The sequence below is a fragment of the Thermobia domestica genome, chromosome 1, assembly GCF_964235325.1.
Source record: "Thermobia domestica chromosome 1, izTheDome1.hap1.1, whole genome shotgun sequence".
Lineage (NCBI taxonomy): Eukaryota > Metazoa > Arthropoda > Insecta > Zygentoma > Lepismatidae > Thermobia > Thermobia domestica.
In genome coordinates this window covers 18,548,503-19,701,935 of record NC_137454.1, presented here as the reverse complement: position 1 = coordinate 19,701,935, position 1,153,433 = coordinate 18,548,503, and the positions used below count along the sequence as shown (strand labels likewise).

At 36.8% G+C, this 1,153,433-nt stretch overlaps 6 protein-coding genes across 11 annotated transcripts; 4 read left to right on the top strand and 2 right to left on the bottom strand.

Annotated features, from left to right (window-relative positions):
• Nucleotides 1-52,480: 52,480 nt before the first annotated feature.
• Nucleotides 52,481-53,527, bottom strand: LOC145689335 (zinc finger MYM-type protein 1-like). Its single transcript, XM_081763645.1, has one exon. The coding sequence runs from the start codon at nucleotides 53,525-53,527 to the stop codon at nucleotides 52,481-52,483; it is 1,047 nt and encodes a 348-aa protein (XP_081619771.1).
• A 288,437-nt stretch (nucleotides 53,528-341,964) lies between these two features.
• Nucleotides 341,965-892,846, top strand: LOC145687985 (uncharacterized). The gene is made up of 10 exons (XM_081762058.1): nucleotides 341,965-341,970; nucleotides 342,394-342,522; nucleotides 413,053-413,219; nucleotides 840,672-840,730; nucleotides 853,694-853,823; nucleotides 856,009-856,166; nucleotides 863,838-863,992; nucleotides 880,868-882,281; nucleotides 886,687-886,826; nucleotides 892,599-892,846. Exons 1-10 carry the CDS (start codon nucleotides 341,965-341,967, stop codon nucleotides 892,689-892,691), a joined length of 2,451 nt encoding a protein of 816 aa, XP_081618184.1. The 3' UTR covers nucleotides 892,692-892,846.
• Nucleotides 892,847-913,581: 20,735 nt separating this feature from the next.
• Nucleotides 913,582-935,223, top strand: LOC145683700 (uncharacterized). The gene is made up of 4 exons (XM_081755109.1): nucleotides 913,582-913,628; nucleotides 920,161-920,301; nucleotides 925,676-928,078; nucleotides 933,877-935,223. The coding sequence occupies exons 2-4, from the start codon at nucleotides 920,217-920,219 to the stop codon at nucleotides 934,107-934,109; spliced, it is 2,721 nt and encodes a 906-aa protein (XP_081611235.1). The 5' UTR covers nucleotides 913,582-913,628; nucleotides 920,161-920,216; the 3' UTR covers nucleotides 934,110-935,223.
• Nucleotides 935,224-946,431: 11,208 nt separating this feature from the next.
• Nucleotides 946,432-946,998, top strand: LOC145687430 (histone-lysine N-methyltransferase SETMAR-like). Its single transcript, XM_081761027.1, has one exon. The coding sequence runs from the start codon at nucleotides 946,432-946,434 to the stop codon at nucleotides 946,996-946,998; it is 567 nt and encodes a 188-aa protein (XP_081617153.1).
• Nucleotides 946,999-961,137: 14,139 nt separating this feature from the next.
• On the bottom strand, nucleotides 961,138-1,055,295 carry Nup44A (nuclear pore complex protein Nup44A). 4 transcript variants are annotated; one of them, XR_014131162.1, is made up of 8 exons: nucleotides 1,055,010-1,055,295; nucleotides 1,035,095-1,035,251; nucleotides 1,033,058-1,033,316; nucleotides 1,028,288-1,028,521; nucleotides 1,025,587-1,025,744; nucleotides 1,018,246-1,018,393; nucleotides 997,973-998,160; nucleotides 975,642-978,271 (listed from the first exon to the last, which is right to left on the bottom strand). XR_014131162.1 is itself a non-coding variant. In XM_081755148.1 (7 exons), the coding sequence occupies exons 1-7, from the start codon at nucleotides 1,055,118-1,055,120 to the stop codon at nucleotides 966,592-966,594; spliced, it is 1,077 nt and encodes a 358-aa protein (XP_081611274.1). In that variant the 5' UTR covers nucleotides 1,055,121-1,055,295; the 3' UTR covers nucleotides 961,138-966,591. The 4 variants fall into 4 exon arrangements, 3 of the variants coding, with proteins under 3 accessions (XP_081611274.1, XP_081611265.1, XP_081611255.1); XM_081755148.1 differs by lacking the exons at nucleotides 975,642-978,271; nucleotides 997,973-998,160 and adding an exon at nucleotides 961,138-966,601; XM_081755139.1 differs by lacking the exon at nucleotides 997,973-998,160.
• Nucleotides 1,055,296-1,060,793: 5,498 nt separating this feature from the next.
• On the top strand, nucleotides 1,060,794-1,115,196 carry LOC145683696 (WD repeat-containing protein 89). Of its 3 annotated transcripts, none has more exons than XM_081755071.1 (11): nucleotides 1,060,794-1,061,007; nucleotides 1,072,850-1,073,009; nucleotides 1,076,367-1,076,486; nucleotides 1,077,935-1,078,038; nucleotides 1,085,869-1,086,044; nucleotides 1,089,598-1,089,729; nucleotides 1,092,250-1,092,393; nucleotides 1,095,713-1,095,801; nucleotides 1,099,026-1,099,128; nucleotides 1,108,758-1,108,844; nucleotides 1,115,089-1,115,196. In XM_081755071.1, exons 1-11 carry the CDS (start codon nucleotides 1,060,947-1,060,949, stop codon nucleotides 1,115,131-1,115,133), a joined length of 1,221 nt encoding a protein of 406 aa, XP_081611197.1. In that variant the 5' UTR covers nucleotides 1,060,794-1,060,946; the 3' UTR covers nucleotides 1,115,134-1,115,196. The 3 variants fall into 3 exon arrangements, with proteins under 3 accessions (XP_081611197.1, XP_081611219.1, XP_081611208.1); XM_081755093.1 differs by having other exon boundaries at nucleotides 1,060,957-1,061,081; XM_081755082.1 differs by lacking the exon at nucleotides 1,060,794-1,061,007 and adding an exon at nucleotides 1,061,220-1,061,250.
• Nucleotides 1,115,197-1,153,433: the final 38,237 nt, after the last annotated feature.

Here is a 1,153,433-nt window from a genome sequence, read left to right as displayed (position 1 = left end):
TCTTCTTCTCGTTCTATAATTCACTTACAAACGAAACTTTCATAGTTTTTTTTTATTAATGTACTTTTCATTTTTTTAAAAAAAAAAGATAATAATAAGGAAGTTCTTAATCAAGGTAAGGGAAAGAATTAAGGTTTCTTGATTGCCTTTATAACTGTAAAGCTCTTTGCCGAAGACCTTCCACCAATTTTAATGGGAGACGACTTAAAAATATTGAAAAAAAATGCATTTAAGCTTATTTTCAAGCTATGATCATTTGTATAGCGATGTCAAATTTTCATATGTTAATCTGAGCTTTCTCTTTAAAGAATCTCTACGAAAACTTATACTTATTTTGCTAAGTCCATAGGTATTTTTTGGATCACAAGATCCAATATATTTTAATCAAAAATTTCTTTGTACGCCTTATATCTGGAGAACTACATACAGTGTAACTAAACTCAAACTATCACCTAACTCAGTATGATGTGCTTATTCGGTAAAAAATATGAAAACTCTATTTCGGGGCCGTTAAAAAAAATTGTGGCCCCTGATCGAAGATCCAATATATTTCATTCAATCAAAATTTTTCTTGTACGCCTTATATCTGGAAAACTACCTACAGTGTAGCCAAACCCAAACTCAGTATGATGTGCTTATTCTGTAGAAAAATACAAAAAACTCGTTAGAGGGCGTTAAAAAAATTGCGGCTCTTGATCCAAAAACTAGTTATCGGCCAAGTTTGCAAACTTTTTATTCATTTTTAGTTTCGCTAAAATTCTTGTTTTTCAAGTGGTAAAGCTTGAATTCAAAATTGCAATACAAAATTTAATTTTTAGTACAAGATTATACACCAAGCTAATTAGTATTTGATTGTCAAATAATCTGAGAGTAAGATGCTTGACATATTCATATAGTCTTATCATAATAACTGCAAATCACAATGTGTTTGGAATTATATTGGGATGTGCATATGTGTAGAATGAATCAACAATCTGTTGCTTTAGAATAGAATATTTAATTATGACCAACAGTCAAGCTGCTGTCTCGAGTATTATACTCGGACATTTTGCAATTCTCTTAGATCGGTGTAAACACAAATGAAACCACAAAAAGCTCGAACTTTTGACTTTGCGGGCTCTTTTGGCTGCAAAGGATTTTACAATGTCTTCAAAAGATGCCTTTTAAGCTAATTTATGCTCTATGGATATGATCCAAAGGTTGGTGAGTCGTTCTTGTTCTGTTAAGTTTCTGAGCTAATATTTTAAGATCTTTAGTTTGCTAAAACTCTTTTCATTGCCTTATAGTGAAAATAAATATTTGCTCAGTTTCGCGCCCACCCTCAATCCGGCGCCCGGGTACAAGCCCTGGTCTTCCCCTAGTTACATCACTGCTGATGACACGCTATTGAACACACACGATAAAGCGGCACATTTTGCTTAGGTTAGGATGCTATTAAGCATTACTGCTTGCAATGCAACCGTTGACTGGTACGTACAATCTGTCATAAAAGATGGTATAAAATATTAATTCTTAAATTTCGCGACACACCTCTCTGCAACACCGGTTGGGAAATCCTGGCCCTACGATACGAATAGTAGATACCTATGAGTTTCATGTTGAAATACTTACTGTAATCAAAATATTTCTTCACGAACTGTTTTGTATTCGTGAAATATTGCTTTTTCTGTCTTTTTAAACACGATAGTACATAGTTTGAAAGTTTGACTTAATATCCTGACAGGTAGTTGTTACCTTGGACCAGATTGCTGCCTGAATTCCTTCAATTAAGCTTTGACCTAGGTGCAAATTCGTTGCAAATATTGCATATTTGTAAAAATCAAACCACCTGCAACGTTTACATTGCTGTTTTATATTTTCCAGCATATTGCACTGTCAAACAATTTCTCTTTCCTTGTTTTATCTCAACCTGATTTCTTCCCATCTTTGCTTTTATATATATATATATATATATATATATATATATATATATATATATATATATATATATATATATATATATATATATATATATATATATATATATATGTATATATATATATTCATCCCTCGCATTTCAGTTTTTCCAGCGTGGCTCGGAAGCAATCTTTCCTGATGGTTGACAGGTGGTACAGACAGGTCGACAACTTATGACAGGGAATAAGCAGTCTTTACTGAGGAGGGAACGGCTGGAGGTTTTCCATCAGCTGGTTCCAGTAGGGAAGAAGGGTCATCATATTTGGAACCTCATGACAGCTCCTTGTATCCGCCCACTAGACCGGATTTTGATCTCTCTCTCTCTCTCTCTCTCCAATTTTCTTCAAGAGATCGTGATCCTAGTAGGATTTTCTCTCTCCAAAGATTAAAATACACAGAGAAAGAAGGAAAATTTACTCTAAAACAAATATTCTTCTTACTTGTTGATATTTGGTTCAAAATTGCTTTGCTTGTCACATTTAATAACGGAAAGATCTGTTTATGTATGTTTCCTGGTTACTTTAAATTAAAATAGCTTCAGGTTATCTAATATCTTAGGGATAATAAAATCAAGCTAAGATGGACGAGATGCGTCACTCGCACGAGACATGCGTGAGAAGTGCGTAAACACCTACTTGGAAAACTGGAGGAAAGAGACTTTTAGGTAGGCCCTGAAAGAAGCTGTCAGGCTAATGTCAAGTAAAATTTTAAGAAGTGAGGTTGGTAATATTACAATTTGATTTGCATTGATTCGGTACCGGGTAGGATCCAATCACAAAGTTTTTGATCTACAGCCATAAATTTTAGGGATAACTGAATTAGTTAAATATAGATCTGTTGCTCTGTATATATGAAGGGAAATTATGCAGAGTAATACTCAAAGTTGTTTTATGCTCTACTACGTTAGCATAATGTAGACACTGTTAAAGGTTAATTAGTTAATTATTTAATCAGTTTGTTTATTCTACCCCATATGAAGGTGGTAAAGATATTTATTTATTTATTTATTTAATTCTAGCTTTTGACTGCTTTGTCTAATGAATCTCTAAAAAAATATAGAATCTTTATGTAGTATTGGAATTCTGCATAGTGCAATGAGAATAGTTCAAATATTTCTTTATGAATCCCGATGTTTCACTGCTCTCCTTTAAGTTCTGATCTTCATATCAGTTGGTTGATATACTGGCTAATCTTCATTATTCTTTTCGGTTGGTCAGAGCTCCTCCGTGGCTAAGCGGTTAGCGTACGCGCCTTTGGCGTGGGAGACCCGGGTTCGATTCCCGGCGGGAGCTCATGTGGTTCGGATTCCACGTTAATCAGTAGGTCCACGTCTCATATAGCCTCGCTACTGAAAGGCACGCTAAACTAAAATCAACTCAACTCAACTCTTTTCGGTTGGTCTTTTCCATACCAATTCTGTAGCAATGGTCGTATGTACATTTTCATCGTCGCACACGTCTCAAATCCAGAGTTCGCTCTCACCTTCGCAAACCTTTCAAATTTGGTTCGAATGATTCGACAATCTCGTGCTTCGCTGTTTAGATGTGTAAAGAATATAATTCGCAAGGAACTGAAACAGTCAAGAGTGATTTTTACGGAATAAAGTCCTACATGCTGAAATTTTGGTTTTCGATAAGTATTCCTTCGTAAATGTTTCGTGAGTATATCATGAGTAAGATAGGTTCTTCATAAATTTCTAACGAATGAACCACTTAATTTTATTTAAGAACTAGATTTCAATGTTGCAATATTCCCTCATATTAGGAAACAAAGGCATTTGTTTCGGCACAAGCAGCCGACGGAACACGAAGAAGACACGAAGAGATACGAAGAGGACCTTCAGCCCCTCTATAGGCTCCGCCTTCAAAGACTGGCTATAAAAACAGACACATCGAGGTAGAAGACATCAGTTGTTAACTGGTCATGTCCTACTTATCTCTCCAAGCTGCATCGGGCGGCTAACCTTATCTCTAAGCTGCAACGGGCAAGGTGTTTCTTTAGACCCAGCTGCTACGGAGACTGTGTAACGTCTTTTATAATAAAAAAAAAGGAGAGGGAAAAATCCCTTGAACCGCCACTCCACCGAATATTACAATATGGAATAACTTTCGATTAGCCAAAGTTGCTACGGTAACTATCGATTTAAATTGTCAATGAATCAACCCGCCATATGTAACTTCTCTACTGGTTGTCCAACACGTAGTTTTGTCCTTCAACAATGTTAATCTTATGGGCTGAAAAAGGTTCCTAAAATGTTGAATAGAACAATAACGACACAGTTTTTGAAAATTTGAATGAGAAATGAACAATTTACATAAAATTTGAAATCGATTAGTGAAAACGGCACGTTTCTAGCACTTGTAGTTTCAAGATGTCATTATCGAAAGGATTGCGGACAAATATATAAACTTAGCTGCACAAAATAGACTTTTGTGCTACCTTCCATAGAGACAAGATTTTATCCTATTGATTGATGTCGAAATCAATGAATGGTAACATGGTTTAAAAATGAAAATTTTAGAAATAAAAATCGCTCGTTTTGCCTAGATATAATGCCACAGTTTTGATCTCGTGGGTGCCACACAGTAAATCATCAAGACAGGCTGAAGCAAAATATATTTTACATCAAATTCAAAGTTGCTTATTCATCCATCGGAGGAAGAGGTACTGTACAGGATACAAGCACTGTGGTATGGAGTACGCACGTACTGACAGATGAAAATCATTCAAGAGGAAGGGAAGCCATGAAAGGACTTCTATGACGATAACTATCATTTTAGGAGGAAGACTGCGTGTGACAAAAAGGAACATTCGTACGTGCTCCTCGGATGTCTTTTTTTCTTTTTCAGATACACTTCTAGAACATCCCTCAATAGCCATCTGTGCGTCGGCGGCAGCATCCCTAGAAGGCTGAGTTGGTTCTTTCTCATATCAGGGCAGTGGGAGAAAAATAAAATTAAAAAGGGAAAAAAATGATGGGTTGGGTGAGTGAGGACAAGTTGCAGAAATCCGGGGAGTGAAGTAGTGGGGGGGTTACAATGCTCGGGAGTGAAAACAGCCATTAAGTGTGCAGTCGTCGTGTGGAATATTCAATTTGAGGAGTAATTGAATCGAGCGGTGTTCTAGGTGAAGGGGACCAAGCGGAAGAGGAAAAAAAAAAAAAAAAAAAAAGACTCACCAATCTTGTTTGGATGGTAATGAAAGCTTATGTGCGCACGGTGCTCGCGTAAGTGCTGCGTTTTCGCTTTCGCCAGCCTTTTAGCTTTTGAATCTAACTGACATGAGTGACTCACTGATGTTTCTTCAGTATCATTTCTGCCTGAAAAGTGTCATATGAAGTGAATCTGTTGAAAGCGTCAAACATCGTGTCCGTGAGATTTCTCCGAGTTCTTCCACTTTGATTTTCAAACATCATCCGTTTCATTTAACCTACAGGTCACAAATGTAGGACTTCAAATTGAAGATTTCATTCTTTTTCATCACGATATTGTATTGTATGGGTCATTGAATTAAGAGAAAGACTCAGCAAATGCTTTGTATGGATATTGATATACTAACTAACTAAAGCCTGTGACAAACATCTTGGCACTTCAGCTAAACGAATCAAACTCAAGCTCTGACGCGACGTTGCCGAGTGTTAAGAGGTGTGGCTATGGCTAAGCAGACGAACTATAGCGCGATCAGGTGGCTGAGGATGGACGTAGATGTGTACAAAATAAACGTGGCAATACCGCTGGCCTCTCATTTGCTACCAGCATTTAAAGGGAACTGGGAGCGCCTCCTTCAAATACCAAGATGTTTGTTACGCCGTTTAACTACCTGTATGACCTATGGAACCTGGATGTTCAATGTCGCGTTCACAAAACCTCTCCATGGACTTTTTATCTTCAGCCAACTGGATACAGTTTCCACTTTGTATTCCTATTTATATGAAATTCATCTTAATATTGTCCTCCTATCTGTGCCTAGATCTTCCTAATAGTCGTCTTCCGATTGGATTTCTAGTCAAAACTTTAAAAGCGTTCCTATTTTGTTCCAGTCTGGCAACATGACCTGCCCACCTGCCCAACATGACTTGATGACCCTAATAATGTTTGGTAAACCGCATAAATTATGTAGTTCCTCGTCACGAAGTTTCTATCATTCTCCATTCTTGTTCTTCTTGGGTCCGAATATTCGTCTCAGAATTTTACTTTTAAAATACTTTTAGTCTGCGTCTCGCGATGACAAAAGATTTTGAACTGAATAATAACATAAATTCCTTGCTTTTAGTCGACATTTAATTTCTTCGTGGATATAATTTTTATCCGATGTACACAGTTCAGAAACGTTGACTTTGTAAAAATTGTGGGTGTAGAGAAGGAAGGCGAAAATTGACTGGGAGTATTTTTTTTTTTTTTAAATTAAGTCCCAAAATTATGCAGTGAGGCTAAGGAAGGCAGTGGTGATGATAATAAATGAAACCGCATAATAAAGAAAGTGAGAGGAAACGGGAGAACCCCGAAAAAAGCTCACGTACACTTGTTTGTTCGCCTCAAACCAGGGACCCAAGGCTCGAAGGGTGAACGCTCTGCGAAGGAGCTGCCGTGACAAAAAGCTTTAGAGAAAAGAATACGATTGGAATTAATGAGAAACGAGGAAAGGAACATCGTTAGCATATAGCTTAAGAAGATATTGTCTTATTGGGGATATCCTAGAAGATTAAAGCTATAAAAACCAAGGATGTTATAAAATGGATGATCTGCCCTTACAACAAAATCTTGAAGCCATACGTCACAGTTTCGCCACCCCTACTCTGCCCACTCCGCCCAATAAGATCGCAATGTTTTGAGCTAACAATCATGGCGGAAACGATAGTAGCCAATTAGGCCTGCTGATGCTCGGTTGTTTTTTGGTTTCATATTGATTTAATAGGATGAAGATACATACGGGCAGATCCTCTATTTTATAACATCCTTGATAAAAACTAATCACTGGGATGACAGTCCTTATGGGCCTAAGCCGCTCCAACGCCATCTGTTAGCGACCGTCTGAGCACGTGGTCAGCACGCTGAGTCACCCTGCACGCTGAGTCTAACAGGCGTAACAGAAGCTTTCTAGACCTAGATAAAAGCGATAAGGGACGAAAATATTGTAATTGATATACTGTAGAGTAAAAAAAAAAAAAACTAAACTATAGGGTACTACAACTATGAAAGCACTCAAACAAAATTGGATCGGGTAGAAATTATAAAATCTAATCTTGTGGATGCAATATAGAAAATGGTGGAAAGATGGATCCACGAGAACTTCAACGGCTGGAGAACCGCCATATTGGATTTGAATAAAAATTCTAAAATGGAAATAAAGTAAATTGAGATCTATACTTTTACAATTCTTTCCTATTGGCTAAGGTGGTCGGGTAATTAATGAAAGGGAATGAGTATCAAAGAACTGGCGGAATGAGATTATAGGAGTAAATATCAGCACCGATAGTGCATTCACGGACGCAATGTTGTCCACTGCATACTCTCATTCCCTGGGATCGAACCATGGACTCCTAGTATCTGAGGTGAACGATCCATTACTGAGCCATCTTTATCTCCAAAGTTCTTAAGTGGAAACCATAGTATGTGACACCATTTGCTGTCTTTGATAATAATGGAACTACGTTCAATTTTTGTTTAATTTTGATTTATTATTAAACATTTGATCCAAATCAAGATGGCCGCTGACATCCTCAAATACTCAGTAATGTTTTCTCCTCTCTGATGACACATTCACAGGTTTTGATTTCACTTTTTCTACACTGTCACTACCGGTGAAGGAGGGGCCTCGATCCACCTCCCTAATGGGAAACTGAAATGTGCCCTTGAGCCCGGAAAAAGTGTACGTGGTATTTCGGCACGGATTATACAGAGTGACCACAAAGTACCATTACCCCGATGTATTACGTGGTGTTAATAAACTGTTGTTTCTCATTGCTGCAGGTGCTGTAATACATCTAAATCATGGCCGATGAGTGCACTTACTCCATGGAGGAACGGATCGTAATGAGGACGTGGACTCACGAACGACCGCATACAGGAATATCAATGAGACATATTCAGCATGATTTCACTGTAAGGTTTCAGAAACCTTCCCCTTCAAAACCAACAGTTTTACGGTGGGAAAAAAAGCTCTTTGCATCTGGCTGTATAAAAGATAAGACCCGATCAGGACGACCACCAACACAACTGAACACTTTTTAAGAACTTGAACTAAACCCACCACATGTCATGATCTGGGCTGCAATGTCTGCAACCCACTTGGTAGGTCCATATTTCTTTGAGGGTGCTGTGAATCACATTGCGTGTCTCACCACGTTACATGATTGGTTTATTCCATATCTGCAAAATCGAGGACAGTTCGGTCGTGTATGGTTCCAGCAGGCTGGAGCACCAGCCCATTATGCTATTGCCATTAGAGAATATCTCAATTAGGTATTTCCTGAATGGATTGGACGAGCCTGCAAATTTGGAGTGGCCACCCCGAATTCCTGATCTGTCACCTCGCGAAAATGCATTTTGGAGGTTCATAAAACAAAAAGTTGCTGCTACACGTTACGTGAACGTTGACGAGCTTAAGGATGTTGTTCGACGTGCATTTACTGCCATCACGCCAGCAATGTTGAGGAGAATCTCACGTCGTACATGGAGGAGAATCATACTCTGTTATGAAAACGATTGTGGACACACAGATACTCTAGAATAAATAGTACAGAATAGTCACACTATCTCAAAGTTGTCCTCTGCCATGATCCTGCATTAATACAATGAGACCATCTATGAATATGTGGACACGCGATGGGGAGTAACTTGACTTTGTGGTCATCATGTAGAAGGTATCTGAGATAGACAGGGCCGGAAATTAGCAAACCACTTCTGGAAATTCAGGGGCTCCTGGAATTGCTTTGGACTCTGCCGAGTTGTGGTCGTATCGTGTGCTCCGGTACCAAAGAGGAAGTTAGCTAGCTACAAGGCCAGTGCAGATACTGGTAGCCTTCTCGGCGCTAGACGAGTCTCCTCCAGCAGTAAGTATAACTGGAAGATACTCAGGATTTCGGTCCGGTAGCGAAACGGGCGTATCCCATTACCCTATCTCTGATATGGCTAACTGACTTAGGACAAATGCTAATATATCAACTCTACGACTGAACAATCAATGTTTAAACTAAGAATCTATGAACAGGTCATAATCAATAATAATAATAATAATAAAATACCGGCCTTAAAAACAGACGACTGTCCATTCTACACGGGAAAATCAGTGTTGTAGACGCTATCCCACCTATTTTATATACCGTTTCAATTTTATTTGAGAGTTTCCAAAGTTTTGAAACCCTCTATATATTATATTAAAAAAGGATTACCGGGAAAAGATGGTAGTAAAAATTTCTCAATTTGCAGTAAAACGTCTAATTTTGTCCTCCACTTGTGACATAATTATTACAAAGAAGTTTGAAGAGATGAAACTAAATGTAACATATTTCATCATTATGATGGCTTAGTTTTGTGATACGTTATTAAGATAATCTTATCTGTGATAGCAGAATATTACTATCATGATAATATGGTACTGATTGATGTTTTCAATTTTTGAAGATTTTAAAAATTGGGATAGTTTGTGGTAATCAAATACGCAAGAGATAATTAACTGACCCAACATCAAGTGAAGATGATTGTTCCATGCGAATTAATTACTAAATTCAAGTTGACTCGGAAATTTTGTTTTTAAATATAGCATGTTGTTCCTTATATGTAATCGATAGATGCACAAGAAACAGTACGTGGAGAAGGGTGCTTTCTTCTTGTACGTACAACACATGTTACACTGTTCATACAACACTATTGGATCACATATAATCAAGGGAATTAAGTGCTCAAAGACTGACCGGTTTCCATGACATTTCATGTCCGGTCTGTTCTTTTTCTTTTTAAACAATCTTATGGATATATTTAAGACACTGTTGGCATCTCTAATTAAGAAGATAGCCCGAGGCTAGTAACCAGTTTCTCCTACTGAAGCTAAACAACCTAGAGGATTATTAACAATAGCATTGAATCAGCTGATGTATTCATATGTGCTATTACAAGTATTTATTTACGTCCTTTAATCACATACGCAGTCATGCATGTTAATTTCCCAAAGTATTAATCCTTAACTATTTTTTTTTCGGAGTTCCTCTATTATTATTGAGTATATAGTTTTATCTCGTATGTGTGATATAATTATTATAAATGACCTTGAAGACATCACACGTAAATCTAATATAAAATACTTTATATTCCGTCATTAATATAGCTTCAATCTTGTAATATGTAATCAAAGTGTCAAACCAACAAAGTATATTTTATGTTGTTGTTGTTTTTTAAGTTGTTATTTTTCTATATTTTGCGCTATGCATATGACCAACACCCAAACATATGGTTAACACAAGTTTTTTTTTTTTTTTAATATACTTCATGCAGTATTACGCGTATTGAAAACCTTATGTAATACTTCCGGTGCCATCAGCGAATAATTCGTGTGTGGGTCGTTCTGCACCTACTCACGTTATGTATGACTGGATGTTGACGTGAATGCATTGAAGATCGTTTTTCATTTATGTTTAGTGTATGTGATAGGAAAATTTCGCAGTCTATTGGTTAGAACGTTGGACTCATGTCAGCGGTTCGATTCGCAGCCCGAGCATTCCAATTTTTAGCATCCACCCAGTATCGTGAAGCAAACTGGGGAGTCACGTGAATATAAAACGTAACGGTCACTAGGTCCAGAAAGCTCTTGATAGCCTGTTTAAGAGACAGGGCGACGCAGCATTTTAGCGACTTAGGCCCATAAAGGGTTGTCACGCCAAGTGTTTATTTATTATTTTTTTATAGTATGTGTGATAAAATAAGTATTTGATATACGTATACAGTATATAAACTTTTGTCCGTGAAAATTGGAATATCAAGAAAGACATCTGTAGTTTTCCTGACTCGGATTTATGTCAGAAATTATTACAGTTTCAAAACTATAAAACACCTCTAACCTTGATATACAGTGGGACCTCGATAACTCGAACTGAAGGGGGTAGATTAAAAAAAATCGAATTATCGAGTTTTTCGAGTAATCAGTTTTAGAATCATCAAGATGCCCACAACAAAAATTCGAGATACCGAGGTTCTGAGTTCCTCATGAAAAGTGATTATATAACCTCTTTAACTTGAAGTTTTATTCATTCGACCTCTAAAACTTGAACTTGTGAAAGTTCCTTAAATTAAATGAGTAGTAAATATAAAATACTAGACATGAGTGAAATACAATTGCAGTACATGTTAGCAACAATGACCTTACGTAAAAGCATAAAGCTATAGCTTCTAGTCACATCAATAAAAGTTCGAATTATAGAGGTAAACTTCGACCTGTAGAGATTCACAGATACGAAAGTTCGAGTTACCGAGTTAAAAATGAATATGAAACCCTTAAAATTTGACTTATCGAGGTTGTAATTTTTAAGCGTTCAACTCACAGAGGTAGGGATGGTACCGAGACCGAGACTAGTCTCGGTCTCGTCTCGGTATCGTCTCGAATTATCGAGACGAGACCGAGACCGAGACGGACTTTTATATACCGAGACGAGACCGAGACCGAGACGGCCTTTAATCTACCGAGACGAGACCGAGACCGAGACGGACCTTTATAAATCGAGACGAGACCGAGACGAGACTTAGCTCAGTCTCGAAAGTCTCGGTCTCGTCTCGAATATTGATATAGACAACTATTAAGATTGACCTTTACTCAAAATTTCTTTCGTTGCTGTATTAGGTAATATGGGAACGGTTGACTAATGTTCAGTGGCGTATTTAGGGGATGGCTATCGGACTGAAGCCCCTCCCGAAATAGATTTGTGATCATTTTTTCGCATTGCACGTACAACACAAATATTTCTTACTCGTTCTCAAGCCTCTCCCGAAACAAAATCCACTGCTGATGTGCATAGTCATCTCTGTCTCTCTCTCCATCTCTCAACATATATATATATATATATATATATATATATATATATATATATATATATATATACTAGCGGATCCAGGATATGATCGAGGGAGGGGCTAAAGCATAGTTTGATATTTTACCCAGTGTAAAGAAAGAAGTAGGATTGAAGCCCATTTTATAGAGTGTATACCTGAGCGTCAAGGGGAGGTATAACCCCTTTAACACTCCCCTTGGATCCTCGCCTGTATATCATATCTAATATAAGTAAAAGGAAGAGTTTGTTTGTCTGTGTGTCTGCGTGTATGTCTTTCTGATTGCCTGTGTGCGGCCTGGGGATCAGACGAGAGTCCACGAGTTACGAAATTTGAGTGACAAGTATCATGTCACAGGCCTCAGACCAAGAAGAAGCGTTTTTTTTTTTTTTTTTTTTTTTAATTTTGAATCATGAGGGGCGTTTACCGAGACATGCAAAAGTAGTAGAAAATGACCGATATTAATGTCGAATACATAGTTTTCGCAGTCGTTGAGATCAATGATGATACTTACATTAGCGATGACTTTCAAAGTCAGCTACCAGTGCATGCGGGCCGTGATTCACTTGCGGGGGAGGGGAGTACCGAGACTAAAAAATAATACAAAATGACCGATATTAGTGTGAAATAGTTTTCGCGTTTTCTGAGATCAATGGTGAAACTCCGATTGCATTAACCTCCAAATTCACCCCATTCAGCTGCGGGCCGGAGTTCACAGGAGGGATACCGAGACATGTAAAAGTAATCCAAAATGGCCGATATTAGTGTCAAATGTATAGTTTTTGCGGTCGCTGAGATCAATGGTGTCACTTCCATTAGCGATGACTTTCAAATTCAGCTACCATTGCATGCGGGCCGGGGTTCACCTGCTGGGGAGGGGGTACCCAGACATGCAAAAATAATACAAAATGACCGATATTAGTGTCAAATACATACAGTAGTTTTCGCGGTTGCTGAGATAGTGATACTCCCACAGGTCTTGACTTCCAAATACTGGTCCCATACGAAAAATAGGTATTTCATCTAGTTATATATAATAGTCATATATATTAAAAATGCTGAATTTTTTTTATCATTCTGTGTGAAATATGGAAGGGGAAATTCTTCCAGATACTCTGCAATACCACTAGATAAACAAGCAATGTTGCCAACGCAACATAAAGTTGTAATTTCTCAAATTGCACTACGTTTGATATTACACATTTCTGTTCAGTTAATTTAGTTTAGTGCATGAGTTTTCTCGGGGTTCTCCCGTTTCCTTCCACTTTCTTCATTCCACCATTTCATTCATCTCTCATCATCACAGTCTCCTTTTGCCTAATCGGCATAACCGTGGGACGTAAAACTCCAAAATTTCATTTCATTTTTTAATTGAGTTTAACGCCTCTTTCAGCAGCGAGGTTATATGAGACTGAACGTGCTGATTAACGTTGAATCTAAACCACATGAGCTCCCGCCGGGAATCTGACCCGGGTCTCTCACGCCATAGGCTAACTGCTTAGCCACGAAAGAGCTCTACATATTTCTAATTTAGATATTAAATTAAACCACGCAAGCACATATATTATTCAGTGTAACAAAGGACAATACATATCACTAAAATCAACAATTTGGAGATCTCTAATAACTCAAATGGCATGAACATTATAACATTAGTGTTCAGTAGTTTTAATTACAACAAGTCGCACTTACATTATTTTAAGCAGTGTTGCGAACTTAAATAAATTGCTAAATATTATTATAAATATAGTGCAAATAACGTAGCTAAAGTGCAAAATATTTTAAAATTACTCTAATTTGTTTTATGGTGCAAGAATGTTTTCAAAACACGATGTTTTTCATAGTCTTTGGGCTATTTATAATGTTAATGTCAAAGTTTTCGTTCCAGCAATACACGTAAAAGCAAATTGTAACTGAAATTAAACGTAACTGACAACTTTTCAGTAGCACTAGTTGTTCTCCCTAAGCCTTAGGCCTGGTGTATGTTTTAGATAAAAACACTGCTTTATTAAAATTTTAATTACACCCTAACTGCATTTCATTTGTTATAGTTTGACCACCGACCACCTCAAACTCGATCCATATCATATAGCTATATGCAATCATTCAAAGACTTACAGTTAGTAATACACATTGGGTTGATTTTTGGTTTGTTTTGTTTTAGTTTAACGTCTCACGATTATGCTAGGGCGGCTAAAGGAGACGTGGAGTTACTGATCATAGTGGAATCCGAAAAACTTCGGTCGTTGAACATTACCGCCACCGGGAATCGAACTCGGAACCGTGCGAACCAAAATCAAGGGTACTAGCCATTACAGCAAATGGGGGTCCTTACATTGTGTTGATTTAAATAATTGAGTCAGTGTTGCCAGATCCGAAGATCATAAAGTAGCGTGTCTGTGCTCCAAAAGTAGAGGATATGAACTATTTGTAGCCTAAATATATAGAAATGAATTATTTGGCAACTAATGACTGGTACTAATGAAATAATGTTTAAAATAGATCGGAAAATGTTATGGACATATTGCAAGACGAAATTATGATCGATAGACGAAAGCAATTTTAGATTGGATACCACGTGACAAAAACAGCCTAGGAAATGTCCACATACAAGAAATTGTGACAAAATCAGGAACCACTGGGAAGTAACCTGGAAAAGAATTACCCAAGATAGATAGTTGTAGAGAAAACTTGGGAAGACTTCATCCAGCAGTGGATTGATAATGCTTGATTATGATAATGGTGATGATTTTATATCGAGACCTCAGAGGTAAACTAAACCAAGTCATAATTTCGTAATTTTACAGGAGAAGCGAAAAACCGGTTCCTTAACTAAGATCTATAATACTGTTTTTCAAACTATACTAAGTAGTTACAAAGTAGTAAGTTGGCTTTAGGCTTACATTATTACACCACTAGAAATAACATCATCATCATAGGTATTCTGCCTTTATTGGCAGATCACTTGCCGCAGCTGAGAAGCTTCCATGCTCCACGGTCCTCCGCTAACCTTTTCGTCTTCGCGTATGATCTTTCTGTTTTAATATCATCCATTAATTGTAGTCTCCTTCGCCCCATCCCTCTCTTTCCCGCCACCATACCCTCTAGGACATCCCTCATGATACAATCTCTTCTTAGGCAATGTCCTAACCAGTTTCTCTTCCTCTTCCTAATAATATCTAAAAGTATTCTTTTCTCACCCACCATTTCTAACACTCTCTCATTCGTTTTCCGCTCGACCCAACTAACTCTTTCCATTCTTCTCCACACCCACATTTCGAAGGCTTCCAGTCGATTTTCGTCACCCTTACGCAATGTCCACGTTTCCGCCCCATACAGCACAACACTCGACACGAAGCATTTTATGAGTCTTTTTCTCAACTCTTTGTTCAAGAAAGAACATAGTGTATTAAAAAAATATTCTAACTCAATTTGACCAAAAAGTGACTTAACATAGTCTACCACTAGTGTTCAGATATATATATATATACTGTATAAATTTAGTAGGTAAGCTAGGATAAAAGTGGATCCAAAATTTAACGAAAGTCATGCAGCAACATGAAGTATTAAATAGACAAGTATTTTGACTATTTAATACTTCATGTTGCTGCAAAACTACGAAAATGAATACAAAAGAAAACTAGAAAGCTAAGAATAACTTGTTTTGGCGAGAGAGAGAAAGTAGATACAGCTAGCTCGAATTACCTATATATAGTTATATAATATGTATGTTCATGTTTCGCAAGTAATTTTCAATCAATATAAAATTTCAACGTAATGAATGCACAATTGGTTTTCTCGAATAAAGATCACATGCACCGCTAAGAGCTCAGGAATAAGCTTAATCTATGTTACGGCAGTGGATATACGTATGCGTATGTAATGCATTACAACTTTAGGAACTTGTATAAGAAACAGAATGTACTTAAATTTAGACGAGAACTATGCGAAACATCTGACTTTGAATCTAATTGTTTCGTGATGCAATCCGAGGCCACACTTAGCAAAGATGAGTGACGTAGCCCCCATCACAAAGTTCAGGAATTTTGTGTTATAAGGTGTCAATTAAACACGTAGATGTGAAACGGTAATAAAGCATTTGATCAATTTTAAACAAAATATATTGTAGTAATAATTTACCCTATTTGTTCAGATAATGAACGTTATATTATGCTTTTAAAATGACAGTCAAAACAGAATGTATTGTATAATAAATGAGAAATTGTAAAATTTCAATTTCGGTACGATTAAATACATTCATGCTGCTATGTGTTGCGTTATCCGTTAGAATGTATTGAACAATTCTTATTCTAAGGAAGGAAATAAACTACTGTATAGTACTGAAGTTAATTTAATAGAGTTTAATTTATAGGCAGTACTGAGGCCATATGAGAATGTCTTTTGCTGAAAGTGAAATATGGGTTACTATTAGAATTTTATCCCAGATATGATATACCCACTGATGATTGAAACTGGAACACACGCATGGAAGGCATCAGCGCTAGCAAATTAGCTCTGAAGAAGTACACCATACTATGATTCTAAGTCAAGAATAAGGCCAAAAATAAAAAGCAGAAACGACAGACTTTACAATAATAATACTTTTACAATTTTAATTTCACCTATTTATTTCGAGACTTTCGAGACGAGACCGAGACGAGACCGAGATTTGGCCCTCGAGACCGAGACCGAGATCGAGACAAGCATTTGTTGACCGAGACGAGACCGAGACCGAGACGGCGATTTTTGACTCGAGACGAGACCGAGACCGAGACAGCTATTTTTAAACCGAGACGAGACCGAGACTGTACAAAGTCTCGTCTCGTCTCGTCTCGATACCATCCCTACACAGAGGTTATTTTGGCATTGAATGTTAAGGAGAGTTCTAGGGAATTTGAAATAATCGAGTTATCAAGGAATTCGACTTTTCGAGGTCCAACTGTATTAATATGTCCTGAAGCCTTTACGTGTTGCTATCAGACCTTACATACGTCAAGGCATTAAATCATACAAATATCACATACAATTCTGAGGAATCTTTCATCATTCTGCTAATACGCAAATCCACAAGATGTGTGCTGATGACCATGGCCAAATCACATTCTACACTATGTTCGATGGGCAGAATGTCAGGCAACCGTGTTGGCCAAATGAGCAGCTGTATTCTTCATTTTAAAGTGAGAACTTTTGTTGCTTGTTGATGCTAACACCCTTCAATTCCTGTTGATGCTCAGGGCCCGCGGTGGCTCAGTGGTAGAGCGTTCACCTCTGGTGCATGGGGTCCCGGGTTCAAACCCTGCTCCCGCCAGGTGAACTTTGTGATGGACAAACACCGTGTGCGTGGGTTTTCTCGGGGTTCTCCCACTTTCTTCATTCCACCATTTCATTCATTTCTTATAATCATCGTCTCCTTTAGCCTAACCGGCATAACCGTGGGACGTAAAACTCAAAGATTTTATTTCATTTTTTCCTGTTGATGCTAACACAAATGTCATGGCCTGTGTGAGAATTCTCTGCACGAATTTTACCAAAACATCCCTAAGTTTTCATATAAGATTTGGTGACATCAGCTGATGGAAGTTTTCAAATCTACTTCTACTGTATATCATAGACAGTGAATCTGTAATCGGATCTCAAGTGTACTGACCTGGGCCAGTTTCTTTTCATTCTGACTCAGAACGGGGATCATCCTCAACGGACATTCTTCCACTTTGGAGATAAACAAACCACTGAAAGGTCGTTGTGTGACTCATTGATGCATTACCGAACGGTACTTGCAACACTTCGTACGTCTCTGTAGCTGTTTTTCTTTTCTTTATTTTAAAATAAAATTTTTAACAGATTATTTGCTGCTCCTTTCAACCATCCATCTGAGATTACACAACACACTGTACGGAATCACGCCTTATTCAACACTGTCTGGGCTTAGATGACTGATAACGGTGTTGTTGCCACATGCACCTGCGGTGAGAATTCCATGAAACTGGAAATTAAATAAACCACCCTTTTATGCATTCATGTTTATAGCGACTTCTTGCTCACAAAATTTACCGTAACAACTTAGAAAATATTGACTTTCTTTTAAAACAGAATAGCATTAGATAAGGATTTAGCCTTTTTAAAAAAACCTTCAACAATTGTTTCTGGTTGGATATATATAAACTAAATTGAATTTTCAATGGTTTGAAGTTTGGGTTGCTTCATTGACATTCTGATGCATTAACCTTACTTGAGAAGAAAAAAGGAACAAAACTGGATTAAAAAAGAAACTTCATAACGTGCTCAACAAGTAACCCTGAAAGTTCTAGAACTCCTAAACTTTTAGATGAGCTGTATCATATTAAATCCTCTTTTTCCTGTATTCCTTCCTACTAATGAAATTAGAGAAATATATAATATAAAATTTCCCCTAACATTCATGAACTGAAATTAGATTAATATCTAAACAACTTCTAACTAATCAATCAATTACTGCCTTCTATGTTGTTCTCCAGTTATTTTTATGCTGGGTAACATGTTTGAGCAAATTTCTTGGGTATCAAGCCGGCTTTTATAAATATTATTGACCTCTCTTGAAGGCGATATAGTGTGATGGGGAACGGCTTATACTGTTAGGCGAGTTGATTTTACATAGTGATATGTACACCCGCGAACTGCACTTGATTCAAGCCCTGGTCCTTCACCTCAGCATTTTTTAAAAAATCTGCTTTCCAATTTTCGGAAAATTCGTTTTTTCGAAAAAAATATTTCTCGAAAAATTTTTCAAGAAAAATTTTCGTTTTTCGTTTTTTCTTTTGAAAAAATGTTCGTTTTTCGAAAACTTTCGTTTCTTGAAAATTCTTTTGTTTTTCAAAAAATTCGTTTCTCGATTTTTCGTTTTTTGAAAAATATCTTTTTGTTTTCGAAAAATTCTTTTTTCGATATAGTATTTTCCAAAAAAAAAAAAAATGTAATCATCCCTACGCTGTAGTAAGCGTCATCCTTTATAACGTAAGTGTTACATAAGGACGCTAAAATTAAAACACAATCTCAATTTTTTTTAGTATTAACTAAAAAAACAGTCATTTATGTCATTCTGTTCATTTCACAAAAGCTTAAATTTATTCATCAAATTTATTACAATTATTTCTGCGAGGTAATGATGCGAAGTGGAAACATTTTTGCGAAAGAATTTCTACTATGTATTTCGGGAAACTTTTTCTGTTTTCAACAAATATCTACAATCAAGAATTAACGACACATAGAAAGTTATAACTTAAATTAAATACATGTATAAGAATAGTAAATAACAGCAAATTACAATATAATTTTCCAGTAACAACTTTCCATAACTTGAATTATTTTTTACATATTATTTTGTACTTGGCAATGAAAAATTTACGTGATATTTCTGAATATGTAAAGTGAAAAGAAGACATATGTAGAAAATAAAGTTTTTTATTTAATGAACAAGAATTTTAGGAAAACTAAGAAATGTATCAAAAGATTGCATTGTTGGCCAATAATTAGTTTTGGATCAGGGGCCACAAAATTTTTCAACGGACCCTAAATCGAGTATTCGTATTTTCTATTCGTATAAGCACATCATACTGAGTTAAGTGATAGTTTGGGTTTGGCTACACTATATGTAGTTCTCCAGATATAAGGGGTACAAGAAAATTTTTAATTGAAATATATTGGATCTTTTGATCCAAAATTAAAAACTGCACAGGATTTCTTTATAGAGGAGATTGTTTTGTCTATAACTATACAAACAGGGTCATATCGACGGGAAGACCGGAAATATACTGTAGTAACAAGTTTTGTACATTACTATAAATTCTATTTCGAGAAAATATAGTCCGGTAAAAACTTCGTATTGACAATGTATAATTATTATTTATAAAGATTGTATAAAAGAGTAAAGAAAGAAAATACAGTGGACTCTTTTTAATTCGAAGTCCAAGGGCACACGAAAAAAACTTCGAATTATCCAACAACATCCATTTTCACACATATAACAACAAACAAACCAAAGTACTGTGCATCAAAAACATATTCATATGGTGTAGACTTTACCTTTAAAGCAGCTTATTATTTGCGTGATCGAATACCACAAACTAACAAACGACATTGACTCCACATAATTCAAACTACGTGTACAATGGAAAATATATTTATGTACAACACTACAACATACATTGAATAGCCCAAACAATTAAATACCAGTAACAATTTGAATATTCTGTTCTCACTTTTAAGAAGTCGTAAACCTCATTTGCTTAAATTTGATTGTTTCTGTACGGTCAATAAATCTTGAATTTCATGTATTGCGTGGAATACGGTATTAATAACATTTGGTTGACTTTATCAATAATTCATCTTAAATTTTCAACCAATTCTGAAAGAAGATGAGATTCGCACACGTTCTCTATCTTTACTTCTTCCCAACTCACCTTCATCTATATCATTACATAGATTTTCTATTTATCTTTTGTATTACTCTTCCCTATGGCTGCATCTGGATAACTGAAAACACATTAAAACTGCATTTCTCTGTTTTTATCTGTTCAAGATTAAACATTTTCAACTGTTATTTACTTCGAATTATCCAAAACTTAGGTTCAAAAGTTCGATTTATCCACGATTTTTTATTGTTGTTTTCAATACAGTTTTCAAGGGGAATGGACTTCTGTTCGAATTATCCAATATTTCGAATTATCCAAGTTCGAATTAACGAGACTCCACTGTACAATAACTATTGCTAGAAAAATACTTATAATATATCACACAAACACTAAAAAATATCTTTCTATTTTATAAACTAACGTGGAGTTGCTTATTGCAACTTATAGTTTCGTACTTTTCTTCCATTGCTTACTGTTCGTTTTAATTGGAAGAGACCTGTAAATGTCAACTTGCTCATTAGTTACAGTTTACTTCTTTTCTGAATGACTACATGAATAAATGTTTATTTTTTTGGAAATTTTCAGTATTTTTTTAAAATTAGTTCCTTCAGTTAGACTTGGAAATTCTGGGTAATCAAAAACTTACAATAGATTCTTTATATTAGCTCTATTTTCTTATACGAAATGAAACTGCAAATATTGAAAAATAGTAACGTTATGAGAGAACCTTGTATTACGCGTATGAAATTGATAAAACGTCGATAGTATCATAATTTTCTGTGATCAAAAATTAATTCTATGAAAAAAAAAAAGTACATTAAATTTTTCGTATATACTTTTTTTTTTTCCAAAAATGAAGAATTGTTACATTTTTCACATTATATAATAATATTTTCATGCGACGTCTTTCACAAATAAAGTTTAAAGATACAACAACGGTGTAGGAGCACGTGAAACGACTTTTCATGAAACGAAAACTTTTCCATTTCAAAATTTTTACGAAAAATTTTCATCACTGGTTGTTTCGAATGGATACTTTACGAACGAAATCCCTGATTCAATTCCCGCTGGAAGAGCATTGAATTCACTACAGTGGCTCAGATCGTACTTTAAACTGTAGGCCTCGTCTTGTATTGACTTGCTGCTGACAAAGTACGCAAATGCAAATAAAATTGATTAATCAATTGGTACTATCAGAACAAAAATTAAAAGTACAGCCTTTAAAACAACAAATAGAAATGACACAACTACGATGGTTCGAATATGTTTACCGTATGGGAGAGGAGAGAATACCGAAAAAAGTGTGGCAGGTTAGAATAATGGTTAACGTCCCGTTCAACAGCGAGGCTATATGAGACGTGGACCTACTGATTAACGTGGAATCCGAACCACATGAGCTCCCGCCGGGAATCGAACCCGAGTCTCCCACGCCAAAGGCGCGTACGCTAACCGTTTAGCCACTAGGAAGCTTTAGATGGAAAGAGACCGAAAAGAAGGCCTACGCAAACATGGGAAGAAATGGTAGTAAAAATTCTTAAGGGAAGAGGATTGGGGGAAAATGATGCAAAAATATTTGCCAAAGATTATACAGTCAGGGACAAAAGTTGTTTCCACTTGATGAAATTACTTTCGTAAATAACTTCAGAATGAAAGGACAATTTGAGTACAGTTCTAGTAAACTAAAAGAATGTAATTTGCTGTACGTTCCAGCCCTACCACTGTTATTTCCAAAATAAATTTGACCCAAACTTTTGTCCCTGACTGTACCAAGTGGAAAGCTCTATGTCAAACCTCTACACCTGACAGTAGAAGAGGATCAACTAAATAAAGTAAAGTAAATAATCAATTGGCCACCTTGTGTTCTGATCCAATGCTTCCAGTTCGATTTTTTAAATACTTTGTCAGCGAAAGATAAATGTGTTTACCATGTCATATAAAATGGTCCTTATAAACAAGAGTCTTTTCGCTTGTCTAGTGCCTGGAGTGTGCACTTTTTGTGCACGGGTTCCTGGGTTCGATCACAGGTGTGGAATCTTTGAAAATTTGAACGCATTACATTGAGACAGATAGCAGCATAATCTAGATCCATGTCTTATGTGGTCTTTGTGCTGAAAAGGGATGCTAAACTCTAACCAACAAGAGACGGGTTAAGACCATTTAGCGTAAGTTAACAATAATATTTGTGGTTGATATATTGAGAATAATTCTTGCATTTTGTTGAGTTGCATCCTCGAGTGAGTGTGACACTCGTCCTTTTAGCAGTGTGATGGCTTGTAATGAGATCATTTAACGGGTCTTGCAATTCGTTTTCGTGAGAACAACCATGACTTGCGTGCTGCTATCCCCGGAAGACCAGTGCTTTGGAGCCTGTTATTTGGCTTGCAGGCGTACGCCAGAGCGTGGCCTTTGACTCGCTGGGAAGCTGATGGAAGTTGCCCCCCCCCTTCTCTTACCCTCCCCTACTGCTGCATCTTCTCTGTAATTCACTTTAAGTGCTTTCTCTTCATCTCCCCCTTTCGTCTTATTCTCTGGCAGCATTTCTATTTACAACCAAAGAAGCAGTACCATCATCAACAAAAGTGGTTTTCTAGTTATTAATGTTGTTCCACAGTGGCTGTTGGCGTTACTGGTTGGAACAGAAATCATATTATGACATACAAAAGAAATAACGAACGCAGGTCACGGATCGGACACAGTTCTCTTTACAACTATACAGTGATGACGTAACGATAAATATAATTTATTAACTCACGATTTTTCGCACAGGATCTTTTTGTCAACGGATGCTCTGGAAGGAAGAATCTGCGAAAGGAATTAAGTGTATTAGGATATTAGCTGTTCGTGCTTCTGTTAAAGAAGCCTGTATCATTCTGTTTTGAGTAATGTGTTTGTTTGTTCCAGATTAAAACCCGTCGTTAGGATCTTCTGTTTTAAATTTAGATCTTATGTTATGTTAAAGCTAAACAAAATTACTCTATTTTTTTAAAAAAAAAAAAAAGGAAAGGGGGAATTATGTTCAATCAATTTTCACTGTTGTTATTTACATGGAAGTTCGCCAGGATCGTAATACTGCAAATTATGAATGTGTCAAAATACCAAATAATACTTTTGGCAAAGCGGATACTTTCAAATATCTAGGATCAGTGTTAACAGACCAAAACCATTTCCACGAAGAGATTAAATGTCGACTAAAAGCAGGGAATTCATGTTATTATTCAGTTCCAAAAACATTTGTCGTCGCGAATTCTGTCGAGGAATTTGAAGCTTAAAATAGTCCTATATAAAACTATTATCATGACTATTGTACTGTATGGTTGTGAAACATGGTCGCTTACTCTGAGGGAAGAACGTAGACGGAAAGTATTTGAGAATAAAATTGGACCCAAGAAGAACGGGAATGGGGAATGGCGGAAACTTCATAACGAGGAACTACATGATATATACCGTTTACCAAACATTGTTAGGGTCATCAAGTCTAGGAGGCTCAGATGGGCAGGTCATGTAGCTAGAATGGAAGAAAGTAGAAACGCTTTCAAAGTCTTGACTGGAAGACCAATCAGAAAACGACCATTAGAAAGATCTAGGCGCAGATGGGAGGACAATATTAAGATAGATCTCGCAGAGATAGGAATACAAAGTAGAAACTGGATCCAGTTGGCCAAGGACAGAAGGCAATGGAGAACTTCCGTAAACGCGGCATTGAACCTCCGGGATCCATAGGCCACAGAGTTAGTTGCTTAACCGTTGAGTGATATTTTTGGTACGGAATGTTTGGTCCAGCATCATCCCGAAACAATTATGGATCTATTACGGGTTAAGAAAACTAAGAAACTACAAGTGTTGTCAATAGATGTAGTCTACGTGTTAATCCCATATCGTCAAGTTGATAGTATGCAATGTTAATTTCAGGAGGTCGTCCGGGAGGGAAATTTTTCTTGGACACTTCAGGTCTCTGCTTTCAATTTTTTTGCTGAAAACTGGTTGTCTCTTCCAAGTGTGAAACAAAATCATCTTTCTTTGATTTTCAAAGAGTTTTGTTTACCAAGGTCTCTTGCTCTGCCTGTCCGTGTGTCCGACCACGAGACACAAATTCGTAAGAACTACTCGATGGATATTCTATCAATTTCGACCAGAATGTAGAAGGTTAAAAGACAGAAATCAACATCAATTAATCTCAAAATATTGTCAATCAAAATTTTTCCCATGTATTTCTATGGGAATAATTATCGATATCATCTTTGCTTCATAGATTACCTGCAATACTATTTGTTGGGCTCAAAGTGCTCACCAATAAGTCATAAAGCATTAAGTAGTTATGGGAGAGAGCCTTTGCAAATATATATATTTAAAAAGTAATATTATAGAAATGAAATGAAATTTGTGAGTTTTACGTCCCACGGTTATGCCTGTTAGGCTAAAGGAGACGGTGATGATGAGAGGTGAATGAAATGGTGGAATGAAGAAAGTGGGAGGAAACGGGAGAACCCCGAGAAAACCCACGCACACGGTGTTTGTCCACCACAAAGTTCACTTGGCGAGAGCAGGGTTTGAACCCGAGACCCCTAGCACCAGAGGTAAAAATCTACCACTGAGCCACCGCGGCCCCTCGAGGTAATATTATAGAAGTAGATATTTTGAAGATATTGATTGAATATTTGAAGGATGTTTAGGGACTTTGTCATTATGCAAATGTAAACGTGAAAAACAACTGTTCATATACGGTAAACGGAGTATTTAGTGGGACAAATTTAGAATAAAGGTTTAACCTAAGATTTCAAGTTTTTAGATCTGGTGTAGATGTAAGTTATTTGTTCACTGTTCATTCCATGGTCATTTTATTGAATTGCCGCTTGTGTATCATGTCGTGTTGGTGGTCCATCGGTGGTACCGTATACACGATGGGAGACAGGCGGTTCTCATAGTCAACGTCCTCTTTTCAGTGCCTCCGTGACGTACCGAAATGCTCCTGGAAAGAAGCTAATTTACGCAGCAATAACTTGGTAGGATGATATCCAGCAGTGCAATCAGAGCCACTATTATTCTCCGAACACTAAATACAGTGAGCACACTTCCGCTAAACGCAAAATTGTTCAATATTGACTTTCCCGGCGGGAACGCTCCATCGAAAGTGTAACAGCTTTTCAAGCCTGTCATACAGAGAAACGTTTTCTTCATTAATACTAGCAAATGCTGGGATGGTATATATATATATAACATGGTAGTCCTAGGCCATTTCCTTCCTTCCCGATTCTTTTCTGCCTCCCCAATGTCCAGGAGAATATGAACGCCGAGGTACACTCATGTCCAAAATGATTGTCGCATATCTATAACTGTCTTCTCGTAACAATATAATTTGATAATGATTTTGAGGGGTACTTTTAATACTTATACTATGTGTATAATCGGGAAATGTGTATTTCTGGTAATTTTCATAGGAAAACAATTATAAATACGAAAATTAGAATGAGTAAAACAAAATGTTGCTAAATGGACAAGAAAGTTTTATTTTCGTTTTATTGTTCTTATTTACTGCTCTTTTGACATGAAATTTACCACATACGTGTCTTTGTCGATTGTACAGTCAGCGACTGTAAAAAGTGGAGGTTGGATACATAAGAAATGATAGCTTTTTCCAGTAGCAGAATAGTTTCACTGTATGTCTGATAGTTGGACAACCAACATGACAGCAAATACATGCCCGAAAACATAACATGCCAGGATATTCCTCCATTTGGAGGAAAAAGTATTACTATCTGAGAGCATCACTTAGAGAAACAACCACGAGATAAATCTACAGAAATTCCATTTACTTTAAGATCAAAGAGATAGGAATTAATGCAAAGGAAACGAAACCAATAATACGCATCATGCAGAGACCGAAAAAGTATGGAAAGCTAAACAAAATGAGAAAAGAAGGAAAGGAAAGAGCAAAAGACATGGGAATAAATTAAATTTTAACACTTAAGGATAAACAGAGTCCGTCTTTCCCCCTGCCCCCATCGTGGGTTTTCTCCCTTCATAGGATAAATCTCTTTCAGTATCAAACGCGAACATCATTTATAGTGTTGGAAAAAATTTAACTCAGTCTAGGCCGAGACTCGAACCCCACACCCTTAGAATGACAGTCTCACGCGTTATCCACTTACCTACACAGGCTCTATCTATAAATCAGCTATTACCCGCGCTGTTATCAAACGTGTTAACTCAGCCATTGTCGGTGAGCCACCCCAGTTCCATTTGAGGTTTAAATTTTATTTACCTCACTTAGCCATCTATGGGTAGCAGTCCCCTTGCTTTCATAAAAAAACATTTGTTCTGTAGATTAAAATCAAGAATGAATTAATCTGTACTCTTGGGAGCTTACTGGTGCACCAACATATCTATCTATCTATATATATATGTCTATATATATATATATATATATATATATATATATATATATATATATATATATATATATATATATGTGTGTGTGTGTGTGTGTGTGTATGTGTGTGTGTGTCGAATTGATTTTGTATTAAAAGAGCGACTTCGTAAATTTACGGAACGCGTGTTAACACAACAGTAAGGACATCTCGTAACGTTGTTACGTAACACACGCAGTGTAAATAAAGTTTCAAAACCAGAAATCGGAAGATATGCCGTGGGTAATTCGGTAAGACGTCTGCTTGCTGAGTGGAGAAATCCGGGTTCAAATCTGGGCTGTTACGTTTTTTTTTTTTGTTCCGTTGAAAATACATTTCTATATTTTTGCGTTTGAAATTGCTTTCTTTCATTTTTTGTAGATTATCTTAAATTAGTGAAGGCCAAGTAAGATCAGATTACATATATGTCTGCTTTATCTGTGTGTACAGTCCAGATATGGAGTGGGTCAATTGTGTCAAGATTTGTGAGTAGGTCAGTGGATCGTGGGTCAACAGGACGTGACTCACTGTGACACACCACCCACCGTGACCTCTCTGACTCACGCTGACCCTACGTTTTAAATTTTAAGGTCTCCCTCTTTATTCGGCCTCCCTCCTTCAAGGTCTCCCTCTTATTATTAAATTCAATGTATAGATAATTATTGAGTTGAGTTGATTTTGAGTTTAGCGCTCTTTTCAGCAGCGAGGCTATATGAGACGGGACCTACTGATTAACATGTAATCCGAAACACATGAGCTTCCGTTGGAATCAAACCACGGTCTCCCACGCCACAGGTATATAATTGTGTCTTATATAGCAGTTAATATTCTTGCTATAAAGTATAAAGTTAAAGAAACTTGTAGCTTCACGAAAGGCATTTGTTGGTCCTTCAAGGTCAACACAAAAACAAAAAAAAAAAAAAAAAAAAAACTAATACTAGGTGTGTCTTTACAAGTGACTACTATGATAACAACAGAATGCTGCCTACGTTTAACATATTATGCCTCCGGGGGTTAGTAAAACGCTGAACTGTGTGAAAATCGCTGCACACAACAGGTCTTAGGAACACTCACAAATACGTAAAATTGAAAGAACAGAAAATAGTGCATTTTTGAAATGAGCATACAATTCACACTTCACGCAAAGTTCTAATATGGGAAATCAGTCAATATCTTCAGTTGGAATTACTGAAAAAGACAGAAACTGGCTATTTAAAATTCCAAGTGTAAACCTGCGCTTGGAGCGATTCTATTAGCTATATCACAACGCATTTTCGTGAGTTGCCTCTGTGGTCAAGCGTGCTTAATAGCGCTGTTAAATTTCTAGAACCGGAGGGCGGCGGTTCGAGCCTGAGTACAGTATTTTTTTTTTCAAAATAGGTTTGGCTTTTTAAAAGTATATATGAAGTTGTATTTTGAAGTGATTGTAAAACAAATTCAGATGAACTTTCACATTTCCAAGCTCACTCGTATTTATTCGCCATGTCCCAAATTTCACAGAAATAAATCCCTACGTTAAGCGGGTTTACATATCCAGACTCCTAACAAGGAAGGGTCACGCAGTGGCTCCGTTGAGATCCGAACGAGACAAATGTGTTTTCATTTGATATATTATAACTAGATAGATCCCAAAGTTATACGTGCCACCGAGCGGAATATCGTGAGTTACAATATATTTTGTAATGTAAGAACTACAAAGCTGGCAGAATATTTTGACCGAATCATTTGTTCGGAAACGGTTGGGTAAATGGAAAACTCGAATAATATGTATCCCGTCATTTTCAAGAACACACTTTTTCGGATAAAAAAGTTTGCCCAGGATCCTCGCAGGGTCCCACATGGGGTCCAACTCAAAATTTTCAAATGACAAGAGGGATTAAGTAGCACATCGTTTGAAAGCTGTTGCAAAATGAAAGAAGATGCAGCAAGTCTCGACTCTCTACGACAACCCTGTGCAAAATGGCGGAGGGTCAAAATGTAAACAGAAACTTAATTGAAAAGTCAATGGTCACCCCTATAAATCGGAAACGGTGAAAAATGTGAAAATAGGAAAGGAAGTGTGGCATTATTTTCAAAGTACAACAATTTAAGGTAAAACGTCTTGTCCCAGGGTCCCCACATGGTCCCAGGTGGGGTCCAACTAAAAAGTTTCAAATAGCAAGAGGGGTTAAGTAGCTCATCGTTTGCAAGATCTTCTTAAATGAAAGTAGATGGAGCAAGTCTCTACTCTCTACGACAACTCTGTCCAAAATTGCGGCGGGTCAAAAAGTAATCAAAAGCTTATTTGATAAACTATGGCCACCTCGAATCCAAGATGGCCGGTTAAAACTTATGTCGTTCATAACAGTACAAATTTAAATCTCTATTTTTCTCTATTATACATTTAGAAACAATAGGAAGATTAAAGAACAATTGAATTTCGATTCACCTCAACTATAATTTCATTCGGTAACAACACATATATGTTTTGTTTGGTTCCCTCGCCATCATTTGCTTTAATATAACGAATATGCGATGAACACACAACTCTGACTTCCTCTAATTTTGTCATACGTAGTTCATGCATAAAGGACTTGCTGCACCAGTAGGTGGGTGGCTCTATTGTAATTCGTAACTGCGTATTCGTGGCGGTTACATTTGTATGTCATTCGTTGGTTTGATCACAATACTCCAAGCAATACCAAATATACAAAAAAAAAAAAAAAAAAAATCATTTGCAAGATTGGCGAGTAGTACCAAACCATGTGTAAGTCATTTCAGTACTTCGAGTTGCGCCAAACTTTGTTGGTTTAATTACAGTATTCCAAGAAATAACATATTTATATACAAACTCATTTTTCACGCTGGCAGCCATATTGGATTACCTCCAACACCAGTGGTTTGAGCTGGACATGCGTTCGATACATACTATGGCATTTTGAACTCAAGACGTTTCGTTTTTTGAACATTTCGCATCTTTTCGTCATCCACTGATCAACATTCATGCCAAATTTGGTTTTCCTAGCTTCAGCAGTTTGGTATGCCTATCCTTTCGATATAGGTTTTAAGCTGTCTCTTGGATTCAAGGTGGCCATAGATTTTCAATTAAGCTTTTGCTTATATTTTGACCCGCCGCAATTTTGGACAGGGTTGTCGAAGAAAGTCGAGACGTGCTCCATCTTCTTTCACTTAACAAGAGCTTTAAAACGATGTCCTACCTCTCTTGCCATTTGAAACTTTTTAGTTGGACTCCACCTGGGACCATGTGGGGACCCTGGAACAAGACATTTTCACGTTGTGCTTTGAAAATAATGCCACGCTTTCTTTCCTGTTTCCACATTTGTTTTACCGTTTCCGATTTATAGGGGTAGTCATGGACTTTCCAATTAAGATTTTATTTACACTTTGACCCGTCGCCCTTTTGCACACGGTTGTTGTAGAGAGTCGAGACTTGCTGCATTTTCTTTCATTTTACAACAGATTTCAAATGATGTGCCACTTAACCCCCCTTGCCATTTGAAAATTTTGAGTTGGACCCCATCTGGGACCCCGCGGGGGACCCTGGGGCATTTTTTTCTTACCACAAAAAGTTTCTCGTTAAAAATGGTGGGATAAGTGTTGGCAGAGTTTTTCACTTACTCAACCATTTCCGAACAAATGACGGTTCAAACTATTCTGCATGGTAATTTTTTGTAGTTCTTACATTACAAAATATGTTGTAACTCACGATATTCCCCCGGTGGCACGTATAACTTTGGGATCCATCTAGTTATAACATATAAAATGCAAACACAGTGGTCTCGTTCCGATCTCTGCGGAGCCACTGCGTGACCCTTCCTTGTAAGTATGAAAACATTTACGCTCACTCCAACCTCAATCATTTCATGAATTCAACCTGATTTACATATGTTATTAGGACGTAAAATTGAATGTGATTTATTCTACAAACACTTTTATACATTGCAAGAGCTGTGACGTCTAAATATTCACTGAGAACTCATAGTCGTATCGCAATAAACAAAAGCGAGTATGGAACAGTAAACTGCTTTCACAAAGGTTAAAAGAAAGCCTGCAAAAGCATGCAAAATGGTCGAGTGGTTTAGGTCGATACTCTATCAATCATATGTTTGTGTGTTAAAACCCGATAATAAGTTTTTCTAAGTGTCTTCCTATTTTCATTTGGAGGCGGAAAACATTTCTTTGAATAACTCATTGGAAACTTCTTTTGTTTCAAATTCGGCTAAGACGGAACAAAATATCAATTGCAAATCTAAAATCCATAGCTGAAAACAAAATATAAAGTATGTTTTCCCATTATTATCCTCAGATTTGTAACGAGACCCGGGTTCGATTCCCGGAGGGAGTTCATGTGGTTCGGATTCCACCTTAATCAGTAGGTCCACGTCTCATATAGCCTCGCTGCTGAACGGGACGTAAAACTCAAAATCAATCAATCAATCTCCAAGAGAGAGAAATAAAAAAAGTTTTTTTGGTAAATTCTAGTTCAAAGTTCGAAGCACTTGCTTTTGCACGTGATTTTTTGTTTCTTTTTTCAGGGAACAGAAAAGTTCTGGCGCCTAAGAAATTATACCATATAATATTGCAAATTTGCAAGTGGATGTATTTACATTGCAATTTGTGGTAATAAAGATATTATGATTAGAAAACAATACTGTAATAAGTAAGTTTAATTTCTTCATCCATCGCAAGTCTTAGGGGCCCCTTATACCTCGCCGCCCCCCGAATATCGATATCGAAAATTTCGAATGATATATTCATGTCCATATATTCGCGATATCGAATGTTGATATATGATAATATATATTTATATATCAACGATAGCGATTTATCGACATATCACAGGCCCAGGTCCGAGAAGTGATGCTTGAAATATACTGGAATCAACAATCAAATTCTAAATAAGTTCTCCATTTCCGTATTCAATGTTGAGGGGGAAGAATGTGAACCCGAATAGAAATTTTAAGAAAAACAAATGTTAAGATAAAAGTAGGTTTTCCGTGTCCCCTTGAATATAAAAATTAACAGAAAACTATTACTGCAATTTACCTTTTACTTCTGTTTCTGATTGTTATCACAAATCAGCGACAGTACACATACTTTACATAGTATACCAATACACTCTATAACTTTTCACAACCAAGCAAGCCGGAAGATGAATTTCCTGTAATATTAAAGTGGAATATTCTACAAAATAGTCATAATTCATTGGCTATATTTCTATCAGAACTTTGGTACGGACTAAGAGCTACAAGACTAACAGAACTAAAAATTAAAGATTTCATTCCTTTTTTCTCTCAGACTAAAAGACTTCTGCATTTTCCTAAGATTTTCATTTTCTTAATATAAGTCCCCTATCCTGGGCTAATTCTGGCTACCGCGGTTTCGAGGTAATCGGTAAACGAAAGAGCAAAGTTTTTCGACTCTCAACTCTCGACAGTTTGTAAGAAGATATTTCACAGTTCATGTTGTTATTTCTTCGTTACAAAAACACTTCTAGTTGACTCTATTCATGGTGAATTACTGAACTTATAAACATTGACAATTATTGAAAAATTAATAATTATTTTTAAACATAAAAGACATTACAGTTCACTAGAATGCAGTAGTAGAATGCAGAAGTGAAAGAAAATATTGTTGAGATGCGCAAACTGAATGTGAATAATAAGTGTTTCCCATTCTCTTGTCCAGAGGTGGATCTACGATGGACTTCTGGGGGCTCGGTGGTTGGTAATACTCCTATTTAGAGCTACTTTTAAGAGCTCCAAACTCTGGAATGGGTTTTATTTATATATAAAATAACAAATATTCCCTTTCTGGGAGGCTATCGCCATGATCGCCCACTGGATCCGCCCCCGCTCTTGTGTAGCAGACTTTGAAGATATTTAGCTCCTGCGATGGTGATTAAGGATTGTAACATCTGGATAATTTTTATACTGATATCGGATAGAAACTTATCCGGATTTGCAATATCCGGTTGACGGACAACAAAATGGATGACGGATAACGGATAATATCAGGATAATGGATGACTGATAATATCCGGATAGCGAATGACGGATAATATAGAGGTAACGGATACTATCCGCATGATGGATAACGGATGTCGGATAATATCCGGATAATGGATTTATCCGGATAATTTATAAAATTAAGATAACGGATAACATCTGGATAATAGAACATTCGGATAACTGATTACATCCGGATGACGAATAAAGGATAATATCCGGATAAAGTATGTGGTTTGAAAAAGACAATATAGGAGAGAGACTTATCAATGCTTTCTCCTCATGGAGTTATTAAAAGACGATCATCGGGCAGTGGTCTTTACCATTGAAAGATATTGCTTCTTAAAATGTTTCCTAGTAACTTCCAATTTTCTTGTTCTTGTTGAGCGCGGTGGCTAATGGTAGACCGCTTACTTTGGCGCGTGGGGTCCTTATTGTTTCGATCCCCGGCCAAATAAGTTTGCGGTGGACAAGATCGTATCCGTAGCTTCTCTCAGGGTACTCCCGCTTCTTGCCACTTTTCACTCCATCAATTCTTCTATTATCATTGACTTGCTTTAATCATTCGACACGGCAGCTCAGTGGTAGAGCGCTTCCTCTTTTGCGTGGGGTCCTTATTGTTACGATCACCACCCAAGGAAATTTGTAGTTGACAACATCATATCCGTGTTTTTTCTCAGGGTACTCCTACTTCTTCCCACTTTTCATTCCACAAATTCCTCTATTATTATTGACTGGCTTTAATCATTGCGCGCGGTGGCTCAGTAGTATAGCGCTTCCTCTGGTGGACCAATTAACATTGAGGTGGATGAGATCGTATCTGTGGGTTTTGTCATGGTACTCCCGGTTCCTCCCACATTTCATTCCACTAATTCTTTATTATCATTGACTTGGTTCAATCATTGGGCGCAGTGGCTCAGTGGTAGAGCGCTTCCTCTGCTGGGCCAAGTAAGTTGTGTGGTGGACAAGATCGTATCCGTGGGTTTTGTCAGAGTACTCCCGCTTCCTCCCACATTTCATTCCTCGAATTCTTCTATTATCATTGACTTGGTTCAATCATTGGGCGCAGTGGCTCAGTGGTAGAGCGCTTCCTCTGGTGGGCCAAGTAAGTTTGTAATGGACAAGATCGTATCCGTGGGTTTTCTCAGGGTACTCCCGATTCTTCCTACTCTTCATTCCACCAACTCCTGTATTATCATTTACTTGCTTTAATCATTGGGAGCGGTGGCTCAGTGGTAGAGCGCTTCCTCTGGTGCGTGGGGTCCTTATTGTTTCGATCTCCAGTCAAGTAAGTTTGTTGTTGACAAGATCGTCTTCGTGGTTTTTCTCAGGGTACTCCCGCTTCTTCACACTTTCCATTGCACCAACTTCTCTATTAGCATTGACGCTTTAATCGTTGGGCGCGATAGCTCAGTGGTAGAGCTCTATCTCTGGTGCATGGGATCTTTGTTGTTTCGATTCCCGGTCTAGTAAGTTTGTGGTGGACAAGGTCGTATTCGTGAGTTTTCCCAGGTACTCTCGCTTCCTCCCACATTTCATTCAACCAATTCTTCTATCATCATTGACTTGCTTTAATCATTGGAGATGCCTTGGTCCCGTGAGGATTGCGGTGATGTCAGAAATCAGATTCGATCCCAAGCATTTGGGTTGTGATGTAAACCTTTCAGTCTCAGTATTTTATTACGCGAGATAAAGCCATCCATACAGCTATAAATGTTGTTCTAACTTGCGCAAGCAGGTATTGATTTTGAGCCAATTCGGAACCACATTTTTGGCGCTTTGAGGCCAGAAACCGATTTCGGACATTACGCTGTCCTCAAACTACTAGGATCTTTTCAATGTTACCATCCGCGTCCAACAACCCCATGTTTAAAAGGGAAATAGAAAGGACTCGTGTCTAAAACTTCCGGACCCAGTTTCTTGAGGTTCAAGAGTAGGGATCGATTTCTGATATCACCATTGTGCTCAACGGATCAAAACCTTTGAAATGTCGCCAACGCCGTCCAACAACTTCATCTTTAATAGGTGAATAGAAGGGACCTGAGCCCATAACGCCAGGACCCCATTCCTTGAGCTTCGTGGTCTGAGCCTGATTTCTGACATTACTACTGCACTCAGGGGCAGTGGTTAGGGATGGGCACGAGCGAGTTCGAGTGAGTTGTTTTAAACTTCGACTCGAAACAGACATCTTTTAGCTCGACTCGGGAACTCGACTCGAAAAATTTCTTCCGACTCGACTCGAATTTGGATCGAGTTTCGAGTCGAGTCGAGCCAAATCGAGCCAAATCTTGTGTGTAGTTTCAAGTTCCTTTTTCACTTATTCTGCATAAACAATATAATTATTATCAATGTTGCTACTTCCACTACAACTTATTATTATTATTATTATTATTATTATTATTATTATTATTATTATTATTATTATTATTATTATTATTATTATTATTATTATTATTATTATTAAATTCTGTAATTAAGCTTGAAAGATAGACGGTTTCCATCTGAATACTAAAAACTAGTTAACTGCCGATTTCGGTAGTCGTGAAATCTAGGACACAAGGACATCGTTCACGAGGTTCTAGGTTTGAGTTCCGGAGGATCAAGTATTCGTGCTTGGGCCAAAATTTGTTAAAAGTTATAGCGTGCCAGGCAAACATGTTTAAAACTGTTCTGCCTGGGTCTACGGTTGTCAACGACTTGTGCGGCTTGGCTCACAGCTTATTCAATATCGAACCGAACCGAGAACCGAACCGGATGTGCACGAGTCGAGACACAATTTGTAAAATTCGAGTCGAATCGAGACAGCTCGTAAAAATCTTGATTCGACTCGAATGTCTCAAAACTCTTCACATATTTTTAAAAATAGTTTTGAAGAAACTAATCACTCAGAAACAGTTATATATATATATATATATTATACAGGTGCGGATCCAAGGGGAGCTACAGCCCTCTTGACACTCAGGTATACACTGGATAAAATAGGCTTCAATCCTGCTTTACACTGGATAAAGCGGCAAACAGTGATTTAGTCGCTCCCTTGATCATATCCTGGATCCGGGGCTTTAAGGGTTCATAGCTGTAAAACTATGGGACCTATCGTTAGAGATGCGCACGAGACGAGTCGAGACAGAATTTTCCTGACAAATTTCGAGTCGAGACACAGCTCTTGCAATAAAAAAGAATACATTTTTCGAGTCGAGACATCACTTTTACAGTACATTTTCGAGACGAGAAAGCCTCAAATCTTGTCTCGTGCGCATCCCTACCTATCGTAGTCGGGTTAAGACTTCACTTAGAAACTAATATGTGCGCTATCCAAAAATACAATGTTTCAGAATCTAGAGTACACATGCGACAATTTTTATAGAGGAACTTTGGCTATGTGCATATAATTTGAAGTACTCACCAAATACCTGTATAAAAATTGTTGCAGAAGTATGTTAGAATTCTGAAACATGGATATTTGGATAGCGCACGTACTAGTTCCTAAATAAGGTCTTGACCCTACTACGGTAGGTCGCCTAGTTTTGTAGCTATGGACCTTTAAAGTTCATTTCTTCATGTTTTTGGCAGCCTATAACTCCGAAATTAAGCATTTGTGCGCCCAGGTTTGTTATTATCTTTTGTCTTATCTTGGTGTCAGGAACAGTATTTCTTCCAGATATGTTTTTGGGGCACTGCCCCCCTCCCGGAGCTCTGAGAGTGCCCCCCGGAGGAGACCCAAATATTACGTCTATAATACAATAATAAATAGAATAGTACCAGCAGTGCTCCCCTCACCCTGAACATTTTTTCTGAAAGAACAACTGGTCAGGAATCTCCTTGCATTTTTTAAATGGAGTATCGCATCGCAGTTTGCAGTGCAAATGGGAATGCAATGCAGCGCAAACATGGAAATGCAACATTGCATTTACATGTTTGCACTGCAAGTTGAAAAATGTATTGCAAATTGCGATACATCTTTGTGTCTTAAATTACTACATAAGCTAAAATAAGGAGCAAGTTAAAAATATATTACTATTATTTCAAGAAACTTCCCCCGACTTGAAGGGTCGGTTATTGCAAGAAAAAATGCCTCGACTTTGGATTACAATAGTTTTCCACTTTTGTATTTCCTTCCCTTTGTCAGTTTATTGTTACTGGGTCATTCTCCAGATCTTCTCAGGTTTCGGGTGATTATCCTTGTTTCTGAGCGTGTAATAATAATAAAAAAAAAAATGTTCCTTGAAGAAAAGGCGCATTGGCAGCAGATTGGACCTAGCCGATATATGGTATATATAGCATGATTGTGGGTTGGTTAGTAAAACGCAGAAGTGCGTACAGTAGATCAATAAAACAGTAACGGTATTCTTCAATGCCAAAAATACAGTATAGGAAATTACTCGTCTTTATCTCTCTTTTCTTTTTGCTTTTCATTTGAAGTACTGATATACCTGATACCCATTTACGTTCCTTGTTAAAAACAACATATGTTTTAGCAAGATTTCTTCTTGGGAGACGCCGCGAACCTCAAAAAACATCCCGAACAAATGGACTCTCTCTTTCTGTGTGTGTTTGAACCAATGAGTTGTTTTTCCAAAGCCTAATTGTTGAATTTGCCGCTGTGGTAAAACTATTTCGCTCAATTTGACAAATAATATAATAAAATATAATACTTATCCAGCAATGAGCGTGGATTGCAAGGAAAAGCAGTGAACTCTAAAGTACCCCTGTAGCAGGGGCGGATCCAGAACGGACTTCTGGGGGGGGGGGGAAGTGGATTGTAGTACTGCTACTTAGCTAGTTTTAAGAGCTCCAAATTTTGGGAAAGCTTCCTCTTCCGTGGGAGGGGGGCAATTGCCCCGATCGCTCCCTGGATCCGTGTCTGCCCTATAGCCTCTCCTCGAAATTAAATGCATTGATCTATTATTTCCAATTCGAAGTCATTTTCGCTTCCATGTTAATAGTGACGGAGTTCTTGTTCTTTGTATCTCTGTACTCAAGAAAATAATAATAATAATAATAATAATAATAATAATAATAATAATAATAATAATAATAATAAAGCATCTGAATAATAACGATATTTTTAACCCCCTTCTTTAAACTTTCTGTGTATTTCTCTGAATCTGGATATGTTGTTTTATAGTGTATAATGCAAAAAGGCTTCAAACAGTAATCAGGCAAAAATTATTTGTGTAAAAGACACAAACGCCTTATCAGTGGCTCTGCAACTGACGTTGTTTCTGCTTGCCTTTAAACATAATGTTACGATTTACAAGGCACAGACAAAAGTAGAGGGCAACGTGAAATTTCGCCTAAGGGCACCTTCGTTGCTAAACTGAAGACTAGCACTCTGTCAACATATTGCATAGCTATCAATAAGTCACACTCAAAGGTTCTTTCCAAACGTTTTGGTATAACAGGTTAATCAAACTACGCTGTTGTAGGTAAGGGATGAGACTCTGAATGACCGATAAGTGTTGGAGTTCAGAGTAGTAGCTAGAAATTTCGTTGCCCGGGGCGAAGTAGAATTCGGCGTCCCCCGACACTCACCTTACCAAACTTTGACTTTTTCTTTCTGTGCTTTTATTTTTAACATATAAGAGAAACACCTTTTTGTTGTTATGCTACGCTGTTTTTTCTTTTTTATCAAGCCGCTTAGACAGACCATTGCAACAGCCAAAAGCGATCGTTATGTATTCTTTAACAAATAAGAGCCACTCTGAAGAGGCTTATTTTAGACCTGCTGCTAAACTTGCCAAACTACCTTGTATACAAATCCATTTGGAGAATAATTATGAAAAAAGCATGGAGTCGATCCTCCTACGTCAGGACGACCATGTTAGACATGGAGTTGCTGGACGCGAGTGGTAGCGTTGGAAAGGTCCGGGTCCCCTGAGTGCAGTAGTAATGTCAGAAGTCTGGCCCAGGCCACGCAACTCAAGGAATGGCGTCCTGACGTTATGGATTCGGGTCCCTTCTATTTACCTATTAAAGATGAAGTTGTTGGACGGCGTTGGCGGCATTTGAAAGGTTTTGATCCGTTGAGCACAATTGTGATGTCAGAAGTCGATCCCTAAACTTGAACGTCAAGAAACTGGGTCCGGAAGTTTTAGACACGGGTTCTTTCTATTCCCCTTTTAAACATGGGGTTGTTGGACGCGGATGGTAACATTGGAAAGATCCTAGTCGTTTGAAAACAGCGTAATGTCCGAAGTCAGTTCCTGGCCTCAAAGCGCCAAAAATGTGGTTCCGCATTGGCTCAATATCAATACCTGGTTGCGTAAGATAGAACAACATTTATAGCTGTATGGATGGTTTTACCTCGCGTAATAAAATACTGAGACTGAACCATAGCAAAGGTTTACATCACAACCCAAATGCTTGGGATCGAATCTGATTTCTTACATCACCGCAATGCTCAAGGGACCAAGACCTCTCCAATGTTTAAAGGAAGTCAATGATGATAGAAGAATTGGTTGAATGAAAAGTGGCAAAAAGCGGGAGTACCCTGAGAAAACCTACGGATACGATCTTGTCCAACGCAAACTTACTTGGCCGGGGATCGAAACAATAAAGACCACACGCACCAGGGTAAGCGGTTTACCATTGAGCCCCACAACAAGAACAAGAAAATTGGAAGTTACTTGGAAATATTTTAGAAGCAATATCTTTCAATGGTAAAGACCACTGCCCGATGATCCTGTTTTAATAACTCCATGAGCAGAAAGGACTGATATGTCCCTCTCCTATATGGTATTTTTCAAACCATATACTTTATCGGGAATATTATCCTTTATTCTTCAATTCATGAATTGTTTGAGGTGGAAGTGAGCGTAAATGTTTTCATACTTAGGAGTCTGGATATGCAAACCTGCTTACCGTGGGGATTTACTTCTGTGAAATTTGGTCCATGAAGTTATACAAAAACCGGTAAAATAAGGAACGTTAACATTCTTACAATGAGAACAGATTTCAATTCCCGGTGGGAGTTAGCGTACGCACGACTTTATCGTGGGAGACCCGGGTTCGATTCCCGGTGGGAGCTCATGTGTTTCGTATTCCATTTTAATCAGTAGGTCCACGTCTCCTATAGCCACGCTGCTGACCGGGCAGTTAAACTCAAAATCACAATCACCACCACACGGCGGGAGTTTACATGGTTCGGGTTTTACGTTAATCAATATGTCCACGTCATATGGTCTTGCTGTTGAAAGAGACGTTAAACTCCAAATCAATTCAACTCATTAAGATCAGAGTTCTGAGTTTAATACCAGCTTGAAACCATACGTTCAAAACAAAAATTAAAATAAAATGAAATCTTTATGTTTAACGTCCCATGGTTATGCCGGTTAGGCTAAAGGAGACGGTGATAATGAGAAAGAAGTGAAATGGTGGAATGAAGAAAGTGGGAGGAAACGGGAGAACCCCGAGAAAACCCACCAGCACGGCGTTTGTCCACCACAAAATCCAAACGGCGCGAGCTGGGATCGAATTAGGGACCCGAAGCACCGGAGGTGAACGCTCTACCACTGAGCCACCGCACCCCCCAAAATGAAAATTATTCATGCTTCTGATACCTATATAAAAATGGAGAGAGAGAGAGAGAGAATAAATATGGTTGTATTTTTCATAGGGCCAAAGTGGCTTAGTGGTAGAGCGTTCACCTCTGGTGCATGGGGTCCTTGGTTCGATCCCAGCTTGCACAAAGTCAGATTTGTGGTGAAGAAACACCGTGTGCGTTCGTTTCTTCAGGATTCTCCTGTTTCCTCCTACCTACATCGTTGCACAATTTTCGTTCACTTCTCATCATCACCGTCTCCTTTACCTCGCCGACATAAGCATGGGACGTCAAACTTAATTTAATTTCATTTCATTGAAAAAATTACTATAATTCATAATCTGCATCTTTATAAAGCAACTTTAACAATCATATGGATGTATAATGCTTAAAATTGAATTAAATCGCAATTGCAGTAATCTGCAATATTTTAGGTTTCTCATTTATTTACATCAAATGTTTAGTTATTTGACACTTTATAGCAAAAATATTAACTGCTATATAAGACACTATTATATACCTGTGGCGTGGAAGACCCTGGTTTGATTCCCAACGGGAGCTCATGTTTTTCGGTTTCTATGTTAATCAGTAGGTCCCGTCTCATATAGACTCGCTGCTGAAAAGGGCGCTAAACTCAAAATCAACTCAACTCAATAATTATCTATACATTGAATTTAATAATAAGGAGGGAGGCCGAATAAAGAGGGAGACCTTAAAATTTAAAACGTAGGGTCAGTGTGAGTCAGAGAGGTCACGGTGGGTGGTGTGTCACAGTGAATCACGTCCTGTTGACCCACGATCCACTGACCTACTCACAAATCTTGACCCAATTGACTCACTCCATCTCTGGACTGTACACACAGATAAAGCAGACATATATGTAATCTGACCTTACTTGGCCTTCACTAATTTAAGATAATCTACAGAAAATGAAAGAAAGCAATTTCAAACGCAAAAATATAGAAATGTATTTTCAACGGAACAAAAAAAGAAAAAAACGTAACAGCCCAGATTTGAACCCGGATTTCTCTACTCAGCAAGCAGACGTCTTACCGACTTACCCACGGCATATCTTCCGACTTCTGGTTTTGAAACTTTATTTACACTGCGTGTGTTACGTAACAACGACGTTACGAGATGTCCTTACTGTCGTGTTAACACGCGTTCCGTAAATTTACGAAGTCGCTCTTTTAATACAAAATCAATTCGACACACACACACACACATAGATGGCTAAGTGAGGTAAATAAAATTTAAACTTCAAATGGAACTGGGGTGGCTCACCGACAATGGCTGAGTTAACACGTTTGATAACAGCGCGGGTAATAGCTGTCTTATAGATAGAGCCTGTGTAGGTAAGTGGATACCCCGTGAGACTGTCATTCTAAGGGTGTGGGGTTCGAGTCTCGGCCTAGACTGAGTTAAATTTTTTCCAACACTATAAATGATGTTCGCGTTTGATACTGAAAGAGATTTATCCTATGAAGGGAGAAAACCCACGATGGGGGCAGGGGGAAAGACGGACACTGTTTATCCTTAAGTGTTAAAATTTAATTTATTCCCATGTCTTTTGGTCTTTCCTTTCCTTCTTTTCTCATTTTGTTTAGCTTTCCATACTTTTTCGGTCTCTGCATGATGCGTATTATTGTTTTCGTTTCCTTTGCATTAATTTCTATCTGTTTGATCTTAAAGTGAATGGAATTTCTGGAGATTTATCTCGTGGTTGTTTCTCTAAGTGATGCTCTCAGATAGTAATACTTTTTCCTCCAAGTGGAGGAATATCCTGGCATGTTATGTTTTCGGGCACGTATTTGCTGTCATGTTGGTTGTCCAACTATCAGACATAGAGTGAAACTATCCTGCTACTGGAAAAAGCTATCATTTCTTATGTATCCAACCTCCACTTATTACAGTCGCTGACTGTACACATACTAACCTTATAAGAAATACCGGGCGAATTCGTTATCAAATTATATTCCTACAACAATATATTTATAGACATGCGACAATAATTTTGGACATGAGTGTACATCATCCCTCATACGTGCCAGGCTAACTTAGCCTTAGCTGCGAAAAGCTTAGCCTAATCCTAATCGCGAATATTGATTTACCATGTTGCTTGAATTTCGCGCGATTGTTGATCCTTGTACTTCCTTAATATTGAGTTCGTATCCTTCTGTTTAAGAGTCTTCATCCCGGCGAAATTAAAATACCGCTAATTTTACAGTAATTATGTGATATCTTCAAATAGATAAAAGATAATCGAAATGTGGAACAAGAGCGCCCTAGACAATATTATTTTACATGAGAAACCGTTATCACGACTCACTTATCTGCTTTCGATTTCGAGCCATTTTGAAAATCGGCATTTATTTTCGCGTTTCTAAACGGCTGAAAACGGAAAGCCACTAGGTGACTTGTGATAACGGTATCTCACGCAAAATAATATTGTTTAGGGCGCTCTTGTTCCACATTTCGATTATCTTTTATCTATTTGAAGATATCACATAATTACTGTAAAATTAGCGGCATTTTAATTTCGCCGGGATGAAGACTCTTAAGAGAAACATGAGAATTCTTATCTTGCTTTCGAGACTAGGATACTACGAGATGTTAAATTTTACGACTCTTCTGGGCAATACTATTTTTACCTGTAAGTCAAAAACTCAATGAACATCTGTGCATTTCATATAGACTCCGGATGTTTGATTTGTTAAAATTAGCTACCAGTAGTTCTGTGTTGTGAATGATTTGTATATTTGTTTGGGTATAAACGTTGGTTAATGAGCTTGGATGATATGTGTCCTTTTTAATTAATGCTCATTGTTCAACAATTATCCCTATATTGCTTTCAAATTTCCTATTACTTCTATTAAGTGCAAAATCTTAGCAAGATTACTTCCAAAAATCAAGTACACAAGTTTCAAAAAACGAGACGAGAATTATTCCAGACGTCTCATCTCGTCTTGTGGGTAACGCTATTTCTATTAAAAACGGTAGAAAATCCAGTCTCACATCCGGTTTCAATAATCGTTCCATTGGCCAACAGTTCGACGAAAAAGGGATAACTCGTTTTGGGTATGAACTCATCGTCTCCAGAAGAGTTTTCATCATCGGACCACCTCTATTGAGACCGGAAATAATATATATATATATATATATATATATATATATATATATATATATATATATATATATATATATATATATATATATATATATATATACAACTTCCGGTTTCAGTATTGAATCCTCATAGTAGAGTTGGTAGCTTTTACGAGACAAAAGTTGAAGCTGTCTCGTCTCGAAAAAGTTTCATAAAAGTAATAATGTCTCGTAAGAGCTGTTGCTCGTCTCGAAAATTGTGTCTCAGGTTGTCTCGTGGGTAACCCTACCAGAGTTAACCCACGAGACCAGAAGTACACTTTTAAATTCGAGACGAGACAAGAGAAAGCAGAATTCCTGTCTTATTTTCGTGACGAGAATCGAGACGAGACAAGAAATTTTTCGAGATTCATGGACAACAATTCTTCATACAAGTTTTACACCTCAAACATCGTATTAGTGTTACTAGGGATGCGCACGAGACAAGATTTGTGGCTGTCTCGTCTCGAAAATGTGCTGTAAAAGTGATGTCTCAACTCGAAAAATGTATATTTTCCTATTGGAAGAGCCGTGTCTTGACTCGAGAATTTTGTCAGGAAAATCCTGTCTCGACTCGTCTCGTGCGCATCCCTAAGTGTTACATGATTCATAGTGTGAAAACTACAAATAGATAAACTGATGGTACGAACACAATGAAGAGAATTTATTAACAGTTAAAGGATTAACATTAGAAATTAGATTTCTGGGATTTTGGTCATCTATGACCATGTTGTCCCGTCGCGTATGATGGATGACGTCATTCGGTGATCATATTATGCGACGAAAGGCAAGGAAGTGATCTGAGAACTATGTGGTAGAGATACCATCCCGGTATTTGTCCCGGTATTTGTGGTAGATACCATCGCGGTATGAGGAAACTCTTACTCAGGATGGCTCGCCTGGCATATTTACGCTTTCTCAGCGTTTAAAGATACACAATATACTCTAATAATAAATACGTATACTTTAAGTGTTATTATATTACACTCCTCCTGAACTTCACGTGATGCGCAAGGATTTTGATAACTTCTAGACGAAATTAAGAAAAAAAATGGGTATAAATTTTGTATATAAGTTGACAAAAGGAGACGAGGAAAGATTTCCAAGAATTGAGACGAGACAAGACGGGAAACCCTTATTTTTTGTCTCGTCTCATTTCGTAGGTAACAATAAATAGGTAACAATACATATGGTTTAGAAAATACTGTAGTTTCCGAAACGAAGCCACTTGTTTTTGTGCTGAATAAACAAATGTTGGGATGCCACTTCTGGCAATAAATGCAGAACATTTCGCATTCTCCATTCTTTTCCAGAGGGCCACAGTGGTTTAGTGGTAGAGCGCTTACCCCTGGTGCACGGAGTCCCAGGTTCTGTCCGCGGCCAAGTAAGTTTGTGATGGACAGCATCGTGTTGATGGGTTTTCGCGGAGTACTCCCATTTCCTCCAACATCCTCATTTCACCATCATTCGCTTACCTTAATCATTCGTCTTTCTTAGACACGGGCGTAATCGTGGGACGTTAAACGGAAAGATTTCATTTTATTTCATTCTCCATTCTTTTGTACAAGGTGACTCAAAAGTAGGTATACATTCGAGTCAACTCATTGCTTTTTATATCATTTCTTATTGTTATCCATCGGGTAGACTTAGTTTTTTTCATTATTTGTTCTTAATGTCTTTTTACTTATATCTTAAGTTCGGAACAGCCCAAGCAAATGAACTTGTAAACTAGAATGCAGGGGTGTATGCCTATTTTTGGGCCACCCTGTATAATATAAAGAAAAAAAGTTTACCAGACTCATAAATGTGATAATTTAGGCTATAAACAAATTTAGCAAAAGCGATTTAGTAGCATAATTTTAATCTCGTGCATTTTTCTGTTATTATTTCTATTTTCATGAGTGCTCAGTAGATTTGTGTGAATAGCATATTCTTGGAAACCGAACAAGGAACTAATTAGCAAGACCATTCACGAAACGCATATATTACAGTAAATGAATATTACAAAAAAAGAAAGAAAGAAAAAAGGAACAGAAAAAAAACTGTCATGTTCGTTTCTGCTTAGCAATTTGTGGTAGGTCTCTGGAGGTTTTTCTCAGATCTCCTGCAGTTCACTGCGATCTTTTAGTCTAAAAGAGAAACGCTCTCATTAGCCATTGGTCACGACAAGCTTCATGCTACACAAACTTTTGCTACCAATCTGCTGAGGCTGTTGTTACGAGACCCAGAATGCACACGTTACCACGTTCAAACACACAGAAAAGACTATTAAAAAAGATGAATACTGGAGAAGTAGCACCGCATGTCACGATTTTTATTCATAGTGTGCGTGCCAATTGGCTTCTTGGGGGATAGAGGGGGGCCGAATCCATTTTTTTTCGTTGATAACGGAGGGCTATTGTTGTCTTAAAGGAGCATTGGCACCAACAACCAGAATAACCTCATTGCAGTCACGGATTGGAGGTATCAGAGATATTATATGCTTAGATTATATTCGGAGCAGTTGGGAGATGATGATTTCGCGAAATTTGCACAATTCATCCTAATGTTCGAAGAAATATGAACGTTTACATAGAAGTTGACGAAGGCAGTGTTTATTTTACGTCCACGCTGAAAGAGAAAATTGTGTTTTGAAATCAACCATCATTCTTTACTGGATTATGCGTGGTAATCACAGCTACTTAGCGTGAGCAATACTTCAGAAGGAATTCTGGCATAAAAGATCTGGCATAAAAGATCTGCAAAAGATCTCAAGAGAGAGCAGAGTTCTGTAAATCAACATATCTTTATTCACGTATAAGTTTACAGTACCCACGCGTACCTATTTTATATTTTTAGATCAAAAGATCCAATATATTTCTTTTCTTTTTCTTTTTTCTTTTTTCTTTTTCTTTCTTTCTTTCTTTTTTTTTTTTTTTTTTTTTTTTGTAAAGCTTATATCTGGAGCCGAACCCAAACTATCAGTTAACTCAGTATGATGTACTTATTTCGTAGAAAATACAAGAACTCGACTTAGGGGCCGCTCAAAAATGTTATTTCCCTGATCCAAAAACTAATTATTGGCTAAGATCGCAATCTTTTGATCAATTTTTGGTTTTCTTACACAAGGCAATGTGTTCACAAAGTTGCGTTATATCTATCTATCCTATATAACGCAATAGCGTACGCGCCTCTGGCGCGGGAGACCCGGGTTCAATTCCCGGTGGGAGCTCATATGGTTCGGATTCCAAGCTAATCAGTAGGTCCACGTCTCATATAGCCTCGCTGCTGAAAAGAGACGTTAAACTCAAAATCAACTCAACTCAACCTATATAACGCAACATTGAGAAGATATAAACTTCCGTAACTGGGATTGGATTTCAATGACACTTTGTTGGTACATTGAGTGCCTCAATACCGCGTCTCAGTTCGACGATGAGTGTCGTGAGTGCAAGGGAAAGCTAATCCCTTCTCCCATATAGACTTGGCAATGACCATGGATCTAGAAAGACGGAACTGAACACAAACGAAAGCGGGCCTAATTGCTGCACCATGTGTAGTTTTTGAAACCTAGTATGAAACATTTCCAAACATTTAATTTTTTACGGGCTACGACCATTATCACGAATCTTCTTTCTTCGCGTTTTTACCTTCTCCTCACTTTTTCTTCATGTAATATCAGTTCTGATTTTTTTTCAATAATTTATTCACATACAGAATTAACCTACTTTGTGGCCTAAGAAGCAATTTTCAGTATTTTGCTCTCCTACGATATTACGCCCGAAAAATGGCATCAAAATCACAGAATTCAACTCTTTGAACTCCCATCAATCTATGATGTCAGTAGTATCATAGCTGCGGATATTTCTGCAGACTCTTTATGTGCAATAATATTCAACACAAAACTTATGAACCCCCCACTTTGTTATTTCAACATACAGCCCCTTTAAAAGTGTAATTTTCTGTACTTCTGGTGATTTCACATATTGGTTTGAAACCCTGCATATTTATTTAGAAGCAAGAATATATGTTCTCCGTGTAGCGTGTACCCCAGTCTCCTGTAAACGTTCGTTTTTGTTTGGTGTTCGTCTGATTCGTACGTCCTGAGTAACTGTAGTTTTCGTACACGCTTGCAAATGCATAAAATGGCACTCCACCGACAACAAAGATGGACGTCGTTCAGGAACACTTGTAGATACAAAAACGTGAACAATTGTTATTGACTTTCTCATACACAAGGTTCATCACACTCAATTTTTTATAATTTTCGGAGATGGTTGAGCAATTACTTTCACCATCTTTGGACTACTTCAGGTGGATTCACCCAAGTGCCCCTTCCTACTAAAATTCATTGTAATGATTGGGGAATTGTGGTGCCATCTATTGCTGACTAGCAACGATTGGAGAAAGGTGGTCCTATCTATTGATGACTAGCGTTCATTTAACTCATTTTAAATAAATAAATTAAAAAGAAACCGGAAGGGATATCTGCAGTGAACCGGACCTACACATGTTAACATCAATCTAACTAGGAAAGTTAATGTTACTATCTTCCCTTTTTCTGTATTTTTCTACACTTCTTTTTTTCTTTCTTTCTAATATCCTTGATATTAACTAAAATTTTCTTTTTTTCTTTCTTTTTTTTCTTTCTTTCTTTCTTTCTTTTTTTTTTTTTAAACTAACTAACTAACTCTATGGGCTATGGAACCTGGAGGTTCACTTATTGACTTCTATCCTTAGCCAATTGGATCCAGTTTTTACTTTGCATTCCTATTTCTGCGAGATCCGTCTTAATGTTGTTCTCCCATCTGCGCCTAGGTCTCTCTAATGGTCGTTTTTCGATTGGATTTCCAGTCAAAACTTTAAAAGCGTTCCTACTTTTTTCCATTCTGGCAATATGACCTGCCCACCTGAGCCTTCTAGACTTGATGACCCCTAATAATGTTTGGTAAACCGTATAAATTATGCAGTTTCTCGTCATGAACTTTCCGCCACTCTCCACTCCCGTTTCTCTTGGGTCCGAATTTTGATCTTAAGCTCTTGCTCTCAAATACTTTCAGTTTGCATTCTTCCCTCAGCGTAAGCGACCATGTTTCACAACCATACAATACAACAGGCATGATTATTGTTTTATATGTTTTAAGCTTCAAAATCATCGACAGAATTCGCGACAACAATAGAGTTTGAACTGAGTAATAACACGAATTCCCTGCTTTTAGTCGACATTTAATTTCTTTGTGGATATGGTTTTGATTTGTGTTGGGAACGAGGCCATGGATTACGGACACAAGATGTTACAGAAGTTTACACATGCCTCTATATGGGATGTTAGGAAATACACTGTGCAAAATAGTTCATGTTAAATTGAAAGCGGATCAAGATAGACTGCAATCAGAGTACGATGGATATTGGATTTTTGGAATCTTTTGTATGTTACTTCACTTAGGTGTAATCTCTGATAGGTAGAAAGGTACATGGAAAGTTTGTTGGGTGAAGTTGTCTATCGGTCACGAAAGTCACGAATGTCACGAAAACGTCACGAAAATGTCACGAAATCAGAAAACGGCCATGAAAGTGAAGAAAAAGTCACGAAAGTTGGCTTTTGGGTCACGATTTTTTTTTATCTGTACAAATATAAGAACAGACTGGAAAATTTTGTTCTATAAAACGTCAAAATTTACCAACAAAAATGTCTATGATCGGCTTTAGACGCTACCAAATCATAAGCAAAGCATGCTTCTATCGCATGCATGAAAATTGAGCCTAATTCGCACCCAAATTTGCTCTTGGGAATGTTAAAACATTTTATAGTCTGATCAAGAAAAGGTCACGAAAAAGTCATGAAATTTCATTTTGAAATTTTAGTAGACACCCTAAAATGTAGATGTAGAAGCTAATGGAATAAATATATGATTGGTAATCAGTGTATTTATGTTTGCTTGTAGTAAGAGAATTTAGGTCTAACAAGATATATAAGAAGGTTTACCTGATTGGGAGCATTGAAGGATAGTTGGGCACAGTTCAAGTTTAGAGACTCTAAATCTCTTATTAAATTTATGATTTTCTTACAGTCTGTTAATATTGATCCTAGATATTTTGAAAATATCCACTTTATCGACTTTTTTTCAATTTCAATTTCAGAAATGTTCATAAACATTTTCACCTTATAACATCTTTCTTAAAACATAGGTGTACAGTCCGCAGCAAAAAACCTGCAACATAAGCATGTAAGTTAATTGTGAAACTACACCTAACAGCGCAGGGAATCAACATAACGTCTAAGTGGCACGAATCACGCCAGGAGAAACCTCGGCGTCCTTCCCTTCACACTTATTTTGGAGCAAAAGACTTCGTTGTTTCACAATAAACTTACTTGCTCATATTGCAGGCTTTTTGCTGCGGATTCTACATGGTTGGTCAATGGTAGAGTGCTCAATTCTGGTGCTAGAGATCTCTGACTTGGACCCACGTGAAATGAGTTTGTGGTGGACAACTATCGTGCATGTGAATTATCTCAGGATTCTCCCATTTCCTCCCACAACCTCGTTCCACCAAGTCTTTGATACACATTCACTTTGAAATCTTCCTTAGCCTACAAGATATAATCATGGGACATAAAGTTGGAAATTTCATTTTAAAATTCAGATCAAATTTCTTTAATTTCCTCTTGGAAGAATAAATTATTTCACAAGAATGCGCTTTACTTATTTCTAGATCTGTTTGAGTACAGATTTGAGTTGTTTAATATTATTTGTAATTCCAACTTTGCTTTGAGATTATGCAGATTAAAGAGCTGCTAGACGCTTCTATCTCTCTCTCTCTCTTCTGGTTTCATAACCTAAAATGATTAAAGTTTTCCGCATTCAGCGTAATCGATGTTAACCAAAAGAAATGAAGTTAGCTGCTGCACGCTCTTTTGCGATGATGGCACTTTTCAAAGGCTACGGAAGCAAAAGAGCGTGCAGTTTGCAAACATCGTTAAACGAGCCTGATGTCTTGATCGTGCTGCTATGTAATTACCTGATTAATCAAGCCTCTATGATCTTCCGACCAGGCGAGTAGCTGCCTATTTACCAGCCACGTATTCCATATAGATCAGCAAAAATTACCTTCGTCACTTCGTTTCTTGACAGTTCTTTACTAAAACAATGGCGGGTTTGTAAATACTCTGTCTGGGAAGAAAGGAACAATTTTCTCATTAACCGACGATGAGTTCAAGTCATTTTAAAAAAGAACACTTTCATGATTTTGTAATATATAAAAAGTATATGATAGGTTTCTAACACGTTTCCTGTATGTTCAAATTCTGTTTAAAATAATAATTTAAGTTTACAGTTATGTAAGAAGGTTACAGAAAAGTTCATTATTTTAACTTTCAATTTGTCCGAAGTTCATATTGTTAAGGAGCAATTAACAGACGTCATATTTCGTAATGGCGTTAAATCTGGCATAGTTTCTAACTTTTAGGCATCTAGTATCTTGTTCTTAGCATTATTGCCAGGGGGGTAAAAGTAAAGGGGAACGCGGGGAGACGCCGTACCCTCACCTCGAAAAAAATATGTACGGTGTCTCCCCACTTCCTAAAAAATTACAATGGTCAAATTTAGGCAGAGGGAACGGCGTGGCGTCATGCCGCTACCTACCGTCCCTCCATCTTTTCAGATCCACTTTTACCCGTGATTATGACCCAATAATGCATAATTTAGAGTTCGCAGCATTAGGCTATATCATTTTAGCCAGATTTGTCGTTCTTAAATAGAATATTTACTGTTTGAGCTCATTCAGGTCATGTTATCAAAAGATTTTTTAATAGCAATTCAGAATAGCATGTTATCTAGGCTTGCCAAACGTCCCGGTTTTGAGGGATCGTCCCGGCTGGTTTCGTGTTTAGTCCCGGTCAGACAGAGAAATTTAGTTTCTATTTGCAAAGTTATTCAACAACTTCTAACGCTTTTTCCGTAGGGAAGTTTAATGGAAAAGTCAACAGTGAAAGAACTAATGCTCTCCAAAAAAATGAACTTCGTAATGACTTGCAATAACTATTTGATAAAATAAAGAACTTTTTTTTTTTTTTTTTTTTGGTGAAAGGTTCATTCAAGTGAGAAGTATAAGCCTAAATAATATGTAGTAGTTCTTCCTTTCCTCCTTGTTTTGTGGGTGTTAAACTAGTTAGTTGTTAAATTTTGTCTTGCTTTTTTTTATTATATGTACAGCGTGGTCCGGAAGTGGGCGTACCCGTAATTGGTGTTTTCTGACGGACATCTTCACAGCTCCCTTTGCCTGGCCTCCAAGAAGTCCCGATCTGACGACACCAGACAATATTCTCTGGGGTTTCATAAGGCAACAAATAAGAAACACTCGATATCACACAACGCAGGAATTACGGATTACACGTCTACACTCCCGTGACTCCGGAGTATCTCCGCAAAACGTCTGCAAGAACTTGGCGCAGAATTCAGTTGTGTTACGACATGGAAGGTGATCATACCGATGTTTATGACTCTTAAGACTCTTAAGACTTCAAGGTAACTGTGTACAGACATTCTACTATAACTAACAATATACTGTTGAAACTAAAGGGTGGTACGCACCAGTGGCGGCTCGTGCTTTGAATTTTAGGTGGTGCACAATACAGGGTGGCCCAAAAGTAGGTATATACCCCTGCATTGATCAAGTATAACATTCTAGTTTATGGGTTTATTTGCTCCGGCTCTTCTGAGCTTAAGATATAAGTAAAATACATTAAGAATAAATAATAAAGAAACTAAGTCTATCTGATGGATAACAATAAGAAATGATATTAAATGCAATTAGCTGATCAGTACGGTACTGTATACCTACTTTTGGACCACTCATGACCTCGTATTTTTCATTATTATTAATATTATTATAAATAATAGTAATAGAGCACAGGCTATAGGTTAGTGGCGATTCATGACCCAAAGATTTAGTAATGAGAAAAGTACTAAGTATTTCTCAATTAATAAATAGAAAATTTAGTGTAAAGAAAATAAAAATATTTACCCTACTTGTAGAGAAAATCCATTCTTCTTTCTTTGTTTCTGGCAAACTTTTCAATAACTTTGTTATTAAAGTCCTTGATTCCCATAATAAAGTCTCTTTCAATTGATAGCATTGCAAGAGCAGATAACCGTTCCTGAGACATCGAATTTCTCAGAAATGTTTTCACACGTTTCAATGTGCTAAAGCAACGTTCTGCTTCTGATGTTGTCATTGGGATTGTAACGATAATTTTTAGAAGTTTTTCACATTCACTAAACGTTGTTGACAAATTATTTTCGCAAATGAAATCTAATAAACAGAGAGCACCAGACATTGCTCTGAACTCTTGCATACCGTAAATTACACCAAGTTCCGTTCGAAGTTTTTTCAGATCTAAGCAAGGATACGCGTCACATGTCGCTTGCAACTGTTCGACAGGGAAATGTGTGTTGTACTTCAAAAAGTTGTTGGGGGTAACCAGAGAGGCTGCAGTAAGGTGTCCACTGAAGCTAAATCTGTTTTTGGCCTGGCAAACAATAACATCACACACCTCTTTCGCTTCTCTTTTCCACGCGGAAATGTATTTTCTCCTTTTCTCAGGTGGTTCACATTCAACGTCACCAATATTCTCTCGGACTTCCAATATCTTTCGCTCAAAAGACTGGAGAATCTCTCTGACGTAAACAGCATCAATGTCTCGTTTCTGCAATTGATTGTATAAGATGTCGACGTGAGGCATTATAGAATGAAAAAATGACAGCCAAAAGTTGAAACTTTCCCTTTGTAAAGTTTCAATATGACGGGATGCTTGGTCGATGGTACTATTATTCAAGTCTGTATTTTGGATTGTTTCGAAGCACCTAATCAGCTCTTCTCTATATTCATAAACAGTGTTCACACTCCGCAAATTAAAATTCCATCTCGTTGGAACAGATCGTGGCAACCGCTTTCTTACTATGTCGTCCAATATAGATGTCCGCTGTGGAGAATTTGAAAAGAAAGTACAAATACCCTGTAGATTTGCAAAGAAAATCTTGACGTTTCTATTAGTCGACGCTGCATTTAACATAATCAAATTGAGTTGATGAGCATGACAGTGAACGTAAGCATGTAACATTCGCTCCCATGAGCAATTATTCTTATTTATTTTCAATATATAACGTTCAAAATTATTTTATACTAGAATACTTATTTTTGGCAGTCAAAGTTTCTTTTTTTTAAAGTAAACATTCCTTTTTCTAACCTCCGAGAACCGTTTGCCTTCCATTGACCACCCACTTTCACCGAAGAAGGGTCAGTAAGGTTCCCCCCTACTCTGGCTGAGGGAAGCACACCACCCAAGTTGAAAAACGTATTTTTTTAAAGAAAGCAGAAAACTGGACAATGGTCATCTACTCTAAACTACGCCATCCTTCACAACGGATTTTCTTTTAAAAATAAACCAGCCACTAACACAGAGAGGTTCTAATTTTTAAATTTTCAAAGAACAGAAAAAAAAGATTTTTGTTGGGAGTTAGTTGAAAGGCACTCGAGGAAGTGAGTGGTGTTTCTAGAACGTGGTTGTCCAAAGACACACAACTCAAGACACCTACATTCCGTTCACATATTTTTTATGTGCGTAAAGAGAAAAATTAGAATGTGTGGCTAAGTGAACAATAGTGGTGCTTTGCTAGGATAACCCGCGTGACAACTTACTCCAAAACATTTACTCGCTCCAAAACAATTATATATATATATGACCTATATTTACATACGTATATTAAAAAAACTATATATCATTCGCAATTTTTTTAAAACATTTTTTTTAAATTTGGTTAAACGACGTAATAAGCAAACGTAGTGTAGTGGCAAAGTACGTTCCCGCTTCATAGTGGTGAGAAAAACACGCGCATATTAGTGCCTGATGGAGAAACTGAGTGAAGGTGTGCGATAAAATTAAAATATAAAAAAAAAAAAACAAAGAAAGAAAGACTAGATGACCAGTAGAAGATACCAGTAGTGGGGAAAACCTTCCAAGAATCCTCATCTCGAGAGGAGATAGCTTGAGGATCAGAAAAGACTCATCTGCCAGAGATGCAGCCGTCGGGTTATGAAGGAAGGACTTCTATAATCCAGGGTGGAGTGAATAGCAGGAGCTACATCGCGTGCAGTGTAGTGTGGTGGCTTCGCAGCACTGAGGTAATTACATCTATAGTGGACGATCCAAAGATGCAAGGCAACGGCGAAAAGGTAGGAGAAGTTTTAAACATTTTTCTCCCTTGTTACGATTCAAAGCCGGAGTACTTTGGCCGATCCCATCCTCTCATCTATAAACTCTGTGTAGCATCAGGTCGGAATAATTATCAATATTCCAATTTTCTGTCGTTGGACGGAAGGAACGATATATAAACTTTATTTTTTTAAAATTTACATACAATAGCCAGGATGAGTTTTCTACATTATTTTTATTTTATTATCATGACCATGAAGAATATAATTGGAATTTCTGTTGTGATTAATTAACGTTATGTAATATATATATTTAAAAAATGGAATTATAGCTTAGTGTAAAGAAGTTAACAAATCAGATCTCAGTTCAGCATTTATAACATTTTTTTTTGTTGTTGTTTTTGTAACATGAATTTATCAAGAATACTGGTATTCGTTTTAATCCTGGTAATGCAGTATTGTAAAAATATCAAATTTAAAATCATTGAATAGGTATTACTTGTAAAGAGAAAAGTTCTTTTTTTTAAGTATGTGGTTGTAAGCTTACTGTTCCTAAAATATGAGAAATGTGTCAACAATATATATATATATATATATATATATATATATATATATATATATATATATTGCGGCATCAAACTATGAATTAACGTGACTCAAATTAGATTAGTTTAGATGAGGAATATTAGGCTTAGACGTATCCCCGCAAAAGAAATATTTAGAAAGACAGATATTCCCCAGCCTAATTATCGTTACTAAGAAACATTTACAAGAAACGTATCTATAAATTCAAATGTCGACATTCCCTGGAGTACTTGGCCAAATACTCGTTTAACCTTTTTAATTACCACCATGAATATTTGTTTAAATATATATATTCTGTGTATATGTAAATGTGTATGAAAATACCGTATTTTATTATTATTATAGAAATAATTGATATCATTAAATGTCTTGTCTTGAGGTGATTTATTTTTTTTTAATGCTGAATATGTGTATAAATTTGCTTATATGATTATTATGTAAACCAATGCATAAACAATAAGGTTTCAGAAGTGCACGTCTGTCCTATCTTCCTTTCTATATTTTTTTTTATGATTGTTCTAATCTTGCTAGCAAGTCAAAACCTATTTATTTTTCTAAATTCAAAATTACATAATTCTCTCTCGTTGATTCACCTCTTTCTACTTTCGTCAATTTCTTTTCATGGTCCTCCTTGATAAATATAATGTGTGTTTAATGAGTACTTTTATATTCGCTGGGACGATCATTTTGCTATTGTGTTAAGTTAACAAATCATAAAAAAAACAGAGAATTCATTTCAATCTTTCTTTGTAACTGTCCTAAACTGTCAAATAATATTGTTCTAGAAGTGCTCTGATTTTGTAGTATGTTATAAAAAAAAATAACAAAAATAGTAAAACTACAAACAGGAAGCCGAAATCCTTCAGATTTCGTGAATAGTACCAAATTTAGCATCAGTATAGAAGGATCTGGTTACTGAAATATCCTTATTTGAAGGGATTAAGAACATTTGTTTAATTTTTTTTTTAAATCTATTTTTTTTTTGAAATCCCTGTCATTGTTATTTCGTTAACTAATTTATGATTTTTTTTTTATTCACTTTTAAATTCTTAAAAATAAATTTTATCACTGTTACCTAAATTTCATATAACTGTTGTCATTTGTTGCATTACCATTTTTTTAACTTTCTACCCTCTCCAAACTTTGATAGATCATTTTTTTTTAATTGTTGCACCAACATAGTGAGAGACAAGCTGAGCTGACCGTTTCAGGCTTAACAATCCAAATTATTATTCTTCATTTAATTTCTTTTTTTTTTCTTTCTAAATTTTATTCACTCAGCAATCGTTATTATTATTATTATTATTATTATTATTATTATTATTATTATTATTATTATTATTATTATTATTATTATTATTATTCACTTGCTGCATGTGGGATAGTCAGCACAGCCCGTCTCTTGAGTACCAAACTAGTATGTTATGTTTCTTTCAGCTTTGCAGCATGTGGATATTCTGCGAATATTAACCGGCGATTTCTATACCTAAACTTTCGTAATAACTACGCGCCTACTTTTTCCTAGCGCCCTGGTTACACCGTTTTGGGGAAAAAGTAGAGTATATATTAGTTAATAGTATCACTTTTACTTTCTCTTTTATCTTTCGGAGGACAATAATCAATTTTAAACTTGGAGACCTGGAGTTCGAGCCCCGTGGCATTAACTTCAGCTCTCCATGAGCTACATGCATATCGGTATGGTAATTAACGCATCCATTCTCAGGAATCGAAATCAAATTTATCCCATCATAAATTTGATTCCCCCAATAATAGTCTCATTTTTACAAAAAATGGCGTCACCGAACAAGGACCGAAACGTAGTTTATTAGCTCCGAAAAATTAACTAATAAGTTAATAGAAATCGTGGTTCTATATTCGTCACTGTTGGTGTTAATCGAAAATCTTTTTTTAAAATGGGGTATAAAAAGAGGGAAGAAGAAGAGCGACCCAATCTATATAGAACGACACACGTTCTGTCCCCCTCTCCAATTCACTTTCTCTTTCAGGAGGGACGAAAGAAGAATGAGGTCCATTGTAGTATGGAAAGAATGAAGCTATAATGCTTACAATGGAATAAATATTTCGAGAGGATATACAAAATAAGCATTGACAAAAATATATTCCGGCAACGATGAAGATTCTTTTTAAAAAAAAAAAAAACGAAAACTTTAATTCTTTCAGGATGGTTACTATATTGAAATAAGGAGAAATGTAATTTAGTACGTTTTTTTAAAAAAAAGAAAAAAAAACAGTTTATTTGTCTGTTGTTTAATATGGAATGAAAAGAAATAGAACAGATAGAGATCCGAAATTCTTTTACTAGAAATGAGAATTAAAGGAATCGAACAACATAATAGAAAACGACTTACGGTCGTTTACCCTTTCCACTTTACATTCTTTTCCAGGAAAGTTATAAAGAAAGAAGTGTGTATTCATCCATTTGTTTGTTTTGCTGGCAAAGAAGATGACATAGTGCATTGGATTGGTTTGTTTTTTTAAAAAATAGGTATATAATTAAGAAGAAGAAGAAGAAGAAAAAGAAAGGTAAGCAAATTAAAATTGCAGGGTGAGATACTGATTCACATTATTTCTTTAAATTTAACTTATATGTGTGTATACAGTATATATATTAGAATCTCTATCATATGTTTCATATATTTATATATTCATTTGTGTTCTTAGTATGTTAAAGAACGTAGTATTAAGAGTGCTAGTATATTGTGTAAGCTAAGTATTTTATATTTACTTTATTATTAAAATTTAGTATATGTGTTAATTTCACTTTTAATTGTAATTAGTAATAATTATGGAGCGCTGTGATGTGTGAGTTATGTTGTCACCAATGGGTGATCCTTAGCAAAGTACCACTTCTTTTATGAATAAGAAGAAGTATAAGTGTGTTAGTTATACTACGGAGTGATAATTTTTTTTACAAGATTGTTTGCTTCTATTCTATAAAAAAATAATATTTTTAAAACTGCATGTGTATGCGTTTCATTGTGAGTGTCTGCTACTTAGTTCCTGTAGATTGATATGTTAGCTTTATAAGTCTAGTTTCAGATGCCAAGACTGCGTGCTCAGAAGTTCAAAAATGATGACAGGAGCGCTCGCAGATGCACCAGCATGGGCACTAGTTCTAATAGAACAGATGCAAAAGAATACAGAAGAACTAGGAAAGCTCACAGAGGAAATAGAGGAGCAAACTAAGAAGCTAGAGGAAAATCTGACAAAAAAGATAGAACAGACGGAAGAGAGTAGAGAAAGCATGCAGCGGGTGAAAGACAATATCGAAATCGATTCTCAATCTGCACAGACAGTGCCAGAAGCAAGCAGTAAGCCACTACAGCCGCAAGCATTAGAGCACCAAACTCAGCAGGATTCCAATCAGGAGATTGAGGAGTCCCACTTTCCAATGGACAGCCCTGCAGCTAGTCCACACACCTTGAAGACTCCCAAGGTGAAGCGTAAATTGCAAGGAAGGACAGTTCCAGGTAAAATAAGAATCTCGCCAAGACTCGAGAAGTATGTAAAGTTACGGAACTCGCATGAAGGACGTCGAGAACAAGAACGGAGTCATCCATACAGAAGAGGGAATGACCAGCACAAGCTTCACAAGAAAAGGTCTTCATACAGAGAAGAAGACACTCGCAAGTCCGATGCCAAGGGAAAACCCGAATGCATGAATAAAGAGTCATTCCGGCATAAGAATTATCAATGCGATGTTAGTGACGCGCATGGCAACCACAGCAGTCAGGTAAAGCCCGTGTCCAGCCAGGAAGGGAGTGATAAAAACTGGCAAGATGACGTAAGTGCAACCTGCTTCAACTTATATGATAAAGATAGCAGTACCAAAGAACATGCATACATGAAAGGTAAAAGAGGCCGGTATGGTATACGGATGGGTATTATCAAGAGACTTAAATGTCAAGAAATGCCCGATGACAATTGGCCAGAAAGAACAAGTTTGCCATATCAATGTTCACTAGAGAGAAATAAACACACTGCATACAACCTGAATGGTACCAGCTTCGTTACCATTCAATTCACCGTACTATCGGTGTATTAGGACTTGACTAGTGGCCCAGGGTACGAGATGATGGTCAGAGAGAGCGCGCATGCTAGATAGCAGTCCAACCTGAAGGATGAAAGCATGGAAGAAATTCAAACAAATTACCACGATGATTGTATATGGGAAGAAACTGTATTTCAAGCGATTAGAAAAGAAGAATCCAAAAACTTGCATAGAGAACGTACTGCAGGAGCAGTAGACAAAAATCTGTTAGAATGGCACGCCGAATTGAAATAAATCTGGCTCACCTTAGTAGAGAATGAAGTGTGGACACCATAACAGACCAGAGTAAAATTGTGATTAACCAGCGTATTCTTGAAATTAATGACTGATATTGGGAAGTGAGGCAAACATGAATACAGAGGACAGATGGACAAAGATATCCGCCAAAGTGCGACACTCAATATTAAAACCGGCTTAGGAGAGAGAATTTTTGAAATGCACTTAAAATTGCCTAGAGATGCATATATGTATAGTTAGAGAGCCATCGGAAGAGAGAAATTCCCGATTTGAGCTCGGAAGTGGAGTTTTGCGTTTGGAGCAAGAGACTCAACGCACCCCTTCCTGTTGGTGATGATCCTGCGATGAACGCGCCGAGCTGAAAGTGGATAAGCTCTGAGCTGCGAGCAGCCACCAACAACTTACAAGCTTCAGTGCATTGATGCCTACAATATGAGATCTTGCCCACAGAATATAGTGTTCATAATATTAAGACGTTTTGTAGAAGAAGTGAAAGTGCAGCCGGATAATGAAATCTTCAGTGCAAGCAATGGCTTTGCCCTCGCATAAGGAGGAGCTCTGTCTCCAGAAAATCCTCTGAACTCTGATGTCATCCTTCCCTGTAGTCCAACACGCTGAGGATTGTATTAAAAGGCGATTGTGTCACCTAGTGAAGACAGTACTTTGGGAAAATGAATTCTTGTAGTTGATGGCGAAATTAAATATCACGGTACTATTGAAACCATGCCACATGTGCTAAGTATGAAAAGCTCAAAATGACCACATACTTGAAGCCCGGGACCACACTGACCACAAAGACATTATATGGAAAGTCATAACCACATGGACAATTAGAGCTAGGATTCTTATGTATTTGTTAAAGCTAACACAATGTGATATTAGGGTTCGGATTTTTAGGAACTTACATTTTGATTTGGAATTTTTGTACCTTTAATGTAACATCGACTCTCTTAGGATGAAGCCGTGCTACAACTTCATTGCAGCACTTGCTCCATCTTAGGAGGGGGGTATTTGTAACATTCGCTCCCATGAGCAATTATTCTTATTTATTTTCAATATATAACGTTCAAAATTATTTTATACTAGAATACTTATTTTTGGCAGTCAAAGTTTCTTTTTTTTAAAGTAAACATTCCTTTTTCTAACCTCCGAGAACCGTTTGCCTTCCATTGACCACCCACTTTCACCGAAGAAGGGTCAGTAAGGTTCCCCCCTACTCTGGCTGAGGGAAGCACACCACCCAAGTTGAAAAACGTATTTTTTTAAAGAAAGCAGAAAACTGGACAATGGTCATCTACTCTAAACTACGCCATCCTTCACAACGGATTTTCTTTTAAAAATAAACCAGCCACTAACACAGAGAGGTTCTAATTTTTAAATTTTCAAAGAACAGAAAAAAAAGATTTTTGTTGGGAGTTAGTTGAAAGGCACTCGAGGAAGTGAGTGGTGTTTCTAGAACGTGGTTGTCCAAAGACACACAACTCAAGACACCTACATTCCGTTCACATATTTTTTATGTGCGTAAAGAGAAAAATTAGAATGTGTGGCTAAGTGAACAATAGTGGTGCTTTGCTAGGATAACCCGCGTGACAACTTACTCCAAAACATTTACTCGCTCCAAAACAATTATATATATATATGACCTATATTTACATACGTATATTAAAAAAACTATATATCATTCGCAATTTTTTTAAAACATTTTTTTTTAATTTGGTTAAACGACGTAATAAGCAAACGTAGTGTAGTGGCAAAGTACGTTCCCGCTTCATAGTGGTGAGAAAAACACGCGCATATTAGTGCCTGATGGAGAAACTGAGTGAAGGTGTGCGATAAAATTAAAATATAAAAAAAAAAACAAAGAAAGAAAGACTAGATGACCAGTAGAAGATACCAGTAGTGGGGAAAACCTTCCAAGAATCCTCGTCTCGAGAGGAGATAGCTTGAGGATCAGAAAAGACTCATCTGCCAGAGATGCAGCCGTCGGGTTATGAAGGAAGGACTTCTATAATCCAGGGTGGAGTGAATAGCAGGAGCTACATCGCGTGCAGTGTAGTGTGGTGGCTTCGCAGCACTGAGGTAATTACATCTATAGTGGACGATCCAAAGATGCAAGGCAACGGCGAAAAGGTAGGAGAAGTTTTAAACATTTTTCTCCCTTGTTACGATTCAAAGCCGGAGTACTTTGGCCGATCCCATCCTCTCATCTATAAACTCTGTGTAGCATCAGGTCGGAATAATTATCAATATTCCAATTTTCTGTCGTTGGACGGAAGGAACGATATATAAACTTTATTTTTTTAAAATTTACATACAATAGCCAGGATGAGTTTTCTACATTATTTTTATTTTATTATCATGACCATGAAGAATATAATTGGAATTTCTGTTGTGATTAATTAACGTTATGTAATATATATATTTAAAAAATGGAATTATAGCTTAGTGTAAAGAAGTTAACAAATCAGATCTCAGTTCAGCATTTATAACATTTTTTTTTGTTGTTGTTTTTGTAACATGAATTTATCAAGAATACTGGTATTCGTTTTAATCCTGGTAATGCAGTATTGTAAAAATATCAAATTTAAAATCATTGAATAGGTATTACTTGTAAAGAGAAAAGTTCTTTTTTTTAAGTATGTGGTTGTAAGCTTACTGTTCCTAAAATATGAGAAATGTGTCAACAATATATATATATATATATATATATATATATATATATATATATATATATATATATATATATATATATTGCGGCATCAAACTATGAATTAACGTGACTCAAATTAGATTAGTTTAGATGAGGAATATTAGGCTTAGACGTATCCCCGCAAAAGAAATATTTAGAAAGACAGATATTCCCCAGCCTAATTATCGTTACTAAGAAACATTTACAAGAAACGTATCTATAAATTCAAATGTCGACATTCCCTGGAGTACTTGGCCAAATACTCGTTTAACCTTTTTAATTACCACCATGAATATTTGTTTAAATATATATATTCTGTGTATATGTAAATGTGTATGAAAATACCGTATTTTATTATTATTATAGAAATAATTGATATCATTAAATGTCTTGTCTTGAGGTGATTTATTTTTTTTTAATGCTGAATATGTGTATAAATTTGCTTATATGATTATTATGTAAACCAATGCATAAACAATAAGGTTTCAGAAGTGCACGTCTGTCCTATCTTCCTTTCTATATTTTTTTTTATGATTGTTCTAATCTTGCTAGCAAGTCAAAACCTATTTATTTTTCTAAATTCAAAATTACATAATTCTCTCTCGTTGATTCACCTCTTTCTACTTTCGTCAATTTCCTTTCATGGTCCTCCTTGATAAATATAATGTGTGTTTAATGAGTACTTTTATATTCGCTGGGACGATCATTTTGCTATTGTGTTAAGTTAACAAATCATAAAAAAAACAGAGAATTCATTTCAATCTTTCTTTGTAACTGTCCTAAACTGTCAAATAATATTGTTCTAGAAGTGCTCTGATTTTGTAGTATGTTATAAAAAAAAATAACAAAAATAGTAAAACTACAAACAGGAAGCCGAAATCCTTCAGATTTCGTGAATAGTACCAAATTTAGCATCAGTATAGAAGGATCTGGTTACTGAAATATCCTTATTTGAAGGGATTAAGAACATTTGTTTAATTTTTTTTTAAATCTATTTTTTTTTTGAAATCCCTGTCATTGTTATTTCGTTAACTAATTTATGATTTTTTTTTATTCACTTTTAAATTCTTAAAAATAAATTTTATCACTGTTACCTAAATTTCATATAACTGTTGTCATTTGTTGCATTACCATTTTTTTAACTTTCTACCCTCTCCAAACTTTGATAGATCATTTTTTTTTAATTGTTGCACCAACATAGTGAGAGACAAGCTGAGCTGACCGTTTCAGGCTTAACAATCCAAATTATTATTCTTCATTTAATTTCTTTTTTTTTTCTTTCTAAATTTTATTCACTCAGCAATCGTTATTATTATTATTATTATTATTATTATTATTATTATTATTATTATTATTATTATTATTATTATTATTATTATTATTATTATTCACTTGCTGCATGTGGGATAGTCAGCACAGCCCGTCTCTTGAGTACCAAACTAGTATGTTATGTTTCTTTCAGCTTTGCAGCATGTGGATATTCTGCGAATATTAACCGGCGATTTCTATACCTAAACTTTCGTAATAACTACGCGCCTACTTTTTCCTAGCGCCCTGGTTACACCGTTTTGGGGAAAAAGTAGAGTATATATTAGTTAATAGTATCACTTTTACTTTCTCTTTTATCTTTCGGAGGACAATAATCAATTTTAAACTTGGAGACCTGGAGTTCGAGCCCCGTGGCATTAACTTCAGCTCTCCATAAGCTACATGCATATCGGTATGGTAATTAACGCATCCATTCTCAGGAATCGAAATCAAATTTATCCCATCATAAATTTGATTCCCCCAATAATAGTCTCATTTTTACAAGCAGCACTTGGATAATCTTTTTTCACAATAGCCTGTACACCACCAGAAGAACCACTCATTACTGCAGCACCGTCGTATGTTTGTGATATCAACTTCTCTTTATTATTTACCACGTGGAGACCAACTTCTTCAATAATACAAGAAGCCAAAGTTCGAGCGTCGTGTTTAGAGGGAGTGACGAAGTTCCAAAATCGTTCCATTGGTTTGCCATTGACAATGTACCTGTAGACAATCACCATTTGAAATACGTTAGCTACGTCACTTGTTTCATCTGCTATGACAGATAAAAATTCTGCCTCTCTTATTTCCTGAGCGATTTCTTCATGGCATACTTCAAGCATGCAGTGGAGAAGCTCATTTTGTATAATTTTTGAGGTACCCTTAAAAACTGTTGCGCTTTCTAAATGACTTTTGAGAGCGCTGTCAAGTTCAGCACTAAAATTAATTAATCCACGAAATACGCCTGGATTTGAAGAAGAGTCTGTTTCATCATGCCCTCTTAAAGCCAGTTCGAAGGCGCCACAAAACCGAATGCAATTGATAATTATATTGAGCACGTACCTGTTTTGCGTCACTTTTTGATTGTGGTTCTGAATGGACAGCCTATAACCAGCATCCAGTTGAGCAGCAATATTCACATTTCCCAACACAGTTAGATTAAGAACGTGTTTTATATGGGCTGACGAATTTTCATGTTTTTTTATTTTGTCGTGCAGATGCTGGATATCCACAACACCTTTTTTACTCCATGCATCTTCCCCTGCACCGAACAACAAACACGGAAAACAAAACAAAGCATTTTTAATTTCACATCCACATAACCACTTATGCTGTTCGTACAAGTTTGGATTAAACTTCCTTGTAAATGTTCGTTTCGCACTTCTTATTACTTGTGTTATATTGAGAGTCGGAATCGGCCTTCCGATGTTTTTCACAAGTAGCTTTGCTTCTAAACTTCTTTTTGAAAACGGCTCATTTAACAGAGACGTTACAGAATTCATTGTTACTTCACGTATATAAGGGACAGACATAATTATGCAATCACAGCAATCATGTTCCAATGAACAACAAAGACCGGTACACGCACGCACACACACATACACAAACCCACAACACTACGAACAGATTCGACAATTCGATCTCACTAGCAGCTTCGTGAACATACTCCCGTCCGACTCTAAATAAAAGATTTTTTTCCAGTGTGATTTATTTTGCGTTAAAAGAAACCATCGAAATACTCCCCCTCAAAGACCTTTTAGTAAGAGGGGTGTTAGCCCTTATTTAAGCAGCCAAAGGCGTGGGTGCTAGTAGGCGGAAGGGGGAAGTAAAAAAGGACAAGGGTTTCGTTCCGTATGTTCTACATTGTTTCTGCGAGGACATTGGTTAGTTGAGGGCTTGCAGTCCGCTTTAAAATCTCATCCCCTCCTCCAATTAACGCTCTTTTTTTGCTCTCCAAAAAGGAAAATATTCTGTCTATGCTGCCAAATTTCTACTCATTCAGATACAAGTGTATTAAATATTGACACCCTCAATCTATCTTCACTCTTCACGGGGTCGCCTTTACTGTCTTCATAGTTGCCTTTATCTTACTTGGTTGACAGAACCAATAGTTATGAGCACTTGGCAATCTCGCATTTAGGCAAGGCACAAGTTTTTTTTTCCCTCTATGCGACTTGGAGGAGCGGACTATTCCCCTTCAGGCGAGAACCGTGTCAACCAATATTGCAGGGGGAGGGATGGGGAGAATTTCCCGTTCCAAAGCGTTTCGTTTTGGAAAACTTGTGTTTGTTGGTAGAATTGTTTGTAAACGATCTGCAAACATAGTAGATCCTTATGAGGCACTATAAGAATCCTTGCACCTCGCAACCCCCGCAGTAGCCAAGCTGGGGAGCTTGTCAAACTCGCAAGCAGAAAGCTATTAGCCAACCCCATTTGAAAAGCACTTCTTTAAGGAAAGATTATGTTGACAATAAAACGAAAAGTGATTTAGCACAAATAAAAATTGAAAATATTGGAAGGAGGTTTGTACAAACATGCAAACATTAAGAGAAACCGCCGCTGGTACGCACACTTCCGGACCATCCTGTATGCGGATATTTCAGCAGAAACAAGTCTTGAGAGAAACTGAACTGCTTGTGAAATTAGAACACTAAATTTGAGTGCAGAACAGTAAATTTTGATATTAAAATACCTCAGACCGATTTCTGTATTATTATTATTATTATTATTATTATTATTATTATTATTATTATTATTATTATTATTATTATTATTATTATTGTACTACAATCAAAATACTGTTTTTGTGAATACTAATATTTATGCAATATAAATTTGTTTGTGTGTAAGATTAAATCTTATATTAGAATTTCGAAAAAAAAAGTGCACTATGAATTTTCATTGTGCATGTGTCTCGTTAAGTTGAGAATTTATCATGAGAATGTTTGATAAAATGTTGGTATTAACAATATTTCGGTTTGGAGCTTCAGAAATCTGGCAAGTCTAATATTATCGATTCTATTTCATTTGCTCATAACTTAATGAATGATCTTAGTTTCGCATACGCTATCCGTATATGGTAAAGTCCCATACAACCAGTAGAAAATTTTCAGTAAACTGTATAAAATATTAGAAAATGTCAACAAATTATATAACATATTAGAAAATTTCCAACAAGCAGTATATAAAATATTGGAAAATATTCCAACAAACTGTATAAAATGTTAGAAAATTTCCTGCAAACTGTATAAAATATTAGAAAAATGTTAAATTATATGTTATTGGAAAATTTTCAACAAGCAGTATATAAAATATTGGAAAATTTGAGCAAACTATATAAAATATTAGAATAATGACAAAAAAATTATATAAAATAGAAAATTTTCAACAAGCAGTATATAAAATATTGGAAAATTTCCAGTAAACTTTATTAAATATTAGAAAATTCCCAGCACACTGTATAAAATATTAGAAAATTTCAACAAATTGCATATTACAATTGATTTTCAATATATTAGAAAATTTCCATAGCTAAGCCCATAGCTAGCAAAAAGCTTTATTGGAATCTTATAGAGTCTAAAAATCAACCAAATATTTAGCCCAGCATGTTTTATTTTTACAGATCAATTGTTCGGCTTAATATAGAGGGAATGGGAGTATTTAAATAAAGTTTCACTCCTTGCGGTATTCCACTCAGCCACCGTTATCTCTACTGACATTCAACACATTTCATGAAAGTTCAAAAATAAGATATAATTGGGAAAGATAATTGAAAAAAATATCGTAGAATTTGGACAGATTTGGGATAATTTTAACTTCGTTTCATTTAATTTCTATGATAAGTGATAGATCCTTACGTTCTGTACTAAATGACAAGATTTCAGGATCTGAATGTAGAAAGTAGCTAGTCAGATCTTGATGCCCCTTTCAGTAATTAATTAGCATCAACAATAAACGAGATAATAAAAAATGGGTACGAACATTTCCAATAAACTAAAAATATTAGAAAATTTCCAGCAAACTGTATAAAATATTTAAAAAGTTTCCAACAAACTGTATAAAATTTCCAGAAGACTGTATAAAATACAAAAAATTCAACAAATTGTTCCTGAGTTGTTGTTGTTGTTGTTAACGACTTTTGCCACTAATGGTGGAAGAAGGTAAAATCTTATTTTATTAATGACTTTTAGGTTTTATTAATCTGAAATAATACATGCTGAAGCTGAAAATAACATACATGCGTATACCATCATAAAGCAGAATATTTTACTGAGTGACTTCAATGAGAAAAAGGATTTGTTGAGGTTCTTTAAGCATATCTATATTAAATACATTGGGCCTTATGCAGAGTCGTTTTGACGTATGATTAGCGTCATACTAAAGGCCTGACTACTATTGTAGGAAACATATGTTAGTAGAACTCTTGAGTTTGGCACTAATTACGCGTCAGAATGACTTTGCATAAGGTCCATTCAATCTAGTTGATTGGGCTTTAAAGTCTGCAAGTAAAGTGTAATTTTGCCATACACTAGGTGATTGATTGTCTTTGGTTATGTCTTGCGACTTGCTTTCGAATTGTTTGTGCGTGGTTTGAGCACCAGTGAAACAGAAACGTATAAAAGACCTGACTGTAAGTAACCAGTCATGGAGTCAAGCCTTTTTGGCTTGAAAGTTAAATAAACTTAGCAATCAAGGAAATGTTTGTTTCTTGTTACTGCTTATCTTGCACTATTTGTGGTGGCGTAATTCTAAGATCATACACCGTCCGACAATTAAGTAATGAGATTGGTTTAATTGTGGCGAAACAGTGAACGCAATCCGTGAACCAATATGTGCGTTCGAAAGAGTAATCCCTTCTCTACAATCTGACAACACCGCATTGTCGCACGCGAAGCATGATGGGAAATACGACGCCATTACCAGCAGTCACTGAGAGGCCCTCGTCACTCTATAGTATGGACGGTATAACGTCGGGAGATCTTAAGTTGACAAAACCAGAGCACCACACGATATGACGTCACTAAATGTGATAGTAAGTTGAGCAGTGTTTGCAACTGATCTGGTGTCAACTTGATAATTTTATACTAGAGTAACAGACCGGTAAAGAAAATATGTTTAAAAATGATTATCTGTTAATGAAGTAATATACTTAGAGATATATTTGTATATTTGTATGAAAACATAGCATTTCCACACGCGATATTTGATGATGTGCTCCGCGAAAGATTTGTTGCCACAAAAAATTTGGAGATCCACAATATATAATTGACATAAAAATTAATGATAGGTCTACATCATATTAATATGTGACAGGCCGTTATCCATGGGGTCTAGGGGGGCGGGCCCCTCTAAATTTTTACGGTACTGGTCCCTTAAAATTTTCACAGTACGCTTGCAAATGAACTATAACAGGGTGTAACATTTCAAAGTCAGACGCACTCGCCAATCCAAAATAATGGTCGCCAGTATCTCTCACATACAAATTGAGATCCCCCCCCCCTCCAAACGGCTTTTGGTTTGACAAAGAAAGACTTCACATTCCGTGTTTTCTCTCACTCAGTGACAATTATTTTCTTACGAAACAGAAAATGCGCTGCCCTGTGAGTTCAGGCAGAAACCATTCCCACTGAACACTGGTCACCAGCTCTAAATTTCTAGTCGAAAATTGGTACGCTGAGCTATAATATGATGATTAACTATAATACGTTTGGATCGGGAGTCCCTCTCAAACTTCTACGGGGCTTCCCCTAGATTTTTGGGCTGGCTACCAGCCTAGTATATGACGAGTGACAGGGTCGTAACTTGAGGAGGGAGAGGGCAAATGCTTCTCCAAGGAAGCTCCCCGCCGTTCGAGGGGACCCATTTTAAAACATTTTTTTACTCCGTATACGGTACGAACATGAAATTATAAATGAAGCATCGAATATGTCCACTATATTACAAAAACAAAACAACACATAAAAGGTAAATAAAACAAAAATGAGTCGTGGGCCCATTTTAATAAAAAAAGTTTATATTAGGGGCCCTAGAAGTAATGTTTATTCGTATGGCTTTGATATTTGTCAATATTGCCCCCTTAATTCATTTGTCATGTATGGAACGGGATCAAAGGTGTAACTAACGACCCGGGCCCATAAAGAGTAAGAGAAAGATGGAAAGAGAGAGCCCAAGATTAGAGAAACAACTTTTTTCTAGGAGCATCAAATACGCGTATTAATGCTTACCCCCCTCCCAAGAAAACAATCTAAGTTACGGCGCTGGATAAGTGGATGCAGGTGTAGAATACATAAACATAAAAACAGTAATTTATGATTAAAATGAATGACTGCGTGTGAATTACTGTACTACTAATTTTTAAAAATTATATAACATTTACTGTATGTAGAAAACGATGGTGCTGTCCTATTTTATGAGTTTGAATTTGCAAAATTTACGAAAGAAGTATGTAATATATTTGTCGGGTTCTGTAGGATTACGGGGGACCAAAACTACGTAAAAATACAATGTTTATAGGTGGAATGAGTTCATGTTGCGGATAGATAATTGATATTGATATGTGAGTAATTTGTGAATTGAGTAGACTGGAAATGCCGTGTGCTGAATGGAAAATTTTGCAGTTACTATTTGCTATTAATTAGAGTGGACAAATATAACGTGCATTGCGGCGTTCTAACCCGACTTTGCTTGCTAGCGCTCGCTCGTCAATATTTATTTATTTATTTATTTATTTATTGATACAAGTCATGGCCATTACCGGCATCTATGCCCTTAAGCACCTCAGGTTGGAGGGATGACATCCTCGGCGAGCACACAATCACGGTACGGGGGAGGGATATAAGGAACGGATAAGGAAAGAAGCGGCCTGAGGCCTGTAAATTAGATACCATCCCGGCATTTACCTGGTGTGAATGAGGAAATCCCAGGAAAAAACTCATTTAGGATAGCTAGCCTGAAAAAGCTGTTACACCTTGTCGACCGACTGACCCTGCCGGAAATCGAGCCCAGGGCCATTAGCGACTACTATTGCTCAGCAATATTGTCTGAAACTCTTTAGTTAGTGGTATGTTTGGCTTTAGGTAGATTAACCTAAAAAAACATTTAAGAAAACAACAATGATTTTCAACAAAAAAAGCTTTCTCCCAGTAATCCGACATATGGCTAGTTTTCAAAGCACATACTGAGAAAAAAAAATTGTAGGTAGCGTACTCCAAACGGTAGGTCACATGCGTAATTCCTGTAGTTTTTGGACTTAACGTACAGCAAACGTATAACTGAAAACGCATGTTTTATAATACTTTCCGTATAAGTGTTCCATCTATACGTACTTTCCGTATGAAACAATATAGGCGGTCAGGATCTTACATACAAATCGACGCAGAATGTCCATAGTAGAATAGAATATGGCTGCAGAATGTAACATAGGTGATATACGGAAAACTGTTAGATGTCAGACATCCTGCAATGGCATGATGTAACACCTAAGGGCAGTGCGTATGTAGCATATGCTCCATACTAATTTCTGTAGTAAGCAAGAGGATTTTGTACATTTGTACGATATATCGCTGTCCGGAGAACGGATTTTTCTTAGTGTGCAGTTCATAAGCAAGGGCGCCCATGTTGTGGTTTCCAAGGGGGGCAAGTATAAGAGACGTTTCAAATATAGTTTCAAATTTTGCTGTAAGTAATGTAAAAATTCTATTGGGTTTTCAGTATTCCCAAGTACAATTTCCTCTTAGGGGGGCGAGCGCCCCACCTTGCCCCCTTGATGCGCGCCCTTGTTCATAAGTAATGCAATTATGTGGGTGCTGAACCTGTGGGTTCAGTATTTCTTGATAAATCCATTAAAATTTGTGCGTGTAATCCACAACGCACACAGATATAGGCGGGAGTTTATGTCACTTAAGGACCTCCCCATTTTAAGGAAGTAATAAATGCGAAAATTGTCGATAAGTGATTCGCCTACTTTGATTTTGCGAAAAGTTCGTACTACGTGCGACTTTGTCCATGCGGCGTCTAGCGTATGGTCGACGTCGATAAGCTAATAAAACGAAATACTTCAAAAGTTGAAACGGTGGGTGCGTAAACGTAATCCTCGTGTAGCTTAGGTATAGGCTGCATAATTACTTTATTACATCAGTGTTAATGTGCATCCTTAAATTGGGAAAGAGCAGTTTCCGCAGTTCAGATCAATAATACGTGGACAAATTCATATTAGTTTGAAACCCACATTTCTCGATGAAAATAGTGTCATCACGCCTTCTAGACTGTACATGTGTTGGCGCATGCCAGTGATCCTCCAGAAACAGGTAAAATTCAGGGGCGCTACAAGAGATAGCTGTTCAAAAATTACATTTTTTTTAATTTATGGGTGCACACTTAGTAGTAGTAATAGTAGTAATGATAGTATCGTAGTAGTAAGACAGTAGTAGTAGAGTAGTAGTTTAGTAGTAGCCAGGCCCGCAACCAGAGGGGGGCCAGATCCCTCTAAGCTTTTTGTGGCCCCTCCAGACTTCAATACAAAATTTTATTATTAATACAAAAAACACAATTTAGATATTTATAAGATAATTTTAAAGACTTGGCCCCCCGTAACATATTCACGGTCCTTCCAAACCTTTGTAGCTGGTTTCGGCCCTGGTAGTAGCAATGATAGTATAATAATAGGCTAGTTGCAGTAGTAGTATAGTAAGGCAGTAATAGTAATAGTTGAGTAGTAGTAGTAATATTAGTATACTAGTAGTAGTAGAGTAGCAGTAGTTCGGGTTAGGTTAGGATAGGTTCAGGCAGCGAAATAGTCATATTTCAAGTCCCTTGTACATTAGTTTGCAGCCCTGGAATAACGCCCTTATGGAGAGAATTAAAGCAACATCTTATTGCTGTATCTATGTTCACAGATGACTTACATATTCTGCGCCTTCATAAATAAATTCCCTAAACATTTGTATTTTGTTCTGAATTAACACCTTTTACCTGTAAATTGTACTTTTAAAAATGTCCACGTATCCTTAATCCCGTTTCTGCCACTCCAAAACACTTACTAAACCTACAAGAGTTCATTTGGTGCTAAAATATATCGATGTATCATGAATGTCAGTACACTTATAAAATTGAATATAACTTGAGGAAACCTGAAATTTCAATCTTGATACACGTATCAGTGCGCAGCACGAAATGAGATTTTTTAAAAAATCCCGGCGTTCTTCCGGCCTTTGATGGGACAAGCCGCAATTATTTACGCATTATTCAGTGCATTGTTTGCGTATAATCTTGTTCGTTTGTTGAATGTAAAACGCAACTCACACAACAGCTGTAACAACATAATGTGTTTTTTATTGTCCACAAGTACACGAACAAATTCCAGGTATGTCTTAAATTATAATCCACCTTGGCATATTATCTCAGCATTAATACTGTCAACAGAGCTGCCTTGCTTATGGATACACTGCGCATTAAGTGCTCCAAGGTAGTGACGACATTAAGTGACGTCATGTCCTGTTGCTGTGGTTATGTCAACTTAAGAACTCCCGTATAACGTCGTTGGCCTCCCGTGAAAAGTAGTAGTGACTTTTATGGGCGTTGCCAGCTTGGTTACTTGTGGCTCGCTGAGCGCAGTAGACGGTTGGTGGTGATTGGCTATCCTCTTACCACACCCCCAGTGACGACCAGGTTCAAGCGCGGGAAGCCAACGACGTTATACCTTCTGGACTATAGTAGCATGGAGCAAAGAGCAAATATCAAATTATGTGTTAAAGTGAGTAAAAGTGCGAGAGAGATGTTGATTGCATGCGGAGAATGTATAGGGATGTGGAGATACGGAGAACCTTCGACTTCAGAAGTCAAAAGTTAAGACAATGCTCCTGTGCTTCTACGACAGTAAGGGTATCATTTATCAGGAATTTGTACCAGAAGGCCACACAGTGAATGTCTAGTTTTGTTTAAGTGTTTTGGAGTGTTTCGTGAAGAGAATTCGTCGCGTTCGGCTGAATACTCAGTTCCAAGTAGCTGGTTCCTTTTCCATGACAATGCACTCCCTCACCGGGCAATACTTGTTTAGGAATATTTGGCCAAAAAACAAGTGTGTGCTGCAGAACTCTTCCTATTCTCCATATATGACCCCCTGCGACTATTTTCTATGCTCTAAACTGAAGTTACCATTAAAAAGACTTTTTGATAATTTTGAAGACACCCAAGCAGCTGCGACAACGGCATTACGGAACGTACCACAAACTGAGATGCAGAAATCGTTGTAGTTCTTGTGTGATCATGCCACTTGCTGTATTGACGCAAGAGGGGTGTACTTTGAATAATAAATAGGTATTATTACATTATCTTTGTTTGGTCACAGTAAAATCAGTCTCCTTACCTAACTGTCGGACGGTATATTAGTTCGTAATCTTTTCATAGAGCGTTGAATGAAAATATAACAGCAACAAGGTTGTGGTCCTGTTGATTCACTTCTTCCTTTGAGCAAATGTTTTAGTGAACCATGATTGGCCAGAACGATTCCTCGAGATTCCCTTAGACAATGGGTCTATGTTACACTTTCGATAATCCTTAGCTATCTTCCTCTATTTTTGCTTAACCAACAAAGCAAACACGACGAAGGGGAGGATATATATGTGGTTGTAGGTACACAGAGTTTATTGACTTGGGGTCCTATTTTGTTTGTGCTCCGTCGCAAATGAAACATGTAGAAAGAGAATTGGGGTAGAACAACAGTAATGATAAGAAATGAGAGATACTGAAAACTCACAGTAGAACAGAGAAATTCTGAACATCACTTCGTAGTTTCGAAGACTTAATTTTAGAGTAAATTTGAAGTTAATAGCTTTGAATTAGCGGATTGATTTAAAATTAATCATGTTATTATTATTATTATGTGAATCTCCCGTTTTTTGTCAGTATTTTCTTCCTGATTATTACGACACTCCTTTTGGTTGAGAAACTTTGAGTAATTCGATAGCAAAATCCGTGCATTACGTTTGATCTTGCCTATCTTTTCATGATGACATTATTAGTCTTCTATAAATTTATTTATTCATTTATTCAGTAGAACATGCTCTAGGATCAGTTACAATGTTGTTCCTTTATAAATACATTTACCCACAGTAATCTATATATTAAAATGCTAGGTTTATATGTCTTGGTTAAGAAAAGTTTACATGTTCTTTGTCTTCAACATACGAGATCTCGAAACCCACAAGTGCTAGAAACGTTCAGTTTTCGCTGGCCGATTCCAAATTTTGTGTAGATCGTCCAGTTCTAATTGAATAATTTTTAAAAAAATGACCGTTATTTCTTTATTACATTTTTAGGGGTACACTGGAAGTGTTGAAATTTCAAAAAGTAAAGCATTATATCCTACGAGTTATACATTCCAACATCACATATTTGTATACTGAGTTAAAATATATTTCCGGCGTTTGTTTTGTGGCCAGATGATAATGAAAAACGAAGGATAACCATTTCTCCAGTCTAAGATGAATCTTTATTGTTTGGAGTGTTTTGCCTAATGAATACCATATATATCACTGACATTATAATTAATTGTGTATGTAATGTATTTGCTTATTACATACTGCATGCAAGAAGAAAGAAGACACTGATCATACATGAGTAGAAGCTGCAATTGGAACTAAGTTCAATCTTGCAAACGGTTCGAGAATTGAAAAAAATAATCGAAAAAATCTCCCCTTTATGATACCCCATGCTGGTTTTTATCAAAGCGTCCTTCACTTGTGTCTGTAAAGGGACGTGTGCATATGTTGTGAGGAATGACAAGAATATTCATGCTTATATCTGAATAATGCGCTGTGTAGAGAGCGCAGGTTCAGCTAGTATCTTTTAACAAAATTATACATTTATACTTTCTCATTATCACATACCGGTATATTTTAAATTCTATCCTTATATACTACTGTCTCTGACATTCCTTAAAGTCAATAGCAGATATCCTTTCAATTTGCACTGTAGGAGGCACTCATACTCCATATTGGAGACTTAGCGAGGATATTTGTTCTGGCCTTTTTGCAGGAAAATATACTGTTATTTTAACACTGTGTTTACTGACTACCTTTAAGGAATCAAATTATTGATTGAATATAGTGATTCTCTTTCTAATATTTTGTGGTATCTGGAGAAAAGAAAAAAACATAGAAGTGTAGTGATATGATAGCCATCTCCCTCTGTTCTTACGACTATGGACAAAATAATAATAATAATAATAATAATAATAATAATAATAATAATAATAATAATAATAATAATAATAATAATAATAATGTTTCAGTAGATACTTAAAAGAATAAATAAAGCAACGGTTCATTATAAATCATCGTGACGATAAGAGGAAAATATTTTCCAAGGTGTGGTGGGGACAGGTTCTTTGAATACGACTGTACATTATTCACAAGTTAAATAACATTTCAGTATCAAATACTGTAGCCACTGCGAACAAAACTCGGTTTAGTTCCACCCACTTGCTTATCCGCATTGTCTTGAAAACACATGAAGTGATCGCGATGTTGCAAATCTAATGGCGCTCCCTGCCCATTTAGCGTTTGCTTGGTTATACGTGTATAATCTCAAAATTCTCTTTGTGCTAGTCTCGCTCAGATTCTGTTACTGTTTTGTTCTAACCACACTCCCTTACAGTCGTTTTTATAAGCGACTGTATTTCAGTAAAACGTAATGCGAATTTTTTTAATGCCTTGCAGTTGAGCAATGTTGGGAAAGCATTGTTGCTTTCTTTACTAGACATGGCAACGGCCAGTGTTGTCAACAATGTTAACAATAATGTCACTAAACGTACTGCAAAAAGTCGTTAGAAAACTTAATTGTAATGGAAATAATGCTAGCTTATTCGCTGTACGACATTACAAAAGTCTCTAAATCCTTAGTTTAATAATGGTAAACGAAACAAATCTTGTCTCTAAAATATATTATCAAATCGCTAGATTTAGCTACAAAATCCCTAAATTGGCAACACTAGCAACGGCTGAAAGCTTTCAGTGTCGTCATTACATGAGCAACCAATCGCCGCGGAGCTTCGTGGCCTTTCTAGTGCTGCTGTTGCGTATGTAAACACAATTGTAGTAGATTTACATTTTGCTGTAAATGCTAAGTCTGTATAAATTCGAAATATTTTAGCGTATAACAATCACGTAATAACTGAAATTAGTTACCACGGAAAGTGATAGTCCAATGGTAGAGCGCTTACATTTCATTCAAGAAACCTGTAGAAAGTTCTCCGTAGACTCTAGACCAGTGGTCGCCAAACTTATGAAACTTTTGAGCTACCGTAAATCCTACGGTGGGCTACCAATCAAAAGAACTACCAACTTCTTTTTGTAAAAATAAATAAAATAAAATAAATAAATCTTACCTTTGTTTATTGCCTATAAACTTCCATCTCTAGCAAATATAAAATCAAACTATCCAAGTTAGCAAATGTCTAATATACACAGGAAAAACATAGCAAATGTCTAATATACACACGAAAAACATAGCAAATGTCTAATATACACACGAAAAACATAGCAAATGTCTAATATACACACGAAAAACATAGCAAATGTCTAATACACACACGAAAAATATAGCAAATGTCTAATATACACACGAAAAACATAACATGCAAAAACCCACGCGTATACAATCAACTGTGACATGAGGCTGACAATGGCAGTTGCGCGGGAAAAACAAGCAGTTGTTGTCATTAGCCTCCCCTGTAGTTTGCGTCAGCTCAGTGAAGGAATCAAGGTTAGCCAAGCGGAGCGTTAACGCGATATACCGAAAATGTTCCCGCAAGCTACTAGTAGCGAGTGATCGACGGTTTGGCGATCACTGCACTAGACTATGGGTAAGGTGTGATTTGTGAAATTGAACACTGAAGGGACTGGAAACAGAGTTTAGACACTTTCTCGCTTTTCAACAATTTCCCATACCATCCGGCCTAACAATTTGAAAATTTCATGAAATGCTTTTGTACACTACCTGGACTGATTAAAGGTAAACTGGAGTGTTCAAGGATAGGGTAATTAAAATGCTCATAATTAATGGTACATATTTATTTTGAAACACTAAGTGCAAATTAAATTAATAAAATTAAATTTGTAGTTTAACGCCCTTCGATTATACACCGAGGCTTAGAGCGACCGTGATGGAAATGAATGAAATGTGGAAGGAAAATAGTTAGAGGAGACGGAAGAACACCGAGAAAACTCACGAATATGGTGTTTGTCCACCACAAACCTCACTTGGTGTGAACTGGGATCGAACCAGATACCACACACATCAGAGTTGAGCGCTTTACCTGTAACACACCGCGGCCTGTGTTGTGTATAAGGCCATAAGATTTGTTTACCAATACGTTTTATCATGCAAAAACGCTATTTGATCAGGTTTCAAGACTGACAGACTATTATAAAATCCGTTGAAAGTATACCCGTGTAACGTGGGTTCCTGTCACCACGGCATGGCGCGTCCTCAGGTTGCGGATCGAGGAGAAGGCCTCTAGATATAGAGGTTAGCTGCGAATATACTGAATAAGCAGTCGCGGACAGACGACTAGGAGTGGTCCTCCAGCTTGGGGGTTTGGGTAAGGCTAACACCCTCATCCTGTAAAAAAAGGTACTTGTTCAGAAACATTCACAAAAGCCTCGGACAAGGACTGATAACTTGGCACGACATCAGCAAAAGAAAATGGACATGAGATTTGGAACATGGAATATTAGAAGTCTTTATAGGGCAGGCGCGTTAAAATCTGTAACGAGTGAGTTAGAGAAATACAGGATGGACTTAGTAGGAGTTCAGGAAGTTAGGTGGGAAGGAAATGGATCTGAGAATTCCGGAAATTTTACGTTCTTTTACGGGGAAGGAAATAAAAATCACCAGTTAGGAACAGGGTTTTTCGTTCACAAACGAATATTACCAGCAATTAAACGGGTTGAATTTGTTACTGACAGACTTTCTTTTATTACTCTTAAGGGACGGTGGTGTGATATTGTTGTTTTAAATGTACATGCTCCAACTGAAGATAAGGGTGACGATATAAAAGATAGTTTTTACGAAGAAGTGGAAAGGATATTTGACCAACTCCCGCGATACCATATGAAGATTCTATTAGGGGATTTCAATGCGAAGGTAGGACGAGAGGATATTTTCAAACCGATTATAGGGAACGAAAGTTTGCATAAGGAAAGTAATGACAACGGTGTTAGACTCGTGAACTTTGCAACATCCAAAAACCTAATCGTGAAGAGTACAAAATTCCCACATCGCGACGTTCATAAATACACTTGGACATCACCAGACGGAAAAACACATAATCAAATTGATCACGTTTTAGTAGATAGAAGAAGACAATCTAGCATAATTGACGTCCGGTCGTTTAGAGGGGCTGATTGTGACACTGATCACTACCTGGTAGCAGCGATAATACGGGAGAGATTATCGTTGAATAAATGTAATACTCAATCTCCGAAAACGGAGAGATTTAATTTAAAGAAATTAGAAGAGAGCCAGGTAAGAGAGGAATACCAGATTGAAGTTTCGAATAGATTCTCGGTTTTAGAAGACTCGGAGTGCACTAGTGTTGAGGATACTTGGATTGAAATTAGAGATAGCATTAAAAGTTCAGCAATAGAAAAATTGGGACACGCGGAAATACGTAGGAACAAACCATGGTTCGACCAAGAATGCATTAAACTAGTAGAGAAGAGAAAACAGGCAAAATTACGGTGGCTACAAAATCCGAATGAAATAACTACACAAAATTTCGCAGATATCAGGCGGGAAACTTCCAAAACTTTTAGAACAAAGAAACGGGATTTTTTGAAAGCTAAAATTAAGGAACTTGAAGATAATAGAAAAATAAGAATGTTCGGGACATGTATAAGGGGATCAGCGAATTTAAGAAAGGCTATCAACCTCGTGCTTATATATTAAAAAAAATCTGACGGAACAGTTCTCACTGATACGGATAGCATCTTAAATAGATGGAAAGATTTCTTTGACGATTTGCTGAACACGCAGCCAAAAACTAATGTGCGTGGAGAAAAGGAGATACACACCGCAGAACCGTATATTCCAGAACCTAATCGAATAGAAGTGGAAGCCGCTATAAAGAAATTAAAGAAACACAAATCTCCGGGTGTAGATGAAATTCCGGCTGAGTTAATTTTAGCTGGAGGCGAAAAATTGTGGAACAAGATACACAAACTCATTCTCCTTATCTGGAACAAGGAAGAATTGCCACAAGAGTGGAAAGAGTCAATCATTGTTCCAATTCACAAGAAAGGCGACAAAACTGACTGTAATAATTATCGAGGCATTTCTCTTCTGTCAACATCCTATAAAATCCTTTCAAATATTCTGTTAGTAAGATTGACCCCATACGCAGATGAAATTATTGGAGATTATCAGTGCGGATTTAGACGAAATCGATCAACTATCGACCAAATATTTACCATTCGCCAAATACTCGAAAAGAAGTGGGAATACAATACCCTGGTACATCAACTATTTATTGATTTTAGAAAGGCTTACGACTCGGTTAGGAGAGAAACATTATACAACGTTCTTACAGAGCTTGGAATACCGAGAAAGCTAATTAGATTAATTAAGATATGTTTAAGTGAATCCCAAAGTAAAGTCCGGGTAGGAAAATTTTTGTCCACGAGCTTCCACGTCGAAAATGGCCTGAAACAAGGAGATGCGTTGTCGCCATTATTATTTAACTTTGTGCTGGAATACGCCATAAGGAAAATCAAAGATAGCAACCAGGGCCTAGAGTTGAACGGCATTCACCAGGTTATGGCATATGCTGATGATGTAAATTTAATAGGGGATGATAGGAGAACAGTAGAAATAAATGCAGAGATATTATTAAACGCTTGCAGGGACATGGGTTTAGAAGTAAATGCAGAGAAAACTAAATACATGGAAGTGCGTCGGGACCGTAATACGGCAAATTGTGGAGGCGTTAAAATATTAAATAATACTTTTGATAAAGTGAATACTTTCAAATATTTAGGATCAATATTAACAGACGAAAATCATATTCACGAAGAAATTAAATGTCGACTAAAAGCAGGGAATTCGTGTTACTATTCGGTTTAAAATCTCTTGTCGTCGCGAATTCTGTCGAGGAATTTGAAGCTTAAAATATATAAAACGATAATCATGCCTGTTGTTCTGTATGGTTGCGAAACATGGTCGCTTACTCTGAGGGAAGAACATAGACTGAAAGTATTTGAGAACAGGATCCTGAGAAGAATATTCGGACCCAAGAGGAACGAGAATGGGGAATGGCGGAAGCTTCATAACGAGGAACTACATAGTTTATACGGTTTACCCAACATTGTTAGGGTCGTCAAGTCTAGGAGGCTTAGGTGGGCAGGTCATGTAGCTAGAATGGAAGAAAGTAGAAACGCTTTTAAAGTCTCGACTGGTAGACCCATAGGAAAACGACCATTAGAAAGACCTAGGCGCAGATGGGAGGATAATATTAAGATGGATCTCGCAGAGATAGAAATACAAAGTAGAAACTGGATCCAATTAGCTAAGAATAGAAGTCAGTGGAGAGCTTTTGTGAACGCGGCACTGAACCTCCGGGTTCCATAGGCCATAGAGTTAGTTAGTTAGTTAGTTAGTTAGTTGAAAGTATACAATTTCACTTGTCTCAACTTTAAGAAAAGTAATGTAGGAGCATCTGTTAAGAATTTGGTTTCGGGGATGTAGAAATATTCTTAAAAAATTGTTTGCCTAACGACTTCCACGAATTGGGATGAATCTACCATTTTGGGGTAATAGAAAAAGATTTGACTTTATCTTGATGTTGTGAAAAGTTAGAGGCTATTGTAATAGTTTTATGTGAAAATCTAGAGGCTATTGTAATAGATTAATGTGAAAACTTAGAGGCTATTGTAATTTATTTATGTGAAAACTTAGAAGCTATTGTAATAAGTTTGTGAAAACTTAAGAGGCTATTGTAGTAGGTTTATGTGAAAACTTAGAAGCTATTGTAATAGGTTTATGCAACTTTCATATTGATCTCTACTTTCAAATATCATTCTTCCTGTGGAAAGAACTAGCATTTCTGCTAGTTCTTTTCTAATTAATCTTTATACACCGGGCAGGGATTTGAACGAAATCGTATACTCTCACGTTGGGGGCCCTGGTGATCCCCCTAATTATTACATGTCAACGATTAATACCTCGTTGGAAAGCTTATAGAACACTGATTCTAACGCGGTAACACTTGTGCAGTTCCCGTCTAATTAGTAGTAGTAGGAAAAGAAGAAGAGGAAGAAGAAACAAAAATCCTTTAAAATATTAAAAAAAAAAAAAAATAGAAATTGGGGGCCTGGTAAGCCTTACAGTCACTCTACGCTGACAAAATGAAGCTAATGTGTATCCAATGCATTTGTGAAAATAATATTAGAAAAATGGTAGCCATTGTTGTAATTCAAAGAGAAATAAAAATTTAGAATAAAATTCCTATAAAAACGCCCTGTATATCATTTTCGAAGGGCTATTGCAGACCTTCACGTTGTCGGTTCTGGTGACCCTTTAATTTATCACAGAGACCTGATTCATACATCGTTGGAAAGCATATGGATCACAGATTGCACAAATACAGAAACAAGAACTATCTTCTAGGCCAATTCAGTGAAAAGATATCTTGTCTTATATGGAACCGTCCAGAAAATTAATGTAATTTACCTCAAAATACCGAGACAAAAAATTGGCCAACTTTGCCCTTCTGCTTCATATAACAACAAGCACATCTATGGTGTATTGCCAAGTAGTGGACTACTTCATTGCTTCACGTACCAATTTTTATGATTGTACCCCCAAGGGGGAAATGCCCCCCCAAAAACAACTTATGCAAAAAACAAAACAAAACAAAAAAAAAAAACACGAAATTTACCCGCCGTGATACTCTCCACATACATAAAACGCATAATGGCTGCTCCTTCAAAAACATTGATACCAAAATTATCTTCCTATCTTAATTACAGGCTGAGCTATTCAAGTTTAAACCCTTGACGCAGCAGTTGCGCCCTTCTACGTTTAAAGGTTGAGATAAATTCCTAAGATCGTTAGGGATGCGCACGAGACAAGATTTGAGACTGTCTCGACTCGAAAATCTGCTGTAAAAGTGATGTCTCGACTCGAAAAATATATATTTTTCTATTGGAAGAGCTGTGTCTCGAGTCGAATTTTATTAGGAAAATTCTGTCTCGACTCGACTCGAACGCATCCCTAAAGATCGTAAAGTGTTGTTTTTATTTAAATGGTAGCAAAATTGAGATTTCATTTTCAAATCCGTATAAAGATTTCTATGTACTCATCAAGGTTTCTGTTGAACATCTCATAACCTTTTACTCATAGTGTTTGTACAGTTGTTATCGAAACTTTAAATTCTTAAGATCCAATTAAAAAGTTAACAGCTATCTACTACATTAATTATCTCACTGGCTTTTAAGGTAAGTCACGAAAGAAAACTTACTGGTAATATAAAACCCATTCAAAAGTATTGAAAATTTCACAGTGCAAATGTCAAGTATCTTTCGTGTATGTAATATATAATGCAAGGACCGGTGTAATGAAAATCTAATTACAACTGCATAATTTAATAGCTTAAATTAAAAAAAAATATTCAAACGAGAAGATAAGAAGTCAACCGACATGGGAACACTTTGGGTTACTGTTTGTTGACAACGCCAAACAGTGAAAACAAACTTTATCTTCACATTGAGGCTTCGTGACGTAGTCCGTGGGTGACTGGCACCCCATTTCATCGCTACCATTATAACTACAAAACTAAGTTTAATGCCCTTGTACAGCATATCGATTTGAGATGCCTGAAACAAGCACATTCTTTCTTACAGGTTGTTCTACTTCGCTAAAAGATCAATAACACCCAACCACCACTAACCAGACAGTGACTTGAAAGTTTTTAACCTTGCTTAAGGTCGAAAGATAATCTATAAAAGCCGTTTTGTGTTTGTGTATGTGTGTGTGTGTGCAGTTTCCTAAATAATGACAATTTATTTACAAAGTTTCAAATTGGTTTGAACAGCAGCAACCTGTGGTAATGTTTTTTGATAGCGGTATATATATATATATATATATATATATATATATATATATATATATATATATATATATAATTTTAGCTTCAAAATGGTGTGTTTAGTATACAAGTATTTTATAACAAACCGTTCTTTTTTTTTTTTTTTTGGCTATTTCTTTCGTGAAACACACGAAAATTGATCGAGCCATGCGATAAGGCACTGCCCCCTTCACGTACTTATGTATGGCACATCCGAGAACACACGTTCGATAATTTGTCATTGTGAATGAGCGGTTTCCGTGTTCCCCCCCCCCTCTCTCTCTTTCTGCCTGTCTGCTTCTTTTTTTTTTTTCATTCCCTAATTTAGCTACCCCACGCACAGGCAAATTTCTGCCATGATTATGGGAATAAACCAGACACCCGGAAATATTTCACGAAAATTAAGAAGCATTTCTTTTTCTTTCCTTTTTTTAAATTCTCGTTCAGAGAGAGAGAGAGAGAGAGAGAGAATAATTCCTGTGTCCGTTATGATACTATATGGGGAAAATACTATAATAGCCAGCCCATTTAGTTAGTATATTAACTGAATTACGTCTCTCTCTCTTTTTTTTTTTTTTTTTTTTGAGCGATTGTCGAAATTATTTCTAATGTTGACAACACATGTTGTCGTAACAGGGAACTTTTCTGTTAGAGCTGCGAAAGTAGTGCAGTTAGAAAATAAAAATCAATTTCGAAGGTGTCAGAGTTTCTACAGACATGTTTTCACTAATTTTATTTTAATAAATGTACTTTACATCAACTTAAGTCTAATTGCAAGGGCTTCTGTTCATCATAATCATCATAATCATAGGCATTATGCCATTATAGTAACTGACAAACTTCCATATTCCACAATTTTCCGCTACTGTTTTGATGTCGTCCTTGAATTGTAGCCTCCTTCTCCTCCTCCCTCTCTTTCCTGCCACCATATCCTCTAGCTGGTCCCTCATGATACAATTCCTTCTTAGCCAATGTACCAACCAGTTTCTCTTCCTCTTCTTAATAATATCTAAAACTGTTATTTTCTCCCCACCATTTCTAACACTCTCTCATTCGTTTCCCGCTCGATCCAACTTATTCTCTTCATTCTTCTCCACACCCACATTTCGGAAGCTTTCAGTCGGTTTTCATCTTTTTTTTTCCGTCTTGTCCATGTTTCTGCCCCATTCAGCACAATACTCCACACGAAACATTTTGTAAGTCTTTTTCTCAACTCTTTATTCAAGGTCTCACGAAATAGTATTATCTTCCTCCTAAAGACTTCTTTCGCCATTCTTATCTTTTCAATTGCTCGCGTTATTGTAAAAAATTGCTTGCGTTATACACTAGAATAAACTGCGCTAAAAAGCAGTAAAGTGAATCACACATTTTTTTTTATCATTTTGTTATAGAAAAATGAAATGAAGTAAAATGAAATGAAACGTTCCATGGTAATGCCGGCTACGTTAAGAGAGACGGTGATGATGAGAAATGAATGCAATGGAGGAATGAATAAAGTAGAAGGAAACGGGAGAACTCCGGGAAAAGCTACGTACACGGTGTTTGTCCACCATAAAGTCCACTTTGCGCGAGCTGTTATCAAACCACCGACCACACGCACCAAAAGTGATACGCTCTGCCACTGAGCCACCGCGAAGTCCATTTCATTATAGGCAATCATATTTTATTTGCTACTGTGCACGCTGCATAGAAGCTAGGAAACGTTATAGATTTTAAATGGGATATGGGTACCCACCGTTAGTGTCTCCGTTAACTCTGAATATGTTAACGAATTGACTTCATTAACGAAATCGGCCCAAACAGACTAACGGATGTACTGCCCGTTACGAGACGAAGTCCTACTAAAATAATCCTTATTAAAATGACAATAAGAAGGCGTTATATACCACTTCACCTTGAATGTACTCCATAACTCCTTCCAGAAGTTAGGTAGAATTGCAAGATTTCAATGAACAGGAAGACACTAGACATAGTATTCTCTATCGCCTATTAACGAATTAAAGTGAACCTTTTGCGTTGATATATATATATATATATTTTAAAAGATTTCACCTGTTCCCGCACTAGAAGGAGCACTCAGGAGGTCGTCGCCTCGCTTCAGACGAGAAGGTGAAACACTTTGTGACAACGTGGCTGAAAACGAAACGACAGGATTTTTATCAGAAGGGAATCTTCAAACTCATCCCACGACGCGACAAGTGCATCAACCAATATGGTGACTATGTTGAGAAATAACCTAATGTATGTATGTACTATCTGTTAGCTGTAATGCTTGAATGAAATGATATATACATGTTTCACTACAGGCTTGGTAACCTTAATTTGTGATAACCCATGTGCATTTCCTTCTCAGGACCACTACTAAGAAATTATTGATTTACATTCTACTGATATATGCACCCTGAATTATGCATAACATCTTTTTAGCACATAATGTATCATGGTTTTAAGCAATCGAACGAACGTTGGACATCGGTCAAAGGTTGAGCCATCATTACTTTTTAAATAGCTTAAATATACAGTGCTTATGCTGTTTGTACAAGTTTTATTTCAGAACTAACAAAAAAGTGCCTGTTCTTCGCACGTAAAGAATAATGTTTAAGCAAAATCTGCCAAAGTAAAGAAAATAATTGAAATATATCATGATGAGCAATGCCTTCGTCGTTGCCCGCCTTTGATTCTCGGCCCATCTGACATGCCCGTTAAAGAATTACAAAGTTCTGAAAGGTATGCAATCTGGCCGACGGGAGAAACTAGTGTGTTGCGTATCGCACAGGTATTATGGTTCACTGTACATATATAACAAGCAATGTCTTCGGCGTTGCCCTAATCGATTATCGGGTTATTTGTCATGTCCGCATTGCCTCGAGTAGAGTAGTCGCTAACGCTCTCGATTTTGGTGGGAGCGGTCCTGAGTTCGATTTCCGGTGGGGAGAATCGGTCGAGAAAATGTAAAATGCTTTTTCAGGCCATCCATCATGAGTAGGTTTTCAGGTGTTTTTCTCGTTCACAACAGGCAAATGACGGGATGATTCCTAACATACAGGTTTCAGACCACTTCTTCCTTCCCTTTCCCCGAATAGTGTGCTAGCGGAGGGACGTCATCCCTCATACGTGACGGTCTAACATGGCCATAGATACCGAAAGGCCAGAAATCTAAATCCTAAATCCTAAATCCTTGACATGCCCGTTAAAGAATTCAAAGATCTGAGAAGTATGCAACCTGGACAGACAGGAAATCTGGAGGGTTGCCTACCACACAGGCAGTATAGGTCTTACACGACGAGCAATGTCCCCTATTTCCCCATCGGTTTTCAGACCACCTAACATGTCTGTTAAAGAATTCAAAGACCCGAAAGGTATACAACCTGGACAATGAGAGGAACTGGTGGGTTGCAAACTGCATAGACATTATGGTTCACTGTACATGTAAATACTTTATTTAAAATTTTTGCATAAACTTTGACTCCCTCAATTCTCACTCGAGTCGAAAATAACGGTCTCGTACACGATTAGATCTCATAAAGATCTATGTGTATACAAAATTTGGTGCCTCTAGGTGAATTGTTTGTATGCTCATCGATTACAGACAGACAGACATACACACACCCATACATACAAACGTTATTTTATATATATATATATATATATGATATTAAGGTAAATAAGTCAAAAGTTAATGTCTTAGAGAAATCGCATTTGAAAGTTCAGGTATAGATAAATCCAAAATCCGGTTTTGGGAAAATCATTAGCTGTTGTAGTTCTTCATGTTAATAGGACTGTTTTTTGGATTTATGTCTGAAACCCAAAACAGGATTTTTTTTATTTATATTTGAACTTTCAAATGCGACTTGTCTAAAACACTAACTTTGACTTAACGCACTTTGCACACCCACTGACCAATTTTAAATATTAAATAGGTTATTACAAATAAATCTCTATGCATGGTAGAGGAAGGTTTCTTTATTAGTATATTCAAGGTGATACCTAAAGTTTCTTTAGTGACAAGTGGTGCTCTGAAAACAGACCTCCGCAACAAGAACTAAACATATAATGAAGCAAACTGAAATTAAATGGAACGAAATTCTTAATTTAACATCCCATGGTTACATCATGTCTTTTGGGCTAAAGGAGAATAATTCTTAATGAAAGTAAATTATTATGTAATAAATGGAAAAACCTAGAAAAAGACCCATGAAGATGATATTGTCAACTATCATAGCCAATTGAGATCGAGGTATGGACTGTTTGTGACGTAAATGAGCGTTCTATCGTGTCACAATATAGAATGAAACGCTGTATAAGAGACCCACAAGTATTTTAAAGGCCGGAACCTCAATATGTCTCTCAGATACACTCTGTGTCATCGTGTAATACACACTTTCATGATTTTCAAATATCAGGAAGATTGGTCAGCTTTCCCCTATATTACTTCAATATTAGCCAGTCCTTCTGACTTTAAATTCAATTCAACTAGACTCAGTGAAATTTAAATTGATCCATTTTCCGCGCAGAAGATAAAACTGAGACTAGGCGCTGTTGTTTTAGCGCCACACCATTTGTTCTCTGACCACTTTAGGCACAGAAAAGCCAGATGAACAATGGCTGTTTGAGGAGTTGTATACAGACTTCAAATATTTTATAGAATTACCGTACAGATGGCGTTAATGTAAAAGTATATCAATAACGATTACTAATTGGAGCTATGAACTTGAAATTTTATTTATTTTGGTAAGCTTAATTGTTTCAATATTTTAAAAATATATATTTACAAAATTTTAAATTATAACTATACTGTTTTGAGACTTATATTCTTACTAGTGCCATCTGTAGGGTGATTCCATTAAATGTTTGAAAACTACATGTGAATGTCCGAATATCGTTGTGCATCTAATTGGAACCTAACTATTGAAACTTTCTCAACAAGAAATAATGGTCTAATTTGACTGACTGGTTAACAGCCGGTCATTCGATGTCATCTGCAGGAGTTTTCCATGGATTTTATTCAGTCCTATCAGACGAACGGCGCTTTTAAATGCGTATTTACTTACTGACTTCCTTCGTACTGTCATTTATAATGTTTATACATTTAGTGTAAAGTGGTCTACCGTCTGCATCTGGAACCTGAAAGAGAGAGAGAGAGAGATTTGTTAATTTGATTTTTCCAGATCAAAAAAAATTAATCACTTTTTAATTAGCTGTAGGGGAGAGAATAATTGCTTCATTAATTAATCAGGTGGTTTATCCACAATCTATTGATCTCATATGTGTCCTCCATATCCGTAAATGTAACACGCAACCATGAAGCAATTGAAGGTAGACACGTGTAAACAATAAGGCCTTGTTACATTACTATAGTGGTACACATGCGTACAAGAATTTTCAGATAAGAGAATGTATTTTGTTTCATTATATGGATATTACTAATATAGAGGCACGTGGCAAAAACTAGTCTGTATTGACTTTAAGCCACATACATCAAGCCATTTGGCAAATATATAAACTTATCTTCATGCGTGACAAGGGCATATATGAGCAAGATAACGGACGACTATGAGGTTGCATGTACTTAGAAACTACATCTTTACTTAAATAGAAATCGGGATTAATATGGTTAATTATTACCCAATCGTTTAAGCCCAGTTTGATCTAACGGAAATAAATTTCATAACATTTAACGGAACACAAGCAACAATCAAGATCAAATTCAAACGTAGATCCTTTTAATGCGGGGGGCCGCGGTGGCTCAATGGTAGAGCGTTCACCTCTGGTGCTTGGGGTCGCGGGTTCGATCCCAGCCCCCACCAAGTGAACTTTGTGGTGGACAAACACCGTGTGCGTGGGTTTTCTCGGGGTTCTCCCGTTTCCTCCCACTTTCTTCATTCCACCATTTCATTCATTACTCATCATCACTGTCTCCTTTAGCCTAGCCGGCATAACCGTGGGACGTAAAACTCAAAGATTTCATTTCATTTTTTTCCTTTTAATGCGTGAAGTTACCCCTAATAAGTTGCTATCTAAAGAAATTTAATTGGCATACGGTGTATGTATTATAGTTTTATATGTACAGTCTTGTTTTTTTTTTTTTTTTTTTTTAAACTGGTCCATCTGCTTATTTATTGATTGAATTAAATCAAAGAAATGAGTATCTATCTTGGGTCAATTGAGATATACATATGAAGCCCAGGTAATAGAATTTTAGTGTCAAGAATTATAGAGAGAGAAGTGGGTGGCCATCGTTTTGTGAATAAGATTTGTTTCAATGTTATTCATGCCAGAATCATTTGAAAAATGAAATGAAATCTTTGAGTTTTACGTTCCACGGTTATGCCGGTTAGGCTAAGGGAGACGGTGATGATGAGTAATGAATGAAATGGTGGAATGAAGAAAGTGGGAGGAAACGGGAGAACCCCGAGAAAACCCACGCACACGCTGTTTGTCCACCACAAAGCAGAATCATTTGAGGTGTTTAGTGAGAGAAAGGGAGCTATGCCACTTCAATAAGAAATGGAAATAAACTGAGTTTTCCAAAGCATCGTATTGCTTCATAATTTTTATAGTAAAAGATCAACTTTTTGCTTCTTAACTTATTGATTAGGTAAATTATAGAAAAGGAAAAAAATATAATTTTAATGTAAATAGCATTTATTATGAAACGCATGGTATAATGTTGTATAACATACCCATGTGCAAAAATCAATATAGTACATAAGAGTTTAACATGACTTAAATATTATTGCCTGAGTGTAAATGATGTTCACAGATTTACATGTGAACTACAGAAAGCCAGCATGTCTTCTGGAGTATCTTCACTGTCCATTGTTTCTGTGGATATTAGTTTTTGGTAAACACCATGAAAAACTGGACGAGTATAAGGCATTATTTCCATGAGATATTTTAATTTCAGGGTTGATATCGGTTCGCCCATGTGAAAAGAGTATTGGTATTTCTTCAAGAAGTGTAGCCACATAAGGATAATCAAGCACGAGATCTCTTCTGCTTTGGGAGCGACGAAATGGCATCTTCTTGAAGAGTTCCATGTAAAAATTGGAGTATTTGAAGAAGTGTATGCCTGGTAGTGTTATATCAAATTTCAGAACAGTTATTCTCGTGGTATGAAAGGTTGCACCGTATATTGCAACATCACTCTGTATTATTTTACTCTTCAACTGTTGGTACCTCCTCTAATGCCATCCCAGACACCATCGGTAAGTGTCAGAGCTCTTTCTCTCAGTCAAAATGCTGCAGAGGACGTATTCAAGAAATAAGGCAAAATACTTTGTATAGCAATTTTGGCAAAGTGATTTACGGGATCAAATCCGCTCAAAGCAATATTTGGCGTATTTTTCCCTTTTGTCTTGCTGATTTCTAGTTTGTTAATCTCCATTGGTTGAACGAGTTATAGTTTAACGGCCGTTTGCAGCACCAAGGCTGTATGAGACATAGACAAAAGCCCAATGAACTCCCATCGGGAATTAAATCCGGACCTCCTGCACCGAAAGCATGAATAGCAAATACTATCGAATTTTGTCCTATCTTTCAACTTGAGTACGACAACAGTGTCATCTATTTTTGAGAGTTTCGTAAAATTAAAAACTACGCCCCCTGCTTGTAAAAAAAAATGTACTTCTATCTGACCATACTATTTCATGGCTTTAAACTAATCTTAAGTGATATGCCTCTATTTACTTGTGTTACCCGAAGGAAAGTTCTAGCCCGTTTACCTTCACGAAGTTTGATGAGCCTACTAAATCAGTAAATCAGGAATGAAGTGGCCACTTTCTTCAACTTTTGGTGCAAAGAGATATGGCAAGGTAGAAGATACGAGCCGGAGTGGATGGATAGATTCAGAGTTAGAATTGGAGAAAATATGCACGGTTTTCTCCAAAAACCGGTTCGGTTTTCACCGAAACCGGTTTCGGTTTTTCCAAAACCGGTTGGATTTGTCCAAAACCGGTTCGATTTTTCCGCCGAAACCGATTTCGGTTTTCTCCAAAAACAGGTTTTGGTTTTCTTCAAAACCGGTTTGTTTTTCATCGAAACTGGTTTCGGTGAAAACTTTTGGAAAACACATAAAACTATTTCTGTTTAAACGGAATTGGTTTCCGGAGAACAACGAAACACTATTCTGGTCAGAAATAGAACAAATTTTGGAAAAAAAACCGGAACCAGTTTTGAAGAAAACCGAAACCGGTTTCCGTGAGGAACTGAACCGGTTTTTGGAGAAAACCGAAAAACGGTTTTTGTGCCCACCACTAATAATTATACGGTGGAACCAATAGTAGAGCGTTCTGACTTCTTGTGCGAGATATCCCTCGTTTAGACCCAAGTCCTCGTGATGGACAATTGAGCATGGGTTTTCTCGGGGTTCTCCAGTTTCATTCCACATTCTCATACCATAATTCTTTTATAATAATTTGTTTTTATTAAACATGTCTCTTTTAATCTAAACAACCTAACCTTGGGACATCACATTAAAATATTTCATTTTTTTATTAACAATTAAATGAATGCGAACTTCAGCTTGGAGACCCATGAATAATGGCTTCTGGTAAGTGACGTGCTGACCACAAGACACCAAACTAAGAGCTATTTGGGAGATCATATCCCTTTGTAGGATATTGCCTAGATTGATAGGTACGTAGTCAACTCAGAATGCTTGCAATGACTAAGGTTTTCTGGGATTTTGCGAATCTACTAGATGCCTATTTTTTGGTATTTTTATACACTTTATTTCGTGTTATTGAAATACTTTTCAGTATTTCATGATATTTCAACTTATTTTGCGAGGGTTGGTGTCAAATGTGGAAGGGGAAAAAATAGAACAGGTGACTAGTTTTCAATAGCTGAGTAGTATTATTAGTAGTGATATGAAGTGTGAACGTGAAATAAAAGCAAGGATAGGAATGGCGAAAGAAGCCTTAACTCCTTACCGCATGCCGTGCCATATGTGGCACTTACCCTTTTTTCACTTTAGCTTTTTTGTGATTTATTAAAGGCATCAAATGACTGTTTTGTCTGCTGTGTGAGATATTGACGTGTATGAATAAGAGATTTTGGTGTCATCTGGCATGTTCTTTGTGAGTTGTAAGTGTGTCATATATGGTATCTTACTCATTTCTCGTCGGAATTAAGTGAAAAATCTAAAATTCAAGTTTTAATTCATTTTTCAAGTTCCCATATGAGGATTTCCAATACTGATTATTTTTTTCGCTAAAAGAAAAAAAATCATGCAGAAAGAGGTTAAGGAGGAAGTAAATAGTATGTTGTGAAACCTTGAATAAAGAGTTGAGAAATATACTTTTATAAAACGCTTCGTGTGAAGTATTGTACTGCATCGTGCAGAAACATGGGTATTACGCAAAAATGATAAAAAAAAACGACTGGAAGTTTTCGAAATGTGGGTGTGGAGAAGAGAAAAATATTTTAGATATTATTGAGAAGAGAAAAAGAAACTGTTTGGGGCAGTGGCTGAGAAGAAACTGCATCCTGAGGGACGTGCTGGATGATGGCAGGAAAGAGAGGGAGAGGGCGAAGGAGACTACAATTAATGGACGATATCAAAACAGAAAAATCGCACGTGAAGACGAAGAGGTTAGCGGAAGACTGTGCAGCAAGAGACCTGCCAATAATAGCAGAGTACCTGTGATGATGATGATGATGATCTGTCTACAGCATTTTCAATTAGTTAATTTACTAAAAATTCAGAACTAAATTAATTTAATTTATTAAAATACGTCATCTCACAAAGCTCACTCGATAGATTATCCTACATAATATTACTGTAGAGATGCTCTTCTAATTATAAGATAGTTTATCCATTCATGGATTAGTTAGTGACAAATTACACTGCCCGTAGCAAACTTAGAAGCAAATTCAGACTGTAGACATTCATGTTCCTGGACTAAAGGAAATACAATAGAATTTTAAATAAGACTAAAGCCTGAACATTGAATACGGATGCACAGTTGCGGTCCCTTTGAGGGTGAAGGCTTTTAGACCTTGTCTCATTTCCTTCAGTGGCTCCAAAGTACCCGAAGTAATGCGGCCCCTCCTAAGTTTTTTTCTTGTCCACATAGAGAATATCTAATTTACATCTATATTGTAGGAGTGGATTGGTACAAGCATCCCCCATTGTTCATTTGCATCCGTCACATGAAAATTATCTTTTAAGCCCTTTCCACACAGTCTTCCGTCTGTGTTTAAGTCAGAAGCGATTCTCTCTTTACTCCGTGTTCTCGCGTGTCCAGCTTCTAAGGTTTCTTCGCTTTTCAAGTTGTCGGCGTGAACAGAGATTTACCATGAAGATGTGAAGGCTTGGCTGGCAGGGTGATGAAAAGACGTGCTACTGGTTGGAGGTATTCTCTGAAGAAAGGGAAATGCAAATACGGATGGATGTCTGTATAGGGAAATCACTCACAATGTTATCGCTTATCCCTTCAGAAGCGAATACAAACGTGAGTTCATTGTATATTTAATTAATGGAAATGAAAACTATGTACCTGACCAGCTAGCTTTTAGTTAGATGATGTGTGGTCAGCATTAGGCGTGCACCAACAAATTTTTGTTTGAGAGGGTTCAAGCTTTACTAAGGGGGTGCAATGCTACAAGCCATTACGTCTATGCAGTATTGAATAGGTATTATTCTGAACCCAAAAAGACGATAAGTAATTGTAAAAACTCTCACCTATATCAAGGTAGCCCAAAAGTAGGTATACACCCTTGCATTGATCAAGTATAACATTCTAGTTTATAAATTTGTTTGCTGTGGCTGATCCGAGCTTAAGGCATAAATAAAAAGACATTAAGAACAAATAATAAAGAAAGTAAGTCTTTCTGATTGATAACATAAGAAGAGATATAAAGTGCAATGAGCTGATCAGTACGGATCTGTATACCAAGTTTCGGGCCACCCTGTATTTTCAGAAAAAAATATAGAACTGGATTGTTTTTATAAGAGAAAGCGTCCAGATGAAGTGTAAGATCAAATTTTCATGCTAGATTAATCCTTTTTATGTTAAACAAGGATAGTTATATGAGAAAGTGTACAAATGTATGTTGAGTTAGGAAGTTTTTGGGGGTACAGAACCGGTGAGCCTCCATGGGTGCTCCCAGGGCAGTACATTTTTCTCCACCAACGCTGTGTGCCTCTTGATGACTACGTGGACAAGCCCTGTACATTCTTAACACGTGGTCTCTATTCAACTCCAGGTGATGGCTGCCTCGGATCCAATCGAATTCCACCCCAATAAGCCTCGGTACCAAAAAGGAACATTAAATTCTTATGAATAAATCCATCCATTATCTCGTAGTTCAGGTTATTCCACGATTGCATCATGATCTTGATGTAACACCGAAAATAGTGTTCACCCACTAGGAGTCCAACCACAGAATCAAGCGCACCAAAGACAAAACCTAAAAGTGTGTTCCATAAAGAAAGGAACTTTTGAAATGCCCGCCATTTTTGTTCTAGTAAGTTGGCAACACTGAACGTAATACGATTTTCATCTGTTGTCTTCGTGGTTAGTAGTCACGGACCACCGAATAGCGTATGATCGTCACTTGTTTTCTGTACAGATAAGAATGGAGTGTTTCACGAGGGAACAGCGTATTGTCATAGTGAAAACTTATTACACATGCGGTGAATGTTGTGAATTTCAACCTGTACAGAAAACAGATTACGTTCATGCGCTATTCGGTATTGATACAGAATAATTCAGCTAGACGGAAAAAGTTACTGATTATTACGGTTAAGATAAGGTTTTATACGATATAATGTGGCCAGCACATGCTACAGCTCCCATCCCTTTAACTTCCATCAGCTATTTAATTGATTTTCATTCAACATATATTATGGACAATATTAGATGTTTTATTTATTAGGTTCACACAGTGGAACTTCTAAGATTAGTTTGTCTCTCCGTCCGTTACATCGCACAAGAACTCTTGAACGAAAGCGAATTTTTGAATTCATTTTTTTTTTTAATTTTTAAGAAAGCTAGTGTGATTATCTCGACCAAGTTCGTAAATGTAGTCAATCTGTTAACATCTTAATGGGTAACGGTGACATTCATGGTGGTTATCCGTATCTCGTTTAAAAGCCATCGTTACCATTTAAAAATCAGCACATTTCCTATCTTCTATGCAACTTGCATAATAGCACAGAAATGCAGGTTACCTATACTGAAAGGATGTGGATGATCTTTACTCTCTTTAAGCAGAGTTTATTTTCATTCTAAACGGCGTGACAAACATCTTGGCATTTGAAGGCGGCGCTCCAAGTTCCCTTTAAATGCTGCTAGCAAATGAGAGGCCAGCGGTATTGCCACGTTTATTTTGCACACATCCACATCTATTCCCTCTCACCTGATCGCACTGTAGTTTGTCTGCTTAGCCATAGCCACACCCCTTTACCACTTGGCAACGTTGCGTCAGAGCTTGCGTTTTATTCGTTTAACTGAAATGCCAAGAAGTTTGTCACAGGCTTTAGGTACCATGGGCGACATTAAACGGCGTGACAAACATCTTGGCATTTGAAGGCAGCGCTCCAAGTTCCCTTTAAATGCTGCTAGCAAATGAGAGGCCAGCAGTATTGCCACGTTTATTTTGTACTCATCCACGTCTATCCTCTGCCACCTGATCACGCTATGGTTCGTCTGCCTAGCCATAGCTACACCCCTTAGTACTAGGCAACGTCGCGTCAGAGCTTGCGTTTTATTCGTTTAGCTGAAATGCCAAGATGTTTGTCACAGACTTTAGTTATTTTTGTTTTCATTTCACATTCCGTGAACGATATTGGTCTCTTAAATTTTTGTTTATTAGAATTCTCGTTATTTCCTCAATAGGTTCTTCCTTTTATGATGATGGGGTTGTAATCCATTTTCAAAATGTGCAACTTCTTCATCCTCATGTACGATTTTTCTGTTTTGATATCGTCCATTAATAGTCTCCATCACCCTCTCCCTCTCTTTCCTGCCGCCATACCCTCTAGCACGTCTCTCATGATACAGTTTCTTCTCACAGCGAATGTCCGAACCAGTTTATCTTCCTCTTCTTAATAGTATCTATTTTTTCTTTTCTCCCCACCATTTTTATTCGTTTTCCGCTCGATCCAGCTAATTATCTCCATTCTTCTCCACACCCACATTTCGAAAGCTTCCATTGTTTCTCATTTTTACTTAATGCTCATACAGTACAATATCCATACGAACCATTTTATGAGTCTTTTTTCTCAACTCTTTATTCAAGGCAAAAGAAACAAAAGGGCACAAAAATGCGTGGACTCTTTAGTTATTGATTCAAATTATTGTTTTGGACAAAGCTTAAATATTTTATCTCTTGAAACTGATTCAGTTATTGTGAATATTTTCATACATGCTAGAAAACAGGGGCGGATCCAGGGGGGGATCGGGGCGATCGCCAACCCCAGAACAGGAAACTTTCTTATTTTATATATACTAGCAGCGTTCACCCCGCTTCGCTGCGGTCACCCCGGAACGCAATAAACTTTGTTACTTAGATAATTTTTACTTTTTCGCTTTCAAGTGATATGATAAAAACCATAGAAGATTGCAGTAAATGTTAACATTATATCGCCTGTCATTTATGTTAACCCGCCCCGCTTCGCTGCGGTCACCCCGGAACGCAATAAACTTTGTTACTTAGATAATTTTTACTTTTTCGCTTTCAAGTGATATGATAAAAACCATAGTAGATTCCAGTAAATGTTAACATTATATCGCCTGTCATTTATGTTAACCCGCCGAGTGACACGGTCATGCGGGTTGCATATAAATACGTTTATTTTTATACCTATGATGAACTAACAAAGGATTTGTACGTTATGGACACTTGAATGGTCAATTATCTCAAGACACTGGTAATTAAAAATTAAAGTGATATGATAAAAACCATCTAGGGTCCAAATCCTAATAACCCCCCAAAAATGAAAGAAATTGGTTCAGCCGTATTAGCGTGATGAGCTAACAAAGGATTTGTGCGTTCTCTTTTATATAATAGATAAATAAAACCCATCCCAAACTTTGGAGCCCTTAAAAGTATCAGTATGACAACCCACCGCCCCCCCCAGAAGTCGGTCCTGGATTCGCCCCTGCTAGAAAATACATGGATAGGTAGAGGGTACCTGCTTTCATGTGGTAAAAAAACAGTATAGCTTTTACACTAATCTTATTTTATATATACTAGCAGCGTTCACCCCGCTTCGCTGCGGTCACCCCGGAACGCAATAAACTTTGTTACTTAGATAATTTTTACTTTTTCGCTTTCAAGTGATATGATAAAAACCATAGAAGATTGCAGTAAATGTTAACATTATATCGCCTGTCATTTATGTTAACCCGCCCCGCTTCGCTGCGGTCACCCCGGAACGCAATAAACTTTGTTACTTAGATAATTTTTACTTTTTCGCTTTCAAGTGATATGATAAAAACCATAGTAGATTCCAGTAAATGTTAACATTATATCGCCTGTCATTTATGTTAACCCGCCGAGTGACACGGTCATGCGGGTTGCATATAAATACGTTTATTTTTATACCTATGATGAACTAACAAAGGATTTGTACGTTATGGACACTTGAATGGTCAATTATCTCAAGACACTGGTAATTAAAAATTAAAGTGATATGATAAAAACCATCTAGGGTCCAAATCCTAATAACCCCCCAAAAATGAAAGAAATTGGTTCAGCCGTATTAGCGTGATGAGCTAACAAAGGATTTGTGCGTTCTCTTTTATATAATAGATAAATAAAACCCATCCCAAACTTTGGAGCCCTTAAAAGTATCAGTATGACAACCCACCGCCCCCCCCCCCCAGAAGTCGGTCCTGGATTCGCCCCTGCTAGAAAATACATGGATAGGTAGAGGGTACCTGCTTTCATGTGGTAAAAAAACAGTATAGCTTTTACACTAATCTTAACATGAAGTCAAAACGACATATACTCTCAAACGGGAATCGAACATCGTTCCTCCGTACAGATTTAGTCAATGGGAAACAAGTGCTTCAAAAGTGAAAGATTATAAGGTAGCATTCGTATCAACTATGAGTAATCAGATTTTCGCATAAAATCTTTCGAAAAAAAAAATTACTAACTACAGTATACGAAGAATCTACAATATTAAGTAACGTAAGGGAAACTATGATTGTGATCAACATCAAACACTATTTTTGTTCCCCTCTCATTTTTAATAATAATTATTATTATTACGTTGAGCGATATTGAAACATGTGATATGAAGCAGATAAAAATTCAAGCATGTGTTTCTGTCATTCATACAACATGGCAACACTGTTGAAGTAATGATTCCCATTTCCCAGCCCATTTATTGATTGCTCCTTCCCCCCTATATCTCTTTTCCAGCGCTCTGCTTCATAACTACCAGACTCATTCGAAGCCCGGTTGCTTTTTTTGCACGATTTCTATGAATAGCAAATCTCTTCCATTAGGCCTACTTCGCTGCAGTGAGCGAAGCGCCCCCCTCTTTTTTCTATCAGCCCTTGTGCAGTCCTAATTCTACCACCACTCTTCAGTTGGCCCCTCAGGGAGTAGAAATGCCCTCTTGTATTAAAACATAGGGTAATACGATATCAGGTTCTCAGCTCGCTTTTTTTTTTTTTGTTCATATCGTACTTCAGGCAACTGCTTTTTTTTATTATTTGGGTTGAATAGGACAAATCCATATTTTAGTTGCTACGCTGTAAGGTTACCCGGCTTAGTAGTTTTCCCCCCATTAGACGTTGACTCAAAACTGTCAAGTTGCGTGCTCATTCCTGTCAAATCATAACAGTATGCTGTTGTCTCCCGATTTATATTTTTCCTTTCTAACCCTCCATTTTTTAAAACCAAGGTTTGAACCATTTTAGCGCCAAGATAAATTACAACCATTTTGCTTAGAGCAGTGACAGATCGGTTTTTCGCTCTTAATACGTATGATGTCACTTTTTTTTTTTCTTACTCGTATCATCTAAATTATATTAATTAATAAAGTACCTTGTGAATCGACGTGTTACTAATTTTGGATCCCTCGTATTTTAATGCGTACTCTGAGACAAATGAGAAATTGCTTTATCATGTTGGAATATTCATACGTCCATTCATTACGTACGTACATGATGATAGATTACTAGGATGGGTTTTTATTGGAAGAAGGGTGAGAGAGAGAAATGGTACAACATCAAAATCTGATATTCATTTTCTACCAAATCAACTCGAATGCTCACTCCGTTGTTGTACAAGTGCACACACAACTTTGTTAATGAAAGGCACTCTACAATTCGAGTCTCTGTTTTTGATACAGCTTTCAGCAACGTAATAGGCCTAGAGCTTAACGAAGAATTCGAATCATATAAATTCCTGAATTGTAAGCGCGCGTATGCTAACCATTTATGAAGGATTTCTCTGAACCCTTTCGTTCTAAGCACTTAAGTAAATTATTTATAGAGGTTAATAAGAAAACATTACCACTTTATAGGGTTTATACACAGTGGGACCTCGACCTCGATAGCTCGAAGCTGAAAGGAATACGAGGGTGATTCAGAAAGTGATGTCTCCAAGCTCACTAAAAAGAAATGATTAGTTTTAATTTAATTTGATTTGATATTAGCGTCCTTTTCAGCAACGAGGCTATATAAGACGTGGACCTACAGCTTAACGTGGAGTCCAATCCGAACTACATGAGCTCCCATCAGACATCGAATCTGAGTCTCCCACGCTAAAGGCGCGTACGCTTACCGCTTAGTTAAAAGGGAGCTTGATAAATTTTAATAAACAACTATAACGTTCCTTACTAGAACTACTTGATGACTGAACCTTTGGTTCAGGGAATCATGTTAAATTCTCGGTAAAAATTGGTCCTAAATAGAGCGTTTACCTTCAAAATACTCAAATAAAGCGTCTCCTACTCAAGTGTTTATTCTACCATTTGTTGATCGTTGCATTACCCGTGTATACCAACCAAAGACTTTCTTCTATTTCTAAATAAACTGTACTGGTATGAAGTTGAAAGGATATACAATTAATATTATAATATCCTGCACATAGTTCTATTTACAAACAATCAACACGAGTTTGTTTGTAAACAACACCAAGTGCGTCCCTACTACAAGCTACTACACAGGCAGATGACAAGAACACCAGAGTTACCCCTAGCATGTTATGGAGGAAGAACACCAGTCACCACTAGCATATGATGGAGGAAGAACACCAGAGTCACCACTAGCATGTTATGGAGGAAGAACACCAGAGTCACCACTAGCATGTTATGGAGGAAGAACACAGGATTCACCACTAGCATGTTATGGAGAAAGAACACCAGTGTCACCACTAGCATGTTATGGAGGAAGAACACCAGAGTCACCACTAGCATGTTATGGAGGAAGAACACCAGATTCACCACTAGCATGTTATGGAGAAAGAACACCAGTGTCACCACTAGCATGTTATGGAGGAAGAACACCAGTGTCACCACTAGCATGTTATGGAGGAAGAACACCAAAGTCAGCACTAGCATGTTATGGAGGAAGAACACCAGTGTCACCATTAGCATGTTATGGTAGGAAGAACACCAGAGTTACCACTAGCATGTTATGGAGGAAGAACACTAGTGCCACCTTTACACAAAAGCAGCTATAAAATCCAGATTACCACTACCCTGGCTTCACTCTTCGGTTGGTCAAACTCTCTCCTCTGTTAGCTTGCTTGGAGCTTGGAGACATTCCTAACTCAACCCAACCCAACCCAAGCCTTCTAACTTGTCTGAAACTCTAAGGCCTCCTGCCCACTTAGCTTTCGTGGAGCTCTGTGATTTTCTAATCTCTCTTTGTTTGTGTAGAACATAGCGAATCATAAAAATCCATCATAACATAGTTTGCAAGGAATTCTGTGGGGATCTTTCTCTAGGGTTCCTGGGCCTTGGGACACCCACTTCTAAGTCATTATTGAAATTTATACTTGTACAGTGAAGCTGTAACATATTATTTGATATAACAGGAAGTTTTGTAATAAAACTGGTTGTGTGAGACAATCGATTACAGTATATAATTACTCTACCTTTTACCTGTTTAGCAGAATTCTAGAATACATTTAGTTTCAGTAAAAATGGGTACAAACACAGAACTTTCAAATTTAATTAAGAAGAATAATTATTTTTTGAATGTTCTGTCCGCATCTATTTTTAATGACAACATATAATAGCATTTTATTGATTTTACCGAGCAGTAAAAACGAATTCATTAAATTATTAATATGCAATTCAGTGACTTCCAATTAAATTCCAAACCGTTTCAGCGAACAGAACATGCAAATGCAATGTTTGTACATCAAATAAAATCTTCTTCTCCATTTTGAAACACATTTAATTTGCATTATTTTTAATTGGCATTAAAAGCTCTAACACCTATCTATAGGCAGTTATTCTGCAGAATGTGATGAACGCTGAGGGAACAAATAACTCTATTGTAGATTGAAAAGATCGGAACAATGTGAATAAAAAAAATATAAATACTGGCTGATTGCAAGTGTTTTAACAGCACATATCTCGAGAGGAGTCAATAAACAAGTTTACATACAGTACTTCATATGTAATTCTACCTAACACTGATGTAATCTGAAAATAACTAAACGAAAATAAAACAACAACATTTTATTGTCATTGTAAACACTTCCATCTAAATTGGTTATAAACATTGTTTCCAATGAATATTTGATTATCAAACGATGTTGCTACAATCCACATCAATCATTTAATTAATGAAGTGAAGGGGGTGGGGAAAGCGTGAAATGCATAATGAAGAATTGCAGGCAAAATGACCACAAAACAGAAAATACCTGAAGTGCATGAAATTCATGCGTACGTTTTACGAATATTTGCGAGCTTGTATTCTATCCAATAAAGGTTAGCTTTAAAAAAAAAACTCAGAAAAGTACCCAAATATTTTGTCAATATTAATTCTTCAGTATTGAACAAAATTGATATAGCTATAGAAGTGTTTCAATGCAAAATCTACCTAGGTGAATACAGTGATGTTCGTGAAAATTGAATCACCAAAAAGGATTGGCAGAAATACCTCCACAATCACAAGTTTTGTACGATTGATTATGACATACGAACGATTATAATTTCAGCAGGATAGTGCATGCGTGGGATCTGCCACAGCTTGCGTTCTGTATGAATACTACCACGAGAGGGTGGTTTACGCTGCAGTCAGAAAGTAGGGCATGAACAAACGAAAACGAAACGTATGGAGATGTGTGAGTACGTCTAATAAATGAGTCGTATCTTGTAGGAATACGAACAAATGACTAAGTTCGAACGGGACTACGTGGTCGCCTACAGGAAGAGGGGTTCTCGTACCACGTAATTGGCGCACACACAGGGAATGTACAAACCCAAACCATACCCATCAATGGTCTGGGAGTGGACTGTACAATATGACCATATCATGTAATAACATTTATCTGCTTGACAGTCACGGACAGAACAACAACGCATACGGTATTAGCTCCACTGTGGAGCATGTAACAGGCGTGAACTTGTCTGTATCAACGATGTCTGACGGTGCTGAATCCTGGATTGATACCACGCATGACCTTTTTGTCGATTCCGCTGAACTAAGAGTCAGAAACATTTCAGCTCACAATGGTATCGTGAACAATATCGTTAACGTACTCAATACCCAGTAGCTTCATTTTCAGATAAGTTCCAACTTTCTTATTAGGTACTAGGTTGAGCTCCTTCATGGCTAAGAGGTTAGCTTACGCGCCTTTGGCGTGGGAGACCCGGGTTCGATTCCCGGCGGGAGCACACGTCGTTCGGATTCCACGTTAATCAGTAGATCCACGTCTCATATAGCCTCGCTGCTGAACGGGACGTTAAACTCAAAATCAACTCAAATCAACTCAACAGGTACCAGGTTAAGATTCAAATTCTCTCAAACAGAATGTTCCTATATGGCCTAAAAATTTCCGTCTCAGATGTTGAGTTCGTGCAAGTGAATGACAGATTCAAATTGTCTTAAACTAAAGAGTCTACTAACAGAATTCTCCTATATCGCCTAAAAATTTCCGTCTCAGATGTTGAGTTCGTGCAAGTGAATGACAGATTCAAATTGTCTTAAACTAAAGAGTCTACTAACAGTACATAATACTTTTGATAAAGTGGATACTTTCAAATATTTAGGATCAATATTAACAGACGAAAATCATATTCACGAAGAAATTAAATGTCGACTAAAAGCAGGGAATTCGTGTTACTATTCGGTTCAAAATCTCTTGTCGTCGCGAATTCTGTCGAGGAATTTGAAGCTTAAAATATATAAAACGATAATCATGCCTGTTGTTCTGTATGGTTGCGAAACATGGTCGCTTACTCTGAGGGAAGAACATAGACTGAAAGTATTTGAGAACAGGATCCTGAGAAGAATATTCGGACCCAAGAGGAACGAGAATGGGGAATGGCGGAAGCTTCATAACGAGGAACTACATAGTTTATACGGTTTACCCAATATTGTTAGGGTCGTCAAGTCTAGGAGGCTTAGGTGGGCAGGTCATGTAGCTAGAATGGAAGAAAGTAGAAACGCTTTCAAAGTCTTGACTGGTAGACCCATAGGAAAACGACCATTAGGAAGACCTAGGCGCAGATGGGAGGATAATATTAAGATGGATCTCGCAGAGATAGGAATACAAAGTAGAAACTGGATGCAATTAGCTAAGGATAGAAGTCAGTGGAGAGCTTTTGTGAACGCGGCACTGAACCTCCGGGTTCCATAGGCCATAGAGTTAGTTTAGTTAGTTAGTTAGTCTACTAACAGAATTCTCCTATATCGCCTAAAAATTTCCGTCTCAGATGTTGAGTTCGTGCAAGTGAATGACAGATTCAAATTGTCTTAAACTAAAGAGTCTACTAACAGAATGCTCCTATATGGCCTAAAAATTTCCGTCTCAGATGTTGAGTTCGTGCAAGTGAATGACAGATTCAAATTCTCCTAAACTAAAGAGTCTACTCCATAAACCTTTTAATCTTCAATGTTTACTTCGTACAAATGAATGATAAATTTCAAATTGTCTGAAACAAAATGCTTCCATAAAGCTTTCAGCGTTGACGTTGAGTTCGTGCAAGTCAATGACAAATGCAAATTCTCTGAAATTAAGAGTCTACTCGATAAAACGTTTATTTAGTTAGTCCAATTGAACGACAAGTTCAAATTATCTTAGACAAGAACTTACATAAAGTTTTCTTTTGTATTGAGTTCGTTCGTATAAATATATGGCCATTCAAATTCTTTGAAATCAAAAGCCTTCATAAAGTTTTGAGTCTTCCACACTATGTTCGTGCAAATGAATAATAAATTTAAATTATATGAAACAAAAAATTTTCATAATGCATTGAATCTTCCATATTGAGTTCATACAAACAGTAGCGGATTTAAAGGGGGGGCTTTGGGGCTGAACCCCCCCAAATATCAGAGCAAAAGGAATTTCAGGTCATTTACACTAAAAATACTGAGCGTTTTGCTGAAGCAATTAATAAGTTTTCATCTGAATTATGTAAATTGATGATCGAGGCTTCCTTTTCTGTTTGTCTTTAGATATTAACTGCTGGTCTTTTCAATTATGAATGCCGATGACCTTGACAGCCAAATCGCGAACTAGGTTGTAAAGAGACACCCACAGAGGTGCAGTGGAGAACTTTTGTTTGGTGATGCTAACTGAAGAAGTTTTGTACCAATGTCTCGAAGTACATCGGGTGATTCTGCGGACTTTCGTTCTGTACTAGGAATGGCCATACTACAGTGAGATCTTTAATAAGGTCAAAGAGGTTTTGCTATTTCCCATGATGTCGATATCACATTTCCTAGGAATGTAAAACGCCAAACTCACCGCTCATATGTAGAAGCACATACCTCACATGAATATTTCAACATAAATGTGTATATTTCTTTTTTGGATCACCTCATAAGTGAACTGACCTCAAGATTTGCTTTAACAAACTCAAAAGTGATGCCTTTGTTTAGTTTGATTCCAGGATTTACGGCACAATTGCATGAGGAAAGCGTTGTAAAATTACCGTGAGGATCTATGTGGAAGTGAAATTGAACTACAAAGTGAAGTGACTTTGTGGCGGGAACGTTGGATCCACCTTGAGATTCTTTTTTTCAGAACTGCTACATCTTCTATCTGTTTTACCAGTAACAATATGTTCTGCAGAAAGAAGTTTTTCTACTTTAAAATTAGTAAAATCCTATCTGAGAACAACGATGGGTCAAGACAGACTTAGTAGGTTGTAATATTGACAAAGATATTACAATTGATGTGTCTGAAGTAGTGGATCTCTTCGCCCAGAAACATTCCAGAAGATTGCAATTTATGTATGACTGAAGCAAAGATATATACATTTTGTATTTTTTTAGTTCTGTTTTGACGTGAAGTTTGTGATATGTATTCTTTGTTACAAAGCATTTTATGTATCTCTCGAAGATTTTGTATTTAATCCTAGCTCATTAAAAATACAGAAAAATATTACAATGAAATACATTGAACAATGTAACAATATTAATAAAATAAACTTTTTAAATAGATGAGGTAGAATATCAGGTAATGCCACTTTTTTGGTTTCATGAACCAGCCTATTTTTAACTATATGCAAGTGTATTATACATTGTTATCAAATTTGAACAGCAAAATTAAGTTCCAGCCCCCCCCCAAAAAGAAACATTTTCTGGATACGCCACTGCATACAAATAAATGGTTAGTTCAAAAGGTCAGAAACCCAAAGTCTCGTTAAAGCTTCCATGTTTTTAAGTTCAACAATTCAGAACAGATATGTAAAAATTGTTAAATTTTCTTCTTCCACTGGCACCCTCTTTGCAAAGCAATCCGTAAAAATTTGTGCATTCATAGGTTGTTTCCAAAATAAGTGACGAATCAAAATATTCCTTGATACGAAAGCTCAAAGGGCTTAAACTGAATAGCCCATGATTTGCAAGTGGGAAATGTATGGTTAGCGCATTTGCCACTCCCATCCCATTCTTGACCGGATTTTCTTATATTCCCTTCAATCAGTGCCTCAATCGTCTTCACGGCGTTGAATGAGGGACGCATTGGCCAAACATATCTCGTTTTCACTAATGGTCACCCATTCAAGTAATGGCAACACACAAGACTTTAGTGGTCTCACAGTATCGTAAATCAGAGAAAATAACGAACAGCAACATTAAGTAAAGAAAAAGTTATTCTTTCCATCGCTCTAGATAAGTGGTTCTCAACCCAATTCCTAACACAACCCCCATTTTGACAGCGACTTCCTTATAATTTCTGATTTGTAATAAGCTTGTGTAGGATTTTTAATATACCTTTTGCGGAGATTTCGCAATACCTGTCTATTTCTATAATAGTAGAATCCATTTCTTGTATATAGTGCAAACAGTAACAGTAATATATTCCCTACAATGAAAGTGCTGGTTCAAGATGGATATTAAACGCCTTCATTGAAAGGGCCATCAAAGTAGCTGATCTAAGCCCACGACTTCTTGACCAACTAAATAGAATTATCGTGCGACAAGTTCTTGCACTTGGTTTCCTGTAACGAAGACTTGACAAGTTCTGGCTGAAGGGGAGAGAAGAATATCCTTGTCTGGTATCTGCTGCTTTAAAAGTAATAATTCCATTTCCTACATTGTACCTGTGTGAAAGTGTTTTTTCTTCCATGGTAAGCATTAAAACAAAGACAAGAAATCGCTTATCAGTTGAAAATGACTTGATAATGTGCGTCACGAAAGTTGAAGTAGACATTGCCCCGCTAGTGAAATCGCACCATGCTCTGGTATCTCATTAGCTTTCAATTTTAATAGTATTTAAATATACAGGTTTTGTTGCATTTGTATTTTTCTGGTATTTCAATATGCAGTTCTTATTAGTTTCATATCGTACTTCTTTCATTTAAATCAGGGGTGCCCACAAAGGGGGGCTATGACGCAAACTGCGTTATTGAAATATTGGGGGGTTAAAAATCTATATAAATATGTTTGAGAGGGTGTAAAAATTAATCGAAAAGATTTTTTCATGGAAGAACACTTACGGATAGACAATTGGGGGGGGTGCGTCATGGACATAAGGGGAGTGGGCACCACTGATTTAAATTGATTTTTAAACAACCCTGCACCTGTTAAAAATGTTTAGTCGAGTTTTTTTGTTTTTGTTGACAGTGTGTATAAAAATATAAATATGTCTATTAGAACTAAATTCAAAATAATATTTAAAAATATTTTCCGGTATTAGATTATTATTATATTTATCTCTTCTGCTTATCTCCCAGGCTAAGAAACCCTGCTCTAGATAATAATTATACATAAGTGGTCTTTTTCTAAACTTGTATGAACTTCACATATGGATGGTTACACATGTATTATTCGTGTAGCACGTGTGTATATATAGATTTTTTTCATGCTAAAATAATAACATTACAAGCACTACAACAGATGTTCACTGTTTGGTACACAAGTACTAATTATACACGAAAGATGTGGGCTTACGTAAGTTTTAGTTCTCCCAAACTCTTAGCTCCCTGCAGGCTGTTGACTTAAAAAAATATATATGTCTGTAATAATAAGAAATACTTCGTTTTTTTCTTTTAAGAATGGACATTAAATGAATCTCTAATGACGGTAATAAATATGAACAGTTTATGTAGATCTGACCACCAAGTAAGCAAATAAGACATTACGATAAATATGTACTCCATCATCAGAACATTTCAATTATATGGGATCATTAACTTTGCAACAAAATAATAACGACATTCAAACGGTTGCCAAACAAGAAAGTTGCACAGGGTAAGTTTAAGAAATTACTTTTATAGTAAATGCAACACAGTGATTTGTTGTTAGGAAGTTTGCACAAAAAACTAACAGTTCAAGCATTAAAATAAAGAACTTCATTTTGAAGTTAAAAAAAGAAAGTTAAAAAAAAATAAAAGGACTAACACTGGCATTTTAGCAAATTTATTTCCGCCTCAAGATCTATTTATAAGACTGCAGTTACGGCTCTGTAATTAATCTTTGTTTCAACATTATTTTACATAGATAACTACCCGCACTCAATACGTAAATTAAGTATTCTATTTGATTGAGAATTACATCATTTGTACTGCCCTTTCGTGCGAAAAAGGATATTCGAAAACGTTCGTAAAGAAGATCTTTTCCTGTTGCCGTCAAAAATTAAAACAGAAAGTTCTGCGCATGTGCACTGTTGCCAACTCGCCAGTGTGAAATGTCGCTAGTTTAGTACTCTAAAGTCGCTAGAAGTCGCTAAACGCCTTCTGACAAGTCGCTAGAAAAGTCGCTATAAAATTTTACAAAGGAATTAAAATAATTTAAATATTTTTCATATACAATGGAAGACTCGAGTACTTTTTCTTTTAAAAAAATTGCCATCTTGACAAAAATACTGCACTATGCGCTTTGAAGAATACAAAATTAATAAATATAGCATTGAAAGTTTGCAAATACTTAAAATTTTGGATCACTTTTCCCTATTCCCTCTTATTGAGTACGATTATCTTTTTTGGGGGGTTGGGGAATTCATGTTGCTTTCGTATTGGAACACTTCACCACTCACCTCACGAAATTTCTGTATAATTTATATTAAGAACAACCGCAGTTCAATTAATATATAAATCACACGCACTACACTGAACCAGAAAAGCACAATGTTCTCCAGCGTCACTGTCATTGTACGCACTGTGCAATGCAAGAGGTTACCAGGTATTACGCAAATATTTAGATACGGGAAATTCCCGGATTTCCGAACCGCAGTGAAGAAGGGCATAATCCTCATAGCAGGGAGGAATCCAACGAAGTAGGTCGCTCATAGCAGTAGTGCAATCGAGTGTGTAAAAGTAATTATTAGTATCACGAACTGCAAAATTTTGGATACTTTAATATAAATATAGAAAAAATATTTGAATTCCAAAATGTCGCTAGATTTGTCGCTAGGCGCTAAATAAAATTTTTTGTCGTTAGACACTTCCAAAAGTCGTTAGTTCTAGCGACAAAGTCGCTAAATTGGCAACACTGCGCATGTGTCAGAACTACCAATCACTGGAGAGCGCTGTTGACAATTGCTATGCGACTTGGTTAGATGAAATGGAAAGATTTGTTTTCTGCACTATTTGTTAACATTTGTTGGTAACACTGTGTTTTAGTCACACGGATGTGTTACTGCTGAAAAGAATACTTGAAACAAACCGTTGAATTTATCTGTGGGAACTTGCAGTGTTAAAATTCACATAATGCAATATTCGATTATCTGTTGAAATAATTACTGGGTCTTTTAAAGAATGGCAGGCGGTCAGTTTTCCTAAAAAGCTACTAAACACATACGTAATAGCAATAAGACCTGCTATACACTATGAGATACATCTTAGGAAACATCTTAAGAGTCTTCATCCCGGCGAAATTAAAATACCGCTAATTTTACAGTAATTATGTCATATCTTCAAATAGATAAAAGATAATTGAAATATGGAACAAGAGCGCCCTAGACAATATTATTTTGCGTGAGGCACCGTTGTCACAAGTCACCTAGTGGATTTCCGTTTTCAGCCGTCTAGAAACGCGAAAATAAATGCCGATTTTCAAAATGGCTCGAAATCGAAAGCAGATAAGTGAGTCATGATAATGGTTTCTTATGTAAAACAATATTGTCTAGGGCGCTCTTGTTCCACAGTTCGATTATCTTTTATCTATTTGAAGATATCACATAATTACTGTAAAATTAGCGGTATTTTAATTTCGCCGGGATGAAGACTCTTAAGATCTCGACGTGTATCAAAATCTCAACGTGTATGACATCAGATCGCATGTCATTTCCTTTGTTCTGAACAAGCCTATGAGATTTCTCTTGTTTAGAGCACGCTCTATTTCGAAAAGAAAAGTAGAAAATTCGTAAGATGTCGATTTAAGCGACATCAGGTGAGAGAAAGTGAAAACAAATTTGTTTTCTCCCCGCCAACGAAAATATTATTTGTGCACTTATTAGTGCACACGAGGAGCATACATTTTTATATAATACAAAGTCGACGCTCTATCACAACAGACATGCAAAGCAGAAGGCACTGGCCGAGTATGTGTTGTGAGACCTGGCACCTCTTCGGAGGATGTGAAACAGGAAAAATCTTCACGTGTATGGCACAAAAGGGCAAGATTTCCTACGAGATATGTCGTAACATTTGTCCAAAGATAAATCCTAAGATATTTCCTTGGATTTATCTCATAATGTATAGCAAGCCTAATAAGAGAAAAAAAGTAACGATACTGTTCAAGTCAATCATAAACATAACATACACACTAAAATACTAGACTAAAATTCATGCAGGATCTCAGACACATGGACACTAAGATGTTCAACAAACTACCTCAAAATATAAGAAATGTGCGAAATACGTGTAAATTGAGGGAACAATATAAGCAATAGCCCTATACCCTAATCTTACTTCAAATGATATTAGAAAGATAACATAGGAACATAAACACTATTATTAGATCATTATAAACAAATATAGACATGAGGAAGGTACAAAAACATATCATTAACAAAAAAGTGTACAGGATAGTGTTTCGATTTTTTTTTTAATGCTCAGATCCCCCTCTTCAGTTTCGACATCTGAAGACTTTAACCGAAACGAGCTATCATCATCGCATTTTATTTTTCTTTAGCCTTGTTCATCATCCTTTATTTGCGATAATTGGAAGGAAGAAAGGAAACAAGGAGAAAGGTGGGAAGGACTAGTATTTCGATACTATAAAAGAATCTTCATCAGACACAAGAATGTCTCTTTCTGGCTTCAAGTTAATCAAAGTCATACAGGGTAAGCAAAAATAATGCACCCGATTTCAGTAATTTATTGTGTGAAATCTGATAAACCTATGCTATTATGAGACATGCGCTTCGAAAGGTTAACTTGCAAAGTTTATTTTCCGCTCAAACTTTGCGCTTTCTACCGCTAAGAGTTAGCAGCGAGCAGTTAAGGAAATTGGCGTTGACTGGAAAACAGAGATCTATTTATTTTGCAGGAGATAGAACATCTGTTCGATGTGTGCCGTGTTACACGAGTTGCTAACAGAGAACACATATGATGTGTTTGAACAGAACTTCGACAGTTTACCTTTGTTATCATGTGTTTCCTAATAACATACGTATGTGCATTCGTTCGGTAGTTCATGAGTACTTCAAATTATATAACCGTAGCCAAATCCCCCTCTATAAAAATTGTTGCGTGAGTACTACAGGATTCTGAAACATATATTTTTGAATGGCACACATTAGTTCCTACGTGAAGTTTTGACTCGAGTACTTTTGGTCCCACAGTATGGGAGCTATGGACCTTTCAAGTTCATATTTTCATGTTTTCGGCAACCTATAACTCCTTAATGACGAATTTCTGCACCCATGTTAGTCTATACTTTTATCTTACTTTTGTGTCAGCAATAATCAATCACCCCTCACAAACATTGTCGGTGTTATTTTGAAACACCCCATATATATATATATATATATATATATATATATATATATATATATATATATATATGTGTGTGTGTGTGTGTGTGTGTGTGTGTGTGTGTGTGTGTGTCCAAGCTCCAAGAAGGTGAGCCGTACTGCAACCCAGGGGCCCACCAGGAAGGTACTTTCTAGGGACCCACTTACATACATGTGCGTATTGCCCCCTCCCTCGGCAATATCTGGAATCCGGGAGTGTCATTCGAATCAAGTATGTTGAAAAGTCTTAAGCTCCAGATCTAAAACTTTTTTTAGGCAGTAATTTCTCCCCTAACACTTACTGATCTGACGTAATGCCATATCTTCCATCTTTCTCTTGCAACTGTACAATCATCTGTACAAGCTCCACTACTTCACGTCTCTCTCTAAAATAACAATGGTGCACCTGTGCCAGGAATCTCTCATAGGCGCCCCAGGTGCATATACAAACACATATGAAGCATCAAAAGTAACTTATAATTTATACAAATGCAACACTTCTCCATTGTCCTGTATTAACCAAGGGGGTCCCAAAAATTTTAAAAATTACTGAAAACATTTTCACCATAAAAGTTGTAAAAAAATGACATGAATCACTCCTACATAATTCATAAACCTTTTTGAACATGTTGAGAGAGAGCACATCATAAGAATTTTTGATGGGGCCCCGTTGTATATTTCCGCTTCAGGGGCCCCGATGGTCTTAATCTTGCCCTGTATATTTTCTAGTATCCAGAAAACAACGGTGCTGTAAAATGTAAATTATTATTTAGTTTTAATGGCATCATCTGAGATTTCAATTTAGCTAAATACTTCAATATTTGCAATATGGGATAGTACAATCATAAAGCAGAGTGGGAAATCAGGAACATTTCAAGGATTGAATTACGAAAAATGTGAAAGGCTGTTTTCACAACATAATGGGCTAGCAACGCTGGTCTGGATTAGCTGACAGTATTGCCGGCACTCGACGTTGCCTCCGTTGCTTTACTCCCGTATGCGAGGCGTGTATGATGTGTGCTTTTTTTTTCGTACATATACCGCTTCTTATGATACAAAGCGGAGGACCCACTAACAAAAATCACCGCCCAGGGCCCACCGGGAAATTTCCCGGTTTCCCGCCTGGCCAGTAGAGTCCTACCAAGGAGAGTACACGGGCTTTGATCATGCTTTGCAATACACATGGATGTCTAACAATCCCCTGACCAAGTCTTGGACCCGTATCTATGTTAATATTCATTACATATGCATCTTTCATGATAAGCTGTAAGCCCAGTAGTCAACAGAAGGCTAATCTGAGATATCCATTCATTCATCTTTAAGAAGGGAGTCAGTTTTGTCTTTGATGATATATACGCTCTCTGCTAGTCATTGTCTTCTTCACAAGAGTACAAATCACGCGAAGAGAAATTAAGAGGGACAGAAGAGATGAAATTACTAGAGGAATGATGAATTACTTTTCTTTTTAAATGATTCTTTGAAACGGAATTCATGATGATTGCAAACGAGCAGGCAAAAATCGATGTTGTTGTGAATTAAATAGACCTCTTTGACGATCGTGTGATCTTTTTGCGTGTGTTTTTTGCACATCTGCGTGCAAATCTGCTCGTTTTCCCAGATCTCCGTATATTTTCGATGGGTTGACCGTTCTCACAAGGGCCAGCATCCTTTCACGGACAATAGTCCAATGAACTGACCTTATCATTACTCTTCTTTTGTGTTTTCCCCTTGCTCCCATCGTTTCCTTCAACACACATACACATGACATATATATATATATATATGCATCTGATGCATTTGATTTTGTTTTCTTTGATGTCCACCACATATATATAAAATTTCTTTTCGTAGACCTTTCTGCCTAGAACGACTTGAAAGTTGTCCTTGTTTCCTAAATAGCGATGGAAAACCATAAATCAACTGTACCAGCAGATATTAGGCGCTACAGAAGCTTTCTAAACACGCCAAGTTCAATTTATTTAAGTTTTTTTTGCCCCTCCTCTTTTATGACCTTTGATCAGTTCAAGGGTAGAATGGAACTGGGAACTGATTAATGTTTTAGACCTTTTCTTTTGATTTTATGTACTTTTATGAATCTAGAAAATTGGTTTCCACTTCCTGCATTTATGTGATATAATATGGAAGAATAATGTTTCTGTGATCGGAGGTATAAGTATTGATTGGGAGTTTTTGAAAATAAAATCTATACTATTCGACAAATACTCGAAAAGAAATGGAAATATCACTTCGGTACACCTAAAATTATTTATTGATTTTAGAAAGGCCTGCGATTCTGATGGAAGAAAAGCATTCTTACAAAATTTGGAATATCGAAATAGCTAGTTAGATTAAGATATGGTTAAGTGAATCCCAAAGTAAAGTCCGGGTAGGAAAATTCTTGTCCACGAGCTTTGATGTGGAGAAGGGCCTGAAACAAGATGTGTTGTCGCCATTACTATTCAACCTTGTTCTGAAGTACGCTGTAAAGAAAATCAAAGACAGCAAACAGGGCCTAGAGCTGAATGGTATTCACCAGGTTATAGCGTAAGCTGATAATGTAAATTTAATAGCGGATGATAGAAGAACAATAAAAAGAAATCCAGAAAGAAATATCACCCTTATTAAACGCTTGCAGGGATAGGCGTTTAGAAGTAAATGCAGAGAAAACTAAATAGGTAGATAGAAATTCATTGGAATCGTAATACTGTAAGTTATGGATGCTTTTAAAACGTCAAATGATACTCTCGACAAAATAAATACTTTCAAATATCTAGAATCAATATTAAACCAAAACCGTATTCTCGAAGAAAGTAAATGACGACTAAAAGCAGGGAATTCGTGTTAATATTCAATTCAAAATATTTTGTCGTAGTGAACTTTGTTGAGGAATTTGAAGCTTAAATTTTATAAAACGATAATTATACTATGGTTGCGAAGCATGGCCGCTTACTCTGAGGAAAGAACGAAGACTGAAAGTGTTTGAGAATAAAATCCTGAGCCGAATATTCGGACTCAAGAGGAAAGGAAATGGGGAATGGCGGAAACTTCATAACGAGGTACTATATAATTTATATCTTTTACCAGACATTGTTACGATCGTCAAATCTAGGAGACTCAAGGGGGCAGGTCATGTAGCCAGAATGGAAGGAAGTAGGAATGTTTCCAAAGTTTTAACTGGAAGACCAATCGAGAAACGACCATTAGGAAGACCTGGGTGCAGATGAGAGGGCAATATTAAGATGGATCTCACAGAAATAGGAATACTAAGTAAAAGCTGGACCTAGTTGGGTAAGGATAGAAGTCAGTGGAGAGCTTTTGTGAACGCGGCATTGAATATTCGAGTTCCATAGGCCATAGAGTTAGTTAGTGAAATATTTGGAATAAAAAAAAAAAACAAAAAAACATGCAAGTGATTTTGCTTAAATATCTAAGATAGGACATACCATCATCCTAAATTCTGTATTCTGCCATTTTTGAGAAACTTAAATTGACCACAATCCTCAGATAACCACTTCATCTTGACACATCAATTTCCTGTTGTAATGCTATCCATTAATTGTGACATTTCCCCTCCCACTTCTTCCTTCCACAATATCTTCTACCGAGGAGCACGGTGGCTCAGTCGTACAGCACTTACCTCTGATGTGTAGTGTCCCTGATTCGATCCGCGGTCAAGTAAGTTCGTGGTGGACAACATCTATCCGTGGGTTTTCTCGGGGTACTCCAGTTTCCATCATTCTCCACATTCTCATTCGATCAATCACTTGCATTAATCATCGTCTCCCTTAGCGTAAAGGGCATAATCGTGGGACGTTAAACTGAAAGATTTCATTTTCACTTCATTTCAATATAGTTTACTATGTTTCTTATGGTACAGTCCTACTTAATGCCCCAACCAGTTTTTCTTCCTCTTTTCTAAAATGTGAAATTGTTCTTTTCTCCTACTATTCATAACACTTTTCCGTTCGTTCTCATTTTTAATTCTCTTCATCAACTGAACCTCTTTCTCCGTCCCTCACTTCCCTTCACTGAATCTTCTACCACGTCCCTCATGATACAGTTCCTTCTCATGCAATATTCTAACCAGTTTCTCTTCCTCTTTTTTATTACATTTAAAATTGTTCTTTCATCACCTACCATTCCTAACACTTCTTCATTCGTTTTACGTTGGACCCATCTATTTTTTCTATTCTTTATATTAATATATCCTAAACTTTCCTGTCTATTTTCATCGTGGCCACGTTTTAGGTTTATAGAGTAGACACTTCAAACCACATTTTATGTCTTTTTTCATAAGTATTTGCTAAAAGACATACAAACTAGGCTTATCTCCTTCCTAAATGCTTAAGTCTCAGTTCCTATCCTTATTTTATTTCACGTTTGAAATGAAATGAAATCTTTGAGTGTTACGTCCCACGGTTATGCCGGCTAGGCTAAAGGAGACGGTGATTATGAGAGATGAGTGAAATGGTGGAATGAAGAAAGTGGGAGGAAACGGGAGAACCCCGAGAAAACCCACGAGCACGGTGTTTGTCCACCACAAAGTTCACTTGGCGGGGGCTGGGATCGAACCCGGGACCCCAAGCACCAGAGGTGAACGCTCTACCACTGAGCCACCGCGCCCCCCTTATTTCACGTTTGAACTTCATGTCTTCACAAATAGTACTATCCAGATTACATGAGCAATCAGTGGTGTACTCTGGTAGATTCTTTTATTTGCTTCCTTTTCTTCTTCTTTTGCGCTACAGCCCACTGTGGGCTATGCTATCCTTAAGAGGCCTCATCCCGGCGAAATTAAAATACCACTAATTTTACAGTAATTATATGGTATCTTCAAATAGATAAAAGATAATTGAAATATGGAACAAGAGCGCCCTAGACAATATTATTTTGCGTGAGGTACTGTTATCACAAGTCACCTAGTGGCTTTCTGTTTTCAGCCGTTTAGAAACGCGAAAATAAATGCCGATTTTCAAAATGGCTCGAAATCGAAAGCAGATAAGTGAGTCGTGATAACGGTATCTCATGTAAAATGATATTGTCTGGGGTGCTCTTGTTCCGCATTTCGATTATCTTTCATCTATTTGAAGATATCACATAATTACTGTAAAATTAGCGGTATTTTAATTTCGCTGGGATGAGGCCTTTTAACAACGTATCATCATTGGATCCTGTTCCTAGCTCTGTCTTACCATCCTCGAATACCCATTACACGCAGGTCTTCTCTGACATCCCATCCTCTACTGGGTCGTTCCCTCGCTCTCTTTCTTCCGATTATATTTTGGTTGATCGTCTGGTTTGGCATTCTCGTATCGTTCATTCGTATGGCATGCCCTATCCACCTGATTATGTGTGACTTTGCTATGCGTACTATGTTTTTAGTGTTGATTAGCTGCTCTATTTCATGATTGTATCTTTGTCTATATGTGTCATCATCATTCTTAATTGGCCCACAAAATTCTTCGTAAAATTTTCCTTTCAAATATTAACATTTGCTCTGCAAATCTGCATGTGGATTTCCACGCTTCGCAATCAAAGGACACCGCACCGTATTATTAGAGTTTTGTATATACATTCTCACTTTTATTTCCATAAATAGTAATTTGCTTCTGAATAGTTTTTCGTATTTGTAATAACATTTGTCTTATAGTTTTCATTATATCATGGTCACTCGTTATTAAGTATTTTAAATAGTTGGGACTGTTTGTCACTCTGGAAACTATGATTTATCTTTAGTTCTTGGTCAATAGTCTTGACAATATAACAATTATGACGTCCTTTACAAATACGAAGTTCCAACCAATGTTACGAGTCGATGACTACAAATAACCCAATTCAAGTCCGCTGTTATGACGTCCCATATTCTTCATGGGGTTCTACCGTCAGGGAATTTTAACTTATTTTTAGAACAATTTATTGAACTTTTTTTTAAAATTATTTATTGCAATCTCTCAGTTAGTTAGTGTGATTTACGGATAAATTGCGAATTTTGAATTAATGTTTGTTGATTATCAGTGGCGTATTTAGTGGGGGGTTTCCGGGCTTAAGCCCCCCCCCCGAAATTTTACTTACTATAGTAAAGTATATGAAATACCTGTATATTGCAGAATTTTCACATTTTCAGGCAAAGACCCCCCCCCCGAAACATAATCGTAAATACGCCACTGTTGATTTATATTCATTCATCAGTGCTGAAGAAAAGACTGTTGAAGAAATGAACATACTTCCTCTCCAGTGGCGGATCTAGCCTGGAACCGGGGGGGCGCCTAGGCTCCTCCAGTTTTTTGAGTGTCAAAAATAATAAGAATCTACTATTTATATAAGTTTGAAAATTTATAGTAAGCTTTGCGTTTTGTTCTTTATTGGATTTTTATAACATTAAATATGGTTTCAGTTGCAGTTTTTCTGTTATGCAATGTGTAAAACAATACTTGCGGTCCATAATGTCAACATCTAATCTATCCTAATATTCACTGGGAAAGAGTTAAGTTCGAAACTTTTGCAGGTCCCATGAAAAATTGTAAACTCGTAATATACCTATAATAGTCATTGTTCTGGCTGCCCCCTCCCCAGTTTTTACCTTCTAAATCCACCACTGTTCCCTTCTCCCTACAGTAAGATAATAATAATAATAATAATAATAATAATAATAATAATAATAATAATAATAATAATAATAATAATAATAATAATAATAATAATAATAATAATAATGTAAAGGGAAAAATCTGTTTAATCTATGGTTAAATCTGTATTTCTTTCAACTTTACCATACGAAAAATAAACTAAAATGATAGTAAAAAATAAATCGTGTACCTTACATTTGCAAACACAGTATTGATTCATGCTGCTCTTCAGTACAGTGATTCTCAACCTGAAAGACGTGAAGAACAAGCGAGGGGCGTGCAAATTACTGACAGAAATAAAGTGTGAAATTATTAATGAAGTATTACTTGTACTAATAATTTATATTTAGCTTTAGCAAACTTCCCAGACGTTACATATTTAACATTTTTTCTTGATCATGAGAAGGAAGGGGGACGTGAAATACGCGGGGTTTACGAAGGGGGTGAGATAAACAAAGTTGGGAACGTGAAACATGCAGGGTTTAGAAAGGGAGCACCACATAAACAAAGCTGGGAACGCTGAGTATGCAGAGTTTACAAAGGGAGCGCCAGGTAAACAAAATGAGAACATGAATTGTCTAGGGTTTACAAAGGGAGCACCAGGTAAACAAAGATGGGAATGATCTACTTTAGAGCTTAGATCGTAATCTACTGAACCAAGCAACAGATTTTTATCAGTATTGCCAATTATAACACTATAGTATTAGTAGGCTGCGCTTTCCCAAGTACTTCTTATGCTTAGTGAATGACAATTAGCACTATTAGTAATTCAAGATAACCAACCCCCAATTGACTAAAGTAGTTAGGCAACCAAAATTACTCTAGTGTTATATTAGATTGCATAACTAACACCTTGCAATGCAATGCCAGTTTGAAAACAACAAAACTCAAGATAACAGACCCTGATTGACTATAGTAGTCAGGCTATCAAGATTGCTCTAGTATTATGTTAGATTGCATAACTTATCACTTGCAATGCAATACCAGTTTGAAAACAATAAAATTCAAGATAACTAAGTCCCGATTGACTAAAGTAGTTAGGCAACCAAAATTGCTCTAGTGTTGTGTTGGATTGCATAACTAACGCCTTGCAAAGCAATGCCAGTTTGAAACAATAAAAATTCAAGATAATCAGCCCTCGATTGAGTACAGATTTTACAAATATAAGTGTGCTGTACAGTCACTTTTTCAATTTGTAGGATTCCGCTACAGGAAAGCAACAGTAAGAAAATCATAAAAAGGAAAAATTATAAGATAATCAAGTTAGCTATTAGTACCTGCAACTATTAAAAATAAAGAACTTACACATTTCGTCAACAAATTCTTTTGCAGGCTTAGTTCATATTTATGAGATCAGAAAAACGATGACTCAGAAAAAACACCAAATTACGTTTACTACGTGAAAATACAGTAGTAGTTGCAGACTTTAGTGGGTAGATAAAAATTCATCCTAAATTTGAGTGTATGTAATATAATTAGCTTTCCTACCTCTTTCAGTTTAACGTCCCACGATTATGCCGTTTAGGTTAAGGAAGACGATGATTCAGGCAAGTGAATGATGATGGGAGAATTGGTGAAATGAGAATGTGCAAGGAAATCCACGGAGTACTCCGAGAAAACCCACAGATACGGTTGTTGTCCACCACAAACTTACTTGTGGGCGGGGATCGAACCAGGGAAACCACACATTAGAGATATGTGCTCTATCACTGAATTACCGTGTCCACTATTAGCTTTTCTATACTTACAGTATATAAAGTTAGTATTTTACGTGAAAAAAAAACTTTGAGTTTAACGTCCCACAGTTATGCCTGTTAGGCTAAGGAAAACGATAATTAACCCTTAAACTACGGGGGTTAAAGTTTTAACCCTTAAACTGCGGATGTATTTTTTAACCTTTAAACTACTTTTAAAACGTTTTTGTAAGGGTTTATAAAGAAGTTCATGTTTTTACTTCTATTTATTGAAGACACATGCAATAAAAAGTGCTACAAAAGTTATTGTAGTACCATTTCGTAATCAAAATATCCGTAGTTAAGACATGGAACAGCGTATTTCGAAAACGAAATATTCCGTAGTTTTTAAAGGAAGTGAGTGATAATGAAAGAATTGGTAGAATGATAAAGGGGGAGAAAAACCACGAACACTATGCTGTCCAGCACAAACTTACTTGGACGGGGATCGAACCACGGACCACACACACCAAAGATAAGCGCTTTACCACTGAGCCACCATGCCTACGTATTTTAATGAAGTCCTCACTTATTTTAATGCCTATTATTAGTATTATCAGCTGCAGTTCTTCTATGGAAAATGTTTTTCCAAGATTTTAACATTATTTTCAGAGATAACAACAAAAAAGTAATTTTCTCAATTTTTGGCCAGTAAAACTGGGTGTTTCCCTTGTCTACCTTTCGTGTTATTTTTAACTTTACATATTGGTATAGTATATTGTAGTATATGCTAAACTTTACGAAACTGAAAAGGTTAAACATTCATAACACTCGCACTGTTCTTGATTTCGTTACGTAATACAATCTGGAACAACATTATTTTCGACATTACGATATTACAAGATCCTTTCTCTACTTGTTTAAGAGATAGATCTTCTAGTGACCAGTATAGGTGAACATTTTTTCCTTTTCTTTCTTTCGAAGGAGATAGGAAATAAGACATAATCATTTTTTTAATAAAAGAAAGAAAAGAAAAGGAGGCAATGCTGGGAAAATAAAATGAAATCACCCGGACACGTTTTTTGGAAAGTGAAAGGTCCCTGGGAGTCTAAGGAGATGAGGGAATCTAATCTGCCACCGAAAATGATCACTTATTTTTTTCTCCGTTTTTTCCTACTATTTTTTTAAAAACATATTTTAGGAGCGAACATGTTTGAAACACGTGATCATTGTGGCCCAGCATCTTTCTTTCCCGTTCGTTTCCCCTCAATTGCGTGGATAGGGTAAATGCCGTAACGAAATTCTAGTCGTCATCTACCCGTCTGCAGTATATCTGGTCCTTCCAAATAATGCTTACTCCCATTTCGAATTCTCATTCCCAGGATCTGCCTTTTGGAACCTCTGCATACAAACGCCCTTTGAGGAACTCTTCCTCCATTACTGATAGCAGAAAATAGTGATAAAGTTCCGTCAAATCTAATGGACGCCTGAAGAATAGTATGGTATTGATTTATGGTTATACTGAACATCAAAAGCCGATTATGGTCGTCGAAGGGTCTATTATGATAGCTAACGCCGTGACGCTGTTTCCAGTTCCCTTTTAGAAGTATATATATTGTCAGTTTCTGTTCCCCATAAAAGTCAAACATTTGGCGTGTGTCACGTCCAAGATATGCAATTACAGGATGCTGTAATGAATATCGAACAGAAGGGACTGGTACAATCTTTTATGGTAATGTCTTAAAATGGAGTAATTTGACTCCGCCAAACTCGATAAATGAAGAAGTTGCAAGTTCATGATTCTGGGAGATTATAGATAATCAGGGGGGAAATGAGGGGGGTATGAGGTCTTGCTTTCATCAGACACATTATCTGATACATGCGTAGACATCAGATACATTGCCAAAACTGTAATACTATTAACTTATTTATTTAGAGCAATTTGCATTAGTCAGATTGTATTTTAAATTAAGGCCAAGCAATTTCAAAGCTAGAATAAACGGCATTAGGAGAAACTTGGATGGTAATGTTGATTGGATTAAGTGGATTTTAAGTTTAACGCCCCTTTCAGCAGCGAGGCTATATGAGACTGGACCTGCTGATTAACGTGGAATCCAAACCACATGAACTCCCAACGGAAAGATGGTGATGTTGATTTTGTTTGATTGTAGTTTGTTTTTCTCCAATCGCTATCGCTTTGTTGCCCAAGAAAATTTGCTTGTGTCTCTGCCTCCATGGGCTTTTCTTCTAGTGATGTGGTCCGATCAGACTGTATCTATTAATGTTGTAAAGTTCTGCTTACGCAGGTAAAAGGTAGAGCATAATATACTTGGGAATAGTTTTCTCTCACTACCAAGTTTCATTATATGATCTCTTCTGTTATAAATAGTGATACACAATCACTATAATGCAAAAAGTCCTCTAATAACTGGGTAAGAAGTGTGTCCTAAGGCCCTAGCAGCCTAAGGAATGATCACCACAATGTTCCGAGCAAACTGAGATGGATTTAGGATCCTCAACGCTCCACGCAAGCAGAGGGGGATTGGAAAGTCACATACTGTTTACCCATTCGGCTGAGACCTCTAGTTGGCAGAGTGCCAAGGAGAGTCTATCTTAATGAAAGGAATGGACTGTAAAAGAAAAAGAAAAGGAAGGAAAGCGTTGGTTATTCGGGTCGGCGGTAAAGGTATTGTTTGCAGTGTTACCAACCCGGCGCAGTAAATCTATACCTGATAAGATTTTATAAATAATAATATTAGAATGAAATCAAAGTGGGCCTACAGCACTGAATGCATGATAACCGATTATTATTATCCGTAGAGCATGACTGGGGATCGACGGTGCAAGATGATCAAAAAAAAAAAAGAAATAAACCAAAATTTGGAGGAGGAGATAAGCACAATACTTTGTCTTCACTGGTTGACGGTATTGGCTCTATCATAATAAAATAACAAAACGACGCGCATACACACACACACACTCACGCAAGCATAACCACGAAACAGATAAGAAAAATAACTAGAAAAATACACTAAACTGCACACGCACAAGCGTATATGTACTGTAGAGAAAGACAATAACTGAAGTTCTCCCGCGGGTTGTTGGCGCGATCAACCGAATGTCGAAGCCCCTAAAACACAATGCTAGGCTGCATTTAAAATGCGCGCACTCTGTTCACTGTGTGATATCATCATCACCTGACCAAAATGTATTGCTGACCTGGGACAAATTTACGTAGGCTGGCAACTATGTTTAAACTTCCAACCTTCTTTCTCTCGCTCCCAGAGGGGAAAACGAACACATGTTGTCCGTACATACACATACCCATTTTTCGTAATGGACTCTTCTACTTCTGTCATGCGCAGAAATGTCGAGGGACCTAATGTCCGCGGGTAAACAGTAGCTAAAGGTAAATTGGACGGCTGAAGTTATGTGTCCCACAGAGTTTCGAGCAAACTAAGTGGACAGGATAGAAGGCCTAAGCTCCGAGCAAGCTAAAGGCTTTGCTTAAGTTTATCTCAAAGCTCCAAGCAAGCTAAGAGAATAGATTTGACCAGCGAAAGACTGATACCAGGTATTGTGATGCACCTGGTTTTATACCTGCTTCACTGTGGTAGTGGTGCTGAAATTCCTGTCGTCTGCCTCTGTAGTAGTTTGTAATAGGAACGCAGTGGTTAGTGTTGAATATAAGCATTTTTTTTTTTTTGGTAAACAAAACCATGTGCGGGATATTACAGTATAAACCTAGCTGCTTTACTATTTCAATTATTTATCAACGATCTTCCAAATCATATACACTACAGTGCAAAATTATTGTTCGCTGATGATCTCAAAATATACGCCAATATAAAATCTGTGCATGATTGTTTCGATTTACAACATGGCTTAGAGAATATTGCGAGCTGATGTTCAGTAAATTAACTTGGAGCGAACATATAAAAATGTAACGTATTATCGTTCAGCAGAAACAAGAATACCCTTAAATATTATTAAAGTTTAGTAATGCTTCTATAAGCAGACCAAATATAGTTAAAGGTCTAGGTGTTACATTTGACCCGAAATTAACGTTCATTAAAACGTAGAAAATATTACTCAAGATGCGTTTAAATTATTAGGATTCATAATTAGAAGTGGTAAGGACTTCAGCAATATTGCAACATTCCTAAAAATGACTCATAAGAAATTTATTTAGGAACCAACTATTTTTTTTGTTTTCACACTGATCGTTATAGATCAAAATCAGCTATAGATAGCGAAAAGCAATTTCCTACGTCCTAAGAATACATATATTAAATCATCATTTTTAACTAATTAGTAAAACCGGAAGTGGTAGAAGTCCATTAACAACTTCCGGTTGAAATATTAATCTACATCCCGAAAAACGGAAAGAGAGAGCGTGAAGTGAGTTTTCTTGGGAGGAGATCGATGTAGCGTTTCAAGAATAGGTACCATCTTCTCTCTTTACCCTCTATTCAAGCCGGAAATAGTAGAAATCAGCTATTTCCGGTTTTAGCGTTGGTCGCTATAGAAGAAAAACGTTAGAGAATAACAAGAAGCTGTTTCTAGCAATCATGCATCCCAAGAATGTATTCCATCACTCTCTAGTCTCTCTAATAAAACCGGAAGTGGTTAAAATATGGTATCACTTCCTGTTTCTATATTAATTGAGAAATCACGTGTTGTACACGTAACACTGCTACCTTTTAATGCACACAATTACTTATTGCAATATAGATCTGCATCGCCTCAACTCCTTTCCAGAAGAAATCATTGCAAATTGTTGGCATAGTATTTCAATTACTGCGGATGCCTCTTCGTGATGCACGTATAATCAATCAAATAATGCTCTAAGCTATTACTCAGAAAAGGTGTCTACAAATTTGGAAAAGACGGAAGTGTTTCCCAGCATGCACTTTGTTAGCATAATTGGATAATTACGCAACGAACGACGATCGCGTGTAACATCTCTTGTTGCTCCGCCATATGCGAACATTTCTTTTTTACAAAATAACATGTCTTACAAATAGTTCAAACAGGTTAATGAACAGCCTTTTGTCGTGGACGATTTCATTGGACGTCAATTGGATGCGGTACGTATGGTGCCTTTAGAGAACCTAATTGCTCCTGGGAAAACTGCCAAAAGCTTAATCGTGCTAATGGTAAGGAAGACGTAACCGTTCATAAATGTATTTCGTGAAAATTACATACGCTAATGAAGACTTAATGTGCTAAAATGGGGCGAGAGAATATACCTCTTTGTACTCTTCAACAGCAATTGTCATTGTCTGATTGAATCATTGCATTGTGTTAAAAGATCTCTATTTCCTTTCTCATGTGCATTTTACCTTTCTAAATATAGTGTTATTATATGTAATCGTTGTTTCATACAGATATCACGATACAAGTATTTTTATATAAGTACATAAATATTATTGATATTGGTGTTTCATGTTCTGAGGCAAGACCCGGTAATATCGGGTCTTTACAGCTAGTCTTGAACAAACCTTTATTTTTGTAAATCTTCTCTAACTGAATTCCACGTAGCTATGTAGATAGTAGGGATGGGCAAAACCGGTTTTCATAAAAACCAGAAACCAGTTTCTAGAAAAACCGAAACCCGGAAACCGGCATTTCGGTTTTCTCCAAAATCGGTTCGATTTTCACCGAAACTGGTTCGGTATTTTTTTTACCGAAATCGGTTTCGGTTTTCTTAAAAACCGGTTTAGTTTTCACCGAAAGTGGTTTCGGTGAAAACGTTTGGAAAACACATAAAACTATTTCTGTGGAAACGGATTCGGTTTACGGAGAACAACGAAACACTACTCTGGTCAGAAATAGAACAAATTTTGGAAACAAACGGAACCGGTTTTAAACAAAACTGAAACCGAATACGGTGAAAAACCGAACCAGTTTTGTAGAAAACCGATTACCGGTTTCGGTAAAAACCGAACCGTTTTTTGAAAATGTTCAAAAACCGAAAAACCGGTTTTTGTGCCCACCACTAACAGATAGCGTACACGCCTTTAGCTTGGGAGACTCGGATTCGATTCCCCGCAGGAGATTATGTAGTTCGGATCCCACGTTAAACCGTAGGTCCACGTCTCATAATGTAGCCTCGCTGCTGAACTAGATACTAACTTCCAATCCGATCACTCTACATTCTCCAATTGAAACTAGTAGTAGAAACTAGTCTTCATGTTGCTAGTGTATGATCTGTCAATATTTAGGGACAACATCTTATTTAATGTGTGGGCGACATTAAAATTAATTTCTAGAACATTTTAGAACTAAAAAGATGCGCTTTCCCCTACTTTGTCTTATAAAAAACATGTTATAATTGCTGTTCAGTATATCACTGAGACCAAATATGTCCAAATTTGTGAACTCAAGACTCATGTTGAACCAGGTTCTGGCACAATAGTTATTATTTACCTTACTGATTGCAAGTTTCATTGAGCTTAGCAAGCCCTAACGCGAGGGAGTGCTATCCTTAGTGAAGTTAGCGAGCCCAAAGGCAACTGAGTTCAGCCCCAAAGAGCTTAGTGAGACCGAGTAGGAGTGAACTCCATTGAGTTTAGTGAGCACGAGGACCAGTGAACTTGATAAGCTGAAGCTTAAGCTCAAGCTCCATTAACCCTTTTAGGATTTCCACTTTTTGAGGTAAATTTTAGACTTTCACTCAAACAGCTACTGCTCCTTTACTATTTATTGTATAATCATGGTTCATACCTCTTTTTTTTAATATAGAGCATACTTTCCAACTGTACCGCTCCTTGTCCGTACTATACACCAGAAACGGGAAAATATATATATATATTTTTAAATTTTTGCTCCCCTCTGGCCTGGGCCTGGGTTTACCTAGGGATCTGAATATTTTTTTGGAAAAAAATACGTTGTTATGTACATAATATGTTCGCAAAATTTCAATCTTGTACCTTGAAAAGTAAGGTCGAAAGAAATTGTTGAAAGTCTGAACGTGACCTATTTTTTTCATATATATAAATACATCATATATGAACTGTGTCATCAAAAATGTACTGTATCATTACCGTTTGCCCTATAGCCATGGTTCAAACGCCATTTTATGCAAGCCCTTTCCAATGGTACCACTCACATATCCATATATACACCTGAACCGGAAAATTCGGGAAACCCCCGGATTTTAAAAAAAACTCCGCCAAAACACTTTGCCCCTCGGGCCCTGACCTGGGTTCACATAGGGATCTGATTTTTTTAAAAAAACAATACGTTGTTATGTACATAATATGTTCGCAAAATTTCAATCTTGAATCTTGAAAATAAAGGGTGGAAAAAATTGTTGAAAGTCTGAATTTAGGTCCAATGCATACATACATACATACATATATATACAGGGACAGGTGCAGATGGAAGGACAATATTAAAATGGATCTCGCAGAAATAGGAATACAAAATAGAAACTGGATCCACTTAGCTAAGGATAGAAGTCAGTGAAGAGCTTTTCTGAACGCGGCATTGAATCTCCGGGTTACATAGGCCATAGAGGTATAGCCATGTTATGAGAAGAAGTTACAATTATGTCCAAGTGTCGATAAGAGTGTGGGAACGAAGAAAGTAGATTGTAAAAGAGGAAGAGGAAGACCGAAGAGAAGATAGATAAATTGTATGACTACGGACTTAAAAGAAAAGAGAGTAATAGATCAAGCAGGATAGAAGTGAATCATAAAAAATGTAGACCCCATGTAAGCAGGGAAAAACGGAGTAGAAAGAAGAAGAAGAAGAAGCGTTCAGTTATAGTTCGTTTCTCCAACCGAAGTGCAGTTTGTATATAAAGAATGCCGCCGTCTACCTGAGGTGGCTCGTATTATAAATAAATCATCGTCCGAGGGATCTTGCGGAAAACGCCCCCCGATAACTAAATGGCCAATCAGAACCCTCATTTCAAACAATTGACAGTCGCTTGTCAACTCCACGTGGAGTCTTAGTTGTCACAGTTTCAAACGCTGTCTAATAAGTTAGTGCTCGATTTCCTGTTTCCAAGACGAGCTTCCTCGTTCTTACATTGCCTGACATCTGTTTCATATTAGCCATAGTATTGGGAAGAAAGACACAGAAGATGTTAAGACATTGCAACCCCGCAAATGCAGTCAAAGAAGGAATGAAGCAAGGAAGGAGTACTGTTGTAAAATTCAGCATAGGAACTTCCAAGAAATTTGCCGAACTGCACTTCTGTTGAGTGAACGCACTATATTAGCAAAACGTGAGAACAGCAGAAACATCTCGACGTTACTGATTTAACACTCTCAGCCCCAACCCTGTTTGAGTAAATTTCATCCCGGGACCAGACTACAGTTTGCTATGAACACTGTCAGCCCATGTGTATCTATTTGATACACGTGGTCCATCAGTAAACCCTCGCTGTGTATCAAAAAGATACACATGGGGCTGAAAGTGTTAATCACTAAAACCATGGAAAAATGTGAATGGCCATAATTCCTAGAAACATATCTTTTATACTCATTCTCGTTAGGAAATAATGAAACATTATAGAAAAACTGAAAGAAAAACTGACGTTTTGTTGAAAAAGAATTTTTTTCAGACTATTGGATATGCGACAGGAGCAAATAAAGGCAAACTTCCTAGCAACGTCTTCATATTAAAATATTTCCTTTTCTAGCTGTCACATATTGTAAGCTGTTTGTTGGGCGATGTAAGATTTGAAGCGTCCGATCTTTCTTTCATTTTTTTTCTCAAAATCAGTTTCCCGTGAAAGCAAATACATTGACTCCCACTTCAGGGAAAAATATCTATAGAGGCTGCCGAAATAAAATCTTTATATATATATATATATATATATATATATATATATATATATATATATATATATATATATATATATATATATATATATATATATACCCTCACAGACACAAACAAACAGGGTATAAGGAAGACGGAAGGGACGCCAAGAAAAGAATTTAACGAAGCTGACATTCTTCTATCAAGTTAAAAGGGTCTTCTTAGAAAAGTGATAAAGGAAAAATCTTTTACGCTCTTGTTAATAAAACGGAACAAATTGACATAAAATCAATACCACAACAACACTTGAGCGAGGTACAATGGTGCTGGGACGTTTTTGACATCCCTGTTAAAGCTAAAATTTTACTTACTTCTTCTCAATGCTTTACCGTATCTCAATATATGTCTCCATTTCCTTATTGAATCCATACGCGTTTCTGTATCATTATATATATATACTGCGAACACTTCCTACAAGGTGAAAAAATAGTGTTTCCGTATTACAGTGTATGGAATATATTGTAAAGTTCTTCCTGTATAGGGGTAGGTAGAGCTTTGGTAGAGTAAATTATAGCCCGGAATCGATTTATAAAAAAATCTTGTATAAACAGTATTCCACAGGAATAGTGTAGTAAAGTAATTTCTCTAATATATAGTAGAGAAAGGAGACCCAAGACCCGAGTAGCCCATGACAGGATCCTCGCATAGCTCTGCAGCAAGCTAGGTGGAGTGGATTAGGAATCCCCAATACTCCGAAGCAAGCAGAGAGCGGGTTTAAAAGCCACAGAACTTTGAAGTTAAGTGGCTGAGGTTAGGAATCCCAACAGAGCTCAGAAGCAAGCTAAGCGGGAGGAAGGTAAGCCTAAAGTTTTGAAGCAAACTATACGATTGGGTTGGGTTAAAAATTGTTCTTTTCTACCCCAATTCTTCCTCATTCATTTCTACTCCATCCAGGTAATTATTTTCATTCTTCACCATACCCACATTTCAAACGTCTCCAGTCCTTTTCCATCGGTCTTTGTGTAATGCTCATGTTTTTGTCCCATAGAGTACTCCATACTAAACATTTTGTGAGCCCCTTTTCTTAACACATAAACCGAAGATACACAAAATCGCTATGCTTGTTCCTGAATGTTTCTCTAGCCATTTCTGTCTTTTTTAACGTTTTCTTTGTATGTAGTCACTAATAAGCAATAATATTACCCAGGTACTGAAAACTAGTTATCTTTTCTATTTTCTTTGCTTGTATTTCTATATTTGATACCGATGCTTCATTCCAATCACTATTGCTTTGGTATTTCTGATGTTTATTTTCATCCCATATTCTTCGTAGCTTTTCTCAAGATTTTTAACATCTTATTTTTTATCAAATTCCACACACACACACACACACACACAAATCATATCATCTGTAAACCGTATACATTTAACCATTCAGGACCTTCTTCACTATCTCTGCTAGATATGCCGGGTGTTTCAGTTAAAACATCCAATGCTTATGGATCACAGATAGTGAAGACAAAATGGTGCAATCAAAAGTGAGATGAAAAAGTAATATAGAGTGCATTGGAAGGAACCCTTTACTTTTCGCACAAGGCCTCCTATCATGGGGCTCCAACAAGTGGTCACCAGATAACTTTAAATAGCAAGGCATGTAGTTTTTTCATAGTTACAAAGATAATGGAGAGACAAACGTAAGAAAAAGTTTTTCCTGTTGAGTACCGTTTATGAAATGACCACCATTTAACAATTGTAAGTTCTCGCATATTCAAATAAAATATCCAATTTTTATGAATCCAAAATGGCGGAAGAGAAGAGGTTTAAACAAAAGTGAGATTTGAAAATGTTGAGGAATCACCGAATGCACCCCTGTTTGCCCCATAGGAGTCTCTACCTCATGGGTCGCGGGGACCAGTGGAAAATTATAAATGGTAAGATATGCAATGTGATCAACGTTGACAGGACCATGGAAAACCAAAGAACTTTAGTAGGAAAAAGGTTTTATTTGTGTGTGTATGTGTGTGTGAGGCATCGTGTACGATGTAGTCATCATTTCATTGTGAATTCGTGCACAGTCACATAAAACTCACAGTTAAATGGTGGGTATTTCGAAAAAGTGTATAAAGACTTTGATTTTGTTTGAAACACCAGATATTTTTGAGTTAGAAAAATCACTGTCGAACTCCCCTTCCAACTGCATTCTCTTCTGTCATTTCCTGCCTCTTCTAACACTTACTTATTGACTCGTATATAAGTATCTTATGAGTCTTTTTACCCTTCCATTTCAACCCAACCTTCTTTGGAATTCACATAAAAAATTTCAAGTATACACGGTCAAACACCTTCTCTAAATCAATATGGATATAATGTACTTCTGGTAAATTGTAAGTTCTTTGATATAAGAAAAGTTTTAACATCGTATTATTTTTTTACAGAATTATTTTGATATAGTAGAATAGTGTGAAATATAGTACAATAATATAGAGCAAAAAATAATATAGTTTCTGCAATTCGAGTCGGCTAGAAACGAAACTACCTCGAAATATGGCTGTTAAGAGGCCTAATCACTGTGAAATTAGTTTTACAGTAGTTTTACAGTAATTATGTGATATCTTCAAGTAGATAAAAGATAATCGAAATGTGGAACAAGAACGCGCTAGACAATATTATTTTGCATGAGGTACCGCTATCACGAGTCTCCTAGTAACTTTCCGTTTGCAGCCATTTATAAACGCCGATTTTCTAAATGGCTGGAAATCGAAAGCAGATTAAATGAGTCGTGATAACGGTATATCATCTAAAATAATATTGTGTAGCGCACTCTTGTTCCACTTTTCGATTTTCTTCTATTTATTTGAAGATATTACATACGAGGGTGGATCAATAAGTCTTCGGCCTGATGCCTTTAGAATTAAGATCCAGCCTCGGAAATTTAATATGTTGTATTTTTGTCTCTAGTAGGCTTACACGTAAAATCTCAAGTATATAACTCATTTTCTTGTCTAATTACAGGTATGTGAATGAATCGTTTTGTAACATTTGCTGAAAATGGAGCTATCCGAGTACCGTGCAGTGATAAATTTACTATTGAAAAAAAAAAAACTAATCACAAAGCAAATCTATGAAGAATTGGTGAGTACGTTCCATTATTCTTCCTCAACATATTTAATTGTAAAGAGATAGTGTCACGAATTCAAACTTGGTAGAGAGTCATGTATGGACGCACTTGTAAAGAGATAGTGTCACGAATTCGAACTTGGTAGAGAGTCATGTATGGACGCACTTGTAAAGAGATAGTGTCACGAATCCAAGCTTGGTAGAGAGTCATGTATGGACTCACTATGTGCTGCTCGCCCATGCACAGTGACGAATGAAGAAAACGTAAACAAGATTCATGATATCGTTATGACTGATCAAAAAGTGACTATACGCAAAATCGTAGAGGAGACAAACGTATCACATGGTACAGTGCTGTCAATAGTGATCGATGTTCTACACATGAAAAAATTATCTTCTCGATGGGTGCCAAGAATGTTGTCTATAGGTCCGAAGAGGCAGCGAGTGGTTTGTTCCCAAGAATTTTTGACCAGGATAAAGCGTAATCCAGGAAAGTTTTACAAGCAATTTGTAACCATGGATGAGCCTTGGGTCCATTATTTCGATCCGGAGACGAAACGACAATCTATGGAGTGGAAACACCATGGTCACCCATGCATCCGTAAATTCCGCGTCGTACTCAGCGCCGGGAAGATAATGGCATCAGTCTTGTGGGATGCTAAAGGAATTTTATTCATTGACTATTTGCCACGTGGACAGACTATCACAGGTGACTATTACGCCAATCCGAAACTTGCGCGAAACCATCAAGCAGAAACGAAGAGGAAAGTTGTCAGGCAAAGTGTTCTTCCATCAGGACAATGCTGCAGTCCACAGGTCAACAGTTGCAATGGTAGCCATTCACGATGCTGGCTTCGAACTGATCAAGCACCCACTTTATTCACCAGACATAGCCCCAAATAATTTCACCTATTTCCGAATTTGAAGGAGCAACTGCGGGAAAAGAGATTTGACAGTGATAATGACGTCATGTGTGTGGTAGAGAAGTATTTTGACAGTCTCTATGAAAGTTTCTTAAGAGGCCTTATCCCGGCGAAATTAAAATACCGCTAATTTTACAGTAATTAAGCGATATCTCCCAATAGATAACATATAATTGAAATGTGAAACAAGAGCGCCCTAGACAATATTATTTTGCGTGAGTACCGTTATCACAAGTCACCTAGTGGTTTTCTGTTTTTAGCCGTTTAGAAACGCGAAAATAAATGCCGATTTTCATAATGGCTCGAAATCGAAAGCAGATAAGTGAGTCGTGATAACGGTATCTCATGTAAAATGATATTGTCTAGGGCGCTCTTGTTCCACATTTCAATTATCTTTTATCTATTTGAAGATATCACATAATTACTGTAAAATTAGCGGTATTTTAATTTCGCCGGGATGAAGTCTCTTAAGGTATACAAATATTGGAACACAGATTGGCCAAGTGTGTTGAGGTCCAGTGAGACTACATTGAGAAATAAAATTTAAAAAAACAACGAAGATCGTATCTCTTTTCTTTCTACTCTAGGTCAAAGACTTATTGATCCTTCCTCGTAATTAGTGTATAATTAGCGGTACTTTAATTTCATCGATTTCCCAGTTGCGAAACAATAACAGTAGTAGTAGTAGTAGTAGTAGTAGTAGTAGTAGTAGTAGTAGTAGTAGTAGTAGTACCAAAAGCTCTTCTACAGTGACTTGGAGAGGGATGTTGAAATTACTCTTTTAACACATATATATAAAAAAAAAAATGAAATTGATTCTCAACGGTGTAGTGGGTAAAGTATCCCACAATAATGGAACGGGTAGTATAGTGGGATTATAGTTATAGTGTATTGCCTGTCACATGGAGACCATTACCCAAATGATCCATGACGTTTCATTCAGATGTGACAGATAGTAAAATAAAAGATTGAATAAAATATATAAGAAGAATGCATAATGTAATTAATTAATATTCAGAATAAAAGAAACAATTACACATAAGTCAAATGCACAAATATATTACGGTACTAAAAGAAAGAAGCATACAATAACTACAAATGCATGTAAATTGCTAATAGATAATTTTGACTTGTTATACTATACCATACATTAGTTATAATTTCTTTTTGAGTTTATATTTAATGTCCTGACGACAGCTACTCCGAGACTTCATGTCGAAGCTCTGAACGGAACGAAGTGAATCCGAAATGGTGGATTCCGAATGAATGATTCCAAAAGAATGCATGCTTGGTTCATAAAATCTGTCTTTTTATACTCGTAAATGTTCTTGTTTGTCACAACTAGTTGGCACTATATTTTTTGAATCTTAAAATGTCCAAATTATAGTTTTCTGATAAATATTATTGTCATGTATACAAATATAAAGGTTATTTTTGTTTTTCTGTTCAGTTTTGGAAAATCCGTGTATTTGTCCACCAAAACATCACCAGATATTGTGTTTTTAACTTTTCCTGCAAACAATTGTGAGATCACCGATGCACCTATCGAGGTCAGCTAGGTGTTACGCTATAGCTTGTTATGGGAAAGTTTATTTCCCAGTTCACACAACCTTGGTCTCAGGTTATTCTTATTTTTGGATGCTTTGACTATTTGCACTGAAAAATATTATTTTAATTGTTCATTTTGTTCTATGTTAATAAAAAAACTTTATGCACTATTGATAATTCACTTATTATATGATACTTTGATGTTAAATGCAGCAATAACTTGATCATTTCGTTATGCATAGATCCGGGGATATAAAGAATTGTAGAATACAGAAAACAAAAGAACTGGAAAATACACAATACATGTAAGATAGTTAAATATGTATATGTCGGTGGAAAGCCTAAAAGCAAGAACGGAACTTCGTCAGCTGCACCTAAAGCTTTCGTTTGGCTGTTTCTTATCCCTCGAGGGATAAGAGAAACAGAGGGAGATATTAAAGGGAGAAAAAAAAATTCTCAATGTTGTTGGTCCCTGTAATAGGATCAACCACAAGTGAACTGTATGGAGTTCTGCGGAAATGAGGTCAAGACTTTTGGGTGTGCCGAAGCATGTGGCAACCAAATTATAATGATTCGACGTAAAGGAAACCGCACACTCGAAATTTTTGCCATGGTTTCATCCAGCATTGCTAGCAACTATTCAAAAAAAAAAAAAAAAAAAAAAGACAAAATTGCTACTTCAAGGTTACCAAGTTATTGTTATTATTATTATTATTACTTGCTGAAAAAGTTATGTAGCTTCAGCTCTTTATATTGTTGTGATTATTTTGCATCTTTAAAATACACAAAGGGAAGAAATGACAAAATAATGTTTCGTATTTCACGACGGCGCGCTCAGTGCACAAGGGAACCAAGTCCACTTTTTCCATCATTTCCGACATCTCAGCTTTAACCTTTAAACATCCATTGATGCAACTTGTTGCCTTAAGGCTTTAAACCTCAATAGCTCATCTTATAATTTCGGTATCAATGTGTTTCTGAAGGGTGAAGCTTTCCGCCGATATGCATGTTACGTATGTGGGAGTACCACGGTGGAAAGGGGGAGGGTAAAGATAGTTTTTTTTGTTTGTTTTTTAGCATCAGTTTTTTTTTGAGGGACATTCCTCTCCTTGGGGATATACTCATAAAAATTGGTATGTGAAGCAATGAAATAGTCCACTACATGGTTATACCCTGTATGTGTACTTGTTGCTTATATGGGGGAGGATAGGACCAAAGTTGGGCAATTTTTTTGAATTTCAGTTTTTGGATGTAAATTACTTTTATTTTCAGGACGATTCCATATAAGACAAGATATCTTTTTACTGAGTCTCTCTAGAAGCATAATTCTTGTTGCTATACATCACGTGTACAACAAAAATGTTGGACATACAATGTGGTACATTGGTGGTGGTGGTAGGGAGGGGGGGCAACGAATGTCAAATTGAATGATTTTTCTTCTACGCATAACTTTTTAAAAAAATATTTCCTACATAAAACGAATTCATTACGCTTTTCTTTTTAGTAAAACTCAAAAATTATATTTTCTTTGCCCCACACACTCACAATGTACGAAGAAAAGAGTGACTAACATCATTTTTACCCCTACATTCTTGTCTACAAGCTAAACTAAAAATAGAAAGTCACCGAGGGTGTCATTGTTTACCGGACTTCAGTTGGTTGTTGACAAGTGGACAAAATAAAAGAGATGTTGTTGCTGAGGGTGAAGTACGAATGAGGTGAATAATTAGGGGGATTACCAGGGCTCCCAAAGTAGGAGCCTCTGATTTTGTCATGTCTAGAAATTGTACGAGGGGCTTCCAATAAGCTATCTACTTAGACAGGAAGGAGTGCAGATACGCTTACCTGGTCATGACTGTTTTTAGATATAGTCCCCAACTAGGTCTATGCACCGTCGTCCCTTTGTGGGCAGTGAAGAAATCCCAGAGAAAAAGTAGTCTTTGTCATGGCCTGCAAACCAATGGGAGGCCTCTTGGACGGGGCTCGTTGTCCGGCGAAAAACGTTGTTCCCGCAGATATTTCCACTGCGTGGATTCCTGTTTGCTCTCAGGATCCCAATGGTGGATCCATTTTTCGTCCCTTGTCATTAGATGAAACTTCTGCAAATCTATTGTTCGCGGCGTCACACAGACATTCCCTACGCTGCGTAAGACAAACACTTCTCATGGCCACTGAATTGCTCCAACTGGCCTCAAATTGTGCAGCGGGGTTCCCCATAGTGGCCTTGGGGTGCGTATCAGGTCTCATTAGGCTCCGCCCTCCCTTTCTGTCTAGATGATAACTTATTGGACGTCCCTCGTAAATAATTTATAATGTAGAAAAACAGTGTTATTTGTTGCATGCATTTAATCGTTTTCAGTGTTAACACTTAACTGTTCTGAACAAACTTCATGTCTCTTTGTGTCATAATTTTGGTAACTGGACATGATTCAGTTGTGCTCTGACTATGGAATACCTTGTATCGAACAAGAATACACAAATACCTTATATCGAACAAGAATACATTCTCGATTTCTTTAACTCTTTTCAAGTCGTACTCAAATTTAGGGAGTTCGTTCTTTAAACCCTCTCTTGAGCAAAGTACAAAGTATTATGAAAAAATAAACATCTATCAGATTAAGAAACATATTCGAAAATTCTGAAACAATGCAAACTTGGAAGCTTGAACCCTCCTCCTGAAATTGTCCGTACGCCACTGACTATTTTGTTTCCTAGTAAGTGCTCACCTCAGGCACATAAGTTTCCTGATTTCGTCCCACCTTGGATCAGGTGGACTTTATGGTGGATAAATACTGTGTAGTAGCCTTTTCTTGGGCTTCTCCCGTTTCCTCTCACTTTCATTACCGATATTCCACTATTTCAATCGTTGCCATCATCACCGTCTCATTTATTCTCGCTGCATAATTGTGATACGTTACACTAGAAATTTAATTCCTTTCTTAACAATTCACATGCTTAGTTAGTGGGGGCGCGGTGGCTCAGTGGTAGAGCGCGTCACCGTAGATCACCGTCTCCTTTAGCCTAACCGGTATAATCGTGGGACGTAAAACTGAATAATTTCATTTCATTTTCCAATGCTTAGTCTTATAGGATATGAATAACTAAGTCACTGGTATCTGTTAACGTGTTAACGGATTAATTTCAATAATAAACTCAGTACAAATAATTGCTCTATTTATCCCTATCTATTCGAATAAACAGAATTCTAAAAATCAGTTTCGTTCAAGAGTTATCGTCTGGATTAATGGCGAACGTAAGTTACCGTTACTCGTTAAGATGTTAACGGAATGACGGCCAAAACATTTTTTTCTATTTATCTATTTGCAAAAATTCGCTTTCGTACAAATGTTATTTTGTGAAGCAACGGACGTACTGACATTATAATCTTGTAAATTTCACCTGCGTGGTCCTAATAAACGCAATTTAACCACACCCTTCTCCGCTAGGTAGAAGTTTATGTTGTTCAAATGTATTCCTTATGTATGTTATGATATTTGTTAGGATTAGGACTTGTTAAACGTTAAGTTTGATGCCAGACCTGCTATATCTATTGTGGCAGACCGTTCGGCAGCAGTGACTGCAACGCACTAACGTGTTCTGCCCAACTTTCAGACGCCAGTTTTCCTTAGCCGCATAGGATAAAGGTAACCGAGAGAGTTCTGTTGCTTTTTTACCCACCAACTTCGAACATCGATATGTCACCTAAGACTACCTGGAAGATCAAAAATAGTCCCCATCAGCATCGACTACCGTCTGCCAGCGTTCTAAAAGGCCATGGATGCCATCGCGGTAGAAATTGCTGGGCCGTGAAGCGCAGTTGAACTGGCGTCCTCTAATGTGATTCTCCAAGGAATGGAACAGGAGATAATCGGACGATGCAATGTACGAGGAGTATGGCCGATGCAATAGTGTTTCCCATCCATTTCGTAGAAATGTGTCCCGAGTCATCCTAGCCACATGGGGTTTACTGTTGTCCTGTAATAGGAAGACCCATTTGCAATTCAGAAATGCTGGCTCCAGAGATTTGAGTTTTTTTTTTTTTTTTTTTTTTTCACGGCTCAACTGCTAACAGTACAAATTTGCATTGATGTTCTGACTAGTTGGTAACAGCTCCCGATGCACAATGCCGCGAACAGTCCACCAAACACACAGGAGGACCTCCTTCTGGTGCAGTGCTGATTTCAGCTGTTTTTGAACCGGTTCATCGGATGCTAACTAATGATGACGGCTTGGGACTTAGTACAGGACCCACTTCTCATCACATCTCAACACTCTGTCCAGAAATGTCTCCTTCCTCAGACGAGACAGCAAAGAAACACAGGTGTCTGCTCGCGTTGCCTTCTGTCCCGGAGTCAAATCATGTGGGACACATTGACCCAACTTGTAGTTCCCAAATTGATGCAGGTGCTGCCAAATGGTTTTGAATTGTAGTCCCAGTTCCTCACATGTCTGGCCACTGTTCGCTTCAATTGGTGCCTGAAGGTCTTCATTTTGTACGTGTGTTGGTCTTCCGGCACGTGATACGTCTTCGAGTGTTTCATCACCGTCCTTAAACTTGTTAAACAACTTCTGCAGTGTCCAAGTAGTCACGATACCCTTACAAAAGGCCTGGCATACCTTCTGCCCCGCTGCAGCGGCGTTTAACCCCAGTTTGAACTTGTATAGCATACAGGCCCTTATGACGCTCTGTGGAGGTCCCATACCCACCCGCCTTATCTCGCATTCGCATTCAACTCACTGTGTGAGAGCCAATTGAACGTAGACCTCCACAAAAAGCGACAGATCTTTCTTGGTTACCTTTATTGAGCAGTTTCAAGTAAGAAATGTCTTAATGTATTTGTTCGAGAATCGAACCTGTCATGTTTCAAACTATGAGAAATTATTCTTTCACCTACACACGAAGCAATTTTTCTTCCTCTGTTAATCGTGATTTAAAAATATATATATAAAAAAAAGGGGGAAATATATTGAAAGTAAGCCATTACGTTCTTCAAAACTTAAATTCCACGTAAAGTTTAATAGTTTTTGCTCCTATTAAGAAGTTAGGAAATCTAGAAATCATAAGAAGAAAGTTTCACATGCTATTTTTTCTCTTCAATTTCCACCAATTAATCATCACCACGATAGTCTAGAAAAAGGAATCTAAGAATTTTTAATCAAACTTTTTTTTCTTTTTACGTAGTAGAAGAATGCAGCAAAAACTAAGGAAGAAAAAAACTTGATTGAAGTTTGAGCTTGTGCTATGAAAGATGAAGCTTTATTATGTATCACCTGTATAATTCTTTTTTTGGTTAAAAGTTTCGTTTTTTGTGTTCGCATGTTGAATGCATATCGAAAATAGTGCCTCGTGTCTGACATACAGCCAAATCTCTCCCTCGCTCCACTTCCTAACGGACAACGTGAGATTCTGACACCAAATAAAAAAGGGGAAAAAATCTTTATACATTCGAATGCGTATCCGTACTTCCTGTGTTGGCCTTTATTGAATACTAAGAAACTGGGATTACACAATATCTCACATCACACCCGGAGAATACGATGAAGGAATCGTGAGTTTCTTCACCTTTCCTATCCATTCCAATCCGTGGAACGTTCCCAACTAGTTCGTATTCCGTCAATACAGCTGCTTATATATCTTTCGGAGAAAAAGGTTGAAATTTCCGCTGTATGTTTTCGTCTTAGACTTCTTGAAGGTTTCGTCAAAGGCAAGTAGGATCAATTTTTTTTAATGAATAAAAAAAAGAGTGCAACAATGAAAATGCCTTGACCAAGCTTTATTCTTAAAAAAAAAATCATCTTATAGAACTGGCCGGAGATGGCATGGATCAATGGAAACTTCAACCATGACCGTCTGACCTACCACCCACCGTGACTCATTCTGACCCACGACCCAGCACCCACCATGATCCACTCTGTCCAACCACCCACCAAAACCCATCATCAGCAACTTTGACCCATGATCCACCCCCTCCTGCCCACTGACTAAAGAGTTTATACTTGTAATCAGTGGCGTATTTACGATTTTGTTTCGGGAGGGGCTTTGCTAACTTTCGGGGGGGGCTTTGCCTAAAAATATGAAAATTCTGCAAGATATTTCATATACTTTACTATAGTAAGTAAGATTTCGGGGGGGGGCTTAAGCCCGGAAGCCCCCCTCCCCTAAATACGCCACTGCTTGTAATAAAACAAGGTTGTGAAATTATCACTAATCGGAGTTTGAATTTCTACGGTCAATCGCTCAAGCATCGCTCTGTTACAATACCGGTGGATCTGACCTTTACGATATAAAATGGTAAAGTGTTTGTCATGGGGCATATTATGATGAATTTCAATTTAATTATCATATATAATTATTTCGTTGTTGAATTACAGATATTTTTCAGTGGAAAATAGGATAAAATTTGGAAGTCTCTAATCAACTGCGTCTCGACAGCCAAGTAGTAAGTCCTATTGTTATTATTACAATTAGAAATATCAATATCCAAAAGTTCCTGAAGTTCTTTTTTCACTTAAAATATACTCATCTCAGGTTACTAAATAGAAACAATTGAAAAAGGAAGAAAACTGGAAGCCTAAAAAGTAAAATGTAGACAAATTTACCAGTATTCGGAAGATACTGTCTACAATGCACTGAGCAGAGTTGTCGGTAGATAATAGTGGGTCGATGGGTCAGAGTGGGTCGTGGTGGGTTACATCCCACTGACACACTCCATCTCTGGAACTGGCTGTTGAAAAATTGAAGGGAGTTAAATTGACTTCATGTCACTCTACATAAACATATTGTGTTCTGTCTTTTCCAGAATACCTAATCTTCATAAACGTATCCGATTTCAATGAAACTTGGGCAGACATTTCTTTGAAGCTTTCCAAATAGCCTATTCATTATTATACACTAAATAACAGGTATTCTGCCATCATAGGCGGGTCACTTGCCTAAAACTGGGAAGCTTTCATTCAGCACAGTCTTCGGATAGCCTCTTCATCTTCATTATCAATTTTCTATTTTAATACTATCTATTTGGTCTAGGAATTAATTCGTGCGGGTGGACAAGAGATGGCGCAACGAACGGAGCGTCCCACAGTTCCGTGTATCCACACATGTGTTGCAAACCCCTGTCATCGCGTATCGTTCGTAGTATTAGGCAGTGGATTAAAGCGTCAACAACACCAGTTTGTAGTTAAGTGAACATGGCGCAATTTGTGCCTGATAAAGTGTTTTTGCGGGGTGTCCTGCTGCATTACTTTAACATGCAGAAAAGTGCGACTGAAAGTCATCGTATTTTGGTGGAAGTGTATGGTGACCATGCTCTAGCTGAGCGAACGTGTCAGAAGTGGTTTGCACGGTTTAGAAGTGGTGATTTCGGCTTGGAAGACCAAGAGCGAGCTGGACAGCCAAAAAAATTTCAAGACGAAGAATTGACAGCATTGCTCGAGCAGGATTCGTGTCAAACGCAGGATCAACTTGCAGCAGCATTAGGCGTTGATCAAACAACAGTCTCCAAACGCTTGAAAGCCATGGGAATGATTCAAAAGATGTCACATTGGGTTCCACATGAATTGAAAGACAGAGACGTTGAAAGACGAAAAACCATTTGCGAATTGCTGCTTCAACGACAGAGCAGAAAGGGGTTTCTGCATCGAATTATTACGGGTGATGAGAAGTGGATCCATTACGAGAACCCTAAACGAAAAAAGGCCTGGGTGAAACCAGGTGAACCAGGTCCATCACAACCAAAACGAGATATTCACTGTGCAAAGGTTATGCTGTGCAAATGGTGGGATATGAAAGGTGTGGTGTACTATGAGCTGCTGCAACCGGGTGAAACTATGAATGGAGAACGTTATCGACGACAATTAATGCGTTTGAAGCAAGCTCTGGCCAGAACACGACCAGAATGGGAGAACAGACATGATAAACTTATTGTTCAACATGATAACGCTCGCCCACATGTCGCAAAACCGGTCAAAACCTATTTAGAAAATGTCGGATGGGAAGTTTTACCCCACCCGCCGTATTCACCAGACGTTGCTCCTTCGGACTACTACTTGTTCGATTGCATGAACAACGATTTGATTGGACAGCGGTTTACTTCTTCAGAAGATATCGAAACATGGGTCTCTGACTGGATCGCTTCCAAGGATGAGGACTTCTTTCGCCACGGAATCCGTACATTGCCTGACAGATGGGCGAAAGTGGTGGCTAGCGATGGACAATATTTTTCTTAAGGTATTTATGTATTTTGTGTTAGTACTACAGCTTCAATGTGTGCGTACCAACCGCACGAATTAATTACTAAACCAAATATCAATTGTAATCTCTTTGGTCCTCTTCCTTTGTTTCCTTCCACAATATATTCTACCATATCCTTCATGGTACAGTCCCATTCAACGTCTCAATCGATTTTTCTTCCTCTTTTTAATTACATCTAAACTGTAAAAGTACTTATATTTTTAAAGTGTAAGTACTTTCAAGGTAAAAAAATGGTCTATGAATGTACATAATTCTGCTGTTGTTTAAGCGACTCTATGAGCAACAGTTTTTAAAGTTATGCTTCGTGAAACAAATGAGTTTGGTTCTACATCGTGTTAGACTTCCAAACTGTGCTATTCATACTGTGTAAGTATCGAAGGTCCGGCTATGTTTGCCTCTTCGTCTATCTATCTGTCAACATAAATCAGAGCAAAAATGGTAAGAGATATATAGAGTTTTTTTTATTATTATTTATTCGATTCAGTATCTCAATAATGTGTTTACCTAATCTGTTCATCCTCTATTCAAACTAGAAGTAGTAGAAATTAACCATTTTCGTTTTCAACATTGATCGGCATAGAACAATAACAGTAAGAGATAACGTCATGCGTTTTCTAAAATCGATTCAGTATCTCAAGAAAATACACCATTCTCACACCATCTTTCTTCTAAAACCATAAGCTGACTTCAACACGTTACCACAAGTTTCAAATGTTACAAACAACATATTCAGTATAATATGTTATGAAAGTGTTCCGAAACTTTGAGTTATATATCCCTGTGCTGTTATGCAACCACAATCACGCTAAAGAATGTGTGGTTGCCTATAATCATGTTAGTTTTGCCTAATTAATCCAGCATTCGTTGAGGTATTTTATACTCGATCTCCGAAGATTATCACCAGATCCCAAGGAAATTTACAAGAAACCAGCAGAAACGTATATTCTTTCAAACAAAAAAGAATCATCACAATTGGTACACCTTTGTCGAAGTGATGCGTGATCATACGAAGGAGATAACTGGGAATTTCGTGGAGTCAAGTTAATTGAGACTTCACACACACACACAAAAAGACTTATTTAGTGTTGCTGCTATGTAAAAGCGGCAACACATAAATCTATCTAAATTTATGATATGTTTCTTTTTCTAAATTTCATCTAGAAAGTTACCAGAATCCTTCCACCTCACGAAAAGTCTACGAAGTCTATAACGATTTTTAAATCATATTTATTATTGGATTATGTAGTGTAAACGTCTTACGTGCCATTAACCCCTTCCACTACGATTTATTTTCTGAATTCTGACAACTAAAGTATAAGTTATAAAAGTGTATTATAGATGGTTTACCATTATATAACTTTCAAAACATCAATACAGTAACAATACGTGATTCTACAACAGTTTAAATCTTATGACAAGTGTAGTTCGTCATTGTGTGATTTGGCATCGGGAGGCCATGACGAGATAGACTAGTCATTTCAGTGTAAGGGGTTAAACGTTAGTAAATGCTATTTATTTTGTCCGTATAATCATTTTATCAATTTGTAGCTTTTCTACTGTGAATCATATAAGACTAAACCAATGTTTGAGATCCAAGACTTAGGTGAACTAATGTAGCTCGCGTCACTTGTAAAACTACTCGTCTCGTCTCGAACAAAAATAATAATAATAATAATAATAATAATCTCATCATGACTCCAACACTACCAAAAATATTTAGCGTATTATTGCTTTTGGCTATGTTAGATTATTATTATTATTATTATTATTATTATTATTATTATTATTATTATTATTATTATTATTATTAAATGAAAAAAATAACCATTTTTGTGAAGTCATACTTTCCTCTTGTATCGTACAGCGTGGTGGTACACGACTTAATTTCTATGTACTTAATGTGGATAAGTTCTAAGCCCCACACACACACACAAACCTACTACGTATGTTGAGCCCGTCCAACTTTGGTGGAAATAAATTGCATTTACTTTATGTTGATTCCGTTCACACCGTTTCTCCGTTCTTTGGATATAAGTTTAGTCTCCCTATGTGGTGGAGGTAACATATGTGACATCTGTGTACGGTAAAAAGATTTGAGCAATATCAACCAACATGTTTCTTTTTTCGCGTTCCCGTTTACGATTCCGCGGCCATTATTTTATTTTCATTAACAAATCCCAGTACATTGCAAGATATATATATATATAGCATGGTATTTGCTTGTTCCTCAGTTTCCGGTCATTATGTAGGCCATATACTTTGTAATTTGTATCGTGTAAAACACTAAAAAAAATCCAATGCAAAGCTTGTTACAACATTCATTTTATACAATGTACGAACGTAAACTGGTTGAAAATAACATGGGATGTGTAAACGTCTATTTCAGATTAATCTTAATTCGCAAAAATCCCGGATAGGAAATGTATTCATCAGTCACATTCCGGATATAACACATACACATGTATATATGATAGAATCCTTGTTTTAATTGTGCTATACGTAAAGGTTTAGAGGTTTTGTGAAAGCTATTCGGTAAGTTTACGATTTTGTCCCAAGTCCCAATGTTTCTCTTTGTATATCGTACTTTTTTAAAGTTTTTTTGTTTTTAAACCATATATCTTTTAACTACGTGGAAATTTATTGTATCTAGATCTGCATATGCATTTCTGTTGGTTAATGGGCAATTTCATTAGTCTTTACGTTGTTATGAGAAAATGAAATCATGCGTAATTAAATTCCAGTCGTAAACACAGTTGCTAAACAATAATTCCAACTTGCATACAAAACAAACCGCATCAGCACACCAACTAGTACATATACATGTGAATAATTATGTTTTGCACAAGAGAATTACGCCAGGGTTAGCTTTTACATATACGGTATATGTCAACATGTCTCTGTTCTGTTACTCTATTTAATCATAGCATATTAAGACTAGCGGCCTTTCGTTCTTTTTTAAATGTTAAAACATGTTTGGATTCATCTCTGAGATGCAAATCTTTTAACATGAAGCACGTGTAAGGCATATTTTTGCAGGTTAAAATTCATTTTTTAATTTTTAAGAAGCGTAATCTCAGTTGGGAACTTCTGTTAAGATATTTTATTTGAATTTGTAGAATTAGTTTTATTGAATATCCAAGTCCGAATTTTTAAATATTTGTTTAGAACAGAAAACAAATAGTTTCCATAAAGCAAGAGAACTTAGATATTCAATTAGGAAGTATGAAGGTCATTTGAAATATGGTTCCAGAAGTCTACACCAGGAAAAACCCAATATTCTAACTGCTGACTTTAAAGGTTCACATTTGAGCAAAATTGCGTCTCTCAAGGTAGTTTTTAACCTTCGGAAAAAGATGAAAGTCACATGGAGCAAAATCAGGTGAATGATGTGAATATGACAACAATTGTACTTCCAATTTATTGATTATTTTTGTGGTTTCAACGGCATGATCATTACCAGATGCTAGGGTGCACGTCTTCTGAGTGTAGCGGTAACAAGTCGAACTGCGTGTCCTGCAGAGCCTGAAGAACAATTCGGGAAGTGTGTGGTGAAGCATTAGAATGATGGAAAATTGCATCTTTCTCTAATTTTGCTGTCTCTTGTGGACAATGTCATCTCACGGTTGACTGATCAAATTTCTGTAGTATGGCCTTCTGATGGTGCTACCATCAGCAGGAAGTCAACAAGGAGAACAGCTTCTGCAACTCTGAAAATGCTTGCTATCACCTGTAATTTGAATTTCTTGATATTTCGATTGGTATGAATGCTGTTTTGTTTCTGGGTCGAACAGGTAGATCCAGTTTCGTCAAGTGTGACGAACCTCGCTCCAAGGCTCTACCTATTAGAACGAGAACGCTGCAAATGTTCCACTTCCGAGACCACTGTTCTTTGTTGTCTCTGGTCGGGATGAAGCTTGCTGGGAACCCAATGAATAATTAGCTTCCTTATCAACAATTCTTTGCTGATAATGTTCTGAGCTCTTTCCTTGGATATGACCAATAAGTGCTATGGAACTTTTTTTTCCTGTAAAGCTTCCCAGGAAGCTCGACGGCATGACGCCATTGTTCCCCACCCCAGATCATGTATCAACCAGATGTTTCCCTTAGTGATCACTGTCATTCTCAACTTCCACCGTGGTTGTGTGCTATTCTCTAGCGGTCACATTTGATAAAAATGAAACGAAATCTTGCAGTTTAACGTTTCCCGTTCATACCTTTCAAGCTAAAGGAGACAGTGGTTAATGCAAGTGAATGATGATGGAAGAATTGGTGGAATGAGAAAGTGGGAGGAAACAAGAGTACCCCTAGAAAACCCGAGGACATGATATTGTTCACCACAAAGTAACTGGGCGGAGACCGAACCAGGGGCCCCACGCACCAGAGGTAAGCGCTCTACCACTCAGCCATCAAGCACCCTACGGCCACGTTTGAATTCGGCAAACCTTCGTTTCATTATTGTGTTCGATAGCGCTTCCTTTCTTAGTGTTTGTAACACATCTTCATGAATCTACTTTTCGGATAAACTCTTTTCGAACAGATAACGAAAGCCTGTTCCTTGTTCCAGTCGTACATCTTGTGCCGACGTCGTCATGTTGTCTCACTTATTCCTTCAGGGTCTGTAAAGAAAAATATATTCACAGGTCATATTTTGTGTGAAGTACAGAAAAGGTATAAACATATAATTAAGACATGCCATTGTTTCATAGGTAGGCTCACTACTTGTCAGCCCTCCCTCGTAGACTGGTTAAACTATTCAGAAGGCAAATAATAATAATAATAATAATAATAATAATAATAATAATAATAATAATAATAATAATAATAATAATAATAATAATAATAATAATAATAATAATAATAATAATTTACACTTTCTTACTCGTTTCCCTTTCTTTGTTTTTGGTCTTTGGAGACTCTTTACATTATCCACCACCTATGAAAAATAACTCGTATTTTTCCTAATATGAGTATAGTTAATAGTTTGTTTTTACCCCCTTGTTATCCTCAGACAAATGTCCTTAAGTACTGTAATTTATCAAGTAATGTAAATCTCTATTTTCAGTGAACAAAAGTAAAATTATACATATCACATTTACATTAGCCGCCGTGATGTAGTTCGTTTGTAATACCAGCCATACACTGACGTATTTTTCAGCCGTAGCCATAAAATTTCTTGCGCTAGTCTTGTTAGCAGCTGTCAATACGTTAGTGTATGGGACCTGGCGTACGTTTACGTACCGAATTTTCATACGCTGGAAAAGTCTGGGTGCTTTTAACTTCGAGCGTAAATACGGCGCGTAAAAACGGCTCAGATGAAAGGGTTTTCAAGCAGCAGGTGGTCTCTTGCCCTTTCCACGGCCTTCTCCCTCTTCTGGTCGTATTGTTTTCAGAAGAGAAAACCTGTTCTTGTTTTGTCCTCGCGAATCGTTGCTGAGGTTTGCTGGTAGACTCTCCAGAAATAATCATTCCAATCTAGTTTCAGTCTTTCCATACAAGATACGATTTCGGCTGAACTAATATTTCCTATTGCACAAAACGAGACATTATTTCCTATTAAAATTCATAATTAATTTTGAGTGCACAGAGAAAAAGGTATTTAAATCCAATACTTCCTAATCTGAATTCGCAAATTATGAGAGCTCCTCCGTGGCTATATATCAGCGTACGCGTCCTCGGTGCGGGGCGCCCTGTTCGATTCTAGGTGGGAGCTCATGCGGTTCGGGTTCTACTTCTCATATAGGCTCGCTAAACTTATCTAACCTGATGCCTTTCGACTAGGAATTTAAGATTTAATTTAATATTTGGACATTAGTTTTTTTTTTTTTTTCACACAGGTAAAGGCGCATATAAAGATGAAGTCACAGCTTCAGAGTTACCCATGTTGTGATACTGAAATGAAATCTTTGAGTTTAACTTCCCACGATTATGCCATTTAGACTAAAGAATACAATAATTAAGGCAAGTGAATGATGATGAGAGAATTGGTGGAATGAAATGTGGGAGGAAACGAGAGTACCCTGAGAAAACCCACGGACATGATGTTGCCCACACAAACTTATTTGGACGGGGATTGAACCAGGGACCCCACGCACCAGAGATAAGTGCTTTAGCACTCAGCCGCTGTGGCCCTCTGTTGTGTTTTTTTTTTAAAGTATGACTGTCAATAGCATTTGACCAATTCTTGCCGAATTGAAAATTATCTATAAATCATATGTTGCTCCCACTATTGAGTATTGTTCTCCTATCTGGTCTATGGCCTGCCCTACTCTTTCAAAAATTAAATTCCGTAATTAATTTCATTTTAGCCATTGTATCCTACCGAGTACCTCACCTCCGAACACTTCCAAAAAATAACGTTTTAAAATCCCTCAATATCAAACCTCCCCTAGTGAGAAACAAAATTTCTGACCTAATATTTTTGCAAAAAAATTGTAAATGGCCACATATCATATGAACAGTTGTTAAGTCAGATCAATTTTCGCGTACCCGCTAGAAGAACACGGTCCAGTGATCTCTTTTACACTTGAGCTGTGAGAGTTAATATTGTCCAAAGGTCCCTTCTAAACAAAATTAGATCAGTACCTATAATCAGTTACCAGAAACTGTAGACGTTTTTTCAAGTGAGTATACTTTCAGATCATCTATAAATAAGCTATTTTTGTAATATCGCTGTTGTCTTGTACCATCTTGACCTCAAATTGTAATTAAATTTTTATCAAATTGTTAAAATGTTTCAGAGTAAAATGGCCTAGTGCTGTATCTGTAAGTTTAAATAGTAGTAATCCTGACCTTGAACAAGATACTATCCGATATTTCCCTGATAACACGGAGCAAATAATTGAGTTTGAATATCGAAATTCGATGACGATTCTTGCCATTTTGACAATGTGCTGCTTGTTATTTTAAGTACTTTCTCAACTTTACAAGAATTTATAGCGAAATAGGTTCAGAAAGTAACTATTTTTCACGCGATGTTGACATTATTCTCGTAAAAAAAGAATTAATAAACCACGAGATATAATGTTTCTTTCTTCGTATATTGTTCCAAACTTCAGTTTGTGCAAATATTTAAATCTAATAATAATCCTATTTCACCATTAATGCTTATATACTAAGTGAAATAGCAAATCGTTGTACAGCTTTTTTTTTTTTTGTGTGTGTGTGTGTGTGTGGTTGATTCCCAGCCGTAAAAGTTCTGGTTCAATTCGAGGTACCGGCCATGTTAAATATTTTTCAACATTGTATTATATCTCATCATGATGGGGATATGTTTACGAACACTTACCTGAAAAGTGCAACAGATATAAGCCCAAAAGAGATCATAACTAAGACCAGAATTGAAAATTACACCTATTTACAGGAAATACACTCATAAATTTATATTAACTTATTAAAGCATTTCTCAATCTCAGTATTGGGAGTACTATCAAACCTTCCTAGATAAATGTCAACTTAAGGTATATTGCCATAAAATATTATGTAACACTCAATACTTGTCACTTAAATAATTTATTTCACGAACAACTCAATCGTTTTACTATGTTTGTAAGTAGTGTATGCATCATTATTAGGAGAATTGACATAGTTGACGCAATCTGCTACTTAATAGTGTATATTTTTCATAGAATTACACATTGAACATAGTAGAAACTCATCTTCAAAACTGCTTCGTGTGGATGTTTCCATATTGCAGGCTATTAATTAAACATTTATTTATGAAATATGAACTATCACCTAAGGCGTTTTTCAGAAATTCGAAACAAATTCTCCCTCAAGAGTAAATTACCCGTTGTGGATCTTTTCAGGAAAAAATAGTTATGTCATATTGTCCGGTTATTAATAAACCATTTATTTATCAATTACGAACAAAATTAACTGACTCGTGTTTGAGAAAATATCTCGAAAAAACTCACAGGCAAGAGTAAACTAACCTTTTTGTATTTTTACCACAGAAATAACTTATGCCAGATAATAAAAGTGGTAATGAAATATTGATGTACGAGCAGAATCGTTAGAGTCATTTTCGATAAAATCGCATTTCTTTTTATTTTCATCTATCAGTGAACTTCCTTTATTTTGGGGGATAGGAAGAAAATTCGAAAACCTTCCCTTGGAAATCTGATAAAAGTATTAAGTTTAGAAACTTATCACTCGAATTTAAAGAAAATTATCCGATGTTGAGTTCGCCCTTACTTACTACTCAATTGATTTGTATGTATATGTGGAAACCCTCAAGTTCGGGTGGATTTTACCCTCATATCATATACCCGAAAGCAAGAATGAAGAAAAAAGTCATTAAGTTTAAAACATTTTTTTACTACAGTAAATTACTAAAGACTACATTTAAAGAAAACATGAAAATAAACAGTGATAAACTGGCAATAAACGAAAACCAGAGTAGAACTGAATTTAACCTGACCCCGCATGCTAACACCGGGCGACGGTAATTTTGTCACCGGAGAATTCGTCACGGTAATTTCGTCACCGGTAATTTTGTCATCAAAATATTACCATATAGGTAATTTCGTCACCGAAAATAATGTCACGATAATTTCATCACCAGTGTCTTTTAGAACATAATACAAGTACAATGAATGAACTCGAAAAAGTTTTTGGAATTGTTTTCTTTAAACTTAAACTGCCAAAACTATGCAGCATAATAAAAATAGATTATTATTATTAAATAAAGAGTTACATATTTTACATATTGTATTTGAGAAAAGAGATAAAAGTTTCCAGTAATTCTATCACAGAAATATTGTCATATAGGAAATTTTGTCACGGTTATTTCTTCACCTTTGTTGAATTAAATAGAGACAAAGCAAACGATCAAACAGCTTATGTTATTTTAATAATACTTAGAAAACAGTTCAGTTGGTGTTGAACTTTGCAAAATTGAAGTTTCTGGTATTCGACACAAGAACAAGCACCAGTAGAAGAAAATAATGTCTGCTTGAGCAAATGTTAAAAGCACAGGCAACATGGGGAACTAATGGGTTCATTATTCACTATTTACAAATATTAAATTTCGTGAATATCAAAATTTCAGAACAGAAAATAGCAAACAAATATGGGAAGATACGCCAATCTGTTAATTTTCCCGCAGAATAGACGAAAATTTTCATCGTTTTAGTACCGTTCTCTGAACCCAAACTCTTGGACCTTCCAAGTTAACAGAGTCATTTGAAAAGAGTGGCCTTTTTTTAAGAGCTATTAAAAGAATTATATTATATTTCACCTCTGAGTAAACATTGGCAAATTGTTATTGGATATATGTGAAAAGAACAAATTTCTATAAAGGAAGAAAAACGTATAAATATTTCTGGATGTTTTCTTTAAATATAGCCTTATGAAGCTATTAAAAAGTGAAATATGGATGGTGAACGCAACTTTTCAATGGCTCCAAAAAAAAAAAAAAAGTGTATGTTATTTGAGGTGATACTTCCTTTACTAGGTATACGCCCTAATGTAGACCAAGACACAAAATTCATATGAAGAACTGTTTCGTGCGGTGGTGGATCAGTGCAGTGAATTTAGTGAATATCCGGACCTGTAACTATGGTAATGGGTTTTGATATAGCGTAAATGCAACTTTTGGAGATTCAACTCGTTTATAGCGTTACTTTTTTCACCTGACTCAGTCAACATAGAGGAAGGTCCAAGATATTGGACTCTTAGAACGGTACAAGAGCAATTAAAATTTTCGTCTATTTTGCTAGAAAATAAACAGATTTGCATTTCTTCCAATAGCAGATGTGCATCGATTAATACAAGTGACTTTGGAGGAAGAGCTGGAACTTCTGGACTGTTTTGATAGCACTTGCGTGTCAAACACGTATCGCCGTGTTAAAGCTCGATCTGGGAATATTTGTTTGCGTAATGTGCCCCGTCTATATCCTCCAGATAGTTGGAATGTTCACCAAGCTACCTTTAACAGCAATTCTAGGATAAATAATATATGTGAATTGTGGAACCAGAAGTTTCATCATCTAGTAGGAATGTCCCACTCAACTATTTGGAAGCTTATTCATGAAATTCAACAAATTGAAGCAACGGTTTCAGCTGTGCTTCATCAAGATGCTGTGGGCAACCACCCAAACAGCAAACTAGAAGAGTGTTTGAGATTTTTCAGGAACGGCTCTAATCTTTGTGCTTAACGTATAACACTGGAACTAAATGTTTGAAAAAAAAATTTGCTTGTTGTTTCCTATCATGTTATGAAGAGTAGAAAATGAACATGTAAACCATTTCTTGTATTAATAAAGCTATATTTTGTTTGCTAATTTTCTGTTCTGAAATTTTAATATTGCCAAAACTTAATATTTGTAAATAGTGATATATAAATCCATTACTGGCCCATTTTGCCTGTGCTTTTAACATTTGCTGAAACTGACATTATGTTATTTTACTGCTGTTTGTTCTTGCTTCGAGTATCCGAAACTTTGAATTTCCAGAGTCGAACACCAACTGAATTGTTTTCTAACTTTGATTAAGATAAGGCTAGCTGTTCCGGTCGTTTACTTTGTCTCTACTTAGTTCAACAAAGGTGAAAAAATGACCATGACAAAATTTCCTGCATGCTAATACTTTGGTGACAAAATTACAAGTGACGAAATTACTGTCGAAATTTCCGGTGACGAAATAACCTACATGCTAATATTTTGGTGACAAAATTACCGGTGACGAAAATTCCGGTGATGAAATTACCTAAGTCCGTTAACACCCAACCTTTCAATAAATAAATATTTAAATGATTTTTAACAACTAGATAAAAAAAACTAAATGGCAAGATAAACTTTGAAATAAAAAAAGGGTGGGTGGAAGCAGTGGGGAGGATCCCTTCAACTTACAAAAGCCGAGGTAACAAGGATCAAACTATTTCTAAAGAATGGGGCTGGAGGTAGTTGTATAAGTCTTATTTTTCCTTTCTGGCCTATTTTTGAGCTGTGGATAAGGTAGTAAAAATTGGTATCCCGTGAGGGGATAAGTTATTCTATTTGTTACTACTTCGTTAATTTTGTAAGAAAGAAAAAAAAACGAAAGCTGCAACCATTAATAAATCATATTTTCTTTAAATTGAATTTATCATTCAGTAGCCCACTTTTTAACGACCAAAGTCAGCAGTCTAAAACATTGTATAACAAAATAATCAATCAATTATTCAACTATCGGAACACTCCTTTACTCCCTTATTCTTTGTAAACTGCAGTTCCAAACAATAGGCTTATTTCGGAAGGTAAGAGGAAACCACACATCAAGCTCGTTCAGATTGTATTAAATCATCATTGTGTCTGTTTTGAAATTTAAATGTTTGCAATTTACATCGTAAAAAATTGAATATATCTTTTTCCCTGTCCTATGTTCTCCTCCTTCGAAGTACGATTTATATAAATATTTAGTGATCTCAGATCACTAAGTACAATGATTTAAGATTGTACCAAAAATAGGCCAATTGGATTGAGCTGCTTGGACGTAATATAGATAAATGTGAATTTTTAATCCTCTTCGGCGTGGATCCCAGTCTGTTTCTTCTATGCTTTCTTTTTATTCTTTCTCATGTGGTTCGGATTCCACGTTAATCAGTAGGTCCACGTGTCATATAGCCTCGCTGCTGAAAGGGACGCTAAACTAAAATCAACTCAACTCAACTCTTTTTATTCTTTTACTTAACAACACAATGTTTATAGCACCTGCACTTAAAATTATGGCCTCAGATAGATCCGTCTTGTTCAAGCAACTTGAGTAAACTGGAAAACGACCATGTGCTCAAACAACAGGCAAGAGGAAGAGCGAAAAATGACCGCTTCTTTTTCTTCTTCTTTTACGCGCCTATTTCTACGCTAGGTGTATGGGCCAACTTACGGACCGAAATTTACGACATCATTTTACGGACCGAAAATGCGCGCTGAAAATACGCTAGTGTATGTTGGCCTTAACCAGGTAGCTCAACCGGAACGACAATGACGTTTCAAGCACCTGCGTATTTTAATTTTTTCTCTTTGTTCGCCCTCCAATTATTTGCGCCTTAGGCACGTGCCTGGCGTGCCTAAGCGGGAAAGCAGCCCTGTACCAAACACTGTTAGGGTTATCAAATCTAAGAGGTTCAGGTAGGCAGGTCATACTGCCAGAATGGAAGAAAGTTGGAACCTAGGAATTGTGAAATTTGCATATTTGGATAGGGCACATACTAGTTCCTAAGTAAAGTCTTGACCCGACTACGGTAGGTCCCATAGTACTGGAGCTATGAACCTTTAAAGTTCATTTGTTCATGTTTTCGGCAGCCTATAATTCCGAAAGGAAGCATTTGTGCACCCAGTTGGTGTATACATTTTGTCTTGTCTTGGTGTCAGGAATCACCTCCCAAAGATTGTCGTTGTTGTTTTGAAACACCCTGTATACGTATTTTCCGTATGAAACAAAGAACTGTACATAAACAATCAAGATCTCACATACACATGGACGTATATAACATATAGATGACGTACGTACATACATATACGTATGTAATATATTGAAACCTGTTGGATGTCAAACATCCTGCAGCGGTATAATGTAATATCTAAATGGAAAAAAGACAGTACGTATGTAGCATATGAATAATGTACGCTCCGTACAGATTTTCGTACTAAATTTATGAATTCCATATATTCGCACAATATACCTTTGTCCGGATAACGGATTTTTCTGTGTAATAATAATAATAATAATAATAATAATAATAATAATAATAATAATAATAATAATAATAATAATATAGGAAATTAATTCATGTGTTACATTTGTTCATACCGTTCCCTCTAATGTGTTCATACATTGACGGTCTTCATATCCGCTGTGAGAAAGAAGCTCCGACATTGGCTCTGAATTTTTTTTTTTTTTTTAATGTTTTCCAATAGCTATAGATTTTCAATTGGCCATTTTGTAACAAGTCAATTACCCAACTTATGCAATATTCCTGTTGCTCCGTTTTAGCGGCGACATTCCCAATACCGCAGCCGTAATTCTCGATTCAAATAAAAGAGCGCACAGCTAATTTGAGCCACCACCGATCCAAGCGAATGCGGTAGCTTCGAAAACGCGCCCTCGCGATATATTGATATAGCTGCATCATTTCGAAACCACAAATTGGAGCAACGTTTCGTGTTGGCTTTAATAGAATTATTGAATAAGAGACAATATTGGTAGCCATTGTACCTCGGGTGAGGGGGACAATTGAATGCTTCTTCGTGTTTTCATTGCAAATGCCGTCTCTGCGGGAACGATGTTTTCATTACGAGAGAAGTGAATATAACTTTCCAATAATGGCATATGCATGATACGTGAAATTCTTCTATTATTTAATATAATAACATTATCTTTTCGTTCGACAAAATAAAGAGAAGAATATGGAACATACACTGTTGGTTCTTTTAAAGCTAAATAAAAATAATAAAAAAATAATTGGCGGCGTGGTAGTTTATTTGCAGAGCGCTCATTTCTAGTCCCAGAGGTACCTAGTTCGTTCAGAGTTCGTGTATGTTCTTTCGGTTTGTTTCGCATTTTCGTTTCCCCAATTCTTTGATTCTCTTCCAATAATTATCAGTTAAGACAGCTGTGGCTGAACGGTAAAGAACCTCAACTCTAGTGCGTGTGGTTACTGGTTCGATACCAGCTCTCGCTAAATGGGCTTTGTGATGGACAAACAGCGTTTTCGTGCACTTTCTCAGGGTTCTCCCATTTTCTTTATTCCACCATTTTATTCATTTTCATCACTGTAGTTGGGGGGGGGGGGCACGATGACTCAGTAATAGAGCTCTTATCTCTGGTTTGTGGAGTCCTTGATTTGATCCCCGGTTAAGTAAATTTGTGGTGTACAGCATCGCGTTCATGGGTTTTCTCGAGGTGCTCCCGTTTCCTCCCATTTTCTCATTCCGCGAAATTCTTCCATCATTATTCTTTCGCGTTAAGAGCCTGACACACTTAAAAAAAATATACAAAATTTACTATTTTTCTTTTGCTTGTTTATTCATAAGTGAAAGGAGATAATGAAATGCAACTTACCATAATCATAATTAATGTTATTCTAAAAAAGAACATATGAACCTGAAGAATTTTCAGTATTACCAGAATAACAATTTCCCCAAAATCCAAGTTATAGCAGTGACTTGAGGAACGAACTCAACTGCATTTGATTACGTATCACGTTGTTTTGGAATTCTGTGAACTACTTTTTAAATAACATTATTATTTAATTTTAATAACTGTAATTTAAAACTATTTTGTTTATCACAAACTAAATGGAACTATTATTTAAAAAGTAAATCACAGGATTCTAAGACAACATGATCTATCTATATATATAAAAGAGAACGTACAAAATTTTGTCCGCTCATCACGCTAATACGGCTGAACCAATTTCTTTCATTTTTGGGGGGTTATTAGGATTTGGACCCTAGATGGTTTTTATCATATCACTTTAATTTTTAATTACCAGTGTCTTGAGATAATTGACCATTCAAGTGTCCATAACGTACAAATCCTTTGTTATTAGTTCATCATAGGTAAAAATAAACGTATTTATATGCAACCCGCATGACCGTGTCACTCGGCGGGTTAACATAAATGACAGGCGATATACAGCGGAAAATAGCTTGAATCTTCTGTTTAAAATTTTTTAATTGATTTGCTTATTTTTACAGACACTTTTACAATATGCCAGCACCGGGATGACCGCAGCGAAGCGGGGCGGGTTAACATAAATGACAGGCGATATAATGTTAAGATTTACTGCAATCTTCTATGGTTTTTATCATATCACTTGAAAGCGAAAAAGTAAAAATTATCTAAGTAACAAAGTTTATTGCGTTCCGGGGTGACCGCAGCGAAGCGGGGTGAACGCTGCTAGTACGTAATAAAATACAGTTGAGTTCGTTCATCTAGTCTCTGTCTTAACTTAGATTTTTTTGGGAAATGTTATTCTGGCAACACTGTAATTTCTATGGATGGCAACACTGAAAATTCTTCAGGTTCATATTTTCTGATGTAGAATAACATTATCTATAATTGTGGTAAGTTGCATTTCATTATCTCCTTCTATTTATGAATAAACAAGCAAAAGCAAAATGGCAATTTACATTATTTTTAGTATATCAGGCTCTTAATCACCGTACTCTTTAACCTTAAGGACATAATTGCGGGGCGTTTTTCAAAGTGAAAGAGCGTTTTTCATTATCACAGTCATTGTCATTATCACGGAGCATAATCGTAGATCGTTAAAAAACAGTTAAGTTTGTTTTAGCCTATAGGGTATAGTCGAGGTACATTGATATGAATACTTCATTTTATTTAGCACAGCGGATCATTAGTAAATGGTGGCTATACCTAGGTAATATAATTAAAGCACAATTAACTAACCATCAAATTTAAAGTTAATATTAAAGGTTTACAACATTATTAGTAGAGATTTATAAGCACAAAAGAAATGAAAAATATGCATGAAATTATGTGCTAAAAAGATTGAAAATATGCAGCACTATAAATAAAATAGTGCAAAACAGCTTATATACTTCAAATTCACTTGTTTAGACTGTTACTGTGCGCAGAATGAATGTTCACAGTGCATTACTAAGACAGTTTCAACGCTTTCTGGGGTCTAACTTCGCCTACACACGCACAATTTGTGTCACGTCTGTTAAAATAAGTTTATAGGCGGGGTGACTATAAATAATCTGAAGTGTCAAATTTTTGAAAATGCCGAATGCCGAATTGGATGGTTATATATATATATATATATATATAATTATCAAACAGCGTATTTAACAAAAACTTAGTATTTTATACAGTTCTTTGAAGAAAGGAAGTTCAGCAAATAACTAATAAAATGAAAAGGAATGAGCAGTAACATCTGTTAGCAGGGCAAACAAGATTCATTAGCTAATTATCGACTACAGCGCCATAGAAACATAAACGACACTTCCAAAAAACAGTGGCACACCAAAGAGGTAAATTTGAAAATGGTCTCCGAAGTCCATGCCTGAAATATGAACGTTCTGAATTATCGACAGGCGGATATTTGAATCTCAACTTGTATTAGCTTATCAGTGATTTTGTGATATCTATATATATATAGATATAGATATATATAAAATTACATTCACAATTGTGCTCCCCTAAACGAAATTCCCTCTTAAGCTTTTAACAAGTTCGTTTGTTTATTCTACTTTTATTTAGGGTTTAGTTTTCGGGGGAGCTATTGGAGTGAGGTTGTTTTAATTCTTCAAAATAATTGAAAATAAAGATATGCATTTCAATTGATAATGTTCAATAGAATGGAAACCTTATAATTCATCATACTAAAATGTGTTTTCAAATGAAGATATTAGAAACCTATACACCTATACTATTAATGTGATAGTATTTTCCTTTTTTTTAAAAAAATGGTGGGTCTTTAAGAAAAAAAAAACACTGATTCTACGGAAGGAAATATATGTTCCCAATATACGCGTATCATGAAGTTGAGAAGTAGAACTCATTTCTGCAGTAAAAAATTACCTTCATTGCATTCCGTTACGACTCCTAAAATACATAATTACTAAATACTTTCTAGATAATGTTAGATACTACTAGACCATTTTCTAGACTAAACTATAGTTCATTGTACAACTTCAGCTCATTTTTTTTCTTTTTTTTAAACTTTTAATCTATTGACATGACTTAACCTTCGAAATCGAACACGAAACTGTCGTATAGGCTATAATGAGAAGTAATACGCTGTATTAACGGTTATCATGAGTATTTCGAGAGACTTATTTTGCCACTAAAGTAGGAAGAGCCTTGAGAGATCATGAAAACTCATGTCTAAGAAACAAAACTTCTCTTCCCTGGAAGCGTGACATCGATCCACCTACTCACCACAACAACAACTCAGGGAAGAAGTTTGTGTGTGTTGATAATCGAAAGTTACGACTGACACCTTGGAATGTGTCCGAAAGCTACTAAAGACAGACAATTCTATTAAAAACAAATTCTGAAGAAAGAAAAAAAAAAATAAGAAGAGAGTTTGTTCGAGGAAACAACCTACAAGGTTGTATTAGTTCTTGAAGCTTTAAGAAAGTTCATTTTCGTAATCTTCTTAACTGGAGAGAGAGATGGAAAGAAAAAGAAGAAGAAATAATTTTAAAAATTAAGATGAGGAAGTGGTACAAAGAAATATATGTATTTGAGATATTTTCTACAAACCAAACCCTCAGTCATAAACTCATTTGTTAAATTTGGCGTACCATGGACTTAACGACACTGCTTAACAAAGCAAGCAAGAGAACTTGAACCAAGATATTAGTAATTAATTGGATTTAAAACCACTCGTGTAGACGCGAAGTTAGCTGAACAAATTAAAGAACTTCGTTAGATTTTCATCAAAAGCAAGGCTCAGCAAAGGGGGGGGGGGGAGAAGATGTGGAAGAATCGAAAAAGATTCACAATTCTATAGGAATATCTGTTTCGTTTTTTTTTTTTTTTCCTCTTATCCAACTATATAAGAGATCTGAATTCAGCTAATGAAAACCATGTTTACTAACGGGTGAATAGTCTTCGATAGCAGAAATTATTGGATGTTCAGATCTACTGAACATGCGTACTAGAAAATTATTTCTGGATTTCTCTTCTTCTGTTCTTCTTACGATCTCTATAATGGTTCGACTTAAAACTAAACTAAGCTAAATTCGCTGGCATGAAGCATCAGAAAATGTAAACGGGACAGCCGTTTATTTGAATTTGTTGGGTTGGTGGTCAGCACATCACAAATCCTGACTCCGTGTTTGTTTCTTGTTCATTTGATGGAAGTATCCCGTATTTCTTTTCTTCTGGGACTAAAGTCCTTTCCCGTTTCAGGAAACTCCATCATTGGATTGGACACTATCGAGTTGTAGTGAAACCATAGGATTTGCAACAGTGAAATCTTTCTTTGTTTGCCACCACCGGTTATCGAAAAGTGTCCAACTTACAAAAAAATAAGTGTATTTTGAATAAAACTATTTTTAATTTTGATATATTTATTTCTAATTAAGTAACTAATTATTACCTGTGTAATGGTTTGTATCGTGTAAATTATTATTGCTTCAATATAAAACATTGCATGAAATCAGAGATGGCGTGGATCAATGAAAATTTGACCCATGTCCCTGTGTTCCACTCTCACCACGGCTCACCACCCACCATGACCCACAATGGATCCACCAAAACTCATCGTCTTCAACCAAGACCTATGATCCACGTCCCCCTCTCCACTGACTAAAGAGTTTATACTTGTAATCAGTGGCGTATTTACGATTTTGTTTCGGGAGGGGCTTTGCTAACTTTCGGGGGGGCTTTGCCTGAAAATATGAAAATTCTGCAAGATATTTCATATACTTTACTATAGTAAGTAAGATTTCGGGGGGGGCTTAAGCCCGGAAGCCCCCCCCCCTAAATACGCCACTGCTTGTAATAAAACGAGGCTGTGAATCTATCACTAATCGGAGTTTGAATTTCTACCGGTAATCAATCGTTCAAGTACCGCTCTGTTACAATACCGATAGATCTGACCTTTACGATATAAAATGGCAAAGTGTTTGTCATGGGTCATATTATGATGAATTTCAATTTAGTTATCATATTTAATTATTTTCTTGTTGAATTACAGATACTTTTCAGTGGAAAATAGGATGAAATTTGAAAGTCTCAAATCAAGGTAAAGTAGACCAACGTAAAGGAAGAAAAGTGTAAAATTCGACTTTCTCGAAAGCCAAGTACCAAATTCTACTGCTATTATTACAATTGTAAATATTAATATCCTAGTGTTTGAAGTTCTTTTTTCGCTTACATATATTCATCTCAGGTAAGTAAATGAAAACAAAAAAAGGAAAAAAAGGGGGGCCTTGAAAGTAAAACGTAGACAAATTCACCATTGTTCAGAAGACGCTCTCTACAATGCACTGAGCAGAGTGGATCAGTGGGTCGTAGCTGGGCATGGTGGGTCGGCGGGTGGTGGGTTGCAATTGGTTACGTCCTGTTAATCCACGACCCATGAACCCATTCACAAGTCTTCACCCAATTGACCCATGACCCACTGACGCACTCACAAATCTTGACCCAATTGAACCATGACCCACTGACCCACTCCACCTCTGCATAAAATATGCTAAAAGTTTTTATTCTCCTTCCATTCCGAACCATAACACTAAAAGATGTTCTGAAAGAAGTTATAAAAACTAAGCTCATGTATACAGTCAAATGTGTAGCAAGAGTCCAACATACAGACAGAAGTACATTAAGGGTCTTCACTACAGCGAAATTAAACTACCGCTAATTTTAGAGTTTTTCTGTAATATTTTCAAAACAAATAAAAATATTGGAAAAACAGAAACGTAGTGAACTAGACAATACGATTTTGCATGTGATACCTTTACCACAATTCACCTATCTGTTTTTGTTATGTCGCTATTGTAAATGCTAAATTTATCTACAGTTGCAAATCGAAAACAGATAGATGAGTTGTGATAATGGTATCACATGCAAAATCGTATTGTCTAGTTCACTACGTTTCTGTTTTTCCAATATTTTTACTTGTTTTGAAGATATTACAGAAAAACTCTAAAATTAGCGGTAGTTTAATTTCGCTGTAGTGAAGAACCTTAAATATTAATACCACAAGAATAAGGAGACAGAGGTGACTCCGAAGTAGAGAGCTCTCACGTCTGATCCGTGGGGTCCCTGATTCGATCCCCGGCCAAGTAAATCTCTGGTAGACAACATCGTGTTCGTGGATTTTCTCGTGGTACTCTTGTTTCCTCATACAGGCTCACTCCATCATCATTCATTTGCTTTAATCACACGTCTCTCTTACCCTAAAACGCATAATCGTAGGACGTTAAGCTGAAAGATTTAATTCTCTTTGAAGATAACATGTCTGAAGATCTGATGAAGGTAACAGCATATTGCCGAAACTGTGTTTGGTTTGATCACTTATTATTATTATTATTATTATTATTATTATTATTATTATTATTATTATTATTATTATTATTATTATTATTTAACAACAGAAGGATGGCAGAAGGAAAAATACAGAGAGGAAGGAAGCGATTGAAATATATGGACGAAATAATTCAAGATATAGGGAACAATATATATATATATATATATATATATATATATATATATATATATATATATATATATATATATATAGATTCCGTGCATTTTCACACGGTGCAATCTCGCACGGTGCTCATTATCGAGCAATTTCACACGGTCCTGGTTATCGCATTAATCAGTCAGCAGGTGTGGTGCATTTTCACACGGTCCATCTGTAATCACGTGATTCACCCTGAAACTCCTTTCACTACAAGGGAAGGGAGGACAGAACAAGTATGAACTAAGTAAGAACAGAGAAAGAGCAAATACAAGTTAAATATGAACAATTGCAATTAATACTAGAGAAGCTAGAAAAAAGAAAAAATTAACAAACACACGTTATAATAAAGAAGAGGAAAATAATTACAAAAACAAAATAAAACTAATAACGAAAATAATAGCAAATTAAAGTACATGAAAATAAAAATTCAGAAAAACAAATAATCTTGCGAAAACAGACTAAAATGTGTTACTGGTTTCCACTCCAAATTGATATCGTCTCTGCAGGTCGACTTTCAAGGCATTCTGCGGCTAAGTTGATCAAGATCTCTATTTTCGGAAATAATGTATGGACAATAAAGTCATTCTCCACAGCAAAGAATAAAATAAGCACTTTGTTAATGAAGTCGGAACCCATTGTTTAAAAATAGAAAGATGAGTTAAATAAACTTTTATTTTGTGATTATTCTTTTCCTGTTACTGCTTAGTTATCTCTGCAGGTGCGTATGGCCATGGTACACCTGTGAATCATGTCATTGGAGGGTGGGGGATAAATAGGGTATAAAAGAATCGCCCTTGATGTCTAATTCCTTAATTTTAGTGTTTTCGTTGTTGGGTGAACATAGTGATTCAACGTAGAAATGGAGTTTATAACAACTAGCAAAGGTAATCGTCTCTTAGTTCATGCAGGGTTCCAGTACTACATGCAGAGAGAAAACAGGGATCATACAGTATGGGTAAGTATCGTATTAATAGAATTAGGATTTTCTGTAAAAATTCATGTTTCCTTTTTTTATGTTCTTAATTTCTTTTCTTTTTTTTTTGGGAGGGGGGCGCGAAGGCTTCATATAATATGACTAGACATCGGATTTTTATGCAAATGCATTGTTTGCTCGTATGCATCTCTGTTAAATTTGGTAGGAGTTTCTAGAAATAATAATGTAGTCCGAATTTGAAGCTTTGTAGTGCATATAAATGCATATTTCAAAGGTTAGAGCATATATTAGTACTCAAGAGCAAATTCAGCACATTTTATAAGTTTTTATTTCAGATGTATGCTTACAACATGGAATAAATCCAGTTTTAGTTTATATTTTCAATACATTTACATGCCTATGCAACGGAAGGGCTTTTTGCATGAGAAGATGGAAGAATTCCTAATTTATAGACGACCAATAATGTTAGAAACCGATCACCAGAGCAGAAATGCCCACAATTACCAAAACGTTAAGAGTAAACCCTTGAAAACGATTATTATTATTATTATTATTATTATTATTATTATTATTATTATTATTATTATTATTATTATTATTATTATTATTATTATTATTATTATTATTATTTGTACAATGGAAACGTGTAGACTCGTATTATTTCGTCCCGGCGGGAGCTCATGTGGTTCGGATTCCACGTTAATAAGTAGGCCCACGTCTCATATAGACTCGATGCTGAACGGAACGTTAAACTCAAAATCAACTCAACTCGTATTATTTCGTGTTAATTGAATCCACTGTAAAATACAAATGTCAAGAAAACCAGAGATCGTGTTCTCATATAACTTAATTCCATTATTTGTGTGTGTTTTAAAACGTTAAGAGTATGTAACCTATAACTATTATAAAAGTAAATTCTAAAAAGAAGTCCCTGAAGTTGTATGCATATTTCATAAATTTTAAGTGCATAAAAATCCGATGTCTAGACATGACATGTTCTCGTAATACATGTCAGTTTCTTTTAATGAAGTAGGTTGGCTTGTATTGTGGATTTAATACATTCTTAGTTTTCTTGGTGGTTGTTTTCATAAACTGGGCACCGATCGTCTAAGGCACTCGAAAATATGCAATAATGTATGATATCTTACTTTATGATATCTTACATGTATGATGGTATTTTGAAAATTTCGTAACTTTTAATCTTTATCTGAATTACAAGAACAGTATTTGTATTACTTTTAATCTTTATCTGAGAGGACAGTATACTTGCTTCTCTAAAGCATAAATATTTTTTCACGTTGTTTTAGTACTTCTAATATAGTAAAGCCCCAATTATCCGCGGAATTTGGTAGCAAGGGCACCAGAGATGGCGAAAATCTCCGATAACCCAAAAATATTTCAGCATAAACACTGTTTTATTGTACGAACAAGACATAATAAAACTTTTAAAATATGTACAATACAGCAGAAAATTGGAAATATTGATTTTTACAATGCAATTTATTTTTATGTATTAGAACATACAGTACATATCTGCGTACGGATTGTCATCCCGCAGCGACTCGAGTACTTATGAAAAATAATAGTAGGCGGCTGCAGCAGGGCTTAAAAAAAAAAAAAAGTACTCGCGGATAATCGGAGCTTTATTGTGTTTAAAAATTAACTTTCTTTCATGTGATATTTTACCTAAACAAATATCTACACATATATAATTGCGTAAAAGGAAGTAATAACACAAATTCGCATGTTTTTATGTTTCATTTTTTAAACAAAAGATACTTATGAATAATAATTTATTTTGTACATTTGTAACCGAGCAAACGCTTTTTTATGTGTGTGTACGTATATGCGAAAACACATTTCAATTGTTTATTTCAGAAGCTGATGTTTTTTTTTATTATTATTATTTTAGCTATGCATCAACAGACAGAAGGTAAATTGCCATGGCAGGCTCAATCTGCCCAAGACAGAAGATAAAATAGCAGTTGTGGAAAGAGATCATCAGTGTGTACCTGATGTAGCAGTTTGCGAGATACGAAAGCGACTTTCAAATTGCAAGAAGAGAGCAAGAGACGAGATCCTTACACCAGTGTCTGTTATCTTCAAAGAAGAAATGGCTGTTCCAATTAATCAAGGTCTGGACCTAGTAACCTCCATACCATCGTATGATCAGAAGAAAGGGGGTTTAAATGGTGTTAGAAGGAAATCACTCGGCATACATCAAGGTGCACCGACTCCTAGAAATATCTGCTTTCCCGATTATATGATTCGGTTTGAAGATGGTACCTCGTTTTTACAGTACGACGCACTGGAAGGAGACGGACGAATTCTGTGTTTTGGTTACGAGGGTTTGAAACCAGCACTGAAGGAAAGCGAACAATGGTTTTTTGACGGAACGTTCAAGAGTTCCTGTAAGTATTTTTCCCAGTTATACACCATACATGCAGACATAGGAAGCACACATGATAAGACACTGGTTGTACCGGTCTTGTATGCATTGTTGCCAGATAAAACAGAGCGAACATACGAACAACTGTTTACATTTCTTAAAACGTGGTCTGGCCAGAACGAACCTCGAGTGTTAAAAATAGATTTTGAACTTGCTGCAATCAATGCGTTGCGTGCAGTGTTTCCCAATTCACAGGTTTCCGGCTGCCATTACCATTTCAACCAGAGTATCTGGCGGAAGATTCAGAGTATAGGTCTCGTCGAAGAATACCTCCACAATGAAGATGTACGCCATCATGTTCGCATGTGTAGTGCATTGGCATTAATACCAACAAGCAGGATCGATGAAGGTTGGCTCACCGTCATGGAGGACTGTCCATCTGGCCAGAAAATCGAAATGTTCAACGATTATTTCATTGAACAATGGATGGATAATCCAAATGTTCCAAGAGAAATATGGAACTGCAACGGTCAAAGGCACAGAACAAACAACCCAGTGGAGGGTTGGCACAATAAGTTAAATCGCACCATATCTAAGAGTACACCACATATCTTTGAGCTTTTGAGTGTATTAAAAGCAGATGCGACAGCTAGTTTTCATGCTTTCGCGAGACAGGGCTTAGACTGCAATTCGGAGAAGCGTAGAAAATTCACTTACATCCGTCTTGACGAACGATTGCAATTAGTCCTGGAGAAGCTAGAAAATGGCGCAGACCTTAAAAATTGCTTGAGAAGCTTGAGCTATCTCCAAAAGCTAAGATAATGGGCTATGAGCTGTAAAAATGGGTTGACGACGTACAAAAGTAGAAGGTTCCATCTTAACGACGTGCTGTTCGCTCGGAAAATAACAAGATGACAAGGTTCTTCTTAGAACCGCCTTGGAGTATGGAGCTAATATTGTGTGTTTTACAAATCATAACGTTTTTCTATGCTCTAGGGCGGGCACATTTTTCTTCGATTGTTGAACTACCTGTCTGAATTCTCTGATGTGCTGCTTATTTTATTCTTTATTTATTTTAATATGTGATTATTCTATCTTCTGTCCCTAATTATTTTAATTTTTGATTATTCTTTATTTGTTCTTATTTTCATTTGCTGTTCTTTATGTATTAATATCAATTTCCGATAGTTTCTGTTATTTTTTTTTTCATTTATTTCAATTTCTTATTGTATATGCTATTTTTCTCTTCTTCTTTACTATTGTTTTTATTTGCTGATTTCTTTGTTCTATCTTGTTCTTTGCAATTGTTCGTATTTAACTTGTATTTGCTCTTTCTCTGTTCTTACTTAGTTCATAGTTGTTCTGTCCCCCCTCCCCTTGTAGTGAAAGAAGTTTCAGGGTGAATCACGTGATTGCAGATGGACCGTGTGAAAATGCACCACACCTGCTGACTGATTAATGCGATAACCAGGACCGTGTGAAATTGCTCGATAATGAGCACCGTGCGAGATTGCACCGTGAGAAAATGTACGTCACCTATATATATATATATATATATATATATATATATATATATATATATATATATATATATATATATATATATATATATATACAGGGTTGTAGGTAACTCTACCGACAAACTTTGGGAGGTGATTCGTTATATGAAATGAAAGAAAAAAGTTCCAATAAACATGGGACGAAAAACGTCTCATTTCAGAGTTATGAACCGCCGAAAATTCGAAAATTTACTTTTCGAAACGCTCTGCCTCAGAAACTACAGGACCGATCCCAAGCGGTTTAAGGAATTACAAAAAAACTAGTATGCGAACTATCTAAATATCCATGGTTTACCATCCTCCGTTATCGGCGAAACGAACTGTAAAAAGGAAATTGAGGTATAAGGATACCCCTTTAAGTACTAATAACGCGTTCGTTATTAGTACTTAACGCGAAACGAACTGTAAAAAGGAAATTGAGATATAGGGATACTCCTTTAAGTACTAATACCGCGTTCGTTATTAGTACTTAACGCGAAACGAACTGTAAAAAGGAAATTGAGGTACAGGAATACTCCTTTAAGTACTAATAACGCGTTCGTTATTAGTACTTAACGCGAAACGAACTGTAAAAAGGAAATTAAGATATAGGGATACTCCTTTAAGTACTAATAACGCGTTCGTTATTAGTACTTACCGCGAAACGAACTGTAAAAAGGAAATTGAGGTATAGGGACACTCCTTTAAGTACTAATAACGCGTTCGTTTCGCCGATAACGAAGGATGGTAAAACATGGATATTTAAATAGTTCGCACACTAGTTCATGTGTAATTCCTTAAACCGCTTGTTCGCTTGTTATAGGTCCTATAGTTTGTAAGGCAGGGCGTTTCGAAACATGATTTTTCGAATTTTCGGCGGTTCATAACTCTGAAATGAGACGTTTTTTCGACCTATGTTTATAAGAACTTTTTTCTTTCATTTCATATAAAGAATCGCCTCCTAAAGTTTGTCGATAGAGTTACCTATCACCCTGAATGAATATATATGAAAATTCTGGTTTAGGACAGGGAAGAGTGAGTAGCTGCTTCAAACCAATCGAAAGCTTGCTGAGCAGCAGAAGAAAAATTCTCTTCAAATATATTCTTACAAGTAAAATTCTCTAAAATTAATGATTAATACAGCAAACGAAATTTTTCAGTTTAACATTTCGCGATTATGCTCTTTAGACTGAGGGAGACGGATGATTAAAACAAGTGAATCAAGATGACAAGAATTAGTGGAATGAAATTGTGGACCCGCGAAAACCCAAGAACACGATATTGTCCATTAGAAACTTTTTTGGCCGGGGATCGAACCAGGACACCAAATATAGGCGCTGTACCACTGAGCCACTGTGTCTCCAGATTAGCACAGGAGATTCTATCCACTTAAGAGTCTTCATCCCGGCGAAATTAAAATTCCGCTAATTTTACAGTAATTATGTGATATCTTCAAATAGATAAAAGATAATCGAAATGTGGAACAAGAGCGCCCTAGACAATATTATTTTACATAAGAAACCGTTATCACGACTCACTTATCTGCTTTCGATTTCGAGCCATTTTGAAAATCGGCATTATTTTCGCGTTTTTAAACAGCTGAAAACGGAAAGCCATTAGGTGACTTGTGATAACGGTACCTCACGCAAAATAATATTGTCTAGGGCGCTCTTGTTCCATATTTCAATTATCTTTTATCTACTTGAAGATATCATATAATTGCTGTAAAATTAGCGGTATTTTAATTTCGCTGGGATGAAGACTCTTTAATATATTTGGAAATAGGGGGCACCGCTTTGATTTCGGATATCCACACTCCAAATTCCTTCTGTGGCTGTACCCTTGTGTATTTAAGAATACTGGATGCGTATTCGTATGAAGGGCTGAGATATGAAATGTTATCTTGTTATTTAATCTTTGATTACTATAAAAGGAAAAAAGATAAACAAATAAAAAGATCAGCTTTTAATACATCGTGGATTTGCATCTTGATATCTCCTGTGAAATCTTTGTCTTCCAAAAAGGCTTGGTCGGCGGTGCTGCTCTACAATCTGACCCTCCATTTCGTGTAGGTAGGTTACAGTGTTTGACTTAGCCGGAGGATAGAGAATCCTATTCGTCTGAAACCACGCACGAAGACCTGGACTGTGACCATTTAGCCATCACGATGTTTTATCCTGATACTCTACAGCGGAATGGAAGCCGAGAGAAGGAAAAAGTCGTGCTGTGTTCGTCCATGACACTTCAACCCCTCATTGAAAAAGAAGTCTCTTCTCTGGCGCAACGATCTCACTCCATATTCAAAGCGACCAAGTAGGCACACGAAAGACCAAACAGAAAAGATAAAGAAAGAAAGAAAAAAAGATACATATGGAGGGAAGTCTAGAAAGATTCCGTTCAGGTAATCATTAAAAATAGAAGACATAGATACAGAAGAAAAGAATGAAAGAGATTTGACTGCACAAATAAAAAAAAAAAAAAGAAAGGACACGTGATGGATTATCAAGGTTACAGCACTCTCCTTCAGACCCTCATAGAGTTCCTTCAAGTTTTTATGACATGCATACTCCAAGATGGATCTATTATGTTGGGTCTGCTTAACTGAATGCAGTCAGCTATTGATCTGACGGCTGTTTGAACTTCTCAAGTCGAAATTCTGTTAATAAGTCATCAAGCTTTTTGCATTAGGTATTTATTTGACGACATGATGAGCGTAAAAGATGAAAGGCAGGTTGGTTCCGCTCAAAATGAATAACTGACAACATGCTCAGTTCTTCATCGCGTGCTGATGTAACGAAGCAGCAAAGAAGGAGTCCTTTACCAGACAGTTGACGAGTGACGACTTATATTGAAGACTTTTAAACAAAATATAAAACACGAGGAACATCAATATTTCTCTTTCGTTTTTTTTTTTTTTTTTTTTTTTTTTTAATAAAACTTAAATTGGAATTCGGTAAAGAGACTCGAAATAATCTTTTGACATGATTTCACTTTTTCGCTTTTCTATTTACAATTCAAGACTTAAAAGGGAGTAGATTTGAACACAGCTTCTATTTTGCATGGTTCATAAACACTTTTAATTTTATTTAACTCGGGATATATGAATCTTTTTCTTTAATGGTAAAACAGCTCAGTGTAAACAATGTAAACAATGCAACTGTACCGATGGAAGCCTCATGGCCATATTAAAGTTGTAATTTATAATATTAGTAATCAGAAAGTCCATAAGGAAATCGGTTAATAATATAATAATTTACAAGTTTAAACTTTATGGGGAAATTATTATTGATATAAAATGGAACCAAGGAAGTTCTGTCGCTTTTGGTGGTGATCTGTGTTCAATTAGCCCTCACACCAGGCCGGTAGTCAGCCCAAAAATGTAGTGGGGGCTGAAGTTAGGGGGGGCCGATCCAACCATATTATAGTTCATCAACAAATTATAGTTCATTTGCAAGCCTACCATGGAAATTTTAGAGGGGGCCCTTCAAAACTTTAGGGGGGCCCGGCCCCCCGAGACCCCCCTGGATACGGGTCTGCCTCACACCGTGAGTTGAATGCGAATGGAAATAAGGCGAAGATCAGTTATTGGTGTGGGGGTATCCAACATACCTACCACCTGGTTGTGGCAGTTAACTTAAACCTGAACTTGCGTAAGGATAAAGTGAACATGAAACCTCCACAGAGCGTCATAAGAGAGTGTATGCTGTACGATTTCAAACTCGGGTCAAACGCCGCCGCAGTGGGGCGGAAGATATGCCAGGCCTTTGGTGACGGTGTCGTGACAACGCGGACAGTGCAGCGATGGTTTAACAAATCTAAGAACGATAACGAAACACTCGAAGACGCATTGCTTACCGGAAGACCAACACATGTTCAAAATGAAGATTTGCAGGCAGCAACTGAGGCGAACAGGGCCAGACATGTGAAGAACTGGGACTACAATTCAGTGTGAGTGAAAAAAAATCATTCGACAGCACCTCCATCAACTTGAAAAGCACTGCAAGTTGGGTCGATGAGTCCAACATGATTTGACTCCGGGCCAGAAGCCAACGCGAGCAGACACCTGTGTTTCTTCGCTGTCTTGTCTGAGGAAGGAGCCATTTCTGGACAGAGTGTTGATATATGATGAGAAGTGAGTCCTATACGAAACTCCAAGGCGCCGTCATTATTCGTTAGCATTATGAACCGGTTGCAAAACAGTAGAAACCAGCACTGCACCAGTCCTCCTGCTCGCGGCATCGTGCATCTGGAGCTGCTACCAGTTGGTCAGAGCATCGATTAACTGTGTACTGTCAGCAGTTGAGCCGTTCAAGAAAAACTCAAAACTCTGGAGCCAACACTTCTGAATCGCAAAGGGGTTCTCCTATTACAGAACAATGCTATGCGTGGCTAGGAGGACCTGGGACACCATTCTGCACCTTGGATGGAAAACAATATTGCATCCACCATACTCCCCGGAAATTGCAACATCCGATTATCAAGCGTTCTACTCCTTGGACAATCACCTTGGGGGACGCCAGTTTAAATCCCTAGTAGAGGTGCAAAATGCACTTTATACCTTCTTCGCATCACGGCCCACCAAGTTCTACCGCGATAGAATCCGTGTCCTTCCTGAACGCTGGTAGAAGGTCGTCGATGCTGATGGGGACTATTTTTGACCTTCCAGATACGTCTTAGGTGACAGATCGATGTTTGAAGGTTGTGGGTGAAAAAGAGACAGAACTTTCTTGGTAACCTTTATAATAAATTTTAACTTTAAACTCCATGATGAAATTGATTATATTAATACATTAATAATGTAAATGACTACTTTGAACTTTAAGAGGAAATCGATTATTAATATAATAAATTACAACTTTAAACCACATAAAGAAATCGATTATCTATATTTATACTATTATATGGAAGAGTAGAAACGGGTAACTGTAAAATTTTGAGAGCTTACACTTTTTCTCACAGAAGTAAGGGGTAAAGAAAGATTTTTGAGAATGGGAAATACCCATTCCAGGAAGGGTAATAGGGGTTGAAAATTTCCCCTAAGAATAGTGTATCTCACGAATCCCTAGTGTTTGAGAGATAAAACTCGGCGTAAAAACTCATTATTAAAAATAAGAGAAAATGTGTTTCAGGGTTTTCAAAAAATTGCACTCTAAAGGCGAAGAAACAGGGACATTTATAAAATACCCAAAATTCATTTCGTTTAATCAGAAAGTGCCGAATGTGAGGATTCGCTTAAGTTGCAGGTCTGAAATTCGGCACATAGAATTTTAACTTAAAATAACGAAGCACATATTTTACGGTTTCCTCCAAGGAGAAACTCCACTCAGGATAGATTGCTTCAAAAGGCTTTTACGGCTTTTCAATCAAGTACTCCGCCGGGAATCGCACACGGAAATATTCACCGCCGGATACTATTTGAATTCCTTTTTGGGTTTAACTTCACCGATTTCAAATAACCATTTCTAAAATGATATAATTATTTTATGTTTGGGACTTAGGACTAATGCACTTTTCTTTGAACATCAGCCATGGTTTTTCAAATACATAGACCTAGAGGTGTAGGAAAGGGTGCAAAAGTGGTTTTGCGAACAAACTAAAAACCTTCTTCTTGGTAGTAATACGCATGCTTTGTATTGTTGAACCAAGCAGATGGACAAGGAAGCTAACTTTGTAGAAAAATTATGTATATGCTGAACTCCTATTTTTGTGTAAATAAATTGTAGAACAAAAAGTGTAAATAATTATAATTTTTTATTCGTCCCAAATTTTACCAGAATGTATTTATTCGAAGATCTGATTAGTACCAAATTTGTAATATCGAAAGTTATTGATATGTAGTTTAGGTTATAAACAGTACTCGAAATATGGGCTGGAGTGTATGTGTTATCTCTAAATATTTACATAGTGAAATCCACATTAACCAAAGCTGATTTTATACATGCTAAAATATCTCTTAGCTTCTAGAATGTATATTTGCTTCTCTCTTAAACTCAAGTAGATCCTTTTTTAAAAATTACGCCTTTTGAGTCCTATGTACGAAGCTCAAAATATATTTTCTTCCGTTCATTATTGTGGAAGATCTATATACCAGATTCTACTAGCTATAAGATGCGGCAGTTGAATTGACGTTTGACGTAAAATAACGAGCTTGCTGTTATCAAACCTCCAGTGTTTTCAGCGGGCGAATTTTGCAGCATATTCTCATTTCACTAAGACCATAAGCATGTTAGCCGAATCGAACGCCCATATCATAGTGTTGTTGATAACGTCTCTGTAAGCGGATTGGTGGACGTGAGAGCAGTGTCCAAGGTGAAATTTGAACTCACTGCCGTACGCATTTGTTCTTTCTTGAAGTAGATACGATAAAATTCTATTGCCACAATTTGCTTCTTTCTTGATTTAAATAATTTGAAAATTAGTTATAAATTCTTATTTTTCTTTTCGCCCTCTTCACGTAGTGCAGCTGTATCTATAACTGAGGTAAAACTAAGACAAAGCGTATAGAATACGTAAAAATTGGTATCTGGCTAAATATTACTACGACAATTTCTAACATGTACCTTTTTGATTGAGTCCTTACTTGATATTCAGGATTTGTTGTACAATATCCGCTCAATAACTAAATTGAAGAATGTAAAGTTGAACAGGATTACTTCAAATGTTATTTATTTTATGAACTAGCTTTTGGTACCTTGGAGCTTCGTTGACGTGTGAAACGTAAGCTTACGGTATTGAGGATGATAAGTATACGGTCTGCACATATTCCAACTGGGAATACCACTGAATATCCTACAACAAAGATGAGACCGTTAATAGAGTATGAAAAATAGTAACATAATGTAGCTGAACTTAAGTTTACGTCTAGTTAAGCAGACATTCTTAACTTTAAGAAGACATCCTGCAAGTATGAAGAATACTAACTCAATGTTGTTTAACTTAAACCTATGCTTAGTTAATCAGAACTTTAAATAAACATTCTGCAAGTATGAAAATAGTGACACGTCGTTTTTTAAAACTTGAACTTACATTTAGTTCATCAGAACTTTAAGTAGACATTCTACAATTATGAAGAATACTAACATAATGTTGTTTAACTTAATCTACGCCCAATTAATCAGAACTTTAAGTAGACATTCTGCAAGTATGAAGAATACTAACACAATGATGTTTAACTTAAACTTACGCTTAGTTATTCAGAACTTTATGTAATGTTCTGGACGTATGACAAATTCTAACACAATGTTGTTTAACTTAAACCTACATCTAGTTAACCAGAACTTTAAGTAGAGATTCTGCAAGTATGAGAAAAGCTAACACAATGTTGTTTAACTTAATCCTATGTCTAGTTAATCAGAACTTTAAGTAGAGATTCTGCAAGTATGAGAAAAGCTAACACAATGTTGTTTAACTTAATCCAATGTCTAGTTAATCAGAACTTTAAGTATGAAAAGTATGAAAAACACTAACACGATGCTGTTTAACTTAAATCTACGCCTAGTTAATCAGAACTTTAAATAACATTCTGCAAGTATGAAAAATACTAACACAGTGTTGTTTTTATTTAAACCTGTGCCTCGTTAATCAGAAATCTAAGCGGAGATTCGGCGAGTATGAAAAATACCAGCACAATGCGGTTTAGCTTAAAATGTACGGCTTGTTAAGAAGAAATTTAGGTGGAGCTTCTTCAATTGGCAATCAAAATTTACTTCCTCTCTTCAGTTGGATAATAAATGTTGCTATCATAAATCAGTGGTTTTACAAGAGACGCAAAGAAAAATGTTTGTTAAATAAGTAATTTGCATAGCTAAATAAGTAACTTCTGCAGAAATAAATGCCTTGTTACAAATGCTAAAAATAAGTATTATGTCTTTATACGTTCATCAATTCCACAGTCTTAAGAGCTGTTATTTTGAGCACAACAACCAATAAAAGTCTCTCTGACGATAAAACTGAGAATGTTCAGTCACCACGCTCTAAGGATAAAAGAGCCATGATTTCTGAACTTCCAAATAAAAAAGAAATAGAAATCTTCAGCAGTATAACTTTTTCCTGGTTTCCTTCCCCCTTTTGGAAATGCTCCCATTTCGTATCGTCGGCAGCGGAATGCCTTTTGCCCCCAAAAAGTTTTCCAGAGCCTTTTGGAGAGCGTCTGGAAGAACAGCGTCTCCATAAACAACCTTTATAGCCTTAACACACATATATATCTATACATACGAACACATTCTTAGCAAACAGACATGACTTTAACTGCAAGGGTCGAAATAAACATTGAAGGGAAGGTAGTAGTTCTTGTTCTTGGATCCCGGACCTGCCTCAAAGGAAGACACTCTCCCAGGAAAACTATCTTCCCCTTTTTAGACCCCTTTTTCCTGGAGAAGAATCTAAAGGAAGATACCGACCTACCGGATGGAGGTTGCTTGATCTAAAAGAAACAGGGTGAGAGAATGTACTGTAGGGGTAGGTTCTGTGAAGGTAAAATGATATTGCCGTTTCTCTCATATGTGTCAAGGCCAACCATATTCACCGGAAGGACTATGTCTAAACAAACACGAAAAGGGGTTCTGTTTTGTTATTTAAAAAGAAAGAAATAAAAAAAAGAGATGTGATAAATATTCAAAATAATTTGGCCTCCACACATTTTGTAGTCTTGTCTTTGTCGTCATTTTTATGGGTATCTATAGCAACTACCAGCTGCCACTATTCATGTTACACTTCTTAAAGAGGTGATAATTACCTCAACCATTTTCGGAGCTGGCGAAGAAACTTGAAATTAATATACAATTTTGTCTTTATGTACGTAACTGGTCTTTACAAAGTATATAGAAGTAGTTATAAATATTTTTGAACCATAAGTTATGGTTGAGAGATGTATTTCTGTATTCAAATGTATCTCTGTATGGAGTAAAAAAAAAAAAAATGCTGATAACTTTTGTAGACTTAGTTGATGGTTCTTGGATATACGAGAAATGATTGAAATAAGGTTATTAAGCTAATTATGACTTATGTGTAGGGTTGCCATAATTTTTTGATCCAAAATACGGACAAGCCTTAAAATGACGACCCATCAAAGATACGGTGCCCAAACAGAGAACAAACATTTTGAAATTTCTTACCTAAAAATCACCTTTTTAGATTATCGCACAATTATTTACTGTAATATTTGAAACACTATTGGAAACTAACATGTTTTATAATTTTTTTCATTAACACAAATACAATAAATCATGCCATTAAACTACGTAGGGTCTATATTAAATGTAACAAAAAGAACCCCTGGAATGGAAAAATAAGACACTTTTTAAAAACATAACCTATTTTATTAATGGTAACTAAAATATAAGTTATATGCTGAAAACACAATTCTTTTTACCCGAGATTTTAGCGATTCCCGACTCGGAAATTTTCAAGTAGCTCCAAAAACTGTAAAATACGGACATTTTCCTATTTCATGCTTTGTACGATACAGACACGGACACGGACCCAAAACTACAAACAGTCCGTACAAAATACGGACGTATGGCAATCCTACTTATGTGTGAAATATAGCTGGAAGGTAACACACTTAATGATAGAGGACACTCAACAACAGTCCTCGATATAATCACAGTTTTTGTCCAACCGCTTATCACAACGGTAGATAAAGTTTTCTATATCATTTGCATAGAAGTCTACGTCAAGTTCTCCTAGCCACCGTGACGCATCAGTTTTGAGATAATCACATGCCAGATAATGGCGGCCAGCCATTTTTTGATTTAGAACAGGGAAAAGGTAAAAATCACTGGAGCTAGATCAGGGCTGTAGAAGGGGTACTCTAGTTGTTCCAAGCGTAACGTCCATGGTTGAAGTTCTGGATCTACTGCTCTGTCCCGGGTTATCATGGGCAATATAGGTCCGTCTTTCTTTGAAGGCACGACACCACTTCCCTACATGTTGCTTTGAAATTTAAGCCCTCCTCATACATATCTACAATCTGCCTATGAATGTCAGCAGATATAGTGTTTTTGGAAAAAATGAAATGAAATCTTTAGTTTTACGTCCCATGGTTATGCCGGTTAGGCTAAAGGAGACGGTGATGATGAGAAATGAATGAAATGGTGGAATGAAGAAAGTGGGAGGAAACGGGAGAACACCGAGAAAACCCACGAGCACGGTGTTTGTCCACCACAAAGTCCACACGACGTGAGATGGGATCGAACCAGGGACCCCAAGCACCGGAGGTGAACGCTCTACCACTGAGCCACCGCACCCCCATAGTGTTTTTGGCTCACAGGAACCAAACCACTGACCTTACTTCTTCTACTCTTGACCAATTTTCCGAACGGGTCATAATTTTCGTTAAAGAGTCTTCATCCCGGCGAAATTAAAATACCGCTAATTTTACAGTAATTATGTGATATCTTCAAATAGATAAAAGATAATTCAAATGTGGAACAAGAGCGCCCCTAGACAATATTATTTTACATGAGAAACCGTTATCACGACTCACTTATCTGCTTTCGATTTCGAGCCATTTTGAAAATCGGCATTTATTTTCGCGTTTCTAAACAGCTGAAAACGGAAAGCCACTAGGTGACTTGTGATAACGGTACCTCACGCAAAATAATATTGTCTAGGGCGCTCTTGTTCCATATTTCAATTATCTTTTATCTATTTGAAGATATCACATAATTACTGTAAAATTAGCGGTATTTTAATTTCGCCGGGATGAAGACTCTTAAGTTATAGTGAATAACATAAAAGTTTTATGGTTTGTACCGTCTTTGCGATCATCTCTCACATATTCCGATTTTTACATTGCACTGTTACACTTTACTATCGAAAATATTTCACACATATACAAGCATCTTATACATACAGTATATATAAGGTAAAAAATATGAATTTATACTAGGACCGTAACTCAGTTCTTATTTCACATAACTATATTGTTGTTTTTGTTTGTCGTCGATTAACGTCCCTTTAACACCAAGGCTACTTGAGGCGTGCACCTACAGTTTAAGGTGCAACACAAACTACTGTCAGGCGTTCAAATTTCTAAGCTCTTTCGTCAGGAATCGAACACAGGACCTTGTGCACTAGATTTTCGTGCGCTAACCACAACGTTCACGAGATTGTGACCAAGGATTTGCACATGAGAAGAGTATGCGCGAAACTTGTCCCAAAAATTTTGATCGAGAACCATCAATTACTCCAAGTGAAAATTTGTCAAGAAGTTTTCGAAATGTGTGAAAATGGTCTTCATTTTTGGGATGAGGTTATTGTAGGGGATGAAACATGCATATTCCAGTACGACCCAGAAACGAAGAGGCAAAGTACCGAGTAGCATACCTCGGCGTCCCCCAAAAGGACATCGTTACAGAAAAACTGATGACTAGGGATGCACACGAGACAAGATTTGAGGCTGTCTCGTCTCGAAAATGTGCTGTAAAACTGATGTCTTGACTGAAAAATGATATTTCTCTATTAGAAGAGCTGTGTTTTCACTCAAATTTTGTCAGGAAAACTCTGTTCCGTCTCCTCTCGTGCGCATCGCTATTGATGACATGAAAGCGGCTTATGAAATAGTTTTAAACTTACTTTCTGAATGGGCCTTCCAGGATGCCTTCGCAGATTGGAAATTCCGCTGGTAAAGATGTATCGACGCAGGAGGGCAATATTTTGAAGAATTTTAATTCTTCTTCTTCTTCTTCTTCTTCTTCTTATTATTATTATTATTATTATTATTATTATTATTATTATTATTATTATTATTATTATTATTATTATTATGTAAATAAATATATTTTCATACTTGTAGACTCGGTGACATTACATGTATCCTCCCTATCTAAAATCGCTAAAGTTTTACATCGAATCCATACACTGGGGTACGCTGCACAGAACGTTTGTTTCTTTGTATGGCTGCCTTACATGTATCCTCCCTATCTAAAATCGCTGTAGTTTTACATCGAATCCATACCCTGGGGTACGCTACACAAAACGTTTGTTTCTTTTTATGGCTGCCTCACGTGTATCATCCCTATCTAAAATCGCTAAAGTTTTACATCGAATCCATACCCTGGGGTACGCTGCGCAGAACGTTTGTTTCTTTGTATGGCTGCCTTACGTGTATCCTTCCTATCTAAAATCGCTGTAGTTTTACATCGAATCCATACCCTGGGGTGCGCTGCACAGAACGTTTGTTTCTTTGTATGGCTGCCTTACATGTATCCTCCCTATCTAAAATCGCTAAAGTTTTACATCAAATCCATACCCTGGGGTACGCTGCACAGAACGTTTGTTTCTTTGTATGGCTGCCTTACATGTATCCTTCCTATCTAAAATCGCTGTAGTTTTACATCGAATCCATACCCTGGGGTGCGCTGCACAGAACGTTTGTTTCTTTGTATGGCTGCCTTACGTGTATCCTTCCTATCTAAAATCGCTGTAGTTTTACATCGAATCCATACCCTGGGGTACGCTGCGCAGAACGTTTGTTTCTTTGTATGGCTGCCTTACGTGTATCCTTCCTATCTAAAATCGCTGTAGTTTTACATCGAATCCATACCCTGGGGTGCGCTGCACAGAACGTTTGTTTCTTTGTATGGCTGCCTTACATGTATCCTCCCTATCTAAAATCGCTAAAGTTTTACATCAAATCCATACCCTGGGGTACGCTGCACAGAACGTTTGTTTCTTTGTATGGCTGCCTTACATGTATCCTTCCTATCTAAAATCGCTGTAGTTTTACATCGAATCCATACCCTGGGGTGCGCTGCACAGAACGTTTGTTTCTTTGTATGGCTGCCTTACGTGTATCCTTCCTATCTAAAATCGCTGTAGTTTTACATCGAATCCATACCCTGGGGTACGCTACACAAAACGTTTGTTTCTTTTTATGGCTGCCTCACGTGTATCATCCCTATCTAAAATCGCTAAAGTTTTACATCGAATCCATACCCTGGGAACCGGTGCACAAAACTTTTATTTGACTGTATGACTGTGTTACGTGTATCCTCTATATCGTCAATCGTTCTGGGGTTTCGAAATTTGGATTCTGTGTAACAAAATACATCAAGTCCATACTCTGGGGTACGCTGCACAGAACTTTTATGTGTGTGTGTGTGTGTGTGTGTGTGTGTGTGTGTGATTGTGTTATCTTAAAACCGAAGTCCATATACCAAATGTTATGTCTCTACCCTTAAGACAATCGGAGATATGGATATTTTACTACAATAAGTGCCACCCCTGTTTCCCTCCCTCCCCAGTCGAATTTCCAAAAATCCTTCCTTAGTGATACCTCAAGTCACAAATCTTATATACTGTCAAAATTTCAGGTTTCCAGCTTAAGCGGCTTAGCCTCGGCGCTGATCAGTCAGTCATTCGGTCACGACCTCTTGTTTTATACAGGGTGTTTCAAAACAACATCGACAATGTTTGTGAGGTGATTCCTGATACCAGGATAAGCCAAAAAGTATAGACCAACCTGAGTGCACAAATGCTTCCTTTTGAAGTTATAAGCTGCCGAAAACATGGGAGAATGAAGTTTAAAAGTCCATAGCTCCAACACTATGGAACCTACCATAGTCGAGTCAAGACTTCACTTAGGAACTAGTATGCGCCCTATCCAAATATTCAGAATCCTGAGGTACTTCCGCAACAATTTTTATAGAGGTAGTTGGTGAATACTTCAAATTATATCCTCATAGCCAAACTCCTTCTCTAAAAGTTGTTGCGTGAGTACGTTAGGATTCTGAAACATGTATTATTGGATAGCGCACATATTAGTTCCTAAGTGTAAGTCTTGACCTGACTACGGTAGGTTCCATAATTTTGGAGCTATAGATCTTTAAAGTTCATTTTTTTCATGTCTTCGGCAACCTATAACTGCGAAGCATTTGTGCACCCAGATTGGTCTGTACTTTTTGGCTTAACTTGGTATCAGGAATCACCTCCCAAACATTGTCGGTGTTGTTTTGAAACACCCTGTATATGTGAAATTGTATGAATGCCGTATATTGTATTATTGTAAATTCGCGTATTTCCATTGTTTGCCTCCAGGGCGCTAAACTTGTGTATTGTTTATGATAGTTCCAGCTGGGTTCATCTCTTGTTTCTGTATGGGATAAAATAAACAAATAATGTTTATGTTATAAGCAGGATAGTACACTTTTTTTTTAAAAAAAAAAGAATAAAAAACAAACTCGCTTGGTAGAATACAGATGCGACTCCCTTCGGCACTATATAATTAATGCCCAAAGCATTATGAAGCAATCGCATAGAAAATTGTTTAGCCATGCCTAAAGAGACATTTTTATTGAAATCTGAAACTTGTTATTGCCTTCGGAATGAAATGGTATTTATTTTCCTATCTTTTAATTTTAATTTATACGTTTCCACATGATTGATACATTGAGGCTTCCTTTTAATATTTTGAAACTCAGGGCTAGTTCAAAAAGGTATTTATAAATAAATGAGCACTGTTATTTTCGAGTTTTAGTTAAATACAAAACAATTCTGTATTCTTATTTTTTTTTCTGTAATTATAGAATTCATCTTTTCATGTGTTGTCAAAAGAGACTAGGAATTGTCTCATCTCCTGTTATACTAGTATTATTTTGATGAAATTGGTGTTGTATTTGGTATATAAGTTCAATTTTCCGTGTGAAATCTGGCACAGCAAAGGTGATTACCGTATATCATGCATTTTGTATACAGTTACATTTAAATCATGAGCAAAATTGATATATACCTGTACAGTAGTATTAATACAACATACAAGGTGTGTTCAAAAATATGGTGAATAATTTTACTGGAAACAAAGTACGAGTAATAAGATTACATGGAAATTAAAAAGTACTGTCCTGGGCTACCAATGCACTTATCCCAACGCTGAATCCATAACTGGAAGGCTTCTTTTGGAAGGGCGTTCAACTCTTTGTCTTGGCCCTATGAATGTAAGGAATGGTGTCCAAACGTTTTCCTCCCAACAGTTTTAATTTTGGGAAAAATCCAGAAGTCGCATGGTGCTATATTTGTAGAGCACAGCGAATGTAGTGGACAAACACCGTGGTCGTGGGTTTTCTCGGGGTTATCCCGTTTCTTCCCACTTTCTTCATTCCACCATTTCATTTATTTCTCATAATCACCGTCTCCTTTAGCTTAACCGGCATAACCGTGGGACGTAAAACTTAAAGATTTCATTTTTTACACTTAGTCAATATTTCTGGTGTTAAGTATTCTTTTAAATACACACAGTCGTCGTAAAGAGCAGTATCATCAATCTGAACGAAAGGAATATTTGTCTTAATAAAGTCTACAGTTTTTGTATATCCTGCCAACATGGTACACCTTTAAGCGTAATCTAACTAAATTGCTTCAAAAGTTTCAAGGGCTTTTATTCACTTATCTAAATATTCCACTGCAGTTTGATAGAAAGTGTGAACATACTGGTGAATCTTAGCTCCTTCAGAAATAACACTCCTTCTATCCAAATTCTCAAGAGTTTCCCTCGCAGCTACTGAAATGAAGCAATCTTGAGATTTTAAAGCTAATTTTTTCTTTAAATCATATAAAACAGAAATTACCTAAAAAACTGTAAGTGTTTGACCTTGTATTTTTTATACTGCGGAATAGGAAGTTGATGGCTGATGAAGTAAAGCCATGCTTGAAACATTCAGAAGTTCAGAAGTTCCAGACACAGTTGAACCTTCCCAACGAATGTTGGTACGAAAGAGTGTAGAATTTGCACTAACCATTTATATTTTCAATAATAATTACGGGACACCCGGGTCACTTTTGCTTTAAAACGGGACATTTAGGCGACCCGTTTGAGAATCAGAAAAAAACGGGACAGCGGTTGAAAAAAGAAACTGTCCCGGCTAATACGGGACGTCTGGTCACCTTGCTATGCACGGGGAAGCAAGGGGAGCAATTGCTCACCTGAGTTTGAGAATTAAATATATTTTTATTTATGCATAAATAGAGGTTTTAATGGGAAGAATTGCAGACTGGTAAATCTTACGTGATATGATGCACTCAAAAATTTAGCAGTAAATATAACCTTTTATTCTATTCATAGAAGAAAAAGGAACCATCCTCTTGGCCTAATTAATTTCCCCGGCTACTTATTACCCGTCTTAATTTTAATTCAAACATTTACTTTTCTTTATAACTAAACGATGTAAATATTCCTTTGTTATAATAAACTAAAGTCCCATTATGTTGTTGAGCTCCTCCGTGGCTAAGCGGTTAGCGTACGCGCCTTTGGCGTGAGAGACCCGGGTTCGATTCCCGGCGGGAGCTCATGTGGTTCGGATTCCACGTTAATCAGTAGGTCCACGTTTCATATAGCCTCGCTGCTGAACGGGACGATAAACCCAAAAATCAATCAATCAACTCCCATTATGTTGTTATCCGTACAAGTTCGTGTGGAACACCAATTTCGCTCATCAGCACTTTTCTGTTTTGATGTTACTGACGATGACCGATTTGAATCACAAGTAACAACGGTCAAAAGTATGATAGGAGAAACGAAACAAAGTAACAACTAAGATAACGCACAGAAGAGTAGAATGGACGAAAGAAAGAATAAAGAACGCAGTTGTTACATTAAAATGAAATTTAACAAATACAGTATTATTTCTGAACGAAGAGCATAAAAAAAATGGAAAATCAATGAAATTCTTAGGAATGGTAAGAAGAATTATTGTAGTACGTGGAATGCGAAAAACCAGCAAATTTATTTCGGAGGAAGGTGGAGGCTTGGTCCCGATAACCCACCCGCAAATACACCACTGGATGTAACCAAGAGGTTAGTGGGGAAATAGGCCAAAAAATTATGCTAAGATATTGCAATGTTTTCAACAAAATGGTGAGAAAACTCAGAACATGATTGGTGGCAACGTAATCCTAAGCATACATACAAATGTGACAACTTTCGTGCGATGTTTTGTTCAAAATTGAGTTAAAACATTTACCTTCAATGGATCCGATGTTTATATTTGCTGTAAAGTGACAAAGAAGAAAAGGTGTTGAATGCAAATTAGGAAGGCTTTGAAAACAATCTACCACAAAATGATTCGCAATCTTCCTTATCAAGTTAAGAACACATGTCACGTACAGCGCTCCATTGATTTACTGCATAAAAAAAAAAGAAGAAGAAGAACTGTGTCGCCATTATCATACAAACAGCTTCCTCTTTATTTCTTTGCTCTCGTCTGTTCCATGTAGTAGTTTTATTCGAAGGAAATAATCTGGTCTTTTTCGCATGATTTTGATTCTTGAGGCGTTTCTTTCTCGTATTCAAAATGCAGCGAGCACAACTAAAAACGTGGGGAAAAAAATGCCAGACAAAAGTTACAATTCAATTACATTATTACTTTAGACAGGGCAAGTGTTTGTTTTGCATCTTCTCTCTCTCTCTCTCTCTCTCTCTCTCCTCTGTGTATGTGTGTGTTGCATTTGTTTCAAGAAGGCGGGGGAAAAAGGCAACGTACTGTTGTTTTGTTTGTTCTTGATCTTAAATTGTAACTAAACAAAGAATACTAATATAGGAAGTTCTATATTTTCAAAACTACTTCTGAAACCTTTAACATTGTATCTGAATATTCTTGAGTAAACTTCTATCAGCAAATGAATTGGATAAGCAATGTGTATAGGCAGCGACACAACTCGGCTAGTTCTCGCCTGGGGCAAGAATTCGCCTTAGCGCCCCCTCCTCTGATCAACCAAACCGAAATGCTCCCCAACAACACCTGATATTGGCATCACTCAGTAATCCTATTCAAGAGCACCGATTTTTCTGTAATCTTTTTTTTTGGGGGGGGGCATTCAGACGCAGATGGAATATATATATATATAGGGTGCGGCACGTAAAACCGGCCCGTCGTAATATTCTGGTATATTGTGTTTTTGGCAACACTTAAATAATCTACCTTCCTACCAAGAGATGGCGTGTCAAGGTCGGGTCGACTTACGTGACCTGCAGCACTCACGTGCAGCCGCAGCCAGTGAAACTTGTCGAAACCAGTTGAGAAAAAGGCCTCGTTGTGTTAAGCCGGGTGAGTGTCAGTGTGTGATAATGCCGTATTCGATACCCGAGCGTGTTGCCATTGTTGAAGGGTTCATTCTCACTGGATCCACCTGTCTGAGTACGTAAATTCCCAAAACAACCGGTATTGGTCGACAGAAAATCCACACGCAATCCACCAGGTACCCTTGCATGATGAGAAGATTGGTGTTTGGTGTGCCATTTCCGCCACACGCGTTATTGAGCCCATTTTCTTTGAGACGACAGTGAACAGTGACGTGTATATGGGAATCCTGGAGGAGTTTTATACACACTTGACCGAAGAGGAGCGTCAGTTATGTTACTTTCAGCAGGACGGTGCAACATGCCACACATCAGCTGCATCATTGTCCCTTGTGCATGAGATGTTTACACCAGAGAGGACAATCACCAAAGGCTTGTGGCCTCCTCGGTCACCAGACTTGTCCACGTGTGACTTTTACTTATGGGGACTGTTAAAGGGAAGAGTATACGAAACAAATCCACACACAATTGAAGAACTCAAGACCAGGATCCAGGATGTCACCAATAGCATTACAACACAAGAACTGACAAGGGTATATATGAATCCCCTCAATCGTGCTCACACGTGTGTTGAAGTGGGCGGAGGACACTTTCAGCACCTGCAGTGAAGGTGAATAGTCATATTCAATACATTACATTTCATTTTATTTGTTCACTTTACGGGCCGGTTTTACGTGCTGCACCCTGTATAAATATATATATATATATATGAAAGTTTTAAGAAAAATTGCACTCAAATATGTCAAATATTGTACACTTATAAATACAAAAGGGGGCCCACATGAGCTTTGAGGGGTCCGGGTCCCCACGCCCCCCAGAATCGGCGCCCTTGATTCTATTACATTTTATCTTCAAGTGGTAAAGATTAATTTCAAAATTGCAGTATACAATTTAATTTTTAGTGCAAGATAAAACACCAAACTAATTAGTGTTTGATTGTCAAATAATATGAAAATAGCATGCTTGACATATTCTTATAGTCTTATCATAATAACTGCAAATCACAATGTTTTTTGAATGACACCGGATGTGTATATGTGTAGAATGAATCAATAGTCTGTTGCTTTAGAATAGAATATTTAATTATGACAAACAGTCAAGCTGTTGTCTCGAGTATTATACTCTAATTTGGCAAAGTTCTTAAATCGATGTAAATTAAATGAAAATACAAAATCTGGAACTAAAGTTTAACTTCGCGGGCTCTTTTGGCTGCAAAGGTTTTTACAATTACCTCAAAATGGTGAGTCGTTGTTGTCCTGTTAAGTTTCAGAGGTAACTTTTATGATCTTTAGTTTGCTAAAACTCCTTTCCTTGCTTTATAGTCAAAATAAATATTTGCCCAGTTTTGTGCCCTGTAGCATGTTGTAAGATTATATATATATATATATATATATATATAAGATCATTTAAAACTAGCGCCACTTCTGATGAGTGGCTAAAGTAGGAACTACTATTTCTGGAGGTAGTTAACTGACCACCTTGTGGTCATTGGAAATTGAATGCAACGACGAGTGCACATGCTCTTAACATTAGTCGTAAATGGTGCATATCATGGAAAGTTCCGAGACTGTTATATTACGTTTCGAATTTTAGTGAATTTCTGATATTCCGATATAGCCTGGATAAGTATTTATTATATTTTTCTAGAAAGTGACTAACATATTCAAATGGAGTTGAATAGGTGCCAAAAGTTGAATACTTGTATGAGCAATTCTAGTGTTACAATTATCTACGAATGAAGTTTGTAATTTATATGGTTATATTTGACGGACTAAGTTATTACCTAAGTGAATGTGCTGCTTTATTTGGTAATTCCATAAGTGTCATCAAAAATAATTTTTATTAAGTAGTAAAAAATATCACTACGAGAGACTCAAAGGAACATTTAACAGTATTTGACGTAATACATCGATGGATTATATAACAAAAATTAACTGTATGTGTTATTGCATTTGTTTAATAGTTAAGTGTGAATTTCAATATAATTCTACGTATATATGTGCTAATGGATTTAGTCATATTTTGTGGAAAAAACATTAAAAGTTTGAAATCGCAATCATTACCACGTTTTTTGTATTTCAAATGCACTCTCCCAAATTCCATTGTAATGAAAAGTTTTTATTAATAATTTGTGTGGGTTTTATACCCTGCACCAACGGCGTCTCAATTATAACAAGACTTCGGCACAAAAAGTCAATTTCCAATGGTTCATTACAGCCCCCAATCAGGCGCCCGGGGCACAAGCCCTGTTTGCCCTCCTAGTTACGTCACTGTGTATAGCATGCCTGTTTGTAAAATAGCGGCTCGCCTCATAATGGGGATTGCGATAAATGACGTACACTCATGTCCAAAATTATTGTCGCATGACTATAAATATGTTGTTCTAATAATATAATTTGATAACGAATTCGCCCGGTATTTCTTATAATGTTAGTATGTGTATAATCGGCAAAGACAAGTATGTGGTAAATTTCATGTCAAAAGAGCAGTAAATAAGAACAATGAAAGGAAAAATAAAATTTTCTTGTCCATTTAGTTACATTTTATTTTACTCATTATGATTTTCGTATTTATAATTCTTTTCCTACGAAATTTACCAGAAATATACATTTCCTGATTATATACATAGTATCAGTATTAAAAGTACTCTGCAAAATCATTATCAAATTATATTCTTACAAGAAGACAGTTATAGATATGCGACAATAATTTTGGACATGAGTGTACATATTTGACTCACTCACTACGTACATCAGAGATAAACATTTTTGTAGTGCATGTTGATTGGTGTACGTTGTCCTGGATCCTCGTTTACTTGTTATTGTTGCAACGTCACTCTTTATCAATTTACCTCTTACGTTAGAGATGAATTCTTACAACGTACAGACTACACTAACAATATATTCATCAAAGTTTAGTTCTTTGCCGTGGATTGTAGAATAACACTTTGGCATGATTCTTTTTAAAATATGCAGTTGACTTTTATCTGCTATCTAATTTAAATATGTCAATTGAATCCCCTCCCCTGCCCCGTCTAACGTTTCAATCATTTAGTTTGGGTCATGACCTTCTTCTTGTCTCGTCTCAAAAACAAGACGAGAAGGAGGATCTATATTTTCCAAATTCGAAATTCTCGAGTCTCATGGGCAATACGAATTCACCCAGATCTCAAACACTGTTTCAGTGTTGGATGGTTCATAGTATAAAATCTATGAATTGATAGAAGAACATCATGAACTATTATTTATGAATATTTAAATACGTGCAAGTCATTAAACAGGTTATAAATTTTGGCAATACACTTGCGAAACGAGATAAGAAAAATTCGAGACAAGACGAGTAAAGTTTTCCGAGAATCTAGACAGGACGAGACAAGAAAACCTTATTTCTCGTCTCATGGTCAAAACTACTTTTTGAGCATCACTATATATGTATGTATGTATGTATGTATGTATGTATCACTTTTTTATCACCTCACATTGTTAACAGATCTCTAACCTTCTTGTTCACAAAATATATTAGTCATATAGCCTATCTCAGATCAAAGATATCCAAACTCATGAGGTCGGCGCTCACGAGTCCGGAACTTAAGCTGACTCGACCTCAGCCTCACGAAGTGAGCGTGAAGTTAGAATGATGATGTGAGCGTGAGGTTGAGTGAGCGTGAGATCAGGCTGGTTATGTGAGCGTGAGGTCAGACTGGTTATGTGAGCGAGAGGTTGAGTGAGCGTGAGGTCAAAATGAGTTTGTGAGCGTGAGATTGAGTGAGGTTAGGTCAAAGTGGTCACCTCTGTCTCAGATTTTTCACATCTTCTGGCAAGAATAATCTTCCAAGCAGTCCATCCAATCTAGAATTGTCTGCTTCAATGGATTACCAGAACTTATTTTTTCTGCGAAAGTTTTACGTTTCCCTGCACTGTTTAGTATTTAAAACCATATATAAGTAGGCCTATCACATATCGCTAAAAAATATTCCTTTTCTCTCTACTTCTCTCTGAAACATATGGTAACCCTAATTCAGTGACAAAGAATCTTTCTTTCTCTCTGTATTTTCCCACTTGTGTCAGGTTGACGTTCCACATGATTCTTCTCCATATAACCCTGTCCCAAAATTCTTCCCCTATCAGACCTTTCTCCCTCAAAACCATTCTCAACCGTGTTAATCTATTTTGTTCTTGGTTTCCCTTTACTCCCCTTCCCATCTATTTCCATTGCCATCACTCTTCTAACCTCAACTCGTTTGTACCATGACGTGAGTCAATGAAAACTTGTACCATGACTCACCGCACACCGTGACCCACTCCCACCAACCACCCAACAAAACCCATCGTCATCAACTCTGACCCACTACGACTTCCCGACCCACTCTGCTGAGCACATTATAGACAGCATCTTCTGAACACTGGTAAATTTGTCTACGTTTTGCTTTCAAGGTCTCCATTTTTCTTCCTTTTTAATTTGTTCCTATTTACTTATCTGAGATGAGTATATCTAAGTGAAAAAAGAACTTCAGGCACTTTTGGATATTTATATTTGTAATTGTAATAATAGCAATAAGACTTACTACTTGGCTTTCGAGACACAGTCAAAATTTATACTTTTTTTTCCTTTGCGTTGGCCTACTTCATCGTGATTTGAGACTTTCAAATTTCATCCTATTTTCCACTGAATACCAAAATTTCATCCTATGAGTCAGAGTGGGTCAGGGTGGGTCGCGTTCTGTTGACCCACGATCAACTGACTCATTCCATCTCTAGTTTGTACGTCTCATTAGATGTCTATACTACTGCAGTTTTTTTTTTTTTTTTTTTGAATATTCATAGATATCTCGACAACCTTAGTTGTTTTCCTTACTGTCAACATTCCTCTCTCTCTCATCTTGTTATCCCACACAGTTCAGATCGATAAAGAATTATTCCTATAAATTTATTCAATTTATAGGCATGTACCTAAGTATGTCCTAATTGTTATGCGAGTATGAACATAGTTGCGTTTTTGATATCCATTGGAATATTGAATGACATGAGTAATACCTGTATAAAAGAAAAAATGAAATGAAATCTTTAAGTTTTACGTCCCACGGTTATGCCGGTTAGGCTAAAGGAGACGGTGATGATGAGAGATGAGTGAAATGGTGGAATGAAGAAAGTGGGAGGAAACGTGAGAACCCCGAGAAAACTCACGAGCACGGTGTTTGTCCACCACAAAGTTCACTTGGTGGGGGCTGGGATCGAACCCGGGACCCTAAGCACCAGAGGTGAACGCTCTACCACTTTTTTTTTTTTTAAAAAAGTCAACTGACTCACCGAACGTGTTCCAGTAACTTACTTAAACTACTTATATCTAATTTTACTTGCTTTACTCATTTTTACTTGCTTTCTCCAATTACCTAGAACGACAGGGACACGAACACAGAAATATCGAGGACAGTTAAAATCACAAAGGCTCTCCCACCGGGAATCGAACCCGGGACCCCGTACACCAAAGGCGCACGTGCTAGCCACTAGACCAGCAGGGAGGGCACCACTGAGCCACCGCGCCCCCCTGTATAAAAGAATCGATATAAAAGAATATATACATTTTTCATACCTTTAGAATTTATTTCCGCGTATAAACTGATGCATAATGTTTCATTTATAAAGTAACATTATCAGGGCCGGATTAAAGGGGGGCTTAGGGGGCCTGTTGCCCCGGGCCTCCACATAAACCGGGGCCTCTACTTTGATCAAAATCTCAACTGGCTATCTAAAAAAGAATCATAAAGATACTATCATCATCATAAAATAAAAAGTGACCAAAAATATGAAACGTATTCCCTTAACTTTCCTACTCTACTTTCACAAAAAAGTATTAAGTGAAATCAGTAGGGGCCACATATTTTTTTCTAGTCACGGGCCTCCGGATAGGTTAATCCGATCCTGAAAATTTTAACTAAAACAGGGGTGCCCACAAGGGGGGGCTATGACGCAAACTGCGTCACTGAAATATTTGGGGGGGGGGTAAAAATCTATATAAATATGTTTGAGAGGGTGTAAAAATTAATCGAAAAGATTTTTTTTCATGGAAGAACACCTACGGATAGACAATTGAGGGGGTGCGTCATGGACATGAGGGGGGGGCACCACTGACTAATATATATATAATCCAAGTTAAGTAAAGATTTCTTACATAAGTTACTGTATTTTGTGTCTTCTGGATGGTGTAAATGTATTTTAAAGATCTATTCTTATTGCCTCGTAGCAGCGGTGCTTCTAGAATTTTTTGTTCAGAATGGTCCAAGCTTTTTTTTTTTTTTTTGTGCCGGGGGGACGATCCAACATGACAAGCCAGTATGTGTCTAAGTAGTATTGAACGGGTATTATTCTGCACCCGAAAAGACTTTAAGTAATTGTAAAATACTTCCACTCATATTTTTTTTTTTTTTTTTTTTTTTTTTTTTTTTTAATGATAGAACTAGATTATTTTTATAAGAGAAGCACAGATGAAATGTAAGATCAAATGTTCATGCTACATCAATCTTTTGCTGTTAAACTCATATAGTTTTATTGAGAAAGTGTACAAATGTATGTTGAGTTAACAAGTTTTTAGAGGGGTCAGGACCCAGCGAAGCCCCCACTGTAGGTACGCCCGTGCATCATAGTTTTCTATATTGTTCAATACAAAATTCGTGTGATTTAAAACTGACAGATCAAAGAATAATTTCCTGAAGTAGCCCGAAGAGATTAAGGTTAGAAGGAATAATAATGAGATAATTATTGAAAAAGAACTGTATCTTAACTGGTTAACCGTGTAATTGGCGTGCTCTGGATTCAAACTCGGTTTCTTTAATCTTGAAAAATGTATGTTCTACTATTGAGTCATCGCAATTATCAACTCGCAACCAAACTAACATAAATAAAGTTCCTCATTTAATTTTCGTTTATTTCTCTCTCACACAGGCAAATACCCACTCTTAACAAATACAGGGAGAGTTTTTCTTGAGATAAATACACCTTTGTGAAGACTGTACAGTTTTTTCCCCACTCTGTGTATGTAATCGCTGCATCATGAACCAATTATAAATACACTTGATATTGACTGTGCTACGAAACTTCATCACTGGTTGCCCAGATGGCAGCACTAGTCAAGCAACAACAGTAAGGTTTCTTGTAGCGAAGTGACGGGCGCTCGCCAATCCAGATATCTTTGCCTAAGGAAATAATACAGAACACAGTGATTTGCTGGTAGATTTAAATTATATTTTGCGTCACGTATTATAGAACGAGATACACAGCTTTTAAGAGCATTGCACTGGGCGAAGGTCATTTTTGCTCCGTTGGGAAAAGCAGATCCGCTCTGCACTTCACTTTTTTTTTTCTTTCTTTCTTAAATAAATTTTTCCCGGAGGCTGAAGGTGTAATATATATATAAAGGTCAGCTTAATCAAAGAGTTGTGTCTTTATGGAATAAACTGTATGATTCATAATGTTTGTATATACTATGTTGTGTATTCTGTCATACCTAAAAACTTGAATAATTATAGTTTCCTATTAGTTTATAGAATTACAGTAACATATCCAACACCTGTTACTTTACCTTGGAGTCGTATTCCTTTAAGAAGCAATGTTCTTCAATTCATACATACACCGTCCCGTACGTATTCTTTAACAAGCACTGTTCTTCTCCAATACATACATACACCGTCCCGTACCTTCTTGCTTTCTGTTTCACCGTTGTCCAAGTTAAGTTTACCTGAAGATGCGTTTTCAGGGGAATAATAAGTCATTAGTACTGAGAGTGCTGTGGTAGAGTTCTCACTTCTGACAGGAGGATCTCTCATTCGAGATTTTTCTCTCTTTTCAATCTTGCCACAATGGTCATTTTAGTCATGAAAATTTGGTTTGAGATCTTTTGAACAGTTAGTCACACCACACTGTTTGGAAGGGGGCTCAAAGGTAGAGTGCTTATCTCTGCTGTGTGGGTTCCCTGATTCGATTCCAGGCCAAGTAAGTTTGTGGTGGACAATATCGTGTGGGTGGGTTTTGTCGAGCTACTCTCCTTTCCTCCCACAGTCTCATTCCACCAAATCTTCCATCATCATTCACTTGCTTTAATCATCGTCTCCGTTAGCCTAAAAGGCATATAATCGTGGGATGTTAATTGAAAAATTTCGTTTACCACATTGGTAGCTCTGATAAAGACCAAAGTACTGAACAATAAACTCTGCTAAGGGTAGTAATGAGACTTTGCTTTCCATATTGTAAGGATCCCCACATCACGACAAAAGCACATGCTAATACAACACGTGTTATTAATTATAAGCAATGAAGCAGACGAGAAGTCAACATGGAAGACACCGGAAGAAGCCGAAAGGAGACGGACCTCACGAAAGGACCCGAAGAGGACAAATAAAAGAGGGACCACCGAGGGACCTGGTATCAGTCGACCAACTGATCAACTAACTAACACCTGCTACGAGGTCGCATTGGACTGGGGTACACCTTTGCTTAACCCGAGATCGCATTGGACTAGGGATCCTCACTACAACCAAGCCTCACGAAGTTGCCTTGGGCTGAGGGGGCTTCTCCTCAAGACTCACCAAAGACCTTGCAAGTGCTTTGGAGACAGCTTTGAAAGAAGGGGCACCGTGCAAAACACCAATCTCCCTTCATCTGGTCAATAAGAAGAAATACACTATTTACTCTTTGTAATCAAAGACATTGTAATTAGCAATTTTATAATAAATTGGTGAAGAGGAAAAGATTTGCCCGCACCGTTATTTTCTCTCTACCTATAAAGTCACTGCGATATATACATTCAGAAAAGCATTTTACAGTTAGAAAACCTATATATTTCAATATTATAGGCAACCAACATTTCTTTGCAATTGTGCAGTTTGCATAGATGCTAGGGAGTATTATATATTTTAAACGGAATCTGGATAGCCACCGTAAAGTTCACCGTTACCCATGAAGACATGAAGGGATTGACTTCTTTATCAAACTGGCCGAGATAACAGTTTTACCTGTCGATTGCAAAAAAAAAAAAAAAATATTGAAAAACTCGCTTTCGTTCATGACTTCATGTGGAGTAACGAACTTACATGGTAATTGTACAGGGCTATTATAAATGATTGAAGCTATTTCATAAATTCAATGGAGCTATAGTAATTGAGATATTGTAACAAAACTCAAAAGTAACGTAGAAAAACTCAAAAAAGTTTTGTTTATTGCAGGCGTACTTCAGATTTCTCCCACAAGAGCTCAACAGTGAGCAGAGAGACAAGATGGGGACAGGCGCCAAGAAAGCATTTCATGTCATGGCCTCCACGCTTTCCTGACCTAACCCCATGCGTAGACCCTTTTCTCTCTCTCTCTCTCTCTCTCTCTCTGTGTGTGTGTGTGTGTGTGTGTGTGTGTGTGTGTGTGTGTGGTTATGTGAAAGATTCAGTGTTCACACCTCCTCTACCAGCAAACCTGCCAGAACTGCAAGCCCGCATCAACAATGCTTTTGAACTCATTGATTGGGAAATGCTGCACCGAGTGTGGAAAGAACTTGATTTTCGTCTTGATGTCTGTCGAATCACTAAGGGGGAACATTCGTAATTTTTAACAAAAACTTTTTGAGTTTTCCTATATGTGTGAAAAAATTATCGTAATATATACATTAATACAGTTATTATAGAGCTGTGAAATCGCTCCAATCATTTTTAATAACCCTGTACAAGAAGTCCCATTGCGTGATAATAATAATAATAATAATAATAATAATAATAATAATAATAATAATAATAATAATAATAATAATAATAATAATAATAATAATGACTCTCTCTCTCTCTTTATGATGACATTTTTCCTTCAAACTCATGTAAATATAAGAGAGCAACTTTTTCATTTATGTTTACCTTCTGTTAGCCGGGAAACAAAACCCATTTCTAATTGTTCTAACAACGGAAGGCCGCAAGATGTCACTCTGACAAGAAAGTGTTATTTGAATGAGAATATAGTCGAATAGGGGTGGCAAATACATTTTATTAGCCTAATGATCCAGTGTGCGAAACGGGAGGCAATCTGCAAGTTGCAAGACGCCACCGTTCCCTTCACCGCCTCCCTGATAAGTGTCCTTATCTTGCAAAATGTATGTTTTTACATCACTACTGTGTTGGACACCGAAGCAAATATCCGATACTAAAATTGAAGTGTCTATCTAAAAAAAAAAAAAAAAAATGTTACTTAGAACTTTTTGCGAAAGCTACTCAATCTTCAACTTTTTAACGTTCGTAATTCAAACACGCTTGCAATCGAGGATTTCTCCAGTTGACTGATTGTTTCATATGTGAAAAGAAGTCGAATGAGCGTAGTTTCGATATAAATTCAGAGTGGCATCCCGCAACCTTCCCTTGTAAGACAATAGATTATGCAGAGCTAAATCTAAGTAATTAAAATAAAGTATACACTTGGATTTTGTTAACTTGTTTACATATTTAATGCTTATCAGTGTTGAATTGTATTCCCCTCAAATACACAAATTTTCTTGAAAGTGTGAAGTATTTATCTTAATGGCTCTCAAAACCCCTTTTAAAGAAATTGCCAAATATAGGCCTATGTTAAAATTAAGAACTTATCAAAACTTTGTTTTATATTCATAGCACCATTTCTCTGAAAGTAGGAGCAATGCTATACTTGCTTCCGAGACATGACTTATGGCCGTCTCATCTCCAAAAGGTGTCTTAAAAGTGATATCTTGTCTCGGAAAGTTCATATCTTTCTGTTGGGAGAGGTGTCTCGTCTCGTGGGTGAATCAAGAGGACGTGAAGGGAAGCATTATTTATAATATGCACTAGACCTCCCTAAATCCCTCTAGGTACGCCACTGTCAAATAAGCATGTAAATTATTATTCCTGACAGTTCATTTTCTTTGTTGATTTCTTTTTGTGACATCTGTGTAACTCAAGATATGTAGGCTGGCCTACAATGGATGTAGGACGGAAGTGAAGAGCGCGTGTGGAACAACAAGAGTTCGCAGTTCAAGTCGGACTTTATCAGTGATCTAGTCTTAGTCGATATCTTTTTTCCAGTTGTGATGGACGAACTTACAAAGGATACCTAAGAGTTAGCATCTTAAAATATTCTATTTGCGGATGGCATCGTGCTGATGTGTGAGACCGAGGCAGCATTGCAAGAGACATTATATGCCTGGAGAGGAGCATTGGAGAGCAAAGAGCTCAGAATTAGTAAAACCTAGACAGAATATTTATAATATCCTTTCAGGAAAAATACTGTACTTTTGGACCACCCTGTATAATCGAGAATACAAGAATACAACTGAACGAAAAAGAGGTGGTAATGACAGAGAAATTCAAGTACTTGGGATCAATTCTGCAGAAGAAGAAGAAGTTTACAAAACGGTTGTGAGATCTACTATATTATAAGGAGCGAAAAGTTGAATGACGAAAAAGAGAGAGGAACAGAAATTAGACTTTGCGGAGATGAAGATGCAGCGGTGGATGTATGGAGTGACGCGGAAGGACAAAATTAAGAACGAAGTGATCCGGGGGACAGTAAAAATGAGAGAGACTACAGTACGGAAGGTATAGCGTCGTTGGCTTCCCGCGAAAAGTTGTTGTGACGTTTATGGGGAGTCACCAGCTTGGTTACTCGTGGCTCGCTGAGCGAAGTAGACGGTTGGTGGTGATTGGTTATCGTCTTACCACCCCACCCCCCCCCCAGTGACGAGCAGGTCCAAGCGCGGGAAGCCAACGATGTTAAACCTTCTGGACCAGTGTGACCACCGCTAGTACTTTCGTACTAGAGCTAGTACCTTTTATAATATTTTAGTGTTCTAGTACCTTCACCAACAAATCTAGTACTTTTTTCCTCCTCTTCTTTTCTCATGAATACATTTGGGAGAGAAAAAGGAATCTCATGAAAATTTAGCAATGTACGAAAATTTCACTGTTCCTGGTATTTTTTTCGTTGTTTTTGTTTTAAACAAAGGTATTTACAAGAGCTGACATGGGACACAGGTGCCGTCCGGTCGCCTCTTCCAACTAATACGTGGCCACAGTAAACAATATTACATATTTGGTGATCCGTTTAAACAGTAGGCTATTAAGAAATCAAAACTCGATTTTCTCAATAAGCCCATTTTATATTCTTGTTTTCTCCCGACATTCTCTATATTTGTCATACTTGTTACTTTAGTAGTTTTCCAGTGAGTTCTAATGCGACAATTAAACAGGGATTCCATCAGGATTTTTAGTTTGGAGGTGTAAAGTCAACATTGGGATGGTGTAAGTGGTTTGCACGGTTTGTATCAAATTTTGACTGTAAAAGAGTTAAAGTTGGTGGTTCTTTTAAGAATGTGGGGGGTCACTCCCCACCGTATAATAAGGTGGGGGTTGCCGTATAATAAGATATTAATATCGTAAAATGTCATAAATAGGGTGAAATGGAAGCAGATAAAATTTTGGTACTTTTTTCCCAGATCTAGTACTTTTTTCTATATAAGTTAGTATGAAATATTTTTGCTGGGTGGTCACACTGTTCTGGACTATAGTAGCAGAAAAACTGCAAGAGAGTAGACTGAGATGATTTGGGCATGTAAGAAGAAGACCTTTGAAGTAATACCTACCTCACTGAGTAGATGCTATAGAAGTGAATGGGGAAATGAGCCCGAGACCAGCCAAATAAATGGGAAAATTATATGCGTGTTATCTGTTTTATCTTCTATATACGTATAACTTCAGTTTACAAGGTAATAAAGCGCTCTCTTCCACTTAAAACACTGGCTTACAGAATTGCTTGACATGTGCCGGATCTAGAAAGTAAAACCTGGGGGGGGGTGATAACAATACCCCAGACTATGATAAGTATATCATAAATTTACTAGAAAGTTTCAAAAATATATAAATAATAGCTTAAATTATTTTCGTCACTCTGAAAACTTGGGGGATAGGCCCCCCCGGCCCTGGGCTAGATCCGCCACTGATCGGACTAAGTCCGATTGTTGATTGGAGAATTTTAATGAATGACGTAGTATGTGCTCAAGTTTTGGCTGCAGTGTGTAAAGCATTAGCCCTTATATAAAACTTACATTCACAAGAAATTTTATTTAGTTGTCGGTCCTTATCTAATTCTATATTTGTTATTTGTTGTATCTTGGTACGACTTCTGGTGAATTTTCTGTAAACCAACTAGTTTGTTGGGGAATGAAAAATATTCTCCAAAATGACTTTGAAAATCAAATCACATCAAAATAAATTTTTTGAGCCATTGACAAGCACGTACACTCATGTCCAAAATTATTGTCGCATATCTATAACTGTCTTCTTGTAAGAATATAATTTGATAATGGTTTTGCACGGTACTTTTAATACTGATACTATGTGTATAATCGGGAAATGTATATTTGGGGTAAATTTCATAGGAAAAGAATTATAAACACGAAAATTAGAATGAGTAAAATAAATTGTTGCTAAATTGACAAGAAAATTTTATTTTGGTTTTATTGTTCTTATTTACTGCTCTTCTGACATGAAATTTGCCATATACATGTCTTTGTCGATTACACACATACTAACATTATAAGAAATACCAGGCGAATTCGTTGTCAAATAAATATTCCTAGAACAACACATTTATAGACATGCGACAATAATTTTGAACATGAGTGTACATCATCATACACAACTATCATATTAAATAATGGATGTTTCTTATCACATATCCAGGAAAAAGACACGAAACAATGACAGTTGGCTTAATTAATTGAAATCCCAATCAGCAAAAAAGAATAAATAATAGACTTGATAATCAAATGAGTTAGAATATTTTGTGATGTCAATAAACTCCTTAAGGACTAAGTTGTAATTATTATTATCAATTTTTTAATCTAATAAGATAATCAAAAAACAAGAACTGACATGTTCCTAAATGGTTTCTTGGTGGCATTTATTAAGTTCCGGAATGTATTTTAAAAAAAGATTCTTCCAATGTGCTCAGACTTGTTAACCTTGATGTCAAGTTCTTGAATACCCAATTGACTACCCATTGTAGAAAAAAAAAAAAAAAAAAAAGCTGGATTTTTCTTAGTTAGAAAGTACAAAAGAAATAAGAAAAATGTATTAATTACCTTTAGTTGTCAATACTCTAATTAGCAAACAACGTTCTGGAACCTCAAAAAAAGGGTTTTTCTGAGCTACTTAAGGTTCTAATGACCCAAAGACAGACAGTGATCATCAAGTCTCCCGTCTAAAAAGATAGCGACCACTTGCAGCTGCTGGCCTGTTCCTCAGGAGAGTTCTACAAAAAACAAGAATCATTCCAAAAGACAAGATTGGCGAAACATGCCAGCTGATTACCTCTACACCCGACGGTAATAGATTCACCAACGTCATTAACCCTGTCTAATGATGTGACACGCTTCTACTAGCGAAGAAAAAGTAACTGATCTCTCTTTCTTTTTGTAGGATATGTCCGTATTTTTTGTTTGTAATATCGACGCAAACAAGTTGGTAACACAGTCATGAGCATGAGATTGTAACTTTTTCTGGTAGTAATCCATGTGCCATTTCTAGACGAAATTGAATTTATTAAGAGTCTTCATCCCGGCGAAATTAAAATACCGCTAATTTTACAGTAATTATGTGATATCTTCAAATAGATAAAAGATAATCGAAATGTGGAACAACAGCGCCCTAGGCAATATTATTTTACATGAGAAACCGTTATCACGACTCACTTATCTGCTTTCGATTTCGAGCCATTTTGAAAATCGGCATTTATTTTCGCGTTTCTAAACGGCTGAAAACGGAAAGCCACAAGGTGACTTGTGATAACGGTACCTCACACAAAATAATATTGTCTAGGGCGCTCTTGTTCCATATTTCAATTATTTTTTATCTATTTGAGGATATCACATAATTACTGTAAAATTAGCGGTATTTTAATTACGCCGGGATGAAGACTCTTAAGGTTTGCAGTATATTTATTACTCTAGCGAGCGATGCTCTTGTGGCGTCTTCGGCGCCCAACGTTCCAACACTATTACACTACTTAGGTTGATGTTGGTATATACTATACAATGCCCTTAATATTGTGAATAGAAAATTAGTAATCTTTAAAACCTAGGAAAGAAAAAAAAAACCATTGTGAAAGTAATTATATGAATTCCAGAAACAGTATTCTCAATTTCATAAAAAGATATCTCGATATGGAGAGACAGGTCTTTGCTTCATTATAATATACCCAAAATTCTTGAATGAGAGAAAGAAGAAATATTTTGAATATCTAAGTAGAACTTGGAAAAGATAATGGCTAATGATAGAAAATACATTGTGGAAAGGACGAAATCTTGGTTGTATATCTCTCTGAAGTTTGTATGATAATAGTAATTGGGCGACTAACATCGTGCCGTTTTCCCACAATCAGCATCGGATAATCGGATATTTCATCACGCCTCGATGGGTTTCTGCTCCAAATATAAGCTACAGGAAGATCATTACACAAGCTCCGTTTCATAACTGATCCAGCAGGTGAATAAAAAAAAAATACAAATTCAATAGAAAAAACACATAAGTCCATGTTCTTATCTTATTAAACAACACGAGTGTACTTATTACCATATGTGTATACCAACAAAAATGACATTTCCTTCTTTAAGAATTAACACAGACAATTATTTTAACTTTGCAGACATTTTTTCCGTGTATAAAGACAAAAGATAGAAAAAAACGATTCCGTAGAGAATCTTAATAAAAAAAACAGAGTTACAACGTTTTTCTCCTGAAATCATTCAAGTCTTTTCCTCCATCCGTTACGAATTGAAAGCTCTTAGGGATTGATTTTTATCATCCACACTTTTCGTTTTTTTGCTGAATATTTGCTATTTCTTGTTTTGTTATATTTCTCTGTGTTGTGCTGATGGTTTCACACTAAGCACAGCCTTTTCTAGTTCAAGTATTAGTTTCAGCACACTTCTTACTTGATAAAATCCAATTCCTTATTAATCAACAGGTTTCCAGTTTCTTCCATTATACTTTTATAAACTAGCCATAAAAGATTTAAAATTACTATATTTTAGTCTTCATGGTTTGTTACAAACCGAGCGTTTTCTAACAGTAAGTATTGAGAAAATTGTCGAGTTTGAAACATAGATTAAATTTCTATTTGTGGAAATGTGTCAAACACTTGTTTGAAAACCGAGTTGAGACATTGTTTACTAAACATGATAAATTTCTGTTTGTAAAATGATTTAAACATCGGTTTGCAAAATGATTTAAACATCTGTTTGTAAAATGGTTTAAACACCTGTTTGTAAAATGATTTAAACATATGTTTGCAAAATTATTTAAACATCTACTTGCCAATGATTTAAACACCTGTTTGTAAAATAATTTAAACACCTGTTTGCAAAGTTATTTAAACATTTATTTGCCAATGATTGAAACACCTGTTTGTAAAATGATTTAAACATTTGTTAGCAAAATGATTTAAACATATATTTGCAAAGTTATTTAAGCAGGTATTTGTAAAATGGTTTAAATACCTGTTTGTAAAATGATTTAAACATCTGTTTGTAAAATCATTTTAACATCTGTTGGCATGGTTTAAACACCTGTTTGTGAAATGTTTTTAACGTTTCTTTGCAAATTAAAGTAAACATCTATTCTCCAAACATGGGTAATGGTTATTTGCAAAATTCTCTCACAGGAACGTGTGGAAATCGAAGTAGAATAAATGAACGAGACTAAAAAAAGAACAGAGGTCCCTTGTGCATGAAGTCTTCTATTTCCGACAAGTACCTGCCAGTGGAGGCTGAATATATATTATGGGTTCTTAGATTTAGCATTGAACGTCCCTTTCTCAGCACCTAGATTGTATGAGTATCTGCAGCTTAACATGGAATTCGATCCACATGAGCTCCTCCTGGAAGTCGAATCCGGATCTGTCACTCCGAAAGTACATACACTAACCATAATAGAATATTCATGGTGATAACGATCATGATAATAATCGTACATTTATTTACAATTCATAATGCTCAAGTCATTTGAAAATATTAATAACATTGGTCTACAAAGTGAAACATTTTTTTCTAACGGTTTTTCTAGAATGTTTTTTGTGGAAAAATTTGTGCTGATCTCAAAACTGATAACCATGTTTCTCTACCATGTAAGGTTTCTTTCTGAAAATTAGGTAAATATTTTATGGTAAAAGCGCTTCATTAAAGAAATTTAAAATCTCTCACGTACCTAAAAGGTATTAATTGATCCTTCTCTTCAGTATTTTGCTAAGAAAGATATCCTTTCAGAGACCAGCAGTAGCATGCCAACATATTTGAGTTCTACTATCCTTGATATTTTTTTCCGTGATTGGAATATGATGATGGAAGCATTCTCCATTCTTATCGCATATATATATTCTAGCTTTTCCAGAAATAAACTAGAGATGAAGTGTATCCATTTACTTTCATCAACTGTTTCATTATATTCCTATAGTTGTCGGATTTTTTGTTGTCAAATTTCGACATTCTTCAAGTCATGAAAACAGTAAACGGGATATGACGAGAACAGTTTGCCCAGTGCGTTAAAAACCTTGACGTAACAAGTGTGAATGTCTCAACTTGTCCTGATTACCAAGCTACCAAAATAAACATAATACTACTTTTGAATTAAAGGTGTCAGGTTCTTTCACTGAGATTTAAAATCATCTCACCACATACATAGCGAAATTATGCGGACGGGTTAGGAACTTGCGTCGCATATTTTAAAGTTCTCAGACAGGAACCAAAACTAATAATAAAGAACAGTACTGTGTAGAAAAGCTGAGTCAGTTGAGCAGTGCAGTGATTAGTAGAAAATGTTAAGGTCACGACAAGTTCTGAGAAAACTGTACCTTCCCAACCATTAATCAAACACAAACTCATCATATAGAGCGTGATTCAAAATGATGTGAACGATAAGGAAACGTTCTATAAGTAATAATACTCTATCAACAATGAAATCTCTATGGAAATACTTTCAATATTACCCTCAAGTTTTGTTTGGAATGAGTTTAAAATTTATCCGCTAGGTGGCAGAGTGATTAGTTCCAAGATGGCTGTCTGTGGTGCAGAGAGAGCATTTTGTGTTTTACAGTTTCACGTTTGTCGGTCTGTTATTAGTGTTCAACGCGAGCTCCGCAAAAAAATTTAATAAAGATCCACCATCAAAGAACTCCATACGTAAGTGGTATGACAAATTCAACAGAACGGGATGCATTTGTAAAGAAAAATCGCCCGGTAGGCCGTCCACTTCTGAGGCAGATGTCGAAAGGGTTCGAACCAGTTTTCAACGCAGCAAACAAAAGTCAACAAGGAGAGTTAGCAAAGAGCTTCAAATACCTCAAACAACTGTTTGGCGTGTAGTGCGTAAACATTTAAAGATGTATCCGTATCAAGTGCAGTTGTTACAACACTTAAAACCTAACTGACACGTGTCGCAAGACTTTTTGTGAGTTATTTCAAGAGTTGTGCAGTGTTGATGATGATTTTTGGGGCAAACTTTGTTTCAGTGATGAGGCTACGTTTCATGTGACAGAAAGAGTGAATAAACAAAATGTTCGCATTTGAAGAACTCAGAAACCTCACCAAATCTGTGAAATTGTGCGTGATTCACTGAAGACGAATGTGTTTCGTGCAATTTCAAAAGATTATGGTCCGCACTTCTTTGACGAAGGAACTGTAACTGGACAAACATTTCTACAAATGCTTACTACGTGGCTTATGCCACAGCTCGAACATGACAGTGCAAATTTCATCTATCAATTGGATGGAGCTCCATGTGACTTTCATCACAATGTCAGAAATTTCCTCAACAACAGACTGCCACACCGCTGGATTGGGCGGTCAGGTAAAAATGATAATCAGCTTCTACGTTGGCCACTAGGATCACCGGACTTAACCCCCTGCGATTTTTTCTGTGGAGACATATAAAAGACATTGTCTACAAACCCCCTCTAACCCAAGATGTAAATGAACTGAAAGAGCGCATCACTGCTGCAGTGCAAACTGTTGATGCAAACATGTTGAAACGGGTCTGGGCGGAATTGGAATACCGAATAGATATATGCAGGATAACAAAGGGGGCCCACATAGAACATCTGCGACGTTACCAGACAGTGCAAATATGCGTATCTAGACAAGGATCCGAAAAGTATACATTTTATATATATTTTTCGCTCTATTTTAACTTGTACGATAGTGCTCTGTGGTCCGTGAGCGCCATTTTTAGAACATCCGATATATATATATATATATATATATATATAGTGTGTTCCAGGAGGAAAGGACAATATTTTGGGAAATGGTAGTATGAGTGATTCTAAGCAAAAAAGTTCCTATGAACACAGGTCCTAATCTCACCGGTTTTCGTATATGTATGGATACGAAAACTGGATTACTTAGCTGAAGTTCAATCGTTTGAATTAACATTTGTGGATTCACCAAAAATTTGAATGATGTTTTTCACCATCTGTGAAACAATTCATGAAACCATTCGTGGGTACCTTGGGTTCTTTACTACAATGTTTTTCCAACAAATAATTACGAAAAATAAATAATTGTCCGGCTGTGTGTTGCACCTTCGGTGCTACTTACTTCACATTCACAAACAGATAAATCATTTAATGATTTGCATTCTTACTTGCTGTATACCAGCATAGAGTTTCCTTGAATTCGAGCCTAAATATCTTGCCCATTTGCCTGCAACGTAAACGAATTTAAGTATTTTAAACACTTAGGAAAGAGTGGTAACAGAAAAGGGGTCGGAAATATAATGTCCATCAGGATTGGAAATTCAGTTTTCAACAAGGTAGTACATTACATTTTCAACAGGGTTGGGAATTCAGTCTTCAACCAGACTGAGAATTCAATTTTCAACAAGGTGGAAAATTCAATGTTAAGCAGGGTTGGAATTTAATATTGAAAGGATTGAAAATTCAATTCTCAACAGGGTTGGATTTTTCAACAAAAAATCCTATGAATATTCATTACAATTTCTTTTAAAATTTGAAAGCGGTACTTAACCCAGTAGAGTAGAAATGCCACTTTATGACAACCAAGCTAAGTATGTTGCTATTTTGATCAAAATATCCTTTCTTTTTCATCATTGATAAGTATTTATAGCTCTGTTAAAACTAATCCTGCAATTTTGTGGACTTCCTTCCAAGACATTCGCGGCTCTTAACCGTAAAATTAGTGATTTGGAGACATAAAAAACGTAATATTCATTGGTATTATAAAGGTAAACAAGAAAGTTCTGTCGCTTTCTGTGGAAATATTTGTTCAATTGGATCTCACATCGTGAGTTGAATGCAAATGGAGATACGGCGAAGATAATTTTTTGGTTGTGGCAGTTCAGTTACACTGTAAACTTGCGTAAGGAGAGAGTGAACATCGGATCTCCTCAGAGCGTCATAAGGGGGTGTATGCTGTATGAGTTCAAACTGGGGTCAAATGCAGCTGCAGCGGGGCGAAAGATATGTCAAGCCTTTGGTGAAGGTGTTGTGACTATGTGGACAATGCAGCAGTGGTTTAACAAGTTTAAGGACTGTGACGAAACACTCGAAGGCCCACAACGTGCCGGAAGACGAACACATGTACAGAATGAAGATCTTCAGGTAACAATTAAGGTGAACAGTGGCCAGACATGTGAGGAACTGGGACTACAAATTATTGTGAGTGGAGAAACCATTCGGCAGCACCTCCATCAACTTGGGAAGCACTACTGGTTGGGTCGATGGGTCCTACATGATTTGTATCCGGGCCAGAAGGCAACGCGAGCAGACACCTATGTTTCTTTGCTGTCTTGTCTGAAAAAGAACCCACTTCTGAACAGGAGGTTTTGACATGTGATGAGAAGTGGGTCCTCTACAAAGCTTCACGGCGCCGTCATCATTGGTTAGCATCCCATGCCACAGGTTCCAAAACAGTCGAAACCAGCACTGCACCAATCCTCCTGTGTGTTTGGTGGACTGCGAGTGGCATCGTGCATCAGGAACTGCTACCAGCTCATCAGAGCATCAATGCAACTGTGTACTGTCAGCAGTTGAGCCGTATTCCAGAAAAAATAACTCAAAACTCTGGAGCCAGTACTTCTGAATCGCAAAGGGGTCATCCTGTTACAGGACAACGCTAAGCCCCACGTGGCTAGGATGGCCTGGGTCACCGTTTTATGCCTTGGATAGGAAACAATATTGCATCCGCCATACTCCCCGTACATTGCACCGTCCAATTATCACCTGTTCCATTCCTTCCAGGATCACCTTAGTGGGCCCCAAATCAAATCCCTAGTAGAGGTGCCAAATGCATTTCATACTTTCTTCACTTCAGGCCCAAGAAGTTCTATCACGATGGAATTCATGGCCTTCCAGAACGTTGTCAGAAGGTCATCGATGCTGATGAGGACTAATTTTGATCTTCCAGGTACACCTTAGGTGACACATCGATGTTCGAAAGTGGTGGGTGAAAAAGCGACAGAACTGTCTTGGTTACTTTTATACATCATCTTTAAAAAATTTTGTTTTCTTCAAAAGAAAAAGAAAAGCATATAAGAATTCTGAGGAGACTATGTGAAACACGCGTACAAAAGAAACTAATAATATATCGTCTCGTTAATCCAACTTTGCTTGGTTTCATGTGAATGTCTCGTGAATGCTTTGAATAATGCAAACTGGTTGCAAACATTCTGAAATATTACTCCAGCACCAAACTAAAGAATTGAAGAACAATATACCCCAGAAACGTCTTCTCTTTAGCAACTTTTCTACCGGAGCAACAGCAACTAAAAGAACGAGAAACTCAAAACAAAACCCTTTAAAAAAAAAGAAGTCTCGAGCGTTTCCCTCATTAATCATAAGATTATGCACACATGAATACATGCAAAACGGTTATAACTCACTGTCTCTGCTAATTTTCACCATTCATGTGAAAATGATTTGTTTCTCGAAACATTTTTAGAGCGAAAGAAAAGGGAAAAAGAATTTGTTTCGTTTTTATCTTCTTCGAACTGTATTTTTAGGAAGATTTGTCATTGTCTTGTTCTCATGAGACTGGAGACTATGTTTGGTGTTACTGTGCTTTTATTTCCAAGTCCTATTCGCTATTGAATAATTCCAAAGTACTACACCAAAATTTAAAGGAATATGCTCCAAACCTTCAGATGAACAGTGGATGATTTTTTTTTTTCATATATAACGTATGTTGATATTAATGTCGTTTTTGCCTTTCAATTGATCCTTCTTTGACAAAAATCATTCACAAGGACAGTATAATGTTCTAGCTAGAGATGCAAAGAAGCCGGCTTTTTTGAATCAATGTTTTTTTTTTACATAAAAAACCGGCTTTTTTGAAAAAAAAACAAGAATTTTGGAAATTTTGGCTTTTTTCATTTTTATGATTTTTCTATCTAAATAACTTTCTTATAGTATGTTCTATAGTTAGATAAGAATTCCATGACCTAAATGCCATATTTTGCTCTGATATTCACCATCAAGATGGATGGAGCACATGTTTTACGAATTAAAGCTAAGATGAAGAATGTAGTATTTGAGGGCAATTTTAGAGGCTATTTAACTTTATATTAACTTTTGAGTTATCGACATTTCTTTTCCTTCTTTAGATCATTTTAGTTTGTTATCCGTGTTTCATTTCTAAGAGCTTAGTACTCTAGCTTCTAGCGCAAAATTTAACTTATGTTTTTCTATATATCCGTCAAAGCGTACGTTTTTCAATATATTCGTCAAACCGTACTTCCACATTTCTGTTATACTGTAGCTGTGCAATGATTTAGCAATAATTTTCCGGATACAATCTTGAATACCAATTTACACAAATAATCAGTAGCGGATTTAGAAAAGTACTTTAGGAGGGGTTTCTCTGATTGTTTCGTTTTCTAAAATGTCCTAATTTTATTTGGGAGGTGCTTGAAGTTGAGTACAGGCATAATTAAAGGTGAGTACAGGCATAATTCATAGATATTTCGTTTGTTTTAGACATTCCGTAACTTTGGGGAACAGGCTTCAGTCCGAAAGACCGCTCCACTAACCTTCGCAAAACCGTCATTGCTGGTAATTAGTAATAATAACGATTTAAAAACAATAAGAAAGGAAGTCGGCCAACACACAGTACACGCACTATTTCTACATTCACATATGGAATGAAGAAAAGCTTTGTCAGAATGGTCGAATGCTGGGTTGAATCCCGGACTTCCCGATGGAAGTGCAAAAGCTAACCACTCAGTCATGTTTGTTGTACAGTTTAACTCAAATATATTCCGCAGTCCTTTTGGGGGGGGGGGGATCCGTAATGATATGTTGAATCTCTCTTGTTAAAAATTCAGAAAACTTGAGGACTGGGTAAACCGTGACGGTTGTTATATAAAACTTAACTGTAGAATTTCAAGAATATACAGAACCAAAAACTCTAGATGTGCAGCCTTTAAGGGTATCATATAAATCTAAGTATTTCTCTAATGTTTTATTTTAATTTTATTTTGTTTCAAAAGGAGGGTATGTAATATTTTGAAATAAAAATACTACATACAATTTTGTTAGTTATTTGTGTATTTTTTTAAAACAAGTGTTTACTTTTAGGGTTGGCTGGTTTACACCAGCTGTTTTTTTTAATAACTGGTTTAAACCCAAAAAAATAAAAAGAACGAAAAATGCGAATAGTGTGAACTTCATGGTGACGTTTCCACATATCAAACCATCTGCATTAGTTTTATTTCCTTTTCAGCTTTTAATCAAGGTGTCCCATGTTCAATTCTCGGTCGAACCACAACCCTTCTTTCATGCGTAAACCAAGTAGCGGTTCGAATGTCACTTTAAGAGAAAGTCTTCTCCTTGATAACCTCGGTATTACGTAAGGATGTTAAGCCTAAACATACGAAACGAAACCAAATCAATTATTTCTGCATGCCTGAATGCCTGTTGTTTTATAAAGAAGCCAAGGTTGCTTAAATATATTGATAGAAATTGAAGAAATTTATCGATTGCCTACGTAGCTTCCAACATTAGCTTGGATTGGACTTTCAATGATATCTACATACTAAATTTGTAATTTAATACCTCAGTTTTAGAGTACTGATTATGATACGTTGACCTTTAAATTTTACATGCAAAGCAATAACAAGATTTTCCGATTATTGTTTTACATTTAAAGTAATGACGAGATTTTCCCGATGGCTAGAGCGGGAGTTTCTCAATTTAAGAAATTTACTGACAGGACTTCTTTAAACTTATGGGACCTCTTCCAACATAACCCCGTTGTTGAATAATAACACCAAGGTGAAACAAACTTATTTCTGTGAATATGTAATATAAATACATAAAGCAAAATATCTAAATAAAAAAAAACTGGTTTAAACCAAAAAAACCTGGTTTAAACTCCCCCCCCCAAAAAAAAACGGGTTTTTGGCATTTTCAAAAATAACACTGCTTACTTTGCCAACCCTGCTTACTTTTGTATATAGGAGGTTAAAAAAATCTTATTATATACATTGGTTAATCCTTTGGAATTCATAATGTAAATATGTTGAACAAAAATTGTTTGAAGTATCTTTTCGAAATTCATGGTTTATTTTCGAGGTTTTATATTATTATCAGCATCAATCACTAATTAAATGTTTTTTTGTGTTATAGAGAAACGAAACAAAGTCTGCTTTATCAATTTAAAGCAGAATTTTGAAAAAAAAAACCTGAAAATTTCCCAAGCAAAAAGCGAAGCAGAAAAACCCAATTAAAAAAAAGCCGGTTTTTTTCCCAGCCCTTGCATCTCTAGTTCTAGCTCCTTAGCTGAACTTCTTCCTTCGTCCAATTCTGAACAAATTTAGCATAATAGGAGACTCTGATGTAGCTAGTACGCACTTGAAATATTTTTCTAAACGGACTTTTGATTATTAAGTTAATGGACTATCAAAGTTAGAAGAAAACAATGCTATTTGAACCAAAATTCATGGAATCAACTTATTAAACTTTAATTTTTACAGGCATAAGAAAGTAAATGATGGAACAGCTTATTAGCTATGGATCGTCAACAATTTGGTAAAGGATCATATCTCAAAATGTCATTTTTTCAGACATAAAGAAAGAAATATAATTCCACAGAGGAGGAAAAGTTAAATATGCAATAATTGATCAATAATTGCACACAGTTATTATCTGGAATAGGTGATAAGTTATTCAACTGCTTCCCTCTCTATGTAATTATTATTATTTTCTTTATGTCTGAAAAACCGAGATTTTGAGATATGACCCTTTGTCAAATTGATGACGAATCTGTTATTAAACGTTAATTTTTAGGCATAAAAAAAAAGTACAATAGAGGGAAATCTTGGCTGAACTAGAGTTGCTCACGACACTCGAGAATTTTCTCATCTCTTTGGCGATACTACCCTTAATCAAAATAGGCGGGGCTCCTATGCCAGTAGAACAGGGGTAGGATGGCCAGCTACTTTCCCTTGTGGTTCGAGAAAGTTAGGCAAACTAAAAATTTTAAGAGGTAAGGTAGACGGATAAGTTGAGAATTAAAATTAGGGGTATCTCATATGCAAAATTTGTGTGTGATTATGGTCAGAGCCGGTCCTAGTAAATTTGCCGCCCTGTGAAATAGTATCGTTTACTGCCCCCTTTTTTCAAAAAGAACAAATGTCAAAAGTCACGATTTTAAGTATGCTACCGCACCATCAACAACAAAAGGGAGGAAAAGGGCACTCGCACTCAGATAGGCCTAAATACTACAAATACAATCTCGTTGTGTCGGTTTACTTTTCTTTAAATAATAATCTATTATGTTAGTGGAAGATAAAGCAAACACACATGCAGAGAAAAGATTGCAATTATTTTTATAGAATTTAATATCGAGCTTCAACCTCAATGTATCAGTTCGCAACACCAGTGCAATTAGCTCTTTTATCTTTATTTATTTCTTAATTTTCCTTCTACATCTGTTAAAAAAAATATTTTAAAAAAGAAACTTGTTTCCACCTTCAATGATAAGGAACTTGTTTGTGATAAAGACAAGACTAGTTTTCATATCAAAACTATGATAACTAACTAAATGGAACAGGTGTTCGCTACTGTTCGAGAATTGAGTTCTTGTGTTTGACAACAATCAAGAAATTCATGCTGGGATTTGTTTGACTATGATTATGGTTTCAGTACACAGGTACATGTCAAGTCATATTCCTACGATATAAAGCACTGTGTCTTATCATAATGTTAATGAGCTACTATCATCACAGAAGGTACTAGTGTGAGTGCTCATAGAACTGTAATTCCGAATTTCAAAAATTACTAGACACCATTATCATTATCCATTTTGTAATCTTTTGTGTTTTTATATGAAGTTTGGACATTGTATTTTCAATGAATTTCTTTTCTTCCTTCATTCAATGGTCATTTTCTATTTTTATTCGTTCTTTTTCTGTGTACTTTACTATTATTGATTGTTCTTAGAAATTCTTAAATGCTTCCATGCTTCAGCTTGGAGTTTAGCCTAAAAGGCGTGGAAAGGGGGAGCAAATCCCTCCAGTGAATGGAAACCTCTATTGTTAGTGAGTTTCTCGGCATTAGATGTCCAAAGTTCACACCCATCTGTCAGTCTACTGCCACAAAATTTCTTTCTCATTCGTTTTTTTTTATTTATTTAATATTTCTTTCTTGTTCAATCTAGAAGAAAACCACGTAAGTTCGAGATTTTTATCTTATTTTAGCTGTCTTCAATTGAATTTTCTCGAAAACAAGGCTTTTTTTTTAGTAAAAGGATAGAAAAATGATCGTAATATACATGAAAATCATAAATAAGTGGAACAACTTCACATTCATCAGAATAAAAGTATTTATTTAAAAAAAAATAACTTGACAATAATTGATGGAGAATCTTAAGTTAAGGTCCTCATCTTAAGGGAGCTGATGATACATATCTTCTATTTGGACAATATTTTAGCAAAGCAGAAATTAAAATGTGAAAATTCATTATAATGGATACCACAATCTGTCTTTCTGATATTGTCATAGTGAAGAGTTAATGAGGAGTGATCAGAAAGTAAGGTTACAAAACCTGCAGTGAAACACATGTATATTATTTTATGCAACCAACGCAGCCAACAGATAGTACATACATTACATTACTTTCGACGTAGTCTCCATATCTTTTGAAGAAACACATGTCGCATAATGGGATGAGTTTTAAGATTCTCTCCTTGTAAAAATCCTGTCCTTGCGTGTTCTACCACGTTGTCACGAAGTGTTTCACATCCTCGTCTGAAGCGAGGAGACAGCCTCCTAGGTGCTCTTTCAAGTGCGAGAACAGGTGAAAGTCACTTGGAGCGAGGACCGGGCTGTAGGAAGGGTGGTCAATTATGTCCCAGCGAAAGTGCTTCAACAGAAATCGAATAACTGGGCGGACTTCGCGAGACCAGTTTTCCAAACGTGTTGCCATTTGTGCTTACTTACAACTGATGCCGTAGGTGACGGGTAGGTCAAACTCCGCACAGTTGCCAACTCCATGTGTTACAATTACTGCACACTCGTCATTCCTCTGTAACAGATGGAACTCCAGAAATATCGACCTTGAAACCTTAGTTTCTGATCCCCCCTCGTATTTCAGGGTCAGTTTCACTTAAACATATGATATGGTTATTCTACAGCAGCATTTTTTTTTCTAGATTTGCAAATTAATTAGTGTTTCTCCATTTTTCTCGAAAACTGGCCATGAGTCTTAACACTTACCCACATAATTTTGTTCAGATCAATGGGATTTATTAATAGGTAAATGCCTCATTTTTGGCCCTTTTTTCTCGTTAAACACCAGTAGTATTAGAGAATGTGCGAAATATAAAGAAAATTGGTATAAGGGTGATGAAAACCTGTAAGTTGCTCATTTCATTTAATTATGGCTAATTAGTGGAGTAATATAATAACTTGTATTAACTAAAATGCAAACGAGTCTCATAATCTGAGAAGAAAAGTGCATTACATTGATTAATATACACTGATAGTAATCTTTGGTGTAAAAGCCACTATACGTTTACACAAAACTATCTACTGCTGAGGAATGTTAATGAAGAAACTTAATTTCCAAGTTTCTGGAAATTAGTAGCATGTGTAGTAGTTTCGTTTGGATGAAGTTTTTGTTGCTTTTTTCCCTTTACGCTCGCTTTTATAGTCATTCTGAGTGGCAAACTGTCTCATTTATTGATAGTTCAAGCTCCCTTTATGACCCACATCATTGGCAATGGATAATACGCTGCATGCTTACGGTAATATCCCTTCTGTTTTATAGAGTAATTAAAGTTTTGTTTTATACGGTTCTCCATACGTAAAGCTTTCGGAATGGAAATTAGAAAATATCCACTTATTTTATTTCTTTTTCTTTCTTTTTTTTTAAAGTAACCCCTCTAGCCTGCACAATATAGTCATCTGGTGGGTGGTTAATCGTGTATATTGTGGATTTGCTATTTGCTATTCTTTTTTCTACAATATTTTGTAATAGTCATTACTGTTACAGAAACTACGTCAAAGACACACTAAATTTGTAAGTAGATAAGGAGAAAACGTCTAGCGTGGAGAAAATTTCGAGGGGAAACGTGTAATTAACTGTTTTATGATATTTCTCTGTTTGTCCCTGTAGCTCGTTCAACTATTGAGCGAGTCGCTCTTGGATTGTCTAAAACTCGAGATAGATGAGAAAAAGATTACTGTAGATTCATTACGTTTATCTGATCAGATTTATTATTGTCTAGGTATGTGCGTCCTGATCTGAATCTGAGACGTGAATGTGAAGTAAAAGCAAGAACTAGAATGGTGAACTTATACGTAATTGTTACAACGAAAATCCTTATACAATGGTAGGAACATACGTGTCTGTAACTCTCCGAGGGGGCACACGGTGGTTCAGTAGTGAAGCGCTTAGCTCTTATGCGTAGGGTTCTTCGTTTGGTCTCCGTCTAAGTAAGTACTTGATGAACAACATCGTGTCCGTGGGTTTTCTCGGGGTACCGCCGCATCCTTCCGCATTCTCATTCCAGCAATTATATTTAAAAAAAAAAAAAAACTAACTCTATGGCCTATGGAACCGGAGGTCCAATGCCTCGTTCACAAAAGCTCTCCACTGACTTCTATTCGTAGCCAACTGGATCCAGTTCCTTCTTTGTATTCCTATTTCTGCGAAATCCATCTTAATATTTCTCCCATTCACGTCTAGGTCTTCCTAATGGTTGTTTTCCGATTGGACCTCCAGTTAAAACTTTGAAAGTGTCCTTATTTTCTTTTATTCTGGCTACATGACTTACCCACCTGAGCCTCCTTAGATTTAATGACCCCAACAACGTTTGGTAAACGGTATAAATTATGCAGTTATTCGTTATGAAGTTTCGACCATTCCCATTCCTCTTGATTCTCAGGATCTTGTTCTCAAATACTTTCAGTCTACGTTCTGCCTACAGAGTAAGCGACCAACGTTCGCAACCATATAGAACAATCATCAATTCCTCTATCATCATTTATTTCCCTTGATCATGTGTCTCATTTGGCCTGAAGGGCATATATCGTGGGACGTTAAACTTACAAATTTGTAACTGTCCGATGCTTCAAGGTGTTTTGCTGCAGCTTTCCCTTGTAAAACTTACGAAAATTTTTCTTTTTACCAGAAACAACTATTACCAATGTTAGCTACTTGGGTATGTTGTAGAGACCTGCACGGGCCGGGCTTGGGCGGGCCGACTCTGTTATTTCTTTGGGCCGGGCCGGGGTCGGGTCGGGCTGGGGCCGATTAATTGCAATTCTTTAATAATTATTGACTTTCGTTGAACGATAATTGGAATAAAGCCAAACGTTGAAGAAGTGTGTCCGTGAAAATGTTACAAAGAATGCAATAGCTATTTACAGTTTATGTTGCTTAGCGGCTCCACTTTCACTATAGAGGATTGCAGGCATTATGCGGTAAATTGAGCTCTGACCCTGACCTTCACTAAACCCAAAATATGACAAAAGAGGTGGGAATGTTTTGCCTGTCGCTAACAATATTGCCATCTTCACTTTATGCTAAAAATCAATTAAGTTAGATTTTTGTTACAGGAAATGGAGTTTTTGTTCTCTCGATGACAGGCAAAGTTCTAGGAGGCAATGATACCATTCGGAAGGCAAGTGTCAGGTTGTGAACCAAAGTTTAGAAAATGTTTCTGAGGGTTAGGTCAAATTTAGTACTAAATTTTGAGAAAGATTCGGGCTCGAGGTAATTTTTTAAAAAATTTATCGGGCCGGGGTCGGGGCAAAAACTTTTAAAATTTATCGGGCCCGGGTCGGGCTTGGGTCAAGAATTTTGAAAAACTTATCGGGCCGGGCCGGGCTCGGGCTGAAAATCTCTAAAACTTTTCGGGCCCGGGCTGGGCCGGGCCTAGGTACGTTCGGGCTGGATTGGGCTCGGGCCGAAAGAGTCGGCCCGTGCAGGTACCTAGTATGTTGAACTACAACTATTGTTTGAGAATCAATTGATTGGTTTGTATTTACTGTTAGTGTTGGCCACGAGCGAGACGAGACAAGACGAGAAATAAGGTTTTCTCGAATGATCTCGTGAATTTTGTAGAATTCTTGTCTCGTCTCAATTTTCGAAGAATACTTTTTCACCTCTACTTTTCTCGTTTAGTAACTTTACATACAAAACACTCCCTCATTAAAAAAAATAATCTGGAAGTAACCAAAATCCTTCCGCTTAACCAGAGGTCCACGAAAGGTGTGATATAACAACATGCAAGCCATATTTATTATTGGAGTATATTGTGTAATAACTTAAGTATCTTTAAACGTTGATAAATGCTCTTCATTACGTTCGCCCAATTACTTTATCAATTTATAGTCTTTACAATGTGAATCGTGTAACGCGAACACAATGTTTTGAGATCTAAGACTTAGGTGAACTAGTGTTGCTCCAGATTTGGCGTGGGTAATGAAAACGTGACCCACGACCCATCGTGACCCACGACCCACTGACCCACCACCCACCACGACCCACTCTGACCCACGACTGACCCACCACCCACCATGACCCACTGTGACTCCCCTTTGACCCACCACCCACTATGACCCACCATGGCCCACCACCCACCGTGACCCACTTTGACCCACCACTCACCATGACCCATTGACCCACTCCATCTCTGTGTTGCTCACGAGACTCATAAACTTTGATGTCTGGCTTTGATTCTCGTCTCGAAAACGAAACCAGTATTGTCGTGTTTCTCGACTTGTTTCAAATTTGCGAATGTACTTCTGGTCTCGTTTTCGACAAGAGGCGAGACATTTCTTGAGTCTGGTATACGGAAGGAGACCGGCAGTTTAACGTGGTACATCAAGTACGTAATAACTATTTAATTATCCAACAAGATGAGCTCTGCCGATACTCATTCGAATGTATGTAGCTAGTTTATCCTACTTTTGCTCAGAGGTACCCAGAAAGGAGAGGATCATTGAAATTTTAGGAGTCGAGTGCTAATATTACACATTGAAACTAGTTAGCAATTAAAAATACCTATAAAAGTGTATACTTTATACAGAACAACATTCTTAATAAACTATCAAGAATAGAAGAGAGTTGTTAGAGAGCAAAACCAGTGTTGAAGTTTCTAAAGTAGATGTTACTAAGATTCATTCCTCTTTAACCTGTTCCAGTTTCGCTTTTAGGCTTGCTTTTAATTTATACAATTATCTCTATTTCATCTTATATGTAGGCAAAATAGAAATTTCTGTTGGCCTATTCCTGTTTCGTCTACAGTCCAGCTGGTAATTTATAATATAATTTCAGTTTAACCTAAAATATAAAGTAGTGTCGCCTTTTTTACATTCTGTAGCATTCCTACTTAGTATTTACACATATCCTTAGGTCGTTCTCTGTATGTATACAAGAACAAATGTATATTGGTTTAAACAAAACATTTCCTGTATATTTGTAATTGAGAAAGTACGTGACTTTGTGATTACATGGTAGAGCCGCGCCTGTACACTTTTAAGATTTTCATTTTACTGTCCATGTAGTTGGTATATATTAAATGTTTATTGTAATTGTAGTGTAATGTTTCAACGTATATGTCCGACTGATCCTGTCAGTTAACTTTATCATAGGTATAATATAACACTGTCTTTGTAGTCACTCTGTATATCCTTGGCAAGAGTCCAGTAACGTGGTTAGAAGACGGAAACTGCTTCATGTGTATTCCACCAAGAGATCTGGAAATACAAGAGGAATTAGAAGCTCGTTTGTTACGTTACTTTAGTGAGCTAAGAAAGTTTTGCAAGTGGTTCTGACCGAACTTCGGGGCAAAAATAGCCCAGGCAATTTCCCTAACTGAGCATTAGCACCTAGTATTTCCGGCATCAATTACGAGGAACTCAGCAGCTTAGGAAACCACATTGGAAGAGCGGTGAACCTTCCACGATCTTTGCTAACTACTTAGCGTGCGTGAGGAATTGGCTTGTCTCCACTGGTTTCTGGATATGTTTATGCATGTGTATGTATATATGTATGTGCTCATACGATAGCAACTACACTGTTAATATTTCACTCTTTGCACAAACCTTTCCTATTCCTTCTTTTTAAATTATTATTATTATTTTTTCTTTTTAAATAGATTTTGGCAGCCTCGGGTATTTCACTTCCTCAACAGTGGCCATCAAAGCAAGGTCAGTTTACTAATAGACGCGTGTGCCTTTCTCACAGATATTTGGCACCACTTCCAAGTTGTACTTGCAAAACAGTAGTGAATTAATGACCTGCTCTAATGTTATTTATTCTTCTATTATTCATTGCATTTTTAGTTTAATTCAATTGCAGTTTAACAAGGTACGGCAAAAGTTAATACTCAGCATGTTACGTATTCAGGCACCCAGAAATTTTTGTTGGAGAGAGTTGAAGTTTGGAGGGGAGTCCGATACCACAAGACACTGCGTCTATATAATATTAAACTGGTATTATTGTACATCCAAGGAAACAATAAAAAAATTTCAAGTATTTGCACCAACCGTGCCCATCTCCCTCAAGTGCCTAGTTGCAATTTCCCACCTCAATCCCCCAGAGGAAATAGTAAAGGAAAGTGAAGTTTGTTGTGACAAAATTAAGATAACTTGCTTTGTATACTAAATTTTATTCAATTTCAATTTCAAAACTATCATTATGGTATAACTAAAATCCGATTCTTACATTTCAATGAAAAATTACAAATGTGTTCCCAACAAAATCTCATCGGCACAACCTAAAACCTGTCTCCGGCCATCTCTAACTTCCACCTATATTATCAGGGGAGAATATTATAAAATTAAATTGTTCTTATAAGAGAAGGGTTGAAATGGAAAGATCGAAGACTCATAAGAAACTTATATATGAACCAACAAGTAAGTGTTAAAATAGAGGAGGAAATGGCAGAGGAGCGTGCAATTGGAAGGGGTGTTTGAGAGAGGCGCTAGTTCTCGAGCTTTAATCTCAGTGCAACTAGCTCTTTTATCTTTATTTCTTATTTCTTAATTTTCGTACTACATTTGTTAAAAAATAAAAAATAAAAATGTTTCCACCTTCAATGATAAGGAACTTGTTTGTGACAAAGACGGGACTAGTTTTCATATGAAAACTGTGACAACTAACTAAATGGAACAGGTGTTCGCTACTGTTCGAGAATTGAGTTCGAGATTGTATTTAATAACAATCAAGCAATTCATGCTGGGATTTGTTTGACCATTTACTTTAGCACTGTCCATGTGACCTTAAAACTAATGCGACCTAAACATGATTTACGAATGTAGTATTCAAATAGAAGGCCAGCTTAGTAAATTTAACTACCATTATCATGAAGTCTGTTTCCAACAAGAAATATTTATTTTAAATGATAAAATTATGATAGATTTTGCCGCCCTTCGGAACTTACCGCCCTGTGCAAGTACTCGTGTTGCACATATGGTAGAGCCGGCCCTGGCGGTACCTACATGTATGGATCGCTCTGCATTGTATTGTACTTTATGTTTTTTTTTAAATACCAACTTAGAAAACGTAATTACTTAGAAATATAATATATAAACTTTAATCATGTGATATTAAAACTATGTGGAGGTTTAAAATCATGTGTATTCCCAGGAATGTTTTGCTAATAATCTAGTAAGAAAAAAAATGCTTAGCCAGCGCTGGAAATAACCTCTACCGCAAATGGAAGGACACATGGACAGATCACAACAGTGACCAGAGCCAAAGTGTACAGGTGGTATTCGTCGAGTTGAAAAACACTACAAATTGTCCGTAACCTCGATCTACACTGGATTGGTGGCAAGCCCAACGTGTTAGCGAAAAAAAAAAAATGTCGTGTGTTTAGAAACGTAGCATTTGTGGCCAAGGAAGATGAATTCTGCGTTGGGCAACCTCAAAAATGTTGGCTTCTGTATCTATCAGCGACGAGGTCAATGGTCTATTTTTGTAATCTTTCAGTTTGTAAACACTACTAGGGCCAATTTTTACTATGGGACCTCTCTCTCTTTCTCTCTCTCATCCAAAACTTCACATATAAGAAAGTAGTGTTCGTCTGTCTCCATTTTGAAACGCCCAGAATAGTTTACCTCGTCGAGCTCTCATATGTTTATTATTTGTCTTACGAAAGAATTTTTAAAAAAGAAATTTTTGGTAGCGAAGTTTCAACATCCACACACGTGGTTACGCAGTTGTCCACGTTCTATCAACGTCGTGTTTGTTTTAGCATTGAAGGCTTTTTGCTCGCTCTACAGTAGTTCGATGTGTAAAAAGGATCCTTTTTTTTTCGATCACCTAAAAAAAAAATTAAAAAATAAAAAAACTTTCTGTTCTTCCACGCATGGTTTGTCGAAAAGCAATAAAGCGATCCTGTTGTGAGTGGTGACAGGAACGGATGATGCGTGAGAAAATAGTACGAGACATGTTTGGACGACATGCCAATACTTCGGACTCATCTGTCATGTAAAACAGTTTAGTTGTTGTGGTCGAAAGATCATTATGTTTCTTTTCTTGGTCTGTGTTTCATCACTTTATCATCTTTGTCAGCGTGTTTTCGGCTCTTGCACTATGTTTACAAAATAATTTATCTCTTGATTTTGCAACTCTCTCTGACTGCCACTGTCATAATGTTCATGTTTATATTATTTTTTTTTATTATTATTATTCTTTGCTTTCCTATGGCCTCTCCTTCACTAACTACCTTTCTCATATTCTCACATATTTGTCTGCCTACCTATCCCGCTATTCTACTTGGCCTGCTATTCATTTTACCTAAGCTTATAGGTAATCAAAACAAACTACCCCCCCCCCCTTTCGCTTCTTTGCTATGTAAAAAAGGGGGAATAATTCGCTGATCTTGTCAGGGGAGAAAAGACACAATATCGTGTAAGATCTAAATTTCCACCCCAATTCACTCACACTTGGTGGTCCTGACAAGGGATTGCTGTTCTGTTTTAGCCACTATCAAGATCTGCTGTCAAAAATAATTTTATTATTTAATTAGCGTCTTTAAATTAAGTATTGATTATCATTATTGCGTCACAGTACTTTTAGGGACAATTGCTATAGCTGAGATAATGATTGGTCGTACTGTAACTTTCTGATTCTGATATTTCCATAACTTTTTTTTTCATCTGCCAGGTCTTTATATTTGTCGTACTGTAACTTTCTGATTCTGATATTTCCATAACTTTTTGATTTCATCTGCCAGGTCTTTATATTTGTCGTACTGTAACTTTCTGATTCTGATATTTCCATAACTTTTTTATTTCATCTGCCAGGTCTTTATATTTGTCGTACTGTATGTAACTTTCTGATCCTGATATTTCCATAACTTTTTATTTCATCTGCCAGGTCTTTATATTTGTCGTACTGTATGTAACTTTCTGATTCTGATATTTCCATAACTTTTTGATTTCATCTGCCAGGTCTTTATATTTGTCGTACTGTAACTTTCTGATTCTGATATTTCCATAACTTTTTGATTTCATCTGCCAGGTCTTTATATTTGTCGTACTGTAACTTTCTGATTTTGATATTTCCATAACTTTTTGATTTCATCTGCCAGGTCTTTATATTTGTCGTACTGTAACTTTCTGATTCTGATATTTCCTGAACTTTTTTATTTCATCTGCCAGGTCTTTATATTTGTTTATTTTCACACTGAATATTGTACTATGTTATGAGTCAATGATACTGTTACTCCTAAAAGGGTTACTCCTGAGTCCATTTTATTGATAATAATGATGCCGGGTCTGTTTGTAGGTACCACTTCATCTGCTCTGATTTCTCGATCGCAGTAGAGTTTATCGTTTTCAAGTACTGGACTTAGCTGGTATTTGTAATATGGTTTGGTATCGGTGATTAGTTCCATGTTATGTGCCAAAAACTGGTAAATACTTTTTGCAACATTATATTATTATTATTATTATTATTATTATTATTATTATTATTATTATTATTATTATTATTATTATTATTATTATTATTATTATTATTATTATTATAAGATTTGATTTTAGTCGCATTTTTAAATCGAATTTCTAGAGATCCAAAAAATCATATAAAATTATGCTATGAATATTGTAAGCATCCTTTGAATTAATAACTCTGTCATTTGAATGTACTAGTCACATACTACGCAGTTGGACGTACGCTATCTGGCAGGCCATAACGAGCAACTTTGTTTTTTGTAGGATAAAGCACCAAGAAATTCAATTTTAGTTTATTTACTTATTGTAATAGACATCGTAATCAGGACCGTCTATTCTATATGTACAACATGTACATTTGCACAGGAGGGCAAGTTTCGAAGAATAGCAAAATCATAATTGTATTATTTAAAATAAATATTTCTTGTTGGAAACATACTTCATGATGCTGGTTGTTAAATATACTAAGCTGATCTTCAATTTGAATACTGCATTCATAAATCATATTTAAGTTGCATTAGTTTAAGGTCACATGGACAGTGCTAAAGTAAATGATCAAACAAATCCCAGCATGAGTTATTTGATTGTTGTCAAATACAAGAACTGAACTCTCGAACAGTACCGAACACCTGTTCCATTTAGTTAGTTATCACAGTTTTGATATGAAAACTAGTCCTGTCTTCGTTATAAACAAGTTCCTTATCATTGAAGATGGAAACAAATCTTTTTTTTTGTATTTTTTTAACAGATGTAGAAGGAAAATCAAGAAATAAAGATAAAAGAGCTAGTTGCACTGGAATTGCAAACTGGTATATTGAGATTGAAGCTATATATTGAATTTTATAAAAATGATTACCATCTTTCTTCTGCAGATGTATTTGCTTTGTCTTTCACTAACATAATAGATTATTGTTTCAAGAAAAAAACAGATGCAAGGAGACTGTATTTATTGTGTTTAAGCCTTTCTGAGTGCGAGTGCTTTTTCCCTCCCCTTCGTTGTTCATGATAGAGTAGCATACTTATAATCGTGGCTTTTAAGATTATTTTTCTCTTTCTGGATAAAGAGGGGCGGCAAATAATACTATTGCACGGGGTGGCATTGCCTAGAGCCAGGCCTGATCGTAACACATTCTTAGCCTACATAATTTGATTGAACAATTGTTTTTGAAACAAGAATGTAAAATTCATGAGTATCTCGATCAATTACGCTTAAAAGATGACAGTATTACTAACAGCAGTTATGTTCATTGTATAAAGTAATTAACTTACAGTTTTTATAATGTTAATACCATTTTAGTTAAATATTTTTTTCTCTCAAGTAAACAATTACAAACAAGAAGCAACCATAGAAAGCTTTCTCACAAATGACAACACTTATCTAGCAAATTAGATAAAAACATTTCTAACACTATACGGCCATTTTGAATAAAGATGGACAGAAACCGGTTCTATCAAAATAATAATAATACTTGTTGCCAGAACAGAACGAAAACTTTACATCTACCTCCATACAAATGCGAATACATGGCTTTAAAAGCTGTTCTATGTAGCGAACTTAATGCTAGGCAAAATGGATAACTGACTGACTGATTATGCCGCGCCAGACGTGTCAGGTGAGTTGCTATCTATTTACCTGCGAATTTTGAAAGGTTTGTTGAGTTGTGATAACGAACTTAAGTAGAGTGTTATCTTCTGATGTCGCCCTCAAGGATACTTTTGAGTTATTTGGTTTGGCGCAGAGAGATTTTTGAGCTGCAAATACATTTACCAATGATATAACAAACATTTATTCGTTTTTTAAATTCTTTCATGTGTCATTTAAACATGGTCTGAAGAAACTACTAGATTTGTACTACGTCGATCCTAAGATCCCATTGTGCGTGTAACCAGTAAACTATGCTGAATCTGTAAATTCCTTATTTCAATTAAAGCTGTTGCCCTATTCTGGTTTCTCGTCCTTTCCTATTGATTAATGTGGGGAAATATTTTTTATTTATTTATTTATTATTTATTTAACAATCACCAGATATAGCTCAGAGGCCATTTTATTCTGGATATTTAACGACAACAATAACAATGGAGAGGATTTGGGAAGGTGTCGGCCAGGGCCTATTTAGTAGGTACCATCCCGGAATTTGCCCGGTGGGACTGAGGAAAACCCTGAAAACCCCAGTTAGGATGGTCAGCAGAGGGAATCAAACCCACAGCCTCCCGAATGTGAAGCTAACGTTCTGCCATTTAAGCTACATCGCTCGGTAAATAAATGGAGATATTATTGACTTGATTTTGACTCACGGAAACTCACTATAGGTCTCCATCCTATACAGCTTTGTTGCTGACAATGGACGTAAATACAAACCTACCAACAATAACGTACTTTGTTGAAACTCCTAGAAAGCTGAGTCACAGGCAGGGCCAGCCCTAGGCAATTTGCCGCCCCGTGCAATCAGGGGCGGATCCAGGACCGACTTCTGGGGGGGTGGCGGTCGGTTGTCATACTGCTACTTTAAAGGGCACCAAACTTTGGAATGGGTTTTATTTATATATATAAAATAAGAAAGTTTTCCTCTTCTTGGGGGGAGGCGATTGCCCCCCCCTGGATCCGCCCCTGCGTGAAATGGCGTCATTTACCCCTTCCCTTTCTCCAGAAAGAAAAAAACTTAAAAGTCACGATTTTAAGTATTCTACACTAACATGAACAACGAAGAAGGAAAGAGCACTCGTACTCAGAAAATCCTAAACACTACAAATACAATCTCGTTGGGTATGTTTTTTCTTTAAGTAATAATTTCTTATGTTGTGAAAGATAAAGCAAACACACCTGCAGAGGTAATATAGAAATCCTTTTTATAGAATTCAATATCTAGCTTCAATCTCAAAATATTAGTTTGCAATACCAGTGCAACTAGCTATTTTATCTTTATTTTTCGATTTTCCTTCTACATCTGTTAAAAACAATTAAAAGAAGCTTGTTTCCACCTTCAATAGTAAGGACTTTGTAACAAAGACAAGACCAGTTTTCATATCAAAATTGTGATAACTAACTAAATGGAACAGGTGTTCGGTACTGTTCGAGAATTGACTTCTTGTGTTTAACAACAATCAAGCAATTCATGCTGGGATTTGTTTGATCATTCGCTTTAGAATTGTCCATGTGACTTTAAACTAATGACACCTAAACATGATTTATGAATGTAGTATTCAAATAGAAAATCAGCTTAGTAAATTTAACCTACCATCATCATGAAATCCGTTCCCAACAAGAAATATTTATTTTAAATAATACAGTTATGACAGATTTCGCCGCCCCGTGCACATACACGTGTTGCATTTGTGGTGGAGCCGGCCCTGATCACAGGATTTATCCAAAATCTTACAAATAACTAAAGAGAAACCGTATTTGCTATTATTTTCTATTTTTTTTTTTTCAAAAATGAATGAGTACCACGCTGTTGAAGAAATTTTAAGGTATAACTGAAATAGAAAATAAGCAAGTGTAACTTCATTATCCGTACTAAAGCCACAAGGACTGTATGCACATGTTACGTGAGCAATGTTTAAAAAATCACTCGTTTTAGTTGATGTCAAGTCTCATTTTGTTTACCGTAAATCGTTATTGAGTTGGCTTTTACGCAATCACTCCGTCCATTTCATTGCTATTCCCCCTCTTATGTTCTTCTCTTCATTTCTTTGCTGTAACTCACGTTGGTCTCAACGCACCTGAGTAACTCATCACGTGGACGAAAGCTATTGCTCAAACAGAGTTTAAAGCTGACATCTCAATATTTCCCAGTCACCCACTGTTTTACCATTAAGAGAATAAGGAGATATTTTCTCACATTGTAGTAAATTATGCGGTTAAGTTGGATCACTAGGTGTTCTCGGTGCTATGCTAAAAACTACTTGAATAGTGCGGCGTTGCAAGATAGTGTCGAGTGTTAACTGATGCCAGATAATAAAAGAAGTAATGATGGAATTCTGCTCGGATACTGACTGGAGAAATTAGTTTTCGACCCTCACCGCAATTCATCTTCAACGCTAGAATCAAGGAATTTTCTTACTGTAACTATTACAGTAAACGTATAAATTTGGCAACAACGCATTATGGCGTTCTGCGCAAGTTTCGTCTCAAAATCTATTTCCTTAAATGTAAATTAATATTTAAATAAAATATGAAACATAACAGGAAAAACGGTCAAACAATATATCTATTTCGTGATAAGATTGTTACTTTAAAATATATTACACATACAAATAAACATTTCATAAAACGGAGCACTTCTAGTAAGATCTAACAGCAAGTACCATCTTGTGTGCTCATTGTAAAACGAATCAAATATTTTCTTATATTTGTTACATTTTTCGGTAACAGGAGACACAACCAAATGAATCAGTGTCTTGTGCTGTAGCTGAAATATTACTCTATCTTATAGTACAATATTTATAATATGTAACGTTTCATTGCGCAGTAGTTAAGGGAATGAACTAAAATATGTGCTGACTTCCGGGTGGTAATCCACCTTAACTCTAAGGTAGGTGAACAATCATTACTTAGGGCAGTATTAGGAAGCTACTTCAACAAATATGCTTCAAACCATGGATCGCTGTAGAGGATAGTTCTCTCGTGGCTAAACAGGACACTAGATTTCAATCACCAGCTGAAGTCTTATGATTTGAACCTTACATTTTGTAAAGATCACACCTCATATAGTGTTAGTGCTGAAAAGAACAGAACTCAAAATAACAAAAAGCATTATTTTGGAGCGGAAATTCTCTTAGTAATTCTCGGCTAAAATCGAGTTCAGGACTTTATTTGTGCACCTATGGCATTAGGGTTTACACGTTCTGAAGTTTGCATACTTGCTTTCCTTACGGATTGATATGTTTTTGCTTTTTAATAAAGATTACTTTGAGAGGGGGAAGGGGATGAGAGGAAGATCCAAAAGTATATCCCAGGGCACTAGTGTGTGTTAATCCAGAACTGTTCTTAGTGCTTAGTCGATTATAAAGAAAATTAGTGCTTTCTCTTACTATAGATATACGACATTGACTTGATCCCTAGTCTTCCGTTGCAAGCGCTGCTATCGGCTTAAGGAATTCCACTCGCTTTCTCTCGCTTAGCAACAGCTGAACCCTTATTGGCTCAACGTGTATGTGTGTGTGGGTGAGCTTTAGTTCGCATTTTTGCCACGGCTCAAGACATTTTGGCAGCACAATAGTGATTATTTCAGGGGGTATTCCGGAAACTCTTCCCTAGAGTTACGAATTTTCCCTTCAAGGTATTTCTCCGATTGGGTTCGTTCAATCTGAGTCAATAATATTTCCACAGTAATATTTTCACCTCCAGTTTATTCAAACTTCCCCCAGCAGAAATCTGTCATCATCACTGTCTCTTACCGATCCTTTATCACCTATTATGAAATTTTATGACCTTTTTATATAAGAAGCTGGCTCAGTCTATTCAATACATGTTTTCCAACTCACATATAATGAATCAAAGTTAAGAAATAAGTGACGTAACTTTTCATGTTTTCTTCAAACTGCTATAAATCCCGAGAAAATCAGATAAGTTTCCTTACTATTCTCAGCTTACTTGTTACTTCACTCAGACACGCCTTTCACAATCGAACAATTTTTGGGAGAAATTCTGAATTATTTTTATAGTGTAGTCATTTCCAACTGGTTGCACTGTGATGTCACAGTTTCCAGCTCCCATTTTCAGTAAACCGCACATAAAGAACAAGGAGCAGTAGGAAATTACAGTAGTTACAGCCAAAGAAAAATCGGTTTTCACTGAAACCGGTTTATAAACAAAACCAAAGCGGTTTTAACCAAGCCGGTTTTGATAGAAAACTAAACCAGTTTTCTTTTAAATGCCTTTATGAAAGTTTCAAAAAACCGGTTTTGAATTTACTATAAGCCGTAAACCGGTTTGGACCCATTACTAGTTTGTAAACATATCTATCTAGGGTATATGAACACACGTACACTGTAAACACTTGTTTCATTCCATTCCCCTATCATGAACCTCCTCTCTTCTTTTGGTTCACCTATTTCTCGTTGTTTGGGATATTGGCTAACTGGGGACGTACTAGATGGTATGGTGGCAGGAAAGAGAGGGAAAGGGAGAAGGATACTAAAATTAATGGACCATATCAAAACAGAAAAAATCTTCCATGAAGAAGAAGAGGCTAGCGGAAGACCTTGGAGCATGGAAGCTTCTGAGTTACGGCAACTGACCTGCCAATAATGGCAGAATACCTATGATTATAGTGATTCCTCTAATCGCAAAACTGCTTCTACGTCATACACCGGACAGTTGGCAATGACCAATTATATAAAGTAAACAAGTGGCAGTGTCGTATGTACACCACGTACTGGAGTTTGGTTTGTATACCATGATATTTTCTGAAATAATATTGAAACCAGAAAGAGTAGTAGATTTTACTACTTCCAGATGTAGTAGAAAGATTGGAGGGAAGATGGAAGATATTTTTGGGACACTTAATTGATAGCAGAAAACTGCTTCTCTTTATCCAATACCGTTTGTACTCTATCACGATCATCGTTAAAACCGGAAGTGGTTCGTTTTCTGCCATTTCCGGTTTTAATAGAGAGATTAGAGTGGAGGTGGAATATATTCTAAAGACGCCTAATTGATTGCAGGGAACTGATTCTTTCTATTCATTATCGTTTTTACTCTATAACGATAACAATTAAAACCGGAAGTAGTTCATTTTCTGCCATTTCCGGTTTTAATAGAGAGAATAGAGTGGGGGTGGAATATATTGTTGGAAAACTTAATTGAATGCAGAAAACTACTTCTCTATCTGTTACCGTTTGTACTCTATCTCGACCAACGTTAAAACCGGAAGTAATTGATTTCTGTCATTTCCGGTTCTCGCTACCTATTATCACTTTTAGTCTAAGCGTTCATCCTAAAAATCTGAAATTGTTGATTTGTTCCGTTTTTCGCTTTGAATATCGCTTTCATCGAGGAACTCGATTCCTAACTGCTGACCCTTTACACAGGCCGGTAGCCGGCCCAAAAATGTAAGGGGAGTGGGTAGTAGAAGTTAGGGGGACCCAATCCAACCATATTATAGTTCATTTGCAGGCCTATCGTGAAAATTTTAGGGGGAGCCGGCTCCCCTAGACCCCCCATGGATGCGGGCATACCTCGGTGGTGGTGTTGCATCAAGTAGTTCTTAAGATTCTTTGTCTCCCTGACGGACGGACACACGGACAGACGGAGAAAATACGAGGGTGGATTGGAAAGTTCGTGGCCTGAGCCACAAAATTAGAAAATATATGGATAAGTTATGTTTTATTTTTGCCACGTCATCCTCCCCAACCGAGATACATTTACGCCATCTTTTCGGTAACGAATCTATATTATTTTTTTAAAAAATGATTTTGTCGACTCCTGCAAAATATCTCAGTATACCACTTCTCACCTCTGCATGCGAAGGAAATCGTTGATTGTAAAAAAAAAAAAAAAGTTTTAAGGTTTCTAAACAAGTGAAAGTTCGAGGAGGCCATATCAGGTGAATAGGGCGGGTGTGACAACAATTCGAACCTACAGGAATTCGAACCTGAATTTTTCTGCCATGGATGTAGGGATGCGCACGAGAAGAGTCGAGACAGGATTTTCCTGACAAAATTCGAGTCGAGACACAGCTCTTCCAATAGAGAAATATACATTATTCGAGTCGAGACATCACTTTTACAGCACATTTTCGAGACGAGACAGCTACAATTCTTGTCTCGTGCGCATCCCTACATGGATGCTAGGGACGTGTGAACACACGCATTGTCCTGGTGATTTACTCCATGTCACACATTTCTGTCACTTCCGCCGAGTTAGCGCCTTATAAAACTCGTCACCTGAAACAATAGAGAAATGAAATTTTACACATACTGTAAAATCATACTGTAAATTACTGTAATTTACACGTACTGTAAATTTTACACATACATCGAATATACTGTAGCTACGCAGCTAAAGTATATAAACATAAAATAATTGTTTCCTGGCTAATCAAGCCACGAACTTTCCAAACCATCCTCGTATGTAAAAGTGTTTTGATAAAACAAAACTCCGTAGCAAAAAATGTTCATACCAGAATTCGAATGCACACGTAAATAGTGTATTAACCAACGTATACTACTACTGTAATTATTTCACTATACCTTCTGGGAGGTGGAATTTTGAATTGTATAACACACATATATATCTTGTTCATCACGGAAAGAAAATGATAAATGCGATACTTCTCCCTTTTTCGACCACCCGCTAGCTTGAAACGTGAGGTCGGATGGTTTTGAAGACCTTGTCAGTTTTATTTTTTCTAACTAGATTATTTTTAGTCCCATACTATCTCTTCTATATGTACAACACAGAACCATGTTTACTTCAGTTCTTCCCCCCCCCTTTTTTTTCTCTGGAAGTTGGGGGTTCTTCTTGAATACTGTTTCTATACTAACATCTTGTTTCACTAAAGTCTCTATCAATCGTGTTCCTGAAAAAAGAGTACCCTAATCCTTTCGATAACATCACACAGCCTTACGACGAAAAAAAAAGAAAAAAAAGCAGTGTAGCCAACTGGATGAAGCTCTTCTTTAATATACATATGGTATCTGTCAGCAGTGATAGTGGCAACTTCAAATTAATGTATCGTGTATACCTCTTCCCGAGCAAGAAAACCGTTATTATCCTCTGACAGCGTATGAGGTAATCACTTGTAAATGAACATTAGATAACACTGTGAGAAGTCGAGATAATATTCACTGAAATATCTAAATCAACTCTAGTACAAACCACAGAAGAGAAATAAGATTAAATATTTAGGCGTAGCGTAGTGGCGTCTGTAAGTTCCGTTAGAAAGGGTTTCAGACTCCCTGGAAACAGACTTGAAGTTCCCCCGCAGCGAAGTTACGTTCAGTAAACTAAGGAATATACATAAAGGTGTGTTATTTCTAATAATAAAGGGAAAAAAGTTAATTTCTGAATTGATAAGTCGAAAGGTAAGTTTGTAGCCTCTATGACAAATTTAAATATTTTGCCCTCAGGTACGTATATCTGATACATATATACTTAATGATAGTACACAGGGTGTCCGAGAAACCCCATACTCCTAGGTTTGAGTATCACAGTGTAATTTTAGTCGATTTACTTAGTAACTATATACCTATAAGTACTTACATATACGAACTACTGTATATATCAAATGGGTCTGTATGTCCTCCATCGTGTTGACATACAGAATTATGCACTTCCGTGCCCTGAGCATGTTGAATAACGTCTGAGGAGTTTCGTTCGAAAAATTTCCTACGCACTTTACGAGATACGTCCTTGTTTGTTATGAGTGTGGTTGTTCATGCATCAATCCACACACGCACCAAACCGTTCTTCAACTGTGATACTAGAACCACTTCCATCAGCAATGGCGCTACAATTGAAATGTTCCACGTGACATTATACCTAGGGATATCAGACAGTGCTTGAAGGCAAGGATACCAGACAGTGCTGAATGCAGGGCCGTGCCGTGGAAAATCAGCGCCCGAGGCGAGAGTATACGACGGCGCTCCCATAGATATATTCGAGGCAATTCTTCCTATCTTTTTCCTTTTTTCTCCCGAATTTTTCGCCCCCCCCCCTTACTTCGGCGTCCGAAGCCGTTGCCCCGCTCGCCTTCTCCCCCCCACGGCACGGCGTTGGATGAATGTGACCACGCAAACAAGTGTTGCTAATGCCACAACTAAAATTACACTGACACTGTTCTCTGCGATATCTAGGGGTATAGGGACTACTCGGGCACCCTGTAGAATAACTGATATCATTCTGTGATAAGTGTTCTAATGTACATAAAGAATATGTTGAAAAGTAGAGTAGGGTACGTAAGTTGAGTACCATAAATCTTGAACATGTATCATTAGTCATCTGTATTTCATAATATAAAACGTTGCTCTCCTTTTGAATGACCCTCATACATGTTTTCCCATCAATATTTCTTATTCTGGAGTTTCTTGGATTTACCAATCAACACAGTAATTTAAATTGTTTAGTATTCGTATGATCCTCTAAACATTAAAAAATAATAATATATATACAATCCAGTAGGTCAATACTCAAATGTTTGTGTGATTAAGTTAAGCTTCTGCGAAATTTTTCGCTGCTTGAACATATGCCCGCCGCGTCTGAAGGAAACTAGAGTGATACAAAACAGCGTGTTTAGACGATCAGAAATTTTAAGCAGCAATTTTTAAATCATTAAAAAATATATATTCTGACAGAAATATAAAGTGCATTCAGAAAGTAAGTTCCGCTTGCAATTTATGCTGCAACTGCACTGCAATCTCAAGATTGCGCATGCGCACCCTCTTGTTGAGCCCATTGATAAGATAGAGATTTTAGGAAAAAAAAAAATGTGTTGCAATAATGTTCAAGAAAGTCGAAACATTCACAGTGTGTGAAGTGTGGTGAAATAATAATCACCAACACCTAATGTGAAACTATGAAAATTGTGTTTAACGAGCGACATGGAACGTTAAGCCACTATAATATTGTTTTTTTTTTTCAGGGCAATGCTTGTCCTCATAAGGCGAATGCTACGCGGCGATTCGTTACATACTTTGACTGAGAAGCATTTTTAAATCCTTCTAACAGCCTCCCCCGTCTGATTTGTATCTCTTTTTGCACCTGAAACGTTTCCTTTCTAGCCAAGAACTTTGGAGAAACGATATAATCAAACAAGCTGTTACCTTGGTTATCATCACGGGCGGAGGCGTTCTTCAATAGGTGATTCAAGATATATCTTGTTATGGTGTCTTAATAGGAATGACAATTACGTTGGAATATAGTCCAAACCTTGGACTTCAGTGCGCAATAAAGCAATTTATTCCATCACATTTTGTGTTTGTTTATTTGACCATGGAACTTACATTCTGAATGACCTCTATAAATCAAAATAAAAGTTAGAAATGTGACCTCGAATTCTCAAACCGCCACTGTTAATAATGGACAATGAATAGAATGCATCCTTGAGTACTTTCATATTGGAACACTAAATGCACAATTTTATTATTATTCCCGTAGATATGATCGAAAGGTTCATGCCGCTTTCGAGTTGATATGCTTCTTCACACTCTTCAATGTGGTTACACATGAAGAGGACAGAGAAAAGCAATTGGACGATTTTTGAAACGGCAACTCAGGTTGGATGAATGACCCCTGAGCCAGGCAATCTCCACTCGACGTCTTCTTGTCGCTGTTGCTTCACTTGAGATAGTTGCTGACAGAGCGTTTCCCACAGGAAGAAGAATGGTCCAGAGGGTTTGGAAATTTTTCCCCCTCTTCTCTCCCTTCCTTCTTCCTTGCAACGAGAGAGAGAGAGGAAGATGATGTGAGATGGAAAATGGAAGAAGATGAGAAGTTGGTTGTTCTGGAGTCAGTCCAGAAGAGTTCCGGGAGAGATCGGGAAAAGAAATTGAAGGGAAGAGCTCTGAGTCAGCTACACCTTCGAGCAGATGGAGAAAAAGGAATTGGAATCGGAAGAAGTGTTGAAGACCGAAGATCATTTCAGAGGTACCCAACCATAACAATAACGATGGATTCGCTGCCCACGTCCTCAGGAACTCTGCCACTGATGGGATACAATAGGAACAAGCGAAAAGGAGACGAAAAAATTATGTGATGACCATTACTCTCCAGGAACCTTAATAGTGTGCATTTGTTCTTCTAGTAGTCCTTGAAATGAAATCGTAAATGAGAGTTCACATTGTCTCAAATGTCTTTTCCACATTTAGTTAGAATTATTAAGTACGGTAAGATATTATAGCATAATAGCTTAAGTGAACTTGAATGTTTATCGCTGCAGAAGTGAAATTTACTGATTGAATTGTATTATGAACCAAATCAATCCAATCAAGTTTCTTGTTAGTCACTGCCGAAGATCCTGGTTGATTCTCGACGTTTCTTCTTAGTCCTCTGAAAGGTTGTTTCCCATATTTCTAATTTAAAGCATATTTCCCGCCCGTGTTTTATGTTTCAAAGTTAATGTCAAGTAGATTGTAAGACTTCACGTTGTGTAAAGACCAAGGTGGCGAAGTGGCAGAGGTGTCCATTTTGCAATTCCGTCATAGGCTCACTACTCTCGATAAACCTCATTCTCGCCTTCACTAACCTAATTGAACTAGCATTTTCTAAGGGCTAGAGCTCGCTATCTAAGCACTCCACAACTAAGCAATCATGTTTTTTGAAAACTGAAATAAGAGTGTCATCGTGTCTTATTTGATTTTTCTTTTTTAAAAAATAATTAATTTCAAGGATAATATAGGTTATATAATACGTGCCCGATGATGAAACTCAGCAGATCTTGACCACGGGTTAGCATGGTTATGGACTTTGACAAACTTAGAATTCATGTGAAATATTAGTATAATGAGCAAGCTTCTGGTTCCCAAATTATGTATCATCAAACTTGGGCTTTAGACTTAAACCGTCAAATTTTCGCTCTTCACCAAACTTCTTGCATGCTGGTAAACCTTAATGAGTTTAATATGGATGTTAAATATTATGGTGTGCAATTGGGCAAACCTTTGGTTCCCAAGTTAGGAGGCGAAAAAGTTCTAGTTTAAACTCATGTGAAAAATCTTCGTACTTTTGAACCTCTTTAATAAGCGCTAATTTCAGGTGTAAGAACATGAATAATGTGACAGTTGGTTATGCATATTATACTTAAATGCATACTTATAATAAAGATTACATTAAATAAGCCGAAGTACATGCAACGATGTGACAGCTCGTTCTGTTGCCGAGCGCTGTCTGTCCTAGGCCGACTCATCCGCCAAATATAGCAATATTTATTCCTTAGGAAATGGGTACTTGCCCACCAAATTTCGTTCAAATCCGTCCTGTAGTTATCGAGAAAAAAGCGCCACATACAAGTCGAGCCCAGCTACGCCCGTCTCTGGTCGAGCATTGCCACCAATACGAGTATAGCGATTTTTATTCCTTAGGCGGTGGGCTACTTGCCTATCAAATTTCGTTCAGATCCGTCCTGTAGTCACCGAGAAAAAAGCGCCACACACAAGTCGAGCCCAGCCACGCCCGTCCCTGGTCGAGCAATGTCACCAAAATAGCGATTTTTATTCCTTAGGCGGTGGGCTACTTGCCTATCAAATTTTGTCCAGATCCGCCCAAGTAGTTACCGAGAAGTAAAGTACCAGGCACACACATCTGGAGTGCAACTATACACTCCCGTACATTTACGTCGGAAAGTAAACAATCAAAAACGAACTGATAAGCTCTTCCGTTTAATGGCAGGTGGGTAGTACCGTACGTGCCACGACAGACAAAGAAAAAAAAAAAAGATCGTGAATCGGTCAATCCATGTAAAAAAAAATACACGATATACATGACATACTTTACAACTTGAAAGAAATAACTCTGTAATTAGATTTTTGAGATCTTCATAATAACACACCTCCACACAAAGCGTTTTCCCCATGATACGACACTGACTTACCTCAAAAATTACCTGTCTTCTTCATTTGCCACTAATGATTCGCGAGACGAAAGAAAAAAAAAACTTTCCAGCATTAAATTCCATTAGGAGCTATTAAGAATGACATACCTGAAAGTTACATTATTTAAGTTGAGAAATTACAAATCTCTTCTCCGGGTGGTCGAAGCCAAAAAAAAAGCACGAAATGACATTTGCGTGTTAACCAGATTTGCGTGTGCCTCAGACAGTCTTTGAAGACGGAGAGAAATTGTGAAACTGAGAACGAGATGCAAACAGGAGGACTGACCTATTCACAAGTCTACATTACAAGACATGGCGGGTACATCGCCCTTCATACCAAACCAATGATGTCACATTAATATTTAAAACAGCCATATACCTATATGCATTCCTAACTTTTTTTAGACATAAAACCTGGTCTGATTGCAACAAATGCAATGTATAATTGGCCAAGGATGAGTCAAGAGAAGAAGCTGCAACTAACAATTTGAACTTCAAACCTTGTCTTCTCTACGAGACGAGTCAAGAAATAAGGTTATCTCGTTTCGCAATTTTTTTACAAAATTCCCGGATCACCCCGATTCTCACAATTAGAAAGCCTTTCTCCGCTCAATTCAAAAATGTTTCAACTCGTTTTCTCAACTTAGACCTATGTACAGAATTTAAACCCTGATTTCTATAATTTCATCTAGAAATTAATTAGAATCCTTCTGCGTCACTAGAGGTCCACTAAAGGTGTGATATAATAAGATTTAAACTATATTTAGGGGAATAATAAACTTTCCGGAGGTGGAGTGTTTCCAGCGATTGCACACATGCAACATACATGTCACTCAACTTGTCTTGACCAAAGGAAGCGAGCAGTACTGGAATTTGTTACTTTCGGTCAACCACTTCCGGTACACGGCACTGAATATAACTTCCGGTATGGAGTGTTTCCTGTGATTACATATGTGGAGTGTCTCCAGCAACATTTATATCAATCAATTCTATTTGATGAAATAATTATCAGTAAGGGAGTTAGTCACTTCCGGTCAACCACTGCCGGTAGAGGGTACCTAATACGGCTTCCGGAAGTGGGGTGTATTCAGTGGTTAAACAGGTGAAACTAATCAACCAAATATAATACTGAATCGTTCCTTCTTTCAAGAAGAGTTGATTGATATACATGTAACATGTGTGTAATCGATGGAGAGACCCGCACCTTCGGAAACTGTATTATTCCCATATTTATTATTTACATATATAATTTATTATTTACATGTATTATTTACATATATTGTGTAATGACTTGCATATCTTTAAACGCTGATAAATGATATCCATTGTGTTCGTATAATCATTTTATCAATGTATAGTTTCTATACTATGAAGCATATAACATTGAAAAGCATTTGAGATCTAAAACTTGAGTCAACTAGTAGTGTCCAAGAGACTCAAGAAATTTCTTGTGTTAAAAATGAGACGAAAATTGTCCTATTTCTCGTCTCATCTCGTCTCGAATTTTAAAATACACATCTCGTCTCAAGAGCGACACTAATCAAACTCATTGAGGTTCAAGAGGTGATACGTGATTTTGTTTCATACAAACAAACAAAGAAGTATGTTTTTGCATTTTTCCTTTCCTATTTTCCATGGATTTTATTAGTTACCTTCTGAATGCATAGTGCGCTTTTACAATCAGGGACAGGAGAAAGAGAACAGGTTGAGCAAAGGAAGGAGGGAACGAGGTAGGCGAGTAGAATGAAACAAGTGTTGCCAGTGTACGAGAAGACAAGAATCCACGAGTAGTTTATCTGCAAAATCATTGAGTACCTCATATTTGTCTGTCACGACTGTCTGTTAGCAATGCTAAGTTTCTGTCTGCTCCTTGCTCTCTACGTACGGTTTATTGAGAATAGGAGTAGAAAACTGTGACATCATAGACATCCAGTTGGAAGTGGCTGCGTCGTCAATTGCACCATCATTTCGGTAATTACTACTTTTCTAGGGTGGCGCGGAGCCGATTGACACATTTCAAAGTTGAATATTGCGCAGGTGCGACAGCTTCAAGTGAATTACGGGTGAGAGATTAGAATAAAATAGTATTCCATTTTGTAGGAATACCATAACAGTTACTTTGGACATGATTGAAGCGTGGAACAATGGTTTTCTGTGTTCGTATTTATTACGAAACGAAGTCAGTCATGAAAGTGCAGCGATAGTTCAGACATTTTCATTGTTACCTGACATTACGCTTAAGGTTTATTGTAACTGTTGCAATATTTTTATGAAATGGCATTCTATTAACTTTCCATTCCTCAGCCGCAACCCACTCTAAAGTATCGCGGCTGTGCAATATTCAACTTCGAAACGTGAGTCGACTCCGCGCCACCCTGTATAACTACATTTTTGCCTATTTAAATATAAAAGTCTTTTTTGGCCAACAAAAACTTCACATTTTCAATTTCAAATAAACACTACAAATATATGATGATTTTTATAGCACAAGTCCAATGAATTTGACTAGGGATGCACGCGAGACGCGAGAAGTCTCGTCTCGTCTCGCGTCTCGTCTCGCATTTGCGAGACGAGACTCGAGACGAGACTGAAAATTTTATGCGAGACGCAAGACGAGACTAAACCATGCGAGACGAGACGCGAGACGAGACTCAGTTAAATCTCGCACGAGAAGTCTCGCGAGACTTCTCGCAGTCTCGCAACATTTATGAATTACATGTAATTATATATTTAGTGATTTTACATTTATTGAATTTTCTAAGTTGAGCGTTAATGCCTCCAGGAACAAAAATGTGATTAGGGCAATAGACATTTTATGAGATTTATTATTATTCAAGGTTGATTTTCAGAATTAAAGCCTTCTTTAGTTTCTAAACATCATTAAAAAAGAAAGGCTTTGTAAATTGGAAATTTATTACAACATCGATTTAGGACTTTATTTTGCGACACAAACACATACACGCGGGCGCGCACGAATACATGAACTTCTGTTTTTTGGTCTGAAAAGCGAATAAGACTCCCTATTGCTGCAAAATGTGATATTTCTGTTGTTTCTGTTTTTTTCACATTACTACTAGCGATTTATGTTGGGGGATGGCGGGGAAATCCCCTCTCGTCAAAGTTTATCCCGGGTCCGGCTCGCAGAAATAACATGATATTTTTACATGGAATAAGTATTTTCTTTCTATATATTTATCAAAAACATCCCCCTCTAGTTCGGAAGTTTAATTCAAACACTGGTTTGGTAGGATGGCCCTATAGGTTTGATGCGAGATGGTATGAATGGCCTTATATCTGTCAGTAATTTTATTTTCTAGATCTGGCAACACTATATAAGTTGAAAGCGAAAGTTGATAAAATGCGATAATGCAACATTGCTACAAGCGCGAACGAACCAAAAGAATTGGGTCGTATTGTGTTGTGAGGAGTTCTTTTGTTGTCTACAAGCGCTTTTGGTGGTTTAAAAACATCTTTATAATGGAAAATCACCCTTCAAGAAAACGACCAAAACGTGTAAATGTTGATAGTGGCGACGATATTTTAGAAGAGCCAAATATTGCTGGAGACCTCTAAGCTGGAAAACAATGTTGGATCCAGCAACAATTTATGCTGGTTTTGCTGTGAATTATGCTATTAACCCTTTGGGGATCCCATGGTACAATCTGTACCATACGGGATGTTTCATGGTACATTGCGTTATAACTCTCCTATTTGAGCTTTTTCGTCTTTTTTTTTTTTTTTTTTTTTTTTTTTGTTTTTCAAGTCCAGAGGCATTGTAGAAGATCTTACTATGGTTTCACACCTTCCTGCGTCGAGACATAGGAGGTGATGACGTCATAATTCTAAAATATATATTTTCTTTTAATAATGCGGGGCCGGTCTATGTTCATTATTTTTTGGCGGGCTTATTTTTACACGTAGAAGATTGAAATTTTGCACAAACATTCAGTCCACCGAGTAGTATTTACCAGATTTTTTCAGATTTTTGCGTTAAAACAGGGGGGATCCAGAGGGGCAAAAATTTGAAAAAAGGGATATTTTACCAAAAAATTCATTTCTTCGCGATTTTCCCGCCTTAGATACATGATGGAGACAAGTGAATGGTACCGCCTGAAAGGCAGTTCTATTCTGAAGAGAATGATGTGCGACACATGACCCTAGGGTAATTAGGGAAGTGTCAGAGAATTTGTATGAAAATATACTTCTGTATAGGAGAATTTTGGACATTTTCGGTATTATTTTTTGCGGGCTTATTTTTGCACCTAGAAGATTGAAATTGTGCACAAACATTCAGTCCACCGAGGAGTATTTACGAGATTTTTTTCGTACTTCTGTGTTAAAACATGGGGATACAAAGGGGCTAAACGTTGAAAAAGGGAAATTTTTATCAAAAAATCCCTTCCACGGGATTTTCCCGCCTTAGATACATGATGGAGACATGTGAGTCATACCGCCTGAAAGGCAGTTCTAAGCTGAAGAGAATGATGGACGAAATATGACCCTAGGGTAATTAGGGATGTCTCAGGAATTTTTTTACCTGAGATCATGGTGTTTTACGGTAATTTGGGGCATGGTGGGAATTTCTGATAAAATTTCTTCCGCCCTTACTATTCAAGATAGAAACTTGAAATTTGGCACACACGTTTAGTATACCAAGTACTATTTATCAGATTTTTTAGATGGGTACGTTCACACAGGGCCGCTCCAGAGGGGCCCAAAGTGCGAGAAAAAATTCCCTCCGTAATTTTCCCTTTGACATCATTTTTCCCGCTCCTGGTATATGGTATGAGCATGCAAGCCATTTGAAAGCCAGCTTCATTCTGAAGAGAATAAGGTATGAACCATGATCCTAGGATAAATAGTGACGATGCAGTAGCTGCTTGACTGAAAGTCTAAAAAAATAGCCCAACAAGCCGGGTACCGGAAAGGGTTAATTTGACGAAAACTAATGGTCCAGGAATCAAATTCCAGCACATCTTTTCTTTTAATTTGGAGCGGAGGGGACACAAGTTCGGATACCATGTTGAACTTTAGGCTCCGTCTCCTTAGGATGTTATGAACATTCCTCCCATGCAAAGCAATGGCAAATCACCAAGGATTCAGCTTGCCAAGGGACTTTTAGGTCAAATATCTGCCTTCGGACAGAATATCACATCATCATTCATTAACAGCCATAGAATAACACATTGCAAAATTTTGACTAGAATATATGCGAGACTGCGAGACCATGCGAGAAAGTCTCGCGCGAGACGCGAGACGAGACTTCACATTTGCGAGACGAGACGAGACCAACATTTGAGGCTGCGAGACGAGACGAGACTTTTCCATTTCTCGTCTCGTCTCGTCTCGCATGCATCCCTAAATTTGACAGTAATTCCGTAGTCGATATGCATAACCGACCAAAATAGTGACATATTCCGTAAAACTTGAGGAGTCGAATACGTAATTTGTAGCTTATCCAACCGGTAGTAGAATTTATATGGGCAGGTGGCAGCATAATTCAAACGCGAAACTAGATGCGTTCTTCAACCACGTCATCACTAAAGGGTTGTGGCTTTCAAGATCCCCCGAAATAAAGAGCGCAGATTTTTTTGCTGTGCGATCTGTTGAAGATCAAGGTGTATATATAAACATATCTCATAAACATATACACAAACGTACTTCATAACTTACAACTGTTGAAGGACAACATTTCGGCTGAAATCCTGAGTAATATTGCAGACATACTACGGCGAGTCACGGAGAAAATGCGAGAGCGGATAGCGGTATGCCTTGATAAAAAATTCGCACACTTTCAACACCTGCTTTGATTCCAATAAACGTAACACAATCCGAGGTGTCTTGTGCAAATTACAGTGAAACATGTCTATGTTGGCCATCATTGATCCCATTGAAACGAATTTAGATGGCCAACTCACTAAAAATAAATACATTTTAAAGCAATAACTATTAGATGTTAGTTTGGACAAAAGTGTGGCCAAAGTGGAAAATCTCCTGGACTCCGACCGTCGTTTGAGTGTACTCGTTGAAAGGCGTCCGGAACGTTCCATGTCTCTCTTCAACGGTCTGCCGTTCGTTCTTGAACTCGGTGAACCACCGAAAAGCCTTAACCTTTGACAAGTTGTTGTCTTTGTAAACCCCTGGACCAAGGCAAACATCTCGGAAGCTGTTTTGCCGAGGTGAAAGCAAAATTTAATCGTGTAGCACTCTTCAGCGAACGCCCCATTTCTCAAGTTATCTGCAAAAAAACAGTTTTTGCGCCACACGTGAGCCTCACTGCATCAGAGCCCGGACACGACTGCCTCCCGGTACGTTACTTAGCTTAGACCAGCGTTGCCAGACTCACAGCTCGGAATTATTCCAAAACCTGATCGAAATTATGCTAGATTCGGTCAAATTATGCTAGATCCTCATAATTACTAATTCAGGAGTTTTAAAAGAAAAAAAAAAGAAACTGAGATACGATAACGTAACTTAAAATACGCAGAACGCAAGAATGCGTGGATAGAACTCAATACTTAACGCACCAAAGCTTTAACTCAACTAAACTAGTGCAGTCGTTGCCAGACTCAATGGCGTATATATCGTATAAATGAATACAAAGTGTTTGTTTACATATTTTGAAAGCAAATTACCTCGCAGCATTAAGCGGAGTTGGGAATTGTCTGCTGGGGGGACAGATTTTTGGTCGGTCTCGGACCTTTCATTTCAGAAATAAAGATGTTGAAGTTGTCAAAAATTTGGGGGAGAATGGCCCCCATAGCTCCGCCCATGCCTCGCAGTTAAAGGATTAGAAAACCCTGGGTGGAGCCACAATAAATAAATAAATAAATAAAAAATAAAAGCCCAAAGCCGTCTCTAACCTACTTCGGAAAATAAGACTGCCTGTATGGTTTACCGACTGTATGAATCAATGGGAGAGGATACATTTCTGGCGTTCTTTTTCTTCTCACGACCAACTTCTTTCTCATCTCCAGGTTTTACGACTTTTTTTGATAAACTTGCTGAAATTATGCTATATTTGGGCAGGATGCTAAAAGCAAGATGCTAGATGCTAAAGACATGCAAATTATGCTAGATCTAGCATCATTATGCTAGATCTGGCAACTCTGGCTTAGACCCACACCCGCTGGAGAGTGCGCTGCTGGCGACTGGCGGCAGCGGCCAGTCTCATTACTTTGCAGACAAACCTCGTATATCTCATAGAGTGCCCTCGTGATTATATGGTTAGGTTACACACTTGAAGGTCCGAGTTCGATTCCTGGAGATCAATGATAGACTAATAAGTAAAGCACATTTTTAAGGGAATATGCAGGTTCTACAACAATGAGACCAGCTTAAGCAGGTGACGAAGTGCAAAAGTTTTACTGCACATTATTATCTTGTATTACAGGTCATTTTGTTGGGCCGATTCTACAGGAAACACACTATACTATAGAAAAATGAAGAAATGAATGCAAACTTGGCAGAAAAAAATCTTTCACTGCCTTGCAATTTGAGTAAGACAAAGATTGATTCTAAAAGGTGAAAAATAATTGTCAAGTCAAGATGTAGTGGAATTCCTTATATACTCTGTAATTCGTAATGGAGCTGTTAACGTCGAAGATTTTTCATCTTTAAGAAAGAAAAGAAAAAATGCTGTCAGTAGCATCTTCTTCATCCAAATTCACTTTTCGTTAAGTTAGTAAATCAAGTCGCTAGTTGAAATAAATATTTTGAAATAAAACAATGCTTCTTTTTTTGACAATCGAACAACGAATAGGTTCATTCTTGTATAAGATAACCGAACAGTTCTTTTTTTTGGTCCAATGCCAAAATTCTGCCACTTGAAGGGGTTCTCTTGCTCTGTTGTCTCTCAAAGAGCCTAGAAGAAATGACCTAAAGCTTTCGTTTCTTTTTAATAAGGGAAGATTTTTATTTTATTTTTTGGAAATCTTTTGCATTTTTCCGTTTTTCCTGTGCCTTCTGAATTATTTTCTGATTTTAAGATAAACAGAAAATGCTTTGTTGAAGTTGCTGTGTTATCGCTGATCGCATGGGGTCGTTAGTAAGGAATGTGGGTTGGCCCTCTGCCAGAAAATGACTCGAAAGACAAAAGCAATAGATATTCTGGTTTGATTATCTCTTTGACTATATTCCGCTGGAATAGTTTTTGGCACTACGACGCCCACCCTCTCTCTCTCTTTCTCTCCCTCTTTTTACCTAAAGCTGCATTTTTTTTTCCAATCTAGAGCTTCTTGAATACAAAAAATGTGGACAAGGGTTTTTTATGTCCCTTTCTCTCTCTCTCTCGCTTAATAAATGACGATAGCTGTGGGTACAGTTATTTCACCGATGGTGAACAAAAAGCATTATCTTAAGAAGCTTGCCTAATCTCCCTCAGTGATATAAATTTGCTTCAAGGAAGTTCAAATGCGTTAGCTGTGCGAAATAGTGACTACGAAATTCTAGAAAGATACACTTATGTCTATATAATTATAAAAATAAAAGTGACTATGTTTGTAACTTAATAACTCTTGAACCACCCGACCGATCTCGATCAAATTTTCAGCATAGTTGAGGTTCGAGCCTGGAATAGTTTTTATCATTTCACTTCGACGGTGCAACTTATTAATATATATATATATATATATATATATATATATATATATATATATATATATATATATATATATATATATATATATATATATATATATATATATATATATATATATATATATAATGATCGAAAATGACCGATATTAGTGTCGAATCCATAATTTTTGGAGTCGTTGAGATGAACAGTAACACTTCTGATGACGTTTAAATTCAAATTCACCACTTTATGTCCAAAATTAAACGTATTCTTCCCGTGCGAAGAACGGATATTCTGCTAGCAAAAAGTAATAATATCCAGTGATATACGTGTGAAACGTGGACCTACAGTTTAATATATGAGACGCTTGGTTGATTGGTTGAACTGAAATTTAGTATCCCTTGCAGCAGCGAGGCTATAGGAGATGTAGACCTATAGCTTAAAGTGGGATCCGAACCACATGAGCTCTAGCCAGGAATCGAACCCGGATCTCTCGCGCCGAACTTAAGATTCGCGTCACATGCTCTTCTGACCGGTATCGATAATAATCGCTCTGCTCCATGTAAACCTTAGTATCAATAATAATCGATCTGCTCCAACTATGAAAATGCTCAGTATCGATAAAAATCGATCTTCTCAACAATGAAAACCCTCAGTGTCGATAGTAATCGATCTGCTCCAACTATGAAAATTCTTAGTATCGATAATAATTGATCTGCTCCAATTATGAAAACCTTAGTATCAATAATAATCGATCTGCTCCAACTATGAAAACCCTCAGTATCGATAAAAATCGATCTTCTCAACTATTAAAAAAAACAGTATTGATAGTAATCGATCTGCTCAAACTACGAAAATCCTTAGTGTCGATAATAATCGATATGCTCAAGCTATGAAAGCCCTCAGTATCGATAAAAAATCGATCTTCTCAATTATGAAAACCCGCGGTATCGATAATAATCGATCTGCTCCAACTATTAAAAAAAACTCAATATCGATAATAATCGAACTGCTCCAACTATTAAAAAAAAAACTCCATATCGATAATATCCAATCTGATCCAACTATGAAAACCCTCAGTATCGATAATCATCGATCTGTGAGTTCCACTGGAATTATATACTGCTAAAGTGATGCAGAAGACAGAAGCAGCCATTATCTTATGTAGATTGATTACCATCATTACAAATCTAAACATACTTTAAAACACAAGCTGTGTTGTTCTGAAAAAGAAAAAAGAAAAAAAAACTTGCTGATTTCACAAAAACAACAATGACATTGACTGATTCAGAGTTTGATGGCCGACTGGAATGAGAGAGCAGGGACATCAGACATTAACATTTTCATTGTTTGTGAATCCTGTTTCGGCAGAATGTGGGTGTTTATTTATGCAATTGTGTAAAGGCGGGTTTCTTGTGAGTAGAAGGTAAAGATTTCATACAAAAAATAAGTGGGGAGAGGAATAAGAAGCCACAAAAATTGTTAAGTGTCCGTGAGAGAACGCCCGGGGTCAAAGAGGAGAAGTGGAAGGATTTTTTTTTTTTTTTGGAAACCTTTGTCTCTCTTTGATTAGAAACCAGTTGATGATCACGTCTTTAACAGAGTCAAGGTGTCTGTAGGGGCTACTTGTATAACAGGTGGATACATCCTAAGGCATCATATGTAAGATTTCTTCATACAACACAACACACTCGACAATTCGATTTTTACCAATGGACACAGTCTATTAAAGACGAACGTTGTTGTAATATCTTGTTTCCAAATCAGTGAATTGCAGATGCAGACTGATAGGTGCATCCGATACACTTACAGGGTACAAATTTATAAACTTGCCTTTTCTTACAGCATGATTTGTTGCATTTGAAAGTGAAATTACCCTCATGCATCTTGTAGCTATAATCTGATAGGATAAAAAGTTGACTTAAAACGCGATTCTGTAGCTGCATACAAATGATATTACAATCAGTGACCATAGCCAATACTTTTACTGTGAGGTAGTACTTAAGGGTTATTTACAGTTTAAGCGTGGTCACTAGTTCCTTACACACTTTATTATTTTTTTTTTTCAAGTCAAAGGATACTAAAAGAATGATGTTTTATAAGATCATTCACATACAGTCAGCATATACTAATATGTCACGATTGTTTTTCTTTTACTTAAATCTCTAATTTAGCTGCCCTTTAGGCTCATAAAATGCTTCGTCTGGAGCAGTGTACGTATGGGTCAGAAATATGGACATTACGCAAGTGATGAAAAACTATTGAAAGCTTACGAAATGTAGGTGTGGAGAAGAATGAAAAGAATTAGCTGGGTCGAGCGGAAAACGAAAGAGAGGGTGTTAGGAATGGTGAGGAAGAAAAGAACATTTTTTTCTCCTGGCTAAGAGAAATTGGTTGTAACATTGGTTAAGAAGGAACTGTGTTATGAGGGACGAGTTATAGCGTATGGTGGTAGGAAAGAGAGGGAGAGGGAGAAGGAGACTACAATTAATGGACGATATCAAAACAAGAAATCGTACTTGAAGATGAAGAGGTTAGCGGAAGACCTTGGAGCATGGAAGCTTCTTATTGGAGGCAAGTGACCTTCCAGTAATGGCATAATACCTATGATGATGATGATGATAGGGTAAAGGATATGGATGTTTAATGAAGATGAATGATTATAGAAGGAATTAATGGAATAAGAATATGGGCGAGAAAAGGAATAACTCCGAGAAAACCCATCACAACATCGCCTGGCCTGGGATCAGATCACAGATGAGCTTTCTACCTTTTTTTTTTAAATATTCGACTCTCTTATCCTGTCGAATTCATATCGAACTCGATAAGGACACGAGCACAGGACAATTAAAAGCGAGCATGTTCTTCAGAATGACTTGAACCATGCATTGGTTTTACTCTTTAATCTGAAAGTATTGGGGAAGTTCTTTCCTTTGAAGAGGTTAGTAGAACTACGTTGACTATATAACTATATAACTGAAAAATAGATATGAAAACTAGAATTTCAAAAAAAAAAAAAAAAAAAAAAAAAAAACTGCACATAAAATATTGTTGTTGATCTGAAGAGGGATAAAACTTCTATGTTTGACCCGGTGCTAAGAAGGAGCAGACAAAGTTGAAGATTTCTTCAAACATAACATCGCTAAATTACACGTTAACGCTTCGTGGGAAAACACTGTTTGATTCATCGCTTATAAAACTCATTTAAAAGTCTAATAAATGTGTTATGACCAGCCATTAAAAATTTAACCCGAAAATAATGAAGTGTATATTCGTTGTTGATTTTCAAATAACAACCACTTGGTTGCAGGTGTGTATATGTATTTATCTCGCCATCCTCTGATCAGGTAGGCGTCAAAAGAATCGTTCATGTCGAAGTATTTCATTTCCATACATATTGTTTAAACACCAAATAGCTTCTTTTGCTCCTCTTAAAGACGTCATGTTTTCAGCAGCTTTTAAAATTTTATTGGTTTTTTATCAAGAGCGAAAAATTAATGGGTTATGGACTATGCAGTACGATTCAGGAACACAGATGGAGTTTTCACTTCATAACGTATAGATTAAATTCTATCATGATAAGGTGGAGTCGGTTTATTTTCATGCTTGACCTCTCTTCTGATCTTTCATACTAATTTACTACATGGCATAGGGCTCCTAGAGCGGGGATGGGCAAAGGAGGCAGTTACCCCCTTTGGATTTTAGAAGGATGTCCAGTGTTTTGGAAATACATGTTAAAACATACTAATTTGGTCTCACATACTATAGTACTTAATATATATTATGAAGTTCTGCTTAAGTAGAGGAAATTGTAGTCCGGAATCGTTTCCTCCTACTACCAAGTTTTATTACAAAATCCTCTTTTCTCTGAACAGTATGTTACAGAAATCACTATGATGCAAAATCTAATACTTGGGTAAAATATAGTACCTCAAGGCCCGAGCGGCCTAGAGAGAAGATTCTCCACAGAATTCCAAGCAAACTAAGTGGAGTGAATTTAGGATTTTTAATGCTTTGAGTAAGCAGAGACGGATTAGAAAGCCACAAAGGGGTTAGGGAAGCTGGGTGGCTGAGGCTAGGAGTCCCTGAAAGCTCCGAGCAAACTAAGTGGACCAAATAGGAGACGTAGAGCTCCGAGCAAGCTAAAGGCTTTGAGCTAGGTTCCTCTCAAAGCTCCAGGCAAGCTGAGAGAGTGGATTTGACCAGCCAAAGAGTGACACCAGTCACTGTGATCCTCTTGGGTTTATAGCAGTTCTAGTGTGGCAGTGTCGCTGGTGTTCCAGGCCCGTATCCAGGGGTCTAGGGGGCCGTCCCCACCTAAAATTTTACTGGCCCCCCTCTAAAATTTTCACAGTAGGCTTGTAAATGAACTATAATATGCTAATGAACTATACATTTTTTATCTGCCCCCCCCCCTAACTTTCACCGGTCCCCCTACATTTTCGGGCTGGCTACGGGCCTATGGTGTTCCCATCGTCTTCCACTGTAGTAGTTTGTAGTATTACGCACATTGTGTTGCTTATAAATACCATGTGTTAGTTGTTTGTAGACAGAAGCATATGAGCGATATTACAATATTTATACTACTTTAGTACTATACTTTATTTTAGTATAGTTAATAAAGATATGAGCGTAAATACTTGTTTCATATGATGAATTATGAGCACAGGTACATCAAAGTATATACTTGTATGTCGGTCTTTTACTCTCCCTTGGAATTGGCCTTTTGCCTCTTTCCCATTGGAATTGATCTTTTCCCTTCCTTGTAAACGATCCTTTGTCGCTGATTAGAAAAAAAAAATCCCGCGAGCTGCAGAGAATTTAAGGTTCATCGTCGCAGAAATATGAAAAGCAGGTAATTCCTGATCACACATGTATGTCCTGTCCTTATCGAACATGTCCAAACGCACGAACTCGCTTATCGCGCGCACAATCGGGTTTGAGATTAATAAGAGCGCGAGCCCGTATCAGCTGCCAAATTCTGAGTCTAAACGAGCAACTTAGTGAATGCGAGTTTCATTGGTAGACTTGTCCACAAGACCAGAAATATCTTGTCTCGTCTCGAAAACGAGAGAAGTAACGATTCTCGTCTCGTTTTCACGACAAGAGATAATTTTGTTTATGCTGATAGCATGTAATAAGCATACGAATACGAATAAGAACACAAAATAGAATCACACTTTTTCTAGATTTAACTATTAAACATGAGATAATGTTCACACACAAAAAATCATAACAAAACTCGGCAAAAAGAACCAGAAGCATAGATATTGAAAAAACGGTAAAAGAAACAGATGCGATGCGCTATAAAAGCAACTGTCATGCCAAAAATAGCTAACTCTTACCTTCCTCACTGAGCACTGTTACCACCAATATGATGCACTGCATGAGGAAGACAATACACTTAATCTTAGAAAATGCGGATAAATCAAGGAATTTCGTTAAATGTATGTTTTTACTATCAAAATGGCGATGTATGGTAAGTTAATCATATTTCCACGAGCTCAGCAATCTTGCAAATTGATATTGATAGGGTCTGATAGAACATATGCGCCATCTAACGACTGTGCGACGAAACATAATCACCTGTAGCGGGCTAGCAATAGCCATGGGGTACTTTACTTTCAAGATTACCCTCGTATTTCTTATTCGCAATTACGAATCAACTGACCGAAAAGGCGTAAAAGATTTTTTTTTTTTTTTTTTTTTTAAGTCAGATATCCAGTTTGGAAAGATCTTTAAGCAGTCAAAGATGATTATAACAGTACTGAAAAAGGAAGGACTATATTAAAACACAAAGAGATGATTTTAGTTGGTTTACTAGTAAAAACTGCAGAAAAATGCATCTAAAAATTTTGGGTTCATACAACATGCATTATTATCACTTTAATAGACTGACAGATCGTGCAAAATCTTTTCAGTTCCTTTCCCCCTGACGATGCCGTGGCGTGGATGCATGAATCCCGCCTTCATGACTTGCTGAATCATGCCATCTGGGTCGTTTCTTCTCTTTTTATTAAAAAAAAAAGAAAAACGCAAAATTAACAAGGAAACTCTTAAGAGAAAGAAAGAGCTGGGTTTAAGTACCATGAAATCTGTTTTTGATTACAAAACGAGGAAAAGAACCTTATTTTATTATATTGTGTATAAACTGTTACATAAAAAAGAAGAGCCATATCATAAAATAATAATGTTTCTTGTCCATGATATTTACAAGGCATCATAAATGAAGAGAAGTCAATGAAATCTTTACCAGTTTAACATCCTGAAGTTATAAAAATTAATATTAATATTAATAATCTGTATTATAGAGCAAAGATAGTAATGCTAATATGCAAACTTCAAAACATTTAAGAATTATCGGTTGCATCAACATATAGGCGAAACTATTTACGTTAGATCTTATAAACGTAAGACATAAAGTGAAAATGATATCTTTTAGTTTAACGTACTACGATTATGCCCGTTAGGCTAAGGGAGACAATGATTAAGAGCCTGCCTTACTAAAAATAATGCAAAATTTACCATTTTTCATTTGCTTGTTTATTCATAAATGAAAGGAGATAATGATATGCAACTTACCACAATCATAGCTAATGTTATTCTACAACAGAAAATATGAACCTCAAGAATTTTCAGTGTTGCCATCCATAGAAATTACAGTGTTGCCAAAATTACAATTTCCCTAAAATCTAAGTTAAGGCAGCGACTAGAGGAACGATCTCAACTGCACTTGTGTTGTTTTGGTTTTGCTGTGAACTACTTTTTAAATAGCATTATTATTTAGTTTTAATAACTGCATGTTAGAACTATTTTGTTTATTACAAACTAAATACAACTATTATTTAAAAAGTAGTTCACACAGGAAACCAAAACAGTTTATAAGGCTACTATGTTATAAAATGAAAAAAGGATTACCATTTACATTACTATGAATGTTGGTTAACTTTTGGTTGACTTCAGTTCCTACCAGAAAGGATGAAATGTATTGATAAATTCTTTATTCAAATAGTACTGGATAACAAGTATATCAGCGAATATTGCTTAGAAAATATAGTAAAAAAGAATGCCGATTTATAGTTTTAGGAATCGATCGACATTGGTAGTACTAAATTGTAAACACGAAATCTTGTGAAGAGTGACAATATCTTAAAATAATAATTTTTTAAAAAAATGAAAATATATTCAATGAAATAGAGCAATTCTTACCAAAAACAAGTAAACTTCTTTAACGGTATGACAAGGAATCTAGCTGCCAATCTTAATTGTATTGTTATTATGTATCTCCAGTGTGTCTTCACGTTATAATCTTTTATTTAAAGAACAAATCTCTTATGCTGAAATATGACAATAAGTGACCAAGATCTTTTACATGCCGGAGGTATATACAATTTAAAGTAAGATTGATTCATTCTTTTAAATGGTATTTAAATGAAACTTTAATTTCCATAGTTCAATTACTGGTATATATATATATATATATATATATATATATATATATATATATATATATATATATATATATATAAATCTTGTTTTGTAAATCAGTTGGGACCTTATAATTTGAATATATATAAGGGCCTTAATTTGCTCTAATATTCATTCCATAATTTAAATGGTCTGTTTACAATTATTATATAATGGTTTTCATATTGTGCTGTATTTTTGCCAATGAGCTGTTCATAGCACTTAAAGTTTATTATTATTATTATTATTATTATTATTATTATTATTATTATTATTATTATTATTATTATTATTATTATTATTATTACTATTATTATTATTATTATTTGACAAGTCCAGCATATATCCTGAAATCAGAGAAGCCACTAGTTTCGAAATCTTACAACAAAGACTGTACAGTAAATTTGACCGAGCTGGTTCTACCTCGCTACACTTGTGAAGGTGGCAACGTTGTTTTTACATCAAATTCTCCTCTTTTTTTCTGTAAAAAAAAAAAAAATAAAAATAGAAAAAGAACATTCCGATGTTTTCGCCCTCCTCACGCCCGCACCAGAGGACAAGCGAATGATCAGGTTGCCCTCCAAAAAATCGTGACGGTTCTTAGTGCGTGGCGTTGAGGGAGTCGCCCAAAAGCATCGTCCTGAATACTGATAGTTTCCAGCGGTCCTTATCATTATCTTCCATTGGGCATCCTAGGAAAGGGAAGCGTTTCTCTTGGGTTTTAAAAAAAAGTTTTATGACGATTTAAAAGTACCTTGATTGAAAAAGCAATTCCTTTTAAATGTTTTACGATATTTCACACGTATTCAATACTACCTGAACGACCTTACGCATTTAATTCGTGCTTTTACCTTCTTTTTTTTTTTTTTTTTCCTATGTCATCTTAAGTTTGCAACTTTTTGACAGAATCACTTATTTGGTAAGGCTTTTTACATTAAGTATATACTTCTTTCCACAGTTCAAAAGAAAAAGAAAGAGGGAAAAACTTAGCTAAAAGGGTCATGCTCGTAACGGATCTAGGATGATAATTGAGACGAGGTAACTAGGAATTAAGTCCAATTGCGCCTTTACACAAACGAAACATTCCATAACTTCAAATGGAAAGAAGAAAAAGAATGGAAAGTATCCGAAATTTGCTGATTGTACGTGGACATCTGGTATTGCTCATGAAACCAGAAACTTCACAGATCTCGTGGACAACGCGGAAATTTCACAGTTCACTCAAAAACGTGAAAAATGAAATCTTGAAGTTTTACGTCCCACGATTATGCCGGCTAGGCAAAAGGAGATGGTGATGATGAGAAATGTAGAAAATGGTGGAATGAAAAAAACTGGGAGGAAACTTAAGAACCGCGAGAAAATCCACGCACCTGTGTCTACAGCAATGTTTACTTGGCGCGAGCTCGGATCGAACCGAGGACCCCATGTACCAGGGGTGAACGCTCTACCACTGATCCCCCGCTGCCCCACTATTTCACTCAAGTTTGAAATGAAATGTGCCAGTTTAACATCCCATGATTATGGTCTTTAGGCTAAAAGATACAATGATTAAAGCAAGTGAATGATGATGGAAGAATTTTTGGAATGAGAAAGTGGGAGGAAACGAAAGCACCCAGAGAAACCCCACGGACACGATATTATCCACCACAAACCTGCTTGAGCAGGGATCGAACCAGAGACTCCACACACAAGAAGCAAGCGCTCTACCACTGAGCCACCGTGACCCGAATCAAACATTTTTAACAGTTACGTTATTCATAGTATAAAAAACTATAAGTTGATAAAGCGATTATACGAACACAATGAAGAAAAATGAAATGAAATCTTTGAGTTTTACGTCCCACGGTTATGCCGGTTAGGCTAAGGGAGACGGTGATGATGAGACATGAATGAAATGGTGGAATTGTGGCGAATCAAATTTTAAATTTATTCACCAAAATATATTTTCGTTATTTTTGTAGTTTATTTCGTTTTTGTTATTTATTGGATTGCTATATGTTATTAGTTTAAAATATTTTGCAATAATGCTATATGACTAGTTTGCGTCATACGTCATTAAGTAGTACATATTTGAGCGTACGAATATGGAGGCAATTAGTTATCCTTGTAAATTTTAATATTTATCCTTGTAAATTTTAATATTTATAGAAATAATATACACGTTTCCATGGATACGCCTATGTAAACCCCAAACTCCGATATATAGTAAAGCAAAAGTAAAGTTAGTTGGGTTCGAGAGTTTTTGTAGAAAATTGAAATTTTATAAAGGTCGATCCAATATAATTTAGTAAGCAGCAAATTACGTAATTTTCCAAGTTTTGAGCTGCCTTCGAATCAATAATTAGTTAAAGGATTAAACAAAGTGATTTTAGTTCAAACTGGATTGTATTTAAATAAAATTTGTGTGGAAATAGTAAATTATACACAAATATATTGGCTGCGAACTGATCAAAGGAAATTTGGATTTGTGTAGTAGCTGTGAATAAGGTAAACTAGATTTAGCTATATAATTAGCTCATTCAAGTGATATTTAATTCTTCAGTGGAATATATTTTACAAGTGACATAGCCTTCAAAATGATCAGTACTTAAGAAACTTCAGCTCGCCTCCCTCGAAAGGGGATGGCTGATACCTAGATTCACGGCACAAATGTCTTAGCTACAACAAAATTTTAAAAGTTCAGAAATGTTGACTAGCGTATAAAAATTAATTTACGTAAATAAACAAGTCTTGGCTATTGTAGAATATGATGTATAATCAAAATCATTTTCTGAGTTGAAATATAGTAAATCTGAACCTGCTCTATACTAAATCTATTCTAATTCTTCTTTAATTAAGTGGTAAAATGGATTGCATATTTGATCTCATGTTACTTTGAAATTACAGTGCGATTGTTCATGTTTATTCAATATAGTACAGAAAAATGTAGAAATTCCGATTACAGGTTAGATTAAATTATTTTCCAGGTCTTGTCCTAGTAGTATTTCTTCAGTAAATGCATGTACAAGAATCTGAAGATGTGTGTAGTATTTCTTTACCAATGCATGTACAAGTACCTGTACTAATAAAGAAAGTGTAGAAAATACCTACTAAAATATAGGTAATTCAATTAGTAACACAATCGTATAATGTTGTATGAATTGATAGAATACTAACAGCATGAATTTTTATTCTTTTATTTGGAAATTGAGATCTGTAAATTTGTGTTGGTGGATACATGCATGTTGACTGTTTAATATTATTAACCGAAACTAAATATATTAACCATCCTATTATGTTGATTAAAAAGGGACATCTATCAGCAGATGTAGAACTATTTTATGAAACATAATCACTGTTTTTGCTAACATGCAAATTATAAAATAAAAGTTGAAAAGCAAATTCTTTAGGTGTTGAAATTAATTCTATAGCTTGTATATAAGAAATAGTTAGTATTTAATGGCCATAAAATTCATCAGTAAGGATTTGGAAGAATCTGGTATTATTTTGATTTTATTACAGTGTCAGATTGCGTAAATACTAATAAAGCTAAATACAAGGAAGTTTATTTTCCAACATATCTTCGAAGTAGTATGGTAGTTCCAGATTTTACCGCTACAAAACGAAGTGGCGACCTAGAATAAACTAATTTCAATACACATCACATTTATTTATTCACTTTACTGTTTAATATTATCCCTTTATAACTACAGAATGAAGAAAGTGGGAGGAAACGGGAGAACCCCGAGAAAACCCCACGCACACGGTGTTTGTCCACCACAAAGTTTACTTGGCGGGAGAGGGTTTGAACCCGAGACCCCTAGCACCAGAGGTGAACGCTCTACCACTGAGCCACCGCGGCCCCGAACACAATGAAGAGAATTCATCGAAGATGAGCAAGTCCATTATGTGATATAATTCAATGATAACTATGGTTAAATGTTGTTATATTACACCCTTCTTGAACCTCTTGTAACGCATAAGGATTCTGATAACTTCTAGGCGAAACTATGAAAAAATTAGTGTAAATTTTGTACATAAATTTACAAAAGAAGACAAAGGAAAAAAAAGCGTTTCCAGAATCCAGACAAGACGAGACCAGGAAATCTTATGTCTCGTCTCAATTTGTGAGAGACACTAAATATAGAATATAAAGAATGTCTCTTAGCGTCATCGTTCGTGCCCTTATTATTGGAACCCAATAAATTGATTTTCTGGATTTTAAGTATGAAGTTTTCCAATTAATAATAATAATAAATAATAATAATAATAATAATAATAATAATAATAATAATAATAATAATAATAATAATAATAATAATAATAATAATAATAATAATAATAATAATAATAAAGCTCCTAAAAGCAGAAAATAATAATAATAATAACATTCTTGAAAGCAGAAAACAATTAAGTTGTTTATAAACATTCTTTTACAGTCTGAGACTAGCCAAACAAATGAATGACTAATATAAAATAAGTGTGGATGATAATTTTATGAAGACTTCAAATTTTTTAAGAAGATAACAGTAAAGAATTACGTTCTACTTTTAATCACTTTATTATTATTATTATATTCTGCTTTTAAGTGCTTTATCATTGTTATTATTATTTTCTGTTTTTAATTACATTATTATTATTTTCTGCTTTTCGGCTCTTTATCATTATTATCTTCTGTTTTTTTTAGCGTTTATCATTATTATTTCCCACTTGCAAGTGTTTTATCATTATTTTATGAACTTTTGCCCCTTGTCATTATTATTTATTTATTTATTTATTGCTTTTAAGTCCTTTGTCAATATTATTTTCTACTTTGTAGCACTTTTGTTGAAGTCGGTTAATATTGCTTTTTTAACATAAAATGTATTAAGGAGTTAAGTTTACTAAAAACACCTTCATATATTTACTCTGACTGTCGGTGTGTCCGTCCGGAAGACCAAGAACTACTTTATGGATCACCATCAATTTTGGCCAAGATGTACAGGGTCTTAAGTTAGGAATCAAGTTCTTTGGTGGAGGTGATTCACCCAGTTGATCTCCCGATGTTTCCCCTCCCCCACGTATTCCATAGATAAATGTCCCCTTGGAGGTATGCAACTCAACTTCACTTCAAAGTCAGATGGGTTGCATATCATTCATTTATTTTTAATATTCTAACCAAACTCCTTCACGTTATGTACACGTAATACTGCTAATTTTTTAAAAGTAAACAAAAGGCAAAGAAAACCATTTGACGGCTTTCTGAACAGACCATCGTATTTCTCAATAATTTACGTGCTTTCTGTATAAGTTTGGTCACGATTTCGAATTTCGGATGGAAGTTTAGCTGGTTAAGATTCCATATCAAACGGTAAGCCTACATCCCATGTTACTGAATAAGAATGTAAAAAGGAAAAAGATAAAAGAAAAGTTAACAATTCTGTAAAAAAAAAAAAAAAATCTTCCCTTTCACTAACGTATACAAGAAATGAACACACAGAAAAGAAAATACCATGTATCCATGCATGCACACAATCTTACATTTCTGTTAACCCAAATAAATGATTACATACCTTTAGAGTGATGTTTTAGAATACTATCCTGGGTAGAATTCGGCGGTTGCTTTTGTGTATTATCATAATCATAATGTGAATGCTTTAAAAACGGAATTCCTCAAAGAACAAAAATAATCCGTTTCTTCTCAACAGGGAAAATTGTATTTAGAAAAAAAGAAAGATAGAGAAAAAACTAGACAGGAGGTAGTTTTTGTACTAGCTTTTTGCTTGAATAGAATTAGCATGTGTTGGCCATATTCATGATTAATAACGCGGAAATGTGTCCTTTTGTCTGGGATGTTTTCGGTAGCATGTATATGAGTAAATGAAGCTTGCTCTAATGCATGAGTGTGTGTGTGTGTGTTGTAACTGAGGGGAAGAGCAAGGAAAAATCGTCTCATCCATGTATGTCGTCTAATGGTCCTTTCAGTTCACTAGGTCCTGACACTCCCAGGCGTAATGTACAAAAAACGTACAACGGTTGACTGTTGAGATTCATCCATCTTTGTCAAGCGACTTGGTAGATGTTGGTAGAAGAGGCAGAGAGACTCCTTTTCCGAAACCGGCTTTTCTCGTATATTTGCTCTTGGACGAGAAAAATAAAGGTAGTATTTGTTTTGGAACCATTTTTATGTAGCTCCCTGACCGACTGCTGAAAGACCCCTGCCAAACTTCCAAACTCTCTGTGGCTTTTTGGTAAGATGAAAGACGTGATTGTGACACCACAGAAACCAACCTGTGCGTACAAGTGCGTGTTCCTATAACCTCTTCATTTTCTCAATTTCTTTGCTTACACAATCTCCTCTGTTTAGTTCTTATTAGCAGAGCGCCCGTTCTTAGCACGGGAAGAATACGTTCAATTTTGGACATAAAGGACACCAAAACTGTCACCAATCAACTTAGAAACACCAAAAACCATGAATTAGACACTAATATCGGTCATTTTCAATTATTTTTACATGTTACTATCCGTATTTGGGAGTAATAATAGGGATTGAAATTTGATTTAAACGGCATCGGGGTTATCATTGTTCATCTCAGCTATTCCGAAAACTACGGATTCAACACTAATATCTGTCTTTTTTGATAATTTATATATATATATATATATATATATATATATATATATATATATATATATATATATATATATATATATATATATATATATATATATATATATATATATATATATATATATATATCCCTTCCCCTACCTCGAGTTGCGGGGCTGAATTTGGATTTAGACGGCACGAAAGTGTTACTGTTCATCTCAGCGACCCCGAAAACTATGAATTCGACACCAATATCGGTCATTTTCGATCATTTTTATATATCTCCCCTCTTTCCCCAAGTTGCGGGGCTGAATTTGGATCTAAAAGGCATCGAAAGTGTCACTGTTCATCTCAATGTCCCCGAAAACTATGGATTCGACACTAATATCGGTCATTTTCGATCATTTTTATATTCCTCCCCTCCCCAAGTTGCACTGCCAAACCGAAATGATAAAAAAACATCCCAAGTCTGAACCTCATTTATGTTAAAAATTTGATCGAGATGGTGGTTCGAAAGTTATTAAGTCAATTTCATTTTTTATATATATAGATAAGGACAAGCATCAGCATTAAAAGAAATATCTCAATGATTAAAAAAAAGAAGTATTGAATATGATTTGTTCCAAAGTACTTACATTTATATTAAATTTCCAAACTATGCTATATAAGTATGGAATTCTGTTCTTTTCCTTTTTCTGGGGGGGAGAGGAGTGTGAACCCAATGGATCCCACCTGTAAGTGCACCCGTGGTTGTAAGGGAATTCTCATGTGTAGTTTTCGAAAAAAAATTAAAACGTACTCGTGGGAGCATTAAAAGTATGCTATTTTTGTTGCCGATAATATTGGGTCGATGCATAAGTTCGTGCGGTTTTCTTTTGGTTTGGCAACAATGCGGCTTGAAGCGATTGTTTATCGTTATTCCGTTGTTTTACCGTAGTGTGGAGTTTGTGTGTTGTGAAACACAAGATTTCTTGTTTGTGAATGTATTATTGTATATATTTCAGACAAACTAAAGTGGAATGTCAAGTTGACAAAAGTGATCATTTCCGTCACATTTTACTCTTCAAGTTTAACCGAGGATCCAGTGCAGCAGAAGCTGCGAGAAGAATTCGTACGGGAATGAAGCAATTGCCTGAAAGAACAGCACAGTAATGCTTCTCTTGACCAATGGCTAACAGATTTTTTCCAGTCAAAACTCAAACAGTTCTACAGGCGAAGCATTGAACTGCTACCTGAACGTTGGCAGAAGGTGGTGGAGGTGAATACGTCACTGAGTGATTGTGAGTTACTGTGAATGACAGTAAAATGTATGCAATGTATTGTTACACTCGTAGAATATGTTAATGTTATGTCTATGTTGTATTTGTATTTGAATTAACAGAACACCAAAATAAAAAATTCAATATAAAATATAAGAACGCACTAACTTATGCATTGACCCAATAATTGGTAGCAAATTACTCTGTTCACTAACACATCATATCAATTGTTGCTTCTCTTTTCTTAAGTTATCCTTCTCCTAATTCATGCACTATTACCTGTAGTTTAAGTACCAGAAAAAATATGTAGTCAGCAGGGCCGTATCCAGAATTGTCTGAGGGGGTGCACCAATAATTCCTAAAACAACCAATCACACTGAAACTCTTCAAAGTGATATGTGACAATGTTCTTTACCCCTGACAATGCTGATGCATAGAACGGGGGGATTTTAAAGAGGGTCGCAAGTGTTATGCAGGAAAAATGTTATCTCCTCCTGGTTTCCGTTTTCTTCCTTACTTGAGAAATGTTGCATTGCTTTGCTTGGTGAATTCTTTTCCTTCAATCTTTAAAAAATCGACTTAAACTATTGCTTTTGTAAAGCTCTGATTTCTTTTAAGCCCCAAATGGAAACATGATGGCAGAAAGGTTCGGAAAGTTTTGCTTTTTTCACAGCTAGTTTCTCATTTTAGATAGTGTAGGGGGGGTCTATATTTACAACGAAGGGCGGTACACGTGCACCGGTGCACCCCCCTAAATCCGGCCCTGGTAGTCAGTTATCACTTGAAATAACAGAACCTGAGAATTCTCGAAATTTGATACAAATATAGACATTATTTCTATCCTTATACGCTTGGGATTAAAACCTAAGTTTACAAGACTACACATATCAAATGTAAGCTAAACAATCTTAAGATAAAAATCTCAGCCTCAAAGTAATTTGACAGAATCAAGGACAACTTGTTGTTCTATTCTTGTTAAGAATGTGGTCCAATTTGTTGTATCAACTGCCCGTCTATAGCTTACTCGTAGTGGGCATGCCGGTAGGATAAATATAGTAACTAATTAAATGTATCATCTTGATGAAAGCATAAAATATTTGTTGGTGCATGCAAGAGGGGTGCCTTATATCGGAGCAATATTATAATATATTGATGTATGCAAATTAAGATATGTGTAATGAATGTATAGAATTATTCAGTTCTTGTTGATGTATGTTCTTAGTTCTATTTGATTTATTCCAACTCTCCAGCCGAGACACACTTTTTTTTTTTTAAGCGACGTCATGTGGTGAGAAGCTGCCTATACTGTGAAGTTTGATCTTGCATAATGGCCTATGTACCCGCAGGATTCAAACTCCCATCGTGGTTCAGGGCCTACATTAATAAATTGTTCCGTGCTTCATAACCTCGTTATTGCACCGGAACCAAGACAAAAATTTAGAAACTAATCCATTATTAACAAAAGAATTCAATTAGGGACCTAATTAAATAACTGATTTGTCAAAATTTTGAATTTGCCTGCTCTTCGACGATTGATTAAAATGAAATTAATAAATTATCATGAAATGAAATATTTAAATAAGGTAAATAAATATAATGTATTGTATTAATGAATTAATTTTATTATATAAGAGGGAAATTCAAAAAGTAAGGTAACCACGTATGTGCTATGTAAATTATCTTACAGTCCCAGGATTCTTCCTTAAATTCTAAACAATTTAAGAATCCCCGTAGTTCGGGAGCCATTTATACAATAATAACATGTATTTACGTCTTTTATCTTACTTAATGTGTTGGACCAAGTGCTATTTTATCTGGCAATATCTACAAATTAGAAGAAGAAGAACAAGAAGAAATGTTAAAAGAATAATTTTGATTTCCAAATGTTTTATTTTGTTGTCGCTAGAGGTTTGTCTGTTTATTCGTCGTAATCCGCTTGCTACGGTAACAGTGCTCGTTACCACGAATTTGTTTATAAATAATTGTCAATATGTAATTCCAGAAGATGCCATATAACCTAGAAGTGTACTGAATTGCTGTGAAACAAATAATTATTTAAAAATGTGGTAAATTTAAGTGATTAAAAATAGTGTGTAGTCCTTAAATTGTCATCATAGTAAGTAGCAACAATATTATATGTGAGCAGTGCCGGATTTACATAGAAGCTAAACAAGCTATAGCTTAGGGCCCCACTCTCTTGGGGGCCTCCAAAAAATAAAGGAGAAAACTGGATTTACATTTATAACATATAAGAGAAACAGTAAATAAGATCTACATATAACAACAGTGCTTCGTGTTGTGTAAGTTCTATGATGTAAGTAATGGGCCCCCTTCTGCTAGCCTTTTTAAAAATGGGCTCCCTTTTTTAAAATGTCACTAGTTTCTTCATTTCTGTATATAAGACACCTACGTTCATCTGGCCACACAAAGGGCCCCATTTCCTTCAATAGCTTAGGGCCCCACCAAACCTAAATCCAGCTCTTTATGTGAGTATGTACTACTTTTATTTTTATTATTTTTAAAATGAGAAAATAAATCAAACTGTGGTGTGATATTGTTATATTATATAGATCTATTATGGTAAAAAAATTCTCGACAGCCTTCAATTATTTTTGAACTATGTATTTGTTCTAATACTACCGATATAAATTAAAGGAATTTTAGTTTATATATACCATTTTTAGAATACAAATATTCTGATATATGTTCAAAACATAAAAATAAAAATGTATAAATTTGCTTTCAAAGACGACAAAGGTAAGATAGTTTGTAGAACATTTGACTAATAAACTCTGCTACAGACAGTAAAGAAGATCACACGAAATATATATGTATGAATGAATGGACTTACGTTTATAACAAGGATTAACTATATATATATATATATATATATATATATATATATATATATATATATATATATATATATATATATATATATATATATATGTAGGGTAAGATTGTTATGCAACCCGTAATACCTAATTGTATCGAGATTTTTATATTAGCGTTACGAGAAACGTACCTTTATGAAGGAATGGGATATGGATAGCCACTGTTAAAGTCACCGTTAACGGATCGACTCAAATAACAAACTCAGCCGAGATAATATCTCTAGCTTTCTATTGCAAAGAAAACCAAACAAAAATTAAATATTTGCTTTCCTCCAAAAGTGTGGAATAAAGGATGTGCTAACATTACACTATTACAAGACTCACTAGCCTGATTCTAATAACATTAGAATCTTATAAGACTGACTAGCGTGATCCTAATAACATTACACTTTTAAAGAGCCCGCTAGCGTGATCGTAATAACACTACAATTTTATAAGAGAAACGACCATGATCCTAATAGTATTGATATCTTATAAGATTCACTAACGTGATGCTAATCACATAATAGTCTTATAAGGCCACTAGCGTGATCCTAATTATATTAAAATCTTACAAGTTCCACTAGCATGATCCTAAGAACATTTCAATCTTTTAAGGCCTACTAGGGTGATTCTAATAATATTACAATCTTATAAGGCCTCCTAGTGTGATCCTAATAACATTACAATCTTATAAGACTGAGTAGCGTGATCCTAATAACATTACAATCATAAGATCCACTAGCGTGATTCTAATAACATTTCAGTCTTATAAGTCCCACTAGCGTGATCCTAAGTACATTACAATATTATAAGAGCCACGAGGGTGGTTCTAATAACATTACAATTTTATGAGACCTACTAGCGTGATGATAATAAAAGTGGTCCTCACTTGAAAAAAAAAAAGCGAAGAAACGTTGCCTTACACCATCTACAATATAATGAAAAAGATAAAATGAAAAATATGATTACTAAAGATATGGTGTAACCGATTGCAGAAGTCTTTAAACAAAGAACGAACTTGCAAGTGTGTTTGCGTGTTTGTGTTGCAATGGAGGTTTCACTCACGAATATGCAGTATGCACTCTGTGCGGAGATAAAAAATCCGTCGATTTTTTTTTTTTACTTGCATGCAGCGACACGTCAAACTGCACATCAAATTACTGATAAATGCACTAAAGAGGTAATTTAGTAATTAGCAACAATTAGGTGCCCAGCTGAAGCACTGTAATTAACAGAGGTCTCTAATTTTCAATTTAAATAACTACATGCATTTTACTTTCAATTCACTTTTCATCAGCGAGTTTGGGAATCAAATTAAGACATAAACTATGTGTTCATCGTTAGTCAATCTGGTAACTGTTATGCTGTGGTATTCATATGTGGCCTTAGTATTTGCGGGGTCTAGGGCGAGCAAGCTCCGCGAGCCCTTTTCCGGTGCCATGACACAATATCAAAAGTAAAAGTGCTGACATACGACAGTGTGTCGCCTGTCAAAATATCTACAAGCAAATATAGAATTATTTTCGATTTCAGCTGTGCTTGCTTACAAATCACAATATTGTAGGGATCTCTAAACACGAGTGTTGTCTCACCTACAATCAAGAATAATGGAATAGTACTAGTGCTTTTATAATCGGAAGTACCCTATAGGTTTTGAGTTATTGTCCTTTATTTGTAACGACAACAATTTTGTAATTTTGAGCATGGCTATTAACTTCCCTTTAAGAAGATTAGTTTTTAGCTTTCAAACTGTTTTTCTCCTTGTATCACAATTCTACATTTGTACCAAATTTCAAGTTTCTATGCCTAAAAGAAATATTCTATAGTTTTTGAATCAAGTGACGTAATTTTGACATTACACGCTAATTTCCCCCCTACACACTAATTGGAAGAGGAAATTTCAAGTATTCAGAATTTTTCTTTTACTTGTATCACAAATCGTATAATTATGCCAAAGTTCAAGTTCCATGTCTGCAGGAAGTGTCCCATAAGTTTTGTTGAGTGGGTGAGTGCCAAATTTGAAACTTTTTCAGGTTTTCATGATCTTCTATCTGGTAAACGGTTCGAGATAAAACATTGAAGTTTTATAAAGAACATGACCTGGTGCAAGTTAGTGACACAGCTATTTTTCGTTGCACTATGTTCATAGAAAGCGAAGTTTTTGATGTTCGAAAAATTGTTTCGTGTAATATACCCAGTGTGCCCTAGCCAGAGAACTTAACTGGCGCATTACCGTACAACATTCTTACAGAATCTGGAATACCGAAAAAGCTAGTTAGATTAATTATGATTAAATGAATCCCAAAGTAAAGTCCGGATAGGAAAATTCTTGTCCACAAGCTTTCACGTCGAGAATGGCCTAACAAGGAGGGTGTCCGAAGTGTAAATCTCAGATTTCAAAAATGTTTGTGCAGATCGTTAGGGGGGCTCATAGAATAAAGGTCAACACAACAAATTTCGGCGGAACCCCATATTTGGGTGAGGCAGTGCCCCATTTGCGATTTTCAGCTTTCGTAGTAAAAATCGACTTTTTGATTTGAAAATTGACTTATTGTTGTTGACAATCGTTATCATTCGTCTTCATTTTCGTAAAGATACTACAATTGTCGGTCAGGGATTTCTATGTGTGTGGGGGGGGGGGGAGTCCGCCTCACAAATGTGATACATGTTCCCGCTTCATTTTGACGAGATGAATTCAAATATGTCATTAAATGTTCTTTGTGGATCACATGTGCGGCACAGGTCTCTACCTAGTTTCTGGGATGCTGAATCACAAGTTGAAAGACAACTGAAGGGCATGAAATAGAAGTTCGGCAGAATCAGTGCTTACTGTATGGATTGAAGCCAAAAGAAATTTCATGCCTATACATGACATGGATGTTCGGAAATAGGCAACTGAAAAAGCGAAAGAAATTAATCTTGAAAAGTTTAAGGGTCTCAAATTTGATGCACCAGCTTTAAACGGAAACGTAATATTGTGTAGCGAGAAATAACAAAATTCGTGTCGCGAGAAGGCGTTGACAGTTCAGAACAAATATAAACTTCGGCCATATCTTTCCAGCTAGAAGTCAGGGATATGTTACCGGAATTCGATATAGAGAATACTTACAATTCCGATCAAAGTGTTTTTGCAATGGAACTGCACTATAATCGTATGTTAGGCATAAAAGGTGGGGAAAAAGTAGAAGCTTCTACGCAATCCAAAAATGCCTTATCTCATAGCTATACAATAATACTCCTTATGTCTGTCAGTGGAAAATTAGTTGGGCCATTGCAGATTGTATTCCCAGAGCTGACAGGAAAATTTGGAGCACAGGTCAAGAAAACTTTATTCCAGCCGCCAAATGTTAAGGCTTCTGCATCAAAATCTGGAAAGATGGGTAAGCTGTATTTGGAGGAGTGAATACGTGACGTTAGGAACATAGGGAACAAAAGTGTCTTGCCCGTAGATTCATAATCATCTTTTAACGAGAAAGAGACGCAGCAACACATTCCGGACGAAAAACCGTTATGTAAACAGATTCCACCGGGAGCAACTTGGGCTGTACAACCCCTGGATATTTGGGGCTTTAGAATATGGAAGAATTTTGTAAGGAAAATGAGAGATTTCGTAATTTTACACCAAATTGATATACAACTTCACAACGTAACAACATTATAAAATTGCAATCGCTAGTTTATGAACAACTAACATCGCCAAGGTACCACGATGTGTTGGTATAAATCCGGATATGTAGATGCGAGGCCGCCAGAATTTGTTAATCCAGTGAGTTTCTCATTTTTCTTAAACCACACTATCATATATGATGAGTGCGAAGATATAACACTCCTGAAATGTAATTGGTGCTGCGAAAGTCTTTGCGGGGAACATTTTTTCGAGCAGTTTCATTTCTGCAAAACATACAATACATAAAGTAAGCAGGAATTCTGCCAAACTTCAGCCCTTCAGTTCTATTTCAAGCCCTTCAGTTGTCTTTCAATTTGTGATTCAGCATCCCAGAAACTAGGTAGAGACCTGTGCCGCACATGTGCTCCTCAAAAAACTTTTAACGACATATTTGAATTCAGCTCGTCAAAATGAAGGAGCAACATGTATCACACCTGTGAGGGGGACCCAAGTGTCAGATCTAGCCCGTGGCCTAGGCCCCGCAGTTTTTTATTGACAAAAATAATTGAAGCTATTATTTACATATTCTTGAAAGTTTATAGCAAACTCATGATGTAGTATCATAACCTGGGGTCGACCTCCTCCAGTTTTAACCTTCTAGATCCGCCACTGGGGATGTTCCCCGCAAAGACTTTCGCAGCACCAATTACATTTCAGGAGTGTTATATCTTCGCACTCATATGGATTCTCGACCCACAATTGAAGTATCTTTACACAAATGAAGACAAATGAACGATTGTCGACAACAATAAGTCAATTTTCAAATCAAAAGTCCAATTTTTACTACGAAAACCGAAAATCGAAAAGGGGCACTGGCCCACCCAAATATAAGGTTCCGCCGAAATTTGTTATGCCGATCTTTATTCCATGAGCCTCCCTAACGATCTGCACAAACATTTTTGAAATCTGAGATTCACACTTCAGACACCCTCCTTGTAAGACAAGGAGATGCGTTGTCGCCATTATTATTCAATTTTATTCTGGAGTACGCTATAAGAAAATCAAAGATAGCAACCAAGGCCTAAAGCTGAATGGTATTCATCAGGTTATGGCGTACGCTGATGATGTAAATATGATAGGGGATGATAGAACAGTAGAAATTCAGAGGTCTTATTAAACTCTTGCAGGGACATGGGTTTAGAAGTAAATAAGATAAAACTAAATACATGCAAGTTCATCGGCATCGTAATACTACAAATTATGGATGAGTTAAAATATCAAATAATAGGTATATTTTCTATAAGGTAGGTACTTTCGAATATCTAGAATTGGTATTAACAGACCAAAATCATATTCACGAAGAAATTAAATGTCGACTAAAAGCAGGGATTCGTGTTATTATTCAGTTCAAAATCTTTTGACGTCGCTAATTCTGTCGAGGAATTTGAAGCTTAAAACTTAGGAAATGATAATCATGCCTATTGTTCTGTATGGTTGCGAAACATGGTCGCTTACTCTGAGGGAAGAACATAGACTGAAAGTATTTGAGAACAAGATCCTGAGACGAATATTCGGACCCAAGAGGAACGTGAATAGGGAATGGCGGAAATTTCATAACGAGAAACTACATAATTGTACTGTTTATCAAACATTGTTAGGGTCATCAAATCTAAGAGGCTCAGGTGGACAGGTTCTGTAGCCAGAATGGAAGAAAATAGGATCGCTTTCAAAGTCTTGACTGGAAACCTAATTTAAAAACATCTATTAGGAAGACCTAGTCGCAAATGGGAGGACAATATTAAGATAGATCTCGCTGAAATTGGAGTCCAAAGTAGAAACTGGATTCAGTTGGCTAAGGATAGAAGTCAATGGAGAGTTTTGTGAACGCGATATTGAACCTTTGGGTTCCATAGGCCATACTACCGTGCGTCTTGATTCTGGACTTTTGTAGAGACGAGATAGAATTTTTGTGACCAGACAGAATTCTTTCAATAGAAACAGATACATTTTTCGAGGTGAGAAATCACGACATATTTTTGAGATGTGACAACCTCAAGTTTTGTCTTGTAGAAATCTATACTATTCTGTATTAACCATGCCCATTTAGGATTATTACCTATCTCCCTCAGATGCTGTTTCTATACTCTTATCATCATCTCAACCTACTCAAGGGTTTATTTATTCTATGTACCTCACCCCATTTCTCATAAGAGCAATGTACTCTAGGCGACAATATTATCCATAGACCTAGACAAGGTAAACTTACGCTAAGTGTGTGTGTGTAAATTTCGCACAAAAACAATATTAGACAAAAGTATGATACCAGATAAGGTAACTTACTAATTAAAATAATCATACAGCACAGAGAAATAGTGCTGTCCTTGTCATCGAACTTAAGGAGATATTTTGTATAAAGAGAACTTACTATATTTTGAAACGTAACTGGATTATTGACCGTCCCCCTCAATGTTTTTCTCTTTTCCCCCCATTTGATTTTGCATTCAAGTCATACTGTGACTCTATTAACAATAAAACGCTGGCCCAACAAAAGAGCATCTCAAGCAGTACGTAGACTATAACACACAATATGCATACTTAGGTGCTCGCAGAAACATAAAACTCTTCAAGTGGAAAGTAATCCACACTATTAACCGTATTTATGGCCTTTAAACTTGTAATTACAATGCGAATGAGATTGTCACTAGCACCGAGGATAAACGAGATGACAAACACAGGCGTTTTGCCAGAGATTGGTGGTCGTTCGAGCAAATTTTATCTCAAATTTAATACGCAATGCTTGTTCGGCTTAGACGAGAAGTCTCGTTATTAGAATAACCACATCGTTTCTTTTAAACTTTTTTTTTTAATGATAAGAGTTCCGTCTTACGATCACGGAAGAGCATCAAAGATCAAGTAATTTGTATGTTTGATAATTAGCTTGATTAGATTAGCTATATCTATCACATCCAGTCTCTCTGTAACTCCATATCCTCTAATCTTAGGTTGTAATTAATTATTTCTACACCAAGTACAAGGATGATGGTGAAAGTCACCTTATTTGCTGATGGGAATCTGTAAAGAACTTTCGGAATGTGGGCGAGTACTTGTCAAGTGGAGTTCATGTCAAGTGGGCAATAATTATTTCAAATATTGAGACTGAAGGCTGTCTTAGAGACAAATTTGTTTATTGTACCGTTCATATTACATTATTGTTTTGTTCTTAGAGGAAGTTATAAACATGATAATGAGTACGATTTAGAATAGTTTTGTATACCATACTAGAGGATTGATGGGATATTTTACCCAGATATGTTAAGTACAAATTTTCCCATCAAAGTTCTGGAACCCCTCCTCCTCCCCTAGCGTGTTAGCAAACCAAAATCATGTTCACGAAGAAATTAAATGTCGACTAAAAGCAGGAAATTCTTGTTATTATTCAGTTCAAAATCTTTTGTCTTCCCAAATCCTGTCGAGGAATTCGAAGCTTAAAATATACAAAACAATCATTATGCCTGTTGTTCTGTTAATTATGATTGCAACAATAATTATGGTTGCAAAACATGGTCCCTCACTCTAAGGGAAAAATGAACAAGATCCTGAGACGAATATTCGGACTCAAGGGGAACGGGAATTGCGGAAACTTCATAACAAGGAACTGCATAATTTATACTGTTTATCAAACATTGTCAGGGTCATCAAGTCTAGGAGGTTCAGGTGAACAGGTCATGTAACCAGAATGAAAGAAAGTAGGAACGCTTTCAAAGTTTTAACTGGAAGTCCAATCGGAAAATGATCGTTAGGAAGACCTAAGTGCAGATGTGAGGACAATATTAAGATGGATCTCGCAGAAATAGAAATACAAAGTAGAAACTGGATCCATTTGTCTAAGAACGTAAGTCAATGGAGGGCTTTTGTGAAGGTGGCATTGAACATCCGGGCTCCGTAGGCCATAGAGTTAGTTAGAAGGTAAAGATTTTTAAAAGAATGTATAATTTAGTGTAACATACAAAATAAAAGCTCCCAGTAGGTTGCACTCAAGAGATATACGATATCAGGACTATGTGGAATTGAGAATGCACTATCATTCAAATATTTCATTTCGGGTGAGAAAGGAATACCATTCGTTAAGCGCTCAAAATTATAATTGCAGATGTGGAATCAGGTTGCAAGTTAGTCTCAGAATCAAATCGTGATGCCCTTATGCAATATCGAGGTTATCAAGAACATGGTCTATTGTTAACATGGTCTCCGAAACACGATTGGGGCTTGAAATTCAATGCAGTTGTCGAGTGCACAGACCATGACGCAAAATCCAACTCTTACAGTACAGACCACCCGCTACTGCAGTATCTCACCCGGAAGAAACTGGATTACACAACGGAGCCACCGATCCCAACCGAAATCATCTCGAAAATTTTCCACAAATGTTATACAGTGTATAGACAAGTTTTAATATAAATTTGGAATTCAATTCAGATAACACTTTTATCGTTACATTCAACAACATCTATATCTTAACTAGGGATTGAAAATCCGTTTCTTATACATATGACCGTTTTTGGTTTTTCTGGAAACCAGCTTCCGATTTATACAAGTTTGTTTTTTTAATAGAAAAACCGAAACCAGTTTTTGAAAATTTTCAAAAACAATTTTATTTCAAAACCAGTTTGATTTTCTATCAAATCAGTTTCGGTTTTTACCTTATATATATTTCGGAAGCTGGTTTCCAGAAAAAACAGAAAATCGCATCCGAAGCCGGTTTCCATTTTCTCTGAAAGAGTTCTCAGCTTTTACTGAAAGCAGTGTAATTTTCGCCAAAACCGTTTTTTATTCTTCTTGTAGTAGTCCAAACAGGTGTTAACAAAAAAGCAAATCTTTTTTATAGTAAACCAAAACCGGTTTTTAAATAGTAAACCAGTAGTTTATAAACCGAAACTGATTTGATAAAAAATCAAACTGGTTTTGATTTTTTTTTAATTTTCAAAAACTGGTTTCGGTTTTTCTATTTCAAAAGACTTGTTGAATCCATAATTAATTTTAATATTAAATAAAATTTTAGTCAAAAACAGTGATTTCTCCACATCTGCCAACAATTTTTATAAACGTGTGACATAATATTGATTTATACTATAGCTACATCTGTTTCTTTGCTATTTCTGCGACATGGCAGCCGAATTCAATTTTAAGGCCTTGACAGGCACATCTGACATTCTAATTGGATCAGTACTCTGTTTATTTCCGTAACTATTCGTTCTCCCAGGATTAAACACGAAAAATTACCAAGTAATTAACATTACAAAAGAAGTGAAGGGAACCAACCCATGAGGTCTGTATGTATTCTGTTCTTTCAGCACAATTTGCCCTTCCGTTGACGGAGACCGAATATTGTCATTTATATTCACCCCCTGCCTTTCTCGGAGTTTTTCCTACTTCTATTGGGTGGGCTACCATCTGGTGTCCCATGCGTACTTCTGATGCTACATAGCGTTTATAAGTGTTTCTATACACCGTATACTCGGAAGAAAGGAGGAAAACGTACGAAATGACACCCTATAATAGGATCTAAAAGAGTAGAGACCACCCAGATACATACATCTGATCTAATCTTAATAATATTATTGGAGATCAAACTTTCTATGCGCACTCAATACGTACGAAGTGATAAACGGACGTTTGAAGTATTTTAATACGTGTCATACAGGGGCGTACTCATGCAGGGGGGTGCACCGGGTCAATACTCTCCCCATAACTTCGTAAGTCTACATACAGTTGTACACTTTGTAAATAAATCTCATAGGTTATAAAATAACCACTAAAGGCACAATTGGCGCTACAAATGTGTTGCCCTCTCAATCGCACTGGTGTATGGTAAACCCACGCTTGCATGGCATTCTGTATTGTGAATTATGTTTGTTTGGAGGAAGAAAATTTCAATTTCTTCTGTGGCTTACAGCTGTATAGAGATATTTAAAAGAGAAAATGATACACAATTTCACGCTTAAGTTACATATTATTTATCGGCAAAATTATTTTAATGTGTATACAATCAAGATTATTGTTGTAGCCCACTTACTTTTTCCTCGAAACGCACAGAGATGGAGTGGGTCAGTGGGTCGTGGGTCAAGATTTGTAAGTGGGTCAGCTGATCGTGGTTGAACAAGACATGACCCACTGCGACCCACCACTACCATGACCCACTCTGACCTATTGATTCACTCTGACCCATCCACCTACTCTGATCCACCAACCCATCATGACCCACTATGGTCAGTGCATTGTAGACAGCACCTTCTGAACACTCGTGAATTTATCTACGTTTTACATTCTAAGGACTCCATTATCTTCCTTTTTCATTTGTCTCTATTTAGTTACCTTATGAAATGAGTATATCTATATAAAAAAGATCTTCAAGCACTATTGGATATTGATATTCGTAATTATAATACTAGCAATAGGCGTTACTACTTTGCTTTCGAGAAACAGTCGAATTTTACATTATTTCCCTTGACGTTGGATTACTTTACCTTGATTTGAGACTCTCAAATGTCATCCCATTTTCCACTGAAAAGTACCTGTAATTCAGCAAGGAAATAATTATATATGATAGTTATACTCAAATTAATCATAATATGACCCATGACAAACACTTTACCATTTCATGTCATAAAGGTCAGATCCACTGGTATTGTAACAGAGTAGTGCTTGAGCTATTGACAAGAAATTGAAACTCCGATTATTGATAATGTCACAGCCTTGTTTTATTATAAGTGTAAACAATTTAATCAGTGGAGAGGAGGGCGTGGATCATGGGTCAGATTTGGTGAGGATGGGTTTTCGTGGGCTGGAGTGGGTCACAGCAGGTCATGGTGGATGATTCATGATGGGTGGTTCATGAGATCGGGTTGTGGTGGTGGGTCATAGTGAGTCGTGGCTCAGAGTTGGTCACAATAAGTCGTGGGTCCAGTGCGTTGTGGGTCACGGTGGATGGTGGTTCAGTAGAAAATTTATAATTCTCTAAAAGAAAAAAAAAAAACTTCAAAGCAACTGATAACTTATCTACTGAATATAGTGACAGTCAGAGACATACTGAGGAGGTGAATCCTGGGAAAGGGTTGGACCCCGAAATTCCAGTTTTTCTGTAAAAGTTTAAATTCAAGAGTAATTTTACAAATTTTAATATAATTTAACATCATATTGAATTTGGACCCCCGAAAAGCTTAGGACCTCTCGAAATATATTCCTACATATATATCCCTGGTGAGAGTAGTCACATTAAGATGACAGGAAGTGTAAGAAAGGCTGCAAGTTAAATGTATGGTTATAGAAAGGAATAAATATGTTTAATAAAGTGATCATTGTTTATTATAATAAACAATGATCACTTTATTAAACATAAACTAAATGCTTTTTAATTGATAATTATTAATTAAAGAGCATTTAGTGCATTTTTAATATTCGCACGACATCATAAAATGATTGAAACCATAATACGACGCATCGATATGCTACAATAATATCTTTGCTACTGTAATTTTCTATTTGACTCCAGTTGATCTGTATAAAACCAAGAATTAGCACATAGAATTTTATTTCAATGTAATATATAATAAATTGGGTCTATGTATTAATCAAGATGCATAAAATAATACACACTAAAACAGTACACGAGTATATCAAACAACGTTTCTGATATATGCATTTTCAGTTGATTCATTGATTGAACTTTAACTTTCTTCAACTCGGAGGCTATATGAGACGGGACATTTGCTGCAGTGAAATCCAGACCAAAGCTTGGGTTTGTACTGGAGACAAGCACTCCACCATGGATCAACGTCATAGCCAAATGCAGAGCTCACTTGTGGTTAGCATTGGTGCGGGAGACCCGGATTGAATTCCTGCTAAGAGCTTATGTGGTTCCAATCCTACGTTAAGCTGAAGTTGCATGTCTGATACAGACTTGCTACTGACACGGACACTAAACTCAAATCCAGTGGTATCTAAACACCTTAGCCACTTGACTCCAAAGTTGAATATATCCAAGTGCCATGAGTGATTTAATACATTGTGAGACGTTTTAAGTGTAATATTTTTTGATTTGAATAACGTAAGCTGTCACTAGAATAGAAATTGTATTGATAGATTGGTTTAGGACTTCTTAACAGTGATGATCGCGATATTAATTGCTCTCAAGTGAAAATGTAACCTTGGAACCTAATGTATGATCCCGAATCATTCATTTATTTAAACTATATCGTATAAAGGAATAATCCTAAGCCACAGATGATTTCAGAGAGTATCCATGGGTTTCAACAAACCACAAAATCCAAGAGGAAATTATATTTGGTCTGTAATTATTATTACTACTGTATATAACAAGAATTTTTTATAATAAAAGGTGAATGGGAAAGTCAAAAAATTCCTGTGTATGACTTTAGCTCTATCCTAAAAAAAGACTACATTTTACAATATATATGTAAAGGGTATGTATGTAAATGCGTCGTGAAATTGATGTCTCGTTTCAAAAAATATATCTGTCTCTATCAAAAGAGCTCTGTCTTGAATATCACGAAAATTCTGTCTTTGCGTGTGTAGCCTTATTTGCTGCAATGAGTTTGTTTATATACACTTTGTATGAACATTCATTTTTTAAGTACCGAGGCACTGTCAGTCAGACATGAACCAAGAATCCCACCGAAGATTGAACTTTATTCGAATTGAGTCCCGCTCAGGTTGACAATCAAAAAGTACAGCAATTCGCTGGCTCTTTAGCACGAATAGAAAAGTACACCTGGTGCATATCTTTAGATGATGATTTTTTTTCTTTCACCAGCATATACTTCCTAAAAAGAGTCTCTCCTAAGGACATCATCCGATAGGACGTAAGGCAACTGAAAGGTCTTTAAACGTGGACATTACGCAAAAGACTTATGGAAAAAGGCTGGAAATTTTCGAAATGTGAGTGTGGAGAGGAATAAAGAGAATTAACTGAGTCAAGCGGAAGACGAATGAGAGAATGCTAGCATGCTGGGGAAAAAAAGAACAACTTTAGATATTGTTAAGAAGAGGACGAGAAATTGGTTGGGATATTTTCTAAGAAGGAATTGTACCATGAGGGACGTTCTAGACTCTAGAGGGTATGGTGGCAGGAAAGAGAGGGAGAGTGCGAAGGAGACTGGAAATAAAAACCGTACGTGAACGCGAAGAGGTTAGTTGAAGACCTCGAAGCATGGGAGCTTCTCGATTGCGACAAGGGACTTGCCAATAATTTGAGAATATCTGGGATGATGATCGAGTACCTTGGGGACAAACTTGAAAATTGTTCCATTTTTTCCTTTCTCTCTCTCTCTCTCTCTCTCTATTCAGCAGCGACCACATCTCCTTTGAATAAAAAATACAGAAACGAATATCATCTATCACGTCTGAGGACAAAATATAGCCGTCAGATTCTATCAATCAGAGAAGAGATCAATTCTGGACCTTTTAAGAACGTGATGCGAATTCTATTGATGGTTTCGCCTGCCTACTTGATCCTCTTCTTTACATTTGCACAAAAAAAAGAGAGAGAGAAAGATGGTTATCTACTATTCACCTTGCATGTTTATTAATTATCCGAGCATGACAGAAAATTTGTATTCCTTTATGTGTCTGTAGATACATCAATTTCCCTCCTCTCAGGAGAGCAATAAATAAATTTACATGCGCCGTTGGTGGTGCTCACTAATGTACGCAGGTCCGAATGACGTTTTCATTGATTAATAACATATTTTGCAATATCACGTTTAGCCGCAGCATCAACAAATAGAAAAAAAAAACAGAACTTTTTTTTTTTAAAGTTCCCTTCGTGTTTCTAATGTACACATATCAGAAGTAGCGTCAACACTTCATATTATTAGATGAGGGCCAGATATCTTTTAGCAGCTGTTAAAGATAAGTCGCTGTGCATTTGCAGCATGGCGTGAAGGTTAGATGAAATGTAATTACAGTCAGAGATGTAAGATTTATGGCTGCCAGATTGTGTTGGCATATCTCCGGGTGCTGGGGGCATCAGAAATGATTCCATGCAGGAAATTCTATAGCGGATTGATAGTAGCGTCACGTAGCGACAACGGGAGTAGTGGTAAGCACAATTTTGCAAAATGGTCTTAAAAAACAAAATCGATTATTAATTCACAGAAAGTTACAGTAACAGGAACTAGAATGTATATAATATGGGCTTCAAGTGTATGAAAACATCACGTAGTTACACACAAATTATTAGTAAAAAGGAGAAATTTCATGTGTGAAGGTGGTTCGCCTTATTTATCGATAAACTACAATGTATACGATAAATTTTCGTTCGAATTCTACAACAAACGTGGTAATGTTAGTTACTCCAAAGTGCACGGATGTGAACATCTAATACATGAGCTCAAATGTGTGACCTTCTTGGATTTTTTTCTTTTTTTTCTTTTTTTAAAGCATACAACATAATATCTATCTAATAAGTTTTCCGATTCTTGTTTTCGGGTTAACAAAATTACTCTTCGCCATTTTCTAACGAAACGGGACCTAATTGTAAGGTTCCCATTCTCCCAGCTAATGATTTGTAATGTGTTCCACTAAGTTCTATTGGCATTTCCTCAAATCCCAAAGGTAATACATATTATTATTTAAAAGAAAAAAAAATACTGAATGGTTCTGCTCTCCAGTAACATCCTCCTCTGTACGTCTGTAGATAAAATAGCTTTTCCTGTATAAATTATAGAGTTTATACACCCAAACTATGCATAATTAGGAGAATTCTTATTCATTAACGAAAGTTGATTAATGAATATATACGGTTTTCAGGAAAATAACTATCAACTGTACAGTCATTTACTGTAGAGTACAAAAATGAGACTGCTAATGTTTCTCAAAACATTAATTAGAAGTTTTTTTTTTAGCACATAGAATCCGTGAAAGTTTCAGGATTTTTCAATTGTAGGCGAAATCGAAACAAACCGTGTATGAAACTAGTGCTGCGACAATAATGGTGGCCCTGGTTGAGCTCGAACCGAGAAATATCCTACCGAATTTCTTTGCTTCGGGGGTAAAATTTTCGCCCAGGGTCACCTTCTGAAATCATCTCTGCTTAGGATTATCCCTTTACACGATATAATTTAAATAAATGAGTGATCCTTAATTGTAGTACGTTCCAAGGTCACATTTTCACTTGAAAGAAATTAATACAAGATCATCATTGTTAACATACATCAAGCTGATCTATAAATAAACTTTTGATTCCAGTGATAGGTTGATCTAGTAGAATCAAGAATTAATACACTCAACACATTTGACAATATACAATAATGCATTAAAGCACTCATAACACTTGGGTATATTCAAATTTAGGGTCAAGTGGATATAGCATTTGGTTACGATTGGATTTGAATTTAGTGTCCGTGTCAGTAGCAAGGCTGTATCAGACAAGCAACTACAGCTTAACGTGGGATTGGAACCACATGAGCTTTTACCAGGAATACAACCCGGGTCTCCCGCGCCAAAGATGCATATGCTAACCACGACTGAGCACTGCATTTGAGTATGGCCTTGATTCATAGTGAAGTGCTTGCCTCCAGTACAAACCAAAGTAGTGGTTCGGATTTCACTGCACAGCAAGTGTCCCGTCTCATATAGCCTCGGGGTTGAAAAAAGTTGAAGTCCAATCAATCAATCAATTAATTCAAAATTCATATATCAAAGACAATGCTGTCTTTGATAAAAGTAAAAACCTAAAATAGGATCACATGCATTTTCGAAATTCTATCTTCAAAGATTTTTTTTTCACAGTTCGAGATTTTTCTGTTGATATCTTGCTCTTGTCAACCCACTAACGTTGTATCCGATGCACTGACCAGGCCTACGTCGTGCAAAACACCTGTGGCTATTGCAGCAATGACTTGAAGCGATACCCCGAACCTTTAACTTAAGATGGCGGTATTTGTAAGCTTCATTCCCATTTGGGACGACGCTGTTGGAGGCAAAGATCGTGCACTTGTACCTAAGTCCTCCTCCATTTTGTTTGCGTCTTCTTCCTCTGAGGATGTTGAATTTGTTGTTGTGAACTGCATATCCTGCTGCGATAATGACGAGCCATAAAATGAGCTGATGGAGGCATTACTTTCAGAACTACAAAGAAGAATATTTGACTTCCTCTTGAGACGCTTTTGAATTTTCCTCGTTTCTTGCACATCGACCAGGCCAATACACATGGCGCTTTGTTCTTTGATCGGTCAGAAATGTCTGTTCCTTTATTATCCCAGGGTTCTGAGACTTTTTATAGTACTTAAATATATATAAACGCTACTTTTCGTTACTACCATGAAAGAGCCTGTGATAAATGTGTAGTATTAAAAAATTAAGAAAAAAACATAAATGTTGTGAATTTTTCAACGAATTTTCAAAATTTTGCATCCCCTGCAAGAACATAAAATATCATTCTAGGGTCTTGAAATTTCGCACAGGTAATACCTACATGTAGATACAACTTTTCTGCACTACCGCGAAAGGGCCTACGATTCTATTGAAAATTTTAGATTTCTCTCTTTTTTTTTTTTTTTTTACCAAATTTTTGAAACTTCAGAGAATTTGCCGGAACAGAAGATCTTATCCTAAGGTTCTGAAATTTTGCAGGGGTAATACTTACATGAAGGTACAACTTTTCCGCACTACCGCAAAGAGGTCCTCAAACTTTCGATTTTTTCGATCCCCTAGTATTTAAGGGAGGCTTCCGGGCTTAAACCCTCCTCAAAAATTTCATGTTTATTCAATGAACTATTTGAAACAAACTTAGCAAAGCCCCCCCCCCCCCCGAAACAAATCGTAAATACAGCACTGGCGATAGAAATTACTCGATTCTGCTGTATTCCTTTGATATCTAAGTCCTTGTAATCACACTCTTCTGGCCAAGGTGAAAGGACCATTTGGTAGGAAGCATTACCACAGAAGAGGTATCATCATCACTGCCATAGTGCAACACCAACGAAGATAGACGTACCTGCCACACATGTGACAGAAGGTCATAGACATTGCGGGTGATTATGTTGAACCAATATAACTGATATTTACCGAATTAAGAACCAATAAAAATCAATTAAGAAGTATAGCTGTATTGCTACTACTTTTATGGAACCATTGTAGCTATAAATATATATATATGTAAGCCATTTGTAGGCCGCGGTGGCTCAGTGATAGAGCGTTCACCTCTGGTGCTTGGGGTCCCGGGTTCGATCCCAGCCCCCGCCAAGTGAACTTTGTGGTGGACAAACACCGTGTGCGTGGGTTTTCTCGGGGTTCTCCCGTTTCCTCCCACTTTCTTCATTCCACCATTTCATTCATTACTCATCATCACTTTCTCTTTTAGCCTAACCGGCATAAACGTGGGACGTAAAACTCAAAGATTTCATTTCATTTTTGTAAGCCATTTGAAATATAGTCTATAATAATTCGTTTACGAATTCTAAATTAAGAACACCTGAGTAAGAGGCTGAAATAATGTAAAAACACCAGTTTTGACCTTGAAAATTACATAGAAAAAGAAAATTCTACTCCAGACAAGCTCCTCTAACGTCCCTGATTTTTCAAGAGAAATTAATTCATTTCTAAAAATACTACATCATGTACTGTTGTTGCATTGTTTCGTAGAAGTGCAATATATCAAGATAAAATATAATTCGATAAGTGCTTCAAACTAATTGTTTTCGAACAAATACTGGATTTTGCGTGACGAGCAATGTACAAGGGCAACAAATCAGTAAGCAGAGAAATTCTTTACAACACTTATTTAACCTCAGGTGGTACTTCAGCTTAAATATTCAGAACATAAAATATCGTTTTAGGAATTAAGACTAAGCTTTTTTTTTTTTTTTTTTTTGATATTGCTTGAATATAAAAATTACACACGTTTGCAGTGAGAAATTAAACGGAGTGCACCTGGTGTACTGCCCTGTGGTGTATTTGCTCTCAGCTCCCATCATGCATCACGCAAGAAGGTAACTAGTGACATCTACGCGAAGCAAGCACGTGTCGCCCACGTGACTATACGTAGCAATTTCTTTCTCCAGTTTTAGTCCCGAATTCCATGAATTATGCATAAATCGTTTCCAAAAACTATATTCTTCCATTGTTTACCGCTAAAACCTACTCGAAAGAAATTTTGGGATGCTTATTTTTATGTAAGAGTACTGAAAGAAAATGAGGTAGTTCGTTATTAAATTAAAAGAAAAAAAATGGCGAATGCTCAAACTGGATGACTGAACGTCTGGGAGAAAATCAATGTACTTTTAGTAAAAATTAAGAAAGGTGATGAAATTGGAACGTGTAACATTAAAAAAAATAATAATGAATAAAAGTATTGAAAACTTTTGACAATGATCGTAGGAGATATTATCAGAGCAAATTCTCTAAGAATTATGTAGTTAATTTACAGTATTATTACTATAATAGTAGTAGTTATTTATTGTTGTTGCACCCAAGCCTTCGTCCTACTGCACACAATAGATTAAATTCGTGCTTAATTAAAAGTCCTATCTGACAGTAGCGGTTCGTGGTCTGTAGAAGTACCGGTTGCAATGTTGCAATATCAAAGGTATCTAGTTACGCGCAAGTGTTCCCCTCCCCCCAGCATTCTTGAGACTTATCCAAAACATACTCAGGAAATATGAAGAGGAAAGACCTTATAAGCTCCAATTGTATATTTATTGATTAAAGTGTATTGATTTGATTTAATATATAAGTTATTTCCTTTTTTTCAAACAACCACTATCAATGTACGTTTATACACTATTTATACACAAAAACTTGTATGTTCATGTTATTGAACAAGAGATAAATCGAATATATAGCATGTGCTGTAAGCCATGAATGATATCGTTAACCCAATAAGAAGAAAAAGCAAGAAAATTGCATATATTCATGCACACAGTTAAACAAAATTATTTAATTAAGTAAACTATGCATTATTTTAGAATGAAAGGTCTTTCTTCGTTCTTTTCGAGCTTCAAATTCTTCTATGACTTCATTGAAATCTGAAATGCTGCTCGCCAAGTTTTTCTGAATAGAAAGCATCACTACTGGAAATATTTTCCGCTTTATTTTCTTTAAGGTATCAGAAACACCTCTCTCCTCCGACAATATGCATTTTGTTATCATTTCTTTGTATAAATATACGGAACAAAAAGTCCATTTTCAGGAACCACATATCTTTTTGTCTGTAAAGAAGCATGAAATCTAAGATGCTTTCCTTTGAAAATAAATTAAAAAAAAAAAATTAACATTCCAGCAAATTAGGCTAAAGAAGACAGATGAGTATTGAAAAAAAAATGAAATGAAATCTGTGAGTTTTACGTCCCGCGGTTATGCCGGTTAGGCTAAAGGAGACGGTGATGATGAGTAATGAATGAAATGGTGGAATGAAGAAAGTGGGAGGAAACGGGAGAATCCCGAGAAAACCCACGCACACGGTGTTTGTCCACCACAAAGTTTACTTGGCGGGGGCTGGGATCGAACCCGGGACTCCAAGCACCAGAGGTGAACGCTCTACCGAGTATTGAAAGTGAATAATTTGAGATTAATTTTTTATGCTCTCCGCCGGAAATTGAACACGGGATCATCTGCACGAGCGACACACAGCTAGGAATTAGACAAGTGGTAAGACATTCTCTTCTTCGAGTCTCGATCGCCCCCTTTCCCCCCAGAATAGGATATTTTTTATTTTAAAAATAAAATCTATCCCAAGAATTTTTACCTTTGTATTATAAATGAAAAATAAAATCTATTGACTTCGAACGACTGCCCTCCCCCAAATATTCAGCTTGGATCCGCCCCTGCTACCACCGTATTTGCTCTTTGCGAGTTTCTGTTTGGTGACTAACTTCTTTCTTCCAAGCGTCTATATCTCACTCAACCTATCAATTGAGTCAAGCGCTGCCAAACGGAGGAATTCGTAACTACTACAGAAGCTGACTATATAGCCTACCAGTTGCAACGAAACAGCAACTGGAAACGTGTGATACGAGAGGATAGCAGCGATGCAAGAATAAATCCACTTCCTCATGTTAAGAGATAGGAGCTCGCTGCCATATGCTCAATGTTACTGCTTCCAGTGGCAACGCTTGCTGCCACTGGATTTGTATATCACTCTCTTTCTTTCAGTTTTTTTAAATTAACTTTTTTTAGAAATGCATCAATACTGTTTTGCGCTCAAGAGCAAAGGTTTATTTTTTACTGATACACTACTTTAATACCTAAAAATATCTTTAGTATTTAAAGAAATATCCGGTTGCACAACCATGCAACATATAGTAGCAGCCGCCACTGCTATCTGATTACATTTATATATATATATATATATTGTCCAGCAACCAACATGTAGATCCATAAATATTAAAGTTCAAATCTAAATATTGGTACGACTTTTGTCCAAGGTCACACTCACACGAGGGTCTATCGGTTTTAAACTACTCTCTCCCCCCCCCCAAAAAAAAAACCTTCGAAAATCGACCTACATTCGTACAGTTTTTAAATAAAACTTTACTGTTTATCAGAGAAACGATTGATATAGAGTAAAATTTTGATCTTACACCATCTGTATACTACTCTTTCTATTCTTACGGAGGGCGCGCTGGCTCAAGAGCGCTTACCTCTGGTGTTTGGGGTCCCTGATTCGATCCCGGGACAAGTAAGTTTGTAATGGAGAACATCGTGTTCGTGGGTTACTTCAACGTACTCTTGTTTTCTCCTACATTCTCATTTCACCATTTTCCCATCATCATTGACTTGCCTTAATCATCAGTCTGCCTTAGCCTTGCAGGAATAACCGTGGGACGTTAAACTGAAAATTTCATTTATTATAACAAATTATGTAGTTGTATCACTTTTTTGTGGGAATAGAGATGGCCGTATTTAAGACTTACTAATTGTATTTTCGGTTACAAAATAACACTGGTCCAATACTATGTAGTGTCTGTAGTTACATACCTCCCCTCCAGAAAAAAAAACTTTGAATCTCGCCGACAAATAATTTCTGTATGGCCTTATCCTGTTTTAAAATAATTAAATTGAAACTTTCTAGTTTGAATTTGCAATTAACTCGTCACTCACAATAGTTTAAAATGGGCAGATAGCGATATCTATTAACGTTTCATAGTGTCAAAGCCAAATGAAATGACTTTTGGTATATACAGGGTTTTCATAAAGTATGGACGGATTTAATTCGCTTATAATTTACATAAAAATGCTCATATTGAAATCGAATAAAGTGCAAACGGTAGCGGAAGGATTAAATTTTTACCTGTAATCTGCACCAGCTCAGTTCATTCACCGCCACACCTCCAACTGGGCGCCACTAGGAATCGACTTCTGTGGGCTGTTGATGATGCTTTTCCTTACCCTGCTCACTGTTGCAGGCGATGTTGGCGGCCTCCCACTTCGAGGACGGTCCAGGACGCTTCCTGTCTCCAAGAACTTAGCATGCCACTTTCGGATTGCACTCTCAGTCGGTGCCGGCTTTTTGAACTCTTTGGTGAACTTTCGACACACCAGAATTGGTGATTTTAGCTCTGCGTACCACAGAACACATTGCGCTTTCTCTTTCACCGACGCCATCTTTGATACGGTAACAGTGTTGCCAACTAAACATTTAATCCTTCCGCTACCGTTTGCACTTTATTTGATTTCATTATGAGCATTTTTATGAAAATTATAAGCAAATTAAATCCATCCAGACTTTATGAAAATCCTGTAGTTAGCCCCCGTTCCAAACTGAGATGTCATCATATTGTTTTCATTATAATACATATCCTAAGGGGGTAGTGGGGGTCCGAATTTTTGCTAAAAATTGAGTACTTTACGAGCCGTTAAACTTAGGGAGCTGAAATTCAGTATATTAATTCTTTATTAAAAATAAACAGAACATGTCCTAGCACCTTTTAAAATTCTCTTTTATGGACTGGAGAGAACTTTCTATATATGAAAAATTGATAGTAGGTTCAAATGTAAAAATAACTGAAAACGATCGATATGAGTATCCAATCCATAGTTTTTAGGTTTGCTGAGATGAATAGTAACAATCCCGAAGTTGTTCAAGTGCAAGTTTATCCCCATTGGCATGAGGGATTAGGAAGAGGTAGAAAAATTTAATATCCAAATTGATCAAGATTAGTGTCGAATCCATAGCTTTTGGAGTCCTTGACTCTTTAATTCTTTAGAATTATGAATAGTACTGTATAAACTCTTTAGTCAGTGGGGAAGAGGGCGTGGATTATGGCTCAGAGTTGATAACGATGGGTTTTGGTGGGTCAGAGTGGATCATGGTGAATGATGGGTCGTGGGCCAGAACGGGTCACGGTGGGTCGTGAGTCAAGTTTTCATTGACCTACGCCATCTCCGAATACAACATAGTTGGAAGTCATTTGAATATGATTTTGTATCATTCAAAGAGTCATATTTTAGTAATTCAATGTTACATTTCAGTTACACAAAAGCCCTATATGAATGAAACAACGTATTGTTTGAATGATGCAAAGTCATTTGGGTGATATAATGATTGTTGGAAGTATATCTTTTACTCTTTATAATAAAATGTTACTTTTACACCCTGAGCGAAACAAACTATTGGGTATTGTGAATTCTGAATTTCTGGCCACATATTTTATTTATGTACGAAAACATACGATACTGAGCCACTTACAATAGTAAAATTAGGGGATATGGAAAAATTATCTGACATTCTCCTGAACTAAAATTCAAAATGAAGGCATATTTAAGGTATATTCTTTGAATTTATATTGTTTATTTTTCTCAACAATTACAATTTTTCTGAAACCGTCATGCATGGGCGGCGATTAGGGGGGGCAAAGGGGGCAGTTGCCCCCGCACTTTTTTTAAGTAATCAATTAATGTATATAGTTTCATTTGGAAATGTAACGATTTTGTATGTGTTACTGATTAATAGGAAAAAATGCTGCCATATAATATTTGCTGTTGCGTGAATACGTATTGGTTGTCTTCCCGTGGAGTAAAGAAAGCTACAGTAATTGCGTTTTAATCGCCACAGAAAATAACCCCAAAAAATAACCTATTGGAGCACAATTTCAGCATACTTTCATTTCTTCTTACAAGGGCTCGATATGTTTGTGAGCCGCTTTGAAGCTAATCGAAAGAACGTTATGCAAAAAAGTAGGGCCTATTTCACAAGTTATTCTTTAATTGCACAAAAATTGGCAGTTCCTAAAATGTCTTTTCTTCTTTCTAAAGTAAGGAATATCGATTAAAAAGAGCGTGATAAGAAACAACTTCTACCTTTTCCATTGTTTTGTAGTGTAATATACGAGTGAAGTGTTGTGTTTAAGGATGTACGAGTGTATATACAATAAAATTTAGTAAATTGAACATAATTCTAGGTTTTAAGTTTATTTTGTATAACTAAAGTGTGGATTGTAAGTATTGTTGTGTTTTGATGTCTTCCAAGAAAGTGAAATCTGCACCTAATGGCAACGAACATATTTCAAGAAGTTGCAAAAGCAAATATTTATTTAAATGTCGTAGCATATGCTTGTAGTATTTACTGTCTTTCATTTTCTAAGAGTAATAACATACATTTAATAGCATGTGTGGAATTAAATATTAAGTTTTTCATTAATCCTCAGTTTCAATATAACTTTTGCAAAACAAGCATCATTATTCATTACTATGATTAATATTATCCTTTCTATTTATTTGTTTTGCAAATTTATTAAATAATCTGATCACACAATTTTCCAGACAGAATTTTAAGATGTTCATGAGCAAGGAATCAAATCTCTTCTTACGCTTTCGTTGTTTAAGAGTACAAAGGGCTAGTATCTACTTGCGTTGTTCTTCTCAATTTACTTAATAAACTATTATATACGATATACGGTATTTTAACTGAAAATATAGTATCCTATTAGTTATACAACCTTTCGTCAAACAAAATGTTAGAAACAACCAGGAAAACTAACATTTATATACAAATATTCAGATCATGTCTTGCCCCCTCACTTTTAACGTCCAACCGCCGCCACTGCCGTCATGTACTATGGAAAGTTAAAAGTACTATAAGATTTAGTTAAAAGTACTACATGACATGATAAAAGTACTATATGATATAAGTAATATAAGATTTAGTACTATGATATGATAAAAAGTACTATATGATATAAGTACTAAAAAATTTAGTACAGTACGATATGATAAAAGTATTAAAGGTTTAGTACTACATGATATAACAAAACTACTATGAGATTTAGTAGGGTCTACTATATGATATACCAAAAGTACTATATGATAAGTTTATAGGTTAATACAATAAGATGCGTTTAATAATTACCTATTCCGTTTATTAGTTACTTATTAATTCAACTAATTTATTTTTCAATGAAAATCAATTAGAAATATTTTTGGTCCTTTTTACAAAACAAAATCTATTTCGAATGTCCACATATTAATAGAACATAACTTTACATTGAAGACAAAAAATAATATCACGGAGCATATTTTGCACGAAAAGAAACCCAGCTAATATTTGCATACGTGAATCACCATTGAATACTGAAGTCATTCACCGTCAAATTCCATGTAACTACATATATATAAGTTTGTGAGAATTTTTTTTATTATTATTTAACTTGGGAACAAATTATTTTAGATTGGAATTTAATTTTTAGGAAGATAAATACAGATTCGCATATATTTCCCACCATAAAGAAACAATTTTTTTTTCATGTACGTGTAAAAAAGAATGTGCTGAAAGCATACTCGTGATGGATCTGAATAGGGTGTTTATGTTATTCGCACATCTTTTATTTCGGTATACTGATATGACCTCTAGAAATATACGCCAACACACAAGTCTGGTCACAAGAAGTTTGTTTCACCCACGGTTCATGTCTTTTGCTAACCAGAAAATGTTTTTTTTTTTTTTTGTTTTAAAAAAATCGTTAATTACCATTTAAGAAGACAAAAGGTTTAAGTGAATATTCGTTCATGAAATTCATGTCAAACTGAATATCCGCGGGCATATTATTGAGATCAAAAGCTTTTAAACCAGGTGAAAGAACGGATACATAAGTGAAAAGAATCAACAATCATAAATCAAATTCTTGTCAGAGAAATGGCAGAGATGTGAAAATCACGACAATATGGAATCTCATTTCGAAAAAAAAAAAAAAAAAAAGGTCACTGAATTCTTAACACGATATTTGTTCACTGTCTCTTTCACTTATAAATGACACTTTGTTACTAATAGTATATCACACATGGATATATATTTCACGAATAAATTTCACTTCTTAGTTTTAAAAAAAAATATTTTTTGCTATTGACTTAATAATACAGCTCTCGGTCCTAATTCAGTTCATTGAATTTTGACATTCACTATTTCTCTCTTTGGAATCTTGATATCGAATTCTTTAAAAGGAAGAAAAAAAAAGTCGTGCAACTGTAATTTTATATCAGGAGCATACACACATACTTTGATACAATGGTATTTCTTTGATTGAATGGTAACAATACTAGATGTTTTATTAGTGATTGCAAAAACACGATTGCCCTCAGTGAAACATTTATTTCTAAATTAATATAAGGAATGAAAATTATTATTTTTTTAAGAAACGATAGTTGCGAAAATTATGCTAAGTATTCTTGTAGATGAGTACTGTCTGTCTCTTTAAAGACACGACATGATGGGAAAATGACATCTGAAAATCAATATTTAAAAAAAAGAGAGAAATATTTTTGTATCACGATACACTTGGCGATTAAATTGGAGAAATATGAGTTGATCTAACAAATGCTATCAGCTATAGACAAAAATTCATAAAAATGTTCACTGTTTCCTGGCATGTCTTGATTAAAATTAATAGATTTGGACCACGTTCTCACAAACTTTTCTTTCGCCAACTCAAATTTATTGAATGCTATCTGAAATGTTCGTTTTTCGCATGGGTAAAATTGGTTTACGGCGTATATTTAAACTAATGGTGGGCACAAAAATCGGTTTTTAGAAAAACCGAACCGGTTTTGGAGAAAACCGAAATGTCGGTTTTCGGGTTTTCTAGAAACCGGTTTCCGGTTTCTATAAAAACCAGTTTTGCCCATCCCTAATTTGAACTCCTTACTCCCCTTTGCGATCAATGATAGAAACTCATAAAACATTCTATTTTAAGGATAAATTTTGAACCCTTTTATTCCCTTCCCCATCAGGATGCCGCGGTCGGCAAGAGGTATTGCCGCCGTCGACGGTGGCAGGCCGCCGGTAGGCAGCCGGCACCCGTCCGCGGCGGCACGACGATCTACTTGTTCAAAATTGCCGACCTTTTGCCGAGGCGGCAAGCGGTCGAAAATCGTAAAGAATAATGCCCTTTGCCGGCTCTTTGCCGACTGTTGCCGACCGCCAGAGTCGGCAAAACAGTCGGAAAGACCTCTTTCCGACCCTCTGCCGACTCCTTATGCCGGCCTCTTTTCGACGGCGGCGCCGGCGCATTTACTGCACCTTTACGGCTGTTTGCCGACTGCTCGGCAAGGCAACTTTCCGACGGCGGCGCCGGCGTATTTAATGCTCATTTCCGGCTGTTTGCCGACTGCTCGGCAAGTCAACTTCTCGACGGCGGCGCCGGCGCATTTAATGCTAATTACCGGCTGTTTGCCGACTGCTCGGCAAGGCAACTTTCCGACGGCGGCGCCGGCGCATTTAATGCTCATTTCTGACTGTTTGCCGACTGCTCGGCAAGTCAACTGTTCGACGGCGGCGCCGGCGCATTTTATGCGCCTTTCCGGCTGTTTGCCGACTGCTGGAAAGGACCTCTTTTCGACGTCGGCTTCCCGATTCTCCCACTGGCGGCATCCGACTTCTTGCCGCCGTCGAAAAGTGGCCCTTTGCCGACTGGAAATCAACGCTTTAGGAAGGCAAAATTTTCATCAGCTTTTACATTAGTCTTGCCTAAGTCTTCCTCCATGCTATGATTTCTCGACAGGGAGCACCCTTGGAAGTTCTTGAAGTATAATACTTGCATTTTTTTGTGTGTCCCAGGACAAAATTTGTTCTTTTTGCTTTTTTGCAGCACTTTCAGCCAAAAAACAAAAAATTGAATGGGACATGGAAGTATTATATACTTTCAGAACTAGCAATTGTGCCCTTCATGAGAAATCATAGCACGGAGGCAAACTTAGGCAAAGCTACTCTAAAAAGTGGTGAAAATTTTGCCTTCCTGAAGGGTTGATATCCAGTCGGCAAAGGGCTACTTTTCGACTGCGGCAAGAGGTCGAATGCCGCCTGTGGGAGAATTGAGAAGCTGACATCGAAAAGAGGTCCTTTCGAGCAGTCGGCAAACAACCGGAAAGGCGCATAAAATGCGCCAGCGCCGCCGGTGGAAAGTTGCCTTTCCGACCAATCGACAGACAGCAGAAAAGATGCGGAGCACTGCAATGAAAATCATGGCGGATTCCCACCAGTAATAAAAATGAAATGAAATCTTTAATTTTACGTCCCACGGTTATGCCGGTTAGGCTAAAGGAGACGGTGATGATGAATAATGAATGAAATGGTGGAATGAAGAAAGTAGGAGGAAACGGGAGAACCCCGAGAAAACCCACGCATACGGTGTTTGTCCACCACAAGGTTCACTTGGCGGGAGTAGGGTTTGAACCCGAGACCCCTAACACCAGAGGTGAACGCTCTACCACTGAGCCACCGCGGTCCCCCCCACCAGTAATATTGCACTCGGTACATACGCAGTACATTTCTACAATTCTCAGTACGATTTAAGTGCTATATAGAGGAAAAGTATCTGGGAATGACTTACAAATGCTTAAAAGCGAACTAAAAATAACAACTGAGCAGCTAATAATGAACGTTAAGAATAATTCAATTAACACGTCTGTGCGCCTAATGTGAAAAACTTATAACAGTCAGTACATTTTCCCCCTGAAAGCACATCTTTCACTATCACGACCACTAGGAACAACACTGTTCTATGCAATCAAAATTTGCTAGTTGCAAACGCTTTCTTCGAAGAAAAAAAAAAAAAAGCCGCAGCAATCCGTCGGAAATACGGTCTTTTTAGGTTGTCGTTTTCCCATCAACTATTGGAAAAGGATTTTAAACGTCAATGATTTTCTAAATTTTTTTAAAGTACAGGGGTCACACTCCCAATGGAAAATGAGATTTAAATAACAATTAATGAAGTAAAAATTATAAATAAAAATACTGTAATAAAAGGTATGTGGTGGCGGAGAGATCAAACCGAGCCTACACGCAAAAAAAAAAAAAAAAAAAAGGGATAAAGTAAACAAGAAAAAGGTGGACACTAACCATGTTAGTTTGTCAATATATGGAAAACAGAGACGTGTATCCAAGCAGCCAAGCCAAAATGTCTCTGCATTTGTTGTAACTTTGGTATTAAAAAAAAAAAAAAAAAAGTGGCCGGAGCGATCACTTGTCTGCTTACACCCATGACTATATTCGTAGAAACCAAACACTGAAATGCACTAAACACAAGTTCTAACGACTAAGCTGTCAGTTCTAACTCTATGCCTTAAATATTTATTTAAATACACTTTAAAAGTGGAAATCATATTAAGATAAAATAACAATTAAGTAGGTAACTAATTGTTCATTTAATGTGTTCCTATATGATTTATACATTAATTGTATACAATGAAACAGAAAAATGTGAGAAAATAATTTATATCGTAAGTGAAACAGCCACATGTACAGTATACTCATAGTGCATACCCATTATATAGAGAAAAAAGGTTAATGAAGTCATTTACATAATAAATGAAGTGTTTTAACATAATACTTTGCAAAGATCCTTTGTTTTAAAGGAATTCTTTAAGAGAATAAATGAAGGGAAGATCACAATTTTTTCTGGTCTATATTAGCACTAAAAACACACCAAATTGTATTAACAAAATACAATGCACATCGTATTAACTTATATACATTAGCCTATGTAATGAACCTTATCATCATTTAGAAGTTATATGTAATATACCTTCGGATGTACTACTACTTTTTTTTTTAAAACAGAAATTTGTAGCATTCCATAACATTGAGTTTTAACACAGATAGCCTTCATACAGTATGTAAAATCAGAAAAGCAAATATATATGAAGTGATTACAATGTTCAAAAAAGCACTATATTATTCTAAAGAATTCCTGCTATCCATATTTTGTCTTGAATAACTCAGCCATTTTTCTTTTTTAGCCCATTGATATATACGAGGAAATCTTCCTCTGTTTCTTTGAGATTTTAAGGGTTTTACTTTTTATTATTTTTCTTCAGGTCTATTTAAATGTCTCTTACTTTGTGGAAATAAAATTCTGTGTTGTATGTTTTTAATATTCATAAATGACATCTAATTTAAATAATAATATACTTATATATACTAAAATATCATTTTGACAAAGCAAGGGACATTTAAATAGATATTCAGAAGAAATCAGTAAAATCAGAACATCAAAAATTTTATTCATTTCAAAGAAAAGGAAGAATACTTCCCCTACAAATCAATGGGATAGAAAAGAAAGGAGGCGATGGTACTGAACCTCACCGTTAAGGAGCTTGTACTCTGAGAAATATAATTACACTTTCTCTCTTAACTGATTCCACGCAAAAAAAAAAAAAAAAAAAAAAAGTTAAGAACAATATCAAACAACAGTTGTCTTTATAATTGAAGAAAACTTCAAACCTATGAAATAGTAATGTAGAATTTAAATAGCTCAGAATCAGGATTGTGAGAATATAGAGAGATACAGAAAATTTTACAACACTGCATAGAAAAGATGAAGTAATAATAAAAAAAGAATTTAACGACAAAAACCGGGATAGGGAGACTAAGGTAATATTGGCAAAACAAAAATCAATTTCAAAGCCGTAATTCTCAATATTCGCTTCAAAGGTAAGTGATGACAATAATTCCCGTGTGATTTGAAATAAACCGCATTAAAATGGGAAATGTTTTACAAATGTTATGATTGAATGAAATTCACCCGTTCTAAAAGGAAAAAAAAAAAAAAAAACTGTAGTCCCACATATATCCTACCACTCTTCACAAATATCTTTAAGGATGTTAGTACATATGATTTTTGTCAATACTCTCCGTTAGTGGCGTAGGGAAGGGGGGCCCAGAGAGGCCGGGCCCCCAAAGAGGTCCGACAATGTAGTTTGATGTTTGTAATTTTTTAAATATATTTTTATGTTTATATATTTTTTGTTTGGAATTGTTCCATATGTACCTATAACAGCACTTGCCCCACCAAACACACATCCTGGCTACGCTACTGCTCTCTGTGGGTCTTCTTCCATTGCAACACTTCTGTATTTCTTGAGCAACATTTCCCCTTGCTTCCAGAAATAAATGAACTATCTAAAATAGAACAAATATAATGCTTTGTAAAATATACTCTTCAATGTGTACGGCGTTGGCACATCACGTATATTTATTACAATCGAAAATATACTTCATCACACCAAAACCAAACCAAACTACACAGTGTAATAGACCTTGTTGCAATGAACCGGCTTCAACGCTATATGTTACAAGAAAACCTGTAAGAGTAATGAAAACTATAGTCACTGATGAAGAATTCAATTACGTCGAAACAGTTAACTTTTACTTAATCTTTTGTCACTCGCGCTGTTGGAAAAAAGCAAACAGGTGAGTAAAAACTAATGATTTTTACGAATGGGGTCGCATTAGCGGAGTCACCCTCACTGCTATTCCTCAAGTGGCTCCTTCCCCTCTTTCACCCTAAAGCTCGCTGACGTGCTGCAATTGTAGTAGCTTCCAGTACAGGTTGAGGAAATAGTTTCGTCTGCGTTTGCTTTTTTCAAACGCGCGAGTAGTTCCGTGATAACACTAGCAAACATATATTTTTATGGAGTTTGAAATTTTCCAACGCGCGATCGTTAATGTGGTAATTATTGTTTATGAGTGAAGTTTTGTTTTTCTAAGCAACGTCTCGCTTCTTGAATAGAAGTGAGATAGAGAAGTGGCTTGACAATATTAATGATGAGTCTGATGTTAACTATCGAAAATTAGTGGCTGCTGAAAGTGATGCGAATTGAAGTAATGAAAAAGTGAATGAAGATGATATTGATCATGATAGTGAAGCAGATAAGAACAGTGTAGATGCAGATTCAGATGCAAACGATATGGATGTGAATTACAGTTACAGTGAAAATATTGTTTCATTGGGAAAGACAGGAAAACAAAATGTAAATAGTAACTGGCAGCATCAGCAAAGACAAAGTGTAAAAACATTGTGAAAAAGATGCTAGAACCGAAGTTTACTGCTAAGGGTATCACTGAGTAAACAGTTTTTTTTTTTTTTTCGAAATTTATCGATATAGCAGTGATTGATGAAATTGTAAAATGTACTAACAATTATTTGGATAAATTACGAACAAGTTTCGGCGAAGAACGCACTGCAACTGTACAGCAACTTCAAGAGCAAAATTAATGACTTTATTTCGACGTCTTTATTTGATTGCCAAAAGAAAGGAGCACGTGATGATGTACGATCACTGTGGACATGTGACGGGACAGGAATTTTAATCGTAAGAGCAGCAATGAGTTACACGAGCTTTTTACTATTACTCAGGGCATTAGATTCGATGATTTCGAAAGCCGATCTCAGAGAAGAGATATTGACAAGCTATAGATATACCACATTGACTTGACACCTAGTTTTCTGTTCCAAGCGTTGCTATCGGCTGAAGGAATTCACTCCCTTTCGCCAAGGCTCTCTCGTTTAGCAACAGCTGAACCCTTATTGGCTCAACGCGTGGATGTGTCGATGGTTTGAACTTTAGTTCGCATTTTTGCCACGGATCAAGACATTTTGACAGCACTATAGCAACAATTCCAAATATCCTAAGTATTTACTCAACAATTGCATGCATTACTTCAAATAAGTTTACTAAATATATTGTTTGTATCTCAAAATGTCAATGTTGGAAAAAAGCAAACGCGCGAGTAGTTATGTTACTAAATTTGGCGCGAGTGACAAAAGGTTAATCTTTATTACAACAGTACGGTCGCCACCCCAAACGAGAATCAGAAAAGAAAAGAAATCCTGCCGTATATCCAATGGTAGGAATTTGAGTTTCTTGAGAAATCTTTGAAACATTACCTTGAAGCTGCATGTTAAACAATAAATCCCTATACATCATTCAGCGTAAGCTCTAAACTCCGATAAACAAAATATTCGTATCCTTCCGCTTGTCACAAATACGATTGGCTAGTGATGTATCTCTCCCACTCCCCACGGGGAGGAGCAAATTATGCACGTGCATTTTGACAATACTGTCTCGTGTTGTCCAGATACTTACAGCAGCAGCAGAAAAGAAAGAAAAGAAACTCGAAAGATTTAAAAAAAAAAAAAAAAAGATTTGAATTTCGCTCGTAAACAATTGTTGCTTAGTGAGTAACGGTTTGCCTTGTTGGTGTTTCACCACAACACTCGCGGAACTGGGATTCATGCCAGTCATCTTTCAGACTTTAAAAGCAGAACACCCGTCCACAGTTGAGTTGGCGCCATAATTACTGCGCATGCTTAGTGTTTATTTCTATTGTTTCGTTAGCCACACTCGATTGCAGTATTATTAGATAATCCGTATTATATTTTTGTCATTTATAATAATATAGCAGTTTTATATGAAGCTTCATAGTAAAAGTAATAATGCAATCACATGAACTATTTTGCGGAGGAGTACAAGCGTCGGTAGGACAACAGCATATCAGCGAGATTTAGTTTCACGTGGCTTTGTTTATCGCAGTTTAGAGCTTACGCCGAATATAATATAAGTCCCTCACCAGACAAAAAGATGTATTAAAATAGAATATTATATTTAGTGAAGATAGCATTATATTACTTTGAAATAGAACTTCGATACGCGTCAGGGTTTTGCGACACTATTGTATTGGCAATTGAGAATTTTGTATTCGGCTGAATACAAAATATTACATCTTAAAATAAAACCTTGTTAATGGAACAAATAAAATGCACATATACTTAAATAAACTACAGGTAAAATCGATCAGGTGGGCAAAAATGATAAAAGTTTCAAAACAAATACATTTTATGTTCTCCTAGGAGTCAATTTGAGTAACATATCTAAAACACAAACCATCTGTAATAAGAATTCAATCGAATGAACATAACTTTGAGAAACGCTATAAAAAAAAAATCACAAAACTATAACTTTACATTTGTTCGTTTGTCTGCCGAGCTCCTTTATGGCTGAGCGGTTAGTGTACGAGTCTTAGGCGTGGGTGACCCGGGTTTGCTTCCCGGAGAGAGCTCACGTAGTTCGGATTCCACCTTAATCAGTAGGTCCCGTCTTATATAGCCTCGCTGCTGAAAGGGACGTTAAACACAAAATCAACTCAACTTTCGGCCTTTTAAGTTAAAATTTTCAGAGTACAAGCACAAGACACTCTAAATTCCCTGTTTAGATTTTGGCGGCATACCAACGTAATATATCAAAATGGCGGCCATTTTGTCAAATGCACGAGTATCTACGCTACGAAGCGCAATTTTCAGTCTTTTAAGTTGAAATTTTGACGGTAGAAGCACAAGATATGCTAAATTTGCTGTGTAAATTTTCTCGGCGGTCCAATGTAAAAAAAATAATAATAATAATAATCAAAATGGCGGCCATTTTTTCAAAACGGCAGTGAGTAGAAAATTGTTGCAAGTTGTGACAATGACAATATTGAAATATAAATCACATTTTAACACTTTTACCCCAAAGACATTGAAATATTTCGAAAAAAAAAAACGATTAAACCCGAAAAAACCCAATTAAACTCGAAAAACACCCGAAAAAATGGGCCCAGGTGGGTTTGGCTTTTTCAAAAAAGCCCGGGTTTTTTCAAACCCTCGTTCATGATGAGCTTTTCTCCTCAAAAAAGTTTTAATAGTAGTCGCTAATGGTTTTCTACAGATGTTAATGTTAAATTGTTAAATTTTTTCAAACTTCCGATGTCCAAGTTTTTGTACCTACACATCGTGAAACAGTGTCAGGAGAAAGGGTTAACACTCGGAAAATGAAATATTTGAGTTTTACGTCCCACGGTTATGCCGGTTAGACTAAAGGAGACGGTGATGACGAGAGATGAATGAAAATGGTGGAATGAAGAAAGTGGGAGGAAACGGGAGAATCCCGAGAAAACCCACGCACACGGTGTTTGTCCACCACAAAGTTCACTTGACAGGAGCATGGTTTGAACCAGGAATCCCATGTACCAGAGATGAACGCTCTACCACTGAGCCACCGCGACCAGCAAAAAATCAAAATAAGACAGTCTGGTGCAGGTGTAGTTTTGGTGCACTACATTTTGGAAGATTTACAGGTAAAATTCAATACTTTCCATGAAAAGACATGTTTATAAGGAACGAATTTCTACAGGTAACTTAATTACATACAATGTAATACAACTGTATCTTACGTTTACTAATGTTAAACCATTACAAGTGCTTTACGACGAATAAAACAAATGAGTGCATATGAAAAATGGCTCTATTAGATGTTATTTTCCACGGGCGGCTTATTTCTGCACCGTGTACACCGGCATCATATTTCTGCACAGCGTGCAGAACCTGTATTTTGTTTACAAGTGGAGAGTTACTAGTATGAAACAACAACAAGTGTTGTTGAAACTTGTATTATTCTCAAAACGCACTTCCTTCCACTACCCTCACTTATCCGCATACACACTATCGCAGACGTGCCTGCTCCCTTCGGACGTATTCCCGCGCGGGCCCACCAGCTTCGCCCTATCTGACTCGGTTCGATAGCATTTGTGCTATTTAGTGGCCACCCAGCACAAATTGTTTTGTGCTTTTTTGCGCTGTTTTTATGCTAGACATCTGGAAGCCTTATTTATACGCAAATCGTAAAAGAATTATAATTTTTCAACAATTACTTCTAGAGGTCCCCTTGAATTTTATTTATGCCAAGTAAAATATATTCCGCCCATTTGAAACCGACTAGGGGACAATAAAAAAGAAACTGGTGAAAGAATTATAATTTTTCATTTTTTTTTTTAGTATTGCGCCACAAGTAAACCTGTACACAAGAGCGTTTAACCACTACCTCATTTCTCCTTTTTTTTTTAATTGGAAGTTTTCGCTCACATGAAACAAGTCCTGCAGTATATAATCTAGTGGATCTTATTAGGTTACTAAAGATACACTAAATACTAGAGAATACTAAAGGAACACAAACCTTGTCATGGCACAAGCATTATGAGAAATTGTCCACGTTTCTCTAAGATAATTTAGCACCAGGTGCTAGTTGGCCACTAAAGAGCACGAATTCTATATAACTGAGTGAGAGCAGGGCAACGCTGATGGGCCCGCGCGGTAGCGCGGGGATATGTCCGAAGGGAACAAGTGCGTCAGCGACGGTGGGTATACGCGTAAGCGAGGGTAGTGAAAACATATGGGCTTTGGTAATCATACATTTTTCAATATCACTTTTTATGGTTTCATACTAGTAACGCTTCAGTTGTAAACATAAAATACAGCTTTCGTACACTGTGCAGAAATACATTGGCGTTGAGTTAGAAGACACTTATCTTAAAAACTAAGACATGTAAACTTTTGCAATTTCAAGAAGAAAATAATGCACTACAGTTTCTTAACTGTCCCTCGTTTTGTAAATAAAAATTAAGTGAAACCTTTAAGTTTTTTGTCCAACGGTTATGCCGGTTAGGCTAAAGAAGACGGTGATGATGAGTAATGAATGAAATGGTGGAATGGAGAAAGTGTAAATAAACGGGAGAACCCCGAGGAAACCCACGCAGACAGTGTTTGTCCATCACAAAATTCACATGGCGATGGCTGGGATCGAATCAAGGACCCCAAATACCAGAGGTGAACGTTCTACCACTGAGCCAGCGCGGACCCTACAATTGTAAGCGAGTTCTTGATATACCGGTAACTCTTTACTTTCGGCAAGGCAATGATATCCTGTCAGTACATAGTATTGCCGAACGAGCGTTAGCGAGTGAAGGCGGGTCAGAGCCCCGCAGGGCACTTTGTTTTCTGTCTTTCCTTCTTGGGAACTGTAACTATAATTGCGGGAACCAGTTCAGATGACTTGGTTATTGTCACTGCCTTGCCTAAAGTAATGACTTGCCGATATACCTTAGGGGGTTCGTGAAGGTAAGCAGCAAGGCAACAAAGGTAATAGTTAAGAACAGCTACTTCTCATCTCCCGTGCACGAGGATACATCTTACTGTTGCACTACCTAAACACCCTAAGTACAAGGGCAAGAACTCAGTCTATTACCTACTTTTTAACATCCTAGATAGTCATTGAATAATTCCTGAAAGTATGGCGTTTCTCGTCCTTCCCTAAATGGGAAGTACGTCTCCTTAACTATAACCGCAACAAATAGAATCGAAGTTAATACACAGGTTGGGCTAGGTAGTACCATTTAAATTACTTTCTTTGATACCCGCCCCCAAAAAATTTTATATGCCAGAGACGCCAGTGCGCGGGAACATACTATAACCGAATCTTTTTCATGCGCAGCAACAATTAACATATGTAACACAACATATAAAATTCATGACAATTTGAAATGTATATGCATAATATTAAATTAACTCACCCCATGTATATGCATAATAACTGCAATAATATATGCAAATGTATATGAATAATATTAAATTAACTCACCACTCTCTCACTTCATGTTTTCGTGGTATTTGCTTAACCAGCAACTGCGTACAGTTCCAATGAATGGATATTTTTATGATAAACATTATTTTCCCAATTTGTAAACTTATCTCAACGAATTTTTTTTGAAGGACTTTACCCACACTGCATCACAATGTGACAAATGAAGAACGCGAACCGAACATACAGACAGCGCAACCAGACTACGATTTCTGCAATCAGGCTCTTCAGCGGCAAAGGCGGCTCGGCGCCTGTCCGAGCATCTTTTCAAGGTCGGTCCATCCGCTGTTTGCCGACCTTCTTTCGGCTCCTTTACTTGTCGGCAGGCCGCCAACGTTTCGGCGTCTTTCCGACAATATTTGCCGCGGTCGCCGTCCGCTGTTTGCCGTCTCCTTGCAAAATGTTTGTCAAGGATCCTCTCGTAGTTGTAATTTATTTTAAGTATTTACTTCTCATATACCCTTTACGTGCAGTCCCTTTACTACATTTCTTTTCATGCATTTACCTTTTTCGTGGTCGGCACGCCGTCAACGTTTCGACGTCTTTACAACCATCCTTTGACGATGTCGTTCCGTCCGCTGTATGCCGACTTTCTGCCGACTCCGTTTTCACAAGACGTATTTTATGGAATTAGTGCCCACCCACAAGAAAAACCTTCGGACAGTTTCAATTTTTACTTCATCATTAAAGAAGATACAGGCTCTATTCATTTTCCAAAATTCGACTCTTTGCCGCTGGTACGCGTTATTGCAACTTTCGCCGACGTCGTGCCGACGTCGCTTTTCAAGAAATTGCCGGCAGTCTCTTTTTGCAGTCGTCGTCCGACTGTCTGCCGACAGTTTCGAGAAAGCTTTATACGAGGGAAATATAAGCCCTAATTCGTATTTTAAAGCAACAAATTACCTTCTAACTCTCTTTGTTTTCTATTGGTGAACGAATTTTTTTTTTGCTCGTCGCGGTCGAAAATCGAGCGGAAAGACGCCGGTGTCCGGCGCCGGCAATCCGACCGCGGCATCTGGTCGGCATGCACAAATTGTCCGACTATAGGCGGCAGGATCCTGATGGGGTTAGAATTCACCATTTAATCAAAGTGGCATTATAAAAATTCAGCTTTGGGGTAGATAGATACTAACTTTGTTTCAAAATTCACTTGAAACGGGTAGGTCGTTTTCTCGTGACGGGATCACAAACAACAGATAATATTAATGTTGCTCATGTTATTTTTGCCCCTTCTCCCGACCCCATACCGATGGGGGCTAAACTTGAACTTAACGGTACCGTGAGCATCACGTTTTATCTAAAAGTGTCAGTACTAATTTCAACCGTGGGCATCACGTTTTATCTAAGAGTGTCAGTATTAATTTCAGCTTAATTTAAATGTCCACCCGTCCTCTAGAAGTGCTAAGAGTGTATTTTTCCCGCTGCATTTTTTTTTCAGATTGTAAATCACATATGTACCAAGTTTGGTTGCAATTGCTCTAGACTTTCCAGAGTTAGTATACATACACATACTTTAGAAATTATTTTTCTTAATAATTCACTATTTATTTGCAAAACTAGATAAAATTGATATAATGGAATCTTTAAGCAAACATTTTATTTAATTTACGAAAGAAAATTTAATTCTGCAAAGGCAATTAAATCGTACTATATAAATTGTAGAGCTTCTCAAATTTTAATTTAAGGAGGGTTACATTTGTCCCACCTTTAAATTTATAAATTGTCAAGAAATACAAATTGGGAATTGTTCTCTAAGACTTAGGTATATACTTCTGTAAATTTTGATGATTCACGTTGATCCCTTGCATTGGCAAAACATTGCCAAAATTTAAATTTTGGGTATTTTGATCATATCTAACTATAAGATGAGAGGCTTTATTATATCATATGATCTATGTGTGAGAACATGACATAGTCTAAGGTCATTGGTGAAAAGTTATCTTTGCTGAAATCTGATTGGTTGATCTCTTCCTCTAACTCCAAATTTTGGGTTTGAAACCTGATAGCTAATTATTGCAATCTATTTCTATACATTAACAATATCACATTTTGAATCTGAGGGTTGTAGTTACGACAAATAGAGTAAGGCCGTTGATGTAAAAATTGTGACTAGGAACTTGGTGAGTAATTATTAAAACCGATTGATATCCAACAACAATTTCACAGTTTAAACGTCAGTTGTAGTTCATAGCCTAAGGTCAATTGTGGAAAGTAATTCTTGACGCAATATGATTGACTGATCACTTCCAAATCTTTGTTTAAAAGTTTTCCAAAATTTTTGGAAAAAAATTGTGCATTTTTTTAGTTTGAAAATTCTTAACCTTAGTACTGTAGTTATGTCTCATAGTCTAAGATTATTAGTGAAAAGTTATTATTGATGTAGTCTAATTATTGATCACTTTCAAATCTTTGTTTAAAAATTTTCAGTTTTTGAAAAATATTTAGTAAATATTTTAGTTTGAAAATTTTTGAACTTTAGTACTATAGTTACGACTAGTAATAGTAAAGTTATTCTTGATGCAGTGTGATTGGCTAATCCCTTTCAAATCTTTGTTTACTCGTAAAAGTTTTCAAAAGTTTTGGAAAAAAATTGTGCAGTCTTTTTAGTTTGAAAATTTTTGACCCTAGTATAGTAGTTATGACTCGTAGTCTAAGATTATTAATGGAAAGTTATTCTTGACGCAATCTGATTGGTTGATCACTTTCAAATCTTTATTCAAAAGTTTTCAAAAGTTTTTGAAAAAAAATGTGCAAAGTTTTTAGTTTGAACATTTTTGAACCTTATTACTGTAGTTGTGACTCGTAGTCTAAGATTATTATTGGAAAGTTATTCTTGACTCAATCTGATTGGTTGATCACTTTCAAATCTATTCAAAAGTTTTTGAAAAAAAATTTGCATTTTTTTTAGTTTGACAATGTTTGAACCTTATTACTGTAGTTGTGACTCGTAGTCTAAGATTATTAGTGGAAAGTTATTCTTGACGCAATCTGATTGGTTGATCACTTTCAAATCTTTATTCAAAAGTTTGAAAAAATTGTGCAAATTTTTTAGTTTGAAAATGTTTGAACCTTGTTACTGTAGATGTGACTCGTAGTCTAAGATTACTAATAGAAAGTTATTCTTGACGCAATCTGATTGGTTGATCACTTTCAAATCTTTATTCAAAAGTTTTCAAAAGTTTTTGAAAAAAAATTGTGCAAAGTTTTTAGTTTGAAAATGTTTGAACCTTATTACAGTAGTTGTGACTCGTAGTCTAAGATTATTAGTGGAAAGTTATTCTTGACGCAATCTGATTGGTTGATCACTTTCAAATCTTTATTCAAAAGTTTTCAAATTTTTTGAAAAAAAATGTGCAAATTTTTTAGTTTGAAAATGTTTGAACCTTATTACTGTAGTTGTGACTTGTAGTCTAAGATTATTAGTGGAAAATTATTCTTGACGCAATCTGAGTGGCTGATCAATTTCAAATCTTTGTTTAAAATCAATCAAAATCAAAAATGAAATGAAATCTTTCGGTTTAACGCCTCACGATTATGCCTGGTAGGCTAAGACAGACAGATGATTTAGGCAAGTGAATGATGATGGAACACTTAATGGAATGAGAATGTAGGAAGAAACGGTAACATCTCCAAAAAAAAACACGGACACTATGTTGTCCACCACGAACTTACTTGGCCGGAGATAGAACCAGAAACCCCACACTATAGATAAGCTCTTACCACTGAGCCACCGTGCCTCCTTGAGAAAATCAATACCGACAGTAAAACAAGGAGTATCAGCAGTGAACATAAAATTAACAGGCAAAAAGAAAATAAATAAATAAATATAATAAAAAAGTAATAAAATTGTCTTTAAAAAGTCACGACACAATACAGGAAATTAATACTATAAGTTTATGAGTTTGAAAATGTAGTTTGCCGGCCTCAATACTATAATTTTTACAGTTATTGCTCTGTTGCGTGGACTAAACACCAATTTTCACAGGGAGATTTTTTTTTACCCCAAAATAGTAACACTATTTCAGACCAAAGACCCCTTCGCATGGAATAGAACACAGAAACTTGCACCAAAAGAATTTTCATTTTTTTCATTTTAAAAAACCGTATCATGAGACAAAAATAGGAACGATATAACTGAGCTAATTTTTGAGAAGTTTTTTTTCTTTTTTTTTAACCACGAATTTTCGAAGGAAGTGAGAGATTGAAATGCATTCGAGTAATATAAACTCGACCTCCAGAGTTTTAGATTATTGATCAATCTGAAAATCTTTCTTTAAAAGTTTGTCGTGATAACAATACGAAAAAAAAAGATCTCATTTCTTTTTCTTTTTTCTTTCTTTAGGTTTCTCTTAGATCAAATCCGCTTTCTGCCACTACCCTCGTGACAATAAAACACGGATGATTGTTCCTCTTGGTTATCTGAAAACCACGCGAACACAATTGTCAAATAGCAAATGTCACCGCACTATAACCGTCTGTGCAGAGACTATTATTTAGATAGTTACGTATCTTCATCGGGACTTCCTCATCAGATAAATAAAAGAAAAAAACATTCTCCTCTTTCTCCACATCATTCTCAGTATTTCTTCCATTTCTGTTCGGTTTTTTTTGTTTTTGTTTTTGTTTTGTTCATGAACTTTGTAAAGAAAGACGTTAGGATGAGATCTGACATCTGTGACGATGAGGTAACAAATATGTTTCACGGAAATGTTTTCTCTTACCATATTGTATTTATATTTTTTAAGGAAAATCAAATTCTGACCAAATCCCAAAACTTACATAATCTTGTGTTACAGTTTTAGCAACCTATAATTGCTTTCATGAGATCCATTAGCACCTGTTGAAAGTAAAGATACATTAGCGAAATTGTAATGCCAGGTTATTAATATAAGTTTTGGATTTGGCTAGTCTGACTTTTTTTTTTTTTTTTGTACTTAACGGTGTTGAATATTTTCACTACCTTTATGTACGAAGGTGATTCAGAAAATAAAGCCTCCAAGGTCATACCTTTATTTGTGTTTGACAAGTAACGCCGATACAGGTATGAGTGGAAAGCTTGCAATATCAGCTATATATGGTGGCATCATTTTTCAACATAGTCCCCATTATAGGCAACACACTTGCGCCACTGCGAAACAAGGTTTTTAATGCCGTCGGCTTATAACTATTGTGGCTGCCGAACTGCTGCTTCCACCTCCGCGTCACAACTGCAGCGTTGGCTCTTAAGGTGATCATTAAGCTTGGGGAACAGCCTAAAGTTGCAGGGCTCAAGATCCGGACTATAGGCAGGATGAGCCAGAATGTCTTTGAACCTCAGACTTTTCAGCGCTTCCTGAGTTTTGTAGCTTGTGTGTGGACAAACATTGCAGTGGTGCAAAACTGACTGTTTATCTTTGCAAACGCGTTGCAATCTGGCGCGCAGTCGCATCAGGGTGTCAACGTATTGTCTGACCGTTTCGCAGTAACTCAGTACGCACTATACCATCCCAATCCCGGAAGGCCAACAATACTTGCCAACAGATGGGACAACTTTGATTTTTTTGGCGGAGGAGAGGACGCGTGGCGGTACTCTATTGATTGACTGTGCTGACGTCAACACAGGCATCCCCGTAAACTTCAGTCATACTGTGATCAATGTTCCTGGGCTCACAAACTTTCGCAGTCAGAAATTCAATGAAAGCCAGCTATTTCTATCGGACGTTACCATTGGATGTCATGGATTACTCCATCACCTTGGAACGAGAAGAGATAGGAAGGCGAAACAAGATATATTCTATAGCTTAAACATCAGTGCATTAATGATAAATATTTCAGAATGTTTGCAGTACTATTGGCCAAGTAGTGGGATTGGAAGAATTACTTTCTAAATGCTCCTCGTATTTATTTTGGCTCATTGATTTATATGGCAAATTATTTTTCTGTCTTCTTTGAAACAAAGTGAAATTTATGTTTTAATTTTATCGAATTCTTCTTCAAGTCTAGTTAAATATTTCTTCCTTTTTAAATAAATTTCCATTTTATATGGAATTAATAAACCAAACAAAACCACATGGCGTAAGAGCTCTTTTTGTAGGTCTGAGCCGCTCCAACGCCATCTGTTAGCGACTTGTTGAACTACGTCTAGCCTAGCGACGAACACGTGGTCAGCAATAAAGAAATCAGTAAAATCAAAAATAACTAAATAGATTTGAAGAAGAAATCAGTAAAATCAGAAACAAGTAAATAGATCTAAAGAAGAAATCAATAAAACCAGAAACAAATAAATAGATCTAAAGAAGAAATCAGTAAAATCAGAAACAAGTAAATGGATCTAAAGAAGAAATCAATAAAATCAGAAACAAGTAAATAGATCTAAAGAAGAAATCAATAAAATCAGAAACAAGTAAATAGATCTAAAGAAGAAATCAATAAAATCAGAAACAAATAAAAAGATCTAAAGAAGAAATCAGTAAAATCAGAAACAAGTAAATGGATCTAAAGAAGAAATCAATAAAATCAGAAACAAATAAATAGATCTAAAGAAGAAATCAATAAAATCAGAAACAAGTAAATAGATCTAAAGAAGAAATCAATAAAATCAAAACAATAAAATTGCAGTTGATTTTCTTATGATAGTACACTTATAGAAATCAATAGGCTAAAATACAAAGATGTAATCAACCCCATTAAGAATATATTTTCTTCTCAAATTATGTATTTTCCATTTTCTCTTCGTTTTTCTTTAACCATCTTTCTCTCTCAACTCTTTCTAACACTCTTTCCTTGTTTTTTTTCTACCTCTACCAATTGATTTTGTTCTCTATTCTCCACAACCAAATTTAAACAAAAACTGATCAAACCGAACAGTTTGAAAATCCAAACTACCTGTGGTCCCAATTAGTTCGGATTTTCGACTTCGCACTGTAATTGAAATATTCGTAAAGTGCGATTTTGGACTTGTGCTCTTCTTCCACTCACTCATTCAATTAGATGTAAAAAAAAAAGAAAAAGAAAAAGAAAATAAATTATCATTAGCAGCCCGCTAGAAACACAAAGAAATTCTTACTTTGAATTCCACATCCTTTGTCTGCATTAGTGGTTAACATATTTTTGCAAATAAACAAAAGAGTACAAAGTAATTTGGTACATTTGTACTTCCATTCAAAATTCAAATCTGATATAAATTTTTAAAAATGTGAAAACGTTTACAAAAGTTAAAGGATATAATTTACCACTATCTTCGATCAATGCCATTTTCTTCCATTGTTCAAATAAATTTACTGACATTGTTTTCATTTTTTTTCTTTCCTTCCTTTAATCAATAAAATTGCCAAGTTACTGTATGGAGCTCACATATAAATGGTCTTGCACTTATGTGAGCTACTAAATTCATTGTGTATACATTTGCGAGGCTTTGATTCCGTTTGTTACTGCTTCTAATTAACATGTTTGATGTTATAGCAAATCCATGTTATGGATTGACATTTATTGAGTTACTAAGAAATATGTTTTGATCCTGACATAATGTGTTGTTTATAGCGTTAGTAAATCTCATTAATTGGTTATTTATGTGTCGATATACTGTCGATAGAAGCACTAAAAGGTGATGCGTAATAATTCTCAGATTAAAAAAAAAATTGTTTATGGGGTACCAAGAATATAAAATACAATTGCTTTTTTGTAATATGGATAATGCAGGATAATGAATTTTTAATTGCCTGCAAGAATATTCTAAACAATGGTCTTTTACTTGTTGCATCAATACTATACAAGATAATAATACATGCTAGGTTTCAAAGATTTCTTTTCAATAATTGAGTCCCCGGTTTCCTCTGCATATATAACGTTTGGGAGGTGATTCTTGACGCCAAGACAAGACAAAAAGTATAAACCAACATTGGTGCACAAGTGATTCCTTTCGGAGTTATAGGCTGCCGAAAAAAATGAACTTTAAAGGTCCATAGCTCCAAAACTATGAGATCTACCGAAGTTGGGTCAAGAGTTCACTTAGGAACTAGTATGTGCCCTATCCAAAAATCCATGTTTCAGAATCCTGCGGTACTTCCACAACAATTTTTATAGAGGTAGTTGGTGAGTACTTCAAATTATTTACCCGTAGCTGAACTCCCTCTATAAAAAAATGTTGCGTAACTACCTTAGGATTCTGAAACATAGATATTTGGATAGGGCACATACTAGTTCCTAAGTAAAGCCTTGACCCGACTACGGTAGGACCCATAGTTTTGAGGCTATGGACCTTTAAAATTCATTTTTTCACGTTTTCGGCATTCTATAACTCCGAAAGGAAACATTTGTGCACCGAGGTTGGTCTATATATATATATATATTTTTTGTCTTATCTTGGTGTCAGGAATCACCTCCCAAACATCGGTATTGTTTTGAAACACCCTGTATATGCAGAGGAAACAGGAGAAAACAGACAATTTTCTACGTGTTTCCTCTGCACGTGTATACCCCCTTCGTGGTACATATACACTACCTAAAATGAGAAGCCAGCACTGGAAACAGCAACACTTACATAAGGATTCTATACAATATAAGTACCGATCATATTCCAAGTGTCCATGATTAAAGAAATTCCTGATCTAAAGCAGCAAGCTAATTATATATTGAAAATTATATCGATATAAAGCGTCTGTGGCTTAGTTTGTAAAGTGTTGGCTTTGTATTTGGAAAGTCGTGGGTTCTATTCCCGAGACATACATCTCCAGGCCAATTCCATGTAATGATATTAAAAAGTTCAAATTTAATTCAAATGTACTGCTAGTTGTCCTTATACCAGTCAGAAAATCCTGAATCCGGAGAAAAGTCACGAAGGAGTTACCACCGTGAATAACTTTTTTAGTTATTATTAGTTTCCATTGATATTTCAGAGACTTAAAGGCCAAGGATGAAAGATTGTTTACACTTATGTGTGGAATATAATCTCAGATAGGTGTCCGCTATTATGAGCCTCACAGATATGGGCCCTGTGTAGCACATGATTCATGACAGGGTTCAACACTTCTGGTTCGAGTGCCCGTATTTCTGGACAAACATTGTCCTTGAGCTGCTATATTGTTTATATTTGGCTCACATACACTTTGTCTTTCAGATAGCTCCAAACGAGAGCTCAAGTAAAGTTCCACAATTTTGGTTCGTTGAACGGTGCTGAATTTTTCCATGCCAAACTCACGTCCTCCGTCTGTCAGAATCTGAAACAAAAGAAAGAAGAAAAGAATAATTAGTCACAAAACAGATTATTACGAATTGTACACTTATGAAGAATCCAATGCAGTAAAGGTGAATATGATGATCTCTATCGAAACATAATTGCGAATACTGACATAAACTGGCCCTAACGTTCGCCTGACCTCACTCCTCTTGATTATTTTCTTGGGGCTATCTGAAGGACAAAATGTATGTGAACGAAACACAAACAATACAGCAGCTCGAAGGCAATATTCGTGCAGAAATAAGGCTTTCAGACCAGAAATGTTGACCCCTGTCATGAATCATGTGTTACACAGGGCCCGTAACTATGAGGCATATAATGGTGAACTCCTACCTGAGATTATACTCCACACATAAGTGTAAACAATCTCCCATCCTTGGCCTTTAAATCTGTGAAATATCAATAGAAGCTAATGATTAATAAATAATAAGAAAAAGTAATTCACAGGTGACCAAACAAAGGTCGAGAACCACTTCTCTATTCACCCGAGTAAAATAATTTATTTGAAAATGGTTTTAACCCTTTCTGCTCCGGCTCTTCTAATTAAGATCATTAATTTTCTTCGTTTTCATTGTCATTGCTATATGCATCGAATCAATTCCAATTGATGTCGTCCGTCTTAGTTCCTCTCTTTGCCGATAAATCACAACCAATCGTTTCCTTAAAATTAGAACAAAATACTTTGAAAGAAAAAAAATCACTTGTATATATGAGGGGCATTCAATAAGTAAAGAGACAAATTGCTATAGCTCAATAAAGATTTATTTCAATCTTTCAAAACTAAGGCTATTTTTCAATATAATCACCCTTTACAGTTATGCATTTGTCCCATCTTTCTTGCAGCTTCCTAATTCCCTTGGCGAAGAAATCTTTCGATTTACCCCGAAGCCACCTTTGCACTGCTGCCTTAACTTCCTCATTGTTAGCAAATCTTTAAAATGTTCCTAATGACATTGTGAACAGTTCCAACACTTACTTGAACTTCCTCAGCTATCATTTCAACAGTAATTCTTCTGTTATCACGAATAAGTCCAGCGAAGAACCAGAAACTTCCACTGGACGTCCACATCGGGGTTCATCACCTACACTTGTTCGGCCACTTTTAAACCGATCAACCCACTTGTACACATTCGCACGGTTCATACAACTGTTACCGTACTGTCTCAACATTCGAGAAAAAATTTCACTTGGTTTTACACCTTCTGCGACTAAAAACCTAATGACTGAGTGCTGTTCTTCTAAGGTGCAATCTTCTAGAGGACTTGCCATGATGAATTGATATTTTTGAAGTTATGTTGACATAAAATTACGAAACAGCAGATCAGAGCATATCCCAAGGTTGCCAGCTAACACCCCTGAAAAAAAAAATTGATTAGTGTTAAAAATATAGACTTTGTCTTATTGAATTCCCCTCGTATATATATATATATATATATATATATATATATATATATATATATATATACAGTGGGTCAAATAAGTTTCCGTACACCAGAGATTAGTAATTTCAAAATGTTATAATATCTTAAAGTAAACAAATAATAAAACGCAATTACATTGGCTGAATTTGTTCGTGTCTACTTGTAATATGTACACATTATAGTGATAGTATTGAACATACCAATAGTGTAACTGATGATATAAGTTAAGATGCTGAAAATTGAGGTCAAAAAAAGTTTCCGTACACGTCACAAATATACAAAAGAGGGAAGCAAAACACACACCAAACAGCGTCTGCAGTAGTTACAGATGACAGTAACGTGCTCTAGTGGTAATAAGGTACTACTGCAGTTACATTTGGGCAAGGGAGACCTACAGAGGCCGTAAAATGACGCGTCAAAATGGAAGTGCCAATTCCAATACGCGAACTAATCGTATAATTAAGACAGGAAGGTAAGTCTCTTAGAAACATAGCAGAGACAGTAAAGAAATCACATTCTACAGTACAATATATTCTAAGTAGGTATATTGCAACAAATAGTTGCAAAGATCGACCGCGCAGTGGCCGTCCAACAAAGCTGAAGGAAAATCATAAACGAGTTCATTTAAGAACTATCAGAAATGAACCCAAAACAAGTGCTCCAAAACTCGCAAGTATGCTTGAAACTGACTATGGTGTACAAGTGGTTCCTGAAACAGTTCGTACAGTCATTAGAAAAGTGGGGTACAACGATCGCGTAGCTAGAAAGAAACCATATGTTAGTAAAGCAAACGCCAAGAAACGTGTAGAGTTCGCAAAAGCTCATGTGGACAAGCCAATTAGCTTCTGGAACACTATTTTATTGTGTGATGAGAGCAAGTTCAACATTCATGGATCCGACGGAAGAGCTATAGTGTGGAGGAAACCAAATACGCACATGGAAAGGAAACATCTGTGTCCTACTATAAAGCATGGAGGTGGTGGTGTGCTCGTTCGGGGGTGCATGAGTGCAGCTGGAGTAGGAAATTTGCATTTTATCGAAGGTATAATGGACCAACATGTTTATCTGAACATTCTGAAAGAGAATCTTCACGACAGTGCAAAGAAAGTGAATATGGAAGCCTCTTTTATATTCCAGCAAGATAACGACCCTAAACATACTGCACGAAAAGTGAAAGAGTGGTTGTTGTGTAATGTGCCAAAACAGCTTCATACTCCTCCACAATCTCCTGACTGTAATCCCATTGAGCATCTATGGGATGAATTGGGGAGACGTATTAGGAAACACAATATTAGAAACAAGGACCAGTTGAAAAATGCATTACGTGAAGAATGGAGAAACATCCTCCCTACAACTACATCAAAATTGGTCGCTGCAATATAGAAACGAATGCGAGAAGTGAGGACCAACTGATCACTAACTGCGGTCGAAACGCAACGTGATGCTCTTATTTACGTGTATTTCTTTATGTGTAGGGAAACTTTTTTGATTTGTAATATGGTCAATATTTCGTGTGTATTTGATTTTGTACTGAAGTATATATTACAAATGATTTTTCTCCTTGTGTATATGCTTATTATGGAGTTCTTTATAGGAAACTTATAGAAATTGTCATTTCCTTTCTGTACTTTGTAAGGTATATACAATCGGAAAACAGCTGTACGGAAACTTTTTTGACCCAGGATACCTCAAAATATCAAATAATACTTTCGACAAAGCGGACACTTTCAAATATCTAGGATCAATGTTAACAGACCAAAAACACATCCACGAAGAAATTAAATGTCGACTAAAAGCAGGAAGTTCATGTTATTATTGAGTTCAAAAACTTTTGTCGTCACGAATTCTGTCGAGGAATTTTAAGCTTTATATATATATATATATATATATATATATATATATATATATATATATATATATATATATATATATATATATATATATATATATATATATATATAACGATAATCATGTCAGTTGTTCTATGTGGTTGCGAGACATCGTCGCTTCCTCTGAGGGAAGAACATAGACTGAAAGTATTTGAGAACAAAATCCTTAACGAATATTCGTACCCGAGGAATGGGAATGAGGAATGGCGGGAACTTCATAATGAGTAATTTCGTAATGTATATCGTTCATCAAACATTGTTAGGATTATCAAGTGCACGAGGCTCAGATGGGAAGATCATGTGGGCAGAATGGAAGAAAGTAGGAATGCTTTTAAAGTTTTAATTGGAAATCCAATCGGATCTATTAGGAAGACCTAGGCGCAGATCGGAGTACAATATTAAGATGGATCTTGCAGAAATAGGTATACAAAGTAGAAACTGGATCCAGTTGGCTGAGGAGAGAAGTCAATGGAGAGCTTTTGTAAACGCGGCATTGAACCTTCGCGTTCCAAAGGCCGTAGAGTTAATTAATTAATTAATTACAAAATTGAATTACTACAATGACGCATGAATTTCTATACGAACTGAATCAGCTATAAATTGAAATCAAAAATAGCCTTAACATATAAATCTTTCGTTTTTGCATCGGAACACGTGGTAGAGAGGAACCCTAGTCAATTTTGGAATTTTATAAAAAGTAAAAATGGGCATCTCCCTACAGGCCTCCTTACGTGAAATGGTAAGGAACTGAGAAACAAAAATGATATTGTAGAGTAATATGCTCGCTATTTTAATTCAGTGTACAGTAATGGCAGAGCGCATTATGACACAAATAATTTCATGCCTGATGGGACAGCTTACGTAAGGTTAGATATGTTTCTTTTAAATGAAATAACTGTAGAGGAAATTGAGAAAGCTATAGGAATGTTAAAACTCAAAAGATCTTGCTGACCAGATGGTATACCACCGTACATTCTTAAGAGGTATATAGACATTCTTAAACATCCGCTACATACAGTTATAAATATGTCATTAAAAATAAGCGTGTTTCCGGACAGGTGGAAAGGAGCTATAATTTGTCCTATCCCTGAATCTAATGTTGCGAAGAACATACAGAGTTTTAGGCCTATCTCTATTTTATCAGCATTTGCCCAGTGTTGGGAAGTAACGTAACGCAAGTAACGCGTTACTTGTAACGCGTTACTTTTTAAGTAACGTTTCCTAGTAACGCGTTACATTTTTTCCAAAGTAACTGTAACGGTAACGCGTTACAAATTTTTAAGTAACGTACCTAGTTTGCGTTACTTTTTTCGCGTTACATTTCAGATGTGTAACTACAATATATGTATATTTTTTTGGAAAACAAATGTTTCTTTCCTGTAAGTAAATTTCTCAGAATGGAACAATGGAGCTTGAACGATGTCAGTGACCGACAATTCCTGCACTGTTCGCCTTTTCCCGTTTCGCCTTATAACCTCTAGCAATGAAATTTGCATGTAAAACCTGCTATCACTTTTCATCTTAATGTAAGGCGGAACGGGAAATCTCGATGTGCATTTTCCCGTTGGTAGGCTTGCAGATACATTCATAGATACAATTTGATTTGTTTATTTGCATAACAAAATATAGTGCCACTTGCTGCTTTTGAAAGATGAGGACAGCCTCAGGGAAATCACGTGTACTGATTGCAAGTACATGGAAGATTTTGTCTTAGATTTTGACAGCTCTAAATCAATACATTCAGTGAGTGAACTACGAGTGCAATGGTACTGGTAGTCTATTTTACTTTGAATGATGTTGTTTTTATAAAGATGGAGAACGAAAATATTTTATCGTTCGGACATTTGAAAGAATACTTTTTCTTAAAAGCTGAAGATGATGGTGAACAGCAGTGGCGTATTTAGGTGGGCTTCCGGGCTTAACCCCCTGAAATCTTACTTACTATAGTAAACTATATGAAATATCTTGCAGAATTTTCACATTTTCAGGCAAAGCCCTCCGAAACAAAATCGTAAATACGCCACTGGTAAACAGAGTTTAAAAGTAAAGTGGTGCCCCGGCGGGAAATATTTATCAACAACTAGGGCGCCATAATTAACGACATTCAGTAAGGGGTTAATATGAATAAACTGTGTTCTGATGAGCAGGCCTACTTTATTGACGTAATGTTGATGGTATGTAATAGTAGGGGTCTTTTAGATCAGTTTGCTTATCCTAAATTCCTGTTGATTATAGAGTTTGGAACAACTAGCTTTAAAAAGCATGTAGGCCTATCGATTTTAGACTTATTGGCAAATTTTGATTCACCCCCAGTTCATGTGTTCTCATTTTGTCAGTTGTAGTGTAATGTTTCTCTATATTCTGTATTTGTAATATTACATAGCAACATTGTTATTATTATATATAGTTTAGCAGAATAATAATAATCAACCATTTTTTCTAACACATAGGGATGGGCACGAGTCAAGCTAAAACTCGACTCGAATCCAAATCGAGTCAAAAGTAATATTCTCGAGTCGAATTCCGAGCCGATTCACTGTTTTCGGCGTCGAGTTTCGAGTCGAGTCCAGTTTGATAAATGACTCGCTCGTTTTAACTCGTTTTGAAATCATGGCCTGATTACACTGGAAAGCGAAAGCCATGAGAAATGTAAGCTAAGCAGTAATATGGAATACTTTTAGTGTTGCTCACGAGAGGGGACACTGCTCGCATCTCGTCTCGTCTCGATAGCGAGACTACAAGAGATTGATTTTTATAACAAGCTTAGCTCGGCTCGGCTTAACTGAGCCGATGGCTCGAGCCGGCTCGCTTGGGGTGAACCAGCGGCTCGAGCTGCCTTGGTTGGGATAAGCCATCTGCTCGGTTCGACTCAACTGAGCGAAGGGCTCTAGCTGACTCGGTTGGGTCGATAGTGAATGAGCTGTGAGTCGATTTGCTCGAGTCGTTGACAATTCTAAACCCGGGCCGAGCATTTTTGAAGATATTTGGCCAGTGCCCTATAACTTTCAACAATGTTTGGCTCGAGCCCGAATACTCAATCTAGACCCTCAACCCAAATTCAGAAGGTCGTGAACAATGTCCTTGACTCCTAGACTTCATTACTACCGAGGTTGGCAATCAACTACTTTTTAGTATTCATATATAAACAGCCTATCTTTCATGTTTATACACAGTGTTGTTCTAATAATAATAATAATAATAATAATAATAATAATAATAATAATAATAATAATAATAATAATAATAATAATAATAATAATAATAATAATAATAATAATAGGAAGAAGAAGAAGAAGTTGTAGTAGTAGTAGTACCATTGATAATAATTATATTGTCTATGTAAGATACTTGAAGAGAGAACTCGAAACTATACACCAGATTTGGCTTGACTCGATTCGTAAACTCGACCCGAATTTGAGTCGAGTTGGAGTAAATTTTTCAAAAAGAGTTCTCGGGTCGAGCTCAAAGATGTCTGTTTCTAGTCGAATCGAGTTTCAAAGAAAACTTGCTCGAATTCACTCGTGTCCATCCCTACGAGTAACACAGTATGGCATTTTAGTGAATGTTACATTACATTAAAATGTTCATATAGTTGTCAAGTAAAAATTTGTCCTTGTATTTACATAAATCGTTTCAGAACGTGCAATAATAATAATAATAATAATAATAATAATAATAATAATAATAATAATAATAATAATAATAATAATAATAATAATAGCGGTAGTAACTGTAGTACGGAAAATTGAAGTAATAAGATTTTTTTGACATATTCAAAATTTCGGACCTAAAAGTAACGCGTTAGTAACGCGTTACTTTCGAAGTAAAGTAACAGTTACTTTTTTGAGTCAAGTAACGCGTTACTAACGCGTTACATTTTAAGAGAAAGTAAAGTAACTTGTAACGCGTTACATTTTTACAAGTAACTTACCCAACACTGATTTGCCAAGGTGTTTGAGCAAGTAATATTCAAGAGGATAATGTGTCATGTAAAACCTGTCGTATCAGTATACCAGCATGGCTTCTTAAAGAATAGATCAACATCCACTAGTATAGCCTAGTGATGAGCAAATGCAAGACCAAGACCAAGACCGGGGTGGTCTTGGTCTTGGTCTTGGTCTTGCACATCCAGTCTTGGTCTTGGTCTTGCACTGGAACCCTTAGTCTTGGTCTTGGTCTTGTTCTTGCACACCCAGTCTTGGTCTTGGTCTTGGTCTTGCATGCAAGAGTCTTGCAAGTCTTGCATTTAAGAAATCTCAAGCTTTTCCTAGGTAAATTTTACTATAGATATAAGGGATAATAAACTCTACGATGCGCCAATAGTGACGGAAATATAATACGTGTTTCTAAATGTAATATAATTTAACTTTGTGTAAGTATCATGATAGTGTACAACATAGGTGATTACCTTTCCTTTTTTAATGAGTGCCCACGCTTCACTACTTGTAAGATATGCCTAAATCACAACATTTCGTAATCTGTTTATATTTTTTTTAACAAATCCAACACTCCACTGGTTCCCAAACTGGGGATGCTACCCCTGAGACGCATGAAAGAAAATCAAGATGGCACAGTTTATTGATACACCATGAATTGCAAAATTATTTTTACACTCTAAAGGCGTCAGATTTTTTTTCAACCACGATTAGCTAATCCTTGTATTAATCAAACTTCCAATGAAATATTGAGGTTTTGTTTTACTGATTCCAATATGTACTCTATGAGCAGAAACATTGACATTAACCAAAAGTGAAAAAAAAAAAATTGCAGGCTTTCGATACATGGGCATGGAGAAAAAAAAGGAGAGAATTAGCTGTGTTGAACAGACAACGAATGAGAAGGTGTTAAAAAGAAATTAGCAGTAGGAAAAAAAAGAATATTATATATTGTTAAGAGAAGGAAGAGGAACTGGTTAGGATGTTGGCTGAGGAAGAACTGTATTATGAGGGACGTGCTGGACTGTATTGTGGAAAGATAGAGAGGGAGGGAGCGAAGGAGACTAGTTGAAGGAAGGTATAAAAACAGAAAATTGCTACTTCAAGACGAAGAGACTAACTGAGGACCACCGAACGTCGAAGCTTCTCAGTTGCAGCAAATAACCTGCCAATAAGGCAGAATAGCTATTATGTAGATGATGATATATTTAGCAATATTGACTAAAAACGAGAGAGAGAAAATTAAAATAATAATTATTATATTCAAACCTCTTAATATTTTAGAATAAATTGAGTGAAAACTGAAAATTATTCAACTGTCTACGTCTTTTGTGAAATTTCAATCTATACAGTGGCGTATTTAGGGGGGCTTCCGGGCTTAAGCCCCCCCCCCCGAAATCTTACTTACTATAATAAAGTATATGAAATATCTTGCAGAACTTTCACATTTTCAGGCAAAGCCCTCCCCGAAACAAAATCGTACAGTAAATACGCCACTGAATCTATATAAATTCCTTTGACCTGTATTGGAAATACTAAATAACGGCATCACACTTCAAGTTATTTGAAGTCTCACTTGTGAATATGGATTACTAGCATCAATTACCCACTTCGTTAGGTTAAACTTTAAAAAAATAATAATATATTTCGTTAGTCAGTCACTTTTTACTATTAGTAAAGCGCTCTGTGATATCGGTCATTTTAGATTATTTTTATATTTCCCTCCTCCTCCCCAAGTTGCGGGGCTGAATTTGAATTTAAACGGCATCACAAGTGTCACTGCTCGTCCCTAAAACTATAGACTCCATTTTAAAATTGGTCATTTTCGATCATTTTTAAATATCTTTCATTCCCCTCCCCTAAACTGCACCGTCAAAGTGATATGACAGAAGCCACCTCAGATCCGATCTTCATCTATGTTGAAAATGAGACCGAGTTCGGTCGGGTGTACATTTTCCATCCCCACCTCCTACCCTAAGTTCTACCGTCAAAGTGATTTGATTAAAAAAAAAAAAAAAACAAGTCAGAACCTCATGTATGTTGAAAATTTGATTGAGATCGATTGGCTGGTTCAAGAGTGATGAAGTCACAAAGACAGCACTTATATTTTTATTTTTACATATTATATATATATATATATATATATATATATATATATATATATATATATATATATATATATATATATATATATATATATATATATATGTATATATATCCCTCCTCCACCTCCCCTACGTTGCATCATCAAAGTAAACTGATAAAAATCGCTCCAGCCCTGAACTTCATCTATACTGAAAATTTGATCAAGATCGGTTGGGTGTTTCAAAAGTTATTAAGTTTTATTTATTTTATATATATATTCCTCCCTTCCTCTTCCCCTAGGTTCTACCATCAAGGTGAAGCAAATTCTAAAACAAAAAAAAAAAAAAAAAAACTTTCCAGGATCGAACCTCATACATGTTAAAAGTTTGATTGAGATCGGTTTAAGAGTTATTAAGCCACAAACTTAGTCGTTATTTTTATTTATATTGACTTTTGTGCATCTCTCCCTCCTCCTCCTCCCCTATATTGCTCAGTCGAAGTGAACTGACAGATAACATTCCAGGCTTGAACCTCATCTATGTTGAAAATTTGATCGAGATTGGTCGTTTGGTTTAAGAGTTATTAAGTTTTATTTATTATTTTATAACTCCCCTTCTCCCCTCCCCTAAGTTTTACCGTCAAAGTCAAATAACGAAAACACACCCAGGCCCAGACCTCATCTATGTTGAAAATTTGATCGAGATCGGTCGGTTGGTTCAAGAGATTAGGAGTCACAAAAATAGTCACTTTCAATTTTATAATATAAATGTATTGTTGTAGTATAATGTTATATCGTTTAATCCCGGATGTGCCGTATACCTAAGGAGGCTAAAAGTTATATTAATAAACAATTATTCAATGTATAAGCATCCGCCCATGAAATCAAACTTGCGGTCACATGCACTAAGTTTTTGTCAAAGTCATGAAAATGTTATTTCGATATTAGTTTTAAGAGCACACATTGAAAATTTCCAACGGATGCTTGAGTCTAGGAGCCAAGGCCATACCCATGTAGTCAACACCTATGGTGTACGGTATTACCTATGTTCAATAAGACATATTTCTTTAGTTTTGGAAAAAGAACACCACTAATATGCTTTGAAATGAAATGAAGTATCTAGTTTAACGTCCCACGATTGTGCACCAAGGCGTTAAACACAGGCGTTAAACAAGAGAGACAGTGATGATAAGAAATGACTGAAATGGTGGAACGAAGAAAGTAGGAGGAAACGAAAAAAATACCTAGAAAATCCACACACACGGTGTTTGTCCACCAAAAAAGCCCACATGGTGCGAGATGACACCGTTATGGTTTGAAAACGAGTAATATCTACAGAAAACGCGAACAACCGATTCAGAAAACGACATACTGATCGACTCACACGGATTGCATAAACTATTGGGAACACATTCACTCCAGAAGCATTTTTACTGAAGCCAAAACATCCATCTCCTTCTTTTTTACATTATATAAAAAGAATCAAGTAGTGCCGGTACTTGTGCAAGACTCTTGCGCAAGAGTCTTGGTCTTGCAGGTATGGTCTTGGTCTTGGTCTTGGTCTTGCACCCCTTGGTTTTGGTCTTGGTCTTGCATCAGGATACCTGGTCTTGGTCTTGGTCTTGGTCTTGGTCTTGCATGCAAGACTCTTGCAAAAACTGCAAGACCAAGACTCTTGCGCTCATCACTAGTATAGCCATTATTACAGACTTTATTGCAAATGAATTTGGTAGAGGAAGTCGAGTGGATGTGATCTATACTGACTTTTCAAAAGCCTTGGATTTGCTAAACCATGATATACTGTTACAAAAACTAACGACTTTTAATTTCTCTAAGAAAGCAAAAAGCTTTTTCGCGTTTTATTTGCAAAATTGTCAAGAGGCCGTTCAAAGGATGCGTTTCGAAAAAGAAAAAAAAAAATCAGCTTTATCTGGAGTCCCTCAGGGTTCAAATCTTGGACCACTCTTATTTCTATTAGTCATAAATGATCTACCGTCTCATATTCATTATTCTAACACTCTTCTATTGGCGGACGACCTTAAAATATTCTCCGAAATTAATTCGCCTGAAGACTGTGTAATACTGCAAATAGATTTATACAATATTAAGAACTGGCGTGACAATAACAAGGTTAAGTTAAACGAGAATAAATGCAAAACTTTTTCCTTTACCAGCAAAGAAAACAGCATTGAATATGGCTATTCTATTGAAGGAACTATTTTAGAGACACCTAAGTTAATTAAAGATCTAGGAGTGCTATTTAATCCTAAGTTAAGTTTTACGTATCATATAGAAACAATTATTAATAATTCATACAGAAATCTTGGCTTTATTATGAGAATAGATAAAGAGTTTCAAAGCGTTGCTACATTAATGAAATTCTAATTCTCTTTTGTGAGATCGTAATTAGAATATGCGACTTTGTCTTGGTCACTAAGAACACTAAACTACATAGATGTGACTGAAAGGATACAATCAAAATACTTGAAATTACTTATAGAAAAACTGGTATGTATCCAAAATTAGAGTCATATTCAGAAATAGTACAAAACTTTAATATGCACACTTTGAAACAACGGAGAAAACATACGAATCTTTTATTTTTACACAAATAACTACATGGTAAAATAGACTGTCCCAATCTTACTTCGAAGTTTCAATTGTATGTCCCGCCAGGTAAAACTCGCGTAGGAAATGGCAGTACATTTAATTTCAAAATGGCAAGAAAAATATCCTCGCTAAGTCTCCTATATGGAGGATGAGTGCTTCCTACAATGCAATTGAAAGGATATCTGCTATAGATGTTTTTCGAATGTCGGCGATAGTATATAGGAATAGACTTAAAAGTATATGTGATAATGAAAATGTATAAACCTTGTTTTAATATATATATATATATATATATATATATATATATATATATATATATATATATATATATATATATATATATATATATATATATATATAAGGGCACCCATCAGGGGGACAAGATGGGGCGCTCGCTTCCCCCCCCCCCTTTAGAGGCAATTGTTCTTCGGAAAATCGAAAACCCAATAGATATTTTAGAATAGTTACCGCAAAATGTTTGAAATGTCGCTTATACTTGCCCCCTTCTTGGGAACCACAATATGGGTGCCCTTCTATATATATATAGGTAAATGGTAAATGTAGGTAAATGTATTTCTAAGGAACAACACTTTCACTGGGCCTAGAGCCTGTTGTGTTGAATAAAAAATAAATGTATATATTTTTCGGCTGATACTTTGCTAATGTGTGGATCACCGTGTTATCGATGCTGATTTTTTTTCTAATAACAGAGCGATATTAATACAATACGTACTTCTCAATTTGATGAAAGAAGTTCCACGAGGCGGTAACAATCTAGTACCTCATCCGACTGATAATATCAGCTTCACTTTGTCTCAGCCGCCACTGTAATTAGTCTCATTCTATAATAATAAGGCTACTTGGTCGTCCATTTTGATTAATTAGTGTTGTCTTTGTGGATGCTATATTATCAAAGCACATCTAGATCAAATGCTTAACAGATCCATCATGTATTTGGCGTGGATTCCTCAGGGTATTTCACTTGTCTGACTGCCAACATCTAACATTGATTAACTGAGTATATGCATATCACTTTCATAATCAACTCTGAATACTGTGGTACTTGAAAACAAGATTAAAAAAAATAGATATCCTCTATTTTGCATTAGATTTTGCTGTTAATCGACGTATCTTCCCACCAAGGGCGCCCATCAGGGGGGCAAGGTGGAGCGCTCACCTTCCTAGAGGAAATAGTACTTCAGAATATCGAAAACTCAATAGAATTTTTACATTAGCTATAGCAAAATTTGAAACTATATTTGAAACGTCGCTTATACTTGCCCCCCCCCTTGGAAACCACAACATGGGCGCCTTTGATTTCCACCATAAAGTTTTCAACTATCAACTCTTTTGGAACCTCCCCCATAACTGGAAATTATGTCAAGGCATTTCTGAGTTGCTGAACTTTTCTAGTTTCGATTCGTGTTTAACGATGTTTCTGTTCTTCATTTGTGCAATAATGATTTTTTTTTACTGTTTAAGTAAATGGGTAAACTATATGTATGGTTTACCAACTTAATAAGTGTCTGAAAAATTAGTTCCTGTTAAATTTGTCTAGCAATAGCTTGTATAAAGATACTAGTAGTCCATATTCTCGACATCTACGTAAATTTCATAACAGAAATCTTGATTTGGTTCTGAATAAATCATAACCTGATAAGATTTAATAGGAAAGTGCCTTATTTTTAAAATAAAAATAAAAACCCTTAAATTGTTTCATTTTGTATATGTTCATTTCTCCTTCTTTGTCCTACCAGGGTTAATTATTGACATTTAATATGTTCAATATAAATACGTCTGTAATTTTGTATTGTCCAAAATAGAAGTAAATATAGAAGTAGGAGAGGAGAAAATATAACATGTGACTAGTTTTCGATACCTGGGTAGTATTATTCATAATGATATGGAGTGTGAAGGTGAAATAAAAAGCAAGGATAGGAATGGTGAAAGAAGCCTTTAGGCGGAAGAAAATAGTACTTTGTGGGACCTTGAATAAAGAGTTGAGAAAAGACTCAAAATGTTTCCTGTGCAGTATTGTTCTGTATGAGTCACAAATATGGACGTTACGGAAAAATGATGAAAAACAACTGGAAGCTTTCGAAATGTGAGTGTGGAGAAGAATGGAGAGAATTAGCTGGATCGTGCGAAAAACGAATGAGAGGGTGTTAGAAATGGTGAGGGAGAAGAGAACAATTTTAGATATTATTAAGAAGAGGAAGAGAAACTGGTCGGGATATTGGCTAAGAAAGAGCTGTATCATGACGGATGTGCTAAAGAGTATGGTGACAGGAAAGAGAGGGAGGGGGCGAAGGAGACTACAAATAATGAACAATATCAAAACAGAAAAATCGTATGTGAAGACGAAGAGGTTAGCGGAAGACCGGGGAGCATGAGAGCTTTTCAGTTTCGGCAAGTTACCTGCCAATAACGGCAGAATACCTATGATGTTGATCTACGTCATAGAGAAAACAACGTAGCAATCTCTCTGCCAATAATGGCAGAATATCTGTGATGATGATCTACGTCACAGAGGAAACAACGTAGCAATCTCTCTGCCAATAATGGCAGAATATCTGTGATGATGATCTACGTCACAGAGGAAACAACATAGCAATCTCTCTGCCAATAATGGCAGAATACCTATGATGATGATCTATGTCACAGAGGAAACAACGTAGCAATCTCTCTGTCAATAATGGCAGAATATCTGTGATGATGATCTACGTCACAGAGGAAACAACGTAGCAATCTCTCTGCCAATAATAGCAGAATACCTATGATGATGATCTACGTCACAGAGGAAACAACGTAGCAATCTTTCTGCCAATAATGGCAGAATATCTGTGATCATGATCTACGTCACAGAGGAAACAACGTAGCAATCTCTCTGCCAATAATGGCAGAATACCTATGATGATGATCTACGTCACAGAGGAAACAACGTAGCAATCTCTCTGCCAATAATGGCAGAATATCTGTAATGATGATCTACGTCACAGAAGAAACAACGTAGCAATCTCTCTGCCAATAATGGCAGAATACCTATGATGATGATCTATGTCACAGAGGAAATAACGTAGCAATCTCTCTGTCAATAATGGCAGAATACCTGTGATGATGATCTACGTCACAGAGGAAACAACGTAGCAATCTCTGAGAATAATGGCAGAATATCCGTGATGATGATCTACGTCACAGAGGAAACAACGTAGCAATCTTTCTGCCAATAATGGCAGAATATCTGTGATCATGATCTACGTCACAGAGGAAACAACGTAGCAATCTCTCTGCCAATAATGGCAGAATACCTATGATGATGATCTACGTCACAGAGGAAACAACGTAGCAATCTCTCTGCCAATAATGGCAGAATATCTGTAATGATGATCTACGTCACAGAGGAAACAACGTAGCAATCTCTCTGCCAATAATGGCAGAATACCTATGATGATGATCTATGTCACAGAGGAAATAACGTAGCAATCTCTCTGTCAATAATGGCAGAATACCTGTGATGATGATCTACGTCACAGAGGAAACAACGTAGCAATCTCTGAGAATAATGGCAGAATATCCGTGATGATGATCTACGTCACAGAGGAAACAACGTAGCAATCTTTCTGCCAATAATGGCAGAATATCTGTGATCATGATCTACGTCACAGAGGAAACAACGTAGCAATCTCTCTGCCAATAATGGCAGAATACCTATGATGATGATGATATATACAGTATTATGTAATTTCTTACTCATTGTTTTGTAATGTCATAACTTCTCCTGTTTGCAATACACCAGACAAACAGTTATAAAGGAGTAAAGAGAAACGTGGCTCTAAGAAAGCCAGTGGTGACAATCAAATAACAACATCGGATGGTGGGTGGAGTCAATGATTTTGAGGATACACGATTCGTGGATCCGTAATTCTTCGTATACTACCAACACTTCTCTACACCTTTCTCCTGCCGCACCTTCTCCCCTCATTGGCTCTATCTGCTTCTCTCTATTGCTTCTCCGACGCAACGTTTGTACTTTTTTTCTCTTTCTCAATTGAAGTTATAATTTCCTATCGATATTTAACATAAGAAACATTATCATTCTTTTCAACAAAAAACTAGATCATCATTACACTATAATGGCGTGGTCTTCTGAGTTTGATTCCCGTGGAAGAGGATTGAACGGACTAAGGTGAATTCCACTTTAAACTGTAGATACTGTTTTGTGTAGCCTAGCCTCTTTGCTGACCAACTGAGTAACTAACTTTATAGCCTATGGAATCGGAGATTCAATACCGCGTTCACAAAAGCTTTCCATTGACTTCTGTCCTTAGTTAACTGGATCCAGTTTTTTTTTATTCCTGTTTCTGCGAGATCTATCTTAATATGGGTCTCCTATCTGATCCTAGGTCTTCCTAATGGTCATTTTCCGATTGGACTTCCAGTGAAAACTTTCAAAGCGTTTCTACTTTCTTCCGTTGTGGCTACGTAACCTTTCCACCTGATTCTTCTACACTTGATGACCCTAACAATGTTTGGTGAACGGTATACATTATGCAGTTACTCGTTAAGGAGTTTCCGCCATTCCCCATTCCCGTTTCTCTTGGATCCGAATATTCGTCTTAGGATCTTATTCTCCAAATACTTTCAGTCTACGTTCTCCTCTCAGAGAAAGTGACCATGTTTCGCATCAGACAGCACAACAGGCATGGTTATCGTTTTATATATATTTTAGGCCTAAAATTCCCCGACAGAATTCACGACGACGAAAAAGGAAAGATGCTAACAAAGCACGAAAAAAAAAATAATAATAATGAGTTAAACACGGTTTACTCTCGAAACATTATACCGAAATTTCATATAGATATTTGTTTATTTTCCTGTTGTCCTTTTTCGGAAACAAAGCTATACGGTACGTGATAAGACGTACAGTTTAATAGGGATTGGAATTTTGTATATACATCTCCATCTCTCTTTCTCTCTCTCTCTCTCTCTCTCTCTCTCTCTATGTATATATATATATATATATATATATATATATATATATAGAGAGAGAGAGAGAGAGAGAGCAAATAACTTTAATAATACACGCTTACTACATCGTGTTTCTAGGCATAATCGTAGTTCCTACATTTCCTCCCACATTCTGATTCTACTAATTATTTTATAATCACTCAGTTTTACTAATCATTAATCCTGTTTAGCTTACAGGCCTAAACGTAGGTTAGAGTAGAAATTCAATTTGCTTCATTGTGCTGGGACTGGGAATCGATCCAAAGACAAATCACACACACAATCTTTATGTACTTTCGAGTTGTGAATATACATTTTCAGACGTCTCATTATCCATATCAAAGTCCTCTTCATGGTCTAGTGACAAGCATGAGTGCCTTTGGTTCTCGAAGTCTCTGGTTCAATCCAGACAAGGAATGGGTCGTAGGTCAAATGGGTTAAGTGAGTCATGGGTCTACAGGACGTGACCTCTTGCTACCCACCACTTACCGCGACTCACTCTGACCCATCGTCCCACTCTGCTCAATGCTTTGTAGACAGCATTTTCAGAACATTGTTGAATTTGTTTACAAATTTTTCTTTCAAGGCCTCCATTTTTCTTCTCTTTTCATTTGTTTCTATTTACTTACCTGCGACGAGTATATCTAAGTGAAAAAAGAACTTCAGGCACTTTTGGATATTGATATTTGTAGAATTTGGCTTTTGAGCAGGGCTGGATTAACCCATCTGGAGGCTAGAAAAAATATGTGGGCTCTGCTGACTTCACCTAATACATTTCTTTGAAAGTATAGTAGGAAAGTTAAGGGAATATGTTTCATATTTTTTGTCATACTTTTTTTTTTGTGATGATAATTGTATCTTCATAATTCTTTTTAGATAACCAGTTGAGATTTTGATCAGAGTAGAGACCCCTATTCATCTGGAGGCCCGGGGCTGTAGTTCCCCTAGGCCCCTCCCTTAATCCGGCCCTGCTTTTAGACATATACCCTGTGCGTTTTCAGAGGAGCTGACTACTGGGAAAAATATATTTTTGAATCATCTGTAGTATATGAACTATTATATAAAAATACGAATGTAACTGTGTGTGCGGGATCATCACGGCACGGTCAAATGTCAAAGCCAATTGAAATTACTTTTGGGATATAGTTAGGCCTTAATCCTAAGTGGGATGCTATTATATCGCTTTCATTATAGGCCTAATACTTATCCTAAGAGGGGAATCGAAATCTGAAGTTTTTGCGAAAAATTGAGAATCTTACAAGCCGTTAGACTTAGGGAGCTGAAATTCAAATATTACTTTATTAAAAGTAAACAGAATGTGCACTAGCGTTTTAAAAATTCTCTTCTGTTGGGGAGCACTTTCTAAACACGGGAAATTGGTAGTGGGTTGATATATAAAAATAATCGAAAACGATATTAGTGTCGAACCCATATCACCATTGGCATGAGAGGAAGGGGATGAGAGAAGATTTAATGTCCAAATTATCCGAGATTAGTGTCGAATCCATAGCTTTTTAGAGTCACTGAGATAAATAATGACAAGTTTACCTCCCATCTGCATGGAAGGGGAAAGGATGTAGGTGAAAAGTTGACCAAATAGACCAATTGACCAACTCAAATTGACCAAAGTTAACGTCAAACCGCTGAGATGAATAGTTTTTCGGATCGCTGAGATGAATAGTGGCACTCCCAAAGTCGTTCAAGTCCAAGTTTAACCTCGCTCCATGGAGGAGAGGGTCATGGTGGGTGCTGGGCCAGAGTTGGTCATGGTGAATCAGAGTAGGTCCTGGTGGGTCGACGGTCACGATTGGTGGTGGGTCAGTGGGTCACGGTTCAAGTTTTCATCGACCCACATAATCTACGACAGTCACTAAGTTACCACTTCAAGGCCGCTAGACATTGACTAGAAGTAGGATTGTCAAATCGAAGGAGACAGAGACGTGTGATTGATTGCATTGACCGTGAGTTTCAATCACAACATTGGAGAAGCCTTTGTTTAGCACTACTGCATCTCAGCTCGGTTGCGGCGGGAGCTCATGTGGTTTGGATTCCACGTTAATCAGTAGGTCCACGTCTCATATAGCCTCGCTGCTGAACGGGACGTAAAACTCAAAATCAATCAATCTCAGCTCGGTTGTCCTGTCCTGCGATCAATGTGCGGCTACCCTAGAATATGGATCTTGAGTTACAATATATGATCTCGTTTCTGATAAAAGGACGTTAATACAAGTCTATCAAATTTCCCACATCAAAGAGCTACTATTAAGAAGAAGCTTAACTAAGACTAGAGTTTAAATTGAGTCTAAATATAAGGTTTGGAAGATTTCTTTAAAAACATGCTGAGTCTAAAATACTGTTTAATGTCACAATTGAAGGTGTCGTTCTGGTGTTGGAAACAATGTAAAACGATGTGAATTGTTTGATCATGCTACATACCAGAACGGTCACATTGGGATCCTTGAATGCGGTTCAGTGTGAATTTTTGTTCGAAATCCTCACGCGATATATTAACGATGGTTTAGCTCAATACTGGTAAAAAAAAAAAAAAAAAAAAAAAAAAGTTTATGACTCATATGTGATGCAATGGACTTTCTTTCATAACGAGAAAAAAATAAGGCACTTAGACTTTGCGTGTTGAAAGTTAGGTATCATAGAGAAGAAATATTTAACTAAAAATCAAACTATGGAAGTTTCTACAATACTTGAGTTGGTTTTCTCATTGGAAAACGAAGAACATTTTCTGTCTGCGCCATAGGCCATAGTTAGCGTGGAAGTATGCACATACGAAGGAAGATAGTGGTGTTATAACTCCAGTTCTACATGGCGTGATAGATATAGAAAAGGGTGGAGACGATTTTTTTTTATTTTTTCGGTAGAAACAACCGATGTCGACAATGTTAGTCGAGCATGAATATTCAGGGTCACCCACACAAGCAAATATTTCCACTTGGCTACTACTTTGTGCTATGGCTACTCCCTCGATATGGCATTTGATCATTGTGGGTTGCGTGCAGAGCAATTGAAGTTCATCCAGTTTCTATGCATTTTTGCTTCCAGCCACTTTCTGAGATGAATAATCTATTCAAGGAGGCTGCAGGAATACCAGAGGCTCTTTTACCAAATAACTCGGATCATTCTGCTTCTGCAACTGACTATAAAACCCAAGGAAAAGGGTGTCTGACCTTGAGTCTTTTTTAGCCCCCAATCATTTACAACAATATGTGTTTGTGGAACAATCTACAAGAAGAGAATAATTTGTAGTAATTAATAAATCATCATCGTTATGAAATGTTATTGCGAAGAATTACTACCAACGTATTACATTTGATTGACTCCAATTTTAGAACTTTTTAAAAACCAACGAGTCACATTGAACTTACCCTGTCTTTAGAACTACTTGCTTACGTATCACATTTAAATAATTCAGGATTACACTACTCACCAACGTATGATACCATATTATATTTGATTGACTTTGCCTTTAGAACTACTTACCAAAATCTCACACTTGATTGACTCTGCGTTTAGAACTACTTACCAATATATCACACTTGATTGACTCTGCCTTTAGAACTACTTAAAAAATATGTTACACTTGATTGACTTTGCCTTTAGAACTACTTACCAAAATCTCACACTTGATTGACTCTGCGTTTAGAACTACTTACCAATATATCACACTTGATTGACTCTGCCTTTAGAACTACTTAAAAAATATGTTACACTTGACTGACTCTGCCTTTAGAACTAGTTACCGAAATCTCACACTTGATTGACTCTGCCTTAGAACTACTTAAAAATATGTTACTTGATTGACTCTACCTTCAGGACTACTTACCAAAATCTCACACTTGATTGATCTGCCTTTAGAACTTCTTACCAATATGTCACACTTGATTGACTCTGCGTTTAGAATTACTAACCAAAATCTCACACTTGATTAATCTTCCTTTAGAGTTACTTACCAAAATCTCACACTTGATTGATCCTTTAGAACTACTTACCAATATGTCACACTTGATTGACTCTGCCTTTAGAACTACTTAAAAATATGTTACATTTGATTGACTCTGCCTTTAGAACTACTTACCAAAATCCCACACTTGATTGACTGTCTTTAGAACTACTAAGCAATATGTTACACTTGATTGACTTCGCTTTTAGAACTACTTATAAACGTAACGAGACATAATTGATTGATACCGTTATTGGAACTACTACTTGCCAATGTACCACGTCTTAACACCAACATTAAAACTACCGGTACTTGCCAAGATATAATACTTGATTGACTCCGTCTTTGAAGTTGTTTACAAATGCAATACACTTGACTGATCCGACATTAGAACTGCTTACCAACGTTAACGAAATTGATTTAGATTCCTCGTCTGCTGTTTATAAATAGTTATGTAATTGATTTAAAGAAGACGAAAGGTTATTAAAATTTGTGGCGAAAACTACATAATGAAAAGATCTCAGACTTTCCCGTATAGTACACAAATTTGCCCATTTCTAGCCTAGAGCGTTGCTAACTCATAGAATAAGTGTGGATAATATATTCGTCCAAGTGTTAGGAATATTGCGTTTAGTCAAAATTTCATCATCACCATCATAATTGTTGTTCCATTTTTAGAAGCTTCCAAGTACTACGTTATTCTCTACCCCAGTGATCGCCAAACCGTCGATCGCGAGATAATAGTAGTTCGCGGGGATATAGACATTTGCTAACGTGGATAGTTTGATTTTATATTTACAAGAATTGTAAGTTTATAGGCAATAAACAAATGTAAGATTTATTTTTTTAATGTGGTAGTTCTTTTGGTTGGTAGTTCACAGTAGGATTTAAAAACCGTACGGGAGCTCAGAACCTTCATAATATTGGCGACAACTGCTCCATCTTCTTCATCTTAACCTAGGAGATATTGGCATTTATACTACATTAAGTGTAGTCTTTTACACGAAAAATTGTCCTAACCAGTTTCTTTTTGTCTTTTTAACTACTTTTGAAACTGTTCTTGTTATCATAACTTTCTCATTGAAAATCTACGTATATTTTAAATATATCTAGATATTTTCGTAACTTTCATTTTTATAATATCTATTTTTCAACTCTGTACAATACTATAATCTATAATAGGTGCGAACCTAGAACGTTTTATTGGGAGTGGTCCAAGATTTGTGAGGGAGGGGAGTCCAACCCTACAAGCCACTTCGTCTATGTAGTATTGAACGAGTATTATTCTGAACCCGAAAAGACGATAAGTAATTGTAAAATACTTCCACTTATATTTTCAAAAAAAAAAAAAAAAAAAAAAAAAAAAAAAAAAAAAAAAAAAAGAACTAAGGCCTGTGACAAACATCTTGGCATTTCAGCTAAACGAATAAAACGCAAGCTCTGGGCGTGACGTTGTCAAGTGGTAAAGGGGTGTGGCTATGGGTAAGCAGACAAACTACAGCGCGATTAGGTGATAGGGGATAGACGTGGATGTGTGTAAAATAAACGTGGCAATACCGCTGGCCTCTCATTTGCTAGCAGCATTTAAAGGGAACTTGAAGCGCCGCCTTCAAATGCCAAGATGTTTGTTACGCCGTTTACAAGAGATTGTTTTACAAGAGAAAATGTAAGATCAAATTTCATGCTACATCAATCATCTTCCTGTTAAACAAGTATTGTTTTGTAGATATGTTGACTTGCGGGTGCGAATTGGTGGAACCCTCATGGGAGTGCCCCTGCTCTATACGAATATCTTGAGAGCATTGTTTCGTATCTTTGGTTAAAGGACCTATAAAGTATCGTTGTCACTCTAACAGCAATAACTAAGCCCAAAAATATTAAGTTTCTAGATATAACTGCTTTAAGAGTAGAACACCATTGCTAAAGTCGGTTTGCAATATTAATTAACCCATATATGCCCATAGTTGCGTTTTCGCAACATTTGTAGTATTATTAAATAATAACGTTTTATTTTCTTTTATAACGATCTTTTGCTACTGGAAGTTATTAATCCACTCACGGATAGGTTGTGCTCCTGTTGGAGAAGTTCGAAGTTCTTGCTCGTAACAGCTTTGGGTACAGAGTATACTTTCTGAATATGTACTATTTTTCTTTCGGAATGGCCGTTCACCTTGGTGAAGAAATGTATGTTGTGTTTCTAATTTGAAACAGATATTTACTAAAATTACATTTTATGTATTAGTAAGGTTAACGATTTTTTCGTTAAGTAACACATACTTATACGTAAAAGGTTTTTATAAATTCTGGTTCTTACACACCCCTGTTATTAATGTTTACAATACTATTTAATTTCGTGACAAAAAATATTCTGGGTATATATGGGTTAATGCCATTACACATATTTATACTTTTACTAGCTACTTTCTTACTTCTACACATAATTTCACTTTTCTTGCGCTGTTCGGTTTTCTGTTTAGCTTAAAAAAAATAAAAACTCAGCTTCAGGGTCTCATATAAAAAACAATCTAGTCCAAATGCATAGTAAACACACACACAAAGTTACTCTATTATATCTATGTGAAACAAATTTTTTTCACATTTTTGATCATATTTTCTCTTATGATGATGATCGTATCTTGTATGATTCTTTTTAGACAGCCAGTTGAGATTTTAATCAAAGTGGAGGCCCCCGTCCACAGCCCACCTAAGCTCCCTCTTAATCCGGCCCTACATGTTATGGATTGACATTTGAAGTATTTGAAGCATTATTTGCTGATCTTTCATTATTACTGTTAAACATTTGTCATTATAATTAAAAATCAAAAAGAGTTCGATTATATTGGAAGATTCTCTTAGCAACATTTTGAATATTCACGTAAATAGCTGTTCCGACCTGAGATTGCTCTGTATGCAAATTAATCGCGTGAAACGACGCAAACGTTCTTGTCTGCATCCACATACTCACTCCTCTGACACGTTCCTCCCAGAACATGTGTGATTGACATGGAATGACCGTGGCCTTGATAATGGAGGAATCACGCAACTCGATTACATGCAATAGATGCTCGGGGCAAGACCCAGCTCTTTTTAACCGTCCAGGATCTCGTGTCCATTCCCTCCCTCTGTCCGTGCATCGATTCCCTTTCGCTGAATTTACATTGAGGGGAAGGAATCATCACATGCTTGTTGCTAACAATTACATATCCAATATTCAAATCTTAGTTAAGATCTACATCAAAATCCGGTTTTATAATGAAGGTATCAAGAAACATGATCGAGCAGCACTATTTCTGTAGCTTATAGCTACTAGTGAGAAGAGCTGATCATCAGACAAGGGCAAAGCAAGAAATCTACGCTCTTGAGTATCTGATATTCTGAATCTATTCTTGCCCTTATTTGAAACTTGGAAACTGTGTCAGTATTTTGCCTACATTTGTTTCTCGAGAAAGATCTTTTGGGTTCATAATTTAACAGTGTAAACGGAAGCTACACTAATGATTAGAAAATTGGACTGACATCCGCGTCGTGCTGGGTTCGATTCCCATTTTCGGTATCCAACCCGCGACAAGAGGCAAAATACTGGTTCCCTGGTTCGGCCCCGGGTCTTTGGTTCGATCCCGGGCCAAGTAAGTTTCTGGTAGACAATATCGTGTGCCTGGATTTTCTCGGGGTACTCCCGTTTCCTCCCACTTTCTCATTCCACCAATTCTTCTATCATCATTCATTTGCTTTAACACTTCCCTTAAGCGTCATCGTCTCCCTTAGCCTAAAAAGTACAACGTGGATATTAAACTGACATATTTCATTTCATTTTATTTCAGCCTGAAAATTCGTAACAGTAGGACGTTGAAGTAACTATATTCCCTATGGAAACCGGAGGTTCAGTGCCATATTCACAAAAGTTTTCCATTGATTTTTGTCCTTAGCCAACTGGATCCAGTTTCTACTTTGTATCCTTATTTCTGCGAGATTAATCTTAATATTGACTTCAAGTTTGCGCCCAGGTATTCTTAAGAGGCCCTATCACTTGCGAAATTAAAATAACGCTAATTTTACAGTAATTATGTGATATCTTCAAATTGATAAAAAGCAATCGAAAAGTGGAACAAGATCTCGCTAGACGATGTTATTTTGCATGAGGTACCGTTATCACGAGTCACCTAGTAGCTTTCCGTTTGCAGTTATTTAGAAACGCGAAAATAAATGCCGATTTTCTAAATGGCTGGAAATCGAAAGCAGATATATGAGTCGTAATAACGGTATCTCACGTAAAATAATATTGTCTAGGGAGATCTTGTTCCACTTTTTTGGTTATCTTTTATCTATTTGAAGATATCACATTATTACTGTAAAATTAGCGGTATTTTAATTTCGCAGTGATGTGGCTTCTTAATGTTCGTTTTTCGATTGTATTTTCAGTTAAAACTTGGAAAATGTTCCTACTTTATTCCATTCTGGCTACATGACTTACCCACTAGACTTGATGTCCCTAACAATGTTTAGTAAACGTTATAAATTATATAGCTCCTCATTATGAAGTTTCCGCCATTCCCCATTACCGTTCCTCCTGGGTCCAAATATTTGTCTCAGGATGTTGTTCTCAAATACCTTCAATCTACATTCTTCCCTGAGAGTAAACGACCATGTTTCGCAACCATACAGAACAATATTCATGATTATCGTTGTATATATTTTAAAGCTTCAAATTTCTCGACAGAATTCACGAAGACAAAAGATTTTGAACTGAATAATAATACGAATTTCCTGTTTTTAGTAGACATTTAATTTCTTCGTGAATATGGTCAGCGGCGTAGCGAGCATTACAAGATTGGGTGGGATCAAACTTGAAGTTGTCAAGTAATTAGTTATCGGTGGAAATGAAAAATTCTTTTTCCCATTCCATAGATTTCAAGCTACTCCAACTATACAAACTGAAAATTAACGACAGAACATCTATACATATGATTTTTGAGTCAATTTACGTGTCTTGTAAAAAAAAAAAAAAAAATGATTTACACCTTCGGTTACATCTGGCAACACTGTTTGGTTCCTAGTGTACTTCAGTCATTGCTTCCTAGTTTAAAAACATATGCATGAACAAGACTTTATTTTGGCATAACCATTATTTGTGTACCGCTTCCGGTTCAAAAGTTCTACTATCCCAAACCCCGGGTTGCATTGTATATTGGACACCCTATAGAAAGTCCTACTGCAAAACAGAACTGAAATAAGCTAGTTATCCTCTGTATTAATATGATCACCCTTGGTTTCAAAGCGAAAGATCTTTACACACAGCATAGCTTATTTATTTTGTAATAACTTATGTAAGTTATTACAAACTAAATACAAATATTATTTAAAAAGTAGTAAACAAGGAACCAAGACAACATGATAAGTCATCAATTACTCTTGAATTCATCTTTCTAATCGCTGCCTTAACCTAGATTTTTGGGTAATTCAAATTCTGGTCACACTATAATTTCTATGGATGGCAACACTGAAAATTCTTCCGATTCGTATTTTCGGGTGTAGAATAACATTATTTATTATTGTGGTAAGTTACATTTCAATATCTCTTTTCATTTACGAAAAATCGGCAAAAGAAAAATTGTTAGCTTTTGAAAAATAGTTAGTAGTCTGACCCCCTTAAGAAGGCACTGGTACTCAAGTATACACTAATCATTTTTTTTAATTAGTAGTTTAACGAAACAGTACATAGCGTGATTGATGAGTTTAGATCCAAATTATGATCAGCGTTTAAACTGTAATTCTTGTGTAACTATAGTATATCCAAATTGAAAATGAGTTAAAATCTTTCAGTTTAACGTCCCACGCTTATGTCCTTTAGGCTAAGGGAGGAGGAGGATTAAGGCAAGTGAATGATGATGGAATAATTGGTGGAATGAGAGTGTGGGAGGAAACGGGAGTACCCGATATTGTCCATCACAAACTTAGTTGACTGGGAATCGAATCAGGACCCCACCTACCAGAAGTAAGCTCTCTGCCACTGAACCACTGTGCTCCCCGTACCCGTGAGAGAGAGAGATCCAGCAAATGTTCTGCACATGTGTTTTTAGCATATTACTAAGTTATATTTAGCAAGTGACTAACAAGAATACTACGTAAAACCACCACCTATCTGTCCAGGTTCGCATAAAGAACTATACTTACACTCAGACAACACAATTTATTATTTGCCACATATTATGTTATACACCATAATTTATTTTGATTTTGTTGCAAAGATTGCCAACAGTGTGGTATTTCTCCTTTCTGTGAGAAATATGGACGTCATGTACACACACACACAATGTTCAATACAATCTTTGTATGCGATTCTAATACCCACTGTTACTTTTTTGTCTCATTTCAAGCTGTAATGTACTATTTTTACAGATTTACGAAGTGCTGTAATAGTATCTAGTTCCATAGTGTTAACTTTCTATCTGATTACGTCCTTCCATTTTGAATGCCAGTGACGGGAAGAGCAACTTGTTAAGAACGATATGTAACATAATATCACGGTTCTTACTCTTCCCAGCCCAGGCTAACAGCGGTTCAAAGGATTACAATATATGTTCTGTCCATTCGCTGGCGGATTATTATCAGAATAGAAGGACAGGATATCTTTACACTCTTGGGTCAAATCTTGACATTGCACCCACGGAAGTGTCTTCCAGAATGCAACTAAGTGTCACATGAGTCACTTCCCTAGACAAGTATGAACGAACTCGTTCGTACATTCACTCTTCCAAGATTCCTGGATAACTAAAGCTCTGGAGTTGCTCTAACCTCTTTAATTCTTCAATTCTTTGTGGTCCGAATACACACAAGTAATATTGCTGATAAATGGTTGTTTCTAATTGTTTTGCTGGAATATGTACTGTATACAGTTCAACAACAAACTGAATTATATCCTTAGATAAAAGAACTGTTCGTTCTTCATACGAATTTCTCCTTAGGCTAGCTGCACATTCAGTAGTGGCCATGACAATCGAGCCAATGTACAGTATTTAAGGTAACAATGCAACAAAGTTTCGCACTGCATATTCACTTCAATACGTGTTAGACACCGATTTTTTTCCAACGTATAATTGAGACACAGTTAAGGCACTCAGGCCCTCTGATCGCGTATTTTCTGCGGCTTGACTGTCCTGCCTCTGGTCAATGTGCGGATGTCTATTTTTTTTAAAAAAATAAAATTTTTGAAATAAAATTACAAAAACTCCGCTCGATCTACATATTAACAACGTTCATAAGTTCATTTCCAACAGTACAGTCTTTACTCTTTGCAAAAAATTTAAACCCCTTTTCCTCCCTTTGGATAAGCATTTCAGTCAAAAGAATAAGAAGAAAAGTCTAAATAACCTACGATCTCCTGCCTATTACCCAGAATAATGTGAAGCCAACAGTATGAATTTGTATGGGGGACAAATACAGAAAGAATCAAAGATCAAGAGTGAATCTGCCTTATATTTACAAATGCCGTATATATACAAATGAAAGTCACCATATCTGAAACTTAATAACTCTTGAATTAACCGACCTCGATCAAATTTTCAACATGGATGATAAGCTTGGGATGGTTTTTATCATTTCACTTTATGTAACTTAGGGGAGGAGGAGGAGGAGAGGGATTGATAAAAAATGATCAATAATCGATATTAGTGTCGAAACCATAGTTTTCGGGAACGTTGAGTTGAACAGTGACACTTCCGATGCCGTTTAAAACCAAGTTCAGCATCTCAATTTGGGGGAATGGGGAGAAAACCCTTTGTTTCTCACACGGCCAACTTTGTGTAGCAATGTCTCGAGTTGGATATCCCGAAAATTTATACAGAGTGGCCCAAAAGAAGGTATACACACCTGCATCTATCAAGTATGACATTTTAATTGATTAAAATAATGAATTTACTTGCTTTGGTTTGTTCCGAGCTTAAGATATAAGTAAAAATAAATTAAGAATAGATAAGGAGAAACTAAATTAATACCTGTATGGATAAGAATAAGTAAATGATATAAAATGTCATGTCCAATCAGTACGGGACTGTATACCTACTTTTGGGCCACTCTGTATGTTCTGGTTGAAAAATGCAAGACAAAACCACCGTCTATCATAGAGCGCTTCAGTAATTGTAAAAAGTGACTGACTAACGAAACATACTACTCATTTTTTTTTTGAACCCAGCGAAGCGGGTAATTGACCATAGTACTCTATATTGCCAAAGTACTGTGGATCATTTCCTCGCATGAGAACCAGAGGAACGTAACTCCAAAAATGCGTTTTTCGTTTTCTTCATGTTTGGACATAATTTTGAAAGTCTCACTTAGTGTTAATGGAACGTAACACCATCTATTCTTCTTCTCAATCGTCTCTCATAACGTAGCTCATTTACCATCTCATTAAAAATATATATATATATATATATATATATATTTTTGCCCTCTCGCTTGTAAACCTGCGAAAATGGAGTTACGTTCCTCTGATTCTCATGCGATGAGTTAATGTTGGACATAGAAACAATAAGACGAGAAGGAAATTTTGAGAGAAAAAATGCCATATGAATATACACTCATATTCTTAACAATCACAGAAAAAATAATGTAGAGTTCCCTCGTGATTATATGTTTAGCGCACGTGTCTTCAGTGCGGAAGTTGCATGTTCAATTCCCGGCTTGATCTTGTTCGGTTTGGCGCCCACGTTAAGCTATAGGCCCACATCTTACGTAGCCTCGCTGCTGACCGGAACGCTCAATCCCAATTCAAGGAATCAACCAACAAAAAGTAAATACAGAGTTGGTTTAAGGATCAAATGAAGAAAATTCTACCATCAATCCTATCTCGCTTTCGGAGCTGATATAGAAAAGCAACAGCTCTATTACAATGACGGACAATAAACTATAGATCTATATAATACGATAGGCAAAACCGTCTCTCTTGGTCTGTTTGATCCTAGGAACGCATTCGATTGGTTATTCATAATGGATCCTAGCAAGCAAAAAATACTATAATTTCTCTCAGAAAACTTCAAAATGACTGAATTTTTATTTAACTCACTGTCAGAAGAGGCAATTAGTTTCAACTTCCCTCTGGCGATTATTATCAATGTAATTATTATACTATATATCTCCAAGCCTTATCAATGAATTCTTGAGTTCCCCAAGGCAGTACTTTGGAACCATTATTATACAATATTTACACAGCTGTCCTGTTTCATGTGATTAAACATTGTCTACTCCATTTCTATGTTGATGGCATGTAATTAATTCTTCCAACCAGTACGTAATTGATTATTGAAGTCCTTAATGTTCAGTTGCTTTATGTAAGTTCGTGATGTGTATAAATAAATTTAAAGAAATCATTGGTGATATGGATCAAAGAAATTATGAGTGTTAACCACATTAACATAATCGAGAATAAAACACTTAAATCCTCTCACTTCTTTTGCAGAATATTGGATTGTTCTTGAATCAAGAAGTCAGTACTAAGATTGATCAAACTTCTAAAGATTATAATATAATATGCTGCCCATAATTTTAGACTTCCATAGTATACTATACGTACGAGGGTGGGGCCACGGTGGCTCAATGGTAGAGCGTTCACCTCTGGTGCATGGGGTCCCGGGTTCAAACCCTGCTCCGCCAAGTAAACTTTATGGTGGACAAACACCGTGTGCGTGGGTTTTCTCCCACTTTCTTCAATCAACCATTTCATTCATTTCTCATAATCACCGTCTCCTTTAGCCTAACCGGCATAACCGTGGGACGTAAAACATTCTTCACTTCTTCACGTACGAGAGCGTTTCCAAAAGTTTCCAGCCTGACATTATATATCGCCACTGATAATAAACCCACTAAAATATCGCGCCACTGGTAATAAGTCCACTGAAACATAACGCTACTGGTAATAAGCCCACTGAAATGTCGCGCCACTGGTAATAAGTCATCTGAAATATCGCGCCGCTGTAATAAACCCACTGAAATATCGCGCCTCTGGTAATAAGCCTACTAAAATATCGCGCCACTGGTAATAAACCCACTGAAATATAGCACCACTGGTAATAAGACCTTCATGATATATAGTGCCATCTAGGGAAGAAATAATGTATCAGTTTTAACTGTCTAGCTGCATCAGTTCGTTGGTGGTAGTCATTTGAATCACGCTGTGCGTTGAACTCGTATACTGCGTGGCAACGCTGCAGTCCACGAGGCTGTTGTTTGCCAAGGCTGCAGTGGAAGACTGTGGATTTGAGAAGATTCAGCACACCCTACAGCGCAGATTTAACACTGCAGCCTTGGCAACAACAGCTGTCTAGGCTACAGCATTGTCATGCAGTATGTGAGCTCAACACACAGCAACCGATTCTAACGACTGCCTCCGAGCTGATATAGGTAGACTGTTGAAACTGATGCCTTGTTTCTTCCATAGATGGCACTACATGCTATTATTTCCAGTGGCGCGATATGTCAATATCAGTCCGGAAACTTTTGGAAATATCCTTGTAAGTGTGAGAAGTCTTAGAAAACTCGCCTGTCCGTCTTTCCGTTGCAAGCCTTCGGATCAAAAACGGTAAGAGACACCAAGATAAAGTTTGTGATATAAATTTAGCGTCCCAAGAACCATCTCTGTTCTCATCTATCTATTCCAACCGGAAATGGTAGAAATACTATTTCCAGTTTCGGTCTTAATTACAATAGCGCAAACGAAGGTCAAAGATAGCGAAAAACGGTTTTCTGATTTGAATTTAGGGCCACGAGAATAATGCCTAAAGCCTGAACTTAAGAAGACAACCAGCTTCTTCATGTACGTACTAGTTGTCTTCTTAACTTTATATTGAGGCTTAAAATGAAATTATATTTAAGAACAGAAGTTAGTAATTTAGAATACTAGTAAAATTTACACATAAACGTACAAATTCATCCTTGATTTGATTCTAATTTTATGTATAACTTAGGAAACAAAGGACTGCACACAATAATATTCAACAAATTTGTATACCAAGTCAAAGTCTACTACAATACCAAGTTTGATCCAAATCGGATGAGTTCGGCTGAACTCGTAGTGTCCTTTTTTTTTTTTTTTTTTTTTTTTACGGAAATATCAAGTGAAGAACCAAAATTACATTTCTGTATAACAGTTTATTCTATTTGTTCTTAGTCCAAATATCTTTGGTGCACGGTCTCGAGGTGGGCATGGTGGCTTGGTCGTGGAGCGCTCACCTATGGTGTGTGGGGTCCCTGGTTCGATCCCGGACCAAGTAAGTTTGTGGTGGAGAACATTGAGTCCCTGGGTTTCCTCAGAGTACTTCCGTTTCATTCCACATCCTACTTCCACCGATCATTCCATCATTATTCGCTTGCCTTAAGAGGCTTTATCCCTGCGAAATTAAAATACCGTTAATTTTCCAGTAATTTTGTGATATCTTCAAATAGATAAAAGATGATCGAAATGTGGAACAAGAGCGCCCTAGACAATATTATTTTACATGAGAAACCGTTATCACGACTCACTTATCTGCTTTCGATTTCGAGCCATTTTGAAATCGGCATTTATTTTCGCGTTTCTAAACAACTGAAAACGGAAAGCCACTAGGTGACTTGTGATAACGGTACATCACTCAAAATAATATTGTCTAGGCCTCTCTTGTTTCACATTTCAATTATCTTTTATCTATTTGAAGATACCACATAATTACTGTAAAATTAGCGGTATTTTAATATAGCCGGGATGAGGCCTCTTAATCATCCGTTCCGCTTAGTCTAACGAAGCGTTTCCCAACCTTTTTCAACTTGCGGCACACTATGGGTGTTACTTGGATTCTCGCAGCACACTTATAGATATTATTTGTAAATATAAAGCACAGTGGGTTCGAGCTCACAGAGACGATAGCTCGAACACTGGTTTTTCCCCGTGATAAATCATTATGCTTATTTTTCATTCTAATTTAAAAATAGAAAACAATTGCAATGAAGTATTGGACTCAAGTTTTTAAAAATATGCTTTCTTTTTAAAAACTGTTTCCACCCTTTTAATAAGAAGGAAGATCACTAAATAACGAACGAACAAACAAATCTCTTTTACTTCTAAAACACAAATGTAGGTAATTTGTCGAAAAGATTGAATGATATTTTAAATTTTCAAGTTGCGAAATATCTGCAACAATATAGAAGCAATAATGGTCATAACAATGACAACAAATACTTTTTTTCAACATTGGAAATGTACAGAACAGTAACACGGTATGAAACTTAAAATTGTAGATTCATAGTAGAGGTTCATAGTAATGTGAAATAGAAATAAACATTTCTCCCTAGTTTTACAATTTGATTGCTATAAAATTAATAATTTTGTTTCGATTCCTCGCGGCACACCAGCGGCTCATTCGCGGCACACTGGTTGGGAAACGTTGGTCTAACGGGCATAATCGTAAGACGTTAATCTGAAAATTTTCATTCTTATTTTCATTTTGCACGGTCTCAAAAGTAGTTCAGTCAAAAAATTACTTTTTTCTCAGATAAGCCAAAACAAACCAAAATATGTCGGTATAAACTCTTAAAACAGACAAAAAAAGGTGCGCAGTACGGTTTAAGACACATTAATCATTGTACCCAGATATAAGCCCATAATACCACACGAAATATAGTGTTTTTTTTTCTGGTCAATATTGTAAAATGCAATGCAAGCGCCAAAAAGTGACTTAATCCCTTTCGACCATGTACCAAAGATATATTTATAAAATAAAAGATTTATAAATATATATCTTTGGTACATGATCGAAAGGGGTTAAGTCACTTTTTGGCTTCTTGCATTGGATTTTACATTAATCGTTATTATTATTTGACATTATTATGCTCCTTCAACAAAATAAGAACACCTCTTTCAATTGTTATCTTTTCCGAATTACTTCTCTATCTAACGTAAGCAAAAACATTTAACTGTTGTTACAGTGACTTCTTGTATTTCAGGTGGCAGTGAAAGTGATTGACGTAACAAAAGCGAAGGAGGATTATGTAGCAAAGAATTTAGAGCGTGAAGCCACCATCATGTCAATGCTATCACATCCAAACATTGTGTTTCTGTATGAAGCTCTCAAGGTAGGTGCACTAGTTTCCTTCAATTAGTAAATTCAATGAAGGAAGCAATTTGTTCTTCATTGATTTTTAAGGCGTTTCTTTTATATACAGAGTTATTACAAATGATTGACATGCTTTCATAAATTCACTGTGGCTTTATTGTTTGACGTATTGTCACAAAAGTTTGCAGGCGTATTGAAAAATTCAAAAAGTTTTTTTTTTTTTTGTGACATATTACAAGTGCTTAAAGGTGGCCCTCTATAGAGCATTGTTAGGGCACTTCTGTCGTTTCACGTTTTCTCAAGTCTGCGTTCGGAAAGCAGCTCCACGAATCGTTCCGATTTTTTCCGATGCATCGGAGGAGAGGCAAAGCAATTCTATGATTAGTATAGAGCCCAGGCTTCACGAGTCGTTGCGGCCATTGTAACATTTAATAACAGGTTTGTTCGTTGTACTTTTGTTTTTTCTAGATGGCAATTGGATAAACCTTTGTCAAAATTTAACTAAAACCAAACTTCTGCTTAAATAGTCGATAAGTCGGAACAAAAGGTTGCATAAGATAATGTTTGATATCCGCTCACAGTTTAAGGTTTCCGTGTCAAATTTATCCAAAATCGGATGCGTTTTATCAATCGCACACGATATTACCCCAACCTTGCAAATTTTTCTTCCATTTTAAGGAAAATTTAATGAAGTATAAAAATATATATACTGTGTATTTATAGGACGCAATATAGCAGTAATTTCCAACTCCTCGACGGAGCACACTAAATGGCAGACACAAACACTAGAACAAAGTAGAGATAATACGAGAGTAAAATAAATTAATGCTGGCACTGGACGAGAAATCACCATCCATGAGTAGTATCGACTACAGAATCAATGTTCTTGGTTGCCTGTCTACCACTACAGCCCTTTCTTAGTGCCAAGTTTCCAACCACCTTTTTGCTCATTGTAGAAAATTTTTAAAATGATAATAAAGAATATTGATAAGAAGGAGAAAGAATGGAAAACAAAAAATATTGGATGAGACAGCGAAAAATAAATAAAATAAGATCGCATCACATATGTTTCATTTTTATTTTCTTTCTTTCCACGTATTATTCTTTATTGTATCTTTTGTAAAATTTTCTACAATTGGCGACCCAGCCAGGATTTTTTAAAAAGATTTTCTATGTCTTTCAGTATGGATTACTGAAAAGAGGATCAGCAAACTGTGACGTCAGAGAGCATCTAGCTTGAAATCAAATGAAATGAAATTTTCTTGCCTTTTAGGTATGCCTTTTAGGATAAAATGACAGATGATTAACGATAATGAATAATTATGGAATAATTGGTGGAATGAGAATGTGGAAAAAAACGAGAGCTCCCGGCAAAACCTCACGGACATGATGTTGTCCACCACTAACTCGTGTGGTCGAGGATCGAACCAGGAGCCTCTCGCATCACAGGTGAACACTCAATTGGAAAAATCTGCAATTAAGCAACAGTTTTTCTTTTGTTTCCACATCTAGATAGAAAAACTAGTTTAACTATATCGTTCATGTGAAATGGTTTGTATCCGAATATAGTCTAATCAAATCGATTTGCACACTGGTTAGGTAAAATTTAACAGAAGAGAAGTATGGTTCAGTGACAAAAGCTTTGGTATCAAGATTTACCTCCTTGTTCAAATATTCACTTTGTGGCGCCGCGTAGCGTAGTCGCTAACACTTTCACCTTCGGTACGAACGGTCTCGGGTTCGATTCCCGGTGGGGGCACTCGGTCGAAAAAGTGTAAACCGCTTTTTCAGGTCAGCCACCCTGAATGAGGTTTTCCTGGGTTTTCCTCATTCACACCAGGCAAATGCCGGGTTGGTACCGAACTTGTAGGTCCCAGGCCGCTTCCTTCCTTCCCCAGTCCTTTCTTCCCCATCAGGATGTCGCAGTCGGAAAGAGGGATTGCCGCCGTCGACGGTGGCAGGCCGCCGGTAGTCAGCCGGCACCCGTCCGCGGCGGCACGACGATCTACTTGTTCAAAATTCCTTTCCTTTTCCCGGACAGTGTGCTCGCCGAGGGACATCATCCCTCAAACGTGAAGGGCTAAATGGCCTTAGATGCCGAGATCCCAGAAATCTAAATCATAATAAAATATTCACTTTGGTTAAAGGGAGATATGATTAAAATTGGGTTTCGTTACGTAGCTTCTTGAGCAATTTTTTATCTTCATGCAAGGGCTATAAATTAATTATTTAAAAAAATGCATTAAGTATTTTATATATACAGACAGAGTATATCTATATTACAGTAATTATAGTAATTATAGTAATTATTTCAAACTTGATCATTTAATATCAGCAGCATCATTTGAGATGGGGAAGTAAGACTTTCCGATGTAGATAGAATTCCACTGTTTTTCATAATTATGTTATTATAATATTGATTGATAATTATAATATTGATTGTAACGTATATATTGTCCCCCCTGAAACTTCAAATAACTTCCCTGTTTAACATCACTACTAAAGCCTTTCCTTCTTATGAAATAATAATAATAATAATAAAATATTCCAACATTTTCACCCTCCTTCCAGGAAACAACACAATATTATTACCCACTCTACAACTAGTATTTATGTGTGAACGTGTGTGAATTACTTCCGCCACACACGCACACACATGCACTAATATTGATGTAATTACTCCGGGCTGGAACATTTCACGAAGCCAATATCTGTCCACGTGAGGATTATGTTACAACAAGGCTCAATAACTATCAGGGGTAATGTCGATGCTGGTATAGCATGATCATAGTTAATAGCACTCTAATGAGATGAGAACCCTCAGGCAAAGTTAAAGGCAGATGGGGATATAGGGTACAAACAAACAATATTACTATTATGTCGTTGCTAATTTACAGATAGTGATTTTAGTACCAGGATAAAATCTTTATGTTGTTAAACAAGTTGCTTAAAAATTTATGGGAATAACATTGTGAATGCACTTGTGCTAAGCTAACGTATATTCGAAAGTCACTGTGTTTGTTCTTGGCTTCGATTTTTTTTTCTTGGGTTAGCAATATCTTGATCGATTTTGACATACATTTCCTTATCCGTAGAGCAATGATAGGCAAACTATGGCTTCCGATCAAATGAAGCCCCATAGAAACTTATATCAGGTCGCGACATGATTCCTAACCTGGCGCATGAAAAGAGGAACAGATTTTCTTTGAAAGAGATGTATTTGATCGATACAGATAAATATTTAACTTTTATAAATGGCATAACATAATCTACCAGAAATTTTATGAAGGTATAAAAGTGTATATGTATATATGTTTGTGTGTTTGGGTAAATGTAGTGATAGATGGCGCCATCGTCTGTGTAATGCAACAGATATGTTCAATTTATGAGACTCATAATATGTTCATTCAGTTTCTGATTATTTCACTGTTCTTGCAATATTGCGTGAGAAAATACGTTCGAACCTAGTTCAAATTAGTGCTTTGTAACTTTTTTTCTAATTTCTAGTGCATGTGAATGCTTTTCAATATCAATAAAACAAATATCAACAAACCGGTACATGATATTCAAATATAAATGCTACATCGAGTGTATATCCAAAATTGGAAACAAGAAATGAAATGGCATACTTACAAGAAAATGATCTCTCACACAAAGATTAATATTTTTTATGAAATCCCTTTCAGTACATTTTCCCTTCAATTTAGCATCGTGATACCACAAATTGTTGATTTCCTCGATCAATTGATGTTTGGTTGTAATGTGCTTCTTCTTTAGCTTTTCCTTCATGAAGCTCCAAAGGTTTTCAATCGGTTCATATCAGGACTATTGCGCGGCCACGAAAGAACACTAATTTCGTTGTCCTGGAAGAATTTTGTCACATCTTTGGTCTGGTTGTATGGGGCTCCATCATGCATAAAGATGAAGTGTCCTTCATCAAACCAGGTTCCAGTCGCGGGGAGCAGTTCTTCTTAAAGAATTTGTAGGTATTGGTCATGCATCATTGTTCCCTCTACTATATACAGTCTTCCAGGCCCGAAGACAGATATCACAACCCAGACCATGACTAAAGTAGGATGCTTCACGGTTTGTTGGAGACATTTCAACTTGAATCCCCCCTCCCTTAGGTCGACGTCGCACATATTGTAAACATTCACCAGATACGAAAACACATGATTCATAACTGCAATACATTATTTTCCAATCATCAGCAGTTCAATGTTCTAGGCCTCGTGCCCACTCGAGGCGCTTCTTTGCCATGATTGGAGCAAGTTTTGCTTTCTTTCTTGGTCTGCGTGCTTTTATTCTCTTAGGACAAAGTGTTTTTTTTAAACTTTTGTTATTAATGTTTTCCATCGTAAATGAAATTCCATCATTCATTTGCGCAGTTAACTTCTCGTGGATTGCATTCGTAAAATGTTAATTTTTACCTATGTAACCTCCCTCAAGACTCGCCTCTGTTACTGCGAAAATATAGAGAAACTAGTACCTTGAAAAAAAGATAATACAATGTGAACATATTATTTTAAATTAATTTATACGTGTTATATTAACTTTATTAATGTTGCAGGGCTACCGGTGGTAGCCTCGGTTGCTCATAAAATACGCCACTGGGACAATCTAAATTTATCGCTATTTTTATGCCGGACAATTATGACAAATTATACACTTCTATCTCTATTGTTGAAAAAAAATGTTTCACAATAAAATCTAATTGTTATCAAATTTCTTATGTTAAATAAATGAAAAACTGGCATAGATTAAAATAATAACGCTTAATGTAAAACGGAAATTTGTATTTGTAAAGGCACTGTTGAAGAATTTCGATATTTTATTCTGGGTTACAGATTTCATTATACCCGTCATATCGTAAAGGGGCTGGTAAGAAGTTTGTACCGGTCACCGACCTTAATCAAAATACCAGCAACATTTCCGTCCAGGGGGCCGCGGTGGCTCAGTGGTAGAGCGTTCACCTCTGGTGCTTGGGGTCCCGGGTTCGATCCCAGCCCGCGCCAAGTGAACTTTGTGGTGGACAAACACCGTGTGCGTGGGTTTTCTCGGGGTTCTCCCGTTTCCTCCCACTTTCTTCATTCCACCATTTCATTCATTACTCATCATCACCGTCTCCTTTAGCCTAACCGGCATAACCGTGGGACGTAAAACTTAAAGATTTCATTTCATTTTTTCATTTCCGTCCAGGACGCTGAAATACCGGGCAGTTGGCAACCTTACCTAAGGGCACAGACTAGAATACATACAGACGAGCAACTTCCTATATGCGATATTGAAATCAGTTTGAATCGTCTGCACAGCGAAAGAACCAATCAATGTTCTCGGTGGGCGGGATCAGTGTCGTCGTGTGTGGATGGCGCTGCCATCGGTCTTGGAACGTGACGTCATATTTTGTCATAGTAACCAGAGGATTGTTTTCGTCTGCTTTCCATCAGATGTAGTACAGAAAGAGCAAATAAGCTAATGTTCATTTTTTCTTGTACTCTCTCTGGACTGGACAGACATTCCTTTCCAACCTTTTATTTTATATTAACAGATTTTTCTTTCTTTTAAAGAGTTCATTTTGAAAATGTCTAAGTTCCGAGAAGTACGTCAACAGAAAAAGCTTGTTCCCCAAATGCAACTAAAAGAGCGAAAGAATAATAGTTACTTTCGAAATCTCTACGCAAGCGACGTCAGATCGACTGGTTAGTTCCGTCGTCGCGTGTTAGAGGCGCTACTGTCGCCAAGTTTCCAGTTTTTCACTGAATTTGCGATCTGTATATTCTAGTCTGTGCCTAAGGGTGTCTGGACCACATTTTAATAAGCATTGCTCGAATGCATTATTTTTAGTTGTGGCAAACAACATTGAGTTAAAGCTTTTTGGGCCGAGTGATTTATTTGTAAGAGGGACCTTCCTTTGTTTAAACAAATATATTTCTATGCAAATACTTTTCTTAAAGTTTCTTTTCTGCGATTTTGAGTCTTTCTTTCTTTCTTTTAGGTTTTAAAAATATAGATATTCTCCAGAGTTCATAAAAATGTTGTTCCAGAAAGGTTATGACTAGAAATTTTTAACTTTGTTTATTATTGACTTATTTATCTCTTTCTTTCTTTCTTTTTTCTTTGTTTTTACGGTGTATGCAACTTCAGAGAATTCTTGAAAACTTGAACGCTGACTACGTCAATGTACTTAAATTTCGACTTCTGAAACTTTAAGTAAGAAAAACAGGGAAAAAAACTTCTCGTCAGTTCTTTTAAAGAATCTTTGGTGTAATTTCGGAAATGGATATATTTTGAGTAATTAAACATCCATCGCAGGATGTTGAAAGAACGGTATAATTAATGATGGGTCCATGCCGGATACGAAAAGTTTTTTTTTTTTTCCTAAAAGCAGATTCGTCGTGTCGTTTTCTTGGGAGAGAGAGAGAGAAAGTGGCTGTCCCTTTTTCCACCCTACCTTCACTCGAATTTTCTTTGCCTTTCTTTCCATTCCATCCCCCCACCAAGATGATTCCCTCAGGGAGAAATAAAGTGAATTACGACGGGGGGAAAACTCTACGAAAGCGCCACAACGGCGCCAATCCAAACTAAAGAGATCTTTTTTTTTCTCTCTCTCTCTCTCTCAACGTAGACCTACCTTCCTTTAGGGCTTCAATCCCTCTAACTGAAGTAACCCTGCAGTCATGTTAACTTTCCCAAAGGCTAATAGACTCGTTTTAGCCTTAATATCATAAATCACTTACGTGTATGTGTGTGTTTGTGAACATCTATTGCAACTTAATATAGACGTAGCAGTTCATTTCAGCGGTAATAATATTAAAAAATTACGTTAATGATTTAACGAAATCAGATAGATTATGTTTATACGCACAGAGGCTATAAAGAATTCAATATTGATAGTTTTTACTTTAACTGTCTACGACGTTGATTAAGTTCTAAGCGCCATGGCTCTTTTGATACCATATGCAATTAAGAATTTTAAAGAAAATCACACTATAATTTAATTGTGATGCTTCCTACAAGCATTCTTGTGATTTGTTAATAATACAGGGTTTTGCAGTGGGTTACCCAACATTTAACCCTTTTCTTGGCAAGAAGACTTGCGTTGCTCAGAAAAATTACTGCATGCTATTTCCGTGTCAAATAGTTGTAAAATAAGACATATTTGCCCATTTTAGTTACGTGATTTATTTAGACAAAACTTTGACGTAATGTTTTCCATAGGATACATCGACAAAAAGGTAGTCACAAAGAACCAAATATATTAAAAAACATTATGTATCCCAAAGGATACATTGCCAAGAAGAGGGTTAAATAGGTATATGCATTATTTGAAATAATAATAGTGTGTCGATATAATCAAGTGCAAATAAGTTATTATTTCTAGGATAGGGTGACCAAACATCCGGTTTTTAACGTAATCGTCCTTTTTTTTCTTAAAAAAAAGTCCTATTTTAAATAGCTATTCCGTCTTTTAAATAGGGTAGCCAACTTTTGAAAATTGAAATACCGGACACCCTTCTGGAGTACAGCTCACAGATGACGAGAAGAACCCTAAAACAGGGGAAGCGGAGAAAGGTCAACGGCACGGTCAAATCCATTTTCGGTTTTTGAGGTGTGGTCTATACTTAGATATCGTCTGTTACTCCGGGTAGTTATCTGTGTGCTTTTCCGTGGTGTCATTTGAAAACCCCGTGCGAAAAGTGGGCGAGCCCATACCTACGTCACACTACTTCTGCTAGGGTTCTTCTCGTCATCTGTGAGCTGTACGTGATACTCTTAAAATTGTGACATTATCATTCGTCAAAAGTGTGAATTAGTTGAAAGTGGTTACTTCACATAAAATTAAGCGATTCGTAGTTCGAATTTAATAACTTGAGTTTCTTTTTAAGCATTTATTAAACATACTTATTCCAGTTGTGGTTGAGTTGGCACATGCAATTTTCTAGTCTACCATTAATAATATATCGTATTAAAAACAGAAAAGCAAATATAATTGGCAATACAGGGTTTGTCCGGAAAGTAATACGACTGAGTCGATTAAAAAAAAAAAAATATTGAGCCAATCGTTACAATTCTTTAAAAACTTTCAAAATAGGCTCCTTCTGCGTCGATGCAGCGCTGCCAGCGCGATTTCCAAGCATTGAAGGCGTCACGGAAGTCATTCTCCGGAATAGCCTTGAGAGCCGCGGCGCAAGCTGCTTGGATCCCCGCTGTCGTCTCAAAATGCTTGCCTTTCATCGGGCGTTTCAGGCGAGGAAATAAAAAGAAGTCCGGGGGGCCACATCTGGGCTGTAGGGCGGCTGCGGAAGCGTTGGGATGTCGGCCTTGGTCAGGTAGCTGTTCACAAAAAAGGCGGTGTGAGCCGGGGCGTTGTCGTGGTGCAGCTTCCAGTCGGCTCCGATGTCTGGTCGGACCCGATTGACCCTTCGTTTGAGTCTCTTGAGCACTTCCACGTAAAACTTGGCGTTGACGGTTTGTCCAGGAGGAACAAATTCATGGTGAACGATGGCTTTGATGTCAAAAAAGACAATGAGCATCGTTTTCACTTTGAATTTGCTCATTCTTCCCTTTTTGGGGCGAGGAGACGCCGGCGTGTTCCACTCGGAAGATTGCCTCTTTGTCTCGGGATCATACTCAAAGATCCATGATTCGTCACCTGTGATTACGTTATTCAAAAATTGGGGGTCACTTTCACACATGTTCAAATTTTCTTGGCACAATTCCACTCGCCGCAATTTCTGGTCGTCAGTGAGCACTTTTGGGACAATCTTCGCGCACACCTTGCGCATGTTCAAATGCTCCGTCACAATTTCATGAACCACAGTTTTTGGTAAATTTAACATCTGGGCAATTAAACGAATATTTAGTCGACGGTCTGAGTTCAAAACTTCGCGCACACGAGTCACATTGTCGGTGTTTGTCGAAGTCGAAGGTCTTCCAGCACGGTCTTCATCGGCGACTTCTTCCCGGCCCTACGAAAAGGCCTTGTGCCACCGAAACACACCACTTCTTGCTAAAGCATCATCTGGGTAAGCCTGCTTGATCATATCAAACGTCTCTGTCTTAGATTTACCGAGTTTAACACAGAATTTAATTGCGTACATCTGCTCTAACGAACGCTGGAATTTCGGCTTGCACCACTCACAGAAACACGTCGCGCGAAAAAGCCTGCCCTGACTCTCCGTGTGCTCGGAGACAACTGACCAGCCGCTCGTTCGTTAGCTAGGAACGCCCTCTACCGGATCCAGTCGGTGCGCGCACGCTCCAAAGTACAGTCATGGCGGAATAAAATCAGTCCTATTACTTCCCGGACAAACCCTGTATAATTATGGCATGCACTAAATATACTTGAAAAATAAGTCTTAGGAGCTTCGCTGGAGTTGGTAATGTCACATAATGCCTACATCATTTTACTGGATCTGAATGCATTATTTAATTGGAACATCTACCTGAGGATGAAGCAGTTTGCAGTCTTGAAAATGTACTTTTGTTGATCTTTAGCAGTTTTGATAAGTTCAGTAAGTTTTCTTTTTTCTTTTAAGTTTAACTCTTCAGCGAATTCACCGCGTCACAGGTTGATACCAAAGTGACTTATAAGCTCTGCTTTAACCATGTCATCAACAAACGATTCCTTTTGTCACTCCAAAATAATCTGAATAAAATAGAGAATAGGACTTGTAAGAGGAAAAATTACCGGACATTTAACTTCCAGAGGTCGTACCGGACACCAGACAAAGAGGTCAGAAACCGAACTGTCCGGTAAAATACCGGACGGTTAGCAACCCTATTTTTAAATCGAGCGTGTCCACATTAGCAACTTCTTTCATGGTCTTTTACAGTTATTTAGAGGAAAGATGAACAGTTTTGCAAGTTGTTCACTTATCTAAAGACTTAATATTCAAGACTCAATCGACACCCCTAATTCCTTGTTTTTGTTAAATATTAAAATGTAATATAAAAATAATAGTTGGTATGTGATTAAATGAATAAAAATCTTGTTACTCAAAAGCTAGAGACATGTTTCTGAGTGGCATAACGATATAACAACGACTACACCTAGATAAATTGCCAAGTTATACCAGTTTGCCGAGTGTCTCTTTTTTTATTTTCTAAATTTGGTCATTGTATTCTAGTGTAATGTCCTGAAAGTGTTCCCCCTTTTCTTGGAGACACAATCTTGCGTGTTTCATCATGTCAAGTATACGCCCTAAGAGGCCGCATCCCGGCGAAATTAAAATACCGCTAATTTTACAGTAATTATGGGATATCTTCAAATAGATAAAAGATAATCAAAATGTGGAACAAGAGCGACCTAGATAGTATCATTTTACATGAGATACCGTTATCACTACTCACTTATATGCTTTCGATTTCGAGCCATTTTGAAAATCGGCATTTATTTTCGCGTTTCTAAACGGCTGGAAACGGAAAGCCACTAGGTGACTTGTGATAGCGGTACCTCACGCAAATAATATTGTCTAGGGCGCTCTTGTTCCATATTTCAATTATCTTTTATCTATTTGAAGATATCACATAATTACTGTAAAATTAGAGGTATTTTAATTTCGCCGGGATGAGGCCTCTTAATGTATCTCTTACATCAATGTTGTTTGTTTGTAGGGATGCGCACGAGACAAGATTTGTGGCTGTCTCGTCTCGAAAATGTGCTGTAAAAGTGTTGTCTCGACTCGAAAAATGTATATTTTACTATTGAGAGAGCCGTGTCTCGACTCGAATTTTTTCAGGAAAATCCTGTCTCGACTCGTCTCGTGCGCATCCCTATTTGTTTGGTTTTGTGAGGTTTGACCGGAGGTCCTGGATAGTACGAGTGTACGTGGCTTGCTTCTGATGGAAGAGAGGTAGACTGTTCATGAGGGAGTCCCACACAAATAATGCGCTGACGATAAGTCTGGTGACATCGTAGGCCACAGATCTTTACGACAAGATGAGCTTCGACCCTTTCTCAATTACTAATGAATCATTATTTTTTCCAGCTTTCTCACTAATTTTAGAATTGTTTTTCGATCAGGACCATCACGAACACCATATACTTACATCGATAAGCTATTTGTGTGGAGGTTACAGAATTGATGAACCAATAAGCACACACTGTTGAATTGTGTGTTCCGTTTTAATTATTAATCAACGAAAAACAATAATCGATGTGTAGAAGGGTGATCGGTGAAAGATTTATAGAAAAAGGGAAAGAGGCGTATGTTGTATTTATTGATCTAGAAAAGGCTTTCGACCGCGTGAATTGGGAATTGTTGTTGGGAGTTCTAACAAAGATAGGGTTGGAATGGAAAGATAGAAGACTCATAAGAAACTTATACATGAACCAACAAGTAAGTGTTAGAATAGGGGAAGAACTGACGGAAGAGAGTGCAATTGGAAGGGGAGTTCGACAAGGATGCTGCCTCTCGCCAACACTATTTAATGTCTATCTAGAAGAGATAGTGAAAAAGAGCCTACATGATGATGATGGCATTTCGGTAGGAGGTAGAATGATTAGATGCATAAGATTTGCAGACGATATGGCTCTTGGTGCAGAATCTGAAAAGAAAATCAATAAAATGTTAGAAAAAATGAGAAGGGGCTTTGAAGAATATGGGATGAAAATAAATGTTAGAAAGACAAAAGCCATGGTGATTGGAACAAAGGGGTCTGTGTCAAATATAAAAGTAGGAGGGGAGAAAATAGAACAAGTGAATAGTTTTCGATACCTGGGTAGTGTTCTTAGTAATGACATGAAATGCGAACGTAAAATAAAAGCAAGGATAGGAATGGCGAAAGAAGCCTTTAAAAGAAAGAAAAGTCTGTTTTGTGGGACCTTGAACAAAGAGTTGAGAAAAAGACTCATAAAATGCTTCGTGTGGAGTGTTGTGCTGTATGGGGCGGAAACGTGGACATTGCGTAAGGGTGACGAAAATCGACTGGAAGCCTTCGAAATGTGGGTGTGGAGAAGAATGGAAAAAGTTAGTTGGGTCGAGCGGAAAACGAATGAGAGAGTGTTAGAAATGGTGGGTGAGAAAAGAACACTTTTAGATATTATTAGGAAGAGGAAGAGAAACTGGTTGGGACATTGCCTAAGAAGAGATTGCATCATGAGGGACGTCCTAGAGGGTATAGTGTCGGGAAAGAGAGGGAGGCGGCGAAGGAGACTACAATTAATGGACGATATTAAAACAGAAAGATCATACGCGAAGACGAAAAGGTTAGCGGAGGACCGTGGAGCATGGAAGCTTCACAGCTGTGGCAAGTGACCTGCCAATAAAGGCAGAATACCTATGATGATGATGATGATGATGTGTAGAAGAACGAAAGATCGATATATATATATATATATATATATATATATATATATATATATATATATATATATATATATATATATATATATATATATATATATATATATATATATATATACAGAAGCTCTTGATTTCGTGCATCATTTGAATGTATACACATGTCCGTATGCCAACTATGGGTGCCAAATTATAACTCGTATTTAATAAGTAACAATATCACGCGTACACCACATGAAGGAGTTTGGTTTCTATGATGTGATAGTAGGGATTAGGATTAGAAATTAGATTTCTGAGCTTTCGGGATCTATGGGTCACATTACCCCGTCACATATGAGGAATGACGTTCCTCAGCGATCACACTATCCGAGGAAAGGGAAGAAAGAAAGGATTGGAGAAGGATGGAATTGGTCTGGGATCAGTATAGTAGGTACCATCCTTAAATGAGGAAAAGCCAGGAAAATTGTACTCAGGATGGATGGGCTGGGGTCGATCCACCTGACAAGAATTCCATCAAATGTTCCTCTCGTCTTCAGTAGAGACATGTTGAGATTTCTGGAAAATTATGATTTTAGGGACAAAGTAGTCCTCAGTGATGAGGTAACCGTCCATATGAACAACTCAGTCAACAGATATAATGTTCAAATCTGGGGTTCAGAACAGTCTCTGCGAATCGTTGAGCATATCAGAGATTCTGCAAAGTTGATCTTTGCTGCCATGTAAAGCTATGTGGGTCACTCTTCTTTGCAGAAAGAACCGTTGATTCGAGCATGGCAGGAAATGAATTATCGACAAGATATCTGCCGTGTCACGAAGGGCGCACATATTGAATCCTTGTAAGGTAGGTAAAAAAAAAAAAAAAAAACACTTTGATATATTACCTTGCTTTTCGTATGTAAATTAATCTAATATTACATCAAGGGGTCTGTGAACATTTATTTTGAAACTGGTACATTCTTTTTCGAACACCCGGTATTGTGGCATAATGCGGGTGTTCAATTCCGTAGCTCATCTCTAATTACAACAATTTTCCTGTCTATTAGCCTTTAGGTTGTTTGTCAATAATGGAACTTGAGTGGGAAAGAAATATGCTTGGTACCAGAAGTCAACTTTGTGAACAGGAATAAAGTATAGATCCCTACTGGTAATAATGGCTAGTGTGCATACCTTTAGTGCACTAGATTGCACTTTTAGCTGCAGGCAAAGGCGCCGATCCTGGGAGGGGGCGGGGAGTCCGGGCCCCCCAAAGCTCATGTGTGCACCCAAGTGTAATTACGAATATACAATATTTGGCATAATTTGAATGCAATTTGTCTTAACATCCTCATATATACACCTTCTGCGTCTGAGTATCCCCCCCCCCAAATTTACAGAGAAATCGGCGCCCTTGGCTGCAGGCCTCGTCTTATATAGCCTTGTTGGTAAGAAAGAAATACAAATTAAATAAAATCAAGGAATCAGTTATACATTTGTATTGTAAGGGGCTTTAAGTGAACAACACGAAAATCACTTTTTTAAAGCTAGTGTATGTGAAGTGTAAGAATGAAACAACAGATTCTCTGTCAGACACGTTTTTGTTCACTTTCAATTCATCTCAATCTATTTACGCTTTGTTTAATTGAAGAATTCCAACTGAGATGTGAATACACATCCTGTTGTTGAGGGCGGAAGTAAAAGATTCAGTGAAACGGTTCGTTTATCTAAACGAAGACAATATACCAGATCTTGTCTGCAATGTTTCCATTTGTTCAGAAATTTCAGAGTCGTTTATTTGCTTTGGTAGTTTCTGAAAAGTAAAAGAGAAAGATAGAAAAACGACAACAATCTTCAGCTTCATTTGTATTTGTGTCATCGCCCATTCTTGGAATTCTTACTCAAGACACATCCATCTTTTAGAAGCTTCAAGCCTTTTTTGCCGACGACCTCTTTGGTTAAGGAGAGAACCCTCCGAAGAAATCATCCCATACCGCAGTTGACGGGAACACCATCCGTCTTTTTGTACTTCTGGGAGCCAATATCCTGTATCACCGATGTAGCCTTCTACCCAGGAGATGAACAATTTGAAAGATCCAGTCAACAGAGGATAGGCTAAATGTATAGATCACGCATAAAGAAGAGACTAGAAATAGAAAGCATTAAAAGAAAATCACTGAACTCACATACGTTATGAATCAAGTGAATGTTTTAGTTCAGAATGTTGGAGGGAGGGGGCTATGGTTGCTCAGTGGTAGCCCTCCGGCGCTGGTCTACTGACTAACGTATGTCTTTGATGTACGGAGTCTCGGGTTCGATTCCCGATGGGGGAATTTTTGGAATTTTAACTGTCCTCGATGTTTGTGTGTTCATGTCCCTTTCATTAGAGGTTAATGGAAGAACAAGTAAAATCAAGTAAAATACAAATAAAAACGTAGGCAACTAAGCTACTGAAAAAAGTGGTAGAGCAGTTACTTCTGGTGCGTAGGGTAACTAGTTCGATACCCAGCCTAGTAAGTTTGTGGTAGACAACATCGTGTCCGTGAGTTTTCTCGAGGTACTCCCGTTTCCTCCCACAACCTCATTCCACCAATTCATCCATCATCATTTATTTGCCTTAATCATCCGTCTCCCTTAGCCTAATGGACAATCGTGGATCGTTAAACTGAAAGATTTCACTTCATTTTATTTTAGTTAAGAACGTTATTTTGCTTCACTTTTCTAGCCGCAGAAGTTGTCTTTTTTTAAACAAAACTTAATTTACGTAAGCTATAAAGTTTTAAACCAAATGGTCACCAAAATTAGGTCTAGACTAGGAATGGGAAAAACCGTTTTCTCATAGGTGTCCGGCAGGTAGAAAAGCCGAAATTAGTGTTTTTCAAAAACCGAAAAAAATGTTTTCATGTACAGTACCAGTCAAGAAATAAAATGAAAGATGTGTGAAGGAGTCACAATGCTCACTGTTAGGAGTGGCTTGTGCAGAAAGTGATTGTTATGTTACATCATCATCATCATCATTATAGGTATTCTGCCATTATTGACAGGCCACTTGCTGCAACTGAGAAGCTTCCATGCTCCACCTCTTCGTCTTCACATACGATTTCTCTGTTACGATATCTTCCATTAATTGTAGTTTCCTTCGTCCCCTCCCTCTTATTCCTGCCACCTTCTATCAAAACTATGGATGGCATTTTTCGAAAAGTCTCTTTTTCGATTTTCGGAAATTTCATTTTTCGTTTTTTTCGTTTTTCACTTTTTCGAAAAAAATTTCGTTTTTCGTTTTTCGTTTTCGAAAAAGCCATTTTCTTTTAAAGTATTTTTCGAAAAAATGTGGCCATCCCTAATGAAAACAAAAACTCACGTGAAAGTAGGGTTGCAGTGATTCTGAGGTAGAGCAATTACTTCTGGTGCGTGGAGTCCTTGGTTCAATCCCAGCTCGCGCCAAGTGGGCGTTGTGGCAAACAAACACCGGTGGTGCGTTTGTATTTTCAGTGCTCTGTCGTTTTTCTCCCACTTTCTTTATTCGACCATTTCATTCATTTTTCTAATCGCCTGTAGCATATAGAGCAGAATTGTGGAACGCAGGACTTGAAAGATTTCATTTTTCAATTGAAAATAAGCCAGAAATTTACAAAAAGAAGTTGAGAACTAAATAGGAAACTTATTTCCTAGTCAGTGCTTTGTGATGTTGTGTAGTTCACTTCTCTCATTAGACTTAGACTTAGGATTGAAAGAGGTGCCAGACCAGAACATAAATGCAAGAGTTGATGGTTTTGCAGGTACAAACTCGTACACAGCCCACATTTCTTCTCACCTTTCTCCCTAATCGGATAATGAAATTTACATTTTATCCAAACTACTATTTTCTACTTTAAAATCTATTATCTAACACAATCTTAACCTAACAAAATTTTAAATACGAATAAAAAGTTTACTTTCTGAACACTGATTTATTATTATTATTATTATTATTATTATTATTATTATTATTATTATTATTATTATTATTATTATTATTATTATTATTAAGTATTTGTCTTTTGGCACGTCCTTGGACTAATGAAGCTGTTTTTAATTACTTATTGAGATTTGGGCATGGCAATGTTTCTTCCAAGTTTCTCAATCTTCAGTATCCTTTTTTAACTCCCAATATTTTCTTCCATTTTTCAAATCATCGATCACTTGTGTTCTTCTTCTTCCTATTCCTCGCTTTCCTTCCATCTTTCCTTCTATGGCGGTGTAAAGAAGACAATTTCTTGGCAAGATGTGTCCAATCTAGTGGGCCTATCTACGAAGAATGCTGGCTAAAGGCATCCTCTTCTCTCCTATCCGTAAGACATCTTCATCTGTTGCTCTCTCTGTCCATTTTGTCTTCTCCATCTTTCTCCAACACCACATTTCGAAGCTCTCTAAATATTGCTTTGTACAGTCACCCACAAAAGAATCTGGACCCCTGGCTGTTATACAGTAATTCCATTACTTGGGTTCCAGGTAATTATGTGGGTGTCTGTATTATAATACTATCATACTTTATATTATAATACAATACTGATTTATCGTATATATATTACAAAATAATATGGATCAAATATGCGTAATGCATATGTATTATTATTAATGCATATGAATTAATCAGAAATTTCTGGATTAAATTCTAAGTAGCAACAATTGATAATAATGTTTTCCTTCACTTCTTTGCTTTGAAATGAAATGAAATGAAATCTTTAGGTTTTATGTCCCACGATTATGCTGGCCAAGCTAAAGGAGGCGGTGATGATGAGAAATGATGAAATGGCGGAATGAAGAAAGCGGGAGGAAACGAGAGAATCCCGAGGTAACCCACGCACACGGTGTTTGTCCACTACAAAGCTTACTTGGCACGAGCTGGAGTCAGGCCCGCAACCAGCCACAGAGGTTTGGGGGCATGAATATGTTAGGGGGGCCAAGTCATTAAAAATTATCTTACAAATAGCTACATTCCTATTAATAATAGCATTTTGTGTTAACGTCTGGAGGGGCAACGAAAGTTTAGGGTCGCCAGACCCCCTTGCTCCCCTTTGGTTGCGGCCTGGCTGGGGCCGAATCAGAGACCTCACGCACCAGAGGTGAATATGCTCTACCACTAAGCTTCTTCGAGCTTCGAGCAAATTGCTGAATGGCACCTTCAAGGAAACATAGAGTATTAATTTATTCCGTATTGCCTCTATTTACGAAGAAAAAAAAAGAAACAAAAAATGTAAGATTCAATAACAAGTAGCTGCTATTTCTATCGAGTTCTATTTCTACTTATAAAAAATAAGAAAGAAAAAAGTTACATTAAATTAGTTAATTAATCTTGTATAATTATATATGCGACCTGTCAGTTTGTTTACAATAAGAAGTGGTTTATACTAACTGTAAACGAAATGAACTTCATCACTAAACATCGCTGTATCTATAACGTCTTTTCTTTTCTTTTCTTTTAGTTTACGAAGAATAATATGTGTTTACTGAAACATCGTATTAATGAAAACTCTTCCCTAGTGTTAACATATTCAAAATATGTATTCATATGATAATTTTATGGAATAAGGTAAACGTTCTACAATGTGCAATGAGCACTTTGAATGCAAATGCAGTTAGGAAGACATTAAAATATGGTTTATCAGTCTGTTTTCATCACCTCGTAGTCCAAACAGATACTCTGTTTGCAAGTAGAGGTGTTAAGTACTGCCTATACATCCTTCATTCATGCCAGAGCTTTGGCATTTTGCCGTCATGATTTTTCACGCGAACGATGAATGGTTGGCGTAGTTAGGACGCTGATGGTAATAGCTACGCCAAAAGGGTAACATTTCAATTCGTAAGTACTAACAGATCCCAGCACGCAACACCAACGATCTAATTGTGGGATCTCCGCCTCTCGCTTTGACATTCAGTATCGTTGAAGAAACCACAGAAGCGCACTCTTTTAGAGATGGAAGGTAACGACGAGTAAAAGAAGTAATTTCTTTATACAGAGTGTTTCAAAAGAACACCGACAACGTTTGAGAGAAGATTCCTGACACCAAGATTAGACAAAAAGTATAGACCAACCAATCAGGGTGAACAAATGATTTCTTTCAGAGTTATAGGGTGCTGAAAACATGAAAAAAAATAACTTTAAAGGTCAATAGCTCCAAATATGGGACCTAACGTACTCGAATCAAGATTTCACTTAAGAACTAATATGTGCACTATCCAAAAATAGATATTTCAGAATCTTGCAGTACTCACGCAAAAATATTTATAGAGGCAGTTTGGCTATGGGCATATCATTTGAAGTACTCACCAACTACCTCTATAAAATTTGTTGCGGAAGTACAGCAGGCTTCTGAAACATGGATATTTGGAAAGTTCATTTTTTCATGTTTTCGTCAGCCTATAACTCCGAAAGGAAGCAATTTGTGCACCCAGGTTGGTCTATTTTTTTTTTATCTTGATCTCAGAAATCCCTTCCAAACGTTGTCGGTGTTGTTTTGAAACACTCTGTATACTGCATCATTGCAAAGCTCCCTTGTTGTTATATGGTTCGCGTCCTTGCCTTCCACGTCGGAGGGCCGGGTTCGATTCCTGATGGAAGCTCATATGGTTCGGATCGCATGTTACGCTGAAGGTTTACGTCTCATACAATTATTATGCCCTTTAGGCTAAAGAAGTCAGATGGTTAATGAAGTTAAATGATTGTGAAATTAAGATTCTATGCTCTATTATCGGGAATCGAACCCGGGACCATCTGCGCTAAAGGGACACGCGCTAGTTACTGGAACAGCAGGGAGCGCTGAATAAGATCTATAGCCGTCTTACGATCCTAGGTTTTTAGGGTTAATTTTAGACTTTTTGTCAAGCAGCTACTGTATCATCACTATTTACCCTACCTAATTCTAGATTTAGGGTTCGTACCTAATTCTTTTCAGAATAGAGCGGCCCTCCAAACAGTGCCACTCAGATGTTAGTATCATATACCAAAAAAGGGAAATTTGAGGGAGATGTATTTTTTTAAAAAAAAAGTCCTTTTTCGAAAGTTTAGGCATAAAAGAAGAAAGCAAAGACTTTCTTTCTTTCTTCAAGGCCAAATTGATGACGTCACAGCCCCTATCCATCGCATGCGTAAACTGTAAAACCTAATGATATAGTTTGCAATGCTTCTGTTACAGAACAAAACGGACGGAAAAGGTGTAATAGAGTTATAACGCAAATTACCACGGTATACCCGTATGGTATGAAAAATATAGGAATACCATAGATCGTAAAAGGAATAGTTTTGTTTCTGTAGGCTTAAAGGAAACGAGGCAAATAATTTGTGAAATGAGATGTGGGAAGAAATAAAAAAAAAAAAAAAACTTAGGAGAAATCTAATTGCACGGCATTGTCCATTGTCTTGGAATCCAACCAGTGACCCTTCGCACCAGAGGTGAACGCCACATCACTGAGTTGCCATGTTGTTTGTTTCTAAGCAGCTAGTGTTCATGAATTGTGCTCTGTATTCTTGCTTTGGAATCACGAAATCTGATAACCAGCAATTCCGTCTGAATTTCACCCGGGGGTTTCCTTGTCTCAAACGAAGAGTATGCAGAAATTGTGCTTTCAAATATATAGAGGCTCGATCCCAGCTCGCGCCAAGTGGACTTTGTGGTGGACAAACATTGATGAGTAGGTTTTCTCGGAGTTCTCCCGTTTTCTTCCACTTTCTTCATTCCCCCATTTACATTCATTTCTCGTCATCACTGTCTCCTTTAGCGTAGTCAGCATAATTATGCGATGTAAAACTCAAAGATTTCATTTCATTTCAAATAGAGAATCGGTTCAGAAGGTTCCTTCTGAAATTTCGTTTCAATTTCTCTTAATGTTTCTGGGAATTATGAATATACGAAACGATTTCATGGTTGTGTATGGAACTTCATGAATTGAATATATTTAGTTCAAAACAAGCTGAGTTCGAAATGTAAATATTTTGGATTAAAAAAAAAAAAAATACTACTTGTATTTAAATATGATCATACAGCAAACGCCATCTTTGAGAGTTGACATGAACTACAACGATACAAATTGGTACTTAGATTATTTGATATAAATTCCCGTTGGCACTTAAGATCCATAATCCAACAAAATTGTATTTTCAAAAAAATGGCGCATAGTTCCTTTAGAACTTTCTCGATTAGGATAGCTGAACTCGGTATTCGAACTTGAGACCATGGTAGAGTTTTTACCTCTGGTGCATGGGGCCTTTGGTTCGATCCCAGTTCGCGCCAAGTGAGCTTTGTGGTGGACAAACACCGTGTGTGTGATTTCCTCGGGATTCTGCTGTTTACTCCCACTTTGTTCATTCCACCATTTCATTCCTTTCTCGCCATCACTGTCCCCCTTTAGCCTAGCCGGCATAACCATGGGACGTAAAGCTTAAAGCTTTCATTTCATTTTTCATATTTTCGGTATTCGAACCCAGTATATCCCAATTACAATATCGCATTAGCTAGTTATATAACCATATAGTTTATTAGCTAGTTATTACGAATCGAACTCAACTGTTTTGACATAACCGTACTTGTTGTTACAATCATGGTACTTATTCAAATGTCCATTCAACGAAATTATATATATTATTCTTATTGAAATTATAAATTTTAGTTTAAAGTCCCACGATTACACTTTGTAGGCTAAAGAAAACGATGATTAAGGCAAGTGAATGATGATGGAAGAATTGGTGGAATGAGAAAGAGAAGGAAACGGAAGTACTCCGAGAAAGCTCAAGGATACGATATAGTCCATCTCAAACTTCCTTGGCCGTAGGGATGCGCACGAGACGAGTCGAGACAGGATTTTCCTGACAAAATTCGAGTCGAGACACGGATCTTCCAATAGAGAAATATACATTTCTCGAGTCGAGACATCACTTTTACAGCACATTTTCGAGACGAGACAGCCACAAATCTTGTCTCGTGAGCATCCCTACTTGGCCGGGAATCGAACCAAGGGTGCTCGCACCATAGGTAAGCGCTCTGCTACTGAGCCACTATGACCCTTGTTTATTTAATGAGTAGAAACCAGAAAAGTATTGTGATATAGTATAACAGTTGCATCAGACGTGTATTTTTGGCCTTTTTTCGTTCCCTAAGTAATCGAAATGCCTTGTAACACGCATTTAGTTGGTGTTACGTCAAACTCCACAGAGAATATTCTTCGGTTGTATTATTGTTTGATGGCTACGTACGCAATACGTTGTTTACCCTTTGGGAAAAGCTCTGATTAAGAAGCCAATGAAAGTGCGTTGCGTTGGGGCTTCTTTCTCTTAAAAACCCTGGTTTCCTCGTTTACCTTAAAATCGGATATTATAATTAACTGATGGATACCTTAAAATTATAATCTTCATTCCACCAGACACATATTCCGCTCAAAATGAGAGGTCAACCATTTCTGGGCTTAAGTTGATTAAAAGTCGCTGTTTATGCAGTCATTGAACACCATTTTGTGGGAAAAAAGTGAGTTTCGTTTGACACTGTGATACTACAGCAGACTTCCAAATGATGGAATTCAAAACAAACCGGAAGTTAGACATCTATAACTAACTTCGGTTGTAATAAGGGATAAGGTTAGAGATATTCTTCGGACACTTAATACAGTTCATAAATCCTTTCCCACTGCCTATTACAATTTTTATTATATAGGAACCTATATTAGCCGCAGAGATGATTTTTCGGCTGCTTCTGCATCGTCGGATCACTAGCTCTGAGAACTGAGAAGCAACATCCACACACTGATCACTCGGTCAAATTCGTGACCCAAGTGATCCGTTCCATCACTGCTGTGGACACTTCAGGCATTATGTGAGATCCTGGCTCATGTATAAATCCATTATATTTGGATTGTGACTTACTTTGTAACAGTTATACACTGTTCTTCCTTGTAGTAGTCATACATGATTCTTCCTTGTGACAGTCATACATCGTTACTTCTTGTGACAGTCATACATCGTTTCTTCTCCTAACAGTCATATAGCATCCATAATTGTAACAGCCATACGTCGTCCTTCTTTGTAATAAGCAACATCGTCCCTTCTTGTAACAGTCATTTCATCGTTTCTCATTGTAACAGTCATACAACGTTCCTTGTTGAAAAAGTCATATATTGTTCCTCCTTGTAACAGTCATATATCATCCTTCCTTGTAACAGTCATTCATTATTCCTTCTTGTACCAGTCATACATCGTTCTTCCTTGTAACACTCATACAACGTTCCTTCTTGAAAAAGTCATGCATCGTTCCTGCTTGTAACAGTCATATCTCATTCTTCCTTGTAACAGTCATATCTCATCCTTCCTTGTAACAGTCATACATCATTCCTTCTTGTAAGTCATACATAGTTATTCCTTTTAACAGTCATACAACGTTCCTTCTTGAAAAAGTCATATATCGTTCCTCCTTGTAACAGCCATACGTCGTCCTTCCTTGTAATAATTATACATCGTTCCTTCTTGTAACAGTCATTTCATCGTTTCTCCTTGTAACAGTCATACATCATTCCTTCTTGTAAGTCATACATAGTTATTCTTTTTAACAGTCATACAACGTTCCTTCTTGAAAAAGTCATATATCGTTCCTCCTTGTAACAGCCATACGTCGTCCTTCCTTGTAATAATTATACATCGTTCCTTCTTGTAACAGTCATTTCATCGTTTCTCCTTGTAACAGTCATATATCGTTCTTCTTCAGACGGAAACCTATTTACGTAAAACAGAGAAAATTAGCTGGTTCGAGCGGAAAACAAATGAGAGAATGATAGAAATGGTGGGGGAAAACAGAACAATTTTAGATATTATTAAGAAGAGGAAGAAAAACTGGTTGGGACATTGGCTAAGAAGGAATTATATCTTGAGGGACATGCTAAAGGTTATGATGACAGGAAAGAGAGGGGTTGAAGGAGACTACAATTAATGGATGATATCAAAACAGAAAAATTGAACGTGAAAACGAAGAGGTTAGCGGAAGACCAGGCCGTGGAGCATGGAAGCTTCTCAGTTGCAGCAAATGACCTGCCCATAATGGCAGAATACCTGTGATGATGATCTGCGTCACAGAGGAAACAACGTAGCAATCTCTCTGCCAATAATGGCAGAATACCTCTGATGATGATGATCTACGTCACAGAGAAAATAACGTAGCAATTTTTCTTCTTTGTAGCAAGCTTACTGCAAACAAAAGAACACCGTTGACCAGAAGAACAGCTTCAGGCAGTCGCATGGGTCCCACAGTGAGCATGTGGCAAATAATATTTGTGTCTATTAGTTTCACTCTCTCTTTTACATGTTTGAGATTCCTACCTATAGTCTATTACACGCACAACCACTTGAATGTTATTTTCTTTCCCTACCATTTCGTGACTATAAGAGGACTACAAAAATAACAGATCTCGAGGACCACTTGTGATCCGCGAACTACAGTCTGAGAAACATTATTTTAAATTATTAATCTAAAAGTTTTTCGGCTGTATTCTGAATGATTCACTCCGAAATCCAGTATTCTTTAGATTTCATTTTCATTTGCTATCTTCTTGCTTATTGAATATCTGAATGTTTTCTTTTATCCATTTTTCCTTCTCTGTCTTTCTGTTATAATAAACGTAATTAATAACTCCATTCCCTTTTTCCTGTTCATCTTGAGGAAAAGTGTTGATTTGATTTTGTTGTTAATGCTTTTATTTTGTCGACTGTTTGTGACGAACAGAGGAAGAAGCAGGGTGCACAAGGAGAAGAAGAAGGTCTAGAAGATTGTTTTTTGTGTTCTCTTTCTCTTTTCCTTCTTAACTTCAGGCAGATTAATCAACAATTTTGTTTCCATAGCAACGCCGAAAGACGTTTAGGCAAAAATAAATTCGCTTCTCGCTTAATCTGGTGTCGCGACCCACGAACGAGATGATTAATTTGTAACTTGCTCCCTTCTTCTTCTTTCTCTCTCTCTCTTCTTCTTCTTCTTCTCTCCCTGGTTTTATTCTCTTCCTTCGCCACTGTTTGATCGGAGTACTCCAGAGGACTTGCAAGAGAGAATTCGTTAGTGAAGTTTCTCCGTAGATAATTCCTTAGTTATTTTTCTCGGAGCAATAAGGTGGGATTTTGCAAGATGTTTCTGAACAACTTCTCTGTTATGAGCATAAAATATACAACGTTGTGTAGCGGAATTTTACGAAAATCAAGGAGTTATATTCATTGTGTAACTTTGCTCAGAGACTCTTCGTAACGGAGTTTCAGATACAGTGATAACCAGAATGTATTCAACACACGAAAGCTATTGGGACTGTGGTTCGATTCCTGAGTCTGCCAAGTAAGCTTTGTGGTGGACCAACACTGTGTTTTCTTGGGGCTCGTAGCCGTGTGGGACCGTATGTGCAACACGTAGATTTGCACGGGGGGGGGCAAGTTTCGAGGAGCGGCAAAATCTGTCATAACTATAGTATTTAAAATAAATATTTCTTGTTGGAAACAGACTTCATGATGATGGTAGTTAAATTTACTAAGCTGACCTATGTATTTGAATACTGCATTCATAAAACATGTTATTAGTTCGAATTAGTTTAAAATCACATGGACAGTCTTAAAGCAAATGGTCAAACAAATTCCAACATGAATTGCTTGATTGTTGTCAAATACAAGAACTCAATTCTCGAACAGTAGCAAACACCTGTTCCATTTAGTTAGGTTAGTTATCACAGTATTGATATGAACACTAGTCTTTGTCAGAAAGAAGTTCCTTATCATTGAAGATGGAAACAAGTTTTTTTTTTTTAAATAAAAATTGTAGAAGGAAAATCAATAAAGATAAAAGAGCTGGTTGCACTGGAATTACAAATTGATATATTGAACTGGATAAACAAATCACTGGACGAAGCAGCGTTTATTTTACAATAATAACTGTGTGACAATTTCCCCAACGAACTGAACATACTGGCTTCATCAAACACTGAAATCTCGAATTCGTTTTTTTTTTTTTTTTTTTTTTTCATTATCACCGTAGTTACTTCTCTCCTATCCTGCCTCGAAAATTAAAATGAAGTAAATGTGTTGGAATCAACCAGAACTCGGTTGGAGAGGTCAGGAAGACAGAAGCATATTCAAATTATTGTACTACAATACATACATAACCAATCATTGTTGTTAGATAATCTAACAATATAACTGGTGTAATTCGTTAGCAGTCTGCTCTTTTCCATGGCTCGGATTATACAGAACACCGGGATATCGGAACTCTACTGTATATTTGGGGGCATGGTGGCTTAGTGGTAGAGCGCTTACCTCTGCTGCGTGGGGTCCCTGGTTCGATCCACGGCTAAGTAAGTTTGTGGTGGATAACATTGTGCTCGTGGGTTATCTCGGGGTACTCCCGTTTCCTTCCACATTCTCATTCCATAAATTATTCCATCATCATTCACTTGCTTTAATCATCGTCTCCGTTAGCCTAAAAGGCATATAAAACGTGTGACGTTAAACTCAAAGATTTCATTTCATTTTGTCTACTGTATAGTTCTGCTAGCGTTGAGTGACCTCATCTGTTTGTGCTTTCGTTTCCTCTGACAAGTTGTGATCAACTTTTGAATGTTATGTTCCCTTCAGGCTGGTACTTCACGTTAAGAAAGGAAGTGTTGAAAAATTATTTGGCCGTCAAATATCAAACGCACTAAGTTCTTTTTTTTTAAAGAAAAAAAAAAGTTCTGAATCTGAACCAAAAAAGCTTCGTTATGCTTCACAAGAGTTATATAAAATCGCTGATTTCTCAAGGCAATTGGGTGTCAGGCAGTTCTTGCAATCTTGCCAAAAGCCGTTTCTCAATTTCCGGCTTTAATAACTAAATACAGTAGCTAACTAAACACATTCAAAGTCAATGTTTTTTTTCCTATCCAAAAAACATTGAAAGTGTTTAGCTGTTTAGTTATTAAAACCAAACGAAGGACAAGTAGGGGACAGATAGGGCCTAATTTTTGGGGTGGGTGGTGGAGCATCTGTTTTACCGACAATATTTATTTTATAGTACTTAGTCTTACTTAAAATATAACATTTTGGGAAGGCAGACGACGTTACCGGGGGTAGGTGCATGCCCCCCTTGCCTCCTCTAGGGTTATCCCGGGGATAACTAACATCTGTGGTTAGTACTAACAGCGGTATTGTATTTTTTTTTTCATCACAAATAAATCATGGTAGTGTAGTGATACTATAGATAGCAATTTTGTAATAGAAAGTCGCCTTTTTCAGAAAAAAATTAACAAACAACTGGTAAACAAAACTCAAGAAATATGACAGATTGACTAAATTTTTAAGATTTTGAGTTTGTGGTTTCGTGTTTTGCTTCCTTGTACAATACCAAGGTTATGATGGAGGACGAGATCTACTGTTAACGTAAGCCTCGAAAGTGGCGGATTTAGAAAGTAAAAACTCGGGGTAGCCAGAACACAGATTATGATAGATATATCATGAGTTTGCTATAAGCTTTCAAAAATATATAAATAATAGCTTAAATTATTTTTGTCACTCAAAAATCTGCGGGTCTACGCCACCCGGCCCCGGTCTAGATTTGCCACTTGAATCCGGTGAAACTGGAGGGTATGTGGATCATCATGCAACAACATTTCTCTCAGCTGACACCGTTCCCCACCACAGTATATCCTCCCAAGGACGTCCATCAGGGGGCAAGGTGGGGCGCTCGCCTCCTCTAAAGGAAATTATACTTCGGAAGACCGAAAACCCAATAGATTTTTAGAATAGTTACCACAAAATTTAAGAATACATTTGAAATGTCGCTTATAGTTGCCCTCCTTGGAAACCACAACATGGGCGCTCTTGTGTCCCCCCCCAATAGGGCTAGATTACTATGCCACTAACTCCAGTTTTGAATATCTTGTTTAATCGTATTGCAGTCTATTATTACTCAAATGACACACACAAACTTTGATAATGCTATTTTGAAGTACATTTAAAATACCTTTGCTTTAAGATTACAATGTTGTGATTCATTTGTCCATTAACTTGAAAGTTAAGGGCTGTGGTGGTTCAGTAGAAGATCGTTCACCTCTAGTGCATGGGGCCTCGATCCCAGCTCGCGTCAAGTGAGCTTTGTGATAGACAAACACCTTGTGCGTAGGTTTTCTCGGGGTTCTCCCATTTCTTCCCACTTTCTTCACTTCATCCATTTCTCATCATTCTTTCTTATCATCGTCTCCTTTAGCATAGTCGGCATAATCGTGGGACGTAAAATCTAAAAATTTATTTTTTTAAGATATTATGCAACCGTACAACAATTGTTTAATCGGCCTCTTGGTACAAGATTTATTAAGTTTATATATATATATATATATATATATATATATATATATATATATATATATATATATATATATATATAGATAGATAGATAGATAGATAGATAGATAGATAGATAGATAGATAGATAGATATAGATATAAGGTCAAAGTGAAATGATAAAAAGCTTCCCAGTCCCTCACCCATCTATGTTGTGCACGGGCCGGAATTTTTAGCCCGATCCCGGCCCTTCGCTTGAATTTACAATGTGAGGCCTGACCCGAGTCCGAAATATGTTTTAACATTTAGGCCTGAGCCCGGCCCGAGCTTCTGTGATAATCAAATGAGCCCGAAATAAGCCCGAATTACAGCCGCTTAATAATTAGCGCAAAATTGTATTTTTTATTTACAGCAATTAGAGGTTTAATTTTGCAGTTGTGCTTTAAAAGTTCTTCAGAAAGGACGGCGCGACGGCCCAAGCCCGGCCAGCTCGGGCCTGGGCCCGAAGTGACAAATACTTTGTAGGCCCGAACCCGTGCAAATCTGTAGTTGAAAGTTTCATCGAGATCAGTTGAGTGGTTTACAATGATAGTTACTTTCATTTTTATTTATATATAGATTTACATTGGCAGTTGAAGCGGTCAGTATGACATGTATCCTCTCATTACTTTTTAAGGTTAAACCAGAAAAAGAAAAAAAGAAATACTATATTTGAGGTTAAATGATACGAAACAATAATTCTGTAAGTCTTATACACACACTTATAATCGAAATATGTGAGGTTTTAACCTCACCAAATGTTGTCCGAGGTTTGATCAAAAAATGCTTTTCCTCATTGAAGGCATATCTGTTTGGCATCAGCTTAAACAATAAGGATATTCTAGGATTTGTATGATGAATAGGGATGCGGACGAGACAAGATTTGTGGCTGTCTCGTCTCGAAAATGTGCTGTAAAAGTGATGTCTCGACTCGAAAAATGTATATTTTTTTTATTGGAAGAGCCGTGTTTAGACTCGAATTTTGTCAGGAAAATCCTGTCTCGACTCGTCTCGTGCGCATCCCTAATGATGAAAAAACGCCAGAATTATTGGAACGAAGCGGTCGGTGACAAATATAGAAGTAGGAGGGGAGAAAATCGAACAGGTGACTAGTTCTCGATACTGATATGAACTGTGAACGTGAAATAAAAGCAAGGATAAGAATGACGAAAGAAGTCTTTAGGAGGAAGAAAGTATTATTTTGTTGGATCTTGATTCAAGAGTTGAGAAAAAGAGTCATAAAGTGCTTGCGTGGAGTATTGTAATATATAGGGCAGAAACATGAACATTACGCAAAAATGATGAAAAAAGACTGGAAGCTTTCGAAATGTGGGTGTGGAGAAGAATGGAGAGAATTAGCTGGGGTTGAACGGAAAACGAATAAGAGGGTGTTAGAAATTGTGGATGAGAAAAGAACAATTTTAGATACTATTAAGAAGAGGGAGAGAAACTGGTTGGGACATTGTTAAGAAGGAACGGTGTCATGAGGGATGTTTTAGAGGGTATGGTGGCAGGAAAGAGAAGGAGGGGATGAAGGAGACTAGAATTAATGGACGATATCAAGACAGAGAAATCGTACGTGAAGACGAAGAAGTTACTGGAAGATCGTGCAGCATGGAAGATTTTCTGTTGCAGCAAGTGACAGCAATCTCTTTGCCAATAATGGGAGAATACCTATGATGATGAAGAAGAGGACGTCTTACATAGCCTCGTTGCTGAAAGGGGTGCTAAACTCAAAATCAAATCAAAACCAGTGAGACTCTTATTTGTTTTTAATATTTGTCATTATGACACGAAGACAACAACAACCTCAAAAATGCTGCAAACATCATTAAAGAAACATGGACTAAAAAACATATGCGTAGGAGATGGCGACCTTTGGTGGATGGCAATCATCAGAATCGTCCAAGGCAACAGAAGATTTGGAAGAAAGAATAAAAATAACATAGAAACTGTATAAAGATTCAAGTATCTAAATCACCACAACGACATCTGGCACCCATGAATCCCTGCATGTCACGTTAGTTCCGTATTCTTCCTATTTTTAGGTTAGCCAGGGCTTGGCGACTTTCCATAATCGCTTTTTCTATGTTATAAAAAATAAATAAGCCTGCATTATATATATAAAATAGAGAGAGACAGAGAGTTGTAGATGTTTTCTAGAAATAATTAAAAGTTTCTGGGTATTTCCCCCCATTTGACAATAATTTAATCAATAATTTATCACATAACTTCAACGATTTAATATGTGTTGTAAATAACACTCTACAACAACATATAAATTAAGGAACATGTTTCCACCACCACAAAGTAATTGATTGCATTTAAATTAAGAAATACACACGCACAAGGTAAAAATTATTTCAAATACGCTCCCTGTTTGAACACAAGTCCTGAGATATGCTCTCTTCAGTCACGTTAAAAAGACTTACAAACAGTTGTTATTAACTGGAAACACAGATCGAGTTTTCAGTTAACAAAAGAATATCAGAAGGACAAAATGGCTGCTGCAACTTCTTTCTTAATGTGTCAGTGTTGACAGATAACGCCTTTTTCATCTTGCATTTCCCGTTTGTTTTATGTCTTGGCGATGGAAGGTGATATAGTGATGGCATCTCAAGCCGTGAATCATAATCTTAACACTTTGTTCTTCTTCTACGTAGTCAATAAATAAGGGGTAAACAAGATGGCTACTCGAGGTCATTTTCAATAACAATAATCTCGCTATTTCCATTTAAATGTTTTTCCGTAAGCACCGTGTGATCATATTTTGTGAGGAGTAGAGTCACTGAATGATAGTTAATAGGTATTATTATTATTATTATTATTATTATTATTATTATTATTATTATTATTATTATTATTATTATTATTATTATAGTGACCGCAAGAACTCGTGAAGCCTGGGCTCTACACCACTCACAGAACTCCTTTGCCTTACGTGTGATGCATCGGAAAAATTCGGCACGATTCGTGGAGTTGCCTTCCGAACGCACACTTGAGAAAACATGTAACAACAGAAGTTCACCAAAACTGTTGCTAAACTTAGAAGACATGGCGAATGAGGAACAAAAGAAAGCATTTAAAGAGCTATAACACGATCACTAACCAGGCCTGTAGGCAGCCCAAAAGTGTAAGGGGAGGGCCTGGCTGAAGTTAGGGGGGCCCGATGCAACCATATTATAGTTCATCACCATATTATAGTTCATTTGCCAGTCTACTGTGAAAATTTTAGGGGGTAGCCAAAATTAAGGGGGGCCTAGACCCCCTGGATACGGGCCTGTCACTAAACTTTATTCGAATTAAACGATAACAATAATAATAGTAAAAAATATATAACAATAATAACAACTAATATATATAGAAAACAAAACTTAGTGGCAACCCGACACCACTGCACCCTCGGAAGATGTTCTCCGTGTAGCGCGAGAGACGACACTATTAAAATTTCATGGATGGAGGTTGACGACCGGGACACACTCTCACGTTCTATTGGATGTTGAAATGGGTAGATCTAGGTCAAGCTTCAAGACTCCGTGCGAACATTATAGTGTTGCGTCACTCCTAGGAATTTTTGAAATAATAGTAACGAACAACAATTAATCTACTTAAGAATGTATTATTTTTACATATACAAAACGTAATAAATGAATTAATAATCTCCTACTTAAGAATGTATTGTTTTGACATATACAAAACATAATAAATTATATATTCAGCCAGATAAACTGTTTATTGGTAAAGAACGACATATTTTTAGCGCCAAAAATTCCGTTCTTTGGATTTTCTCAAAAACTACTCATGATAATTTACCGTTCTGTATGTCATTTTTTTCAGCTCGAAGGAATCTGTCCACTGATATAGATCTTCTCTTTACACAACATCAAAGTTAAACAGAAATAAAAAACTAAAGGTTAATTATGAAATAAGAATGATTAACTTTTAAACGTATAATATAAATTGCTGGTAATAGTGTAGTCGAATCAGGACACCGTAGTTTTCACCTCACATTAAACTGTAGCTTCCTGTTTCATTTTTTAAAATTGAAGCTCATTCGGGATCATGCGGGTTTAAGCTCGTTAGTTTCTTGGGGCTCGCGCTCACTGATCTCCATATGAGGCTCATGCTAGCTCATAGTCACACTTGTTTTGAGCTCGGACTCGCTATCTTCAATGAGAGAGTATTGCTAACTCGAACTCGCGCTCACTGATACACTTCGGATTGCGCTCACTAAAAACTTGGACTCGTTATTCTTAATGAGGACTGCATTCACTAAGGACTTGCGCTCTGGCTCTCACTTACAGGACTCACATTCACACAACCTTGCGCTCATTTATGAAGCTTGAGGCCTATGAAACCCGGAACCGATTTACGAGTTTCATCTCTGGTTTTCAGATTTAATTTGAAGACAAGAATTAGTAGAAAAATTGCAAGAAAGAAGACCGGGAAGTAGAAAAACTGCAAGAAAGAGACTAAGAAGTAGAAAAACTGCAAGAAATTAGATAGGCGAGTAGATAAATTGATTGGGGAGGGTAATGGGTACGTCAGCATCCTGGCTATTTGTCCCCGTCACGATTACACGGCTGCTCGAATACTGACAAATAGAAAAATTGGAAGAGAGTAGACCGAGAAGTAGAAAAACTTGCAAGAAAGTAGACTCAGAAATGGAAAAATTTCAAGAAAGTAGACTGGGAAGTAGAAAAACTGCAAGAAAGTAGACTGAGAAGTAGAGAACTGCAAGGAAGTAGACTGAGAAGTAGAGAACTGCAAGGAAGTAGACTGAGAAGTAGAGAACTGCAAGGAAGTAGACAGAGAAGTAGAAAAACTTTAAGATAATAGACTGAGAAGTAGAAAAACTGCGGAAAATAGACTGACAAATAGAAAAACTGCAAGAAAATAGACTGAGAAGTAGAAAATCTGCATGTAAGAAGACCTTTAGAGTACCTAATTCAGCGAGTGGATACTATAGAACTGAATAAGAAACGAGCCTTAGGCCGGCCAAAGAAAAAGTGGGGAGATCACCCTTTTAGAATTTATGGTAACTTTTGTTACCATAGCGTAGTGTTGTCTTTGACCGCTTATTTAGGTCCAATAACAGGCATTTAAGCCGATTTTTGTTTATTGATCAAGTCAAGCATAGACTAAAGAACATCCCAAATGCGTTTTTGCAACCGGATGGTCAACTTGGGGGCGTCATGTGGGAGCGGAGGGGCGTGACATTGGTTTTTCTTAAGGCTATTTTCAAAAAAAATTTCACGCTCTTTTTTCCCAAGATACAAGGTTGAAATTTTGCACACGCATTGTGTACATAACTACGTATTTTTTAAGAAATTTTCCTACGTGAACACAGGCTCGTGCCAGAGGGGCGCAAACTTTGATATTTTTTTAAAAAATCCGTTTTTCCACAAGTTTTCCAGTTTACAGTGTACAATACGGACAAGCGAGTTATACCGTTGGAAATGATGATATTATGAAAAGAACGAGGTATGAACTAGGGATGGGCAAAACCGGTTTTTATAAAAACCGAAAACCGGTTTTTATAAAAACCGAAACCCGAAAAACCGACATTTCGGTTTTCTCCAAAACCGGTTCGGTTTCACCGAAACTGGTTTCGGTGAAAACTTTTCGAAAACATAAAACTATTTCTCTGGAAATGGATTCGGTTTCCGGAGAACAACGAATCACCATTCTGGTCAGAAATAGAACAAATTTTGAAAAAAAAAAAACAGAATCGGTTTTGAAGAAAACCGAAACCGGACCAGTAAAAAACCGAACCGGTTTTGGAGAAAACCGATAACCGGTTTCCGTGAAAACCCGAACCGGTTTTTCTAAAACCGAAAAACCGGTTTTTGTGCCCACCACTAGTATGAACCATGATCCTACGATAAATAGTAAGGAAGCAGCAGCTATTTGACTGCAAGTATGAAATTTACCTCAAAAAGGGGAAATCCTAAAAGGGTTTTAAGAACGATATGGTACAAAGTAGTGTCACAGTATATGACACAAGATAGAAACAAGTGGAGGGCAGCGATCTGATAAGCCGATCCCAGGTAACTGTTAAAAAAGACTTAGACGAAGAAGATCTGAGGATAATAATTAATTCTTGAATTAACCTTCACGAAATTAATTTATGTAATTAAACTTACCAGTACAAAATTATTAGTGCCATACCCTTTACGATGAGAATAACTGTTACTTTCACACTTGTCATATACTAAAAAGAGCGTACGTGTGGTGCTGAAACAAATAATAAAAAAAAGGGGGAAAAGAAAGAAACTTGCGTAATTTCTAGTTGTGTTTAACTGTCGCCTGTGCTTGAAATATTCCCAATTTGTGTTGTGCACAGCAGCGAGTTAGTGAGTCATCAAAGAAGGTTTCAGAATTCGTATTTGCCCCTCTCGCTATATGTTTTCCCCCCTTCCCCTCACCCGTTCCACATATAAAATCCAGACCGTTGGCCCATTAGTGATGCAATAAGCTGCTGCCGTAAAACGGAGATCAAAGTAGGTAATATTTCGGAGTTTGGAGAGCAGCTGGCTTTGATGGCCTAACTAAAAATCTAGGTTCGTGTTTCTTCCGCTCGGCAAACTCATCATCCCCACGGATGTTTGTATCGACCAGCTAAGGTCAATTTTTCGAAACAAGAAGAGCGAAAAGAGGAAGATTTTGACTGCTAAAAAAGAATACGAGATACTATTGATTCAATGAGGGAACATTTTTCTTTTTTGCCACAAAACAGGAATCGCGCGCGCGAAAGGGTTATTTGAGAGCACTTTTCTCTGCATCGCGTTTCCCCCCATTTCTCATCAATCAGCTGGCACTGAATGCCACGTCCAGCTATTAAGATAAACTTACGCCAGATAGGAAAACCTGAAGAGGGTGGAGAAAATAGAATGTTTTTAAGCGTTTTTCCACTGTTGTTTCGTTCCGAGAAATTGCATCCAAAAAAAGTTTTCTTCTCTGCAATGGAATCTGTTTCTTCCTCTTTCTTCGATGTCTATCATTTCTTCCAACTGCACCCTAAATAGACAAAAATGGAGAAACTTTGTTTTGATTTAGGGAAAAAAACACTACGAAAGAAGTTCCAGAAGCATCATTATTATATGAGTTTCCTGCCAAATACAGAAGAATCTTCAAACCGAACTTCCACATCATTCGGACGAAGAATTACTCTACAACAGGGGTTTCCAGTTTCTTGATCCCAGAGCTTTCACAATTCTTCTTGAATACCGTGTTTACAAGCCTTCAGTGAAGTTCAACAAAGTTTTCTTAAGAGTCTTCATCCCGGCGAAATTAAAATACCGCTAATTTTACAGAAATTATGTGATATCTTCAAATAGATAAAACATAATCGAAATGTGGAACAAGAGCGCCGTAGACAATATTATTTTACATGAGAAACCGTTATCATGACTCACTTATCTGCTTTCGATTTGGAGCCATTTTGAAAATCGGCATTTATTTTCGCGTTTCTAAACAGCTGAAAACGGAAAGCCACTAGGTGACTTGTGATAACGGTACCCCACGTAAAATAATATTGTTTAGGGCGCTCTTGTTCCATATTTCAATTATCTTTTATCTATTTGAAGATATCACATAATTACTGTAAAATTAGCGGTATTTTAATTTCGCCGGGATGAAGACTCCTTAAGTGTTAGTACTCAGCAAAATCAAGAAATTTAGTTTTCTTTTCTTTTCTTTTCTTTTCTTTCTTTTTTTTTTTCGTTTCAAGCTTTAGTGTAACCTTATTCTTACCTTGCCTTACCTTACCTTATGTTGTTAGTATAATTCTTTCCATGTTTCATAACTCACAAAATCGTTGTTCACAAAATTCCTTCAACCTCTTTCGTTGTACTATCAGTGACTCACTTGTAATGCATGAACTTCTTTACTGTTACATTTTTTTTATTTGCTCTCTATTCTCTTGGTAATAAAGGTGAGGCATATTCTTCTAGCATGGCATCTAATACTTTAAACCATGCTCTTTTATGTACCTTTTATCTTTTTTATTTTATTATATTTTAATTATTATTATTATTATTATTATTTTGGAAAAACGGACAACCCTGTAAAAGAAGAATAGAAATATACATAACATAAAATTTCTTCTTCTTTCTTTTTTTTTTTTAAAAAAAAAAACTCATTGATTAAAATTTTCATTGCTCTATTTTGGGCTGCTTTCTCTACCGCCACCTGAAAGTAAACTAAAGAGAATATACATTAATAACAATAAAGCGACAAAAGACACGGTACGAAACAAATGTTGCTTTAATACAAGCTTGAGTTTTTTTCCTGTCTTTTATTTTTCTTTTTACATTATTATTTTGTTTACTTCTTGAGATCGCACCAAACATTCACATTTAAGACACACTAGCACTGACACTAAACACAAAACAAAAGTAACATTTTTCTATTCCGGTCTTCATTCCAGGATTTTTTTTTATTTATTATTTGTGACAGAATTCTATATGTTATTTTTTTCTAAATCTAGTTTGTGTTCTGTTCTCTGCTTCTTCTGTTTTCAATTCTTCTATTCTACATGTTTCCCACTATGTGTTTTGTCAATTCTTGGAACTTCTGTAGCTTTATTTTATCCTGTCTGATGTTTTCCTATGTATCATTTTTGAGTTCGTCTCTAATATTTATTATATTTTTCCTAGTTATGAAGTGCACACAAGTCCATGTTACGTGTTCGGGATTCTGGGCCATTCCGCAGATACATGTCTGATTTTCTTCTATTGTGATCCTATATAAATGTGACTTAAAAGGATCATGGCCAGAAAGTGTCTCCTTATTTAGGCTTAGAACTTCTTTCCTTATTTCTATCGTCGGTATGTATTCTTTTAGTTTCTCGTCCTTTACTTGATTTTTCCCATTCCAGTTACCATTTCCTTTCAGTAATTTTATCCAACTCTATCTCGTTGTTTGGAATTTGTCCTAGTATTTCTAAAATTTTAAATGAAAACGCAACGTTGGTATTTACCTGGGCCCACAACATAAGTAAATGAAGTTAACTGTTTGAAATGAGGGCTGGCCATCAACACGTTAACGTAAAAGACAGCAACTTCATTCACTTATGTTGTGGATTCAGGTAAATGGAAACATTGCAGTTTCATGTAACATTGGGCGCATAAAGAGTGTACAGTCCAAATGGCTCGTCCGATTTAAAAAAATCCTTCACTTTAGATTGAAAACATCTTATTTGGAAACGGTTTTCCCTGTTATATTTTGTTGTAACCCTGATAATAGCAGAGTTACACTATGTCAGGGAACTTTTGAGACACCCTGTATTTTCGCTCTAGGTTATCATATTGCAGTAAAATTGTTAGTTGGACAGGTTAAAGTGTTAAAATGGGGTAAATCACTTTTTCAAACACAATGATGTGAAGTCTGATTCCCATTATTTTGCTGATAAACAAAACAGTTGTTCCCTTATAGCCAATATTACCACTGTGATCTGTTGGCAGTTGAATTAAGCTCTAAGTTTACGTTTACTGTTAACAGGTTGACTTATCTATACTGATTGAATTATCAATACTGATCCAACATTAGGAAACGTTAGGCTACCCAACTGCCAACGTTGCTTGTAGGTGTTAGAGTGCGTTTTGCCGAATATTTGCCAACCAATTCAGTTACCTACGCAACCCCTACGAAAGAAGTAAAGTTGCAGTTGGTAGTGTGACGTTGTTGCTGTAAATTATTCCATTATGATGGCAAATTATTGTTGAACAACACATACCGTGGGTCCTCGATACCTTGAAGCCGAAGGGCCTACAAAAATTCGAGCTATCGAGTTTCACGAGTAATCAAGGCAGATAGGTTATCGAGTTTTTCGAGTTACGAAGGTGTCCACAACAAAAATTCGAGATACCAAGCTTCCGCGTTCCTCATTAAAAGTGGCTATATGTATATAACCTCTATAACACAAAGTTTTATTCGTTCATCCCCTAGAGATTGCAGATGTAAAAGTTCCTTAAAAAATGAAATCTTTGAGTTTTACGTCCCACGATTATGCCGGTGAGGCTAAAAGAGACGGTGATGATAAGTAATGAATGAAATGATGGAATGAAGAAAGTGGAAGGAAACGGGAGAACCCCGAGGAAACCCACGCACACGGCGTTTGTCCATCACAAAGTTCATTTGGCGGGGGCTGGGATCGAACCCGGGACCCCAAGCACCAGAGGTGAACGCTCTACCACTTGTTTTTTTTTTTTAAACTTCCTGACTAGTTTTCTACTTCAATCACTTTTCAGGACTACTAGACTCGACAGTGGCACGAACACAGAAACATCGAGGACAGTTAAAATCACACCCTTGCTCTTCAGAAGGACTCGAACTCCCAATGGGCTTCACCTCATGATCATCAGCCTAACGTCTCAGACAGCTCGGCTACACCCACCGGCACCACTGAGCCACCGCGGCCCCAAAAGTTCCTTAAATTAAATGACTATTAAAAATAAAATGCTTTACAAATTTGGATGGTGCCTATCATGTCTAGACATGAGTAAAACACAGTTAGTATACAGTACATATTAGCAACAATGACAGAAGAAGCAACAATGACAATTACGTAAAAGCATAGAGCTATGGCTTCGAGATATAGAAATTCGACTTATAGAATTAAACTTCGACTTGTAAAGATTCGCAAATACGAACGTTCGAGTTATCGAGGTTTTTAAATATGATTAAGCAACCCTTAAAATTCGACTTATTGAGGTTGTAATTTTTAAACATTCGAAAAACCTAGTTATCACGGAATTCGAGTTATCGAGGTCCAACTGTGCTTAAATTACATTGGCCTGACTTATTTTTCAACTTTATTTTCGTAAACTAAAATTTCCTACCATGCTGATCAATTGTTTATGTAGGGCCTGTCAAATATACCGCTTGGGCTCTGGTAGAAAATACCAGGGAGTTTTTTTTTTTAATTATTATTAGCAACGCACATTCTCCAACTTGTGTCTAAATAGAAAGTGTTGCCATAAATCGAGAAATACCTCCTTAAATTCGAGACGAGGCGAGACGAGGTGGAAATTTTACGAGACTCGTGGGCCAGGCTTAGTTCACCAAAGTCTTATGTCTGAAACACTGTCTGGAACACTTAAAAACTATAAATTAATGAAGTGAGTGTACGAACACAATAAAAAGCATTTATCTACATTTAAAGATACACAAGTCATTGTACAATATCAGCAATAAAATTACACTTGTTTAACAGGGAAATGGTTGATGTAGAATGAAAATTTGATCTTATACTTCATCTGTACTCTTTCTTTATAAAAACACTAACAGAATACCCGTTCTTCGCACGGGGAGAATACTTTCATTTTGGACATAAAGTGCTAACAAGGGCTGAATTTGGAAGTGTCATTGTTCATCTCAGCGATCCCGAGAACTATGGATTTGACACTAATATCGGTCATTTTCGATCATTTTTGTATACCTTCCTCCTCTCGTTTTCATAAGTTTGCACCATCAAAGTGAAATTATGAAAACCATCTCAGGCGCGAACCTCATCTATGATAAAAAATTGATCGAGATCGGTCACTATTTCGAGTTATGAAGTAACAAACATAGTGACTTTCATTCATATATATATATACACGTGTATATATATATATATATATATATATATATATATATATATATATATATATATATATATATATATATATATATATATATATAATAAAATTGTATCTTCTGTATGTGCGTGTGTAAAAATATACAGTAGGTGGAATCAATGTGCGCATATCCCGGTGGGAATGAGGGAGACATCACCCCTCCAATCTTGGAACTGGTAGGACTATAAACCCCCAATAATCCGTTTTGAAATGTGTTTCTTTGGGGAGATGTGATGATTTGTGTGCGATTGTCGCAAAGGAATGAGAGATCAAATTGATGTCCACCCAGAATAAGCCTCAAATCTGCCCGCCTCCCAATGTTGAAGATGACTGTAATTTCTTGATCCTCCACAACATTGTTTTACAACGTCATACATAGTTTGAACATTGCTTATATACAGGGTGTTTCAAAACAACACCGACAACGTTTGGGAGGTGATTCCTGATACCAAGATAAGACAAAAAAGTAAAGACCAGCCTGGGTGCACAAATGCTTCCTTTCGGAGTTATAGGCTGTCGAAAACATGAAAAAATGAACTTTAAAGATCCAAGCCTCAAAAACTATGGGGCCTACCGTAGTCGGTTCGAGACTTTACTTAGGAACTAGTATGTGCTCTATCCAAAAATACCTGGTTTCGGAATCCTAAAAAACTCACGAAGCTATATTTATAGAGGGAATTTTGCTACGGGCATACAATTTGAAGTACTCTTCAAATACTTTTATAAAAATTGTTACCGAAGTAACACAGGATTTTGAAACTTGGATATTTGGATACGGCACATACTAGTTCCTAAGTGAAGTCTTAACCCAACTACGGTAGGTCCCATACTTCTGGTCCTATAGAAATTTAAAGTTCATTTTTTCATATTTTCGGCAACCTATATCTCCGAAAGGAAGCATTTGTGCACCCAGAATGGTCTATACTTTTTGTCTTAACTTGGTGTCAAGAATCACCTCTCAAACGTTGTCGGTCTTGTTTTGAAACACCCTGTATCCCTATATATATACAGTGAAACCTCTCTAAAGCGGACAGCCGTGGGGAATCAAAAATTGTCCGCTATAGAGAGGTGTCCGCCTTCAAGAGGTTTCAGTATTTTGTTATGTAAATTAGCGAGGAAGGTAATATACAATCAGAAAAAAAAAATATTTTTGCATGAATCACGTATTTACGAATATTACATGCATTATCCTCTATCATCTAGTGTTCGAGACACAACATGGAAATAACATGTTATAGTTCTGTGCAATTTATACTTATCAGTAGTTCCTTCGTTTTCAGTATGGCGCTTTAATTTCTGGGGTAATTGCAGTCCTCAAGTGTCCTTTTTGAGACAATATGCATACCTGAGTGCAAAAATTACTAAACTTGTCTTCTGGTTGGTTAGAGACTACAACGGGACAGTAACATAACGTGTCATCCCAAACGGCGGGCAACTGTCAATCACTTTTGTGTCTAAAACAACTTGGGTGGGAATGGGATGCAAGCAAAGGACATAAGAGTGTTATTAAACAGAGACGCTTTGTCTGCGTTGCTGAGCAGACAGTTGAGGGGGCAAAATGTTGTCACAATGCTTCCTTGGTGACACATGTATTAGGGATGGTACCGAGACCGAGACTAGTCTCGGTCTCGTCTCGGTATCGTCTCGAATTATCGAGACGAGACCGAGACCGAGACGGCCTTTTATATACCGAGACGAGACCGAGACCGAGACGGCCTTTTATCTACCGAGACGAGACCGAGATCGAGACGGAGCTCTATAAATCGAGACGAGACCGAGACGAGACTTAGCTCAGTCTCGAAAGTCTCGGTCTCGTCTCGAATATTGATATAGACAACTATTAAGATTGACCTTTACTCAAAATTTCTTTCGTTGCTGTATTAGGTAATATGGGAACAGTTGACTAATGTTCAGTGGCGTATTTAGGGGATGGCTATCGGACTGAAGCCCCTCCCGAAATAGATTTGTGATCATTTTTTCGCATTGCACGTACAACACAAATATTTCTTACTCGTTCTCAAGCCTCTTCCGAAACAAAATCCACTGCTGATGTGTATAGTCATCTCTCTCTCTCTCTCCCTCTCTCAACATATATATATATACCAGCGGATCCAGGATATGATCGAGGGAGGGGTTAAACCATAGTTTGACATTTTATCCAGTGTAAAGGAAGAAGTAGGATTGAAGCCCATTTTATACAGTGTATAGCTGAGCGTCAAGGGGAGGTGTAACCCCTTTAACACTCCCCTTTTATCCTCGCCTGTATATCATATCTAATGTAAGTAAAAGGAAGAGTTTGTTTGTCTGTGTCTGCGTGCCTGTCTTTCTGATTCCCTGTGTGCGGCCTGGGGACCAGACGAGAGTCCAAGAGTTACGAAATTTGGGTGACAAGTATCATGTCCCAGGCCTCAGACCAAGAAGTAGCGTTTTTTTTTTTTAATTTTGAATTAGGAGGGGCGTTTACCGGGACATGTAAAAGTAGTAGAAAATGACCGATACTAGTGTCGAATACATAGTTTTTGCACTCGCTGAGATCAATGATGATACTTCCATTAGCGATGACTTTCAAAGTCAGCTACCAGTGCATGCGGGCCGTGGTTCACTTGCGGGGGAGGGGAGTACCGAGACGTAAAAGTAATACAAAATGACCGATATTAGTGTCAAATAATTTTCGCGTTTTCTGAGATCAATAGTGAAACTCCGATCGCATTAAGCTCCAAATTCACCGCATTCAGCTGCCGGCCGGAGTTCACAGGAGGGATACCGAGACACGTAAAAGTAATCCAAAATGGCCGATATTAGTGTCAAATGTATAGTTTTTGCGGTCGCTGAGATGAGTGGTGTCACTTCCATTAGCGATGACTTTCAAATTCAGCTACCAGTGCATGCGGGCCGGGGTTCACCTGCTGGGGAGGGGGTACCGAGACATGTAAAAATAATACAAAATGACCGATATTAGTGTCAAATACATAGTTTTCGGGGTTGCTGAGATAGTGATACTCCCACAGGCCTTGACTTCCAAATACTGGTCTCATGCGAAAAATGGGTATTTCATCTAGTTATATATAATAGTCATATATATTAAAAATGCTGAATTTTTTTAACATGCTTTGTGAAATATGGAAGGAGAAATTCTTCTAGATACTCTGCAATACCACTAGATAAACAAGCAATGTTGCCAACGCAACATAAAGTTGTAATTTCTCAAATCGCACTACGTTGATATTACATATTTCTGTTCAGTTCATTTAGTTTAGTGCGTGGGTTTTCTCGGGTTTCTCCCGTTTCCTCCCACTTTCTTCATTCCACCATTTCATTCATCTTTCATCATCAAAGTCTCCTTTAGCCTAACCGGCATAACCGTGGGACGTAAAACTCAAAAATTTCATTTCATTTTTTAATTGAGTTTAACGCTTCTTTCAGCAGCGAGGTTATTGAAATATGAGACTGAACCTACTGATTAACGTTGAATCTAAACCACATGAGCTCCCGCCGGGAATCTAACCCGGATTTCTCACACCATAGGCTAACTGCTTAGCCACGAAAGAGCTCTACATATTTCTAATTTAAATATTAAATTAAACCACAAAAGCACATATATTATTCAGTGTAGCAAAGTACAATACATATCACTAACATTAACATTTTGGAGATCTCTAATAACTCAAATGACAGGAACATTATAACATTAGTGTTCAGTAGTTTTAATTACAAGAAGTCCCAGTTACATTATTTTAAGCAGTGTTGCGAACTTAAATAAATTGCTAAATATTATTATAAATATAGTGCAAATAACGTAGCTAAAGTGCAAAATATTTTAAAATTACTTATAATTTGTTTTATGGTGCAAGAATGTTTTCAAAACATGATGTTTTTCATAGTCTTTGGGCTACTTATAATGTTAATGTCAAAGTTTTCGTTCCAGCAATACATGTAAAAACAAATTGTAACTGAAATTAAACGTAACTGACAACTTTTCAGTAGCACTAGTTGTTCTCCCTAAGCCTTAGGCCTGGAGTATTTTTTAGATTAAAACACTGCTTTATTAAAATTTTAATTACACCCTAACTGCATTCCATTTGTTATAGTTTGACCACCGACCACCTCAAACTCGATCCATTTACACTAGTTAACAAAGGTTTTGTTATATAAAAGGAAATACCTGTTCTTAAAGGAACTTTTTGCGCTGAATTCGAATATGCACTCGGTTTTTCTCCATCACGTACGATTTTCCCGTAACAGAGGGATTTTCGGGAAAATCCCTCAAAAATTTCCCTTTTCGTTTATTTTACACCCCAAGATCTTGTCCCCTTGCATATACTAACATAGAAATTATACCTAAGTATACTTTGATTCATATTTAACAAACCCTCCAAGTTTCGTAATAATCGCTTTATTCTTTCTAGAGAAATAAATATGTTTGTATGTATACTGTGTGTACTGTTTATTGCACCTTATAGTAATGCTTTCAGATCTCTTAAGTTGAGGTAAAACGTTTTGCTTTATTACCACAAACACATATATAAAATATAATACAATATAATTTACAAGTGTGACAATTTACAATAAACAATAATACAAATGTACCAAAAGGTCATGAAAAGACAATCAAAACTATCACAATATATGAAACTTGCATTGGGTTACAAAAACGTACACTACTTCCTTCTTTTGTAAGAAATGTTGCATTCTCTAACAAGACCCCAACAATAGTCCCCCATCATTGAAGGATCCCATCGTCCCTGGTACCTTTTCTCCATTGCCATTATATCTTGGTGGAATCTTTCCCCCTGTTCGTCGCTGAGAGCACCTAGGTTAGCAGGAAAGAAGCTGAGGTGGGAGTGCAAAAAGTGGATTTTTAAAGACATCCTACAACCCAACTCTTTGTATTTCTGTATCATGTTCTGTACGATTTCTGTGTAACTCTCAGCTTTGTTATTGCCCAGAAAGTTGCGCACAACACACTTAAATGCTGTCCAGGCAGCTAGCTCAGCACTGTTTAACTTGCTGTCAAAGCTATCATCAAGCATTAATTTCCTAATTTGGGGACCAATAAACACTCCCGCTGAAATCTTAGCATCACTCAGGTTAGGGAACTTATGTCGCAAATACTTGAAACCTTCACCAGATGTGTCCATGGCTTTGACAAAGTTTTTCATAAGTCCTAACTTGATCTGAAGTGGCGGTAGTAATATCTTATTAGGATCTACCAAAGGAGCGTATTTGACGTTGCATTCTCCAGGTACGTAATTCACTCTAGGTTCCCATTCCTTCACTTCATAAGGTTTGTCATCAGCTCGGCTATCCCATGAACATAAAAAACATTGGTACTTCGTGTAACCGCACTGCAGTCCTAATAAAATACCAACTACCTTGAGATCACAACATATTTGCCAACAATGGTCCTTGTAATTTATAAGATTTAGCAAAGTTGACATGGTGTCATAGGATTCCTTAATCTTCACTGAGTGCGCAAGTGGTATAGAAGGTTTTTTATTTCCATTATGTAAAAGGACAGCTTTAAGGCTGACCTTTGACGCGTCGATAAATAACCTCCATTCTTCTGGAACGTAAGGAATTCCTAGCTCCGCCATCAACCCATTTATATCCGTACATACGCACACATTATCTTGCATTGAGAAATAGCTTGAAAATTGAACATGCCTTGTACACTGATATGTTCGTTTCTGCATCCAATAAGTTCCACTGCTGGAGCCTTGATCCCAGAAGTTCCGCCTCTTGTTTTGTCAGGTGCAAATCACGGACTAGGTCATTAAGTTCACATTGCCGGATGAAATGTGGCTCGCGAACACAGTCAGGGATGAACGTTGGATCCTTGGATGTACATGTTGATGTCGATGGTTCATCAAGGTCATGATCATCATCAGAGTCTTTTGGCCATATCTCTTCCCAGTTGGTAGGGGGCTCGGGAAGTGGAAGTTCATCCCCGTGCGGAATAGGTCTAATTGCGGATTTAACGTTGGGATAACTTATTGTGTATATGCTTTTTTTAGAATGTCCCTTAACTACTGTGAGACAAAAATAACAATCATCCAGATGGTTGGTGGGTTCTCTCCACACCATTGGTACAGCAAATTTCATGAACCTCCGTTTCCCTTTGGCCCATGCAAGTAAAGTGACGTAGCACGACGCACAAATTATGTTGGGTACCCAAGTTTTGTCCTGATCTCCCACACGACATCCGAAATATATATATATAATATGCTAGTTTCACCGATGGCGTAATGGATCTACACTGTCCTTTAACTACAAACTGGCCACACACATAACAAAAACCATTTGGTGAGTTAACACACGAACGCCGTCCTCTTGACGCCATTGTACTGATCACAAACTAAACTTCTGGTCTTGAAATGAAATGAAATCTGAGTTTTACGTTCCACGGTTATGCCGGTTAGGCTAAAGGAGACGGTGATGATGAGGGATGAATGAAATGGTGGAATGAAGAAAGTGGGAGGAAACGGGAGAACCCCGAGAAAACCCACGCACACGGTGTTTGTCCACCACAAAGTTCACTTGGCGGGGGCTGGGATCGAACCCAGGACCCCAAGCACCAGAGGTGAACGCTCTACCACTGAGCCACCGCGGCCCCCAAACTTCTGGTCTTAGTTGGGTATAATGCCGTTAAGATCAAACATGAAAGCACTCTTAGCAGCAAAGACAACTTTGAAAGTGAAGTAGTGTTAAACCACACGTCAATATAAAAATGTACAAAACTCCCTCACCAGGTGTCAAGAACACAAGAAAGAAAGAAATGCGCGGGGGAGGGGGGAAACGATACCGTAGTGGAAAATTCAGACTGCATTAGTTCATTGTTGTCAACAATGAGTCTGTATTCCATTCTGTCTTTCTTTTGCATTCTGTTACATTTGATAACAAATATTGATAACCATTTCATGAACAAAACGAAAAAACTTGGAGAATTGTATATATATATATATATTAAGATATACATATACTGTACGTTTTAAAAAAATATACTTTGGAAGTACATTCTATTTTTATACCCGTTTCTAATTTACAGAGAGCAATACAAGTGTGTTGTTGACTATTGTAAATATTAATTTTTATGTCTGTGTTTGTAGTAATAAAGCAAATCGTTTTTACCCCAACTCAGGAGATCTGAAAGCATTACTATTAGGTGCAATAAACAGTGCACACAGTATACATACAAATATATTTATTTATCTAAAAAGAACAAAGCGATTTTTACGAAACTTTTAGGGTTTATTAAATATAAATCAAGGTATACTTAGGTATAATTTCTATGTTACTATATGTAAGGGGACAGGAGCTAGGGGAATAAAATAAGTGAAAAAGGGAAATTTTTGAGGGAATTTCCCGAAAATCCCTCTGTTACGGGAAAACTGTACGTGATGGAGAGAAACCGAGTGCATATTCGAATTCAGCGCAAAAAGTTCCTTTAAGATCAGGTGATTTTTCTCATGTAACAAACAAAAAGTTTAAATTTGTTAACTAGTGTTATTCAAAGACTTACAGTTAGTATTACACATTGTGTTGATTTTTGTTTTGTTTTGTTTTAATTTAACGTCTCACGATTATGCTAGGGCGGCTAAAGGAGACGTGGAGTTACTGATCGTAGTGGAATCCGAAAAACTTCGACCGTTGAACATTACCGCCACCGGGAATCGAACTCGGGACCATGGGAACCAAAATCAAGTGGGAACCCTCATTACAGCAAATGGGGGTTCTTACATTGTGTTGATTTAAATAATTGAGTCAGTGTTGCCAGATCCGAAGATCAAAAAGTAGCGTGTCTGTGTTCGAAAAGTAGAGGATATGAACTATTTGTAGCCCAAATATATAGAAATGAATTATTTGGCAACTAATGGCTGGTACTAATGAAATAATGTTCAAAATAGACCGGAAAATGTGATGGACATATTGCAAGACGAAATTATGATCGATAGACGAAAACAATTTTAGATTGGATACCACGTGACAAAAACAGCCTAGGAAATGTCCGCATACAAGAAATTGTGACATAATCAGGAACCACTGGGGAGTAACCTGGAAAAGAACTACCCTAGATAGATAGTTGTAGAGAAAACTTGGGAAGACTTCATCCAGCAGTAGATTGATAATGCTTAATTATGATGATGGTGATGATTTTATATCGAGACCTCAGAGGTAAACTAAGCCAAGTCATAATTTCGTAATTTTACAGGAGAAGCGAAAAACCGGTTCCTTAACTAAGATCTATAATACTGTTTTTCAAACTATACCAAGTAATTACAAAGTAGTAAGATGGCTTTAGACTTACATTATTACACCACTAGAAAGAACATAGTCTATTAAAAAAAAAAGTATTCTAACTCAATTTGACCAAAAAGTGACTTAACATAGTCCACCACTAATGTTCAGATATATATATACAGTGGCGGATCCAGGATTGATCAAGGGAGGGGCTAAACCATAATTTGCCGTTTTATCCAGTGTAAAACAGAATTGAAGCCCATTTTATCCAGTGTAAACCTGAGCATTAAGGGAGGCTATAGCCCCTTTAGCCCCCTTGGAACCGCCTTTGTATATATATATATATATATATATATATATATATATATATATATATATATATATATATATATATATATACTGTATAAATTTACTAGGTAAGGTAGGATAAAATTGGATCCAAAATTTAACGAGTCATACAGCGAAAAAAATTTTTTTTTACTATTTAATACTTCATGTTGCTGCAAAACTACGAAAATGAATACAAAAGAAAACTAGAAAGTTAAGAATCACTTGTTTTGGCGAGAGAGAGAAAATAGATACAGCTAGCTCGAATTACCTATATACTTATATAATATGTATGTTCATGTTTCGCAAGTAGTTTTCAATCAATATAAAATTTCAACGTAATGAACACACGATTGGTTTTCTCGAATAAAGATCACATGTACCGCTAAGAGCTCAGGAGTAAGCTTAATCTATGTTACGGCAGTGGATATACGTATGTGTATGTAATGTATTACAACTTTAGGAACTTGTATAAGAAACAGAATGTACTTAAATTTAGACGCGCACTATGCGAAACATCTGACTTTGAATCTAACTTGTTTCGTGATGCAACCCGAGCCCACACATAGCAAAGACGAGTGAAGTAGCTCCCACCACAAAGTTCAGGAATTTCGTGTTATAAGATGTCAATTAAACACGTAGATGTGAAACGGTAATAAAGCATTTGATCAATTTTAAACAAAATATATTGTAGTAATAATTTACCCTATTTGTTCAGATAATGAACGTTATATTATGTTTTTAAAATAACAGTCAAAACAGAATGTATTGGATAATAAATGAGAAACTGTAAAATTTCAATTTCGGTACGATTAAATACATTCATGCTGCTATGTGTTGCGTTATCCGTTAGAATGTATTGAACAATTCTTATTCTAAGGAAGGAAATAAACTACTGTATAGTACTGAAGTTAATTTAATAGAGTTTAATTGTATAGGCAGTACCGGTACTGAGGCCATATGAGAAAGTCTTTTGCTGAAAGTGAAATATGGGTTACTATTAGAATTTTATCCCTGATATGATATACCCACTGATGATTGAAACTGGAACACACGCATGGAAGACATCAGCCCCAGGGTTGATATGTTTAAAACAAAATGTTTAAAACAAGTGTTTAAAACATGTTTAAAACGAGGGCTGTTGTATTATTCAGTTTGTTTTAAACGTTTTAAACAAAATGTTTTAAACGTTTTTTTTTTCGATGGTGGTTGAACATGTTTTAAACAACTAAAATATCAGGTTGAGTACGTTAATTTAATTTTCTAACAAACAACCCATCCTCCGCAGGATTTGTGCATGGAGTAAATTACAAGCAGAGTTATATTCTTATTATAACAGCAACTACTGAACGAAATTCTGCACATCAATGTGCGTATAACTAAACCAACAGAAATTCAAGTGAAGTATTTGAACATTTCTTAATTTCCAAGAATAACGGAGGTTAAACACACTATATACTATTCTAAGATCCAAATTCACAAATTCAAAACTTGGGTATTTTTTGATCTCTATCATTTCCATAATAATGAAGAATTCTCACATCATAAGCTAGAAGAAATGCTTTGACAAATACAATGCAACTCATAGAAAAGAGCAGTGACTAGCCTACAAGGAGCAAATGACATATTTTAACTAAACAGTTTTCAAGATACATCTCTATCTGCAACATGGGTAGCTAAAAATGATTAAAATCTACGGCATAACAACACAATTAACTTTTAGACGCCCCGCCAGGGATTTTAATAAAATGGTAGACTCTCACGTTCGGGGCTCTGGTGACCTCCCTAATTATCATTGAGTCATGAGTTATACACCATTGGAAAGCTTATAAACCACAAATTCCAATGAGGTAACATTCGTGAAATTCACGTCGTATTCGTAGAAAAAGAACAGACATAAAAATCATTAAAAATATGAAAATATTGACTTTGCGGGGCCCTGGCAGCCCTTGCAGCCACCCTACGCTGACAAAATGATGAATGTGTAGGCCACATACTTGTAAGAAATGGTAGCCATTGCTGCCATTGCGTAATGAATTCGTTTTATGTAGGAAATATTTTTAAAAAAATGCGCAGAAAACATTCATTGAATTAGACATTCTCTCCCCTCCCCCACTAGTACCACGTCCATTTGCAAATCATTTTTGCCGCACACATGTATACGAACAAAAATTATGCTTCTAGACCAGTTCAGTGAAATATGTCTTGTGTTATATGGGACCGTCCCGAAAATAAATGTAAACTAACCAAATTTGACCCCCCTCTTCCTCTATAAACAACAAGTACACATACAGGTTACTATCATGTAGGGGACTACCTCGTTGCTTCACATATCAATTTTTATGGATGTATCACAAAGGGGGGAGGAATGCCCGCCAAAATTTGATGAAAAAAATTGATGAAAAATTAAAAAACGAACTTCATTCTCCCTTTCTCGGCCGTACATACGTACCCCCTATATACATAAAATGCAACATCCTCAAAAATACTTTGGTACCAAATCATCTTTCTAGCTTAATTAGAGGCTGAGCTATTGATGTTTGTTGTAAAAATAAATGTAATTTACGTCAAAAAACTTAAACTCCAAAAAAAAAAAAATGGCTAACTTTGCCCCCTCCCTTCTCCCCCATATAAGCAAGAAGTACAAATACACGATATTACCATCTAGTGGCCTACTTCATTGCTTCACGTAACAATTTTTATGAATCTATCCCTCAAGAGGGGGGATGGCCTCTCAAAAAACGGTTGAAAAAAAACAACAAAAAACACGATATTTACCCTCCCCCCATATATATAAAATGCACACCAGCGAAGCTGCATCTTTCACGTATAAATTGGTACCAAAACCATCTTCCAGCCTTAATTTGAGGTTTAAGACTGAGACATTGAGGTTTAAAGCCCTGACACAGCAGTTGCGTCAATGGGCGTTTAAACATTAAGAATGCAGACGACCAGTAGAACGTAACACAAAGAAACTAAACTACATAATCCGTGAACGGAGATCGGGAAAATCCCGATTTCTTTATCCGGAATTGAACATTTGGGCGGATCGAGATTAGGGAAGTTCCCGCAATTTGATCTAGCGGTTGCACATAGATGGCAACCAATACCTAAGAGTGTAAAAATGTAATATATAATGTAATGCGTATTTAGATTATTGTTTTAAACAAAATAAACATTTTAAACGTTTTTTTGTTTAAAACAAGGTACTTTGTTTTAAACGTTTAAAACAAAGAATGTTTTAAACATAAAAAACGTTTTAAAAAAATACATGTTTTTTTTTCAACCCTGATCAGCGCTAGCAAATTAGCTCTGAAGAAGTACACCATACTATAATTCTAATTCAAGAATAAGGCCAAAAATAAGAAGCAGAAACGACAGACTTTACAATAATAATACTTTTATAATTTTAATTTCACCTTTTTATTTCGAGACTTTCGAGACGAGACCGAGACGAGACCGAGATTTGGCCCTCGAGACCGAGACCGAGATCGAGACAAGCATTTGTTAACCGAGACGATACCGAGACCGAGACGGCGATTTTTGACTCGAGACGAGACCGAGACCGAGACAGCTATTTTTAAACCGAGACGAGACCGAGACTGTACAAAGTCTCGTCTCGTCACGTCTCGTCTCGTCTCGATACCATCCCTAACATGTATGAATTCCTAAAAATGTATTTTTACTACATTTTCCAACATATTTCTAGAGAAAGTGTCCGTAATACGGAGGTAAATAATACCTATAAAATACAGAAAAGACTGTCCGTGTCCGTACTAGAGAGTGTCCGCTTTAGAGAGGTTTGCCAATATGTTTCTTCCTATTCCAATGTTGGGGGATTACAAAATACGTCCGTTAAGGAAGGTGTCCGCTTTATAGAGGTGTCCGTTAGTAGAGGTTTCACTATATATATATATATATATATATATATATATATATATATATATATATATATATATATATATATATATATATATATATATATATATATATATGGGAAGGGTCTTACCCGGCCCCCCCAATGTTTCTGACAGGTTTGTCCCGCTGGGTGGGAGTATTTTACAATGACATAGTTTTTAGGGTCCAGAATAATAGCTGTTCAATACTGCGTAAACGTAGTGGCTTGTAATGTTCGATTACCCCTCCCCCTGCAAAAAAAAAAATGGTTGGATCCCTCCCAACAAAAATTTCTGGGTGCACGCTTGTTCCAGCTGTTGAGACTTCTTTTTTGAGAAGACTCCATATAGTTGTTTAGTTGTCAAGTATGCCACATACAAGTACAATCTGAATACAATGTTTTCTTTTCGTGTAACCATGTCATGTGACAACAACTTCGTAGAACTTAATTCCAAACGTAATACCATAAGCGGTATATAGCATGAAGAAGAAGGCTTAGAAATTTTCATTTTCAATTTGACTCCACTCTTGTACCCTGCGTCATGGCGTTACATGAAAGTGTGTTGACAAACGTGTACCTCTTTAATATCTTCAGCAAACAAGTTTTAATCTGTAGTGACGGGTATTAAGAACCAGGGGGGAAAAAAAGTTTGTTTCAGTAGTAACTAAGAGAGAGAGAGAGAGAGAGAGGAAGAACGAAGCTATAAATTTAAGCAGTGGTTTTCAGAAGGGTCAGAGGTCAGGCACGTGGGTGAACTGGACACTTCAGGTAGCTTCTTTAGTAAAATTAGTTTTTTTCTTTCTCTTCTTTTTCTTCTTTGTAGGTTCATGTTATGGAGTAGTAAAGAATCAACACGGTATGCAACACAACAGTCTTTGAAGCTCCTCAATGTTGCCAGCTACCAGTAAATCTTTATATTTAAAGGAAGAAGTCCTGACTAACAGACTAACTAACTAACTATATTGATAACGCCCAGGTCAAACCGAGTTTGTTTCTTCTAACACTGGAGGGTTAGGAGAGGAGTTGGAACCTGTTTCTTCTATGACTAGGTGGTTAGGGGAGGAGATGGAGCCTGTTCCTTCTATGACTGGAGGGTGAAGGGAGAAGATGGAACCTATTTCTTCTATGACTAGATGGTTAGGGGAGGAGATGGAGCCTTGACTAGATGGTTAGGGAAATAGGTGAAACCTATTTCTTCTATGACTAGATGTTAGGGGAGGAGATGGAGCCTGTTTCTTCTATGACTAGATGGTTAGAGGAGGAGATGGAACCTGCTTCTTCTGTGACTGGAGGATGAAGGGAGAAGATGGAACCTGTTTCTTCTACACTAAATCTCCAGATACTTAACAATTTAATGGAAACACCTAGAAAAAAAAAGTGGAATTTACCAGATTAATATGACACTGGTCCATTTTTGCCCTCAAAACAGCTCTGATTCGACGTGAAATTTAGTCGTGAAGGTCTTGAATGAGGTAGCAAGTGGAGTATTACATAATTCTGCGTGCACTGCATCATTCAGTTCCGTGAGTAAGGATGAAGGCAGAAATCTGGGCGGGTTCATGTATCCAAAATGGACCACAGATGTTTAATTATGTCCAGGTTCGGAGAATGACCGGACCTGGGGAGATGTTCAATCCCACCCTGATGTTAGTCAAACCACACCGCAACAGTTCTAACTGTATGAATAGGCATATTATTATCCTGGAATATGAAATTATTTCCTCGAAACATCTGGACCATAAAATGCACGTTGCCCTCTAAAATGGCGACATAATTAATGCAACGGCAATGATGCGACATTATTAATAGACATAGGACCTACTGAAAACAAAAATATTGTGGCGCGCCGATTCACGATTAGGTAGAGACACTGCAAATAATCTGCTTATTTAAGCATCAGCCACAAATAAATAGTCCATGGTTTCCAGATATGTGAAGGAAGACTCGTCCTACAATATCACGCTTCCAATCATCTGTACTCCATGTTGCATGTTTGTAGCTCCATTGGTGCCGTCCCAAAGCGTTATCGACCCGTATCAGCGGTTTAACCAGTGCAACCGGATCCCCTATATGCATGTTACGTAATTCGAGGTTGACTGTCGACAGAAGCTGTGAGACGTCATACACTTGCGTTTCTTCGTCACTTGCACCGTAGTTGCACGACGGTTCTGAGTGGCATTTCGCTTTAATGCTCGGTGGGACCTCTCACTGAAGGTTTTCTTCTGACTACTGTTCCTCTTCGCTACCTCTGACTACTGTTCCTTTTGCCGTGACTATTGCAAGCCGTTATAATCTTGAATACTGTCCCTTGCAACAAAGCCAAAATACTTCCCACTTTCGTCACGTTCGCACCACCTAAGCGATCGCCAACAAATCGTTCATTCTATTTGGAAATAAGAGAGGTCCCCATTTTATACCATAGCCACTTGCTTACAGAGACAAATGTAGGCCTACCCTTCCTATATTACTTGCGTATAGCATAGTTTGGAATTCTAAAACAAGAAAAAACAGAAAGAAAGAAAGAAATTTGAAAACAAGCAAGCCAAGGTTTGAATATACGATTATTGAAACTTTCTTTAGTTTAATTTTCCATTCTTATATCTATTTTATAAAATAAAACAGGTGACTAGCTTTCTATACCTGGGTAGTATTGTTAGTGGTGATACTAAGTGCGAAAGTGAAGTAAAAGTGAGGATAGGAATGGCGAACGAAACCTTTAGGAAGAGAAAAATACTATTTTCTGGAACCTTGAATAAAAGTCTCATAAAATGTACCATTTGGAGTTTCTACTACATGAGACAGAAACATGAACACTATACAAAAATGAAGAAAAAACGACTGGAAGCTTTGGAAATACGGGTGTGGAGAAGGATGGAGACAATTAGTTGGGTCGAGCGAAAACGTATATGAGAGGTTGTTAGAAATGATGATGAAGAATAGGATAATTCTAGAAATTATTGAGAAAAGGGGGAGAAACTGGTTGCGACATTTTCTAAGAAAGAACTGTATCATGATGGACGTGCTAGAGGATATGGTGGCAGGAAAGAGAGGGAGGAGGCGAAAAGACCACAATTGATGAACGGTATCAAAATAGAAAAATTGTATGTGAAGATGAAATGGAAATGATAATGGTATCCTTTTTTGTCTATACAAGACACAAGTTGTGAATTTGGTGGAATGGTAATAGTACGAAAAACAGAATGCAAAAGAAAATATGAACACGGTGTTGTCCACCGCTAATTTGGTCACGAAACAGGAAGTTCGTTTCCAAATTCGAGAGGAGACGAAAAACATTTCAGGTCTCGTCTCGCTTTCAAAACAAGAAACGAGACAAAATTTAAAAAAATCTCGACTCTCGTGCGCAACACTAATTTACCGAGGACTTAGGTCTCAAACAAGTGTTACATGATTCATAGTATATAAAAAGTATAAAGCGATTGTATGAACACAATTAACCCTTTCCGGATTGCGGCTTTTTGGGCTATTTTTTAGACTTTCAGTCAAGCAGCTACTGCAGCGTCACTATTTATCCTAGGATCATGGTTCATACCTCATTCTCTTCAGAACAGAGCTGGCTTTCAAATGGTATCACATGCATGCTCATACCATATACCAGGAGCGGGAAAAATGATGTCAAAGGGAAAACTTTCGGATGGATTTTTTTTCTCGCACTTTGGCCCCCCTGGAACGGCCCTGTGTGAACGTAGCCATCTAAAAAAAAATCTGATAAATAGTACTTGGTATACTGAATGTGTGTGCTAAATTTCAAGTTTCTATCTTGAATACTAAGGGCGGGAGAAATTTTATTATGAATTCCCACAATGCCCCAAATTACCACAATACACTATGATCTCAGGGAAAAAAATTACTGAGACATTCCTAATTAACCTAGGATCATGGTTTGCACATCATTCTCTTCAGAATAGAACTGCCTTTCAGACGGTATGTATCACGTGTCTCCATCATGTATCTAAGGCGGGAAAATGACGAAAAAACGGGATTTTTTGGGTAAAAATATCCCTTTTTTCAATTTTTAGCCCCTCTGGACCCCCCTGTTTTAACGCAGAGATCTTAAAAAAATCTGATAAATACTACTAGGTAGGCTGAATGTTTATGCACAATTTCAATCTTCTAGGTACAAAAGTAAGCCCGCCAAAAAATATATATACCGACAATGTACCATATTACCCTATACAGAGGGATATTTTTAAAAAATTTCCTGATACATCCCTAATTACCCTAGGGTCATGTTTCGCCCATCATTCTCTTCAGAATAAAATTGCCTTTCAGACGATATGACTCACGTGTCTCCATCATGTATATAAGGCGGGAAAATCCCGAAAAGGGGGATTTTGGGGGTAAAAATATCCCTTTTTTCAACCCTTTGCCCCTCTGGTCCCCCCCCTTGTTTTAACTCACAAATCTGAAAAAAATCTGGTAAATATTACTCGGTGGACTGAATGTTTGAGCAAAATTTCTATCTTCTACGTGCAAAAATAAGCCCGCCAAAAAATATTGAACATAGGCTTAATAAATGAAAAAATATATTTTAGAATTATGACGTCATCACCTCCTATGTCTCGACACAGGAAGGTGTGAAACCATCCGTAATGTCTTCTACAATGCCTCTGGACTTGAAAAAAAAAACCGGACGAAAAAGCTCAAATAGAAGAGAAATAACGCAATGTACCATGAAAAACGCGTATGGCACAAATTGTACCATAAAATCCCCAAAGGGTTAAGAGAGTTTATCAGCATTTAAAGATACGCAAGTCATTTTATCACACCCTTCACGTACCTCCCGTGATGCGAAAGGATTCTCATAAACTCTAGATGAAATAAAGAAGAAAATCAAAGCATTTACATTTTATTCATAAATTCACTGAACGAGACGAGACGAAAATTTTTTTCCGAGAATCGAAAGTAGACGAGAAAGAATTCTACAAAGCTTGCAAGATGAGACGAGATAACCTTGTTTGCAGTCTCGTTTCATATCACCTGAAACACTAAATATGATTGAGTTATTAAAAAAAAAATCCTAATTCCTTAAGTTTGTTCTGCAAGTCATATGTTGCTCCCACTTGAGTACTGTTCTCCTATCTGGTCTATGGCCTACCCTACTTATTTTAAAGAGAATTAAATTCTGTAATTAATTTCTTTTTAACTATTGTATCCTACCGAGTACTTCACCTCCGAACACTTCCAACAAATGACGTTATAAATTCCCTCAATATCAAACCTCACCTAGTGAGAAACTAAATTTCCGACCTAGCATTTCTGCATAAAATTGTAAATGGCCATATATCATGTGAACAGTTATTAAGTCAGATCAATTTTTGCGTACCCGCTAGCAGTGGCGGCGGTTGGACGTTAAAAGTGAGGGGGCAAGACATGATCTGAATATTTGTATATAAATGTTAGTTTTCCTGGCTGTTTCTAACATTTTGTTTGACGAAAGGTTGTATAACTAATAGGATACTATATTTTCAGTTAAAATACCGTATATCGTATATAATAGTTTATTAAGTAAATTGAGAAGAACAACGCAAGTAGATACTAGCCCTTTGTACTCTTAAACAACGAAAGTGTAAGAAGAGATTTGATTCCTTGCTCATGAACATCTTAAAATTCTGTCTGGAAAATTGTGTGATCAGATTATTTAATATATTTGCAAAACAAATAAATAGAAAGGATAATATTAATCATAGTAATGAATAATGATGCTTGTTTTGCAAAAGTTATATTGAAACTGAGGATTAATGAAAAACTTAATATTTAATTCCACACATGCTATTAAATGTATGTTATTACTCTTAGAAAATGAAAGACAGTAAATACTACAAGCATATGCTACGACATTTAAAGAAATATTTGCTTTTGCAACTTCTTGAAATATGTTCGTTGCCATTAGGTGCAGATTTCACTTTCTTGGAACACATCAAAACACAACAATACTTACAATCCACACTTCAGTTATACAAAATAAACTTAAAACCTAGAATTATCTTCAATTTACTAAATTTTATTGTATATACACTCGTACATCCTTAAACACAACACTTCACTCGTATATTACACTACAAAACAATGGAAAAGGTAGAAGTTGTTTCTTATCACGCTCTTTTTAATCGATATTCCTTACTTTAGAAAGAAGAAAAGACATTTTAGGAACTGTCAATTTTTGTGCAATTAAAGAATAACTTGTGAAATAGGCCCTACTTTTTTGCATAATGTTCTTTCGATTAGCTTCAAAGCGGCTCACTAACATATCGAGCCCTTGTAAAAAGAAATGAAAGTATGCTGAAATTGTGCTCCAATAGGTTATTTTTTGGGGTTATTTTCTGTGGCGATTAAAACGCAATTACTGTAGCTTTCTTTACTCCACGGGAAGACAACCAATACGTATTCACGCAACAGCAAATATTATATGGCAGCATTTTTTCCTATTAATCAGTAACACATACAAAATCGTTACATTTCCAAATGAAACTATATACATTAATTGGTTACTTAAAAAAAGTGCGGGGGCAACTGCCCCCCTTTGCCCCCCCTAATCGCCGCCCATGCCGCTAGAATAATACCGTCTAGTGATCTCTTTTACACTCGAGCGGCAAGGGTAAATATTGTCCATAGGTCTCTTCTAAATCGAATTGTCAGTACAGTTACCACCACCACAAACTGTAGACGTTTTTTCAAATGAGTATACTTTCAGATCCTCTATAAATAAGCTATTTTTGTAATGTTGCTGTTGTGATGTACCATCTTGAGCTCAAAATGTTATTCAATTGTTATGTTATCAAAATGTTAAAATGTTTCAGTGTAAAATGACTTAGAGTTGTATTTGAATCCTATTATAAATAAATAAAATCTTTTAAATTTTACGTCCCACGTTATGCCGGCTAGGCTAAAGGAGAAGTTCATGATGTAAAAATAAATGAAATGGTGGAATGAAGAAACTAGGAGGAAACGGGAGAACCCCGAGAAAACCCCCACACACGGTGTTTGTCCACCAGAAAAAAATCACTTGGTGCGAGCTGGGATCGAATCAAGGACCCCATACACCAAACGTTAGCGCTCTACCACTAAGCCAACGCGGCCAGATTGAATTGTTGTGAATTGGTAGAATGAGATAGTGAAAGGAAACGGAAGAATTATGAAGAAAACATGGACATAACATTCTCCAGCACGAACTCATGATGTTGCGTGAAATCAGTGATTTCTCATAGCAAATATGAACACCCTATCACTGAGCCACCACGTCTCCGCGATTACTTAGACTAATAGACCATGAGTAATGATAATACAAGCAGTAATAAGAGTGTGCACAAGAATAATAAGTTAACAATAATAATGTGTAAACCAGTGATGGTACAAGTACTCTGTTCTCTTGAGTCATTTAAATCTCCTGAATCATTGTCCGTGTCACCAGAATCTGGGCTTCTTTGAGAGACCTGGTGTTCCGAAAGACTGAAAATCATATTTACTCTAATACAGAGTTACATTACCTTTGTAGTATATGCCCAGAAGATTAGAAGAAAGTGATAAATTTGGTTTCGACAGTGACAAGAGTAGGTTGGTCTGTTCTGACGAATAACAGTAGTCTTCCTGCAGTTGAACAGAGCTTGGGAAATGCTACTGCACAACATAGTGCGCTTTATGATTGGGTTAATTAAAGCAACATGTCGAACACAAATGCTCACGAGTTCGATTCCTGAGGTGACATTTCCATTATGTCTCAATCGCAGTACGCTTGATTAAATCACACACATCCATGTATGGTATCTCCTGCATATCCAACGCTTACTCGGAGGAACGGCATAGAGGGAAAGGTAGAGCCAGCAGAAAAAAGGAGCAGAATGAAAGAAAGGGTAGAGAAGTGTTGGTAGTGTACTAGTAGTCATAGGCAGTGTTGCCTGCAACACAAGAAATACAATTTTCTGGTCTCGTCTCGTTTCGATTCTCAAAGAATCTTTGCTCGTCTCGTTTTCTAAATTTATGTCCAAAATTTAAGTCTTGATTTTTGTAAAAATTTCATCTATAAGTTGTCAGGATACTTCCACGTCACGACAGGTCCAGGAAGAGTGTGATATAACAATAATTAAACATTTTTTTATTATTGGAGTACATTTTGTAATAACTTGCATATCTTTAAACGTTGATAAATGATTTTCATTATGTTCGTACAATCGTTTTATCAATTTCAAACTGTTACCATGAATCTTGTTACACCAAAGCAGTTTTTGAGATGTAAAACTCGGGTGTTGCGCAACAGATTCGTGAAATTTCTGGTCTCGACTCGTAAACGAGACGAGAATTTTCATGTTCCTTATCTCGAATTTTCTGGTCTCGTGGGTAACATTAGTGGACGATTGCAGACGTTGCTACTGCAACTTTATGTACCAAAAATTCCTTCTTTTCAGATACGTCCCATGAACGTTCTAATCTTTTCATAATTATAAATTCCGTACCTTAAAATTCTAAACTCACAATGTGACGTGTGGTAATTATGAAGAATTGTTGATACAAGCCATCAGTCAACATTTACTTTCATATAAAAACCCAAGTTAAAAAAAAAAAAAAAAAAAGTAGTGAATTCAAAGTAGCATATAACCACAAATTCTAAGAATTAAGAAAATCTCAAGCCAACTCCAGACTTAGGTCAGACGATCATCAATCAACCTTTATCTCCTCTCTAATGGTTAGCGTATGGTGACGATCATTGATGAAACTCTTAACGATCAGCTGAATCACCACAGAGTGATCAACAAAGGAACTCCAACGAAAAGAACTGCTCGGCCAACAATAGCTAAAAATTAAACTAAAAATAACTAAAAAAACAAACTAAAATAGCTAAAAATTAAACTAAAAAGTAGCTAAAAATTAAACTAAAAATAGCTCAAAATTAAAATATAAAGTAGCTAAAATTAAATTAGAAATTAGGTAAAAATTTAATACTCTACAAATAGCTAAAAATTTAATACTCTATAAACAGCTAAAAATTAAATCAAAAATAGCTAAACATTAAAATAAAAAGTAGCTAAAAATTAAACTAAAAATAGCTTAAACATAAACTAAAAAGTAGCTAAAATTAAACTAAAAGGTAGAATTAAATAAAATAAGGTAAAAATTAAATACTTTGACAAACCACAAACAATATGTGCCATCATCTAAAAACAAGTGTACACAAAGCAGTGTTATTCCTACGAATAGCATGCAATTCTGTCTTCAAGCAGCATCTCTGATGATTCAGATATACAAGCTGTCTCAAAAGTCCCTGACATAGGGTAACTCGGTTATTACTACAGTTAAAACAAAATGTAAAAAGAAAAATCATTTCCAAATATGATGTTTTCTATCTAAAGTGAAGGATTTTTTTAAAAAAAAATCGGACGAGCCGTTTCGACTGTACACTCTTTATGCGCCCAGTGTTAAATGAAAATGCAACGTTGCCAATTCCTGTACCCACAACCAGAGCCGTAGCTAGAGATTTCGGCGCCCGGGGCGAAGTAGAATTCGGCGCCCCTTACACTCACCTTACCAATAATTATGATATATATATATATATATATATATATATATATATATATATATATATATATATATATATATATATATATATATATATATATATATATATATCAGAAAAGCAGCTTTTGTTGTTATGGTACACTGAATTTTTATTAATCTTCTTGGAAGACCATTGCAGGAACCAAAAACGATCATTATGTATCCTTTTTCAAGAAGAGTCTTATTTTGGACTTTTTGTTAAACTTGACAAAACTATCTTTGGTTGTATACAGATTCACTAGGAGAACAGTTATGAAGAGTTACTACTATTTACAACGTTTCATACTATCGATAAGAAATGAAATTTTAATACATTAAAAACTATGTGCTTTTAAATTGTTCGAAATGGGTGACAGTATTAATTTCCAGTAATAAATGTAAAATTTTAAATTTTATTCTCTATGTGACCACATCAATAGCATTTTAATTTCGATTTTTTTACGGTAAGAAATATTTTGTAAAATGTAATGGAAATTCAGAAGGAGCCTTCTTTGTGAATTTCTAAGTATTGATCGATGGTGGTGAACAATATGTTCAATTTTTGTACTTAAAATCCAAAATATACTTTGGCTACTACATATGTCTGAAATTATAGTAATTACTTAATTTCTTAATGAATGAAAGTTCCGAATTTAAGATACTTATTATTAATTAACATATTAAAATACACAAACACGTACATATATAAAGAGTGTGTGTACTTATGTTTTGTATGTACGTAGATAGATAAAAACATCACACAACTAGACACGTATGCACAAAATAATATGCTGGCGATACAAAAACTTGATGAAAAAATTACCCTAATAAATTCCTCCAAATTGGAAGCATTTGATATGTCAACGAAATTTAAAAATAAATCATTGGTAGTGATAAGTGTCAGCAAGTCGAACTTCGTTGGGCTAAGTTCTGATCCCTTAAGCCCCTATTCTGTTGAAGTTCGAAAATGTTATTGTTCCCCTCGTTTACTTTTTTTTTTAATATTCCCGCGCAAACAGCAGTTTGAATGTGTCTCTTCACTCTTCTCACTTTCATACCTTCATTCTCACCGTCGCACAGTGGGACCAAACTAGGCAATTCTTAGCAAAAACTCGAAGAATGAAGTAAAAGATTGACTCGATATAATTTGTTGTAATGAAACCTTAATAGTCTACACATAAGATAGTGTGCAGAAAAAGAAGTGATAGCAGTTTACAATGAACTCATGGGACGTGTAAATTTGGTTATCCGCTGAAGTCGAAGAGGCGCTGCTTAGTGACAGAAAATAGGAAATTGATTTTGAATGCGACTATTCCTCCATTACGTGTAGAATTCAGTGGCTGGTAAACATGGTGACACAACCGACATGTATGTATCGTTTTATATCATATATTTAGAATGTTGATGTGGTGCGTAGTCAATAATCATATTTGGAATGATGCTAATATCATTATCATATTCCTATGATAATCTCCTACTTAATATCATATTTGGAAAATGCTGTGGTACTGAAAGCATATAAACTATGGTCAAACGATAGTAGAAAATATGGCATTTTAGTAGAAAATATGGCATAATATGTCTGTGAGTTTTTAATATGCCCGTAGCGAAAACATTGTTCTTACTGTATGCAAAGAGTAAACCTGCACATATTTGCACTTTTTGGAAAAATAGCGCATGAAAATGTTTGAGGAAAACCGCCTTCTGGATGCAATGCTGCTTTTGAATTGATTTGGGATGAATGTGAGAATAAGTGTTAGGTTACTAGACGTGTGTTCCACATGTACGCAGTGACAAGGTTGAATATAGGTCGATTCTGGTAATTTTGCCCCCAGGCCTCGTTGGGGCTTCGTCCCCAGGACCCATCTTGATTCCAACATCTAGTCATATTTTTCTGGCATTCACCAACAGAACTAAACTCTAGTCAAACATATTTGATTAATGGTGGCGACATTTTGAAACGCCAATGTTTGCTAAACAATCTATGGACCATAAGGTAGAACCATATTGAAAATCATGTTGATCAATTCAGTATTTTTATTTTTTATTTTATTTATTTATTTATTTTATTTTATTTTTTATTTTCTGTGACGCGTGCACAGAAGTGTTCCAATCAAGCCCTGAAATGAGCTCACGTAATGCACGATGCAATATATGAAACAACCTGAACAAGTTACTGATGTTTGTAAATCATATATTTAATATATCTGATAATATATTCATATCGAGAACTTGTAATGAGATAATTTTTATGCATTGAAGCGTCCTTGCATCCTCATTGTCATAACGAATCCTCCACAACTTTGAAATAATTTTGAGGAGCAAGAACGTTTCTTCAATTTTATTACTCTTCAGTTGTAAAATGAATAAGTACACTTTTTCCTTTCATGGGTAAGAATGTAAGCCAATCATAAATTGGCAAATCAAAGCATATTGCCCATGCGTTTCTTTATGCCAATCATATAATCTGTTATATAATTTAGGCGCGAATATAAAGAATATTTCCTTTTATGATGTAAAACTCTATGTTTTTGATTAAATAATGTCGAAATAATATTATTGTAGCAACTGCACACACTGAACTAATTGGTTTTTTTTCAGTGCTCTGCTTCATATTGCGAATTCTTATTTTTGTCAAGAATTCAGTGCTTTGGCCCCACTGTGTTTCGTGATTAATCCGATTGGGTAGAAAAACGTTTCGAACTGAGCAACCTCATCACTGTCAAAACACCGAACACGACTTTGCTCGTTTCGGATTTTGCAAATGCTCCTGCGTACACTATAAGTCATTACTCGGCGCCTTGTATACCACATGTCATTAAGAAATCATCTATAATAACTCTTTAAGTAATAAGTAAAAACTTGTTGTGACTTATTCAAACTCTTGGATTGCGAGCGAAGCGAGCAAGAAAATTTTTAAGAAATCTACGTATTTCAATGATAACCGACAGCAATATTCATCCAATAGGGCACTAATACTTTCTGGGGGCGACTCATCTTTAATCATGTCCAACACCACTTTTTCTTTCTCCTTGTTCGTTCGGCGCCCCCTTGCTATCAGCGCCCGGGGCGGGCGCCCCGCTGGCCCCCCCTTAGCTACGGCTCTGCCCACAACATAAGTGAATGAAATTGCTGTTTGAAATGGGGTCTAGCCATCGACATGTTAACATAAAAGACAGTAACTTCAATCACTTATGTTGTGGGTCCAGGTAAATGGTAACGTTGCATTTTCATTTAACATTGTGCGCAAAAAGAGTGTAACCCGAGACGACACGTCTAAATAAAATTTTAAAAAATCCTTCAGTTTAGATTGAAAACATCCTATTTGGAGACGGTTTTCCCTCTTACACTTTGTCAGGGTACTTTTAAGAAACTCTGTATATTTTTACACACACATACACGAAATACAAATGTAATTCGCATTCCAGCACAGTAAAATTAAACTTTGTTTCTATATTCAATCATTTCTATTGACCGTTATATTATGAAATGAAATGAAATCTTTGAGTTTTACGTCCCATGGTTACGCCGGTTAGGCTAAAGGAGACGGTGATGATGAGTGATGAATGAAAATGGTGGAATGAAGAAAGTGGGAGGAAACGGGAGAACCCCGAGAAAACCCACGCACACGGTGTTTGTCCACCACAAAGTTCACTTTGACGGGGGCTGGGATCGAACAAGGGACCCCAAGCACCAGAGGTGAACGCTCTACCACTGAGCCACCGCGGTCCCCGTTATATTATAAAGCAGTCTGTGAGTAACGCTAACACCCACTTCAATACATTAAGGAGTTGCGGGTTGCATAAATATCTAGGCGAAAATGTTTACTTCTTCTGAATTCTTATTATAAACGAAAGACTTGTGTCTGTTTGTTTGTAATTTCAAGTTCTATTCGTTCAAAGTCAAGGTAGTGGTTGTCGCTAGCTGCTTTACACTCTATCTGATGTTCACAAATGGCATGCAGACAATTTGCAGCCGAATCGAATGCTTTGACCAACAATTAGCTAATATATAAAATTACGGCATCAAAATTGTAATTAAAGACTCTGGTAGTAGTTCAAACTCTCGCATTAAATAAAACTATTGTAATATTTCACACGTGGTTCTATTTATATACAATCAATATATGATTTTATTTATAAAGAACACCACTTGCATTTACTAAAAATTACTATAACAAGCAGACGACAGAAATCAGCGCCACCACTCACCACGTGATGGAAGAAGAACATCAGCGCCACCGCTACACAGTAGCAGCTATAAAACTTCAGGATCACCACAACTGGTATCAGTTTCAGCTGGTTAACTTCCTCTCTTAGCTTGCAGTGGATAGGGATGCGCACGAGACAAGATTTGAGACTGTCTCGTCTCGAAAATGTGCTGTAAAAGTGATGTCTCGACTCGAAAAATATATTTTTTTCTATTGGAAGAGCTGTGTCTCGACTCGAATTTTGTCAGGAAAATTCTGTCTCGACTCGACTCGAACGCATCCCTAGCAGTGGAGCTCTGAGGTTTCCTTTCTCACTTAGCTTGCAGTAGAGCTCTGAGGTTTCCTTTCTCACTTAGCTTGCAGTAGAGCTCTGAGGTTTCCTTTCTCACTTAGCTTGCAGTGGAGCTCTGAGGTTTCCTTTCTCACTTAGCTTGCAGTGGAGCTCTGAGGTTTCCTTTCTCACTTAGCTTGCAGTGGAGCTCTGAGGTTTCCTTTCTCACTTAGCTTCAGTGGAGCTCTGAGGTTTCCTTTCTCACTTAGCTTGCAGTGGAGCTCTGAGGTTTCCTTTCTCACTTAGCTTGCAGTGGAGCTCTGAGGTTTCCTTTCTCACTTAGCTTGCAGTGGAGCTCTGAGGTTTCCTTTCTCACTTAGCTTGCAGCGGAGCTCTGTTGGGAACTTACTCCTTCTCTTAGTTGCAGTGGAACTTCAAGAGATTCCTAGCAACAAACCACCCCTCTTACTGCTGTGGAGCTCTGCGGGACTCCAATCTCTCTTTCCCTGCAGTGGAGTATTGAGAATCCTACGTCACACTCAGCTTGTAGCAGTGCTTTGTGAGGAGTCCTTCTCTTGGCTGCCTAGACCTTGAGAGACATACTTACCTTAAGTATTAGTGAACTTTATACTTATATAGTGGAACTATATTATACTGTTTTATTTCAGGAAATTTTTGTAATAAAACTGGTTGTGGAAGAAAACTACTTCTGTGTGTAATTGCTTTACCTTCTGTTTGCTTTAGCAGAATTTTACACTACATTCCACAGAGCATCACAGGCCTGGCTCTAACGTTTTAGGTTTTTTTAAATTTTTTTTGTTGGTTACTTTGCATTAATTGAGTTATATTCTGTTATTATTATTATTATTATTATTATTATTATTATTATTATTATTATTATTATTATTATTATTATTATTATTATTATTATTATTATATAAAAAAGAGTTGTAATAGTGTATATTATATCAAATAATTGTAATACTAACTAACATGACAACATTTAATTTCAGAAAAAAAGAGTTTATGATCAAGAATTCAACATAAAAATAAATAAAATCAAAAGGCCAAATGACTACAAATAGTAAAATTTAAAAATAAGAAACTTCAAGTCAACTCCAAACTTCTGTCTGACCTACACGTACCATACGTCACTTCTATCCATTCTCTAATGCAAGCATATGCTATTATAGCAATCATGAATTAAATTCTAACAAACACAAACGGAATTACGTACCACCTTTGGTGATATAAGAGTTTTATATAGTAAATCAAAGTGATTGTACCAAGTAAATTAGAACAAATTTTTCATTAACGTCTTGGCTAGTATTCACTGAAATGCAGAGGGATTCTGTTACTTTACTATAAAAATCATATGAAAACATACCGTATCTACTGAGCTCTGCGATGACAAAAATAAATAAATAATGCGTGATCTTGAATATTATTAATAGGTTAAATCTGAAAAATAACATTAAGTATCGTTTATCAATATCATTTCAATTACCTGTAAATGAGGAATGTTTTATGTGATATTGGGTCGATGCATAAGTTCGTGCGGTTCTTATATTTTAGATTTGATTTTTACTCTGCTGTTATGTTAATTCAAATACAAATACAACATAGACATAATATTAACATATTCTACGAGTGTTTCAATACATTGCATATATTTTGCTGTTACTCACATTAACTCACAATCACTCAGTGATATGTTTACCTCCACTGTCTATGACCTTCGGCCAACGTTCAGGTAGCAGTTCAATGCCTCGCCTGTATAATTATTTTGGTTTAGACTGAAAGAAATCTTTTAGCCATTGGTCAAGAGAAGATTTTCTGTGTTCTTCTTTTAGCAATTGCTTCATTCTAGTACATTACAGAAATTGTTCTCTCTGCTTCTGCTGCACTGGATCCTCGATTAAACTCGAAGAGTAAAACGTGACGGAAATGATCACTTTTCTCAACTTGACATTCCATATTAGTTTGTCTGAAATCAGTGCCGTATTTAGAATTTTGTTTCGGGAAGGGGGGCTATGCACAACATGTGAATAAGCACTTTTCCTTTTGAGTGCCGACAAATTATAATGAAGTTTTGCATATAACAAAGTATTTCGGGGACTTGAGCCCGATAACCACCCCCTTTCAGAAAATATATACCATAATACATTCACAATCAAGAAAACCTGTGTTTCACAACACCCAAACTCCAAACTACGGTAAAACAACGAAATAACGATAAACAATCGCTTCACGCCACATTGTTGCCATCCCGAAAGAAAACCGAACGAACTTACGCATCGACCCAATAATTGTTGGTGTAAAAACAATATTTAAAAATATATATAAATATTCAGATACTGTCACGTCTTTTAAAGGTGAAATGGTGTGGTGGGGAACAGATTACATAGTAAGAGTTGATCTTACATTATGATTTGTCCACCGGCCAAGTGCACTGGATTCACGCCAGTCCGAAAAATGTATTTATAAAACCCTCAAATATATGAGTATATCGGGTTTCATAACAAGGCAGCCTGTTTCAACTATTGAGGTCAGTTAAAGATAATAAATAATTCTACTTACATATATTGGAAGGTTTACACGTGCTCCCAACACCACATACTGGTTGTAAACAACTTCGGACGACAACCATGAAGAAGACGTCCTCAACCATCGTCAACGATCGTCAAGTGACGAAGATTAATCAATTAGCAACATTACTGGATAAAAGTAGCCGAAACACCATAGAAGGCATCAATCTTCACCCGATTGATCATCACTTTCTCTCTCTACAAAGTATGGTCTCTGAGAGCTCCTTTATCCTTATCACTCTCAAGGACGCCTGATCTCTAAGAAATCATTTATCCTCACTACTCTCTACAACGCCTGGACTCTCAGTTTTATCCTTCTCTCTACAAAACCTGGTCTCTGAGAGATCCTTTTACTAGGGCGTCTAGTCTCTGCAAACACCTCACTACTCTCTACGACGCTTGGACTCTCAGTTTTATTCTCCTCTCTAGGGCACCTAGTCTTGAGAGTTCCTTTTGCTAGGGCGTCTAGTCTCTGCAAACACCTCACTACTCTCTACGACGTTTGGACTCTCAGTTTTATTCTTCTCTCTAGGGCACCTAGTCTCTGAGAGTTCCTTTTGCTAGGGCGTCTAGTCTCTGCAAACACCTCACTACTCTCTACGACGTCTGGACTCTCAGTTTTATTCTCCTATCTAGGGCACCTAGTCTCTGAGAGTTCCTTTTGCTAGGGCGTCTAGTCTCTGCAATACACTTCACTACTCTCTAGGACGCCTGGACTCTCAGTTTTATCCTTTTCTCTACAATACCTAGTCTCTGAGAGTTCGTTTTGCTAGGGCGTCTAGTCTCTGCAAACACCTCACTACTCTCTACGACGCCTGGACTCTGAGTTTTATTCTCCTATCTAGGGCACCTAGTATCTGAGAGTTCCTTTTGCTAGGACGTCTAGTCTCTGCAAATATCGCACCACTTTCTAGGACGTCTAGTTCCTGAGATTTATCCTCGTCTCTAGGGCACCTGGTCTCTGAGAGTTCCTTTTGCTAGGGCGTCTAGTCTCTGCAATACACCTCTCTACTCTCTAGGACGCCTGGACTCTCAGTTTTATCCTCCTCTCTACAATACCTAGTCTCTGAGAGTTCGTTTTGCTAGGGCGTCTAGTCTCTGCAATACACCCCACTACTCTCTAGGACACCTGCTCTTTGAGTTTTATCCCCCTCTCGATGACACTCGGTCTTTGATAGGTACCTACACACTCCTTGACCACAAGAGTCTTGGATCCTGTGACCTTAAGACGGTTGATCTCTAGATTCCCATAAACTTACCAACAAAACCCACCAAATATTGCAGAATTTATATTTCAACTGTAATCATTATTGCTATTGTATATAAGAAGTAGGTCTATTTTCATAATAAATGGTGATTGGGAAAATGCAAAATTTCCCATGTATCATTTTTAGCTCCACTCTAAAAGACAGCATTGTACAATATGGATATGGATGTTTTTTGTAAAATGTCCTTCAATTCTTTTTTTTAAAAAAAAGTTTTTGCATTGTATTTCTGCTTCTTTTTGATCTAACCAGATATATTTTTTCTATGAATATTTAGGAGTGTAAGAAGTATTTGATCTAGTGGAACTAAACTTACTTTGATGATACGACTCGGTGATGTTGGCTTTCCGTTAAGAGTCAAACCAATTAGCGTCATTAAGTATAAAAATTGTTCATAACGGCATGTTGTACACCTAATCAATAATGTCCTTCCTTATACTGTAACTTATAGATAATGGACGTTATAAATAACAAAATAGCTCCGACTTAGTCCTTCCAAGATTTGTCGGCTCGTCTCAAAGTATTGAGCCACGATTATGAGGTAATTACCAGAATTCAATCACCATGGATGGAATTCATTATTGGAAATTAAAGTTTAGAGTGTGGAACTAGTAATTTTTTTTTTTCTGTCCACATTGGCATAATTTAGCGAGGATGAAAGATGCGAGAAACTGGTCTTAAGATTTTAGAAAAAAAGAAGAGATTGTTGTAATGTCTTTATTCGCAAGTTAACTTCGTGCGCATATACATTATTTCGTTTTTTATCAAGAAGAAAAATCTCTTAAGAGCATATGTTCAATATCAAAGCACGTAAATGCTTGTTTATGTTATGATGTATCAAAGGTCATCCAGTGAAAATGGGAAGTCTTATAGATGTGGACAATTAACGAACGTAGTAGGTAGTATGCAAAGCAACATCAGCTTAGGACGTGATCTTTTTTGAATTTCTTATTTTTTTATTTTCCAGTCCGATCATATGTACTATCTGGTGATGGAATACGCTGGAGGTGGTGATCTGTGCAACTACATCAGAATTCAAGAGAACGGAAGACTCAAGGAAGGGACAGCCCGTCGTTTTGGACGCCAGCTGATATCCGCGATGGTTCATATGCATTCACAAGGCATCATCCACCGGTAAGTACATAATATTTTACACCAGCAGTTAGTTACTTGTATTTTAAATTAAAAAAAAAAACTTATGTACCTGCGTGACCGATGGAAAGACGTGTGGAATGCCACCGAACATATTCATGTCGTGATGCTGGAATGACGTCAGATATTGATTTATAAATCTATGATTAGATAGTGTGAAAAACAACGTGAAATAATGCAACGTTACCCTATGATTTGTCGTGAAATTTTTAACATCGAACGCTCTCGCTTGTTGGAATCATGAATATGCTGAAACGGAAGTGAAGGCGCATTAATCCGTGTCTGAAGAGTACGTACGTCGATGCAAGACGAGTTCATTTATTTTTTTAAAAAATAGTAAACTCTGTGATATGAAATTTATTCAATATTTCAGAACAGTTAACATATTCTGACAAGTAGTAACCAAGGAACAACCTTGCTTCCTTCACCGTAATTACTAATTGGAAGACGCATCTGGAGACTAGGGAGTCATATGTTATCACTGTAATTTGGAGATTTTATCTAGCTTTGGATCTTTGTGGTCATCCGTCCTGAGAGAGGTATCCAGCATTTTTCATACCCACACGAGCCAAATTACGGAACGCTTCTTTAAGTAGATAGTTAAAAATTTCCCCTCTAAAAGAGACATCATACTTCATGCGAGGTGTGTTAGAAAAGCAATGAGATTCATTCTTTTTTTAATGATAAATTTTATTGTTTTTACAAGTCAAACTTATCTCTTCAAAATAGTTCTCTTGGGCTGCTACACGTCAATGGAGGTGTTGTTTTCATTCTTTATAGCAGTACTGAAAGCCTTTTGCCAGAATACTTTTCAGTTCGTCGGTTACGCTCTTCTGAATATTATCCAAAGTACCAAAATGTCCTCCTTTCAAGTAGTTTTTGAGCAAAGGGAATAAAAAGAAGTCACAGGAACTGAGGTTTGGCAAATAGGGGCTGAGGAACCATAGGGATGCTTTTTTGTGCAAAAAAAAATCATATATGGAAACTGCCATGTGACATGGGGCGTTGTCCTGGTGCGTCCCATGCCTGGTCGCAAACGTGCCACCCTTTTGTCATGTTCGTATCCTGTATTAAAATTTGATGAACCGTAAATAAGTTCAAATTTAACTCACTACTGATCACTCTCACCGTCAATCGACGATCTGATCTCACAGGAGACTTCATTCACTCTTTCCACATTGTCATCCGTTTTTGAGGTTCAAGATCTTCCCGCATTAAGTTCGTCTTCTATTTGTGTGCCCTGGATAGGCAATGTTCTCCATGAACCCTTGGTAACTTCCCGTAAGTCACAGTATCGGGTTCGCCAAGCTTTACGCACAATTTGATGGAACAATGTTCCTCAAACTTTTGCCGGTTAATTTTCGTAACGCACCTCAAAAATACAACTTCACTGCATACGCTCTTAACAATCGTGTAGCAACTGCAGCATGTTCAAACTTGTACTGAGTCAACGGCAACGGTTAACTTAACTCCAGGTGGAGCCAGCAGCGCTGTCAGTTCATGTACAGTGTTAGCAGTCTCATTGTTTCTCTAACACACTTCGTACATGATAAATTAAGTCTGTACGACCACAACTGGTAACTCAAAACAAACCAAATAATATTAATATTTCTGTAATTTACTTTAACGATACATTTGTAGTCACTTCGTAATTGGAATACTCTTCATTATATTGTCAGCTTTAGCTAGGGTTGCCATATGTCAGCATTTTGTACGAACTGTTGTGTTTTCATCATATAATCTATATTTTAGTTACTATTAATAGAATAGATTATGTTTTTAAAAAGTGTCCATTCCAGGGTTCTTTTGCTCAGATTTGATATAAGTAATTTAATGGCATGATTTATTATATTTGTGTTAGTGAAGAAAATATGAAACATGTTAGCTTCCAATAATATTTTAAGGATTACAGTAAACAATTGTGTGATAAAGGTGATTTTAGATAAGAAATTTTAAAATATTTGTTCTGTGTTTGGGCACCGTATCTTTGATGGGTCATTATTTTAGGGCTTGTCCGTATTTTGGATCAAAAAATTATGGCAACCCTAGCTTTAGCCAATATAATTAACATTTTACTCCTTTCCCTAAATGAAACTAAGATCATGTTGGGATGACATAGCATTCAAAATTGACAGAGACAGAGACTTTCTCTCATTTTCTAGTTCAATTGAAAAGAAGTCAGTAAAATGAACAGTTTAAGAAATCAAATTTATCAATACTATAACAAATTGAACATAACTCTCGACGTTAAATTGAAGTGTAAGGGGAAAAAACAAGGAATGTCCTTGTGTATGCTTTAACACATTGATCGTCAGAGTATTTTTTGTAAATTTTACTGTCAGCGCCAAGTTGATGTGTATCAGAAATGATATACGAAGCGCGGGCGGAATACACTTCAAGAAAAGTATTCAACTGACGCCGAAATTACTGCTGCAATATGATTTTCCAGCGCCCTGACTACAGGTAAGATGTGCTAAATATACCAGCATGTGTATGAGATCATATACACGTGGCAATGAAAAGAACGTTGTGCATCAAAAATGATACACGAAGCGTAGGCGGAACACGCCGTGTGTATCACCTGTGATACATATGGCGATCAATGTGTTAACGGCTGCTTTGCCCTATCTGTTGATGACTCTTGGTACTATTCGACTGTATATGCCTTACATGCGTAGATATAACAATGTCCAAAGAAAAGGGCAAAAGAAAATACAGTTTTGTGACATTCCTTCTTTTTTCCCCCTTTCCTTTATGGTAACACCATCTATGAAAATGGGTTTGTAGTCAAAATTCTAATTGTCTTAGTGACATATGAACAGTTGAACTTACTTCAGTTTGTAACGTACTTCAACACAAGGAAGTAATCTGGTTAGAATTTACTGGACAACTGTTGGCAAGAAAGAATCCATGAGAACCTAATTTTGAACGGAATTGTGTCAAGGGTATCGTTTCAGTGTTTGTATGGGGGAGGGGTTGGAAGCTCCACTACCAATATTAAGTATCGCTCTCGATTTTCATTAGTATGTTCGTTATACTGTTGCCAACTTCTGCTCCTCCTTAAATAATGCCCCTGAGTTGTACAAGAACTTAAGAGACCCCATCACGGCGAAATTAAAATAACGCTAATTTTACAGTAATTATGTGATATCTTCAAATAGATAAAAGATAATGGAAAAGTGAAACAAGAGCTCGCTAGACAATATTATTTTTACATAAAATACAGTTATCATGACTCACTTATCTGCTTTCGATTTTCAGTCATTTAGAAAATCGACAATTTTTTTGCGATTGTGAATGGTTGCAAACGGAGACCTATAATACTGAGTGATTAGTGATAACGGTATCCCATGCAAAACAATATTGTCTAGAGCGCTCTTGTTCCACATTTCGATTATCTTTTATCTATTTGAAGATATCACATAATTTTTGTAAAATTAGCGGTATTTTAATTTCGCAGTGATTAAGCCTCTTAAGGATGAATTTGTTCTTCAGTTATAAAAGTGGTCAAAGGAGAGAAGACCATCTCTTGCTTCTATCGTTGGAATCAAGTTGAGTTTCTACCTGAAATGTGCTCCTCCTCTTTGTTGGTAGCTTCCTTTTCTTGCTTCTGAAACTCGGGAGCAAAATCACTTCAAAGTTCTTTGCAATTTGGTGGATTGGAATCCCTGTCTCATTTCTTTGACGATGGACGAAAATATTGAGCGTCTTGTACTTCGATCAAGGAGGAAACCAGCAACACTAACAAGACACTAACTTTCCAAGGAGGGAGTCGCAAGAAGAAAGTTCAAAGTGTCTTCAGTTAGTTTGATTTGATCCTGCCAAGTACTGGGACCTTCTCCTTTAAGGATGCTTCTGATAGTTGAGAAAGTTCTATTTCAAAGCAGACCAAAAGAATTATTCCTCCAGTTCTCCAAAACTCAAATTAACGGGTCTTACATTCAAACATCATGCAAAACGTGTTCAAGAAGCTGGATTCTGATCTTTGGCGATTATTTTGTGACTAGTCCTCTCCTTGGGAAATCCTCGAGAGATGTTTTTTTCAGCTCCTTTGCACATAAGCCTCTAATTAGTTAGATTTGTAGATACGCGATGTTCTTGATGTCTTCGTCCCTTCTTCGAGAGGGATTGTGGAGTCTTTTGAAGTGGTTCTACCGTCTTCCTTGAAAAACTCAGTTTCAACCTTCTTACAGAGATATCCTCTCCATTCTCTTGTATCCCTCTCCCACATACATGAGAGAGAGAGAAAGAGAATGAGAGATAAGGTAAAAAAAAATTGATACCTTTTCTTCCATCTTTCCTGTTTCCTCGTCACCAGGAGAGATCAGAGAAATCCTTCAACAGCCGAAGGATGACAATGTCAGAAAGCTTTTGTCCAAAGACGTAATTGACGACACAAGCGGTAAACTTGTGTCGGTTGGTCAGAATTCTTTTGCACAAATTCTCTCTCTATATCTCTCTGTCTGTCTATCTTTCCCTCTCCCTTGCTTTCTTCTCAATTCATTTTGCTTCCCACAAACGATTCTCCTCTCCTAAGATAGTTGCCATGGTTACGAAGTTCCGCACTTCTAAGTGTTGACATACCACTATTGCCATCCTGTGTGGCGAGATACCAAATCAATACAGAAAGTGATTCTTCTTCTTTTTCTTCTTATAAGTATATTGTAAAGACTCAGTAATTTTTTCTGTTTACTAATATTTTAAAGAACTAACGATCATGTGGCTGGTAAAAAGTGAACACACTTGGAAAAATTTCTGATTGCTCTTTTTAGACTAATTTGAAGATTATGAATCCAAAGGGATTACTTTCAAAATCACCCGTCCATGGAGACATTAGAAAATCTGCATTGAAGCTAGGATATTTATGTTTATTTATATCCAAGTTTGAGATTACGTTTCTAGGCACCTTATAGGCGACTTTAAAATTAGTTCCCCTGGATTCATCATTCTCAAATTAGTATAGAAAGTACAATTAGAAACATGTCCAAGTTTGAGCACATTTGGTAACACATTTATATTTTCTAACGATTAACCTTTGGAACTCGTCACTCTTATTGACACGTTGACTGCCATGTTGGGCCGGTGGGCCCAAAATCGAACTTTCCCACTGCACCACGTTGGTCCCATGGGACCAGCACTATAATATTGATTTTAGGGACCTATTCCGCGCCGTTGGCTCACAACTGAAGCCAGTTAAGCATGCTGTCGGACCAACAGGGTGTTCGAAAATACACTGAAACTAATGGCCTGTAAGAAAGTTTTATTACTTATTAATTTTATGGGGATGGGGAAATCAGTTACATTATTTCAATTATTTCTCTGCTGGTTCTTTTTCCATTTGGGGGGGGGGATTTACATGTTTACAGGTACTTAGATTTACATAATTTTACCATAAAACATAAATTTGAAAGAAAAATTATTTGGTACACTTCTAAAATTTAAATAACGGACACTTGACACGATCAAACTTTAGATGGATGTAATTGGCTTTTTTTTTTATTTTTTTTTTATCATACTGAAGTTTGTTCATGTCAGGATCAAAGTCACGTACAATTTTAAGTAACATCAGACATTTAATGTTCGATGCCACTCAAAATGTATTTCACGTTGCGTTTGACAGACTCTATATGTTCCTCATTGTCCGATTCTGATTCACAACTTGATCCGCTTGACTTATCATTACTGGATCTTTATCTGATGCACCAACATCCTCATTAGAGAGGTCTTTTTCGTCAACTAAAGGTATAAAATCTTTAAGTTTTACGTCCCACACTTATGCCGGCTAGGTTGAAGGAGACAGCGATGATGAGAAATGAATGACATGGTGGAATGAAGAAAGTGGGAGAAAACGGGGGAACTCCAAGAAAACCCACGCACACGGTGTTTGTCAACCACAAAGTTCACTTGGCCGAACTGGGATCGAACCAAGGACCCTATGCACCAGAGGTGAACGCTCTACCAGTGAGCCACCGCAGTCTCCAACTAAAGCTCTAATTTCGTAATCGTTTAGCTTCCATTTTGATAAACAACGGGTAAAACAGTTACGAATATAAGTATTTCAAGACAGATATGACTGTCAAATGCCGAGATGTGAGGTATTTTTTGTAATTTTTGTAAGTGAACAGTAGCGAGTTAGTAAATATGTCTCATAAAACATTAGCAAATCGTATTTTAATATCGAAATGTGGTTCTATTTTATCAAATATTTTTTAAAGATAGAATATGTTGTGCGTGGTTGCATAACGCTTAAAATAGGCTAAAGGAGACAGCGATGATGAGAAATGAATGAAATGGTGGAATGAAGAAAGGGTAAGCGCAAAGTAGCTTTTCCCAATATGTCAAGATATAAAAGAAAATAAGCTAGGTGACTTGACAGTCTTTATTGTACTTACAAATACTGTTCAAATTGCCTCCCACCATGTTCAATGCACAAAGTACACCTCTCAGTACTGCTTTGCAATAATCATAACATAACCGAGGATTGACATACAATCTTCCGAATTATTGTTTGATTAGCTGTTTCAAGTGATCCAAATCCTGCGATTGCCCAGAAAGCGCCTCGCCTTTGACAATATCTCACATGGGAAAGTTACATCGTATGAGTTTATATGAACGAGTGGCCACTCTGTTCTATCACAACAGGAGACAACTTTTCGATTAATGAAAAATTGTTCCACTAGTTCCTACATCGTACTGAAAATTGTCTAAGCCATGAAAATTTTCAGATTCTTTAAGCGATCTTTCACTTTTTAACATTTCTATATATGAATTCAATCAATTTTATGAATACTGACGAATTGTTACTTAATCACTGATATTTGTTAAGAACGGAAAATTTTCCGGAAAAATATAGAAGAAAAATTTCCACCTCACATCTTAACTAGACAACGATGCAGGAATAAGTGGAGTATGTTTTTATGAATCGGAAAATTTTTCGGAAAATTTTCATTGTACTGGACAAACAATTTTTCGATTCATGGAAAATTGTTCCACTAGTTCCTACATCGTACTGAAAATTGTCTGAGCCATGAAAATTTTCAGATCCTTTAAACGATCTTTCACTCTTTCACGTTTCTATATATGAATTCAATCAATTTAACGAATACTGACGAATTGTTACTTAACCACTGATATTTGTTAAGAACGGAAATTTTTCCGGAAAATTATAGAAGAAAAATTTCCACCTCACATCTTAACTAGACAACGATGCAGGAATAAGTGGAGTATGTTTTTATGAATCGGAAAATTTTCCGGAAAATTTTCATTGTACAGGACAAACAATTTTTCGATTCATGGAAAATTGTTCCACTAGTTCTTACATCGTACTGAAAATTGTCTGAGCCATGAAAATTTTCAGATTCTTTCAACGATCTTTCACTTTTTAACGTTTCTATATATGAATTCAATCAATTTTATGAATACTGACGAATTGTTACTTAATCACTGATATTTGTTAAGAACTTAAAATTTTCCGGAAAAATATAGAAGAAAAATTTCCACCTCACATCTTAACTAGACAACGATGCAGGAATAAGTGGAGTATGTTTTTATGAATCGGAAAATTTTTCGGAAAATTTTCATTGTACTGGACAAACAATTTTTCGATTCATGGAAAATTGTTCCACTAGTTCCTACATCGTACTGAAAATTGTCTGAGCCATGAAAATTTTCAGATCCTTTAAACGATCTTTCACTCTTTCACGTTTCTATATATGAATTCAATCAATTTAACGAATACTGACGAATTGTTACTTAACCACTGATATTTGTTAAGAACGGAAATTTTTCCGGAAAATTATAGAAGAAAAATTTCCACCTCACATCTTAACTAGACAACGATGCAGGAATAAGTGGAGTATGTTTTTATGAATCGGAAAATTTTCCGGAAAATTTTCATTGTACAGGACAAACAATTTTTCGATTCATGGAAAATTGTTCCACTAGTTCTTACATCGTACTGAAAATTGTCTGAGCCATGAAAATTTTCAGATTCTTTCAACGATCTTTCACTTTTTAACGTTTCTATATATGAATTCAATCAATTTTATGAATACTGACGAATTGTTACTTAATCACTGATATTTGTTAAGAACTTAAAATTTTCCGGAAAAATATAGAAGAAAATTTTCCACCTCACATCTCGACTAAACAACGATGTAGGAATAAGTGGAGTATGTTTCTGTGAATCGGAAAATTTTCCGGGAAAATTTTCCAGAAAATTTTCATCACTGATCACAACGACCAGTCTATTCATTGAAATATTGATCCAGGAAATCCATTACAACACCAAAGTGAGGCGGTGCTCCATCGTGTTGCCACGTGAACTGAATATTTTGCAACGAGAGTTATTTTCAAGTTCTGAAATGATAACTTCCTGAACATCTGAAACTATGTGTCACTGGTCCTATGAACCTATCTATGGTCCTTAAAAAAGAATCGATCTATGACACCATCACTTCAAATACTACTCCCAAACAGTGACACCAGGAACGTTTAACTCTTTTGTCACGATTGGTATCACTCCAATGAACACAATGTGTCTGTTTACGTGATCGTTCATCTTGAGTGAGACCTAATCTGTCTATAGAAATTAGTTTCTAGAAGTCTCTGTCAGCTTCGTTCCGAATGAGAAACCACTCACAGAACTCAACGCGCTGGTCTAGATCACATTTCAGCGACATGTGCAGAAACTTCAACCGATAAAATTTCATCTTCAAATCCTTTATTAAGTTCCTTAAAAAGGTATGTGTCATTCTCAAGACATACTGAGAAAAAATTGTATGTGGCGTACGTAAAATCGTATGTTACATTTGTAAATCCTGTACTTTTTGGACTTGTGCAGCAAACGTATAACTGAAAACGCATGTTTTATAATACTTTATAAGTGTTCCATCTGTACGTACCTTCCGTATGAAATATTATAGGCGGTCAGGATCTCACATACAAATGGGCGTATATAACATATAGCTGACGAAAGTAACATACCTATATGTATGTAATGTAAGGAAGACCGTTAGATATCAGACATCTTGCAATGGCATGATGTAACATCTAAGGGCAGTGCCTATGTAGCATACGGATAACGTATGTTCCGTACTGATTTCTGTAGTAACCAAGAGAATTCCGTATATTTGTATAATATACCGGTCCGGAGAACGGATTTTTCTCATTGCACGAACGTGCCTTCTGGTAGATTTCTTCAGGCTAGATACATAACTCTGAGCGACAAGTTCAGTGTTTCCTTCATTCCGTATGCTCCACCCTACAAATACTCTTAGTTAAAATAAGATTTTTAAAAATATGTACTTTTTAACTCTCCTATATCTCTTAAACTATTGATCCTATGAAAACATACAGTGCTATTTTTGTTGTAAATTTAATAGTTTACTTTTGCACTTTAAATCTCTTTTGCTAGACCCCACTTTATAAAAGATATTTACGAAAATATATACAGTGAAACCTCTCTAAAGCGGACAGCCGTGGGGAATCAATAATTGTCCGCTATAGAGAGGTGTCCGCCTTAGAGAGGTTTTGATATTTTCTTACGTAAATTAGTAAAGAAGGTAATACGCAATTAGCAATATTTTTGGATGAATCACGTCTTCACGAATATTACCAAAATGTTACAGTACCTGTGTTGTCCTCTTCTGCCCAATACTCTATGTTGGAGGCACAAGAGTTATAGTTCTCTGCACTTTACACTGACGTTTTCAGTATGTCGCTTTAATTTGTGGGTTAATTGCAGTCCAGTAGTGTCTTTTTTGTGACAATATGCGTACCCGCGGGCAAAAACTACTGAACTTGTCTTCTGCTTGATTAGAGATTCCAGCAGGACAGTAGAATAACGTGTTATTCCAAACGGCGGGCAACAATCAATCACTTTTGTGTCTAAAACAGCTTGGGTGGGAGTGGAATGCAAGCAAAGGACATCTGGATTGCTGAGTAGACAGTTGAGGAGACAAAACGTCACAATGCTTTCTTGGTGACACATGTATGAATTACTAAAAATGTATTTTTACAATACTTGTCAACTTATTTATAGAGAAAGTGTCCGTAATACGGAGGTAAATAATACCTATAAAGGACAGAAAAGACTGTCCGTGTCCGTACTAGAGAGTGTCCGCTTTAGAGAGGTTTGTCAATATGTTTTATCCTATTACAGTGTTTGGGGATTACAAAATATGTCCGTTACGGGAGGTGTCCGCTTTATAGAGGTGTCCGTTAGTAGAGGTTTCACTGTATTTAACGTCCCCTCTACTGCCTGTCGACTCGGTACCCTCTCAGACTTGTATGTCGTTTAAGGCACTAACCCGCACAACTATGTCGAATCTAAACTAGACGATTTATTGTTTTCCAATTTTTCTTTGTTGACTTGTCTAAAAAGTATTTGCTTTTAGCAGGGAGATTGATGTTTATAGTCTGTATATGTCAGTGGCGGATCCAGGAGGGGGCAATCGCCCCCCCCCCAGAAGAGGAAAATTTCTTATTTTATATATATAAAACCCATCCCAGAGTTTGAAGCTCTTAAAAGTAGCTCTAAGTAGCAGTATGACAACCCACCGCCCCCCCTAGAAGTCGATCCTGGATCCGCCCCTGGTATCTGAATTGTTAAATATATTCTGAGGCGGCTCGTAAGGAAAGTCACACCGGTAAAAATAAAAGCTTTTCTTTCACTTGAAACTAAAAAAAAAAAAAAAAAAAATCCTTAATGTACTTGGGCTCTACAGAAGGTACCAGACGTTTTAGTCTAACGCGGCAGTGGGCGGACTATTGTTGCCATCTTGATGTCAGAACGTTGCCACTCTCAGTACGCATCCAGCTGTGATAGCGTGAGATCAGTGGCGCGCTTACTATTCTTTCTGTAAGATGTTATAATACGCGCTGTAATTAAAAATTCTGCCTCTTGTGAGGTGCGTTCTGCGATTAGGTTTTTGTTGGCAAAAGAACCACAAGCCAATTGAAATCCATCGCCAAATAAACGGCCGGGGAAAACTTAACGCGGAGGCTTTTTTTCACGACAATGCACTTCCACACACGGCTAAGCGTACCCGAGAGCTCTTGGATGGTTTTTAGACGGGAGATATTCGATCACCCAGTATTACCTCTTCCCAGCAACGAAGACGCGGCTCCCCTACACAACGATTTGATACTGACGCCTAACTGCATGCCAGTGAAAGTCAGTGGATGAAATCGAAGCGGCAGACTTCTACAGCGAGGTATGGAAAAACTTGTCCCACGGTATGATAAGTGGTTTAATTTGCATGGCAATTATGTGGAAAAATAGCTTAAGAGTGTACCTCTCAAACGTATATAATACAATTATGCTTTGTTCATACTGTTACTTTTCTTTTATTTCAAAACGTCTGTTTCTTTCTGGACAGCCATCGTGCCAATTGTTGTGTACAACAATTAATTCAATAGTTAAGGGCCTTCACTACAGCGAAATTAAACTACTGCTAATTTTAGTGTTTTTCTGTAATATCTTCAAAGCAAATAAAAAAAAATATTCGAAAAGCAGAAACGTAGTGAACTAGACAATACGATTTTGCATGTGATGCCGTTATCACGACTCATTTATCTCCTTTCGATTTGCAACTGTGGATAGATTAAGCATTGTTTGCGGGTTCCGTAAATAGCGGCATACCAAAAACAGATAAGTGAATTGTGGTAAAGTTACGGTATCACATGCAAAATCGTATTGTCTAGTTCACTACGTTTCTGCTTTTCGAATATTTTTATTTGTTTTGAAGATATTACAGAAAAACTCTAAAATTAGCAGGAGTTTAATTTCGCTGTAGTGAAGACCCTTAAACCGTTAATCCCTTAAGTTCAGAAGAAAATTTCGTTAATATATTAATTGTTATATACAATAATTTAATACATTTTACGCCCTTAGTTTCAAGCGGTGAAACTTTGTTTTACCAGTGCTGCTTTCCTCATGAGCCACCTCTGTATATAGCCTATCTATATATTTACTTTCTCTCCATCCCTTTACAAAATACATCAAAGACAACCTTGCTTTAAAATCATCTATGAATAAGCCGCCATAGAAATCTAGTATGTAACAATGCTGCTAGAATAAAATACAAATATGAATAACCAGAAATAAAGGAACAGAGAGAAACTTGGCACTGTTTGAGACGACAATTATGTCGGAAACCTTTCTGTTAACTCGTAACACGCCGACCAACAGACGAACACAGGAGCCGCAAATTTAGCAGAAGGGAGAGAATATCAGAGCTCCCTGGAATACAGGAAGCGAGTCGTATGGTAGAGGAAGGTTTCTCGGAACTTATAGGGTGTCCTATTGGATGGAGTAATGAGAGAAAGGTCTTTCTCTCTCTCTTTCACGCACACACAAGAGTATTTTCTCCCCTTCGTGTATTGTGTGAACGCGGACGAGTGTCGCAATCTCCCTGACTCCTTTTCTGCGAACCGTATGAGTTAGGTTTCCAGTCCATAGTTCCCCAACTTCTCAACTCTCTTGATGCGTGAAATACCATGAATACTATGATATGATTAACAGCAGTTGAAGCCTCAATGATTCCTCTTGTTCTGAAGTTGAAGATGGCTAATTGAAGCGAGGACTGGAAAATTAACAATATTTGGGGATTGTATGCGAAATACCACTTCATAACTCTTCTGTATTTAAAAAGTTGGTGGATTATAAGAATCGGAACTTTTTTCTTGTTTGAAGTGAAATACAAGCATATTTGAGTAAGCCTGAACAGGAAAATGTTCCTTTGTGACAAATATGAAATGATATCAAATTCCTTGTTTTAAATCCTATTCAGGAGGCCAGTGGCGGATCCAGGGGGAATCGGGGCGATAGTTCCCCCCAGAAGAGGAAACTTTTCTTTCATTTTATATATAAATAAAACACATCCCAGAGTTTGGAGCTTTTAAAAGTAGCTCTAAGTAGCAGTATTACAACCCACCGCCCTCCCCCAAGAAATCCGTCCTGAATCCGCCCCTGCAGGAGGCTAAAGAAATAAAACCCTTCAGTTTACCCTCCAACGCTTATGTTCGTTAGGCTGAGAACGAATTATCAAAAAAAAAGAAAAAAAGAAAGAAAGAAAGAAAGAAAAAAGAAAAGAAAAGAAAGAAAAAATCATAGGCGGCCCCACAGTGTGTGCAATTGGTGCAGTTGCGCCCACATTAACTTCGAGCCTCAGATTTCCTACAATAATCCTTTCTATTTTGTATATTTATATTTTCCTGTTTGGATATATTTGAGTGACTTCTTAAGTCTCTCATAAGTTACTTGCTATCATACAGTGTTTTTCTACTTTTTTTTAAAAGTACAACTTAGATTATTTTTGAGATTTTGAAGCTCAAAGTGCAGAGCGTTTTGACAACAATGTTAGGATGTGTTGTCCCTTCCCAGCCTGCACCCACATTACCAAAATCCTGGCGCCATCTATGAAAGAAAGTCAATGATGATAGGGAGAATTTGGTGGAATGGGAATGTGGAAGGAGACTAGAGTATCTCGAGAAACCTAATGGACACGATGTTGTTCAGCGAAACTTATTTGGTCGGGGATCGAACCAGGAATGTCACGCACCAGAAATAAGGGCTCTACCACTGAGCCACCGTCCTCTTTAGGCTTAAAAAAAACAAGATGATTGACAGAAGTGCATTTTTATGAAGCAATTGGTGAAATGAGAATGTAGAAGAAAAATGGCAGGAGCTCTAGAAAACACATGGTCCCGATATTGTCCACTGCAAACTCGCGTGGTGGAGGATCGAAACAGGCACTTCTCGCACCGTGCTCACTTCTTTTGTAGCCGAGCGTGCTTTACGTGCGAATGGTTTTTCGTTTGATTTCCTCTAAAGCTAATTAATCTCGGCTGAAATCCCGAGTACACTGCAAAAAATAAATAAATAAATAAATAAATAAATCAGTGTTTCGACATTTTTTTGGAAACATTTTTATTGATTTTTAACCCTTGGAAGCATACGTGGGGTCTCTTGAACCCCAAGCAGTTTTTCTTGCTTCACATCTCCCTTGTTATCTGGCACAGGAAATCCAAATTTGATGACTTTTATTCCTACAATATTTTCTTCTTTCGTGTGAAGGCATTTGTAAAATTTCTTTCAAATTTCTGAAAAGCAATCGATTTTAACCCTCAGTATCCATGCATCTAAGGGTTAAAAAGTCTTTAAAAATGGGGGGAAGTGCCCTACCAGTGAACAAAAAATGTCTAGAATGCATCTTAACAGTGTTTTATGGAAACTGCCCTAAAACTATTCAAAATGTACATCGACAGCTGACTACGAGCATAAACGACTTCTAAATGTGTTAACGGAAGTCTCCAACACTGCTTAAAACCCGTTTCTATGCCCGTGTATTCGTTGAACGCACTAGAAGTTCAGATACATTTTAAACATTCTCAGACCAATTTCAATTAATTGCCGTAAGGAGACAAGGAATTCTTCTAGACATTCACCGATAGAACAATTCAAGATATTAAGCAATGATCAAAAATCGTTCCAAAAAAAATCCAAGTGTTATTCAAACAGTGATTTGCAATATACACGATGGCCCAAAAGTAGGTATACATCCCGGCATTGATCAAGTATAACATTCTAGTTTATGGATTTATTTGCTTCGACTGTTCCGGGCTTAAATTACAAGTAAAAGACGTTAAGAACAAATAATAAAGAAACTAGGTCTACCTGTTTGATAACAATAAGAAATCATATAAATATATATTGAACTGATCAGTATGGGACTGTATACCTACTTTTGGGCGACTTTCGATCCGCGCAGTATTTTCTATTGCCAGCTTCAGCTTGGCAAATTTATTTATTTCCAAATAACACTACCTTCAATTGCAGTGTACAAAATGCCTACAAAACTGCAAAACAAAAATAATTTTCTTGCATGAACCAGTATTGCAAACTTCGAGGAAAACAGGAGGAATCGAAAAATTCGAGCCTTGAATTGAATATTGTGAAATACATGAGGAAAGCTAAATCATCTTGGTACCACTGTAATAGAGAGCAGCCAAATTGTCGTTTGTTTGTTGAACTAATAAATTCCGACATACTATTGGATACTTCGGTGAGGAATTTACTTTCACTGGGCAAAAATGCAATATGATGATAAATTCTCACCTTAGTAAGAACATACAGCATGTCAGCCAAATCGGATTCCCACATCATAGCGTTGGCAAACGTCGCTGGACCAATTTATGCCAAAAATGTGATATTTCACGGGTACTTCAAGTTAGGGGGATGAAATTTGGTATATAAACACTTCATCAAAAATAACTGGATACATGTTTAAGCGATTTCGAAAATTCTGTTAGATCAGTTTCTATGATATTTTAATTTCTGATTTTTTTAAAATTTATAAAGTAGCAAAAAGAAGGAAACAATTGAACCGTTTAAAATGAATTTTTGAACACATATTAGCACTTGGGTGGAGCTGGGCTTTTTATTACCATTTTGTTTCGATTAAATATCTGGCTTCCATGCTGGTCTAGTAGCTAGCGTGAGTGTCTTTTGCGCATTGCATCCTGGATTCAATCTTCGGTGGGAGAACTTGAAATTTGAACGCATTAATGGCAGTTTGGAATCCACTTTCAACTGTAGGTCCACGTGTCAGATAGCCTCGGAGCTGAAAAGAAACACTACACTTCAACAAACAATGGCATTCAGTACGCATCCTCCATGGCTTAGAGATTAGGAATTATATTTCTCTCTGGGCTTTCGACATTGATGGCCACGTTAGCTCGTCACGTACGAGGTATGGCGTCCCTCGGGGATCACACGATTCGAGGAAAGGGAAGGAACAAAGCGACCTGGGACCTATATGTTAGGAACCATCCCGGCATTTGCCTGGTTGTGAATGAGGAAAACGTTCCTAGGATGGCTGGTCTGAAATAGCTCTTCCGAGCGAGTGTCCCAACCGGAAGTCGAACTCTGGACACATCTTAGATGGAATAACAAATCTTTCAAATATTTTCCATAAGCCATGCGAAGAACAGGGATTTTAATTAATGTGCTCAACTTTTGGGTTCTTACTCTCTATACAAATAAGTAATTACGAAAATTAGTATTCTCACTATTTTTTTCTTTTCAATGTGTTCATTCATAGTATATAACCGATCTTTGTTTATGCCATATATATATATATTGAAATATTCTCATATGTGTCATCACTTAAATGATGCTGAACTTAAATATTGCTTCAACCAAGAGATATTAAGGTGTGTCTTGTGTCCTACTAATACTAGGTCCTTAGATAAACATCAAATGAATGACCCCTATTTAAGCAGAGAAAAAAAAAAGTTGAAAACAAATACAGCGAAGCAACAACCTCCAAGGCCGGTAATTTCCTAATCAATTTACCCACTTTAAAATAGCAGCGTTATTATGCGTTTTTTTTTTTTTAAACTAAGGCCTCCAATTGTTTATTTATTTTTATTTCTAAGAGAATTTAATTTTAAAAAAAGCACGCACACGTCAAATATTTGTATTTGATGGTATATTAAAGTATCTGTGCAAGCTTTGGCAACCAACCAGCCTTACTACAAATTTATTTATTTTAGACAACTTATGTCTATCGCCTTGAATGGCCAAACACTTAGCGTTTATATGGGTGTTAACACGGCTACGCAAAACACTATATACTAACTGTGTAAGTAATGAATGTCTGTGTATTTTCAACTTAGCGGCAAGGTCGAGTGGTTTAAATGTTCGTTTTCCAGCCCACCTAGTCATTAAGAATGAAAAGCATTTTACAATTGAATCTTGTCTCGATAAAATAACCAATAACGATAATGTCCGTTGAGTATGCAACCCACAAAGAGTTATGAGATTTTAGATATCGCACGTTGAGCTATGTGAAACATGATCGTTCTTTTGGCTAGCAACGGTGAGTGGCGGATCTAGAAGTTAAAAATTGGAGCAGCCAGAACGCAGACTATGATAGGTATATTATGAGTTTTCAATTTTTCATGAGTCCTGTAGAAGTCTCCAACTTAAACTCTCTCCCGCCAATGGATATTATGGTTACGTTGGATGTTGACATTGTGGGCCTCAAGTATTGTTTTCCGCATTGCATAACAGAAAAACCGCAACTCAAACTATACCTAATGTTTCAAAAAAAAATCCACTAAAGAATAAAAGGCAAAACTCACTGCAAACCTTCAAAAATACTGTAGTTAAATAATAGCTTCAGTTCTTTTTGTCGCTCAATGTGTCGTTCTAATTTCGCCTTTTTTAGTTCTTCATTTAACATCGACCGCTTCGTTCCAGTCACCATGGCGTTTGTCTTTCTAACGTTTATTTTCATCTCATTCTTCGCAGCGTTTCTTCAAGAACTCTAACGTCTTATTAATTTTCTCTTCAGATTCCGCAACAAGCACTATGCTAGATGCTCCAAGCACCAGAGAATCAAGACCAATTATAACAATTGTGGGAAAAAGATATAAGAAGGTTGTACAATACACTTAAATAAGGGTGTTCCTTAAAGAACACAACTTTTGAAATGCCCGCCATTTCTGTTCTAATAAGTTGGCAGCACTGAACGGTGAGGAATGGAGCCGTTTCACGACGGAACAGCGTGTTGTCATAATGAAAACTTCTTACAAATGTAGTAAAAGTTCTGGTAGAGACTGGTATATAGTTGACTATTCGATACTCCATGACTACCAACCACAAAGAAAACATGCAAATCGTGTAACGTTCAGTGCTGCCAACTTACTAGAAAAGAAATGGCGGACATTTCAAAAGTTGTGTTCTTTATGGGACGCATTGAAAAGTTTACACAGTTTTTTTACATTATGAGTTTTATTTACAATATCTAGACAAGAATATTTTTTTTAACCTCTAAAAGGAGCTTCAGATAGACGTCTTACGTTCTGAATATGACCAAAATTACCAAAAATGGATTTGATGACCTTGTACACTGAACACATCATATCTCCAAATATATCTGATGAAAAATATCATATATCTGAATCATACAATGTACGTCCGGTAGAGATGGACCCCTAGGTGAGATGAACCAGGGCCATAATTCGTAAACTATCCACCAGAGAGCAGCGTGAATATTGATGTAGTGTCATGGCGGATGTATACTAGCCTATATAATACACTGTTTTCGGAAGCAGAAGTCCACACATTTCTTCAGTAGACGAGATTTTTTCTTTTGAGGTTGGTCATTAAAAAAAAGAAAAAAACACGTTTCAAGCACTATTCAACGTTATTGTTGTAGATTTCTTCGGTTTTGTATTTTACTAGCGCATTTCGAATCTGACGTGAAGGGGGGGCTAGCGTGTAGTTAGCCCCCCCTACTAAATATCGCTTATATTTATGTTAGTAAAGCTGATCAAACGCTAAAAATTGTTGATCATACCTGATCAAACGATGATCAAACGATTGACATAAAAATAATTTTAAATTTATCATGAGGGGGGGGGGGCTAACTGCTCGCAGGTCATTTCATCATAAAAGAATGTGTTAACGAAAACAAATAAGTTTCCCTCGTTCAAAAACTATAAGTAAACTATTCTTTTTACCTCTCTTTCTTGGGATAGATGAACCACTGCTATTGTGGTGGAGATGAATCACATAGGAAATACGAGAATGTTTGTGATTTGGTGGCAAAGCTTTCAAATGTACAAAACAAGATGCAATGTATGGTAAAATGTAATTACTGGCAGTCATTTTCTTCTTAAAACATGAACCTTATGTATTCTTGCCATTTGCAAATGTTTCCATGTTAAAAATAAAGTTCATTTTTAGATTTCCTAGTTTAATTAATATTAGATTATATGAGATCAATATTCCAGAATAGCTCAGGTTAAACAAGCATTCAATAGGAAAAGAGGACTGCTAGTGCTAACATCAAGAAATGTATCGTTGGACGTTCGGAAACGATTTATTAAGACCCTGGTATGGAGCGTGGCGCTTTACAGATCAGAGTCCTGGACACTGAGAAAAAGCTGAAATACTCAAGCTGGAAGCATTTGAAATTTAGTGTTGGCGCAGAATGCTGCGCATATCATGAACCAAAAGGAAAAGGAACGAAGACGTACTAAAGGAAGCTAATGAAGGACGAGAGATCATGAAGATAATAGGAAAAAGAAGAAGCAGCATGCTTGGGAAATCTTATTCGGCACTCCGAGTGGACCACAGTGTTGATAGATGGAAAGGCAGAAGGAAAACCAGGAAGAGGAAGACCAAGGATAGAATATCTAGATGAAGAAGATACTTTATCAGAGTGGTTGAGGTAAACAAGAAAAAGGTAAGAATATGTCAAGTATACTATTCTCAGATTATTTGGCAACCCAATGCTAATTAGTTTCGTGTTTTATCTTGTACTAAAAATTAAATTATGTACTGCAATTTAGAAACCAAACTTTACGACTTGAAGAAAAAATGGAATAGAAGAATTACTGTGTGATACCAATGTCAGGTGCAGTGAGGTAGTGTTTTGGCTTGATTGGTCAGGGAAGAGGGCACTAAGGTAAGTTCTTGCCCTGGGCGCTGCAATAGACCTAGGGCTATATAACTGAAAAAAGAAGTACGTTGTTTTACCACATTAATTTTCAGTATCATACATTTCATTGTACTGAAAATGGTCTACTTTTCCTTCTTTTGAATCTAACATAGAAACACCTTTCCTTTCTTAAACACAAAACGATATGGACAAGACAGCAGCATCTAGCGTAAGAGATCAAAAAAAGAAAAAATTAATTAGCTTCTAAAATTTAACTTTAAAGATGCCACTTGTGCTTGTAGTTTCGTAACATGTATTAGAGATGGCAGATTTCGCCACAGAAGACGACAGATGACAAAGGTTGTTGGGAAGTTCAAGAGGGTTCCATGTTTACCCAGACCTCGTCTGTACTTCTCGAAAGTTTCCAACCGTAAACAAGTCTTCCGAATCAAGGATAATCAGTTTGTGTTTGTGTGTGCGCTGGATGCTAGACTGTTCAAGTTAAGTATTGACGAGACTGGCAAACTTTATAACAATACCTCTAACTTTACAACAAATCCTCTAACTAATGAAGTTACACTAGGGACATTATATATTGTCTGCCATTACTCTTTCCTAACCTAAGTACAATGTTTCTTGTTGAAAATAACAAGAATTCTCTTTAAGCTATAGAATACTGCACTAAAAATTTGTCCAATTTATTGAAAGAATTTGTAAGATTAGTTTCCATTTAGGTTTGGTCAAACTCTGACCAAATAAGAACACTAAAGCATGTAATTAGTTAAACGAATACAACTGTATTTGATGAAAAGGACTAACTCTTGCTAAGAGCTTTGAACAAACAAGTAGTTCAGTTGGGTTTGCTTGTGGCTGCTTAGACAACTTTTTTGTATTCGTTAAGAAAGACCTTGGTTCGGTTCTCGGTAGAAATAGAAATAGTTCTGCTTTTGGATTTCCCGTTAAGTGTATGACACATATAAGCTCGTTGCTGGTAAACGACTTTGAAGCTCCAAACAAACAAAGTTCTTTCAACATTATTGGAGCCAAACAATGGAAGAATAAGGACAGAGGATAAATATTGTAAATTTATCTTGTTAAGGTAAAAGGACAGCAATTTATACATACTGTAGGATTCCGTTTTCTTCCACAATCTATTTTTTTTTTTTTTTGGCTCAGGCCCGTCTTTCAGATCCGGTATCTGAAAAATTAAACCGGAACGGGTTATCATCATTGCCATTTTTTTCTTTTCTTTATTCATTATCCATTATATTTCTGGAAAAGGGAAAAGGAAAAGGGAAAAAGGAAAACAACCACAGCACACAACACACACACACAAAAAAAGAAAACAACAAACAAAAAACAATAATTTCCCTAAGTGCTCATTTGCATGTCCCTTAACTGCCTACCTTAGTTCCTAATTGTTTCCTATTCCTATCTTAATAGTTTATCAAAATTTATTAATGTTTATTATTTACTAAACTATCTTACCTAATTAAGCCTAGCCTAAATGACTGTTATTTTTGCTAGTGTTTAAATATTCTACGGTTTTATTTATTAATATTTTTTAATTTTTTTTTAGATTGTTTATGCATATTTAGTTTTTTCTTTATTTATTTGTTGTTTCGCATTTATTTATTTATTTACAATATTAGTTATTTTTATTTAGTTTCCATTTCATTTCCTTCTTTTGTGTACTAGTTCTCCATATTTATACTTCTTCCATTAATTATGTTATTATATATTATTTATTCATTTTGTTATTTATTTATTATTTATTTGTTTTGGTCTCCTCTTCTTTCTTCGGTTTCTCCCTGTATGATTTTTGGTTAATCCCTGTATGGTTTTGGGCTTCTCTCCTGTGTTTCACTAGAAAATGCACTAATTTACTAATCAATTTTCACTTGGTTTTTCCCTGTGTGTCTTTTCTAGTTTCACCGTAAACACTGATTAACACTAGAATAACAACACTAAGCACTACCACTGGCTACAATCACATACATTTTTGCACATATTCACTCTTCTCACTATTTCAACACATTCCAATATAGTTATAATCATAGACGATTTCCCTATGGCTACATTAGTTTTAGCTGATCCTAGTGGTTTATGCTTGTCCAATGGAGGAGTGTTCTCAGTCGAGTATCCTTGTCGAGTAATCTCAGTGATACAGGTTTGAGGTCCAGGGCCCACTCAGAGCACTTAGTGTAGGCCCTGGTCCGTTGTGTCCTACCACCTATATCCGAACTGAGATCCGCACACCGGCTAACCTTTCCAGTCTGAGATACTCCTGCCATCCAGTCCCTAGCGGGGTAACAGTTCCTGTAGCATACACGCGCACACACAAGAAACACCTAGTATGAACACAAACACTCACACACACGCGTCCAGCGCATTCGGAGTTCCGATCCAGGTTTAGCCCGGGAATGCACTGGCTCATCCACTCTTCCCCGGGGAGCACGGAATTCCGGTGCCTTCCAGAAGGTGCCTTCGGTCCTGGGGAGGGGTCCACTTTCTCCAACACGCATCCATCTCACTTTATCCATATTTGATTCCTACTTGTTTCCATTGTAATAATTTTTTCTCCTCATTTCTGAGTATGCTTGTGTGATTTTGCTTAATATTTTGCAATCCCTTTCGCTGCTGATTATCTGTTCCAGCGTTTTTGTTCTTATACTATCTCTTTCTTGTAACTCATCTTCCAACACTGGGCACCAAAGAACATGATGTTCAGGTGATCCTAGTTCTCCGCATTCACAGAACGGGTTGTCTTTTACTGTGATCTTGTGTAGGTAAGTTTCGTAGGGTCCGTGTCCACTGAGGAAGTGTATCAATCCTGATGCTGGGTCAAGGTATTTTAATTCTCTTCTCATCTCCACTGTTGGTATTATATTGAATAACCTCCTAGATTTAGTCGAGGTCCTCCATTCTTGATCCCACATGTTTTCAATGGCTACCTCGATGTCATTCTTGGTTGTGGCCTCCTTGCCAATTAACTCTTTTATTTTTTCTTGATTATTTTTCTTTAGCCAATAATTGCATGCTCTTTGTACGACTATGAGATTCAAAGGTTTAACGTTTAGCAGTATACATAAAGCGTTGTTTGGTGTAGTGTTGAAAGCTCCGCATAACCTTATAAGTAAGTTCCTCTGAGGTCTGTTTATACTTTCTTTTATCCTTTTATTGTTAATAATTCTATGTGCCCATACACTTGCTGCATAAGTCATCGTCGCACAAAGTAAAGTTTCATGATATAATTTGAGTGTTTGGATGGGTAATTTATAAGTATTCATGCCAATTGTGAGTAATTTATTTGTCACTCTATTTCCACGTTCAATAATATATTCAATATGCTTTCCAAAGTTTAGTCTGTCATCAATATTGACCCCCAAATACTTAAACTCTGTTACTCTTTCTATTTTCTGATCTTCGATCTTAATTAGTGGATCTCTCTGCAGTTTTGTTCCGAATAACATGTATTTAGTTTTCCTATTTGATAATTTTAGTTTGCAGCCAGTACACCAATTTTGTAATTCGTTTAGTGTTTGGTTTGTCTTCACCTCTAATTCTCTTCTAGAATTTGCTGATACTATTATGGCGATATCATCGGCGAAAGCTATTATTTTGTCTATTTGTTCGCTATTATTCATTTTATGAAGGCAAGGTTGCAACTGTATGTCCCACATGAGTGGTCCCAAAATTGAGCCTTGTGGACATCCTTTTTCGTTATTCACAGTTATATCCCCTTGTTCTAGTTGTATTAATATTCGTCTATTACAGAAGTAGCTTTTGATTACATTTATTAGGTATTGTGGAAGCTCTATACTTTTTAAATTATCTATTAGCGATGGTATCCAAAGATTATCAAAGGCACCCTCTATGTCTACAAATAGCGCTAGGGCATATTTCCTCTGGAAGCTACTTGTCTGCAATTGTTCTTTAAAAGCATTTAGCGCGTCCTCTGTTGATTTGCCTGCCCTAAATCCAAACTGCAGTTCGTCGTCTTTTACGTTCCTATATTTGTTTATTCTGTTGGCTATTATTTTTTCAAACATTTTACTAATGTTTTTTAGCAAGCAGATTGGTCTGTATGCTCCTATATCCACTGGGTCCTTGTCTGTACTTTTTAACAGTATAATCAACTTAGAAATTTTCCAGCTATCAGGGAATTCTTGTCTTTTCAGTAGCATATTAAAGAGTCTTGACAGATATGGAGTCCAAACATCTTTATTTCGTTTATAAATGTCGTTCGTTATACCATCTAATCCCGGCGATTTTCCAGACTTTAATTTCTTGATAATCATTCCTATTTCTTCGTTAGTGACCAGGTCTGTCTCCGGAATTTCCTCTGCTAGTTCTGTTTCTTCATATTTCCTTCGTAGTTGTTGTTGTTCCTCAGTTTCGTTTTCTTTTAAATCTTTCGGAAAAAACTTTTGTGTTAGTTTGTCCAGTGTTTCTTTCCTTGTGTTAGTGAATGATCCATCCGCATTTCTAACAGTACATAATATCACCGGGTTTATTTTTTGCATAATCAGTTTGTATGGCAAGCCCCATGGATCAAATTGTATGTTTCTAGCTAGGAAAAGATCCCAGCTATGTTTCTTTGCTTCCAAAATCTCTGCTTGATATTCTTCTTTAGCTCTTCTGTACTCCTGGAGTCTCATCTGCTTTAGCTGTGGTACCCACGTCGCTTGGTAACTTTTCCTCTTTGCTCTTACTATTCTTCTCATTCTTTCCAGTTTGGGATTCCAGAAGTCCCCGTAACCTGCTCTCTGTATCTGTTTGGGTGCTGATGCTCTTATTGCTAACACTGTTGCTTCTTCAATTCTTGTCACCATCGTGTCGGTTTCTTCCGTTATTTCTAATTGCGGGAGTATCAATTTTTCTTTTAAAATTTTCCAATTAATCTTCTTTGTATTCAGTTTTTCGCTAGTTGTTCTTTGTTTCTCCATAATTAAATTGAAGGATAAAACTTCATGGTCGCTATTCGTTAGTTTATCATGCACTACCCAGTTGTTGATCCTTCCCATTAAATTTGGCGTACATACTGTTAAGTCAATATACGATTCACCCATGGGTCCCACAAATGTTGGTTTGTTTCCTGAGTTTATAATTAGGAGTCCATTTTGCGCAATAAAATCTCCCATCTCTTCTCCCCTTGTATCTGTATATGGAGATCCCCAAGCTACGTTTTTTGCATTGGCATCCATGACCATTATTATCTTCTTATCGGGGTTTTGCCAAATTATCTGTTGCAATTTTGTAATAAACTGGTTTATCTCTTTACTGTATTGAAAATATGAGTTTACTAGCCAAATCTTTTCTGATCCCAGTGTGATCTCTGTGCAGACCGTCCATTTGTCGCAGTATTGCGACAATTTTAGAACTTCCAGATTCCTGTTCATAATTACTGTTATTGCTAAAGGTTCCTGGCCTCCATATATTATTTTCGCCGTTGCAGGGAAGGTGGTTAATTTGTTTCTATAGGTATAGGGTTCTTGAATTGCAACTATATCTATATCGTTAGTTTCCGCGTATCTTCGTAGTTCCATTGTACCTAGCTTCGAACGTTGCGAATTATTCTGTGCAATTTTTATTGTTGTTAGTATACTATGCATGTTTTGTGTAAACGTAAGCATCCATACCCGATCTGCTATAGTCTAAACATATTCTTCCGTGCGCATTTACCATTTGTTTGTAGACATTTTCAAGTTCCCAATGGATACCCCTTCTTTCATATATTTCATTAATCAAATCAATCAGTTCCCACCCATTTGTTGGTAGATCATAAGTTCTAAGTTCAATTCTATCTACTTCTTCCAGAACTGGATATGTGATTGTTCTTCCCTTATCATGTAGATCTCTGATTACTTGACGGAATGCTACACTTAGTATATTTTTATCCTCCAGTTTTGCCAATCTGTATAGGTGGTTCATGTTTTCATATAGTTGTTTTGGCTCCCTAAAAATTGTGCCTAGCTCTTCCTTGCTGTCCGCGAGTGTAGTTGACGTTATTTTGTTATCCTGGATAGGTTCTTCCGTAACCGGAAATAGATATTTATCTTCACCGTGCACAAAGTGAATCTTAACATCTTTTTTATCATTTTTTGTTGATTCACGTTCCCTTTGTCTAAGATTGTTCATCTTCTTCGGTGTTACTTGTAATTCTTTGCCTTGGTTATCTCCATCCGTTAGGTCCACTTGTATGGATTTTTCCTTTGTCGTTATTGCAGCTCTTCTTTTCCTATCTAAGAATTCCTCTAGCCTTTGTTTGTCTCTTCTTACTTTGCTTGGGGATTTATTTTTCTTGTTCTTATACGGTCTATACAGCTTATCCATAGTTAATCTTACTAATTATGCGTTCTCGGGCGACTCTGTATGAGACACATTCTTCTGAGTTTGGAGTTTGACAAATTTTGTGCCTTAATTTACACGGAACGCAAATCTTTTTGTCTTTCTCCTCACAGTCCTCGCTCTTATGGCGCAGCGTGCCGCAATACCTACATCTTTGTTTGTCTTTACTCTCGCAATACTTCATGACGTGTCCAAATTCTTGGCAGTTATAACACTGAGGGACTACAATAAAATCCTTGATTTTATGGGATTCATAGTCTATATAGATCCTGTCCTTGTTTATTAGCATTTTCCTAGTGATAGGCGTAACCTCTATAACTAAGTGGCATTTTTTCTGGCCTCTTTTGCCTGCTCTGAACCGTGCCTTAATGTTTTTGGCTTCTAGTAGTTCATCCTCATCAAAATTTTGCTCTATGATTGCTGCAACCAGTTCTTCGTCTTTCATATCTGCTGGGACTCCATAAACAATCATCAGAGGGTTTCTTTTCCTGCTCTCTTCAACTCTGAAGTCTCTCTTTATTTGCTCTTTGGTTGCAATTTTTTGTAGGTCCTCTTTGGTAGCAGTCTCCAATACAACTAGATCTTTCGTTGTTCGCATGCCAGTTATCTTCAATTTCTCTTTTCTGGGATCTATCGTTTCTGTTAGGCGTTGAGCCGTTTCTTTCACCGTTTCTCCTTCATTTGGTCTGAAGAACAGTGCTGGTTTCGTCTTCGCAGTCACTTCAAGAATCTTCTTTTCTTTTTCTGTCACTTTTCTACCTCTTACGACATCCGACCATGTTGTGTTATCGTCCGTATCTATTCTTTCGTTCATTTCATCAACCTTCCTTGTTAAGTTTTGGATCTCTTTTATAACTGTGTCTCCATCTACTCCCCGTTTTTCGTTTAGTTCCGCAATTCTTTCTCTATATATGCTTTTCTGTTTCTCATTCTCGATTGTTTCTCTGCCAAATAATTGCTGTGTTTGGTGAAGTTCTTCTTTCAACTGATTATGTTTCTTCTCTAGTAGATTAAATTCATCTTCTAATTTGTTTAGTTTCCTCGTCTTATCTTGTAATTGTTTCCTTAATTCATTTCTACTTTCGGTTATTTCCGTGATTTCTATTTCCCATCTTTTGTATTGCCTTTCCCTGTCTTTCTTGATTTCGAGTTTTTCCTCCTTTAGGTCTTCTATTTCTTTTTCTAGTTTGTTGTTCTTGGATTTTAGTTCATCAATTATTTTTTTGTCTTCTCCTCTGTTACCTTTCTGTCCTGTCATCATCTCCATTTCGGTTATTAGTTTTTCCTTCTGTAAGCTATCATATTTTTCTTGTAGTTTGGAGTTCATCTTCTCCATCTGCTCCAGTCTTCCTAGTAGTTGTGAGCGATCCTTTACCCAGACTATTGCTCTTTTCTTCAATTTTTCCAAATGCGTCTTGCCTATCTTTTTCCAATCCAATAGATTTTCAATATATGTCATTTCTTGGTCTAATTGGCCCATGGTATCAAACCCAGGTTCTTCCATTGTGTTCCTCTTTGTTTGGAGCTCCGGAGTAGTTGATTCTTCCCGTGTCCTTTTTTTGTGTCCGTTTTCATCTGTTTTGTCGATTCTTACAGTGGGATTGATTGGAGATTGGTCCCTTGAGGGCGTTCCCGGAGGGGATCTATACATCGCCATACTCGGATTGTGATTATACGCACACACCGGTGTGTACTAAACACTGATTATTCTTAGTAATAGTCACAAACGTGTTTGAGTTTGTATGTTCTATACACCACACGAAAGTTACGATGGGCAATAACTTTTTATTTCTTGAGCGATTTAGCTAAGAACTTGGTAGGAACACTTTAGACACCCTTCCCGAACGGGGGGACTTGAGAGAATAAAAGAAGAAAGAAAAAGAAAAAGAAAAAAAATAGAAAAAAAGAAAAAAATGAAGGGGGAGGGGAGGTCCTGGGAGGAAGTAAAGAGGGTTGAGGACCCTCAGTCCCTGGTCCTTTCGGTCCGGGTGCCACAGTGCCCCAAAGTTGGCTTAAAAGCCCATGCTGTACATCTTTTTTATATGAGTAATTCTAGTCCGAGAAATGTAGAAAATATTCAAAGTCCTTACTCACCGTTTAGAAAGTTCATCCGCAGCTGTATATTGACAAGTTCATTCACTACACAGTCGATGAGTACAACAGGAAATGCTGATCTTTTAGTTTTTACTTTTTTAAAATACTTCCCACTATAAACACATCTATATGCTTTACATTGATTATAATGTTATTAACTGTGAGATCTGTGGCCAGTTTTTCACTTATATTTTAGGAACCAGTGGTCCAATCTATTATTATAAACGTTTCTGTTATAAAAGAATATAACATAGAATTACTAAGATCAGTACAAAATCCACTAGGTAATTAGGGAAAATAGGTACCCCAAGGCTCAGGCAGACAAGGAAAGGATCCCCACAAAGTTCCAAGCAAGCTGAAGTGGAGGTGGGCTAGAATTCTCAGTGCTTCAGGCAAGCAAAGAGAGGTTGGAGTCCCGCAAAGCTCCAAGCAAGCTAGACAGGAAGAAAAAAACACAAAGCTCCAAGCAAGCTAGACAGGAAGAAAAAACACAAAGCTCCAAGCAAGCTAGACAGGAAGAAAAAAACACAAAGCTCCAAGCAAGCTAGACAGGAAGAAAAAACATAAAGCTCCAAGCAAGCTAGGTTTGGGTTAGTTTAGGGTCTCTCAGAGCTTCAAGCAAGTTAGGATAGGGGAGTTGGCCTGCCGAAACTGATATCGATTAAGGCAATTTGTGGAGTTTTATACCTTGTTCTGAGGAGTGGTGGCGCTCGTGTTCCTCTTCTATCACATGACCAAATGGTGACGAGGATTCCTGTCGTCTGTTTCATATAGTAACTTGTAGTAGAAGAACGCTACAAATACAAACCAAGTACAGGACATTGCAATGTCTTGATTAGACTGCGCAGTACGTAACTGAACTAATCTGCTGATCTTGAGGCTGTTCTCAAGTAGACCAATCCGCTTGCAGCAACGTTGCCAACTCTGTGATGTGAGAGTCCGATTTGACCAGCATGCTACATGCCACTGAGACAAAACCTTTCTCGCATACAAGTAATAATACTCACCAGCTAAAAGCAAATTTATCCCCGAAGTTATGATAATACCGTGTTGCGAGCTGATTGGTCCACGTCCCACGTCAATTTAGGTGTCGCGCAGTATAAGAAATTTCTCGTATGTTTGTTTATTTATTGGAGTTTAGTGTCCCATCCATCCAAAACCGAGACTATGAGACATGAACATACCGTTTCAGGTGGAATCCGAATCATCGTGATTTCTTCAAAATTGCAATGCTCTCCCACCAGGACTCGAACCAGGCCCGTTTCCAGGGGGTCTACGTGGGCCGCCCCCCTAAATTTTTGCTGCCCCCCCCAAAAAAGTTTCACGGTAGGCTTGCAAATGTACTATAATATGGTGATGAACTATAATATGGTTGGATCGGGCCCCCCTAACTTCAGCTTCCCCCCCTACATTTTTGGACTGACTATCGGCTTGACTCGAATCATACACCACGTAAAGAAGAGGTGCGGTCTCTTGTCACTAGACAAGCTTAGAGAACTACGAGAGTTTTTGTTTCACTGTAAATTTAACCTTTAATATTGAAGGGCGTTTATCAAAACCTAAAGAAAGAACCAAGACTGTTCAATTCAAAATCCTTGTTCTATTTCTGAAGCTCGAATCTCCCATGATTTTCTTTTTCAATTGAGAACACTTTGTAAAGAAACTTCAAAATAAAGTATTTAGTTGAGAAGATTCTTTGCTCCTTAACTTCTGGAGCACCTGGTGTAAGCTAATGTCAGAGTTCTTCAACTTTTCCGTTAGATATACGCTCACACACGGACCTTCAGCAAAATGAAAATTACTACTTCGCCTCACGTTGTGAATTCTAAAAGCTCACGTGCAAGTGTTTGGAACTATAAATGATCGAAGTAGCAGCACAAGGGATGGGCGTGATGGCCAAAAGCAAAGAAACGTGCATTAAATCATTTATGGAATAATGCTGTAGAAGAAAAAGAACTACTTGGTTGATTCGAAGATTCTTGTGTCATCGTAGCGAGCAATCCACACTTAATAATACTTGTTGATAAACTATGAAGCTTACTAGAACATTGTAACCACCAATTGAGTTATTATATTTGCATAATTCAAGCCAAGTTCAGAAAAGAGGAATATTTCTCTTACATATGTTCAGTCATAATTGCTTGACGATTGCTTTCAGTGTAGTTATTGAATTGTTTACTCTGTGCATATACGACGAACAGCTGCTCAAGAACTAACAATTCTTTCATGTAAAGAATTGCAGTAATCTAAAGTGTACTTAAAAAGTTTTCCGATGCTTGCATATTTTTGACCTCATAATTATAATAGTCACGAATGTATTGAATCTATGAAGGGTTATAAGGAAATCGCCACACACGTTTTGCTCTAAACACTAATTTTACATTTCAACATGTTACATTTTTACTGTACTTGGGCATGTGTCATATACTTCTAGCTTGAACAGAATTTCTCAATTAACTGTTTATTCAAGCTTAAGTACGGAAATGTTCACATGGATATTGATGTCTAAGTTATAATAATTATGTGTGGGTCTTATAAAGTTGACGTGTGATTATTTTTCTTAGTTTCTATTCAAATTTCTGTTACTTCATTGACTCTGTATGCGTATATATTTGAAACAAAACTATTATAATATTTCAATATCTGCTACAAATTATGTGTTTTTGTGTCCTTTTATCAGAATTATAACATTGTGCAATAAATTAAAACATTTTTCTGCCCTTCAACCGAAATTATGTGATTTTAACTAAATGACAGGTGCTGGAACCAAAATGATCCATCACGTCACGTTTTTGTTGGGCAGACCACAACACATTATACGAAATGTACATATTTACATATATTTACTATCTCATGTAGGCTAGGAAGGTGTATTATACTACCAGCAATACTCAGCTAGCATACTTTTATATATTTTCTACTGTAACGCTTTTCAAAAGAGGCAATTTCCTGATGAAACCGTTCCCCGTGTTCATCACTTACTGTGCTGAGGTTTTAACTGACAGCTGCTTCATCCGGGAGTTGTTCACATGGAAACATACACAATAAATATGCCTGTAACTTTTTACCAAATGCACGTATCTTAATACAATTGTTAACATTGTTTTTCTGCTTAAATTCTACCCAAAATCATGTACTATATTGCCCTATTCCTATTTACAAAACTTGACCTGAATTCAAGATGGCGGATTTCAAGATGGCTGCTGTCAAGGTTCACCTTATCGTACGACTTCCCCTTAGGTATAGTATGTACCCACATTGTTGTTATTGACTTTTTATTATTAACAGGCCGTTTACAAGGGGTGGTACTGAACGTATTGTGCAATTGTCGACATGGATACGCGACATTTCAATCTGCCATTTTGGTTAATTCCACTTCGAAAACGCAGCTGATTTTTTGTGTGTGGTCTATCTGTGGGACTTCCTTCCTCTGAGTGAAATTTTACGGTAGGTTTCGATATGAGCTCATTCATACTTCCCTTGTAAGAAACTTTGTGGTGGACAAACACCGTGTGCGTGGGTTTTCTCGGGGTTCTCCCGTTTCCTCCCACTTTCTTCATTCCACCATTTCATTCATTACTCATGATCACCGTCTCCTTTAGCCTAACCGGCATAACCGTAGGACGTAAAACTCGAAGATTTCATTTCATCTTTTCCCTTGTAAGAAATTTGAAACTTAAATAAAATATTAAAAATCTATTCCATCCTCACGTTAAATAGTCATATTTTGATGTAACCTCATTCAAAAGCATCAAAGCTGTTAACTGCAGAACCAATAACTAATAATGGATAATAGCTCTACAGCTAATGGATAAAAGTCCAACTTAGAGCATGTTACGCATATAGTATCCGCGGAAACTCCACGATGTAATTCTTTAGACGCATAAACATTTGAATTTACTCTTTAAGTTTCCAGTGATCTGGTGAAGAAATTTGCCACGAATATCTTCAGGAGAATGCATAATCTCAGAATGATATTAACTGTATTTTAACGAAAATTTCATCAAGTCAATACTTTTGTCTTCGTTTCTGAGTTTGAAATATAACCGGGTTTGTTTGAATGTTGAATCTGAATCTGTTTTTAGCTCAATTACCTGATATTGCTACTGGGGCCATGAAGCTGATACAGTAGGCGTAGGGTGGCAAGTTCTATGATTTCAAAAGTCATATCAGAATCATGTAAATTAGAGTGCTGGAATGACAGGTTAACATTGACAATTGTAATTAAAAATACCACATAGGGAAAATTATAGCTTTATTTGCATACTTATATGTGTTTGTTTCTACACGTCAGTTAATATGCCTCTGCACTCTCATTACTTATACTGCCAAAATACCAAGCGTTTGGTAGAGGCTGGATATTGATTAGGATTAGGAATTAGATTTCTGGGCTTTCGGCATCTATGGTCATGTTAGCCCCTCACGTATGAAGGATGACGTCACTCGACGATCATACTGTTCGAGGAAATGGAAGGAAGGAAGCAGCTTGGGACCTACATGTTAGGTACCATCCCGGCATTTGCCTGATGTGAATGAGGAAAACTGGTCGAATCCGGAGACCCTGGCATCAAAGACGAAAGTGTTAGCGACTACGCTACGCGGGGCCAGAGATTGGATATTAAAAAAAAAATAAAAAAAAAAACTCTGCACGTTTATTGTCTTGATCGGAAGTTTCTTTGTTTTGGTCTTGTTCCGCTAGGATTAGGCCTACTGAAGCAAGAATACGAGAAGAAACCCAGACCATTTTCTTTGCACACTTCTTTTTGCTGGCGTAACGTTAATTTTCATAGTGCAAGAACTGTCAGATATAGCGAGAAGCATTTTTATTTGGGAGGGAGAGGGGGCGATCGATTAATCGTCCCAAGAATAAGTTTTGTCACCTCTCTTTACCTTGTGTTCAAACCGGAAGTAGGAAAAATAAAACTTTTCTGGTTTTAATGTTTGGTCGCCATAGAGTAAAAAAAAAAGTAATAGATAAGAGCGATTTTTCATATAGATTCAGTACTGCAAGAATATGGTTCTATCTACAACTTTATTGCACCATTGCGACCGGAAGTTATGCCAATATACCATAATTTCCGGTTTGAATGTTAATTTCATAGACCAAAAAAATATGACAGAACGGGAAATTGCTATTTGAACGGCTTCAGTATCTCAAGAATAAGTTTGGGGGGACCACGGTGGGTCAGTGGTAGAGTATTTATCTCTCTTAAGGCTCTTGGTTCGATCCCCAATCAAGTAAGTTTGTGGTAGACAACATCGTGTTTGTGGGTTTTCTCGGGGCATTCCCGTTTTCTCCCACACTTTCAAGTTTTCCAGCATCATTTACTTGCCTTAATTGTTCCATCTCCTTAGCCTAAAAGGCAGAAATGTGGGAAATAAAATGAAAGATTTATTTTTTAGTGAATAATTTGGAAGTATACCATAGTATCACAATGAAAGACAAAATTCATTTGTTTAAATTTGTAATCTCAATAGATGGGTGAAACATGACGTATTTCCGTCAGTTCTTGCGGAACCCGTTTTGATGGGTTTCCGGAGAACTTCAAATGGTTGTACTTGAATTAAAAGGTGCTGGAAGTTTATTTAGGAAGTCCTTTTAATAGGAAATAGGGAGATAAAGCAGCTTAAGTGCTAGTAAAAGGAGTTTCAGATAAGAGGTCTTAAAATAAGTCCAAAATAAGAAAACAACAACAAATACAGTTAATTACCTTTTGCACAAGAGTCTTGCGATAACATAATATAACAAAATGGAAATTTTGCAAATTACATTTAAAACTATGAATACAATAAAGTTGAGTGGATTAGAATAGGTATAAAATTCTGTTGATAAATGTATTCCTGGTAATAGAATCGCTTAATTATGATTTCTCGTTGAGGGTTATGTCTGCTTAGAATATCGAAAAGCATCGGCATTTCCTGTAGGAAAACTGTCTGTAGATAACTATACAACGCGTGTGAAAACTCCGTGAAATAACGAGATGTTATTTTTTAGCCTTCGCTTTGTCGGGCGTCAGAGAGTCCCGTTCCTAACCTTCAATTCAACTGATAACTTCCACACGCGGAAAAAGGACTATCACACTTCCATGTTACAAATTACCAGAATTCAATCCTTTGCTTTGGGTTGTACTATATGAATACATAACCAAAAAGCCTTAGACAATTCTCGGCATTAGTTTCGTAATATGATTTCCAGAAAAAAAAAACTTTAAAAAAAATTCTCTTTATAAGCAAAATCATCTATAATCATCGAGCGATTTCTCGTACCCGCCTTCCGACCTTCTTCAGCGGACGTTCTGTGAATCCGTTGCGTCAGCCAAGTCGTACTGTAATCGTTTTTACCCTTCTTTCTGTAAGCAGTGAAGCCTGATCAAACGATTTCCACGAATGCAATATCGTATTGGTCGAAAGTTAATCGACATGTTATTTTTTTTCCTTCCTTATTTGTCTCGTCAATAATTCATTTTATAATTGTTACCTTGAATCTTTACAGCAATTAAGTAATACATATTTTTTTTCTTTAAGAGGAGGGCTGTGACCTCGTTCACTCTCTTCATGATTAGCAAACAGTTGTTGAGATTTTATATCAGGTAGATTACTGGAGAATGCCATAATCTTTTTATACTTTATTAACATTTTCTTAACGGTGTGGACTACTTAACGCCATCTTTGTTTTTTAGCCTACTGGTTTATATGATGATTTTTAATTTATTCTTTGAATTGAACTGGAATTTTAATGGTTTGATTTTAGTTATTTCTTCGTCATATTATACGAGGGGAACCAAAAATAACCGGAATGGTACTCCTGCGCATCGTGTGCTTGTAGTACGAGGTTGCACCGCACAGTGGTCCGAAAGGCATGATTGTGTGAGCGAAATTCAAATCATGGTGTATGTTGTTCCTATGTGGAAAGCATGGTACTATAACATAAACCCAACAAAAAAATCGTAAATTATGTCCGAGAACCAGGTCCGTAGCCATGGGAGAGGTACGGGGCACGTGGCCCCATATAGGCGAAATGAATAGAAATAAACAGAAATAGATATATATGTATCTAAGAAGTTTGGGCCTACTTACTTTACCTTAATCACTCTCACTACTGTGAGAACTGTCTGCAGAGAGATGTGTATCTATTACGTCCACAGAACTGGAACTACATGCATCTGTACTTTTCTGCTGTGTAGGTGAAATTAGTAGCTGAAGAACATCAGAAGAAAGTGTAGCAAGCTTCTTATGGGGTAGCTTCCGAAGAGTGGAAATAACAGGATCTGATGTTAAAAGCAACCGATGAAAAAGGTCCACATTTCCTTCCGTTCTTGATGTCTTTCTGGTATGGTCTTCTCTGAAGCTTTTGACATCTTTGTGTCGCGCTGTCAGAAGCGTGCAGATGATGGCCTGGGATTTTGCCAAATGATTGTTTTCTGCTTTGCGTTTGATGACGTAGCGTATAACTGCAACAGAACAAGAGATGTAACAAATATATCACTGTCACTTATAGTCCCTTCAACACCTTTCTGCTTGTACGCAGACTGTCCACTACTAACATCGAACCCCATTTACAGAAAAGGGTGAGATTTCTTACTTCACTCTCTTCCATCTGAGTGATAACAGCCATCTGACCTTGCAAAAGTCGATTAGCTGTGTGATCTAAAAGATCTTGTAGACTGACTTCAATTGCAGTGTCAGTTGCAGAGACAGACGGAGGATAGCATTCGTTTTATTTGCTTCGAGAACTTGGTGGTAGGATGGATACAGGTCAGCAGCTTTCGCCTTAGCTTGGGTCCGAAGTAAGTTGTATTGGTGTTTGGTGAGCTTTGCTTCTACTATTAGTGACAAGGCTTCATCTGGGATATACGATATCATTCGCTGATCAGCCGTAACAGTCTTCCAAGCCTCTTTTATTTTCTTCGGTCTTGTTGGCGATGATAGTGTTATTTCTTTCACCAGGTTTGATGGTGTGACCTTTCCTTCTTTACTGAGTTTCATTTGTGTTCCATAAGACAGAACGTCAGAACCATACGACTCACGAAGTTCAACGGTTTTCCTCCTCTTAACAGATTCACTACTTTCTTGAAAACGTTTAACAGGTCTCCCGCTGCCAGACGTAGTTGCACTTTCTTCAGCTTCAGTTGCCAGCTCCAGAAATGGTAACTTTGCAGGTGCATTAAGCCAATCAGAATATCGTTCAAGAAACCTATCAACCATTCTGGAACAACTATCTAGTCGCTGGAAAATCTTGGTGCAGAACAATTTGATAGCTGCCTTTATCTCCTTGCACTTTTCTTCATTATCCTGAAAAAAGTAGATAATAAACATCACTTTCTGAATTTAACAAGCACATTGGGTATAATCACAAAGGCTAATGTGTACAATATCAAAGCAATTAGGCCTGAAAAGAAAATCTGCGTTAGATTGCGATTTCCACTGTTGCACGTCCTATACATACTGTTCTCAAACCATTCTCCCTCGAAAGTACAGCGAACGACGTGCAGTTTAGTAATTCACCTATCTTCCTTCTGATAAAGACCAAATGAAAAGCGAAACGTGTCAAGACAGTACATAATGCGGATCTAGTATGGGACAAATTATGCATTGTTTTATGTACTGACCCATGTTAACAGGTGACTAGTCTGAAAATGTGCAAACATGTGCAACAATTTTTGTTATGTACGTTACCTATACATGTTGTCCTTCACACCCATATAAGAATCTTACTGGTACCTCTTGGTACTTTTTTTTATAAGTCAATGATTTATCACCACTACAGTGCATTTCTCCTACTACTTATATGCTAAGATTTTATATGACATTATTCCTCCAGGTTCGTTTCTGGAGAGCAGTTATATACTTCCTCTTGTTGGTATTTCACTACAGTTTCTGTTTCATGGGTTTTCCGTTTTCGTTCACTTGTGTTCTCAAACGGAGACGCTGAGTGGTGCTGTAGTATTGCTTCCAGTTCCTGTACAGCAAACTTCTAATTACACATTACACAAACTTTACTTCTCTACATGTTCGTTCTATTCGTATTTAAAAAATACTTAATGCTGTTTTTGAGTGCACTATTGTATGGACTAAACGTGTATGATACTCATACTCCATACTCCAATACTTGACATTTTGGATTTTTGCGCAGGTTTTGGGGCGTTTCGGACCACTGTGCACCGCTAGAGTGCTGTGGAAGGACCTCTTCTCAGTCAGTATGCCAAGTAGCGTGAACTGACAACGACGCGTGCGGTTTCTCTGGCAATGCTCTGTGTGCAAGTCTGTACAGACGACGAGACAACAGCTTCTGCTGCATTCTTGTCGAGTAAAAAGCAAAACTTCACAGTCTCACGTTGTTCGTGAGAATCTGACATTTCTTCGTGCCACGAGTGCATTACGGACACACACACACACGGAACTGCCAGAGAAACACACACGTCATTGTCGGTTGACGCCACTTGGCATACTGACTCATGAGAGTCCTTCCATAGCGCCCAAGCGACGTAACCTCGTACTGCAAGTACACAATGCTCAGGAGTACGATTCCGATTATTTTTGGGTCTCCCTCGTATACGTCCCTTAGTTCACCAAATTAAATTTTCTTCTGTATAATTTTTAAGAAGTTTCGTTTACCAGAATTCCTTTATATATTTACCATGTCCGTCCGACAGTTGAGATTAGAAATTTCAAATCAATCATCCCAAATTTGGTCAGAAAATAAAGGATCAAAAATTACGAACCGACTTCGTATTGGGGCTCGATACTCAAACCAAATGTGATAGAAATGAACTATTTCTGCTATTAACGTTGATTCCTGTGGATAAACAAGAAGGGTGTAATATTTCATTCACTTTGTATTTCACATTTCAGTAACGTTCTTTCAATAAGTAATCAGGAGCGGCATTTCAGGTTTTGCAGGAGGGTAGAGGGTAATCGACCTCCTGGCCCCCTATATGATATCTTCCCTGTAAATAACATCTCTCAATAATGACAAGACAAAATTTTTAAGAAAATGAATGGAATGTCCTCTGATTTTTGGGTCAAATATCCACTATCCATTCTTGAGAATATTCCAACTCTCTAGATCTCTGAAATAGATTCAAAAGACAGAGATCGCATGGTGCCATCTCGTATTAGCGACATATACTTTTTGGCACTCGCCTTAAAGGAAATCATTCCTAAAGAAGTTGAAAAGGAGTTAGTTTTTGGCTCCTTGCATAGCCATATGGGAACATTAAAAAGGAAACTTGGAGTTAGTTCTTAGCTCCTGGCATAAGTATATGGAAACTTTAAAAAGGAAACTTGGAGTCAATTTTTAGGTCCTGGCATAAGTATATGGAAACTTTAAAAAGGAAACTTGGAGTTAATTTTTAGGTCCTGGCATAAGTATATGGGAACATTCAAAAGGAAACTTGGAGTTAGTTTTTAGGTCCTGGCATAAGTATATGGAAACTTTAAAAAGGAAACTTGGAGTTAATTTTTAGGTCCTGGCATAAGTATATGGGAACATTCAAAAGGAAACTTGGAGTTAGTTTTTAGGTCCTGGCATAAGTATATGGAAACTTTAAAAAGGAAACTTGGAGTTAGTTTTTAACTCCTGGCATATGCATATGGGAACATTAAAAAGGAAACTTGGAGTTAGTTTTTAGTTACTGGCATAAGCATATGGGAACATTAAAAAGGAAACTTGGAGTTGGTTTTTAGGTCCTGGCATAAGCATATGGGAACATTAAAAAGGAAACTTGAAGTTGGAAACTGAAGGAGGAAGCTTGGATGGCCAGAGGTTGGGTGTTCCATAGCTTGGCTTGCCGAGAGCTTCTGAGTTTGGTTCACTTTCCCTTGTTATTTATTTATTCATTTTGCATTGCCGTACTTTCGTGTTGTTGTTCAGAATAGGAGTTACAGAGTTGAGGTGTAATTGTTGTTTGAGTAAATGGTATTAAGTTTAGGCCTATATTCATTTATGTTTGCATGGCACTTTGGTTTTGTATCCGAGGTAAACATTCCCCGGGAATAGAACCAAGGACTACGTGGACAGAAATCATAAGCGTTAATGATCACGAGCCCTTTGCGTTGACCTCCCTAGTGGCTAGCACGCTTACCTTTAGTGCACGGGATTCCGTGTTCGATTCGTGATGAGAGAGAATTGAACACATTATGTGATTCGGATTCCACCTTAAACTGTAGATCAACGTCTCATGTGGTCATGGTGCTGAAAAGAACTCTGAACTTATTTATTTCGGAAAACAATGAACAAATGCCTAATTACAGTTTTCCATCATTGTATGATAATACACTTTAAGATACACACATAGTAACATAATAATACAATAGCAAAAATAAATGTTTTATACTTTAAAATATGTCATTATGAATGTGTCATGGAATATGTCATTATGAGGTCTCGTTGCTTTATGTGGGATGTGAAGTTCGATACCTGATAACAAATATTCTGGATCTATTGCGCTATGAACTATTTTATGTAAGAAAGTTAAAATGAAATAAAATAATTGCCACGACAAGATTCGAACTCAGGTCTCTGCGATAGAGTCTCCTGCTTTACCACTACGCCACAAATTTCTGAATTTAAATGACAAATAAACAAACGAGAAAAGGGACACGCCTCGGAATCTCATCAAAATTAAGGATAATACCATTGGCCTACCAATCTAGATCTCACATTTTTTTCTCTCCTCAAAATGCACACCTGTTATCCACTGAAGTTCTCCCCAATCCTCCCCGATTAGAGAACCAGTTTATCAAAACTATTGATGTAGGAGCGTCCTTTAAGACACTGCACTGAATTTACGACCAGATCTAACTTTCTTTTCCGCCTTATGCCTGTCACGAATGAATCTTCGAGCTATGTAAGTCAGCAAATTGGTTTGACAGAAAATCGATGGGATCTGGATGTAGGTCTCCAAAAATTCTCGCTCCTTCAGAAAAAAAAAAAAAGAATTACCAACATTTGAAGCAGAACAGATGATATTTTTTGGAAAGAGATACTGTTTACAGTGGATAAAATTTGAGAATTTAATATCTTATGATTGTTATACAGCAACAACTGTCTGTAAGAAAATTCAAATATCAAAGATCATTTGACTTCTATAACCAGTAACAAGGAGTAATAAGAATTACAGCTTACGAGTTTTCAGCAGAAAATGTGTGTATGCACCTTACACTCTTTTACGCTCTTTTGTTGGAAAAATGGCAATATTTAAGTAATTTTTCTTTTTTTAAAAATCTTAGACGCTACTCAAGTAAATCATAAATTGTATCTCTCAAGATACCATCGTTCTTTAATTAAAACACGGGAAGTGTAATCAGTAGGATAAGTGCTGAACGGCTGGCGATGAAATAGATACAAATTGTCCGCATTTAGTGTTCACCAGACACAGATGCTTGAAATAGTCAGATGTTTTAATATTCGTCTGGTACTTTTGGTAGGACCTTGTTGCACCAGGGCAATTATTTCCTCTCGTTCTTCCACAAATTGTTTGGTTTCACGTTCGGAAGTCACTTCCGCACTGGGAACTGTTCCGTGTTGTCTCAATGCACGAAGCGTATTAGTAAGCACTGCCTTATTTTGTGTTCTACGTAATGGAAAACGCATGTTGCATTCTTCAACAGCAGACACTTCCATTACAAAACCCGTACACAAACACCATTTCTATATACTCTTCATTTATTTTACGGTAACTTATTTATTTATACATATTTCTGGCCATTGACAGGATCTATGGCCTTAAGCCCGTCAGACATGAGGGATGACTTCCCTCGGTCAGTATACTATACGGACAAATAGGAAAGGAATGGGAAAGGAAGGAAGCGGCCTAGGATCTGTGTGTTAGGTACCATCCTGGCGTTTGCCTAGAGTGAATGAGGAAAAACCTCACTCAAGATGGCTATAGTCCAGAAGGTATAACGTTGCTGGCTTCCCGCACTTGGACCTGCTCGTCACTGGGGGTGTGGTGAGAGGGTAGCCAATCACTACAAACCGTCTACTGCGCTCAGCGAACCACGAGTAACTAAGCTGGCCACTCCCTATAAAGGTCACTACAACTTTTCGCGGGAAGCCAACGAAGTTATACCTTCCGTACTATAGACTGAAACAATTGTTACACCTTGTGGACCACGAGTCTCTACAGGGAATCGTAATGACACTATGTGAAATGATTCGGAAACAACCCTGATAACAGCAGCTCACAAATGTGCACGTGTTCCAGGTACACAATCTCAGAGCATTGTAGGTATGACGCTTCGATGATAACTGTAACACGTGTGTTTCCATCTGTTGGCAAACTTGGTATGAAACATTTCTAATAACAATCATTTTATCAAGTCTGAGCCCCGAAACTACTACTTAGTAATTGTCAGGGAATTAGTTTATCTACTAGATATACGTAGCTCCTACCTACTTTAATAAATTATTTACATTCAAAATATGAAGTATATTGATCTTAAGGCATTTTTATTTCTGCTCATACGTTCAAAATCGGAACCATGTTTATATGTTTTTTTTTGTTGTTGTTGTTGTTGTTTAGAATCACTCATACTGTCATTCCCCAAAGCATTGCCACTTCCTCCCCTAACACCCTGTATATAGTGACACAACAGAACGATATTGTGCAATTAGGTGGAAAATTGTTTTTTTTTAATTATTAGTAGCTGAATGTGTCTTATTTGTTAGAGCTCTTCAAGTGTTATTTTTAGTTCGGTTAATAACAGTACCATTTATATCGAAGATGAACTTAAATTTGTAAATCTGTTATGGCCTATTAGAGACTGATTATAAATAAATATAGATATAAAGGACAGAGAGAGAGAGAGGATCTGGTGTTGGGTCATGACCGTCACGTAATAAAATCGAACTTTTGTACTCGAACCAGTGACCTTACGTATATGTAAGCAAAAACAGCCTAACAAGCAAAGCAATTGCATTAGTATGCCCGCGAGTGCAAATGTACTTATAATAAGCGTTCTTGTCCTTGTTCCTTGTTATTTTGTTAGCGGTGCTCTAACAAGTAATAATTGATAAACATAATGAATGTTTAATGGTCAGGTTGTGACTGAAGTGAGTTTACGGACTAGAAACCACATTCATGCAACGGACACATTATTTCAATAGCCTTCCTAGTGTTTTAGAGGAACCGCACTAATGTTTAAGGACTTTTTTTTTTCTAATCCTCTGTAGTGAAAGCTAAGTGCATCAGACACAAAAGATGCAATCATTGACCTAATAATCATATTACCATTACTTGAATGCCAGGTCTTGAATTTCTAAGATGATGCTCGTGTTGTGAACATTGTCCTTTAGTGTTTATTACTCTTAGGAACCACAGCTTCAGAAGACTCTTTGACATTTTTGTTTTGTGGTATCAGAATACTTAAGAGGCCTTATCCCGACGAAATTAAAATAGCGCAAATTCTACAGTAATTATGTGATATCTTCAAATAGATAAAAGATAATTGAAATATGGAACAAGAGCGACCTAGACAATATTATTTTGCGTGAGGTACCGTTATCACAAGTCACCTAGTGGCTTTCCGTTTTCAGCTGTTTAGAAAGGCGAAATTAAATGCCGATTTTCAAAATGGCTGAAAATCGAAAGCAGATAAACGAGTCGTGATAACGGTTTCACATGTAAAATAATATTTTCTAGGGCGCTCTTGTTCCACATTTCCATTATCTTTTATCTATTTGAAGATATCACATAATTACTGTAGAATTTGCGCTATTTTAATTTCGTCGGGATGAGGCCTCTTAAGAATAAGTATCAAAGAAAGAATTTGAGTAGGCATGTAAATAATTAATGGACACGTAATCTAATGGTTAGAACGTTGGACTCACGTCTGCGTGGTTCCATGTTCGATTCCCGGTCGGAACTTCCCAATTGTCGGCGTCCATCCAACGTCGTGAGGCAAATCGGAGAGTGAAGTAAATAAAAGACGTAACGGCCACTAAGTCCAAAAAGCTCCTGGTACGCGTGTTAGAGACAGAGCGATGCAGCGTGTTGACCAGTGTTCATCGCTAGATTGGACGTAGTTCAGTCGGTCACTAACAGATGGCGCTGAAGTAGCTCAGGTCTACAGAATGCTGTTACGCCAACCAGTTTGGTTCGGTTTTTATGTAAGTAATTGGAACTAGAGCTAATTGTTAAAATAATGGAAGCACCTGCAGAAAATACAACTTATCTTATGGACCCCTTAAGCGGGTGGACCGGCCGATATAACGTTTATTGGGTAAACCGATTTTAAGCGATTTTGAAGCTTTTTTTTTTTTTTTTTTACTTTTTCTCCTTCTGTAGACCCCTTACACGCGTTAAGTTGGGTGAAAACAACGTGCCACCTACTGACAACATTCCTACTTGTTTACTTATGTGATTGGCGTTCCTTTTGCGTACTATATTGTATCGTGCATTCCATCAGGGCCGTGCCGTGGGGGGGGGGGCGACGGCCCCGAGCGCCGAAATAAGGGGGCGAAAAATCGGGAGAAAAAGAGAAAAAAGATAGGAAAATTTACTTGGAATATACGTATGGGGGCGCCGTCGTATACTGTAGCCCCGGGCACTGATTTTCCACGGCACGGCACTGCATTGTATTGTCATTTGTTAGAAAATGGCTGCCACTACAAGTTCTGCTACGAGTGTTATTCCAAGGAAACGTGTTCTTGACGAGGCTATAGCAAATTTGCTGAGCGATTTGAGCGTAACAACTGGAAATCCTGATAACTCTGAAATACTTGTACCAATTATAATACTATGAGTTACGCATTATTTACTTGATTTTGTAAAAGAAAATTACCCAACACGTGATAAACCTAGAATTGAAAATTTCCCGCTTAAGGGGTTAATATAGTGTACTACCTCTGTTTAACCAACAAAAGAGCTTTAATTACTCAGAGAATCGAGACATATTTGGTCTATAAGTCATGAATAGTTTTCAGAAAAATACTGTATGTAACATTTTGTATAGCACTCTCCCGTCAGAAGAATGTCTTCCCGGAGTTTAAACTTCAGAACTAACAGCAGAATTCAATAATGTTGAGGTCTGGGTGTTGAGCGGGACAAAGGAGGTGTTGTCATTCATCTCGATATTCGTAAAACCGGGTCTTAACACCTCCAGTAGTGCGAATTAGGCGCAAAAATGAAATGAAATTATATGTGTCAGTTTAACGTCCCACGATAACGCCCTTAAGACTAAGGGAGACAATTAGAGGAAGTGAATGATGTTGAAATAATTGGTGGAATGACAAAGTGGGAGGAAACGGAATTACCCCGAGGAAGTTTACGGAGACGATATTGTCCACCACAAACGTACTTGCCGGGGATCGATCCAGGACCCCACCCACCAGAGTTAAGCGATCTACCACCGTGCCCCCTGGGAATTAGGCTCATTCTCATCTTCGGAAAATGAATTAGGCCACTGAGCACCAGCGCACTTCACGATTCACGTGCGCAATTACCTGAATCAGACGTTTCCTGGCCACTGGATTGGAAGAAGTTGTGCATCTTCACCAGCTCCCTTTGCCTGGCCTCCAAGAAGTCCCGATCTGACGACACCAGACAATGCTCTCTAAGGTTTCGGAATGCAACAACTAAGAAACACTCGATATCACACAACGCATGAATTACGAGTAGCTGTGGAACACGCCTTCACCCTCGTGACTCCGGAGTATCTCTACAAGACATCTGGCGCAGAATTCAATTGTGTTACGACATGGATGATGATCATACCGATATTTATGGCCCTAAAGACTCTTAAAACTTCAAGGTAACTGTGTACAGACATTTTACCATAACTAACACTATACTGTTGAAGAGGGGCGCGGTGGCTAAGTGGTAGAGTGTTCACCTCCGGTGCTTGGGGTCCCTGGTTCGATCGCAGCTCGCGCCATATGGACTTTGCGGTGGACAAACACCGTGCTTGTGGGTTTTCTCGGGGATCTCCCGTTTCCTCCCACTTTCTTCATTCCACCATTTTCACTCATCTCTCATCATCGCCGTCTCCTTTAGCTTAACCGACATAACCGTGGGACGTAAAACTCAAAAGAAAGACTATACTGTTGAAACTAAAGGGGTCTACGCCCACTCCCGGACAACCCCGTACAAGACTGATATAAAAACTGTAAACTGATAAAGTTATTCATGATTATACTTTATAGGTTCTTATACAGTAGCGAGGATATGAAGGACAAAACGCACTTAGTATTGCCGATGAGACAAAAAGTTTCTCGATTCTGGTGGGCAACATTAGTTTACTCAAGTATCTGATCTCAATACACGGCAGAGGAATGTTATGCGCATGGCACACTACGTGTGAATCAACCTTTAGTGCAGTGGTTCTCAACCGATATGTCGCGACACACTGGTGTGTCACGCACTCCCGTAAGGTGTGTCGTGAAATTTTAGAATTTGAAAATCATGAAGAATTATATAATAATTAGTTAAAATCGAGACAGACTGTACTAGTCAACACCTCCAGCGGTAGCAATAATGCTCAGTGCTATATACAGTCACTACTTAATAGGAACTTTAGAATTTAAAAATCATAAAGAATTTAATAATAATTAGTTAAAATCGAGACAGACTGTACCAATCAGCACTTTCAGCGGTAGCGATAGTACTCAGTGCTATATAAAGTCATTATAAAAACTAATTGATTTCACGAATAAAATATATTATTATTATTATTATTATTATTATTATTATTATTATTATTATTATTATTATTATTATTATTATTATTATTATTATTAACTAACTCTATGGCCTATGGAACCCGGAGGTTCAATGGCGCGTTCTCAATAGCTGTCCACTGACTTCTATCCTTAGCCAACTGGATCCAGTTTTTACTTTATATTCCTATCTCTGCGAGATTCATCTTAATATTGTCCTCCCATCTGCGGCTAGGTCTTCCTAATGGTCGTTTTCCGATTGGTCTTCCTGTCAAGACTTTGAAAGCGTTTCTACTTTCTTCCATTCTAGCCACATGACCCGCCCACCTAAGCCTCCTAGACTTGACGATCCTAACAATGTTGGGTAAACCGTATAAATTATGTAGTTCCTCGTTATGAAGTTTCCGCCATTCCCTATTCCCGTTCCTCTTGGGTCCGAATATTCGTCTCAGGATCTTGTTCTCAAATACTTTCAGTATATGTCCTTCCCTCAGAGTAAGCGACCATGTTTCGCAACCATACAGAACAACAGGCACGATTATCGTTTTGTATATTTTAAGCTCCAAATTCCTCGAGAGAATTCGCGACGACAAGAGATTTTGAACTGAATAATAACACGAATTCCCTGCTCTTTAGTCGACATTTAATTTCTTCGTGGGTATGATTTTCCTCTGTAACATTGATCCTAGATATTTGAAACTATCCACTTTATCAAAAGTATTACTGTATTTAATATTTTAACGCATCCATAATTTGCTGTATTCCGGCCCCGACGCACTTCCATGTATTTAGTTTTCTCTGCATTTACTTCTAAACCCATGTCCCTGCAAGCGTTTAATAAGATCTCTGCATTTCTTTCTATTGTTCTCCTATCATCCACTATTAAATTTACATCATCAGCATATGCCATAACCTAGTGAATACCGTTCAACTCTAGGCCCTGGTTGCTATCTTTGATTTTCCTTATAGCGTATTCCAGAACGAAGTTAAATAATAATGGCGATAGAGCATCTCCTTGTTTCAGCCCATTTTCAACGTGAAAGCTCGTGGACAAAAATTTTCTTAAAATTATTATTATTATTTATAATTAATATCAAGCAAATATGAAATAAATAAATAAAAATAAATAAATAAATAAATAAAAATAAATAAATAAATGTTTCGCGATGACCTGACTTTCAGTAAAGTGTGTCGTCGATCAAAAAAGGTTGAGAACCACTGCTTTAGTGTACAGTTCAGTATCAGTTTCATCTCAGCAGGTGCCGTGGTTATTGTTTAGAATCGATTTTTATCTACAATTTTTTTCTCAATTTTTTTTTCAAAAACTACGCATGAGATTCTACACTGAACACACCATTTTGTTCAGCTCAATTGGTATATGTTTTATCTTTGAATTTTTTTTTTTCGTTTAACAAGTAATAATGTAGAATTATTAGGTCTACATTATAATAATCTATGATTCTCACAATTTCTAGTTTCAATGTCTTTGGACCGAAGATGACTGCAAAATGCAGAAGTTCTCTTTTAAATTTGTATTTTGGAAGTATGGTAAATATGGTTTCCAAAAGAGCGCTTTAAGAAAAATGGCCGTCTGAATAAAATTGTCCACATGGGACCTCCACAGAGTCTCCCTTATTGCCATTAACTTAATTCCGCTCGTAATATCTAAATGGGTTCTGGAACATTTACATAAAAAACAAAAACAAAAAAAAACATTTCTTTTCAGTTCAGCCCTATATGTATATCTGCTTTCAAGTAAAAGTACATTTCCATTCGTAAATTGGTTTGAAAGAAACTCTTTTCACTACAATATTGCCCAACGTTAAGGGATAAATAGGTTCACTGTATTTTGTAGTAATTCAGACTATATTTTTCTTGCAACATTCGTCATAAAGTGTAATTTAAACATCACAAAATGAACAAGGAATGAACGGGGTACACACTAAAAGTACGATGTTTCATTCTAATTTTCAAGAACATGGAAATACATGGAACTAAGCTTTGTCTATTTTTCTTTATAAACTCTCCATCTTTATTAATACACAGTTGTCATCTCTCCGTCCATTTTGTGTAGCATGTGGCATAGGCATCTTTGGGGCTATATTTCAGATACTAGAAAATAGTACTTCCCAAGGATGATCTAGTGGCAAAATGGCGTCCGCGGAGAGAAGCCTTGAGATTTGGGAACAACCAGAAGTCTTCTGGAGCTAAATCTGGTGAGTGAGAAGAGTGGCAGAAATTCACATCGAGGTCAGCCAAGAATGAGGTCACAATATTAGTACGGTATGGCGATGTCCATGTGAAGGATGAAATTGCCATTTGTGGTCGTTTCTCGGTAAATTTAGGCAAAACTCCTGTATCCAAAAGTATACTCGTAATTGTATGACCTTTCTGAACGGGATGGGACAATATTACTCACTGAAAATCCCAGAAGATAGCATACAACACTTTCTCATTGGATACCACCAGAGGAAATTTTTCGTAGGTGGTGTATCTGTGTGTTTGCACTGCATCGACTGCCTTTTTATTTCTAGGATGAGTAATGGAATTTAAGATTCACCCATTTGCGGTTGCGCATCATTAAGCATTGGAACCCAACGAAAAGAAAATTACCTTAGGCCCAGTTTGTAATTATTCGTTCTACTGTTCACTTTGTCAGCCCCAGTGTATCACAAATCTCCTGCATGGTGAGTGGTGACACGTCTATCTTCCATGATGAAATTTTCAACACGGGCAATGTTAGCGTCCATTAACGCTGTTTTTTTTCTTTTTTCTTTTTACGTTTAAGCCTCTGTTCATCTTTCGTACTCGTTCGCCCTGCTTTGAAATCGTGCATCCACCTCCTAACAGTGTTTTCTGCAAGAGCATACTCTCCAATTGGCGATGAATATCGGCTGCACAACGTCCAGCTGCTATGAGGAATTTCGCAATTACCAGTGTTCTTCAACCGAAAATTTCATGTCCCCGGGCAGTATCAGAAACACGTCTTACTCGTTCAGGCACTGTGACTCAACTGCTACCACCTAGTAAACAAAACCTGCACTGCTTAGAGACGAAGGTTGGAGATATCCGACGCCGCACCTTTTTTCCTGAGATAACAAAAATATATGGGCTTTAGAAAAAAGACACGAACTTTTGGCATGCACCTCGTATATATATATATATTCACGATTAGTTTTACCGGGGTTTGAGTCCGACTGGAGTCGAATCTCGGTTCAGCTGAAAACGCTACTGTTGCGAGGATTCGTTCGCTGGGCCGCCGGAATATTACTTCCCCTCCTACTTCACTCCCTTTGCAATACTCCACCTCAAACGAATAGTCTTGAAGTTGGATACTCCATCTAGTAAGTCTGCTATTCCAGTTCCTGCTCCGATGTAACCATTGTAGACTTTTATGGTCCGTTATGACGGTAAAATGTCTTCCCAGCAGGTATATTCTAAATTTCTGGATGCACCATAGAATAGCTAGACATTCCAGTTCATGTATTGCGTAATTTTTTTCTGCTCCTCGTAGACTTCGGCTGGCGTATTAAATTACGCGTTTCTCATCACCCTGCTTCTGATACAGGTAGCCTCCGATTCCAGATAGGCATGCATCACACTGGAGAAAAAATGGCTCACTGAAATCGGGATGATAAAGCATGACATCCTCTGCTACGGCGTGCTTCAAATCATCAAAACTTTTTTGATGTTCCGAAGTCCAACACAATTCAAAATTAAGCTACGATTTATTTTTATTACACATGAAGAATATTTTTTTAAAGACTTCGTTGGGATGAAGAAGAGCTCCAGAGATTCTGCATCTCTAGCTTCATCTTAGGAGGGGGGTAATTATGACAGTCGTCACCTCTCACAATTGTGTATGTATTATTAAATAAAATTTGTATTTATATTTTTGTTTCACTTTGTATATACATTTTTTCGTGTTCTGTTTGGAGTCTGGATAGAGAAGAAAATATCTTTAAAAACCAGAGCAGTGGTCATCTCACTGAAGATCCGAGGACCCTTGCTGTCACCATGCTAATTTATTGTTCTCGGGTGGCGGAGAAACCAACCATTTTAACGGGCACACAAACACACCCACACAGAGAGAAGAAAATTCAAAAATTAACAGAAGAGAGAGAAAGACAAAATTTTAAAAACTAAATCAGTAGCTACAAGAAAACGTGCAGCGAGAACACTAGAAAAAGGAACGCTTTCACAACATCGTTGCAGATATATGTTAATATTTGTTTATCTTGATCATACAAACATGTGTCTACGATAAACTCTTAGTGTTAGTGTTGCTGAAACAAAAGTGCTTATATCCTAAAATCGCTCCATAAATTCGAACTCTCTCTCGTTACTATCATGGAAAGTTTATGTGAGTCTACATTGGTGCATAGACTTTGTGTCTTCTCTACAAAGCAAGTGCAAGGCCCGGCTGGATGCTCTAACTCCGGACTCCAAGTGGGACATGAGGATTCTACGTGTTGTGTTAAATTAAAAGACAAGGTAGGATCTATACATGCTTTCCTATTGGGAGGCGTTTTAAATTTTCATATAAATCTTTCTTGGCACGAATACTTACAAGACGCCCAAAGGGACGCCAAACAATTTGTATTATATGGGTCAGTTTGGAAGTGTCCAGATAATCGAAATGAGACTTCTGTTATCATTTTTTTTTAATTGCTCCTTTTCTTGACCCATTTATTCAGATGTTGACTACCACTGACTCAACAGTCATTTGCCCGCGATTGAAGTGACAAAAGAACATGAATGTTTGAGGGATTTTTAGTGGCAAACTTCCCAGAAACGCTACTCATTTTTTTTAAATTTAAAGTTTGATCATGCAGTGATAAACTTATTTGAACTACACTTTTTTTTGTATGTGTTTTAGAGAGAATCTTGAAATGGATTACAAAAAATATTCAAGTGCAGCTATTCCCAGAAAGTCAAAATTAGAGAACCATTTTCCTTTTTCAGCCATGCAGCATGTGTCATATGAAAGAAGATCGGGAGCAAAGCATTTTCTTTGCGCTCACAATTTTTTTTTTATTATTCCACTTTTAAGACTTTCCTTTCTCCAAAGCCCTGGAATCCGTTCGGAGAGGGGTTGGTCTAGGAGTGAAGTAGGAGGGGAAGTCATATTCAGACGGCCCAGCGGACAAATCCTCGCATCTGTAGCGTTTTCAGCTGAACCGAGGTTCGACTCCAGTCGGACTCAAACCCCGGTAAAGCTAATCGTGAAAAATGACGCCGCGAACAGGCACACGAATAAAGTATACCGTGAATATATATATATATATATATATATATATATATATATATATATATATATATATATATATATATATATATATATATATATATATATATATATATATATATATATATATATGTACTAATTACTACCTCACTGAAACTATTTGTCGACTACTCGGGTTTACTTGCAACCCTAAGTAATCCTAATTCTCAATTAAGCGTTTAATTGCAACTGTACTAATGTAAATTCTCAATTCAAGGTTTACTCCAAACTGTATAATAATCTTAATTTCAAATCGGGGTTTACTCACAATTGACAATGACCTTAATTTTCAATTCAGGGTTTACTGCAACCCTTCAACAATCTTAGTATGTTGACTGTCGTTTGACTTACTAGTTGGTCACCATAATTTTATTCGAGAGGGCACGTGACCCACCGGTGAGACACTCGACGTTAACATTTGTTGGCACGTATCATCGGTGGGGTCACCATTTCTGTAGTTTTATATAGGGTAGTTACGGAACATTTCGACATTCGGGAGATTTCGACATTTGTAAGAAGTTGGCAACCCTGATACAATGTGACTGTAGCGGGAACACTAGAAAATAGGTATTTGTCTTCCGTCTACATTGGTGAGCTACTGTACAAAGAGGGAAGAAAATGTTGTCAAATTGTGAGGAGTTGGAAGTCTATAACTAAGATAAGTTGCAGTTTTTGTCCACAAAGACGTGTGTGTTATAAGATTAATGAAGCTGAACTTAAGAGCTAGCTGGCAGGTATGTTTACCGAAGCATGAAGGGTGTTGTGAGTGAAGCATAGCATGCCTCGGGAATGCAGTAATGGCATGAGAATGGACAACCTGCTCCAGAGTGACAGCTTCTGCCATCTGTCGTATGTGAAGACAAGTAGGGGATGTTTCGACAGACCTTCTTGGCAAAAGCATCCTGAAAGACAACATCGGAGTGCTACTGTATTTTGCTTGGATGAAATGTTGAAACATTTGCAAGTTGTTTCAACAAGTGTGGTATCTACCCCTATAATCCTGAGAGCTTAGGTGAGAAAGTGTTCGCATATGGCCTGGAAGAGTAACACATTCCAACTACTCGAAACACTACAAATGCAGAACAAGCTTTAAGCAGAAACCACGTCATCTATGTTGTCTTCCACATCCCTTCAAGAACTGTCTCCTGTACCACAGGTAACTCCAGGTTGGCTACGTAAGAAACAAGAATCCCACAGTATAACATTCAAAGAGAACATAACGGCACTAAGTTTGACAAAGGTGGAAATTGTTCAAAAGAAGCTGAGCAATCGTCGTGTCAGCAACACAAACTCTAAAGCTCCTACCTCCAGTGTAGTAACGGATACCATCAATTATTGTGTCACATGCAATGGCTTTTCCTCTGACGACATGGATGGCCAGTCGTGGGTACATTGTATGGGGAAGTGTAAAAAGTGGTTCCATAAGCAATGTGTACAAAATGGGTCTGACGTACATTTCACGTATGGCTCTTGTGATTAAGAGCGTATTCCGCAGAGTGTGACAGTTCTCTCTTGAACATGCGCGAAGCATTTCCCATTGTCGAAATCTCCTATCGTTAGTGTTCAATTCTCCCCCACATTTTTCCAACTGGTTTCAATTGTAGTAATACATATTTCTGTACACAAGTTGTGTGCTCATAAATATTATGAACTCATTTTCTGATTTACAGATCGTGGAAGGATTCTTGCATACATTTTGCCCTTTTTTCTTATTAAATTGCACTTTTCAGTTGAATTATTACCAGTTTTTCCGTAGCGTGTCGAAATGTTCGGTAACTACCATAATATAATTTTCACCGGCTAGCAAATCAGTGTGCTCAGATTGATTTCCGAATTGAATATGTGATTTTTTTTATTGATCTGAACATAAACTAACACTCTAAAATACTTGCGGTTCGACCATGCAATTCATTCTTATAACGTTACGTGTTGCCAGTCAAGTTCTCAAATCAGGATTTAAGCGGAACACTACAATAATCATAATTCATTATTCATGGTTTAATCACAAACTTAACAATAATTTTAATTCTCAGTTTAGAGTTTAATCGCAATCTTATAATAATCTTAATTCTCAATTCAGGGTTTAATTGCAATCGTTCAATAATTTTAATTCCAGATCCACATTCTACAGACACACTCAACTGTTTCTTCAGAACATCCACCAGCATCGAATGACATATAGGCCTACCAACATCTAACGGTATCACATTTTCTATCTCAGAGATAGATTTGTTTTTCAATCTCAAATAACGTCACTCTTAATCTTTTTGAGAGTTCTACAGGCACAATTAATACTTCGAAACCAATAATAATAAATAACATACCGGTACAGGAATCTCGTTGTAGTGGTCGAAGTTTAGAACGTAAGTGGTTAGATAACAGCTCTCCCATCTCTAATACGTTCTTCGCTCAGTTTAATATATGAAATTTCGGCGCGGGAGCTCCGAGTTCAATTTCTGGGTAGAACTCATGTCATTCGGATTCCACGTTAAGCTGTAGGTCCACGTTACAGTATAACCTCGCTGCTGAACGGGACGTTTAACCCTTAAACTCAGCTCAACTAAAATATGAAACTAAAGTGTAATATTGGCAGGTAAAGCTGTAGTTATTTCATGTATTAACACACTGCCTTGAGTTTATTACAATTTTCTTCTACTATCTCGGTAAATACATGGAAGTTCGTCGGGATCATAACACTGCAAATTATGATGGATGCAAATGTCAAATGTCAAATAATACTTTAGACAAAGTGGATACTTTCAAATACAGCTGCGATCAATATTAACAGACCAATACCATATTCACGGAGAAACTAAATCTCAACTGAAAGCAGGGAATCCGTGTTATTATTCAGTTCAAAATCTTTTGTCGTCGCGAATTCTGTCGAGGAATTTGAAGCTTAAAATATATAAAATGATAATCATGCCTGTTGTCGTGTATGGTTGCGAAACATAGTCGCTTACTCTGAAGGAAGAACGTAGACTGAAAGTATTTGAGAACAAGATTCTAAGACGAATATTCGGACCTAAGAGGGACGGGAATGTTGAATGGTGGAAACTTCATAACGATGAACTGCACAATTTATACCATTCACCAAACATTTTTAGGGTCATCAAGTCATGTAGTGGGCAGGTCATGTAGCCAGAATAGAAGAAAGTAGGAACGTTTTCAAAGTTTTAAGAGTCTTCATCCCGGCGAAATTAAAATACCGCTAATTTTACAGTAATTATGTGATAACTTCAAATAGATAAAAGATAATCGAAATGTGGAACAAGAGCGCCCTAGACAATATTATTTTACATAAGAAACCGTTATCACGACTCACTTATCTGTTTTCGATTTCGAGCCATTTTGAAAATCGGCATTTATTTTCGCGTTTCTAAACAGCTGAAAACGGAAAGCCACTAGGTGACTTGTGATAACGGTACCTCACGCAAAATAATATTGTCTAGGGCGCTCTTGTTCCATATTTCAATTATCTTTTATCTGTTTGAAGATATCACATAATTACTGTAAAATTAGCGGTATTTTAATTTCGCCGGGATGAAGACTCTTAACTGGAAATCCAATTGAAAAACGACCATTAGGACGACAACATTAGGATGGATCTCGCAAAAATACAAATACAAAGTAGAAACTGGATCCAGTTGGCTAAGGACAGAAATCAATGGAGAGCTTTTGTGAACGCAGCATTGAATCTTCGAGATCCATAGGCCATAGAGTTTGTTAGTTATCTCTGTATCGGCAGGACATTTTCTTTTTGTATCATACACTGATGAAAAGTAATAGACTCTATACAAGAATTCATTTGTTATGGGATCTTTTAGAAGTTTAAATAAGTTGATATACTGTTGATCTATTCAGTTAAGTACTAATATTTTTCTTTTATCCTGTATCTAAAATAGAACAGCACCTTAGTAGCAACTTTGGATATCAAAAAGAGTTTTTTTTTTCCTAATCAATTAAGTCTCCTGCGGTGAAAAATAAACATTAGACTGGGAAAGGGCCTTGAAAGACAGCTTTCTCAATGTATTAGAAGATCTGCTCTCCTCCAGCGGGTGCGGTGACTGGAGTGTTTTGATGTACTGAGAACGGTTATGCGTCATCAGCAAAAGAAAGAAAATGAGAGAGAAAGTCAGCTATTCCAGGATCGACCTTGGGACGTGGGTGAACCAAGATCATGTGTGTGTGTGTGTGCGACGAGACGTATTTCTCCATCCCAGCCGGGCCACTCCCTGCATATGTAAGATATGTGTGTGGCGGTGTGGTGGATGTGCTTACAAACTCATTGTGTATTCACAACATTTCTCGTAATGGTCGTTTCCGGCAAAACACGTGACTTGTTAGGAACTTCGTTAGACCTATCTTCTGGTAAAATCCTTCTTCTTTACCTTTTCATAAACAGATATCCAGAACACATTAAATGGTTAAATCTAAATCATATTCAGATCGACTTCTCTGCTTTCCGATATACATGCGTATATTATCTTAAAACCGAGAAAATTGCGTTTTCTGAACAGAAACAAAGAAAGGAAAAGCACCGTGTGTACTCATCAGCTGTTCTTTGCTTGGGCGTATTGCTTTCTCCATTTGATTTTTTAAGTACTATGTAATTGGAAGAATTTCCAATCAAATATAATATCCAATTCTATGAATTACCTGTGCTACGTTATCATCATCATCATCACGGGTATTCTGCCATTATTGGCAGGTCACTTGTCGCAATTGAGAACCCTCCATGCTTCACGGTCTTCCTCTAAACTCTTCGTCTTCACATACGACTTTTCTGTTTTGATATCGTCCATTAATTGTAGTCTCTTTCGCCCCCTCCCTCTCTTTCCTGCCACCATACACTCTAGTACATCAATAATGATACAGTTCCTTCTTAGCCAATATCCCAACCAGTTTCTCTTCCTATTCTTAATAATATCAAAAATTGTTCTCTTCTCCCTCACCATTTCTAACACCCTCTCATTCGTTTTCCGTTCAACCCCAGCTAATTCTCTCCATTCTTCTCCACACCCACATTTCGAAAGTTTCCAGTCACTTGTCATCGTTTTTGAATAATGTCAATGTTTCTAACCATATATTACAATACTCCACACGAAGCATTTTATGAGTCTTTTTCTCAACTGTAATATACACGAAAACTATTTCTCTTCTTATAAGAATTTCTAGAGTCTCTATGGTTCGAAATAAATTTTTTATTCTTGTATTACTCATTCTGTATAACAGTATATCATGTTTAAGTTTGTTTGACGGAGACTATAGAGACCCTTGGTTCGACCCCAGGCCAAGTGAGTTTGAGGTAGACAACATTGTGTTCATGAGCTTTCTCAGAGTTCTCACCTTTCCTCCCACATTCTCACCCTACCAATTAATTTATAACCATTCATTTTTGTTAATCGCGCTCCCCGCTGGTCTAGTGGGTAGCGTATCCGCCTTTGGTGCAGGGGTCCTTCGTTTGATTCCCGGTGGGAAAGGCTTGAAATTTTAATTCATTACGGTAGTTAAGGTTCCACCTTATACTATAGGTCCATGTTTCATATAGCCTCGGCCCTGAAAGTGATGCTACATACCAATCCAAACAATTTCAGTTAATCATCCTGACAAATTAACCAATCCTAAAAGGCATAATCATGAGACGTTAAAGATTCCATTTTTAATTAAATATAAATTGATACAGTTTTCTCTGCATAGACACAGGTTGGTTATTTAATAATAAATTATGGTGTCTGAAATACGGTACCATTTCATAGATAGTTGTACTGAATAAAAGTCTATAGATAAAATTTACCATGAAATTGATTTAATTCGAATTAAAATATTACTTAATTAATGTTACTTATTTATTAACTGCTTAATGATTAATGTGTTGTAATTAATAATATTTGATGTGGTTACAATGGTAGTATGTTTGATCAGATATATCGATTCTCCTAAGTAGAAGCAACCTGCAATACAATCTGTTTCTTGATTGATTATATGCCACGCTCTAAGCCTACGCAATTCTGGTGCAAAATAAGGAAATAATTTTACTAATACTCAGTGAACTTTTATGGGATACAATACTACTTGTCCTCTAACCCTTATTAAATCTTCCTGAGAATTGCTAAAGGAAATCAGAAATTTTAACCCTTTGTGTTCTATGTAACATTTTCTATGTGCGTACTGTAATACAGGGTTTTCATTCACTGTTGAAAGACTATCTAGACCGTTCTATAGGTCATAGTTATTGTGCGCGCGTGAGGGAAGCATTCACTTTACTGATAAAAACAATTATTCGCATTGTGGAACATTTGGAGTGAAAAAAGGAAATTCTGATGTTTTAAAGGGATTGTATGCTGCTTCAGGTTGGCAACACTGACTGGAGATCTAAGACAAAGGTTTCCCTTTCCCGATTTCGAAGTTGCTAATTATTTATCACTAAAACAAACATATGTGTGTTGTAATTGAATGCTTCCTTAGGCCTACCATCTACCAAGACAACATATTTTTTGTCTTTTCTTTCAATAAGGTGCTGCCACCTAAGGAGAAATAATAGAACTACATTTTGCGTTTCATCCACTAACAAATTTCATCATCTCCAGGATTAATATGACCCTTAATAAGGAATACATTTTCATGACATCAACATGGATATCACTGATACGCAAGGGGTCAATTACAAAAAAAAAAAAAAAAATGATGATTGTTTATTTGCTGGGCTTTATACATTCGTAAGAGAAATCTACAGAACAATACAAATTCTATTTCTTGCACAGAGGTTAATATCTAGACCAGGATCTATTATTCAAAATTCTAATTGAAACTCTACGTTAACTCTGAATAGGATTGCCAACTTTGGAAAATTAAAAAAAAAAAAATCGGCAACCCCTCAAAATTCCCTATGATAGGTTCAAGTGTGAAGCATCTCTGTTCGGACCCATCCTGGGAAGAAAATGTACTATCGTAAACAAAAGTGCATTAGCACCTGTATTCTGCATATCCTTAGTACAGTCACTAATAAGCTTAATAGACATATTGTGTTATAAATTAGAAACTGAAATCGGTATTGATCATCTTATAGTATTTATCAGTAACTGCCACTTCTTTAAAATTATCGAAACAGATGAACAAAAGTATATTAATCTTTACGTGACAATTTTGGATTTGGAAAATGAAATTTATTCTTTAAACTTTCTTGTAAAATCTAAACAGTAGGTAGAAAGATCGGGTAGCAAGGTCTTTTTTATGAAAGCTACAAGATTCATGTAAAATGGAAACGTGGTCTAACGGTCAACATGTGCGGGAGGTGAGCTTGCCTTATAACGCTTGGGCACCATGCCTGCAGAGTATGGTAGGGCCTGACTCGCTAGCAAGACCGCCTCCACCAGTAGGTTAACTGGTAGGCACTCAGGACTTCGGCCTGGCCGCGCAGTGGGCGTATCCCACTCCCTCAGTGAATGGGGGTTACACGCTAAGGCGTCAAGGTTAGGGGACAAATCTTGACGGTGCACATCGTGCACGAGGATACGATACCAGTATCGAGGAACTACGGGCAGGGTGCCTTGTTTGGCGGAACCCGTCCATCAAATAGACCGAACGGTCGCGGGCATGCTCTCCATGCATGCAACTAAGCGTAGCAGTAGTAGACCACTAGCGAAATAAAATATGTACAAAAGGTTTAAGTTAGAGGGCTCACTAGTTGAAATGGATACGACCTCGACAAATGGCACTGTCCAACTACATTTACCGTACTTTTTTGATCACACTTTGTAGGCAGAACGCCAAAGGACTATGGCACGTCACTCCTACTCTACGTCGTTAGAACTTTGTTTCGATATTTCCACTTTTTTTTTAACCACCCTGTAAATTGACATCCCAATATATGACTGGAAGTTATTTCAGTAAATAAATCAATAAATAAATAATACTTTATGATCGGGATCGTAGATAAGAATTCGCCTTGCTACTTTAACACAAAGTTCAAAATAAATCATTTAAAATTGGACGTTGTCGATCAGTTTGGTGACCAGCTAGTTTTGCTAGTAAGATACTGTAACTGCAAACTATTAACGTTCCAGGGAATATCTTACTAGATAAATAACCATCCAAACATATTTGTTCTGACCCAGAGAGGTCTCCTCTCATCTCAGTATCTTACATACATATGTGCTTATTCACAAGCGTCAGGTCACATAACTTATGTATAGTTGTAATGTCAGTATAATATATTCATAGAAATCGTGGGAGGTTGGTTGTCAACGACTTACTTAGCTATGTCAAGAAGTGGGCAGATACTCAATACAAATAATAAGAAGAAACCTCATACTCGAAAAACACTCAGCTTTGTTTTGAGTCGTATCTCACCACAATCACAATGTATGTATATGTATGTGTGTGTGTTAACTTACAAACAAACATAAAAATGATGCATTATAATTGCCTCAGATGTTTTGGTTTTTACATTTGCTCCCCGCTCTTCTTTGTTCCTTGAACAAAATTCTCCGTTATATGCCCTTCTCATGAAATAAACACCACACAAATCCATTATACTGTAGTTGATGTGACCGCGACTGAAATATATGCCTAATGCATATGTGAACTTTGAGTGTTGGTTTTATATGTTAAAAAAAATGTTTGTCTTTCATTTTTAAGAAAGAATTCTTATTTAATGCTCTTCTCACAAAATATATATTCTCTGTCTGTTAAGGTTGAAGCAGATCTATATTAGCAAGAAGAATTAGACTCTTGTTTCACATTTATATTTCCTTAGTATTCTCGAGTAATTAACGCCTGTGCTTTCTGTGGGCGTGAACCCAAGTTCGATTCCCGATGCCCACGAGATAATATTTTTAGTATCTTGTCTTGAAAAGATGTCAAACCTTTGCCGTGTCTCGAAAACCATATCTGTTTCTATCGGAAGAGTCCTGTCTCAGCACGAAAATTCTGTTCCGTGGATATTCTTCTCGTATAAAAATTCGAGAACCTTAGGACAATAGCCTCAGTGCTTAAAAAAAAAAGTATCATAAAACCTCAATAAATGAACCAAATGTCCACACTTCTAGTCTATAGTGATCGCACGGAATCGTGAAGCTTGGTCTAGATGTACCAATTTCAGCATACAATAGAATGTGAGAGCATGTCCTAGTCGTTAATCCGTTAACCCCATCCATGAAATTTTGCTCATGTTGTTGTTTCTCGTGCTATACGGAGAACATCTCCCAAGGGTACAATGTTGTCGGATTGCTGCTCAGTATCGTTTTGTTTATTTTTGTTGTGATTGTTTTATATTGTTTGCTATTATTATTGTTATCGTTCAATTCGAGCAATTATTAGTGTTTGTGTTATACTGCTTTAATTTTTTGTCGCTTGTTCGCCATGCCTTCTATGTTTGGCTACATTGTTGGTGCGTTTCTGTCGTTTCACCTTTTCCCAAGTGTGCGTTCGGAAGGTATTTGAAATCTCACCAAACCACAATCATCAAGGGGCGCCTATTTCTCTATAGATTTGGGGGGCCCATTCAGATGTAGAAGGCATATATGAGGATTTTAAAACAAATTGCATTCAAATTATGCCATACAATGCGGAGGGCCCACATAAGCTTTGGGGGTCCCGGGCCCTCCTGGCCCCCCACAGGATCAGCACCCTTGACAATCACTTCCAGAGCTTAAGGCCGGGATTCAGAGTGTAATTTCAAAACTAGAGATGCAAGTATGTGCAAAAGTTGTGGAAAATTTCATGGAAAGATCGAGTGTGTGCCTGCAGAGTCGTGGAGAGCATTTGAGTAATATCCTATTTCATACTGCAAAAGTAGCAGTATGAAATAGGAGTAGCATACTGCAAAAAAATATGTAAATACGTAAATTACTAAATTTCATCAATAAATTTGTATGTTACTATAAATTCAAAAGTTGCGTTCCTTAAGAGACACCCTTTATTAAATAAATACTTGAATTGGTGGAACAGATACAGTGAACCAACCTTGAACCAACCTTAATTTTAATTGAACCTACCGTTCACGGGGCACAGTTCACAAAAGTACTAAATTAATCAAACAGCTAAATGTCAAGGTTAAAAGCATAAAATAGGGTCATCGTTCTGTATACATTCCTTTAACCTCTGTTCCACCATCTCTTTTAACTCCGTAGATACAAGAATATCGATCAATATATAAGGCTCATTAGTTGTTACTTTTCCTTCCCCTCTTTTGTGTATTATTTTCTGTGGCTGATTGCTGTTTGCCGTAATGATTGATCGACCCTTTTCATAAAACGTTTTTAGTTCTTTCTTATGTTGAAATGAAATGAAAAAAAGTCTTGGTGTCCAAAGAACTATGGTACAGCTTGTGAAACAAGGACAGTGCTCCTTCGGTGTTAGATGGCACGTGCGGGGTCATTGGAAACGTACAAAGTGCATACACGTTAAGGAATTGTCGATATTTGTAACTTCTGGAATGCAAAGAATGTAAAAAGTTTTGATTGAGCTGATTGCCAAGTGTATCAGAATACAAAGAACACCCTTAAAATAAAGAAGACTATAATGTACAGTCACAGACAAAAGTTATTTTCCATTTGCTGAAATTATTTTCGTAAATACGTAACTTTAGAATGGAAGGACAATATTTGAGTACAGTTTTCAGTGAATTAAAAAAGAATGTAATCTTCTGCACGTAATTTTCTTTAGCCTTGAAACTCGGTGAAACTGAGTACCTTCCACGGTTATTTCAAAAAAATAAATGTCACCAGACGGAAAGAACTTTTGTCGCTGAAAGTACATTTTATTACAATTTATTTTGTTTCAAGCAGAGAATATAATACAAGGAAAATATCAGTAGGTTCTCTAGAACCCTTTAAATATTGGTTTTCACTGTATTTTCAATTTTATCTATGCTGGGGTTACTACGAATTTCATTTTGGCGGAAGTTGTTCTTACTTTTCTTTATTCTACTTCAGTCCCGTGATTACCTTAATTCGTTTTCAGTGTGTTTGCCATACTTCACATAAAGTGATTAACACGAACAGACTTATATGTTGTAATAATTTCGTATAAACCTGTGACAATCGCCGCGCAACACGCAATTTTACGTTAAGTTGCTCAGCGAATCCCTGAACAACATTTGATCTGTTTATATGTTTCAGCAAACCAGGAATAAGAAAAATGTGACGTGTGTGTCGTTGCCATATCGCTATAGCGTACGCGATTGAAAATGCTCAGTCACAGTTTTTGCCAATTTTTTGCAGAAAGTTGCTAAATATAGGGGATTCAAGTCTCAAGATAGCGACAAAAAATAATTTTTGGATAATGTATTTTTCTCTATGTGATTTTTAACGATTAGAAATCTATTGGTAGCAACTTACTTGTCATGTAATCAAGTACACTACTCCACAAAACTTAAGCAACTCGAAGAAAGTGGCAGAAAATAAAACGACACGATCACTGGACCAAGAATAATGAACAAACAGGCGGTCCAGATGCACAATGCAACACAAGTGAAGACGAACAATACAGTTAGGATGTACAGGGTGACCAAAAAGTTCAGCACAACGATACCTCAACAGGTGAAGCTGAATTGTGCGAGGGCATAGGCAGTCAATATGGCGTGTGACCACCACGAATAGCTATACAGGCACGACATCTGGCCTCCATGCTGCAAATCAGAGTGTTTATCAAGTCTTGCGGCAGATGGAGCCACTCCGCGAGGAGAGCTCTTTGCCGGTCAGGGAGAGTGCGTGCTGGTGGATTACGCTGCTCTATTCGCCGCCCAAGAGCATCTCACATATGTTCGATGGGATTCAAGTCCGGCGAATATGCAAGCCATGCTATACGCGTAATGTCTTCGCTCTCCAGATACTCGGACACAAGATGTGCACGGTGTGGGTGGGCATTGTCATCCATGAACAGGAAGTCTGGGCCAAATGCTCCGCGGAAACTGCACACATGTGTATTGAGAATTTCATCTCGGTACCGTTGTGCTGTCAAAGTGCCATGTTGCACAATATAGAGATCCGTTTTCCCATTCAGCATAATTCCACCCCACACCATAATGGAACCACCGGCATAGGACGGCCGTTTAGCAATGAAGTTTGGATGATAGCGTCCTCCTGGTTCTCTCCACACTAAAGTCCGACCAGAAGCTGACGACAGGCTGAATCTCGACTCATTGGAGAACATGACACGCGCCCACTGGTGTTCTCCTCATGCAACATGTTCCTGACAGTATGTGTAACGCGCACGTTTGTGTTCCAGTTTCAATGGCACATACAGCGCAGGCCTTCTTGCATACAGTCCTGCTCTATTGAGCAGCCGACGAACAGTTTCACGACTCACGCGTTGTCCTGTAGCCTGAAACAACACATTGGCCAGTTGAGAGCATGAAGCTTGACGGTTACGTTTGACAGAAATTGTGAGAAATCGGTCCTCGACGGCCGACGTCTTCTTCGGACGGCCTCCTCCATGACGTCTACTGACTTCACCTGCATTTTGGAAGCGATTCCACAGCCTTGACATAACACTTTTGTTCATGTTGAAGTCCTGCGCCACTTTCACTTGCGACCGGCCCAATTCCAACCGCCCAATTATTCGCCCGCGGTCAAAGTCACTCAAATGTCGTCTACCAGCCATTGCAAGGTGTGTACCCCAGACAAGAACCACTAACTCAATGCTTGGAGCCTCGGACACTACTGGGCTGTGGTGTACGCCTTATGGCATAAGTTGTTCACCGCGCCTGCAACGATGCTGATTATGCGATAGAGTGGGTGCTCGCCTTGCTTGTGTATCTCTGTGTATGTGCATGCCACTAACCAGTGTTGAATGGGCCCCACACGTCACTTTTACCATGTTCTCTCGGGTTGCTTAAGTTTTGTGGAGCAGTGTACTTTGGATGCATATTTGATATACAGTATGTTTCTTTTTGTTCGTTTTAATTAGCGCAAGCGACAAGTTGGGCAAATATGCAGTGTGACCACCCCCTGCATAATTCCCTTTGTTTTCTGTTACCCTTGGCCTATAACAGAGAACAATACAACATTAATAGCAAACAAATTAGCTCTAAAAGCAAGAGATAAAGTAAAACGAGTGTTAGATACTGATGATTTCAGGTGTTGCTCCGTAGTGGAAATACCCCGAACTACGAAATAGTGCCATGACATTTTTCTGATCGTACTTAACCTGGGTTATCAGTACTTTTGCAGTAGTGCTTTCATTTCCGTTTAATCAAAGTAAATTTTCTAACAATATAACTAGAGTTAGATTTTCCTCCATTTTTAAACATCAGGTAATGTAAGTACTTTGTAGCGTTAATTCTGTTGGAAATGTTATGGCTTCAATTTTTAGCCACGTTTCACCCCAAATTGTAGTCAATCTCTCGTTTAGCGACTTTTTGTGTCAATGTTTTGGCAACACTGATGAGATGTTTGTTTTTTCCGAGGGGGGCTTATTATTCCGCTTACATTATGTACTTGTCTTTAGAAGTAAGATACATATAGAAATACCTGTTGCTTGAACAAATTCTAACACCGAAAAAAAAAAGACACTTGTGAATGAAATACATTTTATATAACTGATTCGTTCCATGAATACACAGAAATAATTGCAACACTAGTATGGCGTGAAGCCTCCACATTCTGCAGTCAGAGCTGCTATACGTCGTGGACTACGCTGTTTGCATTCGAGTAAACACGACACTGACACTGTTCGCAGGAGGACCGTAACCAACAATGTGTCGACCAACCATTCCCCTCGATTAGCTTCATGTCAGGTGACAGTGGAGGCCAGGGAAGCAACCAGCACCCATCGACCCTCCAAGAAGGCTCGCACATTCCAGAATGCATGTGGCAGGACATTGTACTGTCGTGGTGTCCGGAGTTATCTGAAGAAATGGTATGACCTCACCCATCTCAAATTCTTTCGTAGGGGTCCCTGGTGAGGTTACCCAAAGTGTGTAGCGGCCGAGACGGCGTATTCAATGGCGTCTAACTTCGGCATACTTCAGTTCGGTCACTACGACACTTGTCAATGCATGATAATAGATACACTACAGCATGGTCTAGCGCACACATGTCTAACTGGCAGCCTTTACTCATTTTTCTGCGGCTATTGGGCTTACCTCATCAAAACATATATTCAATGCGAAAGCAAAGCAAACATTCAGTGATGTGGATAAACCTAGATTTTATACATATATATAATAAATTTGCATCTTACGTGGTTTTCCTGTTCAGTAGTAGGATCAGTGTGAACAACTTTTCTTATTTATGAGCAAGTTCCCGAAAAATCGAGGCTAAACATACATTCATCTGACCTCTGTTCTGGAAGTTGCTAGTGGGAGCGACATGTCTCCAGATATCCAAAAGCTGGTTCCAGGAAAATTGTGCCAGGTGTCGCGTAACAAACAATAGGTATCCGTCTACTACAAGATTTTTTATTCCCTCTATTTTTTAAAGAATTACAGTACTAGATAAAAATTTCATGTGTTTATTCCCTTTTTAACTGCATCATCAAATATGAAAATGACTTTCTTTTCTTACTCCTCGTACTCTTGTACACTGAAGGTTATTTGGTTTACTTGAGATGCTGAGTTTCACGCCATCTGGTCTAACGTGTATGTAATCATTACAGTAGGCGAGTAGGGCAAGCTTAAGTGGGATTTGGCGTGTAACACAAATAGCAGTAGAAGTGGAACTTGGCATGTAACACAAAGAGCAGTAGAAGTGAAACTTGGCATGTAGCACAAAGAGCACTAGAAGTAGAAATTGGCATGTAACACAAAGAGCAGTAAAAGTGAAGCTTGGCATGTAACACAAAGAGCATTGAAAGTGGAACTTGATATATAACACAAAGAACAGTAGAAGTGGAATTTGGCATTAACACAAAGAACAGTAGAAGTGGAATTTGGCATTAACACAAAGAACAGTAGAAGTGGAACTTGGCATGTAATACAGAGCAATAGAAGTGAAACTTGGCATACAACACAAAGAGCAATAGAAGTGGAACTTAGCATGTAACACAAAGAGCACTAGAAGTGGAACTTGACATACAACAAAAAGAGCAGTAAAAAGAGAACCCAAAGCAACTTGCACGTTGTACTGATGATCTATGGTGATCATTGCCAACTTAATGATTTGTGAGATCATAGTTTGTTTCACCACAGCAGAGAGAGCATCTTGCACGTTGTGGAAACAGGGGTAGCAAGCAAATATGAACCTCAATGCTCTTTTAGCTACATGTCTCGTCGTACACTGCTAACATTTTTAATTCTTACCAACTGTTCCATCTCTGCCTATCCTCGGCTCTTTCTAATTCTCCAGGTGGGTACTCTGAACACGAAGTCGTACTCTCAATTCACACTTCGGTCATTGAAAAAATACTGCTTCTATTTTTGGGCTAGTTTGATGTTTTCAGCATCGAGAGTATATGCAATCTAAACTCCACACCGAGCTCCAACCAAAAATCCGTACGCTAACCGTGTACCGTACGCTAACCGTGTAGTCACGAGGGAACTACTCTATTGCTTCTGTCATAGCAATACAAGTGATAACAAAAAAGGACAATTATGTCAAAAGAAAGACATCTGTTTGGCATTCTTAAACTCGAGAAACATTCATAAAACGTTTAGTTTTGAGTAGTACTGGAAACACAAAATTAATGGTAGTCTATCTACGCCTTTAAAACCTAATGGATGCGCAAAATAATTAAGAATATTAACTGAAAAATGGTAGTGCTTTTCTCCTCAAGTTAGGGATAGCTTTGGCCGTTTATTAGAGTACTGCTACAGACATTATTTTTCCCTTTAAAAGAGGTGTAACAATTTGTGTTGGAAACAGTTGAAAATTAATTAGAGTAAAATATAATTATTGTGATAAAAAAATTAATTCTTCATAAAAATAGGAAGTATTTGTAGACTAGGTTCCCATTTGTAATGAATTTTGCTCCAATTAAAGCTTCGTAACCTCGAATTTAAAATAAATCTTTAGTTTTTAAAATTTAATATATTAACAATTAGGAATTTCGCAGAAGATTATTCTAAAATTATTTTTCCCCTCTACATTTTTTTAAAATTTCCGTACCTTCCCCTGTCCTCTTCCAACCCCGTTTAGTCCCTCCTGAGAGTATTCCCAGCTTCTATCCCCTCCCCCCTTTCCTTTCGCAACCTTGGAGATCGATGTAGGGCAGAGCCCCTAATGATGCTCCGTGATGTTGGCAACTCTTGTGCGGAGCGCGTCTTTCCTGCTGTAACAGATGTTATTCGAGTGTTAATAATGCATGAGGTAGAGGTTTCCCCAGCAAAAGTTAATGGAACCGAAGAGAAAAGTGGTTTAAGGTACGAAGAAACGCTGGCTGGGGACTAGATTTTTCTTTGTAGCAACTAAGCTATATATGCACTACGAGGGGCGTCCAATATGCATTTCAAAAGCAAGAGAATAAGGGGGAAGGGGGAGAGAAAAGAGAAATTTGCTTTTAGAATAATTGTTCCAAAGTTTTCCCTCATTTTCTTTATAGCTCTTTAAATTACATGGATATCACATTTCAATCGTGCGTACAGGAAGAGAAATACAAAAGAAACCGTACAACATGAAGAAGTGGTAAAGTTGCTATTAGTAAAACAACAAAGCAGAACGTTTCGTTAAAATGTTCCGAAATTAAATTATAGAAAAGTGGTGATAGATTTTTTTTTTTTTTTTTTGTATACATTTTTCTCACATAGGGTTTCAAGTTAAATAACTAAGTCTGTGGCTTTAAAAGTTGGTCGCTGCAGAAATTAAAGCTTGTCTTTGTATAATATTCTTACTGAGACAGTCATCCTCATCATCATAGGCATTTCGCCGGAGGCGTCATTTCAGAAGGGCAAAGGAGCAATTGCTCTCCTGAGTTTTAGATGTATATACTTTTTAATCAATTGTGTACTAATACAGTGATATAAAAATGAAATCTTTCAGATTTTACGTCCCATGATAGTGCCGGCTAGGATAAAGGAGACGGTGATGAGGAGGAATGAAGAAAGTGAGATGAAACGGGAGAATCTCGAGAAAACCCACGCACATGATGTTTTTCCGCCATAAAGTCCACTTGGCCCAAGCTGGGATCGAACCAGGGACCCCATGCACCAGAGGTGAACGCTCTACCACTGAGCCATGTGAAATTAATATGGTAATAAAAAAAACATGAAATTCTTGTGTCGGTGGAGCATTTTATTCCTCTTCACCTGGACTAAAATCTGAAATGACCTACTGTATTTCGTCATAATTACGAGGTCAGTCTTCAGAACCTTCCATTTACGACAGCCCTAAGGTAATCGTTTTCTCTGGAGATAAGCATTATCTGCTTTAATCGTGTCCATGAATTTAAGCCTCTTACGGCTTTTTGTTATTATTATTATTATTATTATTATTATTCCCTTGTAGCTTCTGTCAAATCCCTCAATTGTGGTGAAAGTTTATGTTGTTGTTTTTTCTTTTAAATGTCTTCTCCAGTTTTTGGAAAATGACATTTTGTAGAAGTAGCCTCCTTGTACTTTAGGTCGTGAATAAGACAAATTTGTTCAAGTATAAAGGAGATAAAGAATTGCTTGATTTTTCATTCAGATCTCCGTATCTATTGGGTATAAAACCTTGTATTTTAAAATGAATAATCCCTATGTTACCCTGAGCTGATGATAAGATGTTTTACGAAATGTGACCCTTAAGAGTCTTCATTCCGGCGAAATTAAAATACCGCTAATTTTACAGTAATTATGTGATATCTTCAAATAGATAAAAGATAATTGAAATATGGAACAAGAGCGCCCTAGACAATATTATTTTGCGTGGGGTACCGTTATCACAAGTCACCTAGTGGCTTTATGTTTTCAGCTGTTTAGAAACTCGAAAATAAATGCCGATTTGCAAAATGGCTCGAAATCGAAAGCAGATAAGTGAGTCGTGATAACGGTTTCTCATGTAAAATGATATTGTCTAGGGCGCTCTTGTTCCATATTTCAATTATTTTTTTATCTATTTGAAGATATCACATAATTACTGTAAAATTAGCGGTATTTTAATTTCGCCGGGATGAAGACTCTTAAGGGAATTAACAGGACACGCATTTAGAGTGAAATTGTAGGGCTCCAGTGAAATTGCATCAACAAATATCTTGGAACCAGAAAAAAATGTGTATACTTTTCAGGTATTTTCCATAAATCTTATTCTTTTTATGCAAAGAAATCTTTCAGTTTTACATCCCACGCTTATGCCGGCTAGGTTAAGGTGATGATGAGAAATAAATGAAATGGTGGAATAAAGAAAGTAGGAGGAAACAGGAAAACCCCGAGGAAACTCACGAATACGGTGTTTGTTTACCACAAAGTTTACTTGGCGCAAACTGAGATCGAACCAGGGACCTAATGCACCAGAGGTGAATGCCCTGCCACTGAAGCATCGCGGCCCCTTTATACAAAGAAAGGCATTCTGCTAAAAATAAATAAATAAATAAATAAATATTGTCATATCCCGAACATGGTTTTGTTTACAAACCTTCAGCACATGCTTGTGCTTTATAAACGATACCACGTGCAACCCTACTACAAATACTACAGAGGCAGACAACAAAAACACCAGGGACACCAGTAGTCATGTGACAGAAGAGGAACAGCAGTGGCATCGCTACCAGGAGCAGATATAAAATCCAGAGGACCAACACATTTGGCATCAGTCTTCGGCTGGTCAAACTCTCCTCTCTTAGCTTACCTGGAGCTTTGAGAGATTCCTAACCCAACCCAACCCAAGTCTTCTAGCTTGCCTGGAGTTCTAAGGCCTCCTGCCCATTTAGCTTGCTTGGAGCTCTGTGCGGTTCCTAACCTCAACCACTTAGCTTGCCTGAAGCTCTGTGGTATTCTAACCTCTCTTTGCTTGCGAAGAGCTTAAAAAATCCTAAAAGTCCACCTCCACTTAGTTTGCGTAAAACTCTGTGAGGATCCTTCCCTAAGCTACCTGGGTCTTAAAATATCCTATCCTAAATCATCACTAAATTTTACACTTGTATAGTAAAACTGCATCGTACTATTTTATATAACAAAATGTTTTATAATAAAACTGGCTGTAAAAAAAATAATTCTCGTATATAACTGCTCTACCTTCTTAGCAAGATCTTACAATATGAATGAAATACCACAATAGCACATGAATTTGAACTGAAGACATGCAGCTGTTCCATGCTATCGAACTGACAATTTATTTGCTGATATGCGTGTACTGAAATTTTATACGTTCTTACTTTACTGCCATGTTTATGGTACGTTGACACTCAGTAGCATCACACACACACACACACACAGGCCATCGTATTATCAATAACGGTGTAGTGGGCTATACAATATAATTGACCCGGCAGCAGATCTTGTATAGATGACTCTCCTGCCCCCCGAAAAATCATCTCGTGGATCACGACAAAATGAGAAATGACGTAAAAAGGGTAATTGGAAGGCCAGAAGAAAGTGAGTGATGTGGTTTGTTATAAGTTTACTGTCCTGTTGTAACCCATTTTGTTACCAGGTAATAATTCGAATATCGTTAACCACTATTACCTCAGTTTCTTCATTTATTTCACGAGGTCTTTCTGATGAGTAACAGAGGAGCTTCTTTCATATTGTTTTTGTTTTAGTTTTTATCTTCCATTTTTGTTTGTGATGGTCCCCATAGTATTGAACAGGGAAGAACCAACGAAGGGGGAGGAGAAGCCATTGTTATTTATGTTTGTTTTGGGCTCACGAGTTCTTCTCTAATTCATGTGATATTCGGAACTGTTGGTTTTGTGCGTGAGACATGCAAACTGCGTAATGGGATAAAATTATCGAAATCATCTCGTTGGACTGCTTTGCGTATTCTTCGTGAAAGCTATCTTGATATGAACAAGAAAGCAATCGTCGTGGTAGGCCTGGTCATTTCCAAAATTCTCTCTTTTTTTTTTTCATTCAGAAACAAATAAAGAATTGTCTTGTTTTGGGAACAAGAAAAATGTCTTGCTATTTTAGGACTAGTTTTTCTAACTGTTCTGCGTTTTATGAGGCGAAACTTAACGGTTAGGAAAAATTATTCAATTGAAATAGACTTCTCATTCTGTATTTCCCTTCTTAGTGTGTATTGTGTCGCTTTGGAGACGAAAAGCTTAACTTTTTCAATTTATTTTTCAAATTGTGTTTTGGTTTATTATCATATATATCAAAATTGAGAGATAACTTGATGGAAATTGAGCAACTTCCGTAGACTACGGATCTCTTCATTTAACTAGTTGCTAATGCTCTCGCCTTCGGTGCGAGCTGTCCCGGGTTCGATTCCTGGTGGGGTCACTTGGTCGAAAAATTGTAACACGCTTTTTCAGGCCAGCCACCCTGAATGAGGTTTTCCTGGGTTTTCCTCATTCACACCAGGCAAATGCCGGGGTGGTACCTAACTTATAGGTCCCAGGCCGCTTTCTTTCTTCCCTTTCCCCGGACCGTGTGCTAGCCGAGGGACTGTCATCCCTCAAATCGTGACGGGGTAAATGGCCTTAGATGCCAAAAGCCCAGAAATCTAGTTCCTAAATCCTAAATCTTCATTTAAGTACCTTCTTCAGTGCCCTACTTTTAAAAAAATGAAAATTTATTTAATTTAACGTTCCATGGTTAAACCCCGTTGGCTAAAGCAGACGGATGATTGATGACATAATGGTGGAATAATAATGTAGAAGGAAACGGGAGAATTCCGAGAAAACCCATGTATACTATTTTGTCCACTATAAATTCACTTGCTGAAGTACTAGCAAATTTCAACCATTTCTGGTTTTAGTAGGGTATTACTGACGAAAATGATATACTTCCCTGATACACTAACTCTATTTCAAGAAACCACCTGTCGCTATCTATTACTGCTTTTGTTCTATGGCAGCCAACGTTGAAGCTGGAAATGGTTAAGAGTCTTCATCCCGGCGAAATTAAAATACCGCTAATTTTACAGTAATTATGTGATATCTTCAAATAGATAAAAGATAATTGAAATATGGAACAAGAGCGCCCTAGACAATATTATTTTGAGTGAGGTACCGTTATCACAAGTCACCTAGTGGCTTTCCGTTTTCAGCTGTTTAGAAACGCGAAAATAAATGCCGATTTTCAAAATGGCTCGAAATCGAAAGCAGATAAGTGAGTCGTGATAACGGTTTCTCATGTAAAATAATATTGTCTAGGGCGCTCTTGTTCCACATTTCGATTATCTTTTATCTATTTCAAGATATCACATAATTACTGTAAAATTAGCGGTATTTTAATTTCGCCGGGATGAAGACTCCGCCAGTTCCGAGTTGAATAGAAGGTTAACCAAGGAGACGCAACCTATTCTTAGGACGTTGAATGCAGTGGTCGAAGTGACACGGTATGCGGTAGTATGCCATACCGACTCTGGTTCTTCAGTAATGAAGTCATACCGCCTCTGATTTTTTTAATGATCAAGACGTACTGTCACTAGAGAGTAGATGCTAAATACCTTTAATAAATCCATTTTCATACATAGTAATTGCCGTTTAGCTTTGCACGTAAGAAGGTTTTATTTTTTATGTAGAAATAATTTCCAACTTGACAGCACCGACATTTTTGTTACCTTTTTCCTACCTTTTATTCTTAAACTGATGAGTCTTCAAAGAAATTCATCTAGTTTATATTTTGATGTGCCATATTGAATTTTCTTTCTTACATATGTGTGTCGTCTTGCCTTAATATATATATATATATATATATATATATATATATATATATATATATATATATATATATATATATATATATATATATATATATATATATATTAGCATGGGCGGGTTTAAAAGTTGTCTGCTGTGGGGCCGGATCTTCCGAGGATTTGGATTACCTCTCAGTCGGGTGAGAGGTCCGGGAGTTTTCCCATAGGAAATTGATAATACAAAACTCAGTTTTTGAGCATTTTCGTGTATAATTCTCTATAATACAACATAAGGGGATTTTTTTTTCAGAAAGTTGTTGGTGGGGGATCAAGGTCTTTCCATGTCCGCCCCCCGTAACTATAGAGAAGCTCTCCAGTGGTTTTCAATCATTATGTAAATAGAAATGCAATCATTTAGACAACATACCCTCATTGTATTTCAATATGTAGATAACCGGTATGTTGAGTCAAAATCGTAATAAAACATACCGCCTCTGATTTTTTTCAACTTCGAACACTGGTTGAATCGATTTCAAAAACTCTTCTAGATCTATCTTAGTCTTTTTGTTGTGATAGTTGTGTTTTGTTGATAGACCGACTGACAGTCCTTTTATAAGACTTCTGATACTTATGCATAGCATAATTCGGAAGTTTCTTTTGTTTTTGTTGCCAGTTTTTATTAACTCTTCTATATTATTATTATTATTATTATTATTATTATTATTATTATTATTATTATTATTATTATTATTATTATTATTATTATTATTATTATTATTATTATTATTTAGTTTACTTTAGATAAAATTTTGAGCCAAGAGTTCCCTTAGCATGTAGTCTACAGTAAAATAGAAAGGAGGTTATACTTTATTACGAGTAACATAACATTGCCAAAACTTATATGAACCTGAAACTCATTTGCTACAAAAATATTAAAGTATCAAAACTATAGCAAGGAAAAGCGTTTGTGGCAAGGGAACAAAGTCAAAGTTGTTGATCGTAGAATGCAACGTTGCCATATAATGAAGGATGTTGCTAAGCAGATGAACATTACCGAGTATCGGCCGATATGAAATGTCTTGTCTATTGGTATAGTAATGTTGAAGTACTCCTATTTGATTGCATTATTTAAAGGATTCTTCGATGACGCCTTCCAAAGCTGTGAACGATGTTGCTAACTGTAGTTATTGCATCTAAAAGCATGGAAAATATTCAAAACCTGCCTGATAATGTGTATCTTGTGAATCACATTAGAAAACTAAACTAATATCTGGGAGGTTTAGAAATAGAGGAATAAGTTATTAAATGGAAACTTCAGTTTAACGTCCTTCGCTTCTGACTTGTAAGTCAAAGGGATATATATTGTAAAACTTTGTGTGATTTCGTCTCATATAAGGAAGAGGTAGAGCTGTTAATAAAAAGAGTGTCCGGAATCGACTCCCACTACCAGTTTTATTATAAAAATCCACTATAAGAGTACTTGTACAAAAATACTATACAATTTGGTCTCTATTTAAAAAGGTAAGTAAAAGGTAGTCTTTGACCGAGAGGTCGCAGACAGGATCTCCAACAGAGCCCCGTAGCAGGCTAAGAGGAGTGGAGTTAAGGAACCAATGCTCCGTAGCAAGCAGAGGCAGGTTAAGTTGCCAACAGAGCCCCGTAGCAGGCTAAGCGGCTGAGGTTGGGATTCCCAGAGCCCCGTAGCAGGCTAAGCCAGGAGATAGGATAGGCGTAGTCCCGTAGCAGACTAGAGGCCTGGGGTTAGGTTACTCCAAGAGTCCCGTAGCAGACTAGAGGAGGGTTACCAGAGAACTGGTACTGAGCTGGATTCTTCTGTCCAATTTATAGTGTCCCTTGGGTGGCGGTGGCGCTTCTGCTTCGATTTCGTCTTCTGCTCCGTGGGAAAGGCTAAATGTCGTCTGTAGGTGATTGCAGGTCCCCCTGGTGGAAGTTCCTCTTGATGAAGCACGTGGTGGTGTTTATAAACACTTGATGCGTGGATTTATTTATAAACAACTTCACATGGGATATTACAATATATATATATATATATATATATATATATATATATATATATATATATATATTCAAAATATTTTATGAAGTTCAAAAACAATGCTTTGGAGGATCAGGAGAGCAGAGTTGTCTTCAGCATTGGGAAGCAGGAAGATTTGATGATTATTCTGGGGGAGGAAGATGAGACTCATATTATGGCAGATGAATCTGATTTCTGAGCTGAACCTGCTGTATATTATCAAGGGACATCAATTTCATTTCACTTTCCTTTATGACAATTGGGCACAAATCATCACATTTCTCCCAAAAAAAAAAAAATCAAATCGAATTATTGGGGGACAGTCCTACAATTCCAAAATTGGAGAGGACATGTCCCCCTCATACCCCCGTGATTTGCGCCAGTGAATAGTCGTACAGATGGCGTTAGTGCAAACGTGAAGTAATTATGACTTAAGGTTACTTATAAGCTGTAAAGAAAAAGTATTTATTCTTGAAAACTTAATTTTTACAATATTCTTTGAAGCAGGGTTTCTTAACGTGGGGGTCGCAAGAGAGTTTCATGGGAGTCGTGAAGATCAGCTCAAGAGATAAATATAATTCGAATCTAATACCAGAAAATATTTTTAAATATTATTTTGAATTTTGTTCTAATAGGCATATTTTTGTTTTTATAAGAACAACAAAAAATAGGTCTATTAAACATTTTCAACAACTTTGTTTTTATTATATGACCAAAAATTAAGGGGATTATGAAGTTTTAAAATTTTCAAATGGTTTCCATTTTGAAACAGTATGACGGATCGGGCTCGATATTTGTAATATGAATGAACTGACCAAATTTGATTTCAATCTATTCGCTTTTAGGGAAGTTACTTTATTCACTATATACCAGAAATTGATTCTACTATTGTTGAAATAGATTTATACCGTGAGCTCTTCGCAATAGATATATTAAAAATCCCACGCAAGCTTATTACAAACCAGAAATTATAAGGGGTCGCTGACAAGAGGATGTGATAAAATTGGAATTGTGATAGGAATTAGGTTGAGAACCACTGCTTTACAAAACCTAAAATTATAACTTTTCCGGAATCGAGAATTATTGTCAGTTTGACACTAGTGCCATCTATACATTAACTTCATGAAATACTTGAAAACTGCACTTCATTATCTGTATAGTCGTTGTGCGTTTATACCTACAGCTTAATGTGAAATTCAAACCACATTAATTCTTACCGTCTTGAGTCTGAGTTTATGTATTTTGCGCCTGTATTCAATATCAATGTTATGAAGAATGAGGCCTCCCATTAACGTGGGATACAAACTACGACCGGGCCATGTACCATGTAAGATTAGTTCTCACAGTGTTAGTTGTTCCTCACCACAATAGTAGTAAGACTATTCATGGCTTTGGATTGATTATTTTAACAAAAGAGACACTGACCAAAGCTTAAAACCCACTTTATTTTAAATTATAATTTGTAACTGTTTCGGATATCTAGCATATCCTTCTTCAGACGCTATCGAAAGACGTTACATATGCTTTCATGCCTTTCTGCGTCAAGACATAGGATGCGATGACGTCATAACTTTTTTTTTTAAATTTAAAGTTATGCTTATTATTATTTTTTGGTGGGCTTACTTTTGCACTTAGAAGATTGAAATTTTGCACACACGTCCAGCGCACCCCTTAGCATTTTTCAGATTTTTTTTTTTTTATCTTTGAGTTAAAACAGGGAGTCTAGAGGGGCAAGAAGGGATATTTTTGAAACAAAAATCTCTTTCTTCATGATTTTCCTCCCTCAGGAACATGATAGGGAAATGCATTGTTTGGTAGTGTTTGAAAGCCTGCTCTATTCTGAAAAGAATGAGGTACAAACCATGATCCTAGGATAAATAGGGGTGATGCTGTAGCTGCTTGACTGAAAGTCTATAATTTAACTTTAGAAAGACCTAATTTAAAAGCATTAAAGCTTATAGTATAATAATAATAATAATAATAATAATAATAATAATAATAATAATAATAATAATAATAATAATAATAATATATCAGCTTATACATGAATATTAAAGTAGGAATAGAAGACCCTTCTTTTACTCTTGTATAACCTTACGGTGCATAGAAATATTTTATCCAAAGGAATTTTAAAATGTTATCAAGTACGTGTCAAGTGAAATGTCTATTTTCTGGTCATTGCAACCCACCTCCTGGCGCCATCTAAAGAAACGTGACAGGATCTATGTTCTTCACTCCTCTGTGAAGCACTTCCCTTTCTCCGATGACCTCCACGTTCGCAGATCATACAACTTCTTCACCTCTAACCTTATTGACCACTCGTCTCCTCCTGCAACTACCGGTCGAAAAGAAGCAGCTGATCAGGCACGTGCTGGTCACCAACCGATGTCACGTATTCCCATCAATAGCACTGAGAATAAAAATCTCTCTCCTTGATTAACAAGAATCGATTGTCATTTTTTTTCTGTAAAACTCCGAAGAGTACTTAGCATTACTTGCTTAGTTTCATTCATGAAAAAAAAATAAGAAACATGAAAATTCTATTTAAATTTTCTCTTGTTCACGACAAAAAAAAAAAAAAATATTATTAGATTTTCGTACAGAATATGATAAAGTTTACACCATGCATTGTTTTTTTTTTTTTCAAAATGACGATATCCGTCCTTTAATTCAAAGTATCACATAGATCCCAATCCATAATGCATGAATTAATTATAAACTGAGTGGCTAACACGCTCAACTTTAATGCTCATGGTCTATGGTTCGATTCCGATCGAAGTTGAAAGAACCATAAGGCCTGTCCATAAAACAAGACTATTGTTATTTGGTCTAGGAATTAATTCGTGCGGTTGGTACGCACACATTGAAGCTGTAGTACAAACACAAAATACATAAATACCTTAAGAAAAATATTGTCCATCGCTAGCCACCACTTTCGCCCATCTGTCAGGCAATGTACGGATTCCGTGGCGAAAGAAGTCCTCATCCTTGGAAGCGATCCAGTCAGAGACCCATGTTTCGATATCTTCTGAAGAAGTAAACCGCTGTCCAATCAAATCGTTGTTCATGCAATCGAACAAGTAGTAGTCCGAAGGAGCAACGTCTGGTGAATACGGCGGGTGGGGTAAAACTTCCCATCCGACATTTTCTAAATAGGTTTTGACCGGTTTTGCGACATGTGGGCGAGCGTTATCATGTTGAACAATAAGTTTATCATGTCTGTTCTCCCATTCTGGTCGTGTTCTGGCCAGAGCTTGCTTCAAACGCATTAATTGTCGTCGATAACGTTCTCCATTCATAGTTTCACCCGGTTGCAGCAGCTCATAGTACACCACACCTTTCATATCCCACCATATGCACAGCATAACCTTTGCACAGTGAATATCTCGTTTTGGTTGTGATGGACCTGGTTCACCTGGTTTCACCCAGGCCTTTTTTTCGTTTAGGGTTCTCGTAACGGATCCACTTCTCATCACCCGTAATAATTCGATGCAGAAACCCCTTTCTGCTCTGTCGTTGAAGCAGCAATTCGCAAATGGTTTTTCGTCTTTCAACGTCTCTGTCTTTCAATTCATGTGGAACCCAATGTGACATCTTTTGAATCATTCCCATGGCTTTCAAGCGTTTGGAGACTGTTGTTTGATCAACGCCTAATGCTGCTGCAAGTTGTTCCTGCGTTTGACACGAATCCTGCTCGAGCAATGCTGTCAATTCTTCGTCTTGAATTTTTTTTGGCTGTCCAGCTCGCTCTTGGTCTGCCAAGCCGAAATCACCACTTCTAAACCGTGCAAACCACTTCTGACACGTTCGCTCAGCTAGAGCATGGTCACCATACACTTCCACCAAAATACGATGACTTTCAGTCGCACTTTTCTGCATGTTAAAGTAATGCAGCAGGACACCCCGCAAAAACATTTTATCAGGCACAAATTGCGCCATGTTCACTTAACTACAAACTGGTGTTGTTGACGCTTTAATCCACTGCCCTATACTACGAACGATACGCGATGACAGGGGTTTGCAACACATGTGTGGATACACGGAACTGTGGGACGCTCCGTTCGTTGCGCCATCTCTTGTCCACCCGCACGAATTAATTCCTAGACCAAATACATACATGCAGGAACTTGTTACGTACATACATGGATCAGCAAAATGCAAAATTTGATTTGTGTGTAAAACAGTGTACGTGCTGTTTATGAATCGCAGTGTCAGTGCAACCTTTCCTGATCACTTGGTTTATTCGTCTTCGACATTCCCAAAACGTTTATATCAGATATCCTTTCAATTGCATTGTAGGAAGCACTCATCCTCCGTATAAGAGACTTAACGAGGATATTTGTTTTTGCCTATTTGTAGTAAAGTGTACTGTTATTTCCTACACGGCTTTTACCTGACGGCACATACAATTGAACCTTCGAAGTAAGATTGAGAGTCAATTGTATCAAGTAGCAATTTGTGCTTTTAAAAATTTTAAAAAAAATCCGTATATTCTCTCCGTTGTTTCAATGCAGTGGCGTATTTAGGGGGGGGGCTTCCGGGCTTAAGCCCCCCCGAAATCTTACTTACTATAGTAAAGTATATGAAATATCTCGCAGAATTTTCACATTTTCAGGCAAAGCCCCTCCCGAAAGTTAGCGAAGCCCCCCCCCGAAACAAACTCGTAAATACGCCACTGTTTCAATGTGTGCATATTGAGGTTTTGTACTATTTCTGCATATGACTCATATTTTGTATACATGCCACTTTTTCTTGAAGTAAGTAATTTCAAGAATTTTGATTGTATCCCTTCAATTATATCAATGTGGTTCAGTGTTTTTAGTGAGCAAAACTGATCTTGATCTATCTCGATCCCGATCTCACAAAACAAAAGTAGAGTTTCATTAATGTCACATCATTTTGAAACATTTTGTCTATTCTCATAATAAAGCCAAGATTTCTATAATTGTTTCAATATGATAAATAAAAGTTAGTTTAGGATCAAATAGAACTCCTAGATCTTTAATTAAGTTAGGTGTTTCTAAGATAGTTCATTAAATAGAGTAGCCATGTTTAATACTGTTTTCTTTACAGGTAAAGGAAGGAATATTGCATTTATTCACGTTCAACTTAGTTTAGATACTGTCATACTAGTTCTTAATACTGCACAATTTTACAAAAGTACTCAAGCGAATTAAGTTTGGACATTATTTTAAGATCGTCCGCTAATAGAAAAGTGTTAAAATAATGAATGAAAGACGGTAGATCATTTATGACTAAAAGAAATAAGCGTGGGCCAAGATTTGAGCCTTGAGGGACTCCAGATAAGGCTGTGACCTTTTAAGAAACATATCCTTTGTACACGACAGTCTGACTTTGCAAATAGGACCCAAAAATTGTTTCTGCTTGAGTAGAGGAATTAATAGTCGTTAGTTTTTGTAGGAGTTAGAGACCTGCACGGGCCGGGCCAAGCCCGAGGCCCGAACCCCGGCCCGGCCCGCGGGCCGGGCTTGGGCGGGCCGACTCTGTTATTTCTTTGGGCCGGGCCGGGCTTGGGCGGGCCGACACTGTTATTTCTTTGGGCCGGGCCGGGCTTGGGCTGGCCGACACTGATTTCTCTTCAGGTCGGGCCGGGCTGGGACCGATCAATTGCAGTTCTTTAATAATTATTGACTTTCGTTAAACGATAATTGGAATAAAGCCAAACGTTGAAGAAGTGTGTGTGTGAAATGTTATGAAGAAAGAATGCAATAACTATTTACAGTTTGTGTTGCTTAGCGGCTCCTCTTCACCATAGAGGATTGCAGACATTATGCGGTAAATTGAGCTCTGACCTTGACCTTCACTGAACTCAAAATATAACAAGAAGGGGTGGGAATATTTTGCTTGTCGCTAAACAATATTGCCATCTTCACTTTATGTTAAAAATCAATTAAATTAGATATTTGTTACAGGGAATGGAGTTTTTGTTCTCTCGATGACAGGCAAAGTTCTAGGAGGCAATGATACCATTCGGGAGGCAAGCGTCAGGTTGTGAACCAGAGTTTAGAAAATGTTTCCGAGGGTTAGGTCAAATTTAGTATTAAATTTTGAGAAAGATTGGGGCTAGAGCTAATTTTTTAAAAAATTTATCGGGCCGGGGTCGGGCCAAAAACTTTTAAAATTTATCGGGCCGGGCTTGGGCCAAGAATTTTAGAAAACTGATCGGGCCGGGCCGGGCTCAGGCCGAAAATTTTCAAAATATTTCGGGCCCGGGCTGGGCCGGGCCTAGGTACGTTCGGGCTGGATTGGGCTCGGGCCGAAAAATTCGGCCCGTGCAGGTCTCTAGTAGGAGTACATCGTGATCTACCAAATCGGAGGTATACTTGCTATCTATTACCGTTTTTGGTCTTTGAGGAATTAATATTGACATCGAATGGTGGTTTCACTACTAACATTTATTATAGAAGAATAAGGACAGAGATCAGGCGTAATCTACGTTCACTAACTCACGCTTCTCTAATGAATGAATGAGTATAATGAGCATAAATTTTGAAGTAATGTAAATTATTCAACCTCAATTTCGTTCAGCTACTCTTTGTTGAGATTTGCAGTGGAACCTATAAAATTGAAATGTTAGTACGTACGTTACTCCAATAGGCAGCTAGAGCAATTATCACCACTAAGTTCGTTAATGAAGTCATTCTATTAACATTTTAACGGAGTACGATGACTCTAACGGTGAATACCCTTATCCCGTTTAAAATTTGCAATCAGCCTTAACTTATATGCAACCTGCACAGTAGCAAAGAAATGTCGGTTGCCTATAATAAAAGGATACGTACATTTTCTCATTTCAATTATCTCGACTAAGTTCGTTAATGAAGTCATTTTTTTAACATTTTAACAGCTAACGATTACTCTAACGGTGGATATCCTTATCCCGTTTAAAATTTGTAATTAGCCTTAACTTCTATGCAACCTGACAGTAGCAAAGAAATGTTGGTTGCCTATAATAAAGGATAAGTATCTTTCCTTTTATGAATTATCTCGACCAAGTTCGTTAATGAAGTCGATCCCTTAACAACTTATCGGCTAACGATGACTCTAACCCATATCCTTATCCCGTTTAAAATCTCTAATTAGCCTTAGCTTCTATGCAACCTGCACAGTAGCAAACAAATATTGGTTGCCTATGATCAAAGGATATTGAATCGACTGAACCTCTTTTCTATATTAGCAGGTTTTCTTCCGTTGGTATATTGTTCGACATACCATTTGAAAACAAGTAGGATCGTGAGATTTAGTCAAAACCTGGCTTAACTTCATTAAGAACTTATTCTGTACGAAAGAGTCTATCTTTTTTGACAACTCGTAGTAGACAAGTAGAATATTTATTCCGTAACCTTGTTAATAACTTCTAATATCGCCCCCCCACACATTCCGTCTATCCAAAAATATCCATTAAGATTATTCTGTTCTATCTCTTTCCCCTTTTTGAAAGAAATCACTTCTTTCCTTGAAATGGAAATGAAATCAAACCATAAGACACGCTAATTCGTTTCGTGATGAAACGATAGTCTTTTGGAAACGAAGAATACAGAATGAAAAGGGTGATAGATTATTATTAAACAAGAAAAAAAAACTCTTTTCCGCCGGAGGAATTCCGAAAAAGAACTACACACAAAATTGTTGACTTGTTTTCTAACTTTGTAGTATTTTTTTTATTCTTTCTGAAAGAAAAGGAAATAATAAAAGAAAAACTAATTACATTTGATGTGAAAGGGTGTGTCAAGTAGCTTGGAGAATAGCCTTCCTCCTTCCAGAAGACTCCTCAATTCTTGGTTCGTGTGAAGCTGTGGAATTGAATTCGATTTTCTTGAAAGTTCGTGGAACTTGTAGATAGGATCCAAACTGCCGGTGGAAATTCTTGAGGAATCACGTATACAAACCTATTCCATAACTCAATATATCACATAACTTCTTATTAGTTTCGTGTTTGTGTGTGTGTTGTGAAGTCTTGGCTCCATTGTCATTTCGTCAAAAACCTCTAATTGGATTAAATCCGTGCTTCAGGTGTCTCTAGTCATATTTTTTTGTAAGTTTTTTTTTTAAATTTTCAACATAATACGAGGGTGATTCAAAAAATAATGCCTCCAAGGTGATACCTTGATTTATATTTGACCAGAGGTGACCACTTTGACCTAACCTCACTCAACCTCACGCTCACAAACTCATTTCGACCTCACGCTCACCTCGCCGGTCTGACCTCACGCTCACCTCACCGGTCTGACCTCACGCTCACCTCACCAGTCTGACCTCACGCTCACTCAACCTCACGCTCACATCACCAGTCTGACCTCACGCTCACTCAACCTCACGTTTACATCATTCTAACCTCACGCTCACATCACCAGTCTGACCTCACGCCCACTCAACCTCACGCTCACATCATTCTAACCTCACGCTCACTCAACCTCACGCTCACATAATCAGTCTGACCTCACGCTCACTTCGGGAGGTTGAGGTCGAGTGAGCGTGAGTTCCGAATTCGTGAGCGCCGACCTCATGAGTTTGGACACCTTTGTATTTGACATATATCACCTATACAGGTATCAGTGGAAAGCTTGCAGTGTCAGCTACAAATAGTGGCATCATTTTTTAACATAGTTCCCATTATAGGGCAACACACTTGCGTAATATAGCACAAAACTACAGTTTAAAATGTGATCCCCTATAGTATTTCATTTGATGCGCTCACACCGGCATTGAACTCAGGACTTCCTGCACCAAAGTTAATCGCCCTAGCAATTAGAACAACAAAGAAGGAAATATATTAGTTTTCTATTTTAGAGTCACTGGTCTGACTAAACATCATCTTCCGACTTCTATTAGCGTTGGTGCAAATGAAATGCCCGCTTTGACGTTTGGTGAGAAACTTAACTCAGCAACACAACACAGAGATAGACTAAGGTTTGACGTCACAAACTCTGTGCACGACCAGCCCAGACAGTCAGTGTAACAGGGTCATATAAAAGTGCAACAGGGAAAAGCCTCATGGAGTGATTTTTCTTTACAATTCAAACTTGAATATTCTGTATAGCAAGCTGCAAATAAGCATTAAGTGGATTTAGGCCAGAAATGCCGAATGAATGCACCATTCGTCGTTGGTTTATCAGATTTTGTTCCGGTATACAGCATTGCAAAATGTTCACGGCCAACAAGAATAGCATCCTGAAATTGTGCAGTTCTTTGAGGGTATGAAATAATTGTAGATGTCGCAGTGTTCGGCAAACAACGTCAAAATACAGTGAAATCAACCTATACAAGTTTATGATTAAATAGTTAAGTTAGCTCGTCCACCAGATCTGTCCCCTAGTGAATCTGTTCTTTGGAAAATTAAAACTCATATCTTTAAGACACAGACGCAAAGAGTTACGGAATTGAAAGCTGCTATTCGCAATGAGATTGCGATTATAACAGATGGAATATCCATAGTTGAATTTCTGAGTAAGTTTTCAGGTCTGTATGGGATATGGTGAGTTGTAAAAGCTAGCAATAGGAGATGTTATATTACTTTCAGCAAGTGAGAGGGAAAGGCAAACGCCCGTTGCCACTCTTCCTCACTACATTAAAGAAGGCTCCTAAAGCAAAGGCATATATGAACTTCGATTCCTGGAATTCTACAAAATTTCTGTGGAACCTAATCGACCCAAACAGCACATCTAATGTTACAATAAGGCATACTCAATCTTCTTTCCTTCAGGAGTTGCGGTGGCTCAGTGGTAGAGCGTTCCATCTCTGGTGCATGGGGTCCCTGGTTCGATCGTAGATCGCGCCAAGTGAAGTTAGTGATGGACAAACACCGAGTGTGTGGGTTTCCTCGGGATTCTCCCGCTTCTTCCCACTTTTTATTCCACCATTTCATTCATTTCTCGTCCTCACCGTCTCCTTTAGCCTAGCCGACATAATCGTGGGACGTAAAACTTACAGATTTCATTTCATTTTCAATCTTCTTTTCACCTCCGCCTTCCTCCGATGTCTGAAATGTTCAGAAAACCATCTCACGTACGAGTGCACAAAAAACAAAGACAGTGCTTAACAGGTATTCCAATTGTGGACGTGATCACCAGGCAAAATTTAGGGAATATCCGATGATTCAACGTATTAAAGCAAGACGAGCTCCGCAGGCCCGTATCCAGGGGGGTCTAGGGGGCCGCCCCCCCTAAATTTTGGCTACCCCCAAATTTTCACAGTAGGCTTCCAAATGAACTATAATATGGTTGGATCGGGCCCCCCTAACTTCAGCCGCCCCCCCCCCTAAATTTTTGGGCTGGCTACGGGCCTGGAGCTCCGACAGAAGAACAGCCAAAGGAACAAGATTTTCCACCGCCTATGGAAGAAACTGCCTAAAGAACGACCAAGAACGACGGGAAGCAAAATCAGCCTGTCAAGAAGATGTTCCACCATACCTCAAGAAACATCATCCGCGGAACCGGTAGGTGACACTGCTTCTACCATCAAATTTTCCGGGCACTACTTGGTGCAGTCAAGAAAAAGGTGGCTCAAGTTTGCCAGGTGCAAGACGCTTTCAGTAAATGTTCTATTTTGATAGAAATTCTAGCTGACTTCATGTAAAAAAATATTATACGGACACGCGTACGTTTAATATTTACGATATTTCAGCCAAACTGCACCACACGTGAGAGACAGGAGTCCCCATTCATCAATTAGTGTACCCATATAACTCGGAACTCATAAAATGGAATTGTCAGGACAACCTTTGACCTTTGAGTCATTAGAAAATAAGAATAATTATTTTGTACAAACACAAAATAAGAGTTGAAATAGAATCTTATTTTGCCCATTTAACTGTTATTTTAAATGCGAATCTCTTTGCTGGACCTGTTATATAATAACTAGTATCCAACAACTCAGTGGTGCCCACCCCCCTCATGTCCATGACGCACCCCCCCTCAATTGCCTATCCGTAGGTGTTCTTCCATGAAAAAAAAAATCTTTTCGATTAATTTTTACACCTTCTCAAGCATATTTATATAGATTTTACCCCCCCCAAATATTTCAATGACGCAGTTTGCGTCATAGCCCCCCCCTTGTGGGCACCCCTGCAACTGAAATGTTAGCCTTGCATTAAATAAAAATAAACAAATACATTAAAAAAAAACTGGTAGTAGAGCTGCCGTTATTCTTTTAGATGATTTAACAAATCACCATCATGAAATGTGAGTCTTCTGCTTGTGAACACACGCCCAGATGGCTAAGCAAACTTTTGGAACACCATTTCTGTTCTGACTCGGCAACTAATCCAACACACAACAACGTCCTACATATTTCTGGAAGTTCTTTTTCTTTAAAGAAACCTCGGTCTTTCATCAACATCTTGCCGAGTCATTGAAAGTGAAGACGTCAATAATACATGGACTCGAGTCCAGCCTCTTTCTATTGACCAAGAACTTGCCCTTTAAATCCATTGTTGGGACGACTAGTTGACCTGTCTAGGTTAAACGACAGCTGTCTGACCCGTCTTGCACCTGAGTGACACTGCACGAAACTATAGAAAGGTTTCAGGCCTTTTTATATATAGAGATCTTTGAATGCTTGTTGTCAACGAAGGAATCTAGCTTCCTTGCTCTCTCAACGAAAAAACGACATAGAAAAAGAGAAAAAAACTTTAACAATGGTTGTTTTCGAAACAAGTAAATTCAATACTATTGTCACGATCATTTGAAAAGAAGAGATCGTTACCCGCAGATTACAAACGGATACCTTGTATGGGATAATTATCGACCAATCATAGTTTTCATGTTGTGTCGTTGATCCGATCTTGTGCTATCTTAAATAGGATTACTGGAAACTAAAGGGTACCGTTAGCAACTTGCAACTGTGTATTTGCGATAATATCACTAATATTAAACTTCTCTTATTTTTTTTAATGATTCAAAATTATTCACTGTTTCTTGATGAGTTATTTCCCTTTTAATTTTTTTTTAAACAAATGACGTTTGTATAGGTTTAATCTCCAATTGCACATGCAGTATTGCAGTATAATAAAAATTTTATGTTGTATCTGAATTGCATTTTCGCTTGTGAATAGTGTAGTTTGATTTATGATGTAGGATTTCCATTATAGATCTCCAGGAAGTACTTGGATCGATGACTTTTAGAGAAAACCAGATGGTGTGGGCAATACAGGGTTCATCCAGTGTCGGGAGTACAATTGAGGACTTCATAAAAAAAAAAAAAAACCAAGAGATCCAGTCAAGATCAGAAATAACGATGATAAGACTAGCAATATGATAACCAGATACTCATTATTATTATTATCATCATCGTATGGTTATTCTCCTATTATTGACAGGTTCGTCCTTAACTTAAAAATACATATTCACGTAGGAATGTTTCGGTTTTAATATCGCCCATAAATTTTAGCATGTTTTACCTCCCCCTCTTTTTTCCTTTCACCATACTGGGGGCGGTGACTCACTGGAAGAGCGCTTACCTCTGCTACGTGAGATCGCTGGTTCGATCTCTTTCCAAGTAAGTTTGTGGTGGACATAATGTCCATTTGTTTTCTCAAGGTACTTCTATTTTCCTCCCACTTTCTCATTCGACCAATTCTTCACTATATTTTCCTGTTAGAAATGCAAATTCTGCGTTGGGGTGGGTGATGCAAACCGGTACGAAATGGGGCCCTGATTTTTTTTTTTGTGTAAACAAACTAGGGATGGTCAAAATTTTACGGGATCCGGAAATTTATTTTCGGGAATCGGAAATTTCACTTCCAGAATCGGAATCGGAAAAATTCCGGATTTTTCGAAATCGGATTCTTTTAAATCCCGGATTTTTTTTCCGAATTTCGGGATTTTTCCGATTTTAGTTTCTGGATTCCGGAAAGTAAAATATCCGGAATTGGCCATCCCTATATAATAATACGTATATAATAATAATATATAATAATAATAATGTATAATAATAATATATAATAATAATAATGTATAATAACAAATATATAACAATATAATTGTATAGTAATAATATTAATACTAACTAAACTTACTATACTAATCATAAAGGTGGTTGTTAAACGATTTAAATGATACCACTGGCTGTAAATGAAATATATACACACGTAAAGATAAATAATGGAACTCCTCATTTATTAAGTCGCTGACCAGGAATTCCATTGGACGGCCCTTAACCTTTGTCTTGTATATGATGTTTTCTTTCCGAGATGAGTACGTGTGTGTCAATACAAAAGTATAAAAGCCAAAAGGTCATTATTATTACATGAATTTGCTAGAGTGAATACCAGCAGTCACTTTTCCACCGGCAGCTTTTTTTTTTTTTCTTGTTCTCCGATGCCCTTCCAGACAATTACCACGCCCTCTATGCACGAGATCTTCTCTTCAGCTTTTTCACGCATGAAACATTTCAAACTTATTTCAGTACTAAAGCATATACTTTTGTGTTAACTTCTGAAAATAAGTATAACCTTATTTACTCTTCTTACATAATGAGTTAAGACCCATTTTTAATTTACTAAAATTTTAATTTCCAGATTTAAAATCTACGAACGGCAATAAGTGTCCAGACGGTTTTTCAGTTAGTACGCAGGATGCTAAATTGTGGAATTTTTAATTTTTTTTGTTTCCTATTTCTATTTTTGAAATAAACTTTCCCCCATTAATAAATTACTTTGCGGTAAAAAAAAAAGCGATGTTATTGTCACAAATTTACATATTAATTACGGTAATGCATATGTAACTAGCATGCAATTAACGTCTAAATTACTAGTTAACAGTATGGACGTTTAATGATTATGTGGAGGAATTCCAGCGCTTTTTTTTTTTTTTAACACATTGCAATGTTTTGTAGGTAGAGTTAACCCTTCACCTTTCAATTGTAAAAAAAAAAAAAAATGTTTTATATAAACTATTATGCAAAGTTTTTAAGAGTATTCTCCAAGTCTTTGATCACTCGAAAAATGTTCTCAGTGTAGGTTATGAACAATTCCCTCTGGCATACGATGTTGCCTTCGAGTAGAAAGGATGTTTGTCTGCCCTCGGAAGAAGAATTTTTGTAGGTGAATGAGTGAATGATCAGCACTGGAACTGATTCTTTCTTTGGCCACGTCATCCTCTTTTATAGCCGTCTTCTTGGAGGGAGAACTTATGCAGGGGCAGTCGTTTAACTTCGTGGTTTTTCGTGGCCACTTCGTATCTTCCTGATTGTGTTTCTGCCACTGTTTGTGTATTACTTGTAAAACACGTGTTTATAGTGAAAACATATGGCTCATAGTTCGTGTGAGTGTAGGGATCCTTACAATATAGTCCCATCTAGCGTTACCATATCACAGACTTTAAGAAAAGAGAACACTTTTAGATTTCACATGTTTTATATTACTCTACAAATCTCTTAGTGAAAAACAGACAAATATGATTGATATAACTAAACTTTCACATTATTGATTGCGATAATATAAAGTTTCTTTCCTTAACACTTACATCTAGATCTGCTTTTTTTCCTTGGGAATTGAACATTGAATACCCTCTCCGAGGATTGCCCATAGGACGAAACGAGACAGAATTTTCTTGACGAGGTACGGGATGAGTCAGAGATTTTCGAATAGAAACAGACACACTTTACAATACGAGACAGAATTTTTGTAACGTGGTACGGAATGAAACAGATACACTTTCTAATACGAGACAGAATTTTTGTGAAGAGGTACGAGAGACATAGATCTTCCAATAGAAACAGATATACTTTACCATACGAGACAGAATTTCTGTGACGAGGTGAGGGATGAGACAGATACACTTTCCCACACAAGACAATTTTGTGACGAGGTACGGAATGAGGCAGATATCTTCTAATAGAAACAAACACACTTTCCAATCTGACGAGGTACGAGATGAGACAGAGATCTTCCAATAGAAATAGATACACTTTCTGGTACGACAGATCACTTTCACGATACCTTTCCCAGACCAGACAATTTCAACTTTTGTCTATCTGTATAACTCTAACCCGAAATGTCTCCTATCTCTATGTAAGATTAGTAAATTTAGTCCTTCCTCATGAATTTGTGTAAATTCATTCCATCACAAAAATTATACATATTATTCTTCAAAGTTGTGTAAATTTTCTCTCTTTTCAAACCTGTCAATTCATTCCTTTCTCAAATAAGGGGTCTAGTGAGAGAGGGGAGTTATGTCACCTCGACAAGAAATGAAAATAAATTGAGTTCTCTAAAGCATCGTACGGTAGCCTCATAATTTGTATAATAAAGGGTCAGCTGTTTACTTCTTAACTTATTGTTAGGTAAATTATGCAAAAGAAATAATATGAATTTCAATGTAAATAGCATTTATTATGAAACGCATGGTATAATGTTTGTATGAAACACCCATGTGGAAAAATCAATATCGTACATCAAAATGTTTAACATGACTTAAATAATTTTGTCTGAGTGTAAATCATGTTCACAGGTTTACATATGAACTACAGAAAGACAGCGTGTCTTCTGGAGTATCTTCACTGTTCATTGTTTATGTGGATATTAGTTTTTGGCAAACACCATGAAAAACTGGACGAGTATAAGGCATTATTTCCATGGGATCTTTTAACTTCAGGGCTGATATGGGTGGTCCAAGTGAATAGAGTGGTGGTATTTCTTCAAGAATTATAGTCACATAAGGATAACCTACCACGAGATCTCTTCTAGTTTTGGAGCTATGCAATGGCATCTCCTTGAAGAGTTCCATGTCAAAATAGGTGTATTTGAAGAAGAGTATTCCTGGTAGTGTTATATCAAATTTCAGAACAGTTATCTTCGTGATATGAAAGGTAGCACCGGATATTGCAACATCAGTCTGTACTATTTTACTGTTCAAATGTTGGTACCTCCTCTAATGCCATACCAGACACCATCGGTAAGAGGCATAACTCCTTCTCTCACTCAAAATGCTGCTGAGGACGTATTCAGGAACTCAGAATATCTGCTGCAGAAAACATCACGTTTGTAGTTCACGTTATAGATGACATATGGGAGTAGAATACTAGAAATGGCAAAAAATAAAATTTTCAACATTCATAGTATAGCTCTCTCTCTTACTAGACCCCTCAAATGTGTGAATCTACTCCTTACACCAAATTTAGAAATTCAGATGTCGATGTAAACTTATTTCTGTAAGTCTGTCAACTGGCAGATGTATGACATAAAAACATGTTCAACAATCTGAGAAAAACGGAGAAAAATACAATTAGGATAGGAGGGGTGGGAATGGTATAGAAGAATCGTATAAGGAACTGTTGGCAGTGTACGCACTGTCATGCATTCACGAGTAGTATGCACGCACCGCAAAAATATCTGTTATGCCGTCGACCATCTTTTTGTTTGCTTGTCACCACTGTCTTTTGTCCACGTCAGGTTACCTTCCCGGTCCTGCTCCTTCACCTCTCCGTATGAGTTATTAAGAAGCCGAGCAGACTGTCACATTAGCATTCAGTTGGCAAGACTATTCTAAATTCTGTGAATTCTCTTATTCTTCAAATTACCTTGAATTAAGGTATAATTAAGGTAAATTTATACCTTGCTCTAGAGTACCGCCGTAGCTATGTTGTTAACATGCCTGGATTCTGTTCGTGTGGGAGCTCATGATACGTTTCATAAAGCTTTAACGTTGAAGACAGATGTAAATTCTAAATCAACTAACATCATTCCTTTTCCAAACTTATGAAAATTCACTTCTTTTCATAATACGAGGGTTGATCCGTTTGAAACAAATTTTGGTACATAATTAGTAGCTACCTTAAGCCGGATTTTAATTACTGTACGTCACATTGATTAAAAGACTATCTTAAGCGGGTACGGGATTCAAAGTTTATCCTTAAAAAAGTAAATAAATAAAGTATCTTATGTTTTTTAGCATTACATTTTCATTGAAATACGTATTCCAAAGGGGGGGGAAGGGGTTCAAATATTTTCGTATACCTATTCTCCACAACCGATGATAATAAAGAAAATGGCGGAATGAAGAAAGTGGGAAGAAATAGGGGCGTCATTTAGAGGGGGCAGGGAGGGGCATTTGCCCCACCCCCCCGAGTTTGAGATTTATATAGATTTTATCAATAGAATAGTAGTAAGTCAGTGAAAAACGCGAAATTTTACTTACATCAAGAGGTCTTGCCCCCCCCCCAAGCCAAACCTGAAATGACGCTGCTGGGAGGAAATGAAAAAAAACTCACTCTTACGGTGTTTATCCACTACAAAGTCCATTTTGCACGAACTGGAATCGAACTAGGTATCCCATGCACCAGAGGTGATTGGTAAATTATTATTTTTATTTATTTATATTTCTGCGTACTAAACGCATCACCCAGTTCCTCAGAATCGAAGTCGATCTACCGCAGAATTTCCTATTCACTATATGGTTAGGGTACGCATCTTCTGCACAATAGACCCCGGTTCGATTCCAGACTGAAGCTCCTGTGGTTCGGATTCCATGTTAAGGTGTAGGTTCATGTCTCATATGCCATTTTGGTTAAGGGAGACAATGATTAAAGCAAATGAATGATAATGGAAGAATTGGTGGAAGGAGAAAGAGGGAGGAAACGGGAGTAACCCCCAAAAACATGGACACGATGTTGTCCACCACAAACTTACTTGGCCGGGAATCACACCGGACCCCACGCACCAAAGGTTAGCGCTCAACCACTGAGCCACCCTGTTCCCCCTTCCGGTGTTGAGAAGGACCTAAATTATATTACAACTCTGACTATCGCATTAATGAGGAAAACATTAATCAAAATAAAGAGAGAAATGGATGAAAAGATACGTGGTGAAATTGCATCAAATACTTTTGCTGTCAGAAAATCTCATATGAAACATTGTCAGTAATAATAATAATAATAATCAGTGGCATATTTACGATTTTGTTTCAGGGGGCTTTGCTAACTTTCGGGGAGGCTTTGCCTGAAAATGTGAAAATTCTGCAAAATATTTCATATACTTTATCATAGTCAGTAAGATTTCGGGGGGAGGCTTATGCCCGGAAGCCCCCTAAATACGCCACTGATAATAATAATAATAATAATAATAATAATAATAATAATAATAATAATAATAATAATAATAATAATAATAATAATAATAATAATAATAATAATAATAAAGGTAGGAAAACTAAGAAGAAGAACTTATTTCATGGCATATGGAATGGATATTATGAGCAGCAAAGTCAGTGTCTTGCCGCTTCGAGAGAGACTAAAAAAAAACTCTGGTAGCGCACTGCTCTTGTAAGATAAGACCCTTTTGCTCGGACGCACATTACCAGAACGACTTCACCTTCTTCCATCCCAAACAGTCGGCGGCACCCGGTAATAATGAAAGACTCTGAGACTAGGATAAGTCTATTATTGCTTTGCAGGCAGCTTCCCAGAAGACACACTTCACATACACACTGAAAATAAGTACGAGCAAGGGCGGATGAGAGCGGTGTATTATAACGTATATACATATATATTTCTTGTGGTTAGGAGTTGTGTCTCCTTCCCTTTGACGAAAACAATTTACCGCTTTTGATGAAAGTGAGCGTTGCACGACTGATGGTTACATATGAAGGTTACTTTCCAGTAATCAAAACACTGCTCCATGATGGTGAATATATCAAACGGATTTTCTTAAATAACTTGATTGCTGAGGAATGCAGCTTTAACACTTTTAAAATTATGAGTATCTTCATCAGGAAGCTCGTAAACCATGTTTTATCCGCGATTTCATATATGTAATATGTTTGTTCTGATTTCTCACGAAAAAAAAAAAAATATACGTATGTTAGAGATGAACTAATAAATACGGTAGCATTTGTATTAACGGTGCCGAGTACACACAATTTTTTTTAGCCCATTGATTTCTATAGAAGTCTGTTTTTCTCTTTCCTTTGAAATGAACTGTAATTTTGTAATTTTAAAAAAGTTATTTTACTGATTCCTTCTTCAAATCTATTTATTTGTTTCTGATTCATTGATTTGTTCTTCAAGTCTATTTACTTGTTTCTCATTTTATTGATATCCTCTTCAAAATCTATTTACTTGTGTCTGATTTTACAGATTCACTTTTTAAATCAATTTACTTGTTTCTGATTTTACTGATTTCAAATCTATTTATTTGTTTCTGATTTTATTGATTTCTTCTTCAAATCTATTTATTTTTTTCTGATTTTATTGGTTTCTTCTTCAAATCTATTTAATTTGTTTCTGATTTTATTGATTTCTTCTTCAAACATATTTACTTGTTTCTGAATTTACTGATTCCTCCTTCAAATCTATTTAATTGTTTCTGATTTTATTGATTCATTCTTCAACTCTATTGTTTTTCTGATTTTACTGGTTTCTTCTTCAAATCTATTTACTTGTTTCTGGTTTTACTGATTCCTTCTTCGAATCTTTTTTAATTGTGAAACTTACCTCGTTAAACTTAAATTTTGTGATAAATAAAAAAAATTGATGTTTAATAATCAAATTTAATGTAAATAATTTGGAATTTAAATATAACTAGCTGAACTGGGTTACATGCGTAGCATCGAAAGCAGTTACATGCATACAGTCGAAATAAAAATAATAAAATATATTATCTTATAATCACACAAATAAAAGTAACAGTCATTTCCTTGGATATATATATATATATATATATATATATATATATATATATATATATATATATATATATATATATATATATATATATATGGGAAAACAGTCATACGATCGAAACTGTGTAGAATTGAAAATATACAATATATCATAATATTGTATGAAAGCCGAATGACTTTTATGTAATTTATAAGTGGAAATCTAAAAGAAAAAAAATTAAAAAAAGATTGAAGGAGGAATATCCCAATGTTCTTCTTTACTGATTTCAGCGTCAACAAGAGTGAATGGTTCTGAGGTCTTTAGTTACCCCTATTTACCGTTTTATATTTGATGGATTGCAAGCCCAAGCAATAGTAATGTTTTTGCAAGTGGAGAGAAGGCACATACTAAGTTTAATCAAAATCAGATATGATTTACGAGTTTTCGTATAACAGGCGGACAGACGCAGAAATGCCAATCTTGCCAAATAGTAGAAGTTTTGCAGTATTCAGGGGACAAAGGGTCAATTCTCCTTGCATTTCCTCTGGTAACTGTGCGTAGGTGCATCAGGCCCGTATTTATATATTGTGCGCCCCTGTGCTCTAAATAATTTGTCGTCCCTACCGAAAACGACCAATATTAGAGTTGAATTCATAGCTTTTGGGGTTGCTGAAATGAAGAGTAACAGTTTGAATTCAACTCAACTTCAAGGTCGTACTCCACATCCCAGGGATGGGACGAAATTTTAAAAGTAATCAAAAACGACAGATATTAGTGTAGAATTCATAGTTTTCGAGGTTCTCTGAGTTTAACGGTATCACTTTTCATGATGTTCAAGTTCATCCTCATTCCTTGGGAGGGGGGTGGGAGAGGATGACTTTTTAAAAATAATCAGATAAGGTAGGTAATTAGTAACTACTGTAACTAAGCGAATTAAACACATTAACATATTTTCTTGCGATTGCGCTGGACTCTGTGTGTTGCTAGTTTTAAATATTACTTTATTATGAATCTTAGAAAGAATTCCAAAATTTTGCCGCCCCCTAAATTCTGCCGCCCTGTGCTCGAGCACAGAATAGCACTTACCTAAATACGGGCCTGGGTGCAATACCATGTTAATTTTGGAAGTCTGAAATTTTTGGTGGAGGAAGAGCTGAAAGGGTTGAACTTGAGGGTGGGTTAGCCTCTCGAAGTCCGCCTCTAGTTCTGGCAATAAATGTTTGTCAGTCAACCTGAGAGTTTGCTATTATATCTTCATCAACCAATAAGAAATTTTCACCCGAAACTTGCAATGTCTCTTCCTCCAAACAGTTTGAAGCTGTTTGCATATATGCTTATTACCGTACTAGTATCTCCGGTTATAACATTTATTTCCGTAGAGCAAAATCAGTAAGGTGCATCAAAAGACGGTTTTTGACACAGATTCAGCGTCCGAAGAATGCGTTTTGTCTTGAATTTTATCTATCAGTTGTAACGAGAAGTGGTGGAAATTATGATTTTTCGGTTACAACTAGTGCTGTCGAAATCGGTTTTTTATAAAATCGAAAACCGGTTTTTGAAAAAAGTAAAATTTCATAAAACCGAAATGTCGGTTTTGAAAACCGCTTTTGCGGTTTCTGTTCTAAAAAACCGTTTTTGCGGTTTTCGGTTTTTAGAAAACCGGTTTTCTCAAAAACCGAAAACCCCAACTGTCACAAAAATTCGACAGCACTAGTTACAACACTGATCACGTAATGAAATGGAAATGGTTAGCAATAAACATTTTTAAAAAAAATATAAATTCAGTCCCAAGAATATGTTTTTCACTTCTAATTTTATTCTTTTCATTGCAACCGGAAGTGATGGACATCAATATCAGCACTTCCGGCTTTAATGTTAATCTCCATGCTCCATAGAACAAAAACCAGTAAGAGATAACGAGTAATGGATTTAGCGTCCGAGGAAGAGGTTCTATCTTTGATCTTATTCCTCCATTGCAACCAGATGTATTTACTTCAAGTTGGGTATTGAATTCACATAGTTTGAAAGTCTTTCGGAATGAGTATGGAGAAGAATGGAGAGAATTAATCTGGTCGAGCGGAAAACGAATGAGAGGGTGTTAGAAATGGTGGGAGAGAAAAGAACAACTTTAAATGCAATTGCAAAAGAGGAAGAGAAACTGGTTGGGACATTGGATGAGAAAGAATTGTATTATGAGGGACGTGCTTATGGGTATGGTGGCAAGAAAGAGAGGGAGGGTGCGAAGGAGACTACAATTAAGAGTCTTCATCCCGGCGAAATTAAAATACCGCTTATTTTACAGTAATTATGTGATATCTTCAAATAGATAAAAGATAATCGAAATGTGGAACAAGAGCGCCCTAGACAATATTATTTTACATGAGAAACCTTTGTCACGACTCACTTATCTGCTTTCGATTTCGAGCTATTTTGAAAATCGGCATTTACTTTCGCGTTTTTAAATAGCTGAAAACGGAAAGCCACTAGGTGACTTGCAAAATAATATTGTCTAGGGCGCTCTTGTTCTATATTTCAATTATCTTTTATCTATTTGAAGATATCACATAATTACTGTAAAATTAGCGGTATTTTAATTTCGCCGGGATGAAGACTCTTAATGGAGGATATCAAAACAGAAAAATTGTTCGTGAAGACGAAGAGGCTAGCGGAAGACCGTGGAGCATGGAAGATTTTCAGCTGCAGCAAGTGACCTTTCAATAATGGCGGAATATCTGTGTTGATGAATTTTAGATTGCAAAAGCTAGCGCTCTTTAACTAGAGTTGAAGTAGTTTTCAATAAAAATACATAATTTACATTTCAGTTTATTGCAAAGAAACAGAAAAATAATTCCCCATAAAAATAAAAGAGATATTAAAAAATAAACTGTTTTTGTCAGCATCTCTGTATGGAACATTCAGTGTTTGAAAAGAACGCAAAATAAAAACAAACAAGAATTAAAAAAAATAAAATAATAATAAAAAAAAACTATCGGACAGGTAATAGGAAATAGCTTAGTCATAATAATCAAAAGATGCATTCCGGATGATTGATTCTAAAATTGTAAGCTTTTGTGCCGAATTTATCTAACAGCTGTGGTACATAGCAGTTTCTTTAGTGCGTTGTGAATGTCAGCGATATACGTCGGTAGGCAAAAGCAGTAAATTACTTTGTACTGAGACTGACGTACTCCAATTCGATTGATAAACACAAGAAGTTAGAGAGCGCACTTAAACGTATGAAAAGTGTGATAAAGATGTTTGAGACCTTCTTTAAGAATAATGCGATGTATTAGGTTATTGGGAGATAAGAAGATGTTGAAGGTCTTAAGAAGAATCCTTGTTGGCAGACAAATGTCAACGGAATGTCTATGAATTAACTTTGATTGTATTCTGAATGGTTTGTTGGAGAAGAAGAATGCATCTTTTATTCAGTAGAGCAAGGTTAGGAGACATTAAGTGCTCTTTTAAAAAAAACTGTGTGATTGTACAAATGCAATCACTTGGACTTGCGGGCCTCCTGAACAAGGACAGAAGGGGGCACCCACCTGACAGATTAGCATTCGAGGCATGACGAGACGTGATTTCCAATGGTTGCTTATTACAATGAAATCGTAGTCTGAAGTATCATTAACCGAAAGCCGTGGGAGCAAGATGACATGTACTACACTCGGAGCACCATCACGTCTTTCCTCATACACATGGGTCGCCGTGGACACTCCTTTTGCCAGGAAAATAATAAGCCATAGCTATCCGGATTTGGCATACAATACACAGCGCTGAGACTTGAGGTGGGGGGTAAATATCAGTGTTTTGTAGGTTTACGTGATGTGTTACTGTTATGTCCATCTTTCTCCGGAGTCCGTTTTTATCTGCTTTGTACCGCAAAACGAACGAACTCGGGCAAAATCTTAACATCATTAAAGGTGTAAGACCGTACGTGATGGTTCTTTTTCTTCTTACACAAGGTTGCTCCTAGCGAAGACCTTGCATAATTTACTAGATTGACCTTCTGATGTTTCGAAGCCCTCGAAAAGATATAAGACAGGAAGTGAGTTTTACATACATGGGTAATGAGTTGACTTTTTTCCCCTCTTTTATTTTTTCTTTAAACTCCAAAAGTCAGTAACCCTTTGATGGTCAAAAATTAAGAGAGAGAGAGAAAAAAAAGCTTTCATTTCTTTTCCAGATATGATGAGCTTTGAGAAGATATTTTTCCCATTGTCAGACAACTTAATACGGTACAACCAATTTGTCTTCAGGGTACAAATAGATGATTATCCTTCTTGTTTTCTTAATGTATGAGAACGTATAATCTCGTGTACTCTTTAATAGAATACGATAAAGAAAAAAAAAGAACTCAGATCATAATCAATTTTAAAAGCTGGTTGAAGCACAAAAATATGGTTTTCTTTTGGACCGACGAAACGCAAATCAGATTATAGGAACAGTACGAAAGTATTGAAATTACTTGAAATATCAGAAATTTCTTCTTCTTCTTCTTTCTAGAAAGATTTAGATTATTGATTAAACTATGGGAACTTCGTGTTTATGTGAATGTAAAGTTGATATCAGTACTATGTCGTTTCTCTTGCTGTGTGTGAAAACTGGTAACTGGGGTACCGTAGTATAATGGTTAGAACGTTACGTCCGTGTGGTCCCGGGTTCGATTTTCGGACGATACTTCCTAATTCTCGATGTCCACCTAGCGTCGTGAGGCAAACTGGGGAGTAATCTGAATAAATGATCTACGGCTACGTGCTGACCATCCATGTGTTCGTTGCTAGCCTGGACATAGTTCAACCGATCGCTAACAGATGACGCTGAAATGCCCATAAGGGCTGTCATATCAGTGCTTAGTTTTAGAATACCGACAACTTCTGCATTCAGCTATATATATATATATATATATATATATATATATATATATATATATATATATATATATATATATATGCGCTCAGACCAATTGTAAAATGAGCTCAGATCAAGGTTCCCAGCTGTTGTGTTGCAGTTCAGAATTTAAAACTCATTAAAGATTTAATAATTAATTGAAATCAATTTTGACACAGACTATACCACTTGATGCCTCCAGCTGCAGTAACGCTCTTCAGTATCACATACATTCAGTACTTTATAGAAGCATAGTCTTACATTATTGTTGATGAAAACTCACGCAAGTGCGTCCCAATGTTCAGTAAAGTGTGACGTTAGTCAAAAAAGGTTGGAAACCATTGATTTACACTGTGACAACAGTTGCCTACTTTAGTTTCAAATGCAATCAAATAGTCTTATTATAAATCTGTTTTTTATTTTACTTTATTTTTTGAGACATATATAATAATAATAATAATAATAATAATAATAATAATAATAATAATAATAATAATAATAATAATTATTATTATTATTATTATTATTATTATTATTATTATTATTATTATTATTATTATTATTATTATTATTATTATTATTATTATTATTATTATTATGGTCGCTTACTTTAAGGGAAGAACGTAGACTGAAAGTATTTGAGAGCAAGATCCTGAGACGAATATTCGGATCCAAGAGGACCGGGAATGGGGAACGGCAGAAACTCCATAACGAGGAATTGATAATTTGTACTGTTTGCCAAACATTGTTAGAGTCATCAAATCTAGGAGATTCAGATGGTTAGGTCGTGTAGCCGGAATGGATGAAAGTAGGAACGCTTGGAAAGCATCCATTAGGAAAACCTAGGCGCAGATGGGAGGACAATATTAAGATGGATCTCGCAGAAATAGAAATAGCAAGTAGAAACTGGATCCAGTAGGCTGAGGACAAATTCAATGGAGAGCTTTTGTGAACGTCAGTGGCGGCGGGGCAGGCATAGGCCCCCCAGTTTTTTCAGTGACAAAATAATTTAAGTTATTATTTATATATTTTTGAAAGTTTATATGTATACCTATCATAGTCTGGGTACTGGCTGCGCAACCCCCCCCCCCCAATTTTACCTTCTAGATCCGCTATTGGTGAACGTGGCGTTGAACCTTCGTGTTCTATAGACTGAAGAGTTACTTAGTTAATTAGTCATGTCAATATTTATAACCAGTGGCATCTCAGTCTTCCAGAGGGGTTTAACTCCTAACAGCTAAAGAGCCGAAAACTTCTAAAGTAAATTGTTAGTGACAGTGGCGTATTTAGGGGGTGGCTTCCGGGCTTAATACCCCCCCCCCCCCCGAAATCTTACTTAGCTTAGTAAAGTAAATGAAATAACTTGCAGAATTTTCACATTTCCACGCAAAGCCCCCTCCCCCCGAAAGTTAGCAAAGCCCCTCCCGAAACAAAATCGTAAATACGCCACTGTTAGCGATGCTGCTGCTTGTAACGTAATGAAAAATTCGTATTCAATACTTTGAAATTTGATAGTCACTACGAATAGCTAACAAATGTGCGGAAAACATGAACATTGGTTTCTTGAAGACAAGAGACAATCCTGCATAACCTATATTTCTAGAATTACCTCAGTTAGAATAACATATCCAGTTCCCTTTTTCCATATCCGTGTGACAACAAAAGTCCCGTTTTCTCTGTCTGTTGAAGTAACCCTTGAGAGACCTCTGTCTGTCTGAGGAAGACCAAAACTTAATTCCACCCTAATTCTTCAGCAGGAGAGTTCTTGGAGGAATCCCTATGTATTATTGTCTTCGTGTTTCACATTTTTTGTAGGTCGCTTGTGGGGTTGAAAAAAAATAGAAAAAGAAACCATGGGTGCGGTGGAGTGTGCATTCTGCTCTTTCTCTTTTTATAAGAATTTTGTGTTTTTTCATTTAGTTCAACGACCTCCTGTTATCCTATGTTGGTGGATAGGTGAGGGTCAGGTGCTCAAATGTCATCTTCTTGTGGTCGCACACTTTATTATACTACATTGTTGCCAAAGTTATATTTTTTCCTTTTGTGCGGCGCTCTAGTTGAATTAGATATGTGGTGTGTCCAATAAAATATTCCCTCCTTCTTCTAGATTCCGGGGCCGCGGTGGCTCAGTGGTAGATCGTTCATCTCTGGTGCTTGGGATCAATGGTTCGATCCCAGCTCGCGCTAAGTGAACTTTGTGGGGGGACAAACACCGTGTGCGTGGGTTTCCTCGAGGTTCTTTCATTTCCTTCCACTTTCTTCATTCCACAATTTAATTCATTTCTCATTACCGTCTCCTTTAGCCTAGCCGACATAACCGTGGAATGTTATACTTGAAAGATTTCATTTCATTTTTCAATCTGCAACTTAACAGTCTTATAGTTAACATATGTAGTACATAAATGAACAAATAGTCTATTAAATCAGAATAAAACTTATCTACAACGAAGGAAATATTTCTTAACACTATAAACATTGTGTTTTTCTGTAAAACCTCCAATTAGAATTCACCCTCAAGCACTTAATTTTGCTCATCTATTGACTGATATACAAGTATATTAAAATACACAAAAGATAATCATGTCTATTGTACTGTATGGTTGCGGAACATGGTCGCTTACTCTGAGGGAAGAACGAACAAGATCCTGAGACCCAAGAGCATCGGAAACGGGGAATGGCGGAAACTTCATAACGAGGAACTGCATAATTTATATCGTTTACCAAACATTTTTCAAGTCTAGCAGGCTCAGATGGGTATCAAGTCTAGGGGCTCAGGGTAGGTAATGTGCGGGGTAGGCCAGAATCGAAGAAAATGGGAAGCTTTCAAAGTTTTAACTGGAAGTCCAATTGGAAAACGACCATTAGGAGGACCAAGATCTAGGTGCAGATGAAGGCAATGCCTACTAAATTTCAAGACTGGCAACACTGTAACATAACCGCTGGAATCACCAAGCGGTTATTGTATGTAGCTTTCAGTACCGAGTGTGTTGTGCACTGTGTAAAGCATTGACGAATTTGTGTTCTGAATTTTGTAAGTTACAGTGATTTCAGTGAACTGTGTTTTTGTTTGTAAAGTGAAGCAGAGAGGTTTTGTGTAAAACTTGCCGAAATAGCCATAGAGACCGTGGACATGATTCAAACACCTTATAATAATGATTATCTTTTTCGAGCAAACATTTTTGTGTGGCCTCGTCGTTTTTGTGAGGGTCGGGAGGCGGTCACGGATGACCTTAGACCTGGCCCTCCGGTGACCGTTCGAACTGACGAAAATGTTGAAAAACTGCGGAAAAAGCTGGCTGAAAATCATTGTCAGTTCCTCAGGATGATTGCGGAGGACTTGAGCATCGGTAAGGATGTTGTACAAAAGATCTTGGAACAAGATTTACAGAAGAGGAAGATTTGTTCCAGATTTCTGCCCCAAAGTCTGAAAGCAGAGTAAACAAGAAGGCAGGGTATCGTCGTGTCGGGAGTGGGTACAACTGGTCGAAAATGACCCAGAATGGTTCAAGAAAATCATAACTGGAGATGAGTGTCTCTTCCACATTGAAAGGAGAACATTTTGATTCAATTTCGGACAACCTAAGAACTGTGACGAAAGAACTCAACATTGTTGGACAAGAGAGGAATTCAGAAAAAATACAACCGTGCAATTGACCATATACAACAAGTAGGGTCATATCTTGAAGATTAGCAGCCAAGCAAGAATTATTTTCTGATAACGCCAGTCTTAAAATTTAGTAGGCAGACTGTGTAAGATGGATCTTGCAGAATAAGAATACAAAGTAGAAACTGAATCCAGTTGTCAAAGGATAGAAGTAATTTGAGAGCTTTTGTAAACGCGGCGTTGAACCTCCTAGTTCCATAGGCCTTAGAGTCAGTTAGTTATTTGGTGATTATATGTGTTGTCCTTGGATAATTTTATAATTATACAAAAATTAGAGCTTAAGAATTAATCGTAATTTTGGCCTATATCTCGTTAGCCATACTCGTTATATTGGCCTATATCATTAGCTATACTCGTCTTTTGGCCTATATCTCATTAGCCATACTCGTCTTTTGGCCTATATCATTAGCCATACTCGTCTTTTGGCCTATATCTCATTAGCCATACTCGTCTTTTGGCCTATATCTCATAAGCCATACTCGTCTTTTGGCCTATATATCATTAGCCACTCTCGTCTTTTGGCCTATATCTCATTAGCCATACTAGTCTTTTGGCTTTAGACACTCTCGTCTTTTGGTCTATATCTCATTAGCCATACTCGTCTTTTGGCCTATATCTCATTAGCCATACTCGTCTTGCTATTGTCGTAATGAAAAACTCGAGTATTACATATTACATTACGTGGTATGAGATTCAGGGTAATGTAACTCCATTTTCGTAGGTTTACAGAAGAAAGAAAAGTGATTTTTCTTTAATGTTTTTTTAATAAGGCTGTAAAAATATTATTGAATAGTAGTCAAAGCATGACAAATGAAGTTCAATAAAATTCAAATGACACCAATTGAGGATTTCAAAATTACGCACTTGTATAGGGTTCATCAACGGGGGTTCACCGGGTCCGAATCTCACCCCCGAAACTTCGTAACTCTATATACAGTTGTACACTTTCTTAACAAAACTATACCTGTTTAATTGAAAAATATTTGATACAGGTTACATTTGATCATACTCCTTACCCGTACTATTTCTTTTCTGATAAAAACAATCTAATTTTATCATTTTTCGTGAGAATATAGGTGTCAGTACTTAAAAACTACTTATCGATATTTTTTTTTTCGGCTGTAGAATAACACCCGTTCGATAGGCCTATAGCATGAACATAATGTCTTGTATTATTGGACCCTCCTAAACCTTGGATTTCTCCGAGCAAAAATTTCTGGGTACACGCCTGTGTACATCAGAGTTGCCAACCGTCCTGATTCTGTCGGGACTGTACCGATTTCTGACTTACTTGTCCCGCGTCCCGATCGAACACTCGTCGGGATGCATATTGTCCCGATTTATCGATTTTCAAAGTTAATTAATATTTTACTGGGCCATTTTTACAAAGGAATAACTTTATTCTTTTACACGCACAGTTTTATGTATAGAATCAATTTAGCAAATTTGTGTTTTCATTTGACTCATGCAAAAATAGTTAGCAGCTCATCTTTAATTTATAGTTATTTCCTAATTGTTTTGAATTGATAATCCAGCCGATTATGATGATCGTATATTCCATGCAGCACTAAAAATATTGGTCTTGCAACTCCTACATAAAAGCGATTGCAACCGCAGTGGCAGTAACACTAGCGCTCACTTCAGTGGGTGGCCGCAAAAATTAACTATACCGGGTACCGGCCGTCTGCCAGATCTGCCACCAACGTCAGCGTTTTCTACTTCACTTTTGGTTTGGCGCGCAATCACATTATTTACATTAACCTGTGTTGTGCAGTATTACTCTATTCTCAAGAGTGTCCATCAGGGGGACAAGGTGGGGCGCTCGTCCCCCTATAGGAAATTGTATTTCGGAAGATCGAAAACCCAATAGAATTTGTAGAATATTTATCGCAAAATTTGAAATTATATTTGAAATGTCGCTCATACTTGCCCCCCTGTGGAAACCACAACATAGGCGCCCTTGTCAATTTTTCGACTTTAAGTTATTTTTTACATACAGTGATGGATGATAATGAAGGCAACATCAATAATGAACGATCCCTATCAAAATTCCGGGAGGAGGGGAGAACGGGGGCTCCAACCTGATTGTGCCGTCCTGATTTTTTCTTTTAAAAAATTGGCAACACTGGTGTAAATACATCCAAGATAACGAAAATCCCATTCTTGGTGTTACTTTCCCCTACTCCCTTTTCAGCGTAAGCTCTAAACTCCGATAAACAAAATATTTGTATCCTTCCGCTTGTCACAAATACGATTGGCTAGTGATGTATCACTCCCACTCCCCACGGGGAGAAGCAAATTATACATGTGCATTTTGACAATACTGTCTCGTGTTGTCCAGATATAGCAGCAGCAATAAAGAAGCTAAAAAAAATTCGAAAGATTAAAAAAAATATATTTGAATTTCGTTGGTAAGCAACTATTGCTTAGTGAGTAAAGGTTTACCTTGTTGATGTTTCACCACAACACTCGCGGAACCGGGATTCATGCCAGCCGTCTTTCAGGTTTGAAAGCAGAACACGCGTCCACAGTTGAATTGGCGCCATAATTACTGCGCATGCTTAGTGTTTATTTCTATTGTTTCATTAACCACACTCGATTGCAGTATTATTAGATAATCCGTATTATATTTTTGCCATTTATAATAATATAGCAGTTTTATATGGAGTTTCATAGTGAAAGTAATAACCAATTCATATGAACTATTTTGCGGAGGAGTACAAGCGTCGGTAGGCCAACAGCAAATCAGCGAGATTTGGTATCACGTGGCTTTGTTTATCGCAGTTTAGAGCTTAGGTCGAACAGGGAATAGTTCTCATACGACGAGTATCAGTTACATTTTAATAGATATCGTTCAGCATCAATTTTAAGGTTTTCTCAAAAATATGTTTTCTTTTTCTGAATTTTCTTGTAAACTGCGCATGAGAATTAACACTCAACAATGCAATGTTGTTGAGCTCAATGAGACCCATCAATTGCTATAGGCCTCATCTCCGGGTACTTTTTTTTCTCAGTAAATGCTATTTATTTTCATTAACTACTCAGGTTGTGAAAACTGACATGGAAGTAATAATACCCGAGAACCAACAAGTATGAGCTTGAGTTTTTCGCCAAACAACCATTTGACACCAACAATCCGCAGACAACAATAATAAACGCCTGTCCATAAAAACAAAAGCAAGTAAAAAAAAGAAAAAAGAGGGGTCTGTCTCGCAAACTTTCTGATTTGTTACCCATCGTGTGGTAATTTCGGACAAGGCCATTTTCAAACGTGTCAGAGGGGCGAAACACATAAAAAAGTTAACGATGGCGCTCATGTGGGTTGTTTTGTGGTGGCGGTGAGAAACTATTTGTTTCATGGGGGGAGTATGTGAGACCGTCTGTACATGGGAGTGCGTGATGTAAAATTACGAATAATCTCTCAGTATACTAGTTCAGCAGCAAGCTAAATCGAAACTTTAAAAAAAAAAAAAAAAAAAAAAAAAAAAAACTTGCTGTTGATGTGAAGAAATATTGAATATAGTATTCAATGATAAGACTTTTATCATATATGACCATGCAGGAAACTATAGCCGCATAGAGATAAGGGAATGTATAAATTCTGGTATAGAGGTGATACAAGATGGTATACGGGGGATCAATACTTTTTCATTTTCCGAAGTATTTAGCTGCAAATCTGATGTATATGAACTGATATCATTATTAGAAATCGCCCTAATCAAGTGTTTATACAGGAACACGGATTTGTTATTAGCACAATGACGCTTTATTGGTTCTTTGTTATACATACAGTACAATTCGTTTGTTAATTTCACTGTATTATTAGCGTAAGGATGAATAAAATAAAAAAAACAATATATTTAAAAAAATGCTTTCTTTTCAAAAACAATAAACAAAGTAAAAAAACAAAAAAAAAACAAAATCGTACTGAAAAGTAAAGATTAATTATGCGTAAATAAAAATAAGCTTAAGAAACATTCTCATATAGAACCAGGATTTCTAAACCTGGAGGTCGCAATCCATAAAGGATCGCGATAATGTTTCATGGGGGTCGCTAAGATAAGCGGAAGAGATAAATATAATTACATGTAATTAGAATGTAATACCGGAAAATATTTTTAAATATTATTTTAAATTTTGTTCTACTGGCATATTTATATTTTTATACATATTATTAAGAACAACAAAAAATAGGTCTACTAAACATTTTAACAGGTGCAGAGTTGTTTAAAAATCAATTTAAATGAAAGAGGAACGATATGAAACTAATGAGAACTATATATTGAAATAACACAAAAATACAAATGCAACAAAACCTGCATATTGAAGTATAATTAAAATTGAAAGCTAATGAGATACCTGAGCATGATGTGATTTCACTAGTGCGGCAATGTCCGTTTCAATCTTTATGACGCACATTATCAAGTCATTTTCAACTGATAAGCGATATCCTGTCTTTGTGTTAGTGCTTACCATGGAAGGAAAACCACTTTCGCACAGGTACGATGTAGCAAATGGAATTTTTACTTTTAAATCAGAAGATATCAGACCAGGATATTCTTCTTTCCTCTTCACCCAGAACTTGTCCAAGTCTTCGTTACACAAAACTAGTTGCAAGGACTTGTCGCACGATGATTCTATTAGTTGGCCAAGAAGTTGTGGGCTTAGATCATCTACTTTGATGGCCTCTTCAGTGAAGGGGTTTAATGTCCATCTTGAACCAGTATTTTCATTGTAGGGAATATATATTACTGTTACTGTATTCCTTATATACAGTATAAGAAATAGCTGATATACTGAATAAGAAATGGATTCTACTATTATAGAAATAGATGGATATTGTGGGATCTTCGCAATAGGTATATTAAAAATCCAACACAAGCTTATTACAAACCAGAAATTATAAGGAGGTCGCTGGTAAGAGGATGTGATAACAGGGGGCTCGTGATAGGAATTAGGTTTAGGACCACTGTCATAGGTATATAATCTATTTATAATATATTGTATTGAGAGCACTCCCATGCTTTTGTTTTTGGTCATGCGTAAATAGAAATAATTTTAAAATAATATCCTTGAAAATAGAATTATTGTTTACTTTCTAGTACAATTTGTTTTGTTTATTTTTATATAAATAAAACATGTTTTTTAATATTTGTATTTTTATTTTATTTTCTACCTTTTAGTCATACATAATTCATTTGTTATAATTATAGAATTGCCTTTCTTTCCTTTTCCACATCTTGCCGAGTTCGTTGTCTTTCGAAGCTATAGTCTACTCAAGGAATAGAACAAAAAAAAAAAAAAAAAAAAAAATAGTAAAAAAAATTGCTTGGATAGGTCAGCATGGTCCTGTGGAGTGGCCTCCGAAATCTCCAGATCTCGTCCCATTTGATTTTTATCTTTTGGAGGTGACATTTGAAGGTGATCCTGGGTGCATCAGGAAAAGACACAAAACATAAGTCATCTCAAGGAACGTATCTCCAAAAGCATTACAAGTAAAACTCCAGCTGTTCCAGATTGTTGAGATCGTTCGGTAGTGGGGAAGACGCATCGAAATGTGTTTTCCAAACAATGGAAGGCATGCGCTACACAATGGAAATGGAACAGGGACCAGTTCCTTTAACCTATGTTTCATAAAGTTATGCAAGCGGTTCAGGAAAAGAGATTGGGAAGTGCATTTTCTAATTTTCGAGTAAACTGAAAGAGCAAGTTTAATATTCCCATGCAATACAATGCAATGACCCATACCGAAGGAGCTTTCTCTGCCATCTGGAGGTACATTTCGGAAATAAAACTACCTACTTGACTACTCTGTGATTCGATCCCAACTCATTATACCTAATAATTTAATTTCTCCGGAAGTGGTGCTTGTGATTCCCCTCCTGATCCTCTCATATGAAATTGGAATTTAGTTTTGTTGGATTTACATTGTCTTGAATTAAAACTAAAAGAAATAAAAACAAAAGAGTATGGAGGAAACAAAAAACACACAAAAATGTGATTCATTGTCCTAAACAAATATAATTGTCGATCCTAATTTTGGTTTTCACACAGTTTTAGTCGTTTATTAAAAAAAAAAAAAAAAAAGTCATTTTCCCGTAAGATTGGTGCATCGGTAGGGTTGCCACCGGACAGTTCGGTTTTGACCTCCTTGACCGGTGTCCGGTACGACTTCAAAAGCGGACGTTAGAAGTCCGGTAAATTTTCGTCTTGCTAGTCCTATTCAGGTTATTTTGGGATGACGAAAGGAATCGTTTATCGATGAACATGGTTAAAGCAGAGTTTATAATTCACTTTGATATCAACCTGTCGTGCGCGGAATTTGCTGAAGAGTTAAAGGCAGCAAAATTTACTGAACTTACTTATTTATTTATTTATGACTTCTTTTACGTGGCGAAGTTAAGGCTCTGCAGCCTTCTCCAAGCACTTAACCACGTACATACATTATTATTTTTTTTTTAAAAAAAAAAAGCACGAATACATAGAAAATATTAACAATTACAAAAGAAAAGTATTGAACCACATAAAAACGAATATACTACTTAAGTAAAAAAAAAAAAAAAATAGTTAAACACTTCAAAACAAAAATTGAAAATATACAGTAGAGGAAACAAAATAACATGGAGTACAAAAAGGTCAACAAAAGTACATTTTCAAGAGCGCAGCTAGCACTGGTTCATCCTCAGATACATCTTTCAATTTATTAAATAATGCATCCAGATCCAGTAAAAGTATATAGGCCCCAGCGACGGGTAAGACTTTAAGTATATTATATGCAGGGCCGTGCGGTGGGGGGGCGACAGCCCCGGGCGCCGAAGTAAGGGGGCGAAAAATTCAGAAGGAAAAAGAAAAAATAGGAAAAATTGCTTGGAATATATGTATGGGGGCGCCGTTGTATACTCTCGCCCCGGGCGCTGATTTTCCACGGCACGGCCCTGATTATATGCAAGCCATAATTACATATATTGCCATTTATATTTGCTTTTCTGTTTTGAGTTGAGTTGATTTTAGTTTAGCGTCCCTTTCAGCAGCGAGGCTATATGAGACGTGGACCTACTGATTAACGTGGAATCCGAACCACATGAGCTCCCGCCGGGAATCGAACCCGGGACTCCCACGCCAAAGGCGCGTACGCTAACCGCTTAGCCACGGAGGAGCTCCTTTTCTGTTTTGAATACAATGTATTATTGATGGTTGACTACAAGAATTACATATGCCGACTTAACCAGAGCTGGAATAAATGAGTTTAATAAATACTTTCAAAAGTAACTTATGATATTAAATTCGAATTCCGAAGTGCTCAATTTTAAGTGAAGTAACCACTTGCAGGTTGTTTACATTTTTAATAAGCGATGACGTCACAATCTTAAAAGTACGTACTCCACGAAGGTGTCCGGTATTTCTATTTTTCAAAAGTTGGCAACCCTGTGCATGGCACGTGCCTGTATTGCATAAAACCAGTTCTAATCTTCAGTGAAGCGGGATTATCTAACATACAGGAGAAGTTCAAGCACAATTTCAGGCTGTTACAACTGTTTTATTTTATTTTATTTTATTTTATTAACTAACTCACTCTATGGCCTGTGAAACCCGGAGGTTCAATGCCGCGTTCACAAAAGCTCTCCACTGACTTCTATCCTTAGCTAACTGCATCCAGTTTCTACTTTGTATTCCAATCTCTGCGAGATCCATCTTAATATTGTCCTCCTATCTGCGCCTAGGTCTTCCTAATGGTCGTTTTCCGATATATCTTCCAGTCAAGACTTTGAAAGCGTTTCTACTTTCTTCCATTCTAGCAACATGACCCGCCCACCTAAGCCTCCTAGACTTGACGACCCTAACAATGTTGGGTAAACTATATAAATTATGTAGTTCCTCGTTATGAAGTTTCCGCCATTCCCCATTCCCGTTCCTCTTGGGTCCGAATATTCGTCTCAGAATCTTCTTCTCAAATACTTTCAGTCTATGTTCTTCCCTCAGAGTAAGCGACCATGTTTCGCAACCATACAGAACAACAGGCATGATTATCATTTTATATATTTTATTTTATTACGTTTTGAATAATAAGAAGAAGAAAGAAAGAAAAAACAACAACCCATATGGTTCCTCACTAATCTCTTTGTCACTCTATACAGGGTGTATGATTCAAATGAAATGAAATGAAATCTTTGAGTTTTACGTCCCACGGATATGCCAATTAGGCTAAAGGAGACAGTTATGATGAGTAATGAATGAAATGGTGGAATGAAGAATGTGGGACGAAACGGGAGAACACCGAGGAAACCCACGCACACGGTGTTTGTCCACCACAAAGTTCACTTGGTGCGAGTTGGGATAGAACCAGGGACCCCAAGCACCAGAGATGAGTGCTATACCACATAGCCACTGGGGCTCCTGGTATATGATTCAAAACAGACCTCGAATGGAAATAGATGTACTTACCATTACTGTTACAAGGAGAACATTATTATTATTATTAATATTATTATTATTATTATTATTATTATTATTATTATTATTATTATTATTATTATTATTATTATTATTATTATTATTTTGTTTAACATCAAATTCACTGTACTAGTATTGTTGCCAAGTAGGGAATAGCTGATAGCAGGTTTGTAATAACTGCTGCTCCTTACACGATTGTGCTCTTTAGGTTAAAGGCAGAAGCAGGCCGGTAGCCAGCCCAAAAATGTAGGCGGAGGGGCGTTATAAGTTAGGGGGGACCGATCAGACCATATAATAGTTCATCATCATATTATAGTTCATTTCCAAACCTACCGTGAAAATGTTTAAGGGGGCCCGGCCCTCCCTAGACACCCCTTGGATACGGGCCTGGGCAAGGGTTAAAGTGAGGAGGAACGTGAGGAGAATGCCATTTCCTCACCACCAAAAAATATATACCGCGTCCCACCAGTTCATAAAAAATATAATTGGCAAAGATAGGCAGAAGGATGGCGTAACGTTATGCCACTACCTACCATCCCCCTACCTTTTCAGATCCACTTTTACCTCTGGTTAAAGGAAAAGAGTGACTAATAAAAGTAAATGATTTTATTGTGTTCTTCCGTCGGGATTCAAACCTGGAACCACGAGCACCAAAGTCTCGCTACTGAAAGAGTCAAACTCAAAATTGACTCAACTCAATTTAAGGCAAACGTGTCAGCCACTATACAGACCAGAAGTAACACCGTGCTCGTGGGTTTTCTCGGGGTTCTCTCGTTTCCTCCCACTTTCTTCATTCCACCATTTCATTCATCTCTCATCATCACCGTCTCCTTTAGCCTAACCGGCATAATCGTGGGACATATAACTTAAAAATTTCATTTCATTTTCATTTTAGACCAGAAGTAAGAACTGTGCTACAAGAACAAGAGGTTTAGTTCAGTTGATTTTCAGTTTAAAGTCCCTTTCAGCAGAGAGACTATATGAGACAGGACCTACTGATTAACGAGGAATCCGAACCACATGAACTCCCGCCGGAAATCAAACTCGGGTCTCCCACGCCAAAGGCGGTGTAACATATAACAGTTGTTGAACGCGTGAGAAGTTGGTATAAAAGCACGCCTCAATCTTCTTGAAGAAATTATTTAGTATTCCCTGATGCTCGTTGACAGAAATGTTTTTTTTCTTTCTCATTCAGTGTTCGATTTCAAAACTTCAACACTTCGTTGGTTCTTATTATATACATTTACTTCAATGTTACCCATAAATGCAGTCGCACATACTGATTTCAGATGACCTCAGAGGACATACATGTTTTAAGATGAATCATCCTGAGAAGTATTTCTCCAAGAACTGCATTGATTCATTTGCAGTGTGAGCAGTGTCACTATCCTGTTGGAACTATGCATAATTATTCTCATGCGCCGTTACTTGTGTCATGAAGAGTATCAAAATCTCACGCCATTCCACCAGAGAAAGGGAGAAGACGAGCCATGGGACTAAATTGATATTTACAGTTACACATAAGTATCTGGATCTTTTTCTGGAATTTTTCTCTTTTTTTATATCAGAGGTGTAGTTACGTAGACATCCACCAGGAAGCAGTTTAGTCGAAGTGAGTACTATCACTTCCATAGGCAAGCAGAAAGCGTTCTGTGTGCTTGAAATGGCCACCTAGATCCCCAGATCTCACCATATGTGATTTCTTTTTCTGGGGTTTCGTCAAAGATCGCGTATTTGTGCTGCCACTTGCTACAACTGAGATTGAATTGCGTAGGCTCATCAATTGAATTTGTGAAGTTGTGGCCGATATCGAAGGAACATGCTTGAAGAGTTTGACAGGAACTTGATTATAAACTAGATGTAGGTCGTGTAACTCGTGGATCGCGTATTGATGATTTTTAAATATGTTAGAGAAAACTTTTCGATTTGATCAATCAGTGTGTGTAATCTCTGTTTACATACGTGTTATTAAAAAAGAGATAATAATAATAATAATAATAATAATAATAATAATAATAATAATAATAATAATAATAATAATAATCGGGAACATCATTTCGACTCACCCTCAACTTGAAGAGTTTAAAAATTATGAAACCACCTCGGCCTATATGCAAGTGTTTCAATTTTTTGATTGCAAGTACAAACATATGGTAGTTTCCATTTCATTGTCACTTCAAATGGACAAAACGAGAAAGTTTATAATAATGTTATGTTCTATTCCGCTCTGTTTAGATACTACAGTACTAGCGGTAGTTGCTTGTTTGAAAGGAGGTAGTTCCTTTGGGGCAGAAGAGTTACATTCACGACAGAGACATTCGTGTCTAAAGGTTCTAAAATGATCCTCAAAGGTATCACTTCTTGATATGGAAGATCTGGATGGCGACATTCAATTTGTTTCTCGGGAATAGTTTTCTCGCATTTTTTTTTCAGTTTCCTTACAACTACAAAAAAAAAAAAAAAAAAAAAGAATGTTCATGTTGTAGAGAGTTCCATCTCATGTCTACCACGGAAGACTCAAGTAGGAAATACATTCATATATGTTATTTCTATGACTTCTGAAAGTAATTCAAGTTCTCCATTTTTTAAAAAAAAGATATGTTTTCTTTTTAAAATCGAAATTCCAAAACCATAACTTTTGTCAGATAGACAGTTTCAAACTCTGAAAACAAATCAAATGTATATTACTAGGATCAAATGGATATTACTAGGATCAAATGTACATTTATTGAATCCAAATTACTATTATTATTACTACAGTAGTTAAGAAATCTTAGACTCGTTTCCAATTTTCCTCTACACTAGCGACATCTTTTGACGTCAGGTAAGAAACAGCGCTGCTAGCGACAACCATGAGCCTGACTGTGTATTACTAGAAGCATGACTGACAGACTGAGACGTACCGTTAAAATATTATTTTAGTGGCACTGCTACTACTACTACTACTACTACTACTATAAAGGTAACCAAGAAAGTCTTGTTTCTTCTTGTGGAGGTCTATGTTCAATTGGCCCTCACATCATGAGTTGAATGGGAATGGAGAATAGGCGAAGGTCAGCTGTTCGTGTGTTATATCCAACATAACCTGGTTGTGGCAGTTCAGTTACACCGTGAACTTGTGTAAGGACAGAGTGAACGTGAGATCTCCACAGAGCGTCGTAAGGGCCTGTGTATGCTGTACGAGTTCAAACTGGGATCAAACGCCGCTGCAGCGGGGCAGAAGATATGCCAGGCCTTTTATTTGGTGAGGATGTCGTGACTAAGCAGAGATTGCAGCGGTGGCTTAACAAGTTTAAGGACGGTGACGAAACACTGGAAGACGTACTACGTGCCGGAAGACCAACTCAGTATAAAATGAAAATCTTCAGGGAGTAATTGAGGCGAACAGTGACCAGACATGTGAGGAACTGGGACTACAATTCAATGTGAGTGGAGAAACATGCGACAGCATTTCCATCAACTTGGGAAGTACTACAAGTTGGGTCGATGGGTCAAACAGAATTTGACTCCGGCCCAGAAGGCAACGTGAGAGACACCTGTCTGAGAAAGGAGCCATTTCTGGATAGGGTGTTGACATGAGATGAGAAGTGGGTCCTGTACGAAGCTCCACGGCGTCGTCATCCTTGGTTAGCATCCGATGAACCGGTTCCAAAAACAGCTGAAACCAGCATTGCACCAGTAGAAGGTTCTCCTGTAAGTTTGATTAACTGCTCGCGACATCGTGTATCGGGAACTGTTACCAGCTGGTCAAAGCATCAATGCAACTGTGTACTGTCAGCTTTTGAGCCGTGTTCAAGGAAAACTCAAAACTAGAGCCGGCCTTCTGAATCGCAAAGCGGTACTCCTGTTACAGAACAACGCTAAGCCCCACGTGGCTAGGATGACGCGGGACACCATTCTACGCCTTAGATGGGAAACACTATTGCATCCACCATACTCTCCGGACATTGCGCCGTCCGATTATTACCTGTTCCATTTCTTAGAAAATCACCTTAGAGGACGCCAGTTCAAATCCCCAGAAGAAGTGTAAAATGCACTTGATACCTTCTTCGCTTCAAGGCCACCAAGTTCTACCGCGATGGAATCCATGGCCTTCCAAAACGTTGGCAGAAGATTGTCGATGCTGATGGAGGCTATTTTTGATCTTCCAGGTACGTCTTAGTTAACATATCGATGTGGGTGAAAAAGTAACCTTTATAGTAGTAAGAAAGCCGTAAAGAAGATTGATTATTATCATATCAGTTGATGTGTACACTCAAAGAACACAAGGTGCAAAATATGTCATACCTCCGAAATAAAGTCCTACCGTCGAGAGGGGAACAGGAAACATATATTGAAGTAGTAGGGTGATGACGTGGATCGTCACGGAAATGGTTATTGGAAGGAATGTTGTAAAGGGACAAGTAGATATCTAGAAAAGATGGTGGTGATGTAAGGAAATCAAAAATCACTACAAGAATAGCATAGGAGAGACGTGCAGTTGGAGACAGACCTTCATCCAGCAGTTGATTGACAATAGTGGTTGCTGATCGTGATAACACAAGGCTTAATAAATTCTCCATTCAAGTAGTTCTAAACTGTCTCGTGATGTTCGGTCAATATCTTTCGTCCTGTTCCTCATCATACCGGGAAATAAACCTGGGACCACGCTCACTAAGGCTCACACGCTAGTCATTCAGAGTATGAGGGCACCAATAATAATAATAATACCTAATAATAATAAACGTATTTGAAAACATGATACACGTGTAGATCCTACAGAGCAAATGCAAGCAGCAAGGCATGAGTCAGTGAAGTTAACATTTTCCGTGAAGTTTCCAAAAAAATGTAATGTACCATAAAAGGAAAAATCTCTTTGTATATACATATACAATTTCTCGTTGAATGAAATCGTGAGGAAGTTGAAGAGCGGATTGATGGCGGTAGGCATAAGTTGTGATGTTATGGCGTCATCAAAAAATCTCCGTGACCAAAGCTTAAACTTCCTGACAATGTTCGTGCAAAAACTGAATAAGGGAGGTGGCGGATCTTGAAACAGCAGCTACACTTAAAACACAGGAGAAGCTGTACAAATGTTAACAGTGATACCAACTTACTTAATGGAGGATTGACATATTTTAGATTAACCGTTTCCTCCCTCTGCTCACCATTAGAAGTGTAATTTAAAATATCAATGCACACTTATTGTGGTAACTAATCAAAATTATTAAGATGGATAGGGTGTTTTATTCCCACGTGCAGTACGCACAAAAGTCTGTTGATTTCTTAGTTTATGAAGCCTTTAAAAAAGAAATTGGAAATATAACATAAAGCAGATTTTGATATGGTGGGGAACGACAATACTCACTAGAACAAGACCATGGCTTGTCATGGAATACAATCCAATAGCGACGTTTTATTTCTGCTGCATTGAACCCTCTGGTGACGTAATCTGTAACGAACACCTGTACCATTCAGCTAGTTATCACAGTTTTGATATGAAAACTAGTCTTGTCTTTGTCACAAGCAAGTTCCTTATCATTGAAGGTGGAAACAAGTTTTTTTTTTTTTATTAACAGATGTAGAAGGAATATGAAGAAATAAAGATAAAAAAGCTAGTTGCACTGGAATTGCAAACTGATACATTGAGATTGAAGCTCAATATTGAATTCTATGAAAAGGATTATCGTGTTTCTTCTGCAGGTGTGTTTGCTTTATCTTTCTCTAACATAATACATTATTATTTAAAGAAAAAACAGACACAACGAGGTTGTATTTTTAGTGTTTAGACCTTTCTGAGTGCGAGTGCACCTCCCCTTTTCATTTGTCATGATGGGGTACCATACTTAAAACTGTGGTTTTTAAGATCTGTTCTTTCCGGAGAAAGGGACCGACAAATGATGTCATTGCACGGGGCGACTAATTGCTTAAGCCGGCCCTGACTGTGATTCCTATTTCTGGATTTGGACCGATACTTTTCTCCAAATAGTCTCACAAATTTTCAGTTGGATTTGAATTTGGGTACTTTATAAGCCAGATCAGGTGCGTGCATTGGTCTAGAAATGTTTCTCTCATATCTATTCCGTCTATCAATACAAAACTTGGTACACACATTTCTTATCCCCTGTAGTATTTTTCGAGATACATTTGGATTATGTGCTTTTACCCCTGGTTACTCCAAAGGGGGGCAAAGATAATGGGAGGGATTTCTGGAAGGTATTTTACTGGACATTCTCCCAATTTTCCCTGTTCAAGTACATTATCGGCCCTAATATAGACCTCTGGAAAGCTTGTTTCATGCTGAAGAGAATGAACTATAAACCATGACCTTCCAATGAACAATGTTGATGCAATAGCTATTTCACTGCGAGTCTACGATTTTCTTTATACTAACAGAATTAATGGGACCCAGGGACCTAGTATGTTGTTCATGGGACCTAATTTTTTGTGCTTGAACATATCTTTGTTATGTTTATCGAATGGACTAGGTTTGATTCGGATGTCCGAATGACAGGTTCATGTCCGTTCCTTGTTAATTTTAAAATTACATCAAGTACTTTAAATGTAGTACGTATTTTAAGTGAGTATGGATTTCTCTTTTCTTTTTGGATCAAAAGTAATCCAATATATTTCAACCAAAACGTTTCTTGTAGGCTTTAAATCTGGAGAACTACATATAGTGTAGCCAAACCCAAACTATCACTAACTAGCCCTTAAAAATTTTCGTGGCCCCTGATCCAAAAACTAATTATTGGCCAAGATCACAATGTTTTGATGGCTTTTAGGTTCCTTAAAACTCTTGTTGCTTCTATTAAAAAAAAGAAATCAAAAGAATACACACAAATACACCCAGCGAACAATAAGTGCAAATTATGCTAGGGTAAATGTGCCAGTCCTCGACCACCTAACTCATTTTCTTATGGTCCTTAATCGTTTTTCACTCAATGGAACAACTTAGGAGGATGCAAGTAGCTCACATGTGTTCTTAAAACTATATTTTATCTATACTTTATCCAAAACTGAGATAACTTATACCATTTATGTAATATTAGTCGAAGAAACACCAGTAACCGATTTCTTTTAGTGTTCGACCATTTTTCGTTAATGTTCGACCGCCTACTGTTTAGTCTTCGACCACTACTCGGTTAATGTGCTTTTAATTACAGTATGAAGGCTAAAGCATAACTTTACCAAACTAATAGCATCTGTAGGTGTTACATCATTAGTTTTTCAGGTATCACTTCGCAGTTTCGCACAATAGTCGCTGAGATTAAGTAATTTTGTGATAGTTTTGTCAAGAAAGGGACCACCAAATTCATTTAAGGTTCAGTGGAATGCAGCACCAAACATGCTTCGTCTTCTCTGAGTTGAAGGGGTAGAAACCCCATCTTCTAAATTCGTTTTTAATTATTAATTGTGTTGCTACCTTGTATATCACTCTTTTAATTAGTGGGGGCCGCGGTGGCTCAGTGGTAGAGCGTTCACCTCTGGTGCTTGGGGTTCCGGGTTCGATCCCAGCCCCCACCAAGTGAACTTTGTGGTGGACAAACACCGTGTGCGTGGGTTTTCTCGGGGTTCTCCCGTTTCCTCCCACTTTCTTCATTCCACCATCTCATTCATTATTCATCATCACCGTCTACTTTAGTCTAACCGGCATAACCGTGGGACGTAAAACTCAAAGATTTCATTTCATTTCATTTTCTTTTTCTTTTAATTAGTGGTGCAGAAATAACACGAGTAACATTTTACTCAGTTTCCATGTGGAACTCTCGAAAACGATTTGAACATTGATACCGTCGCAGGGTTGAAGAATATGTGTGCTATTTGGTGAAAGGCAGTAGAGTACTATAGCATGGCTGGAACAAAATTCGCTGACTTCCACTGCCAAGTGAGTCTTGTGGTCGTCGATTAGCAGGACTGGTTTCTTAATAGAGGGATCATTCACCCATCTTAGGAAGCCGTTTGCTATCCATTCATAGTGTTTCACTTCGCATCCAGTCGCTATCTGACCTGACCTGCCTATGAAAATCTCTGAAGAAACTGCACTGATGACGTCCTTTGGAAGATGTCTTACATACAGATATACGACCATCGGGGATACAATATCTCCTGCTGCGGAAAAAGTGCAAAATAGTGTTAATGTTTCTTTCTCGTTGCCCTTCACCTCGTACGTATTTTTCCACGCTTTGCACCCCAACGCCTTTCCTGATTTGGGACACAGTTTAAAGCTGAATTCATCAGCATTAATTCGCTCAGAATCATTTAGAATATCAGATTGTCCCGTTTGTTTGAAATATTTTTCAAGGTCCTAAAACCACAAGCGAATGTTTCCCTTGGTTACATCGTATCGCACCTTGTTCGATGTTTAGGGACACGATTTGTGGGTATCTCCTCAAGTAAGTGTAGTACCAGGTTTCACCAGCTCGATTGTCTTTGAACGGCGTTTTTCGTTTTTCTGAATCGACATTTTTTTAAACACTGTTCAGAAGATCGTATTTCTTCTGTAGAAAGCCCTTTTGCTCATATTAAAGAGCCAGTTTGCTAATCCCTCTTCTCCTTTCTGTGTTAGGTATGGTTCTGGATCTATTTTTCGCTTTTTGGGACTGTGACCATGAAATTTATCCATCAGCGTTACCCGAGGAATTCCATAGATTACTGATGCCTTTCATATGGAGCGCTTTTTTTTTTTTTTTTTTTTTTTTTGCGCGACAAGCCTCCAGAGCTTTTTGTAGATCCTCGTTTGAATAAGCTGGCAGTTTAAGCTTAGGCATACTCACTCATTATCTCTGAAAGAAACAAAACTTCTTAAGGACATGCAAGGAAAACAGATATATTCCAGACGTAAGCTGATAGTAGCTATTCCGCTAACAATATTTGAATATGTTCCAACGCAAAGCGAGAATAGTGTAGTTCAGTATTAAACGAATTAGACCAAATATAATAAATTTATTATTCAAATTAAATGTCATACCCTAACAGTACCGTTAATTTTCCATGAAAATGTTGGGAAACTACATAAATATTCAGTTACTTGAATTTGAATTTATTTTATGGCCTTTAAGCATCTAGGTTCCGACCGGGATAGGGTGGGGGAGAGGATGTTGGAAGTTAGACGGCCAGGGCCTATTTTGAAGATACAATCCCAGCATTTGCCTGGTGTGACTGAGGAAAAATCCGAAAGAACTCAGTCAAGATGGTCGACTGCAAGGATCGAACCGAGGACCTTCTGAATGCTAAGCCAACGCTTTACTATTTTTTTCAAAGTTCGTCTCAGCCGAGACATTAAGCCTGAATGCTCCTCGAGCCAATTGGAGGTAATCCAATCCTGACAGGGACACGAACACAGAAATATCGAGGACAATTAAAATACCTTTGCTCCTGAGAGGGATTCGAACCCTCAGTGGATTGCCTCCTCACCATTACCACTGAGCCACGGCCATTCGGTGAATATTCATGTATTAACGGTAAGACTCAGCAGATGATTATACAAATGTAAATTGATCACTGAATTAGTGTTTGAATCAAGAAATTCTGCGAGAAAATACAAACGCAAGGCATGGTCGAACACTGAGAAAGAAACAGCTAATCTTCGACCAGTACAAATTTATTACGAAAAGTAGTGGTCGAACACTAGTAAATGTTTTCGTATTCCATTACAACTTCAGAATTTGTAACTAGGCACTCATTTCATGCAGATGGATCGAAAGTTAATCGTTATTGATATTTCTACAGTTTTTCAGTGCTCGACCACCCTGTGGTCGAACACTAGTTAACAAAGAATATTTCATAAGTCATTGTCCGACCACTACATTTTATTGATTTATTCTTCATACCTTACAGTTATCACTAAAACTTAATTACTAAAATGTGCTCTACAGTTCCATGTAACAGAATAATATGTGCATTTCTTACCTGGTGAGATAAAACTATGGAAAAGCACGAAAAACAGGGCGCTGTCGTTCCCATTTGCAACAGATTAAAGTTGTCGAAAACTCAGTGCGTCTTCCGTAGGCACACATTTGATTGGCTATTACCGAATGCATATGCAATCTATTTTGACAGTATCTTTGTGATTGGTTTAGAATAAGCTGCAATTCAATTATAACGAAAAAGCATGCTTTTTAATCGGAAAATAAGCCTAATATATGGTTTTAAAGTGAAAAGTGGTCGGCAACTAGGGGGTGGTCGAAGACTGGCACAACCACCCTACCTTGAACACACACACACACACACACACACACATATATATATATATATATATATATATATATATATATATATATATATATATATATATATATATATATATATATATATATATATATATATATATATATATATATATATATATATATATATATACAGTAGAGCGTCGATTATCCGAACGTCGGTCAACCGAACGGTCGCTTAGCCGAACTGTGTAATCGCTCGCACCTGTTACTCTCCCACCCTACCGTCCATCATCCCCCTCACTCCCAAACCAAGTTTCCCACAGTAGTCGGCGCACTGAGCCAGCGTTGGCGGAACATTGCTTCTAAGGCGCTGCTGACCGGCCAAGCCGCCAGTCGCTGTGTTTCAACAATCAGCACACTTCTTTTTATGAATAAATTTACTGTACAGTACTTCTTTTTGGCAAATAAACATGTACAGTTCGATTATCCGAACAAACCAGTTTTCCGAACACCCATGTCCCCCAATTACTTCGGATAATCGATGCTCTACTGTATTTCTATTGTATTGGTTTATTCCTGAAGAACAAAGAAAGTTGAAACATTTACATTGGTTAATCAGTGAACGGGAGAATTCTATGGATTTTCACCTTCTATCAAAAAAAAAAATCCCTTTTTTACTAAATTTAATAAATCCCTTCGAACCATGTGCAAATAGTTACAGCACACATCATAGTTAGTGCTTACACCAACGTAAGAAAATATTTTAATATTTAGTATCACTTGTTTGGGTTGCAACTGTTTCCAGTAGAAACTCTTGTTCGTGCTTGTAGGTGAAGAGTGAAATGTAAGGAATTAAAAAAAAAAAATGGATAAAATGGAAAATAAACTTAAGAAACAGAAAAGCAAAAAATGAAATAAAAACCGTAGTCTTCGAAGCAAGAACCGTCCATTAAACACGCCTTCGTATAGAGCAAAGGTCTCCATGTAAAAGCGTGAGTTTGGTTTTAGTTTTTATTTATTTTTTATCCCTTGTGAAGAAGCGGAACTTCCACTGAAATCATAAACGAACAACTTCTACTGAAGTTACATCGAAAGATTTTTTTTTTAAATAATAATAAAAAAATAAAAAAGTGGACATGGATATGAAATGGATGAAGCAATATTATTTCTGGTGAAATACACCCTCACTTCTGAGAATTCAACATTTAGGCTACTACTGGTTGTATTCCCAGAATCTTTCCCCCTTATCAATACGTGAAAACTGTTCTAACGTGTATTACAACTGAAACTCGATACTACTTCCTTCAAATTTACGACTCGTCAGATGAATGAATATTGAGCTCTTTAGTACCAAATCTAGTTGCCTTTCATGCGAGAGTCTCGAATTCGCATCCTGGTGCATAACTTTGCTCACGAGATGAGAAGTGAATTTCAAATTCGATTGATTGATTGATTGAATTTTGAGTTTTACGTCCCGCTCAGCAGCAAGGCTATATGAGACGTGGACCTACTGATTAAAGTGGAATCCGAACCACATGAGCTCCCGCCGGGAATCGAACCCGGGTCTCCCACAATTTCAAATTCGAGACAAAAAGAAAAATTTTACACTTCTCGTCTCGTTTTGGAGACGAGGTTCGAGCCGAGCGGATAAATTTCTTGAGTCCCTTGGACAACACTAGTTCACTCAAATGTTTTATCTTAAAAACTGTTTTAGTGTTATACGATTTATAACGTTTTAGATTATATAATAGCTCTCAGTTCGTTATATTAAAATTATAGAAATATTTTAAAAATAATTCATACATCAACTGTTCAAAAAAAATAAATAAATAAATAACACAAGAAATCGAATTTATGTAAGCTACTGCATTTTCGTGGATTTTATGTGTTTATCTTTTAATTTCTACAATTAATCTTCTTTATGAACAAACTTACACACATCCACTATGGCTTCCTCTCATACTCTACAGGGTGTTTCAAAACAACACCGACAACGTTTGGGAGGTGATTCCTGACACCAAGATAAGACAAAAAGTATAGACCAACCTGAATGCACAAATTCTTTCTTTCGGATTTATAGGCTGCCGAAAACATGAAGAAATGAACTTTAAAGGTTCATAGCTCTAAAACTATGGAACCTACCGTAGTCGGGTCAAGACTTCACTTAGGATCTAATATGTGCCCTATCAAAATATCCATGTTTCAGAATCTTGCGCTACTTTCGCAACAATTTTTATAGAGGTAGTTGGGGAGTATTTAAGAACAAGATCCTGATACGAATATTCGGACCCAAGAGGAACGGTAATGAGGAATGGCGGAAACTTCATAACGAGGAACTACATAATTTATACGGTTTACCCAACATTGTTAGAGTCGTCAAGTCTAGGAGGCTTAGGTGGACGGGTCATGTAGCTAGAATGGAAGAAAGTAGAAACGCTTTCAAAGTGTTGACTGGAAGATCAATCGGAAAACGACCATTAGGAAGACCTAGGCGCAGATGGGAGGACAATATTAAGATGAATCTCGCAGAGATTGGAATACAAAGTAAAAACTGGATCCAATTAACTAAGGATAGAAGTCAGTGGAGAGCTTTTGTTAACGCGGCATTGAACCTCCGGGTTCCATAGGCCATAGAGTTAGTTAGTTAGTTAGTTGGTGAGTATTTCAAATTATATACCCGTACCCAAACTTCCTCTATAAAAATTGTCTCATGAGTACTGTAGGATTCTCAAACATGGATTTTTGGATAGGATACATATTAGTTCCTAAATGAAGTCTTTAATTCGACTACGGTAGGTCTCATAGTTTTGTAGCTATGGACCTTTACAGTTCATGATTTTGGCAGCCTATAGCTCCGAAATGACGGATTTCTGCACCCAGATTGGTCTATACTTTTTGTCTTATCTTTGTGTCAGGAATCACCTCCCAAACGTTGTCGGCGTTGTTTTGAAACACCCTGTATAGAACGACGTATCCAGAAAAAACAAGTTTCTACGTTTATGGACACCCCCCCCCCCCAAAAAAAAACAAAGAAAGAAAGAAAGAAAGAAAGAAAGAAAGAAAGAAAGAAAATGATACTATACGTTACAAACCATAGGAAGTGAGACCATGGGATACAGACTAGGGACCTTAATAACATATACATATTTGTACAAGTTATCGTTACGGATTTATAATGAAAAGTTATAAATTGATAATGTGATAGTACGAACACAATGAAGGACATTTAACAACGTTTAAAGATAGCGGAAGTCTACACAATGTACTTCAGTAATAAATATTGTTTAAATGTTCACCTCTCATGACACGGAAGGTTTCTGATTAACTTCGTGATGAAATCTAGAATAAAACTCAGAGTATACATTTTGGAAATAAATTTAAGAAATGAGATTGGAAAATATTTCTGAAAATCGATATGAGACGAAAATTCAACAAAGAATTAAGAGACGAGGCGAGACGAGAAAAACCTTCTTTCTTGTCTCATCTCGTCTCGTGGATACTCGATCCATGTTTCTAACTATAGGTCCTAGTCACATATATCCTTGTTATTGAAAACAAACATTATGCTCAAAAGAGTAATGACATTCACATGGTAGGCAGTTACAGTATAAAAGTGAAATTAAAAATTAATTTTGATATTCTTCCGATATCTTTATGAAATAAAATATTTCATAACTGGAATTTCACGTTTCCCCCCCCCCCTCTTGGAATGGTCCTAAAATGAATGAGTTGCAATACTAAAGATGGCGGCTGAAAATATAGATCGTCAAATTTCTTGAGAATTGAGGAAACTGCGCTGCTTATGAGAATTCACCAAGTTCGTACGTGTTTCTAAACTGACGAAATACATTACAGCGAAGGATAAACTAAATAGCTATAAAACTGATTAGTAAAATCGTTTGAATTAATTAGTTTCAAATAAAAACACAAACGATATCAGACAAGAACTTCTGGAAGTTTGAAGTTAAACGGTAATTTTAAAAAATATATACACCTTTTACAAAGAAAATAAAAGTTTTTTCCCGTTCTTTTTAATTCATTCTTTCAGAGCTGACCAATTTGTTAAAGCTGATCTGAATTTGATACAAGCCATGCTCCGTTGCACAACTCAATTTTGCTGGTTAAAAAAAAAATCACCTATTTTTCTGTTAATGATCCACTCTTTCAGGAAAAACAACAGTCGAGTGCTTATCAAGATCTGGTTTGAAGGCTACAGATAAATTTAAAATGAACTTGGAGATTTAGCTTAAGTTTCGGCCATGTTATTCTACGCACACAGCATGCAGAATAAGATCTAATTAATTTTCAGGAAACGACAAACATTTTTCATTTTTTTCTTGTAGTGTTTGTGACCTTCAATTGTCATCTGTGGCCAGAAAGAACAAACGAAAATCGCCCAACTAGAAAATGGAATACAAAGTGGCTTTTAATGGTCGAGCCCCTACGTGCAAACACACACAAAACAGAGAAGTCTCTTTTCACAGTATACATATATTTAACCACATACAAAAAATGTGTTCACTCATATTACATAACCAGAAAGGATGACAGCGGCAAACTTCATAGGAGGGAAAAGGACTCATCTTGTACTGTACGTCGTGTTATGCATTGGAAAAACAAACCCTTCTGTGATGTCCTGTACAGATAGAATTTCTTAAGGACTTTATCAACTGAATTCTTCTCTAACGGCTGATACGTTGTATATAATAAAATACTGAGTGTTAGTTTTAGCTGAAGTTAAATGTCTGGCATGTACACTCATGTCCAAAATGATTGTCACATATCTATAGCTGTCGTCTTGTAAGAATATAATTCGATAATGATTTTGCGGGGTACTTTTAATACTGATACTATGTATATAATCGGGAAATGTATATTTGTGGTAAATTTCACAGGAAAAGAATTATAAATACGAAAATTAGAGTGAGTAAAACAAAATGTTGCTAAATGGACAAGAAAGTTTTATTTTCGTTCTATTGTTCTCATTTATTGCTCTTTTGGCATGAAATTTGCCCCATACATGTCTTTGCCGGTTATACAGATACTAACATTATAAGAAATACAGGGCGAATTCGTTATCAAATTATATTCCTACAACAACATATTTATAGACATGCGACAATAATTTTGGATATAAGTGTACATCTTAAGCAAAGTGTGTAGAGATTTCAGAACTTCGATGTCACCATAGATCTTGTGACATCTTTGGCACCTGAGAAACTTCCCTTTTATGGCTCTGAGCTGACACCTTTTCATAACAGTAGAAATTATCCCTTATAATTTCGTCTCAATATCCTAGTCTTTCTCCCTCCTTTTTCTTCCATTTGGTATTTTGGGAATAAAGATGGTATGAATAGAATGCATATACAACGGTAGTATGACTGGAATGCACAGAAATTTACATTATGTTTTTTTTTTTTTTTTTTTTAATTTACTAAAGACTGTACTCAAATTATCCTTCTAATCTCAAGTTAACTACGAAACTGATTTTATCAAACGGAAATAACTTTTGTCGCTGACTGTACAAACTACATTAAATAAATTGAAATACATCATTTACTTGTAGTTCTTCTTGAAACACAGCATTCATAATAACTAGGAATTTCTAATTAGTTTTCAGATTTCATAGCAAGAATATGTCTTTTTTTTCTGAAGCGTATAATTATACCTATGTTGTGTAGATGATTTTCTAGAGTAAAATAGTAATATTTTGTGTATATTCAAGTAAGATTGAATGATTCAGCACAGAGTCTACATGAGACAGGTTCTAATGTTTAAGTAGGATTCGAACCATTACCCGAATTTGTATCAAAGCCATGTAATCAAACCATGAATCGAACACGAGACCATGTGCACAGAAAGTGTACGCGTTAATTTTTGGACACGAAGGTACAACACAAGTACAACTTAAAATAGAATAAATAGAAATCTACAACATACTTTGTTAAAAAAGTATTTTTTTGCAAACAAAATACTTGTAAAATAAATTGTACTAAAAAGTGAAAAAGTATATTTTCAAGAGAATTTCTTTTAAAAAAAAATATATGTTTATATACTTCTGAAATGAACAGCATGAAGAGGGGGGAACTTTCAGTACAATAAATTTATAAACTCTTTAATTCTCATTACAGTCAAGTGATTTATTAAGAGTACGTTTCCCATGTTTTTCTTCTTAGCCATGCAAGGCACGATAGCTTAGTGGTAGAGAGCTTCCCTCTGGTGCATTGAGACCCTGGTTCGATCCCCGACCAAGTAAGTTTGTGGTGGACAACATTGGATCTGTGGATTTCCTTGATGTACTTTCCCAACTTTCTTATTCCATCAATTCTTCGATCATCATTCATTTGCGTTAAACGACGTCTCCTTTAGCCTCTAGAGTATAAGCGTAGGACGTTACACTGAACGGTTTGTTTTCATTTTCTTTTTATTCATTCATATATATATATATATATATATATATATATATATATATATATATATATATATATATATATATATATATATATATATATATATATATATATATATATATATATATATATATATATATAGTACAGAGAAATATATAAAAGTAGCAATGGAATATTCTATTGTCATCCAATGTCGCTGTTCAAAATTTCATCATTCTATAACGCCCAGGAAATGAGTTAAATTAAGGTTGGAAGATTTGAGGGCATGGTTGAACCAGTGTAAGTTAAAGAGAGCACGTAACAAAATTTCATCATTCTATAATTAAATGCCCTGGAAATTAATTAAAGTGCCATACCTGCCATAGCTGCCAAGACTGCCATAACTGCATTGTGTTGGAAAATAGCGAAAAATATTTGCAAGTGTATTTCGGGGCAAGTTGCTACAGAAAGATGTGAGGCAAAATGATACATGTATCATCTTGCCCCATTATTATTTATATGAAGGGTACAGAGATGAAATACGTAAAATCACACTTCCAAAATCATTCAGGAGAGCGTATCTAAAGGTCAGAAAACTTTGCTTTTCTTCTTGAGCGCAGGTAACCCTTTACGCGATTTATTTAATGGGTAATAAGAATGATCGAGAAAGAACTTGCGTCAAAGAATAAGAAGGGGAAACGCATTCTGAAGGAAAGTATCAAGAACTCATCAGCACCCAAACGTGAATATTACTGCCCGATATGTTCAGAAAAATATGTCGAATCGCTGTCCACTTATTGGATTGATTGTTGTGACTGCAAACAGTGGTTTCATGAGAACTGTACAAATTATAAAGGTGTTAGTCCTTTTATCTCTAGTGATGAGTCTTATCTGTTAATGATGAATGATTACTGACACGAATTCGGCACACCTCCAGTTTCACCTCCCATTTATTTTTTTAAATTTTAGCTTTATTATTATTATTTACATTCTATATGTATTATTTCAGAATTAGTTAATTTCCTTTTCATTAAAATTATTATTAGCGAACATAGAATAATAAGTTTTATTTTAAAGTCACAAGATTAGAAGAATAACCTGAATATAGACTATGAGTAGATTAATCCTTTTCAGGTTTCTATTTTCAAATTGCAAATGCAGTATTGACCTAGTTTTTTTTTTTTTTTTATCTGCATCGTTGAGATCACTCAGTGTAACATTTGTGTTTATCACTAATATACATTTAAAATGTTCTATATAGGTTTATTTGTATTTTTAGATTACAAAAATTATATATTATTTATATGTAAGGAAAGCATTAATATTGTATCAACTTGCCCCAGTATTAATATCATCTTGCCCCGGTAAGATTATATTTTTAACCTAGTCATTGAAATGAAATATTCCTCGGCAACCACTGAGGGAACATCAACATCACTTTGTTCGTTTTTATTAGAAATACCAATCTTTCTGTCGGTATAAAAAGTGCAACTTGGGATGAATAGTACTTTCACCACGTGATAAAATACAATTGTATTATCTTGCCCCATCTTCCCCTATATATATATATATATATATATATATATATATATATATATATATATATATATATATATATATATATATATATATATATATATATATATATATATATAATATTTAGAAAGTTTTGTTTAATGTTCCACGGTTATAAACCAATGCTAAAGAAGCCGGTGATGATATTATGAATGAAATGATAGAATGAAGGAATGGGAAGAAGCAGCCGAGAAAATCCACGTATTTCTGCACGTTATTAACACCATTAGAATACTTATAATCACAATCGTTGTTGCTAACACTACCATTACTACTATGCAAACGTGTGTATTGAGCTTCCTGGTGGAAGAGAGGTTAGTACACTCCTTTGACGTGGGAGACCTGGGTTCGATTCCTGGCGGGAGCTCATGTGGTTTGGATCCCACGTTAAGCTGTAGGTACGTAACTCATACGGCCTTGCTACTGGAAACTTAAAATCAAACCAAATAAAATCAAAAATGTCTGTTGTACCAAACTAGATGAAAATAACACAAGACATTGTTGATTATAAGCTAGATGCCTCCCTTGCATCTCTTCAATTCTGGGCACAGGTAAAGAACACCGTACAAAAAGCATTGCATTTCCATCTCCGTCCGATTTCGGTGATTTCTGGATATGTTGTAGCTGAGGATCCCCTGGTCAATTGTTTATGAGACCAACTCCCTGTGACCTCCAGAGATCACCAAAGGTCACATTGGTTCAATCTTGGCATACAAAAAATAGTCGTGTGTTCTACTGGGCTACGACAAATGAGGATATAGTCCACGTAACGTTGTAACTTTTGGTGACCTCTTGAGGTCACAGGGTTGGTCATAGGGAAATGGCCCCACATAAACAATTGGCCGGGGGATCCTCAGCTACAACATATCCAAAAATCACCCAAACCTGACAGACGAGGAAACGCAATGTTTTTTGTATGGTGTCCTTACATTACAACTGTAATCAATATGCGAACTCAAGGGATAACCTTAGAACAACCCTGTGATGATTTAAAAAAAAAAAAAAGAATTGTTAATATGGCAGCCCCTCCAACATAATATGTATTAGGAGAAATTAGTTTATTAAACAGAATTGTTAGTTGGTCATGAAGAAGTAAAGTGCGGTTAGCTTTGTTATTCTTTTTTAGTGCCGCTTACAGCCATTTCACAGATGTCTTTACCGCCCAATTACGTTCACATTTTGTTTCTGTAATTTGCTTATAAAGCTTTCATTACTCTAACTTAGGGATGGGCAAAACCGTTTTTTATAAAAGCCAGAAACCGGCTTGTAGAAAAACCGAAATACGAAAAAAACGACCTTTCGATTTTCTCCAAAACCGAAATCCGAAAAACCGACATTTCGGTTTTCTACAAAATCGATTCGGTTGTTTCACCGAAACCGGTTTTGGTTTTCTTCAAAACCTGTTCTGTTTTCACCAAAACAGGTTTTGGTGAAAACTTTTGAAAAAACACATAAAACTATCTTTGTGGAAACGGAATCGGTTTCCGGAGAACAACGAAATACTATTCTGGTCAGAAATAGAACAAATTTTGGAAAAACCCGAAACCGGTTTTGGGAATATCCGATAACCTTTTTTTATGCCCACCACTACTCTAAACACCAGTAACGACGACAGCTTTAATTTCTTGCGAGTAGAGATAAATGGAGGTGCAGAGACATTTTTAGGGGATTAGCTATTTTTTGTATACCAAAACTAACAGATTTATATTGCTTGACCTACATTATAATACAACATGTCGGAGCAGAGGCGGCATTGCCTTGACCCCCTCTAGCGTCGTTCAACACCTAGTGCTGTTGCTAAATACTTGTTCAGCATGTGTGTTAGGCTATGGCTATTCGATGAGGCGTTTCCGATGCGTTACCTTTGCAGCGAACGCGACTTAGGTGGCTATTCGGTAGTTTTACCTTCGCTAGAGTTATAAATCATACTGTGAGCCAGTCAGGTTTTCCAGGCCTTACTACTACACCCTTATTCTCATTCATGCGAATCAGAGGAGGAGCCACGAAAAGTTTAGGGGGGCCAGGACCCCCCTTAGTACCACTCTGGTTGTGGGCCTGCCGCTTAACATACCTTTTCGTTTTATAAAAAAATATACCGTTGAAATTTCACCTAATTTATTTTTCAGCTAAAATAAAGTATAGTAAAGCATTGAACTACAATAATAGTGGGTAGGCCTACCTGTTCCACATCATTAGACAATTCTGTGTTGGTTACTCACAGTAGAAAGTAACGGATCGAATTTATGGCCGAGCTGTGTTTACACGTATGCCTGTGTGTGTGAGAGAGAGAGAGTGAGAGGGAGAGAGACAGAAAGAAAGAGAGAGAGAGAGTGAGAGACAAATAGTATATCCGTCCTCCGACGGCTGCTACTATTATAGTTTATATTTCGAGGAGGTTTCCCGCCTAAAATTCCTCCCAGGTTGGCAGGTCTATTCTGTTGAAATTCTCCACCGACATGCGTTTCGTTTTTTATTAGTAACAAAATAATTTAAAAAATATATATATATTTCTTAAACTCAGGAGGGAAAATGAAACGAGATGTACGTTTCTAAATTCGAGACGAGACTACAAATAAGACAATTCTCGTCTCGTTTTCTTCTATTAGTTCACCCAAATCTCAAATCTCAAATACTGTGTTAGTGTTATATAATTCGTAGTATGAAAGTTATAAATAGATGAAGTGATTGTACGAACATAATAAAAAGCATTAATCAATGTTTAAAGATACGCAGTTCATTACACGATATACAAAAAAATAAATTAGATTTAAATGTTGTTATATCACATTGTTACATATCATATCTTTCGTGGATCTGTCGTGGCACGAAAGGATTATAATAACTTCTAGATGAAATATGAAAAAAATCAGGGGATAAATTTTGCACATAAATTTACAGAACGAGATGAGAAAAAGTTCGTAATGAGACAAGGAAAACTGAAAATCGAGCTGAAACGAGAAATAATTCTAGAATAGATACAGAACTTCACGAGACGAGATTAATCCTTATTTTCCGCTTCGTCTCGTGGGTATGACGAAAGATACAGAATTTATATTGTGAAACTAAATCCTTCAATTCATTTTGTCAAATGATCGGAATTTCCCCATATCATAAGATGAACACAGCGTCCCACTTTAAGTCATATAAATGTATTCATTTACAATAATCAAATGAACTTATATCAAAAGAAAGAAATCTGCTTGTTCTCTGTTAGGATTAGGAATTAGTTTTCTGGGTTTTCGGCATTCATGGCCATGTTAGCCCGTCACTAGAATTAGGATTAGGGATTATATTTCTAGGCTTTCGGCATCTATGACGATGTTAGCCCGTCACTAGGATTAGGATTAGGAATTAGATTTCTAGGCTTTCGGCATCTATGGCTATGTTAGCCCGTCACTAGGATTAGGATTAGGAATTAGTTTTCTAGGATTTCGGCATCTATGGCCATGTTAGCCCGTCACTAGGATTAGGATTAGGGATTAGATTTCTGGGCTTTCGGTATCTATGACCATGTTAGCCCGTCACTAGGATTAGGATTAGGAATTAGATTTCTAGGATTTCGATATCTATGACCATGTTAGCCCATCACGTATGAGGAATGGTGTCCCTCAGCGATCACACTTCTGAGGAAAGGGAAGGAAGGAAGCGATCTGGGATCTACGAGGTTTGTCCGTGAAGTAATGAAACTGACCTCCGAGCAGCGCTCCGGTCGGCAGCAGCGCGCTTCTCGGCGGGGGAATTTGTGGTAGGGGCTCTAAGCTAAGCAACGCACCTGGTGGCAGTCGTGTCTGAGGTTCGAGTTCTGACGCAGTGAGGATCACGCGTGGCGCAAATGCTATTTCTGAGTTTTTGTCACGGCAGAGGACGTGAGAAATGGAGCATTTCTGGAGCAGCGCTACGCGATGAAATTTTGCTTTCACCTGGGCAAAACCGCTTCCGAGACGCTTGCCTTGTTCAAGGAGGCTTATAAAGATGCAAGAACCCAGGCTATTTGATGATTCAGTGAGTTCAAGAAGACGTGGACCGATCTGGTCTCTTCAACGAGTAGTTTGGACAAAAATGAGAAGAAAGTGAAACATCTCCTGAACTCCGACTTGTAATCGCGTAGCACTGCCCCAGCAAATGCTCCATTTCTCACATTCTTTACCGTGACAAAACCTCAAAAACAGCTTTTGCGCCACTCGTGATCCTCACTGTGTCAGAGCTCGAACCTCAGCCGCGACAGCCGCCCGGTGCGTTGCTTAGCTTAGATCCCTCATCACAAATCCTCCCACTGGAGAGCGTGCTGCTGGCGGCTGGAGCGCCGCGTGGTGGCTAGTCTCATCACTTTAGGCACCATTCCGGCATTTGCCTTGTGTGAATGTAGACAACCCAGGAAAACCTCCATCAGGATGGCTGACCTGGAGAAACTTTTACACTTTTTCGATCAAGTGTTCTCTGTGTTTTAAAGCAAACTTCGCCTTTGGATTTTATGTATGTACTTAGTTTAAAATCTACATTCCTTTGCATTACTAGTTTTTACATTGCTATCATAATACATACGGAGGCCTATTATTCAGAGCGTGGTTCACTGCATTCTTTCTGCATGAATTAAGTTTTTTTTCTTAATTAAATAGTGCAGATCTGCAACAACACACGATTCAAGTAACCAGTTAATACCTTAAAATTAGCATTGGATGCACGTTAAGTCATGTTTCTTCCTTCTATAATTTGTGTGTGAAACAAGCTTTACGACGTTGGTGGTAATCTAAAGCCTCTGTCTGCAACAGGCATCCCACTGTCACCTATTTGTTAACATGTCTCTCGAGATTTAAAAAGAATTCTTACACATGACACTATAGATAAGATGTCTTGTGAAGGATTAAGAAGGCCCTTACTTACATGCTATTGTCAAATTTAATGATTATTTTAAGTTAATAAAAGTATGCTACATACAGTGAGTATTCATAATCTGCAAGTTACCAGTATGTTTAGTTTTATCAGAATCATGTTCACTATTTTTAAAAATGTCAAATATCTTTACTGTCTTGTATGTTCAACTAAAGACGGCATCCAATGCAAAATAATTCGTACTGTAACTTTCTTATTTTCGAGAAGACGGGAGTTATTTTACAAGCTGCGATGTCGTGAATCTATTTTATAGTATAGGACAATTTCAGAGTAATATATCTGGATTTGAGTAAGCTTTCATATATTCAAATATCCCACCCACCCAGGTAGGGACCCCGATGGATCAGTGGTAGAGCGTTCACCTCTCCTGCATGGGGTCTTTGTTTCGATCCCAGCTCGCGGCAAGTGAACTTTGTTGTCGACAATCACCACGTGCGTGGGTTTTCTCGGAGTTCTCTCCCTTTCTTAATTCCACCATTTCATTTAGTATTTCTCATCATCATCACCGTCTCCTTTAGCCTAGCTGGCATAACCGTGGGACGTAAAACAATTCATTCCATTCCCCACCCACCCAGACGTACACCCAGATTTTTTTGTTGGGAGGGGTCCAATACTACAAGCCACTACATCTATGTACACTCATGTTCAAAATTATTGTCGCATGTCTATAAATATATTGTTGTAGGACATAATTTGATAACGAATTCGCCCGGTATTTCTTATAATGTTAGTATCTGTATAATCGGCAAAGACATGTATCTGTCAAATTTCATGTCAAAAGAGCAGTAAATAAGAACAATAAAAAGAAAATAAAACTTTCTTGTCCATTTAGCAACATTTTGTTTGACTCATTCTAATTTTCGTATTTATAATTCTTTTGCTATGAAATTTACAGCAAATATAGATTTCCCGATTATACACATAGTATCAGTATTAAAAGTACCCTGCAAAATCATTATCAAATTATATTCTTACTAGAAGACAAGTTATAGATATGCGACAATCATTTTGGACATGAGTGTACGTAGTATTGGCCAGGTATTAGAGGTATTCTACCGGAAGAGACGATAAGTAATTAAAAAAAATACTTCCACTCATATTTTCAGGGAAATAAATGATAAAACTAGATTGTTTTTCTAATAGAAAGAGTACAGATGAAGTGTAAGATCAAATTTTAATGCTAGGTCAATAATTTTCCTGTTAAACAAGTCTAGTTTTAGTGAGAAAGTGTACAAATGTTTGTTGAGTTTGGTAGTTCGGACCCAGTGGACCCCTCCGTAGGTGCGCCTCAGTACCTAGCCTTACTCATTTAGTCCATGCTTTTAGAAATTGATAAAACAATGTTATCATCATCAGTTAGTTGAGTTAAATTCTTTTAGAAGGAAACCAAGAAGTAAAATTAACTTTGTATTCCTTTAAAATACTGAAGTACTGAAATCAAACACTGAAAATCAGTGCAAAATATATATCTCAGTGGCTGTCGGGAAATCCAGTGTATTCGGAGACGAGTCCTTAGAGCGGAAAGGTTCTATGTCCAATTTTAGAAGTTTTACAGGAGAGCAAAAATAATGGGCATAGGCAGTGGCGTATTTACGATTTTGTTTCGGGAGGGGCCTTTCCTCTTTCGGGGGGGCTTTGCCTGAAAATGTGAAAATTCTGCAAGATATTTCATATACTTTACTATAGTAAGTAAGATTTCGGGGGGGCTTAAGCCCGGGAGCGCCCCCTAAATACGCCACTGGGCATAGGATATAAGAGGACATATGGCATAGGACAATACTTCATCCATTATTTCTTGTAAATAATAACGATTTCGTATGCTTTCTTATCGCCATGTGAAAGAGCATATCATGCGCCATCTATAAGTATAAAAATCTCAATTTCGATAAAAGTTGGGCTTAGAACCTTTGCGCTCTAAGGACGCAAACCCACGTATTATTATGGGAAGAAGGGAGGTAAAACATCACCAGGGAATTATTACTCCTATGGAATCTTGATTATTTGAAACTTTTTAAAGTATAATCACACAGAACAAAAGATATGTAAAAGGAGATGCCGGCAAGGAGTGCCGGGCAGTAACAATCCCCCAGGACTTACAAGGGTAGTTGCGAAAGTACCCGACCTAACAAAGAAAATATACAAAAATGGGATAAACTATCTTTATTTCTCAACGTAGTCGCCTTTTAACTCGATTCATTTTTCCCAGCGATGTCCAATTGCTTCGATACCCTGTTTATAGTATAAACTGTCGAGTTTCTCAAAATAGCCATTAATCCAGACTCTAACTCTTTATTGTTGGCAAATCTTTTACCACCAAACCATTTTTACAACTTTAGAAAAATAAAATAACTCAAAGGGGATAAATCTGGCGAATAGGGCGCATGAGGAAACAATTCGAGCATCGACTCATATTCATTTTGGCTATCGCGATAACAGATGTGTGAACTAGTGGCTTGTTTTCATGAAACAATACTTTCGTTTTCGCCAAATGCAGGCGTTTCTTTCATGATTTTATCACTCAGACGCTGCAATAAATTTGCATAATACTCGCCGTTGATTGTTTTAGATTTTTGAAAATAATGAATTAAAATAATCCCATGCTCAAACCAAGGAGCAGACTCCCCTAGAATAGAATCTAGCTCGACTTTTATATTGGTTGGACTGGGAACTTTCAAATGAAAGTATTGTATCACATAACGATGACCCTTTTATCCATGTTTACAAATTCATTGAGAGCGTTCGCTATTGATAGCTGCGAAACAAATACTAAACAACGTAGCGTCTTCAAACTTCAAACTTAGGAATTATAAGGTTAGTACTTTCTACTATAGTAATGTTTTACAAACAACAACCGTCATGTATACGTCAGGTCGGGGACTTCTGGAACTATCCACGTAATTGCCGGTGGAAGCTCATTTGGTTCGGATCTTACGTTAAGCTGTAGTTGTATGTCTTATATAGTGTCGATGAGATGAAAAGGGACGCTAAACTTCAAACAAACCAATAGCAGAAAGTTATAACGTCCAACAATTTCTAGGATTTCTCTGCTTGTTGTTTGTTGAAGTTTGATTCTTTTTCCAGAATATGAAAGTGGTCTACAGTTTAAGCTGGAATTCGAACCACGTAATGCTGATAATGATCTTCCAGTGATAATCAAGAGTCGTGTGCGGTAGCCACTAGACCATGGGCAAGAAGGATTAAAATGTCTACAATATTCATTTAAAGAAAATTATGAGTTTTACAACTCCGCGATTCAAACATTCTTTCTAACAGTATCAGATAGTCTAAAAAATATTGAACGTTTTGCCCACGAGAAGAAGTTAGTCTGCCAATTTGAAAGCTATAAGTTGAAGCTAGTAGATGTGTAAAAATCTATATAACCAGGGGTTGTAAAAATCGTATATTCAGAGGTTGCAAAAATCGTGTAATCGCAGGTTTTAAAAATCGTATAATCAGAGGTTGTAAAAATCGTATAATCAGAGGTTGTAAAAAACATATTCAGAGGTTGTAAAAACGTATATTCACAGTTGTAAAAATCTTACAATCAGAGTTTGTAAAAATCGTATAATCACAGGTTGTAAAAATCGTATAATCACAGGTTGTAAAAATCGTGTAATCGAAGGTTTTAAAATCGTATAATCAGAGGTTAGGTATTGCGGCGGGAAAGTGAGTGAATTTTCTACAAAATTGCGCTACATTTTACAATTTTATTTTGATAAAGCGCAAATGTCGAGTAGGTCCGTGAAGAAATTTGTACTGTTTATGAACAAGATACGTTATCAAAAACAACAATTGTGGCTCAGTCACTTTCGTTCTGGAAATTTTGATGCCCAAAATGGTTCTCATAGTGGGCAACCAATCGCAGAAAAAATGGATGATATTCTGGCAAAGGTCGAGCAAGAACGACAGGTAAACAGAGATGACATCGTCAATGAACCTAACCATCCATCACCAAACAGTGTTAAACCATTTGGAGAAAATTGGCTAGGAAAAGAAACTCGATATCTGGGTGCCACATGACCTGACTCGAAACCATTTACTCGAATTTTTATCTGCGAATCTCTACTGACACGTAACGAACTCGAGCTATTTTTGCATTGGTTTTTCAGGAGTGGTGAAAAGTGGATAACCTACGACAAGAATGTGGGAAATAACTCGACATCTCAGTTTGAAAAATAAACTATATAGTTGCTTACGTACGAGTCTTGTATGTTAGCATTGGACACTTCAATTGGTGTTATTGGCGGAACGAACACTTCTGTTTTGCATCGGATCTCCAGTAACATCATATTTTTCGGGTAGATGAAGAGATATATAAGATTCTGAAGACGTATCACTGTTGTTGTCCAAAGAAGCAGACCCTTCTGTAACCAAGGTATTCTCTGTTTTCAATCCTTCATTCTCTTGTTCATTGTTCCTCTTCCGCACTTCTCTCAACATATTTCTCATTCTGCACAATAAAATCCACCAACTGTGATACCTCAACTATGTGACTTATCTCCGTCATGGAAATGTCCGGCTCTGCTCAACAATTCTTGCAGAAAAACAACTTAAAATTCCATGTTTTCTAAGTAAATATACCAGCGAAAGAGTAAGTACAATATTCCAACGTAACTCCTGGTATAAAATGTTAATGCTGATAAATTGGCACTGACGCTGATGTTTGGCTAATAATCATGAAAGCAGATTTGTTGACGTGTCGTACATTTAAAGTCCATACTTTATTTAATAACGAAGATGTATTGAAAAATGTTGGGTTGAAAATGCTAATTAAGTTGTAAATAATGAAAAATTATCATTCACATGCTAGTATCTCTTTCCTAAACCATTATCATATTTACTAAATGATTTTTTCTCTTTTCTTTCCAGGTAAGTCCAAAATTCTCAAGTTCACATACTAAATACTATGACAGATAACAAAAATGGAAAGTAGATGGAGAGAAAAAATGTCTTCAGATGATGGTAGGAACATACGTTTTTTACATATATTAATAGTTGTAGAAAGGTATTAGCGTTAATGTAGTATTGCGTCCACTAACAGACGAAGGTCCCTGATAAACCAATAACATCAATTTTTGACCTGTTTAATTAGGAAAATTGAGGTGCATACATTTCTCGTAAATCCTATGATGTTCTTTAATACAATGAATGAATAGTAGTTCCTGAATTGGGTCCAACTTCCCTTCTAGGAAAAGTCGTGTTGTCTGCAAAATCATTCGAGATGGGTCTGCATTCAGAAATCCAAAAACTCCTGTACTGATGTTTGGAAACGCGATCGATGTTATATCGTTATCTACGGCTAATTGTAATAACCTCTCGTAATACATCTCCAACTTCTTCGGGTATGATTGTCAGATGCACTCACGTGAATATCACAGGAAACCAGTATTTAATAACCTTGCGTAATGCAGGCATTTTCTTGAGCAAGGTGCGTCATCTAGCGTCACTTCCTGCATCTCCTCTCCTGCGAGAGTTTGAATAGCGCGTTCCACATCCCCTCGTGTTTTAAAGAAATAGTCAAACGAATTAACTATACAATCTCCAGCTAAGGTCGTGATGAGTCCATGATATAGCGCTACCTTATACTGTATTAGTTTCGTGATTGATGGCAAATTTCGGTTTCTCCAAACCATTCAAGGAACTGTGCTAGAGCCAACCTGATTCCATAATGGTAAACCCATCATAATTACCACCTTCCGAAAAAAACGATTCCACTTATGACTCATCCTGCATCATGAAATTCCAAGAAGGAATTTATTTTATGCATTTCCTGTAAATCCTTATCTTGTATTCCTTCACTCAAAAAGTCAAATTTTGTTGTCTCCAATTTGTGTATATCTTTTAATAATGCATCCGCAGACGATAATATTTCTTCAATCTATCCACGGTAATCGTTCAAGTGGCGTTCGATATTTCACGTAATAACTGTTATCCTCTTTTGAGATACTATTTGTTCTGGTCCAAAATATTTTGCAGGAAATGAAATTACAACCACCTTTCCGTTTCGTTGCATCATAGATCCACACTAACTGTTCCTTATTAAACGTCCACACTAACTGTTCCCTTTTTATTATACGATTTCACTTACGTCAAATGTTGATTATATAAATTTGCTTGGGCTGTATACCTAATATACCTTAGCCGTTCCATTCTATCTTGGTTCTCAGAAAACTGACACTCGTATCAAGCATGGCTGAATATACAAATCGTGAGAAAAAACACGAAGCACCTTGAACGAAGGAAGTTCAATACTCAAGTTACACGTAACATTGAAGAAAAATGTAATTTGTGAAAGTAGTTCTTTCCAAAGCTTGATTTTGATTGATTATTTCTATGTCAATTTCAATTGTTGCTCTATATACATGATAATGACCTCAACGGTTCCAATACTGTAGTGACCTTGAACATCTGAGTGCCTAAGATGTTACATTGCCCCTTGAACACTAATCTCGTGAACGTTGCCCTACGATCACATGCCCTCTCTGTTACTAATCCGTAGTTCAGAATAATATTCTCATACAGAAAAGCGCTAACCGTTGCGGCCGAAGCAGACGGAAAGAATGCAGTAATAGAGAATCTTGTTTCTTCATTTATAATCACTATCAGAAATTTATCACCTGAGATGTTATTATTCTGGTAATTTCCTCCTAGATCAATATAGTTCCATAGAAAGGCGGTACGCTGGGGTGCGTCTGTAAACTTCCATAAGGCTTACTAGTCCGTTTTTTCAATTCCTGACAGCTAACGGGTTGTTTACATTTTTCACAAACGAATTTCTTCATATTTCTGAAATAAACAGGTTTTACCAGCAGGTTATACGTTTTACTAAACTCAGCATGATTGGCACCCAATTTCTCTGACAGGACATTCTCAAATAAAACTTCTCTTAATTTGATTGGAACTTCTACCAGAAAAATCTTTCCCAATGGCGTCTTCTTAACCTCATAAACGATATTATTTCTCAAGGCAAAATGCAATGTCTCCTTTCGTAATCCAGGTCTTTCTCGGGTCAATCTTCTAAGTGCGCGATGATTTTGCTCAAAAATCCATATTCTCGTTATGCTTTCCTGACACCAATGTTATCTAAGTTCTTAATAATGAATATTATCGGGTCAGAAGCACTTGCTTCTTCATCATCCTCGTTACTTTGTTGTCTTATGAAGTGACTTAAGGCATCGGCCTCGAGGTTCTCGTATCCAGAAATGTGTGATATTGTAGTCATGATAAAGTAAAACAAAATCACTTCTCTGGTAACAGTTTCAAACTAAGTTCTCCAAGCTTCTAGAAGATAATGGTACACCAATATCTCATTTCTTCCACTGTAGAGGCGATAACGTAAAAATTATCAACATAAAACATTATGTTTGAACTCGAGACTCCTGCAGCAGTCAATTTGATTAGTCCATTCACCGCTGATTCCGACGACACACGTCTCATTGGAAGAACTTGCTAAACATAGCTAGATACATCCAGTACAGACAATCCTATGCACTCCTCTCTTTAGTGTATATAATTTGGAAGAATCCCTGCTCCAAATCGCTTGATTTATACAGAAAACGTCTGGCCAAGCGTACGAGTACGTCATCAACCGATGGCGTCGGGAAGTTGGAAGTATGCAACAGAATATTTAGACTCCTGAGATCACTTACAAAACGTAACTATCCATTGTGCTTCTTCAAAAAATCGGGTATACCACGGAGACATTTCTTCATTAATAATTCCGTCTTGGCATCATGCTCAGCTATTGTTTAAGTACTTCTTGAAGGTGATATGGTACCGTGTACGGTGACTTGTTCACAGACGTGGTGTTGGATAGACGAATCTCATTCTCAAATCCACGGGGAAGTCACACATCATCTTCAGACCAACTCCATATGTCGGCATATTGACGTAAGAGCTCGTAAGGAGCGACGGCGACAAAAACGTCTTGCGTTCTTGGGTACTGAATTCTCCGCAAGACAACTAACTTAGCTTCCACTGTCTATCATTATGTTTATTTCTTGACTGTTTATAACAGCAGAAACGTGAGGTAACTCATTAGTAGAAAAATATGGATTATAACACACCTCGGAGCAGATTCGTTCCTATCATCTGCTCTGTTTTCGAGTTTGAAGATGCCGTACAGTAATGTGAGATGTGATTTAGCATTTTACAGCGATAACGTACAATTGGGCCTTTACTGAGGTTCGAACCCTGACTTTCAGACGAAGATTGGTTTATAACAACCTAAGTCACTATTATTACTACTACAGTTGTTTTATGTTGACAGGCATTACTTCTCTTGCTATTCTTCTGACCTACATTTCTCTGCTGAGTACTTTGTTTTTTTTAATTGAGGCTCGTCATGGACTTCCGATTTTTAATAGGAGCCAACGGAAATTTTTGATATATTAGTTTCGACAATTGCTGTTGCAAGTCCAGCATCAGGTCGTTAACCACCTGATTATGCTGTTTCTGTACAGGCGCTGACTGAAGAGTCTCTTGCACATATATTGAACTTCGAGCTGCTGACTCCGCATTTTTATAACTATAACCTTTAAGATTACTTGGAGGAAGTAACGATGAATGAAAAACAAAATAATTCTTTTTCAAGAATATTTCTAACTCTTTTCGCTATACCACAACTGTGTCCTTCCTTAGATCACCAAGTCACTAAGGAATGCTGCGACGGTAGTATACTATTTACATATTACGACCTTCAAATAACCTGGTAATAAACCTTCAATAATCAACTGTATCTGTATCAACTGTACAGGGAGCAATAGAATCAGATCTCAAAACGAGGTCCTGTTTCGCGCACTTATAGTCTACAACTTATTCGTTCTCATCCTGTTCTCTCGATCTCATTTGGGCCTCTGTTAACTGAGGAACCAAATTATCTTTAAATGCTGCTATCAATGCCTTCTTAAACTGTTCATATGTTATCTGAGCAAACTCCGGTTTCCCTTCCATACTTGTAAACCAATTCTTAGCGCCGAACCAGGCACTAATTTAAGCTTTATCCCGTCCCATACATTAATCTAAGTTATGGACTCATACTTCCTAACAAAACGTTTTACGTCCTCTCCTAATCTAACATAGAATGTTTTCAGTTTCACAACCGTGTGGAAAACAAGCAAAAGTGGGTTATCTTCTCCTGAAACTATCTCTACTACGAGGCGTTCAGCAGTTACTTCTAAAGAATCCGGAGTAATGTCAGATAAAATTTCCAAAAATTCTGATTTCTTCCTAAATTGTTCTAAATTAATTTCTAGTAAATTTTGCGGGTTTAGGAGACGAACACGCCGCAGGGCTAAAGTAAATCGTATAACTCAAAATGTTATCACTAGGTATTAAAGTTTGTCAACTAAACGTCGCAATATATAAAACCAAAATAAATTGTAATGGGCATAAGTCTAGAGTTGTGTATAGACGTAGTATAGTCTATACGTAGTATATGTGCACCAATACTTAAAATTAAAATCACACATAAAGGATTAGTGAGAAAGAAAAAGTAAAAACAAATTAATGGAATATCCTAAGCACAAGAGGTATTGGGGACTTCACCACTCTTCAAAATATTGATTGAAAAATAAAGCAAGCGTTGCCTATAATACACATAAGAGAAGGAAAACTAATGACTAATAATCGAAAATAAGATTGTACAGAGAGGATTGTGGTGGGAAAGTGAAGTTGAAAAGATCGGAAAATTAATTGAGACACAGTATCCCTAAAATTTTACGATGAGGAGAGAGAAAAAACTGGAAACATCTCTATTATTGTGCGATGCTATTCTTGAAATTAGATTTCAAAATAGCTGTGCGGTCGACGAAACGAAATTCGGGATGTTAGTCAGATTCGGGATGTTAGTCAGTTTTACAGCATGTACATAAGATCAAACGACGCTCGTTTGAGGAAGTAAAAAGAAATGAAAATGAGTGTTTTAGGAAAATATTGAGGGAAAAGGTTGGGGAAATGGGGTTGGCTGGAATAATTTAAGGAATCAACGTGCCTGTTATCTTTGCATGCCTCTGTTGGGCTAATTATCGTTCTCCTTTTGGTTGGTACTGGATCTCTCCTTATCCTGCGATAGGCGTGCAGAACTCCAAGTGTCTTATCTATTTAGCCTAGAGGTGGCTATGTCTCAGACTCGCGTAAGCATTTGCGAGACGATAGCTATGCTGACAGACTAAAAGTAAGTTCGTTTGCTTGTCCCACTATCTAACTCTCGGCAGACTCTCTAACTACTAGACAAGAATCTCCCAGCTAACTGACGGACAGTATGACTTTCCCCGGCTGACTGCCTGCTTTCGGGTTGTCCTGGGTTTTTAAAACTAAATCCTCTCAATGTGGTGTTGATGTCGTGGGTCCCGTGTTGATAAGTATCTGACGTCACAAAAATTAGATAATCGGGAAGGAGCTCTCTCAGCTCTTATTACATGAAAGATATACACTGACAAACACATAACATAAACAATCTCTTATACAACAACACTGCAAGAAAACATCGATATGTGCAGAAGAAAATCGTATGAATTCTCAGATTAAATAATTCATTACTAAGAATATGTTCTTCCGTGATTTCTTATTTCCGTGTCAGCTAACAGTTTTATTTAACTGATAAAAACAGAAGTCTTAAAAAATAACGACAATTTCCTTACACTGAGAAAAATTTCTCGTTTATCAATCAATCAATAATTCAATAGGTTAGGAGTTCAGTACTAATCAATAAATAGTAGTCACTGATATCTTCATAGTACATCTATATATACTGTTGCAATATACCATATTTATAATATCAAACATAGAACCTATTCCTTGGGCGCTGAATCTATATTAAAACTCATTTCTCACTATCCCTTACTCTTTTTAGTTCTAGGGCGATATAAATTGAAACCGGGAATAGTTAATTTGAACCAGTTCCAGTTTGAATAGGAGATATGGGAAAGAGATAGAACCTACTCTTGACAAGGTGAATCGATTTAGAAACAAACACATTTAGATATATCGTACAATTTTTGATCTACGGTAATTAGTATTGAAACCAGAAGCACCAGTGCATTTCAACAACTTCCGCTTTCGTTAGACTGTTCTGGGTTGTGATGTTATGTCCGCTTGAGACCCTGAATCGATGCAGAAAATCAGTTTGTCCCTATCTAATGCCATTTTTGTTGTATGGTGGTACATAATGAAATCGGAAGTGGCTACTGTGAACTACTTGTGGCTTGACTAGAGGGTTAACGACAAAGATGGGACCTATTCTCAGACGCTGACTCGATTGCTAAAACAGCATTTCAATATCTTTTACCCTTTTAATTCTGTGGAAATTAGTATTGAAACCGGAAGAAATAGCAAATTTGAGCAACTTCTGGCTTTGGTAGAGTCAGTGTACTGTTGTTGAGACATGGTATGTTGTCTTCGTTTGCTAGAAACAGTTCTCGCTATCTGTTACCGTTTTTGTTATATGGCACCAAACGTTGAAATGGGAAATGGTTAATTTGAACCACTTCCAGTTTGAATTGAGGGTTAACGGGAAAGATGGAAACTATTCTTGGGACAATGAATCGATTTCTCTTACCGTTTTTTGCTCTGTGGAAATCAGTATTGAAACCGAAAGTAACAGTGAATTTGAACCACTTCCGGATTTGTTAAGTGTGATGTTGTCTTGAGACATTGAATCGAAAAAAGCTTCTCGCTATCTATTACTGTTTTCATTATTTGGCTATAAACGTTAAAACCGAAAAAGGCTAATTTAAACATCCAGTTTCAATAGCGGACTAACGGAGGAGATGTAACCTATTCTTGGGACGATGGATTGATTGCGACATGTAATTTGTTAACCAACGTATTTTCTTCTTTATTCAATTGATTGGTTTTAGTCCTTGTCGTGAACAGGTGTTGCGACATATAATTTGCTAACCAACGTATTTCTTTCTTTACTCAATAGATTGATTTTAGTGCTTGTGAACAGGTGTTGCGACTTATAGTTTGTTAACCAACGTATTTCCAAGTCCTCTACAGGCGACAAACTTACTCCATTTTCTCTTCTCCAGCCTTTTGGCTAATGGCGTTATTTATGTTGTTCGTAGGACAATTCTTTCGTCCTCTCTTTCCACTTAGACTTTTTCATCCTTCTTCCTGGAGACAGAGAAAGTGAGAGAAAAGAAAGTGGGAGTGGAGTAGAGTTGGCTCTTCTTTAGCTGTCCATTTTGCCTCTTTTTTTGTTGTTGTTCGTGTGGGCCATCTGTCTGTGTCCATCCAAATTCTCTTCTCTACTTTGAAGAGTCGAAGGGGAAGACAACAAAAAGTTCGAAACCCTGTTTTTGGCAGCTTTCTTCAGCGCTTCCATTGCAAAAATTGTAGAGAAAGAAAGAGAGAGAGAGAGAGAGAGACAGACAGACAGAAAATGCCCTTCTTTTGCTCAATCTTTCTTTGTGTCACATCAACGAGAAACCATCAAACCCTCGGCTGTCTAATCATTTATTGGCGATTCACTCTTCTTCCCTCGCCCTCACACCTACTGGACATCGTTGGCTCATTGTTGTCTTGTATGGCAATTTAATGCAATTTACAGATAATTACATTTCTGAGCAAATAAGGAAATCTTCAATTGGTTGTCCCTTGGTAGTATACCCTTTAGGCTAAAGGACGGATGGTAAATTTGCCAGAATGATTGAAAATAATAGAACCTGAAAAACATCAACCAATAAGTTGTCTATCACGAAGCCACATTGTCTTTGATCGAATCCAGGAGCTTTCGAACCGAATGTTTTTCACTTAGTCGATGTCAACTGTTAAGATGATAAAAGTGTTTTGAGGAAGAAATGTTTATGAATCAAACATATATCAAGGAGCAGATTTTTTTAAAAATGAAAGTTAAGTTAAAGTAATGTGAGATCGCGCGGTAGGAGAGATTGCTCAAAAACCAGAGCGGAGAGAAAGAGTTGAACTGGTGAGTGGTAGCGAAGGAGGACTAGCAACTGCGCAAATAGAGTCGTCAATTGAATTCTTGTGTCAGTAGATGTTCTTCAAGAAATAGCGTTTTTGTGTGAATGGTTCGAAGTAAGCGCTTACACTTCACTAGCATTAAGTATAAATTCATAGAAAAGATTTTGGTGTTAAATAATTAAAAAGTTATGAATATCTGAGTCTTGAAAATTCCACCTAAGCTGTACAAGTGAATGACCACTCCTACCCAGATAGGAAAGTTCGCACCTCCATGAAGCAGGAGAGGTGGGTAGTACAAACACTTTACGGAATAGGAAAGATTGCGCATGCGAGATAAGTAACATCTTGTTCATGAATGTTACTGTAGAGAGAATAATATTTATAAGATCTTCAATAAATACAGATACTTTCTGTAGGTAAACGTTTATTTTAAGGCTGTTAAGTAGTATTCAAGATTTTTTGTATCTTGGTTGCGTAGTTTATAATTATGTTTTAATACTACCAATATTAAGTAATGTGTCGTACAGTAACATATAAATGTTCACTTTTAGTTTTTCTTTTTTCTTTTTGAAAGACATATTTTGTTCACCATACCAAATTTTTTCCGCAACACCACCGTTGCGCGCACTCTCACCTACCCATGTGCTTCATCTCACCTAGCAGATTAGGAGAGATTGCGCAAAATTGGAAAAGGATCATCATTAATAATACAATCAATTACGCCAATGATTACGACTCTGTTATTGTGCATAAAGTACCGAACAACACATCGCGCCTATCTCAACGATACTTGTTAAATACCAGATATTTTATACATTTATTTTAGATTTTGCCCTTCAAGTGCGAAAAGTCGTGTGCGGCTTGTGAAGATGTTTATCAGTTTTGTAGTTGGAAGCGCTGTAGCTCATTACTTATCAGGGTACTAACCTCTGATAAGTAAGGTCCCTGGTTTGATCCTAGCTCCCACCAAGTGGGCTTTGTGATAGGCAAACACCATGTGCATGGGTTTCCACGCATGTTTCCCTTTCCTTTCACTATTTCATTCATTATTATCACCGTCTCCCTTAGCATTGGTGCATTATCATGGGACGTTAAACCAAAAAAGAAAATGATTCTTCAATTGGTTCACTCTTATAATTATATTCTGGTGAAAAGTGATAAATTCTGAATTATCATAAAAACAAAAATTTTAGAGTAAAATCAGCTTCGTATATTGTACGTGACACACATTGCTACGGTATTTAGGTACCAGTATTATGTCAATTTGAATGACTGATCTCAAAACTCAAGCTTACAAATTTTTGTTGCTAAGTGCTCAAACAAACTCCTACTTTATCCTGGCGATGGAAGATTTTTTTTTTTTTTTTTGAGTGGTGAAAAGTTTATAAGCAATTTGGAAAATTTGGCCAACTTAATCTTCAGAAGTTGTTGTTGACTTTGATCACAAAATTTTCCCTGTGACCTTTTCTGACCTTGTGTGTTGAAAAAGCACACTGAAACATCCCATCCACTCTATCACCCGGATTAGCCTCCCTTCATCTCTGTCATCGTGTTTTCTCCGTTTCTGGCAAAAATCTGTAGCTGGAGAAGACTTAATTACGCCTCACTGCACCCTATGCATGATACAGAGAATGAGAAAACACGGCAGTGGAGGAGGTTGCACCGGCGAAATGAAATTCAATCATAGAGTACCTTGGCTGCTCACGGAAGTTCCTTTAATTATGTAGTCGAGTTACACAAGTCGAGCAAGCGACGACAGCCCAGGCAGCTAGAGATGTTTTTCTTTCCTTTTTTTTTTTTTTTTTTTTTGAGCCATCTTTCAAATTAGCACCGAGGAAGCGGACATGAAAGTTGAAAGACATTGAAAGTTGTATTAAAGTCTTCTTTCTCACTTCTTTTCTTGTGTTCAAGTGAGTTAGAACCTGTTAGAGGAAAGGATTTGCAATTTTCTCTCTCTCTCTCTCTCTCTCTCTCCTTGAAGGTGGAGACATCGTTATTAAAATATCTTACAGTCTGCTGCGAGTTGGGAAACTCATTTTCGATGTCTTACTTTCCAGACTGTCTCTTCCGTTAGCCAACGTCGTTAATGACTTAAAATTTTCTCTCGGTTTTTTTCTTCTTTATTTTCCTGTGGTAAATTTTCAGGATATAGATTCGCGGTTTCTTCTGAAGGCTTTTTCGAATTTTGGTTGCTCCTTCAAACATCAGAAGGAAATTGTGTATATACATATATTATGTATACGCGCAGTGGTGTATTTACGATTTTGTTTCGGGAGAGGCTTTGCTAACTTTCGGGGGGAGGCAAGGACGCCCATCGGGGGGGGGCAAGGTGGGGCGCTTCCCCCCCTAAGAGGAAATTGTACTTGGGAATATTGAAAACCCAATAGAATTTTTACATTAGTTACAGCAAAATTTGAAACTATATTTGAAACGTCGCTTATACTTGCCCCCCTTCGAAACTACAACATGGGCGCCCTTGGGGGGAGGTTTTGCCTGTAAATGTGAAAATTCTGCTAGATATGTCATATACTTTACTATGGTAAGTAGGATTTCGGGGAGGGACTTAAGCCCGGAAGTCCCCCCTAAATACGCAACTGTATACTCGTATATATACAAGGGATGTTCAATAAGTTTTGCACAGATGGCTATAAATTTTAGGTAAATATACTTTCAACCTTTGGCTTCAAAACTGTAATAAATGTTCTTTTCTATAGTTCACAGGTAAACTACAATAGACACTGAACTAGACATCAGGACCCGACAACGGTCGGTAATGATATTTTCCTAGTCAAAACAAGTGATGAATCAGCCACATCAAGTCATAGGAAGATGTTTCCGGTTTATGGGGATCATGCATTGGTAGAGATATAAAATGAGCGAACTTTTCAGGCGAACTTTCATTTTCGAAAGTTCGTTTCCGAACTTTTCATAAGCAACTTTTCCCGAACTTTCGCTTTCTTTTATTTACTAATTAACGACACTCATTTTTATAATAACTTATTCTGAACATAGTGTGATGACTGTGAGCTACCTATGTGTTATACAGTATAGTTATTTGCACCATAATGATACAAGATGGACTGACACATATTGACATTATACATGATATGGATAATAAACACGTAAAACACATTATTGTAACTGAATCAGTGCTTTCCACAAAGAAAAAAGTATTAAATAAAATGATTAATTTTGTATTGGTAATGCGTGAGTTTATGATATAAACTTGTTTGTGCAAGTCAAATTTAAGTTTTCGGTTGTCAGCATCATGTAAAATTGAAGGTTTCTTCCGAAAACATACTGATTTATGATATAGGCTTGAAATTTGAAATACATGCTTGTAACGCTCCTTAACGTCTTTTGAAAAAATGTGAAAATTGTGTACTATTAGAAAGAGAAAAAAACTAAAATAAATTTACTTCGATTTTTAATATAGCCATGTTACATACCAAAATGTTTGTAATTTTACAGGGATTTTTTAAATGGACAATTTTTTTTAAAAAAAATGAGCAGAACTTTCGCGCGAACTTTTCAAGTTTGAATTTTTCATGAAATTTTCCAACACTATACATTGGACAGCGGCAGTATCTAACTTTCGTTGCAGCGGTGTAAAAAAAAAAAAAAAAAAAAAAAAATAGATTTTTCAGATCAGGTTTGAAAGGATCATACTTACGTACCACCGCTTCCTACAACATTGGATGACCTGCGTACCCACATCACAGCAGACATTGGTGATATTGTACGCAACACACTATACAAGATTTATCAGGAGATAAACTATCAGCTGGATGTGTGCCGTGTTACAGGAGATGAGGTGTGATATGTTTGAAGAAAACTTTGACATTATACCTTTGTTACCACATCTCTCACTAGAACGTAGAATAAAGTTTTGAAATCAGACCCATCATTTTGACTTGCTCTCTATATCTAGTAAGAATTCTTCACATTGATTTTTCAGGGGGAAAATTAAATGAAAGACAAAAAGGAAGAACAGCTAATTTAATTAGGACATTGGCTGAGGGACATCATACAAACAACGTTGAAGTGAAAAAAGTGGGATGAACAAGGGAGGCTACAATTAATTGTGTTGATATGAGTAATAGTTGCTACATGAAAATTAAGAGGTCAGCTGAGGACTGTAATAGATGAAAGACCCTGTTTCAGCAAGTGATTTGCCAATCACTGATTGGATGATTGATTTGGAATTAAGCCCTTTAATATAATGTATTCTTTATGTCATTGTTCAGTCCTTATGCTGTTTAGGCTAAAAGGTGTAATGGAATAGGATGACAGAGACTGGACCGCTCTGGCTCAGTGGTAGAGCGTTCACCTGTGGCGCGCGGAATCTCTGGGTGAACAAATATCGTCAATGGCGCCCATCAGGGGGGAAAATTGGGGCGCTCGCCCCCTCTAGAGGAAATTGTACTTCGGAAGATCGAAAACCCCAATACATTTTTTAGAATAGTTACTGCAAAATTTGAGACTACATTTGAAATGTCGCTTATACTTGCCCCCCCCTTTGGAAAACACATGGGAGCCTTTGGATACCATATGTGTATAGGTTTTTCCGGGATCCTCATGTTCTTCATTTCACCATTATCATCTATCACCGTCTCCTTTAGCCTAGGCGAATAATCATGTGACATTAAACTTTAAAAAATGGATATGAGTTTAACGTCTCATGATTACGCTCCTTAGGCTAAAGGAAACGATGAAGAAAGCAAGTAAATGAAGGTGGAAGAATTGGTGGAATGAAAAAGTGGGGGGAAACAGGAGAAAACCCGCGGGCACGATGATGTCCACCACAAATTTACTTTGCCGAGAATCGATCCAAAGCCCCCACGCACCAGAGGTAAGCACTCTACCGCTGAGCCACCGTGCCCCCTCTTATGCAATAATCTATGGGATGGCATTGCGTGACGATACGGGACAACTTTTAGAAAACCCATTGACATAACATGATGACAACAATTTTACATAGTCTGGTACCGAACTAGTGCTCTCAACGGGTCGGATCGGGTCAGATTGAAGACCGACCCGACCCGTGACCCGAATTGACTGACTCGACCCGATGACCCGACCCGTGATTCGACCCGACAACCCGACCCGACAATCCAACCCGAGTAACCTGACCCGACAACCCAATCCGAGCTGACCCGACTGACCCGACCCGACCCGTTTGAGAGCACTGTACCGAACCATGGACCTTCCACATTAGAAGTGACAGCACTTTCACTGTTTCACTGTGTCTCTTAAACTATGTAGGGCGGAACAACAACTTAAAGTGGGGTCTGAATGACTGTAATGTGTTCAATGACCCCCACCAGCAGCGTCATTTCAGAATTTGCTTCGAAGACAAGACCTTCGATATAAAGTAACATTTTACGTTTTTCATTGCTGTATTATTATTCTACAGATTGAAACATAAATCTCAGAATCAGGGGGTAATTGCTCCCCTGGAGTCAAAATGACACACCTGTCCCCCACCGTGCACCCAAGGCACATGTATTAGCCACTAGACTAACAAGGAGAACACCTACCAATCATGAAACAATGCCAACGATAAGAATGGCAATTCGATCGTATTCCCCTGTTTTGAACCGAGAAGTGTTGTTAAGAAGAAAAGACAGTTATCTCTACTACACCAGTTCACACCCTAGCACCGTGTATTGGATATGTTGTTTCTTTCCAAAAGGAACTTCGCCTTCCATAAAACAGCTGTAGGAAGAAAACTACCCATAGTGTTCAATGAAAGTTTAAGCCTCTCCCATCAGAAAAAAAAGGTCTATTTCTACTGTTTCCTCAATTTCGTTGGGGCTATTTCTTCTCCATCCCAGCTTCCATCTCGTCTAGTTGACAGGGATCTAGAATCAATATCGACTAAGAGAGAAGGTAAGAAGGGCCGTCGGCAACTTCCTTCGACTAGAATCAATACAGGCTGACTCTCAGAGAGAGTGTAGCTACAAGGAATCCATAGAAAGAGGGACTCCCAAGATACATGACACAATCACGTGACTTGTTCGTGGAGGGACTCCCCGCTGAGGCGTAGACATAGACACACACACACACGCTCCTAAATAAAGTGGAGGGAAAGACTTGAACATAAATACGGCCGGAAAAATGGGAAGGCTTGGTTTAATTTTGTTCGATGAAATTAAAACTAAATAACTTAATTATAGTTATAAAATGCATGTATTAGGTAAATTTGTATGTGAATCATAGAATTCGAAATCAGAAAAATAGGCATAGCAAAGTTTGTCGCCATGGCATCTACCAAATGAGGGTCCAGTTACTAATGGTTAATCATGAGCATAAATAGGAAATATGTATTATTATTATTATTATTATTATTATTATTATTATTATTATTATTATTATTATTATTATTATTTGATCTGCAGGCCACTTTGACTATTGCCCGACATCGGAGTTTCCATTGCAGGAGACTGCGTTACATCTGGACCACGGGTATTGAATCTCACTCCCCTTTATGGGCTGTCCGCTTGAGGAGTCCGAAACCACAGAGTCCGTTGTGCTGACATCTGGACTTTTGACATGGATATCAGAGAAAGAAATTTTCGAAATTTCTAGTTTTCTGTTCCATACGGCGGTACCACTCCAGCCATGTTTTCCCCTTGTGGCTGGATGTCTTGACTTGGTGCAGTTTAATCTGGTTTACGTCTTGTACGTACAATGCTGGGATTTCATACTGGTACATTTAGTCAGGACATGAGTCTAGTAGTACACAGCATTGATTTTTACGTTTCGCTCCATTTTTCGGAGAAACCGGCCACAATCATGAAACCTTTTGGAAAACACTTTGCGCACTTGTCGGTCTTTGGCGTCAACGGGTTTGTATGTAATTCCTCGAACTTTATCACAATCTGTGAGATAAATCCATGCCTCATCAAGGGTAACAACAAACTTCCACCGATCACCCGCGAGATGTTCATACAGCCCCTGCAGTTCAGCCACATGGCACGGTTTCAGGGCACTCACATTGCTTTTGCGAACGAGGCGTAAATCGTTGTGAATGGTGCGGTTGATCGTCAGCTGGTATAAGCAGCATTTGCTGGCCATCACACAATGTGTGTGGCGATTTTCGAAGCTGGTCACACACCAAACTACATGCAATAACGGTAAGGTCCTCCTCACAAGAGGCTGCTGTTCACGTCGGTGCGGTGGGCGCGGGACTCTGTGCCGCATATTTCATTATAATACGATTAACAACAGCACGATCTACATGAAAATTACGCCCTTGACAGAGTTCTACGATGCTTAACGCCGCGAACTTAACGTCTTAGAGGGCACAATGAAATCTCTTCCAGAACCTATTCAGTTTCGATGCAATAAGACATCGATCGGCCACACTGCTTTACTGTGCGATTAACGAGATATTGTTGGTTGCCTCGTGTCAACCTCATAGTGATGGGTTGCGGATGCGTGGTACAGTTGCTTATTAACTTCGGTTGAACATAATTGAATCAACCTCTATATAATGCACACACTTAAAAAGTAAGTGAAGGTCAGAAGATACTTTTATTAAAAGATTGTTAAATCACTAGTTAACATCTTGAACATGTTATTAGGTTGATGCCAACGAAATCTCCGCTTTGATGTCTGGTGGGAAACTCATCGCAGCAAAACAGCACAGAAATGGAATAAGGTCATAAAATTTGTACACGTCCAGCAAACAGGCTGGAGTACCCAGGTAGTCAGAAGTCAGTGCGTTGTTAACTAAAGTTATATGAAAGTGTGCCGTGGAGAACACTAAATTACGAATGATTTTCCTTTACGAATTTAAACTGGGACATTTTGCACAGCAAGTTGCAAAAAACGTTAACGGTGTATCGGGAACAGAAATAGCAAATGAATGCACAACTGTTTTGTCAAATTTCGTTTCAGTGATACACTATTGCAAAATGAGCCCCGTGGGCACCGATCAACATTATGTTGGAATGAGCTTCTCAGAAGCATCGGACCCTCGGAAAATTGTACCGATACGTATCATTGTAGACGAGTTGCTACACGATATCAACGTTGTTCGGCTGCGCCGGGCAGTTGGTGAGGTCAAAATTTGAACTCATAGATACCACATACCGGCCAACAAGGATCGCCGATGCGCCTCGGCTAAAATGGTAAAGAAATGGCTGTACGGATAAGATGCAAGAATGAAGTCACAATCGACTCCGTGAATACATCCGACCTCGTCAAAGCCTGACGAAGCTCGTGGAGACCCAGAGGAGATCGCCAGGTGCGTAGCAAAGTAAAACCAATAGTGATTGTATTCTTTGATTGCCGAGGCAATGTGGAACATAAGTATGTACAGGACGGACATACAGAAACAAAAGACTTCTATTCAGACATTTCTTGTCGTCTACGTGACGCTCTTTGTCCAAAATTGCCACATTTGTGGACGTCAAAGCCCCGAAGACTGCACCAGGATAATGATTCCATTCATGCAACTCATGTGGTTGTCCTTTTCAACACAATACAAAATGCCGATGTTTCGTAAAGCTTCCTAGTTTCCAAAGCTATAGCCTCGTAAGACTTTTGTCTCTTCCCAAAAATCAAAAGCTACCAGAAAGTAACTTACTTTCGCACCTGAGTGGAGATCTAGTGCAACCTGATAACTGTTCTCGTAGCACTTTTTGATAAAGGATCGCAGGCATGTTTCTAGCAGTAGAGAGGCTACCAAACTCAGTACGTGGAAGTAGGAGAAAATTTATTTGAAGGGGATTAGGACGAAGAAAACGTCAGATGAGTGTATTGGTTTTCTGATATCATGGTCGGATAATTTTCTGATAAGTTTCGTATAATGGTTCATGAAGCACCTCATACTAAAATTGTTGTTGATAATTCTAATACACGTCTAAACAGGCATAATATCAACAACTAGAGAAGTTCTTTGTTGACTTGAGAGGTACGAGTGATATTTTCATGTGTACCTTACATAGATGTAACGTTTAATGCTTGAACTTCATATTCATCCGATATACTAGCTTTTACGAATACTTTTTTTTTTTTTAAATGACTATTGTAAGCGGAAAAGGGCCAATTTTCACCCACATCATTTGAATATTGCAGAAATCACTCACTTCCTTCCCTTAGAAGCTGAATTTTCGAAAGTGCTGCAAGTCATGTAATGATATATATACTAAATTTCACACTTCTCTCATAGGGGACGTTAAACTTAAGAATAAAAATAAAAATAAGCCATGTGATCTTTTTCCTGACACTGGAGTCTATGAGATTTCAAAGGATAAACTTATTATTATTATTATTATTATTATTATTATTATTATTATTATTATTATTATTATTATTAGTTTAGGCTGTGGTCACTGCTATAAATAAAAATAAAGTATTACAATTAATTTATGACTAGGGTATTGAAAATATCAATTTGTGAAAGAAGAGAGATTTGTATTAAAGCACCTCACCATAATTCAGTATGCATAGTTAAGAAAAATGAAAATAAAATAAAATCTTCCAGTTTAACGTCCCACAAATATGTCCTTTAGGCTAAGGGAGACGATGATTGAAGTAAGTAAATGACGATGAAAGAATTAGTGGAATGACAAAGTGGGAGGAAACAGGAGTACCCCGAGAAAACCCACGGACATGATATTGCCTACAATAAACTTAGTTGGCCGGGTAATCGAACCATGGACACACACACCATGGACTCCACACCATGGACTCCACATGGGTTATGAGTGCTCTACCACTGAGCCACCAATGAATAACTAAGAAAAATAGGGTTAGTTTCTAGGATGGGCACGAGCGAGTTTTCTTTGAAACTCGACTCGACTCGAAACAGACATCTTTGAGCTCGACTCGAGAACACGACTCGAAAAATTTCCTCCAACTCGACTCGAAATTCGACTCGAATTTGGGTCGAGTTTCGAATCGAGTCAAATCGAGCTAAATCCCGTGTGTGGTTTCAAGTATCCTACATAGACAATATAATTATCAATGATACTACTACTACTACTACTACTACTACTAATTATTATTATTATTATTATTATTATTATTATTATTATTATTATTATTATTATTATTATTATTATTATTATTATTATTATTATTATTATTATTATTATTATAACAACACGCTGTATAATATTGAAAGATAGGTGGTTTGTATCTGAATGGAAAAAAGTAGTTGACTGCCGATCTCGGTTGTCGAGAAGTCTTCAGGAGGCAAGGACATAATTCACGAGGTTCTGGGTTTGAGTTCCGGAGGAACAAGTATTCGGGCTCGAGCCAATCATTGTTGAAAGTTATAGGAAGTCGGCCAAGCATGTTCAAAACTGCCCGGCCCGAGTTTAGGGTTGTCAGCGGCTGGAGCGACTCGACTCACATCTCATTTATTATCGATCTGAACCGAGAAGTGAGCCGAGCTAATAGATCACCCAATCAAGCCGGCTTGAGCCGATGGCTTATTTGAGCCGAGTCCTTGGCTCATCTCAACCTAGCCGGCTCAAGCCATCGGTTCAATTAAACCGAGTCGATCGTTCGACCCAACCGAGCCGGCTCGATCTGTTCGCTCAGTTGAATTGAACAGAGCCGATTGACATCACTACCCGCTTGGGCTGAAAAATTCTACCGTGTAGGTCTCACAAGGGAACCTTCCGAAAATGATAGTTGCAGTGAAAGATGTGACCTATGCCAATTGAAAGAGCTGTAACAGAGATGTTCACTCCCAAAAAATTAGCTGCCCATAGCAATAGGTTCAAGAAATATAAGGGGTGGAAGTTCGGGAAACAGCAAGGTTGAACAAGGGGGAAAAGTGCAAATTCCGCAAAAAAAGGGGGGCACGGCAAAATACAATGCTGACAAGTGATGTATAGAAAGAGGCTTGCCACAATAGGAAACAAATGAAGGCCACCAGTGGGGTTAACAGTGTTGCCAACTGCAACGAAAAGTACATGTGTTGCAAATAGCACTATATGAAGTGAGTGCAATATTCAGTGTCAACCTGTCATGTAGAACATAAGATCTGGCGTGTATAACCAGTGGTACAATCTAACAAAAGAGAATAGAAATAAACAGAAGTACGAAAAATACAGAAAAGACGGAGTTGGTCATATTGCGCCACATTTGATCATGGGCTGTGCATATTAGAATGAACAAAACAAGAAGCACCGACTATGCAGGAAACCGACGTATTTAGAGTGAAAAGAAAAACGAGTTCCAAAGTTGGCAACACTGGCCATGAACATCCAGACAAGTCTAATATAGTTAGGCCACTCGCTTCACAAAAGGAAAATTCCGGCAACAGGCATCACTCGGAATGCATCAATGCTAGAGTGATTGAGGCAATGTCAAGTCGGGGAACATGAAATGGTTGGGTTGAGCCAACAATCGATAATAGAAGTAGTGAACATTATGTCATGGTTGCGTCGTATGTGGGAATATACAGGGTGTCCCACCAAACTTTGTGACCCGAAAGATTTGCGAAACGAACAAAAATGTGACGGATCCAGTTGTGCAGGAATGTACCAATGTCAGGGGGTGATAAAAGTCTGTGAGAAGCAAGTGCCCCAGGATCCCCATCATAGGGCCCCAGGAGCCAACTTCAAACTTTCAAATGGCAACAGGGACCGAGTGGTACCTCTTTCGATAGATCATGGAATGTGCAACAACACCTATAGGAAACATTTGCTATATAAAGCATGTTTTTCAAAATGGCCGCCACAAATATATATTGTGTCTTAACATGGCATCGAACATTGTGATCTCAAATTGCTGCGAAGCGTAAAAAAGAGATGTTGCAAATCCAATTGCACACGAATGTACTCATGTCGAGGGCCAAGAAAACTTTGTAAGAAGCAAGTCCCCCAGGGCCCCCATCATAACTCTCGAGGGCCCCCATCATATCTTCTGTTTGGACGATTGTCTCATCGAACAATTGCACGTACAATGTGGACGAGCATGTACAAATGCTGCGAAGGCTAATGCCTCTTGCCGGAATTTTCTTTTTGTGAAGCGAGTGGCCTAACTATATTAGAATTGTCTGGATGTTCATGGCCAGTGTTGCCAACTTTGGAACTCGTTTTTCTTTTCACTCTAAATACGTCGGTTTCCTGCATAGTGAGTGCTTCTTGTTTTGTTCATTCTAATATGCACAGCCCATGATCAAATGTGGCGCATTATGACCAACTCCGTCTTTTCTGTATTTTTCGTACTTCTGTTTATTTCTAGTCTCTTTTGTTAGATTGTACCACTGATTATACACGCCAGATCTTATGTTCTACATGACAGGTTGACACTGAATATTGCACTCACTTCATATAGTGCTCTTTGCAAAACATGTACTTTTCGTTGCAGTTGGCAACACTGTTAACCCCACTGGTGGCCTTCATTTGTTCCCTATTGTGGCAAGCCTCTTTCTATACATCACTTGTCAGCATTGTATTTTGCCGTGCCCCCTATTTTTTGCGGAATTTGCACTTTTCCCCTCTTGTCCAATCTTGCTGTTTCCCGAACTTCCACCCCTTATATTTCTTGAACCTATTGCTATGGGCAGCTAATTTTTTGGGAATGAACATCTCTGTTACAGCTCTTTCAATTGGCATAGGTCACATCTTTCACTGCAACTATCATTTTCGGAAGGTTCCCTTGTCAGCCTTGATAATAAGAACTATAGTATATACTTACATTGGTGCACACGACATTGGGGGCTATCTCGTTATAAACATCTATTGTCTTGTTATCGAGACGAGACGGAATGCGAATAGTGTCTCATGTTATGAGCAATACTAAAAAGTATTCCACATTACTTCTTACATTTCTCATGGCTTTCGCTTTCCAGACTAATTAGGCCATGGTTCCAAAATGAGTTAAGACGAGCTGAACGAGCGAGCCATTTATCAAACTCAACTCAACTCGAAACTCGACCTCAAAAACAGTGACTCGTCTCGAAACTCGACTCGAGAAAATTACCTTTGACTCGACTCGAAACTCGAATCGAATTCGAGACGAGTTTCGAGTCGAGTCGAGTTTTAGCTCAACTCGTGCCCATCCCTATTAATTTCTTTAACATTTCGGATCGATAAATCAGAATCTAGTGTCCCCTTGAATATTAAAAAAAAAAATCTTTTAAGAGTTTCACTGTTCCAGCCACAGATTTAAAGTTTTTTTAAAAAATTCGAAACACCTAAATCAGAGAGATGATAAGAGTTTTCGGGAGGATATCTCTCAGGGATTAAAAATATCATTTCAATATACAGCTGATGAGACACAGGATGACCAACTGCATTCTCTCAGGATGACCAACTGCAGAATTTGAGCTCTGGAACTCAAAATTGTAAAACGAGAATGCTAACCGTTCAGTATAATAATAATAATAATAATAATAATAATAATAATAATAATAATAATAATAATAATAATAATAATAATAATAATAATAATAATAATAATAATAATAATAATAATGTGCAATTTTTGTATAAAACTTTAGAACGATAACCGCAAACATGTTCTTGAATTTAAGATTTAAACACGAGATTTTCTGCTGTAACCGATAATGGTCTTTCCTTTAAATGGTACATTAAATTACATTTCGATAAGTGAGGTGTGGTTCAGAACTTTTTCGTATATTTTTCTTTCTTGAGTATATGCTACGTTAATTTGAGTGCTACTAAAAATCGTTTCCATATTTAAAGAAAGAAGAAGGAAAAAAACTTTATATTTGGTTATTTTCCATGCATCATTTCTCTATCTTTCACTGGAACAAGTTCCCTTCTCCTCCAGTTCTTCAGTGGATCAAATCTCGTTTTTTTTTTTTTTTTTTTATGAGATAAGGCCATTTATTTCTGTGTTGAACTGTGGAACCCGCCTCCACACGAAATTCTCTCATTAAATCCACTTTCCAAAATTAGAGCACTTTCGTTCTGCAGATGAAACAAGTTATAATCGCTCACAAATTCCACCAATTTCCACATCTTCTGATCTTATCACCGAACGTTGGCCAGCAGTTACTTCTACCATCTTTCTTATTACAGCTACCAAAGAGATCATCGTTTGTTGCTTTATTTCTTTTTCTTTCTTTTTCTGCTCATATGATTCCCAGGAAACATAAAAGATCTCTTGAAGCCAATGTGTTGAGTATTCCTATAGCCTTTCCATTTCTCTTCCCCAGAGTAACTATACAGACATATATTTTATGAATAATCTATTGCTGGATTAAGATCTCTACGGCTTTGCCCCACAATCAGTTACCTAGAGCAAATGTTTGGAAGGGCGCCGATTCTGGGGGGGGGCAGCTGGTCCGCCCCCTCCAAAGCTCATGTGAGCCCCCTCATTGTATTTGTGAATATACAATATTTGGCATAATTTGAATGCAATTTGTCTTAAAATCCTCATATATATGCCGTCTGCATCTTAATTAGTTCTCCCGCAAATTTACAGAGAAATCGGCGCTCTTGGATGTTTGTCACATTGCTCTACAGTGGTTGTAGAATTTGTCATACCAGCTTATGTGGAAAACGTTTCCTAGGTCGTTTCTTGTCTTTCAATATCCAGTCAAGAATTCCTTTCACCCACCGATCATCGTTTCTTATAACTACGAGTATATCCCTGGTTTGCTGTCATCAGTGGCGGATCTAGAAGGTAAGAACTGAGGGGATGGGCAGCCAGAACCCAGACTACGATAGGTATATTATGAGTTTATGCAAATTATTTCAATTTGAAATCCATTTACGCACTTCGTTAACATAAATTAGGAATTTAACAAGAATTTTAGGAATGATTCCCCCCCCCCAAAAAAAATGGATCAAAAGATTGCGATCCTGACCAAGAATTTTAGGAATGATAAAAAAAAATGCATCAAAAGATTGCCATCTTGGCCAATAATTAGTTTTTTGGATCAGGGCCACAAGAGTTTTGAACGGCTCCTAAATCGAGTTTTCATTTTTTTCTACGGAAAAAGCACATACTGAATTAAGTGATAGTTTGGGTTTGACTACACTATATATAGTTCTCCAGATATAAGGCCTACAGGAAACTTTTTGATTGAAATATATTGGATCTTTTGATACAATAAAAATATCAATCATTTCTTTGAGCAGTTATAGTTATAGACATGAAGTACGAATTAGTAATTAATAAGTTGTAGGCATTTACAGATACGGTACCTAAACGGATTAGTCATAAGATATTACGCTTTATATGGCAAAAAAAAAAAAAAGTAATAATTGACATTCAGGTCAGAAATTATCGTAGAAAATAAGTAAGTTGAATAAGTTGAATATAAATACACAATTCACTATTAGTAAAGTTATCCTAGAAGTATACAATGAACAATAAAAGGCTACGCTTACTAGAAACTTTCCAAACTATATAAATAATAACTTCAATTATTTTTGTTACTCGTAAAACTGGGGGCCCTAGGCCCCACCGGGCAAGGTTAGATCTGCCCTGGATATCACTTCAATGTCATTATTAGAATCACGCCACTGAAACTTACACGATTGTACTGTTGTACACCCGAACGTCTTTACTCCACGGAACTCTTGAACGAAAGGAAGGGCACGGTGGCTTAGTGGTAGAGCTCTTAACTCTGGTGTGTGGGGTCCCTGGTTCGATCCACGGCCAAGTAAGTCTGTGGTGGACAACCTTGTGTTCGTGAATTTTCTCGGGGTACTCCCGTTCTCTTCCACAGTCTCATTTCACTAATTGCTGCATCATCATTCTCTTGCCTTAACCCATTAGTGCACAGCGTCCGATAAATCGGACGCGTGCTTTTATTCATTTTTCGAAGAAACTGTATGTTTTCAGCCCTTTAATTCTTTGTAGTTCATGATTCCACTATCTATTCTTCCTAGAATCACGAACTACAAAGAATTAAAGGGCTGAAAACATACAGTTTCTTCGAAAAATGAAGAAAAGCACGCGTCCGATTTATCGGACGCTGTGCACTAATGGGTTAATCATCGTTGAGGCTATCCTAAAGGAAATAATCGTTGGACGTTAAACTGAAATATTTCTTTTCATTTTCTTATACAGTATATAAATAATAATAATAATAATAATAATAATAATAATAATAATAATAATAATAATAATAATAATATACAAAACTATTCCTACAGAATAAACAAAAAAACTATCAACTACATCAGACAATTGAGTTTTAACAGCAAATGTTGAGGAAAAGCATGTCAATTTTGAGACTGAAAAAAATCGGTGCAGGGAAAATTGAAAAAGTCCCATTGAAATACGACAACATTCCTTTAAAAAGAAAGTGGGAACATTTTGAGCGAGGTTACAATACTATAAGAATACCTGAACGCATATATATAGGGGAGGGATATTGGTATATCCCGTTTAAACATATCAACACGATACGTGAATCAACAATCAATCGTGATTTTTTTTTTCTTTTCCTTTCGTAGAAGAAAATATCTGTGGCATTCCAATCCATCATCTCGGTAGCTGTCTCCTGTTTTTTTATTGAGCGACATATCACTCAGGGCGCCTTGTCTTTTGCATGTGTGAAAAGTGCCTCCCCCGCACAGAGCTATTTCCTCGAAGGCAGGAGCATTTCATAAGCGGATGGATCTTTCTCCAAAGAGATTGATCTGTTCGTTGAGCGAGACATGAATAACGATGAAACGCAAACAATTTCCACGGGGAAGCCAGCCGAACAATAATGCAATTTCGATAAAGCAAGCGGATGGTAATAGGAGACAACAATGCGAATAAAAGCCGAGGTAGGGAAACATTTTACGAGTTACAGGGATTGTTCAGCTGTTGTGAATATACAGTCAGTCAAATAAGTTTCCGTACACCAGAGATTAGTAATTTCAAAATGTTATAATATCTTAAAATAAATAAATAATAAAACGCAATTACATTAGCTGAATTTGTTCGTATCTACTTGTAATGTGTATACATTATAGTGATGGTATTGATTATATCAATAGTATAACTGACGATTTAAGTTAACTTGCTGAAAATATAGGTCAAAAAAGTTTCCGTACACAGCACAAATATACAAACGAAGGAAGCAAAACACACATCAAACAGCGTCTGTAGTGGTTATAAATAGCAGTAGGGTGCTCTAATAGTGATAAAGTACTACTGCAGTTAATTTTGGGAAAAGGGAGATCTATAGAGGCAGTAAAACGACGCGCCAAAACGGAAATGCCAATTACAATACGTAAAATTAAAACAAGAAGGTAAGTCTCTTAGAAAGATAGCAGGGACAGTAAAGAAATCACATTCTACAGTACAATACATTCTAAATAGGCATATTAGAACAAATCGTTGTGAAGATCGACCGCGTAGTGGCCATCCAACAAAGCTGAAGGATATTCATACACGTGTTATTTTAAGAACTATTAGAAATGAACCCGAAACAAATGCTCCAAAACTAGCTTGTATGCTTGAAATTGACAATGGAGTACAATTGGCTCCTGAAATAGTAAATACTTCCATCCGAAAAGCGAGCTACAACGTTCGCGTAGCCAGAAAGAAACTATATGTTAGTAAAGTAAATACCAAGAAACGTGTAGAATTCGCAAAAGCTCACGTTTACAAGCCAATAAGCTTGTGGAACTCTGTTTTATTTAGTGATGAGAGCAAGTTCAACATTCATGGATCCGATGGAAGAGTTATTGTGCGTAGGAACCCAAATACGCATATGGAACCGAAGCATCTGTGCCCTACTGTGAAGCATGGAGGTGTTGTGTACTCGTTTAGGGGTGCATAAGTATAGCTTGAGTAGGAAATTGGAATTTTATCGAAGGACCAACATGTTTACCTGAACACTCTGAAACAAAATCTCTACGACAGTGCAAAGAAATTGAATATGGGAGCCTCCTTTATATTTCAGCAACATAACGACCCTAAACATACTGCACAAAAGTGAAAGAGTGGTTGTATAATGTGCCCAAACGACTTCATACTCCTACACAATCTTCTGAATGTAATTCTATTGAGCACCTGTGGAATGAATTAGGGAGAAGCAAGAGGAAACACAATATTACAAGCAACGACCAAATGAAAAATGCATGATGTGAAGAATGGAGGAACATCTCCCCTGCAACTACATCAAAATGGGTCACTATAGTGCAGAAACGAATGCGAGAAGTACTTAACAGCAAAGGAGGACCACCTAATCACTAACTGCGGTCGAAACGCAACGTTGTGCTCTTATTTATGTGCATTTCTTTATGTGTACGGAAACTTTTTCGATTCGTAATATGGTCAGTATTTCGTGTGTATTTGATTTTCTTCTGAATTATCCATTCCGAATGTTTTTTTCTTATGAATATGTTTATTATGGAGTTCTTTTATAGAAAACATGTAGAAATTGTCGTTTCCTTTCTGTGCTTTGTAAGGTATATTACAATGCATAACCTGAAAACATCTGTACGGAAACTTTTTTGACCCACTGTATTTGCTCTTGGTAAAGGGAGTGATATAGGAAATCATATGTTTTGTTTATGTAGAAAGAGGGAAATAATGTTAGAATTTTTGATAGGTATATGCTCGACCGTTTTCACAAATATAGCGTATATCCACCCTTATGCTTCTCACCAAGTCCCTTATTTAAAGTGGGTATACGTTGAACTATACAGATATTATACTCTGGCCGGTGAACGATGATTTCTGACAGCTTTGCACAAGGCCACGGCGAGCGAGCAGAAGACAGCAGGTCAACCAACCTTAGGCTCAGAACCTGTCACGTCTCCATGGTAACCACCGCACATTGCCAAACTTTCATACACACCCTCCCACCCTCAACGAGGAAGTAGACGATTCTCCCCTTGCGCGAGAAGCACATGGCAACACCGCATTCCTCAGTCGTCCTCGCGAGCTGAGCTGTCAGAAATCATCATTCGCCGGCCAGGGTATAGGATATACACGTCCAGGATTACTATCCGTTCCGATTTCGGATAAAATGACCTGACGTGAAAATTGTATGCTTATTGATGAAGCTGGTAATTATTATCATTATTGGGCTATTATTATTGGAAATTGGTTTGCACGTTATATTATACAGACACTTCAAAATAAGAGGAAACCTCATGAAGTAGCAGGCAGGCAAGTAGGCCTACCAAGAGGACCGCCCCAAGGCAATTTGACGCCCCGTGCAATGCCATCATTTGCCGTTCCCGGCCTTTCTCCAGAAAAATCAAATCTTAAAAGCTATTATTTTAGGACTAGCTCAAGAGAGTAATGTTCCCGGAAGTAGGAACGAAAAACACAGTTCTGATTGGTTGGCGTTATCCATTTCTTGCTACGTTGCATTCAAATAGCAGAAATCAAACAATTCTTGTTGTCGGTCTTCGTGGCCGAGTGGGTTAGCGTTATGCTAGTAATGTAAATCTCTTTTGGCGTGAGTTCAAACCCGGCCCGAGGAAAGTTATTTTTTTACATTTTTAAACTAAAATAATATGAAAATAATACTCTAAAAAGTGATTTACTTACTTTTGTGCAGATAAGTAGTAGTAGGAACGGGTTAGAAGTCCCGCAGGGCTCGCTTTGTTCCCCTTGTACTCCATGATATAGGGCTCGTTTTGTTCCCCTTGTACTCCATGATATAAATTTTGTGATCAATTTAAAACAACTGGCTAAGATAGCGCGTAAAACAGCTGGCTAGAGTAGCGCGCGAAAAAAACGTACTTCCGGGAGTATTACTCTCCCGAGCGGGTCGTATTATTTTAAGTATGCTACCCCATAATGAACAACGAAGGAGAGGAAAATACCACTCGCACTCAGAAAGACCTAAACACTACAAATGCAAACTCGTTGTGTCTGTTTTTTTTTCTTTAAATAATATCTACTGTGTTCGTGAAAAATAGAGCAAACACACCTGCAAAGGAAAGATGGTAATCCTTTTTATATAATTCAATATCGAGCTTCAATCTCAATATATCAGTTTGCAATTCCAGTGCAATTAGCTCTTTTATCTTGATTTCTTGATTTTTCTTCTACATCTGTTTAATTTTTTTAAAAACTTGTTTCCACTTTCAATGATAAGGAACTTGTTTGTGACGGAGACTAGTTTTCATATCAAAACTGTGATAACTAACTAAGTGGAACAGGTGTTCGCTTCCCTCTGCCTCTGCGTGGCTGGCCTCCCTCTGATTAATATGCGGTCGGCCTTACAGTGCAGCCACATGTTCTCTGAACTCCTGCAGGGTCTGATGACAAGAACTATCGCACTTAATGTTCGTTGTACTAGATTTGATTCTCGGCGAAGTTCAAGATTTTCGGTGATGACCTAGATCAGTGGTTCTCAAACTTTCCGATAACGTGCACCCCCTATTCATTCAGAAAGTGATCTTTAGATCCCCTTTCAATACTACCTGAAATTCCACATGATATTAAAAATATACTAATTAGAATTATAACTCAAGAAAAAGATCAAGATAAGAAAAAGATCAAGAAAAATAATGCAATAAGTAATTTATTCTAAAGACACATGATTGTTTCATAGTGAATGAAATTTCAATTGAAAATACAGTAACTTTCAAGAAAATCAGTGTCTTTTCTCTTTGTTTTTTCTTTTCAGGAAATCCACTTGATAAACAATGTTCTGAAATATGCATATGGAGTCATTAATGTGAGGAGTGAAGTTGTTTGAGTTTTTCCACAATTGCACTGAAATCTGGAATAAGTTTTGTCACCATCAATCTTAGGTCCGATTCCACATTTAGACGATTTTGCTTTAGGGTTTTAATATTGTAAAGAGCAGAAAAGGTCTGCTCACATAAGTAAGTGGTAGAGAAAGGCATCAAATGTTGCAATATCTTTTTAGATAACTTAAAAAAAAAAGAATCTGAAATTGGTGGTAGTGGTGAAATTCCGAGGCGTCGTGTAGCTAATGTATAACCGCTTTTGAAAAAGTGCCCTAATAAAGAAGGAATTTCTCTCGCTTGAAGTAGTCCTATATAACGGATGACGGACTTCAGGGCAGAAATTTAGTGAAGTACAAAAACATTTAAATTTACACAGGTAGGTATAATTTCTAATTGCTTTCTTTTTAGTAACTGAAAAATACTTCTTGCGTAACAGCTGTGAGTTCCATTTTATTACAACACGTTTCAAATTTTAGGCGTCGCGGACCGCCTGGCTAGGATCCGCGGACCCCACTTTGAGAACTACTGACCTAGTTTATGAGTACTGATGCAAGAAGTCGAGAAATCCTGAAATAACCATGAGTTAAGCACGCACAAATCAGTTGAACGTGCTCTATCTGTGCACAGAATTATTCAGACTATATCGCCACATTAAAAAAATAAAAATCACTTTAGTATTATCGTGGAGTAACTGTATTCCTACAGAGATATACTTAACCTATGGTATTATATTGTTATTAACATCAAATATTATTTCTGATTTCGAGTCTACTCTAAGCATGTTAGCTGAATCTTGCAGCTACATGCTCTTATTATAATCCTTTGTGGGCAAGTGGCTAACGTTTTTGTTCTCTCGTCGTGTGATTTCTGTTCGCGTGGTGATAGGTTCGGTTCTCGTTGGAAGTGTCTATCTTGTATTCAAATGCGAGTAGTAGTTAGTCCGAATTCCACTCTAAGATGTACGAGGGGGGACCAAAAAATAACCGGAATCGTACTCCTGCGCATTGTGTACTTGTGGTACGAGGTTACGTTGCCCGGGCGCTATGGACAAGGGCGCCGATTTCTCTGTAAATTTGGGGGGCCCATTCAGATGCAGAAGGTATATACGTATATATGAGGATTTTAAGACAAATTGCATTCAAATTATGCCAAATATTGGATATTCATAAATACAATAGGGGGGCCACATGAGCTTTGGGGGGCCCGAACCCCCACGGCCCCCAGGATCGGCACCCTTGGCTATGGAAAGAACTCTGATAAGTCAGAAGTCAGTATGTCAAGTGGCGTCAACCGACAACGACGCGTGTGGTTTCTCTGGCAGTTGTGTGGGAGTGTGTCTGTAGTATATTCGTGACGCGAAGAAATAGTTGATTTTCACGAATAACGTCCGGCTGTGAAGTTTTGTTTTTTACTCGGCAAAAGCAAAGCAGAAACTGTCGTGATTATGTAAACAGCTTATAAAGAACATGCTGTCAGTAAGACGCAAGTGTACGAATGGTTTGCTCGGTTTAAAAGGAGAGAAATGATCATTGAAGTTCAACCCCGTTCCGGTCGTTCTTCAAGTCAGCGAACCGAGGACAACCTCACCAAAATCCATGATCTCATCAAAGAAGGTCGACGCAGAATAATCTACCAACTCGAAGAATTATCCTGGAGGTTTATTCAGCGCACTTTGCACGATTTGGGAATGCGACAAATGCTACTAAGTTTGTGCCCAGACTTCTCACCGAAGAGCAAATGGATCATCGCCTGGAAGCCTGTCGTGCAATGAAAGGACGCAGTCACAGAAGACCCAGAGTATTTCAATAAAATCATAGCAGGTGACGAATCATGATGCTACGGGTACGATTCTGAAAGTAAACAAGAGTCAATTCAATGGGAGTCACCTGGCTCGCCTCGTCCAAGAAAGCTCATCAGATTAAGTGCATTACTACTAATGGATAGTACTTAAGGAGTTGAGGGTGATTAAGGTTGATTTTTTAAAAGTTTAATTTAAGTAAATAAAGTCCATGTTCTTTATCAGGAATACCAGTTACTTTTAAGTCACTCCTCGTACACCCTGTCACATATCCCTCGGTGCTACAATCAATTAAAGCAGACACGGTGGCTTCGTGAAGTGGTGGCAATAGCCGAGTGGTTCCGAATGTTAGGCTTCCGTTTGCAAGGCGCAATCCTTCATGGGTTCGAGTCTTACTCAAGAGGACGAGCAATTTTAACTGTCCTCGACATTTCTGTGTTCGTGTCCTTGTTGAGTCCGTTATAAATTCAACACTGTAAGAATGAAATGAAATGATTTTTTTTTTTTAGTTCTATGTCCCACGGTTATGCCATGTAGGCTAAAAGAGACGGTGATTAATGACAATGAATGAAATGTAGAATGCGGAAGGAAAAGAGAGAGCCCGAGAAAAACCACCTATACAGTATTTGTACACGACAAGACCCACTTATCGCTGCTGAGATCAAACTCGGGGTCCCACGCACCAGAGGTGAACGGTGTACGGTGGTTCAGTGGTAGAACGTGTACCTCTGCTGCATGGAGTCCTTGGTTCGATCGTTAACCAAGTAAGCTTGTGGTGGACAACACATTGTCCCTGGATTTTCTCGGGGTACTTCCGTTTCTTCCCACTTTTTCGTTCCACCAATTCTTCCATTATCATTCACCTGCTTTAATTATTCGTCTCCCTTAGCCTAAAGGAAATAAAACGTGGGACGTTAAACTAAAAGATTTTATTTTAGCCTAAAGGGCATAATCGTGAGACATAAAGCTAAAAGATTTCATTTCATTTTTTCCACTCAAATCAATATACGCACACAAATTCTTGTTCATTAATGTTTACTATTATGCACCGTTATTATGCGTTACCTCAAAACAAGGGTAAGTGCATTAACCCTGACACGTAGCGACGCAAAGACACCAATTTACACTACGTCGACCCAATTAGAACGAGATTGTCAAAAGCAAGAAAGCGGCTAGACCCTTCGAATAGCAGCGTATATAATAAGTTAAATGAGATTCTTTTGAAACAGATACTGTATACGTTAGTTACAGATATACAACTATTTTGTGAGCTCTTGTTTCGAACTTAAACTTCAGTCCTATCTCATACTGCTATCAAATATTTTACCTTTTGGTTAGAGCCATCTCAGGAAACGGTGTTTTTATACTTTCTCCCTAGACCCTAAAGAAATAATTAAAACTTCTATTAAAAGCTTTGAAGAGACCACAAAATCTCCCTTCTGTTCCTTCTGTTTTTAATGTCTTTTTCTCTATGGTTATTCTCCCTCGAAATACCACACCTACATTCTTCTGACCAGGTGCGAATGGAAACACTGTGTGGAGCTTTCAGTCTGTTTTTTACCCTATTAGACCGGGGGATATTTTTACACACACACACACACACATTGTGTGTTTACCTGTTTTACCGTGCCGTGAAGTGAACACTGCCCTGTTCAACGCACGTCTACCTACCAGACTTTCATGAATTTTTTTAAAAAATAAATATTCTTGTTTTTCTGGTTGTTTTGTGAGGATCCAATACAAAAGACGTCAAAAAGCTTTTTACAGACACTTGCATTACGTTAGCACGAAGCGTGAATCTTCTACCATGCTGTGAATTTAAGTGTAAATGCTTCTTTGTGACCTATTTAGAAATCAACGCTATACGCATTTGTTAAACTGGTATTCTACATTTGGACGAGAATCTGCCAAACAAAAGGATTTTTTAAAAAAAATATTTTTTATGTCTGACATTTCTCGATTCGTAACGTGGTGCATTTAGTTATCGCATTCACTTCAACAGAATCGTAGGAATAATAGCATTTAAGCGTTTAAAAAGTGGCATAGATACATATGGATGTACTTAAACGGGTTATTTCTTATTAGATAGTTAAATAATTAAACTTGTATCAATTGCCCACTTTAGGTCAAATTAAAGAGGTAACCAAGACTGAACGATAAACAACTTTAAATATTTTATTTTAAATTGTTTTCTATGAAAATTTCATCCAGAGATGTTGAGACTTGCGAACCCGACCTCTTAACTAAGTAACTGTATGGCCTATGGAACCCGGAGGTTCATTGTCGCACTCACAAAAGCTCTCCACTGAGTTCTATCCTTGGCCAACTGGATTCAGTTTCTACTTTGTATTCCTATATCTATGAGATACATCTTATCATCTGCGCCTAGGTCTTCCTAATGGTCGTTTTCCGATTGGACTTCCAGTTAAAACTTAGAAAGCGTTCCTACTTTCTTCCATTCTGGCTACATGACCTGCCCACCTGAGCCTCCTAGACTTGATGACTCTTACAATGTTTGGTAAACCGTATAAATTATGTAGTTCCTCGTTATGAAGTTTCCGCCATTTCCCATTTCCGTTCCTCTTGAGTCCGAATATTCGTCTCAAGATCTTGTTCTCAAATACTTTCAGTCTATGTACTTCTCTCAGAGTAAGCGACCATGTTTCACAACCATACAGAACAATAGGCATGATTATCGTTTTATATATTTTAAACTCCAAATTCCTCGACAGAATTTGCGACGACAAGAGATTTTAAACTGAATAATAACACGAATTCCCTGCTTTTGGTCGACATTTATTTTGTTCGTGAATTTAGTTTTGGACTGTTAATATTAATACTAGATATTTGAAAGTATCTATTTTGTTGAAAGTGCTATTTGATATTTTAACTCAACCATAACATTCAGTCATCCATGATAACGCCAAGCAACAAATCAACCAATAGAAGTTATAGCTAAATTCTTAACGCAACGTTAACTAATACATTACGACTTGTTAATTTTAATAACCATTATGGTGAAACTAGGCGGGAGTGGATGAAACTGTTGGACTGCTGTTTCTAGAAGTAACATGAGAAGACTGGGTGAGCTAGCTTTTACTCATAACGCCCAAGCATCTACCATTAAAATTCTAGTTCACAAAACTCTTCATACGGATAGCAATCGTTTTAAAAAGGGGAAAAAAATAGTGCCACGCTCTTAAAACTAAATAACGCGTACAAAAAGGCAGTTTGTTCAACCTGTGAAGTGGCATCGTTAAGAGTTTAATATGGCCAGCATGACTCTATGGGAGCTAAAGATATCCACCGTGTACTATACTTATTCGAGTAATGACTAGATTTGACTCAATCGCTTCTTAAGTGCTTCTATATTGATTGACTCTATTAGCAAATTAATGGTTTTATTAAACAATTAGCATTGATTAAGGTTCTTAGTATCTTGGTAAACGTATACTTATTCTACTATTGATACGAACCACTACGTGAGAGGAGAAAAACAAGTTTTTTTTTTTTCGTACTGGAATCGGTGAAAATATCGTCATTCCATATTTGTTTGTTTCGTAAACAAAAAAGAGTACTTGAATGATTTATATGTATTGCCACCGGAAGAGTTATCGATTCGAATCCCACTATAGTGGCCCCGCGAAGCGTAATCGCGAACGATCTCGTCCTTGGTGCGAGTGGTCTCTGGTTCGATTCCCGGTGGGGACACTCGGTCGATAAAAGTGTAAAAGCTTTTTCAGCTCAGCCATCCTGAGTGAGGTTTTCCTGGGCATTCACACCAGGCAAATGCCGGGATGGTATCTAACATACAGGTCCCAGGCCGCTTCCTTCTTTCTTTTTTCTCTCGGATAGTGTGATCGCCGAGGGACGTTATCCCTCGTGGGTGACGGGCTAACATGTCCGTAGATGCCGAAAGCCCAGAAATCTAATTCCTAATCTTAATCTTAGTGACGGGCTAACATGGCCATAGATGCCGAAAGTCCAGAAATCTAATTTCTAATCCTAATCTTAGTGACGGGCTAACATGGCCATAGATGCCGAAAGCCCAGAAATCTAATTTCTAATCCTAATCCTAGTGACGGGCTAACATGGCCATAGATGCCGAAAGTCCAGAAATCTAATTTCTAATCCTAATCTTAGTGACGGGCTAACATGGCCATAGATGCCAAAAGTCCAGAAATCTAATTTCTAATCCTAATCCTAGTGACGGGCTAACATGGCCATAGATGCCGAAAGCCCAGAAATCTAATTCCTAATCCTAATCGAATCCCGCTATAGTCAGATTTCATTTCATTTTCATTTCCCGGTGGGAGAGCGCAAAAAATCAATTTCACAATCATTAATTTCAATTGATTATCCGTCTCCTTTAACCTAAAGGGCATAATCGTGGGTCGTTAAACTTTTTAAAAATATATATTCTATTTTATTCATCACTAGCACAATACCCGTTCTTCACACGGGGAGACTACGTTTTATTTTGGATATAAAGGGATGAATTCGGATTTAAACGGTATCTGAAATGTCACTGTTCATCTCAGCATCCCCGAAAACTATGGATTCGACAGTAATATCGGTTATTTTCTATCATATATATAAAATTCATTCGATCATATATATTTTCGATCATATCTATATTTAAAATTTGATCGAGATCAGTCGAGTGACTCAATAGCTATTAAGTCACAAGTATAGTCACTTTCATTTTTATATATATGTAGCTTAGATTTAATGGTGTAGATTGTTTGAGAACAAGTCTTATTATGAGTTGGAAACACTGGCTGTGCATTTGCTGAAAAGAAAAAAGAAATGGACAAAAAGTATTATAAAAGAAACTGACTGTGCGAAATTGCACGTAAATGTACGAACAAAATATTGACATTTTGCCATTTTGGCAAGCAAAGTGAACCATTTCAAGAACTATTTACAGAAGTTCAGCATTAATAAAACACTTAATGGTGTGATTAAGTAATGAATGAATTCTTTCCTCTTAATGTTTTTTTTTTCTTTTATTTTAATAATGCGTAAAAGGAAAAAGTGTTAGACGCATATAATATTCTGCGTTTTTTTTTTTCACGTGATTTCTAAACGTAAAAAGCATTTTTAAACGGAAATTCTGAATGAAAAACCAGAATTTATAGTCAATTCAGTCACGGAAGTTAAAATTGAACATAACAAGAGTAAAAACTTAGATTTCTGTCTAATAGTTCAAAAACCATTAATATAACTATACTTTAATTAGCACCAGTAATTAGAAGGTTGAGGGCCAGACAGCCATCTCCAACTGCGACCAAAATTTATTGCTTTGGCAAGCTGAAGCACATGAAATTCATGAGATTTGTTTTGGTTACGTTTCTTATGTAACACCAAGGTTATCATGAACGGAGAATACTTTTCATGGAGCTCCGAACTACGCTATTATAAGAGTAATATCCAATCCAGTTGTTGAGTGCATAGACCGTAATGCAAGACATTTCTCACAGAACATACCTTTTTCCTCATCACAGCACATTACCTCCAAGAACGTTGTCATTAGTATTACTCAAGAGACGAGAGTCGAAATTATAGGTACATTTTTAAACTGGAGAACACGAGAAACAATACAATTCTACGAGAAATTTCGTAACTATCAGGGGTCACATTTAAGAGGCTGAGACACTAAAAATAATACAAAATTTACTATTTTTCTTTTGCTTGTTTATTCATAAGTGAGAAGAGATAATGAAATGCAACTTACCACAATCATAGGTAATGTTGTTCTACAGCAGAAAACAGGAAACCTGAAGAATTTTCAGTGTTGTCACGCATAAAAATTAACAGTGTTGCCAGAATAACATTTCCCCCTAAATCTAAGTTAAGGCAGCGACTAGAGGAACAAACTCAACTGCATTTGACTACGTAGAATGTTGTTTTGGTATCCTGTGAACTACTTTTTAAATAACTTTAATAACCGTATGTTAAAACTATTTTGTTTATTACAAACTAAATACAACTATTATTTAAAAAGTAATTCACAAGATTACAAAACAACATGACAGGTAATCAAATGCAGTTGAGCTCGCTCCTCTAATCGCTGCCTTCACTTAGATTTTGGGGGAACTATTATTCTGGCAACACTGAAAATTCTTCAGGTTCATATTTTCTGTTGTGGAATAACGTTACCTATGATTGTGATAAGTTGCATTTCATTAACTCTTTTCAATTATGAATAAACAAGCAAAAGAAAAATGGTAAATTTTGTATTATTTTTAGTGTCTCGGGCTCTTAATTACGTAGGTATACCCAAGTTTTAGATCTCAAATATTGTTTTAGGTCATATGATTCATAATATAAAAACTATACATTGACAAACTGATTGTGCAAACACAATGAAGCCCACATATCAACGTTTAAAGACGCGCAAATCCTTTACAATTAACTCAAATAATAAATATGGTTTAAATGTTATTATATATCACACCCTTTGTGGACATCTCATGAAGTGGAACAGTTCTCATAAATTTTAGATTAAATTAAGAGTCTTCATCCCGGCGAAATTAAAATACCGCTAATTTTACAGTAATTATGTGATATCCTCAAATAGATAAAAGATAATCGAAATGTGGAACAAGAGCGCCCTAGACAATATTATTTTACATAAGACACCGTTATCACGACTCACTTATCTGCTTTCGATTTCGAGCCACTTTGAAAATCGGCATTTATTTTCGCGTTTCTAAACAGCTGAAAACGGAAAGCCACTAGGTGACTTGTGATAACGGTACCTCACGCAAAATAATATTGTCTAGGATGCCCTTGTTCCATATTTCAATTATCTTTTATCTATTTGAAGATATCACATAATTACTATAAAATTAGCGGTATTTTAATTTCGCCGGGATGAAGACTCTTAAGAAATATATTAGGGTGTAAACTTTATACAGTCAGCAACAAAAGTTTTTTCTGTTTGGTAAAATTTATTTTGGGAATAACGGTGGTGTCTGAAACGTATAGAAAATTACTTTTTTTTATTATTTATTTACTGAAAACTACTCAAATTGTCCATCCTTTCTGAAGTACTTACAAAATTAATTTCATCAAGCGGAAACAACTTTTGTCACTGACTGTACATAAATTTTCGAAACGAGACTTTCACAAAATTGACGAAACGAGACGAGAAGATAAAACCTTATTTCTTTGTCTCGTCTCGTCTCCTGGATAATATTAGTTGCATTATACGACCACACTACAAATCCCGGCTACTCTTGATTCGTACCCAATATTAAACTATCGGTCTTGTATTGGTTGTCTGTTAGCTGAAAAAAGATGTTAAAGTACGAAAAACAATCATGTTAATTACCTCATTGATTAATTGAAATTTAGCTTCCCTTTTCAAAGTTGAGGCTGTATGAGACCGGGAAACCAATTGCTCAAAATGAGAATCGAACCGTTACTCGGAAGGTAAGTACCCTTACCGGAATCACGCACAAAGAAAGAACATTCATTAGAGACTTGGCTACGGGTTTGCAATGAAGAATTTTTTTAAAAATGCAATAATTTATAATTCAGTGTCAAATCTCAACAGCATGTATTCCCAAGCGGAATCGAACTCAGGACTAATATACCAAAAGACAGAATTATTAACTATTGTGCTGCTAAAATGTCTTGAGCCGTGGCAAAAATGCGAACTAAAGCTCACACCCCGACACACCCATGCGTTGAGCCAATAAGGGTTCAGCAGCTGCTAGGCGAGAGAGCCTTAGCGGAAGAGAGTGGAATTCCTTCAGCTGACAGCAGCGTCTGATACGGAAGACTAGGTGTCAAGTCAATGTGGTATATTTATAGTAGCAGAGTATCCGTTCTTCGCACGAACGGTGCTACTTAGGGTAGGGGAAGAAAGGGGAGATATACAAAAATCAAGTGACTATGTTTGTGATTTAATAACTCTTCTAACACCAGGCCTATCTCCATCAAATTTTCAACATAGATTCGGTTCGAGCTTGGGATGGTTTACATAATTTCACTTTGACGGTGCAACTTAAGGGAGCGGGAGGGGATATTATATATCGCATGGAGATATATTAAAGTAGTCGAAAATAACAAATATCAGACAGCATTTCAATAACGGTATAAGGTGATTGACTAACGGAATATACTGTATTTTTTTATTCTTATTATTATTTTAACACAGCGAAACGGTTGATTGACGCTAGTATATTAGGAAATTTTAAAAGTGTTTAAACATACTACAGTGAAACCTCTCTAAAGCGGACAGCCATGGGGAATCAAAAATTGTCCGCTATAGAGAGGTGTCTGCCCTCAAGAGGTTTCAGTATTTTGTTATGTAAATTAGTGAGCAAGGTAATATACAAGTAAAAAAAAAATATATATATATTTTTGCATGAATCACGTATTTACGAATATTACATGCATTATCCTCTGTCATCCAATACTCTATGTTCGAGGCACAACATGGAAATAACATGTTATAGTTCTCTGCACTTTACACTTATCAGTACTTCCTTCGTTTTCAGTATGGCGCTATAATTTGTGGGGTAACTGCAGTCCTAAAGTGTCCTTTTTGAGACAATATATATACCTGAGGGCAAAAAAATAGTAAACTTGTCTTCTGGTTGGTTAGAGACTCTAACGAGACAGTAGCATAACGTGTCATCCCTAATGGCGGGCAACTGTCAATCACTTTTGTGTGTAAAACAGCTTGGATGGGAGTGGGATGCAAGCAAAGGACATAAGAGTGTTGTTAAACAGAGACGCTTCGTCTGGGTTGTTGAGCAGACAGTTGAGGGGGCAAAATGTCACAATGCGTCCTTGGTGACACATGTATGAATTACTAAAAATGTATTTTTACTACACCTTTCAACTTATTTCTAGAGAAAGTGTCCGTAGTACGGAGGTAAATAATACCTATAAAAGACAGAAAAGACTGTCCGTGTCCGTACTAGAGAGTGTCCGCTTTAGAGAGGTTTGCCAATATGTTTTTTCCTATTCCAGTGTTTGGGGATTACAAAATATGTCCGTTAAGGGAGGTGCCCGCTTTGTAGAGGTGTCCGTTAGTAGAGGTTTCACTGTATTTCTCAATTACCTCAAGAATGAGATAACCGATTTTTTCTCTGAACTTTTCAATTATGCATATTCTTGACCTACAAATTAATATATTTTTTTTTAATTTTTTGCAAGAGATAGTGAGATCAAATCTCGGCTAGTACCCATGAAGCTCCATATTATAAGTTTATAATAATCTTTTTTTATGAAAATTGCTTTGTAGCTGAATACTTTTTTTTAAAGTAAATATTTTAAATTACTATTTATTACAGGAGTATTACCGTACAAGCCCACAGTTATTATTTACTGGGAATGTTTTACATAGCACTATTTTTTTTTTTTTTTTTTTTTTTTTTTTTGCCAGTAAGTTGCTATCTGCTGTAAGTCACTATTAAGTTTTATACACCTGAAGAGCTTTTACATGTTTTTGGAACTAACCATCTGTTTTCATTAACTGTTGCATTGTCTTGAGTGTTGAAATAAAAGTTGTCTGCCAGTAGTAAGTAGCACTTCGTGTCTTCACAATTCCTTCTCGTTTGCATTTTATAAAATTAATAATAATAATTTGCTTTTTTTAAAAAAAAAAAGAAGAAGAAAGTTTTTCACTTAAAAACATGCATGTCATTTGAACTTGAAATTCTTAATAGGTTAAATTAAGCTGAATACCATCGGAGAGTGGTCTAAAAGTTGGGCTGGAGACCTCAAAACCAGTTTGTCGGGTCTTTGAATCCTGCTCAACAGTGGCGTACGCAGAATTCCATCAAGGGGGCTCAAAAAATGAAGTCCTTCAGTTTAACGTTCCGCAATTATGCCCTTTAGGCTAAGGGGGGGACGATGATTAAAGCAAGTGAATGATGTGGGAACAGTTGGTGGAATGAGAAACTGGGAGGAAACAGGAGTTCCCCGAGGAATCCCACTATCAGGATTTTGTCCACCACAGACTTACTTAGATGGTGATCGAACCAGGGACCCCATGCACCAGAAGCAAACGTTCTACCACTGAGCCACCATGAACCAAAGGGGCTCAAATACCTAATCTCATAATCTATGATTTTTGTACATATCTTTTAATATAGTAAATATTTATTTTTCTGTAATATCTTGATGAAAGGGGGCACAAAATCTCTTCTTGTGCACTCTTCTGCCGCTTAAAGTGTGGATGTTACGTATTTTCCTTTCACCAACTAATTCGTTATCAAGAATAATTTCTCATTGTTTCCTCTAGCTAGTCCTCTTTGCTAGTCTAGTGGCGCAAGCTCCCGAACCTTTAATGAACGAGGCTCCGAGTTCGATTCTCAGTGGGACAGCATTGAACGCATTACAGTAATTTAATATCCACCTTAAACTGTAGGTGGGGCTGCGGTGGCTCAGTTCTAGAGCATTCACCTCTCGTGCATGGGGTCCTTGATTCGATCCCAGCTCATGCCAAGTGAAATTTGTGGTGGAGAAACACCGTGCGCGTTGGTTTTCTCGGGGTTCTTCCACTTATTCATACTTTCTTCACCATTTTCATTCATTTCCCATCATCAACGTCTTCTTTAGCCTAGCCGGCATAATCGTAGGTCCTCATGGTATATAGCCGCGGTGCTAAAAAAATAAAGATACAATAACTTAAACTAATAACAGTGTCCTTTAACCTCACAGTACGTACTATGGGATTTAAAGAAACCAGAGAAAAGACAGTTTGTAACTACACTAAAGTACCTGAAAGAATAACAGCTGTGAGCTTGCTTTGCATGGTTAATGTACTTTTAACATATGATAATCTTTTGTTAATGTTTTCATTGCTTGTTTGTTATTTGAAGATTAATATCCTTTTCAACACCTCGGCTATATAAGACATGGACTGACAGTTTGATTTGGGATTCAAATAGCATTTACAACCCGTCCCGATTTTGTGGGAACAGACCCGATTTCTTAGAAAATGTTTTCCGTACCAACGTGCTCTATCGGGACTTTTAAAACGTCCCGACTATTATTATTATTATTATTATTATTATTATTATTATTATTATTATTATTATTATTATTATTATTATTATTATTATTATTATTATTATTATTTAGTTTTCACGTCATTAGGTGCACGCCTGCTTGAACGATATGTGCCCCCACTGGGATCATTCCGAAATCACCTGCACAAATCCAACACACTTGCTAACCACTTGGGTAGTTTGAAACAACATTACAACTTTAAAAGGCTTGCAAGAACTAGCTATTTTAAAATAATTTGAAAGAGTAATTGTCGGAAATAATCTAAACTAGGGAACGAAAAATGACGCATGTCAGGTCATCATGAGGGCTGAAAGAACGAGTCTGATGTCCAGATAATTTAAGACCAAAATATATAGACTTATGTATCAAATTGAATGTGTATGTTTATGACGTCTAGTTTTAAAAACTGGCACCTAGGTCTGAAGAAAATTTTTCGAACAGTTATCAAACACTTAAGTAGGTTTTACTTAAGTAGTGTCTTGTTTCACCAATGTCTTAAATAAATGATTCGAAGTACTATTCCAACATTCCGGTAGCGTTAAAAAGATATGTTTCTCAATCAGAACAGACTTTTTTTTTTAAATTTGGAGCCTAGAACCTTTCGTTATCTTCTTCTGATATCATCTTCTAGAGATTTCTACCGTTGATATTTACTCAATCACGGACTGCAAACACTGCTGTGCGTTTAATTAAGCTAAGAGGGCATTGTGTTTCTAAACTCATTTGCAACCAGACTGTGTTAAGAAGTAACTCGCGACCTTTATCTCCAGGCAACTAATTAAAATGGTGCAAATAAATTTAGTCAACAGTTCTTGTTTTGTGTATTTTTTTACTTGTATTTGTATTTTCTGATTGTCTATTGAGAAATTTAGTTAACAAAAGAAGATCGCACATTTGCATTTAAATATTGCTCTTAATTAAGATTTAGTTTTCCCTGAATATGCGTATTAGTGTGTGTATGTGTGTACCTTTGATCTAAACACACAACAAGAGGGGGGGTCCTTATTAGACAGGCATTACGTAATCAACTAAACTATTTTAGCAGTCAGTTCCAGCAGCCAATCAAATATGTATAACTACAAAGAACTCGATTAACAGAACATTGCTTTAATCCTATTAAATTGGACGGATTGAGCCTGCCATTACGCTTTCACATGTGCCGCCACCAATTTCTTTAGATATACCACTTAAAAAAAGACATGGATTTTGTTTGAATTATCGCCATTTTTCTTTTCATGTATCGCCCTTTTAAAAGGTACATCAAATGAAACTCGAAATAACTCGATATCGCTTTATCGAACAAACATCAACTGGTAAAAGGCTCTCATGGTTTCTGCCCTACGGGGGAACTTACTAATGAGACCCACAAGGCTGTTGTTTTTTGTCACGAGCATATGGGTTGATGGGAATCGGTAGCTGTTTCAAGTCCACCCCCCTCCACTCCACGGATCTTTCCCCACCGACAACGTATATACAGTTTTGCCAACTACAAATATTTCTTGATTAAATTTCCGTGTTTCATCGCGGAATACCATATTACAAGAAACACAAGGACTTTTTTTTGTGTGTGTGTGATCAAGTTTATATTTAATAAAGATTAAACCGTCTTACTATCCTTCTAATAAATAATGTTTGAGGATTGACAATACAAATTTTATTCCAAGTTTTCTTACGCATGTCGGTTAAAAAACTTCACTTCCTTAGTATCATTTTAACCAAAATCTCCCTATTGATTACAAAATATTATGGCTACTTGTCTAGACAGCTTTTAGTTAGTTGACTATGGTTACAATGTAGCTCCCATTGCCAATGTTTCAGGTTTCCTAGCTCAGAGTTCGCCGTGTGTTAATTCAAGTAGTCCCACTATTATCAACACCGAAAGTACTTTGCTCTTTGCGCGAATCAAACAAGGACCAAAGGCGTCACTCTGAGTCAGTGCTAGAGCGCTACCTCTGGTGCGTGGGGTCCCTGATTCAATCCCGGTCAAGTAAGCTTGTGGTGGACAACATCGTGTCCGTGGATTTTCTCGAGGTGCTTTTGTTTCCTCCCACTTTCTCATTCCACCAATTTTTCCACTAACATTCACTTCCTTGAATCTTCCTCTTTCGTAGCCTAAAGGGCATAATTGTGAGACATTAAACTAGAAGATTTCATTTCATTTTCAAATAAGGACACACATTAGTTGACTGCACGATAACACTTCAAAATAATAGGTCTATGTAAACAATACTTGTAAGAGACATATGTCATATTCTCACTGAATATTTTGTTTGCAGATGGCTTTATTCGAAATCCCGACTTTTCAAAGCACATAGGAAATGAACTGGACACACTACCTCTGCCAAAGTAGCCCATGACTCCACCTAATTTTGCTAGACTCATGGGCTGGAAATTTTCTTCAGGAGAACTCCCACACATGAACACACTTGACCACAGGTGACCACTTTCACCTAACCTCACTCAACCTCACGCTCACAAACTCATTTCGACCTCACGCTCACCTCACTAGTCTGATCTCACGCTCACACAACTTCACGCTAACATTACCAGTCTGGCCTCACGCTCACAAACTCATTTCGACCTTATGCTCACTCGACCTCACGCTCACATCACGAGTCTGACCTCATGCTCACTCGACCTCACGCTCACATCACCACCAATCTGACCTCACGCTCACTCAACCTCACGCTCATCTCACCAGTCTGACCTCATGCTCACTTCGTGAGGTTGAGGTCTAGTGAGCGTGAGTTCCGAACTCGTAAGCGCCGACCTCGTGAGTTTGGACACCTTTGAGTCACTTGACAATCTCTCTCAAGAAGAAGCTTCTTAAGCCTTAATACGGACGTCAGAGTTATCTTTATCGAAGGAATGCTAACGCACATATATCACTGAAAATATCTGTGAAATGAAAAATGAAATGAAATCTTTGAGTTTTACGTCCCACGGTTATGCCGGTTAGGCTAAAGGAGACGGTGATAATGAGAGATGAGGGAAATGGTGGAATGAAGAAAGCGGGAGGAAACGGGAGAACCCCGAGAAAACCCACGAGCACGGTGTTTGTGCACCACAAAGTTCACTTGGCGGGGGCTGGGATCGAACCCGGGACCCCAAGCACCAGAGGTGAACGCTCTACCACTGAGCCACCGCGCCCCCCTGAAAATATCTGTGTATCCAGAATTATTAAGATATTGTATCTCTATTTTTTAGTTCTCAATCTCTCTTTACATTAGAGCTTTCTAATTTTAAGTTTTATATAAGATGTGTGGACAATTTCCTGAAGATTTCAAAATGAAATCTTTGCTTTGCTCATTCACTATCGCTTATTGACTGGCTTGGTCTTACAACTCAGCTCTCTTGAAGGCGAAATACTGTGGTGGTGAAAGGTCTATGTTGTTGAGGGTTGATCTTGCATTATGCACCTATCAGCAGCACCAAATTCAAGTATTTTTGTGGTTAATAGTATTCCCTGTCCTTCATAATCTCGGAGTTGCAGAAGAATGCAAAAGACAAAACTATCATTTGAAGGGTAAGGGGAAAAAACAAGGAATGTCACAAAACTGCATTTTCGAGAAAACGGCGTTTTAATATTGAAAACTGCGTACACAGAATAGGGTTATGAAATCTTTTGCCACTTTTTACATGGACATTTCTACATCTACGCATGCATGCCATAGACAATCAAATAGTACCAAGAGTCACCAACAGGTAGGACAAAGCACCCGAAAAAGCACATACATGGACATTCCTTGTTTTTTCCCCGTACCCTTCATTTGTTGTCACCTTAAAACTATAGTCGTGTCATTGTATGAATCGTCCTCCAATCACGAAGCAATATTATCTCAAGCAGAAAATAGTACGCTTATCGTTAGCTGATGATGACTTCATGTCCTTGAAAGTACTAGGTTGTTGCCACGTCACCCAATAAGCAAAAGCCATACAGCTGGGCAAGTTGAGAGGTGTGCGCTAAATTGCAACACAGCATTAACTCCACGTGCTTTCATGTCAGCGAGGATAAACAAGTGGATTGGCCCAGGGGGGAGCAACAGCGATGGAAGTACAGTTCCCTTTACTAAAGCCTGTGACAAACATTTTGGTATTTCAGCTGAACGAATAAAACGCAAGCTCTGGTGCGACGTTGCCAAGTGGTAAAGGGGTGTGGCTATGGCTAAGGAGACAAACTACAGCACGATCAAGTGACAGGGGATAGACGTGGATATGTACAAAATAAACGTGGCAATACCGCTGGCCTCTCATTTGCTAACAGCATTTAAAGGGAACTTGGAGCGCCGCCTTCAAATGCCAAGATGTTTGTCACACCGTTTACATTCTCTGTCGAAAGTAGTGACTTTCTTGAAACTCGTTCTTCGAAACGCGCTGCTGCGATGTACGTTGCATAATAATCTATGTTTGTCACGAGCTGAGTGTTTGGATTGTCACCAAATCACTATTTTAAGACATATTTTAATTTTGGAAACAGACAAAAGTCAATTTCAGAATGGATTTCTAAGCCAGGAACTCACGAACATTTTCTGTCACTGATTTCATGCAAGCAGCGGAACGCACACACATATTATTACTTCCTTTGCTGCTCCGTAAACACTAACGTGAATCAACATTAGTCAAGTGTATGTTCGAACATGCTTTTCTGTCACTGATTTCATGCAAGCAGCGGAACGCACACACATATTATTACTTCCTTTGCTACTCCGTAAACACTAACGTGAATCAACATTAGTCAAGTGTATGTTCGAACATGCTTGAATACAAACAGCTGTGTAACTAATCGCCATACATACTCTAGTAGCAGAAATAACTTGCAAATCGCTTGTTGTAAGCTTGCATTGGAAGGTGTCAAGCTTGCATCCGGCTTGATTGGAAAGCATGCTGCAAGCTGGATTCCAGTAACGAAGTTACATGGGAGCATCCTTGCATTCAGTGTTCCATTCAAGCTTGACGCAAGTATTTTACAAGCCAAGTCAATAGCCAATGAACGACCAGTCATACTATGACGTTCTGCGAAGGATCTAAAGTATCGGTTGCAAGTACAACAAAAGGCACATTGTATGAAAGCACGCCTTGAAATGGCAAGCGTAGAAAGCCAAAAGCAAATCTCGCGCCAACTGGCGGAAAGCTTTCTTGCTACTTCGGTAATGTCCTCAGTACAGGGACGTGTTGGTAATACTTATCTGATAATATTTGCTTAATACTTTCGTTGAACACTGGAACACAAAGGGATATTCTTAATTTTAGACTTGGAGATTTATTATTATTATTATTATTATTATTATTATTATTATTATTATTATTATTATTATTATTATTATTATTATTATTATTATTATTATTCTCCCAATGACAGGATAGTGTCCTTAGGCGAATTTGTGTAATGTGCACTCCATGTTTCGAAACTAGATTTTTATTAATACAAGAGATTTATTAATTAAAATATAAATGCATTTCAATGAATTTCTAGTATCTTATGCAACGGCGATGCCAAATCCTTTAGAGGGGACTCTGTAAACAGGTTTGATCTCCTCTAATTGAAGCTAGCCCCTACATTAAACACCAGGTGAGGCATTGGATTACCAGGTTGCCTACGAAACAGGATATTAGACTTCCTTCTGTCAAAAAGGGTCGTAAAAGTAATGTTTCGTCTCGAAAGATGAATTTGTTTCTATTGTACGTGCTGTCTCGTCTCCTATGTCGTCACAAAAGTTATGTCAAGTCTCCTCTGAACGAAAACAAATTATCTTTGACATTCCCCAATATGAAGAATTTGTGCCTTCTTTAACGGCACTGTAAGCAAAACGACACATACTCGTAATGGCTTAGAACACTGTAACTGACTATAACGCCTATAGCATACATTTCAATAATTAAATGTCGCATAATCTGGAATGGAGAGTTATAGTATTATTTTTAACAACTAGAGCTGGCTACATTGCGTGCCACCCTCAAACCCTGAGGTAAGATTCGACCTTGACTGAGTGGGGTCATTGAGAGTCCAGCATGATCGTTGGTTACCTTTAATGACACAGTCTGTTCACGGGATACATTTTAGCGGAAGTTGTGATTGCTGGAGAGGACATTTTAATCCATTCCCCTCTACGTGATATCATTCACGTTGCCCATTCAAATGAACAATCATCATTGGTAAAAGAAAGAAAGCAAAAAGCTTCAGAATCTGTGAGAAACATACCGACTATCATAGAACCAAATATTTTAGGGAACAATTGGAGTTGCGGTTAGTCTGTCTATCTTCGTTATAAATATAACTAATAATTGACCTCTGTTTTGTAATAACATAATTTCCATTTATGATTAACTCTGACCGATATTTCGATATATCAAATTCAGGGGCACTTTTAACAATGATTCTTTGTGGAACGTTCTTTCTCATTGACTTCTGCTGACAAAGTTAAAATCTGAGAGTACAATTTAGGAGTATTGTATTGGACTTTTACCACATTATATTAATATGATTATAACATACATACATTCATGGACAATAATTGTCAATCTATTGTTGGATGAAAGTCTCTCCAAGTCTCCTTTACAGTCATGTACAGCATTGGTTCTCAAAGTGGGGTACGCGTACCTCTGGGGGTCCGTGGGACGTAGCCAGGGGGTCCGCGACGCCTAAACATTGAAATGTGTTATAATAAAATAGAACTCACAGCTGTTATGCAAGAAGTATTTTTTTTTCAGTTACTGAAAACAAAACAATTAGAAATTATACTTACGTTTGTAGATTTAAATGTTTTCCTACTTTACTAAATTTCTGCCCTGTGAGTATCAATAGTTGTCTAAAAAGGCATTGCAACATTTGATGCTTTTCCCTATCACTTACTTATGTGAACAAACCTTTTCTGCTCTTTGCAGTATTAAAGCCTGAAAGCGAAATCGTCTTAATGTGGACCTAAGATTAATGGTGGCAAAACTTATTCCGGATTTCAGTGCAATTATGGAAAAACAGAAAGAATTTCATTCCTCATTTTAGTGACCCCACATTTGAGAACATTTTTTATCAAGTGAATTTCCTTAAAAAAAAAAGAAAAAAGAAAAACAAGAAAAAAGAAAAAAAAGAAAAGTACATTGATTTTCAGTCTTGAAAGTTACTGTATATTCAATTGAAATTTCGTTCACTAGGAAACAATCATGCATCTTTAAAATAAATTACTTATTGCAATATTTTTCTCCATCTTTTTCTTGTCAGTGGTAATTCTGATCAGTATAGTTTTTAATATCGTGTGAAATTTCAGATAGCATTAAAAGGGGGTCTGCAGATCACTTTCCGAATGAACAGGGGGTCCGCGGATCACATTCTGAATGCGCAGGGGGTCCACGCCATCGGAAAGTTTGAGAACCACTGATCTACAGTATTTTGGTCAATTCTTTTCTACGTCACTTCACCGTGCTTCTAGGGTGGCCAGATGTCCAGCTTTTGGCCGGACGGTCCGCCTTTTGAAGCTCCTGTCCCGTGTCCGGCTTAGTAGTCGAGCTGGACGCCCATTTGTCCTGCTTTTCAGTTGTCTCATTATAAACTATTTATTAACTTTCCATTACTCTGATGGCTCCAGTCTCAGACATTTCAGAATTTGCAAATTATTATAGTACATTTTTGTAAGTTGTAAAGTAAGAAAAGTTTAGAGTTCCAAGATTTGGTAGGAAAACCATTAGATTTGCAACCCAGCCCAGGCTATATCAATTATAAATATTCATCTGCTTCATAAGCCTTCAATTGTTTTAGAAAAGAGGTGTGACCGCGTCATACAGGGTGGCCCATTTTAATCTTTACACAAAAATATCTCAAAACGTTTCAACATAAATGAACCGAACAAAAACTCAAATAGGAAATGCCATGGGGCACATCGAATGGTGTTATCGTGGTGCCTCTCAAAGCCAAACTTCATGAGGACCCAGGGCCCAACTTTAAAATTTTAAATGGAAACGTGCGGCGAGTGATATCTCGTTCGATAGGGCTTTAAAAACTACAAAGCGTTGGCGCAAAAAAAAAAAATCATATCGGTCACTGTATTCAAAATGGCGGCCAAGACATGGTGCCTATATCAAATAAAACGTCCAGTACCATTAGTGAGAAAACGGTTGGAGATAAATGAACAGAATAAAAAGTTAAACAGGCAAATGGTATGGGGTACGTCAAATGATGATGTTGTGGTGACCCCAGGACCCAACTTTGAAATTTTAAATGGAAACATAGCTCGAAGGATATTTCTTTAAAAAGTAAAGAGCGTTATGGCAAAACATTTTTTATATGGATCACCGTTTTAAAATTGGCCGCCAAGACATGCTCCCTGTATCAGATAAAACGTCCAGTACCACTAATATGAAAAGATTGGAGATAAATGAACAGAATAAGAGTCGTATAGGAAATCACAGAGGGTAGTTATTATTCCACGGCTCGAGAACAATCCAGCAGAGAAAAAGATGATTAAAATAAGAGTGACTTAATGCAAAAGTGGAAATTTAATTCCTAAAAAATTATCGCTGCAACCTCCCTCGTCTGAAGTGGGAAGAAATTGTGAAATTGCAAATGAGAACCTTCGTTTTTAGAAATTGAATCTATGCAACAAAATTATCTGAAATGTGTTTTTATTAAAAAAAAAAAATAAAATAAATAAAAAATAGATGTCTCTGTAATGAGAAAAAGTAGGTATAATTCGTGTTAAATGGTACCTTCATCTTTAACACTGCAATATTACCAGCTCTTTGCATGTGCAAATGCTCTTTGTAATTTTTTTCTAATGTGTATCACGTGCCAACATTATTCCGACAGGTTATTCCGACGTTTGTTCAAATATCCCCTCACGACTTTCTTGCATGTTACTTCTGAACTCTCAATAAAGTTACTACAAAATGGTTAACAAAATGAATTCCTGGTAAAATTTCAGTGCTATTTCATATGCCATATGACCCACTTTCTCTTTTACATTGTAAATCTGAATTCAAGATGGCCATTCAATATGGCGGCCATGATGTTAATTACAGATATAGCAGATCTTATCATGCATCTACTACTAAACATTTGACCTTAATTTATGTGACCATTCACGCGTAAAACGAGTGATTCCATAGCTTTCTTTGTTTCTGGGCCATACGGTCGGCCATATTTCTTCCGGCTATCCTGCTTTTCCATGTTGCCCTCAGCCGCTATAAATTTGCATATGTACATAGTTTCACACCTTCTTTCATGTCTGATGCATGTCGTTCGGCAACTCGCGTGTTCCATTCGGACCCTTCCCTGGTCACTGACCAAAAAGAGTCGGTGATCCAGATAGACTCAGTGATCAGACAGACCTCATGATCCAGACAGACTCAGTGACCAAACAGACTCAGTGATCCAGATAGACTCAACGACAAGACAGACCTGGTGATCCAGACAGACTAAGTGATCCAGACAGACCCGGTGATCCAGACAGACCCGGTGATCCAAATAGACTCAGTGCCCAGACAGACCCGGCAATCCAGATAGATTCAGTGACCAGACAGACCCGGTGATCTAGACAGAGCTGGTGATCCAGACAGAACCGGTGATCCAGATAGACTCAGTGATCAGACTGAGCCGGTGATCCAGATATACCCGATGACCCAAGAGACCCGGAGACCCAGACAGACCCAGTAACCAGACAGAACCGGAGACCCAGACAGACCCAGTGACCAGACAGAACCGGAGACCCAGACAGACCCAGTGACCAGACAGAACCGGAGCAGCCAGTGACCAGACAGTGACCCAGAAGCAGCCGAAATATCATCTCTGGAGCACTACTGCAGAATTGTATAGTTGATTAATGATGTTTACAATGATGTTTACTACTTGAGTTCGGCATTCATTTGTTTTGTTCCTGGTATGACATTTCTTAATCAAGCTCCCATGTCCTGAATATTTGAAACGTAACTCCATGTTTATTTGTTTTCTCATGGTGAAAAATAATGCAATGGTTTTTGAAGATAGACTATATACAAAGATTTAACAAAACCTGTTTGGTCTTATTTCTTTTATATTGTAAACAACAAATTGTACATATTGATTTGATTAAACTTTGATTATTTCTCATAAGAAGAACATGTAGCTTACCTTTTCTGTGATTCTCGTGCGTTTATACTCTGAGAAACCATGTAGTTTTATTTCAGTGCAATGCTTTGAGACACACATACGCATACAACTAGCAATAAAGAGGTAGATCTTGAGAGAAGACAGAGGAGAGTAACATATTTGTAAGAATTACATTAGCAGGATCAAAACCTAATCCGCAAATATATGACGATGTTTCGTCGTCTTCGGGCTATAACAGGTCTGTCCTGATCACTCCGGGTGCCCGGGTCTGGTGGATCATGAATCTGACTGACTCTGGGTAATACAGGTCACAGATCACGTACTTCATGACCTTTTCCATTATTGGTATTTTAATGTTTCACGAAATAACGAGTAACTGTATTACAAAGGAGAAAAATGACTACCCTATGATTTTTGGTACCTCAAGAAAGTGTTATTCAATTAGGAGGAAAATGACTACCCTATGCCTTTTGGTGTCTCAAGAAAGTGTTATTGAATTAGGAGAAAAGACTACCCTGTGGCTTTTGGTGCCTCAAGAAAGTGTTGTTGAATTAGAAGGAAAATGACTACCCTATGGCTTTTCGTGCCTTCATAAATATGAGGAATAATATTCATGCTCTCTTTAAATTGATAAGTTTTAATATATTAATTGTCAGCTTTCTATCAGAATGTTTAGAAAAGTTTTCCGTATAAAGGGGTCTCAAACCCTACTTTCATAATTGCGTTAAAAATTTATCTGATTTAAGCTGAAGGAGCACAGAGAGAGCTCGAATTAAAAATCAGATTAACTTTATACATGGTATCGAGCATGGATAGGTGCTGAATGCCACGGGTGCTGACTGCCACAGCCAATTATTGGTGCTGACTGCCACGACTGTCGCTGATTGCAAATATGAAGGTGCTGACCGCCACGACGGCGTGCTGACTGCCACGAGCCTGGGAGAAACTGTATTTGGAAAGAGAGGAATTAATCCCTCATACTAAATTTATGATTATTAATTAATTTAGTAATCATCACAGCAAATCTATGTGGCATCCTATAAGTTACAAAGTTGCTCACTAAGTGGAACGACATACACTTGGATGTTTATAAAGGGATTGTCTTTTCTGTTATATGTACAATTTGCACATTTCATTGTTTATATTAATTGTTTTATTGTATTATTTAATGGATATGATGGTCTGAAGCCAGCTGACAAGGGAAGTTTGGGAGAAGCACTCGCCTGCAGAGAAATAGGCATGTCATTTGAAGGACCAATTCATGCTGATTACAACAGGTAATAAAACTCCTGTACGTTGAGAACTGTTCGAGATATTCAGCTTGGAAATTTATATGAGAAAATGAGTGGATGCACGTTTCAATGCGTTAAGTATTCTCACCCATGGCGAAGCCTGAGGGTTTGAACTTGCTATTGCTTGATCACTGGGGTCCATTCACAGACAAATTGTCCATTACAAGTTGCATGACGGATGGCAAAGACCTAATGGTTGAGAAGATACCAAAGAATTGCACACGATTTGTGAAACCATTTGATGTGTTTTGATTCCGATTAATCAAAGATTATGGCAGGAGATTTGTACATAGTATGAATCTTCTTCATCTGGACGTTATAATGTACCAACGAAACAATCAAATAAAGTTCGTGTCCATACGAATCACATAGGATTCGTGTCCATACATAGGATTGTTTCAGTTTGCGTTCTGCAAGGCAGGTTACGAACAAATTATAGGCCTATAACTTTTGAATCACTTTGCTTTTTGCTTTAGTTCTGCAAACTGTTCTCTTGACGGATGCAACACAATTGCACATATAAAATGTTCATGGTGCAAGGGAGTACTTTTACCTGCGTCATTTCTTCATAAAACAGAAGAACAACAGTGATCAATTTTCATCTCTAACCTATGATTATTGTGAACAATGTAATGACTAATTATATCTAGCAAACCCGTTAGTTATTGCGAAACACTTTTTTTTTCTGTTATTTCCGATAGCTTTCAATTCGTATGTCAATATTCGTTACTAATTATGTTGTACTTAACGCGTATAAATGCGTATATTCTCATTTTCTCATATAAACTTCCAAGTTGAATATCTCGAACCGTTCTCAACCGTACAGGAATTTTATTAGCTTATTATAATCAGCATAAATTGGGACTTCAAATGGCATGCTTAGTTTATCTGCAGGCGAGTGCTTTCTCCTGAACTTCCCTTGTGAGGTACAGCCAGCAGTGCTTTTTTGATGGAACTTTCAAGAGCTGCTCGAAACAATTTGCATAGCTGTACACAGTTCATGCTGACATAGGGAGTTCAAGTGAGAATACATAAATCGTACCAATTTTGTACGCACCGCTTCCTGACAAAACTGAAAGTACACTCATGTCGAAAATTATTGTCGCATATCTATAACTGTCTTCTTGTAAGAATATAATTTGATAATTTTGCAGTGTACTTTTAATACTTATATTATGTGTATAATCAGGAAATTTATATTTGTGATAAATTTCATAGGAAAAGAATTATAAATACGAAAATGATAATGAGTAAAATAAAATGTAACTAAATGGACAAGAAAATTTTATTTTCGTTTTATTGTTCTTATTTACTGGTCTTTTGACATGAAATTTACCACATACTTGTCTTTGCCGATGATACACATACTAACATTATAAGAAATACCGGGCGAATTCGTTATCAAATTATATTACTAGAACAACATATGAAGGGTACGGGGAAAAAACAAGGAATGTCCATGTATGTGCTTTTTCGGGTGCTTTGTCCTATTTGTTGGTGACTCTTGGTACTATTTGACTGTCTATGGCATGCATGCGTAGATGTAGAAATGTTCATGTAAAAAGTGGCAAAAGATTTCATAACCCTATTCTGTATACGCAGTTTTCAATATTAAAATGCCGTTTTCTCGAAAATGCAATTTTGTGACATTCCTTGTTTTTTCCCCTTACCCTTCATATTTATAATCATGTGACAATAATTTTGGACATGAGTGTACATACAGAGACCTGTTTACCTTTGTTAGGTGTTGGTCTGAACAACACGATCCTAAGGATCATCTAGTTTCTTTCATGCTTCTTGGCATCCGGTAATGTTACGTCTAGCAACTTTCTCTCAGACTCGTGGCAGTCAGCACGCCATCGTGGCAGTCAGCACCATGATATTGGCAATTAGCGCCAGTCGTGGCAATCAGCACCAATAATTGGTTGTGGCAGTCAGCACCCGTGGCAGTCAGCACCCCACCTCGAGCATTGGTGTACGCCAAAGATGGAGTAAGTCAGTGGATCGTGGGTCGAGAGGACGGGTCCCTATTTTTCACTGAAAAGTATCTGTAATTCTTCAAGGAAATAACTATATAAGATAATTAAATCGAAATTCATCGTAATATAGTTCGTGGCAAACACTACCATTTTATATCGTAAAGGTCAGATCCACGGGTATTGTAACAGAGTGGTGCTTGAGCGATTGACCGTAGAAATTCAAACTCCATTTAGTGATAATTTCACAGCCTTGTTTCATTACAAGTGTAAACTCTTTAGTCAGTGGAGAGGAAAGCGTGGATTATGTGTCTGAGTTGTTGACAATGGGTTTTGGTGGTCGGGGATTCAGAATGGGTCATGTTGGGTAAAATTGAATCATAGTGGGTCATGGGTACAATGGGTCTCGGTTGACGATGGGTGATGGGTCAGTAGGTCATGGGTCAAGTTTTCGTTGAAACACGCCATCTCTGAGTTCGAAGGTTTTAATCAAGGGCACGTTCTAAACAATCTCACATATTTTCAGGATATGTATGATTTTTTTATGTATCTTAATATAGGAAATGTTTATTTTTCTACAATATCTTCCTAAAGTGGTTAAAATCTGGAAACCACTCTTTGTGTACGTCACTGGTATCAAATTACTGGCACTTGTAAGTGTGAATTCTTAGATTGTCAATAGCCAACTATAACCAGGGCCGGCCATAGGCAATTTGCCGCCCTCATTTCTTCAGAATGAACAAATCTTAAAAGCCACGAAGAATGAAGGGAGGGAAGTACACTCGCACTCAGAAAAGTCTAAACACTACAAATGTAATATCCTTGTATTTGTTTCTTTTTCTTTAAATAATAATATATTATGTTAGTGAAAGATAAAGTAAACACATCTGCAGAGGAAAGATGGTAATCCTTTTTATAGAATTCAATATCAAGCTTCAATCTCATTATATCAATTTGTAATTATAGTGTAACTAGCTGTTTTATTTTGATTTCTTGATTTTCTTTCTACATCTGTTACAAAAAAAAAAAAGCTTGTTTCCACCTCACCTTCAATGATAAGGAACTTGTTTGTGACAAAGACAAAACTAGTTTTCATATCAAAATTGTGATAACTAAATGGAACAGGTGTTCGCTACAGTTCGAGAATTGAGTTATTGTATTTGTCAACAATCAAGCAATTCATGCTGGGATTTGTTTGACCATTTGCTTTAGCACTGTCCATGTGATCTTAAACTAATGCGATCTAAACATGAATTATGAATCTAGTACGGTATTTAAATAAAAGGTCAGCTTAGTAAATTTAACTACCATTATCATGAAGTCTGTTCCCAATAAGAAATAATCATTTTAAATAATATAGTAATGACAGATTTTGCCACCCCGTGCAAATGCACGTGTTGCACATATGGTAGCGCCGGTATGACGGAAATATTTTAATGTACTATTCCAGTATTCATCATACGTATAATTAGAGAGAAAATTAGAACAGTCAGTAAAAATAATCATCCTCTCATTTAACTAAATAATATACGGATTATGTATAAATGAAGTTATCAAAGAAATAAAAGAGATTTTGAGCTAATTGTCTTCTATCCACAAGAACTCAGGAGCTAAATGCCTTTGAATGTCTTGAAATGCAAGGAAGTATGTACTAAATATTCATTACATTTAATACAAATCGGTGTGTTAACAGAGCTAGTGATCTCTTCTTGTTAACTACAACGATGCAAAGTAAGGCTTTGTTTTGCTCGGTGTCTCCCTTGATCCAACAGAAAATACCTCCACGATTCCTCAGTTCTCAGCCCCACTCCTCAGCGTAATAATGCCATGCACCCTTGTTCAACAGCAAAGAATTTAGGTACCAGTAAGATAAGGAGGGAAGAAGCAGGAAGGGATTTTTTTCCTACATTTCTTAAACGTGATAGTATGCATCTCTTAGTTATATACCCTCTTCTGTTCGTTCCTACCCTCCACTTACACGAAATTTCGATTCAATAAATAGCCTGGATTGCAACGCTCATTTCGTTCTCTATGAAACATATCCGACGAAGAGACGCGTACGTAAGGTAAAGAGACATGTATTTTCCTGTTTAGTTCTCCAGTTTCTTCACCCCTCTTTGCTGGAGAGAAAATCCTCGCACTTAGCCGCGCTACTTATCCACGGAACAGCAGTTACAGCAACTCGTCATGTTTTAAGCGAAGTCATTTGTACCGCCCCTTGTGTTCTATATTACAAACATTTAGAGGCATCTTTTCGGCAGACAGACAAAATGGGGGATGTGGAACCACTTTCGATATAGCTGTGGAAGAGGTCGGAGGAAGGAAAAATTTTCTGCCGAGTCAGGACTTTTGTGGATTCTCTAGGACTAGCTGTTACAATCCACCACAGCCTTTATTTTTACCCTCAAGGAAGACATCGTCAGCAGGTTGAGGCCAAATCTCTTTCGGTTTTAGCCCTTTTCCTGAGCAGACACAATGTGCAGAATGAGCTCTCTCTACGAAGAACGAAAAACAGTGTTACTCTATCAAAGACTGTTTCTCCACATCTTTCGCTACGAGCAAATGCTTCTTTCTCTTTTCTCTTACGGAAGTTGCATTATCATTACTGCTTCACGTAGAAAATGTTCGTCTTACAATTAGGAGGTTCCTAATTTACTTCGTGGAACTGGTTATACTGTTGACACTTTTATCAGGTCTCCTTCGTTTAAGAGTCTTCATCCCGGCGAAATTAAAATACCGCTAATTTTACAGTAATTATGTGATATCTTTAAATAGATAAAAGATAATTGAAATATGGAACAAGAGCGCCCTAGACAATATTATTTTGCGTGACGTATCGTTATCACAAGTCACCTAGTGGCTTTCCGTTTTCAGCTGTTTAGAAACGCGAAAATAAATGCGGATTTTCAAAATGGCTCGAAATCGAAAGCAGATAAGTGATTCATGATAACGGTTTCTTATGTAAAATAATATTGTTTAGGGCGCTCTTGTTCCACAGTTCGATTATCTTTTATCTATTTGAAGATATCACATAATTACTGTAAAATTAGCGGTATTTTAATTTTGCCGGGATTAAGACTCTTAAGTTATGGGAATTAGTCCTTCGACTTTTCGTTATTAGAAGTGAAATGAAATGAAATATTTCAGTTTAACGTCCTACGCTTATGCTCTTTAGGCTGAGAGCCTGCCTTACTAAAAACAGTACAAAATTTACCATTTGTCTTATGCTTACTTATTCATAAGTGAAAGGAGATAATGAAATGCAACTTACCATAATCATAGATAATGTTATTCTACAACAGAAAATATGGCTCTGAAGAATTTTCAGTGTTGTCATCCATAGAGATTACAGTGTTGCAAGAATAACAATTCCCCTAAAATCTAAATTAAAACAGTGACTAGAGGAACAAACTCAACTGCATTTGATTACATATCATGTTGTTTTGGTTTGCTGGGAACTACTTTTTAAATAACATTATTATTTAATTTTAATAATTGTATATTAAAACTATTTTGTTTCTTACAAACTAAATACAACTCTTATTTAAAAAGTAGTTCACAGAAAAACCTAAACAACATTATACATAATCAAATGCAATGAAGTTCGTTCCTCTAGTCGCTGCCTTAATTTAGATTTTAGGGGAATTGTCGTTCTGGCAACACTGTAATTTCTATTGATGACAACACTAAAAAAATCCTTCAGGTTTATATTTTCTGTTGTAGAATAACATTATCTACGATTGTGGTAAGTTGCATTTTATTATCTCCTTTCACTTATGAATAAATAAGCAGAAGAAAAATGGGAAATTTTGTATTAAGAATTGGTGGAATGAGAAAGTGGAAGAAAACGGAAATACCCAAGAAAATTCATGGATACGTTCTTGTCCCCACAAGCTTACTTGTCCGGGGATTGAGCCAGAGACCCCACACACTAGAGGCAAGTGATCTACCATTGAGCCACCGTGCTGATTCAATGTAATTCGAATAATTATTCGGATGTTTGTTATTTGTATAATGATTCAAATATTCGATGTTGACCAAACATTCTGAAGAATCGGGAGCTATTTGAATTATGATGTTGCATATTCCGGTCTATAAAGTCAAAAGGAACAGTGCTGAAAGCTAATGAGTCCAGCAGTCAACGCCAAACAACGGTTTAGCTCTTCTTGGGCTACAACGACACGAAATGTTAAAAAGAAATCGTGTCTCCTGATTGGTTGGAGAAAATAGTTATACACGAACAATATCCGATTTCTGCCTAAATCAACCTGAATTATACGATCTATGTATCCAACACCCCTTATGGGAAGGATCTCCCAACATGCAACTGCAGTATATGCGAGTATGCTATTGGTGTAGACGGTATACGTTTGAATAGGACATATTTACGGAGAATACATCGTACCACAACAATTGAAACATACAGGCAGATTTACAAGGAATGAGAAACCGTGATTGGACAGGAAAAAGGAGGAAACATCCGTAATTGACGTAAATTGATTGACTGATTTTGAGTTTTACGTCCCGTTCAGCATCGAGGCTATATGAGACGTGGACCTACTGATTAATGTGGAATCCGAACCACATGAGCTCCCTCCGGGAATCGAACCCGGGTCTCCCGCGCCACGTAATTGACGTAAAGCTCGTATAGTAACACGTGGAATGTCTTTGACGTTAGTAGCCTATAGATAGAATGAGAAAGCATGGAACATGTCCTTCTTCGAGCTATGATTGTAGAACCAGCTATATTTGCCACATAGATCACAATTTCATGTTTGTTGTGTGTTACTTATTTGCTGCGCGCAGTTCTGTTACAAATATTACTGCCCTTTTAAACATGGATTACATTTTTATAATACCGAGTTCCTTTAGAAAGTTTTTTTTTTTTTAATTTTATCTCTCGTCAAACCGTTAGTCCATAACTACTCGCTTCTTTACTCCTCTAATTATGATCCACGGTGACTCAGTGGTAAAGCACACTCCTCCGTCTCTAGTTCAATCCCAGCTTCCTTCCATGAACATTTTTCTTATACCTAGCGTCCTGCTGAGCGGGCAGTTCATATGCCGTGTAAGTACCCACACTCTCCAGGTGGTAATCTATTCCCTATAATTGGGGGTGCATAGATGCCAACAGACAACTCTCTACGTTATCTGTATGGTCTTTTCTATCATAGCCCGATTGGTCCGAAAGTTACCAGATTAACGTAGAACACATCCAAATTACAGGGTATTTTTTCTCTTCATGTATGCATCGTCTATCCAGTTTACGTTCTCAGCGTACACAAGCAATGAAAATTCTAGTTGTACGTTCCACAGCTATGTCCTGTAAGCTACTGAAAGAGATAGTGGAAGGAAACGGCAGAATCTCGAAAAAACCACAGACACGATGCTGTCTACCACGAACACACGTGGTTTGGGGATGGAACTTGGGACCTTTCGTACCAGATTTAAGCACGCTACCACTAACCCACCCTCTTCACCAACAATGGATTAAACTATTCATAGGGATGCGCACGAGACAAGATTTGTGGCTGTCTCGTCTCGAAAATGTGCTGTAAAAGTGATGCCTCGACTCGAAAAATGTATATTTCTCTATTAGAAGAGCCGTGTCTCTACTCGAATATTGTCAGGAAAATCCTGTCTCGACTCGTCTCGTGCGCATCCCTAACTATTCAAATCTAGTCCTTTAGCGCCTTTACCTTTAGTACATATTTGTTTAGAAGAAAAACACTGATCGTTACTAATGACCAATGAGATTGAACAGAAAGAAAGGAAAGGCTATGGTGGCTCAATGGTAGAGCGTTCACATCTAGTGCATGGGATCCTTAGTTCGAACCCAGCTCACGCCAAGTGAGCTTTGTGGTGAAAAAACACTGTGTGCCTAAGTTTTCTCAGGGATCTCCCGTTTCCTCCCACTTTCTTTATCACACCATTTCATTCATTTTGTATCATCACCGTCTCCTTTAGTCTACCCGGCATAATCGTGGGACGTATTACTGAACGAGTTCGTAATCTGAGAATGTCACATTTTTAGATGGTTCCTTTCCCTTGAAATAAGTGTTTCATGGAGGTCGTTATGACACGGGGAGATTGTAAATCTTCAAGCCAATTTAAAGAACAAATAACATAAAATTAAGATTTTTTTTTACTTATTTCTTTTTTTTAAAAAAAAAAGATAGAAAAGTTGGTGTGATATTTCAATAATTACGGGCTTCGTTTTCTACTTTCCACACTAATTATAGAAGAAGAATCCCCATGAGTCATGTAAGAAGTAAAGACGGACTCACGAGATAATTAAACGGAAGGCATTGAAGAAATAACCTACAGACCCTTTTCCCCCCATTGATTTGTCCAGATCCCTTGGATTTCTGTAGCATTTAATAAGAAAGAACGGAAGAATTCGTTTTGGGAGGGGGGAGAAAAAGGCTACTGTGTAAACTCTTCTTATATGTTGACGGAAGGAATTAGGCAGCAAGGGAGAGTCTCAAGTGCACCGAGAGGAAGTCCACCATTTAATGAATAGAAGGAGGGTGGGCTCCCTCAGACCGCGAATTAGTGTGAAGGGGGTGCAACGTGTTAATGAAATATCTCCACATTTCGGTGTTACCTCTAACGCTATGCTCAAGCCTTTAGCTTCTATTGAAGAAGACAAGTGGAATCCCTGGTCATGCTTAACATCCTTTTTCGTTTCTAACTTCCAACTAAATCAACAGAACTTTACTTTAACAGAATGGCCAACTCATGTTCTCAATCAGAGTTCTCATGGAAAACCTTTTTCTTTTTATTGGTAGATATACTTTACCATAAGGAACTTGAAATTTTATTTTCATTACTGTAGCAGATACTCTGTGTTAATGTCTTTAGACTTCCCAAATATGCTATGCTAAGTGTCAGAAGCATTATAAAACGGCTTTGTCCGTCTGTTGACAGCATCAGAGCAAAAATATCGAGGTACCTTTTTTCGCGATCGATTCAGAATCCGAAGGGTAGATTCCATGTGCTCCGTTCAAACCAGAAGTGGTTCAAATTAGCCACTTCCGGTTTCAACGTTTATCACCATAGAACGAAAATGGTATTTTTTTCTAACAGGTACCGAGAAGCGGTTTTTAGTAAATGATTCAGCATATCAAGACAACATATCATGAGTGTCCACAATGCTCTACCGAAACCGGAAGTAGGTCAAATTTACTATTACCACCGGTTTCAGCGTTTATCTCCATAGAACTAAAACGGTGACAAGAAGTGAGAATCTGTTTATCGCAAACAATTCAGTGTCTCAAGACAACGTATCATAACTATCCACAATACTTTACGGACACCGGAAGTAGTTCAAATTTATTATTACTTCTGGTTTCAATACCAGTTTCAACGTTTTATCGCCGTAGAACGAATAATTGTAACGGTGTTGGGAAGCAGTTTTTTTTTAACACATAATTCAGTGTCTCAAGACAACATATTATGACTAACCACAATGTTTGACCGAAAACGGAAGTGGTTCGAATTCACGATTACTTCCGGTTTTAATACTGGTTTCAACTTTTATCGTCCTAGAACAAAAATTGTAACTGATAGCGGAAGTAGTTTTTTTCTTTCCCTTTTTTTTTTTCAAATGATTCAGGGTCTCAAAATGAAAACAAGATGAAGAAATTTCCTTTTTGGACAACTAAAACTGCTACTTTTTCTTTTTCTCCATGTTCAGGCATTCTCTGAAGTCTGCATTCGACGGTTGGCAATCCTTGTCGTGTCGTTTGATTTGCTGAATTCGAGTGGTTGCAGTGAAGAACTTCAAAGAATTCGCTTTTCGTTGAGATCGGAGAAAGAGAAAAGGACGAAAAGATAGGTAAAGGAAGAGGGTAAAAGTAATGAAAGTGAAGGGAAAAGAAAACAAGGGAAAAAAGTAAAATTCTCTCTCAACAACTGCACTTCAAAAGACATTTCGCCGATTACTATTTTTTTTCTTTACTTCCTACAAATGCGATTGATGTTTGAGTTTGATCTCCACAAATCAATCTTCGGAGTCCCTGTTATTGATTCAGGATAGTGGTTGTTAATATCAAACATAACAACTAATCGTAATTGATAATTTATTTATAAATGTATTACTGCTGGAAGTATTTCAAATGTGGTTTTGGTGCAGAACGCTGCCCATATCATGGACCGAAAGGAAAAAAGGAATAAAGACGTACTAAAAGAAGGTAATTAGGGACGACAGATCATGAAGATAATAGAAGAAAGAAGAAACAGCGTGCTCGGCCATTTTATTCGGCACTCCGATTGGATCACCATGTTGATAGAGGGAAAGGCAGAAGGAAAACCAGGAAGAGGAAGACCAAGGATAGAATATCCAGATGCAGTTATGAAGAAGAGACCTGAACAGAGTATAAAACAGCTCTCCCCAGGGAGAAAGAAGTTTTAAAATCTTCCATGTTATCCACCAATCCATGGTTCAGGTGAAAAAGAAGAAATATATTATTAGATATACATTAAATGCAAATTTGGAGCGAAGAAATTGACCTTTATTGATTATTGATAGATTTTTTTTTTTTTTTTTTTTTTTAGTGCAAGAAGTATTTCGTGAACGAACACGACATGCAAATAGTTGAATCTGGCATGTCAGCAAAGAGCATAAAGGCTTTGAAAAATTGTGTTTGCAGAACAAAACGAAAAGTTCTTCTTTCTATTTCTAATCCTAAAAATTCTATTTTTCATTGTTTACAATGAGAATTCGCGCGCCAAATGCTTTTCCAATGTTAAGCCTCCCGTTTTTCGGTGATTATTCCTCAATGGTATGTCCAATCGGGAGATGCGAGCTCTTTCGACACTTGGCGCGCGCTCGTAAATCACCGTGTCAAGTTTGGTTGAGAGTCTTCATCCCGGCGAAATTAAAATACCGCTAATTTTACAGTAATTATGTGACATCTTCAAATAGATAAAAGATAATTGAAATATGGAACAAGAGCGCCCTAGACAATATTATTTTGCGTGAGGTACCGTTATCACAAATCACCTAGCGGCTTTTCGTTTTCAGCTGTTTAGAAACGCGAAAATAAATGCCGATTTTTCAAAATGGCTCGAAATCGAAAGCAGAAAAGTGAGTCGTGATAACGGTATCTGATGTAAAATAATATTGTCTAGGGCGGTCTTGTTCCACATTTCGATTATCTTTTATCTATTTGAAGATATCACATAATTACTGTAAAATTAACGGTATTTTTATTTCGCCGGGATGAAGACTCTTTAGGAATGGTTCAGGCATCTCAGAGGATAATCCGGACAAACGAACGGCTAATTCTAGTAAACAGGAGCTTCGCTCGAACAAAATGAAATTGTGAAATAAAACCATGTTTATTATGTAGTTGGAAACATTAAAAAAAAAAAAGTAATGAACTTAAAATAATACAATAACACTTAAATATGATGTTTTGTGGTGACAAAATTGTATGTGAAAATGGTATATTTAAAAAATCGAGACAATATTTTGTGTTCTCAGAGTGAAACGACCACCATTGAGACGTTTAGTTACCTTATCAGTGTCCCGTAGAAAAAAAAATCCAGGTACTATTTCCCTAGTGTTGCCAACGAGAAGTACATACAAAATATTGAAATTCGCGAAGAGACGAGAAGTTTCTCAAGTTTTGTGAGCACTACCATGTTCACCAAATTTCAAACACAATTTTAGTGTTATACAGGGTGAGCCAATTAAACCTCCAGCATTTTAAAGGTATTGGTGTTAGACACTTGTTTATTTAATATAGATGAAAACAGTCTGTAATCATTGTGGCTTGAATTACACAGCAATTGATTATAGCTCTACAATTATTGTAAATAACACCCAATAAAGCCACCCACTTTTTGATCGGTTGTAGTGCTTACAGCGGAGGAGCAAAAGGAGTTTGGGGTCATTGCTTTTGTTCACCTTTTCTGTTGTTTTCAGTCGTCATTGTGATTTGGCGAGGAGCTCATCACGCGTACACACTCGATATATATATATATATATATATATATATATATATATATATATATATATATATATATATATATATATATATAGGGTGTTTTAAAAAGACACGGCAAAAATTCAGGGGCAGATTCCTTACGGGTAGACAAGTAAAAACGTTCATATGAACATATGTCCGGTAATGCATCGTTACAGACCTATAGCCACTGACACCACCTGACGGTGTGAAATAGTCACCTTCTGCCCGGAACTGTTTCCCGACATATTACCAGAGTGTCGTGTGTGAAAGAATATGCAACAGAGGTTCGAACGAAATTAATTATGCCGGTTGCGCGTTGAATGGTACAAGAATCAGAAAAAACACGCGCAAATAATGCATAATAATTGGTACTTTTAATGTCCTTATTGGAAAGTGCAACACTAATACAAATGGCAGTGAGAAAAACGCACCCAAAAATGCAATTACACATGCTCACCAGGCATAAGAAAATACCATAATGAAAGCATTGTACACGAGCTACAACCCAAGGAATGAAGGAGGGAAATGTTGAATCGTTGGTCTACGAATCTGCTGTAGATACTGAGGAGACGCTTCGTATTCGTATCGAAGCAGCTTGCCAGCGACTACGGAACACCCCTGGTACTTGGGTACGCGTTCGTTCATCCATGCGGCGACGGGCTGCAGCTTGCATTCGGGCAGAAGGATGACATTTTCAGCACTTACTGTAAGGTACTACAGTATCGATTTTGTGGCGCTGGTGATGCACACAATTTACTGTTTGTGGTTGTAACTCTTGTTTGATGATGGTTTTTTGGACTTTATGACTATACCTGTGTCGTTTTGCTTTTCTCCATGTATATTAAAAACACATGCATGTATATTAAAAACAGCAGATCTGTGATTACAGTACAAAGATCTTTTCGCTTAAAATTTTCTATTGCACGTAGTGAAAATTTTTCTGATAGGAAGACTATCTTGCGCATTGCGCTGGGTCGAGAACTTCCGAACAACATGTTCACCGTTGGAATATCGAGATTGTGAGACAGTCTACTTTGCAGTCCCCAGAACGTTCTGTAAGGAAGCATGATACAACAATTGAGCTTCCTAGAGGGGGGAGGGGGGAGAGGCTGTAAGAACAGAACAAATCAGAACAAAAAAAAAAATTACAAACTACTTCCAATATCATTTTATATTTTTCAGTAAACAACTTTCTATCTGCAGTAGTTTTTGTTTTATTATCCTTTCAGTGGGAGGTTTTTTGAGTCACCCTGTATGATTCATAGTATCAAAGCCATAAATTGATAAAGTGATTTTACGAACATAATAAAGAGCATTTATTAACGTTTAAACATACGTAAATCATTATAAATATACACCTCAGTATTAAATTGGTTTTAATGCTGTTATATCTTACACCCATTGTGGATTTCTCATGACTCGAAAGGATTGTCATAGCCTCTAGATGAAATTAAGAAAAAATCAGGCATAAATATTAGAAATGAATTTAGAAAACTAGGTGAGAAAAATTTCGAGACGAGAGAAACTTCCAGAATGTAGACGAAACAAGAAATATTTTTTTTTTTTTGAGAATATAGATGAGACGATAAAGAATTCTTGAAGTGCCTATACAAAACGAGGAGGAATTCTTTCATAATCTAGATTAGGCAAGAAAGAATTCAAGACGAGAGAGAATTCTTTGATAATCTAGACGAGACAAGAAAGAATTTTTTTGAGAATCTAGCCGAGACAAGAAAGAATTCTTTGAGAATATAGATGAGACAAGAAAGAATTCTTGGAGTGCCTAGACAAGACGAGAAAGAATTCTTTGATAATCTAGACGAGACAAGAAAGAATTTTTTTGAAATTCTAGCCGAGACAAGAAAGAATTCTTTGAGAATATAGATGACACGAGAAAGAATTCTTGGAGTGTCTAGACAAGACGAGAAAGAATTCTTGGAGTGCCTAGACAAGACGGGAAAGAATTCTTTGATAATCTAGACGAGACAAGATTTTTTTTTTTTTTTTTTTTTTTGAGAATCTAGCCGAGACGAGGAAGAATTCTTTGAGAATATAGATGACACGAGAAAGAATTCTTGGAGTGCCTAAACAAGACGAGAAAGAATTCTTTGATAATCTTGGGGAGACAAGAAAGATTTTTGTGAGATTCTAGCCGAGACGAGAAAGATTTCTTTGAGAATATAGACGACATGAGAAAGAATTCTTGGAGTGCCTAGACAAGACGAGAAAGATTTCTTTGAAAATTGAGATGAGACAAGAGCTCTACAAAAATTTAAGAATCGAGACGTATGTAACACTATGTTTGACAGAAAATCAGTGTCCTGACATCTTGTTTTAAATAAATAAAAACTTCCGTTATTCTTTGCTTTTCCGTCTTTCGAAACAAAATTGAGGAAAATGTCGAGAGAAGTGAAACTCCATCTCAAAGGAAAGCAACGTTAGGCAGTAGCCTAAGCGTCTAAATTATGTGTGTGCATGTATTTAGGTTTTTTTTTTTTTTGAAATGCTGAAGTTGGTCATTGTAAATAATTGTTGCCCAACATTACTAGTCCAAATGACTTGAGAAATTCTAAGTGGCAGTTGAGTTGAAGTGTTGTGTGTGTACCCCGCGGACAAGAGAGTGTGTGTGTACTCTAATGTTACACTAGCTTGCCATTGTCACATGAAGATGAATGTAGGCGTCAATTTGCATACAGAATTATGGTTAAAGCGTGCCCAATTTGCAGCTTCATTCGAGGCTTGTAAGTGTATAACATTGAAAAAAACACAACAGGAAATGATCTGGGTTTCTTCTATACAACGTGACTTTGTTCTTGGGCCACACCCCCGCTCCAGTGGCCTCCACGACCTTTGTAACTGTACTACCAAGGGCAATTAGCATGACTTAACGTTAGCACTCTGCTGTGATGGTACTTAAGTCCAAATTCTTACCTCACAGGATGAACCATTTCAATCGGCGGATCCCACTGAATTTAAAACTATCACCTACAACTTTGTTCCGTTCGTTGGAAGTAATTATTTGAATAAGCTTGTGTGTACCACATTCACACTTCTATACCACAGCACATTCACATAAAAGTAAATATATAGCAGTGTATAGAGTCCATTTCGTATGCATGTTATGCATATGAAGACATTCACACGTTTCTGCCCACACTGTTGACTTCTTGTTTTCAGAACGCGCAAACTTGCTTTTTTTTTTTTTTCAATGCAATAAGTTCAGCTTTCCGAACAATACTTCATTGATTCTGTAATTAACACTACATTCTTTTAAATATCGACGTGAAAAATTATATTTTGTGTTAGCTTAGCGTTTGTAAGGAAGGACGCGTGTATATACATAATTGACTTCTCTCCAGTATATATTTGCTCCAGAAATCATCACTAGAGTTTTGAAATTGAATATTTTGAAAACATTTAATATTGTCAGATAGAATAGCACGATTAAGATATACTTTGTTTTGATTTTAATGTTGATATTATATGAAAACACATCACTCGTGGACCTACACCTAAACGTGGGATCCGAACTCCATGAGCTTTCAGCGAGATTCGAACCCAAATCTCCAATAAATATGATTCGAAGTCTTCTAAGATGGATTCCAAATGTTATAAAGTACACTCATGTCCAAAATGATTGTCGCATATCTATAACTGTCTTATTGTGGGAATATAGGGCACTTTTAATACTGATACTATGTGTATAATCGGGAAATGTATATTTGTGGTAAATTTCATAGGAAAAGAATTATAAATACGAAAATTAAAATGAGTAAAATAAAATGTTGCTAAATGGACAAGAAAGTTTTATTTTCGTTTTATTGTTCTTATTTACTGCTCTTTTGACAAAATTTGCCACATACATGTCTTTGCCGATTATACACATACTAACATTATAAGAAATACCGGACGAATTCGTTACCAAATTATATTCCGACAACAACATACTTATAGACATGCGACAATAATTTTGGACATGATTGTACCTAACTGAATCATTATGAGGAATTTTCCTGTAGAATTTTCCAATAGATTTACCCAAAAATATGCATCTTTTCTCTTTATTCAATATAACGAAAATGTTATTGAAAAAATAAAATTAAAATCTTTCAGTTTAAGAGTCTTCATCCCGGCGAAATTAAAATACCGCTAATTTTACAGTAATTATGTGATATCTTCAAATAGATAAAACATAATTGAAATATGGAACAAGAGCGCCATAGACAATATTATTTTGCGTGAGGTACCGTTATCACAAGTCACCTAGTGGCTTTCCGTATTCAGTTGTTTAGAAACGCGAAAATAAATGCCGATTTTCAAAATGGCTCGAAATCGAAAGCAGATAAGTGAGTCGTGATAACGGTATCTCATGTAAAATAATATTGTCTAGGGCGCTCTTGTTCCACATTTCGATTATCTTTTATCTATTTGAAGATATCACATAATTACTGTAAAATTAGCGGTATTTTAATTTCGCCGGGATGAAGACTCTTAACGTCCCACGCTTATGCCTGTTAAACTAAGGGAGACGATCAGTAAGTTAAGTGAATAATAATTGAAGAATTCGTGGAATGGGAAAGTGGGAGGAAACGGGAGTACCACGAGAAAACTCACGGACACAATGTTGTCTACCCCATAAACTTACTTGGCTGGAGATCGAACCAAGTATCCCACGCACTAGAGGTAAGTGTTCTACCACTGAGCCACCGTGCACTCTGTAAATGTTGTTAAATTCAAATGACATGTAGCAGAACAGTCGGACAAATGTATGCATCAAGATCAGGTGCATGGCGTGTTTAATAGTTAATTGGTTGCCTTTATGTGAGCCAGCTTGACGTAATACTCATTCGCATTAAATTTGTGACAAAAAGTAATGAAGTTCGAGTCGAAATTTGGAAGATTTTTTTAAAAAAAAATCAAATTCTTATTTGGGAAAAATGCCTATTAGGAATTCTGCGAGTTCAATAGAAATTAAAATTTTACTTTCCCTATTATTACGTAAATATTAATTCTTAATCAGGCACCTTAAATTAAGAAAATGCAATATTTTCCTTGTCCATCACTGAAAAAAATTGTAACATATTATGTATGTTCTGTTCAAATACATAGGTTTATTCTTAGCTTTAATAGCACACAATACGTAGTACAGTAAGTGACACTACTAAAAAATTGCCCATATTAACTTTTGATTGGTCCTGAAGGCTAGGTAATTTTATGTTTTAAAAAAGCGCAGATGTAGGTGTACATTTATGTGCTTAGCATATAAGTGATTATATGGTTAGCGTGCACACCTTAGGTGCAGAAGACCCGGGTTCAATTCCCGGTGGAAGCACATGTAGTTTGGATTACATGTAAGGTTTAGCGTCTCGTTAAGTTATAAGTACATGTCTCACAATCTCTGTGTTGACTTGTCAATTTGTAACTGACTCTTAAAAAAAATTGATCATGAGCTGTTTTGTTCTATTAAATCTACGATAAATGACTTGTTTTCCAGATTATATGGTCCCCTCCTGTACCTAAATCCTATCTACACCACTGGCCCAGAGCGTAAGCGAGGCGCGGCCACTAGTGAATCACTTTTACATTCTTCCATTCATGGTTTATGCAGCACAATTTTCCCGGAATACTTTCATGTGAGTCGCCCAATGAATTTTATTGTATCGGTCTAAACGAAATGAAACTTCCTAGTGCTCACTGACGAGGAGTTACCTAGGCGGTATACAAGAAGGGGGTTATGACGCATATTGCGTCATTGAAATTTTAGACATAAGTCAAGTAGATATTAATTAACATCTTAAAACAACTTTAAAATTTAAAAAAATAAAAATATTTAAAATTGAAATTTACACAAGAAGATATTTTAATTAAATGTATAATTTCGGGAGAGGGAGATGATGAAGAGATGGGTGTTTTGAATTATTGTAGGCCAGCCGGCTTTCTATGAAATAAAAATGGAAACGATTACGCCTTATCGAAGAACTCCGAGAAAATCCAAGGATACGGTGTTGTCCACTGCAAACTCCCGTTGTTTTGGATCAAACCCCGGACACCATGACCAGAGATGAGCACTCTAGCACATTTTTTTCTCTTTTAACCTTTTAAAACTCTTTTTTACACTGTTGAGTTTCAAGCGGACTGGACAGCAGTGTTCCTTATAAATTGTTATTTATTTCTCAACTCGTCTCGGTTCTTGCAAAGTTCTTCTCGTCTCGTTTAATAAATTTATGTACCTAACGTTTGAAACTAGAATTTGTAAAATTTTACGCTTAGTAGTAGGAGATTCAAATGGTGTATAAACGTTCAATAATTAGCATTAATTAAAAATAAGTGAGTTTCGTTTCAGAGTGTAAAATTACGTACACTTAAAAGCTATGCAAATTCAATATTCAAACTTAAAGTAATATATCTATTGTTATTAGCATCAAACTTATTAATCTATTTCAACTAACTAACTAAGTAACTCTATGGCCTATGGATCCCGGAGGTTCAATTCCGCATTCACAAAAGCTCTCCACTGACTTCTATTCTTAGCCAACTGGATCCAGTTTCTACTTTGTATTCCTATCTCTGCGAGATCTATCTTAATATTGTCCTCCCATCTGCGGGCTGCGTCTAGGTCTTCCTAATGGTCGTTTTCCGATTGGTCTTCCAGTTAAGACTTTGAAAGCATTCCTACTTTCTTCCATCCTAGCTACATGACCTGCCCACCTTGATGACCCCCTAGACTGGATGACTCTAACAATGTATAGTAAACGGTAATTATGCAGTTTCTCTTTATGAAATTTCCGCCATTCCCGTTTCTCTTGAGTCCGAATACCTGTCTCAAGATTTTATTCTCAAATACTTTCAATCTGCATTCTTCCGTCAAAGCAAGCGACCATGTTTTGCAACCATACAGCACAACAGGCATGATTATCGTTTTCTATATTTTAAGTTTCATATTCCTCGACAATTTCTGCAACAACAATGCAACTGTTGGTTGCGATAGGTTAATAAGATCAAAGAAATTTTTCCTCGGCCGCTGAAACCGTATCAAAAGACCATTAAGCCTACTTACTATCCATTACTGTTATCTTTTCTAATGAGATAAATGTTGAAACCGAAAATCGCTAATTTGAACCACTTCCGGTTCCAATAGAAGGTTGACGGAGGTGATGAAACTTATTCTTGGAAAATTGAATCGATTGAAAAAAAAATGCTTCTCAATTTCTCTCCTACAATTTTTGCTACACGGAATTCAGATTTGAAATGGAAAGTTCTAGAATTTCGATCACTTCCGATTTCGTTAGAGTGTTTTGGGTTGTGACGATATGTTCTCGAGTGGCTTCTAAATCGATTGTAGGAAATCGCTCGTCACCATCTATTACCATTTTTATTCTACGGTGGTTGATACCAGGAATGGTTAATCTGAACCATTTCCGGTTTGAATATTGGTTTAAAGAAGGAGATAGAACCTATTCTTGAGAAGCTGAATCGATTGAGAAAAACTGCATCTAGATATATCTATCTGTTTTTGCACTACGGAAGTCAGCATTGAAACCGGAAGTAACAGTAAATTTAACCCGCTTTGGGCTTTGGTATTGTCGCAGATAGTTATGGTATGTTGTTTTGTGACACTGAATTGTTTGCAAGTGCTATTTCTTACCGTTTCCATTCTATAGCAGTAAGTGTTGAAACCGGAAATGGCTAATTTGTCCCACTTCTGGTTTGAATAGAGGGTAAAGGAAGAAGATGGAACCTATACCTGGGATGTTGAATCGAATGCAAGAAACAGCATCTCGATATCTGTTACCGTCTTTTCTTCTGATGCCCGTCGACAGACGGAGAAAGCCGTTCTAAGACTTCCGATACTTATGCATAGCATAGGTCTAGTTTGAAAAAAAAAAAAAAAAAAGTATCTTCCAGATTTCTTAACCAATTTTCACACCCAAACGAACATAAAAGTCGTTACACCGCAAAACTACCAGTGACACATTTGAACACGGTTATTCTTCTGAGTCTATACTATATGAAATGCAAAGAATACAACTGAACTTCTGACCTCTTACAGGCATAAACAGGCTCGTACTGGCATAACAGGGACATACGTAGGGGGTGGGTCCTGGGGGTCCGGACCCCCTCCGAAATTTCGACTTTTGTGTAAATTTAGCCTAATTTTAGGGGCAATTTTAGTAATTTTAATATAAAATACCCTCATATTTAGTTTGGACCCCTCCCGAAATAAATCCCTGCGTACGCTACTGTGGCATAACCATATTCCTCCAGACGGTTTTCTAACTAGATATTAGTGCATCACCTATCATTGCCATTATTTCTTGTGGCATGGGAGACCCGTGTTCAATTCTTGCCGAGACCTCATGTGGGTCGGATTCCACGTTAATCAGTAGGTCCATGTCTCACATAGCCTTGCCACTGAACGGGACTTTAAACTCAACTATTATTTCTTGTTTTCTATACTTGAGTTTGCGAATTCCTAATTCAAATTCACGTTGTATCAAATGATGATTTGACACCAAGAATTCATTGTCCCAACGGTATTCGACCTCAGAACCAGAAGCACCAAAGACAAAGTACAATTATTCTACACGGAAACACTTTTGTGGTTTCAGTTTATCTGACAAGGTGCATTCGCGAAGTGCTCCTCGGGATTCGTGTAAAATTTATCCTAATGCAAAGTTTTCCGCGGTCCAATGTGTATTGTACTAATTTTAGCGCCCCCATACCGGTAATTTGCATATTTATGGGCCTTCATATATCCGGAATTCAATCATACACTACTAAAACGCTCGGACACAAAATTGGTTTTAGTTTCTTTAGATTTGACTGGACATGAATGTGGACATATGCAAAACAAATTGGATCAAGTACTACTTGTCTGACACATGTTACCCACCCTGGCCGTCATCTTGGATCCACCACATTGGATTTAACTTTCGATTTTTCAAATGGGAATAAGTGCACGTGATACATCAAATTCATATACAATTTTCTTGGAAATTCACTGGTGTAGTAAATTTTACCGTAGCTCGTACCGTTTAAAAAGTACTGCATGTTAAATCCCTCCAGGCATTTCGCGAATATACACTGCAGAGTAATATCAGTTGAATGTAGACAAATCAAAACATTTTCTAACTGGAAAAATACTGTAGGTATAAACAAACTCTTTACCATATTGGTGTCATAATCTTATTATATTTCTGTGAGTGATTGTTATTACTTCCATGTTATATTATAACAAGGAAGTATTGTATTACGGTCAAAATGCCTAATGTAAAATCTAGACACGACCAGATTTGGGTGAAGACCTACCATTTCCCTATTGACGTCTGTATGTTTGCATGTATGTACGTTTAGAGCAGGGGCGTCATTTCAGACTTCGCTTAGGGGGGGGGGGGCAAGACCACCACCAACATAAGACTTTCGCGTTTTGTACTAATGTATTAGTAGACAATCGATAGAAGTATATGCATTCCTCAAATTCTTGGGGGGGCAATTGCCCCCTCCTGCCCTCCCTAAATGACGCCCCTGGTTTAGAGACTATTTCGTCAACGATAAATCACGTAAAAGATTACATATACACACGCGGCCCTCCACAACTTTCTATTTGGTTCAATATTCGTGAAGTGCCTGACATTTAACATGCAGTACCTTCCAAACGATACAAGATACGGTAAAATTCACTACACCAATGAATTTCTGAGAAAATTGTACATGGATTTGATATATCACTTGCACCTACTCTGATTTGAAAAACTGATCGTTGAATTCAATATGCCGGATCCAAGATGGCGGCCAGGGTGGGTAACATGTGTCAGACAAGTAGTGCCTGATCCAATTTGTTTTGCATATGCTCACATTCACGTCCAGTCATATCTAAAGAAACTAAAAGCAATTTTGTGTCCGAGGGTTATAGTAGTGTATGATTGAATTCCGGATATATGAAGGCCCATAAATATGCAAATTACTGGTATGGGCCACTAAAATTAGTACAATGCACATTGGGCAACGAAGAACTTTTCATTTGAATCAATTTTACACGAATCCCGAGGGGACACTTCACGAATGTATATATCTTGTGAGATTAAGTTACGTTACTATTTACAGAAGCTTTGCGAATATATTTGGCAGTGTTTATGGTCCGAAAAATTCTCTAAAACAATGTTTTGAAAACGAATTTTAGATTTAAAAGAAAAGAAACATAAGAACGAGAGAATGAAGCATTTTCCTCTCAAGTTGAAAGGAATGTAGCTGAAAGAGAGAGAGAAAGAGAGAGAATCTATCTACCTTAACACATTGTGACATGCAACACGTGCCAAAGGAACCCAACAACAGGCATTGTTGTGCTCATCATCATACCACATTGGTGGTCTTGTCAAATGCATTCACAACACCCTACATTGTTTTCTCCTATCAGTGCGTTGCCGTTGAAAATTTACGGACAACATGTTTCAAATGTCTCTTTCTTTTTCTTTTACTACACTCATGCACAAACTATTTGTGCATGCTAAATAAAATAAAAATGTATACATACACAACACAGAAACGAAATAGAGAAAAATGTTATGAGGGAAACTCCGGGAGACGTTGCGCAAATAAATTTTCATTACAAACTTTCCATCTTTAGAAAAAGAGTGACAACTTTAATATCCAAGTTGGAAAGTTTCTCGCTACGGCAGCAGAAAGAAGCGGGAGGTGTGTGGAAAGTTGGATTAAAACTGCATCCTCTAACTTTATTAATAACTTAATAGCGTATTTATTGCATGAGTTAGTTTAATTTATGAGTTCTGTCCATTAAATATAAGGTTTTTTTTTATGCTTAAAAAGGACTAATGGTTGGTTGCAGAACGTACGTTTAAATTTGCGTTTTTAACGAAACTTAGATTTAAGTAAGCGAAAAACTAAGCCGCACATTCTAATTCATTCATTGCATTGCTAATTCATGCATCGACTAAAATACCAGCATTTTAAACTTCACTTTGAGCTAAATCAACACAGAGCAAGAAATCTCATCTGTGTCCAGGTTTAGAAAGGAATACAGTTTTTTTCTTTCTTTTTTTTCTTTTTTTTTCAGAATCATGTTGGTAAATTGAATCACATTTCGAACCCAGAATAATATATACTAGTTTTTCCGTGTATATTGCAATGTTCTGAAGATAGAGTTTAAATAATGAACACGGGGATATTAACCCTTCACCTTTTTATTATAAATAGATCTTATAAAACTTTTATAAAGTTCTTGTAAGTCTTTTTTCAAAATTATTAAAGGTTTCCAGTATAGAATACGTGCGAAGTCTCTCGGCATACGATGTGACCTCGGGAATAGAGGATAATTGTCTTAGCCCATAGCGGCCTCAGACGTGACAGGTTATATTCTAGGAATGGCCACAAAGTCCTGGTTCCGGCGGACGGTTCTTGGAGATTTGGTTTCCACAATCTGTTCCGGAACCGGTTCTAGACCTATATCTGCAAACCCGGTTATAGAACCGGGGCCGCGGTGGTTCAGTGGTAGAGCGTTCACCTCCGGTGCTTGGGGTCCCTGGTTCGATCCCAGCTCGCGCCGTGTGGACTTTGTGGTGGACAAACACCGTGCTCGTGGGATTTCTCGGGGTTCTCCCGTTTCCTCCCACTTTCTTCATTCCACCATTTCACTCATCTCTCATCATCACCGTCTCCTTTAGCCTAACCGGCATAATCGTGGGACGTAAAACTTAAAGATTTCATTTCCGGTTATAGAACCGGATCTTGGGAACCGGTTCCAGACCTGGATCCGAAAACCCGGTTCCAGAACAGGATCTTAGGAACCGGTTTCATACCTGGATCCAAAATCCCGGTTCCGGAATCGGATCTGCTCAGAACTGAAAACCGGTTCCAGAAGGAACCGGTTCCGGCCATCCCTATTATATTCCGTAGCTTATGACAGATCCGGGAGTAGATGTTTAAGGAAGTCTCCATTGCCCATGGCGGCCTCGGGGAAGGAGGTTTGGTAGATGAGCGATCAGCACTGGCACTGATAACTTCTGGGTTCCGTCGTCTTCTTTTAAATCATCCTCTTGAAGGGAGGGTTTGTCGGCTTTCTTCGTAGTTCTCCGAATTCTCTTCGTTTCTTCTGGGAGGTGTAGTCTCCTTCTGTAGTCTGCCACGTGTAGTGAAAACAAGTACGTGTGAGTATATGGATCCTTGCAATATGTAGTAAATAAAATAGGTAAGACATTGTGGATTTCATTTCCACATGGTTTAATGAGGAAGTGTGTGTGAAATTTGAGGAAATAAGAGCATTGTTAGAAATATAGGTAATAGATAAAGAAATAAGGAAAATAAACTGCTTAGGGCATTATCTGAAATAAAATTAGGAATGCGATAGAACGGGCCATAGAAAGTAAGGAAAGGAGGGAAGGAGAATTACTACAATTAAAGAGGAGCATCCAAAAGGACAGAAATTAAGAGATTAGCGGATGACCATAGTCTTCTTCATTTAGTTGTAGCCTTGATTAGAAATGAACCTAGAAATCTAGACACACTTACAAGAAAGTTTACTCTACTAACAAATCAAAATTATACACACAACTTGACGATCGAGCATTTGGATTCGTAGAGGCTGAGTTTTTCAGTAATAAATGAAACAAAGAGGCTTATTTTAGGTGGTGAGTCAAAGTAAGCCAATGGGCCATGATAAGTCACAGCAGATTGTGAATTCCTACACGTACTGTTGACCTACACTCAAAATTTGACGCACCGACTGGCCTACAGCTGTAACGTAGTGTGTGAAAGTTTTTATATTGCGGTAAGCTACCACACAATGTGTGACTGACCTAGCATCATTATAGGATTTAGTTTAGGTGAATGGCACATGGATGGCGTGAATTACATATTTGAATCCGACACATCGGAATGGCCTTAGCGATCATTTATTGACAGAAACCTCAGATAACTTTTCAGGCGTTTTCGTTAGGGTCTTCCAAGGCCCTGAACAGCAGTATTGAAGTATCATAGTGATACCTGATTAGAGGTGAACTAGTTTTCACAAACAAAACCAACTTTATTCGATGACACAAGACGTATGGTTCATATTATCCAAGGCAGGGGAGATCAGACTACCTCCCGCCTCGTAGTAACAACCGTTGAACTTCTTGTAATGATGATAACAGTCGATTCATTTCATAGTGCACGTGTGACCCAAATGCCCTTTTTTAGAGTATCAGCGCTGATAAGAAAACTTGATTTAGTGTGTAGCTGTATTATAAAAAAAATATGCCTATACTTTTATTGAATATACTAAATTATATTGCCTATACTAAATTAAAGAATGTCCTATGAACAACGTAATTTATCAAATGTCCGCCATTTGTTCTCGTAAGTTGGCAGCACTGAACCTTACACGATTTTCATCTGTTGTCTTTGTGGTTAGTAGTCACGGAGCATCCAATAACATATGATCGTCGTAAATTTTCTGTCATGTAAGAATGGAGCGCTTCACTACGTAACAGCGTGCTGTCACAGTGAAAACTATTTACTAACGTGGTGAATGTTGTACAGAGACTGTTGAATATCTGGATGTGATGACAGTGATGTGCTGTTCGGTGTTTCGTGACTACTAACCAAGGATGTTATAAAATGGAGGATCTGTACATACAACAAAATCGTGAAGCCATACGTCATAGCTTCGCCACACCTACTCTGCCCACTCCGCGCCACTAAAATCTCAATGTTTCGAGCCAACAATCATGACGGAAACGAGAGCAGCCAATCAGACGTGCCGCCTCGGACGATACTCGGTTGTTTTTTTGGCTTCATTGAGTTCATATGATGAAGATACGTATGGGCAGATCCTGTATTTTTTTAAATCCTTGCTACTAACCACAAAGACAACAGATGAAAATCGTGTAATGTTCAGTGCTGCCAACTTACGAAAATAGAAATTGCGGACATTTCAAAAGTTGCGTTGTTTATGAGACACCCTTTATAATGCATACAGGTACGTTTAATCATGGTAAACTGAACAACAGTGATTGATATAGAAAATTTAGTTAAACGAACAATCGTTTGCGGTGATATTCGAACTACGCATGGAAATATATTAATATAATATGTACGCGTATCTCGTACATATATATATATATATATATATATATATATATATATATATATATATATATATATATACAGTGGCGTATTTACGATTTTGTTTCGGGGGGGGCTTGGCTAACTTTGGGGGGGCTTTGCCTGAAAATGTGAAAATTCTGCAAGATATTTCATATACTTTACTATAGTAAGTAAGATTTCGGGGGGGGGGGGGCTTAAGCCCGGAAGCCCCCCCTAAATACGCCACTGTATATATATATATATATATATATATATATATATATATATATATATATATATATATATATATATATATATATATCTTGAGTTGAATACAGATTTTCAATTTGATCATTGATTTTCTAAACCAAAATTTGAGATGTTTGGAGAGATTTGTGTGCGTGTTCCTGATCAAATATGAGAATACAACAATGTGGAAATGGAATGCGGATAAAGGTTAAGGAAATTTATCAACTGTGACGTCTTTCCCAAGGAGCCCACCATCTACAGAGCCCTCCTACAAAGTTAATTTCCTTTTCAACATTCTGTTTCGTTCTCGAAAAGACAATGGGGAAAAATCACCCACAGTGGCTGCAGGTAGTACCAATAATATGTGACGATTTATCTTAATAGAATCTACTTTCAACTGAAGGTTGATTTTCTTTTATTAGAGCTATGAAAGTTAGGGAATAACAAGAAAATAAAGGATGATTAGTCAATGCTAGATCTGATAGTTTTGTTCATGTTTAATTTGATTCGCTTGTTTTGTTTGTTCCTCGTTGATGGAAGCAGCAGTTCATAATGTGTGGAATTAGTTTGAATAATGATATCATTTCTAAAATTTCCTCAACTTTTCTATTGTGTTCACTCTCAGAGGACGTATCTCTATTGTTTGTAAATTGAAGGAAATTTCCCTAATCTAGGGAAATTTGATAGCAACATTTAGTAAATAGGGAATTTTTTAGGGGGAAATAGTGAAATTGAAGGAAACAATCACGCTGAGTTGCAGAACAAATTCTATGACCATGTATGTTTACTTTTACGTTCTATTGGGAAGCTCAGTGGTAGAGCGCTAATCTCTGGTGCGTGGGGTCCCTGGTTCATTCCCTAGCCAAGTAAGTTTGTGGTGGACAATATCGTGTCCGTGGATTTTCTCGAGGTACTCCCTTTCCTCCCACTTTCTCATTCCACCATTTTTCATCATCATTCGCTTGCTTTAATCATCGTCTCCCTTAGCCTAAAAGGCAAGAGCGCCAATTTCTCTGTAAATTTGGGGGGGGGGGTATTCAGATGCAGAAGATATATATATATGAAGATTTTAAGACAAATTACACTCAAATTATGCCAAATATTCTACACTCATAAATACAATAGGGGGCTCACATGAGCTTTGGGCGAGGCCCGGGCCCCCTTGAGCCCCCAGGATCGGCGCCCTTCCTAAAAGGCACAATCGTAGGACGTTAAACTGAAAGATTTCATTACACATATATTTTCTTCTGTTTTAATTTTTGAGATCTTCCTAAATAATCCTCTTCCGTGTTTTTCTTTCTTTCTTCTGCCACTATGGAGCAGTGGCGATCTAAGGGAAGGGAACTGAGGGTGACCGCGTCCCCAGAAGGCTACCTTCTTGATCCGCTAGTGCCATGGAGACAGGTGACCCCTTTGGAACCACATACTTCGCGTCAGTTACTTTCGCGACCCTATTTCTCTCTCTTTTTTTCCCCCTATCGTTGGTGGGAAATTTGTCTCGGAAAATCTACAAAAAACATTGACATATGGACTAGCCAATGATTATGGTTCCAATAAACAAGAAATACATTTATATTCTGGAATTGGTAGGAAAGCAACGTGGTTAAAATTAAAGGACAAGAAGTAGTTAATTATAATAACCATATTTGAACACGAATTCTTTCAGTTGAACTTCCCACGATTAGGGTCTATGTCAGGGGCGTATCCAGGGAAGGGGGGCGATCGGGGTGATGGCCCCTCCAGAAGAGGAAACTTTCTTATTTTATATATATAAATAAAACCCATCCCAGAGTTTGGAGCTCTTAAAAGTTGCTCTACGTAGCAGTATTACAACCCACTGCCCCCCCCCCAGAAGTCCGTCCTGGATCTGCCCATGGACTATGCCCATTAGGCTAAGGGAGACAGATGATTAAGGCAAGTGAACGATGATGGAAGAATTGGTGGAATCAGAATGTGGGAGGAAACGGGAGTATCCCGAGAAAACCCATAGACACGATGTTGTTCACCACAAACTTACTTCGTCGGAGATCGAACCACGGACCCCACGCACCACAGGTGAGCGCTCTACTGCTGAACCACCGTACCCCTTACGAGAGGTCTAGAAGAGTGTGGTGTAACAACAACGTTGATAAATGCTCTTTATTGTGTTCGTACAATCAGTTCATTTAAGTTTTTTTTTTTTTTTTTTTAAATATTATGAATGATGTAATATTAAGAGAGTGAGATTGAAGACTTGGGTGAACTAGTCTTGCCCATACGAGATTCATGAAATGTCTCGTCCAGTGACGGATCCAGGGGGGCGATCCCCCCAGGGCCGGCGTGAGGGGAGGGCAGGAGGGGCCAGAGCCCTGGGCCCCGAGGCCCCAAAGGGGGCCCGGCGGCCGAGGATAAAGAATTACTAAATGTTGTATATTTTTACTCAGTTCGCTTCCAATCAGTGCGCTCTTTGTGTAACAATTTTTGTGTACTGTGGTCATGCAAAGAAATGACAGGTGACCAGATCAAAGAACAAGCAGCTGCACTAGTCCAACGATACCCAAAAGATTTAGGAGATGATCTTTCTGATGAACTGCATAGCCTGAAATTGATATATTCGTCCAATTTTGGTGAGAAAACGCTTTCACCATGGGATCTCCTAAATAACATCAAACCTTTGAATCTAGAAACTTTATTTCCAAATCTGACAGTGGCCCTTCGTAAATTCGCCACAATCCCTGCTACCGTTGCTAGTGCAGAGCGCTCTTTCTCTCCGTTAAATAGAGTAAAAAATGTTTTAGTCCCTACAATGTGTCAAGACAGATTATCAAGCTAAGGCTTGTTGGCAGTGGAGACAGAACTTATCAAGTGTACCAAACTGGATGCTCTCATTGATGAATTCGCCCTGAAAAAGGCCAAAAAGGGAATTTTGTTGTAACTATACGTAGAAAAGGATAAATTGTAACTGTAACAGTTGTCTAGTAGTAATACATATAATAAATTTCTCCTACAGACAATTACTATTAATATCATATTATTAATCACACTATAATTAACTTGAGCAATATTTCATTGAAGTAACTAAATTAGGCCTAATGCCTCATGTCTCTAGTTAAGGAAGACTAACTGCATAGCTTACTTCTATATAATTATTTATAGCAACAATTTGTGCAAAGATTTCATAGTACAGGGTAGGTTGGATGGTTGAGAACATTTACTTTCTCAGCTTTTATTAACTATTTAATATGTTCTTTTTGTATTTCCTTCACAAATTAGTGTGTTTGAGCATTTGATTGAGCATTAGGGGAGAACTTTTGCTATTACAAATAGATAAGTTACTTTTTTTTCTATATTTTGATACCATTATATTTAAATATATAATTTTTTTTATTCATTTTAGTTTTGAAGCCTTCAAAAATCTTAGAACCAACAAGTATAGGGTCTAACCAAAATCATAAATAGTGAATTTTTTTTTTTTTTTTTTTTTTTTTTTTTTTTTTTTTAGCGAACAGTGAACATAGGCTAGGTTCAGAGTTCTTATTATTCACTTATTTGGAGATATAGCAATACTGTTTAACATGTAAATTAAACGCATTAATGGTCTAATAAAGAGTTCAAAATAAGTTTTAATGTTCATTTTAGTTTACCTCCGTCCAAAGTGTTAAGTACGTAAAAAGTCATTTAAGGGGCCCGGGATTGCTCAGCCTCGGGGCCCGCGACCGCTCTCGCCGGCCCTGGATCCCCCCACCAGAAGAGGAAACTTTCTTTTATATATATATATATATATATATATATATATATATATATATATATATATATATATATATATATAACCAATCCCACAGTTTGGACCTCTTAAAAGTAGCAGTATTCCAACCCACCGCTACCCCCAGAAGTCCGTCCTGGATCCGCCCCTGGTCTCGTCTCTCAAATTTTAAAATTTAGATTTCGGAAGAGACGAGAAACATTACAATTTAAGTGTCGTTCTCGAGGGGATATAAAATTCCTCGACTCATGGGCGGTACTAGCTAAAATACAGAAGAGTTGATATCGAAGTAGTTGTATTAATATCTGGCTAGCCTTAAGATGGTTACTTTGAGAATAATAGATAGTAGGTACTTTTAGTGCAGGAATTATTGACATTTCCAATACTTGTGATTGAAGGAATGTTTGTATATGCAATCCACCTACATTATCGTCTTTCTTTTTCTTGTTTTTTTAAGAACTCCAACACCTGTTCGGTTAATTGATTGATTTTCGCGTTGCGTTCTTATGCAATATTGAAGTAATGAATGACAGAACCGACTGTTTACGTGGGTTGTTGGATCGTACTTGTCTATCGTCAGCACACTAGCTGTTATCGCCGTTATTGTTAGTCTGATTATATCGGAGATATTTCTACCTCTTGACTCAGATACGTGGTTTTAGAATTGCCTTTACAATTTTCAGACAGTGGCGGCTTTTTAAGGGAAGTCACAGTAAAAATAAAGATAGTATCACTACAACCTGAACGAAGGAAACTTATCCAATATTCTAATTAGGAGGGCATCGTAGCTTAGTGGTTAGTGCTGAACTTACGTCCGTGTGGTCCTGGGTTCGATTCTTGGGCGGTGCTTCCCAATTTTCGTCGTCCGCCCAGCGTTGTGAGGCAAACTGGGGAATCACGTGAATAAAAGACATGACAGCCACTACGTCTAAAAAGCCCCTGATATGCCTTAGAGACAGGGTGACGCAGTGCACTGATTACGTGTTAGTCGCTAGACGTAGCTGAGCTAATCGCTATCAGACAACTTTGAAACGGCTCAGGCCCATAAGTGCCGTTATGCCAGGGGTTATTTTCCAGTGACAACACCAGGTGGCTACGTCTACTCCCCCAACAAAAATGCTGCTCCTCTAAAATTTTCTTTGCCCCTCAGTTTGTCCTCCCCAAGAAATTAAAGTTTATGTCATCACCAGTGGCGTATTTACGATTTTGTTTCGGGGGGCTTTGCTAACTTTCGGGGGGAGGGCTTTGCCTGAAAATGTGAAAATTCTGAGAGATATTTCATATACTTTACTATAGTAAGTAAGATTTCGGGGAGGACTTAAGCCCGGAAGCCCCCCCTAAACACGCCACTGGTCGTCACTGATCGGGACATTACGTAATTTTCTTCCCTTAATTTGTAGTGATATTTGTTTTATCAATGTGACGTCCCTCAAGAGCCGCCACCGTTCAACACCACTGACTATCGAACCTGGAGCCACCAAAATCTTGAGTACTAACTATTTGGTCGTACACCAGCACTCTCTCTCTGTGTGTGTGTGTGTGTGGGTGTGTGTGTGTGTGTGGGTGTGTGTGTGTGTGTGTGTGTGTGTGTGTGTGGGTGTGTGTGTGTGTGTGTGTGTGTGTGTGTGTGTGTGTGTGTGTGTGTGTGTGTGTGTGTGTGTGTGTGTGTGTGGTGATCCATATATCTAGTAATAAGCTTCCCTTTTATATAGGCTCTGTCAGAACTTTATAATCGTATTTCAAAATATTCTTAACAAACACCTTCACACTTCCTACGATAAACTAGCCATAATGTAAATATAGCATTGACATTTTCCTTCTGATGTAAACATACGACGTACTTGTCAGCTGTTGTAGTAAGCACAAATAGCTTTCATTAACATCCTCGAATCATGCAATACGACGCCATAGACTGCAATAAATGAAGTTCAAACGCCTGATAATTGACATCCGAAGGACAGCGCCCAAGAAGGTTTGGAAATAGCAAGGCCGTTCTCGAAAAACTTGTTTACATGTTAAAATAATCGCGCTTGAACTTGAGTTTTAAAAACCGCGTTAAGTATCAAGAATTCAAAAATAGCACTTACAGAACAGATAATGCGTAATAATTTTTCTCTCACACTTTTTTCTTTCTTTTGCAATTTTAGCAATAAATAATGCCCGAGTGTTACTCCATAGGATAGACGAAGGTTAGGCTATTTATAACCGTTTTATAGTAGTGTATTGCAAGAGTAGCAAGGTTTCCAAAACAATCCGTAAGACGTAAAGTAACTAGTAATAAAATTTACAACTTCGTTTCTTCATGTGGTGATGATCCTGTTACAGCGGACAATGTCCTAATGATTTGTCTTATTCGTGACTACAAGAATATGTCGATAATTCGAAGGACTTTGATGTAAGATCTTCAGTGCGCGGAGCTACGAGTCAACACACCGTTTTCAAACATACGTGTATCAGCTGCCTGGTTTCTGCGCTCTATAGTCAGGTGATGCGCAACACTAAAGAAGGATTCTCCTGACATCTGTTGACGGAATGTTCGAACTACGTAATGGAGAGGATCGAGCATATGTTTTTGAATTGATTCACATATACTCTTCTTCCTGTCTTTCTGTCAATAGTACTTCTCCTGTGAACAAATATTAAAACAATATTTAAAAAACATACAAAATATATAGATGTAAATATAATTCTATATTTTATAAAAAATTTAATTTCACATTTCAGAACATCATATTTAATGACTATCATATTTTTGATGTGTGTGGAGATCCGGAGGAATGTATGTGGCTATTATTATGCTATAGTTGTACTAATTAAATTCATAATCATACAGTATTTTTTAAATCTCAAATCTTTCACAGTATGCACTATTCGACAATGCTGATGTACAATTAAAAGTTTGACAACCGTTAGTCTATTTTAAGAAAAACTATAATGCAATATTTTCTTGAGGCAGATTCCCAGTAAGCAGTAGGTCCTACTGCCTAGATTATATTTTCGTGTATTTTCTTTTCTTTTTAAATTGTTCTTTATTTTTCAAGAAAGCGTGATAATTCCAATGTTTCCTCCAGAAATACTTTCGGGCTTGATAAGCCCCTAGGCAGTGGCGAATCTAGAAACTAAAAAGTGGGGGGGCAGTCAGAACTGAGACCATCATAGATATATCATGAGTTTACTATAAGTAAACTTTCAGAAATCAATAAATAATAGCTTAAATTATTTTTGTCACACAAAAAACTGGGGACCTAGCCAGTGGTATAACTACGTCTTATGGGCCTCCGCAAGAGAATGAGCCTCCAGGCAAGGGTGCCCATGTTGTCGTTTCCAAGGGGGGCAAGTATAAGCGACGTTTCAAAAATAGTTTCAAATTTTGCTGTAGCTAATGTAAAAATTCTATTGGATTTTCGTAATTCTGAAGTACTATTTCCTCCAGGGGGGGCAAGCGCCCCACCTTGCCCACCTGATGGTCGCCCTTGTACCCAGGGTCCCCGCTTTAACAATTTTTTTGTGGTATGATAACATAATACATAATAGATAACATAATACATAACCATACTTCCCTGTATCTGTGAATAATGAGTTATATGCATGCAACTACTAGGCCTAAATATGCATAAGAGGAAACCACTTCGTTATACATATAATAGATTCAATAAGCTTCAGAATGGAAGATGGACGTCTCTTTGCAGTCAGTGACGTTAATCTTCATGAAGAGTAGCAGGAATTAAAATAATTGAATGGTTTCCTTCTTGCTTTCCTGTCAGCAAAATCCTTTACTAACTCCCGTGCATCCATTTTTTCAGCTTCGTTCACATTTATTGAGAGCAGTGCTAGATTACTTAATCTATTTTGGCCCGTTGTGCTTCTCACATAGTTTTTTATTAATTTCAATTTTGAGAACGGCCTTTCAGCAGAACTAACAGAGACAGGGAGCGTCAGAAACAACAAATACGTGGTAATAAGTTCTGAAAACCTAGACGCCAATGACTTATATTTCACAATTAAAAGCCTTGTTAGGTCAATCACAGGATTCTGAACACTTATTCGGGATGATGAGCCCCTTTAGAAGTGTCACCCTCCCGCATTGCGGGATTTCACGCCATAGTAGTTACGTCCCTGGACTTAGCCCCTTCCCCGCTCCGGGCTAGATCCGTCACTGCCCCTAGGATTGGCAAACTCTCCCCAGGAACGAGAAAAAATTAAGATGCGATTACATCTGACCATAATGGTTGGTGGTTCAGAGTGGATCATGGTGGGAGGTGGGCCGAAGTGAGTCACGGTGAATCGTGGGTCAGAGTGGGCCATGGTGAGTGGTGTATCGGAGTGGGCCACGATTGGTCGTGAATCACGATAGGTGGTGAGTCAACTTTTCACTGATCCACGCCATCTCTGTATGTCATTCATGTGCAGGGCACGCTCTTTAGCAAGTAGTCTCTTAGTACACCCCTCTTCATTTTGATTTTGCCGTGCGAACTTCTTTCTTTTCTTTTTCTTTCTTTTTATTTCTCTTTTTTTTCTTTTTCTTTTTTTTTTTGAAGGTACCATGCGTGAGTCAGTGGTAAGGCATTCACTTCTGTGCGAGAGGTCCTTGGTTCAGCCCCAAGTTATGTGTGTTAATGGTGCACAAAATCGCAGCCGTAGGTTTTCTCGGGATTCTCTCGTTTCCTCCCATACTCTAATCCGACAATTCCTTTCATTACAATTCGCTTTCATTAAACACGTGTATCCTTTAGCCTAACGGGCATAATCGTGGGACGTAAAAATCCACACATTTCATATTTTTAAAATTCTGCTATCAGCCATCATGATTAGAGCTCCTCCAGAGAAAAGACTGAATCAGGACGATAATAATGTTCTCAGTAGTTTGCTCTAAATGTAGACACAAATTACCTAGTTTAGTCCAGCGATACATCAGTTTCAAATGTTTGATAGAATTATCGTATAGATGGCGTTGGTTAGTATAAAAGTAGTTACAAAGTAATAATGAGTTATGAGAACACGTCAGCCGTTTCGAAAGCGAACTCGAAAATTATCGATCGCTTTCAGATTTCAATTGTGAAACAGTCGATCTTGGATCTGTGAGTAATCGATATTCTTCAGCTGTTACCACACTACCGCCACCTGTTCGACCATTCTGTAAACTTTTCTGAAGTATGTGTATCATTGCCTATCTACAGTTGTTATACACTAGTATCCAGATTAATTGTGGCAAAGATGAATAGTTAGAATTTTACTTCTCAATAGGAAAGTTTCGGATGCAAATCTCGCAGCTAACCATCCTAAGTTCCCTCGGTACCGTCAGGCAAAAATTGGGATGATTTCAGATTTTCGGTTACATTTTTCCTTACTATTTCTTTAGTTCTTGATTCCTATGGTGCTCTATCTTTGCAAATGCATATAATACTTATTATTATTATTATTATTATTATTATTATTATTATTTTTATTGGTTTAATAACATTTTAAGCACGGTGGCTTAGTGGTAGAGTGCCTACCTGTGGTACGTGGGGTCTGGTTCGACTCCTGGCCAAGTAAGTTTGTGTGGACAACATCGTGTTCGTGGGTTTTCTCGGGATACTCCCGTTTCCTCCCTCTTTCTCATTCCACCAATTCTTACATTATCATTCACTTGCTTTAATCATCGCCTCCGTTATTCTAACATGCATAATTGTGGGACATTACACTCAAAGATTTCATTTTTCAATTTTCAGCACTAGTTTGAGAAGTGGACCTACAATTAAAATGAGATCCGAAATGCGCTCAATGCTCTCCCACTGGGAACCAAACCCGGGACCACGTACACCAAAAGGCGCGCATTACACTAGACTAGACAGTTAGACACTAGACTAACAAAGATGTGTAATAATAATACCATTAAATCCTAATATGGATAGTTGGCCGATGCAACATGAATCTTCTCTGTACCATGAGACATCTTTATTCGATGTGCTAGGAGTGCCTAACCCTCATGGTTCGTGATGCTCTCTTCCCGAAATGGTCTTGACACACCCCATTCCCGAAAAAGCAATGTCTATTTTTAAAATTCTATTATTACGTAATGCTTATTTGGATCATTTAGAGTTTAACGTTCATTTCAATGTCGACCTTATAGAAGACGTGGACCTTTAGTTTAATCTGGGATTTGAATGGCATGAGCTCCTATCAGGAATTGAACCCGGGTCTTCCATGTCAAAGGTTCGTACGCTAAACGTGAAGCTACAAAAAGAATCTATTTACTCAATGATTCTGAGCTTCAGTATTTCCCCACCCTTTTCTTCAGGATAGGTCTTGATTAACTGGTTGGATTTGCGTGTATCATCCCTTTCAGTGGCAAGAACCTACAACATAACGCGAGATTCGAACCCAAGTCTCCCACAACAAAGGCATGTATGCTAACCATACAGCCCTGAGGGATCTCAGGTCTTATTTCAAAATGTTGTTCTTGTATCATTTATCCTAGTTGTTCCCTTTAAACCTTCGCCTCGTTGCAAATTGTCTGCACGTTAGCAACATCTTTCGGCGTCAGGTAGTGTTAGTAGCAACTATTGTGTTATTCTGATGGAAACTATTAGAAACTAGTGTGACAGAGTGAGATATTTTGGTTTTATATTTTGTATACATTATAGGCCTACATACAAGTACAGTGGGACCTCAATAACTCGAAGCTAAAGGAAATAGATAAAAATTCGAGATATCGAGTTTTTCGAGCAATCAAGGTTCGAGTTATCAAGGTGGCCACAACAAAAATTCGAGATATCGAGGTTCCGCGTTGCTCATTAAAAGTGACTATAATTCGAAGTTTTTTTTTCATTCAACCTCTGTAACTCAAAGTTGTGAAAGTTACTTAAATTAAATAAGGTGACTAGTATAAAAATAAAATACTAGAAATGAGCAAAACACAGGCACAGTACACAGCAACAATGACAGGATTAGCAACAATGACAATTACGTAAAACCGCAGAGCTTTGGCTTCGAGTTATCGGAGTCACATCAAGCGATATTCGACTTATCGAGGTAAACTTCGACTCGTAATGGTTCGCAGATACGAAAGCACGTGTTATCGAGATTCTTAAATATGATTAAGAAACCTTTAAAATTCGACTTACCGAGGTAGTAATTTTTAAACATTCGACTTAAAAAGGTTATTTTAAAATTGAATGTTATGGAGAGTTCAAGAGAATGTGAAAAGATTCAAGTTATCAAGGAACTGGAGTTAAGGGGACAGACTGCTAAATATTTTTCAAAACCTAACAATTTTTCTTTTACCAGTTTTTCGTAAATGAAAAGAGATTATGAAATGTAACTTACATTAATAATAGATAATGCTATTCTATACCCGAAAATACGAATCGGAAGAATTTTCAGTGTTGCCATCCATAGAAATTACAGTGTGCCCAGAATTTGAATTACCCAAAAATCTAGGTTAAGGCTTGGACTAGAAAAATGAACTCAACTGTAATTGATGACTTATCATGCTGTCTGTGTTCCTTGTTGATAACTTACATACGTTATTACAAAATAAATCAGTTATTACAGAATAAATACAAATATTATTTAAAAAGTAGTTAACAAGGAACACAGACAGCATTATAAGTCATCAATTACAGTTGAGTTCATTTTTCTAGTCTTAGCTTTAACCTAGATTTTTGGGTAATTCAAATTCTGGGCACACTGTAATTTCTATGGATGGCAACACTGAAAATTTTTCCGATTCGTATTTTCGGGTATAGAATAACATTATCTATTATTAAGGTAAGTTACATTTTATTATCTCTTTTCATTTACGAAAAACTGGCAAAAGAAAAATTGTTAGGTTTTGAAAAAATATTTAGTAGTCTACCCCCTTAAGGAGGTTCGAGTTATTGGGGTCCAACCGTATTTTAGTTGCTATCTGATTTTAACGTTTCTACTAACGTTACGTCTAAAATTTCAAAGATACACTTTGCACCAGCCCTACCTTTTTTTTTTTATTTTTTAATACTCACCACTCCTAAGTCCATTTTATTCATACATGTACCCATTTTCTATTTCATATGAAGAATTGTGTAAATTGTGGTACTCAAGGACACAGAATTGTCAGGGGAGCTCTCCGCGAAGAATTGGATTATGGCCGAGGCTGTTGAAAATTGCATGATCATGAAACCTTGCGCCTTGCTTCTCTTTGCCTTCTGGGATTAAAAGCAATTACTATCCGTAGAGGTCCGTTCTAATTGACAATTACATTTTCATCTTTCAATCTGCTGTCTCAGCTTCATTTTCTATTCACATTTTTCCTTTCTTTTTCTTTCCATTATTGACAAAAAAGAAGAAGAAGAAGAAACCTCCCAAGGAGCGATCAACACGTCCAAAGAAACTGAATCAAGAAGTTTGGGAAATGAATTCATTGCAAATGTAATGCCATTAATTTTCAATTTGTGTTATTTGTTCTACTGGTAATTAGTTAAAGGTTTAGAATTGAGGTTACCAAACTATGAGGAGCGATTGAGTTGCTTCGACCCTAACACAGAAAGAGTAGTACTAGGTTGGCAAGTTTTATTTTATTTTTTAATTTTTAAAATTCGATATATTATCCTACACTTCTTGCTTTGGTCCAATGTTTCAATTCCTTAAAAAAAAAAAAAAAAAAAAAAAAAAATTCCGACTTATCCCCTTACCGTGAAACTACAGCCGCAATCTTCTCAGATTCAGCAGAAAATTTTTGCTCACGGAAATGGAGCAAATAATGAGTCAGGAAAGAGTTCTTCGAGAATCGATAAAAAAAAAAAAAAAAAAAAAAACAAAAAACAAAAAAAAAAAAAAAAAAAAAAAAACGAGATGAGATAGGAAGCCTTATTTGTCTCGAGGCCGAGAAAGTAACGAAAGAGGTAGCCTACTAGTGAAATACGCATGAACCTTTTATATTGGTGCTGAAATTGGATGACGGTGAAAACTGTTGCTAAGCGATACGGAGCGAGATAAAGTAAAATTAAAATATCTCAATTCACCGTGCAGGTATTTTGCCACTGCTTCGTACTTTTCAATTCGCCGTCAAAACTTAATTTTGAGTACTTTCAGGAAGAAACCAAGCTCTGATCTTTGAATTTATTAATAGAAAACGTCTTACATTTTTCTGCTTCAGACGACAAACAATATATTTTTCTTTTGATCCATCCATAAGTTGTTTTTGAGTTGGTTCTAGGTCAGGTCATGTTTCTGAAACCTTTTTAGTATTCTATAATTCAATTCCATTATATATATATATATATATATATATATATATATATATATATATATATATATATATATATATATATATATATATATATATATATTCATCCTCACGGCATTGTCAAGGCTCTATATTTGTATTTTACATTTATTATTGCAACCGGGTGTTACTGACTTCCGTATACGGTAGCCCGATCATCACCCTTGTTCTTCGCGCGCACAGTCATTCGAAGAACTGAAAACGTACTCTGTACACAAACAGTTTATGGTTGTGAACTCGGAAAGCCTGGTACTTCTGCTTGTCAAGGTCAAAAAGTGGGAGAAAAAAGGATGTGTAGAATGTAAAGAGGGTGCAACAGTGACTGATGCTTGTAAGGGAACATATTCATTTGTAGTTCGTGCACATTCCGCCTGTAGCGCTACTGTGGCACGACGTATATTGTAACTGTATAACTCTTGTACACCGCTAGTAGGTCTATTCGCGTTAGTGACGACCGAAACTATGTTGTCAGCTCTGACTGCGATAAGGCACTGCCGTGCTGCTTTTCCTTCTCTTTTTTCCCCCTTTTCCATTTGTGAGACGCCAAACATGTTGTTTTTGCTTGTTGCACACGCTGAACGGGTTTCGGCGAGCGAAGTATTTAAGAAGTTGACTACATATTCTTGTTTGCGATAGTTTTAAATTGGTTAACTGTTGAAAAATATACGAAAATAAAGCTGTACTTGTTAAAGTATATTAGTCGAGGACGTAGCTACTGACAGTGTTGATTACAGATTTTCTCGAGGAAGAATTTAATTACAGTAGAGGTGAAAAGGAGACGTCTATTTAGACAGCCCCCCCCCTTATCAGACTCAATCGGAAATGGTCTCAATCGTTTGCACACAAATGTGCAGGCGAAATTTTCGTTTGTACACAATTAAGGGCGCCGTCAGAACGAAAACAAAGTGGGGGCTGTCTAAATGGTAGCCCCCCAACAACATGCCCTATTCAAGCACAAATTGTCGCAATCATTTGTACATCGTTTCTACAGAAATGTGAAGGCGAAATTTTCGTTTGTACACAATTAGGGGCGCCGTCAGAACGAAAACAAAGTGGGGGCTGTCTAAATGGTAGCCCCCCACCAACAAGTCCTATTCAAGCACAAATTGTCGCAATCATTTGTACATCGTTTCTACAGAAATGTGAAGGCGAAATTTTCGTTTGTACACAATCAGGGGCGCCGTCAGAACGAAAACAAAGTGGGGGCTGTCTAAATGGTAGCCCCCCACCAACAAGTCCTATTCAAGCACAAATTGTCGCAATCATTTGTACATCGTTTCTACAGAAATGTGAAGGCGAAATTTTCGTTTGTACACAATCAGGGGCGCCGTCAGAACGAAACCAAAGTGGGGGCTGTCCAAATGGTAGCCCCTCCCACCATGTCCAGTTGAATCACAAATTGTCGCAATCGTGTGTACTTCGTTTGTACAGAAATGTGCAGGCGAAATTTTCGTTTGTACATAATTAAGGGCGCCGCCAGAACAGAAAAAAATGGGGGCTGTCTAAGTGGTAGCCCCCCACCATGTCCAATTCAATCACAAGTTGTCGCATTCGTTTGTGCATCGTTTGTACAGAAATGTGCAGGCGAAATGTTTGTTTGAACAAACTTAGGGGCGCCGCCAGAACGAAAACAAAGTGGGGAGCTGTCTGAGTGGTAGCTCCCCACACGATGTCCAATTGAATCACAAAGTATCGCAATCGTTTGTACATTGTTTGTACAGAAATGTGCAGGCCACATTTTCGTTTGTACACTATTAGGGGCGCCGCCAGGGCGAAAACAAAGTGGGGGGCTTTCTAAGTGATAGCCCAATTACCATGTTCAATTCAATCACAAATTGTCGCAATCGTTTGTACATCGTTTGTACAGAAATATGCAGGCAAAATTTTCGTTTGTATACAATTAGGGGCGAGCTCAGAACGAAAACAAAGGGGGGGCTGTCTAAGTGGTAGCCCCCCACCATGTCCAATTCAATCACAAATTGTCACAATCGTTTCTATATCGTTTGTACAGAAATGTGCAGGCTAAATTATTGTTTGTACATAATTAAGGGCGCCGCCAGAACGAAAACAAAGTGGGGGCTGTTTAAGTGATAGCCCCCCACCATGTCCAATTCAGTCACAAATTGTCGCAATCGTTTCTACATCGTTTGTACAGAAATGTGCATGCAAAATTTTCGTTTGTACATAATTAGGGGCGCCGCCAGGGCGAAAACAAAGTGGGGGGCTTTCTAAGTGATAGCCCAATCACCATGTTCAATTCAATTACAAATTGTCGCAATCGTTTGTACATCGTTTGTACAGAAATATGCAGGCAAAATTTTCGTTTGTACACAATTAGGGGCGACCTCAGAACGAAAACAAAGGGGGGGGTCTGTCTAAATGGTAGCCCTCCCACCATGTGCAATTGAATCACAAATTGTCGCAATCGTTTGAATATAGTTATAAAGAAATGTGCAGGCGAGATTTTCGTTTGTACACAATTAGGGGCGCCGCCAGAACGAAAACAAAGTGGGGGCTGTCTACATGTTAGCCCTCCCACCGTGTTCAATTCAACCACAAACTGTCGCACTTGTTTGTACGCCTTTGTACATAAATGTGCAGCTGAAATTTTCGTTTGCACATAAATGTGGCCCCGCCAAAACGATAACAAACTATGGGCTCTCTAATTGATAGGCCTCCCACCATGTCGAATTCAACCACAAACTGTCGCACTTGTTTGTTACGGTTTTGTACAGAAATTTGCAGGCGAAATTTTCGTTTGTACACAATTGCGGGCGCGCCAAAACGATAACAAAGTATAGGCTACCTAATTGGTAGCACCCCCTACGTCCCATTCAAAAGAAAATCATCTCAATTGTTTGCACATCGTTTGAGCAGTAATGCGCAGGCGAAATTTTTTTCTAAGCTATCAGATGCGTGGACAGAACGAAAAAAAAAGGGGAGTTGTCTAAGTGCTAGCCCCACCAGTTGTGTTCGATTGAACCACAAATTGTCGCGATCGTTTATACATCGTTTGTGCAGAAATGTGCAGGTAAAATTTTCGTTTGTATTAAATAATATACGGATGTGAGTATTTTTAATATCTGCGATCAACATTAACCGGTTTGGATAACGGTTGATGAGTTTGAAAATGGTTCATATTGCACTAGTTGAAAAAAAATTCTTTTTCTCTGGCACACGGAAGAAAATGCCTGATTCTAATAGAACTTTTCACGTAGAATTCGAATCTGCAATCAGTTTTTCTCCATCACCCTCAGTTTTCCCGTGACAGAGGTGTTTTCGGAAAATTTCCCCTCAAATTTCTGTTCTTTTTCTTTTTTTCTTTTTTTAAAACCATTTTAATACTTGTAGCTTGGGTACCTTAGGTATATAAACGCACAAATTATATTGTATGTTAGCCTGATTTATACTTAGTAAGCCCTCTAAGTTTCATAAGAATAGCATTATTCTATCTAGAGAAATAAACATATTTATATAAAAAATATGCTATGTGTACTGTTCATTTTACAATATTCATTAGTGCAGATAAAATCACATATAACTTCCACGAAAATTACAATATAAGCACGGTTTATATCTTATTGGATTTGAAATAAAACATATTTTCAATGATGTATACACCGTGTCACCATTTTATATCTACTTAATAAATAATACAAAAGAAGTGAGTGGTATCTTCTTAATAAATGGACACTTACTTACCTCAACTAATATGTTTTAGTTGTCGACTTTCTTCTGTGTTTGGTTTCTGGAACATCTCTTAAGTGTTCAACAGTAATCAGCTAGCATTTTTGAACTACACTGTCACTGGTACCTCTTCTCCATGGAGGAAATGTCCTGATGAAAATGTTGCCCATACTCATCACTAACAGCACCAAGCTTTTCAGGAAAGAAATGCAGGTGGGAGTCTAGAAAGTGAACTTTAAGGGACATGTTGCAACCCATTTCATTGAATGATTGCCGGAAATCACTCACAATTTCACGGTAATTTGGGGCTTTCTTGTTTCCTAAAAAAATCTCTGTTAAACATTTAAATGGACACCAAGCTGCTTTCTCAACCAGAGTTAAGAGATCCTCAAATTTTTGGTCACGAATCAAACATCTTATTTGGGGGTCTACAAAAATCCCTAGCGTCACTAACCCGAGGAATTTTTTCCTTGAGGTAACAAGATCCTGCATTACTTTTGTCCATTGTCCTAACAAAGTTTTTGAAGAGCCCCAACTTTATGTGAAGAGGAGGTAGAATTATCTAATCAGGGCTCACCAGTGAGGAATAAACAGCATTCTTCTGTCCAGGAGTTAATACATGCGTTGGCCATTCCTTCTTGATGTAATGTTCCGCTTTGTTCCTGCTGTCCCATTCGCAGAGGAAACAACAATATTTCGTATAACCAAGCTGCAAACCCATTAACAAAGAAATGACTTGTAAATCACAGCAAACGATCCACTTGTATTTCTCATACTGAATTTTTTCTAACACTATTTCGATGTTTTCATAGGTTTCCTTCATATTAGTTGCATAAGCCAAAGGCACTGAAGGAAATTTGTTGCTATTGTGCAAAAGGACAGCCTTAAAACTAGTTTTCAAAGAGTCAATAAGCAATCTCCACTCTGTACTTATATGTGCATGTCCAAGTCTATCCATCACAGCACAGACATTATTACAATACACTAAGTCATTTTCTTGAGAATAGTAGTTTTGAAACTCTGTATGAAGGTTTCGAAAAATACACACTTTAGTGTCACGATGGAGCAGATTCCAGCCTTAAGTTTAGAATCAAGAAGTTCTGTCTGTGTATTGGAGAGTTTTAAATCCCGTATGAGGTCATTTAGTTCACCCGGAGTTATCAGATGGGAATCCAATGTAGATGTGCTTCCTACATAAGTAGGATCATCATCTTCATTTGGAACTTCAATAGTTGCCTCAAGTACGTAATCCTCATTTACCGTAAGATGAGGAGGAGGTACCGGTACAGGTAATTCTGCACTGTGTGGAACTGGCCTAATTGCTGATGCAAATTAGGGTACTGTACTGTGTGGTTAGATTTACTGCTTATTTCTTTTATCTGTGTCATACAAAAGTAGCAGTCTGAAGAATGATCTTTTGGTTCCCTCCAGATCATCGGTACTGCGAAGTACATGTTTCGTCCACCATTTGCCCACCCAGTCAGACGTTTCACGCAAGTACAACAAATGTAGTGAGGAACCCAGTTCTTATCCTGGTCTCCTACACAGCAACCAAAATATAACTGATAACACTTCCTCACAAGTGGAGTAAAACATCGACGTTGTGATTTAAATATCAGCTCCCCACATACATAACAGAAATTGTCCGGTTTATTTACACACTTCCTCGACATCTTGTATCCTGTAAGGTATCACACACATACATACACACACACACACACACACACACACACACACACACACACACACAGGAATCTACACTCCATCAAATTCCCACAAAATCCCTCTAGACATTCCCTCATACAAAAATGGTGACATGGTGTACACATCATTGAAAACGTTTTATTGGAAGTCCAATGAGGTATAAACCGTGGTATATTGTAATTTTCGTGGAAATTATATGTGTTGAAGACCGACCCGACCCCACCCGTGACCCAAATTGACTGACCCGACCCGACAACCCGACCCGAGCTGACCCGATTGGCCCGACCCAAAGTGACCCGAGTGAACCAACCCGAGGTGACTTAACCCGACAACCGACCCGAGTGACTTGAACTTACAATCTAACCAGTTTGAGAGAGCTAGAACTTTACAAAACTGCCACCAGAAAAAAAAATGCTGACCAATTCTTATGCATAAACCATTGTTTCGGCTTTTTTTACTTGTAGTATAATTATCCTCCTCCTCCTCCTCAGTGTTCTCCCATTAATAAACAGGCCAGTTTCCGTGAATTAGGTAAGAAGCTTCCATTTTTGCGATTTCCCGCTAATATCTGCCTCGCAACCCAACATAAAGTACCACCCTCCTTATTACAATCTATCAATTCCAACCTTCTTACACACTCTCGCTCTCCTGATATCACCCCCTTTACTACATCCCTCAGAATGCAATCCCTTAGCAAGATCAAAACTTGTGATCCGTCCATTTTTCGCTTCCTTATATCGTCTAATATTGCTGTCGTCTCTTGCATTTTTTCAGCATTTCCTTATTCGTTTTCCTCTCTACCCTGCTAACCTTCTTTATTTTACTCCACATCCAAATTTCCAAGGTTAAAATTTAGGCAATCAAGTTCAAAAGTCAAAATAAAATTTGACTGAGTTCTGAAGACAAGTTCTGAAGGCTAAAAGAATAAAAGTTCTGAAGACAACATTATTTTCTAGTAAGGAATGTATATAGAACTTCTTTTAATATTTTTTGCTGTGTAACAAACAACAATTTCATCACGTTAACATTCCGATTTTTCTATTTAAAAACAGCGTTGCTGTCTGATAGAATCATAAGGAACTAATTGCACTGAAATATCATTCTGTAGGGAATTACCTTTTATTTTTTCTTGATTAATTTATCTAGAAGATATTTGCAACGTTATATAAAATTAGCAAGTATTTTATTGCGGAGAAAGTCAAATCACTACTCCAGCAATAATAATAATAATAATAATCTGAAGGTGACCAAGAAAGTTCTGTCTCTTTGTGGAGGTCTGTGTTCAATTGGCCCTCACACCGTGAGTTGAATGCGAATGGATATAAGGTGAAGGTCAGTTGTTGGACGAGACGAGACGAGACAGAATTTTCATGAAAGGGTACGAGATGAGACAGAGCTCTTTCAATAGAAACATATGCACTTTTCCAGACGAGACTACCTTCACGACACATTTTCGAAACGAGAATGCCCCAAACCAGGTCTCGTGAGCAACACTAGTGAGTATATCCAACATACTACTTGGTTGTGGCTGTTCAGATGCACCGTGAACGTGCGTAAGGACTGAGTGAACATGGGGCCTTCACAGAGCGTCATAAGGGCTTGTTTGCTGTACGAGTTCAAATTGCTGCTCCGCGGAGCGGAAGATATGACAGGCCTTTGGTGAGGGTGTCGTGACTACGCGGAGAGTGCAGTGGTATGACGGTTTAAGGACGGTGACGAAACACTCGAAGACGCACCACGTGCCGGAAGACAAACAGATGTTCAAAATAAAGATCTTCGGGCAGCAATTGAGGCGAAGACAGACATGTGAGGAACTGGTACTACCTTTCAATGTAAGTGGAGAAACCATTCTGCACCACCACCATCAACTTGGGAAGCACTGCAAGTTGGGTTGATAGGTCCTACATGATTTGACTTGGAGCCAGAAAGCAACGCGAGCAGACACCTGTGTTTCTTTGGTGTCTCGTCTAAGGAGCAATTTCTGAACAGGGTGTTGACATGTGATGGGAAGTGGGTCCTGTACGAAGCTCCACGGCGCCGTCATTGTTGGTTAGCATCCCATGAACCGGTTCAGAAACAGCCCAAGCCAGCACCACGCCAGAATAAGGTTCTCCTGTGCATTTTGTGGACTGCTCGAGGTATCGTCCATCGGGAACTGCTACCAGCTGGTCAGATCATCAATGCAACTGTGTACTGTCACTGTGTACTGTCTGGATCCAGCAGTTCTGAATCGCAAAGGGGTCCTCTTGTTACAAGACAACGCTAAGCCCCACGTGGCTAAAATGACCCAGTACATCATTCTACGCCTTGGATGGAAAACACTATTGGATCCGCCATACTCCACGGACATTGTACCGTCCGATTACCACCTGTTCCATTCCTTGGACAATCACCTTAGAGAACGCCAATTCAAAGAGCTAGTAGAGGTTCAATATGCACTTGATATCTTCTTCACTTCACGTCCCACCAAGTTCGACTGCGATGGAATCCATGGCCTTCCAGAACGTTTTCAGAAGGTCGTCGAGGCTGATGGAGACGATTTTTGATATTCCAGGTACGTCTTAGGTTACATACCAATGTTCGAAGGTGTTGGTGAAAAGGCGGCGGAACTTTCTTGGGCACTCTTAAAGTTATAATAATAATAATAATAATAATAATAATAATAATAATAATAATAATAATAATAATAATAATAATAATAATAATAATAATAATAATAATAATGTGTCCTGCCCAAAGGCAGATGTTTGATCCGAAGGTCCATGGGTATTGATTCCAGCTCGTACCAAGTAAGTTTTCTGGTGGACAAACCCCATGTGCATGGGTTTTCTCGGTGTTCTCCCATTTCCTCCCACTTTCTTCATTCAACCACTTCAATTATTTCTCATCATCACTGTCTCTCTTAGCGTTGGTGCATAACGTGGGACGTTAACTAGATATTTCCTTTCAATTTCACTTAATGTGACATTTAACTTGACATAGAAACGCAGAAAGGAAAAAAGTCAGTAGTAATATTAATTACAATTACAATACCAATTAGTTAATATAAGGTAAAATTAAAATTTTATTACTATTTCACCTTCAATTAGTCACATTTATCATTCATTCACCAACTTCGAATTGAATTCCACAACAAAGCTCTTTATAGTATTCCGTATAGAAAATAAGTGAAGAATGTGACGACCCGACCCGAGTGACCCGACACGAGCTAACCCGACTGACCCGACCCGACAACCCGACCCGTAACCCGACCCGTTTGAGAGCACTATCAGAGGGGTACTATTTACAGTACAATTTATTTTGTATGGTTTAGCATACTTTAAGGCTACCATACTTTTTGAAAACAGAAAAAACGGGACATCTTACAAATTAGTAATAAATATTGCATTTTGTATTAATTTTATCTTTCGAATTTTACTACAGTATCGCACTAGTTATACAACTTAAAATAATGTATTAATATAGTCCATACTCAGTGGCGTATTTAGGGGGAGGGCTTCCGGGCTCAACCCCCCCACCGAAATCTTACTTACTATAGTAAAGTATATGAAATATCTTGCAGAATTTTCATATTTTCAGGCAAAGCACCCCCGGAAGTTAGCAAAGCCCCTCCCGAAACAAAATCGTAAATACGCCACTGTCCATACTTAATCAACAGTGCTAAAAATTATTATAGAAGCTAGAAGCTGTTATACAATATAAACGCAATCAGTGAACATACAATATTTAGGCAAAAATTATATTTTCAATATTATTACGCATACCACCTTTACATGCTCTACATGTCTATAAAGAAAAATATCCAGATTTATGAAGTTGTTTCAAAATTTCAATAGGCTAATTTATTGTTGTTAACCTAAAATGCGAACTAAAAGAAAGCAATTTGCATAATTGTTTTTCTGAAGCAGAAAAAAAATGTGTTTTCGGGGCTGGTCTGCAACGTCACAAGAATCTGTTGCCACCTCGGGGTATACATTCTTACTTTTAGTGATAAGAGTGCTACTTAGGAGGATTTAAACATTGCATGTTATATCCGGGGAAGCAGCGATTGCAATAATAATAAAGATTAGAATGAAATTGTTCCTATAGTATTGTCGGAATTGAAAGCAAAAGGAATAAGTCGATTTTATTATCTTTTCAGAAATTTTGATATGTAATTAATAATAATAATAAAGAAAAAAACAGGACAAGAAGGAAAATTTCTGCACACCGGGACAAATTTTAAGAAACCGGGGCGTATGGTAGCCTTACATACTTATTTGCATGCGGAGTGTCAGTACGGAGCCACTACGTAGCAGAGTTGAAACAAAACCTCGTAAATAGGTTGCCAACTCAGGAAAACAAAATTACCGGCACACCCTCAAAATTCTCTGTACAAATGAGAAACTGAAGACTGTATTGATCGTTATTGTATTTACCAGCAATTGCCACTTGTTTAAAATTATCGAAACAGATGAATAATACTGGATATTAATCTTTATGTAACAATAGTTGATTCATAAAATGAAATTTATTCTATAAACTTCACTTCAAACAAAGGAAATTGCTTTAAAAAGTCATTTTCTACTCTCAATAAATGAATAAAATTCTTTTACAATAAAATATAAGTGTTATCAAATTTGTTATGTTAAATAAATAAAAAAAACTGCCATACGTTAAAAAAATATCGATAATGTATAATACAACGGAAATTTGTGTTTGTAAAGGCACTGTTGAAAAATTTCGATGTTCAATGTTATATTCTGGATTGCAGATTCCAAAATACCGGTCAGAAGGGGTCTAATAAGAAGTTTGTACCGGTCACCGGCCTTAATCAAAATTACAGCAAATACCGGCCAGTTAGCAACTCTACTCGTAAATCAGAATGCTGAATGCACCAAAATACTTCACCATGCATTCTATAGTTTCTGCAAAATGAGTTTAATGAAGATGATCATATAAAACAAAATACTGTGTTATAATTTTCCCTTTAACAGTCTACTTTGTGGATTTGTTATATCTTCCACTTATCAATTTCCTGTACGAGATGAGAATAACGGTTTCTGCGCAAGATAGAAAGAAAAAAAATACATTTTTCTCATAAGGATTCAGTTCACGTAAGAAATAATGAATAAGTTTAATAATAAGAGCCGAGGAGTGAAAAACTAACTCAGCAATAATGATTGTAAGTATAAATATAAATATAAAAAAACAAAAACAAAAAAAAACATTTAATTCCATCATCGTTAGGATAAGATCAATATAGTGAATCACACGATAGTGTGAACAAACCAAACCACACAATAGTGTGAACAAAGTCCTGTTAGAAAAATACTCCATAAATGTGACACATTTTTTTAATGCTTCTACCATTTATACAAACCCTCACATTGTTTTCGTTCTGGCGGCGCCCCTAATAGAGTACAAACGAAAATTTCGCCTGCACATTTCTGTGCAAATGATGTACAAGCGATTGATATAATTTGTAATTGAATTGGATATGGTGGGGGCTACCATTTAGACAGCCCCACTTTGTTTTCGTTCTGGCGGCGCCATTAATTGTGTACAAACGAAAATTACGCAAGCATATTTCTGTACAAACGATGTACAAACGATTACGAAAATTTGTGATTCAATTGGACATGTTGGTGGGAAGCTACCATTTAGAGAGCCCCCAGTTTGTTTTCGTTCTGGCGGCGCCCCTAATTGTGTACAAACGAAAATTTTGCCTGAACATTTCTGTAAAAACGACGTACAAACGATTGCGACAATTTGTGATTGAATTGGACATGGTCGGGGGCTACCACTTAGACAGCCCCACTTAGTTTTCGTTCTGGCGGCGCCCCTAATTGTGTACAAACAAACATTTCGCCTGCTCGTTTCTGTACAAACGAAGTACAAACGATTCCGACAATTTGTGATTCAATTGGACATGGTGGGGAGATATTACGTAGAAAGCACCCCACTTAGTTTTCGTTCTGGCGGCGCCCCTAATTGTGAACAAACAAACATTTCGCCTGCCCGTTTCTGTACAAACGAAGTACAAACGATTGCGATAATTTGCGATTGAATTGGACATGGTGGGGGGGGCTACCACTTAGACAGCCCCCTTTTTTCTGTTCTGTCGGCGCCCCTAATTGTGTACAAACGAAACTTTTGCCTGCACATTTCTGTACACACGAAGTAGAAACGATTGCGATAATTTGTGATAGAATAGAACATGTTGGTGGGGGGCTACCAGTTAGACAGTCCCCCACTTTGTTTTCGTTCTAGCGGCGCCCCTAATTGTGTACGAACATACATTTTGTCTGCACATTTCTGTACAAACGAAGTACAAACGATTGTGACAATTTGTGATTCAATTGGACATGGTGGGGGGGCTACCACTTAGACAGCCCCCATTTTTTTCTGTTCTGGCGGCGCCCTTAATTATGTACAAACGAAAATTTCGCGTGCACATTTCTGTACGAACGAAGTACAAACGATTGCGACAATTTGTGATTGAATAGGACATGGTCGGGGGCTACCACTTAGACAGCCCCCAATTTTTTTCGTTCTAGCGGCGCCCCTAATTGCGTGCGAACATACATTTCGCCTGCACATTTCTGTACAAATGAAGTACAAACAATTGCGACAATTTGTGATTCAATTGGACATGGTGGGGGGGGGGCTACCACTTAGACAGCCCCCATTTTTTTCTGTTCTGGCGGCGCCCCTAATTGTGTACAAACAAAAATTTCGCCTGCACGTTTCTGTACAAACGAAGTACAAACGATTGCTATAATTTGTGATTGAATAGGACATGTTGGTGGGGGGCTACCAGCTAGACAGCCCCCAATTTGTTTTCGTTCTGGCGCCGCCCCTAATAGTGTACAAACGAAAATTTGGTCTGCACATTTCTGTACAAACAATGTACAAACGATTGCGATACTTTGTGATTCAATTGGACATCGTGGGGGGAGCTACCACTCAGACAGCTCCCCACTTTGTTTTCGTTCTGGCGACGCCCCTAAGTTTGTTCAAACAAAAATTTCGCCTGCACATTTCTGTACAAACGATGCACAAACGAATGCGACAACTTGTGATTGAATTGGTTTTGGGGGGGGGCTACAACTTAGACAGCCCCCATTTTTTCTGTTCTGGCGGCGCCCTTAATTATGTACAAACGAAAATTTCGGGTGCACATTTCTGTACAAACGAAGTACAAACGATTGCGATAATTAGTGATTGAATAGAACATGTTGGTGGTGGGGGGGGGGGGTACCAGTTAAACAGCCCCAATTTGTTTTCGTTCTGGCGGCGCCCCTAATAGTGTACAAACGAAAATTTGGCCTGTACATTTCTGTACAAACAATGTACAAACGATTGCGGCAATTTGTGATTTAATTGGACATGGTAGGGGCTACCATTTAGGGGAACTCCCTCGAGAGGAATCACTCTACTTATTTATTGCAAAAAGCAGAATTTAAAAATTCGCATTCGTCCAAAGTTATCGTGTGAAGTAACAGCCGTTTGTATGTACGTACTAATATTGATAAGTTCCACTACGCGATCCCAATTAATAGTTCATATACCCGCGCCACACACACACACACTAGCATTTGTACACACGAAAGTATACCTGGTAGTATCCACACGCTTACGCCGGAAACTAGAAACAAACACACACACACACACACACACACAGGGACAGAGAGAGAGAGAAAGAGAATATCTTGTTGTACCTTTATACTGAATGCACCATTACTTACAAAATCAGTTAAAAAAGAAAAAAGAAAAAAGTTGTAAATGAAACTTTCAAAGATTGGTACCACTGCTGCGTGTCACACATGAGATTGTTCCATAATGATTGATTCGTAATATGATGTATATGGGTTTCTTAATGGTAGTATAACAAAATGCCTTCAAATTGACCACTAAATAAAAAGTGAAATTTATTTTTCAAATTTTGTAAAATCGAAGTCGGTGGGCATTATGGGAACAGTCTACAATAACAATATATGCAAATAAATATTAATATACTTCACGTTTTCCAGTGGGTGCAAGAAAGCTTCGAATAGTATTTGTTGCCAGAAGCATTAGCTGATGTAAATATATATATATATATATATATATATATGTATAAAGAAGTAGTATTTCAGCCAAATGAATAGATTTGTATCAATTCAACAAAGACATTACTTGTTTTTGAATGCTCGAAACGAAGAGTAAAGTACCTTTTGATCTGTATCTTTACGTTGAACTAGCTGAAATAAAGTCGTTGCGTATATTACACAGAGAAGATTTTTTTTTTTTCCTGGACTAATGCGGTACTTAGAATGAAGACGCCCAGTGGATAGTTCTTTACGAAGACAGCGTTGTAGCAACTTGATGTTTCTCTACCTGTTCTTTCTCGTAAACATGACAACAAAAATCACCTTGCAGCAACCGCTGTCGTCCCTTGTTAGCTGTCATATTTGTCGGGTCCAAGCCTACCGCTCTACAGGGTTGCCAGCACAGGATGTCAGGGACCCTTGATTTTTTCTTTAATAAGCTGTAATGCATTGTGAAACAGAAAAACTCGAATAACAGTAGAAATCATTTGTGAATAATTGTGTTGTTACTTTTAATTGTCATAATTTTGTGATACATGCAATTTAAGTATTTATTTATTTATATCTACCCTACCTAATATTTCAAGATTTGTGTGAAAGGAACTCTCACCATAGTCAAAAGGCTATACTTTCAGCTAAGAAACTTTAGGAGCAGTCTTGATGATAAGTTCTGGCCCATTTACTAAAATGTAGTTAAAAATGAAATAAAAATAAATATTTAATTTTAACGTCCAACGATTATGCCTGTTAGGCTATAAGGGAAATGATGATTAAGGCAAGTGAACAATGATGGAAGAATTGGTGGAGTGAGAAAGTGGGAGGAAACGAGAGTACCTCACGGACATCGAATCAGAGACCCCACGCTCCAGAGGAAAACGCTCTACCACTGGCCCACCGTGCCCCCCCCCCCCCATCCCAACGTAGTTAAATTGTCAACTAAGCCAGCAGAGCAAGGACAGGTTGGTTAGTTTCTTTCATCTGTGACTCAAAAAGATAATTCGAAATTAAAAGCTGGAGTGGAAAGGTAAGTTGTGAATTAGAATTTAAAAAAAAAATACACAGTTGTATACCTTCTGATTAGCAGGTACACAACTGTGTAATTAGGACTCAACCATTACTATTGTTGTCCTCGAGACGAGACCAGAAAACCTTATTTCTCGTCTCATCTCTAAAATGTTTACAAGTATGGTCTCGTCTCGATTCCCAAAAAGACCTCGTTAAGTCTGGTTTCTTAAATTTACAGGCAAAAGCCTGGATACACCCCTATAAAAGTCGAACGATGTGATGAATTATAATGTAGTTTGATATAGGGTGTATATAGGTGGAGGCAAAACTTATAGGAGCTATGGCAACAACGGAAGCCATCTTGAAATCCGCCATCTTGGATTCGGATTACGTTTTCCAAGTGGAAAGGGGGTCATGTTGCATGTAATTTTACAGTTTTTTCCTGACAAATACACCTGTGCAATCCGTTTTGCGATATTTTTATTTGTGTAGGAGTTATAATCTGTTAGAGTTTAAAATTCCAAGAAGATGACCAATTTTCTTTATCGTTGCAGGTGATCCAGAGGCACTTGCACAGAATTAACGCATTGATGGGTTCTAATTTGAATGACTCCAGAGATAAAAGTCAAAAGGTGTGAGATCAGGGGACCCATTCTGCAAACGTAACCGCCGATTAGGGTCATCCTCCGAGAGATTAGGTCAACTGTAACTTGTACGGGTGCTATTGGTGAGAGTGCAACACAGCAGGATTGAACACTGACTGACACCGGATATTGCTGATAACCGACCCGTACCACGATGTGGATTTTTCACAATCGATGCCACAATTGCTGTTGCGGTCTCCTCATCGGTGGCTGTTCTTTGACGTCCACTACATGGATTGTCCACCACATAACCTGTTGCACGAAATTTGTCCAATAACTTGGAAACTGTCATATGTGAAATCCCATTTCTGTCAGGATGTCGGGCATTGAAGTCAGCAGAAATCACTCTGGTACTTCATCCACCACTCATTAACACAATTTCAATGCGTTCCTCCTATGTAAGTACCATTCTGGATCACCTCCTTGCAATTTTAAATTTTAACAGGACATAACTCCTATACAAATAAAAATATCGCAAAACCGATTGCACAGGTGTATTTGATAGGAGAAGGCAATGTAAAATGATATGCGATATGGCCCCTTTCCCATTTGAAAAACGTAATCCAAATACAAGATGGCGGATTTCAAGATGGCCACCATTGTTGCCATAGCTCCTATAAGTTGCGCCCCAATCTATAGACATCCTATATCACACGATATTATGATTCCTCACACCGTTCGACTTTTATAGGGGTGTATCCAGACTTTTGCCTCACCCTGTATACACAAAATGTATTCCCTGGTTTCTTACTTAATTTGATCTAGAAGTTATCACAATCCTTCTGCGCCACGAGAAGTCTACGATATAACAACATTTAAACTAATACATCTATACATTTATAAATAGAGGGCGCGAAAAAAAACTTAGAATTTTCTTCATTCAATTGTGATTCTTTCAAGTTTAAAGATCCAAACAGCAACAAAATAGTCACAACTTTTTTTTTTTTTTTAAAGATTAAATTAAACGAAATTAGATATTAAAAATATGGATTTTGTAGCTTTCTAAGCATGTTCTTGCCTTTCGTGAAAAAAAAAAAAAAAGAAGTTTATTTCAGTGATAATACAGAAATTTAGCGGCTTTTGAGTTGTTACTTGGGTGTTTTCATAAAAACGAAATTGACAACAGTGAAGGGGAGCGTATAATTTTTCTGCATGCCCATAAAATCTATGGGAGCATTTACCTGAGACTAAAGAATTGTAATTAATGAAAGCGTGGACGCCCGCAGGGAGGGAAAGGGGCCCGACCCCCTGACCCATGAAAACAACTTAATTTTTTTTGTTTCCTTAAGATTTTCTTAATACAAATTAAAAATATCAAACATAATATAGAAACCAGGCAGATGTCCCCTTAGAATTTTTTGTTTGGGCGCCCATGGATGAAAGTGAATGATTATGAAAGAATTGGAAAAATGAGGGCTAAAAGGAAACAGAAGAACCCAGCAAAATGGACAAATGTTGTAGAGTGTAAACTCAGGCGGGCTGGGGTCGAACCAGGGATTCCTCACACAAGAGATGAGCGTTCTACTTTGGATGTTTAAAAAGAAAATCATCTCGAATTTATTTATCTGACACAAGTATGTGTGGCATTCAAAAGCCTAAATTATTCTAAATGTAGATACATTAATGAACTAATCATAAATCTTTGGTAATTAGGGTCTAAAAAGTCTACAATTTCTTTTAAAATCCCATGATTTTAAAAGGTCCAAAACCCATTTCATTAAATCGTTGCGTTGTCCATGTCCAGAAAGAGTGGTATTCTCACGAGATGTGTCCATCCATAACAATATTTTAAGTGTTGCTACAAGCGAGTTGGATGAAGCAAGGGGTCATAGTTCATCCATTAACAATTTCGACACAGAAATAAGTAGGCGTCTAATATTGTAGTTTTACTGGATGACCGGGGTCTTATTATGCGATCTTGCAAGAAATATAACAGTTATTTCTGTGGTAGGTTAAACAGTACAGCGGCTAATGCTTTCCTAACGGTAAATCTGTGGGATCTTGTTATTTGTCACCTATGTCAATGTAATAGGTTGTGTCCTGCAGTTGACGAAAATGTACAATACGAACGGAACAGACGAATTGCGTAAGAAAAAGAAAACTTATCGTTTTCTTCCACTCTGTGACATTGCGTGTGCTTTTATGGTGTGTGTTATGCGAAAAAGTTCTTCGACCCGTTTGTTTCATCACCTTGAAATTCAGATTTTTTTTCCTTTTTTCTCTTTTTTCTAGAAATCCTTGGGAAAACTTTGAGCACTTCTTTCCAGAACTAATTCTGAGTTGTACCAGAGATATAGCTAGTTGTAAGTGGTCAACTTTGCCAAGTTCATGCCATAAATCGCGAAAAACAAAATGTCGTGCTCCATGTCCTGAAGCAGTTACTTACAAGGCAGGCCATTGTAAACACGAAAGTGAGTGGTGTTGTTTGAAGGGGGAAAAACAGGGGGCGCTGCTCCACCCATATCAAGGCATTGACACTGATATGCAGTCAAGATATAAGGATTTTTTTTTTTTACAAGCATGGTTAGCGTTTAGTATAAAAAAGAAATTGTCCAAAAATGAGACCAGAGGCGGATCCAGAAGAGGAAACTTTCTTATTTTATATAGAAATAAAACCCATCCCAGAGTTTGGAGCTCTTAAAAGTAGCTCTATGCATTACAACCTCCCCCCGCCCCCAGAAGTCCGTTCTGGATCCGCCCCTGAATGAGACACTTAACAATTGATAGATCTTAACTAGCTAAACAAAGTGATATGCCCTGAATCTGAAGCCTCATGCGTAGTTTCCGAGAAAATGAAGAAAAACCTAGTTTCTTTGTAAAACCTAAGAACTAATACTGTACGATAGCCATGACACTTATTGAAGTGAAACTAATACCAAAATATACTTGTTGATACATTGAAATTAAATACAAGAGGACACTGTCTTACTCCCTCCCTCTTTGACTGTCCCACCCACCCCTTCGTCCAGCAAATGTCATTTTCGTTTACAGTTGCGCTCGATCGGGAATAACAGCGCTTTACTTCATTTAGTTTTGTAGGCTCAGTCATGGGCGTCTCTGGCGGGGGACGGGGGGGACGCGTCCCCCCCAATATACACGAAATATTCAATATTTTATTTTAATTTATTTAGATACTCACTAGCAGTTAGATCATTTCCTTTGATGTCCCCCCCCCGAAATTTTACATGCCAGAGACGCCAATGGGTTCAGTGTTATGCTTTTTCTTCAAGCAATACATGTACACCGTAAATAAGCGTATGGTTTGTGCAATACTTCAATGTGTTTTATTCAATACTAACAGAATACCCGTTCTTCACACGGGGAGAATACGTTTCATTTTGGACATGAATGGGTGAATTTTGATTTAAATGGCTTCGGAAGTGTCACTGTTCGTCTCAGCGACCCCGAAAACTATGGATTCGACATTAATATCGGTCATTTTCGGTCATTTTTATTATAAATAAATATATCCCTCTTCCTCCCAAGTTACGGGCCTGAATTTGGATTTGAACGACATCGAAAGTCTCACTGTTCAACTCAGCGACCCCGAAAACTATAGATTAGACAATAATACGGTCATTTTCGATACATCTCCCTTCTCCCTCTCCCCTAAGCTGCACTGTCAAAGTTAAATAATAGAAACCATCCCAGGCCCGAACCACATCTATATTGAAAATTTAATCGAGATCGATTGAGTGGTTTAAGAGTTATTGTCACAAAAAAAAGTCACTTTCATTTTTATATAAGGTAGGTGCAGGTAAATAAGCCATGTTAAGGGTATTGGATTTTTTATATTCTTAATTTTTATGAAACACAAAGAACAAGACATGTGCGTTGCAGAGTAGCCATTTCCGCATGTAGAGAAAATACGGCAATGACGCGACTCACTTCTATTTTGTACCCAAGGTAAAAGGAAAAAAGTGTTACAAAGTGGCGTATTTACGAACACGTGCAGATAATTACGCCAAGTCTAGGATACTACTAGAAACCTGTAATAAAACTTACAACTGCTTACATCGTCTGTATTATACGAACTCAAGTATTACTACACAACATGGCTGAAGCAAAAAATAGAATAACTAAAGTGCAAGATGAAGATAAAAAAGTAAAATGTAAAAACGATCATCTCCAAAGTTGAAATGAAGTTCCAAACTTAAAAGTTTTAGTCCGATATTACATGGAAAATGTGGGACAAATGAAAACATATTTGTCTTCTGCAGTCAGTCCTGCACAAGCCCTGGCGTATTTCGCTGCACCATACTTGGTATTGATTTAGTAGACATGGAATCACAAATACTGAATTTACACTTACAAAACAGTGTTCCTAGACGGACACGAAATAAGACAGATTGCCTAAACAATCGCCAATGTTCTGAGTTAGCACGGTACTAATAACGGATTCTTAACTTCATTGAAATAATAACGCTAACGCCCTTGCACAGAACCTTCCCGAAGCAAACAACACTACACGGCGTGGCAGTATCAACGCTATCTCCCGGAGTATTAGTCAAATCGAACTTAATCAAGACCGTGGCACATATTGGAGGCGCATTCTAGCGGATTTCCTCGGAAACGTCCCAATATTGAACACTTGGCGTATTTAGCTGCACTGGCGCATATACCTGCAGTTACCTTATATAAATACAGTATTTCGTTCAACTGAGTGTCTCCGGAACAGCTTGCAGTTGAAACTTCAGATTTTTGTCAGTTAAATTTATTGAGTTATACATAATACTGTCTTATAGAGATGTTATACAATTTAGGGACTATGAAATGATTATTTTTGTTTTAACTGACTTTTTCGTTATAAGACCAGGACCCGCTCCTGTGGTGGTCGGTTAGTAGTAAATCTACTGTATATGAAAAAAAAAGACGAAATTTTCATTCGCTATAAGTTACTGAAAGTTTCAAATTAGTCGAAACGAAATATGTTAACATGCAGTAAATAGGGAAAAGAGGATAATGTCACAATTTTGAACATTTGGCTACACTGGAGCTCGTTACAGCAACTTCTTACTATATATGAGAACTGATCAGATAAAAGTAAACTACGAGTATCAGTGAAACGTGTATATATTATTTCATAGAACCAATGCAGCCAACAGATAGCACATACGTTAGCTTATTTTTCGACATAGTCTCCATGTCGGTTGAGCACTTGTCGCATCGTGAGGAGTAGTTTGAAGATTCTCTTCTGATAAAAATCCTGTCCTTGCATGTTCAGCCACGTTGTCACGAAGTGTTTCACCTCCTCATCTGAAGAGAAGCGACGGCCTCCTAGTCTCCATATCGGTTGAGGCACTTGTCGCATCGTGAGATGAGTTTGAAGATTCCTTCCTGGTAAAACTTTTGTCCTTGCGTGTTGAGCCACGTTGTCACGAAGTGTTTCACCTCCTCGTCTGAAGAGAAGCGACGGCCTCCTAGTCTCCATATCGGTTGAGGCACTTGTCGCATCGTGGGATGAGTTTGAAGATTCCTTCCTGGTAAAACTTTTGTCCTTGCGTGTTGAGCCACGTTGTCACAAAGTGTTTCACCTCCTCCTCTGAAGAGAAGCGACGGCCTCCTAGTCTCCATATCGGTTGAGGCACTTGTCGCATCGTGAGATGAGTTTGAAGATTCCTTCCTGGTAAAACTTTTGTCCTTGCGTGTTGAGCCACGTTGTCACGAAGTGTTTCACCTCCTCGTCTGAAGAGAAGCGACGGCCTCCTAGTCTCCATATCGGTTGAGGCACTTGTCGCATCGTGGGATGAGTTTGAAGATTCCTTCCTGGTAAAACTTTTGTCCTTGCGTGTTGAGCCACGTTGTCACAAAGTGTTTCACCTCCTCGTCTGAAGAGAAGCGACGGCCTCCTAGTCTCCATATCGGTTGAGGCACTTGTCGCATCGTGAGATGAGTTTGAAGATTCCTTCCTGGTAAAACTTTTGTCCTTGCGTGTTGAGCCACGTTGTCACGAAGTGTTTCACCTCCTCGTCTGAAGAGAAGCGACGGCCTCCTAGTCTCCATATCGGTTGAGGCACTTGTTGCATCCTGAGATAAGTTTGAAGATTCCTTCCTGGTAAAACTTCTGTCCTTGCGTGTTCAGCCACGTTGTCACGAAGTGTTTCACCTCCTCATCTGAAGAGAAGCGACGGCCTCCTAGTCTCCATATTGGTTGAGGCACTTGTCGCATCGTGAGATGAGTTTGAAGATTCCTTCCTGGTAAAACTTCTGTCCTTGCGTGTTCAGCCACGTTGTCACGAAGTGTTTCACCTCCTCGTCTGAAGAGAAGCGACGGCCTCCTAGTCTCCATATCGGTTGAGGCACTTGTCGCATCGTGAGATAAGTTTGAAGATTCCTTCCTGGTAAAACTTCTGTCCTTGCATGTTCAGCCACGTTGTCACGAAGTGTTTCACTTCCTCGTCTGAAGCAACGGCCTCTGAGGTGCTCCTTCAAGTGCGGGAACAGGTGAAAGTCGCTTGAAGCGAGGTCTGGCCTGTAGGGAGGATGGTTGATGATGTCCCAGCGAAACTGCTTAAACAGCGTGGTGGGTCGAGTACTGCGCTCCTCGTCAGTGACGTTTTCCCTTATCAGCTGCAAACGTTCGAGTTCGACACCATTCAGCGACGGCTGACGAGACATTGCACTCTCTCGGTAGACCTCTCCTCTACCAGCTGCTGGTGAATTTCAGCCGCGGTTACATGTTTCGCCTACAGTATAATAATCGAATAACTGGACGGACTTCTTCGCGAGACCAGTTTTCCAAAAGAGTCCCCATTTGTGTTTACATTAGGAATGGCCAAAACCGGTTTATAGAAAAACCGAAACCCGAAAAACCGATATTTCAGTTTTCTCCAAAACCAGTTCGGTTTCTTCGCCGAAACCTGTTCGGGTTTTTCACCGAAACGGGTTTCGGTTTCCTTCAAAACTCGTTCGGTTTTCACCGAAACTGTTTTCGGTGAAAACTTTTGGAAAACATAATATAAAACTATTTCTGTGGAAACGGATTCGGTTTCCGGAGAACAACGAAATATTATTCTGGTCAGAAATAGAACAAATTTGGAAAAAACGGAACCAGTTTTGAAGAAAACCGAAACCGGATCCGGTGAAAACCCGAACCGGTTTTGGAGAAAACCGAAATCGGTTTTTTGAAATTTTCAAAACCCGGTTTTGGTTTTCCAAAAACCGAAAACCGTTTTTTTGTGCCCACCACTAGTTTACATACAACTAGGCTGTAAGTGGCGGCAGAATGAAACTCTACATAGTTGCCAACTCCGTGTATTAAAATTACTGCACATCCTTCAGTCCGCTATAACAGACGAAACTTTAGAAATATCGACCTTGTAACCTTAGTTTCTGATCCTCCCTCGTATATTAGGGTGGTCGTTACTTCCGCGATTTTTTTTTTTTTTTTTTTTTTTTTTTTTGTCTGGCCTCTTAAAATGGTTCCATAGTAATTTTAGCAGATTCTATAGGAAGAATATCTATCTAGCCTTCATAATAAACTTGGAATGTTATTCTACTTGTTTTTCCCGCATACAACTCTATTAGTAGCAGTATTATTCCCATGTACTTTTGTAAAGATGAATGTGATTTTTTTAAATACCCTCATAGAAATGGAAAATTGATTGACTCAGTTGCAGGAAAGCCGTTTGGCGTTTCAATTAAAACGAACACAAAAGATACTCACTTCGGTCTAATATCAAGCCATTTCACAACAAAATTCCATTGAGATTTCCAGTAGTTTCTTTCCAGCATGCTAACGCTAGCACTACTTAAAAGGTGCAAAATTTACATCCTCAAGACATGTTTGGTCATGCATTAAACAAACGATGCAAAAGGTTACATGAGACAGCCCTTTAAAAAGATCCTTTGTCTTCTACATCACAATAATCACATTGCTTACCTTTCCCTACAACTTTTAATCTCTGTTTCTCATACCATGGTCCATCAATACACCATCCACATCAATACATGCCTGGAGACGAAGAATAACATTATCACAAGCACCTTGACAAACCCGTACTGGTATCCTGTTCAACTCTTCTGTAATAGCTTCCCGTAATTTGGCCAAATTGCGTATGTGATGTTGATACACTTTGTCGTTTAAAATACCCCATAAGAAAAAGTCAGGTGATGGATTCAAATCAGGAGACCGAGCTGGCCACTTTACAGGCCCCCGTCGACCGATTCGGCTGTTCGAGAATGTCTTGTTCAGCCATTCTCGCACTGGTATGGCATCGTGTGGCGGTGATCCATCCAACGACCGTTATCTCCACTCCCAGGCTACACAGTGTTGCCATATTGGAACTTTTTGTCCAGAATTACAAAACTACAGTCACTCAAACATAATATAGATAATTATAGGCCACCCTGTATTTTGTCAAAGTAAATAGCAGCGATGCTATTGTAGGTCATCCTAATATATATACAAGGTGAGTCATAAGTCTCCATACAAGAAAATTCGGGATTTGGATCATCTTAAACAAAGAATCAGTGCAGCTTGCAACAAGTAACAAGTGCAACATTGACAAATGTTCGTCGGAATTGGTTGGTTGGAGCGCCTGTCATTTTGTCTCGACATGCAAGAGAAATATGTGGAACATATTTTATAACTGTAGTGTAGTATTATCATCAATCATTTGTATGGACACTTATGACAGCCTGATATATATATATATATATATATATATATATATATATATATATATATATATATATATGTGTGTGTGTGTGTGTGTGTGTGTGTGTGTATGAATTACACATAAGTTATTAAATAGTATACCTTTCATTCTTAAGACCTGTCTCACGGTCATTTCAGAGCATGAAAGGAGGTTCATATCCAGATATTGTAAATGACTCTTAAAATAAAAAAGTAAAAAAAAAAAAATTATAAGTACTTAAGCGTACCGTAGAAACTATAAACAGGATGTGTCCAAAAGGGCTTTACAACTTTGAAAACTCATATTGATTTATTCATTTACCTTACAGACATAATTTTGGAGTCATTTTGTAGCAAAATACATCAAGGTTTGACTCACGTAGTACACTAGTTCAGAAACAAGCCACCACAAGCGCTAGAGGCAGTTGCAGCAAAGATGGCTGCCTTTACGGGTCCCGAGCGTGCTAGCTGTTGTGTTTTGGTTTGAAGAATCCAAGTCTGCGACAACTATGCAACGTAATTTTCGTACAAAGTATGGTAAAGGTCCTCCCAGTAGACCTACTATTTATCAGTGGCATAAGTGTTTTATTAAAACTGGATGTTCAGTAGGATACAACAAATCTTCAGGTCGTACCCCTACGTCTGAAGACGCTGTGCTGCAAGTGAGACAAAGCTTTGTGAACACTTCAACAAAATCAATCCGGTGTGCTTCTCGACAGCTAGGCGTCCCACACATGACAGTTTGGCGTATGTTGAGAAAACGGTTGCATCTCAAACCATACAAATTAAAAATGCTGTAAGAATTAAAAGACAGCGAACAAGTCACTCCTGACATGCTGAAGCAGGTTTTGGCAAGAAATTGACTTCAGATGGGATATGTTCCGTATAACCAATGAAAGCTACATTTAACCTCTTTTAGGTAGATAAGGTTAATATATATATATATATATATAGCTATACAATCACATCAAAACCATATCTGTAACAAGTTAAATTAAATGAAATGTTTGAGTTTTACGTCCCACGGTTATGCCGGTTAGGCTAAAGGAGACGGTGGAGATGAGAAATGAACGAAACGGTGTAATGGGAAAAAGTGAGGAGAAACGGGAGAACCCCGAGGAAGCCCACGCACACGGTGTTTGTCCACCACAAGATTCACTTGGCGGGAGCAGGGTTTGAACCAGGGACCCCGTGCAGCAGAGGTGAACGCTCTACCACTGAGCCACCACGGCCCCTTCTCTACTTGTAAGATAAATGCATAAATCTATATGAGTTTTCATAGTTTTAAAGTTCCTTTTGATACACCCTGCATTTTTTGTCACAACTTTGGGAAGTGTTCTTGATTCTTTCGTGCTATGAACGACCTAGTTGTACTTCAAAAGTATTTAAGAGTCTTCATCCCGGCGAAATTAAAATACCGCTAATTTTACAGTAATTATGTGATATCTTCAAATAGATAAAATATAATTGAAATATGGAACAAGAGCGCCCTAGACAATATTATTTTGCGTGAGGTACCGTTATCACAATTCACCTAGTGGCTTTTAGCTGTTTAGAAACGCGAAAATAAATGCCGGATTTAAAATGGCTCGAAATCGAAAACAGATAAGTGAGTCGTTATAACAGTATCTAATGTAAAATAATATTGTCTAGGGCGCTATTGTTCCAAATTTCGATTATGTTTTATCTATTTGAAGATATCACATAATTACTCTAAAAATTAGCGGTATTTTAATTTCGCCGGGATGAAGACTCTTAAATAACTAGCAGTCTTGAAATGTCGCTTACTTTGAAGAGTTGTTTGTTGATTCCCAATGCTTGCTAAATAGACATAAGAAGACTTTCAACTACCTACGAATGATGAAAAATCCAAAAATATTTCTCCGGGATAAAAAAGGAGGGAAATTTTCTGTCCGGATATTCGCACTTTCAATGGCTCCCTCCAACTACCTGACATTTCAAACCGGATGAAAAGAGAATGGAAAGCGGAGGTGTGCTAAAGAGGGAGCGAAGATAAGAGACACAGGGAAACTGGAAAAAAAAAGAGAGAAAAATAAACGTGGAAAACCAGGAGAGTCATCAGCACGTGTTCAGGAAACTGCACTATTCCACAACGATCAACACAGGATACTGGAAGGAAATTACCCCTTTGCGGGACTTTCCAATAATGGAATAACATTTCTTTCTTTCTGCCTTTTCCATTTATTTCTGGATAATCCGATTGCTTTGGCATTCTTCTATGTTAACGGTTGTTATGGAAATATTCAGATATTATTTTTCTCTTCATAGTCTGTAGTGGCGTAATAAAGGTGAGAGAGACATTGGGTCTGGAAATCAACAAAGTTCAATATTAAGTATTTTATCATAATCATCATCAAAACAATTTTGACGCGCCACTAAAGAAGGTTTCCTGCAGTAATGGTTATCAACCAATGTGTGATCCAGCGTAGACTATAGTGATCGCACGGAGTCATGAAGCTTGACCTAGATCTACCAATTTCAACATCTAGTAGAACGTGAGAGTGTGTCCTGGTCGTCATGAAATTTTAGCAATGTCGTTTTTTACGCTGTACGAAGAACACCTCCCGAGGTTACAGTGTTATCGGATTGCCCCTAAGTTTCGTTTTGTTTATTTTTGTTGTGGTTGTTTTATATTGTTTGCTGTTATTATTGTTAGCATTTAACTTAAATTACTATTAATGTTTGGTTTTTATAGTTCTTTAAGTTTTGATTTTGTCGTTTGTTCGCCATATCTTCTGAGTTTGGCAAACGTTGTTGGTTCACTTACAGCTCACAGATGACGAGAAGAACCCTAAAACAGGGCCAGCGGAGAAAGGTCAACGACACGGTCAAGTCCATTTTCGGTTTTTGAGGTATGCTCTATACTTAGATATCGTCTGCTACTCCGAGTAGTTATCTGTGTGCTATTCCGTGGTGTCATTTGAAACCCCCGTGCGAAAAGTGGGCGAGCCCATACCTACGTCACACTACTTCTGCTAGGATTCTTCTCGTCATCTGTGAGCTGTATGCTGTTTCACGTTTTCTCAAGTGTGCTCCACGAATCGTACCGAATTCTTCCGATACATGTCATGTGAGGGAAGCAGTTTTATGATTGGTGTAGAGCCCAAATTTCACGAGTCCACGCTGTTAGGTCTACTATAATAGTGTAGCCGAACAGTCTGAAACATTTAGACGGTGACATCGATAAGCAGATCGAGTCCGAATGAAGAACATGGACGTTTTAACTGTGCTCGGTGTTCCTGTGTTCGTGTCCCTGCTGAATTTTGTAAGAATTGTAAGTGTAAATAGGAGGCAAATAAGAAGCGAAATGGAATCTGTAAGTTTTACCGACTCTTATACCGATTAGCCTAAAGGAGACGGTGATGATGAGAAATGACTGAAATGGTGGAATGAAGAAAATGGAAGGAAACGGGAGAACCCCGACAAAACCCACGCACACGGTGTTTGTCTATTACAAAGGTTACTTGATTCGAGCTGGGATCGAACCAATGACTTCATGCACCAGAGGTGAACGTTCTACCACTGAGCCCCCGCGATTCTGAGGATTGATTTTGTATAATGGACTCTGTATTCGTCAACTGCACCAAATTCAAACTTGGAGCCCATGTTAAAATTAGATCACATCTTCCATATGCTTAGTATTGCACAAGGCAGCGATTCCCAACAGTTATATCATGAAATTTTAGAACTTAAAAATACATTTTGTGTTGTGCAGGAGGACTATTAATGTTATTAGGATCACGCTAGTGAACGATATAAGATTATAATGTTATTAGGATCACGCTAGTGGGCCATATAAGATTGTAATATTATTAGGAGCACGCTAATGGGCCATATCAGATTGTAATGTTATTATTATCACCCTAGTAGACCTTCTAAGATTTTAATGTTATTAGGATCACGCTAGTGGGCCATATAAGATTTTAATCCCATTAGGCTCAAGCTAGTAAGCCTTATAAGATTGTAATGTAATTAGGATCACGTTATGATTATGCGCTATGATGTATTCGCATCACGCTGTGGTGTAAGATTACGAAACCCTTAAAGATCGACTTATCGAGGTCGTAATTTTTAAAAATTCGACTTACAGACGTTATTTTAAGATCGAATGTTATAGAAAGTTTAAGAGAATGTGAAAAAAAATCCAGTTATCACGGAATTCGAGTTATCGAGGTTTGAGTTACCTATAGTACAAAAGGTATAACGTCGTTGTCTTCCCGCGAAAAGTTGTAATGACGTTTCTGGGGAGTGGCCAGCTTGGTTACTCGCGGCTCGCTGAGCAAAGTAGACGGTTGGTCGTGATTGGCTACCCTCTTATCACACCCCTGGTGACGAGCAGGTTCAAGCGCGGGAAGGCAACGATGTTATACCTTCTGGAATATAGTTCCAACTGTAGTTATTATCTTCATTGAACCGAACTTCTTGTTGTTGATGTTGTTGAATTTAACGTATCTTTCAACAGCGAGGCTATATGAGACGTGGCCTGCTGATTAACAGCTGCTGTGGAATCCGAACCACATGAACTGCCGCCAGGAATGGAACCCGGATTCTCCCATGCCAAACGCGTGTACGCTAACCGCTTAGCCACGAATGAGCTCTCATTGAACCGAGTGCAAGCGAGTTTGGCTTAACCGAAATGTGTGTGTCTGCCCGTCTATCTGTGATCTAATCAAAAAAGCATCAGCGGTTTAATATATTGTTAGAATTTAAGCTCTTTCTCTTAAGTTATGTACTGTTCTTTCATGTAGTTAGTTTGAGAATATCACAAGTCATAAAGTTACATGCTTTAAAATGCAAATTAGACTGTAACTACAGCTTCCAGGAATGTAATAATAGGAGCCGCCAAGAAGCTGGTGTTTTTTTTTTTTTTTTTTTTTTTTTTTAAATAAGAAATCAATTCAGGCATCGTTTATCTATCAAAGTGTTTTACTATATTTGAGAAGCCGTGGGATTTTGAGCATTCAGATCATATAGAATACAGAGAAACAGTTATGAAGTTATATGATTACATTCGGTTCTCTTTATTTAGTTTTATAAATTATATTGAACATTTAAATTTATTTTACATTTCTGATTTATTTCGCTCCTTTTCAAAGGTCCTATGATAGAAACATAGACATAAATGAAGATCTTATAAAAAAACTTTTGGAAGTCTTATCTCCATACAGATGACAACATGTCTTACTGGCATTGCTAAGCATACAATGAGCTTTGTAGCACCAAACGACTTGCATACAAACAAGGGTTACGTATGACGCAAGTGCTCACTGAAATACTGCTATACGTATGATGTACGTGGCTTACATGAAAGACTCGTATATTTCAGCGATAAGCAGGCAAACAATACAGAAATTCAACAGACAAAATAGTTTTCAGAAAGTCAAAGATTACCTCCAGACAGGGTCGGGTCCAGGATTTTCTGAGAGGGGAGGGGTGCACCATAACTACCAAAATAATCAGTCTCATTGAAACTCTTCAAAGTGACATGGGACAATATTCTTTACACCTGATACATAGAACGGGGAGGGGGTATTTTAAAGAGGGTTGCAAAGTGTATGCAGTTAAAATTGTTCTTCTCTCTTCCTGGTTTCTGTTTTCTTCCTACTTGACAAATGTTATATTACTTTGCTTGGCAGGGGTGCCCACAGAGGGGGGCTCTGACGCAAACTGCGTCATTGAAATATTTGGGGGGGTTAAAAATCTATATAAGTATGTTTGAGGGGGTGTAAAAATTAATCGAAAAGAAGATTTTTTCATGGAAGAACATCTACGGATAGACAATTGGGGGGTGCGTCATGGACATAAGGGGGGTGGGCACCACTGTTGATTGGTGAATATTTTTCCTTCAACCTTCAGAAAATCGACTTAAAACATTGCTTTTGCAAAACCACTCTTTCTTTTAAGCCCCAAACAGAAACATGACGTCAGAAAGTTTCGGAAAATTTGCGATTTTCAGCTACCTTCTCATTTTAGATAGTGTATATTTACAACGAAGGGGGGTTCACGTGCACCGGTTCACCCCCCCCTACATCCGGCCCTGCCTTCAGGTACTTACTTTGTATCCTGATTCCTAAAAAATGATGCTCGATGTTTCTAAACTTCCAAACTATGATATACAGAAATTTGGAAAGTCATATAGAATGCTATGTCCGTTTCCTGTTGATAGCTACTTGAGGAAAAACTGTAAGTAAATGAAATGAAATCTTCGAGTTTAACGTCCCTCGATTATGCTCTCTAGACTAAGGGAGACGATGATTAAAGCAAGTGAATGATGATCGAAGAATTGGTGGAATGAGAAAGTGGGAGTATCCCAAGAAAACCCACGGACACGATGTTGTCCACCACAAACTTATTTGGCCGGGGATCGAACGAGGGATCGCACGCATCAAAGGTAAGCGCTCTCCCACTGAGCCACCGTGCCCTTTCTTTCTTTGGAGATTCTAATCATACAAAAATTTAAATTTAAAAGTTAATAATAACTTTAGACTACATCTCATTAGCTATACCACGTACAGACGTCGTGTTAGTGTTAATAATGAACAGTTTCATTAGAGTTACTTTCAATATTAGTTTCGTCTCAATAAGTGGCATTATTCTCGTACAGAATCATTTTTTTAGGTTTACAAACTAATTAGGTTTTCTCCTCTCGAAAACTACGCATGAGGTTTTTAACACATGTATATCATTTCTTTTTTTCAGCTCAATAAGATATTTCGATTGATATATGTCTCATCTTCGCAAGATTTCCGATTTAAAGGCCAAAATATTGTGTAAAATTGTGTAAATTCACTTTTCTTTTAGTTAACTTTGCCTTGTGCATTGTTGGTCTCGCACGTTACATAGATTGAGAACAGAGCCGGCTCTACCATGTGCAACACGTGCATTTCCACGGGGCGGCAAAATTTATCATAACTATTGAAAATGAAATGAAATTTTTGAGTTTTACGTCCCACGGTTCTCCCGGTTAGGCTAAAGGAGACGGTGATGATGAGAATTGAATGAAATGGTGGAATGAAGAAAGTGGGAGGAAACGGGAGAACCCACGCACACAGCGTTTGTCCACCACAAAGTTCACTTGGCGGGAGCGGTTTTTCAACCCGGGGCCCCAAGCACCAGAGGTGAACGCTCTACCACTGTGCCACCGCGGCCCCGTCATAACTATTATTCTTTAAAATAAATATTTCTTGTTGGCAACAGACTCCATGACGATGGTAGTTAAATTTACTAAGCTGACCTACTTGAATACTACATTCATAAATCATGTTTAGGCAGGGGTGCCCACAAGGGGGGGCTATGACGCAAAGTGCGTCATTGAAATATTTGGGGGGTAAACATCTGTATAAATATGTTTCAGGGAGTGTAAAAATTAATCGAAAAGAAGATTTTTTTCATGGAAGAACACTTACGGATAGACAATTGGGGGGGGGGGTGCTTCATGGACATAAGTGGGGGGGCACCACTGGTTTAGGTGCCATTAGTTTAAGATCACATGAATAGTGCTAAAGCAAATTATCAAACAAATCCCAACATGAATTGCTTGATTGTTGTTCCGAATAGTAGCGGGCACCTGTTCCATTTAGTTACTTATCACAATTTTGATATGAGCTAGTTCCATCGGAATTACAAACTGATATATTGAGATTAAAGCTCGATATTGAATTCTATAAATTAAAAAAAAAAAAGTTACCATCTTTCCTCTGCAGGAATGTTTGCTTCATTTTTCACTAACATAATAGATTATTATTTAAAGAAAAATAAACAAACACAATGAGACTGCATTTGTAATGTTTAGGCCTTTCTGAGTGCAAGTGCACTCTCCCTCCCCTTCGTTTTACATGCTAGGTACCATACTTAAAATAGTGACTTTTAAGATTTGTTCTTTCTGGAGAAAGGGGGCGCTAAACGATGCCATTGTACAGGGCGGGAAATTGCCTAGGGCCGGTATTCGTTGGGGAAATACTGAGTTAAGCACATTCCTGTATGACATATCTTATTGAACTATCCAGGCTAACGGTAATATTAAAGTGACAATTTTTAAACTCTACAATACTGTACTCAACATTTTTTATTCTGTAATATGTTTTAGTTGATCCGTATCTGTGCATACACCTGTCTTTTATGAATTTGCGCGTTACGTATGAAGAATTCACGAACAAATTTAGTAGTATGTATATTCACAATCACGGTTACCAACCCCAGCAGACTTTACTTATCTTTTTGAGAACCTTGAAAGACTTTACTTGCTTTTTTTTTTTTAAAAAAAAAAAAAAGATTCTTCTTCTTTTCAATAGTTGACAGATGCCATTCAGCGTGTCCGGTTCAGTTTTTCTGATGTCATAACTAACGTAGGTGTATTTTCAGAATAATGAACTAACATTATCCACAATGCATCTTCTTTTTATTTCTTTCTGTCTAAAATACACAGCTATTTTCATTTTTACTTCATTTTTTTTAAAAAAACTTTTTCTGTCTTGTTTTATCTGTACAGTACGTTCTGAAAATTGTGTAATTTTCCACAAAGTGAGTTGAAAGTTTTCCCATGTGTTTTATTTTTAATGTGTTTTTTATTTTATTTTGTATTCTGTAAACTACGTAGTGAGTCAGAAGCAAATTGAAGTTAATATTAAGGACCAAACTTCTTTTTTAAAAAAATAAAAAAATCTATAGGAAGTACAGTATTATCTGTCCTTCTGTTTCAACAATTACTTTTTTTTTATCATTTTCACTTTTTTTCTACCATAAAGAAGAACATTATCCATGGGAAAAATACACATGGATTAATGTATTCATTGGATGTTTGATTACGCCATCAATTCTGTCTTTTTGCAATCAGATAGATGAAACCGAAAAACGAAAAAAAAAATGTAGTAGCAATCAAGTTTTCCGTTAAATCTCCGGTTAAATCTCTTAAGTGTTCTTTTTCTTAAGATATTTTTCGAAACCTCCAAAGTTAAAAAAGAAAAAATAGAAATTTGCATTAGTACTTAAACGAGTTAAATGAACGTAAAATTTAATTTTACCCCCGAAGGAATTGAACATTAAAAACTCATTTTTTAAAAACAAAACATGCATTGACTTCAAAAAGAACACTAAATTTTAGAAAAGCGCTTAGAAGCAGACAATAATAACAAAGCGCTTAAAAGCAAGCAATAATAATAAAATTCTTAAAAGCAGACCATAACTACAAAGCGCTTAAAAACAGACAGTAATAACAAAGCTCTTGAATGCAGACAGTAATAACATAGCGCTTAAATGTAAAGAATAACATCAAATCGCTTAAAAGCAGACACTAATAACAAATCGCTTAAAAGTAGGCAATAATAACAAAGCACGTAGATGCAGACAATTATAACAAAGCACGTAGATCCAGACAATTATAACAAATCACTTAAAAGCATTCAATAATAACAAGACGCCTAAAAGCAGACAATAATAACAAATCATTTTAAAGCAGATAATAATAATAAAGAGCTTAAATGCAGACAATAATAACAAAGCTCTTAAAAGCAGACAATAATAATAAAATGCGTTTAAAAGCACAAAATAATTTATTACTATTATCTATAAAAAGACTTTTCTGAAGTCGTACCAAGTCGAACAAATTAATGCGTAATATAAAATTATTTTGATAATTTTATGAGGCATTAGTACAAGTATGTTTGGCTTGGTATAACATTAAACAATTTTAATAGATAACAATAATAAATTATTCTCTGCTTTTAAGTGTTTTATTATTATTATTATTATTATTATTATTATTATTATTATTATTATTATTATTATTATTATTATTATTATTATTATTGTCTGTTTTTAGCGCTTTTATTATCTCCTATTAGTGTATTTTTTATGTTGGTTTACTTTAAGATTTTATTCTTTTGCATTTTAGCACATTTTTGAAGTCGGCTATTTTTCTTTTAACATGTTTAAAGGGTCTTTCCTGGTAAGATAGCGAAATCGGCCCTTGATACAAATTTGTTCGCTATTGGCCAAAAAGGTTACCCTTGACCTAAAACTACTTCAAAAAAATTTGACCCCTTTCCCCTTCCCCTTACCGAATTATCGTATTATACATGCTCAAAATTGAATAATTTAAAATTTTGATGGGGGTGGTCCAAAAATTTTGAAAGTTTCACAGATTGTAGGTACTATTTAGATGCAAATGTGCAATTTTTCAAAACTATCGAAGCGTATTTTTTTTTTTGCGTGTTGAAAATTTCAAAAAAAAATATAGAAAAAAATTTGGGGGGACACGTTCCTGATTTTTTGGTTTAAAAATTTGTTATACCCGTAGATACAACATATATTTTTTTCGGGGTCTGAAAGTGATGCCAACATTGTCAAAAAGAAATAAAATTGAAAACAATCGTGTTTTTCGCACAGTTTTTCCACCATTTTAGGGCCCTCAAGGTGAAGGTCCCCTTCAAACAATCCTTTGCCAAAGTTCACAATTTTCCTTTCTCTTGCGTCTCTTCTGCTTCAGTCGTTTTTCGGCTGCTTCGATTGTGTCCATTTCGAAACAGAAACACCAAATATATCTCCGCAATAGTGCTTCCACTTCAACCGACTTTTGCACAACCAAAGTACATGGCTCGCGGTAGAGAGCGCCACTGTGTGCGGCCACTGAAGCAAGCACTGATAGATACGAGAAACCGACATGAGGTATGTGTAACTTTGCAATAGTCGGTTGAAGTGGAAGCACTGTAACAGAGATATATTTGGTGTTTCTATTCCAAAATGGACCCAATCGAAGCATACAAAGAACGACAGAAGCAGAAGGGACGCAAGTGAAAGGAAAATTGTGAACTTTGGCAAAGAATTGTTTGAAGAGGCCTTCACCTTGAGGGCCCTAAAATGGTGGAAAAACTGTGCGAAAAACACGTTTGTTTTCAGTTTTTTTTTTGACAATGTTGCCATCACTTTCAGGCCTCGAAAAAAAATATATGTTGTACCTAAGGGTATAACAAATTTTTTAACCAAAAAATCAAGAACATGTCCCCCCCCAAAAAAATCTACAATTTTTTTGAAATTTTCAACACGCAAAAAAATAAAGAAAATACGCATCGATGGTTTTGAAAGAAAATGCGCATTTACATCTAGATAGTATCTACAGTTTATGAAACTTTCAAAATTTTTGGACCACCCCCACCAAAATTTTTTTAAAAAATTCAATTTTGAGCATGTATGATACGATAATTCGGTAAGAGGAGAGGTAGGGGGTCAAATTTTTTTAGGTAGTTTTAGGTCAAGGGTGACCTTTTGAGTCAATAGCAAAAAAATTTGGATCAAGGGCCGATTTTACTATCTTACCAGGAAAGACTCTTTTCTGTTTCTTAGTTCGTTTTTAATTTTAGTTATTTTGCTTTCAAATTTAGATATTTTTCTTTCAAGTTTTTGACTTTTTCAATTTTTCGTAACTCCAGCAGTTTAGATAGATACCTAAACTAAAGATAGAACATACTAACTCCCTACAAAATGAGACTTCCTACGAAACATGCGTTAAGAATTGTGTAATAATTAATTATCAAAATTGTTTAAATATTTTTTCTTTATTATTGTAGGTAAGAAACTTCTTTGGGAATAACTCATTACATTAGTAAAAATCGCATCAAAATGTCACTTAGTTTAAGAAGTAGTTAGCCTTTTGCGCTCGAGATGGCGTTAGTGTCACAAATTGCAGGGTATTTAAGTTGCAACTGATTAGAACCGGCCTGATGTGACAGGTGACAGTTGAGGCTAGTAAATGTCCAAAAACTGTTGGAATTGTTTGAGTCAGACGTAAGGTATTGCGCTGTGAAGATTAGTGGACTTTCCGCAAAAACTGCGATACATTTTACTTTTTTATTTCAACAAAGACGCAAATGTTGCGTAGACCTGTGAAGAAATCTGTACTTTTTATGGGCAAGATATGTTATCAAACGCAACAGCCAAAAGATGGTTCATTCGCCTTTCATCTGGAAATTTCGATCTGCAAAATGGGTCCGCAGTAGGCGAGTAATCTCAGAAAAAAAATGTTATTCTAGCAAAAGTTGAGCAATACTACCATGTAAACAAACATGACATCGCCCATGACATTGACATCCATCATCAGTGTTAAATTATTCGGAGAAAGCTGGCTGAAAAGTGTGCTCACTCCTTGGTTGTATGCACCCCGTCTTACTTCGAAAAATTTCTGGTTGCTGTACATTTTAGGATAGATTCTTTTCACAACAACCAATGACCTAGACATCAATCATCAGTGTTGAATCATTCGGAGAAAGCTGGCTGAAGAGTGCTCTCACCCTGGCTTGTATGCAACCCACCTAACTTTGTACAATTTCTAGTTGAAGTATAATTTAGGATAGGTTTTCTAATTAGGCGTTGCAGGAACTAGTTGATTTTTAAAATAACTATTTTTTTTAAATAGTTCATACTTAAAAATATTCCTTGGGAAAGCTTATTCGAATGGCGAAAACCGTATCGAAATATGATGAACCGTTCTCGATATATTCGCGTACAACCCTAAATACATACATCACGTACATACATATAAATCTATATGTAGGTCAAACTGAGAACTTCCTTATTTTGAAGTCGGTTTAAAAATATAATCTTATTACATCTTTATACCGTAAGATCTCTTACAATTTACACCTGACTCCATCATATAACATAGGCAGTGTTATACAGGTTTATAGGATATAGGATTTAGATTTCTGGGCTGTCGGCATCTAAGGTCATTTAACCCGTCACGTTTTGAGGGATGACGTCCCTCAGCGAGCACACTATTCGGGGAAAGGAAAGGAAGAAAGATTGATTTTTTTAGTTTAGCGTCCCTTTCAGCAGCGAGGCTATATGAGACGTGGACCTACTGATTAACGTGGAATCCGAACCACATGAGCTCCCGCCGGGAATCGAACCCGGGTCTCCCACGCCAAAGGCGCGTACGCTAACCGCTTAGCCACGGAGGAGCTCTAAGGAAGAAAGAATGGGGGAAGGAAGGAAGCGGCTTGGGACCTATAAGTTAGGTTCCACCCCGGCATTTACCTGGTGTAAATGAGGAAAACCCAGGAAAACCTTATTCAGGGTGGCTGGCCTCAAAAAGCGTTTACACTTTTTCAACCGTGACCCCATCGGGAATCGAACCCGGGACCGCTCGCACCGAGAGTGTTAGCGACTACGCTACGCGGGGCCACTTACACGGATTTACTTTCAAGGGTACGAAGCAACAGTTTCACTAGCTGCACACCTAATTGCCCCGTGTGTTTGCCCTAATATTTAAAATCAGTTTGAATATTATTGCTAACTTAATTGGAACGAAGCTCCTCTTTACTTGACAGCCGTTGTTTTATCCGGATATTCCTCCGAAATTCCTCAACCGCTCTTAACGAAATGAGACATGGTAATTCAAGAGCGCTCGCTGAGGGTTGTAATGGGTCGCATGTAACCATCGGACATTTGAGTCATCGTGCCCCCTAAAAGAGTTATGTCTTGGCTCAAAAAAGATGTAATGAAGGAGATATACCGTCTCGGAAAGTGCCTTGTTTACATTGAATGAGCTCCGTCTTGTCTCTATCTCATTACGAAAGTTTTATTGAACATGAGCATGAGGCTCATGTTAAATAAACAAGGCGGTGGCTGTGTGGTAGACCGCTTACCTCCGGTGCGTGGGGTCGGTCCCTAATTCGATTCTCGGCCAAGTCAGTTTGTGGTGGACAACATCCTGTCTGTGGATTTTCATGGTTTACTTCCATTTCCTCCCGCATCTTCATTCCACCAATTCTTCCATCATCATTCACTTGTTTTAAGCATCGTCTCCATTACCCTAAAGGGCATAATCATGGTACGTTAAACAAATAGTTCGTGGGCACCCCTGTCCATGTTGTATCGAACCAAAGGTGAGAGCATTAACTCCAGTAGTAGAGTCACCCCCAATGCTAGGGGTTCGTGCTTCGACTCCAGCCCATATGATTTTGTGTTGGACAACATTGTGTCCATGAATCTCCTCGCATTTCTTTCGTTTCATCCCATAATGTCTCTTTGCACCAATTCTTTCATGATCACCCATTTTTATCAATCATTTGTCTTTTGTTTTGCATAAAGAGCATGCACAGAGAGAAAAACCGTATGTGGCGTACGCGAAAACGTAGGTTACATGCGTAAATCCTGTAGTTTTTGGACTTAAAGTACGACTTTATATAACATTCTGCAGAAAACATATAACTGAAAATATATATTTTATAATACTGTCCGTATAAGTGTTCCACCTACATGTATTTTCCGTATGACTGTATATAGGCAGTAGGGATCTCATATGGAGATAGACGTATATAACATATAGCTGATGTATGTAACATGCGGAAGACTGTTAACTGTCAGACATCTTGCAGCTGCATGATGTACCGTCTAAGCGGGAAAGGGAGCAGTATGTAGCATATGAATAATGTATGATCCGTTCAGATTCCCGTAATAAACATGCTGAATCCGTATATTTGTACAATATTTCTCTGTCTGGATAACGGATTTTTCGCAGTATAATCTGAACGTCAATTTAATAATTAACAAGGAATTAGATATTATTTTCAATCAGAGTTCAACATTTTTTTTAAAACATGATAACAGGAGCAGTACTTTCAGTTACATTTTCTATATCTAACGTAACGTGTTCCACTAGACCTCCGAAACTCAACGAAAAATTCTTTACAAAAATGACACAAGCCGCCCACTTCCAAGGTAAGCCCTGAAAACAAGCCTGCAATCAATACAAAATTTTAAAACGTGCGTTTATTTCCGTTTGAAGAATGCCACGGTTGTTCCTAGGATATTGGTTGCCTTTTTAGAAAAAAATAATAAGGTAAAAAAATAAGGAAGAAGTCAAGTAAGTAAACACATAAAAAAAGAAACAATTTTCAGGGTCAGGAAAACAGTATTGCCAACTTCTTTGGTAGGGAATTCCAATACCTACATATATTAAATAATGTAATAAATTTTTAAGCACCAAGCGAAGTAATGTACACGCTCTTTTCTTTCCGGAAATTTTCAAAGATGAACGAATATAAGAATAAAGTAAAAAAATACCATTTGTATTTTATCCAGTACTTAAAAGTATACACAACATTATTTTAAAGGACAATCATAGCTGGAACTGATTGGGAATTCTCCAGTGTCAAAAGCTTCATTTAGACTAACCCTGAAATTTTTGTCATTGAGTCAACGGTAATATTGATAAAACAGGAAAGGAGGATATTAATCTGTATGACATGACGCATTAAGGTGTTGCCACTTTGGGCCCAGTGCTCCGCAGCTGTAAGCAGGGGTGAAAGTGAATCTGAAAAGGTGGGGGATGGTAGGTAGCTGAATGACATCACACCGTTCCCCTGCCTATCTTTGCCCATTAATTTAAAAAAAAACTGGGGGGACGCTATACATATTTTCTGGAGGTGGGGGAATGGGTCTCTCCGCGTTCCCCCTCACTTTTACCCCTTTCTCTAAGGCAATAGTGTAAAATTTGTAACGGATAATGAACTGATATATGCCAATGTTCAATACATGTAAAATATCTTTTTAAAAAGGCAATAAGATGAAAACAGCTCTGTGACGTCACAAATTGCTGCTAGTAAAGCACACAGAAAGAGCGAGGAGAAAACAGAAAACCTAGCTTGACAGAAAACAATGTTGACAGGCCTACAAGGCATAGTCTGTAATTTTGCAGATAGCTACTCATGGACTCATAACTAAATGTACACTGCCAACACTTGTGTTATTTCATTCTGCCTACCTCGTTCTTTGCCGCTCTCTGCTGATTTGACCTATTTGTAACCCAACCATTAATATTAATTATTTTACAACTATACACTTTTACTAATTGTATATAGTGATATATTTATCATATAATGTCAGATGTCAGGGTTGACAACGATCAAGCTGCGACCATAGTTTTGGACTGTTTGAGATTATGTGATACGATAAACTCTATACTATGTCTGAAGCAGTAAAATTGTATTGTACAATGAACTAGGCAGATAGTAATAGTATAAAATGGGCGACATTTCTGGTTTCTAATGAGACATGTTTGCTTAAGTCAGTTTTGTTGGTTCTGAAATACACAGTACTACGTTTCAAGAATGAGTTTTCACCCTTGTTCCTCACTTCTTTAATTCGTTTGCTAAATTCTTTGTCTGGGAGCCATGAATTTTTGAAGTTTCTATTGTAACTGTACTTAATCAGTATGTGAATATGGATAATACAGGAGCTCAATTAAATTTGAGAGATTTACGTTTACACAGTTCTCTACACCTATTAGACCAAAGCATCAACTGAGACAGAAACGCGGTCAGCGATACTACAACAGTGCAAATTCATCAAAAGACTGTTGTTGTCAGATTTGGAGGTTAAAATATATTAAAACAAGAATTAAACTAGTATCTAACATGTTAGGTTTCCATAAAGCTATTATTCATTGTGAATAGAATACTGAACAATCAAAACTTTTATTACATTAGATAAAAGTAATAGTTTGTGATTTTGTATATGAAAATAAGAAAGTGGCGTATTCTTAAGAGTTATAGCCTGCAGATAATTAAAAATACGTCAAAGAGTAGCGTGTCACTCAATTTTAAATTTTGATAGCGAGGGCGCTTTAAAAATCTCCCAATCCGTTACCTGCAGCCCAATCTGGCAACACTAGCTCAACTTGTTCTCTCTGCCCTGGTTCTCATTGTGAAGTGAAGTTCTCTGCTACATCATACACTGGCCCAATGGTGGATCTAACTCAGGGCCGAGGGGTCTAGGACCCCCACTTTTTTGAGTGACAAAAGTAATTTAAGGTTTTATATATATTTTTGAGAGTTTATAGTAAACTCATGATGTGCCTATCATAGTCTGGGTTCTGGCGGCCCCTTTCCCCCCAGTTTTTACCTTCTAGATCTACCACTGCACAGGCCCGTATCCACGGGGGCTAGGGTGGGCCGAGCCCCCCTAAATTTTCGTTGGCCCCCCTAAAAGTTTCACGGTAGGCTTGCAAATGAACTATAATATGGTTGGGTCGGGCCCCCCTAACTTCTACCGCCCCCCCCCCCCTCCGTACATTTTTGGTCTGGCTACGGGCCTGTCACTGCACTAGCCGGTTGGAAAGGATTGTTTTAAAGAATTGAAGGTTACACTGGTTTATGAGAATTCGACTTAATCTTAGTACTGCTTAATACCTATTTTAGCAGTTGGAAACCTTGGCAAAAACTAGCAAGCTGAAGATCATGAAATTTCCGCAAGCTAAAAATTACAATTGAAAACGTTTGTCAGTCGTATTTCTCTCATTCATTGCGCCAAGGAGAGAACAAAATGAAAGTTTACTTTAAAAAGAAGTTATTCGAAGTAAAAATCAGAGAACGCAACGATAGTACAAAATGAATAGCCCTTTCAATCTGTAATTAACAGCTCTTTAACTATCGTTTAAGTCTTAAGTGCAAATATAATTTTAGTACGTTCGTTCATCTTGTTAGCTGAAAGAATCTCTTGTTCCAAGCAATTATCTTGTTAGAGACAAAAACAACAATAGTAATTGTACTCACGACATTTTGTTTTTTTTTTCTCACTTCAAAAAAATGAAAGTAAACACTATTACTGTATATTCCTAATAAAAATGAATTAAAGTTTTGCACCAGCATGTTACATTTCCTGGTCCATTTCTGTTTATTTTTTATATGCTTGTACAGTCAGCGACAAAAGTCTTTTCGTTTGATGTAAATTAGTTTAGTAAATAACTTCAGAATGGAAGGATAATTTGAGTACAGGGCTAATGCTGTCAGAAATATTGAATAATACAAAAAAAAAAGTGCTTGTTTATAACACAAAAGCATAGTAGAAGTGTCTTTCATTTCACTTTCCCAAATTCTTATGGATGCGCACGAGACGAGTCGAGACAGAATTTTCCTGACGAAATTCGAGTCGAGACACAGCTCTTCTAATAGATATATATATATATATATATATATATATATATATATATATATATATATATATATATATATATATATATATATATATATATATATATATATATATATATATATATTCGAGTCGAGACATCACTTTTACAGCACATTTTCGAGACGAGACAGTCTCAAATCTTGTCTCGTGCGCATCCCTACAAATTTTGCTCCGAAATAGTGGTTCTAAATGCAGGATCTCTTTTTACTTATAAAATTTTAATGTAGTGCTTGTTTTTTATGAGTTTTTTTTTTCGAACGGTATTCAGACAAAGGGACAAAGATGGGCTTGTCCCTCTGCTGGGGTATCGTAGGTTGCAAGAGGGTCTGGGCGCACTCTCTGACAATCTCCATACCCCAGTTTTCCGAAATCCAAGCTACCATTGAAGTTATGGTATCAATGAAGTTATCAGTTATCATAAGCATCATAAATTATAGTTCTGAAATTAAAAGGCAATTTCCAAACTACATTGTCTTACGCAAAGAAATCTCATGTAATAGATTTGTCTTGTCCTAGACCTATCAGTCTTTTAAACGCTTCTCGGTGAAATTTCAATCAGTGCGTATTGTGAAGTAGGGAGGGGAGCACAGAACAACAATCCACATGACATTAGATATCTTTAAACAATAAGATGTTCTTTTATTTTAAGTGTATTCTGCTAGCTAAGCTATTAGGATAAGGGAGAGTGAACGTCTAGGAAAAGAAAAGGCGCTAGGATTTTCATTGTATCAGGGGCGGATCCAGGACGGACTTCTGGGGGGGCGGTGAGTTGTAATACTGCTACTTAGAGCTACTTCTAAGAGCTCCAAACTCTGTTTTATTTATATATAAAATAAGAAAGCTTCCTCTTGTGGGGGGGGGCGATTGCCCCGATCGTTCCCCCTGGACCCGCCACTGCATTGTATCATACTATACTGTTTTCAATCATTACGCAGGAAATTAAGCTGATCCAGGGTCTACCAGATTCTGGGTGAAGAGATGATAAGGAATGCACTTCCCCTGGGAACGTACTTTATGTCCTAGGGCAATTACTTTGGTGGGTACCTGTAAATGTATGACCCCGATGCCCAACATCACCCTCCTTCGGAATATAAACCCGGAACCTTGTGAACGATGTCCTTGTCTCTTAGTCTTTACGACTACCGAGATCTAAAGCCAACTAGGTTTTAGCATTCAGATACAAACCATCTATCTTTCATGATTATACACGGTGTTGTTATAATAATAATAATAATAATAATAATAATAATAATAATAATAATAATAATAATAATAATAATAATAATAATAATAATAGTAGTAGTAGTAGTAGTAGTAGTAGTAGTAGTAGTAGTAGTAGTATCATTGATAATAATTATATCGTCTATGTAGGATACTTAAAGATACTATTAAAACTACACATTGGCTCGACTCGACTTGAAACTCAACCCGAATTCGAGTCGAGTTAGAAGAAATTTTTCGAGTCGAGCTTAAAGATGTATGTTTTGGGTCGAGTCGAGTTTCAAAGAAAACTCACTCGAACTCGCTCGTGCCCAACCCTAGGTATCATGCTTAATATGTTCTCATGTGGTCCTCGTTTCGATGTGTTGTGGGAACACGCGATTTCTTACGTTAAAGATATTATCATCCATCTTCGGTGATAACACATAGTTCCACACAAACTGTGATAGAACTGAGCCATGGTAGGACTAAATAAATAAGTAATGAAACAACACTTCTAAGAATGCCTTTGTTTCGTGGTTCGTTTGAAAATAAAATTACTACATGTGTCAGAACACAAGGAATCAGGCACACACACTGAAATGTTTCCTGGGAGCAGGGGTAAAAGTGGATCTGAAAAGGATGGTAGGTAGCGACATGACGTCACGCCGTCCCCTGCCTATCTTTGCTCATTGTAATTTTTTAGGAACTGGGGGACGCCATACATATTTTTGGAGGTGGGGGACGGCGTCCCCCCGAGTTACCCCTGCCTGGGAGGAGTCCAAAGTATCTTGAGGAATCAAATACATCTATGTAATATTGAATCTTTCTTATTCTGCATCGGGAAGACGATAAGTAATTGTTACTTACGGCCACCTATATTTAAAAAAAAAAAAACAATAGAATTAGATTATTTTTATAAGAAAAGAAAGAGTACAGATGAGGCGTAAAATCAAATCTTTATAAACTACATCTCAATCTTTCTCTGTTAAACAAGTATAGTTCCGTCAAGAAAATCTACAAATGTACGTCAAGTTTCGAAATTTAGAGGAGGTCCGGACTAGTGCTGTTGATTTTTTGTGACATCTGCGGTTTTCGGTTTTTGAGAAAACCGGTTTTCTGAAAACCGAAAACAGCAAATGCGGTTTTGGAAACCGAAACCGCAAAAGCGGTTTTCAAAACCGACATTTCAGTTTTATGAAATTTCACTTTTTTCAAAAACCGGCTTTCGTCTTTTTCAAAAACCAATTTCGACAGCACTAGTCCGGACCCGGTGGACTCACGGCCTCTGCTAGGAATGTCCCAGATTCACGAGAAAAAAAAACTGTCCCGCTCTGTTCAGTAGATATTCTAATACTCTTCCACGTTAATTCAAACGTTGAACACACACTTACAATATCAAATGAAAAAGTCCTAGCCGGAAGAATGAGGACTTCGTTATCCCAGAATGTAAAATTAAATACATTGTTGGCGTATGTAAAGCGTGCTTCAGAATAATAATATTTGGAGCTCTGGCAATTAGCAGTCTTTTGAGGTCTATTGCTAATGTTCAAGGGTTCTTCTTCTTCTTCTTCTTTTAATAATTATTCTGTGGAGTGAGGAGAGAAACTTCTCAGGAAAAGATTATTTAGTTTGTCATTTATTATGGTTATTATTGACGTTCAATACAACAGTAGTCCATGCGAATTACTGTGAATTTTACGAACTCAATTGAATTAATGAGTGTAAAAAGCATGGGCGTCAATTGTAGATGGCAGGGGGCGATTGTTCCCCCCCCCCAACACAACACAATAAACATGTGAAACTCTTATGTCTGTTGATAATCTGCCCACCCCTCCCCTTTAATAAACTCACACATATTGGCAAAACCTGAAATGACAGTACGTGGTTTGGAATCGAAAGAGAACCCCTCGCCCCAAAGATAAGAGCTGTAACACTGAGCTAGCCGATTCTTCTTCATAGTTCCTTGCTGTCATTAATAGTTCATGACAATGTTATCATTTAATTAGTTCAACGTAAGAAAAGTGTATGACATGTAGACCTACAGCTTAAATGGATCCAAACTACCTGAGCTTCTACCGGAAATCGAACTCGGGCCTCTTGTACCGAAAGCTATATGGCCACGAGGGAAGTCCTTTTCTGCTGGATGGAGATGCTAATGTATTAACTTCAGTCTATTAGGGTATAGCAGTATCGTTCCTAATAAAGCAATTACGTATTTATTCCGGGAAGTTGTGAAATACATAAATTAGTATGCTAAAGCAAAATTAGTTTGAATAATTCCAAATTTCCTAGGAACGTCAAAAAAAAAAAAAAAATAGAAAGAAAGAAAAAAAGAAAAAGAAAAAAGAAAATCACCTCCCCTTTTCCTGGGAAGTTACGGATGAATTGACTAAAACACTGGTCCGTATAAGAAGAATATAATGCACACAAACTCATAAACGTCTTCTCAGCTGACTAATCGAGGCGATTGGGTTTTAAAGCACAAGGCAGAGAGAAGAGAAGAAAAGAAGAGCCGATCGGACGTTATAAATTGTTTCAGGTAGCTGAGTGTGAGAATTCTCAGGATATCCTTGATCACTTTCGACTGAAGGCCACACCACAACCACAGGGGATTCAAATATGAAGGAACTTTTGCGTGTAGGAGCTCGGCAAATCGAGCCACTGACCTACTGACCTTGAATGGTACATGTTAGAATGGCTGTGCCATCTGGTGGACCGCGGGAAAATATGCAGACGTTGGTCAAATCGCCGGATTGGTTCAGTTACTCCATACTCCGTCAAATACACCTAACAGTGATTCATAATGTTACTTTTAAATGTATCATTAACTTCCTATTTCACCTAGACGTGAAATTCTCAAATAGGGATTAATATAAATGAATGGTCAACGTAAACGATTGTTAAGGAAGATCCTAGATTTGACTCCCGTGAGCAACTGCCTTGACTAAAGCCACAACTCTCCTAGGTAAATGACACAGATAGTACCTTTAAGATGCGCGTGAAGTTTACGAACATATGGTACCTTGTTTCCTCTATCTTCCCAATGCATTTTGTGTACAGAATGCAGCCAGAGACTAATTTGGCAGAATGTGAATGTGGGAGGAATCGAAAAAATCTCGAGAGAATTCAAGACATGATGTTGTCCGCCACAAACTCACTTGGCTTGGAAACGAACCGGGGACTCTTCTTGCCTGAGGTGAACGCTCTACCACTGAGCCACCATACAAACATTAAGGTTGGCTATTATCTCCATATAAGATTCTACCTAATTTACTAGACTTTTAAACGTATGCTTTGTATATAAGCACGGGAAATCTCATATTCTGTGGACGGGTTCGCCTGTTTCGTTCACCGATCTGTTTGTAGACAGGTATCAGAGAATGAACACTCAAGAATACGTTCCATCTCCGTCGTTACCTCTGCATATCAACCGGAAGAATGCCATTTCCACTCTCAATGAATCACAATAGAACAAAAAAACGTTAAAGGATAGCCAGAAAGTTCCCTTTTCTTTCCATACGAATTCAACTTCTTAAGAATAAATTCCTTTTTGAAATCCATTGCAACTTTAGAATTCAACATTGATCCCTATTGAGAAAAAATTTTAATACGTAAGCAAAACTGTTTATATATACTGTATATATATATAGTGGCGGATCCAGGATATGATCAAGGAAGGGGCTAAACCATGGTTTGCCGCTTTATCCAGTGTAAAGCACGATTGAAGCCCATTTTATCCAGCGTATTTCTGAGCGTTAAGGGACGCTGTAGCCCCTATAGCCCTCCTTGGATCCGCGCATATATATATAAAGAGAGAGAGAGAGAGAGATGAATTTAGTATTCAGAAAATAGATTCAATCTCCACTCTAACTCATCCGTAGTAGCCGGAAGTGAGAGGAATAAATCTTTTAAATCATTTCCGGTTTCAAAGTTGATCCCCATAGAGAAAGAATGCTAAGAGATAGGGAGAAATGGTTTATTTGTTGTGGATTCAGCGTTCCAAGTACAGATGACATCTGCGTTAGCCAATGTACTGAAACCAGAAGTACACAAATCGCTTGAAAAAAAAAAAACGGTGAATGATAACAATAAAGAAAAATGAGTGCACGAATCTCTGCACGAGGAAATGATCGACAACGAAGGTAAATAAGCGCACAAGAAGGTGGAAATAAAGGAAGGGAAACAAGTGTATAAATCAATAACGAAGGAAAGCAAAGTGCATAAATCGCTGTTAGAAGAATTCAAACTAACGAATGGAAAGAAGCGCACCCGCTACCCAAAGAGTTCAGAACGACGAAGGAAAAGGAGTGCACGAATCGCTGTTCAAGAAGATAAATGTAATACTAGAAGATTTGGACAAGTTGGTGCAAGAGAAAATGAGGATAATAACGAATGGAAGCAAGTGCACAAACCACAAGAAGGTGAATGATAATAACGAAGGAAAAAATGATCACCAATTGCTACACGAAGAAGTAAGTGATAACGAAAAATAACAAGTGTACAAATCGCTGCACGATGAAGTGAATGATAACGAGGAGAGATAACAAGTGCACAAATCGCTCTACGAAGAAGGAAGTGATAACGAGGGATAATAAATGCACAAATTGGTCTACGAAGCAAGTGATAACGAATGAAAGTAACTGTACAAATCGCTGTAAGAAGAAATTAATAATAATAAAGGTTTTTGTTTCTGTAGAGCACTTAATATCGTGTTGTGCTGAAGCAGTTACGAATTAATTAGAAGTACGTAGTTACGAATGTAGAGCATTTGAATGTTGAGAATCGTTATGTATCGCGTGTCTGCATTGTGGAACAAATTTTAAAAATTAATGCAGCTTCGAGAGCTTTTTTCTTTCTTTCTTTCTTTTCTTTTTTTTTTTTTTTTTTTTTTAATGCTGCTTAATTGTATGACGCGATGCACATTGAATTTAGTAATTTCATTGTGAGCTCCTTGCAAATGAAGTTTCGTTTTTACTGACTTGATATCATCAGGTATTAAAAAAAAAAAAAAAAAAAAAAAAAAACTTCAGTGGGATCAAAATACACAGTTTCACATCATACAGTATGATTATACTTTCTTAGGAATTTTAAAATCATATTGTTGGACATTATTGTTGAATTCTGGCCTAATTTCTAAAGTGTCCTGTTCTTGTTTCCACACCCCGTAACTGATGACCTTTGACCTACAATAATTTCGAGAGAAAACAGAAATCTTTATCAGAATTGCACACAATGATTGGTTCTTTCTATATTTGGTTAAGGAACACACAGCTGCTAGCATAATTCCATTAAAAAAAAAAAAGAAAAAAGAAAAGAAAAAGACAGCGTTAAATTTTGATTTAGATAAATGTTAACGTAATTGTCTCACTTGAAGTGTAAAAGAAAATTCGTAGCCATTTTCTTGTTCCATGCATGATCCATGTTTGGTCGTGATAATATCAACACTTCCGTAACATAAACCCGTGAAGTTCACTCGAGTCGAAAAGTTATCTTAAAAGCTTTGCATGAGTCACAGCTTGTTACAATGATGAGATCAGCGATGACCATGGATTTTAACAAAAGCTCTTCTTTCGTTGATGTCTTCTCAGATAGAACACGATTGGTGATTTAGATAAATCGAACATTACTTATTTGTTTATTTATTCCTGTGATCTTTCATTTATTATATGTATTTGTCCTTCATTCGTAGGACAAACATTTGTTAATCAAAGCACTTTATCGTTAACAAAAATTTAAAGACAACAAAATCATATGAGCGTTAACTGTAGTTTAATAGGGATTTAGGATTTAGATTTTTGGGCGTTCGCCATTTATGGCCATGTTAGCCCGTCATGTTTGAGAGATGACGTCCCTCGGCGAGCACACTATCCGGGGAAAGGGAAGGAAGAAAGAATTGGGGAACGAAAGAAGCGGCCTGGGACCTATAAATTAGGTACCAGCCCGGCATTGGCCTGGTATGGAAGAGAGAATCCCAGGAAAACCTCATTCAGGATTCTGAACTGAATAAGCTTTTTATACTTTTTCGACCGAGTGCCTCCACCGAGAATCGAACGCGGGACCGCTCGCACGGAAGGCGAGAGTGTTTGCGACTACGCTACGAGGGACCACTTGTAGTTTAATAGAAGAAGCAGTTTAATAGATGATTATTATGAAGGGTTACCACATACCTTTTACCCGGGCTTGTTCTGTTTTTCGTACCTTTTTTTAAACAAATTAACTGCTTAAACAAATTTTTCGACCGAGATTGGGAATCAAAGCCATCTATGTGACATAATTTTGAAACTTGGATTGTTTTAAGTTTTCTTTCATCTTACTAAATGTTTAAGATACTGACCTATTATCCTTAAAAACAAACACTTATCATCTTATATGTAAACATATTACCTCCATGTAGCATTATATTCCTTTAATGAAACGTGTACTGTATCTTTTCATAATAATGCCATTTAAGCCATAAGGAGACGAGAGAGAAACAGAAGTAAATCAGTGTTGGAGTGAACCAGTGAAGATTTCCCTCTAGGACCGCCACTGGAGTAGAGGCATAAGGAAACAAAAGAAGCCCGCGGTGAACATTATGCGGTATTGTTCACCAGGACTTCATTTGATCTAGCCCCAGTATTACATTGAACTTATCTTACTACGTTTAATTACAATTACCATAAAAATAGTCGCACTTCTGTTTCCAAGAATAATTTTATTTCATTAAAAGGTAATAAAACGTAACATGAAAAATAGCGATTAGTTTTGTAGCTTAATTTGCCTAATATATATTGTATATTAATGGTGCTGACGTTAGCAACACTGGGTTTTATTTTCCATTCAATAGCACTGGCGGCAAGGTGACTCATTTTTTTGCTTCCCCCACCCTTTCCTTCCTTAAAAAAACAACGAATAAAATTGTTATGGAGAAGGAGGCGGCCAGTATATGTAAAGGTTGTGTGGTAGACGGGAAGCCAGCGATGTTCCAAAAGAATCCCTGAAAATTACCCTCGGGCTCACATTAGTTTGAAATTATTTTAGGGAATACGCGGTATCTCCTACCGAGACACTCATTTCCAAGGCCCCTCTATGTTCTATAAGGCAAGTCACTGCATGCTTTCTGCAAATTACTGCTTATGGTGTTTCCTTTTCTTTCTCGGTGGCCTTGGGGTATCTATCTCGTTACTGGCCAGGTACTTACCTGAATTCATAGTCGACCGGACGCAAGAAAATGCACAAGTAGTACTAGAAAAAAATAATAAAAACAATATGAATGAAAAATATTTCGGAGGGCGAAAGTTCGTTCAAGTACTTTTTAACCTTGGATATTCCTTTTTTTTTGTGTGTGTGTTATCTTTGTTTTGTTGGTATGTCATGCTCTTCAATAAGGTTCATTACGTAGGGCTGGCGATGATTGCTTGCTAACAGCACAGTCTTACAAAAGCTCTCTTCCTTTTCATATAGAAAGGATCAATGAATCATGGAAGTTTTTTTTTTTAATCTTTTGAATCATACAGAAGACTCTTGTCATGGAACTACCCGAATCATCAGCTCCACTGGAGATAGATTCATATTACTTGAGGTTGACAGAGCAACAAAATGTAGTTCAACTACTGTTATTTACCGATGGCAGTGGAAATATTTCAGTGACCTTTCACCTTTTTTCTTAAAAAAATATATATATAGGCCTATACAGTATATTAACCAAACAACTTATGTGTATGTTTTACCATAAACAACTTTCGTGGTTCTTTTGTATACCGTAACTTCTCGACTCAAAGATTCGTTGAAGTTTTGATGATTTAAACCATCATCAGCCCTGAGTTTGTTATATCAAAGTTATGGAAATACTTCAAAAATAATTCATATACCAACTGTTCAAATAATAACACAAGAAATCAAATTTATTTGAACTACTGTATTTTTCGCGGATTTTTTGCATTTAACTTATTATTTTTATAATTAATTTTCTTTATAAACGAACTTACATATATCCAATATGGTTTCCTGTCATACTATATATAAAACTATCCAGAAAGAACAAATTTCTACATGTTTGGCAAAAAAGAATGATACCATACGATACAGACCATATATATATATATATATATATATATATATATATATATATATATATATATATATATATATATATATATATATATATATATATATATATATATATATATATATATATATATATATATATATATATATATTTCTACAAGCTATCGTTACAACTTGGAATGATTTATTTCTTTAGCTCAAAATCATTAAAATCAAATTAATAATACAATAACAAATTTTACAGCAAATAATATATATATTTTTGGTTATCAGACTGATATACGAACGAAAGTGATATACGAAAGGAAACTACAATTAACTACTGATCAGTCCGATGATGATTATTATTAATATAAATGAAATTTTATATTTCTCAAATTCACAATAATGGTACTATTTTTTGATTACACCATAGTTTGTTGCTTTAATATATGAAGTTCAACTTAAAAAAATATAGTAGAAAGGTATGTATGAGTAAATTTGCTGTAACTGTTTTATTTATGTATTTCATAAGGACAACACAACAGGCTTAATGCCCAGTTATAGTGTCGTATACAGAATTATTTAACATACACTATTATACATACACAAATATACGTTATCTAGTTATACATAAGTTATTGCATGATAATTCTTTTGATCTTGTTCTCTGACATACTAAACACATCTATTACATGAAGTCTAATCATTTCATTATATGAAGCACACATTCTCCACGGGATACGGACAAAATCTCGCGGCCGAAACATCGCCGCCCAAAATCTCGCGGGACAAAATCTCGCCGGGCCAAACCCTCGCGTGGCCGAAACCTCGCCGCCCAAAACCTCGCGGGACAAAATCTCGCCGGGCCAAAACCTCGCGTGTCCAAAACCTCGCCGCCCAAAACCTCGCGGGACAAAATCTCGCCGAGCCAAAACCTCGCGACGCCAAAACCTCGCCGCCCAAAACATCGCGTGGCCAAAACCTCGCCGCGAATGAAACTTTTCTTTAAAATTTACCCAGTGAGTTTCTTAGTATGCAATTCCACATTACAAGTAATAATAATAATAATAATAATAATAATAATAATAATAATAATAATAATAATAATAATAATAATAATAATAATAAGAAGAAGAAGAAGAAGAAGAAGAAGAAATAAAACATCGTGTGCTTGGGCTTTCTCGGGTTATTCCCGTTTCTTCCCACTTTCTTTATTCGATCATTTCCTTCATCCTGGTCATCTACGTCTCCTTTAACCTACAGGACATAATCATGGGACGTCTTAAAAACTCATATATTATTTCATACTTTCATAAATATTATTAGATTTTTGTTAAAATTTTAAGTTTCTGGATGTTCTAAAGTTCACGAAACTAACACCGTTAGTTGTTATTACTTTCCTTATGCAGACTTTCTTTCCCTATAACCAGTTTAAAAACATCCTGTCGCTCTACCTTCACATTGAAATCCTCTAATACAGAAATAGAATTTTCATGTTATCGCGGGACTTGGTCAAATACCTGTGATACTTCTTCTGAAACAGCGTCTTTTATACCGTCATCCTTATCATCTGTTGGAACATTTACATTTTGGTCAGGCGAGATTTTGGGTATGGCGATATTTTGGGGCGTGAGGTTTTGGAAGACGTGATTTTGGCAAGGCGAGGTTTTGGCCCGCGAGGTTTTGGGTGGCGAGGTTTTGGCCAGGCGGGGTTTTGGCCCGGCGAGATTTTGTCTCGTGAGGTTTTGGGCGGCGAGGTTTTGGCCAGGCGAGGTTTCGGTCCGGCGAGATTTTGGGCCGCGAGGTTTTGGGAGGCGAGGTTTTGGCCAGGCGAGGTTTTGGTCCGCGAGGTTGTCGCCGCGAGGTTTTGTACCCAAACCATTCTCCACAGACGAGACTTATGTAATATTTTTGTTCTTGCTTTTCTACAATAGAATGTCCCAGCGTTTGCTGTTCTAATCTTACCTGTTGGGACACGTAATAATACTTCTGGACAATCAATTTTTACCATTTAATAATTTATGTAAGAACAACAAATCAAAAACACATCTCCTTTTTTCTAATGTTTGAAAATTAAAATTCCTTACCAAGTCTTCATAGGAGACATACTTTGGATAGAAACCGGTTTTCTTGTATGTATGCATTTTTAATAATTTAAATTGTATATTTTCTATCGCATCAGTGTATTTAGTGACATTTGGTGTCCAAACAGTACTACAGTATTCTAATTTTGACCTCACATATGAAAAATATAACCTTATAAATGTTGATTGTTTGCAGAAATCCTGTCCTATCCTATAAATTAAACCTAGGTTTCTAAATGCACCACTCGTTATCGCGTCAATGTGTTGAGTAAAGGTTAATTTGCTATCAAATATAACTCCTAGATCTTTGATAGTATTTGGGGTAGACAAGGAAGTGCCACTTATTGTATACGTAAAGTTAATTTGATTTTCTTTCCTAGTGAAAGATACAGATTTACATTTGGAAACATTCAGGACTAATTTATTCTTATCACACCACATTTGAATACTCTCTAGATCTTGTTGAAGTTTCACGCAGTCATCAATTGAACTTACTTTGGAGTACAATTTGAGATCGTCGGCAAAAAGAAGAATTTGAGAAGTTTTAATACATAGAGGAATATCATTAATAACAAGAAGAAACAACAGAGGACCTAGATTAGATCCTTGAGGGACTCCTGATAGAGTATTAAATTTTTCAGTAACAAATCCTTTGTATGAAACATATTGTTTTCGGTTATGCAAATATGATACAAGATACTCCATTGCTTGTTTCGAAAAGTTCAGAGATGCTACTTTCAGTAGCAAGACATCATGATCAACGACGTCAAATGCCTTGCTAAAATCAGTATAAACGACATCTACTTGACCGCCTCTATCTAATTCTGTTACTATAAAATTTGTTAAAATTGATAAGTTTGTCGAAGTAGACCTATTACGTAAGAAGCCGTGTTGATAAGTTGAAAGAACAGATTCTACATGATTTAAAATTCGCGCATATAATATACTTTCAAGAATTTGCAAAGGGCGATAGAATAGCAATTGGTCTGAAATTTTCTATTTCTCTATTTTTTCCAGATTTTGGTAATGGACAGACTAAACTTTCTTTCCATTTATCTGGGAAAGTGTTCGTTGTAATAGAAATATTAAATATAGTGCGAAGTGGATATTTAAATATATCACTGCAACCTTTCACAACATAAGGGGGAATGTTATCAGGACCACAAGATGCTTTTGGTTTCAACGCTCGTATAGCATTTTCTATTTCTTCGAGTTTTATTTCATCTAATTGAAAGTTGTCTAATATATTACATTCGGTTCGATTAGTGAGGAAAGAGTCAACGTCGTATGTGGCGGGTACATTGTTGTACACTGAATGGAAATAATGTGCAAATGCCTGTGCTATTTCACTGACATGTTGGATATCATGACCATTGTATGTAAGGGAGTTTGACGACAAATGCTGTGTTTTGCTTTTAATAAAGCTCCAGATCTGGTTTGGGTCTTTCTCGATAGAGCATTCTGAGTTTAAAATAAGTTTTGTAGGCTAATTTTATGTCAGATTTTATTTCTTTACGCAGTCTCTCAAATTGATCGCGATGATAAAGTATATTTGTTGATCCATTTTTCCACTTGTTATGGTGGTATGTCTTGGATTTTATTTTCTTAATTATATTATAAGTAAACCAACAAGGATAACTTCTGCTGATATGTCTTTTAAGTGGAACACATATAGAAAACATGTTAATCATTTGATAAAAGTTTGTTAATGCTATATTTACATCATCCGATTGCGAAAGGCAATCCCAGTTTACTTTAGAGAGTTCTATGTACATCTTTTGGAAATCTGCTTTTCTAAAATTAAAACTGGATCCTTATCTAATACTTCTGTGAGCCTCTGAGCTTGTGGTCATAATTGTGAATGCTTGATCTGTCCAATGGTAATCACGGTGGCTCTACCATATGTGCAACCCGTGCATTTGCACCGAGAAAAAAAAATGTCATAACTATATTATTTAAAATAAATATTTCTTGTTGGAAACAGACTTCATGATGATGGTACTTAAATTTACTACGCTGATCTTCAATTTGAATACTACGTTCACAAATAATGTTTAGGTCGCATTAGTTTATGGTCACATGAACAATGCTAAAGCAAATGGTCAAACAAATCCCAGCATGAATTGCTTGATTTTTGTCAAAAACAAGCGATCAATTCTTGAACAGTAGAGAACACCTGTTTCATTTAGTTAGTTATCACAATTTTGATATGAAAACTAGTCTTTGTCAGAAACAAGTTCCTTATCATTGAAGATGAAAACAAGTTTTTTTATAAACTTTTAACAGATTAAGCCTAGAAGGAAAATCAAGGAATAAAGATAAAAGAGCTAGTTGGAAACTGATATATTGAGATTGAAACTCGATATTGAATTCTATAAAAAGAATTACCATCTTTCCTCTGCAGATGTGTTTACTTTATCTTTCACTAACATAATATATTATTATTTAAAGAAAAGGAAACAAATACAAGGAGATTGTATTTGTAGTGTTTAGGCCTTTCTGAGTACGAGCGCTTTCCCCCTCCTCTTCGTTTGTCATGATGGGGCAGCATACTTAAATCGTAGCTTTTAAGATTTGCTCTTTCTGAAGAAAGAGAGGGCGGCCAGTTGCCTCGGGCCGGCCCTGATGGTGACGCATCTGTCCTCAGTGATTGATATGAGCTTGCATCAGTTCTCGATGACTGGTGCGCTTTCATCGAGTAACGATTGACAATCAATCTACTTGACCACAACTGGTTCAGAGTGCTGCTATCAGGGGCGTCATTTGGGAAGGTTAGGGCAAGTGCCCCTTCAGGTTTGAGAAACACATGATTTATTTTAAAAATGCATACTAACAGAAAACGTGAAATTTCTATGTCGGTAGACAATCTTTTCTCCCTTACCCCTGGGGAAATGTAAAATGACACTACTGGGTGTCATGATCACGCCGAAAACTCTGAAGCCATTGATATACAGTACATTACTTCTAGGGGCGTAAATAAGGGCCCCGGAGACCCCGCATTGCGGGGGGAACCATCACGGGGCCCCCAAATCGTGATGTAGGACGTAGAAAAGGGGCCCCATTCCACTTTGTCTGAGGGGTGGCCCCCAAGCCCTTAGTTACGCCACTGATTACTTCGATTCATTGTGTTGTCCTCATAAACTGGCAACAGGTTACTCTGAATCGATATTGCTGAGTTACCCCGGATTTGTAGAGAAATTCGATCGGTGGACGTTGGCGTAGATGGGTGTCACGTGATCATCTATGGTGGCTTACCTGCAAAAACAGAAAACAAAAATTAGGTATAGTCTGGGTGGTAAAGGATCAACGCATTTACTACAATATTTCATATCTTTAGTGGTTACCATTATTGAACTACACAGGATTGTGCGTTACTTTTTGACCGACCTTTGATAAATTATTGTTTACTTTCATACGTATCAACTATATAGTTTAGCCCACGAGACGAGACGGGTCGAGAAATAAAGTTTCCTTGTCTCGTTTGTAAGGCTCATTTTTTCTCATCTCGATGCTGTTTATCTCGTACAATTATTAATTTATGAACAAAATATATATACTCTGCTTTTTTCAAATTTCATTTAAAAGTTGTGAAGGCTCAGTAGCTCAGTGGTAGATCGCTTATCTATGGTGTATGGGGTCCCTCGTTCGAATCCCGGCCAAGTGAGTTTGTGGTGGACAATCTTGTCTGTGAGTTTTCTCAGGGTACTACCGTTTCCTTCCACAATTTCGTTCCATCGCCATTCACTTGCCTTAATCATCCGTCTCCCTTAGCTTAACAGCATAATCGTGGGACGTTAAACTAAAATATTTCATTTCATATAGAAGTTACCAGAAATTTTTCGTGTCACGAGAGGTTAACGAACGGTGTGGTATAACAACATTTAAACTAAATTTATTATTTGAATATATTGTGAAACAACTTGCGTATCTTTTAACTTTGATAAGCGATCTTCATTGTGTGCGCATAATCACTATATCAGTTTATACTTTTTATACTGTGAGTATATAACACTAAAACAGTGTTTAAAAACTAATACTTGGGTGAACTAGTGTTGTCCCTGAGATTTTTGTGAAATTTCTCGTCCGAAATTGAGACGAGAATTCCTATATTTCTAGTCTCGTCTCGAATTTATAAAGGTATTTCGCGTCTAGCTTTAGAGACGAGACAAGAAATCTCGTCTCGTGGCAACACAAGGGTTAATATTTCATTACAATTCAACAGACATATCAGCACATTTCCTCCCATTATTCTTTGTTATTTTACTCCAAAATCTTACGCTGTGGTACCTTTAATATAAGCCTACTTGACCAAGCTAAATCTACCTCATTTGAAATTTCATATTTCACGCCCAGTACGGACTTCCATGGTCGTAATATGATCTTTAAAGGTCGAATGAGCAATTTCGCATATGTTTACTTGGAATTACAATTCAGATGAGTTTTTGGTTAATCGTTGATACAACTGCATCACAGAATTATTTTTACGGCGCCGAAATTCTTAGTAAGTCTGGAAAGCTATCATTAAGAGTGTACACCTCCTGGCCTTCTTCTCTAACCGCAGATATATCGAGTGAAAAGAAACTCCGGCAATTTTTTTTGACACTATGGCCATAAAAAATATTAAAAGACAATTTAATAGACACTGTTTAGAATTAATATTGCTCGTGTATTTTTTTAAACTTGTTTTTCCAGGGAGAAGGGAAAGCAGCTCAGCTTGTCAATACTAAATTTCCAGGGATGATAAATGCAACACGTCAGCGTTACGAGCTCTCATCATTCACAAGCGCAAAAAAGAACCAGTGAGACATCCCACACGGACAGCGTTACTGCACTTTACTTGCTGCCATTATCAGTAAATCCCTAAGCGCATGATGTAGATTTATCAGTTATTTTGTGAAAAAGAATTTACCTGCCGTCTGAGAACACATTAGCTTATACAGGGCAGTCAAAAAAATGGGGCTAACTTGGATATTGATGAGCAACGCATTATTTCAATGCAAAATACATTTCGCTTGTCAGACACTATTCTTTACATCTTCCATAAATGTTCCATCATGTACATTCATGTCCAAAATTATTGTCGCATGTCTATAAATATGTTGTTGTAGGAATATAATTTGATAACGAATTCGCCCGGTATTTCTTATAATGTTAGTATGTGCATAATCGGCAAAGACATGTATGTGGTAAATTTCATGTCAAAAGAGCAGTAAATAAGAACAATAAAACGAAAATAAAACTTTCTTGTCCATTTAGCAACATTTTGTTTTACTCATTCTGGTTTTCGTATTTGTAAGTCTTTAGTTATGAAATTTATCACAAATATATATTTCCCGATTATACACATAGTATCAGTATTAAAAGTACCCTGCATAATCATTATCAAATTATATTCTTACAAGAAGACAGTTATAGATATGCGACAATCATTTTGCACATGAATGTAATTTTTCAAATCATTTTCTCAACCTTTGAGGACCTAGAGCTTCTGTTCTATTATTTTCAATGAAAATATTCCAGATCTAGTATTTTTATGTCATAATGTTTTTTTCAGAGCATGCATGTTTCTAAAATATACAGATTTTCATAGCAAACAGGTTTTCACACCATACAGACTTTCACAGCAAACTGCTTTTTACAGTCACACCATTCAGATTTTCACACAATAAAGGCTTTCAGAATACACAGATTTGCACATCACACAGATTTTCACAGCACGCAGGTCTTTCCACAGTATCATTTCTCACAGATTTTGAATTTCGAAAATCCACATATGTGAATTCAACATTTGCTGGATGGTTGTAGGCTATTGGCATCTTTGGTTCGGTATCGGGAAGTCCCGGTTTGAACCCTATGGTCCTTGATCAGAACTGAAGTTTTTTTTTTTTCTTTTTAGTTTCATCACGCGAATGTTGAGATGGCAACCCTAATCATCGACCCTGGCCGATTTCATTTCCCATTGTTGTTTTGTATTTATCATTGATCTAAAGAGCCGAGTTCAATTCGCGTTTGAAGCTCATGTGATTTTAAACCCACGTAAACTCTAGGTTTACGTCTCATGTAGCATCGGTGCTGAAGAAGTACGTGAAACCCAAAAGTAAAAATTCAATTGGCCGCTGTATGATGTTAGAGCGTAACTTTACTACCGAAGTAGCAACACAGAGAAATAGTAAAAATCCAAAAGGAAGTGGGAGGAGAATGTAAAGAACTGTTGGTAATATATAAGAAGTGTGAGTTTTTGAGTAGTATGCATGTAAAACCATTGATTCTGCCACTAAGGTTTTTGTTGGTGTGTTACTATTGGCCTTTGCCAAAGATATGTTTGCCCAGTGTGCTCCATATGTCTCTTCATCTGGTTTAGTGAGATTGGAAGCTGTAGGCTTTGACGTCATCGAGCACCAAGTTGGACCAGAAACATTAAAGCCCTCCTCCCGTGAGTGGGGTAAATTCAGTAGTCGCTATCACTATCACTACCATTGATACGAAAAAGTCAAAGTTGGCGCATAATATTTTTTTCATGTTGGATATGGAATGCTCACCTACATCATTGAACCCGTAATGTACTTACGCCATAGGCCTCACCAGTCGAAGGACGGAATTGAGAAAAATGACAGAAGTAGACGGATATTATGGAAATAAACTCTGTGAGAGACAGTAAAGAAGATCACACGAAGTGTACGTATATTTGTAAAGAAATAGTTTTGCGTTTATAATAAGGATTATTGAAATAACTAAATATTTTCGCCTAGTTTTTATACAACCCGTAACTTTTACATGTACTAAGGGTTTCATATTTGCGTTAGGAAAAAAGTATTTAATGAATGAATTGTATATGAATAACCATCATTAAAGTCACCGTTACCCCGTAAAGTTGTTAATGAATTGACTCCGTTAATGAACTCGTACGTCGTTCTAGCCATCAATTTCAAACATCTGATTTTAAAATTCGCTTTGTTTCAAGTGTTATCATGTGGAGTAACGTACAGACAAACCTACTGACATTAAAAACTTATAAGGCTCGCTTAGCATGATCCTAATAACTTTACAATCTTATAAGACCCATCAGTGTAATTCTAACAACATTTCAATCTTATAAGGCCCGTCAGTGTAATATAATAACATTTCAATCTTATAAGGCCCGTCAGTGTAATATAATAACATTACAATTGTATATGTATTAATAACAACATTATAATCTTATAAGGTCCATCAGTGTAATAATAACTTTACAATCTTATAAGACCCAGTAGCGTGATCCTAATAACATTACAATCTTATAAGGTCCATCAGTATAATCCTAATAACATTATAAACTTATAAGACCTCCTAGCGTGATCCTAATAATATTACAATTTTATAAGGTCCATCAGCATGATCCTGATAACATTATAATCTTATAAGAGCTACCACCGCGATCCTAATAACATACAATCTTATAAGATCCATCAGTGTAATAATATTATAATCTTATTAGACCCAGTAGCGTGATCCTAATAACATTACAATTTTATAAGGTCCATCAGTGTAATCCTAAGAACTTTACAATCTTATAAGGTCCATCAGTACAATCCTAATAACATTATAAACTTATAAGACCTCCTAGCGTGATCCTAATAATATTACAATTTTATAAGGTCCATCAGCGTCCTACTGATAACATTACAATCTTATAAAAGCTACCAGCGCGAACCTAATAACATTATAACCTTACAAGAGCAGTAGTGTGTTTCTAATAGCATTATAATCTTATAATGCTAATAACATTGCAATCTTAAAAGTACCACTAGCATGATTCTAATAACATTACATAAGGTCCATCAGTGTAATCCTAATAACATTACCATCTTATAAGGCTCAGAAGCGTATTCCTAATAACAGTACAAGCTTATAAAGCCCACTAGCGTGATCATAATAACAGTACGATCTTATGAAGACCAGACAGGTGTTCCTAATAACAACTTTATATTGTTCAGTAGCGTAATCCTAATAAGATTACAACCTTATAAAGCCCAGTGGCATGATACTAATATTACAATCTTATAAGGCCCAGAAACGTGATCGTGATAACATTACAATCTTATATGAACCAGTAACGTTATGCTTATGATGCGATCGATGGACAAAATCAATTCTTGACTAGATACCAAAAGACAAGAAAGGATGTAGTGATGGCCTCATCTGTAAGTTGATGTAAGGAAATTATAAATAAAAAGCATTGCAGACCATCGGTGGAAATAATTGTTCAAGGTAGATCGTCGTGGAGATGAATTGGAGAGACTTTCGTCTAGCAGTGGATTGATTCTTATGGTAATCACAGTGCCTATTAAAAATAAATTCATATTGAGCACCGTATCTAAAGTGTTCAGTATATCGAAGTCTTACTGTATAACATTGCCATCGCAGACAGTGCATTGAGCCAGCCGTCAGTTGAGGCAGACAAAACTAACGTCTGTGGCTGATTCTGTGAATGACCATATCCCGTGTGCCTGTTGTAATCCTATATTTAAGACTTCTAAGAACTGACATAAATTTTGCCCTTGCGTAATGAAAATTTTTCAACCGATATAAACTTTTCAATGAGCCCAGTGGCCTTGACTGTCTGTGTGCTTAAAACATTTTTAATACAAGCTGAAGACCTATCTCTCTCTCTCTGCAACGAAAGGCGGAACAGTTAACGTAAATCATAAACAGATTGAAATATTGGACGTTTCAAACAGTTGAGTTATCCCCACACAACACACACTTAAAAATAAAAAAAAAGAATAATAATAAAATAGTGTTATTTTATGTGCAAGCGTGTAATAGTTGAACATCTAAACACTTTTTAAGTATTGTTCATTGCAGCCAGTGAGCACTTTTACAATGTAACGTTTTCTGAAACAGTAATCGTGAAGAAACAAACGAAAATTTATGCTTTTGTTTTGATGGTGAAATAAACTCACACGGACATTAGCTGCTATAAAGTCATTTTGAAGTATCATGGCTAATATTAGTTTTTTTAACGTCATGTGCATTTCCCAAACAATAAGAGCTATATACTTTGGATGCACGAAAATGTTTATGTCTGCAGATGTGTACACAAGAATATGTGTACAGAATTACCTGTATATACTTTTATATACGTATGTATAAATACTATATCGTACATACTGCAAAGGTAGTTATTTATTGACATTAAAATTGAATTATTACAGCATGCAAATGAGAAATCTAAAAAGAAAAAAAAACTTATGGAAGCATAGATTTACATTACTTCTAATGAAGATATTATATCATGTTGAATAACTATATATAGTATACGAGGAATGATCGAAAAGTATCACAACTAATATGTAGTACAATGGTTAGGGTTTAAAATAATTTTTGTACATAGTCTCCTAACAAGACGACAAATTTATTCAATCTTTTTCGTAACCCTGAATACCCTTAGGAAAAAAATGTCTTTACCCTCCAAAATGCTTCGATAGCAGCCATCACCTTGCTATCCCCTCACCCGAAATCCCGACTTTTTTGTAAATGTAGTCTACTTTTAGGGGCAATTTTAGAAATTTTCATATAATTTAGCCTCAAATTGTAATTGAACCCCCCGAAACGCTTTTAGACCCCTCCCGAAATAAATTTCTGTGTATGTCCCTGCTATCATCTTCAAATTTCTTGGCCTTGAGCTTTACCTTCAACCAAGGAAAGTGGTAAAAGTTATTTATGGTTAGATCTGAAGATTAAACCGAATGTTTGAGCAGTTCAAAGTCTAGTTATCGGGTGATAGTTGATGATAGGTATCATATCGTTTTTCTTCATTTTCGTGTTATGACCTGCATTGCCCGTATTCAAATGAATGTATTTCCCAATCCTCTTTCTCTCTCTGTCTCCTTTAGCCTAACCGGCATAATCGTGGGACGTAAAACTCAAAGATTTCATTTCATTTTTTTTCTTTCAAGCCTTATGCATGAGTGGATTGGGTTAAGATGGCGGATGCGCTAAGGAAAATCACATTCACGCAAGGGGGCGCTAGGCTCGAAAAGATTGAGAACCACTAGACCAGTAGGGATGCGCACGAGACAAGATTTGTAGCTGTCTCGTCTCGAAAATGTGCTGTAAAAGTGATGTCTCGACTCGAAAAATGTATATTTCTCTATTGGAAGAGCCTTGTCTCGACTCGAATTTTGTCAGGAATATCCTGTCTCGATTCGTCTCGTGCGCATCCCTATGGATCAGAGTGTCTGCGGTCTGGCACACTATATAAAAATGACTAATGTAGCTTAAATAAATAAATCTGTATTATAAAATTGAAAGTGACTATGTTTCTGACCCTTAATCTCTTGAAACACCCGACCAATCTCGATCAAATTTTTAGCGTACGTGCAGTTCTGGCATGGGAGTGTTTTTTATCTATTCACTTTGACAGTAGAATTTAGGGGAGGGATAGATATAAAAATAAATAAAACTCTATAATCCTTGAACCATCCTACCGATCTCGATCAAATTTTCAACATAGATGAGGTTCGGGCCCGTAATTTTTTAAAAGCATTTCACCTTGACGGTGCAACTTAGGGGAAAAGGAGGGAGAGATATTTAAAAATGATCTAAAATTACCGATATTAGTGTCGAATCTATATTTTTCAGGGTCGTTGAGATGAACGGTGACACTTCCAATGCCATTTCTAATTCAAATTCAGCCACGCATCTTGGGGAAGGGGATATATAAAAATAATCGATATTAGTGTCGAATCTATATTTTTCAGGGTCGTTGAGATGAACAGTGACACACCCGATACCATTTAAATCCAAATTCAGCCTCACAACTTCAGGAAAAGGGATATACATAAAAAATGATTGAAAATGACTGATATTAGTGTCGAATCCAATTTTTTCGGGGTTGCTGAGACGAAAAGTGATGCTTTCGATCCCATTTAAATTCATGCCACTGAAAACAAAAATAGCATATTTTACGGGTACCAAACACATGAGATAGGGGGTTGTGAGTTTCATTTGTTTTTATTTTAGCCCAGCGAAGCTGGTTATCGATGCTACTAATTAAGAAGAATAAAAAATACTTTTTCTATTTCTGCATTTTCGCTAAATCGACCTCTCCGCCTGTGCAAGAAACGACCGCACTAGCGAGAGTCTAGTGTATTGGTAAAATATGCATGATGATGATGATGCTGATGATGCCTGTATTACGTACAAGCGAAAATACTTTTTAAAAAAAGCCTGTGACAAACATCTTGGCATTTCAGTTAAACGAATGAAACACAAGCTCTGACGCGACGTTGCCAAGTGGTAAGGGGGTGTGGCTATGGGTAAGCAGACAAACTACAGCGCGATCAGATGAGAGGGAATAGACGTGGATGTGTGCAAAATAAACGTGGCAATACCGCTGGTCTCTCATTTGCTGGCAATATTTAAAGGGAACTTGGAGCGCCGCCTTCAAATCCCAAAATGTTTGTCACGCCGTTTAGTAGTAGGGGCAAAACCGATCCGTATGTTCTCATTCTTTTGTCAAAACCGAAATCGGTTTTTGAAAACATTAATTTTTTTCAAAACCGGTTCAGTTTTCTACCAAACCGGCTTCGATTTTAAAACCAGTTCGGTTTTCATTAAAAGAAATGTTTTCCTTCAAAAACTTTCCGCTTTTTCGTTAACTTTTTTGTAAATGAGTAGTACAAGACCTGCAAAATGTACCAGCTATGGAGAGAATCACACTGGGTTCAGTAAACCTAAAACATTAAAAAAAAATGGGATAAGTTTTTGGTGGAAAACTGAACCAGTTTTGGTTGGTCAGGGGGTTGAGGTAGAGGTTTACGTCCCGTTCGACAGCGAGGCTATATGTGACGTGGATCTACATGGGATCTGAACCACATGAGCTTTCCCGGGAATCGAATCCAGATTTCCAGCGCTGAAGATGTGTACGCTAATCATATAACTCGAACCGGTTTTGGAGAAAATTCAAATATCGATTATTTGGTTTTCGGTTTACTAGTAACTGGTTTCCGGTTTTTATAAAAACCTGTTCCGGCCATCCCTAGAAAATATAGTGGCTATTTGTGAGGAAAGAACTTACATATAAAAAAGCATATATGGTACTAGTAGCTCATTATCTTTTCTACCCTTTCCTTAAGACTTGCATTATCCAATGTTCTCCACATCGCTTCAATGGGTCCCTTGAAAGGTTTGTTTTGTGCTAAGAAAGAAGCTATAAGAGTTATGGTGGGTGAGATGTGAGGGCAAAACACAAAGATTAAAAAGGGGGATGAAGACCAGAAAGAAAAAAGAAATAAGAGAGAGAACGCGATGTGATCGAGTCTTGCACGCTTGATGGAGGACCAATTACGTTGTCTCCAACCGAGCGAGCTCTCCAGTTAACCTAACCTCGATGAAGAGAGAAATTATTTTGCCTCACTTGCTCACAGATGGCAGCACGTACTAAAGGCTTTCATTTTGTCCATGATTGAGTGGTCACTGAAGCGAATTTACTTCGAGTGCTGTTTCTTTCCCATCACCCCCTTCCCTCCACAAAAACGACCAAAAGAGAAAAAACTCATTGTAGGATATTGTTCGTGAATGACTTACAAGGTAACTCTTCAGCTTGGGGGGTCAATAAAAGAGAAAAAAGAATTACGCCCTTTCTGAGTCAAAAGCCGAATTGCGCTCTATTTTATTGCGTTTATACGTGAAGTACGGAAACTTTTTTTTTTGGGGGGGGTATAGCTAATGCGTTTCTACATCGTCTTAAATCTTTTTTCACTTTTAGATTAGAGTACATTCCCACTATACTCCTACCAGTCTCATTCTTTTTTCGGGATACGATCTGGAAGAATGACGTCTTTTAACTAATTCCAGGGATGAACAAGAGCTCCGATTTCTCTGTAGATTTGGGGGGGATTCAGATGCAGAAGGTATACCGGTATATATGAGGATTTTAAGGGAAATTGCATTCAAACTATGCCAAATATTGTATATTCATAAATACAATAAGGGAGCCTACATCAGTTTTGGGGGCCCGGGCCCCCCAGGATCGACGCCCTTGGGGATGAAGAATCTCATTGATTCATCAATGCAGAAACAAAAGCCTGTCATTATATTATAATGTGTCAAGAGCCCTCTTGTGGTTACGTGGTTATCGTACATGTCTTGGGTGTGGGAGACCCGCGTTCAATTCCCACCGGAAGCTCTTGTGCTTCGGATCTCAGTTTCCTCCTACTTTCTTCATTCCAGCATTTCATTCATTTCTTACCATCGTCTCCTTTAGACTACAAGCCATAACCGTGGACGTAAAACTGAAAGATTTCAACATTTTCAATTGACAATTAACATAGTTCTCTTGTTATTCAATGTATTTCTCAGCAGAAAATTACCCCAAAAGAAAATAACAGATCCCAAGAACATAGAATATTCTTAATTATTGCTATGTATATTCTCAATGGATTTATGGAAATCCCATAAATGAAGGTTGGTTTGCGCTAATTTTCCACATTTCTACTAATCATTTGTAGGTATCCTTCCTGGAAAACATAACATATATATATATATTCATTATTGTTTCGTCTGCGAAGCCACAAACTACTAACTACTAAGTATATCTATAGAATCAAACTGCTTCCATAATTATATGTTGAGCAATCGGTTCAAAGATTTGGACATTACGGAAGTTAGAGAAGAAATATTTAGAGAGCTTCGAAATGTGATGCTGGAGGAAACTGGAGAAGAGAGAATGAACAGAGAATGCAACAAACGAAGATGTTTTAAAACGGGCAGGAGAGAAGAAGACGCTTTTAGCCAGCGACCTTAGTAGGAAGGCCAATTGGATTGGACACATCTTACGAAGAAACTGTCTTCTTCGTACCGCCATAGTAGGAAAGATGGAAGGAAAATGAGGAATAGGAAGAAGAACACAACTGATAAGGCAGATTTTTTAAATATATACAAAATGCTACAGCTACAAAATTGGAAAAGTTTACTAGAATGTAATAATGTTGATGATGCTGTTAAACAATTTTATGATATTCTTAATTATATTATTGATAAAAATGTGCCTAAGAAAAGAATGTTTAAAAAGAACAGATATCCAAGTTGGTTTACCTCTGAAGTTAATAATATTTTAAAAGAAAAAGAATATTATAGGAGGCATAAAAATGAATCGGACTATAACTATGACAAATATGTTAATTTACGTAGTCAATCAAAAAGTAAAATATCTCAAGCTTACAAATCATACATAATGCAAGTTGAGGATACAATAAAAGGTAATGCTCAATCGTTCTGGAATTTTACTAAACGTAAAAAGAGAAATAATAACACAATAAATTGTATGTATTATAATAATCAACAGTTGAATACCAGTAATTCTATTGTAGATGGTTTTGCACGATATTTTAGAAGTGTATATCCCGTTCACTCTGCTACATACGATTTTCCTCAAGCAGGTAAATTGGATGTTTCTCACCCGTTATTAATTGATGTAATTACAGATAACGAAATTTTAATCTCTATAAATAAGTTAAAATCCTCGAAATCAAGTGGTCCTGATATGATTCCAATTTATACCTTTAAGGGGTGTGCTGATATTAATAACACCTCTTGCTCACATATATAATCTTATTTTAAGAACATCCACTATTCCGGCAATTTGGAAGACTAGTAAGGTATGTCCAATACTTAAAAAAGGTAATCCAGACAAAATAGAAAATTACAGGCCGATATCTTTGATTTCAGGCCTAGCTAAAATATTTGAACAGATATTATATACAAAAATTTTCAACCATGTAAAACCATACATTTCGATTTATCAGCATGGATTCTATGCAGGACGGTCTACCACTACGAATTTATTTACATTTATTCAAGACATTTTCGACTATCTTAATAACAAATCTACAGTTGATGCTATATACACAGACTTTGCAAAGGCTTTTGATAGACTTGACCACGATATACTGCTAATGAAATTATCAAATATGGGTTTTTCTGACAAATTGTTGATGTTGCTATGCTCTTATTTACAAGGTAGGAAGCAGTACGTAACATTTAATCAAACTAACTCAATAGTATATGACATAACTTCAGGTATACCCCAAGGCTCTAATCTTGGCCCATTATTGTTTTTGTTATTTATAAATGATTTGCCTACTGTCATTAGATATTCAAAATGTCTATTATATGCAGATGATATGAAAATATATAAGGAGATAAGAGATAGTAATGATGTATCACAACTGCAAGCAGATTTGGATAACTGTTATGCATGGAGTATTAAAAATAAGTTACCATTCAATATCAATAAATGTGTATCAATTTCGTTTTCGAGAAAGGTCTCTAATTACGATCATGACTACAAAATTAACAATATTATTATACAAAAAGTGTATGAAGTAAATGATTTAGGTATACTTGTAAATAGTAAATTATGTTTCAAACAACATATTGACAATATTGTAAACGTTGCATTTAAATCTCTTGGTTTTTTTAATACGAAATACAAGGGAGTTTAAACAGATTAAAGCTTATACAACCCTATTTAACAGTATGGTTCGAAGTAAAATTGAATATCTCTCTATTATATGGTCGCCTTACTATAAGTGTTATGAAAAGAAAATTGAACGTATTCAGAAGAAATTTTTGAGATATTTGTATTATCAAATTTATAAGCAAAATTCCATTAGAGAGAACATATCTTATAAGGAATTATTAAATACATTTAACTATTCTATGTTATCTGTAAGACGGGAGATTTTCCTGTTAATTTTTTTGTTCAAGCTAGTAAATGGCACTGTAGATAATCAGGAATTACTAAGTAAATTACATTTTAATGTAAAAAATACCTATCTTCGTAACAGGGTGCCATTCCATCTTACAAGAGCTAAAACCGAAGCATACTTGAATTCACCACTAATGAGAACGTGTAAAACTTTCAATAATTTATCGGCAACCAATATTGAGTTAGATTTTTCATCATCTTTTTCATCTTATATAAAAACAATCAAGTCTATTGTAATATAAGCAGCGTGTGAGTAAATACTAAGCCTTGTTGTGAAAATATTTAAGTTGAATTTTATATTTTCAAATTATCTTGTACGCTATGGAGTTACATTATTATTTTTTTAACTGTTATTTATCTGTTCTCTGTTCTCTTTTTTCTTTTTTCTTTTCCTTTTTTATATTATACTCACTGATGTTTTACTAATATGTAAACCTATTGTAATTGGGATTTATTTCCTGTAATAGGTACAAATAAATAAATAAATAAATAAATAAATGATTTGCAAAATGGAAGAAAATATTGGGAGTTAAAAGAGGAAGCTGAAATCGAGAAACGGGAAAGAAATATTTCCAGGCCCAAACCTAAAATAAAATAATAATCAGATTATTAATAATAATAACCTCATTAGTCCCAGGACCTGCAAAAAGCAGAATACTTATTAAAAATAATAATCCATTTCCGCGTAACTCCGCACATAAACAAACACATTATAATGGGAAAACAAAGGTAGAACGTACCAATACTTTTATCTCTCCAGTAAAGTTAATTTTTTAAAAAAAAAAAATCCAAAACTCTTAGGCAAAAAAGCCAAGAAAGAAACTCTGTTTATTTTAAAAAAAACAACTTTTTTTTAGCCCTCCCATCTCTTTACTCACGATATAAACAAACTAATATAACCATGAAAATATATTATGTATTGTAATTGTTTATTGATGTAGAAATGATAAAGCAATCACACTGAAAAGTGATTGTTAGATTTTACTCCATGCGGAAAGTCCTAACGATATAAATATGAAGAAGTAGCCCATAGTTAGGTAGGTAATACAGGGTGTTCCAAAATTAATATCAGGGTTTTAAGTCTTCGTAGTATTTATTGCATTTAACGTATAATTATAAATAATAAATCCAATAAAAGAGCAATTCAAACAGTTTTTGCTACAAGTGTTCAATGTAAGCACCATTCGTCACACAGTACATGTCGAATCGGTAGGCGAGAAAGACCAATAAACTTTCCACAAAAACACATTCAATTTAGGGGAATCTTGTTGCAACTGTACCATCTCGTGGGGATTTGCTGACTCCTAGCTGCGAACATTGTGAGTGTTCACATCGCCTCTTAAGGTAAAATGTCGAATCTCACTGAAGACGACACGATCCAGAAAATCTTCATCGTTCATTTGTACAGTTGGCACGTAAATCGTACTCTATAGACTTTAGAGCTAGTAGGAACTGCAAACGATAAGGTCGTAGTTGTAAGTGTCTCCTTAAAATTCTTCACACAGACCGTTGCACTATATGAAGCCGGGGTGGCTCAGTGGTAGAGCGTTCACCTCTGGTTTTTGGGGTCCCGGGTTTGATCTCAGCCCCCGCCAAGTGGGCTTTATGGTGGACAAATACCGTGTGCGTGGGTTTTTTCGGGGTTCTCCCGTTTCCTCCTACTTTCTTCATTCCACCATTTCATTCATTATTCATAATCACCGTCTCCTTTAGCCTAACCGGCATAAACGTGGGACGTAAAACTCAAAGGTTTCATGAAAATCCGTTGCACTATATCTACAGATTCAGTCTTTGCAAAATGTAAAACATAAGAAACTTTCTGATCACTAGTCGCCATGTTTGCTACTAGCGCTTTCTAACGGCAGACAGAGGAAACAGTGCATGCGCATACGTGCGTAGAAAACTCTTTGAGTTGCTCTTTCATTTGATGTATGATTTGTATTTCTAAGTTAATTGTAATAAATACTACAAAGCCTTAAAACCCCAATATTCATTTTGAAACACCCTATATATTTTGATCACTTCTTTTTTCACGTTACTCCGCACATATAGAAACGTGTTATAATGGGAAAACAAAGGTGGAACATACTTTTATCCAAAACGTCTTAGGTAAAATAACCGAGGAAAAAAACTCCATTCAAAAATGCCTTTTTTTAAAGCCCTCGCATCTCTTTACTCAAGATATAAACAAACTAATATAACTGTGAAAATAACACCTCGAAATATATTATTTATTGAAATTGTTTACTGACGTAGAAATGATAGGAGCAATCGTACTGAAAAGCGATCGTTACATTTTACTCCACGCGGGAAGTCTTAACGATCCAAATATGAAGAAGTAACTCGTAGTTAGGTAGGTAATATTATAACGAATTTCTACAATGACCAAATAATAATACGTTCTCTTCAGTTTTATATCTTAATTGTGAAAAGAAAAATGACCTTGAAATTATGACATTAGAAGAAGAGTTTCAACAAATTCGTCACGAGCATTACAATGCACTAAAACCCACTTAATTATACAAGAAGTGAGTAATGAAAAGTTTACAAACACAATTATTTATCTACTTATTAATTTATTTTTTTAAAGTAACTAATTGCACACGTAATAATTACATCAAAACTTGATGTAAAAACAAGATAACCATTGTTCTCACATTACAAGGTCAATACGTGCATTACATTATTCAAACTCTTTAGAACATTAAACTTAAAATGTGGATATTAGAAAATTAATGTAGTTGCAGAATACTTATAAATATAGAGCTTGAAGAGTATTTGAAAATTACCTTCATGAACCAGTGTTTGAGATATAAAATAAGTCATGAAATAAAGTCGAAACGATTGTCAGTACAATATATGCATGCGAATTACACATTAGCTCTTTTAAAATAATAATAATAATAATAATAATAAGATAGGCAAGAAACAGGCAATTAATCGTAAAGTGTTCATGTACACAGTAAAATGAAACCTCTCACCAGGTAGTGTACACTACATGCAGAAAATACAAGGCAAACAACATCTGTTCTTGGAGGCCGCGGTGGCTCAGTGGTAGAGCGTTCACTTCTGGTGCTTGGGGTCCCGGGTTCGATCCCAGCCCCCGCCAAGTGAACTTTGTAGTGGACAAGCACCGTGTGCGTGGGTTTTCTCGGGGTTCTCCTGTTTCCTCCCACTTTCTTCATTCCACCATTTCATTCATTACTCATAATCACCGTCTCCTTTAGCCTAACCGGCATAAGCGTGGGACGTAAAGCTCAAAGATTTCATTTCAACATCTGTTCTTGTATTATGGGTACGTTATAAGAAGAAGAAATACGAAGAAAGGAAGGCAGAGAAGATAAAGTGGAAAGCAACAGTAAGAAACGAAAGTGTTTCGAAACGGGTAAGGGAGAAGAAGACGCTTTTAGCCAGCATGTTTCGTAGGAAGGCCAACTGGATTGGACACATCTTGTGAAGAAATTGTCTTCTTCATACTGCTATAGAAGAAAAGATGGAAGGAAAGCGAGGAGTAGGAAGAAGAAGAACACAGCTGATCGATAATTTGCAAAATACGAGGGATCATCGAAAAAAAGGTTACAAAGCATAACACTTTTATGATAATCACTGTAACTTAACGAAAATTTATTTGTAGATTAGGTTTGAAGACTTTGGATTATGACCCGAGAAGCAGACATTAAAAATGATGACTCGTCTGGAAAATTAGTCAAGAATAGAAATAAGATCAGTGGCAAGGTTCCTGTGGCCAAAAAACACTACACCTGCTGAAATTCATAGGCAGATTTCACACAGGTCTATGGTACAATCTGTCTGTACAGGTGTATGGGGAGGGTTCAATTTCAATGCAATATGTAGGAAAGTGGTGTCGTGTCTGGGGTGGCCACAAAGTTTCGGTTCCGGCGGAACCGGTTCTTGGAGATCCGGTTTTCAGAACCGGTTCCGGAACCGCTTCCAGACCTGGATCTGAAAACCCGGTTCCAAAACCGGATCTTAGGGACCGGTTCTAGACCTGGATCTGAAAACCCGGTTCCAGAACCGAATCTTAGGAACCGGTTCCAAACCTAGATCCGAAAACCCCGGTTCCAGAACCGGATTTTAGGAACCGGTTCCATACCTGGATCCGAAAGCCTTCAAAGACCCGTGAAGAAGGCACAAATTCACCTTCAAAACACTGGAAAAAGGACCACGCGCTTGCGCCCTCCCCGCCCAGACCCGTTTGTGCCACCAGAAAAAAAAATTTGGTCCACCAGTGGGTGTTTAGCCAGTTCAGCCAAATGAATTTGCCAGTTTGCCAGTTTAGTCCATGATTTTGCCAGTTACACAGTTTGTTTAGGCAAATGAGACAAGCGACTGCCGCCTGGGCGCCTGCCTGTCACTTCCACCATTTCATCTAGCACACTGTTCACAGCCTGCCAGCACCTCAGGTTTAGAGTAGGAATGGCCACCGGTTCCACACCTGGGTCCGAAAACCATGTTCCAGAACCAGATCTTAGGAACCAGTTCCAGATTTGGATCCGAAAACCCGGTTCCAGAACCGGATCTTGGAAACCGGTTCCAGACTTGGATCCGAAAAAACGTTTCCGGAACCGGATCTTCTAGAACCGGATCCGTTCAGAGACAAAAACCGGTTCCGCCAGGAAACGGTTCTGGTTAAATATTGTTAATGACAACCCTGGACACAACGGTAGACCCAGTACTTCAACCACTGACGTTACACTTGGAACGACTAGACCACCCTTTCTACAGCCCTGACCTAGCCTCGTTGACTTTCACCTTTTAACTATTCTAAAAGAAAATGGCTGAGCACCATTATCTAAGTATGTCAAAACAGCTGCTTCACTGTGGCTACGATTTTGACGCAGATTTCTATGCATATAATATAGAAAACTTTATCTGCCGTTGTGATAAGTGGCTGAACAAAAACTTTGTTTAGCTTATATCGAGAACAGTGTTGAGTACCCTCTATCATTAGATGTGTTGATCTTCCAGCTATGTTTTACACATAAGCCATAATATGTTTTTTTTTTCATCCCTCTCAGAAGAAAATATTGGGAGTTAAAAGAGGAAGCTAACGATCGAGAAATGTGGATGAAAGATTTCCAGACCCTAATCTAAGGGAAAGGGAAAGATTTCCAGACCCTAATCTAAGGGAAAGGGAAAGATTTCCATACCCTAATCTAAGACCCTAATCCTCTTGTTAGTTCCAGGACCTGCCAACAGGGATAATACTTAATAATAACACATTGTAAGAACTAACTGTAAATAAATACATAATGAATACGGTCGTGTATGAAATAAACCGTTACCATCCTTTCACACAGCGTGCGCGCTTTTGACGCACAAGAGACCTGGATTCCATTTCCGGTAGAAGCTGATGTATATCGGATTGCATATTAAACTGTAGGCCTATGTCTTGTGTAACTTTGCTGCTGAAAGAGACGCTAATTTCAAATCCCACTATTTTATATGTAGGGCTATAATTCTGAAACATTACTTAGACTTCACGAGATCTAACTTGATCCACTTTTTTGCGCTGTTGCCAATTTATAGTTACAGAAGTTTCAGAGATATAAGCACGGCACAATTAATTCGTTAGTCGTTTTAAACTACTTACATATACATAACATCTAAGCATATGAACTTCATATCAACTTGTTTCTCTGCAAATGCTAAATTTAATTACTTAGCTTGCAATAGAAGTAAATTCGTATAAAACAACAGTCAAAAATGAATTGGAAATGAAATGAAATCTTTGAGTTTTACGTCCCACGCTTATGTCGGCTACGCTAAAGGAGACGGTGATGACGAGAAATAAATGAAATGGTGGAATGAAGAAAGTGGGAGGAAACGGAAGAACCCCGAGGAAAACAACGCACATGGTGTTTGTCCATCACAAAAGTCCACTTTACGGGAGCGGTACCTCACGCATCAGAGGTGAACGCTCTGCCACTGAGCCACCGCGGCCCCAGAAATGAATTGGATTTCACGTGACACTGAATGGAGAAACCAAAAATGCTTTGATGGGAAATTGACTACCAAATCTAATTATGATCAAAGCTATTCCCCCTGGCCTAGTGACTAGCGTCCGTGTCTTTGGTATACGGGGTTCCAGGTTCGATTCTCAGTGGGAGAATATTAAATTAATTACAATGGTTCGCATTCCACGTTAAACTGTAGGTCCATGTTTCATATAGCCTTGGTGCCGAAGTACGGTGATAAGCTTAAACAAGCAAGAACAACAATCCAAGGAATCCGAGAAGACTCACGGACACAATTGCACCACAAAAACTCATGTGGTCAGGCGTTGAACCAGGGATCCCTTGGGTCAGAGGTGAGTGCTCTTCTACGAAGTTACCTGTCCCCTACGAGAACTCAGGTTAAATTCCCGATGGGAGAGCATCAGACGCGCTATAGTGATAATGTAGTGTATGTGTTGTCCCATATGGCCTCCCTACTTAGAAAAAACGTAAATACGAATAAACGAATCAAATGAAATCTGCTTGGGTTTGTGTCAACCCTTATAAGATCCATGTACGTTTTTGTACCCAAATGCAGTGTTGTCTTTATCCGCTAATTTAGGTCCTATATCAGGCAATTAAGCCACGTTTATTATTGGCTAAATTAGACGTGGACCAAAAACCATCCTAGATGCGGTTTGGAACCAGATGATCAACTTAGTGGTGCCAAATGTGGGCGAAGGGCGTGAGTTTTTCTCTTGAGGCAATTAAAAAAAAAAAAAAACAATTCCTGCCCTTAACTTTCAAAATATCATACTGAAAATTTGCATACGCATTGTGTATACCTCTAACTATTTATCAGACTTTTTGAGATCTCTACGTCAACCCGGGTCCCGCTTGAGGGACTCAAAGGTTTCAAAAAAGGGAATTTTTTTTTGGAAAATTTACAGGATTTTCCCTAATTTCCTGTTTCTGGTGTATGATATGGTGGTGGTGACTGGTACCCTTTGAGAAGTTGCTTTATTCTGAAGAGAATGATGTATGAACTATGATTTTACGATAAATAGCAATGAAGGAGGAACACCTGCTTGACTGAAAGTGTAAAATTTACCTCAGAAAGCGAGAATCTTATAAGGGTTAAAGGCAGAGAGCACGGTGACTCAGTGGTAGAACACTTACCTTTAGTGCATGAGGAAATCTGCTTCAATACACGGTCAAGTAAGTTTGTGGTGAACAACATCGTGTCTGTGGTTTTCTCGGGGTACTACTCTTTCCTTCCCCATTCTCATTCCATCAATTATTTCATCGTCATTGACTTGCCTTATTACTCGTTTCTCTTACTCTAACGGGCATAATCGTGGAACGTTAAACTGAAAGAAAGATTTTGTCTCCAAAGCAAGTACTCCCATCTTGGGATGGCCACATTTTTTCGAAAAATACTTTTTCGAAAAATGCATTTTTCGCAAACGAAAAATGAAGAACGCAAGTACTCCCATCTTGGGATGGCCACATTTTTTCGAAAAATACTTTTTCGAAAAATGCATTTTTCGGAAACGAAAAATGAAGAACGAAAAAATTTTCGAAAAACGAAAAACGAAAAATTTTTCGGAAAAACGAAACACGAATTTTTTCGAAAAACGAAAAACTTTTCGAAAAAACGAAAACGCGAATTTTTTTATAAAAACGAAAAACAAAAATTTTTATAAAAACGTAAAACAAATTTTTTCGAAAAAAAATTATAAAAACGAAAAACAAAATTTTTTCGAAAAAACAAAAAACGAAAAATTTTTCGAAAAAACGAAAGAGCGAAAAAATTTTCGAAAAAGCGAAATTTTTTATAAAACCGAAAAACGAAAATTTTTATAAAAACGTAAAAGAAAAATTTTTTCGAAAAAAAAATAAAAACGAAAAACGAAATTTTTTTTCGAAAAAACGAAAAACGAAAAATTTTTCGAAAAAACGAAAGAGCGAAAAATTTTTCGAAAAAGCGAAAAACGAAAAAACAAAAATGAAATTTCCGAAAATCGAAAACAGATTTTTCGAAACCCGATCGAGATCGAACCCGAGACTAATGCTAGCCACTCGGCCTAGAAAGAGCATTGACCTTCGTAGAAGCGGAAAAATACCTTGGATATTGAACATCTAACACGACGATGATTAAGCTATGGGCGCAGAATAAAAGTGGGCAATGAAGCTGTATGTTCCAGCACATTGGATGTTTCTGTAGGAATGTTATTCTTTTATTTTTTTTCGCTACAGTATGTTGCACAGAGATGTTTACTTTGAAAACAAAATAAAATAGTGAAGAGAATGGTTTGTTGATGTCGTAGTAACATTTCTTTTGGTCGCTGGCAAGCGTTTATTTTGGCAGCCGAAGAGCATCGTTGGGTTCCAACACACGTGAATACTTTGTGAAGATGCATGGAGAAAGAACGAACCTTTGGGATAACATACTTTCGCACGTGTTAATGTTGGCATCACTTCTTCCGATGTTTATACCACGTGCATACGCATAACATGTAAAATTTCTTCCCAAATTTATCGAAGAATGTTTTCGAAACGTCATTTTTGGAGGCCAATTGATCTCTTGACGTAAGCGAGTGGTTCTTTTCTTTTAAGTTTACACCTACTCTATAGCATCTGTTACTGTTTGAACACAAATTAGATTTACTGTTATTACCGTTTGGCTCAACAAACCATAAATAGAACAGGACTTCGAGGCAGGTAATTACTTCCTGAAGAGCAATGTTTCTTTACCATATTGATGAATATTTGTGTTCTTGTTTGATATTTTGGTCGATAAATGAGCGTCAAAACAGATTAATCTTGAAAATACGATTTACTGATTCATTTAGAAAATCGAAAATTAATTGTTATTTAGCTTTCGAGTCCTTAGTTCTTCGTTATAATTGACCTGTAAATCAAAATAATTTGAATAAATTCTGGTATGAACACGAAAAAGGGATCCCACGAAAGTAAAGGTTAATAAACTTTCTGTACTCAAGAAGCCTACATATCCTTTGATAATAGGCAACCAAAAATTTTTTGTTGTTGTACAGGTTGTATAGGAGCTAGGGAATGTCATAGATTTCAAATGATACAGTACATTAAAGTTACCGATAACCGATACCCATGAAAGCATTGGCTGCATTAACGAATATGACTGAGACAATTCCTCTAATACATCTGGGAATCTCACTAGATACGAAGCATTAGGAGTGTTGTGCATTTTAGTCAACAACGTCAACCGAAAGATTTATGTAGTTTGTGCCTGTTCAATATTCATCCATCATGGTTCAACTCTGGTATATGATGAATTGTTGCTTTGAAATGGAGAAATTATGTTTAAATGAAATGAAATTTTTCGGTTTTGTGTCCTACGTTTATGCCGTGCAGGCTACAGGAGACGGTAATGATGAGAAATGAATGAAATGGTGGAATGAAGAAAACGGGAGGAAACGGGAGAGCTCTGAGAAGACCCACGCTCAAGGTGTTTGTTCACCACAAAGCTCACTTGGGGTGAGCTGAGATCGAACCAATGGTCCCATGCACCAAAGATGAACCACCGCGGACTTCTACTAGTGAGCCACCGCGGACCAAAGCGCAGGGCATTTTTTATGCTATTGTATCCAAATCGATACCCAGGCCCAGCACTTGGATACCCAGGCTCAGCAGTTTGGATACCCAGTTCACTTCATAAATCTTTAAACTATTGGAAGAGTGCTTGAACAATAAATTACTAGAATTATTTGGTTTGCTTTCCAGAGATTCCCAATTCTTATTATCGCCCAATTCCAAGCTTCTCAAAGATTGTTCTCTTTAACCTAACCTGTTTTATCCTGGCAAGCAATCATTTCGTGTCTGTTAGGTCAATATCGTTAATTAAGATTTGTTCAGGCAAATTTTCTGTCATAATTAATAGATGGTACAAACTTGTAAGAAAGTAAGGGATTATCTATTAAATACAAAGAGCTATTTTAACAATTCTTGACCCTCTTTGTTGCACAGTTACTTTTAGTGGCTGTTTTACACCGGCGGGGATGGGGCTACGCGTCTCTAAAATTTTAGGATTTCTATAGAAAACGTACCAAGTGTTACTCATAATCTTCAAGCCCCCCTCTAAAATTTTGTGATTTTTAAACACGAATTATTCTTAAGAGAAGCCCTACCAAAATATTTTTCTAAATCTGTCGCTGGTTACCTTTGTGACCATCACCTTTTCCCTTATACTCAGATATTAGAATCTCTAATACTCAGATTATAGTCACTGGTATTTTTCCGTTTTCTCTTCAGCGCGAGTTTTCTTAAATACAGTATTGCCAGAAATTGTTCCTTTCCTTTGGTAACCAGTGAGTGCCCTTTATTCGGTGGTAGTAGATCATGTATCAATTGCCGCAACAGTAACACAGGTGCTAAGACTAATGATATTAACGGCTCCGTCAAACCTATAGTAATCAGATGAGAAACTTACTCAACGGACTGAAATAGTGTGACGTCACATCCGTCTCGTTGGCATGGTGATCGTAGTTTTATTTTCTAAACAACTTGGCCTAAGAACGTAAGTACAAAGTGAAAACAGTGACGTGTTAACTTCCGGATCGCAAATGTTAGAGTAAAAGAAGCACTTATATATGTTTAAAAAATTCCAATGAAGGAAGCTACGAAAAGATAGAAAAAGCAAGCAATTAAGTAAACAATATGTTAAAATATATCAAGGCATGAAAGTGAAATGTTTCCCCCTGAGATCGCAGATTTTGTGATTTATACATTTGGAGCAAGTGTCAAAATATACTTAGCTTGTTTATTATCGGATATTAGATTCAAATAATTATGGATTTTTTTTTATTTAGTGCCATCAGTATCACACATTACCGGTACATTCCAAACTTGTAAAAAATGAAATGAAATCTGTAAGTTTTACGTCCCACGGTTATGCCGCTTAGGCTAAAGGAGACGGTGATGATGAGAGATGAGTGAAATGTTGGAATGAAGAAAGTGGGAGGAAACGGGAGAACCCCGAGAAAACCCACGAGCACGGTGTTTGTCCACCACAAAGTCCACACGGCGCGAGCTGGGATCGAACCAGGGACCCCAAGCACCGGAGGTGAACGCTCTACCACTGAGCCACCGCGCCCCCTCCAAACTTGTAGGTCTACAGAAATAGTGTTTAAAACTTATGCTGAACCACTTAATTGGATGTATTCTTATGTACTGTCAGTGAGTATTTTTAAAGCAAGTAGGAAATATAAGGAAAGATCCAGTGGCGGATCTAAAAGTTAAACCTCGGGGGGGAGGGTACCAGAACCCAACTATGACAGGTATATCATGAGTTTATTATAAACTTTCAAAAATATATAAATAATACTTTAAATTATTTCTGTGACTCAAAAAACTGAGGGGCCTAGGCTCCCTGGCCCTGGGCCAGATCCGCCACTGGAAAGATCCGATACATGTAAACCGATCAGAATTGGTCCAGATTGAAAATTGTCAGAACGCATATGGTTACAAGCTTCGTGTCTTTTTTCTTTTCTTTTCTTTTTCTTTTTCTTTCTTTCTTTTTTTTTGATTGATTTTTTTTTTGTTTTGTAGCCACTGTAATTATGCACTCATATTTTAAATGGTGGACGTAAAATATCTAAATACGCCAATATAATTGACATTATTTTCAAAGTAGACAATTATTTTTCGTTGTAGGCAAATAGTATACCATATTTGTTCCATTTTCATTGTGCCGACAGCTCATCAGTTTGTACCTTAGAGTTTTTACATTAGGTATAGTTGCTTTTTTCATTGTGCATTACGTGATAATGACGTTGGCCAGTGGCGTATTTACGATTTTGTTTCGGGAGGGGCTTTGCTAACTTTCGGGGGGGCTTTGCCTGAAAATATGAAAATTCTGCAAGATATTTCATATACTTTACTATAGTAAGATTTCGGGGGGGGGCTTAAGCCAAGAAACGCCCCCCCCCCTTAAATACGCCACTGACGTTGGCATTACTTAAGCAATTTCTATCTTATCAGGCTACCTAGAGATGTGGTCACTGTAGAAAAAGGTTCCTTATATGTTACTTCGTTAATTACTAGATTTCACTCGTAAATTTTCTAAATAGGTAAGGTTGCCATATGTCCGTATTTTGTACGGACTGTTTGTATTTTTGAGTCCGTGTCCGTGTCCGTATCGTACAAAGCATGAAAGAGGAAAATGTCCGTATTTGACAGTTTTAGGAGTTGCCCGAAAATTTCCGAGTCGGGAATCGCTAAAATCTCGGGTAAAAAGAATTGTGTTTTCATCATGTAACTTATATTTTAGTTACCATTTAAATAGCTTACGTTTTCAAAAATTTCATTTTTCCATTACAGTTTTTTTTTGGGGGGGATTAGATTTAATATACGTAATTTAATGGCATGATGGTTAATGAAAATATAAAACACGCTACTTTCCAATAATTTTTTAAGTATAAAAATTGTATGATGACCTAAAAATGTGATTTTTAGGTAAGAAATTTGAAAATATTTGTTCTGAGTTTGGGTAGTATCTTTGATGGGTCGTCATTTTAAGGCTTGTCCGTATCTTGGATCAAAAAATTATGGCAACCCTATAAATAGTGGACCCATATTCTTAATCTGTATCTTTTCCTGCCAACTTTACTTCGTCTTCAAAATATTCTAACATTTTTATTAACTGTGTTTCTTATTAACAGTATCCTTCATAGTATTTCTATCGATTCATGCATTTGTTTTTTTTAAAAAAGGCGATCACCATGGTAACGAAGAGAAAATGACGACATCCCTATTTCAGTCTATTATGCTCTAAACATGTAAGAAACCAAGCAATGCAATTGAAGTGTGAAAATAATACTAGAAATTAACCAGTTACAAGTGGAATAACACGCTTTAAAACAAGAGAGAAATTAAACAATGTGAAACAGATTGAGATTTAAAGTGTAAAAATTACGGCAGAAATGGAACCATTATCAAAAAGGTTTACATGCTATGATTTAAACCATTGATAAGATTTAAACCATAAAAATAAATTTTTGATTACATTGTTTCTTAAAAAAAAATAAAGTATTGGTAGTAATATTTAGTATTGAATACATAGGTATACACACAAAAAATGATTTCGTTAGGGAAATGTTGCTTCAAGTTCACGTATTGTTATTTCCTTATTGAGTAGTTTGTGTCTCGTAATGTGTGTTTTGTATCCTCTTAATCTGTGCCAGGCGCGTTTCTTTGTCGTTGTCCTGTCCATGTCCAAATTAAAACTATAGATATAAAAATAAATAAATAAATGATGGAAAATATCCAATTATGATACCACGGTTTTACCTTTAAGTACCGGACTGAAGGTGGATCTGAGAAAAAATGCAAAAAAAAGAACATGTGCGCTCCTGTATTGATGGCGATATGTTGAATTGGAAACGAAGTGGTTAGCCGAAGTCCGACAAATACGTCATTTTGTATGTCATTATTTCAAAAGTGTACATTATACAAAAATGCACTTTTAAAAAAATATTGTGCGTTTGAATTTTGCTGTGTGCGTCAAGGGTCCTTTTGTGCCTGGATACCAGTAGCGATTTCTTAAAAAATGCACTGCCAAAGCGTGTTTAAGTTTTCTAAAAATATCAGTCATTGGAGTTAGATATGGTTAAACCGCATCGCTACTTCTAAATACCTTTGACTAATACAATCAAGTACTGAGTAAATACATTGGATCTGTAACATTTTAAAAGCCTACAACTGATAGTTATGCCTTGTAAGCTAAGGTAGATGGATGGCTAATGAAAGTGAATCAATATAGATTTGTTGAGCGCTTTATCACTGAGCCACCATGCTCCCTACAAACTTAAAGCTGTTTCGACGTAGAGTGACGTTATATTCCAAATAGCAAATTCTTTCTTTCTTTCTTTCTTTCTTTCTTTCTTTCTTTCTTTCTTTCTTTCTTTCTTTCTTTCTTTTTTTCTTTTTCTTTCTTTTTTTGATTTTTTAAAGTAAGGAACGTGACTTGGTATGTAACTTGTACCACAATTCATAACATTGGCTCCACTTGAATTTTCGTGTCCTTCCTGTTGATCTAGTGAGTAGCGCGCACATCTTTGATGGTCATGGCCCCTGGTTCGATTCCCCAGTGGGAGAGATCCCTCGTGGCTAAGCGGTTAACTTAGGCGCCTTTGGCGTGGGAGACCCGGGTTTGATTCTCGGCGGGAGCTCATGTGATTCGAATCCCTCGTTAAGATGTAGGTCCACGCCTCATATGGCCTCGCTGTTGAAAGGGACACTACAATGAAAATGAAATCAAAAGCCACCGGTGGGAGAACTTTGAACGCATTAAAATGGTTCGAATTCCATTTTAAATTGTAGGCCCACATTTCAAAGAGTCTCGGTTACAGTGGTGGATCTATCCCGGGGCCGGGACGGTTTAGGCCCCTCAGTTTTTGAATGAGAAAAATAATTGCAGGTTTATTTATACATTTTTGAAAAATTATACTAAACTTATGATATACTTACTATAGTCTGGGTTCTTGCTGCCACCCCCAGTTTTTACCTTCTAGTTCGCCACTGCTCGGAGTGCTACAGGTAAACAAACAAATATTTTAACGTTTGATTCTTACGAACAAATCGTCGTACTGCTTGTAAGCTTATGCATAATAAAGCTTCAATTCTCATCTCCTTTAAAAAGTGAGAAATCCTAAAAAAATGTATGAAATATACTAAAAATTTAACCTGCAAAAGGATAAACGATACAGTATGAGTTGGAAAAACGATTATATAATGACATGTAGACTCCAATGATGAATGATGATGATGTGAAGTTGGCTCCTCGTCCCCGTATTCCAACGTGGCAACATCTCCCCGAAATCTCAAGGTCGTGAATCCAAAGGTTACCTCCTCTTTCATGCTGCAGTTTATTTGATCTGACACCGATTCTGTAGCGCACCACGTGGACCGATGAAATAAATGGTCCTCATAAGGGCCGGAGGTAATCAAAGGAAGTGGGAGGTGCGGAAATGCCTTCCCTCCCACTCCAAACTGATTCCAGAACCTTGAAGGGATGTTAAATTAAGGACTGTGGTCCTGTCCTCAGCAATCTAGCAATTTAGTTCTAGACAAATCCAAAAAGAAAAGCGCAAAGGCAAGAACGTTTCGAAAGAAGAAACAAAAAGCAAGTCCAGCAGAGAAGGTGAACAGCTTGTATGTGTGCGTGTGTATTTATGGGTACGAGTATATATATATGTGCGTGTAACTCAGTAGCTGAAGGTAGGAAAGAATGTACAAAATTCAGAATATTCCCTCAAGGAACGTTCATCGTATTATCTTGTCACAAGAACATTGCACGGTAATTTATAACCCATTCGTTTACTAAGTTGTATATAGGCACAATTAGATCACCTTAGGAGCTGTAGGTTTGCTTTGGTTGTTGATCCTCAAAGTCATGGATTCGAAACCAGCCATATTATTGAAGTTTTCACAGCGTTTGATTTGAGTCATTCTAGAGCAGCGTTTCCCAACCTTTTTCAACTTGCGGCACACTACAGATGTAATTTGAATTCTCGCGGCACACTCATATACATATTATTATTATTATTATTTGTAAATATAAAATACCATGGTAATTTATTTCTGTGATTACTGATCTCACAGAGAAGAAAGCTCGATGACTGGTTTTCCGTAAATTATTATGCTTATTTTTCATTTTAATTTTAAAAATGGAAAACAATTGCAATGAGATATGAGACTCAGGTTTTTAAAAATACACTTTCTTTTTCGAAAACTGTATCCAATCTTTCACTAAGAAGGAAGATCACTAAATAACGAACGTACAAACAAATCTCTTTTACTTTTAAAACACATTTGTATGCATGTTTGCTTTGTCGAAAAGATTGAATGATATTACGAAACAGTCTGCAACAATAAAGAAGCAATAATGATCATAACAATGATAACAAATACTTTTTTCAATATGAAAAATGTACAGAAAAGTAACCGAGTATGAAAATTAAAATTGTAGATTCATGGTAGAGATACATAGTAATGTGAAATACAAATATACATTTCCCCCTATGTTTTGCAATTTGATTGCCATGAATTAATAACTTTATTTCGATTTCCTCGCGGCACACCAGCGGACCATTCGCAGCACACCAGTGTGCCGCGGCACACCGGTTGGGAAACGCTGTTCTAGAGGGCTATTTTTAAACAAGATGACTTCTTTTCAACGAACTTAGAAAGTTCGTTACTGAATTCTCTCTCTCTCTCTCTCTCTCTCTCTCTCTCTCTCTCTCTCTCTCTCTCTCTGTGTGTGTGTGTGTGTGTGTTTGTGTTATTTGCGATTTTTTTCAATTTTGAGCCCTCCATTCGATAGAGGATCAAAAACTATCTGAAAGAAGTGATGGAATTTTTCGCGTCACTCATACCGTTCCGATATATTGGCCAAAAAAAAAATCGATTTCGGGAAATTTAAGGAGTCATATTTCGGGAACCGTAAGTCATAGAGAAATGATATTGGTGATTAATACCCAAGAGGATGGTAACATTTTGGTATCAAATAGTGACTGTTCCCCAGATATTGGCCAAAAAATTTCGGATTTAAAGTGCCATATCTCGGGAACCGTAAGCCATAGACAGATTATTATTATTATTATTATTATTATTATTATTATTATTATTATTATTATTATTATTATTATTATTATTATTATTATTATTATTATTATTATTATTTTGCGAAATTTTCAATTTTGAAGCCTCCATTTTGAACATATGTCTTCGTAAAAAACATATCGTAGAATGTTTTAACAGAACTCAAAACAAAATATATGAAAAAGAAATTAGTACTCAAGGAAATTATTAACGGATAGATATATTACAAGAATTGTTTAATCAGTGTAATAATAAAGTACAGAGAACAATTGGTATAACGCCTGTAGAAGTTATAGGCCTATTATTATTATTAGGTATTCTGCCTTTCGGCAGGTCCTGGGACTAATGAGGATTTATTTTCAATTTTTAGATTTGGGCCTGGAAATGTTTCTTCCACTTTTGTAGATCTTCAGCTTCCTCTTCTAACTCCCAATATTTTCTCCTATCTTTCAAATCATCGAACAGCTATGTCCTCCTTCTTCCTATTCCTCGCTTCCCTTCCATCTTTCCTTCTATGGCGGTGTGAAGAAGACAATTTCTTCTCAAGATGTGTCCAATCCAGTTGGCCTTTCTACTAACAATGGTGGCTAGAAGTATCCTCTTCTCTCCCATCCGTTTTAAAACATCTTCGTTTGTTGATATTTCTGTCCATTTTATCTTCTCCATCTTCCTCCAACTCCACATTTCGAAGCTCTCCAAATATTTCCTCTCTAATTTCCGTAATGTCCAAGTCTCTGAACCATACAGTCCAATGCTCCATATATAGCACTTGACCAACTTCTTCGTAAGTCCAATATTGAGTCTGCTAGTTAAGAGTGATCTTTTCTTGTTGAATGCTTCTTTAGTTATGGCAATTCTTGACCTGATCTCTTTGGTGCAGTAAGGGCCTCTCGTCAAAATATTTCCCAAATACTTGAAATTGTCGACCTCTTCAAGTTCTTTTTGTTCTACTCTGATCCGTAAGGACGTATTTCCACGGGATATTCTCATAACTTTCGACTTTTCGATATTAATTTCCATTCCATACAGTTTTCCAGTGTCAACTATTTTGTCAATCATCTCCTGTAGTCCTCCTTCGGTTTTAGCTATTATAACCGTATCATCTGCATACCTGATCTTGTTAATGATCTGTCCTCCAATCTTGAAGTCTTCAGTTCCCATTAATGCTTCCTTCATTAAACATTTGCTGTAAATGTTGAATAATTGGGGCGACAAAGTACATCCTTGTCTGACTCCTCTTCCAATCTCCACACTATTGGTTTCTCCTTCATTGAAGCGCAACTTCACTCGTTGTCCTGTGTACAGGTTTAGAATGAGTCGTCGATCTCTTCAGTTGACTCCGATTTCTTTAAGTATTTTCACAAGTTTCGTCAGAAAAATTAATTCTTTTTGAGTTCGTTCTGGAAATGCTCTTGGAGCATTCTCAACCGGGTAAAAAATGAAATAATTTGTACTAAAGAGTGAAAAATAATTTTATTTCCAATGAAATTACCTTTTAAAAAATTGTTTTTATATAGAACTAAAAAGAAATCCATGGGGAAAGATCTCGTATACAATTAATTTCTAATATAAGTACGTGAGAGCGCTCACATATTTTGGAGACTCCTCATGGATTATGAACAAAAATACACGTCTACTGAATGTGATAAGTGGGTTCGATTCCCGGTAGGAACATGCGTGATTCATTTTTTTTTTTACCTTAAATGATCCGTCAATGTCTTCGTACTGAAAATGAATGATCGAATGAATTACCGATTTGCTTAAAAAACGACCGAAATTGTAAGCATACTTAAATCTAAATGCATAATGAAAATATTTTACATGTTAATAAATATTATAAGTATACGAGAAATGTAGGTAGTTAAATTTTCACCATTACTTAGTTATTTTTTTTTAATCCATTTCAGATTACGCTCTCACTAACATGTAACACTTCCCAAGTGTAACACTCCGATTTTGATAAAAAATTTGGCAGGTAGATGCTACACATGAAATAAACGAACACCTGTTTTTTTTTTTAATAAAATAATAACTGTGTTAATTTTCTAGAGAAAATAATTTTAAGGAACATTTTATAGTAGTTTGTTTTATGATGTCCGAATATTAAAGCAATAAAATAAACACAGGGAAATACAAGAAAATCTTATTTATCTACTACTATTATATTTAATTCACGTTCATTGGATTATTATGTTTATATAAAAGTTAACTATTTCAGTTTTATAGCAAATAAAATAATACATTTCTTTTAAATATACTGTATTGTTTGGAAATAATGCGAAATGTCCGAGATTCCCTGTATTCCTTCACGAACATGAAATTTCGCCTTATCTGAGATCGTGAAGAAGCCAGAATATACGTATGTTTTATATTTGATTGTCTTGAAAGCTGTACAATTTTCAAGTTTTACGTAGAAGGTATGGTAGTTTAGTGCTAGAGCTCTTACCTCTGGTGCGTCGGGTTCATGGTTCGATCCCCGATCAAGTAAGTTTGTGGTGGACAATATCGTGTGCATGTTATTTTTTCGGAGATACTCTCGTTTCGTCCAACATTCCCCCACTTCTCCCATCGTCATTCACTTGCCTTAATCATCCCTTTCTCTTAGCCTGAAATAACATAATCGTGGGAGTTAATTTCATTTCGTCTTTTCAAAGAATTAGTCCTAGAACCGACAGTCCTATTAGCGACAGGAACTGTTATCTGTCCTATGAGCGACCGATTCATTTACGTTGAGATAATGGAAGATGATATGATTCCATCTCGTAAAATATGTTTGCCTCTGGCGTTATTAGCGCCCGAACAACCTTGGTATGAAATATGTACGTGCCAGTGATACTGTTCGTCAAATATTTTTTTTCCTCTACTATGAGCGTAAATAAAACTTATTTTAATTTGGGTTAGATTTGACATAAAACATATCAAATAACTTAACGAGACAACAGGGATATTTCCATGAAAAGTATATCCGTAAAGGTAAAACAATCCAAAAGGTACACAAACTCTTTAAACTACCGTCCCCCTATTGTAAGGTACTAAAACGTAAACTAATTGCTTAATTTGCCATCCTCCCTTGTGTTGACTTATACATAAAAGCTTGCGGTGAAGCAATCTGAAATAATCCCTTATAACTAGACGAACTGTTAAGTCCTGCGAGAGACTTTTAACTTGTGTAATAATTTCTTCGAATAGGCCTACACCGTGTTTTTTAAATTTCTTTGATATCCTCAAATGGTGAACACCTTTTTTCCATGGGCACCCGACGAGAAAGCAGGCTCACAAAAATTTATACGTAATATAGCAAGCCACGTATATTAAATATCAGATATACCAGACGTGATACAGCAACCATGGAAGATGCCCCTTCCTAGAAAATTTTCTTCGGACGCTCATACCTCTTTCTGATTTCTTTCTTACGCCATAAACATATTCAATCTAAACTTATGCACCGTGTCATTTTAACATGAAATTTTTAATTATATTAGAATCATAATACTCTAAATATTTAGTTAGTTTTCCCCTTGATAGAGTCAATGTATTCATAGAAATTAATTCAAAAATATAATATTAGGAAAAACGTATAAAAGATTGTTAATATAATGAGAGCATTCTCACTTATTAAATTCAGGTAGAGCGAAATTTTTCACAGTACATTTTGTTAGGTTCTAAAAAACATTAGCATAAAACAAGTTAAAGAAGAGAGAACCTTATCTCCTTCCATTATCTTAGTATGAACGAATCGGCGACTCATAGGGCAGTTAATAGATCGAATCGGTCGCTCATAGGACAGTTAACAGTTCCTGTCGCTTAAAGGACTGTCGCAAGTGGGAAGACACCCTTTTCAAATATTATTTACTCCATGTTCTGCAAAGCCATCAAGTGCGGTAAATAACGAATTTATGTACTGAAGTTAAGCAGATTTCTGTGAGTTTTTGCTCTTAATTATATCCAGAAATGTGAATCATTGGACGGGTACTTATATCTTATGCTCTAACTTCCATTCATTCATTTAATGCATTACGTATTTTGCGTGTGTTTGTGGGTGGTCGTTTTTCACTGTTGATAATTTCCCATCGTGTTCGTGATACATTGTTTAACGTTAAAAAAAAAACATAAAACATACACTGTTTGTTAACCTACACGTGTTATTATATGCATTTTTCATATATTTTTTTTCTAAATCGTGATAATACATACCTATTCCTTCAAGTATAATTACGTCCAATATTTTTATCAATATTTCTTCAGCAAGGACCGTATTTTTTTTCTTTCATAGTGCTATCAATATTATCCTGTATTTATATAAATCTGTTAGAAGCCAGAGTGCAATTTTTTTCTTTTAAAAAAATATAAAATCATGCAAAGCTGATGTAGTTCAGAAATTCACGTGCAACTATTCGTCAAAATATTCCTATGAACCCATGCGTGCTGCGGTACGCAAACACTAATTGGCCCCTAATTATCACTTCCCCGTCACGTTTTCTCTCTGTGTTGCGCACATTAACGTTCACTATTTGCATACATGAATATGGGAGACCACCATAATGTATTCTTAATCCTAGTTTGACGTGATAAGTTGGCAATTAAAGCTTAAAAATTGTAGCTCTCGTGTAATCGTATATAGAAAGAAAGACTGTTTTTCTTACTTACCTTATGCCAATGTTGCCAGATTTAAAAACTAAAATGTTCGTATTAAAATCTAAAATACTTATATTTTTAAAAAAGAAACTAGTTGTTTCGTCGGAGCCTTCGGCCGGTTGTACACTATAGGTTAAAATCATGTATAATTAAAAGAAGTTTGTTCACCAATCAACATCTGTTAAACAAATAATAATGCTCAGATTTAAATACGAGGGCGTATCAAAAAGTCCATGCAATCACCACGAAGAAATCCACTCTAAAGAACCCTGCTACCATGATGATGTTAGTCCTTTTCTACGTAGTCACCGTGCTTAGCGACACATTTTTGCCAGCGGTTCTTCACTTTCCGTAAGAACATTTTGTGAAAGTCTGCAGTTTGGCGTTGAAAGCACAGTTCAACTTCAGAAATGACATCATTTCTACTGTCAAAATGGCATCCTTTGAGTCGAGAGAAATAAATCAGTTGGTGCTAGGTCCGGTAAGTATGGAGATTGGGCAATATTTCATACCCTAATTCCACTGCAGTCATTACGGATGCATGAGCGGAATGAGCTAGTGTGTTGTCTGCCAACAGCAGCACCCCTTTTGTGATTAATCCACGACGTTTCTTCTTCAGTTTCTCTTGTAACTTAGTCAGGAGATGGGAACAATAATAGTAATAGTTTGTCTCTGTGGTAAGTCATCTGTCATGGTGACCCCTTCACAGTCCAATTTGAAATTGCCGTTTCCACTAGCATACCATCTCATAGGATGGGCTTTAATCCCCATAGATTTCTTTCATTTCTTCGTGGATTTGTTTTACTGATTTCCCCTAAAGATAAAGCAACTTAATGGTGCTCCGTGGCTCAAGCTTGTGAATTATTGCACTTTCAATGATTTACCTTAAAAAAAAAAAAAAAAAAAAAAAAAAGCAAGGCGTTGTGACCATGTTAGAATTTTCATGGTTAACATACAAAGACCTAGCTATAAAATGCATGGATGAGAAAGTTCGTAGTTCATCACCTTCTAGGTGATTGCACGATCGTTTTCAATACCCCCCTCACATGCTTATGGCCTTTGTCCTAACAGTAAAGAGCAAAGCACATGTATGCTCAGCATAATCAGTATTCATTTTCAAGCAATTAAATTGAAGCGATACAGTTTAAGTTCCAATTAAATCATCACAATAGTTTTAAACCGTCAAGTTGTATGCACGCTAACGCTATCTATTGGTGTCAGAAAGTCCGCGTAGTGTCAGCTATTAGCGTGAATGCTATTACGAGTTAGCGTGTTGCACAGGCTGAGATGTTTCCCCTTTTATGATTAGGATTGTTAAACAAAACGCTAATACCTTGGTACTCTCCCGAGAATTATATTTGAAGAGAACATTTAATCAAATGTTCAACTGTTCTTATTGAAACAAGAATCATTCCACAGAATATGCATTTGTGTATCCACGTGTGTGCTTTTCCTGAGGTCTACACAATAATTATCTCTCTTAAGACAGACTTCGGTTAAGAATAAAGGGTCTGAAAATGTTAAGAAAATACTGCAAGTTAAAAGTTTGCACATTTACACTACATACCCTAGTAGAACAGACAGCGGACCCAACAGTGGAAACCAATATAAACAGCGGCTAGCCAATATAAACTATTGGATAAATGACGGCAAAATGTTGGTTGGCCAACATAAACTGTTGGATAAGTGATGGCAAACTATTAGTTGATCAACATAAACTGTTGGATAAACGACGGCAAATTGTTGGTTGGCCAACACAAACTGCTCGATAAATGACGGTAAATTGTTGGTTGACCAATATAAACTGCTGGATAACTGACGATAAATTGTTGGTTGGCCAACATACACTTTAAACAATATTGGGCCAACTTATTTTCACCTTTATTACTATTATTATTTTTTATTTATTTGTTTTGCAATTCCCAATTCCAAACCATTCCGGCCATTACCCTACGTTGGAAGTGTGCTACTGGGAAGAGTGATACCAATTTTCTCACGATAACTTTTGTAAACAAAAATAATAAATGAATAAATAAATAAATAAATAATAATAAAGAAAATGATTTTTATGAATATGGCGTATGTTTTTCTTTAGAGTTCTCAGTTATTTCCACGGTTAGAGTCGAAATATATATATATATATATATATATATATATATATATATATATATATATATATATATATATATATAATCACAATCACTCAAACCGGGACAGTTGGGAAGCTATCCCCGATATTAAAATCAACACTAGCAAGTTGCTTTTCTATATTTTAATGGAAAATTTGTGTATTAAGTAATCTAAACTAATATTTTAAAGTATTTTATAATTAATTCTAATCAAACTTAATGTGGTTTATTCCTGGTTTGCCGTGTTGTTTCCTCTTTCATTTTTTTAAAAATTCATTTTTAAAAAGTGTTACTAATCATCATCGAAAGAAATCCTCATAGTGATTCCCACACTACACAGTGGGGCGAAAACGCAAAAAGCTGGCCAAAAGTAAAAAAACGAAAGTTTGTAATATACGATTTTTTTAATGTAGTTGGCTAGAGAGATGTTAGAAGGGCCCAAATCCATAAATAGAATACGGTTTTTACTTTATTCCGACTACCTGAGCCACTCTTAAGTAGACCCTTCAGCAGGTCCAATGCGTACAGAATAATAGAAGAATTGTGACGCGTTCGTTGAAACGGTTGTAACTTTCGAACGCGTTCATAGTTTTTAAATCTGTAAAGTTTTCCTATATCGTACTGGTAAGTAGAATAAGTGTATGAAGTGAAAAATTAATAATAATGATGTAATAATTTATAATTTGAATCGTAAGTCAGGCAAAATTTTCACATTGTTTATATATTTTATTAACTTAAAGCGTTGAAAACATTATGTGCACCCTCGTGCACCACGGTCATATTTTGTAGAATGGTAGTCTGAATATTAATTAATGCTGTCGACAAAAAAGTAGCTGCCAAAACGTGCCAATTACGAAGCGTGTTGATGTTAATTATTGTTCATTTAATGTTACAGTGACAAGCCGTTGCAGTTATCTTAACCGAATCAAATACCAATAATTTGTGTCATTTAAGTAATAATACATTTCTAATAAATAAGAACGTAAGTAACAAGTAATTGTTCATCAAAATATGTAAAAAAAAGTGAATGTTGTTAAAGATACATTGTGAAAAGTACGAAGTATGTTGACATTCTTTTTATTCCGCCATTTTGGATCCGCCATTTTGTTTTTTCAACTTTAGTTGCAGAATCGTAATTAGCAACCTCAATAACCCCTTAATACTAAATTTCATTTAATTTGAATATAGTTATATTTTGGCCAGCTTTTTGCGTTTTCGCCCCACTGTGCACTAGGAAGTAATGAAAATACGTGTTCATTACCCACATAAGATAAATTATATAAATGGCTGCGCAGAACCACATTAATGTTACGAAATAAACGGAATATTTAGTAACGAAATGAATCGAGGTTCAATAGCAAATTCGTGTAACCGGACTTTTCATCCTAACGGGAGTTTGAAAATGACAATTTACAAAACTAAATTATAGTATTTAACGTAATGCAAATTATTTCCTCAAATTGTTTTCATGAAATACGTACTTTGTATCAATAATTTATTAGCACTGGACTAAGGAAGAAGCTAGTCAAGTACTGTAGCTATATGAAATATTGTACTGTATGGTTCAGGGGTTTGGACATTACAAAAAATGTGTGTCCCACGGTTATGTCGGTTAGGCTAAAGGAGATGGTGATTATGAGAAATGAATGCAATGGTGGAATGAAGAAAGCGGGAGGAAACGAGAGAATCCCGAGAAAACCTACGAGCACGGTGTTTGTCCACCACAAAGTCCAAGGGGGCACGAGTTGGGATCGAACCAGGGCCCCAAGTACCGGAGGTGAACGCTCTACCACTGAGCCACCGCGCCCCGCTTTGGACATTACAGAAGGTAGAGAAGAAATATTTAGAGAAATTCGAAATATGGTGTTGGTAGAACATAGAGAAGAGAAATGGACAGAGAAAGTAACAAATGAAGATGCTTTAAAACGGATAGGAGTGAAGAGGACGCTTTTAGCCATCATCCTTCGTGGGAAGCCTAATTGGATTGGACACATCTTACGAAGAAATTGTCTTCTTCATACCGCTATAAAAAGGAAAGATGAAAGGAAAGCAAGGAATAGGAAGAAGAAGAACACAACTGATCGATGATTTAAAGAATAGAAGAAAATATTGCGGATTAAAAGAGGAAGGTGAAGATCGAGAAACGTGGAAGAAACCAGGCCCAAACCTATAATAATAATAAGTAATATTTTAACCAGTTCATATCGAGTATTAGAAGTTTCTTCAGTTCCTCCGTTGAATTGAAACAATAAGATAACCGGGCCTGTCGGGTTTGCCGTTACGTTAAAAGCCTGTAATTATGTTCTCTGGTAAATTGGCAACCATAGTAAATGTATAAGAATTATCCTACTGTGGCAACACTGACTTATACAAGTAAAAGAGCATCCAGTAAATAGCCACTTTTAATATTGTTTTTAATGTTAATACATTGTTGTTTTTTATTGCTATTATTTTTTAATAAATAAACGCAAAGTCATGTTGTATTCATATTGTATAGTTGTGGATTATTTTTAAATATACATAATTACATCGAATTAAATAGTTCTAGCGTAGATAGGCATTCATTAAAGCTTATGTAAAACAAAATCTGACTGCTAGACTGGTCAGCGGAACATCGTTTTGCGTCTCTGGTTAAAAGAACATTTTGCTTAATTTTCATTACAAATTGGAATATAAACATTATACAAACTTGCATTTACTTACTCATCATCACAAATAATAATGATAATAAGAATAAAAACAGGCATATATTAGCCAAGCGAAGCATATACAAAGAGAATTTAACTAGTTAAGATTTGATGAAGTGTTCAGATAACGAGCCACATACATTATGATCTCAACCATGTTTAGTACACTTCAGAACTTCTATTATTATTAACAAAAAAGTGCTTTAGAGTGCTATTTATGTGTTTTGCTAATCAGTTATCTGGATCAGAATTCGCCATGCGGAAATAAAAGCGTAAGATTAATTTGTTCTTAGATAATAACCAAGTTAATATGTATTTGCTTATTGCTTACGAGGGGCAATCGAAAAGTTCCCGGAATGTTGTACTTTTGGCACTTTGTGATGCAATATCAATGAATCTTGGGCAATACAGTCCCTAGCTTGCCTAATTCTCAATTTAACAAGTCTGGACACGTATTGACAGGCAATGTACGAGTAATGTAGCTGAACCAAGGAGTTTGTGGTGATCAATTGGAGCAATTTCACAGATCGAGTAACGTGTAAACATCAAGTTCATGTGTAAATTGAAGAAAATCTGACTCACAAGATACATTCGCGAAGTGTCCCCTCGGGATTCGTCTAAAATTGATTTAAATGCAAAGTTCTCCGCGGCCCACAGTGTATTGTACTAATTTTAGCGGTCCATATACGGATAATTTGCATATTTATGGACCTTCATATATCCGGAATTCATACACTACTATAACGCTTGGTCACAAAATTGCTTTTCGTTTCTTTAGATGTAACTGAACATGAATGTGGGCATATGCAAAACAAATTGGATCAAGTACTGCTTCTCTGACACGTGTTTTCCACATCAGCCGCCATATTGGATTCAACTTTCAGTTTTTCAAATGGGAATAGGTGCACGTGACACATCAAACTCATATAAATTTTTCTCGGAAATTTATTGATGTAGTGAGTTTTACGGTAGCTTGTACCATTTCCAAGATATTGCATATTACCAACTCCAAGCAATACGACACTATCCAATCGCGTGACTAACGCTGGATTAACAAATTCTCTCTGAATACCGCCCTCTGTTTCCCACTTCAAACTCTGGTTAACAGAAGCATCTGAAAACTTGAGAGAGATATATTAACACTGAAAGACAGTTCTTGGCATAATCCTAGAAAGTCCTTGCCATTACCTCAATGTACAGAAGTCAACATTTCCATTTCCCCAGAGTCTTCCCGTGCATAAGCACGGAACCATCTGTTGGTTAATAGCATTATTCATTCTCCATTCATAACTTATGATCAATGGACAATATTTTTGGTACCGAGGCAGAGAACAAGTCATGCAAGTCTACACATATAGTAAAGTAAAAGTGGTTGTTATTTATTTGTTCCCTCCATCGACCCACATCCTTGATGCCACCATGATGCTAACGAACTGCAAACCTCCTTCTACCTACCTTCATATGCCAAAAGACTGGTTGGACTCCGTGGCCTTCCATATTTAAAAGTGTTACAACATATAGCACTGAATTTCCACTTTACAAACTTGGAATTGCCGAATTACTGTCACATATTCTTGGTTTATTCGTCTTGTACAGTTGCATTCAAAACAATAATAATAATAAATGTTGGTCAACAAATATTGTTTAAAATATATAGGATAAAGAATACTAAACTATAATACGACGCAGCTCATCTCAACCTTTTTTGACTAACGACACATTTTCCAGAATGCCCATGATTAGTCTTGTTCATGCAAGACGAGACGAGGAATAACGTTTTATTGTCTCGTCTTGTCAGTCTTATAGAAGTCTCGTCTTGTCTCGGTTCTCAAAAAGTTCTCGTTTTGTAGATTTATGAATTTGACTTTTAAAGCTACTCTTGGTAAAAAATTTACACTTAATAATAATTATCATAGTTATTCTACCATTATTGGCAGGTCACTTGCTGGAACTGAGAAATTTCCATGCTCCACGGTCTTCTGCTAAACACTTCGTCTTTACGTACGGTTTTTCTGTTTTGATATCGTCTATCAACTGTAGTCTCTCTCGCCCCCTCCCTCTCTTTCCTTCCACCATACTCTGTAGTACGTCCCTCATGATACAGTTCCATCTCAGCCAACGTCCCAACCAGTTTCTCTTCCTCTTCTTAATAATATTTAAAATTGTTCTTTTCTTTTCCACCATTTCTAACACTCTCTCATTCATTTTCCTCTCGACTCAGCTATTTCTCTCCCTTCTTCTCCACACCCACATGCACTTCATAATAGTCAATTCAAATACTATATTAGTTTTAAAGAAATAGATGTTATCTACCAGGTACCTTAATCAATGTTCATATCTAAATGAATATGAAAGTCGTTCACAGCATAAAGCTACTAGTAACTGATTTTAAACATTACAAATTTTAGAAGTTTATATGAAATGTAGATTCTCTTCTGACCTCTTACATATATAAATAATGTAACAGAATTAATAGTATGTAATTAATTAAATGTTATACAAAAGAGTTGAGCAGATTTTTTTAGTTTAACGTCCCGTTCAGCAGCGAGGCTATATGAGACGTAGACCTACTGATTAACATGGAATCCGAACCACATGAGCTTCCACCGGGAATCGAACCTAGGTCTTCTACGCCAGAGGCGCGTACCTAACCACTTAGCCAAGAAGGAGCTCATGTTATACAAAAAGAGTTCCTTTACAAATTAATTCATGTAGAAAATAGGCTGCTTTGCTTTTAACATGGAAATCATCGTCCTTAGTTGGTTTAGAGTTTAGCAGCACCTGAGGTTATGTGAAACATGGACCTGCAGCTTAAAGTGGGACCAGAACCATATTAGCTTCCACCGGAAATCGAAACTGGATATCCCGCGCCAAAGATGCGTACTTTTTTAAGCATAGCATTTAAATAGTATTGTATGAATAGTTTAAGCCAAAACTATCTTGTACACTCACCTCCCTCCACTCACTCCTACCAGCGTTTTGCTTAACGATTTAAGGTAGTCCCTTCTGCCCGAGACAATTTCGATAAAATCTCTTCTTTGTTTTGATCTCTCTCTCTCTCTCTGTCTCGCATTTTTGTCTTTGATGATCCTCAATATCCTGAGGTGTGAGCAATATTTACATTTTTGTCAGCTTGGTACCCAAACTTTAAACCAGGTCATGAATTTATTTGTTTATTTCTATTATTTTGTACAAAATTATATTTTTCTTGTAATTAAAAGAAACGGGTTTACTCGAGCGGACGGTTCTACCACATAGAAAATGTATAGGTAAAATATTATGTGAAAGATTTTCCGTGAAGGAATGAGAGTGTGTGTTAATATGAGTAATTACTGTCAATGCACAGCATATAGAAATGAATTTTTCACTGATAGTAAAAGTATCGTATGTGTAAATGTGCTCTTCCACTATCCTCGTTTATGCGTATACCCCCCGTCGTTAAGACGCCTGCTCCCTACGGACGCACCCCCTCGCTTCCACTGGGGTCCCTCTACTGCGCTCCTGTCCTGATTCTTTTTGATAGCATTCGTGCGTTTCAGTGGCCACTTAGCACGAGTTGGTTCGTGTTTTTATGTACTGTAGATTTTAAGCCATACGTCTACACTGTATTTATACTTAGCCCTCCTGAAGTCAATCTGCAAGTAGTAATGGAGCTCTTCATTTAGTGTATGCTCTGCTAAAAGAAATATAAAAGTTCTAATCTAAGCTGAAAATAAAAGAAATGTGTCAAAATTTGGCAGAACCATCTGCTCGAGTAATGCCGAAGAACAACACAACAACACAATAACAATTATATTAAGGTGTACATACCAAATTTTGTAACCAAATATTTTACTTCCATCTGTTAGCTTCCTTCCAAGTTGGTTTACCGCCTTGGTGTGTGATTTTGATGTAATTTTTGTCATTTTGCACCTGATTTTCGACACCTATGTACTTTCTTTCCTGTAAATTTTACCTTAATTTTTATTGATTTTATCCCTGTTGTTTATCACTGTGTACTTAGTTTCTCTGCTATGCAATTGATGCCCATTGACGCAACTGATTCGTTAAGGCTTTAAACCTCAATAGCTTGGCATCTAATTAAGCTATGAAGATAACTTTGATATCAATGTGTTCCTGAAGGATGAAGCTTTCTGTCGATATGCATTTTATGTATGTGGTGGGGTACCATGGTGGACGAGGTAGGCTAAAGTTGATATTTTTTAATCAAGTTTTTGGGAGCCATTTCGCCCTTGAGAATACACTTATAAAAATTGATATGAAGTAGTCTACTGCATGGTAATAATCTGTGTGTGTACTAGAGACTTGCACGGGCCGAATTTTTCGGTCCGAGCCCAATCCAGCCCGAATGTGCCTAGGCCCGGCCCAGCCCGGGCCCGAAAAGTTTTGAAGATTTTCGGCCCGAGCCCGGCCCGGCCCGATAAGTTTTTTAAAACTCTTGGTCCAAGCCCGGCCCGGGCCCGATAAATTTTAAAAGTTTCATTTTGTAACATTTTTCATGGGCACACTTCTTCAACGTTTGCCTTTATTCTAATTATCGTTTAACGAAAGACAATAATTATTCCAATAATTCCAAGAGAAATCAGTGTCGGCCCGCCGAAGCCCGGCCCGGCCCAAAGAAATAACAGAGTCGGCCCGTGCAGGTCTCTAGTGTGTACTTGTTGCTTATATGGGGGAGGAGGGGCAAAATTGGCCTATTATTTGAATTTCAGTTTTTTGACGTAAATTGCATTTTTTGTTTCTTCTTCTTCTTCTTCTTCTTCTGCGATCAGGGAGGGAATTGTACAAATATTACTTCGTTCGAATCTGTATTCCATAAGCTTTCCAACGATGTATCAATCATGACTCTGTGGTAATTAGGAGATCACCAGGCAAGGGCGCCGATTTCTCTGTAAATTTGAGCGGGGGGCATTCAGATGCAGAAGGTATATATATGAAGATTTTAAGATAAATTGCACTCAAATTATGCCAAATATTCATAAATACAATAGGGGTCCCAAATGAGTTTTGAGGGCCACCTGGGCCCCCCAGGATCTGCGCCCTTGTCACCAGAGCCCCAACGTGAGAGTACGGTTTCGTTCAAATTCCTGACGGGCGTAGAAAGGTTAAGGCACACCCACCCACACACACACACACACAAGGCATAAAACAAGCAAACAATAACAATAATTTAAAAACACACACACAAACCCACCTCTAACACATAAAAGACAGGATACTAGTAAAATCCAAAATTGTTATTGTCTTCGTCGTACTCTGTCCATTTCTAAGATGCATAAAATTCTGTTTGTTTCTGGTATATTTAAATACACCTACAGAATATTTAAACCTTTTTAGAAGTTGTTAAATCACGATTATTTCCCTTATATTTTTATCACTCACCTTTCTTCTTCTTGTTTTGTTTTCTCATCAAACATGATTTCTTTACACTCAAATATTAGATGCTTAGGACACTGATGTTGCCTGCCACAGAATCCTAAACCATTAGATCATTTAATGATATGATCTTATGACGAGTATATGACTTCGGATCTTTATTGTTTCTTATCTAATCTACAAGAAGGAACTAAATATTCAGAATGGACTATGTATTCATATTACAGTATCTTAAATGAGTCCAACTTTTATCTTAGCGATTGCACGCAGCCACCGAACGACAGTGGTATGGTCTATGCCTAACTGGCGAGGTATATGGCTGACTGGTATGGTACAATATATGGCTACCTGGTATGGTGTATGACTAACTGGTATGGTGGATGGCTAACTGATATCTGGTATGGTGTATGACTGGTACGGTGGATGGCTAACTGGTACGATATATGACTAACTGGTATGATATATGATTAACTGATATGGTGAATGCCTAGCGGATATGGTGTAGGGGTAACTGGTGTCTGGTATGTTGTATACGTAACTGGTATGGTGTATATCTAACTGGTATGGCAGTGTTTCTCAAAGTGTGGGTTGCGGGCTGTTTTTAGGTGGGTTGCGAGAAGCTTTTCTTTTTAATTATGAAAATTTTATTTTGATGCAGAAACATATGTTATGAAGTCCTATTCATAAAATGAAAATTGGAACCGTTTGCTAATGAGGTGAAGAGTAAGTAGTTACTCAGATCCTTGCCCTGCTGTACAGTCAGTAGAGATGCTGGGTTAGGATGGAAAGATAGTGGGTAAGTCAAAATCTGTGATGGAGTAGGGCATGACGTCGGGAGTAGTGTTAGCTCTGTGTTACCTTTCCATGGAAACACGTTAACCCTCTTTGCGCATGTGTACAGTTTCATATAATATATTTATTTGTAAAAGAAATTTACATTACATTTGCTCGATAGTCACCGACTGATATTCTCTAACCAACTGGGCCACTATATTCATAAATTTACATTACAAATTAGTTTGAAAGTGAGATTTTTAAGATAAACAAAATAAACCAACTAAATTTTGATTTATTAAATTTAAGCATCGAGCTCTAGTTTGTAACATTCGTGGTCGCTCAGGGTGTTCACAGCATCCCCAAATAAATTTCATGTTAATCACTCATACGAACTGTTATTGAATTAGAGATATGATTTACAAAATTTGTTTTGAAATACACCACCATTACGTAGAATGCTAATGTGTATTTGAATAAAGCAGGTGGGCCACAAAATACTTTTTATTATTTAATTTGGGTCGCAGTAAAAACAAGTTTGAGAACCACTATGGTATGTTGTATGCCTAACTCGTATGGTACATGACTAACGGGTATAGTATATGGCTAACTAGTATGGTATTTGCGTAACTGGTATAGTGTATAGCTAATGGTATGGTGCATGTCTAACTGGTATGGTGTATTCCTAACTGGTCTGCAATAGTAAGAACACTTTCCGAGGGCCTGCTCCCACAGTGTTCTTGAAGAGCTCATCCGAACAGATGGGTCGTTCAGAGCACAAGAAAATCAAAATCAATCGCCAAAGTTGTAAGGAAAGAGACAAAATTCGTATAGTGCACTTCAGTACATGGAACAGTTGACACCGATTTTTACTTTAGAAGAAGGAAGTCTAATATCCTCGGACGGAAGAAGTGAAAAATACGTAAGTTCCAGAATAGCGCAGGCTAAACAAGCATTCAATAGGAAAAGAGGCCTTCTAATATCAAGAAATGTGTCGTTGGACGTTCTTAAACGATTTATTAAGACTGATATGGAGCGTGGCGCTTTACGGATCAGAGACGTGGACATTGAGGAAAGCTGAAATATTTAAGCTGGAAGCATTTGAAATGTGGTGTTGGCACAGAATGCTATGCATATCATGGACTGAAAGAAAAAGGAATGAAGACTTACTAAGGGAAGGACGACAGAGCATGAAGATAATAGGAAAAAAAAAACAACAGCAGGCTTGGCCATCTTATTTGGCACTCCAATTGGATCACCGTGCTGATAGAAGGAAAGGCAGAAGGAAAACCAGGGAGAGGAAGACCAAGGATAGAATATCTAGATGCAGTTACGAAGAAGAGACATTATCAAAGTATAAAACAGCTCTCCCAAGCGAGAGAAAAGAGCAAAATTTCCATGTTGCCCACCAACCTATGGTTGAGATGAACAAGAAGAAGACTTCAGAAAAGTTATTTACAATATCTGGATATAAGACTTTTAAGCTCTGAAAGGCGCTTCAGGTAGAAGTCTGTCTAAAATAATCAAATAAGCAGACTTGATTCCCTTGTGAACTGAAAGCGCCATATGTTAGTCGGTATTCACAGGGTTTATTTGGCAGTGCTGTGTCGCCGGATTAAAATTACAAACCAACTGATGAATGGTGCGTTCATTTGTCATTACTGGTCCAAATGTACTTTTTTTTTTTAAAGGCTTGCTATGATTGAGTTTGAATTCCCGAAGAAAAATCACTCGCAATTGGGTGTTCCTGTTCAACAACGCACTGCCTCTTAACTGTCTGGGGACTCGAGTCTGTTTGCAGGACGTGTACAGTGTTTGTAACATTAGACGCGTAACTTTCTTAGTCTGTCCTTGTGTTGCGTTGCTGAGGTAAATTCGCCACCAGACGTCAAAGTGGACATTCTTTCTCACCAAGCTAATATTTTCGTTTAATTTAATGCCATATACCAAAGGAATTGTATTATAATTTACTACCTGATTTTTTTTTAAAACAATTGTATCTGATACATTTCTTCATCATAAATTCGAAACGTATATATATATAGAGTGTCTCACCTAACTTTGCGACCTCAAATATTTCCGAAATAACAAGAAATCTGACAAATCTGGTTAGACAAGAATGTACTCATGCCTTTGAGATCGCAAAGTTAAGGGACGTACGTACTATTATATTCATTTTTTTTTACTATTACAGCGCCATCTATTAAATTAACGGAAAAGTGCTTTAAGTAAAAGTTACTTAGTTTTGATCGTAGAATCAGAATCTGCAATAAAAATAGGGGTTTCTATTTGAAATTTTCGAGTTGGTCCCTGGGGTCCTATGATGGGACCCCTGGGGATACTTGTTTACAGAATTGTATAAGTCCCTGGCATGAGTACATTCTTGCCTAACCAGATTTGTCATTTTTTTTTTTTTTTTTTTTTTGTTATTTCGGAAATATTTGAGGTCGCAAAGTTAGGTGAGACACTATATATAAAGCTTGCGTATTCTGAAACGTGCAAATTAGGGAAAAAATTAATTAGAAGAGGGAGCTTTTTGTCAGATTAGAATACGGAAAATATGAGGAAATTTGTGTGAGGTAAACTTTGTTACAAACACATAAAGGATTTTTTGTACTGATTTCATAAAGGATTTTTTGTACTGATTTCATAAAGGATGTCACATAAAGAGTGCAACTCTGGAAATGCCCGCCTTTTCTGTTCTCGTAAGTTGGCAGCACTGAACGTTATACGATTTACATTTGTTTTCTTTGTGGTTAGTAGTGACGGAGCGCCAAATAGCTCATGATTATGATCACCATTAACATTCATTAGTCTGTGCACAACATTACCACATTTGTAATAAGATTTCACTATGACAACAGACTGTTCCATTGTGAAGCGCTTCAGTCCTTCCCATATAGAAAATATATGACGATCATGCGCTATTCGGGGCTCCTTGACTACTAACCACAAAGAAAACAGATGAAAATCGTATAACGTTCAGTGCTGCCAACTTACTAGAACACAAATGCAGGGCATTTCAAAAGTTGTGTTCTTTATTTGACACTCTGTTTATTCCTGTGGAATAACTGATGCGATACAAAATAGTGCTTTCATCACTCGTTATATATAATATAAACACAAAATTGGTTGTGGTAATTATCTAACAATGTTCTGTTGTTACACAAATTTACGATGTCCTTTTGTTGAACAATATTTTTACTAGCATCTTCAATTTTAGCACGCTTGCTACTGGAATTCGCCAACATACAAGTATGAAAATTACAGATAAACATTTTTTTTTATATAATGGCGGTCTATGTTTTCATTTGTAATTGTCGCTTTTAGTACCGACGTAAGCTTAATATCTTCTTAATTTGATTCTACAATTCGCGTGTTGCAAAACATGGTCTTTGTTTCTTACTTATAATTATGTCATGGTGCAAGAGTTTTAAGTGTTACTATGGACCTTGCATTTCCTCTTTGGAAATTAAAAAAAAAAAAAATGATATTTCCTGCACGTGGAAGCAATTAAATTTGAGATGGAGCATGCCATTGTAAATATGTATACATGAGATATAAAAGGTAAAAATACCTTAGCCTTGGTAGTAAATGTCTTTCTCATGTTCCATTCTACCTAAATAGTACAATCATATGAATTGGAAGATGGGTCGCCCACAATACAAGACATACTTTGTAAAGTTCGAGATGAGATTAACACTCGACAAGGGAAAGTGTGTACTAAATTATTTTTATAATAATTACACAAGTCTGCAAAATTAAACTTGTTTTCTGATGCCCTGGATATGTTTGCTGATTCTTATTGATTTCGACGTGCTGAAGCCGAAAACGACCTCCATTGCCCTGCATCACGTCAGGTTTTCAGGCAAATGAATAATTCCCTTAAAATCCATCAATTTTTTCGTGCCTTTGTAAGATTTTACTTAGGGACGTATTGCTCCGCCCCTGATTATCATAGAGGAATGAGTCATACTTTTTTAATCGTCCGAAACCACACCTTTAGAAAATGTACAATACTTTTAGTCAGATGTACCGGTGGGAAATTGTGGAATGAAAACTTGGAAAAAAGTGTCCTGTTCTTTTTTTAAACCGATTTTTTTGTGGGCTAGCAACCCTACTTGGTAAAAATATAATTTATATTCGAAAAATAACTTTTAAATACTGGTAACATAATCTGCAAATTTGCTTAGGATCGGATAAAACTGACGGGGGAAAATATATTTTGCACCTATTTCCTCCTGAAATTTTCCCCAGTTCATCCTAATTAATTTTGAAATTTCTTATGCCCTCTGTAAATCCAGCAGAGAAATAAATTCTATAACAACTTATTCCTCTAAGACCATACAATATTCCAATCATTTCGGTACCCAATACCAGAAGGGAAATCAGGTACCGAGAATATACGAAAAAATCCCTTTCTTAAAAAAAAAAAAAAAAAAAAAATTGTTTATTTTTGGTTGGCAACCTGCGCTATACTTGCATGTGAACAAAATGTCACCCAAATCGTTCTACGCATCATGAAATCTTATATCCAAAATCATTCCAATACCTATCGTAGATCCAGCGAAAAGATTATATTAATAACTACAAGACATTTATGAAATTGGAATAAAGCGTACCTGTCATTGGTGTTTATGGAAGCGCTTCTTTTTGCCTTATAGACTTCTGGTACATTTCTGTTTTTAGGATGTTACCGGAATGTCCCTGACAATCATTCAACGAAAGTCCACCATCATATTAACACTCCATTTGCCTTGATATCTTCTTTCCATTACCCTTAAGTCTTGATGGAACCGCTCCCCTTGTTCTGCGCTTACCAAGGTTTCGGGGAAGTAGTCACCATGAGAATGCAAGAAATGGATTTTTAAGGTCAAGGAACAACCAAAAGCTTTGAGCGCGGCCAACATATTTTGGACAATTTCCCTGTAATTTGGCACTTTCAGATTTCCCAAGATTTTTTCCACTTCTACGAAAGCAATCCAAATTTGTTTTTCCGTGTCATTCATACTTTCAAGGAAACAAGGGTTGACGACGAGTTTCCTTGTATCAGGGCCAACCGAAATACCTTCCTTCAGTTTTCCATCTGATAAACCTGGAAACTTGGAGCACAGATACTTGAAACACTCACCATCTTTAAGGAAAACTTTGATGAATTGCTTTACAAGACCTAATCTGATGTGGTGCGGTGGTAGCAGAATTTTATTAGCAGAAATTAGGCCCTCCCTCACAACATTTGCCACTCCATGTTTGAGAGCATTTCTTTGTGGCCACTGTTTGTCGGTACAATGACTTTCTTTGTCACGACTGTCCCAAACGCAAAGGAAACATGGATATTTAGTATAACCCGCTTGTTGTCCCAATAACAGAGAGAACACTTTAAAGTGACCACATACCAACCACCCGTGTTCTTCATGTACTTGATTTTCTCCAGTACTAATTTCAGACTCTCATACGTTTCTTTAAAGTGAGTGGAGTGGCCAATTGCGAGATATGCATATGTATTACCATTATGAGACAGCTTTTAGACTGTTTTTAGATGAATGAATCGATGAACAACCTCCAATCAGATGCATTGTATTATATTTGATACTGTCCCATCAAATCATAAATATCATTACAATATACAAGAGTTTGCTCTTCAGCGAAATATGGAACAAATAGGTTTTCACGAGACCGGTACCAAGAAAACGTTGTACCTGGCGCAAGTAGGTTTCTTTGATTTCAATCGAGATCCTAATAACTCAGCAGAATCCTTAGATAGTGCAATATTTTTTTAGCTTTGGCAACACTGTTATGTTTTTCTACTTTTTCTAAGGGTATGGGACGGTGAGACATGAGTGACAGATACTTCGTTGAAATCTATGTTCCATAATCTTTCCAAAGAGGTATCATTCATGTCCCTATTTGGCGTCGCCAGGGCTGCCAAACGGGGGAAAATGGTGGTGGTGGGGAAATACAAGATAACCATAGTAAGGTCGGGGTTAGAAATTTTTTCTCCCTTGCCATAGGATCTACGCCCTTCTTTTTTTATTTGCGTGGACGCAATGTCTATTCTACATGTGATAATTTTTTTGCGTACGTACGCCAACGATTAGGGTTGCCAGAGCCCCGAAAGTAAAAGAAAATAAGGAAAACTTTCTTCTTTTTTTTCTAAAGGTATGGAATGGAGAAGCATGAGTGATATCTCGTTAAAATCTGTGTTCCATAAGCTTTCCAACGAGGTATAATTCATGTCTCTGTGACAATTAGGGGCATCGTCAAGGCTATCAACATAAAAATCTACTAATCTTTTGAAATCCATAATAATAATGGTGATGACTTTTTAGGAAAACGTGACGTGATGGGCAAATTCTGACTTCATTTTGGGACTCAACGCCCCAAAATCCCGGGCATCATTTTGGTCGCAGAACTGTGTTATTATCAGTGCTCTTATTCTACGCGTTCTGATTGGCTACGAAAACAGGTGACAACATTAAACCAGTGTTCGTAGGTTTCCTTTTAAAAAAACGCTCTCAATTGACACAAAATTATCGTTTTTCTTATCAAATTTTCCCTAGCTTGTTGAGCGCCCAGTTCCTATGACAGAAACTATGTGATAAGTATAATTTAGAGGAAAGAGAGGAAAACCCACAGAAAGCCCATGCACATAGTGTTTTGTTGAGCATAAAGCCTACTTGGCGCAAGCTGGGGTCGAATCGAGAACGCCAATCGCCAGAAGTGAATGTTCTACTACTGAGCCACTAAAACCCCAATAATATTAATAATAATATCATAATATAAATTTTATTTTACGTGCTAAGAACAACTGAAGTGCAGCAAAAATACAGCACTTTGTCATATTCTACAACATTATTTTAACACTATAATATAGTAAACAGATAAATAATGATTAACCATTTTAAGATGAATTGATAATAATATAAACTCTCACAATGTAGTTTATATCAATTCCTAAAACACTGAGACGTTAAAAATTTAAAAAAAAACTAAAGATAAAAACAACTAGTAAGTTATATTAAAAATTCAAAAATAAAGTCACATTTTAAGATATGCGTTTATTATAGTTTGTTAAAAATCTAGAGATTGGTCTTATACCGTATATTGGAACTTTAAAATCCAAATTTTTTAAACTATAGTCCGAATTACATCGGTTGTCAAGTGTCTTTTCTACAAATGCAGAGTCAATTAATTTTCTCCTGTCAGTCAGTGGTTCCAATTTAAAAATATGTTCTCCAGTATTCATACGTGGTAGAGTAATAATCCAGTCCTAACTTAAAACAAAGTTTTCTAACCCTATTAATAAGATATACTCTCAGACTACTCACTTTTGGACAACTTCAAGTTTGTTCACAAGACTATTTGTTAAGCTGTTCCAAATCAGCGATAACGTGAATTCCCTTGAAGATTTAAGCATTACCTCGATTGGTAGGTGTTGAAATGGTCTGGTATAAGGTTGTAAGAAACTCCAATCTTCTCCCTCTTCTACCTTTCTCTTTCTTCTACAGTGCACGGACGACACTACTAGCTATTAATATTTCTTCGCAGAATTCTTAACAGTATCTTTCAGTTATATCGCCCTCCGTCTCTTGTAATATAAGCTGGGTCATTCAATTCCTTAACAAGCGATTGTTATTGAAGAGAATCACCATGAAATTAAAAGAAATAAAAGTTAATAATTTGAAGAAGAGAGGTGTTTGACACCTGTGAAAAGAGGTCCACAAGGTCGATGAGAGATGTCCGGATGTCACGGAGGGAGGGAGGAGCGATTGATGACTGAGTGAACAGAAGAGAAATGGAAAACAGTGTGGCTAGCTAATAACATTTCCCACAATATGAATCAAGTTACGAGCTTTTTAAATTTTTAAAATAATGTTTTCATATTACTGCGTGATTTCAATTATTATTTATGATTGGACGATCAAGCTTCAGTCTATGTAATATGAGTGCTTAAAAGACAATCTAATATTATTTTAATTAGTCATATTTTTCTCCCGCAAGAATCTGAATTATTATTATTATTATTATTATTATTATTATTATTATTATTATTATTATTATTATTACTGTTGTAAGTAGTGAAGAGATGTTCCGCTAAAATGCCTATTTTTTAACGTTAAAAAGGAAACATAAATAAACTCTGCTAAAATATAGTAAAGAGAAGCACGTGATTCCGTATCCTTTAATTATAGGCAACCAACATTTCTTTGCTGCTGTGCAGGTTTCATAGAAACAAGAACGAACTTGGCCGAGGTAATTAAAATAAGAAAAGTTTGTTTATCCTTGTATTATAGACAACCACCATTTCTTTGCTACTGTGCAGGTTGCATAGAAGCTAGAGAATGTTACAGATTTTAAACAAGATATGAATAGCCACCATTACCCATGAAGATATTAACGGATTGACTCCATTAACGAACTTGACTGAGATAATTGAATTAAGTTACTTATCTTTGTCTTACAGGCAACCAACATTTCTATGCTACCATGCAGGTTGCATAGAAGCTAGGGAATGTTAGGATTTTAAACAAGATATGAATAGCCACCATTACCAGTGAAGATATTAACGGATTGACTCCATTAACGAACTTGACTGAGATAATTGAATTAAGTTACTTATCTTTGTCTTACAGGCAACCAACATTTCTTTGCTACTGTGCAGGTTGCATAGAAGCTAGAGAATGTAAGGATTTTAAACAAGATATGAATAGCCACCGTTACCCGTTAAGATGTTAACGGATTGACTCCGTTAATGAACTTGGCAGAGACAATTGAAATGAGAAAACGTACTTATCCTTGTATTGTAGGCAACCAACATTTCTTTGCTATTGTACAGGTTTCATAGAAGCTAGGAAATATAAGAAGATTTTAAGCGGGACATGGATTATCAACATTAACGTCAACGTTACCCATGATGTTAACGGATTATCTTCATTAACAAACACGATCTAAATAATCGTTCTATCTCTCTTTTTCACAAATTCCCTTTCATTCAAGAGTTACCGTGTGGAGTAACGGTTGAAAGGGTGAAAGTCTTACTGCGTGATCCTAATAAACGCACTGAAATTCATTGTTCCAGAAGACTTTTCTTTAAATTCCGGAAAAAAATACCTTTTTCGCCCTATTTCTCTCAATATTGAATATACAGGGTGTTCCAAAATGATCTTTCCACCTTTGATCATGTATAAGTCAGAAAGGGGATAGATAGAACGGTGCAGTTCACGACATAATGTTCACACACACCGAAACTTTTAGTAACCGTTCAATGTGTACGCCATCTGTAGAATGCAGGATATCTAAGCGATATTCTAGTTTCTGCCCACGTCCGGCCTAGCATGTTCTCCGTAACGCGTTCAAGTGCTGTGCCGATGCGAGCTGGCAGTTTCTGCTGTCCTACACTGGGGTCTTATAGACCTATCCTTCACAAAGCCCCAAAGAAAAATCTAGTGGGATGATGTCCGGAGATCTTGGGGGTTAGGCCACGGATCCTCCTCGACCAATCCAGCGACCTGGAAATATGTCGTTCAAAACCTTCCTAACGATCGCGACCCAGTGAGGAGGGGCACCGTCCTGCTGCAGTGCCGTGTCGTGACAAAACGTTGTAACTTTGGCGAAGAAGTTTTGCGAAAATGAGCCTTAAAGTTTTCATCCGAAAATGTGATTTGTATCGTATAGAACCAGTGTATCTTGACTTTGGAAACACGTGGTCACATGTAATGTTACGTAAATGCATGTTGTGTAATTAACTTTGGTGAAAATTGATTGGTTGACCATTATTGCCTAGTTACACTGGTTCTACACGATACAGATCACATTTTCGGATGAAAACTTTAAGGCTCATTTTCGCAAAACTTTTTCGCCAAAGTTACATCGTTTTGTCACGACACGGCAGTGCAGGTATTCGACCTGTGGCAATGCAAACTGTTCGAACACGTCCACATAAACAGTCGCGGTGATTGACGCATCTGCAATGTTAAACGGTCCCACCACAAGTTTACTTTAAGACTGTCGCGCACGATTTCCCGGCTTACGTGGGTGTTCTCAGAGCCCCATATTCGCACATTGTGTTGGTTTACCATCCCGGACACATGAAACCACACCTCGTTTAAGAACATTGCCTTTGTCAGAAGAACTGGATCCTCGTCGATGCGATTCAGAATCTCAATTGCAAATGCTTTCTCCCTTCTATTATCATGTTCTGTTCATTATTGTGATCAGTGCTAAAAACAGAAATCTACGATTTTCACCACTTGCGGTTTGAGAGCGAGACAAAACCCATTCTTGGGAGGATGAATCAATGTCAGAAAGCTGTTTCGCTCTATGTGGTGCCATTTTTTCTCTATAAAAATCAACATTGATGTCGGAAAGTAGTAGTGCTTTTCTAGTACTTCCGGTTTTAGGAGAAGTACATGGGTGTAAATTCAATCTACTCTTGGGACGCAGAATGGATTTCAAAAACCTGCTTCTCACGATCTATTGCTGTATTTCCTCTATGGCGATCAACGTTCAAACCTGAAATTATTAATTTCTACCACATCCGGTTTTGCATAGAAGAGTAACGGAGTAGACAGAACCTGTTGTTGGGACGCTGAATCGGTTCCAAAAAAAAAAAAAAAAAAAAAAATGGTTCTCGCTATCACTTCTCGTTTTTACTCTAAAGAAATCCACAGTGAAACCGTAAGTATTTGTTAATTTCTACAAATTCCGATTTTAGTAAAGAGATGTTGGTGAAGTTAGTAACTTTTCTTGAGACGCTAAATCGATTCCTTGAAACAGCTCGTCACTATCTGCTCCAGTGCTTTGTTCTATGGCGAACAATGTTGAAACTGAAATTTTTTTTTTTTTTAACCAGTTCCGATTTGAATAGAGGTTAACAGATTAGATGACACTTTTCTAGGGACGCTGAATCTGTTCCAAAAAAAAAAAAAAATCCCTAACCGTTCTTGTTGATACTTGTTGACAGATAGACGGACATAGCTGTTTTATAAGACTTCCGATACTTATGCAAGACACTAATGAGATACGCTATAAAGTATACAACAGATCTTTCAGTTTAACGTCTCGCGACTGTGCCTTTTAGGCTAAGAGAAACGGATGATTAAGACAAGTTAATGATGATGGAAGCATTTCTGGAATGAGAAAGTGGGATGAAACGTGAGTATCCCGAGAAAATCCACGCACACGATGTAGTCTACCACAAACTTACTTGTGTCGGGGATTGAACCAAAATACCATGCACCAGAGGTAAGCGTTATACCACTGCACTACATGGCCCTTACAAGATACAACAAGAATAATCAAGACGAAATACTAGATTATTTGGTGGTAGAATGCAGAAATCTTGTTGCTTTAGGACAGGGGCGTCATTTCAGATTTCCCTTGAGGGGGGCAAAAGCACCACCAACATAAGATTTTCATATTTTGTACTAGTATATTAGTAGACAATCGATTAAAGTATATGTATTCCTCAAACTCTTGGGGGGGCAATTGTCCCCTCCTGCCCCCCTAAATGACGCCCCTGCTTTAGGAACTGAAATAACAAACGATAATAGTTTCAAACAAGATGTAAAATCAGGAATGGATCAGGCGAAGGAACTTCTTACCGGAAGCATTGGCATAGAACTGAAGAAAAGGTTGGTAAAAACATATATGTAATGTAAAGTATCGATGTGAGACATGAACACTAGAAGAGGAAAAATGGAGAATGAAAGACTTTTGAAATATGTTGTAAAAGGATGTTGAAAATTAGATGGATGGATAGAGTATCATATAAAAGAGTATTGGAAACGGTAAAGGAAGATAGGAGTATAGGGAAAAAACGTTTCGAAGAGAAGAGACAAGATGATTGGACACATTTTGAAATATGGGGAATCATGTTAGTAGCTATAAATGGAATGCCAGAAGGATGACCCCAATTAAAGTATGCGGACCCAATAGTACAGAATATAGGGAAGAAAATACATGGAAATGAAAAGCCAACTCAGGATAGGAATGAGTGGAAAGCTTAGTCAAACAATAATATAAAATGTAGGGAAGAAAAAATATTTTCAAACATCTAGAATCAATATTAACAGATGAAAACCATGTTCACGAAGAAATACGATGTCGACTAAAAGCAGGGAATTCGTGTTATTATTCACTTCAAAATCTTTCTGTCGAGAAATGTGAAGCTTAAAATATATAAAACAATAATCACACCTGTTGTTCTGTATAGTTGCGAAACATGGTCGTTTACTCTGAGGGAAGAACGTACACTAAAAGTATTTGAGAACAAAATCTTGAGACTAATATTTGAACCCAAGAGGGATGGGAATGGTGGACACTTCATAAGGAGAAACTGCTTAATTTATACGGGTTACCAAACATCGTTAGGGTCATCAAGTCTAGGAGGCTCAGGTAGGCAGATCATGTAGCCAGAATGTAAGAAAGTAGGAACGCTTTCAAAGTTTTAACAGGAAGTCCAATCGAAAAACGACCATTAAGAAGATGTAGGTGCAGATGGGAGAACAATATTAAGATAGATCTCACAGAAATAGGAATACAAAGTAGAAACTAGATCCAGTTGACTAAGGACAGAAGTCAGTGGAGTGCTTATGGGAAAGTGGCATTGAACCTCCTGGTTCCATAGGCCATAGTGTTAGTTAGTTAGGGAACCAAAAGTATATGGAAATGAAAAGTCTAACAAGAATAGGGAAGAGTGAAAAGCTGCGTCAAATTAATCGAAAAATTGCTAACCTAAGAAGAAAAAGAGATATATGATTAATAAATCTTTTTGAAGAAGTAGTTTTCAGAAGAAGTATTACAAATAAGCAACTTAATTAATTGGATGTTACAACTTCCTCCTTGGAAGGACACTCTTCTAGAAGAAAACACACAATTATCTTTTTTAGAAAAATCAGTTTAAAAAAAAAAGAAAAGAAAAAGAAAATGCTATTCATGTTTTCTTTAGATAGGATATATTTATCCTATTCAGCCCCAAATAATATGGGTAATAGAAATCTCATAAATACTTCCTGACAGTATAGTCTTTTAATAGTTGCAAACACTGAGAAGATATTCATGAGATTGGAAGAATAACATCACTCAAATGGTAAAATCTGTACGAAATAATGCCCGTACTTGGAATGTTGCGCGAAAGACACGGCTAGCCTTACCTAACTTCTGTTGTTGCCCAGTTCTAAGTATTTTGCTGGTTCATGCAGCCTGAATACAATTCTGAACTAACTTCGTCCCCTGTATTATACGTCTTTACTAGAGATAAAAGAAAATTCGAGTTTTTTGGAGTAGATTTAAAACAAAAAATAAAAAGTCCGCTTTCGGGGTAGTAACGGATATTTTTCAGTTTATCAACATTTATGATTTTCTCATTCAACTACTATGTTTTCTTTTCTTGTAGATGATTTTACATTTAAAAATGTGCCTGTACAATGTACAGTACTTGTGAGTCCCATGTTCAACCAGGGGCTATCTTGAATGGTTGACATTGAGTTTTTTGTTTCCAAGAATGATTTATGTAACCAACATAACCGCGATGTCGTTCTGGTTGCCTAACTATCTTATAAGTGCATCTTGTTATATACTATGTGACGTTTGGATTGCCTAAATTCAAACTGGCACACAAGAAATTAGTATCACAAACAAATACATAACTACTTAGACGTTCTTTAAGATAATAATAATAACTCCCGACGATTAATGGGATGGATGGTAATGATAGAATGAAGGAAGTGGACTGATAAATGTTATTCATTATATTCGAGAATATCTAAGACTTGTCTGAACTAGTCTTGTCCACGAGACTCGAGAATTTTTAAGTCTCGTCTCGAAAATGAAACGATACTAGAATTGTAATGCTTTTGGCCTCGTCTCGAACATAAAAATGTACTGCTTGTCTGAGCTTAAGAACATTAGATACGGCTTTTTCTCGCCCTTATAGCCAGTGTTGTGTGATTAACTCGCAATCTTCTCGCTATGCATGAAACCACTAATAGAACTTACAATCTCCTTAACATGATATCATCTAGGAATCATATAAGGTACACAGATGGTAATACTGAAGTCGGAACAGTGTGACATAGGCCATCAGACCGTGTTCCGCATCAGAAGTCGTTGGAGTGTCCCGCCCATCACATATTCTCTTGCTCTTCCTCCTAACACAAGCTGAGCGCATCCAACTCCGAGATCCGGACAATCGGATTTTCACATCAAATCATTCTGGCTGAACCGTCACAGCAGCAAGGCGAGAAATACTTCGTAAACACTGTTAACACACACGCTGTACTTTCTGTGGAATCAAGTCGTACATTACAAATCTCACATACTGATACTTTTAATGTTATGCGTATAACATATCTCATTTCACGCTTAGATAAATACATAGTTTTATTGGCAGATCGTCTACAAATGTGGATAGCGACCTATATACTTTTGGTGGCCATTTCAATCATCCATCCATCCGTCCATGAAATTTTATTTTTCATCAACAGCTTACTTACCGTTTTGTCCGATATCGTACCGGCTTGAAGTTTTTTTTTTTTTCTGTTTGATATTTTGTCCCGGCTTTCAGTCATGCCAATCTCTTCACCTCTTTCTTGTATGTCCTATACCCATTGCAGTATTCTAAAATACAGGGTGTCCCATAAAAATGTGCGCAGTCTTTATTGACCTATTACTAACATACTTTTTTGTTGTTGTAAAATGTATAAATGATTCGCGGAAAAGACTAATGTATTCCATGATGTCATTATGTGTGTGTAATAGCCAGTTAAAGTGTGAGTACATTTTTATGGAATATCCAGTATTATTTTTGGGATTACATAGCTTTTCATTAGCAGCTATATGTGTAATCTTAATTTATAGTTCATAGGCATAAACATTGGTTAGGCTCGGTACATAATGGCACAGTTCATTTGCAGACTTTCCTATAAATCCCTTTAATTTCGTTAATACTTTATTGAGTATATAAAGAAAAAAATTTAAGTTTATTTATTCTGCACGCTACTCTTTTAAATTATAAGAAATAAAAATAGTGGAAATTCCCATTATTAAATTATACGAGGTATGTGCAAAAAATACTGATCTTTTTCTATAAAATCTGTATGCTCACTTTACAAATTTTAAGCATTGTACCTCTCAAAGTAGTACCCTCTACTGGCAATACACTGTCCCCAAAGTTTTGGAAAACCTTCTAGAACATAGTGTCTGGGATGGCGCGCAAGTCTTTTGTCGCATTGTCCTGAATCTCCTCTATGGTTTGGAAACGACGTCCTTTCAAAGTGCTTTTAAGTTTAGGAACGGGAAAAAGTCTGTTGGGGCTAGGCCCGGGGAATAGAATAGACGAGGCACAACGAGAGTTTTGATGTTTTGCCAGATTATTACACGAACGAACGAATTTTGCACTGACACAACATATTTATTTATTTATTTATTTATATTTAGATTTCAGATACAGCACTAGGCCATTTTACACTGAAACATTTTAACATTTTGATAACATAACAATTGAATAACAATTTGAGCTCAAGATGGTCTACAGCACAACAGCAACATTATAAAAATAGCTTATTTATAGACGATCTGAAAGTATACTTATTTGAAAAAAACATCTACGGTTTCTAGTAACTGGTTCTAAGTACTGACAATTCGGTTTAGGAGGGATCTTTGGGCAATATTAACTCTCGCCGCTCGAGTGTAAAAGAGATCATTAGAACGTGTTGTTCCAGGGGGTACGTGAAAATTGATCTGACTTAATAACTGTTCACATGATATATGGCCATTTACTTTTTTTTTTTTTTTTTTTTCAAAAATATTAAGTCAGAAATCTTGTTTCTTACTAGAGGAAGTTTGATATTGAGAGATTTTAAAACGTCATTTTTTGGAAGTGTTCGGAGGTGAGGTACTCGCTAGGATACAATGAAATGTAATTCTATTACATAATTTAATTCTTTTAAATGAGTAGGGAAGGCCATAGATCAGATACAACAACAGTACTCAATACTGGGAGCAACATATGACTTATAGAACAAGCTTAAGGAATTAGGATTTTTTATGTCAGTGAAGCGATAAAGGAGTCAGTTTTTTGATAACAGTACAAGACATTGTGCTTACATAATCCACAAAAGTAAGCTTACTGTCAATGATAACGCCAAGATCTCTGAAAAAGGAGACAGGATTTATATTCTTATGACTAATTTTGTAAATGTGGTTTATAGGTTCTTTTCTCTCTCTCTCTCTCTCTCTTTTTTTTTTTTTTTTTTTTTTTTTAAGAGAAATCGTAAGAGAAGCACATTTTTCGATGTTTAAGCGAAGTTTTTAAGAATCACACCAGTTGAGAACTGAAGCATTATGTTAAAGAGCAAGAGCATCGTATTCGGATTGAACTTGTCTGTAGAGTTTGCAATCACCAGCGAATAGAAGAATATCGGTAGATCTGTTAGTGAACAAAGAAGGCAGATCATCCATGTACAATAGGAATAGAAGTGGACCCAGAACACTGCCTTGAGGAACTCCAGAAGTTACGGGAATAAAGTCAGAAAAGTAACCTGAAACTGAAACTTGTTGTGTCCTATTACTGAAATAGGTTTCCACAAGACTAAGTAATTTGCCATGTATATTGAATCTAGAACTGAGTTTGTATATAAGAAGATGGTGTGGAAGGGAATCGAAAGCCTTAACCAGGTCCAAATACAAAATGTCGAATTGAGAATTTTCTGAGATGCTGTCCACAGCATCAGACAGAAGAACAGATAAGTTAGTAAGACAAGATTTCCCTGGCAAAAAGCCGTGTTGTGAGAAGTTTATAAATGGACCCACAAATTGAAGTTTTTCAGTCAAAATTTGATGGCATGATCCTATGTTGATGCCTACTAAGTTAGCAATCAGTTGAACGACGATTTCCATCAATCACATCACGAACTTTCTCGACATGGTCATCTGCTGATGTGGAGGGTCATCCAGGCCTGGAATTCTTACCGGCCTACATTCTGCCCTTTTGAAAACGCTTAAATTACTCATAGCACTGTGTTCGTCTCATACAGTCTTAACGTAGGCAATTGAAATATCTCTGTAAAATTTTTGACAAATTTGTAGCAAAATTTCACACACACACACATTCTTCGTCAAGCTCTTTCATTATCACTTTATTACAAATCCGACAAAAAGTTTGTGCACGTGCTCACTTCAGTACCTGTAGCTCAGCTACTAACGGTCATAGAGAATTGATGCAAATGGTAGTTTAGTGTCTAAACCAGCCGTTAGGGGCACTCAGTAGCTGTAGCGTGCTCCCTGTACCGGTGACGTGCTGTTTCAAAAGTTGGGTCTTTTTTTGGAACACGCCTCGTAATACATGTAACCAGTGGCGTATTTAGGATTTTGTTTCAGGGGAGGGGCTATACACAATTAATAAGCACTTATATTCTTTGCATTTGGGTACCGATAAATTTTAATGAAGTTGAGCACATAACAAATTTATTTCGGGGGGGATTGAGCCCGAAAGCCACCTCCTAAATACGCCACTGCATGTAACATAAGGAATATTATCATCATAATAAGTATTCTGCCATTATTGGCTAATTCGAACAATGCATCAATGAGGCAGTATTGGGAACAACTGCTAACGAATAATGATACTAGACGTATATAATTGAAAAAAGGAAGATAAATTGTTTGGGACATTAGCTTAGAAGTAATTGTATCCTGAGGGACGTGATAAAAGTTCAGTGGATGGAAAAATAGGAAAGGGAGAAAGAAGGTAAATATTAATAGACGATATTATAACGAATAATTGTTACGTCATGATATAAAGGTTAGCTGAGACCTGGACTACATGACAACTTCTGAATTTGCGGTAAGTGAAATAATAATAAATTAAAGCAGAATACTCATAATTAAGATTGCAATCAAAACTCTGATAGGATGTTTGCGTTCACTTTTTTCATTACTAGAAAGTACCTAACCAGTACATTTATTCGTGTTTAATGTGTCAGTAATTATGATAGGAAACTAACACGCATCTTACTGTACTTTATAGCAGACTCATTTTAGCCTCCTTTTCATTTCGTTACAATTTGTGAGGGTGAGAGCATGAACATTATTTGGGGGGAGGGGTAAGGTACTATAAGCACAATGAAAGAAATACGAAAGGAACAAAAATTAATGAAACACATATTGACTGCATCAGATTTGCCGATCATATCGCAATAGTAGCAAAGTCAGAAAACGAGCTAAATACAATGCTCAGAGTCTTAAACCAGGAGATAACGAAGCACAATCTAAAAATCAATACCAAGAAGACCAAAATCATGATTATAGATAAGAAGAGAGGTGAAGGAGGAGCCGGCATAAAAATAGGGTAAGACGGAATCGAGAAAGTGACCAAATTTTGCTATCTCAGTAGCAATATAGAAAAAAACAACAGATGTCTTAGTAAAATAGCACTGGCATACAACGCCTTTCAGAACAAGAAGGACCTTCACCTGAATAAGCTCATTATAACATCCACATTAAGAAGAAATTTATAAAAGCCTTTGAGTGGAGTGTTTTAAAATATGGATGCGAAACCTGGACGTTAGCAAAACAGGAGAAAGCCTGTCTTGAGGCAACGGAAATGTAGTTTTGAAAAAAAAAAAAAAAAAAAAAAACCACCAGAACTAGCTGGACTGAAAAGAAGAGCAATAAGATGGTACTGCAAGAAGTGAATGAGAAAAGACAACTAATCAAAGTAATGGAAGTACAAAAAACAAAACTCATTGGTCATTTATTTAGACATGATACGTTTTTCCAAAACATTTTCTAAGGCAAAATATTAGGGAAGGAAACGAGAGGACGAACGAGAACATCGTATCTTAAAAATATGATCAATGAGATGAATGTAGGCTACTTCCTACAAGGAGATGAAAAGGACCGCTGAAAATAGGAAACTGTGGCTGCAAAGACAAGGCTTAGCCTTTTGAAAGAAGAAGAAGGGGGTAAGTACATGAATGTTATTTGAGGTTGAGGCAAATGACCAAGGGTGAATAAGTATAAAGGCATCAAGATTATTTGAGGGTGAGTGTGAGAGAGCTGAGCAACGGTGTATTAAAATGAGGATATAAGTATTATTTGAGTGTGAGTGCAAGTGAGTGTGAGTGTTAAAGAAAACATCATCCATCTCCGATTTATAGTACAAAACAGTGGCATAGGGAAGGGGGGCCCAGAGGGCCGGCCCCCCCAAAGAGGTCCGACAATGTACTTTGGTACTTTGATGTTTGTAATTTTTATATATATTTTTATGTATATATATATATATATATATATATATATATATATATATATATATATATATATATATATATATATATATATATATATACAGGGTGGGCCATTTTAATTAATCCACGGAAATATCTGAAAAATGATAAAACATAGAAGAAATGTTTGAAGTACACGTTATATATTGCTAAGGGGGAAAACCATTTCCGCCAAAAGTACCCCTCCCCACCCCCCGGAAATGGGGGTAACGGGGGGTAACTTTGAAATGTCAAATGGGAACATGGGTCGAGTAATACCTCGTTCGAAAGGTCTTGGAAAACTAAGTAACGCTGTACCAAAATTTGTTTCATATGGAGCACCAGTTTCAAAATGGCCGCCATGACATAGTTCGGAAACTCCAGTAGCTGTAGTATGAAAACCATGGGAGGTAAATGAATGGAACAAAATTGAAATACGTAAATATCATAGGGCATATCGAATGATGTGACCCTTGCGATCCCAGCGGCTTCCTGAAGGGATCTTGTGAGCTAACTTCAAAATTTCAATGTCCGACTGGACAACGGTTCGGGCGTACGCTTGACCTACCCAATGCTGTTTGGAAGACAGACTTCAGGGATAGAGAATTAGTGCACTCAGTTAATGCGGATGGCCACAGTCAAGGGCGCCCATAAGGGGGGCAAGGGGGGCTTTCGCCCCCCTAGAGGAAATTGTGCTTCGGAATATCGAAAACTCAATAGAATTTTTAGAATAGCTACAGCAAAATTTGAAACTATATTTGAAATGTCGCTTTTTCTTGCCTCCCTTGGAAACCACAACATGGGCGCCCTTGGCCACAGTTACATTTTGATTAACTATTAGCACTCATGTCATATTGTGAGCTTGAGGGACGAAACAGTGTGTACGTATATCCCCGAAATGCTTTCCGAATAACCAGCACGCATTGCATAAAAGTTTCTGTGGCGACGGAGATTAGCAAATTCACACGTTTGTAAGTTCCAGCAACTGCATTATTCGACAACTTCTTTCGTATAATGTTCCTTCTGTTTTCGCATCAAATCATACTTAGCCATACAGATATGCGTTACCGTTCAAATAAAATTTCACCTTGTTTTAGTCACTACAGCGTCATCCTTACAAACAAATGTTTCAACCATACCATACCTATTTGTAAGGTAGCCTTAATTTGCGAATTAAAGTAGAGTTCTCATTTGAACTTTCACTGTTACTTTCCACCCCACTCACATACAGAGCACAGGAAAATATTATTTTGCAGGACTTGGATATCTCTCTATACATTATGGCAATTTTACTCTAACATTTTTATCTCTGTTGTATCATTCTCGAGCCTTGGAACGCCTCCGTGGTTTTCCTATTTAATTTTCGTTATTTTCATTTATCTCTACCCGTATTCATACTATGGGCACTAGACGTTTTCTTAGACACATTCACCATGTCTTGCCGATCATTTTGAAAACGGTGTCTCATGTCGAAAACATTCTTACAGAAGCTGTTTGATATTCATTTGTCTATGTAACATGATGTTACTCGCTTCAAGTTGCTATTTGAAATTTTCAAGTTGGTCCCGGATACCTTTCAGTGGAGTCACCCCGACAACACCTCTCGATGTGCCTTACGTCAGTTACCTACTCCAGTTTATCTTCTGTTGATTTATCTCCAATCGCTTTCATACTACGGATACTAAACCTTACCTTTTCTCTGACACTGATACTATGTTTCGGCGGCCTTTTGAGAACACTGCCATTTCACCTCAATCGTTTTCTCCTGCAAGATGTTTGATTTTGCAAGATTTATCGAACGAGGTACCGCTCGACTCATGTTACTATTTGAAATGGAGGCAAGAAAAAGCGACATTTCAAATATAGTTTCAAATTTTGCTGTAGCTATTCTAAAAATTCTATTGAGTTTTCGATATTCCGAAGCACAATTTCCTCTAGGGGGGCGAAAGCCCCCCTTGCCCCCCTTATGGGCGCCCTTGACTGTGGCCATCCGCATTAACTGAGTGCACTAATTCTCTATCCCTGAAGTCTGTCTTCCAAACAGCATTGGGTAGGTCAAGCGTACGCCCGAACCGTTGTCCAGTCGGACATTGAAATCTTGAAGTTAGCCCCCAAGACCCCTTCAGGGAGGCCACTGGGATCACAGGGACCACACCATTCGATATGCTCTATGATATTTACGTATTTCAATTTTGTTCCATTCATTTACCTCCCATGGTTTTCATACTACGGCTGCTGGAGTTTCCGAACTATATCATGGCGGCCATTTTGAAACTGGTGCTCCATATGAAACAAATTTTGGTACAACGTTACTTAGTTTTCCAAGACCTTTCGAACGAGGTATTACTCGACCCATGTTCCCATTTGACATTTCAAAGTTACCCCCCGTTACCCCCATTTCCGTATATATATATATTGTAATTTTTCTAAATGTACCTATAACAGCACTTGGCCCCCCCCAAACACACGCTACGCTACTGGTACAAAAGATTACAAATGATCTATGTACTGTGACGTGGCGAGATCTACCAATTTTCATATGTGAACTATAAATTAATATTACACATATAGCTGTTAACGCAAAAGTATGTAATACCAAAAATAATATTTTAGTCATTGTGTACTAATCAGGGTCGGGTCTATCATATGAGCAACACGTGCGTTTTCACAGGGCGACAAGTTTCGAGGGATGGCAAAATCTGTGATAACTATATTATTTAAAATAAATATTTCTTGTTGGAAACAGACTTCATGATGATGGTAATTAGATTTTCTAAGCTGACCTTCTATTTGAGTACTACATTCATAAATTATGTTTCGGTCGCATTAGTTTAAGGTCACATGGTCACTGCTAAAGCAAATGGTAAAACAAATCCCAGCATGAATTGCTTGATTGTTGTCAAATACAAGAACTAAATTCTTTAGCAGTGGCGAACACATGTTCCATTTAATTAGTTATCACAGTTTTTATGTGAAAACTAGTCTTTTTTTTATCACAAACAAGTTCTTTATCATTGCAATGAAATTGCAAACTGATATATTGACACTGAAGCTTGATATTGAATTATATATATATATATATATATATATATATATATATATATATATATATATATATATATAAAGGATTGCAATCTTTCTTCTGCAAGTGTGTTTGCTTTATTTTTCACTAACATAATAGATTATTATTTTTTAAAAAACAGTCACAACGAGATTGTATTTATAGTGTTTAGGACCTTCTGATTGCGAGTTCTTTCTCTCCCAGAGCTCCTCCGTGGCTAACCGGTTAGCGTACGCGCCTTTGGCGTGGAAGGCCCGGGTTCGATTCCCGGCTGGAGCTCATGTGGTTCGGATTCGACGTTAATCAGTAGGTTCACGTCTCATGTAGCCTCGCTGCTGAACGGGACGTTAAACTCAAAATCAACTCATTCTTTTCCTCCCCTTGGTTGTTCATGATGGAGTAGCATACTTAAAATGGTGGCTTTTAAGTAGGGATGGCCAGAACCGGTTCCTGGTGGAACCGGTTTTCGGGTCTGAATGGATCCGGTTCTAGAAGATCCGGTTCCGGAACCGGTTCCTTGGATCCAGGCCTGGAACCGGTTCTTCGGATCCAGGTCTGAAACCGGATCCCGAAGCGGTTCTGAAAACCGGATCTCCAAGAACCGGTTCCTCGTGGAACCGGTTCCGCTGGAACCGAAACTTTGTGACCATCCCTACGCTAAACCCGAGCTGCTGGCAGGCTGTGAACAGTAGGCTAGATGAAATGGTGGAAGCGACACGCAGGCGCCCAGGCGGCGGCAGCTTGTCTCATTTGGCTAAACACCCACTGCTGAACCAATTTTTTTTCTGGGGGCACAAGCGGGTCTGGGCGGGGAAGGCACAAGCGCATGATCCTCTTTGCATTTTTTGAAGGTGAACTTTGTGCCTCCTTTACGGGTCTTTGGGGGCTTTCGGATCCAGGTCTGGAACCGGTTCCTATGATCCGGTTCTGGAACCGGGTTTTCAGATCCAGATCTGGAACCGGTTCCTAAGATCCGATTCTGGAACCGGGTTTTCAGATCCAGATCTGGAACCGGTTCCTAAGATCCGGTTCTGGAACCGGGTTTTCGGATCCAGGTCTGGAACCGGTTACTAAGATCCGGTCCTGGAACCGGATTTTCGGATCCAGGTTCGGAACCGGTTCTGAAAACCGGATCTCTGAGAACCGGTTCTTCGCGGAACCGGTTCCGCCGGAACCGGAACTTTATGGCCATCCCTACTTTTAAGACTTCTTCTTTCTGGAGAAAGATGAGGGCGTCGACAAATGATGCCATTTATGGGGCTGCAAATTGTGCAGGACCGGCCCTGGTAGTAGTCAGTCATTGTGATCATTTAAATATAGATTAATCATTTAAACATCACACACTGCAATATGATATATTTAAATTTTAATTACCTTTAAATTATACTTTGCTCTTGTGAGTAGGGAGGGTCAGAAGGTGTACCTAATTGTCTCGGAGTGATGATACATCCTTAGCCAGATGAAATCATGATTCTATTACTCGTAAATTCGTTAGTCTAATTGCTAAAATTGGAAGGCGCTGTAGTGGTGCAAAGGAAGGGGTACGGAGCGAGACAAATACGGAATGAGAAAGTTAATATTATGTCCCTCCATGCTTGACCATTGCGTATACAAGAAAACAACGCGGCCTTGACCTTCGCATTGTTCGTTCTTCCTTCGTACGTATGTAGACATCGTAAAGAATTATTCTGTCCAGAGATTACACGTCCGAGAAGTTGGCCCCCCCCATTGAAGCACTAATGATCACTTCTAGTGCAATCGTTAGTGCCTCGTTAGTGCTTCTTAGAAAACCAACTCCCAACATTAGTGCTTCAATAGTTTGGACGCTAGAAGCAAAAAACTTTGGGGGGGGGGCAATTTCACGTTAGCCCCCCCCAGAAAGCACTAACGATTAAACCTAGTGGAATCGTTAGTGCATCGTTAGTGCTTCCAGAAAACACGAATAGTTTCGTTAGTGCTTCACAATTAGTGTGGCTATAGCCAGTTATATGTCACGAAATTCCCATAAGGAATACATGGGGAATTTTTAATTGGCTCAAATTCCCAACAAATTCAAAAGCGCTAATGACCTCTTCTAGTGCAATCGTTAGTGCTTCGTTAGTGCTTCTTAGAAAACCAACTCCTAACATTAGTGCTTCAATAGTTTGGACGCTAGAAGCAAAAAACTTTGGGGGGGGGCAACTTCACGTTAGCCCCCCCCAGAAAGCACTAACGATTAAACCTAGTGGAATCGTTAGTGCATCGTTAGTGCTTCCAGAAAACACGAATAGTTTCGTTAGTGCTTCACAATTAGTGTGGCTACAGCCAGTTATATGTCACGAAATTCCCATAAGGAATACATGGGGAATTTTTAATTGGCTCAAATTTCCGCCAAATTCAAAAGCGCTAATGATCTCTTCTAGTGCAATCGTTAGTGCTTCTTAGAAAACCAACTCCCAACATTAGTGCTTCAAGAGTTTGGACGCTAGAAGCAAAAAACTTTGGGGGGGGGGCAACTTCACGTTAGCCCCCCCAGAAAGCACTAACGATTAAACCTAGTGCAATCGTTAGTGCATCGTTAGTGCTTCCAGAAAACACGAATAGTTTCGTTAGTGCTTCACAACTAGTGTGGTTATGGCCAGTTATATGTCACGAAATTCCCATAAGGAATACATAGGGAATTTTTAATTGGCACAAATTCCCGCCAAATTCAAAAGCGCTAATGATCTCTTCTAGTGCAATCGTTAGTGCTTCTTAGAACACCAACTCCCAATATTAGTGCTTCAATAGTTTGGACGCTAGAAGCAAAAAACTTTAGGGGGCAACTTCACTTTAGCTCCCCAGGAAACACTAACGATTAAACATAGTGCAATCGTTAGTGGATCGTTAGTGCTTCCAGAAAACACTAATGTTTTCGTTAGTGCTTCACTATTAATTTGGCTTTGGCGAATTACATGTCACGAAACTACTGTAAGGAATACATGCGGAAATTTTCATTGGGACAAATTCCCGCCAAATTCTAAAACGCTAATGATATCTTTTAGTGCAATCGTTAGTGCTTTGTTAGTGCTTCTTAGAACACCAAGTCGAAACATTAGTGCTGCAATAGTTTGGACGCTAGAAGGAAAAAACTTTTGGAGTGCAACTTCACGTTAGCCCCCCAGGAAACACTAACGATTAAACCTGGTGCAATCGTTAGTGCATCGTTAGTGCTTCCAGAAAACACTAATGGTTTTGTTTTGCTTTACTTTTAGTGTAGATGTGCCCACTTATATGTCACAAAGATGTCCAAACTCACGAGGTCGGCGCTTACGAGTTCGAAACTTACGCTAACTCGACCTCAACCTCACGAAGTGAGCGTGAGATAAGGCTGGTGATGTGAGCGTGAGGTTGAGTGAGCTCTGGTGAGACGGGTGAGGTGAGCGTGAGGTTAGACTGGTGATGTGAGCGTGAGGTCAGACTGATGATGCGAACGTGAGGTTGAGTGAGCGTGAGGTCAGGCTGGTTATTTGAGCGTGGGGTCAGGCTGGTGATGTGAGCGTGAGGTTGTGTGAGCGTTAGGTCGAAATGAGTTTGTGAGTTCAGGTCGAAATTAATTTTTTGAGCGTGAGCTTGAGTGAGGTTAGGTCAAAGTGGTCACCTCTGTTTACGAAACTCCCATAAACACATGGGGAATATTTCACTGGGACTAATTCCCGACAAACTCAAAAGAGCTAATGATATCTTTAATACAATCTTTAGTGCTTCGTTAGTGTTTCCTAGAGCAGTGACTCTTAACACTAGTGCTGCAATAGTTGGTCACTAAAAGCAAAAAGTTTCATAGACAAACGTGAAGTTAGCCCCCCAGGAAGCACTAACAATCAAACCTAGTGCAATTGATAATACATTGTTGGTGGTACTAGAAAACACTAATAGTTTCGTTAGTGCTTCATTATTAGTGACGAAACTCACGTAAGAAAAACATTGGGAATTTTTCGTTGAGTTAAACTTCCGCTAAATTCAAAAGCACTAATGATCTCTTCCAGTGCAATCGTTAATACTTCTTAGAGCACGAAATCTGAACATTAATGCTTCATTAGTTTGGATGCTAGGAGTAAAAAAAAAAAAAAAAAAAAAAAAAAAAAAGACTAACTTCACGTTTGTCCTTGAATTCTTTTGCTTTTAGAGACCAAACTATTGCAGCACTAGTGCTAAGAGTCACTACTGTAGGAAGCACTAACGAAGCACTACAGATTGTATTTTAAAGATATCATTAGCTCTTTTGAGTTTGTCGGGAATTAGTCCCAGTGAAATATTCCCCATGTGTTTATGGGAGTTTCGTAAAAAGAGGGACCACTTTGACCTAACCTCACTCAAGCTCACGCTCAAAAAATTAATTTCGACCTGACCTCACAAACTCATTTCGACCTCACGCTCACTCAACCTCACGTTCGCATTATCAGTCTGACCTCACGCTCACATCACCAGTCTGACCTCACGCTCACCTAACCCGTCTCACCCAGAGCTCACTCAACCTCACGCTCACATCACCAGCCTTATCTCACGCTCACTTCGTGAGGTTAAGGTCGATTTAGCGTAAGTTTCGAACTCGTGAGCGCCGACCTCGTGAGTTTGGACATATTTGTAACATATAAGTGGGCACATCTATACTAATAGTAAAGCAAAACAAAACCATTAGTGTTTTCTGGAAGCACTAACGATGGCACTAGGTTTAATCGTTAGTGTTTCCTGGGGGGCTAACGTGAAGTTGCACCCCAAAAGTTTTTTCCTTCTAGCGTCCAAACTATTGCAGCACTAATGTTTCGACTTGGTGTTCTAAGAAGCACTAACAAAGCACTAACGATTGCACTAAAAGATATCATTAGCGTTTTAGAATTTGGCGGGAATTTGTCCCAATGAAAAATTCCGCATGTATTCCTTACAGGAGATTCGTGACATGTAATTCGCCAAAGCCAAATTAATAGTGAAGCACTAACGAAAACATTAGTGTTTTCTGGAAGCACTAACGATGCACTAACGATTGCACTAGGTTTAATCGTTAGTGCTTTCTGGGGGGGGCTAACGTGAAGTTGGCCCCCCCCCCCAAAGTTTTTTGCTTCTAGCGTCCAAACTATTGAAGCACTAATGTTGGGAGTTGGTTTTCTAAGAAGCACTAACGAAGCACTAACGATTGCACTAGAAGAGGTCATTAGCGCTTTTGAATTTGTTGGGAATTTGAGCCAATTAAAAATTCCCCATGTATTCCTTATGGGAATTTCGTGACATATAACTGGCTATAGCCACACTAATTGTGAAGCACTAACGAAACTATTCGTGTTTTCTGGAAGCACTAACGATGCACTAACGATTGCACTAGGTTTAATCGTTAGTGCTTTCTGGGGGGGGGCTAACGTGAAGTTGCCCCCCCCCAAAGTTTTTTGCTTCTAGCGTCCAAACTATTGAAGCACTAATGTTGGGAGTTGGTTTTCTAAGAAGCACTAACGAAGCACTAACGATTGCACTAGAAGAGGTCATTAGCGCTTTTGAATTTGTTGGGAATTTGAGCCAATTAAAAATTCCCCATGTATTCCTTATGGGAATTTCGTGACATATAACTGGCCATAACCACACTAGTTGTGAAGCACTAACGAAACTATTCGTGTTTTCTGGAAGCACTAACGATGCACTAACGATTGCACTAGGTTTAATCGTTAGTGCTTTCTGGGGGGGGGCTAACGTGAAGTTGCCCCCCCCCCCCAAAGTTTTTTGCTTCTAGCGTCCAAACTATTGAAGCACTAATGTTGGGAGTTGGTTTTCTAAGAAGCACTAACGAAGCACTAACGATTGCACTAGAAGAGATCATTAGTGCTTCAATGGGGGGGGCCAACTTCTCGGACGTGAGATTACACATGGAGAAAGCATCTTAGCAATTCTTCAGTCGACACACATGGTCAATAGTCTGTGATGAGTACCTAATAATTTCTTAAACTAATTATCTCATGCAGAACTTACACTCCAAAAATACGAGCAAATGCTTTTTTCATCACTACATCAGATCTTCGGCTGTCAGCCAATGAAACTATGAAGTAGAAATCATGGTGTACGATACATCTGTTTCTATTGCAGAAAAATATGAAGGAAGCTTAGTACAATGACATCTGCATGGACTTTAAGCATAATAGCTAGCTTTTTGCTTATCATGATTGCGTATCAGAGTTGCCAAAACAAGTTCTAAATGGAACTGACTTAATCACGAAAGCACAAGAAAATCTTCCTTAACTCTTTATTTTAAAAGACTTTTTTTTATTTCGTTTTTTAGGGTTCTGTCAATAGTGCGTTAAAGAGCATTTAACAAGTTTTATTGCTATTACCTCTTTTATTCCTACTTCATGAGTACAATGGCCGTTGATAATCAGTAAACTGTAACCAATATACAACGTGACAAATTCGATGGGGGGGGATGGAAACATTTCTTTTAAAGGGGAAGAAATTCATGGGTTTAATTAAGACTAGATAATAGAGCGTTTTAATTCTCTTTTTTTTTGTCTGTATTGCCCCACGCTAGTTTTCACCGTCTGTCATTTTCAGCAGCAATGTCTTTACCAATCTATACATATAAAAGTGAAAGTGACTAAGTTTGTGTCTTAATAACTCTTGAACCACCCGTCCGATCTGCGATCTCGATCAAATTTTCAACATAGATGAGGTTCATACTTGGAATGGTTTTTATCATTTCACTTTGACGGTGCAACTTAGGGGAGGGTATAGGGATACGGAAGGGTAGTAATATATAATCAAAAATGATCGATATTAGTATCGAATACATAGTTTTTAGGGACGCTGAGATGAACAGTGACATTTCCGATGTCGTTTAAATCCAAATTCAGCCTACAATAATAATATTTATTTTTTATTTATATAATATAGACTACTTTTTTTTGCTAGCCGAAGGCTAGCTCCCTTGCGAGGGTTACGCCCTCTATCCGGGTTGAGAGGTTGAATGATTGGGTCAGTGAGGGTATTGGAGCTGGTCTAAGGGATATGTAGCAAGACTGGAACATCATTTTATATATACCACTTTATTATATTTAATCTTTATTTCATTATATTATGGAAGTATGGTATCCACTTGGTCATTATGATCTTGTGATCATAATCATTAGGGCTGGGAGAGATGATGATGAGGTGTACTTGACAGGACAAACACAAACAAGTTGTTAAAAACACGAATGCTGGTTATCTTCTTGTCCAGGGGCTACTCTGGACGGTGATGAAGACGAGTGAAGCCCTGTTAGTATGAAGAGTTTACAGTGCAACATATGTGGGCGAAACGTGATGGGGAAGATGGTCGGAAGAATATGCAGAAGCGACAAAATGATCGGGGTGGTCAGGTGGAATTGTTTTCAGATAAAGGGAGAAGAGCAAGGATAGAGGGCAAGTGACGAAATTATATCCCAGATCGTAGTTGCGGTCAATGTCCATTGTCTCCAGAAGTAAAGGATGTCTTTGCTGAAATCGGGTGGTAATGAATTTGAGCCTTAACTTTTCTATGTGATGAAGTATGGTAGGAAAAGTTATGCGGTCATACAACTCCTGCGTTGGACTCGGGAGCTTGATTCGATAAGCTAAACGGGAAGCATGGCGTTCGAGTACTTTCAATTTGGCATAGAAAAAAGGCAAAGCACTAACCCAGGCAGGGTGGCCGTACGTCAAGATGGGACGTAAAAATACATTATAGATATTCAGGACTGTAGTAGGCTGTAATCCCCGTTGGTGCCAATTGCCAATAAGACGTTTAAGTAGATTTAGACGATTGTAGGCCTTGCGAATGATTTCTTTCAAGTATGGCCGCCAAGTTAGATGATGATCGATAGTGAGACCTAGGTAAGTAACCTGTTTGGCGGTTTGAATTCGTGTGCCATCGACACTGATGTTAAGAAGATTCGGATTTTTTTGTATTCGAGACTGCTTGCGAGGTGGAATAAAGACTATTGCCTGCGTCTTAGTGGAGTTTATGTGAAGTCGCCACTTATTACACCATCGAAGGAAGGAGTCAATCGCTATGCTGAGAGAAGAATTAATCTGTTGAATGGTCCGAGCTGTGCAGAGAAAAGCAGTGTCATCGGCATATTGAAAAGTGTGCACATTGAGAGGAAGTGCCGGCATGTCAGCTACAAACATAAGGTATAGAAGGGGTGAAAGAGCGGAGCCTTGAGGTACATCAGAGTGAATAAAAATAGGATGAGATAGAGAGCTATTGATGGTTACGTAAGAGAGGCGGTTAGAAAGAAAATGAAAGATGAAGCGGAGATAAGATAGTGGAAGCCGGAAGCGGTGAAGCTTAAACATGAGAGCTAAGTGCCAGACTTTATCAAAAACTTTTTCGAGATCGAAAAGAATGAGACAAGACGGACGTAGAGTATTATAATGATTCGTAATGAGATTTATGAGTCTGGGTAATTGGTCATTGATGCTAAAATTAGGTCGGAAACCAGCCTGATGCACAGGTAGCAGATTATGGGTAGTGAGATGACAATGATGCGTTCTAGGATTTTACTAAATACGGAGGTTAGTTGAATCGGTCGGTAGGATGCAACACAAGCTGGAGGTTTGTTAGGCTTTAGAAACATGAGGGTAGAGGAGGTTGTCCTGTCTGGAGGAAAGTAGCCTGTACGGAGAATGAACGTATATATATAAGAAAGAAGGAGAAGAAGACAGTAAGGTGCTTCTTTGATGTGGCGGTACGTTATCCGATCCAGATCAGGAGCTGTATTCTTTTTGCGAGTTACAACAGATGAGATGTCAGCAGTAGAGATAGGAGCGGTAAGAGGATTATTACTGGGGAGGATTGCATTTCACTTGGTTGTAGATATGGTGCTGATAAGTGTAAGATGTCAGTAGGATGCCTCCGGGGAAAGTCTGGTGAATAGGGTGTGAATGTAGTTTGCAGGTGGTCGGCAAAAGCGTTAGCTTTTTCTTCGTCTGTATGTAGCGGACAGTCGTTAATTAGCAATGGATAAGGCGTCCGGGTAAGCTTGCCCGTTAGCATATTAAAACGCTTCCAGTATTTAGTTGGGTGGGAAGTTTCTGCTAAGGTGTTGCAAGTCTTTACCCAGTTACGGAGTTTATATGCCTTGACATAATTTCGGACTGTGCGCTGGAGCTTGCGATGATGTCGAAGAGCTTCTAAGTTCCCAGTGCTCTGAAACTCACGGAAGATTTCACGGGAACGGTGTATAAGAGGTAAGTAGCTCGGTGGTAAGCGAGGTTGATACCTGGTTATTGCAGTGGTTGGTATGTGGAGGTCAGAAGCATGACGGATAGAGCTGGTGATGTCGGAAATACGATTATATAGATCTTCTTCTGTAGTAGGCGGCTCAACATGGGGTAAGTCGGCGGTAATGGTTGAATGATAATCGTCCCAGTTTGCTTGGTCGAAGCGTGGAATACTATGAGGTTCTGGTAATTCTCGAGGAGTAGGAGCCTATGGTTGATCTATGTGAAGCTTGATGGGAAGATGATCACTACCAATGGAATCTAGTACCTTAAGAGTGCACCGTTGTGAAAGGTTGATAGAGGAAATTACGACGTCTGGTGTGGTTTCAGTGATAGGTCTAGTGGGCTTGGGGATGTGTAAAATATGGCCTGTGGTATGAGTAGTGATATAGTCAAAGAAACGTTGTTTTTGATTATCCGGGCGGCTATGAATGTTGATGTCGGCCATGATGACATAGTATTTAAAGGTATTGGATATATATTGAAAGAATGAATGAGGAATTGGATGTCCAGGGCGTACATAGATGGTGGCTATGGTAAGGTAAAGAGAGCGAAAGTACAGGGTAAAGCGATGACTGATTGAAGGATAAAAGCCGATGGCCACACCCCCGTTTGCTCGGCGTGCTGCTACCGTAGAGTCGCAACGAAGAAATGTATATCGAGGTACTTTGAACGACTACTTATTATTATTTTTTTTAAGCTAGCCCTTGGGCTAGCTACCCTGTAGAGGGCTACACCCTCTTTTAGGAAAGGGATGGAACAGAATGAAGGATTTGAAGGTTATAATCGTTGGGCTAAGAGATATTTCTTTATTTATTACTTTATATTTGGGGGCATTATAGTTTTTGCGACTATAATCATTTTATAGATGAGGTAATTAACAACAACAACAACAACAACAAAATATATTGTTACAAGTACAATAAATATGATTAGAATAATACAAAACAGGCTTGTGATAATAATTCAATACTGTATAAATGAATATGAGGTATGAAATGAGGTGCGATGCACGCCACAACACATAGGGACTGTTAATAAAGACAAATGCGGGTTATCTTCTGCCTAGGGGCGACGCTAGGCCAATGTAGACAGAGGAGGCCCTGTTAGATGACAGAGGAGTTACTGTGCTTGATGTGATGGGTAGATATGCGGGAGATGAACATGAAGGCGGTGATCCTGCACAAGTGCGAAGTCTGGATGATTAGGTGGCAAGGTATAGCAATAGAGTGTGAAAAGTAAATTAAGAGGGAGATGGTAATATCGTGGCCGAACAGATGATAGAGCGAGGTAATGCATGGTTTCGAAAAGCAATGGTTGTTCCTGCTGGAAGCGAATGGTAATGAAGTTTCGGCGGAGAGATTCAATGTGATAAAGCAATGTAGGAAAGGTTATGAGCGAATACAAGTAGCAAGTCGGACTAGGAAGAGAAATACGATGAGCGATACGAAAGGCATGGCGCTCGAAGGTTGCCAGTTTGAAGTAGAATGAAGATGGAGCTGATATCCAGGCAGTGAAGCCATAGGTAAGTACAGGACGAAGAAAAACCTTATATGTGTTGAGAACGATGTGTGATGTTAGTCCCCATGTGGTACCTGTCAGACGTTTTAGAAGATTGAGGCGGTTATAGACTTTAGTTTTAATGTAGTTTAGATGAGGAGTCCAACTACTTATTATTTTCTGATTTTTTATTATATTTTCTTTGTTTCCATCTAATTGAGAGCGCTTCAGTGGCACTAAAAAGTGACTGACGAACGGAACACATTAGTAATTTTTCTTACTTTAACTCAGAGAAACGGGTAATTGACACTAGTGTAATACCTAGTTATATCATAAATACTGTCACAAAGTTTGGAGTGGCGCTGTAGACATCCGGAGTGGCACACTGCTGCCATCTGTGTGTATAAATCGGAAGATGCATGTAGTGTGTGTTTGACTGTTCATGACATACGTTGATATTGTACTGAGTTCTGATGGAGTAGTGCGATTACGAAAATCGTGTAGCAGTAATTGCACTACACAAGGTCGGGAAGACAGCAAGTGAGATTTTCAACCTCCTTAAACCCCTACAAATCAGTAAGAGATTCGTGTATCGCGCCATAGAGCGATAAACCGAGACTGGAACGGCAGCTGACTGCGCAAGGAGTGGCAGACGACGAACGGTACGAACCCCGCAGGCCCAGAAAGCAGTTGCAGCAAGAATTCGAAGAAATCCTGTTCGAACACAAAGTGTGATGGCTGCTGAGATGAACATGTCTCGTGTCAGCAGAAAGTCCATGTCTCGTGTGCTCAGGAGTGACCTACATCTACGGGTGTATAAGAGGCGGACTGGTCAGCTTCTGACCCAAACATTAATATCGCAGAGGGTCCTTAAATCAAAGAGACTTGCGGCGTTACGCCAACAATCTGCACAGAAAGATTCTGTTCACTGACGAAAAGGTGTTCACAATTGAGCAGGCCTACAACGCCCAAAATGACCATGTGTATGCCACGTCATCTACTGCAGCTGCTGAGGCAGCTCCAAAGATTCAGAGGGCACATCATCCTGCCTCAGTGATGGTTTGGTGGGGAGTGAGCTACTCAGGCACAAACCAGATGCATTTTTGCGAACAAGGTGTTAAAACATCTGCCAAGGTGTACCAGGACACAGTGCTAACACCTATAGTGAAATCAAAGTCTGCTACCATGTTCCCTGGAGAAAGGTGGACCTTCCAGCAGGATTCCGCTCCAGGCCACAAAGCGAACACAACCCAGGACTGGCTGGCATGGAACGTCCCCGACTTCATTTCTACAGCTGATTGGCCTTCTAGCAGCCCGGACCTTAACCCGTTGGAGTACAAACTTTGGGCAGTCCTTCAGGCAAAGGTCTGCCATAAACGGTATCCATCTGTCGACAGTCTGAAACAATCCTTGACCCAAGCAGTGAATAATTTTCCCATGGACCAGTGGCCGGACAGACTTCGTGTCTGCATCAAGGCCAAGGGGGGACATTTCCAAAAATGATTCGTGCGTCAGATGAACAACATATCAATGTAAAACATGACCAAAATAAATTGCCTTGGTGTTAATACTCTCTGTGTTATTCACATTCAAACTTGTGACAGTATTTATGATTTAACTAGGTATATAGCTGCAGTATCTATGGTGCCAAAGAGAAGTATGAGTAAAGAAATCTTCGTTTTGCTCGAAACTAAAGTCATTTGAAACTATTAGACCAGACAAATTCATATACCGAACGTAGGCTAATGGTTAGTGATTTTGCTTCGAAATTAGGAAGTCTTGGTTTGGAATCCTGATAGAGGTATTCCAAGTTTTTCTTTCTGAATTTCGCAACGCGAGGGCCTTTAAATATGCATAATCTCTTCCTTAAACTTTGTATATTGTTATCGTTGTTGGTTTTTAATAACTCCTAACTCTGGAAGTTCGTTAAACAAATAAATAAATTCTGAACTAGTAATCAGTTACTTGTAACTGGATTCCAATACTGATGTTGAAACCTGGAAGAATATGTACTGAAACAAGCTTTACGACGTACCTAATTGACTTCTAGCAAACTTGAAGACAATAAAACTTAACCCTCCGTTGGTAACATATATTATACACCTGTAGATGGTAACATGATGTTACTAAAAACCCCAACATGCATGTTCTGTTAACATAAAAATTTGTATAATAACACGAACAGCTATTGTTGTCTTTCTTGGTGGACCAAGTATGTCAGGCTCTACCTTTTTACGATATTGCCTGAATGATTTCTCACTTCAGCCTGTGAATCCGATACCTGTATTTCCGCACTGACTCAAACTATATTTCAATATTGTCCTGTTCATTCCTAGAAACGCCATCAGTACTGCACTCAGAATCGTATTCCAACTCAGAAGAAATAGATTTTTCAAAGTTAAGAATAGTAACAGGAGTGGCCAGTCACCCCAACACTCTCATAATTCACTAAAGAAAGGTGATGTGAACAAAGAATACATACACACTAATAAACGATGTTATTTCCGAAGTTTACATGAAGCCCCACAAATCAGAATAGTATTTCTAGTGTTAAAGAGAGTTGAGTTGATATTAAGTTTAACGTCCCTTTTCAGCAGCGAGGCTATATGAGACGTGGAATCCGAACCACATGAGCTCCCGCCGGGAATCGAACCCGGGTCTCCCGCGCCTGTTAAAGAAGAGAATAATCCGAGATCGGGTTACGCGTCACCCCTGTTACCAACGGAGGGTTAAGGAGAAAAAACAAACCATGCAGCTGTAACAAGGAGGAAGAAGAAATCTCGAATACTTTTTTTTTTTTTACGTAAAAAACATATTAATATGAGTAAAAGGCATTAGTAGAGAAACAAGAAATGTTGGTATATGGAGGTTCCGAAAGCAAGGGAAGAAAAAATAGATAAAGCCATCAGAGGGATTCAGATTGGAAAATCTTTAGGATATTGTGGTGAAAAAGGTCGGAAGAGATTAGATCCCGGAAATATTCTATTGCATATTCGTACACGAGGATCACAATTTCTTCTTTTTTTTAAGTTCCTGATTAATAACTAATGTCTCTTGCTAGTCTTCTTCCTTATTTGGTATCAATACGATTTTACCGTCAAATCTTCTGTCTCTATAACGTTCCTCATCACTTCTTACGAGTGTAATTTAGCAAAGTCAATTGGAAATACCAAACATACCACTGATTTGAACTCCACCTGTTTATAAGTAATGTTTCATCGCACTAGGTAGCTCTTCCACAATGTATATCTTAAGCATATCTGGGAATCACGAAGCATAAACTAGTTCATTCTGAGTAGTTAATTAGATAATTGGCTTGTATAAAACACGCCTTCTTCTCTTGACTGGGATGGAGATCAATATCTCTTCCATAAGTGGCTACTGTATTTACGTACTTAAGATAGAATTTGACTCATATTTTATCATTTTAAGGAGCAACAGCATGGAAAGAGGAAGTTTGGTTGCTATTATCATCATAATTTTTGATCTCGTCACTGATATTGTCATGATAACCATTAACTTCTGAAAATAAGTTGAGAGTTTGGTTTGTTTTAGGTAGCTTCTTTCCTCACTTGGTTTAAATGGATTCAATATATTAAAAGTTTGTGGGAGGCTAACAATGACAGTTTTTAGTTCTTATCTGTGGCTGAATTGAGACAACATATTGTATAATTACATTGTTAGATAGAAGGTAGAGCTTTTACACACGGGAATCAATTTTCTCTCACAAGCAGTTTTATTATAAAACTTTGTGTTTTAAAACAGTATAATACAATTTCACTAAGATAAGTACAAAATCCTTTAAGTAATTAAGGTAAGTAGGTGTCTCAAGGCTCAGGCAGCCAAGGGAGGGATCTCCATAAAGCTCCAGGTAACCTGAATGAGGTGGATTCTCAGTGCTCCACAGCAAGCAAAGGGAGGTTCGAGCTCCGCAAAACTCCAGAGGCAGGTAGGCGAGAAGGAATACCACGAAGCTCTATAGCATGCTTGGTGATATACGATTACAAATTTCTTACAGCTCCAAAGCAAGCTGGGCGGGAAGAAATTCCAGGAAACTTAGCATGCTGGGTGGTATGCAGTTAGGAATCTCCACCATCAGGAAGTCGCGGTCGGAAAGAGGGCCGGCACCCGTCCGCTGCGGCACGAGGATCTGCTTGTTCAAAGTTTTCGACTTTTTGCCGAGGCGGCAAGCAGTCGAAAATCTAAAATAAAATGCTCTTTGCCGACTGTTGCCGACCGTCAGAATCGGCAAAGCAGTCGGAAAGACCTCTTTCCGACCCTCTCCCGACTCCTTAAGCCGGTCTCTTTTCGATGGCGGCGTCGGCGCATTTAATGCTCATTTCCGGCTGTTTGCCGACTGCTCGGCAAGGCAACTATTCGTCGCGGTCGAAAATCGCGCGGGAAGACGCCAGTGTCCGGCGCCGGCAAGCCAACCGCGGCATCTGGTCGGCATGGACAAATTGTCCGACTATAGGCGGCAGATTCCTGATGGGGTCTTAGAGCTCCACAGCAAGCTAAGAGGTTAGGCTAGGATAATCTCAGAGCTCCAGACAAGCTAAGAGAGCAGAATTGACCAGCCGAGACTTCTGTCGGTTACGGTGATGACCTCCTTTTGCTTACCGGTGGCGCTGGTGTTCTTCTTCCATCTCATGATCCAGTGCTAACAATGATTCCTGTCGTCTGCTTCTTATAACAACTTGTAGTAAAACGCATGTAATGTTGTTTACAAATAAAATCACATGTTGATGTTATAAATAGAACCATGTGTTTATAAATAGAACAAATATGAATATGATATTTACATGTTTGTTTACGGAACTTTCAGAACTAGCCATATAACGATTTTAAGATTACACATACTGGAAATACATTAAATAAAATCTAAAAAAAGCAAACACTTATTAATAATATGTGTTACAGTTTCTGCAATATTTCATTTCATTCGTCAGGCACACTATCTGTGACATGTCTGATAAAGACATTATTATATTGCCGAAACGGATTAGTAATAATAAATGTTTGTCTATGTAAGAATTTATTTTTATTTAAATTATTACTATATGTAGTTTGAAAGCTGTATTGGGAAGTGCTCAGATGAACATGAATATTAATAACGGGAAATGTAAAGATAATTTAGGAAGAAAGCCTTCCAGAATAGAACATTATATAACAGGAGGTAATATTAACGACTAATTTGGGAGAAGAAATCGTGCAGGCACATCACTCGAAATAATTGTTGAAAAACTACAATTCTTTCACCAATTTTCTTCTCATTGTTTCCTAAATGATTTGCGCTGGACAACATAAAAATATCTAACTTGGCAAAGATAAAATTCAGAGGCCATCAGAAGTAATTGTTGAAAAAACTACAATTTGTTTACGACTTGCGTATAAGTACAGCGTTTGGATATGTTGTGTAAAAACTACAGTGCAAGAAACACAAGCCAACCCGTGCTAGGTGACCACTAAAAAGCACGAATGTTATCAAACCGAGTCTGGGCAGGGCGAAGCTAGGGGACCCGAGCGGTAGCGAGAAAGGGCGTCCGAAGGAAGCAGGTGCGTCAACGACGGTGAGTATACGCGTAAAAGAGGGTAGTGAAAACAAGTGGGTTTTGATAATGATGCAAATTTCAATATCACTTGCCATGCTTTCATACTAGTAGCGCTCCACTTGTAAACATAAAATACGTGTTCTGTACACTGTGCAGGAATACACCTCCGGTGGAAAATAATATCTAATAGAGTCATCTTTTATATGGACTCACTTATTTTATCCGTTGTAAAGCATTTGTGATGATTTTACACTAGTAACCCTACACTTGTAAACCTAAAATATAGCAGTATTACTCTGTATTTAATTCTATCGCCTCCAGAAATTTATTGTTTTTAAATGTCTTTTCACGCAAAATATTGAACTTTCCCTCTAAATCTTCCAAAATGTGGTGTGCGAAAAGTAAACCAGCACCGAAGAAATATTTCAAATTATGAAGCAATCGTGAAATGGAGAAGGCTTTGTGTTTGCTTATTTAAAGTTTAATTATCTGTTTTCAAGAGTAAGACTATACGAGACGGAGCCTTTCTCGTCTCGAAGTCGACAACGATTGCCTCGTAGCTTCAGTGGATCAAAAATAGAGTTACCTGACAAATTTTAACTACTGCATCCGGTATGTGGCAATCTTAACAATAGTGAGATCTGATTAACCCGCAATTGTAACAGTGACGCCAGAGAGATCCAAAATCAAGTTGTGGTAAACTACCCGTAGCAAACTCTATCCTACCTGCACTTAGAGGTAGCTTCTCACTGTTTGATTGGTGAAAACTATGAAAAAAAAAGGAAAAAATTCCATTTTATACAAGATTGATTGCGAAATAACAACGAAACCACCCAAAATTTTTCTACTAACATTCGTTCTCCCAAGTAGAAATGCAGTTTGCACCAAAGCCGTGCCGTGGGAAATCAGCGCTCGGGGCGAGAGTATACGACGGCGCTCCCATACATATATTCCTAGCAATTTTTCCTATCTTTTTTCGTTTTTCTCCCGAATTTTTCGCCCCCTTACTTCGGCGCCCGGGGCCGTCACCCCGCTCGCCCTCCCCCAGGCACGGCCCTGGTTTGCACATACTTTTTAAAGCTTGCTAAAGTGTTTTACCTGATTTTCTCTCAATCTCTACCGTTTTTATTTACGAACTTTACGTCATAACATCTTATGGACAGGGCCGGCTCTCTCGTATGTGCAGCACGTGCATTTGGACGGGTTGGAAAATTTCGAGGGGTAACAAAACCTCTCATAGCTATATTACTAGGTATTTAAGACAAACATTTCTTGTTGGAAACAGTCTTCATGATGATGGTAATTAAATTTACTAAGCTGGCCTTTTATTTGAATACTACATTCATAAATCATGTTAAAGTCGCATTAATTTAAAGTCACATGGACAGTGATAAAGCAAATCGTCAAACAAATCCCCGTATAAACTGCTTGCTTGCTGTCAAATACAAGAACTCAATTCTTGAATAGTGGCGAACACCTGTTCAATTTAGTTAGTTATCATGTTTTGATATGAAATCCAGTCTTGTCTTCTTCACAACCAAGTTCCTTATCATTGAAGATTGAAACAAGCTTGATTTTTAATTTTGTAAAGGAGTCCATAGACGATCCATGGTTTGTGCAAACATTGTGTTCGCGTAAACATTCGGTCATACACAGTTCAACTGTTTGCACAAACTTCAGTTCAATTTTGAGTTTGATCGCGTAAACATGTCCACTGAAGCATCTTTTTTAGCGATAGTAATTGCTTGTGCTTTGGAAGGGGAAAGACCGTGAAACCAAAAAGGAAGAAGAGGGTGTGGGTGAAAGAGTTGTTCAAAAAACGGTCTAGTTTATCGTTTATCGGAAATGGTTATCAAAATTTAATAGCCGAACTTGAGATAAGTTCGACCGTGGACTTGTTTAAAAATGGATTCAACTATATTTGCTTAAATATTGGAAATGGTTACACCTCTTATTCGAAAACAGGATACAAATTTGATAGATGCGATATCTTCCGAGCAGAAATTGTTTGCCACTTCGCGTTATCTTGTGTGCGGAAACACGTATGAGGACTTAAATTTGAAACAGGCATTGTACCCCAGACGCTTGGACAAATTATTATAGAAACATGTGAGCCCTCGTTTTTCAGATTCCTGTTTTTATAATCTTCACTCTTTACCTTCAACAGTTCAGGTAAATTTCGATAAAGTTCAATAAATTCTCGCCAGAATTCTTGAATCCTATTCATTGACGCAACAGCACAAGAAATAAGCGTTTGTACACTAGGCCTCCTACTCGGAAATAAACCTCATGTTTGCACAAACATACCCATATACGGTCCACCTGTTTGCGCAAACTTCATGTTTGTGTAAACAGTTTTCGAACGAATTCGATGTAGAAAATGTTTGCACAAACGTTTGCGTAAACAGTTCATACAGCACCATACACGGTTAAACTGTTTGCACAAACAGCCTTGTTTGTGCAAACCGTGGACCGTGTATGGGCCCTGTAACAGATGTAGAAGAAAAATCAAGAAATAAAGATAAAAGATCTAGTTGCACTGGAATTGCAAACTGATATATTGACATTTAAGTTCGATATTTAATTTTATAAAAATGATTACAATCTTTCCTCTGCAGGTGTATTTGCTTTATCTTCCACTAACATAATAGATTATTATTTAAAGAAAAGAAAACAGACACAGCGAGATTGTATTTGTAGTGTTTAGGTCCTTCTGAGAGAGAGTGCTTTTGTTCTCCCTTCGTTGTTCATGATGGAGTAGCATGCTTAAAATCTTACTTTTAAAATCTGTTCTTTCTGAAAAAAGGAGGCGGGAAATTGCCCAGGGTCGGCCCTGCTTATGGGGATCCCTGATCTACATTTTCGTTAATAATAATAATAATAATAATAATAATAATAATAATAATAATAATAATAATAATAATAATAATAATAATAATAATAATTCTTGATATTATAATTAAACGGGGTCTATGGCCGATAAGATATATTTTAGTTTTATAATGTGTATCAGCACATCGGATCGGCGGGATCGACAGTTAGTTATCTTAGCCCAAGTAGCTCTAATTTTTTCCCGAAGCTGAGTTAAAATAGAATTGTCTGTATCCACCACAAATTGAACCCGGGACAGCACGCAGCACATATAATCGCGCTATTAAGATATAATAATAATAATACAGTAAATAGTTTTTGAAGGGTGCTAACCAATGGAGTGGGTCAGTGGATCATGGGTCATGTGAGTCAAGATTTCTGAATGGGTCAGTGGGTCGTGGATTAAGAGGAGTGACCCGAATTGACCCACTGAAACACAGGCCCGTATCCACCGGGGGCTAAGGTGGGCCGGGTCCCCCTAAATTTTTGCTGCTCCCCTAAAATTTTCACGGTAACCTTGTAAATGAACTATAATATGGTGAACTATACTATGGTTGGATCGCCCACCCTAAATTCTACCATCCCCCTCTTCATTTTTAGGCTGGCTACCTGCCTGTTGAAACACCATAACCCACTCTGACCCATCGGTGCACTTTGCTCAGTGCATTGTAAACAGCATTGTCTAAACACTGATGAATTTGTCTACGATCTACGATTCTCGTACGTTCAAGGCCTCCATTTTTCTTCTTTTTCATTTGTTTCTGTTTACTTACCTGAGATGAGTATATCTAAGTGTAAGAAAAAAAAAGGCATTTTTGGATATTGATATTTGTAATAGCAATAGGACTTACTACTTCGAGACACAATCGAATTTTACTCTTTTCTCCTAACCTAACCTAATCTAACCTAACCTAACCTAACCTTGTTGGCCTACTTTACCATAATTTCAGACTTTCAAATTTCATCCTATCTTCCACTGAAAAGTATCTGTAATTCAACAAGGAAATAATTATAGGCTATATGATAATTAAATTGAAATTCATCGTAATTTGGCCTATGATAAACACTTTACCATTTCATGTCGTAAAGGTCAGATCCGCCGATATTGTAACAGAGCGGTGCTTGAGCGATTGACTGTAGAAATTCAAACTCCGATTAGTGATAATTTTACAGCCTTTTAGTTACAAGTGTAAATTCTTTAGTTAGTGGAGAGGAGAGCGTGGATCATTGGCGTCTCTGGCATGTAAAATTTGGGGGGGACATCAAAGGAAATGATCTAACTGCTAGTATCTCAGTGGAATTTTAGATTGTGTCACTTCAAAATATTGGGGGGGGACGCGTCCCCCCGTCCCCCCGCCTGAGACGCCCATGGCGTGGATCATGGGTCAGAGTAGACGACGATGAATTTTGGTGTATGGTGGGTCAGAGTGGGTCACAGTGGGTCACGGTATGTGGTGAGTCAAGGTTTCTTTTGACCACGCCATATCTGGCGCTAACGCAAGATTTAAAGAGAATTCTGGTTTGATAGTTTTGAATATTTGAATACTTATATATTACATATCTAAACTCCATAATATGTTCTTGTGCCCTTGTACAGTATCTCCTAACCAGAAAAAAAGAACTGTATATGATAAAAAAAAGAAAAAAGAACTGTATTATTCCTCCTTTCGAGTAAGTGACATGAATCACTATTCATGAACTAGAATGTGTGAGAAACTGTTTGAATTTCTTTATGAAAAGATTAATGACACGGCTTCATTTGCTTATTTCATTGCGTAGTTAGATATTATGGGAAGATGCAAAGTAAACAGTGGAAAGGAACGGAAAAAAGGTGTGCTGGCTGGAAGCAAAGTAAAGCAAAACGCGCGGTAGAGGGCAGGAGCGTAGCAAGCGACGGACAAGCAGTTCCAGCCAGTGGCGCGTACATTTCACGCATACATCGCTTCAGAGATCTTCCCAGTGATTTATTGTTCTCTTTTGCATCCCACGGACAGTGGAGAAAAATTTCTTGGCTTTAATCTCACAAAAATGATGAGCGCTTCTCTACACAAGCTTTGATTTATGCTCCCAAGTTACACCACGCACACCGCGATGACAGAACGAGGAATGTGGAAACACGGTGTAGACGAAATCTTAATCCCTGTGTTACGACTAGCAAACAATGATAACAGGTTCTCTAAAGAATAGTTTTTGTCCAAAAGGTGAAACGAAATTAATCTTTACTGCGACCTCATGGGCTCCGGAGAATTTGCTGAATAGCACATTAAAACAAATCAAGTTTCTTCTTTCTTTCATGTGAGGCTTAAAGAAATTTCGCACAAAATATCTTGTAAATTAGGCAAGAGACCAAGGACCTTGGTCCTATGCTTATATACTATTCGTATTTTTAATCTACAAGTTTGGTCTGTAGGGTTCAAATGTTAAGATTTCGTTCACAGAATGTCAGAGCTTGGATAGCAATATCGTAATTCATGATTTTTTGCTTTTCGAAAGGCTCGGTTATGTAATACCGAGGTTATGAAAATAGGTTGTTATTGTTATTAAAGTAGAATCCAAAACACTATTCAGATTTCGATTTAAGATTATCCCAATAAAAAATTGTTAGGACTTCGGACAAGTTGTCTGTACAATTTTCAACGAACTTAAGAAGTTCGTTACTGGATTCTCTACGTCTGTGTGTCTATATGTCTATTATTTGCGATTTTTTATTTTCAATTTTGAGGCCTCCATTTGGTAGAGCATCAAAAATTATCTGAGAAAGTGATAAAAAAAATTTCGCGTCACTATTACCATTCCAGAGATATTGGCCAAAAAATGGCCGATTTCTGGGGACTTAAGGAGCTATATCTCGGGAACCATAAGTCATAGAGAGATAATATTGGTGTTGAACAATACCTAAGAAGATGGTGAACAGTTCGGTAGCACATAGTAACCCGTGGCCACTGGCCAGCTGGCCACCGTTCAACAGATATTGGCCAAGAAGTTCGAATTTCGGGAGATTTAAGGAGTCGTATTTCGGGAACCGTAAATCATAGAGAGACGATATTTTGCGAGAAATAGAAGAAGGCGTGGATAAAAAGATTTACATGTTGGAACTATCACAGTTATCCTTCCCGCTCCATCTCTCCATTCTTTTTAAGTTCATTCTGGCAATGCTCTTGGAGCATTCTCAACTAGTTTCTCACTGACATGAGAATACTGTCCAAAATGAAATGAAATGAAATCTTTGAGATTTACGTCCCAAGGTTATGCCGGTTAGGCTAAAGGAGACGGTGATGATGAGTAATGAATGAAATGGTGGAATGAAGAAGGTGGTAGGAAACGAGAAAACTCCGAGAAAACCTATGCACACGGTGTTTGTCAACCATAAAGTTCACTTGGCGGGGGCTGGGATCGAACCCGGGACCCCAAGCACCAGAGGTGAACGCTCTACCACTGAGTCACCGCGATCCAAAAATTAAATTAGAAATTCCTAATCCTAATTCATTCATTCAGAATTCATTCATTCCTCGTGCTCTCTTGCTGGTCTAATAGCTAACTCGTGTCTTTGGTACATGAGGTCCTGAGTTTGTTTTCTAATGGGGAAGTCTTGAAATTGAACGTATTACATTGATTGGGATTCCATCTTACGCTCCGGCGGGAGCTCATATGGTTCGGATTCCACGTTAATCAGTAGGTCCATGTCTCATATAGCCTCGCTGCTGAACGGGACGTTAAACTCAAAATCAAATCAACTCCATCTTACGCTCTAGGACCATGTCTTATATATCCTCAGTGTTGAAAAGGGACGCTTTTAAATTCCAGTTTACCGTATCTCTTTTTGAACTGGCCATCCTAATCTATCCTACTAATGTAGCGACTCCCTTAGCTACGTTTGGATACACGGGCTAAAATTTGTCTTCGATCAGAACATTCAAGAAATAAAAATTGGTGTCGGTATGAAGCTGAGCACTGTATTGGTATCACCTGCTGTTTGTATCTTTTCAGTGGGCAGTGGGGGGTGGGCTTTCATAATATTTTGTTTTCGATCACCGCCAGTGTCTATTCCCCTCTGCGCCTCAACGACTACCTTCGCATTCATGCAGTGCAACAAGCGCATGCTGTTATACATTTTATTCAGCGTAAAGGAGTTGTCCAGGACCTGCATATTAAAAGTTCTATCCCCAACATTCGCCTGATGGATTTGAAAGGCAGTGGCGGATCTAGAAAATAAGAAGTGGGGGGAGGGTGCAACCAAAACCCAGACTATGATAGGTATATCATGAGTATACTATAAACATTTAGAAACGTATAAATAATAATTTAAATTGTTTTTGTCATTTAAAAACAACTCGACGGGGGGGGGGGCTCAATGGTAGAGGGCTTACTTCTGGTGCATGGATACCCTGGTTCGATCTTCGGTCAAATAAATTTGTCGTAGACAACATCGTGCTCGTGGGTTTTCTCGGGGTATTCCCGTTTCCTCCCACTTTCTCATTCCACCAATTGTACTATCATCATTCACTTATCTTAATCATCGTCTCCCTTAGCCTAACTGACAGAATCATGGAACGTTAACCTTGAAGATTTCATTTCATTTTCATTTTAAAAAAACTGGGGGCCTAGATTCCCCCGGCCCCGGGCTAGATCCGCCACTGTTGAAGGGAACCGTGCAGAAGCCCTAGTCAATGTGGTTGCCATTGGGATTTGAAGCTGGTACTTCCCATTGCCAAGTGAGAACGTACCCAATCACCCTCGATTGCTTGCTTTGTTCAAAATTGCACTAATTTCTTTTCTTTTTTTTTTTTTTTACTAGTGTTCTGAAATATTGTTTGTCATAACATTCATGTGGAACTCACATTATATTAAAAATATTCTTAAATTTTATTTAAACTACTTACTGAGCAAATATGTTGATTGTAAAAGTTATTTACGTGTAACAGTTTCGTCAATTATCCACTTTGGCTTCATCACACACTGCCCAGTTTAAATCCAATTTAAGTCTGCAAAAGCGAAGCTTTTACAGTGAAAAATATATTTCATTTCGTACAAATATTACAATATTTTATTACCTTTTTTTCGTTACATTGAAGCTTCGATATATTCGTGTTCGAATTAAGCACTTTTAAGCTATGAGCATTGGCATGAGACATTTTGTGTTCCACCAGGGATATAGATATTTGTAACCTCTTCAGTGGTTAATGTAATTCACTTGTGCCGGGGGAAAAGCCCCAATGGGAGTCCCCTCTCTGTACGTATCAATTATTCATGAACACATTCTAAGCGTTCAACTGTATTCAGTTGTGAAAAATGAAAATTCTTCATCTAGTTAACGTAGGGATCGTGAGTTCGAAATAATGTCGAATGTTCGGACAGAAACATGAGTGCAAAATTCAAGAGTGAGCGGGAACATTGTGCCCGCTCTGCTGGGAGAAATCAGTCTATTGTGTCGTATGGTGATTCTTTAATTGTTTTCCTTGTGTTAACTATCGTTGAAGCGAAAGTAAAACAGGGGACAGTAGATTCTTGAACGGGATAATAAATTTTAGTGGCATAATTTGTATTTCTTTAGCATGTAGACTCACTGTTCTGAAAATTTCCTAAGCCTCTTTTGTTTTTTCACTACTTCAGTTGAGATTTTACATTGTCAGGTGCAGACCAATGACGGATCCACAGAGAGGGCAGTGGAGCCACCTGTCCCCAAAGGCTATCTTTTTAAAAAAGGCTTACAACCAATGTCTTTGACCTTGCCCTTATAAATTTCCAATCGAGGTGAATGTGCTTCTTGCCTAAACTTCTTGAGAGTGAATGTAATCTGGATTGCACTTACTCATCTCGGTCTTTGAGGCATTGTATTTCTCACACGTTCTTCCCTCCAGAACCAAAGGGGGATGAACTTGGACTTTAGTGAGTGTTCATCTCAGCGACTCCGAAAACTATAAATTCGACACTAATATCGGACGTTTTCGAATATTTTTATACATATATCACTCCTCCACTTCCCCTAGATATGCTAGGGGTGCCTACCCATATTCTTTTCCAAATTGTAAGTAATATGTGTACCAAATTTGGTTGAAATTGCTCCAAGTGTTCCAGGTCTACACACAAAGGCCTATATATATGCATCCATTTTTACATATCTACATATATAGAAGTTGCTCTACTTTATTCTGATTTGATCTAAACAGGGGCGGATCCAGGCCGGGCTTCTGGGGGGCGGTAGGTTGTAATACTGCTACTTAGAGTTACTTTTAAGAGCTCCAAACACTGGGATGGGTTATATTTATCGCCCCCTCGCCCCCTGGATCCGCCACTGGATGTAAAACTCTGTATTTCAAACGTACATTAATCGTCCAGGAGGTCATTCCTCCAAACGATCCTTCTGGATCCACTAAAGCTAAGTTCTGGTTACTAATTACTGTTATCAAATATACATCATTATTAGCGTTAAACAAACAGAAATGTCCAAAGATGATACATATACCAATCGAATGATCTTATTGTGCTCTATAAAATGATATTCGTGAGTACAAAGTAGTTATTGAGAAAATGGAGACAAACAACTAATTTATTTATAAACTTAAAAAAATAATGTACGAAAATCATCCCATCTATTGAGGTAAAACTAATATTGATGTACGTAGTTAGTTCCAGAAGTGCCCGACCTGAGGTATAGATGGCAGTTATTGTTTAAAAAACATTACTATAGTCGATAGTTCTAACCTTGTGAAGCTTTAAGTTTGAAGTTTGAAGACGCTATGTTGTTTAGTATTTGTTTGGCAGTCATCAATAATGCTGTCAGTGAATTTGTAAACATAGAAAAAAAAAAATAGATCATCGTTATATGGTATACAATGGCGTATTTACGATTTTGTTTCGGGGGGGACTTTGCTAAATTTTGTTCTTGAAATCTTAAAATTCTGCAAGATATTTCATTTACTTTAATATAGTAAATAAAATTTCGGGAGGAGGCTTAGGCCCGGAAGCTCCCCTAAATACGCCACTGATGCTGCAATACTTTTTTAAAAAAAGTTTCAGTGAAACTAATATCAACATCGAACTAGATTCTGTTCTGGGTGAGTCTGCTCCTTCGTTTACAACACTAAAGTGTTATTTTCTTCAAGTCGGCGCCTATGATTTAATGAAAACAATGCACCAGTTCACACCTCCATTATCGTTTTGGCCAAAATCAATGAGTTAAAAGTTTGAATTGCTTCCTCACTCACCTTATTCGCCAGATTTAGTCTCCTCAGATTATTTTCTCTTTCCAAACTTGAAACAATGGTTCGGTGGTAAAAGATTTGTCAACAATAAAGAGGTGAAGTCTGCGGTGAATTGCTATTTTGAGGAGCTCGACTCTTCATACTATAAGTATCGAATCTATTAAACATCGCTGGTAAAAGGATATCGATCTAAGAGGAGACTATGCTGAGAAATAAAGATAGTTTTCTTTGTTAGGTCGGATACTTTTGGGACCACCCTCGTATGTATACAATCATTGAAATATTTGTTATGACACTAGGAAGACGACAGTGCATACTCTGGCTAATGAGATACTGTATAACCTCTTAAATTTTAATTTGAGTTTGACTCAAATATTGTCTAAAGATAAAAACAGATATGTCAGTCGATAGATCAATTCAGCTGAACAAAATAACATAGTTGAGGGTAAATTCTTATGTGTAGTTTTTGGGAAAATAATAAAAAAAAAATAATGGCACAAAAAGGTTGTCGTTCGCTGTCAGAGATGAGCTACAAGTTGAGTCGACTGTCTCAACTCGTCTTGAGAAAATGTTGTCTCGACTCGTGTTTCGACTCGAAAATATGTTTCTGTCTCGACTCGTGTCTCTACTCGACAGTTTCTGTCTCGACTGGACTAGAATTCGAGACGAGACGTCTCGAAATTCGAGTCGAGACAAAATATATGAGTTAAAATATACGCACACATTAGCCAGAACATTGTGACTATAAATGTACCACATTGACTTGACACTTAGTCTTCCGTTCCGAGCGCTGCTATCGGCTGAAGGAATTCCACTCCCTTTCGCTGGGCGTCTCTCGCTTAGCAACAGCTCAATCCTTATTGGCTCAACACGTGGGTGTGTCGAGGGTGAGTTTTAGTTCGCATTTTTGCCACGGCTCAAGACATTTTGACAGCACTTTACCTATCTAATTGTCAGTATGTCACCTTTGGCACGGATAACAACGGCGACGCGTCTTGGCATGGACGTAACGATCCTTGGTAAGTCGCTGGAGAGAGTTGGCACCACATGTGCACACACAGGTCCCATAATTCCTTTAAATTCCGTGGAGGGGGCGATGCGCTCTGAAAGATTTTCGAGACATTCGAGTCGAGTCGAGATTTTCTAAAAATGAAGTCTCGACTCGACTTGTGTCTCAACTCGAAAATTCGAGTCGAGAAATACGTTTGTCTCGACTCGTCTCGAATTTTACAAAGTGTGTGTCGTTTCGCATTCGAGTCGAGATTCGAGACATGTCTCTGCTCATGCGCATCCTTATTCGCTATCAATAGCATTATTCATAATTTAAATTTATTATTTTGCTGGGAGAAATTATTTATTTATGGACTGTGAATGTACGTTTCAAAATACTGTGTTAACTAGGAGATTGTATCAATTGCTGACTATATTTTCCTAACGATGACACCTATACTGCTTGTAATTGTTTTCTATAAATTGATACTAAGTATGTTATCGCGGTAATTGTTTCAAAAGTTCCACTTGCCATAAAATAAGGTTAACAAATCTTACGATTTTCTCCCTAAGTTTTACGTTTTTCTGGCATAACATAAAACAATAAACCATATGGATCAGTGGCGGATGCATTCTGGGGCCAGGGAGCCCTGGGCTCCCCCAGTTTTTTGAATGACAAAAATAATTTAAATTATTACTTATATATTTTTTTGAAAATTTATAGTAAACTTTTCACATTCCTATCCTCCAAGTTTTTACCTTATAGATCCGCCACTGATATGAATATCACAAATCTCTAAAAATAATCCTTTTTGTTTCTCTGAAAAATCTGGCAACCTAGTATAAATTTGAAAATTTGAAACTGGTCTAGATTGTTCATTTTTCCTTGTTGCAAGACACCTAGATTAGGTAAATAAAGTTTTTCATGTTTAAACACTATATCTAATAGCATATCAGGAATTACCTATCCCCCCCCCCCTAAGGGCTTGGACACAACACTCAAAATTTTATTCTTCCCGCAAAATTTACTATTTCCCTCAAATTTATCATTCTTCCCCCAAACTTAACATTCTTCAGGAAAAATCTACCATAACTCAATTTAAATCATTTTGTTAAAATTGGTTAAAAAAAAACGATTACTATTTCGAGCTTATACAAGATAGTCCTTCGCTACCCATATCTTCCTTATACTAAAGCCAAATATGATATCACTGTACTTTGGCTTGCTTTAGCCTATCGGAGTACCAAGATAGGGAAATATTTTAGTTCTTAATTTCTTCCCTGGGTGCTGTTTGTTTCCTTCGACAATTCTTCTTTTGCTATTTCTTCCTTTTATCACTTTTCCTAAAGCCAACTACTAAAATATGAATGTACAACTTAACGTGAAAAGCTAAGCTTTCAACGGGATCAAACCCGACTGTCAGGCACCAAAAGTAAGCATGTTAAGCAGCTAGTCACGACAGAAGTCTACCCTAAGGCTGCCAGAAGTCCTCGTAAATCCAAGATAGTCCCTCACTTACACCGTCCCTCTATTCTAATGGAATTATTTGGGTCTCTTTCCCTCCAGCGTTCGTGGGATATTAACAAGATATCCCACTTTTATTAATTATTGACAGGATGTCCGCATGGGATGGATCTAGATTCTTGGTATCCGGATCCTTTCCCTCCCAACTTTTCTGTAAATTGTGTCTAATTGTAGTGGCGATTTTTACAAATTTTAATATAATTTACTAGCTGAACCTCAGCTGTCTACTCAGCACATCGTTCTGTTATGGCCATGAATCTCCTTCCCACTGTGCTTGTCTTCTTACTCACAAAGGAAGTGAATTGCTATGTATAGATGTTGGAGTGAGTTTGTAGCAAATTTCTAGAAGTAACACGATATCAAGTGGATTTTTTTTTTAATAAATCTATATCCGTCCGAGTACGCCTCACTGCGTCTCTTGAGGTCTTTGAAGTTGCCAGCATGCAATAGGTTTCGTCATTCAGATTTAAGCAAAACGCCTGCAATGTCTGTCAACCCGCCATACGTAACTTCTGTACTGGTTGTCTAACACCGTAGTTTCGGCCTGCAACAATGTTAATTTTATGGGCTCAAAAAGGTCCCTAAAATGTTGAATAGAACAATTAAACGACACGGTTTTGTAAAATTTGAATGAGAACTAGACAATCTACACAAAATTTGGAATCGACAAGGGAAAACACGTTTCTAGCACGTGTTGTGTTCAAGATCTCATTGTCGAAAGGATTGGGGACAAACATATAAACCTATCATTTTAATATATAGACTAGCTGAGCCTGCGCTCTCTACACAACGCATCATTCGCATATGAACACAAATCTCCTCACAACATCTGTACATGTCCCTTTACAGACACAAGTGAAAGATGTCTTGATAAAAATTGGCAAGAGATACCATAAAGAAGATATTTTGTCGATTACTTTTTCAATATCTCGCACCGTTTACAAGATTTGAGTCTACTTCCGGTTGGAGTTTTTAATTCGTGTATGATCAGTGTTTTCTTTCTTCTTGTATGCAGTATGTAATAAGCAAATACATTACACACACAATTAATTATAATGTCAGTGATATATGTTGTTCATTGGGCAAAACACTCCAAATAGTAAAGGTTCAACTTACTGTTAGAGTGGAGAAATGGTTATCCTTCGTTTCTCATTATCATTTGGGCATGAAACATACGCCTGAGAGGTATGCAACCCCTGTATACAGTTATGCTGTGTTGGAATGTATAATGTGTAGAATATGATGCTTTAGTTTTTTTCTTTTTTAATTTCAACACTTCCAGTGTACCCGTAAAAATGTAATAAAGAAACAATGGGCATGTTTTTTTTTTTAATATTCAATTAGAACTAGACAATCTACGCAAAATTTACAATCGATCAGTGAAAATGTCATCTTTCTAGAGCCTGTAGTTTCCGAGATCTCATTGTCGAAAGGATTGGCCACAAACATATAAACGCCCACAAACGTATAGTTTAAAAGAACTCCAAAGATGGCAGGAAAATTCATTTGCATTGATTTTGGAAACGGCTTATTAAAATACAAAGGCTCTGAACAATAATTTAAAAAAAAAACTTTATATGAAAGAAATCTATTTAAATAATTTATTTAAAATATACATAGTTTAAAATATTTGTTTCTGTTAAACGTGAAATCACAAATAACCGTAAATCAAAGGTTATAGGTTGGAGCTCAGCCACTTTTGTTGCTATTGTAGCATTTTAATAGATAGATCCTTATTGTGATCTTGGACTCCCCCCTCCCCGAAATAAATTTCTGCATACGTGTATGATCATTGGTACTCTCTGTCACATTTTTACCTCTCTTACTGTGGGCTATTGTTTATTAAATTTTTATATTTCAGCAACGAGCAAGTCCATAATTTCGAATACACTGTAAATTTTCATAGGATAGGATATTTCCGGTTTCTTAGTCTAGAAATATGGGAATCATAATCTACCCATGACACAGATCTGGCTTTCTGGCACCTTGAAGAAATCAGATATTTATTCAGGTTTAATACGAACTAACACGTGTAAGTGAATATCTAAAGTAAGTAATGAAGTCACACTTACTCAGTTTTTATATTCGTGGTATCTCTAATCCTAATTCTGGGAGGCACGGTGGCTCAGTGGTGGAGTGTTTACCTCTGGTGCCTGGGGCCTCTGGTTCGATCCCCAACCCAATAAGTTTGTGGTGGACAACATCGTGCCCGTGTGTTTTTCCGGGTACTCCCGTCTCCTTTCACATTATCATTCCACCAATTATTCCATCATCATTCACTTTCTTTAATCATCATCTCCGTTAGCCCTAAAGGACATAATCCTGGGACGTTAAACTCAAAGATTTCAAAGATTTTTTTCTAATTCTAATTTTCAATCTATTCCTTCACTCCAGCATTCTAGTTTTCATTTTACCACATGTTTCTGAACTACATGAAAAAAAAAATTTGACAATTCTAGATCCATTCTATTAACTTAGTGAGCCCATCGCTAAGTTAACTAAACGAGCCAACTTTGCATAAAAACATCCAAACATAGCATACACGTAAAACACCGAGCAGAATGTAGAGTTAGATAAGCACCAGAAAGATCAACTCGAACTGTAAATGCTAATTTTATTTTGTATCCCAGTGGTTTCCAACCTGGAGGCGCAAGCTACTGACAGAAATAAACTACATTCGTAATTGCAATGAAAACACTTTTAAGTTAAATACAGTATAAATACAAAATATTTAGTAAGAACTGTGGTTCCTTTCAAAGGTCTGTACAGGCTGGAATTTTTAGCCCGGGTTCGGCCCAGAACGTGAGTTTACAATATGAGGCCCGACCCGAGTCCGAAATATGTTTTGGCATTTAGGCCTGAGCCCTGCCCGAGCTCGTGGGGTAATCAAATGAGTCCGAAATAAGTCCGAATTACAGAAACTTAATAATTAACGCAAAATTGTGATTTTATTTACGGCAATTAGAGATTTAATTTTGCAGTTGTGCTTTAAAACTTTTCCAGAAAGAACGGTGTGATATATAGCGTTGTACAGTATATTCACAAAGTTAGACACGAAAAGGCGCGAGAAATATGGTTGTATATTTAAAAATTTACTGCCCAAGCCCGGCCCGGGCCCGAAGTGATATATGCTTCAAGATCCGAGCCCGTGCAGACCTCTAGTTCCTTTAAGAGTAAAGCTAGTTTTTAAAAAATACTATACCATGGTATGTGAACCTAGGAAATTTCAATGTAGGAAGAATCAGTGTAAGAAAACTCGGTGTACAGAAAATTTTGTGCACGGAAAACTTGGTGTGGGGAAATTACATTATGAATTTAGTTTATTTCAGTTAGTAGGTTGCGCCTCCAAGTTGTGAACCACTGGAATTCGGTGTAATACATATTGCATATTATTGCTTAAGATAACTTATAAAACTTCATATTGTGAAAACGAAAACGCCATAAAATGCATCGAATAAAATGTTATTACGTATTTCAAAAAAAGAAAATTTATTTTATTTTATTTTATTTATTTATTTATTTTATTTATTTTTATTTTTTGCATTGAATCCGATATCTCTTACATGTCTTTTGTGGGGGATTACCATAATTAGTTTTTATTACACAATCAATCTGAGACATTTTGTCAGAATTAAAATAATCACAACTGTAAGTTCAGAGAATAGTTATAAAAACATAATTCAGAGAATAAAATGAATGAGGAATAAAAATAACAGCTTCTGTAAAATATTTATTAGATTAGGTAAAATATGTACTACCCCAACCTAACTCTATTGACTCCTTATTGACTTCTCCTTCAATTAGACGTAGATATTTTAGTTGAGACACTTATTTCTACACCTTTGGATATATTATGATAATTAAAGAAACTATGTCATTTTAAAAATAATTAAGGTTTAAATATTTATTTATAAAACAGAAATAAAATCGTTAAAACTGTTCTCGAAAAATCTGCAATTTTCAAGTTTACTCCTCCAGTAACTTAAATTTATTTTTGGAGGTAGAAAATTCCTGGAAGACACCCTCTAAAACAGCATAAAAACTTATTTCAAATAAAATGTAGATACATTAAATGGACTAACCTCTATGCTTCGTTAAATCACATGGATGGACATCGAAAAACTAATTTCTCGCCAGGTAAGGGTCATGAAATGTTAAAATCCATCGAAATCTCGAATTCAAATTATTTCACGATAGCATTTTTTTAAAACTTCCTTATAGTAGATAGTAAAAGTACGTTGTACGCAAAGTTTGAACCAATACGCTCCTTTATTCTCAAAGTTAAGTTTCTAATGGATCCTATGGTCTACTACAACGAATATTTCTTTACACCATCATTCCCTACACCGAATCTTCCTACTCCCATGGTATGTAGGGTAAAGTGGGGTACAGTGAGACACATTTTTTTCCGTACGTAATAACTCTTGTATTATATGAGACATTAAAATGAAACAAAAACTGAACAGAATGTTGGAGTTAGGATATCATACAATATTGGTTATTTTGGTTTAGTGTTAATCACCTCTGGTTTACTTACTCATATGACAATTTGTCTCACTATACCTCACTATTTGAGTAGAGTGAGATATATACACATATTTGAATGTTTCATTCTCTATTTCGAAGTTCAGCGCATATCCAAAAGATTGAAATCAACAGAAAATAATTAGTATGACATTTGACGTTTAATTTTCAATGTGTAAGCGGTTATGGTAACTTCAGTTTGATGTCATTTGCGTTTACAGTTGCAATATCCTGAAAAACAACTGAAAAAATAAATTTTCCGTATATTTTCCTACTTTTTTTTTTTCAGAAAGCTAACTATATACTTATCGTTATCACTATCCAGCTTCAGAACCTTCCCAATATGATAAATGTCCTTTTTACAGTGAAATTCTACCAGAACATAATCATCCTCATTTATGTTTCCATGGTAGTCTTTAAAATCATCTGGACCAATTTCGAGTAATAATTCAACTTCTTCATCTGTTGAGGGCAATTCGACCAATTCTTCCTCTACATCTGGATCGACTTCATAGTCAAAAAGACGTCTCTTTTAGTTTTGTACTCGTTTCCTCTTTGTTGTTTTCTTGATGTTTCTTTTCTCAGCCAATAATTACTTCTCTGGACACACCTCTATTTAGCTTGAAGGAAGTGTCTCACTGTACCCCAATAGCATATTACCAATATCGATCGTATTTTCTCGGGACCACAAAAAAAAGTTTAACTATTAGTAATATTATGATAAATATCGACAACTAATAAAATATCTCATGCTCTGAAATTAATCTCTAATTATTTGATTTACTTTGATTTCTTCAGACATAGAGGAAATACAGAAAATTTACTTTGCTTAATTGAAAATCACTGAACTCTCTCATAACCTGTATCCTTCGCGTCAGCCATTTTCCTACTAAGGTGACAGAGGAAGGTCAACAGCCGCATGTCTGTACATCCATCATTTCCAGCTTCATGCAACAAATAATCAAGAAAACCTCTTGTCTCACTGTGCCCCACTGTCCCACTATACCCCACTTTCCCCTATGTTTTCCTGAAAGTAAATACAAATCAGTGAGAATTATTATTATTATTATTATTATTATTATTATTATTATTATTATTATTATTATTATTATTATTATTATTATTATTATTATTATTATTATTAAAAATTTGTGAATTCAGTGCTTCATCTTGAATAACAAAAGGGGTCAGTTCAATCAATGACAAGGAGGGAAAAGGGAATGTGAAGTGTGCATGGTTCACGAAGGGGGACGCTAGATAAACAAGATTGGGAACTATTGAATCCTCTTCGTCTTCATATTAATATTTTTCAACTCTGACATCCTTACCCTATTAGACACTGTAATTTGTCTGCATTGGAAATAATAATAATAATAATAAAAGATATATATATGTCTCATTCACTGTTTCATTGCAAAATCTACTGCAAGTAACTTCACCATTCGATCACGCAATGCTTGTTTAGAAACCTCTTCTGAACAATATGATATTCACACCCTGCAAGTTCTTGTATGATAATTATGGATGAGTTTTCACAAGGAACATGAAGGTGACAATTATATTTCCTGTCCTGTTAAACGCTCTCCTCCCAAAGTGTACACAAATCCGTATTATTCAAACAACATAAGACATCCTGAAATTCCCTTAAACACAACACCGTCCCAAGCAAATATTAGAAAATTATGTGTCTTGATCGGAATAAATCAGCATCAACGGTCAACTGAGAAATAATGATAGCTCCCAGTCTGAGATGAATGGAGACTTGCCTAAGATTCACGCGAGTATCCTACGCCTTGAGTCACGACCGAACTGATCTTTTGACCTTCAACTTGACCTTGGTCCAGGTCACGCAGCAGAGAACCCTCTCAAAATCCACGTGGGTCGTCGCCCAACCTTCTGGCCTATGATGACCAAACCGGAGATTCCAAACAGGTGTTTAAAGTAGGACGCCTTTTGCGGATGACGTCACGATGGTTCTGCTCTAGCAAACAAGCAGCTTGCGATGCATGCGTGGGGAGGTATGGTAATTTCACGTCGACAATATTTCACTAGCTTCTCTTGATGGGAAGATAAATTTCAGGGCAGATTATTTAAAACTATGAGGTGTTTGTATTTTTGCGTGGCTTTTTCTCACACACAGTCGGTTTAATTAACTGAAAAAATCTAGTTAAACGCTGATGAAATAACAAGTGTTTATCTTCAAAAAACACGCAAATCTTATTGTTGACAGCTTAGAGTTATACAGTCTGGTAAATGACCACCTAACTCACACCAACTTCACTAGGAGTCACGTGGAAGATGATTGACCACCGCGGGAAGAACTCAGGTAGAAAAAAAAGTTTTTCTGAAACAATTTATTTTTCTTCTTTTATACCATGTGATTTTGTATAGTATCTTTATTATGCTATATGGAATACGACTAGATTTGAAAACAGACTCAAGCACACAACACAGAAGGCTCTAGCGGAGGTCCCAAAATGTCTTGTAAATGTTGTTACGATCCTTGGTTACACGAAATTACGTTTGGATCTTAATCAGTGGGAGTGAAGGAGATAACATTATATAAAATCTCTCATAGTTCAGCAGGTAACACACACCACGGCAGGTGCTATCCATAATTAGTGGTTCCACCAAGCATATTTTCAGCGGGGGAAGTCGACACGGTGACTCAATGGTAGAACGCTTACCTCTGGTGCATAGGGGTCTCTGGTTCGGTCCCCGGCCGAATAAATTTGTGGCGGACAACTTCTTGTCTGTGCGCTTTCTCGAGGTACTCCCGTTTCCTCTCATCCTCATTTCGCCAATTCTTCATCATCATTCACTCTCTTAATCACCCGTCTTCCTTAGCCTACGGGTATTATCGTAGGACGTTAAACTCAAAGATTTTTTCAGTGGGGGTAACTTCCCTTAAGTTGCCTAACCGCTTCTCTCAGAGTTAAGCTAAATTACAGTTAGATTAAATACGAATAATGTCTCAATGTAGCCTCCTCCTATTTCCGTTTTGCTCCCCTCCTCACGGATAAAAGTTTCCTGAAAAAAATAAAGTATGTCCACAATGAGAGGAGAGATGTCTTAATCATCTTGTTTGTGAATATAATTTGATGTCCTCATTCTACAGAAAAGGTTGGAACATCAGGGGCGCTTGCAGAATTCTTTCCAAGCGGAGGGGAGGGAGGTTGAACCTGATACACAAGCGCAATCTAGAGTACACGTAGGGTGTGAAAAAGCAAATCTATGTTTTGAAGTTAATAAGTGGAAGGGTGGGCAATTGTACCTATTGTATCATCCTGCGGGCAGCGATAATTGGAATCAAAGGAAACGCACGGGTTGATCCGAACACCTTGTGCCCAGACTCCTGCTTCTTCCAAGCACTGGCGTAAATCCCGGGAAGATAAGGGGGACATGTCCCCTCCAATGTTGGAACTGGGGGGACTGTCCCCTCCCAATAATCCTATTTGAAATATGTTTTTTTGGGGGAGAAATAAGATGATTTGTGTCCAATTGCCACAAAGGAAAGTGAGATGAAATTGATGTCTCCCCCAGAATAAGCCTCAAATCTGCGCGCCTCCAAATGTTGAAGACAACTCTGCTTCCCTGATCCTCCATACCATTGTTTTTCAACTTCATAAATATTTTGAGCGTCCCTAAAAAGAAAAAAGAAAAAAAAAGTCCCCCTCAATGTTGAAGACGGATTTGCGCCGCTGTTTCAAGCCCACGTATCTTGTAAAAATACAATTGACAGAAACTGTGTGATTCAGGTTATGTTTATACATAACAGAAGATTCTACTCGATCTTTGTTACCATCGAAGCGAAGTTCGTAAAAATATACCCGAAAAAGAGGTTAGACTTAATCCAAAGTTTAAAAATCTACACGCGAATAAAAGATTTAGTTTCAAACAAAGATCGAGTTTAAACTGAAAAGGTCTAAGGTTCATTCAAAGTTTGAAAACCTTGTACGACCAGAGACGCAGTCTCCGAGGATTCTACGGTACTTGAACACCCTCAGAATGTTTATGAGGATGCTCTGTACCCACACAAAATGAGAGAAGAAAAATAACGAAGAGAAAAGAATACAAAAAGAGAATAATTTTTAATATAAAGCGAAGAGGGGGAATATAAAGATTGGGCAGATTTTGCCAAGGTTGGAAACACTTAAAATTCCGGAATTGTGGCATTGAGGATTTTTAAAAATGACGAATTGAACGAGGGTTTCTCCGTGCAATTTTCATCTACAATTTGTCACACTTTTTATATTACAAATTGTAAGCGTTCAGAGTGGTGTAAGGACAACTTAGATTGGGGTTTAGAACTTTAGAACCCTAGAAAAATGAAATCTTTGAGTTTTACGTCCCACGGTTATGCCGGTTAGGCTAAAGGAGGCGGTGATAATGAGAAATGAATGAAATGCTGGAATGAAGATAGTGGGAGGAAACGGGAGAGCCCCGAGAAAACCCACGAGCACGGTGTTTGTCCACCACAAAGCTCACACGGCGCGAGCTGGGATCGAACCAGGGACCCCAAGCACCGGAGGTGAACGCTCTACCACTGAGCCACCGCGCCCCCTTTTAGAACCCTCGAGTCTCCCTGGTCACGCCGCCATATTCTCATTCAACAATACATATAGGTATTTTCCACTTAGAAAAAAGAAGAAGAAAGATAAAGCAAACACATACACACACACACACACACACACACACACACACACACAAACACCATTTTCATTCAAAAATACTTAAAACTGCTTTTTCAGGACTCATTTTTAAAATTTTCTGGGGAAAAATCCCGAACATCCTCTAAGTCTTAATGCTATTTCATGCCCTGAGATCCTCCGGTCGTGAAGTATGAGAGCACCCCCACTAATTTTCAAAACTCGGGGCAATTGCATGAGATAAAAGATTATACTTTATTCAAGTCTAAAACTCTTCAGGCTAAAGGCTACACTTCGTAGAAGCCGACAACCAATATTTCAGTTTCCCGTTTAAAGGGATAAGTTTTGCCGATAGATGTCACCACAGTCTTCGTATCTCTCTCATGTATTTTTTACCTTCCACGAAAATTCACGATTTCTCTTGCAGATTTCAACCTAGAGACCCCAAATTTTTAGAGAAGGAACTTCATAACCTATCGAAGGCAACAATCCGTGTCGATTTTTTATTTAGAATTTGCTTCATTCTTGAAACAGTTATATTGTTAAAGGGTTGGATGTCCATTTGAACAATCAAGCCATTTACACAATGAAGAAAATGCTAAATAAAAAATCGGCACGGATTGTTGCCTTTGATAGGTTATGAAGTTCCTTATCTAAACATTTGAAGTCTGTAGTTTTAAATTAGTAACAGAAATCATGAACTTTCGTGGAAGGTAAAAAATACATGAGAGAGATACAAAGACTGTGGTGACATCTATCGGCAAAACTTGTCTCTTTAAACCATCCTTTTAAAGAGGAAATTACTTCAGAAAACATGGATATTTTGGGGGAGAGAGAGAAATAAAAATTCAAAATACCGTATCATAATGCTAATAGTACGTTACTATATGAATAATAAACTTCCGCAAAATATACGTATCACCTCCAAATGATGGCGAGTATAAATAATTTCACGTATATCTATAGAGGGACAGAAAAGAATTCACAATACGCAGCAAGAGCACTCAGTTGTCAACAGTGTGAGCAGACAAGACGAAAAGAATTTCCCGCTCTGGTGTTCATAAATTTCTTAGAACCTTTCTATAATAAATATCAAAGAACAAAAGTGAAGTATGCTTTGTTGCACAAACCAATATTTATTAAAAAAAAAAAAAAAATCGTCAAGGTGAGTGAGAGAAGAGGAAGACAGAAGAATATTTAAATCATAGTGATGTATTTAAAAAAAACTATTTTTTTGGGGTCTCCTCTCCTCCATTCTAGCGGCTTCTTTCAAAAAGCAAGCTTAGATTGAAAACTATAAATAAATCACATTGACTTGATCCCTAGTCTTCCGTTGCAAGCGCTGCTATCGGCTGACTGAATTCCACTCGGTTTCTCTCGCTTAGCAACAGCCGAACCCTTATTGGCTCAACGCGTGGGTGTGTGAGGGTGTGAGCTTTAGTTCGCATTTTTGCCACGGCTCAAGACATTTTGGCAGCACAATAATAACTCGCAAATTATTTTTTTTATATTCAGATTTTCATAAATTTCGGGAAAAGGTGACTACGGAAATGAATACGTGAGTGATGGGTAATGTGTTACATGATAAGAGAGGCAGAGGTGAGCCAGTTTTTCTCATTTTCCTTAGAACAAATCACATTATTATCTCTTGTGTAACATTTGTGTTGTTTTTCACTTCCAAGCGATCATACTTGTAGCAATGAAGAGTCATGTACAGTAATCGTGGAAGAGACAAATAAGTTTCATGACCCTTACATGTAGTGATGTAAGGTGGAAAATTTTCCGCTATATTTTTTCAGAAAATTTTCCGTTCTAAAAAAAAAAAAAAAAAAATCAGTAATCAAGTAACAACTCCTCAATGATCATAAAATTGATTAAATTCATGTTTAGAAATGTTAAAAAGTGAAAGATCGTTTAAAGAATCTGAAAATTTTCATGGCTTAGACAATTTTCAGTACTATGTAGAACAAGCGAAACAATTTTTAATTAATCGAAAAATTGAAAAACTTTATGTGGCGGAAAATTTTTATCTTTATGAAGCAAAAAGTAAATCAGAAAGTTTTATTGCTCTGTGGAAACAAGTGAAAGGAATTTTCATAGATCGGAAAATTTTCATTGCGATGTAGAAACAAGTAGAAAAAAACTTTTCGTAAGCTGGACAATTTTTGATACTATGTATAGTGATATTAGATGGAAAATTTTTCACTATATTTAACTGCACATTCAACTACAAAGTTGAATTCCTGTAAAGGAAAGTTAGTCAACAAAATTTTCCAATTAGCTTCGGGAACCGGAAAATTTTCTAATATTTCGAGTTGGGAAGTAAAAATTTACATAGTGTTTCTCTCTCTATAAATCGATGTAGGAATAAGTGGAGTATGTTTTTATGAATCGAAAAAATTTTCGTTTCAAAATTTTCCGGAAAATTTTCATCACTGCTTACATGTCGAAAGAGTGATTTCCATTGCAGACAATTGCAGACACTACATAGAAAGCAATTTCAAACTTAGCTTTAAAGGAAATGTTAATTATATGATTAAATTTCTCTAAACAGATGTCCAGGATCACAGTTCTTCAGGATCTGAAATTGGATGTTCCCTAGTAAACTTATAAGGCCTGTAAGGGAGAATATAACTACAGGATATAACTGTATATTTTAAGATGCAATCGGAACCATCATAGTGTGTTCAAATTTTTCAAGGCTCTTCCCACCGCGAATCGAACCCGGCATCTTATGCACCAACGGCGCATGCAACTAGCCACTAGACCAGTGGTTCTCAACCGATATGTCGCGACATTCTGGTGTGTCACGTAGTTCCCTAAGGTGTGTCGCGAAATTTTAGAAATTAAAACTCATGAAGAATTTAATAATAACCCACCCAACACAAGTACATACTGATCATGTGTAAAGAATGTTCCTCGAGGTACATTGGAATGTACATGATAGGTACGTGAATAGAGCAATCATGTGAAATACACATGTAAGGAATAAGGTTACTTCCGCCCAAAAGTACGTGCATGACACATACCGAGGAATGTATCTATTATGTGTATATCACGTACCGTGTATGTACTTGACACATTTACTTGGCATTGGCATGTGCCAGGAATGTACTAGGCATGTCAGTAATGTTCCTTAGGGCAGTGCTATGCAACTGGGGGTGCGAGTACTTAAATACTAAAACCTTAACGCTTCATTTTTACGTTCGAATTTAGAAGCTTGTACTTTTAAAAAAAGCCAAGCAACTAACTCTGAAAATATATGCCCTCCTCCGGCATCTGTGTGGCAATTTAACTATCTATTAAAATACTACAGTAACATTTACGAGCAGAGCAGAGCAGAGCAGAGATTTCTTGGCGGTTTTTGTGGTTGATTTAAGTACCGGGCTTGGGCCCTTGCCTTCCATTTGTGTTGTTGACTGTCGTTTGTTTTGCGTGCGTATTTGTTGTGAGAGAGGACGCAACTGTCGCGCTCCTCTTTTGCTGTTCCTATGTCAGTTTAGTGGTTGTGCGTTTTAGGGGTGCGACATCTTGTAAGTTCGTCTTCTTGGGTTGGCCGTTCCTATGGTGGCTATGTGTTGGTGTGGTGAGGCTCTGATTGTCCTCCAGAAGTTGGCTGATCTGTGAATTCTGTAGTCATGTAGAAATGGGAGTTCCAAATCTTCATGTATTTGCTCGAGGCGAGTGTCTCTCGAGTGTCCAGTGATAGCCCTGGCTACTCTGTTCTGGATGACTTGTAGTTGGCTGAGGTGCGTTTTTGCTGCGTGTTGCCATGCAGGGTGGGCATACATCAGGATGGGACGAATGCTCATCTGATATATATGGCGTTTGGTTTTCAGGGTGAGGGATGGGGAGAGGAGTAGCGGTAGCAAGGCTTGATGGCGTTGACTGGCTTTCTTGGCGATGGAATGTATGTGGTGAGCAAATGTAAGTTTCCTGTCCAGTATTATTCCGAGGTATTTGGCATCATCTCGGTTCTGGAGGGGTGTTCCAGCCATAGTGATCCTGACGTGAACCCTTCTTCTGTTTCTTGTGAAGTTTACTACTGAGGTCTTCTGTTCGCTGACTTTGATCTTCCACTCTTCAGACCATCGGTGGAGAACTTCGGCGTGTCGTCTGAGGTATAGTTCAGCGTATCTGATGTTTCCATGGCTGGCAAAGATTGCCGTGTCGTCTGCGAATGTTGCTACCGCTGTGTTGGGGGTTGTGGGAATGTCCGCCGTGTACATGGCGTAGAGGGTTGGGGATAGGCAGGATCCTTGGGGGACTCCTGCTAGGATAGGTCTGGAGGGTGTTAGGTGTCCTGCATGGGCAACACGAAAGGTTCTTCCTTGAAGAAAGGATTTGATGATTCTCAGAAGGTAGTGCGGAGTGCCCTGGAGCATCATCTTGTGAAAGAGGCCTTCGTGCCACACCTTGTCGAATGCTTTTTCTATGTCGAAAAAAAGCCCCAAGGTGTGGCCTCCCTCGTTGAATCTGTCACATATCTTCTCTACCACCCGTACCAGCTGCTGATCCGCGCAGTGTCCTTTCCTGAAGCCGAACTGGTGGTCCGGGATGATGTCATGATCTTCTATGAATTGCTGAAGTCTGCTCTGCAGTACTCTTTCAAACACCTTGCTGGTATGCGAGAGCAGGCTGATAGGGCGGTAGTTGGCCGGGTTTGATCTTTTCTTTCCTGGTTTGGCCAGCATTATGACTTTTGCTTCTTTCCAGGCTTCTGGGTAGTGTCCGGTTCTCATAATGGCGTTGCACAACTTACAGAGTAGGACCAGGGCCTTTCTCGGGAGGTGCTTCAGTGCTTGCGGCGTCACTCGGTCTTGACCTGGAGCCCGGTGTGCATTGATCCTCTTGATTTTTTTTTTTTTTTTTTTTTTACGGGCTAGCCAAAGTGGCTAGCAACCTTTAAGAGGGTTACGCCCTCTGTGAGGTGAGTGAGAGAAAGGACTTTAGGTGCAGAGGACAATGGGTGGTCTATGTGCTTTATTGAACTTATTAATATCAAATGTTACCATAAATAACAAAACAACAAAATGAAAATAACTAAATGGGATGTAAGGAACTTTGATCCTTACCATTATGAAAGGAATGAAACATATATTCATATATAGTAAGTGTTAACTATAACAAATAATTAATGTAAAAGGTGAGATTCAATAACAATATACAAGAAAAGAAAATGAAAAGTAATGGAAATTTGATAAGCTTATGAGGATGAAGAATGAGGCGAGGTGCGAAGCACAGGACAACACGTGGGTTTTGTTAATCAGACAAATGAAATTATCTTCTGCCTAGGGGCAGCTCTAGGCGATGATGAAGAACAGGGGAAGCCCAAGTGAGTAGACAAAGGTAATTACTGTGCAGGATATGATGGATGAATGAGTGGAAGATGGTCGTGAATAATGTAGTCAGAGATGATAAATAACGAAGGATCTCTCGGGGGTAAAATGTATTGATACAGCGTAAACAGGAGAGATAAAGGTGGATGATAATAACGATGTGGTGTGGGATGCAACTCCAGGTAGCGCATAGTGTCATAAAGTAAAGGGTGTTGGTTTTGGAAACGTTTGTTGATATAGGTGAGACGTAGTTTTTCCATGTAATACTGTAACGTAGGGAAAGTGATGCGTTGGTATAGTTCCTGGGTGGGGCTAGGTAATCGGACACGGAAGGCTATGCGGAAAGCATGTCGTTCTAGGATCAGAAGCTTTTGATAGAATTTTGGTGAAGCGGCTATCCACGCCGTGAATCCGTATGTTAAGATTGGCCGTAAGAAAACTTTGTATGTATTTAGAATTACTTGTGCCTTAAGTCCCCATGTCGTACCAGTTAAGCGTTTCAACAAATTGAGTCTATTGTAGGCCTTTGCAGTGATAGTTGCTAAATGTTTGTTCCATGTTAGGTGACGGTCGTAAGTAATCCCAAGGTAGGTGACTGTGTTACTGAGTCGGATAGGTTCGTCATCTACATGGAGTGCGATATTGCGAGGATTTCGACGGACTCTTGATCTTCGGCGGGGTGGTAGAAAGACAATAGCTTGAGTTTTAGCCGCATTTATGGTGAGTTTCCAACGAGTACACCATGAGGTGAAGCGATTGATTGCAATCTGTAGAACTGAGTTTATTTGTTGTATGGTGTTACACAAGGCAAGGAACGCTGTATCGTCGGCATATTGAAATAAATGGATTCCCTCTGGAAGCCGAGGCATGTCAGCAACATAGAGCAAATAAAGTAACGGAGACAAGGCCGAACCTTGTGGTACGCCTGATAGTAGGAAAATAGGATGTGACAGACTGGAGTTAACAGAGATGTATGCGAGGCGGTTGGAAATGAAGCTGTAAATGAAACGGATGTATACTATCGGAAGCTGGAGGGTAAGAAGTTTGTAGATGAGACCATTGTGCCATACTTTGTCGAAGGCTTTCTCAAGATCGAATAGTACCAGACAGGATGGTTGTGCGGAATTAAAGTGCTGAGTGATAAGTGAGGTAAGTCGAAGAAGCTGATCATTTATAGAGAATGAAGGTCGGAAACCGGCTTGTGTGATAGGAAGAAGATGACGATCGGCCAAATAAACGTGCAGTCGTTTAACCAATATACGTTCCAGGATTTTGCTAAATGTAGAAGTGAGTTGTATGGGTCGATATGAAGCAACATCCTGTGGTGGTTTATGAGGTTTAAGGAACATGAGCGTCTTTGAAGTTTTCCAAGAGGATGGAAAGAATCCAGTACGGAAGATGAACGTGTAGATATGAGCAAGTAAGATTAACAGAGTGCCAGGACATTCCTTAATATGACGATAGGTAATATTGTCTAAGCCAGGTGCTGTATTACGTTTGTTGTGAACAACTGCAGTAATATCCTGGAGTGTAATTGGTGTCGTTAAAGGTGTAGTGGCGTGGAGCATATGGTTATTGCTGGGCTGGAGTTGTACTGATGAAGTGTTCAGTCTATCGACCACATGTGGGGTGTTGCCCATCATGGGAGGTGTGAATATCGTCTGTAAATGATCAGCAAAGGCGTTTGCTTTGTCCGTGTCCGTATCTGCTGGTATGTCGCCGAGTAAGAGAGGGTATTTTGGTTTGGAGAACTTGCCACAAAGTGCATTGAAACGTTTCCAATATTTGCTGGGATGAGTAGTGTCTGAGAGATTATTACAAGCTTTAATCCAGCAACGAAGTTTATAGGCCTTAATATAGTTATGGACCATACGCTGTAGTTGTCGGTGATGGCGTAATGCCTCTGGATTGCGAGTATGTACAAATTCTCTGTATGACTGACGTGAGCGTTTGATCAGTGTGAGGTATTGTGGAGGAAGGTGAGGTGTGTATGAAGTAGATTTAGAGGTTGGAATGTATAAGTTACCTGCTTCTTGAATGGCAATTGTGATTTTGTCGACTGTAGTATGTAACTCTTCCTCGGTGCTGGGCTCCGTGAGATTTATGGTGCGACTGGAAATGTGAGTGCGGTATCGTTCCCAATTAGCCTTATCAAATCGTAAACTAGTGCGTATGGGTAGTGCTGAACGAACAGAAGGTATTGCACGTGATTGGTATGTCAATTTAATAGGCGCGTGGTCACTACCGAGGAGATCGAGAACTTCGACGGTGCAGTGAGGTATGAGATTACCAGAAGCTATAACAATGTCAGGGGTAGTGTCTGAAATTGGGCGAGTAGCTTTCGGAAGATGGACAATAATGCCCGTAGTGTTAGTTGTGATGAAGTTCTGAAGAGATGTTTTCTCGTGATTTGTGCGGCTGTGCATATTAAAGTCCGCCATGATAAGATACGAATGGTATGTATTCGAAATATGTTGCACAAACTGATATGGTAGTGGATGGCCGGGTCTAATATATATAGTAACCAGGGTAAGAACTATAGTTTTAAAGTAGACTGTGGTAAGGAGGTATTCTGGCAGAGGCGTCGTAGTATAGTGGTGCTGTCGATATGGTAAGGAAGGAGAGAAGCCAATTGCGACTCCCCCATTGGCTCTGAGTGCCGGAACGGGGTTCTCAGCATGAAGCATTGTATAGTGTGGTAAACGGCAGGAGCGAGATGAAGTAAGAAAAGTTTCGTTAAGTAAAAATGCGGTGACGTGGTGTTCAAGGAGGAGATGTTCAAATAATAGTTTGTTTTTTGGCAGGGATCGGATGTTAAGAAAAATAAAGACTAGAGCCATAATAAGGAAGAATTTAATCTATTGATGAAGATTGAGATTTATGAAAATGGACGGTATTGCCAGAATAGGTGGCAGTGAAAGTAACGTGAAAGGTAGTTTTTGCCGCTAATATAATTTGCTGAAGGATATGAGGTCTGATAAATGGGTGGATGTTTTGTAGTGCCAGTGTTAAGAAAGTAAGGAGCTGATCTAGATTAATAGGAGAATCGAGCGGATGCGGTGTGTTATCTGGTTGGGCCGGAGGCCTTAATGGAACGATCAACTCAGGACGTTCGGGAGCAGGTTCGGGTTTCGCTTTACACCTGTAGCTGTACGTTGGGTGTTGCTCATTACACGTAGCACATTTTGGAGGTTGTGCAAGATTATTACAGGCGCGCGTATTGTGAGGTCCGGCACAGTAACCACATTTACTGGTATTCTTGCAATCTGTCGTGTGGTGTGAGTTATATATCTGGCAACGTTCACATCGTACTGGCATAGGAGCAGTAGATCGTGAAGGTTCGACACGGTGCGTGTGGTTATAAATGGAGGCTCCGGATTCTAACAGCGTATCAATCGTGTCCTGATGGGAAGTGAGCACACGGACCATATAAGTAGGTCCCCGGTCATTTCGAATTCTAATTACTTTGGTAATCGTGTGCCCTTCGAGAGTCAGTTCTTCTTGTATCTCTTCGTCAGTGTAAGATGGATCAACTCCACGTATGACCACTGAAAATAGTACTGGTCTTCTCGGAGGTGGAGGTTGTTTCTGTCGAGGCGTGTTTAGGATTTCCAATTTTGCATGCTTGCCAAAAATGTCTATCGGCACCTTGTTCTTGATCGTGCTGTACAGTGCGGGGTCCGTTGTCTTCAGAATAATGCCATTCCTGGTGTGAATGATGTGAGCAATGGATGCCCGTGGTAGGTACTTCCGAAGTTGAACTGCGACCATCTTTGGAGTGCTGAATTTCGAGTCGAAGTTTGTAAGAAGCATGGAATGAGTAGCAGCTGATTGTTGGTTGTCGGTGCGGGATGCTGAGTCTCCGATGTCCATTCTTCCAGAATCTGATTCTCTAGATGAATCTAGGTGGTGCTTCTTTGTAGGAGGAGATTGTTGCAGACGGTCGGCGTAGCTGATACTCTTGTCTGATGGCGGTGATCTGGACCGGATGGAGGCATGAGATATTACAGATGTTGTAGATTCGATGGATCCTATGGAATCTGTCCTTTGATGGTGATTCTTAGTAGACTTCTGAGGACGAGCCGAAGATTGATCCTTGCGTGGCCTCGCCTTGGTAGAGCTCTCGGAGTGTCCATGAACGACTTGTGGAAGGCCTTGGTGTTTACCCTTGATCTTACGACCTCCGACTGAGCCTGTGTCTGCCATAAGAAAATCCGTCCGTGGGCGGCTGCCCAATGGTATTTATACGGCAGTGTATGTGAATGTGATGAGATGATATGATATGATATGTTAGAAGGTTTGACTACCCGTTCGGATAGTAGTCAAGGTACAGCAGTTCACTTGCCAAACCTGTTGTACCGGCCACCCTTGACTAGATAAGTCTGACGAAACGGTACGCCACGGGATGACAAAGCAAAAAGCCGAGGATATGGAAAAGGAAGGAAAGCCAAAAATCGTCACCTCTTATCAGGTAACGCTTCAGAGCCTCGTCGAGACAAAGCTCTGGAAAGTATGTCCTCTTGATTTGTTTTTGTTTTTTGTTTTTTTTTTTTTTTGCTAGCCTGAAGCTAGCCCCACCCAAGGGTTACGCCCTCGACTCGGGAAGAGGTAATAAGGAAAATTGAATATGGACTACTGTTGTTGGGATAAGTGATATTTATCCATTTATTTATTTATTTATTTATTAACATTTAATGGTCATTGGATTTTATGATCTTGTGATCATAAACATTAGCATAGGTAGATATGAAATGATTATGTGGTATGAAAGTAATGAGTACGTGCAATACACATCACAACACATAGGTGAGGTTAGAAGAACAAGTGAGGTTATCTTCTCGCCCCGGGGCTACGCGGGGCATTAATGTAAGACAGTTGGTGCCCTGTTAGTACAGTAGGATTACTGTGGATGATGTGATGGAAAGATGAAATGTGAATGAATATCGAGATGAAATGCATCGAGAAGAGGAATGTCGGGATGATTCGGAGGGACAGTGTATCGATAAAGGGTAAAAAGCAGAGATAGAGGGGTGGGGCGTAATGGTGTGAGAGTAACGAAGTCGGCTGCAGTATATACTGTGTCCATGAGTAGAGGGTGGTTCATTGTCAGTCGATGAGTGATATATTTTAACCGAAGATGCTCTATGTGGGAAAGAAGTGTGGGAAAAGTAATGCGACTATAGAGATCGGCAGTGGGGCTAGGTAAGGATATTCGGTAAGCGATTCTGAAGGCATGACGTTCTAAGATTTGTAGCTTTTTATAAAAGAAGGGTGCTGCAGGTATCCAGGCTGTGAATCCGTAAGTCAGTACTGGTCGGAGAAAGACTTTATATGTAGTGAGAACTGTAGAGGCGTTGAGACCCCAGTTCGTGCCAGTCAATCGACGGAGTAGATTAATTCGATTATAGGCTTTGGTCAAAATAGATTTTAAGTGAGGTCTCCAGGTGAGATGTTTGTCCAAGAGAAGTCCTAGATATTTGGCTGTGTTTGAAGTGTGAATTCGTGTTCCTTGAACGGAAACATTCAGCAAAGTTGGGTTGCGGTGAACCCTAGTGCGTTTGCCAGGAGGCACAAAGACAATTGCTTGAGTTTTGTCGGCGTTGATTTTAAGTCGCCATTTGGAACACCAGGAGGTGAATAGATCGATAGCTTCCTGAAGATGTTTGTTGATGTGCTGTATGGTTTTGCCAAGTGCCAGAAATGCAGTGTCATCCGCGTATTGAAAAATGCTGACAGTTGCTGGAAGAGGTGGAATATCTGCCACATAGAGAAGATAAAGAAGCGGAGACAAAGCAGATCCCTGTGGAACGCCTGAATGTAAAAATACTGGATGAGATAATGAATTGTTAATGGAGATGTAGGCTATGCGTCCAGTGATAAAATTGAATATAAATCGTATGTAGGTGAGAGGCAGATTATATTTAGTAAGTTTGTAGACCAGGCCGTGGTGCCAAACAGTATCAAAGGCTTTCTCTAAGTCGAAGAGAACCAGACAAGAAGGTTTCGTGGAGAGAAATTGATTGTAAATATGATTGACAAGACGAAGTAGCTGATCATTTATGCTGAATTGAGGGCGGAATCCGGCTTGGTAAAGAGGTAACAGGCGATGATCTGTGCAGTAAGTGTGAAGGCGAGTAACTAGAATTCGTTCGAAGATTTTGCTGAGTGTACTGGTTAACTGTATGGGGCGGTAGGAAGAAACAAGATTGGTAGGTTTGTTAGGTTTCGGAAACATTAAAGTTTTGGACATTTTCCATGTGATAGGAAAGAAACCTGTGCGGAGTATGAATGTGAAGAGTATAGCCAGGAAATGAAGGACACAATAAGGGGCCTCTTTAATATGCCGGTAAGAGATATTGTCCATGCCAGGTGCACTGTTGCGTTTTCGTTTGGTGACAGTTAGAATGTTATCGACTGTGATAGGTGTTGTAAGTTCTTGGGTATGACCCAATGTGTGGCTGAGTGCAGGCTGGAGGTGTGGAGATTGAAAATCAATTCGATCGACGGGATGTCGAGGATTAGGATGTGTTAAAGGCGGTGTAAATATATCCTGCAGATAAGTAGCGAAAGCATTTGCCTTGTCAGTATCAGTTTGAAGCGGTTGATTATGAAGAAGAATAGGATATGTGGTGATACTACGTTTGCCGCTGAGTTGATTGAACCTTTTCCAGTACTGCGTTGGATGAGAAGTATCAGCTAGCGTATTACAAGTTTTAACCCACTGCCGATGTTTATATGTTGTGATGTAATTGGTGACGATGCGTTGCATGTATCGGTGGTGAACTAATGATTCTCGGTTTCCCGTACGCTCGTAGTCTCGGTAGAACTGACGAGATCTACGTATGAGCGGAAGGTAGTGCGGAGGTAATTTGGGACTGTATGGATTTGAACTGGATGTAGGAATGAAGTTAGTGGAGGCTTGATTGATTGTACTGGTTAGGAGATTAATAGAGTTATACATATCGTCTTCTGATGTTGGTTCGGGAATGTTAGAAAGCTTTGCAGTTAGGAAATTTCGATATCCGATCCAGTCTGCTTTGTTATAGTTCAGAGATTTGCGTGTTAAACTTTTATGGTTAGAGGTATTAGGATGCGAGCGGTTGATGGTAAGCTTGATTGGCAAGTGATCACTTCCTATTGGATCCAGCACTTCAACTGTACAGGAAGATAGTAAGTTTGTAGAAGTAATTACAACATCAGGTGTGGTTTGAGATGATGGCCGGGTGTGCTTAGGTAGCTGATGAAAAGTACCAGTGGTGTGAGTTGTAAGGAAGTTGAGAAAAGTCTGCCGCTGTTGAGGTGTTCTGCTATGGATATTGATGTCGGCCATTATGATATAATATGGGAAGTTATTTGAAATATACTGGAAGAAATCTAACGGAATAATATGACCAGGTCGAACGTAAATTGTAGCAAGCGTGATATAGAAGTTTTTGAAGTAGAGGGTTGTTATTAGGTACTCTGGAAGATTGTGCTGTGGAAGTTCGTAATGACGACACGGTATAGAAGGCGGAAAGCCTATTGCAACTCCGCCGTTAGCACGTCTAGCTGGCATATTATTGTCTTTTCTTGTGACGGAATATCCAGATATTTTGCAGGAGCTTCGAGGTGTAAGGCGAGTCTCATTGAGAAGAAATCCTGAAGTGCGGTGTTCTTGCAGTAGAAGTGCGAAGAGTGGTTTGTGCTGGATGAGAGAACTGATATTAACAAATATAAAGGATAATGCCATGATGATTCGTAAGAGAAGGAAGATGGAATTAGACTTCGGTTTCAAGTGGACTGACATGAAAGTATACTTTATGTCCGCTGTAAGTAGCATGGAAGTTCATATGAAAGATTGCACGTGTTGAGTATTGCAGTTGTTGTAGGATGTGAGGGCGGTGAAAAGGATGAATATTTTGAAGTGTGAGTGTGATGAAAGCAAGGAGTTGTTCAATAGTGACGGCCTGGTGTTTGTCAGTAGGTATAGAAGACTGAATGGACTTGGTGTGATGCTGCAAAGGAACAGTCATTTCAGGTTTGGTCGGTTCCGGAGGAGGTCGCTGCTTGCACTTGTAACTGAATGCAGGATGTTGCTCATGACAGGTTGAACAGGTCGGAGGTTGAGCAAGGTTTTGACATTGTCTCGTATTGTGCGGTCCGGAGCAGTACCCACAGATTGGCTGGTTCGGACATTTATCAGTAGAGTGAGCATTATATTTTTGACATCTCTCACAACGTAAGGGTAGTGGTGGCTGAGATCTAGAAGGCTCGACTCTATGGCGTTTACGATATATGTATGCCCCATTTGACAGAAGATCGTCGATGGTCTCTTGAGAGTGTGTAAGCACTCTCACCATATAGGTTAAGCCGTTGTTGTTTCGAATGCGAATGCATTTGGTTATGGTATAGCCTTCGAGTGTAAGTTCGTCAGTGACTTCTTGGTCAGTAATATCAGTATCTACGCCTCGGATAACCACTGATAGCAAAGGCTCTTTACGTGGTGGGGGCCGTTGTTTTAGCGGTTTTTCTGCGAGCCTGGTCAGTGTAGTGCCTTTCCCAAATATTTCGAATCCATGTTTATTGAGCAGGGTAGTTCGAAAGTTTGCATCGGGAGTCCGTAAGATAGTCCCGTTGCGTGTAGGTATGATTTGAGTTATGTTGGCGCGTGGCATGTATTTAACTAGCTGCTTGTACAGATGGTGTGCCTGCGAGTACTTTGGATCAAAGTTGGTAAGTAGAAACTGATAGGTTTGTGGACGAGTGGTCTCTGTTAATTCGGGAAAATTTTCGAGGTCCATTACAAGACCTGATTCACTAGCTGTATCTGACAAGTCGCCTTGATGGATTTTCTTTGATGGCGGTGACTTTTGATGGTCAGTGTAGGGTTTCCCGATTAACGACCTAGCAGGACTGGTGTCACGACTTGTACTCGGATTGTTGGCACCTTTTCGTTTTGCTCCTGACGCAGTAGCAGAAGAGGCAGCTAGAACCATAGGTAGGCCATGATGATGCCCTAGGTCCCGTGAAGTATCAAGGGACATGATACCGATCTCTGGCCCGAAGGCCGTAAACAAAGCAGTGTAAGCCTAACTGTGTGATGATGATGAGATGAACAAAGGTTAGACTACCCGTTTGGATAGTAGTCTAGGTTGAATAGCTCCCGTTGCCTTTACAGTAGAACCAAACGCCCTTGGCTGGATCAGTCTGACGTCAAAGTTCTCTTGAGAAGGAACGACAGAGTACCCGGGATGAGGAATAGGAAGGTAAACGTACAAAAAACAGCTTTCAGACGTATGGTACATCCACAGCTGATAAGATCGATTATAGTATCGATCTGAGTATGATGTCCTCTTGAGTTTTTTTTTTTTTTTTTTTTTTAATGCTAGCCATAGGCTAGCAACCTCTAAGAGGGCTACACCCTCTTTTAGGGAAGGGAAGTGAGAGGATTACTAGAGGACTGAAGGATTGGTTGTTGGGCTATGGGCTGTATTATTTATTTATTAATCTTTATTATTCTTATCATCAGTTGGAGGAAAGGTCATTATGATCTTTGCGATCATAAACATACTGGAGGTTACACTTTAACATAAACAAGATACAGACATGAGCATAAAAACAACATAGTATATAAGGCAGAAACAGAGTAGAAAACATAGTCAATATAATGGGTGTGAGAAATCTAATACAAAGTTAAAGAGCAGAGAAACAAATCAGAAGACATGATGAAAATGAAGGATGAGGTGAAGTGCACTTGACGCCACAACACAATAGAGGGTTGTTAGAAAGACGCATGTAGTTATCTTCTGCCTAGGGGTGGCTCTAGGCTAATGGAGACGTGATGAACCCTGTTAGAGAAATGGAATCACTGTGCATATGATGGGAAGATATGAGGAAGATGTACATGCAAACGGTAGTCTTCGAGGATCTGTAGATCGAGATGGTCTGGAGGGACTGTGTAGCAATATAATGTAAAGAGGAGATGAAGCGGAGTATTATGGTATCGTGCAGGCGAGGAGTGAAGTGCAAGGTGGTGCATAGTTTCGAAAAGTAGAGGATGGTGATGTGTGTAGCGTTGGGTAATGAATTTTAAGCGAAGAGTTTCGAGATGGTAGCTGAGGATAGGGAATGATATTAAGGAATATAAATCACGGGTTGGGCTGGGGAGAGAAATGCGGAAGGCAATGCGGAATGCATGTCTCTCTAAAATGGCTAGTTTCGTGTAGTACGAGGGAGGGGCGAAAATCCATGCCGGAAAACCATATGTGAGAATGGGTCGGAGGAAAGCCTTGTAGGTGTTGAGAACAACGGGTGCTTTGAGACCCCAGGTTGTGCCGGTTAGTCTCTTCAGGAGGTTTAGACGGTTATAAGCTTTAGTTTTAACATGATGAAGATGCGGTTTCCATGTTAAATGATGGTCGAAAACGATACCTAAGTATGTAACGATTCGTGTGGGAATAATGGGCGTATTATGGACATGAAGTGACAGACGAGATGGATTCCGGTGGACTCTAGTTCGTTTACGTGGTGGTATGAATACAATAGCTTGAGTTTTTGTGGCGTTAATCTTGAGTTTCCATTTAGAACACCAGTGGGTGAAACGATCAATGGCTATCTGTAACGAAAGATTGATATCCTGGATAGTTTTGCCAAGAGCAAGAAAGGCTGTATCATCTGCATACTGAAATTGGTGGACGTCAGTAGGAAGAGGTGGAAGGTCAGCAACATATAGGATGTACAATAATGGGGAAAGAGCAGAGCCTTGAGGAACACCGCACATGAGGAAAATTGGATGTGATAGCTGTTCGTTAATGGCAATGTAAGTGATGCGACAGATGAGAAAATGATAAATGATGCGAATGTATGACAGCGGTAACTGAAATTTAATGAGTTTATAAATTAACCCAATATGCCAAACCTTGTCGAAGGCTTTTTCAAGGTCAAAAAGGACAAGACATGATGGTAAGATGGAATTGTAATGATTTGTTATGAGTGTTGTTAGACGAAGTAGCTGATCATTAATGGAAAAGGAGGGGCGGAAACCAGCTTGATGACTCGGCAGTAATTGGCGGTCTAGTAAATATGGGTGGAGACGTTTCACAAGAATGCGCTCGAATATTTTGCTGAAAGTAGATGTTAATTGAATAGGTCGGTAAGAAGAAACAGCAGACGGTGGTTTAGCTGGTTTGGGGAACATGAGAGTCTTGGAAACTTTCCAGTCTGTGGGGAAAAAACCTGTACGTAATATGAATGTATAAATGAGCGCCAGAATGGTGAGTAGTATAGCGGGGCTTTCCTTAATATGGCGATAGGTAATGGAGTCGAAACCTGGTGAGGTATTGCGTTTGTGCTGGACAACAGAGGTGATTTCCGATACTGTGATGGGACTGGTAAGAACATGATTGGGTAGTGGATGAGCGACATGAGGTTGGAGTGATGGACAGTTAAGGTCTACTTGATCTACTGGATGATTGTTGCCTATGTTATCTGATGCTGAGGGTGTGAATATAGTTTGGAGGTAATCAGCAAAGGCATTTGCTTTTTCGGTGTCGGAATGTAATGGCGTATCTTGTAGAAGAAGCGGATATGGAGTTTTAGTATGCTTGCCACAAAGAGAATTGAAGCGTTTCCAGTAGCGACTAGGATGAACTGTATCGGATAGGTTATTGCAGGTTTTCACCCACTGGCGTAATTTGTAAGCAGAAATATAGTTATGGACTGTGCGTTGAAGTTGGTGATGAAGTCTTAGGGCGTCGGGATTCCTGGTGCGTAGAAATTCGCGGTAGGCTTGTCGTGATCGACGAACAAAGGCTAGGTATTGGGGTGGTAGTTTTGGACGATATGGAATTGATTCTGAATGCGGAATATAGAGTGCAGATGCCTGTTGAATGGAAGTGGTTAAATGAGTAACTAGATCTGTAAGTTCGTCCGGCGTAGTGGGAGATGTGGAATCAACTAAGGTGTTTGAGAGATAGGTACGATATTGAGTCCAGTCAGCTTTGTCATAGCGAAGTGAGATGCGTGGCGAAAATGAGGATTGAACAGTAGTCAGGCCTGAATGGTATATGAGCTTGATGGGTGCGTGATCACTGCCAATTAGGTCGAGGACATCAACAGTACAACGATTAATGATTGTGTTTGAGACTATTGCTATATCTGGAGTGGTATTACTGATGGGGCGAGTACAGCGAGGGAGATTAAGAGAAGTTCCTGTGGTATGAACTGTGATGAAGTCAGTGAAAGAGGTTTGTTCAGCTGCTGAACGGCTATGAAAGTTTACATCAGCCAGGATAATAAAGTGTTTATAAGTATTGGAAATATGTGAGAAGAAGGCATGAGGTATAGGAAGGCCAGGGCGTACGTAGATAGTAGCAAGGGTGAGGGCGATATTACGGAAATATAATGTGGTGATGATGTGTTCTGGGAGATGTAATAGAGGACAGTTATGAGACCGAAACGGGATTGTGTGTCGGAAACCAATTGCAGCTCCACCATTGGCTCTGAGGGCTGGCATATGACTATCGTGACGGAGTAAAGTGAAACGAGAAAGGGAACAAGATGAAGTGGGTTTGAGAAATGTTTCATTAAGGAGGAAAGCTGTGACTTGTTCTTCGAGTAAGAGTGTTTCGAACAGCACTTTGTTTTTAACAAGTGATCGGATGTTAAGAAACAAAAATACTATATCCATACTGGGTACGATTAAACTGAGGTTTCGAGGCGAGTTGTGTGGAAGTGAACATAGTTATTAGAGTAAGTTGCGAACAAAGATACATGAAATGTAGATTTAGCAGCGGCAATAATTTGTTGAAGAACGTGTTGGCGTTGAAAAGGGTGGATGTTTTGCAAAGTAAGGGCAAGGAATTCTAGTAATTTACTAACTGTAACGGGGTCATCAACGGAATTATCGGTGGAAGTGGATGATTCGGCGGTTTTCAGCGGAACAACAAGTTCGGGATGTGACTCTTGAGCAGAAGGTTTGCCTTTGCACTTATAACTATAAGCTGGGTGCTGTTCGGTGCAAGTAGAACATTTCGGAGGCTGTGCCATGTTGGGACAAGAACGAGTTTGGTGAGAGCCAGAACAAAAGCCGCAAACTGTAGGATTTGGACAGGCAGATGTGGGATGTGAATTGTATTGTTGGCATTTTTCACACCGTAGTGGGAGAGGCACAGACGACCGGGAGGGCTCTACACGATGCTTACGTTTATAAATATATGCTCCATAAGAGAGCAGGTTGTCAATTGTGCTTTGGGAAGACATAAGGACACGCATCCTGTAGGTGGCACCAATATTGTTTCGTATGCGAACAACCTTTTGAACAGTATGCCCTTCGTACTGAAGTTCCTCTTGAACCTCCTCTTCGGTATACGAGGGATCAACGCCACGAATAACCACGGAAAGAAGTGGAGGCCGTTTTGGGGGAGGCGCTTGTTTACGTTTAGCGGAGTTAAGTGATGTAATGATAGCCTGCTTTCCAAAGATCTCAAATGAAGCTTTATTCCGAACTAGGATGGCGAAATTAGGATCTGGAGATTTCAGTATCATGCCGTTTCGTGATTTTACGACTTGAGAAAGAGGAGCACTCGGTATATACTTTCGGAGTTGAATTGTTACGAATTTCTCATTACTATACTTGGTGTCAAAATTTTGAAGCAAAAAAGAGTGAAGTATCGGGACAGACGGTGAAGATGAAAGATGAGATGAGTTATTGATGTTGGTTGGCTGGACTTCCATGTCTGAAGTATCTGAAGCATTTTCTCGATGTTGTCTCTTTGCCGGTTGGCGAGTCTGCTTAACAGAGTCAGCATAGAGTTGTTGACCGTGTGGAGATCTGGACCTCGTGGACACATTTGAAGTTGTAGAGGCAGTAGAACTGCCTGACTGCGTTCGCTGTCTGTTGCTCAAATCCCTCTTCTTGGCCACTTTCGCAGCCGAAGCAGAGGGAACGGCAAACACAGGAGGAAGGCCTTGATGTCGTCCTTCTAATGAGGATCCAGTAGCAATAGGAGGATCAGACATAATGGAGATCCGAGAGCCTAAATAATGATGCAGTAATGCGCGATGAATGAGATGAGCAAGGTGGGACAACCCGTTTGGATAGTTGTCCAGGTGGGGTAACTCCCCTGGCTCGATCTGTAGATCCGGCTGCCCTTGGCTAGATAAGTCTGACAGACGGTTCGTAAGAAAGAGACAGAAGGTGAGACCCAGGATAAGGAAAAGGAAGGGTTTTCCAAAATTCGTCACCATACAAGAAGCGACGCTTCAGAGCACAGCTCTGGAAAAGTATGTCCTCTTGATACCGAGCTCTAACTTATAATCTTAGCATTCAAACCTTTGATTTACGGTTATTTGTGATTTCACGTTTATAACAAAGACAAATATTTTTAAAAGAGTGTAGTTTAAATAAATTACTGAAATAAATATTTTTCACAAAGTTTATCCTTTTAAATTATTGTTCAAAGGCCTTTGCCTTTAGTAAGCCTTCTCCGAAATACATGCAAATGAATTGTGCTGCCATCTTTGGAGCTCTTTTAAAATACACATATATGTTTCTCGACAATGAGATCTCAGAAACTACAGGCTCTAGAAAGATGACGTTTTCACTGATCGATTGCAAATTTCATGTAGATTGTCCAGTTCTAATTGAATATTTAAAAAACATGGGCACTATTTCTTTAGTACATTTTTACAGGTACATTGGAAGTGTTGAACTTTCAAAAAAATAAAATAAAACATCACATCCTAATCATTACACATTCCAACACCACACTGTTGTATATAGCGGTTGTATATGTCTCCGGCATTTGTTTCATAGCCAAATAATAATGGAAAAGGAAGGATAACCATTTCTCCAGTCTAAGATGAACTTTTTTGGGGAGTGTTTTTCCCAATAAGCACCATATATAACTGACAATATATTAATTTTGTATGTAATGTATTTGCTTATTACATACTGCATGCAAGAAGAAAGAAAACACTGCAGAAAATTGCAAAATGACACACACAATATATTGCAATGTGGCTAAACTCAGAAAGTGGCTATAGAAGTGAAAAGCATATGGCTAAAAAGCCACTATTGGCTCTTTGGAAATTATGTGACTAACGACGTTCTCAAAATGGCCAGATCTCGTCACAAAGTGGCTAAATTGGCAACCCTAGTCGCAATACGAAGCAACTTACGCACAACCATGCCATGGTACATGGGGTATGTGCCATTCACATTCCTCACATTCCAGTGCAGCATGTAAAAGTACCTTTCAAGTGTCAGAAATTCCTCGAAAGGCACGTACCTAGCGACACGTGCTATGCACATGAAATGTACATTTTTCAAGTACCAGGTACGTAAACGGTACATATGGAACTTAAATGGCACGTTCCTAGAATGTACCTGGTTGGGTGGGAATTAGTTAAAATCGAGACAGATTGTACCAATTAGCACCTCCAACGGTGGCGATAATGCTCATTGCTATATAGAGTCATTGTAAACACTTATTGGTTTTACTATTACAATGGTTATTATTATTATTATTATTATTATTATTATTATTATTATTATTTGTAATAAAAAATATCAAACAAGTGGGTCATAATGCCCTGGGCGTTTAGTAAAGTGTGCCCTGAGCCCAAAAAGGTTGAGAACCCCAGCGATGAGGGCGTTGGTATTACTGTTAGAAAACGCAGGCTTTAGCTTCACATGTTATTTTGTTCGGCTGAATCTATTGATATGTCTTACCTTTGGACAAACTCTTCCATTATGCGCTAAACCATCGCAGGATTTTTAAAATTTTTATTATTTATTTATTTTATTCTTCATTTTATATAGCATTACCTTTTATAATTACGGTCTTGGAAATAAAAATTATTATTAGTGCTTTTCCTGGAATAAAAGTATGAAAAAAATAAGAAATAAAATTAATTAAACATTGTTCAAGCCTTTCATTTTATTTCCTGACGCGCATCTAGACAAATTTTTGGTATTTGCTCTCTCTCTCTTTCTCTCGGTATATATAATCAGATTCTTGTCACGTAGCTGCAATGAACACAGTACAATTAGTGTGAAATTCACAAATTAATCCAACAGGGTTAGCAATGTGTCTAGACAATCGTCCAAAATATCTTTCCATTCCTTCATTATGTGCGCTTTGCCTTGATCTCAGACGCAGAAAGCAATAAAAATTGCCTTCTTTCGCCGAGTTGTGACGGATGAAGGCTGGACTGCAAGAGAAAAAAATAAAATAAAAATACGTCGCTAACCTTGAACGGTTTAGCCAAAATCCTTGCAAAATGGCCCAGTGTTCCTAAGGTTTTATTAGTTCCTTCTTATTAATAAAAAAAGAGAAAGAAGAAAGAAAGAAAAATTTCCGCCTAAATTTATTTTCAGTGGTCTACACATGGATTCATGTTTAAAAGCAAGATGATTATAAGATACGCACACTCAGTAATTTTTAATTTTTGTAAGCTCTGTGATATTTAAGTCATCTTCCTGTTATAGCCGCAAATGACAAGGTCGTAGATAACGAAACATGGAAAGGACCAACGAGTTAAAAAAGAATAGTCTTAAGTAAGAAATTAAAAAGATATATAAACGTTAGAATAGAATAAAAAATAACCCTGATGTCTTTTTTGTAATATTAGTTGTAGTAGTAGTAGTAGTAGTAGTAGTAGTAGTAGTAGTAGTAGTAGTAGTCTCTTGAATGTGTTGCGTTCGCAGACAGACCACCTGCATGTGGTTAAGAAAATGCTCATAAACATCTCGTTAAAAGAAATGCACAGCTATTCAGTTCAGTGTATATGCTTCCGAAATAGCCTTTTTTCCCCTCATGTATGCATGTGCTTTTTTTTCAATACATTATTTTTTATTTAGAGATGAAGCATACTTATGTTCTGTCTCGCACTCTTTTTTTGTTTTGAAAAAAACGCATTGCAAATTCCTTCTAGTTGTATTAGCGCTTGTCTAGGTGGCAGCACAATACAGACCTCTGTTACGAGTACGTTTAAGCAAGTTGTCGCGTTTACGCCGTCCAAATTCATTGACGATGACACATAAAAAGGCGTGAAATGACGGTAGAATTATTTCACGAAGCCTGATGGTTCTATTCTTTATTTTTTTTTTAAGTTAGTGAGTGCTAAAATATTTAAAAGTTGAATATGGACTGAAAGCAATGTGTGTGTGCCTCATCATCACCGATTGGTAAATGCGCGTGCTTTTTGTATGCGTGGACCTTGATTCAATTCCCGATGGAGACAAGTATAGTGAAAGTCCCTCTGAAGAACATAATAGTTTTTAAGATATCTACTGATAGGCCTATCTGTTGAAATTTGCGAACTACTGATATTTTGTATCCTAAGGATTCCCAACGTTGAATCGTACACTTCATAATGGTTTTCGAAAGAAACACACTCGTATAAGCGTTCCTAGTAAAATAATAATAATAATAATAATAATAATAATAATAATAATAATAATAATAATAATAATAATAATAATAATAATAATAATAATAATAATAATAATAAAGATGTTAATTGAGCACGATATTTTAAGGCAACAGGAGACGGTTTTGTCAAATGAATAAACAACCTCTGCAGTATTTGAAAGTACCGTAAACTGGGTATACTTTGGCCCTTTAAGGGCAACTTTGGCCCAAAGGAGAAGAAAGGTATGATTTCTTTCTACATGGTTATTATGGTTTCTATCAGTAAGAAAAGTTGTAGATCGAAGTATTGCAACATTGGGAACACGTGAAAATTGGCGCTAGTGATTTGTTTCCGGAACGTGGGAAGGAAGATGCGAGTAACTGTTAGCAAATAAACATTTATTATATTTCAAGTTCTACGACTTTTGTTCATTGCATTAAAGTGACGTATTTTGAATGCACAAGTAAGTAGAATATAAAAATATGCTCATTAGCAAATATTGTTAAGGTAACGCCTTAAATGTTTGTCCAATTACGTACAAACTATTAAGCGTTTAGTTGCGTGGGGGTAACTTTGGTCCAACTTTTGGGGGCAACATTGGCCCAAAGAAAATATGGCCCGTATTTTCGTTTCTCTGTACATGCCCTTGTTCGTTTCTCTGTACGGACCTCATAATTTTTCAACTTCACAGCCACATATCTCCCTTATTTGGCAACACTGATAACCCACTTTTTGCATATTTTCTTTCACGTTTATGCTAATTGTTTTAATGCCATAAATGGTATACGTTCTATTTGAAAAATCTATAAGTATGTATTGGGATGACAACACTGCTTGTGACACTACTGCCGTGTTCTTTGTCACGTATCTCCCTTCCGTGAGTATCAGGTTACCTGCATACATTTTTCATTTTTTGGCCTTTTCGGGGCATAACTTGGCACACACTCACCCGGTCACTGCTTGGTATATGTATTATACATAGTGGGTAACCAAGGCATTTCTGCGCCGAGTGATTATCACCACGATAATTAGCGATACATAATTAGTCAGGGTACCAATTTCCGTAAATATCTAGCTGTCATGGTTTGCATACGTCCCTTGTAAGTGTTGGAAATGGTCCAATATTAAAAGTGAAATTGTGTAGCTTCTAAACGAAGATATTTAACAGTGCCTGAATTGCAAGAATTTTCTTCCTAAAACTGAGCAATATGGTACCGGTAAAATACTCTAGCGCAATGAAGAATATGGTGCTCTTATTTTTGGAACTATTCATCCACTTGGAGAGATTTTCATTGAACGATATTTTTGTTTGCCTCTAAAAGTAAATCATTCAGAAATTTCTAGCGTTCCCTTATAGTTGTTTCGTTTCATCCAAGTAGAATACAAATGTTTATTAAACGATATTTCTCGTTCGATTGAAATTGAATAAAAACATTGATAACTTCACCAATGTGTTTATAATATCCTGTTCTTCTTTTCTGTTTCTTAAATACAGTGTTACAATAATATTTTCGTGTATTGATTTGTCATTGTGACGAATGAGCTAAAGTCAGAGTTGGAGTGGGTCAGTGGGTCGATGGGTCAGTGGGTCAAGTTTTCTGAGTGGGTCAGTGGGTCGTGGGTCAACAGCATATGACCCACTGTGACCCACCACCCACCATGACCCACTGTGACCCACCACCCACTGCGACCCACCGACTCAGTATGATCTACCGACCCTCTCTGCTCACTGCATTGTAGAGAGTATCTTCTGAAGACTGGTAAATTTGTCACCGTTTTACTTTTAAGACCTTCATTTTCCTTTCTTTTCCACTTGTTTCTGTCTACTTACCTGAGGTGAGTATATCTAACCTAGTGAAAAAAGAACTTCAGGCACAGTAATAATAGCAATAGGACTTACACTACAACTTGGCTTTCGAGACCTGTGGGTTTTTAGAGCTAACTACTGGAAAAAATACATTTTTGAATTACTGTAATATATAAATTATTTATAAAAAATGAATGTAACTATGTGTGCCTGATCATCACGGTCAAATTGCAAAGTCAAATGAAATTCCTTTGGTATATAGTTAGGCCTTAATCCAAATTGGGATGTTATATTGCTTTTATTATAATGCATAATATCCTAAGGAGGTAGTGAGGATCCGAATTAAAAAAAAAAAAAATAGTATCTCGCAAGGCGTTAAATTTACGGAGCTGAAATTCAGTGTATTAACTCTTTATTGAAAATAAACAGAATGTGTCTTAGCATTTTCTAAAATTCTCCTTTATGTGGTGTTGGGGCACTTTCTATATATGGAAAATTGGTAGTGAGTTGGTTTGTAAAAATGATCGAAAACGATCGATGTTATTTAAGAAAAAAAAATCAAACAAAAAATATAGTGCTTGGCTTCATATATCCATTGCTTTCTGCTATAATAATTGCTGAAACTTATGTTTATTATATGGAGCGTTTATACCACAGGGCAATCAACCCATAAAATTGCGAGAAAAATAGGCATAAAATTTGTACCGTAAGCTTAATTACACGGAAATTTTAAGTTTGGATTGTACGCATAATTGTATGGAAAATTTTACACTTTTTTCCCTTTACGTTGGTCTACTTACTTTGATTTGGAACTTTGAAATTTCATCCTTTTTTCCACTGAAAAGTATTGATAATTCAACAAGGAAATAATTATACTATGATAATTTAATTGAAATTCATCGTAATTTGGCACATGGCAAACAGCAGTGTGGTAATTGAAGTTGAAGAAGGAGGGAAATTCCCATTCACCTCTGAATACTTTCCAGAAACCTCTTTCGTTTTCGCTTTCTAGACGGGGGAGGGAACTTGGTAATGGTATCAAACCTTCATGTGTAATTACAAAAATTAAATTTATAAACAAATAAGAAATCATCACTTTATCAGGCTTTAATTGATAATTTATGCACACGATTCCCTATCAAAGGCGTGGTAGATGTAGTTTCTGTTCTACATGGATCGACATTGCCAACTGAGATGGTCGATATGGGAAAGATGTTGTATGGTGATAGAGAGATGATACTTCTTGCTGAGTATTTCAAAACTGACCAAGAAAAATCGTTATCAGACCAAGTCTAACAAGTAGATTGTCGATGAGAAGTTGCAGAAATCGGGTAGAAGTATTATCAATTTCCACGACAGAGTACGAACGGGGATTTCCCCTTATGAATTTACATATGACTTATATTAGAAATAGACTAAGTGCTCAAACATTGTCTAACTTGTTGTTCATCAATGTTAATGGCCCACCTCTAGACAAGCTCAAAGTAGACGAGCTAGTTATTTCTTGGCTGAAGGATGGACATCATTCCACTGCGGATGATTTACCGCCAAAAAGTTACCAACAGGAAATAAATTCGATTTCAGATTTGTTTTAAGGTGGAAAATTACGAGTTATGGAAAATGTATACTTGTATTACTAATGGCTTATTTGTGTTATTCAACTTTGTACTTACTTTTTAGTAAGTCTCTTCTTTGCTTTAGGTAAACTACTTTGGAGTAGAATAAATATTCATAATAATTGCAATTATGCATATTTGTAACTTAAATTTAACGTGGTGTTTTAGTGATTACACAAATTACAATTATGAGCATACTTTATGGAGATGCTCTCAAATAGGGTACCCGAGCACCTTTATACCCTATGTACAACTGATTTTTCAAGTCTTTGGTGAGAAAAATACTGTGAACTGAGAAACCATAACCTTTTCCATATTGTACAGGGGTATTTTCCTGCGAATAGAAGTTTCTTGTGGAATGCGTTCAGAAATTAACACTTGCAAGAATACTCTCTTAGTATAAGTATATTTTAGGCACACACTAATTTCCCCCACCTCGAACTGTTTCAATTTCCTCACGGACAAACACTTACCATTTTATATCGTAAAGGTCAGATCAGAGAGTGGTGCTTGAGCGATTGACTAGAAATTCAAACTCCGATTAGTGACAATTTCACAGTCTTGTTTTATTACAAGTATAAACTCTTTAGTCAGTTCAGAAGAGGCCGTGGATCGTGTTCAGAGTTGATGACGATGGATTGTGGTGTGTCAGAGTAGGTCAAAGTGGATGAAAGTGGTTCATGGTGGGTGGTGGGTCAGAGTGGGTCGCCGTGGGTGGTGGTTCATGGTGGGTCAGAGTGGGTCAGTGGGTCGTGGGTCAAGTTTTCATTGACCCACGCCAACTCTGGCTAAAGTTACCCCAAACATGAAAAATCTTGCATGGCATCAAAAAAATTGAAACTATAATCATCATCATTTTTGGTCACATTGATTATTTACTGCCTTCAAAAGAAAGCCAAATGTTTGCATTTTAACAAGGAGAAAAATCATGAAATTACATACCTAATCAAAGAGATATTAGAATGGAAATTCTGAAAAAAAAAGTGGGACAAAGCATACCCAGTTTACGGTACTGTATAACAGTGGGTAGACTGGGAAGGCAGGGCCTACCCAAAAATTTTGAAAAATATATAAACGTTTAAAGATACAATAAAGAATACATATATTTTCCACTATTTATATTAATGATAGATAATTATTTACCAAATAACATCTACCACTATTGTAAAAGTAATTTCCTACTGTCATTAATCAATCAAATGTGTATATGTATCCATAAGCAAGGGAGCGGGCCTACCCAAAATTAAAATTCTAAAGCCGCCCTTGCTGTATAATATATGTGCTGGATATAGTCTATATGGACAAAAGTGAGTAAATTATGTCTATGGTTACAGTTCAACGTAACACACTCAAAACATGTTGGATGTATTTCGATATTTTTTATTTGACATCAGTTATTTGTCACTTTAATTGCAAAATAGTGTATGAAGCCACGCTTTAATTAATTTGGTTTTGAGTAGCTTTTCCGCTTTATTAATCCAAGGCTGAGTTAATAAGCTTTAATGTTCTGTAACTAATGTAAACCTCATAGCGTAGTTGTATTGAAATTTTATTTCATACGGAAATTTTATAAATCACCTTTACTATAGAATGTGTAAAATCAAAAATTAAGTTGCCATAATTGCAGGCGATTTTGTAGTTATAACGCCATTGTAAGTGTAAGAATAAACTATGGTCAGTAATTCATTGGTTTTAATAAAAGGAAAGTGAAACAAAAGTACTCTTGATACTAAAAGTCTTGCTGTAAATCCAGGCCCTGAATGCAGAAGGAAATAAGAGATTATCGTTAGCGGCGGCGTAACGGAGGGGCGAGCGGTGCCCCCGCCCCGGGTCGCACTTTGTGGAAGCCCCCGGACGGTAGGTAAAAAAAATAATTACTAAAGACCCTTGTTAGCAGGAGCTGTACAAGGGCCGTGAAAGTTAATAATCCACACCTTCCCTAAAAGTAAACGCAATTAATTGTCAATCAATATTGCACCAAACAAGGATGAAACAATAGAAGTATATGTCTAATAAAACTAATCAGTGCAGAATTTCCGTATAAATTAACAAGCTATAGCTTAGGGCCTCACTCTTTTGGGAACCCGCAAATAAATTTAAGGAAAAAACTAAATAGAAATTAAAAATAAATAAAATAGAAGTTTCATTATCTTGGGGGACTCCAAAGAAATTTAAAAGAAAAAACTGAATATAGGAAAAAATAAAACAAACGTTTCATTCTCTTGGGAGGCCCCAAAAAGTTTCTCTTTCTTGGGACGAAAAAAAAATGTGTGAATAATATAAAAGTTTCACTCTGTTCAATAACCTCAGAGAAATTTGAAGGAAAAACTTGAATGTAGATTAAAATATAATTAAAAAGTCCAAGTATATTGTGTTGTTTACATTCTAAGGTCTTCTGATGCAAGTAAGGGGCTCCCGTCTGCTAGACTGCTTCCGAAAATATTGCTATTTATTTATTTATTTATCAGTTAAAGGGAAGGGCACAAAGAAGGGATGGGAGTACATAATGTTTTAATAGGGTACTAGCATTCTGTTGCTGACTAAAGCTCTTTAGTGCAGTCGCAGATTCACTTGTTTTCCTTTTGTGCTTTTTTTTCTTTTCTTTTGCCCTTTACAAGTCAAATTAGCTAGCGAAACCCTTTCTTATGTGGTTTCCTCTTTTTTGCTCTTGTTTTTTGGCGCATGAATTTACACTTCAGCCCACAAATTTTGAGTAAAGAAAATGTTCAATAAGATAAGTGTTCAAATATTCAAAAGAAAAAAAAAAATAATTTACGTGATTATATTGCTTCCTTCTATATTTAGATGGAAATAAAATAGAACTTTTTTTTTTACACCAAAGATTGTAATTTGTGTGGTGTGTCCCACAGTTTCTTGATAAGCTGGGTAAATTATTGTGCAATTCCATCATATGGATAGCTGATTACAATCGTGTCGCATGCCCATTTTTGTGATTGTATACATGCAATATAGTAAACTCAATAATAATAATAATAAACTGAATATCAGTGCGTCCTAATAACTTGACTAGTACGAAGAGCCTAAACCGTATTTCGTGAGGAGTTCATGTCTATGTCGATTTCGATCTTACAGACAGCACTGGTACGTAACTGTAATGAAATCTGTTGTTTATTTATTGGTTCAATCTAAACTAGCTTGGGAGCATGTAAGGACAGGTCCTACAATTTTGTTAAAGTGAGCTCCGAACCATTGCGTTCCATCGGACCCCATGGATTTGAATCCACAAACGCGCGCTCCAAAAACGAGCGCTCTGACCAGTAGACTAGTCAAGGGTCTAAGTAAAGTATGTGGGGCTACAAGCAACAGCCGATTATAATCAGAAATCTGTGAATTTTTGGAACAAAAGAGATTGTATAACTGACTACAAAAGAGATTGTATAAATGTGTGTGAGACTAACTATTTTCAGGTGTAAACTTTTACGAGGTTATAGGCCTATTTATGAACTAGGATTGTTTTGATTTTATAAATTTTAGTTTTCAGTTCTTTCATTAGTTTTGTTTATATTAGAGATGGTATGTATTATCACGGAATCGTCATTTTTTAAAAGTTAAAGAAGCGTGATATGTTGAGGTGGCTTCTATCATGTTCTAATTCTTTTTCTATCGTGTCCTTTGTTTAAAAATGATTTTTTTTAAAAAAAGAAAAACATGCAATGATAATCCTGGTCCGGTTTTATTTTTTAGAACCAACCTGAAGGCAGTTTTGAGCATTAAAAAATTAGACAGGGATGCTGAATGTCACCCCCTATTTATTTAATATATCCCAGATTAAGATAATTTAAACACACACACCAACGAGAAAGGTGGGAGGAGTAAACAGAAAGAATAAGTATGCAAACGAATGTCAAAAATAGCGTGTATAAATCATGATTGTTCGAGAAGGGCCCCCGATCTATTTCACTGGTTCCGACTCCCAGTTTGCCCACTGATTATCGTAGTATTCGATTTGATCACCAGAGGGAACAGTGGTCAACATAACGTCTGATCAGAGTTTTCTTTTTATTATTATGTCTTTGCGGAAGATAACACAGAAATCGTGAAGGTTGAATACAAAAGAGAAAAAGTACGGAAGTTGCCAAATGTCAAATCAATTCAGTGCATTGATTTGAGTCATTTACTTACAAAAAAAGAACTTCGCTCGTAAAAACATGAATATACTCAGTTTGAGATTTAATAAAATACGTATTTGTTTCTTTTCGCTTAGTGATGGTCAACCAATGGGAGGAAATAAAGAACTGATTGGGGACGGGGAGGAGGCGTAAAGAAGCACAGATAGGGGAAAAAGAAAGAATAAATAATAATAATAAAAATACAATCTTTCTATTTGAGAGATGTGCTTTACTAAAAATCATCTCAACTCCTCTGCATTGACGTATTTCTTTGCGTTACTATTGGCTGCGGACCGATTTTTGTACCCTCTGTGATTTTTATGGAAGCTCCCACGTGCAGATCGTAAAACAATCGTTTTCCCTTGCTTTCTTAAAGAGGGGAAGAAAAGTTTAAGAAGTCCTAAGCGTTCTATTCAGAAATAGATCCCTACGGATTCAAATCCTGGATTTTTAAAATGAGTAGACCTACATAAAAATTCAACAATATTGTTAGCTTTTAACGAAAAATAAAAGTACATCGAAGAGACATACAGAAAGGAGTAAGTATATTCGTGGTAGTCTACTATAAAGTCTATGTAAGAACTTTGCGTTAAATTCTTAGCGAAAACTTAAACTGCATACAAATAGTGTATATTGCTGTATAAAGTTCTGCTGTAATCTTTACTCTGTATAGGCCCTATAATTTGTGGTATGTATAAATTCAGGAGTTATATAAAATGCAATGATGTACAGGTAGTTTCGTGACAGGTGTTAGTTCATGATAAAATCACACTTACAAAAAAAATCACACTTACAAAAAAAATCACACTTACAAAATAATAATAATTATTGTTGAACGGAAAAACCAAATAATAATAATTGAAATCAGTAATTGCTGTTTGAAGTGCCTGATACAATCAATACGCTAAATGATCTAACTAGTATCAAGGATTTGGTGCATACTTTAGATAAAGATCTTTAGATCTAATAATGTATATACCAAATAAAGTATATAGACCAATTAAAGATACATAGATAAAGATTTTTAGACCAAATAAAGTATATAGACCAATTAATGATACATAGATAAAAATTCTTAACCAAATAAAGTATATAGACCAATTAATGATACATAGATAAAGATCCTTAACCAAATAAAGTATATACCAAATAATGTATATAGACCAATTAATGATACATAGATAAAGATCCTTAACCAAATAAAGTATATACCAAATAAAGTATATAGACCAATTAAAGATATATAGATAAAGATCCTTAGACCAAATAAAGTATATACCAAATAATGTATATAGACCAATTAAAGATACATAGATAAAGATCTTTAGACCAAATAAAGTATCATAAAAATGCACAGTTTTGAAATAGTGAATACACCGTATAACTATCTGCGGAAACATGTAGGCAAAGAATTAATAAAATAAAATAAAATAAAATGTCAAAATGTCAACTAAATAAGTAATTATGAGTATCGTTATTAACCAAAAATATTTTTTGAAAGATAAGACTGACAATAATGGTATTTCGACATGATTTGAACAAGGATTTTTAACATCTGAATAATCAACGTGAGAATCTTTACAATCAATTTGAAAACTGTACAAATTTTCTTTGATTATTCCCTGTTCCCGAAAATGTGTAGAACGAAAGTGTTAGGTCAATAGAACTTGTGGGCAGGATCAGCGCAAATTCAATATATATATTTTTTTCTAAGTTTAAACGGAGAAATGTATTAAATTATAACAGAAAAAAATAGGACAAAACGTTGAATTACATCAGGAACCTCAATCGGACGCCATATTTTATCCGGAAACAATTATAAAAGAGAAGGATTTATTATCTGTCATTGATGCTACGAAAGCAGGGTCTCTTTCTACCTCTGAATCGTTTGTCATTGTCAGTTGCTGGTTAAAGGGGACAGCGAGTGCTTCTATTTCTCCCATTCTCCTCCCTTGATAGAAAAAAGAATGAAGTGAATAGAAGGATGAAGATGCCCCAACCGGTGGAAGATGAACTATAAATTTTCCAACAGAAGCGCCACCTATACGGTTAGTGTTGGTGAAGGAGAGGGGAAACCACGCCGAAACAAGGGAACGTCGAATCGATCATCAAAAAAATGGACGATATCTCACCAATGAAAAGAAGAAAATGATGTGGTAAAAACTTTTACCGTATGCATAATGAATAACTATAAAAATAATGCACGGAAATGGCTGCCTGAAAACATATATCAGAAATTCAGTATTAATATACAAATGTTTCCATCAAACAAGACTTTCTGTTTCGTCGATTCTGCGCCTTGTAGCTAAAATATTGGTCATTCTCAATCTGGTTGCCCCCTCTTCAATAGTTGTTCCAACCTGTCTTTGGTCTAAGCCGGTATGACACCTGTTACATTGTTTAAAAGTTAAAAAAAAAATACACATTTAAATCAACGAAGGACATGAAATCAGTGATACATTTGCATATTCTAAAACCTAAAAATAAATAAATAAATAAATAAATATATATATATAATAACCTCTACACTCATCATATCTTGTAATGTTATTTTCTTCGGTCACTGCATCACAACTATTAACAATGAGCCCACTTAATTATTATTGATCAGGCGCGCATCCAGAAATTTTTGTTGGGAGGGGTCCAAAATTTGGTCGAGAAATCCGATACTACAAGTCACCACATCTACCTATGTAGCATTGAACAGGTATTCCTCTGGACCCGAAAAGACGATAAGTAATTGTAAAGTACTTACACCTATATTTTCAATAAATAAATAAATAAATAAATAATGATAAAACTAAATTGTTTTTATAAGAATAAGAGTACAGATGAAGTGTGAGATCAAATTTTCATGTTACATCAATCATTTGTCTGTTAAACAAATGTAGTTTTATTGAGAAAATGCACAAATGTATGTTGAATTAAGAAGTTTTAATGGGCCCGAACCCGGTGGACCCCCCTCCGTGGGTGCGGCCCTGTTGTTGATTATATTGCATAACCCAAACAGGACCACACACACAACTAATACTAAACAACCCACATTTCAATATAAACAAATCTCTCATAATAAATTCAGTGAAACCTCTGTAAAGCGGACAGCCGTGGGGAATCAAAAATTGTCCGCTATAGAGAGGTGTCCGCCTTAAAGAGGTTTCAATATTTTCATACGTCAATTAGTAAACAAGGTAATATACAATTAGAAAAAAATATTTTTGCATGAATCATGTATTTACGAATGTTACAGAAATGTTACTGTACCTGCATTATTCTCCGCCATCCAATACTTTATGTTCGAGACACAACATGGTAATAAAATGTCATAGTTCTCTGCACTTTACACTTATCACTACTTCCTACGTTTTCAGTATGTCGCTTTAATTTGTGGGTTAATTGCAGTCCAGAAGTGTCTTTTTTGAGACAATATGCATACCTGCGGGCAAAACACACACAAATTTTCTTCTGGTTGGTTAGATTCCAGCGGGACACTACGTAACGTCTCATCCCAAACAACGGGCAACTGTGAATCACTTTTGTGTCTAAACAGTTTGAGTGGAAGTGGGATGCAAGCAAAGGACATAAGAGTGTTGTTAAACAGAAACGCTTCGTCTGGGTTGCTGAGCAGAGAGTTGAGGGGACAAAATGTTGTCATAATGCTTGCTTGGTGACACATGTATGAATTACTAAAAATGTATTTTTAGTACACTTTTCAATTTGCCTTTAGAGAAAGTGTCCGTAATACGGAGGTAAATAATACCTATAAAAGACAGGAAAGACTGTCCGTGTCCGTACTAGAGACTGTCCGCTTTGGAGAGGTTTGTCAATATGATTTTTCCTATTACAATGTTTGGGGATTACAAAATATGCCCGGGAAAATATGTTTGGGGGTTACGGGATGTGTCCGCTTTATAGAGGTGTCCGTTAGTAGAGATTTCACTGTAGTAATTTGAAGCGAGCTTTTACCAATTGACTTAACATGCATTTGTGTGACTGTTTGTGTATTCCTTGCGTAAAATTAATTATATTTTAATGAAACATAATATGTGCTTTCCAGGGAGGTTAGGAAGGAAGACTATTGCTTTGGATTTAAATCAGTCAATAATATGGGACGGGGGTGTAAAAGGAAATAAAATCGGTCCCAATTTGAAAGCTTGCACATATATCTAAAGTGATAGTAGAAATGCCCTTACAACGTTCGAAATAAATCAATAAATTGAAAAAAAGAAATAAAAAGTGATATGGTTTATATCATCTTTAAGGATTTGAAATCATCGCCTACAATATAAGATATTTGTTTTCTAAGTTATACATTTCTATACTTCAATACTTTAGCAGTTCGTAAAAATTACTAAAAATACTTGTAAGGCTCTGATTTTATGAAGCCCGTTACTCCACAGGACAACTCGAACGAAAGCAATTGTTTGACTTCTGTTTTTCTATTCATATCCTATTTTGTATTTCTACTTTTATTTGTACTTTTGTATATATTTTTTTGTGTATGATACATTTGTATTTTTTCTTAATATTGTCTATAATGCTTTTTTTTTTAATGTTTTTGTATTTATGTTAAGTTTTCTTTTTCATTTTAGAGACTTGAAGATGGAGAATATTATGTTGAACCACTCGAAGACACAAATTAAACTAGTAGGTAAGTACATCATTCATCATACTATAAATACTGGGTTTATTTAGCTGGTCTCGGTGTATAATGAGATTCAGTGGCGGATCCAGGGGGGCGTTCGGGGCGATTGCCCCCCTTCCAGAGGAGGAAACTTCTTATTTTATTTATAAATAAAACAGCATTTGGAGCTCTTAAAAGTAGCTCTAAGTAGCAGTAGATCTAAGTAGCAGACTGATGATTTCCGCCTAGAGGTGTCCATGTTTACGTACAGTCTTTGGAGGCGGGGCGTGTGGAGGAGTTGAAGGAGTCCTCTTCGTATTTCTTCATGTTCCATCGGAGATGGCTTCCGTTGGCTGCTTGCTGGTGCTTGTGCTGAATCACGTGGTGTTGTGTGCTAATATGAGGGAAAATTGCAATACTCATTGTAAGTTTGTCATTGTATAAATCTGCATCGAGATGATTTTTCTCATGATATGACAAATGGCAGGATTTACATCTAAAGTTTTCATTGCATCATTTGTACTATAGTGCTGCCAAAATGTCTTGATCCATGGCAAAAATGCGAACTAAAGCTCACACCCTCGATACACCCGCACGTTAAGCCAGTAAGTGTTCAGTTGTTCGTGAGAGAGAGCCTTAGCGAGAGGGAGTGGAATTCCTTCAGCCGATAGCAGTGCTTGGAACAGAAGACTAGGTGTCAAGTCAATGTGGTATATCTATAGCAGATGTGGATTTTCCTCCTTGATTTCTCGCACCCTTTCTGTATTTCTTTTTTGCGCAATGTCAAATGAAGTGAAAATACGAGTTTTCATGGTTTTCGTGTATATTTTGCGAGAGTATGAACAGGTCTTAGTTTTTATTCAAGCTTTTACCTGAAGAACTGGTAGAATTGTTTGTAGAAGAGTAACAAGGTTCAGCCAAAGAAGTGGCAGAATTGTTTCTCGTTTCACAAACAAACTAAACTCCCACACTCTCACCATTGTTTCAATACTGGCATTCAGCGTAGTAGCTACTGAATTAAATAAGTAAACGCCAATCATCTGAAATCCTTTTACGCCATTGTATACTAGACTCTATCGCTGCTAAGTTCTGTGCTTCATGAGGTTGTAGCTAAGTCTTACGTGACACCGTGATGACTGTACAGAGATCAATAAGTTTTCGCTATGATTTTAAATCCGAAATCATTCATGGACCTAATGGACATTTGTTTTAGCAACTGGCAACCGTTGATCACAGACAGATTCAAGAATAAATTGTTTCTAGCTTCCCACAACCTACTTCAAAGATGTCAGGCGTTTATGATAAACTGAATGATCCAATTTACCCCGAAATACCTGTTCGTAAATAACCGTTCATTGTGTAGTACTTTATGCTAAAATCACATTACAGTTTTATGATGTATGGATATTTCAATGAAACTTCACGATGGAATTTCAAATTTATAAAAAAAACGCATTTTGTAAAAGCTTATTCTACAACGAGTAAAATTTACATTTGCTGCCTTTTTGTGGGTCGTAAAAACACACGTCTTTAAACAATGTTGTCTGGAACTGTATTAAGCCAAGCAAAAATACGGGCTTCGTTCTGAGACCGTTTCTTCTGAGACGTGATAGCTCAGTACACACAGCGGCAATGCAATAATCTTAATTCTTGCGTCTACAGTATGGAGTTATTTTTGATACCCTATGATCCGATTTTTCTCTACCTACCATAGCAAATGTGCTCACAGCTTTCCAAGCCACCTGTCTTTGCTGATAATTCGCAAACATAATGTTCATTTTCCTATTATCTCTCTTCTGCTACCTAGCTACTTTGATAACATTATTCCTCCTCGTCTGGTGTGTGTGTTAATAGAGACAAGGAATACATACAGATACAGGAATTAAATGAAATCTTTGTTTCAACTACTATATTTTTATACCTTAAGTCAAGAGAGGTAAAATTTCGACTAACATAAGAATCAAACCCATGCGCGTGGAGATATACTATCATGGACAAATTTGGGTGTTCGTTCTCAAATGCTTTGTGGCAAATTCGAATCAGGTTTTTGTTGGCTGGAAAATTTCAATATTGGAACTTTTTAAAATTTTTCTGGAATTAAGGTTGAACTTTCCCTAATAATTTAAGTTCCTGAAGCATAGTGTTATTGCTGTAAATGAAAGTTAATCAATAAATACGAGGTGCATTTAAAAAAGTATCAAATCTTACTTTTTCCCGCGTAAACCAATGAAGCGCGAAAGACTTTCTTCAGTGTAGATGCGCAGTCACTCATGCGCAGTCGTAATTTTTTTCCCCCGCCCGCAGAAATCGTCAGTCGCCGGCAGTCGGCCAACGAGTGAAGATGTGTATTAAGTGGTCGTCGGATTTCAATTTTTTTGTAAAATGACAGAAGAACTTCAGCAGCAATATTGCATCAAGTTTTGCCAAAAACTTAGCGATACCCAAGCGGAAGCCATTCAATCGGATAGGTACATTCAAATTTGACCGAGAATTTGGGCATGAGGCGAGTTTCCGCGAAATTTGATTCAAGCTTGCATCGCCAAACACAACATTCCTGTGTTGTCAGGCTCCCTATTTACCCGACATGGCTCCCTTTAACTTTTGATTATTTCCCCAAGCTGAAACTGTTACTAAACGGAACCTGATTTGAATCAAGAGAACACATTATGCGGAATGCAACGGTACGGTTGCTCACCATTCCAAAAACTGCGTTCCAGAAATGTTTCCAACAATGGCGGGAGCGCTGGAAGAAGTGTGTGCATTACCAAAGAGACTACTTTGAAAGGGATTAGAGTTTCGGATTTCCAAATCAATAAATGTGTATTTTCCAACCAAGGGCGCCCATGTTGTGGTTTCCAAGGGGGGGGGCAAGTACAAGCGACATTTCAAATGTAGTCTCAAATTTTGCGGTAATTCTAAAATACCTATTGGGTTTTCGAACTTCCGAAGCACAATTTCCTCTAAAGGGGGAAGAGCGCCCCACTTTGCTTCCCCCCTGATGGGCGCCCTTGTTTCCAACCTAAAGTTCGATACTTTTTGAACATATTTCGTATATTATGTAGTTAAGTTATCCATGTAAGAAGGAAATTCACTCGGAAAATATAAAAGGGCTGCAAAGGATTGAGGTCATATGGCTGTTTGTTATGTACATTAATATAAAACTTAAAATAATACCGAAAATTTGAAGACCGTAATAAAAAAAAATCGTCGTATTGCTTTGAAACATCTGGAACTACAGATAAATTTGTAGACATGTCAACGCCATCTTGGAAAATTATCAAACGTTCGCTGCAGTATCTTTTGAAGATATAGACCATTGTTTCTAACTTTCTCCCTCTCTCTCTATTAGAATTGTCTTCATGAACCCTACACCTTTACTATATCCAACTTGGAGTGTGTTAAGAGAGGAAAACAAATTTCGTCTGAAATAATTTTTTAAAAGCTCTTGTCAAAATCCACTCATAAAAATATTATCGTTGTACAGTCAGCTGTTGTTGCTCCATTGAAACTGGATGTGGAGTAGACAATCCATCATATGGAAATTCCATGCATTCATATGAATCATATGATAAGATTTGAACTCGCGTCTACTTTCTGCTGATTAAAGTGGTGGATGAGGTTCAAAAGTTTTGTGATATAGATCATCGTTATGTGAAAGCTAGTGTGGAAGATAAACTACCCAATAGGAATCATCTAACGTTAAATAAAGTATTTAAAAAAACTGAGTTTATTAGAGTTTCAAAATACAACACTTTTTAATTGTATTCTGTTTCATCAGACAAGCATATAATAATTTTTAATAACAAAACTCAGTAGCTACAATAATGCCAGATAATTACAAAGTACTTTGATAAAAATTTTGAAGTTTTGATCATCCAGCCGTGGAGAATTTAACTGTCAAATTCAGGACGGCCATGAAACATCGAAAATAGTACAAACGCTCGATCCTTCCGATAACAGGCAGATATTCCACGACTTACGACTAGTGTTTCTTCCAGGCGTGTTTTTTGGGGGCACTGCCCTCCGGAGCTCTGAGAGTGCCCCCCGGAGAGGACCAAAATAATATGTTTATAATATAATAATAAATAGAATAGTACCAGCAGTGCGCCGCCCGGAATACTAAGTGTGCCCCCCGGAACAATTCTTCTGAAAGAAACGTTTGCGTGTTACTTGCCACGGTGTTACTTGCCACTATTGGAATTTCGTGTTACTTGCCACGGTTACCTTATCGCATATTTATCTGTCTATGGCAGCGTGTCCGTTGCCACGCACCTGCATCTAGATTTGACCTTGAGGGGGTGGGAGTAATTTCCCAAGCAATTTTCAAAGCAAGGCAATCACCTGAAACGAAGAAACAAAGCAAATTTCTGATTTAAGAAATAGGAACCTTGTTACAGAAGAGTCATTTTAAATTTTGCTTGGGGGGGGGGAGATCCCTTGAAATAAGAAAAATTTCGCGTTTTTAACTGATTTGCTACTATTCTGTTGATAAAATCTATATAAATCTCAAACTCACGGGGGGCAAATGCCCCTCCCTGCCCCCCCTAAATGACGCCCCTGCCTTGTTACATTTATGCGTGCACAAAACTCACAAAATCACACGAAATACAAGAAACAAAACAAGATTCTGAACAAAGGAGTATTCTTGCAAATCTACACAAACAACTGAAGTTCTTCAGTAATTCGAGCGCTCATTTTGCCGCCTGAAAGCATGGAAGAAACGCAATGATTTATATATTACATCACATTCGATCCATACTCCTAGGTGGTTCCAATAGGAACCTTGTCACTTGCGAGTCGCACGTCATAATGATTATAAGTGGGGTTTGTGGTGGACAAACACCGTGTAGATGGGTTTTCCCATTTCCTCCCACTTTCTTCATCTTTCCATTTCATTCATTCTCATCATCGCCGTTTCCTTTAGCCTACCCGGCATAACCGTGGAGCAAAACTCCAAGGTTTCATTTCATTTTCATTTCAAAATGTAATAGACTCCTGTGTAAATACCTGTGTTATTTTTTTCTTGGCTGGGAACCTCATTCCAGTTTCTTACAATAGCGAAACACACTTTCTCCCACAATTTCTTCTCTCAATTTTTCTCTGAATATTCTTGCAAACTTTTTTTTTATATATATAACGCTGGGTGTTTCTCTATTTCCTCAATTTTTCATTGTCTTTACCACTAATTAAAGACATACATGTATTAGCTTCCATTGCGAACACTTCTTTTCATACTCTACACACGAAGCGAACTGTTATGTGAAAAAACTTGTAGAAAACATCTATTTTTCTTATCTCTCTGCTTGGATGTACTACCATGAGCAAAATAAATGACGCGTCTCTTTATTTTGAAGTTTTTTGAAAATATCTCCGTTTTCTTTATATGTTCGAAATTTCGGAAGGTTTCCCCAGCAGGACAGGTTAATAACAAACCCGTTTTTAATATTTGTGTTAGATATTAGCTTAAAATAAAGAAATTAGAAGCAAAAAACATTAAATCGACAGAAATCTCGAGAATTACCAACTCTGCTAAAGTGGGAAATTTTCAAGAACACGAGGGAATTCTGCATTTCAACACGAAGCAGCGACATCTATGTCATTGAGAGAAATGTGGATTAAATCTACAAACTAAACTTTTAACGAATATTTCTAGTATGTCTTATTATATGCATTATCTGCAAACTCTAAATATATGAATATATGCTAAGTATTAACATAAAGATAGAGCAAATAGTGGAAATTATCTATGGAAAAGGACGAATTGGTAGGACGATCGTAATGAAATATCGTCTTTACCGGAACAGGCTCAGTTCACGTAAAAAGCAAATAGCTCAGTTAGTTAAAGCAACGAGTCTGTATGCTGAAGGTAGCGGGTTCGTTTCCCTGGAAATGCCGTTGTCATTTTTATCACTACACTACGGTTATTTTATTTATTTTTTTATGTGGGAAAGAATCAAATTGTAACGTATGTGTAACACTCATGACGATACCAAAAAAAGAAAAAATGCCGTTGTCGCACTTGCACTAGCGTCCCTAATTTTGTTTGCAAACAGTTTCGTAATTATTTCCCCTGTGCTCACTGCTCACCATATGCTCGCTGGCGCATAACGAATGTTTTCCAGTAAATGTTAATTCTAATTTGGAGAATTGTATCAAGTTTCACAATATTTCTCACTAGATAGTCTTCTATCTACGTGTTTGGATATTTTGATAACAGATGTCCCTATTAAATGTTTAATTTTCCCTAGATGTTTAATTACGGAAAAGTTTTACAATGTATTTGTATTGAATTGAAATTGTTTTGAATTTACTACATAAGGTAAGTAGATCCAAGGAGGAGAACTCAAGTAATTGATATTCTACGTAAAAGCAACCTATTGTAGAATGATGATGCTTCTTACCTTCAGCACATAATCTTTACGTTAGAGAGTCAGACAGAGAAAAATCCTGTTTTTCCTCCTCTATGACCACCCACCTTAAACCTCTACATATCATTGTTCGTCTCACAAAATTTCGGTGCTCCAAAAACATTCAAATAATAATAATAATAATAATAATAATAATAATAATAATAATAATAATAATAATAATAATAATAATAATAATAATAATAATAATAATAATAATGCTGAATATGCCATCCTTACATAATGTAAGGATATCTTAGTTTCCTAGTTTAAATCTTAAATATCTTAGTTTAAAATGCTTTCTTTAGTACTTATTTGAGCAACCATGTAGGAGGGGGTACGACTTTTTATTTTGCCCCTCTCATTTCAGTACCCTTCCAACAGAAAGTAATTTTTGATAATCAGGACAGACAAAATGAATAAGAAATATATTTACAGCATCCTCTCCCCTTTCATGATTGGAATATCACGTAATATTTTTTATTCTACGAAAGATGGCCCTGTGCGATTAGGGGTAGGTAACTAAAAAAATACCTAATATATAGCGCCCCTTGATTGTAATATTACCGCTTCTTTATTTGTACGAGGGAGCCCCTACACAATCAAGGGTGACAAAAAGAATAGGAAGAGTGTCTATTGATTCCAGTGGAGGATCCAGCACGAACTCCTGGGGAAGGGGAGGGGAAGTGAAACATTCTTTTGATGATGTGAAACTGTCACAAATTACCACTTAACTAAACTAAACAATAGTGGGGGGAACCGGAACCCAGTCAGTTTAAATTGATGTAAAAGTTTAATTTTTGGCTTCATATTAAAGTTTTGGTTTCAAATGAGAGTTTCAGTGCAAGTGGTCAATGATCAAATCTCGTGGGGCTCTTCAGTGTAGGCTAATACGGCCCCCTTATGAGAAAAGGCAAAATTATTAACATTATAACTTTCGAATTTTTCGTCTATTTTAAAGAAATATTTTGCTTCGTATTAAAGTGTTGGTTCCAAATGACAAATTCAGTCCGAGTGGACAATGATCAAATCTCCGGGGGGGGGGGGCTCTTCAGTATAGGGGGCTACGGCTCCCTTATGGGAAAAGGCAAAAATATGAAAATGCTTATAACTTCCGAATTTTCCGTCTATTTTAAAGAAATTATTGGCTTCATATTAAAGTCTTGGCTTCAAATGACAATTTCAGTCCGTGTGGACAATGATCAAATCTCGGAGGGCTCTTCGGTGTAGGGGTTTCGGCTTCTTTATGGGACAAGATTCACGTAGTTGATATTGCAAAATTGTTTTATATATATAAGTGGAAACTTGCACCATTTGGTTAATTTTACCTCTTATGTTTTGCAGATTCATATTCCAAGCAATAGTTACTCCGCAGAGCTAAAAGAAGGCACTTACTAGTTTCATTAAAATGAAATGTCTTTTATGAGAGGAGCAGACGAACGAACAGGCACCCAAACGTTGGTTGAGTCGTACGGTTGAAACTCGTTAAGCTCGCTTCAATTATTATTATTATTATTATTATTATTATTATCATTATTAAAGCTTTTTGCTCCTAATTTAGTTATTTTACTTTATTATTTAACGAATATATTGAAAATTGTCAGAGACACGTATGCAGTAATTTATTTCGGGAGGGGTCCGACTTCAATATTACGATAAATTATAATAAAATTTTAAAAGATAATCCCCAAAATTAGGCTAAATTTACAGAAAAGTTGGGGTTTCAGAGGGGTCCGGACCCCCTGGACCCACCCCTAAATGCGTCCTTGTTTGTCAGTAACATTTCCTCATTTTGAAACCCTCAAAAACTTCGGATAGACTATATAAAGGAAAACGAGTTATTTTCGATAAAATATCACTTCAAGGAGACGCGACAGTTTTATTGCACATGGTGGTATCCAACGTTCACAAGGGCAAGAATTCCTTCCCTTTTATTCTTTTGCTATTGTGCTGTATCGAAAGGTCAGGTTTGTAACATATTACTCCTACGAACAAGCATGACTGGCAGATAGGAATACTGAACACAACTCCAGAGAAATGCATGCTGAACTTACGTTTATAGCTACGCTTTGGTGATTTGCCCTCAAGGTCAATCGAGTGGTAATTCAGTTCCGTCTCTGTTCTTAAGCCATGTTCGTATTACTTCGAACAGTTTTGATAATGAAAAGCATGCCTCTTAATATAACAGACTTCTTTCGCGTAAGAAATCGAAACTCAGTTGGTCAGAGCAACTAGTCTGTAAGAATTAGGTTGTTAGTTAGTTAGGAGCCCAGTACGAGTAAGGGTTTTTATTACTATTGTTTTTATCTTTTTATGTGAGGAAAAATCAAATTGTGACATCCCGATATCAAATGTATTTGATTAGGTAGCTTTGTCTTAGCTAAACTTTAAACATCAGTAACTGTCGAAATTATTTCACTAACCGATCACTTACTGAACATTTCAAACACGTCAAACCAGTGGCATAACATGAAGGTTAACCTCTCCTCCGCAGTCCTTACTTATGCGTCCGTACTTTCAAGGGCGGACTAAGGGCCGGGTGACTGCCCGGGGCGCCAGAGAAAGAGGGGCACCAAAACGAGCCTCAAAAAGTAAATTTTATGTGCTTTCTACTGACGTTTTTGGTTTATATTCTTGTAAAGTAGTGGCAATTATATGATCTTTTTCCATTTCACTATGGAAGAAGAGAGTTTCATAGTACTAAGGGGGCTGTATCGAAAAATTGAGAGATGGCATGTAGAATAAAGAGTGCCGGGAATTAAGTATTGTTTGTTTGTTTGCTTGAGTTTAGCGTTCCACGCTTATGCCTTAATGGGCAAGGGAGATGTGGATACTAATTATAGTGGAATCCGAACCACTTTTATCGTTCAACAGTAATCCACCGGGAATTGGACCCGGTACCACAGAAGGCAGGCGTGCTAGCCACTAGACCAGGGGGGTGGAGTTGGTATTGTTTATAGCGGGCCATATTCTTTGTGAAGTTTTCCTAGGTAAGGATTTCTTTTTGAAAATGGGTTTAAAACAGGGGCGTCATTTAGGGAGGGCAGGGAAGGGCATTTGCCCCCCCTGAGTTTGAGATGTATATAGATTTTATCATTAGAATAGTAGTAAATCAGTGAAAAACGCGAAATTTTACTTATATCAAGAGGTCTTGCCCCCCCAAAGCAAAATCTGAAATGACGCTCCTGGTTTAAACTATTAAAAACACTATGATAAAATGTAAAATATAGGCTACTACTAGGGGAAGGGCGCCAAAAAGTCACTTTGCCCGTGTGAAAATTTGGCCTGCTCCGCCCCTGCGTACTTTCTGTATACTTTTTGGCCTTGCAGCTTGTGCGGTCCCCACGCCACATTGTTGCGGGGGCGCTATTTACGCCTACCCTTCGAACGTAATTCAATAACGGTTTAAGAAATTCTACCATCAGCGTGGAAACGGGAATATATTTTTCTAATAGTCCCATAGAACTTTCACTCAGAACGCCAGATGCAATTTTTCAGAGTGGGCTCTGGCTAAGTAGAAGGAAGATCTGTTTCCTAAGTAAGTTCCTTTCAGAAAGTTTGCTATTTCTTTAACAGTGATGTAAATAAACATACTCATCGTTATTAGCTCGACACCAAACCACCCTGGACAAATCCCTCTAGAACAATGATCGGCAAAAGTTATTCTGCCTAATTTTATAAGCGACTCAAGGGTGAAACACTTGTTAACGAAAGCAATGTTGTGTATATACTGCCTTGTTTCTGACAAAATATAAAGTCTTTTGTAATCTTTAGACATTTTTCCTATTCTTTTTGTCACCCTTGGTTGTGTAGGGAAGCCTCGAACAAATAAAGAAGAGGTAATATTACAGTTAAGGGGCGCTATAAATATATTAGGTATTTCTTTTGTTTCCTAACCATAACGGCCTAGGGTCGTCTTCAGTAGAATAAAAAATGCTACGTGATATTACATTCACGAAGGAGGAAAGGATGCTCTAAATATATTTCTTATTCATTTTGTCTGCCCTGCTTCTCAGAAATTATATACCTTGTGTTGGAGGGTGCTGAAAAGAGAGGAGGGGAAATAAAACGTCGTGCCCCCTCATACATTTTAAATTTTGTGACGTGGTTGCTCAAATTATTACTAAAGAAAGCACATTAAACTAATATGTCTAAAGTTACAACATTATGTAATGGTGGCATATTCAGGAATAATAATAATAATAATAATAATAATAATAATAATAATAATAATAATAATAATAATAATAATAATAATAATAATAAATATGAATGTCTTTGGAGAGCCGAAATTATGTGACACGAATCATTATAGGTAGAGCTTTAAGATGAGTGGTCATAGGGGAGGAAAACAGGATTTTTCTCTCTCTGACTCTCTAACGTTAAGATTATGTGCTGAAGGTAAGAAGCATCATCATTCTACAATAGGTTGCTTTTACGTAGAATATCTGTTACTTGAGCTCTCCTCCTTCGGGCAACTTTGCTTATGTAGTAAATTCAAAACAATTTCAATTTAAGACATATTTATAGAGAAAATTAAACATTTAATAGGGAAATCTGTTATCAAAATATCCAAACACGTAGATAGAAGACTATGTAGTGAGGAATTGTGAAACTATAAAATTCTCCAAATTAGAATTAACATTTACTGGAAAACATTCGTTATGCATCAGTGAGCACAGGGGAAATAATTACGAATCTGTTTGCAAACAAAAATTAGAGACACTAATGCAAATGCGACGATATTTTCTCTCTCTTTTTTTTGTATCGTCATGAGTTTTACACATATGTTACAATTTGATTCTTTCCCAAATAAAAAATAAATAAAATAACCTTAGTGATAAAAATGACAACAGTCCTTCACGGGATTCGAACCGTCTACCTTCGGTATACAAACTCGTTGCTTTATCTAACTGAGCTATTTGCTTTCTTACGTAAGCTGAACCTGTTCTACAGTAAAGACGATTTTTCATTACGATTGGGCTAACAATTCATCTTTTTCCATAGGTAATTTCCACTATTTGCACTATCTATACGTTAATACTTAGCATAGATTCATATATTTGGAGTTCGCTGATAATGCATATAATAAGACATACTAGAAATATTTCGTTAAAATTTTCGTTTGTAGATCTAATCCACGCTTCTCTCACTGACATAGATGTCGCTGCTTCGTGTTGAAATGCAGAATTCCCTCGCGTTCTTGAAAATTTCCCACTTTAGCAGAGTTGGTAATTCTCGAGATTTCTGTCGATTTAATGTTTTTTGCTTCTAATTTCTTTATTTTAAGCTAATATCTAACACAAATATTAAAAACGGGTTTGTTATTAACCTGTCCTGCTGGGGAAACCTTCCGAAATTTCGAACATATAAAGAAAACGGAGATATTTTCAAAAAACTTCAAAATAAAGAGACGCGTCATTTATTTTGCTCATGGTAGTACCTCGGCAACTTTTCTGTCGCCGTCGCCGCAGTGAGCGGACTCCCATAAGAATTATTGCATGTTTAGATGTTGCCCAACTGTTTCGTCGCCAAGCTGTTGCCTTAGGCCTACCGCTCACTGGCATCATTTTGTTGGTCAACTATCTTGTTGCTCTAGCTAAATGCATTGAGTATTATGGGAGTCCGCTCACTGAGACGACGGCGACAGAAAAGTTGCCGAGGTGTTGCTAAGCAGGGTGACAGCAGGGCAACAGCTCGGCGACGGAACAGTTGCACAACATCTAAAAATGCATTGAATCTTATGGGAGTCCGCTCACTGAGGCAACGGCAACAGAAAAGTTGCCGATATATATCCAAGTAGAAAGGTAAAAAATAAATGTTTTCTACAAGTTTTTTCACGTAACAGTTCGTTCCGTGTGTAGCGCGTGAAAAGAAGTGTTCGCAATGGAAACTAATACATTCTTTGATTAGTGACTAGCATGTCTTTAATTAGTGATAAAGACTATGAAAAAATAATCGAGGAAATAGAGAAACGCCCAGCATTAAAGAAGGAATATATATAAAGAAGAAATTGTGGAAGGAAGTGTGTTTCGCTGTTATAAGAAACTAGAATGAGCTTTCCAGCCAAGATAAAACAACACAGGAAAATTACTCCCATCCCGTCAAGGTCAAATCTAGATGCAGATGCGTGGCAACGGACACGCTGTCATAGATAGATAAATATGCGATAAGGTAACCGTGGCAAGTAACACGAAATTCCAATAGTGGCAAGTAACACCGTGGCAAGTAACACGCAACGAAAGAAACACTGCTTACGACCGTGTGCACCAACGAAGTTCAAAAGTGCGTTCATTAATAAATTCAAAATAGAGCTTCCCAACTTGAACATAGTTCAAGGACCTTTCCTGCACCATTGAAAATCTAAGTTCAGTATTGTTAAACCCTGAAAATCGACCGCTGAAGGTTAAATCTAGTTCTTCCACCACTTGATCGAGACCTAACGTTGAGCGTCGTTTAACAGTTGAACTTTGTTGGTGCACAGTTAGAGAAAGATGAAGCGACGCGGTACAGAATTTTCATGAATCAGACTGTATGTTCCAAGTAGTATTTGTTACTTAAACAGTAACTTGTTACTTTTCAGATTTTGGGTTAAGCAACGTTTGGAATCCGAACGCTCCGTTGAAGACTCATTGTGGATCACCAGAGTACGCAGCCCCTGAGCTCTTTGTTGTTGGGAAAACTTACGGCCCGGAAATCGACATTTGGAGTCTGTAAGGGGTAGAACACTTTATTTCATCTGTTAGTTCACGTTTATCCTATTCGTAAATGCCATTGACGTTATTTTCGTAGTCAGTAGCTTACTTGGTTTAAAGTTCAGACTGAGAGTGAATGGCTTATTTTGGATTTGTTTTCCAGTGACTTAGATATAATTAATTCAACGCTGCACTCATTGTACTTAAGGGGCAGAAAAATCAACATTTCGCATAAGCGATGAAAACCCATTAGAAGCTTTGGGTTTTATTTAAGAATACCGAGTAGGCTATACATCATTCGAACGAGATTCGCACCACAGATTGTGTCTTTAGAGACCATGCTACTAGTAGTTTGAAAGTCGTTGAACAACACAAGTGTGGTTGTGGGTGAATGCTTATTACGTAATTAAGTCATTAATAGCGTGATTGTACAGCAGGAATGTAAGGGAATGGTGATCTTTCCGGGTAACTACACTACTGTTTGTGTGAATTTAATGATCTGTTATTGATACATCGGTGAAGTACACGACGAGAGACAAAAGGTTTCGATAGCAGCCGTGCTTCCGAATGCTGCTACGATGCACCAGGACAGGAGAATCATACCACCAGCCCTAACTGACAGAACGGAGACCGCCAATGAAATCAGAGCTTTTCGGCGCATCATGTGAGAGCACAAACATAAAACAATTGATTGTTCAAGGCAATTCTACGTTCTGAAGTTTCTCTCGAACAATTGCCAATGACGCCTGCTCCTCGCCAAGAAAGAATTCAGATCATGGAAGTGACTACAGCGACGAGGTGAATGGAAGGTGTTAGAATTTAGCGATGAGAATCGTTTCTGTCTTGAACACAGCAGCCATTTTTGCATGAGATGAGCGGGAAAATCCAGCGTGCTTTCACACTTGCCATGCAGCATCCACATTGGCATCCTAATAGAGAGGCAATAAGCTATACATTTCATTCTCCTTTAGTTAGAGGAATATAACTAATGCGTAGTATTTCCTGTCACCATAAATCATGTTCTCGCAATTAATTTGGCCACTTTGCGAGGCCATGTCTTCTAACAAGATAATGCGGTCCCCTTACCAACAGATAAACTCAGCGTCAATTATTCGATATACGCCTTCTAACCTGCAATGTTAGGACTCCGGTACACATGTGGAACATAATCTGGCCAAACTCTGGCAACGACTGCCACTCAATGTTAATATCGATAGTACGCATGGAAAACGCTCTGTACCTGTACGCTCAGGGCCTTTGCGAATACATGCTTGTATAGATTCTCGAAGTGGTTGCACGTGATATTAAACTATATACTGTACGATTATGAACAGCATGTATAACATGATCGTGACGTTCTACTGACGCTGTGCAGGCATTTCTAACACCTTTCATTACTTTTTTCTTGTGTACTAAATTTGGAATAGATTAGTGAATTCCTTTTTCATGTTCTTAAATGCGAATGTTACATGTACGAATGTTTGTTATTGTAGTATGTGTGACTATGCGATCATACCATTCTAATGTTTAGATCTTACGTTGCAGAGTCTGTCAGTTCCGTCACACAGTTCCGTCATATCCAACTCAATACTTCATGATGTCATAGACTGGTTCTTTTATCATGATTAAATCCAACAAGCAGTATACGGAGCAGAGCAACAGAAAGCAGATACCAAGCACTTAAGGAATTCGATGTAATTAGGTACTCATCTCATGCGTTCATGACTACCCATTTACTGCTAACGCTCATCTATTGTTCTGCATCACCCATCCTTGGTGCTAAGCAGGGGCGGATCCAGGGGGCGATCGCCCCCCCCAGAATAGGAAATTTTCTTATTTTATATATATATATAAATACAACCCATCCCAAAGTTTGGAGCCCTTAAAAGTAGCAGTATGACAACCCACTGTCCCCCCTCCCAGAAGTCGGTCCTGGATCCGCCCCTGGTGCTAAGTAATTCTCCGGGTGCCTGATGCGAGTGAAAAGTCATGCTCTGTCATAACAGGTCGACCACATTAAAACGATCGCACTAGACCAAGACTAATCATAACTCTGTGGTATGCTGAGCTTAAGAGAAAGGCAAACATTTTAAATAAAAATTCCAAGCTATAACTATTGATTATAATAAAATCGTCTCAATAGCAATTTTCACTCAATTTGGACCTTTCCATTCCATTAATATCTTATATCTTCTTTGTTTAGAGGTGTTATTCTGTATGCCATGACAGTTGGACGTCTACCCTTCATCAGTCCCCGAGTGGAAGGTCTGACGAAACATGAACGAAGACAAAAGCTTCTGTCGCAGATTAACAAAGGTCTCGTCACACACCAGAAGAAAGCTATTGTTACTTTGTCTCTAGGTAAGGTAAATAGCTCTCTATAATATTTTATAAAGTGTATGAAGTTTTAAAAACGTTCGTATCTTAGATTATGAGTGTTGTAAAATCTATAAAAGGAAAGTTTTGAGGTTTATAATGACAGTTTCGTCCGTATCAAGTTTCCTATGTGCCTAGGTATATACGTCTTGCAGCTTAGTACAAACGTAGCTGTATTATGAAAAGAATTTGTGGCACAGACGTACGGGATGTGCCAGGTAAGACTGTGGACACCCTAATGAAATGGTTTGGTTCCTTTTGTCTTTTTCATTTTTCAAGCATCCTAAAATTTCGTTGGCTGTAACTATTCAATTCATTGAAATACATTTTCCAAATTTTTAAAAACAATTAAAACCCGATAAGTTAAGCATGTGAGAGTGTGGGTGGACTTTAATTATCTGTGTGCACACCCATATGAAAAGTTTTGTTTCAATTAAGTTTGTGCACACCCATATGAAAGGTTATATTTTAATTATATTTGTGGACACCCGAATGAAAAGTTCTATTTTCATTACCTTGTTGCACACCTATATGAAAAGTTTCGCTTGAACTACTCTTATACACACCGATATGAATTGTTATGTTTTAATTACTTTGTATACATCCGCATGAAAAGTTCTGTTTAACTTGCATTTGTGCCCACCCACATGAAAATTTATGTTTTAATTGCCTTTGTGTATACCCGCATGAAAAGTTCCGTTATAATTACCTTTGTGCACATCCAAACGAAAAGTTCTTGGTACGCCTATGATATGTGGATTCCATGTGGTCCATAAAACATACAAAAATAGATTCTCGTTTTACAGCTTCTGTATTATTTATGTGTAGAGTAGAATTAATAGAGAATTATTATAAACTGTTGTCCTGTTTTCAGTATGGTTTTGAAGGCAAAGTACGAGGGCAATTTTAAAAAAATCCCTTTGCGCATGTGCGAGAAATGGCCAGAAAGAGCGGCTCCAATCTTGTAGCCAGCGGTGCAGATCTAGCATAATGATGCTAGATCTAGCATAATTTGCATGTCTTCAGCATCTAGCATCTTGCTTTTAGCATCCTGCTCAAATCTAGCATAATTTCAGCATGTTTATCAAAAAGCCACAAAACCTGTAGATGGGAGAGAAGTTGGTTGTAGGAAGAAAAAGAACGGCAGAATTTATCCTCTCCCATTGATTTATACAATAGGTAAACCATACAGGCAGTCTTATTGTTCGAAGCAATTTGAAGCGGCGGGAGGTCATTCCTTTACCGATGCCTTTAAAGAAGGGGTGTGTGAGTAAAAACAATTTAGTTTTTCTGAATAGCACACAAATGCAGGTGACCCAAATGCCTTTCGTCATGTGTTTGACCCAGTCCAGCCGAGAGATGCATTTTTATTAGCTCCACCCAGGGTTTTCTAATCCTTTGACTCGAAGGTCATTTTTATTGAAAAAATGTAAACAAACATTTTGCATTCATTATTTTTTTCTTTATTCTCCTTAGCAGCTAACAAGAAAGGGGAAAAATTGAAAGGCTTTTCTACATCTTGAGTTGTTATTTTTAATTTTAGACATTTCGATGGGTATCTGGACAAAGGTGATATGTCCATTTTTTTTTTTTTTTCGAAAATGAGCTTATGACTGATACGGATAATGTCCGAAGTGCTTTTTCATTTGTGAGCACTGGTTCTAAATTTAAATACGTAATAACGACGTTATTGGCAAAAAACAAAGGCGATATGCTGTGTTTTGGAATCATGATATGCTGTGAGCAAAAGTGATGAGTCCATTTATATGGACATGTTACTTATGTTTTATCTTAAAACAGAGGTGATATGTCCATTTATGTGGACATATCACCTCTGTTTTTCTGAAAACGGTTAGTAGTAGTCATTTGTTTGTTTGGACACATAACTTCTCTTGATGAGTATAGAAGACAGAAAGGTGTTCTGAGTTTTACGTTGTTAGGAGTCCGTTGTGTTGGTGGAAGAAGTATGTCGTTCCGTGAAGAATTAACCGATATTCAGATCCTAGAAGAACTAGAAAATAACAGTGAACCTGTGGAATATGTGTTGAACATGTTAGGCAATGAATACATATTACAGGAAGTACCCAGAGAAGAAAGAATTGAAGCAACTAATGGTAAGTCTTGTTTCTGCACTAAATATTCGCCTACCTATATTTAATTCAATCACCCACTCTATGATTCTTCTGTAAAATTATAAGTAACGTACTGCACATAATTTCCTTCGTTAGATAATTGCTTAATCGTTGTGCGGGTAGAGTGTGGCAACCTACCCACTTTCGACTTCATAATGCCCGCAATTGGTTAATCGTGCATAGGGTACGATGTGGTTATCTGTCCATTTCCGACTTCAAAATGCCCGCCCCTACTGGAGGTCTGTTCTTTAAATGTCTTTGTGGGCAATAATCACTTTGAATAATAATTTTATTGTAATTTATACCTAATCATATTCTTTATTTTTTTCTTTGCAGATCATGTGGAGCACTCAAACAGCGATGCCACATTCCACCCAGCAGAACAAGAGAGAGATAATGTTCCTATGAATAATTGTGACCACACTCGACGTCGAAAGAAGAAAGCACAACCAAAAAATTGGAAGCAGAATAAAACAGGCACGTGTATCTGGACAGTCGTACATCACTAGAAAAGGAATTATGGTGCTAGCCAAAGTTCCGCGGAAAGTAGATTGTTCACAGTGTAGATATGGATGTTCTACGAACATTTCAGAAGAGCATAGAAAGGAAATTTGCAAGAACTTTTATAGTCTGAAAGATTATCAAAGACAAAAAGATTTTATATGTGAACATGTGTGTTCTAAACATGTTGCGCGTCAAAGAAATCGCAAAAATATTGATCAAAAAATGAAGAGCCAAAGTGTACAGTATTCCTTGACAGTGGGTGGTGTAAAGTATCGCGTTTGCCAGAAATTCTTTTGTTCCACTCTTGCGATCAGCAAGAAGGTTATTTACAATTGCTTCAGAAGGAAAACAACATCTGGACTTTACCATGGAGAAGATGGAAGAAGAGGCCACATTCCTCACAACAAGGTGCCGGATGATCAGTTACAAGTTGTACGTGATCACATTGATAGTTTTCCTCAGATAGCACCTCATTATTGCCGCAAGGAGACGAATTACAAGTACTTGTCTTCTGATTTGAATATATCAAAAATGTATCGCCTGTATGTAGAAAAGTGCGGTGAACTGAATGCAGTGCCAGTTGGAGAACAGACGTACAGAAAGGTTTTCCACACTGATTTCAAACTGAAATTCTTTCTCCCGAAGAAGGACCAGTGTTCGTTGTGCCATCGGTATTATGAGGGAAATGAGGAAGAAAAAGAAAGTTTATTTCAAGAGTGGAATGCTAATAAATTAAGAGAGAGGGAAGTAATGGAATCGAAAGATGCTGACAAGAAGAAGTCAAAAACAACTGATTAGTTTATTTGTATCAGTTTTAATATGGAAGCTGTCCTATATACTCCACACGCTGGTGACAGTATAATTTTTTATAAAAGAAAACTGGCTGTCTATAATTTCACAATTTTAGAGAATCCTACAAGAAACGGGTACTGCTATCTCTTGGACGAATCGGAAGGTAAACGTGGTGCTTGCGAAATCGCGTCATGCATAATCGATTACTTATGCAGTCTACCATCAAAGATAAAACATGTGGTGTGCTATTGTGACACTTGCGCGGGCCAAAATAGGAACCAATACTTGGTTGCAGCACTTGCTCATTCCATCGAGACTGAACTTAACATGGAAACCATCGATATAAAATTCATGGAGTCCGGTCATAGTTACCTTGAAGCCGACAGTATGCATGCAAGAATAGAACACGAGCGGAAGGGGCGACAAATTTACACTACAAGAGAATGGAAAGTACTTATTGAAGGAGGGCGCATCAGGCCCAGCCGCTATTCAGTGAAACTAGTTCATCATGAGTTTTTCAAAGACTATTATGCTTTAGCAGCCAAGATTAACAAAAACAGTACACGTGAAACAGAAAACAGAACTGTGAACTGGCTAACTATCAAATAGCTATGGTTTGAGAAGTGCAGGCCCTATGTTGTACAGTTTAAAGAACGCTTATCGGATGCAGAATTCCGTTAACTTAACCTTTTACACCAAAGGGGCAGGAGAGCAAAACCTGGAAACATTACAGTTTCCCCCTTATACCATAGTAGAATTCCCATATCAGTACAAAAGAAAGCTGATCTGCTATCCATGATCAAGAGTGGAGTCATACCAAAGGATTACGAAGGTTTTTACAACAATATCCCAGTCAGTAAAACCACCGTTGATAGATTACAATCAGAAGAAGATTGTGAAGAAGACTCTACATAGTGCTTCTGTTTACCTTGTACTGTTTCTTTCATGCTGACAATCAACGGCTTTTATTTCAGGAAAAAGTTAACCTGAAATACAAAAATAAAAATGTCTGAATCATTGTTACGAAAATACATGGTGTCCCATAAATCCGGTAACATAGGCCATCTCAGTAACTATTAACGATTCGAAAAAATGATAAGCGGGAAAAGTTACTGTAAAGTATGATTTTTGAATCTAAAATGTTGGAAGTTTTTCAAGTAAACCAACCGTTTGGATTCTACACTTGTATAGCGACCAACAGTGAAGAAAAATGCAACAGTCACATCTTTGTTGGATGACAGTAAAGTTTATGAAATTTGGGCACTGACGTCACATGTGATATTTGTGATATATTATGGATGTCTCTGCTATTCTCCGCTGTCCACCGTTTTCCGAACGACACAATCTATAATTTACTGTTATTAAAGAAAGAGTGGCTATGTTGCATTTTCCTTTACTATTGGGCGCTATACGGTTGGTTCAATTTGAAAACTTCTAAGATTTTAGACTAAAAACCCATAATTTACAGTAACTTTTCCCGCTTATCATTTTTTTATCGTCAATAGTTACCCAAATGGTCTATGTTAAGGATTTATGGGATACTCTGTATGTTGTAGTCGTAATTTTGGAATCTCTGTTATTGTTTGTCTACGAAGAAAATTTTTGTTTGTGAGAAAACTGTCATAATGCTGCATTGCAAAGGACTGCTTATCAGGACTTATACCTTTTGTCTATAATTGATTGTATCTAAACTATAGTGATATGTCCATCATTAATCACTGGAAACGAATTTATTTTGAAAATAGCGATCAGTACACACTTTATAGCACGTTACATAAAAACAAAAGAACCTGAAGTTAATATTCCATTAATAAAAACTAAGTTTTGCATGAATCTCTGATTTATGAGATGATTTGAAATTTGTTTTTTGTTTCCTGAAAAAAATGCAAACATGGACTTATCACCTTTGTCCGGATACCCATCGATTTGTTTTCTTTAAAAACTCCTGAATTAGTAATTATCAGGATCTAGCATAATTTGACCGAATCTTGCATAATTTCGATCAGGTTTTGGAATAATTCCGAGCTGTGAGTCTGGCAACGCTGCTTGTAGCGCTGTTTGCAGCAGTTCAGTAGACAGTGAGCAGTGGAAAGAGAAGGTTGTGTTGCAATTCACTCGTCCACTATAACAACTGAAAATGAACGCCCCAATAGAAAAACCTGCCAAATGTGAAGTGTGTGCGGTAATTCGATTTATGACTGTGAAAAAACTTTTGGCAGCTCCAATTCATCGTGAACTGTGTGGTGTTTACGGATCAAACGTGATGAGTGAAGGTGTCGTACATGTTGTGGTGTCGCATGTTTAAAGATGGATTGACTTGCAAGATGCAGCAAAAAGAAGGCACCTCTCTGTAGTCAGTAATGAACTGATTCAGAACATTCACAAAACTATCCGTGAAGGACGTAGGTTCAGGATATCTGAACATTCTGTTCTCTTTCCCCAATTTGCACTTCGACAATGACAATGCGCTTCATAATGCTGTTAGCGGGTGGCTTCATTATCAGGCGGGAGATTTTTTTAGAAGCAATTTCAAACCTTGTTAAACGTTACGACAGGTGCCTCAATTTGAATGTTGAAAGTAATGTAATGTATTTTCTAATGTATATAATAAAAGTTCTGTAACTGTGAGTGTAGGTCTGTCATTGATAGCCAACGGAGGTTTTATTTTTTTATTAATTGCTCTCGTATGAAATGTGGTATATGTAGCAGCATAGATTCTTGGCACAGGTTAATATCTTTGCATTGGTGTACGGTGCTTGCGAGTTTGGTTACCAGAAGGCACGTTTAGTAAAGCCAGACAGAGTAAATGGAAGTTGCACGAGTATTACCAACTCATTTACTCTGAGGCAGTGACAAGTATTTTGTGTCCTCAAATTTCGTGAAAGCCACCGAAATAGAAAACAACACATTTACCTGCTCGTTCACAGGCTTTTTTTTTTCAGTTGTAATAATCCTCTTTCTTCCTCCCTCTTTTTTACTTCATCTTGCTGTAAGTATCCCACTGCTAACAGTATTAGTGGCTCCGCGTAATGTAGTCACTAATGCTTTCGCCATGCAATCCCGGGTTTGATTCCCAGTGAAGACACTCGGTCGGAAAGATGTAAAAGCCTTTTCAGGCGAGTCATTTTGATTAAGGTTTTTCCTGATGTTTCCCTCATTCACAAAAGATAAATACCGTGATAGCCCTAAATACAGGTCCCAGGCCGCTCGCTTCCTTTCTCACTTCATCGGGTAGTGTGTGATCGCCGAGAGACATAATCTATTATACGCGACGGGCTGAGATGGCCAAAGATACCGAAAGCCCAGAAATTTAAATCCTAATCCTTATCCCATGGTCATAGATGGCGAAAGCCAGAAATCTAATTCCTAATCTTTATCCCATGGCCATAGATACCGAAAGTCCAGAAATATAATTTCTAATCCTTAGCGTATCCCATGGTCATAGATGCCGAAAGCCCATAAATCTAAATCCTTATCTCATGGCCATAGATGCCAAAAGCCTAGAAATATAATTTCTAATCCTCATCCCATGACCATAGATGTCGAAAGCCCAGAAATCTAAATTCTAACTCTTATCCCATGGCTATAGTTGCCGAAAGCCCAGAAACATAATTCATAATTCCTAAAATAAAAGTGTTAATCCCAGGTGCCGTTGAGAGGACTGTTGTGAAAATTATAAGATGAAATGAAATTTACTGATTGAATTGTGTTTATGATCTTCGTAATATGATGAATTATTATTATTAACTTTATTTTCTTACATATTTTTTTCAATATTGTTATTGCATTATTTAATGTACTAAAGTTAGAAACCTTTCCTGTATTGGAGACAGTATATACCAAAATAAAAAAAAAAATAACGAACAACCAGATGACGGTAAAATCCGGGTAACCAATAAAATTCTAACAACGAAATAACACCTGGGCATCAAGGGCGCCGATCCTAGGGGTGGGGGGCTCGCCCTCCCAAAGCTCATGTGGCCCCCCTAGTGTATTTATGAATATATAATATTTGGCATAATTTGAATGCAATTTGTCTTAACATCCTCATATATATACCTTCTGCGTCTGAGTGGGCACCCCCAAATTTACAGAGAAATCGGCGCCCTTCCTGGGCATTATCCAATTCTCATTAGTTGTATATAATTAAATCTGTTGTAAAGTGTCTAAGTTAACTTGCTTTTAATGAAAATTACTTGTTATTAATTGATTTTTCTCCTTCTACTAGAATTCCAAAATCTTATAATGCAGCTGTTAACACCGGACATAGAGAAGCGGATTCGGATGGCAGAGATTGTAGTCCACCCGTGGGTTACACGCAATAACAGAACACCCCTCAACTATCACACTAGAAAAAATCCCACAGCAACAGAGAAATTTGAGGTGAGTCAAAGTTACATCTAATATAATGTATTATTGAACTTTATGGGTTAATATCATATTAGTTTGTTCTGTATTGGACTCTCTCTCTTTTGTAATACTGCACTCAAGTTTTCGATAGTGTTTTACAGAGAGAGAAATAAAGGGAGAGAAAGTTTATATCTCAAAATCTTTCAAATCTGTGTGAAAGAAAAAATATTTTTACTACTATTATTAAGATTATTATTATTTTATTGGACTTTTGCTCCAATAAGACACAATAGTTCATTTCTTTGAATGACTTATTGGACAGTTATACATGATGCTCTTTAATACGACCTTTTTACAATGCAATCCATCCTGATTGTCTAGTTACCCCAATTTCTTCGCTGCATGTGCACAGAGTTTGTGACGTTACAGGCATGAACTTGTCCATCTCTGTGTTGTGTTGCTGAAGTGAGTTTCCCATCAGACGTCAAATTATATATTTCATTCACACTAATCTTCTTTTGCTTAGTTAACCTCGACTTTCATAAGACATGTATGTTAGGAAATCTAAGTCATATGACATCTAAATAAAGTAGCTTTATCTTTTGTTTAATATAAGTAAAAAAAATTAAGTGCCCTTAATTTAATGATGGCAGGACCAGATTAACTCATCTGGAGGCCCGGAGCTAAAAAAAATGTATGGCCCCTACTGACTTCGCCTAATACTTTTCTTGAAAGTACAGTAAGGAAGTTAAGGGAATATGTTTCATATTTTTAGTCATATTTTATTTTATGATGATGATTGTATCTTTATGATTATTTTTAGATATTTAGTTGAGATTTTGGTCAGAGTAGAGACCTTTGTCCACCTCGAGGCCCGGGGCTACAGCCCCCAAAGCACCCCTTTAACCTGGCCCTGAATGATGACATCCGTCACTCCTATCATCTTTCTGATCAATATAATTTTCCTATCTGTGCTGGGATTATTCCTAGCATACCTCTGTCCATGCTTCGTTATGTAGTTTGTAGGTGGCCAATGTCTGATTTTGTGTCCACATCTCCGACAACCGTCTGTCGAAACACACATTTTACTTTTTAATTTCAAGCAGTTCTTCCCGAACACATTCCAACCTAGCTAAGTGCATATATAAGTATATTTCATTTTGTGATGTATTTGAGAATTTTTTCTGTACTTACATCCCGATTTTCTCCGTAAAAGAATTACGTTTGAGTCAAAACTCAGAGAAAAAGAAAACAATATGTTTTACACTGAAAACTGTGTTATGCCTATTAGTTTCATAAATTTTTATTTAATATACTTTGTATTCAGTGCCCAGGCTATAGTACGAAAATATTTTTATCATTTTCCTTGGCAACAGTGTAGTATGTAAATAACACAGAACTTCGCTCACTTTGCGAGGAAAAATTGTCCATACAGAAACTGCGCACAATAATACTCGTAATTCTTTATGCTAAGACATTCAGTCAAACCTGCATTTAATGACAGTCATCAAACCGTTTTAAACATAATTTAGCAATTTGGACTGTTCTCCCTTCCTCTTATCATCTCCTTAACTATTCTGCTTCTGAAGCTTAAAATTGAGCAAATATCAGTTACATTTTTCGTTGATGTTTTGAGCTCCGAAATTCATGGTGGCCTCGTTGTGTTGGGGAAGAAAACTTTGGGTTTCTGCCTTTAAAGATGTAAAAAAGACCATAACTCCCGGTGGAAATTGGGTATTAAAAAGCGCATACTAAGGTATTGGTGATAGTAGTACGTCAAAAGAAAGACGGTAGAAAAGATAGTGACTTTTGCGTGTAGTGCTCCCAGCTTCCGCTTTATGTGTGTGCTGATGGCCCGCAATGAGTCCTCTCAATCACCCATTAACAGCGTTTATTGTACACCCAGACGTTCCGGTGACAAGGAATATAGTGATATACCAAAAAAGAACCGTGATTTCTTCGTACGTGTCACATATTTGTGTTTTTGTTCTTACCCAGAAATACGAGTAACACTAAAACTTATTTCGATGCAGAAATAACTATCGGAAAGATAAATTGAAAGTTACAAGATGCAGTGACTAGTTTCTGAACAATGAATAATGCTTCCCAAAACTGGTTTTGTACCGCATCAATAAAGCCACCGATTATAGATGCTTCTGCTTATTTCTCTGAAGAAAAAAATATTAGTTAGACTTGTAAATTTTATTTTTTTGACCACTCTTTAATGTTTTATCTTGTTTCTTGTTAATTGTCATTGAAATTGAAACCCTTGAGAGCAAGGGTGCCCATGTTCTGATTTCCAGGGAAGGGCAAGAATGTGCGACATTTCAAATGTAGTCTCAAATTTTGCGGTAACTATTCTAAAAAAAAATCTATTGGATTTTTGATCTTCCGAAGTACAATTTTCTCTAGAGAGGGCGAGCTCCCCATCTTGCCCCCCCTGATGGGCGCCCTTGCTTGAGAGCCATGATAGTTTCTGATGGAAGAAACGGAATTCTTGCTACGTTGACTGTCTTGTCCTGAACCTTGGGGCCGCGGTGGCTCAGTGGTTCGGCGTTCACCTCTGGTGCTTGGGGTCCCAGGTTTGATCCCAGCCCCCACCCAGTGAACTTTGTGGTGGATATACACCGTATGCGTGGGTTTTCTCGGGGTTCTTCCGTTTCCTCCCACTTTCTTCATTCCACCATTTCATTCATTACTCATCATCACCGTCTCCTTTAGCCTAACTGGCATAACCGTGGGACGTAAAACTCAAAGATTGCATTGCATTGTCCTGAACCCTCTCGTCCCTGAAAAGAGGCGGTTAACTTTAACAAGGAAATATACAAGAATGGATGTAACAATGTCGCACGCTACTGAGCGATGTATTCATTTGCAGACACACAGAGACAATAACTATTACTTTTCTGTGATACATTCTCTTTCCTCAAATGCCATTGGTCACTGAATATTTTTTAAAAAAATAGATCAAATCGCATGACAAGATAACGTCCCTAAAATGTTGTTTTGCTAATGCTGTTGCAAAAATTTTATTAAGAAAAGTGTGTCTAATCGGTAACACCAAGCATGCATTACCGGACTCTTGGAGTTGAAATAATACACTGAAGTAGTAATTATGCTGGGATTACTATAAACATACCCCATTGACTTGACACCCAGTCTTCCGTTTCAGGCGCTGCTATCGGCTGAAGAAATTCCACTCTCTTTCGCTAAGGCTCTCTCGCTTAGCAGCTGCTGAACCCTAATTGGCTCAACGCGTGGGTGTGTCGGGGTGTGAGCTTTAGTTTGCATTTTTGCCACGGCTCAAGACATTTTGGCAGCTCAAAAGTTTGTGTTAAAGCTAATGTTTATTTATTTACGTATTTATTGTGAAGTATTCTTTCAGTTTAAAAAAGTGATACTTTGCATCTTTTAAAAGATTTTTTAAAGTGCTTCCATTGCTTCTTTTCACATTAATCTTTAGCTAAAACACTATTTGATGGTTGTTTGGACAAGTAAAAAAAAAACTGTCCTAACTACATCGTTGACAGGATTTTACGTTACACACTATGAGAGTCCACAGTCGAATGGACGCTCTGAAATTCCTTGGCCAATTCTCCTACCGTTTTGTTGGGGATTTGCTGCAATAGCTCTCTCAGGACATCATTATCTAGCTGCAGTGTCCTTTCATTTGGAAGACAAAAAAAATGTCAAGAACTTGAGAGATCAACCATCAATTTTGACCAGAACTTAGAGAATCAAAAGTTACGAATCGAGTTCGTTATTTATACCGGAAGTGGTAGGAATCAACTACTTCCGGTTTTAACGTTGATCAATATAAGAGTTAAAAATGTATCAAATAGTGAGAAACGGTTTTCTGCAATCAATTTAAACGTGTTCAATCAATAAAAAGCATATATTCTCCATCTTCATTCTAATCTCTGTACTAAAACCGGAACTGGTAGAAATACAGACAAGTTCCGGTTTCAGTTTTGATCTTCATAGAGCAAAAACAATTAAGAGATAGGAATAAGTGTTTCTGAGGGAGAAGGTCCACTTAGCGTTCTAGGAATAGACACCATCTTATATGGTTGGATTGGGCCCTCCCTAACTTCTACTGTCTCCTCCCCCCTACATTTTTTGGGCTGACTACAGGCCTGGACGGAAGGTATACATGCTGTGAAAACGTTTGTAAGGATGAAAAAGAACTCGTCTAAGAAACTTATACGAGTTGAAGGGACGACTTCACGACTTGTACGACTTCACCAAGGTCTTCGATTTTGGTGGTGATGATAGTGAAGCTGATATCAACAAATTGAAATTATCAATGAAGATACCAGGACGAAAATATCTTTGAAGAAAATTGTGTTATTATTGCTTCAGCAACATGCAGAGGAAAATAATTAAAATATTGCAAAACAATCAATTTGACCTTTCATTAGTATTGATGGATAGACTGTTGTTGATGGTTGATTTTATTATGGCACAACGGCCATTTCAGTGATGAAATTATAAACTTCGGTATTTTACCATTGATTTTGTTCTGATGTTTGGGCAACAGACTGAGAAGTGCATAGCGAAGTTTTTATTTATAATACACTATGCGCTTATGGAATAGATTCCAAGGTTCAAGAGATTACTTGAACAATGCAGCTGTGAATTCTTATTTTTACGAATTCTTACTTCCTAGCTTCGACGGTAAAAACCAGCATATTATACAGATTAGGCATATTATACAGATTAGGCATATTATACACACACTCAATCTCATTATTCAAAATTTGCTGAGAACTTTTAATCTTTAGAGCAAACAAAGAACATTATGGAGAATGACATCGATAATGGTTCGGATTATAGTGTAGTGAATGTGAAAGGAAAGACTTGTGTAGAGATAGTAAGAGTCCTTATCCAAAATGATCAAAAGATCGAAATAATTAAGATACTGCTAATAATTCCTTTAAAATTTTAAAAAAAATGACCTAAATTGCTTATGTGATGTGTAGAGATAGGCTTTCTTCAAAACTTTTTACGTTTTTATAGGCTTTCTTCAAAACTTTCAGGTTTTTCTTTTTGAAATCATATTTCAAAATTTTAAACATTTTGACGGATATTTTTCGTTGTAAAAAAAATAAAAGCCTTAAATTAGAATATGCATCTGTAGTTTCGAACTCTATAGCTGAAGTAAACTCATGAAAAACAGAGCAGATGGAGGAAGAGATTCATTAAATACTTGTGTTTTAAATCCAGATACGATTCTACTGCTTTTACCTGTAAACAATAGACAATAATTTTAAACTTTGACTTACTGAGAAAGAGACGCTTGTTCAATGACCAAACGCTAGTAACCCAAGTAACATTTTCGTTGTCAAACGGTGTGCCAACCGTTGTCTATTTGTAGGCATCGTTGCTAAAGCCATTATCAAAATGCTAACGGCAAAACACCAACCATCGATGCCAACAAACGAAAACAAAATAGTGGTTCAACATAGATGCATCGTTGTTTCGGCAACGCATCGAAAGACGATGTTCTATTGTGTTGTCACAATGTTGGCGTTCCGTAGGATAAGGATTGTTGGCCAACTGTTTTTTTCACGTTGGTGTTTTGTGTGCATTCCATTGGCCAAACCACACCATAGTTGGTAGATTCTAGGGTAACGATCGTTGGCCAACCGTAATTTTCTTGTTGGCATTTTATTGGAATTTCGTTAGCCCAACTCCTCCATAGTTGGCACACTGTCGTCCATTGGTTGGTTGGCCAACTGTACACAATCTTCTGTTGACACCCAACGTTGCAAATAATTGTTGGCATAATGATTTGCAGTACTGCCAAAATCACCGTTGGCCAACCAACTATGGTCGGTTGGCCCAACCATTTGCCAACCCAAAATGCTACTTGGGAAAGGGCTTTGGAAGAAGCAAGTTATCCAGTGCATATTTCACTCAAAAGTTTGCAGTAAATGCTCCAAGAAGATTAAGTGCAGGACAAAGATTTATTGCGTCAGCACTTCTAATATGTCTAGATCGGCTTTGCTTCCGTTCAAGACTGGCAAATAGCCGCTATATGAAGACTGTTGTGTTTCCTGGTATAAAGCTCACTCTGTGAAGCTAGCGCTTTTCTGCGACGAATCACACAACTAGTATTAAATCCTACACTTTCTCTTCTAATAGCTGTACTCCACTATCACTTTCGTCTGCTGAAACTTCACGAAGGGTAGCATTAGCTAGCTTCGTCTGCCTTTCCTCTTCGATTCGAATTTGTAAATTGCCCTGTCTAGATATTTCTTCTGTTGCGAGCGGTGACGAAGTCATTGTATCTTCGCCCATTCTCATGTAAGGCTAGGACGAGTTAGTCTAAACCGTGTTAGACCTTCTACACCGTATGAGATAAATCCTAGGAAATATCTTAGGATTTATCTGGGGAAAAATATTACGACATATCTCGTAGGAAATCCTATCCTTTTTGCCATACACGTAACTACACTGCACACCGTACTGATATTGATACTACGCGCTACATTGTTAAACTGCACACTTCCAAACAAAGCATAAAAATAAGAATATAAATTAGCAAAACATACCTTATCAGTCCCTGCAGCACTCGTCACTTTGTTGTAGGGTTGCCATATTTTAAAATTAGAAAAGCGGGAGATTCTAAAACGTAAGTAGGTATACTAATGTGACCTTGTGTATTACAAATACTGACCTGAGATCCTTCGGATCCCCCCTTTTTTGATAGTAATTTCTTTATTAAATAAAACATTAGGCTATACTTTTCTAACGAAACTAAAGTAAAGCAAATTTAGTTTTTGTTTTTAATGTTTTATTAAGTTCAACAAATGTGAATCTAGAATTGTAAAGTAAGTATTAAGTATCACAGTAAGATATCTGTTATTGTAAAGATATATGTAAGGCAAGTTTCTCCCCTCTTCCCCCCAAAAAAAAAGAAGAAAAAAGGAAAAGCAAGCAATATATGACAGATATTACATACGGTTTTCTCTAAGAAACACAAAATAATTTCTAAATTTTTATCATAAGAAAGGTAAACATATTTAGGAGTCTTGGTCCGTATCTTATAAAATTTCTAGTCATTTTTAAAGATTGCTACTTGAAATCGTATTAACATAAAAATTACCACAATATATGAAATACAGCCCAAAATATTTTAAAAGAAAAATTATTAATAATGACTCTAATCTAAACAAAATGCTAAGGATACCGTAATTCAGTTTGCAATCATTTCTGAATAGGGTCTATATAAAGATTAAGTGAACACATAGACTAGGTAAAAACCTTGTTCAACTGAAATGGACAGAATGGTCATCATAGAAATACTCACCTATAAGACGACAAAGAGAGGTCACAGTTTACGTTCAATATAACAACACTTTATCAACAATGTCATATTAGATTTTTCTCCAACCCAAAAAGCGAGTGGTTTTTCGTGATTAAGAGATAATTAAGCGGGGGATGAATGCAGGACCCGATAATCGAGTGGTACCCGCTAAAATGGGGTAATATGGCAACCCTATTTTGTCGAGTAAGTTTGCTTTTTCACCACATATGGCTAGCGGGGAGAAAACAAATTTGTTTTCACTTTCTCTTACTTGGTATCGCTTAAATCGAAATCTTAACGATTTTTCTTTTCGAAATAGAGTGTGCTCTAAACAAGAGAAATATTATAAGATCGTTCAGAACATAGGAAATGACCTGCGATCTGATGCCATACACGTTGAGATTTTGACTCTAGGAATAATCGTAAAAGATTTCCTAGGATCTATCCTATAAGGCGCGCTATACATTACGAGATCAATCCTAGGAAATATCTTAGGATTTATCTTCGGAAAAATGTTATGACATATCTTGTAGGAAATCTTACCCTTGTATGCCATACACGTGAAGATTTTTCCTGTCTGACCGAATGACGTATATCAACATTGTGAAATAGTTCTATTTAATAAAAGTATAAAGTTGAAGAATTACTATGCTAACCACACTGCACATCCCACTGGTATTAATATCAGGCGCTATATTGTTAAATCGGATACCTCTAAAAAGAAAGAAAAAAAAAAGCATAAGTCAGAAGGGTGCTGGTATACTTTTGGCGCACCACATTTTAGAAGATTTACAAGTAAAATTTAATACTTTGCATGAAAAGACATATTTATAAGGAACAAATTTTTTGGAAGCAACATAATTAAATACACCTGTATTTTATGTTTACAACTGTAGGGTTACTAGTGTAAAATCATTATAAATGTTTTAACGACGGTTGAAATAGGTGAGACAATGTTTAGCAGAAAGAGTCCAGCTATTTTTTCTAAGAAATGTTACAATTTCTGTAGTTTATATTCACATTAGTTTAGTTTAGGTTGGTTCAGGTTAGTTACGGTTATGTTACGTTAGATTATATTAGTACATGGGTCCAACACAATTTTCAAAAAGTGATAGAATTTCGCTTACTTCTATTAATATTAGGTTAGTTTAAGCTAGTTAACTTCATTAGGTTAGATTTAGTTAGGTTGTGTTAGGTCTAAGTACTTGCATCTTCCATTTCTCCTGTAAATTTTGTATGTTCTGCTTACTTCTGGACCCCTTCTGCGAAACTTTTACGTAAGTGAGTGCATATGAAAGTTGACCGGTGTTACTATTTTCCACCACCGTTGTATTTCTGCATAGTTTACAGAAGCTATAATAATATGTTTACGAGTGGAGCGCTACTACCACGATGCCATGACAAGTGCTATTCAAACTCGTATCATTGCCAAAACGCACTCGTTTTCACTACATCAACTGACGCGCCTGCTTCCTTCGCTCGCACCCCCGCACTGACGCTCGGGACTCCGCTTAGCCCTGCTTTGACTCGGTTAAATAGCATTCGTACTTTCTAGAAACAACCTAGCACAACTTGGTTTGCGTTTTTTGCACTATAGTTTTTATACTATATATATCTTGACCCCGTATTTGTACGCAAATCTTAAAAGAATTGTAGTTTATCAACAATTGCTTTTGTTGGTCTCCTTCAGGGATTTTATCTATGCTATGTAAGATATTTTCATGTCGGTCAACGCAAATCATTTAGGAAATAGTGTAAATTATAATTTTTCAACAATTATTTGGAGTGGTACATCTAAAGTAAACCTGCACGATCAGAAGATACCTCATCATTTGTGTTTTCATTTGTTTTGTTTTCACTTCCTCTCACCTGATGTCGCTTAAATCGAAATCTTACGAATTTTCTTTCCGAAATAGAGCGTGCTCTAAACAAGAGAAATCTCATAGGATCGTTCAGAACACAGGAAATGACATGGGATCTGTTGCCATACACGTTGAGATTTTGACTCTAGGATAAATCGTAAGAGATTTCCTAGGATCTATCTTATAGTGTATAGCCGGTTAATGTGTAGCTGGTCTTATTGGGGGCCTAAGGGCCCCATTCTATAATGGTTTGCGTCAATGCAACGCAAAATCTGCGTTATAGTTTGCGATAGTAGGCATAGCAGTTACCGGTTATAATTGATTTTTGCGTTCTATTACGCTAAGCAATTTTTGCTAAGACTGATATAGAATAAGTTCCTAAACTTGTAAAGTTACTATCGCTTGCTTCGTGTTTATACTGAGCATTTTAAAATCTGTATATATATGTCAATGTATTAATGATTGAGAATATTATTTTGAGTATAACGTATAAATATGTGGATAAACCTAACCTTATAATCGTAATGGCTCATATGTCCCCATTAACAATATGATAAAAAAAAAGTACCTTTTAGAAAATCAGTGGTTGTATTTTCGAACTATAGCTCTGTAAAGTGGAAAATATAAAGCACAATGAAACTAATTTTGGAATAATAACCCATGCTCTAAACAGGATTAAATATAGTTACTCGTAGCCGATATTTTGCTCCAAAAACGAAGCAGATTGGGCAAATCGGAAGGAAGCAAACAACCATTTCAAAAATCGATCCATTCTATCATTTGCCTTCTTGTCAAATACCGTACCTCATCCTGTTCCATCTTACTAATGGTGAATAACGATAGTAGGCAAATCCTGACGGAGGTTATTAAGGAAAGGTCACAGCTCTTCGACAGTAATGATTTACTTTGCATGCTTCACGGAAAAGAGAAAACCAGCCAAATTAATATAACTGTTTGCTGTCCAAAAGCTACAGTAAAATAAAAAAAAATGTTTGATTTCCACAGGGTTTCAATTTAGTTGCATACTTCTAGTACAAGATAACCAGAAAATTCCTTGTTTCGGACGTTTACTAAAATAGCAATGGATTTATTCCTCAACCTGGCAACAGTAGTCTGTCCTCCTTTCTGTCGTCTACTCCTTCGAATCAACACGTTGTTATCAATACTAACTTTTCTTTTTAAATCTATATATTTTTGTGAGTTAATTCTTCTTCTCTCTCCCTATTGAGCTCCTTCGTGTCTAAGCGGTTAGCGTACGCGCCTTTCGCATGGGAGACACAGGTTCGATTCCCGTCGGAAGCTCATGTGGTTTGGATTCCACGTGAATCAGTAGGTCCACGTCTCATATATCCCCGTTGATGAAAGAGGCGCTAAACTTAACTCACTCATTCTCTCTCTCACTGTATTGTTTGCGTTCATCTAATTTGCTGCAAAATCAAAAGAATAAGTGAAAACACTGGCTACTAGAAAACGGATGTAGCGGAACAGTGACAGTCAGGCTGTTCTTTTAGTTCAGAGCCATTTCTGGTTTATTGTTGTTCGGTTTGCTAAAAGGCGCAGCAATCATCAAACGAGAAAAAGAAAGGGGGAAAAAAGGTGGGTCTTCAAGTCTTTATCAAAGACGGCCGCATTAAACCCGCCCGAGCTGAAACATTCCGATTAACGGAAGACTCAATCGTCTGCTTCGGCAGTTCTACAGAGCAATAAGCAGTTCTTTTTACTTCCGTTCTTCCCTTTCAAAAGCAACGCTTGTCACTGAAATATAGTCCATAAATGTCCATGGCTGGCTAAGATGACACGTCGCGCACTCTTATGCGCAGAAGTACCATTTGCGAAGTTAGACATAAACGTAATCCATGGCAGTAATAACATTGAAATAAAACATTCGCTTCTATTATTATCAAAAATAGTACTATTCTGTCTCTAAATGAAGTAGCAATTATTAATATAATGGGAAAAATACGAAAACATGAAAATGCCACAACCAAAACAATAGTCCCTTAGAATAAAAGCAAATATAAATATCTACTTGTAGTACACACGGTTTTTATATCCATATGGATTAGTAGGTCTGAGAAGCAAGAGAACGACAGAAAGTATAAAGCATACATTTATTAGCCTCAGCGGCGGGCACGGTGGCTTTCCTCTAGTGCGTGGAGACCCTAGTTCGATCCCAACCAAGTAAGCTAGTGATGGGCTATATCATGTCTATGCCTTTCTTCCCTCATTTTCATTCTACCAATTCTATTATTCACTTGCCTTAATCATCCGTCTCCCTTAGGCTAACAGGTATAAACGTTGGACGTTAAACAGAAATATTTCATTTCATTTTTCTAAAATATCGTAAGCTGATAAATATTGTTTCCTTCCTTAGAAGGGGCGGATCCAGGACGAACTTCTGGGGGGGCGGTGGATTGTAATACTGCTTACTTAGAGCTACTTTTAAGAGCTCCAAACTCTGAGATGGGTTTTATTTATATATAAAATAAGAAAGTTCCCTCTTCTGGGGCAATCGCCCCGTTGGCCCCCTAAATTCGCCCCTGCTTCTTAGTAAGTGTACAGTTCCTTGGACGGCTTTCCAACACACACTGAAGACCTGGTGAGAGAACGCAGTTCTAATGCAATAGCTGGCGACGGACAGCATTTACTGTCTCAAAATGGCGAGTACCACATATTAGACGGCTATTTGATATTCCATCGTTTTACTATATTCTCTATATAAAAGCTTCGGAGCTATATTTCACAGAATTCCTGATTTAAAGAAGGTCTGCTTCGCATTCATTCATTTTTTTTTTTTCCTATCGGGTGGTTCCGTAATCGTGCTATGGAAATTGCAAGTGCTATGTTTGCTACAATAAACTTAGGCTGGTGCAGAAGACAAAGACTCATTAAAAATAAGTTTGGTAACAGTGTTGTAGCAGCTGTCACATACATCGCTAATGAATGGTTAGAATAGTAGTGATAAGGAGTGGATATAAAAGTTTTAAATAGAGATATACTAATACAGAAAATTTTATAGATTGTGTAACATGAACGTACATACATTATGAGACCCCAGCAGCACAATTGGTAGGCCTTAAGTAGGCTAATAATCGGCATGGTTGGGAATTGGTAGTCGCAAAAAAATAAAGTTGAAAAATATGTTGGCCCAACGCAGTGTAAACGGAATGTTGCCAGCCAACAATTTACCATCATTTGTCCAACAGTTCGTATTGGCTAATCTAAATTTACCATCATTTATCCAACAGTTTATATTGGGTAACCAACAATTTGCCGTCATTTTTTTTTTTTTTTTTTTTTTTATCTATCAGTTTCGGCCTCAACCCTTCCAATTGCAATTTTATGATACTTCTTTCGTAGAAGCTACGTTGGCAATTGAATCGGTTGGGAAATGCTCGGCAATGCGGCAAATTACAGCAGAGGGCCAAAGTTGGCAGTTGGCTAACATGCCGTTTCTCACTGTAGGGTTTATTGTCTATGCTGCTAGATTAGCAATATTTGGTTTTATTTGTCTCAAGCCTATTAATACTTATTTTAATGAAACATTCATTAAAATCTTTATTAGAATTACAGAATAGTAATTGCTTATATAATTATAAGGGCTCTAATTAGTTGCAGATTTTAACCTTTTATTTAGAACTTAGTAAACGGACTGAAGCCAGTCTAGACCGGACAGAATGTCAAGGACGTTTTTATAATGTTTATGTGACTGAAATGTCGCTTATGCGATAAAACAGAGCATCCTCCTCCCGATCACGGGATATAACACTTAAATAATCTCCTACGCGATCATCATCTAAGTGATCCCGCGTAGTTTAGTCGACCTTTGGTGTGGATGGTCCCGGGTTCGATTCTCGGTGGAGACACGGTCGAAAACTGTCAAATCTTTTTCAACCAAACATCCTGGTAAATTCCTCATTCACACCAGGTAAATGCCATGGTATCTCACATAATAATGCCAGACCATCTTCTTTCTCCTCAGCTCCTTGGGCAGAGTGATGCCTAAGAGACGTCATCCCTTATAAGTGACTGGTTAACATGGCCCTAGATGCCGAAATGCCAGAATCCTAATTTAAAATCCTAATGATCGTCTGGATGCTATACAAGTCTAGGAAGTCTTTTAAATCTGGGATGGGTCTTGAAGTTTCAGAAACAGAAACTAAAAAATGTATTTGGGCATTGTCTGTAACTCTCACAGCACCCAGTTTTTAGAGCACAGACCTCAATCTCGATCGCTGATCCCCATTCGATTACTCTGCAGGGAACATGGAAGGATATTAAGAATTGCTCCTAGCACTCGCGAGGGCTATTCAGCAGGGTGTCGAAAACAAAAAAGATGAAGACACGCTGACGGTTTATGCCGAAATATCCACAAGCCAGAGGATCTAGACATGTGCATTTTGCATTGACCTTATCTTTACTACACTTACACTATCTTCCTTTGTTCTATATAAAACTTTAGCTAATAGTGTGTTTGTGTGTGTATCTATTCATTTAGCTAGGAAACTACTGGATTCATTTTATCAAATGTCGTGACGAGAATCTCAAAATGGTTTTGTTCTATCTATCGTTATGTTTCACTTCTAGGAAACTAACCACCCTAGTAGCACATTTAGGTTAATGGTCTGTATGACTGGGAATTTGGAATTACCAAAATAAAAGTTCAAACTACATTGGCCCAATAAATGCTCTCATTCATCAACAGTTTCGACCTCGCACTCTCAACTGCAATTTTACTTACTTATTTTGTAAGCGTTTCATTGGTAATTGAACTGGTTAGCAAATTCTCAGCTTACTATGTAAGCATTACGTTGGCAGTTGAGATGGTTGGAAAATCCTCAGCTTACTATGTAAGCATTACGTTGGCAGTTAAGATGGTTGGAAACTGCTCACACGGGAAGGTCCTACAAGCAAGGTGACCAGACATCCCGTTTTAGCCGGGACAGTCCCTTATTTTCAACCGTTGTCCCGTTTTTTTTCTGATTCTCAAACGGGACGCCTAAATGTCCCGTTTTTAAGCAAACATGACCCAGGTGTCCCGTAATTATTATTCAAAATATAAATGGTCAATGCTAATTCTACACTCTTCCGTACCAACACGCATTGGGAAGGTTCAGCCATGCCTAGAACTTCTGAATATTCAAATGAGAATTGAGTGTTCTGTGGTTTAAGTGGGAATTCTGAGTGTTGAAGTAGTTAAAAGCATTTTTGGGTAGTACTTAAGTTACAAACGCTGTGTTATCATTTTTACTTGTGTATTTTGTAAATTGAAAAGACTGCTGAGTCCCAAAATGCAATGTGGAAGTCACTCCCCCCTCCCGTCGCCGATTCGTATGCGTCCCATTTTTAAAAGTAAAAGATTTGGTCACCTTGCCTACAAGTTGTCGCTAAAATCTGATTGCCACATAGCACATCTGATAGAGCATCATGAGAAATGAAAATAAGCAAAATTTAAGGTGCTATGAACCAGAAGGATAGGAACTACGGGGCTTCAAAATTTGAATATCCAAAAAATTACATCGTGGAATTATGTACGTTTAAAGTAAATATCTTGAAAACCGTTAAAACAATCAAAACAAAAGTTGCACAATAAAATGAGAACAAAATGCTCTATCGCAAACCACTAACAGTGTTGCTATAGGTGAAGCAGTGTTGCCACCTCAGCATAAACATATTTTGTTTGAAATAGCACCATATACAACTGTGCACATATTTAAAATGCACTATTATCACTAAACATAAGAGTGAAGAGTAGTGGTAGTGTTGCACACTGTTGGAGCTACATGCATTGAAAATGTACAATGGAGAAATCTGATATATGACAACAGAGGATAATAAAGGAATCTGGGTCTTATACTATGAATTTAGTTCAAATGTATAACACCGATAGTATAACATAGTGAAATGTCAGCAGTTTCTCAAAATATTGATGCATTTGAAAAATGAAATTTAGTGATGCCAATTTAAAGTCCTGTGTCAGCTCCGAAGCTATATAGGACGGGACCTATACTGTAAAGTGCGATCCGAACTACTATGAAAGAGAAAGATAACAATGAAATTTAAGATAAAAAAGTACAACAAAAACATGTCCAGGATCCCTAACATGTCGGTTGTCTAGTCTTGTAGACCACACGGCTATCCGGGCCAACTAAAATCGAAATGAGGTAGTAATAATATAACAATTATATTTCCAATGTGAATATGGTAATGGTTATAATTATATTTCCAATGTGTACATACATAATCATATGATATGTAGGAGACGAAGTAAAAGAATATGTCACTTAACACGAAAGACATAAACCAAGAAAGTACTCTTCCAAATATTGATAAGATAATCTGGAGAACCAGTTTACAGAATTAGAAAACACGTGTGCATCATTTTGTTTTCGTGAGTTGTCTGCTTATTCACCGGGCCTACAGCAGTATAATGCAAAACCCTCACTTTTTTCTAATGCTTTCCTTTATTACCCTCTGTTGCCACATATCAGACTTCTCCATTGTACGTTTTCAGTACACGTAGCTCCAACAGTGTGCAACACTGTACAACTACACTTCACTGTTATGCTTAGTGATAATAGTGCATTTTAAATCTGTGCACAGTTGTACCTATATGGTGCTATTTCGAACAAAATATGTTTATGCTGAGTTGGCAACATTGTTTCACCTATAGCAATACTATTTGTGGTTTGCGATAGAGCATTTTGTTCTCATTTTATTGTGCAACTTTTGTTTTGATTGTTTTAACGGTTTTCAAGATATTTACTTTAAACGTACATAATTCCATGATATAATTTTTTGGGTATTAAAATTTTGAAGCCCCGTAGGTCTTATCCTTCTGGTCCATAGCACCTTAAATTTTGCTTATTTTCATTTCTCATGATGCTCTATCAGATGTGTTATGTGGCAATCATATTTTAGCGACAACTTGTGGGACCTTTCCGTCGGACCTTTACTTGGTAAGCGCTACGTTGGCAGTTGAGTTGCTTGGCAAATGCTCAGCTTATTTTGTAAGCGTTACGTTGAAAGTTAACCTGGTTGGCAAATACTTAGCTTACTTTGTAAGCGTTACGTCGGCAGTTGAGCTGGTTGTCAAATGCTCAGCAAGAGACCAATAGAGAAAATATGGTTGACTTTGGGGAAAGGGAAGTTTCAAAATTTGAGTGGATTTGTACTCATGTTAAAAAATCTTCTAAATTCAAATGGTTGTATATGTTTCAGATACTTTCCACGAGCTTTGTTTAAATAGAGCACTTCAACTAGCTACATAAAATACATATATCTATGGAAAATATGTGTCTCTATCCTATACCGTCAGTCCAGGACACGGCGTATTTTCACCACGGATCATTATTTCGTTAGTATTTTAAGAAGAACTTATGTGACGTTTAAAATACGGGCTGTGAAATCTTCAAGCGTAAATCCTAGTTAAAATATGTGTGACGGTTTGGAACGGAACGGATATCGCGGTACTGTGATGGAGCTTCCTTACTCATTTGTGCGACAATCCCTGAAAATTATTTATATGTTATATACAAGCTTCATCAAATCTTTTTTCATCACAATACAACACTATTCATGTTTAACCAAATCTCCGTTTAAATTATAATACGTATTTTACGATTTACTTGTGTTAAGAACTAGATGAAAATTAGATCTTACTTCAAATAAAATATTTAAATACAGATTTTTAAATATGACTGGCCTAATAACACAACTTTGTTTTCATTGCAGTTCATTCAGAAGATAGCTTCCCTGCTTGACTTGAGTTGTAGACAAGTACAGCAAGAACTGCAGTCAAGAAAATATGGAGAAGTTAGTGGCATGTATAACATATTGGTTAACTCTCGCTGGAACCATCAACTGGAAGTGTCGTGCTCAAGTTCTGGAAGTAATAGCGAACACGATGATCATACTTCATTAGCAATTAAATTTATAGACACAACGGCAGGTCCACTGAATAATCAGAAAAGTCCCTCCAAGTCTTCAAATCATGCAGAGAAGTGTACTCCTAATGTTGATGACACTAGAAATGTTTTAAAAGCGAGACAAGAAAGAAGCAATATAAATCAAACATGGACAAAGCTAGATGAGGAGAAATACCATGTGGAAAAGGGACAAGATTCATCACGAAATAAATCGAAGAAGTCTGCAATTGTAATAGACGATGCCCATCTGAGCCCTGTTGAGCATAACCATTCGAAGACTTCCCAGCCAAAGCCAGAATACAATAAAAAAAGTTGTGCTGAAAAGAAGGAGTTAAGTAATGCCGTTAGCAGGAATCATATGTGTCCAGAGTTGAAGTACTCATGGGTTTTGCAAGCATATAAAAAGCCAAATAACGTCAAGGTAAACTCAATACTTAAGAAACCCATTGATCAAGGACATTCTGCTAAAAATAGTTTACATCCAAGGGCTTCACAATGGCACAAGAGTGAAGAAAATTTGCAGTTAGAAAATTACGATTCCCACACACGTGTTATGCCCAATAGATCGAAACCAAAACATAGTCGAGAAAGACTAAAATCAACATCAGAAAGCAGCGGAGCTATTACTTTATCTTCAGCAAATCTTGAAGTTAAAATCAAAAAAGGAAACCCAAGTTATACCACAAAGTGTAGAACTGTTCTTACAACCTCAGTACCCAATCATAAAAAGAACTCATATAGTGCGTCTTGTAGTCTCGAAAAGAAATCAACAATCCGAAATGTGGAACATGATTCGAAAATAGTGAAAGATGGACTTACAAAGAAAAGTCCTGCACCAGAAAAGAAGGTAGATCACAGTGCAGGAGACCAAGAACCATTCTCTTCAAGGCGAAAGTTTTCCAGTTCGTGCGGTGTGAAAAAGAAAGATTCTAAACCTATCGATTCTAACCTATGTCAAGGAGACACACTTCAATATAACAGAGAATATAGACAGCCAATGTGGAAGCCAGCGTTGAATGATAAACCCAGTGGTAATCTTCTCCTTACATACACCCAGATTGAAAACAGGAGAAGGGCTAGTCAAGCGTGGATGGAAACACGTCTTCGTATGGATCAGAAACATTCCGCCCAAGTTCTGTACCCCAGGAACAACTCGTCTATGGCTGTTAAAAGTGCTGGGAGGAATGTAACAACTCCCAAAGCCATTACATTAATAGAAGGTATGCTCATATTTAACGTTAGTCACTATGAAAATTATTTAGCAAAAACTCGACTAATTAATAATAAAACATAGAGGGCCTTATGCAGAGTCGTTTTGACCACTGATTAACGCCATACTATGAGATTGACTAACGGATGGTTACCAAAATTGAAGGGTAAGGGGAAAAAAGAAGGAATGTCACAAAACTACATTTTCGAGAAAACGGCGTTTTAACATTGAAAATCGTGTAAAAAGAATAGGATTATTAAATCTTTCGCCCCTTTTTACATGGACATTTTTACATCTAGGCATGCATGGCATATACAGTCAAATAGTACCAAGAGTCGCCAACAGATAGGACAAAGCACCCGAAAAAGCACATACATGGACATTCCTTGTTTTTTCCCCTTACCCTTCAATTGTATTCAGAGTCTCTGATTAGGACGTAGTGTTTGATGAAGTTAATCAATGTGATTAATAGCAGAGGCTAATCATTTATCCACGGTTTAGCGTGCTACATAACATTTCGTATTTCATGTATTTTCATTTTTACAGACTACGCATGCGCTCATCTAATTTTCCGTAGTTGCCACATTTATTTTTCTCACCCGATGCATTGGGTTTATATTAGTTAATCATACTCAAATCAACGTTCTAGTTGTACTCAAAGTAAACTCTGAATAGCAAAAAGTGCACGTTCCTTAGTAAAAAGCTAGTGTGTCACTAACAAGTCTGTGGCTAACCACCGATTAACGAATTTTCTCTGAATACCGCCCATAATTTCCAAAACTGTTGCAATTATAGCTTCACTGCCACATAAACACGTTGAATAATAATAGTAATAAACATGGCGTTATTGGACTATTGTTTCCAATTGACAAAATCCTAGGTTCGAGTTTCGGAAACATCATAGCTGTATCTAATTTTAAACAGGGAATTTAAGGAAGTCCCGAATTTAGATAGAACAAAACCAGCTAAATATGACCGAAAGAAGGATTATGATATCTATAGAATTGTCTGTAGGGTATTTTGTGAATGTTCACAGGGTTACAAGACAATCTAAACATGTTTAACCTTAGTGATAATCTTATATTATCATGATGAAATTTGAGTTCGTGAGAATTTCATTGATTAATTTGTATTTATGTCGTTAGTCACCATTAAGGTTATATATTGGACAAGCAATATGGAGTCTGAACCATTGTAGTCCCCATAGGAAATCGAACCCGGAGCCTGTGCACCAAAGATATACCCTCTAATAACTACACTGGAGGCTAGGTTACTAAAATTAGAGTCACTTTTCAGCATTGAGACTGTATGAGATATAGCCTACATTTTACAGTGGGATCCGAGTAATACTCGAGTTTCTGTCCGAGGCAAGTGCTCTTATCGGGAATCAAACCCGGGGCTAAGCGCTGTAGCCACTCAGACGCAGAAGGAGAATAGTTACGAGTAGATCTTGTCAGGATGTCTAATGAAACTTAAAAAAAAAAAAAAAAAACTAGAATTACAGTGTTACTAGAATTCTGTAAAAAAAAATAATAAAATGAAATCATTGAGTTTTAATTCCCACGGCTATGCCGGTTAGGCTAAAGGAGACAGTGATGATGAGAAATGAATGAAATGGTGGAATGAAGAAAGTGGGAGGAAACGGGAGAACTCCGAGGAAACCCATGGATACGGTGTTCGTCCACCACAAAGTTAACTTGGCGCGAACTAGAATTCTGTAGAACGCAAAACAGCTCTTTTGATACGCTACAAAAAGAGTTTAATACGCTACAAAAATGTTCTACTATAATTTTAGGAAGTATTAAATTTATGCATCTTGTACAATTGGAGCCAGCACTCAATTAAAAATTATTTTGTTGGCAATACCAAAAGTTATACATAATCTGTCCAATAAATAAGCAAAATGAGCTAATACGGCGACCTTGACTTGAAGTTGGCCCATGCGCACTTGCTGCTCTGTTGGCACGGGACCCACTGGAACAACAGTATCAGTAATTGCCAGACCGTCGAGGTGAGCGCGCAACAAATCAACATCAAACATTTGGTGAAACTGGGAAAAAGCTCTTAGGAAATTCATGAGATGTTGAGGATTGTTTATGGAAATAATGCACTGAAGAAAACAGCTCTTTTCAATTTGATCAATCGTTTCTGTGAGTGTCGGGAAGACTGAAAGGATGCGGCAAGGACAGGACAACCGTCGACCTCCTGACCCGTAATTCAATCATAGGACTAGATCACCTACCTACTCACTAGACTTAGACTCATGCGATTGCTTTATGTTTCCGAGATGTAAAATGGTCCTTGGGGGGGGGGATGGCTCCGGGACGACGTGGAGACGATAAAACGTGAAACGACAAGGCCCCTAAAGAGCCTTACGTCTGAACACTTCCGGGAATGTTTTCAACAATGGACACGGAGGTAGGACAAGTGTATGGCTACAAATGAGGAGTATTTCGAAGGGGATAACACTGGTTTACCCTAATCTTGTAAAATACAGTGTTTACGACATCAGTTCGCGAATTTACTGCACTGACCACGTATTTTGAACTTAAATAATAGGTGAGATGAAGGAAATAATATTTATAGACGGTTGTTGACCGTTCTGTTAGCCACCGCTCTGTAGAAATTTATAGACTTATAACATCATATCAGTATGAATACATATTTTAACTGCAACTGCTATTTTCTATAATCGAACATATAAAATCACCAAAGGCGCCGATCCTGGGAGGCTGGAGGGCCCGGGCCCCCTAAAGCTCATGTGGGCCCCACTAAAGCTCATATAGGCCCCCCTAATGTATTTATGAATGTACAATATTTTGCATAATTTGAATGCAATTTGTCTTAAAATCCTCATATATATACATTCTGCATCTGAATGGGACCCCCAAATTTACAGAGAAATCGGCGCCCTTGAAAATCACCAACGATAAAAGCTGTATCGATATATAACATTAACCGACTTTTAAATGACCTAAAATGTACAAAATAATTTTAAAAGTGCTAAAAAAACGAGAAATATTTAAAAACGTTACAACGTTACTATTATAAAAGAATTGAAGTCTGCGCCAGACCTGAGAAATTATTATCTATTCTAAAATAATATTTTAAATCGTTATTTTATTAAACATTAATTTGTTTCGTTTGACTCAGATTTGAAATTTTTATTGATGATACTAACTTTTCACTGCTTCATAAAATTGTTTTTTCCTAATATATTTTAAAATTATTTTCATTATTTAAAACTATTACCTCAGCATTTTCGGTACGTATCAAACTAAACTAAATATAGAACGTGACTTCCCATAATATGCATCTGCCTAGGAAACATGCGAGAACTAATATGTCTCTTCAAAATCAGTCTACGCGTTACAAAATTATATGTGGAAACAGCTAAGGTCCATTACGATATTAATTCTGTCGCCCATTGAGGAGTATCAAGGTTTATCTCAGAAGACTAACATCAAAGCTTAATTAAATTTACACGAGATCACAGCAAAAGCATATTATTTTTTGAAAGAACCTGTCGAAAGTATGTGTAAACATAGTCACAGCATATACGAGGGAGGATCAGATATTAAGGTTACACGTCTGTTATACAGGAATGAGGCATGTGAGATAATTATAATACATAGAATTGGCAACTCTGCAGAGTTTCAACCACCTATGGTGGTAGTTGTAGGTAAGAAACAAATGGCGACTCGTTTGAAAAACTGGTCTCGCGAAGAAGCCTGCTCAGTTATTCGATTTCTGTGGGCCGAAATTTTGTAATCATGGCTGAAATTCACCGGCAGTAGATTGAAGTTTAGGGAGAGACTGTAATGTCTCATCAGCATGTCGCAGAATGGTGTCGAAAGTTTGCGACTGGTAGAGAAAATATCACCGACAAGGAGCGCAATGGCCGACCCAGTACGACATCAACAGATTTGAACAAAGCTCGTGTGGAGGAGCTGATTCAGAACAACATTACAAAGTTTCACTTGTTCCCGCACTTGAAGGAGCACCTAGGAAGCCATCACTTCGCTTCAAACAAGGAAGTAAAATGCTTCATGACAACGTGGCTGAACATGCAAGGACATTATTTTTACCAGGAGGGAATCTTCAAACTTATCCTATAATGTGACAAGTGCCTCAACCACTATGGAGACTATGTCGAAAAATAACCTAATTTATGTGTCATCTGTTGCCTGTATTGGTTGTATAAAATAGTATATACATGTTTCACTCCAGTCTTTGTAACCTTACTTTCTGATCAACCCTCGTATACACAAATCGAATTAAGAATCTCTTTTTTTTTTTTCTGGAACTCGGTTAAAAATAGATGTAGAATATATACTAGGTGTAGCAAACTCTATTTTACTGTGCTTAATGCTTATCTATAGTTTTTTATACCAAACACTGAATTTTGTTAGCAGGTAAAAATGGCAGAAGCTTATCGTCCAATGTTACAAGAGGAAGAAATACGGTAACGCTAGAGGAACCTGTTCGAGATAAATTTCCTGACTATCCTAACAAATTTCCAGAAAAAATATGTTCACCGGTTCACAAAATGAAGGTAAAATATAAACAAGTGCTAGTTATAATTGAGAAAGAAAGGTTTGAGTAGAACGTAGTCATAACATTATTTTTCACTTTCGAGCATTTTGATAAACCTTTCTTTCATACAGATAAATTTTCCTCTTTCATTTTAAATTTTCTTTAGTCTCTCGTTTACTATGACAGTAGATTATTTGAAAATGTAGAGTAGTTTGTTATAGAAATTTCAATTTTACTTACATCCATGTCGAAGTATAAGAATGTTACTCGATTGTCATTTCATCCTACTCTAATCAAAATATAAAATTAATACTTTTCAGTTCGTAATATTTTTGTGCTTACATGTCTGTGTAAACTCACTATTTCTGTATTCTTGAAAGTTGTTATTCTTCATGTCTTCAACATTATGTAGATTAGTTTAAACAACTAGAAAATTATTGTTTAAAATGAGGGTTTCCAAGTTAACATATTTGAATGACAATGCGAGAGCAGTAAATATTTGATTGCTTATTATTTGGAATGAAGCTTGTTTGACTAGCGCGGTCAAATGGATATAACGCACAAAAAGTGTGAAAACGGATTACTTCGCGTACTGCTAGTGGGATGTAATTGAGTTTCTTTCTATATACTACACATACTCGTACATAAGCTCTAGCGAAAACGTGCTTCCTACTACGTAGTACAATTGAATGTCATTGTTCTTTTGTTATCAGCTTTGAAGCCAGATCCGTTGTAGAACACATGAGCGACTGTAGGTTCTATTTATTTTATAAACATGTAGAACACATTATTTTTACTCAAATGCAATTTATGTCCTTTACAAAGACTTTCGTGATATTACAGTATATTTTGAAAAATGTAATACGATGTTTTCCTTTCCTTATTAATTCTACAGTAGTTACTAAGAAAATATTCGTTCTAACTAAGAAATTACGTTCTAACTAATAAGTACACTTACAAACCTGAAAATAATATAAGTCAACAGCAATCGCAACACAAATGAAACTTTTGTCCTGCTTATGGGGCGTTTACACTTGGTCGATTTAATCGCACGACTAAATCGATTTAGTCGATCGACTAAATCGACTCGCTGCATTTGCCACTAAATCGAAGCAACTAGGCCGAATCAGATCGATGGATGTGTTCAATTATTTCAACCACAGAAAATAGAACGTCTTTCAATTCAGTTGCCAGTCGATTAGTCGCCTTCGATCAACAAGCGATTAAGTTAAAGTCCCGTTTACACAGTCGATTAAGTTGAAAGTGACGTCAATTCAACTGAATCGAACGCAAATCGACTAAGTGTAAACGCCCCATTAGGGTTGCCAACTTTTGAAAAAATGGAAATACCGGACACCCTCCTGAAGTAAGTATACTCTTAAGGATGTGACATCATCGCTCGTCAAAAATGTGAACAACCAGAAAATGATTACTCGTATAAAATTGAGCGATTCGGAGTTCAAACGTCTTTAGTTACTTTTGAACCAATTTATTGAACTTACTTATTCTAGTTTTGGTTCAGTCGGCGCATGTAATTTTTGTAGTTTACCATCAATAATACACCATATTTAAAATAGAAAAGTAAATATAATTGGAAATATAATTATGGCATGCACAAAATAAGTCTTACCAGTTTCCCTAGGGGTAGTAGTGTCTCATAATGCCTACATACTTTTACTGGATCTGAATGATTTATTTAATTGGAAGATGTAGCTGAGGATGAAGCAATGCTAGCTGCGCTCTGGAAAATGTACTTTTGTTAAACTTTAGCAGTTTTGATAATTTCAGTAAATTTTCCTGCCTTCAACTCTTTCAGCAAATTCCGAGCAGGACAGATCGATATCAAAGCGAATTATAAGCTCTGTTTTAATCATTCTGTATTCATTGACGATTCTGTTCCTCTCTCCAAAGATTCTTTATTATACTGAATACGCGTTCGACGTAGCAGTTACTTGAAGGTCACTAGTAAGAGGAAAAATTACAGGACATTTAACGTCCGGTTTTGACGTCGTATCGGACATCGGGCAAGGAGGTCAAAAACCAAACTGTCCGGTAGAATTCCGGACGGTTGCCAACCCTAATCCTGCTGCACGACGTTTGTGTTCTACAACGCTACAACGCAACGTCATCCTACCGAAATGAAAAATACTTCAAAGTGAATCTTTTAACCAACAAACCAATAAAATTAACTATTGCTACAATGTTTAAATATATTAGGTAATACTTTAACATTTCCTGCTTTATTATTTAGTAGATCCTGCGTCTAATAATTTAAACACGATCTTCTTCATAGTGTTCTGTGATTATTATTATTTGATACATTCCATTCATACATACATACTGTATAGTTGCAGGTTTATTTTTATAAGAGTGGATGCTATCATAGTGCGGGGCTTATTTGTTATGCTCACTATTTGTAAACAATGGATTTATAAATTTGAGTTTGTTACTTTTATAAATTTGCTTGATTGGTACTTGGCTTTGCACCTATGACTCGAGAACCAAGCTATGATATATAGATGCTAGTTGCAAAGAAACATTAGGAGATCCTTTTTGACAAAAACATGTAACATATAAAACAATGAAAAGTTTGGACTTATCATACAGCTTTGTGGAAACACATGTGTTTTGATTTTATACACGAATTATTAATACTTATGATTTAAAAACAGATCTCTTAATATGTATTTATTTATTATATTAGCAACACTATACACTTGAATTTACTGCAATAACACTATACACTTGATTTTTTAAATTTTTACCCAACCACTAGTAGTTTTATTATTTTTGGTTACTGTGATAAAAAAATTAAAATATTTTTTAGCTTTATATTTTTAGTACACTGTTTTTTTAACTGTTTATTTTTAGATTGTTATTGTTGAATATGCTTTTTACGCACACTGCTAAAAAACAGTCCATGGCTGTGCTTCAGTTTTTAAGTGTTTTGAACACATTTTATGGAGGTTTATGACGATATAACTATGATTTTAAAATTTTTCATGGTTATATAAAACTATATTTTTTGAACATGACAGCTTTACAATGCAACTACTTTAGTTGCTTATTGTTTAACTGGTTGCAGATATTTTGTGTATATTTTGTAGTTGGTTGGCTTTGGTTTTTGTTTCAAGGGACGCCACGCTAGAGTTTATTAATTTGCACTTTCTTGCTTTTTGAAACACTTGTGTATTTTGTAAAAAAAACCTTTTGAATTTTGGTTTTTCACCGTGGACAAAGAGATGCAATGTATTCCTGAGTTTTTCTTATAAATTATGTATTGCTGTTTTATTTTTTCATTAAATTAGTTGCTTTAATTTATTTATATTGTTTTACTTAAACATATGACAGCGCCGCGTGGTGACAGCGGGTGTATTTTACTTTTTTTCCTTTTTACAGCCCTTAGTTTGAATATTTTTAAAGTTTACACAATTTTAAACAAGTATACATTTGAATTTGTGTACAACTATAAGCTTATATATTTTTTCTTACGTAACAAGTACTGTATGAAATTTGGATGACATTTAAAAGGTTAGCTATAAATACCTGTATTTCCAAAGTTTCTCGTGGTTTTTTGCTCATCATGAGAGGCACCCACAATTTTTCCTCCAGATATAGTATAGAAGTGATACAAACTTAAAAAGACAATTTGGAAAGGGTTTTGAGGGCAAGTTTATGTTATTTAAACTTTTTTAGGACTATCAGTACTTTTAAAAATAATCGTTGTGCTTATATTTAAATATTGTATATAAAACAAAGTTAGAAAGCGTTATTTTGGAAAGGCTGGCTGACTAGGCAGATCAACCAACGCTATTTTAGCATTATTCGACATTTTTAAATTTGTTTTGAACATTTGGATATAGTGTTTCTGCAACGAAGTGGGCATAGAAACTTGACATCTCGTTGAGACCGTGGCTGTTAGAAATATAGCTAACAGGAGTGTTATTTTAATTCTAAAAGATATAAGATTTTTAAAAAATAGACTAAGTGAATTGTTAATGGTTATAAACACTGCATAACAATGAGTTCAAAAAACTTTAATCTTGGCGTTTTTTCTATTTCTTTAGGTTTTTTGTAAGTTTGTAGCTATTTTGTTAGTTATATATAGCTATGACTAGAAAAACAATACTTTTTTTATTTTGAAAAGATAAATGTATATTAATAAACTATAAAACTATTACTAACAATATAAAAGAACAAAAAACTAAATTAGTACAAAAATAATTCAGATATAAGCTAGCATTTATATAGAGTAGGAATTTTGAATATGAAGTAAATTTTAACATTTTCTTAATCGATCCCTTACAATACATACGTATTTATACACAGTAATGTTGCTAGTTTTTATTTATGGTTGCTTTCAATGCTCTTGTTTTACATGTTTCTCTCAATGACAAGTTTTTTAATAATTAAAATTCGTTTTTTACATACATACACACATATGAACAGGTTTCTTCTGCATGGTTTCTAATTCTTTCTTTTTCTTTTTAGTTTTTCTTTCACAAATGTGCTTTGCATAATTTGTGTTCCTTTTTACAAATGTGTTTTTCTCACCGTTTAAGCTTTTCTTTCTTTATTTTTCGTAGAAGATAAAACTTAAATATTTTAGTGAACTTTCATAATTTGGAACACCATATCAATACTTGTTTTATTTTAAGCCGATTTACACCGTTATCACACATTCACTCATTACATTAACACACATAAGTAACTCACAACCTCATTGCTCCGGAATTCCAGAAGCATGGATGCGCAGATTCTGCATCCCTACATGATGACCAGTTCAATATCACCCTTTAACACATTTTCTGTCTCACTTTTGTCCTTGAAATTTTCTTATATTGTTGCTTGCTTTCACTGTTTTAAGACTATTGGGGAAGACCTAAGGGTAAGATTGGGAGAAACTAGTTCCGGATAGTTTTTCTTTCCTTTGTATATTTAATACTCATCATGAGTGATACCGTAGAAGATATTTAGTTTTTCATAAGACGACTTATTATTTAGTATTTTATTTATTGGAATATTTTTAGCTGTTCTCTAAGGATAGCAACTATTGGGTTTCTAATATATCTACAAAAGAAAATTTTATGCTCCGTGGTTCCATTTCCTCCGCAGTCACGTAGGGACATTTCCCTATTCCCCTCAATTCTAAACGTTGTAAATTTTGTTCCTATGGACTGTGTCCCGGTATGTAATGTATGAAACATATGGATTAAAGTACTTCAGTTGTAAAGGGTATATCCAGTTTGGAAGCACTGTTAATTTGTCTTTTTAAGAATATTTAAATGTATGAAAAGTTTTTTTTATTTTTCTTAAATAATTAACATTTATTCAAAATAGAAGCAAATAATATATGAAGGGACTCAAAATAGAAGCAAATAATATATGAAGGGACAACATTTTGGAAAATGAGTTAACGCTGATAAGATTACGCTGCGACGCCATATTGCCATATGGTAAAGCGTATAGCTAACCAATTATCATTCCTGAAATACAGATGGCGACTTTCATAATTCTTTCTTTAATCAGTTTCCAGGAGTGTGACAATTCTGGAATGTTCTTATTTGCAAAAAGCATCGTAAATACTTGAACAATAATCCTAAGGATAATTTTAAAAATGAATGAATATAATGTTATTCCTTGCCATTATCTATAAATGTTCTAATTTATTATTGCAGTGTTACTTTCTGTACATATTTGTATACCTACCTACACGTATTTTGATCGTACTTCTGTTTTTATCATTAATTTTGAAATATGCAAGAATTATATCTGTGTCCTTTAATTTCAGTCAAGATGGTTGGGAGCAACATTACCTACTAAACCACTCGTTCCAACCTACCGAATGCGACAACCAATGGAAAATTGTATCTCACGCCGGTGACTTCTGCTGAACGCATAGATAAGCACCATTCTTCTTAGTAGAAAAGACGAATATTTTTGCGATTAACTCAGTATTCGCAGAAACAATAATAACTTGGTGATAGACATTTGAGAGTTGCAAGTTTCCATGAACTTGTATTTCAATTATAGACATATAGTTATAATATTTCCTTTAAATAATTTAAATAATAAAATAATTACATAAATAATTGTTACTTTATTTTCATCGTTTCAACGACAATAAAATATGAATTTTACTTTCAAAGCTCTTGTTTCCTGTATATATGCGTCATGTTTATTGTTGGTCAGAATTGTTCATTTTTCTTTAGTTTTCAAGAATTAATATATTTTTTATGAAATTATATATGAATGAGACATATTGTTAAGTTCAAAATACAAAATGGATTATTTAAAAATAATTTTATTATTTTTACTTATTTAATGATATGGATTAAATGAATCCATATTTTATATTAACTAGCAGCGTTCACCCCGCTTCGCTGCGGTCACCCCGGAACGCAATAAACCTTGTTAATTAGATAATTTTTACTTTTTCGCTTTCAAGTGATATGATAAAAACCATAGTAGATTCCAGTAAATGTTAACATTATATCGCCTGTCATTTATGTTAACCCGCCGAGTCACATGGTCATGCGGGTTGCATATAAATACGTTTATTTTTACCTATGATGAACTAATAACAAAGGATTTGTACGTATGGACACTTGAATGGTCAATTATCTCAAGACACTGGTAATTAAAAATTAAAGTGATATGATAAAAACCATCTAGGGTCCAAATCCTAATAACCCCCCAAAAATGAAAGAAATTGGTTCAGCCGTATTAGCGTGATGAGTTCACAAAGGATTTGTGCGTTCTCTTTTATATATATAGATAAAAATGTAAACACTACAGTAACTAATATTTTACAGGGAAAATTTAACGTTAAATACATGTACAGTATATTATGTGTATTTACGTGGAAGTGTCTACTTACATCAATCTTTTTTTTTGATTCGTGAAAATGATAATAATAGTTGATTCTTCAGAATTTTGAGTTTTACCAAAATTTATCATCAAAGTCCTTATATAACATTAGATTTTGTTTCTAACTTGTGTTCATTTATTCCCTTAAATAATTATAATTTGTTAAATCTTTCAAAAATGAAAATGAAATATTTAAGTTTTACGCCCCACGGTTATGCCGGTTAGGATAAAGGAGACGGTGATGATGAGAGATGAATGAAATGGTGGAATGAAGAAGGTGGGAGGAAATGGGAGAACCCCGAGAAAACCCCGAGCACGGTGTTTGTCCACCACAAAGTCCACACGGCGTGAGCTGGGATCGAACCAGGGATCCCAAGCACCGGAGGTGAACGCTCTACCTCTGAGCCACCGCACCCCCTCCTGTTAAATCTTTCATTAAGGCATGGTGTTTCTGGCATGTAAAAACTGAGGGAAACGACTAGAAGAAAGAATGCTTATAGATGCTAATTAAATTTAAGTCAACATCGTGAAGTAATTGGAAAGCTGCTTGAGCTAGCGGGATCAGATTTCTACCTCTACCAATACAATTAATCATAATACAATTATTTCATCACTGACACGTCACTTGCTACCTATTTAGATCTATTTAGTATGATCCAGAGAGAGCTTCGTCCGGATGAAGGAACTCTACCATTATTAATACTATCTATTAATTTTATATTTCTCTGCTATCCTTGTTTTCCTTTCATCATATCTTCTACCAGATCTCTCAAATTGCAACTTCTTTTCCAACAATGTCCTAACATCTTTTTTAAATAGTTCATATTATATTCTTTCACTACCATTATTCCTAATGCCCATTAATGGTTTATCATTCCTGTCAGCTAAGTTTTTTTTTTTCAATTCTTCTCACAGTATTAATTTCGAAGAGCTCAAATACAACACTTGTTGTTGACTAGATGGATAGCAGTAGTTAGAATGGAAACATGTATAGGATTAAAAATAATGGTACAATTCCTATAGGAGATCAGAATGATCCAATTTCTACTTTTCGTACATGTTTCTCCTCCTAGAATGCAATACTCAACATTTAGTTGATTTTTGTAACTCATCATTTAGTGAATCTCATAGTATGCTTCTCGTCATTATCACCATGGTAATATTAAATAAATCCCACCAGTTCTCATTACACCAAATTTTATTTATCGTTTATATTTCATATTTTCTTTAAAAACATTAAGTATTGAAAACTAGCCATCCATTCTAGTTTCTTTGCTCAGATTTCTACAATTCTTCCAGTTCAATCATCCCGCCTCCCATTGCTGTAATTTTTCACATTTATTTTAATCTCAATTTTATTTTCAGTTTTTAATGATGAAAGTATTTTCTATTTTAGACATAGTGACTGTCTTGTGCGCGTACGTAAACTTGCAGGTGAGAGGGAAAATTCAGCGCATTCTCATTCGTCATTAACCGTAGGACTCTCTTCTCTTTCTGGTATTTGTTAGGAGCAAGGGGAAATAAGCTACATATCTCGTTTGTGTCTGGTCCTTCTTCAGGGGAGTATGATTAATACGTCCTGCATTCCTAATGTTAATTCTATCCTCCGACCTTATCTGGACACTTGTTAGGGTCCCATCTTCCAGGAGCATTTTGTACGTATCCATGCTCCAAGGTGAACCCAACCTGCTCTACGTCATAGACGTAATCTAATCTAGCCGGCTAGGTCTCCGAACCTAAATCTTATTGAGCCCGTCTGGAGCATGATGTGACTGCGCCTGACTTCAAGTCCGCTCTGAAAAGGACAATCTCTCAAGGCAAACATAACCTCCAGTACATGACTGGCTGTGGCTACGTGTCCGAACAGTTATGTGGTCGCTTGGGGTAGTTACAAGTTATATTAAGATGAGCACTATAACAAATTTTAACATTTTCAGGATATGCCATGGGTACCATGTTAGGAACAGTGCCACTAACCTTGTTCTTTAATACCAATTTTCGACCAAAACCCGTTTATTTCTACTGTATGCTCTTAAAAGCATTTGCGCTGGTGTAGATCTATAGTCCTCGTATATTTCATTTGTTTTTAGTTAATAATCTTACCTCTCTGTAAGAAGTTATATGATGGCTCATTTGATTACAAAATGTAAATATTTCTTTTCACCTTCTTTTATATTCATCAAAAATGCATAACCATATTATATCTTCCTTTTTGTTCCTCATTTAACAATATATACTTAATCTTATCCCTCAGTATAGTAATTTCTTTGGAATTCTCGTTTCCTTTCCTTCTTTAATGCACAAAATACACATCTTATTCTTTCTGTCATACAACTCAATGTATTCTTTCCATCATCTGAAGCTGCGTTTCGCTCATTAAAACATCATTTCCATCCTTAGTATATATATACAAATCGTCGTAGTATTTTCTCCTTCTACTTTTCTATTTCTATTGAATTTACTTCCATTACATTATTCAAATTTCGCTAACCTTCCTCTTGTTCCCTTTACGTCTATTACATCCCAGACAGCACAATGCACGTACAGTATCCGTATAGTACATGTACAATTGCACGGATGCAACATGTGCATCATCTGTATAAATGCACGCCTGTACATGTGATGCACATATACATGCCAGGTCCTATTCAACATCTTCACGTGCACAGAACATGTGCAACGTACACGTCCTGCACAAGTGATTTACACCTACCGCGCAGGTGATTTACAAGTAGCACGTATTCGATTTACATGTAGTTCACAGGTGATTTACATGTAGGACAGCGGTGATTTACACGTTGCACACAGGTGATTTACATGTAGGACAGATATGATTTACACGTAACACACAGGTGATTTACACGCAGTTCCCAGGTGATTTGCATGTAGGACATAGATGATTTACACGTAACACACAGGTGATTTACACGCAGTACCCAGGTGATTTACATGTAGGACAGAGGTGATTTACATGTAGGACAGAGATGATTTACATGTAGGACAGAGATGATTTACACGTAACACACAGGTGATTTACACGCAGTACCCAGGTGATTTACATGTAGGACAGAGGTGATTTACATGTAGGACAGAGGTGATTTACACGTAGAACAGGTGATTTACACGCAGTACCCAGATGATTTACATGTAGGACAGAGATGATTTACACGTAACATACAGGTGATTTACATGTAGGGCAGAGGGGATTTACACGCAGTACCCAGATGATTTACATGTACGATAGAAGTGATTTGAAGCAGTACCTAGATGACTTACATGTAGTGCACAGGTGATTTCCTCGTAGTACAGAGGTGATGTAAAATCAAATTCGAGATGCAACGAAAAAAAGAAGTCTATATATTTGGTGTCTTACGCAGTAACACAATCTATAACTGCAAAGATATCACCTTCAAAGTATATAACAAGTAACTAATAATTGTCAGTGAGAATTTTAGTTTTGGAGTTTATTATTTGCAACGAGCAAAGCTTTAGGTAGTATCTTTGACATGTTTGCCAAGTAATAAATAACGCAACATATTCTACTGTAATCGGTCACGAAAATAATTTTGTAAACCTATGAACTGTCTGACAGTAGTTACATCAGTACAATGCTGCCACCTGTTGATATTGTATCCTAGCTCAGTGGACGTTATGGAGTTTTTACAATCATTCAGCTGTTATTCGTCGAAAAGTCTCTATAACACCGCCTGGAGGAAAAACGACACCTACAAAAAATGGAGGTTGCTTTCTGTTGATGAGAATGAGAGTAAAAGAATGAAAGTAAAAGTATACACTTGCACGGTATTATGGACGTCTTATACACACGTGCAGTAGCCGTGCAAATACCCATGTGCACACAACGGCTTAAGAACCGGTAATTTAAATGTGCTTCATCCACGCAAATGCACATGTGCACATCCACTGCTCAAGCATGGGTTATGCACATGCGCTGCATCCACACAAAAGCACATGTGTATATAACGGCTACAGCACGGTTTATATAAATGTGTGCTTCATCCATGCAAATGCACATGTGCACATAACGGCTTAAGCACGGGTTACGTACGTGCGCTGCATCCATGCAAATGCACATGCGTACATAACGGCTTAAGCACGGGTTATATAAATGTGTGCTTCATCCATGCAAATGCACATGTGCACATAACGGCTTAAGCACGGGTTACGTACGTGAGCTGCATCCATGCAAATGCACATGTGTATATAACGGCTACAGCACGGGTTATATAAATATGTGCTTCATCCATGCAAATGCACATGTGCACATAACGGCTTAAGTACGGGTTCCGTACGTGCGCTGCATCCACACAAATGCACATGTGTATATAACGGCTACAGCACGGGTTATATAAATGTGTACTTCATCCATGTAAATTCACATGTGCACATAGCGGCTTTAAGCACGGGTTCTGTACTTGTGCTTCATCCACGCAAATGCACATGTGTATGTAACGGCTCAGGCACGGGTTATGTAAATGTGTACTTTATCCATGCAAATGCACATGTGCACATAACGGCTTAAGAACGGGTTCCGTACGTGCGCAGCATCCACGCAAATGCACATGTGTACATAACGGCTTATGCACGGGTTACGTGCGTGCGCTGCATCCACACAAATGCACATGTGTATATAACGGCTACAGCACGGATTATATAAATGTGTACTTCATTCATGCAAATTCACATGTGCACGTAGCGACTTTAAGCACGGGTTCTGTACTTGTGCTTCATCCACTCAAATGTACATGTGTATGTAACGGCTTAGGCACGGGTTATGTAAATGTGTACTTTATCCATGCAAATGCACACGTGCACATGCACGACTTAATCACTGGTTATGTACGTGTGCATAACCCATGTAAATGCATATGTTCACATAAACGGGTTATGTATGGGTGCTTCATCCACGCAAATTCACGTGTACGGCTTATGTACGGGTTATGTATGTGTTCATCATCCACACAAATGCACATGTGCAAATGTACGGCTTATGCATGGATAGTGCACATGTGTCGTACACGTACGTGTTGTCTGGGATATTTGTATATCCAATCTTTGTCGCTTTCCTTAATACGCAGTTCAACTTTCTACACATTATTTTACATTCTTCAGTACAACTTTATTGCCATCCTTTCTTTCCATAGCTGCACTACCTTTACGATACTACCTCTACTAGTACTTGCAAAATTCAAAATGCTCCTACAACTAGTAAGCTCTGTATTTTCCTCACAACTTTTACACTTTTCTCGTAATTTAAAACAAATATGATTTTAATTCTCCTACTTTTCTTTCGAGATACATTTTTTAATGAGTTTCCACCTCAGGCGGCTCAAAATTGTGATCTGATAACTTTTCCATTGTTCTTACTATTGACGTTCAACATCTTTATCTAAATGTAGTAGTTATATACTTGAATGCTATCCATTAATTATAGACGGCATTCAGAAATCAGGTTTCATATAAGGATATACACAATTTACTACTACTACTTATAAACAAATATAACATATGTGTTCCTCCTATTTCTTTACTTCCTCCATATAAAGTACTTTCAGGCTTAATTCGCTTGCTATTCTACACAAAATATTGGGGGAACATGTCCTCCTGTCCCTCCGACAGAGACGTCCATGCATTAAGGCCGTAGTGCAATTATTTATTGAATTAAACAACAATGACGAGTATGTTTCCTTTTAGTTTTCGTTCTTTCCTAAGACACTTGGTTTAAAAGAGTTAAGGAAAAGTTATTTTCCTCATTTGTGTAAAACGTCCGAAAATAAAAAATAAGGGATCTATACCTCATGGAAAATACTACTGAATTCGTACAATGAAGAAAGATCGGTTGGGGGAAGAAAAAGGGGCCCGCGAGTTTTTAATTGATTCTTGTAGTACTCGACGAGAGAAATCGATTAGTAAAGGAATTTTCAAAATCGGCGCAGGCAAACATGGAGAGAATCGCATTTGCATGTACAAGTTCAAAATGGGGAAGGGAAAAGGGTAAGCGAGTTTTTAACTGATTCTTGTAGTGCTTAATGATAGAAATCGATTGGGGAAGAATTTTTGAAATCGGAGCAGGCAAACATGAAAAATATCGTAAATGAATTTTCAAAATTACGTGGCAAGCACAGGGAATGAAATCAAGCATTTAACAATTTAAGTTATTATTGTTGGACTGCGTATTGTGTATTATTTTCAAAAGAAGAAACAACACTTCTTATCTTATTCTCCTTTTTGTTATCAGCGAGTCTCTCCGGTATCTCTGCCCGTCTCATTTTCTACCTTGTCAACCAAAGTTTTCACGCTTTAAGCCTAGACGGCTTTTTATATAGTGATAAAGCTATTGTACAGAACAGTGGCATTCTTTCAACTTCCGCATTTTAATTGTTGTCGGTGTAAGCCCGCGAACTAGCAAGTTAGACCATTGTCATTGAAGATAACAATAAAGTTTATAAAGAACACCGATTGTAATTAAGTAATACCAGTTCATTCTTGAACAAGATATTATTAGATAATAGTTCAGCGAAATATTGAGAACTGTAACGTTACTTGCGTTCTTGCAAGATGGATCGGTGGACTGAAATTGAAGGCATTGGAGATTCGAATTTTCTTCAAATATTTGATTCAGAGGAATCATCAGTTCGTTTTCTTCAGTAGTTTATGCTAATTCCTTCACCTGAGGACGTATCTCAGTTTCACTGTCCTCGATATAAATCGACATGCTACGTTAAAAAATATCAAGCTACAAGATGGACTTCAGGTACAGATGTTCCCCGAAAAAGTTAAAACGAATTGTAAAGTGAAGCACTACACCATCAATCATTCCAGAAGTTTCGCTCGTATTTTGACTATTATCAACAAGATCACAGGAAGCAGTACAACGAAAATCATCATCACGAATCACTGTGAGAGAATGTGGCGCGAGTCTCATCGCTACATGAAGTGTATTCGCAAATACATTAACTCTAAAGGCGAGCACATACAATTTGCTTCTTCATTTGCTGATCAATTTATTTTCATAACGTATTGCATCATGTTACGTACACAAAACATGGCAAACAACGCCCAGATTTGTCAGTAAGATTTCAATGTGTTCTTGAAGGTGTTTGAAGCGTGTATCCAGGTTTTCGTGGCAAACGAAACAAACGTCACTCCGAAAATATTATTAACAGTTGTCGAGGAGCTACGACAGCTCAGTGAGACGGATACAGAGTTATGCGATAGAATGGAAGAACATGACGAGATTATCATTGACAGTGACTTTGAGCAAGATCGTCATTCTCCTGCTCACACACATGAGACATCAGTCAGCAAGAAAAAGAACTCATCAACAGTACAAGAAACAAGTTCTGCAACAGTCCGACGAAGAATAAATTATATTCGCGACAAATGCATCACAAATATGACTCTAACCTGTTTGGTAGAGATCAGAAAACATCCATTAAACGCACACTTTCTCGAAAATTGTCTTCAATCTTTAGAGTTTGTTGAGCGTGTTCACTAGCGCATCAAAGATCACCAACAAATTCAATACAATGATCCAAATATTCACAATAATCGCCATGCACATGGTAATCTGGAATTCCTATTCCTTTCGTTTGTTATTGCCTACACAAATAGCGGTGGCAACTGCCTCTTCAACGAAATAAGTCTGGCTTTATTTGGCAATGAACAGTACTCGCACTTTTTCAGATTACTTTCAATTAAACGTATCTGGGAAAAGAGAGAAGATATTTACAACAAAGCATTGCAATTTAAGATTTCAAATGAAGAACTTCTCCGAAAAATATTCAACACTGCAGAGACAGTGACGTCAAATCATAAACCACATCTTTGGATGCCTGGGGTGGAAACATACACATGCACATGGTAGCCCTGTCATTAAATCGAGCTATTTGCTGTTATAGTCCAAATCATGTATCGCTCAGAAAAATAAGAAACGCAAAAAACGATAAGCAAGCCATAGCAACGGTGATGAGAAGTTTTCCAGCCTTCGCGTTTTACAATCCAGATGAGAACTTGCATGAACTGCTTCGGCTCTTACTATCTGGAGGCCATTTTGAACCATTGTTCAAAATAGCAACTTGTGATTAAAACATGTAGTAAGTAATCACTGGAATTGTTCGTAACTTTTTTATGGAAGTAGTGTGATTGTGAGGAAGAACTGAATAAAATATTTAAAAAAAATAAAAAAGAGTGAATGCGTGTGTGAGGAATACTCCTAGAAAAGCACCACGTCCACGTCATTAAGAGCGGAAACGGCTTTATAGCTGGCTAAGAGTGCTTACTAAATTTATAAAAATAACGTCGCAGCTGTTTCCCTTGTGCAAACTATCGAATAATAATGGTTTCTCTGAAGTAGTTTTATTTCACCGTTACTTTTATTAGTTACTTTCATAGTTAGTTTCTTTTGAGTAAGTGACTTGAACCGCTACGCAAAAATGCGATTTTCTCCATGTTTGCCTGCGCCAATTTTGAAAATTCCTTCACTAATCGATTTCTCTCGTCGATTACTCAAAGAATCAGTTAAAAACTCACGGGCCCTTTTTTCTTCCCCCCAACCGAAAGATCAAAGAGATAAATTTCTTAAGTGGCAACAACAAAAAGAGAGGAAAATCATATTTTTGATTTTAAGAAATAGTTGAAAAAGTGTTGTGACTCAGATTTGATATTTTGAGAAGAGGTTGTTTAGAATTAAGAAACCATTTTCTAGAAATAGCAAATATTGATGCACCCCAATACTTGATTATTGCAAGTATGTGTATGTGTATTTATAGGTCTAAATAGAAGTGGTATTATTAAAGAAAAACGAAAGACAGACATTCAAAACAACCTTAGTATTGTTGAATTCTTTTGACAATAAAATTTTAAGTATACATTAAATATAGGTGAACAAACTATATGTCGTTCTAAAGTAGATGGTTATGATTCTGAATCAAAGCCAAAGTGTAAATATCATGGTTGTTTCTGGCATGGTTATAAAAGATGTTTTAGAAGTTCCACTATTAATCATTTTATGTTAATCACGAAAATATGGAAAATTTGTATGGAAAAACTAGAAGATACGAACAAATAATGGAAGATGGTTATAATCTTATCTAGATGTGAGAATGAGATTGACTAAAGGATAAAAGTTTCAAGAAAATGACAGAAAAAACTAAAATTGTAGAGAAATAAGTTTTGAGGCATTTTTTGATGATAGAACTAATGCTTCAAAATTAAATGTAATTAACAAAGAATGAAATAGAAAGTAGTTTAGTTCCTTTCAGCAGCGAGGTTATATAAGACGGGACCGACTGATTAACGTAGAATCCGAACCACATGAGCTTCCGCCAGGAATCGAACCCTGGTCGAAATATATTGCTGTATGTAGTTTATATCCAACTGTTTTGTTCTATGATCAATTACCTATAGTCACTTAATAACAATTAAATACACTTATCCTTACCAATACAAATATTAAAATTTCTTTTTGATATTATGGAGACATACGAGGGACGTTCAGTATGCTCTAATATTGACCCCCTTCCTCCTCATGTAGGATAATGATTTTAACATGTGTAGAAAATAGACATCTTATGATGACTTTATGCCACAGTGCAAGTTATTTGACCATGAACTTTCTTCTTTGCAGGTGTTTGCAATAGAGCATCTGTAAGAAGTCTGTGAAAATGGAAAATGGTGAAGTTCGTGCGATCATCTTCGCATGATTGTCTGCCACATCTGAACTCAAGGCAGCATCTCGCAACTGTAGGATATGATGGAGCAGGCTGTCCTAATCTTTGTACGAAGTCGTCATGAATTTCCCTTGGCTGTAAGTTTTTCAATTGCAGGTACTTGATGACCGCACGAACTTCACTATTTTCCATTTTCACAGAGTTCTTACAGATGCTTTACTGAAAACACCTGCAAAGAAGAAAGCACATGGTCAAATAACTTGCACTGCGGCATAAAGTCATCATAAGATGTCTACTTTCTACACATGTGAAAATCATGATCCTACATGAGGGGGAAGGGGGTCAGTATTAGATCATACTGAACGCCCCTCGTATGACATATAAGTTGAGTTATGGACATATATATATATAATAAAGTTCTTCCACCAAAAGGTTTATATTACCCTGTGTTACCAGATAATAGTATTAAAAACAGATGATTCCATTATGTAATCAATGTATGATAGATCAAACTACAAAAGCTGTATACATATTAATGAACAGATAACAACATGAACTTGGACTACAATAGACTTAAATAAACCTTGAAAACGAATAAAAACTAATTAAAATTTTCTCGACACAACATTTTCTTGAGACAAGTAATGAACTTTTTAGAGGTTATATTAAAGATTTAATCAAGATTAAATTAGAAACATCACTATAGCAAGATGATTTGAAAACAAAAATGATTACATTAAAACAATTAAATAAACATCAGACATTGATTCAAACGCTGATCAAATAATGTCAAATCCAGGTAAAAGAGTGTAACAAAGATATTTTTTAATTCTCTATGGGGTAAATTTGGACAAGGGCAAAACGTGGCTCAAACAGAATGTTACAGATGTTAAAAGATGGTATGAGTTACATTCAGATGACAAATTAGAAATATCAGGTTGTTTCTTTGTAAGTGAACAAGTGATTCAGACCTTTTATAAATACGCCCTGTTTCAAAAAGAATATACGTATTACGAAGAATTATTTTGTCCAAGCTATCGATCGCTGCGCCTCGGCTCGGCTATTGGAGAAACGAATACATAGTCTAGTTTATATTAATAGCCGCTAGATGTCAGTTGTCTTCTGTTTTTCTCGGAAACCGTCATATGTTTAAAATGGCTACTCCGCAGCAGAAATCATTTTGTGTTCTCGAGTTTGCGAAGTGCAATTCCGTGATTACAGTGCAAAGACGTTTCAGGTTGAGGTACCAAATTGATCCTCCGAATGGGTGGAACTTTCGCAAATGGTATCGACAGTTTGTAGATACAGGATGTATATGTAAAGGAAAGAGTCCTGGCCGCCCTCGTGTTCCTGAAGAAAATGTTGCACGAATTCAAACTGCTTTCCAACGTTGTCCTTCAAAATCAACTCGTCGTGCCAGTCGGGAGTTACAAGTGCCGACAACAACAATTTGGCGTGTTTTGAGACGTCGGTTGGTTATGAAGCCGTACAAGTTAGCTCTTACAAGCTCTTCGTCCTGATGACAAACGAAAATGTGTGGCATTCTGTAACGAGATTCTGGATGCTATTGACAATCATAATACTTTTGCACAACGCATCGTGTTCAGTGATGAAGCGACTTCCGTGTTAGTGGTCAGCTAAACAAACAAAATGTTTGACTTTGGGGCTTACAAAACCCACATGGAGTCATTGAACATGTACGAGATTCGCCCAAAGTCAATGTGTTTTGTGCGATATCCCGATCATCTGTTTACGGCCCATTCTTCTTTAATGGAAACACGGTTAACAGTCAGCAGTATCTCGCTATGTTACAAAACTGGTTGTTTCCGAGGCTGCACGAAGACAACTTCATTTTTCAACAAGACGGGACACCCCCTCACTGGAGTCGCCAAGTGCGTGAATATCTGAATGAAACTCTACCGAAACATTGGATTGGTCGTCAAGGAGCTCGCGACTTAGCATGTCTCAGCTGGCCTCCACGGCCACCGGATTCGTCACCCTGTGACTTCTTCCTGTGGGGTTTCGTTAAAGACAGCGTTTATGTACCACCACTCCCACAGAACCTGGAAGAGTTGAAGAACCGAATCCGTACTACCATAACATCAGTGACGCAGGACATGCTTGCCCGAGTATGGGAGGAATTTGAGTATCGATGTGACATTGTTCATGTCGCTGATGGAGGACATATTGAACATCTGTAATTTGAACTTTGAACTGTAATTTGAACTTGAGAGGTTCGTAAATATGTGTGTAAAATTTCATATTCGTATGTCTTAAAGTTTAATAAATATATGCATTCGAAATACGTATATTCTTTTTGAAACAGGGTGTACATAGGTCAGTATGTGGAAAATTCAACTTCTAGTAATATACATGTGACAGCATTTACAACAACACATTCCAGATTATGACTTGATGATGTGTTGGATAAATTCTGCAAAGATGTGACGTTATATTAATGCTATTGGGTACACTGTTAATGATAGGGGTCTAATGAAATAAAAACTGAAAGTAATTTTGGTAAATGCACATATGAGTTAAAGATAATTATTTGTTGAGTTTTATTAACCTATACCTAAGAGTTAGTACTATAAAACTGATAAAAATAAAAGCCTTATGAATATTTAAGGTCTTACTCTCAATTTATAAAAAAATCACTTAAGCTTGATGAAAATATTAAGAAAATTATTGACAATGACATCTCAAATTGTGCGTTCATGGAATGCATGAACAAAAGCAATAAATCAATTTTTACTCTAGTTTGATCTCATATCTTTTCTCAAGTTTAGATACTCTAGCATATTTCCATAAATTTTCGTTGGTCATAGCGCGAAAATGAAGCATTCCTACACTTAGTTTGGTATATATTTTTGTCTTAATGTCAGTAATCACCTAACAAACGTTAAATTTATAGGATATATATATAAGGTGATGCAAAAACTCTTTACAACGTTCGAGGTGTAAATCTATGAATGAAAACAACCAGAAAATATATGTACAAAAGTACTGTAGAGTTTATCTTTTCGAATTATAAGCCGCCTAAATATTGAGAAAATGAATTTTGGGCCTCCATTTAAACTACTAGTACGGAGGACGTACGTTTGCTAGACATACTTTCCTTTAAAGTATCTCGAAACCTAACTAATACTCCTGCACGTCTTGATATAATTTAAGAAATTACAAAATAACGACCTGCCATCTTTTCTTTCTAAACTGTATGACAAACAGTAAAACCTCAAACTCAACTCAATGAACGTTTCAAGACATTTTCCCCGCAGAGGAAGGTCTATTATTTGATCTGTTTCTGAGTTGAACAAAGTGATCAGTAATTCAATTAACGATCGCCTCTTCAATCAGGTCTTAGTATCTGGACTAGTCATACGTGAAAGGTTTTCAATTAGCTACTAGTTTTCGTTCAACATCAAGTAACTAGTCAGTGTAGGAGAGTGGTTACCGCATTGGATTTCTATCCAGGTGGCTCGAACTCGAATTTCCGTAGGTCAGAAATTTTTAATATACTTTAATTTCAGTGTCAATCCATGCTTAGCATAATATGCAAGATCTTCTTCTGTGGAGAAGAAAAGAGATGTTCGAATGAAGAGAATGACGGAGAATGAACTAGGTCCATGAATGGAAACAAAGATTTAGAAACTTATTTCCTACAATGGTTTCAGATTTGATATTTTCATTTAGTTTCAATCATTTTGTAACTCATGTATGATCAGTGTTTTTTTTTTCTTCTCGTATACAGTATGTAGTGAAATAATGCATAATAAATACAACGGATTACAATGTGATTGATATGTGGCACTCACTGCACAACACGCTCAAAATAATATGAATAAGTTTTAAAATGAAGATATTTTATGTGCCTGAATTACACAGCAAAAGCCTGCTTCCAGTGCTCCACAAGCTCACAAATTGTCGTCTGCTGGTTGAAATGTTACGTGTAAATTGGGTTGCATCTGTCCAGGCGTTTGTAGTACCAGCAATGGAGTTATAGTAGTCAGAGGGAATTACTTTTGCTGTTGACTGTACATAGACCTCGCTTGTTTTCGTGCAGAAATTCACCCCTCAAGTAATGTAATCGACATTTTACAAATAGCATACATATGTTATGATGCTAAATATTAGCTTGTCTAAATACAATTGCGCCTTTGGAAGTCAAAATTGAGAGTCCATTTATTGGAGTTTAACGTCATGTTCAGCAGCGAGGCTATGTGAGACCATTTATTGTGATTTGAAAATAACAGTATATAAATACATGTGCATCATTTTGTTCCACGACCTCTTGCCTGCTTTCCGTTACACCATAATCCTGTTGTATGGAACTTCTGTTGTTTATGGTAAAAAATTGTGATATATGTGGTTTTCACAATCCTCTTTTGAAACTAACTTAACACTATTTAATGAGTTCTGCAGAGACAGAAACAAATGACGATGTGACAGTGCCAGGTCAGGGCTATATGGTGGATTATTAAAATCTCTCAGCCAAGTTCTTTTAATTTATGACGGGTCGTTAAATATGTGTGCGATATTGCCTTGTCAGCGTGGTATGTTTGGGTACCACAAGATCTAACTTAAAAACATTTATTCGATCGAATTTCCGTCTGTGAATCTCTACTAAAACATAAAGATTTAGCAGAGATTCACAGACACAGTACATGATGATCTTCCAATCTCGCCAAACGCAGAGCATAAACTATCTGGGCGTCAGAGCAAATTGCCTACAGTACAGGTTTGAGTCTATCGATTTTGCCGGTGCCAACAGCCCTTGATGCACAATATTATCCTAATTCTCCCAAAATTGTAACCGTCCTGAGCTTCACCACAAACTCTGGAGCATCTCCTCACTTCCAACACCATCTTTTTAACTCACATTGTGGTAGGTTATTCAGTTTTCATCACTGGTGAGCAACAACTTCAGAAATGGTTCGAGTCCGTTATGTTTTAGTAGAGATTCACAGATGAAAATTCGATAAAATAAATGTTTTTGAGTCAGATCTTGTGGTACCCAAACGTCGAGTTTCACTTTGTAGCCAGCTTTCTCCAAATAGTTTAACATTGTTTGGTGATGAATGTTTAGGTCATTAGCAATGTCATAACTGCTTACAAATCTCGTTCTTGCTCGACTTTAGCCAGAATATCATTCATTTTTGCTGTAATTAGTCGCCACTGCGAGGAGAATCTTGGACATTGAAATTTCCCGAACGAAAGCGACTAAATCATCTTTTGCCTGTTCTTTTTTATAACATATCGTACTCATAAGCAGCACAAATTTTGTTCACGTCCCTGCGCAACATTTGTGCCTTCATCGTAATAAAATTGTAACGTAGTTTTGAGGAAACCTTATTCATCCTCATGACGCAGCGCCTTACGTCTGATGATAAGAATTTCAACACTTCTGGTATAATGTCTTACGGCTGATGATAAGAATTCCAACACTTCTGGTACAATGTCTTACTGCTGATTATAAGAATTCCACGTCTGATAATAATTCCAACACTTCTGGTATAATGTCTTACGTCTGATGATAAAAATTCCAACACTTATGGCACAATGTCTTACGTCTGATGATAAGAATTCCAACACTTTTGGCACAATGTCTTACGTCTGATGATAAGAATTCCAACACTTCTGGCACAATGTCTTACGGCTGATGATAAGAATTCCAATACTTCTGGCACAATGTCTCACGTCTGACGATAAAAATTCCAATACTTCTGGGACAATGTCTTACGTCTGATGATAAGAATTCCAACACTTCTGATATAATATCTTACGTCTGATGATAAGAATTCCAACACTTCTGGGACAAAGTCTTACGGCTGATGATAAGAATTCCAATACTTCTGGCACAATGTCTTACGTCTGATGATAAGAATTCCAACACTTATGGCACAATGTCTTACGTCTGATGATAAGAATTCCAACACTTTTGGCACAATGTCTTACGTCTGATGATAAGAATATCAACACTTCTGGTACAATGTCTTACTGCTGATTATAAGAATTTCACGTCTGATAATAATTCCAACACTTCTGGTATAATGTCTTACGTCTGATTGTAAGAATTTCAACACTTCTGGCACAATGTCTTACGGCTGATGATAAAAATTCCAACACTTCTGGCACAATGTCTTACGTCTGATGATAAGAATTCCAACACTTATGGCACAATGTCTTACGTCTGATGATAAGAATTCCAACACTTTTGGCACAATGTCTTACGTCTGATGATAAGAATTCCAACACTTCTGGCACAATGTCTTACGGCTGATGATAAGAATTCCAATACTTCTGGCACAATGTCTCACGTCTGACGATAAAAATTCCAATACTTCTGGGACAATGTCTTACGTCTGATGATAAGAATTCCAACACTTCTGATATAATATCTTACGTCTGATGATAAGAATTCCAACACTTCTGGGACAAAGTCTTACGTCTGATGATAAGAATTCCAATACTTCTGGCACAATGTCTTACGTCTGATTATAAGAATCACTAGCTTCAACTTTTAGCTGTCAGATGACGTTAGGTCTAACCCGCTGCGACTTACTGTGAGATTTGGAACACTAACGCCATCCGGGCCCACTTTTATGTTTTATCTCTGGGTTAATTTTAACACCATGTTTCATCCTGAGGAAGAAGCTCGCACAGAAAATCTTCACGGTCTGCAAACATACGTTGCAAATTTGCACTGAAGGAATTACTCTCATCATGGTTTTGGTCAAGTGTCAAATTCCGGGAAACCAAATGTGCAGCCATTTTGCACATGCATAAGTGTTAGCGTTTTAATAGAGGCTTTTTAGAAATGCCTGGATATAGTGTAATAGTTTGTTATGTCAATCACCAATTCGGCATGATCATGACATGCACTTTCGTGATGAAGCACTCCGCGGGCATACGGTTCGAGATTCGTCACTGGAAGACTATCATACATATTTTACTCATTTACTTACCATTTCATTGTTACATAGAATGGAGCATTGTACCGTCAGTTGGGGTGACTTTGGTATTTGGAGTGAGTTTGGCACATTTGCCAAAAAAGGTATTCAATTGTTTTGGCAGTAGAATTGGTTCTTATCACTCCACAATCGGTGATGTGCTACTCATTTATTGATCGCTCCATCCTGGCTACTGCACAGAAAGAATTGTTCAATATTAGAACATGGGTTATTTTGGAGTTTATCGTCCCGTTTACCACCTAAGCTATATGAGACGTGGACCTGCTGCTTAACGTGGTATTTGAACTACATGAGCACTCCTTGCCAAAAGCGTGTGCTCTAAATATATAGTCATGAGAAAGAATTCTACAGTACAGCATATAAAATCGTAGGAAATATGATAAGAACTTACTTTTTAACATACAAAAATTCATGAATAAAAAATGCTTCCTTCCGGGTCAGGCTAGGAACTTTCCAGCTGAAACTTATATTTTATAAACTATAAATTCGTGCGAAATTTTGCAAGTTCAGTACTTTATGTATTAGATTATAGAGTACTAATCCAATATGAGATAATCTCCTTTTTGAAATTGGAGACAAAGGTAGAAATTCGACAAAATTGTTTTGCCTTTCAACTTCTTCGTATCTTTATTGAAATTCATTTTATAACAAATCAGTACACTCTAATTCGTAAATAATAAAAATTAACATTTCTTTTAAATAGGAAAATTAAATATAACCCTACTTAATGTTGGTAGCAAAGGTTGATTGATAGTGGTTGATGGGATATCAATGCCTTCTCAGCGAAATAAATATGACTGAATGGTGAGAATTTTAATTTTACACGATACTGTATCTTACAAGAAATATCCTACGTGATAAGAACAGAGATTTGCTCATCATTTAGCCAAATGCTAAAGATGGGGGGATGCAGTAAGATAATTTGATTTGATTGTGTATAGGCTTAGGTGGAGTGGGCAACAGTAACAAAGAGATTAGGACCATCCCCCCTTTTCTGCTACCTGTGCGCAGGCCCGCATTCACGGGGGTCGGTTCCCCCTAAATTTTTAAAGCCCCATAAAATGTTCACGGTAGGCTTTCAAATAAACTACAGGGTGTCCAATATACAATGCAACCCGGAGTTTGGGATAGTAGAACTTTTGAATCTGAAGTGATACAAAAATAATGGTTATACCAAAATGAAGCTTTGTTCATGCACATACTTTTAAACTAGGAAGCAACGATTGAAGCACATTAGGAGCCACACAGTGTTGCTAGATGTAACTGAAGGTGTAAATCAATTTTTTTTGCAAAACATGTAAATTGACTCAAAACTCATACGTATGGATGTTCTGTCGATAATTTTCAGTTTGTTTAGTTGGAGTAGCTTGGAAACTATGGAGCAGAAAAAAGAATTTTTCATTTCCACCGATAACTAATCGGATGAGGCCTCTGTAAGGGGAAACTAGAGAAATCGTAGTTTTCATAAATTAACGCCCTGAGTTGTCAACATTGCTGATGTTTTAGTGCATCAAAAGGTGTGTTAAGGATCCATCTACATTGTACAATTTCTGAAAACAATGAGAAACAAACTTTGAAATTATCATGATAAATCTTTTACTTACACGCAACCGCCAACACTGCTATTCATTTCTATGGGGCTACTTAAAGTAAGAGGTATACAAGAACAATTCTGGTTTTAATACAAGACCGGGAAACGAACATTCGCAGTGCCATTGAGACCATTAACAGTTCTACTCTTCGTAAAGTTACTACCAACATGGCGAAATGTGTGAACCAGTGTTCGAATCAAAACAGAGGTCACTCCCACCATCGCTGTAGAGCTGATAACTCGTTTCGTGATAGTAGCAGTGTTGCCGGGTGCATGTAAGTAAAAGTTTTATCATGATAATTTCAAAGTTTCTTTTTCATTTTCAGGAATTGCATAATGGAAACAGATCCTTAACACACCTGCACTAAAACATCAGCAATGTTCACAATTCAGAGTGTTAATTTATGAAAACTACGATTTTCCTAGTTTCCCCTTACAGAGGCCTTATCCAATCAGTTATGAGTGGAAATGAAAAATTCTTTCTTCTGCTCCATAGTTTCCAAACTACTCCAACTAAACAAACTGAAAATTATCGACAGAACATCGATACGTATGAGTTATGAGTCAATTTACATGTTTTAAAAAATAATTGATTTACACCTTCAGTTACATCTGGCAACACTGTGTGGCTCCTAGTGTATTTCAATCGTTTCTTCCTAGTTTAAAAATATATACCGTACATGAACAAAGCTTCATTTTGGTATAACCATTATTTGTTTATCGCTTCAGGTTCAAAAGTTCTACTATCCCAAACTCCGGGTTGCATTGTATATTGGACACCCTGTATAATATGGTTGGATCGGGACCCCCTACATTTTCGAACTGGTTACGGACTTGCCTGTGTGCCGAACAGTGGTTAAAATAAAACGGGAAACTATGAAACGGGAATTACAGTATAACTGAATGTGTTTAAAAAAATGAGTTTCTTTGCAACATAATCATCAAAAGAGAATAAGGACCCATAAGATATAGGTGGTTCAATTGTTCTTGTTTGTTAGTTTTTTTTTTTTTTTAATTTAACGCCCTTTGTCATCATCGGAGGCTATATGAGACGTTGACCTACAGTTTAAGGTGGCATTCGACCCATAGTAAAGCACTCAATGTTTTCCCACCCACAGTCGGAAACGAACAAGATGCACTAAAAGCGCTAGCCACTAGACCAATCGTGTTTACGCTCGTTCCGTAGCAGCAAACTATAGTACATTACTGTCTTTGGAAGATTCAACTTCCTTAAGATGATTTCCAACATCATATTACGGTATAGATAAAAGTTTATAGATGCACTGACCGAAACAAACGAACGAACAAAATAGTAAATAGGCCTAGTAACATATTTACAGACACATGACATAAATTTATGTTATCGAAGAAATCAAATTTTACTATAAAGAAAATGTTGTGATTAAAAGATAACTAAATAGAAGATCACTTATCTACAAAACATATCCCGCTGTTAGACTTTTAAACATGTGCTTAAGGTTCATTTGACACATTAAAATTTTATTTTCACCTTGGTGATTTTTCCCTGATTACGGCAACTTCGAAAGAAACGCAAATCCAGTGGAACTACGCAACATTATATGGCTACATTGCCTTAATACATTTCGGTACGGATTAGCGAATGAAAGAGCCAATGAGAATTCAGAGATTGGACACGCCTTCTTCAGCTAGGACGTTGCTTGAAGTGATTTCTATTTCAAGTAAGTTTGATAGAAAAATGTAATAATAAAATTAACAAATATTCTATTAATTAAATGAACTTTCAAAATTGTAAATTTAAATTGGATAAATAAAACATAATTTATGCATGTAGTTTCATAAATCAATTATTCTGATCTCAATAGATAGTCTAGACTCTAGACAGTACAAGAAGAGCAAGTAGAAACATGTCATATAGAACTCCTTGAATAACTACGCTTATGGAACACTAAAACTATTTGAAGTTAATTTATGCTTTAAAAGTGGGATAATGAATTGTAAATTAGAATTTATGTGAAAATGTGTGAATTATACCTACGTATAAATTAATACTTGAAAAAATAATTTTATTTGTTTATATTTTAATAACAAACAAACAACATTTTTGCTATTCAACAATGTATCACAATTAACCAGTCGGCCATGTTAGATTAGTACTTTGCAGCCATGATAGCAATCCGTTTACAGTAACTTTAAAAGCAAATAGTAATGTTTATCAAGAAGGAACGCACCATTATATCTACATATTGAGAATTTTCGTTTAAGAAATGAACTATTTTAGCCTAAACTGACAAGATTAAAATTAGAACTGTTTAACAAACAAAACACGTACAGCATGCATTGTTAAATTCCCGTCTTGTTAGTATTATTAATTTTCATTTAAATATCTGCTTGCAAATTACAAACAAGTTAGTAGTTTTAAAAATCTTTACATATAAATAACTAAAAATAATAAACTAAGTTTGTGCCTCAATGGTCTTGAGTAGTGGTTCTCAACCTTTCTTGACTGACGGCACACTTGAACGTAAAGGACATCGCGACACACTCGTTTGATATATTTATTATTATTATTATTATTATTATTATTAGTAGTAGTAGTAGTAGTAGTAGCCTAGTAGTAGCAATACTAGTAATAATAATAATAATAATAATAATAATAATAATAATAATAATAATAATAATAATAATAATAATAATAATAATAATAATAATAATAATTATTATTATTATTATTATTATTATTATTATTATTATTATTACTAGCAGCGTTCACCCCGCTTCGCTGCGGTCACCCCGGAACGCAATAAACTTTGTTACTTAGATAATTTTTACTTTTTCGCTTTCAAGTGATATGATAAAAACCATAGAAGATTGCAGTAAATGTTAACATTATATCGCCTGTCATTTATGTTAACCCGCCCCGCTTCGCTGCGGTCACCCCCGAACGCAATAAACTTTGTTACTTAGATAATTTTTACTTTTTCGCTTTCAAGTGATATGATAAAAACCATTATAACGCCTGTCATTTATGTTAACCCGCCGAGTGACACGGTCATGCGGGTTGCATATAAATACGTTTATTTTTATACCTATGATGAACTAACAAAGGATTTGTACGTAATGGACACCTGAATGGTCAATTATCTCAAGACACTGGTAATTGAAAATTAAAGTGATATGATAAAAACCATCTAGGGTCCAAATCCTAATAACCCCCCAAAAATAAAAGAAATTGGTTCAGCCGTATTAGCGTGATGAGCGGACAAAGGATTTGTACGTTCTCTTTTATATATATAGATTATTATTAAAGTGTAACCCTGTAAGTTTTTATACAGGGGCGTCATTTCAGACTTCGCTTGAGGGGGGCAAAAGCACCACCAACATAAGACTTTCACGTTTTGTACTAGTATATTAGTAAACAATCGATTAAAGTATAAGTATTCCTCAAAGTCTTGGGGGGGGCAATTGCCCCTCCTGCCCCCCTAAATGACACCCCTGTTTTTATAATGTAATGACTAACTGAGCATTATTGCTGTCACTGGAGGCGTTGACTGGTACAGTGTGTCTCAAAAGTTGATTTTAACATTATTATTAAATTCATGATCTTTTATTTTAAAATTTCACAACACATTCTACGGGACTGCGTGACACTCCAATGTGTCGTGACACTGGTTGAGAACCGCTAGTCTTGAGTACGGTTTCGATTCTTCGCTTTTTTTAAAACTTCCAAACAATGCAATGTATAAGTGTAAGATATGTCTTATAGGTATGTACGTCTATCTGTCGACAGTTGTGAGATCAAAAATAGTAAGAAATACTTTTATTTATATCTATATATTTATATCTATCTATGGGTGTATCAGTGTATCCAAAAGTTCCAGAACTGAATCTGTAAAATGAAAGTTTCTTACCTTTGGAAGTTAAATTTCTCCATCACCTTCAAAGTACTCCCCTTTTGCATTAATATAGCAGTCCCAGAGTTTCTGCCATGCTTGGAAGCATTTCTGGAAGTCCTTTTTTGGAATAGTGTCAAGTACCCGCTGCGATTCTTCTTGAATTTCTGGAATGGTGTCGAATCTCATCCCCCTTCATCCGAAGCTTCAGATTGGGGAAAAGAAAAAAGACAGGGGGTCAGGTCAGGTGAGTATGCAGGATGGGGAACCACCGTCATGTTGTTCTTAGTCAAAAACTGTGCCACTTTAAAGGACCAGTGTGCAGGTACATTGTCCTGGTGGAGAATGAGGTTACTATTATACCATTTCTGTGGCCTTTTGCGACGCACATTTTGACAACCTTCTTAGGACATCACAGTAGAAATCTGCATTGACTGTGCTTCCATGTGGGACAAATTCCCGGTATACGATCCCCTCTTGGTCAAAGAAACAAATGAGCATCGTCTTTAATTTGCTTCTTTCCATGCGTGCTTTTTTGGGTCTTGGAGACCCAGGACTTTTCCATTGAGAAGACTGCCGTTTAGTTTCTGGGTCGTAAGCATAAACGATGCTCTAATCGCCTGTAATGCCGTTTTACGCAATGCCACACACAATTTGATGCACACCCTTTGTTCTTCAACTTCTGCCATACCGCCGAAATAAGTAAAAATCGCAGACGGCTAATGCAACACACACACGAAAACACGTGCAACATTCAAACGCTTGCACTTCAAACCACGCTACTCGGCACATTGGCTCACAAGACACCACCGCGACACATCCTAGCGACACTCGTGAACTGTAGGCGGTTTGCATGTTATGAGCACTGTCCCGGAACTTTTTGATACACCCTTGTGTGTATATATATGAAATGAAATATTTGAGTTTCACGTCCCACGGTTATGCCGGCAAGGCTAAAGAAGACGGTGGTGATGAGACATGAATGAAATGGTGGAATGAAGAAAGTGGGAGGAAACGGGAGAACCCCGAGGAAACCCACGCACAAGGTGTTTGCCCACCACAAGGTTCACTTGGCGGGGGCAGAGATCGAACCCGGGACCCCAAGTTTCAGAGGTAAACGCTCTACCACTGAGCCACTGCGGCCCCTTATATACATATATTTGAATTCAGTGTCTTAAGAGTAGGTTCCATCTTGTCTCTTAATCCTCTATTCAAGCCGGAAGTGGTAGAAATAGACTATTTAAGGTTTCAACATTGATCACCATGCAACAAGCATGGCAATAGAGAAATGCTCTTTGGAAAAGATTCACCGTGTCCCAAGAATAAGGTTTAACGTCCATCCACATCCCTCTAATAAATCCGAAAGTAGTAGAAATCTTACCATTTCCGTTTCAATACTGATCTCCATAGATCAAAATGGAAAAGAAACAAATTTTTGATATGGTTTCAGCGTCCCCAAAATAGTTTTTTTTTTTTTTTCACTCGTTTTCAATTCGTACAAGAAATGGTGGAAATATATGTTCCGGTTTCAACGCTAATCGTTACAGAACAAAAACGGTATTTAGCGAATAGTGTATCAGTATGGATTCAGTATGCCAAGAATAGATTTTATGTTCAATCTTCAAAATCTATTAAAGTCGAAAGTGGTAGAAATAAACTATTTCCTGTTTTAACGCTGATAGAAGAGGAGAGATCATAGATAGCGGGAAATTTCTACAACAGTAAGTTGTAGAAATTTACGACCACTTCAAGTTCCAATATTGACCCTCATAGAGAAAAAACGATAATATGTAGCGTGAAACAGGGGAGGATCCAGGGGGGGCGATCAGGGCGATCGCCCCCCCCCCCCAGAAGAGGAAACTTTCTTATTTTATATATATAAATAAAACCCATCCCAAAGTTTGGAGCCCTTAAAAGTAGTAGTATAACAACAAGCCGCCTCCCCAGAAGTCGGTCCTGGATCCGCCCCTGGCGTGAAATGGTTTTTGATATGGATTGAAGATCCCGAAAAATAGATTCCATCTCAGCTCACATTCCCCTGTTGAAACCGGAAGACAAAGAAATTTGAATTTGAGTTTGTGATAGTCCTTATAACATTGGCTGTATAACATTAAATTGGCCACCTTTCATTCCACAGAATGTCAAAATGGTAAAAAAAAAAAAAAAAAAAAAAAAGCCATGTTACAAAATGCCAAATGCAATCAAGTTAATATGAGGTCAATTTAATTTCTTGAATTTTATTCAAGTAATTATTTTTAAAATGAAATTAAATCTTTGAATTTAACGTCCCACGATTATGCCCTTTAGGCTAAGGGAGACAGATGATTAAGGGAAATGAATAATGGAAGAATTGGTGGAATGACAAAGGGGGAGGAAACGGGAGTATCCCGAGAATACCTTCGGACATGGTGTTGTTCACCACAAATTAGTTGACCAGTGACCCCACGCACCAGAGGTGAGGGCTCTACCTCTGAGCCACTTTCCCCTAGTAATTATTTTAAATTACTCATTTGTATGACTTATTATTCTTACCGTTTACAGGTAGTAACATTGACATGATAAAAGTAAAGTAAAGAAATGAGTAGGAAATAAATAATTTATATTAATAAGTGATTCTCCTGATTGGAGTTCAGTTCTTCAATAGATATCATACAGAGGTCTTTGTGATTTCTAACGTCATATAACCAGCAGGTACATCTAAATTTTTAATTTTAAAAAGAATTGAAGTCGTCTAAAATTTGTCTTAAAATTAGATGGTTCAAGAAATCTATAATAGATTAAAGATGAAATACTTGACAATTTTAGTTAAACTAATCAATTTCGAATAATTTAGAAAGATATTTACTTTTAAACTCTTTGTGCTCTGGTATTTGATAAATGAATTTTTACATAGTTACCAGCATTCCAAGATTGTGATCAAAGTCAGTCTTAAATCCATTACTGTAGTTATTGCTTGTAAAAACAAGATGCTCTCTTGAGAGAAATAAACTTCCAAATCTCCTCTTTCTAATTTATCAAAAGCTAAAACATAAGAATTAAAAAAGAAAAGATAAAGATATCCGTATATCCATCGTAATCCTACTCCTACAATTGTTTATGTCTCCGGGCGCGTATACAAGTGACGATTTGTTTGAACTTGAGATAGGCCCTAAGTTTTTAAATGACAACTGAATATTCACAAAAATGTTAGTGAGAAAGGAATATAAGCTCTAAATCAGTGGTTCTCAAACTTATTGTTACCGCGACCCACATTAAATAATAAAATGTATTTTGTGGCCCACCTACTTTTATTCAAACACACATGGACATTCTACGTAATAGGGGTGTATTTCAAACTAATTAAATTTTGTAAATCATGTCTCTAATTTGTTATTTCCTAGACTAAAAAAATAAAAATTCACGTGATATACAAAAAGTAATTGGAAAGCAAAATCTCTGTACAACTATTCATAATGAGTCGCATGCGATGCATATGCTTGTTTTCGATATTTATTAATAACTGTATTGGTACCCACGCTGACGAATTAGGCTACTATCAGGCGCAAGGAATTGGACACTTGCAGTCGATTTCTGTATTAAGTCTTGATCCCCGCGATCGCTGTTGTTTACATTTTTCTGTTTTTAAGGAAGTAACCAGGGCTCTGAGTAACCACTTACTGTATTGTTCACCTCATTAACAAACGCCGTACTTCACAACATCAACATAAAATTTCCATAATGAGAAGGAAAAACTTTCAAGTTACCCACCGAAAAAAAAAAAACCGACCCGCGACCCACCAATGGGTTGCGATTCACACTTTGAGAAACGCTGCTCTAAATCATGCTTGTTGTCACTCATGTACTTGCTTTCAATCGAAAAAAAAATCACTTATACTCCTTTTATTTTTCTCGATGACATAAGAAAAAAATTATTAGCATATCTTTCACTGGTCATAAAGAAAGTATTTTGAATTGAAGAAACTCTTCACGAAATGGTTTTTACTCATCATACAACTACTTCAACAAAATAGATTAATTAGGTTAAAACTAAATGAAGATTTCTTTATTATTACTATTATTATTGAAATCTTCAGTCTGATAAAAGCTTTAAATGACTTTCATGGCTCTGCTCAGTATTTAATAATAAAGAAATAAATTAATTTTTGGACAAGGTCATTCTGAAAGTATGACCAGAATAAAGAATGTGTCAGAAACCTTTAGATTATCATAAATTCCCAGCACCTGCCTGATTTGGATCTGTACCAAACTTCTTATGTATAGAAAGCATCTATTTTTGCTTATCACTGTAACATTAAAAAATCCAATAGTTCCAAGATAATATAATTATTAATGCTGAATATGTTGATTTTCTTTCTTTCAGAAAAAAAAAAAATACAGAAAAGTAAGAATTTGTGATAAAGTCAGGAGCTGAAAGCTATGAAACCTCAAGTGGAATATAATTGTAATTTTGAGAGAGCATTTCTCCGTAAGTCATTATCATGGCCAGAAGATAATCATAAAAGTAAGTTTTGCAGCTTTTATCTTTTAATTGCATTGAGTATCAAGAAACTGTATTTATGTATCATAACGTACATTTTCATATTGTGATTTCCGAAATAAATTCATATAAATTTCTGGAACAGGTTATTGGAACGATCAGGTACTTCATATTTGGATAAATAACTTTTTGTATGTATAAGTAGTCAGTAAGTCAAGAATGGGTATTTCGATGTTTATTAATTACTTTTCCGCCTTAGAAGTTAACAGTTCGTGATTTCGTCAGAAGACACACAAAGTTTGGAAACAACACTTTGCATACTATATATTTCGATGAAGAAACAACATAACTAATACCAAATTAGTATTGTAATTTTTAGATATTAATTTCCGCTTATAAAATAGTTACTCGACACACAAAATAAGTTTTAATATTTTCCTTACAGAGAAATATCTGATTGCAGATATTTTTCTATGTTACAGAAGAGGGGATTGCGCAAAAAAAAAAAAAAAAAAAAAAAAAAGTTTAACCTGTTTTCTAAACTGCAAATTCGGCATTTGTTTAATACACTATGTAAATATTCTTCAGAATGTAGAATAATATTAATTTCTTAAACCATATGCTGTTCATGTCTTTCACACTTTTGGGTTGGGTTTCAATAATTTTTTATAACTTAAATATTTTACGATAGTGTTCCTTTTATAGACGTTTTTCATCTAGAAGTTGCAGAAGGAAGTTAAAAATGTGAATAAATACCTAGGCACATAAGACTATACCAGCTTTCAATTAATATCTTTGTTCGCAATTCGGGTGCCTGTACTATCAGAAACATTTGCTATTTAAATAATTACTATTACTGAAGAATATGAATTAATACATGTTCATAATAATTTATAAACATACCCTTTTTTCATTGTTTCTAACATTTCATGTACTATTAATTGTATTCTTTCGGTGTTCCCTGACACCTTTCTCATATTTTCAACAGAAGAGGATTCTGGTGCAAAGAATTTTCAAAATCATATTAACAAAATAGTGCAGGAGGAAATTCTAGGATGTGAAATAGATTGCGCGTGAGTTGTCTGGATCTCCTGAGGAAGGTTACAAGGAATACCGAAACAATACAGTTAATATTAAATTGCAGTAAATAAGATAGAACATTGAATATCAGACGCAGTAAATAAAAGAATACGTGTATAAGTTGCTTCCTATTATCTTTAATTGATATTAAAACTTTACTAAGCTATTTTTTTTTTTTTTATCTGTAAAAACGCTGCAATCAAAACATCTAAAATGCTTTCAAATTTAATGAGTTGATTTTGAGTTTAACGTCCCTTATAGCGCACATGAGCTCCCGCCGGGAATCGAAGCCGAGTCTCCCACGCCAAAGGCGCGTACGCTAACCGCTTAGCCACGAAGGAGCTCTCTTTCAAATTTAAGTATGACATACGGTGTTTGTAACAGAAGGTTTTTAACTTAATGCATTGTTTTCAGTAGTCAAAGATCTTGTGATCTTCCTTCATACTTCATAGAAGTTGCCACATTTTAGCATATAACTGAAATCATCGACAAAATATTGAAGAATTTTTTCGATTAGAATTCACGCCATCTCCTTTTTCCTTTTTTCTTTCTTTTATTTGTTTCAAAAAAACTACACAACAAACGGTAATGTTAAGGTTTGGATACACTGTGCCCTATAACTTAGGAAAATTGTATGTAGAAATTGTTTTGGACTTCGTATTTTCTACTGATAAATACGACACGATAATGTTGTACCGTCGTAAAATAATGAAAAATCCATTTATAATAAAAAAAATTAAACATTTTTCTCCAAAACGCCAAAAGATGTATCTAACAGATTGAAGTTTGATATTTTTTCAAAAGTTTCCTCTGTTATCATCATTAGCTAGCTATAAAATGTTCAAAAAGATCTGGAGTTACTGTGTTAAGTTTTCTGTCCACCTTTACTTCAACTAGTTTAAGAAAGTGACTAAGGCATAGTGTCCGTTTCAGCATCGAGAGTATATGGGACGGGAACCTACAGATTAATGTGGAATGCGAACCATTGAAGTTCACACTGGGAAACGAACTCGGATTTCCCGGGCCGAAGACGACTCTGGATTTTAGTGTTTTGTTAGATAAGAACTAACTTGAGGATAACATGTAAATTCTTCAAGGTAATACTAGGCAATACAACATGTTATAGTTGACTGACGATGAAAACAGAGGAAGTTATTGAAATACCAGTTAACGCATCAGGGTGCTCAAAGAAATGAATGTATCGTTTCACTTTAACTAAAATGTGCAAGACAGCCTTATTGTTTAAGATTTGGTTAATAAACAGTGATTTTCGGTTCTGCAAGACCAATCAAAGAGACAAATTCATGATCGTTAAAAAAAAAAAAAAATTCTGAAGGGGATAAGTTTACAAAAAAAAAAAAAAAAAAAAAAGGAACTGAAGGATATTTTACAAAATTACAATTCTCTTTCGGAAATAACTAGGAAATTAATAAAACTTAGAAATCATCTTGGTCAATTCATAAAGATCAAACTAAAATGTGTGAAATACATGATCTACCACTTTAGATTAGGTATGGTCTACCAAAAGTTCATAAATAAGATATGCTGTTACAGCTAATAATATCAAAAGGTTACACTAACAAAATTGATAATAAAGAATATTATCTGTAACACTTAATACTGAAAATACTGTATATTATTAAATACATCACTGTTAAGGAAAAACAAGAGTAATTTGAAATCTATAAAATGGAGAAAATATCCCAAGAATGCCTCTCAAAAATTAGGTTTACAAATAAATAAATAAAATAAAATAAAATAAAACGGGTGTACTGTCCCACATTATCCACCGAAGCTAAGGGAGATGGTGATGACGACAATGAATAAAATGATGGAATGAGGAAAGTGGGAGGAAATGGGAAAATCCCGAGAAAACGGTGTTTGCCCGCCACGCCACAATACTCACTTGACGCAGACTGGTACAACTAGGGACCCCACGCTTCAGAGATGATTGCTGTATCACTGAGCCACCACTACAAACTAAAAAGTTTACCTATGGGGAGTTCTTTTGCAAAAATTAACTGGTATTAGCATTGACAAAGTCATTAAATATGTTCTAAAAATATCAAAAACTTCATGGCCAATTGTCCATGCATATTTTTGTTAATAAAACTTCCACAGAATATATAAATACAATAATAAATTATTCTAGGCCTATTTTCAACCACACTAACTAGTTAACATAGTAATCATTTTGAATGATTACATATTCGCGTTAAACATAACAATCCTTTTAAAAAAATGTGGATATCAGCGCATTTTGACTGTTAAAATATCGCCACTCTTGTATCCTTACTGGCTTACGGAAAACTTGTACGAATGGAACTCCTCTCCCTGGTCTCCAATATAGTTTGTTGCAGTAGAAATTATGATTTGGGCGATGGCCTATAGTGCTGGTGGTCCGATAGAACACAACATGTTTTGGGGTTCATAGGGTAAGTACACTTTGATGATCGTTCGAATATAACCTGACCATCCTTCTGTAGAAGCATACCTTAAAAGATTCAGTCAGTATTGTAGTCAAATGAAGTTCATAATATGCAAGATGTGTACTCATTTCAGCAAAGGAAAGATGTTTATAAGACACTACGGTGGCACATGAGAAGGTGGACAAAATATGCAGAATAGTCAGTTGCTCATCAAGCAGTATAGCCAAGCAACATATTTTGCTAAGCTAACAAATGCGTCTGAGAACAGAATACAAGATTTTATTGCAGACCAATTGGTCTTGGTTGATAACAGCGAGGTGATCTAGAGAATGTTATTGGCAGAATCGTCTGAAACATTGACCAAAGCAACTGACATTGATTGTCAAGTTGAACTCGTAGAGAGGGAGGGAGGGATTCTACAACGTTATATGTACACGGGATAATTTTAAGTTATTGTTACTGAAAAAGTGGTCAAGTAAAAACGAGAAGAAATACAGATGGTCGTTTCATCCTTAAGGTAGTGAATTGCATCTACTGCTCCAGGCTGTAAAGCCGCTTATCCACTACAATCATGTTCAACCGATAACCCTGGCGATGAACAATTGCACGACATCGGAACTTCCATTTAAGGAGGCTTCTATCTAGTATAGCTCACTCGCTCATACATAGTTCCTAAATGTTATACTTTGACATTTGGTAATGTTCTATTTTAATAGCACAAAGGCATAAAAGTCAATGGGTGATGCATCTGGCGATTTAACAGACATGTCTTTAAATAGGATAATCTTGATACCTATCTCCTGTTTCATACGAGCCATGTAGGCTAGCGTTGTTTTGGCGGTGTTACTGCTGGCCTTGTTTTGGTTGATTTTTACTTCGGCGGTCCCATTATCATATAAAGCAGGACATGTTTGCGATATATGGAATCTAAGACGTGCTGTATGTAGTATGCAGCATGTATCTTCATATTAGATGCCATTCTGTATATAGGAAGCTTCTCTTTGGTGCAGAAACACGCCACTACTGTAAAACCTTTCCTTGCACGTGTGAATCCACTGTGTGTGCTCCTTTCCATCGACAGGACGGTAGTAAATCGCACACACCTACTTTGACCTGATCAAATAGATCCACGCATCGTCTAAGGTAATGACGTAACACTATTTATCACCCGCTATGCTCCTACAGACGTTTGCATGACTGTTGTGCCTTTGGGCTATTAAAACGGAATATCATAAGCGTCGAACTAAACACTCGAGGGACTCTGGAACGTATTCAAGAACGAGTGGACATTGCTATGCTGAATAGAAGCTTCCTTCAATGGAAGATCCAATGTCGTACAATTTTCATCGCCAAGGCCATCATATTGACATGATCGGTGGTGGAAAAGGGATTTTGAGTTGAATTGATTTTAACGTCCGCTCCAGCAGCGAGGCTATATGAGACGAGACCTACTGATTAACGCGGAATCCGAATCACATGAGCTCCCGCCGGGAATCGAACCTGGGTCTCCCACGCCAAAGGCGCATACGCTAACTGCCTAGCCACGAAAGGGCTCGAAAAGGGATTTTACAACTTAGAGCAGGCAGATGCAGTTCATTACCTTAAGGATGAAACGACCTTCTGTAGTCCCATTGCAAGGATACCGAGGATACGGTATGGTGCAAAGAAGCGACAAGTCTGTCTTTTATGTATATAAATCACGGAATTTCCTGTGTAATGAAAATAATGCATCCTTCTAAATTAATTGCAGTTAAGGTTGTTCTCTTCCAATGTTTAGTAGTTTTTAACAAAATGCGATTTTTAATTTATAACCATTGAGATTTTATATTGTATTGTAGGAAATAGTTCGAGATATGAAGTGTTGTTATTATTTTTATTTGTAATTTCAGAGAACATATCAGACGAGGAATCTCTAAATATAGAAGTAACGGATACAAAGAATGAAAATGTAAGGTCAAAGTCTCAGCCGAATCTATTTAAAATGCAAAAAGAATCCGAAGATTCTGTTTATGATAGCAGCAATAACAAACATAAAATGTCTCTATCATCATGTCTAATAAAGAACTGTTTGGTTGAAGAACAGGAAGATTTATGTGCAAAGGATTCAGAAGTGAATAATGTTAACTTATCTTTTATTGGTTGCTACAACCAGCAGGAATACTCTAAAACAAGCCTGAGTAGTCAAATTTCCGACCCGCTTGAATGTTTCACTGCAACAACTTACCTAATGAATACCAATCCGAACATAATTACTTGCCCAGTTTCGAGAAATGATCAACTGGAATCCAAAATTCCAATACCTTGTCAGATAGATTTCAATCAGAAATGTATTTTAAATTTGGACCAACAGTCTGAATTCATTCGAACTGAAAATGCTGAAGATTATGAGGAAAGTCGTCGGGTGCCATCTAGTGAGACTGAAGATATACACTCAGGGTTGGTCACTGGAGAAACAAGTCAAGAAGTTAAGAATACGGAGGGGAAAGAATCTGAAATAGATTGTGAGAGTCAATTGTACAGCAAGGGAACACAAAGTGTAGTACAAACAACGAAGCTTTATAATTATACAGCCGCACTTCCAATACCAGAATATCCTCTGGATGAAAATAGAGGGCCCAATGATGGCAAAACTGAGAATATGGAAAGCATACAAACTTCATCCTATTCCTATATTTATCGTGACATTAGTGATGTTCAGGAAGGGAATCCGACAATTGTGGACAACACAAACGAAATATTGAAACTTGTACCTATCAGTGATTCTGGGATTGTATCAAGTGAATACAGGTTAGGATTTTCAATACATTTCAACAGTCACTGGTCGAGCAATTTTATACATAACGAACCAGGACATGAAGATACATTTACAGAAGTTACTGATCTTGTGGATATACCCGAAAGTTCCATGTTCCGTAGTAGCTCTTCCAATAGCAAGCCTCAAACTACAAATCTTGCACTGCGTGAAGCAGAATATAGTGATGAATCTGTTGAAGATCGATTCTTAAGTTTTGATTCATTTTTTGTTTCTAATTCAAAGGAAAGAAACGAGTCTTTGCAAATGACTGAGGATAATACACATCAAGTAAGTACTGAGCCACACTCACAAGAATACTGTGATCCTGTAGCTGCAATGGGAACAGATGATGCAACACAGATCAGTAGTGATAATGATGATGAGACCGAGTGCTCTCAAAGAACCCTACCTGTACCATCTTCAGAAGAAAATGACTGCGATGTTGAACCCACAGGAAAAGTTGGATTTTCACTCGGAAAAGCATTGTCACAAGCAACTATCAGCTCGTCGTCAGAAAGCACACTAAGCCCTGCTAATTCCACAGTTGAACTTTACTCTGAAGAACAATCAGACTTTGGTGGAAAAATAAGAAGTCAATGTGACCAACAGCCGAACTCTTCTAATTCATCGTCTTCAATATCATCCCAGTCATCATCATTATCATCATCATCATCATCATCATCGTCGTCGTCGTCGTCGTCGTCATCATCATCACAGAGTGAATCACAGTCATTATCACAACAGAATGAAAATTTCCAAGGAAATCAATCCTCATCTCCTTTGGGGATGTACATTGATCACCTTGTAGACAAACAGTTAAAGGAATTACCTGAAGACCAACCTTCTACAATTCAAGAGTTAAGCAATTGTTTGCCTTCACCATACGAGACTCTAAAAGATTTCGATTGTAATATAAGTAGTCCTAGTATTAAAAGTGAAGATCTTGAATTTCCTGGGAGACTCAGCATCACTACAAATGGGCCAATCTTCAAATCAGATCCAGATTTTGAGTATAAATTAGTCGATTCTTCAATTCAGACAGACAATGCTACTTCACTGAATATAATACACCAATGTAATTGTGTGGATTATTTTATCGGGAAGTCACGTAATGACGCTTCTAACATTAATGAAGCCGTAAGAACACGGAAGAGGCGCTTACAGGCTTTAAATCTGGATCCACCGCCAGCTAAGAAAGCGGCAGTTCAATGCACATTAATGGACAACGAAGAACTTGAAATGTTTAGTGGGAAAGTTGAAAAGATCACGCACCCATGTGTGAAGGAGGAACAAAGTATTGACAATAGAGACGTTGATGTTAATATATCCACTTATGATTCTATTGAACTTGAAGAGAGACAGGTTAATGAACATTTAAAAGCTGAAGATGCTTCCGAAGAAATTACCATGTTAGAGTATGAAGAAGATCAGCGAGTTCCTTCATTACATATGATTCACAAGATAGATGAAACAAATGAGATTTCCGATGAACAAATGAGTAAGTATTATTATTATATATATATATATATTTCTACCTAACATAAATATACATGTTTACTATAAAATCAGAAACCGAACGGAATATTCATAAACAGAACGTAATATAAATAACGTTTCACATAATTGCCATCATCCTCAATATACTTCCTCAAACGTTCCACCATGTATTGTAGTGAAAACAAATATTCCACTCCACACGAAGCATTTTACGTGTCTGTATGCTGATCTGGTTTATGTAAGCATGCTATCTTCACTGCAAAACCACTTGTCTGATATTTGTTTTACTTTATTATTATATGTATATTTCTTCTGCGGCTTGCATATGCTTACTGCATATATTCAAAGGACCATCCTAAAAAGTATTCTCAAATGAAACTATTCTCCTTTATCTTCATATCTCACTAAAGAAAATATTCATGGGTCGGTAAAGTGCAACGAAACGATAGAGGCTTAAGCAAAATAGTTTAAATAAATAAAACTGTTCACTCCATCCAATTACTTACTTTAATGAATGCTTACACAATATAAATGTAATATTATTACAGATTCAGCACGTATGATTTATAATAAACTCATATATGTACAGATACTTAAATATGTACTCATGTACTCGTGCTTATATATGTATTATAATAAACTTAAATAATATGTACCGTTTACGTAACATAGTTGGAATGTCATATATTTTCTCAGCTTGATTCCTTATACGTGAATCAAAAGATACTTAGCGGCGGATCAGTGGTAGAGCGCTCACCTCTGGTGCGTCGGGTCCCTCGTTCGATCCCAATCCGCGTTAAGTGAGCTTTGTCGTGGACAAACACCGTGTGCATAGATTTGTTCCGGGTTTTCCCATTTCATCCCACCTTTTCATTCATTTCTCATCATCACCGTCTTCCTTAGCCTCGGTGTATAATGGTGGACGTTAAAATAAATATTTCATTTCATTTTTCAAAATATATTTAATCCACAATATTCAAGAATCATCTGTAACCAATTCGCGGATATAGATAAGTATTGAGAATCCACATAAATGGAGTAACTTTCAATTGTAAGAAATAGCGTAGAAAATACATGTTTTACATTTAAATTTTTTACCTCTCATATGATCCAAAAATGTTGATACATTATTAATCACTGATAATTTCGAACGCAGAACAAATGTTCTATCTCCGTGTGCGTGGATGAATTTACAGAAGATAACGCTGCTTTTTACATTATGCAGGGTGTCTACCGGTCATGAAAGTCATGAAAGTCATGAAAAAGTCATATATTTTGCTTAGTGGTCATGAAAGCCATGAAAAAATCCTTTATTTACCCAACTGGTCATGAAAATCTGAAATCTCAGAGTATATTTTTATACTTCATACTTTTATACCTCATACTGCATGTACTGAAACAGTTGTATCAGGTCAGTAATTGTGAGAATTTCCCCCACCAGTTAGTGCTGGCTAACTGGTACTTTACTGTCTTCCTAGCTGCTCCCCATTTCATCTTCTAGTCTCTGTAATATAGTAACAACTTTTTACTGTCCAACTTTCTGATCTGCTATTTCTTTACTTCTAAGAAATGTAAATTATGTATTTTTGGACCTTTAGACTTATGCAAATAATATTATTCGTTTGAGTTTGCAGATTTTAAATTTGATGATTTATTTTTTTTTTTTTTAACGAATTTCTTTTATAATTTGTTTTGTCTTTGGGTAGTTCTCTGAGTGCTTAATTTCAGACATATTTCTGCTAGATGGATAATTATACTCAGAATTAAAACTTCAAATACAGTATAGAGTGATTCACTGGTAAGAGCAGGCCCGTATTTAGGTAAGTGCTATTCTGTGCTCGAGCACAAGGCGGCAGAATTTTAGATTCATTCTTTTAGATTCACAATAAGTGATATTTAAGACTAGCAACCCGCATAGTTCCGTGCAAGCACAAGAAAATATGTTAATGTTTTTAATTCGCTCTAATTACAGTAGTTACTAATTAGCTATCTTATCTGAAAAAGTCATCCTCTCCTACCCCCACCCCAAGGGGTGACGATAAACTTGAACATCATGAAAACTGATATCGTTAAACTCAGAGACCTCGAAAACTATGAATTTAACACTAATATCGGTCGTTTTTGATTACTTTTAAAATCTCGCCCCCCTCCCAACCTCACTCCTAGAGAGTGGAGTATGACCTTGAAGTTGAATTGGATTAAAATGTCACTATTTATCTCAGCGACCCCTAAAATTATGAATACTTTGGAAAGAGCTTAAAAGTATATGACTAGCTTAAAAGTATATGAAAGTATCCAGACTCTATGTAAACTAATATAATTTTTTACATATAAAGCTTTATGAAATGTTTTTTACTAAACACTATGATCTTTAATTATGTGATAAGTTCAAAATAAACAATGTCAAAAACACTGCCTGTTTTTTCTTTTTTTTTAATTCCATATTTTACTATTACAATGATAAGAGTAAATATTTAAGAAATTCAAATGGCATAACGATTGATTAAGAATTAATAGTGTGCATTTTCTCGAGACAGTAAATTAAACCCTACTTGAATAAATTACATCCCAGTATTGAAAGAAAGTGCCCCCTGTGGATGAGTGGTTAAGCTCGTTGCCTTGTTATCAAGGATGAAGGTTCCATTATGAACAAATTCAGTGGGTCTTATCAGTATGTTTATGTACGCTAATTTCAAATATGACAGGATGGAAAAGAATTGTATATTTACGTAATCAGTCTTTTCTTGTAAACGAAAATTATAAATTTAGAATTCAGAGTACATAAAATGCAAATAAACCTAGCTGAATGTAACGGGACTGTTCACAAGATTTTTTTAAGTCTATAGAACCTGGTAAGCCTTAAACCCATACTTGAACCGCAATTAAAAATTTGTTTACTGCCTTTTAAATTGCTCTTGCATTTTAAAATTAGTTGTCAGTTAATCGACATTATGTACATTAGACAAATAAGAACATAATGTGATCTTCATCTTAACCGATGTACCACTGATGGTAGGGGTTTATTATTACTAATGGTAAATTTTTATCGCCATGGTCATGAAAATTTGAACAAAAAGGTCATGAAAAGTCATGAAAAAGTCATGAATTTACTTTATGGTATTCCAGTAGACACCCTGTTATGACATAATTAGTTTTCCCACTTGTAAAACTACAATAAAATTACATTAGAAATGTAACTTTGTTTTATATGTATTTATGTGTTACATTTACTGTTAGTTGTTGAAATGTGTTATGTTATCTTATAATTACACATTTTTAGGTCATAACTAAATGGATTTATTCGTTCCCTTTATTTATATAAAATATCTCTTCGTTGTAAGGGCTTATTACAACAAACGACAATGTCGACAAGGTAACTTGGAGCAATAACAATACGTAATAGTGAGTATAAGATATGAATCACATAAAAAAATGTGATTCTTAATTTTTAATAAATGTTTATTATAAACAAGGTGTTTTACTCGTTCTGGGCACCTGGTTTTCGCTTATAAAAATCGAACTACTGGTCATAATGTAATGAAATTTGCTTCGGGCATACCTTGGTGTATGACAAGCATAATGACGTCACAGCAAGTATTGAAAATGGTCTCCATTATCATCGGTGCATACCTAGATACGCATACAGTTCGTTTTGTTTGTTTGTTTGTTGAGCTCTTTGACATTGCTTGTTAAAACTCTCACTTCCTGCGAGTCTGCACAATAATTTCTTGGTCCTCGCAATCTACATTTCATTTCTTCACCATTGCGTCTGATAGTTTTTGACGTACTCCTTCTGGTAGCTTTACACATCCAACTATATTCTCGTTGTTTCCAAGTATACAGCGACCATGCTTGCTGTGATGTTACATGCTTCTCATACCAAGGTATGGCTGTAGTATATTTCATTGTATTATGATCAACGGTTTGATTTTTATAAATGACAATCAGGGGCCCTGTATTTCAATAAGTAGAATTTCATACCATTTCTTCGTGATGTAGAAAAACAGTGTATCTCCCATAAACTATATTCATATACGGAAAAACGACGTGAGTTTATCGCCCGAAATTTTTCGTGATTAATAATGTATCAACACCTTTGGAGCACATGCGAGCTAAGACATTTAACTTTCATTCCATGAATTACAAACCTCGTCGCATGAAAAAATAATTGTTTTTGTTTAAAACTTGAATTATTGATAAATCCAGGCTTTTTGCCTTGAGGTCTATAAGTGAGAAAACTCATATTTGTTGAAACTGCAGGCTTTCCAACGCTCCTATATTTCCTACTTTTCCTATACATTTGCGTATCTTCCTATAAACTCTTATATTTTCTACATTTTAACGAAACTTCCTATATTTTTGTGACATTGCTACTTCCACTTGTGAAAATAACATAAGGAAATAAGGTGTGGGTGGTTGGAGGGCTTTTTGTCTCCACAGTAGGGTGGTTGAATGGAGACTCTTCTGTGTTTTGTACTTTCCTTCTCATTGTCTAAAGATAATTACACCAAACAATATACAGTTGGCGCAAAAAGTGTTACACTTACAAGATGGAACAAAAAATAAACTAGTTTCGTCATATTCATTAAAAAGTTCAATGGAGTAGTGATTTTAAAGACTTATTTTATTTAGGTGTATCAATACTTTTGGGACTAACTGTAGGCAAATAATTGTAGAATACGTTACACATAGTCAAACCTTACCTTAAAAGCGCCAGCTGCAAAATGTTTACATTCTAGATTTTATTTTACATTACAGATAGTTGTTCCAGGTAGGGATTTTTTTTTTTATTTCTACTTATTGGATAATTGAAATATTCCTTCCAATAGGCAGAAATATTGTTATATGAATTTCTTTGTTCCTTGTTCTTTCAAAATGTTCCAAATGCACAAATATTCCTTCAAAATGTTCCAGGAAATAATTAAAATGTTCCTTTCTCACAGCTTCACAAAACTTCCTATATTTTCTCGTTGTGACTTCCTATATTTTTTTCATTAGCATTGGAAAGCCTGAAACTACTAACAAATATAGTAAAATTCTGTAGTACCTTGAACAGAATAAAGGAACACAACAGAAAAAAGTCAGTTTTAAAGTACACTCAGCTAAAATAAAAAAACATTTTCTTCAAAGCTTTAAGTTAGCGCCGTAATATTCAACATGCCTGGCAGATAATTACAATACATTCATGAATATGGTTTCCTTCAAAATATGGAAATACTGAAGTGTGTTTGGGATGGATTCATTGTGACGTCATTTACTAGACATAATGATTATACGTAATATTTTTAGAAAAAATTCTTAATTATTATTATTATTATTATTAAAAATAGGTAATCATTGTTAAAACTTAATTTTTTATTGTTGTAATTCACTCTGAAGTATTGTTGAAATTCTCTGATATCTCCTATTATAATAAATCGAAAAATGGCAACATGCAATATCACAAAATCTGTTAAATCAAATGAAAGAAAATTTTCAGCTAAACGTCCTACAGTTATACCCAGTAAGTTAAAGGAGAGGGATGGAAATTCATCAGGGCCTAATTGTGATGAAAGAATTGGTGAAATAAACATCGATAGGGTAAACTGTAGAACACCAAGAAAATCCAAGCATGATGTTGCCGATCATAATTTCATATGTCGTGGAATAGAACAAGGGTATTTTCACTCCAAAAATCCGACCTCAACCATTGAACCATTCTGCCTTCACTGAATATGAAATGAAATGAAATCTTTGTGTTTACTACTATTAAATAATTTTGCTATCTACAGAGACTCAATCATTTATTTTTGTAAACAGGAGTTCCTGAAACAAAAGTGCCTTGTCATAGCAGCAGTTTCACCTGGTACCGATTGCCACAAGATCAGAAGATACAATCTTTTCCACAGAATGACTCTTCAGAAGAAATACAAAGCCAAAATACGCAGCCTAATTATGATTCATCTAGCGGAAGAGGAGGTATTTCTCGTTCTTTGAGAGTAGGTCTTTCACGAAGAGCACGTCCTAAGTCTCTACATTCAAAAACAAAATAAAAGATTTTTTGTTTTTTAAGTACTATCGAAAATAATTATGTAGTTTTTTTTTTTTTTTTTTAATCGAAATGCATATGAGTTTTTCTTTTTAAGTATACATTACAACATGTATTGATTAGTGGGTGAAAAGTCCAGAACTGATAATAACATTTTCTTTTAAATCGTGATATTACTACTTTTTAAAACCTTATCTACACACAAATAGTGAACTATGTTATCGTAGATGTTTTGTAAGATCTAAAACTGTCTATATTCACAGATTCCGATAATCGTTTCTAGAAGAATTGAATCATGAGAACTGTGTTTTTAATTATACTACTTCGTTTTAATGCAAGAAAAAAATAATATAATTCATTATTAATAAAAGGTTTCACGAATTTTTTTAAAAAACACAAGAATTTAAATGGCAATCGTTGGGAATTATTAACCTTATAATTGTTCTCCAGTAGATCGGTTTTAATCATGTACGATTTATTATCGTCTGTGCCAAAATCAAGTTTTTGTTGACCATGATCATGTACTAATATATACTTGAGTTTGGCACGTATATTTACTTTGAGAACTGAAATCGTGATTTTCCTCTTGTTTCAGAGTTATTTTCTTTTTTCTTTTATATTAATTTTGTTATGTTAATTATGATACTTATGAGGAAATCATAGCTCGGGAAGTAAGATATACAACGTCTACACTTCCAGGATTTCAGATGCTTTAAAAAATATAACGATATTAATATTTTAAATTATGTCAATATTGTACTCATATTTAATCAATTATCCAATCTTATACCCTCAATTATTTAGTGATATTTCCTTTCCATTCAAGTTCCATTAAAAAAGAGCATTAATTCAATTAAGATTAAGAGTTTGTTGGCTAATAACTAGCAACATGACTCAAAACAAGTACAATATCAACAACAAACAGAAATTTTAAAATAGCATTATAGTTTTAGCCAAATTGTTTTAATTGAACGCATGTCGCTGAAGTTTTTAAGTATTTCATTATTTAATTTTTAGTTAATTTTAATCTCTGAGCAGAAAATTGGAATTCAAACAAAACTTTTATTTTTCTTTTAAGTTTATATGCACGTATAATCATTATTTTTGTTATGACATCATACACAACATTCTATTTCGTTTGTTTTTCAGAGTTTAATAAATTAATATAGCATGAATACTATGTTTTGTTAATATATTAATAAAATTAGAAAGAATATACTTAGCTGTTTAAGTTACTATTCTAAATTTTCATAAGAAGTGCATTAATTTCTTTAAAAGAATTCAAGTGATTCTTAATAATTCATAAACAATTTATATAATAATTAATAATATTAATTAGTTATATTATTTATTCCTTAAATTTTCATTATAAACACATTAGCTAAATTAAGATCTAAACTTCTTTTAAAAATAACATATTTGGTCATTTTTATACTTATGTTTAATCAATATTTACAGACATTTATTTAGTTATATAAGTTTCTCTGTTGGTGCATTAGTGACTAGTGTCAAAGTAAATAACATTGTGTCGTTTTCAAATAATATAAAACATTTAACCAATTTTTAATCTACGATTTGATATTCGTTATTTGCTAATATTAACTATTAAGTTAAAAATATCAATTTTTAAAAGGTAGTGTTTAGTTATTATTATATTTAAGTTTTATATTCATGCTTGTTTTAATAAAATAATTTATTCATATTTAGTAAGTTCTTTAATCTTACTTATTTAATTCTTAATATTTATTAAATTATTTAATTATACTAATTTAAGTAACCACTTCGTTAAGTTCTTAGTGCATTTACTCTGCGAACTTCAAATATTTTTCAAATGTTACAAATAATTTATTAACTTCTCACTAAAGAAATTGTTCATTTCGGAAAACCCGGATGTTAACATTATACTTACCTTATATAAACATAAAAGAAATTAGATTGGCAGAAGTTTTGTGTATATATAGTTATAGCGACAAAAAAAGTTAATATATTATAGGTTATTTATTATTGATATTGTTGTTTTGTTTTCTTCAGTTTTCACATGTTGCCAGTATAAGTTGTGTTTTCATATGTGCTAAAGTATGAGAAAGATTATTTGTAGTTACTAGCTGTGATATTTCAAAAATCCTCTGAAATATTTTCTTGAGCCTTCTGTCTTCTCGTAAGAGACCTTAAAAAGCAGTGTCATTTATGTACTAGTCTGTTATTCAGTATCCTTAATAATATTTTCCATTATTACTCAAAACAACTTGATACAATGATACCACCAAAAATGAAAATTTAGAACTCATTATAATACTGATTTAGTTTTACTTTAATGGCTCGTTTAAACAACGTCTATTAGTCACCAGATATGTGCACTTCGTAATATAGAGATAAAGGAATCTCATATTATCCTGTTACGTTTAATTTTAGTATGTACTGTCGAAACTAGCTGTTTGTTCTTGGATTTCATTTGTGTGATTGTATTAGTATTCAATTGTACAGTCGTACTTTTTGTTTCTTATAGTTTTTATCTAAATCAAATTATTCAAAAAAACTTCAGGAAAACTTCCGACCAAATGCTTACACAGACAAGTGTTATGTATGAAGAGCAATGAAGAAATAAATAAATTCATATTCATAGTCAATGTAATGCGATAAAAGAACCTGGTTTGCACAGTAGTATTGAGTTCTTAATCCAGTGCAAGTGGGAAACAGGGCATAAGATGTCATTAATATATCCAATATCTAAATCATACGATACGTAATATAGTTAGACTGAGTATTATGTATATATATATAACAATAATAAAAGTAAAAAAGAAAAGAAAATACAGAAGTTTGATGCGATAAAAACTAACGTTTTGTTATTACAGATTATTATTTATACAATAAACCCATCTCAATCGGCCACGCTCCGTTTTACAGAAAATATCCACCTAGAACAAATGGCCAATAATAATTCATAGCTACAAGTGTATTGCTTCACAAATTAAGTAAGTAAGTGACCGATTAAGTGGCCGATTAAGTAAGTGACTAAGTCAATATTGAAACCTGTTCAAGTAAGTTGTTGATTCTGAAAAATATATTTGCTTCTGAAAATACGAAAATAATGCATACTGATCTACTCAATACTGTTTAACAAAAAACTAATCGGTGTTTATTGCTAATACTTTGAAACCAACTTTTCCTATTGAGAATGTTGTAAGAAGTATAATGGCAAATAATCAAAACACGTTTTATACATCTTGCGTTGTGGTTAACAACCACCATATTTATCTTTATTTTGACACTTAAAAAAAAAAAACCTAAAGCAATAGTAATTTTGAGTGGAATCCACGCATTTTTAAACCTTCAATTGAACATTAAGATGATTACGTATTTGTTTTATTTCCTCAGTTAATCTCATACTTCAGAATAATTAAAATGTATAGTATTCAATAATATATTTATAAGTTGTGCATTTTGTGATTCATTCAACACATAGTAAGATATAGATATAAAATGTAAATATACAATTAGAAAGACAGAATATGTTTGTTTTTAGTGTTTAGTTGTTCAATAGTTATATAAGAAAGAAATGTAATATGTTAGATGACCAATATTAAAATGCAAAAAGAAATAACTTCCATAAAGTATGTATACTTTTTGTTTTTCGTACTTTTATACATTGGGAATGTTTGTTGTTGTTCTTGCAATAGTAACATGTAAAAATGACTGTTATTGTAGATGACCTAAAATATGAAAATAATACAAAAGTGCGTACATTTACACAAAAAACTGAACCTCTCAATAATAAGGCGAATTACTTGAAAGTAAAACATAACTAAATAACCTTATACAATTATCAAATATGTTTTTCCTAAAGCAATACTAAGAAGATTATTGAAGGAACTTCGTGAAAATAGAACTCAAATGATTGAAAACATTTATTGTTATATTTTGTTATGAATAAATCATTATTGCATGTATTCCTGAAACACAGACTCCATCTTCAGAGTCCCACTAGTGTATGTAACAGGACAGAAGGAGCGAGGATCATAAAAAAAATATAGGTATTTTTTCTTTTGTACGCATCTGTCAAGTGACATATTTGATAAAATAAATAAATTTATAAATTTATTCAGCAATATAAATATATTTCCTTCAATACGGAATATTGAATGCAGTGCTACTTCCCTTCATAATGGAATCACACACGAAAATCTGACTGCTGGTCTAGCAAGAATTCGAATCCCAATCTCCCTGGCTGGAGAGTGTCTTCTGAAAATCCTCACTAGCTGAGTCCTCAGATTTATCTGTATTATTACATCATTGTTCTGTATCTACTGATACTGAGTGAAAATATAAGAATTCAAAGAGTTGTGTTGTTGTTTACTCAATTTGTAGTTTCGTCTCAATCACTAGTGTTTTGAGTGCTTTTCTACGCCAGTTTCCATGTAAGATGATTCAAAAAGTATGTTATAACAGGATATGTCTGATTGTACACGTTAACGGCATTCTCTTAAAGAAATGGTTCCAATTGTTCCTGAAAGCTTCGGACTCCGTTTAATAGAACCACATCAAGTAAAAGTACCTATTTCTATGTATCTATTTCTAAATGTATCTATTTCTGAGTAAAAGTATCTATTTCTAAGTAAAAGTACAACTAACTTTGGTTTCATTTAAATAACGCAATTCTATGAATAAATTTGCAAATAGATGGTTCAAAAATATTGTTTTGAGTAACTGTATGAAGTGGAGTATTTATTATTATTATTATTATTATTATTATTATTATTATTATTATTATTATTATTATTATTATTATTATTATTATCTCTTTAGCACATTCGTGAAGCACACTAAACTCCACTTTATCAGGGAATTCGTTAAATTACAAGTAGGTAAGGAAGCAAAGAACTATTTTTACAACACTTCTGTGAGATGGAATAACTTATGGCTCATTTTCAGTTCACGGAAATTTTGAACGAAATACATTAATTACTTACTTTTTTACTTATAACTCCATGTAACACGTTTCGTCCATGGCAGTATGTACATAATTTTCTAATTGCTTATATGTAAAATGTAAAAGAATGTAGTCGCTCTTCCTCTCCTATTGTATTTCGCTATTCTCATGTTGTCTGGTGGTCTGGTGGACATGTTCAAAGGTCTGGTGAAAACGCTCATCTTGCTACAATCTTTTTGAACGCAAAGGGTATGAACTTTCAAGATATCTTGCTGCCAAGTTTGTCGTAGTTCTTCACTAAAGACATAACAACTTTCACAATATATTTAACCTTGTAATTCATGGAATTATCTTAAACTACAAAGCAAAATGCCAGTGGAAAATGTTTGCACTTTCATAATTTCATCTCTGATCAATTCATCTGCATTCACTTAACCGTTAAGCAGGCGCGTGGGGAGTATCATATTCCATACGTTTATTTTCGTGTATGTTAGCAATTACATGCAACCAATCATTTATAAACTACTGATGCAGTTATAGTATATCATACATAAATTATGATAATATTATCCTTAGGGTTGCCAACTACAAAGACTTTTACTGCGTTCATATATATTATGAGGAATTTTCTGCTACAGTAGCATTTTAACACTAGTTTTATAGTACGCACTGTATCACTAAATAAGGATTGCCAAAGATAATGTATTTCTTGTAAGTTACAAATGAATGACATTTTCATGTAATGCCGTTATGTTCCCAATTCGTATTCACTTGGAATGAACAAATAATACAATATTTTCTATTCAAAAACGTATGAAACACATTGAGGTGCATCGACTCATTTGTCAAAGAACAATGGACAAGCACCTCGAGCGGCAACTAAAATCCTAAATAAACAAGTTGCCATATTGTAGATTAACAGTGGGGTACATTATAACTCAAAGTGCCTGTTTAAGGATTAAGCAGCTACAATTGCGGTGAGTGGTGAGCTCCTGTGGTAAAAATCCCATTACCAAAGTCAGATTATCTTATTTTTTTTTTTAAAAAAAAGGAAAATATGTTCTACGAGTGCAAGAAAAAACAGATTTTTCACAACAAAAGAAGTAAGAACAATAAATGTTTTAATGTCTTTCATACTGTCAGTCACCAACACAATAATTGTATATTAGCTTGTGGCAATATAAAAGATGTAATCACAGTTCAAGTAACAAAGAAATGTGGGAAACAATGCTCTTCGTTCACTAAAGATATTCATTCCAGAAAAAGCCGTTGAAGCTAGATGTACGCATCCATATGTACAGTATTGTTGAAAAAAACCTGACAATCTTACCTGCTTTTGAAAACCCTGCATTTTATTCCATGTATGATATGTAAATTTTCTTCGGCTAATTGAAGTCTTTTTCTTTTTCAAGCCAAAGAATTAAACTTTCCTACATAAATGGTAAAGAGTTTTTAACAAGACTTAACGTGATTTGTAAACAGAGGATCCTAATCGTGGCGCTTGCATCCCTGTCTTATAATTTATAAAAGTATGTGACAATGAAAAAGTTACAAAATGCTCGAGAAAATTGTAGAAATTTATTAAAATCACATTTTTTCTTGTTAGACCTTATTTTTCTATGTGTAAAAGAATAATTCTTACTTATGTGTTTGTTACCAATTTCTTATTAAATACATCGTTTTGTAAATTTGCTACAAAAAACGGTTGTTAACTGTTTCGGTAATGTTACGATTTAGTTACTTTCTATATAAAATATTATTAAATAAAAGCAATTCTATACATGTATTACATAGTGGATTTTATTTACATGTTATGATTATATATATGGTTGGAAGAAAGGGATCTCTAATTTGTTGGTTGAAGTTCAACATCCCTTTTCAGCGCCACGGCTATATCAGACGAGATGTACTGTTTAAAGTGGACTCCGTCGTTACTTTGACTTAGTCATAGCCGTTATTGGGTTGAAAAGGTGTCAAGTCGGTTACATGACGTCACTTGGTAACTTCTCCTTACCTTTTTTAGACCGAGCGAAGTAGCCCAAGTGGTAGAGCGTTGGCTTCGCATTCGGGAGGTCGTGGGTTCGAATCCCGCTGCCGACCATCCTGACTGAGGTTTTCCAGGGTTTCCCTTAGTCCTACCAGGCAAATGCCGGGATGGTACCTACTAAACAGGCCCTGGCCGATACCTTCCCAAATCCTTTCCATTGTTATTGTTGTTGGATATCCAGTGTAAAATGGCCTCTGAGCTGTATCTGGTGATTATTAACTAAATAAATAAAATAAATAACTTCCAAACTATGCTATGTATAAGTATCGGAAGACTTATAGAATGACTATGCCCGTACGTTTGTCTCTTGACAGGAATCAGAGCAAAAACGTTAAGAAATAGTGAAAAGCGGTTTTTTGGAATCTATTCAGCGTTCCAAGAATAAGTTCCATCTATTCCGTTAACACTATATTCAAACCGGAATTGTCGGGTTGCAGTGGTTCAGTGGTAAAGCGTTCACCTTTGGTGTATGGGTCCTTGGTTCGATCCCAGCTCTCGACCAAGTGAGCTTTGTGGTGGACAAACACTCTGTGTGCGTGGATTTCTTCGGAGTTGACCAGTTTCCTTCTACTTTCTTCATACCACTATTTCATTTATTTCTCATCATTACCGTCTCCTTTAGCCTAGCCGGCATTAACTGTGAGACGTAAAACTTAAAGATTTCATTTCATTTCACACCGGAAGTGCCAGAAATCAACTATTTTCAGTTTTAACATTAATCGCCATACAGCAAAAACTGTAATATATGGCGAGAAGTAATTTTCTGCAATCAAGTAAGCGTCTCTAGAATATACGTGTTTCATTTTCCACCCTAATTTCTGTTCTAAAATTCGAAGTGGTAAACATTTATTACAACTACCGGATTCGAAGAGTAATTTTCATTGTGTGAAAAATGGTAAGAGATAGCGGTGAACTTTTGGGGGGAAAGGGGAGAACAGAATCCATTTAGCGTTTCAAGAAAAAGTTTCATCTGGTCCTTTATCCCTCTATTCAATATAAGAATTTAGGAAATCTACTAATTCTGGTTTCACACTGGTCGTCATAGTGAAAATTTCGTAAACTGGGGTTACTTGGAAAATGGGGCTATTTGGAAAACTGACATTTTTTGTGTTATATGGTATAATTATGAGAGAACTATGAAAAATAGGTCGTTTTCTTCCAGACCAATGAAAACTAGGTACCTAAAAAAACAATATGGATGGTCACAAGTACTGTCTTATTTATAGACTGATATAAAAATTCTCACAGCAATTGATGCTTTTTTTTTTTAATTTCTTGTAAATTGTCGCTATGTTTTCGTAAGAAAAAGTGATTTTTACCTGATTGTGCTAAATATAATTACTTTCAGAAGTTTCCTAATGAGACGAATTAGTTTTATATTCTACTTCCTTTCTGGGACAACTTGTGGCCATATTTTTTATTTCCTTCCGTTTTTCTACTAAAAATGATGATACTGATCGGGGATAGACAACGATGGCATTATTGAAGTTTTGTCTGAACCTACCTACATCCGCAGAGAACAAGTTGTTTTCCCATATGACTTTGCAGCAAAGAATTTCAATATGTGAATTTTTGACCTTATCATACTGTTTTACATTAATATTATTATAACAGTACCATATGATATTTTTGCAGAGTTAACATAAATGTACACTTGTAAAAATGGTACCAGGTAATTTTGTAAACCAATGTAAGGCAATTACTGATCTGATACATACATAAATTTCGTAAAATTATGTAGAGCATGTTTTAGTGTCTTAACTCTCAAGAGCTTATGCGTGAATTGGGATTTGCCAAAATTTCCCTTGCATTGTTTGAAAAACTATCGTTTATAAAAACATGTCGCAAAAAATTTTTTTACTGGTTCTGTAGGCCTTCAGAAAGACAAGTTTACATCTGTAGTTAGTTTAAATTGGTTCAACAGTTTATTGTGTTTATCAAAAAAGTTGTGCGAAAAAGTCTCTTTTTTATTTAAAACAGCCTAGAACGCATTACTATGAAAGAAACATAGGCATGTTGCATATCAATCTTCTCAGGAAAGTGTGATCTTGCAAGTGGTTCTTTTCAAACAGTCCCATCTTTCACACAGCTCTTACTATTATGAAAAGACATTTTTTTTTAAGTAGCCCCAAAAGCGGGGCTACATGGAAACAGCACATTCTGGCTCCTGGGAGGCTTCAGTTTTTCTCTAGTGCAACCGTACGTTGAGCTCCTTCACTTGAGGTTAGCGTAAGCGCCTTCAGGGACCGGGTTCGATTTCCGGTAGGGGCTCATGTAGTTCGGATGCCACGTTAACCTGTAGGTCTGCGTTTCATAAAGCCTCTCTGTTGAAAGGAATGCCAAATTCCAAATCAAATCAGAAATCTACCACTTCCGTTTTAAATATTAACTTTCATCTAGAAAAAAAAAAAAAAAAACGGAAAAAGATAGCGTTTTTTTTTTCTTCACTGTCCTAGGAATAAGTTCCATCTCTGGCCTTTTTCCTACATTACAACTGGGAGATATAGATCTACTACATATAGTTTGAGTATTCATTTCGCATGATTAGGAAGTTCGCCGTAGTTTCACACTATGAAACGAAACTCACTTGTTCTATACTTTAAGATGTCATTGTTAGATTATGGCTTCTACAAATACGTATAGTATGCGACTTTGAATTTTAAGATATAGTAAGCAGCTAAGAAAAATGCTCATACCCTACACCGTCTAAAATATATAAAATCTGCGATAGGTTTCGAGGTACCTTAGCCTCTTCCTCGGTACATCTAAAGAGAAATTTGTTGCTATATAAAAGACATGATGTATGGCCATCCAATAGAATAAAAGTGGTGGAAAAAATTTGAAGTTCGATCCTCTTCCTCATTTGTGGCTAATGGAAAATCATCCTTGGCATGTACTTTCACATAAGATCACAAATAACAAACATTCAATCGACGAATTTGAAGTAACATTCTATAAACGAGTTTGAGCTGCCAATCACAGCAAACTGATGACAATGTAATATTGTCAATAGATTATTTTAAAACATTTAAAAAAAATCAAGAAGTACTTACTGTTTAATAAAATTTATGAATAGAAACTATGAACCAATTTTCTCCAAATTTTATGTCATTTGGGCGTTTTAAAGTGTAAAAACTTTTATTTACCATTAGTAGATGTGTGTCCTCGTAGCAATTAAGTATAAACTAACTGAATCCATAGCCTGTGGAACCCAGAAGTTCAATGCTGTATTCACAAAATTCTCCATTGACTCTCCTTAGCTAACTCAGCCCAGTTTCTACTTTGTAATTTTTTTCCAGCAAGATCCATCTGAAAATTCTCCTTCTATCCGCGCCTAGGTCTTCCTAATGGCATTCTTCCGATTGGGTTTCCAGTTAAAATTTTGCAAGCGTTCCTTCTTTCTTCCATTCTGGTAATATGAGCTGCCCACCTAAGTATCCTAGATTTAATTACCTTAATAATGTTAGGCGGCAGTTATGGATTTGCTCCTTATGAAATTTCCGAAATTCCACATTCTCGTCCCTCGTCCGAATGTTCGTCTCATAATTTTATTTTTAAATACATTCAGTCTGCATGTTTTACTCAAAATAAGCAACCATATTTCTCAACCAAGCACCAAAACAGACACAATTATCGTTTTATACGAGGTGGTATCAATAAGTTTCGAGACTAGCTCCGTAACACGCCAAAAGGTGGGAGCTCAAGGTTGCACGCACAGGCACAGGAAGCACCTTCATAAGTCAAAGTGAACAAAGACATTGTTCTGAGTACATCGGGAGCTGTGCACCTTGTGCTATTCGGAGCACGTGCGTTACTACATCTGCGATTTCATCATGGATAGCAAGTTAGAACAACGAGCGAACGTAAATTCTGTGCGAAACTGGGCAAATTCGCCACAGAGACGCTTGACATGATTCTGCAAGTGTACGGCGACACAGCAATGACTCGTTCGAGGTGTTATGATTGGCAACGCGCTTCAAGAGAGGAAGAACATCACTGGAAGACGACGAGTGATCAAGACGACCTGTAACGAACATAACACCCGAAAATGTCGAAATCATTCGGCCACTTGTGCATGAGGATCGTCAGAGAACAATCCACAACATTGCTGCCATTGTTGGTTTGTCATATGAAACAGTACAGACAATCCTCATCTGTGATTTGAACATGTACCGTGTTGCTGTCAAGTTCGTCCCCGGGCTGTTGATCCAGGAACAGAAGTAGCACCGCGTCGAAATCTGCCAAGAACTCAGTCAGCGGGCCGTGAATGACCCGTCTTTCATGTTGAGGATCATTACCGGTGATGAAAATTGGGTGTAGGGGCACGATACTGAGACAAAGTAACAGTCTTTACAGTGGAAGAGCCCAAGTGCATGCTCATCGTCTTTTTCGACATTCGCGGCATTGTGCATCAGAAATTCATCCCCAGAGGTCAGACCGTCAGTAGCGAATTCTACTGTCAGATTTTAAGGCGTCTGACAGAGGACGTTCGGCGAAAGCGACAGGATGTGTGGTGCGCCGTAAACTGGCTACTCTATGACGACAATGCACCCTGTCACCGTGCTCTTCTTACACGTGAGCTTCTCACCAGAAACAAGGTGATCGCACTTCCACACACACCCTACTCGTCAGATTTCGCTCCTGCGGATTTCGCCATCTTTCCGAAGCTGAAGATCCAACTCAAAAGTCACCGTTTGGATACCATTGCGCAGATTCAGAGGAAATCGAAGGTGCTTGACACGCTTTGAAAAGAATATTTCCAGGACATATTCCAGCAGTGGCAGAAATGCTGGGAGCGCTGTATTATTGTACAAGGTGACTTTTTGAAGGTGATAGTGTGTAGATGTAGATAAATAAAATACTTTAATGTAAACAGAACTAGTCTTGAAACTTTTCAATACCACCAAACGTATATTTTAAGCTTCAAATTCTTCGACAGAATTCGTGAAAACAAAAGAGTTTGGTCTGAATAATAATACGCATTTCCTTTCAATCGACATTTACGATCACGACGAATCTATATGTATTTAGTTTCTCCGCATTTACTACTAAACCCATAAATAATAAAATATCTGCATTTCTTTCTATTGTCCTCATATCATCTATCTGAATGACAGCAGCATAAGCCATAACCTGGTGAGTGTCATTCAACTCTACATTCTAGTTGTTCTCTTTAATTTTCTTTATACAAAGGGCACTACAGAAGTTTTGCAAAGAACATAACGAATCATCACAGGAGTTTGCAAATTACCCCTTGTTTAGACATGTCCAAACTTGCACTGTAAAAGCTGTAGTCATTGTCTCAGTGTCAGTTGATTTTCAGCTGTGATAGTGAAAAAAAAAATGGAAATGTGGTGGTCAAACACTGAATACCAGGCAATTTTGCGCTACAATTTTGCACGTGGTTTAAGTGTCGATCAGTGTTTAGAGGAAATGTCTCCTGTGCTTGGAGAGGATTGTCCTCATCGTACAACGATATTTAGAAGATACCGAGAGTTTCAAATAGGAAATTTCAGCCTTGAGGATGCTCCAAGGGCAGGTCGGCCATCTTCATCTGTGACTGAACAAAACATTGCTGCAGTAAGGAAAATGCTTGAGACAGATAGACGTGTTACATACCATCAAATAGAGGTATGCTTGGGCATTAACGCACCAGCAGTTCGTGCTATTCTCCGCAATCACCTTCGAAAGCTTTATACCCTTTGGGTAACAAATGACTTGACTGACGAGCAGATGGCACACCGTGTTTCATGGTGCCGTGAAATGTTGAAAAAATTTAAAAATGGAAAATCTTCCTCTGTGAACAGTATTGTGATACGTGACGAAACTTGGCTGTGTTACTATAACATCCCGACCAAGGCCCAAAACAAAGTGTGGTCGATAGTTGATCGGTTTCGCCTAAATCCGCACTTATAATCTCCAATAACTTCATATGCGTATAGGACTTGCTAAAATAAAATCTAAAATAAAATGTTCGAGAGGATTTTATAGGATGTTGACAAAAGAGAGATGTCTCGATAACTATTGCAGTCAGTTTTGTTCCCTTCAGAATTGGAACAATGATTGATTCTTCTTACCTTTGTGGCAATTTCTTCTTGTTCCAGATAAAGAGAATGAGTTCGTGCATTTCATTACACAATTTTTTCCTTCCAACTAAAATTAACTCGGCAAGAATTTCATCTACACCCGGAGATATGTTTCTTTAATTTCTTTATAGCGGTTTCTATTTCTGGTCTGTTAAGCTCTGGAATTAATGACCCTGCTGCACTCATTTCACTTTCTCACTGCACGTTTAGCAAATTGTCAAAAATACCTTTCCACTTATTCAAAATACCATCCGTATCCTTAAGAGTTGTTCCATATGCTTTCTTTAACATTTAAGAGCGAAGTTGATAACGTTCCCTAAATGGGTAGAAGACTTCATAAATGTCTCGAATATTTTTGTTTTTACTGTTATTTTCAAGTTCAATAACTAGCTTTCAAAAAATTAAGCTTCTTTGTTCTAAAACTTTTGGAAGTTTCCCGCCTTATGTCAGTGAAATTTTCTGTAGTTCTATTGTCCGGATTTTGCAGCCAATGCATTTTTGCCTGTTTTCTCTCTTCTGCTAGTTTAGTACTTTTCTGGTCGATCCATGGTTTATTCCTTTCCTTTGCCGAAATGTTAATACTATCCCTGACTTTAACCCAAATATCCTCAATACTAGTGCATTACGACCCTTCTACAATCGAGAATCTATTCGATACTTCGATCTGGTATTCTTCTCTTGTCTGACCCTCCTCTAATTTCTTTAAATTAAACTCTCCGCTATCATATGCTGATTATTTCCTTTTTAAAATGACAATATTTCTCTTATAATTGTTATTATCAAGCAGTAGTCAGTATCATAGTCAGCTCCTCTAAATGACCAAATATCCGTTATATTAGATCTAGTAAAACATGATCAATTTGATGCGTTTCTCCATCTAGTGACATCTAATTTTTATTTATGAATGTCATGATGTGAGAATTTTGTACTCTTTACGATAAGGGTTTTGAACGTTGCAAAAGTATGCGAATCTAACACCTTATCATTACTTTCCTTTTGCAGACCTTCGTTTCCTACAATCGATTTCAAAACTTCTATTCGCCTACCTTAGCCATGAAATCTCCTAATAGAATTTTCATGTGGTATCGCAGGAGTTTGTCAAATACACTCTATTTCTTCGTAAAAACTGTCCTTTATATCGTTATCCTTATCTTCTACTGGGGCATGTACACTCATGTCCAAAATGATTGTCGCATATCTATAACTGTCTTCTTGCAATAATATGATGACTTTGCACGATACTTTTAATATTGATACTATGTATATAATCGGGAAATGTATATTTGTGGTAAATTTCATAGGAAAAGAATTATAAATACGAAAAGTAAAATGAGTAAAACAAAATGTTGCTAAATGGACAAGAAAGTTTTATTTTCGTTTTATTGTTCTTATTTACTGCTCTTTATACATGAAATTTGCCATATACATGTATTTGCCGATTATACACATACTAAAGACACATATAAGAAATACCGGGTGAATTCGTTATAAAATTGTATTAATACAAAAACATTTTTATAGACATGCGACAATAATTTTGGACATGAGTGTACCTTTAAAATAATAACATTGCACCAGTGACCCTTAAGAGTAATAAAAAGTTCCTTATATTCGTTTATGAATGAAAAATTCAGTTCCTAGTTAATGATTTTTATTTCCTTCACCATTAAAAGATGTAAAATATCCGGTCTGCACTGCTTTCTTTCCTTATAACCTAACTTCCTGAACTACCATGTCCATCCTATATTTCTCTAACCTATTCGTTACGGATTTTAATGTGCCTGCCCTATGTTCCAAATCTCATGTTCATTTTACTTTGCTGAGAATGTGCCAACTTATCAGTTTTGATCTAAGGCTTCTGTGAACATTTCTAAACAAGTGTCTATACAGAATAAGGTTGTTGGACTCACGCCAAACCAGCCAATCTGGAGAACCACCCCTTGTCGTCTGTCTACGACCGCTTATTCAATATATTTGCAGCTAGCCTCCATACCTAGAGGTCTTCTCGATCCGCAACATAAGGACGTGCCATGCTGTGGTGACAGGAACCCACGTTACATGGAATTCGAAGGTATACTTATTATAATTGTGTGTTGGTACCAATTTTGGTTAGATTCATTATTCATTTCTAGTAACAGAACTCAAAAATTAACATTTTTACGTTCAGAATTCTTAAGGTAGAGTAGCCAATTCAGAGTGTTCTGTTGCCATTAGCCATTTGACAAAGTAAAGGCTAAATATTTATTACCATAAAGTATCTGTTCATCAATGGTGACTGGGAATTTCACTCTCTCTAGAAATCCCGTAAGAATTACAAGAAGTTCACCCGTAATGGAACTCCCAGTTGACGGTTCTCGATCTGCCTAATATTTCAGACTCTCACAGATTTTTATTATATATATATATGTATAAATCTATGGACCTGTGAAAAGTGTCGACAAATAGAAAAACAAGACTAATAAAGAAATAGATGATATACTTCGAAAGTTTTTTTTTTTTTTTTTTTTAAGAAAAACAGAACTAATTAGGAAATAGATGATACACTGCAGAAGATTTAACGCTCAGCTGGTAAGATGAATTGGTCAAGCGAAGAGAATGATGTATGATAGAGTGCCTAAGAAAGTTTTGCACCAAAGAATGTATGTTGATAGAGGAAGAGGGTGACCTAAGTTACGATGAATTGACGATGTAAAGGAAAAACTGGAGTGGACGAAGACAAATGGAGGGACTAACAGCTTGAAGTGACGAAATGAATGGAGACTAATAATTGAGGAGATCAAGGCCCATATAGGGCTGTAGTGCCGTGTGGTAAGTTAATTACTCACAGAATCTTGCAAATCCCAAGAGCATGCGAATCCAACAATAAATAAATGTTAAAAAAATTTTAATACAATTATTTTCAATATAATGGTTGTAAAATACTGTGCTTCAATACAAGAGATACAGGGTCGGCTGAAGCAATCTGAAACAGGTAATATGAAAAGGCACTTACATTTTAGTTTCCTAACAGCTATTGTATTAGTTTCTCACAGGCAGAACTAGGTTGAAACTTGTGACTAAGTGAATGGAAAATCTCCAAGTTTTGTGGTGTCGAAGTAGAAGTTGACCAGGCATATGAACGAATGATTCAGGGCTCAATCCAATGTTCGAATGTGTTTCGTGCGTATTTCATATTTCCTTATTTCAGAATCTAGTAGAATGAAATATGTTTTCGACTTGTCTCAATAAATCTGAATTAGATTTGGGAAACAACCGTAACTTAATCTGTTTAATTCAAAGAACGATTTCTTTACTCAAGGCAGACTTTAAAATATTTACATGAATTTACGAGGTAAAAAAAAATGATTATTTACAACTTACAATAACTTCGGGATTATAATTTTACTGCAATATTACCAGCGTCGGTATGCTTAATTTAAAAATCTGTCGTTTCATTGACAGTTCCATTGTTACTTGAATAGCAGCTCTTTTAACACTTGTACTAGTGCTCTTGTTTTCTGTACGTGTTGTGCTCGGATTCGGCGGGAGATCGTCAGCTTGGTGGATTCCAGGTGTAGCCACTAGGTGGCAGCAGAGATCTGCGTCTTTCTGCAGAACCTCAAACAGAACTCTCCCTCTTTTGTACGGTGTTCTTCGGACAGTGAAAACCTGTGACATCACTCTGAGTAGCAGGCAATCAAGAGCCAGCTTGTGAAGACGACCTGGCCAGTATAGGTAACTTTTTTTTTTTCTTTCAACAATGATCAAAGTCTTCAGCTCTTTCAATTTTTAGATTGTAACTTTTCTTGTTGGTATTACTTCATATAAATAATTCTCCGCCATGATATAACGCTTCCTTTGCCATTTTACTGATTCTAGTAATTGTATGTGACATATAGAATTTGTGCAAATATCTCTCACTATGGGGCAGCCTCGCACTTGCAAGAATATGGCGGTTACAGTGTCCTCCTCAATTATAGTAAACTGCCGCGTAGCCAGAGAATAAGTGAGCGTGGTTTGATGGCTGGTTTGGGACAGCATTTTCAATGTTGATTCAATGTTACAAGGCTATTGGAGAACTACTTCAGTAAGCAGTAGTAAATCAGAATTCCCATGAACCTGGAAAATCAGAGAAGACAGAGAATTTGATTTTTGTCAGAGGAAATCGGGGAAATTATTGAAAAATTCTTTAATGTCAGGGAAATACAGTAGTCGTTCTCGATAATGAAGGCAACTTCGAAATAATAAGGTTATCTGGGATTTAGGGATTAATCAATCAATATAACAATATAGAATAGTAGATTACAGACGCATTAAGTTATATCAAGGTGTGTTGTGTCATAATTTACGGTTAGGTTGTTAACTCTAAAATTGGTTGAACTACAGCATCTCGATTCCCTTAATGTAGACAAAGTGTGGCGTCTCATATTCTGAGCTGAGATACATAACGTCTTATTAACGAACTTAAAAGAAAAAAAAAGAAAGAAAAGAAAAGAAAAAGAAAGAAAGAAAGAAAGAAAAAATGGACAAGGTTCTCAATTAGACCCATTTATAAGTAATTACGAGGTGTGATCAAAAAGTACGATGAATGTAGTTGCACAGTATCATCTATCGATGTTGTATCCATTTCAACTAATAAGCCCGGTAGCCTAAATCTTTAGTACAGTCAGTGTTAAGTTTGAACGAGTTGTGACATATTAGTTGGCTTCCAGAGGCAGAAGAAAGAGGACGTGTTAAAAGTATCTGTCACGTGCCAACATTAGTTTTGTTCTAAGCTGCAAAAAAAAAAAAAAAAAAAAAAAAAGTGCCAAACAAGCTCACGAAATGTCAAAATCAGTGTATGTCGACGAAGCGGTGGCATTAAAGACTATTTACAAATGGTATGAACGATTCAAAAGTGGCAAGGAGTCGGTTGAAGACGGGGCATGAGAGAGACGTCCTTCGTCGTCAAAAACATGAAAACGTGCAAAAAGTGGCACAAATGATTCGTTCAAACAGTCGAATGACTATTCGAGAACTCTCCGAAGAACTAAACTTCTCGTATGTGTCCGTGAAAAGCATTTTAACCGCTGATTAAATGGGAAAAACAGTTTCCTTCACCACGAAAACGTGACGTACTACACCTTGCGTTTGATCCGCAAGTTTTTGATCAGAAAAAGTATTCCTCTGTTCGCATCCGCCTTACTCATCAGATTTAGAACTATGCGACTTCTGGCTCTTCCCAAAAATTGAAACCGTGCTTAAAGGAAACCGTTTTGACACCATTCCTGACATTAAGAAGTCCACGACAGAGCAGCCTGAACGCACTTCCAAAAATCTAATAAAACGATTCACCGTACTTTTCGATTACACCTCGTATGTTGTGCAAATGGGTTCAAGCATAATTCTTTGACACAGGTGCATCCGATTTTAACAGTTTATTTATCTTTGGAAACTATTCTTTTCCGATGGTTCCACATAAATTTCGTAAAGATCTAACAATAGTCTTAGGAGCTGCAACAGGAAATTCTCAATGACTGGCAGTGTTCATACCATAATTGAGTGTATTGGTCACGCATAATTTCGTCATAGGTTGACCAATTTGGTTGATCTACTTCTTGTTTGAAAAAGTATGCTCTCGCGATGGTTTAATATAAATTTCATTAGGATAAGATAATAGTCATTGGAGCTCGACCCTGAAACTCAACGGTTGATAGTGTTAATATCGTAAGTAACCGATTTCGTGGCGTGCATGCTCACGTATAACTTCGATACAGATGTGCTGATGTTGATTATTTTTTCTTTAGTTTGAAAGAGTATACTTTCTTGCAGGTTCCATATAAATGTTATTAGAATCTACTGACAGTTTTTGGAATTGAACCGTATATATACATATAAACAGTGCTAAGAAATGTGTCAGGCTACATGCCAAGAACTATACATTATTTTATAGTCGACATTTAAAAGGAAACTTGGTTTTATGAACGTACAGGTGAATAATAATAATAATAATAATAATAATAATAATAATAATAATAATAGTAAAAGGCTAATGACTTTTAAAGCTTCTATTTACAAGTCTAGCGACAATGTCTGAATAACTTTAATTTTGATAGTTCTGAAACATTTTCTCCTTGATGTTCTGCGTTATTTATGAGACTGAAGAGTTTGAAATTTCAACTTTCAGATAAAGTCATGTTCACACAAACTCGATCATCATCTCTCTATTTAAAGTACAGGGTGGCCCAAAAGTAGGTATACATCCCTGCATTGATCTAGTATAACATTCTAGTTTATGGTTTTATTTGTTTCGGTTGTTCCGAGCTTAAGGTGTAAGTAAAAGGACATTAAGAACAAAAAATAAAGAAATTAAGTCTACCTAATGGATAACAATAAGAAATGATATAAAATGCAATGAGCTGATCAGGACGGGACTGTGTACCTACTTTTGGACCACCCTGTATATACATTGATCACGCATGTTTCCTAGACTGACCCATCTTATAAAAAGTTAGTGTCCCACCTTTAGTCTAGGTATCTAACTAAACTAATAGGGTTCCGAAAAATGTAAAAATTAAACAGGCTTTTGTCAGGGAAATAGGTAAACCTTTGTCAGGAAAAATCGGGGAGTATCAGGGGGAAAAGTTTACAAAAATAGTGGGAATCATGTAAACTCCAGTTTAGAAAGCAAGAAAACGACAGATGAGTATATATATATATATATATATATATATATATATATATATATATATATATATATATATATATATATATGCTGACCAAACATAATCAAAGCAAAATAACCTGATTAGTCAAAGTTCTTCATAGGCTATAACTCCAGGAAGTACAATTCTTTAACTGAAGAGCATACTTCCTATAACTAGAAGAAATTTCTTTCTTGTTTTATGTTAAATCATATCCATTCAAGGGTGTACACTTTCATTTTCATTTTGATACAAATATTCGGTTAAGAGCTAGTAGGGTTAATTTTGAATCTGGACACGAACTTTTTTTTTTAAAGAAAAGTGAAAAAGAAAAGAACATTTTCTACTACGAAGGATTATAATAGAGACACACACACACACACACACACACACACACACACATATATATATATATATATATATATATATATATATATATATATATATATATATATATATATATATATATATATATATATATCCAAACTATCTATCCACTATTCGATATTGTTTTCTTCAAATTATGTTAAAATCCCATATCAAACGATGATATAATTAATCCACTATTTTAATCTCATAAAACCTTTGTCAAATCTCGATCAAATGATGGTATAATCCATTATTTTATATTTTTTTCCAAATTATGTTAAAATCCTATGAAAATTATTTTAAAATCCCATAATCCATTAATCTATATATTTTTTCAATATGTTAAATCCCATTAAAATTTGTTAAAAGCCCGTAAGTTCCCATATGAGATGATAACAATAATCCATTATTTATATTGTCTTCAAATTATGTTAAAATCTCATATCACATAATGACATAATTCATTATTTTACATTTTCTTCAAATTATGTTAAAATTTCAGATAAATGATGTTAAAATTAAATAAATTCCCATATTATCAGATGATTACATAATTGATCCGCCATTTTATACTATTTTCTTCAATTTATGTAAAAATCCCATAAAAACTTACTCAGAGATTTGAAGAAAACAATAAAAAAATGAATTAAACATGTATCATTTGGTCGTATATTGAGATGTATGTCTCTACTGTAATACTTCGTAACATTTTAAGTATTAACAACACAAAATAGTTTGTCTTCATGTTAAAAATAACTGACGCTTTTCTGGTCAAATTTTGTTCGACGTGGTTCTAAAAAACTAGCGAAAGTGCAAAATAACAAAAAAAGACTTGCTTTTCTCTGCACAAAATTGTAATGGCTTCTAACAGTTATTTACTTATTTACATGTTTAATAAAAAAACAGTTTAACCTTCTTTGAAAACACAAACATCGTACAAACAGGCCATTGTACAACACAAATAAATATTTGTAACCAATATATATACATTAACACAAATAATACATAATTAACTTTGTACTGAATGCGTAGGCTTCCTCTTTTGTACTGCATTTCTTTCTTGATAATACGTTCAAAATTTACAAACTTCTTTGAAGAAGATATTGTGCAATTCGATAAAAGACAAATAATTGAGACCTGAAGCAAATTAAACATTAACACTTGAGGCTGTACGGTTGAAAATTCTGTTTTGTTCTTATTACAGAATTGCTGTGCGGCGTACGTTACTACTTGTTTAATTGATGCACCCTGACTATATGTTTTGTATTCTTGATTTTAATACTTTTACATGTACCACGTTACCCAGATTGTGTCTTATATTGCTGACATACATATAAGCATTCCACAAATCAAAAACAGAAAAGATAGGGGTGGGAAAACTTATCGTTCCTGTAAAGAAGTTTAAGTTCCTGTAAAGAAGTAAAACCTGTCAGCAAGAAAAATTAGAAAAAGAAAATCTATCAACATGAGGAGGTCGCATGCTGACTGAATCTTTCAGCAATTTCTAATTTTAGTGTGTATATATAATACTGTAATTACAATGTTTGTCCATGTCCGTACTTCACAAAAAATTCTTGTGTTGGTTTCAGTGTATCGTCATACAGGTATTATTCTACTCAAACTTACATTTTTGTTCTATATTCTAGAATACAAGAAAAACCATAGCAGTTGTACTAAAACAAATGGACGGATAGAGATACATAGCTATAATGGGAGACGAGACGTCATCAAGAATTACATCTTATTTGTTGTGGTAATTGTGATATATCTTAAGCAATGTTGATATATTTGCAGTACCCATTGCTTAAGAGCAAATATGAGAGAAGAAAATGCAGAGTTTTCATTAGCATGTTAAGAAATTGAAGTCGAGAGCTGAAACTACATTTTCAGTTAGATATTATCTAAATATATCTCATGTATGGTGCTACAATACACCGCATAATAACCGATTAAATGGTTAAGTTAGTCACGCTTGTCAACCATTACATCATATTAACCAATTTATCCATGTTCTTTAGTTTCGTTGATACACTAAAGAATCTACACCATAATGTAGGGCTCATAGCGGGTCCCTTTTCTTCAAGTAGGTCATTAAAAGTTACTTTTCTGGGGGTAAAGTCATTTTTTCGTGTGATTTATGTTTTGCATTAGCACTTTTCTACGAAAAATATTATGAAAATAAATGGGGAAAAGGCAGCAACTTGTTACAGGGTGCCTATCGGTCACGAAAGTCAAGAAAAAGTCACGAAATTTAGTTTTCGGGTCACGATTTCTTTAATCTGTACAAATATAAGTATATAGACTGGAAAATGTTGTATAAAACGTTAAAATTCACCACCAAAAATGTCTGCGGCCGGCTTTAGACGCTACCACATCGCAAGCAAATCACACTTCTATCGCATGCATGAAAATTCAGCTTACTTCGCACCCAAATTCGCTCTTCAGAATGTTACAAAATTTTATGGTTTGGTAAAGAAAAGGTCTAGAAAAAGTCACGAAATTTTAATTTTGGAATTTTAGTAGACACCCTGTGTTACTTATTACTCTTTTGAAAACTTCAATATTTGCTGCCATGTACAACTGTGCTGCCACATGTGAACCAAGTCAGTTTTATTCTCACTTCAGCTTTTATTTTTTGTAAAGCACAGAGGGTGGTTGGTGGGTACTTAAGCTCTCAAGGTGGGTTTGAGAGCAGTTCTGTGTCTATTCTTTCTTCTATCGTAATAGTCTTTTAATTTTCTCTCGTAATAGTTTACGCTCCGCTCCACGTTGCATGTGTGTAATGTGTGGTTTATCATGTTCGTCTTGTATTATGCTTTTTGTATGTTCTTCTGAGAGTAGGTGATGAATATGAATATTTCAAAACATTCTGTTATGTAGTATCAACACAAAATTTGTAACAAACCAATTGTACAAGACAAAATTTTATTACCAGTTAATGGTAATCTAGATGCTCTGTATTAATTACATTACTGTAATTTTGTATTATTGGACATAATGAAACTATAGAAATTTGACCAGGTCGAAGTTGAAATACAAAACCATGCAAAGTTGTAATTAATATTGAACGTCTAAACACAAATAATATATTTTTTTTTATTAGCTGACAAACTTAAGTAAAATAAATTTTAATCTTAACATGTTAAAACTTTACATATTTCAGCTAATGGCCAGCCGGCCCTATTTTGGTTGGGGGAAACAAAACAAAACATGTAAAATTCAATTTATGACCAAGTTTGGCATCAATGTTTACTTTTTGATGAGATTTTGGTCACTTTTTCATGTGTTTTTGATCGTTATTCAACTATTTAGAAGAGACCAGACCACTATGAACCCAGCATAATGTACAAATTATTTTAATTTATTTGAGACATTACTCATATACTTAACATGTGTCTCTTTAGAGCAGCCTTTCCCAACCTTTTCCACACTGCAGCCCTCTTTAGAGTCTACAATACATGTGAAGGATCCTTTTCAATATATACGGTTAATATTTATATTTCTTCACCATGTTAGTGTATATGTATGAAGTCATGTATGGGTGTGGGTGTGAGTGTTTTGTTTTTCTTTTCTTTGCAGTGGTATAATCATGTTACTCTATATTCCCTCTTTCCTTTTCGAGTGATCTATTGCGTGAGAGAAGATTTTCGTTTGAAGATATTTTACAAACCCGCACATCAGTCTCTACACGCTTTTTGGTTCTTTCAGAAAAACAACAACAACAACAATAATAATAATAATAATAATAATAATAATAATAATAATAATAATAATAATAATTATTATTATTATTATTATTATTATTATTATTATTATTATTATTATTATTATTATTATTATTATTATTATTATTATAAATGGCGTCGAAGTATAGACAACTTCTTGTAGGTCAAATATAACTTCTCATGAAAATTATGTTGTCATTATTAATTCGATCATTTAACTTAAAATGGTGTATTTCTCACCACTGTGTATGCCTTTCTGAAATTGGCTTGCGAACCCTTTGAGATCGTCTTGCGGACCCCAGGTTGGGAAAAGCTGCTTTACAGAATAATCAGGAACGAGGAAGATTATGTAATGCATAGTATGATGATTCCACTTATTATTTATTAACCACACTCACATTATGATGTAGGAACTGTATGTGAGCTGAGAATAAAATTCGTAGCTTCAAGCTGAGAAGAATGCAACAATTACTTGCGAAAGTAGATGGCGGGAAGCACATATTTAACTCTTACCAATAAGAATTTTACCTTATAGAATGAACGTATGCTCTAAATCTTAAAGGTTGATTATTATTATTCTTAAAGTCGATAAGTAATTAGATAGTATGTTAAAAAAGATATAGCACTAAGTTGATATTTCTCGAGTTTGCATTCCTCTTAGCTTCTATTTTACATTTAAAATTTTTGGTAGACAAAAATTTCCGTGATAAAAATACCACAAGGAAATCAGAGGCACAACGTCAATCTGGGTATTGAAATACACAATTAAATTCCTTCCAAATATTGTTATATTACAAGTTATTGATGTTCCGTAATTTAATATAGAATTATCCTTGCATTTACCATTCGAATATTTCTGTAAATAACAACGTTTCAAGCTTATCTGGGGTTCGCCTTCAAGTTCTCGAAGGAATAAAAGACAAAATGAAGCTGAAATTAAAGTTATATACCTACACAATTGAGAATTAGTACTATGTATAGATCAGAAATAGTCCCGGAAAACCATCTTTTTACTTCCTCTACAAAAAGGTTTATATCGAACCGAATTAGAATTTCCAATGGGAAAAGATAGTTTATAACATAAGTATGCCAAACTTAAATCACTACCAGGGTTCCCATTTATTTGGCGAGCACGAATTCCATGATTTTCCAAGTTTCCCAGATCACGATTTACAAATTTCCAGCTGTATATATAATGTAAAAAAGGCAACTGTATTTTTCTTGTTCCTCATCTACTATGCATATACATGTATATAGTGTGTATGTAGGTAGAGATTTTGCAATAAATAAATAAATAAATAAAAATAAAAAACTAACTAATTTATCTTATAAATTATCTCCTTTTAAATAGCTGGGTAAGAAATGAATTTGGAGAAGTAAAAATATGTACTTAAAATTCCCTGAGTCTCGCAGGTTTTCTCAGCTTTTCATGAAATTTCTTGACTTTCCCAGGACGTTTCACGAGTAAGCTGAATTCCCCGACTTTTCCATGTTTTCCAGATTTTTTCAGGTCAGTGGGAACCCTAACTACAGTATATATTTTTTTTTTTTCAATCTGATCAACGCTATTGCCATCTGGGGAATGATACGTCCGCTGTCGGTCGTGATCAGTGGTATGTCTGAAGCTGTATATGAGTTACTATCATCAAATGGAGCCTTGATTAAATCGTTACTGGGAATGGAATGTCATGGCCCTCTTCCATGTTAATTTTCCCTCCACACACAGAGTGAAACATTGTCGGGAGAATGGGTTCATATTCGAGATAATTATTGGGAAAGCTATTGTGGCCTATTACACAAAAGGGTTTATATCGAACCCGTGGAGAAATAGGGCCCACGAAAAACACCAGGAAGAGGGCTCCAAGGAAAGTGACACCCGCATAGGATCCGGCATGTGATGGGCCAGCGATTCAGTTTGGTACCTTCAGCTGTGAAGAACGTTGTTAGTAAGCGGCTCCGGTTGAATTGCGTCCGTAAGGTCCGCGTAAACCACCTACTCCAACGTAAACTGCAGGAAACTATGAAATGCACCTGCTAAGGACAAAATGGAAGACAGTTGTCAGAATGGATAAAACATACATTTATACACCTCACTGCTGATGGTCACATTCGGGCGCTGATATATTATGACAGTGATGCCAAAGCCCGCTGCAACCTTATTCACCACTGCTAAGTTTCCCGTGTGGGAATTTATGGTTGTTGAGGGATTTCGTTATACGAGGAAGTTGCTAATATGCGCGTGAAAGTGAAGGAATCCATTATGACACCTATCATTCGGAGTGGCAGCTCACAATTGTTCGGTGCGGATACAAACAAGATTAGGATCCATATGAACAAGGCTTCAAGTCATGCCGTCAGAACACTTGTGCGATTTTATCAGAAAACGAGGGGAATTGGGAATTCGTGTTATTCCGTTTCAAGACATTCCTGTGAAGAGCCCGATGCCAGGCCAACGGATGTCTGTGGCTTTGGTCTGTTAAAAAGATGTCTCCAACATAAGCGTCCACACACCTTCGCTTGTCTCTAGAGAGCTTGCAGAGAGGAATGGGAGGATACAACTCCCTTGTTCATACTTTACTCCATGGAAATGTTTATATCGAACGATATTCAACAGGTTAGGAGACAATGGTATTCTGATAGGATACCATTAGAGTAGTGGGGAGGTTTCTTGTGGGTACGCTTCAAAATCGGCCCGATATAGACCGAAAAACTCTATGTGCATGTTACTTGGCTTCACAGCTGATAGCACGCCTCCTATATTCGGAAAACAACACCAGAATTTGAATTTAAAACTAGGATATACTTCCAGTAACATGGTTTGGCTATGGGTAATCCTCTGTCTCTCTGTAAATAATACTGTCCTTCATCAGTTTGAATCAAATGTTTCAAACAATCCTATTTTGAGGTTAACCTGGTATTAGAGAGTCTTTATTTGTATAAATGAACCAACTTTCTTTAATAACATTTGGTTCAAAATAATTTAGGTTGCAGTAGCGAAAGACGAATAAATAGCTTAGGTTTAGGAATTAGATTTCTGGACTTCCGGCATCTATAGCCATGTTAGCCTATCATACATGGGGATGACGTCCCTCGACGATCGCACTGCCCGGGAACACAGATTCAACATAAAAAATGCACCTATTATGTAAATATATTCACATTTTCAACTGGTGCACCTTCTTAAAAAGCCAACATGAAAAAAAGTAGAAGGGATTTTGAATTGAATTGATCTTTATTTCAGCGGGCGAGGTTCAGCCGGAGGCTGCTCTGCCACCTAACCCTTGTCATCATTACAAAGAAAAGAAAGAAAAAAAATAAAGATACAAGATACAAATAACAACATAACATGATACATTCAATAATACTAAGGATAAACAAAACACAATAAATGTAAATGTTAAAAAAAAAAAAAAAAAAAAAACTATACTCATACTGCTAATTCAATTTCATACCAGTTTCATACTGTAGTAAACCTTTCATATGTGCCAACGCTTTGTCTCTGATCTCTAAATAATAATGTTTGGAGTGATGATTTAAATGAATTATACGGTTTGTCAGTGATTGACTTTGGTAGGGAGTTCCAATTCTTACTGCCGAAATTGAAAATGGCTTCTCTGTTATTTTTAAAGAATGCTTCAGTTTATTGCTTCCTTGGGTATTGTAACGGTGAATTTCTGACCTACATGTTAATTTATGATGCAAGTAAGGTGGTGTTTTATGTGAATTTATTTTGTATAGCAAACAACAGTATCGGAGATATCGTCTGCGGGACGTGGTTAGGATATTGTTTTCATTAAGTACCGGCAGAATATGCTGAGACTTTCTTAATTGAGTGAAAAGCGTATAGAGTAATTCTGTATTTTCTGAATTGCCCTAGTATTTTGAGTGGAGAGAGAATTACCATATATTGAATCGCAGTAGTCGAACAGAGGAAAAATGAGAGTGTTAACAAGATATAGTCTTGTTTCTTGCGACAAATAGCCTTTTAATTTATAAAGCTGTCGTAAGATGCGCTTAGCTTTAATACAATGTTCAGAAATGTGTTTATTCCAGCGAAGTCCTTGGTCTATTATTAAGCCTAGATCTTTTACAAAGGGAGAAAATGGAATATTGGAATTCACTACAGTTACTTTTAGGTCATCAGGGTTGACTTTGCTCAACTGATGTGATGTTCCCAATACAGTGAAAACAAGTTTTAATGGATTAAGTAAAAGACCATTCTTAAGGCACCAGTTGCTAACAGCTAAAAGATCCGTATTAAGTAACTCTATTGTGTCCATAATGTTTTCAGGCGTACTACTGATGAAGATCTGTGTATCATCCGCATAGAAGTGAACTGATGAATGTTTTATGACTGTAGAAAGATCTGCTGAAAAGAGTGAAAATAATAGGGGACCTAATATTGAACCTTGCGGAACTCCTGCCTTTATCAGGGATGAAGTAGATACCTGAGTCTTTTCTCCTCTTAGTATTACTTGTTGCTGTCTACAAGAGAGATAGCTATGGAACCATTTAATAACTGATTCCGAGAAATTGTAATATTTCATTTTGGCCAGAAGGAATTCAAGATTTCTTCGTTGTTAAAAAAATAAATAAATAAATATAAATAAATAAATCAATAAAAAATAAATTGAACCAATACAAATCTTTTGGAAGTCTATATGAAAAATGGTTACCTTATACAGTTATTTCAGAAGTGGTTACGTGAAGTCTAACAAAATAACAAAAATTAAGAAGTCGCTACTGTAACCACTCACAAGATAACAACAAAAATTAAAAATGGACCGGTTTACAGAACTTTCAATCCACAGACAACAAACTCAAAGAGATCTTTAATCCACACCCAATAAATTTAAAAAGATTCGGTTAAATATCGTATACAACCAGATAAAAGTTCAGACAAGCACTTAACCGAGAATAAGAATTACTTCGAGTACAGTTTACGAATTTCGTATATAAAATTTCGTGTTTTCGTAAGAAATTTTATGTGGGGACTATTTAAGGGATGCAGAAGAGAAACATTCAACTCCTGAAGTATCGCAGTGTTTAATATATAGGTACAATAATTCACATGGCATTAATGAAACACAATAAATAACTAAATTTAATAATATTACAAAGGTTAGTGATTTTTAGGAGTAATTTTTATTCAAATAAAATAAAATCTGGGAAATGCATTTGGACAGAAGTCAACTGAACAAAAGCTGGACCACAATTTTGGCTCCATTTTCGGAATGTATGAGGTAGTAATGACTGATGCTTTTAAAAGAAGGTTGCAATATCAAGTTCTCCCTACTCCCAAGTGTTACTTCCATATTTAGAAAATTAGGGATTATATTTCTGGGCTTCTATAGCCATTTTAGCTCGTCATGTATCAGATATGATGTCCCTTGGCGATCACACTACCCGGAGAAGTGGGGAAGAAAGGAAGTGACCTGGAATCGTTGTGTTAGGTGCCATCCTGGCATTTGCTTGGTGTGAATGGGGAAAACTCAGGAAAAATACCTGTCATGATGGCTGGCTTGAGAAGACAGGGAGTCTACTAAAATTCCAAAATGAAATTTAGTGCCTTTTTTGTGACCTTTTCTTTCCAAAACCATAAAATTAGTAACATTCTCAAAGAAACGTGCTTTGCTTGTGATTTGGTAGCGTCTAAAGCCCACGATAGACATTTTTGGTGGTGAATTTTGACATTTTATACAACAAAATTTTCCAGTCTATACTTTTATTTGTACAGATATAAAAAAATCGTGACCTAAGAGCTTAATTTCGTGACTTTTTCTTGACTTTCATGACCGTTTTCTGATTTCGTGACTTTTTCATGACTTTCGTGACTTTTGTGACCGATAGACACTCTGGAAGACTTACGGCTTTGCGACCGAGTGTACCCACCGGGATATAAAATTACGCAGAGGAAAGCATCTTCTCTGTTTTCACACTAGCTGATTTAAGTTTACATTCGTTTGTTATTACTATCATATTAAGTTACTATTCACTGTCAAGAAACAACTACTCAAGATAAGCTTAAAAATTATTTCTTTAGAAAGGTTCTACATTGATCTTGTTAATTACTAGTTAATAATGAAGCATATTTTGTAAGGCTTAAAATATGTTTTAAAATGATGTATGTTTCATTTCATTTATGGAATTAGAAACAAAAGCACGACCGCATTCTCGACGGATATTTGAAATAAATCAAGACAACAATCCACGGCACTTAACTTTATATTGAAAGCTTAGAAACACATTGGGACATTTTAAACAACATTCCCTGTGTTCTCGTGAAAATAACTTGAATTTAATTGTATGCACTAGACCACGCTTTTTTGTTTGTTTTTGCGGCTCCCCGATACACACTACCTTTACGAAGACACGTGTCAGGTGGGGAGGATCCCGTTCTACAGTGAAATTTAGAGCTATGTTTGCGGCAATTCACTACCACAAGGGCCACCCCTGCCGAATTATTCAAATGGAGTAGCCAGACAAAGAGTGTTCTGGAAGAAGGCAGCAGCTTTCCAATAGCCAAGTTGGCGGAAATCATACTAATTGGTATGACAACTTGGACGTTAGTTCCAGGCATGGTCAGAGTGACTTTAACGGCTGGAATACTGCTGGGTGGAAAGCAACGGGAAATCACCACTCTATTTTTCTCTAGTTTACTGACAGCAGAAAGACAACATATGTATAATAGTCTTTCGCAGGTCAAAATATAGTTCCGAAGGTAAAATGTCCCCCCATTTGGATCTCCGGGAAGGGGATGGCTTGGGAAGGACTATTGGACGAAAAAGCATATCAAAACAGAAAATCGTACGTGAAGACGAAGAGCTTAGGGGCAGACCGTGGAGCATGGAAACTTCTCATTTGCAGCATGTGACCTGCCAATAATGGAAGACTACCTATGATGATGATGTTTTGTGGAAGCGCTTTTTTCTTTTCTCTCTCTCCCTTTTTTAACTTTTGTCAACCAATCAGCGTCTTCTTTCTACTCCCCGATACATTTAAAAATGTTGATCACGCACTCTAAGCTGAAAAATTGTATATGTTATGAAAGTAGACTTTGATGATTGTCAACTGACTGTAACACTTGATAATACAAAACGATAGTAGTGATGAAGGTATAAATGTGCTTCTCCATGTTAAGACATACTACAAACTCCCCGTCAAATGCTCAATGTACTGGTTGTAGTTGAAGCACACATGCACCTACCTGAAAATAAACCGCTCTCTTTCTTTCAGCCTTTTAAACGAATTTTTAAAGAGATGTATCAATATTGTGTAACGCTAAAGAGCGGAAGTTTTATTTTCAGAAATACACAAATAATAAGTGCAAGGATAATTCTAAGTTCACTTTTCTTCAAACAGTTCAACTACTACCTAACAGATGGCACTAATCAACTCTTATTTAGTATTTAGTATCTACCTATACTTGGTGACTACTTATCGTACTCCTTGAACTATTTGGAGAACAGTTAATTCTTTACTTTAATGCTCAAATATAGTTGTGCATCTGATTTCACTATGCTAATACAAAATTTGTTGATTAAAAAAAGAAGTTAATATCCATTACACAAAAGTTAATATCATTTTTCATACGAGATGCGACACAAAAATAAACGGATTGTAGCTATATTATTAAAAATAACTTAGTACAGTGAACTGGAATCACCTGGCCAAGCCATTCGCGAGATAAGCGACAAAGATAACATACATGTGTGAGTGCGTTGGCGGAAAATGACGAGCGTAGAACAAAGGATAAACACTTCGTCAGACTTCGAAAATCTGCCACTGAAAACATTTCAAATATTGAAGAAAGTTTATAGTGAAGCCTACACCTCAAGGACACAAGTGTTCGAGTGGCACATAAGGTTTTTGGAGGGTAGGGAGAGCTGTGATGATAATGAACGAACAGGCCGCCAGCGTTCTTCTGTAACTGAAGGAAATATCGAAAATGTTCGTCACGTTGTGAGAAATGACAGCTGATTGAGTGTTAGAGCAATTGCTGAGGTTGTGAACTTGCACAGAGAGTCAGTTAAAAGCATATTAACGGAAGAACTGCAAATGCGAAAAATTTGTGCAATGCACCCGCTCACAAGGCCCTATTCATACAATTTTTGGCTCGAAAAAACGTTGCAGTGTTAGAGCACCCACTGTACTCGCCTGATTTGGTACTTTGTGATTTGTTTTATTACCGAAAATCAAATCTGAACTAAAAGGAATACATTTTACCTTCGTTAATGAGGTTAGAAAGAAACTGGAAAACGTACTAAAGATCCTTACAGAACATAAGTTTTAGGGATGTTTTAGTTACATACAATGGCAGCTGCGAATGAAGAAATGTGTTGAAGCAGAGCGGGACTACCAATAATGTAAGTACTTTTGAGTTATTACTTCAGCCCCCCCCCCCTTTGTGTGTGTGTGTGTGTGTCGCATCTCGTATATGACAAAGAAGTTGAAAAATCTCGCATAAAGACAATGGAAAAGCATGCATTTTAGATTACTTGTGAAAGGAAGTATTGAGATCAGAAATAGGAATACCTGAGTAAGAAAGTGAAAGAATATGAGGCTAGGATTATCCATTATGAAGGCAAGATATCCTGTACAGGAAGGAATAAAAGAATACTGTTTCCTTCAACTCAGAAGAAAATCTCCTTCTTTTGAAGTTTCAGTTCATTTTTTCCTGTAAGAAGAAAATCTTTATGTACGGATTTGTAAGTACACATTCAACAGGCCTTTAGAATTATTATTCCATGCAGTTTATTTTATTTTTTTAAGGGAAGAGGAGGATATTCATTTTGGGAAGCCAGTAATATTACCCTACGCTGAATGAAATCTTAAACTTATTATGCAATTAAAATTTTCGTTCTTCTTGATTTTACTATTTAATGTTTTAATGTTTAATACAATCTATTTTAAGTTTTTTTTCTTTCCTTTTTTTTAAAAAAAATAATGTCTTATTGAATAAATCATCGAAAAATTACGAATTCAAGTGTCTTGTTATACTCCAATGTCATTTTGGGGTCGCGGTGGCTCAGTGGTAGAGTGTTCATCTCTGGTGCATGGGGTTCCGGGTTCAAACCCTGCTCCCGCCAAGTAAACTTTGTGGTGGACAAACATCGTGTGCGTGGGTTTCCTCGAGGTTCTCCCGTTTCCTCCCACTTAATTCATTCCACCATTTCATTCATTTCTCATAATCACAGTCTCCTTTAGCCTAACCGGCATAACCGTCGGACGTAAAACTTAAAACTTTCATTTTTTTCCAATGTCATTTTATGCCTGCAGAAAATTATTTATTCTGTAAGTCAGGAGAATAGCACCGCCACTTTCAGATATTTATGTTTTCTTTAGGAGGAAATACCACGTCAGAAAGAATTCCAATAGAGAATACGAAGTTGAACTATTTTAGAGATTAGGATTAGGAATTAGGTTTGTGGGCTTTCGGCAGCTATGACCATGTTAGCCCTTTACGTATGAAGAGTGATGTCCTTCGGCGATCACACTATTCGGGGAAGGAGGGAAGCGATCGTTGTGTTAGATATTATCCCTGTATTTGCCTGGTGTGAATGACGAAAACCAAGGACAATCTTACTCAGGATGGCTGGCCAGAAAAAAAGCTTTTACTTTTTTGACCGAGTGTACTCAGCGGGAATCGAGTTGAGTTGATTTTAGTTTAGCGTCCCGTTCAGCAGCGAGGCTATATGAGACGTGGACCTACTGATTAACGTGGAATCCGAACTACATGAACTCCCGCCGGGAATCGAACCCGGGTCTCCCACGCCAAAGGCGCGTACGCTAACCGCTTAGCCGCGAGGGAGCTCTCAGCGGGAATCGAATCCACAACCACTCGCATTGAAAGTGAGAACTTTAGCGACTACGCTACGCGGAGCCACTTGAACTATCTTCTATTGGTTTCTATGCAATATTACAATAGAGACATACAACATAAATATTCAACATGAGATTAAGACACGATTAATCCATTACTCTACATGGTTCAAGGGTTGTATAAAATATTATTCAAGTCCCATAAGAATTTACTCACAAGATTTCCAAATGTTGAAGTAAATGCTGTGTTTCTATATAAGGGTACGGTTATACCACAATTTTCCTATTTCATCCTCTCCCTTTCAATTTTCCTATCTCACATAACCTTTCACCCTTCATAGAACAGTGTGCTTATGGAGAGTTTAGCGATCAATTCTACTCACTCAGTGGCAAATCAAGGGTGATAACAAAAACATTCAGAGTCCTCTGCGGCTTAGTCCCAACAGCACATTTGCAGTAAAGAGAACATCTCTAACCTTGCTTTAAACGTCACTGACCAAGCAGAATTGCTGTGTAAATGAGTAGCTAATCATTTCTCTGTCCAATGATAAAAAAGAAAGAAAACAATTGTATTTTGATATAAGAATGGAGATATGAACCTTAATTTAGCATGCGGTCTCACTAGATTCCATTTAAAGCAATGTGTTTTGCTTTTTCCGTCCCGTTGAAGTAGGAAAATGAAAGGATGAAAATAGGAACATTTTGGTATAACCGTACCCTTTCGATTATATCCATCATTGTTAAGAGAAATCAAACGTAAATATATATATATATATATATATATATATATATATATATATATATATATATATATATATATATATATATATATATATATATATATATATAGTATGTTCCAGCAGATAAAAATATTTTTTCTCGAAAAATACGCATAAAGATATACATTCACCCATATAATTTTGTTCACCTCGATTACCTCTATCGATTGCTGTAGATCTCGTCTTTGGACATTTTTTCTTCGTTAGATGCTACGAATATTGTAGAATTTTATCATCTGGTTGTTTCTATTGTAGAATTTTGTAAAAAAAAAAAAAAAAAAAAAGTAAGAAAATAAAAAGAAAAAATGTTCTTAGTTTCAATGCTCTTAACAAAACACAATCCAGTTCTATGTTAAAAATTTTCAGCTGTATTTCTTCCTGAAGTGCTCCTGGCGTTTAATACTTGTAGAAAAAGTTACGAGTTTATAAGAAAAAAATGTTAATATAGTACATTTTGTTTCCCGCTTCAATACACCCTTCTAGTATGATTCGCGAAGCTTACTATTCGGTCATTTTTCCGTTAATGTATTCCAAATCCACAACTAGGTTTGAGAATTCACTGCTTTAAAATTATTTTAGAACACAGTGCCGTGCCGTGGGATGGGGGGAGCGGGGCGACGGCCCCGGACGCCGAAGTAAGGGGGCGCAAAATTCGGGAGGAAAAAAGAATAAAGGAAAGAAAATGAGAGAGGAAAAACTACCTGGAATATTACTAGTATGCAGTTAAATCCTCTTCCTGCTTTAGGAAGTGGTCCTATAATGTTACTCATGTTATCGTGGCTGGTCTGTCGACCTCACTCATATGTACGGGGGCGCTAATTTTCCACAGCACTGTAGTGTGAAGACAAAGTTAAATGTGGGCCATCTGAAAAGTTCTCACAATGACATATAAAACATTGATTTCTCTCTCGAAAATCGATTTATTCTTCAATATAGTCTCCCTTGACACACACACACACAAAAAAAAAAGAAAAGAAAAAAAGAAAAGAAAAGAAAAGAAAAAACTAAAGCCAATCTTTTCTGACAGACTTCACACATATGGCTTTTTGGATTGAATGCTTAGGATCCCTTTCAGCACCGAAGGTAAGAGAGTGGACTTACAGCTTAACGCGGGATCCGAACCACATGATCCACCAGAAATCAAAACCGTATCTTCCGCGTCAAAGACGCGTATGCAAATCATATAGCCACGTGAGAGCTCATATGGCTTTTTGGAGTTTCCATCGTTTCGGCTACAAATTCGTTTCTGAGCTGTAGTGGTACCAATGTTTCAACGGTGGTTACGAATTAACGCATAACATCAATTGGCCTTTTTTTTTTTTTTTTTTTTTTTAATTGGCTGTTATCGATATAGAGATTTTCATTCGGATTCATTTGGTAAAGTGTTATCAGTCAAGGCACCCACCTTGCAGACACTTTTTCATGCACAATTCCTCAGTCAAACTATGAAATATTCCTTCATCTAAAATGTCTAACGTCTGATGCAGTTACAGATTTTTGTGGTCCACTTTATGGATCATCTTCCGGGTTTTCACGACCGGTTTAAATTCAGTTGTGCACTTGGCAACACTTAAAAAAAAAAAAAAAATGGAACAGAATACCATAGCGTACTTTCTACATTGTCTGTTTCTGTAACTTCATACAATTCTCCACTAAATATGCAAACAACGCTCCGTGTTGAAAATTTGCCATTTTTTAAAAAAACAAACCTAATTGCACAACAATTACCTATAATTTCAGCTTTCACTTATTGATCCAGAGAATAAGAGAGTTCAGTTTTGAAGCATTTATAAGCGATATGATTTAACTTGAAACAAACTGTGACGCCGTATGCTTCGAGGACTCTTATGAATGATGTCTAGTAATTGAAATCACTTACGATTGTAATTCATAGTATTTGGTAAGTACAGGAGAACAAGCAATTTCAATAAAATTGCCTAGTGCCCGTATATTTTGAAATACATATAGGAGGGCGAATATAAAATCTGCAAAAGGAGTTTTGGTGTACGCAATACACATTCTACAAACTACCGAAGGCAACATCTCCCTTTGAAAAGTTCTGTCTTGCGTAATTATCATAATCATTGATGGAATTAAATGAAATGAAAGTTGATCTTCCATTGGCCAACTGAGATATTTTTTTCAGGCAAAAACCTTCAAATTTCTTACGTACATGTGCAGAGTATGGCGTTTATCAGACAGATCGATGGCCATTTTTCTTAAAGACAGTACACTCTGGGCCTCATGCAGAGACGTTCTGACGCGTGATTAGTTCCATACTAAAGAGTTCCATTAACATATGTTTCTTGGAGTACTCAGGCCTATAGTATGACGCTAATCATACGTCAAAACGACTCTGCATAAGGCGGTCTACACCTAACTTCTCAAAATTAATAACATCCCTCACGTATCTTATTGCTTCTTATAGCTATTACTTCTTATAGCACGTATCTTATAGCTATTACTTCTTTCTTTCAGTTTTATTTTGAAAGACAGTGCAAAAGATTTATTTCTTTAAACCCATTCACCGATTTAGACACCGAACTGGTACGAAATATGTTTTAACAGATATTGGAGGCTATTAAATTAACAATGTGCATAAAACATTAATTTTCTGTTCTCTATAAAACGTCACTCTGTCCATTATTAATTTCTTTGTAGAACAAAGATGGACTATTCACACATTCGTAGTCGTCGTACTTCCTGGGTTGTAGGAACACGAAATCATGTGTTCTCTACCTATAAAACCATTTCCATGCAAGGTTAGATCATAATTTCTTGATAAGAGAAATGACATTTTAAAAGTAACGATTCATAGTTATGCCCTATAGGCTAGAAGAGACGAATACATAAAAGTGAACGGTGATTTAAAAAAAAAAAAAAAAAAAATGGTAGTGCATCGCAAAAACGTCGACGGAACATGATATTTGGTGCATTACGGAACCAGATATCAGGCTAGGAACCCACTGCACAAGAAGTGAGTGCTAACTGCTCTTAATCTCGATGTAAGTTTATGATTCAAGTTATAATGTCAGCTAGATTGTCCAGCACACATTTAAATAGTATATATATATATATATATATATTTGGTCTAGGAATTAATTCGTGCGGATGGACAAGAGATGGCGCAACGAACGGAGCGTCCCACAGTTCCGTGTATCCACACATGTGTTGCAAACCCCTGTCATCGCGTATCGTTCGTAGTATAGGGCAGTGGATTAAAGCGTCAACAACACCAGTTTGTAGTTAAGTGAACATGGCGCAATTTGTGCCTGATAAAGTGTTTTTGCGGGGTGTCCTGCTGCATTACTTTAACATGCAGAAAAGTGCGACTGAAAGTCATCGTATTTTGGTGGAAGTGTATGGTGACCATGCTCTAGCTGAGCGAACGTGTCAGAAGTGGTTTGCACGGTTTAGAAGTGGTGATTTCGGCTTGGCAGACCAAGAGCGAGCTGGACAGCCAAAAAAATTTCAAGACGAAGAATTGACAGCATTGCTCGAGCAGGATTCGTGTCAAACGCAGGAACAACTTGCAGCAGCATTAGGCGTTGATCAAACAACAGTCTCCAAACGCTTGAAAGCCATGGGAATGATTCAAAAGATGTCACATTGGGTTCCACATGAATTGAAAGACAGAGACGTTGAAAGACGAAAAACCATTTGCGAATTGCTGCTTCAACGACAGAGCAGAAAGGAGTTTCTGCATCGAATTATTACGGGTGATGAGAAGTGGATCCATAACGAGAACCCTAAACGAAAAAAGGCCTGGGTGAAACCAGGTGAACCAGGTCCATCACAACCAAAACGAGATATTCACTGTGCAAAGGTTATGCTGTGCATATGGTGGGATATGAAAGGTGTGGTGTACTATGAGCTGCTGCAACCGGGTGAAACTATGAATGGAGAACGTTATCGACGACAATTAATGCGTTTGAAGCAAGCTCTGGCCAGAACACGACCAGAATGGGAGAACAGACATGATAAACTTATTGTTCAACATGATAACGCTCGCCCACATGTCGCAAAACCGGTCAAAACCTATTTAGAAAATGTCGGATGGGAAGTTTTACCCCACCCGCCGTATTCACCAGACGTTGCTCCTTCGGACTACTACTTGTTCGATTGCATGAACAACGATTTGATTGGACAGCGGTTTACTTCTTCAGAAGATATCGAAACATGGGTCTCTGACTGGATCGCTTCCAAGGATGAGGACTTCTTTCGCCACGGAATCCGTACATTGCCTGACAGATGGGCGAAAGTGGTGGCTAGCGATGGACAATATTTTTCTTAAGGTATTTATGTATTTTGTGTTTGTACTACAGCTTCAATATGTGCGTACCAACCGCACGAATTAATTCCTAGACCAAATATATATATATATATATATATATATATATATATATATAGTGAGGACCGACATAAGCAGGTAGAATAACTATAGAATCCGCATGAATTCTATTATTGTTTGGAATACAAACATTTCATCAATAATCTTGGAAGAATAAATTTCATCTCAACCTTTTCGTAAAAATATCTTCATGATCCACAGAATCTCGAAAGCTTCAAATCCTTTAGTAAATCTTTTTAATCTGTTTATAACTTGAAAATCACCCCGTCTCGTAAAACTACGACAGTTGAGTAAGGATTTTTTTTTTTTTTTAAGTGTCTTTCAAACTTAAGATAACTTCATTCTGATCAATACATTAAGACGACAATATACATCAGGTCGTCTGGAAACTATCGAGCCTTTTGCGCACGAGATGGCGTTACTGTTCCAAATTTCAAAGTATGAGTCGCAGCGGATCAAGCCTAACGTTATTCGATAACTGACAGTTGCAAGTAGAAGATTCGTATTCTTAATAATTACATGTAAGGTATTGAGCCGTGATAATGAGTGAAATTTCCGCAAAATTGCGCCACCATTTTAAAATGTTATTTCGATAAAGGCACAAATTCTGTCCAGGACCGAGAAGAAATTTATGCTATTTATGGACAAGAAAGGTTATCAAACAGCCGTGGTTCAATCGCTTTCGTTCTGAAAATTTAGATGTCAAGGTGCTACTCGCCGCAGGCGATCAACCACATAAAAAGTGGATGATATTCTGGAAAAAAGACGAGTAAGACTGGCATGTAAGACCAATGACCTAACATCCATCATCAAACCATTTGGAGAAAGCTGGTTACAAAGAGAAGATCGAAGTTTGAGTTCCACATGATCCGAGTCAAAAAAAACATTTACTCGATCGAATTTCGATCTACGAATCTATACTGAAATGTAACGGACTCGAGCCATTTCTAAGCGGTTATCCACAACTGATGAAAAGTGGATAATCTATAAAAAACAATGTGCGAAAAAGATTATGCAAGAAGCTTCACAGTCTATGGCAAAGCGCACACTGACGACCAGGAAAAGGATTTAGGATTCAGATTTCTAGGCTTTCGGCATCGATGGCCATTTAACCCGTCACGTAGGAGGGATTATGGTTCGGATTCCGCGTTAATCAGTAGGTCCACGTCTCATATAGCCTCGCTGCTGAAAGGGACGTTAAACTAAAATCAATTCAACTCAACGACGTCCCTCGGCGATCACATTATCCGGAGAAAAGGACGAAGAAAGGATTGGGGAAGGAAGGTAGCGGTCTGGGACGTATAAGTTAGGTACCACCCCGCTGTTTCCCTGGTGTGAATAAGGAAAACCTCATTCAGGATGACTGAACTGAAAAAGCTTTTTACACTTTTTCGACGGAGTGCCCCCATCGGGAATCGAACCCGGGACAGCTCGGACGCCAAGGAAGAGTATGGTGTACGTTTGGTGAAATTGGAAGAGCATCGTGCATCACGAGGTGATGCTGCCAAACTGAATGATAAGCCTTGGAACAGTACTGTCGACAAGTAGTGTGTGTTTGCACGTAGCATTCAAAAGAAATGGCTGCAACTAGTTAACAAAAGGTGTGGCATATACCACGTTGACAACGCCAGACACCATACACTTTTAATGACCCATCAGAAATTAAGAAAATTTGCCTGGAAGATCTATCCGCCATATAGCTCAGACCTGGCACCGTCAGATTAGCATTTGTTTGGATCTCTGCAGATCTCTCTGACTGATGTTAAGTTAGTTTCAAAAGACCTTTGTGAAAACCACGTGTCAAAATTCTTTTGACCAGAAACTACAGAGGTTCTACACCGACGGAATTATGGTGTTGCCGAAACAATTGTTGAAGTTCATCTAACAAAATGATGCATATATGGTTTCATAATGCTAGTTTTTAACAACAATAAATGCATTCTTAATTCTGACCTCCAAATGGTCAATATTTCTAGACGACAAAACACATAAAATGAAAAACAGCCATGGGAAAAGATACCCGTTCTTTCTATTGTTTTGAATTACTTTGTAATTATTATCTATAATGAACGTGAAATTCTGAATAACTTTCAGGCTATTCGTATTTTCTTCCGAGAGAGAGAGAGAGAGAGAGAGAGAGAGAGAGATTTTTCTAGATGTATAGATGCCAATACACGGTTTACATCAAAGGAGATGCAGCCAAGCGGTTAGCGTACGCACCTTTGGCGTGGGAGACCCGGGTTCGAAGCTCATGTGGTTCGGATTTCACCTTAATTAGTATGTATCGTCTCATATCACCTCGTTGTTGAAAGAGACGTTAAACTCAAAATCAACTCAACTCAAAGGAGATGTACTACTTCTTACATTGTTCAATACACTTTTGCCGGCTAGGCTAAAAGAGATGATGATAAGAAGAAAATCCAGGCACACGGCGTTTGTCCATCACAAAGCTCACTTGGCGCGAGCTGGGATCGATCCAAGAACCCCATGCACCAGAGGTGAACTCTCTACCAGTAAGCCACCGTGGTCTTTACATTGTTAAAGGGAATATACACCTTTTAAACATAATGAAACAATGACAGATTCAATTTATTCTTATGAAACATCAACTTTCCTTAAACTATTTTCTTGACAAAACATACCAGAACTGTATAGAACGTACGGTCTACAGTTTCGTACTGCCAAAAATACTATATTATAACAAAAGATTCAAACAAAAAATAATTGAAAAAAGAACACAACTTGAAAAAAAAAACAAGCCCACGTTCTGAATTTCAATAAAATTTATTCCTCAAAAATACATACAAATTAAATTGTCGTTTTCTTTAAAAAAAATTAAGAAATGAAATTTTAACAGAATCTGTATAATACAATGGGTAAAATAAATCACATTCTTCTTGCTTTTCCTTCTTGAACAACATAAATCCAATCACATGATCATGTGTTATTCTTTCTCATATCAAAAATACTTATCTTTACACAACTACGAAGATTTTAATAATATTTTTGATAAAAACTTCTCTCTTACCTAAATATAGTACCATGATTCTTTATCAAACAGTTTCTACCTGATATTTACACAAATCAGTTGGTCTTGTAATAGTTTGTTCTAAAGATCCCAATATTTCCGATTTTGTATGACATATAATACTCTTAATGTAAATACTATATTGTTAGTGTTACTATTGCGTTTGTGTCATTCCCTATAATACAATACTGTCAATGCCCCAGGTATACACTATATGTAAAGCTAATGTAATACATATGCCAAAGAACTCACTGCCTTTTTTTATCCCAAGAGGAAGCAATACTATCGAGAACATTGCAGCAGAAAAAAATCATTTTTGTAGTACGGAGCGGGACTACTTTCTTTGTTAATACCAAGAAAACAATGTATAGTATCTTTCAAAACAGTAAGTTTTTGTGTAAGTATCTTCTTCCGAAAGCAGCTACCCTATTATTAGAAATGTAACTAAGATGTTCTAAAACTTATGTGACAAATGTATACTAGGGATCGTCCTTCGTGTTAGAAAAAGCCACCGCTAAGTTCACGAACTCTTCTCCCATTACTGCGGACGTGATGTTTTGAAATGAACTTTACATATTCTACAAAATGTTAGAAAGAGAGACACCCCCCCCCCCCACACACACACAAATGTGTATCAGATTATATCACTATTATATCACAGTGTGTTATTTGCCACTATTGCCAAGTCACCTGCTGCAGCTGAGAAGCTTGCATGCTCCACGGTCTTCAGCTAACCTCTTTATCCTCACGTACAATTTTTCTGTTTTGATACTGTCCATCAACTGTTCTCTCCTTCGCCCCCTCCCTCTCTTTCCTGCCACTAGCACATCCCTCATGATAACAGTTTTTCTCATCCAATGTCCCAACCAGTTACTCTTCCTCTTTCCAATTACATCTAAAATTTGATTTTTCCTCCCCATCATTTCTAAGACCCTCTCATTCGTTTTCCGCTTGACCTAGGTAATTGTCTTCATACTTCTCTACACCTACATTTCAAAAGTGATTATCACGAATAGTGATCAATTAATTTCTAGCATAGCCATTTCCAACTGAATGCTCTGTGACGGCACAGTTGCTGCTCTCATTCTCAGTAAACCGTACAAGAAGCAGACATGAAATCTGGCTTTAACGTTAATAGAACCCATGGTGAAGGGCAAATAACATTAATAGTTTTGTAGATATACCACTTGTGGATCTAAGACTACTCCTGTACTGACTACACTTGTTTATTTCATTCTTCTACTTCGTCCTACCCACTTCTTTGTTCTATCTGTTTCTCCCTGTCATTTCTCCAATCGTAAAAGCACTCCTATGTCATATATATGACAGTTGGAAATGACTGCTCTGGACATTATTTATTTTAAATTTTGTAAATCTTCTCTGTAAACGATTTTCATCAGGTTTCAACAAAATTTCTTCCAAAATTTGATAAATAAATAAATAAAATAATGACTTATTACGTTACTATCTACATTAGTAAGAAAAGTGGAATACGTATACCCCTATTATAACTCTTTGTAGAATGTTTTGTTTGTTTTAGTGTTAATAATTTACAAAAATAATCAAAAGATTCCATTTTATCAGAAACTGATTTCTTTCTGCTTCAATGCTCTCACAAGTAATGCTCCCCCTCCCTCCCCCCCCCCCACACGCAAATAAAAACTGAAACGCAAATACTGTACTTTGCTTTGGAATGTCGTCCCTGCTCGACTTCGTATTTCTACAGAAAAATAATCACCTCAATTAAAAATTTTACACACATGCCTGATCTATAACTTTGGTCAGACACAAAAAATTAAAAAATGAATAAATCCAAATGAGAAATGACAGATCGTACATTTAATTTTGGCTTGAAAAACACATTAACAATTCGATTGGACACAGGCAAAAAAAAAAAAAGTAAAGAAAAAAACTGTAATACTGAAATATCGTTCACTTTGAGATGTACTTTACTGTATACAGCTCTTAAAAATGTATTATAATGCACACTTAAAATCATTGAAGACAAATATTTCAAAACTTTATAAACAACAGAACACAAATATTTCAAAACTTTATAAACAACAGAGTTAAATATTTATAACATGTTTATAAAGATACTTCACCAGAATACTTTGTTATACTGTATTTTTTTACACACTTGTACGGATTCCTTGTTATCCTCAGTTATTCATTCTTCTAAAAGGAAACTCTTCAATGTTGCCGTTTGGAATGAATCTTCAGTATAATACTAAATATAATACTGTGCAATATACAGATATAACGAATTCACTTATTTCTTAATATGACACGATAACAAAGATTGAAAATTAACGCAAAGGAGCATTATGTTATCTTAAGATAAAGCCATGTGTATTAGCGACTTGTCTGAAAGAAAAGAAAAAAAAAAGAAAGAAAAATGTATAAGATTCAAAAAGAGGGGAAAGGAATCAAGTGTTGCGTAATTTTATTTTAGATGTTTCATAACATGACAACATACAGAAAGAAAACAAATGCATCCATACGTAATCAAACCACAAAAGCAAATATGACTGAAAAAAGGCAAACAAGCAGCAATGCATAACTATATATCTCAAGCCTCACATATGAGAGAGAAATTAAGCATATAGGCAATATTATTTTCCATTTGCTTTTTTAGTCTTTGATATAAAATTTTACAATATTACGAGAAATAACAATGCATTTCTCTGCTCGACTTAGCTAAGTCTCTCCATTCTTCTCTATACCCACATTTCGAAACTGAATATCAAGATTTACGTCTGATTAATTTCTAGACCACCCATTTGCAACTGGTTACTGTGTGACGGAACAGTTTGCTGCTCTCATTCTCAGTAAAACGTACGGACAGAACAAGGAGCAGACACGAAACCTTGGGTTAATAGAACCAGTAGTGGAGGACAAATAACATCAATAGTTTTGTAGATACACCACCCGTGGATCTAAAACTACTCCTGTACTGGTTACACTTGTTTATTTCATTCTCCTACTTCGTCCTACCCACTTCTTTCCTCTCTCTCTCTTTCTCCCTGGCGTTTCTCCGATCGTAAAAGATACTCCTACGTCATACATATGCTAGTTGGAAATTATTGCTCTGGACATACATTACTTACTTTAAATTTTGTAAATCTTCTCCATAAATACTTTTCATTAGGTTTCAACAGGAAATAAAAAGGAATTTTTCACGAAAAAATTAAAAATTTCCTTCCAACTTTGTGCAGCTACACTGCTTGTTGTCAATTTTCTTGTGTATTTAAAGATTTTCTAAAATTAACTTCTGTTTTATATGCAATCATCTGACATTGAATTCGCAAGCACAAGAATGTCATTAAAAACAAATATATATATATATTTGGACAAAAAATTATACCAAACCAAAAACAATTTTAACTGAGTATTAAAAAAAAATGGAATCAGAAATTTAGATTATACAGTTGTCAGGCATGCATTGTATGAATATAGTGAACTTCGTTTGAATTAAATTTTCTATTCAATGCTCATGATAAGATTATGACTTTCATTTGATAATACAAACAATGCAAGTTTGACAATGAACTGTAAAACTACCGAAACAGAACGCACGTATCAATACGTTTTAAATTCCTTCACAAGCAGCAATGCTAATCAATATCTTGCACGAAATATTGAGCATTTTAGCATAATAATATACAGCTACAAATTAGAAGCCAAAATAGTTACAAAAAAAGAGAAATATATCAAAATTATAGTTCCTCAAATATTTTAGACAGCTCTTTAAATACGAGGCGTTAAGAAATAGTACGGTAAGCAGAAACAAGAAAGCACGAATATGCATAATAAAGACATTTTACACAAAACTAAGGAAGTTAGTTGAAGCACTATAAACAGTGTATTATACGGAGGACAGTTTTGTGTCTGATGTTAACAACGTAAGTTTCTTACTTCATAACGATATACTTACATTAGATTTTACACAGAATACCCTACAGAAGTCCTTCACTTTAAAGAAACTAATTATTGTTGTAGAAAAAGAAAAAAAAAAGCATGAATTTGTGGTCTCAAATAATTGATCATGATCTCCGAGAAAAGTTCAAAATTTGCAAACGAAAAAAAAATAGAAATGAGAAAAAAAGTTTTAGTAATTCCGACTTATTTATACATTATAAATTAACAGTAATTATTCCTGATTAAGAGTATGTTCTTTCCTCGAACAAGAAAATTATTTTAATAGAAGCACTTTCTGCAACTTAAATGTAAAAACTTTGGATAATTTAATTGATCCATTACATAGATTATTCTCAAATATTTTACGTCTTACGTAGAATACAACTTATCTGTTATCAAATAATTAACTGTTATACAGGCATTATATAAAAATAAAAAAAAACAAATAATTATATGAAAAAACCTGTTCTCAATAGAATTATCTTTTGTATATATCACATTTTAAATCAATAATAAGTATTATTTTCATTTCAGTATTTAATACAGGGCTTCAGTAAAGAAAGACTCAATTCAAAGGTATAGTTTTACTAGTAAATTGTTGTTTATTTCTTCAACATACATTCAGAATCCAGAAAAAGGAATGAAGTTACAAATAACATAATATAAAACGCCACATCAAAAGAATTTGAAATTAAATAAATAAATAAATAATGAATGAATGAATGGCAGACAATTTATGATAATGTAAGTACAAGTTAAATTATCGATTTAACGCCGACAGAGAACTGAGTACGGTAGATCCGACCGAAAACCTGAAATGAAATCTGTAAGTTTTACGTCCCAGGGTATGCCGGCTAGGCTATTTACAATTTGAGGTAGCAGTAACGGATAATCGAAAAGAATGATGGAATTAATGTATCATTATTCCATACAGTAATTGAAAGGGTTATATGAATAGTGTTGCTAGTTTCTACAGAAACCAATTTAGAAAATACGTACAAAGGTTACAAGTTATAGAACAAAGTGTTTTTCTAACACTAATTTTTTTCGTTGTAAAATACGTACAAGAATAGTTCGCTGCATTAGTTCCATACTTTTCACATCTCAACTGTTTTAAGATCTTTAAAAACAGATCTGTTTTTGTTACAGAATGGTAAAGCGCTCATCTCTGGTGGGAGCGGACCCCGGTTTGATTTCAGATCATGTCAATTTCTGGTGGATAACATCGTGTTCATGGGTTTGTTCGGAGATTTCCCGTTTCATTAGTCAGTTATCATTACTATTATTATTATTTTCAGAAAAATTCATTTTATGCACTACACGATTTCAAACTAATTTATACAGATATAAAGTCTTTAATTTAAAAAAGGACGTGTTTTAGAAAAGGTTAACTTCCTACGTAATGATCTCCGCGAAGATATTGCACGAGCATTACTACGAGGGGAAGTAAAGAGACTATAGCAATTTCTCGCACTAGCAGGGTTTGGTAACACTACTAGTATCCAGCGCTGAATTAGTGTCGTCTGCAACACTTCTATGCAAAGTGTCACTCTTATTCCCGCATTAGTCGTTGGAATGTAGCAGACTGTTAAACATGACAGTTCCATGACACAACAACTCCACTGTCGATCTGCACCAAGGAAGAAATAAGGGCAGTGATTCGCTTTTTTGTTTGCGGAAGGTGTTAAACCTGTGGAAATTATTCGTCGAGTGCAAGCGTAGTTTATCGCTGTTTATCGCGAAGCATAAGGCACAAACCATTTAGACATCTCCCGTAAATATTTGACGCGTTATCGTCGTGAGGAAGATGGATTTTTACAGCAAATCGTTACTGTACAGGAAACTTGGGTACATCATCACGAACCAGAAAGTAAGGCTGCAAGTATGGTTTGGAAACAACCATCATCACCAGAAGGTAAGAAATTTAAACGTCAACCATCAGCTAGTCATTGATGCGGTGCAAAATCGGTTACAGGTGCAACTTTTTTTCCGACGGAATCAAAAAACTTGTGAAACGTTGACAAAAGTGCGTTGAAGTGCAGGGAAATTACGTAGAAAAGTAATGTATGTTTCAGTTTTCTATCACAATAAATGTAACTTTTCTCAAAAGTGCCTTTACTTTTTTTTACTTCCCTCGTCTTATTTTTCTTTACAATAATTTGCAATTTGAAATCTCTTTACAATACTTCATAATCTTGAAGTTTTCTATAAACTTTCTGAATGTGATTATGTAACTTTTACTTTATAAAACCACTGTTATGAATAAATATAACAAAACATCTTTGAAATGAAAATGAAATCTTCACGACCAGACAAAAAGGAGACGGAAGATACTTCCGAGTGAGTGATTCTGTAAGAATTCGTGGAATGAAAACGTGGGAGGAAATTAAAGAACTTGAAGGAAACTGAAGACCATGATACTGTTCACTACAAACTAACATGGTCAGTGAACAAATCAGGGACCCCTCACATTACAGATGTGCGCCTTACTACTGAGCCACCGTGCACTTACAAATCATCATTTTTAAAGCTGACACAGAGAAACGTACAGGAAACAATCTGAACACGTATGCGCGGAGTATCTATTGATAGCTGCTTGGTGAATTGTTATGAATATACTGGAATGACAGAACAAAACTACAATTATGGTTATACATTTTTGTCTTTTTCTTGGATTCTGATATGTTTTAAGCTACGTCTGAAACAGAAATGCTTAAGTCAAACACGATCAGCCTTGTATGTATGTATGAAATGGAGTTGGAAATAGAGCAATGTAGAATAATTACATACACACTATAAATAAAATGAACACATGTGAAACTATAATAAATTAAATGAAAAAAATACTTTGGTCCAATATAATAAATATAAGATAAAATAACTTGTAAGATGTCTCTACATATTTTAAGCGAAATGAATTACATCTTGCATTTCATTTGTACCAAAAAATACAGTTACAAGAGAGTGTGTGATTTGTACTCAACGATAGCCATCCGCTAGATAAAGCAATTTTTTAGTATGTTGCTCCAATTTATAAAAATTCAGTCAAAAAAATATAAACTTTTTATTATTATTGTTTTAGGCAGCGCATATGCATTAGTCAGGGGGACCGTAATGTAGTGGTTAGAGCGTTGGATTCATGTCCGCGTGGTCCATAGTTCGATTCCCGGCCAGTGTTTCCACCAATTTTCGGCGTCCACCCGGCGTCATCAGGCAAACTGGGGAGTCACGTGAATAAAAGACGTGGCGGCCACTAGGTCTAGAGAGCTTCTGATACGCCGGTTAGCGATAGGGCGACGCGTTTCGTTGCTAGGCTGGATGTAGTTCTACCAATCGATAACAGATGGCGTGGAGCGACTGAGGTTCACAAATCGGGCCGTTACACCAAGTGCTAAATATGCATTAATCGGGATTAAAAATGCATGAACATAATTAACAAATATGTTTATTAATAACTTCGTCACTTTATCTGATAAAATTTTCGTCACCTTATTATATTAATGGTTATATATGTGAAAGAAAAGTGCATTCTTTGAACAGTGATCAAATGGCCTTAATATAAAATTTTAAATTTATTCAGGCATCGAAAATCAGAGTTAATTAAATATGCAATGTTTAACCTGTCAGATTACTGTCACTTTGACATTTTTTATGATTAGATGCCTGCTACAATAATACCTTTTAATCTGAATTATCTAAATTACAGGCGATGGACTTGTATGAAAATCCAATGAAATCAAATTCGCAGAAAGACATACATTACATGCAATAGCAACTACCCCTGACTGATATAGACTCAATTTTTGACTTCTCAAAGCTCCAGCTGTAATATTGATTTCTCAAGTTCAAATTTCCACTTCTTTCTATTTACAAAAACATTTTATGCCCCAAAGAATACTACTAACTCCTTCTTGTCATCTATGCATCAGCGAGTCTTCTATTGATTCGCCGACGAAGGATTCAGGAGTGCTCTGAAACATTTCGCAGAACTATGAGGTAAAGGTAATTATATATATATATATTTTTAAATTCATATGCATCCCATCACACAAATAAGCAATTGTTTTCTATCTTCTTGGCGTTTCTTTGCGAGTTTAGTACGTTGTTGATCTACTGTCTCTTTCAAATTACTTAGATTCATTTCAGTCCATGACGACTCGGAAGCCATATCCCTTCAATTGTTCCTTCTGTAAATGCCTAAAATTTGCTCAAAAAAGCGTGAAATCCATAGTTAAAAGATAAGATTTAGTTCACACCGTCTCTTTCCTCCGGTCTCAAGTTTACAGCTGATTTAAGAGCATGCTTCAGTCCATTTAAGTGGTTAAATTTCTTATCCACGCAATGAACCCTTTCAAAATCATTATCATCAGATATTCTGCCACTTACAAACGGTCCAGCTGGTCTTTCTGTATTATTATTGGGTATAAACAAAAACTTTGTTTCTTTGATTTCGTATGGTTATTATATTTTAAATGTTGCGATAGTCCATGTAGTTGGATGTTTCTTTTTCTTCTTAGCATCCCTTACACGTTCCTTACTCCTGGTTGACATGTTTCCTTCTTGCGGTATCCATATGTATCTCCTCACAGGAGCACAAAATTGATTTATATATATATATATATATATATATATCTATAGTAAACTACCTGTAGCCTATCTTTAACAGAATTTATAGTATATTAAGTGTTTGAATTTTGGTCTGGTTTCACAACCTATTTAAAGGCTATCTTTTGAGTGTCGTTTTGGTTTACTGTTTACTGGTTGAAAGCCGGATAAACCGATCCATTTAATATATATAAACCAGGGTATATTTCTTTTGCATTTCCTTTTCTAAGTATAACGGAAACAATCTCCAGGAAGACTTTTTCCAGATCTTCGTTTTAACGTCGAAGGAGTGTAATGGTTGAAATGAGTAACGTGTACATAACTGGCCACAGTTTTATATGAACTTTACTGTGAAATTTAGATTTCCTTTATTAATAAAAGTAAAAAATCTAAACCAATTCGTTGGTTTCATCTCCTTCCTGTACCCTTAATTTTGTAGTAAACGTCACTAAAGGAATTTTTCAAGAAAATAGATTGAATTTTACCTTTATAAATAAATATTAAGGATTATCCACGAAGCTCTAATACCAAGTAAATGTCGAAACAGAATTCTTCAAAAATTCCGATTTAAACTGATGGACATTATGGCTAAAATCAGAGACAGAGAAATATCCATGGACAAACTACCTGTAATACACAGATTTCCAAAAACGCGTAAGGAAATTATCCCGCTACGACCAATAATCTATGGGAAACCTTCCGGATTATCCCCTAATCAGGTGGCCTGTAAGATATTTTGCAAAATTCAAAGGAAATTTTAAACATTTCATACAAAATAGTATGTCGGAGAAAAAAAGGAAAAATAGAAACTGTTGGTGAATTCTAATAGTTGTAAAGTTCTGTTACTCAACACTGAGAACATGTGGTCCCTCAAATAAAGTGAACAGAATTAAATTTACAAAAGAATCAACTGACGAGGGCTGAACAACAATTGTCGGTGTGTTTTCGGAACATAAGGGAAGCACTACCATCTCTGAATTTGGCAACTCGGAAATCTGGTAATATTGCCGCACTATGGAGGAAACAGAAAGACGAAATCTCTGTATGAATTTACTTTTGTGGTATTACCTACACACGGAACCGATTCATATTCTTTTAGTTATAATATAGGATTACATTACTTTATCCCCCCCCCCCCCTTTATTCCTTCAAACATCTGATTATAAATCTCATTTAGTTTTAAAAGCAGTCGAAGAAAATATATCTAAGTGCAAAAATACCTCCTCTACATTTGAATATATCCAATATTCTTTTCTCCCTATTTAGAGCACTTCTTCATTCGACCACAACTGATTTTCTTCATTCTTTTTCGCACCTACATATCGAAAGCTTTTAGTTTTCTTTCTTTTGCGAAGTATCTATATGGTACAACATTCCACACGAAAATATTTTACGGTATTCCTCCTCTCATATTCGGTCTCTCGACAAAAGTCTACCTGACTGTTCCCGTTCTTGTCTGCAAGTATCCATTCTACTTGCTGAGGAATACATTTCAATAACAGAAGCTTGTTTGATCATATTGATGACTCGCTACGAACAAGCTATAATCCTACACTTGATACCATTAAAAAAAACCCATTACGTGATAAATCGTATAATAGTACCTGCTTATTGCTTAAAAACGGCAATCTTATAATGCGTGGAAGCAACTGCGATATGATTTTAAAAAATATTCCTACTTTCGGACAACCATATTTAACATTACTCTCTGTTGCAAATAAGATTACAAAAAAGGAAATAGTTTTCTAAATAAACACAAAAACCGAACTTAAACATTAAAAAATTCCATGTTTTACCCCGTATTCCTGCTATTTTATAAAACGAGTCATTCACACTTCTAATGTCTTGGCCCCTGCGGTGGCGGCTTAGCGGGTGAGAAACAATATAAAATACTTTCCTTTTTCTTCACCGTTTTAGGACTAAACATACATAACAAAAAGAGAGAAAACGCTCCGAAATGTCCCAGGAATACTTAAAAAAAAAAAAAAAAAAAAAAAAAAAAATAGTGGAATTCTTTTCGTTCGACTGAATGAAGCTAGCAGACGAAGCTGCATGCATTTTCTGGGCAACGTTTTCTGTAAGAAGATACTTTTATTCTTATGTGAAAGTACATAATTCCACTATACGCAATTATATATTATTACCTACAAGTACTGTTTACAGTTAAGTTCCGATACGGCTATCAAATATATACAGTAAAGCCGCGAGTGCCTCGAAAAAAAAAAAAAAAACCTATTGCAACCGCGCTCAATTATTTTTCATAAGTAGTCATGCTGCGAACTGACACTCCACATGCAAATAAGTATATGTTCTAAATAATAATAATAATAATAATAATAATAATAATAATAATAATAAACTGCATTGTTAAAATCAATATTTCCAACACTAGTTCACGTTTCGAAGTGCAATTCTACTCTGATAAGCACAAGCCGGTTGTTGTAAGATACGAAAAACGAAAATTAGGAACACTGATTTGCGTGATAGTAAATTACGTTCATTGTTCACTGCAGAGCGAGAGTTCGTGGGCGACCACTGGAAAATTAATTACGAACCTCAGGAAAAAAAAAAAAAAAAGAACCAAGCCAACAACAGGGAAAATACAATAGGCCCTATCCTATAGTGCGAAGGTCGAAAATTACCTGATAGATTTATTGTGCATCGTAATCTTATATGTCTTCTCGGGATTTGTAGATGAACGACAGGCTCTTTCTCTTGTTCATGGCTTTCACATTTTCTGATCATTGACCTTCACGATCCGAGAAATACAAACAATAAAACAGTTTTTATGCTGAAGTACTACTTTTTGTGTGTGTGTGTTTGCACCTCACTTTTAATCCTTTTTTTTTTGGGGGGGGGGGGGGTATCTGCGGTTTTCGCTATGTGTGGTGCCCTTGCCACCTAATTCCGCGGGTAATCAGGGCTTTACTGTATATATTCATAAATTTAGATCACATTCCTCTTCTTTAAATCCAAATTTTCCACCAAGTCCTTGATTTTAAATTAACAAAATTTCGTTTCCCACAGCCATATATTACGAAAGTAATTGACGTTGGATTCACTTGCCATTACGCAACTCTAGTATAAGACGTCACAGGATACATCATTCGGTAGATCAGTTAAGGGTTAAAAAATTCTCACACGTAAGTTATTAATAAAAAAAAAAGCAATAAAAATATGTAATCGGAACAGAAAAATCTGCCTCGTGTCTGCACAAATATTTGGTGACATATACTTGTAAACTGCATCAAATGACGCGAGGCTAATTGAAATATGTTATAGCTACACGGTCGGTTAAAACATATAAACAAGCTGCCTATATATACTGCACTTGTCCAATCCTACAAAAACGTCACTCTCTTATAACCATATATTTTGGTACAAAAGATCGTATACATTAGTAGTAACTTATAAACAATATTGTACACTACTACTATAAAATATAAAGCTTATTGTAATAGTAGTAATAATAATAATAATACTAAATTCACAGCCACTTCCTTTTTTCGTCAATTAGTCTTTTCTTAATAAAAAAAAGCTGTCACGTATCTTAAACTGAATTAAAGCTTTTACTTAACCTAAATATAAATGGATTTAACAAACTTCTCTGCTTTTCCACCGTGTCTTGCAACATGCTAGAACAAACAAACAAAACAAGGCAGTATTATAATTCATGCATAACACAACATTTTACAGTTTGTGATCTACCATTTATAAACAAAGCATGACGGTTAAAGGAGGGTGCACAGGTTTACAGCAAACAATGTTAAGCGTTTTTTATACACTAGATCAACATATGTTCAAATACAACAACGTACAACAAACATGCTCTTTCTTTTCTTTCTTTCTTTAAACCAAGCATTGTGTTATTGTACAGGATGAGGCATTAGTCCGAAGAAATCAAACTGATACAAAGGACCTTTCAATGTAGAGAACAAGCTTATAACAATCTATATTTCAATAATACACTGAAGCCGGAAAACAATCAAGCATCTGACTGGCTATACCATTCGTTGTCACATATGGCTGACGTAGTAGGAAAATTAATAAATATCTTATTTCTTAAAAGTCTTCCGTCATAAAGTCTCGGTTATTTGTTTCAATTAATAGAAACCTTCCAAGCTTTCAAAATTAACGAGCTTTTTTCTTCAAAGTGTACGCGATGGCTGGATGTTTGGGCTGTAATTTAACGCCCTTCTTCAGCACTGGCGCTATGTGGGACGGGTTTCTTATTAAGAAGATTTTTTTTTTTGGTAACTAACTAACTCTCTCTATGGCTTATGGAACCCGAAGATTTAATGCCACATTCACTTTTGTCCTTAACCACCTGGATCCAGTTTCTAAACTTGTATTCCTAATTCTGCGAGATCCATCTTAATATTGTCCTCCTCATCTGACCTAGATCTTCCTGATGGCCTTTGTCCGATCAGATTTCCACTTAAATTTTTGAAAGCATTCCTATACTTTCTTCCATTCTGACTACATAATCTGCCTACCTGAGTCTCCTAGACTTTAATGACCCTAACAATGTTAGGTAAACGGTATAAATTATTCAGTTTTCCACTTTATGAAGTTTCTGCCATTCTCCATTCCCGCCCTTTTTGGTTTCAAATTGCCTCATTTTTTTTTTTTTTTTTAAATCTCAGTTTTTCCCTCAAAGTATGCAACCATATTCAACCATACAGCACAATACGCATAATTATCGCTTTCTATATTTTAAGTTTAAAATTCTTCAACAGAATTCGCGACGACAGAAAAGTTTGGATTGCACAATAACACGAATTCTCTGGTTTCAGACATTATTTTATTTCTTCGTGGATACGGTTTTGGCCTGTTAATGTTGATCCTAGATATTTGAAAGTGTCCACTTCGTCGAAACTATCTTTTTGAATTTAATGTAATTTCTCACGATTATGTACCAAGGCTAAGAGGGACGGTAATGAGATGGATAATAATGATGGAATGAAAACAGTGTGAGAGAACGTGAGAAACCCAAGGACACGGTGTTGAAAATATTTTTATGGTATCCATAGTTTACAGTAGTATGGTTACGGCAAATATTCATGCATTTGGTTTTCTCCTGATTTCCTTCTACCTACGTTCCTGTAGGCTTTTAATAAAACATCTCCATTTCTTTCTATTGCTCTCATATCATCTATTCTATCTAATTGACATTAACATAAGCAATAATCTGGTAAAGTTATTCAGCTCTAGGCCCTGGTTGCGTTTTTTGATTTACTTTACAGTATATTTCAGAACAAAACTGAATAATGGCGACAATGTATCTCCTTATTTCAGGCCATTCTTAACGTGAATACTCGTGGACAAGTATTCTCCTATTCGGAAGTTTACTTTGGGTTTTATTTTTAATACATTAGGGTTTTTAAATCGTTAACTATTCCAACGAGGAAATCATCATGTACATTTAAGGCGAAAATTCTTTTGTGTGCGCGTCTGTTTATTTGTTCAAAGATAATAGGAGCTTATTTAGAGAGTTTCGATCCCCTCTTCGAAACTTAAAAATATTTTAGATTTTATAACTTTAGGCGAAATTTATGTATTTTTATGTATTTCGTGTCGCAGGCTAGTTCCGATTTTTTTTTTAAATATGCCTCTGCCAAATATCAGTAACTTTTGTGGGGAAAAAGTGTCATGTTGATAAACGTTGCTGTACTTTTCCCTTAATGCTTAAGAAACACTGAGATTGAAATAGGTAAACGATTGGAGATTAATTCAAAATTCAACCTCAATACTTTCACTTAAATGGCATAATTAACACTTAATACTAATTTCTGATGTTTTTCTTCAGTTTCAACATTGCAATATTGAACTTATTTGGGATCTAGCACAAAGCTCGCTCCCTAATTGAAATTACACTACAATTGTTACTTTTTAAAAAATCATTTACTTCCTATCTTTTTTTTTTATTATTATTATTATTATTATTATTATTATTATTATTATTATTATTCATTACAATTCTAAAGATACTGACTACACTCAGCACAACTTTATTTTGTTTGATAACATATTTTTTTTGAAAATAAGTAATTCAATAATTAAAGAATGTTATTAAGTGAATTAATAATTGTTTTCAGCATATTTTATCTACTGCAAAAAACTGAGTGCCCAGTACTTAGGACTCATAAACTTCATACACAGCTATTTGGCCTGTGAGAAAGATTTGAAACAGGTCGATTTAATAGCGTTTTCAGGATCTTATTTGGCTCATTTTCTATATTTTTATGTTATTTATTGTCTCTGAGCTATAATTTGTTTTTTTAAAATTTTCTCTAAGTTAAAATTTTTAAGATCTGTATTATCTTTGAGTTATATTTTTTATGTTCTTTATTGTCTCTGAGTTATAATTTTTGTTCTTTATTGTCTCTGAGTTACATTTTTTTGTTCTTTATTCTCTGAGTTATAATTTTTCTTGTGAGTTAATTTTTATTTTTATTGTCTCTGAACTATCATTTTTGTTTTCATTATCTGAGTTATAATTTTTTATCTTCTTTCTTGTCTCTGAGTTATATTTTTTAAAAAAATAAGAGCGATGTGTACTGCACTGAATACTCTGAAAAAACGAATTACAGTTTCACTTTACTTTCACCTAACAAGCACGACTTTTTATAATGCATTTACATGAAATTTGCTTACTTTGAATGGTAAAAGAAGTGTGTTAAACGTTGTCGATTTCAGTTTCACCTTAAGGAACTACTGTGATTAGCTAGGCAAACAAATAAGAAAGCAAAGAACGAGACAAATCTTCCAGTTTCAATATTTTGATGAATACACATATTCTCTACATTGTAAGGTCCTTCATTACTACAAATGATATAGAATCAACATGCCAAGATGGCGGCCAAATTTGCAAAAAACCTATCATGGCCGCCATCTTGAGTCTTTTCTTTTCATCGAAGAGGATCATGTAACAGATAAAACAACTAATATTTTCCTTGAAATTACGATGTGCTCTTCTTTTCTTAAAGCAACTTTGTTCGTTTTGGAGATAAGCCAATATCACGTAAACACAACAGAAATAAAAGTTCTAAAAGTATTTCTACCTATGGTCATTATAATGTCATTTTTAAACTATATTTTGGTAATATGAAGAATCAGCCTCACCCCATATATATATTTTTCAATATGTGAACATAATTCTTGTCAAAATATAGTACTATTGTTAATAATACTGTGAATAGATAGTACTTTAAGGCAGGCGTATTAATATTACAGCTCAAATTTACAACAATACTGAGCATGCTCACTACTTTTTTCTTGCAACTTGAATGCATGCATTCATGCACCGAATATCAAGCCAAATGGAAGTTTTAGTAGCAAAGACAGGTGTGAAGTGAAAGTTTGTATTATACGAGCAGGTTTGACTGAGAATAATTTTTTTATCAATAAATTATCTACGTAATGAATATTTACGTCTCGTAAATTGATCAAGCCCAAATGGACGGAAATATTCTGGCATAATGTGCTAAATACATACTTCAAATTTATTTTTAATTTCAACTATATAAGTGGATGATTCAACGAGATATTTTCTACGTATTTAAAATAAGAACGGTCATGAAGGAATCCATGGTCGTGAAGTGGCTAGAAGGGTATTTTTTGTGCGCTTGGTCCTGTGTTTGATTTTATGTGGTTGTATCTGGTTCTGATCTTCAGTTCAAGTACGTCTCGGTGTCGAAAGGCGACGTAATTTTTACGCCAAAAATGAAATAAAACAATTCTTCACGAAACGACAGGCTTAGGTAATTTGTTGTAATGCATCACAAGTTCCATGAACTACCTGGAGGCAGATCAATACCATCAAACGAATATTCACAACTACCAATTATTCATATACAATGTCCTCCGTTATCTTCCCAACTGCTTGCACACTGAAACGTTGTGGTACCACCGTGTCCCTTAATTCCTCTGTCATAAATCTGTCATGCACTCCTAGTATGCGAGGATTAGGAATTAGAAAAATGAAACTTTTCAGTTTTACGTCCCGCGTTTATGCCGGTTACGCTAAAGGAGACGATGATGATGAGTAATGAATGAAATGGTGGAATGAAGAAAGTGGGAGGAAACGGGAACACCCCAAGAAAACCCACGCACACGGTTTTTTGTCCACCACAAAGTTCACTTGGCGGGGGCTGGGATCGAACCCGGGACCCCAAGCACCAGAGGTGAACGCTCTACCACTGAACCACCGCGGCCCCGATTAGGAATTAGATTTCCATGCTTTCGGCATTTATGGCCATGCTAGCATGTCACGTATGACGCATGACAATCCGGGGAACTGGGGACGAAGAAAGGAATGGAGAAGGAGGGAAGTGTCCTGGGTCCATTATGTGAGGTACCATCCCGGCATCCCACTATACTTGCCACTTGTTAAATGGAGCATATAGCTCTGTCAAGGACATTAAAATAAATAAATAAATAAATAAATAAATTTGCCTGATGTGAACGAGGAAAACCTTCACTCAGAATGGCCGACCTGAAAAAGCTTGTATACTTTTTCGACTGCATGTCCACACCGAGAATCGAATCGGGACCGCTCACACCAAAGGCGAGAGCGTTAACAACTACGCTACGCGGGGCCAGATGGGAATCTTGTTCTCAATTCAGCATATGAATGTGTGTGTCAAAGTACGACTCTTCGTCTTGAAGAAAACCTGATTTGCTAAAACCGTCTTATTTCCTGTGTCAATTTATATGAAAACAATAACACCATCAACTTTTCATATACTGAAATGCGTTGTGACCCCCTTTATCGCATCTTTTGTTTAAAAATATAAAGTCTCTTAACAAATAAAAGTATCACTGTGTGTACTATTCTGTACATTGCACGAAGTTACTACTTACGCATGTCACTATACTGAGACAGTTGACATGAATATATCTGATGATCCAAAACATTGTACTATAAGCGCTTTTTCGTTATCATTACTGCTCAAATATCAATTTAGAACAAATCAAAAAATTGGCTTCGAAAAACCCTATTAGAGTTTTGAGACCCTTCGTGACAAAGTAGTTATTGTGCGTCTTTTTCTCTGCATGTGGTTCGGATTCCACTTCAAACAGCACGTTCATTCCCATACTGCCTTGATGTTGAAAACATCGCCATACTTTAATCAACTAATTAAATACTTGCATAAATAAGCAACAGTGTCACATGTACACCACGTCAAGGAGTTTGGTTTGTAACAGCGTGTTATTTTCCCAATTAATATTTCTACCACTTCCGATCTTAGTAGATAGATTAGAGTGGAAATGGAAAATATTCTTTGGGACGCTTAATGGATTGCAGAAAACTGCTTCTAGCTATTTATTACCGTTTCTACTTTGTACTGATCAATGTTACAACCACAAGAGTTGATTTCTATGGTGCTAATTCTTAGAATGCTAAATCGATTTTATATATACAAAAAATGCTTCTCGTTAATTCTTATCGTTTTTGTTCTATGCAGATCAATATTGAAACTAGTAGTGGGCACAAAAACCGGTTTTTCAAAATTAAAAAAAACCGAAACCGGTTTTTCAAAATTTAAAGAAAAAAACTTTTCATCGAAACCGATTTTCTCCAAAACCGTTATCTTTTTTTCACCGGATCTGGTTTCGGTTTTCTTCAAAACCGGTTCCGTTTTTTTCAAAATTTGGTTCTATTTCTGACTAGAATTGTGTTTCGTTGTTTTCCGGAAACCGATTCTGTTTCCACAGAAATAGCTTTATGTGTTTTCCAAAAGTTTTCACCGAAACCGGTTTCGATGAAAAACCGAACCGTTTTTTTTGAGAAAACCGAAACCGGTTTCGGTGAAAAAACGAACCAATTTTGGAGAAAACCGAAATGTCGGTTTTTCGGATTTCGGTTTTCCTAGAAATCAGTTTCCGTTTTTTTTATAAAAACCGGTTTTGCCCATCCCTAATTGAAACCGAAGTTTTAGTGTAGTTCTATCAGTTTTGGTTTTAGTAGAGAGTTACGGATGGAAACAATGTATTCTCTGAATGTTTAATCTATTGCAAGATATCGTTTTTTGCTCAATAGTGATTGATCAACGTTGAAAACGGAAATGGTTGATGTTTACCACTTCCGTTTTGAATATTACTCAAACAACGAATTTATTCCTAGCTTTCCATCCTGTACACCCTGGTCAAAATTAATGGTGGTCCATCAAGTAGTTGACGACATGTTTTGTCTTTGGGATGGGCACACAGGGTAAATAATAAAGAGTTATGGTCAATCAAACTCCTTTAAAAAAAATATAAGAACTTACTTCATTCAAATGAAATTTAATTGTACTAAACTGTTTCACTAATCTAGGATATTGAAATGATATTCTGAAAGTGAAAAAAAAAAAAAAGCTTTCATATTGAGTTCCCAGAGTTACTAACGGGAGACAGAGATTGATGAAATAGTTTAGTCCAATTAAAGTACATTCGGACGTAGTACGAGGGTCCTTCAATAAATGCTCAGAAAAATATTTTTTAAAACTTTTTTTTTTTAAATTTTTCAACATAATCTCCTTTTAGTTCGACTCATTTTTCTAGCGTTTCTACAACCTTTTTTAAGCCGTCACTAAAACTAGAATTCTGGAAGATAGTCAAAATAGGCATCTACTTGGCGATGACCACTTCATTCGACGTGAATCGCTTCCCGCCGTGCCATTTTTCAAGTTTGGAAATAAAAAGCGTCACTGGAGGCCAAATCTGGTGAATACGGTGGATGTAAAAATTTGAATTTTAATTCCGTAATTTTCGCCATCGAAACTTGTCTTGATGGAAATGTCTTTTTCTTTGCCAAATCAGGGCGTTTTTTTTTTTGATTTCTTCTCTTAACCGGTGCACTAACGACGCGTAATACTCTCCATTTATCGTTTTTTTCCTTTTTCCAAGTAATCGATGTAAATGATTACGCGTGCATCCCTAAAAACCCTGGTCATCACCTTATTGGGCGGTTTCACAGTCTTCACCTTCTTCGGGGCCGGATCGCCTTTAAAAACCCACTGTTTCGAGTATTTCTTTGTTTCTGGAGTAATAGTGTATCCATGTTTCGTCCATTGTTATGTATTGACGCAGAAACTCGTCGGGATCGCGACGAAATGCGCCAAACCAGCCTCCGAGTCGATCCGACGAATGCGTTTATTCTTCACTGAGAGCAAACGTGGCACCTATCTTCGCTTCAGTACACAACGCTTCAAGTGACTTAAAATAACGTATATATATATATATATATATAACACCACTGACTGATTTGAATTCCAACCATGAGTTCATGCCCTTTTATCCCCTTCAATTTGGGTGAACCCTTTCCCTCCCACCTTAATTTCAGTTGCACGCAATACAGGTAATTCTTGTTTCATCAGAAATATGCGCTATCTTGGAGGAAAATCGGATTAATTTGTACGGAATTTATTGTGAACCATACCTCGATGACATAAATTCAACCTTATTCATGACTGATTTCAATCCCAAGCAGTGGTAATGACAGAGAAATCACAAAGAAAATGTACCACAAATTGAATTATTTTTACGAAAGTTATCGTGAAAACCTGATTTATCATCACATCATATACATGGGCAAACTTTCAACTGAGGAAGTAAGCTTTTATTCCCCATTTCTTATGGATTTCAACTTCAAACAAGACCGTACGCTTATTAATTAAGCCTCAAGAAGCACACATCAAGTTTCGTTAAAAACGGATGATTTTTAATTTTGGTTCAAACTATATGAAGTGATCCAATATTTTTTTATTTACTTGACCATATATATATATAATATTCACTGGCAACAAAGAGGTATCATACTTCAAACTTCCTAGAAGTTACAATATTTTAAAAAAATAATTAAAATTGTAGGAAGTGCACATCAGTGTTGCTGTTATAGTAAGCACAATATATTACATGTAACTATAAGAAAAAATCAACAAATATTTCACCGTTCCATAATGAACTTTTACTCTATAAAATAGAATTTGTTAAATTTTGATACTAAACTTCGGAAGTAATTTTCACCAACTGAAGTTCAATTAAGGTTCTTCATGCTGCAGATAAAGAACAGAAAGCGCTGACGAAAAGTGTTTGTTGCAATGTTTTTGAATAATCCATATGCTAATATCTGCAAAGTCACTAACTGGCAAGCGGTACTCAACAAAAATGGCCGCCACTCAAATGGGCTAGGATTAAAATTTAAAAAAAAAAATTAAAAAAAATTTGTACTGCCAGTGAATATAGTGATAATATATTTAAAAAATGAAAAGAAATTAAAAATGGTCAAACAACCCTCATTGGATCATCTCATATGGATTGTCCCTATGATTATATGGTAAGATTATTACATAGAAGTCAGTTATAGTCTGATTTCCACAGCACGTCACTGCAATCAAACTCAAAGATGCCAGATACATGCAGTATCCCCTAAGAATGTTGCTCTTTCAATAGTTTCCTTCGCTTGACGAATTCCTAAACTAAAGGATTAAACATACTAGCTATCACAAAGGGTTATGGCTGGCCAGATGGCACACGTTCAACTGGGTAATGTCTGGTCAGTGCATTGGCTCCCAACACCATTATTCTAGGCATCCTAGATCAAAGTTTGCTACTTCTTAATTCAAGTATTTCCTAAATGCGTCACGATGTTGGCTGAACTCAAATTGTGTGTCTGCATTGAGAATCGAACCTGAAAACACTTGAACCAAAGGCACGCAATGCTGACCAGTCGGCCGTTGACTGCACTTACTCTTGGTGGAAGGTGATGTAGTTTTGATCCCATGTTATGCTGCAGGTATACGTCTCGTATAGCCTTGATTTTGAAAAGCGAGATTAATCACCACAGCCGTTATTACTTGCAAATTTAGAGGTAAATATGGCTGAACTTTCTTGCGAACAATTTTTCCCTGTAGAATCCCTAGATCCATTTCTCCACCAACAGCATAAAGCAAACCCATTCAGTATTTTGAGAAGCATCACGTCAACCATAATAAAGAAACTGAGACATTTGCACAATTCACATCAAGAATAAAGGTATCGATTACAGAATGCACAGAAACACAAGTGTTACTACCACGATCACAACTACTACATGATAAAATAAAAAATCTGATCAAGGTATTCCAGTTCTGAAACTACATATTTACCAATTCTCTTCCCTTTACCAATTGTCTTAATATTTCAGCATTGCAACAATGCCTTCATCATTATGTGTGGGTATGATATATACACGATGTATCTCATGAAGGTATTTTACAATGAAGAAATTTAACATAATTGGTAAATATATAGTTTTAAGGCTGTTCTGCCTTGTTCAGAGTTTATTATTTTATATTCTGAAACGTCACAAGGCTATAGTGAGTCTTGAACTAAAAGACAGTTTCTACAAACATGGAAGCACGAAATTTTACCTAACAAGCAAAAAAACACTAGAACATTCCAACTAAAATAAATTTAACATATATGCTCTTTAGACAAAAAAAAAACAACTGACTAGCTAATTTTAACACGCTATTTAGTGTTTTGTTTTTTTCGTTTCATTTACATAATGCCTACTTTCAAATTCCTGATAACTGAAGTAAACTCTTCTCAATGCCTTCAGTCCATGTAATTACTCCGAAAACCTGTGACCTTGATTTTGTAGAATAGGGCTTTGTAAGAAGGTTGGTATTGCTGATTTAATAAACATAACAGGTTGCATGAGAGAATTTGGCTCTGAAAGTGGTTTACCAGTTGAAGAATGGCTGTGGAAAATAATAGACCACACTCTTAGACCAAATACATTATAACCTAAGAAATAGAATAGTACAGTCCAAAAGAAAAAAAAATATATATACTGCCTCCAACATGTTATTTCGTCAGTAACAGTTGAAGTAATTTAAATACAAAGAAACTGAGAGAGTAAAAATGTGCGACTAAACGGAGAATCGAACCTGGGTCTCAGGTATACCGTACCGGTACGCTAATCCCTTTGTCTACTCAGTCCACTTCCTGATCAGCCACATATCTTTATTCTTGAGGTTGAAGCACAGCCATTGAAATCGCCTAAGTTAAATTTGACTGTGTACAGCAAATACAGGGTGTCCGGAATAGGACTGGCTGTTTTTAAAAGTCTATAGTTTTAATATGGTCAGAGATACACAAGAAAAAAAAAAAATATTTATATTGAAGGAAAACTCAAAGTTTTGTTCAGCAAATTTTCATACTTGAACAACCACCGGTGACGGCGCTAGCATCGTCGATAAACAGAAATGGCGTCCGCAGTCGAAAAGGCGCAATGCGTGTGCCTCCACGCTCTCCTGATATTATCCTGCTGGACTTCTTGTGAGAGTATGTGAAAGACCTTGTGATTCTGGTGAAAACGTGCGTAACCTTGATGAACTGAAGAACCGTATTAGGAATGCGATTGATTCAGGAACACCTTAGATGTTACAGAATACGTGGAGAGAGATTGAGTTCAGACTAGATATTGTAAGAGTTACAAATGGAGTTACACTGAGTTAGAATGACTTGTAAGTAAGACCAAATAAACTTTTTGAGTTCTCCTTTAAAATGCATGTTTTTTTTTTCTTTTTTCCTTCTGTATCTCTGACCATATTAAAACTATACACTTTTAAAAACCGCCAGTCCCATTCCGGAGACCCTGTAATTTCTAGTTACTAGATTACAGGGAAGCGACATAAGTAAATAGACACCTTGTAATATAATGATTTGAAGGTCATTAATGGTCGTAATTTGCTCTTATCCCAGGTGTGAGCAGCGTGATGATTGCACAAAAGAAACAACGATGCCGCGATCTCGGTGCAAGCCCAAAGACAAATTTCCATAAACTTTCAGATTCCATCGTCCACCATCAATCAGATTATTATCCAGTTTAAAGGACATCAAAAAGGAAGTGAGAGTTCACGTTCTGACCAGATCCAACTCAATGCCAGCTGAGGGCTACGAAAGGTACGAAGGAGGATCAGAAACTTTCTGAAGTTTCGTGTTATAGAGGAATGACGAGTGTGCGATAATTTAATACAAGGAGTTAGTAACTGCAGTTTCAGGCACCCGCCACCTACGGCGTTAGTTGTAGGTAAACACAAATGGTGACTCGTTTGAAAAACTGTCTCGCGAAGAAGTTTGTTCGGTTATTAGATTTCTGTGGACGAAACATTTAAATGCAGCTGAAATTCACCAGCAGTTAGTGGAAGTTTAAGGAGAGACTGTATTGTCTCGTCAGTATGTTGCAGAATGGTGTCGAAAATTTGCGTCTGGTAGAGGAAAGGTCAACGCGCGCCCGCATAGAGCCCGGAAGACCACCACGTTGTTGAAGCAGTTTCACTGGAACATCATCGACCACCCTCCCTACAGCCGGGACCTCGTTTCAAGCGACTTTCACCTGTTCCCGCACTTGAAGGAGCACTTAGAAGACCGTCGCTTTGCGTCAGACACGGAGGAAAAACACTTCGTGACAACGTGGCTGAACACGCAAGAACAGGATTTTTACCAGGAGAGAATCCTCAAACTACTCTCACGATGAGACAAGTGCCTCAACCGATATGGAGATTATGTCGATTTTATGTACTATCTGTTGGCTGTATTGGTTGTATGAAATAATATATACAAGTTTCACTGCAGGCTTTGTAACCTTACTTTCTGATCAGCCCTCGTATAAATGTGGAACAAAATCCCAAGTGCAAGGCTGTAGATGAGGCAAACACTTGTAAGTGGCCGGGTTAGGGCTGGCAAATATCTGGATCAACTAAACTCTCATGAGCGAGCTGCAAAACGTAAACCCTTACTTACTACAGCCATGGGCAAAGGCATGGTGTGGCAAGGTGTTAAATTCTGACGCCAGGAAATTTTCTATGATAAAGTTCATATTTTTACAAAATTCATCCAGCGGATACACATGGGGATGGAGACAATCCCTTTAACAATATACTACTTGGACCGCTTAGAAACAATGGCCAAACATAGAGGGTTTTCACTAATGGAGGGAAGCTTTTTAGAGCTCTGGGTGTTCCGAATTGCTGGAATGTATTGGTATGGTCAACAGCCTTAGACAGATTTCACAATTTGCAAAGGGGTCTGCTACCGATATTTTCCACTGCGTTACTTCCAAAATCAACAACTCTGTTTATGGAAGATGCCACCCCATGCCATATTATCAAAAACACTCAAGCCTGGCAGATACAAAATGGAATCCAAAAATTGCCATAGTCCCGGATATAAACCCAATTATATCTGGGCTATTCTACATAATGCACTGCGTGAAGAATGAGCAAAAATTCTCCAGGCCAAAATCACGGAGCTCATTAGCTTCATGCGCTAACATGTTAAGACTTTACTTCAACCTAAGGGTCGATCACTAAGATATTAATCTGTATCCTTTGATTTTAATTTTGATTTCTATATCAAATGAGTACAGTTCAATAAAGAGAAAAGATTATAAATACAGGTGTCTATGTACTTACGGTATCTCTGAATATAATTTCTTTTTTACATGTAAATAATTTCCGTAAATTCTATCCCCATTAAAATCTTCCCTTACCTATGTCTTTGACAATGCTGATAACTGTTAGCGAAAACTCAACGTTAACATATTTGTTTAACTACAGGACTAATATAAGTTTCCCAATTGCGGAAGAAACAAGTCCTTCATTGACTTTTAAGACAATCTTTGTTAAAATTCTTTTGAGATGATTTTTAAGCAAATCTATCAAAATTGTTTTGAGAAAATTTCTCTCTAAGTCCAAACTCTAAATTTGACGGCCAGTACCTCGAGAACCAAAAGTCTGCACAAATTGTAATTTTTCGCAAGCTTGTATAGCAGGTCAAGGTCTAGCATGCAGACTGGATGAGTTTAGTAGAACATACGATATATATGCTACGTATCAATGAATAAAGGACGCAAATACAGAAGAGCAATGTGAGTGTCATTTGAGTCTATTGATAAGATTACTCTTATTACCATACTTCAGGAAAAGATGTTCTCTATTCATCCCGTTTATACGTACAGGTAGCGGACATTGAAACACCTACGCAACGAGCATAGTATGTTCACTGGGATCATCAGAGCCATCTGGTAGTTTATGAAGTACTTTTGGGTACTGAGTTAGGTGTGAGGATCATTGGTAGTCACTCCAGCAAAAGAATGCATCAGTGAACGTCAAATCGTGTGTAGAGCAGTATAATGAGATATATACCCGACTTCAATATAAGATAGATCGTAGAGGCGTGTCTAGCAAGTGCACCTCTGTCCAACTTTGTGACGTCTCATGTGCAACAGTATCCAGGGTGGTGTGTGCATATGAACAGGAAGACGAACCACATCCAGGAGGAGCAACTGCAGGGGAAAGCGGCAGTTGTCTGAAAGAAAAATCAGGATATGTAGCAAGAAAACGGAAAACCACCGCATCGGCAATCACTACAGAAGTGTTTACCACCTCACAGCACCTGTGTGCACGAAGCCAGTCCGTCGATACCTGCATAATGCCAACATCCATGGCAGGGTTGAAATACCGAAACCTTTCATCAGTAGCACAAATGCAGAAAGCAGGTTCAGTGGTGCCAGAAGCTTAAAACCTGGACGTTGGATGACCTAAAACATGTCATATTCTCAGATGAGTCCAGCAACATTGTTTTCCAAACAACAGAAGCCCCTCCGATGCATACAACCCAGACTGCTTGGTTCCCATAGTCAAACATGGAGGCGGATTCGATGGATTGAGGTGCAATATCGTGGCAGATTTTGGGACCCCTAATTATTCTAGAGGGTCCAAGCCACACCGTGTCACTGCCAAGGTCTATAGGATCATTCTGGAGGACCATTTACAACCCTATGATTCGAACACACTTCCCGGACGGTGGTGCAGTGTTCCAGGATGACAACTGCTCCATTCACATTGCTAAACTTCTTACGTACAGTGGTTCAATGAGCATGGTAGTAAGGTTGAACATCTGCCATTGCCCGCTCAATCGACGGATCTCAACATAATTGAGGCTGTATGGGGTTGGTTAGAGGATCGAGTAAGGAACATTTCTCCCCACTACATGCACGTACTGAACTTCTATCAATCCTTTCCAAGTCATGTTGCTGCTGTAGTGGCCGCCAAAGGCGCCTCAACACCTTATTGAGCTGAGCGAAGCGAAGCTCTTATACTCGGGTTAGCCGTTTGGTTGTCCGCGAACTCCTCTTAGACCGTTTGGCCGATCTCAACCAAACTTAGCACGCTGATAAAGTATGTCGTGCTGAGTGACAACATAGGTCGAAATCAAAAATCCGATGTACCATCGACGAATAATCACCGAAAAACGCTTCCTCCTAGACCGTTTGGCCGATCTCAACCAAACTTAGCACGCTGATAGAGTATGTCGTGCTGAGTGACAACATAGGTCGAAATCAAAAATCCGATGTACCATCGAGGAATAATCACCGAAAAACGCTTCCTGATTACGTAGTTTAAGCCCGCTCAGCTCATTTCATTGCAATCGGGTATATCCATTGCATTCCTAGTTAAATATAATTTATGGCTTTCAATCAGATGTTTCAGTTTCAATGTCTATTAACTATATGTTCTAGATAAATTTACGTATAACTGCCGACATAGGTGCACCGATTTTGGTGATGTATGTTTAAAAAAAGCATACCTTCCAGTGGTCCCATATAAATTTCCTTAAGATTTGATAGTAATCTTTGAAGTTAGACAACGAAATAGTTCAACGGATGGTGGCTAATTATGGCAAAGTAACATGCTTAAAGGCTTCTTTATAGTGAGCATAGCTGCATAACAGCTCAGGGGTTGTACTATAAAGTTTCGAAATACTGTAACATTTTAAACAAGTAGGTTACGTGTGTGAAGGCGGTTATTTTTTATTTATTTATTTATTTATTTATTTTTATTTTTTTAAAATTTATTTATTTATTTATTTATTTATTTATTTATTTTTTTTTTACAAAAGTTTAACAATTATATTAAAGCGGATTTGGCCACTGATAGTTAAGCTGGAGACCTGTGTTCAATTCCCAGTCCCGTCTTACGTTTTTCACTCTTGAGTTCCTTTAAATTTGTACCTAAAGAGGAGAAAAGTGAAAAGATCGATTTCCTCTATTTGTTATATAACACGTAACTCAGCCATGAAAGGAATTCATTAACACAGTAACTAAGTTACCCAAACACAACAATGAGATGTGCTACAATCCTTGTAGTCTGAATGGCTGATCACCGCCCTTACAAGTCAAGAGTAGGAGGATAGTTAAGAAGCAGACTCTGTAGTGTAGTGGTTAGCTGGCAAAGTAACACTCCGTGGTTATATGATTACCGTGCGCGTTTTCAGCGCAAAGATCGAGGTTTAATTCCCGGCGGGAGCTCGTGTGGTTCGGAACTCAGGTTAAGCTATTGCTCTATGTCACACAGTCTCGCTGCTGAAAGGGAAGCTACACTCAAACCAACCCAATCAAACCGACACAGTAATCCAAAAATCCGGGACAAATCGCAGTCCAGTCTTACGTTCTTAAATATCTGCGTTTCACTCATTTCGCACCTATAGAAGGTACGGTGTGAGAAAAAGTAGGTCATAAAAATATAAAACAAGAACAGTTGTCTCTACGTAATTCTCTGTGCCATATCGAAACTAATTCAAACTTATTAATTCAATCCGAAGTTACCAGTCAAAAGAAAATTCAGAAGTGGGACATCGTTCTGTTTGCCTTGTTGAAGTCCAATTGCTCGTTCCAAAGTATTTGCAAAAATAAGCGCAAAAAGCCGAAGGTACAGCATGACAATAAGTAAAGATACTTTTACGCCACTTAAAATAAAATATCTTTCTAGTTGTCTGTTATTTTACAAAGGATGAAGTTCGAATTTCATTCCTTTATAATTACCCCCTAATGCGATTCAAACCCAAAAGTCAAACTTCTTCGAACGAAGAGCATTTATAGTGAAACCTGTCTATGCTGGCCACAATCAGTTCTACTGACAGGTGCCTAACAGAAAATAACTTTACTTTGAAGCAAAATTATTATAGACTGTAATGTAAGATCTTCCAATTTAGTAACTATTATCTACATATTAATTTGTATTCAATAATTAATACACAATTAAGATTATTTATACCAAAACCAAACCACATGGCGTAATAGCTTTTTTGTGGGCCTGAGCCGCTCCAACGCCATCTGTTAGAGACCAGCTGAACTACGTCCAGCCTAGCGACGAGCACGTGGTCAGCGCGTTGCGTTGCTCTGTCTCTAACAGACAGGAGCTTTTCTTTTATTCACGTGAATCCCCAGTTTGCCTCACGACGCTGGAAATTGAGAGCACCGGCCGGGAATCGATCCCGGGACCACGTGGACGTGAGTCCTACGCTCTAACCACTACGGTGTCTCCGAAGATTATTCCTACTACAATATAAATACAGGGTGTTTCAAAACAACACCGACAACGTTTGGGAGGTGATTTCTGATACCAAGACAAGACAAAAAGTATAGACCAACGTGGGTGCACAAATGCTTCCTTTCGGAGTTAAAGGCTGCCGAAAACATGAAAAAATGAACTTTAAAGGTCCATAGCTCCAACATCATGGGAAATACCATAGTCGGGTCAAGACTTTACTTAGGAACTAATATGTGCCCTATCCAAATTTCCATGTTTCAGAATCCTGCGGTACTTCCGCTACAGGCTCCGAAAACAATGAGTGCAAAAGGTGCTGGTAGAGCTCTGTGATTGCATGAGTTCATAAACGTAGTCAGAGATACAAAAATAAACAATTTTATCGCTCTTTTCCCCTTCCCCTTTCCCCTTCCTCGACTTATATTGACTTCGCTTGGGGAGGGAAGATTTTCGGCGCAGTAATAAGGAACTATTCGTTGTGAAGGATATATTTATGCTTGCTAGAAGGAACTTTCGTTCTTGTTGTTGTAAATGTAGAGACTTTCGTGAAAGAATTCTCCCATTTTTCGTTGGTATTTATGGACCTCTAGCACGAAAAAAAAAAAAAAAGTTTTTGGTGGAAATCGTTTGCTGGGTTGTTGATCTTTTTAATTTATTTGACGAGGCGTAGTATTTTATAGCAAGGACTGAAATGTCGTTCTTTGAGTTTACAGTACAATAGTAGGATATGGGCGCTTACCTTCACCCGTGACTGTTTAATGGAATTTAAAACTCCCGAAACGGGAATTTTCCCAAATTTCCCTTTCACCGTACGTGATGGAGCCATCGGCACCATCCCATCTGTTCGTTGGTTTCATTCTGAACAAAATTACGTATCAGCCATAAAAATCGAATTAATATTGCTCTGTCCAGAAATTTTTATTTCAGATCCTATCTTTTTCCTATTTCTATCTACGATTATGTACAGTAAGCAGCAAAAAACTGCAAGATGAGCATGTACGTTTATTGTGAAACGAAGTCTTTTGTTCCAAAATAAGTGTGCAGAAGTGAACGCCGAGGTTTCTCCTGGCGTGATTCGTGCCACAGACGTTATATTGATTCCCTGGGCGGTTAGGCGTAGTTTCACAATAAACTCACATGCTCATGTTGCAGGTTTTTGCTGCGGACTGTACATTCTAACAGGACTGGAAAATATCTTTCTCCCTTGCAACTAAAAACATCGGACTGGTGCTTAGAAAAAACATTTAGAATTCCTACACGCATTTTTCATGGAATATTATGGGCGCGTACATTCTCCCGTGTGACAATTCTACGGGGGCAAAACTCTCGAAAACGGATATTTCCTACAATATCCCTTTTCAAAGTATGTCATGGTGCCACGGGCATCCTACCATCCGGAAGCTGGTTTGATTCTAAACAAAATAACGTACAAAGAAAGGTTTTTTAATGAAGCTGTAGCAGTAGCTACTTAAATGAAAGTCTACAATTTCCTTTTAAAAAAAATAAAAGAAGTAATGGAACCGCGTATATTAATTTTCTTTCTTTTCAGACAGCAATGTTTTCTGGGTATGGTATTCAATCAGTGAGAAACATAACATCACTATCGAAGTAAGGGAATTAATGTTCAACTTTCGATTTTTACCTTTATTCCATTTGCTGTATTGAGGTAGGAGTTCCCTGTGTATGACGTGGTCCTGACTGTGCGTTAGTCTTTTTCAAATTTCTAATTTCCCAGTAGCATGTGCGTTGCACTTAATTACTCCTATACATTTTTTGTTACATTATCATTACATTTCGTACACGCCATAGTAAATTTGTGAGTCTGTGAAATAACACTAAAATTGATTTTCTTGAAACAACGTTTATTCTGACGCACTTAGATCAAGAGACTTTGAAGATTACAAGTTAAATTTGAATTAAGGCAATCTGGACACGAACTGGAACGGGATTACTAAGTGTTTCATTCAAAAATTTAATCTGCATCAAAGGACACAGATGTATCCCTCCCAAAAGATTGGGATTTTCGATGCCATATAATCACTCACGCACGCACGATTCGTCATCTTTGCAAGTCAACACACAATACTTTCGCACTACCAGTTTTGGTTGTTCTCTGCTGTGAGCACGTGCTGCTCCCTGGTATTCGAAATCGTTACCATGAACGTGAAACGACCTTCTGTGCTTTTCATTTCTCGTTTAAAAGAATACCCATGTACGAGGTTATAGAGTAATTTGGTCGAAATGTCAAGCAGTGATAAAATCTACACGGGTTATATTCATGACAGTTGATCTAATTTTTTTCGAGGGGTGACTATCAAATTTCGTGATAGCGATAAGATAGTGTCTTACTTAGACAACTACAACTATTTACTTATTTGGAGACTGAAATCGGTGCATTTTAATCAATTATTAAAAATGATGAGTGGAAACAATAATTCCGTTGATTACGTTTGTAAGATTTTTACTGGGAGGTTTTAACCATTTGTGCCCTTATTCGCCAGGAAAGTTACTCACATTACAATCCAATCACTTTATAAACTCAACTTGATAAATAATCCTAAGTGACCGAAATCATTCAGTAAAAATCTTCCAGGTGCAATCAACGGAAGTAGTGTTTCCACTCATCATTTTTAATGATGTGATGGGTAAGTTTCATACTTGGCCAATTATGGACGAATAATTATGCGTGTTTTGCGAGTACATTGAGCGATCGGAGAAAAAGCATTTTCCGAAAATTTCTCGCTAGGATAAATGCAGTAACACTGTAAGGTCGTATCATTTAGTTCAGAAAGAATATGGAAGACGACTTTTTCTTTATTTCTCAACAGAAGATAGTTTCCATTGATTGAATACCATATCGAAACATTGCACTATGGAAAGAAACAAGATACATACACCTAGCCCATAGCACCTTCTTCCCCCCATTTAGTTTCCTTGACTAGAGATAATATTTGAAATTCGACGGGATATCAAGCATCCCTCCACACTTTTCAAGCTACCACTTCCATTGTGTTAATATATTTCACTTACTTTTTTCTAAAATTTGTTGTGAGACGAACATGGTTTGTGTCTAAAAATTTGTGTTTAGAGATTGTGGCAATCAAGCATGGTCAGTGTGACGTCATTTTAAGATATCTCATAGTATTAATTCAGATCAATACCATGAATGAAATCAAGTACACAATCTGATCCGCTTAGAAATGTAGGGCCTTATGCAGAGTTGTTCTGACTAGAGATGCAAGGGCTCGGGAAAAAACCGGCTTTTTTGAAAAAAAAAAAACTTTTTTCTGCTTCGTTTTTTTGCTTGGGAAATTTTGGGCTTTTTTCAAACTTCTGCTTTAAATTGATAAAGCAGACTTTGTTTCGCTTCTCTATAACACAAAATGTCATTTAATTAGTGGTTGATGCCGATAATAATATAAAAACTCAAAAATAAACCATGAATTTCGAAAAGATATTTTAAACAATTTTACTTCAACATTTTTACATTATGAATTCCAAAGGATTAACCAATGTATATAATAAAAAAATAACCTCCTATATACAAAAGTAAGCAGAGTTGGCAAGAATCATGGTTGTTTCTGAAAATGCCAAAAACCTGTTTTTTTGGGGACAGTTTAAACCAGGCTTTTTTGGGGTTTAAACCAGTTTTTTTAATTAGATATTTTGCTTTATGTATTTATATTACATATTCACAGAAATAAGTGTTTCGCCTTGGTGTCATTATGCAACAACGGGGTTATACTGGAAGAGGTCCCATAAGCTTAAAGAAGTCCGGTCAGCAAATTTCTTAAATTGAGAAACTCCCGCCCTAACCATCGGGAAAATCCCGTCATTATTTTAAATGTAAAACAATAACGGGAAAATCCTGTTATGGCTTTCCATGTAAAATTTAAAGGTCAACGTATTATAATCAGTACGCTAAATTGAGGTATTAAATTACAAATTTAGTATGTAGATATCAGTGAAAGTCCAATCCAAGCTAATGTTGGAAGCTACGTAAGCAATCGATAAATTTTATCAATTTCAATCAATATATTTAAGCAACCTTGGCTTCTTTATAAAACAACAGGCATGCAGAAATACATAATTTGGTCGTTTCGTATGTTTAGGCTTAACATCCTTACGTAATACCGAGGTTATCAAGGAGAAGACTTTCGCTTGGTTTACACATGAAAGTAAAGTTGTGGTTCGACTGAGAATTGAACATGGGACACCTTGATTAAAAGGTGAAAAGGAAATAAGACTAATGCAGATGGTTCGACATGTGGAAACGTTACCATGAAGTTCACACGATTCGCATTTTTGTTCTTTTTATTTATTTATTTATTTACTTTGGTTTAAACCAGTTATTAAAAAAAGCTGGTGTAAACGAGCCAACCCTAAAAGTAAAAACTTCTTTTAAAAAATATACAAATAACTAGCAAAATTGTATGTAGTATTTTTACTTCAAAATATTCCATACCCTCTTTTTGAAACAAAATAAAATAAAACATAAGGGAAATACTTAGATGTATATGATACAATTAAAGGCTGTACATCTGGAACTTTTGGTTCTGTATATTCTTGAAATTCTAGAGTTAAGTTTTTTATAACCACCATCAAAGGCGCCCATCAGGGGGCAAGGGGGGGGGGACGCTCGCCCTCCTAGAGGATAATGTACTTCAGAATATTGAAAATCCAACAGAATTTTTACATTAGTTACAGCAAAATTTGAAACTATTTTTGAAACGTCGCTTATACTTGCCCCCACCTTGGAAACCACAACATGGGCGCCCTTGACCACCATCACGGTTTACCCAGTCCTCAAGTTTTCTGAATTTTTAATAAGAGGGATTCAACATATTACGGATAAACCGTGGTCAAGTATTGTATTTAGATATTACGGAACTCCCCCCACCCCCCAAAAAAGGGCTACGGAATATGTTTAAGTTAAGCTAAATACAACTGCACAACAAACATGACTAGGTGGTTGGCTTTTGCGCTTCTATCGGGAAGTCCGGGATTCAACCCAGCATTCGACCATTCTGACAAAGCATTCCTTCATTCCATCTGTGAATGTAGAAATAGTGCGTCTACTGGCCGACTAGGAGTTGGCCGACTTCCTTTCTTATTGTTTTTAAATCGTTATTATTACTAATTACCAGCAGTGACGGTTTTGCGAAGGTTAGGGGGTCGGTCTTCCGGACTGAAGCCTGTTCCCCAAAGTTGCGGAATGTCTAAAACGAACGATATATCTATTAGTTATGCCTTTACTCATAAACTTTAAGGTCCCGTCAAATAAAAATCACGAATGTTTAGAAAAACTAAACATTAGTAGTAAGAAAACCCCTCCCAAAATACTTTTCTAAATTCGCCACTGATTCTCAGTATAAAATTATTTTCAAGGTTGTATCCTTAAGATTATTGCTAAACATATAAACGAAACGAAATATTAGTTATGCCTGTACTCATAAACTTCAAGCACCTTCCAAATAAAATTAGGCCTTTTTAGAAAACGAAACAATCAGAGAAACCCCTCCCAAAGTACTTTTCTAAATCCGCTACTGATTATTTGTATAAATTGGTATTCAAGGTTGTATCCGGAAAATTATTGCTAAATCATTGCACAACTATAGTATAACAAAGATGTGGAAGTACGGTTTGACGGACATATTGAAAAACGTATACTTTGACGGATATATAGAAAAACGTAAGTTTAACTTTTGTGCTAGAAGCTAGAGTACTAAGCTCTTAGAAATGAAACACGGATGACAAACTAAAATGATCTAGAGAAGAAAAAAATGTCTATAGCTCAAAAGTTAAAATAAAGTTAAATATCCTGTAAAATTGCCCTCAAATACTACATTCTTCATGTTAGCTTTAATTCGTAAAACATGTTCTCCATCCATCTTGATGGTGAATTACAGAGCTAAATACGGCATTTAGGTCATGGAATTCTTATCTAACTATAGAATATACTATAAGAAAGCTATTTGGATAGAAAAATCATGAAAATGAAAAAAGCCAAAATTTCCAAAATTCTCGTTTTTTCCCCCCAAAAAAGCCGGATTTTTATGTGAAAAAAAAACATCGATTCAAAAAAGCCGGCTTTTTTGCATCTCTAGTTCTGACGCGTGATTAATGCCATACTAAAGAGTTTGACTAACATATGTTTCCTTCAATAGTCAGGCCTTTAATATCACTCTAATTATACGTCAAAATGACTCTGTATAAGGCACATAGGTACCATTTTGGAGGTCTAGTACATATTTTTAAGTACTAAAGTAGTGTCTTCATTATTCGATTAAAAAAGAACCAATAAAACCTTTTACTTCGTTTTTCTTTTAAGACTGGAGGCTTTGTAGAAGACGTTACGTATGGTTTCACGCCTTTCTGCGTCGAAACATTGAAGGTGATGACGTCATAACTTTTAAAAAATATTTTTCAGTTAGGCCTATTTTTATTCTTTTGGCGGGCTTACTTTTGCACCTAGAAGATTGAAATTTTGCACAAACATTCACTCCACTGAGTAGCATTTATCGGATTTTTTCAGATCTCTGCGTAAATACAGGAGGGGTCCAAATGGGCAAAAAGATAAGGACAAGGGATATTTTAACAATAAAATGACTTTTTGCGATTTTTCCCGCCTTAAGTACATGATGGAGACATGTGAATGGTACCGTTTGAAAGGCTGTTCTATTCTGAAGAGAATGAGGTACAAAACACGACCCTAAGTTTTTTTTTTTTTTTTTTTTTTTAACCGGAGATCAGGGTCTTTTGCGTAATCTCGAGCATTGTGGGGATCATTGGTAAATATTTTTCCCGTCCTTACTATTCAAGATAAAAGGTTGAATTTCAGTACACCCCTTAGTATTTTTCAGTTGATTTTCAGATCCCTGCGTTAACTTCAGGGTCCAGAGGGGCTCAAAATTTGAAAAGAAAAAAAAAAAAAAAGAGAAAAATCCCGATTTCTCAAACTTTCCCGTCTCAGGGACATGATAGGAAAATGTAAATGGTACCATTTGAAAGGTTGCTCTATTATGATGAAAAAAAAAAAAAAAAACTAGGTATGAACCATGATCCTACTATAAATAGGAAAAATGCTACATACACTTGACAAAGTCTATAATTTACCTAAAAAGCCGGAATTTTATAGGAATAATAAACAATGCAAAACAACTTAGCTCAACAATAACTTTTCGCAACGTCGTATGCCATACATCAAGATCAAAATGAACTTACTGCAAACACCTCAAGACTGGAAATGTTTGACTCGTCAGGAAGTAAACTGGGTAGCGTAGTGGTTACTGCATCGACAAGATAAGCCAGAAACTCAGGTTCGATTCCAGCTTCAGTTGAATATTCACTATTGTACTACAACATGTTACTTGCATGAATAGTGTAATAGTATTTCACATGGACCTCCAGGCTTCATCGGTTGAGGTATGGTCAATTTTATCTCCAACATTTGTCCAATTATTTTGTTTCCATTAGTTTTATATACTCGTTTTTTATCTAGATCTTGAAGTGTTGAAGCATGGAAGTCCATATGAAACATTAATTCAGTATACTTCTATATATAAGAAAATGCCTTAATGGTTATATTCTACTTTACTTTGTGCAAAGATAAGTCCAACTCCAACTACTGTTTGTTTTGACATAATAACTTATACAGCACTGTATTGGCATCAATTCACAACAGTCATCTTTAGTTCTAAACACTGCTAACTCCCAAACTAGAGTCTTTCTATTTCAAGTATGCCCCTTCTGGCGCTGCTGTCTGATATGTGATTTCCCGTACCTTCCTCAAATAAGGGGGATAAGTTGCTGTGAAACAGATCTTTCAATTGTTGGATGCGGAAGCGTTGCCACAATGAATTATTTCACAGACTTCGTTGTGCTCTGTCTTGCTAGCCATTCTAAGTAGCCTATGATCTTCACTCGTCAAGGCCAAACGATTGAATGACAAATTGGCAACACAGCTGATTATTCACTTCTTTTCTCTAAGCAAAGGGAGGGTTTCCTCCGTCCGAGGACGGGGAAGATGGGGCCGAAGTATGTTTCGCATATTTTCCGAGGGCACACCTGAAATAGATAAGCTCTAGACTGTATAAACACCCTTACAAAAGGAAACAGATTAAATGCTTATCATCCCCACTGAACCACAAAATAATCTATCTAAGGTTCTGCATCACTTGAGATAAGACCTAACGTTTGAAATGGAAAATTCTATCTCGTCTATAAAAGAAGCTCTAGAAATATCATACAGTATTCTTCTGGACTATAGTAATAAATACAGAAAAGCTGGACAGAAAACACACCCCAAGCAGTTACATACAGCTGGAACAAGTTAGTTCTTCCTTCTGTATACAGTGTTTTCTTCTTTGATCGCTTTCTCCTTAATTGACAGACAACTTTACTCAAAAGACAACCTTTCAAAAGTTATTAGAAGTAATTTGCATTTGAACATTAATTATACAAAATAAGCGAACAGTTCTATTTACTAACTCTGATTTTATGGATTATAAAGAAGTGTGTATTCGATTTCCTGCAGTAATCATTTGATTCCAAAGTACAAGTAAAGAGGAACGAAAAATTGGTGGGGAAGGAAAATTATTTCTTAACTGTAGAAGTTCTTTCAACTTAAGTTCCTTCGCGAACGAAATGATCTTAACACTGCCACTTAGCGTCATCTATCAGTCATATCTGCAACAGAATTACGATTCAAAGAAATGCAACAGTGAGAAAGTACCCTTCCTTTCTCACTACAGGGTGAGCCATGGGAAACGGGATACTTTAAAGTGGCAACACTGCCAAACTGAAGCGCATGGTAGCGCTAGTTGCCATGTCGTCTACATCACAGAAATCTGCCATTTAGTTTACCGTAAGTTGTTGGCCAGAGCTTGTGCGTGTTTAAGCGGTGGAAGCCTTTGTTCGCAAGAAGATTATAGTCGCTGTTCAGCAGCATTTTAGTGTACCAAACAGGAAAGCAACTACCAGGTGGGTCAAACAATGCCACAACAACACTGATGCCACGCCAAACTGAGGAGTCTTATGGAAAATTTGAAGATTTGTGTCCGACCAAGAACGAAAATTCTGTTTATTGATCCATCCATTTAGGTGGAAATTCGACTCATCAAACATTATAAAATTGTCCAGCAAGTCTTCATCGCGATTCAGTTTGTCTAAAAACAGTTCACAAAAGTCTTTTCTAAGCTTTTTGTCAACCATCCGTAGCTATTGCACAGTCTGTATCTTGTATGGATGAGAATGTACGTCTTCTTTCAAAATGCGACACATTAATGTTTGCGGCATGTGCAGTGTTCTTGCACGGAGACCAGCTGATCTTTGCGGACTTTGCTGCAAAGCCTGGCGTACACAATGGATGTTTTCTGGTGTACGGACTGTCCTTGAAGGTTCTTCATGCTTCTTGTCGTTGACAGAACCAGTTTTTCTCCATTGTTTTACCCACCTGATAATTGATTTCCCATTTGGCACACTAAAATGCCGGTCCTGTCCACGTCGCATCTCCCGCTAATCAGCAACTATACTCTTCTTGCAAACAAAGGCTTCCACCGGTGCCGTGATGTAGACGGCATGGTAACTAGCGCCACCATGCGCTTCATTTTGTCAGTGTTGTTATTTTCAAGTGTCCCATTTCTCGTGACTTACCCTGTAATTCTTCCTTTCGCTATCCTTATTTTGTAGAATCAAAAGTCGAATGCGGACTCTTTTATTATGCATAACAACTGAATTAATACGAATGTGAAGTCATAAGTCATGGCACCTATATTTTTTTTTTCGAATGGGGCATAACAATATAGATCGAGGATACTCATTGGAAAAGTTGTGGCAAGTAATGTCAAGTGGTCCCACCCGATGGTGTATGAGTAGAGATGCATATCTGAACACGCCCTGAAGTTCAGTAGGTGAGCGAAAGTGGTCCGGAACGGAAGTAACGAAGAGTGAACAACGATCGGGTGGGGATAAGAAGTTCTTTCACACTCGCCATATTCTTCTGATCTTAGTCCATATGATTATGATCTGTGCCCCAAAGTGAAACAGCCACTGAGTAGGAAACGTTTTGCTAGCAAACCAGACACTGCAACAGCTTTTCGAAGCTATTCAAAGTTTTCGTCATCGCTGGCAATGGACCGTCAATGAACTTGGACACTACTTCGAAGGTTGATAAACATCCAGGGCAACTTGCGAGACCTATACTATGTATGAAGTAGTTTTGTGTAAACGTTGCTCATATGAATATAAACAAATCTTGTACGATAGCCTGTGTTTTGCTTGTTCCCCAAGAGAGCCTCCTTCATCCAGCCTTCCTCTGGTAAGATCATTCGATGGCCCATACCACAAGCTTTCCAATGTGTATCTTCGATCTGTCCTGTTATGCCCCATTCGAAAGAAAAAAAATAGTTGCCATGATTTATGATTTAATCCCCGTATTGAGTCTATTATGTATTTCATGCACTTTCCAATGTTAAATAACTGTTCGAACTTACTGCGACAAATTAATGACAAAATAATAATAATAATAATAATAATAATAATAATAATAATAATAATAATAATAATAATAATAATAATAATAATAATAATAATAATAATAAAGTGAAATTTTAGTATAAAGTTCCGCGATTGTGTTACACGCTCAAGAAAACGATATGTGCAAATAAACGATGAAATATTTAGTAGTATGATATTCAGAATAAAAAATAAGGAGACCCAAGAGAATCTGACCCCATAGAAAACAGTCATATGAATGAGTAACAGTAAATTAATAATAAAAAAAGACAGAAAAAAAAAAAGAATTGGAGAAGTCATATCAGAAAAGAATAAAAGTTTTGTTTGTGATCAAATCAACATTTTTATAGCAAAATTGTGTGATACAAATTGTTTACTTATTCACAATATATATGGATATATATATATACAGAAAATTATTTCAAACAGGAAGCAAAATACACTCACTATTCTAATTAAAACATCGAGGAAAATTATATATATAAAAAAACGCAAGCGTTCTTCCCAAAACAAGCATTTGTTCAATAATCTAACAAACGTCACAATTTTTGGAAAGCAAAGCGACATTGGAATTTGTTTTCAAAGTAATAAGTATAACAAATAACAAAGTTTCCAGTGCAAAATCTGTTAATAATTAAGTATACCGTCATATATAATTATCAACGACAGAAAACCAACTAAGATATTGTGTATATTAACAATTTTAAGTAGATACGTATTGTACAATATAGAAAGTCAGTAAAAAACAAAAAAGTCAACAATATTGAAAATTCAGTGGTTAACGAAGAACTTAGGCCCATCACCTTTTCTGTGCTAACATCCATTGTATGTGAATGTGTATGTGTGGAAATGTGATTACAGAATGACATGACAGAGAGAAAATATCACCGTAGCAACCAAAGAAATAAGCTCCACAAGCATCTTGTCTTCGGTAATTCCATTTTGAAAGAACATCATGTTTCCGTAGGACCCGCCACAGAAATATATAAACAAATACACAAAAAGTGTTTCCACTTGATTTAAATTATCGTGCCTGAGTCTACGATTAATCTATTATTTCGTATAATGTAAGACGTCACTCGGTATGTAGTCTTGTTCGAAAAAAAAAAAAAAAATGGCCGTACACTTCTATTTCGTAAAGATCTGAATCTTTACCCACAGATGGAATGGAAACAAATATGAAACTAATTTGCCCAACTAAGATAATATTTCGAGCCAACTAATTAAGATTTCGTACGTACGACCTTGAAAGACAAATTGGTTGACACTTTTTTGTTTCAAGAGTTTACATATTCTGGGCTAGGAACAAACCAGCATTTTTATTTTTTTTAAAGTTTAGTTTAGTTTCACTTTCCACGATTATGCTCCGAGTCTAAGGGAAGCAATGATGATGAGATGAATGATAATGCTGAAATAAAGAAAGTGCAAGGAAAGGGAAGAACCCTGAGAAAAACCACGCACACGTCTTTGTCCACTACAAAGTCAACTTGGCACGAGCTGGGAATGATCAACGGACTTCATGCACCAGAGGTAAGTGTTGTAGTACTGAGCTACAGCGACCTCTAAAACTAATAACTATGTGCATTAGGCAAGGGTATTAATCGTTCGACACATTATAATTATAAAAAGATCTCATAATACAACGAAAAGAAAGTGATATTTGAAAAATGTGTGGTCAGAACATCTCCCGCTGACGTTATTTCTGACTTTCCACACTGGAGTTCGCTTTTATCTTAATTCTCAACTTTTTAAATGGAACTCAGGAACACGCTCACCAAGCATTCAATATATATGGAAGCACAATTTTTTTTTTTTTTTTATATATATATCAAATGTATCGCAAGCGACTGTGCAAGAAATATGAAGAAAAAAAAAACAGCATTTTAATATTTTGCATTACTTTTGCAAGAAATTACACTACGACAAGATGTGATTAAATTAATTGACCTTCAAAACAAGGCTGTACTTTATATAACACATTTGAAACTGTGTAGGGAAATGCGTATAAAATTTGTTTTGACAAGCGGAAAAAATCTGAAATCTAATTAAGGTGGAGCTGATGAGGATTATATTGATGAACAGTAGAATTATGTCGTCAATATGATTTATATAAAATATAAGTAAACCAAGACAGTTGGCAAAACAGCCGATCTTGAGGACCTGAGCCGCTCCAACGCCATCTGTCAGCGACCGGCTGAACTACGTCAAACCTCGCGACGGGCACGTGCTCAGCGCGCTGCGTCGCCCCGTCATTAACCGACTTATCGGGAGCTTTCTAGACCTAGTGGCCTGGCCGTCACGTCTTTCATTCACGTGGCTCCCCAGTTTGCTTCACGACGCTGGGTGGACGCCGAAAATTGGGAAGCACCGGTCGGGAATCGAACCCGGGACAATATGGACATGAGTCCAACGCTGTAACCACTAGACTACGGTTTCCAAGCATAAAATATAAGTAAATATAGAAAATCAATTTACGAAATATGGTTCCACTGGTGGCAAAATATATTTTTATGTTACTTTAGAATCGGCCCTCATGAATTTCTTTACAAATATCAAAACTACGAATCGGATTAAAGAAATAACATTTGAGATATTCACTTCCAACGATACCACTGTGTCCCACAGAAGAAGAAACATAGTCTAATTGTCTTCAAGAAGAAAGAGCACCTGTCACCTCAAAGAACAAACGTCACATACTTCTCGTACCATCATTCAAACGGGAAGAACAATGACCCTAAGCCAACTACAAAACTAGAAAACAAGCAACTAGCATATGTCTATATGAAAATCACAGTTTTTTGAGCAAACAGTCTATTTGTAAGTTCACTTTTTTTTTTAATTTTTAGTCACTTGACAAATGTAACAAAGATCCTGTGAGATTTTGTTTAATGCCATGGTACCTGATTTGGATGGCTTATAGTACCAAGTTTATAGTACCTGGTAGTGCCATGCGAAGCCGTTGATGATCCTAGTCCTCCAACGGGCGTCCCGTGAGACGTTAATACTGCAGACGCCGGGTCGTTTTGCATTTGAGTTCCATCGCCCTTCAATACAGAGATGCATTTCCAATTGTCTAAGTAATTAGCTGCAATATAAAGATTTAAAATACTATATCCCTTTCTTCTACAAAGATAAATGCATTATATTTTAAACATTTGTCTAGGCTTAAATACAAGAGTTTTCTTTTGAAAATGTCCTCTAGTTCTAACAGAAGTGGTCAAGATGTAAGTACTTCGACAAATCACTTAAAACTTCTCTTTTACCTGATTTTTTAAAAATTATTTCAATTGAAAAAAAAGAAATAAAAGTTTCTTTCTCTCTTTTTCCAGTAATACATGAAAAATCATTTAATTATTGTATTCTGAAGGAAAATAAGATGAAAAAATTTCAATCCACATAACCTGGCCTAGGATCAAACTAGCATCAGAAATAAATGCAATATTCTTCTCAAAGAAAATTCGTCAATTCCACTAAGAGAAACTGCAAATCGTGGAAGGCGTGGGTTCTTCAGTGCCAACGAATGGTTTACAGAACTACTAGTCATGTTCAACGACTACAGTATTTTAGTTTTATATACACGAGGGTTGCACTGAAAGTTTCGGGAAAACGATAGAACTCAAAAACATCGAAGTACAGCAACTTTTTTCTATTGCCCTTCAAAGTACTTCCCTGTGCAGGAATGCACTGTTTCATGCGATAGAACCGCATCTTGCAACAGTTATGCCACTCCGAAGTTGGTACCTGTGAAACATGCAGTTTGTATGCCTCGATGGCTTCTTCTGGAGTGAAAAAGCGCTTCCCACGCAACATGTTTTTGATTGATTTTGGAAATAAAAAGAAAATCACTGGGGGCTAAATCATGGGAATAAGCCGTATGTGTCATGACGTTTTCCTGGACTTGTGGTAGCTGCTATGTGCGAGCTAGCATTGTCCTGATGCACAATGATTCGACGGTTGGGGTTGGACTGCCTGCTCACACTCAGTACTTCTGGTAGACGTATGGTTATGTACCATTCTGCATTGACTGTTCTATGATTCTCCAGTGTGACAGTTGCAATATACCTGATTTACAACAACAACAAAAGAGAGAGAGAGATGCAATCATTTGTTTGGAGAGACTGCGTGCACAAACAACTTTGGTTGGTTTAGGTTCATGCGGAAAAACTACACAGCAGATTGTCGCTTTGTTTCCGATTTGTATGCATAAATCCATTTTTTTTCCACTCGTTTCGATGTTAACCACCAAATTAAATGATCCAAACTTGAACCGATTCGTCATAGCTCTGTACCATTCACACGGGCGTCTTTTTGTGCTTGAGTGAAATTGTGTGAGATCCAACGAGGCAAAGTTTTTTCACACCTATACATATATATGGATAGATAGATAGATAGATATAGATAAACAGAGTGTTAATGAACTACACCGACAAACGGTAAGAGGTGATTCCTCACATCAAAATATATAAATAAAAAAAAAATAAATAAATAAATAAATAAATAAAAAGAAAGAACGAAAAAGCTGAGTTTCAACAGGCTCTATTTCGAATTCCAGAAGCTGTGGATAAGGACCACCATCCACAGTTTCCCGAAATCGAAATAGGGCCTCTTGAAATTTGGTTTTTTCGCGACTTTAGACAGCCCTAGCTCTGAAACAATGCACTTTTCGCCATAGGTCCATATAAACTTTTTTTTATATCTTGATGTAAGGAATCACCTCTTACAGTTTGTCGGTATTGTTAATTAACATCCTGTATATTCGAGCCTCATCTATGTAACAAGTTTGATCGAGATCGGTCGTGTAGTTCACGAGTTATTAAGTTTTACTTATTTTTATGTATCTTCCCCTCCCCTATGTTGTACTGTCAAAGTGAAATGATATAAAAAAAAAAATTCAGTTCCGAACCTCATCTATGTTGAAAATTTGATAGAGATCGGTTGGGTGGTTCAAAAGGTATAAACTCACAAACATGGTCACTTTCATTTTTATATATATACAGTAGGGCGGAGCGAAAAATCACTTTTTTATATATCGAAAATGCAATAGTGCGGAAAAGTTGTCAATTGATGTTGATAAAAATATTGTTAAAGTTTCGTCTCTGAAATCGAATATCTTCGGGTGGCGAATCACCAAAAGAGATTTTGTCTTTATAGGGTATGCAAACCCGCCGTACCCATCACTCTTTTGCGTTTCTAACAAGTAGACCTCACCACTTCGCCGTTGCGTTAGCAAAAGGAAACAACTACTGTCCTAGAGTAGGGTTGAATATAAGATATTGACAAAAGTTTTAGCTGCTAATGAGCACTAGAAATATGGGAAAACGAAATAGAAACATGAATGTGGGAAAGCCATCTACAATATAATTTGATAGTTGCAAGACCGATATTTTTTCGAAATAGATAGAGGAACAATAGTTATGACTTCAACTATGTAAATCGAGTTAGGAGGGATGTTCTTATGGCATTCCAGATCATGGCCGCCATCTTGAAATCCGCCATATTGAATCAACGTCAACTTTTTCAAATGGAAAGAGGGCCATATGAGGTATCAAACAACAATGATTTTTTCCACCCAATCTCATACACTAATTAGTTTGTCCATATCTAGAACGGTTTACAACTTACAGTTCTTTCAATGTTGAAAAATTCGTTGTTTGTAACAGATAACAGATAGATAACTATAGTGACAATGAATATAGCTCCAGATAGCATTCTTACTGGACAAAATTACGGCAATGCAAGAAATGCAAGTCCTCAGCATTCATAAAACGGTCAAAACAGAATTTTGCAGAGTACCATGAGCACCTAATAAAAAATAAAGCGTCACAAATATCACAAAAGTTAATGCCGGAAATACTGAAAGCGTGCTTCTTCGGCACTTCGAACCATTTGATCGGATCATCAATATATACTGATTTACAAAATGCTTATTGAATCATTCCTGTGAAGCGAGGAGACTGAAATTGATTGTACACAAGGGAGTGACAATAGTATCTCTGTCATGCAGTTTTGAATGGAAATGTTCGTCCTTTATTGCATAATCACATATAGTACGCCAATGTTTTGTATTGTCTAAAAAAATCATTTAAAGGTTGAAATATGCCGGTGGTACCTTTTGGAATTTGTCACACTTCCACTGATTTCCCAGATGGAGCTATTGTACTTCGCACCTCTTCATTATTAAATAATTCTCAAGTATCCAGCATAAGTGAATTCCTGTTCCCTGTATTCGACCAATAGCAATTCACATATCATTCCGCTTCCACACTAGCCTCTTGATTGCTTATCTCATGATGTGCCTCCTCTAGAATATCCAGAGTGTATTCCATTTCGAATTCCAATTCTTCATCCGCTAGGAATCTAAATATGTCATCTGCGATTACTGTTTCCTGTTCTGATATATTTGTTTCATTGTGCTTGAACCGTAATGTCTGTAACTGCTGCAGGAGGTACATAGTAATGTTTACCTTATTTAACGCCATGGTGTGTTGTTTTTTAGTCTAGAATTGTTGCCTGCACACACTCTCCCTAATACAGACACACGCACGCACCTCACAGAATTACAGGCTTAATGCAATAAACGAAATAACTATTTCTCAAACACTTCCAAATTCACGGGTAGATTTCACAGTGAGAATAATATATTTCCTGCACTTGTCTCCTTACAAAGAGTTTGTCGCTGTAGAATGGTACATGATGCACGTAGGCTTCTACCTTATACCGTAGCTGCTACGACCAGGAATGCCATTGGCAACCAATATTGCTATTCTCTTCATCGTGCTGCCCCAACTGCTTATAGTTTCAGTTTGAATCTACAAACGCACACACGAAGTGGCGAGGTCAGAACCACTTTATGAATGCTGAGGACTTTCATTTCTTGCAATGCCGTAATTTTGTTCTGCAAGAATGCTGTCTCTGGAGCTATGTTCATTGCCATTGCAGTTATCTGTTATCTGCTACAAACAACGAACTTTTCAACATTGAAAGAACTGTAAGTCGTACACCGTTCTAGATATGGACAAACTAATTAGAGTATGAGATTGGGTAGAAAAAATCATCGTTGTTTGATACCTCATATGGCCCTCTTTCTATTTGAAAAAGTTGACGTCGATCCAATATGGCGGATTTCAAAATGGCGGCCATGATCTGGAATGCCATAAAAACATCCCTCCTAACTCGATTTACATAGTTGAATTCATAACTATTGTTCCTCCATCTATTTCGAAAAAATATCGGTCTTACAACTATCAACTTATATTATAGATGGCTTTCCCAAATTCATGTTTCTATTTCGTTTTCCCATATTTCTAGTGCTCATTAGCAGCTAAAATTTTTGTCAATATCCTATATTCAACCCTACTCTAGGACAGTAGTTGTTTCCTTTTGCTAACGCAACGGCGAAGTGGTGAGGTCTACTTGTAAGGTAAATGAACAAAAGTATTACTTACATTTCTTAATGTAAGTAATATATAAAATTTAAGAAATATTTTCTGCATGATTTACGCACATTTGGAATCACACAATAGCCAATTTGATCAAAATAACAATCTACTTAATACAAAATACATATTTTTTTTCACCTGTGTGCTTGTTTTAGTGAAACGACCCAGGATTCACGAGGACGTGGGTGCAGGTCGTGTTCCGTCCATGCCCATCCTACCATCCATACACATATGTTCAAAATTAGATCTTTGGTTCTTTGCAGAGCATAGTTCTACTTTTGGGTTTACAGATCGGGATTTTAGTTTGTCGGATAAAACCATCTGTACCACAAACTGCTGAAGATGCTTCTGTTACAAGTTTCACGCAGCATTCTGTACTCTTAATGTGACAGGAATATTTCAAAACTCTTTTTATGTCTGGATGTTCACTGTTATTACTGTAGATATCAAATTCTTTGTTGGAAAATAAGACAGCGCTAGAGGTTGCGTCAACTGATTCCCAATTAATATGGTCTGTGTAATCGTTTGCATTGAAATTGAGCTTTGGTAGCTTTTTTTTTTTTTATGTTTTTTTTATGTGACTCATTGTCTACTTTAGTTGGCCTTCCTTGTTTCGTCTTCCTACTGTTGCTATTGTCATCATCTCTGCTCTTCTCGTTCCTAGGCTTTCCCTTGCGTTGACTATCTTTCTCCATGCCTCTTTTCTGACGTGAAGTCTTTCATTGTCAACCACAGAAAGCAATATAATCTCCGGGTGTGCGAAATAACCGTTATTTTCGATTATTTCTTGAACCAATTCCTTTTGTGGTAGGTATCATTAGCTCCATCTTTACAAGTAGTATGTCATTTTACTGAAAACCAGCGATCTCTAGTATCTTTCCTGCATAGAGTTTGATCTTTAAGACTAAAAAAGTACAAGCCTCTAAGAACCTTTCCTTTGGCCATTAGCACTTCCTTTTGCCGTATCTTTTCCCTGTCTCGCCGGATTTTTGAGCAGTCTTATCATCTCGCCAGCATTCTTTGGAGCAATTATTCCAAAAGATTGTAATGTAGCTGTTCTATCAAAGCAGTTGCACGATGAGATGTTCCAAATCGGTTTGCCAGCAAAACGAGAAGTCTAAGGACATGTCGTTGCTGCTTGCTTTCTTTTTCTCTAATATCCTGTTGTTTTTGAAAAGTAATTATCAACACTTGACTCATCGCTATCAGAAGATGATGTCTGGAGTTTATTAGAAGTATTCATTTCAGATATGTAAGAAGACTGTTGGCGGGTGGTCTCTCGTGATTTCCTTTTAGTGCGTACGATTAGTTTTAAAGTTTTCTCGTACTCCACTCCCCCTATTCTGGCTACTCGTGTTGTTCTCTGATCTTGCAGAAATTTCATTCCTTCCTAGGTACTTTCTTTCTTAATTCACATAAGCAAATGGAAAGTTCATGACATTTACAGGAACATATATCAAAACAGTTAGTGTAATCTTGTTTGAATATATATCCATTTTTTCTGGAAACCAGCAGAAGCTTTCGTTTTCTTCTCAGATTTAACAAACTTCATGTATATATTTTCCGTGCAAAGCAAGTAAAAGCTGAAGTACACGTTCTAACGACACAGGAGGGATGAAAGCCTTGTCCTAAACAGATTTCACACACTGAGTAACGTCTTTCGCCACCTTTACAGAATGATCATACCCTTTCTCACACTTTTCAAGCTCTACCAATTGAAAATATGCTTCATTGCATCTGATTTTGTGGGAAACTGTATACCTGAAAGCTCAGCTGAACGCCCAAACACGGGGGAAGTTGTTCTTATTCTTATCTTCGGCATGGTTAGGTTTCAATATTGATATAAAATACAGATCTTACACACATTACATAAAGTTTAATTTACAATACACAAACTGTTTATACACTTACCAACTATGTACAATGAAGTAAACACTGAAACTCAATGCTAACACCGCAAAACTACCTTGAAAAGATCGTCTTCCACATTTGAACAAAGTTATCGAATACTAACGTTGTTTATTATTAATACTGCTACTATTTAATTGGACTAGTTCAAATTGAGTTCTTACGCAGGAGAGGAAGGTAAGCTGTATAAAGCAGCACGAGAATTTTTTTAAAGGAAAAAGAGTATTGAAGGAAAAATTATAATGAACAATGAACACATTTATCTGCATATTAATTCAATGCTAGAACCTTACATGAAACCACAAGTATAATATATCATATACGAAACTTTGTTTTGCTAAAATGGGCTATATTATGGTTCCAAATCTGCCTAAATCATCTAGAAATTATTTCTTCAATTTTATAGACTGCTTAAGTTAAGAAATACATGTTATACATGTTCATTTACTGTAGAAACACAAAAAAGTAGTGTGTACAGCGGGTTTACATACTCTGTAAAGACACAAAATTTTTTCTGGCGATTCGCCACCCGAAGATATTCGATTTCAAAGACGAAATTTTCACAATATTTTATCAACATCAATTGACAACTTTTCCGCATTATTGCGTTTTCGATATATAAAAAAGTGATTTTTCGCTCCGCCCTAATATATAGATATACTGACTAAAAATTCAGTTCGCAACAATATTGTTTCTCTCTCTCTCTTTTAAACTGTAATTATTTCCTTTGCTTAAATCACAGATGGGTGTTTGTAATAATAAGTTGTAGCACTTACTGCACCATAAGCATGTTTGATTGATATCCTATAGCTCACAAAATTTACGAGTAATTTCTGAGAACACATTTTTCAAATTTACTATTAACAGTAGGATATATATATATATATATATATATATATAAAGTATGAACGCATCAAAAATACAAGTTTACCTTTCCATAATCTGACGCATCCATCGTCGCCTGAGGATGCCAAAATAGTTCCCGTGACATTCCAACATACCCTCCAAACAGTTGAATAGTGATCATCAAATTGGGCAGTCAGAGAAACGTCCAGTTTAGAAAGGCCACTTTGGAGTCCCATGCTGTCTCTGAAATCAACAGAAAAGAACACATATTTATTTAAAGACTAAAATTGACGCACTATTAATTAAATTATTAAAAACAACCAGTGGAAACACTAATTCTGTTGACTTCAAGATTTTTATTAGGCGGTTTTGGTCATTTACGCTATGGCCGTGATCACCAGGAAAGTGACCTATGTTAAGATCAAACCACCTTATCTTACAGACGCGATCAGAAGTGTTTCCTCTCATCATTTTTAACAAATAAATCGAGTTCAGCATTAAAAAAAAAAAATAATAGGTTACAAATCTCCCAACATTTATTTATATTCTTTCAATTTTTTCTTATAATTAACAATGTTAAATTACTTTCTTAATAGTAAAGACAAGCTACTTAAAACGCAACACAAGTAATACTACCGATGAATAACTTTTATGACATAGCAATAAAACATTTACTTGAAGCAAGAGCCATCCGACTCCATTGATTAATAATGTAGAAATATCTACAACTTATCCTGGAGCTTTCGTTTTTTTCTTTTGTTTTAATGTTTAACGTTCCACGAATATGCTCTGAGGCTACGGGAGACTATGAGATTGATGATAATAGTGGAATAATCAAAATGGGAGAAAACAAGGAAATTTCGACAAAACTCATGCCCATGCTGTTCGTCCACTCCAGTTTCCTGACATTAATTACTCGAACAGTTATTTTTATCTCCCTAGCATTAATTACTAAAACAGTTATTCTTAACCTCCTGACACTAATTACTCAAATAGTTATCATAAACTTAGGAAGTTAACTAAGAACCGTATCTTTATTTAACCAAGCTTTATACATATGAGCGATAACCACAACGCTACATGTAAACACCCTAATCATACTAAAATTTACCTCATTCGTAGCAGAATTCTCTAATTCGATCTTAAAACACCATATATGTTCTTCGTCTGTTCTCTAGAGCATACCAACAAAACCAAAATAATTAATAAAATTTAATATTTGAAGTTTACGCTTGTTAAAGCTAAGAACAGCTTTCATTGTGAATTATGGTGTTCATGAAACAGATTATTTTTATCGATATTTCCCTCATGGGACTCAGGCGTAGTACGGAAAACCGCAGCGTGAAAGACCTGATGGGCATTTCCATTGTATTGTTGACCCATTTTTGGCCATGTTCCCGCTGAGCTATAACCACCACTGTTTGTATGTGAAGGTCTTATGCCACACGACCTCTTCCCACACCAAATTGTATGCGCGTCTTTATGACAGTACAGAAACATAAAGGCTTCTAAATGACCTCCAGCAGAAACAGCAACTGCCTGCTAAATATCCAACAATGAACCCATATCGACTAATCACAAAGTAAACATGAGTGAATTTACTTTTTCTTTTGTTTGATCCCGTTCATTATTGGCATTGTTATCCATTAATGACATGCACAAAAGTATCTGAATTACTTTTTTTTTGTTTTGTTTTCAAATGTGATCAATTTCATTTAAATACGATTACTCAAAGCGACGTAACAACTTAAAAGTATGATAGTATTGTTATAAAAGTATGATAGTATTGTTATGAAAGTATGATAGTATTGTTATAAAAGTATGATAGTATTGTTATGAAAGTATGATAGTATTGTTATGAAAGTATGATATTATTGTTATGAAAGTATGATAGTATTGTTGTGAAAGTATGATAATATTGTTATGAAAGTATGATAGTATTGTTGTGAAAGTATGATAGTATTGTTATGAAAGTATGATAATATTGTTGTGAAAGTATGGTAGTATTGTTATGAAAGTATGATAATATTGTTATGAAAGTATGATAGTATTGTTATGAAAGTATGATAATATTGTTATGAAAGTATGATAGTATTGTTATGAAAGTATGATAATATTGTTATGAAAGTATGATAGTGTTGTTATGAAAGTATGATAGTATTGTTATGAAAGTATGATAGTATTGTTATGAAAGTATGATAGTGTTGTTATGAAAGTATGATAGTGTTGTTATGAAAGTATGATAGTATTGTTATGAAAGTATGATAATATTGTTATGAAAGTATGATAGCATTGTTATGAAAGTATGATAATATTGTTATGAAAGTATGATAGTATTGTTATGAAAGTATGATAGTATTGTTATGAAAGTATGATAGTATTGTTATGAAAGTATGATAATATTGTTATGAAAGTATGATAGTATTGTTATGGACACTGTATATTGTTTCGTACAACCGACAAAAATTTATCGATGAGAAACGCTGGAGACTACGTTTAAGAGAGTGCAGCAATGTAAAACGACAGTAAATCACTGCAAGTTAGGTCACTGCTTTTGTAGAATTGCACCTTACAGATCGAGGACAAATTTTTGATGTAATTTTATGCCTTTACACCTAAAATAATAAATACTGAAAAAAATAAGAACTTTTTATTTCATAATTTTCACATGCTACTTTTATTACAACCTCAATGCACTGTAGAATAATGACGAAATTACTTCGAAATTTGCTCAATACTAAAAAGGCTATTATAAAAAAAGAGAAACATTATTCTGGAATACTTACTGGCAAGGTTTTAATGTAATTATACGAACATCTTTGGTAGCTATAGCCAGATAATGGTAACTTCTCCCTAAATTCGGGGCAAACGCAATATCATGCACAGGATCGGTTATGCTTGATAAGGTCTCTGTCTTGGTCCAACGGCGTGTATTATCGCTGTATTCATAGATAAATACTTTACCTCCCGATGACGAATTTGTGTCGTCGCTGCCAACTGCAAACATGGGTGGGTGCAACCTACAAAGACAATAAATCAACTTATACATCCAGTATAAAGGAGTTTTACTGATTTGATAACTACTATGGCTTTAAGTAGACAATAAAACAGTGGTTAAAAGGTTAATGCCCTCAGCCCTTAGTAAAAAAGGATTCGATTCTCGATGGAAGTACATGTGATTCAGATCTCATGGTAAACCATAAATTCAAATCTCTAATAGACTCACTACTAATAACGAACGTTCAAAGCTCCGAACAAAGTTGATGTTTTACAACTTTTTACGACTGTACCCTTTATTATTCTATTTAAGGGAGAAAACACGGTTAATAATATTCACTATACATAGCGAGGCAATTAGGAAACCAGGATGACTTTTTTTTTCTGTGAAATTAGTTTTGGCATGAAGCTTAGGATTTAGATTTCTGGGCTTTCGGCATCCATGACTATTTTAGCCCGTCACGTATGAGTGATGTCGTCTCTCGGCGAGAACACTATCCCGGGAAAGGGAAGGAAGGAAGCAGCCTGGGACCTATGGCCATTTTCCTAGTGTGAATAAGGAAAACCCAGGAAAACCTCATTCAGGATGGATGGACTGAAACAACTTTTTACATTTTTCGACCGAATGCCCCCACCAGGAATCGAACCCGCGACCGCAACCACCGGGCATGAAGCTTTTCATGAATTTTGATTCGTGATGAATTTTGGTACAACCTCGGGAACATGTGCAGAAATTCCCAGCTTTGCCAGTAGTCAGTATGGCAAGTGACGCACCTAAGTATAGACTGGTGCTGTAAATCTGTTATCATTTCAACAATGGAACAAAGAGTGAATATCATGTCTATGCACGCTTTTCAAACTCCAATAGAAACATTTGAAATGTTGAAGAAAAGTTTGTAAGGACAATTATTTATAGCTATGACACAACAGGTCCAGTGCTGGTACGAAGTCTGTGGAAGACAAATGCGTAAGTCCGAGCAGGTCTGTCAAAACAAAGATTCATGAAGTTTGGAACATCATTTTGAATGACTAAAATACAAGTCTGAGGGTAATATCACACTTCGGAGAGTTGAATAAGGACACTGTTCAGCAAATAATCACATAATTTAAAGAAATGGAAGCTATGTGCACATTTTGTGTCCCTTTCTTTAACCCCTTGTGCTGAAATGAGTCTAGCTCGTCATGGTCTTCCGGTGCCAAATCGCACAATGACGAACTGCACTCGTCATAAAATTTAAACTATTGTAGAATCACGTAGGGTTACTATATTAATGTTTTGAAAATTATATAATGATAAATCATCTATAATACATTTTTATAACTTATACTTCAATTATCAGGATTCAGAAAATAAATCATAGTGGAAGGGGTTAAACAAGGGAGCAGAAACGGGGGAAAGTGTATCATTAACCTAGCACACAAGGCAGTGATTGTTCCCGAGTTTGTGACCCCAAAAAGAGTTTGTTACCATCCCACATACTCACCAGATCTGTCTCCATATAATTACTTTCCCCCACCCCTAAAATAAAGCATAACTAAAGAGTTATTTTTAATGGTGTGTCCATTAAAAATAACTCTTTAGTACAAATTCAGGAAGCAATGACAAAGACCTTGAACAACATTACAGTGAAGAACTTCCGAAAGTAAGTTGATACCATTTATCATTAATTTAAATTTTGCCTGCCCAGTCTCGTTTCGTAATTGCCGCACTGTGTAAGGTAAACAAATGAAAATATTGCTCACACACACACACACACACAAAAAAAAAAGTCCTATTGACTATGAGCTTAGTTTTAAGTTGATTGCCCGAACTAGTGTTCTCCTACAGAGGATATTCTGTAAGAGGAAACGTTATTTCTTCCATTTCTTATACACCATCTATCCAACAGTTTAAACGTAAGATGAAGACTCAGGTTCTATTCCAATCACACACTTTAGTTCTTCGAGTTTTAATTTTAAAACTGACATAATATAATATCACTAATTGAAAAAATATGAACAACATTGTTGCACATATTTTCGAGAATATCAATTCTCGATTTGGGGATTGCCTGAAACCATACCCTGCCTATAGATATACCACATTTACTTAACACCTAGTCTTCTGTTCCGAGCGCTGCTATCGGCTGAAGGAATTCCACTCCCTTTTGCTAAGGCTCTCTCGCTTAGCAACAGCTGAACCCTCATTCGTTCAACGCGTGAGTGTGAGCTTAGTTCGCATTTTTGCCACGGCTCAAGACATTTTGGCAGCACTATATTGGTAAAAACTTCGCCAAATTGCCGATGGAATATAGTCAATCTCTTTGCAAGTGGCATATCAGACACAGAGTATGCTTTCTGCAAAACGAGGAAATTAGGCAAATCAAAAGTCAAATTATAGTCAATAAAGATTCATGTTGCGCTCAAGTTGTGACGTTATCTATCTGAATTACGAGACAGACAGTAACAGAGAAAAAGAAAGAGGGAGGATAAATAAGATTATGCACAATCAGAAACATTAAGAGTAAAACAAACCATGATAAAATACTGAACTCAAAATTAGCTCTAACTTGGAAAATGCAAATTGCCAATGTTATATTTAAATGTAATCAAATATAACTGGTAGTTGTGACCAAAAAAAAAATAAAATAAATAAATAAATAAAATAAAATAAAATAAAAAATAAAAACGTAAAAAATATTAAATGAACTGTAATTATTACTAATACTGTATGTAAGAAGACATTTTATAATAAAAATTCCGAACTTGGAAAATAGTAACTACTTTAAAATATTTCACTTTTTATCTTAAGTTTGTATATATACGTTGACACTGATTAGAATAATCTTAATTTCTTTCTATACATACTTCTCTAGTACTTACAGAATATATTTAGTAAAGTATTCCGTCTTTTGTTGTTGTTACATAAAGCTATTTGTCATAACTAAGAATAACAAACCACGGAAGATCAGACCTTAGTAATGAAATTCATTATTGTCTGAGAATTCATGTTATGCTTTCTTCCGCACTTCCGTATTTTTCTCGCAGAGTTGAAAAGGTTTTGTTTACGTTATGTAATTAATTGTGTCAACGTACATCTTTTATGAGAGAGTTTCTTTCACCACTATCTAACCATCTCTGACGTCAATCACCTGTTGACACGAGGCCCGACTCAGTAACAAGACTAGGAAATTTGGCTTTAAAAACCCAGGGGAAACCCGGAAGCTGGGAGATTCTTTACTGACAGTTACAGTCAGCCGGGGAGATTCGTAGCAGACAGTCAGTCTGTTGGAAGATTTTAGACCAACAGTTTCAGACTTTCGAAAGATTATAGCCCAGTGACTACAAAGTCAGTCGTGAGATAAACTATTTTGGACAGACAGTCGCACATGTTAATAAACAAACTGTCAACATTTCGATTGGCTTTCAAGCAACAACGCGAGTCTGAGATACAGCCATTTTTAGGTCATTTTGGAATTCTGCGCACCTATTACAGGACAAAAATACAACCAGCACCAACCTGCAGGAGGACGACAAGGTGCCCAGCTGAACCATGGACAGTCGATAGGTACTGTAATTCTTTCCTTCCAACCTCTTCACCCAATAATCTCTCTCAACAATTTTTCAAAAACTCCCATTTACACTTTTATGTTTTCAAACGGGCGTCGCCCCATCCCAAAAGTACCTAACACACACCTGAGTGTCATCCCAAATCTTCTATTTGGCGACGCAGCTTAATTGAATCTTAATTTCAATATAAGCACCCGTAAAACAACTGGCACTTTCCAACCAGCGGGCGCCACAATTTCACAGGACATTTTGTGCAGCCTTTGAACTTTGATCTCAATAAACTTCCCTCGACGAGCTCGAGAGTCCAGTAGTAAAGGGATGTTGTAGGTTATACATATTCCAGTTCACCGATTCATCGCACCAACTGTGATCCATAATCGGTTAACGTTCAAGATATTCCTATAATTTTAAATGTTCTCGTTTATTAAATCAAAAGAAATCCGAAGACACTTCAAATTTTCCCCTGACTTTAAGTCAATTTCTCTGATATTTATCACCATCTCATCTTTAATTTTCCTGACTTTCCAGTTTGTAGGAACCGATAAACCTTGCGTAAGTAAATGGGAGACAGGGATTAAGAATACATTCAGACCACAACAATAAAAACACTAACCTTTGCCCACACTTGCCAAACAAAGAATACAAGCCTGACCTTGACATTTTACAGCGCGATACATAATGCGTTATTGAGTAAACTTTAGAACTGAGTGTTTCTATGCTGCCTTTTACTGGTGAGTCAGTTCCTTTTTGTGTCCTAGATTTTTATAACTTTTATATTTTATTCCTGTAACTCCAATTTTTATACTCTGAGACCAATGCTTGTGGGTATATAAAGATTGGAAAGTTTAAGGATTATTCAGAAATTAAAATTTTCAAGATGAACACACCACAGCTACACAAGTACATAGGATGGGAGAAACGAAGAACTGCTTACTATTTAACATTACGTCTTCGCATTTAAAAATCTGTAACAGAATCTAATGAACGAAACCACTCAACAATGCACTTACCTCGAGAAGGATAGATTCCAGCTAAGGCAACTACAAGATAACTTGCAGGATATCTCGTGTTGTAACGTCCACTGGCTGAGATTCATCACGTCTGGAGCTTCATAGATTCTCACTACTCCATCAGCCGAGCATGTAGCTAACAGAAGGCCAAGATGCTTTGGGGCGAATTTCACATCAGTAACTGACGTGCGGGAATCTACTAGGTTCGTTCGTCGAACCCAGTGAGTACTACTTCGTTCACCAGGGTTACCTTCGCCAACTGAAAAGGAAGAAAGGAAAAATACACTATATAATAATGATTTTTTTTTTTTTTTTTTTACTACTGCTACGTAGAAAACCACATGCGGCTCCTTTCTACATAGTCCTCTCCGTTTTGCCTAGGAACTCCCTCATAGCTAAGCGGTTACCGTACACGCCTTTGGTGTGGGAGATCGGAGTTCGATTCCCAGTGGGAGTTCACGTGGTTCGGATCCTACGTTACGCTGTTAAGCCCACGTCTCCTATATATGTCTCTAACCTTCAGAGATTCCGAGATATGGACATTTTAAGATAGTAACTATACCCCTCTATTCATCCTTAACCCGTCGGTTTTTCGAAAATCCGTCCTTAGTGGGACTTCACATCACAAATCCTATATCCTGACCAGCTTATGAGGTTTGGCCTCGACGTTGGTCAATCAGCCCGTACATCAGTCAGGACTTCTTTTATACGTAGAAATTGTGCAATATTTTTCACATATACGTATTAAAGTTTGGCACCAGCTTTATAACTAACACGAAATACAACTCACCTTTCAATATAGTGAAACGCATACTCACATCATAACGTATTTTTCCAAGAAGGCATGTTCAACATAATTTATGAACTAAGGATTACGTTTACGTTTACTTAAACATTAATTTGCACCACAAACTCCGTTCTTGCTTAAGATTCTGTTTTTATAAAATTTTGGTAATTTCTGTAAATATGATCCCACACATGTGCGATGTGCGCTAAGATTATCACGATAATTCCATTCAAAATAGTACTCCTTGACCTGTAAATAGAAAAAACACCGAATATTCCAGAAACTCTCACTGTCAATTAAATTAAATACTGTAAATTTGAATTCAATCATTTCCTTGAATTCAACTCCTATCCATGATACGTTACCGTAATATATTTCAATGACTTACCATACAAGTTCACTTCGAACAAATTATGAAATTTTTACGGCGGTAATTTCCTAACGTGTTACCAATTCTTCATAGAACCTATAAATTTATGTACATTTCACAATCACAAAGAAATATATAAACATTAGCATTAGCACTATCGTAGGTTTCACTTCAATTCCGTGGCATTATGTATTCTTTCAGAAGAACTGTACTGTTTACCAACTTATCTTTTCAAAGCACATGTTCGCAAATCTTTTTGAAGTCCTTAGTTTGTGAAAATGTGCTTTGAAAAGATAAGTTAGTTCTTGTCCTTGTGTTCTTTCAGATACAAAATTGATTTGTCTGAAAGAACACAAGGGCACGGAATGGAGTTTGTGGTGCAAGGGAAGAATTTATTTGAGAAAAATGTACCGTACAGCATACACAAACAAACTATTTGCTGAGCAAAACAATATATTCACATAATAAAATACATAGTGTTACAGTTTCGCCAACTAACACGTATGTAGTTTATTATGTGCATATGTTTTGCCCAGCAAATTGTTTGTGTTTAAGTATAAGCAAAGCTTCTACTTATGGAAAAACGTACAGCATATTTCAGTAATTTCATTCACGTATCTTACTTAAAAACGAGTTTCCATACAAAGGAAGGAAACCATATGTTACCAATTTAGCAGCGCAATTTGAAGACATTGAAACAAATTCCAGAGATTATCGAAACATTTGCAGATTTTTTTTTTCTCAGACTGGGATACAAGGTCAGATCCTCTTATCTCTAAGTTATATAATATCTATCCTATAGCTATTTTCAGTGCGTTTATATCCTAATACTCTTTACATACGCTATTGTTTCTTACGCTGGACCATAGTGATACTGTACCTATTTCTTCCCACACAGCTGCTGTTCTGTCAAACGAGCAGGTAGCAAGCACCTGTCCGAATTCAGGATGAGCCCACGTCACTTTCCACACAGAACCACTGTGGGCTTTCCAATTGGCAGTGCAATGCCAATTTTCATGTTCATCTTGGTCCCATACCTGTAAAAAGAATTTCAACTCTTAATAGTAAAAAATTACGGATGACATCTTTCGAGAGAAAATTAAACAGAGGAAAAACCACAACTAAAAAATACATACATTAAATATGTTATTCACTAACTTCACATGATTCTTGATGGATTTCTCCGTGAACATACTGCAAAGTTTCTGACTATTGGTCGTTTCACAATTTCTTAAGTACAAAGGACAGATAGTACAAAATAATCCAGAGACATTTCTCTTCCTCACACCTTCGTTCAAATGAGTCGCATTTTTGTGCCAAGTTATTGTTTATATTCTAATTAAAAATGACAAACGTCTTAGTCTTGAATCACACTCATAAATGTCACTACCTGCGGTGTCGCTTGGCTGCATAACGAAGTCTTTGATTAACTGCCTGAAAATCTTTCAGTTTAACGTCACACGATTTTGTCCTTTTAGGCTATGGGAGACGATGATTGAAGTGAATGATGATGGAAAAAGTGGTGGAATGAGAAAGTGGGAGGAAATGGGAGTACCCCGAGGAAAACCACCACAAACTTACGTGGCCAGGGATCGAATCAGGGACCACACGCACCAGAGGTAAGCTCTCTACCACTGAGCCACCGTGCCCCCAAGAGTAACTGCATGAATGTATGGATTTTGTAGTAGTTAGTTGTCAAACTAAACAAATAAACGAACAAACAAACAAAGTTAAATGTGAATAAGTAGAGCAATTTTAACCTATAGCATACCGAAGGCTCGGGCAAAACAACGTTATTCTAACTGGCATCAATATTTTGAGCAGCTGTTAAAACCATATTAAGTCCCCTTGACGATACTTTCAAGTTTCGCTTAATGGCAATATCCATTACATTTAACTCGCAAGCTATTCAAATAGCATTTTATTTGAATTTCAACTTCCCTTTTAGATATCTGAGGTGACTCATCAGTTTCAGGAAACACTGATAAATCCATTTTGTCTTGAGAGGCTAGCCCTTAATTCTGAATTCACACATTCCTACTGCTACTGGGTTTCTTTATTGCAGATTCGGAATTTAAGACCGAAAATACGCAACTTTTACTTGAAGTAGGGGCCTACTTTTTCGTTATTCTTCTAGATGTCGAATGGTTAATCTACGTTGAGCCTGTGATCATTTTCGTGGAGGAGGGAGATGGGGCAGAATTACTGATACTGATAAAATATTGTTAGCCAAACTGGGCAGCTACTTCAATTAAGGTATCTTCAATCTAGAAAGCAAGAAATGAGAGTGATGGGAACTGATGTGCTAGCCACACATTATCCAATAGAGAAATTATCCAGCCCTGGTAGCAGAGGTTTAATTTTTAGTTTAGGTCCGAAGCTAATATGAATGTAACACACTAACAGCCTCTATTGTACCGCATTAATGAGCAATGTAATTCCAATTCAGCACTCACTCCTGCTTCGTCCATCAGTCCTCGTAGAAAAATGAATACAGAACGCAAAGAAATTATTATTTTTATTTCTTTTCTTTTAACACTGCTTTACGTTAAGAAGAAAGTACCATTTTTTTTCCCTTCACATTTTACACGAGACTTACCCTCTAACGTAGGATCACAAACATTTGTGCCCTCTCAAAGAGTCGAATCCTACTACAGTCAGAAACAATATTAGGTATAGGTTGGATGTATAAGAAATGATAGTTCCAACCTATATTTAATATTGTTTCTGATTGTACATACAGAACGCAGGTGTGCTTATCACTTGACAACTGGGCAATGCATCAATACAAACGCATACATGCAAACACATTATTTTGTGGCATTTAATAAACTTTTGCTATATTATTAATCGTAAGTTTAAATGAATAGTCAAAAGTTAATAAATAAAACAAATTACAATCGTCGAATTCGCGCTAAATCAACGACAAAATAGAAACGTCTTCAACTTAGGCTTCTTTCTTACAAATGCAACAATATAAATTGCTTTATATTGTCCCTTCTGCGTACCGAGATTATGTAAGGTACACGCTTACATCTTAACGTGTGATCGAAAATGTGAGTTTATATCTGTCTTCCACATTTACAGTTAGAAACGATATCCATATAGCCACAGGAAAAGCAATGATTTCTACTAACTCACTGGTACTGCAGAGAAATTAAACGGGTGCTACAGTGAGCAAATTTACCTAAGATCTACTACACACCGACACTGACAGTCATGTGCTCATTACTTAATCTCTGCGCAGAACGATAGAAATAAGAGCTACCCGTCATATCTTTGACTACAACTTCATTCCTGCCTTCCTTCTCCCCCCTGCCCCCGAAGGGATTATCAGGGTTGAAGTACTTTCGGTTTGGGTCACTTAAATCCTGCTTGAGGTTGCAAATGAGAGCGCATCCGTTAGAGGAAATAGTTACTAAGATCAGATCACACGAGAGAGCCCTCCAGTGCAACCTCCTCCAATGCGGTGTATTTGGCAGCTGTGACGGCACACTCGCTTCCCCGGATACCGATTTGTTCCGCCATCCAGCAGAAGATAACAAAGACCTGTTTCTGTTAGTTGGTACTTAAGATTCGGTAACCGCTTACACCACCACCAAATGATGCATATATCGCAAACAATGGTTGCCACTCGACACCTAAAATCACTAAACTTACAATAAAGGTTTTGAACTAATGACATGATAAGGTAACTGGACACCAAAAATCAGATTTTTTAAAAATTGTCGTGCAACATGCATTGCATCACTTGACATGGATTTACTCCAACTGACCGATGATTTGAAAAATAGAAGAGAATACTGAGAGTTAAATAATAATAATAATAAAAAAAATAAAAACCTTATTAGTTCCAGGACCTTCCAAAAGGCAAAATACTTAATAATAATATTAAACGTAGGGGATTTCTATTTGAAATTTTAAAGTTGCCCTCTCATCCCCGTATGAAGGAAGGCAACTTTTTTTTCGTTAGTTGAATATATCTTTTAAAATTATTGGGCATGTATTTTGTATTGTTTTAAATTCCAAGTTTATTTCTCGAGATATTAGTTTATTATTAACCTTAGATGACGTACGATGGTATTCGTCTTTTAGATTACAGAGCCATCTAGAATAACGAAAAAGTAGGCCCGCTACTTGAAGTAAAATTTGCGTATTTTCGGTCGCAGAATCCGAATCTGCAATAAAGATAAGGAAACCCAAGGATAGTCGAAGTCCAGTAGCAGTAGGAATTGGTGAATTCAGCATTAAGGGCTAGCCTCTCAAGACAAAATGGATTTATCAATGTTTCCTGAAACTGATGAGTTAGCTGCATCTGGTAGAGGAGACAAGTGAATAAATAAAGAATTTGACATATTGTTTTGTACGTAGAGACTAATTAGCATGTTGAAATTACACGGTTTCAATCAGATTTTTGAAAACAGCAAACTCAGATAGATTATTTATTACAGTAAAGATTTTATACTACAGAAGTAATCTTTACTGGGTGTTATTTGGTTGGTTAGTTCGGAGCCTAATTTCCCTTTCAGCACCTAGGCTATGTAAAGCGTGCATCTACAGCGTAAAGTGGAATCAGAACCATATGAGCTCTCATTGGGAATTGAACTCGGACCTCCCGCGCTAAAGTCGTTACACCAAACGTATAGGTACGAAAGCTCTGATATACACATTTACGCATAATTACGATACAAACCGACATGCAGATAACCAGTAGCTATTGCACTAAAAATGCGTATGTTACTCGCTGTAAGTTACTGCTTCGAAACAGACATATATATATATATATATATATATATATATATATATATATATATATATATATATATATATATACTGTAAGTTGAATAATTCTCAATAAAACCGATGTTGGCCAAAATGAATAGGTTTCACTGTATTACCAAACGAAAACAACTTTTCTATTTTCATCATTTCTGAACATAGTTTGGTCTTTGGTCAGCCACGGAAAGTTCAAGTATACTGAGTTCGGAACAGGATGACAGGCGTCGAATAAACTTTTGTGTATACACAGACACGTATACAGAGTGCGGAAAAAGTCCCGGAACGGTCAAACATCTTATGAAATATACAGATCAGCAAAATAATATTATTATTAATAATAATAATAATAATAATATGTTAAATAGTTTTGAGAAAGCTATCCAATGATACCAAACGCAATCCCCTTCGGGGCTACGGAAAGTAACTTGAAAATTTTAAATTGGAACCTCCATTTCTTATTTCACATTTGGATTCTCTAGAAAAAATGACGGTGGTTTGACCCAGATTTGAAAACACTTCCTTCACGGATGGCACTTAACTCAACACACAATAAAAAGAGGGTACCAAAACGTTATGAAAATGTCAATTGTCAGTCCTGTACTCTCTGGTCATACGGTTAGCATACTGGACTGTGGAGTCAGGAGGTCCTGAGTTCGATTCCCATGTACAGTATCATTTTTTTTGTGCGTACTTTTTGTACCCAAATAATGCCACCTTTTGCTACTTCTAGTATTCCTCTAGTGGCTAACGCGTGAGACTTAACAGGTCCCGGATGCGATTCCTGGTAGAATGTTACCATTCTGAGGTGAGTGAAGTGGTTCTTAGTAATAGGGTTATTAGGGTTAGAGTTAAGCGACCCTCAAAACTGAATTCGACACTAATAGCAGTCTTTTTTTTTTTAATCATTTCTATGTTTGTCCCTGCTACTCCCTCTAGGAGCGGTAAAGTCATGCTACCGCAGTGGGAGACAAGATCTTAAAGGATATCAGACCTGTCACTAACTAACTTAGCGACGCTGAAAACCAATGATTCGACACTCATATCAGTCGAATTCGATATTTTTTTACGTCACCCCGCTACCCGGTTCTAATGGAGGCTTAAATCGAACTTAAACGTCATAGGGAGTGTCACTATTCTAGGCGGCCCCGAAAACTGGATTCAACACTAATATCTGTCCCTTTCAATTACTTTGTCTTCCCCTCCGCTCCCTCTAAGAGATTTAGGAAGGGTCTTACCCTCACTGGAAGCAGACCTTGGACTTAGAGGGTACCAAAACTGTCACCAATCAACTTAAGGACGTCAAAAATCATGGATTCAGCACTAATATAGGTCATTTTAAATTATTTTTGTATGTGAATGTCACCATTCCTTCCCCTTAGGAATACTAATGGGGACTGAATTTGGATTTAAACGGCATAGAAAGTCTCTGTTTATCCTAGCGACTCCGAAACTACGTATTCGACACCAGTATCAACAGTTTTCAATCATTTTCATATGTTACGCCTCCTACTTCCCCTGGGAGTGCTAGAGGTTTTTTATCTTCAGTGGGCGCTGAAGTTAAATTTTAGGGACATGGGAACTGTTACCAATCAGCTCATGGACCCCGAAAACTATGGGGTGGACACTAATATCGGTCGTTTTGTGTATTTTTATGTCTCCCCCCCTTAGGTCTTATCCCGACAGTACTCTTTTCCAGAGTGAATGTAATAAATGTATCAAGTTTGGTTAGAATTGCTCCACTTTTTCTAGAGTTGTTTTGGAATACATATACATACATCATTTATATATATATATATATATATATATATATATATATATATCGGGTGTTGCAAAATAAGTGTTACAACTCTTGGGAGGTGACTCCTACCACTGAGACAAGAAAAAAAGTTCTCTTGAACTTTCGGCTATCGGACATAGTTTCAGATCTACGAGGCGCCGAAAGCGTGGGAAAATGACTTTCGGACGCCAATAGTTCGGAAACTATCCAACGTAAAGAGGGCGGGTAAAAAATTCACTGAAGAAGTCATACCTGCTCTATTGAATTTTGCATGTTTCACAATCCTACCATGCACGCGCAAGGGATTCCCCAAAGGAACGTAGGGACTCCCGGATAATCTGCCAAATGAAAATTGGTCTAAATGGATATGAATTGATAGGGTTTCTACCAGGTAACAATAATTCGTTTGTATTAAGTTGACATCTGGAACAAATACAAAATGGCGGACACCTTCATGCCTGTTGTGTGTGGTTGCATAATCACCAGGTGCGGATGCTGGCCAACAGTGACGTTCTGAGTATTGAGAGTAGCGAGTTTGTACTCAAATGCTCTAGAAAGACATCTGGAGTGTCGGTAGAGCACAACAAATGAAGCAGGGTGATTCACATGTGTCTAAACACGTAACAAAAAATGCCCAGAGATGCACTCATGCTCAGTAAACTTGAGTTCAAAGCGCCGGAAATGTAAGGATTAACGTCAAGAACATGAAAACCATTGCCAATTCACCAATAATATTCCATCAATCTGATGCAAAATGATGTGCACGGTTGCATACCAATAAGGATACAACAACTGAGGCCTAGTTGAAATTATGCAAGGAGACTCACTAAGAAACTGGGTAAACTAACTGAATGTCACTAGTGGGATCGCATGATCGATATTGAAATGTGGCCAATGTGTGTGTTGATATCGACATGTAGCTAATGGACAAATGTCAACATCTGACACTACTGCTCCTGGGACACCGTTACTCCTACTTTGAAAAAATAGGAAAATAACTACTCGGGTCTTGAATCTGAGGCCTTGGAGTCCCAATAGGATTGGAAACTGCGACCACGCGAGCGAAAGCGAGCGCTCTAGCCCTGAGGCTCGAGGGTGCCTCGCTTTCTCTGTATTCATTTCTTTGAGGAGTACCCACTTTGTTTGACAAGCGCTCTTGTACAGCCTCCCGATATGCTTGTGTGTTTTATTTTGTAAACAATCAGAGCTTTAAGACGTTTCTTCCTATTTCTCATGTCGTTTTATTTTCCATATGTATGGTCTTCCAACTGTAGTGTTGGTTCTTTTTTGTCTTTGTCTTGTCATGTGCACTGTGTGTAACATACGAATTTCTGGAGGTATCTTCCTGTATTTCGAGTACGACATTTGTCCCAAAAGACGTGGGACATGATACAAGTTTGTTATTTTAACGCTCTACCTGAATTTGAACCATGGATTAAAAGATTTATTTTCATATGTATCGACTGTGGGACAGTGTCCCAAACAGAGAGACATTGATACAATCGTGTTCTAGTTACGTTCTACCAAAAAGTGCACCAGTTTTGATAGCAGAATGTACAACTTCAGTTTCCTTGTTTTCGTACGTGAGACGGTGTCCCAACAGTAGTGGGACATGTTGACATTTGTCCATTAGCTACATGTTGATATCAACACACACATTGGCCACATTTCAATATCGATCATGCGATCCCACTAGTGACATTCATTTTACCCAGTTTCTTAGTGAGTCCCCTTTCACAATTTCAACTTAGCCTCAGTTGTTACATCCTTATTAGTATGCAACGATCCACATCATATTGCATTGGATTGATGGAATATTATTGGTAAATTGGCAATGGCTTTCATGTTCTTGATGCTATTCCTTACTTTTCCGACGGTTTGAACTCACGTTTATTTAATATGAGTGTATTTTTTCTGGGCATTTTTTGTTACGTTTCCACACTTGTAAATCACCCTGCTTCATCTGTTGTGCTCTACCGACACTCCAGATGCTTTTCTAAAGCATTTGAGTACAAATTCGGTATTCTCAATACTCAGAACGTCACTGTTGGCCAGCATCCGTACCTGGCAATTATGCAACCACACACAACAGGCATGAAGGTGTCCGCCATTTTGTATTTGTTCCAGATATCGACTTAATACAAACGGATTATTGTTACCTGGTAGAAACCCTATCAATTCATATCCATTTAGACCAATTTTCATTTGGCAGATTATACGGGAGTCCCTGCGTTCCTTTGGGGAATCCCTTGCGCGTGCATGGTAGGATTGTGAAACATGCAAAATTCAATAGAGCAGGTATGACTTCTTCAGTGAATTTTTTACCCGCCACCTTTACGTTGGATAGTTTCCAAACTATTGGCGTCCGAAAGTCATTTTCCCACGCTTTCGGCACCTTGTAGATCTGAAACTATGTCCGATAGCCGAAAGTTCAAGAGAACTTTTTTTCTTGTCTCAGTGGTAGGAGTCACCTCCCAAGAGTTGTAACACTTATTTTGCAACACCCGATATATATATATATATATATATATATATATATATATATATATATATATATATATATATATATATATATATATATATATATATATATATATATATATATATATAGAGAGAGAGAGAGAGAGAGAGAGAGAGAGAGAGAGAGATTTGTAATTTATATACTTCAACTGTATATAAATTACAAACGGTTGGACATAAAGAATGAAATGAAAAAGTAAGATCAGAGGATGGATTGAATGGAGCACTAGGTTTGTTCCATAGGGCTCTCAATCTCAGGGCCCTGGGGATTGCTCGAAAGTTTTAAATACCGGTAGCAACATATAAAATTTCTAAATAACTGAAAAGATCAAGGAAAATAAACAACTTTTATATATAACTCAATAAGACATTCAATGGTTATAATCACTAACAGCTAGAGCTAAAGAAGATTAAACAAAAAGTGAAATAGGAAAATGTAAGGGTAAAGACATGCCGAAGACACCTCGCGGTCGAGGTCGAGATCACTGCCTCGATGATGGCACAAACACATGGATTCAAATAAGTAAGCGCATGCCGGAGATATACCTACATCACGACCTAGAGGTTGACCGCGATGCTGAATTAGTGGTCGCGATGATAAACAACCGAGTTCGTTTTTACATCGATGTTCAGTGGAAGCATCGCTCTGGCACTTGATCTAATTGGTTCTCCCCACGGTTGAAGCGTTGAAAGGAATGAAATCTTCATTTGTTCAGAATTTCGTCAGCAGGGGATTGTGTGCGTCTATGCTCGAAAGGTTTTGTTGCACTGTTAATTTAATTATGAAAGACATATTAATGGAACTAGTTAGGAATGTTCCAATATGGGATAAGAGGCAGAAACATCATAAGAGGCACGTTTTAACAAGAGAATGAAAGCAACTCAAATGGAAATGTGAGGTACCTACTCATGTTTATTTGAGAATTATACTGTAGCTTATTATTATATAAGGCAGTATATAATATATAATTATATCAGGGTTTGAAAAAGCCCAACCCACCTGGGCCCATATGGGTTTTTTCGGGTTTTTTCGAAATATTTCAATGTCTTTGGGGTAAAAATGTTAAAATGTGATTTATATTTCAAGACTGTCATTGTCACAACTTGCAAGAATTTTCTACTTACTGCTGTTTTGAAAAAATGACCGCCATTTTGACATTTTACATTCGATCGCCGAGAAAATCTATACAGCAAATTTAACATATTTTGTGCTTCCACCGTCAAAATTTCAATTTAAAAGACTGAAAATTGCGCTTCGTAGCATGGATACTTGCTGTTTTGAAAAAATGGCCGCCATTTTGATATTTTACGTTGGTATGCCGCCAAAGTCTATACAGGAAATTTAGAGTGTCTCGTGCTTGTATTCCGAAAATTTTAACTTCAAAGGCCGAAAGTTGTACCCTGTAGTGTGTGTGGTAGAGGCAGACAAACGAGTTGAGTTGAGTTTGTGTTTAACGTCCCTTTCAGCAGCGAGGCTATATGAGACGGGACCTACTGATTAACGTGGAATCCGAACCACATGAGCTCCCTCCGGGAAGCAAACCCGGCTCCCACGCCGAAGACGCGTACACTAACCGCATAGCCATGAAGGAGCTCGGCAGACAAACGAACAACTGTAGATCAAGTCATCCAGAAGCCTGACTGACGTTCGCCAAATATGAATACCAAAAGGGGTCTATTAATTTAAAACAAAGATACAATTCATGTTGTATGAAATAAATAAATGTTTTAAAATGTCTTATATGAAATTAACATCCTCCAGCATAAATAAACCTGCCATATTTTCTCAATGAGAACACGGGACACCTCAGACCCCCCCCCCTCCTCAAGTTTCCAACACAATGCAATGAACTGTAGTCTGGTTATGAACACAAGTATAATAGGCCGCGGTGGCTTAGTGGTAGAGCGTTCACCTCTAGTGCATGGGGTTCCTAGTTTGATCCCAGCTCGCGCCAAGTGAGCTTTGTGGTGGACAAACACCTTGTGCGTGGGTTTTCTTGGGATTCTCGTTTCCTTCCACTTTCTTCATTCCGTCATTTCATTCATTTCTCATCATAACCGTCACCTTGAGGATAGCAGGCATAACCGTGAGACTAAAACTAAAAGATTTCATTTTATTTATTTTTTTTCAATATTATAATAGGCGAAAGTACACTAAGCAGTAGCTGTTTTTCTCTGTTCGTACCCTGCAATTAATTGTATAGACTGAAGATGCCTAAAAACTTAAGATGTGCTATAAAAATGCTTTACAGGAAAACAATATGCAGATTATTTAAATCAGTGGTACAATCTACTTTCAATATTTTTCGCGCGTTGAGCAATATTTATATGGCTGTATCTGCCAAAATTACGTTCGTCAGTTTAATCTGATGAAAAGCAGATTTTTTTCTTGTGTTGTGTAAGTAATTGTCAGGACCAGATTTACATTTTTCTAAGAAGTGGACCAAAGCACAATTCTGTGCCCCTAGCCTCTGAAAAAGATTATAATTCTTGTTAACTTATCTAATGTGTTGCTGAAGAAAATGTTAGTCATCTTCCCTGTGTTTGTAAATGTAAAAACACTCAAAGCCATCTTTTTTATGTTCCCGAGAGTATCCGAGTTTCCATCAAGTGCAATGGAAAAAGTAGCATTGCAAATTTCGCTCGCTATCAAGTCGAACAGGGTGGTGTTATAACTTCCTCGAAACTGTTACATGCAACAGCGTACTGTTCATTCACTAATTACCGGATTCCCAGCCAATGTCGGAATTTTTCGTTTTTTACTTTTCGAATAAGCTGATATTGATAGCAGAAATGGAACCAGGGTGGCCACTCATTTGGAATTTCAAAATTCCCTGACTTTTCCAGAAATTTTCCCGGTTTTCCAGAAAATTTCTAGAGAGATCTAAAATTGGTATATCATTGTTTTTCAAAGCTTAAACAGAAGCTACAAGTGAAATGCAATGTGGACTAGAGGATCATTATTAAAAAAAGAATCACAAAAAACACTAGCGAAGATAAATAGTCTACTTTTAATCACTTATTTGCCTAATTTTCAATTCTCCTATGTGTTTCCACTCCACTGTAACCAACTGCTGCACAGAACGAGAAGAGGAATGTCTATCCCTATCGCTTTCCAACCTTAAGCTTAATACTACTTACAAAAGTACACACACTTACAGTCCACTACTAAAACACAAATTACGGGAACGAACACTACTTTACTGAAATGTTTTAAAACCTCAAATCACAATTTGCAGTTCACTAAAATCAAACTGAAGTTAAGACCACATCCACTTAAATGTTTTAAGACTTCAAACCAATAATCTCATCATCAATTGCAGACAGTTTCTCCTTGACATCATTCAACAACTTCATTCTCTTCGCCTCGAGTTCAACAACTTTATCCTTAATGGCATTTCTCTTCTGTTTCTTCTCTTCCTCTTCTTGATTCCTCAGAGACTCAACATATACTCCATGAGCATTGCGGGCAGCATGGAACAACCCTCTTTGTAATTGGAAACTTATCAATACCACCCACAGCTGAAATTTTATCATGTACCTGCCTGAGTGCAATTAGACTCAACTCGCTTTGATTTTCAATTAAACATTCTTTGTTGATTGAAAATCCCCTCTCCACACTAGCATTTCCATGAGATAAAATGAGGAGAAATTTCACAAAATCAGTCATATGTATTGAGCATGCGCCTAAATGCAGCATCTCCATCCAATGGTCATCTAATCTCTTACTTTTCCTGTCATAATTCCTCATTGCTTCCAATACAAGAGGATTTTTAGCAAAAACTTTGAATTCACCTTGGATTTCATCAGCTAATGTTCCTGAAGTCCAATTTTTGGATACTACAATTTCTAGGCAATTGGACAATCTCTTTGCAGCTACAGTGTCATCCATAACAAACACACTTGGATCCAGGAAAGAAATTGCTCTTGCCAGGTTGAATTTCAGAGGTGACCTGTCCATTATTTTCAGTATAAATTTCTGACATCCTGCGCGAGTCTTGTCGAAATTCAAGAGTCTGTCTATCCGATACGGTATTGGTTTTTCGTATAGCATCCTTTGATGTGTACCCAATGTTTACAAACTTGGCTAGCTTTAAGTTTTCGCTATTATTGAAATCAATTTTAACCAATGGCCGGCCTTCCAAAACACTATCTTTCACAAAACGACCTGCAACAGACAATACTATGGCCTGGAGCAAGTTGTAAAGGAAAGGAGCTAATGGAGCTTCTCCCTGAAATTCACGCAGGAAAGGTTCAACAGTTTTTGCTAATGTTGTGAAAAAGTCAAGTTTTGCACCAAGCAGGTTATCATTTGTGAAATGTCTTACAGTATCAAAGCTTTTGCACTGTGGTACTTTCTTCTCATCAACAGCCCACTGTACGTATTTCTTTACGTTCGGTAATATTTCCATCGCCCGGCAAGCAACGACTGAATTTTCTGTCCATCTAATGCTGCAAAATTTTTTTCGGAAACACAGAAGACCTTGTGCATCTTATGTAACCTGCACGACGAGCTGGAACGTCTTTGAATAAATTATAAGACGCCCTTAGGAATTCTTCTAATTTCCAACCTGTTGCTTGCATGGCAGCTTTAAAAGCACAATTCATAGTATGTAGCCCACAACTTCCAAGAAGAATTGGATCTGAAGGTGAACTTGCAAGATCTTTCTGCAGGTAACTTAAAAATTTGAAGTTAACATGTGGGCCATCCATCGAAACTTGAACAATTTTCTTCTAGGGGTAAGGGGAATGCCATTACTTCAAATTGGTGGTCAAAAGGTCAAATATCTGTAAAAACAAAAGCATGGCCAATTAATCGTGTGTCGCAAAAAGTACTGCCGCCACTGAGTACAAATGCATGTGGAATCCACACAGTTTTTGATTCCACATAGAAATACACGCATTAACCAAAATTCCACACATTTTGTGGAATTCGACACACATTCGGAACTCTTCCGGCAGAAATACTCAACTATCGTTTAGCCTTTATATTAATCACGTGACTACCAAAACGGGATGCAGGGGCGCAGCCCCGAGCGAATTCTGAAAATCAAGCAGCCATCGAACTAAACAAGTGTGTTAATTACAAAATGGTCCCGATTTCGCTCCAGCTCAATTCATGGGCAGCACTAAATGACAAAAGAATATGAAGAAAGTATGCGCAGCCCAAACCAGCAGAGTTAGATAAACGAAACCTGGAACGAAGGAGAAATCTGGGGGCGAAGCCCCCAGCGACCAAAGCTATTTTGTATATAAATAAACCGGCTAAATGGCTATGAATACAGCAGAACGTAAATTTTCCCCCGAGTAAAAATTCCATGTTTTTCATCAAAATTCCCTGACTTTTCTAGAATTAAAAAATTCCCTGACTTTTCCCGGTTTTCCAGGTGAGTGGCCACCCTGGGAACGGAGTTAAAATAGGGACATTTCCCTGTCCCGACTAAATTTACGGGGACGCGGGACACTCGGGTCCAAAAACGGGACATTCCCTTTTTTACGGGACGTATGGCAGGCTTAAGCGTAAAATAAATAGTTTTATTGTTGAAGTATTCATTTCCGATCCTTCTGCGTTTAATTCGGGAATTTCCCGAGCACTTCTTTCACGGCGTGTACATCAAAACTCCCACTAGTACGGAAATTTGAACTCAGCACTTGAAATAGTAAGCGTTACATAGTCTTCGGAACCCCGAGCATTAAGCTTCTTAAATTTGACAAGAATTTTTACGCTATTGGTGGTGTTAATTCTACAGAATGCTTATTTGAAGAGTAGTAACTAATGACTGAACTAAACTACAGTTGTTGGAAAATCAAATTGTAATTGAAGAACCTCGTAGTTTACATCAAAGGTAAGAAATTATACTAATAGTTTTACTAATGTATTTACATATGTATTATTAGTACCGGCACCTATGACCTTAAACTCGTCAAGCGTATGAGTGATAATGTCCCTCGGTGTCGCCAAGTCGACGAGCATACTATTCACGGAAAATATTTTTTAAAGTACAAAATTGCTTATTTTACTTCAAATAGGCTATAAGCATAATCCATACATTAATTTGTTCTAGACCTATCTCAAGCTAAGGTAAGTGCTTTTTTAAATTCATTTAGTGCATTCTGAACTTTATAAACGTCTTATGTTGAATGTTGTATACCTTAACGTGAAAGCCTCTAATTCGCCCAAGGAAAGTCTAAAATCTGATAAAAATCACTTACAATGTGATCACCTTAGTTGTATCAATAATATACTAACAAATAGGTCAAAAGCCCAGGTGGGTTTTAAAGTGGGTTTTTTCAGGTGGGTCCAACCCGAAGGCCCACTTGGACAAACCCTGAATTATATAGGGTGGCCCAAAAGTAGGTATACTGTACCGTACTGCATTTTATATCATTTCTTATTGTTATACATCAGGTAGACTTAGTTTCTATATTATTTATTGTTAATGTGTTTTTACTTACATCTTAAGCTCGGAAGAACCGAAGCAAATAAACCCATAAACTAGAATGTTATACTTGATCAATACAGGGCTGTATACCTACTTCTGGGCCACCATGTACAGGAAGCGCGGCTTTCGGACTGAAGTCCCCAAATTCCGGAATTTCTGAAGGAAAAAAAAAAAGGCCAGTGTCCATCATATCTATGCTTAAAAACTTCAATTCTATCCAGCCCCTAATTCCGAGATTACAGTAATAAAAAAAGAATTAATTCTAGATTCGTTACTGAAATAAGGTAATCAATAACAGTAAAGACAGGCACGTATACATACGGAGGCAAATGTAGAATGATGGAATTGCAATGACGAAACTTCATTTGGTGAAGTTAATACTGCCTCCATCCTGAAACCTGAAGCCATACCTGTTTTTGATTTTATTGGAAAATTATTTTCTCGCTCTGGTACTGAAAAAGGGTACTTCTTCACAGAAAATTGAAAAAAAAAGTAAAAGTTTTTGATTTATTGATGGAGATAGACACGAGAAGAGACTCAAATATTTTTGCAAAACACAACACGAGACTTTGGCATTTCTCATGCTTCGTCTCACGTCCATACTTGTTGGTCGTTTCAATTTCAAAATGTGGTTTTGCGGTGACTTTATGATGTAAAGCAATATAATAGGTCTTTTATGGCTTTTAAAATAAATAAATAAAAAAAAAAAAATCCTTACATGCATCAAGCATTGTTTCTCCTCGAACTGAGAACTTACAGCGAGGACGCGACCATCATCCACCGCGTCCTACACCTCGACCGCGAGGCATCTTCGGAACGCCTTTACCCTAAAGTGCAACGAATGCAATGCAGGGACCCGGGACATTCACAATTTTCAAATGGCACGATATGTAATTTCCGTAAGCAATTAGGGTTCGATTCCCGGCGGGAGCTCATGTGGTTCGGATTCCACGTTAATCAGTAGGTCCACGTCTCATATAGCCTCGCTGCTGAAAGGGACGCTAAACTAAAATCAACTCAACTCAACCCGTAAGCAATTATTGCCATGACGAAAAGTTGGTGGGGGTTAGTGCAATGAGAAATCAACCTATAATGTTCTAGTGCATGATATTAAGAACATTATCTAATACTCCAACAAAATTTTGCCGAATATGACTTTCCAAATCATTTAAGAGGACTTTTTCTTTATTAATCCTTTTAAATTTATGCTTTTTTTAAAAGATAAATTATAGCCTTTCAGTCAAGCAGCTACAGCATCATCCCTATTTATCCTGGATCTTGGTTCGTACCTCATTCTCTTCAGAATAAAACAGCCTTTCAAATGGTATCATTCACATTTCCCTATTATGCTCCTAAGGCGTGAAATTTTGAGAGAAATCGGGATTTTTTTCTGACTTTTTTTTCAAATAGTAAGAGGTGTACGAAATGTATGCAAAAAATTTGAAGCTTCTATCTTGAATAGTATGGGCGAAAAAAAAAAAAAAAAAATTACCCATGAGCTAAGAACATCCCTACAATACTCCAGATAACCCCAAAAGATCTGGAAGTAATGTAAAAATTTCCTGAGACATCCCTATTTATCCTAAGGTCATGTTTTGTACATCACTCTCTTCAGAATAGAATATCCTCTCAAACGGTACCATTCACATAACCGTATCATGTCCCCAAAGAAGGAAAGTAACGGAAATAGGGATCTTTTGTTTAAAAAATCCCTTTTTAACCTTTCAGCCCCTCTGGACCTCCCCTTTCCGGTGTTAACGCAGAGTTCTGAAACAAATCTGAAAAAAAATACTAATCGGTGCACTGAATGTTTGTGCAAAATTCCAGTCTTTTAGATGTAAAAGTACGCCTGCCCAAAATAATGAAAATACGTCTAAAAAAAAAAAAAAAAAAAAAAAAGTCATGATGTCATCACCTCCTATGTCTCAACGCAGAAAGGCGTGAAAACATACATAACATGTTCTACAATGCCTCCAGCCTTGATAGAACAAAAAGGTGAAGTAAAAAGCGTTATCGGTACTTTTTTAATTGAATAATGAAGACACTACCCTAGTACCTAAAAATAAGCACAACAAGGGTTAAGACACAGGAATCTAAAATTGAACTAGATATGGAACTTCTAATGCTTGAACCATGCTCTTTCCAACCATGACAAGAAAATTACGACTGGATACTATACAGTTGAAACATTACTCCCCAAAGAATACCCAAAAATTGGCAACTACGATATTTTGTCTAATTTTGAAAGTGCATATCGCTGGATCTCGTTGGACAGTGGCAGCTGAATTTAATCCACACATTCACATCATAGATGGGAATCATGCTTTCAAGTTTTGATTGAATTGGCGCATACACAACGTATTTATGGAATGTTCAATGGGGCTGACTGAATTGCGAAAAAATACTTATTTGTCAACTTTCAAGAACTGTATCTCGGGTTAAGTGCTGTATCGCCGGAATAATTTTCTGGAAATTTATCGGGATGAATTCGAGAATTTATTTTAGTTTGTGAGGAAGAGTGAGCGAGAGTCACGTGAGGTTATTAAGTTGGTGGTGATGGTTGTTAATTGTTTTTGATCATGTAAACGGCATCATATGTGGAGGTGGAACTATTTAACGAAGAGGTACACTTGTTATGATTTAGTGGCGGGAAAGGCAGTGTGGAAATGTCGCGTATGTCAAGATTGTGACATATCGTGTTTGAGTTTTATAGGATTATACAAACATAAGAAGCATCAGTTATTGAAATTGTGTCAAAGACACGCTCTACTGAACACGCCAAGAGTTTGTCAAGTGTGAAACAAATTGAAAATACAGAACTATTGTACACGATTTTCTTCTTGAAATTGGAAAAGTTTACACCTCTATTTTGAAGATGACTTCTAACTCAACGTAAACGAACCTAACGTAACCTGCTAGATGGCCACTACGGCAGTGTATTTCTGCACAATGTACGGAAGCTATATTTAAGGTTTACAAGTGGAGCGTCATTAGTATGAAACCGCGACAAATGCTTTCGAAAGTTGCATCATTGCCAAAACTCATTTTCAATACTCGTTACGCGAGTACACACAGTCGCTGATGCGTCTGTTCCCTTCAGACCCGTGGTGCCATCCTGCCTTAACTCAGCATTAGTGCTTTTTATTGGCCACATCGCACAGCTTGCTATGTGTTTTTTGCACTGTAGTTTTCATGTCATATATCCGGACACGGTATATATACGCAAATAGTAATTTTCTATTCCAAATTGTAAGTTCACACGCCTCTGTTTTAAGGTAATTCAACCTAACCTAACTAATATAACGTAATCTAATCTAACCGAATGTAGTACATTTTGGTACTTCTAAATTTTTTTTTCTTTTTCGATTTTTGCTTGATCTGGCGACACAGCACAAATGCCTACATCTCTATTAGTAATGTTAACGTCAAAAGCTGTCCAAGTGTGCAAAGAAAAGTTCTTGTTATAAAAACTTTCAAAAACGCCGCGGAAACTTTACACCTTCGGAACTGAAATTTGGCACATAAATATCATAGACAATATCGAACCTTCCTACCAAATTTCACTAACTTTGGAAATGATCGAGCTGGGACCATATTTGGAATTGGACCCTTTGACAAGGAATGACCCTAGGGTTAGTTTAGATTTCATATTTCTGGACCTACTCCCTGACACTTAGCATTAGTGCCGTATCGACGGACCACTTTGAAAACTGAAAAAAAAAACCAAACTGTACTGCATTCGGTTATATTCTGTTGGATTACATTAAGTTACGTTAGATGACTTTAGGAGCATATAGTGTAAAAAGACAAACCAACTTGTGCTAGGTGGTCATTAAAAGCACGAACGCCATTTAACCGAATCCGTGCAGGAGCACAGCAGAGGGCCCGATAGGAGCGAGGGGGTGCATTCGAAGGTGGGCATGCGCGTAAGCAAGGGTAGTGGCGGTCATAAAAATTTCAATAGCACTTGTCATGGTTTCATACTTGCAACGCTTCACTTGTTAACATACAATACAGCTCCTCTACACTGCGCAGAAATACATTCCCGTTCAGTTAGAAGTCACCTTACCTTCAAAAGGCTTGTCAACTTTTCCGATTTCAGGAAGAAAACCGTGTACAACAATTTCCTCGGGTTTCTTTTCGGTTATAGTTAAGGAGCCGTACTTCCCATTTAGGGAAGGACGAGAAACGCCATACTTTCAGGAATTATTCAGTGACTATCTAGGATGTTAAAAAGTAGGTAATAGACTGAGTTCTTGCCCTTGTACTTAGGGTGTTTAGGTAGTGCAACAGTAAGATGTATCCTCGTGCACGGGAGATGAGAAGTAGCTGTTCTTAACTATTACCTTCTTTTCCTTAAATAAATACTCAGCTAAATAGCCCTCGAAATGCTATTCCTCCTTCCCCAACGCCATGGCTTTCGCGCTACTATATTATAAGAAATGTGCCTCTCCTCCTCCACATACAGTGTCGCTTACAACTTCACAAACAACTCTCTTCACTTTTCCTATTTCACTTATCTCACTTTCACTTATTCCTCCTCACAAACTTAAATAAATTCTGCAATTGACCCGGTAAATTTTTCTAAAATTGGTCCGGCGATACGGCACTTAACCCGGAAAAAAAAATCTTTGACTTTTACGTTCCACAGTTATGCCGGTTAGGCTAAAGGAGACGGTGATGATGAGTAATGAATGAAATGGTGGAATGAAGAAAGTGGGAGGAAACGGGAGAACCGCGAGAAAACCCACGTACAGGATGTTTGTCCACCACAATTAACTCGGAAAATGCGTAAAGTGAAATTTGGAGGTATTATTCAGGTCCTTCCCAAAAACTTGGCTGTGACTCTGGCTCATTTGGTAGTGATTACGGTTCCTATATTTGTAACTGTGTTGTAGTCTTTGATGGTTAGGTTAGGTTAGGTTAGAAGTCATGGTATGGGCAATTTTGCCCAGAAAGCGCTTTACTTATAGCCATGTTTACGCCGCCCTAAATTAAAACTTCCATCTAAAATACATCATCGCTAATAAAATACTAGGTACTGGGCGATAGTGTTGTCGAAAATGTAGGAAAATATGTGACTCCCTGTTGCTGAACGTATTTTCAATCTGAAATCAATCCCGTCTTACGTTAGCGGTTTACGAAGCCGGTGAGCTAACTTCGGTACCGTGCCAGCTTCGTAATCAGCCTCCCATCTCCACTCTTAACCTCGCCACCACAACCCCTACTACTGTAATTATATTTCTAAAAGAAAATCAGCGAGATAATAATATTACCTTCACTGACTGGTCACTAGAGCATGTTGCCATCCGGAGTCCATAGTAATCATAAGCAACATCGTGTATAAGATCCTTATGTTCCGCATTGATACTATGTGCTTCAAACATGGTTAGCTATACTATTTATAAATACTTCTAAATTTTCACGCAACAAGCAGTATTCAAGTTAAACTGTCCACAATCTTACTCTTTTTCACACTATAAATACTCATTTGTAAACACGACTACGGTCCAGTCAAATTACACGAAAATGGCTCCTCTTCAATGCAAGGTTGCCAATGTTTTCATTAAATCATGCTACTAGCGTTGCAAACGTTATAATGGAGTTACTACTTTATGGTTACTACTAGACTAAATTCTTTGGGCCTTATGCAGAGTCGTTTTGACGTCTGATTAAAGCTATACTACGAGGTTGACTAACGGATGGTTTTCAAAATGTATTCAGAGTCTCTGATTAGGACGTAGTATTTGACAAAGTTAATCACATCTGACTAATTAATCTAGAGCAGAGGCTAATCTTTTACACACGGTTTAGCGTGCGACATAACATTTCGTATTTCGTAATTCATGTGTTTTCATTTTTACAGAGTACGCATGCGCTCCTCTACTTTTCCGTAGTTGTCACATTTATTTTACTCACCGATGCATTGGGGTTGTATAAGTTAATCGCACCCAAATCATCATGGGCCTTATGCAGAGTCGTTGTGACAATCGATTAGTATCATACTAAAGTGTTCTACTAACATATGTTTCCTGCAGTAGTCATTCTTTTAGTATGGCGCTAATCATTTTTCAAAACGACTCTGCATAAGGCGGCATGTATTTGTACTCAAAGTAGACTCTGAATATCAAAAAGTTCACCTTCCTTAGTATAAAGTTAGTATGCATACTAGCTAGACTATGACTAAACTCCGATTAACGAATTCTCTCTGAATACTGATTCCCTTTCTGATTTTATCATTTTTATGATGATCAGTTTCAGCCAATTGACATCGATCTGTATCTGAAACATTTATTGAGCTGAGCGAAGCGAAGCTCTTATACTCGGGTTAGCCGTTTGTAAATAGATAAAATCAATCTAGATTTTACATTTCAAACAAAAGAATTAGTGTAATGTATCTTCTGTCCATAATTATGTTTATGACAACCATTTGTTTCTGTGGCAATGATAACTTATAATTGTGTTGAATAACTGCGTTATCTAAGTTCCTTTAGCGTATATATATATATATATACATATATATATATATATATTATAAAAGAGAACGCACAAATCCTTTGTTAGCTCATCACGCTAATACGGCTGAACCAATTTCTTTTATTTTTGGGGGGTTATTAGGATTTGGACCCTAGATGGTTTTTATCATATCACTTTAATTTTTAATTACCAGTGTCTTGAGATAATTGACCATTCAAGTGTCCATACGTACAAATCCTTTGTTATTAGTTCATCATAGGTAAAAATAAACGTATTTATATGCAACCCGCATGACCGTGTCACTCGACGGGTTAACATAAATGACAGGCGCTATAATGTTAACATTTACTGCAATTTGAAAGCGAAAAAGTAAAAATTATCTAAGTAACAAAGTTTATTGCGTTCCGGGGTGACCGCAGCGAAGCGGGGTGAACGCTGCTAGTATATATATATATATTTGTATTTGTATTTATTTACTCCATTTGAAACCAAGATACATTTGGTATTTGGAGGGTTCAGACAGTCCTCTTTCTTACAGTAAATACACTTAGAAAAAGAAATATGTTACTACTATTTAATATACATTATTGTAAAGATAATCTGCTACGCTGTAATATACTTTATCCACCAGGAATCTCTTGAGTTTCTTTTTAAAAACATTTATATTTTCTTCATTTTTTTTATTTCTCTGGGCAGCTTATTGTAAATTTGTACTCCCATATGGCTTGGGCCTTCCTGTACTAATGCTAGTTTTGTAAAATATTGTCTTCTTTCATTTTGTTGTCTGGTATTATATACGTGATTTATTTGGGTTCCATCTTTCAGTTTAGCTGCATAGATTGCAGTTTCATATACATAAATAGATGGTAGGGTAAGGATGTGGTGCTGTTTATATTTTTCTTTGCATGATGTTCTCATGTGTAGACCAAATATTATCCGTATTGCTTGCTTCTGTTTCATGAAGACTGCTTTGCTGCTTGAAGATTTGCCCCAGAATGAATGAATATATATAATGAATTATTTTTATTTAAATAAAAAAATAAAATCAATTATAACTCCAACGCTATTATCGCAAACTAAAAGGAAGTTCGAGTTTGTTAACGCAAACCGTTACGGAATGGTGTCCTATATGAAACGTTCAGCTACAGTATAACGTGTGAGCCAAATTAGAAATAAGGAAATTTATGCAGATCATTTTGAAGCGTGATTAGTGCAATACTAAAGAATTCGGCTAACATATGTTGCTTGCAGTAGTGAGGCTTTTAGTATGACGCTAATTATACTTCAAAACGACTCTGCACAAGGTCCTAGATTTCTGGGCTGTCGGCATCTAAGGCCATTTAGCCCGTCATGTACCTGAGGGGTGACGTCCTTCGTCGAGCACACTATCCGATGAAAGAGAAGGAAGAATGGTTTGGGTAAGGAAGGAAGCGGCCTGGGACTTTCATGTTAGGTACCATCCCGGCATTTGCCAGGTGTGAATAAGGGACACCCAGGAAAAACCTCATTCAAGATGTCTGACCTCAATAAGCTGTTATACTTTCTCAACCGAGTGTCCCCACCGGGAATGAACACGGCTCAGCTCCAAGTCCGATGAGTGGGTGGCTGAGCCGGGGTTTTTTCCCCGGGGCTTGGTGAGTACAGAAAGTATTATAATCCTTGTGCTAAAGAGAAAATTGCTACACACGTTTTTCGTATTTTTAAAGATTGCTATAAGAACCTTTGATGAATGTAAAACCCTCATAAATCCACCATCATCGATTACAAGCACATTATTTGTTTCCAGAGATACAGCATGAATTCATTCAGTGCTGTGCAGAACATGTATTTCAAGCTATTTTGAAAGAGAGACAAGCTGCTAAATATTACCCTATAATTGTAGATGCAACCTCTGAATCCGCATATGTTGAACAGCCAATTTTCATTTTACAGTTTCTGAGTTTCGTGATTGATGAACAAAAGAAACAGAAATATACAATTCAAAAACGGTTCCTAACCTTTGTGGATTCTCACCAGAAAACTGGAGATATAATAGTAGATCATATTTGCTTACCCTAGAAAAGAATAACATTCCGCTTAGTGACTACAAAGGTCAAGGCCATGACAATGAAAGTAATATGAATGGACAGTACAAGGGTGCCCAAAGTCGTATACTCAAAAATTCTCTAGCCTTATTGTCTCCTTGTGCGTACCGTACCTTAAATCTTTGTGCTGTTGAGGCAGCTGAAAGTTGTCCTGAAGCTATTAAAGTTTTGGTATCTTCTAAAGTTGTATACCGATTTCAGTTCAAGTCCTCAGTGATGGGATTAAATTAAGAAAACTATTGAATGCTCTCTTCAAAGCATATCAGATACACGTTGGTCTGCATGCGTGAAGCCGTTTGCGACTAATCTTCCGGGGATAAATGATGTATCAGGAATCTGAAAGAGCTCAAACTGAGTCCTGAAACTATGTATGACATAAACGGGATTAAAGTTATCTAAAAACGTTTGAGTGTATACTTATATCATTATTATGATTTAAAATACCGACAACCATCAACTACAGGAACATTGTCTTGCAAGCAAGAGAAAGTACTTTGGATGTCGAAGTTGACAATATCACAATTTTCATAGAAGATTAATACTACTGCACAGTAAATCGGAAAACATTATACCAGAAACAATGATAACTCAAACCCGGGGGCCGAGTTGGCTCTCGACGGGCCTGGATAGCTCTCACCAAATGCGAGAGTGTTAGCAAGTACACCACGTGAATTGGGAGTTGTGACGTGCTCCTGTAATCCAGCTCTCTTGAAGACCAGAAAGTGGAGATAGCTATTACAATTATTCTTTCGTACGTAGGTGTTAGGCTGTCAACGGATCTGCGGAGTGCCGGAGATGCAGCCGGTTTGTGCTTGTTAAGGGGGATCCGAATTGTACGATCTCTCACCTGAACCAAAACCAAGTTTTCAGTGGTGATAACACATGCGCTTATTATAAAGCGACGAGGGAGTTCGGGACAATCTTTTAAGTTGGCTCGTGATTTAATTTACTGCTGAAGCTCATCTCCGTTATTCTAAACTATGCCAGCAAAATTGTAAATTCAAATACGAAAGGCTGGTAAAATCTTATTTCTTGAAGCTTATTCACTTATCCACTGGCAACGCCAGACGGGCGGTTAACTCTGATAGCTAAGGGCCAATCCTACCATCTTCTGATATCTTTTAGAGGTGGACTATCAAATAAATGAATTAATTAAAAGCTCAGATTGTGTTATTACGTGTAGTATTATAAAATGGAGTGTAATATATAACGAAATTTTAGTAATGCTTCTTAGGTTGTAAGGACGAACAGCAATATTTCTATGTATATAGTACCAATGCATATGTAAGTGTAGCCTAAAAAGTGTTTATTACTTAAGTTTGTGTTTGCTTTTACGATAGTGTACCCCTAGACAATAACGTGCATAACAAAAAATACCGGTACTCATTTCTGTTTCCCATGTTTTCAATAGGATAATTTAAACAAGCATACTGATAACGCACTTGACGTTTCAATTGTTTTCAGTATGAGCAACAGAAAACCAACCAATCAAATGGTCCGTTAAAACCTTGATTTGGGTTAACTATCTGACAGAGTATATATCAGGCACAGTATATTGTAGAACGAACCATGGGTTAAAGTAACTGACAACTTCCTGATATCTAATTCTGACTGATAGTAATCAGAAAGAATATGAGGATATTGTAGGACTGGCCCTAAGTTTGCTCCAAAAAATATTGCAATGGAAATCAAGTAATACAGACCTTAATCTGTATATACCAAGTAATACAATAATCTTTTTTGTATATAAAAACTAGCTCCTGCCGCAAAAAGTTCACTGCTCGTGGTACCGCCAAAAACAAATGAAAGTTGATATCGCCATTGAATTCACCTTAATTTTAAATATCCAAACTATGCAACGCATAGCTGTCAGAACTCTTAAAGGCTTTGTCCATTTGTCTGTTGATAGATATCTGAGCGAAAAAGTAAGAGATATCGAGATGCAGTTTTCTGTTATCGATTCAGCATTTCAATGATAACTCTCATCTCCTCCTTTCATCCTCTATTCAAGTCGGAAGTGGTTTGAGTTAGCCATTTCCAGTTCCAACGTTTATCGCCATAGAACGAAAAAGATAACAGATAGTGGGCAGCGTTCCTTTCTTCTTTGCAATCGATTCAGCGTCCCAAGAATACATTTCATGTCCACCGTTAACTCTTTACCCAAATAGGAAGTTTATAAAATAAATCACTTCCGATTTCTATATTTATCGCCATAGAACCAAAACGGTAATATATAGCGATAAGCAGTAGAGCTATATGTAGCGATTGAGTAGAGATAGCAATTAATTCAAGTTGCCAAGAGAATATATTATCACAACTCGCTACTCTATCAAAGCTGGAAGTGGTTGAAATTTACTACTACTTTCGAATTCAATATTGTTTTCAATCGAGAGATATTTTAATTAAATTTCCAAGTTAATCCTGTGATATTGTCAATGTTAATTTCTCCCAGATATGTATAAGCCTGGCTACATTGGAAAAAATTTGAATACCTAAATGCGAATTAGCTTTGCACTAAATCGCGTGGTATGAAACTCATTTACTAGACAGATATTTGTGTGATTTATGTAGTATTGACGCCATACATTGTGTGAGAAGTAACTGTTCATAAAGAATTTTACTGAAGTGTCTGAAGTTATCTTCACCATTATTATGCCTTTAGAAGCGAAGGAAAGTGAATCGATTTCTTCCAATTTAGATGACAGTGATGCATGTAAGATACGTGGTTTTCAGTGTTTAATAATACTCCTTCATTGAATACTTTTAGTAAAGCATTTAGCATGTCAGGTGCGAATCTGTAAAATTAATGCGAACTTGTATACAAGAGCATAATTTAAATAAGTTTTCGCTAATCCAATTGCATTTAATTAAATATATCTTGTACTTGAACTTTGTAGGCTTGACGAGCGTAATTTTTGGCGACTGACCGCTGCAATTTGTATGTTTACTCAGGCAGGTACAGTGACATTATTTTCAAGGCATTAGTGCTGTATTGCCGGACTAATTTGAAAATCGAAAAAAAAAAAAAAAAAAAAAAAGATAATGTATTGCAATCCGTACAGGTGTAGTTTTGGCGCATCAATAGAAATGGGTTCACTCGAGCAGACGGCTCTACCAAAAACAAAATTTATAGGTAAAATACGATATCAAACACTTTTCGTAAAAGAAGAGGGCATTTATTCCGAAGTTGGGCGTCCGCTTTCGTCACGTTTTTTCGCTGTCATCTCCTTTCCACATTTTCTGCAATTTCTTATTAGGTTCATTAATCCGTCCTCTTCACAAACTTTTAAAAGATTTTGCTCGTTATCAACGTATTGCTTCACAAATGATAAAACTGTTAGTTTCTTTGCCGTTGTACATTCGCCATGTTGATAACATAAATGCTCGTTTCTTTCCCACATGCAACTGTTCGGTTGCCTTGCGCCAAGTAGTTCCCTCCGCTTGCCGTATAGTCCCATGTTTATAACCGCTTATAAATAAAAAATAAACAGATTTTCCGAGACTCTTATATATTATCAAGCACACAAACGATCAAATTATCCATATCTTTCCTGTAAATTTTAAAAATTTCGCGGGAAACCGACGCCCAACTTTGGAATTTAATCCAAGAAAAGGAGTGTGAATATAAGTAATTTCAGTCAGTGGATATCATAGTGGTAATGAACGTATTCTAAGTGTAAATATTTACTGAAACGGAAGAGTATAAGGGCGCAAAAAAGGTGGAAATAAACGGCGGGAATATTCTGTTCATGTTAGCAATGGACGTTTGCGATGCATGTAAAGCAATATACGATTCTATTACAAAGAATTGTGCGATAAAGAGCGTAATATTATTGTGGTTTATGCATTAGCTCCTCATTTAGTGCATGCTGTGCAAGAAGAAACCAGGAAATGCAATAGATCTGTGAAAATTTGGTAGAGCCGTCTGTTCGAGTAATGCCCTAGAAATAATTGTTGAAAAATTCTAATTCTTTCACTAATTCACTTCTTATTGTCTCCTGAAAGATTTGCGCTGGGCGACATGAAAATATCTCACTTGGCATAGATAAAATTGAAGGGTTACAACAGAGATAATTGATGTAAAATTATAATTCCTTTTCGATTTACGTATAAATACGGTTTCCGAATGTACGGCATAAGAAATACAGTGCAAAAGCATAAACCAAGTTGTGCTAAGTGGCCACTAAAAAGCACGAATACTATCTAACCGAGTCACGAGCTGGTGGGCCAGTGCGGGGTGCGTCCGTATGGAGCAGGCGCGTCAGCGATGGTAGGTATGTGCGTAAGCGAGGACAGTGAAAAAGAATGGGTTTTTGGTGAATATCCTAGTTTCAATAGCACTTGCCATGGCTTTACACTAGTAACGTTCCACTTGTAAACATAAAATAAGGCTTCTGTACGTGTGCAGAAATACACCGCTGGCGGAAAATAACATCTAATACGGTCATCTTTCATATGCACTCACTTATTTTATCCAACGTAAAGCACTTGGATGCGCCAAAACTACACCAGCACCTTGCATTCGGTTATATTTGGTTAGATTACACTAAGTTACGTTAGATTACATTACATTAGGCTGCAGTATTACTATACGGATCCACATACTCTCCGCGAAATAGTCCATCCGCCTCCACATACAGTGCCACTTACAACATCAAAAACAACCAAAAAATAACCACTTTCTTAACTTTTACTGTTTCCCTGACCTGAATTTCACTCATTCTTTCTCACGAATTTAAATAAATTCTCCAATTTATCCGGTAAATTTGCTAAAATTGGTCCGGCGATACAGCACTAAACCCATTTTCCACTTTGAGAATGAATATTCATATTAGGAAATTCTGAAACAAATCTTTCTTTATGTGTATGCCCATCAGTTAGTGCACCATCTCCCTACAAACACCCCATGCTATTCCGCTTCACCCTGCCCTGACACGGATTAGATGCAATGCTAACTTGTAGTGATCACCAGGCATTTTTTTTTTTCTTCACAAGTGCACGAAGCGTACATTATCAATAAAGATTCAACACAATCTGTCGCAAAGTTTGTAAAGAAGCCTTACTTTTCTATGTGCATCAAGACTAACTAGAGGGTGTAATGTAAGGTTAAATCGTAATTTAAACAATACATTTCTTTTTTCTTCTAAAGTGTAGTTTAGGGGTACGGTCAGTTTACAGCTAATTTAATCTGACTTAACCTTTGCGGTTGCGAACAATATATTGAAAAACGCATAACCAATTGCAAAACGGTTACTATACAATGCTAGAAATAAGCGAATTCTGTAAAACACATTGAGTCTTATGCTAAGTCGTTCTGACGCGGGATTAGTACCATACTAAAGAGTTCGACTAACATGTGTTTCCTGCAGTAGTCAGGCCCTTAGTATGATGCTAATCATACGTCAAAACGACTCTGCATAAGGCCATTGTTTCCAGATCCTCTACTTGGGATTATGCTAAAATTCTTTAAAATTACATGTGACGAAGCTCCATGAATAAATTCTTTAGTTGTAATTGTGTTTAGCCTTGATTTTAACATAGATATCTTTTCTAAATCTGCAAGTTACACAATTCAAATTATGTTTAGTGGATCTGTCCCAGAGTTTAAGGATACGCATATACCCGCACAAAGAAAAAGTTGACAATCTCTAATGTGCACTTAACTATATTTTCTAACTTAGTCAGTTCCGAAAATGATTATCCATATAGGAGAATGATATGTCTTATTCAACTCTGCGACTTTTCTGTTAGACGTTCTTCTCTACTCGAATCGAGAGGATTCAAAAGAAGTTCATCTCTAGCATGCGATACGGCAGAATGAAGTATGCAAGTGATTGGTGAGTATTATTCCTTCACGCAGACGACGGACTCGCCAGAACTGATGAAAGTTTTGCCTGCACCGGAAGCACGTATTTTTGGGGGTTGTCGAACCAAAGCCACTTTAGCATCTTGTTTTGAAATGTATTGAAGTCGAGGTCTCTTCAGAGAATGGTCAAGGAAGACTAAAGGATTTTCGTCCAAGGAATAACAGCCAAACACCAATTGGAATTCACGAGGATAACAATAGAAGAAACCGATTTACACCCAATGGGTCGGGGAAATATTCTTGGTACGACTAATTTCGTCATTCTAACCAGGGCAAATACCAGCGTTATGCGTCTGAAGTAAGGAACTCTGAGGACACAAGTACACAAGTTTGGCTTCGGAGGGGAGTGCCAGCCCCTCCTAACATTCCTCCTCAGGCAGTGAACATGATGTCTCCGCTGGGACCATTTTCTTATCCTCTACAGTTCATGCAACCAATCGGGGCTAGCCCAACTGAATCTGATGAGAATAGTTCAGGAAATCCATCTCATAGTTCTCAGTAGTAGAGAATGTGAACTGCAACATGGATTCTCTGATTCCCCAGAAAAGAGTAGTTCCGCGTAAAGTCAAAAGTCTAGTTTCGATTTGTTTCTCTTTTGGAAACCAGTCAAAATTCTAAAGTAAACCTTTTGGTGTATTCATTTTGTTCCATGTACATTATTTGTTTATGTCTTTAATTATTTATTTATTTATATGTTTAGTTTGATACCTTCGTGCTGGATTCTATTCTTTGGAGGTTAACGGACACACAAAGAAGAAAGCATACGCTATGTGATATACAATGGTATTGGTGTCTAATTCAAAGGATCATTTGCTCTTTATGTTTTATTGAAATGTTTTCAACGCTGAATGGATACAATTTACCGAATATTTACCGTGTAAGATGGGCACGGGTAATGCATAGGGTATCGGTCTTGAAGTCCAGAAAAAATAGTTGTTTAAGAAGATTAAGAAGAGGATGGAGGGAAGCTGTAATATACTTACAATCCACCAGAGTGAATTGGTTTGGCTTAGGATAGAATACAGCAAGTTCTTTTGACACTTTCTTCGGGGACGTCTAAAAATTGTTAAAATTATACGCATAATTTAGGATCCTCCGTTCCTGTTGAGACCTCTCCTGAGGAAAAAGTATGTAACATTACTCTTCAAAAACTAAAATAATTTTTGAAATGAAATGAAATATTTTAGTTTAACGTCTCACGTTGATACCCTTTAGGTTAAGCAAGACGATGATTAAGGCAAGTGAATGATGATGGAACAATTAGTGGAGTGAAAATATAGGAGGAAACGGGAGTACCCCGGGAAAACCTATGGACACAATATTGTCCACCATAAACTTACTTGACCGGGTGTCGAACCAGGGACCCCACACATCAGAGGTAAATTCTCTACCACCGAGCCACCGTGCCCTAAAGTTTTTTGAAAGTCTTGTTGTGTACAGTTAATAATGTGTATGCCTAATCTTAGATCGTTACCTTTCCTGTGAGTAAAATAATACTGTATATTTCTAATTCTGCAATTCTTATACGACACCTAAGAAAGTGTCAGAGAATACTGAAACTGTATTAAGGGGGCAGACTACTAAATATTTTTCAAAAGGTAACAATTTTTCTGTAGCCAGTTTTTCGTAAGTGAAAAGAGATAATGAAATGTAACTTACCTCAGTAATAGATAATGTTATTCTACACCCGAACATACGAATCGGAAGAATTTTCAGTGTTGCCATCCATAGAAATTAGTGTGACTAGAATTTGAATTACCGAAAAATCTAGGTTATGGCAGCGACTGGAAAAATGAACTCAACGGCAATTGATGACTTATCATGCTATCTGTGCTCCTTGTTAACTGCTTTTTAAATAATATTTGTATTTATTTTGTAATAAAGAATACAAAGTAAATAATTTTTAATTATCAGTAGAATTAAAATACAAATATTATTTGAAAAGTAATTAACAAGGAACATAGACAACATGATAAGTCGTTAATTTCCGTTGAGTTCATTTTTCTAGTCGTTGCCATAACCTAGATTTTCGATTAATTCAAATTCTGGTCACACTGTAATTTCTATGGATGGCAACACTGAAAATCCTTCCGATTCGTATTTTCGGGTGTAGAACAACATTATCTATTACTGAGGTAAGTTACATTTCATTATCTCTTTTCACTTACGAAAAACTGGCAAAAGAAAAATGGTTAGCTTTTGAAAAATATTTAGTAGTCTGGCCCCTTAATAGGATATAAAAATTCGAAGTAGAAGGCAAGGCTGTCTTTATTTGAATTTTGCATGCTGCTGAAGTCGTCTGCTGTGAATTTTACTGGGCGTAGCCATATTGGTTACAAACAATCTGTTGCTAAGGTGGTTGCTAAGGCAGTTTCAATGGCGTTGTATATGGCAGATGTGAGTCTTGTGAAAGTCGAACTAAAAAATAATGAAAAAAAAGGCTATATGTTCACGAATAGCAGTGAATATATTTAATTTATACTTATAGGAAGGCTATATTTATCATAATATGAAATAAAATTGCTCTACATTTTAATTCCTTCAATCGCCAATAACTTGCTGGACAACAAGTGAGTGAGAATCCCAAACATGTACATGAGCGCCCCTTAATAATAATTTTAGATTGATTTTAATTAAAATTATTGAAAATTGTTATGCTATATACTTCTGTCATATTGTTTGTTTAGCTTCAGTGAAAATGTTTAATATGGAAGAAACTTGTTTATAAAATTAGTGATAAGATATTCGGAACAAAGGAGTACAGCGCTAGAATAACCAATGCATTTTAAAGCATATAATTACGAATGCATAATCTCAGAAACTTAGCATCTTCGTGGAAATAATTTCTTAATTTATTCCTCATTCTTTTGTTAGCGGGTGTCCATTCTTTGCTTGGCACTGGTAAAGTTGAAATGTGTCACCAGAAATAATTAAATAATTTAAAAGATATAACTCTCTAACTATCCTATATAATGTCCTAATGTTATCTGAATTATTTTCTTTGCGTCTACTACAAACGACGTACAGATTTGTAACATACCAGCATATACATGTATTAAAATTCATAAGGAGAACACGTACCAACTTACGCTGGGTGGTCACTTCATATAACACTACATCTATGATGATTAAGGGCAGCTTGAAGCTCGAGCGCATGTAAGGATGCATCTGTAGGGAGCAGGCGGATCAGTGAAGTTGGGTATGCGTGAAATAAAGACAGGTACGAAAAGCGTACACTAACCAGGGCTAATAATCACTAAAAGTGGATTTGCATTTCAATTTCTTAGTAACCATGGCACATTTTTAACGCTGTTTCTATGTTCTCCCTCTACATAAATAATTGTCTTGCACAGGAGTATTTTCGTAGATTAGACAAATTTTACACATAAATTTTCAAATAGTGATCCTGTATTTTTCATGCGTACTTAGCGTAGATCGATAGGATGGAGCAATTATATTTTATGTCAAACGGGATGAGAGAAATTAACAAGTCCGGTATAAACTTTACTATATTGCCCGTACTATACTCTTACCAAAATTCATATGCGGTAAGGTACGCTTAGGTTAGGCTGTGATTACTTAAATGCGGTTGTCTTACATATATGTGTAATACCGATTTACCAATTTTAAAATCATCCATTGCCTGCAAATCTCAATTGTATCAAGATTTTCAAATTTTTGCACATATGTGTAATCACAAAGGTAAAATTGTTATCGAACTTACGCTGGTGAGGATCGGAAAGAGCGGAGGCAGGCGAGTATCAAACTCCATGCTGGGGCAGGCACTGATCGAAGATTATAGTATGCCTTTAAACTAGTGCTGTCGAATTTTTGTGACATTTGCGGTTTTCGGTTTTTGAGAAAACCGATTTTCTGAAAACCGAAACCGCAAATGCGGTTTTCAAAACCGAAACCGCAAATGCGGTTTTCAAAACCGAAACCGCAAATGCGGTTTTCAAAACCGAAACCGCGAATGCGGTTTTCAAAACCGAAACCGCAGATGCGGTTTTCAAAACCGAAACCGCAGATGCGGTTTTCAAAACCGAAACCGCAAATGCGGTTTTCAAAACCGAAACCGCAGATGCGGTTTTCAAAACCGAAACCGCAGATGCGGTTTTCAAAACCGAAACCGCAAAAGCGGTTTTCGAAACCGAAACCGCAAAAGCGGTTTTCAAAACCGAAACCGCAAATGCGGTTTTCCAAACTGAAACCGAAAAAGCTCTTTTCGAAAGCGAAAGCCGCCCGAAACCGTGTTTGCGGTTTTATAAGGGATTGTCCTTTTCAAAGTAGAAACAATGTTTGCTGTTTTTAATTATACCTTTTAACAATTGTGAAAGCATCTATCGATCGAGACAAATGTATTGATTTATATGTGTGTTTTAACTTTTTTTATTTGCTCCAAGACTATTATGGTAATTTGTGCAGCACAGTGCGAAAGGGATAATTCGATGGCTGTACAAGTCACAGCTAAATTAGGGTGACAAATACTGACGTTCGATCCTTAGCTTTTTTTTTTTTTAGTTATTTCTTTGACGACTATTCAATGTACTTTTCGGCTGCAGGGAAGCAAACTGGACCCCATCTGATTTTCATATATGCTGTAAATTAGACCACCAGGAACACGGATCTGAAGGAATTTTGACATTTCGAATGTCGGAACTCGAGATATTCGAACATAAATTGACCATGGAAGCAAACTGGACCCCACCTGATTTTTATATATTTTGTAAAGTAGACCACAAGGAACACGTATCTGAAGGAATTTTGACATTCCGAATTTCGAATGACATTCCGAACTCGAGATATTCGAACATCAGTGAAAACGGAAGCAAACTAGACCCCAACTGATTTTTATATATTTTGTAAACTAAACCACGAGAAACATGAATCTGAAGGAATTTTGACATTCCGAATTTCGGAACTCGAGATATTCGAACATAAAGTAACCAGGAAGCAAAAAGGACACTATTTGATTTTTATATATTTTGTAAACTGGACCAAAATTAGCAATTATCTGAACGAATTTTGACATTCCGATTTCCCGATCTCGAGATACTAGAACTTATACAGTAGTTTTATGTAATATGTATAAAAGTAACGTGGAAAGTTCTGTCGCTTTTTGACCTATCACTTAGAGCATAGATATGTCACCAAAGACGTACCTGGAAGATCAAAAATAGTACCCATCAGTATCAATGATCTTCTGCCAACGTTCGGGATGGGCATGGATTCCTTCGCGGTAGAACTTGGTTTGCCGTGAAGCGAAGAAGGTATCAAGTGCATTTAGCACCTCTACTACGGAGTTGAACTGGAGTCCTCTAAAGTGAGTGTCCAAGGAAAGGAACAGGTGATAACCGGACGGTATAATGTCCGGACAGTGTGGCGGATGCAATAGTGTTTCCCATTCAAGGTGTAGGATGGTGTTCCGGCTCATTCTAGCTATGTGGGGCATAGCGTTGTCCCGTAATGGGGGAACCCCTTAGCGATTGAGAAGTGTTGGCTCCAGGGTATTGAGTTTTTCTTGAACACGGCTCAACTGCTGACAGTAGACAGTTGCATTGATGTTCTTCTCTGACCGCCCGGTAGCAGTTCCCGATGCACGATGTCGTGAGCAGTCCACCAAACACACAGGAGGACTTTCTGGCCCGGAAACAAATCATCTGGGACACATAGACCCTACTTGTAGTGCTTCCCAAATTGATGGAGGTGCTGGCGAATGGTTTCTCGACTAACATTGAATGTTAGCACCAGTTCCTCACATGTCTGTTCGGCTCAATTGCTACCTGAAGATCCTCATTTTGTACATGTGTTGGTCTTCCGGCACGTGTGGTGCGTCTTTCGTGAGTGTTTCGTCACCGTTCTTAAACTTGCTAAACCACTCTTGCACTGTCTGCGTAATCACGACACCCTCACCAAAGGCCTGAGGTATCTTCCGCCCCGCTATAGTGGCGTTTGATCCAAGTTGGAACTCGTACAGCATACACGCCCCTATGACGCTCTGTGGAGGTTCCATATTCACTCCGTCCTTACATACGTTTACGTTGTAACTGAACTTCCACAACCAGGTAGAATGTCGGATATACCCACACCAACAACTGATCTTCGCCTTATCTCCATTCGCATTAAACTCACGGTATGAGGGTCAATTTTACACAGAATTCCACAAAAAGCGACAGAACTTTCTTGGTTACCTTTATATATCTCTCAGGACATAATATGTTTCGTATAGAGAATATTGTGTTTTTTTCATATAGCGTCTATATTAAACTTTAAGTTTTAATATCTCGAGTTCCGGAGGTCGGAATGTCAAAACGCCTTCAGATTCGTGTTCCTTGTGATCTAGTTTACAAAATATATAAAAATCAGGGGAGGTCCAATTTGCTTCCCTGCATCCTACTTTTCAAACGAAACAGTTTTCCAGATTATACATTTTGCTTCAAACTGAGTTCTGCCCTGGCTAAGAAACGTAAATTCGCTTCTATAAGAGTCTTTAAAGTTACACTTGAAATTGTCGTTCGGCATTCTTGTAGCTTGTGAAGGTATGAATAATTCAAGTATGTTTGTTACAACATCTACAAACGAATATTCATTCGTATAGAACCTCCAATACATTACATAGAAAACACATGAAATATACAGAGAAAACCATTGTGCATTAGAGCAGATCTCTTATTAGCAAATGATTCTGCACACGCGCACTGCTCAGATAGCCCAGAGCTTGAGCCTGAGCGCGAGTCCAAATTTAACTCAATCGCGATTGAGATTGTCAAAGGTGTAGCGGTTTACGGGGAATATATCATACCAACACTTTATCAACTAAGTTTTCTTAGATTTTTCTCCAATCCCAAAAAGCGGGTGGTTTTTCGTGATTAAGATATGTTTAAGCGGGGGACGAATATATAACCTGAAAATCGGGTGGTACCCGCTAAAATAGGGTAATAAGCCAACACTCAACACTCAGAGATATAATAAGATATATCCCTATTTAAGATCACTACACATGCAACTCATGAAATTCAATTTGAAATATCATCCACTTAGACTGACATCTTTTATATTATTATTACTCTCTCCCCATATTTTTAAAAATATTTATAGTACTGCCACTCTTTCTTTTGTTAACAAAAAGGCACCACCTCCCTTTCTTAATATAAAGAAAGAGAAAAGAAAGAAAGAAAATCTCTATCGCAATACACAATTTTATTGTTGATTTGTTGCCACTCCGATAAATGTGAATGTTGTGGTTTTGCATGTGTCGACTGGCTTCTTATCGCAAGTCCCAGACACCTGCAATAGTTTATACTAGACGGAAACACCGATCATATTTTATTCTGTATCTTTTTACTTCCCAATAACGATAGCCGTGCCTCTTTGAGAAATTGCAGCTTATTTTTTTTTATTCTGCCAATTGTAAAAGTATAGAATTTCCCTACACTTTAGGACATTTTAAGAAAAAATACCTTCTTTTCCTTCTGCAAATTTTGATCATTTTCCCCTAAGCCGCCGAGGGAAATTTCCCTCCATCTGGCAACTGAGAGCCGGTGTGGGGAAAGATTCTTTGCTGTTTTCTCGTCGTTACTTGATATTAGTGCTGTAGAATTTTTGTGACATTTGCGGTTTTCAAAACCGAAACCGCAAATGCGGTTTTCAAAACCGAAACCGCAAAAGCGGTTTTCGAAACCGAAACCGCAAATGCGGTTTTCAAAACCGAAACCGCAAATGCGGTTTTCAAAACCGAAACCGCAAATGCGGTTTTCAAAACCGAAACCGCAAATGCGGTTTTCAAAACCGACATTTCGGTTTTATGAAATTTCACTTTTTTCAAAAACCGGTTTTCGGTTTTTTCAAAAACCGATTTCGACAGCACTACTTTAAACGTGTGATTCAATTATCAGTTTACTAAGAATCGATTTTTCAGTATTCTGAGTATTAATATATATTAAACAGCAAAGTTAGCCTAGAAATGTCACAAACAAACAAAAAGATAGAGCAAGGGAGCTTTGGTAAAAATATGTGTATTTTAATTTCTTTCTAGCAGAATATGCAAGGAGAGAAAGTGCTCTTCAAAAAGATTGAGATATATCTGTTCGCCCAATAAGTAATTAATCATTATATCGCTTGTTGTACAGTGTGGCTTTGTTTTTGTTTCTCTTTAATATGTTATATAGTACAATATTTCTAATTTCATTCTTGGGAAAACAAGAAACATTGCATGTACCTCTTAAAGCTGTTATGGTTACATCCGAAAAAGAAACAAATCATTTTCATAGGCGAGTACCATGTAAACTTCTTCATATAACCCGCTCAAAGCTGGTTTGTTTGTAACCAGCTAGCTGAACAGGAAGCGGAAATGACGTTTACTTCACCAGCGTATAGCGTCTATCTTGACATAATCTTAATTTGTTAATAGAGCTTAAAGTAACTTTTGTTTGTACAAAAGAGTTATTGTTACCTGTGTGGTGCGTCAAGATTTATTATTCCCTAACTATATATTTCTCAAACCAACTGTTTGCTTAATTATATAGTTCTCCGGGTTAGTTCTTCAGCTGCTACATTTATTTATTAGTTACCGCTTTTTTATGACAGGTAATGGTGTTATTTTCATTTTGTGTTGTGCGTATTGTTGTACCTTGCTATTTGGGCTTTGACTTTTCTGAGTAATTACATCTTTTGACTTTCTCTTTTGCAGTTGGCTCATCATTTGAAGACTTAGATATAGAAAGTGATCAGGACGATGACATATGCACTGAGGATGAATTGCAATCCATATTTTCGGTTCCTTATCATCTTTCGACGGAAAAAGCTGTAGCGCTGCAGAAGACTTACGTTCTATACCTAGACGGTGTACAGTAAGTTTATTATTGTGTTCAGTATGTTGCATTTTATTTGGACTTCGTTGCAGGAACTACTAATCTTTTTCCTAAATTTCTTTATTGTGAACTTAGTACTTAGCAAAAAGTAAACAGAAGTATTTGCGAATTAAAATCGAGTAAATTCCGTCTTCGCTGTTTTAAAAAAAAGGTAATAATAATAAGTTTTACATCCCACGGTTATGTCTGCTAGGGTAAAGGAAATGGTGATGATGAGAAATAAATGAAATGATGGAATGAAGAAAGTGGAAGAACTCCGAGAAAACCCACGCACACGGTGTTTGTCACTCATGCACAAAGTTCACTTGGCGCAACCTGGAATCGAACCAAGGACCCATGCACCAGAGGTGAACGCTTTACCACTGAGCCACCGCAACTGTCTTAACATGTAGATATTATAGTTTAAAATTATCTGTAAACCAACACTAAGCGGCGCGTCTTTTTAATTTAAAAAAATATGTATTTATTTATTTAGTTAGTTATTTTGCTTCCTTCTTCAGCATCGAGGCTATATGAGGAGTGATCTACAGTTTAGTGTCGAATCCGAACTAGAGTTAATATGGTTAATATTGGTGCGCGAAACCCGGGTTAGATTTGAGGCAAAAGCTCGTGTGGTTTGGATCCCACGTTAAGCTGTACGTCCATGTCTCATGTAGCCTCTTCGATGTTAAAACGGACGCAAGAATTCAATCGAACAACATCGAAATACCAAGTATATTGAGTGTTTACGGTGGTGGAAAGACTAGGGACATCTACATGCAACATAACAAGTGTGGTCTCACTGAACTAACTTACACAATCTGACATTTTCGTTTATTCGAGCAATAGGTGCTTGTGAGCTTTTTTCCCATATTTTTTCAAAATAGTTCAGAAATGAAAGAATCTGATTATAATTTCTTGGTTTAGTTTTCTAGAGAACATAAGATAGTTATTAAACTAACCAATGTTTTAGAGATTGAATTTGTATATTGTAAAACTTTGTCTCATATAGGTTTTATGGGTAGAGCATTTAATAAAAAGAGCGTCCGGAATCGACTCCCACTACCAGTTTTATTATAAAAGCTTCCACTATAAAAGTATTTTCACAAAATACTGTACAAATTGATCTCTCTAGAATCAAAAGGTTAGTTATAGGTGGTCTTTGACCGTAAGGTCGCAGACAGGATCTCCAACAGAGCCCCGTAGCAGGCTAAGCGGCTGAGGTTAGGATTCCCAGACAGAGCCCCGTAGCAGGCTAAGCCAGGAGATAGGATAGGCGTAGTCCCGTAGCAGACTAGAGGCCTGGGGTTAGGTTACTCCAAAAGTCCCGTAGCAGACTAGAGAAGGGTCACCAGAAAACTGGTACTCAATTGCCTTTGTCCATCCAATTTATAGGGTCCTTTGGGTGGCGGTGGCGCTGCTGCTTCGATGTCGTCTTCTGCTCCGTGGGAGGGACCAGAAGCCGTCGTCTGCATGTGACTGTAGATCCATCTGGTGGAAGATCCTCTTGCCAAACCACGTGGTGGTGTTTGTAAACACTGATGCGTGGAATTGTTTGTTTACAACATCACATAGGATATTACAATATGCTTAGTTTGCAATATAAGTCAATGAAATTATAATTGAATTGTGGGCATATACTTTCAGTAAAGAGAACATATCAACAACACAAGCTATTCCACCAAGTAGTATTTTTCTAAGTACTAAATAATTACATAGAGAAATTATAGGATTACTTTTTACTTTCGCAGTATTTTTAAACTATGGAGTGACGAACTTCAGAATTTCACAAGGCATAAAAAATAGTCACTCTCAAGTTGGGTGGTTCAGAAAGGCAGAAAAATAGTGGCTCGTCAACTGTCCGTTTATCGTTCAGCTTGATAGACTGTCCGCTGCTTTCGTCATAATTTGTGACATTTACTTCATGTTGTTCACAGTGCTGCAAATTTCTGACACTCATTTTTAGTGTGTATTTCAGCTAGTATTTTTTTGTTTCGCCTGGAAAGTTGACACGAGATGAGACAGTTATATATTTTTGAGACAAGACATTGTCCCGATACGAGACAATAAGACCTTAATTCTCGTCTTGCCCTGTGCGCACTCCTAAAGGTGCAAACGATTTTGTTCATGGTTATTTATAGTTGGCTAATTCCAAATTACTGCACGCGGCACTAAATATAATACATCTTTAATATCACCGCTTTACTCGTATGGAAACATTATTTTGTGAAACCTTTGAAGAAAAGACCGTTGCTTTACCGAGAAATAGATAGAGTGACAGGGAGAGAGAGAGAGAGAGAGATCATATCGATTACAATTATTCTTTAAAAAAAACTCTTTATGTAGGATAAAATTCACTCTTTAAGTTTTTGTTTCTGCGGCGATGATCCTTCGAGATCCTAAAATCACTATTGATTTCAAATAATTACAATATTTTTTGTAAAAAAAAAAAAAAAAAAAAAAAAAGGAATTACATATAAGATTCTCCTATTTATACGCGTAGACATTATTTATTGATTTGAAACTCTTTGGGCTTATGTAAAGATACGTCACACTTGCTGTTATTCAATTTGCGCACCAGTGGAGGAACGGAATCACTAAAATATGAATATGTAGCATAAGAGGTAAGTGAAAAAGTGAAATAAGTTATTTAGATAGCATCGTGCTGTTATATATTGTTGACTAAAGGAAAGGATACGTAAATGAATGTAAGTGAATGATTATGGAAAAATTAGAGAAATGAGTTTGTGAGAGGAAAGGAGAGAACTCCGATAAAACTCAAGACTTGATGTTGCCTACAACGGCAACGTTCATGTCTTCTGGCAACTCATATGACTTCGGATCGAAGTAGATATTCCTCATACTAGAGATGAGTGTTGTATCGCCGAGCCACGTGTTTTCTTGAAAAATAAGTTATTAACCACGAAGATGAGGAGTTCAATTGGTACTTGTGCACGTATTTTCAATATTATCCCCTCCCTCCAATGGAAATAGGCTCTTTATATAAGATACTAGCAGAATACCTGTTATTTGCACGGATGAATACGTTTCATTTTGGACATAAGGAGCTGGATTTGGATTTAATCTCCATCGGAAGTATCACTGTTTGTCTCAGCGACCCCAAAAACTATGGATTCGACATTAATATCGGTCATTTTCGATCATTTTTAAATATTTCCCCCTCTTCTAAGTTGCACTGTCAAAATGAAATGATGAAAACCATCCCAGGCCCAGACCTCATCTATATGAAAAATTTTATTCAAATCGGTCGAGTGGTTCGAGTCACGAAGTCAAAACATAGTCATTTTCATTTATATATATATATTTTACAATTGTGTGTTCTTTCTTTTTGCTTAGAACTTCAGATACTGGTCTTGTTGCTGCGTTCTCTAACAATACATGCGGAGTCTTCAATCAAGCACATCTAATAAAGGTGAACACTTTGCGGGGTCACAAAGGTTCAGTGACTGGAGTCAGGTATGTTGATCTCTTTTTCGTTTAAATTCAATGTAATGTGCACCAAGCACTTTATTATATATATATAACATTTATTTGCACTAGTTGTAAAATATACGAAGTAAGAAGTCTAGATGTGTAATAAGAACTAGTTACTTACAACGGTCTCCATTGTAATAGGATGAAAATAACTTGAAAATTTTCAGTTTAACGTCCCTCGATTATGTCTTTTAAACTAATGGGGCGTTTACACTTAGTCGATTTGCGTTCGATTCAGTTGAATTGACGTCACTTTCAACTTAATCGACCGTGTAAACGGGAATTCAACTTAATCGCCTGTTGATCGAAAGCGACTAATCGACTGGCAACTGAATTGAAAGACGTTCTATTTTCTGTGGTTGAAATAATTGAACACATCCATCGATCTGATTCGGCCTAGTTGCTTCGATTTAGTGGCAAATTCAGCGAGTCAATTTAGTCGTGCGACTAAATCGACCAAGTGTAAACGCCCCATAAGGGAGACGGATGATAAAGGCAAGTGAAATATGGTACAATAATTGGGTGGAATGAGAATCTGGCATTAAACGGGAGTACCTCGAGAAAATCCACGGACCCCATGTTGTCCACCACACACATACTTGGCCAGGGAGTCAGGGTGGCTCAGTTGTAGAGCGATTACCCCTGATGCGCGGGTTTCCTGGATCGATCCCGGCCAAGTAAGTTTGTGGTGGATAACATCTTGTCCGTGGGTTTTCTCGGGGTTTTCCGTTTCCTCTTACGTTCTCATTCCACCAATTTTTCCATCATCATTCACTTGCTTTAATCATCGTCTCCCTTAGCGTAATGGTCATAATCGTGGGACGTTAGACTGAAAGATTTCATTTCATTTACTTGGCGAGGGATCGAACCAGAGACCCCCACGCACTAGAGATAAGCACTCTACCACTAAGCCACGTGCCCCCTCCCTCCCTGTAAAATAATGAAGTAATATGTAAATCAAATAAAGTAGGGAAAAAAACATTTAAAAAATGAAGTCTGGTTAACAGTAAAATGAATCACGCAATAGAAGTTTCAATTTTATCCAGTAGATGTTAAGCGAAGGAGGATGTTTACTACCATGTAACGGGTAGATGTGTAACTTCTACTACCTTTTGTTTCAATGGTACCTCGGTAGAAAATGCTATAATGGATATATACCGTTAAAGTCACCGTTACCCGGGAAGATGTTAACGGATTTATCCTGTTAGCGAACTCAGTCGAGATAATTGCTCTAGCTATCTATCGCAGAAAACGAAACAAAAAAAAAATCGCTTTCATTCAATTACCGAAAATGCAGCAGTTTAATACAATGAACATGACAGAAAAAAAAAGTCCTTGCAAAACATTAAAAAGAAAATGAAATAATTTAAAATTTATTACTTACTGATTTTGTTCTGAACTTTCAAATGTAAATTGTTCTTTTATTTCAGGTTCAGTCCAAAGAACTCGAATTTAATATACACCTCTTCAGCGGATGGAACGCTAAAATTGTGGGATTTAAGAAAGGGTGAAGATTATGTAAGGGAGTACAGAGGTAAGAAATCAATGCAACATAAGCCATCTAACGTTGTAGCATGCAGTATTATAAGTACAGCTGACAATTCCGAAAACCCATGGTAAAAGAAGCATCGAATCTATATACATGTTATCTAAAGAGGGGAAGAATCCGGGAGGAGTTGAATCCGGGACTCTGGATTTTCGTGCCAGTGCACTAACCATTACGTTATCCAGCCCGCTTCGAAAGCAACCACATACTATTCACTCTTTAGGTTGGTGCGTATACTTTTAGATTATTATTATTTAAATAGTGAATAACTGTTTCAAAGTCAATAAGCATAAACAAGGAATAACGGATGAAAATCTAAGTGGAATAAATAATAAATGCTTAGTAGTAAGAAATCAAAGTTAATTAAGAAGCCATCAACGGAAACCATGAAAACGCCAAAAGAGAAAGAAGCAAAATTAGAGAGAGAAACCACCTATAGATGAAAGGAGATATCAGAGGAAGAAGATAGGAAATAAAGAAAAGAAGAGACGAAATAGTTAGGTGAAATGTAAGATAGGGACAAATAAAATGAACTTGAGACCTAGGTAGACTTAAAACAAATAACACTATAATTTAATGTCCTTTGTTCATTTAATGTATATTGTAAAAGTTTTCTTCTTAGTGGAACAGGTAGATCTAGGTGCCGTAAAATTAGTTTGGAATTGATTTTTACTTCCGGTTTATTATTTAAAAAATTTCTATTAAATTACAACAGTGTTTGTAGAAATATTACAATATAACTTTCTCTAATGTGAGGCAGAGAAAAGATAGCCCAAGACCGTGAAATCTTAGGACAGGATTTTTAAAGAGCTTCGTGCAAGCTTAGCAGAGTGGTGTAGCGAACCTCAGTGCTCCGGAGCAAGCAGTGAGGAAGTTAAGAGTTACAGAGCCCCGAAGCAGGTTAAGCAACTGAAGTTGGGATCTCGATAGAGCTCCGTGCAAGCTAAGGCGGGAGGAAAGAAAGCATAGAGTTCTGCAGCAAACTAGAAGTTTGTAGGTTGTCTCTCTCTTAGAGCTCTAGTCAAGCTAGTGAAGGGTAACCAATCTCAGACTGGTAACTGTTTGTTAAATTCTTTTCCTGTATAGGCGCTCCGGACTAGGGATGGCCAGAACCGGTTCCTGGTGGAATCGGTTTTCGGGTCTGAACGGATCCGGTTCCGGAACCGGTTTTTTCGAATCCAGATCTGGAACTGGTTCCGGAACCGGTTTTGAAAACCGGATCTTTAAGCACCGGTTCCGCTGGAACCGAAAATTTGTGACCATCCCTACGCTAAACCCGAGCTGCTGGCAGGCTGTGAACAGTGTGCTAGATGAAATGGTGGAATCGACAGGCAGGCGCCCAGGCGGGGGCCGCTTGTCTTATTTGGCTAAATAAACTAGGTAACTGGCAAACTCATTGGCTAAACAGGCAAACTGGCCAACTCATTTGGCTAAACACCCACTGGTGGACCAAATTTTTTTCTGGGGGCACAAGCGGGTCTGGGCGGGGAGGGCACAAGCGCATAGTCCTCTTTGCAGTGTTTTGAAGGATAACTTTGTGCCTCCTTTACGGGTCTTTGGGGGTTTTCGGATCAAGGTCTAGAACCAGTTCCTAAAATCCGGTTCTGGAACCGGGTTTTCAGATCTAGATCTGGAACCGGGTTTTTAGATCCAGATCTGGAACCGGTTCCTAGATCCGGTTCTGGAATCGGGTTTTCAGATCCAGATCTGGAGCCGTGTTTTCGGATCCAGGTCTGGAACCGATTCCTAAGATCCGGGTCTGAAAAAACCGGATCTCCGAGAACCGGTTCCGCCGGAACCGGAACTTTGTGGCCATCCCTACTCCGGACGACGGTGCCACTGTTGCTCCCTTGTTGTTATGTGACTGTAGGTGGTAAAAATAAATAAAATTAAGTGCCTCGACGCCCCAGCTGAAATAGAATAAATCGAATGAGAAAGATAAAACGAGAGAAAAAGTAAAGAGGGAGAATAAATAGTACGAGGCAATAGCATCTCCCTTAACTCCTGAAGTTATAGGCAACAGCAGGGGAAAGTAAAGGAAAAAAATATATTTTTAGATCTCACGAATTGTACCAAAACTCGTAAAGTTCTTGGACAACGCGGTCCCCATGTTAGTGAAGGCTGTGGCGGTTGAATTCAGTATTATATGAAACGAGTAGGAATTCGGTATGTATGGCGTGATATTTTCTCAATGTTGAAACCAGAATTGGTGGTAATTTCTGCCACTTTCGGTTGTAGTAGAGACTTAAGGGTTGAGGTGAAATGTATTCATAAGACGCTTAGTAGATTACAGGAAACTGCTTCTCGCTATCTATTGTAATCGTGCAATTTTGTTCTATTGTAATCGTGCATTACAACTGGAAATTGTTGATATTTATCAGTTCGGGATTGAATATCACCTCCACCAAGTAACTCTATTCCTAATTTTTTGACCTTCTACATCGCGGCTAAACTTGGTGATCCATTAAATAGTTCTTCAGATTTTTTTTTTTTTTTTGTTTGTTTGTTTTTGTTTTTGTCTTCCGGAAGGACGAACACACGGACAGACAGAATTTTTGGTAAACCACACTCCTTAAAAATGGAAGAAATGAACCGATTTTCTTTACACTATACTCTATTGGTGTAGGTTCAAGGAAAAATCAGAGTGAAAAAGTGCGGAACTACCTGCTACGTTAAGCAGTCCGCTCCCTGAACAGTCATATACCTGGGAGTTCCGAAAGTAAGTTCCATTTTTTTTTTTTCTTAACGTGGAAATTTTATTGCCAAACACAAATACATCATAGCATCATGAACTATACAGCCTGCACTAATTTTCGACATAGTCGCCACTGAGATTAGGACATTTGTCGTAGCGTACAATCAGTTTGAAGAAACTACTTTGGTTAAACTTGGTGTCCTGTGATTCAAGGAATTTTTGCACAGCCTACTGCAGCTGAACATTGTTTTTAAAGTTCCGAGAGTGTGGCTTTCAATGCAGGGAACAGGTGAAAGTCCGATGGAGCAAGATCGGGGCTGTAGGCAGGATGATCCAATCTCTCCCATCTGAAGTGATGAATCTGATTTTGTGTACGCCTTGCTGTATGTGGTTTTGCATTCTTGTCCAAAAGCATAGCACCTTTATTCAAGAGGCCGGCTTGGTCTCTTTCGTCGAATGGCGGACCTGAGTTTTGTGAGGGTTCGCAGTAGCGTGCCGCATTGATGGTCCCTTCATGGAGGAAATCAAGAAAAATCACACCTTCCCCGTCTCAGATCACTGTGGCAATAACCTTTCCCGTGGAGGGTACACTTTGATTTTTTTTCCGCACCGGTGGCCTGAGATGCTTCCTCGTCATTAAGGCGGCCTTGGTTTCTGGGGTAAAGTGGTGCACCCATGTCTCATCGCGTGTGATAATTCTGAACACGAACTCGTTTCCCTCTCGCGCGTACCGCATCAAAGTGATCAAGGCTGATTTCCATTCTTGCGCTCTTGTGATTCAGGGTCAGATTTCTCGGCACCCGTCTTGCAGATACTTTTTGGTAGCCAAACACATCATGAAGTATGTGATGGACCTCAGCATGACCAATATGCAGTGTGGACACCACGTCTGATACCGCTGTGCACCTATCCTCTAACACCGTGGTATTTTCATTCGTGGATATGGACGGACCCATTTCGACCTTCATCCTCCACACACTCCTTTCCTTCACTGAACATGCAACACCAGCGATCTATCATTTGACGAGACATGACCTCTTCACCATACACGGTTTGTAGGCGTTCATGGGTGACGGACACACTAGTCCCACGTATTACCCATTCATACCGGATAACACCACGCACTTCCATTGGCAACCACGTTGTCGTCAATCTGTCTGTCATTGTGATTTTTTACTCGAATAACCTCGGGCACGCCGTCTGCTGCTGATATCTCTTCTTCGGTGCTGTGCGCAGTTGTCGTTCCACCTGCGCTAACACTCCTTCCGTCATTGAACCAGCAACAGGTGTGTTTTCTTATGGCGATTGTTTGTTTCACCTAGTGTACCATCTTCTCGTTCAAAACAAAGTGACGAAACTTACTTTCGGAAGGTCCCTCGTATCATTCACTCGTGAGATTAATACTTATCTTTTAAATCGCAGACTGTACCACAACTTGTACACTTGCCTATATTAATGAACACCGATGGCAGTTCGAATTACATAAGAAAGTGCTCTCATGTAACAAGTGTGTGTTGTCTAAGTTATTAGTTGCAATTATAACATTAAACAGTACAAGATTATTATTATATAATACAACTATTACAATTAGTTCTTAGTGCGTATTGTTATGTTCCTTTACCGATCCATTTCAATTTCACAAGCTCTGAAATTTTCATCTTTGCTTCTGGATTTAGATAAAATTCGAATTGCTTTTTTCCACATAACATGCTTTGATTCTCTTCTCGACTTTAGGTTTTATGTTGAATATGTACTAGAAATAACTGAAGAATCCTTAAGTTGTCCTGCTGTGTCCTGAATTTGTCCTATTTAGGAGGAATTAAGTGAGGAAAAATTTAGGACATACAATATAGAAGAAACTGAATAATAACACGAATTCCCTACTTTAAGTCGATATTTAATTTGTTCGTGGTTATGGTTTCGGTCTGTTAATTTGGATCCTAGATATTTGAAAGTATCCACTTTGTCGAAAGTATTATTTGATATTTTGACGTACCCATAATTCACACTATTACGATCCCGACGAATTTCTATGTATTTAGGTTTCTCTTTATTTACTCCTAAACCGATGTCACTGCAAGCATTTAATAAATCCTCTGCATTTCTTTTTGTTGATCCTCTCTCAGATTTACATCATCAGCATACTCCATAATCTGAGAATACCATTCAACTCCAGGCCTTGGTTGCCAATCTTTGAATTTCCTTATAGCGTACTCCAGAACCAAGTTGAATAATAATAGCAACAACATATCTCCCTGTTTCAGGCCATTCTCGACGCGAAACCTCGTTGACAAGTATTTTAGTACTCGAACTTTATTTTGGGATTCATTTAAACACGCACAATCAATCTATCTACCTTTTTCGGTATTCCAAGTTCTGTAAGAATATTGTACAATGTTTCCCTCCTAACCGAGTCGTAGGCCTTTCTAAAATCAGTAAATAATTGATGCACCGGAGTGTTGTATTCCCATTTTGTTTTTGAGTATTTGTTGAATGGTAAATATCTGGTTGATAGTTGATCGATTTTGCCTGATTCCACATTGATAATCTCCAGTAATTTAATTTGCGTATGCTTATTTGTGATTCATATTGTCTTTGCTTAATTAAAATAAAACAAAAGAATTGTATCTGTTTCTTCTTTGATGATACGATACAATTATAAATTTTATTATTTAATGCTAAAGGATACATAATTTAAATAAAAGTTCTTGCTTTGTATCTTGATTAGGTGATTCTTTTAGACAGTTTCAGTGCGTCTAGCTTAGTAATTTTAAGGTGTTACTTAAGAAAGTGGCAGAGCACACTGACAAGGGAACATCTTATATTGATAGTAGCATTGCCCAACTAAACAATGCGCAATCGATAGAGGAGTGAAGAAAAGTGAGCAATCCAAAATTTTACGGGCCAACACAGGAGATACAGAGGAAAGAAGGATCTAGAATCATGTGAAGATAGTAATACAAAAGATACAATGACACAGAAAGAACTTCAAAATGATTAAAATAATCAATATGTTATTTAAACAACAAATACTTTACCCACACACATGCTCAATAACATCATATGTAATGCAGTGTTGCCAACTGAGCACAAAATGAAGTTTTGTTAAATGGTACGGAACACAAATTATAACATCTAGCAAATCTAATTATTAGTAAAACCATACCTATGAAGTCATGATGTACAGTGTTGCCAATGTTTGAGGATAGGCCTAATCGATAGTTCGAATCGTGTACTGTATGTACTCTTCTACATCCAAGATTCATATAGTAATTCATATAGGCCTATCCTCAAACGTTGGCAACACTGTACATCAAGACGTCACAGGTATGGTTCTATTCATAATTAGAAGTTTAGATGTTATAATTTGTGTTCCGTGCCATTTAATAAAACTTCATTTTGTGCTCAGTTGGCAACACTGCACTACATATGATGTTATTGCCATGTCTGTGGGTACAATTTTTGCTTACTATGCTGTTGTGTAAATGTCATTTTGATTACTTTAATCATTTTGAAGTTTTTTTTTTTTTTTTTTTCTGTGTGAGTGTATCTCTTGCACTGCTATCTTCACATGATTCTAGATCCATATTTACTTTGTATCTTCTGTGTTTCTGGGTGTCGGCCCGTAAAACTTTGGATTTCTCACTTTGCTTTACTCCTCTATCGATTGCGCATTGTTTGATTGGGCAATGCTACTATAAATATAAGATGTTTTCTTGTGAGAGTAATTAAATCGCCTAAGGGCCTACCCGGTTGTAATGATGTAAACAGACTTGGGGGAGATGGCTGAAATTCAGCTCAAATATAGAACAAACTATGTAGATTCTATACTCAAAAAGCAAATTGTCCTAAAATGGATGGAACATAATCAAAAAAGCAAAGCATGAAATATTAACATTAATGTCAATTGAAAATCAATGAGAAACAAATAATTCCTCCACTTAATGTAGGACGTCAAAAATCCGAACGCGGTCCCTAGAAGCTTTTTACATTTTGTCTTAGCGCTAGCGATAAACAAACAATAGGATTGTCCGTCGGCATTGTGTGAAGTCAGTGTTTTTACGAAAGCTCATTCATATATAATTGTTTGTCATACGTATTTTTATTTTCCATTAGACCTATACAAGTTAAGTTTTAAGTGTGTTACAAAAACTGTGTAATTTAGTGTACAAGCAGGTTCTTCAGAAACATTAAATGTAAGTAGCCTTACGTACGGTGTTGTAATTACTGTATGTACTGTATAACCACTGTATCAGTAAAAGAGCATACCGTACAGCATATTTAAGCCTAAATGGCATTCTTGGTTATTGTCGAAAATCCGATCAGTTTGAAAATATGAACTACCTGTGGTCCCAATTAGTTCGGATTTTCGACTTCCTACTGTATCTCAAAAACCAAAAGAGGGAGATGGATGAAATTCTGTTTAGTTATAGAAGAGACTTTGTAGATTCTATATTCTAAATGCAAATTGTTCTAAAATGAATAGAACATAGTTAAAGAAAAAAGCTCGAAACAGGAGCATTGAAGTCAATTGAAAATGAATGAAAAGAAAAAAGAAATCGACATATATCAAAAACTATAATAAGGAGATGGCTAATTGTAAACTTATTGCAAAGACATAATGAAGAGTTTAAAAGCGATGTATAGCACATAAGCCAAATAGGGAAGAACATTGTCAAAAGTCTAGTTGTTTGAGTAAAATCAATAATAATTGTGAAGTATATGCATCATCTTCGAATTACCCAGGGCGCCCCACGCGGAGTTTACGTGCTTGAAATATCTCTCTTCTGGGTTTGGAATCTCCAGACTCGATTTAGCACGTAACGTGACTTTTGACCTAATCACGTAACACAGTCTGGTCCTTATGGCAAACCGGAAAGGCCCCTTGAGGTACAAGATAAAAACATTCTAATAAATTTATTAATTTCATAATTTAAATTGTTGCATGGGACTTCCGGATAGGAAATAGTCAAGTTAATCTCAAGTCAGTTCAGTTTTCCTTAGTTAATATAACTATAAAATATCCTGTGTAATATGATTTACATAGTCATTTTGATAAAAGTTATTAATTAACGTTTATTTGATGAACGAAATGGCTCATACGTTTGTTTTGTACCTTTCAGATGACTGTGAAGGCACTCTGAAACCTTTGTCATGTTTTGACGTGGCTTGCACTGACAGGTTTCTCTGCGGAGGAACAGACGTAATCAACGATGATTCTTTCTTGTTGTTTTGGGATGTACGTTCTTCTAACCTGTTAGGAGGATATTGGGAATGTCACGACGATGATATTACTCAAGTAAGGAATACAGTTTAATTAGTTATATTCAGCCATAATCTCTTTGGGTAGGATGAATTATTAAGTATAACGCCATCAGCTGTTGTCAGTCCAGTGTCGGATGAAGGACAGTCCAACTGTTCTCCACTGTCAGCTAACCTGAACACTTCCTTGACACACTGTTCCACAGTGCAATTTAATATTGTCGTATTAATCAAGGGTTGCTTTTATTCGTCAATCGTTTCTTCTTTTAATGTCTTGCACTTTACTACTTCACTAAGGCGCACTCTTGTTTTTTTGATCCACCTAATTCTTTTTTGATCCGCCTATTTCTCTCGATCCTTCTTCGTGTAATCTATGGACAGTGAGTATGTGATTTTGTTAGTGTCCACGTCTCTAATGTGTGTGCGCCAGTTCGATTGGTTGCGAGAAATAGTGCGTTTCTTAAGTCAATAAAATTGGAGCAACAAAATTCCTGAACAACAAAACAAGTTTATTGTCGGTTCCGACAGCAACACAGCAGGTTCACCCGGTCTTAGTGAACATATGAACATGGTAAATATGTATACTCATGTCCAAAATTATTGAAATATGTACACTCATGTCCAAAATTATTGTCATATGTCTACAAATATGTTGTTGTAGGAATATAATTTGCTAACGAATTCGACCGGTATTTCTTATAATGTTAGTATGTGTATAATCGCCAAAGACATGTGTGCGGCAAATTTCATGTCAAAAGAGCAGTAAAGAAGAAAAATAGAATGAAAATAAAACTTTCTTGTCCATTTAGCAACATTTTGTTTTACTCATTCTAATTTTCGCATTTATAATTCTTTTGCTATGAAATTTACCAGAAATATACATTTCCCGATTATACATATAGTATCAGCATTAAAAGTACCCTGCAAAATCATTATCAAATTATATTGTTACAAGAAGACAATTATAGATATGCGACAATCATTTTGGAATGAGTGTACATAAGAGCCGAGAAGCGGCAGCATAGTCAAAGGCACATTAGAATAATAATGATTGTACAAGAATAGTAATGATTAATCTGATAAGATCACTGTTTATTACGAGGTAAGTAGACATAGACAAATGAATTAAGCTAAAAAGAAAATCCCAAAAGGTACGTCCACGTAACTTTTGTTTGATTGAAGTTCTGCGCTGAAAACAAACTTCCCGCCGATATGCACGTGGTCGTCTCCTCTTGAAAGCTACTCCACAGCCATCACTGGTCTTCTTCAGTTGTCCTTGAGTCCTGAATGAATGCGCATAAAATGAGGGAAATAAATGGCTGTCCCTATCTTTTATTTGCCTCTCAGTAGGCTCACTTTCTGATTGATACTGACGAGCTAGGCTTGCTGGCTGACTATTGGTTGTCGTCTCGCCGCCATGATGGTGCAGATGGAGCTGTGCTGGTGGATGTGACGTCATCTGTATCTCTCTGTGATCGGGGACTCTCACAAATGTACGTATCATACATAATACATAGGATACAATCATAGAAAAAAAAGTTGTGGTTCAGACACATCGGCACTTTACTTTTTAATATTATACCCTTCCTTCTGACTTCACTTCAGCTTAGCTTAAGATATTTGTTGTTATTCTTTAAACGTTGTCAGCCATAGAGATCCTGTTTCAGGTAGACGTAAATATCTTTCCGTATTTTCAATTATACTTGAGTTGATTGTCAATCCTAGCACATCATTTTCTTCTTCATTTTTATTTTCAACACGACTTCCTTGTTCTTTTACCATCTCTTGCAGCTCTGTAATGATGATTGTAAACAGAATGATGTCATTAGGGAAACAAAAATGGATCAGATGTTTCAGTTTTATGTTCACTCCTTGTGTTCTTCCATACTAAAGGCCGATGTAATAGTAAATGTATGGTACATAATGTGTAGTCGAGCTATTTAACTTTCAACTGTAGGTCGACGTCTCGTATATCCTCGCTGCTGAAAGAGACACGTAACTCAAATCCAATGCAGTCATATGATTTCCATATTAAAAGGGACAGTAATGTTGCCGAATAAAATGTGAATAGTTACATCAAGATGTCTAATATGGGGCAAAATGTCACTGAAATGGAAAATATGCGCGTGGTGTGTACATTACTCGTCGAGAGGTATGAGAAACTACAGGGAACTGCATATAGTAAAAAGACTTTTAGATGGAATTGAATTTTTCTGACGACGTGTTTTTAAAAGAGTTCTCGGGCTATCAGCCAGGTGAAGATATTGACATCCAACGTTTTCAATGCAGACATTGCATTCATCTTCAGGGATTGTGATAAAGAGACTAGAGATGTGTGGGCATATATATATATATAGAAGGGCGGATCTAATGGGGGGCTAAGGGTCTATAACCCCCCCCCCTTGACGCTCAGGTTTACTTTGGATAAAATGGCCTTCAATTCAGCTTTACACTGGATAAAACGGCAAATTATGGTTTAGCCCCTCCCTTGATTATATCCTGGATCCGCCACTATATATATATATATATAATATAATATAATATAATATCTGGTGATTATTTCATGAATAAAAAGTAGGCGTTTAACAAAGCCATAATAACAGCCAATCAGGAGTCAGTCAGGATTCCCCTCAACCAATTAGAGATCCCACTTCATAGCTCCACCACCAAAGTCACTATATATATATGGCCGGATTTAGGAGGGGTGCAAAGGTTTACGCGTAAATATACACTACCTAGGGAAGTTTTAAAACAAAGGGAAGTTTTTGCAAAATCGATAGTTTAAGTCAATTTCCTAAAAAGCCGAAACAAAAGAATTCACCGAGAACAGACTCTTAGCATTTCCAGGGCATTTCGTCATTCACACCTCAGGTGCCTAAAGACATTTAAAAAATTCCAATTCAATTCAAATGTATTGGTAGTTATTTGTGCACTCTCAGAAAAATCTTGGATCCGACCCTATATATATATATATATATATATATATATATATATATATATATATATGTATATTTCCGATCTTTTACCACAGACCTTGAAGATGAATACAATGTCTGCATTCGAAACGTCGGATGTCAATATCTTCACCTGGCTGATACTCCGAGAACACTTATTGAAAAACCTTAGATAGGATGAGAAAAGATGGGAATATTCGATTGGTTGGCACAGAAGGAGAGTTTTATGTATTTGTAGCAGTGAACTAAGAATTCCTTAGGCCACAAAATAGGTCGATAATCTTTGTAAATTACTTACGATTTCACCAATTAGACAAGAGAATAATAATGACTGGTATTAATTTTGGAATATAGGAAAAGTTTTTGAAGGATGTTCAGTGTTCAAGGTGAGTTATTTTTACCTTTTCCTTCAAATGATCAGTTTCTTTTCGAATTAATTTTAACTCTGCTCCTGCAACAAGGACACCGAAACTGATATGAGTGAAATATTAGAGATAATTCGTTAAATTGATTTTCTAACATAGCAGTGAAGATAATTACTCTAGATTTGTTTTCATAAGGTCTTTCATATGACTGTATTTGTTATTATTCCAGCCCATCTTTATTATTTTCATCATTTTTTTTCTTTCTTTTCAGGTATCCTTTCACTCTTCAGTACCTGATTTGATGGCCACTGGCTCAACCGATGGTTTAATAAATGTTTTCGACATAAGCAAAGAAAGTGAAGACGATGCTTTACAATACAGTCTTAACACGGAATCGTCTGTGGTAAGAAACTTAACGATACGATTTCTCTTTTTTAAAATAATAAATAAATAAAAACTTAACATTTTCTGATATATGTTTGTAGGAAGAAAACTTTCCTTTACTAAACTTAGCCTCACGTTTCGAATTTTAGTGAATAACGTAAAAGACAATGAAGAGTATCAAAAATGGAGAGAGTGAGCTAGGTAGCATCTACAAGAACCCAAACAGCAAGTGATGTGTTTTCAAACCTTTTCTTATAGACCAGGGGGCCGCGATGGCTCAGTGGTAGAGCGTTCACCTCTGGTGGTTGGGGTCCCGGGTTCGATCCCAGTCCCCGCCAAGTGAACTTTGTGGTGGACAAACACTGTGTGCGTGGGTTTCCTCGGGCTTCTCCCGTTTCCTCCCACTTTCTTCATTCCACCATTTCATTCATTACTCATCATCACCGTCTCCTTTAGCCTAACCGGCATAACCGTGGGACGTAAAACTCAAAGATTATATTTCATTTCATTTCTTATAGATCAGACATTTCGGAGCATAGTTCATGACTGAGAATTATTCCAGATTTATACACTGCAGGAAGGTCTTGAAGATCACTATTGGTTTATGTAATAGCATTTTCCAAATACTACTACTATACATTTTCTTCATTATTTTTAAGTTATATATAATCAAACCACTTGGCGTGACCCTTTGTAGGGCTGAGCCACTTTACTGTCATCTGTTGGCGATTGGCTGAACTATGTCCAGTCTAGTGACTAACACGTGACGGTCAGCACACTGTCGCTAACAAGGGTATCAGGAGCTAACTAGACCTAGTGACCGTCACGTCTTTCATTCACGTGACTCAGTTTGCCTCACTACGCTGAGCGAACGCCGAAAATTGAGCAGCACTGGCCGGGAATCGAACTCTAGACCCCATGGACGTGAGTCCAACGCTCTAACCTTTAGACTAGGGTCAAACCCCCAAAAGACAACCCCAAATCCACGTTCTTATCATACTGCAACTTAAGTTTTCTAATCATTTAATTGGGTTTTGTTATTTATCGAGTATCATAGACGACCGTAGTCATTTAATTTATTTTTGTCCTGCGAACAGTGAAAATAACATGAACGATTTTAGTTTAGTAGTTTAGAATTCTGTTATTTTCTGGTAGTACTTTCTTGTATGATAATTATAGACGATTTTGAAAAGAAGTCAGTTCTGTGAACAAATTAAAGTGAAAAGTTGTCCGCACTGTTCTAAAGTAATTAGTGTTTGAAAGCTATTCAGAACGCTGAATGACTTAACAAACTCCCTAGAAATGGCTTTTCTCTCAGTTATACATATTAGAAATAAAATATATTTAATTGTTATTATATGTTAGGAACATATAATTTTTATACTTTAATATTGTTCGCAAAGCTTTCATTATTTTTACTGCACTGACAACAACTATTTAATTTTAATCTTATTGGTAGCAAATGTGGTAAAATTGTTTCTCTGTAGGAAATGATGTTTCTTTTTTTTAGTATCGAAGCTGTCTGAGTCATAAGTCTACAATGTAACGTGAAACTTGAATCTCATGTATTGATCGTGAATCGAATTTAGGTTTTCGCATGAAAGCCAAAAACCCAAAAATTTAGACCGTATAAATGTAAGATATGTCCATATATTATACATAGTGGGTTTTTGATTCCTTTTTATGTAATGTTGCGTACTAATATTTATGCGAGGCGTGTTCAAAAAGTTTCGAACCTTTGGTTGGCACTAATACGTTTATTGATTTGGAAATCCGAAATACTGATCCCCTTCAAAATAGTCTTGATAATGCATTCACTTCTCCCAGCGTTCCCGCCATTGTTGGAAACACTTCTGGAACGCAGATTTTGGGATGGTGAGTAATCGTACTGCATTCCGCATGATGTCTTCTCTTGACTCAAATCGGGTCCCTTTTAGTAGTGCTTTCAGCTTGGGAAATTATCAAAGTCACACGGAGCCATGTCGGGTGAGTAAGGAGCCTGACGACACAGAGGAATGTTGTGTTTGGCGGTGAAAGCCTGAATTAAATTTCGCGGACACTCTTATGCCCAAATTCTCGTTCAGAATTAAATGTACCGATCTGATTGAATGGTTTCCGCTTGGGTACACCAAGCTTTTGGCAAAATTTGATGCAATATCGCTGCTCAAGTTTTTCTGTCATTTTACAAAAAAAAAAAAAAAAAAAAAAAAAAAAACTGAAATTCGACAACCGCTCACTACACGTCTTCACTCGTTGGCCGACTGCCGGCGACTGACGCTTTCTGCGTGTGGGAAGAAAATCATGACTGCACATGAATGTCCGCTCCACATCTATACTGAAGAAAGTCTCTCGCGTTTCATTGGTTTACGCGCGATAAAATGTTTCAATAATTTTTGAACATACCTCGTATAACCACTCCGACAATTTACAATTGAAACGTTTCTTTCGTGTGACATATTATGAATAAGCAAAATGAATTGTTTTAATGTTATACCATGATTAAAAGGAGATATAAAACTAATTGCTTTATTTTCAACAGAGCAAACTCTCATGGTTTAGCAGAGAAGGGAAGGATAGGTATTTATCATGCATTACCCACACCGAAGAGTTACAGCTATGGAGGGTTGAAGATGCATCACCGTTCACGAGTTTTTCTAGAGAACAAGTCACGAAGTCCTTGCAGGTACTCTGTCTATTGCTTTTATTTATTATTTTTTTTTTCATGGAAAAGTTAAATGCTACTGTGTATAATAATTAGGTCGTCATCTAGTGCTTTTGTATTGTGAACTATGAAGAATTGTGACAAAATACTTCTGTGTTGTTACATGTGCCTTCAAAAAATCATTTACACTTTGATTTTTCGCTTATTTATGTCAGCATTGTTGAGACAAAGGTTTAGTGGAGGTAGGATGAACGAGAATTAACACTAAAAGGACAGGAGGGTTCCGTTTGACCCATTACTAATCTTTCTGTGGAATTCCAATATTTCTCATACAAGTCCCTGTACATCGTAATGTTTATTTTAAATTTTAAGTACTCTAAGAAGTCCTCACGTATCTCAGGTTGAAGACCATTAAGGTAGATTAAACTGCTTCCATACCTATACGAAGCCTACGTTACGATATCAAATGTATTAAACGAAATTTTAAAATTACAAAGATTATTTCGATTAGATTGTATTTGATTTTAGTGTCCCAGTCTGCATAGAGGCTATAAGATATAAATCCACAGCTCAATGTGGGTTTCGAACCACGTGAGCTTTCGCCAGGAATTGAAGTCAGATCTCCCACACCAAAGGTGCGAACGCTATCCACATAGCCACAAGAGAGCTGTACAAGATTATTTGTAGTGAAACGAGATGGTAAAAGGTGGAGTGGAAAGGAAATAAAGGGTATAATTGTAATTTGAGATTCTTTTGAACAAAAAAAAAAAAAAAAAAAAAAAACACTATTTAAATAAATGAATAATGGTAGCAACGGAATGTTGGTGGAATTAAAGATGGTAGAACTGGAGATAGCAACTTAATATAAGAATAGTCTCACCAAGATTGTTGTTCCATGATCCTCTCTCTGGCTAGTGCTGTAGAATGTTTTTGTCGAAGTCCAAAAGTGTCAAAGACCTAAGATCTCCTTCGAAAGTGCTTTCGATCAAAAAGACTAACATCGAAGTAGAATGACCAAATGCCAACTGAAAAAGGACCAAAGACGAATGACAAATCCCCATAACGGAATGACCAAGGTCATGGTCTCTCAGTTGCTTTCGATCTGACTGTGCTTCTGACGTCATAGGCGCAAAGACGGAAGAAACACAATGTGGAGCTACGTTACCCAGAGGTGGTCAGTTACTCCAAATCGAAACAAACAAAGTCCTTATCGCATTCTTCAGCTAACCCAACAGAAAGCGGCCAGGCTTAGGAACTAAGCTGCTAGCGTGGCTAGATGACGCATTTCAGAACTCAGGAAGAAGAACTCATGGATGTCAAAGTTCTTGTTTACAGCTATCAAAACTTCTTGTAGCTGCGACAAGTGACGGGTAAACGATCGAAGAGGACAGTGTCTGCATGTTGAAATATGACTGCGAGGGCCAGTAAGGTACAAATTCATTGAGAAAGCACCTGATCTCATCACAATAAAACTTTAAAGCAGTATATTTGAGACTTTGTATACATGATGAAGCAAAGCAAAAAGTGAAGGTAGGGACAAAAGGTAAGGGAAACTGTTACCATAGTTTACAAAAACAAAGGCTTTACAAATACAAGGATTTCCTTGTAAACGGCAAACAATGAATAGGAAATAAACTTGTTTCGTAGGTGTTAAAATGTTATCAGCTAAAGGCAGCTAATGAACGTCCGTTGATGTTGACAATATAGGCGATTGAACTCGAACTGGGAGATGCATGAAACTGCTAAGCTCTCGCTGCTAAACAACTGCTTCTCAAGATGAATAAAGATGAGCGGGCCCCTTAATCACATCCTGTTACAGTAACTACCTTTTCCAGATATATATTATGTCCTCCTTGCATGTTTTGCATTTTATTCCAAGCTTGTGCAGTAAAGGAACTTACATGCCAGTGAGATTAGAGGAACCAGAATAAAATATCTCTTTCCTGGAGATGACAACAATCCATGTTTATAATCGGAAGGAATTACTTTTTTTTTTTTTTTTTTGAGATAGAGAAATAGAGGTAATTCATTATATCTAATAGGACGATAATAGCGGATCTTTAGAAAAAAAAAACGTATAATTTCAGAGCTAGAAACTCTTGAAAGTGTGGAGAATGTAAATGTTGAAGCAAATAGCTGAACAGTAATAAGACCTACACAGTATCTTCGAGGAATTTTACATTTTTAGTATCAACTCGCTGTAAATGATCATTGTTGAGATTAATGCATAGAACCGCAGCGACTTGTACAAGTAAAAAATAGATCTCTTTTTGAAATCATTCCGATATGCAACACATTCACGTAATATATATATATATATAAGGTTACCTCAGCCATTATAATGAAATACAGAAATAATCGTTTATAAATGTGATACCTCATAATGACACATCTGCCATTTCACAATTACGTAATTATTTTCTGTAAGAATACCAGGTATTTCCAAAAGTTTTTGGCTCGACACCGAAATATCGCGCCACTGTTAATAAGTCGTTGACACATAGTGTGATCTATGGAAGAAATATCAGCTTTAACTTTTGAGCTGCGTCAGTTGGTTGGGGGCAGTCGTATTTTCAATCTTTCGCTATACGTTGAGCTCGCTTACTACATGACAATGCTCCAGTTTACACGACTGTCGTTGCCAGGGGTACAGTGAAAGATTGTTGCTTCGAGGAGATTTGGCTTCCACCATACAGCCCAGATTTAACACCAAGCGTTTTCGAGACTGGCATGAAATCAAATGAAATCTTTAAGATTTACGTTCCACGGTTATGCCGGCTAGACTAAAGGAGACGGCGAAGATGAGAAATGAAGAAAGTGGGAGGAAACGGGAGAACCCCGAGAAAACCCACGCACATGGGTGTTTGTCCAGTAAAAAGCTCACTGGCGCGAGTTGCGATTCAATCAAGGACCCCATGCAGCAGAGGTGCGCTCTACCACTGAGCCACCGTAGCCTCTTCTCGAGAATAAAGAAAGACCTTGGAGGAAGATAATTTTTGGATGAGAATGAGCTGAAAGACGCTGTTGTAAGCCATTTTGCAGACTTTTTTTTTGTACGAGAATACAAATGTTAATCAAAAAAATTAAAAAGCGTATTGAAGTCAAGGAAGATTATATTGAGAAGTAACTCGTTGTTTTCTTTCTATTACTTCTTCAATTTGATCAAGCGGAATTTTTTAGTAACTCCCTGGTAGTTACCTTCTAATTTTGTTTCAAATTTATTGGTTTTGTATGGTTTGTTATGTTTACACCATTAATGATTTGGTTTACTTAGATTTTCTTGTACTAAAGTGTGTAAATTCAGCTTTGATAACACTTTTCTTTTTCCTTTCTGTTTCAGAGAAAATGTAGTGACAGGTGTTATTTGGTAGACGTTCATCGTATAAAACAATCGGATAAACTAATGCTTGTTGCAGGATCGACGACTGGGTAGGTTTATTAAATATCTAATAGTAAATTAACAGTTTTACATAATAAAATCGTTGTGTGATTTTATTATTATTATTATTATTATTATTTATTTTAATTTTTTATAGTTCTTGGAAGCATAGATAATAAATATTAGTTGGTTAAAAAAAACTTTGTTCCTTCGAATTAAAACTTCAAATTGATTAAAGTTTCAAATAACCGATGGCTAAGCAGGTTTATTTATAGTCTCGTATTCGATCCCTGCTTGGAGCAAACAGGATCTTGACGAAACAGCTTCAATTCAAAGATTCGGTATGAATAAACTTATCTGCTGTTATCACATTACCCACTGTACAGAGCGTATCAAAATATCTTTGCCATAGGCTAACTCTGCTATGAGTAATGATACAAAAAAAAATGTAAAAGAGAGGAACATTTTTGGATATAGGTAGTTTTTCAATCTAGAATAGTGGGATTTTTCCAATCGTACCACTTATTTGGTCTCCACACTGGTAAGTCACCCTAAATGAAAACGCAACGTTGTCAGTTAAGCAGGCTATTTCCTTGGGCCCTTCCTTGTTGGTAATATAGTACTGTTGGGGAACGTGCCTACTATTTAAGGTGCCACGTTTCGGTTTACTGTGATCACTTGAACTTGCAACTCGAAGTAACCAAATATTCCCGGTGGAAATACTCAGTAGAAAATGTGTAACAGCTTTCTCTGGCCAGCAATCTAAGAGTGTTTTTTTCCTCGTGCACACCAGCAAATGTTAGAATGGTACGGCTTCTTAGCACGGCTTTGTACCGTTATGCTCAAGTCTCACAAACTTAAGTAATCTTCTTTTTTGTGCAGTCCAATGTATGAATAACAATACTCAATCTATTTTGATTTGTTCAAGGCCTTTGATTCTGTCAGTCATATTCTTCTTCTCCACAAGCTTTCCAATAGATTTAATGTACATGGTAAATTTCTCTCTTTAATCACCAGCTACTTGAAGGGCCGTAAACGGAAAGTTCTTCTGGGACGATTTCTAACCCCCAACCTGTGATCTCGGGGGGTGCCACAGGGAAGCGTACTAGGGCCCCTACTATTTGTCCTGTATATGGATGACCTCTACTCTTACTTATCAGCTAATTCTAGTGGTCTTTTACTTTTTGCTGACGATTGTAAATTATACAAAGAAATATCGTGTTTCCAAGAGACGATTGCCCTACAGGAAGACATAAATTATATTGTAGACTGGTGTGAAATGTAGCAATTGAAACTTAACAGCAAGAAATGTGCCAGTATTACAATTATTCTGAAAAAGTCTCCTGTTCCCTCCAAATACTATATTAACGATTGCCCTAGAACACATTCTGCTAGGGTGTCATCTTATATCCGAAACCCTCGTTCCCTAACCACATCTCCTCAATAGTTAAGAATTCAACGCATATGCTGGGGCTTCACTCAATTACGCACTGTGGCATCATTAGCAACATTCTATAAAACTAATAGCGCCCAAGGTCGAATACTGCTTTCACATAAGGTCCATGGCAGCATCTTCACGTCTCTCTAGACTTAAGTCTGTTCTTAATTTCTTTATTACAATAATACGCTCTCGGTTCCCGCACTTCGGGAGGAAATTTTGCGATATCTTAATATCCAGCCGCCGGGAGTAAGCAAAAATAACTCTATGAAATTTCTTCATAAGATAGTTAATGGGAACCTAAGATAGAAAACCCGACTTCAACAGTTATCTTTACGTGTCCTTCCCGCAATATCTATCTAAGTTGACACCCTAGGTTGATAATTACACAGAGGTCTCTTTTTCACAGAATACCGAACTATTATAATCATCTAACTAGTGAAGTGGACATTTTTTCGAGCATCCCGGTGTTGGACAGAATGATAAACGCTAAATATTACTTTCGCACTCTGTGTTGACATTATTGGTGTTGTTAGTTAGTTAGTTTTTTTTTGTTTTTTTTTGTCGTTTTTCTATTTTTTTCTTTTTTTCCTTGCTTGTTAACATTTCCCAGTGTAAAATGACAAAATTGTGCTGTATATGGGAATTTCAATAAATAAATGTATAAATGTATATGTTCAATAAATAAATAAATACATGATGTTTAATGATTGGCCACTGCTGGTTTCACAGAAAGCTGGCTAACATACAGAAAGTAAATGTGATCTTCGTATTTTAAAATATAACTTCAAATATTACTATATAGTAAAGTTCTAATGAATGGTTTCGTAACTCTTGTTTTAAAAATTACTATACAATAAGTGATAACAAACTTGCTAGGAAAATCAGTACACCGTATTTAATATATGTGTATATCTACGTGGAAGTACTTGAAAGAAGGAACAGGAACAGTCCCCTATTACAAAATACAACTCGAAAATCTGTTTTTTAGCTATATGTGAGGTATTATTTAAATAAATAAAATTAATTGAAATGTACTGTGTCATGGTATACAAAAAGTAAATAAATAAATGAAATAAAAAAATAAACTGAATTCAAGTTTCATGGGTAGCTTTATAAAATTTTTCAGAGATCAACATAATTTCACAAAATATAGGTTCTACATCAGATACAAAAATTTACAATGATATATTTCAGTTCCTTAATAAGAATTTCAAGTAATTGGGTGGTAAATTAAGAAAAAAAAGTATGTAATTTTATAAGTTAATGATAACTATCTTACAAGTATTTTTCAATAGTTAGCACAATTCCTCATTACACATATCGTTACTAAAGATATGATGCAAAGTATATACTGTAGCAAGAAGAAAAAGGCCATTGAAAAGAATAATTGTTCCAGCAGAAGGGATTTACATTAGCAAGTGTTTAAAGCTCATCATTGTACAATTACAGTACAATTCAGAATAAGCAATTATTTCTTATATATAAATTGTATATACAGTGAAATTAAATTCGACATCACAGACCGCGGTGGCTGAGGGGTAGAACGTTCACCTCTGGTGTGGGTCCTTGGTTCGATCCCAGCTCGCGCCAAGTGAACTTTGTGGTCGCCAAACAACATGTGCGTAGGTTTTCTCGGAGTTCTCTTCTTTATTCATTCCACCATTTCATTCATTTCTCATCACCATCTCATTTAGCCTAGCCGGCATAACCGTGGGACGTAAAACTTAAGGATAAACTCGAGGTCAATATGTGATGTGTTAATTGAGTGGTGCATTTATTGTTTCGTTTTCCTTTCTCTCATTTAATGTAATCAACATTATCTTTTCATTATAGGAAATGTTTAGGGACCCTTGAAATCAGAAAGAAGAAGTTGATTCCTTGTTCAAGGCTAGAGGGAAACAAGCAGGTTGTACGTGCAAGCTGGTACAATGAATCTGTAAGTAACCATTTCTGAATCCACACAGTTTTTCCTAGCTTAGAAGACCTCTGGGCCTAGCGACTACTAGAGCAGAAGACCTTGCTACTGATTACAGTGGGCTTACATAAAAATATCCCAGCGTGGCAATACTTGAGATGAGTAATTCTCTCAGTAATTCTTACTGTCGCCGGTTTGCTGCCCGATCCGCAGTTATTTAGCTGGAATTATGTTACAACTTGCCAGAAGTATCTCGAAGTTGACGGAGGCTACTTTCAGCATCTCTTGTATAAAGGTAACCAAGAAAGTTTTGTCACTTTTTGTGGAGGTCTGTGTTTCATTGGCCCTCCACCGTGGGTTGAATACGAACGGAGATAAGGCAAAAGTCAGTTGTTGGCGTGGATATATCCAACATACTACCTGGTTGTGGCAGTTCACTTACACCTTGAACTTTCATAAGGACAGAGTGAACATGAGACCTACACAGTGCGTCATAAGGGCGTGTATGCTGTACGAGTTCAAACTGGGGTCAAACGCCGCTGCAGCGAGGCGGAAAATATGCTGGGCCTTTGGTGAAGGTGTCGTGATTACGCGGACAGTGCAACGGTAGTTTAACAAGATTAAGAATGGTGACGAAACAATCAAACACCCACCACGTGCCGGAAGATATACACGTGTACAAAATGAAGAACTTCAGGTAGCAATTGAGACGATCAATTTCCAGATATATGAGGAACTGGAACTACAATTCATTGTGAGTGGAGAAACCATTCGGCAGCACCTTATCAATTTGGAAAGCACTACAAGTTGGATCGATGGGTGCCACATGATTTGACCCCGGGCCAGAAGGCAACACGAACAGACACCTGTGTTTCTTAGCTGTATCGTCTGAGGAAGGAGTCATTTCTGAACAGGGTATTGACATGTGATGAGAAGTGGGTCCTATACGAAACTACGACGCCGTCGTCATTGGTTAGCATCTCGTGAACCAGTTCCAAAACAGGTGAAACCAGCACTGCACCAAGAAAAGGTCTTGTGTGTTTGGTGAACTGCTCGCGGCATCGTGCAGCGGGAACTGGTACCAGCTGGTCAGAGCATCAATGCAACTGTGTATTGTCAGCAGTTGAGCCGTGTTCAAGAGAAACTAAAAACTCTAGAGCCAGCTTAATCACAAAGGGGTCATCCTGTTACAGGACAACGCTAAGCCCCATGTCCATGGATGATCCGGGACACCATTCTACCCCTTGTATGGGAAACACTATTGCATCCACCACACTCCCCGGACATTGCACAGTCCAATTATCACCTGTTCCATTTCTTGGACAATTACCTTAGAGGACGCCAGATCAAATCCCTAGTAGAGGTGCAAAATGTACTTGATATCTTCTTCGCTTCACGGGCCACCAAGTTTTACCGCGATGGAATCCATGGCCTTTCAGAACGTTGGCAAAAGGTCGTCAATGCTGATGGGGACTATTTTTGATCTTCCAGGTATGTCTTAGGTGACAGAACGTGTTCGAATGTGGTGGATGAAAAAGTGACAGAACTTTCTTGGTTACCTTTATAACATGTGATTACGTTTTCCTACTCTTAGCCAGGTTTACATTTTCCTACTCTTTTGATCGTAAGCGGGAATTATCAAGCCGGGCTACTTTTATGTGGGCTACGCTGTATAGATTCGTAATGACTTTCTTTGGAAATAATAGGCTATGATGCTTGGCCTATCCTGTTAATTTTAGTTACATTTTGTTTAGCATAGGAGAAATAGAAGAAACAACGAATTTTTCGTTACACTATATTTTTCATAAGTGCAAATTCAATGAAGTTCAAAAAGTAGTACTAGACCGGATTTCCAGCTTACCTTGCAGTTGCGCTAACATTACGTTACCCTGTTCACTCCCAGATTGCCCAAACATTTTTACATGTGAATTTAATGCGCAGCTGTTCACCCAGCATGGACTGTACAACTTCTGTTATGCTGTGTCCTTTTGTGTCCTCAAGCCGAAACCAAAGTGAAGACTATTTCAGAATCCGGTAATACGGATTCGGATTTTGAAGAATTAGCTCAAGCTTTATTTTCTGAATTATATGCAAAACCTGAGTATAGTAACAAAGAGTTTCTTGAGAAATTAAATTAGACGATAGATAGTAAAGATAGTGGAAGCTAGAAAAGATGTGTGGCTAGTCAGAGGACAAATTGTGTAGCGTAGTTGTTATTACTTCGTCATGCTAGACCGGAAACCTGGTTTCAATTCTCGGTTAAGTCCCACTTTCTACTCTTTGAACTTCAATTCTTTTCTTTCTTTCGTTTTTTTTACTTTATTTAAATTAGTCCTTCTCGGTTAGTTTGTAATTTAAGTTTTGTGTAAAATTATGGTACACAAATAGTTTTCTGACATCAATGAACTATCTCTTGAGTTTTGTTGACAAGCAAGTAAGATAAGTTGTTGAAAAGCGGAGAACTTATACGCATAGTACAGCTATATAGAGATCGGAAGGATCATCTGCAAGGTTCGAGCTTTTTACAACGAAAGGGTTCTGATCTGATACAAAACTACTAACATTGTTAAGTTGTGTATAAATGCTGAGAGATTTCGTATAAGAGAAGATTCGGTGCAAGAATATGATATGGTGTATCAACCTGAAATTTCGTGGATTCCTTTAGAAGGTAACAGAGTCTCTGAACCGCTCTAAACGGCCTGGTGTGTATAGTTCAGACTTAAGTCTCCTTGCGTGACCCTGCGTAGCGTAGTCGCCTTTGATGTGAGCGGTCCCGGGTCCGATTCCCAGTGGGAACACTCGGTCGAAAAAGCTTTTTCAGATCAGCGATCCCCTGTGAGGTTTTCCTGGGTTTTCCTTATTCACACCAGGCAAATGCCGGGGTGGTACCTACCATACATGTCCCAGGCCGCTTCCTTCCTTCCCTTTCCTTGAACAGTATGATCGCCGAGTGACGTCATCCTTCATACGTGACGAGCTAATATGGCCATATTTGCCGCAAGCACAAAAATGTAATTTCTACTCCTAATCCTAATCAACTCTCCTTGGAGCACAACTTCAAATAATTTAATAATTTCTAATCGATCGCTAGCCTTAAATTTGAAAGAAGAAATATATTTTGCTGTGCAGTATGTAATTTTGTTCCCATCGTGTGTTTCCTATATACACATATAAGAACATTTGAAGCGCTACGTATCAGATCTTCTTTTCTGGCTTGTGTATGATCATACTTCCCACCATTTTTGAAAAATGAAAAACAAAAAAGAAACAAAATCATGAGAAATTTTGCGTGCAGCATATTAAAATTGTTTCGTTTTTCAACAGTATACGTAATGTCAAACTGGGTTGGTACTCCTTTAAAATTGAGTTTGGAATTGAAGCATTATTACTAATAGAGTACTTTGAATAGACCCAGGTGGTTTCCATTAGCTCAAAGTATATCATAAATTCCCTATATTGCTAATGTTCGATAAACATGTGCTTTGAGGTACTTTCGGGGATTCTCCACCACTGTTTTGAGTTACCAAAACAGAACCGTATGTGTGAATAAGAGATATCATTAAAGTAGTATCATAGTTAACATGTATTTCGTATCATATTTAACGTGTATAAGTGCATGTTCGTGTAGCGAAATGTCAGATATGTAAGTCAAAGTGTATGACAATTCTCATTGTAAAAGAGGAAATGTGAACTGGATCATACCTGAAACGCAGATTGATGATGACACCCAAATTCAAGAAGTTCCCCTGAGCAAAATGCAGCAATCTTTGAAGTATCGATTAACAGTCTATTTGAATATCTTCGTGATTCTCAATAACTGACTGCGATGTACGTGATATTAAACGTTGTTACTAAAATGTTACTCTGTCGACGATTAACTTTTACCAACTTCTACTCTTAACGTCAACTCTCGTTCTCCAGCTTCAACTCCAACTAACTCCTACTTTAACTCACTATGACAAAATAGACTGAAGTGTTTATGCAACAAAGATGCTGGCATTACAGCACATGGCTCCCAAAATTCGAGTCAAAATCATACACGTGCGTATGAGATTTCTCTGAAGAAATCTTAGTTAACCAATTCCTCTTAAAATTGAGCGTCATGTCAGCACTCTGCATTTTACATAACTTACATAACGCTGTCCGTTGCAATGTGTTTGAGTTAACATATTATTGCAAAAATACTTACATTCACGTAACATCATTTCAGACAATTTACAACATTAAGAACATTCACAGACTATGTTTTATGAAATTATAAATATCAAAACGAATAAACTTCAATATTTTCTACCCCTGAAAATTAAAATCCAATAAATAAAAATATTAACTTTCCCTGAAAAGTTTCGGACACACTGTCTCTACTACACGGTTTATCGGTCTTATTAAGTTCACATAAAGTAGTTCACAATATTAGGTCGGTGCGAATGAAATGTCCACTCCAGGTACGTCATTTCGAATGGCCAATAAAATGGAAACTGTAATACCTGGTTAATCAAAATAGTCCATGTGTGAAACCACATTGTTTTATCATCGTTCAGCCAACGAATAGGTTTCGTGGCGATCATCCGGGAAGTTCTTCTCTCCCAAGAAGTGCTCGAGATGCTGGAAAAGACTGTAATCAATGAGAGAGACGTCAAAAGAAAATGAAAAAAATGAAATGAAATCTTCGAGTTTTACGTCCCACGGTTATGCCGGTTAGGCTAAAGGAGACGGTAGAGACGTCAAAAGAATACGCTGGGTGAGGAAGTGTTTTATACTGCGACTCATGCATCCTCCTTTGCGCGACATATTGTAATGTAATGCTGTGTGTTATTAAACTAACAACACAGATAGATCCGGGAGAAGAATACGCATATTAATAAAGATAAAAGTTCCCCCACACCAATTATAACGAGTCAAGTCTGTCTAATAATAATAATAATAATAATAATAATAATAATAATAATAATAATAATAATAATAATAATAATAATAATAATAATAATGCAGCTATTAACTGATTATTACTCCAGATTAACTAATCGGAGGTTTTTAATACCATTTTCGTCTAAAAGATAATTTCAAAAAATACTGTGAGAATATATGTATATTTTAACAATACGCGTTCCAACAAAATTAACGATACAAAAAAATAATCCAACTATAACCTTAATTACAGCAAAGTTTTCTTAATAGAAGATACCTTGCCAGAATGGTATTATATGAACTTAACTGACTATACTAATTTAACTCCGTTGTACTTCGATGAGTAACTCGAACGGGTTACAAACCAGAAATGTGCTACCTACCGTTTCCCTCGGGTGCTGGCTCCCGGAGAATTCCCTAAGAAAACAGCTGATAACAATTCTGGTCCAAGCTCATGCTCTGTTCACGCGCAGATTGATGACAGCAAATATAACAAGTGATTTTGAGCAACGTTGGATTATACTTACTTTTGCGTATGCACGCGTATACATATACGCGACTGGCAAGCCGACTGCTCGCAGGGATTCACACACACATAATGAAGACGATAGAACTTCCTTAGATGAATTCTTATTTATTAAATAGACATATATGTGGATACTGAGTAGAACGAGAAATATTAACAACACACAAAATTTTCACTTTACGGAGCTTAAACGCTCAAACAAAAGAAATTGCACTCACGCAATTGGATAAACGAAATAATGAAAAATAAGACACTTAGTATTGCGTGATAAACGTAGACATGCACATATTATATAAAAACACTAGAAACAGCCCTTCTATTCGATATCACTTGCACTATAAACTTGTTATTCGCACTATGAGACTTTCAGTGCGTAATTTGAAACAAGGGGAATGGGGGAGGTACAGGAATCACTAATCCATGGTAAAATTTCTTGACTCCGAAGAAATGCTGTATCCTAAAAGTTTGCTATTCACTTTTTGTTCAACGCCAAAGTACGATTCCTATCACATATTTAATTATATTTCGTACTCCTATATTAATATATAGGTAAAACGTTCTTCTACACTTTTCGTTCCTCCTTGCTATGAAGACTTCCGTTGACTTCCTGCTTCTACCAACGCTTGGGAACATACCGTTCGCTATACTTAGGGTTGGTAGTGCGTTATGCAAAATAATGAAGAAGTGTTAAAGTTTTCTGCATTCTAGCGCAATACAAATACGACGACGGTATAATTGAGAGCACTGGCAATACATGTTTCGGTCCCGTGGGAATAAAACTTGGAAGTGATAGTTAAAAAAAGTGTTGCAGTCTGAACTAGTAGATTTCTTCCATGACTGTTAGATTTTTACATTACTAATATACATGAAACAGTTCAGTGGAAAGGATCGAACGTTGGTAATTGTGGGAATGAGTCATTTCACCTACGACTCCTACAAGCTATGAACACTGTTCCCACGGTAGGAAGGATGACGCAGTATGGGTGCACAGACGACGAGAATTCGTTCACACACAATATCAACTTCGTGTCCAAAAATATTCCCAACCTTTATAAATGTCGTTATGAAGAAAGTACATGGAAAATAGTCATAGTGGCAAAAACTATAAGTTGGTAACTATTTTTAGGGAAAGAAAAAAATGAGTTTGCTGCTACGAAGCACTTTGTCCAGACGATAAGCGTTGTATTGGAAAACAACAAGTCCTTTGTTCCATCGTGAGAAACGATAAGAGCAACTAAGGAACACCTGCAGAAAGAGTTGAATTTCTCACCAGCAAGCAAAATAGCTTTTCTTTTCCACAAGTAAAATAATGATTTCGTTGCACGAATAAAAGTTTTAAAAAAAATACACTGTTCGTCCAAAAACGTAATTTTGTGGCCAGGCTGACGGTCACAAATGCATCGTGTTACAACAGACAAAAATTCACATAAAATATAGGAAGTTTAATCAGTTTAATTAAAAGTGTCAATTAAGCGAGCTAAGAGACTAGTTAAAGCAATTAATTAATTAATTAAAAGGAAAAGGTTCTATACTTACGTTTCTTGTTGGATGACATAGGGCATATGATTGATTAATCCGTCTAATGTCGACTGAAAGTTATAAATATCAAACTAACACCCTTGATAATGTCGTCACTTAATTGTTTTCAGTCGAGTACCATATGGAATAAATGAATGATATCTCCATACAAAAATATAACACAAATTAAACACCCATTTTACGTATTGCTGCTTACGACGAAAAAAAAATTGCTCCCGTACGTCAAGTAGATTTCATGGCTTCTGACCTGGTCATCGATGACGAGCGCCAGAAACCATGAAAATTCCCACCAGAGCTTACGTAGATACATGTATACTCCAAGTACACCAAGTAGCAAAAGTTCATAAATCCATCTCGACATATTTACCAAAAATATTAAAGAAAAATCACAACGTAATAAATTGAATTTTGTATCAGACCTAGGTAAGAATAATAACGTAATAATGGAACATCGTACATTACAATATGCGAATATGGGCGAGCATTGTCGTTGAACAAGAGGGCATCTTGTGTGCTGACCATTGCTAGATACTTGCGGACAAGTTGGCAGTGCTATAACCGAATTTTCGATTATATAAATATGCCACAGTTCGTTATTTAACTTTGTATCTACGGATATTTCAAGGTCACACACAATTCCACACCTAAATAAATGTACACTTGGTATTTATGACTTGGGATGCAATATATTATAATGATTTTCCAAATATAAAGATACTAGTTTACATGTGTCTTTCTATTACTTCGCTTCAATTAGTTATATGTTCAGTTTTTCGATTAAACAAGTTTTCAGTTCCATTATCATCTTTATAATCTACAAAAACTATATATTCATTGTCATAACAACGAACCAATAAGAGTAATCAACCTATAAACTTGGAATGAACGACAAATAATTCAATATTAATTATTATAGAATATTTTTAACTACTACTTTTTCTTCATTTTTCTTCTTCTTCTTCTTCTATCGTATGCAATATTTAAAAATGTCTTTCGCCCTAAAGACTGATATACACAAATATTAAATAAACATTATCGATGCAGTGCATTTCATGGAGTTCTGCGTGATTGGTTTCACCCTGTCTGAGAAAGACATGATTGTTCACTCCCACCATAGATCACCATTTTGGCAACAACACCTATGGGTAGAGAGGTGGTTTAAGAAACTGTGTTGGACGTTGATTACCATCCAAATATTGTCTAGACCGTTTACTATTGTCATACCAAATTCATTTTACATCCGACGTGACAATTCGAGGCTGGATTTTTTTCTCGATTATTTCTAATCTGTTTCCGGATTATCCCGAGAACTTCCCACCTTCTGGTGACAATTCTTGTCGGCCGGTGTCAAACTTATAAGTCCAACTTTTTCACCTTACCGATTGCATGAAGTTACCGAACGACAGTAATATGGTGCATACATAACTCGTCTGGCCTGAGAGCTCCTTCGTTACGGTATGGTAACAATACGCGTCTTCGACGCGGAAGACCCTAGTTCGATTCCCGGTGGAAGCTCATGTTTGGATCCCACGTTAAGCTGTAGGTCCACCTCTCATATAGCCTCGGTGCTGAAAGGAATGCTAAGCTACAAGCCAACTAACCAATCGTATGCAATAGCACGAACACGTTTCCAAGAGTCTCCGTCTACGGTTCCTGACTAGCTCATCCGAACATAATGTTGGTCGATGCCCGCGAGGCTCTTTCGCTATTCCTAGCCTAAATGCATTATTTTTCCGGCTTTCTGTATAGGATGTCCTAATTCTGTAAACCAGAATCACTTGCAGTTGTGTGTTCTTCATGGTCTAATTCCATACGCATTGTCTCTTGGTTGTCTGCGTACTCTAGCCTGTTTGCTGAACGTGTACAGTGTTTGTGATTTTAGATACGTGACCGTAGTGCATCCCTGTGTTGTGTTGCTGAGGTGAATCTCCTACCAGACGTCAAATTGGACATTTCAATCGCACCAATCAAGTAATTGCTTGCAGAGCGTAAGAATCATATCTTGCATTATAAATTGGTTCACAATACCTAAAACATAGCCTTAACATGATGTTAATTCAGTTGACTCGTATCTTATACAATCCATCTGTTACGTCTTCATAACAATTCTTTTCTAGTAGAAAATTTTTCAGTTTTACGTCCTACAGTTATGCCGGCTAGGCTAAAGAGGCGGTGATTATGATAAATGATTGAAATGGTGGAATGAAAAAAGTAGGAGGAAACGGGAGAACTCCAAGAAAACTCATGCACATGGTGTTTGTCCACCATAAAGCTCACTTGGCACGAACTGGGATCGAACCAAGGACCCCATGCACCAAAGGTGAACGCTTCACCTGAGCCACTGTAGCCCCCCCCCCCCTTTTTTTATTTTTGTAGTGGAATTTTGCATGTTGTCCTCAGACAATTCTCCAGACATACATATATTCTTGACTTACACTAGTACTCGTAAATACCTGTGCACGGTTATAATTGAACTATCTTGATTCCTTTATTTCTGTGCAACAAATTACTTGCCACTGCCTATTGCGCCTATGCTATCCAACCTTACAATTCTTAAATTCTGTAGTTGGAAATCTTGTGTTTCCAGTTGTCCGGTTTATTCTAGTAAATGTGTAAAGAATGTATAATTTTTAGTATAAAAAATATTGTTATTACTATTTATTTATTTTTAATGCAGGAAGAAGTGTTAATAACTGGAGGGGAAGGTGGTATCATTAGCGTGTGGAGGCCTGGTTGTGGAACAGAATCAAGCAAACCTTTGAAGGTATGGTATTTATCTTTCGCTCATGTAATATTTAAAATTATTATGTACTAGCACAGTCAGCAGTTATAAAAACTCAAGTATGTTCCAGTTATACGGAGTATTTCAAGATTAATGAGACACTTTTAGGATTCATTACAGTCTTTCTCAAACTACATGCAGGTTATATGAATGTGTGTCTGGAAATACGAGGCGCGTTCGGAAAGTAACCTCCGATTGGTCATTGCGTGAAGTAATGAGGGTAGCGCTACCACATTTGCATAGACGTGCGCGGTACATCAGTCTGCATCCAGCCGTGGTAGAGTGAAGGTTGTCTGATTATTAGTCCCACTTTTGTGGCGTCTCATAATATGTGCTGCAATAGAAAACCCCGCCAAGTGCAAGGTGCGAGCTGTTATGCGTTTTGTTACGGCAAAACCATTTTCGGCAGCAGCTATTCATCAGGAACTTTGTGCCGTGTATGGACCAAGTGTGATGAGTGAAAAAGTTGTTCCTGAATGGGTTCGTTCATTTAAAAGTGAAAGAACAAATATTCATGATGAAGAGAGGAGTGGCAGGCCATCAGTGGTCACTGATGAACTTGTTCAGAAAATTGATAGAAAAGTTCGTGAAAATCGGCGTTTTCACGATCCAATCACAATCCATATAAAGAAGTGGCTTGGATCTCAGCGCTTTGGTGATGATGATCTGAAAGATGCGGTCACAAGCTGGCTAAAGGCACAGGCGGGAGATTTTATGTTGATGGAATTCTAAGCTAGTGCAGAAGGATGATAAGTCCTTGAATGTTTATGGAAACTATGGGCGCGCGGTGGCTCAGTGGTAGAGCGTTCATCTCCGGTGCTTGGGGTCCCTGGTTCGATCTCAGCTCGCGCCGTGTGGACAGACACCGTGCTCATGCGTTTTCCCGGGGTTCTCCCGTTTCCTCCCACTTCCTTCATTCCACCATTTCATTCATTTCTCATCATCACCGTCTCCTTTAGCCTAACCGGCATAACCGTGGGACGTAAAACTGAAAGATTTCATTTCATTTTTGCTTATGAAAACTAAGTTGAAAAATAGAGCAAAGAAGTAGTTTCTAGATGTATATAATATTCTTATATACTTTGGTGTTTCTTTTTTAACCAATCGGAGGTTACTTTCCGAACGCCCCTCGTATATGGTTTACTGTTGTCCCCTAAACTTCATAGGTCTCAACTATCGTTCTCAGTGACTACGAACTTTCTCTGGCACAAGGAACGCCTCAGAGAAAAACCCTTCCCATGAATATAGAGATATTAAAATATTGTGCAAGGTTCTAAAGATGGTTTCGGTAAACGTGTAGCAGAATATTCATGAAAAGTGGATAGAAGAAAGAAGTAGAAACATAATTTTCAAAACAAGTTTATCTTGTAATAATTACATATTTTTTGGTGAATTTCTTCTTATGCTTCACTTTACTTTTAATTTTGGTTTCTGTCACACTTTGCATTAATTAGCTTTTGACTTTACCGTGAAGCCTTCGTTATTGGTTAGAAGTAGGAGAAAAAAAGAAAAATAACAAGAGAATCATAAAGGAGTGTATGTTATGTATTGATTTTTCTCTTAGCCACTAAGACCAAGGCTCCAGATGAGAGCTGAAATCTAAATTTAAAAAAGAAAAAAGTATCAAAATCGAGACTCCTAAACTTGCGTTTATTCCAAGTACTGTCTATATTTTTTGAATATTCTGTAAATTTAGATATCTTATTGAGTCTGCTAAATACCTTCGCACGCTGTAATATCGTAGAATAACAATAAAAGAACTAAGTAATTGTACTACGGAGAAACTTAAATAAATTTACACAACAATTAGCTACCGTCAATAAATGAAAAACTGGACCGTTATAAAGTTCTGTACTGTAATTTGGAAGTTTCTGTGAAAACGTTTCATTATACCAGGCACAAAATGTAAAGGAATAGACATAAGAACCAATCGCTAAGCTGTGAAAGAATGTTGACACATATCCAATAGATATCGAACCTACGAAATTCAAGTCCAACGTCATAGAATTAGTAGTGCACTGCACAATTCGAGAGTGGATTTTTCCCCCTCAAAGTTTGGGGAAAATTCACCTCCTTATCCTTGGCCCAGTTAATTCCAAACAGTAAAGTGGTTACTAAATTTCAAAAGAAGAAAACGTATCCTATTTTGAATTGAAACGAGAAATTTTAAGAAAAACGTTACAGTGGAGAATCGTTTTTTTTTTTTTTTAAATCAAACTTTAAACTTAAAGGAGCAGTTCGACTTAAAAACAAGTTTGGTGCAATAGAAAGAGTAAAAAGAAATAAGAGACACGTATTTTTTTAAATGTTCATAGGCCGTCTCGTTCAGCTTCTATATGCCTTTGTTTTTGATGAATCGCAAATGCTTACGTCACTGGTGGGCTGCAAGGAATTCAATGTGAGTCAGCAACCACTCTCTTGTGCGTAGCTGATAATCCTTTAATAGTGCAGTGGATTTAATAGATTGTTTTGGGTTCGTTAGCAGTCTTGCTTTGTGTTGAATTCTTGAGGGACGTTCTTGTTTGTTGTTTTTTCTTCATCAGTACTATAAAAAAAAATAGAGAGAGCAGTGATTACGTAGTGTTGTGCGAAGTAGAAAACAAGTGTTATTACAGTGCTTTATGTGTGTGTGCGTGAAGTGAGATAGAAATGCCTAACACGTGCTGTGTTTTCGGTTGTAATTCTCGTGCGATTAAAACTGAGGGACATAAAATATCTTTTTTTAGATTTCCCAATCGTGAGAAATCACCAGATCGATATACACTATGGCTCAAGAAGATCAATAGGAAAAATTTTGAGCCAAATAAATACACTCGTGTTTGTTCGAAACATTTTGAAGAGTCCGACTTCGAGCAGTCATGTTTACTAAAAGAAAAAGTAATGCCAGGAGAAACATTTACACGCAAACTGAGAAAGAATGCTGTTCCAAGTATATTATTGAAAGGTTTAGAATCCGAGCCATTAATCAAGCGCCGATGTATGTCCAGTTACCAACGAAAAAAAATCGTACAAGACGCGATTGCCGGTTGTAGTAAAGACGAGTCATTAGAGGGTAATAGCGACGGTGTCATTCATTATTCCGAAGGTACTGTTTTAGAAATAAATGTAAATACAAGTGTTATTCAATGTGAATTAGGGAGTGAAATAGAAGAAATCAGTGACGATGACAGTGTTCATCAGGACATTGATTCATCGTTTAATTTTTCTGTATCAAGTGACAATGATGATGAAATGGGTGACGAGGGTTCCGCGGAGAGCGATGCGAATAAAACAAATTTAATCGATAAAGTATTTTTTGTATTCTGGCAAACTTTACAGATGTTATTTCATTTTTGCCACATATGCCGCGCTCCTGTACATACCTTGAAGCACAAAATTATAGGGTCATCATTAAAAATTTCAACAAAATGTGAAAATGAACATACTTATGTTTGGGAATCGGAACCAAGATTAAAGAAAAGGTACTTGGGTGCTGTAGCGATCTCGTCCGCCATCTATTTAAATGGTATTGGTTTCGAAACTTTTAGTTCTTTTTGTAAAACGTTGAACTTATGCTTTGTAGGAAAAACTACGTTTTATAATATTATAAAAACTTTTGTGCAGCCCACCATCAGGTATTATTACTTTTTACATGCAAATGACATTTCTAAATCTTTGCAAGGTTCCGATTTCTGGTTGTCAGGGGATGGACAATACGACTCCCCAGGATTCTCGGCAAAATATTTAACATATAGTGTAATGGATTTGCGAAGCAATAAAATTGTAGATTTTACAGTCGTTCAAAAGGGTTTAGTGGAAGGTGATTTTGAAAAAGCAGCTTGTAAACAAGTTTTACTAAAGCTTCTGAAGAATTTAAATATTACTCTATTTCTCTCTGATCGCCATAAAGGAATTAGGAAACTTATCGCGTCGGAATTCAGAAATGTAACTCACGAATTTGACGTATGGCATGTAGCCAAAAGCTTTGCAAAAAGGCTTAAAGTTGAAGGTAAGCGGTGTACTAAACTACAATTATGGAAACCAAGTTTGGTTAATCATTTATGGTGGTCATCTGCAACATGCAACAGCGACTGCAATGAACTTGTTGAGAAATTTACCTCAGTGTTGTATCATATTACAAATGTACATGAATGGAGTGACAAAAATATATTTAAAAAATGTGAACATGGGCCCATATTAGAAGAAAAAGAATGGTTACATCCTGGATCCCATGACTTTCAAATTTTAAGAAAAATAGTGACTGACCCACAGCTCATACAAGATTTAAAACATACTAATCATTTCTGTCATACAAGTGCTTTAGAATCGTATCACAATGAACGACTCAAATACACTCCAAAACGAAAACATTTTTCTTATGACGGTATGGTGACCAGAACTATGCTAGCGGTACTGGATCATAACAATAACGTAAATCGCAAAGAAACTGGCTTCAAACTTCAATTTTCAAAGGCTACTAAGCAATGGATAAAGAAAACAACGTACGACGGAAAATCTACATCATGGCGTGAATCACTACAAAGTAGCGTAATGGATGTGGCAAGTGGAGAAAGCTCCGATACCTCGGCCATCTACATGCGATGAGGAGGAAGAATTGTAAATTTATGGGTAAGTATAAGAGTTTGCTTTTTTTTTTCTTTCTTTTTTTTTTTTTTTTTTTTTAATATCGAATGCAATGATTTAGAATAGGATATATATAATATTACATGTTCGTATATTCGATACACCAACTAATCAAAATAATCGTATTCTCCGTCAACAGATGGTCTAAAACCTACATAAATGTTATTCACTTCAGGGAATGTTTCACGGATTTTCTTTACCACACAAGCTGGTATCACTTTTCGTACATTTTTCCCTAGTGTATTCCATGAATTGACCCAGTACACGAACTGTCGGTAAGCTACAAATCGCCACATAGCATTTGTGTTCGTTGTCAGCTTATCTTTCACAATTCTGTCTTTGGAGTTTATTATCATGAATTGTCTGGCGGTATTTAAAGTATCAATATTTAAAATAACACTAGCAAAGTTTTCGTGTAATGTTATACACTCAACACTTCCTCTGACATTATTTATTGTCTCGCTCTCAACACAACACGTATTTTCTTCTTCGGTAGCCATATGAGAGCAACATCTGCAACTGCACCAGTCCAAATTTTTGTAACGACCACGAAAAGAATCATTTTCATTTTTTCTTTTTCTTTCTCTGCTGCCACTAGCTCGAGATTCGAACTGATAAGGTCTGAAGGTATCAGTCATCGCAAGCAGTTCTGAAAAAGGAAACCACACTTTAGAACGTGCCAATGCACTGGACCACTCACGAACGAAACGCTTGGCACTGTCTATATCGAACTGCTCCTTTAAGGTTGAATTTGCTCGTCCTTGTGCTTGTCTGATGTCAACCCCAAACAATTAGCCGTTTTGAAAGTCTCAAAGACAAGAAGAAGTCACATCAAAATCGGATATTTTTATGAAAATTATTTGAAAGAGACCATATTGAAGTGAACATCTGTCAAATGGTAGAAGCGTGCGTGTGTTCGTTTCGATAAATTTAAAAACGTAGGGCAAAAAATGGAGCAAACACTGCGCTTCTGGAAGTGGCAGGGAAGAGAAAGATACAATGTAATGTCTCTGATCAAATACCTAAAAAGCTGAATTTTAGTTTTCTGTTCGTCAGAAAAATGAAAGATAAACAGTGAAAAATGAACATATGCACAAGAGAAATGGTAACTGGGCTGTAGAAAATTGATATTAAATAGAACGTTACCAGTTTTATAAAGAACTAACGTTTAAGGCTCACTTGACAGGTTTCGTTTAACAATTTCAACCTAGTCTTTAAAAAAATTGCACAATGTCGGTTTAACTAAAACCAAAGCTTAAAATATATATTATTTTAGGCTGTACGTGAAATTTTGGTATTCTTGGTCACGTCTTTAATCTGTCGCTCAGTTAAAATTCTGCTTAGTTAAGTAAGAACTTAACAGAAAATATAGCCACCAATGCCTTAGTTTTATAGTCCTTACAATAAAAGAAAGAAAGAAAAAACAAGTATTGTGCTTTTTACTTACTGAAGTAAAAAGTTTTAAGAAAAGTGTCCACTGATCCTTTAACTCGGTCTTGACAGAAATACTATAATTGAATAGTGACTTTTTTTGTTGTTATTGTTGTTTTTGTGTTTGTGATTTTTAAATCTCACTCTTCTTGTTTTTTTCTTTTCTTTTCAGATGGAATCTACTTTGAAGAAAAGAAGTAAAGAAAAACCATATTGATGTTTTTATAGAACTAATTTATGCATATTTTGTTTTTTGACAATAAACTGTATTATAAGAAAATGTCATATTTTTTCCTTAACTATGTACATTCAAAAGTTCAAAACAACAAGCAGTTGGCAACTGTTTATTAACATTTAATTAAATTTAAAGTGACGTTGTGTTTATGCATTTCACCCATTGAGATAATATATAGAACTAGAGATGTCCTTCCCCATGTCGCAGTGTTAATTCGAGCGCGCTCTCGATTTTAGCTTTCGATTCGGAAATACCCTCTCCCAAGATGGCATATTCTGCAAGTTTCAGTCAGCGTATATAACGAAACCATAGGCAACGCTGTATGTGAGAAACGCGTAAACTTCACAATAACCTTGCGAAACTTGCCAATTACTTAACATTTTGTTCCTTTTAGAAAATATTACTCTTACTAATGGTACACATATGGTGGGCTAGTTATCTACACCTCTGCCATGTATTGTATTACTTGTCATGTATTTCAGCGCCCTGCTCTTCTGATATTTAACTAAGTTTAATCCCTCCAATGGTGCAGATGTAAGCGAAGTGGAAGCTAAGAAAATCTGTAGAAGGCAAACTTGGAACAAGTGCCTAAAAATTACCGTAGATTTTGAACAATACCAAATGCTACAACCCTTTACGTTACCCGCTCTACGCTTTACGACACTAAATCGGAAATTATTTTTAAAGGTAAATCGTAGCGCCTGTGATTTTTAACTAACAAATTCCACCAAAACAAAATTAATTATATACTATATACGAAATATAAATTTTTAGTTTGGTAGAACTGTCGGCTAAAGTGAACGTGAACCCATTTACAAATAGACTTCAGGATATTATTACAGAATATCGATAAATAACGTGCTTGTTGTATGAGAGATGGGCCTATTGTTCCTTTTAACAGTGAGTGAGGATTGTTTTGTTTCGTAACTTAAAAATAGAGAGATTTGTTTACTAATTTGAATAAATGATTATAGGATATTGCTTATATTCAGATGTGAATTACCTTTTCTTAAAAAAAAATCAGAGAATTCTCCATAATATACATAGTTCTGAGAATAACTGAACAATTGAAATGGTTTCTAGTATCCTCGGTAGAAAAACAAATACTAATTTGGATGCATCTTAAGTATTATTAATACAAGTTACATTGAATTGAAAAGGAAGTTACAAATTTAATAAATACAGAAATTATGAAATTAAAACAATTTAAGCCTGTCTTCGAGGAAGACCTCTATGCACAGAACTTCTTGTGTGTCGCTTCTTAGCATAATTAAATGAAGGTTACTTTATTCAAAAACCGACAGCAGTTACAACAGCAGCAATACTACTACTGCTACTACTACGGAGGAAGAAGAAGAGGATGATGATGAGGAGGATGATGATGAAATAATATCTACTCTCCCTGAAATTTGTAAACGTAAAGCAAGACCTTTATTACGTAAATTGAAACAAAATCCAAATATTCAATGGGACGATAATGGAAATGTGAATATTAATAATAAATTCCAGGTGCAAATATAGTGGATTTGATATCCGATTTTGTTAGATGTCGTAAGAAAAATATTTCAGTTGCTGGCTGGAAACCTTTTGCTACATTATTAGCAAAAGCCAATATACCCTTAGAGTACATTGGTAATCCTCAACGAATAGATTATATTAGAAAACTAACAGAAGACGAAGAGGACAAAGAGGATGGTCCTCCACCCCGTAAACGCAAATGGTGTACTTATAAGCAATAATACTAATATTCTATTTTAATCTATTGATATTTTTAAGTATATAGAAAGAAAGAAAGATGAATGAGCCGTACTTTAATTATTACACACATCAAGCAGGAGGTGATTATAACGTGTATAGAGGTACAGCATATCAAGAAGGTTATGGCATTGGTAGTTTTCTAGGAGGTTTATTCCGTACTGTATTTCCTTTATTAAAACAAGGTGCACAAACTGTTGGTAAAGAATTGATACGTACAGGAATTAATGTAGCAGGAGATGTACTAGATAATAATAGACCTATTGAAGAGTCTTTGCATGATCGATGGCAAGAAGCTAAAACAAATTTAAAAAATAAAGCTCAAAATAAATTAAATCAGGTGTTGGAAGGATCTGGAAGAAGAAAAAGAAAGTAAGTTCATTTTAGTGGTGGTGGTGGTGTGAAACGGATAAAAAGATCTAAAGATATTTTTGATTGATTATGGAGCAAAGTGATAGTTTTTATCTCACACTTCCTAGCAATAGTTCTATGAAATATTTTCCTCAAAATACTCTTGCTTGTTATACTACTAAATTATATCAACCTATTGTACTGGAGAAGGGAGTGTGGGAAACAGCTATTGTTGAAGTACATTATACAAGTTCATTTCAGAATGTTTCCAAATATACTAATAATATTTATTACCGTATCATGAATACAAAAAACTGGAACATAACTCAAATCTTACCATGCCACTATTATCATGTTGATGATATTCTATCACAAATTAATCATAAAAGTGATATATTAAATCTACAATTAAAAGTCAAAGCATCTGTAAAACGAATTGAGGTTAATAGAGTAATAAAGGATCAAGAGAAGCATATAGAAGTACGCCTATCTCCTGAACTAGCCAGAATACTAGGTTTTGATCATATACAGCAGGAAGATATTGCAGTTGTTCATCATGCTCGTTATCCACCTGATTTACAAAAAGCGCTACCTACACTTATGTATATTTACAGTGATATTGTAGAACCACAAATGGTGGGTGACACCATAGCTCCATTGTTACGTATTATAAATACAAATATTACAGAGCATGGTATTAATAATGTACACCTTGTCTCAAAAAGGTTGAGCGCATTCTTTATTGGTATTTTGAGGCAAAAATTTTCTAAGTCCAGCTTCGGGTATCTTCGGGAAAAAGTAAGCCAGGTTCGAACCTCCAAGCCAGCCTTTGCAATCGGGAAAAAGTTTGCAGATGTGTTTTTCTTCTTTTAAATATAATAAGACTTGTTACCAAGTGTTTAAAAAAGCAACATTGATTGAAATACTTAATGATACAATATTTCGAAACCTTTTTTTTTTTTAATGTTAGCACATGCTTGTTTGTCATTTAGCTCTCCATACGTAATGGAACATTTAAATACGTTAAGGAATCTTTCCATATGTAAAAGAATGCTCAAAGTTAAGAAATAGAACATAATTATCGCCTGAGTACTAAAATAAAAGTCAAAGTAGAACAGAAACAGCGTTTGTAATGGATATGAATGTCATAATTATCTTGAGATCCGTTACACCTCGCTAGAAGGTTGTGTTAGCTCATTGGTAAGCTGTCGGATTTTAAATCATAAGGTTGAGGGTTCGAATCCCGTCTAGGCTAATCATTTTTTTAAAATTATATTTTCCGCAATGCATGAAAAATTATATAAAATAATTACATTAGAATACATAAGTTGTGTATATATAACATAATCATTGCAGAACATAGTAATTATTATGTTTAAAATATAACATCTGAGATAATTTTCACAGTAGGTCGGTATTATATATGAGGATGTAAATACAAGTTAGGAAAATCATTTAATAGCAATAAATAAGTTATGTAGTGTATTTATTTGCATCTATTTGTCATACAGATGTAACTTCTCAATATTCTCATTACAGCATGTCATTTACATTCGTGAAATACAATATATTCCTACGGATATAGAAAGTGTATAAACAGAGTATCCAAAGTCGTATCCTGCTTCAAGATACATAACTTTTCCCGATCCCCTTAACGTCACGGGAAGAAACACAAATTCTCTTTAGAACGGAATGTCGTTACTTAGAGTCTCATTCGAATACGTTGAATATGCTTTTGTATATTCATCTCTCTCTCTCTCTCTCTCTCTCTCTCTCTTTCGCTTTGTTTATGTGTGTGTGTATGTGTGTTGCGGAATATCCCAAGTTGAATACAACATTTGCCAAGTATATGAGGATCATTGTCATCGAATACCAGAAATTGAAAATCGTGTTTCTTCAGATTGGGTTTGCGTGTTCATGTTAGCTCACTGGTAGAGTACGGACTTGCCAATAAAGAGGTCTTGAGTTCAAAACCTACAGCTAATTATCATTCTTTTGTTGGTAGGATTGCACAGAAATCGGATACAAGGAGTGGTTTACTTCTAGAAATATTTTCAGAAGCGTTTAGGTAGCCCTGAAAAGGGCTGTTTTCGGGAGTTAAGGCTGGGACATTAATATTGTGTCCAAGACCCTTCTGAATTTATTACACGCTCCATTCTTCTGGGCATGGAATCTATTACATGGGTGACAAATCTATCTCCTTCCCCTACCTCCAGCCATGCTTCGGAAACAAGATGCCACAGGTCATCCTGAGTTCTTGGTGGATCTGCCTCAGGTCAACTTTCCCTTAGAGTACGCTTCACTTCTGCCCACATATTTTCCATGAGATTGAGGTCTGCTCCACGAGCGGCCAGTCGATTAAATCAATCTCAGGATGCCCTGCGAACCATTCCTGAATCACACGGGAAGTATGTATTGGCGACTGGTATTGCTGGAACTGAATTACACCATCAGGCTGAAATACTCGTACAGATAGCACCATGATATTACTGATAATGTCTAAGTACTGAGCATTGTCCAGATGTCCTTCAATTCTATGAAGCTGTCCTGCTCCGCGACTGGAAATCCAACCCCAACATAAAATAGATACATGGCCACTGCGATTGCAAGCAGCCACATATCCATGGTCATATCGGGTGCCTCTCGGACGATACACAAAACGGCGTCCCTCCTTTGATGTTGTGAATATGGATTCATCTGAGAAAACTACGTTTTCCCAATTGAGACCCACATTCGCCTGTGCAAACGCGAGACGGTAAATTTTGTGGTCGCCTGAGAGTTTTTCCTTCACGGCAGCAACACGGCCACGTAACCCAGCATGACGAAGCCTTCGCAGAGCTGTATGCTTACTACCAGGAAAGAGAGAAACTTCCCTTAGCTGTCTAGACGTCCTTAGTGGGTCTAACCGGGCTTCGTTTACTAATCTCGCATCTTGGGCTTCGGTTGACACATGCGGACGACCAGGAGATCGTAAATTATCAGTCTGACCTGTAGCACCATATTTCCGAATCCATCGCCTTCCTGTAGAGGCCGGGACACCTACTCGCCTGCTAGCTGCAGTTGCAGAATAACCTTCCAACTCCCATAAAGTAATTACTGCTGTACGTCTATCCATAGTTACCAATGTTCTGAGCTGTGAGAAGGAAGCAATAGGTAAAAGCTAGTACCTGACGTGTGATTGGTTACTTGCACGACACGCCTATTGTGGGGAACAGCGTTGCCAGATCTAGCATAATGATGCTAGATCTAGCATAATTTGCATGTCTCTAGCATCTAGCATCTTGCTTTTAGCATCCTGCCCAAATCTAGCACAATTTCAGCAAGTTTATCAAAAAGCCGTAAAACCTGGAGATGAGAAAGAAGTTGGTCGTGGGAAGAAAAAGAACGGCAGAAATGTATCCTCTTCCATTGATTCATACAGTCGGTAAACCATACAGGCAGTCTTATTTTTCGAAGTAAGTTCGAAACGTCTTTGGGCTTTTTTTGTGGCTCCACCCAGGGTTTTCTAATCCTTTAACTCCGACGCATGGGCGGAGCTATGGGGGCCATTCTCCCCCCAACTTTTTGACAACTTCACCATCTTTATTTCTGACTTCATGATCATATTTATTCCTGAAATGACAGCTCCGAGACCGACCAAAAATCTTCCCCCCCCCCAGCAGACGATTCCCAACTCCGCTTATGCTGCGAAGTAATTTTCTTTCAAAATATGTAAACAAAAACTTTGCATTCATTTATACGACATATACGCCATTGAATCTGGCAACGACTGCATTAATTTAGTTGAGTTAAAATTTTGGTGCGTGAAGTATTGAGTTCTATCCATGCATTCTTGCTCTCTGTGTATTTTAAGTTACGTTATCGTATCTCAACTTCGTTTTTTTAAACTCCTGAATTAGTAATTATGAGGATCTAGCATAATTTGACCGAATCTAGCATAAGTTCGATCAGGTTTTGGAATAATTCCGAGCTGTGAGTCTGGCAACGCTGGTGGGGAACGACTTGGTCAACGACTCGCGAAAGAAATCTGAAAATGGTGCGCCGTAATAATAATATTAAAAACAGTTTTTATAAAGGAATATTAATACATACGAAAAGCTGTTTAAAGAATGAATTGTTATACTGACTTTACACGTATGAAAACATATACCATATACCAAACAGATTGAGCGATATGATGATAGCTGTTTTGAGACAAACACTTTCGAAGTCCAACTTCGGGTATCTTCGGAAAACAGTAAACTAAAGCTGCTGGTTCGAACCTCCAAAGCCAACCTTAGTAATCGGGAAACGATGTACAGATATGTTTTTCCTTCTGTTAAATATAATAAGACATGTTCAAATGGTATTAAGTGTAGAAAAAAGTAACATTGAAATACTTAATGATACAATATTTCGAGACTATGTATTCACACTCTCGTTTCGTCATTGTGATTTCCATACGGAAAAGAGCATTTACGTATGAGCTCAGTTATATTTCAGAAGCAGCTTCCGAAAAGCGGTCATATTAGCTCAGTGGTACACCACCGAGCGCTTAAATCGTGAGTTCGATACCCGTTCAGGTGAAATTCTTTTATGATATTTTACTTTCCTCAATGCATGAAAATTATGTAAAATAGTTACATTACAATTCATCAGTTGTATATATCAGTTGAATATATATATATTCATATCATCAGTTGTATATATCAGTTAAATATATATATTCATATCATTTCACGACATAAGTAATTCTTATCTTTAAAATATAACATCTGAGGTATTGACAGAACGTCGGTGTGTTATGTGTGAATATTGAATACAAATTTAAAAAATCGTGTAATAGCAATAAATAAGTTATGTAATGTATTTATTTGCAGCTACTTTCATCGCAGATAACTTCTCAATATTCGCATTACAGCATTTAGGTAGAGCATATCGAAAATCGGATCGTGGTCCAAGACAAAAAACTAGCTGGCCCCAAACTGTCACGCAAGAAATTCGCGAATCGCAAAAGTAAAGTGAAGAGATTGAGAGCGGCAATTCCTTAATCGCTCTCTCTCAACTCTCTCTTATCTGCATTTATACACATAAAAGTGTATGTATGTATGTTCCAACATAACTCATGCATGCCTAGAGCAGGGTTTCTCAACCTGGGAGTCGCGGCCCCTAGGGGATCGCGAAGATAGGCGGAAGAGATAAATATAGTTAGAATCTAATACCAGAAATTATTTTTAAATATTATTTTTAATTTTGTTCTGATAAGCATACTTTTATTTTTTATACACACTGTAAAGAACAATAAAAAATAAGTCTACTGAACATTTTCAAAGGGTGTAGAATTCGTGTTACTATTCGGTTCAAAGTCTCTTGTCGTCGCGAATTCTGTCGAGAAATTTGAAGCTTAAAATATACAAAACGATAATCATGCCTGTTGTTCTGTATGGTTGCGAAACATGGTCGCTTACTCTGAGGGAAGAACATAGACTGAAAGTATTTGAGAACAAGATCCTTAGACGAATATTCGGACCCAAGAGGAACGGGAATGGGGAATGGCGGAAACTTCATAACGAGGAACTACATAATTTATACGGTTTACCCAACATTGTTAGGGTCGCCAAGTCTAGGAAGCTTAGGTGGGCAGGTCATGTAGCTAGAATGGAAGAAAGTAGAAACGCTTTCAAAATCTTGACTGGAAGACCAATCGGAAAACGACCATTAGGAAGACCTAGGCGCAGATGGGAGGACAATATTAAGATGGATCTCGCTGAGATAAGAATACAAAGTAGAAGCTGGATCCAATTGGCTAAGGATAGAAGTCAGTGTAGAGCTTTTGTGAACGCGGCATTGAACCTCCGGGTTCCATAGGCCATAGAGTTAGTTAGTTAGTAGAGTTGTTTAAAAATGAATTTAAATCAAAGAGGTATGATATAAAACTAATGAGAACTGTATATAGAAATACTAGAAAAATACACATGCAACAAAACCTGCACATTGAAATACAATTAAAGTTAAAACCTAATGAGATACCTAAGCATGGTGTAATTTCACTAGTGCAGCAATGTCCGGTTCAATCTTCATGACGAACATTATCAAACCATTTTCAACTGATAAGCGATTTCTTATCTTTGTTTTTATGTTTACCATAAAAAAAACACACTTTCGCACAAGTACGATATAGCAAATGGAATTATTACTTTTAAAGCAGCAATCCCCAGACCAGGATATTCTTCTCTCCTCATCAGGCAGAACTTGTCCAAGTCTTCGTTACAAAAAACCAGTTGCAAAGACTTGTAGCATGATCATTCTATTATTTGGTCAAGAAGTTGTGGGCTTAGATCGGATACGTTAATGGCCTCTTCAATGAAGGAGTTTAACATCCATCTTGAACCAGCACCTTCGTCATTGGGAATATAGATATTACAGTTACTGTATCCACTGTCAGTGCGGGGCGCCGAAAAAAGGGGCCACACATTTCGGAGGAAGTGTGTTACTCATGTTAGGAAAGTACATGTGCACATGTGTAAAATAGAAGGAAAAACGTAATAAAATGTGCTCAAAATTAAGGAAAGGTAGGGCTTATTTTGAAAATGTTATTGAGCTTCGTGCCAACCATGGTGGTGCTTCGTAGCTAGTCTGTCGACGTCACTCATATATACGGTGACATCGTACTATACTCTCGCCCCGGGCACTGATTTTCCATGGCACTGTTCACTATAAACAAAAAAATGGATTCTACTATTATAGAAATAGGTATGTTAAAAATCTCACACAAGCTTATTATAAAACAAATTATAAAAGGGTCGCTGGCAAGAGCGTGTGATAAAAGGGGATCGTGATAGGAATTAGATTGAGAACCACTGGTCTAGAGTAATTTTAACCACATTTCTTATAGTTTCAAAAAGATTGCTGTCGGGTTACCTATGGTGAATGGGAGGGGGATACATATAAAAGATTGCTAGAAAATGATCGATATTAGATTCATAGTTTTCGGGGTCGCTTAGATAAATAGTAAGACTTTCAATTTCGCTTAACTCCGATTAAGCTCTCATTAGTAGGGATGGGCACGAACGACTTTTCTTTGAAACTCGACTCGACTCGAAACAGACATCTTTGAGGTCTACTCTTGGACTCGGCGCGAAAAATATCTTCCAACTCGACTCGGATTAGAGTCAAGTCGAACCAAAACGAGCCAAATCCTGTGTGTAGTCCTACCTAGACAATACATAGACAATATTTATTCTATCATCAATTATACTACTGTTACTACAAATAATAATAATAATAATAATAATAATAATAATAATAATAATAATAATAATAATTATTATTATTATTATTATTATTATTATTATTATTATTATTATTATTATTATGACAACACCGTGTACAAACATGAACAATAGATGGTTAGTAAAGGAATACTAAAAGCTAGTTGACTGCCGACGTCGGTAGTCATGAACTCTACAAGGCAAAGATATCGTTCATTACTCTAAGCTGTAAGCGTCGGTGGACTACAGATGGTCAACTATTGACCTCTCGCCAGAAATTGGTGGCCCCGCAGCGACGATCCGTGGTGGCCCAAGTTCCATTTTGAACTTTACCACCAGCAGCAGAGACGCGATGAAACGCCAACGAACCACAAAATTACTCTCCCAAAATATGTCAAAATGCCTATATGTGTGATTTGTTTATATTTAGGTGAATCAAAAAAACACAAAACAAATACCCGGGGTGGACGCAAACTATCAATATTACGATTACTAGGCACGTGTTCTCCTGACTTCCCCACGGAAACGATCATAAAAGGCTTGGTTGTTGAAGGATAAATCATTGACGTCTTAATTTAGCCAATCAGACAAACCCCTACATTTCGAGTTCTAGAAGGTGATACCGTGAACCGTTTCAGATTTATTGCTTCCTGGTGGAGTACTATCCATGAGCAAAATTTGAGCATAATAGCCGACATGCATCTTCGGTGCCTCTTATCTTTAGTACAATTTTAACCAGAGATGGTGTGGGTCAATGAAAATTTGATCCACGACCCACCATGACCCACTATCACCCACCACCCAAATGCCCCATTGGCCCACTCTGACCCATCAACCATCGTGATCCACTCTGACCCACCACCAACTATGAACCACTCTGAACCATTGCGACCAACTCCGACCCACCAAAACCCATCGACATCAACTCTGACCGATGGCCCACGTCCTCCTCTCCATTGACTAAAGAGGTTACACTTGTAATAAAACAAGACTGTGAAATTATCACTTATCGGAGTTTGAATTTCTACCGTCAATGGCTCAAGCACCTCTCTGTTACAATACTGGTGGGTCTGACCTTTACGATATATAATGGCAAAGTGTTTCTCATCTTCCAAATTAAAATGAATTTAAATTTATCATATATAATTATTTCTTTGTTGCCTTACAGACACATTTCAGTAGAAAATAGGGTGAAATTTGAAAGTTTCAAATCAAGGAAAAGTAGACCAACGTAAAAAAAAAAAAAAAAAAAGAGAGAGAGAAACTAATTTTCTATATAATTAAGCATGCCGTACTAATTGAAAATGCCCATGTAATTAAGTTTAGAATACAAATTTTATGGCCATTTTTCTCTAACTTTATGGCTTGATTGCCTTATGCTCGGAACGCTCCATACATTAAACACCAGCTTCAGCAATTATAAATAGAAAGCAGTGGGTATAAAATTCAAAAAGAACTTTAGTATGCATTACTCAATTTGTTTCTCAACTAATATCAATCGTTTTCGATTATTTTTACAAATCAACCCACTACCAATTTCCAATATATAGAAAATGCACCCCCGTCCCCCCGCCCATAAAAGATAATTTTAAAAAATGCCAGGACATATTTTCTTTATTTTTAATAAAGAGTTATATGTTGAATTTCAGCTCTCAGTTGAACGGCTTGTAAGATACTAAATTTTTCGCAAAAATTCGGACTTCTACTCCCCCTAAGGATATGTATTATAATGAAAGTGACACGCGTATGGTAACTTCCCAGTTGGGAATGGAGCCTGATTATATACCAAACGTCAATTCATTTGACTTTGCAATTTGACCGTGATGATTACGCAGACATAGTTACTTTCAATTTTTTATGATACATATCCTTATTTCATATGTTACAGATGATTCAAAAATATTTTTTCAAGCAGTTAGCTCCTCTAGAATCTCACAGGCTGCATCCCAAAATCCAACTCCTACTATCCTATGACAATCCAAAAGTGACTGAACTTTTTTTTATTAGGAACAAATGACAAAAGAAAAATGGAGATCTTGAAAGTAAAATGTAGAAAAGCTCGGTGCCCCCAATAACTACATATTTCTCCACCCCTTCATCCCGAACTTAAAAATAAAACTTAATTCGAATATGGTTAATTAGTGAATTTATTACAGTTAAATTCCACTCACTACATGCTACAGCTACAACTATGTAACAAAAAATAACAACTGTGAAACATGTTCTGAATTACTATTAGATTCCTTACGCTATTATTAAACATATTAGAATAGTAAAAGAGGATTGTTCGTGAAATAGTATATTTGCTCTTGATTTATAACTTTTTCATACGGAAAAAATTAAAATATTATTCAAGTTTTAAACTTTGCACTCTGCAAATATGTTGCCCTCTAGGCAATGGGACTAATGTGAAATGTGGACTAATGTGGACTAATGGGAAATGCTGCACTGTTAGCGGCGCTGAAAACTTACGATTCGATTCTAATATCGTATGATTTCGATATCTTTATGTCGCTACGTAACCACCCTGGGTGCTAATGGAAGCTTAATTGGACTTGAATTGAAAGTAGAACTATTCACCTAAGCGACCACGAAACTATAGATTCGATACTAATATCGACCCGTTTCTAGCATTTTTGATATGTATCCCGACAGTACTCTTTTTCCAGACTGTAAGAAATATAGTTAAAATTGCTCTAGATATATCAGAATTATGTTGAAATACACACATAAATCCACTTTTATATTCTGTATAAATAGAGAGTGAGCGAGCGAGCGAGCGAGCGAGAGAGGCCGACTCAAGGCATCACCACCTCCACATTGCAAAAGCATATATCAGGAATTGAATTGAAAATCTATGTAAAGACTTTCTGCTGTGGCATGCTTCATAAGGACAATTCCAGTCTGCTCACGTGACCTTTGGGGTTCATGAATTTTTTTTGCGAGCGTTCCGACTTTGGATTCTCTGTTTATACCTTCTGTTTATGCATCGAATAACTTTTCAAGAACATAAATGACATTCTGTATTATGAATGTTGAGGATTACCCTCTATATGACAAATAGCTGCAAATAAATACACTACATGATTTATTTATTGCTATTGAACGAGTTTCTTAACTTGTATTTACATCCTCATATATAATACCGACCTACTGTGAAAATTATCTCAGATGTTATATTTTAAACATAATAATTACTATGTTCTGCAATGATTATGTTATATATACACAACTTATGTATTCTAATGTAATTATTTTATATAATTTTTCATGCATTGCGGAAAATATAATTTAAAAAAAGGATTAGCCTAGACGGGATTCGAACCCTCAACCTTATGATTTGAAATCCGACAGCTTACCAATGAGCTAACACAACCTTCTAGCTAGGCATAACGGATCTCAAGATAATTATGACATTCATATCCATTACAAACGCTGTTTCTGTTCTACTTTGACTTTTATTTTAGTACTCAGGCGATAATTATGTTCTATTTCTTAACTTTGAGCATTCTTTTACATATGGAAAGATTCCTTAACGTATTTAAATGTTCCATTACGTATGGAGAGCTAAATGACAAACAAGCATGTGCTAACATTAAAAAAAAAAGGTTTCGAAATATTGTATCATTAAGTATTTCAATCAATGTTGCTTTTTTAAACACTTGGTAACAAGTCTTATTATATTTAAAAGAAGAAAAACACATCTGCAAACTTTTTCCCGATTGCAAAGGCTGGCTTGGAGGTTCGAACCTGGCTTACTTTTTCCCGAAGATACCCGAAGCTGGACTTAGAAAATTATTGCCTCAAAACACCAGTAAAGAATGCGCTCAACCTTTTTGAGACAAGGTGTACATATTTTTGATAATCCTCATTATGTGCCAGTGCAACGTAAACAATTTGATCAAATTATTATTGATTTAAGAGATAGTACAGGTAATCCACTTCCTTTCCAATATGGCAGTGTATGTGTAAAATTACATTTTCGTAGACGTAATACGTTATTGTAAATTTTACCATGTGTGAATATTAATAGTAAGAAACGAAAATGCAGTGTGAGTGTATGAAATCAGAATTAGATTTATTTGCTGGTTTACCACACAAACCAGTATTATAGGTAATAAAATAGTTCCATATAAGCCTGTGGCTTCAATAGCTGATAATGCACCAATAGAATTTGTAGTCCCCGGTAATGGGGATGACTATATTGACTTACCGCACACAATGTTATATGTTAAAGGTAAAATTACTAAATCAGATGGTTCTAATTTAACTTCTGCCGATAAGAAAATCGGTCCTGTAAATGATTTTCTCAATGCAATGTTCAGTGAAGTGCAATTATATTTAAATAATCAAATTATTTCCTACTCTTCACATACATATCCATATCGATCGTATATTGAAAAACTACTAAATTATAATGCTGAAGCTAAAACAACGCATCTTCAAACATCAATGTGGTTTAAAGATACTGCAGGACATATGGACAGTGTGGCCGATGCTAATGTAGGATTTAAACGTTTTCTTCTCACTGCTTTAAGTCAGTCATTTGAATTATTGGGTTATATTCATGCTAATATTTTCAATCAGGAGAAATTTTTACTGAATGGTGTACAATTGCGTATTAAACTAATTCCAGCTAAACCTACATTTTGTCTAATGGGTGACGCAGATGCTGATGGAAAAGTTGTAATTACAGATGCAACATTGCTTGTGGAAAAGGTTGATGTATCACCAGCAGTTAAAATAGCACAAAATAAAGTATTACAAAATCCTAAATTTAGAATAAAATATCCTATAACAAAAGTGCAGGTGAAGACAGAAACTCTGCCACAAGGAATTATGGATAGTACACTTCCAGATCTGTTTTCAGGCATAGTGCCTAAACGTATTATTATTGGTTTTGTTACTAATACTGCTTTCAATGGTACTTATCAAACAAATCCATTCAATTTTCAACATTTTAGTCTGACGTTTTTTACACTGTATGTTGATGGAACTCCAGTGCCCTTCAAACCTTTACAACCGGATTTTGATAATAATCTATATGTACAAGCATATTCTACGTTATTTACAGGTTCAGGTATTTATTATTCTAATCAAGGTAATAATATTTCACTCGCCGAATATCCTAATGGTTATACTCTACTGGTGTTTGATTTAACTCCTGATTCAAGCGCAAGTGCTGCATTTCATACTAGTCCACAACGGCAAGGAAGTGTACGTTTAGAGGTTCATTTTAAAGAAGCACTGCCATCTCCTGTAACAACAATTATTTATGGTGAATTCTATTCAGAATTAGAAATTGATTTCCAGAGAAAAATATATATTAATTAAAAAAAATGTTAAATACAATTGAGCTTTATGAAGCATTACAACAAAATTTGCCTAAAGATCATTTTATTGGTGTATATGCTGCTGATGAGTTACCTTTGTTTATTCATACATTTCCAGCCGCCATAATTATAAATACTTATTCTAGTGATAAGCCTGGTGAACATTGGGTTGCTGTTTATATATCTAATATGTGTGTGGGAGAGTATTTCGATAGCTATGGTATACCTCCCTATATACAACATCATATAAGGTTTTTAAAACGAAACTGTCTGTATTATACATGGAATAATAGACGTATTCAAGGTGATTTATCTCAATTTTGTGGACATTACTGTTTTCTATATCTAGCATGTCGTGCATCTGGTTATTCACTGCACGATTTTTTAAACAAATTCTCACTTACCACTATTGATGCTAATGATATTATGCTTTATTCATTTATGAGAGTATGATGATGTTTTTTTTTAAACTCCGCCATTGCCGGTCCCAAGCCCTGGATGAGAAAGGAGGAGGGTTGGGGGTGTTGCTACCCCCGTAAAAGAAAATAATCTCTGCCATGTTCAAATAGGGGTGGAATGCTCTGCTGTGTGTTCGTAATTAAAATAAAGGTTGAAAAATATGCTCATAAAAGGGAACGAGTTCGCCCCTTAAAAAGTGCTCATAAAAGAGGATGAATACATCCCTGCTAGTCTTATGTGTTATCTAATCTTCACTATGTTTCGTAGTCTCTGTCTGATGTGCTATGTTGAAATAGGGGTGGAACGAATACAACCTTATGTATTCTCTTGAACCCCTAAGTTCAAATAGGGGTTGAAAAAGGGAACGAGTTCAAATAGGCCAACTGCTATGTTACATTAAAATAGGGTTGGAAAAAGTGATCATAAAAGAGAATGAGTACACCCTTTAAAATGGACTATATTCAAATAAGGGTTGGAAAACGAGTTCACCCCTAAAATGGAGGTGGTTGTGTGTTACGTAGTCTTATGCTCTGCTATGTGTTGAAATAGGGGTTGGAAACGAGTTCACCCTTGCCATGTTTCGTAGTCTCTGTCTGATGCGCTATGTTGGAAAATATACCATACTCTTTTATGTTATGTAGTCTGATGCTAAGGGGTTGAAAACGAATACACCCTTGCTGTGTGTTCACCACCCCTATTCTCTGCTATGTTCGTTATGTTCAAATAGGGGTTGGAAACGAGTTCACTATGTTTCGTAGTCATACTCTTTTACTAGTTCTGTTATGTTAAAATAAGGGTTGGAAAATATGCTCATAAAAGAGAACGAATACACCCTTATTATGTTACGTACTCTTATGTGTTATCTGCTCTGCTGTGTGGTGTTCGTAGGGGTTGGAAAATATGCTCATAAAAGGGAACGAGTTCACCCCTTAAAATGTGCTCATAAAAGAGAACGAATACACCCCCTAAAAAGTGCTCATAAAAGGGAATAAATTCACCCCTAAAATGGAGGTCGTAAAAGACCGTGGGCTCACGGTGTACGGTGCTCAATTTCCCAGGGGCTCGTGAGTTGAGCGATGTTGTCCCAGATCGATCCATTTTCTACTACTTAGTGGCTAGCACGTGCGCCTTTGGCGTACGCGGTCCCGGGTTTGATTCCCGGTGCGAGAGCCTTTGGAATTTTAATTGTCCACGATGTTTCTGTGTTCGTGTCCCTGTCGTTCTAGTTTACGGTAAAACGAGTTAAATGAGTAAAAAGCGAATAAAATTAAGTAGAAATTAGTAAGATAAGCAAGTTAATGAGGCACGTTCGGTGATTCAGTTAACTTTTAAAAAAGTGGTAGAACGTTCACCTCTGGTGTAAGGGGTCCCTGGTTCGATCCCAGCTTGGGTCAAAGAAGTTTTTTTGGTGGACGTGTACATGAATTTTCTCGGAGTTTTCCCGTTTAATTCTACTTTCTTCACTCCACCATTTCATTCATTTTTCATCATCATCGTCTACCTTAGTATCGGCATAAACGTGGGACGTTAACCTAGATATTTCATTTCATTTCAAAACGTATTAGTGATGTTCTTCTTCCAAAACTGAAGAGAAATATAGTATTGAACATCAGTAATTCCGTATACCATAGGTGCCGACTACATGGGTATGGCCTTGGCTCCGAGGCTCAAACATCAGTTGGAAATTTTTAATGTGTGCTCATAAAATTATTATCTAAATAACGTTTTCATGACATTGACAAAAACTTAGTGCATGTGACCGCAATCTTGATTTCATGGACGGATGCTTATACGTTGAATAATTGTTTATCAATATAATTTTTTGCCTCCTCGAGTATACGACACATCGAAGATTAAGTGATATAACATTATACAACAATAAATAATCCATAATCTCAAGTGAGAGTGATTTTGTACAGTTATTTCAAATAACTTAGGAGTTTGATGCCGTTAATTTTTGAATTTTTAAGACATATGCAGTTGAATCGTTTTCAGTTTTCACTCAAATTATTCTAAAATATTAAGAGGTTTGATTATAATCATTATTATTTTAATTTGCTCTCTTTCTGTTTTTGACCAACATTGCTAAACATATCATCATCATAACTTTTCTGCTATTATTGGCAAGTCACTTGCTGCAACTGAGAAGCTTCGATGTACGGTGATCCTCAGCTAGTCTCTTCGTCTTGAAGTAGCAACTTTGTTTTAATACCTTCCTTCAACTACGGTCTCCTCCCCTTCCTCTTTTCCCTTCCACCATACACTCTAGCACGTTCCTCATAATACAGTTCCTCCTCAGCCAATGTCCCAACCAGCTCTTCTTCCTCTTCTTAATTACATCTAAAATTCTTCTTTTCTCCCCTACTGCTAATATTTCTAATACCTTCTCATTCGTTTTCCGTTCAATTCAGCTAATTCTCTCCTTTTTTCTCCATGCCCACGTTTCGAAAACCTCCAATTTTTAAAAAACCTCTTTTGCGTTATGTCCATGTTTATGCCCAATATAGTACAGTGGACTCTTTTTAATTCGAAGTCCAAGGGGACACGAAAAAACTTCGAATTATCCAAAATTCGAATTATCCAACAACATTCATTTTCACATATATAACAACAAAGAAACCAAAGTACTGTGCATCAAAAACATATTCATATGGTGTAGACTTTACCTTTAAAGCAGCTTATTATTTGCGTGATCGAATACCGCAAACTAACAAACGACATTGACTCCACATAATTCAAGCTACGTGTACAATGAAAAATATATTTACGTACAACACTACAATATACATTGAATAGCCCAAACAATTAAACATTAGTAACAATTTGAATATTCTGTCCTCACTTTTAAGAAGTCGTAAACCTCATTTGCTTGAATTTGATTGTTTTTGTACGTTCAATAAATCTTGAATTTCATGTATTGCGTGAAATGCGATACTAATAACATTTGGTTGACTTTATCAATAATTCATCTTAAATTTTCAACCAATTCTGAAACAAGATGAGATTTGCATACGTTCTCTATCTTTACTTCTTCCCCACTTTCATCTGTATCATTACATAGATTTTCTATTTATCTTCTGTATTACTCTTCCCTATGGCTGCATCTGGATAACTGAAAACACGTTAAAGCTGTATTTCTCTGTTTACATCTGTTCAACATTAAAAATTTTCAACTGTATTTACTTCGAATTATCCAAAACATAGGTTCAAAAGTTCGATTTATCCACGAATTTTTACTATTGTTTTCAATACAGTTTTCAAGGGGAATGGACTTCTGTTCGAATTATCCAAGTTCGAATTAACGAGACTCCGCTGTATACATTAGAATAAGTAAAACAAAATTTCAACGTTTAGTTGGAAGTTTGTTCGATACAAAGATTAACTAATCGTGGTTGAAAAGAAAAAAATAAATCTGACGTCTTTAGCGTGTAAAAGTAATTTTGCTATTCATGATATTTCAGTAATCTGTGCTGTCGTGATTTTCTTTCATGCGTCTCAGGGGTAGCCTCCACAGTATGGGAAGCAGTGGAGTATTGGAGTTAAAAACATAGAAAGATTGCGGGACGTTGTGATTTACCTTATATGTAGTGAAGCGTGGTCACCCATTGAAAAAAAAAAATAAAGGTAATCGCCTATGTTGTACACTATCATCATACTTACACGAAAGTAAACTATATTACATTTAGAAACATACATTTATTTCTGTTACTATTGGTGCGTTGTAGAATTTATTATCCCTTATATCTAGAGTAAAATTTACCTATGCAAATCATAAGATTTCTTAAAAGCAAGACTTGCAAGACTTGCATGCAAGACCAAGACCAAGACCAAGACCAGGGATTCCAGTGCAAGACCAAGACCAAGACTGGATGTGCAAGACCAAGACCAAGACCACCCGTGTCTTGGTTTTGGTCTTGCATTTGCTCATCACTAGTTTCCATCCTTAAAATGTTTCACCCACCTTCTAACACTGCTGGCACCCATGCATATATCTCCATAGGCACGCTGCAGTCTGCGGTGAATTTCAGAAGCAGATTGTTCCTCTTTAAGAAGGAATTCAACCACAGCACGCTGCCGAAACGAAACATTTTGAAAATCTTGCCTGTGGTCACTTGTTAACAACAAACAGCGTCAACGTCTGGAAAGACAGAAAGAAAGGTCTGTAGATTGAGGTTATTTACTTAATTTCACTCACAAGTAAAGATTACGGTTGTGAAAACATGTTGTTCACGACTTTCAGTATGACCCTCGTATATATATATTGGCGGATCCAGGATATGATCAAGGGGGGCTATAGCCCCTATAGCCCTCCCTTGGATCCGCCACTGTAGAGGGAGAAAGAAAGAAAAAAAGAGAGTAGATGGATATAACTCAAGTGACAAGTAATGACCTACACAGCATTCTAATACAAAGTGGTGTGTGACGAAATTAGGTAGCACTGCGAATATCTTGGAAAAAACTTATCCAAGATCTTAATTCAGGAATGAATCAACAATTGTTGATAATGGTATGAATGCATTTCAAATATAAATAACCGTAACCACTACACACATGTGATCCTAGTTTTCATTCTTGATATCTGAGCATTTGATGTTAAAAAGTAAACGCTTATCCCTTGTTCTGAGAGATCAATATTTAACCTTGTAGCTGTAAGGGTTTCTAAAAACGAAGATACTTTAACTAAAATTTAATGATTTTCGGCATAACAGAGTAAAGTTTACTGTCATGTCTAGGTATAACAAACGGTTCTGCGAACTGGAAATACTTTAACAACCGGTTCTAGCGAACTGGCTGAATAGCACTACTAGTTCTAACTGCGACAGACACTCAGGTATTTTTTCTATATTATAAAAGAGAACGTACAAATCCTTTGTTCCCTCATCACGCTAATACGGCTGAACCAATTTCTTTTATTTTTGGGGGGTTATTAGGATTTGGACCCTAGATGGTTTTTATCATATCACTTTAATTTTTAATTACCAGTGTCTTGAGATAATTGACCATTCAAGTGTCCATACGTACAAATCCTTTGTTATTAGTTCATCATAGGTATAAAAATAAACGTATTTATATGCAACCCGCATGACCGTGTCACTCGGCGGGTTAACATAAATGACAGGCGCTATAATCTTAACATTTACTGCAAAAGCGAAAAAGTAAAAATTATCTAAGTAACAACGTTTATTGCGTTCCGGGGTGACCGCAGCGAAGCGGGGTGAACGCTGCTAGTTTTCCATATAATTCTTAAAATACTAGCAGTGAATTGTTTGAAGAATGAAGGAAATTCTTCACACTAAGTGCAGGCTATAAAACATGTAAGAGATCTTTCGGGCTGTTAGATTAAATTGCGGAAGTAATATATCGGGCAAAAGCTTAAAATACAACTGCGCAAAGTCAGGAAATGAATCCTGAATCCTGACCTTGTATAATTACCTGAGATTTTTGTACCGGTTTTTCGTTTACAAAATCTGGCAACCCTACATGCATGTTTGAGCCAGTGATGCCAATCCGTGTGAAAAATCCAAGGATGTTATAAATAGAGGATCTGCCCATATGTATCGTCATCCTATTAAATCGATGAAGTCAAAAAACAACCGAGCATCGGCACGTCTGATTGGCTACTCTCGTTTCTGCCATCGTCTGATTGGCTAATTTCGTTTCCGTCATGATTGTTGGCTCAATACATTGCGATCCTATTGGGCAGAGTGGACGGAGAAGGGGTGGCGAAACTGTGACGTGTGTCTTCAAGATTTTGCTTTAAGGGCAGATCCTCTATTTTATAAGATCCTTGGAGAAAATCACATATTGTGGAATTTATTGACTGATTTTTCGAAATGTGATAAAGGGATATTTCATAAAATTGACAGGATTTATGGGATTTTTCATATATCCATTCCATTGACACCTCCAAAATTATGTATGGACGAGGAGAAGACAAATGAATCTTCAAAAATTTTTAATCGATGCTAACTGTCAAATTTTCTTACCATAGAACGCGTGTTAGTGTTAAAAGTAAAGGATGCAGTAATTTGAAAATCTCAAAAATCAAGTGACAAGAAACGTTAATTGTACTCAGGTATTTTAAGAAAAGAGAGACATAAAAGAAAGAACAGAATTAACGGAAGAAAGCAAAACGAGAAACGCTCAACTTCCAAAACGTTTCATACGAAATAATTGAAGAATGAAGTTTATTTAGTTTTATCTACAGTAGAAGAGTATGACACAAAAGTGTCATGAAAATACTAAACTCACAACAAAACGTACTTTTTCATCAACATTTTCAGTTGTCTCTTTCAATTAAAGAAGAATACTTGTTCATAAATTTTTTGAGGAACGTAGCCGATCGGCATCTTATAATAATTTACTCATATACTGAAGAAAATGAGTGATATAGAGGTAAACTAATTCCGCTGTTGATGTTTCCTAAGTTTAGACAATTTTATTGGTATAGCGTGGGAAATGTAAGAGCAAAATGGGAATTTCTGTCTTTCAAGATGGGATTTTATAACATTTCAGGTTGGCATCACTGGTTTGAGCAAGTCCAAGGATAACATCCTTGAGCCAGTCAGTATCAGTGTTCCTAGTTTAAGGAAAATTTCCCTAATCAAGGGAAATTTAGTAGATAAATTTAGCAAACAGGGAAAAGGGAATTTTTCAATAAAACGTTGAAAATCCAGGGAAATTCTCGCGTTGTCTGATTGACCAATATAAATGCTTAAATGTTTCTTTGTTTTTCAGAAATAAACCAATATAATAATAATAGTATGTGTGTGTGTGTTCAAAGTAGCATAATATGCACCCATTGTGGCTGGGGTGTATTGGCGTGTATTGCTTTGTAGGAAAAAGTGAAAGTAAAAAAAAGCAAAAACCACTGTAAAACAAATATGGTTGGCACTTCCCTTAATATAGCTACATTAATCCTATCACATAACATATTCGTAAGAATTGGACATAAGAAAGAGGAATGGAACCCTCGCTTGGTCTTGTGGCTAGCACGTTTGACTTCGGTTCTCATGGTCCCAGGTTCGATTCCCGGTGGGGCACAGTTGAACGACCAAAGTGGTACGGATTCCACTATAATCAGTAGGTCAATGTCTCCTTCACCCTAGAAGGCATAAATATAGGACGTTAAACTAAATCAAACCAAATAAATCAACAAAAAAGGGAAAATTCTGAGTAATTTGAGGGAAATTTTCTTGCCAAAACCTACGAACACTGGTCAGTATGAAACATAATGGGTTCCCGCATATCAGTTTTACGTAATCTCAAAGTTAAACTGCGCGATTCGAACATTCAATATATAGTAACAATATCCTTTTAATCTGTGAAAGTGATCAGGATAACTTTAGTTCTGATGATTGACAAATCGAAGTATATCATTTTTCTGCTGTTTAGCTGTTCTGCAAACCATGCGCGCCAACTACGTGGGTGCCCCGTAGGGATGGTACCGAGACCGAGACCGAGACGGACTTTTAAATACCGAGACGTGACCGAGACCGAGACAGACCTCTATAAATCGAGACGAGACCGAGACGAGACTTAGGTCAGTCTCGAAAGTCTCGGTCTCGTCTCGAATATTGATATTGATATATACTAAAATTGCCTTCACTCAAAATTTGTTTCGTTGCTGTGTTAGGTAATATGAGAACGGTTGACTGATGTACAGCGGCGTATTTAAGGGGTGATTATCAGGCTCAAACCCCTCCCGAAATAAATTTGTGATCATTTTTTGCATTGCACGTACAATGCAAATGTTTCTTACTCGTTTCTCAAGCCTCTCCCGAAACAAAATCCACTGCTGATGCAAATAGGCAAATAGAATTCTCTCTCTCTCTCTCTCTCTCTCTCTCTCTCTATATATATATATATATATATATATATATATATATATATATATATATATATATATATATATAATATGGTCGCGGTGCCACCCAGGGCCGCCCTTCATGGGTTCCCGGGGCCCAATTTTAATTTTAAATGGAAGCAAGAAGTGAGTGGTACCTCGTTCGATATATCTTTAAAAACTAAAAAGCGTTCTGGCGAAAGATGTTTAATATCGGGCACTGTATTCAAAATGTTGCCTCTGCCAGATACAGTAAAACGTGCAGTACCACTAATATGAAAACGGTTGGACATAAATGAACCGATCAACAACTCAAATAAAAAATGTCATGTGGCACATCGATTGATATTGTCGCGGAGGTTCCCAGGGCCACCCTTCATGGGGGCCCAGGGCGCAACTTCAAAATTGTAAATGGAAACATGGAGTGAGTGATACCTCGTCCGACATATCTTTAAAAACTAAAGAGTGCTGTTACAAAAGATTGTTCATATGAGTCACCGTTTTCAAAATGACCACCAAGACATGGTACCACCAGAACAAATATTCGAATAGAAAATCACAGAAGGTATTTTTTTTTAATCATTCTATATCTCGGGAATGTTGCAACAGTCAAATTAGAGTGAAAGTACCATAATGGAAAGGAAGAAATCTAACTCCTACAAAATTATTGCTCCAACCTCACTCCGTAAGTGAGTGCAAATTGTATCTACGAAACAAAGTTATTTGAAATGTGTTTTTATAGGAGATAAATGTCTCTGTAATGGGATAAAGTATGTAAAATTCTTGTTAAATGGTATCTTCCATTTTGATTGCAGGCAATGGTTTGATGCAGAAATGAATAAACTGAAATGCGAAACAAATTTGTCGAACAATGCAATTTTAGAACAATATTTACAAACGTTGGTTTTGTTCAACAGTCGTCTGCATGATATTGGTTCGCTTCTTTTCCTTCTGTCTTCTTGCATGTGATAGAATATGAGTTTCACTGACGTGAGATGTCCACAGTTACATTCCGAATAACTTGGTAATTTCAGTTGTGATCCTTAGTAACGAAACTGTGCATACTGATGCAGATATGTTCCAAAATCTTACACGCATTGCGTTAAATTATCAGGGGCGAAGGGGCGGGCAAAATGTTGTTAATCTTGAATTTCACCTTATTTTTATTCACCTTATTTCACTTTATTTTTATTCATTATAGTACCAGTCATTTGTACACACAAGTGCTTCAGACAAACCATATCTATTGCAAATAAAAGTGAGGTTCTCATTTGAGATTTTACCATTCATTCCCGCTTCACCTACTTACGGACAGAGATCGGAAAGATAATTTTCTATCATTTGCTCTTTTGCATCATGTCAATTATACTTTAATAATCTTTTTTTCGTTGCATTGTACTCCCGCCGTGGAATGATAAATACCCTCTGTGCTTTCCTATAAAAGTTTTATTCTGTTAATTTTTTCCAACTATTTTCATATTAGGGGTTTACTGGTACTGGACGTTTCATCTAATATAGGCACCATGTCTTGGCGACCATTTTGAAAACGGTGACCCATGTGAAAAATCTTTTGCCACAACACTCTTTAGTGTTTCAAGATTTATCCAAAGAAGTATCACTTGACCCATATTTCGGTTTCAAATTTCTAAGTTTGGCCCCCTAGAAAGGCAGCCCTGGGAGCACTGCGAGAACATTACTACACGCGCCCCGTGCCTTTCCTGTTTCACTTTTTGACTGTTCGTTTATCTCCAACTGCTTTCATATTAGTGGTACTGGACGTTTTATCAGATACAGGCACCACGTCTTGGGGGCCATCTTGAATACGGTGACCGATATGAAAAAAAAATCTTTTGCCATAAAGCTTTTTACTTTTTAAAGATCTATGGAACGAGGTATTACTCGCCCCATGTTTCCATTTAAAATTTTAAAGTTTGGTCCTGGGACCCCATGAAGGGCGGCCCCGGGAGGCACCGCGACAACACCGTTCGGTGTGCCCCATGGCATTTCCTATTTGAGTTTTTGTTCGGTTCATTTATGTTCAATCGTTTTCGAGATATCTTCGTGGAAAGATTAAAATGGGCCATCCTCTCTTTCTCTCTTTCTCTCTTTCTCTCTTTCTCTCTCTCTCTCTCTATATATATATATATACAGCCACGGACCCAGTATATGATCAAGGGAGGGGCTAAACCATGGTTTACTGCTTTATCCAGTGTAAAGAAAGTAGGATTGAAGCCCATTTTATCCAGTGTATACCTAAGCGTTAAGGGGGGGATATAGTCTGCGATTTTATATATATATATATATATATATATATATATATATATATATATATATATATATATATATATATATATATATATATATATATGGTCAATTTCGCGATAAGTGACCCTACGAAGGGAAAATTTGAAGTTTCACCTTGGCCTAGATAAATATTAAAATTCATTTTTAAGAATGCTGAATTTTTCATACATGAATAAGATGATACCAACGTTGATCTGTAGATGGCTCTGCAGGAGGTAAAATATGGCCACTTTCATGTCGCAGAATATCGTACCTACATTTGGATTTTAACGCAAAGTTTTTTCCTGCTAATTCCTGTAGGTAAGTGAAGATCGCGTATGGTATTTATTAAGATAATGTTTGTGTTTACATCAGTGACATTGTTTTGCACATAATTTAATAATAGCAAGAAAATTACAATAACTGATTTATTCAAGTAGGCTGTCGTGTAAGTCACAAGAAAACATAAATAAATTTATGTATTTATATACACAATTAAACAAAAAAGCTGTAATTCTAAATTTTCTTCATTTGGACAGACGGTAATCAAAGGCCGTGCAGAAAGTCCCGAAATAATATGTGTAACTCTTTTAAATACAAAATATAATATGTCGTGTAAGTCACATTTCTTTGCCTGTCGTGTAATTCACATTATACGTGTCGTGTAAGTCACATTTTGTTGCAATGTTCCCACATTGCCAATAGTAGCTAACTGCAGTAAAACGTATAAACAATGAATTGATAACTCAATTAATGTATTAGGTGCCATGTTTAGTGTAAGAGAATGAAAGATAAGGAGGATAAAAGCAATATTATGAAGTATGGGTATAAAGTAAACTTGACTGGAATACAAATGTAACAAATAGAATAGAATAGAATAGAATATTTTTATTGTCGTTAAACAACATTTGTTGCAATAGACAACGTCAAGAGATTATACAAAATATATACATTGAATATATAAGTACATAACTAGTCACTTTTTATTTTTTAACTCTTTCTCAAATTCTAAAACGCTATACACAGCTGTTTCAATGAGCCAAGATTTACAGTGTTTCTCGAAGTTTCTATTACACATACCACGAATTTCTGTAGGTAGAAGATTATAAATCTTCATCGCAGTGTATTTATAACTCTTTTGTGTTTTATTTAACCTGAAATATGGTGTATCGAGGTCGTCTTTGTATCTTGTGTCATAACAATGAATTTTATTTCGGGTACTGATATTTTCCAAGTTTTCTTTAATATACATGAGACAGCTATAGATATACATTGAGGGCACTGTCATGATTTGCATCTCTTTAAAGAAAGGTCTGCAAGAGTCATTATCACGTAAGTAGTAGAAAATGGATCGATCTGGCTCAGTTTTAATCAACTCACAAGCCCCTGGGAAAATGACCACCATGCACCGTGAGCCCACGGTCTTTTACGACCTCCATTTTAGGGGTGAATTTGTTCCCTTTTATGACCACTTTTAAGGGGGTGTATTCATTCTCTTTTACGAGCACATTTTAGGGGGTGAACTCGTTCCCTTTTACGAGCATATTTTTCAACTCCTATTTTAACATAGCACAGCTAATAAAAGAACATGGTTTATTTCCTAACATAGCTGAGACTACGTAACACACAACAGCCTCCATTTTAAGTGGTGTACTCGTTCCCTTTTATGAGCATATTTTCCAACCCCTATTCTGAACATAGTAGATAACACATAGAAGAGCAGATAACACATAGCACTATGTTAACATAGTAGGTAACATAAGATTACGAACACATATAAGAGCAGAAGACTACATAACATAGCAGGCCTCCATTTTAGGGGTGAACTCGTTCTCTTTTATGAGCATATTTTTCAACCCCTATGAACACACAACAGAACAGATAATACATAGCACAGTTAATAAAAGAACATGCTTATTTTCCAACCCTATTTTACCATAGCAGAAATTACACTGAGATTATGAACACACAGCAGAACAGATAACACATAGCACAGTTAATAAAAGAACATGGATTATTTTCCAACCCCTATTTTAACATGACAGTGACTACGAAACATAGTGAAGATTAGATAACACATAAGAGTACATAACACAAGGGTGTATTCGTTCTCTTTTATGAGCATATTTTCCAACCCTTATTTTAACATAGCAGAAAGTACACTGAGACATAAGACTTATCCAACCCACGGTCTTTTACGACCTCCATTTTAGGGGTGTATTCGTTCTCCAACCTTTATTTTAACATAGCATAGAATAACACTGAGACTATGAACATACAGCAGAGCAGATAACAAACTCAACATCCTCCATTTTAGGGGTGTATTCATTCTCTTTTATGAGCATATTTTCCAACCCTTATTTGAACATAGCAGAGAATGGGGGTGTATTCGTTTTCAACCCAACATTATTTTCTTTTACGGGGGTAGCAAGACCCCCAACCCTCCTCCTTTCTCATCCAGGGCTTGGGTTATTTGAACATAACAGATAATACATTCGACCTCTATAGCAAAGATTCTAACCTATATTTGAACATAGCAGAGATGATTATTTAAAGAATGCGAAACTTCCGTGTTTTGTTATCAGTTACATAATAACTTCCGTCATATGTAGATAATTCTCATTACGTCATTTATCCGGATTTTAAAAAACATTGACCTAGTTTTCTCTTTAACAGACAATAACTTGTCATTCAACGATAGGAATCCCTGAACGTAATGTAATCAATCACAAAGGTATAAAAAAAAAAGAGGGGAATCCCCCAGAGGATGACTCATACTATTGCGCAATGCTGTCAGACAGGTATAAAAGACTGCCCGACATGTTTTTTTGTAATCACTTCCTGTTCAGCATCCGAAGCGTAAAGTTCAGATATTTTTTGTGTGTGTGCGTTTATATTAGTAGTGTGGTTTATTAATAGTGTGGTTTTGTTTTCTTTTGTAAGTAAGACATTTTATAATAATACTATTCATATTATATTATAAAAACTCAGTTCAAAATTATTATAGTAACTTTGAGGAGTTAGTTTTTTTAAAAAAAAATGGCAACAAAAAAGGTTAAATCAAATATTATCAATTCTTATACTCTATTTAATAATAATTTAAAAAAATTTATTTTAAAATGTGATACTGAATTAAATGAGGATAGTGGATGTTTTTTAAAGAATAAAAGAAAAGACTGTTTAGATATATTACAACAAGAACAAACTAAGACATCGTTTAAAGTAAATTTTTCTTTGGGTACAACTTTTGTAAAACCAGTAGATTTAGAAACATGTAGATTCTTTGTAAATAGTGGTAACGAAATTATTTTGCCGAGTACAGATTTGAATTCTATAATTGAAAAACTATTTAATAAAATTTTAGTTGAACAAGAAAATAGGGCAATTAAGAAATCAGGGTGGTCTTTATGTTCTGAACCAAACCATCAATTAGAAATTAAAATCAGTAAATATGATCCGCTTTCGGCTTCTTCTTTTATAAAATTACCTCAATGGATTTTATCCAAAAAGAAATGTGTTTTAAATATTCAAAATAATGATAATAGATGTTTTATGTACTGCATTATAGCTGCGTTGCATCCAGTAAAAGAACATCCAAATCGTGTGAATAATTACATACAATATAGTAATACTTTATTACCATTATTTGAAAAAAACAATATACAGTTTCCCGTCGAAGTAGAACACATAAGCAAATTTGAACATATGTATAATTCCGTATTTCCTAAAGAACAAATTTCCATTAATATATATGGCATTAACTATGATCATGAAACTATTTTCCCATTACATATAAGCGAAAACACAGCTGTAGGTAAACATATTGATTTACTGTATTGTGAAGAAAATTGCAACAGTCATTATTGTCTTATAAAAAATATCAATGCGTTATTGAAGAGTCATAAAGAGAAAACTTATGTAAAATTGCCTCAATGGATTTTATCCACAAAATGTGTTTTAAATATTCAAAATAACGATAATAGAAGTTTTATGTATAGTATTCTAGCTGCGTTGCATCCCGCAAAAGAACATCCAAATCGTGTGAATAATTACATACAATATAGTAATACTTTATTACCGTTATTTGAAAAATTTCCAGTCGAAATAGCACACATAAGCAAATTTGAACATATGTATAATTCCGTATTTCCTAAAGAACAAATTTCCATTAATATATATGGCATTAACTATGATCATGAAACTATTTTCCCATTACATATAAGCGAAAACACAGCTGTAGGTAAACATATTGATTTATTATATTTAAACTCTCATTAATGTCTAATAAAAAATATCAATGCGTTATTGAAGAGTCATATAAAATTGCCTCAATGGATTTTATCCACAAAATGTGTTTTAAATATTCAAAATAACGATAATAGAAGTTTTATGTATAGTATTCTAGCTGCGTTGCATCCCGCAAAAGAACATCCAAATCGTGTGAATAATTACATACAATATAGTAATACTTTATTACCGTTATTTGAAAAATTTCCAGTCGAAATAGCACACATAAGCAAATTTGAACATATGTATAATTCCGTATTTCCTAAAGAACAAATTTCCATTAATATATATGGCATTAATTATGATCATGAAACTATTTTCCCATTACATATAAGCGAAAACACAGCTGTAGGTAAACATATTGATTTATTATATTTAAACTCTCATTATTGTTTAATTACAAATTTAAATGGTTTAGTCAGACATCAGTTAGGTAGTCATCAAACATTTATTTGTAGACGATGTTTAATATCATTTTATAACAAATCAAAATTAGATGAACATGACAAATTATGTAAAGAACACACTCCAACCAAAATTAACATGCCGAAACAAGGAGAAGTTTTAAAATTTCGAAAATTGAAATTGTTATTACAGAATGATGTAATAATAATTGCAGATATGGAAAGTTTATTAAAACCTATAAATAAACAAAGTGGATCTCATACAGTACAAATTCACCAACATATACCATGCAGTTTTGGTTATATTGTATGTTGGAGTAACAACTATATGAAATCAGATTTAGTTATTTATCGGGGAGAAAATGTATCGATGAAGTTTATGTCTGCTATGGAGAATGAATTAAGAAAAATCATAAACATATTAGATCAAGAAAAACCATTAATACCATTAACTAGTTCTCAGTTACAGGAGTTTAACCTATCCACTGAATGCTCAGTTTGTGATAGTAAATATACGAGTGACAATAGAAAAGTTAAACATCATAACCATTTAACTGGTCAATTTATTGCCACGGTGTGCAACAAGTGTAATTTACAAATTAAGCGTCAAAGTAATTTTATCCCTGTCTTCTTCCATAATTTGTCTGGGTATGATGCACATTTATTTGTGAAAGAATTAGGTTGCACCCCGGGAAATATTTTTGTAATTGCTGAAAGCACTGAGAAATACATAACATTCTCTAAGCACTTTAATTTTAATGGTAGACCTATCGAGTTACGTTTTGTAGACTTATTTAAATTCCTACCGTATAGTCTCGAAAATTTGGTGTCAAAATTAAAACCTGAGCAATTCGTCTACACAAAGCAATATTTTTCTGATGAAAAGTTTCCTTTAATTCTCCGTAAGGGAATTTATTTTTATGAATACATAACAAATTTAGATACATTTAAAGAAACTGAATTTTTTGGAAGAGAGGCGTTTAGTAGCAAATTGAATGGAACACAAATTTCCGAGACTGATTATCAATATGCAAAACTGATTTGGCGTGTGTTTAAATGTGAAAATTTAGGGGACTACCACGATCTATATTTAAAATGTGATGTACTTCTCACAGCAGATGTGTTGGAGAATTTTAGAAAGACATGTTTAAATGCTTTTTGTATTGATCCGATTAATTGTTTTACTGCACCTGGGTTGGCATGGCAAGCCATGTTATATAGAACAAAAATTGAACTTGAACTTTTATCAGATATCAATATGTATATGTTTGTAGAAAAATCGATTCGCGGAGGTATTACTCAAGCTGTGTTAAGGTATGCCAAAGCTAATAATCCTTACGTACATGATTTTGATGCGGAAAAAGAAAAATCTTATTTACTGTATATTGACATGAACAATCTGTACGGACTATCAATGATTGACTATTTACCATATGGTGGTTTTCGGTGGGAGGATAAAATTGACAACTGGCAAGACAAACATAAAATTATCAATTGGCCCACGGATAGTGAATGGGGATTTTTTCTAGAAGTGGATTTAGAGTATCCAAATTATTTACACGAATACCATTCTGATTTTCCGTGTGCTCCAACTAATGAAGTTCCACCGAATGGTAAATACTCAAAATTACTATTGACACTTAAACCGAAATCGAATTATATCTTGCATTATAGAGTATTACAATTTTATCTAAAACAAGGTTTAATATTGGTAAAAGTACATAAAATATTATGGTTTCGTCAATCTAAATGGCTTGCATCTTATATTCAAGAAAATACTCAACGCCGTGCAAATGCTACAATTGAATTTGAAAAAGATTTCTATAAGTTATTAAATAATTCTGTATACGGAAAGACAATGGAGAATGTACGAAAACGAATTGATATAAAATTAATTAACAATGAAAAAAAGTGTAAAAAATTAGTAGCGCAAAATCAGTTTGAAAATTGGGTAAAATTGGCTGATAATTTGGCATTGTTTCATATGGTAAAAAAATCGGTAACCCTTAATAAACCAATTTACGTAGGAGCAACAGTTTTAGAATTATCAAAATTAGCAATGTATGAATTCCATTATAATATAATGATACCGCGATATGGAGATAAAATTAGAATTGCATATATGGATACTGACTCTTTCATTTACCAAATTAAAACTAACAATATTTATAACGATATAAAAGATATGAATGAGTATTTTGACACCTCAAATTATCCTGAAAATAATTCTTTATATAGCATAAAAAATAAACACGTTTTGGGTAAAATGAAAGACGAATTAGGTGGAGTTCCTATGATTGAATATGTTGGGTTACGAGCAAAAAATTATGCTATAAAAACTGGTGAAAATAAAGAATTGAAAAAATGTAAAGGGATTAAGAAAAATATAGTTAAAGAACAAATTACGTTTGACGATTATAAATCATGTATATTTAAAAACGAAACGATCTATAAAACACAATTTGAAATTAAAAGTAAATACCATAATTTAACAACAAATCAGGTGAGAAAATTAGCATTAGATCCGTATGATGACAAAAGAAAAATTTTAAATTGTAATATACACACTGTTCCTTGGGGGTATTATAATAATAAAGATGTAAAATGTACGATTTGTATATTGTAAATACGATATAATTTTTTTTGGATATATTAGTATTAAAAAAAATGTCACAATCAGTTCGAGAACAAATAGTTGCAGAATTACATAAAAGTGCAAGACGAAACTATCCTCGAATACCCGTTATAACGAAAGGGATTTATGATTTATGGCAAGCTGATTTAGTTGAAATGAATAGTGGAAAATTGAAAGGTCTAGCAAAAATTAATCGAAATTACAAATATTTATTAACTGTGATAGATACATTCTCTAAATATGCTTGGGCTATTCCTGTGAAAAATAAAACTGGGAAAGAAATTACACAAGCATTTATAACAGTAATGAGAGAAGCAAACAAAAGCCCTAAATTTTTACAAACTGCCAGGCCACTATTATCATGTTGATGATATTCTATCTCAAATTAATCATAAAAGTGATATATTAAATTTACAATTAAAAGTCAAAGCATCAGTGAAACGAATTGAGGTTAATAGAGTAATAAAAGATCAAGAGAAGCATATACAAGTACGCCTATCTCCTGAACTAGCCAGAATACTAGGTTTTGATCATATTCAACAAGAAGATATTGCTGTTGTTCATCATGCTCGTTATCCACCTGATTTACAAAAAGCGCTACCTACACTTATGTATATTTACAGTGATATTGTAGAACCACAAATGGTGGGTGACACCGTAGCTCCATTGTTACGTATTATAAATACAAATATTACAGAGCATGGTATTAATAATGTACATATTTTTGATAATCCTCATTATGTCACTGTGCAACGTAAACAATTTGATCAAATTATTATTGATTTAAGAGATAGTACAGGTAATCCACTTCCTTTCCAATATGGCAGTGTATGTGTAAAATTACATTTTCGTAGACGTAATACGTTATTGTAAATTTTACCATGTGTGAATATAATAGTAAGAAAAGAGAGAAAAAAATGCAGTGTGAGTGTATGAAATCAGAATTAGATTTATTTGCTGGTTTACCCACTCAAACCAGTATTATAGGTAATAAAATAGTTCCATATAAACCTGTGGCTTCATTAGCTGATAATGCACCAATAGAATTTGTAGTCCCCGGTCATGGGAATGACTATATTGACTTACCGCACACAATGTTATATGTTAAAGGTAAAATTACTAAATCAGATGGTTCTAATTTAACTTCTGCCGATAAGAAAATCGGCCCTGTAAATGATTTTCTCAATGCAATGTTCAGTGAATTGCAAGTATATTTAAATAATCAACTTATTTCCTACTCTTCACATACATATCCATATCGATCGTATATTGAAAAACTACTAAATTATAATGCTGAAGCTAAATCAACGCATCTTCAAACATCAATGTGGTTTAAAGATACTGCAGGGCATATGGACAGTGTGGCCGATGCTAATGTAGGATTTAAACAACGTTTTCTTCTCACTGCTTTAAGTCAGTCATTTGAATTATTGGGTTATATTCATGCTGATATTTTCAATCAGGAGAAATTTTTACTGAATGGTGTACAATTGCGTATTAAACTAATTCCAGCTAAACCTACATTTTGTCTAATGGGTGACGCAGATGCTGATGGAAAAGTTGTAATTACAGATGCAACATTGCTTGTGAAAAAGGTTGATGTATCACCGGCCGTTAAAATAGTACAAAATAAAGTATTACAAAATCCTAAATTTAGAGTAAAATATCCTATAACAAAAGTGCAGGTGAAGACAGAAACTCTGCCACAAGGAATTATGGATAGTACACTTCCAGATCTATTTTCAGGCCTAGTGCCTAAACGTATTATTATTGGTTTTGTTACTAATACTGCTTTTAATGGTAATTATCAAACAAATCCATTCAATTTTCAACATTTTAGTATGTCATTTTTTACATTGTATGTTGATGGAAATCCAGTCCCCTTCAAACCATTACAAACGGATTTTGATAATAATCTATATGTACAAGCATATTCTACGTTATTTACAGGTTCAGGTATTTATTATTCTAATCAAGGTAATGATATTTCACGTGCTGAATATCCTAATGGTTATACTCTACTGGTGTTTGATTTAACTCCTGATTCAAGCGCAAGTGCTGCATTTCATACTAGTCCACAACGGCAAGGAAGTGTACGTTTAGAGGTTCATTTTAAAGAAGCACTGCCATCTCCTGTAACAACAATTATTTATGGTGAATTCTCTTCAGAATTAGAAATTGATTTTCAGAGAAAAATATATATTAATTAAAGAAAGAAAATGTTAAATACAATTGAGCTTTATGAAGCATTACAACAAAATTTGCCTAAAGATCATTTTATTGGTGTATATGCTGCTGATGAGTTACCTTTGTTTATTCATACATTTCCAGCCGCCATAATTATAAACACTGATTCTAGTGATAAGCCTGGTGAACATTGGGTTGCTGTTTATATATCTAATATGTGTGTGGGAGAGTATTTCGATAGCTATGGTATACCTCCCTATATACAACATCATATAAGGTTTTTAAAACGAAACTGTTTGTATTATACATGGAATAATAGACGTATTCAAGGTGATTTATCTCAATTTTGTGGACATTACTGTTTCCTATATTTAGCATGTCGTGCATCTGGTTATTCGATGCAGGATTTTTTAAACAAATTCTCACTCACTACTATTGATGCTAATGATATTATGCTTTATTCATTTATGAGAGTATGATGATGTTATTTTTTTAAACTCCGCCATTGCCGGTCCCAAGCCCTGGATGAGAAAGGAGGAGGGTTGGGGGTCTTGCTACCTCCGTAAAAGAAAATAATGTTGGGTTGAAAACGAATACACCCCCATTCTCTGCTATGTTCAAATAAGGGTTGGAAAATATGCTCATAAAAGAGAACGAATACACCCTTGTTGTGTTATGTACTCTTATGTGTTATCTAATCTTCACTATGTTTCGTAGTCACTGTCATGTTAAAATAGGGGTTGGAAAATAATCCATGTTCTTTTATTAACTGTGCTATGTGTTATCTGTTCTGCTGTGTGTTCATAATCTCAGTGTAATTTCTGCTATGGTAAAATAGGGTTGGAAAATAAGCCATGTTCTTTTATTAACTGTGCTATGTATTATCTGTTCTGTTGTGTGTTCATAGGGGTTGAAAAATATGCTCATAAAAGAGAACGAGTTCACCCCTAAAATGGAGGCCTGCTATGTTATGTAGTCTTCTGCTCTTATATGTGTTCGTAATCTTATGTTACCTACTATGTTAACATAGTGCTATGTGTTATCTGCTCTTCTATGTGTTATCTACTATGTTCAGAATAGGGGTTGGAAAATATGCTCATAAAAGGGAACGAGTACACCCTCTAAAATGAAGGTCGTAAAAGAGAACGAGGTCACCCCTTAAAAGTGGTCATAAAAGGGAACGAATTCACCCCTAAAATGGAGGTCGTAAAAGACCGTGGGCTCACGGTGCACGGTGGTCATTTTCTCAGTGGCTTGTGAGTTGGCTAAAACTGGCTCAGGTCTGGCCCAGATCGATCCATTTTCTACTACTTACGTAGTCCCTTTAACACTCTTATTGCCTTTTTTGCCATTTAAAAACGGTTTGAACACCAGTTGAATTACCCCATAATAATATACCGTACAGCAATAGAGAATGAAAGAAAGCATAATAAGCTGACAGAAGTATTTTTTCACTAACAACAGTTTTTAGTTTACGTAATAAATATATAACTCTAGATAGTCTTCTACATAGATTTTCAGTATGTATGTTCCAGTTTAACTTTGGATCCAAGTGGATTACTAACAATTTTACAGAATGACACTCATTCAAATCATGTATGTTGTTATTAAGATGAAAATACAAAACATCCGTCTTTGATTCATTTAATAGCAGCCTATTACAATTTAGCCATACTGAACACGCTTCTAACATTTGAGTGTTTTTAGTTTGAATATTATTTTAAATTTTTATCAATGGTTAAGACAGTTGTATCATCAGCATACAAAACACTGTTAAAAGGAAGAAAACTTGAAAAATCATTAACGTAAACTAGAAAAAGAACTGGCCCCAGGACACTTCCCTGTGGTACACCAGTTGTTACGTGCAAAAATTCTGAAATTGAATTACCAACGCGAACAGCCTGTTTTCTGTTACTGAGATAAGATTTAATCAGAGACAGTTCTTTTTCTCTAACCCCATAATAATGCAATTTTGAAAGGAGTATATCATGTGACACTGTATCGAAAGCTTTAGTTAAATCTAATAGTGTTGCACAAACATTCATATTATTTTCAAAACAGTCTAATACTTGTGATACTATATTTTCAACAGCTTTAACTGTGGAACGACCTTTTCTAAATCCAAATTGCGAGGAATGAAAAAGCTCATTCTCTTCAAAGAAGGTTGATAGTTGATCTTTGATGCATTGTTCAAAAACTTTCGAAACTATCGGTACTAAAGAGATTGGACGATAGTTTTTAACCTCATTTTTATCATCCTTTTTATGTACTGGTACAGTTATAGTATATTTTAGGCAATCTGGAAAAATTCCCTCAAAGTGCATCCAATTTAGTAGGTAAACCAAGGGTTCTATTATTAAGTCAATATTTTTTTTCAATAAGTTATTAGAAAGTCCATACCAGTCTTCGCTACTGGATACTTTCAATTTATTGACAACTGAGTAAACAGTTCTGGCATTTACGAAGTTCCACTGAAAGTGAGACCTAATTTTATTTTTACATTGTAATGGTAGCATACTACTAAAATCTATTTTGTTACCCGTATTTTCCGTGGAATCGTCATTAATCTCAAAGTTACTCATATTTATAAAGTATTTATTAAATTCACTTGGAGGTATACATGTTCTATCTTTTGTAACATTGTTTCCAATTTCTTTGTTTATTATTGACCAAGCTGCAGAGCATTTATTTTTTGAACTGTTAATCCATTTCTCATTTGCTGCAATCTTTGCAGCCTTGATTTCTTTTCTGTACATTCTTTTAGCAGCTTTAAACTTTTCTTGATCTCTTGTTGATCTCGTCGTCTTAGCTATGTCATATAAAGTAATTACTCTATTCCTATGTGTTTCAAGCTCTCGCGTATACCACTTTGGAGTTCTCTTAGTAGGTTTATTTAAACAAACATTAATCTTTTTTGTCTTTTCTGGACAGCACTCATTTAAATATTCTTTTAATGTGCCCAGGAAGTTTTTAAAGGCTTCTGTGATGCCACTACTTTCTACAAGAAGATTATTCCAGTCAGTTTCTCTTAACCTAGACCTTAGATTTTTTACATTAGTCTCACCTAATAATCTAATTTTCTTGGTAACGCAGTAGTTTCGAGTCTTTTGTGATTTCACTGGAAACAAAAGCCATACTCCTTCATGGTCAGACAGTAAAGGCTGCACAGTGCCAGTGAAAAGTTAAACAATATGAATCAATATCATCTAGAAAGAAGTTTTTTTTTAAAAAAAAAGTGACAGGAAGTATCTACTGTCTCTGGAAGAATGCCGGCATATGTGATTCCGAAGTTTCTAGCTTCAGCTACTTTTAATACTGTAATTGGTTTTCTCGTACTCTTTCGTTGTTTTGGAAACATGCTTGTAAATTGGTATTTATTGCCTTTAGGCATCTAAAGCTCAGGCCGGTATAGAACGGAGGTGGGCATGTGGGAAAGGATTCGTTCAGACCTATTGAAAAGGATATCATCTCGGCATTTACCTGGTGTGAATG

What these genes read in the sequence shown, in the direction of transcription:
- LOC145689335 (XM_081763645.1), bottom strand. Translation starts at nt 53,527, where the DNA reads ATGTTAAATGCAGCGTCGACTAATAGAAACGTCAAGATTTTCTTTGCA.
- LOC145687985 (XM_081762058.1), top strand. An exon ending in TTCTGTATGAAGCTCTCAAG is followed by an intron (nt 342,523 to 413,052) that starts GTAGGTGCACTA and finishes TTTATTTTCCAG; the next exon opens with TCCGATCATATGTACTATCT. An exon ending in TCACAAGGCATCATCCACCG is followed by an intron (nt 413,220 to 840,671) that starts GTAAGTACATAA and finishes TTTTCATTTTAG; the next exon opens with AGACTTGAAGATGGAGAATA.
- LOC145683700 (XM_081755109.1), top strand. Translation starts at nt 920,217, where the DNA reads ATGAAACCTCAAGTGGAATATAATTGTAATTTTGAGAGAGCATTTCTC. An exon ending in GCCAGAAGATAATCATAAAA is followed by an intron (nt 920,302 to 925,675) that starts GTAAGTTTTGCA and finishes TTGTAATTTCAG; the next exon opens with AGAACATATCAGACGAGGAA. An exon ending in GATTTCCGATGAACAAATGA is followed by an intron (nt 928,079 to 933,876) that starts GTAAGTATTATT and finishes TTTTGTAAACAG; the next exon opens with GAGTTCCTGAAACAAAAGTG.
- LOC145687430 (XM_081761027.1), top strand. Translation starts at nt 946,432, where the DNA reads ATGTGGTGGTCAAACACTGAATACCAGGCAATTTTGCGCTACAATTTT.
- Nup44A (XM_081755129.1), bottom strand. Translation starts at nt 1,055,120, where the DNA reads ATGTTTGAAGCACATAGTATCAATGCGGAACATAAGGATCTTATACAC. An exon ending in AGCTGTGTGGGAAGAAATAG is followed by an intron (nt 1,033,317 to 1,035,094) that starts GTACAGTATCAC and finishes CTTCCTTTTCAG; the next exon opens with TTGGCGAAGGTAACCCTGGT. An exon ending in TGGAATCTATCCTTCTCGAG is followed by an intron (nt 1,028,522 to 1,033,057) that starts GTAAGTGCATTG and finishes TTGTCTTTGTAG; the next exon opens with GTTGCACCCACCCATGTTTG.
- LOC145683696 (XM_081755071.1), top strand. Translation starts at nt 1,060,947, where the DNA reads ATGCCTTTAGAAGCGAAGGAAAGTGAATCGATTTCTTCCAATTTAGAT. An exon ending in TTATGTAAGGGAGTACAGAG is followed by an intron (nt 1,078,039 to 1,085,868) that starts GTAAGAAATCAA and finishes TGTACCTTTCAG; the next exon opens with ATGACTGTGAAGGCACTCTG. An exon ending in TTAACACGGAATCGTCTGTG is followed by an intron (nt 1,089,730 to 1,092,249) that starts GTAAGAAACTTA and finishes TATTTTCAACAG; the next exon opens with AGCAAACTCTCATGGTTTAG.